The sequence below is a fragment of the Triturus cristatus genome, chromosome 1_2 (genome assembly GCF_964204655.1).
Source record: "Triturus cristatus chromosome 1_2, aTriCri1.1, whole genome shotgun sequence".
Lineage (NCBI taxonomy): Eukaryota > Metazoa > Chordata > Amphibia > Caudata > Salamandridae > Triturus > Triturus cristatus.
The window spans coordinates 1,193,980,893-1,195,076,622 of NC_140580.1; the positions used below are offsets into that span (position 1 = coordinate 1,193,980,893).

Below are 1,095,730 nucleotides of genomic sequence, written 5' to 3' on the forward strand. Positions count from 1 at the left end.
ATCGCAGCCTCTATTTCTACAGAGCTAATTGGACCATTCAGATTGATCCGATCTTCCTCCGAAAGCTGTGGGAGATCACACGCATCTAAGTATTCCTTAATTTTAGGTTCCTCTACCGCCTCATTTTTGGCGTAGAGGTCCTCATAAAAAACTCTAAACACCTCCGTTATTTTATCAGGATCCGAGTACGAGTGCCCAGAAGCATCCTTAATGACACTAATCGAGTTCTTCTGGACCTTGAACTTCAAGTATGAGGCGAGGGACTTACCTGCCTTATTAGACTCACAAAGCTTAAATCTCCTGCCCTTGTCGAGCCAGACTCCCGCCCTCTCACTAACTATTTTATTATACTCATATTTTTTATTCGCCAATGCAGCAAGAGACATCTCATCCCTATCTTTTAGATGTTTGATCTCTAAGTTCCTAATGTCCATCTCCAAAGCCTCCAACTTCTCATTGTAAGATTTATTCATTTCTGACCTAAGTTTGATACACACTCCCCTTATAGTACTTTTTAGAGCCTCCCACCTAATGAGATCGGACGTGTCCCCTTGCTTGTTAATTTGAAGATATGATGTTATAGCCTCCTGTACTGTGGCCCGGTGCTTGTCACTAGCTAGGATTTCATCATTCAGCCTCCAAGCTGTCTGACGAGAGGATGGTTTAACATTAGTGAGTGTTAAGGAAATGCAAGAATGATCCGATAAAACCCTGGGCTCAATGGTTGTGGAATCCAATCTAGGGACGCCATTTTGTGTGATAAAGAGGAAGTCAATCCGTGAGTATGAGTCGTGTGGTGGAGAATAGAAAGTATAATCTCTCTCCGTGGGGTTCTGGAGTCTCCATGTGTCTATCAAGTGGAAACGCTTACACATACTAAGAAAAGCTTTATGGGCTTTCGTAGATTTAAAGACACAGCGTGAATCCCTATCCAAAATTGCATCTATAGGGAGATTGAAATCCCCAGCTACTATGTGCAACGCAGTATCCGGAATAGTTTCAAGGTGTTTATTTAGTTTGTCCCAAAAGACCAGATCGCTAGTGTTGGGTGCGTACACGTTGGTGACATAGAACTCTGTATTATCCTTACTCATCTTGGCCGTGACCCATCTACCATCTGCACTAACTTCGGACGATAAGACCTCCACCTTCGATTTCTTTGCAACAAGTATCAGGACACCATTCTTTTTATTTACAGCCTCTGCACCCACCACCTCATTATAAAATTTATTTCTCATGTGGTAAAACTGCTTTGCCTCAAGCTTCGTCTCCTGGAGCAAGACGATATCACCCTTCAGTCTTTTAACATAATCTAATATCTTCTGTCTCTTCACAGGCTGGTTCAGGCCCTTAACGTTAAGCGACAGTACCTTTAGTCTGTCTAAATTACATGCTCCCACCGGCGAGCCAAATGAGCTATTTATCATCAGGAGGTTGCAACAACATCACAACAAACACATATTTCACGGTGTAATCGTATTTAAATCCGCAGTAAAGCCCAGTACCCCCCACACCCACAAGAAGCAAAAAGATGAGGACCATGCAAGCCGGAGTAAACAACAATAAAAGTAAAAAACAAAGAACACATACCCCTACCCAACAAACCCCCTGCCCCCCACCCTTCCCACCCCAACTGAACAAGATAGACATGGTGACTGGAAGGAGAATGCGTCGGAACTCCCCCGTGCATACCTTTATACTGAGAGAAAGCACCATGGACCTGAGGAACTATCCCCCTTAGATTAAGGCCTGATACAACCCATTAGGCAACAACACCCCCCCACCAGCATAACCCACTTGCACCTCATCACTCAATCCGGACCAATAGTTTAAAGTCCCCGACAATCCCTACCAACCCCCGTAATAAACCTGTAAAACACTATGCATGACCGTTAACTATGTTGGCCCAGTAAACTGAAACTCCTCTATACAGAAGGTTATAAATCTAAGACATCACACATGGCTAGATACCCTGTGCATCAACCACTGCGTACTGCCAAAAACACTGTTTTGGAGAAAGCCCGGAGACAGGAATATGCCCTAGGCAGCCTGCCCCCCAGACAGCATTAGAACGTACAAAGCAATGTTCACCCATAACCTGAGGCTGAGGCCTGTGCCGCCGTCCCCAATGAGGCACTTGTGTCCATGTCCTGATCGTCCGGGCCCTCCAGCATGCGTTTCAGTTTCAAAGGATCAGAGAAGAAATGAGGGGACCCTTGGATCAAAACACGGTACTTTGCAGGGCCAGCGAACCCATATTGAAAGCCCCTTTTCTTTAGCATTGGTCGCAGCGCCAAGAACGCTTTCCTAAGCTCCACCGTCTCTTTACTGTAGTCCTGCGAAATGTACACCTTGGCTGATTTCCATAAAATATGATTGTTTTTCCTCATGAAACCAAGAATCTGTTCCACGTGTTGATAACGTAATGGCTTGCACACAATTGCTCTGGGCCCTTTCTGGTTTTTATTTATCTGGCCTGGTACTCTATGAGCCCTATCGAACTCCAGTGGATGGTGGAAGGTCAGATTAGTAGCCTGGGAGAACCAAGACTCCAGGAAAGCCCCGCAACTAGCATGCTGATCCTCCGACCCCTCCGGAAGGCCAAAAATGCGTAGGTTCCCCCTTCTGTTCCTGTCCTCCAACTCCGCCAGTTTCCGCATAGTGTGATCCGATGAAATGCATAAGCGGGTGATGGCTGCACACGACTTTACTTCGAGATCCTCAAGCCTGCTGATCCTCGACTCTGCTTCCACCAATTTTGCATTGGTTTCACGATTATCCTGCCTGATAGCCGCCACCTCATCTTTAGTAGCCTTAGCCAGTTCCCTAACTTCCTCCAGCTTATTGAGAATCAGATCCGTCGAATCGGGATTACCTTTCGCCCCTTTGCTGGGTGAACTAGGATTTGATTGGTCAGATTTGAGCCTCTTCGTGCTCTTCATCGATTCTTTGCTATCCGCCATGGTAGACCATCGAAAAGACACCTCTGCCAGATAGAAAGTTTCAAATTACATCAGCCTGCTCCAGTGGAGTGACTCTTGATAGGCGTTCACTCTGCCGTCCGAAATGGCGTCTTCCCTTCTTCTAGCAATGTGATTGGAGGAACTCAGAACATGGCGCTGATCACGACATGGAGACCAGTGTAGATGGACAGGAAATGGCCGCACCACCACATATCGAAACCATGGTGCCAGGCAAAAGATCGCAGGCGAGATCACCCAGTGGCCAGGAAGTCATGCAGGCTCAGAGCAACCCAGTCGCGGACAAGAAGTAGAGCTCCGGATTCACCCAGTAGGCCTAGCTCCACCCTGGAGGGAGCCGTTTATTCCATGCGCTCCGCCACAATGACATACACGCCACAATCATTTGTACACAGGCCGTACTGAAGGTAATAGAATCGGTCTCACAACTCCACAGCCCACATCCTCAGGGTAGGCGCACATCCCTCGCAGAACGCAGATAACTCGAAATACTCAAGCGCCCCATAGACTCTACAACAGAAGCACGAGGGCTCTCCTTTCATGTCGCGGTATCCGCCATTTTGTCAATGCGACATACATCAACGACTGTTCATCGCGCTGCGCAGCTCCTCCATATCACCATAAGTGCGCTCCAGCACCTACAACGGCTGAGATCCGATGGCCTTCACACTTGACCTCGCTCCATTTCGGCGACCGCCCAGCCGCCGACACCTCTCCCGTCACGCGGTCCCGTAGTCAGCCGAAGTCCTCACAGGCATCGATCGGATCGCTTAAGGCCGTGGCCGAGCCGCTTCCCAGCAGCAAAACGGCTCCAAATTTCTCCTCTCAGGCCTCCTCACCTTCCGTTCACATCTTCCGCCCTCCGTTGCTGGAGAAGAGCGGTGAGGCCCGTTCCTCTGCCCTCATTCGTGTGTCGCACGGGCAGAGAGAATCACCGAGCCGCCATCTCCTTCGGCGTCCAAACCACGCCCCCCAGCAATGCAAATTCTTACCAGATGGAGTCAGAATATATCAGAAGGAAGACATGATAAGCAGAATTGTATAATAGCCATGTGCCGAAAGATCCGAAAAGAAATAGAACGCCTACACGAAGAAAGATTAGCGGTAGACCAGTTCGAACAAAGCGAGGAAGAAGGATCAGGACTGCCCACAGGACAGTCAGACACTATAGCCTATGTAGGTAGAGGAAGATCTTGTAATAGTAATAGATGTCTTATTGACCCGATACGTCCGATATGTCCAGACAATAACAGGAGTTTCCCAACACCCATAGTCCATATAAGGTCTAACGAGCATTCGTTCCAAGCAGCTGACAAATTACTCCGAGAACGAAGGGGTTATCATTTTCTCGATTCTATGGATGAACAAGAATTAGCCAGGTCAGCTGTCCATTGGGTTGACAGTCCCGGAAAATATAGTGATGATACAGTAGCACGCACATTTTTGAATCTCACCCCAGATGAACAGCGTTTAGCTGGGATTTATATGATTCAACAACTCCTTATACTATATCAGAGTCAGCATTCGGACCCTGGTCCCTTACCTGATATATTGACTGAATTACTCATGAATAAATGGAGAGGTTCAGGTACTAAATTAATTAAAGAAATACTAGAATCAAGAAAGCAATACATTCTTTTTGTATGTTCAGAACATGTTTCACTACCCATTAAGGAAAGAACCACGTATTACATGGACAGACAGAATCCTCTACGAGAAGTACACCCAATAAAGGGCGAGGACAATGAGTTTAAACGCGTATTTGTATACACGCCCATATCAAAAATAGAATTGTTAGAAATGAAGAAAGTGGTACCCAGTCATGACAAAGATCCAGCGGGTTTTCACCGAGAAATTAAAGACATGTTACTCATGGGAGAGTATACCTATCCCGACATTATGACAATATTAAAGGTATTAATGCCTGCTGGCATTTATGAGAAACTCAGGGAAAAAGAGTGGGAGGTAGGAGACCAAAAGATAGAATGGTCAGTATTAGAAGCAGAAGAAAAGGCCCGAACTGCAGGAGCAGGACTTGGGGATAAAACTAAAGCACTACCAGGTTTATTAGTACAGGTACTGCCACGTTTATTAACTACGAAAAAGGAAGATTGGGGTACAATTTCAGCCTGTAAACAGAAGCAAGATGAAGACACTAGTGATTACTATGCCCGATTTGAAAAATGTTTTGGTATAAATAGTGGCATAAAAGCGAGTAGCGAATCATACCCACATCTGTTTGTAACAAAATTAGTAGAAAATGCCCTGCCCCAAGTAAAGAATAGAGTATTAAAATTCGAGAGTACCTGGCAAGGTAACACTCCATCACAAATGTTACAAATGTTACAGTACCATCACAATAGAATTAGAGAGGAACAAGAACATGAACACAGACGCATGAAAGACACAAAAATGAAAATGCTAGTTTCTCAGACAGTTCCAGCTGAAGGACATAAAAAGGGTATGACACATTCCGGTGATTCAGCAGGACCTGTAAAAGGGACATGCAATTATTGTAAAAAGCCAGGTCATTACGTACACGATTGTCCAGTTTTGAAACATAATATCGCCATAGGTAATACAAAAGAAAGACCACGGCCACCTAGACAGGATCAGAATGAACAAGGAGCTCCGCAGCACGCACAGTCCATGCCAGCTCCACCACAGTCTGTACAGTTTGTGCCAGCTGCACCAGCGCTGCCCGTTGCTGCCACACAAACCACGACACGACAACTGTACCAGACCGCACAGTACGACTATCCTGATTATCAACGATACGCATGAACCAGCCTAGAGAGGGAAGTTGACTTACCCCTTATCGAGATCCCTGTAGATCAAGAAGGACCTTATGTACATAGTGAATTGTTAGGCCAAGACAGAAAATTTTTACTCGATACAGGGGCAAGTCGAACGACCATAAAACGTAGTGAAGTTCCAGGGGCACCCCTCTCAGGCTCTCAGAATATCTCCCTTGGTTTTTCAGGAAAACCTATTGTTAATGAAGTGTCACAACCTCTTCCACTTACGATAGGACCTTTGACCCGAACTACCGATTTATTGCTTACTAAATCATGTCCAGAAAATCTGTTAGGAATAAAAACACTGAAAGCTCTAGGAGCCATAATATGTTGTTCTCCGGAAGGAGTAAGATTGTTTTTACGTGATTTTAAAGGTCACTATGTATCTAGAGACATGGATCCCCGACTGCAGACTTTACCTACACATCTATGGGCACAAGGCCCTACTGATGTTGGTTGCATGAATATTACACCATATCGAGTCACATTAAAGGCAGGAGTGGTACTACCACGAATGCGACAATACAAGTTACCCCCAGATGCTGTAGTGGCTTTGCTGCAAATCATTGACGAGCTCATTGCCCAAGGAGTGGTTGTGGAAACAGACTCCAATGTATGTAATTCACCAATAATTCCGATTCTTAAACGAACAGATCCAAAGGCCCTGCCAGTATATCGATTGGTTATTGATCTGCGCGAATTAAACAAGTGCATTGTGCCACAATTCCCTGTGGTCCCTGATATCTCGTCATTATTGACAGCCATTGATTCCGAAGCAACATTCTTTACTGTAATTGATCTTAAAAACGCCTTTTTTAGCGTCCCAATAGATCCGGAAAGCCAATATTTGTTCGGATTTAGTTTAAATGGACGTAGCTTTAAATTCTCACGCGCACCTCAAGGATTTACAGAAAGCCCCAGCATCTATAGCCAAGCACTGAAACGAGAACTTGACAGTATCCACATGCCAGTTAACACTGCCTTGCTTCAATATGTCGATGATCTGTTGATCACCGCTAGAAGCGAACCCGAATGTGAGAAAGCATCACTGACAGTTTTACAATTTCTAGCTGAAAAGGGACACAAGGTGTCCCCTTCTAAGCTGCAATTCTGTGTCCAGCGAGTTGTTTATCTTGGACACTCGCTGTCCAAGGAGGGAAGGCAGCTTACACCCGACCGCATTCAGTTAATAGCTAACATGCCAATACCTAAGACACAAAAGGAAGTACGGGCTTTCATAGGCCTCACTTCATACTGTAGACAGTGGATCCCTCAATATGCATTTCTAGCAAAATCGCTCATTCAGTTGACAACACAGGAGGCAGCCACATCGACTGTTCTCCCTTGGACTCAGGAACATACACAAGCTTTTGAAAGCCTAAAGAAAGCTTTATGTCAAGCACCAGTCCTAGCAACACCATGTTACAGTAAACAGTTTACACTTTTTGTTACAGAACGCGAAGGTACTGCCTTGTCAGTACTCACACAGGAACAAGCAGGAGCACACAAACCATGTGCTTACTTTTCTAGTACATTAGATCCCGTAGCTCAGGCTTTGCCTGCGTGCCTGAAATCAGTGGCAGCGACAGCTTTAGCAATCAGACAAAGCGATGCCATAGTGTTAGGACATCCATTGACAGTTCAAGTACCACACGCAGTAGAGGTTCTTGTAAATAGAACGCAAACACAACACTTGACTATAGCGCGACTTACAGGGTACGAGCTTACATTGTTTCAGCCACATATAGAAATCAGACGCTGTAACACATTGAATCCTGCCACACTTTTGCCAGTAATCGGAACAGACCCACTAGCCCATGACTGTATTGAAGTTATTACTATAACGACGAAACCCAGACAAGACTTAACCGATGTCCCATTGTCAGATCCAGACCTGACATTGTATGTAGATGGTTCATGTATGAGAACAAATACAGGAGAGTTAGTGGCTGCTTACGCAGTCACAACAGATACTGAAGTCATTGAAACAAATCATATAAATACTTTGTCAGCTCAAGCCGCAGAGCTCATCGCTCTGACACAAGCCTGTATTCAAGCCACAAGTAAAAAAGTCAACATATACACTGATTCACGTTATGCATTCGGAGTTGTACATGACTTCGGCGTGCTGTGGCGAGAGAGAGGTTATTTAACTTCCCACGGTGCCCACATTCAGCACGGACCCCTCATTCATGCCTTATTAGATGCAATACATCTACCCACTGCAATATCAATTATGAAATGTAAGGCTCATACGAAGATTACTGATGTCATTTCTCAAGGCAATGATCTAGCCGATAGAACAGCTAAACAGACTGCTCAAGCTCAAACCTCCGACATGACAAAGACAATAGTCCCGATGCCGACACATTGTATGACAGTTAAAGATCCTACTTTTGACGTAATTGACATCCAGACACATGCTACACCAGATGAAATAAAGAAATGGACCGAATTAGGAGGGATCCAAACGGATCAAGGATGGATTATGAAGGAAAAGTCTGTGTGGTTCCTTCCTGATTCAATGGTCCAAGTTATAATTAACACTATACATAGTCCAGCACATCTAGGAGAAAAAGCTATGCTAGATAGCATTCAACACATTTGGTTCAATAAACATTTACGAGCAGCAGCCAAACAAAAGGTCCGTACCTGTATGATCTGTTGCCAGTTCAACCCAGGAAAAAGCGTTCCCGTAGAACAGGGTGGATTTCATCCTCCTGATCACCCTTTTGAAGTCCTCCAGATGGATTATATCCAGATGGAACGATGTCGAGGATTCAAATACGTTCTCGTAGTTGTTTGTGCTCTTTCCCGTTGGACGGAGGCATACCCGGTTTCAGATTACACTGCCCCGACTACTGCCAAACAGTTGGTTCGAGAATTCTTCCCACGATACGGTTTACCACGTGTTGTTCACTCAGATAACGGCCAGCCGTTCTCATCCGAATTAATGAAACATGTTTCACTTTTGTTAGGTTATCAGTGGAAATTCCACTGTGTCCGACACCCTGAGGCAGCAGGTCTCGTAGAAAGACATAATCAGACCCTGAAAATTAGATTGTCCAAAATATGCAGGGAGAAAGGTGTCGACTGGGTAGTAGCACTACCAGTTGCACTCTTTTTCACGAGAATGGTAGCACACTCTCGAACAGGGCTATCCCCGTATGAGGTGATCTTCGGCAGACCACCAAATATGTGGGGGACGCCTATACCACGCAAAATAACTGATATTGACTGTAATATGCTGACAGATTACTTGGCTTCCTTGATGTCTGCACTACAATCTTGTCGTTCACAGGTAGCTGCAGCCTTTCCCGACAACACTGAGGTGAAACCCCTTGACGTAATTCCGGGGGACCTCGTCCTTGTGAGGAATTTCGACCGAAAGACTCAGCTGGAGCCCAGGTGGAAGTCACCCAAGTTGGTCCTGCTGACCACAAGAACAGCCGTGAAGATTGAAGGCAGAAAAGGATGGATTCATTCGAGTCATATCAAGAAATTTCATGGACTTCCTGCAGATGTAAATAGCCCACCTCGTGCGTCTTCACCCATTGACTCAAAACTACCTTTGGCTGAGACCAACAGCAAGGAACTCTATAAACTAAAACTAAGGCCTAGACCGTCGGACGATTTGATTGTTTAAGTCCTCTCCTAGGTGAAGCGGTTGAATCTGTCTCCGACATGTATCCTCCAGACCTGAATCATGGAAAACCACGAAAAGTGATGAAACGACAGGCGTATTGTAAATCACTGCGTAGCCATTGCATAGTGACATTATTAATCTTGTTTTTCTTAAGTCTTTTAATAATTACTGCAAGTATATTGTTGCACATATATTACCCTATTGCCAGAAATGTTTACAATGTTACTGTTGAACATTCTTTTAGTGACTTACCCCCGCATGAATTGTCTTATAGACTTGCGCTGCGCAATAACACTTTCATTAGTATGTTACATCATTCCCACCAGACTAGTAATGCTACTAATTGTTGGGTGTGTGGCCGGCTCCCTCCCTATCAGAATTATGAAGGAGTCCTGCCTTTCTTTCCACATCCGTTTACACATAATGGCTCCTGTGGAGCATGGTTCAGCTTAATCAATTCCATAGACTCAGACACAGCAGTTTATCAAGACCATTGGGTATGGGGAAATCTGAACCTAGTTTTATTCAAGGTCTGTTACCCTGACAAGGAGGGTCGCCCCAAAGGAACAGGAACTGATCTAGAAAATGAAGTATATGGATTAGGTAATTTGACACCTAATCTCATGATTCTAAATGTCGAATCCGAAGTTGAACTAGTTTTACCAACAATGTCAGTATTCCCAGCGAGAGGTGAATTGTGTGTAAGAAAGGTTGGTTCCATACATATGGGCCATAGTAAATGCACTACTATAGTAGAATTCAGTGATCAAGGCAAATCCTCATTTAGAGCTTATCGCCACTCCTACTTTATATGTGGTCAGACTGCATATATGCGTCTACCCCTAGATTGGGATGGTACCTGCTACATTGCATTTCTTTTGCCACCTGTTTTTTTAGCTCCTCCTGATTATCACAGAAATATTCATTTAGTAAATAGTAGAGTAAGGAGAGATCTCCCAATAGTCGATTACACTGAAACAGCATGGGAAAAATACACAGATTTCAATAAAGGTCTCTTTCCCTATATAGGTACTGTTACTAATAGTAAGCTGATACGTAGATTAACTAGAACCCTTGAAGCAGTAGTGAATGAAACTATTTCCGCTTTAGGCAATTTAACAGAAGAGCAGTCTGCTATGCGGATTGTTGTGCTTCAAAATCGTCTTGTCCTTGACGTCATCCTGGCTGATAGGGGCGGAGCTTGTAGGGTCATCGGATCAAGCTGTTGCATTTTCATACCAGAAAATTCGCCATCTGTATATAAGGCCATAACTCGCCTTCATAAGATTGTAAGTCAGATACACCAGAACCCAGGCACCTGGACTTGGTCCGGTTGGTTTTGGAGTATAATATCTACCTTTGGATGGAAGGTCCTATCTTTCCTAGGTATTGGCCTTCTCATACTATTCAGTTGCTGTCTATGTCTACAAGGTGGACCAGCGATCTGTGGTCTGTGTGCCACATCATGTATTCCACCACCAAGAATTCATTCGTCACGAAAGAAGAAAGAAGAACAAATGATGTTATATGAACAGATCAATGGATTGATGAAGATTGATATCTCTTAACGGGCAAGTAGGGGACAAGGAGGGAATGTGGAAATATGGATTTTTCTGGTCAGTTATGTCCCCTATCTTGGACCCCAACGGTTCCATGTGCATGTTACAAGTACATGTATGTTCCCTCCAGTTCCAGTTATGAAGACGCAAACACATGTGCGTCCACCATCAACATGTCCTCTGTCAGATCCGCCATGAATAGGCCGGATATTCCATTCTTAAGTATGAAAGGCCACCGGCTTTATACGGTTCACTTATGACATTTTACAGTCCAGGCAAGTAGGCCCTGATTCTATCATCAAACTCTTCTTGCCTTCTGCCTCTGAAAGCTCCAGTCTGAGCCTGCATCCGTGACCATGAACTTTGTCTCATTCTCTGTGCGGCTCACGAAGCCTGACATCAGCCTATTCTCTGCCAAGAACTGTATTTCACCTTCGAGTTATCTGCTCCGTTCCCTGCCCGATGCATTCCTGTCTAGTAGTTTAAGTAAACATTCTTCCAGCTACCGAGCAAAGGCTCGGCTTCTCTGTCCTCATGCAAGTAATTCATAGCCCTGTTACCATGGAAGGTTTCTGCCCCTTGCATCTCATATAGACACTTAGACGCTTGTACACGCACGCACAGTCAGTATAGAATAGATTCTGTCCGAGAGTCCTTCTTTTGTGGATAACATAGTTCTTTAAACATAGGATGTTAGATATGATTTGGGATTAGGTTGACTTGACCCCCCCAGACTTTTCGTCTCCACATGTAGAGCTAAACGTCAAGTCCCCTTCACCCCCTAGTTGCACGTCAATCACACGTCATGCTGCTGCGCACGCATCTATGCCAAGTATAATCTTATAGATCCACCTATATATGACATCATAACCAATTATGTTCCTTTTTACTCCTCATTACGCCCATTTTCGGTTACGCAGGTGAATCGTCATCTTCCTTATCAATTGTTACGCCTACCGCATTCGCTTCATTGTATTGTATGTTCTATAAAAGTCATTTCTTGTCAATCATGTATGTACTTCACTTCCTGAACCTTCGTGGTGACGGAACTTGGAGCAACCGATTATAATCGATCATTGGAATAAAGCCCATTCCGAACCTCTAATACCACGGATTCTGCCTCTTATTTACTGAGCTGTTTTATTATGTTTCTGTACCAAATTAAGTCCCGGTAATTAAATTATTTACCACACACCTCATGTGATTACAATCTACTCAGACCACCGAAATTTACAATTCTTTAAATCAGCCAGAGCCCTTACACCAAGACAAATGAGATGGGTGTCTTTCTTTAGCGAATACAATTTTATCATCTCGTTCCGTCCTGGAAACAAACATGGCAAGGCTGATGCCTTATCACGAATGGGTATTGAGTCCAAACATTATGTTGACAAACCGGTACCCCTCATTCCTGACAGTAAAATAGCAGCCATAGGTGACAAGTAACCAGAAGTTCCTGATTCATTGTTAACAAAACTATCCCTTGCATATTCCACTCTATTGCCTGAAGAGTGGTTAAACGATCCTCTCAATACGATCAAAGACGGCATCTATTTTCATGACAATTGCATCTATGTACCTTCTGAAGAACTCCGTAAGACCCTCCTTCAATGGTGTCATGCTCTACCCTTAGTAGGACACCCAGGTAAAGAAAAGACCCTTCAACTATGCAAGAGATGGTTTTGGTGGAAGGGTATGAATCAAGATGTCTCATCCTTTGTAGGGGCGTGTCCCACATGTGCTCGACAAAAAGCAGTACACAGTGCTCCTGCTGGACTTCTCCAACCCTTACCTATCCCACCAGCCCCTTGGCACTCAATTAGTCTTGATTTTATCACGGACATGCCTGAATCCAGAGGGTATACCACAATTCTCGTTGTGGTAGACATGCTCTCTAAAATGTCCCATTTCATTCCTTTGCCTCAGATACCCAAGGCCCGAGAACTATCAAATATTTTTATAGAACAAATCGTCCGGTTACACGGATTACCTTCTATCATTGTGTCAGACAGAGGTCCCCAATTTGTGTCCAGATTCTGGCAAGGGTTATGTCAGGCATTACATATAGACCATCGTCTGTCCACAGCATGTCATCCTCAAACAGACGGGCAGACCGAAAGGACTAATCAAACACTAGAGCAATATCTTAGGTGTCTACTCAGTACCTTCTCTAGTGAATGGGTTTTTGCCTTAGCTCTCGCTGAATTTGCATACAACAATTCCATGCACTCAGCCACCAAAATGTCACCTTTCTTTTTTTCTCATGGTTACCACCCCAAGTCCTTACCGCTAGATCTCCCACCATCACTAGTAGATATCCCTGCTGTTCTAGAGCATCATGCAAATTTACAAACCATATGGAATCAGGCAAAAAATGAGTTACAAGAAACAAAACAACAGATGAAAAGACAAGCGGACAAACATAGACAAGAAGGTCCTAAATACGACATAGGGGATCAAGTATGGTTAGCAACCAAGAACCTCCGACTAGCGGGGCCCAGAAAATTGCAACCCCGATACATAGGACCCTACCAAATTGTTAAGGTTATCTCCCCTGTAGTGATGAAGCTTGAGTTACCCCCGGAAATGCAAATACATCCAGTATTTCACATCTCTTTATTAAAGCCGTATATTCAGCCTTCTTGTCCGGAACCCCCACCTCCACCCATAACAGTAGAAGGAGAACTAGAGTATGAGGTTGAGAAAATCATTGATTCCCGAAGACATCAAGGGAAACTACAATACCTGGTAGATTGGGTGGGTTACAATGCAGATGAGAGAACATGGGAATTAGCTGAACATGTGCATGCTCCTACGCTAATACGCAGATTTCATGCTCTCCACCCTGATAAACCGCGCCCGGTTAGACCACCTTTGAGGAGGAGAACTGTTACCCGCAAAACCTCCCAGACCTAATATCACCACCCATTCAGCACTACTAGTACCATAATGCATTGGGAGGGTTAGGGTAATTGTGTGTGGTCTCTGAGTACCTGGCAACGAATCAAAATGCTCCTGTCTCTTGGTCTTGTGATGTAGAGCAACCAATTGGATTACATGCGGCCTTTGAATAGAGAAACGCCCCCTTCACTCATTGCTCGGCTTCTCCAATCCGTTGGACATCCCTGCCTGTTCTGAATTCCACTGCGGCTTCGTTGGAACATTCGAGTCTTGGATTTTGCCCGCTGTTGCACTGTCTCCTGTATTTCAGCTTTGGCGTTGTGTCTGCACGCCGATCCCGGCGTCCTCCTGCCTACCTGACTCGGCGCTTGTCTGTGCGCCTTTCACGGCGTTGTGTCTACACGCCGATCCCGGCGTCCTCCTGCCTACCTGACTCGGCGCTTGTCTGTGCGCCTTTCACGGTGTTGTGTCTGCACGCCGATCCCGGCTTCCTCCTGCCTAGGCGCTTGTCTGTGCGCCTTTCGTGGCGTTTTGTCTGCACGCCATTCCCGGAGTTAAACCTCGGTTCGAGAGACTTTTCCAATTCCGATACAACAATTACAAGTAAGGCAACTTTGTTTCTGTCAAATCAAGGAGTGATACAATCCTTTGTTTCAACAAACTTACAAGCGAGGCAACTTTGTTGCAGTAGATTCAAGGAGCGATACAATCCTTGTTTTCAACACTGCCTTGCGGAAACGTTACTACAGATAACCTTTTCATTTATTTTTGGAACTTCCACGTCCGGACATTGCTCTAAAAACTTTGTTTCACGGATCTAGTGATTTGCTCCAACCTTGCAAAGATTGTTCTAGAGAATGATGTCGTTCTTTTAAGTTGAGCAACATAACTAGATCGCATTCAGACTTTGAGCGTCCATTGGTTCAAGTTGCGTATATTTTGGGTAAGTGAGACCTCACACAATTCATTGTTAGAATCACATCTAGAATCCCTTACCTCTTGTTCCCTTATGTTTAGATCTCTAACATTGACTGTCCTTTTTGTTCACAGTATCTTCTTGTTGTTTCATCGATCCCTCCTGCACTACACCTACTTCGTGGAAGTTTCCGAGTCTGCTCATCGCTCCCTGGGAATACTTGCAAGGTTCCTGTTATAACTATCTTGGAGACTTGCAGTGTTCTCGGGGAAGGTGAGACCTAGCATCGCTCCTGAGGATCAGAGGTGTACAACGCCTCCTGCCGTGATAGAAAGCCGAGCCCACGTTTACGTTGATCCCCCGAGCGAAGTATGGATAAAGAGACTCTGACAACTGGGGCAGCTGACTCTGAACTATCCATGGCGGATCTCGCCAATGCGTTAGTCACTTTACAAACAGAACTCCGAGAGGTTAAAGCAGAAAATCAAAGACTAGTCTTACTGTGTTTTTATTACGTTTTTACCTCATTCTCCCCTGGCATTAGCGCGCTGCAGCTGACAACGCTGCCGCGGCTCACCTGATTGTTTGTGTTGCCGCCAGCTCCGGGACACAGAGGCCACGCCCACCAACATCAGGCCACGCCCCCTCCGACGCTGGGCATTTAAAACGCGCTGATTGGCTAGCGCGTCCCAGAACTTTAGACCTCCTGAGGCGGAAGCCGGGAGAGTAGCTTTGTGCTTTTAATATTTGAGTGTACTTACTGTGTTTTTATTACGTTTTTACCTCATTCTCCCCTGGCATTAGCGCGCTGCAGCTGACAACGCTGCCGCGGCTCACCTGATTGTTTGTGTTGCCGCCAGCTCCGGGACACAGAGGCCACGCCCACCAACATCAGGCCACGCCCCCTCCGACGCTGGGCATTTAAAACGCGCTGATTGGCTAGCGCGTCCCAGAACTTTAGACCTCCTGAGGCGGAAGCCGGGAGAGTAGCTTTGTGCTTTTAATATTTGAGTGTATTTACTGTGTTTTTATTACGTTTTTACCTCATTCTCCCCTGGCATTAGCGCGCTGCAGCTGACAACGCTGCCGCGGCTCACCTGATTGTTTGTGTTGCCGCCAGCTCCGGGACACAGAGGCCACGCCCACCAACATCAGGCCACGCCCCCTCCGACGCTGGGCATTTAAAACGCGCTGATTGGCTAGCGCGTCCCAGAACTTTAGACCTCCTGAGGCGGAAGCCGGGAGAGTAGCTTTGTGCTTTTAATATTTGAGTGTATTTACTGTGTTTTTATTACGTTTTTACCTCATTCTCCCCTGGCATTAGCGCGCTGCAGCTGACAACGCTGCCGCGGCTCACCTGATTGTTTGTGTTGCCGCCAGCTCCGGGACACAGAGGCCACGCCCACCAACATCAGGCCACGCCCCTTCCTATCATCCATTTCCTATTTAATATGTGCCTTTTCCGGTCGCGCAGCGGACGAGCGCAGCGGGCGCGCCGTTTGCGCGCCGAAGGCGCGCCTAAGGCAAGCCCGTCTGCGCCCGTCCGCGACCAGACTGCGGCCGGGGCCAGGCATGCTGCCGAAATTGGAACATTTGGTGGACAGATATCTTGGTCAGGTGAGGATCTAAAGGCACTTAACCCACCATCCAACTGCTGCCCTCACTCTATAGACCCAGCAACCTTTGACCCCGCCCAAACTTGTAGCAGTTGCAGGATAACGCTTGATAACGCTGCCCCTGCAACACCCCCCAACCTTAAATCCCCTCCTCACACTAACCTCAGGGCGGGCCTATTAAACTGTAGATCCCTCGTCAAACATACAGTTGAGGTCTGGCTTCTACTACAAGAGAAGGATTGGGATATCCTGTTCCTTACTGAAACATGGATTAAAGAGGACAACCTGACCTCTATCGCTCTTGCCATCCCTTCGGGATTTAAAATATGCCTTGCCAACCGGCCTGGGACAAAAAGAGGCGGTGGCGTAGCTATCATTTTCAAAGAGCATCTAGTACTGACATCTTCGGCTGCCATGACTATTCAAGGAATTGAAGGTCTTCACTTTTGCTTCCAAGTGAGCCCTCAGCTCTCACTAGCAGGACTTGTGATATATCGCCCCCCGGCTAGTGCAGACCCTATCCTTACTACCCTACTGGACACTATAGTGCAGAGCTCGCTCTTCCACCCTCTTTTCTTAGTGGTAGGTGATTTTAATATCCACATGGATAAAGTAGACTGCGCTACTGCAGAGATGCTCCGCACAACGCTAGACGCTGCCGGCCTTAGACTGATCAATAAAGGCCCCACACACACGGGGGGCCATACTATTGATCTCATCTTTGCGAACATCAAAGATGTGCGGCCCGAAAAACCTCTCCCTTTGATATGGTCAGATCATTCACTTGTCCCATTCACTTTGAACATTCGTAGTGAAACCAAGGCACCTAGCAAATGCCACTTTATGAAAAGACATTGGAAAAAACTGACCCCTGAGTCTATGTCCCCGGTCTCGGCACAATCCACTCCCCTCTTGACAAATAATCCCAATTTGGATGCCGTACTACTCAACGAGTGGATAGGAGGGATGGTCTCTCTTATTGCCCCAGCCTCTCGGGCCCTATCAAAAAGAGAATCCCCCTCAGCCCCCTGGTTTACGCAGGAACTTAGAGAGGAGAAAGCGGCCTGTAAACAACTGGAAAGACTCTGGAGAGTAAACTATGGCTTAGAAGAAAAAACAAGATATAAGGAAGCATTAAAAAAATTCCGCAAAGCCATTAGGAAAAATAAAAAGCGCTTCTATGCGGACTCAATCAGACAGGCAGAACAGTCCAGCAAACAAGTGTTCAAAGTAGTGCAGTCCTTCTTCAAACCTCAATGCATTGAAAGAGAGGTTGTTCCCACACCATTACTCTGTGAGCAAATTTCAGAATACTTCGATCTTAAAATTAAAAAAGTATATGACTCCTTTGGCCCAGTAATAAGTACGGTGAAACAGGATACAGCGAATAATGGCGAGTCAGGAGGAACCCTCACCCAGTTCGCGCAGATCTCTCTGAACGAGATGAGGCAAGAACTCAGCCGCTGTAAATCCGGCTCCCCTGATGATCCCTGCCCTGCTAAACTGTGGAGCACCTTAGCGGACTCTGTAGCGCCCACACTTCAGAGTATCTGGAATTCTTCCATTACGTCAGGAATCTTCCCCGACGTTTGGAAGCATGCCACTCTTCTTCCCCTAAAGAAAAAACCTAACGGGGACCCAGATGACTTCACGAATCTCCGCCCAATATCCCTGCTAGCCGCCCCGGGTAAAATGCTGGAAAAAGTGATACAACGCCAATTGAGTAAATTCGTGGAGACTAATAACATTCTCCATGAAACTCAATCTGGCTTTCGACCCGGCTTCAGCACAGAAACAGCGCTCCTAGAGGTAGCCGAGTCAGTGAGGTGGTCGATGGATGCGGGACGTTCAGCTATGCTGGTACTCCTGGATCTGTCGGCCGCCTTCGATACGGTGGACCACGCTAGACTACTTAGTCGACTGGCAGAGATAGGCATTCAAGACAACGCGCTGAAGTGGATAAACTCTTACCTATCTCAGAGAACGCAGAAGGTGGCACTTGGGACGTTTTCTTCCACACCCAAAACCCTCAACTGTGGAGTCCCGCAGGGTTCGGCCCTGAGCCCTCTCTTGTTTAATGTTTATCTGGCCCCCCTTTTTACGCTAATTGCCAACTGGGGTGTTAAGGCAATTTCCTACGCCGACGACACCCAGTTGGTATTTCCTTACTCTGAGATGACACAGGGATCCTTCGCAAACTTTAAAGGCTGTCTCCAGGACATTGCTCACTGGATGAATATCAACAAGTTAAAACTAAATGCCAATAAAACCGAAGTTATCTTTTTCGGTAAAGGTCCCACCCCCGCCCCAGAGTTATGGTGGCCGACGGAGATGGGCCCCCCCCCCTCGCCCAGTCTCTCGGCAAAAAACCTTGGAGTGAGATGGGATAATAGAATGTCTTTTACTTCCCATATTCAACAAGTGATTGGCTGCTGTTTGAGTAAACTAAGAAACCTCCGAAAATTTCTTAAACTTCTACCAGAGAGTTGTAGGAAACTGGTAGTCCATGCAACAGTCACCTCACGGCTTGACTATGCTAATGGCCTCTACCTGGGCCTCCCAAAATTCCTAACACATAAACTGCAGGTAGTTCAAAATGCGGCTGCGAGGCTGTTACTGCGAATTCCTTTCAAGCAGTCAGTCTCTCCGCATCTTCGAACCCTGCATTGGCTCCCTGTGGTCAACCGGATAAAATTCAAAGCTCTGACGCTTGCGTTCAGATCCCTGCATGGCTCCTGCCCACTTTACCTAAAAAAACGCCTCCCAAGATATTCCCAAAGCCGGGCACTACGGTCAAATGACCGTGTCTTACTGGCTGTCCCACGAGCAAAAAAGGCCCGCCTTGGCGGACGCACCTTTTCAGCAAACGCCACTGTTCTGTGGAACTCTCTACCTCAAGCAATCCAGCAGGCTCCATCTGAACACTGCTTTAAGAAGATGCTAAAGACCTGGCTCTTCTCACAGCCACGCTAGGTCTTCCATCTCCGCCCCAGGTCTTCTATGGTTCTTCTAGCGCCGGGACACCTCCTCGCGAGGTAGCTGTTCGCGCTTTATAAAATCCAGTATTATTATTATTATTATTAGTCTTAGAGGTAGATCTGCTGAGAAGTCAAAAGTCCATGGGTTTGGATAGTGGTACCCCTTATAAAAAACCCTACATCCAGCCGGCACGCTTTCAGGTTCCATCCTTTCCAAGCACCTCATCCCTGGACAATACTACATCCAACCCGGTGAATGTCACTGTAGTCACAGCCCCACAAACACCATTAGCCATGCCAGAGAGATTCACGGGTGATAGCAACAAATTCGCCGTCTTTATGAACCAATGTCACTTACAATTTCTCAGTAAGGCAGCAGCCTTCCCTGACGATGCGGCAAAAGTTGCATTCATCATATCATACTTATCAGGGAATGCTGCTTTGTGGGCCGTTACCTTAGTGGAAAATGACGACCCTATCTTGTACAATTTACATCAGTTTAAGGAGAGCATGAGAAGTCTCTTTGCCAGACATTCTTATATGCAGGCCAGCGATAACGAGCTACTTGGTTTAAAGCAAGGATCCAAGGATCTATTAACATATATTACGACATTTAACCGCCTCATTACGGAGACTCAATGGCCTGAGGCTAAAAGAACCTCATTATTTTACAGGGGTTTAAGAAACGAATTAAAGGATATCCTGTCCCAAATTGTCGATCCCCCTGAAGATTGTGCCTCTTTCATAGACCTAGTAGTGAAACTAGATCACAGATTGCACGAAAGAAAAGGGGAAAAGGTCAAATTAGAATATCCACGATTCCTGAATTCAAAACATGACAAAAAGGAAGTGAAAGACTCTAGTGAGCCGATGCAAATAGGAGGGGTCAGAGGACCTTTAACGCAAGAAGAAAAAGATAAGAGGCGAAAGATGAATTTATGTCTCTATTGTGGGAAGGAAGGGCATTATGCCCAAGATTGCCCAGTTAAACCTCGGTCAAGTAAAAAGCCTCCCCTGAACAAATCAATCTCCGTGGTACACTCGGAAAACGCCTAGACTTGGAAGGTAACGAGACCGTTCTTCCAAGTCCAACAGGTCTACAGGTCTCACCCTTTTTGGCAAATACCTCCTCCCTGATACCCAAACATCTGACCATATCAGTGGTACTACTGTTATCCCCCCAACATAGAAAATCCTTACCTGTTATGGTGGATTCTGGAGCCACTGGCAATTTCCTTGATATCGCCTTAGCTAAAACGTGTGGAATCGAGTTTATCAGAAAGTCTCAGCCCGAGAAAGTAAGAGCGGTTGATGGATCAGATCTATCCTCAGGATTGGTAACTTATCACACACCCGAGTTGCTTATGACCTGTGACAACGGTCATACGGAGAAAATAGTTTTTGATTTAATCGATACTCCTCCTTTTGGAGCGATTGTGGGGATTCCCTGGTTACAGCAACATAACCCCAACATAAATTGGGAAAACCGAACAGTCACACTGAATTCAACTTATTGTGTCGAACATTGTTACAACAATATGATCCATATGCATGCACCTTTATATTGCGCAGGATCTACTTATCCCTCTACTCTTCCAGCGGAATACCAAGACTTTGTCACTGTATTTGACGAAATTAAGGCTGTTGAACTACCCCCTCACAGATCCTATGATTGTCGAATAGATCTGGTCCCTGGGGCCGAATTACCCCTTAGCAGAATCTATGCCCTAACTGAACCTGAAACAAGATACTTACAGGAATATCTCAACGATATGCTTAAAAAGGGATTCATCCGACACTCGACCTCTCCAGTGTCCTCGCCCATCGTTTTCATACCCAAACAAGAAGGTGGGTTGAGAGCTTGCCTGGACTATCGCGCCTTAAATAAGGTGACGATAAAAAACAGATACCCTCTTCCACTCATCTCCACACTCCTGGATCAAGTACGCAAGGCCAAAATCTTTACCAAGCTGGACCTCCGTGGCGCCTATCATTTGATACGCGTACGGGAAGGAGATGAGTGGAAGACGGCTTTCCGCACCAAATTTGGCTTATATGAATACTGTGTTATGCCATTCGGGTTATGTAATGCCCCAGCCGCCTTTCAATTCTTCATAAACGAAGTATTGAGAGAATATCTCGATGTATTCGTGATAGTATACATCGATGATATTCTTATTTACTCTCAGAATGAGCAAGAGCATATTATTCATGTTAAGAAAGTCCTTCAATGTCTCCAAGACAATCGTCTATTTGCTAAGTTAGACAAATGCCTTTTTCATGCAAAGAAAGTAGATTTTTTGGGTTTTGTGATATCGGAGGAAGGATTACAAATGGATCCCGCTAAAATATCTGCCATCCTCTAATGGACTAGTCCACAGAACGTGAAAGAAGTACAATCCTTCCTTGGTTTTGCAAACTTCTATAGGAGGTTTATAGACCACTTCTCTGATCTCGTACGTCCAATCACAAGACTCCTTAAGAAAGGAATACCCTTCTTATGGGATGAGACAGCAGAAAGATCTTTTCAGGAGCTAAAAAGCAGATTCACCTCTGCCCCCATAATACGTCATGCTGATGAGACTCAACCGTATTTCATCGAGGCTGACGCTTCACAATATGCAGTAGGGGGAATACTCTCTCAAAGAGACACCAAATCAGGAACGATGCACCCCATTGCCTATTTCTCCAAAACCTTACTACCAGCCGAACAAAATTACACCATTGGCGAACGCGAGCTCTTAGCCATTAAACTCGCCTTTCAGGAATGGCGCCATTATCTCCTTGGCTCACCTCATGTGATTACAATCTACTCAGACCACCGAAATTTACAATTCTTTAAATCAGCCAGAGCCCTTACACCAAGACAAATGAGATGGGTGTCTTTCTTTAGCGAATACAATTTTATCATCTCGTTCCGTCCTGGAAACAAACATGGCAAGGCTGATGCCTTATCACGAATGGGTATTGAGTCCAAACATTATGTTGACAAACCGGTACCCCTCATTCCTGACAGTAAAATAGCAGCCATAGGTGACAAGAAACCAGAAGTTCCTGATTCATTGTTAACAAAACTATCCCTTGCATATTCCACTCTATTGCCTGAAGAGTGGTTAAACGATCCTCTCAATACGATCAAAGACGGCATCTATTTTCATGACAATTGCATCTATGTACCTTCTGAAGAACTCCGTAAGACCCTCCTTCAATGGTGTCATGCTCTACCCTTAGTAGGACACCCAGGTAAAGAAAAGACCCTTCAACTATGCAAGAGATGGTTTTGGTGGAAGGGTATGAATCAAGACGTCTCTTCCTTTGTAGGGGCGTGTCCCACATGTGCTCGACAAAAAGCAGTACACAGTGCTCCTGCTGGACTTCTCCAACCCTTACCTATCCCACCAGCCCCTTGGCACTCAATTAGTCTTGATTTTATCACGGACATGCCTGAATCCAGAGGGTATACCACAATTCTCGTTGTGGTAGACATGCTCTCTAAAATGTCCCATTTCATTCCTTTGCCTCAGATACCCAAGGCCCGAGAACTAGCAAATATTTTTATAGAACAAATCGTCCGGTTACACGGATTACCTTCTATCATTGTGTCAGACAGAGGTCCCCAATTTGTGTTCAGATTCTGGCAAGGGTTATGTCAGGCATTACATATAGACCATCGTCTGTCCACAGCATGTCATCCTCAAACAGACGGGCAGACCGAAAGGACTAATCAAACACTAGAGCAATATCTTAGGTGTCTACTCAGTACCTTCTCTAGTGATTGGGTTTTTGCCTTAGCTCTCGCTGAATTTGCATACAACAATTCCATGCACTCAGCCACCAAAATGTCACCTTTCTTTTTTTCTCATGGTTACCACCCCAAGTCCTTACCGCTAGATCTCCCACCATCACTAGTAGATATCCCTGCTGTTCTAGAGCATCATGCAAATTTACAAACCATATGGAATCAGGCAAAAAATGAGTTACAAGAAACAAAACAACAGATGAAAAGACAAGCGGACAAACATAGACAAGAAGGTCCTAAATACGACATAGGGGATCAAGTATGGTTAGCAACCAAGAACCTCCGACTAGCGGGGCCCAGAAAATTGCAACCCCGATACATAGGACCCTACCAAATTGTTAAGGTTATCTCCCCTGTAGTGATGAAGCTTGAGTTACCCCCGGAAATGCAAATACATCCAGTATTTCACATCTCTTTATTAAAGCCGTATATTCAGCCTTCTTGTCCGGAACCCCCACCTCCACCCATAACAGTAGAAGGAGAACTAGAGTATGAGGTTGAGAAAATCATTGATTCCCGAAGACATCAAGGGAAACTACAATACCTGGTAGATTGGGTGGGTTACAATGCAGATGAGAGAACATGGGAATTAGCTGAACATGTGCATGCTCCTACGCTAATACGCAGATTTCATGCTCTCCACCCTGATAAACCGCGCCCGGTTAGACCACCTTTGAGGGGGAGAACTGTTACCCGCAAAACCTCCCAGACCTAATATCACCACCCATTCAGCACTACTAGTACCATAATGCATTGGGAGGGTTAGGGTAATTGTGTGTGGTCTCTGAGTACCTGGCAACGAATCAAAATGCTCCTGTCTCTTGGTCTTGTGATGTAGAGCAACCAATTGGATTACATGCGGCCTTTGAATAGAGAAACGCCCCCTTCACTCATTGCTCGGCTTCTCCAATCCGTTGGACATCCCTGCCTGTTCTGAATTCCACTGCGGCTTCGTTGGAACATTCGAGTCTTGGATTTTGCCCGCTGTTGCACTGTCTCCTGTATTTCAGCTTTGGCGTTGTGTCTGCACGCCGATCCCGGCGTCCTCCTGCCTACCTGACTCGGCGCTTGTCTGTGCGCCTTTCACGGCGTTGTGTCTACACGCCGATCCCGGCGTCCTCCTGCCTACCTGACTCGGCGCTTGTCTGTGCGCCTTTCACGGTGTTGTGTCTGCACGCCGATCCCGGCTTCCTCCTGCCTAGGCGCTTGTCTGTGCGCCTTTCGTGGCGTTTTGTCTGCACGCCATTCCCGGAGTTAAACCTCGGTTCGAGAGACTTTTCCAATTCCGATACAACAATTACAAGTAAGGCAACTTTGTTTCTGTCAAATCAAGGAGTGATACAATCCTTTGTTTCAACAAACTTACAAGCGAGGCAACTTTGTTGCAGTAGATTCAAGGAGCGATACAATCCTTGTTTTCAACACTGCCTTGCGGAAACGTTACTACAGATAACCTTTTCATTTATTTTTGGAACTTCCACGTCCGGACATTGCTCTAAAAACTTTGTTTCATGGATCTAGTGATTTGCTCCAACCTTGCAAAGATTGTTCTAGAGAATGATGTCGTTCTTTTAAGTTGAGCAACATAACTAGATCGCATTCAGACTTTGAGCGTCCATTGGTTCAAGTTGCGTATATTTTGGGTAAGTGAGACCTCACACAATTCATTGTTAGAATCACATCTAGAATCCCTTACCTCTTGTTCCCTTATGTTTAGATCTCTAACATTGACTGTCCTTTTTGTTCACAGTATCTTCTTGTTGTTTCATCGATCCCTCCTGCACTACACCTACTTCGTGGAAGTTTCCGAGTCTGCTCATCGCTCCCTGGGAATACTTGCAAGGTTCCTGTTATAACTATCTTGGAGACTTGCAGTGTTCTCGGGGAAGGTGAGACCTAGCATCGCTCCTGAGGATCAGAGGTGTACAACGCCTCCTGCCGTGATAGAAAGCCGAGCCCACGTTTACGTTGATCCCCCGAGCGAAGTATGGATAAAGAGACTCTGGCAACTGGGGCAGCTGCCTCTGAACTATCCATGGCGGATCTCGCCAATGCATTAGTCACTTTACAAACAGAACTCCGAGAGGTTAAAGCAGAAAATCAAAGACTAGTCTTAGAGGTAGATCTGCTGAGAAGTCAAAAGTCCATGGGTTTGGATAGTGGTACCCCTTATAAAAAACCCTACATCCAGCCGGCACGCTTTCAGGTTCCATCCTTTCCAAGCACCTCATCCCTGGACAATACTACATCCAACCCGGTGAATGTCACTGTAGTCACAGCCCCACAAACACGATTAGCCATGCCAGAGAGATTCACGGGTGATAGCAACAAATTCGCCGTCTTTATGAACCAATGTCACTTACAATTTCTCAGTAAGGCAGCAGCCTTCCCTGACGATGCAGCAAAAGTTGCATTCATCATATCATACTTATCAGGGAATGCTGCTTTGTGGGCCGTTACCTTAGTGGAAAATGACGACCCTATCTTGTACAATTTACATCAGTTTAAGGAGAGCATGAGAAGTCTCTTTGCCAGACATTCTTATGTGCAGGCCAGCGATAACGAGCTACTTGGTTTAAAGCAAGGATCCAAGGATCTATTAACATATATTACCACATTTAACCGCCTCATTACGGAGACTCAATGGCCTGAGGCTAAAAGAACCTCATTATTTTACAGGGGTTTAAGAAACGAATTAAAGGATATCCTGTCCCAAATTGTCGATCCCCCTGAAGATTGTGCCTCTTTCATAGACCTAGTAGTGAAACTAGATCACAGATTTCACGAAAGAAAAGGGGAAAAGGTCAAATTAGAATATCCACGATTCCTGAATTCAAAACATGACAAAAAGGAAGTGAAAGACTCTAGTGAGCCGATGCAAATAGGAGGGGTCAGAGGACCTTTAACGCAAGAAGAAAAAGATAAGAGGCGAAAGATGAATTTATGTCTCTATTGTGGGAAGGAAGGGCATTATGCCCAAGATTGCCCAGTTAAACCTCGGTCAAGTAAAAACCCTCCCCTGAACAAATCAATCTCCGTGGTACACTCGGAAAACGCCTAGACTTGGAAGGTAACGAGACCGTTCTTCCAAGTCCAACAGGTCTACAGGTCTCACCCTTTTTGGCAAATACCTCCTCCCTGATACCCAAACATCTGACCATATCAGTGGTACTACTGTTATCCCCCCAACATAGAAAATCCTTACCTGTTATGGTGGATTCTGGAGCCACTGGCAATTTCCTTGATATCGCCTTAGCTAAAACGTGTGGAATCGAGTTTATCAGAAAGTCTCAGCCCGAGAAAGTAAGAGTGGTTGATGGATCAGATCTATCCTCAGGATTGGTAACTTATCACACACCCGAGTTGCTTATGACCTGTGACAACGGTCATACGGAGAAAATAGTTTTTGATTTAATCGATACTCCTCCTTTTGGAGCGATTGTGGGGATTCCCTGGTTACAGCAACATAACCCCAACATAAATTGGGAAAACCGAACAGTCACACTGAATTCAACTTATTGTGTCGAACATTGTTACAACGATATGATCCATATGCATGCACCTTTATATTGCGCAGGATCTACTTATCCCTCTACTCTTCCAGCGGAATACCAAGACTTTGTCACTGTATTTGACGAAATTAAGGCTGTTGAACTACCCCCTCACAGATCCTATGATTGTCGAATAGATCTGGTCCCTGGGGCCGAATTACCCCTTAGCAGAATCTATGCCCTAACTGAACCTGAAACAAGATACTTAGAGGAATATCTCAACGATATGCTTAAAAAGGGATTCATCCGACACTCGACCTCTCCAGTGTCCTCGCCCATCTTTTTCATACCCAAACAAGAAGGTGGGTTGAGAGCTTGCCTGGACTATTGCGCCTTAAATAAGGTGACGATAAAAAACAGATACCCTCTTCCACTCATCTCCACACTCCTGGATCAAGTACGCAAGGCCAAAATCTTTACCAAGCTGGACCTCAGTGGCGCCTATCATTTGATACGCGTACGGGAAGGAGATGAGTGGAAGACGGGTTTCCGCACCAAATTTGGCTTATATGAATACTGTGTTATGCCATTCGGGTTATGTAATGCCCCAGCCGCCTTTCAATTCTTCATAAACGAAGTATTGAGAGAATATCTCGATGTATTCGTAATAGTATACATCGATGATATTCTTATTTACTCTCAGAATGAGCAAGAGCATATTATTCATGTTAAGAAAGTCCTTCAATGTCTCCAAGACAATCGTCTATTTGCTAAGTTAGACAAATGCCTTTTTCATGCAAAGAAAGTAGATTTTTTGGGTTTTGTGATATCGGAGGAAGGATTACAAATGGATCCCGCTAAAATATCTGCCATCCTCCAATGGACTAGTCCACAGAACGTGAAAGAAGTACAATCCTTCCTTGGTTTTGCAAACTTCTATAGGAGGTTTATAGACCACTTCTCTGATCTCGTACGTCCAATCACAAGACTCCTTAAGAAAGGAATACCCTTCTTATGGGATGAGACAGCAGAAAGATCTTTTCAGGAGCTAAAAAGCAGATTCACCTCTGCCCCCATAATACGTCATGCTGATGAGACTCAGCCGTATTTCATCGAGGCTGACGCTTCACAATATGCAGTAGGGGGAATACTCTCTCAAAGAGACACCAAATCAGGAACGATGCACCCCATTGCCTATTTCTCCAAAACCTTACTACCAGCCGAACAAAATTACACCATTGGCGAACGCGAGCTCTTAGCCATTAAACTCGCCTTTCAGGAATGGCGCCATTATCTCCTTGGCTCACCTCATGTGATTACAATCTACTCAGACCACCGAAATTTACAATTCTTTAAATCAGCCAGAGCCCTTACACCAAGACAAATGAGATGGGTGTCTTTCTTTAGCGAATACAATTTTATCATCTCGTTCCGTCCTGGAAACAAACATGGCAAGGCTGATGCCTTATCACGAATGGGTATTGAGTCCAAACATTATGTTGACAAACCGGTACCCCTCATTCCTGACAGTAAAATAGCAGCCATAGGTGACAAGAAACCAGAAGTTCCTGATTCATTGTTAACAAAACTATCCCTTGCATATTCCACTCTATTGCCTGAAGAGTGGTTAAACGATCCTCTCAATACGATCAAAGACGGCATCTATTTTCATGACAATTGCATCTATGTACCTTCTGAAGAACTCCGTAAGACCCTCCTTCAATGGTGTCATGCTCTACCCTTAGTAGGACACCCAGGTAAAGAAAAGACCCTTCAACTATGCAAGAGATGGTTTTGGTGGAAGGGTATGAATCAAGACGTCTCTTCCTTTGTAGGGGCGTGTCCCACATGTGCTCGACAAAAAGCAGTACACAGTGCTCCTGCTGGACTTCTCCAACCCTTACCTATCCCACCAGCCCCTTGGCACTCAATTAGTCTTGATTTTATCACGGACATGCCTGAATCCAGAGGGTATACCACAATTCTCGTTGTGGTAGACATGCTCTCTAAAATGTCCCATTCCATTCCTTTGCCTCAGATACCCAAGGCCCGAGAACTAGCAAATATTTTTATAGAACAAATCGTCCGGTTACACGGATTACCTTCTATCATTGTGTCAGACAGAGGTCCCCAATTTGTGTCCAGATTCTGGCAAGGGTTATGTCAGGCATTACATATAGACCATCGTCTGTCCACAGCATGTCATCCTCAAACAGACGGGCAGACCGAAAGGACTAATCAAACACTAGAGCAATATCTTAGGTGTCTACTCAGTACCTTCTCTAGTGATTGGGTTTTTGCCTTAGCTCTCGCTGAATTTGCATACAACAATTCCATGCACTCAGCCACCAAAATGTCACCTTTCTTTTTTTCTCATGGTTACCACCCCAAGTCCTTACCGCTAGATCTCCCACCATCACTAGTAGATATCCCTGCTGTTCTAGAGCATCATGCAAATTTACAAACCATATGGAATCAGGCAAAAAATGAGTTACAAGAAACAAAACAACAGATGAAAAGACAAGCGGACAAACATAGACAAGAAGGTCCTAAATACGACATAGGGGATCAAGTATGGTTAGCAACCAAGAACCTCCGACTAGCGGGGCCCAGAAAATTGCAACCCCGATACATAGGACCCTACCAAATTGTTAAGGTTATCTCCCCTGTAGTGATGAAGCTTGAGTTACCCCCGGAAATGCAAATACATCCAGTATTTCACATCTCTTTATTAAAGCCGTATATTCAGCCTTCTTGTCCGGAACCCCCACCTCCACCCATAACAGTAGAAGGAGAACTAGAGTATGAGGTTGAGAAAATCATTGATTCCCGAAGACATCAAGGGAAACTACAATACCTGGTAGATTGGGTGGGTTACAATGCAGATGAGAGAACATGGGAATTAGCTGAGCATGTGCATGCTCCTACGTTAATACGCAGATTTCATGCTCTCCACCCTGATAAACCGCGCCCGGTTCGACCACCTTTGAGGGGGAGAACTGTTACCCGCAAAACCTCCCAGACCTAATATCACCACCCATTCAGCACTACTAGTACCATAATGCATTGGGAGGGTTAGGGTAATTGTGTGTGGTCTCTGAGTACCTGGCAACGAATCAAAATGCTCCTGTCTCTTGGTCTTGTGATGTAGAGCAACCAATTGGATTACATGCGGCCTTTGAATAGAGAAACGCCCCCTTCACTCATTGCTCGGCTTCTTCAATCCGTTGGACATCCCGCCTGTTCTGAATTCCACTGCGGCTTCGTTGGAACATTCGAGTCTTGGATTTTGCCCGCTGTTGCACTGTCTCCTGTATTTCAGCTTTGGCGTTGTGTCTGCACGCCGATCCCGGCGTCCTCCTGCCTACCTGACTCGGCGCTTGTCTGTGCGCCTTTCACGGCGTTGTGTCTACACGCCGATCCCGGCGTCCTCCTGCCTACCTGACTCGGCGCTTGTCTGTGCGCCTTTCACGGTGTTGTGTCTGCACGCCGATCCCGGCTTCCTCCTGCCTAGGCGCTTGTCTGTGCGCCTTTCGTGGCGTTTTGTCTGCACGCCATTCCCGGAGTTAAACCTCGGTTCGAGAGACTTTTCCAATTCCGATACAACAATTACAAGTAAGGCAACTTTGTTTCTGTCAAATCAAGGAGTGATACAATCCTTTGTTTCAACAAACTTACAAGCGAGGCAACTTTGTTGCAGTAGATTCAAGGAGCGATACAATCCTTGTTTTCAACACTGCCTTGCGGAAACGTTACTACAGATAACCTTTTCATTTATTTTTGGAACTTCCACGTCCGGACATTGCTCTAAAAACTTTGTTTCACGGATCTAGTGATTTGCTCCAACCTTGCAAAGATTGTTCTAGAGAATGATGTCGTTCTTTTAAGTTGAGCAACATAACTAGATCGCATTCAGACTTTGAGCGTCCATTGGTTCAAGTTGCGTATATTTTGGGTAAGTGAGACCTCACACAATTCATTGTTAGAATCACATCTAGAATCCCTTACCTCTTGTTCCCTTATGTTTAGATCTCTAACATTGACTGTCCTTTTTGTTCACAGTATCTTCTTGTTGTTTCATCGATCCCTCCTGCACTACACCTACTTCGTGGAAGTTTCTGAGTCTGCTCATCGCTCCCTGGGAATACTTGCAAGGTTCCTGTTATAACTATCTTGGAGACTTGCAGTGTTCTCGGGGAAGGTGAGACCTAGCATCGCTCCTGAGGATCAGAGGTGTACAACGCCTCCTGCCGTGATAGAAAGCCGAGCCCACGTTTACGTTGATCCCCCGAGCGAAGTATGGATAAAGAGACTCTGGCAACTGGGGCAGCTGCCTCTGAACTATCCATGGCGGATCTCGCCAATGCGTTAGTCACTTTACAAACAGAACTCCGATAGGTTAAAGCAGAAAATCAAAGACTAGTCTTAGAGGTAGATCTGCTGAGAAGTCAAAAGTCCATGGGTTTGGATAGTGGTACCCCTTATAAAAAACCCTACATCCAGCCGGCACGCTTTCAGGTTCCATCCTTTCCAAGCACCTCATCCCTGGACAATACTACATCCAACCCGGTGAATGTCACTGTAGTCACAGCCCCACAAACACCATTAGCCATGCCAGAGAGATTCACGGGTGATAGCAACAAATTCGCCGTCTTTATGAACCAATGTCACTTACAATTTCTCAGTAAGGCAGCAGCCTTCCCTGACGATGCGGCAAAAGTTGCATTCATCATATCATACTTATCAGGGAATGCTGCTTTGTGGGCCGTTACCTTAGTGGAAAATGACGACCCTATCTTGTACAATTTACATCAGTTTAAGGAGAGCATGAGAAGTCTCTTTGCCAGACATTCTTATATGCAGGCCAGCGATAACGAGCTACTTGGTTTAAAGCAAGGATCCAAGGATCTATTAACATATATTACGACATTTAACCGCCTCATTACGGAGACTCAATGGCCTGAGGCTAAAAGAACCTCATTATTTTACAGGGGTTTAAGAAACGAATTAAAGGATATCCTGTCCCAAATTGTCGATCCCCCTGAAGATTGTGCCTCTTTCATAGACCTAGTAGTGAAACTAGATCACAGATTGCACGAAAGAAAAGGGGAAAAGGTCAAATTAGAATATCCACGATTCCTGAATTCAAAACATGACAAAAAGGAAGTGAAAGACTCTAGTGAGCCGATGCAAATAGGAGGGGTCAGAGGACCTTTAATGCAAGAAGAAAAAGATAAGAGGCGAAAGATGAATTTATGTCTCTATTGTGGGAAGGAAGGGCATTATGCCCAAGATTGCCCAGTTAAACCTCGGTCAAGTAAAAAGCCTCCCCTGAACAAATCGATCTCCATGGTACACTCGGAAAACGCCTAGACTTGGAAGGTAACAAGACCGTTCTTCCAAGTCCAACAGGTCTACAGGTCTCACCCTTTTTGGCAAATACCTCCTCCCTGATACCCAAACATCTGACCATATCAGTGGTACTACTGTTATCCCCCCAACATAGAAAATCCTTACCTGTTATGGTGGATTCTGGAGCCACTGGCAATTTCCTTGATATCGCCTTAGCTAAAACGTGTGGAATCGAGTTTATCAGAAAGTCTCAGCCCGAGAAAGTAAGAGTGGTTGATGGATCAGATCTATCCTCAGGATTGGTAACTTATCACACACCCGAGTTGCTTATGACCTGTGACAACGGTCATACGGAGAAAATAGTTTTTGATTTAATCGATACTCCTCCTTTTGGAGCGATTGTGGGGATTCCCTGGTTACAGCAACATAACCCCAACATAAATTGGGAAAACCGAACAGTCACACTGAATTCAACTTATTGTGTCGAACATTGTTACAACGATATGATCCATATGCATGCACCTTTATATTGCGCAGGATCTACTTATCCCTCTACTCTTCCAGCGGAATACCAAGACTTTGTCACTGTATTTGACGAAATTAAGGCTGTTGAACTACCCCCTCACAGATCCTATGATTGTCGAATAGATCTGGTCCCTGGGGCCGAATTACCCCTTAGCAGAATCTATGCCCTAACTGAACCTGAAACAAGATACTTACAGGAATATCTCAACGATATGCTTAAAAAGGGATTCATCCGACACTCGACCTCTCCAGTGTCCTCGCCCATCTTTTTCATACCCAAACAAGAAGGTGGGTTGAGAGCTTGCCTGGACTATTGCGCCTTAAATAAGGTGACGATAAAAAACAGATACCCTCTTCCACTCATCTCCACACTCCTGGATCAAGTACGCAAGGCCAAAATCTTTACCAAGCTGGACCTCCGTGGCGCCTATCATTTGATACGCGTACGGGAAGGAGATGAGTGGAAGACGGCTTTCCGCACCAAATTTGGCTTATATGAATACTGTGTTATGCCATTCGGGTTATGTAATGCCCCAGCCGCCTTTCAATTCTTCATAAACGAAGTATTGAGAGAATATCTCGATGTATTCGTAATAGTATACATCGATGATATTCTTATTTACTCTCAGAATGAGCAAGAGCATATTATTCATGTTAAGAAAGTCCTTCAATGTCTCCAAGACAATCGTCTATTTGCTAAGTTAGACAAATGCCTTTTTCATGCAAAGAAAGTAGATTTTTTGGGTTTTGTGATATCGGAGGAAGGATTACAAATGGATCCCGCTAAAATATCTGCCATCCTCCAATGGACTAGTCCACAGAACGTGAAAGAAGTACAATCCTTCCTTGGTTTTGCAAACTTCGATAGGAGGTTTATAGACCACTTCTCTGATCTCGTACGTCCAATCACAAGACTCCTTAAGAAAGGAATACCCTTCTTATGGGATGAGACAGCAGAAAGATCTTTTCAGGAGCTAAAAAGCAGATTCACCTCTGCCCCCATAATACGTCATGCTGATGAGACTCAACCGTATTTCATCGAGGCTGACGCTTCACAATATGCAGTAGGGGGAATACTCTCTCAAAGAGACACCAAATCAGGAACGATGCACCCCATTGCCTATTTCTCCAAAACCTTACTACCAGCCGAACAAAATTACACCATTGGCGAACGCGAGCTCTTAGCCATTAAACTCGCCTTTCAGGAATGGCGCCATTATCTCCTTGGCTCACCTCATGTGATTACAATCTACTCAGACCACCGAAATTTACAATTCTTTAAATCAGCCAGAGCCCTTACACCAAGACAAATGAGATGGGTGTCTTTCGTTAGCGAATACAATTTTATCATCTCGTTCCGTCCTGGAAACAAACATGGCAAGGCTGATGCCTTATCACGAATGGGTATTGAGTCCAAACATTATGTTGACAAACCGGTACCCCTCATTCCTGACAGTAAAATAGCAGCCATAGGTGACAAGAAACCAGAAGTTCCTGATTCATTGTTAACAAAACTATCCCTTGCATATTCCACTCTATTGCCTGAAGAGTGGTTAAACGATCCTCTCAATACGATCAAAGACGGCATCTATTTTCATGACAATTGCATCTATGTACCTTCTGAAGAACTCCGTAAGACCCTCCTTCAATGGTGTCATGCTCTACCCTTAGTAGGACACCCAGGTAAAGAAAAGACCCTTCAACTATGCAAGATATGGTTTTGGTGGAAGGGTATGAATCAAGACGTCTCTTCCTTTGTAGGGGCGTGTCCCACATGTGCTCGACAAAAAGCAGTACACAGTGCTCCTGCTGGACTTCTCCAACCCTTACCTATCCCACCAGCCCCTTGGCACTCAATTAGTCTTGATTTTATCACGGACATGCCTGAATCCAGAGGGTATACCACAATTCTCGTTGTGGTAGACATGCTCTCTAAAATGTCCCATTTCATTCCTTTGCCTCAGATACCCAAGGCCCGAGAACTAGCAAATATTTTTATAGAACAAATCGTCCGGTTACACGGATTACCTTCTATCATTGTGTCAGACAGAGGTCCCCAATTTGTGTTCAGATTCTGGCAAGGGTTATGTCAGGCATTACATATAGACCATCGTCTGTCCACAGCATGTCATCCTCAAACAGACGGGCAGACCGAAAGGACTAATCAAACACTAGAGCAATATCTTAGGTGTCTACTCAGTACCTTCTCTAGTGATTGGGTTTTTGCCTTAGCTCTCGCTGAATTTGCATACAACAATTCCATGCACTCAGCCACCAAAATGTCACCTTTCTTTTTTTCTCATGGTTACCACCCCAAGTCCTTACCGCTAGATCTCCCACCATCACTAGTAGATATCCCTGCTGTTCTAGAGCATCATGCAAATTTACAAACCATATGGAATCAGGCAAAAAATGAGTTACAAGAAACAAAACAACAGATGAAAAGACAAGCGGACAAACATAGACAAGAAGGTCCTAAATACGACATAGGGGATCAAGTATGGTTAGCAACCAAGAACCTCCGACTAGCGGGGCCCAGAAAATTGCAACCCCGATACATAGGACCCTACCAAATTGTTAAGGTTATCTCCCCTGTAGTGATGAAGCTTGAGTTACCCCCGGAAATGCAAATACATCCAGTATTTCACATCTCTTTATTAAAGCCGTATATTCAGCCTTCTTGTCCGGAACCCCCACCTCCACCCATAACAGTAGAAGGAGAACTAGAGTATGAGGTTGAGAAAATCATTGATTCCCGAAGACATCAAGGGAAACTACAATACCTGGTAGATTGGGTGGGTTACAATGCAGATGAGAGAACATGGGAATTAGCTGAACATGTGCATGCTCCTACGCTAATACGCAGATTTCATGCTCTCCACCCTGATAAACCGCGCCCGGTTAGACCACCTTTGAGGGGGAGAACTGTTACCCGCAAAACCTCCCAGACCTAATATCACCACCCATTCAGCACTACTAGTACCATAATGCATTGGGAGGGTTAGGGTAATTGTGTGTGGTCTCTGAGTACCTGGCAACGAATCAAAATGCTCCTGTCTCTTGGTCTTGTGATGTAGAGCAACCAATTGGATTACATGCGGCCTTTGAATAGAGAAACGCCCCCTTCACTCATTGCTCGGCTTCTCCAATCCGTTGGACATCCCTGCCTGTTCTGAATTCCACTGCGGCTTCGTTGGAACATTCGAGTCTTGGATTTTGCCCGCTGTTGCACTGTCTCCTGTATTTCAGCTTTGGCGTTGTGTCTGCACGCCGATCCCGGCGTCCTCCTGCCTACCTGACTCGGCGCTTGTCTGTGCGCCTTTCACGGCGTTGTGTCTACACGCCGATCCCGGCGTCCTCCTGCCTACCTGACTCGGCGCTTGTCTGTGCGCCTTTCACGGTGTTGTGTCTGCACGCCGATCCCGGCTTCCTCCTGCCTAGGCGCTTGTCTGTGCGCCTTTCGTGGCGTTTTGTCTGCACGCCATTCCCGGAGTTAAACCTCGGTTCGAGAGACTTTTCCAATTCCGATACAACAATTACAAGTAAGGCAACTTTGTTTCTGTCAAATCAAGGAGTGATACAATCCTTTGTTTCAACAAACTTACAAGCGAGGCAACTTTGTTGCAGTAGATTCAAGGAGCGATACAATCCTTGTTTTCAACACTGCCTTGCGGAAACGTTACTACAGATAACCTTTTCATTTATTTTTGGAACTTCCACGTCCGGACATTGCTCTAAAAACTTTGTTTCACGGATCTAGTGATTTGCTCCAACCTTGCAAAGATTGTTCTAGAGAATGATGTCGTTCTTTTAAGTTGAGCAACATAACTAGATCGCATTCAGACTTTGAGCGTCCATTGGTTCAAGTTGCGTATATTTTGGGTAAGTGAGACCTCACACAATTCATTGTTAGAATCACATCTAGAATCCCTTACCTCTTGTTCCCTTATGTTTAGATCTCTAACATTGACTGTCCTTTTTGTTCACAGTATCTTCTTGTTGTTTCATCGATCCCTCCTGCACTACACCTACTTCGTGGAAGTTTCCGAGTCTGCTCATCGCTCCCTGGGAATACTTGCAAGGTTCCTGTTATAACTATCTTGGAGACTTGCAGTGTTCTCGGGGAAGGTGAGACCTAGCATCGCTCCTGAGGATCAGAGGTGTACAACGCCTCCTGCCGTGATAGAAAGCCGAGCCCACGTTTACGTTGATCCCCCGAGCGAAGTATGGATAAAGAGACTCTGACAACTGGGGCAGCTGACTCTGAACTATCCATGGCGGATCTCGCCAATGCGTTAGTCACTTTACAAACAGAACTCCGAGAGGTTAAAGCAGAAAATCAAAGACTAGTCTTACTGTGTTTTTATTACGTTTTTACCTCATTCTCCCCTGGCATTAGCGCGCTGCAGCTGACAACGCTGCCGCGGCTCACCTGATTGTTTGTGTTGCCGCCAGCTCCGGGACACAGAGGCCACGCCCACCAACATCAGGCCACGCCCCCTCCGACGCTGGGCATTTAAAACGCGCTGATTGGCTAGCGCGTCCCAGAACTTTAGACCTCCTGAGGCGGAAGCCGGGAGAGTAGCTTTGTGCTTTTAATATTTGAGTGTACTTACTGTGTTTTTATTACGTTTTTACCTCATTCTCCCCTGGCATTAGCGCGCTGCAGCTGACAACGCTGCCGCGGCTCACCTGATTGTTTGTGTTGCCGCCAGCTCCGGGACACAGAGGCCACGCCCACCAACATCAGGCCACGCCCCCTCCGACGCTGGGCATTTAAAACGCGCTGATTGGCTAGCGCGTCCCAGAACTTTAGACCTCCTGAGGCGGAAGCCGGGAGAGTAGCTTTGTGCTTTTAATATTTGAGTGTATTTACTGTGTTTTTATTACGTTTTTACCTCATTCTCCCCTGGCATTAGCGCGCTGCAGCTGACAACGCTGCCGCGGCTCACCTGATTGTTTGTGTTGCCGCCAGCTCCGGGACACAGAGGCCACGCCCACCAACATCAGGCCACGCCCCCTCCGACGCTGGGCATTTAAAACGCGCTGATTGGCTAGCGCGTCCCAGAACTTTAGACCTCCTGAGGCGGAAGCCGGGAGAGTAGCTTTGTGCTTTTAATATTTGAGTGTATTTACTGTGTTTTTATTACGTTTTTACCTCATTCTCCCCTGGCATTAGCGCGCTGCAGCTGACAACGCTGCCGCGGCTCACCTGATTGTTTGTGTTGCCGCCAGCTCCGGGACACAGAGGCCACGCCCACCAACATCAGGCCACGCCCCTTCCTATCATCCATTTCCTATTTAATATGTGCCTTTTCCGGTCGCGCAGCGGACGAGCGCAGCGGGCGCGCCGTTTGCGCGCCGAAGGCGCGCCTAAGGCAAGCCCGTCTGCGCCCGTCCGCGACCAGACTGCGGCCGGGGCCAGGCATGCTGCCGAAATTGGAACATTTGGTGGACAGATATCTTGGTCAGGTGAGGATCTAAAGGCACTTAACCCACCATCCAACTGCTGCCCTCACTCTATAGACCCAGCAACCTTTGACCCCGCCCAAACTTGTAGCAGTTGCAGGATAACGCTTGATAACGCTGCCCCTGCAACACCCCCCAACCTTAAATCCCCTCCTCACACTAACCTCAGGGCGGGCCTATTAAACTGTAGATCCCTCGTCAAACATACAGTTGAGGTCTGGCTTCTACTACAAGAGAAGGATTGGGATATCCTGTTCCTTACTGAAACATGGATTAAAGAGGACAACCTGACCTCTATCGCTCTTGCCATCCCTTCGGGATTTAAAATATGCCTTGCCAACCGGCCTGGGACAAAAAGAGGCGGTGGCGTAGCTATCATTTTCAAAGAGCATCTAGTACTGACATCTTCGGCTGCCATGACTATTCAAGGAATTGAAGGTCTTCACTTTTGCTTCCAAGTGAGCCCTCAGCTCTCACTAGCAGGACTTGTGATATATCGCCCCCCGGCTAGTGCAGACCCTATCCTTACTACCCTACTGGACACTATAGTGCAGAGCTCGCTCTTCCACCCTCTTTTCTTAGTGGTAGGTGATTTTAATATCCACATGGATAAAGTAGACTGCGCTACTGCAGAGATGCTCCGCACAACGCTAGACGCTGCCGGCCTTAGACTGATCAATAAAGGCCCCACACACACGGGGGGCCATACTATTGATCTCATCTTTGCGAACATCAAAGATGTGCGGCCCGAAAAACCTCTCCCTTTGATATGGTCAGATCATTCACTTGTCCCATTCACTTTGAACATTCGTAGTGAAACCAAGGCACCTAGCAAATGCCACTTTATGAAAAGACATTGGAAAAAACTGACCCCTGAGTCTATGTCCCCGGTCTCGGCACAATCCACTCCCCTCTTGACAAATAATCCCAATTTGGATGCCGTACTACTCAACGAGTGGATAGGAGGGATGGTCTCTCTTATTGCCCCAGCCTCTCGGGCCCTATCAAAAAGAGAATCCCCCTCAGCCCCCTGGTTTACGCAGGAACTTAGAGAGGAGAAAGCGGCCTGTAAACAACTGGAAAGACTCTGGAGAGTAAACTATGGCTTAGAAGAAAAAACAAGATATAAGGAAGCATTAAAAAAATTCCGCAAAGCCATTAGGAAAAATAAAAAGCGCTTCTATGCGGACTCAATCAGACAGGCAGAACAGTCCAGCAAACAAGTGTTCAAAGTAGTGCAGTCCTTCTTCAAACCTCAATGCATTGAAAGAGAGGTTGTTCCCACACCATTACTCTGTGAGCAAATTTCAGAATACTTCGATCTTAAAATTAAAAAAGTATATGACTCCTTTGGCCCAGTAATAAGTACGGTGAAACAGGATACAGCGAATAATGGCGAGTCAGGAGGAACCCTCACCCAGTTCGCGCAGATCTCTCTGAACGAGATGAGGCAAGAACTCAGCCGCTGTAAATCCGGCTCCCCTGATGATCCCTGCCCTGCTAAACTGTGGAGCACCTTAGCGGACTCTGTAGCGCCCACACTTCAGAGTATCTGGAATTCTTCCATTACGTCAGGAATCTTCCCCGACGTTTGGAAGCATGCCACTCTTCTTCCCCTAAAGAAAAAACCTAACGGGGACCCAGATGACTTCACGAATCTCCGCCCAATATCCCTGCTAGCCGCCCCGGGTAAAATGCTGGAAAAAGTGATACAACGCCAATTGAGTAAATTCGTGGAGACTAATAACATTCTCCATGAAACTCAATCTGGCTTTCGACCCGGCTTCAGCACAGAAACAGCGCTCCTAGAGGTAGCCGAGTCAGTGAGGTGGTCGATGGATGCGGGACGTTCAGCTATGCTGGTACTCCTGGATCTGTCGGCCGCCTTCGATACGGTGGACCACGCTAGACTACTTAGTCGACTGGCAGAGATAGGCATTCAAGACAACGCGCTGAAGTGGATAAACTCTTACCTATCTCAGAGAACGCAGAAGGTGGCACTTGGGACGTTTTCTTCCACACCCAAAACCCTCAACTGTGGAGTCCCGCAGGGTTCGGCCCTGAGCCCTCTCTTGTTTAATGTTTATCTGGCCCCCCTTTTTACGCTAATTGCCAACTGGGGTGTTAAGGCAATTTCCTACGCCGACGACACCCAGTTGGTATTTCCTTACTCTGAGATGACACAGGGATCCTTCGCAAACTTTAAAGGCTGTCTCCAGGACATTGCTCACTGGATGAATATCAACAAGTTAAAACTAAATGCCAATAAAACCGAAGTTATCTTTTTCGGTAAAGGTCCCACCCCCGCCCCAGAGTTATGGTGGCCGACGGAGATGGGCCCCCCCCCCTCGCCCAGTCTCTCGGCAAAAAACCTTGGAGTGAGATGGGATAATAGAATGTCTTTTACTTCCCATATTCAACAAGTGATTGGCTGCTGTTTGAGTAAACTAAGAAACCTCCGAAAATTTCTTAAACTTCTACCAGAGAGTTGTAGGAAACTGGTAGTCCATGCAACAGTCACCTCACGGCTTGACTATGCTAATGGCCTCTACCTGGGCCTCCCAAAATTCCTAACACATAAACTGCAGGTAGTTCAAAATGCGGCTGCGAGGCTGTTACTGCGAATTCCTTTCAAGCAGTCAGTCTCTCCGCATCTTCGAACCCTGCATTGGCTCCCTGTGGTCAACCGGATAAAATTCAAAGCTCTGACGCTTGCGTTCAGATCCCTGCATGGCTCCTGCCCACTTTACCTAAAAAAACGCCTCCCAAGATATTCCCAAAGCCGGGCACTACGGTCAAATGACCGTGTCTTACTGGCTGTCCCACGAGCAAAAAAGGCCCGCCTTGGCGGACGCACCTTTTCAGCAAACGCCACTGTTCTGTGGAACTCTCTACCTCAAGCAATCCAGCAGGCTCCATCTGAACACTGCTTTAAGAAGATGCTAAAGACCTGGCTCTTCTCACAGCCACGCTAGGTCTTCCATCTCCGCCCCAGGTCTTCTATGGTTCTTCTAGCGCCGGGACACCTCCTCGCGAGGTAGCTGTTCGCGCTTTATAAAATCCAGTATTATTATTATTATTATTAGTCTTAGAGGTAGATCTGCTGAGAAGTCAAAAGTCCATGGGTTTGGATAGTGGTACCCCTTATAAAAACCCTACATCCAGCCGGCACGCTTTCAGGTTCCATCCTTTCCAAGCACCTCATCCCTGGACAATACTACATCCAACCCGGTGAATGTCACTGTAGTCACAGCCCCACAAACACCATTAGCCATGCCAGAGAGATTCACGGGTGATAGCAACAAATTCGCCGTCTTTATGAACCAATGTCACTTACAATTTCTCAGTAAGGCAGCAGCCTTCCCTGACGATGCGGCAAAAGTTGCATTCATCATATCATACTTATCAGGGAATGCTGCTTTGTGGGCCGTTACCTTAGTGGAAAATGACGACCCTATCTTGTACAATTTACATCAGTTTAAGGAGAGCATGAGAAGTCTCTTTGCCAGACATTCTTATATGCAGGCCAGCGATAACGAGCTACTTGGTTTAAAGCAAGGATCCAAGGATCTATTAACATATATTACGACATTTAACCGCCTCATTACGGAGACTCAATGGCCTGAGGCTAAAAGAACCTCATTATTTTACAGGGGTTTAAGAAACGAATTAAAGGATATCCTGTCCCAAATTGTCGATCCCCCTGAAGATTGTGCCTCTTTCATAGACCTAGTAGTGAAACTAGATCACAGATTGCACGAAAGAAAAGGGGAAAAGGTCAAATTAGAATATCCACGATTCCTGAATTCAAAACATGACAAAAAGGAAGTGAAAGACTCTAGTGAGCCGATGCAAATAGGAGGGGTCAGAGGACCTTTAACGCAAGAAGAAAAAGATAAGAGGCGAAAGATGAATTTATGTCTCTATTGTGGGAAGGAAGGGCATTATGCCCAAGATTGCCCAGTTAAACCTCGGTCAAGTAAAAAGCCTCCCCTGAACAAATCAATCTCCGTGGTACACTCGGAAAACGCCTAGACTTGGAAGGTAACGAGACCGTTCTTCCAAGTCCAACAGGTCTACAGGTCTCACCCTTTTTGGCAAATACCTCCTCCCTGATACCCAAACATCTGACCATATCAGTGGTACTACTGTTATCCCCCCAACATAGAAAATCCTTACCTGTTATGGTGGATTCTGGAGCCACTGGCAATTTCCTTGATATCGCCTTAGCTAAAACGTGTGGAATCGAGTTTATCAGAAAGTCTCAGCCCGAGAAAGTAAGAGCGGTTGATGGATCAGATCTATCCTCAGGATTGGTAACTTATCACACACCCGAGTTGCTTATGACCTGTGACAACGGTCATACGGAGAAAATAGTTTTTGATTTAATCGATACTCCTCCTTTTGGAGCGATTGTGGGGATTCCCTGGTTACAGCAACATAACCCCAACATAAATTGGGAAAACCGAACAGTCACACTGAATTCAACTTATTGTGTCGAACATTGTTACAACAATATGATCCATATGCATGCACCTTTATATTGCGCAGGATCTACTTATCCCTCTACTCTTCCAGCGGAATACCAAGACTTTGTCACTGTATTTGACGAAATTAAGGCTGTTGAACTACCCCCTCACAGATCCTATGATTGTCGAATAGATCTGGTCCCTGGGGCCGAATTACCCCTTAGCAGAATCTATGCCCTAACTGAACCTGAAACAAGATACTTACAGGAATATCTCAACGATATGCTTAAAAAGGGATTCATCCGACACTCGACCTCTCCAGTGTCCTCGCCCATCGTTTTCATACCCAAACAAGAAGGTGGGTTGAGAGCTTGCCTGGACTATCGCGCCTTAAATAAGGTGACGATAAAAAACAGATACCCTCTTCCACTCATCTCCACACTCCTGGATCAAGTACGCAAGGCCAAAATCTTTACCAAGCTGGACCTCCGTGGCGCCTATCATTTGATACGCGTACGGGAAGGAGATGAGTGGAAGACGGCTTTCCGCACCAAATTTGGCTTATATGAATACTGTGTTATGCCATTCGGGTTATGTAATGCCCCAGCCGCCTTTCAATTCTTCATAAACGAAGTATTGAGAGAATATCTCGATGTATTCGTGATAGTATACATCGATGATATTCTTATTTACTCTCAGAATGAGCAAGAGCATATTATTCATGTTAAGAAAGTCCTTCAATGTCTCCAAGACAATCGTCTATTTGCTAAGTTAGACAAATGCCTTTTTCATGCAAAGAAAGTAGATTTTTTGGGTTTTGTGATATCGGAGGAAGGATTACAAATGGATCCCGCTAAAATATCTGCCATCCTCTAATGGACTAGTCCACAGAACGTGAAAGAAGTACAATCCTTCCTTGGTTTTGCAAACTTCTATAGGAGGTTTATAGACCACTTCTCTGATCTCGTACGTCCAATCACAAGACTCCTTAAGAAAGGAATACCCTTCTTATGGGATGAGACAGCAGAAAGATCTTTTCAGGAGCTAAAAAGCAGATTCACCTCTGCCCCCATAATACGTCATGCTGATGAGACTCAACCGTATTTCATCGAGGCTGACGCTTCACAATATGCAGTAGGGGGAATACTCTCTCAAAGAGACACCAAATCAGGAACGATGCACCCCATTGCCTATTTCTCCAAAACCTTACTACCAGCCGAACAAAATTACACCATTGGCGAACGCGAGCTCTTAGCCATTAAACTCGCCTTTCAGGAATGGCGCCATTATCTCCTTGGCTCACCTCATGTGATTACAATCTACTCAGACCACCGAAATTTACAATTCTTTAAATCAGCCAGAGCCCTTACACCAAGACAAATGAGATGGGTGTCTTTCTTTAGCGAATACAATTTTATCATCTCGTTCCGTCCTGGAAACAAACATGGCAAGGCTGATGCCTTATCACGAATGGGTATTGAGTCCAAACATTATGTTGACAAACCGGTACCCCTCATTCCTGACAGTAAAATAGCAGCCATAGGTGACAAGAAACCAGAAGTTCCTGATTCATTGTTAACAAAACTATCCCTTGCATATTCCACTCTATTGCCTGAAGAGTGGTTAAACGATCCTCTCAATACGATCAAAGACGGCATCTATTTTCATGACAATTGCATCTATGTACCTTCTGAAGAACTCCGTAAGACCCTCCTTCAATGGTGTCATGCTCTACCCTTAGTAGGACACCCAGGTAAAGAAAAGACCCTTCAACTATGCAAGAGATGGTTTTGGTGGAAGGGTATGAATCAAGACGTCTCTTCCTTTGTAGGGGCGTGTCCCACATGTGCTCGACAAAAAGCAGTACACAGTGCTCCTGCTGGACTTCTCCAACCCTTACCTATCCCACCAGCCCCTTGGCACTCAATTAGTCTTGATTTTATCACGGACATGCCTGAATCCAGAGGGTATACCACAATTCTCGTTGTGGTAGACATGCTCTCTAAAATGTCCCATTTCATTCCTTTGCCTCAGATACCCAAGGCCCGAGAACTAGCAAATATTTTTATAGAACAAATCGTCCGGTTACACGGATTACCTTCTATCATTGTGTCAGACAGAGGTCCCCAATTTGTGTTCAGATTCTGGCAAGGGTTATGTCAGGCATTACATATAGACCATCGTCTGTCCACAGCATGTCATCCTCAAACAGACGGGCAGACCGAAAGGACTAATCAAACACTAGAGCAATATCTTAGGTGTCTACTCAGTACCTTCTCTAGTGATTGGGTTTTTGCCTTAGCTCTCGCTGAATTTGCATACAACAATTCCATGCACTCAGCCACCAAAATGTCACCTTTCTTTTTTTCTCATGGTTACCACCCCAAGTCCTTACCGCTAGATCTCCCACCATCACTAGTAGATATCCCTGCTGTTCTAGAGCATCATGCAAATTTACAAACCATATGGAATCAGGCAAAAAATGAGTTACAAGAAACAAAACAACAGATGAAAAGACAAGCGGACAAACATAGACAAGAAGGTCCTAAATACGACATAGGGGATCAAGTATGGTTAGCAACCAAGAACCTCCGACTAGCGGGGCCCAGAAAATTGCAACCCCGATACATAGGACCCTACCAAATTGTTAAGGTTATCTCCCCTGTAGTGATGAAGCTTGAGTTACCCCCGGAAATGCAAATACATCCAGTATTTCACATCTCTTTATTAAAGCCGTATATTCAGCCTTCTTGTCCGGAACCCCCACCTCCACCCATAACAGTAGAAGGAGAACTAGAGTATGAGGTTGAGAAAATCATTGATTCCCGAAGACATCAAGGGAAACTACAATACCTGGTAGATTGGGTGGGTTACAATGCAGATGAGAGAACATGGGAATTAGCTGAACATGTGCATGCTCCTACGCTAATACGCAGATTTCATGCTCTCCACCCTGATAAACCGCGCCCGGTTAGACCACCTTTGAGGGGGAGAACTGTTACCCGCAAAACCTCCCAGACCTAATATCACCACCCATTCAGCACTACTAGTACCATAATGCATTGGGAGGGTTAGGGTAATTGTGTGTGGTCTCTGAGTACCTGGCAACGAATCAAAATGCTCCTGTCTCTTGGTCTTGTGATGTAGAGCAACCAATTGGATTACATGCGGCCTTTGAATAGAGAAACGCCCCCTTCACTCATTGCTCGGCTTCTCCAATCCGTTGGACATCCCTGCCTGTTCTGAATTCCACTGCGGCTTCGTTGGAACATTCGAGTCTTGGATTTTGCCCGCTGTTGCACTGTCTCCTGTATTTCAGCTTTGGCGTTGTGTCTGCACGCCGATCCCGGCGTCCTCCTGCCTACCTGACTCGGCGCTTGTCTGTGCGCCTTTCACGGCGTTGTGTCTACACGCCGATCCCGGCGTCCTCCTGCCTACCTGACTCGGCGCTTGTCTGTGCGCCTTTCACGGTGTTGTGTCTGCACGCCGATCCCGGAGTTAAACCTCGGTTCGAGAGACTTTTCCAATTCCGATACAACAATTACAAGTAAGGCAACTTTGTTTCTGTCAAATCAAGGAGTGATACAATCCTTTGTTTCAACAAACTTACAAGCGAGGCAACTTTGTTGCAGTAGATTCAAGGAGCGATACAATCCTTGTTTTCAACACTGCCTTGCGGAAACGTTACTACAGATAACCTTTTCATTTATTTTTGGAACTTCCACGTCCGGACATTGCTCTAAAAACTTTGTTTCATGGATCTAGTGATTTGCTCCAACCTTGCAAAGATTGTTCTAGAGAATGATGTCGTTCTTTTAAGTTGAGCAACATAACTAGATCGCATTCAGACTTTGAGCGTCCATTGGTTCAAGTTGCGTATATTTTGGGTAAGTGAGACCTCACACAATTCATTGTTAGAATCACATCTAGAATCCCTTACCTCTTGTTCCCTTATGTTTAGATCTCTAACATTGACTGTCCTTTTTGTTCACAGTATCTTCTTGTTGTTTCATCGATCCCTCCTGCACTACACCTACTTCGTGGAAGTTTCCGAGTCTGCTCATCGCTCCCTGGGAATACTTGCAAGGTTCCTGTTATAACTATCTTGGAGACTTGCAGTGTTCTCGGGGAAGGTGAGACCTAGCATCGCTCCTGAGGATCAGAGGTGTACAACGCCTCCTGCCGTGATAGAAAGCCGAGCCCACGTTTACGTTGATCCCCCGAGCGAAGTATGGATAAAGAGACTCTGGCAACTGGGGCAGCTGCCTCTGAACTATCCATGGCGGATCTCGCCAATGCATTAGTCACTTTACAAACAGAACTCCGAGAGGTTAAAGCAGAAAATCAAAGACTAGTCTTAGAGGTAGATCTGCTGAGAAGTCAAAAGTCCATGGGTTTGGATAGTGGTACCCCTTATAAAAAACCCTACATCCAGCCGGCACGCTTTCAGGTTCCATCCTTTCCAAGCACCTCATCCCTGGACAATACTACATCCAACCCGGTGAATGTCACTGTAGTCACAGCCCCACAAACACGATTAGCCATGCCAGAGAGATTCACGGGTGATAGCAACAAATTCGCCGTCTTTATGAACCAATGTCACTTACAATTTCTCAGTAAGGCAGCAGCCTTCCCTGACGATGCAGCAAAAGTTGCATTCATCATATCATACTTATCAGGGAATGCTGCTTTGTGGGCCGTTACCTTAGTGGAAAATGACGACCCTATCTTGTACAATTTACATCAGTTTAAGGAGAGCATGAGAAGTCTCTTTGCCAGACATTCTTATATGCAGGCCAGCGATAACGAGCTACTTGGTTTAAAGCAAGGATCCAAGGATCTATTAACATATATTACCACATTTAACCGCCTCATTACGGAGACTCAATGGCCTGAGGCTAAAAGAACCTCATTATTTTACAGGGGTTTAAGAAACGAATTAAAGGATATCCTGTCCCAAATTGTCGATCCCCCTGAAGATTGTGCCTCTTTCATAGACCTAGTAGTGAAACTAGATCACAGATTTCACGAAAGAAAAGGGGAAAAGGTCAAATTAGAATATCCACGATTCCTGAATTCAAAACATGACAAAAAGGAAGTGAAAGACTCTAGTGAGCCGATGCAAATAGGAGGGGTCAGAGGACCTTTAACGCAAGAAGAAAAAGATAAGAGGCGAAAGATGAATTTATGTCTCTATTGTGGGAAGGAAGGGCATTATGCCCAAGATTGCCCAGTTAAACCTCGGTCAAGTAAAAAGCCTCCCCTGAACAAATCAATCTCCGTGGCACACTCGGAAAACGCCTAGACTTGGAAGGTAACGAGACCGTTCTTCCAAGTCCAACAGGTCTACAGGTCTCACCCTTTTTGGCAAATACCTCCTCCCTGATACCCAAACATCTGACCATATCAGTGGTACTACTGTTATCCCCCCAACATAGAAAATCCTTACCTGTTATGGTGGATTCTGGAGCCACTGGCAATTTCCTTGATATCGCCTTAGCTAAAACGTGTGGAATCGAGTTTATCAGAAAGTCTCAGCCCGAGAAAGTAAGAGTGGTTGATGGATCAGATCTATCCTCAGGATTGGTAACTTATCACACACCCGAGTTGCTTATGACCTGTGACAACGGTCATACGGAGAAAATAGTTTTTGATTTAATCGATACTCCTCCTTTTGGAGCGATTGTGGGGATTCCCTGGTTACAGCAACATAACCCCAACATAAATTGGGAAAACCGAACAGTCACACTGAATTCAACTTATTGTGTCGAACATTGTTACAACGATATGATCCATATGCATGCACCTTTATATTGCGCAGGATCTACTTATCCCTCTACTCTTCCAGCGGAATACCAAGACTTTGTCACTGTATTTGACGAAATTAAGGCTGTTGAACTACCCCCTCACAGATCCTATGATTGTCGAATAGATCTGGTCCCTGGGGCCGAATTACCCCTTAGCAGAATCTATGCCCTAACTGAACCTGAAACAAGATACTTAGAGGAATATCTCAACGATATGCTTAAAAAGGGATTCATCCGACACTCGACCTCTCCAGTGTCCTCGCCCATCTTTTTCATACCCAAACAAGAAGGTGGGTTGAGAGCTTGCCTGGACTATTGCGCCTTAAATAAGGTGACGATAAAAAACAGATACCCTCTTCCACTCATCTCCACACTCCTGGATCAAGTACGCAAGGCCAAAATCTTTACCAAGCTGGACCTCAGTGGCGCCTATCATTTGATACGCGTACGGGAAGGAGATGAGTGGAAGACGGGTTTCCGCACCAAATTTGGCTTATATGAATACTGTGTTATGCCATTCGGGTTATGTAATGCCCCAGCCGCCTTTCAATTCTTCATAAACGAAGTATTGAGAGAATATCTCGATGTATTCGTAATAGTATACATCGATGATATTCTTATTTACTCTCAGAATGAGCAAGAGCATATTATTCATGTTAAGAAAGTCCTTCAATGTCTCCAAGACAATCGTCTATTTGCTAAGTTAGACAAATGCCTTTTTCATGCAAAGAAAGTAGATTTTTTGGGTTTTGTGATATCGGAGGAAGGATTACAAATGGATCCCGCTAAAATATCTGCCATCCTCCAATGGACTAGTCCACAGAACGTGAAAGAAGTACAATCCTTCCTTGGTTTTGCAAACTTCTATAGGAGGTTTATAGACCACTTCTCTGATCTCGTACGTCCAATCACAAGACTCCTTAAGAAAGGAATACCCTTCTTATGGGATGAGACAGCAGAAAGATCTTTTCAGGAGCTAAAAAGCAGATTCACCTCTGCCCCCATAATACGTCATGCTGATGAGACTCAGCCGTATTTCATCGAGGCTGACGCTTCACAATATGCAGTAGGGGGAATACTCTCTCAAAGAGACACCAAATCAGGAACGATGCACCCCATTGCCTATTTCTCCAAAACCTTACTACCAGCCGAACAAAATTACACCATTGGCGAACGCGAGCTCTTAGCCATTAAACTCGCCTTTCAGGAATGGCGCCATTATCTCCTTGGCTCACCTCATGTGATTACAATCTACTCAGACCACCGAAATTTACAATTCTTTAAATCAGCCAGAGCCCTTACACCAAGACAAATGAGATGGGTGTCTTTCTTTAGCGAATACAATTTTATCATCTCGTTCCGTCCTGGAAACAAACATGGCAAGGCTGATGCCTTATCACGAATGGGTATTGAGTCCAAACATTATGTTGACAAACCGGTACCCCTCATTCCTGACAGTAAAATAGCAGCCATAGGTGACAAGAAACCAGAAGTTCCTGATTCATTGTTAACAAAACTATCCCTTGCATATTCCACTCTATTGCCTGAAGAGTGGTTAAACGATCCTCTCAATACGATCAAAGACGGCATCTATTTTCATGACAATTGCATCTATGTACCTTCTGAAGAACTCCGTAAGACCCTCCTTCAATGGTGTCATGCTCTACCCTTAGTAGGACACCCAGGTAAAGAAAAGACCCTTCAACTATGCAAGAGATGGTTTTGGTGGAAGGGTATGAATCAAGACGTCTCTTCCTTTGTAGGGGCGTGTCCCACATGTGCTCGACAAAAAGCAGTACACAGTGCTCCTGCTGGACTTCTCCAACCCTTACCTATCCCACCAGCCCCTTGGCACTCAATTAGTCTTGATTTTATCACGGACATGCCTGAATCCAGAGGGTATACCACAATTCTCGTTGTGGTAGACATGCTCTCTAAAATGTCCCATTCCATTCCTTTGCCTCAGATACCCAAGGCCCGAGAACTAGCAAATATTTTTATAGAACAAATCGTCCGGTTACACGGATTACCTTCTATCATTGTGTCAGACAGAGGTCCCCAATTTGTGTCCAGATTCTGGCAAGGGTTATGTCAGGCATTACATATAGACCATCGTCTGTCCACAGCATGTCATCCTCAAACAGACGGGCAGACCGAAAGGACTAATCAAACACTAGAGCAATATCTTAGGTGTCTACTCAGTACCTTCTCTAGTGATTGGGTTTTTGCCTTAGCTCTCGCTGAATTTGCATACAACAATTCCATGCACTCAGCCACCAAAATGTCACCTTTCTTTTTTTCTCATGGTTACCACCCCAAGTCCTTACCGCTAGATCTCCCACCATCACTAGTAGATATCCCTGCTGTTCTAGAGCATCATGCAAATTTACAAACCATATGGAATCAGGCAAAAAATGAGTTACAAGAAACAAAACAACAGATGAAAAGACAAGCGGACAAACATAGACAAGAAGGTCCTAAATACGACATAGGGGATCAAGTATGGTTAGCAACCAAGAACCTCCGACTAGCGGGGCCCAGAAAATTGCAACCCCGATACATAGGACCCTACCAAATTGTTAAGGTTATCTCCCCTGTAGTGATGAAGCTTGAGTTACCCCCGGAAATGCAAATACATCCAGTATTTCACATCTCTTTATTAAAGCCGTATATTCAGCCTTCTTGTCCGGAACCCCCACCTCCACCCATAACAGTAGAAGGAGAACTAGAGTATGAGGTTGAGAAAATCATTGATTCCCGAAGACATCAAGGGAAACTACAATACCTGGTAGATTGGGTGGGTTACAATGCAGATGAGAGAACATGGGAATTAGCTGAGCATGTGCATGCTCCTACGTTAATACGCAGATTTCATGCTCTCCACCCTGATAAACCGCGCCCGGTTCGACCACCTTTGAGGGGGAGAACTGTTACCCGCAAAACCTCCCAGACCTAATATCACCACCCATTCAGCACTACTAGTACCATAATGCATTGGGAGGGTTAGGGTAATTGTGTGTGGTCTCTGAGTACCTGGCAACGAATCAAAATGCTCCTGTCTCTTGGTCTTGTGATGTAGAGCAACCAATTGGATTACATGCGGCCTTTGAATAGAGAAACGCCCCCTTCACTCATTGCTCGGCTTCTTCAATCCGTTGGACATCCCGCCTGTTCTGAATTCCACTGCGGCTTCGTTGGAACATTCGAGTCTTGGATTTTGCCCGCTGTTGCACTGTCTCCTGTATTTCAGCTTTGGCGTTGTGTCTGCACGCCGATCCCGGCGTCCTCCTGCCTACCTGACTCGGCGCTTGTCTGTGCGCCTTTCACGGCGTTGTGTCTACACGCCGATCCCGGCGTCCTCCTGCCTACCTGACTCGGCGCTTGTCTGTGCGCCTTTCACGGTGTTGTGTCTGCACGCCGATCCCGGCTTCCTCCTGCCTAGGCGCTTGTCTGTGCGCCTTTCGTGGCGTTTTGTCTGCACGCCATTCCCGGAGTTAAACCTCGGTTCGAGAGACTTTTCCAATTCCGATACAACAATTACAAGTAAGGCAACTTTGTTTCTGTCAAATCAAGGAGTGATACAATCCTTTGTTTCAACAAACTTACAAGCGAGGCAACTTTGTTGCAGTAGATTCAAGGAGCGATACAATCCTTGTTTTCAACACTGCCTTGCGGAAACGTTACTACAGATAACCTTTTCATTTATTTTTGGAACTTCCACGTCCGGACATTGCTCTAAAAACTTTGTTTCACGGATCTAGTGATTTGCTCCAACCTTGCAAAGATTGTTCTAGAGAATGATGTCGTTCTTTTAAGTTGAGCAACATAACTAGATCGCATTCAGACTTTGAGCGTCCATTGGTTCAAGTTGCGTATATTTTGGGTAAGTGAGACCTCACACAATTCATTGTTAGAATCACATCTAGAATCCCTTACCTCTTGTTCCCTTATGTTTAGATCTCTAACATTGACTGTCCTTTTTGTTCACAGTATCTTCTTGTTGTTTCATCGATCCCTCCTGCACTACACCTACTTCGTGGAAGTTTCTGAGTCTGCTCATCGCTCCCTGGGAATACTTGCAAGGTTCCTGTTATAACTATCTTGGAGACTTGCAGTGTTCTCGGGGAAGGTGAGACCTAGCATCGCTCCTGAGGATCAGAGGTGTACAACGCCTCCTGCCGTGATAGAAAGCCGAGCCCACGTTTACGTTGATCCCCCGAGCGAAGTATGGATAAAGAGACTCTGGCAACTGGGGCAGCTGCCTCTGAACTATCCATGGCGGATCTCGCCAATGCGTTAGTCACTTTACAAACAGAACTCCGATAGGTTAAAGCAGAAAATCAAAGACTAGTCTTAGAGGTAGATCTGCTGAGAAGTCAAAAGTCCATGGGTTTGGATAGTGGTACCCCTTATAAAAAACCCTACATCCAGCCGGCACGCTTTCAGGTTCCATCCTTTCCAAGCACCTCATCCCTGGACAATACTACATCCAACCCGGTGAATGTCACTGTAGTCACAGCCCCACAAACACCATTAGCCATGCCAGAGAGATTCACGGGTGATAGCAACAAATTCGCCGTCTTTATGAACCAATGTCACTTACAATTTCTCAGTAAGGCAGCAGCCTTCCCTGACGATGCGGCAAAAGTTGCATTCATCATATCATACTTATCAGGGAATGCTGCTTTGTGGGCCGTTACCTTAGTGGAAAATGACGACCCTATCTTGTACAATTTACATCAGTTTAAGGAGAGCATGAGAAGTCTCTTTGCCAGACATTCTTATATGCAGGCCAGCGATAACGAGCTACTTGGTTTAAAGCAAGGATCCAAGGATCTATTAACATATATTACGACATTTAACCGCCTCATTACGGAGACTCAATGGCCTGAGGCTAAAAGAACCTCATTATTTTACAGGGGTTTAAGAAACGAATTAAAGGATATCCTGTCCCAAATTGTCGATCCCCCTGAAGATTGTGCCTCTTTCATAGACCTAGTAGTGAAACTAGATCACAGATTGCACGAAAGAAAAGGGGAAAAGGTCAAATTAGAATATCCACGATTCCTGAATTCAAAACATGACAAAAAGGAAGTGAAAGACTCTAGTGAGCCGATGCAAATAGGAGGGGTCAGAGGACCTTTAATGCAAGAAGAAAAAGATAAGAGGCGAAAGATGAATTTATGTCTCTATTGTGGGAAGGAAGGGCATTATGCCCAAGATTGCCCAGTTAAACCTCGGTCAAGTAAAAAGCCTCCCCTGAACAAATCGATCTCCATGGTACACTCGGAAAACGCCTAGACTTGGAAGGTAACAAGACCGTTCTTCCAAGTCCAACAGGTCTACAGGTCTCACCCTTTTTGGCAAATACCTCCTCCCTGATACCCAAACATCTGACCATATCAGTGGTACTACTGTTATCCCCCCAACATAGAAAATCCTTACCTGTTATGGTGGATTCTGGAGCCACTGGCAATTTCCTTGATATCGCCTTAGCTAAAACGTGTGGAATCGAGTTTATCAGAAAGTCTCAGCCCGAGAAAGTAAGAGTGGTTGATGGATCAGATCTATCCTCAGGATTGGTAACTTATCACACACCCGAGTTGCTTATGACCTGTGACAACGGTCATACGGAGAAAATAGTTTTTGATTTAATCGATACTCCTCCTTTTGGAGCGATTGTGGGGATTCCCTGGTTACAGCAACATAACCCCAACATAAATTGGGAAAACCGAACAGTCACACTGAATTCAACTTATTGTGTCGAACATTGTTACAACGATATGATCCATATGCATGCACCTTTATATTGCGCAGGATCTACTTATCCCTCTACTCTTCCAGCGGAATACCAAGACTTTGTCACTGTATTTGACGAAATTAAGGCTGTTGAACTACCCCCTCACAGATCCTATGATTGTCGAATAGATCTGGTCCCTGGGGCCGAATTACCCCTTAGCAGAATCTATGCCCTAACTGAACCTGAAACAAGATACTTACAGGAATATCTCAACGATATGCTTAAAAAGGGATTCATCCGACACTCGACCTCTCCAGTGTCCTCGCCCATCTTTTTCATACCCAAACAAGAAGGTGGGTTGAGAGCTTGCCTGGACTATTGCGCCTTAAATAAGGTGACGATAAAAAACAGATACCCTCTTCCACTCATCTCCACACTCCTGGATCAAGTACGCAAGGCCAAAATCTTTACCAAGCTGGACCTCCGTGGCGCCTATCATTTGATACGCGTACGGGAAGGAGATGAGTGGAAGACGGCTTTCCGCACCAAATTTGGCTTATATGAATACTGTGTTATGCCATTCGGGTTATGTAATGCCCCAGCCGCCTTTCAATTCTTCATAAACGAAGTATTGAGAGAATATCTCGATGTATTCGTAATAGTATACATCGATGATATTCTTATTTACTCTCAGAATGAGCAAGAGCATATTATTCATGTTAAGAAAGTCCTTCAATGTCTCCAAGACAATCGTCTATTTGCTAAGTTAGACAAATGCCTTTTTCATGCAAAGAAAGTAGATTTTTTGGGTTTTGTGATATCGGAGGAAGGATTACAAATGGATCCCGCTAAAATATCTGCCATCCTCCAATGGACTAGTCCACAGAACGTGAAAGAAGTACAATCCTTCCTTGGTTTTGCAAACTTCGATAGGAGGTTTATAGACCACTTCTCTGATCTCGTACGTCCAATCACAAGACTCCTTAAGAAAGGAATACCCTTCTTATGGGATGAGACAGCAGAAAGATCTTTTCAGGAGCTAAAAAGCAGATTCACCTCTGCCCCCATAATACGTCATGCTGATGAGACTCAACCGTATTTCATCGAGGCTGACGCTTCACAATATGCAGTAGGGGGAATACTCTCTCAAAGAGACACCAAATCAGGAACGATGCACCCCATTGCCTATTTCTCCAAAACCTTACTACCAGCCGAACAAAATTACACCATTGGCGAACGCGAGCTCTTAGCCATTAAACTCGCCTTTCAGGAATGGCGCCATTATCTCCTTGGCTCACCTCATGTGATTACAATCTACTCAGACCACCGAAATTTACAATTCTTTAAATCAGCCAGAGCCCTTACACCAAGACAAATGAGATGGGTGTCTTTCGTTAGCGAATACAATTTTATCATCTCGTTCCGTCCTGGAAACAAACATGGCAAGGCTGATGCCTTATCACGAATGGGTATTGAGTCCAAACATTATGTTGACAAACCGGTACCCCTCATTCCTGACAGTAAAATAGCAGCCATAGGTGACAAGAAACCAGAAGTTCCTGATTCATTGTTAACAAAACTATCCCTTGCATATTCCACTCTATTGCCTGAAGAGTGGTTAAACGATCCTCTCAATACGATCAAAGACGGCATCTATTTTCATGACAATTGCATCTATGTACCTTCTGAAGAACTCCGTAAGACCCTCCTTCAATGGTGTCATGCTCTACCCTTAGTAGGACACCCAGGTAAAGAAAAGACCCTTCAACTATGCAAGATATGGTTTTGGTGGAAGGGTATGAATCAAGACGTCTCTTCCTTTGTAGGGGCGTGTCCCACATGTGCTCGACAAAAAGCAGTACACAGTGCTCCTGCTGGACTTCTCCAACCCTTACCTATCCCACCAGCCCCTTGGCACTCAATTAGTCTTGATTTTATCACGGACATGCCTGAATCCAGAGGGTATACCACAATTCTCGTTGTGGTAGACATGCTCTCTAAAATGTCCCATTTCATTCCTTTGCCTCAGATACCCAAGGCCCGAGAACTAGCAAATATTTTTATAGAACAAATCGTCCGGTTACACGGATTACCTTCTATCATTGTGTCAGACAGAGGTCCCCAATTTGTGTTCAGATTCTGGCAAGGGTTATGTCAGGCATTACATATAGACCATCGTCTGTCCACAGCATGTCATCCTCAAACAGACGGGCAGACCGAAAGGACTAATCAAACACTAGAGCAATATCTTAGGTGTCTACTCAGTACCTTCTCTAGTGATTGGGTTTTTGCCTTAGCTCTCGCTGAATTTGCATACAACAATTCCATGCACTCAGCCACCAAAATGTCACCTTTCTTTTTTTCTCATGGTTACCACCCCAAGTCCTTACCGCTAGATCTCCCACCATCACTAGTAGATATCCCTGCTGTTCTAGAGCATCATGCAAATTTACAAACCATATGGAATCAGGCAAAAAATGAGTTACAAGAAACAAAACAACAGATGAAAAGACAAGCGGACAAACATAGACAAGAAGGTCCTAAATACGACATAGGGGATCAAGTATGGTTAGCAACCAAGAACCTCCGACTAGCGGGGCCCAGAAAATTGCAACCCCGATACATAGGACCCTACCAAATTGTTAAGGTTATCTCCCCTGTAGTGATGAAGCTTGAGTTACCCCCGGAAATGCAAATACATCCAGTATTTCACATCTCTTTATTAAAGCCGTATATTCAGCCTTCTTGTCCGGAACCCCCACCTCCACCCATAACAGTAGAAGGAGAACTAGAGTATGAGGTTGAGAAAATCATTGATTCCCGAAGACATCAAGGGAAACTACAATACCTGGTAGATTGGGTGGGTTACAATGCAGATGAGAGAACATGGGAATTAGCTGAACATGTGCATGCTCCTACGCTAATACGCAGATTTCATGCTCTCCACCCTGATAAACCGCGCCCGGTTAGACCACCTTTGAGGGGGAGAACTGTTACCCGCAAAACCTCCCAGACCTAATATCACCACCCATTCAGCACTACTAGTACCATAATGCATTGGGAGGGTTAGGGTAATTGTGTGTGGTCTCTGAGTACCTGGCAACGAATCAAAATGCTCCTGTCTCTTGGTCTTGTGATGTAGAGCAACCAATTGGATTACATGCGGCCTTTGAATAGAGAAACGCCCCCTTCACTCATTGCTCGGCTTCTCCAATCCGTTGGACATCCCTGCCTGTTCTGAATTCCACTGCGGCTTCGTTGGAACATTCGAGTCTTGGATTTTGCCCGCTGTTGCACTGTCTCCTGTATTTCAGCTTTGGCGTTGTGTCTGCACGCCGATCCCGGCGTCCTCCTGCCTACCTGACTCGGCGCTTGTCTGTGCGCCTTTCACGGCGTTGTGTCTACACGCCGATCCCGGCGTCCTCCTGCCTACCTGACTCGGCGCTTGTCTGTGCGCCTTTCACGGTGTTGTGTCTGCACGCCGATCCCGGCTTCCTCCTGCCTAGGCGCTTGTCTGTGCGCCTTTCGTGGCGTTTTGTCTGCACGCCATTCCCGGAGTTAAACCTCGGTTCGAGAGACTTTTCCAATTCCGATACAACAATTACAAGTAAGGCAACTTTGTTTCTGTCAAATCAAGGAGTGATACAATCCTTTGTTTCAACAAACTTACAAGCGAGGCAACTTTGTTGCAGTAGATTCAAGGAGCGATACAATCCTTGTTTTCAACACTGCCTTGCGGAAACGTTACTACAGATAACCTTTTCATTTATTTTTGGAACTTCCACGTCCGGACATTGCTCTAAAAACTTTGTTTCATGGATCTAGTGATTTGCTCCAACCTTGCAAAGATTGTTCTAGAGAATGATGTCGTTCTTTTAAGTTGAGCAACATAACTAGATCGCATTCAGACTTTGAGCGTCCATTGGTTCAAGTTGCGTATATTTTGGGTAAGTGAGACCTCACACAATTCATTGTTAGAATCACATCTAGAATCCCTTACCTCTTGTTCCCTTATGTTTAGATCTCTAACATTGACTGTCCTTTTTGTTCACAGTATCTTCTTGTTGTTTCATCGATCCCTCCTGCACTACACCTACTTCGTGGAAGTTTCCGAGTCTGCTCATCGCTCCCTGGGAATACTTGCAACGTTCCTGTTATAACTATCTTGGAGACTTGCAGTGTTCTCGGGGAAGGTGAGACCTAGCATCGCTCCTGAGGATCAGAGGTGTACAACGCCTCCTGCCGTGATAGAAAGCCGAGCCCACGTTTACGTTGATCCCCCGAGCGAAGTATGGATAAAGAGACTCTGGCAACTGGGGCAGCTGCCTCTGAACTATCCATGGCGGATCTCGCCAATGCATTAGTCACTTTACAAACAGAACTCCGAGAGGTTAAAGCAGAAAATCAAAGACTAGTCTTAGAGGTAGATCTGCTGAGAAGTCAAAAGTCCATGGGTTTGGATAGTGGTACCCCTTATAAAAAACCCTACATCCAGCCGGCACGCTTTCAGGTTCCATCCTTTCCAAGCACCTCATCCCTGGACAATACTACATCCAACCCGGTGAATGTCACTGTAGTCACAGCCCCACAAACACGATTAGCCATGCCAGAGAGATTCACGGGTGATAGCAACAAATTCGCCGTCTTTATGAACCAATGTCACTTACAATTTCTCAGTAAGGCAGCAGCCTTCCCTGACGATGCAGCAAAAGTTGCATTCATCATATCATACTTATCAGGGAATGCTGCTTTGTGGGCCGTTACCTTAGTGGAAAATGACGACCCTATCTTGTACAATTTACATCAGTTTAAGGAGAGCATGAGAAGTCTCTTTGCCAGACATTCTTATATGCAGGCCAGCGATAACGAGCTACTTGGTTTAAAGCAAGGATCCAAGGATCTATTAACATATATTACGACATTTAACCGCCTCATTACGGAGACTCAATGGCCTGAGGCTAAAAGAACCTCATTATTTTACAGGGGTTTAAGAAACGAATTAAAGGATATCCTGTCCCAAATTGTCGATCCCCCTGAAGATTGTGCCTCTTTCATAGACCTAGTAGTGAAACTAGATCACAGATTGCACGAAAGAAAAGGGGAAAAGGTCAAATTAGAATATCCACGATTCCTGAATTCAAAACATGACAAAAAGGAAGTGAAAGACTCTAGTGAGCCGATGCAAATAGGAGGGGTCAGAGGACCTTTAACGCAAGAAGAAAAAGATAAGAGGCGAAAGATGAATTTATGTCTCTATTGTGGGAAGGAAGGGCATTATGCCCAAGATTGCCCAGTTAAACCTCGGTCAAGTAAAAAGCCTCCCCTGAACAAATCAATCTCCGTGGTACACTCGGAAAACGCCTAGACTTGGAAGGTAACGAGACCGTTCTTCCAAGTTCAACAGGTCTACAGGTCTCACCCTTTTTGGCAAATACTTCCTCCCTGATACCCAAACATCTGACCATATCAGTGGTACTACTGTTATCCCCCCAACATAGAAAATCCTTACCTGTTATGGTGGATTCTGGAGCCACTGGCAATTTCCTTGATATCGCCTTAGCTAAAACGTGTGGAATCGAGTTTATCAGAAAGTCTCAGCCCGAGAAAGTAAGAGTGGTTGATGGATCAGATCTATCCTCAGGATTGGTAACTTATCACACACCCGAGTTGCTTATGACCTGTGACAACGGTCATACGGAGAAAATAGTTTTTGATTTAATCGATACTCCTCCTTTTGGAGCGATTGTGGGGATTCCCTGGTTACAGCAACATAACCCCAACATAAATTGGGAAAACCGAACAGTCACACTGAATTCAACTTATTGTGTCGAACATTGTTACAACGATATGATCCATATGCATGCACCTTTATATTGCGCAGGATCTACTTATCCCTCTACTCTTCCAGCGGAATACCAAGACTTTGTCACTGTATTTGACGAAATTAAGGCTGTTGAACTACCCCCTCACAGATCCTATGATTGTCGAATAGATCTGGTCCCTGGGGCCGAATTACCCCTTAGCAGAATCTATGCCCTAACTGAACCTGAAACAAGATACTTAGAGGAATATCTCAACGATATGCTTAAAAAGGGATTCATCCGACACTCGACCTCTCCAGTGTCCTCGCCCATCTTTTTCATACCCAAACAAGAAGGTGGGTTGAGAGCTTGCCTGGACTATTGCGCCTTAAATAAGGTGACGATAAAAAACAGATACCCTCTTCCACTCATCTCCACACTCCTGGATCAAGTACGCAAGGCCAAAATCTTTACCAAGCTGGACCTCAGTGGCGCCTATCATTTGATACGCGTACGGGAAGGAGATGAGTGGAAGACGGGTTTCCGCACCAAATTTGGCTTATATGAATACTGTGTTATGCCATTCGGGTTATGTAATGCCCCAGCCGCCTTTCAATTCTTCATAAACGAAGTATTGAGAGAATATCTCGATGTATTCGTAATAGTATACATCGATGATATTCTTATTTACTCTCAGAATGAGCAAGAGCATATTATTCATGTTAAGAAAGTCCTTCAATGTCTCCAAGACAATCGTCTATTTGCTAAGTTAGACAAATGCCTTTTTCATGCAAAGAAAGTAGATTTTTTGGGTTTTGTGATATCGGAGGAAGGATTACAAATGGATCCCGCTAAAATATCTGCCATCCTCCAATGGACTAGTCCACAGAACGTGAAAGAAGTACAATCCTTCCTTGGTTTTGCAAACTTCTATAGGAGGTTTATAGACCACTTCTCTGATCTCGTACGTCCAATCACAAGACTCCTTAAGAAAGGAATACCCTTCTTATGGGATGAGACAGCAGAAAGATCTTTTCAGGAGCTAAAAAGCAGATTCACCTCTGCCCCCATAATACGTCATGCTGATGAGACTCAACCGTATTTCATCGAGGCTGACGCTTCACAATATGCAGTAGGGGGAATACTCTCTCAAAGAGACACCAAATCAGGAACGATGCACCCCATTGCCTATTTCTCCAAAACCTTACTACCAGCCGAACAAAATTACACCATTGGCGAACGCGAGCTCTTAGCCATTAAACTCGCCTTTCAGGAATGGCGCCATTATCTCCTTGGCTCACCTCATGTGATTACAATCTACTCAGACCACCGAAATTTACAATTCTTTAAATCAGCCAGAGCCCTTACACCAAGACAAATGAGATGGGTGTCTTTCTTTAGCGAATACAATTTTATCATCTCGTTCCGTCCTGGAAACAAACATGGCAAGGCTGATGCCTTATCACGAATGGGTATTGAGTCCAAACATTATGTTGACAAACCGGTACCCCTCATTCCTGACAGTAAAATAGCAGCCATAGGTGACAAGAAACCAGAAGTTCCTGATTCATTGTTAACAAAACTATCCCTTGCATATTCCACTCTATTGCCTGAAGAGTGGTTAAACGATCCTCTCAATACGATCAAAGACGGCATCTATTTTCATGACAATTGCATCTATGTACCTTCTGAAGAACTCCGTAAGACCCTCCTTCAATGGTGTCATGCTCTACCCTTAGTAGGACACCCAGGTAAAGAAAAGACCCTTCAACTATGCAAGAGATGGTTTTGGTGGAAGGGTATGAATCAAGACGTCTCTTCCTTTGTAGGGGCGTGTCCCACATGTGCTCGACAAAAAGCAGTACACAGTGCTCCTGCTGGACTTCTCCAACCCTTACCTATCCCACCAGCCCCTTGGCACTCAATTAGTCTTGATTTTATCACGGACATGCCTGAATCCAGAGGGTATACCACAATTCTCGTTGTGGTAGACATGCTCTCTAAAATGTCCCATTCCATTCCTTTGCCTCAGATACCCAAGGCCCGAGAACTAGCAAATATTTTTATAGAACAAATCGTCCGGTTACACGGATTACCTTCTATCATTGTGTCAGACAGAGGTCCCCAATTTGTGTCCAGATTCTGGCAAGGGTTATGTCAGGCATTACATATAGACCATCGTCTGTCCACAGCATGTCATCCTCAAACAGACGGGCAGACCGAAAGGACTAATCAAACACTAGAGCAATATCTTAGGTGTCTACTCAGTACCTTCTCTAGTGATTGGGTTTTTGCCTTAGCTCTCGCTGAATTTGCATACAACAATTCCATGCACTCAGCCACCAAAATGTCACCTTTCTTTTTTTCTCATGGTTACCACCCCAAGTCCTTACCGCTAGATCTCCCACCATCACTAGTAGATATCCCTGCTGTTCTAGAGCATCATGCAAATTTACAAACCATATGGAATCAGGCAAAAAATGAGTTACAAGAAACAAAACAACAGATGAAAAGACAACCGGACAAACATAGACAAGAAGGTCCTAAATACGACATAGGGGATCAAGTATGGTTAGCAACCAAGAACCTCCGACTAGCGGGGCCCAGAAAATTGCAACCCCGATACATAGGACCCTACCAAATTGTTAAGGTTATCTCCCCTGTAGTGATGAAGCTTGAGTTACCCCCGGAAATGCAAATACATCCAGTATTTCACATCTCTTTATTAAAGCCGTATATTCAGCCTTCTTGTCCGGAACCCCCACCTCCACCCATAACAGTAGAAGGAGAACTAGAGTATGAGGTTGAGAAAATCATTGATTCCCGAAGACATCAAGGGAAACTACAATACCTGGTAGATTGGGTGGGTTACAATGCAGATGAGAGAACATGGGAATTAGCTGAGCATGTGCATGCTCCTACGTTAATACGCAGATTTCATGCTCTCCACCCTGATAAACCGCGCCCGGTTAGACCACCTTTGAGGGGGAGAACTGTTACCCGCAAAACCTCCCAGACCTAATATCACCACCCATTCAGCACTACTAGTACCATAATGCATTGGGAGGGTTAGGGTAATTGTGTGTGGTCTCTGAGTACCTGGCAACGAATCAAAATGCTCCTGTCTCTTGGTCTTGTGATGTAGAGCAACCAATTGGATTACATGCGGCCTTTGAATAGAGAAACGCCCCCTTCACTCATTGCTCGGCTTCTTCAATCCGTTGGACATCCCTGCCTGTTCTGAATTCCACTGCGGCTTCGTTGGAACATTCGAGTCTTGGATTTTGCCCGCTGTTGCACTGTCTCCTGTATTTCAGCTTTGGCGTTGTGTCTGCACGCCGATCCCGGCGTCCTCCTGCCTACCTGACTCGGCGCTTGTCTGTGCGCCTTTCACGGCGTTGTGTCTACACGCCGATCCCGGCGTCCTCCTGCCTACCTGACTCGGCGCTTGTCTGTGCGCCTTTCACGGTGTTGTGTCTGCACGCCGATCCCGGCTTCCTCCTGCCTAGGCGCTTGTCTGTGCGCCTTTCGTGGCGTTTTGTCTGCACGCCATTCCCGGAGTTAAACCTCGGTTCGAGAGACTTTTCCAATTCCGATACAACAATTACAAGTAAGGCAACTTTGTTTCTGTCAAATCAAGGAGTGATACAATCCTTTGTTTCAACAAACTTACAAGCGAGGCAACTTTGTTGCAGTAGATTCAAGGAGCGATACAATCCTTGTTTTCAACACTGCCTTGCGGAAACGTTACTACAGATAACCTTTTCATTTATTTTTGGAACTTCCACGTCCGGACATTGCTCTAAAAACTTTGTTTCACGGATCTAGTGATTTGCTCCAACCTTGCAAAGATTGTTCTAGAGAATGATGTCGTTCTTTTAAGTTGAGCAACATAACTAGATCGCATTCAGACTTTGAGCGTCCATTGGTTCAAGTTGCGTATATTTTGGGTAAGTGAGACCTCACACAATTCATTGTTAGAATCACATCTAGAATCCCTTACCTCTTGTTCCCTTATGTTTAGATCTCTAACATTGACTGTCCTTTTTGTTCACAGTATCTTCTTGTTGTTTCATCGATCCCTCCTGCACTACACCTACTTCGTGGAAGTTTCTGAGTCTGCTCATCGCTCCCTGGGAATACTTGCAAGGTTCCTGTTATAACTATCTTGGAGACTTGCAGTGTTCTCGGGGAAGGTGAGACCTAGCATCGCTCCTGAGGATCAGAGGTGTACAACGCCTCCTGCCGTGATAGAAAGCCGAGCCCACGTTTACGTTGATCCCCCGAGCGAAGTATGGATAAAGAGACTCTGGCAACTGGGGCAGCTGCCTCTGAACTATCCATGGCGGATCTCGCCAATGCGTTAGTCACTTTACAAACAGAACTCCGATAGGTTAAAGCAGAAAATCAAAGACTAGTCTTAGAGGTAGATCTGCTGAGAAGTCAAAAGTCCATGGGTTTGGATAGTGGTACCCCTTATAAAAAACCCTACATCCAGCCGGCACGCTTTCAGGTTCCATCCTTTCCAAGCACCTCATCCCTGGACAATACTACATCCAACCCGGTGAATGTCACTGTAGTCACAGCCCCACAAACACCATTAGCCATGCCAGAGAGATTCACGGGTGATAGCAACAAATTCGCCGTCTTTATGAACCAATGTCACTTACAATTTCTCAGTAAGGCAGCAGCCTTCCCTGACGATGCGGCAAAAGTTGCATTCATCATATCATACTTATCAGGGAATGCTGCTTTGTGGGCCGTTACCTTAGTGGAAAATGACGACCCTATCTTGTACAATTTACATCAGTTTAAGGAGAGCATGAGAAGTCTCTTTGCCAGACATTCTTATATGCAGGCCAGCGATAACGAGCTACTTGGTTTAAAGCAAGGATCCAAGGATCTATTAACATATATTACGACATTTAACCGCCTCATTACGGAGACTCAATGGCCTGAGGCTAAAAGAACCTCATTATTTTACCGGGGTTTAAGAAACGAATTAAAGGATATCCTGTCCCAAATTGTCGATCCCCCTGAAGATTGTGCCTCTTTCATAGACCTAGTAGTGAAACTAGATCACAGATTGCACGAAAGAAAAGGGGAAAAGGTCAAATTAGAATATCCACGATTCCTGAATTCAAAACATGACAAAAAGGAAGTGAAAGACTCTAGTGAGCCGATGCAAATAGGAGGGGTCAGAGGACCTTTAATGCAAGAAGAAAAAGATAAGAGGCGAAAGATGAATTTATGTCTCTATTGTGGGAAGGAAGGGCATTATGCCCAAGATTGCCCAGTTAAACCTCGGTCAAGTAAAAAGCCTCCCCTGAACAAATCAATCTCCATGGTACACTCGGAAAACGCCTAGACTTGGAAGGTAACGAGACCGTTCTTCCAAGTCCAACAGGTCTACAGGTCTCACCCTTTTTGGCAAATACCTCCTCCCTGATACCCAAACATCTGACCATATCAGTGGTACTACTGTTATCCCCCCAACATAGAAAATCCTTACCTGTTATGGTGGATTCTGGAGTCACTGGCAATTTCCTTGATATCGCCTTAGCTAAAACGTGTGGAATCGAGTTTATCAGAAAGTCTCAGCCCGAGAAAGTAAGAGTGGTTGATGGATCAGATCTATCCTCAGGATTGGTAACTTATCACACACCCGAGTTGCTTATGACCTGTGACAACGGTCATACGGAGAAAATAGTTTTTGATTTAATCGATACTCCTCCTTTTGGAGCGATTGTGGGGATTCCCTGGTTACAGCAACATAACCCCAACATAAATTGGGAAAACCGAACAGTCACACTGAATTCAACTTATTGTGTCGAACATTGTTACAACGATATGATCCATATGCATGCACCTTTATATTGCGCAGGATCTACTTATCCCTCTACTCTTCCAGCGGAATACCAAGACTTTGTCACTGTATTTGACGAAATTAAGGCTGTTGAACTACCCCCTCACAGATCCTATGATTGTCGAATAGATCTGGTCCCTGGGGCCGAATTACCCCTTAGCAGAATCTATGCCCTAACTGAACCTGAAACAAGATACTTACAGGAATATCTCAACGATATGCTTAAAAAGGGATTCATCCGACACTCGACCTCTCCAGTGTCCTCGCCCATCTTTTTCATACCCAAACAAGAAGGTGGGTTGAGAGCTTGCCTGGACTATTGCGCCTTAAATAAGGTGACGATAAAAAACAGATACCCTCTTCCACTCATCTCCACACTCCTGGATCAAGTACGCAAGGCCAAAATCTTTACCAAGCTGGACCTCCGTGGCGCCTATCATTTGATACGCGTACGGGAAGGAGATGAGTGGAAGACGGCTTTCCGCACCAAATTTGGCTTATATGAATACTGTGTTATGCCATTCGGGTTATGTAATGCCCCAGCCGCCTTTCAATTCTTCATAAACGAAGTATTGAGAGAATATCTCGATGTATTCGTAATAGTATACACCGATGATATTCTTATTTACTCTCAGAATGAGCAAGAGCATATTATTCATGTTAAGAAAGTCCTTCAATGTCTCCAAGACAATCGTCTATTTGCTAAGTTAGACAAATGCCTTTTTCATGCAAAGAAAGTAGATTTTTTGGGTTTTGTGATATCGGAGGAAGGATTACAAATGGATCCCGCTAAAATATCTGCCATCCTCCAATGGACTAGTCCACAGAACGTGAAAGAAGTACAATCCTTCCTTGGTTTTGCAAACTTCGATAGGAGGTTTATAGACCACTTCTCTGATCTCGTACGTCCAATCACAAGACTCCTTAAGAAAGGAATACCCTTCTTATGGGATGAGACAGCAGAAAGATCTTTTCAGGAGCTAAAAAGCAGATTCACCTCTGCCCCCATAATACGTCATGCTGATGAGACTCAACCGTATTTCATCGAGGCTGACGCTTCACAATATGCAGTAGGGGGAATACTCTCTCAAAGAGACACCAAATCAGGAACGATGCACCCCATTGCCTATTTCTCCAAAACCTTACTACCAGCCGAACAAAATTACACCATTGGCGAACGCGAGCTCTTAGCCATTAAACTCGCCTTTCAGGAATGGCGCCATTATCTCCTTGGCTCACCTCATGTGATTACAATCTACTCAGACCACCGAAATTTACAATTCTTTAAATCAGCCAGAGCCCTTACACCAAGACAAATGAGATGGGTGTCTTTCTTTAGCGAATACAATTTTATCATCTCGTTCCGTCCTGGAAACAAACATGGCAAGGCTGATGCCTTATCACGAATGGGTATTGAGTCCAAACATTATGTTGACAAACCGGTACCCCTCATTCCTGACAGTAAAATAGCAGCCATAGGTGACAAGAAACCAGAAGTTCCTGATTCATTGTTAACAAAACTATCCCTTGCATATTCCACTCTATTGCCTGAAGAGTGGTTAAACGATCCTCTCAATACGATCAAAGACGGCATCTATTTTCATGACAATTGCATCTATGTACCTTCTGAAGAACTCCGTAAGACCCTCCTTCAATGGTGTCATGCTCTACCCTTAGTAGGACACCCAGGTAAAGAAAAGGCCCTTCAACTATGCAAGAGATGGTTTTGGTGGAAGGGTATGAATCAAGACGTCTCTTCCTTTGTAGGGGCGTGTCCCACAAGTGCTCGACAAAAAGCAGTACACAGTGCTCCTGCTGGACTTCTCCAACCCTTACCTATCCCACCAGCCCCTTGGCACTCAATTAGTCTTGATTTTATCACGGACATGCCTGAATCCAGAGGGTATACCACAATTCTCGTTGTGGTAGACATGCGCTCTAAAATGTCCCATTTCATTCCTTTGCCTCAGATACCCAAGGCCCGAGAACTAGCAAATATTTTTATAGAACGAATCGTCCGGTTACACAGATTACCTTCTATCATTGTGTCAGACAGAGGTCCCCAATTTGTGTCCAGATTCTGGCAAGGGTTATGTCAGGCATTACATATAGACCATCGTCTGTCCACAGCATGTCATCCTCAAACAGACGGGCAGACCGAAAGGACTAATCAAACACTAGAGCAATATCTTAGGTGTCTACTCAGTACCTTCTCTAGTGATTGGGTTTTTGCCTTCGCTCTCGCTGAATTTGCATACAACAATTCCATGCACTCAGCCACCAAAATGTCACCTTTCTTTTTTTCTCATGGTTACCACCCCAAGTCCTTACCGCTAGATCTCCCCCCATCACTAGTAGATATCCCTGCTGTTCTAGAGCATCATGCAAATTTACAAACCATATGGAATCAGGCAAAAAATGAGTTACAAGAAACAAAACAACAGATGAAAAGACAAGCGGACAAACATAGACAAGAAGGTCCTAAATACAACATAGGGGATCAAGTATGGTTAGCAACCAAGAACCTCCGACTAGCGGGGCCCAGAAAATTGCAACCCCGATACATAGGACCCTACCAAATTGTTAAGGTTATCTCCCCTGTAGTGATGAAGCTTGAGTTACCCCCGGAAATGCAAATACATCCAGTATTTCACATCTCTTTATTAAAGCTGTATATTCAGCCTTCTTGTCCGGAACCCCCACCTCCACCCATAACAGTAGAAGGAGAACTAGAGTATGAGGTTGAGAAAATCATTGATTCCCGAAGACATCAAGGGAAACTACAATACCTGGTAGATTGGGTGGGTTACAATGCAGATGAGAGAACATGGGAATTAGCTGAACATGTGCATGCTCCTACGCTAATACGCAGATTTCATGCTCTCCACCCTGATAAACCGCGCCCGGTTAGACCACCTTTGAGGGGGAGAACTGTTACCCGCAAAACCTCCCAGACCTAATATCACCACCCATTCAGCACTACTAGTACCATAATGCATTGGGAGGGTTAGGGTAATTGTGTGTGGTCTCTGAGTACCTGGCAACGAATCAAAATGCTCCTGTCTCTTGGTCTTGTGATGTAGAGCAACCAATTGGATTACATGCGGCCTTTGAATAGAGAAACGCCCCCTTCACTCATTGCTCGGCTTCTTCAATCCGTTCGACATCCCTGCCTGTTCTGAATTCCACTGCGGCTTCGTTGGAACATTCGAGTCTTGGATTTTGCCCGCTGTTGCACTGTCTCCTGTATTTCAGCTTTGGCGTTGTGTCTGCACGCCGATCCCGGCGTCCTCCTGCCTACCTGACTCGGCGCTTGTCTGTGCGCCTTTCACGGCGTTGTGTCTACACGCCGATCCCGGCGTCCTCCCGCCTACCTGACTCGGCGCTTGTCTGTGCGCCTTTCATGGTGTTGTGTCTGCACGCCGATCCCGGCTTCCTCCTGCCTAGGCGCTTGTCTGTGCGCCTTTCGTGGCGTTTTGTCTGCACGCCATTCCCGGAGTTAAACCTCGGTTCGAGAGACTTTTCCAATTCCGATACAACAATTACAAGTAAGGCAACTTTGTTTCTGTCAAATCAAGGAGTGATACAATCCTTTGTTTCAACAAACTTACAAGCGAGGCAACTTTGTTGCAGTAGATTCAAGGAGCGATACAATCCTTGTTTTCAACACTGCCTTGCGGAAACGTTACTACAGATAACCTTTTCATTTATTTTTGGAACTTCCACGTCCGGACATTGCTCTAAAAACTTTGTTTCACGGATCTAGTGATTTGCTCCAACCTTGCAAAGATTGTTCTAGAGAATGATGTCGTTCTTTTAAGTTGAGCAACATAACTAGATCGCATTCAGACTTTGAGCGTCCATTGGTTCAAGTTGCGTATATTTTGGGTAAGTGAGACCTCACACAATTCATTGTTAGAATCACATCTAGAATCCCTTACCTCTTGTTCCCTTATGTTTAGATCTCTAACATTGACTGTCCTTTATGTTCACAGTATCTTCTTGTTGTTTCATCGATCCCTCCTGCACTACACCTACTTCGTGGAAGTTTCCGAGTCTGCTCATCGCTCCCTGGGAATACTTGCAAGGTTCCTGTTATAACTATCTTGGAGACTTGCAGTGTTCTCGGGGAAGGTGAGACCTAGCTTCACTCCTGAGGATCAGAGGTGTACAACGCCTCCTGCCGTGATACAGGGACACATGTGCCAGTGTCACTATGGTGACACCAGGCTTTGTGGACCCTGGACAGTACATACCAGGTGAGAACTACCTGGTGACCAATGCCAGCAATGCCACTACTTCACATAGTGTGGCAGTTGTTAACTTCTCATGGGGAGGGGTAACTGGCCTCAAAAGGGTTGTGGTTAGTGCAGACCTCCCAGTAGAATGTTTTTTGGGCAATGACCTAGAGAGTTCTCCATGGTCAGAAGTGGAGTACCGGACACATGCAGAGATGTTAGGTATATCACCACATGTCCTTGCTGTGACCAGGTCACAGGCCAAAAAGTGCCTTACTGAACCACAGGTCTTGGATCCTGGAACAATGGACCAAGCACCTACCAAGAAGAAGAACAGGAGGGTTAAGGCTGTGCCTTCCCCCCTGCCTACAAGTGATGATCAGCCTTCCCAGGAAGATGATCTAGAGGACCCTGAAAGAACTGTCCCTGAAGAGCTTGAACCTGATCAGGTTGAGTTTCTGGGGACAGGGGGACCTTCCAGGGCTGACTTGGGGCAGGCTCAGTTAACCTGTCCATCTCTTGAACCCCTCAGACAGCTGGCTGCTGCTGAGGCTGCTGGGAATGCTCAAGGTACCCATAAAGTGTATTGGGATGATGGGCTCCTTTATTCAGAGGCTAGAGACCCAAAACCTGGTGCAACCAGGAGGTTGGTTATACCTCTGCAATTTAGGGGCTTCCTTCTTACCTTGGCCCATGATATTCCTCTAGCAGGACACTTAGGCCAGAACAAGACCTGGGACAGGCTTGTCCCTCACTTTCACTGGCCTCATATGAATGAAGATACCAAGGAGTTTTGTCGCTCCTGTGTGACCTGCCAAGCCAGTGACAAATCAGGTGGCACAACAAAGGCCCCCCTAATACCACTACCTGTGGTGGGGGTCCCCTTTGAAAGAGTGGGAATAGATATAGTGGGTCCCATGGATCCTCCCACTGAATCTGGGCACAGATTTATACTGGTGGTAGTGGATCATGCCACCAGGTATCCAGAGGCAATTCCCCTTAGGACCACTACAGCTCCTGTTGTGGCCAGGGCCCTGCTAGGAGTATTCTCCAGAGTGGGGTTTCCTAAGGAGGTGGTTTCTGACAGAGGTACCAACTTCATGTCAGGATACTTGACAGCTATGTGGAAGGAATGTGGTGTGAACTACAAGTTCACCACTCCTTATCACCCACAATGCAATGGGCTTGTTGAGAGATTCAACAAGACCCTAAAGGGTATGATCAAAGGATTACCTGAAAAGCTCAGGCGAAGATGGGACATCCTTCTACCCTGCCTTCTGTTTGCTTACAGAGAGGTCCCACAAAAAGGAGTTGGCTACAGCCCCTTTGAATTGTTGTTTGGGCACCCTGTAAGAGGCCCACTGTGTTTAGTGAAGGAAGGATGGGAGTTACCTCTCAAAAAGCCTAAACAAGACATGGTGGACTATGTACTTGGTCTCCGCTCAAGGATGGCTGAGTATATGGAGAAGGCATCCAAAAACCTTGAGGCAAGCCAGGCCTTACAGAAAGCTTGGCATGACCAAAAGGCTGTCTTGGTTGAGTTTCAGCCAGGACAGAAGGTATGGGTGTTGGAGCCAGTGGCCCCAGCAGCACTCCAAGACAAGTGGTCTGGACCCCATACAATCCTGGAAAAGAAGGGAGAGGTCACCTACTTGGTGGACCTAGGAACTCCCAGGAGTCCCCACAGGGTACTCCAAGTTAACAGGTTAAAAGCATATGTTGACAGGGCAGACATGGGCTTGCTCATGGCTACAGATGAGGGACAGAAGGAAGAGAGTGACCCTCTCCCAGACCTGTTGTCTCAGAACCCTGAAGATGGCTCAGTTGAAGGAGTGACCCTTGGAGGCAACCTCACTGATCATCAGCAGATTGAATGTAGACAGGTTCTACAATCATTTCAACACATATTTTCATTGATACCTAGCCAAACTGACTGGTGTACCCATGTGGTGGACACTGGTGACAGTCTGCCTGTGAAGAACAAACTTTACAGACAACCTGAACACATCAGGGACTGTATAAAGGCTGAGGTACACAAAATGCTGGAATTGGGTGTCATTGAACCCTCAGAGAGCCCCTGGGCTAGCCCAGTGGTTCTGGTCCCCAAACCTCACACCAAAGATGGCAAGAGAGAGATGAGGTTCTGTGTGGATTACAGAGGACTCAATGCTGTCACTAGGACAGATGCACATCCTATTCCAAGGGCAGATGAGCTCATAGACAAACTAGCTTCTGCTAAGTTTTTGAGCACATTTGACTTGACAGCTGGCTATTGGCAAATCAGATTAGCTGAGGAGTCTAAGGCCAAAACAGCATTCTCAACCCCAGGGGGGCATTATCAATTTTTGGTGATGCCCTTTGGTCTGAAGAATGCACCTGCCACCTTCCAAAGGTTGGTGAATCAAGTCCTTACTGGGTTGGATGACTTTTGTGCAGCATATCTTGATGACATTGCTGTCTTTAGCTCCACCTGGGAGGATCACCTGATCCACCTGAAGAAGGTACTTGAGGCCCTGCAAAAGGCAGGCCTCACTATCAAGGCTACTAAGTGCCAGATAGGGCAGAGTAAGGTTGTGTATTTGGGCCACCTTGTAGGTGGAGGCCAAGTTCAACCACTGGAGAGTAAGATACAATCCATCAAGGACTGGTCCCCTCCAACCACCCAGACTCAAGTTCGAGCTTTCTTGGGCTTGACTGGGTACTACAGGAAGTTTGTTAAGAACTATGGGTCCATTGTGACTCCTCTTAATGATCTGACATCCAAGAAGATGCCCAAAAAGGTTCAGTGGACAGTAAGCTGTCAAAAGGCATTTGATGACCTGAAGAAGGCCATGTGCTCTGCATCTATCCTGAAAAGTCCTGACTACTCCAAAGAGTTTATTGTCCAAACAGTTGCTTCTGAGTTGGGTGTGGGAGCTGTGCTGTCACAACTTAATGTAGATGGTCAAGACCAACCCATTGCTTTTATTAGCAGAAGGTTGACCCCCAGAGAGAAGAATTGGTCAGCTATTGAGAGGGAGGCCTTTGCTGTGGTGTGGGCCCTGAAGAAGCTGAGGCCATACTTGTTTGGCACTCACTTCAAGATTCAGACCGACCATAAGCCCCTCTTGTGGCTAAATCAGATGAAGGGTGAAAACCCCAAACTGCTTAGGTGGTCCATTTCCCTAGAGGGGATGGACTTTACAGTGGAGCACCGGCCAGGTACAGACCATGGGAATGCAGATGGTCTCTCCAGGTACTTCCACTTAGGACATGAAGACGAGACTGGTCAAGGCTAGTTTAATGTCCCTGCGTTTGGGGGGGGGGGGTTGTGTAGGAGAGTAGGGTCTGCTATCCTATGGTCACCCCAAATTTTTGCTTTTTGCTTCACTGGTTTTTGACATATTGAGGCTGAGGGCCTGCTAATCAGACCCCCAGCCTGCTGTTCTCTCTAACTAAATTGACACTGTGCACCCTAGGTGCATAACCAATTGGAATTGGATCACCCTGTGAGCCCCTGTACCAGTGTACACTAGGTACCCAGGGCATTGGTGTATCTAAGGCCTACCAGGGGCTGAAGCATGTATTGTGCCACCCCTGGCCTGGCCTAGCAATTTGACACAACTGGCTGATCACTCAGCTGGGGTAAGTTGGTGTAACCACCTCTTACTTAGGTGTAGTATACCTATACCTAACCTTAAATGGGACACATGTTAACCTATAAGTCACTCCTATGGCAGGCCTTGACAATCCTGAAGGCAGAGTGCTTGGTTCCATGTGAGATGGTGCTCTGGCATGAGCTGAGCCTGTCTGCAGTGGTCGGAACAACTTCCTTCTACCGTTTCCAGATATCGTCATACCATATACTCTTAAGTGCATTATGAACCTCGCGGTTAAATGCTATCTTTGGTTTGGCTTTATCAAAACATGTCGAGTAAGGTGTCATACGAATTGGAATACTAACCCCTCGCCAATTCTGGCGACGGGGTTAGCATTCCACCCTTCTAGAGGGACACGACATGTACAGTACCTGAAACCCGGGTAAAATCAGACATAGCTTCAGCTCCACAAAATGGATGCTGCCACCACAGACACAAGTCTGCCCTCCTGCTGCTGGGAGTCCTTCCAGCTTGGGAGACGTGGACAAAGGGTTTCCTGCCAGGGGAGGTGCGAGCACCACCCCAGACAGGATTTTGTGTATTGGTCAGGTAGGGCTTGAAAGGAATCAGACATGCCTGAGGCTCACAAGGAGCCTCGGTGCATATGCCAGTTCAAACCGGTCCTGGGGCACACCAGCCCCGGACCTGGGGCAAGCTGGACAAAGGATTGGGGGTGTAACCACCCCCCTTCCTGGTCCCACCCTTAGGGAGGGACCTAGCAGGTAGTCCGGCCCCTAGAATCCGCTTAAAGGTAGGAGCTGTGTCCTAAGACTTCAGACATCCTGGAATCAACTTAACCACAAGAAGAAGACGGGAACTTCGACGCTCTGCTGCACAGAGGACTGAAGGAAATCTCCCCTATGGTCAGGGAGTGACCATCTTGCTAACGCAAGCACCAACCAGCTATTGAACGTCTGCTTTGCTGCCGCCTCCTGCCGGAGCCCGAGCCCAGAGCCCGACAAGACCTGGGCCTCCAGACCTCTCAACGCCCGATCCACAGTCCCTGAAAAGAAGGAACCCGTGGAGGCACCGAGACACGTGGAGCCAGCCATCTTGGAAGACCGACGACAAGCTGCAAGCGCAACGACAGAGGCTCCCTCCAAGTTGTGCTTTGGGTCTTGAGAAGCCCAATACCCGAACAGCATCTGCACCAAAGGTGAGCCCTCCAGCATCTCCACGATCTGCGTGGGCCCCTCTGCACTTTGCATCTCGACACGCCTGCCCGGTCCCTGGCCCGTTGGCTAGTGGCCATTTTGGCGACGAAACTTGAAATCAACGACACTGGTCTGGTTGCTCCAGACTGGCCCTAGCTGCTCTCCAAAAGAGCAGCCCCTCTGACCTTGCTGGTCAGAACAATCAGCTTTCCTCTCTTTCCACGACTCCTGCCTTTGCCAAGGCTTGTTTGCTTCTTTCGAGTCGCCGACACCGCCGACAGCGAGAGCCTGCGTGGGACAGCTCGTGACTCGACTACTGGACGTCGTCGACCTTCAGGGACCACGTGGCTGCGGAGACAAGCTACACCTAACCACCTGTTTGCACCCGACATCGCCTGGTACCTACCTGGTGCCACGCCGGTCACTGGCTAGTGACTGTGAACACTGTCCCCTCTGCTTTCAGGTCTTCTACAAACTCTGATCCACCCTTGGATCCAACGCAGCTCTTCTGGACCGACTGCCTGCAGCATCTTTGACATCAGGTTCCATTGAATCGATAGAAGAAACCCGACGCACTTCGAGACCTATGCACCCGCTTCCTGTGGGTGAGGTAAAGCTGGCACTCCAGTGCCCAAGTGTAGAGAAACATCTCTAGTGTCTGTGTTTTGAATCTTAAGATCGCAGTCCATCCAGAAGACCCTTTCTGCAGTAACTTTTAAACTTTTACGCATCCATTGAAAACCTATGGGACCCCGATTGTAACTTTCCTCACTGCACACGCGACCCGTGGACCTCCTGGTCACTAACTGAAGTTAGCTCCTTGTAGGCCCAGCGATTCTAGAGGCCCTAGGCCTTTTCCCTTTCCTGTTCGTGGTACTTATACCACTATTTTAGTATATGGTTTGAGTGGCCACCAGGGCCCATCCATATAAAGTGCAACTTCTGTATATTATAACATTGTCTTGTTTAACGATTTGTGCTCCTGTGCTCATAAAGAGTCTAGGGGATACTTTGAGAAATAAATACATATATATTTTGAATATATATCTGTGTGGTGTCCTTTCATTGGTATAAAGGGGGGTTGCAATTGGTAAAACAGCCTGCTTAACACGCTTTAACGAATTTAGCCTCAAAGACTGCTTAGCCTACGCTACCACTAGGGCAGCTAGTCCGAAAAGGTTGACTTACAACCACACCATAAGGGTTGCTTGGCATGGTACAAGGTGGTCACTTTAACTAGTGAACATCATATACCAGGCCAACTTCTCACAGTGGAGAACCACTTCACTCCTCTTGTTCGTGCCAGCATCTCCTCTATGCGTGGTAGCGGGAACTTCTCCACCACAATACTCTTGTTGAGTTCTCTGAGGTCCACACATAAGCGCACCTTGCCTGACGGTTTCATGGCCACCACTAATGGTGCCAACCATTCCGCGCTATCAATGGGTTCAATAATCCTTTCTTTTTCCAGTCGGTGTAGCTCCTGTTGCACTGCCTCTCTCACAGCGATCGGTATGTTCCTCACTTTGTGTGTGACCGCTTGGACGTTCTCCTTAAGCACGATTTTGTGAGTAAACTTTTCCAATTTTCCTATCTTGCCCCAAATATTTTCGGGTGCGTGCTTCGCAGTCCCGCTGCCTTTGACCATTTTCCTTCCAACGCCACTAACACTTGTGTGTCTCCTCCCGGATGCAGTTGTATGCCCAATTCCCCTTGGTCCATCCACCCCAGGACCGGGGGTCCCTTCTCTGCAACGTACAATTTGCACTGGGCGCTGCGTTCTTTGAACTGGAAGAGCAGTCTTCTAAATCCCACCATTGGGATAGGTTCCCCCGTGTAGGTGACCGGCCGTATGTCGGGTGGTTCCAGATGTGGGCCTACTGTCGGTTCAAATTTCGCCTCCCACACCGACCTTTGGACGATCGTGTAGGGGGACCCCGAATCCGCTACTATGGTGATTTCCACTCCTCCGATGTGGATGTCGCACTGGGGTTTTCGAGCTCTTCTGCCGTCGATACCTAATACTTGGTCTTCCACGCACAGGACTTCGTCGTCTTCTTCCTGGCCCTCTTCTTCTTCTCCTGGGTCTTGTGCCACATATTTCACCGCGCGCTGTTTCCACTTCCTGCGACACACCTTCTCGTAGTGGCCTGTGGTAAATATTTCGTTACCGGTACTATTTTTTATGCGGTAAAGTCCATTAAGAACAACTCAGTAAAATGAGAGGCAGAATCCGTGGTATTAGAGGTTTTAAAAAGGCTTTATTCCTATACAAAGGAATACAATTCGAATTGTAGGCATTCTATTCCATCACCACGAAAGTTCAGGAAGGAAGGGCATATATTATTGACAGGTAATCATTTTTATAGAAAAGGCATTACAGTGAAACAGATGTAGTAGGCGTAACAACTGATAAAACAAAATAAAATATGCATGCGTAACTAGAATAGGCGTAACTAGAAAACGTCATTATACATGATGTCACAAGTGGGTGGATCCATAAGAGAATCCTGCAATGTCAGCAGAAATATTTGGCAGAGATGCGTGCGCAGCCGCATGACGTGTGATTGACGTGCAACTAGAGGGAGAAGGGGACTTGACATTTAGCTCTACATGTGGAGACAGAAGTCTGGGGTTATGTCAACCTAATCCCAAATCATATCTAATATCCTATGTTTAAAGAACTGTGTTATCCAAAAAGAGAGGTCTCTTTAGGATAGAATCTTATTCTATACTGACTATACTGACTGTTAGTGCGTGTACAAGCGTCTGAGTGTCTACACTAGATGCGAGGGGGTAGGAGTATTCCATGGTAACAGGGCTATGAATTACTTGCATGAGGACAGCGAGGCCTGGCCCTTTGCACGGTAGCTGGAGGAATGTTTACCTAAACTGCCAGACAGGAATGCATCGGATGAGGGGCGGAGGAGATAATCTTGAAGGTGGAATACAGTTTTTGGCAGGCGACGGGCTGGATCAGGCACCGTTAGCCGCGCAGGGAGTAAGACAAAGTTCATGGTCACAGATGCAGGCTCAGACTGGAGCTTTCAGAGGCAGAAGGCAGGAAAAGGCTTGATGACAGAATTCGGGCCTACTCGCCTGAATCTGTAAAAATGTGGAAAGTGAACCACATAAAGTCGGTGGCCTTTCATACTTTGGAAAGAAATATCTGACCCATTCATGGTGGATCTGAAAGAGGACATGTTGACGGTGGACGCACATATATTTGCGTCTTCAAAACTGGAGCAGGAGGGAACATACATGTACTTATAGCATGTACATGGAGCCGTTGGGGTCTACGATAGGGGACATAACTGATCACAAAATTCATATTTCCTCATTCCCTCCTTGTCCCCTTCGGACCCTTAGGAGATATCGATCTTCATCAATCCATCGATCTGTTCATATAGCATCATTTGTTCTTCTTTCTTCTTCCGGGATCTCGAACGAAAACTTGGATGTGGGATACACGAGGTGGCACACAGACCACAAATCGCTGGCCCACATTGTAGACATAAGCAGCAACTGAATAGTATGAGAAAGCCAATACCTAGGAAGGAGAGCATTCTCCATCCCCAGGCTGACAACACGCCCCAGAACCAACCGGACCAAGTCCAGGTGCCTGGACTCTGGTGTATCTGGCTTACAATCTTATGAAGGCGAGTTATGGCTTTATATACTGACGGCGAATTTTCTGGTATGAAAATGCAGCAACTTGATCCGATGACCCTGCAAGCTCCGCCCCTATCGGCCAGGATGACGTCAAGGACAAGACGATTTTGAAGCACAACAATCCGCATAGCAGACTGCTCTTCTGTTAAATTGCCTAAGGCGGAAATAGTTTCGTTCACTACTGCTTCAAGGGTTCTGGTTAATCTACGTATCAGCTTACTATTAGTGACTGTACCTATATAGGGAAAGAAACCTTTATTGAAATCTGTGTATTTTTCCCATGCTGTTTCAGTGTAATCGACAATTGGGAGATCTCTCTGCTGTCTATTGTGTACTAAATGGGTATTTCTATGATAATCAGGAGGAGCTAGGAAAACAGGTGGTAGAAGGAATGCTATGTAACAGGTACCATCCCAATCTAAAGGTAGGCGTATATATGCGGTCTGGCCACATATAAAGTAGGAATGACGAGAAGCTCTAAATGTAGACTTGCCTTGATCACTGAATTTTATTACAGTGGTACATTTACTATGGCCCATGTGTATGGAGCCATTCTTTCTTATACATAGTTCCCCTTTTACTGGGAATACGGACATGGCGGGCAAGATTGGTGTAGCCTCTGATTCAACGTTCAGGATCATAAGGTTAAGTGTAAAATTACCTAATCCATATACTTCATTTTCTAGATCAGTTCCTGTTCTTTTGGGAAGTCCCTCCTTGTTAGGGTAGCAGACTTTAAGCAAAACCAAGTTCAGGTTTCCCCATACCCAGTTGTCTTGATAAACTGCGGAATTCGAATCTAGGGAATTAATCAAACTAAACCATGCTCCACAGGAGCCATTGTGTGTGAACGGATAGGGAAAGAGGGGCAAAACTCCCTTATAGTTCTGATAGGGAGGGAGTCGGCCACATATCCAACAATTTGTGGCATTGCTGGTTTGATGGGAATGATGTAGCATACTAATGAATATGTTGTTGCGCAGCGCAAATCTATAGGACAATTCATGCGGAGGTAATTCACTAAAAGAATGTTCTGTAGTTATATTGTAAGCACGCTTAGGAATAGGATAATACATGTGCAATAGGATGCTGACAATGATGATCAGAAGACTTAGAAAAAACAAAATTAATAATGTTACTGTGCAGTGACTACGAAATGATTTACAATACGCATGCTTCTTGAGCTGTATTTGATGATTTCTTTCTCTATTCCGGTCTAGAGGATACATGTCAGAGACAAATTCAACCGATTCACCTTGGAGAGGACTTAAACAATCAAATTGTCTGACTTACTAGACCTCAATTTTAGTTTATACAGTTCTGGTTTTGTTAATTCAGCCAAGGGGAGCTTTGAGTCTGTCTGTGAGGGAATACAGGGTGGATTGTCTACACTGGATGGTAGTCCATAAAATTTCTTGATATGACTCGAGTGCAACCACCCTTTCCTTCCCTCGATCTTCACAGCTGTCCTTGTGGTGAGTAGAACCAACTTCGGTGACTTCCACCTAGGATCCAGTTGGGTCTTCCGGTCAAAATTCCTGACCAACACCAGGTCCCCAGGAACCACGTCATGGGGTTTTACCTCAGTATTGTCGGGAAAAGCTGCGGATACCTGTGAACGACAAGATTGTAGTGCAGACATCAAGGAAGCCAGGTAATCTGTCAGCATATTACAGTCAACATCAGTGATTTTACGAGGTATAGGCGTCCCCCACATATTTGGTGGTCTACCGAAGATCACCTCATACGGGGATAGCCCTGTTCGAGAATGTGCTACCATTCTCATGTAAAAGAGCGCAACTGGTAAGGCTACTATCCAATCAACTCCTTTTTCTCTACATATTTTGGACAATCTAATTTTCAGAGTTTGATTATGACGTTCCACGAGACCTGCCGCCTCAGGATGTCGGACACAATGGAATTTCCATTGGTAGCCTAATAGAAGGGAAACGTGTTTCATTAGTTCGGACGAGAACGGCTGGCCGTTATCTGAGTAGACAACACGTGGTAAACCGTACCGTGGGAAGAATTCTCGAACTAACTGTTTGGCAGTAGTCGGGGCAGTGTAATCTGAAACCGGGTAGGCTTCGGTCCAACGGGAAAGAGCACAGACAACTACGAGAACATATTTGAATCCTCGACATCGTTCCATCTGGATATAATCCATCTGGAGGATTTCAAAAGGGTGATCAGGAGGCTGAAATCCACCCTGTTCTACGGGAATGCTTTTACCTGGGTTAAACTGACAACATATCATACAGGTACGAACTTTTTGTTTAGCTGCGGCTCGCAAGTGTTTGTTGAACCAGATGTGTTGAATGCTGTCTAGCATAGCTTTTTCTCCTAGGTGCGCTGGACTATGTATTGTGTTAATGATGACTTGGACCATTGAGTCGGGAAGAAACCATATAGATTTTTCCTTCGTCACCCATCCTTGATCTGTTTGGATCCCTCCTAATTCAGTCCATTTCTTTATTTCGTCTGGTGTAGCATGTGTCTGTATGTCAATTACATCAAGGGCGGGATCCTTGACTGTCATGCAATGTGTTGGTGTCGGGACTATTGTCTTTGTCATGTCAGTTGTGTGAGTCTGATTCTGAGCAGTCTGTTTAGCTGTTCTGTCAGCTAGGTCATTACCCTGAGAAATGATATCGGTAACTTTTGTGTGGGCTTTGCATTTCATAATCGATATTGCAGTAGGTAGATGAATCGCGTCTAATAAGGCTTGAATGAGAGGTCCGTGTTGGATGTGGGCACCGTGAGACGTTAAATAACCTCTCTCTCGCCACAGTACGCCGAAGTCATGGACGACTCCGAATGCATAACGTGAATCTGTGTATATGTTGACTTTTTTATTTGTGGCTTGAATACAGGCTTGTGTCAGAGCGATGAGCTCTGCTGCTTGAGCTGACAAAGTGTTAATACAATTTGTTTCAATGACTTCAGTGTCTGTTGTGACTGCGTAAGCGGCCACTAACTCTCCTGTACTTGTTCTCATACATGACCCATCTACATATAATGTCAAGTCTGGATCTGACAAAGGGATGTCTGTCAAGTCTTGTCTGGGTTTCGTCGTGATAGTAATGACTTCGACACAATCATGTGCCAATGGGTCTGTTCCGCCTACTGGTAACAGTGTGGCAGGATTTAACGTATTACAACGTCTGATTTCTATGTGTGGCTGAAACAATGTCAATTCGTAACCGGTGAGTCTTGCTATAGTCAAGTGTTGTGTTTGTGTGCGGTTCAAGAGAACCTCTACTGCGTGTGGTACTTGTACTGTCAATTGATGTCCTAACACTATGGCATCGCTTTGTCTGATTGCTAAAGCTGTTGCTGCCACTGATTTCAGGCACGCTGGAAGTGCCTGAGCTACTGGATCTAATGTACTAGAGAAATAAGCACATGGTTTGTGTGATCCTGCTTGTTCCTGAGTGAGTACTGACAAAGCAGTACCTTCGCGTTCTGTAACAAAGAGTGTAAACTGTTTACTGTAACATGGTGTTGCTAGGACAGGTGCTTGGCATAAAGCTTTCTTTAAGCTTTCAAAGGCATGTGTATGTTCTGGAGTCCAAGGGAGGACAGTCGATGTGGCTGCCTCCTGTGTTGTCAACTGGATGAGTGGTTTTGCTAGAAATGCATATTGAGGGATCCACTGCCTACAGTATGAAGTGAGGCCTATAAAAGCCCGCACCTCCTTTTGTGTCTTGGGTGGTGGCATGTTAGCAATTAACTGGATGCGATCGGGTGTAAGCTGCCTTCCCTCCTTGGACAGCGAGTGCCCAAGATAAACAACTCGCTGGACACAGAATTGCAGCTTGGAAGGGGACACCTTGTGCCCCTTGTCAGCCAGAAATTTCAAAACCGTCAGAGACGCTTTTTCACATTCATGTTCGCATCGGCCGGTGATCAGCAGATCATCGACATATTGAAGCAAGGCAGTGTTAACTGGCATGTGGATACTGTCAAGTTCTCGTTTCAGTGCTTGGCTATAGATGCTGGGGCTTTCTGTAAATCCTTGAGGTGCGCGTGTGAATTTAAAACTTCGTCCATTTAAACTAAAACCGAAAAGATATTGACTTTCCGGATCAATTGGGACACTAAAGAAAGCATTCTTGAGATCAATTACAGTGAAAAACGTTGCTTCTGAGTCAATAGCTGTGAGTAATGAGGAGATATCTGGGACCACAGGGTATTGTGGTACAATACATTTATTTAATTCGCGCAGATCAATAACTAATCGATATACTGGTGGTGCTTTTGGATCCGTTCTTTTAAGGATCGGAATTATCGGGGAATTACATATATTGGAGTCAGTTTCCACAACCACTCCTTGGGCGATAAGCTCGTCAATGATTTGCAGTAAAGCCACTACAGCATCTGGAGGTAACTTGTATTGTCGCATTCGTGGTAGTACCACTCCTGTCTTTAGTGTGACTCGATATGGTGTAATGTTCATGCAACCAACATCAGTGGGGCCTTGTGCCCATAAATGTGTAGGTAAATTCTGCAGTCGGTGATCCATGTCTCTGGATACGTAGTGACCTTTAAAGTCACGTAAAAATAGTCGTACTCCTTCCGGAGAACAACATATTATGGCTCCTAGAGCTTTCAATGTTTTTATACCTAACAAGTTTTCTGGACATGATTTAGTAAGCAATAAATCTGTAGTACGTGTTAATGGACCGACTGTAAGTGGAAGAGGTTGTGTTACGTCATTTATTATGGGTTTTCCTGAGAATCCAAGGGAAATATTTTGTGAGCCTGAGAGGGGTGCCCCTGGAACTTCACTGCGTCTTATAGTTGTTCTGCTTGCCCCTGTATCGAGTAAAAACTTTCTGTCTTCCCCTAATAGTTCACTATGTACATAAGGTCCCTCTTGGTCTACAGGAACCTCTATGAGGGGTAAGCCAACTTCCCTCTCTAGGCTATCTCATGAGTATCGCTGATAATCGGGATAATCTGCTTGTGCATACTGATACATCTGTTGTGTTGTTGCTTGTGTTGCAGCAATAGGCTGCGCTTGTGGTGGTGCTACGATCTGTTGTGGAGCTGCCTGTTGCGGAGCTAGTTGTTGCGGAACTAACCTAGATTGTGCCTGCTGAGGCATTTGTTGTTGATTCTGATCCTGTCTAGGTGGACGTGGTCTCTCATGTGTTCTACCTGTGGCAATATTATGTTTCAGGACTGGACAATCGTGTATATAATGACCTGGTTGTTTACAATAGTTGCATGTCCCTTTCGTAGGACCTGCGGAATCACCCTTTTGATGACTATCGGCTGGAACTGACTGTGCAACAAGCATTTTCATTTTTGTATCTTTCATACGTCTTTGTTCGTGTTCTTGTTCTTCTCTAATTCTATTGTGGTGATATTGTAACATCTGTAGCATCTGTGATGGGGTATTACCTTGCCAGGTACTTTCGAATTTCAATACTCTATTCTTGACTTGTAGCAGAGAATTTTCAACTAATTTTGTCACAAACAGATGTGGATATGACTCACTACTGGCTCTTATGCCACTATTTATACTAAAACATTTTTCAAATCGGGAATAGAAATCACTAGTGTCTTCATCTGGTTTTTGTTTACAGGCTGAGATTGCACCCCAGTCTTCCTTTTTCGTAGTTAATAAACGTGGCAGTACCTGTATTAGTAATCCTGCTAGTGCTGTAGTCTTTTCCCCAAGCCCTGCTCCTGCAGCTCGGGCCTTTTCTTCGTTTTCTAATGCTGTCCAATCTATCTTTTGGTCTCCCACCTCCCATTCTTTTTCTTTGAGTTTCTCATAAACACCGGCGGGTAATAGGACCTTTAATATTTTCATAATATCGGGGTAGGTATACTCTCCCATGAGTAACATGTCTTTTATCTCACGGTGGAAACCTGCTGGGTCCTTGTCATGGCTGGGTACTACTTTCTTCATTTCTAATAATTCCAGTTTAGTTATAGGCGTGTACACAAACACGCGTGTAAAATTATCACCGGCACCTCTAATTGGGTGTACTTCGCGTAACGGGTTCTGTCTATCTAAGTGATACATTTTTCTTCCTATGATGGGAACTGGAACGTGTTCTGGGCATATGAAATTTAAATATTGGTTTCGGGATTCTAGAATTTCCTTAATCAAATCAGTACCTGACCCTCTCCATATATTCGTTAGTAGTTCTGTCAATATGTCAGGTAAGGGTCCTGGATCGGAGTGTTGGCTTTTATATAATATAAGGAGGTGCTGAATCATGTATATACTAGCTAAACGCTGTTCGTATGGGTCTAGATTCAGAAACGTGTGTGCAAGTACATCATCATTGTATTCGCCGGGACTGTCAGCCCATTGTACTGCGGACCTGGCTAATTCTTGTTCGTCCATGGAATCAAGCACGTGGTATCCCCTTCGATCTCGGAGTAATTTATCAGCGGCTTGGAATAAGTGTTCAGGGGATTTTGTATTTAGCATAGGGTTTGGAAGATGTCTATTATATTCTGGACGTATTGGACGTATTGGGTCGTTAAAACCTCTGGTATTATTATGGGGTCTTCCTCTACCTACATAAGCTATTGTATCTAATTGCTCTGATTCTTGCTCCCCCTCCTCTCTGTTTAGGTCAGTGGCGTCTACCTCTAATCTTTCTTCGTGTATTCGTTCTACTTCTTTGCGGATCTTTCGGTACATAGCTACTATACATAACTGTTTATCATGTCTCCCTTCTGATATATTCTGGCCCCAAGTGACAAGTTTTTGCATTTCTTCCGGATTTACCCCAGGCCGGTCTTGATTTCTGATTACACAGTTTATGAGGAAACGTAACAGTTGTCCCTGTACCTCCGCTTTCTGGTACTCCATAGCTCTGCTAATACTTTCAGGACCTCGCCCTGACTGGACAAAGTGATATATATTTTCTAAATGTGTAGCCATTCCTGGTAGCTTCGTTAAATATATTGCAGCTCGTCGAATACGTAATGATGACAGCAGCATTTCGTCCCGTTTACCGGGCACAGGATCATATCTACAATCTACTAGAAGTTCCTTAAGCATGTCGGGAGTTGCTAGTTTGGGCGTACGTTGGTGTGCTAATTCTCTAAGGGAAAATTTATTTCCTCTGGGTGGCGTAGAAAAAATGTCTGTCGTACCTCCTGTAGCACCGTCTGGGGTGCTGGACGTGAAAGGATTTGTTGAAGGTGAGACAGCAACCGTCGTTGCGGGAAAAGCTGTAGAAACAGATGTGCTTGTCGGAATGTGTGTCGGAGCTTGTTGTTGTGGAGGTACAGACGGAGAATCTTGGCGATGAGCATCATCGGCAAGTGGTCTATGTGGTGCGGTATTTGCATACTCGGGAGCTGCGTCATCCAAATAAGAGGAAAGGAAAACATCTTCTGCGGTTCTGGGATGCCCCTTGGGATGTGCTTTTATCGGAAACAATGGAGGTGGCAAGTCTTTTGGTATTTCCGGAGTAGCCTTAGGTAACCCTTCAGCCAGAAGTGGATACATACCATTCATAAGGGCGTTTCTTTGTCGGTCTATTTGTTCTGATTTTACTCGGGTACCTTCCTCAAGTAATAGATTTTCTCTGGTTTTATTTGAATTCTCTCTACCTTTCTCTTCCTGTCTGAGTGCTTTTTCTGTACGTCTATATGATTCTTTACGCCATAATTCAATGGCATCTTTCTGTGACTGTCTGGCTTTCTTTTTCCATAATTCTTCTTCTACTCGCATGATGCAATCTGCATCCCAGGTCCCCGCTGCGGGCCATCTCTGACTCTCTGGTAATTCTTTGGTGTAGTCCACCCATAAATCAAGAAATAATACGGCATCTAGGCCATGCTTATGATACATAAAGTACCCTGGAGTGTCCCTTGGTGGGATGGGAACAGCTTCTTCGAGTACACCTTTTCTAGTTTTGATCTGTCTTAGTTTCGAAAAGAGCGGCATTTTTAGACCTTATTACTAGAACACACTTTATAAAAACACAATAATGAACAGTCATTCACACCACAGTATATAGAACGTATTTCAAAACATTTAACACTTAACAGTTTTACGAACAATGATAACTAATAGAAAACTAGTTACTGACATAATACTGACACTAGATAATACTTATTTATATTTGTTTATATGCAAAACATACTATATATACTGCTAAACAGTACAGATACACTGCTAAAACAGTGCAGACCGGATTTGTGTACCCAAACCCGTCTTGACCGGCACAGACTATGTGCACGTTAAATGCCTCCCCGGTAATGGTACTCACCGGGTAGCTCGGAACGGAAGGCCTCGGAACAGAACTGAAACTGGACTGGACCGGACTGGACTCGGAACTTCGGAACCTGGCGGGTCTCTGTATACCTCGGATCTTGCTCTCTCAGCTAGGCTCTGGTCGGGATACTTCGCACTTCTCACCGCCTCGTCTGGGTGTTGATCGCAGCCTCAGTCGTCCCCGCTTGGCCGGAGGGAGATACAGGAAATCCTGCAGGTACGCGTTTTTGTCCGTTCAGCTGTGGCAGGAGACCGGGCCTGCAACGCACCGCCGGCGCGTGAGATGAGAAAGTGTCCCTATTCGGGCGCCAATTTATGTGGTAAATATTTCGTTACCGGTACTATTTTTTATGCGGTAAAGTCCATTAAGAACAACTCAGTAAAATGAGAGGCAGAATCCGTGGTATTAGAGGTTTTAAAAAGGCTTTATTCCTATACAAAGGAATACAATTCGAATTGTAGGCATTCTATTCCATCACCACGAAAGTTCAGGAAGGAAGGGCATATATTATTGACAGGTAATCATTTTTATAGAAAAGGCTTTACAGTGAAACAGATGTAGTAGGCGTAACAACTGATAAAACAAAATAAAATATGCATGCGTAACTAGAATAGGCGTAACTAGAAAACGTCATTATACATGATGTCACAAGTGGGTGGATCCATAAGAGAATCCTGCAATGTCAGCAGAAATATTTGGCAGAGATGCGTGCGCAGCCGCATGACGTGTGATTGACGTGCAACTAGAGGGAGAAGGGGACTTGACATTTAGCTCTACATGTGGAGACAGAAGTCTGGGGTTATGTCAACCTAATCCCAAATCATATCTAATATCCTATGTTTAAAGAACTGTGTTATCCAAAAAGAGAGGTCTCTTTAGGATAGAATCTTATTCTATACTGACTATACTGACTGTTAGTGCGTGTACAAGCGTCTGAGTGTCTACACTAGATGCGAGGGGGTAGGAGTATTCCATGGTAACAGGGCTATGAATTACTTGCATGAGGACAGCGAGGCCTGGCCCTTTGCACGGTAGCTGGAGGAATGTTTACCTAAACTGCTAGACAGGAATGCATCGGATGAGGGGCGGAGGAGATAATCTTGAAGGTGGAATACAGTTTTTGGCAGGCGACGGGCTGGATCAGGCACCGTTAGCCGCGCAGGGAGTAAGACAAAGTTCATGGTCACAGATGCAGGCTCAGACTGGAGCTTTCAGAGGCAGAAGGCAGGAAAAGGCTTGATGACAGAATTCGGGCCTACTCGCCTGAATCTGTAAAAATGTGGAAAGTGAACCACATAAAGTCGGTGGCCTTTCATACTTTGGAAAGGAATATCTGACCCATTCATGGTGGATCTGAAAGAGGACATGTTGACGGTGGACGCACATATATTTGCGTCTTCAAAACTGGAGCAGGAGGGAACATACATGTACTTATAGCATGTACATGGAGCCGTTGGGGTCTACGATAGGGGACATAACTGATCACAAAATTCATATTTCCTCAGGCCGACCAGGCCGCAGAACGCGCTATTAGCTCTGAAGGCGGGACAACGTTTGTCGTGCGCCGCATGGCTCGGGCTCCCACACCTGTAGCACTTCGACGTTCCTTCTTTGTCCTGTTTCCACATTTGTCCCGGCTTTCCTTTCCCTTTGTACGTTCCCTTATTTTCTCCTGGCGCCGGTTTTCCTCTACTATATTGGTCGGCGTCTTTTACTTTGTTTATCGTTGGTCTCGGGCCTGGTCTCTCTTCGCTGCGTCTGCGCAGCGCTTGGTCAGTTCTGCTCTTTTCACGATGGCTATCACGTCTTTTAACGTAGCGTCTCCGCTTGCCCACAATTTATCCTGCACCGTTTTGCTTGTTGTGTGCATGACAATTTGGTCCTTTATAAAGTCGTCGTGTAGCGCTCCGAACTTACACGTTATCGCCAGCTTCCTTAATGCCGCCACGTAGTTGTCTATCGTTTCTCCCGCTTCTTGCTTCCTCTGCTGAAAATTGTAGCGGTCGATAGATGTGCAGACTGCAGGGCGATAGTGGTTGTCTAAGTCTTCAATGGCGTGTTTGAACACATCATCGTCCGCTGGTGGACGGGTGACTGGTGTTAAGTTTTGGAATACTCGTATGCCCTCTGGTCCCAGATTATGCAAGAGTATCCTTTTCCTCCGGCTGCTGGAGAACGCTTCTTCATTCTCGTCTTCCAGTGCTTCGAGGTAATTTTTGAAATATTCTCTCGAGTCCTCCCATTTCATTTGAGGCTCCCCTTGTCTTGGTAGGAACGGGACCGGCGTCGTTAGCGCTGATGCCTGTGCACACATCTTGGTTTCCGCCTGTTTCCTGGGAATACCTGGTGCTTCCGTCCCTTTTCCCTTTCTTTGGGTTGTCTGGGCCTCTTCGGTCCCCTCTGCGCCGTCCCTCCCTGATTCCGCTAGGGCCCCTTCTATCTCTCGCCCCTGGGTCGCTTACCACGCTTCCTTGCACTTGGTTGGCACTCCTGCTTATTCTCGTGCCTCCCTCTGGCTCGCGTCTGCCACTGCCGCGCTCTCTCGGTGTCCTGGAGTCTGTCCTGTGACCCCCTGGTGTTCCTGCCCCTGTAGGGCGTCGTCTCCTCCGGCTCTCCTGCTGTTGGGGGGCTTCCTCTCTCCTGGGTGTCCTTCAGGGTCCTCTGCGTCCCAGCCTCGTCGCCACTGTAAAGTATTGCCTTCCCACACAGTGATGGACAGCAGCCAATGCAGGTTTCAACCTTTCTTTATTGGTTTAACAGTTCTTACACCTAAGAGCGCCGGGCAGCCGCCTCCGATCGCTTCGTTTATCTCTTGTGCGTCTCGCGCTCCCTCGCGCATGCGCAGACGTGCCCAATATGGCCGCCACGCGCATTCGCGTGCTGACGTAGTGCCCGGTCAACTAGACCGCGACACTACAGGAAGGGCGGTCCCCCAGACAGTGGTCACGTGCGTCTGGCGTCTATGGGTATATGTTCCTGCCCCAGCTCCCCCGCACTCACCGCTCTGTCCTGGGTAGGGGGAGACAGCGCTCGCGGCAGCGCCGGCCCCAACTACGATCCTCGGAGCCTGGACTGGGGAAAGCGACCTCTCTATCCTCCCACAATACCTTAGGAGACCCGGTCCGGGTCAGTCAAGGTGCCGCTTCCCACAGCGCGGCCTTCTGCGAGGCCCGGGCGGACTCCGGGCTCCTTAATTGGCCCAAGGCGCAGCAACCAATAGAAGCGCAGCTTTCCGGGGGCGTGGCCTAAGACGCGGCCGGCGCCCCAGTTGCTCCGCAACGCTCTTCGCGCCACCGGCCTAGTACGGTCTTTGCTGCAGCGGCGGCAGCCCTACCCTTGCTACCGGGGCCACGGAGGCGTGCAGGACCACTTGATCTTCTTTTGGGGGCAGCCCTGGAGCTGCGGCGGTGATTCAGCATGACGGGATCTTCTTCTCAGGCAGCCCCCCCCGGGGCCGCAGCGGTGATTCCGGCCACAGCGTAACTCGGGGGCAAAACGTCTGGCAGGTACAGCGCTACTCTCAGGTACCCGGGCAGCGGCAGCAATCTTGGGCAGCCCGCACTCTGTATCTCAGCGCAGGGGGGAAGCACAGCATGAGCGCGCCAGCACAGCACTCGCAAGGGGGTCAAGTTCTTTCAGTATAGCGCTTGGATGGCACAGCGCTAGCAGAAGGTGACAGATTTTGGCAATCCAGCGCTTGGAGGCACACAGCACTTTACCTGGTGTTTCCCAGCAGCAGCAGCGCCCACAGGTTCCACAGCGCTAGTTGGGGAGATCCAGATGTTAGGTAGCCAGCGCGGCTTCTCTCAGCGCTGGCAGTAGGTGACAGACATTAGTGGCAGAAGTTTGCAGCTGTGGTTGGGAGGATGGAAGTCTTGAGCAGGCACACTGGAGTTGGCACCCCGGGTTCCCCCTCACACTGGGCAAGGTCAGCAGGCTGGCAGGAGCACACAGCTATCTTGGGGACAGCAGGGCCTCAGTAGTGTAGCTTCCCCCTGGCCCAGCAGCCTATACTCCAGCGGAGGGTCCCCGGGTCCAGTAGTGCTCCAACTGACTGTCAGGTTTCCCTCCTCTACCTTTATACCCCTAGGTCAGGTGACCCTCAAAAAGGCGGCAAGTTCTGGCGCCAGCCTGCGGGGTGGGAAGATTCTAGAAGGCTCTGGGGACTCTGTGGTGGCTTCTCTGGTGACAAGAGGCGGGACGCCCAGGGTTACAGTAGCATTATGTCCTAGCCTGATCCCAACTACTAGAGCACAGATAGGACAGTGGCCACTCCGCAGTAGCAGGAGCCTGTGGCAACCATGTTGTTAGGAGAGAGCACCTGCACCTCAGCGCTGTTCAGCAGCGTTAAGGCGCCCAGAGTCCTATGTCCAACAAAAGATGGTGGTAAAAATGGAGGCAGAAAGGGAAATAAATGCGGGGTAAGACCACCCTAGGGCTGACAGGTCTAACACTAGTAACTAATAAAGGGGCATATCAGCAACACCCGGCGATAATTATTGCCCGGATTACTTACCGGTAATCTTCATTTCTCCGAGTATAGTCTTCCTCGCCACATGACTTACAAAGTGAGTGTCAGCTCCACAACAGAACCCTCCAAAGCAAAGCAAAAAAACAAAGTCAGCATCCCATGCCTCCCATCCCTTCCCAATATGGCCGACCCAGTCACCCCTGACCCCTATAAGAGGTGGGCCGGCCCAACCCAACAGCCTGAAACTACCAAGCAAAACATGAAGCCAATAGCCAGACAGGGAGGGAGGGATGGGAAGTCATGTGGCGAGGAAGACTATACTCGGAGTAATGAAGATTACCGGTAAGTAATCGGGGCATTACCTCCTCGTTAGTCTTCCTCGCCACATGACTTACAAAGTGAGCACATACCAAAGCCAAACGGCTTCATGGAACTCACAAGACACCAACAGACCAGAGGGCAAAACCCAACAGGCCAGAACGAGTGGAAGGACCACCCAGGGGAAAGGCAACCACGAGCAGGAAAAACCAGCCCGGGACCTAATGACACCGGGAAACAAACCCGGACCCCAGAGACACGAGGCGCCGGCAGGAAGCAGCCGCAGCAAAGGCCAAAGGGGGACAGAGAAAAGCTCCGGACTAGACCGCACGGAGCCAGAAGCCACAGAAAACAGGGCCCAGAAAGTACGCCGGACCAACACACCAGGACCAGCCAACGGAGATCCCGAAAAGAGGGCAACAAACCCCCTCAAGAAAAAGAAGGAAAACCGAAGGAACAGAGGGCAACCCCGCCACAGCGACCCAACAGAAAAGGCACAGCCGAAAGGGAGACGCAGTGCGACAAACACAGCAACCCCGCAAGGGAGAACACCACCCGCGAGAGAGCCGAAACCACCAGAGGAATGGGGCAGCGGAACCAGTCGTAAGCAAACCGGCAAGAGCCGCAATAAAAGATGAGTGAGACAGGACGCCAACCAATGACACTTTGACAGCGTAAGTGAGACACGAACCCTCGTCCAGCGAGACCGAAGAGACCCGGCCACCCAGGGAACTCAACCAGGCCACCGCAGAAAGCGGAGAACCCGAAAGATCACCCACGCACAGAAGGCAGGGAAAAAGGCAGCGCCACGGACCGAGCCCGCCCCCACAGGGACCAAGCGAGCCGCCGAAGCGAGCACCCACCAAAGGTGAGAAGGACAGAAGGGCAGGGCGAAAACCGAACCCGAGCCACGTCAAAACCCCCAGAGAGCCACCAGAGCCAACAGGCCCCGGAACCCCAAGCCCAGGGATAAAAGACGAGGAAACAAGGCACACCGGAAGCGCACGGACCCGCCGAGGAGCAGAGAACCGGAGGCACCATCACCCCCGGACCCCCAACAGCACCTTCGGAAACAAAAACTCGCAAGTGAAAAAAGACATCAGGGGCAGGCCCAAGTGAGCACCACCAACAGGCAAAAAGTCCGGCCCACAAGGGCCAGAAACTCCGGCAGAAGAAGGAACGAGAAGGCCGAAGAGCCAACACCGGAGACCCAAAGGGAGCAAACAGCACCAAGGGACCCAGAAGATCCCCGCCACACAGGCAGCCACAAACAGGGCCAAACCCAGCAAACACCCGGGAGCACGAGGCAGAGCCAGCCAGGCAGGGGAAAAGGGAAAACCACAGACCCAGCACAGAACATGAAAGTGCACGTCAACCAAAACGGGTAAGGCAGAGCTGAACAGCATAAGGATGACGACAACCAACAAAATGGCCCTCAAGAGAACAACCACAAATGGATGAAAGGCAAAGTGGACTCAACAGGAAAGAACCAGCGACCAAAGGTCGAACATAGGCCCCTGCAGGAGACGCAGTAGTCCAGGGAGCCACCAGTACCCAAACCCCCCAGCCGTACCAGGACAGAAGCGGGAAGGGCCCAAGGAAGGACCAGAGACAACTGGAAGGAGAAAAACAGCCAGGCAACAAGACTGCATGGAACGCCACACGAAAGTGCGCGTAATCCCAGCGCAGGGACCATGCCAAACGCTACAGACCCGCACCAGGCGGAGAATACGTGTAGCCGCAGTGAGCATCCAAAACGAGGAAGGCCCAAACCAGTCAGACAACCCCAACAGGAAAAACCAGGGGAGAAACAACCCCCATGACAGGAGCCGACCAGAGAAGGACCGGCAAGACCGCAAAAAGCGACCCAGCCGAAAAAGGAGAGAATGCCCACCCCACCAGAGGAGGGCGCCGAACCCCAGGCCCGACAAACCAGGACCGTGCAGAAGGACCACAACAAAAATAAAAATCCCAACCCCCAGGGGGCAAGGAGAAGCATGGCGAAAAGGGGAGCAAGAGCCACCCACCGAGACACGGAGCAGGCCAAAGTCCACAGCACCTGGAAGGCCCAGGCGGCACCCCAACCGGGCACCAACCCGTCCCGACCCAGCACATCCGCAGAAAGCAGACTAGGCCAGGTGCAGCCAGGGAGGCAATGCCGAACGCCCCACAGCCCCAGGAAAACCCCGGAGGACAGCCAACCAGCAACAGACAGGGACAGATCCTGCACAACAACTGCGGGAACAGGAACCCACAGAACGAAAGCACCAGGGGTACAGAGCGGACACTGTCGGCAAGCCGAAAGGCAACTAAAGCCCGCAAGGGGGCAAGGAGCCACAACAGAGGGGGCCGAGAGACCCACACGCACACAGGTACAGAGAAGCCCACAGCCGCCCCCACAGAGAGGGGGAGCCCAACGCCAAAACCCAACCCCAGGGCCCGCTAAAGCAGGGCATCAAGCACAAGGCGGCGGGGGAGGGGGGAGCGCAGGGCAGGGCCGCGAGGGCCAGAAGGAGGGGGAACGAGAAAGTGAGCCCGACAAGGCGGGGCCACCACCCGGGACACCCACAACCAAACGGGGCAGAGTAGAAGGTAACAAACTGCCTGTGCGCAGGAAGGATGACAGCGGAGCAACACAGAACCGGAGGAGGAAGAGCAAGCATCCAGCCAGCACCCCCAACCACCAGGACAGAACATGCTCATCAGCAAAGAGAAGCAAGCCACGGAAACCGGGAAACCCCAGGAGCAGGACAAATCAAAGGCTACCACTCCCCAACCTGTAAAAGAAGAGCAAGAAAACAGCCAAATATGACACTTCGACAGCCTTCGCGGGACTCGAACCCCGGACCCGTGCGACCATTTACAACCACAGGCACAAGACTAACCAATGAGCTACAGCTCATGGTACACAGAAGGACGAAGGGCCGAGCGGACCTCCGGGAGCCGAACCGGCGAAAATGTGGATTAAACAGAATCAATGGGGAAAAGAACCCGTAACCCTGAGAGCAAGAGTCAAGGAGCTAAACCATAAGCCCGCACCATTGAGACCATAACATAAGTCTCCGGAAAGCGCACGTACATCCAGAGGACCATAGGCGCTGAAAAACAGACGTTTATTGTCACCGAACTCAATGGGCCTCATTATGTCGACCACAGATGGATGAAAAACTGAGTGGACCCGCCGGGAAGTGAACCAGAGACCAAGAGGAAGAACCCAGGCCCCCGCAATGGATGCAGCAGTCCACCCAGCCACCAGACCCAGCTGGAAAACAACCCAAAAACAAACGGCGCCACCCAGAGGAGCACCACCCGAGGGAACCGTGAGAGCCCGTCGGAGACAAAGGCGATGAACAACAGAAGCCACGGGAAAGGACACAAAACCACGAGGTCCATTGCAACCCAAGTCAAAGACATTCACGTAACGCCCCCAGAAGGATGAAAGGCCGAACGGACCAGCAGGGAGGTCCAACCCGCAATATAAAATAATTCCCAACAATACAGAAGGGAAAACCATTGCCCACGCCTCAGACCGAGCAGACAGCGACTACGAAAGACCAGCGGAAGAACAACCAAAACGCAGAGTAAGGGTACAACCAGCAGGCCAGCCCGACTCGCAAAAGCCCAACAAACATCAAGCACAAACATGCAAGCTGCCAGAACCGACCACAATAGGGCCAAATGGGGGAAACCACGAAAGCCGCCAGGCAAATACCCCAGCAACATGTGCCCGAAAGCAAAAAAACCGAAGAACACTCACCCAGAGGACGCAGGTCCCATGACACTCGGAAAGCGACAGGCAGCACACACGCACACAGCCGGAAAGCACGAACCAGTGGCTTGCAGTGCGAGAGAGAACGGAGCGCGCATGCGCGGGACCGAGAAACGGGCGAGCGTGCAGCAACATCAGAACCGGGAACGCCAAAGGCAAAGACAGCAGCGCCCGGTCCCGGGAAAGCGGCGGACCCACTGTCCAAAACAGGCATCAACGGAGCCCCGCAGCTGCTAGTGCCGGCCCCCAGGGAACGCAGCGCTGAACAGCGTAAAACATGCCGCGCGGTTTCCGGGGCAGGAAAGGGCAAACCTCGCCGGACGCAAGCAGTGCAGCATCGGACAGCAAGGCACAACAACAGAGGAGCCAGAGGCGCCAATAATCCCCCTGACTTGCAGCGTCCCAGTCACAGTGAGGACCCCAAACAACAAAGCAGAGGTGCGCCCGGGGACTGCACAACGGGCCGCCGGCACCCCACCACACACCCAAGCTGACCTACGACCAGCAGGGAAACGGGAACACATGGTTCGGGGGAAAGAGGGGGGCCCCGGCAAGAGTGAAACAAACACTCAGCCCACATGGACGAGTGGACAGGAGAACGCAGAGAGGAAAAGCCCCAGACCCCCTCGCCCCGCCTCCTGTACACCCACGGCTCGCTAAAGCAGAGCCTGACCGGCACAAGAAAATAACCCTCCAAATACACCGGGGGCAACAGGCTGGGGGAATAAACGAAGTCCAAGCCCCTAGGGTCCGCTACAGCAGGACCTCCAACCATGAACCCAGGCACCTGCTACAGCAGGCACCACTTACCTGAAGCGCTCCGGAGAGAGTGCAGAACTAAAAAAACAGGCTGTTGGGTTGGGCCGGCCCACCTCTTATAGGGGTCAGGGGTGACTGGGTCGGCCATATTGGGAAGGGATGGGAGGCATGGGATGCTGACTTTGTTTTTTTGCTTTGCTTTGGAGGGTTCTGTTGTGGAGCTGACGCTCACTTTGTAAGTCATGTGGCGAGGAAGACTAACGAGGAGGTAATGCCCAGCACTCTTAGCGTGAGGATAATTATCGCCGGGCAACGTGGATTTTTATCGCTGAGATAGCATGCTATTAGCAACGCTCATCTCCTCAGCGATAAAAATCCTCACGCTAACTGCCTAACGTGAGATTATCGCTGGAAACCTAGCGATAATCTCACACAATGTGGCGTTAGCTTGCTGAATGGGACTCACAAACTTAGCCATGATGTCCACCCTCCATAGGATATCATGGCTAAGTCAGTCCTGAAGCAGGCGTAAGGAAAGTAGCGATAACAGGTGTTATAGCGTGGGGCTTGATGATAGGAGAAATGTCGCTTAGCGACATTTCTCCTGTCATGTTAGGTCAGGAACGCCCACTTTGCATCTCATTAGAGATGCATAGCTGGGCGTAAAGAATCCCCACTCTAAAGCAAGGTTTCACGCGTTAGCGTGGCCTTGCTAATTAGGCGATAAAATTATCGCCGCTTTTCGGCCGAAAACGGCCGCAAAAGCGGCGATAATTTTTTATCGCCTGCTTGTAAATATGCCCCAAAGTTTCCTGAATTACATCTTACCTGCGTGGACCTCCTCACTACACCACATTTTTGTAGTAATTGAGTCAGGAACGAAGGAAAAACTTTATTCCTGTAAGGCTACAAGGTAGACAGCTCCAACTGCCCACAGTGCCTTTTGAAAGAAAGCCAACTCAACCACAGGTCAACTAAGCAACGATAGAATCTGTAAGGAGATGACATAAGAAAATAGAACACTAAGCTCCCAGCACCACCCAATACTAATACATAGGATACTACACATATATGTGCCGCTCTCAGGGGCGTGGGGTGGCCCTTGAGCGCATACATGAAAGTAGCTATGTAGTTAAAATATACAGTGCAGCTATGATGCTAACATATGAGGGTCCGTTCCATGAGCCAGTTATAATTATTATCTCAAACCACAGGTAGAGGATTGACAAGTGTTACTCAATACGAGAATGGAACTTTAATTGTGCTTTACTTAGGGTTCTGGGATTTATAGTGTGAGAGAGAAAAATATACAAATAAGAGTAAAATTACTATGATTTACTGCACAACCATTGAGTGCCTTCCATGGCCACCATTGCTAATGGGAAAACACACATTTACGCATATGAGATCTTTGTGCTGACGTATTACCTGGCACCCGATAAGGTCATCTGTCGCAGTCCTCTGCAGCAGGGGACGTCCCTCTCAAGTGGGGTGAGATGGAGACGGGCCCTGTTTGCCCACGGGAAGAGCTCTGGCCACCACTATCCTGGTGAACCTCTCCTTCACCCATCTCCGTTCATCCGGCCAAATGGTATTGATCCCAGTAACGGTCCGGACGTCCCCCCAATGCACTGACTGGATCTGCCACCTGCTGCCTTATGGCTGCCGTCAAGTTTGCACTTGAAATGTGAGGAGGGAGACCATGTAGTTTTGTGTAGTTTAGAACTACAAACTTGATTATCATGTCAGCCTCCTCCTCTGAGAAATGAGGCTTCTTTCTCAGGACAAAGCAAACACAAGGAGATGATGGACGGAGCGCTGAAACCTTTCGGACACTCACCCCCAGTCACAGATCTGGGTTGAATCCAGCCTCATTCTTTAATTCACTTCTCCACCTCAATTCAGACCCAGCCATATGCAAATCAGTCTTGACCCTGCACCTAATGGGAACAGTCCAGCCCGAACTGCCAAGCCAGGGCTTCCCTGGACCGGAAACAAGCGTCCTGGGACCGGTTTCAGGGGGTTGGAATGGAAAATAATAATAATAATAATCCACATTTGTAAAGCGCGAACAATTACCCGTAAGGGTCTCTAGGCGCTGGGGGCCGTCGGGAAGAATAAGCAAGCTATTGCCCAGAGCCACATGATGCTGTGCTGGGCTAATCTGCCGCCGGCGCCGGGGATCGAACAGTGATCCCCAGATTCCAGAGGCAGTCACCCTGGCCGCGGCGCCACACCTAATTGCGGACCTCTCTCTGCATTGTACGATTTAAGTTAGCATTTGCGGTACCATTTTGCATTCATCCGCCATTTGGTGCCATGTTCGAAACTAAGCCTCTGTCTTATTCTGTCTGCCTCAGCAGAAAGCAGCCTTGATATTACTTTTGTTCTTTCTCCAAGGTTGAACTACGCTACACTAATGAATAGACAGTTCTGTTAACACATACCTTTCCCAGTAGATAGGCCTGACCCTGCTCTCAGAAAGACGGACACGAGCAGAGTAACCTTGAAACTGAGATAACATGTACCCGGTCTCAGGATGGTAGCTCATCCCTCTATGTCTCCTTTGTTCATCAGCTACTAACTGGAAAATTCCAGTCTGGGCGTGCCTTTGGGGGTATTGGAAATGTATATCTGGTATTACCTTGTTGGCAGAGGTCAGTCCCTCTGCAGCAACCCAAGGAGGCTGGTCAGACTGGACTACGCTCAAATGTATGACTAATAAATAACTTGGTTTGTGTTCTCTACTGTCTGACCGACTCTTCATTTGTTTGGACGGCTGAGAGGTGGTTGCGAGTGACTCGGGTGGCCTGATTCAGGTCACTTCCTTCCATTGGCACCCAAACAGGGACACCATCAGGTGGTCCTTCTTTGCCCACGGACGGGTGAGGAGGTCGGGTCGGACAGGTGGACCGGGGATCCCTGCATGAGAGAGTCTGGTACTCGCAGCTGCCCCGTCTGTCTGACCAGGCGGTGCCCGGTCAGTGGTCATCCTGGCTGGGGTCCTGAATGAAAAACCCTTGGATCTGACCATTTGGTCTGAAGAGGCAGCAGTGGAGTGTAAATTGGTTCGACCTGTGTACACCAAGTGAGTTTGCTTTGGTTTGTGGTGGCTATGGCGCCATTTTGGTTTGTGTTTGGTGCCATCTGAGGACCGTCTTTGGACGAGCGCTTGAATTTGTTTGAGTTCTTTGAGAACATAGTACCACTTTGGTTTGTATTTAATGAGGTCTGACAACCAGTTTTGGTAAGATATTTGCAAATATCTGCTCGGCATAGTAAACTTGTTTTCTTTTGAAAAATGTCGTGCTGTAGAAAATTGTTTTTTTTGGTCTGTCGTTGTTGTTCTACTGATGCTCATTTGGAAGAAGGTCAGCCTGCGCCTCCAGAAGACACTCCCAACTTTGAGATGTATGTGAAACAAGGCCTTGGCCCTATTATGTTTCGTACATTATGGCTCAAATACGAGGGACAATGCCGAGTTGCAGTGGCCGTTGACGGGCACTTTCGATGAACAAAAACATAATTTTCTGCAGGATAAATTGTTTGCAAAAATAATTAGGCAGTCGATGTTTGATTCTCTAAGAACATGGCAAAAGGAAGCTAAGCAAAGATGAATGAAAGCAGAGAGGGAGGCCCGGAAGGGAAAAATGCAGACAGTGACTCAGAAAGCTGTAGCGTATGATCGAGCGTTTGATCGCGGAAAAACAGAGAAAGGGATAGAATGTGCCGATAGGAAGTTTCGATTGCAACGTGAAAAGTCTTATGTTGCTCGAGAAGAACATGATACATTTGTGGAGGAATTGTTAGATACTCGACCTCCACCCCATATGCCCCACAGAAAATATATCCTGCAATTCCCCAGCCTCAACAGTCCGTTTCCTCTGCTTCTGCTGTTTCTGCTGTTATTGACCCAGTTGCTTTGGCCACCGCGCCGTCTGTACTTTCTTTGGCTTCGCCTGCTGTGCCTGCAATGTCAGCGAGTCTTCCTGCTACGCCTATTGTTTCGGCATCTATCCCTCCAACTCTTACACCTATGACACAGTCATTAGCAACATTGGTGCCCGTTCCCTCTGTTACTACTCCCTCCCTTTTCCTTCATTCCCCAACAGTATTGAGTAGTGGAACGCCTGTACGGGGATCAGAGGATGGGGATTGGGGCTAGGGAGCGATTGGGGCAGATATTGATATGGTCTGATGTGGGCGATGAAGAGAAAAAAGGTGGTAGCCAATCAGGCCGCTCAGTGGGCTTGTAACCCCATCTAGAGTACGGAAGATATGTGGATTGTGATGAAGGATTATGATCTGTTTGTGCAGCAGCATGCTCTTAAGCACATGTCGGCTACTTTTATTGGACTGTGGGAACAGTGCTTCAACGAGGTAGCACCCCTGATTGTCTATGACATTAGGGAAAATGTATATGTTGCTGGTATGGCACCTGGTAAGGTTTTTGGCAATGTCGCTTATCGAAGTAGGTTGCTTGAGAGGAGCCCGAAGACAGTATCTCAGTTCCCGATGAGGGAAGTCCATCCAATATATCTCCCTGAGCTACCACAGCTGCAAGTTCAGCATAACATTGTTACTAGACCCCAGGTAGGGGCCGGTTCCAGGAACAGTGGGTTTATACTCTGTGGAAGAGGAGTGAGGTTTTTCCCCTTAAGACTCAGCTGCCTGACCCTAGGAAAAATCCTTACTGCGTGCTATAAGGAATTGATGGAGGCAGCTTCACCGACAGTAATGACGCTTGCGGATATTGAAATGTTCTTTGGTTTATTGGTACCCGTTGATATTTGGAGGCAGGTACACAATCACAGGACCACAATGCAGAAATCGATGGTACCTGGGATCAGATTAAAGCATGGGACCAGGAGAGGAAGCCTAGGGCCAAGATACTAGCCTTGCCTGGCCGAATTATCTCTTGTATGCATTCTCTTATTCCACCGAGAAAAGTAGATTGGAACAAGTTAACGGCATGTCGTCAGAAGAAAGATGAAAGTGTGTCTGATTTTTCGGTTCGAGGGTGTAGTGCTGGATTATATTGGGCAGGATTTGTCGGTGGAAGGGGGTGTCCGACTTCGTTAATAGATTTGTTACAAACCTGTTTCCTGAGATCGCGACTCGGTTATAGGCTTCAGAGAGCACTTTGACTACTTCCTCCCCTTCTGTAATATTGAGTATGGCACAGTATTATGAACATAGGGAAAATGAGGAGAAGGAGAACGTGGTGAAAAAGCACAAGGAATTGAAGACGAAGATGTTACTGCTGCAGGCTTCTCAGAGGATGTGGTGGTACCGACCGCCAGCTGCCTCGTACCAGTCGGGATACTATGCCTGTAGGGCTAAATCAGTGTGCATATTGTAAGGAGGAGGGACACTGGCGTAGCGAGTGTCCCGTGTTGTTACAGAAAGTCGCATGCCCTAGAGGACGAGGTTCTCGTGGATGGGGTCGTGGAGCTGGTGGACAGGACAGAGCCCAGCATGCTGCCACATCGCAGGATCGTTCAGATAGTAATTACTTTGATGACAATAGGGGTGGCCAGTATTATCATGATGACTATGATCTAGACGAGGTGACAGGGATGTCTCTCAGCTAGGATATCCAGGGACAGAGTGAGGGACCAGTCCAGATACCCGTAGATCAGCACGATCTGTATGTTACTTCAGATATGCATGGCTCAGCTAAGGAATTCTTGGTGGATACAGGTGAAATAAATAGCTCTGTTTCACGTACTCTGGTCCCTGGGGCAGCTCTGTCTGGCCATAATAATGTTTCGGTCGGATACTCTGGTGTACCGGTTGTAAGCCCCATTTCCAAACCTCTTGCATTGACTATAGGTCATTTTACTATGGATTCACCATTCCTGTTAAAATCAAACTGTGGGGAAAATGTAATGGGCATGGATTTATTAGACGTTGCATGCAACAATTTATTGTTCTCTGTAAGGTGTTTACATAACAATGGGTCCAAATGTGGCCAGCTCTAAGCAGTGTCTATCTAAGGATGCAGCCCTCCCTGCTGAATTTATAGATGTGCCGCCCACGTTGGGGGCAACAGGTGACACGGACGCAGGACTATTGCAAATTCCCCTGGTTTCCATCAAAGTCAAAGAGAATGCCATTTTGCCTCGTATTCCCCAATACAAAATACCACAAGCAGGGGAGCGAGTTTTGCTGCGTATTATACAGGACCTGATTGAGTCTGGAGTTGTTGAAGAGACACCTGCTAATGTATGTAATAGCCCTATTCTTCCCATTCTTAAGAGGGCACCTTCAGGCTCCCCTGCTGATCACCCAGATGTTTATCGTTTTGTGATTGATTTGCGCGCAGTTAATAAAATAGTGGTCCATCAGTTTCCGGTGGTCCCTAACATTACTGCTCTTTTGACGACAATTCCTTCCTCTGCTAAATTCTTTTCTGTCACTGATCTGAAAAATGTGTTCTTCAGCATCCCAATCCATCCCAACAGCAGCCACTTGTTTGGTTTTACCCTAGCTGGCAGAAGCTTTAGATTCTGTCGAGCTCCTCAGGGCTATACTGAGAGCCCTAGTAGCCAAGCCTTGAAAGCCCAATTGGATTCTCTCACGCTTCCCTCAGGTAATGTATTGCTTCAATATGTGGATGATATACTAATTGCTTCTGATACTGAAAAGGGATGCCAAGACAGTACGGTTAAGTTGTTGCTACATTTGTCTCATCATGGACATAAAGTGTCACTTTCTAAATTTCAATATTGTCGACTGGAGGTCACCTATTTAGGTCACCTACTGTCGAAGGAGGGTAGAAGATTAACCCCTGAGCGCATTAACGCTATTGTGAAAATACCTATCCCTAAGACTCAGAGGGATGTGCATGCTTTTATTGGCATCACTTCCTACTGCCACCATTGGATCCCTAATTATTCATTACTAACAAAACCCCTGCTCGCGCTAACCACTAAAGATGTGCATGAACCCCTGCCTTGGACGCCTGACTGTCAGCAATCTTTTAAGCAATTAAAAGTTGCGCTTTGCTCTGCGCCTGTGCTTGGTACGCCTGATTACGCGAAGGTGTTCGTGCTGTACATACACAAGTCGGCTGGCTGTGTGCTTTTTGTCTTAACACAGGCCTTTGGAGGTAAGCAACGGCCGTGTGCTAATTTTTCTGCTCTTCTTGACCCTGTCGCAAGAGCCCTCCCGAGCTGTCGCGGCAGTGGCCATCTCAATAAGGCAATCGGCTGGGCTCGTACTTGATACCGATCTCCCAGTCATGGTACCTCATGCCGTGGACACACTTTTGAATAAAATAAAGACACAGCACCTCACCAGTGCACGTCTGACTGTTTATGAATTGACCCTCTTTGCACCACATGTCACGATTAAAAGATGTGCCACTCTGAATCCAGCCACATTGCTACCCCTTCCTTCTGAGAGTGAGGAAATCGATATACATGATTGCATTTTTCGGACGGAGCAGGAGACAAAGGTACGGTTAGACCAGACTGATGTTCCCTTATCTGACCCCCAAGGGGAACTATATGTAGATGGCTATTGTTTTAAGCTACCTGATGGCACTAAAACAGTTGCATACGCTATCACAACCCTACATATGGTAGTTGAGATGTGACAAGTTCCCTACCAGTCGGCCCAAGCTGCAGAACATGTTGCCCTTATTCAAGCCTGTGAGTTGAGCGAGAGACTGGCTGTCAATATTTATATTGACAGCCAGTATGCCTTCGGAGTAGCCCATAATTTTGGGCGACTCTGGGCAGAGAGGGGGTTTCTCACCTCTCATGTGATGAACATACAGCATGGCCCACTTATACATAGGCTTTTGTCGGCTTTGACACTCCCCAAGAAATTTGCGATAGTGAAGTGCAGCACCCACAAGGCAATTACTGACAACGCGGGTAGGGGGAATGCATTTGCAGATTAGACAGCTAAGGAGACAGCTCGAATGAAGATGAAAAAGATGTTTGTAGCAGGTTCCGCTAGGTGGGTGCCCGAGGTTGAGGTTACTATATTTGAGGATACACTGGACAATGTGAAGGAGATTCAGAGTGAAGCAACGATTGAAGAGTTCGCAGTATGGCAGGAAAGCACAGCATGTTTAGATGAGGATGAGTGTTGGACAGATAAGTCGGGGGAAAAGAGATGGATTTTACCAGATGCATATGTCCTCCCTGTAGTCACTATGGCGCACCGTCCAGCCCATATCAGTGCAAAAGGCATTTGTAAATTGTTAGACCCTGTATGGCAGAATGACAATATCCCAAAGACGGCTGCCCACTTGGTCAAATATTGTATGGCGTGTATGATGCATAATCATGGGAAAGGTACCCCTACACCACCTGGTAATTTTGCACCTCCCACTTTTCCTTTTGAGGTCCTCCGGATGGACTTCATTGAAATGGAGCAAGTCAACAATTTGAAATATGTGTTAGTAGTTGTTTGTGCATTCAGTAAATGGGTTGAGGCTTACCCCACAAAAGAAAACACAGCCATGGCGACTGCGAAAGCACTCCTAAAGGAGTACTTCCCTCGTTTCGTTTTGCCCATTTTGATTTGGAGTGATAACGGCAGCCATTTTAATTTGAAGGTCATCCAGTTAGTGTGTGAAGGTCTATATATCAAACAGAAATGTTATGCTGTATACCACCCCCAGTCAGCAGGTTTGGTTGAGAGGTACAATGGTACTCTCAAACTGAAATTGGCACAGATTCAGGAGAGCACAGGGTTGCAGTGGCCAGATGCTTTACCATTCGCCCTTTTGTCTACGAGAGTAACGGCTCACTCTAGGACAGGACTGTCACTCTACAAGGTCGTGTTTGGGTGCCCAGCAAATGTTTGGGGCGTCTCACGACCTCCAAAATTCTCAGACATTGAATAGCCTTTGTTAGTGGACTATTTGTATGAGTTAACTAAAAGTCTGTCTTCTATTCACCAACAGATCCAAGACGCAATTCCACCTGTACCTGAGGGACCAGGGCATGATATTCAGCCTGGAGATTTTATCCTCGTGCCACACTTTCAGAGGAAAGGAAGTTTGAAGCCGCGGTGGAAGGGGCTTGTTCAAGTGCTCCTTGCCACCGACACCGCGGTCAAGGTCGCCGGCCAAAAGAATTAGATTCACTGCCAGCAGTTTCGTAAAGCACCTCTTCCTCTGCCTTATGACGAGTGGGTACTTGTAGGCATCGGGGACTCGGAGTGGGAACAGGTGCTCCGCTTTTGCCCCTTTTCAGATGCCCAGCTAACGTGGACCCAAACGGAGGATGAGAATGATGCAATGTTGAATGCAGCAGTTCCCCCTGAGGTCCGGGCCATTCAGGAGCCCTGTTCTACTGGCCCATCTGTGCTTGAGTCCCAGCCCATTGGCCCCTCTGTGTATGAGCTCCTTTTTACTGACCCTTCTATGCCTGGAGTAGCTAGGTACAATTTGCGCCCTCGACGGAGGAACAGTGCACCAAAGGAGATGTCAGTTTAGTAGGGATGGACTGTAAGAAATAGGGTGTGCCTTGTCTGTGGTACCAACGGTAGTTGAGGGAGAGGAATATTGGTGCATTGTTCAGACATTCGACAGGATAAATTGAACATGTTCCCCTGGAGGGGTGGTCCTTATCCTGAGCGGCGTGGGATTTTTCAAATAGCTGGGATCGCCTAGCTCCACCGCCGGTGCTTAGAGCGCCAACTTTGATGAACAATAGGACTCTACCAGTGAGGCTCAGACGGACACTGGGAACGTTTACCCCCTTCTTGTTTTCTTGTCATCAGCCCCATTGCATTTCCTTTCCTCTGATTACAATGTATCCATTTGGTCGCCCAATTATTGAGGGGTACAGCCATTTGCAGCACAGCGTTTAGGGCGGGATGAGTCTGGTTGGTCTAGTTGGTCAACAAAGAGTAACATTGTTTTCATGGTGATTGTTCTGATTTTCCTGATAGCGGTACTTGGAATAGTATGGTTGCTTGAGGAGAAATATCCGGTGCACTCTCTGATTGGTACAACGCTTGTTCCCCCTGAACACATGTTTGTCACTTTGGCCCCTCATAAAGGTGAACACAGAAAGACATATGTAGATAATGTATTTTTACAAACGCTCCACCAGGCTCATGATACGTCTAATGTTATAAATTGCTTGATCTGTGGATTCCTCCCCTCAGGGACACATAGGAGTGATAGGCTGTTATCATTGCCATTGACCTATATGGGAAGCTGCAAGGGGTGGATTGAATTGTTTACTATGGTATACATTCATTATTATTCTTCTACTATGAATATGACATCTGCCAGAATATCACACAGTTTTAGAATATATACGTGTCCACCAAGGGTTTATCCCAGGAGAACAAGGGACCCATGATACATTGTCCCCGACAGCTTGTATGAACATATATGAGAGAGAGAAAAATGTAACATGGCTTCAAAATGAAATGTTGGATTTCCAGGGGTTCAATGTCACTGAATATTTCCGATCCTTTCAAATATGCAATATTGCTCAGGATGAGGCGATGCTGGTGTCAATAGTCAACACAACAGCTGGCTTCTGTGTGCGAGGACTGGGAAGGTAAAAGTGGGAGAGAGTAATTGCAATTATACATATACTTTGAGAACGAGCAGTAGCCCGCCTTTGCTCCCACCGCATAATGTCTACTTTGTTGGTGGATCTCAAGCTTATGTTTGGCTCCCTAGGGGATGGTCTGGTATATGTTACCTCTCTTTCCTCCTTCTACCAGTGTACATAGCACTGCCCAAATACCATAAGGACCATTGATTGCAGCATAGGAGTGCCCATCTGTCCCGAATTTGAAGGGTTATTAACACAGAAGACATAGATCAGACAGACACCACTCAGCAGCAGTTAACAGATGTTATGAAGGGTATTATACCCTTTTGGGGCCCTATGTCCAATAGTCTTAACATTTGTGGGCTCACCAGAGTTGTAGATGGGGTCATTAATACCACAGCAGGGATTTTGACCAACATTACAGCTGAGCTCCAGGCTACGAGGCTTGTTGCTTTACAGAACAGGATAGTGTTAGACATACTTGCTGGCCGGGGAGGGGCCTGTCACGTCATTGGCAGCAGCTGCTGCGTGTACATACCAGATCACGCCCCTAATATATATGCTGCTATACAGAAGCTGCATAGGCTCGCATCTGACATCCACCACGAAAATGGTACCTAGACTCTCTCTGGTTGGTTCTGGGGTCTACTAGCATCCTGGGGTTTGAAGATCCTTATCTTCCTAGTAGCAATTGCTGGTATAATTTTCACCTGTTGCCTGTGCATACATTGCCTTCCTGCTTGCTGTGCTTATTGTGTAACAACATTGACACCCAAACCGAAGACCCCAGTACATGACACTAAGACAACGGCCATGGTGATGTTGGCTGTCCAAGACTTAATGTCAATAGATGAAGGTATTTTTGAATATTGATAAATGCGCGTATTAGCATGTAACAATAGTTTTTATGATATGCAAGGAGTGATTTTTTTTTTAGACAGTAGCAAAACTTGTTAGCAAATGCTAAAAGGAGGGAATATTGGAATGGAAAATGCTAATTGCCGACCTCCATTTGCATTGTACGATTTAAGTTGGCATTTGCGGCACCATTTTGCATTCAGCTGCCATTTTGTGCCATGATCAAAACTAAGCTTCTGTCTCATACTGCCTGCCTCGGCAGAAAGCAGCTTTCATTGTTTTTTTCTTCTTTCCAATGTTGAGCTTCAATGCACTAATGAATAGACTATTCTATTAACGCATACCTTTCCCAGTCGATAGGCCTGATCCTGCTCTCAGAAAGACGGGCACGGGCAGACTAACCTTGAAACTGAGATAACATGTACCCGGTCTCAGGATGGTAGCTCATCCCTCTATGTCTCCTTTGTTCATCAGCTACTAACTGGAAAATTCCAGTCTGGGCGTGCCTTTTGGGGTATTGGAAATGTATATCTGGTATTACCATTTTGGCAAGGGTCAGTCCCTATGCAGCAACCCAAGGAGGCTGATCAGATTGGACTCCGCCCGAGTGTATGACTAATTAACTTGGTTTGTATTCTCCACTGTCTGACCGACTCTTCATTTATTTGGAAGGCTGAGAGGTGGTCGCGAGTGACCCGGGTGGCCCGATTCGGGTCATATCATCAGCCAGGATAGCTTGAATCCAGTGGCAAAGAGAACAAGGGAACCACGTCTGGGCATACAGTGCCAACTTAGGGCAAAGAAAGCAAACACAAAATGATGGATGGAGCGCTGAAACTTTTCAGACACTCGCACCCAGTCACAGATCTCGGTTGAATCCATCATCGTTTTTTAGCTCCCTTCACAACCACAGTTCAGACCCAGCCATATGCAAATCAATCTTGACCCTGTGCCTCATGGGAACAGTCCAGACCGAACTGCCAAGCAAGGTCTTCCCTAGACCAAAAACAAGTATCCTGGGACCAGTTTTGGGGTAACACAACTCATCACCCCTTCCGCCTACGACAGACCCAGGACCTGCTGACCTTCAGGAGACTTCTCAAGACCTGGCTGTTCCAGTAGTAGCAGCACCCCTGCCCCCCCCCCTTCCCCAGCGCCTTGAGACCCTCACGGGTGAGTAGTGCGATCTACAAATGGATTGATTGATTGATCAGCCAGGCTAGCTTGAATCCAGTAGCAAAGCGAGCAAGGGACGCATGTCCTGGCATACCCTGCCAACTTAGGGCAAACAAAGCAAACACAAGGAGATGATGGACAGGGTGCTTTTGCTTTGTTCGTCCCAAGTTGGCAGTGTATGCCTAGACGTGGGCCTCATGCTTACTTTGCTCTGCTCTGACATTTTCTCGTAAATATGCTCCAATGTGTGTATGTGCGAGGCTTGGGCTCCGTCATGTCCCTGTGCACTGTTTCTTAAAAAGTAATAAAAGTTAAAGTTACATCTTTCTTTTTACAAAACACTAACTGTGCTTCCATATTCTATTTCTTGTGGGAGATATCATTCCAACTGAATGAGACCCTCTCTCTGACCCCGCCCCCTCGGGTAAGTCTTGGTGCTCGAGTCTGCTATCCCATGAGAGCCAGAGTACGAAAGGGGGCCCTGCATTCAGCGAGCTCACAGTAGTATCTGGGGTCTGTGTCCCAGGGACAGAGGCAGTGCTTGTTCCATGGGTCCTGTAACTGCCCTTGACATGTCAAGTCCCCAGAAAGGCTAACACTACAAGAGCAAACATAGTCACTGCCCCGAGAGACTGACACTGCACGCCTACTTTATGGCTCACGATAATGTTGAGAAACCCTGGTTCATAAATCCTTTCCGCCACAGACATTTACAAAGCAAAGGCAACCAGCCCAGGGCTGGCTGCACTGCCCTCCCCCTAACCACAGCCCTCTCCATCCCCCTCCCTCCCGGGGGCGATCCTGACAGCCTTGAGCACGCAGCCCCCCCACCCCCAGGGGGCGATCCCGAGAGCCTGGAGCATGCAGCCCCCACCCCCAGGGGGCGATGCCGACAGCCTGCAGCATGCAGCCCCCCACCCCCAGGGGGCGATCCTGAGAGCCTGGAGCATGCAGCCCCCACCCTCAGGGGCCATCCTGATAGCCTGGAGCATGCAGCCCCCACCCCAGGGGGCGATCCTGACAGTTGGAGCATGCAGCCCCCCCACCCCCAGGGGCGATCCTGACAGCTGGAGCATGCAGACCCCCACCCCCAGGGGGCGATCATGAGAGCCTGCAGCATGCAGCCCCCCACCCCCAGGGGCCATCCTGACAGCCTGGAGCATGCAGCCCCCACCCCAGGGGGCGATCCTGACAGTTGGAGCATGCAGCCCCCCATCCCCAGGGGCGATCCTGACAGCTGGAGCATGCAGCCCCGATCCCTAGGGGTGCGATCCTGACAGCCTGGAGCATGCAGCCCCTCACCCCCAGGGGGCGATCCGGAGAGACTGGAGCATGCAGACCCCACCCGAGGAGGCGAGCCTGGAGCATGCAGCCCCCCCCCCCCCCAGGGGGCGATCCTGAGAGCCTGGAGCATGCAGCCCCCACCCTCAGGGGCCATCCTGATAGCCTGGAGCATGCAGCCCCCACCCCAGGGGGCGATCCTGACAGTTGGAGCATGCAGCCCCCCCACCCCCAGGGGCGATCCTGACAGTTGGAGCATGCAGCCCCCCCATCCCCAGGGGCGATCCTGACAGCTGGAGCATGCAGCCCCGATCCCTAGGGGTGCGATCCCGAGAGCCTGGAGCATGCAGCCTCCCACCCCCAAGGAGCGATCATGAGAGCCTGAAGCATGCAGCCGCCCACTCCAAAGGGGCGATCCTGAGAGCCTGAAGCATGCAGCCCCTTACCCCCAAGGGGCGACCCTGTCAGCCTGGAGCATGCTGCCCTCCACCCCCATGGGGCGATCCTGAGTGTCTGGATCATGCAGCCCCCACCCCCAGGAGGCGATCCTGACAGCCTGGAGCATGCAGCCCCCCACCCCCAGGGGGCAATCCTGACAGCCTGGAGCATGCAGCCCCCCACCCCCAGGGGGTGATCCTGACAGCCTGAAGCATGCAGCCCCCACCCGCAGGGGCCATCCTGACATCCTGGAGCATGCAGCCCCCCACCCCCCAGGGGGCGATCCTGAGAGCCACGAGCATGCAGCCCCCCATCCCCAGGGGGTGATCCTGACAGCCAGGAGCATGCAGCCCCACACCCCCAGGGGGCAATCCTGAATGCCTGGAGCATGCAGGCCCCACCCCCAGGGGCCATCCTGACAGCCTGGAGCATGCAGCCCCCACCCCCAGGGGGCAATCTGGAGAGCCTGGAGCATGCAGACCCCCACCCCCAGGGGGCGATCATGAGAGACTGCAGCATGTAGCCCCCCACCCCCAGGGGCCATCCTGACAGCCTGGAGCATGCAGCCCCCCACCCTCCCGGGGGCGATCTTGACAGCCTGAAGCATGCAGCCCCCCTCCCCCAGGGGCCATCCTGACAGCCTGGAGCATACAGCCCCCACCCCCAGGGGGTTACCTGACAGCCTGGAGTATGCAGCCCCCCACCCCCGGGGGCGATCCTGACAGCCTGAAGCATGAAGCCCCCCACTGCAGGGGCCATCCTGACAGCCTGGAGCATGCAGGCCCCACCTCCAGGGGGCGGTCCTGAGAGCCACGAGCATGCAGCCCCCCCACCCCCAGGGGGCGATCCTGACAGCCTGGAGCATTCAGCCCCACACCCCCAGGGGGCGATCCTGATAGCCTGGAGCATGCAGTCCCCACCCCCAGGGGGCGATCCTAAGAGCCTGGAGCCTGCAGCCCCCCCACTCCCAGGGGCTATCCTTACAGCCTGGGGCATGCAGCCCCCACCCCCAGGGGGCGATCCTGACAGCCTGGAGTATGGAGCCCCCACCTCCAGCGGGCGATCCTGATAGCCTGGAGCATGCAGGCCCCCCCTGGGGCGATCCTGAGAGCCTGAAGCATGCAGCCCCCAACCCCCAAGTGGCGATCCTGACAGCCTGCAGCATGCAGCACCCCATGCGCAGGGGCCATCCTGAGAGCCCAAAGTATGCAGCCCCCCACCCCCAGGAGGTGATCCTGACAGCCTGAAGCATGCAGCCCCCCACCCGCAGGGGCCATCCTGACACCCTGGAGCATGCAGCCCCTCACCCCCAGGGGCGATCCTGAGAGCATGGAGCATGCAGACCCCCACCCCCAGGGGCCATTCTCACACCCTGGAGCATGCAGACCCTCACCCCCAGGGGCGATCCTGAGAGCCTGGAGCATGCAGCCCCCACCCCGAGGAGGCGATCCTGAGAGCCTGCAGCATGCAGCCCCCCACCACAAGGGGCCATCCTGACAGCCTGGAGCATGCAGTCCCCACCACCAGGGGGCGATCCTGACAGCCTGGAGCATGCAGTCCCCACCCCCAGGGGGCGATCCTGACAGCTGGAGCATGCAGCCCCCCATCCCTAGGGAGGCGACCCCGACAGCCTGGAGCATGGAGCCCCCCACCCCCAGCGGGTGATCCTGAGAGCCTGAAGCATGCAGCCCCCAACCCCCAAGTGGTGATCCTGACCGCCTGCAGCATGCAGTCCCCACCCCCAGGGGGCGATCATAAGAGCCTGGAGCATGCAGCCCCCCACTCCCAGGGGGCATCCTGACAGCCTGGGGCATGCAGCCCCCACCCCCAGGGGGCGATCATGACAGCTGGAGCATGCAGCCCCCCATCCCTAGGGAGGCGACCCTGACAGCCTCGAGTATGGAGCCCCCACCTCCAGCGGGCGATCCTGATAGCCTGGAGCATGCAGCCCCCAACCCCCAAGTGGCGATCCTGACAGCCTGCAGCATGCAGCACCCCATGCGCAGGGGCCATCCTGAGAGCCCAAAGTATGCAGCCCCCCACCCCCAGGAGGCGATCCTGACAGCCTGAAGCAGGCAGCCCCCCCACCCGCAGGGGCCATCCTGACACCCTGGAGCATGCAGCTCCTCACCCCCAGGGGCGATCCTGAGAGCCTGGAGCATGCAGCCCCCACCCCGAGGAGGCGATCCCGAGAGCCTGGAGCATGCAGCCCCCCACCACCAGGGGCCATCCTGACAGCCTGGAGCATGCAGCCCCCCACCACCAGGGGGCGATCCTGACAGCCTGGAGCATGCAGCCCCCCATCCCTAGGGAGGTGACCCCGACAGCCTGGAGCATGGAGCCCCCCACCCCCAGCGGGGGATCCTGATAGCCTGGAGCATGCTGCCCCCCCCCCCCGGGGGTGATCCTGAGAGCCTGAAGCATGCAGCCCCCAACCCCCAAGTGGTGATCCTGACCGCCTGCAGCATACAGTCCCCCACACGCAGGGGCCATCCTGAGAGCCTTAAGCATGCAGCCCCCCACCCCCAGGAGGCGATCCTGACAGCCTGAAGCAGGCAGCCCCCCCACCCGCAGGGGCCATCCTGACACCCTGGAGCATGCAGCCCCTCACCTCCAGGGGCCATCCTGACACCCTGGAGCATGCAGCCCCTCACCCCCAGGGGCGATCCTGAGAGCCTGGAGCATGCAGCCCCCCACCCCCAGGGGGCGATCCTGAGAGCCTGCAGCATGCAGCCCCCCACCACCAGGGGCCATCCTGACAGCCTGGAGCATGCAGTCCCCACCACCATGGGGCGATCCTGACAGTTGGAGCATGCAGCCCCCCATCCCTAGGGAGGTGACCCCGACAGCCTGGAGCATGGAGCCCCCCACCCCCAGCGGGGGATCCTGATAGCCTGGAGCATGCAGCCCCCCCCCCCCGGGGGTGATCCTGAGAGCCTGAAGCATGCAGCCCCCAACCCCCAAGTGGTGATCCTGACCGCCTGCAGCATGCAGTCCCCCACACGCAGGGGCCATCCGGAGAGCCTTAAGCATGCAGCCCCCCACCCCCAGGAGGCGATCCTGACAGCCTGAAGCATGCAGCCCCCCACCCGCAGGGGCCATCCTGACACCCTGGAGCATGCAGCCCCTCACCCCCAGGGGTCATCCGGAGAGCCTGGAGCACGCAGCCCCCCACCCCCAGGGGCCATCCTGACACCCTGGAGCATGCAGCCCCTCACCCCCAGGGGGCGATCCTGAGATCCTGGAGCATGCAGCCCCCCACCCCCAGGGGCCATCCTGACACCCTGGAGCATGCAGCCCCTCACCCCCAGGGGGCGATCCGGAGAGACTGGAGCATGCAGACCCCACCCGAGGAGGCGAGCCTGGAGCATGCAGCCCCCACCCTCAGGGGCCATCCTGATAGCCTGAAGCATGCAGCCCCCCACCCCCAGGGGGCGATCCTGAGAGCCTGAAGCATGCAGCCCCCCACTCCAAAGGGGCGATCCTGAGAGCCTGAAGCATGCAGCCCCGTACCCCCAAGGGGCGACCCTGTCAGCCTGGAGCATGCTGCCCTCCACCACCAGGGGGCGAACCTGAGTGTCTGGATCATGCAGCCCCCACCCCCAGGAGGCGATCCTGACAGCCTGGAGCATGCAGCCCCCCACCCCCAGGGGGCAATCCTGACAGCCTGGAGCATGCAGCCCCCCACCCCCAGGGGGGGTGATCCTGACAGCCTGAAGCATGCAGACCCCACCCGCAGGGGCCATCCTGACAGCCTGGAGCATGCAGCCCCCCACCCCCAGGGGGCGATCCTGAGAGCCACGAGCATGCAGCCCCCCACCCCCAGGGGGCAATCCTGAATGCCTGGAGCATGCAGTCCCCACCCGCAGGGGCCATCCGGACAGCCTGGAGCATGCAGCCCCCCACCCACAGAAGGCGATCCTGACAGCCTGAAGCATGCAGCCCCCCACCTCCCAGGGGGTGATCCTTCCTGACAGCTTGGAGCATGCAGCCCCCCACCCCCAGGGGGGTGATCCGGAGAGCCTGGAGCATGCAGACCCCCACCCCCAGGGGGCGATCATGAGAGCCTGCAGCATGCAGCCCCCCACCCCCAGGGGCCATCCTGACAGCCTGGAGCATGCAGCCCCGATCCCTAGGGGTGCGATCCTGACAGCCTGGAGCATGCAGCCTCCCACCCCCAGGGGGCGATCATGAGAGCCTGCAGCATGCAGCCCCCCACCCCCAGGGGCCATCCTGACAGCCTGGAGCATGCAGCCCCGATCCCTAGGGGTGCGATCCTGACAGCCTGGAGCATGCAGCCTCCCACCCCCAGGGGCGATCTTGAGAGCCTGAAGCATGCAGCCCCTTACCCCCAAGGGGCGACCCTGTCAGCCTGGAGCATGCTGCCCTCCACCACCAGGGGGCGAACCTGAGTGTCTGGATCATGCAGCCCCCACCCCCAGGAGGCGATCCTGACAGCCTGGAGCATGCAGCCCCCCACCCGCAGGGGCCATCCTGACATCCTGGAGCCTGCAGCCCCCCACCCCCAGGGGGCGATCCTGACAGCCTGGAGCATGCAGCCCCCCACCCCCAGGGGGCAATCTGGAGAGCCTGGAGCATGCAGACCCCCACCCCCAGGGGGCGATCATGAGAGCCTGAAGCATGCAGCCCCCCTCCCCCAGGGGCCATCCTGACAGCCTGGAGCATACAGCCCCCACCCCCGGGGGCGATCCTGACAGCCTGAAGCATGAAGCCCCCCACTGCAGGGGCCATCCTGACAGCCTGGAGCATGCAGCCCCCACCTCCAGGGGGCGGTCCTGAGAGCCACGAGCATGTAGCCCCCCACCCCCAGGGGGCGATCCTGATAGCCTGGAGCATGCAGTCCCCACCCCCAGGGGGCGATCCTAAGAGCCTGGAGCCTGCAGCCCCCCCACTCCCAGGGGCTATCCTTACAGCCTGGGGCATGCAGCCCCCACCCCCAGGGGGCGATCCTGACAGCCTGGAGTATGGAGCCCCCACCTCCAGCGGGCGATCCTGATAGCCTGGAGCATGCAGGCCCCCCCTGGGGCGATCCTGATAGCCTGGAGCATGCAGCCCCTCACCCCCAGGGGCGATCCTGAGAGCCTGCAGCATGCAGCACCCCATGCGCAGGGGCCATCCTGAGAGCCCAAAGTATGCAGCCCCCCACCCCCAGGAGGCGATCCTGACAGCCTGAAGCAGGCAGCCCCCCCCACCCGCAGGGGCCATCCTGACACCCTGGAGCATGCAGCCCCTCACCCCCAGGGGCGATCCTGAGAGCCTGGAGCATGAAGCCCCCCCCCAACCAAGGGGGCGATCCTGAGAGCCTGGAGCATGCAGCCCCCCACCCCCAGGGGGCGATCCTGAGAGCCTGGAGCATGCAGCCCCCACCCCGAGGAGGCGATCCTGAGAGCCTGGAGCATGCAGCCCCCCACCCCCAGGGGGCGATCCTGAGAGCCTGCAGCATGCAGCCCCCCACCACCAGGGGCCATCCTGACAGCCTGGAGCATGCAGCCCCCACCACCATGGGGCGATCCTGACAGTTGGAGCATGCAGCCCCCCATCCCTAGGGAGGCGACCCCGACAGCCTGGAGCATGGAGCCCCCCACCCCCAGCGGGTGATCCTGAGAGCCTGAAGCATGCAGCCCCCAACCCCCAAGTGGTGATCCTGACCGCCTGCAGCATGCAGCACCCCATGCGCAGGGGCAATCCTGAGAGCCCAAAGTATGCAGCCCCCCACCCGCAGGGGCCATCCTGACACCCTGGAGCATGCAGCCCCTCACCCCCAGGGGCGATCCTGAGAGCCTGGAGCATGAAGCCCCCCCCCAACCAAGGGGGCGATCCTGAGAGCCTGGAGCATGCAGCCCCCCACCCCCAGGGGGCGATCCTGACAGCCTGGAGCATGCAGCCCCCCTCCACTCCAGGGGCAATCCTGACAGCCTGAAGCATGCAGCCCCCCACCCCTAGGGGGCGATCCTGAGAACCTGGAGCATGCAGCCCCCCACCCCCAGGGGGCGATCCTGACAGCCACGAGCATGAAGCCCCCCCCCCACCCCAGGGGGCGATCCTGAGAGCCTGGAGCATGCAGCCCCCCAACCCCAGGGGGCGATCCTGAGAGCCTGGAGCATGCAGCCCCCCACCCCTAGGGGGCGATCCTGACTGCCACGAGCATGCAGCCACCACACTGCTCCTGGCAGAGGTGTAGTTCACGGTGCTGCGGCTCTAAAACACCAGGGAACATCGAGTCGCGACATTCTCAGAGCTGGAGGGGGGGGGGATCCCCCACTGGAGTGGGGACCCCCAGCCCTTATGCAGAGTCGAAGCCAAGGAAGTCCAGGGTTTCAGAGCGTTCCTAGAAGTTCCTGCTTTGTTTTCACAAAGTTAGTTGTCACACTCCACAGCAAGGGCAGCCCAAAAGACAGAAAGCAGTGTCTGTTCAAGGGCCTTTTCAATTCACTGGCGGGACAGTTCTTCCCCGAAGAGAAATAAAGGTAAAAGGTACAGCTATGTACAGGTGGCCAGTGCTACAAAGAGTAAAAAAGGACTGGCCTCTGCTAAAACTGCATTCAACGCTGGAGCAGCCAGTTGCCTTAAAGCAGAGGTCTTCAAACTTTTTGGCTTTGAGCCCCCTAAACAAGATGTTTTGAAGTTGGGCCCCCTCCAAAACCTAATGCGAAGGATTGGGGAGTGGTAGAGAGGGCTGAGCACAGGGGCAAGACTTATGAGGTCATTTCAGAGATACTTTTTCTGTAGCTCAGTCCACACTGAATGGGAGACAGAAAACAGCAACTAGATCGAGCAAAACCAGTAATTGACCCAAAAATACTGCTCCCCATAATTTTGGGCCCCAATGCAACTGCACCTGCTGCACCAATGATAACTGAGGCCCTGAGTAGCAGGCGGTCACCTCTGCCGCTTTCAACTCTTCCCCACCTTGCCCGACCATCACGCCAACCTTGCAACAGCCTCTCTGTCCCTTTCAAGAACAAAGAAGCTCCCACCAGAGCCCGCTTTTTCCTGCAAGGTGCCTCATGCTACGTATGAAAATAAGTCCCCATGGCCCCTTTTTAAAGTGATGCAGTGTGATCCTCAGAACCCTGGACTGCTCCACCTACTTCACTAATGACAGCCTCTGCCGTGCAAAACGGCGGTCTACTCGCCGTCTGGTAACACAGGGCTCCCGTCTTCCCACATCCCCCTCCCTGCCATCTCTGAGGCTAAACTAAGGTGCCTCCTTGGCTTCAATGTTCCCCTCCTTTGAGCCATTGCTCCGAGGCTGAAAGCAGCACTGGCATAGCAAGTGTGCAATGGGCCCTAATGAAAGCCACGTGTAGGAGAGTAGGATCTGCACTTATGTTGCCCCCACTTTTTTTCTGATGTACACACTGGTTTCTGGCTATAGTCAGGCTGGGTCCCTGCTAATCAGGGCCCCAGTCTCTCTGTTCTCTCTAAACAACTTGGAGTGCATATTAGATGCACTAGTGATTGGATACTGTGGTACCCTATGAGCCCCTAGTATATGGTACCTTGGGTACCTAGGGCATTGGTACTTCACAGGCCTACCAGGGGCTGAAGCATGTATTATGCCACCCTTGGGAAGCAGACTATATCTGACACCACAGGCCTGCTACTGCAGCCTGTGTGAGGTAGTGTTAGCACTCCTCACTGAGGTATAGGTTCCTATATCTCACCATACACACATATAAACCTATCAGCCACCCCTATGGCAGGCCCTATCAATCCTGAGGGCAGGGTGCGTGGTTTACAATGTGAGGGGGTGCCTCTGCATGAGCAGGACCCCTCTGCAGCTGGCAGAGTCTATTCTCTGTGGCTGTTTGTAGATACGGTTAAACCATATACTCTTAAGTGCATTATAATGCTAACTTTGGAATGACTGCATCAAAACATGTCGTATTTGGTGTCAAACAACTTGGAATCATACCCCCACATCAGTCCATGATGTGGGAGCATGATCCCACCCTTCTAGAGGGGACGACATGTGTCAACTGTGGTAACACGGTAGAAATCTGAAAGAGCCCTGGCATCACAAAATGGATGCCACCAGCACAGACACTGGGCTGCCCTCCTGCTGCTGACTGAAACTCGCAGTGGAGGAGGCCCAACAATAGGCATCCTGTCACAGGTAGGTGTCACCACCTTCCAGACAGGATTTAGTGTATTGGAACTGGGTGGGTGCACTTCTAGAGTGCTTTGAAGTCCTGCACTGGGGGAGCAGTAGGCTCCTCTGTGCATATGCCAGCTCAAACTGGTTCAGGGGCTACCTGTCCCTGCTCTGGCGCGAAACTGGACAAAGGGAAGTGGGTGTAACCACCCCCTACCCTGACCCTCCCAGAGGAGTGGTCCTAGAGCTAGTCCCTCCCCTATCTTCAGTGTAAGATAGCAAACCTTGCCATTGCAAAACAGATTACCCTGGATGACGCTCTACAAAGAAGAATCCTGGCCCTTCGACGTTCCACTACCTTTGGAAGACAGAAGAATCTCCCTTGGAGTCAAGGAGTGACTCCCCTGCTTGGCAGGCACCAGAAACTCTAATCAACGGTCGCAAACTTTTCCGCTCCCGCCGGAGTCCGAAGTCCCTGCAGCCCCGGAAGGGAATTTCCTGACTTCTCGACGGCCATTGTGAGTCCCCAGCAGAGCTGAGGCAAGTGGACCCCACGAGTGATGAGGAACAGCAATACCCGGGTACCGTGCACTATTGTCGAGTGCAACCCCTTCATGACGTGCTACGAACTTGTGCTTTGGACCACTTGTGGTCCAAGCCTCCAGCAGGTTTTGCAGCAAAAATCAGAGGTCTACCCTGTCCCGAGTGACCGTGGACTCCTGTGAAGCATTTCCTCAAGAGGCGTCTTTGCGATCCCTTGCCCGTTGGCTTGTGGGTCCGCCGAAGACTTCCTTATCAACTCAAAGGGTTCCCCTGGTTGCTCCAGGCCTACCCTCACTCACCCTCGCTGGGTCTGCACCATCGACTTTCTTCACTCTACACAAGACTTGCTGTTGCCAAGGCTTGTTGGCTCTAATCCGGTTGTCGACACCGCAGTCAGCTGCAGACGTCGTGGGACACTCCGAATCTAGCTGCTGGTCATCGACGATCCTTCCTGAACCTCGTGAACGAAGAATCAAAACACCCTTGATCACCTGAAATCACCCGACATCCGTGGGCATCCATCTTCCTGACCCTGGGTGACTGGCAAGTGACTGTGAACACTGTCCCTTCAATTTTCAGGTCATCTGCATCTTGAATCCATCCTTGGATTCCACCGGACACTTCTTCAGTCGCCGCAAGCAGCAAGTCTTCTTTGGTCTCCATAGAAAACAGCGACGCGACCCGACACCAAAAGACACTTATGCACCCGGCTTCCCTGGGTGAGGTAACTCGTGCACTCCGGTGCCCTAGTGTGTGTTGGCCCTCAAATTACTTACCTTGTAAGTGGCTTGCTTGTAGACTTCCTCGAAGTACCCTAAAACTTTAAAAATCAAACCGCGACTTGCTCCATTGTAATCAATAGGGAACCCGCGGCTCTGTTCACACGCTGCATGCGTCTCCCGTGGGTCTGTTACTTACCTGCTTTCACTGCAGTAGTGAAGCCCCAGCGATTCTACAGGCCCTAGGCCTTGTCATTTTGCAAGTCAACTTTCCTAACCCTCTTTTTTAGTATATGGTCTGGTACGCCCCTAGGGCCCCAGCCATATTTGTGCTTAACTTATTGTGAAACGTTGATATTTGAGTGTGTTCCTGGCTTCTAATCTCATAAAGGGATTAGTAGAGTGTGTCTAGAAATAAATACATATATATTTGATATATAAACCTGTGTGGTGTCCTTTCATTTGGTAATTCAAGAGAATATAAGGTAAAACAAGCTGCTTTACATTCCTCTGAGACTTAGCCTGAAGGCTGCTCTCCACAGCTACCACTAGGATAGCTTTCTTTAAAAGGTTGTCTTAAACCTATCTACCATAAGAGTCGAATTGGACTGGTGCAAGGTGGCCACTATAACTAGTGACCAGCATATGCCAGGCCAACTTCTCACATTGTTGGGCAGCGTGTGGGATTCCAGTTTGCCATTATTTTACCAGAAAATCTCTATTTGAATTACTAACAGAAAACCACTAAAGGTACTCAAGGTTCATATAAAAGTCAAGCTTAGTATCAATAAGTTCTACTGAACTTAGAGTTGTTTGTGAAGGGATAGCACACCCGTGCTACAGCTCAAGCTAGGATCAGTAGGCCACAAACTAGTGTAGGTAGTGCAACACTGCATTACACTAGAATGTCCTCAAGGGATGGAGCCAGTGGGTCCACCAAACCCCAGTATAAGGACATGACCTTCTTTGACTTGAAGGCCATGTGTGTTGCAAGACACCTGGGGTTAGGACAGAGTTCCCCCACACTACACCTGACAGATCTACTTATAGCAGATGATCTTAGACTAGCTATAGGAGCTAGTGGATCTGGATCAGGGGGTGGGTCAGCCATAGTCTCTGGGTCTGATGATGAAAATCAAGATGACCTGGATTCTGTGATTGAAGGGCCAGACCCAGAAAGGTCTGAACAGGACAGAGGAATTCTCCCTAACAGAGTTGACAGAGTGGGAGAGAGGCCTAGGTCCCCTTCAAGGGAATCTAACCACTCATATCACTCTGACAAGGATTCTGTCCATCAGAGGAACTCATACTTACATAGAGAGACCTCCTCTGAAAGAAGGTACAAGATGCTCCAGTATGAGGAAGCTAGGCTTACCCTCAGAACCAAGCAATTGGCCTTAGAGAAGCCTTTGAGCTTCAGAGAGCTTCTAGAAAAGAGGGGTTAGATACCCCTGGTGGCATATATACTTAATGGGTGTAAGGGGAAACGAAACTAGCGCTCCAACAGGAATCCACACTAATATTCACAAATCTGAACCAAATAAGTGCGGTGCTATCATAGTAGGGAATAACACCCAATTCCCTAAATAACTCAATCAAAGATTGATTAGACTAAAGACAAACTATTGATGCACACGCAAACTTTTAAATACAAGTATACACACTCAGTAGACAAATGGCATTGATTAGAACTCTTGTTCTTCTTTATTCTTGAAAAGAAATCTTCCACTCCCAACGCGTTTCGTCGCAATAGGGATTAACCCAAGCGACTTCCTCAGGGCTTGAGTATTCTTAATTCATAGAATTCCTCGTTATTCCTTAACGCGTTTCGTCGCAATAGGGATTAACCCAAGCGACTTCCTCAGGGCTGGAAGTAATGAAATTACAATAAATCCAAATATCCCTCTAGTGTACATAATTTGTCATTAAAATACATTTCCATAAATTTGTTGTAGATGACAGCAAAAACAAAATGCATTGCACGAGAAACATAATACCGTTTCAATTACGTACAAAAAGTTCTTACAAAATAATTAATGTTGCTTAAAGTTTCACATTAATGAAAATATGTGTCAACCAATATTCGTAAGAACCCAGTGCCCTGCTTGACCATATACTCAAACGAGCTCTAAGCTAAATATCATATAGTAGACGCACCCAAAACAGAAGTGCAGTTCACCCCCAAAATTGGTGAAATAGCATGCCATAACCACTTATTATTAATTCGTACCTTGAGTATTCTTAATTCATAGAATTCCTATTAAATTATATTAAAAATATTTGTAGTTAGTAACTGCAAGATACAGGAGGCAAGGAAACATCACTCGCAGGGCGATTCATTTCTAAAGATATTGCTCACCTCGTTTGAAATTAGTCACCTCTTTTATGTTTTCTGTTGAGCATGTAAAGCGTGACGCTTGTGTCTCGCGTCAGCTGATGTAGCCTGTATTCGGGTAGCAGTGTTATTTTGAAGGTAAGCGGGAGCGTTTGAATTCTCAAAGCGTTTTGGGATATTATTTGGAGCATGAAACATCTGTGACGAATCTCTCTGATTTATTATAGATCCCAGTACTCTAGGGCACCTCTAGACACTATGAAAGTTGGATTATAAGCGTCTTTTGAAAAACGAATTCTGCAAGGTGAGCGTTTTTCTAATCTTAACGCACATATCGTTGCACGTTGTCTATATTAGTGAACTCACTCCATTTCACTTGATGAGTTGGGTCTATCTTTAATCCTTAGGTCCTGAATTTGGAGGTACCTTCGGATTTAAATATTGCTCTTTCTGGCGTATTTTGGATATTTACTGGCATGAGATATGACGGCTTTGCTTTAGAGGTGAGCACACACAAAAAGCACTGAGAATCTTTATATTGAGTTATGAAAGGGCGCAATTGTATACGGCGACATTCAGTCACATATTAGTTTTGGTTATCCTCTTTTAGGGATTATGCTGCAGTATGTGAAAACGAATTAAAAAAGAATCTTGGATCATAAAGAAACTGATTGTTTAAGGAATAACGAGGTGAGCAATATCTTTAGAAAATATTTTATGTGGCGAATGAATCGCCCTGCGAGTGATGTTTCCTTGCCTCCTGTATCTTGCAGTTACTAACTACAAATATTTTTAATATAATTTAATAGGAATTCGATGAATTAAGAATACTCAAGGTACGAATTAATAATAAGTGGTTATGGCATGCTATTTCACCAATTTTGGGGGTGAACTGCACTTCTGTTTTGGGTGCGTCTACTATATGATATTTAGCTTAGAGCTCGTTTGAGTATATGGTCAAGCAGGGCACTGGGTTCTTACGAATATTGGTTGACACATATTTTCATTAATGTGAAACTTTAAGCAACATTAATTATTTTGTAAGAACTTTTTGTACGTAATTGAAACGGTATTATGTTTCTCGTGCAATGCATTTTGTTTTTGCTGTCATCTACAACAAATTTATGGAAATGTATTTTAATGACAAATTATGTACACTAGAGGGATATTTGGATTTATTGTAATTTCATTACTTCCAGCCCTGAGGAAGTCGCTAGGGTTAATCCCTATTGCGACGAAACGCGTTAAGGAATAACGAGGAATTCTATGAATTAAGAATAATCAAGCCCTGAGGAAGTCGCTTGGGTTAATCCCTATTGCGATGAAACGCGTTGGGAGTGGAAGATTTCTTTTCAAGAATAAAGAAGAACAAGAGTTCTAATCAATGCCCTTTGTCTACTGAGTGTGTATACTTGTATTTAAAAGTATGCGTGTGCATCAATAGTTTGTCTTTACCCCTGGTGGCAGCAACAGTGTCCCTGGAGGCAGAGATTACATTCCAGACCATAGGAACCTGTCCAAGGTTGTTCCTCCCTACCAGAGTGGGGATGATATCCACAAATGGATAACTGCTATGGAGAGGGCCAGTAAAGTTTAACAGGTCCCCCAGAAACAGTGGGCAGCAATCGTGTGGCTCTCCTTTTCTGATAAAGGTAGAAGAGGATGCTAATGACTATTTATTTATTTATTTTGAGAGTTTTATAGAGCGCGAACAAGATCCTTGCGGATATCAGAGCGCTTTACAATAGTACAAATGTAACTTAGCAAACAAGATAAAAGCAAGTAGCAGGTAAATAAACAACATTTCGTACAAACAGCAGCAGGGTAGATATAGGGAAAGCACCCCCAAAGCGAAAAATCAGGGGCGAAGGGGGTGATTGGCACATTAAAATAGCAGGGCGTAAACGTACAGGATCAGTATAAGTCGGTGCGTAAAGGGTTGTGTTCATGTGAATTTTGCCATGAGAATAGCATTGACTTCCTTTTTGAAAGATGCGGTAGAGGCATTCAGTCTTGTTTCGGGGGGTAGAGTGTTCCAAATTCTGGGGGCCATACCCGAGAAGGATCGTTTGTAACTTTTCTTCTTGTTGAACCTTTGAGGTTTCAGTAATAGGTTAACAGCCCTCCTTGAGGATCTGAGACCACCAGAGATCGTTCATTTCTGTGCGAGGTAACTGGGAGTATTATGATGTAAGGCATTATGCGTCATGCATGCTATTTTTAGGTGGATCCTGGCTTCAAGCGGTAGCCAATTCAAGGCTTTTAAGTCAGGGGAGATGTGTGAACTTCTTTTCGAGCCAGTGATGAGTCTTGCTGCACCGTTTATTGAGGCTCTTAGGGGCGCAGTTATCGCTTTTGGGAGGCCACAAAAGGAGACACTGCCGTAATCCACACGAGGGATGACTAGCGCTTGGTACTGCCAAATTGAAGTCATCGACTGGAAGGAAGGGTTTCAGCTTCCTCAGAGTATTTAACTGGAGGTTTTCTCCCTTTGTAGCGTTGCTAATGTGTTTTTGCATAGAGAGATTGCTATCAAGAGTAATACCCAGAGATTTTGCAGTCCAGAGTCCACGATGGTTGGTTGCACGTTGAGTGCGGTAAGCTGTTTGATCAAGTCTTCCATAAAGGGGCTCTGGCAGGTGGGGCTATAAGGAGGAATTCTGTTTTTAGAGCGTTCAATTTGAGATGGTTATCTGCAAGCCATGACTGGGTATTTCTGAGAGTGGAGTTCAGCAAATTGATGTCTTCTAGGGTGTTGATCTTGAGGTAGAGTTGTGTATCGTCAGCGTACATGTGAAAATGTATGTTAGAATCATGGAGCATTTTGGTGAGGGGTTCCATGAATAGGTTAATCAGTGTCGGAGAAAGTGAGGACCCTTGCGGCACTCCCAACGTTACTGTTGAGGAATTGGAGAGCGTGTTGTTGACCTTGAATTTTTGAGTACGGTTATGGAGGAAAGAGGTAAACCAGTTTAACACTGACCCTGATAAACCCATTCAGTGTTCCAGGAGATCTAAAAGGTTCTCGTGTTTGACCGTATCAAAGGCTGATGATAGGTCTAGTAGGATGAGTAAACAAGATCCGTTCTGGTCAAGGATTTGTAGCGCATCATCAATAATGTGAATCATGGCAGATTCGGTGCTGTGGCCTGCTCTGAAACCTGATTGGTGTTTATCAAGGAGATCAAAGTGATCAATGTGTTTAGTCAATTGGCGTTGTACACATTTTTCAAGAAGTTTAGCGAGGGTGGGAATATTGGAGATAGGACGATAGTTATTAAGGTCAGTTGGGTCGGCTGTAGGTTTCTTTAGAATGGGTGAGACCTGTCCAATTTTGAGGGAGTCCGGTATGCAGCCTTGTTGAAGAGAACTGTTAATGATTTTGGTCCAGAGTGGAAGAAGCCATGGTGCGAAGTCTTTGACAGCATACGCAGGGAGAGGATCGGTGAGGTGATTGGCCGGCTTCAAGGCTTTGAGAATCCTACCTAAAGTTTCTTAAGTGTAGGAGTCAAAGGAAGACCAGGTTGCATCGTTTTTTGGACCAGGCTTAGGGGGGAGTTGGCATGGCGGGGTAGGGGGGGGGAGGTTGTGATTTTCGTAAGAGGATCAGAGCGTGGTATTCGGTCATTTAGGAGATCCATCTTGATGTTGTCGATCTTCTGATTAAAGAAAGAAGAGAATTCTTCACAGTTGGGTAGCGGGAGAGCTACGTTTTGAAGCTGTGGAGGTGCGTCCTTGGATTGTGTTTCGATTAACACGAAAAGTTTTTTGGGACGATTTTTAGCTTGGTCTAATTGGTGGCTGAAGAAGTCTGCTTTAGTGCGCTTGATCTTTCTGTAGTAAGCATTTCTCTTTTTCCTTAGTACATTGAGGTGGTTAGCAGATGGAGCTGATCTCCAATTGCGTTCCAGGGATCTGAGGGCACGTCTGTCCTCATTAAGAAGACAGTTGTACCAGGGCTTAGAAACTTTAGTGGGAGCTCTCTTCAGTTGCAGGGGGGCTACCTCATTGATTAACGTGGACATGGCGTTGAGGTAGTGGTTGGTGAGGTCATGGACGTCGGAGGTACCTAGAGGGAGCTGAAGCAGGTTGTAGCTGGAGGAGGGTAATGAGTTAGGGTTGAGATTTTTCAGGTCTCTTTTCCAGATCTTAGGATTTGTAGAATGAGCCGAGGTGAGTTTTAAAGTTTCCTTGATGTAGAAGGTGATAATATGATGGTCCGACCAATCACAGGGTTGGATCGACTCCAGCTGAATGACGTCAGTTTTGGCGATTATAAGATCGAGGGTTGAGCCTTTGTTGTGTGTCGGGCTGTTGCAAGATTGGATGAGGGCTAGATCATCCAGGAAGATTTTGAGGCTGTTAACCGCGGCATCATTGCTGTCATTCCAATGGAGATCGAAGTCGCCAAGGAATATTTGGGTGTTTTGACGCCCGATGTTAGTAGAGATCATGTCCATGAAGTGTTCAGTGAAGAGGAGGTTGTCTCCTGGGTGATGATAGATGATGTGGGGTGAGCATACTAGTTTGACATTGCAGCTAATGTCCAGGTATAAGTATTCACATGAGGGGAAAATAGGTGATATGGCTCTATTTACAGTGAGGTTGCTACGATGAATACAAGCTATACCTCCCCCTATCTTGTCCTATCTGTCCAATCTAATGATGTCGTAGTCTGGTGGGACTAGGATGTCGATGAGTGGGGTGGAGGATTCTGTTAGCCAGGTTTCAGTTAGCACTATCATGTCCAACTCCTGTGACATGATGTCAGCTATATCGGTTGCGTGTCTAGAGGCCGATCTACAGTTTAGCAGAATACATTTAAGACGGGGTGAGATGAGGGAGGGGGAGGAGTCCTGAGTGAGAGGGATTCTTCTCAGGTTGTTATCGCTGACTCCTCTATTGTTGTAGGTAGCAGGTCTGAAGGGGTTGAGGGGGCTGGTCGGGATGGTCAACTGAGAAGACATACAGGGGTTGGGGAGAGCAGGATCGTAACAGTGTAGATGAGAGAGAAGGTCGCTCTCTGAGAGCTGATTGATGCTACGCATAGGGCGTGTACGTGTGTTGTGGTACGGGACTGTTTTCCAATTGGATGGAGGAGTTTTAGAGGTGGAAGGAGTGTGGTGTGTGCGATCGATTGAGTTATAGGTTTTAGAGGAGATAGAGCGCCATGATTGTCTCGAAAGCACCTCTTTAAAAGAGTGGAGCTCCGTTTTAATTTGGTGCTCATGATCATAATTTCATCTAGTCTAGGGTCTGGAGCAGATCTAGGCGAGGAAGGTGGCTGTGTAGTGCATGTGGATGGTTACGCTGAGGAAAGGATGGCTGTGTGAGCAGTAGCCAGTATGCAAGGAGGTGGAGGCATTGCCGTGCGTGAGAGTGGGTGGGTTGTGGGTGTGGGTGGGGGTGGGAGGATAGTAGGAGTGGTAGGCTGATGTGTGAGTGGGGGAGAAGAAGGGACGGGAGTAGGGATGGTGGTTTGCACTGCCAGACACGAGGTTTCTAAAAGATGGTGGGGTGTCAAGTTATGTGCCAGCAATCTAGGTGGAGGGGGGTGGGAGTGTGTTGTAATCTCGTGCACGTTGTTCTATGTTGGAACAGATACTCACTTTGAGTGTTCTGGTATCCATGGGGATGTGATCGGGGACAGTTGAAGTCGCGAACACGGAGGAGAAACAACTATTTGTTTGTTGGAGGAGGAGCCTAGCACGCATCCAAGATGGTCGCGTGAGCACAGGGCTCCCCGGACCCTCTCTGCTCCTCGGAATTTATCCTGAGAATATCCTGACGTGGCTTATGGAATCTGGGAGATAAAGACCAGCTGAGCGTATATCTCTTTTCAAAACTCAAATCGGACCTGGGAATCCTGAGTTGTCGTCGTCGGAACTTTTGGGACCCACCCGACGGAGGTGACCGGGGTGAAGGTGACCCGAGGGACCGGGCTGCAATTGAACAACAGCGGCTTCAGCGCGGTGCCAGCTGCCGATCCACCACTTTCGGTTTCGGTTTTGCACTTCAGGAGACCGGCAGGGAGGTGCGCTCGGGGTGGAGAGGTGCTTCCTGGGCCTCTGGATGAGGTTTTCTTTCATCTGCCGCTAGAGTGCCTATCGCCTCGGACCCCCTATACCGACATTTTGTGGTCTTCTTGCTGGTGCCCTTACATCTCTTGATTGGAGGTCCCCTCGGGTGACCGTGTTCACATGGGGGGCAAAGGGGGTCCCGAGGGCCGCAAGACCAAGGCTTCCCTCCGCGGGGGAGCAGTCCAGAGCAATAACATGGACCGCTACACCCAGGGCAGGGGGCCCTCTGGCGCTGCTGGCCTCCCCTCGGATACTGCGGAAGGAGGCGCGACCGCCACTACGGAACTATCCTTGCAGGACATTATGGGCGCCATTGATGGCATCAGGGAAACCATCGCGACGCAATATGAGGCCCTGGCCCGTAAGATTGACACTGTCGCGATCGATGTCACCCTGATCCGGGCCGACCTCTCCAAAACTAACGAGAAGGTCCAGGCTCTCGACGCACGGACCTCCACCCTCGGTGCGGAGGTGTCGGATCTGCGGGCCGCGCTTGGAGACATCAGGGTGGTTAACGACCATATGGCCCGGCGGCTTGAGGACTTCGAGGGACGGGCCCGACGCAACAACATCCGCGTCATAGGTGTACCGGAGTCCTCTGACGGCCGCCCGGTTGACCTCGTGGTCGAGGAACTTATCCTGAAACAGTTGTCCTCGGCTGGCCTAAGTAAGTTCTTTGCCGTGGAGCGGGCCCATCGAGTTCCGGGCGGTCGGCCACGGCCGGGGGCCCCCCCGAGGCCTATCGTGGCCAAACTGTTCTACTACAGGGACCGCGACGCTATTCTGCAGGCCTCACGGACCCACGGCCCGGTTCGTCATGAGAACTCGACCATCAATTTTTACCCGGACTTCACGCAACTGGTCCAGAAACAACGGATGGGATTCCAAGGGGTGAAGCGTCGTCTCCGTGAGCTGGGCCTAAAGTATTCGATGCTCTACCCTGCAAAACTCCGAGTGGAACATGGGGATCGGACAGCCTTTTTTGACTCTCCTGTGGCTGCAAGTGACTGGCTGGACTCTCTGCCGGACGGAGGTGGCCGTCCCGGACCCTCTGCGGGCACCGCAGGTGATGGGTCCCCTTTAGAATGACTTTTGGTCCTTGATTTTGCCTTTTTTGCCTTTTTTGCACTGTACAGTCGGGTCTTATTTCATTTGCATATTGTGTTTTACCAGGACCAGTGAGGGGGGCGGGCGGGGACGGGTCCCTTACCTCCTCTGGGTTCTTTTCGTAGAATGGGGTTAGTGGGGCGACAGGCACACTGCAAGTTGGGGGGGTTTTTTGGCCCGCAGGGGTGCAGGGTGGGGGGAGTTGGTCCTGGGGTGGGGTTGGGGGGGAGGAGGGTTTGTTTTGCTGTGTGTTTTTTGTTTACAGGGCGAGGTACTGATTTTTGTCCACATTTGGGAACTGTGCTGCAGGCTGGGGGACCCTTGATCTATTGGGGGGGATGGGGGGGGACGGGTTGAGGCTTATGTCATGGAACGTCAATGGGTTGGGGGACCGTATCAAGCGGGGTGTAGTACTGCAATATTTGCGTCGTTTGACTCCTGATGTGGTGTTTCTCCAGGAGACGCATCTGGTTGGCAATGTTTGTCATGCAATGAACAGGGGGGGATACCGCCTCGTGGCCCATTCTGGTTTCACAACTGGTTCCAGGGGGGTGGGCATTCTGCTGCGAACCTCACTTCCGGTGGAGATCACTAAGATAGTCTCGGATGACAGAGGGCGCTATGTGTGTTTGATTGGGAGGTGGGAGGGGCAGCCCCTTGCCCTGGTTTCAGTTTACGTCCCCCCGGGCCTCCAGAACTCCACCTTCACTGACTTGGGTCGAATGCTGCTTGACCTTCCGGACAGCCTCCTGCTCATGGGCGGGGACTTTAATTCTGTGGTTTCGGGTGAACTGGATCGTCACCCACCAAGGACCCTCCCCGCTGCCCAGGCATGGCTGGGTGGGATGCTGGAGACCTTCGGCCTGGTGGATAGTTGGAGATTAATGCATCCGACCCAATGTCAATTCACCTTTCACTCGGGGGCGCATGGGAGTCTCTCTAGGTTAGACTACTTCCTTATGCCCGCGGCGCAGACTGGTCGGATTCGAGAGGTCAGGCACCTGGCGCGGGGTATCTCCGACCATTCTCCGCTGTGGCTTCTTTTTGACACCGGGCCGCGGTCTGCAGGGCGGATCGCTCCCATTAACCCATGGTACCTGCGAGACCCTACGACTTGTGACAACCTGGTTAAGGCTATGGACCAATACTTCCTGGATAACGAGGGGTCGGTGTCTTCTGCAATGTCCCTGTGGGAAGCCTTTAAAACCGTGATCCGCGGACACGCCCTTTCCCAGATAGTGGTGGCTAAGAGGGTCAGGAGTGAGGCAGTGGTGAGGCTGGAGACTGACATCTTGGGGCTGGAGTCGGCCTTGGAGGCGAATGTTACTCCGGACGGGCTCCATGCCCTCAGCCTGAAACAGTTTGAATATAGGTCCCTGGTCACTGACGCGGCCAAAACTATGTATAGGGAGCAGCAGGGTCGACTGTACGATGCCGGGGACAAGGCGGGAAAGTTGATCGCGTGGCTGGACAGGAAGGAGAGAGTGAATCGTGTGGTCCCGGAGTTGAGTGCTGCGGATGGTGTGTGTGTGACGGAGCCTGACGAGATTGTGGAATGTTTTGCCGACCACCTCCGGGCTGTGTACTCCCCAGTGACTGACAGGGATGAGGACGACTCTCGCCTTCTATTGAGGGATATCGCCTTGCCCTGCCTGTCCGTTGAGGACCGTGAGCGGCTGGACGCCCCCTTGTCGGCGGATGAAATAGCGACCGCGATCCGCTCCCTTCGCTCGGGCAAGGCTATGGGTCCCAACGGTCTGCCCATTGAGCTATATAAATTGCGCCCTGACAAGCTTGCGCCCTTCCTCAGTCGCATGTTCCGTGAGTCTCTGGCGGCGGGTTCCCTCCCGGCCGATCAGCGTTTGGCCACGATAGTCGTTATCCCCAAGGAGGACAAGCCGCGAGATCGCTGTACTTCTTACCGGCCTATTTCACTGCTAAATGCGGAGCCTAAGATCCTGGCGAAAGTCCTTGCCAATCGTCTGTTGAACGTTGTGTGCGATCTGATTCATCCGGACCAATGCGGATTCATCCCGCATCGTAACACCGCTCTTAACTTGCGGCGTCTTCATGGCGCCCTTGCCAGGGCGGAACTCCTCTCCGAACCGGCCGTGCTGGTTTCTTTGGATGCCACGATGGCGTTTGACACCATCGAGTGGCCATTCCTCTGGGCTGTCTTGGCTAAATTTGGCTTTGGGGAGGGATTTATTGGCTGGGTGAAGCTTCTGTACACGGGACCCATGGCCCAGGTGGTGGTGAACGGGCGGGTCTCTCGGCCCTTTGCCCTCGGCAGGGGCACGAGGCAGGGATGCCCGTTGTCCCCTTTGCTCTTCGCTCTCGCCCTGGAGCCACTCGCGGCTTGGCTCCGCTGGGAGCCCTCGCTTCGAGGGATCCGGTGGGCCCCGGGCTTTGAAGATCGGGTTTCGCTGTATGCGGACGATATTCTCCTATATCTCACCTCACCGCGGCAGTCGCTCAACGTCCTCTTTGACGTTCTGACTTCCTTTGGGAATAATTCGGGTCTCACGATCAATTGGTCTAAATCCTGCGTCTATCCGATCTCCGGTGGTCCTCCACTCCTACCGCCTCGGCTTCCGATCCAGGTATCTCTGAGCGGCTTTAAGTACCTGGGGATATACGTTTCGCTGGACCCGGTGACTCGCTATGAGCTGAATCTCCTGCGTCCGCTTCGGCGATTGCGAGAGGATACGGCCCGGTGGTGCAGGCTGCCCCTGTCCCCGCTGGGTCGGGCCGCGCTGTTCAAAATGATGTCCCTTCCCAGGTTCCTCTATGCACTCCAGAATTCCTTCGACGTCATCCCAGTGGCCTACTTTCGGGAGGTAGAGAGCCTGCAGAGGAGACTGGTGTGGGACGGGCGGGCGCGTATTGCTCTTGCTAAGCTTACTCTCCCCTGGTATGACGGGGGCATCGCGCTTCCCGACATTCGCAGGTATTATTGGGCCGCGCAGCTTTCGGCCATCAACCATGCCACGTATGCGCCTGGCCTGAACCCGGCGTATGAGATGGACAAGTTCCTGCTTCCCGGCGGGGACTATAACAGGGCGCTGTACTCCCGCTCGGCTTGCCGGACCCTTACGGGTCCTACTAAGATTGCTGTGCGGACCTGGAGGGCCGCCACTGCGGCCACGGGCTGGGGTGAGCGACTGACATGTGCTACTCCTTTGTTTGCCTCCGATCGCCTGGGGAGCCTCTGGACTACGAAGGGGTTTGACCAGTGGGACACGATTGGTATCAGCAAAGTGGGAGACCTGTGGCATAAGGGCGCGGTTAAGACTTTCGCGGCTCTTCAGGCCGAATATGAGCTTACGGACAGGGAGTTCTTCCGCTATGCCCAGGTTCGACACGCCCTGCTCTCGGTCTTTGGAGAGGGGACCACGATCCCGGTTTCCTCGCCCCTCGAGGACCGCATACTTGACGGACATGTCCCTGACAGCACTATTTCTTTAATTTATAAGAAACTGATTAATCATCGGGCTGACCTCTTGGTGCGCCTTCGGGAGGCTTGGACGGGGGATGGGGTGGAATTGGACGACGAGGACTGGCAGTCTGCACTGTCGTCCCCCAAAGAGGTCGCCATTCCAGCCCGTCTCCGGTTGGTACAGCTTAAGATTCTTCACCGGGTGTATGTGACGGGTCCTCGCTTGGTCTCGATGGGATGTTCCGACGATGGGCTCTGTAGGCGGGGTTGTGGGCTCAGTGCCACCTTTCTCCATATCCTGTGGGAGTGCCGCGAGGTGGCGGACTACTGGCGCCGGGTACATACGGTTATGGGACAGGTCACTGGGGTTGTGCTGCTGCCGGAGGTGCGTCGTTGTGTCCTGAATGTGTGGGAGCCCAATGATTATAGCGCGGCTCAGACTCGGTGGGCGGCCCTGGGGTACATGATTGCCAAGAGAGATATAGCGCAGCTTTGGGGTGCCCAGCGGCCGCCCACCGTGTCAGTATGGAAGGAGAATATGGACTGGTGTATGTTCAGGGAGAAGACTGTGTATGTTGCCCGTGGTAAGCCGGGGGCATGGGGCAGAATCTGGGGGCAATGGAATGCATATCGCGGGGGTATCTGTACGCCCCCCCTGGTAGACACCGATATCGCCATGTCCCCCTGACCCTTGACGGTTCCGGGCACCTTTTGGAATGACTACATATGGACGTTCAGTTCCCTTGGCCCCCCCCCCCGTCCCCAGCCTCCCGGTACTCCTTCCTTTCGTGTGCTGCTTAATGGTCTGACCTGGAGTTCCCCGGAGGAAGCCTGACCTGCGCCGTTTGTCTTTATGCCTCGCCTTTTGTTTTTCTCTTAGTTTTCTGTGTTTGTTGGATCTAAGTCTCCTGTGCCTCTAGAACTATCCGGACTCACTACGGGGCCGACCCCCGGGAACCGACTGCAGCTTTGATAAATGTATATTTCATTCTGTACTTAGCGGCCGGCCCGGGTGGTTGTAGGCCCGTGCTTGTAATCGAATTATTGCTCAATAAAAACTTTTAAAAAAAAAAAAAAAAAAAAAAAAAAAAAAAAAGAAAAAGACACGTTAGAATGTGAAAATAAATGATTTCACTGTAAAAAAAAAAAAAAAAAAACTATTTGTTTGTTGGTGGTGCTGTACACATTAAACTACATTTTTGTGCACACGAAGCAGTTTCCAGCCTATTTAACACTGGCGACGATCAAGAACTGGAGCACCACCGACGCTTAAAGAACCCACGAAGGTCTGCGGGAAGAATTTGATGTGTTGACAGCTTTCGCATGTAAGCGGTTGGACTAGAGTATATATATATATTCTGCAAGAACTGAATTTTCCCCTCAAGGACTAGCGGAGTATGGAATACCGCTTTTGGGACTGTATTCGTTCGAGTTGCTGAGTTCGAGTTGCTCAAGTGAAGAGCAACGGAAAAGGAAGTGTGTCCTGAAACAGGCAAGTCGTTTTGGGATATGACAATTTGCCGGATGTTGACTTTGTACGTTTGACTTTATACGCAAAGGGGATTTCTCACTTACCAGCGTATAACGGTTGCTCGCATGGCTCGCGCTGATTCTCCTGACTTCATGCGCATCGTCACGAGCTGGGGGATTCCACATCTCTCCAAGCGGTGTCATCACGCATCAACGCGTTTCATCAGCGCGTTCGCGTCACGTTAGACGTGCCTCCATTTTGTATGCAGTAACCTTGGTTACACGCAGGGCTTTCTACGGGGTGATGAATTAATTGCAGAATTCGTTTTTTCACGCTCTTTCTGCTAGTTTGCTGCTAATGTGCTGAGCAACCTGGTTTTCTTCTTCTTTTCAAAATGTCTTCAACCTCAATGAGCCAGCCACCTGCATTCCTGTGTGAGAAAGGTGAGCCATTGCTTCCTTGGAAGCGATGGAGAAATCTTTTTGATTCTTACTTGGTGGCAATTGGAGGTGAAAGATTTTCAGCAATAAGGAAACAAGCCATTCTCCTGCACAATTTGGGTGTCGAGGGCAGGAATATTTATGACAGTATTGATGAACTTCCGATGGGTGATGGTTCGGGGGAACCGTCAGATGTTTTTGAAATGTCTATGAAGATGCTTGAAAATTACTTTGGTCCTCGCATAAATGTTGTATTAGAACGTCATAAGTTCTTCATGAGAATTCAGGAACCAAAGGAGAAAGTTGGGAACTACGTAGCATCTCTGAAGACCTTAGCCAGAACATGTGAATTTGGAGACTTAACTGAATCACTGATCCGTGATCAGCTAGTCAGATGTACAAACAGTCCTAGAGTCCAGGAAAAACTTTTATCCAAAAACCCGTCTTTAGGTGAAGCTATTGCCATTGTAGAAGGCATGGAAAATACTTCGGGTTGGGTGAAGGAAATGAAGGAACATAAGACCTCTGCAGACTGCACCTCTACCCCTAGTAGTATTCATGAAGTTACAACAGTGGTTCAGCAAGCTGTTGCAGAGGATAATATTAGCAAAGTTACTCAAATTCCTAAGACGAAGTTTCAAATTGATCGTAGCAAGATTAAGTGTTACCGTTGTGGGAGCTCGAATCATACTGCTAATTTTCCTAATTGTTTTGCAAAATCTGCCACATGTTTAAAATGTTACAACAAACAAATGATGGACGGAATGCTGACAATGCAGACATTCTCCCCCAGTCAAGAGATCTGGGTTAAATCCATCGTTCTTTTGCCCACTACGCCACCCCAGTTCAGACATGGCCATATGCAAATCAGTCTTGACCCTGTGCCTCATGGGAACAGTCCAGCCCGAACTGCCAAGCCATGTCTTCCCTGGACCGGAATCAAGCATCCTAGGACCGGTTTCTGGCTATCAGCCGTCATCAGCCAGGATAGCTTGACTCCAGTGGCGTAGTGAGCACGGGACCCACGTCTGGGCATACCCATCCCACTTAGGGCGAAAAGCGTTACAACAAACAAATGATGGACGGAATGCTGACAATGTATATCACAACACCACAGCAAACGGCGGCGGAGGGGCTGCAGAGCGTGGCGACGAGGTAAGTTGGGAAGGTCCGGGCGATCCAATGTTACAGGGCACACGATGCAATAGAAAGAGAAGGGCAGCTGGCGAGGTTAACCAGGGATATACACTGATGCGGTAATCCTCAACCTGGAGCTCTTGCAGGAAGCTCCTACTCAGCGGCCATGCATGTCATAAAAAAAAGCCCTGAAGAGTGCATTAATAGATGGGTTTGGCTTAACCACTGAACAGTACAGGTTGAAGTTCAGAGATACCCAGAAAGCACAGACTCAGGATTCGACTGACTTTGTTGATTGTGTAACCAAGGCTCTGGAAGGTTGGCTGGTTGGTAGTAGAGTTACTGATTTTAAGGGATTGTATAATCTTATCATGAGAGAACAGATCCTTAATAATTGCCAAAACCAATTGTTGCATCAGTACCTGGCGGACTCTGATCTGACCTCTCCCCAAGAATTGGGAAAGAAAGCAGACAAATGGGTTAGAACCAGGGTGAGGTAGAAAACCCAGAACCAAGGGGGTGACACCAAGAAGCAAGATCCCAAAGGCTCAGATAAAGGTGGGGATAAGGCAAAAGACCAGAAGTCATCACAAGGGCCCCAAAAATCTGCATCTGGTGGGGATTCACAGTCTACAAAGGGAAAAGGCCAAAAGAAGCCCTGGTGCAAATTCTGTAAACAGAAAGGGCACTGGACTTCTGATTGTACCAAATCCAAAGACCAAACTACCAACACTCCAGTCCCTAAGGCAGCTGTTCCCCCTAGTGCAGTCATTGGTGGAGGTGGTAATCAGAATAAGGGTGTAGTAGGGTTGACCCTGGGTTCTGATGTGGACTCTGGCCTAGTCAGAGTACCAACACAGGCATTGCTAGTTTGTGAGGGAAACCTTGATATGTCCTTCCTAGTGAGCCCCAGTAATCTGGGCAAGTACAAACAGCAGCCTATCATAAATGGCAAACAGGCTTTGGCATTCAGGGACACAGGTGCTAGTGTCACCATGGTGGCAGAGGATCTAGAGGACCCTGCACAGATCATCCTGGGTGAAATGTACCAGGTTACCAATGCAAGCAATGTCAGGACCAATCATAGCCTGGCAGTTGTGAATTTCTCCTGGGGAGGGGTAACTGGCTTCAAAAAGGTAGTAGTCAGTGCAGACCTCCCTGTCGAATGTTTGTTGGGCAATGATTTGGAGACTTCAGCCTGGTCTAAAGTGGAATTATGGACTCATGCAGAGATGTTGGGCATACCTGCAGAGGTATTTGCTGTGACCAGGTCACAGGCAAAAATGCATAAAGCTGAACCAGCTCTGGATCCTGAAACTATGGACCAGATGCTACCCAAGAGGAGGAGCAGTAGGGTTAAGGCTGTGCCTTCCCCTCTGTCTCAGATCTCAGATTCCCCTCCTGAGGGAGGAGAAGCAGAGCCTGAAGAAGGAACTGCCCCAGAGGAACTTGAGCCTGGTCAGGTTGAGTTCTTGGGGGCAGGGGGACCTTCCAGGGAAGATCTGAGTAAGGAGCAACAGTGCTGCCCCTCTCTTGAACCCCTCAGACAGCAAGCTGCTGCTGAGGCTGCTAGGAGTGCTAGTGGGTCCCATAAAGTTTATTGGGATGAGGGACTCCTATATTCTGAGGCTAGAGATCCTACCCCTGGAGCCACCAGGAGGTTGGTAATACCTCAGAAGTTTAGGGGGTTCCTCTTGACCCTAGCACATGACATCCATTGGCAGGACACTTGGGCCAAAACAAAACCTGGGACAGGCTTGTCCCTCATTTTCATTGGCCACACATGTCAGAGGACACCAAGGAGTTTTTTCGCTCCTGTGTCACTTGCCAAGCCAGTGGCAAGTCAGGTGGCACAACAAAGGCCCTCCTGATACCACTACCTGTGGTGGGGGTTCCCTTTGAAAGGGTAGGGATTGACATTGTTGGTCCCCTTGACCCTCCAACAGCATCTGGGCACAGGTTTATCCTGGTGGTAGTGGATCATGCCACCAGGTACCCAGAAGCAATTCCCCTCAGGACCACTACAGCCCCTGTAGTGGCAAGAGCTCTCATTGGCGTTTTCTCCAGAGTGGGTTTCCCTAAGGAGGTTATATCTGACAGAGATACAAACTTCATGTCAGGGTATCTAAAAGCAATGTGGAAGGAGTGTGGTGTCAACTACAAATTCACTACTCCCTATCACCCACAATGCAATGGGTTAGTTGAAAGGTTCAACAAAACCCTAAAGGGAATGATCAAAGGCCTCCCAGAAAATCTTAGGCGAAAATGGGATCTTTTACTTCCCTGCCTTCTGTTTGCATACAGGGAGGTCCCACAGAAGGGGGTTGGCTACAGCCCTTTTGAACTACTGTTTGGGCACTCTGTCAGAGGCCCATTATGTTTGGTGAAGGAGGGCTGGGAGTTAACTCTCAAACCTCCCAAACAGGATGTGATGGACTATGTACTTGGTCTCCGCTCCCGGATGGCAGAGTACATGAAAAAGGCAACTAAAAACCTTGAGGCTAGACAAGAATTACAAAAAGCTTGGCATGACCAAAAGGCTGTCCTGACTGTTTATCAGCCAGGCCAGAAAGTGTGGGTGTTGGAGCCTGTGGCCCCAGCAGCTCTCCAGGACAAATGGAGTGGCCCCCATACAATTGTTGAGAAAAATGGAGAAGTCACCTATCTGGTGAATCTTGGAACTCCCAGGAGCCCCCTTAGGGTGCTCCATGTCAACAGATTAAAGCCATATGTGGACAGGGATGACATGGGCTTGCTCATGGCAACTGATGAGGACCAGGATGAGGAGAGTGACCCTCTCCCTGACCTGCTCTCACAGAACCCTGATGATGGGTCAGTTGATGGTGTTGCTTTGGCAAGCAGCCTCACTGAGCATCAGCAAACTGAATGTAGACAAGTGCTACAACAGTTTGGAAATATGTTTAGCCTGACCCCCAGTCAGACTTCCTGGTGCACCCATGAGGTGGACACTGGAGACAGTCTGCCTGTCAAGAGTACAATCTACAGGCAACCTGACCATGTCAGGGACTGTATCAGGACTGAAGTCCAGAAAATGTTGGAACTAGGTGTTATTGAGCCTTCAGATAGCCCTTGGGCTAGCCCAGTAGTTCTTGTGCCTAAACCTCACACCCAGGGCGGTAAGAAAGAAATGAGGTTTTGTGTTGACTACAGAGGCCTCAATGTAGTCACCAGGACTGCTGCCTATCCAATTCCAAGGGAAGATGAACTAATAGATACTTTGGCCTCAGCCAAGTATCTCAGCACATTTGACCTTACAGCTGGCTACTGGCAAATCAAGTTATCTGATGATGCCAAGGCCAAAACAGCATTTTCAACCCCTGGTGCGCACTATCACTTTGTGGTAATGCCCTTTGGTTTGAAGAATGTTTTTTTTTTTAACAAGAAACATGGAATGTAGACATACAAACCTATGTGATAAGCTTGCTTTTGTGTCAGTTAGAATTTGTAACCTGAATATATTCAAGATGAAACTCAAACAATGATTATGAAAGTTAATATCTAGTGTATCCTTTCTTCAATTTCAGGATTTGTGGCTTTTCCTGACGAAGGAGTACTTTTCGCCGAAACGCGCGTCGAAGACTATCATATGGCCACATGATTGTCTTTTTTCAATTTTTTACAATAATTGTAACTGTAACTAAATCATTCTAAAAAGTGAATACATATTATGCTTGTATTTCACAAATGTGATTTTAATACCATATGATATTTTTAAATATTAAAAAAAAAAATTATTTTGTAATTTTTTAACCAATTTGTGGTTACACTAATTTGACACACAAAACATAGAAATGCTTTACATTTAATTATTGCCTAGGAAGTTATTGTTTCATTGTGTATTACCCTGTCCTAGGAATTTTATCTTCACAAATCCAGGGGTTCCTAGTTACTTACGTATTAGAGCCTTTTTAGGCCTGACTGGGTACTATAGGAGGTTTGTTTAGGGATATGGATCTATAGTGACCCCCTTAAATGATCTGACCTCTAAGAAAATGCCCAAAAAAGTTCAGTGGCAGCTAGCTGTCAAAAGGCATTTGATGACCTCAAGCAGGCAATGTGCACTTCCTCCATCTTGCAGAGTCCAGACTACAAAAAGATTTTCATTGTTCAAACAGATGCTTCAGAGCTGGGTGTGGGAGCTGTACTGACTCAACTTAATGATGAAGGTCAAGACCAGCCAGTAGCTTTCATAAGCAGAAGGTTGACCCCTAGAGAGAAACGTTGGTCAGCTATAGAGAGGGAGGCCTTTGCTGTGGTGTGGGCCCTGAAGAAGCTGAGGCCATACTTGTTTGGCACTCACTTCATAGTTCAGACTGACCACAAGCCCCTCCTATGGCTCAAACAGATGAAAGGTGAAAATCCTAAACTGCTCAGGTGGTCCATTTCCCTACAGGGGATGGACTATACAGTGGAACATAGACCTGGGACCCAACATGCCAATGCAGATGGACTCTCAAGGTATTTCCACTTAGAACATGAAGACTCAACTGGTCAAGGTTAGTTTAATGTCCTTGCGTTGGGGGGGGGGGTTGTGTAGGAGAGTAGGATCTGCACTTACGTTGCCCCCACTTTTTTTCTGATGAATACACAGGTTTCTGGCTATAGTCAGGCTGGGTCCCTGCTAATCAGGGCCCCAGTCTCTCTGTTCTCTCTAAACAACTTGGAGTGCATATTAGATGCACTAGTGATTGGATACTGTGGTACCTTATGAGCCCCTAGTATATGGTACCTTGGGTACCTAAGGCATAGGCACTTCACAGGCCTACCAGGGGCTGCAGCATGTATTATGCCACCCCTGGGAAGCAGACTCAATCTGACACCACAGGCCTGCTACTGCAGCCTGGGAGAGGTAGTGTTAGCACTCCTCACTGAGGTATAGGTTTCTATATCTCACTATATACACACACATATAAACTTATCAGTCACCCCTATGGCAGGCCCTATCAATCCTGAGGGCAGGGTGCTTGGTTTACTATGTGAGGGGGTGCCTCTGCATGAGCAGGGCCCCTCTGCAGCTGGCAGAGTCTATTCTCTGTGGCTGTTTGTGAATGCGGTTAAACCATATACACTTAAGTGCATTATAATGCTAACTTTGGAATGACTGCATCAAAACATGTCGTGTTTGGTGTCAAACAACTTGGAATCATACCCCCACATCAGTCCATGATGTGGGAGCATGATCTCACCCTTCTAGAGGGGACGACATGTGTCTACTGTGGTAACACGGTAGAAATCTGAAAGAGCCCTGGCATCACAAAATGGATGCCACCAGCACAGACACTGGGCTGCCCTCCTGCTGCTGACTGAAACTCGCAGTGGAGGAGGCCCAACAATAGGCATCCTGTCACAGGGAGGTGTCACCACCTTCCAGACAGGATTTAGTGTATTGGAGCTGGGTGGGTGCACTTCTAGAGTGCTTTGAAGTCCTGCACTGGGGGAGCAGTAGGCTCCTCTGTGCATAAGCCAGCTCAAACTGGTTCAGGGGCTACCTGTCCCTGCTCTGGCGCGAAACTGGACAAAGGGAAGTGGGTGTAACCATCCCCTACCCTGAGCCTCCCAGAGGAGTGGTCCTAGAGCTAGTCCCTCCCCTATCTTCAGTATAAGATAGGGAAACCTTGTTAGATAACCTTGGACGACGCTCTACAAAGAAGAATCCTGGCCCTTCGACGTTCCACTACCTTTGGAAGACAGAAGAATCTCCCTTGGAGTCAAGGAGTGACTCCCCTGCTTGGCAAGCATCAGAAACTCTAATCAACGGTGGCAAACTTTCCCGCTCCCGCCGGAGTCCGAAGTCCCTGCAGCCCCAGAAGTGGATTTCCTGACTTCTCGATGGCCATTGTGAGTCCCCAGCAGGGCTGAGGCGAGTGGACCCCACGAGTGATGAGGAACAGCAATACCCGGGTACCGTGCACTATTGTCGAGTGCAACCTCTTCACGACGTTCTACAAACTTGTGCTTTGGAACACTTGTGGCCCAAACCTCCAGCAGGTGTTGCAGCAAAACTCAGAGGCCTACCCCATCCCGAATGACCGTGGGCTCCTGTGAAGCATTTCCTCAAGAGGCGTTTTTTGCGATCCCTTGCCCGTTGGCTTGTGGGTCCCCCAAAGACTTTCTTATTGACTCAAAGGGCTCCCCTGGTTGCTCCAGGCCTTCCCTCACTCACCCTTGCTGGGTGAGTCCCTCAGACCTTGCTGGATTGCACCATCGACTTTCTTCACTCTACACAAGACTTGCTGTTGCCAAGGCCTGTTGGCTCCAATCTGGTTGCTGACACCGCAGTCAGCTGCAGACATCGTGGCTCATTCCGAATCCAGCTGCTGGTCATCGTCGATCCTTCCTGAACCTCGTGAGCGAAGAGTCAAAACACCCTTGATCACTTGAAATCACCCGACATCCGTGGGCATCCATCTTCCTGGCCCCGGGTCACTGGCAAGTGACTGTGAACACTGTCCCTTCATTTTTCAGGTCATCTGCATCTTGAACCCACCGTTGGATTCCACCGGACACTTCTTCAGTCGCCGCAAGAAGCAAGTCTTCTTTGGTCTCCATAGAAAACAGCGACGCGACCTGACACCAAAAGACACCTATGCACCCGGCTTCCCTGGGTGAGGTAACTCGTGCACTCTGGTGCCCTGGTGTGTGTTGCTCCTCAAATTACTTACCTTGTAAGTGGCTTGCTTGTAGACTTCCTCGAAGTACCCTAAAACTTTAAAAATCAAACAGCGACTTGCTCCATTGTAATCAATAGGGAACCCGCAGCTGTGTTCACACACTGCATGCGTCTCCCGTGGGTATGTTACTTACCTGCTTTAACTGCAGTAGTGAAGCCCCAGCGATTCTACAGGCCCTAGGCCTTGTCATTTTGCAAGTCGACTTTCCTAACCCTCTTTTTTAGTATATGGTCTGGTACGCCCCTAGTGCCCCAGCCATATTTGGGCTTGACTTATTGTGAAACGTTGATATTTGAGTGTGTTCCTGGCTTCTAATCTCATAAAGGGATTAGTAGAGTGTGTCTAGAAATAAATACATATATATTTGATATATATACCTGTGTGGTGTCCTTTCATTTGGTAATTCAAGAGATTATAAGGTAAAACAAGCTGCTTTACATTCCTCTGAGACTTAGCCTGAAGGCTGCTCTCCACAGCTACCACTAGGATAGCTTTCTTTAAAAGGTTGTCTTAAACCTATCTACCATAAGAGTCGAATTGGACTGGTGCAAGGTGGCCACTATAACTAGTGACCAGCATATGCCAGGCCAACCTCTCACACCACGGAAGAAGGCAAAGCTGCCATGATCCGGGTTTACTTGGCTTCTCATGCCATGGGGCCCACAGAAATCCTACCCAGGCTGTCCGTGTCTGTGATGGTGGCATAGACATTGCCACCTTACTAGTAAGTCCCACTAACTTGGGCAAGTACAGGCAACAACCTTTGATTAATGGACAAGAAACAATGGCCTTCAGGGACACAGGGGCCAGTGTCACAATGGTGACAGTAAAACTTGTGTCACCTGAACAGATCATACTTGGTCTAGCAGTGTCAGGACTGATCATCCCTTGGCAGTTGTGACTCTCATCTGAGGAGGGGTAACTGGCCCTAAAAGAGTTGAGGTATCTCCGTACCTACCTGTAGATTGTTTGTTGGGCAACAATCTAGAGACTGCAACCTGGGCTGAAGTGGAGTTTGGGAATCATGCAGAGATGATGGGCATCTCTGCCAGTGCATTTGCTGTCACCGGGGCTCAGGCCAAACAGCTTAGCACTAAGGGAGCACTGGATCCTGGAAAAATGGACCAATTGGCTCCCACAAAAAGGAGCAGGAAGGATAATGAGTTATCCTCTCCCCAAACTTCCAGTGAGAGTCAGTCTTCTGAGGGAGAGGCCCTCAGACCTTGTGAATGAACTGCCCCAGAGGAACTTGGAACTGACTGGTCAGAGTTCTTGGGGGGAAGGGGACCCTTCCAGGGCAGATCTGAATTTGGAACAGAAGTCCTGCCACTCTCTTGAGCAGCTGCTGCTGAGGAAACAGGGGTTGTCAGTGGATCCCACAGGGTCTACTGGGAAGAGGGGCTCCTATACTCTAAGATTAGAGACCCCAAGCCTGGTGCTACCAAGAGGTTGGTCATACCTCAGAAGTTCAGGGGTTTCCTTCTGTCCCTAGCACATGACATTCCCCTTGCAGGACACCTTGGGCAAAGCAAGACTTGGGACAGGATTATCCCTTACGTTCACTGGCCCCACATGTCTGAAGACACCAAGGAGTTTTGTCGCTCCTGTGTCACCTGCCAAGCCAGTGGTAAGTTAAGTGGCACTACAATGGCCCACTTAATTCTACTTCCAGTGGTTGGGGTTCCCTTTCAGAGAGTAGAGATAGACATTCTTAGTCCCTTAAACCCTCTAACAGCATCTGGCCGTAGTTACATACTAGTGGTGGTGGACCATGCCACTAGATATCCAGAAGCCATTCTCCTTACAACCACCACAGCCCCTGTGGAGGCTAGGGCCCTCCTGGGGATCTTTCCCAGGGTGGCCTTCCCTAAGGAGGTCTCAACTGACAGAGGTACCAGCTTCATGTCAAGTTACAATACTGACATGTGGAAAGTGTGGAGTAAACTATAAATTTACCACACCCTACCATCCACAATGCAATGGACTTGTTGAAAGGTTCAACAAGATCCTCAAGGGTATGATTATGGAGCTCCCAGAAAATCTCAAGCGAAAATGGGATGTCTTTGTACCCTGCCTTCTCTTTGCCTACAGAGAGGTTCCACAGAAGGGGGGTTGGTTACAGAGCATTTGAACTTTTGTTTGGGAATCCAGTTAGGGGTCCCTTGTGTCTAGTTAAGGAGGGATGAGAGCAACCTCTCAAACCTCCTGAACAAGCTCTTCTGGACTATGTCCTTGGCCTGCGTTCACGCATGGACGAGTACATGAAGAATGCAAGTAAAAACCTTGAGGCCAGACGGGGGCTTCAGGAGGCCTGGCATGACCAAAAGGCTGTGCTGACTGTTTATCAGCCAGAACAGAAAGTATGGGTGTTGGAGCCTGTGGCCCCAGCAGCTCTCCTAGACAAGTGGAGTGGCCCCCACACTATCCTTGAAAAGAAAGGTGAGGTCTCCTACCTGGTAGAACTCGGCACTCCCAGAAGTTCCCACAGGGTACTTTATGTGAACCGCCTGAAACCTTTTGTGGATAGGGCTGACATGAGCTTGCTCATGGCTACTGATGAGAGACAGAAAGAAGAGAGAAACCCACTCCCTGTCCTCCTCTCACAGAACCCTGATGATGGGTCAGTTGATGGTGTGGCCTTGGCAGGCAGCCTCACTACCCAGCAGTAAACTGATTGCAGAAAAGTCCTCAATCCGTTCAAAGAGATTTTTTCTCTGACACCCAGTCAAACCACATGGTGTAACCATGAAGTGGACACAGGTGACAGTCTGCCTGTAAAGAACAAAATCTACAGACAGCCTTACCAGGTCAGAGATTGTATCAGAACTGAGGTCCAGAAAATGTTGGAATTGGGGGTCATTGAGCCTTCGGATAGCCTATGGGCTAGTCCAGTCGTCCTGGTACCCAAACTTCACACAAAAGATGGCAAGAAACAGGTGAGGTTTTGCGTAGACTACAGAGGCCTCAATGCAGTCACTAGGACTGATGCCCATCCTATTCCTAGGGTAGATGAACTCATAGACACTTTGGCCTCAGCCAAGTTCTTGAGTACATTTGACCTGACTGTTAGCAAATCAGACTCTCTGAGGATGCCAAGCCAAAAACAGCATTCTCAACCCCCAAGGGACATTATCAGTTTACTGGGATGCCCCTTGGCTTGAAGAATGCGCCTGCCAAATTTCAGAGTTTGGTTAACAAAGTCCTTACGGGCCTGGAAGCCTATAGTGCAGCATATCTTGATGATATTGCTATCTTTAGCTCCACCTGGGAGGATCAACCGGTCCACCGCAGAATTGTTCTGGAGGACTTGCAAAATGCAGCCCTCACTCTCAAGGCCAAGTGCCAGATAGGGCAGAGTCAGGTTGTATACTTGGGAGACCTTGTAAGTGGAGGCCAGGTTCAACCATTGCAGAGCAAAATCCAGACCATCATGGACTGGGTTTCTCCAACTACCCACACTCAGGTGAGAGCCTTCTTAGGGCTGACTGGGTACTATAGGAGGTTTGTCGAAGGAAATGGATCCATAGTGACCCCTTTGAATGATTTAACGTCCAATAAAATGCTTAAGAAAGTTCAGTGGACAGTTAGCTGTCAAAAGGCATTTGATGACCTGAAGCAGGCCATGTGCACTGCTCCCATTCTGCAAAATTCTGATTATTCCAAACAATTCATTGTTCAAACTGATGCATCTGAGTTGGGGGTTGGGGCTGTGTTATCACAACTGAATGAAAAGGGTCAGGATCAGCCAGTAGCTTTTATTAGCAGAAGCCTGACCCCCAGAGAGAAACATTGGTCAGCTATTGAGAGGGTAGAATTTACTGTGGTTTGTACTTTGAAGAAGCTGAGGCCATACTTGTTTGGCACTCACTTCATTGTTCAGACAGACCACAAGCCCCTCCTGCGGCTAAAACAGATGAAGGGTGAAAACCCGAAACTTTTGAGGTGGTCCATTTCCCTGCAGGGGATGGACTATACAGTGGAACATAGACCTGGGAGTAACCATGCCAACGCAGATGGACTCTCCAGATATTTCCACGTAGAAAATGAAGACTCAACTGGGCATGGTTAGTTTCATCTACTTACGTTGGGGGGGGGGGTGTAGGAAAGTAGGATCTGCTTTTATGGTTACCCACACTTTTTGCTGGTGCATACTGTTTTTCTGACTAGTCTGACTGTGATCCTGCTAAGCAGGACCCCAGGAACTGTGCTTCTTCCCTAAAGTGGCTATGGTGAGTACTTTGGTACATTCCTAATTGGCTGCTAGTGTACCCTAGTAAGTCCCTAGTATATGGTACTAAGGTACCTAGGGTCTAGGTATACCTTGGGTCCCCTATGGGCTGCAGCGTTTACACCTCTCACAATATATCAGCTTATATCTAACATCACTACAATTAAAACCTCTATGTCAACCTTCTAGTAGGCCTTTCAGTCCTTAAGGCAGGGTGCTCATTCTAAATGTGAGGGTGCACCTGCACGAACAGGGCACCCCTGTAGCCTTTGGAGTCCATTCTCCAGGGTTGCCAGTAAACCAGCCATTACGATACATAGAGCGGCCATGCTTCATTACACGATGACCATCTCTAAACTGGCTGTAACGAACCCTGTCATGTTTGGTATCAAACATGTTGGAATCATACCTCCCACACCGTAAACAGTGTGAGAGGTATGATTCCACGCACTGTAAAGCTCCTTCCGCAGTGCTCCCGGTACCAGTCTTCCTGAACCGGTCAGCAAGCTAGGGTTGCTGCCGACCTGAGACATGATTCTGCAATAGGTATCCTGTCACATGGAGGTGTGCCAGCGCCACTCAGACTGCTTGAGGGGCATATTTGGTGCCCTCCTTGCATATTCCATCTCAAACCAGTTTGGGTAGCAGTTAGGTCCCGCTCTGGCGCGAAACTTGACAAAGGACATGGGAGTATCCTCCCCACTGTCCAGCCCCTCCTCTGGGAGGAAGCCCTGAATCATCCCAATCCTTTCCTTATGGTACTTCAGGGGTTACTTGAGGGTGGGTCCCTAGATTCATCTATACATGGCTCACTGGTAAGGCCACGAGTACTGCAGCGTCATCTATACAGAGCTCACTGGTGAGGCCACGATTACTGCAGCGTCTTCTACACAGGGTTCACTAGTCATGCCATGATTACTGCAGCGTCATCTATATATGTTCACTAGTCATGTCATGATTACTGCTGCATCATCTATACAAGGCTCACTGGTCATACCACGATTACTGCAGCGTCATCTACACAGGGCTCACTGGTCATGACACAATTACTGCAGTGTCATCTATACAGGGCTCACTGGTCAGGCCATGATTACTGCAGAGTCATCTATACAGGGCTCACTGGTCATGCCACGATAACTGCAGCGTTATCTATAGAGGGTTCACTGGTCAGGCTATGATTACTGCAGCATCATCTATACAGGGCTCACTAGTCATGCCAGAATTACTGCTGCGTCATCTATACAAGGCTCACTGGTCATACCACGAATACTACAGCGTCATCTATACAGGGCTCACTGGTGATGCTACGATTACTGCAGCGTCATCTATACAGGGCTCACTGGTCAGGCCATGATTACTACAGAGTCATCTATACAGGACTCACTAGTCATTCCACGATACTGCAGCATTATCTATAAAGGGCTCACTAGTCATGCCACGATTAAATGTAAATGTATGTAAATGTAAATGTACTTATAGAGCGCACTGTCACCAGACGGCCACCTTGCGGTGTCGCCTTTGCGGTTTCCTGGCGCTGATACTCATACCGCTGTGGAACCCCTCCTGGCTTTCCCTGTGAAGTGTCCACACCTGGGCACCCCCAGGGTGAAGCCAGGCATCCTAGCGCTGTTGGGGCCGGTGTGGAGGCTAAGCAAGCTATTGCCCAGAGTTGCAGTGTGGGGCCCGTGATTAGAATAGGCACCGAGGCGAGAATAGACAGGTCCGAGGAAATTGAGCCCGAGCCCCGCCGAGGCGGGAATCGAACCCTGGTCCCTGGCCAGAACTCTGCTTCAGGGTCTGCCGCTCTAACCATTGACTTTAAGAAGAGGTGCCGCTGTTAGCGGCCCCAGCTGCTGCACTGCTTTAAAGAGAACATATTTTCCATGTACGCCAAATTTTTCACTGTACACCGAGTAATCCATATTAAACCAGTAAACTTTTCTTCTTGATTATCAAAATCTCTGTGTTTTCGTAAAATCAATCCGGAGACAGATAGATAACATTGAATACTTTATTCTTGCATTTTCAAAAACGCTTTCTGTTGCTCATCCAAGCTTTAACATAAGCGTGTGCAATCAATCGTATTTCACTATGGAACTTTCAATATCACCCAATGCATTTCGAACCTATTCTGGTTCTTCGTCAGGGGTCACTGTAAAAAATTAGAAAGATGCACTTAGCCAACCACTCAGGAACGTAACCTACCCAACATATAAAGAAACAAGAGAAAAATAACACAGGAAAATTAACCCCTGACCCCACAGACTCACATCCCTCGACCACCCTCATTATCATCCCACCAGCTAAAAAGCGTGCAACACATTTACAAACAAAATTTGAAAAACAATACATACTCCCATTACTTGCATCTGATTCGTGCCTAACAGTTTGTGCTATCCCTTAAACTGTCCCTTATCTATTCACTGCTAAAATGTAATCCATCAAAGAAATAAGCTCAACCCCTCTTCACCTTGTGTAAGCCAAAACCGGCATTACATTCTCCTCGCATTTCCGCTCGCCGTTCCAAAAGATCTTCCCAGTATTCCCTCCTCCCAGCTTTTAAACTACTCACACAGGTGTGCTATGAAACCATGGACTGCCTAAAATTAAATTAAAAGTGATAGAGGGTTTAGCTAATGAAACCATGTGACTGCTATAATTAAATTAATGAGCATTGAATGTTCTTTGAGATATATTTTAGCAGTGAATAGATAAGGGACACTCAAATATAGTCCCAAAAGCTCCTGCCTTTTGTCCTGCCTATAAATACAACCTACATACACTTGTGGTCTCGATTTGTAGAGATGTCACCAGGATATAGATGTCACCTGTAGAGAAAAAACAGAGAGACAAACAAATACTGACATAAGTATATGATACGAGCACAGCAAAAAAGCCAAAAAGCGTGTATTATTAGTTGTGCTACATGTCTGGGTAATGACCCGACATGGGGTACCTTAATGTGTACCTCACACCTCTGAGGTGTGTAAAAAAACAATTGGAACAATTGAAACATGCTTACCTGTGGTTTACAGGTGCATACCTCACCTCACCTGGTGACAGCTCAGGACGTGAGGCACCGCACTGTATTGAAAAGGAAAGATTCTAATTGTAGATATCGCACATGAACTGTGAGAATCAACAACCTGATGTAATATTAGTTCATCAATTTGTACATTAAACGCAGAGGCCAAAAACATTAAATGGCACATTGCTGGTGGGAAAATGAGGAAAGTATGAGGAAGACCTCAACTCACATTTAACTGACTCAGCCAGGAGGGCATATAACGTTCTTGTTGATCCTCAATGTACATAAATTGTATATGTCCCAATAAAAAGACTCTAAATATAGGAGAGTAGGGTCTGCTTTCTATGTTCACCCCGACTTTTTGCTTTTGCTTCACTGGTTTTCGACTTAGATGTGGCTGTGGGCCTGCCAATCAGACCCACAGCCCTGCTGTTCTCTCTCTAAATGTATACTATGTACTTTAGGTGCATAACCCAATTGGTTAGGATCACCTTATTGGCCCCTGTACAGTGTACCTTAGGTACCCAGGGCATAGGTGTACCCTAGGCCTACCAGGGGCTGCAGCATGTATTATGCCACCCCTGGCCTGGCCTTCCATTATGACACAACTGGCTGATCACTCAGCTGGGGCAAGGTTGTGTAATCACCCCTTGCTTAGATATAGTATACCTATATCTACCCTTAAAATAGACACATGTGTACCTGTGAGCCACTCCTATGGCAGGCCTTAACAATCCTGGAGGCAGAGTGCTTGGTAACATGTGAGATGGTGCTCTAGCCTGAGCTGAGCCTGTCTGCAGCTTTCGGAACCATGTCCTTATAGCTGTTCTATGATATAGCCTACCATATACTCTTAAAGTACCTTATAATCTTAAACGGTTATGGTAACTATGGTTTGGCTTTATCAAAACATATCGTGTAAGGTGTCTAACACTTTGGAATAATACCCCCATCCCATTTCTGGCAATGAGGATATTATTCCTCCCTTCTAGAGGGAGAAGACATGTTGAAACCTACTTACCCGGTTAAAGTTAACCAGAGCCCCAGCATCACAAAATGGATGCTGCTGCCACAGACACAAGTCTGACCTCCTGCTGCTGGGAGTCCTTCCAGCGAGGGAGGCTTGGACAATAGGTTTCCTGCCTTGGGAGGTGCGAGCACCACCCTAGACAGGATTTAGTGTATTGGGGCAGGGAGGGATGAAAGAAACGAGACACTGCCTGGGGCACACAAGGTGTCCCATGCATAGTCCAGTTCAAACCGGCGCTGGGGCACTCCAGCCCCAGGTCTGGCGCGAAACTGGACAAAGGAAAGGGGGTGTAACCACTCCCCTTCCTGGTCCCACCCATAGGAGGGACCTTGCAGGTAGCCCAGCCCACTAGCCCAGTATATCAGTAGGTAGCTGAGCCCTGCTAAATTAGATTAACCTGTATCTGCAACTTGTACAGAAACTCTGGACCTTCGACATTCGACATTCGACCTCAGGAAGAAGACTGAAGAAATCTCCCTTGTGGCCAAGGAGTGACCACCCTGGGCAACCAGGCACCATCCAGCGACCGCTGCTTTGCTTTGCGACAGATCCTACGAGGGACGACTGCAGAGACTGACCATCGCCGAGACTTCCAGACACCTCTGACCCAGATCCACATCTCCAGCGAAGCTGAGACCCGTGGAGGCGACGAGGGACGTGGGACCGGCAACTTGGGAAAAGTGGCTAGTACCTGACTAGCGCAACTTCCGAGGCTCCCTCGAGGCTGTGCTTGGGGAATTGAGAAGCCCCCATCCCGAGCACCATCTGCAAAGAAGACCAGCTCCCCACACATCACGTGTTCTGCGTGGGGCCCTTCTGCACCTGAGTTGCTCGACGTGTAGTCCGATTGCTGGCCCGTTGGCTAGTGACTTCTGCGATGACGAACCTTTGTTTTCCACTTGCTGGTCCGGCTCCTCCAGACTGGCACCCGCTCCTCTGTGAAAGAGAAGCACCCCAGACCTTCTGCACCAGAACAGGTTCTCTATCCTGCGTGGGTTCCGCTTGCCAAGGCTTGTTGGGTCCTGACTCGACTTCGAAGCCGCCGACAGCAAGAGCCTTCGTGGGACAGCTCACCTCCTGGTCCTGGTCGTCCTCGACGCCTCCTGGTACCCGTGGCTGCTGCGACAAGCTTCACCTCTTCACCTCTTCACCTGCATCTTCACAACATCGCCTGGTTCCTTCCTGGTTCCTTCCCGGCTCCTGGCTGGTGACCTAGACTCTGTCCCTTCTGCTTGCAGGTACCTTCCTTCTTGATCCCATCCTTGGGATCCACCGGACACTCTTCACTGACTGCCTGTCAGCAACTTTCCTTCAGGCATCCATAGGAGTCAACGACGAAACCCGACGCAAGTTCACACCTATGCACCCGCAGCCCGTGGGTTAGGTAACTTGAGCATTTCGGTGCTCACAAGGGTATTGACTATCCTAGGGTCTAGTTTCCGAGTCTCGACTTCCTAGCTATACCTGAAGTGTCCTAAAACTGATAATTTCTAATAACTTGCATTTCTATCGACTTTTACGCATTACGCGTGAGTGTTTCCACTCTGCACCTGTATCCCGTGGGCCTCCCACTTCCTAACCTTTGGTAGTATAGTGTAGCCCCAGCGATTCCCTAGGCCTAGGCCTATCCTGTGTTCGTGACAGTGGTCCTTATACCACTTACTTAGTATATTGTTTGCGTGGCCCCTAGGGCCTAACTCTATTACTTACCTGAGTGACTTAATGTATGCTTAAATAAGACTGTGTTGTACTTACCTCAAATCTCATAAAGAGTGCTGAGGGTTTGACTAGAATAAATACATTCTATTTTTATATAGATCTGTTGTGGTGTCCTTTCATTTGGTATTCAAGGGATTATATATGGTATCACAGCTGGCTTCACATGCCATACAGAGTTTAGCCTAAGACTGCTCTTGTCCATGCTACCACTAGGATAGCTGGTCTATAAGGTTGACTTTACAACCAATCACCATAAGGGTTGTTTGGACTGATACAGGGTGTACACTAGAATTAGTGACATCATATATCAGGCCAACTTCTCACACTAAACGCACTAAAACATGTTCGAGACATGCAACAATGCCAAGAGGTCATAATGATATAGTTTTAAATGATATCGTTTTGAAGGAATCTAATGCATGTTTATCTTAACCAACAATCGAGCAGAACGGAATCCTAAAAATACTTTTGAACATCCCAGAACCACACAATATCTCAAAACTGTTTGGGCAGTCAGAAGGAGAAACGAGCAAGAAAAACAGCACGCGCTGCTTTCGAGCTTACTAAGCATGAAGAGAAGTAAAGGCGCATGCAAAGCGCCGCTGTGCTCGCTTACCACAACACCAATTCAGACATCTGTTATGAAAACAGTGGATTAAAACCACGATCCACCTTTAATCCTCCAACACGTTATACCAGACCAAGTACTCACCTTTCAGAAGGCAGTTACTGAAGATGTTTCTAAACTATGTACTACCAAGAATAGACAATGTTTCAATCTGTCCGCCAATTAAAGAAAGGCGTTACACACCTTGACAAATGATGCTTCAATAACGATTAAACCAGCTGATAAAGGTGGTGCTACAGTCATTATGGACACCTCTTCTTACCAAAGACCAAAGGCTTACCAAAGACTCTATCGTCCATTAATGACGGACCCCACACCGAGGATCATGAAGGAAATTTCGGACCTAGTGGACAAAGCCAAATCTGAAGGGTGGATCACTCCCCACGATGCAAGCTTCCGGACCACTATACATCCGGTCATGCCGTATTTTTATGTCTTGTCAAAGATACACAAAATCCAGAGACCACCACCAGGCTGCCCGATTATCTTGGGGATAGGGTCTCTGTTGTAACCGTTGTCCACCTTTGTTGACCATTTTCTCAGACCTCTAGTTCAAGAGATGCTGACGTAACTCCAAGACACAAAGGACATCCTGAGGATGCTACCCGAGACAGAGTTCGACGTGAGGACTGACTGCCTAGTATTCTTTGACGTCGAGTCTCTGTACACTTGTATGCCCCAGGATGAAACCCTGGATGCGAAACGATTACTTTTGGACCAGAGAGACTTGAACACCATTACTCCTGTACATTTCATTATGGAGTGTGCAAGGCTGGCCATGAAGGGGAACTACTTCAGATTTTTTTTTAAAAACATTTTTATTATCGTTTGCTCAAAAAATAAAAACAAACAGTGCTGGTTACACTTCGCAATGTCCATTATCTCGCCACATACATTATTGGCTGTATACACAGGTAATGCCTTGTAGCCAGCTGCCGTAATTCACATCCCGAATTGTTAGAGTTTCAGGGCCCCCAAACCTGGGCGTGTGTCCGGCCCTCAAATGGTCCTTGTGGGCTAGTCGCTTAAGTCTGGATCTGATTCTTCTGCCGGTGGGGTACAAATATTGCCATGGAACGAATTCCACTTGCCCCACACCCGCTCCCACTTTTTAGGGCACCCTCTGTGTATGAAGACTGCTTTTTCGGCCACCATTGCTCTATCCATGTCTTGACACCAGTGTTGTTGTTGCGCTTAGCTAACATGATCCCAAGGGTTGTCCAGTCCTGTGCTGCGTGATTAAGGTAGGTCGGCTCCCATATATTGAGGAGGCACCTTTCTGGCTCGGGGGAACTTCAGAGCTGCACACTCGGGTAATGGCTTCCATGGCCGCCTCCCAGTAGTGTGTTATGTGAGGACAGTCCCAAATCATGTGGTAAAAAGTGCCCCGTGTCCCACATCCCCGCAGGCAGAGCGGCGTCACAGCCCGGCTGATTTTGTGAAGCATGGTTCTAGTGTAATATGTCCTATGTAGGATCTTCAATTGCACCAACTGTAATCGGGACGGGATTGCCACCTCTCGCGGGGACGCCAATGCTTCCTGCCAGTCCTGGTCGTCCATGTCTCCCAGGTCAACTCGCCATTTGTCTCGTAAAGCTTGTGTGGGATCTTTCTGATTATTAATTAGCTTGCGGTGGGTGAGAGAAATGGCTTTTTTGGTTAGATGGTCGGTAAGGAGGCGGTCCTCGAGTGGTGATGATTCGGGGAGAGCGGCGCCTCAGGGTATGCTCCTTGTAAGTGCGTGCTTAATTTGTGTGTATCGAAACTGTTCTGAGTCAGCCATTTGATATGTTGTTTGTAGTTGGGCAAACGTCATCACTTCTCCCTTTTTCCAGAGGTCCCCAATTTTCGAAATGCCAATAAGGTCCCATCGTGCAAAACCTTTACTGTAGCGGAGCATACCTAGCTTAGGTGTATCCCACAGTGGTGTAAGTTGGGTGAGGACTCCCTCCCAGCCGAGCGCTCGTTGCGCAATGAACCATATGTGTTTTGTATGTGCAGTGGGACCGATCCATGTGCCCTTTTTGTTTTTGTGATAAAGCACCACTAGGTGTCCTTCAGCCCCGAGAGTGTGCCTGTCAAGCCAGAGAGCTTGACATTTACACATTACATTTACATCATTTTGAACAAGGCTACGCGGCCCAGGAGGGTCAGGAGTAGGGCATGACAGTGTTTTACATCATTTTTAAGTCTCAGGAGGGAGGCATAAGATTACGCTCATAGAATTGATTATAGTCTGGGGTAATATGGATGCCCAGGTATTTAAAACCGTCTTTTCCAAGCTGTATCGTCACTCCCCTGGGTAGGCGCGGGGGGAACCGTGGAGGACAAACAAAACCGATTTCACCCAGTTAATCATGTAACCCGAGTATCTGCCATATGATGCACAGATATCTAATAAACAATTAATTGAGCGGCTGGTGGAGGACATGTATAGTAATATATCATCTGCATACAGTGATATACGGTCTTCCCACCCTTCCGTCCATCTCAGTCCCCGTATCACTGGGTCACAGCGTATCCAGGTCGCGAGGGGCTCAAGCACCAGGGCAAACAGGAGCGGGGACAAGGGGCATCCCTGTCCGGTCCCGCGCCCTAAAGGAAAGTCCTCAGATATGCGTCCATTGACTACTACGTGTGCCATGGGTTGTGTATATAGCAATTGGACCCACGCACGAAATTTGAGCCCAAAGCCAAAGTGTTGTAACACTGCGAACATAAACTTCTTCAGATTTGAAGATACCATCTATCTCCAAACATCAGGTACATCAATGGGCAGCATTTTTGCGCCTAGTTTGGCTAATTTGTATGTTCATGTCTTCAAACAGGAGCACGTGCTCACTCAAGACAACTCTTTCCGTGAACAGATTGTTCTATGGAAAAGATACATCGACGATGTTTTCGTCGTTTGGCGTGGGGATGTCACCGCCATCTTGGATTTTCAAAGCTGGTTGAAATCAAGGAATAACTTTCTTAAATTTACGGTTGAACACAGCAAAGAGAGTCTACCATTCCTCGATCTTCGCATTTTTCCAACTACTCCCGGTTAACAAAGTGAACTTTACAAAAAACATCCGCAGTCGCTTCGCGACAACCTACCTTGTGGACAGTTCCTGCGCATTCGCAGGAACTGTTCCAACGACGACAAATATGAACATCATGCAAAAGCATCGGCACAACAACTGCTGGACAGGAACTACCCCAAGCGTTTGGTACGACGATCACACAAGCGGGCTTCCAATGACAACCTCCAGTACCGAAACCACCTATGATGAGACATACTTGTGTCAATACCGTCAGCACATTAACAAACGGGATACAAAAGAGTGTGCGTAAGCATTGGCGCATTCGGAATGTGGGAAATAATAACCTTCCCTTGCCACAATTTTCATTCAAGAGAAGCGCAAACCTCCGGGATAATTTGGTCGATACTAGACCCAAACTTATACTACAAACAGAGTGAACACTCTCTGGGACATGCCACCGGTTCAGGGCCATTACCCTTGCGGTTCATGCACGGCCTGTCCACAGACTGAACACTCAACATCAGTAGACCCTGGCACAGACAGACCGTGGGTGCAAATGAAACACAAACTGTATCAGCATCAAGGTTATTTATTTAATAACCTGCCCATGTCAAGTGCAGTATGTAGGAAGGACAACTCGTAAAGTGAAACTCAGGATAAACTAACATAAAAGCACCACCCGATGCCATAAACAAGCAACGAGGCTCACAAGCCGTTGTCTGTCTCAGAAACATAAAGCGGAAGAACTCAAACGGACGGCGCTGGAACAGCCTTGGATTCCTCCTCGTGTAACAGACATTACTGAATTGAAATAAGCTTTATTTCGATAAAAGCATATCTTAAAAAGCACATACAAATGTAACATACAGAATAAGCACAAACCGGAACATTACTAAAGATTTGTTCCGCAAAGAACAACAGTGGATTTTCAAACTTAAGAGCGACAGTGAAGGGTTGAATCATGACATTCCTTGGACCCTATTGTGAGTCGCCCCTCTTCTTGTGGCCCCACTCATGTTACATGTCTGTGCGACTATGCCGCTGACCGCGGCCCCCGCAGGGGGCCACTCGGCGGTCGGCGCCTTAGTGGCCCCGGGGCCCCGGTCACCCCTCCCCACTCCCTCCTTCGGGGGGGGCGGGGGCAGGGATCCTGATTGTTGCCCCCTTCTGTGTCGGGGGCCGGAAGTGACGCGCAAAGCGCGTCACTTCCGGGCCCAGGTGTGAGGGGAAGGCAAACCTGGTAGCTAGAGGGCGTAGTGTTCAAACACTAGTACCATCAAACATATAAGGCGCTGAAAGGGCTGTGCAAAGGGGGTGACCAAGGATTGCCTGCATAGAAGGCGACATCGCTGTAATCTTTCTTGTCAACTCGGAACCCAATACACTTTAAATCTGCATCTGCACATGCATAATATTTGACTTTTATGATGCGATGGTTGGACGCTAAGATGTACATTTTTGGGTCGTGGGTGAAATCAACAGTCTCTACTTTGTGATTTAATGCAGACTGTTGACGAGTCAGCCTGCAAAGGGACTAGTAGAAGTAGCACTCGATCACGTAATATTGTATTTTGAATTAAGCGCCCAGTGCCTGGATGTGTAACGTAAATAGGGCACTCATGTAAAGCGCTCCAATACATTCAGGTCGATCTCGCGCTATATAAATATGCAACATGTAATTGAGGGCTGCCTATATAGGCAGATCCATGATACCAGTGCATGCATTGCTCGCAAGATTTTGCTCCATATACTCGAGCACGTAGGAGACTAGCGGGGTTCACGGCCCTAAAACACCAGCACTGCACGGCCGGGAGCTGCCTGGGTCCCCGCTGATCGCGGGAGGTGCAACACATGTGGCGCTCCCTGGTTAAGGTTATCGCCCCCCTCCCGTCGGCTACGCTGCCGTTGAGGGTGGGGGGGCATGCAGTGGGCTGCGTGCGGCAGGCACAATGGACCTGGCACGGGGATTGTTTAGTATGATACGAATCTTGTATGCTCCCCGTGCTTGAATGTGTAATGTAAATAGGGTGCTCAGGTAAGGCGCTCCAACACCTTCAGCTTGCGCTATATAATTATGCAACATGTATTGCTGTCTTCCTATAAGGCAGATAAATAATACAAGTGCATGCAATTTTCACATACGCGATTACTGGCATTAATAAACCCCCCGCACCTCAATGGAGAATCTGGTGCGGGACTCGCGCGGTTCGGTCGGGGAGCGGGTAATATGGTATGAATGTCGTAAACACCCCCTGCCTGAAGAGGTAATATAAATACGGTGCTCATGTTAAAGTGCTCCAATGCCTTCCGGTCAAGTTCGCGCGATATAACTATTCATCATGTAATTGCAGGCTTCCTATAAGGCGGACACATGATACCAAGACATGCACTGTCCACATCACGCGATTACGGGTATTACTAATCCCCCCCGCCCCGCAAGGGTTAATCTGGTGCGGTGCTCGTGTGGCCGGGCACGGCGATCGTGTTATATGGTACGAATCCCCTATTCTCCCCGTGCCGGCTTGCGTAAGTACGGTGCTCATATACAGCGCTTCAATATCTTTGGCGTCGAGTTTGCGCGACACAAATATGCAACATGTATGTGCTGGCTTCCTATAAGGAAGATACTTGATACAAGTGCAGGCATTGTTCACAAAATTTGCACCAATACCTTCCGGTCGAGCGCGCGCTAGATAAATAGGCAACATGTGGTGGCTGGCTTCCTATGATGCAGACACATGATACAGGTACATGTATTACTCACAAGAAGTTGCTCGTGCCCACATTCGCGCGCATTAGGCGATCCCGGGCATTTCGACTCCTCCTGCACCTGAACGGGTTATTTGGTCGGTGCTTGTGTCCGGCGCTCTAATTATTTGGTGCGCAGTACGGTTTGAGCTAATCACTAATCGACCGTGCCCGAATAAGGTATGTAAATACGGGGCTCATGTTCTGCACTCCCAACACCTTCGGGCGGGTCACGCGGTGACTCTGGCCAGATAATTATTATCCACGTGCCTGATGATGTATGTATATACGGTGCTCATGACTGGCGCGCCATTACCTTCGGGTCGAGTTCGCGCGACATATAAGGGCTAGTTACAGTAAGGGTCGCGCAGTCCGATCCTGACCACACGTGACCACGTGTCGCTCGTCTCCAACCTTTTGCTGAAAGGGGGCTTGGGTCGCTTGTCATTGTTGTCTCGTTACCCACCCCCATTGCTTACGGCCTCGCCCTCCCAGGTGCATCAGTCCTTGGGCAGGGCGGACCAGTGTGGGGATAGTCCTAACGTAGAACTGTCATTGCCATGTTAGTAACAGTTAAACACGGGTCGCTGCCGACAGTCTAAAAGAGGTATGCTTAAGCCCGCAACGGGCCCCGCCAACATGCTTATGTGGGCCGCCTTCAACGGTCACTGACATGGGGAACTCACACATATCTAACTGTAACCTAGACACCCGGGTGGGTGCCTAGTCGGGCAGGGCAACGCAACCGAGATAGAATGGTAGTTATTATCTAAGGCTAAAGGAAGTCTGGATTGAGCCACTAGATGGGTTAGATATGGGTGCAGCTCAGCGCCCCAATCGCATTGAATTCGGGGACGCTCTGACATAGCGGCAAAAGAATAAGTGGTCACCACATAGCGCATCACTAGGGCCTAAATCACGGCACAAGGTTACCGGCGTGATTGTCCAAGTGGTGGCGGGTGCGCCGCTCGCGAGCGGATTGCAACCCGTGGTTTACCTCTGAGCCGATTTGCCTGCAGAACACTGAGCTGGGCACCATAACCAAGAGTTAGGCCTGCAGGAGGAGTGGTATGGTTGTTATATAGCAAGTGTGCGGTCGTTCAAAGTTTGGTAAAGACCACGTAGAGCCCCAGGGCATCAGGGCATTATTGACCGTGCAGCACTCGCTACGTTCAGAATAGGGCCGGTATTTGCACCAAAGTTTCCGGTTGGTTCCCACAGACTTGTCTGCTCCCAAGGTTATCCTCTAGGGGTAGAACTTGAGACTAAGGGGGCATTGCCTGCTTCGGCGGCACAAATAAGCGATAGCTACGCCGGGATGGAGTTACCATTCAGGTCCTGCCACCACTGGTTTCCCCCCAGGTGATGGGATCAAGTTAGGTGGGACCGCGAAGTCTACGGTTCTTGGGAAACTTCCTGCAGTAGGGCATTTAGCAACGGATAAGGTACCAGTGTGTGAGTATCAGATATCTGCTTTCCAGCAGCACCGTGCCCTGGGAGCACACGCGTTGCCCTAACTCTGTGGCCCTCCCACAAGGGAGCCGGGTAGCAAAACAAGTGCATAGGCTCCTTAGGCGGGCCTCTGGCCTTCAGCTGGGTGTAATCACCATCAATTGGAGAGAGGCCCAGGTAAAAATGGGCTTTCCGTAATGCTTGGGGGACCATTGCGGTTGGTGGCACCCCCCACCGGAATCACTGGTCGCGTACGGCAGCTGCAGGAGACTGGTGCTGCTGTCCCAATATCTGGGGTGTCAGCGGGGCAAATACAAGGGGACATTATGACAGCGCGCAACGCTTAAGCCAAACAGATTCCCGAAGCTGGTATGCCTAAGGGATCATCACTGAGGGATCCGTAGGGGCATAATTCCTATAAGGTATAAGGGATGGTGGGCAGGGGCAAGAGTCGCCCCTTGCCCATGAGCAAGCGCTGGCAGTGAGGTGCACTCCTGTGCCCCAGGTTAACTATCTGAGGGGACTGTACAAATGTTAAGCAACCCTTCTCGTCATAATAGTCAAAGCGGGCAGGCCCAGGATTGTGAATAGGTGTAACCTTCCCGCTGGGGGGCGAATAGTTATCGCACATCTTCACAGGCCCCCCTATTTCAACAGACCCTATCCGATTGGGATAGCGTCTAGGGATTGGGGACATAGATGGGGCCATCTACAATCCAGGAGCTATAGCTCACTGGTATGTCTTGGGCCTGTGGTTATAAGGGATCTCACAGGGTTTGAGTCCCGCCCAAAGGGGTTTGGGCTTTATTCGCCATGAGATGATTCGGGGGAATGTAAAGGGGTACTTCGACTTGGATGGAGTACACCTCTCCCAAATAGGCATGGACCTGTTGTATTGGATTTAAGCGAAGCAGGTAAAGAGCTAGGTTGGTGGGGGGCCCTGGCTGCGACGGTTAGCCGCCTCCAGGGCTGTGGCGGAGTTACAGGGCGATCTGGAAGCAGGCCGGTACAAAGGGTACCTCTGCGCGGCACCACGTGGTGCCTGAGCCAAAACGAGGAGCCTCCAGAGAGGTCCCGGAAGCCGGTCGGCGCCCCGCTAGGCCTGCGGGCGGTTGTGGGCCTGAACAACCGGGGGCTTGCTATGCGACGCTCCGCCCCGAGAGGGGGGGTGTGAGTAGAATTTCAACGGCACGTGATCGAAAAAAGAATCACTTGGGGGGCAGCACTTGCGGGTCGTTCCCGTGCTGCCCGGCTCATCAGGCGGGGCAGGTGAAGTAGATGGCCGCCTGCCCTTGGATCGCCCGTAAGATAACCCACCTATTACATATCCTGGAATTATGTAATAAATCCTGCAGCATTTGTTACCCATTTACAACTGTTTCTTGTGTCTTCTTTGGGTAACCTAATTTGGGGGAGGGGGAAAGCGGGGTGCCCCTGGGGGTACTATGAGCCCTGACAGTGTCTGAACAGTATTAGTCACCAGAGTAACTGATGTCGCTCTCATTTTCACATGATGGCTAACTCCTGTGACCTCATCATTAGCCAAGACTTGATACAAATAGTAAATATATTTTGCGTGATGGGCAATAAACATAAAGGAAAGACTTCCGTGGAAGCCTTTCACTGGGTAACAGCTGGGTTAAACTACATGCACAGCAGCGAGCCCATCTCCTTTGCAACTCTCGCGGCACACAGAGCTACATTCACGGCACTGCCGATAATGTCTACTCTCCGGAGTCTTGATCATTGCAGACAAGAGATAGAAGCTTTCCTTATACACTATTTATCACTGAGTAACGCCGAGACTGCACCCAGAGGACGCAGTGTTTTCCGTAGTTTATACATGACTAAGGGACTCCACAATCACTCGGGAACTACACAGTTCATTAAATATTATGTTTTAGAATACCGGGTGATCTGTCAAGCAATCAGCCACTTTCGTATTCTTTTAAGAACTACAAAGCCCAGGATAATTTGTAGGACCTTGTAGTTCTCATCACGCCATCGATCAGCGCCAAATACAACAAGCATTTGCAATGCAATAGGTCTCGCACTTACGCAAGTTTGAGCTATTGGCATTGTAAATGACAATTACTTATTTTTTTGTTTTTAAAACGTAAATAAAAGGCCTTTTCATTTACAATGCCAATAGCTCTAAATCTCGCAATCGTGAGACCTATTGCATTGCAAATGCTTGTTTCTTTCTGTTTAAGCACGCTACCAGGGGCTACCAGGGTAGTCCTTTTCATGTGGCTACCGCGTGTACTCTCTCTCCCCCCCTTGTTCCTTTCACCAGCCCTCGTCAGTGTTTCTTGCCCGCACCCTCCTTCCTTTGTCCGTGTTTCTTGCCTGCACCCTTCCTCGTCCGTGTTTCTTTCCCATATACACCTGCCTTCGTGGGAACGTGTGGGGTGGTGGAGAGCGCGCTGCCTGCCATGCCCCCAACCGCCCTCTGGTGTGCGCGCTTCCTCCACGCGCGTCCTGGCTGTCGCCTCCCATGACCTTAAGTTAAAGTATGTTCTCTTGTATCATCAGTGTAGTGCGCTCTTGCTGAAAGTTAGAGGCCTGGCGTCTCCTGTGCCCCTTTCTTTCTCCCAAGTTATCAGGCACTTGAAAGAATCGGGCTGAGACATCTGTGTACATTAAGTATGTGTAATACTGTATCCAGGCACAAGATGTCACTCTGGCAACAGAAATGTATTGCTCCTAGTAAAATGTGCTTTTGTGTCTTCATCTGTTTTTACAGAATGGCAAAGAAGTACAAGATGAAACTGGTGTACAAAAAGACATTTTGGGAATTCTATGAAGAAAGGATTGTAGATAAAGAGCACAGAAATGTGTGGGAGCGCACGCAGCCATTAGAGGTAATCGAGAAATAAGTGGCGCGTGTACCCCGAGAGGCTCTTATTCGCAATGGCCGACTGTTTCTGTACACTTGTGTATCCAATGTAGGTAGGGATTCAGTGGCTTTCTATCACAAAAACTCGGAGAGATGTTTTTGACGATGCGGAGTTCATCCGTAGCATGTTGTGCAGCAAACAGTATTAAGCTGTCCTCGCAACTGGCTGCCGCTCACACCTGATTGTCTGATTGCTGCCCTACAAAAGTGAAGCTAGCAGGAGGCTCCCAGAATGAGTCCAATCATTCCTTGTCGAATACAGTAGTCTCAATATTCAGATGTCCTCTATTTATCTGAACAATAGTGTTTTTTAACGCGCTGTAACAGCATACAGAACAATGTGTATAAATGCCCCTTTTTATTGTTTTGAAGTTTTTGAAGCTACATTTGTATCAATAGAAACAAGCCAGCAAGCAAAAGAGGCGCGGATGTCCGGCCGCTAGCTGGAAGCAGAGAGGAGACGCCATGCGCGTGAACATCGCCTGTCCAGGCGTGCACATGGTTTGTCTCCCTTCGCTAGCAAAACCGACAACAATAGCCTCGCCAAGGCGAAAGCAGCGCATGCTCTGCGTTCGCTAGGCGAGACCTAAAAAGTAGGAACCCTTATTCTCGTAGAGACCTGTCGCATAAATATCCTTAGAAAACTACAAATCCCAGAATAACTTTCGGGATTCTGTAGTTTTTATGACGCCATCGATCGGCGCCTTTAGGAACGATTACGAGACCACAGCTGTTGACTATTGGTCCTTCGAGCATAAAAATGGACGCTTCCTCTCTGGTCGGATACCTCCGGTTCCAGCTCTACCGACGCGAGAGGTAAGCGAGCACAGCGGCGCTTTGCATGCACCTTTACTTCTCTTCATGCTTAGTAAGCTCGAAAGCAGCGCGTGCTGTTTTTCTTGCTCGTTTCTCCTTCTGACGGCCCAAACAGTTTTGAGATATTGTGTGGATTCCGTTCTGCTTGATTGTTGGTTAAGATAAACAGGCATTAGATTCCTTCAAGCGGTTAATAAAGGTTTTCAAAACAGGCATTAGATTCCTTCAAAACTATATCACTTAAAACTATATCATTATGACCTCTTGGCATTGTTGCATGTCTCGAACTTGTTTTAGTGCGTTTAGAGTCTTTTTGTTGGGACATATACAATTTATGTACATTTAGGTTCAACAAGAACGTTATATGTCCTTCTGGCTGAGTCAGTTAAACATGAGTTGAGATCTTCCTCATACTTTTCTCATTTTCCCACCAGCAATGTGCCATTTAATGTTTTTGGCCTCTGTGTTAAACACTCTGCGTTTAATGTACAAATTGATGAACTAATATTACATCAGGTTGTTGATTCTCACAGTTCATGTGCGATATCTACAATTAGAATCTTTCCTTTTCAATACAGTGCGGTGCCTCACGTCCTGAGCTGTCGCCAGGTGAGGTGAGGTATGCACCTGTAAACCACAGGTAAGCATGTTTCAATTGTTCCAATTGTTTTTTTACACACCTTAGAGGTGTGAGGTACACATTAAGGTACCCCCATGTCGGGTCATTACCCAGACATGTAGCACAACTAATAATACACGCTTTTTGGCTTTTTTGCTGTCCTCGTATCATATACTTATGTCAGTATTTGTTTGTCTCTCTGTTTTTTCTCTACAGGTGACATCTATATCCTGGTGACATCTCTACAAATCGAGACCACAAGTGTATGTAGGTTGTATTTGTTCCAACCACGAATTTTACTTTTATTTTTCACTAACACTAGCACTTCTAGGTTAGGCTTGCAGTAGCGATTTACACCTAGGTCCTGAGGAAGGCCTTGATCATACCTTGATCGATATGGCTGAAACATGAGGACCTGTTTTATAGGACTAGTGCAGTTAGCATGTTTTCATACTGCACTTGCACTGTTTGTAGTTTTGGCACCAAGAGATACCTAATCAATCTTTTTTCTTTTGGTAGTCAATTTTAAATCACTTCACATTTCATCACATGCACTGCAACCATCACCCCAAAAGCAGAGCTTGCTCCATCTCTCGTGGATTTTAGAAACATCCCTGCGCTCCTCCCTCACAGTGAGGGAGCTGTAGCCCTTGGTTGCACTAGGAGTTGCAACTAAGAGGAGACCCCAGATGATGAAGCATGCCACCTCGGTGGGTGATGACATTCCGTCATCTTTAAACTTCGCTCTCTTTTTTTAGTGGGTCATAACAGCCTGTATTGTTCTGTGCTCAAAGAGCTCTTTTGAGTTCAGATACACCCACAAATTCTTTTGGTTGTGATATAAATAATTGCAATCCTCAATCCCTATCACGAACGGGGTTCAGCTGGTCCTCCGCACCTGTCGGCGAAGGGTAGACACACGCTGATCCGTTCAGTGTAGCGCATGTGCAGCCCCAGAAATCTAAGGGCATCACAGACCTGTTATTGCTCGATCTCGTGTGGCTGAACGCCTCTTGTCCCTCTAAGAAGTTGGACGCCGACTGCTGGGGGTCGCATAACTAGTTAGCATGGAGGAGTCTCGTTCATTATCAGAGTCAACCAGACAAATCGCTCCACCAACTAAGAACGGCCATTCACCACCACCCACAGAATCAAGAAAGAGCTATCAATCTGTCAATCCTTTCTGTGTCCGGGCCGGATGAGGTTTCCCGTGTTGAGTCAAATTAAGCCGCAGGTTCCACTCCTGGTGGCGCCCTTCTGTCAATTCCTTTAAGAGTTTCAGCTTGGCAACCATACTCCCCCGGAACCCAAAGACTTTAGTTTCCTGGAAGCTGCTTGGCGGTTCATGGGAATAACACTGCCGGACCACTAGTCGGCATCATTTATGGTCGGAACTACGACTGCATCTGATCGTCTTCGAACCTCTGACTTTCGATCTTAATTAATGAAAACATTCTTGGCAAATGCTTTCGCTTTGGTTAATCTTGCGCCGGTCCAAGAATTTTCACCTCTAGCGGCACAATACAACTGCCCCCGGCTGTCCCTCTTAATCATGACCCCAGTTCCAAAAACCAAAAAATAGAACCGGAGTCCTATTCCATTATTTCTAGCTGAAGTAGTAAGGCGACCGGCCTCCTTTGAACACTAATTTTTTCAAAGTAAACACTTCGGGCCACCAGGACACTCAGTCAAGAGCATCAAGGGGGCGCCGAGAGGCAAGGGCTTGGACAGGTGGTAGCTCGCCTCGCGGCGGACTGCCAGCTCGATCCCAAGATCCAACTACGAGCTTTTTAACTGCGCCAACTTTAATATATGCTATTGGAGCTGGAATTACCGCGGCTGCTGGCACCAGACTTGCCCTCCAATGGATCCTCGTTACAGGATTTAAAGTGTACTCATTCCAATTACAAGGCCTCAATATTGTTATTTTTTTGTCACTACCTCCCCGAGTCGGGAGTGGTTAATTTGCACGCCTGCTGCCTTCCTTGGATGTGGTAGCCATTTCTCAGGCTCCCTCTCCGGAATCGAACCCTGATTCCCCGTTACCCATGTTCACCATGGTAGGCACAGAAAGTACCATCGAAAGTTGATAGGGCAGACATCCAAATGTATCGTCGCCGTCACGGGGACGTGCGATCGGCCCGAGGTCATCTAGAGTCACCAAAGCGGCTGGGCGAGCCCAGATTGGTCTTAGTCTGATAAATGCACGCATCCCGTGAGGTCAGCGCTCGTCTCCATGTATTAGCTGTAGAATTACCACAGTTATCCAAGTAACAGAAGGAGCGATCAAAGGAACCATAACTGATTTAATGAGCCATTCGCAGTTTCACTGTACCGGCAGTGTGTATTTACACGTGCATGGCTTAATCTTTGAGACAATCATATGCTACTGGCAGGATCAACCAGGTAGCTGCACCTGCTGACAGGGTGGGGTTTGGGAGTCGCGTGCCCATCTCCCAGACTACAACCTTCGCTCACCCCTCCCTCTCGGGAGACTGCTAGGGGAAGGAGCCCATCCGCCTGGGCCGGAGGGCTCGCTGTAGGGGTGGAGAGGTGCGGTCGCACGGGCACCGGCGGGCCCAGCCGTCTCCCCAGAAGGAGAAAGGTGGGCAGAGGCGCAGCCTGAGTGAGATGAAGTGGTGCCGGAGTCTGGCGGCAGCGGCACCCCTCAGAGCAGTCAATCATAACTGCTGCAGAAATGCGCTGGGCGGAGAGGGGTGAAGGCATGGCGCGCTGGGCCTACTGACCAGCTGGGCACAGCGTCCGGGGCCTGGCGCCATCAGACCCCTTCCGCTCGGGTCAGACCCCTGGGGGGCGCGAGCTGCCGGGGACGCTCGCCCTTCGCTCTGCTGGGTAAGGGGAAGGGCCAGGCGGCAGGCCCTCGAGTCGGACGGTCCATGTGGGGTGGAAGCTCTTTGCTTGAAACAACAGCCGAGGTTGGCCAAGCAGTCCATCCCTAAACGGACCGAGCATGCCCAATCGATTGGAGTACAGCCGGGGCCTCCCCTTGGCAGCCCACAGTGCGCGGGGGATGCCGGCTTCGCGTCCCTGCCCGCTCCCAGGGCAGGCAGGCTCGGAGCAAAGGCCCATCGAGAAGGGCTGGGAGGCAGGCGCAGAACCAGGCCCCTGGGGGCCCCGACGGGCGGGACCAGGTCCTGCCTTCCCCTGTCTCAGAATCGCCAGACCTCACAGAGATCTGACTGAGCCTCTCCCTAGTAATCCGGAGGAAAAATAACCCCCTTTCTTGTAATCCATTCACCCAGATGACGGAGTGGACCCAAGGCGCGAACGTGCCCGACTTCCTGGAGCCCTCGCTGGGATCGGGGAGGCAAATAAGCCCTCATCAGGACTTCCAGGGAAGCCCATCTGGTTGCCCCATTGGAAAGCATGGCGCGTGACAAGATGGCCGAGGGGATAGGTGCGACCAGATGACTGGGCTCGAAGGGCGGCCATCTGGTCACTCTGTGCCCTAATGAAAGGGCGAGCGGGCGCCCGGGCATGGGGGGCCGGAGGCCCAGGGCTCCATCTGGGCTTCAGCCATGGGGCTGCGAGGGGGAGCCAACGGGCCCTCCAACCCGGGGCCTGCGGACACCTTCACAAGCAGGTGAAGCTGGATAGGTCTGCACGGGACCTTAGCGGAGAGGCAGGCCGGAGGACGGGGCCCAGGGTAGTAACACCCGACCCAGGGCCTCTGTACCCCATCGGGGGTCCAGGGCTCAGAGATGCAGGGGAAGCCTCCCCGGGCCCAAGGGACCCTGTCCCGGGCACCCTGCCACACGGCAGCCCGAGGACAGAGCCCGGGATGGGGAGGCCGCCCTCTCCGGGGCCCTTAGGGGCCCCAGACAGAGCTCATGAACCCAGCCAAGCAGGGGGGCTCCGCGGGCACGACAAAACCCCGACTCGGGCCTTTGGCATAGCGGCAGGCTGGAGGATGGGACCCAGGGCTGGAAAACCCCACTCCAGCCCGGCTGGGCCCTTGGACCCAGCCGGGGCTCCCAGGCCCAGAGGCGCAGGGGAAGCCCCCCCGGGCCCATGGAACCCTGTCCTGGGCACCCTGCCACACGGCAGGCCCATGGACGGAGCCCAGGGTGGGGAGGCCACCCTCCCCAGGGCCCAGGGTAGTAACACCCGACCCGGGGCCCATTACCCCATCGGGGGTCCAGGGCTCAGAGATGCAGGGGAAGCCTCCCCGGGCCCACGGAACCCTTTCCCGGGCACCCTGCCATACGGCAGGCCCGAGGACGGAGCCCGGGGTGGGGAGGCCCCCAGACAGAGCTCCTGAACCCAGCCAAGCAGGGAGAGCTCCGCAGGCACGACAGAACCCCGACTCGGGCCTTTGTCAGAGCGGCAGGCTGGGGGATGGGGCCCAGGGCTGGAGCACCCCACCCCGGCCCTGCTGGGCCCCTGGAACCAGCCTCCCCAGGCCCGCGGGACACTGTCCTGGGCACCCTGCCACATGGCAGGCCAGTAGACGGAGCCCAGGGTGGGGAGGCCAAGCAGGGAGAGGCTCTCCGGGCACGACGGAACCCTGTCTCAGGCCTTTGGCAGAGCAGAAGGCCGGGGGATGGGGCCAAGAGCAGGAGCACCCGACCCGGGGCTCGGCGGGGCCGCTGGACCCAGCCGGGTCTCCCAGAGGCGCAGGGGAAGCCTCCCTGGGCATGCAGGACCCCGTACCGGGCACCTTGCCACATGGCAGGCTTGAGGACAGAGCCTCGGGAGGGGGGGCTGCCCTCCCTGGGGCCCTCAGGGGCCTGGCCAGAGCTCCTGAACTGCAGCAAAGCAGGGGGAGGCTCCCTGGGCACAAAGAAACCCCGTCTCAGGCCTTTGGCAGAGCGGCAGGCCGGGGGACGGGGCCCAGGGCAGGAGCACCTGACCCGGGGCCTGGCAGGGCCTAGACCCAGCCGGAGCTTCTGGGCCCAGAGGTGCAGGGGAAACCTCCCCGGGACCGCAGGACACTGTTCCGGGCACCCTGCCATGCGGCAGGCCCGAGGACGGAGTCTAGGGTGGGGAGGCCACCCTCTCTGGAGCTCCTGAACAGGGGGAGGGCTCCCCGGGCACTACAGAACCCCATCTCAGGCTTTTGGCAGAGCGGCAGGTCCCGCCCCTCCCCAGGGCCCTCAGGGGCCCCGGACAGAGCTCCTGAACCCAGCGAAGAAGGGGGAGGCTCCCCGGGCATCATGGAACCCTGTCCCGGGCCCTTGGAGGAACGGCAGACCAGGAGACAGAGCCCAGGGCGGGAGCGCCCTCCACGGTGCCTGGCAGGGCCCCTGGACCCTGTCGGGACTCCCGTACTCAGAGGCGCAGGGTGGGGCCTCCCTTAGGCCCACAGGTCTCCGTCCCGGGTGCCCTGCCATGCGGCAGGCCCAAGGACGGAGCCCGGGGTGGGGAGAGCGCCCTCCCCAGGGCCCTCGGGGGGGCCCCTTCAGAGCTCTTGTACCCAGCCAAGCAGGGACAGGCTCCCCGGGCCCGGTGGAACCCCATCTTGGGATCCTGGTGTTGCTGCAGGCCAGGAGACAGAGCCTGGGGCCCATGGACCCCGTCGGGGCTCCCGGGCAGAGGAGAGGCCTCCCCGGGCCCGGGGGACCCCATCCCGGGCACTATGCCACACGTTGGACTGGGGGACAGAGCCCCGGGCTGGGGGGGCTTCCTGGCCTGTCCGGCTGCTGGCTGAGGACTGTTAGGCTGAGTGGGGGTCCGGAGTACCCTGTCCCTAGTAATCCGGAGAAAGGGTACCCCCCTTTCTGGTAACCCGTGCACACCGCGAGACCGAGGGGACCCAAGGTGAAGACCTGCCCAACCTCCTGGAGCCCTGGCTGGGATTGGGAAGTCAAACGAGCCCTCATTGGGACTTCCAGGGCAGCCCGGCCATCGTGTCGCCCTATTGGAAAGCATTGCACGTGACCAGGGGAAAGGCGCGAGCAGATGGCTTGGCCCAAAGGACACCAATCTTCCTGCCCGAGCCTTTGCGGGAGGGCTCCCTCGTGCCCTTTCGGGCCCAGGGCTGCAGACAGGGGTCCCTGACGGACCTCCGACCCGGGCTCCCCCAGGCTCCTTGACAGGCAGGTAAAGCAGGAGGGAGGACTGCCTAGGCCCGACAGACCCCTGTCCTGAGACCATGGTGGAGCAGGGGGACTGAGCCCGGTCTCCTGGCCCAGGCCGGAGGTCAAGACCAGCACGCGCAGGGGAGGCCTCCCCAAGGCCCACGCCCCGGGCACCCTGCCACGGGGCAGGCCCGAGGACTGAGCCCGGGGCGGGCACCCTCCACCCCAGGGCCACCAAGGGCCCCTGCCGGAGCTCCTTAACCCAAGCTGAGCTGGGGAACGCCCGATGGGCCCCGAGGCCAATGCCAAAGCGGAGGACGGAGCCCAGTGTAGGGAGCGCCCAGCCACAGCTTGCGGGCCCAGACACCCAAGGGAGGAATGCCTGGGCCTGATGGAGTCCGTCCTGTGCACTTTGCCACACGGCGGGTGGGAGGAAGAAGCCCCGGACAGGGGGTGAGGTTTTTGCCCGGCCCTAGCCCATCTGGTCACCGGCTAAGAGCCCCCAGCTCGGGAGGGGTTCCGGCGTAACCTGTCCCTAGTAATCCAGAGGAAGGGTACCCCCTTTTCTGGCAACCCATGCGCACTTAGTGACATAGGGGACCCAAGGCGCGGATGCACCTGACCTCCCGGAGCCTTGGCTGGGATCAGGGAGGCAAACGAGCCCTCATCGGGACTTTCAGGGCAGCCCAGCCATCTGGTCGCCCCATTGGAAAGCATTGCGCGCAAGCAGATGGCCGAGAGGAAAGGCGCGACCATATGGCCCGGCACAAAGGACGCCCTCCGCCTTAAAGGAAGGGCTCCCACCTGCCCTTGGAGGGCTCGGGGGCTCTGCTTCCCAGGGGTTCATCAGAGCCCTTAGCTGGGTCTCAGGCACGGGGCTGTGAGGGGCCTCCCGACGGAACTCTGACCCGGGGCCCGCAGGCACCTTGACATGCAGGTGAAGCGGGGGAGGCCTGCCCTGGCCCGATTGACCCCCGTGACGAACACCCGAACCCTCGGCTTTCCACAGGACGAGGACTTTCGCACCCCAGTTCCCACCGGAGCTCGGGCCCGGAACCGGTTCACGCTTCTGAACCCAGCCAGGCTGGGGAGGGGGAGCCTTCCTGGGCTTCAGGGACCCCCATCCCCGGCAGACAGACCCTCGGCAGGCTGCAGGATGGGGGCTCTTGCACCCCAGGGCCCGCCAGAGCCCGAGCCCCGGGCCCTGCTTCTGTGGAGGCAGGTGGCGGAGCGGAGTTCCACAGAGTTTTTTCATAACTCCGTGGAACTCTGCATAGTGGCACTATGCCAGCTCCGCCCAGGGTTACTCGGGATACCAGACTCTTGGTGCCCAATCCGGAGCCACAAGAATGACTTGCGCCCGGTCACACTTGATCTTCTTCAGCACTCTGGGCAGAAGTGGTATAGGTGGAAAGGCGTATAGAAGACCGCGACTCCACTTGTGACGAAAAGCGTTGCAGAGCGAGTGCCACCTTGGAAATTCCAACGTGCAGAATTGCTGACATTGCGCGTTCTCTTCGATGGTGAATAGATCTACCCAAGGCTCTCCCCACTGCTGAAAGAGACCTTGCACCACCTCCGAGTGAAGACGCCATTCGTGATCCATCATGCACCTGCGGCTGAGTTTGTCCGCCCTGGCATTCAGTGAACCTGCCAGGTGTTGAACCTCCAGGGATATGCCCTGATGTTCCAGCCATGTCCAGAGACTGAGGGCCTCTTGACGTAGGGTCCACGACCCCACCCCGTCTTGTTTGTTGCAGTACCACATGGCAGTGTTGTTGTCGTTCAACACCTGCACTACTCTTCCCCATGACAGAGGGAAGGAATGCTTTGAGTGCAAGACGAATCGCCCGAAGCTCCAGAAGGTTGATATGGACCCCCGTACTCCGCCGGAGACCAGAGGCCTCTGATCTCTGCCTCCCCCATGTGGCCGCCCCATCCCGGAAGTGATGCATCTGTCACCACTGTGAACTCTGGTTGGGGAAGGGAGAGGGATCTGCCAGCGACCCAATCCTGGTTCATTAGCCACCACTGCAATTGGTGTGCAGTGCCCTCCGAGATCTGGATGTAATCGGACAGGTTCCCCATATGTTGTGCCCACTGGAACTTCAGGTCCCACTGCAGAGCCTGCATATGCCATCTGGCATGGTCCACCAGCAGGATGCAGGAGGCAATCAGGCCTAGTAGCCTGAGGGTCATCCTGACCGAAACCCGGGAGGATAGACCCGAAAGTGTGTCCTATCCAGAACCGCTCCGATGAAGAGGAGCTTCTGAGAGGGAATCAGGTGCGACTTTGGCACGTTGATGTAGAACCCTAGCGAATGCAGGAGGTCGGCAGTAGTCTGGAGGTGGGAGCCCGCCTTCAACAGCCATTCGTCAAGATAGGGGAAGACTGGAACCTCTGATCTGTGCAGATGAGCTGCGACCACCACCATCACTTTCGTGATCACCGGAGGGGCGTTGGTAAGGCCAAAGGGGAGCACGGTAAACTGAAAGTGCTTGTGGCCTACCGTGAACCGCAAGCAGTGCCGGTGGGTCGGCAGGACAGGGATGTGACAATAAGCATCCTGCAAGTCCAATGCTACCATCTAGTCTCCAGGGTAAAGGGCAGACAGGACCTGAGCGAACGTCAACATTTTGAACTTCTCCTTCCAGAGGAAGCAGTTGACGTTCCTGAGATCCAAGATAGGAAGTACGCCTTTGCCCTTCTTGGGCATCAGAAAGTCGTGGGAATAGCAACCATGACCTACTTCTGGGACAAGAACGTGCTCAATGGCTCCCTTGGCCAAGAGTGCCAAAACTTCCTATTGGTGAAGGGCCAGATGATCCTCCGACATGCGATGGTACTATGTGGCATGGATGGAGGGGTGGTCTCGAAGGGGAGGGAGTAGCCCCTTCGGACTATTTGCAAAACCCACCTGTCCGACGTGATGGTGCCCCAGGGGGGGAGGTGATGGTAAATCCTGCCGCCCACTGGCGTTTGGTGGCCCTGAAAGGTCGGGCTAGGAGGGTTTGCAGGCTGCTGCAGAGGGGGCTGTGGTGGATGTGCCCGCCCACTGGCTCTCAGAACCACGGCGGTGGTTCCCATGTCCCCGGCCGCACAGGGGCTGAACAGCTTGCGCTGGCCTGTGGCTCTGGGCAGGACGTGCCAGGGCACCCCTCCCGTAGCTACTAAAGGGGCGAAAGGCAGACTGCGCAGGGCAGGTGGTGGAGAGGCCCAAGGACCTGGCCATAGCCCGAGAGTCCTTAAAGCGTTCCAGCGCGTTGTCTGCCTTGTCGCTGAATAGGCGACGGCCATCAAAGGGCATGTCCATAAGAGTGGATTGGACATCCCTTGAAAAACCAGTCAACCACAACCAGGCGTAGCGTCGAAGGGCTACCGACGTGGAAATCGTCCTGCCAAGTGATTCGGCGGTATCCAGCCCACAGCAGATGGGCACTGGGCAGCACTTGCGCTACCGTATACCACACGGAGTGGGTGTAACGGTCCAACAGACATGCGGTGTTTACCGACCGCAGTCTCAAGCTGGAGGAAGAAAACATCTTCTTCCCAAGATGGTCCAGCTTTTTAGATTCCCTATCAGGTGGTGAGTTAGGGAATGTGCCTTTGGAGGTGGAGGCTTGGACCACCAAGCTCTCAGGGGTGGGGTGTTGGGAGAGGAAACTGGGGTCACCCGGAGCCGGGCGGTGGAGTTGGGCAATCATCCTATCCACAGGAGCCCCTGTGTTGGGCCTGGACCAGGTGCCCAAAAGGATGTCGGTGAGGGCTTCATTAAACGGTAGCAGGGGGCTCCGAAGAGCCTGCTGCCGGTTGAAGCACGTCCTGTCTGCCACCGTAGGTAGCTTGAGGTTGAGAGCCTTGGCCACGCTACGCAACACCACGGCATAAGACGCTCTCTACTCCGTAGCAAAGGTAGGAGGAGACAACATGCCAAGGTCTGGTGAGGTAACCAAACCACTGGCTTCCCCCAGTTCCTCTCTCCAGTCCGGTTTATAGCCCAACTGGTCAGTTAAAGGGTCTCCAGACCCCTCTCAATCCTCCTCACCCTCCTCTGGCTGCCAATCTGGTCTAAAAGAGCAGGGTAGAACAAGAGCACAAAAGTACCCGTCGACGCCGGTCCGGCTCCATGTCTACTTCGGGAAGGAGCTCGGGTCGACGCCAGCTGGGGACACAACCGGAGTCGGCTGTGGACGTTGTGCCAGTGGATTCGGCACCGGGGGAGGTCTAATGAGGTTGAACGGCGCCGATCCGGATCCAGCCACCAGCGTTGAAGGCCCAGGGCCCCCACCCGAGTCTGCGGGGCCTAAAGGCACGCTGGCGGAGTTGAGCTGCCCAAAGATGGCATGCATCACTTCGTAAAATTGGCGAAGCTGGGCTGGGGTCGCTCCGAGTCCCAGGAAGGGAGGGAAACCCAGAGTCGACCCTTCGGGCTCCACACACAGAGCCGCGGGAGGGGCACCACCCGCATCCTTCGTCGCGTCGGCCGTTGGACAGGGAGAAGTTGAAGAGTGGTGATGCTTCTTCGACTTCTTCTTGTGCTTCGACTTACCTGACCCCAAGTGCGAAGACTTGGAAGAAGAGTAATGATGATGAGTCTGCGACCGGTCCCTCGACCTACTGTGCGACTGGGACCTCGAATGGCACGGAGCAGACTGCCGAACCTCGAGAAGCTTTTGTGACCGCTCCTGCAAAGACTTTGGATTCATGGTCCGGCAGTCGGAGCACGTCTTGGGGTCGTGGTCGCTCTCCAAGCAAAACAGGCACACGCAGTGCGGATCCGTCCCCGACATCAATCGGCTACAGGAACCGCAAGCCTTGAAGCCGGGCATCCCTGACGTGCACCAGGAGTCGAAGACTCGAAAACGGTGTCGACAAAAGTCGGCAAAAAGTCAGTCAAAAAGTGACTAGAGGTGCCGCTCTCTACGGATCTGTGCTGGCTGGTGCAGAAAAATATAGAAGTGACGTCAGCGTGCGAGGGCAGCGTTTATGTAGCTACCCCGATGTCATCCCGGCGACCACGACGACGAACGCGGAGCTGATGACGCCACCTTTCGACGTGCAGGGGTACTGCTGATGAAAAACTTTCCGGATACGGTCTGACGCCTGGGGGTAATTGTAAGGTAAGGAATCTATAACTAACTGTTTCTTTCAGATATGGAAACTAAAATCAATGAAGAAAAACAATGTGACAGCCTCATCTGAAGAAACAATGCAAATAGGAGAAACACAGAGGACTCTTACTCCAGAGGAAAAGAAGAGACAAAGAAGTTCAGACTTCTGCCTCCTATGTGGAAAACTGGGACAGCTCATCTGGAATAGGTCAACAACTGCTGGCAAACATTGGCTCATTGGTTAATGATGTGTCTGTTGAAAAGAGAGCACACCTCTACCTGCAAGCACTGCAATGTATCGCCACAGACAGAGGACCGCTTGCCTTAGTCGTTTCAGGCGCTTCTAGATGTTTCAAGGACAATACATTTCAAGCTAAGGTGGCGATTCCTGCTTGAGACAAATCTCTAAGAATAGAATGACATTCTAAGAATGGCATTGCTTTAACTTCCTGAGATGCCAATGCCAGAGATGGCACTGCAAACTATCATGTTGAAGACTCTGTTTAGACCCGCTTGATGCACCTTCTTTTCCAATCATACTTGGTAGCACGTGACTGAGACTCCATAACCTACCCAATCTTCACAATCCCCAAACTGAGTGGGATTGAAAACAGATTAACTTTACTTCCACCTTTTGTGTGAAACACTGTTTTCTGACCCAGATGCATCTAAGGACTCAATTGTTAAGCTGTTTCACTCTGCAACAAGCCCTATCTGCTGACCATGAAGGAACCAAGATGGTAGAGAATCCTATTATTGCACTATATAGAGTTCACTGATGCATCCAACAAGAAAGAAGCTGATTCCCTTCCTCCACACAGAGAATACGACTGTCAAATCAACATGATTTTTGGAGAGGCAATTCCACATGATCATATCTATTCCTTAACCATAAAAGATTACATTTTGCAACAATATCTGCAAAAGGATCTTGATAAAGGAAATATTTGGCACTCCATTTCACCGGTAGGGTTACTGATTTTGTTGTCAAAGTCTGTGGGGAATTCAGACCCTATATCGATTACTGTGAACTAAATGCCATCACAATTCATAATCGATATCCCCTCCCCTCGTTTCCATTCTTCTCGATCATATCATGTCAGCTAAGATCTTTAGAAAGTTGGATCTAAGGGGTGCTTACACCCTAGTATCTATACATGAGTGGGAGGAATAGAAAAGGGCTTTCAACACTTGTAATTGCTACTTGCAAAGCCTGTTCCCCTGTGCAATGTTTCTGCCACCTTACAATACTTTGTGAATGAAATAGTCAGATGGATTTATAGTCGTATAGCTGGATGATATCTTAAGTTAATCAGACTTTGGAAGAACATCAAAGGCAAGTCAAACCCAAAACCAAACTCAGGAAATATTTGCTTTTGCCAAAGCCAAAAACTGTTTTGTGAGTACTGAATATCACCTTTCTAGGTTTTGAGATTTCAGGAACAGTATCAGTATGGGCCATTTATAGGTAAAAGTAGTGTTAGAATGGCCTCTTCCATGAACACTGAAAAAACACAGAGCATTATTGGATGTGCCAATGTCTACAGTTTAGTCAGTCCTTTTCCATCATCATGCACCCACAGTTCAGTTGGCCCAAAAATGAGTCAAATGGTTTTTTTTGGGGGGGGGGGGGGAAGAGGGGGTAGACCAGGACCAAGGGTTTGCTCGACTCAGAAGCGTATTCACCTCTGCTCCTATTCCAAGACACCATGATGGGGGACTGCCTTTTAACACAAACAGATGCCTCTTCCTTCACCATTGGAGCAGCCTTCTCACAACATGCACCAGACAGGAAAGAATTTCAACCTGTTGCTTATTACTCTCGGGCGTTGACAGCTTCCGGAAAGAACTACCATGATCAACAACTGAAGTACTAGACATTAAAAAAGCCTCCTCACACAACAGACATCTATTATATGGGACACTTAATGCCACTCAAGAAAAGCTCGACTGCCGTGGACTTGGCGGGCACCTTCATCTTCACATTTGTCAACTTATTGGCTTTCCAGGAATCATCCGTACTGATGCATGCAGTTCACGGCCCTTTTCTGGAAGGAACACATCAAAAGACTAGGTACCATGACTTTTAATTCACTAGTCATCATTTTTTTTTTGAAAAACATTATTTATTTGTGTTCATCTTCATCGCATCATCATCATATTTCTACATACGTTACAGAGTTACTAGCTGCCCACTGTCCATTAATTTCAGTACTGCTATCTATTTCAAGCATAGTATTACTTAGTGTTATCTGAACAGTCATTTGCAGTTTCCCGTAGCATACCAACAATTAATACATAATGATACAAGTGTTGTTCGTCCCTCCCCAACGATTTTTTTTTTTGCAAAAACATTTTTTATTGCATTACTCAAACACAATTGACATCCACAATGTTCATCTGGCCAGTGGCCGCCATCCGCTTATAAAATCACATCCAAATACAATCTGGGCCACTTCCACCCACCAATGCGCCGTCCCCAAACCCTCCCCTGAAATAATACAGCCCCCCCCCCACCCACATGTCAGTGTGCCGGGATGACTACTACCAGGATAACCTCTCTCAGAAGGAGCCGTATTAAGAGCCATGAGCCGCCCCCCCCCCCACCACAGACAGGCCCCAGGCAAAGAGGAAAAGGAGAGCCCCCGGCCCCCATGAGCCAATCAGCTAGCCTCCCCCACCCCTAAGTACCTGCCTGTTGCTCCAGTGCCGCAGGGCCTCCCTCCCCCGCTGTTCCCCATTCCTGGAGATCAACCACTAGTGCTTCCCACGCCCGAGCCATGTCCAGAGCCTTGTCATCGTTTCTCCTAAGCGCAAGCTGCAGCCTGAACGTGCACTCGCTACCCGCCCACTTGGTAAATGTCGCTCTCCACCTCGCGACGCTGGGACCCGTCCTCGACTTCCAGTGGAGCGTAATTTCTCGCTTGGCCACCACCAGCCCCAGGTCGCAAAACTTGCTAGTGATTTTCGTGCGCGGCGTGTGTGGAAACCAAAGCAGCAAACAGACTCCCATTTCCACCCGCAACTCCCGCCCTGTCACTTGGGCCAGGCATCCGACGACCTCCTCCCAGTAGCCACTTAAAACATCGCAGGACCAAAACATGTGTTTAAAGTCAGCCCCCTCCTCTCCACAACGAGGGCACTGCGGCATGGGGCCCCCAAAATACTGAAACAATTTAGCCGGCGTCAGGTATGCCCTATGCAGGGTGAAATACTGCACCAGCTGAAACCGGGCGTTACGCGTGCTCTTCCAGGCCCGTCTCTGAAGTGCAGGCCATGTCAGTTCCGGGATAGGTTTTCCGATATCGGCTTCCCACTTATCCTTCAGCGCAGTCAAAGGAGCTAGATGTTCCGTGGCCATTCTCTGATAGAGGCAAGTAATGGCCTTGAATGTGCCCGCCGCCATGACCACATACTGACAGCCGGCCGCCGTCCGCGGTTCCGAGAGCCCCACTCCCCAGTGCTTCTGCAGCGCCGCCACCAAGGCCGCGTGGAGGAGATAGTCGCCCCTCGGAATCCCGAAGGAGTCCAGCAGCTCCTGGAATGGCCGAAGCTCTCCATTTAGGTATAGGTCTCCCACCATCTGTATCCCTAGATCTTCCCAGCGGGCCAGCCCCGACCAGTCCCCGCCGTGGGGAGGGCCGTGCACATACCCAAGGGGATCTCCGGAGCGTAAGGGCGAGCAGCGCCGGCCCTCCGCAGGCTCCGGTTCCAACACAGCCGGAGCGTTCGCTCTTCGAGCGTTAGTTGTGACAGCTCGAGTCGCTGTTGGAAAACGATAAAGGAAAGCACGTGTCGCGGGATCATTCTACCCTGCGGACCCTCGGGGCCTCTAAATTCCCGTGCCACTGCCTGCGTGAGCCATTGTAGCTGGGCAGCCAAATAGTACCACTCGAAATCAGGTACCGCAAGCCCCCCCTCGGCTCTGGGCCGGCGCAGCGTGGTCAGCGCCACCCGCCGTCTGCCCGCCCCCCAGATAAAGCCCGTAACCATGGCCGTAAGTTTGCGGAAGAGTGACACCGGCACCCAGACAGGGAGTGTGCGGAAAAAATACAACAGGCGTGGGAGCGCCACCATCTTCAGCAGCGCCACCCGCCCGGCCACCGAGAGCGGGAGAGTGCTCCAGAATCCCATACTGCCCGCCAGGCCCGCGATCGCCCTCCCCACATTCCCCTCCAACAGGTCGCGCTGGGTGCGATAAATGCGCACTCCCAAATACGGCAGACAACTATCCGCACAGCGGATCGCCCCCAGGGAGGGGGGAATTCGCTCCCACTGAGTAATGGGGTAGACGCAAGTCTTGTCCCAATTGACCCTTAGGCCCGAGCGGCGCCCAAAATCCTCCAGTAGCACCCTAGCGCCTTGAAGGGCCCCCTCCGCGTCAGCCAGGAAAAGCAATAAATCGTCCGCGTAGAGGGAAATATAATGGGTCTCCCCCCGCAGGAGCAGCCCAGCATACGCGCGTCCCATTCGGGCATGGGCCGCAAGCGGCTCGATTGCCAGGGCAAACAGCAGCGGCGATAGCGAGCAGATCCCTCCCCAACGATATAGCTACTTCCCCATCCCACCCCTATCCCACCCTCCAGTGTGCTCCAACTCAGTGTACAATTCCCAATATAATCTGTTCTATAGGTGTTATGCCTAAAATGTGCCATCGCTGTGGAATGACCTCCATCCCCATGTTGCCTGCTAATCTCCACTTCCATAGCGCCACCAATCACAGGGTCCCTCCCACGCTCCCCAGTGGTCAGTGGTCTAGGGGAGGGTTTGGTCTTCCTCCAGGTCTCTATTGGGCCTGCGCAACGCCTCGACCAGCGCCTCCCAGGCGCGCCGTTTCCAACATCGTTTTCTTCTGCAACCTATGCGCCAGCCGTAGCTTAATCACACTTTCCCTTGCTGCCCACTTAAGAAGTTCATGCTTCCATCTCTGCGCCCTAGGTACCTGGTTGTGTTTCCAATGACTTGTTATCTCCCTTTTTGCTAATAGCAGTCCCAGATCTATGAATTTGCTAGTCACTTTGTTGTGTTTTGTGTCCGGAAACCAATGCAATAAGCTCACCCCCATGTCCTTGTCAAGTTTTCGTTCCGTAACCAACTCCAATGTAGTAATGACTTCTCCCCAATATGCTGTCAGACTCGGGCAGGACCACAACATATGCTGAAAGTCCGCACTCTCTGTCCCACATCTAGGGCAGCTAGCTGTTTCTACATTAAAGATCTGCTTAATATGCTTCGGGGTCATATATGCCCTGTGTAACACATAAAAGTGTATTAGTTGAAACCTAGCGTTCCGTGTACTCTTCCATGCTCTTTCCACTAGTTTAGGCCAAGTAGCGTCTGGGATATCCCTCCCAAAGTCGTGCTCCCACTTCCCCTTTAGGCGATCGAGCGGTTGCCTCCCTTCCTGTTCCATTCTCCTATTAAGGCATGTAATGGCCTTAAACGTGCCGGCCGTCATAGCTACATATTGGCAGGTTAAAGACGTCTCTGGTTCCGTCAGTCCTGTCCTCCACCTGCGTTGGATAGCTGCTACTAGCGCCGCATGCAATAAATAGTGTCCCCTCGGCAGGTCATATCTGTCTTGTAAAATCGAGAACGGCAATAAGGCTCCATCTTCTTTGAGGTCGCCCACCATAAATACCCCCTGCTCCTCCCAATCTCCCAGTGCTGACCAGTCTCCCCGTGGGGTAACACTGTGCATGCCCCTAGCTCGGGCGCGTAGGGGCGCTCCACGCCATGCTTTATATGACTCCTGACCCAGCAACGCTGCAGCGTTCTCTCTTCATTCGTAATGGTGTCTCTGTGCAGCTTCTGCCCCAGCAAGATATAGGAGAGCACATGCCGCGGTATCCAGCAGTTGTTGCTTGGATATGGCCCTCGAAACGTCGACGCCACTGCCTGCCTGAGCCATTGGAGCTGTGCCGCCAGATAGTATCTCTCAAAGTCAGGCACTGCCCAACCTCCCGCCGCCCTAGGACGCATCATTGTATCCAGAGCAACGCGTCGTCTACCATTCCCCACAAGAATTCTCCCAGCATCGTTTTTAGCTGCCGGAACATCGCTCCAGGTATCCATATTGGGAGAGTCCTAAAATAGTAGAGCAATCTCGGCAACACTACCATTTTTAACAGTGCCACCCGACCTGCTACAGACATCTTCAGGGTAGTCCAAAACTCCATACTCCCCTTGATTCCTCGGATCACTCGACTAATGTTGCCTTCCAGGAGCCCGTCCTGGGAATGATAAATGAACGTTCCCAAATAGGGCAGGCACTGCGCCGCCCATCGGACCCCCTGCACCCGGTCTGGTGCTGGCAGGTTCGGTCTCACTGGGAATAAACAGGTCTTCGTCCAGTTGACACTCAGCCCCGATATATTCCCATATCCATTCAGCAATTGTTGCGCCGCTGTTAAAGCCTCCTCAATATCCTACAAAAACATTAATAAACCATCTGCATACAGCGAGATGTATTGCACCTCCGCCCGCAGTGCTAAGCCCCGGTAATGCTCTCCCGTGCGCGCTAGCATGGCTAATGGTTCTATTGCAATTGCAAACAGCAGCGGGGAAAGAGAGCTGCCCTGTCTTGTCCCTCGCTCTACCTTACATACACGAGAGATTGTCGCGCCTGTTCGCACTCTAGCCGTGGCCTCTGTATAGAGGATCCACGTCCATCTCGCATAGTCTTCACCTATTCTCATTTTCCCCATCACATAATATAAAAAAGACCATTCTAGGCTGTCGAAGGCCTTTTCGATATCCACAGCCAGCACCGCTGATCCCGTCTCAGTTTCCTGCTGTTCCTCTAAAACGCGCAAGAGGCGTCTGATGTTGCCGGACGTATTTCACTTGGGGATAAACCCCCCCTGATCCCCGTCGCTAATATCCTTGACAGCGGCCTGTACGCTGCTAACTCAACGGGGTCCTTGCCTGGTTTTAAAATGGGAATTATAATGGCCTCCCGGGTCGTGGTTGGCAGTGTCCCCGCGGTCCAGGCATGTTTATACAGCGCTTGTATCCGAGGCGCCAATATATCTACAAAAGTAGCGTAAAACTCTATTGGTAGCCCATCAACTCCCGGGGTCTTCTTTTGGGCCATGTGCTTAATTGCTGACCGGATTTCGCCTAACGATATCTCTTGTCCCAATGCTAGTGATTGTTCCTCCTCCAGCTGGGGCCAAACCAGCCCACCAAAGTAACGCTCCATATCTTCTTCATCCGCTGCCCCCATGCTATGATACAACGTTGCATAATAGCGCCCGAACATATCGTTTATTCCCTGTTGGGTATATTCCATCGTAGCTGCTGATGTTCGAAGCCCCAAGATTGGCGCTCCTCTATTGTCAGGAGCAATAAGCAGCGCTAAAGTCGTTCCCGTTTTGTCCCCCTCGTCGTGCATCCTCGCATTATATGCCTTATAATCAAACGCCCTAAGCCTCTCAACTTGCCGCGCTACCTACTCCTTCGCTCCCAGGACCTCTTTCTGATTCCTCTCCAATGTATGACTACGCCTTTCTGCTTCTCGCAAGCGCTCGTCAGCCCTATGTATATCGTCTAGTAAGGTTTTCCGTACCCCCACCGCCTTAGAGATACATATCCCCCGGACCACTGACTTGAACGCATCCCATTCTATCGCTACTGTTGCAGCTGTGTTTTCATTCTCATTAAAATAGTGGGCAATCCCCTGCTGGAGCTCCTCCCGGAACACCGGGTCTTCTAGTATTTCAGGGCGCAATCTCCAAGTTGGAATCAACGCCCGCACTTTGTGCCATCCCAAGTGGATCAACAGGGGGTTATGATCTGACAAAGTTTTGGCCAAGTATTCACTGTGTTGCACTTTAATACAGACTTCAGACGTTCCCAGAATCGCATCCAATCGAACATGCAAATCATGCAGACCAGAATAATACGAGTAATCTCGCTCTTGCTGGTGCTGCTCCCGCCATACATCAACTAACTTCCAATTTGACTGCCATCTCCACCTCTTATCTGCAAGTCTCACGCTCGCCGACTCAGGCAATGGTGGGTGAGATCTGTCTATAGCAGGGGTACTCACAAACTTTCTCTCGGGGTCCAAATTTACAGTGTGGTTTCTGGCTGAGGGCCGCACCGGTGGGGGGGGGGGGGCCAGTGGGGGAGGGGGCGGGGCTAGACCAACAAAAAAAACTATGACCATGAGGTTGAACACAGGCCCCTGCAGCGGACGCCTTCGTCCACTGAGCCACCAGACCAGGCATTCACACATATCTATCTATCTATCTATCTATCTATCTATCTATCTATCTATCTATCTATCTATCTATCGATCTATCGCTCTGTCTCACTCCCTCCCTCTCTCTGTCTCCCTCCCTCCCTCTGTCTCCCTCCCTCTCTCTCTCTCTCTCTCTCTCTCCTTCTCTCTATCACTCTCCCTCTCTCTCTCTCCGTCTCCCTCCCTCTATCTCTCTCTCTCCCTCTGTCTCCATCACTGTTTGTCTCCCTTTCTCCCCGTCTCCCTCTCTCTCTGTCTCCCTACCTCCCTCTCCCTCCCTCTCCCTCTCTGTCTCCCTCTCACTCCGTCTCCCTCCCTCTGTCTGTCTCGGTCTGTCTCCCTCCCTCTGTCTCCCTCTCTCTCTACCCCTCCCTCCCTCTCTCTCTCCCTCCCTCTTTCTCCGTCTCCCTCCCTCTATCTCTCTCTCTCAATCACTGTTTGTCTCCCTTTCTCTCTGTCTCCTCCGAAAAACACAATAATAAGAAACATGGTAGCTGCTGTTCTCTAAATTTCTCAGGTATGGTTTGGCCTTCCTCCAAATGTCCTGCTGCTTGCCCTGTTGTCGTTTCTTTGTTAAGTTGTCTTCTCTCTCTTTTTTATCTCTGGGTCATTTTATCAGTGTTTTCTTTTTCTGACTTATTTTCTTTTCACCATGTCAGTCTTATTTCTCTTTCATTCATTGTCATTCGTCTCGTTTTTGTCTCACTTTAGTTCTTCTTTTCACGCTCTACTACTCCTTTGCCCTCTCCTGTGTCCTTTCTCTCTTCTCCTTTTAGTCCTGTACCTGTGCTTTTGTTCTCTCTCCCTTTCTCCTATTTTTTCTTTCTTCCCCAGTTTTACCACGTCTTCCCCTGTTTTCTCTAGTCTTCTGTGTCTCATTGCATGGCTGCTCCTCTTACGTTTCTGACACATGGTATCAGGGTTATGGCCTTTTCAGAGCACAAAGGCACGCTGTTCCCGTTCTTTCGACCACGTACCTCGATTCAGTCCTAAAAGGCGTCCTTGCGATATTCCCTTACATCTGCCTCTCTCCAAACAATTTCTCTCCTGAACTGCACACGATGAGAGGGGAGGCGGGGCGGGGCCCAGAGTGGACAGAGCGCACACAGCCGCCGCACCCAAGTACTTCACGGGTCTTTTAAAGACCATTCACTTGGTAATGAGGCTTTGTTGTATTTCACCTCTTCTTAGTGCCCCTGCATCTCCACTCAATCAGAGTGGAGATTCAGGGGCGCTAAGAAGAGGTGAAGTACAACAAAGCCTCATTAACAAGTGAATTTTATTTAAAAGAATCGCCCGGCCCCCATAGCTCGCAACCGGTGCCGGCGATATTAAAAACACAAAGGCATATGATGTCGGCAAGGTCCGCGGGCCGCCAAGGAAGGCTTGCCGGGCCGCTGGCGGCCCGCGGGCCGTACTATGAGTACCCCTAGTCTATAGTTACATCCAGCACAGAGTTGAAATCGCCCCCCAAGAGCAGCGACCCCGGCGCGTATGCAGCCATGGCCCCAGAAAGGCGGTCAAAGAAGCTTCCCTGTTCGACATTTGGAGCGTATATACTGCCTATCATAACATCTACCCCGTTCAGGCGTCCCGCCAGCAGGACATAGCGCCCTTCAGGGTCAATCATCTTATGCGTCAATTGGAATGGCACCCTCGCCCTGATCCACACTAACATACCTCTAGCGTATGCTGAATAAGTAGTGTAATATACCTGCCCTCGCCATCTGCGCTGGAGCGCCTTACCCTCTGCTAGCGTGAGGTGCGTTTCTTGTAAGAAAGCAACGTGTGTTCCCCTGCGCACCAAGTAGGCATGCACCTGATGGCGCCTGGCCATAGTGTGGAGTCCACAGACATTCCAGGTTATGCACTTAAAGGCAGAGATAGAGGTCATTTTCTCATCACCCATCCCCATCCATCTGCAGCATCATCTGGAGCACACTGGTTCCCCATTGATATCCCTGAATAAAACTAAACACACCCCAACTCCCCCTCCCCAGGACAGATGCTCCAAACTGAACACCCATCCAAACTAATGAAATAACCAGAGTGCCCAGACTCCCAAGGAACCTCAAACACCCTATAACAATGAGGGTAGGCTCAAAGGTCCAAAGAGGCCGAGTCCGCCCCGCGCCCACCGACACCCAGCCTTTACTGAACTATGTTCTCCCCGTCAAGCCATATACAGACCAGTGAAGCAGGAGTCAGCTTCAAACGCCCAGGAGTGACCAATCACAAGTCCACCAGCTCATCTGCTGTGCCCGCCGTCACATGCGGCAGCCGCACACTGTCCACCTGTGAAGCTTCTGTGCCCAGCTCCGAGTCCCCTTTTTCGCTCTGCGAATCCATCCCTTTCCTGGAGAGCGTCGCTACTGCCTCTACCGCTGCCGATCTCTCCTTTTCCGCTTGCTGCAACGTCGGCCATGGAGATCCCGTTCGTCGTTTCCAGTATCGCCGTGTTCGTCTAGGTTTAGGTTGTGCCGGAGTCGTCCTTCCGTCTTGAGCTAAATTCTCGGCTCCGGCCTTATAACGCTCCACCCAGTCCCACGCATCCTCCGGGCTGCTGTAAAAGTAGGATTTGTCGTCTACCAGGATTTTTACATTCGCTGGATACATTAGGGCATACTGCAGCCCTTCCTCACGCAGCGCCTTTTTGACCGCCAGATATGACGCCCTTTTGCGTTGGACTTCCCATGTATAATCCGGGAATATTGTTACAGAGGCATTGTCCACTTTGTACGGTCCCTTCATGCGCGCCTGGGCCAATAGCCAGTCTCTATCTTTATAATGCAGCAATTTAGCAATCACTGGTCTGGGTGGGCGTCCCGGCGCTAGCGGTCTCGCCGGTACTCTATGTGCTCTTCCGTATAAAAGGGGCTCAGGCCTTCCAGGGCTACTACAGTTCTCAGCCAGGCTTCCAAGTAGTCCAGCATACTCTTTCCCTCCACTCCCTCCGGCAAACCTACCACGCAAATGTTACTTCGCCGATTTCTCCCTTCTGCATCCTCCGCTCTCTGTTCCAGTAGATGTAGCCGACTCTGTATTTCTTTCATTTGGGCCGTTAACTTCTTGGTAGCCGGTTCCATGCCTTCTAGGGCAATTTCAGCAGTTTTCACTCTTTTGGCCAGCTTACTGTGATCCGCTCTGAGTGGTTGTTATAGCTTGCAAGATCTGGTCGACTTGCTCTTGCGGGAGGCAGTCAGATGGTGGTTGCTTCATTACCTGCGCTGCCAGCGGGCTCGCCTCCTTGTCCCGGGCCGGCTGCGCGCCGCCCTGCTTGAGTCGGGTTTTCCCCATCATGCCCGTGGCAACCCTGTCTCGCCGCGACGCCCCAATAATTAACGTGATCCTGTAGTTATCGGGCCTTTTCGTAGTGATTTAACTCGCACACTCCTGGTATTAGTTGTAGTCTCCAACGAGTCTGCACGTTCCACTGAAGCGATCCGCTCCAGGGCCCCTCCACGCCACCGGTGCAATCCCTGTGCGTGCAACCCGCTTTTCCTCTTATTTCTGTCCAGACCCAGTCATCGCCGTCCGGTCATCAGGCGGTTCTCACTCAGGCCTAATCACTCTGCGTGGCTCAATGTCCTAGGTCTAGCCATCCCCATCAGGCAGCAGCATTGCACAGCTCCCTATCGAACGTTTCCAAGTCCTTCAGGGCTTCATCATGCTGCCAGCGCCATATTCTTTCACGCGTGGTCAGGCTCTGGTCAGGGTCTCCAATGCAACAAAGGTTCCACACTACTCCTCGGTGAGAGGTATTCCGAACCAAGAATCCTCCCTTACTGTCTGTATTTTCAACCTCTTCTCCGCCGCTGCCACCCTCCAGGCAGCCGCGACACAGGCTCCCTCTTGTCGGCTGCCGCGTCTATCCCCAGGGCCAGAGGGGAAGAGGAAGAGCTCCGTATAGGGCCTCCGCAATCTTCAGCTCCGTCACCAGAATATGCCGATCAGGCACCTCTCGAAGCCATCCCCCCCCCACACAACACTGACCACCACAATTAGCCCTTCCGACCAGCGCCAGAGCCCGAGCCGCCTCAGCTATCAGTTGTCCAGCTTCCGCCGTAGTCTTGCGCTCTACGCCCGATCTCTTCGCGGCTTCCGCTGCCGTCTGAATGCTCCCTCTCAGTGGCGCATCGAATACCCTCAGCTCTAGCGCAGCTCTCGTGCACCGCCGCCCTCAGCCCCTGTCGACCTTGGACGCGTGGTAGCAGCGGCCGCCAGATCAGGCCCAAGAAGCGCCGCAGCCGCCATCTTGCCTCCTCTCGGAGGCGCGTCGCAGTCCTCGGCAGATGTCCGCTCCATAGTGCCAATATCGGCAACAGTTATCACAACACACATAAGTACATAAATAAAACACACGACACTGAATGTAAGTGGAGAAATATTGCTGCAGGTTTATTAGCATAATAAATATGCAAACACGGTGGGTTATCTTACGGGCGATCCCAGGGCAGGCCAGCCCCAAGCCGCCTGCCCGTCTGATAAGCCTAGAGTCACCATGGCAACGCCAATTGGTGTATACCAAATGTTGGGAGGGTCCCCCCCTCCCATCCGTGGACCTCCAGTCCACATGCTTCACACGCCCCCCCGTGATGGGTGGGCGGAGCATACATGGCAGCCCCCGGTTGCTCAGACCCACAACCGCCTGTCGGTTAGCGGGGCGCCGTAGGTCTTCCAGTGGACACGCTAAAGATCCCTGGGTATCCTGGCTTAGCACCACACGGTGCTGCTGCATGCTATACCCCTTGGTATGTGCAGACCCTGGATCGCCCTGTAACTCCTCCTGCAACACAAAGTGAAAATTGTTAGAAAAACCTGCCCCCCCCTTTGTCCCTCCGGATGCCGGGTAAGCGGATGGGCGGGCAAGGCGAACGAGCGGACAAGAGGGCGAGGAGGGGGCGGGGACAGCATATGTACCCCCCTTTGCTCCTCCCCGCCGGAAGCAGCTACCTGTCTGGGGTCTCCCTTGGTCAAACCCAGGGACACGACCTCCCACCCCTGTGCCTTCCTGTGGCACTAAGGCGGCCGCCCTCAAAGGGGCGGGCCGCTGCGCAACCCCCCCCCCCCCGGGCAGCCTTACATAGTGCCAATATCGGCAACAGTTATCACAACACACATAAGTACATAAATAAAACACACGACACTGAATGTAAGTGGAGAAATATTGCTGCAGGTTTATTAGCATAATAAATATGCAAACACGGTGGGTTATCTTACGGGCGATCCCAGGGCAGGCCAGCCCCAAGCCGCCTGCCCGTCTGATAAGCCTAGAGTCACCATGGCAACGCCAATTGGTGTATACCAAATGTTGGGAGGGTCCCCCCCTCCCATCCGTGGACCTCCAGTCCACATGCTTCACACGCCCCCCCGTGATGGGTGGGCGGAGCATACATGGCAGCCCCCGGTTGCTCAGACCCACAACCGCCTGTCGGTTAGCGGGGCGCCGTAGGTCTTCCAGTGGACACGCTAAAGATCCCTGGGTATCCTGGCTTAGCACCACACGGTGCTGCTGCATGCTATACCCCTTGGTATGTGCAGACCCTGGATCGCCCTGTAACTCCTCCACAGCCTTGGGAGTGGCCACCGTCACTACCAGGGCCCCCCACCAAGGTAGACCTATTTCCTTACAACCTGCTGCAGCCAAAGCTTCCCCTAGGTCCAGTAGGAAAAGAACCGTGCCTAAACTAGAGAGGTGCACCCCATCTCCCTCCCGGCACCCTGTGGACTTGGCGTGTATAAGACCATGCCTGATGAAGCCCAAAACCTCTTTGCTCTGCGCAACTGCGCATGGCTCCAGGTAGACCTTTTTACCTACAGCAACTTATACCGGGCTTCTCCCAGGTCCAGCCAAGACAATCTACGCCCAGCTGGACCGGCGGGCGGCCTGCCCCTCAGGACAGGTGCCCTCATCCTTTCTAACTCCCCCGTGGATTTTGACTGAAATGACCGTAAACCTAAAACTAGGCGTTGGTCCAATGTAGCCTTTGAATGGCTGAAGAACAATCCCCTTGACAAGACACTCCTGCCTGACAGTGCCAATGCGGGAGGGGTAAGAGTTGACAAGCCCGCCTTACCTCCTCCTTCACTCAGTTGGAGTATGTCCATCGCATTCCATCAGTCACCACCAAATGAGAAGCCTTGCCCTCCCAAACTTTTGCTAGTATACCAGGGAGAGACAGGACTGAGTGACCACAGAGGAGGACCAACGTGTAAAATTCTTCACTATCTTGGATACTGGGTACGCCAATTGTTCTCCTGCTAATTGGTAGCCCAAAAGCATTACCCCGGGGTTTCCCTCAATCATGTGGACCATATCGCCCCCGAGGAAGGCCACTTCCACAACCTGCATAGCTGCCAGCCAGTGCTGGAGGGCAGGATACGTTACCCGGTACCGATACTCGCATCCATGGTACCTGTTTCGTCGAACTCAAGGACGGGCTACTAAGTGAGCAACCAGGCTCCGCCCACTCCTGCCTGGCAGAGCCCATGCGGGAGGAGGTAAGGGTTGACAAGCCTGCCTTCCTTCCTCTTTCACTCCGTTGGAGTACGCCCATCGTATTCCATCAGTCACCACCCAATGTGAAGCCTTGCCCTCCCAAAATTCTGCTATTATACCAGGGAGAGACAGGACAGAGTGACCACAGAGGAGAACAACGTGTAAAATGCTTCTCTATTTGAATACTGGGAAAGCCAAATTGTTCTCCTGCAGATTTGTAGCCCAAAGTGTTACCCCGGTGCTTCCCTTAATCATATGGACCATGGCCCTGTTGGAAGGCCACCTGCATAGCTGCCAGCCAGTGCTGGAGGTCGGGAGAAGTTACCCGGTACTGATGCTCGCATCAAGGTACCTGTTTCGTCTAACTCAAGGGCGTGCTACTAAGTGAGCAACCAGGCTCCGCCCTAGTACCCCGAGGCCAAACCCAAGCCCCTCCAAGTTCTGCTGCCTCACCTGCCTGTTAACACGAATCCCAGGGCAGACCACCGGCCTATAATCCATGCTTGGCCATGCCTGAGCTAAAATACCTCTGAACAGCCTGACAACAAGCTAACCACCAGCATTGAGTTCTGAATGTTTCTGACGCTGCCAAGAAACATGCGCATAACTAAAGCAACTGGCACCCTGCCATAAAAGTAACAATTCAACCTTCTATGAAACAAACGTGCCCTTGTGGCGATCCGAGTAGTGCTCCCTCCAAGCCAGCAGCCCTACTCAGGCAACCCGCACCCTCTTGGCACTGGCACACCCCCGCCACAGCTGCCCTAGAGTGCGTGGTCGTGTGTAGCCACAACCTATGTTCCATTACTGACGTCATACCGGGGTATGATGACCCATCTAACTCGACTGCTGAGTGCCTATTGCACCATCGCAAGTATGCCTTTGCCTGCTCAGAGTCTGGCTGTAAAGTTGGAAGGCATTGACCCCCCAGCCCAGGGTGAAGATGTCAGCATTACAGTACCTGGTGCTATAGACGGTCCCCGACCCTGATGGGACAGAAAGCAAATCCCTTGCTCCTGTTGAGCACGAACCCAAAACCAATTGCTCACCATGGTTTAATACCTTCCTGCTGCTAATCATTTCCTAGCTGAATGTTGACAAATCCATGTTCTGTAATGGCACTACTTCGCAGCCTGCACCATTCTGCCAGTGCCGAAAAGACCTTTGTCATGCTGCCTGGCCTCATCAATCTTGCCCTGTTCTAGCAGCGCCCGCTTCAGCCGTGGAGCAAACAACTCGCCGGTACCCCCAAACTGGCCCTGATGCGAGACAAACCGGGCCAAGGCACAACAGTGAGTGTACTAACTAATAGCAGGTCTAACAGCGTCAACAGGCATCCTCAGCTTACAATAGGCGTGATGGAGTGAGGGTATCCAGTGAGAATCAAGATGACAACTTCCCATCTGACCGACCGTGGTGGGAACCACTCCTGTATATTCTAGTACACATGGTCCCAGTTCACCTGTCACTGCCTGATGTACGTGACCTAGGTACATGGTCCCCTAGCATGGCGGCATGCCATTGAGACCACCATCCAGTCCCCGATAAGTACCACTATCTGCCTATGCTACAATCTTGCCTGTTCCTTCCTGCCCAGACATACCACGCGATGGTTGCTCTCCTCCGTCACTTGACCCGACCACACCTGGCAGAACAAACACAGCGAGAGGAAGCAGCCTGTGACCTACCCCAAGACTCTACGAAATCCTCCTACCAAATGACGTGGGAGCTCGCGGACCCCTATTGCTCCAGGAATTGGAGGGGGGAGGAGGGGCCGTCCTATCTGGAGATGTGTGTAGTGGAGGACCTGCGGCCTAGAGTACCTATTGTAGGGTGCAACGATCGCCTGATGTGTCTGATACTAATAACCGTAGTAACAACTCAATCAGCACAGGGCTAGTTGCCCCCCCCCCTCCCGTCTTACAACCGTGCGTGACAAGCGGGGGGATTAAAGGAAGGCTAACCCCGGTCAGACACAAAGCACCACCACGTGGCTGTGCCCAAAAAACCACCAACCCGCATCAAACCGACCCGATGAAAAGACAACCAGCGCCTAAAGCTCTACCCCCGCGGATGACCCCGGAAATAACCAATCGTTTAACAATCGAGTAAATAACAACGGACATCCTTTCAGCATCTGAAGGCCTAGCCCTTCAGAAGTAACCTGGGAGCCCCATGCCAGGCATAAAAAACAGGCCTCGGCACCTGTGGCGTGTGTGATCTTTGCTCACTACCGTGTGCGCCATCCTGCCCTCAGGAGCCCAAAAGAACGACCAGGTAACATTAAAACTCACACAACCTAGGCGTAACTCTTGCTTGGCCTAGGTGCTGAGTACAAAGTGACACCCCCCCTTGCTCCCGACCATAGTGGTGAAGTGTCCCAGGAGTGCTCGGCTAATCTAACGGACCTCGACAGAAACGAGGGAGCCCTGCACAGCTACAAGTGTTTTCCAGAGTGAAACTGGTCTGCAGGGCTACCCAGCATGCTCCGGCACTGGCTATGGCAACAGACCGGCCACCCGCACACCGCGCATAGGTGTTCCAAGTCCACTCGGCCTAATTAGCCCATGAAATGGCGTTCAGGCATGGTAAGGCCGGGTCCCAAAATACTAGCCAAACTTACTAAAGTTTTACACTCCCAAGCCCTTTCAGTGTAAATTTTATTTGAATCCAAAGGCACATGGGATACCTACGGGCCCCGAGCCCATCCCGATGAAGGATGTGAATTACCAACAATGAGAGCCGAAGTCATTACTGGTGACCCAGGCAAAGTCAGGCAGATCATTGCTTCCCCAGGTCTATTTACAACATTAACTGAGAACCAAATACGTTAAGGGCATCTGCAATGCATAACCACCAGAATACGGTGGCGATGAACAACTTACACAAAAGGCTGGTAAAGCAGTGGACACAGAGATGTTGCACTAAGCCACCAAGAACTCACACAATAGGTCAACCTGCCTGGCCCACCGCAGGCAATAACCAGGAAATTACACCTCCTTCCTGGACAAGGGACGTTGACGGACACCACAAAACAGGCCCCTAACCCTATGCCATTGACCGACTTAGGCCCACGAGGTAATCTACTGTGGCGGAGGACACCTACCCCCTGATGGATGCTGTTAACACATTACCCCTTCAGGACAAGGCCTCCAAGGTAGCCGACTCACCACGTGCACTCCGAACGTTTTTAGCCCAGTAGAACTCAAGCAACGTCACCCAATCTCCAGGACAAGCAACAATGCCAGGATGACCATGCATGGGAGGAAGGCAAATCAACCACCGCAAGCCCAAAACGCAACCAGGGACATATGGCCTGTCTTTGAATGCACAGCACATGTGATAAGAACAAGTTTTAAAGGCATAATTATTGTCCATTCACCACCAGCACAATAATATAGAGGAGAGGCATCGTAGACTTAAACAGTTCCTTAATTAAAGGAATGTGTTGAGACATAAAGTCGACGTTGAACCCCAAGAGCATCTGGCCATCTTCCACATGCAAGTAGAAGAAGCTGTGCAGCAAGTTTGCCACGCGGTCAGGTGATTCACTAAGGACCCCAAGGGAAGTGCGAGGCCCTGTTTTGTATTTACTTAAGTTCAACTTTTGCCTCTTAGCAGCTCTTGCTGCATATAGACAAGGTTCTTCCCCTACTTCTTTCTTCATTCTCCCAATATGAGGAATTTTTTGGGGGGTAAGGTTTCCTCTCCAGATATGTTGCATTCTCCAGGGATCTAACAATTAGCTAATTACAGGAGTGCCTTTCAACTCAAGGCCCCTGCATATAGCTGCCGTTCACCGTTTGTGCTGCATAGCGACTACTTCAGTACCAAATTGTGTGATGCAGCCCCTGTGTTTCATTAAACCATATATCACAATCCGCAAACAAGGCAATGATTATACATGACCCCTACCTTCCTCTTCAAGGTTATTTCTAATTCGTGCTAATCAGAATATGTCGTCCCCTAAAAGCCCTTCCCCTATATTTCCTTGCCAGATAAAAATAATCTCACCCACAAGGGGAGAGTTCTTAAAACAGTGCCTAGTCAACTAAGGGCTTGCGGTATTCTACTCAACTATGCTCGTCTCCATAACAAGACTAAAATGCTGTAGAATTCGCCCACCATCGCGGAGAAACGGCAGTGCTGTGGCCAAGGGGCAGGGCTTCACGCAGTACATACAACGCCAACAGATCAGAAGGTCACAACCTATAACCGCCAATACACACAACAGGCCTCCCATACAAGTACTACCCGTGCCCAACCCTGCTCAACTTACACACGCACGAGTCCACCTGGCACGATCAAAGAGAGTAAATGGAAAGGGTTGAACCTTTTTTTTTTTTTTTTTTTTTGCTTCTGTGACCTGCAGGCCTTACCCCCGGCACCCCTCGACGCGGAGGAAGAGAGGATTAAGTGGTTACCAACGTGTGACACATGACAGCCTAATCGCAACTCAGCCTTCTTAAGAGAGCCTGGACACACACCTGCGTGAGGCTGCCCTTGAGCGTGGCTCATATTAGCTCACATCAGGACGGGGGCACACCAAGGATAGTGAGGCTGCCCTCCTCCCCGGCCTCCCCCCACGCGCCTGCGGCCCGGTGCAGCACATAGCGCGACTCCAGGACTGGTGACCCTGCGACGGGCGGGATGGCTCGAGCGTGATGCCTGGGATGCGCCCTCCGGGCGCCGGAGACACCGGTGGAACACCACCAAGCTCCGTGAGCCCCCTTGGCGCCGAAAGGATTGACACTTATAACCTCCGTTCCCCCAAGCGAAAATGAACTTAGCAAATGAAGGATAAACCACCGATACAACATTGCCCTCTCAGGTCATTTGAACGGTGTAGGCAGGACTTGACCCTTGTCATGAGAAAACAGAGACCCCGAGGCACAAGACTCACCATTGAGCTGTGACTCCTTGAACTCTGGGACGCAAAACCGTGAGACCGAGTCTGGAGATGCAAGGTCCGTGCAGCGTACTCACAGACTCCCTAAATGAAAGTGGCCTGCCTCCAAGATGCAAGAGCGGGCCTCGCGCTGGTCCTGTATACCCCTATGTGGCCAAACGCGATCCTGGTAAAGCAGAGGCCTATATATTGATTGAACCCACAATCCTAGTATTCGCAGTACCACACTAACCACGTAAGCTTACCGGCTGACAAACCAGGCCCATAACATGCGGTGGCAGGGCACCGCGCAAATACATCTTTTCTCCAACCCAGGTAGGACCCGAACCCACAATCCCTGGCATAGAATTATTATTATCTATATATATATATATATATATTTTTTTTTTAAATTATTAGCGCTAACGCGACCCGAGGAGGCGGAGCGCATGCCTGGCACTGTAAGCATGACTCATATCGGCACGGGGGACAGTGATTTGTTGTAGTCCCAGGGGGTATTCACCCTCGTGTCTCGGCTTTAATCCGGAAGGGGCGTGACCGGGAAGCATAGCACACGGATACATGCAATGCCCACAGTCCCCGAATGTGGAGCGTCCCTGCCGAGCCTCGAAACCGGTGTGATTATGCTCGCGCCATAGCGTGGAGACGGGGAGGACGTAGGTTTGGCTGAAGGCACATGGTGAATGCGACCTCGTGGCTCGGCAATAGTCAGGAGGGAGTTGCGACCGGGAGGCACGGATACTTACACAATCGCATAATTAAATAGATGTTGAGCCGATGCCGAGGCTCGAACCCTTGCCCCCAGCTCTTATTTGGGCAGCTGGAACCGCTACCACCGCCCTCCAGTCGAGCTCGATTACTGGTTATACTCGCGCCCTGGCGGGGTGATGCCCCTGGATAGGCCGGTCTAACGTATACCAACGCCGGGCCGCGCCCCATGCCCGGCTGAAGCAACCCCTCCCAGCCTGGACTACCCGGGCCCAGATTCCCTTGGGTGCAGTGAAAACGCGCATGTAATGCTAGCGGTGCGGGGGGGGGGGAGATAACGGACCGGAGCCGCACGCCAGCTGGGCCAGCACTCGATCCCTGGCCAGGCTTAAATGCTGCATTATATTATGGCCACGGGACTTCCTGCTTTAAGGGCCGCTGAAAGGGAGGGAAAAGCGTACGCTCCACCCCTGAGCTGCTTCCCCCGGTGGGTGTCGAGATCGACAGTGGGTGAGCACCGCCACCGAAAAGGGATCCTTCGTGATGCGGCGCAGCGCAAGTGCAGCCTACTCTTGTCCCATACAAGGGGCGTGGGAGTAATCAATAGTTCAGGCGAGCCCCCGTGCTGCCGCTTAAGGCTCAGACGGGCGACACCCCCCCCTCCCACGCCCCGTGTCGAATCACGCACCCGCCACCAACAAACCCTCGAAGCACGGCCCCCCCCCCGCCCGTGGTACACCGACCACAGGGCCCTGTCTCCTGGTACTGCCCAGGGACAGGGCCGGGGCGAGAGGAGGTCACCGGCAGGACTTACCAAAGAATCAGGTGGGGGTGAGCGCACTCCCGACTGTCCCAAGACGGCGACATGACACGACGCGACCAAGGCGAACGAGCGGACAAGAGGGCGAGGAGGGGGCGGGGACAGCATATGTACCCCCCTTTGCTCCTCCCCGCCGGAAGCAGCTACCTGTCTGGGGTCTCCCTTGGTCAAACCCAGGGACACGACCTCCCACCCCTGTGCCTTCCTGTGGCACTAAGGCGGCCGCCCTCAAAGGGGCGGGCCGCTGCGCAACCCCCCCCCCCGGGCAGCCTTACACAGTCCCTGGCAACACTATCGAACATCAGTGTACTCCTTGATTCAAGGCCAGTCCAGCGCACTTATGCACGCTGTTCAGGGGTGCTATTTTCGGCTCTTTTTCAGGATTTACGGCTGGGCCCAAGCGGAGCAACAGGCTCACACGTCTGCGTGCATTCGAGCCCTGGCCACGCCCCTCTTCACTAGTCATCATCTAAAACTGAAGGACAGACAGTGTGGCACATAAATATTTGCAGATCATCCACTGGGTCACGTGATCTGCCTCCTACTCCCGCCCCTTCCGACAGGGGCGGAGCGTGTTGTGGCCACCCCCGGTTGGTCAGGCCCCCCAACCGCCCGAAGGACTAACGGGGCGCCGTCGCGGTCTTCCCAGAACCCCCTTCGGCTCCTGGACCTTGGCTCGGGCACCCTTACTGTGCCGGACAGGGGTACCCTTACTGTACCGCCTGTCGCAGAGGTACCCTTACTGTACCAGTCTGCATCCAGATCGCCCTGTAACTCCGCCTGCAACGCAAAAAGAAAACATTAAACATTCCAATAACGCGCTGTGCCTGACACGTGGGGTAAGAGGAAAGGGCGGGAGAACGCGTGTCCAGGCTGGTGCGGCGCGCAGGAGACATAGGAGGAACTGGGCGAGAGAGCCAACTAAGTAGGGGGGTAAGCCGCGCCCCCTGGCCCGCCTCCAGCTTCACACGATAGGGGGTCCTACCCAAGTGGGCGTCGGCCTCGCGCGCGAGGCAGCACAAGGGGGGAAGGCTCCGACGGGCGGCCACTAGAATGCTGCCCTGCTGATGTCCCACTGCTTGGGACGCGGGCAGCGGCATAGTGACCACACCGTCATCCGCTTCAGTCAACACGCATACACAGACATCACCCAAAGATTACACTGACACTTTATTTGTGGGTGAAGAACTGCTGCAGGTTTATTTCATACAACACAGTATGATAATAAAATTGGGTTATCTTACGGGCGATCCAGGGCAGGCAGCCCCTTGCTGCCCGCCCGCCTGGTGAGCCAGCACACACGGTGGGTCGATGCCCGGCAGTGTGGCACATAAATATTTGCAGATCATCCACTGGGTCACGTGATCTGCCTCCTACTCCCGCCCCTTCCGACAGGGGCGGAGCGTGTTGTGGCCACCCCCGGTTGGTCAGGCCCCCCAACCGCCCGAAGGACTAACGGGGCGCCGTCGCGGTCTTCCCAGAACCCCCTTCGGCTCCTGGACCTTGGCTCGGGCACCCTTACTGTGCCGGACAGGGGTACCCTTACTGTACCGCCTGTCGCAGAGGTACCCTTACTGTACCAGTCTGCATCCAGATCGCCCTGTAACTCCGCCACAGCTCTGGGGAGGCTACCGTCGCTGCCAGAGCCCCCCCTTCCTCCCTTTGCTGTTATATGTGCCCTGCCCCTGCGGGCCAGCTTAATGGGCTAAATTAGGGGTCCTGCTCCGTAACCCGTAAAAGACGGCATTAATTTGCAACATCACACAGAAGCCCAGGGCAGACGAACAAAGGATGTCTTTTGGCCCCACTGCCGTAAGCTTAGACGTGAATGGTGTTCCTAACCTTCTAAGCGAAGCCACAGCAGCTCGTCCTAACGTAATTATGGGAAGATCTAGCACCTGCATATGGAGCCAGAACTGAACCATAGCTGAATTCCTCAATCCATCGATTCCCTTCATATCCTAGCACGAAGGTTTTAATTTCCACTCTATCTCCAAAGGTGATGTATTGATAGCGTCATGGTTCCTGAGTTGCTGCTGCTACTGCGAGGATTGCATGATTTGTCGGCTGGGCAAGACATTTTTTACGCAACTGCTAATCGGACGCCGTTTATCATGACTCCGGATAAAGCCAATTTGACTGACTGAGCTGCCGAAGGATACCTCTCTCAGCTCGGGGGCCCAAATGTGTGAGTGTTTCCCAACTCCCTGGCTCCAAGACAGGCTGAGCGGGAAGAGCAACACCTAAATCAGTTTCTCAGGCTGGGAAATATGGCATTGGTAACAAGGCATAGGTGAATTTGGCACTTATGGACCTGCAATCCTATTGCGATTTTCCAATTGGCCAAAATAAGTGCCTTCCTGGCGTGTAATTGTGTTCCCAACAGCACAACAAGCAGGGTGAAGGTAGCGTGTGAGTCGGCCGCTTACCTACGTATATAAACACAAGCTGACATCACGGGTATGTAAATTTTGCTTCCTTTCACAGGTATTATCCTATTGCTTACCGCAAACTGACCCATATCTCAGCAACATCTCCTCGTTTTAGCCTTTCTACTTGCAAATTAAGTTACATTAAATTGGACGATAGAGTCTTATACTGGTCCCACTGTCCAACCCAATCATTTCTTGCTCTCCACTGGGACAGCGTATACAATTGCCTCGCTTGGTGAATAGCAGCTAGCTTTCTGATGGGAAGGGTCGAAAGGTGTGCCTACAGTCCTTGTTATACCGGTGTTGCTGTGCTGTGGTAATTCGTGGTGCCGCCATAGTGGCTTGAAAATGAAACGACATATTTTATCAAATGATTTGTTGTGAGCCCCAGATATGATATCGTTCATATCATCATAGTTGACTGTGTCTCTAACTTGCCAATACCTGGGGCACGTCCGCCTTAAATGACGACATTACATCTGGCTTTTCCGCTAGCCTTGCCCATTAACCCGTCAAATGTCTGTGGAGAGCAGCACGTCTCTGGTCATGCTCAAGGTCGCTCTCTGCTCTCTCAATTATTACCATGGGCTGAGCATGAACAATTAGCTTGGAGTGGATGGGTGATGCCTAGGCTGGCTGAAGGCAAAACCTTTGACCATCACTCCTGGCAAGATGTGCCAACGCAGGTAGAATAAAGAGTTACCCTGCCCTCCTTATTTCCTTTCCCAGATCGACACAGGTTGAAGAAGAATGCCCCTTCCCGAAAGGTCACGGCCTTATCCCTGAAGCCTATCCATACAGCATTCTACCGTAAATCTACAGCATTGCTTGTAAAGCGATATCTGGTTCCCCAATTATTCGTGGTCGATATGCTCTTCCTCAGTTTGACCAAAGTCTTAGCTAATCGTACGCCTGCCTAATTCCCAGGGCTGTCTGGTTTAATGCTTTCGCCTGGAATTGCCCCCCCCAAATGTGGCCTTGCACTGAACCCTCATCTGGCCCTGGCGCCTATCAAACCACAGTGACAGCCTCTGTCACCTTCATACAATACATAAACAAACCTCACAAGGTCGCAGAAGCGGCAGCCAGGCTAAGTTTCGGTCAACCATGTCACTCTCTGCTTTCCCTGGCCTCCCTGTGGCAGGGAGAAGAACCTCAAAGATGTTAAGTGTGATAGACAAGCCTAGGCCTTCCGCCTGTCTCAAACAGCTCAGGCTGCTGCCTTTCCTATATAGACTAAGCTGCCACTATGACTGGGTTGCCGAAAATATCCCACCAGCTGTTTCCTAATAGCAAGGCTAAAGATGAAAGGCAGCCGCATCTCTTGACTTCAGCGTGTAACTACACAATACCTTCAAGATGTTATGTATGATACACAAACCCAAGCCCACAACTTGCCTCAACACAGCACAGGCTGCTGACTTTCCCATATACGCTAAGCTGCCACTATGACTAATTTGAGAGAAACCTTACCCCAGCTGTTCTTTAATAGCAAGGCAAAGATGAGAGACAGCAGCATCTCCTGACTCAAGCGTTGAACTTACAATAATAACATTGGTCGCTCAATTACTGTGTTACCTTTCCACAAGCTGACCATTGCACCATGGTTGAGACTGGGAATTAGGATGAACATTGACATATTTGTACACCTGCTGCCAGGGGACATATATCTACCTATATACCTGCCCTTATCCTGTTGCACCACTTGGGACACAACTTCGTCCCTTCGTACCTACCGGCATGGAACTAATGCCAACGAGATACCCCCTATTACCGGTTACTCCTAATAAATGCTGCATTTCGGTACAAAAATACCAGGGTATACATGCAAAAAGGGGGGGGGGGGGCTCTCGAGTGCGTGGGAACCCATGTCATTGCGATTAGTAACAGTTGCTCTGTTCGAGCTAGAACATGCGACTTATTCATTTAATCAACTAATCTGTATGAACTAACTGCCACTTATGACCGAGTTGCAGAAAACATTACAACAGCTGTTTCAGAAGAGCGAGGCGAAAGATGAAAAACGGCAGCATCTCTTGACTTAAGCGTGGCACTCACGGAACAAATTGTGACACCTAACGAACTTCGCCGCACTTTACTAAGTAAACCATGGCCACCAGAAGCGGCTTCCGTGAGATGGCCTTCTCAGTAGGGGCGTGGAGCTAGCACCTCCACACCAAAGTGCACGCCCTCCGAGCAACAACAGGCCCGAGAATCGCGCAGAGCATATTACAGATAGGCTCATTAGTCTGCGTGAAAATGCAGGATTCAGCAGCATAGCTATTAGCTCCGTTGTTTCCCCCTGCCATATACTCCCCTGTAAGAAGAGTTTGAAATGTTGCCAACTTATGACACTTTGACAGCGTTTGCGGGACTCGAACCCTTGTCCTGTGAGAGCCTTGATAACCAGAGGCACAAGACTTACCATTGAGCTATAGCTCCTGGTAGCAAAAGTGACAGCACCATCAGAAACCAGCGACAGGAAAAGGGGGGCGCCTGGGTGGAAGCATCTGCATACTGAAAAGAAAGGCCAAAGGACTGAAAAAACAACAAGCACCTTTGCTAGGTTTAACACACACTCTGATCTAGGCGCATAGCCGCCAAACCGACAAGAGCATTATAATACCTTTAAAATCTGCTTCCAAAATAGCATCATCCCGTTGTTCCCCTTTGGGCTCCCCATCCAAGTACTAGCCGGCCTGGCCCTGCGTAACCTCAGGATGACCCGTGAACGTGCACAAGGAGTCAGTGTGTGAACATGGAGCTAAAGTTGCATCACACACTATGCAGTGTACACCGGGGCACAAGGTGTACCAACAGTGCACTGCAAAAACACCCTTTGGGCACAACAAGCACACAGAAGGCATTAACGGGCTAAAGGTAGCACAAGCCGTGTATTATTACTCTGATAATCTTCTTTAGCACAAGACGCGTAAACAACGTTGCACAAGAAGTGCTGACAGTGCATTAATGAGACAGCTTGCGGGCATGAAAAAACAGAGTGCTACTAGAAAATGTCCAGGCACAGGGAGCGCCCCGGGCCTTACTGCGACGGTCTGTGGGCACAAGGTGCACACACAGGGAATAATAACACGCATCGGAAAGTAGATTCCCTGTCTTTGCTGCCTACGCACTAGCCCGCCAAATTATTTAGGCTACCCGCGGCACCACCAAGATTCTTGCCAGACCCCCCTCCGCCCCCAGGATCCAGGCTGGAGCTCGGGCAAAGCGTACCCCGGCTCAGGCTTCCGTCCTGTGCGCCGAGCCTCCCATCCACAACTGTACAGTATTAAAATCATTGACGAGCAAACGTTTAAGTGTGTCACGTCAGCAAATCCTTTTAAAAATGCCGCCTTTACATTCCGTTGTGGCCTACCACGCCCACAAGTTGCCGCTCCGCTTGCTGCCCGCAGCGGGAATGAAAGGAGGGAGCACAGGCACAGGACCGGTAGAGAGCGTGGAAAACAAAGCACAACAGCCGAAACTGGGGGTCACTGAGGCAGCAAGTGAACTGTCCTGCGGGGAGACTAAACTCACGGAACACTCCAGCCCAACCAAGCGGTCGTGCATTCGGGGCATTCAACAGCGCCTTTTTTGAGGGGATGCGCCGGCATCCCAGCGATGGGACGCATTAAATTATTTAACGGTGAACATACAATGTGACAAGCAATACGGCCTTATGTTCGCGTTAACATCGGTAAGTGCGCGCGTTGGGTTATAACGGCGAATTGCGGCATGAAGGGGATGGAATGGGATCGTTACAACAGGAGGGGGGGGGGGGAACTGCTCGTGCTTAGTCCATGGTAAGAGCACACGGCGACGCAAATACCTCCAGCACCGACTGTGAGCCCCCCCTCAATGGCTTATGGCCACGAGGCTGCCGGCGACGCGGTGTGCAGGCGACTGGGCCCAACAACCAAGACAAACTGCCCACTTGTAGCGGCGCCACGCACAAACAAGAAACCACACCTGTAAAGCGTGAACAATCACCCGTCAGGGCCTCCGGGCGCCAATTAGCCGCCGGCTCCTGGGGGAAGCGAGACCGATTGCATTGCAAATGCCCGCCCCTGTTAGGCAGGGGTAGATAGGGTGATTTGCAGGGTCACCGGATGCTCAGCGTCTATCCCGAGACTCGAATCCGGTCCTGGTTCGAGGTTGGCCGCTCTCGCCGTTAGGCCAGCTCCGCAACCATGCATAACCCTCTCGCCCCAACTAAAAGGTGAGCGTATCATGCCGGGGTGGCCTCCCGCCCACCCGGCCCGCCTCCTGGAAGAGAAGCCTCGAGACGCCAGCCGGTTGGTCGCACTCCTGCAACGGAGACACTAAATGACCTACCCCGCGTCCCAGCCCCCAAGACTGGCAGAGCCAGGAGGCCTTGTGTGCGAAATGCAGAACGTATGCCCCCGCTGCCCTTCTAACATTGTGGGCTACATGCACGCGCCCGAGTTTCCGGCGTGGGTGCGGGCGGGGGGGGGATGTTCGGAGCTATGCAAGAGATACCGTTCCATTTACCCGATGGTACCACACATGGTCTGAGAAGGCACCAACAGCTGGGCGAGCAAAGAGCAGGGGGCGCTAACCACCGCGCGGAGGCCACGTGACTGTACGGCTACCTGCGCATGTCCGTACATGCTGCTGCCGAAAAGCTAGAGCGTCCCTGCATTCTACATGTTTGCGTATCAATATCTGGCGCGAACTCCACAAGCCGTAATGGAGCGCTTTACACGATCACATTACACATTCAGGTACGGGAGAGGGAGTTATTGCCCAGAATCAACCCCCCGGGGTCTATTAACGCGCCACGCCGGCCGATGGACTGTGTGGGTTGCGCGCGAACGGAGAGCCTTCCTATTTCGCAACTATTCAGCCACTTTCTCAAATACCGGAGGCAGCGGCCTCAAACACCCAGGCCGGAGACTCACCAAGCCGCGACGAACAGTTGAAGCTGGGGGGGAAAGTGCGTTGCGATTTTTAAAATTTAGCGCGAACCCCACCGCCGGCATTGGAGCGCTACATACGGTCACCGCATTCGCATTACAACTTCAGGTGGGGGGGGGGGGGTTAACAATCACGCAATGTGGACGCCACGTCCAAACAGACACCAAACCCCCTGCGGCCCGCCCTGTGGCGGAGGAGCCCCCACTCTTCCCTCAAGGCCTCCTGCGGCCCCGTAGTGGCCCGCTCGCGCCTTGCCACCATTACCTTCCAGACCCAGGTGCACATATCAAAGCGCTGCGAAATTGAGGACACGCCCGAATCCCCATTCCCTTCCGGACCCGGGTGGATCAGTCTAAAGCGATGTGCAATTAAGGACCCACCCGAACCCGATATTGCGCACCGGCGCAAAACCTGTCCCGCGAGAGCCTAGGTACCGTGGAACCCCAAGGCAAGATAGCCGCGCAGGGGGGGGGGGGGGGGTTTGGGTTTCAAACACCCATACACCGGCACGAACGCGCGTGGCCGCTACGCAGATTGTTTGTTGGGCATGGGGCTAGCAAAGCCACCAAATCGGCGGCGGGGGTCGATTCGGGGTGTGGAGAGTCTTCACGCGATTCGCACAAGGGCCCCCACGCGGCAGGCGCCGTCGGGGGGGTTGCTCTCAAGCATCCCCATCCCGCATTACAACGCACTGCACCCCATGACACCGGGACTCACCCCCGACCTTCTGAAAAGATCACAGGGCCGAGCGCGGTTTGAACCCGTGACCGCTGGTAACTAGACCAGTGCTCTACCCCTGAGCTATGCTCCGCGGCGACTCACCATGTTGGAGTCCAAACGTCTAACCCCCAAGCACACGGTCCCGTCTACCGGCGCTAGAAATCGCGCTGTCCTGCCAGCCCGCCCCGCCTTTGATTCTCCCGCCACGAAACCGACCAAAGCGTCCCCCCGACGCGCATCACGCCACTTGCGCCCCCCCACCCGTGGACATCGAGCCACAGGGCCCCGTCAACCTGGTCATGCCCAGGGACAGGGCCGGGGTGGGGGAGGTTAGCAAGACTCACCGGCGTAGAAGATCTCCCGGAAGGCACGACGACGCCGAGGGGGGGAGCCGATCCCAGTACCGACGAGAACGCGTGTCCAGGCTGGTGCGGCGCGCAGGAGACAGAGGAGGAACTGGGCGAGAGAGCCAACTAAGTAGGGGGGTAAGCCGCGCCCCCTGGCCCGCCTCCAGCTTCACACGATAGGGGGTCCTACCCAAGTGGGCGTCGGCCTCGCGCGCGAGGCAGCACAAGGGGGGAAGGCTCCGACGGGCGGCCACTAGAATGCTGCCCTGCTGATGTCCCACTGCTTGGGACGCGGGCAGCGGCATAGTCATCATCTAAAACTGAAGGACAGACAAAGAGATGGAATCATTGGCTAGAACAATACTTATGATGCTTCCTCTTGAGCCATCCAAATGCCTGGTACCAGTGGGCTGCTTTATCAGAATTCGTCCACAGCTCCTGGAATGCGTCTTTGGGATGATCACCCTTCTGCTCTTACAGATATCATCTAGAGATGAAGACAAGGCACGGTACTACTTACTCTGTCCACACATTGACTGAGAATATACAGGGAGTGTCGCACTAACATCTGGTGCAGGCAAACAAGAGAATAAACACTTACCCGATCACCAGACGATCAGAAGGCGGCGACGGTTTGGTTTCCACCTATGAGTTAACCATCCCTGGGTCACACACTAAATGAAATCCTAATTTTGTTGGGCCTGTCACAATGGAAAGTAAAGTTGGAAATTCAGTAGTACATCGAACACTTACTGCACATTAACACATTCATCCCATCGTTCACAGCTCCAGAGTCAACCTGCCCTTGTCTGGCAGAGTCGGTGGAGCTCCGCCAGTTGTGTTACCCAAATATGAAGAGGAAATTATCATGGACTTCTGTATCCGCCAGGACCCATTTCAATAACCTGTGGCCTGGATGGGATCCAATGTGCCTGGAAGGTGTTGGGAACCCACATACTTTCTCCGCGCTACTAGATTAGTCAGGAGGTTTCATAGAAGTCATCATTTCAAACCTGGACCTTCTCTTTCCAGAGGAGGGATTTTCAGAGGGCTTGTTACTCACAGGACTCAGGCAAACAAGCAGCAGATCGTGCTCGGGCATGGACAGCTGGAAGATGGCTCACTGGAAACGCATGAGATAGGGAACACTACACTGCTAATTGCATTAATTCACAAACTCACTTCCTGGTGTTAAGTTCAGTTCAGTTCAGTTTATTGTGCAGTTAATTAAAACCTTTACAATCATACATTACACATTTTTTTTTTCTTATACTTAAAATTAATTGTTGTTAAAACACAATAAAATGAGAAAATCACAGTAAAATAAGAAAATCACAGTAAAAGGAAAGCCCAAAAGTAACATCAGGTTTGCAGAAAGCGACATCGGACGGGCTAGGGATATAGAGAAGGAAAGTGCAGGGTGCGGAGCAGCAGTTTGTTATTTCTAGACTTCCACTTAGGGAAACCGAGAGCGCTGTGCTTGTCCTGCAGCAGAGTTGCTAACCGTCCCTTTCCTGAGTGTTTGCTATATGTTGAAGCCCTGTAAGCTTGCTTGGGAGGGGGCTGAACAGATATATCTATAGACCTTCTAAAAATAGATGCAGAGACCAGTGCTTACCGTGGCAGGCAGCTAAAGATGCCCTGTGGCATTGGTATGTAGTCTAGCAGCATATTTGGATGCAAGCGCGGGATAAGGAGTTTATTTTATGCGGATACGGGAACAAAAATGCAAGGCGACAAATATTGCGTGTGCAAGATATTAATAGAAAATGTCTATGTTTGACCTAGCATATAGAATGCTGGGCACTACTTTACAAAGGTCTTACTAAAATATAGGGGAGAGTGCACTAATCTGTGTTCAGCCTAATGCTTGGCCAACGAACGAGAAGTATTTAAAAGGGCTTTCCACCTAATAATAGCATTTTAGATACATAATGTACTTAATCTTTAACGTATACTAAAATAACAGTTCTGCAGCAGGTGTACAGTCCTTTAGAGCGCGGAGTCTGCTAGTCCTGATATTACTATGTTTCCTGGTTGAGCCGGCAGTGCAAGCGTTGACCTGTGTAGGATGACTCAAGGACCCGCAGGCAGTTCAGCTGTAATTCAATCTGTGACCTGGAAACCTGCCTTTTTCATAGTTGTTTCTGCAGTAGATAAATATTTTACCAGCCGACAGCTTAGTTGGACGTCCTCGCCAGAGAAAGATGCTTTTATTGCTTGTCTGCAGGTTCGGATGGCTTTCATGTTAAAGATGGGTCTTAACAGAGTTCGTCGAGCCGATTTTAGGGCCTTGCAGATAGTCAGTAGGTGCACTATATCCTCCTCCCCTTCTCCGCAGAGGCGGCAGATTGCAGGCAGCGGGGGGCGTAGCCAAGGTGGCATATGGTATGCAGATGGTAGTATGCCTAAGCGGAGTTTCAGGAATTTCTCTTTAGTCGCTCTTGAGAAGCTAGTGAGGAGGTATGCTTGAGGTGAGGCCGTGTTATAGGTCTGTAGGGTGAACCAGCCGTGGGAGCGCTCTGACAGGGCAGCTTTATCCTGTATAAGTGACTCTTTTTTTATCACTTTATTTACAATTTTTTTTAAACTAGCAGTCGATGTTGGTAGCTCCCAGAGTTCCTGCAGTCCCAGTTGGCTGAGTGATTTGTCCAGATAGTTTCGGGCTGGGCATGTCCCCTTATTCTTCAGTTCTTTCCACAGGTGCATGTTTAGTGAGTCAGACGGACCCCTTTTGATTTTAAACCAGCTTTTAATAAATGCCCCTCTATGGGCAAGCTCTTGCCTTTGAAACCCAAACTCCAGCCTCAATTGTGCGGGGGATGTGTACCTTGGTAGCCCAAAGATCATTCGAATTGCTTTTTCTATTGTGTGGTCCAGTATATCAGCATCTCTCCCTCTCATGGCTTCGCTTCCGTAAGTTATCGACGGTAGAAGTTTTGCCTGGATCACTCTAATTAAGGGAAGGAGGTTTGGGCCAGCGGTGTTATTCTTAAGGTTCCTTAGCGCCACAGCGATCATTAGTCCCCTTTTTTTTATGGCCTCAATTTGCGCTGTGTACTTCCCTTTATCGTCAATCATAATTCCCAGGTACTTGTAACTTTGAACTGCCTCCAGTTTCCGTGACGCCAGATACCATTGTGGTTGTTTCTTTTTTTTGCGCCAGTTCACACAGAGTGTTTTTGTTTTTTCTCGGTTGATTCTGAGTTTATTCCCTTCAGAGTACTGAGTTGTTGAGTCGAGCAGGTGCTGTAAACCCACCGGTGTCTGACTTATTAGTACCAGGTCATCTGCGTAAAGTAAATTAGATAGCTGGAGCCCGCCTATTTTTGGTGCATGCGAGTTATTTTCATTTAGGGTGGTTGAAAGCTCTGCCATAAAAAGATTAAAAAGTAATGGGGCGAGTACGCAGCCTTGCTTTAATCCGATGGTTGTTGGGATCCTTTTTGATAAGTGGTCTCCTCTGCCCAGTTTGACTTGCACCCAGGTGTTACTATGCAGGAGGACTAGCTGTTTTAGGAGTAGTGATGGAATGTTAATTTTTTCCAATTTTTGCCACAGTAAGCTCCTATTTATGAGATCAAATGCGGCGCTATAGTCAATAAAACATAGATATAGGGGCTGTTTTTTGGCGATTGCAGCATCTATCACTAATGAAGGGGTCATGAGGTTCGTGGTAGTGCCCATGTTCTTGCAAAAGCCTGTTTGATTTAGCGGGATTGCAGATGTTTCCGCCACCCATATTTGTTAGTTCTTGTAGGAGCTTCGTTATCAAGCAGAGCTACCAACCTATAATTTTTTGGGTTATCCTGGTTGCCGTTTTTATGGATGGGGGAAATGATCGAACCCCTCCATGAAGATGGTATCGTAGAAGTTCGCAAGATTGATTCAAAGGTTGGTTTTAATATGGATGCCCAATATTCTGGATCTTGTTTGTATAATATGGGCGGGATCCCGTTTGGGCCTGGGGCACCCTCGCGCCTGCCTTTTCAGATTCTTTTGCAAATGTGTTTACGCGTAATTTTGAAATATTGTTCTGAGATTGGATTAGTAGACAGTTGAGGTGTTAAGGGATCGCTTTTGAGTGAGGGAGCATTGATATAAAGTTGGGTTTCCAAATCTTTATTGAAGTGAGTATGTAGGTAGGTTGTCCAAGCCTCTTCAGTAACATATGAGTTCATGCCTAAGTTAGATGAGCTGGCAAGTGTGTTGCCCTTTAGCCAGAATTGAGCGCTATTGTTGTTTTTGATATCGTGCAGGAGTTTTGCCCAGAAGGCCTCTTCAGCATCTTTTTTTAGGCGCCATAATAGTTTCCTTCGTTTGACTTTCAGAGCCCTCAGTTCTTCTAGGGTCGTGTGGTCTAGTTGATCTTTCTTTAGTCTCCGGAGTGTACGGTTTATCAATGTTCTGAGATTTTTAAGTTGCGCGTTGTTTTCAATATGAAGGAATGGGCATTTCGGTTGAGCGAGGCCTGGGCTTTTCTTTGAATATGATTCCTTTTTTACACCATATTTGTTTCCTAATTTCCCTGTAAATATCTCCCAACTTCTTAGGCTGTCAGAGTCTGCGAGTTGTGCCTCTTCCATCAGTAGTTTTGCGAGGGTGAGAAACCCTTCAGGGCCGTCTATTTTGCATTTTATTCTCTTCTCCGTAGCTGTGAATTCTAAGTTGTGGGCGTTTGCTGACAAGGTATGTGGTGTAAAGGTTGAACATATTGTAATTTCCTGTGGTAGATGATCGCTGTAATCAGAGATTCCGATGTGATAGTCAATTATTTTTGAAAACATACAGCGAGTAACATATGTGTAATCTATTGTAGTACTTGCTATTGAGTTATGGAATGTTGCAGTCTGTGGGCGGTCTCCAGGAAATCTTCCATTTAGTGATCTAAAACCCAGCTGTTCAAGGATTGCTAGAAGCTTCTGAGATGTTTTCGGTGTTTTTATGTGACTCCCGCCTACATCATCATCTTTTTTCTTTTTTTTTTTTGAAAAACTTTACTGTGCAGAAAGCAACAGTACAAACGTGGGCCTACAACCACCAGGGCCGGCCGCTAGCACATGCATGCCAATTACGTGTCGTCACAAAGCAGCGACTGATCCCCAGAGGCGCAGCAGGATTACAAAGTTACGCTCGGCAACGCAGAAGGTAGGCAGAATACTGATATTTTAAATTTTGAAAAAAGAAAAACGAACAAAAAAGAAAAACAAAACTCAAGGCGAGAAACAGTCTAGACAGTGTCAAGCGCCGACGGGGGGACCCCACCCCAACAGGTAAAGAATCAGGAGGTCAGTAAAGATGACTGGGGGGGGGGGGGGAGGCAGCGGGGAGGTCAGAACAATCAGCGTAACAAGTACAGTACTCAGGGAACCCCAGGATCAGGGGGACAGGGAAATATCAGAAGTATCTTCAAAAGGGGGCGTACAAATATTACCTCGGTAGGCGTTCCACTGACCCCAAATTCTACCCCACGCCCCAGGCTTGCCCCGCACCAGATATACCGTCTTCTCCCTGAACATACACCAGTCCATGTTCTCCTTCCACACTGACACGGTGGGAGGCCGTCGGGAACCCCAAAGCTGCGCGATATCCCTCTTTGCAATCATGTTCCCAAGTGCCGCCCACCGGGCCTGGGCAACATTATAATCATTCGGCTCCCATACATTCAGCAAACATCGACGAGCTTCAGGCAACAGAGCAACCCCAGTGACACACTCCATTACCGCATGCACACGGCGCCAATAGGCCGCAACCTCGCGACACTCCCAAAGGATATGAAGGAAGGTGGCACTCATACCACAGCCGCGCTTACATAGCCCATCCAAAGAAAAACCCATCGCAACCAAACGAGGACCCGTCACATACACACGGTGAAGAATTTTAAGCTGGACAAGACGGAGACGGGCAGGAATGGCGACCTCTTTCGGGGAAGACAATGCAGACTGCCAGTCCTTGTCGTCCAACTCCAACCCGTCTCCGGTCCATGCCTCCCGAAGATGTACGAGGAGGTCCGCCCGACTGTTGATTAACTTCTTATAAATCAAAGAAATCGTACAATCGGGCAGATGACCATCAAGTATACGGTCCTCGAGTGGTGAAGCTACGGGGATCGTGGTACCGGCCTTGAAAACAGACAGCAAAGCGTGGCGAACCTGTGCGTACCTGAAGAACTCCCTCTCACTCAGCTCATACTCACTCTGAAGCGCCGCAAAGGATTTGACAGACCCTTTCACCCAGAGATCACCCACTCTGCTAATGCCAATCATATCCCAGTTCTCAAAACCTTTCGTCGTCCAGAGGCATCCCAATCCGTCCGACGCAAACAGGGGGGTCGCTCGTGTCAGGCGATCATTCCAATGCATGGCCACATTGGCATCCCTCCACGCACGCACTGCAATCCTAGTGCGTCCCGTTAGGTTCCTCCCCGCCGTCCGAGAATAGAGCGCTCTGTTGAAGTTGCCACCAGGCAACTGATATTTATCCATCTCGAAAGCCGTATTTGGTCCGGGTGCATACGTAGCATGGTTGATAGCGGACAGCTGGGAGGCCCAATAGTACCTCCTGATGTCCGGGAGCGCGATGCCCCCGTTATACCAGGGGAGAGTCAGTTTTGCAAGAGCGATACGAGCGCGACCGTCCCAAATAAGTCTCCTCTGTAGACCCTCCACCTCCCGGAAGTAGGCCGCCGGAATAATATCAAAGGAGTTCTGGAGTGCGTAAAGAAATCGGGGCAGGGACATCATTTTAAAAAGTGCCGCTCGACCGAGTGGCGACAACGGCAACCTAAGCCAGCGAGCCACGTCCAACTTTAATCGCCGGAGAGGAGGAAGGAGATTATGCTCATGGCGGACCGCCGAGTCCAACGATACGTAGATCCCCAGGTACTTGAAACCGGATTGCGAAATTTGAATGGGAAACCTAGTCGGCAAGGGGGGAAGGTCACCGGAAATAACATACACACAGGATTTGGACCAGTTGATGATCAGCCCGGAGTTTTTCCCGAAAGAAGTGAGAACGTCAAAGAGGACATTAAGGGATTCATGCGGGGAGGTGAGGTACAAAAGAATATTGTCGGCGTACAACGAGACTCGGTCCTCAAAGCCAGGGGCCCACTGAATGCCCTTTATCAACGGTTCCCATCGGAGCCAGGCTGCGAGCGGTTCTAAAGCAAGAGTAAAGAGCAGGGGGGACAGCGGACACCCCTGCCTAGTACCCCTCCCGAGAGCGAAGGGCTGGGACACCCTCCCATTGACAACAACCTGAGCAAGCGGATCCGTATATAGAAGTCTGACCCAACTAATAAATCCCGGCCCGAAACCGTACTTCGCCAGATTGGCCCAAAGGTATGACCATTCTATCGTATCAAAGGCCATCGTGGCGTCCAAGGAAGCCAAGATGGCCGGCTCGGAAAGAAACTCCGCCCTGGCGAGAACGCTATGCAAACGCCGCAGGTTGAGAGCGGTGTTCCGGTGCGGGATGAAACCAGATTGATCCGGATGAATCAGGTCACAGATAACAGCGAGTAGGTGATTAGCAAGGACCTTGGCGAGGATCTTTGGCTCAGCATTCAGTAGGGAAATGGGCCTGTATGAGGCACAACGATCACGAGGCTTGCCCTCTTTGGGAATCACAACTATGGTGGCCAGCCGCTGGTCACTAGGGAGGGAACCAAGCTCACGCGACTCCAAAAACATATCACGGAGAAAAGGCGCGACTTTATCCGGACACAATTTGTACAATTCAATAGGCAATCCGTTGGGGCCATAGCCTTACCAGTACGCAGGGAACGAATCGCGATAGCAATCTCGTCGGCTGACAACGATGCCTCCATGCACTCTCGATCCTCTTCAGACAGGCAAGGTAGCGCGATATCCCTCAACAAGGAACGAGAGTCAACCTCATCTCTGTCGGACACCGGGGAGTAAACCACACGAAAATAATCAGCAAAGCACTCCACAATCTCACCAGGGTCAGTCACACGCACACCACCGGAATCCTGAAGCACAGGGACCACGCGATTCACTCTCTCCTTCTTATCAAGCCAAGCGATCAGTTTACCCGCCTTATCCCCAACATCATACAGTCTACCTTGCTGTTCCCTGTACAGTGTCTTGGCAGCGTCAGTGACAAGGGATTTGTATTCGAACTGTTTCAAGCCAAGGGCGTGGAGCCTGTCCTGGGTGACACCCGAGTCTAGCTCAGACTCCAACTCCAGTATTTCAGCCTCCAGCCTCACAACCTCCCCATTCCTAGCTTTCTTGGTCTCAGCTATTAAAGAGAGGGCCTGTCCACGAATAACAGTTTTGAAAGCTTCCCACAGGGACACGGAGGACAGGACAGACCCCTCGTTCTCCAGGAAGTAGTGGTCGAGCGCCTTAATGAGGCTGTCGCGAGTCCTGGGGTTGCGCAGATGCCAAGGGTTAATAGGGGCGATCCGCCCCGCAGCTTGCGTCCCCGTGTCAAAAAGCAGCCACACAGGGGAGTGGTCTGAAATGCCCCGGGCCAAGTGTCGAACCTCCCCAACGTGGGTGGACTGGGCCGCGGGCATGAGGAAGTAATCAAGCCTAGAGAGACTCCCATGCGCCCCGGAGTGGAAGGTGTATTGACATTGCGTCGGGTGCATTAACCTCCAGCAATCCACCAGACCAAAGGTGTCCAAGAACCCACCAAGCCACGATTGGGAAACAGGAAGGGCCCTGGGGGGGAGACGATCCAGATCGCCGGATAGCACCGAGTTAAAGTCCCCACCCATGAGGAGAAGACTATCAGGGAGTTCCAACAACAGCCGGCCGACATCCGAAAAAGTAGAGGTCTGGAGGCCCGGGGGAATATATATCGTGACCAAGGAAAGGGTCCTGCCCTCCCACCTCCCAGTTAGGGCAGCATAACGCCCTCTGTCATCAAGGATGACCTTATCAATCTCTAGTGGGAGGGAAGACCGGACAAGAATACCAACCCCCCTGGAACCGGTGGTGAACCCAGAGTGTGCAACCAATCGGTATCCCCATCTGTTCATAGCATGGCACACATTGCCGACCAAATGCGTCTCCTGCAGGAGTACAACATCAGGCGCCAGACGACGCAAATATTGCAATACAACACCCCGTTTGATACGATCCCCCAATCCATTGACGTTCCAAGATATCAACCTCAACCCACTACCCCCCATCCCCACAAAAATAGCAGGAGTCTCCCCACAGAGAGCAGGACACCAGAAGCAAAGAAAGAACCAATATGCCGCCTTGAGAAAAGAAAACACAAACACAAACCCCCCAACCAAAACCCATTACAACTCCCCCCTCCGTGCACCCCTGCAAACAACAAAACCACCCCAAAATGCAGTGTGCCTGTCGCCCTAACAATCCCATTCTACAAAAAGACCCCGGAGGAGGAGAGAGGCCCGTCTCCACCCGCCACCCAGACACGAACTATTATAAGACAAAATATACAAAAAGGTAGAACCCAACTGAGCAATGTCCGATTATCAAGCATAGGGACCGAAAGATCACTTCTGTGGAGGCTCACCACCTTCGGCACCGCCAGGATGCCCCGCTCGATCGCCCCGGCCAGGCAAGGAATCCAACCAGTCACCCACATTATCTGGTCGTTCAAAAAAGAAGGTCCGTTCCTCATATTCCACTCAAAGCCTGGTAGGGAAAAGCATAGCATACTTCAAGCCCAGGTCCCGAAGACGTCACTTAACCCCCTGAAAGCCCATCCTCTGTCTCTGCACAAGTTGAGTGAAGTCCGGGAAAAAATTGACAGAGGAGTTGTCAAATTTCACCGGGCCGTGCACCCTCGAGGCCTGCAAAATCACATCACGGTCCCTGAAATGAAAGAGTTTAGCAATGATAGGCCTCGGGGGAGCGCCAGGCTTGGGCTTGCCGCCCGGAACACGATGTGCACGCTCCACAGCGAAGAACTTGCTGAGTCCAGAAGGGGCAAGATGAGTAAGGATTAGATCTTCAACCAGGAGGTCAACAGAGCGAGTCTTGGGATTCTCCGGAACACCTATGACGCGGATGTTGTTGCGTCTTGCCCTGTTCTGAAAATCGTCCAGCCGATGGGACATCAAGTCGTTGGCCGATTTCAGAGCGCCAAGGTCTGTTAAAAGTCCCGACACATCGGCCGTGAGGCTGGAGGTCTTCAAATCCAATGACTTCACCTTCTCATTAGTTTTGGACAGGTCAGCCCTAATTAGAGTGACATCAATGGCGACCGTGTCAATTTTACGAGCCAGGGCCTCATACTGCTGGCCGATGGTCTCCTTCATGCCGGTGATGGCGCCCATAATGTCCTGCAGGGACAAGTCAGCAGGGGCAGATAGGTCTGCTCTGGCGTCCTCCGGGGTACTGCTGGAAGGCCCGGGGGATCCTTTGGCTTGAGTATAGAGGTCCATAACATTTGTCTGGAACTGTCCCCCAGGAAGAGACGTCTTGGTCTTCCGCCTTTCAGGCTCACCCCTGCCCGCCATGGTGGAAGATGCACCCGGGAGGGGCCCACAAGACCGAGTGAAAATGGCCGCCGGCAAGTCGGGCACTGGCTGGCCAAGAAGCTGGCTCATGGGGTCCGGAGAGAGGCACAACTTGACCCAGTACGCTGTGATGAGAAGGCAGCGATGACTACAGAAGGAGGCTGGATTGGTCCCTGGCCGAGCGTGTTAGAAATGAGGGGGCTCTGGTTGACGCAGGTGTGAACCCACAACAAGCAGGGACCCTTTACTTCTTGTCAGGGCGAAGGATGACTCCCCAGAATAACCCCTGCTCACCCTCTAGGTGAGTGGCGCGAGCAGTCTAGGCTAATCCTGGCTGATGACGGCTGATAGCCAGAAACCGGTCCTAGGATGCTTGATTCCAGTCCAGGGAAGACATGGCTTGGCAGTTCGGGCTGGACTGTTCCCATGAGGCACAGGGTCAAGACTGATTTGCATATGGCCATGTCTGAACTGGGGTGGCGTAGTGGGCAAAAGAACGATGGATTTAACCCAGATCTCTTGACTGGGGGAGAATGTCTGCATTGTCAGCATTCCGTCCATCATTTGTTTGTTGTAATGCTTTTCGCCCTAAGTGGGATGGGTATTCCCAGACGTGGGACCCGTGCTCACTACGCCACTGGAGTCAAGCTATCCTGGCTGATGACGGCTGATAGCCAGAAACCGGTCCTAGGATGCTTGATTCCAGTCCAGGGAAGACATGGCTTGGCAGTTCGGGCTGGACTGTTCCCATGAGGCACAGGGTCAAGACTGATTTGCATATGGCCATGTCTGAACTGGGGTGGCGTAGTGGGCAAAAGAACGATGGATTTAACCCAGATCTCTTGACTGGGGGAGAATGTCTGCATTGTCAGCATTCCGTCCATCATTTGTTTGTTGTAATGCTTTTCGCCCTAAGTGGGATGGGTATTCCCAGACGTGGGACCCGTGCTCACTACGCCACTGGAGTCAAGCTATCCTGGCTGATGACGGCTGATAGCCAGAAACCGGTCCTAGGATGCTTGATTCCAGTCCAGGGAAGACATGGCTTGGCAGTTCGGGCTGGACTGTTCCCATGAGGCACAGGGTCAAGACTGATTTGCATATGGCCATGTCTGAACTGGGGTGGCGTAGTGGGCAAAAGAACGATGGATTTAACCCAGATCTCTTGACTGGGGGAGAATGTCTGCATTGTCAGCATTCCGTCCATCATTTGTTTGTTGTAATGCTTTTCGCCCTAAGTGGGATGGGTATTCCCAGACGTGGGACCCGTGCTCACTACGCCACTGGAGTCAAGCTATCCTGGCTGATGACGGCTGATAGCCAGAAACCGGTCCTAGGATGCTTGATTCCAGTCCAGGGAAGACATGGCTTGGCAGTTCGGGCTGGACTGTTCCCATGAGGCACAGGGTCAAGACTGATTTGCATATGGCCATGTCTGAACTGGGGTGGCGTAGTGGGCAAAAGAACGATGGATTTAACCCAGATCTCTTGACTGGGGGAGAATGTCTGCATTGTCAGCATTCCGTCCATCATTTGTTTGTTGTTAGGCTAAGTCTCAGGCGTACACGGTTAAGCAAGTGCAATAATACCTACAGTAAACCCCTTGCATGCACCACAAACGGACACCAATCAGGAAGTATATAAAAATAAGCTTTTATGTAGTTTCAGCAGATTCAATACAAGGCCCAGTAACGTTAAAACTGATGGGGCCACAATTCTTAGGAATACGGTAAAGTTCTCTTTGTTACGGAAAGTTCTTAGGCGGGCACAAGGTAACTGTGGGCCTCAGCGCACTTCGTGCTGAGGCAGCGTCCGGGAAGCACACGGCAGATGACAGGGAAATCTGAACGTTGCGGACCCTGGATCCGATGCGAGCTCGCGGTCGAGTTCGTAAGTACAGTACCTTGTTTCTTGACGCGAAGGCGGGTGCGGGATTTCAGCGGCTCTTCGACAGAAGGGCGAGGTGGCGTCCGAGGCTCCCACACTTCACGATGGGTGTCTGATCTTCAGGCTCACGACAAGAGCGGGGTGTTGCAGGTGGCGGGTGAACAAAGCGGGGCAGCCGGGCACGCAGATTACGTCCGGGCCGTCCGAGGCTTGGAGATGCTCACAACGCCGATTCCGGCGGGAGGGTGATGGTGCACAGCGAGCCTCCAACGAGCGAGGTGACAGGGGCAGCCCAGCACAGCGTAGGGGGAGCGGCTCCGATCGAGCGAGGCTCTTCCCAAGGCGGGGGCGGCTAAGCAGTCCTGGTCACGGCTCAGGGAGGGACTGGGGCACGGGGGTCACAGCTCCGGCGAGGGAAAGGACACCACCGTCCAGCGGCAGGCGAGTGAAGATCAGGTAGAGCCCAATGGTCCTGGGGCTCAGTTCAGGGGGCAAGCTCAGTTCCAAGCCCTTGGAGATCGTTTTGGAAAAGCACAAGTCTTGAAAGTAAAATAAAGTAAAGTCTTCAGCAACAGTTTCTCTTCTCCCCTTTGGCAGCAAGGTCACCACTGCAGGCCAATCCCCCAGGATAGGGACAGTCTTCCTCCTACAGCTTTCCCGGTGCCTCCTCCTCAGGCAGAGATTCTTCTTGGTCAAAAGCGGATCTAGTTTCTTAGGAGCAGGGCTCCTACATTTATACAGCAAATCTTTTGTTCTCCCAGGCCAGGGGGGCCCTTGCCTAGTTCAGTCCGGTTTCTGAGCACTTTGTTTACGCGATGCAGGCTTCTTCTTTCAGAGTGCAGGGCAGAGTCCTCAGACGCTCCACAGGGGGCGGAGCCGGCATTGAGGTGGCAGAGCACTGTCCTATTCAGAGCCTAGGAGTACTCCTCCCACCCATCTACCTGTCGATCGTCCTATTCACCACCAGGCTACCTAGCCCTGCCCATCTGGGTTCCCCCAGCCCTGTCACTCACACCAGCCAGACATCAGATACACATCACGCAGAGGCGGGCTGAAATGTTTAGGCAAGCAAAGGCCAGCTTTCTAAAAGCGGCATTTGCAAACCCGGAATATTAAAATAAACCTTGGGAAAAGATGTACCTTATTATTCCGAGTTCAAGCATACTAAACTCGATCTTCTACCATGTTCCCTGGGTCGGTTAGGATCATAGGGTGTAACAATCCAAGCCGCCCATACTGGCCTATGAGAACAGGGTAGCCTTGCAGTAGTGAACAACAAGATGGCGGTAATTCACTACTAGGACATGCCACGCATCTAGGCTTGTCCTACCTTATGCTCACAATGCACCCTGCCCGTGGGCCTACCAGAGGGGTGACTAACATGCAGCTAAGGGAAGGTTTTAGGGACCGGCAAGTGTGGGCGCTTACCAGTCAGCATGTCAGTACCAGACTGCACGCAGGTTCTGCAATGGCAGACCTTAGACATATTTTACCGGCCGCTTCTGTGGGTGGCACAACCAGTGCTGCAAGCCCACCAGCGGTGTTTGCATTTACATGCCCTGGCGCTCCTGGCGCACTTTACTGGGGTCTGACAGTAAACCAAACGATCCAATCATGGAATCCAATCAACATATACAATTTACATAGGGAGCACTCGCACCGCGACACTGGTTGGCAGTGGCACAGCGCGCTGAGCGGCCAGCACCATAAAATCACATGAGGCACAGCGACAAAAAGAGGAAGGGAGACTCACGCCAAGGTGCCAGGTCTAACACGTGTCCCCTCCAGCTGAAAAGTGGGGAGAACTACTCTACCCCAGGGAGTTCCTCATCACTAAGGCGGAAAAATCTGAACAGACCGCCAGCATTGGCGTGATCTGTACCAGGGCGATGGTCCACCGTGAAATCCATGCCCTGTAGGGAAATGGACCACCTCAACAGCTTTGGATTCTCACCCCTCATATGCATCAGCCATCTGAGGGGACTGTGGTCCATCTGAACCCGGAAGTGAGACCCAAACAGGTAGGGTCTTAGCTTCTTCAGCGCCCAGACCACAGCAAATGCCTCACGCTCAATAGCACTCCACCTCTGTTCCCGTGGAAGTAACCTCCTGCTAAGAAAGGCTACGGGTTGATCTAGGCCCTCCTCATTAATCTGTGAAAGAACAGCCCCCACACCATGCTCTGAAGCGTCTGTCTGAACGATAAACTCTTTGGAGAAGTTGGGAGCCAAGAGCACGGGCGCCGTGCACATAGCAGTTTTCAAGGCCTCAAAAGCTTTCTGACAGGTGTCAGTCCAAATCACTTTACTGGGCTGCTTCTTCGAAGTCAGCGCTGTCAAGGGGGCAACCATGTTGCCATACCCCTTGACAAACCTCCTGTAGTACCCAGTGAGACCTAGGAAGGCTCTCACCTCTGTCTGGGTTTTGGGCGCCTCCCAATTCAGGATGGTTTCTATCTTGGGCTGAAGGGGTGCCACCTGGCCACTCCCAACTTGGTGTCCCAAGTACACCACGGAACCCTGCCCGATCTGGCACTTACTCGCCTTGATCGTGAAGCCTGCCTTGCGCAGCGCCATCAACACTTCCCAGAGGTGTCGCAGGTGTTCCTCCCAAGTGGAGCTGAACACCGCGATGCCATCCAGGTAGGCTGCACTCAACGAATCCAGCCCAGCCAACACCTGGTTGACCAATCTCTGGAAGGTGGCAGGGGCATTCTTCATCCCAAATGGCATAACCCGGAACTGGTAGTGCCCATCTGGGGTGGAAAATGCTGACCTCTCTTTGGCCCCCTCGGTCAAGGCGATCTGCCAATACCCAGACGTTAAATCAAACGTGCTGAGGTAGTTGGCAGCCCCTAGCCGATCGATGAGCTCATCAGCTCTGGGGATGGGGTGTGCGTCGGTCCTAGTGACCGAATTGAGTCCTCTGTAGTCCACACAGAACCGGAGTTCGGGTGTGGCTCCCGGCGCTGCAGCCTTTGGGACCAAGACCACGGGGCTGGCCCAAGGACTGCTAGAAGACTCAATTACCCCGAGTGCAAACATCTTGGAGACCTCCTCCTTGATGCATGTCCTCACCCTGTCAGTCACCCTGTAGGCCTTGTGCCGTACAGGTGGACTATCCCCAGTGTCCACATCATGGACGCACCAATCAGTGACACCAGGGACCAGGGAAAACAGATCAGAAAATTGTCCCAGCAACTGGCGACAATCATTCTGTTGCTCAGGGGTCAGGGTGGAAGAGAGGATGACACCATCCACTGACCCATCTTGCTCCTTGGCTGACAGGAGGTCCGGAAGAGGTTCTGTCTCCTCTTCCATCCCAGCATCTGTTGCCAAGAGCATGCCCACTTGGGACCTCTCCAAGTGGGGCTTGAGGCGGTTGACATGTAGGACCCTTAAGGGGTTCCTCGGAGACTTCAGGTCCACCACGTAGGTAACAGGACTCTTGCGCTCCACCACCTCAAAGGGACCGGTCCACTTATCCTGGAGCGCACACGGCTCCACGGGGGCCAAGACCCATACCTTCTGTCCAGGCTGAAGCTCTACCAGAGTGGCATTCTGGTCGTACCACCGCTTCATCTCCTCCTGGCTGGCTTCCAGATTTGCCTCAGCAAGTTGCCTGAATCGCCTAGTCTGATTCCTGAAGGCCAGCATGTAACTATATCCATTCTGGGGAGGTTTCCTGGGAGATTGCTCCCAGCCTTCCTTGACCAGACTTAGAGGTCCTCTGACTGGGTGACCATACAGAAGCTCAAAGGGACTGAACCCCAGAGACTTCTGTGGCACCTCACGGTAAGCGAAGAGAAGGCATGGTAAGAGGACGTCCCACTTACGCCTCATGGGTCCTTCTAGGCCCATTATCATGCCTTTGAGGGTTCGGTTGAATCTCTCAACCAACCCGTTTCCTTGGGGGTGGTAAGGGGTGGTGAACTTTTAGGTTACACCACACTCTTGCCAAAGAGATTTCATGTACTTGGACATGAAATTGGTACCTCGGTCAGACACCACCTCTAGAGGGAATCCCACTCGGGAGAAAATTCCCATCAGTGCACGTCCCACCACGGGGGCCGTCACTGTCCTCAGAGGAATGGCTTCCGGGTACCGGGTGGCATGGTCCACCAGGACCAGGATGAACCTATTGCCCATCGCTGTCCTGGGGTCCAGTGGCCCTACAATGTCAATCCCCACTCGCTGGAATGGGGTACCGACCACAGGGAATGGCTGGAGTGGAGCCTTCTGCTTCCTCCCACTCTTTCCACTTGCCTGGCAAGTCTGGCATGTCCTGCAGTGAGTATCTGAACTCCTGCGCATTTGAGGCCAATAAAAGTGGGTGACAAGCCTTTCAAAGGTCTTGTCCTGCCCCAAATGCCCTGCCAATGGCACATCGTGAGCCAGCCCCAGTAGGAAGGCTCTGAAGTCCTGGGGTACCACCAGCGCACGGGCTGACCCAGGCTCAGCAACCTTAGGCTCTGTATATAGGAGGTCATTCTCCCAGTAAACGAAATGTGATCCTGACTGATCACCTGCGGCCTGGTCTGCAGCCTGCTGCCGCATACCCACGAGAGAAGGGCACTCCTTCTGTGCTTTGCAAAAGTCCTCCCTGGTGGGACCCCTTTCCTGCTGCCAATGGGTCAGCTCCAGCAGGTCTCCCAGTTCAGCTATCTGCTCCCCTGTAGGCTCCAGGGCATCCCCCTCAAGGTCTGCTTCCTCCTGGACCGTGGGAACTTCAGGGGCCGGCTTCCTGCGCCCCTTGCTCCTTCTCTCTGAGGCCGGTTCCTGGGCCTCCCTCTCAGGCTCCAGGACCTCTTGAGTACCTCTACTGGCTGCCATGGACCGTGTGGTGACACACGCCCAATCCGGCATACCCAACATCTCCAGGTGAGCACTCCGCTCCACCTTAGCCCAAGGTGAGCTCTCCAAATCGTTCCCTAACAAACAGTCTACAGGCATGGCGGGCCTCACAGCTACCTGAAGAGTACCAGAGACCCCCCCCCCCCACTCAAAGGGAACCTGAGCCACCTTGCAGTGCCTCTCTGTGTTGTCAGCGGCAACAACGGGATAGAATGCATTGGGGACCACCTGCTCCTGAGACACCAGGTGACACCTGACAGCTGTCACACTGGCTCCTGAATCTCTAAGAGCTTCCACCCTATGGCCATTTATGGTCACCCACTGCCTGTACTTCTTAGTGTTCTCAGGCAGCTGGGTTGGAGGGACCACTTCACGGTCTCCTAGCGAGACCAGGGACATTACTGCGGGACCCCACCCACCTTGGACATCCCTCTCCTCCCCCAAGGCTACAATAGTCACCTGCCGGGGTGGAGCACCAGTGGGTGCTGGTTTACCAAACAATGGACACTTTACATCAGAGGCAAAATGCCCCAAATTGTTACACCTGTAACATCTGACGGGCCCCTTCTGAACAGGAGGACCTGTCGGGGCCCCGGTCGGTTTCTGGGGTGGGGGAGGCTGAGAACCCTTCCCTTGGTTCCCTTGGGGACTACTTTGGGGCCCTTTTTGGAACTGCTTCTGTTTACCCCTGTCCCCCCCACTCTTCTGCTGGGGACCCTGCCCACCTTTGGCGGAATCTCCCACGGTACCCTTGTGGACCCTGGTACTGACCCAGCGGTCCGCCTCCTCAGCAAGCTTCCTAGGGTTAGTCAGCCTACTATCTATCAGGTGCTGGCGTAGCTCAGGAAAACAATTACTGGACAAGTGCTCCCATGCCATTAAATCAAGCAGCCCTTGATAATCATTTACCTTACTACCCTTTACCCAACCATCCAGCACTCTGCAAAATAAAGTCATATACTCCACATACGTACTATTGGGAATCTTAGTGCAACCCCTGAACCTCTGTCTATATAACTCAGGGGTCAACCCATACCTAGTCATCAAGGCTTCCTTCATATGGGCGTAAGAATTATGAACATCAGCACGTAAATCTAACAGTGTGTCCCGCCCTTCACTCAGGAACCGTCCCCACAACCCCGCTCCCCAATCTCTCTCAGGGACCCGGTTGGAAGACATGGCTACCTCGTAGGCTCTGAACCACTGCCCGATGTCGTCATTCTTGAAGAACTCCTTCACTACATCCTTGGGAATATAAACTCTTGGTTCCGCCGGCACCGGCGGTGTGCTGCCACCAGAGGGATTAAGCTCCAAACTTTTTGCTTTCAGCTCCAGCTCCCTCAGCTTCATGTCATGCTCTAATTGTAGTTTCTTTTCTTCCATGGCTAATCTTTGTTTTTCCATATCCATCTGCCCATGAAGTTTTGCCATCTCCACTTCATGTGCCCGGGTTGCTGCCCTGTCTGCCAACTCTTCTGGCGACAGGCCTCTGCCAAACTCATGGACACTTTCTGGTGGAACCACTTCCACCCGATTCTCTGGTGCCTTTGACTCATACCAGGCCCTCAGCGCCTTCACGAGTTGGTCCTTTTTTTTCAATCCAGTTTGGGCAATTCTGAACTTGGAGCAAAAACCTCTCAACTCTTCATTGGTATGATCCTGAAGTGCGCTTTCTTCCCAATCTATTTCCTCAAATCCAGAGATTATAGAAGCTGCCCTCCCGGCGGGAAGTGAACCAGGCATGGTTCTAACAACGGAGATTCTTGGCAAAACAAAAACAATTGCTAGTCTTGTGGCTGCGTTACTGGTCTGCTCTCACTACGTGGTGATCAGTGGTTCACTATACGCAAACCACAAATGCAAATCCGTAGATCCTCACCGCTGCCACCAATGTTAGAAATGAGGGGGCTCTGGTTGACGCAGGTGTGAACCCACAACAAGCAGGGACCCTTTACTTCTTGTCAGGGCGAAGGATGACTCCCCAGAATAACCCCTGCTCACCCTCTAGGTGCGTGGCGCGAGCAGTCTAGGCTAAGTCTCAGGCGTACACGGTTAAGCAAGTGCAATAATACCTACAGTAAACCCCTTGCATGCACCACAAACGGACACCAATCAGGAAGTATATAAAAATAAGCTTTTATGTAGTTTCAGCAGATTCAATACAAGGCCCAGTAACGTTAAAACTGATGGGGCCACAACTCTTAGGAATACGGTAAAGTTCTCTTTGTTACGGAAAGTTCTTTAGGCGGGCACAAGGTAACTGTGGGCCTCAGCGCACTTCGTGCTGAGGCGGCGTCCGGGAAGCACACGGCAGATGACAGGGAAATCTGAACGTTGCGGACCCTGGATCCGATGCGAGCTCGCGGTCGAGTTCGTAAGTACAGTACCTTGTTTCTTGACGCGAAGGCGGGTGCGGGATTTCAGCGGCTCATCGACAGAAGGGCGAGGCGGCGTCCGAGGCTCCCACACTTCACGATGGGTGTCTGATCTTCAGGCTCACGACAAGAGCGGGGTGTTGCAGGTGGCGGGTGAACAAAGCGGGGCAGCCGGGCACGCAGATTACGTCCGGGCCGTCCGAGGCTTGGAGATGCTCACAACGCCGATTCCGGCGGGAGGGTGATGGTGCACAGCGAGCCTCCAACGAGCGAGGTGACAGGGGCAGCCCAGCACAGCGTAGGGGGAGCGGCTCCGATCGAGCGAGGCTCTTCCCAAGGCGGGGGCGGCTAAGCAGTCCTGGTCACGGCTCAGGGAGGGACTGGGGCACGGGGGTCACAGCTCCGGCGAGGGAAAGGACACCACCGTCCAGCGGCAGGCGAGTGAAGATCAGGTAGAGCCCAATGGTCCTGGGGCTCAGTTCAGGGGGCAAGCTCAGTTCCAAGCCCTTGGAGATCGTTTTGGAAAAGCACAAGTCTTGAAAGTAAAATAAAGTAAAGTCTTCAGCAACAGTTTCTCTTCTCCCCTTTGGCAGCAAGGTCACCACTGCAGGCCAATCCCCCAGGATAGGGACAGTCTTCCTCCTACAGCTTTCCCGGTGCCTCCTCCTCAGGCAGAGATTCTTCTTGGTCAAAAGCGGATCTAGTTTCTTAGGAGCAGGGCTCCTACATTTATACAGCAAATCTTTTGTTCTCCCAGGCCAGGGGGGCCCTTGCCTAGTTCAGTCCGGTTTCTGAGCACTTTGTTTACGCGATGCAGGCTTCTTCTTTCAGAGTGCAGGGCAGAGTCCTCAGACGCTCCACAGGGGGCGGAGCCGGCATTGAGGTGGCAGAGCACTGTCCTATTCAGAGCCTAGGAGTACTCCTCCCACCCATCTACCTGTCGATCGTCCTATTCACCACCAGGCTACCTAGCCCTGCCCATCTGGGTTCCCCCAGCCCTGTCACTCACACCAGCCAGACATCAGATACACATCACGCAGAGGCGGGCTGAAATGTTTAGGCAAGCAAAGGCCAGCTTTCTAAAAGCGGCATTTGCAAACCCGGAATATTAAAATAAACCTTGGGAAAAGATGTACCTTATTATTCCGAGTTCAGGCATACTAAACTCGATCTTCTACCATGTTCCCTGGGTCGGTTAGGATCATAGGGTGTAACAATCCAAGCCGCCCATACTGGCCTATGAGAACAGGGTAGCCTTGCAGTAGTGAACAACAAGATGGCGGTAATTCACTACTAGGACATGCCACGCATCTAGGCTTGTCCTACCTTATGCTCACAACGCACCCTGCCCGTGGGCCTACCAGAGGGGTGACTAACATGCAGCTAAGGGAAGGTTTTAGGGACCGGCAAGTGTGGGCACTTACCAGTCAGCATGTCAGTACCAGACTGCATGCAGGTTCTGCAATGGCAGACCTTAGACATATTTTACCGGCCGCTTCTGTGGGTGGCACAACCAGTGCTGCAAGCCCACCAGCGGTGTTTGCATTTACATGCCCTGGCGCTCCTGGCGCACTTTACTGGGGTCTGACAGTAAACCAAACGATCCAATCATGGAATCCAACCAACATATACAATTTACATAGGGAGCACTCGCACCGCGACACTGGTTGGCAGTGACACAGCGCGCTGAGCGGCCAGCACCATAAAATCACATGAGGCACAGCGACAAAAAGAGGAAGGGAGACTCACGCCAAGGTGCCAGGTCTAACAGAGTGAAACAGGCCCTCGATCAGACCACGCCAGAAACCGAAAGTGAAACCGAAAGTGGGGACACGGCCACCGAGGACGTCCCAATGCCGTTGTTGTTCAACTACGCCCCGGCTCCACAGATCACCAAGTCCCCGGCACGGCCTCAAGGCGGGCCTCAAAAGTTCAAAGTGCCGTAATATCGGTCGCCCAAGTCAGATTCAAATTCTGGAAAGAGTTATGGACTCAGTCTAGGTTCGCCTTCAAAAGTCTGTCCAAGAAATCAGGATATCATCAGGATAAGTTGCGAGGAGCGGCGAGGGTCCGGGGAGCCCTGTGCTCACGCGACCATCTTGGATGCGCGCTAAGCTCCTCTTTCTACATTATCATCTTTTATTATTGCGGACCATGCAAAGGGATCATCCCCCATGTCGGTTTCTTCAGGTGTTCTCCTAAACCAGGAGGGTCCGAGGTACTCCTCTGTTGAAGGGGAGCAAGAGCCAGTCTGGAGCAACCAGACCAGTGATGAAAGACTGTCGTGGTGCGTCGTGAAGAGGGCCACAAGCCGGTCGGCGAGTGGTCGGACAACGCGGTGAGCAGCAAGGAGCAGAAGGGCCCCCACGCAGATCTCGTGGATGCTGGGGAGGCAGACTTCGGTGCTGGAGCCGCTCAGGGTTAGGGCTTCTCAAACCCTAGGTGCACTCACTCGAGGGTCCCTCGTGGGCGTGCTAGATAAGCGTCGTGCAGGTTCTGAAGATGGCCGGTCCCGCAGGTCTCGTCACACCTACGAATCTCAGCTGGGCTGACTATGTAGGTAGAGGTCAGAGATGGCAGGGAACCCGGGTCTCGTCGAGCTGGGCAGTCTTGATCCGTGGGAGAGACGTACAGCAAACCGCAAGCGCTTAGGTGGTGCCTGCTGGTGCAGGGTGGCTACTCCTTAGCCACAAGGGAGAGTCTTCAGAAATAGTCAAGAGTTCCTTTCGTGGAAAGTAGTTCAAGATTCAGAATTATCCAATTTGGGAAGGGGACTCGCTCCTACCTTTATTCTAGGAAAAGGGGCTGGCCCGTGACTAGGTCCTACCTATGGGTGGGGCCAGGAGGGGGGTGGTTACACCCCTATCCTTTGTCCGGCTTCGCCCCAGCTCAGGGGCAGGGTTGCCCCCGAAACTGGTTTGAGCCGGGCTATGCACAGTGAGCACCGGGGTGCCACTTGCAATCACCTTCCTTTCAGCCCTGCCTACCTGGGATACACAAACCCTGTCTGGGATGGTGCTAACACCGCCCTCGACAGGAAACCCTTTGTCCAAGCTCCCCTCGCTGGAAGGTCTCCCAGCAGCAGGAGGTCAGACTTGTGTCTGGTGGCAGCATCCATTTTGTGATGCTGAGGCTTGAGTCAACTTTAACCGGGGTTCAAGGTTACTTCCATGTCGTGCCCCTCTAAAAGGGGGGAATGCTAACCCCGTCGCCAGAATTGGCGAGGGGTTCGTATTCCAATTCGTATGACACCTTACTCGACATGTGTGGGTGATGCGATGCCAGAGTTAGCAAGTAACCGCGAGGATTATAATGCATTTTAAGGTAGTTGGCACGCGTCACCATGGAACGGCTATTAGGACTTGGTTCCGCAAGCCGTCGACGGGCTCAGCTCGCGCCAGAGCACCATCCCACATGATTCCCCGCACTCTGCCTTCAGGATTGATAAGGCCTGCCATAGGAGTGACTGATAGGAATCCATGTGTCCATTTTAGGGTTAGGTATAGGAATACTACACCTACAGCAACGGGTGATTACACCACCTTGCCCCAGCTGTCGTGCAGCCAGTTGTGTCAGATTTGGGCGGCCATCCAGGGGTGGCATAATACATGCTGCAGCCCCTGGTAGGCCCTGGGTACACCGATGCCCTGGATACCTGTGGTATGCTGATACAGGGACTGATAAGGCGGCCCAGTTCCAATTAGTGGATGCACCTAATGTACATGTGTGTTAATTTCGAGAGAGAACAGCTAGGCTGTGGGTCTGATTGGCAGGCCCACAGCCAGGGAAAGTCGTAAACCAATGAAGCAAAAAGCAAAAAATCTGGGTGATCATAGGATTGCAGACCCTACTCTCCTACATGACCCCCCCCCAAACTTTGGGACAATAAGCTAACCTTGACCAGGTGAGTCTTCTTGCTCTAAGTGGAAATACCTGGAGAGCCCATCTGCATTGCCATGATCAGTGCCAGGTCTATGCTCCACTGTGAAGTCCATCCCCTGTAGGGAAATGGACCACCCAAGTAGTTTGGGGTTTTCACCCTCCATTTGATTTAGCCACAAGAGGGGCTTATGGTCGGTCTGAATCTTGAAGTGAGTGCCAAACAAGTATGGCCTCAACTTCTTCAGGGCCCAAACCACAGCAAAGGCCTCCCTCTCAATAGCTGACCAATTCTTCTCTCTGGGGGTCAGCCTCCTGCTAATAAAAGCTATGGGCTGGTCATGACCATCAAAATTCAGCTGAGATAGAACAGCTCCCACACCCAACTCCGAAGCGTCTGTTTGGACAATGAATGTTTTGGAGTAGTCTGGACTCTTTAGGATAGGCGCTGTGCACATGGCCTGCTTTAGGTCATCGAATGCCTTTTGACAGCTTGCTGTCCACTGAACTTTTTTTGGCATCTTTTTACTTGTCAGATCGTTTAGCGGGGTCACAATGGATCCATAATTTCTGACAAATTTCCGGTAATAACCAGTCAGGCCCAAGAAAGCTCGAACCTGAGTCTGGGTGGTTGGAGGAGCCCAGTCCTGGATGGCCTGTATTTTGCTCTCCAATGGCTGAACCTGGCCTCCACCTACAAGGTGGCCCAGGTATACAACCTGTGTCTGCCCTATCTGGCACTTAGTGGCCTTGATAGTGAGGCCTGCCTTTTGCAGGGCCTCTAACACTTTCCTCAGGTGGACCAGGTGATCCTCCCAGGTGGAGCTAAAGACAGCGATATCGTCCAGATACGCCGCACAGAAGTCGTCCAACCCAGTGAGAACTTGATTCACCAGCCTTTGGAAGGTGGCAGGTGCATTTTTCAAACCAAAGGGCATTACCACGAACTGATAATGCCCACCCGGGGTAGAAAATGCGGTTTTGGGCTTGGCCTCCTCAGCTAACCTGATTTGCCAATACCCAGCTGTCAGGTCAAATGTACTTAAGTAGTTGGCCGAAGCCAACCGGTCTATAAGTTCATCTGCTCTTGGTATCGGGTGGGCGTCAGTCTTAGTGACTGCATTGAGGCCTCTGTAGTCCACGCAAAACCTCATCTCTTTCTTACCGCCCTGGGTGTGAGGTTTTGGCACGAGAACTACTGGACTAGCCCAGGGGCTGTCCGAGGGCTCAATGACTCCCAGCTCCAACATTTTCTGCACCTCTGTCTTGATGCAGTCTCTGACATGATCAGGCTGTCGATACATTTTACTCTTTACGGGCAGACTGTCCCCAGTATCGACCTCATGGGTACACCAATTGGTCTGACTGGGTGTCAGAGAGAACATATGTCGAAAGGATTGAAGAACCTGTTTACAATCCTGTTGTTGATGTCCAGAGAGGCTGCCACAAAAGACAACACCATCTACTGACCCATCGTCAGGGTTCTGAGAGAGCAGGTCCGGGAGAGGGTCACTCTCCTCCTCCTGTCCCTCATCTGTGGCCATGAGCAAGCCCATGCCCTCCCTGTCGACATATGCCTTGAGCCTGTTTACATGGAGCACCCGGTGGGGGCTCCGGGGAGTTCCCAGGTCTACCAAGTAGGTGACCTCTCCCTTTTGCTCAATGATTGTGTGGGGCCCAGACCATTTGTCTTTGAGTGCTGCTGGGGCCACTGGCTCCAGCACCCACACCTTCTGTCCAGGCTGATACATAGTCAGGACAGCCTTTTGGTCGTGCCAGGCTTTTTGTAATTCTTGGCTCGCCTCAAGGTTTTTAGATGCCTTTTCCATGTACTCAGCCATCCGCGAGCGGAGACCGAGCACATAGTCCACAATGTTTGATGCCGGCTTTTTGAGAGGTCTCTCCCATCCTTCCTTTACCAAACAAAGGGGTCCCCTTACAGGATGTCCGAACAGAAGTTCAAAAGGGCTGTAGCCAACCCCCTTCTGCGGGACCTCTCTGTAGGCGAACAAGAGGCAGGGTATCAGGACATCCCATCTCCGCCGAAGCTTTTCAGGTAGTCCATGAATCATCCCTTTTAGGGTCCTGTTGAATCTCTCAACAAGCCCATTGCATTGTGGGTGATAGGGTGTGGTGAATTTGTAGTTGACACCACACTCCTTCCATATAGCAGTCAGATATCCCGACATGAAGTTTGCACCTCTGTCAGAGACAACCTCCTTAGGGAAGCCCACTCTGGAGAACACTCCAACTAGGGCTCGTGCCACAACAGGTGCTGTAGTGGTCCTAAGGGGAATAGCTTTAGGATACCTGGTGGCGTGGTCCACCACCACCAGTATAAACTTGTGCCCTGATGCTGTCTGGGGTTCCATTGGTCCGACAATGTCGATCCCCACCCGTTCAAAGGGTACCCCCACCACCGGCAGTGGTATGAGCCTTTGTCGTGCCACCTGACTTACCACTGGCTTGGCAAATGACACAGGAGCGACAAAACTCCTTCGTATCTTCGGACATGTGGGGCCAGTGAAAGTGTGGAACAATTCTGTCCCAAGTCTTATTCTGGCCTAAGTGACCTGCAAGGGGAATCTCGTGGGCCAAGGTAAGAAGGAAACCTCTCAGAGACAAGGGGACGACCAGCCTCCTGGTCGCGCCAGGCTTGGGGTCTCTTGCCTCGGAGTACAGGAGTCCATCGTCCCAGTACACTTTGTGGGTACCTGTGGCGTTCCCTGCAGCCTCAGCAGCAGCCTGCTGTCTGAGGGGTTCAAGTGAGGGGCAGTCTAACTGTGCCTTTCCCAGGTCTTCCCTAGAGGGTCCCCCTGAGCCCAGAAACTCAACCTGACCAGGTTCAAGCTCTTTTGGCTCAGTTTCCCTTAGTTCTTTAAGGTCAGCCTCCTCAGAGACTTGATCCACAACCTGGGGCAAGGGGGAAGGCGAGGCCTTACCCTTACTGCTCCTTTTCTTGGATGGTGTCTGGTCCGTTCTTCCAGGATCCAGCACCTGTTCAGTGGGGCATCTTTTGGCCTGTGACCTGGTCACAGCAAGGACATGTGCTGGCAAGCCTAACATTTCCATGTGAGTCCTCTGCTCCACTTCTGACCATTGTGACGTTTCCAAATCATTGCCCAACAGACATTCTACGGGGAGGTCTGAACTAACCACAACTTTCTTTGGGCCACTTACCCCTCCCCAGGAGAAATCAACAACTGCCATACTGTGATTGGTAGTGACATTGCTGGCATTGGTCACTAGGTAATCGGTACCTAGCATGATCTGTCCAGGGTCCACAAAGTTAGGCATCACCATGGTGACACTGGCACAAGTGTCCCTGTAGGCCTGAGCCACTTTTCCATGGATCAAAGGCGTCTGCCTGTATTTGCCCAAAGTATTGGGACTGGCATCAGGGGACATATCCATATCCCCTGTACAGACAAGGACGGCCTGAGTGAGCATGCCAACTAAGCCGTCACTCCCCTCAGTTCCCAAGGTTAACCCAACTAATGCCTTGGGAGGCGCACTACCACTGCTGACTGTACTAGGGGGTGCAGGTGCCTTAGGGGCTGCAGTGGCAGGAGTTTGCCCTCCTTTCTTGGTGCACTCACTAAACCAGTGAGTCTTACTTTTACAGTATTGGCACCACCTTTTTGACTGGCCTTCTGGAGTCTTCTTTTTCTGCTGTGAAGCCTGACCCCCGCCCTCTTTGGTTTGTTGGGGGCCTGTCGAAGACTTCTGGTCATTTTGTTCGTTCTTGTTACTACCCTTTTGGTCTGCTTTCTTCTGACCACCCTGGTTCTGAGTCTGGTTCTGCTTGACCCTTGTTCTGACCCATCTGTCTGCCTTCTTTCCCAATTCTTGGGGAGAGGTCAGCTCCGAGTCGACAAGGTGCTGATGCAACAATTGGTTCTGACAGTTGTTTAAAATCTGTTCTCTCATGATAAGATTGTACAATCCTGTGTAATCAGTAACCTTGCTACCCAGCAACCAACCTTATAAAGCCTTAGTGGCACAATCGACAAAGTCAGTCCAATCCTGAGACTGAATTTTCTGGGTGTCCCTGAACAGCACCCGGTACTGCTCGGTGGTTAAGCCGAACCCATCAATCAGTGTATTCTTCAGGACTTGGTAGTTGTTAGCATCCTCAGCTCTCGTAGTGAGGAGCTTGTCTCGTCCTTTACCTTCAAAGGAGAGCCACATTATAGCTGCCCACTGACTTGGGGGGACGCACTGGACTGTGCAAGCCCTCTCCAAAGCAGTTATCCACTTGTGGATGTCGTCCCCTTGTTTAAAGGGGGGCACTATTTTACTCAGGTGTCTAGTATCTATACCCCTGTCTTTCTCTCTAATGAGAATGCTGCCACCAGTGGGATCTAACCCACTCAATTTCTGCTCTCGGGCCAAGGCAAGTCTTTCTTTGGCGAGGGCAAGTTCTTCCCGCTCGATCCTCAGATTGACTTCCCTCATCTTCGCTTCGTGCTCCCTTCTCTGAGGGGACGTCATTCCTCTCTGAGAAGATGCCTGAGAAACATGTGTTCGAACAGATCTGTTAGAGCCTCTCTCGAGAGACCTAGCTCGTCCGTTCCCAAGGTTACGCCTGCTTGAGCGTGGGCCCGGGGCTCCCCCAGTTCCATTCTCATGCCTGCTTAAGTTGGTCCTTGTGAGCCTACTGACTACTACGGGACCTCCGTCTGCCTCGTCTCCTGCTAACTCTTCTTCCTCTTCCTCCTCACCATGGAGGTCGAGGTCAGGGTCACCAAGGGTTCCCTCTAAGGGAGGCATGTTCCCATCAGCATTAGGGGGGCCTGTGTTAGAGGACCTCCTAGCATCGTAAGTCTCTAAGAGACCTATCAGAAATGTGATGGTAGGGTTAGAACCCTGGTTTAGCTTCCTGGAGGCACACAGCTGTCTCATCTCCGTGAAGCTAAGAGCTGCATATCGTGACATGACCTGTGGAGGGTCAATGACCACTAAGGGAGTCTCTGCAGACTCTCCGTGGACCGACATGCTTTCTAGTGAGGTGTAAGTGATGCACCTACCTACACTATGTGTTTACCTACTGATCCCTTGCTAAGAGTTGTAGTCAGGGTGTGCTAAGCCCTGTTACACTACAACAGCTGGTTCAGTAGAACTCAGAGTATTCTAAGTTAAGTTATATGTACCTGGGTACTTATGTGATCTTTCAACTTGATGTTCTTAGGATACGTGTGTGGTAAACCAACAGCAAGCTCAAATCCCAACCGCTGCTCACCAATGTGAGAAGTTGGCCTGATATGTAGTGCTCACTATTCTAGTGATCACTGTGTATCATTCCAAACGACCCTTATTGATGATTGGTTGTAAGTCAACCTTATAGACCAGCTATCCTAGTAGTGTGGACAAGAGCAGTCTTCAGGCTAAACTCTAGAGGGCGTGTTAAGCCAGCTGTTTACCATCACATATACCCCTTGAACGCCAAGTGAAAGGACACCACACAAGTTGTTATGAAAATAAAGGATATTTATTTATAACAAGACTACCCTGGCTCTTTATGCGTCAGGGAGCTAAGCACAATACAAAACTCTTAGGAAAATACTTCTGGTTGCACAATTTACACAAATGCCCGAAGGGCACGAAACCATTTACACTGCAAGTGGAATGGGAGAGGTTAGAAAGTTTAAAGTTACTGATTCCGGAGGAATCCGATCAGTGGGACTAAACGAAAAAGGAACTGGACACTTGTAGAGTGAACCTACGATGGAGCACCGAGATGCTCGAGTTACCTAGCCCAGAGGATGCGGCTGCGTGGGGTTCAGCAAGATGTCGGGAGTCCTCGTTGTAGTCTCAGGAGCCTGAAAGAAGAAGTTGCTGGCAGGCGACCAGTGTCGATGTTCAGCGAGATCCAAGCCTGGATCGGTGATGAAGGAAACCTGAAAGCAGAGGGGACTCAGTTCTTGTTGGACTTGGCCCTTTTTCCCTGATTTTTTTCGTTTTTGCAGTGTTAAGGTGCAGGTGCTCCCTTCTCCCAAGATGGCTGCCACAGACCCCTGCTACTGCAGGGTGGTCGTTTTTCATAGTAGCACCCTAGCTGCCAGGAGCTGGCTGGGACCCACAACAATGTTGCGACACCAGCCCGCCTTTTTGTCCCATAGGTAGAGTGGGGAAGCTCCTGGAATATGCTGGAACCTTCTAGAAGGGAGGTGGGGTTTTACTTTTGCCGCCTTGGCTAGAGGTCACCTGACCTAGGGCTACTTAAGAGTGGGAGGGAAACTTTTGTGGTGAGTTGGCCATTGGGGTGAAGCAGAGCTGGAAGAATCCACCAGGAGTGTAGGCGGTAGGGCCTAGCCAGGGACTTATGCCTCTGAGAGTGACAGGATTTAGGTACTGCCTCTTAAGTGAGTGAGGTGCCCTGTGAATCCCACTGATCTTGCCCAGTAGTAGGAGGACCCAGAGACTCTCTGCCAACCTGACTAGGAAGGACCTAGTCGCCCTCTCCATCCCTACCCCTGTAACAGAACCCCTTAAGGGCGCCAGATACATCTGCGCCAAAAGACTTCATCTGTCAACTGAGAACTGAAACCTAACTTTAAGAACTGAGACTGCATGACAAGAGCGAGCTGTAAGCCTTGAATGCCAGAGCTGAGACTGCGTGTCCAAGCTACCCTAGTGAACAAAGTACTAAGCCGATTGCCAAGCCACCGGGGATCGACCAGGTACTAGCGCTGTGACCCCCGCGCTCCCTGCCCTGGTCTGGGACCCCCGGCAGCGTGCTCCGCTGAGCACCATATCCCCATCCTTAATTTGAGCCCCCCCCCCTGCGACGACGAAGCCAGCGCGCTCACCGCCGCGGCCTGGAGGCCTGGGAGAGTGCCCTGCTGTGTCGCGAGGCCCAGGCGAAGTCCGGGGCCCCGTCGCTGCCGTCGCAGCCGTGTGAGGAGAAGCGCAAGGTCGGGGCCGAGTTCCCCCAACGTCGTGAGGACGGACGCCTGCTGACGCCGAGACGGAGGTAAGCCCGGAGGCCGAGATCCCCCCCTGGTGCGCCCCCTGCTGGTCTGGAAACCACACCGCACTTGGCCCGGGTTGTCCCCTCCGTGGGAATCCCCTCCCCTGCCTGCGGGACGGAGAGACCCCGCCGAGGGATCCTGTCCGTGTCCCCCCTCCTGTGTTACCGAGCGCGGTGCTCTGTGAACTGCACCGGAGCATAGGGACTCGCTCCTCAAGTCCAGTAATCTTCCCCGCTGGAAGCCGTTCAAAGTACTGACAGACATTACTCTCGTGTGGCGCTTCACGCCACCGACTCTGCTTCCTCAGCCGGAGGGACCGGGACGGCGAGTAACCCCATGTGGTATATGCACTGCTCGAAAGTAACTATATGCCAAGGAATGCGAGTAGCGCATTGTGTTATATGCTCTGCTCGAAAGTAATTACATACCAAGGAATGCGAGTAGCGCATTGTGTTATATGCTCTGCTCGAAAGTAATTACATGCTAAGGAATGCGAGTAGCGCAATGTGTTACATGTTCTGCTCGAAAGTAGTTACCTGCCCAGGAATGCGAGTAGCGCACTGTGTTATATGCTCTGCTCAAAGGTAATGACATGCGACTGATTACGAGTCACGCGATGTATTAAATGTTCTACGCAAACGTATCCACATGCAACTGATTGCGCGTAGCGCTATGTTTATATGCCTTGCTTCACAGTACTAGGGGCCCTTGATCACGAGGAGCGCTCAGTTCTACAGGCGCCATGTTAAGTGAACACAATGTGTCCCCTTTCAAGTATTACGCTTAGTTAGACGGCCGGTTCAGGGAAAGACTTTACGTAAGCGTGCACGGCGCTAGAACAAGGTTAGGCACTGCATAGATATCACCCAGAGTGTCGAATGTAATGTCACAATGGTATTATGATTCATGTATTACCTTGTTATTTCCTGAACTGCATCTGACCAGCTATACTTGGATAAACTTGAAGTATTTGCATAATTTAAACGGTGTGGCGTCCCTTATTGTGTGTGACTCTAGTCCATGAGAAGCGTGTGGTGTATGGTTGCTTAACACATAGCCCTCTGGTTGCCCGACCGGCTCGCGCCACGCTACCGCCTATAGGGCCTGGTGACCCCAGGTTCCTACATTGTTGGCCAGCGGTGGGATCCTTGGGACCTGTGACCATACAGCACCCTTCCGTGAGGCGAAGGGCGCAACAATTAAACGCCTGTTGTGTTCCAAAGCTCTAAAAACATTGATTGCTGCATTGTTAGTTCCACTGTCCAGGTTGAGAGTGCAAGAAGCCTGGTGAGCCGTTAACTGTTACCTATACCCTAGGAATTTTTCTCCTTAGTGTCTAGGTCCCCACCTGCTAGAATGGAATTCCGGTTAGCTGACCTCGAGGGGTACACTGTGAAGCAACTAAGGGAGTTCGGGCAGGGGATGGGGGTGCCTGGGATACGGAAGGCCAAAGGACCGGAACTCCGCACCGCCATTAGGGCATGGGTAGAAGCCCACCCAGAAGGGAGAGGAGATGAGGGGCAGGAGGCGCCAGATGCACCTCAAGAGGAGAGCGCCCAGGAGGTGGTTGACCTCTTGAACGTGGATATGTCTGAAAATGTGCCCCCAGGGAGACGTTCTGGGGCCAGTAGTAGGACAGGGTCTAGTAGGAGCGCGTCTCCCAAGGAGTATGAGGACAGGAGGGAGGAGAGGCAGTTAAAATGGGAGCTGGCCAAACTGGAACAGGAAAGAGAAAATAGGAAATGGGCAATGGAGGAGAGGAGGATGGCGCACGAGCTTCGGATGAAGGAGTTGGAGCTGCGTTCCCTCCAGATGAATGTGTCCAGTGAGGACACTGGTGGCAGCATACCGGAAGCTCCACAGGAGCTAGGATTTTATTTACCCCAGGATGACATCACTAGGGTGTCTGAGGAGGCATTGGGGTGTGAACCTGGAGGGGGTGGTGCAGGGATCTCCCAACCCAGCGAGGTGGGAGGAGTGGCAGATAGCCCAGCTAGGTCCCAGGGAGAGAGGGTTGTAGGGCCTCACGACCTATCTATAGGAAGGCGTGAGACGGGGAGGTGTCCCGAGGTGCCCCAACCGAAGTCTCAGGGCCTGGAGAGTTCCGCAAGGGAGCCCCAGGTTGGGAGCCTAGGCTGTCCCGATGTGCCATCCAGTGCAGGGGAGCCCCTAGTGTCAGGAGGACCCAGGGCGACTGTAACCAGCGCGCCTGAGGTTCTGGGGTTGGCCCAGTTTCAGGGTTTAGATCCTGGGCTGGGGTGCCAGGTTCAGGGGTTGCCTGACCTGGCGGGTGGGGCCTCTGCTAACAGGGTCCCCCCGAAATTGACTTCCAGGGGTACTTTTCCCGTTAGGAGGGTGCTGAAATCTGGAAGGGGGTGCAGAGGGAGGAAGATCTCGCCTCGGGCACCGGCTCAGCCTAAGGGTTTAGACCCTAGGTTGAGGAATCAGTTGAAGGGTCAAGGCCCTAGACTGAGGAGACAGTGGTGGTCTGAGGGTGCCTCGCAGGGTAGGGTGAGGAACCCCAGAAGGAGAGTTAGGGGGAGGAGAGCCTCGCCCCTGAAGGCTGGTCAGCCTAAGGGTGTGAACCCCAGGAGGAAGGACCAGAGGCAGTTTAGGACTGCAAGGAGGAGGACCGGAGTGGTCAACAGGCACTACAGGCCTGGGGCTACTGCCCCCCACTCCGTGAGATCACCCGGGCCAGAGACATCTGGACGGCCGAGGGGCCGGTCCTGGCCACAACTAGCTAGGGAGCCCCAGTGGGGTGGTTTCGTTGGTCCAGGGAGGTTTGTTAGGGAACCATTGGGTTCCAGAGCGGCGGAGAACCTGCGGGTGCTCCTGCCGTTGCGGGCCTGCGTCCACCTTTTCTCGCCCCAAGCAGGGAAGACCATCAAGGCATTGATCGGTCTACCCTGGCTTTCGGCTGGAAGGGGGTTATGTTGGACTTGGCCCTTTTTCCCTGATTTTTTTCGTTTTTGCAGTGTTAAGGTGCAGGTGCTCCCTTCTCCCAAGATGGCTGCCACAGACCCCTGCTACTGCAGGGTGGTCGTTTTTCATAGTAGCACCCTAGCTGCCAGGAGCTGGCTGGGACCCACAACAATGTTGCGACACCAGCCCGCCTTTTTGTCCCATAGGTAGAGTGGGGAAGCTCCTGGAATATGCTGGAACCTTCTAGAAGGGAGGTGGGGTTTTACTTTTGCCGCCTTGGCTAGAGGTCACCTGACCTAGGGCTACTTAAGAGTGGGAGGGAAACTTTTGTGGTGAGTTGGCCATTGGGGTGAAGCAGAGCTGGAAGAATCCACCAGGAGTGTAGGCGGTAGGGCCTAGCCAGGGACTTATGCCTCTGAGAGTGACAGGATTTAGGTACTGCCTCTTAAGTGAGTGAGGTGCCCTGTGAATCCCACTGATCTTGCCCAGTAGTAGGAGGACCCAGAGACTCTCTGCCAACCTGACTAGGAAGGACCTAGTCGCCCTCTCCATCCCTACCCCTGTAACAGAACCCCTTAAGGGCGCCAGATACATCTGCGCCAAAAGACTTCATCTGTCAACTGAGAACTGAAACCTAACTTTAAGAACTGAGACTGCATGACAAGAGCGAGCTGTAAGCCTTGAATGCCAGAGCTGAGACTGCGTGTCCAAGCTACCCTAGTGAACAAAATACTAAGCCGATTGCCAAGCCACCGGGGATCGACCAGGTACTAGCGCTGTGACCCCCGCGCTCCCTGCCCTGGTCTGGGACCCCCGGCAGCGTGCTCCGCTGAGCACCATATCCCCATCCTTAATTTGAGCACCCCCCCTGCGACGACGAAGCCAGCGCGCTCACCGCCGCGGCCTGGAGGCCTGGGAGAGTGCCCTGCTGTGTCGCGAGGCCCAGGCGAAGTCCGGGGCCCCGTCGCAGCCGTGTGAGGAGAAGCGCAAGGTCGGGGCCGAGTTCCCCCAACGTCGTGAGGACGGACGCCTGCTGACGCCGAGACGGAGGTAAGCCCGGAGGCCGAGATCCCCCCCTGGTGCGCCCCCTGCTGGTCTGGAAACCACACCGCACTTGGCCCGGGTTGTCCCCTCCGTGGGAATCCCCTCCCCTGCCTGCGTGACGGAGAGACCCCGCCGAGGGATCCTGTCCGTGTCCCCCCTCCTGTGTTACTGAGCGCGGTGCTCTGTGAACTGCACCGGAGCATAGGGACTCGCTCCTCAAGTCCAGTAATCTTCCCCGCTGGAAGCCGTTCAAAGTACTGACAGACATTACTCTCGTGTGGCGCTTCACGCCACCGACTCTGCTTCCTCAGCCGGAGGGACCGGGACGGCGAGTAACCCCATGTGGTATATGCACTGCTCGAAAGTAACTATATGCCAAGGAATGCGAGTAGCGCATTGTGTTATATGTTCTGCTCGAAAGTAATTACATACCAAGGAATGCGAGTAGCGCATTGTGTTATATGCTCTGCTCGAAAGTAATTACATGCCAAGGAATGCGAGTAGCGCATTGTGTTATATGCTCTGCTCGAAAGTAATTACATGCCAAGGAATGCGAGTAGCGCATTGTGTTATATGCTCTGCTCGAAAGTAATTACATGCAAAGGAATGCGAGTAGCGCACTGTGTTACATGTTCTGCTCGAAAGTAATTACATGCTAAGGAATGCGAGTAGCGCAATGTGTTACATGTTCTGCTCGAAAGTAGTTACCTGCCCAGGAATGCGAGTAGCGCACTGTGTTATATGCTCTGCTCAAAGGTAATGACATGCGACTGATTACGAGTCACGCGATGTATTAAATGTTCTACGCAAACGTATCCACATGCAACTGATTGCGCGTAGCGCTATGTTTATATGCCTTGCTTCACAGTACTAGGGGCCCTTGATCACGAGGAGCGCTCAGTTCTACAGGCGCCATGTTAAGTGAACCCAATGTGTCCCCTTTCAAGTATTACGCTTAGTTAGACGGCCGGTTCAGGGAAAGACTTTACGTAAGCGCGCACGGCGCTAGAACAAGGTTAGGCACTGCATAGATATCACCCAGAGTGTCGAATGTAATGTCACAATGGTATTATGATTCATGTATTACCTTGTTATTTCCTGAACTGCATCTGACCAGCTATACTTGGATAAACTTGAAGTATTTGCATAATTTAAACGGTGTGGCGTCCCTTATTGTGTGTGACTCTAGTCCATGAGAAGCGTGTGGTGTATGGTTGCTTAACACATAGCCCTCTGGTTGCCCGACCGGCTCGCGCCACGCTACCGCCTATAGGGCCTGGTGACCCCAGGTTCCTACAGTTCTCAACCGCTAGCCAGCGATCGTGTGGGTACCAGGAAGGTACCGGATGAAGTCACCTCGACCAGGTGAGTGGATGACGTCGGACTCGGCTGTTCCTCGGACCAGGAGGCGCGGCGGCGACCAGGATGGAGGGCGAGCTGTTCCGCGAAGGTGTCTGCTGTCGATGATGCTGGGCCCAGGAGTGGGGCAGCAGGTCTTGGCAGTGGCAAACCCACGCGGTGGAGTCAAGATGGCGTCTGGAGTGGACCAGGAGGGTCCGAGGTACTCCTCTGTTGAAGGGGAGCAAGAGCCAGTCTGGAGCAACCAGACCAGTGATGAAAGACTGTCGTGGTGCGTCGTGAAGAGGGCCACAAGCCGGTCGGCGAGTGGTCGGACAACGCGGTGAGCAGCAAGGAGCAGAAGGGCCCCCACGCAGATCTCGTGGATGCTGGGGAGGCAGACTTCGGTGCTGGAGCCGCTCAGGGTTAGGGCTTCTCAAACCCTAGGTGCAGTCACTCGAGGGTCCCTCGGTGGGCGTGCTAGATAAGCGTCGTGCAGGTTCTGAAGCTGGCCGGTCCCGCAGGTCTCGTCACACCTACGAATCTCAGCTGGGCTGACGATGTAGGTAGAGGTCAGAGATGGCAGGGAACCCGGGTCTCGTCGAGCTGGGCAGTCTTGATCCGTGGGAGAGACGTACAGCAAACCGCAAGCGCTTAGGTGGTGCCTGCTGGTGCAGGGTGGCTACTCCTTAGCCACAAGGGAGAGTCTTCAGAAATAGTCAAGAGTTCCTTTCGTGGAAAGTAGTTCAAGATTCAGAATTATCCAATTTGGGAAGGGGACTCGCTCCTACCTTTATTCTAGGAAAAGGGGCTGGCCCGTGACTAGGTCCTACCTATGGGTGGGGCCAGGAGGGGGGGTGGTTACACCCCTATCCTTTGTCCGGCTTCGCCCCAGCTCAGGGGCAGGGTTGCCCCCGAAACTGGTTTGAGCCGGGCTATGCACAGTGAGCACCGGGGTGCCACTTGCAATCACCTTCCTTTCAGCCCTGCCTACCTGGGATACACAAACCCTGTCTGGGATGGTGCTAACACCGCCCTCGACAGGAAACCCTTTGTCCAAGCTCCCCTCGCTGGAAGGTCTCCCAGCAGCAGGAGGTCAGACTTGTGTCTGGTGGCAGCATCCATTTTGTGATGCTGAGGCTTGAGTCAACTTTAACCGGGGTTCAAGGTTACTTCCATGTCATGCCCCTCTAAAAGGGGGGAATGCTAACCCCGTCGCCAGAATTGGCGAGGGGTTCGTATTCCAATTCGTATGACACCTTACTCGACATGTGTGGGTGATGCGATGCCAGAGTTAGCAAGTAACCGCGAGGATTATAATGCATTTTAAGGTAGTTGGCACGTGTCACCATGGAACGGCTATTTTGACTTGGTTCCGCAAGCCGTCGACGGGCTCAGCTCGCGCCAGAGCACCATCCCACATGATTCCCCGCACTCTGCCTTCAGGATTGATAAGGCCTGCCATAGGAGTGACTGATAGGAATCCATGTGTCCATTTTAGGGTTAGGTATAGGAATACTACACCTACAGCAACGGGTGATTACACCACCTTGCCCCAGCTGTCGTGCAGCCAGTTGTGTCAGATTTGGGCGGCCATCCAGGGGTGGCATAATACATGCTGCAGCCCCTGGTAGGCCCTGGGTACACCGATGCCCTGGATACCCATGGTATGCTGATACAGGGACTGATAAGGCGGCCCAGTTCCAATTAGTGGATGCACCTAATGTACATGTGTGTTAATTTCGAGAGAGAACAGCTAGGCTGTGGGTCTGATTGGCAGACCCACAGCCAGGGAAAGTCGTAAACCAATGAAGCAAAAAGCAAAAAATCTGGGTGATCATAGGATTGCAGACCCTACTCTCCTACAATCAGCCTATTGGTCTGCTGTTCCGTTAAAATAATTTCTAGCTTCTCCTTCAGCTGCAAGATTCCTTTAGATCTGCCGCGCGGATGTAGATAGAGGTTTATAAGAATTACCGGCTCATTTTTTTCCTCCCCTTGCAGGGTTAATCTGAGTACTTGCATAACGTTTGGAAGAGTTAAGTTGCGCGACATTGACTCCAGAGCGTAGATCCTCTTTATGGAACTGTATGTAGCCAGACCTCCCTTGCTGTGTCCAAATTTGGCACTTTTTGTTGCAGGTGTGGAAAACAGATTGAATCCATTCAGGGCTGGCGGAATTTCACACCAGGTTTCCTGGAGCGAAATTATATCGAAGCCTTCTAGGTAAAGTTGCAGTTCCCGGTCAAAGATCTTCTCTCCAACCCCGTTAATGTTCCACAAACAGATTTTAAGAGTTTTATTTATTATTTCGACATCGGGTACACAGAGCTTTGAGTGTCACGGGTTTTGGTTTTTTATATTTATGTTTCTCGATAACCAAGTCCACTCTTGAGGGGGTGTGGTTTGTATTACGTTGGGTATAGGGTAACGCTGGTCCCTTGTTTCATTGCGCTCTGGGCTTTCGCTACGGGCTCAGCGAAGCACTGAGTAAGATTTGTTGCTCAGTTGAGTACCCCCGGATCCTGTTTGATTTGACAAGATGTTAATTAGTGGTTACGGGTATCTTGGTTTGGAGTAAGGCCGAAGCTTGATACCCCAGGTGTTAAATTTAGCATGTTCTTTTAAAATTTTATCTGCTACCGTGGATGAGGCCCAGTCTGTTTTAGTTGCTTCCACCCCCGGATGCTCCGAGGACTCCACAAATTCTATTGACTCTAGGTCCTCGGATCTTAGGGTCTTCAGGCTGTTAATCGAGTGTATTAAACTTAGAATGTTTCCTCTGTTGTGTATATCTATCCGTCCCCTGGACTTATATTCGGGGTGGAACATGATTGTTGTGGGGTTCAATTGCGCAGTTTGGACTATAGATGGTTCTTGGATGATTTTAAGTGTATCCACTAGCTCAGGAGGTTCTCTTGGGGTGGATGGGACCATGCCGTTGGTTATGCCCTCTTTAGCACAACGTCTTTTTTCAGGGGGGTAGATCTTTTGGGTTTCTCCCCCGCTTATGGGTGTTCTAGGGGAATTGCTTCCCTGCGCTCCTGTCCCCTCTTCCAGGTGTTCTGGGAGTTCCTGATGACGCTCTGTCGCCTCGCCCAACTGGGCTGAAGTCTTTCCCCGAGTCTCGGGCTGTAGCCCTACCAGAGGGGTTTAATTCAATAGGTTCAGTAGGTTTCTGATTGCGCCTCTTTCTCATCAGCTTCCTTCGCTGCTTGCGGGTAAGCGAGCTGGATGATGGAGAGTTCGTTTTGTTGCACTTTGTTGGCCCCGGCGAAGGTGTCCGAGATCCAAACAATGTTTGGTTGTTTTCCTCTGAGCTTGTTGGGACTGAGGCCTCTTCGTGGGGGCTGGAGTCTGGTTTCTGGTCCGTGGTGGCCTGCCTCACGTCCCCAGTTGTCAGTCGTGGTAGTGGTTGCTCTGCTGTACTTGTTATTATGGCTAACCCTTTTGGGGTTGCCTTCTGTGTCACGGTATCTTTTATGTCAGATAAAAGATTGTCCATTGCCTTCGGAAGGGTGGCCAGCTTATCTATTAGTGTTGCACAGGTACAGCTGGCCTGTGTTATTTGTGTCTCTGCCTGAGCTCTTCTAATCAAATTATTAAGGTCTGCCTGTTGGAAACGGGTAGCGTGGTGCAGAGCGGGCGGGCCAAACTCCGGAGGAAATTTCGGGAAAAAGGGCCAAGTCCAACACTGCCAATTTGTCATCAATGTTTGCCACAAAAATCGAGAGGGAGTTCAGAACTGACAGTTGAACATCCGTCTTATCTGAGTGATATTGCATGGCGTTAACTGACATTTGCATTGTGTGTAGCAAAGTAGTCCAAATGTCTTGTTTTTCCTGTTCTTTTTCCTCTTCTTTTGAATGTTTTGAGTTATTCCTTGGCGAGCTATTTCTTCGTTGGAGTTCGACTTGGGGACCGAGAGAGTAAGAGGCAACTAATTCCTCCCATTCCTTCGGTGACAGATAAGAGCATTCAGGTTCAACTTCCTGTGTTATTAAGGAGGATTGCTGTTGTGTGTTAATTTGTGTTGTTGGTTCGTCTTGTACAGATCTTGTAGTCAGTTGGCCATGACTACCTTGCAGGCATTCCTGTGTGAGTTGGGAGAATACTTCCAATAACGCCTTTGGAGTGGTCTGAATTTCTACCACCGCCATTTGAGTTGGCATATGCAAGGGGTCCTTTTTCCCCATCATTGCAAACTTGGACTCGAGCCCTGGTAAAGGTGGGAGGGAGATTTCTTTTGCCGTGTGCAGATCTGTGTTTTCCTTTTCCGTTGCTTTTTCCTCCTGTAGCGGCTGTAATTCAGGAGTAGCCGAGTCCTCCTTTTTGATAGTAATTTTATTGTGATTGTCAGCAATGCTGTTGGCAAGATCACCTGGATCTTGTTCCTCGCACTCATAGTGCATTGGTCCCTTTTTTCTCTGGTTATGTGGTGTCCAGTCAATCAGGGTTTCTTCTTTGTTGTCGCTGACAAATGTGTGAATATTGTGGCATTTGTTCTCTCCATCTTTTATAGCCCTTGTAAGACTGTTGGTCCGAGCTTGGTCAGCTGTTTCACTTACTTTAGTATTATTAATATTTTCCTGGATGTTTACTTTTGGCATCAGCATCAGCTCTAGTTGGTTCAGTTTGATGTTTTTTTCTTCCTCGTATGCCTTGTCCCCCTGTTTCCTCCTCCCTTCATACATCTCGTACCTCTCATCTTCTGAGCTAATTTTGTGCAGTCTTGTAGCACCTGGCACTTCCCTGCTGGGCGAAGGCCTCTCGTAGCCCTTGTCGAGCTGCTGCTGCTCTTCGGTATAATGTTTTGATGGGTTGAAGGGGCGGTGGGAGATTCTTTTCTTTGTTAATGGCTAGGCATAGAACCGATCCTGCGTCTTTTAGAAATGAGAATTTGGTATATATTTTTGGCTGGTGGTTTTTGAGTTTGGTGATCCCAGTGGTTGAACTATTTATGTTGACTATCGGCAGTACCTGCGGGCTGCTAAAGAGTGGGGAGATCAGCAGAGTTTCCCTTTCCTCTGTTGAATGAGCTTCTATGCTTTCTAAATTCTCTATGGTGGGAGTCTTCTTTGTCCTGCGCGTTCCCCTGTTGGGGTTCGATGTCACCTGCGGTCTTGTCTTCCCTGATCTCATTGTTGCGTCCAATGTGACTTGCGTTGCGGGTCCCTCCGCTTGCCACCCCCACCTGCTCCCCCCCCCCAAGGCTCCGCACAACAAGAGCGGGGGGCAAGCGGGGTAAAGTGTACGGGAGGCAGCGAGTAGCTAGGAACAGCGCAGGAGGGAACCAAAGGGTCGGGAGGGCGGGCCGGGAGCGGCAAGGAAAAAAAGGAGCTGGGGTGGGCGAGAGAACAGCACCCCCCCCCCACACGCATGCAGCAGTCATCCCTCACCAGCCAGTCCTCACCAGCCAGTTGCCTCTGGTGTAAGCGATAAGCAGTGGTCCGATTCGCTTACCGCCTCTCAGTATGGCGTGCGGGCGTTTGATGGCGACTGCGGCGACTGCGGCAGCAGTGAAGGAAGCGACGACAGCAAAGGTGATTGCTGGTGAATGGTGGCAAGGTGAAGCGTCAGAAGGTCACCTGCTGCATGCCGCGGGTCCGCGTCCGCGTCAGCTGTTACAAGTCCATTCAGGACTCCCCCACGCTTTAGCCCTGCTCCAGGTCCGCACGGCAGCTTGTGGGTTCGGCGGCTCTGTGGTGGGTCGACGGCGGCAGCGGTAGCTTTTCAGCGGCGGTTACAGCAGCTTCTATGAACCGTTCCGCAACTTGCGCAGCTCCTCCTCCTCCTCGTGGCGTCTAGCTAGCTCCAATCAGGTAAGGCATCTGCTGACAGGGAATTACGCAAGAATGCAAAACAAATAAATTCTGGTAGAATTTAAAATTTCACACGCTGGTGTTAAGGTCAAATGCAAGTCAACGGTGGCTGATGCCTAATTAAGAACTTTCAGGGCTCAGCGTCTTCGCCTGGCAATGTTGCCAGTGCAATTGGCTCTCTCGGTTTACGCACCCGTTTGTACTCGTATCTGTCCCTCAGGTTTGTTGTGTTTTCTATTTTCACTTCCCTAGTCCTTCCCTTTGTGTCGCTCTAGATACTTTAGCCTGAATAGCTTTTACTTATGTGCTTGCCTCCTGTAGTTCTAAACTTACTTATTTGGTTACAGCAGACTCCTTGGGCTGACGGGTGGATTTCTGGTCGACCCGAGGCTCAACACTGCAACATCCGCTGCCAAAACGGATGTTTGTACCTTTATGTGGGTTCCCATCATCTCTCCGGCTCGTCAATATACTTACCTGTCCTCTGATTTACAGCTAGTGAAAGTAAACTACCTCAGTGACATCGAGATTAAACACTGCATCCTTTGGAAGCTGTGGTTTTCTGCAGGCCGCTATCCTTAGATCCTGAAAGTGTGCCATTCTTTGCCTTTCCTCAAGTGACAGCGGCACAGATATGAACTGGTGCGCTCTTATCTTGAGACAAAGTACCTGGTACAAAAATCAAGACAGGCTTACCGGTGAGATGCCTACATTGTGCGAACTCACCCTAAGGAAAGACCCAGTTTTTGCAGGGATTCTGTGCAAACACAGAACTATGCATAGGATTATAGGACCTTAGTATATAGGGACTGATTCATTCTACCACCTTAGTACCCATAAGCCAGGACTGACTAGCCATAGCCACTTGCCCTCCTCCTCACTTACAGAGGAACATGTGATTAGGCACCCCAGAACACAACACTCCCGACTCTCTCAGGAATCACAGTTACAAGACACACCCTTTCGCTTGCACTCTTGTACTTGTCCATAATAAGATCTGACAGAGGCACGAACAAGTTTTAAAAAGTTTTTTTAACTAACGTGTGTAGGAGAGTAGGGTCTGCTCTCTATGTTCACCCCCACTTTTTGCTTTTGCTTCACTGGTTTTCAACTTAGATGTGGCTGTGGGCCTGCTAATCAGACCCACATCCCAGCTGTTCTCTCTCTAAATTCACTATCCACTTTAGGTGCATAACCCAATAGGTAAGGATCACCTTTTTGGACCCTGTACAGTGTACCTTAGGTACCCAGGAAATAGGTGTACCCTAGGCCAACCAGGGGCTGCAGCATGTATTATGCCACCCCTGGCTGGCCTTCCATTATGACACAACTGGCTGATACCGCCTATCAGTCACTCCTATGGCAGGCCTTAACAATCCTGGAGGCAGAGTGCTTGGTAACATGTGAGATGGTGCTCTAGCCTGAGCTGAGCCTGTCTGCAGCTTTCGGAACCATGTCCTTATAGCTATTCTATGATATCGCCTACCATATACTCTTAAAGTACCTTATAATCCTCGCGGTTATGGTAACTATGGATTGGCTTTATCAAAACATGTCGTGTAAGGTGTCTAACACTTTGGAATAATACCCCCACACCATTTCTGGCGGTGAGGATAGTATTCCTCCCTTCTAGAGGGAGAAGACATGTTGAAGACCTACTACCCGGTTAAAGTTAACCAGAGCCCCAGCGTCACAAAATGGACGCTGCTGCCACAGACACGAGTCTGACCTCCTGCTGCTGGGAGACCTTCCAGCGAGGGAGGCTTGGACAATAGGTTTCCTGCCTTGGGAGGTGCTAGCACCACCCTAGACAGGCCTTAGTGTATTGGGGCAGGGAGGGATGAATGAAACGAGACACTGCCTGGGGCACACAAGGTGTCCCATGCATAGTCTAGTTCAAACCGGTGCTGGGGCACTCCAGCCCCAGTCCTGGTGCGAAACTGGACAAAGGGAAGGGGGTGTAACCACCCCCCTCCCTGGTCCCACCCATAGGAGGGACCTAGCAGGTAACCCAGCCCCCCAGATTAGTATAAGAGTGGGAGCTGAGTCCCTAGGACTTTAGATTATCCTGAACCTGCATCTTGAACAGAAACTCTGGACCTTCGACATTCTACTAAGGAAGAAGACTGAAGAATCTCCCTTGTGGCCAAGGAGTGACCACCCTGGGCAACCAGGCACCATCCAGCGACCGCTGCTTGCTTTGCGACTGATCCTACGAGGGACGACTGCAGAGACTGACCAGCGCCGTGACTTCCAGACACCTCTGAACCAGATCCACATCTACAGCAAAGCTGAGACCCGTGGAGGCAACGAGGGACGTGGGACGGCGACTTGGGAAAAGTGGCTAGTAACTGACTAGCACGACTTCTGAGGCTTCCTCGAGGCTGTGCTTGGGGAATTGAGAAGCCCCAATCCCGAACACCATCTGCAAAGAAGATCAGCTCCCCACACTTTACGTGTTCTGCGTGGGGCCCTTCTGCACCTGAGTTGCTCGACGTGTTGTCCGGTTGCTGGCCCGTTGGCTAGTGACCTCTGTGATGACGAACCTTCAATTTTGCCTTGCTGGTCCGGCTCCTCCAGACTGGCACCCGCTCCCCTGTGAAAGGGAAGCACCCCAGACCTTCCTGGTCTGCGACAGAAGCAAGTCCTCCATCCTGCGTGGGTTGCGCTTGCCAAGGCTTGTTGGGTCCTAACTCGATAACTCGACATCGACGCCGCCGACAGCAAGAGCCTTCGTGGGACAGCTCGCCTCCTGGTTCTGGTCGTCCTCTACGCCTCCTGGTACCCGTGGCTGCTGCGACAAGCTTCACCTCTTCACCTGCATCTTCACGACATCGCCTGGTTCCTTCCTGGTTCCTTCCCGGCTCCTGGCTGGTGACCTAGACTCTGTCCCCTCTGCTTGCAGGTACCCTCCTTCCTGATTCCATCCTTGGAATCCACCGGACACTCTTCACTGACTGCCTGTCAGCAACTTTCTTCAGGCATCCATAGGAGTCGACGACGAAACCCGACGCAAGTTCACACCTATGAACCCGCAGCCCGTGGGCTAGGTAACTTGAGTACTCCGGTGCTCACAAGGGTATTGACTATCCAAGTGTCTAGTTTCCAAGTCTCTAACTCCTAGTTTCTTCCGAAGTGTCCTAAAACTCTTAATTTCTAAATACTACTATTTCTATTGACTTTAACGCATTACGCGTGAGTGTTTCCACTCTGCACCTGAATCCCGTGGGCCTCCCACTTTCTAACCTTTGGTAGGATAGTGTAGCCCCAGCGATTCCCTAGGCCTAGGCCTATCCTGTGTTCGTGACAGTGGTCCTTATACCACTTACTTAGTATATGGTTTGCGTGGCCCCTAGGGCCTAACTGTATTACTTACCTGTGTGACTTATGTATGCTTAAATAAGATTGTGTTGTACGTACCTCGAATCTCATAAAGAGTGCTGAGGGTTTGACTAGAATAAATACATTCTATTTTTATACATATCTGTCGTGGTGTCCTTTCATTTGGTATTCAAGGGGTTACCTATGGTATAACAGCTGGCTTCACATGCCATACAGAGTTTAGCCTAAGACTGCTCTTGTCCATGCTACCACTAGGATAGCTGGTCTATAAGGTTGACTTTACAACCAATCACCATAAGGGTTGTTTGGACTGATACAAGGTGTACACTAGAATTAGTGACATCATATATCAGGCCAACTTCTCACAACGTGCTCTAATATGCATTACCCCCAGGTCCCTCTAGTCCTCGTCCCCTTCGTAACTAATGAGATAGTCCCATCTCGCACACAGAAAAAAGAACGAAAGAATGCTGGACCTACCCTTGCCCTCCCTCTGGGAGTACATAAGCGTACAGGTCCCAGCATTCCTCCTGTTCTTTTTTCTGTCCCTCCCTACGGTGAGAGAACATTGCAGGAGCGGGTCGCTCCTGTTTGCTGGTGTATTCACCTGGATGCTGCTGGGCGAGTGTCCTGGTGTTTTCCGGTTCCTAACCCTCCCTGCCGGGCTTGGGGGGGTGTGGTTCGGGCCCCGTTGCTGGCTGGATGTTGCTGGGGTCTTCTGGCCGCCCCTCCCGGTTTCCTTCCTGGATCTCATTTACCGGGGGCAGGGTAGCGGTGTTGTTCGACCGGCGGAAGGCGGGTTGCTGTGGTTCCGCCTTCCGGGTCGTGTTGCCTGTCTTCCGTGGTCGGAGGTGCCGGGGAAGTCAGGCGTTTCGGGGCGGGCTCCTTCACTTTGGAGGATTTAGGAGCCCGCGCGGGTGAGTACCTCATAGCGGCTGTGGCTGGGGCTCGTTCTCCTGCCTGTGTGTTGTTTTTTTGTTGTTTTTTTGGACATCGCTGGTGCTTTCCTCTGTGCTTTGGTGCTCCGGAGTTGCTGTGGCTCCGTCTTCATGGGGAAGCATACGCGGAGAGCCGCCATCGGGAGCGCTCCTCTTCCTCTGATTCCTCCTCCTCCCCTTCTCCTGCCAGGTCTCGACGTCGCAGGGAGTGCGGGGATGCCAGGCTTAAGCGTCTTAACAGGGAGGTGTTGCTAATTCAAAGGGCGCAGGTCCGGTGTCTTCTGGTTCTTCTGATGGCGAGGCTAACTCTGAACACAAGGGGAAGTACATTGATAGAGACATGTTGGCTGGGCTGCTGAAGCATGTGAAATCGAACATGGGCTTTCCGGATGATGAGGCTCCGAGTACGTCTGGTGGTCCCTTGTTGCGCCAGTTTCAGAGCTCTGCCACTGTGGATGTGCCTATTCATCCTTTCATTAATAATGTCCTGCAGCGTGAGTGGGTGGATCCCGATCGGATCTTGTTCCTCGTTTTATGGCGAAGCTTTACCCTTTGCAGGATATGGCTGCGGACTTGCCGGACTCCGTCCCTATTGACTCCTCTGTGGCCAGTCTGGTGGGTCGCACTTCCTTGGCGGAGAATGCGGTGTTGAGGGATCCTGTTGACAAGAAGGTTGATTCCTCCCTCGAAAAGGTGTATTCTGGTTCCCATTTAGCATTGAGGGATGGTATTTATGGGACTTATGTTTCACAGTCCTTGCTTTCGGATTTCAAATCCCTGTACCAGTCAATGGATGACTCTACTGACTGTTCCGGTCTGCTGGAGCATATTGAGAGACAAGTGGAGTTCCTCTCGGACGTGTTCTTCGATGTGGTGCGGGCCTCAGCCCTTTCCGGTGGGGCTTGTGTGGCTGCCCGTCGCAGTCTTGTCTTGCGGGACTGGAAGACTGACTCTGCCCAGAAAACTTGCGCTTTGTGTCTGCCTTTCAAGGGGACTATGTTGTTTGGGGATGAGTTGGAGGATAAATTACATAAGTTGTTTAAGGAGAAGAAGCATTCTTCTTCTTTTAAGCAGGCCTCTGCTGTTTCTGTTCCCTCTAGGCCTAAGTCCTTTTTTCGTCCTTCCTCTCGTAAACAGTTTTCGGGGGGTTGGGGGAGGTTTTCTTCCAGGCGGGGCTGGGATAGGAAGGCTAAGTCCCCCCCTCCCAAGCCGCGTTCCTGACTATATGGCAGGGGATCCCGGGTCATTGGTAGGCAGTCGGCTGCGCTTCTTCCTGCCGGCTTGGCTGCGGTCTTGTTCAGACGTTTGGGTGTTCGATATCATTCATGTGGGTCATGTCCTCGAGTTCTCCTCTCCTCCTCCGGACTCGAGGGTTCGTCCGATTCCTTGGCCGTCCTGTCCGTCCAAGCAGTCAGAGTTGTCTCTAGGGATCGCTGCTCTTCTCCGGAAGGGTGCGATTCAGGAGGTTCCTCGTTTGGTTCTGGATTTGAAAACCCTGAATTCCTGGGTGGTTCGTCTGCCATTTCGTATGGAGACTCTTCAGAGGGTGATCCCGTTGGTGCTCCCGGGCCATTTCATGTGCACCCTCGATCTTCAGGACGCGTACTTCCATGTCCCGATTCATCCCCTGTCCCGTCGCTTCCTGAGGTTTTGTGTTCAAGGGCCTCACTTTCAGTTTCTGGTCCTGCCGTTCGGCTTGAGGTCTGCTCTTTGAGTGTTTCCCAAGGTGGTGGCTCCGGTGGTGGCTGTTTTGCATCTTCGGGGTCTCCTGGTGTACCCTTACCTCGACGACTGGTTGATCCATGCTCCTTCTCGGTCCCTGTTGTTGGAGGCTCAGGGAGTGGTGTGTTCTGTGTTGAGGGAGCATGGGTTTCTTCTGAATCTCCCCAAGTGTCAGCTGTCTCCCTCCCAGGACTTGGTTTTCATCGGAGCCCGGTTTCGGACCGATCTCGGCTGGGTGTTCCTGCCCGTGCCTCGGGTCTTGACGTTGGTGTCCCTGGCTCGGCGGTTCTTGGTGGGGGGGTTCCTTTCCGGTTCGTCTCTGGTTGCATCTTCTGGGGCTCATGGCGGCGACGGTGTTTACTGTGGCTTGGGCTCCTTTTAACCTCCGTCGTCTCTGGTTGTACCTTCTGTCTCGTTGGGATCCTGTGTCTCGCAGGATGGATTGTGTCCCCTTTGGTCCACCCTGCCCTTTTGTCGCACGGTCTGCCTCTGCAGCCCTCTTCTCCGGCGGTTCTGCCTACGGATGCCAGTTCTTTCGGGTGGGGTGCAACCTTGGGTTCCCTGTCACTTCAGGGTCGTTGGTCCCTTCAGGAGAGTCGTTGTTCTTCCAATTGGAGGGAGCTGTCGGCGGTGTTCTGGGCGGTGATGGGTTTTTGGGTTCAGTTGCTCGGTCGCCATGTTGTGGTGCGGTCCGACAACACGGTGACGGTTGCCTACCTCAATCGTCAAGGGGGAATCCGCTCCTCCTCCCTGAACGCGGTGGTGATCCCCCTGTTCTGTTGGGCAGAGGTTCGTCTGTTGTCTCTGTCGGCAGTTCATATTCGGGGTGTGGACAACGGGGCAGCGGATGCCCTCAGCCGTTGTTTCCCTGCCTCTCTGGAGTTGTCTCTGACTCCGGTGGCTTTTCGGCATGTGTGCAGGAGGTTTGGTCTTCCTTTTCTGGACCTCTTTGCTTCCCGGCTCAATGCCCAGCTGCCCCGGTTCTGCTCCCGGGGTCCTCAGGAGGGTTGCTGGGGGGTGGATGCCCTGACCTTTCCCTGGCCGTCCCGGCTTCTCTATGCCTTCCCTCCTCTGGCTCCGATTCCCCGTTTTTTGTCCCGCCTGTGTCGGGAGGATCGGGTGGTGGTAGTTGTGGTTCCGTTTTGGCCTCTGAGGTCTTGGTTTCCGACTCTGCGGTTGTTGGCTGTCCAGGGTCCCTGGTTTCTTCCTCTGTCTCCTTCTCCCCTGCGGTTTGCTCCATCACTGTCTCTTCTGAGGTTGCGTCTGTTGGCGTGGAAATTGAGAAGTAGGGTTGGCATTAGCGGGGTTTCCCTGAGCATTTAGCGGTGGCTCTTCAGGGGTCACGTCGCCCGTCTACCCTCAAGTCTTATGACCGTCATTGGGGTCGTTTTGGTCGTTGGTGTTTGGCTCAAGGTTTATCCCCTTTGGTGTGCCCTTTGCAGGTGGTGCTGCAGTTCCTGTGGGAGGGTTTTGCTGTTTCCACTTTGCGTGCTCAGTGGGCTGCTATTCGGGCTTTCCGTTCCCCTTGGGGGAATTTGTCTGATGTCGAGCATCTGGTTTTGCGTCTTCTGAGTTTTTCTCTGTCTCGTCCGGTGGTGCGTCCTTCCTTTCCTTTGTGGGATCTGCCTTTGGTACTTCGGGCTCTGGTGTCTCCTCCGTTTGAGCCTCTGTCGGAGGTGGATGTTAAGTTTGTGACTCTCAAGGTGGTCTTTCTCGTGGCTATCACTTCTGCCCGGTGCCTGGGGGAATTGGGGGCCTTGATGGCCCGGGAACCTTTTTTGTCCTTTTCCGAGGATGGTGTGGTTCTCTGTTTGGATTCTGCATTTGTTCCGAAGGCTTCCTCCCAGTTTCACCGTTCTCAGGAGTTGGTGTTGCCTGCCTTGGGTTCTGATCTGGACTCTCCGGGGGATCCTCCTTGGTCTTTGCTGGACGTGTGCAGGGCGTTGCGTGTCTACTTGGACCGCACTGCTGGGTTTCGGAAGTCTGACTCCCTTTTCGTTTCTTTTGGTGTTTCTTCTCGTGGGGGGAAGACTTCTTCGGCCTCCATTGGTCGCGGGCTGAAGCAGGTCATTGCTTTGGCTTACTCTCTTTCTGGGTCTCCTCCTCCTGCGGGGGTTCAGGGGAGGTCTACCCGTGGGATGGCTGCTTCTTGTGTTGAGGTTGGTGGTGTTCCCCTTTCTGAGATCTGTCGGGCGGCCACTTGGGTGTCCTCTAATACCTTCATTAGGCATTATCGCCTTTAGAATTTGTTGGGGGGTGATAATAATTTTGGTTTGGGTGTGCTGCATGCTGGGTGCTCCTGAATTTCTTGTATCTCCGGTTCAATTAATCCCTGACCTTTTTGCATTTCGGTTGGTTCTGGTGGTTCGTTGTTGATGAATGCCGGTTGCTGCTTGGGTATTTCTCATTAGTTATGAAGGGGACGAGGACTAGAGGGACCTGGGGGTAATGTCCTATTACTTACCGGTAATCTTCATTACTCCGGGTCCCGTTGTCCTCGTCCCATTCATGGCTTCCCTCCCTCCCTGACTTGCCGGCCTTCATCTCGGGCTTGGTATTGTCAGGAGGAATGCTGGGACCTGTACGCTTATGTACTCCAAGAGGGAGGGGGAAGGGTAGGTCCAGCATTCCTTCGTTCTTTTTTCTGTGTGCGAGATGGGACTATCTCATTAGTTATGAATGGGACGAGGACAACGGTACCCGGAGTAATGAAGATTACCGGTAAGTAATAGGACATTATCAGTGCCACAACAGGCAGAAAAATGAGAAACACTAATACAGTCAGCATAGCAAGCAGTCCGTACATCCTAAAAGGAGCTGTCATTGTAAAAGAAGCGTAGCCTAACCTCCCTCCCCTTGTATAGAAGCAGGATGATTATATATCAGACGATCTCTGGGTGTTATCTGCAGACCCCGTACCTCAGTCTATAGAAGGTGGATCTACATCACAGGGGCCGTCATGCTCTTCTCCCCAGAAAGGTCCCTCTCCAAGTGTTTGCTACCTATCCGTGTATACCAAGAAGGCCAAAGTACGTTTTCCCCCCAACAACAGTTGCATCTGTATGTTTTGTCTAGGTGCTAGGGCCTGACCAGCACAGAATAACAAGGGACAGTTGTTCGACCTTGCTCACAATATTCAGACTAAATCCCACGAACCTGTAGAGCGTCAAAACAGCGGTGAGTTCCTGTGTGAAAATTTAAAGAGGCATCTGCAAAATAAACTCGTATAGGAACATGCGCAAAGCAGCAGACAGTCTGCAGCGTGCCAACGCTAACTTAGAGAAGATGACAATATCCTCATGGGCCATGTGACACAGGGCCCATAAAACAGTTGTCAGCCAGTATTTTGACATGGGCTAGAATAGCCTGAGAGTGGGCTGTCAATCAATTAAACAGGGTTTTGTACAGCACGGCTCTCACCCGTGAGGGTCTCACGACGCTGAGGGGGGGAGGAGGCGGTGCTGCTCCGTCTGGCATTGGAGGTTCAGTCGAAGAACCAGGTCTTGAGGGCTGTAAGCAAATCAAGCTCCGGCTCTCAGTCTGCAATCTTGTCAGGGATTGCTTCACTGGACAAAATGTTGATCATTTGCCAATAAAACCTCTCTCTCCTCCACAAATAATTATTACTAAAAAAGGAGGAACAATGCGGCACAGTGAACCCCAAAAAATTCACTGGGATGTGAATTTGTTTTTTCTGTGGTCTGGCTACCTGCGATTGGCTGGTGTAATGGGTTTCACCTGTGGATGGAGTCTTGAGTCATAACTCCCTCCCCCCTTGCCTTAGAAAGTGTTCTCCATGTATCGTAAGCCTTGTTGGAACTTGTTTTCAGACAAAAAAACATATTTACAGGTTTAATATTTCTTTTTAAAAAATCCAATAAAAAATTTGCAAATTATTTTTTTACAAAAAGCTTTTTATTTAATCCTTGTATTTGTTCTAGATTTATTTGTGGCCTCTATTGTTTTCTGTGGGAGTCTGTCGCAGTAGCGGTGGTTGGCTTAATCCAATGCTTGGCTGGAGTACATTTGAGCCTATTTTGCCCCATTAGAGCTCATTCGTCTTACACCTTTGTGTTTGTGGTTTTGTATTTGCACGCCTGTAGGAGGCTGGCTTGGTATACGGTGCACACTTATTCAAGTGTAGCACCCTGCACCACTCCAGAAAAACCTTATGAAGTTTTTCGTAGTTTAGACAACCTTAGAAAGCTCTCCGAGTGGTAGCTGGGGAGAGCAGCCTTCAGGCTTAGTCTTGGAGGAGTGTAAAGCAGCTTGTTTTACCAGTATCTAATCTTATTGTGCAGCTCAAGTGAAAAAGAACCACACAGTGTAGTCATAAAAATAGTTATTTATTAGAGACACTCACTAACCCAATGCAATATCTCCTACCTGGGGATATAATTACAATACACGGAAATACAGTGGGCTCCAGGTGGAGACCGTGTGCTAAGTGGATACATGACCGCGTGCTCATGGTAAGTCAATGAGGGAGTCACGGTTGCAATTCTTATGGAAAAGTACCCTTCCCAGAGGACTTGGAAGACTCCCCATGGAAGATAGGCGGTTCGAGAGTCACCCCATCCGTAGATACCCAGGAGACCAGGTTACCTGTCCTAGGGAAGCCGGGTGCATAGGTAAGAAGTGACGTCGGGAACCGCCGTACACCCCATTGGAGGACTTCAAGCAAGATGCTGCTGGAGAAGAAGCTGGAAGAGTCCGGTGGAATCCAAGGGTGGATTCAAGAAGAGTAGAACCTGAAAGCAGAGGCGACAGAGTCTATGTCACTGAGGAGTGACCAGGAGACACAGGAGTCGGGTGCCCACCAATGTCAGCTGTTGCTGGAGAGTCGATGGTGCCCTTGTCTCTGCAGCTATGTGGACCAGGTGACTCTGAGGGTGACCAGGAACGATGTACGAGCTGCCCACGTTGGATGTAGATATCCAGGGGGTCGGTGACCGGCAGGAGCACCAACAGGCCTTGGCAATGGCAACACGTGGAAGAAGATGAAAAGGTACAGTGTTGGGACCAGCGCATCCAAATAAGTCAGGGTAGGCCCCAAGCAAGCAGGGGAGCCTACTGGAATCAAAGAAGACCCTCGACAGGGCCTGAACATCTCTGGAGGCAAGAGTTGCCCAGCCATAGCAATGACCAGCCGACACGCTGCACAGGAACTCGGTTCTGGCATTGTCAGCGAGGGATCTTGGCCTCACGCTCGGTTTGAAGACAGTGCAGGCCTCGAGGAAGTTGTATAACCATCACCTGTGTTACCGACCCGGTTGGAGCCCAGGATCAGCAATCTTTCAGCTTGTATTGCGGTGCCTGTGGATGCCGGGGTGGGGGGACTCCTTCACTCAAAGGGAGATTACTTCGGGTGTCTTTGGATGTCCACAGGACCTGGAAGGGACCTGTATGGAGCATGGACATTGACGGAGCAGGGGGCTTGCAGAATGAAGAGATCAGGAGCAGACGGAGTCTTCCCGGTTGCAGTCTCAATTCCAAGGCAAAATCCGATGCGGTCACTCCGACCTGGTCTGCACGACTCGGTCAGAATGTCCAGACGCAGGACACTGCGATCCTGTTCTCTATCGTGGACAGACGCGGAGCTTGATCTGAATCGAATCCTATGACGAATTTGGGGACCCATCCTCAGGTGTGCCCTTAAGTACCCTAAGGAAAGGGTTGGGATGATTCAGTGGTCCCTCCTAGAGGAGGGGCTGGACAGTGGGGAGGATACTCCCATGCCCTTTGTCCAGTTTTGCACCAGAGCAGGGATCAACGGCTCTCTGAACTGGTTTGAGCCGGAGTATGCAAAGAGGGCACCAAATGTGTCCCTCAAGCAGTCTGAGTGGCGCTAGCTAATGCCCCCACCCTGCTACTTCTAACTGTAGATTTCTCACCGTAAGAGTATTCCCAGGCATACCTTAGTACCATATACTAGGGGCTTACAAGGGTAAACCAGCAGCCAATTCGGAATGTACCAAGGTACTCACCATACCTGTTAGAATCCGGGTTCTCTGGTTGGCACAGGTAGGTATTTGTGTCAAGCAGGGAACCTTTCCTCTAGTCAGGGTAAGGGGGTACACTCCAACAATAACCCCTGCTCACCCTCTAGGTAGCTTGGCGCGAGCAGACAAGGCCTATCTCAGAGCGTTCAGGTTAAGCATTTGTGAACACACACACAGTAACTCAGTGACAACCCCACAAATGGACTCCACACTGGGATATAGAAAAATAATAGTTTATATATGTAGTTTAGGCTTAGCACAAGACCAGATAACGTAAAAACAGCCCACAATACTTATTAGACAAGGAGTTCTTGGTTTTAGTGTAGTTTTAAAGTTCTGTGCGCTTCGTTCCTGTCCGTACACTTCGTACGCGGTAAAAACTGCTTGGGAACGGGTCTCACACACACTGTAGGCGCTTCGGGATGAAGTGTACACCCTACAGTGCGAACAGGCACAGTACCTTTACTTTTGGAGAGTTCGTCACGGATGCTGCGCTGACATCAAGCGCGATGTACGGTGCGTTGTCCTTCTGGTGCGATGCGTACTACGACTACGGTACGTTAGACCTTGGGCATGCAGGGCTTCAGGGGACGGTGCGCAGGTACGGTGCGTTCAAAGTTTGTCGCGGCATTCGTGCCGTACCATGCGAGCAGCAATCTTGACTCGAAGCGCTGGATACAAGCGAACAGTACGCTCCGCACAGGGGAGACGTATGCAACTACAGTACGCACTGCAGCCTTTCCAAAGCAGGGGAAAGGAGCGTACACCGGCAGTACGGTTCATAGGGGATAGCAGCAAGTGCGGTTCGCAGTCCTTCCGTTACAGTGCGAGCTACGGCTCGTAGGGGCCTGTTAGTCGCGTTGCTCAGGCCGGACGATACCTTCCTTTGCGGTGCGAGCTACGGCTCGTAGAGGGGCCTTAGTCACGTTGTTCGGGCCGGACAGCGGGATACCAGCTTTCAGGGGGTACGCTGCGATCAGCGAGACATACGCAGCAGTTCAAGGCGAAGATTTGTATTTGTATTTGTATGTGGATTTATTAAGCGCGATTGATGCCCGGGGGCGTCCAAGCGCTGAGGGACCGACAGGTGTATAGGCAGAGGCGGGGATAGTTACCAGAATTATTGTGGGGAGTTGAAAAGAAGAGTCTTGAGCTGTTTCCGGAATGAGGTAAGATTAGAATTGGCTCTCAGATGAAGAGGAAGGGCATTCCATAGCTTGGAAGCGTTATGGGTGAAGGTCCTACCGCCTGCTCTGGCTCTTTTTATTCTGGGTGCGGTGGCCAGAAAAGTCTGGTTTGACCGTAGGTTTCTGCTTGGATGGTAGTGAGAGATTAGGTCGCGGGTGATGATTGGGCCTCTGCACACGCACACACACACACACACATACGCACACACTCACACACCCCCACCTGTGAGACCGGCCTCACGGCGTTGCCCTCCCAATCATCCAGCCAACCTGCAACCACCCTCAAGACACGACATCTCCGACTCCGGCTGCCCCAGCCACCCAGATCCGAGGGCCGGCCAGAGCCCTGACAGACTCGACACCCTACCACGCATGTCCGACCGGGGGAGCGGGAACCCTCGAGCCAGACCCAAAGGCGCCAGCCCAGTCACACCTCGGGTCGCCTTCCCCGGGAAGACTCGATCGGCCACCAGGCCCCTGGGGAGCAGGCGCCTCCCCTGCCGAGCGTCTGGGGTCCCTCCCAGACCCACCTGAAAAGACCAAAGAAGTGAGCGGCAGGAAATCCCGCCGAACCCCCTCCGTCACCCCAGTCCCCCCTCTGCGAGGACCCCGGACTTCAAAGAGCAAGCGGAGTATAACAAGGGGTGCCGGAGAAACGAAGGGAGAGAAGACCTGGAACCATCCGAGCCTGCTGACGCTGTCGCGGCTCCTGAACGCTGAAGTCACCTGGGCCTGCTGAGTGACTCGCGGCCTCTTGCTATCGAACCATCTGAGCCCTGCTGACGAGGTCACGGCTCCCGAGCACGGAACCACCTGGGCCTGCTGAGTGACTCGCGGCCTCTTGCTATCGAACCATCTGAGCCCTGCTGACGAGGTCGCGGCTCCCGAGCACTGAACCACCTGGGCCTGCTGAGTGACTCGCGGCCCCCAGCTATTGAACCATCTGAGCCCTGCTGACGGAATCGCGGCTCCCGAACTCCGACCACCTGTGCCTGCTGAGAGACTCGCGGCGCTCCCCTTGAGGACGACTCGGTAAGAGATCGCCCAGAGAATCGACACCCTCCAGCTCGAGGATTGTGAGCTATCCGCAGGGTATTTCGCAGAGACACTATCCTGAAAGACTGTCCCGCTACCCCCATTCCCCACGACCGATTTGTGGTACTTCGTGCCACTGCTGTACTACTTGCATCTTGGATCATAAAGATCCCTTGAAAATCATCGATAAAAAAGACCTATCGTCCTACAAAGAATACGTGTGGTGTCACTCTGTCCGTAGTGTATATCAGGGTGTGCGCGCCTAGTTCGGTCTACGTGGGAGAGGTGGGTCAAAGGGGTGGGCAAGACGGGCATCGAACCCCCCTCCGGCGAACGCCTTTCCAACATTTGGTGGCAGACGACGGGATCCGAGCCGACACCGAAAGAGAGCGTGCAGTAAACGACTGACACACTACCAAACAGAGATGGAAGGAGAAACCTCCCTGGGTGCCGCAGGTACCGAAATAAGCTCACCGTTCCGAGAGGATCAATTGGACTATTACACACATAGAGAATTAAAACAGTTTTGCAAAGACCTTGGCATCGCTACCACCGGATTAAGCACAAAGGAAGACTTCCAGAAAGTATTGAAAACCTGGGTCGAGACGGGGCGCCCCCAACCCAAACGGAAGGAGACTCTGCCCATGAACCACAAAGCATCCCGGCGAGAAACAACGGGCCAGAGGGGAACCTGTCCCCCGAGGAGCTAGCGGACCGAGAGAGAAGCCGCAACCACGAACTGAAACTGGCAAAACTAAAAATCGAGGGAGAACTAAAACTAGCAGAGAAGAAGTTGGCCGTCGAGCAGTTACGGCTACAAGGGGAACTCGAAGAGAAGAGACGCCAAAGAGAGCACGACGAAAAGAAGCTCCAGCTAGAACATGAACGCAGCCTGAAGGAGATCGAGTGGCGGGCTAAAAACGAAAAGTCACAGCCACCCGGGAATCCACCGCCCGCTCCCACCGGGGAAACCAAAGTCCACATCCCCAAGGATGTGGTAAAAGTATTACAAGAACGACGATATCCAGCAGTGGTTTAAGGCCTACGAAGTCGCCATGACCTCTCACCGAGTCCCGCAGAAGGATTGGGGGGCTGGCCTATGGGGCCGGTTCTTAAGCGAAGGAAGAGACACCCTGCTAGATCTGCCCTCCACGGTCATGAACTCCTACAGCCACATGAAGGAAGCCCTCGTGGGCCGGTATGGACTCACCCCCGAAATGTACCGACAACGGTTCCGAGATTGTAAGAAGATACCGGGCACCACGTGGGTAGAATACGTGAACTTTTACAGCCGAGCCTTGGACGGGTGGATCAAGGGCAGCAAGGTCTCCACCTTCGAAGAACTGTTTGATCTGATTGCCTGGGAACATTTAGCGGCCAACTGCTTTGTAGAACTGCGCCAGCATCTCCTGGACAGCAAACTCACCGACCCTCGGAAGCTGGCCGCTGAGGCTGATCGTTGGGTGAATACCCGAGCCACCCGAGGCCCCGTGGGGGACTACGGCCGCCACAATCAAGGCCCCCCCGCCAGAGGGGCGGAGGGAACCACGGCCGACCAAGAGACTTCCCCGGGGGGTCCTCAACCAGCCCCCCCAGCAGCCCACCAGCGGCGGGTTCAGCCCCGTCTCCAGCAAGCACCGGAGTCGCAGGACGGCTAGGTCCACGAGCTAGGATCACCTGCTTCCGCTGCCAACGGCCCGGACACTACGCCAATGACCCCCAGTGTCCCCAGTATCAGCGAACCACAACGACCAACCCCCCGGCCCGGCAGATGGCCTCCGTAGCTCTGGGGGAAGAGATGGAGGACTCCGAAGAATGGGAACCGGCGGCCATGGCCCTGGTCTCCCTTGGTGATCGAGAAATGGTCCCCGGGACACCCTTGCCCGCCAACACAAAGAAATACCGACAGCAAGTGACCATCAACGGTCACCGAGTCGAGGGCCTCCGCGACACCGGGGCGAGTGTCACCGCGGTCCACCACAGCCTAATTTCCGAAGACCAGATCCTAACCGGTGCCCTCTGTCCGGTCATATCCTCCGACAATTCTGAGAGCCTCTGCCAGATGGCGCTGGTGCCCTTCGAGTGGGGAGGGGTCTCCGGAGAACTGAAGGTAGCGGTCCGGACATCACAGCCCGTAGACTGCCTCCTGGGCAACGACCTGGAGAGTTCCCCGTGGGGGCAAGTAGAACGAAGAGCCCATCTGGAGATGATGGGCCTACCAGAATGGGTCTGCGCCACCACGCGCTCCATGACCGCGCGATTGCCTCTCTCCGAGGGCAGTGAGGCCCTCCTACCGAACACTATCCTCGTGGGACTCAGACAACAAGCCGAAGCCCAGGCCGCCGGTGACCGAACCGGAACCCATTGGATCTATTGGGACAATGGCCTCCTATACAGCGAGCCAAAGTCCGCCGAGCTAGGCGCAGCCCGGGTACTGGTGGTACCCCTGCGTTTCCGGAGCTTCCTCCTGGGCCTGGCCCACGATGTACCCTTGGCAGGACACTTAGGCCAAGACAAGACATATCAGCGATTGGTTACCCACTTCTATTGGCCCAAGATGCGAGCGAATGTGGAAGTACACTGCAAATCCTGCCTCACGTGCCAGGGCAGTGGGAAGAGTGGCGGAAAACGCAAAGCTCCCTTACAACCGTTCCCCGTTGTGAGTACCCCGTTCGAGCGGGTCGGCATCGACATCGTGGGACCCCTGGATCCGAAGACCGCCCAGGGCCACAGGTTCATCCTTGTCCTGGTGGACCATGCCACCCGCTACCCCGAGGCCATCCCCCTCCGCACCGTGACGGCTCCCGTGGTGGGCCGAGCTCTCATGGGGATCTTCTCCTGTGTCGGATTTCCCCGCGAGGTCGTGAGTGACCGCGGCACTAACTTTATATCCCGCTACATGAAGTCCCTGTGGCAGCAGTGCGGAGTCACGTATAAGTTCACGACCCCCTACCACCCCCAGGGCAACGGCCTAGTGGAACGCTTCAACCGTACCCTAAAGGGAATGATCCTGGGCCTCGAAGAGCCCCTGCGCCGGAAAAGGGACGTTCTCCTCCCTTGCCTCCTGTTCGCATACCGAGAAGTTCCCCAAAAGTCTCTGGGGTTCAGCCCTTTCGAACTGCTATACGGACATCCCGTCCGAGGGCCCCTGAGCCTGGTCAAAGAGGGCTGGGAGACAAGCCCCCGGGGGACACCCCCTGATGTGTTCCGCTACATCCTGGCGCTCCGCAACCAGACGAGGAAGTTCAGAGAACTCGCAGAGGCTAACCTCGAGGCCAGCCAAGAAGAAATGAAGCGCTGGTATGAACAGAACGCAACCCTGGTCGAGTTCCAGCCGGGCCAGCAGGTTTGGGTCATGGCCCTGGTGAAGCCCTGCGCCCTACAAGACAAATGGACTGGTCCCTTCAAGGTGATCGAGCGGAAGAGCCAGGTCACGTACCTGGTCGATGTACAGTCCCCCCGGAACCCCCTCCGGGTCCTCCACGTGAACCGTCTCAAGCCCCACTTTGTGAGAACGGAATTAAGTTTGCTACTGGCCACCGATGATGGGGCGGAAGAAGACACCGAACCCCTGCCTGACCCCCTGTGCGCTAAAGACCTGGATGGCTCCGTGGAGGGAGTAAGACTTTCAACCACCCTCACTCCCCAACAGTCCGACGACTGCCGCCGGCTGCTCAGACAATTCGCAGACCTCTTCTCCCTCATTCCAAGGGTCACCGACTGGTGTGTCCACGACGTGGACACCGGCGACAGCCCGCCTGTGAGACACCGAGCCTACCGGGTGCCTGACCGGGTCCGCACCTGCATCAAGACCGAGGTACAGAAGATGCTCACCCTTGGAGTAATCGAACCCTCCGACAGCCCCTGGGCCAGCCCGGTGGTCCTGGTCCCGAAGGCGGCTCCCCCGGGGGTCGCCCCCGAACTAAGATTCTGTGTGGACTACCGGGGGCTCAATGCGGTCACCCGGGCAGACGCTCACCCTATCCCCCGCGCCGACGAGCTCATCGACCGCCTGGGGGCCGCCCGGTTCCTCAGCACTTTCGACCTGACCTGCGGATACTGGCAGATTGCTCTCACGGAGGGAGCGAAAGAACGCTCTGCCTTCTCCACGCCAGACGTCCACTACCGCTTCAGGGTCATGCCATTCGGGATGAAGAACGCCCCGGCCACATTCCAGCGGTTGGTGATCAAGGTCCTGGCCGGACTCGAGGAGTTCAGCGCAGCATACCTTGACGACATCGCCGTATTCAGCTCTCAATGGCACGAGCATCTCCAGCACCTCCGACAAGTACTCATGGCCCTGCGCCAAGCCGGCCTAACAGTGAAAGCCAGCAAATGCCAGCTCGGGCAAGGCTCCGTGGTCTACCTGGGGCATCAGGTGGGCAGCGGCCAGGTCGCCCCCCTCCAACCGAAGATCGACGCCATCAAGTCCTGGGAGCCCCCCACCACGCAGACGGAGGTCCGGGCCTTCCTGGGCCTCACAGGGTACTACCGGAGGTTCATTAAAAACTATGGTAGTATCGCGGGGCCCCTCACGGAGTTGACCTCCAAAAAGCTTCCGAAGAAGGTGCAGTGGACCACCCCGTGCCAGCAGGCGTTCGACGCCTTGAAAACCGCCATGTGCACCGCCCCCGTACTCAAGGCCCCCGACTACTCCCAAGAGTTTGTGGTCCAGACCGACGCCTCCGAGCACGGCATCGGGGCGTCCTCTCGCAGTTCGACGACAAGGGCATCGATCAGCCCATAGCCTTCATCAGCCGAAGGCTGCTGCCGCGAGAGCAGCGTTGGAGTACTATAGAACGAGAGACCTTTGCCGTAGTCTGGGCCCTCAAGAAACTACGGCCCTACTTGTTCGGAACCCATTTCCGAGTACAGACGGACCACCGGCCCTTGCGGTGGCTAATGCAGATGAGGGGGGAGAACCCCAAGCTACTACGATGGTCCATCTCTCTCCAAGGGATGGATTTCACTGTCGAACATCGCCCCGGGGCGGATCATGCCAATGCCGACGGCCTGTCCCGGTTCTTCCGCTTCGGCGAGGAGAATCCCCCAGTGGATGGGTAGTTCTCCACGCCTTTCAGCTGGGGGGGACGCGTGTGAGACCGGCCTCACGGCGTTGCCCTCCCAATCATCCAGCCAACCTGCAACCACCCTCAAGACACGACATCTCCGACTCCGGCCGCCCCAGCCACCCAGATCCGAGGGCCGGCCAGAGCCCTGACAGACTCAACACCCTACCACGCATGTCCGACCGGGGGAGCGGGAACCCTCGAGCCAGACCCAAAGGCGCCAGCCCAGTCACACCTCGGGTCGCCTTCCCCGGGAAGACTCGATTGGCCACCAGGCCCCTGGGGAGCAGGCGCCTCCCCTGCCGAGCGTCTGGGGTCCCTCCCAGACCCACCTGAAAAGACCAAAGAAGTGAGCGGCAGGAAATCCCGCCGAACCCCCTCCGTCACCCCAGTCCCCCCTCTGCGAGGACCCCGGACTTCAAAGAGCAAGCGAAGTATAACAAGGGGTGCCGGAGAAACGAAGGGAGAGAAGACCTGGAACCATCCGAGCCTGCTGACGCTGTCGCGGCTCCTGAACGCTGAAGTCACCTGGGCCTGCTGAGTGACTCGCGGCCTCTTGCTATCGAACCATCTGAGCCCTGCTGACGAGGTCACGGCTCCCGAGCACGGAACCACCTGGGCCTGCTGAGTGACTCGCGGCCTCTTGCTTTCGAACCATCTGAGCCCTGCTGACGAGGTCGCGGCTCCCGAGCACTGAACCACCTGGGCCTGCTGAGTGACTCGCGGCCTCTTGCTATCGAACCATCTGAGCCCTGCTGACGAGGTCACGGCTCCCGAGCACGGAACCACCTGGGCCTGCTGAGTGACTCGCGGCCTCTTGCTATCGAACCATCTGAGCCCTGCTGACGAGGTCGCGGCTCCCGAGCACTGAACCACCTGGGCCTGCTGAGTGACTCGCGGCCCCCAGCTATTGAACCATCTGAGCCCTGCTGACGGAATCGCGGCTCCCGAACTCCGACCACCTGTGCCTGCTGAGAGACTCGCGGCGCTCCCCTTGAGGACGACTCGGTAAGAGATCGCCCAGAGAATCGACACCCTCCAGCTCGAGGATTGTGAGCTATCCGCAGGGTATTTCGCAGAGACACTATCCTGAAAGACTGTCCCGCTACCCCCATTCCCCACGACCGATTTGTGGTACTTCGTGCCACTGCTGTACTACTTGCATCTTGGATCATAAAGATCCCTTGAAAATCATCGATAAAAAAGACCTATCGTCCTACAAAGAATACGTGTGGTGTCACTCTGTCCGTAGTGTATATCAGGGTGTGCGCGCCTAGTTCGGCCTACGTGGGAGAGGTGGGTCAAAGGGGTGGGCAAGACGGGCATCGAACCCCCCTCCGGCGAACGCCTTTCCAACACCACCCTTATAAAGTAGTCTAGAGGTATTCAACCTCTAATTGAAAGCGCTGATGGATCACATGCTTCAGAAGGAATGGCCAGTGCTTACAACGATCTCTAACGGTCACACAAGGAATCACACACCCACACACACGCGCACACACAGACACACACACACCCCCACCCTTATAAACGTATTCTAGAGGTATTCAACCTCTAATTGAAAGCGCTGACGGATCCCATGCATCAGGACTGGCCAGTGCTTACAACTATCACTGACGGTCACATCAGGGAGCACACACACACACACACTCACACACGCACACACTCACAACCCCACCCTTATAAAGTATTCTAGAGCAATGCAACCTCTAATTGAAAGTGCTGACGGATCCTATCCATCAGAAGGATTGGCCAGTGCTTACAACTATCACTGAAGGTCACATCAGGGAGCACACACACACACACGCACACACACACACGCGCACACACACACACACACACACACTCACACACCCCCACCCTTATAAAGTATTCTAGAGGTATTCAACCTCTAATTGAAAGTGCTGACGGATCCCATGCATCAGAAGGACTGGCCAGTGCTTACAACTATCACTGAAGGTCACATCAGGGAGCACACACACACACACGCACACACTCACAGCCCCACTCTTATAAAGTATTCTAGAGCAATGCAACCACTAATTGAAAGTGCTGACGGATCCTATCCATCAGAAGGACTGGCCAGTGCTTACAACTATCACTGACGGTCACATCAGGGAGCACACACACACACGCGCACACACACACACGCACACACTCACACACCCCCACCCTTATAAAGTATTCTAGAGGTATTCAACCTCTAATTGAAAGTGCTGACGGATCCCATGCATCAGAAGGACTGGCCAGTGCCTACAACTATCACTGAAGGTCACATCAGGGAGCACACACACGCGCGCAAACACAGACATACACACACACACACTCACACACCCCCACCCTTATAAAGTATTCTAGAGGTATTCAACCTCTAATTGAAAGTGCTGACGGATCCCATGCATCAGAAGGACTGGCCAGTGCTTACAACTATCACTGAAGGTCACATCAGGGAGCACACACACACACACGCACACACTCACAGCCCCACTCTTATAAAGTATTCTAGAGCAATGCAACCACTAATTGAAAGTGCTGACGGATCCTATCCATCAGAAGGACTGGCCAGTGCTTACAACTATCACTGACGGTCACATCAGGGAGCACACACACGCACACACTCACACACCCCCACCCTTATAAAGTATTCTAGAGGTATTCAACCTCTAATTGAAAGTGCTGACGGATCACATGCATCAGAAGGACTGGCCAGTGCCTACAACTATCACTGACGGTCACATCAGGGAGCACACACACACACACGCACGCACACACACACATACACACACACACACACACACACTCACAGCCCCACCCTTATAAAGTATTCTAGAGCAATGCAACCTCTAATTGAAAGTGCTGACGGATCCCATGCATCAGAAGGACTGGCCAGTGCTTACAACTATCACTGAAGGTCACATCAGGGAGCACACACACACACACGCACACACACACACGCGCACACACACAGACACACACACACACGCACACACTCACACACCCCCACCCTTATAAAGTATTCTAGAGCAATGCAACCACTAATTGAAAGTGCTGACGGATCCTATCCATCAGAAGGATTGGCCAGTGCCTACAACTATCACTGACGGTCACATCAGGGAGCACACACACACACACACACACACACACACACACACACACACGCGCACACACAGAGACACACACACACGGATGCACTCTCTCACACGCACTCCTATGCATCAGGGACTGGCCAGTGAAGGACACATCAGGGAGCACACACAGGCTGAGACTGAGGCCGGAGTGATTGAAACAGCAGCCTTGTGTCTGACCCAGAGAAAGGAACAATTTGTTTTTAGGAATATACTGGTGACGCATGCAGCATCTTATCTCACCCAAGAACCTATGAACATAAAGGAAGATACAGATTGCAAAGTACCAAAATCTTTTATTTTCCCAAAAGCCTGAGTGGCATGTCATTTACTCAATACAACATTTTTACTCAACATCTGGAATTCGGTACAAAAATACCAACAAATCACTGACAGTATACAGGAGGAACCAAAATATATACCGGGAATGCACTTATCAGCTCAAGTCCCACAAAGGCCCAATAACCAAACAATACCCAGAAATAGGCCACCAAATGAAGGGCAGCCTCCCAGAATCAGAGTTAAAAGGCAATATTTAATACATTTTAAACTGTCTCCATAGAGATTTGAATGTTGATTAGACCCCCCCTTTACAAAAATATGTGACATATATCTCTTCCTTCCCATATAGATCTGTATCTTTCTATATCATCAATATAAAGACTCTTGAGGCTTTCAGACCCAATTTCTGAGCTCCGACACACACATTTAAAAAGAAAAACATTTTATAATCCATTTTAATGGCATTTAAGAGCGATAAGGAGGATGGGAATGAATGGGGCAGCTCTGCTGTCACCCAGTGAGCCAAGGCCGAGAAACAGGTATTCCATGTTTGTGGTGCATACAGACTACTTGTGCCCATGTGCAGCACAACACCCCCCCCCCCCCGCCCCCTTCCAAGGGCAGCAATGAACCATCGATCCGTTTCAGAAGCATGTAACACTCCATAAACAGGAAGTTAAGGACACACTAGCCTTGGGGTTGCAGCATAAACAGGAAGTTAAGGACACACTAGCCTTGGGGTTGCAGCATAAACAGGAAGTTAAGGACACACTAGCCTTGGGGGTGCAGCATGTACACTCCAAACAAGTGCACCAAACATCTGCTACTCTCTTCTTTAGAAGGTCCCACATGACTATTTCAGAATATATAAAGAACAGATATAAAAAAGAAACTAAAATACTGGAAATAAGAAACCATTGGAAACATAAAAAGAAATCGAGTAGATAGGTAAGTGAAAGGTTAATAAATTACTGAAAAAATATATATTTAGAGAAAATAGGAAGAGATTATATAACAACCTATTGGCTTTCACAGTTGTTTTATCCATGCTGCATAACATATGCAAAGCTGTGCAACATGGCTAAAATAAAAAAATAAAAAAAAGGCTTCAAGGCAGCCGCCCACCAATCAGAGTTTGATCAGTAACTAAAAAGAAAACAAAACATGCAAAAGCTTTTTTTTTTCAAATGGACAGATTGGGGGAGGTGCGCAGGAAAGAATATGGGGGAGTGGCAAAGCAACAGAGAGGAGGGTGGTGGAAGAACGGCAAAGCAACAGAGAGGAGGGTGGTGGAAGAACGGCAAAGCAACAGAGAGGAGGGTGGTGGAAGAACGGGAAAGCAACAGAGAGGAGGGTGGTGGAAGAACGGCAAAGCAACAGAGAGGAGGGTGGTGGAAGAACGGCAAAGCAACAGAGAGGAGGGTGGTGGAAGAACGGCAAAGCAACAGAGAGGAGGGTGGTGGAAGAACGGGAAAGCAACAGAGAGGAGGGTGGTGGAAGAACGGGAAAGCAACAGAGAGGAGGGTGGTAGAAGAACGGCAAAGCAACAGAGAGGAGGGTGGTGGAAGAACGGGAAAGCAACAGAGAGGAGGGTGGTGGAAGAACGGGAAAGCAACAGAGAGGAGGGTGGTGGAAGAACGGCAAAGCAACAGAGAGGAGGGTGGTGGAAGAACGGGAAAGCAACACAAGAGAGGGTGGTGGAAGAACGGGAAAGCAACAGAGAGGAGGGTGGTGGAAGAACGGGAAAGCAACAGAGAGGAGGGTGGTGGAAGAACGGGAAAGCAACAGAGAGGAGGGTGGTGGAAGAACGGGAAAGCAACAGAGAGGAGGGTGGTGGAAGAACGGGAAAGCAACAGAGAGGAGGGTGGTGGAAGAATGGCAACGCAGCATGGGAGGAGATGTGAAAGCAACAGGAGGAGGAGGTCTGGAGGGGATGAGAAAGCAACAGGACAGAGGGCAGCAGCGAAAGAAGCACAGGGGTGAAGGGAAAGCAAAACAGAGGTCACTGATGGGGGAAAGCAATGTGGAGAAGCACACAGGCGAGCTAGAGGGAGGGGGCAGGGAGAAGCGCAACAAGGAGTGCAGTGAAAGAAATGTACATGAGGGAGTCGGCTCAAAAAACAAGCTACTTACCTTTGGCAATGCTCTTTGTGGTCGAGACAATCTAGCCACAGATTTCTCAGCTTTTGAATGTTCCCCAGGCGTCAGACTGGATCAGGAAACCTTTCCATAGTACCTCTGCACAACTAAAGGCTCTGCACTGACGCTGTTCCACTCCGGAAGTGATGTGCGGGGCCTATATTGGTGCCATCCCCAAGCGCTGCCATAATTTGCTATCAAGACTGTCCACGCCCCAGACGCAGAGCCCCAAAAGCGAACTGATACACCAGTGTGCAGATTCCTAAACTTGGGATCTAATTATTGGGTAGAATATAATCACAGAACGTGTAGAATGGGAGGGTCAGTGAGGAATCTGCAGTTAGAGACTACCAGAAAGAGCGCTACCAAAGGTAAGTAACATGTTCTTGTGAGAGAGACTTCTAGCCACACATTCCTCACCTTTTGAACAGATACCAAAGGCTGTAAATGGACTCAAACCAGAAGGTCTTCAGAACTGAGTGGAGGAAGTGCCCTTCTCGGCGGACTTGGCTGCCCTGACAGTAGTGCTTTGTGAACGTATAGAGCGATGCCCAAGTAGCTGCCTAGCAGATATCTAGGACACAGACTCGGCATGCTAATGGAATAATAGCAGTTTTGCCCCTGGTGGAATAGACTTAGAAGCCTTCTGGAGGCTGCTTCTTTGCCAAGGCTTAGCGACTTGTAATGAAGAGCACGACCCAGCTGGAGATAGCATTCTTCTGCACAGCCTTACCTTTTCACGCTCCTGCGAACCCCCGAGAGAGCTGATCATCCACCTGGTCTTCTTTGGTACAATCGATACAGAAATTGAGAGCTCCTTTGGGGCCCAAGTGATGTAGTCTCGCCTCTTCAGAGGGGTGAGGCAGAGCATAAAACGCTGGCAGGGTGATGGCTTGACCGACATGAAATGGTGCCACAACTTTTGGTGGAAAGTAAACTAGTTCGCAGAACCAGTTTACTGGAGAAGAAGGTCCTGTGTGGTGGGGTGGATGAACACAGAGCTTGAAGCTCACTCACATGCTGTGCAGAGGTGTTGCCAATCAGAAAGACAGTTTTAATGGTGAGATGTTGCAAAGGATAGCTGTGGAGCGGGTCGAATGAAGTACACCTTAAATAAGTAAAGACAAGATTGAGGTCCTAAGGGGGAAACGTGAAGCCCCTCTCAAAATTTGAATCACAACTTGTAATTTAATGAAAAAAAGCTGATCAAGCAACTATTAAAAGGCTGAGAGGGCAGAAAGATAACCCTCAACTGTGCTAGGAGCAAGGACCTAACGGGTGAGAAACAGACCAAATAATAAAACATCAGGCAGTTCAGCGTGGATGGGGGTCAACCTGTCAAGTGCAGCACCAAACCCCAAAATTTGTCCCAACAAAAGGTGTATACAGTTTTTGTTGATGGGCATTTGGTGGCCAAAATGATGTCAACCACCTTCAGAAGATAGTCAAAGGTACTCAGCTGTCGTCGCTCAATCTCCATGCATGAAGGTGGACGTTGTGAAGGCCCGTTTGGATAACCCTGACCTGTTGCTGCGACAGCAGCCCCTGCGACAGCCCTGAGCTCCACTCGAAGTGGAAAGCATGTCAGAGCGAGAGACTCCTTGGAAACGCCAATGTGCAGAAGTGGTAACATGGCCCATTCTGGGTGGTGCCGAATAGATTGAGCCAACGTACTACCCTTTAACAGAAGAGACCATGGGCTGCCTTCAAGTGTAGCTGCCACTCGTAATCTGCTGGACAGACACCAACGCCTGGTTTGTTGCGCACCCACATGGAACCTTGGCACCTGTACGAGCCTCCCCGTGATGGACTGCGGGAAGGCTTTCAGCACCAAACAGAGGTTCTCAGCTCCAGAAGACTGATATGGAGCCGAGACTTCGGTGGAGCTCTCCCAGGTGGCTGTCCTAGACGAGAAGCAAAGCATCGGTCACCACTGTGAGCTCTGGGTTAGGAAGGGAAAGGGGTCTGCTGCTGACCCAACCGCGGTCCAGTAGCCACTGCAGATATTTTGCAGTCTCCTCTAAAATATGAACATGGTTGAAGAGGTCCCCTTGATGTTGGGCCCACTGGGACTGCAGATCCCACTGCAGACACTGCAGAGCCCTCATAAGCCGCCTGGTGTGCTCTCGGCCAGCAGGATGCAGGAGGCCATCAGTCCCAGCAGCATCAGAGTCAACCTCACTAAAATCCAGGACCAAGGCTGAAAGATCGGGATCATAGTCTGAATATCCCGGGGGAAGGCATGAAACCGAACTGTGTCCAGAATGGCTCAGATGGAGGGGAGTGTTTGAAAAGTGTTTGAAAAGGAGTCAGGTGAGACTTTGGCATGTTTATACTGAACCCCAAAGAGGGCATGAGGTTCACCGTAGTATGGAGGTGGTTGACGACTGCCTGGTGTGAGCCCGCCTTCAACAGCCAGTCTTGAAGGTAAGGAAAAACTGGCACCCCTGACCTCCAAAGTTGGACCGCCACCACCGCAATCAGTTTCGTGAACACCCAAGGGGCGCTGGTGAGAACTAAAAATGCACCATTCCCACCATGAACTGCAGGTAGCACCAATGGGCAGGCAGAATGGAAGTAGAGAAATAGGCATCCTGCAAGTCCAACCCCACCATCCAGTCTCCAGGGTCAAGAGCAGCCAAGACCTGAGCATTTTAAACTACTCCTTCCAGACGAAGGTGTTGCTAGGTCGCAGGTCTAGAATGGGCCGAAGAACTCCATCCTTCTTGGGCACCAGAAAGTAGTGGGAATAGCAACCATGCAATACTTCTGGCACTGGCACCTTCTCAACAGTCCCTGTGGCCAAAAGGGCTTGCACTTCCTGCCGCAAAATGGGAAGATGGCCCTCTGTCAGTTGCTAGGTGGCTGGTAGAAGATGCATCACCTTTCAGCCACCCTACACATAATTATGGCATAAGATGCACATTCTTCCTTTGCCAGGCCAGGGGGAGAGAAAAGGGCTGATTCTGGGGAAGTGTCTAGCCCACTAACGTCTTGCAAGTCATCACACCAATTGTCATCACCATAGGGCTGAGCAAGCTCATCACCCTGGTCATAATCGTTATCAGAGTCCATTCCAAAAGAGGGTGCAAAGCCTTGTGGTAAGGCAAGTGCAGGAACCTCAGTCAGGTTCAGTTGTGACGTCAATTGATTTCGGACCAGCATCGAGTAGGCATCAGAAAGGACAACTGGGGGCAACTCTTCGAGCGGCGAAGTTGGCATCGGTGTTGACATACCTGGGCCAGGAGTGCATATTGGTGCCTGGGGCAACGTCATTACTGGAGGCCGAGGGTCCAGCTGGCAGTAATCAAGGTGGAAGGCCTCTTGGCTCCGTGAGGCCTGAAGGCTCACCAGAGAGAGTCGGTAGAGATTTGAACAACCGGAACATAACTGATCGAAACTCTTCGATCTGGCGCAGCGCGGCTGAAGGGCTTGGAAACTCGGGTTGTGGCGAAACCATCTGTACAATTGCCTCCGAAGTCGACAGACTTCGGGAGCAGGAACAGGACCACTGGTGCTGCCCACTCACTTTATCAGGGGAGGGTGAATGGTGTGAACGACCAGAAGTTTGCTTCGACTTATTATGTTTCTTGTGCTTACCTGAGGATTTGGAGGGTGACAAAGACCGGCCTGGAGAGCGACTACATACACTCCAGGAACTGGAGTGGGACCCAGAACGTACTTTGTACTTCAAGCAAGACTAGGAGCGGTCCTGGCCCTGCGTCTTCTTGTGCTTACCAACGTAAAGTTTCACCTCACGTTCACTAATGGCCTTCAGGTTCATCAACGCACAGTCTCTGCAGGCCTTGGGAGTCGTGGCTCGACCCCTGATACCACAGCCAAACCTGTCGGGGATCTGTCACAGACTTCTGTTTGCGACAGTCCTTACAGGGCTCAAAACCTGTCGTCTTAGGGGGTGACATCCTTTGAACACTGCTGGAAAAATTGGGAGAAAAAGCACAAAAAGCGGTCTCTGAGAGACAAGTGAAGTTCCAGATCCACATCTAGAGGCACAGAAAGAAAGGAACTGACATCAGCGCATGGGAAGCCTGTATCTAGATCCCACAAGTCACTTCCAGAGCGGAATGGCACTACCGTCTACCGCACATGGGTACTATGGAAAGGTTCCCAGATCCAGTCTGGCACCTGGTCAATATTCGAAAGGTGAGGTATCTGCGGCTAGAAGTCTCTATCAGAAAAACACGCACTATAATAAAGTGTTTCATACAAAAGAAAAAAAGTATTGCTTGAAAAGAAAGAAGGGAAGCAAACCAATCAAAGTGACTATAAAAAGACATTGCTCCATGGGAGGGACAAACACAACATTGACAAGCTAGGACACATATAAGAAGCAGGCATATGAGAGTGAGAAGGAGAGGCAACCAATGGTAAGCAATGGGCGGGCTCCAAACCCCTCTATGTTGTTGGTTAAGGACACTAAGCCTCCCAACAAACAGTGCACACTCTGTCTACTTGGCTTGACCTACAAAAAAGAGTAATGCAGAAGCTTAACAAAAATAGGAAAACACTACTAACTACTCTCAGATTAATCCTCCATGTTAATCCTGAAGTCATTAATTGTTTTAAAATAATCACATTGACCGTACAAAATAAACCCAGATGTGGCAACTATGGACTGACTCTTCTGTGCCCCAACGTGCTCTATAAATCATGGGGTATCCGCATATGCAGCCAGGGATCAGTACCCTTGTGCATGCTTCCGTCCTTCATAGGGACAGCACAAGCACAGCTCTGGCCTGACAACCCTTTGTGAGATGCGCCACTCCACACATCGAAAAGTTACAAACACAGTTGTCCCAGACAGGGAGAATACATAGGAAGGGAATGAATATAGACTCTGAATCAGTACTCTATTAAAGCTGTCCAGCGGACATGGTTATTTTAATGATGCTTTCAGTTCGAGACACAAAATAAAGTGGGACACAGTCCTCCGTCCAAAGCAAAACATACAACATGAAACATACAAAAACTCGTACAGGGAGACAAGCTTGTGAACTATAAAGAAGATACAACAAGCCAAAATGAACGACATTGTTACACTTAAATATCAAATTGGATAGTGTTTGCGATGTACTATTAGTCGAAACGTTTCGATCCTGTAAAAACAATACTGGGATCATCATCAGGACATTGTGTTACATGCCTGAGAAAGATTTGCCGTGTGCAATGCACATATGTAAGCGGTCTAATTGGGGAGAAGGTCCCTGATGCGGCGGGCTCACCAAGATGGCCGAACTGGACGTATTGATGTAAAGACAATCCGTGCGTGAATACGCGAGGGTTAATGATAATAAATTATTAAAGCAGGACTGCAGTGGCGGGTCCGAACTGGGAGCAAGCCGCACTGGATGGGAGCAAGCCGCACTGGATCGCAGTGGCGAGCCGGCCGCGCTAGAAGAGTGGTGGTACAATGACCGTCGACGTATCAGCCAGGGGACAAGAAGGAAATAATCTGCATGGCAATGGTGGGTCCAGAGTTGAGAAAGCTGGTTCAATGACCTGAGTGATCCAAGTTGTGCGCACAAACTGAAAGCATCATTAAATTAACCCTGTCCGGCTGGGCAGCTTTAATAGAGTACTGATTCAGTGTCTATATTCATTCCCTTCCTCTGTATTCTCCCTGTGAGGGACAACTTTGTTTGTAACTTAGCAATACCCAAGGTCCCTGACCATTACAATTGGGTTTCCTTGTCCTTATTAACACACTCCATAAATCGATGTCATGCACAGCTCTAAAATAACAACCTTTGTGAGCTGTGTCACTCCATAAATCTATGTCATGCACAGCTCTAAACTAACAACCTTTGTGAGCTGTGTCACTCCATAAATCCTTGATATGCGCTGCTCTGGCCTAACAACCATTCCGTGTGCTACACCCACTCCATAAATCTATGACATGCACAGCTCTAGACTAACTACTCTTCTGTGTGCTGCACTCCTCCATAAATCAATGACATACACAGCTCTAGACTAACTACTCTTCTGTGTGCTGCGCCAATTCATAAATCTTTCCCATGCGCAGCTCTAGAATAACTACTCTTCTGTGTGCTGCGCCCATCCATAAATCTATGCCATGCTCAGCTCTAGACTAACTACCCTTGTGCATGTTTCCTCCTCCGTGCATCCGGCACACATGCAGCAGAGGACCTCGAACCTTGCACATGAGCAGCTATGAACTATCTTTGTTCTACAGACAACAACTCTTGTATGTGCTGTGGACGACCTACCTTTCTGTGTGCTATGGATTAACATGCTTCTTCCTAGATGAACCCTGCACATGAGCAGCTATGGACTACCTGCTCTTGTATGCCCTGCAGACTAACCGCCCTTGTGTGGGCAGCGGACTAACTGCTCTTGTGTGCGCTGTGGACTAACTGCCCTTGTGTGCGCTGCGGACTAACTGCCCTTGTGTGGGCTGCGGACTAACTACCTTTGTGTGCACTGTGGACTAACTGCCCTTGTGTGGGCTGCAGACTAACTGCTATTGTGTGCGCTGCGGACTGCCTGCCCTTGTGTGCGCTGCAGACTAACTACCTTTGTGTGCGCTGCATATTAACTGCCCTTATGTGCCCTGCAGACTGCCTGCCCTTGTGTGCAATGCAGACTAACTGCCCTTGTGTGCGCTGCGGACTAACTACCTTTGTGTGCACTATGGATTAACATGTTTCTTCCAACATGAATCCTGCACACATGTAGGTATGGACTTACTACCTTGTGTGCACTACAGACTAACTGCCCCTAGCTACTGACCCACTCCCTTTGTGTGTACTATAGGCTGCCCAGGTGCACACTTTCTTCCTCCATACATCATATGCACAGGTAGCTCTGTACTGACTGCCCTTGTGGGGAGTGGCAGTATTCCCTGGTACACGGACGGGATGAAACAAGTAGCCCTGGCACAAGGCTCATGCTTCATCCAGCAGCTTGCAACAATAAACATGTGCTGAGGATACCCTGCCAAGTACCGGGGCGGAGGCCGGCAGCTCGCTGTAACAGATGGATGGGCGGGTGCACCAGCAGCCTCCAGGCATGGCCGGGTTTCTCTAAGTGCATCATGGGACATGCCTGGAAACCTGTAGCTTCCGCCGCAGTTATCTGACCTGGCTGATTCATGCCCTTTGACCTCTTTCTCTGGGCACCTTCTGGCTTAGACAAAATGTTCTTCTTATATGAGATGCCCATGAACACTCCAACATTTGGAATCCACAAGATGTGATTAAAATCTGCCCAATTCAACATTTCGGGCACCTGCCCGCACTTTCTGTGCTATAAGAAGAAGAGACTTCTACTGCAGACCCCATGTCAGTGCACATTCAGGGACATGGAAGAGGCTTATACTGCAGACCCCATGTCAGTGCACATTCAAGGACATGGAAGAGGCTTATACTGCAGACCCCATGTCCCTGCACATTCAATGACATAGAAGAGGCTTATACTGCAGACCCCATGTCAGTGCACATTCAAGGACATGGAAGAGGCTTATACTGCAGACCCCATGTCAGTGCACATTTAAGGACATGGAAGAGGTTTATACTGCAGACCCCATGTCCCTGCACATTCAATGACATGGAAGAGGCTTATACTGCAGACCCCATGCCAGTGCACATTCAAGGATATGGAAGAGTCTTCTCCTGCAGACCCCATGTCGCTGCACATTCAAGGACATGGAAGAGACTTATACTGCAGACCCCATGTCAGTGCACATTCAAGGACATGGAAGAGGCTTATACTGCAGACCCCATGTCAGTGCACATTTAAGGACATGGAAGAGGTTTATACTGCAGACCCCATGTCCCTGCACATTCAATGACATGGAAGAGGCTTATACTGCAGACCCCATGCCAGTGCACATTCAAGGATATGGAAGAGTCTTCTCCTGCAGACCCCATGTCACTGCACATTCAAGGACATGGAGGAGACTTATACTGCAGACCCCATGTCAGTGCACATTCAAGGACATGGAAGAGGCTTATACTGCAGACCCCATGTCCCTGCACATTCAAGGACATGGAAGAGGCTTATACTGCAGACCCCATGTCAGTGCACATTCAAGGACATGGAAGAGACTTCTACGGCAGACCCCATGTCAGTGCACATTCAAGGACATGGAAGAGACTTCTACTGCAGACCCCATGTCCCTGCACATTCAGGGACATGGAAGAGGCTTCTCCTGCAGACCCCATGTCCCTGCACATTCAAGGACATGGAAGAGACTTCTACTGCAGACCCCATGTTCGTGCACATTCAAGGACATGGAAGAGACTTCTACTGCAGACCCCATGTCCGTGCACATTCAAGGACATGGAAGAAACTTCTACTGCAGACCCCATGTCTGTGAACATTCAAGTACATGTAAGAGATTTCTACTGCAGACCCCATGTCTGTGAATATTCAAGGACATGGAAGAGACTTCTACTGAAGACCCCATGTCTGAACATTCAAGGACATGGAAGAGACTTCTACTGCAAACCCCATGTCCCTGCACATTCAAGGACATGGAAGAGACTTCTACTGCAGACCCCATGTCCGTGAACATTCAAGTACATGGAAGAGACTTCTACTGCAGACCCCATGTCCGTGAACATTCAAGGATATGGAAGAGAATTCTACTGCAGACCCCATGTCCGTGAACATTCAAGGACATGGAAGAGACTTCTACTGCAAACTCCACGTCCGTGCACATTCAAGGACATGGAAGAAGCTTCTACTGCAGACCCCATGTCCCTGCACATTCAAGGACATCGAAGAGGCTTCTACTGCAGACCCCATGTCCTTACAATAGCTCAAGATGCCCAGTGTGGACATGGGGCGCTACAAACAGCAGGCCATAAGACTTCTACAGGGCCCAGGGTGAGATCTGTGCACTCATTCACTGATAGCTAAACTACCTACAGAGGGATGCTTCCCTCGAATGGCCCGCCCCAGAGACCCTCACCAGAAGTATGATACCTGTTTCTGTAATACATTTGAAAGTGTCCCAAGCAGCTGATCGCTCAATGACTTCAGTCATCAGAGTCCATAGCCGCATGGACTGAGTGTGGCCCCTTGAGGATGATGGCTCATGGGGCAGTCCCCGACTTCACTTTTAGGGGTGTTTGAGGATACAGGAAGCTGGGGTGTCCCATAACCCTGCATTGCAGGAGGGGTTCCACCCCTCAACGGGTCACATTCAGACCAAGGCCTTCGTAAATTTGTGCGGTAGTGAGTCTAAGGGACACTTCAAGGGGTCACATACATTTTGCAGGGGGCTCATTATTTTGTTTCGTGCCACTGAAGACAGCCCCAGCCTGGGGTACTGAACATTAGGGAGTCATGTCCCACTGACAGGAAGGAAGGCCTTTTCAGTACAGTCTGGAACATTAACCCGTTCACACCATTTTCTAAAGTGCTTACAATGTACAAGTGGTTTGGGATTAAGACAGGGAGTTCCCAAAAACCTCCATGCCCTGCTTCTGGATACAGGTCTGCGGCACCCCTTGAACCTGTGGAGTTTGTGACTTTTTCACATATTAATAACAGCTTATTTGTTTAAATTTTTTTTACTGGTGGACTCTGCAGTGCACATAGATAAAGCAGCTTAAACAGTAATGGAAGGTAATATTGGATCTGGGAAATGCCGCTGCTACAGGTTCAAGCCTCTCAGTCTGTCATCTCAAGTTGCCGCAGAGTGGCCAGTTCGGTGGCTATCCTTGGCTCAGACAATGCCCAGTTCATCGAGGGGGTCAGAAGACACCAGGGGTACAATCATCATTTCAGCCAACCTCTGCATTTAACCCCCAGGCTGGGTGGACCCCCAGCTGTAGGAGATGTGTAAGTGAGAGGGCAGGGAGCGCCAGGGACAGCTCCTACCATGTGGCACTGTAGGGGTGCTTGTCTATCTGAGATGGCAGGGGCACCAGGGACAGCTCCTACCATGTGGCACTGTAGGGGGGGTTGTCTATTCGAGAGGGCAGGGGCACAAGGGACAGCTCCTACCATGTGGCACTGTAGGGGTGCTTGTCTATTCCAGAGGGCAGGGGCACCAGGGACAACTCCTACCTTGTGGCACTGTATGGAGGCTTATCTATTCGAGAGGACAGGGACACCAGGGACAGCTCCTACCATGTGGCACTGTAAGGGTGCTTGTCAGGGGTTGGAGAGCAAATACAAGGGGTCAGCATGGGTATGACTCTGCTTCTGTAGAAGTGCATATGAGGAGGTGGAAGTGATGCTGTAGATACACCGCCCCTGTAGGAGTGGGTTTGAGAGGACACGAGATATACTCCCCACACACTGCCCCTGTAAGAGTGGGTTTGAGAGGACACGAGATATACTCCCCACACACTGCCCCTGTAAGAGTGGGTTTGGGAGGACACAAGATAAAATCCTCACACACTGCCCCTGTAGGAGTGGGTTTGAGAGGACACGAAGGATACCCCGGACACACTGCCCCTGTAGGAGTGGGTTTGAGAGGACACGAAGGATACCCCGGACACACTGCCCCTGTAGGAGTGGGTTTGAGAGGACACAAAGGATACCCTGGACACTGCCCCTGTAGGAGTGGGTTTGAGAGGACACAAAGGATACCCCGGACACACTGCCCCTGTAGGAGTGGGTTTGAGAGGACACAAAGGATACCCCGGACACACTGCCCCTGTAGGAGTGGGTTTGAGAGGACACAAAGGATACCCTGGACACTGCCCCTGTAGGAGTGGGTTTGAGAGGACACGAAGGATACCCCGGACACACTGCCCCTGTAGGAGTGGGTTTGAGAGGACACAAGGATACCCCAGACACACTGCCCCTGTAGGAGTGGGTTTGAGAGGACACGAAGGATACCCCGGACACACTGCCCCTGTAGGAGTGGGTTTGAGAGGACACGAAGGATACCCCGGACACACTGCCTCTGTAGGAGTGGGTTTGAGAGGACACAAAGGATACCCCGGACACACTGCCCCTGTAGGAGTGGGTTTGAGAGGACACAAAGGATACCCTGGACACTGCCCCTGTAGGAGTGGGTTTGAGAGGACACGAAGGATACCCTGGACACTGCCCCTGTAGGAGTGGGTTTGAGAGGACACGAAGGATACCCCGGACACACTGCCTCTGTAGGAGTGGGTTTGAGAGGACACAAAGGATACCCCGGACACACTGCCCCTGTAGGAGTGGGTTTGAGAGGACACAAAGGATACCCTGGACACTGCCCCTGTAGGAGTGGGTTTGAGAGGACACGAAGGATACCCCGGACACACTGCCCCTGTAGGAGTGGGTTTGAGAGGACACAAAGGATACCCCGGACACACTGCCCCTGTAGGAGTGGGTTTGAGAGGACACGAAGGATACCCCGGACACACTGCCCCTGTAGGAGTAGGTTTGAGAGGACACGAAGGATACCCCGGACACACTGCCCCTGTAGGAGTGGGTTTGAGAGGACACAAGGGTTATTCCTGACACACTCCCCCTGTAGGAGTGGACGCGAAGGATGCCCCTGAGCAACTGCCCTTAGTGTGTCCTCTTCCCGCCTCATGAACCTACTCCAGCCAGCTGGAAGAACATCTTTATAATTAAAGTACATAAAGAATAAAGATATTATTTGAAGCAGGAAATGGACAAATCTGAACTGGCAGTCATATAGGAGATGTTTGCAAACAAAACAGAACCAACCTTAGCGACTCAGGCTGGAAGTGGCCAATAACCAGAAATGCCCCTTATCCATTCCCACCCCCAATCACCGTCCCAGAGAAGCCTCTTGCATCTACCCACCACCCAGTCCCTGCCCTTTGCTCTTCCAAAAGCTTGGGAAGGAGAACCACAAGGAGGAACGAATGAGGCAGAAACACCTTAAACTAAAGGCAAAAAGGACTCCAGCTCTTTCAGACCTGCGTTCTTCTATAAGGTACCTTCAGGGGCCACAGGCACCGGCAGTTTCAAGTGACCAATATGTAAGGTCTATGCAGCTCATTTTGCACTTCCCACGTGGGTCCGCATACACCCTTTGCTTCTCTGTACTGCCCCCATAGACGCCCTATTCTATTCAGAACTTTTACGTTAAGCACAGTCCTGCTGTGTCTGACTCCAGAGAAAACATATATAATGCACAGTCCCGCTGTGCCTCATCCTATATGGGTCCCATAGATTACATACAGTCCTGTTGATGCATCATATACAATTATGCACAGCCCTGCTGTGCCTTATTTATAGCGGAAATATACAACACAACACTCCTGCTGTTATTTTGTACAGGAGCCCTTTTAAGCACAGTCCAGCTGTGTATAGTACCACAGGTGCCTGTAGCTTATGCAATGTCTTACTGTGTCTCCTTTTGTAGCCTACGGTAGAGCCCTGCTTTCTGATTCCTTATGGGTCACATACATCATGACAGCCCTGCCGTCCAATGATAGAAGGCTCTATTCACATGAAGCACAGTCCAGCTGTGTCCGCTTGCATAAATGCCCATGGGTTACGCACAGTCCAGCTGTGTCGGCTTGCCTAAATGCCCATAGGTTACGCACAGTCCAGCTGTGTCCGCTTACATAAATGCCCATGGGTTACGCACAGTCCAGCTGTGTCCGCTTACATAAATGCCCATGGGTTACGCACAGTCCAGCTGTGCCCACTTACATAAATGCCCATGGGTTACGCACAGTCCAGCTGTGTCGGCTTGCATAGATGCCCATAGGTTACGAACAGTCCAGCTGTGTCAGCTTGCATAAATGCCCATAGGTTACACACAGTCCAGCTGTGTCTCATTCTAGAGGGCTTACAGATACAGTTCTTATTAAGGCCCTACAGATTAAGCAGTGCTACTGTCATTCTATAGAGACCCCAGAGATTGTGCAGTTCTCTTGTGTCATGTCTATAGGAGGATGCACAACACACAGTCGTACTGTGCACAATTCTATAGATACGCTACAGAATATGCTCAGGCTCTATAGGGACCGTACAGATTTCCAGTGTCCATGTAGTTTACCCACTGTTCTACTCTGCCTGACTCTAACGAAGCGCTACAAATCAGGTGTAGCTGTCCTCCTGTAGGAACCCCTGTGGCTGTTTGTACAGTTCTACTCTGCCTGACTCTACCGAAGCGCTACAAATCAGGCGTAGGTGTGCTGTCCTCCTGTCGGAACCCCTGCGGCTGTTTCTACAGTTCTACTCTGCGTGACTCTACCGAGGTCCTACATATTAGGCGTAGGTGTGCTGTCCTCCTGTAGGAACCGTTGTGGCTCTTTCTACAGGGGCGATAAAGACCCCACAGTGCATTTGTGTCTTCTTCTTTGGGGGCCCTAGAGATAATAAGTCTATTAGGGTCTGTAGCTGAAATGCTACATTTGTCCCCTGCATACTGCAGGTGGTCATTTAAGGGTCCCATATGGGGTTTGTAAGGCACCAGTGGAATCCTTACGGGATGTGAGCAGTGCTATGGTGTCCCTGACCTGTTCAATGGCATCCTCTAGCGGGCTGCTTTTATAGGATAGCAGTCATACTGCACAGTACAGGGGCCTACAACACATGATGTCACTTTAGGAATCATTTAAGCTATTCTTTAACAGGCGAGAGCAGGAGTCGGTCCACTACAGCACCATCTGTACTGGAGCTGAGCAATAAACTCCACAGTAACAGCGATTCCTACTCCAAAGTATTCTGACTGCAGAAAGAACATCTTTTCATGTAGTGTTTAATTCTGCAGTTTTGCCTTGTTTGACCACTGCAACAGGTTTAAGGGTACTGAAATCATCGACTTTGGAAGGATGAAAGCATGATTCGGCCCGGAGGGATCACGTTGAGAAAAAGGCAGACTGTGATTTTGGTACCAGCCAAGATCCTAGGACAATTAAATATAATGGGAAACCCAATCTACCCTTGAGGGCTTGGGCAAATCAAATGAACAGGTAAAAGGCGCCTTCAAGGGATTTATTTTAAACACTCTGTTCTATTGCTTTTGATATATATTTTTAACTGCAAGAATTATTGATAAACTCACCAGAGAGATATTATTCAAATGTATTTTAACTAAGAAATATTTTTGTTCCTTGTGAGGACATAAGAACCAATGAACCAATCACAAAACAATAAATATTCAAAACACTGGTATATATAGAAAAAGGTTTTATCTTTTGAAATTTATCAAGGGTACTACACAGTTATACAAACAATGTAGCAAGAGGAAAATAAATTCAATTGTATAATCCTTCAATGTCACTATTGTAAACACTTCTTCTCATTGTACATTATTTTTCAAGAAGAGAGTGTGAATGTCGACGTTTCAGTCTCTATGCATTTGTCCATGAGACCATCTTCAGGACTATCATAAATTTAACAGTTGACCCCTGAATGGTGTTTCCAAAGATTCAAGAATTATAGAATACAATTGATACGTATATGTCAAATTGATCGTCGTTCTGTAGCTTTTGTTTAAGGTGAATAATCGTCAAAAGATACAGGTAAGTGAACTCTAGTGCTTTTTGGATGGTGTAATTAAATTTCCAGTCCCAGCAACTTCTCAATTGAAGAAGTTTATTCTGTTAAGTTTTGTAGCGCAGCGAAAATTCGGCAGTCTGATACTAATCTGATACTAATCAGACTGCAGACTGCCGAATTTTCGCTGCACTACAAAACAGAATAAACTTCTTCAATTGAGAAGTTGCTGGGGACTGGAAATTTAATTACACCGTCCAAAAAGCACTAGAGTTCACTTACCTGTATCTTTTGACGATTATTCACCTTAAACAAAAGCTACAGAACGACGATCGATTTGACATATACGTATCAATTGTATTCTATAATTCTTGAATCTTTGGAAACACCATTCAGGGGTCAACTGTTAAATTTATGATAGTCCTGAAGATGGTCTCATGGACAAATGCATAGAGACTGAAACGTCGACATTCACACTCTCTTCTGGAAAAATAATGTACATTGAGAAGAAGTGTTTACAATAGTGACATTGAAGGATTATACAATTGTATTTATTTTCCTCTTGTTACATTGTTTGTATAACTGTGTAGTACCCTTGATAAATTTCAAAAGGTAAAACCTTTTTCTATATATACACCCGTGTTTTGAATTTTTATTGTTTTGTGATTGGTTCTTATGTCCTCACAAGGAACAAAAATATTTCTTAGTTAAAATACATTTGAATAATATCTCTCTGGCGAGTTTATCAATAATTCTTGCAGTTAAAAATATATATCAAAAGCAATAGAACAGAGTATTTCAAATAAGATCCTAGGACAGCAGTGCTGGCTTCCTCTCCAGAGTATCTGCCAATCCTGAATCAATATGCCCAGATTAGTCTGCTCATCCTGGACAAACTTTCTAAGATCGATTCCCTGATCCGGATCAACCGACCCTTCTGCTGATCCAGAACCAACATTTCCAGATGCTGCTGTTGATTTCATGTCGAGACCGGAGGCTGGCATTATGCATAAGTCCTTTATTGCTGCTCCACAGCAGCACTTCAAAGGAAACAACACTCCAGAGCTAGACTGTGACTGCAGTCTACAGAAGCCTCAACCTAGCAGCCATCTTCCTCTTTTGTTTGCTGCTTCTTGCCTGCTACGTATCTTCTGTGATTAGAGTTTTAAGTTTGGGCTTATAATATTTTAGGGTTATTTATTCTGTTTAGAGTTAATGTACCGTTTATTAGGGGGGGGGAACAGCGATAAATGGTCTCAGCGTGAGGCGTCTCGAGGCTTCTGGAGCGCGTGAGGTTGCTGGCTGAGAGAGCGAGACCCGTTTATCGAGAGTGATGTTGCACGCATTACGCGTGTGACTGCGTCACGTTACGGGTGTCCATTTTGGGTTTACAAAACCAATTTTATATGCACTGTAGGCCTCTGGTGGCCATTTTGGTAAAGTTTTGTGGCACACGACCGGCTCGCACAAAGGAATTCTGTTTATTTAAGGGATTTTTCACTATGCAAGTCTCACAGTTGAAGTACTGTGGAGAATTCATTTAAAAAGTAAGTGAGTTTATTACTAGAACATATTTGTTTAGTCATGAGAATGAGTGAGGAAGGAGAGTCATCTGGTGCAGGAAGTGGAGAGACTTCCTTGAAAAAGATGGTGCAGGAAGAGGTAAGGACCTCTGTGAAAGAAGCGTTTGAGTCCGTTTTGAGGAGAAAAAAGAATACTGTTGACATGTCTGGTGATGAGTATTGGTCCTTGGAGGAGGCTCATGAAAATATGAATACACATTTTAATAAGACATCTATGAAGAGAAAAAATATTGAATTGGATGACAGATTTCCGTCTTGGAGAGAGGTGGACTTAGAGCCACAGAGGAGGAGGGTGCCCCCGCGGGACAAGTCAGGGTGTCCTTAGAGGCACCAAAGAGATTCAGGCACGTTATGTTATGTCTGTTATATAATTTGTAGAGAGCATGGCTGTCCTGGCAACGGGGCGTCCCAGCGCTAAAATGCTGGAGAAAGGGAGAAAGTGAAGACCTGGATTTGAAAAGCCAGGTCTTCACTGCCCTTCTAAAGGGCAGGAGATTAGGAGTGTTTCTGATAGAGAGTGGCAGAGAATTCCAGAGAGTTGGTGCAAGCACCTTGAAGGAGAGTCCTCCTGCTCTGGATCTTCGAACCGCGGCTCGCTCGCCAGATGTAGGTCGGCAGAGCGAATAGCGCGGGCCCGGATGTAGGGTGACACAAATTGTTCAGAATCGCCGGGCCTATGTCTGCAAGGATTTTGTGTGTGATGCACAGTGCTTTGAACTGGATTCTTTGCTCTATGGGCAGCCAATGAAGGCCTCGCAACAGAGCAGAGGTTGAACTATACTTAGGCATGGCGAACAGTGTACGGGCTGCCGCTTTCATGGTGCTCTGTAACCTATTGATCACAGATTCATTGGAGCCGAGCAGCAGACTATTGCAGTAGTCCAGCCTGGAGACCACCATAGCTTGGATGACCAGCTGGCGGGTGTAGGGGTTAAACAGACCAAATATGGGTTTGAGGCCACGCAGTAAGCCGAAGCAGGTTCCTTCCACGGACTTGGCGTGGTCCTCAAAGGAAAGAGCATTATTGAACCAAAAGCAGAGATTTTTCACGACGGTTTTTGGCACCGGAGGGCTGGCCAGCTTCGGCGGCCACCACTTGTCTCCCCAGAGATGAAAGTCTTTACCTAGTAGGAAGATTTTAGATTTTGAAGAATTGCGCTAGAGGCAATTTGCCTCCATCCAGACTGCTGTGGCGGTCAGGTCCTCCTGGAATTTGGTGGCGTCCGAGCTAGCGTTCTTGAAAAAAGGATAAAACCAACTGCATGTCATCTTCATGTGACACCAGAGAGATATTACGAGCTTTGGCCAGCACAGCCAGTGGCCGAACATAGACATTAAACAGGGTCGGACTCAATGCCGACCCCTGAGGGACGTCACAGCGTAGTGGGCGAGTCTGAGAGTGGAAGGGAGGAGCAATGACCGGAAGGACCTATTGGACAGGAAGGATGTAAACCAGGCAAAGACCTGATGATGATAATGCCATGGGGATGATAATTATGAGTTAATTTGAGATGATAATGATGGCTGCGGTACGGACTTTGATAAAATAGAGAAGTTAAGGAAGGGAAAGAGACTGTGAAGGATCTCAGGGCGTAGACATGTTCAGTCCAGACAAGATCAGGCACCCCAGGAGTGCCGATTGGAGGCCTTCAACTCATGTGGCTGATTTTATCAAATTGTGGATTAAGAGGCCATTGGAAGAGGAGTCAAGGGCCGTGATGAGAGCGGAGGGTTCTCACCCGCAGTAGAGGATAAGGCTTTTGTAACCCCTGAGTTGGAGCTTGACCTTATCAGTCTTTGATTTGAGTTGCATCGCGATCCCAGGAAGGGCCTGCAGAGGGCGCTGAGACAGCCCCAAGATAGGCTCCTTGACGTAATAGGACCTTTAGCTAGGATTTTGGATATGGCTGCAGAAGCCAAATCAAAGTCGGTCCAGGTGGATACAGAATTACTGCGTGGATGGTAGCAGAGGGAGATATGTTTCCTAGGAAATGCTAATGCAGCTTTGATGGTAGAAAGGAGGAAGCAGTTCTAATGCGGACAAGTTCTAAGTTAGGGAACTTTGCGAAGAAAGAAACATTAGAGGATCCGAAGGAGTATCTGTTTGGAGGTGGTTTGGTGAAGGGTGCGGGAAAATATGTTTCAACGTTCACCAGCAGAGATAAGGCACAGTCCTCGCTGAGGAGAGTTTTTGGGAGCCGTGTTTTTGACTGGGCCGGAGCAAGGGGACGTTTCTCTGGACGGTCTTTTTCAAGGTCCCAATATCAGTACCAATCTCAAGGAGCCATCTCTTTTAGAGGGTTTCAGTCTGCAACCAAATTTTACCCTCGGAGATGAAGAGGTGGCAGGTGTTGTCAGGCCAGAGGAAGGACACAGTTCTCACAAGGGTCCGAAGGTAGGCATGAAGACATCTTTTGGTTCTTCCCTAGGAAAGGTAGGGGGGTCAGTTACGAACAATTGTGAACAATTGGAGAGTTTTAACATGAGATCGATGGGTCCTAGATGCTACACAAGGATACACAATAGAATTCAGGGAATTTCCTGTACAGACAGTGGAACCAACACAGATGGTATTTCAGGAAGACCAACAGAAGTTGGTTGTTGGCCAAGGTTCAAGAGTAGATGTTGAAGAAGGGAGCTAGAGAGAGGGTGTCAGAAGAGGAAGTGACTTTTGTAAGCACAGTTTTTTGGGACAAGAAAAAGGACAAGGGCTAGCGGCCCATGATAAATTTGAAATGGTATTTGGTCTACAGGCATTTCAAGATGGAGAGTATCCATATGTTGAGAGATATTTTCAATGAAACGACTGGATGGTAAAGCTGGATCTGAAGGATGCTTATTTGACCATTTCAATGATGAAAGAGTCGCAGGTTTCTTCAATTTAGATGGCATGGGGACCGTTATCAGTTCACTTGCCTACCTTTCGGTCTGGCATCAGCCCCTCAGTGTTTTACAAAGGTGTTGAGGCCAGTAACAGCATTTCTCAGAGAAAGGGGTATACGTATAAGGTATCTGAACAACTTTTTGATTATGTTGCATGATCAGGAGGTGTTGAAGGAGCAACTTCATTTAGTAGTCATCTCCAGGAATCGCTAGGGTTTTTAGTCAATATGGAGAAGTCAATTTCGGCGCCCTCTCAGGAACTGCATTGCCTTGGGCTTCAGGTGAACACACTGCTTGCAACCTTGAGTTTGCCGGAGAAGAAGGTAGTGAAGACAAAGACAGAGGTCAGGCAAGTTTTAAAGAAACAGTCCATTATACTGAGAACATTGGCATGGATAATATAATTATTTTCTCATCTATTCAGGCGGTTTTCCTGGGGTCGCTTCATTACAGAGCTTTGCAGAGATTGAAAGCGGAAGGTGTAAGGAAAGGTTTATGGTATGGAGACCAAATTCAGGTTTCAGTGGAAGCTCCAGAGGAGCTGATTGGGTGGTTAAACAATTTGGATCTTTGGAAAGGCCAAGCAATTTTGGGAATTTGTCCAGACAATGTGCTAAAGACAGATGCAAGCCTTTTTGGTTGGGGAGCTTGTTTCGATCAGCACGAGACAGGTGGCAGATGGTCATGGGAGGAGAACTTTGAGCACATAAATGGTTTGGAGATGAGAGCAGGACTGTTTGCGTTACAACGTTTTGGGAAGACGTTAAAGAATTGCAATGTTTTGTTAAAGATGGATAATGTTTCGGGGGTACAGTACCTAAACGGATTAAGCGGCGGCAATTTGAGGAACCTTTCTCAGAATGCAAAGGAGATTTGGAATTTTTGTCTGGAACAAAGAACAGGATTACAAGCGGAATATTTTCCAGGTCTGTTCAATTCAGTGGCAGATTGGAATTTAAGTTATCTCAGGGACTACAGTGATTGGAAGCTGAATGTACATTTTTTCGAGAGAATACAGAAAGTTTGGGGTCCCCTAGAGGTATATTTGTTTGCATCAAGGCTGACACTTCAGTTTCCCCGATAATACAGTTGACGGCCAGATCCCTGGGTAGAAGCAGTGGATGCATTTCAGCAGGATTGGAAGGGACTTCGGGGGTACGCAGCCCCTCCTTTTTCACTGATACAGAGAGTGCTGTTGATGGTGAGGAGGCGGAGAGGTCAGGCACTTCTGGTCACTCCTTTTTGGACAGCTCATCCTTGCTTTCCAGGGTTGTTGGTGTTAGTGGTGGAGGAGCCATGTTTGATTCCGAAGAAATGCTGTCAAGGACAGAAGGAGAGGTGCATCCTTTGGTTGTGGAAGGGGCTTTGAGACTGCTTATTTGGAAGATTTCAAAGGAGGAAAGCATTTTGCAGGACTTTCACAACAGGCTCAGGAGTTGCTCAAGGAGTCATTGGCACCAGGGACTAGAAAGCCCTATGTTGGAGCGTGAAAAACGGGTATGTTGGTGTTTGGAGCAGAACTTGGATCCCTTGGAGGCATCTGCCAAAGAAATTTCGAATTCCTTATCTTTTTTGTTTTTAAAAAGGAATGGGTTTTAGGACAATTAACTGTTAAAGGTCAGCGGTGGTCGCAGGCCATGCTCCTGTAGGGGGGTGGTCAACAGGGAAAGATTCTTTCATTTGTAGAGTAATGAAAGGCATTAAGATACAGAGACCACTTAGAGCTAGGTAGAATTGCTTATGTGATGTAAATCTGATACTTCCGTTATTGTAGAGTTGGCCTGCCAATAAGTATTTATCTTTGCAACAGCTGGCTTATAAATTGGCAACATTGCTATGTTTAATTTCTTTCAGGAGAGTTTCAGATGTGAGAGCTTTGGAGGTGGGTATTCGTTCTTATAATGCAGATGGAGTTTTGTTTCAAATTACGAGGCAGACTAAGACCAGAGTTATGTGTAGTATGCTGTTTGAGATAGTATGAGTTGGATGAAAGAGTTCGGAAAGGATGGGGTGACAGTTGCTGATTTCATATCGGAGACCTTTTAATCCGGTAAACTCAGCAACATTAGCTCGTTGGGTGAGACATTGTGTGCTTGAGGTAGGAATGGATATGCAAAAGTTTGGTGCACATTAGCGGTGGAATGGTGAGTAAAGTTTTTTCTTCAGGAGGACGTCTGGAGGAGATATTGAAAGTGACAGATTGGTCTAATGCTGATGTGTTGCAAGGTTTTATTTGAACCCAATGGAACAGGTTTCATCTGTTGTGATATCACAGTTTTGAACAAGCGTAATGCTAGCCTCTGGTCTTGACATGAAATGTAGATTCTCCAAGTTTGAGAAGAAAGAGTCTGTATTTCATTAAAAAGATATCTAGGCTAGCATTATCCCACCTCCCTTCCCAGGTAAGGGTGAATTTGAGGGGGAGAGTGGACAGTTTTGTGTATAATAAATTCCACGAGTTCAGTTTACATTTTTTCCAATGCTATTTTTTCAGACACTCAATAAGAATGGAGAATTTCCGTATAGGAGGAGTTGTGCAGATGCTACATGCTGGGTTATTATTTTCAAGTTCGACTCAGGATGTGTTTGCGAACGGAGGAAGACAGCTGTTGGGTTTAGACTTGTATAGACTGTAGTGACATTCTAGTTCTGGAATTTAAAGTGCGTTTATTCTTTTCTTTGAAGTGTTGGAGTGGAGTGGCAATAAAAGACTTTTGCACAGTGAAGAGGTGTGGTGCAGCGGCCAGGGCGGCTGACTCCGGAACACGGGGGCTCAGGGTTCGATCCCTGGCACCGACGGCAGGTTAGCCCAGCACCATGTGACTCTGAGCAATAGCTCGCTTAATCTTCCCGACAGCCCCCAGGGCCGGGACACCACGCCTGAGGTAGCTGAGCACTTTACAAATGCTGGTATTCATATTAATTATTCATTCATTCATTATTCATTCATATCCATAATGCTAGCCACTGTGTCTTTAATGTAATCCAGGTTCTCTCTTCCCAAACTTGGAGAATCTACATTCTCCATCAATTTATCAAGCTCCGTTTCAAGGCTCGGAAGTTACTTCCCCTCAGTGATAGTATCTCGGTGGGTAAATAATCTTCTGGCAGATTTCTCACCTAAAGAATTATCTTTCCAGACTTCAGACTGACACAGAGGACTCTTTTCCCTGCACTGGCTCTCCAGCATTCCTAGATGGAGCCGTGTAAGTCCTGCCAGGACTCCACCTCTGCACAGGACACCCGAGTATATTTGGACCACCCTGCACGCTGGTGTCAGTTTCTGTGCTCCATTGAGGCATGTGGAAAGGAAACACGAAAAGCCATGACAGCCACAGACACACCACATGTTCGCCTACCTTGGGAACTTATTATTCACAGTACCAGCTTGTTAGGAAGGAGCGGGCTGGTGAGGAATCTGTAGGAAAATTACATATCCACCACAATTATTGTTAACGAAAGTAAATAACTTAATTCTGACAAATACATATTTCTGCAGATTTCTCACCCTAATAAGTCACAAAGCAAATCATGCAACACAGACTTGGCAGTCCATGCATGCTTGAAATGTGAGGCTGTGGCGTTGGCAAAAGTATGCTTTTCTGCACTGAGAGGACGCACGCCTTTCTGCATAGAGAGGACGCATGCCTTTCTGCACTGAGAGGACGCACGCCTTCCTGCACTGAGAGGACACATGCCTTTCTGCACTGAGAGGACGCATGCCTTTCTGCATAGAGAGGACGCATGCCTTTCTGCATAGAGAGGACGCATGCCTTTCTGCACTGAGAGGACGCACGCCTTTCTGCACTGAGAGGACACATGCCTTTCTGCACTGAGAGGACGCATGCCTTTCTGCATAGAGAGGACGTATGCTTTTCTGCACTGAGAGGACGCATGCCTTTCTGCACTGAGAGGACACATACCTTTCTGCACTGAGAGGACGCATGCCTTTCTGCATAGAGAGGACGTATGCTTTTCTGCACTGAGAGGACGCATGCCTTTCTGCACTGAGAGGACGCACGCCTTTCTGCACTGAGAGGACGCACGCCTTTCTGCACTGAGAGGACGCACGCCTTTCTGCACTGAGAGGACGCACGCCTTTCTGCACTGAGAGGACGCACGCCTTTCTGCACTGAGAGGACGCACGCCTTTCTGCACTGAGAGGACGCACGCCTTTCTGCACTGAGAGGACGCGCGCCTTTCTGCACTGAGAGGACGCGCGCCTTTCTGCACTGAGAGGACGCACGCCTTTCTGCACTGAGAGGACACACGCCTTTCTGCACTGAGGGGACGCATGCCTTTCTGCACTGAGACGTCGCATGCCTTTCTGCACTGAGAGGATGCACGCCTTACAGCACTTTGCGGACGCATGCCTTTCTGAACTGAGAGGACGCACGCCTTTCTGCAATGAGAGGAGACGTCGTTCTTTACTGAGCAGCCACAGGGCTGTATGCCTTGCAGACCAACTCTTTACACTGTGAACCATGTGTCACTGCCCCCCATTGCCCAGAAGTTTTGCATGCACTTTGTTTTCTACACACACTTTCTCTCCAGCCCTGAGAGAGTTCAAACAGTCTTCATCTGCCAAGGAGGACACTATTTGCACCCTTGTCCTGCAAGAGGTCAAACACGTTCCCCCACGAAGACTGACAGATGTATCCAATCATTTGACCACTCCCAGGCAGTGGAAGTGCGCACCTCGACACGGTGAGACACAACCCTTATGCGGAGAATGTCCACGCTCAAGTGGGGAGAGCACAGTGTTCAATCCCAATACAAAAAAGCTGAAGTCACATTGGTGCCACCAACCTCACAGTAGGTCCTTTCCCAAGCTTTGCTGAAAGAGCAAACTCTTAATTCTTCATGGGGCCAATCAGTTGGAAGAGACGAAAAAAGGATCAGGGAAAGCGTTCCTTGGAATGTGACAAGGGCTCAGAAGGTACAAACCTCTCAAGACAGATGACCTGAGACAATGAATGTTGGAAAGAGGTTAAAACCGAAGTGAACGCGTGGGCGAAACAGGAATAATCTGGAGTCATCATTTGGTCTCTTAGAAAGATGTCTGGACCCCCGCCCGGTCATATCCTAGGGGATCCAGAGCCCAGCCCTACCAACGTTCAGCAACTCCCAGGGGCAGGGGATCAGGAGCCAGTCCTGGTCCTGGTCCTGGTCCTGGTCCAAGGGGCTCGAACTCACAATCTTTCAATGTTCCTTATGCTCCCAAAGACATGTTTTCTGCAGCCAGTTCTCTCAGGATTCAATGGCTCCTAGGGCAGGGGATCCGGAGCCCAGGACTTGAAATGTTCACCGGCTTCCAATCACCACGGGTTCAAAGATTCCAGCAGAAACCCTGCGTGAGGAAAGATGAATATGTGTTAGTGGCACGTAAATGAGACGAGCATCTCCCCTGGGGGAACAGATCGAAGAAGAAGGGAAGCAGCTCAGCCGATGCCTTGTACAGAAGGTCCCCTAGAGTACAATTCAGATAATCCTGGCTCAGTTCACAATAGCAACAGATGGCAGAAAATGAGAACCAAGAAACGCCACCAGAGGGAAGAGTACAGCAGCTCAAGCATGTACCTGATCCACTGCACAACGGGTGGATTCCCAGCAGTAAGAATCGACTTTATGCTTTTCTGCAGATTCCCTTCATTGCTAGAATGCTATGCCAAGTGAAGAGGGAAGTTTGCATGATGACTCCAAGAGCGTCAGCGTGGCCTTCGCAGCGCTGGTTCTCGAGGAGACGCAGATTCACTTTAGGCCACCTCCTCATCTGCTGTCTCAAGACAAGCGTCAAGTGCTGCACCACGACGCGCCATCCTTACTTCTTACCCACTCGATCCTCTGGACCTCCAAACCAGTGATTGGAGAGTGAGCAAGAATCAAGGGTCACCTTTTACCCATAAGAATGAAATGACGACATGGGCACACTTACACCAGGGGCAAGGTCTAGCCAGCTTAATCCACTCTTGATGGCTGCACACCAGTTCTTCGCTTGCCTTCTCCACTTGGCTAACACAGGACTCAAATATTCTTCTATCGGTCTACATTTATCAGACATTTCTAGTCACAGTGTGCCTCGGCTTAGGAAAAGTTTAGGAGAAGCTTAAGACTGTGTCAGTACCACACTCTACCTTCAGAGTACTTTCCGCTTATAGCCTTTCAAATCAAGTACTTCTTCAGCACTGGTAGTTTTCATAGATTCACACACAACCTTCCCTCCAGATTTGAGATGCTGCAGGGATCATCAGCTAAAGATGACCTCTGGACAATGCAGGTTGGAGCCTTGAGTGGAGTTGAGCTCAGTGTCTCTCCATCTGACGAGAGTCTGGGCCATAAAAGAAGGGGGACCCCCTACACACCTCTGGTTTCAACGTAATGAAGGGTTTACACATTGACTTCTCTGTTAACCTTGGATTTCCATTCAGATACCAGGGAATAATTCAAGCTTGGGAATCTACTAAAGATGCCACACTGAAAAGGTGTATTTTGGGGAACACCACATAGAAACTTGTTTCCATTTAAAGAATCCTAGGTTCACGCTAATATTATTAAATAAATCCATCTGAACAACTGTAGAATCTCTACACAATCTTGTGAAAACTGAAATGCCAAAATACTTGAATTTAGGAGCCGTGTTTCAGGAAATCCAGTCAGTGCCCCCCAAAAGTATTGCTCAGAAAGTGGCTTCATGCCATAAGGTAGAAGCGAGGGGAAAGCAGTTTGAGAAGTTTGGGTGAAAGGTTAGCTGGACCATACTGGTACGGTGCCCCGCGTCCTTCTATGTAAGCACTAGGGCCGCTATGTAGAGTTGTATGTTGATTGGGGCACTGACTTCCTCAACGGGTGCTGGGCAATGGCAGGGATTCTCTCCTCTTCGGTTCCCTACACAGCAGATCTGCTGCGCAAACCCTGGTGCACAGCCGTGGAGAGCTGGTGCTCACTGTCTGCTATGAAATATACCCGGCAGCCGCCTTGTCTGCACGGACCCGAGCTTCAAAGTTTGGGAGCACAGTAGGGTTCTTTTACTTTTCGGGGGTGTACTGTCATGTTGCGGGGGCTCAAGAGGAGCTACAACCACAAAATAGAAGTGCAGCCCTTGTTTCAAGTGGATGCATAATATTTCTGGACATTCCTCAACTTAGGAATGTCCAATCGGGCATCAAGGTGGTCGGAAACACTTTTTCCCCCTACAGGAGCTGTTAAGCGCCATTAGGTGTCGCCTCACAGCTTCAGCTCTGACTCTGCCCACTGAACATGGCGAGAAGTCGTATAAGAGGCACCAACCTCTGCTTGGATATCAGTTTCTGCCCTATCTAGGCGTCCAGAGAAGAACCAGGAGGGCATGAAGATAGTGACTATACCAGCACATGACACGTTTCGGCACCTCAGGATCTTATACACAGCATCAACTAATCAGCAGAGGGGGGGGGGGCGAGGAATCTGTAGGCGCATGAGATATCCACCTCAAGTATCATTACCAAAGGTACGTAGCTTTTGCGTCTGATGGACTCATCTTCCTGCAGATTCCTGCTCTTAAGAACGAATCCCAAAGCAATGCCCTCGTGAGATAGGAGTGAGATAGCAGCGCCGCCCTGGAGAAGTACCTGCCACTGCGTGGCTGGGCAACTGTATGCTGGGGTGCCCACGTGGCTGCCCAGCAGATGTCAGCCTCCGGGAAGTCTCTGACTCTGGTGGAGCGGGACCAAAGCCCTTCAGAAAGTATCTCTTGGACAAGACGTAGGTGATCTCGACACATAGGATGATGCGCCGTGCCATGCGTTCTTGGATGACCAGCCCACAAAGAGACAGTCAAATGCTCTGTCCTGTTGTAGGAAAGTAGGATCTACTTTCATGGTCCCCCCCACACTTTTTGATGCTGTCATTATGGTTTTATTTATATACAAAGGAAGAGGGTGGAGGCTGATTAGGACCGCACCAAACAAATATTAGTGGTTGACGTAAACAATTCAAATAGTGCACGAAACCAGAGAGTACTACCCTCTTTACTCTCAATAATGTAGGACAAAGTCCTACAACAACATATAAATGCACAGGAGGTTCAGCACTATGTACTATGGTTAGATCTCCAAGTACCTAAATACTTTTGTATCGTTAACAGTTAACGAGTAAAATTCTGATGAAGCACACGACACATTAAACATATGAGTTTTTTTTCTTTTTCTTCTTTATTGATTTTGTATGAAGATTTCTTCCATGTCATATTTCATATTTTCATAGCCAACGCGTTTCGTCTCCCATGAGACTTCTTCAGGGCTCAATGATATGGTGAATCTAATTCCTTTCTACCGTGTCGTTCTTTGGGGTATGGTTTCCAAAATTCAAGTATTATCCGAGATCTGGTGCTGCACACTTCACGACACGCTCCTGCTTCAAATAATAGTGCCGGACTGCCGTTGCCGGTGCATGTGTGCTTCCTGATTATGGTTTTATTTGACTAATCTGACTGGGATCCTGTTAATCAGGACCCCAGTCACTGTGCTTTCTCCCTGAATTGACCATGGTAAGTACTTCTGTACATCCACAATTGGCTACTGGTGTACTCTTGTATATGGTACTAAGGTACCCAGGGCATAGGTACACCAGGGGTCCCCCATGGACTGGCGCATGTACTGTGCCACCCATGAGAGACCACTCAAATTGTGACTACAGACCTCCCATTGCAGCCGGTGTGAGCTGGTGCTTACACCTCTTACAACACATATACATTTTCTTATATCTGATGTCACTACACTTAAAATCTATGTCACCCCTCTGGCAGGCTTTTAATCCTGAGGGCAGGGTGCTCATATATAAGTGTGAGGGTGTCCCTGCATGAGCAGAACACCCCTATAAACCCCGGAGTTGATTCTCCAGACTTTGTAAGTGCGGTCAGCCATTTTAATACATATAGTGGACATCAGTCATTCTGAGATCTCTAACTATATAGTGGCTGCACCGAACTCGGTCATGTTTAGTATCAAACATGTTGGAATCATACCTCAACAAGGATACCAGTGTTGGAATTATGATCCTATTTACTGGGGGGCTCCCCCCTGTACGCCCGGTTAAAGATTTTCAGGGACTGACAGCAAGCTAGGGCCGCTGCCGACCACAGACCAGGCTCTGCCCTCCTGCTGCTGGTCCAAGCCTGAGCAGGGGAAGGTAGAACAAACGGCTTCCTGTCTCAGGAAGGTGTGACCACCTCCCCAGACAGGACTTACTTTATTGGGCTGGGGTAGGGGCACTTGCCAGCGCCACCAGACTGCTTTGAAGGGAACATTTGGTGCCCTCCTTGCATACTACAGTTTGAACCAGTTCAAGAAGCCCTTGGCTCCCGCTCTGGCACAAAATTGGACAAATGACATGGGAATATCCTCCCCTCTATCCAGCCCCTCCTCTCAGAGCGTCCCCCGAGTTGTCCTAACCCCCTTCCTAGGGTATTAAAGGGCTTACATGTGGGTGGGTCCTCAGATTTGTAGTGAGACAAGACTCAAGCCTGAAACCACGCCACTCTTCGACCGCCTGGACACTTGGACTTTGCTGGACTTCGCCTGGAGCCGAGACTGCATCAAGGAAGACTCCTGCTGCTCCTGGTCGCGCTGTTCTCCAAGTCCTCTTTGTCATCTGTGTCTGTGCTTCTTCTAGGATCTTCAACAGACCTGTGGGCATCAAGAACACACAAAGTAATGACCAGTCTGCCGCTCCTGACACCCCACGAACTTAAAAAGGCTCAGCAACACAGGTGGTGGTTCTGCAACTCCCTCGAGGCCTGACGTGTCCTCTCTGCAATTTTGAGGTCAGTATACCTCATCGGAACTGCTGGGACCAAACCCCTGTGCACCTCGATGACTTGCTCAAGGCTTGTTGGCTCTGCTCTCCTGAGATCTTCGGGCCACAAGAAGCTCCAGCCTCCAGCATCTCTTCCTGCCAAGTACAGCAACCTCACCGCTTCCTCTGCACTGTGGGCCTTCCTCCTTGGTGAGCTTCTCAAGGTCCTCTAGTGACTCCTGTGCTTTCGGTCTCTGGGCCCTCTTGAGGGTCTTCTTTGGCTCCAGTGGGCTCTCCTGCTTGCTCGGGCCTGCACTGACTTACCTGCTTGTGGTGGGTCCTTGGGACCTTGCAGGTCCCAACGTTGCTCCTTCTTTGCTTTCCACGCCTTTTGCAGCTGCCAAGGCTTGTTGGTGCTCCCACCAGACACCAACCTCCTGGTTCTCAACTTCCGACATGAGACAGCTCGTGTATAGCTCCTGGTCTTCCTCAGCGTTGCCTGGTCCCCAGAGCTGCAGCGACAAGGTCATCGTCAACTCACTTGAACCGTCCATCATCGGTGGGCATTGCTCTTCCGTGCCTCTTGGTCACCACCAAGTGGCAAAAACTCTGTCTCCTCTGATTACATGTTCTTCACTTCCAGAATCCACCCTTAGATTCCAACGGACTCTTGCACAGTCTTCTGCAGCGGCATCCTTGCTGAAGTATTCCATTTATCTATCTATATCTAATATATCTATCTATATCTATCTATCTATCGATCGATCTATCTATATCTATCTATCTATCTCTATATTCACTGAAAAAACCATAGGTTTCAGGGGCGTTATAGTTAGCTGGACATTTCCCTCGTACAAAACCATTGAAATTCCCACGTTATAGTTAGTTCAGCTAACTATAACTCGCGCACCGGCAATGCACTACTGATGACGTCACATATTACATCACTCATGACATGGTCAGTGACATCACTGATGACATCTCAAATGACATCAGTGATGACATCATCCAGTAAATGTGTGTCTTTCTGAAAATTAAATATGTTTTATATATGTATATCTCAAGGTCGATGGAAGAATAAATGGGTAAATAAGTGCCTAAATGGATGGGTTTTTTTTGGTAAAATTGTATAACTGACTGATTAAGTGTATCTTAGTAAATACATGGTTTAGCGAGTAATTTTAAATATGTAAATATCTGTATCAGTCTCTCACGTTGTGTATAAGTGGCTGCATGGGTTGGTGAGTAGCTACATGAGTGTCTATATGGGTTAATAGTTGGTTTTTTGAGTATCAGGATGAGTGTCTGAGTGTCTGTATGGTTCGGTGGGGGGTATTACTTAGCGCACAGATGTATGAATGAGTGACTCACTGTTTGTATGTGTTGAAGACAGCATGTGTGTAGGACTGTATGGGTGGATGAGTGTGTGTATGGGTGTGTTAGTGAGTGAATGACTGTCTCAATAGTGTCTTTGGGCCCGATTCACAGAACCAACTTAAGACAAAATCCTAAACTTACTACCATTTTGGTATTCACAGAAGGCACTTACTCATTTTGGTATTTTGGTATTCACAGAAGACACTTACTCATTTCGGTATTCACAGAAGTTAGGAGTCCTAACTTTAGGACTCCTAAATGCCTTCTGTGAATACCGAAAGTCTTAAAGTTAGGACTTTTCTCAGTTTAGGAGAAGTAAAGTTAGGAGTCCTAACTTTACTACTCCTAAACTGAGAAAAAACCTAACTTTAAGACTTTCGGTATTCACAGAAGGCATTTAGGAGTCCTAAAGTTAGGAGTCCTAACTTTACTACTAAAATGAGAAAAATACTAACTTTAAGACTTTCGGTATTCACAGAAGGCATTTAGGAGTCCTAAAGTTAGGACTCCTAACTTCTGTGAATACCGAAATGAGTAAGTGCATTCTGTGAATACCAAAATGAGTAAGTGCCTTCTGTGAATACCAAAATGGTTGTAAGTTTAGGATTTTGTCTTAAGTTAGTTCTGTGAATCGGGCCCTCAATGAGTAACTACATATGTTTTAAAAGTAATATATTTTTACATCTAATCCTATATTTCTTTTTAATTCAATTCCGCGGATGCGCGCTGGGTGCGTGCTGCGTACGCGCACGGTGCGCGGATCCCATGTGACCTGCAAAAAAAGAGATTTGATTGGTTCATTACACTTCCTGTTCTAATTATTGAAAGACCCCACCCAATTCAATCATTCTTCTTTGACCTTCTTTGGAGGAGCATCTCTTTGCAGAGAAGAAGATTTTTTAGACTAAGTTTACACTTAGCTCTAACTTTTCTACTAAAAATGGCTTCAGGGCAGCAGGCATCACCTGCATCTCCTCATACATCTGAGGATGAATTTTAGGAGGAGACACCACGCACACCACGTTTTTCTTCAGTGGTGTGGAAATTTTTTACTTTTCCCGAGGGGCAAACGAAGACCAATGCCACCTTGGTCACGTGCAAGATTTTCAAAAGAGTGCTGTCTCGAGGGGACGGCTAGTATGATGAAGCACCTAAGGACCCTTCATCCTAACAATCTTGCACGAGAAGAATGCCGACGGATGAGAGACACTCCTGCTACTGCGCCTTCCACCTCATTGCAGCCGAGCACTTCAAGAGTGCATCCGTCAGCCCAAAACTTGGACATCCGTCCTCAATTTCAATTTTTAAAAGTGCTCTGCACTAAGTGCAATGCGACTTTGTGCTACGGTGAGCAGTCGATCGATCTGACCTGCTGCGGCAAGAAAGTCACAATTGCTAGGTTTTTTTTTTGTTCCCTGAAATTTTTTTTTTGGTTCCTCCTGTTTTTTTTTTCTCCCAGAAAATCCAAAAAAATCACAAAATTGTTGGAAAAAACAAAAAAAAAATATAAAAGAAGAAAGAAGAAGAAAAAAAAGTTCTTCTAAGAACTAACTTTCCTGGTTTAAAAAAAGAGCTACATTTCTTTGTTAGTGTGTGAAAGTTTAGATGAATGTATGTGTAGTACGTAATTGACTGAATGAATGCATTAGTAGCGTATGGTGAATGTATAAGTGCAGAACTATGAGGAAGTGCTGCAGCATCACACAGTAACCTCTTTAACTGCAGTGTGCTGTAGTACTTCCGAAGCACAGGGATGCAACATATGTACATGAATATGTTGCAAATCTATGCTTCTCTCTGCACGGCTGCTTAAACTGCAGCCATGTGGTGACACAGACACCCTAGCACCATAGTGCAAGGATATCTGTGTCATGTGCGGTTTGTTTTTCTACAGGAAGACACACCTTCCTGCACAAAAACAATGAGAAAATGCATTTTTCTCCTTCAATGTATGCTGAACATTTTAGCATGCATTGAAGATGTAAAAATGTGGAGAAATGAAAATAATTCTCCTTGTTGTGCTTTCCTACACCAATTTTAGAATGGTGCAGCATTCACACACATATCGAGATTTATGATTTCTGATAAATTTCTCACCAGCCAGTCTGCCTTTAAGCTGCTATGAGTATCTATGTGCTACTCCTTGATGCTCTCATCAAAGACACTCCCTCTTTTAGTGGCTTATGTTGGAGCCCAACGTTGTGAAGATTGTAGAGCGCCATGATCCCACACATCATTGGTGGTCTCCCGCCACCAGCAGCACTTCTCACTCTAAGAAAGTGACCTATAAGCACCCAGGCTTTTCTATCCGTCCCTCTGTAGGGCAATAGTAGGAGGCCGGCTCTCTGTACAGTGCATTAAAATGAAGTACACTATGTAGAGAGTCTGAGATTCACCATGAAGTGGTTTAGTGGTGAAATAGATAGTACTAACGCTCTATTTTTGTGGTAGCGCGGACGAGCAGTTAGGCTTATCCCGTGGTTGTGCTAAGCACTTGTCACACACAGAGGCAATAAGCAAGAGAAACACTCAAGAATAAATCCGAGGCTAATGATGTATAAACATAACACCATCTTTATATATATTGGAGAAGCAAGACTTCAAATCTAAATATACTTTTTACACTGGCGTACACTTTAACACTATGTAGACTGTAGGAATCGGAATAAAGACAATGCAGTTCAAAGTATGCGGTACTTTCAGTATTTACGTCTCAGAGGTCCATACCGTTAAATATTTACCATACTGGTGGATGCAGAAAGCTATGGAGAAGTTTAGTCTTTAGTCAGGTTCAGTAGACCGCCCACACAATTAGTGTCGTGGTAGCCGGCAGCAGGTCACTGGAGTTCTATAGGAGCACCGCCAACCCAGAAATCGTGGTTGCGCTTACTGGAATGAGGACTGCGATGGGGAGTTTCAGATGACCATGCTCCCTGGGGAGGCTTGAGGTCTTCTTTACCGGCTGGATAAAGATGGCCAGAGGTCCAGGACTCGGGCACCACAGGAGTAGAGATGGGCCTGTAGTAGGAGCACAGGATTCGCGGAGACTAATTATCGAGGTTTCAGCGACAGCAGTCAGGCCACAGGTGAGTTTGTAGGGCAGACTGTCATGGAGGAGTGGCGGTCGTGCTGGTGCTGCAGTCGTAGGGCCACCAGCAGGAGGTTTCAGGCTCACAGGGATGGATAAGTTACTTACCTGTAATCGTAGTTCTCTTCCAGGGGTATCCTCATCAAAGTTATAAGTACTTGAATATTCCCGCCCATGCGTGGGGACCACGGAAAATATATAAACATTATATATGAAAGCATATATATATATATTTTTTTTTTTGCTGGTTCCGCTTGCCGTGTTGGCGTTTATTATTTCATTTGTGATGGCGTTTATTATTTCATTTCAAAGTGCAGCTCGGACATAACGCGTTTCGGCCAACGCAGTGGCCTTGCTCACATGAGCGCGTATCATGAACAAACGGAAACTCGAAACTCATGATGTTAAAATTTCTTAAAATTTCCTAAAATCGCATTCAGTTAAAACGTGAGTAAAAATGATCGCCTGTACAAATAGTGTGACTTGAAATGCAGATCCAATATGCATCCCAAACTCATCTTAAGTGCATGTTGGTTGTTTACATCTCCCTGTAAAGTGCTGCGTGTAAACCTCAAAGAACTGCACACATGTGCAAAGAAAGCTTAAAGTGCAATGAGTGCAATACGTGAAGCTTAAAAACTGTGAAAGAAGGCTGCTTACGAATGATATAATTGGTCATTTCAACAAACTGCAATAGTGCAATGCGGATGGAGCTATTAATCCCAAAGAGCCACTCGTATGTGATGATTCACAGGATTCTATAGCGATCTAATAGAAACAATAATTTAAATTGTATGCAATACTGGCTTCGATATTCCCGTTTACGTACTGTAATACATAACCTAAAAGCCTTTCTTTATATTACATTTATTTTGAAAAAAGAAGGCGAACACACATTTAATTTATTTATTCATTATTATTATTATTTTTTTTTAAAATAATCAATGCAGCCTTCCAGACATAACAGGCTAAGCAATGCTATGGAATCTTGTCTTGGCACATACATCTGAGGATGAATTTTAGGAGGAGACACCACGCACACCACGTTTTTCTTCAGTGGTGTGGAAATTTTTTACTTTTCCCGAGGGGCAAACGAAGACCAATGCCACCTTGGTCACGTGCAAGATTTTCAAAAGAGTGCTGTCTCGAGGGGACGGCTAGTATGATGAAGCACCTAAGGACCCTTCATCCTAACAATCTTGCACGAGAAGAATGCCGACGGATGAGAGACACTCCTGCTACTGCGCCTTCCACCTCATTGCAGCCGAGCACTTCAAGAGTGCATCCGTCAGCCCAAAACTTGGACATCCGTCCTCAATTTCAATTTTTAAAAGTGCTCTGCACTAAGTGCAATGCGACTTTGTGCTACGGTGAGCAGTCGATCGATCTGACCTGCTGCGGCAAGAAAGTCACAATTGCTAGGTTTTTTTTTTGTTCCCTGAAATTTTTTTTTTGGTTCCTCCTGTTTTTTTTTTCTCCCAGAAAATCCAAAAAAATCACAAAATTGTTGGAAAAAACAAAAAAAAAATATAAAAGAAGAAAGAAGAAGAAAAAAAAGTTCTTCTAAGAACTAACTTTCCTGGTTTAAAAAAAGAGCTACATTTCTTTGTTAGTGTGTGAAAGTTTAGATGAATGTATGTGTAGTACGTAATTGACTGAATGAATGCATTAGTAGCGTATGGTGAATGTATAAGTGCAGAACTATGAGGAAGTGCTGCAGCATCACACAGTAACCTCTTTAACTGCAGTGTGCTGTAGTACTTCCGAAGCACAGGGATGCAACATATGTACATGAATATGTTGCAAATCTATGCTTCTCTCTGCACGGCTGCTTAAACTGCAGCCATGTGGTGACACAGACACCCTAGCACCATAGTGCAAGGATATCTGTGTCATGTGCGGTTTGTTTTTCTGCAGGAAGACACACCTTCCTGCACAAAAACAATGAGAAAATGCATTTTTCTCCTTCAATGTATGCTGAACATTTTAGCATGCATTGAAGATGTAAAAATGTGGAGAAATGAAAATAATTCTCCTTGTTGTGCTTTCCTACACCAATTTTAGAATGGTGCAGCATTCACACACATATCGAGATTTATGATTTCTGATAAATTTCTCACCAGCCAGTCTGCCTTTAAGCTGCTATGAGTATCTATGTGCTACTCCTTGATGCTCTCATCAAAGACACTCCCTCTTTTAGTGGCTTATGTTGGAGCCCAACGTTGTGAAGATTGTAGAGCGCCATGATCCCACACATCATTGGTGGTCTCCCGCCACCAGCAGCACTTCTCACTCTAAGAAAGTGACCTATAAGCACCCAGGCTTTTCTATCCGTCCCTCTGTAGGGCAATAGTAGGAGGCCGGCTCTCTGTACAGTGCATTAAAATGAAGTACACTATGTAGAGAGTCTGAGATTCACCATGAAGTGGTTTAGTGGTGAAATAGATAGTACTAACGCTCTATTTTTGTGGTAGCGCGGACGAGCAGTTAGGCTTATCCCGTGGTTGTGCTAAGCACTTGTCACACACAGAGGCAATAAGCAAGAGAAACACTCAAGAATAAATCCGAGGCTAATGATGTATAAACATAACACCATCTTTATATATATTGGAGAAGCAAGACTTCAAATCTAAATATACTTTTTACACTGGCGTACACTTTAACACTATGTAGACTGTAGGAATCGGAATAAAGACAATGCAGTTCAAAGTATGCGGTACTTTCAGTATTTACGTCTCAGAGGTCCATACCGTTAAATATTTACCATACTGGTGGATGCAGAAAGCTATGGAGAAGTTTAGTCTTTAGTCAGGTTCAGTAGACCGCCCACACAATTAGTGTCGTGGTAGCCGGCAGCAGGTCACTGGAGTTCTATAGGAGCACCGCCAACCCAGAAATCGTGGTTGCGCTTACTGGAATGAGGACTGCGATGGGGAGTTTCAGATGACCATGCTCCCTGGGGAGGCTTGAGGTCTTCTTTACCGGCTGGATAAAGATGGCCAGAGGTCCAGGACTCGGGCACCACAGGAGTAGAGATGGGCCTGTAGTAGGAGCACAGGATTCGCGGAGACTAATTATCGAGGTTTCAGCGACAGCAGTCAGGCCACAGGTGAGTTTGTAGGGCAGACTGTCATGGAGGAGTGGCGGTCGTGCTGGTGCTGCAGTCGTAGGGCCACCAGCAGGAGGTTTCAGGCTCACAGGGATGGATAAGTTACTTACCTGTAATCGTAGTTCTCTTCCAGGGGTATCCTCATCAAAGTTATAAGTACTTGAATATTCCCGCCCATGCGTGGGGACCCCGGAAAATATATAAACATTATATATGAAAGCATATATATATATATTTTTTTTTTTGCTGGTTCCGCTTGCCGTGTTGGCGTTTATTATTTCATTTGTGATGGCGTTTATTATTTCATTTCAAAGTGCAGCTCGGACATAACGCGTTTCGGCCAACGCAGTGGCCTTGCTCACATGAGCGCGTATCATGAACAAACGGAAACTCGAAACTCATGATGTTAAAATTTCTTAAAATTTCCTAAAATCGCATTCAGTTAAAACGTGAGTAAAAATGATCGCCTGTACAAATAGTGTGACTTGAAATGCAGATCCAATATGCATCCCAAACTCATCTTAAGTGCATGTTGGTTGTTTACATCTCCCTGTAAAGTGCTGCGTGTAAACCTCAAAGAACTGCACACATGTGCAAAGAAAGCTTAAAGTGCAATGAGTGCAATACGTGAAGCTTAAAAACTGTGAAAGAAGGCTGCTTACGAATGATATAATTGGTCATTTCAACAAACTGCAATAGTGCAATGCGGATGGAGCTATTAATCCCAAAGAGCCACTCGTATGTGATGATTCACAGGATTCTATAGCGATCTAATAGAAACAATAATTTAAATTGTATGCAATACTGGCTTCGATATTCCCGTTTACGTACTGTAATACATAACCTAAAAGCCTTTCTTTATATTACATTTATTTTGAAAAAAGAAGGCGAACACACATTTAATTTATTTATTCATTATTATTATTATTTTTTTTTTAAATAATCAATGCAGCCTTCCAGACATAACAGGCTAAGCAATGCTATGGAATCTTGTCTTGGCACATGCACAAACAAATCAGGAAGACCAAAAGACATTTGAACTACTTTTAATGAGTAGCAGAAAAGTAGTCCTGCAAAGAGAAAGGCAGGCATTGTTAGCCAATAGACTGCATTGTAACTCCAATAGCATAGAAACTGAAAGCAAATGTAGAAACTCAAAAAACTGGCACTGTGCCTTTAAGGCAGCCATGACCCCTAGTTTCCCATCATGCCTCAGGGGTGACAGTTAGGTCAGTTGTTCTTTGCAGCGACCCAGAGGTCAGGGCACAAAGAGATGACAATTTTGGATCTGTTGATCGGGGAGGTGGGTGGGTCGCTTATGACTTTGATGAGGATGCCCCTGGAAGAGAACTATGATTACAGGTAAGTAACTTATCCTTCTCTTCCAGGGGATCCTCATCAATAGTCATAAGCACTTGAATCGAGTAGCAAGCCCAGCCCCTCCTCCTGCGGAAAAATTTGTACCATACATGACAGTAACATCCAAGAATCAATTCAAATGACTAGCATTGAAATAAAATCTTCAAGGAGGCTTGGCCTACTTGAGTGTCAGCTCATGAATCAGAGTCGAGACAATAGTGTCTCGTGAAGATATGTACCGATTTCCAAGGGGCTGCCTTGCAGATCTCAGCCATTGGTACATTGTGTAGAAAAGCCACTGTAGCCGCTTTCCCCCTAATGGAATGGGCTTTGGGAAACGGGGTTTATTTGCCAATTGATGCAAGACACTATCCATCTGGAGATGGAACGCTTGGAGGCTGGGAAACTTGTTCTGATGTCACCATAGTTTAGAAATAACTGGTCAGACTTTCTAATGGTCTTGGACTTATCCAAGTAGAATTTCAGAACCCTTTTAAGGTCTAAGGAATGGAGAGATCTTTCCGCTGGCGTACAAGGATTGGGAAAGAAAGAAGGTAGTGAGATAGTTTGATTGACATGAAAATCCAACACCACCTTCGGAAGGAAGGCGGTAGGGATGGGTCATTAAAACCACTCTGTTGTGGTGAAAAACAGTGTACAGTTCTTTGTCACAGAACGCCAGAATCTCGCTTACTCTACGAGCTGAAGTGATCGCCACCAAATTTTCCATGTAAGGTGCTGAAGGGTCGCTTTGTGAATAGGTTCAAAAGGGGGACACAAGTTTGGAAAGAACCAGGTTCAACTCGTAAGGAGGTGAAGGAGGCCGAACAGGGGAAAAAAGTTTCTTTAAACTCTGAAGAAAATCCTTAACCATCTGGAGCTGGAAGAAAGAAGGTTGATTTGGAGCCTTTCTGTAGGCCTAAATGGCAGACAGGTGTACCTTAATGGAAGTAAACTTTAGACCTGACCTGGCCAAATGGAGGAGATGAGGTAAAATTACCTCATCTTGCCCCCTGGTAGCTTGGAAACCATTACGTGTACACTACAAATAAAACCTTTTCCATTTAAAAGAGTAGGAATGTCTTGTGGAAGCTCTTTTGGACTACCTCAAAATGTTCATACAGTCCTGAGGTAGATTCAGGTGGCCGTACTGGAGGACCTCAGAAGCCATGCTACTAAGTTCAGCGAGGGAAGGTTGGGATGATGGATCCTCCCGTTCATTTTGGACAGGAGTTCCGGTCTGCACGGAAGCCTCCTGTATGGACACTCCAAGAGGTGTATCAGGTCCGGGTACCACCACTGCCGTGACCAGAATCATCCTCATCCTGGAGCATGTGAGTTTGGTTATGACCTTCGGGATGAGAGGAAGATGCAGAAAAGCGCAGACAAAGGTTCCTGACCAGTTGATCAAAGGGGCATTCCCTATCGATCCTGGTCGGCAAAACCTTGACGTGAAGGCATGGCATTTTTTGTTTGACTCGTCCGTAAAGAGATCAATGGTTGGATGACCCCATTGCTGAAAAATACACAGTCTTGTTGATCTTCGAAGTGACAACTTAGAGAGTCTTCCTGTGAATTCTACCCCCCTTGCGGATGGACCGCTGTGATAGAGAGCTGTCTGGCCAGGAGTCAATGCCAGATCGCCTGAGCCTCCAGGGACAGAGGGCGAGAGTCAGTCCTCCCCTTGCTTGTTTAGATAGTACATGAAGGTCGTGTAGTCCGTTTGTACTAATATCGACTTGGATTGTATCGATGGGTAGAACGCCTTGAGGGCTAGATGTACTGCCTGTAGCACCAGCATGTTTATATGATACGATTGTTCTTTGTTCGGCCACCTGCCCGGAGTCTGTGCAATACACATGTATGCTCTCCAACCCTGAAGTGAGGTGTCGGTGATCAAGGATTGTGTTGAAGGAGGTTGTTGGAGAGGCATTCCCACCAGGAGATTTTTCCGATGAATCCACCATGGGAGGGAAGCTCTTGCGGACTGGTAAAGAAGAATCCGGTCTTCCCATCGTTCCGATGTCTGATCCCATTTGTCTTCCAAGTCCTGTTGCAAAGGCCTCATCCTCAGTCTGGCATTGGGAATTAGAAAAATGCAAGATGCCATCGACCCCAGGAGTGATGCAACCTGCCGAATTGAGGGCTGATGAACTTGAAGAGGTGATTGCACTTCAACTTGATTGATAACAGTCTTTCCTTCCTGCGCTGGAGTCCAGAGTAGCCCCAAGGTAGTGAATTCTTTGAGTGGGCTGATGGATTTATTTCTCATTTTTACATGAAAGCCCAAGTGTTGCAACAAGTTCAGGCAGATTCGATAGTGGTCTTTCACCGTTTGAGGAGATGAGCCCTTTAGAAGCCAGTCGTCGAGATATGGAAATACGAATAGACCGTGGCGATGTAGAGAAGCGGCTACCACTCCCATGTATTTTGTGAATACTCGCGGTGCAGATTTCAGGCCGAACAGTAGGACTCTGTACTGATAATGCTTGGAGCCCACCATGAAGCGCAGGAACTTCCGGTGCCATGGAGCAATTGGAACATGGAAGTACGCATCCTGGAGGTCTATCAAGCACATCCAGTTCCCTTTCTAAAGATGTGGGTATATTTGATGGAGCGCCAGCATACAAAACTCTTCTTTTTGGATGATTTTGTTGAGGGAACGAAGATCCAGAAGCGGCCTGAAACTCTCTTTTTGACCCTTCTTTTGAACTAGGAAGTATCTGGACTATACTCCTTTACCTCGTTGTAATGGAGGAACCTCGTCTATGGCCAAATTCTATAAGCGAGTGGATACCTCCTGACGCAATGACGGCAGTTGGTGAACTCGTCTTTACTGGAGAAATGCACTTTGGAGGAGCACGAAAACAGAGTGCATATCCATTTTGTAGTATATTCAGCACCCCCTGATCGTTTGTTATGTTGCGACTCGCCTCTACATGCCCGGCGATACTTCCTCCCACTGGAGTGGGCAGCGGCGTCAGAGGAAGTGAATGCTCAGTTTGCCGGTGTTCTTGGCGGTGGAAGAGGACTGTCGGAGCGTTCCTCTACCTCGGGAATGTCAACGTCCCTGATAGTGAGACTTGGACTGGTGGTGCTGCCTCTGGGACCATTGAGGGGCTTGAACCCTCTGACGGAAAGCCCTATGATCATAAGGCCTGTACCTACGTCTGAACTCCTTCCTATTTTCTAAACCCACAGCTTTAAGTGTGTCCAGTTCCGATTGCACCCTGGCCATCTCTTCATCAGTGTGAGAACATGAAAAGGGAGTTTCCAGAAAACGGGAGGTCCAGGATGAACTGTTGAGCTTCCGGTTTTATGGCTGTAAGTGGTAACCAGGAGGATCTCCTTGCGCATATGCCATGTGAGTATGAGTGAGCAGCTAGAGATGCTCCATCAGCTGCCGCACTGATCATTTGATTAGCAACGAGGACTCCCTCCTGGAGAATTTCCACAAATCTTGGCGGTCTTCTTTGGGCAGCTTTTCCTTGAAACGCTCCAGCGCATCCCACAACACCCTATCATAACGACCCAACAGGGCTGAAGCACTAGACACTTTCAAAGATGCAGCAGCAGAGCCACAAGCCTTCCTACCCCAAGAATCTTGAGCTCTGCTCTCCTTGTCCAGAGGGACAGTCAAGGAAGAGGCCACGGCATGGGTCTTCTTTGCAGTCGCAATAATCCCCGAATCTGGTGCAGGGTGTGACCTGAAGAACAGGGGATCTTGCTCTACTGGTCTTTACGATCCTTGCCGGAGGCGTTTTGATCGCTGCTGGGGAAGATGACGAACGAGAGTGAGAGTGAGAGAGAGTAGAGAGAGAGAGCGAGCAGAGAGAGAGTAGAGAGAGAGCAGAGAGAGAGCAGAGAGAGAGTAGAGAGAGAGTAGAGAGAGAGTAGAGAGAGTAGAGAGAGCAGAGAGAGTAGAGAGAGCAGAGAGAGGAGAGAGAGAGAGAGAGAGAGAGAGAGAGAGAGAGAGAGAGAGAGAGAGAGAGAGAGAGAGAGAGAGAGAGAGAGAGAGAGAGAGAGAGAGAGAGAGAGAGAGAGAGAATATCATTTTTATAGAGCTTATGACTATTGATGAGGATCCCCTGGAAGAGAAAGGGCTGCTACAAGTGTTGGTTGTCGTGCTGCCAGGTTCCCTCAGGTTGGTGGAGTTCCTAATTTACCTAACTTTCCTGCCAGTTCTCATGCCAAACGTGAAGCAGGACTTGGGGGTGTCGCCATCTGCTTCGAACAGCAGAGGGCAGGGGGCAGGATTCAAGGGCTGCAACGCCTTTAAAGCTCTCGCCTCTGCCGAGGCAGATCCTGCAGGGAGAAGGTGGAACCACCTCCGCCCAGAGCAAGCATTATTTCTGAATCCGGCTCTGCCTCTCAACCCTGGGGTCCAAAAATATGTCTGGTGATGGCAGGCTGGCTACAACTAGACAGGAACCACACCAGTGGCCGGCTGGTTTCAGAGGATCCTCTACAAGGACCTCCTGTTGTGAAATTAATAATAAATCCAACACTGGGGTTAGCTAGGATTTATTATGACGAGATGTTTGATACCAAACATCTTGGAATTCGGTGAAGCCATCATGGAGCTGTGGAACTCGTAATGACAAGCTCCTAGCTCATGTACTCAGTATGGCTTCACTGTGCACTTATAATGTCTAAGAATGTGTAATGAGTTAGTGGTCCAGATTGTTGCCAGCGTGTGCCGGATATGTCGCACCCACACGCTGGGGCCAGGCGTGGCCCGAGGCGAAGTAATAAAAGGGGAGTGGTCGCACGAGGTCACTCACCCAATTGAGACACTATGTTGCACTGTGTATGTAGTGTATTGTGCCCATACTGTATCGCTACACTGGTGATGAGTGCGGAGCCGTACTCACGTCCCCACAAACAGCGAGGTCCCCACATCCACCGAGGTGCCGCCGAAGCACCTCAAACGTCGTGCGCACCGTGCATGTGGAGTGCTGTCTGCGCTTCTGGGCCCTCACAACCGAAGTATCCCATAGAGGAGGTGCCTGTATATGCGGCAACGCGCACCAGAACAGAGAAAAGGACACCGGTAACAGCGCGGCCCCCCCTGCGTTGCACAGCTGTCTGGCCTGGCCCGCGGACGACGCTCGCATCTCTTCCACAGGCGGCAGTCACATGGCCCCAGCCAACGCCCACGCATGTGGCAAAGGCAGAAGAGGGAGATAGCACGTCTCCCGCCCCGACCAAGGGGTTTAGAAAGGCCCAAGTCCGTTGAGGACAACAGAGACCAGCGAAAGAGAAGGCCCAAGATCACACCCCCAGTCAGGGTACAAGCCTCCAGGAGGATCTTTTTGGCGCCCCTGCCCCACATAGCTAGTAAAGGGCACAGAAGACAAGGGCAAGGAGAAGAGTGTAGAAAGAAGACAAACAAGCAAACACAAAAGGGTGCACACCAAGGGAAAAAAAGGCGACCCCAAACCACTCACCTCCAGTCAAAAGGCACACCCAGGAGGACAAGATGGGTGATGACCCTGTAGGGAATCAACCACCCCCGCGCGTAGTCACGCAACATGCCCCCACAGGAGTTATTGCCTCCGTTCAGCGAAGCAGCCAACCCTACTACTGTGTCCCCACGATGGAAGACATGGTTGGGTCGTTTGGAAAATTACTTTGTGGCAACAATGGAAATGGATGGAGCGGTTAAACGATCGCTATTACTCCCCCACCCAGGAGAAGAGGTATAATTTTTGTTCAAACACGGGAGCACCCACCGACTATGAGGCTGCGGTGACAGCACTTAGCGCACACTTTGATCCGCAGCTGAACCCAGATTTCAAGAGGTTCAAGCTACGCGAAGCCCGACAAAGGGAAGGAGAATCAATTGACGCTTTCTATGCGAGGCTGAGAGCTGGCAAGCACCTACCTAACCGACGACCGGGCCACAGAAGAGATCTGCACCCAAGTAATCTAAGGCATCCACAGCAAGATAATATGTGGATTGATCCTGAGAAAGCCGGATGTTAGACCTGGCACCTTGGCGTGAGTCTCCCTTCCACTTTCTTGTCGCTGTGCCTCATGTGTTTTTATGGTGTTGGCCGCTCAGAGCACTGTGCCACTGCCAACCAGTGCCACAGTGCAAGTGCTCCCTTTGTAAAATGTATATGTTGGTTGGATTCCATGATTGGCTTATTTGGTTTACTATCAGACCCCAGTAACGTGCACCAGGAGTGCCAGGGCGTGTAAATACAAATGCCGCTGGTGGGCTCGCAGTACTGGTTGTGCCACCCACAGAAGCGGCCTGGTAAAATGTGTCTAGGTCTGCCATTGCAGAACCTGTTGCAGTCTGGTACTGACATGCTGACTGGCAAGTGCACCCACTTGCCGGTCCCTAAACCTTCCCTTAACTTCATGTTAGTCACCCCTATGGTAGGCCCAAGGGCAGGGTGCATTGTAGCATAAGGTAGGACAAGCCCTGAGGTGTGTGGCATGTCCTAATAGTGAATTACAGCCATTTTCGTTTTTCACTATTGTAAGGCTATCCTGTTCTCATAGGCCAGAATGGGCTGTTAAGATTGTTACATCCTATGATCCTAACAGACCCAGGGAACATGGTAGAAAATCGAGTTTAGTATGCCTGAACTCGGAATAATAAGGTACATCTTTTCGTAAGGTTTATTTTAATATTCTGCGTTTGCAAATGTCACTTTTAGAAAGTTGTCATTTGCTTGCCTAACCATTTCAGCTCGCCTCTGCGTGATGTGTATCTGCTGTCTGGCTTGTGTGAGTGACAGGGCTGGGGAAACCCAGATGGGCAGGGCTAGGTAGCCTGGTGGTGAATAGGAAGATTGACAGATAGATGGGTGGGAGGAGTACACCTGGACTCTGAATAGGGCTGTGCTCTGCCACCACAATGCTGGCTCCGCCCCCTGTGGAGCGTCTGATGGATCTGCCCTGCACCTTGAAAGAAGCAGCCTGCATCAAGTCAACAAAGTGCTCCAGAACTGGACTGAACTAGGCAAGGGCATCCCTGGCCTCAGAGAACAAAGGATTTGTGGTATAAATGTAGGCGCCCTGCTACTAAGAAACTAGATCCTGTCCTGCCAAGAAGAAACCTCTGTCCGACCTGAAGGAACTGGAAAAGCTGCATGGAGGAGTACTGTCCCTGACCTGGGGGATTGGCCTGCAGTGGTTGCCTTGCTGCTGAAGAAGAGGAAGAAAAGACTCAAGAAACTTTTATTTGACTTGTGCTGAGAGATCTCCAAGGGCTTGTGAGTGAGCTTGCCCCCTGAACGAAGTCCCAGGACAAGTGGACTTCACCGCCGTGAGATCACCTTGGAAAACTGACCGTTTTCCCCGCATCTTCGACTCGAACTGCTGCGCACGTCTCGCTGATCGCAGCGTACCCCCTGCAAGCTGGTATCCCGCTCTCCGGCCCTAACAAAGCATCTGAGCCGTAGCTCGCACCGCAAAGGAAGGTATCGTCCGGCCTGAGCAACTCGACTAACAGGCCCCTACGAGCCGTAGCTCGCACCGTAACGGAAGGACTGCGAACCGTACTTGCTTCTATCCCCTACAAACCGTACTGCCCAGCGTACGCTCCTTTCCCCTGCATTGGGAAGGCTTCGGTGCGTACGGTAGTCACGTACGTCTCCCCTGAGCGGAGCGTACTGTTCGCTTGTGTCCAGCATTTCAACTCAAGATTGCCGATCTCCCAGTACGGCGCGAACGCCGCGACGAACATTGAAAGCACCGTACCTACGCGCCGTCCCCTTAAGTCCTGCACGCCCAAGGTCTAACGTACCGCAGTACAAATCGCACCAGGAGGACAATGCACCGTACATCGCGCTTGATGTCAGCGCAGCATCCGTGACGAACTCACCAAAAGATAAAGGTACTGTGCCTGTTCGCACCGTAGGGTGTACGCTTCATCCCAAAGCACCTACAGTGCGTGTGAGACCCGTTCCCAAGCAGTTTTTACCGCGTACGAAGCGTACGGAAAGGAACGAAGCGCACAGAACTTTAAAACTACGCTAAACCCAAGGACTCTTTGTCTAATAAGTATTGTGGCCGTTTAAACGTTATCTTGTCTTGTGCTAAGCCTAAACTATATATATATAAAGTGTTATTTTTTATATATACCAGTGTGGAGTCCATTTGTGGGGTTGTCACTGAGTTACTGTGTGTGTGTTAAAAAATGCTTAACCTAAACGCTCTGAGATAGGCCTTGTCTGCTCGCGCCAAGCTACCTAGAGGCTGAGCAGGGGTTATTGTCAGAGTATACCCCCGTACCCTGACTGGAGGAAAGGTTCCCTGCTTGACGCAAGTACCTACCTGTGGCAACCAGAGAACCCGGATTCTAACATTGGTGGTCAGCGGTGAGGATTACGAATTTGCATTTGTGATACATATACAGTGATTGGTGAACGCCACATAGTGAAGGCAGACCAATATCGCAACCACATACTTTTAATTCGCATTTTTTGGGAAATCGCCAGTTGTTAAAGGAATCATGCCTGGTTCAAGTGTTGTGGAAAGGGCAGCATCCCTCATCTCTGAAACTGAAGACGTGGAATGGGAAGAAGAGAGATTAGAGAGCTACACCAAGGCCCAGCTGAAGGGCTTCTGCAGAAAATTCAAAGTCCCCACTGTTGGATGTAAGCTCAAAGTAGATCTTTGCAAGGCGCTGAGGGCCTGGATGGAGTCAAGAAAAGACTCTGATGAGATGGAGGAAATTGAGCAGGCAGAGAGCATCGCTAGCTTGGGCAGAGGCCTGTCGCCAGAGGAATTGGCCGACAGGAAGGAAACCAGAGCTCATGAGATAGAGATGGCGAAACTAAATGGACAACTGGCAATGGAAAGAAAACGGCTAGAGATGGAAGAGCGGCAAGCCAAATGGAGCATGAGATGAAATTGAGGGAGCTGGAGTTGAAAGCCCAGGGCTTGGGAAGCACTCCCTCTGGTGGCAGCACACCCCCAGTGCAGGTAGAGTCCAGAGTGTACATAACCAAAGATGTAGTGATGGAATTTTGTTTAAATGATGACATAGGGCAGTGTTTCAAAGCTTACGAAGTAGCCATGTCCTCCCACCGGGTCCCTGAGAAGGATTGGGGAGCGGGGTTGTGGGGGCGGTTCTTGAGTGAAGGGCGGGACACACTGCTGGATTTGCCCTCCGATGTGAATAACTCTTATCCCCATATGAAGGATGCTTTAATGGCTAGGTATGGGTTACCTCCTGAAATGTATAGGCAGAGGTTCAGGGGTTGCACTAAGATTCCCAATAGTACGTATGTGGAGTATGTGACTTTTTTTTGCAGAGCACTGGATGGTTGGGTAAAGGGTAGCAAGGTTGATATTTTTCAAGGGCTTCTTGATTTAATGGCATGGGAGCACTTGTCCAGTAATTGTTTTCCTGAGCTATGCCAGCACCTGATTGATAGTAGGCTGACTAACCCTAGGAAGCTTGCTGAGGAGGCGGACCGCTGGGTTAGTACCAGGGTCCACAAGGGTCACGTGGGAGACTCCGCCAAAGGTGGGCCGGGTCCCCAGCAGAAGAGCGGGGGGGACAAGGGTAAACAGAGGGAGTTCCAGAAGAGGCCCCAAAGTAATCCCCAAGGGAACCAAGGGAAGGGTTCTTAGCCTCCCCCACCCCAGAAACCGACCAGGGCCCAGACAGGTACCCCTGTTCAAAGAGGGCCACCAAACTGTTACAGATGTGGTGAGCTGGGTCATTTTTCCAATAATCCCACGTGTCGCCAGTTTGGTAAACCAACACCCACTGGTGCAACCCCCCGGCAGATGGCTAGTGTAGCCCTGGGTGGAGAAATGGGTGTCCAAGGTGGGTGGGGTTCAGTAGAAATGTCCCTGGTCTCATTAGGAGACCGTGAAGTGGTCCCCAAAACCCAGCTGCCTGAGAACACTAAGAAATACAGGCAGTGGGTGACCGTAAATGGCCATAGGGTTGAAGCTCTCAGAGACACAGGAGCCAGTGTGACGGCTGTCAAGCGCCACCTGGTGTCTCAGGAGCAGGTTGTCCCAGGAGCATTCCATCCGGTTGTTGCCGATGACAACACAGAGTCACTGCCCGGTGGCTCAGGTTCCCTTTGAGTGGGGGGGGGGGGTCACTGGTACTCTTCAGGTAGCTGTGAGGCCCGCCATGCCTGTAGACTGTTTGTTAGGGAACGATCTGGAGAGCTCACCTTGGGCTAAGGTGGAGCGGAGTGCTCACCTGGAGATGTTGGGTATGCCTGATTGGGCGTGTCACCACACGGTCCATGGCAGCAAGTAGAGCTGCTCAAGAGGACCTGGAGCCTGAGAGGGAGGCCCAGGAACCGGCCCTAGGGAGAAGAGGCAGGGGCGCGGGAAACCGGCCCCCGAAGTTCCCACGGTCCAGGAGGAAGCAGACCTTGAGGGGGATGCCCTGGAACCTACAGGGGAACAGATAGCTGAACTTGGACACCTGCCTGAGCTGACCCATTGGCAGCAAGAAGGAGGACCCTCCAGGGAAGAATTCTGCAGGGAGCAGAAAGAATGCCTTTCTCTCGTGGGTATGCGGCAGCAGGCTGCAGACCAGGCCAACGGTGATCAGTCTGAAACACATTTCATTTACTGGGAGAACGACCTCCTGTATTCTGAGCCTAAGGTTGCTGAGCCTGGGTCAGCCCGTGTGCTGGTGGTACCCCAGCGCTTCAGAGCCTTCCTACTGGGGCTGGCTCATGATGTGCCATTGGCAGGATATTTGGGGCAGGACAAGACCTTTGAAAGGCTTGTCACGCACTTCTTTTGGCCCCAAATGCGCAGGAGTTCAGACACTCACTACAGGACCTGCCAGACTTGCCAGGCAAGTGGAAAGAGTGGGAGGAAGCAGAAGGCCCCTCTCCAACCATTCCCTGTGGTCAGTACCCCCTTTGAGCGAGTGGGGATTGACATTATGGGGCCACTGGACCCCAGGACAGCCATGGGCAACAGGTTTATCCTGGTCCTGGTGGACCATGCCACCCGGTACCCGGAAGCCATCCCTCTGAGGACAGTGACGGCCCCCGTGGTGGGACGTGCACTGATGGGAATTTTCTCCCGAGTGGAATTCCCTCTAGAGGTGGTGTCTGACCGGGGTACCAATTTCATATCCAAATATATGAAATCCCTTTGGCAAGAGTGTGGTGTAACGTACAAATTCACCACACCTTACCACCGCCAAGGAAACAGGTTGGTTGAGAGATTCAACCGAACCCTGAAGGGCATGATAATGGGTCTGGAAGAACCCACGAGGCGTAAGTGGGACGTCCTCTTGCCATGCCTTCTCTTTACTTACATAGAGGTGCCCCAGAAGTCTCTAGGGTTCAGCCCCTTTGAGCTTCTGTAGGCCACCCAGTGAGAGGACCTCTAAGTCTGGTAAAGGAAGGCTGGGAGCAATCTCCCAGGAAACCTCCCCAGAATGTATATAGCTACATGCTGGCCTTCAGGAACCAGACTAGATGTTTCAGGGAACTTGCTGAGGCAAACCTGGAAGCCAGCCAGGAGGAGATGAAGCGGTGGTACGACCAGAATGCCACTCTGGTAGAGCTTCAGCCTGGACAGAAGGTATGGGTCTTGGCCCCCGTGGAGCCTTGTGCGCTCCAGGATAAGTGGACCGGTCCCTTTGAGGTGGTGGAGCGCAAGAGTCCCGATACCTATTTGGTGGACTTGCGGTCTCCAAGGAACCCCTTAAGGGTCCTTCATGTCAACCGCCTCAAGCCCCACTTGGAGAGGTCCCAAGTGGGCATGCTCTTGGAAACAGATGCTGGGATGGAAGAGGAGACCAAGCTTCTACCTGACCTCCTGTCAGCCAAGGAGCAAGATGGGTCAGTGGATGGTGTCATCCTCTCTTCCACCCTGACCCCTGAGCAACAGAATGATTGTCGGCAATTGTTGGGGCAATTTTCTGATCTGTTTTCCCTGGTTACCGGTGTCACTAATTGGTGCGTCCATGATGTGGACACTGGGGATAGTACACCTGTGCGGCACAAGGCCTACAGGGTGACTGACAGGGTGAGGGCATGCATCAAGGAGGAGATCTCCAAGATGTTTGCACTCGGGGTAATTGAGTCCTCCAGCAGTCCTTGGGCCAGCCCAGTGGTCTTGGTCCCAAAGGCTGCTGCGCCGGGAGCCACACCCGAACTCCGGTTCTGTGTGGACTACAGAGGGCTCAATTCAGTCACCAGGACGGACGCACACCCCATCCCCAGAGCTGATGAGCTCATAGATCGGCTAGGGGCTGCCAACTACCTCAGCACGTTTGATTTAACGTCTGGGTACTGGCAGATCGCCTTGACCGATGGGGCCAAAGAGAGGTCAGCATTTTCCACCCCTGATGGGCACTACCAGTTCTGGGTTATGCCCTTTGGGATGAAGAATGCCCCTGACACCTTCCAGAGGTTGGTCAACCAGGTGTTGGTTGGACTGGATTCGTTCAGTGCAGCCTACCTGGATGACATCGCAGTGTTCAGCTCCACTTGGGAAGAACACCTGCGCCACCTCTGGGAAGTGTTGATGGCGCTGCGGAGGGCAGGGTTCCGTGGTGTACTTGGGGCACCAGGTTGGGAGCGGCCGGGTGGCACCCCTTCAACCCAAGATAAAAACCATCCTGAATTGGGAGTCGCCCAAAACCCAGACAGAGGTGAGAGCCTTCCTAGGTCTCACCGGGTACTACAGGAGGTTTGACAAGGGGTATGGCAACAGTGTTGCCCCCTTGCCAGCGCTGACTTCTAAGAAGCAGCCCAGGAAAGTGATTTAGACTGACACCTGTCATAAAGCTTTTGAGGCCCTGAAAGCTGCTATGTGCACGGCGCCCGTGCTCTTGGCTCCCAACTTCTCCAAAGAGTTTATCGTTCAGACAGACGCTTCAGAGCATGGTGTGGGGGCTGTTCTTTCACAGATTAATGAAGAGGGCCTAGATCAACCTGTAGCCTTCCTTAGCAGGAGGTTACTGCCACAGGAACAGAGATGGAGTGCTATTGAGCGTGAGGCATTTGCTGTGGTCTGGGCACTGAAGAAGCTAAGACCCTACCTGTTTGGGTCTCACTTCCGGGTTCAGACAGACCACAGGCACCTCAGATGGTTGATGCATATGAGGGGTGAGAATCCAAAGCTGTTGAGGTGGTCCATTTCCCTACAGGGTATGGATTACACAGTGGAACAACGCCCTGGTACAGATCACGCCAATGCTGACGGTCTGTCCAGATTTTTCCGCCTTAGTGATGAGGAACTCCCTGGGGTAGGGTAGTTCTCCTCACTTTTCAGATGGAGGGGACACGTGTTAGACCTGGCACCTTGTCGTGAGTCTCCCTTCCACTTTCTTGTCGCTGTGCCTCATGTGTTTTTATGGTGTTGGCCGCTCAGAGCACTGTGCCACTGCCAACCAGTGCCACAGTGCAAGTGCTCCCTTTGTAAAATGTATATGTTGGTTTGATTCCATGATTCGCTTATTTGGTTTACTATCAGACCCCAGTAACGTGCACCAGGAGTGCCAGGGCGTGTAAATACAAATGCCGCTGGTGGGCTCGCAGTACTGGTTGTGCCACCCACAGAAGCGGCCTGGTAAAATGTGTCTAGGTCTGCCATTGCAGAACCTGCGTGCAGTCTGGTACTGACATGCTGACTGGCAAGTGCACCCACTTGCCGGTCCCTAAACCTTCCCTTAACTTCATGTTAGTCACCCCTATGGTAGGCCCAAGGGCAGGGTGCATTGTAGCATAAGGTAGGACAAGCCCTGAGGTGTGTGGCATGTCCTAATAGTGAATTACAGCCATTTTCGTTTTTCACTATTGTAAGGCTATCCTGTTCTCATAGGCCAGAATGGGCTGTTAAGATTGTTACATCCTATGATCCTAACAGACCCAGGGAACATGGTAGAAAATCGAGTTTAGTATGCCTGAACTCGGAATAATAAGGTACATCTTTTCGTAAGGTTTATTTTAATATTCTGCGTTTGCAAATGTCACTTTTAGAAAGTTGTCATTTGCTTGCCTAACCATTTCAGCCCGCCTCTGCGTGATGTGTATCTGCTGTCTGGCTTGTGTGAGTGACAGGGCTGGGGAAACCCAGAGGGGCAGGGCTAGGTAGCCTGGTGTGAATAGGAAGATTGACAGATTGATAGGTGGGAGGAGTACACCTGGACTCTGAATATGGCTGTGCTCTGCCACCACAATGCTGGCTCCGCCCCCTGTGGAGCGTCTGATGGCTCTGCCCTGCACCTTAAAAGAAGCAGCCTGCATCAAGTCAACAAAGTGCTCCAGAACTGGACTGAACTAGGCAAGGACATCCCTGGCCTGAGAGAACAAAGGATTTGTGGTATAAATGTAGGCGCCCTGCTCCTAAGAAACTAGATCCTGTCCTGCCAAGAAGAAACCTCTGTCCGACCTGAAGGAACTGGAAAAGCTGCATGGAGGAGTACTGTCCCTGACCTGGGGGATTGGCCTGCAGTGGTTGCCTTGCTGCTGAAGAAGAGGAAGGAAAGACTCAAGACACTTTTATTTGACTTGTGCTGAGAGATCTCCAAGGGATTGTGAGTGAGCTTGCCCCCTGAACGAAGTCCCAGGACAAGTGGACTTCACCGCAGTGAGATCGGCTTGGAAAACTGACCGTTTTCCCCGCATCTTCACTCGAACTGCTGCGCACGTCTCGCTGATCGCAGCGTACCCCCTGCAAGCTGGTATCCCTCTGTCTGGCCCTAACAAAGCGTCTGAGGCCCCTCTACGAGCCGTAGCTCGCACCGCAAAGGAAGGTATCGTCCGGCCTGAGCAACGCGACTAACAGGCCCCTACGAGCCGTAGCTCGCACTGTAACGGAAGGACTGCGAACCGTACTTGCTTCTATCCCCTACAAACCGTACTGCCCAGCGTACGCTCCTTTCCCCTGCTTTGGGAAGGCTGCGGTGCGTACGGTAGTCATGTACGTCTCCCCTGAGCGGAGCGTACTGTTCGCTTGTGTTCAGCATTTCAACTCAAGATTGCCGATCTCCCGGTACAGCGCGAACGCCGCGACGAACATTGAAAGCATCGTACCTACGCACTGTCCCCTGAAGTCCTGCACGCCCAAGGTTTAACGTACCGCAGTACAAATCACACCAGGAGGACAATGCACCGTACATCGCGCTTGATGTCAGCGCAGCATCCGTGACGAACTCACCAAAAGATAAAGGTACTGTGCCTGTTCGCACCGTAGGGTGTAAGCTTCATCCCAAAGCACCTACAGTGCGTGTGAAACCCGTTCCCAAGCAGTTTTTACCGCGTACGAAGCGTACGGAAAGGAACGAAGCGCACAGAACTTTAAAACTACGCTAAACCCAAGAACTCTTTGTCTAATAAGTATTGTGGCCGTTTAAACGTTATCTGGTCTTGTGCTAAGCCTAAACTATATATATAAAGTGTTATTTTTTATATATCCCAGTGTGGAGTCCTTTTGTGGGGTTGTCACTGAGTTACTGTGTGTGTGTTCACAAATTCTTAACCTAAACGCTCTGAGATAGGCCTTGTCTGCTCGCGCCAAGCTACCTAGAGGGTGAGCAGGGGTTATTGTTGGAGTGTACCCCCCTACCCTGACTGCAGGAAAGGTTCCCTGCTTGACACAAGTACCTACCTGTGCCAACCAGAGAACCCGGATTCTAACACCGGACATACCCCTTAATGACATATTGGTCCTGGCCAGGACACATGACCTATCGGCAGCCAGAGCAGATGAGATGGATATAGCCCTGACGCAAACCACAGAAAAGACTGTAGCTGTAAAGACTGAGCAAGCCGACGTAGTGAGAACACGAGACAGAGGGAGCGGGCATCGAGGACAATCGCCACAAGTTCCCAAAGGTCAATGCGGGTACTGTGGGAGCGAAGAACACCCCGTCCAAGAGTGCCCTGCCCAAGGTCAGACATGCTCCCATTGCGGGATTCTGAAACATCTTGCGTCGGTGTACAGAAAATGAAACCACGCAAAGACAGCAGAAGGGGAAAACCAATGCAGAGGATGGTGCGCCAACTGTCCAGGGCCTCCATTGCAGCGTCAAGCAGTGGAAAAGGGAACGAGCAAGCCACATACTGGGTGGAGGACATGTCCACAGAAGACGACAAGGTGGAGATGTATCTAGTCTCCTTCACACAAGAACTAAATAAACGAAGAAGGCCACAACCCACGTGCACCATGAGAATAGCCGGGATGGAGGTGAAGGCGGTCATTGACACTGGAGCTTCAGTGAATGTCATAGGGATCCAGCAATATAATCGATTAAGACACAGGAAGAGCTCACACCATCCAAAATGAAGATCTTCGCGAATGGGAGTAAGACACTCCTGCCCCTACGAGGGAAGATGACCGTACCGATCCGGTCAGAAGACAACTAAATCATGTCAACCGTCCACGTCATCAACCAAGAGGCTGACACGTTACTCAGCAGCCATGCCGCCGAGGATCAGGGCCTGGTGACTTTTTCAAGAAGCGTGCGAATGAACCAGACAGAAGAGCTGCTGAACCAATTTGCAGACCTCTTAAAAGGATTGGGATGCATCAAGAGGGCCCCGTGAAACTCCACATCGACCCAACAGTGGCCCGACAGCCCTGCACCAACAACGAATCCCTTTTCATCTCAGGCCACTAGTAGAACAGGAATTACAATGTTGGAAGGGTGATCCCAGGGGGGTTACAGAACACGTTCCTGACCACCCCGTGACCCGTCTCTCCCAAAACCAGGCCGAGCACCGGCGGTGCAGCCCCTTCAGCAAGGGGGGTCTCGTACTTAGGCTCGCACGCGCTGAGCTTGCACTACTTGACAAAGAGACACCACACAGTAGGTTTCAGTAGACGGAGATCTTTATCTAAGATTTGTTGGACCTTTATGATCCGCAAGGTAGTCTTTGGTCGGTACAATAAGCTTGGTAATTCTTGCACAGGGGGGTTGGGGTAGCGGGACAGTTCTTGGTTCGGAGTCAATGCCGAGTATCCTTCGCACAGCTCTCAATCCGGGGGACACAGTGCAGTCTCGCGTCCAGCCGGACCAGTGTGCTCTCGAGCCTCGACCACGTCCGCAGGGCTCTGGCGGGAAGGAACGGTCGATCGGGTGATCTTCGGGGAGCCGCGATTCACTCGGCAGGCTCAGCCGGGCTTGAGTTGGTGGGAGCCGCGAGTCTCTCAGCAGGCTTCGATGGTCTTAGCGTCGGGGGAAGCCATGAGTCTCTCAGCAGGGCTCCAGTGTTCTTAGTGTTCTCGGGAGCCGCGACGGCATCAGCAGGGCTCAGGTGATTTCCAGGGATCGGGTAGCGTCTTTCCTTCAGGTTTCGTCAAGCCGCGACCCAGTCCGCAGGGCTCTCGTAGTTCCAGGTCTTCTCTGCCCCAGTCCCCTCATCACCCTCTGTTACACGCCTTCTTCCCTTTGAAGTCCAGCGTCCTCACAGAGAGGGGTCTTGGCGTCGGGGGGCGGTGTGTTGGGATTTCCTGTCGCTCGGCTCTTTGATCCTTTGAAGTAGGGCCGGGAGGGACTCCAGACAACCAGCATGTGGGGAGCCAACTCCCTGGGGGCCCGGAGGGCGATCGAAACCCTCCATTGAGAGGAGGTCAGAGGTGCAACAGAGACTACTCCTCCCTTTCCTGCTTCTCCTGCCTAAAAGCATCCCCAGCAGCGGACCTAGCGCTGAGAGGGAGAGCTCGCGGGAGTCTTGGCAGGCGCCATCGGCCACGCTGAAGCGAGGGACACACCCCCCTCGAGGCCACGCCCCCTTTGTACGTGTATAAACAGAGCGCTGACCTATGAGCGCGCCAGAATACTTCACCCCTCCTGAGGCACAGCCGGGAGATAGCTTTGCGTATTTGCACATTTCATTTTTAAAATACCTGTAACTGTTTGCTTTTAAACCTTGACCAGTATCTGCTTTTCCTGCTTCTCCTGCCTAAAAGCATTCCCAGCAGCGGACCTAGCGCTGAGAGGGAGAGCTCGCGGGAGTCTTGGCAGGCGCCATCGGCCACGCTGAAGCGAGGGACACGCCCCCCTCGAGGCCACACCCCCTCCCTGCCTCATAATAATGTGCATGCACTGGAAGCGCAGCGGACGAGCGCAGCGGGCGCGACGAATGCGTGCCGAAGGCGCGCATAAGGCAAGCTCATCTGCGCTCGTCCGCGCCGAGTCAGGGCCTAGGGCCAGTCCCCCTGCATCCCAGTCCTCAGACCCTATACACTACAGTGCTGAAACCCTCCATAGTCTCAGGACACCCACCAGCAACTGTAGTCGACACAGCTATCAAGCTGACACTCTGCCGCCTACCTGTCCCAAATGCCATAACTCCCTCAAACCCAAAATCATTATTGAACCGCTACACGACTTCCGCATGTTCTTACTGAACTGCCGCTCTCTCCCCAAACATACGGTTGAAATAGCGCTTTTAATAGAGGAACACACACCAGACATACTGTTCCTAACAGAAACCTGGTAATCCCTTGACGCCGATCCAGCGGTCATAGAAGCCCTCCCACCAGGCTTCCAAATCTCCCGCCAAGACCGGCCCAAAGGGAGAGGAGGAGGCTTGGCGATAATTCATAAAGAACAACTTCACTGCCGAGTGGTTTCCGAAACCATCACGGACTGTGAAAGCCTTACTTTTAACATTGAATTATCACCTAAAAGTTGCCTTTCTGGCACTCTTATCTATCGCCCTCCCGGCCCCCCGAAGCAGTTCCACGTTAGTCTACCTTCAAGCGTGGCTGAACGTCTCAATACCACATTCAACTTCATCCTGCTAGGTGACTTTAATTTTCATTTCGAGTCATCTTCAGACCACATAGCCGTGACCTTAGCAGAGGATCTAGCAGCTCTGCAACTTTCCCAACGGGTCACTTCTCCCACCCACGTGAAGAGCCATTTGCTGGACCCGGTTTTCAGCAACTGCCCTGGTCTTCTAACCAGTCCACCTATTCCCCTGCTCTGGACGGATCATTTCTTGATCCCCATCAACTAGACTGCGTTTAAAACCCCTGAACCAACACCTACCACGAGACTCACGAGAGCCTGGTTCCACCTAGCAGTTGATAATTGGACTAGCAAACTTGCTGAGAATCCACCTATGATTAATGACAACCCCGGCCTAGCTAACCAGGCATATGTCAACTGGATCACTCAATCTCTTGACGTTGTTCTTCCCAAAAAGAAAATCAGGCTCAAACGTTCCCACAAAACTGCCCCGTGGTATACGGAGACTCTTAGAGACAAGAAACGACTCTGCAGGAAATCGGAAAGACGTTGGCGATCTGATTACTCTATAGACAATAAAACCCTTTATCGAGAAGCCATCAGTGAATATAAAACGCTGATAAAAGCGGCTCAGGCCTCATACTTCTCCGAGAAAATTTTGCTTGCTAAATCCAAACCCAAGGAAATTTTCCAAATTATTAAAAAACGAACTAAACAGCCCCCTAGCCTGCAGGCGGACAAGTCCACCACCCATTGCAATAATGTCGCCGAATTTTTTCATCAGAAAATAAGCTCTATCTACTCTGCCTTTCCCCCGAAAAACCCTACTCCCTCGGCCCCCCCTCTCCATCCCGCGGCCCCCCCCTCCAGTCAACATCTACCCACGCTGACTCACTTCCTCCCTTTGGATCTCGCTACTCTTGAACCCTTAGCACGGAAAGTAAAATCCGGATCCCCTGATGACCCTGCCCCACCAGACATAATAATGGCAGCCTCGCAGACCACCCTGCTCATTATTAGGGAGGTTTTAAATGCCTCCATCTCTTCTGGCACGGTCCCAACCGTATGGAAGCAGGCTATGGTCAGAGCCTTATTGAAAAAGCCTAATTTGGACTCTACCAACCTGAGCAACTACCGCCCCATATGCCTGCTCCCATGGGCAAGCAAGATCCTGGAGAAATATATAAATCAACAACTAATAAACTTCCTGGAAGATCACCACCTACTGGACCCCACCCAAACGGGCTTTAGACCAAAACATGGGACCGAGACCGCCCTCCTCATGGTTACCGAGGAAGACAGAAAAATCCTGGATCAGGGAGGATCAGTGGCAGTGATCCTCCTTGATCTCAGCGCGGCCTTTGACACGGTCAGCCATGACACTCTGCTGTACCGCATGTCCCAGGCCGGGATTAAGGATAAAGCCTGGTCTTGGTTCCAGTCCTTCTTAGAGGACAGATCCTTCCGTGTGTTCGTAGGCGAGTCTGTGTCCACCAGCAGACCTTTGAATTGCGGAGTCCCCCAGGGCTCTTCTCTGAGCCCTGCACTTTTTAACCTGTTCATGAGGCCACTGGCTGATGTCGTCCGCCCATTTGGGATTAAGATCATCTCCTATGCGGACGACACGCAGCTGGTGGTCTCCCTGACGCAGGAAGCCAATCCACCTGCTCGGGGCGGGCTTAGAGCGTGCCTGGAGGAAGTGAAGACCTGGATGTCCCTATCGTCCTTAAAATTGAATGGGGACAAAACTGAGCTTATGCTCCTAGGCCCCCCGGATCTCAGCCTCCCCGCTTCCCTGTGGCCGCATAGTTTGGGTTCCCCCCCAACTCCCAAAAACAGTATTAAGAGTCTCGGAGTCTGGCTGGACAGATCTCTGTCCTTTAATGTACAAGCCACAAAACTCTCAGCCACATGCTTTGGCATCATGAGGATGCTAAAGAAAATTCTCCCTCTCCTCCCCCTGGAAGCCAAACAAGCAGCCGTACAAGGTCTAATTCAGTCACGCCTTGATTTTAATAACGCACTCTATCTTGGTGCTCCTGAATCCACTCTGAGAAGGCTTCAGACAGTCCAGAACTGCGCAGCACGCATTTTACTTGACCTCCCCCGCAGACAGTCAGTGAGGGCTGGACTGGTAACCCTCCACTGGCTACCGGTGCGCCAGAGAGTTATGTTTAAAGCCATGTGCATAGCACACCAGGCCTTCTGGAACGTTGGTCCCAGGATTACACGGGACCTAATTACCCACTACATGCCCAACAGAAGCCTACGCTCTAGTCAGTCTTTCCTTGCAATGGCTCCCAGAATTAAAAGATCCAGATCCGGAGGTAGGACATTTTCTTATAATGCTGCCAAGGCCTGGAACGCCCTCCCGTTGCATCTCAGAGCCAACCCCAATCTCACGGCCTTCCGCAAACAGCTGAAAACCATTTTATTTCATCCAGTCTAATTAACCTCCATTCTCTCCCCTCCTGGGCCACTGTGCGGATCCATGATATTCCCAGCGCTTGGACGCCACCGGGCAGCAATTCGCGCTCTACAAATGCAAATCCAATCCAATCCTGTCTTGCTCGGGGGGGGTTCCCTCTCCCTTGGCCGGGCATGGCACGTCTAAGGTCTAGGTTTCGCTGGGGCCCTGGGTCGGCCATCGGAACATCGGGACATGGTGGCCGGGGTCTCTAACCAGGGATCGGGGGGGGTTGCATGAGTCGGGTTGGGGGGACTAATGGTCAGGGGGGTCCACGCCACGAGGCCGGTACCACATACAAAAACTAGAAGACCAGGAAGTCATCGAGAAGGAGTCCTGACCAACCCCTTGGGTGTCAACCATGGTCATAGCTGCTAAGCCATGACAACCAAGAAAGACCAGGTTGTGAATTGATATGCGCCTCCCCAACAAAGCGATCTGGCAGGTGTGCCACATTACACGAATGATGGATGATATAGTAGCTGACGTCAATGGGTCCCAGTGGTTTTCAAAACTGCATCTAAACGCGGAATGCAAAAACAACAGGTGATGGACAGAATGCAGAACAATGTCATACATTCACCCCAGTACAGAGATCTGGGCCTAAATCCATCATATTTTTTTGCTCACCATGCCATTCCAGTTTGAACCCAGCCATATGCAAATCAGCCTTGACCCTGTGCCTCATGGGAACAGTCCAGCCCGAACTGCCAAGCCAGGTCCTCCCTGAACTGGAAACAAGCATCCTAGGACCGGTTTTGGGGTTTCACCCCTCTTCAGCCAGGATAGCTTGATTCCAGTGGCATGGAGAGCACGGGACTCCACGTCTGGGAATACCCTTCCCACTCGGGGTGACAAATGCAAAAACAACAGTTGATGGGTAGAGTGCAGAACAATGTCATACATTCACCCCAGTACAGAGATCTGGGCCTAAATCCATTATTTGTTTTACTCACCATGCCATTCCAGTTTGAACCCAGCCATATGCAAATCAGCCTCGACCCTGTGCCTCATGGGTACAGTCAAGCCCAAACTGCCAAGCCAGGTCCTCCCTGAACTGGAAACAAGCATCCTAGGACCGGTGTGAGAAGTTGGCCTGGTATATGCTGGTCACTAGTTAAAGTGGCCACCTTGCACCAGTACAATTCGACTCTTATGGTAGATAGGTTTAAGACAACCTTTTAAAGAAAGCTATCCTTGTGGTAGCTGTGGAGTGCAGCCTTCAGGCTAAGTCTTTAGAGGAATGTAAAACAGCTTGTTTTACCTTAGAATCTCTTGAATTACTAAATGAAAGGACACCACACAGGTATATATATCAAATATATATGTATTTATTACTAGACACACTCTACTAATCTCTGTATGAGATTAGAAGTCAGGAACATATGCACAAATAAACATTTCACAATAAGTTAAGCACAAATATGGCTGGGGACTAGGGGCGTACCAGACCATATACTAAAAAAGAGACTTAAGAACAACGACTTGAGAGGAGACAAGGCCTAGGGCCTTCAGAAGCGCTGAGGCCTCACTAATCCACCCAAGGCAGGTAAGGAAAGGACCCACGGGTGACGCATGCAGTGTGAGAACACAGCCGCGGATCCCAATTGACTTCTATGGAGCAAGTCGCGGTTGGAATTTTAAAGTTTTAGGATATTACGGGAGAGTCTACAAGCAAGACACTTACAGGGTAAGTAGTTCTAGAGCCAACACACACAGGAGCACCGTAGTGCTGGAGTTACCTCACCCAGGGAAGCCGGGTGTGTAGGTGTCTTTTGGTGTCGGGTCGCGGCATCGTTTTCAATGGGAGCCAAAGAAGACTTTCTGCTTGTGAAGACAGAAGTGTTCGGTGGATTCAGAAGAAAGAAGACCTGAAAGCAGAGGACACAGTGTTCAAAGTCACTTGGCAGTGACCCGGGGCAAGGAAGCTGGATGCCCACAGTCGTCGGTAATTTCAGGTGATCACAGGTGTCTTGACTCTTCAGCCACGAGGTCCAGGAGGCGTCGACGATGACCAGGAGCTGGATTCGGCATGTCCCATGAAGTCTGCAGCTTACTGCGGTGTCGGTGACCAGATTAGAGCCAACAAGCCTTGGTAACAGCAAGTCTTGTGAAAAGGACAAAAAGTCAGCGCTGGTAAGTCAGGGCAGGCCTGGAGCACCCAGGGAAGCCCTTTGGAACTGTAGAAAAGTCTTCTGGGGACCCACAAACCAACTGGCAAGGGATCGCGAAGACGCCTCAGAAGGATTCACTCAACAGGGGCCCACGGTCACTCGGGACGAGGTAGGCCTCTGATCTTCGGGTGGAAATCCTGCTGGAGGCTTAGACCACACGTGGTCCAATGCACCAGTTCGTAGAACGTCGTGAAGGGGTTGCACTCAAAAACAGTGCACGGTACCCAGGGATTGCGGTTTCTCGTCACTCGTGGGGTCCACTAGCCTCAGCATCGCTGGGGACTCACAATGGCCTTAGAGAAGTCAGGAAATCCTCTTCCTGGGCTGCAGGGACTTCGGACTCCGGCGGGAGCAGGAAAGTTTGCGACCTTTGATTGCAAAGTTTGGTGCCTGCCAAGCAGGGGAGTCACTCCTTGACTCCAAGGGAGATTCTTCCGTCTTCCAGAGGTAGTGGAACGTCGAAGGTCCAGGATTCTTCTTCAGAGCATCGTCCAGAGATATCTAGTATGCAATGGCAGGGGTTCCCTAACTTATACTAGAAGAAAGAGAGGGACTAGCTCTATGACCCCACCTATGGGAGGGTCATAGGAGTGGGTGGTTACACCCACTTCCCTTTGTCCAATTTTGCGCCAGAGCAGGGGCAGGTAGCCCCTGAACAGGTTTGAGCTGGCATATGCACAGAGGAACCTAATGCTCCCCCAGTGCAGGACTTCAAAGCACTCTAGGAGTGCACCCACTCAGCCCCAATACACTAAACCCTGTCTGCGAGGTGGTCACTCCTACCTGTGACAGGATGCCTATTGTTGGGCCTCCTCCACTGCGAGTTTCGGTCATCAGCAGGAGGGCAGCCCAGTGTCTGTGACTGGTGGCATCCATTTTGTGATGCCAGGGTTCTTCAGGATTCTACTGTGTTCCCACAGTAGATACATGTCTATCCCTCTAGAAGGGTGGGATCATACTCCCACACCAGTTACTGGTGTGGGGGTATGATTCCAAAGCGTTTGACACCAAACACAACATGTTTTGATGCAGCCATTCCAAAGTTAGCATTAACCGTGAGGTTATAATGCACTTAAGAGTATATGGTTTGACCGCATTCATAAACAGCCCCAGAGAATAGACTCAGAGCTGCAGAGGGGCCCTGCCCAGGCAGAGGCACCCCTCACATGGAAACCAAGCACCCTGCCCTCAGGATTGATAGGGGCCTGCCTTAGGTGTGACTGATAGGTTTGAATGTGTGTGCAGGGTGAGATATAGTGAACCTACAGTAGCAGGCCTGTGGTGTCTGCTTCCCAGGGGTGGCATAATACATGCTTCAGCCCCTGGTAGGCCTGTGAAGTACCTATGCCCTTGGTACCTAAGGTACCATATACTAGGGGGTCATAAGGTACCACAGTATCCAATCACTAGTGCACCTAATATGCACTCCAAGTTGTTTAGAGAGAACAGAGAGACTGGGGCCCTGATGAGCAGGGACCCAGCCAGACTATAGCCAGAAACCAGTGTAAACATCAGAAAAAAAGTGGGGGCAACATAAGGTGCAGATCCTACTCTCCTACAACCGGTTTCGGGGTTTCACACCTATTCAGCCAGGATAGCTCGATTCCAGTGGCATGGAGAGCATGGGACCCACGCTTGGGCATACCCGTCCCACTCGGGGTGACAAATGCAAAAACAACAGTTGATGGACAGAATGCAGAACAATGTCAACGTGGGATACCACCAGCTGATCCTGGCCAAGAAGAGTAGATATATCACTACATCCAGTACCCACCTAGGATTGCGATGTTACAAGCGCCTCAATTTCAGAATATCTTCCGCGGTGGAGGTGTTCCAAGATACGATACGGGAAATCCTGACAGGCTTACCAGGTGTGCTGAACGCGAGTGATGATATCCTCATCCACTCCACCACCGCGGATGAGCACTATCGGCTTGCAGGGCCACGTTGAAGCGACTCCAGGTGTATGGTGTCACCCTACTAAAAACAAAAAATGCCTTTTCTTTAAGAGGGAAGGAATATGCTACTTACCAGTATGCATCTGTTCTTGGCATGTAGAGCTGCAGATCTATACACTGTGCATAGATCGCCATCTGGTGTTGGGCCCGGATGTTTGCAGTTTGTTTTTCTTTTTGGACAGTCTTTGGAAGTCACGAGTTCGGTCCGTACTGCGCATGGGCTTCGGCTCCATCCTCAGATTGTTTTTCGCCAGCAGGGAAAAGATGGAGCGTAGTGATAATAGGAAAGAAACTCATGTGTGTTGTATCTAAATAAGATAGACTTGAACGGATACAGGTAGCAGGGGAGGCGGGTGGGCGTGTATAGATCTGCAGCTCTACATGCCAAGAACAGATGCTTACTGGTAAGTAGCGTATTCCGTTCGAGGCATATGAGCTGCAGATTATACACTGTGCATAGATTATATAGCAGTACCCAACCCTAGCGGCGACCACCAGTATCCGTTGCAGTGGTTTGAAACAGTGTCTTTAGTACAGCCTGGCCCACACTAGCTTGTTGTTTGGAGTGCACGTCTACACAGTAATGTTTAGTCTTCCTGAAGGGTTGCGTTCTTTGTATGTAGTACAGCAAAGCCCTTTTAACATCGAGTGTGTGTAAGGCCCTCTCTGCAATAGATTGAGGTTGCGAGAAGAAGACAGGTGTTGGACAGGCCACACGAAGGGCTTACTCCCTCCCCGCACGACGGGGCCCGAGCTCCGGCCCACCAGGCATAATCCACGAAAAGCACCTGTACCCCGTCTCCCGACGGATCTTCTGCCCTCGGACCTCTACTCATCACGGGGCCCAGCCCCACCGGCTCCCCCGGCCGGTTCAAGCCGCCATCTTGGGCCCTGCACCACGAGGCCGCGTGGCCTCGCCCCGACCCTAACCCCGGGCCTGGCCGGCCCCGACATCCCGGCACCACCATCCACCCGGGAGGTGAGCGGACCACTTGGCAGGTCAATGGGAGGACGAAGTGTCAAAAGCTCTTCCCCCGCCAGGTGCCGATCGCCTCCAGCTCCCCCAGGCGCTGGCCCCACCCCCTGCTGGGTGTCTGGACACCTTCATCCCGGGCCCTCCGACCTCCAAGTGCGAGGGTCCGGACATCAAAGGGCGCCTGCCCTATAACTGGGGCAACTCCGGAGCAGGAAGGCAGTTGTATCCTGGAGTCGAGAGACACCGAGAGAACTCAGCCTTGACGGACTACTGGCGCTGTCGTAGCCCGCTCTTGTGAACCATCGTCCTGCCTGCTGGCGCTGCCGCGGCCTTCTACAACATCCATCCTCGTCGGGACCTGCTGGCGCTGCCGCGGCCCGTTGTAACGACCATCCTCACCGGGACCTGCTGGCGCTGCCGCGGACCGTACATCGACCATCTTTCCGGGACCTGCTGGCGCTGCCGCGGCCCGTTGTAACGACCATCCTCACCGGGACCTGCTGGCGCTGCCGCGGACCGTACATCGACCATCTTTGCGGGACCTGCTGGCGCTGCCGCGGCCCGTACCACCTAAGCTCGAGGAGTGTGAGCTACGCATCATCTCATCCAAACTACCCGACTGGTAGACAGACTGTCCCGCTACCCCTTACCCTGCTTTGAGAGACTTGAATCGAGGGGACCCCGGAGTCCAGACCTCCTTGTACCATTCAACCGTACCTTAAGAAGTGCTTATAAAGAACACTGAACCTTATCCGTGTGTAGTATCTGTCTGTGGGGGGGGAAGTTACTTGTCTGTACGATCGCTGGAGACGGCTCTCCCCGGAGACCTCTCCTCCTGACCCCGGCCGACCCTCCCGGTCCGTCTATCCTTTCTAACATTGGTGGCCAGCGGCGCGATCCGAATCAACGCGTAATCGTACAGAGAGTAGCTCACCCCACGACAACAACACGATGTCAGCCAAAGATAGCAACTCCACCGAGAAATTCCAAATGGATAAATTAGAAGAATACAACCACCGCGAACTGAGACAATTCTGCATAGAACTTGGCATTGCTACCACCGGCCTGAGTACCAAAGATGACCTAAAGCACGCCCTAGAGTCGTGGACAGAAACTGGGGTCGCCGGACCCTCCGACCAAAGCAGCATCACACCAGAGGGGAACGCCACGGCTCCCGAGGAGCGGGGAACGGGCCTCTCGCAGGAGGAGATCCGAGAAAGAGAAAGAACCAGATTGCACGAGTTGGAAATGGCACGACTCAAGATGGATGGGGAACTCAAGTTAGCTGAACAGAAACTCAACCTCGAGCACATGCGGCTCCGAGATGAACGAGAAGAGAAGCAGAGACAGAGAGAGCTGGAGGAGAAAAAAATAACGCTCGAGCACGAGCGCAAACTGGCGGAAATAGAACTTCGGAAACAGAATAAAGAACTGGGGGTGCCTGAGCGACCACACACCCCGGGGCCAATCGAGAAAAAAGTCCACATCCCCAAGGATGTTGTCCGCGAGTATGTCCGAGAAGACGACATACAACAGTGGTTTAAAGCCTACGAGATCGCCATGACCTCCCACCGGATCGACCGGAGTGATTGGGGAGCCGGACTCTGGGGGAGGTTTATCAACGAGGGGCGCGATGCCCTACTGCAGCTCCCAGATCACCAAATGTCGTCCTACGACCACATGAAGGCTGCCCTCCTCACCCGCTACGGACTCACACCCGAGATGTACCGCCAGAGGTTCAGGGATTGCACCCGGATCCCAGGTACAACTTGGGTAGAATACGTGAACTATTTCAGCCGTGCCTTCGAGGGTTGGATAAAGGGGAGCCAGGTCACCACCTACGAACAACTCTTTAACCTGATGGTATGGGAGCACCTGTCAAACAACTGCTTCGTCGAGCTCAGGCAGCACCTCCTCGACAGTAAGCTGACTGACCCCCGGCAGCTCGCCGCCGAAGCTGACCGATGGGAAAGCACCCGAGTGGGCCGGAGGGGGCCACACGAACAGAACAGAAACAACCAAGGCCAGCACCGTCCTCGGGGAGGGGGAGGGGGCCAGGGGCGAGGGAGAGACGCCTTTCCCGCAACACCCCTGGCCAGCACCCCGGCTCCGGCCGGTCGGGGCAACCCCCCGTGGCGTCCTGGGGTACGAGCCAACGTCACGTGCCACCGATGCCAGCGAGTCGGCCACTACGCCAATGACCCGAGCTGCCCGCAGAACCAAACACCCAAGCCCCGCCAGGTAGCTGCCGCCGCCCTGGGGGAAGAGCGATCATTGGAGGAACCAGAGGAGTATGAGCCGGCCCAGCAAGAGTGGGAACCGGCCGCCATGGTCCTGGCGTGCTTAGGGGGAAGAGACATGGTCCCGCGGGCTCCCCTACCCGCTAACACCAGGAAATACGGTCAGTGGGTGACCATTAATGGACAGCGAGCCGAGGCCTTGCGTGACACAGGCGCCAGTGTGACGGCCGTCCGCTGTCACCTGGTGAAGCCCGAGCAGATCCTGCCGAACATTCTCTGCCCCGTCCGCTCAGCAGACAACTCTGAAAGTATGTGTCAAATGGCCTGCGTTCCATTCGAATGGGGAGGGGTCTCCGGCCTGTTGAAGGTGACGGTCCGGGACGATGCCCCCGTGGACTGCCTCCTGGGGAATGAGCTCGAGAGTTCCCCGTGGGCCACCGTTGAGAGAAGAGAGCACCTGGGGATGCTGGGCCTCCCGGACTGGGCCTGCATAACCACCCGGTCCATGGCCGCCCGTGCCGTCCCTCGATCAGAAGAACCAGAATGGCCAGCACCTCCGCCCCCAGTCGCCCCAGTAGAAGACAACGACGAGGCCAGCCTCCCAGAGCCGACGGCCGAAGGGGACGCGCAACCCCAGGACCTTCCTGACCTGGCTCAGTGGCGTCAAGAGGGGGGGCCCACCCAAGCACAGTTCCGCCAGGAACAAAAGACCTGTCCCTCCCTCGAGGGACTCCGCCAACAAGCCAGCGCCCAGAACGCAGGGGACTCCACCGGAACTCACTGGGTCTACTGGGATAACGACCTGCTATACAGCGAGCAAAGAATCGCCGAGCTGGGGGCCGGTCGAGTACTGGTGGTACCTCTCCGCTTCAGAGACTTTCTGCTCAACCTGGCCCACGATGTCCCCCTGGCTGGACACCTGGGCCAAGATAAAACGTACAGCCGCCTAGTGACCCACTTTTTCTGGCCGAAGATGAGGAACGACTTCCTGAACCACTGCCGATCTTGCCCCACATGCCAAGCCAGCGGGAAGAGTGGTCGGAAGCTGAAAGCCCCTCTGCAACCCTTCCCTGTGGTCACCACCCCGTTCGAGAGGGTGGGGATAGACATCGTGGGGCCTCTGGACCCCCGCACGGCACAAGGACACAGGTTTATCTTAGTACTGGTGGACCATGCCACCCGCTACCCCGAAGCGGTGCCCCTACGGACCGTGACAGCTCCGGTGGTTGGCCGGGCCCTAATGGGGATCTTCTCCCGGGTAGGCTTCCCCCGAGAAGTCGTCAGCGACCGAGGCACGAACTTTATATCCAAATACATGAAGTCCCTCTGGCAACAATGCGGGGTCACCTACAGATTCACGACCCCCTATCACCCTCAAGGGAACGGACTAGTGGAGCGTTTTAACCGCACCCTCAAGGGGATGATTGGGGGATTGGAAGAGCCCCTCCGTCGCCAGTGGGATGTACTACTCCCGTGCCTCCTCTTCGCCTACCGCGAAGTTCCCCAGAAGTCCCTCGGTTTTAGCCCTTTCGAACTCCTGTACGGGCACCCTGTGCGAGGGCCCCTCAGCCTAGTAAAAGAAGGTTGGGAGATGGCCCCCCTAAAGACCCCTCCAGACGTCTTCAAATACCTCCTGGCCCTACGCAATCAGACCCGGCGCTTCAGAGAGATGGCCAAGGCGAACCTCGAGGCCAGCCAGGAGGACATGAAGAAGTGGTATGATCACAATGCCTCCTCCGATGAGTTCGAGCCTGGACAACAAGTATGGGTGATGTCCCCCACCGAACCATGTGCCTTGCAAGATAAGTGGACGGGGCCCTTCAAAGTGGTCGAGCGCAAAAGCCCCGTCACTTACCTCATCGACCTGGGGACCTCCCGGAACCCCCTTCGGGTCCTCCACACCAACCGACTCAAACCACACTTTGTGCGCTCAGAACTCAGCCTCCTGATGGCTACGGACAGTGGGGCAGAGGAAGACTCCGAACCCCTCCCGGATCTTCTGAAGACTCAGGAGAATGACGGCTCCGTGGACGGGGTCCGGCTCTCTGGCGCCCTCACTTCGGAGCAACGCCAGGACTGCCGGAACCTCCTGCTGCAGTTCGCTACCCTGTTCTCCCTCACCCCCAGGGTCACCCCTTGGTGTTTGCACGACGTGGACACCGGGGACAGTCCCCCTGTCCGACACCGGGCCTACCGCGTACCAGATCGGGTACGGGCCTGCATACAGGAGGAGGTGGCCAAGATGCTCACAATCGGGGTCATCGAGCCCTCGGACAGTCCCTGGGCCAGTCCGGTTGTATTGGTCCCCAAAGCCGCTGCCCCCGGCACCGCACCTGAACTGAGATTCTGCGTCGACTACCGGGGCTTGAACGCTGTCACCCGGACCGACGCTCATCCGATCCCCCGAGCCGACGAGCTGATCGACCGGCTGGGGGCCGCCCGCTACCTCAGTGTCTTCGACCTAACAGCGGGCTACGGGCAGATCGGCCTCACACCCAGGGCTCAGGAACGGTCAGCATTCTCTACCCCCGATGGCCACTACCAATTCAAGGTCATGCCCTTCGGCATGAAGAATGCCCCCGCCACGTTTCAACGCCTCGTGAACCAGGTCTTGGCGGGGCTCGAAGAGTTCAGCGCTGCCTACCTGGACGATATCGCTGTCTACAGCCGCCACTGGCCCGACCACCTCCGTCACCTCCAAGAGGTCCTACAGGCCCTCCAGCGGGCCGGCCTCACAATTAAGGCCGGCAAGTGCCAAATTGGCCAGGGGTCTGTGACCTACCTTGGGCACCAAGTGGGAAGCGGGCTGGTGGCCCCGCTACAACTTAAGATTGCTGCCATCCAGTCCTGGCAGCCCCCCGTCACCCAGACCGAGGTCCGAGCCTTCTTGGGGCTCACCGGCTACTACCGGCGGTTCGTGAAGGACTACGGCAGCATCGTGGGGCCCCTCACGGGTCTCACGTCCAAGAACCAACCGAAGCGGATTAACTGGACCCCCGATTGTCAAGCGGCCTTCGAGAAGCTGAAGGCCGCCCTGTGCACCGCCCCTGTGCTCCAGGCCCCCGATTACGGTCGGGAATTCGTGGTACAGACCGACGCCTCCGACCACGGCATCGGAGCCGTCCTTTCTCAGTTAAACCCCGAAGGTCATGACCAGCCGGTGGCCTTTATCAGTCGACGTCTCCTGGCCCGAGAACAGCGCTGGAGCACCGTCGAGAGGGAGGCCTTCGCAGTGGTGTGGGCCCTCAAGAAGCTCCGGCCCTATCTCTTCGGTACCCACTTCCGGGTACTAACCGACCATCGACCCCTGCAGTGGCTGATGCAGATGCGGGGGGAGAACCCGAACCTCTTGCGCTGGTCCATTTCCCTGCAGGGAATGGACTTCACTGTGGAGCACCGACCAGGCCAAGACCACGCCAACGCGGATGGCCTGTCCCGCTTTTTCCGCCTCGACGAAGAGAGTCCCCAAGGAGATGGGTGACTCTCCCCGCCTTCAGCTGGGGGGGACGCATGTTGGACAGGCCACACGAAGGGCTTACTCCCTCCCCGCACGACGGGGCCCGAGCTCCGGCCCACCAGGCATAATCCACGAAAAGCACCTGTACCCCGTCTCCCGACGGATCTTCTGCCCTCGGACCTCTACTCATCACGGGGCCCAGCCCCACCGGCTCCCCCGGCCGGTTCAAGCCGCCATCTTGGGCCCTGCACCACGAGGCCGCGTGGCCTCGCCCCGACCCTAACCCCGGGCCTGGCCGGCCCCGACATCCCGGCACCACCATCCACCCGGGAGGTGAGCGGACCACTTGGCAGGTCAATGGGAGGACGAAGTGTCAAAAGCTCTTCCCCCGCCAGGTGCCGATCGCCTCCAGCTCCCCCAGGCGCTGGCCCCACCCCCTGCTGGGTGTCTGGACACCTTCATCCCGGGCCCTCCGACCTCCAAGTGCGAGGGTCCGGACATCAAAGGGCGCCTGCCCTATAACTGGGGCAACTCCGGAGCAGGAAGGCAGTTGTATCCTGGAGTCGAGAGACACCGAGAGAACTCAGCCTTGACGGACTACTGGCGCTGTCGTAGCCCGCTCTTGTGAACCATCGTCCTGCCTGCTGGCGCTGCCGCGGCCTTCTACAACATCCATCCTCGTCGGGACCTGCTGGCGCTGCCGCGGCCCGTTGTAACGACCATCCTCACCGGGACCTGCTGGCGCTGCCGCGGACCGTACATCGACCATCTTTCCGGGACCTGCTGGCGCTGCCGCGGCCCGTTGTAACGACCATCCTCACCGGGACCTGCTGGCGCTGCCGCGGACCGTACATCGACCATCTTTGCGGGACCTGCTGGCGCTGCCGCGGCCCGTACCACCTAAGCTCGAGGATTGTGAGCTACGCATCATCTCATCCAAACTACCCGACTGGTAGACAGACTGTCCCGCTACCCCTTACCCTGCTTTGAGAGACTTGAATCGAGGGGACCCCGGAGTCCAGACCTCCTTGTACCATTCAACCGTACCTTAAGAAGTGCTTATAAAGAACACTGAACCTTATCCGTGTGTAGTATCTGTCTGTGGGGGGGGAAGTTACTTGTCTGTACGATCGCTGGAGACGGCTCTCCCCGGAGACCTCTCCTCCTGACCCCGGCCGACCCTCCCGGTCCGTCTATCCTTTCTAACAACAGGTAATTCCACCGATTGATTGAGATGGAAGGGGGAAATGACCTTGGGCAGAAACTTCGGATTTGTGCGAAGTATGACCTTGCTGTGATGTATTTGTAGGAAGGGTTCCTGTATAGTGAACGCTTGTATTTCATCAACCCTTCTAAGGGAAGTGATAGCTACGAGAAAAGCTGTTTTCCAGGTGAGAAACTGTAGCTCACATTTATGCATTGGTTCGAAGGGCGGACCCATTAGCCGTGTAAGAACTAAATTTAGATTCCATACAGGGGAAGGTGGTGCCCTGGGAGGAATTACTCGTTTAAGGCCTTCCATGAAGGCTTTAATAGCGGGCACTCTGAACAGTGATAAATGCTGTCTGTTTTGTAGATAAGCAGCGATCGCTGCTAGGTGTAGGCGTATGGATGAATATGCCAGGTTACACCTGTGAAGATGGAGCAGATAGCATATGATGTGCTGTATGGATGCATTTTAAGGGTTGATTGTATTGTTACGGCAGTAAACAACAAATCTCTTCCACTTTGCGGCATAGCATGCTCGAGTGGTAGGACGTCTGGCTTCCTTGATAATGTTCATGCAATCAGGGGGAAGGTTAAGGTATCCAAATTCTAAGATTTCAGGAGCCAGATCGCAAGGTTGAGCTGAGCTGGGTCCGGGTGCCTGATTTCTCCATGGTTCTGGGTTAGGAGGCATGGGGACAGGTGCAGTTTTTGATGTGGTACCACCGAGAGCTGTAGTAGTGTGGTGTACCACGGCTGCCTGGCCCACGTTGGAGCTACTAGAATGAGTGTGAGGGAGTGTTGTTGTAGCTTCCTTACCACTAATGGAATTAGTGGGAGAGGTGGAAAGGCGTATGCAAATCTGCCTGACCAGTTCATCCATATCGCATTGCCTTTGGACAATGGGTGTGGGTATCTGGCGGCGAAGCTTGGGCATTTTTTGTTTTCGTGGGTGGCGAAGAGGTCTATCTGAGGATGCCCCCACTTGTGAAAGAATGGGTGAAGAACTTGTGGATGCAGTTCTCATTCGTGTAGTTGTTGCGTTTGTCTGCTGAGCAGATCTGCCATGGTGTTTTGTACGCCTGGAACGTGCTGTGCCAGGAGAAAGATGTTTTGGGGAATTGCCCATCTCCATATGCTCTGGGCTAAGCGGGAGAGCTGGGGAGAGTGTGTCCCCCCTTGTTTTTGGATATAATACATCGCAGTCATGTTGTCTGTGCGAATGAGGACTGCTTTGCCCGAAATCTGTTTTTGGAAGGATTTTAGGGCTAGAAAGATCGCCAAGAGCTCCAGATGGTTGATGTGGAGCGATTTTTGCTGTGGCGTCCATAGACCTTGCATTGTGAGGTGTAGGAGGTGCGCTCCCCAGCCGGAGAGCGATGCGTCCGCTGTTAGAATCACCTGAGGAACCGGGTCCAGGAACGGCCGCCCTTTGGAAAGGTTTGTGGTGTTCCACCACTGCAGAGAGTGATGTGTGCGGCCGTCCACCAACACCAGATCCGTCAGCTGACCCTGGGCCTGGTTCCACTGTTGTGCTAGGCACTCTTGAAGTGGACGCATGTGGAGTCTTGCATGGGGCACTATGAAAATGCAAGACGCCATCATTCCTATGAGCTTCATAAACACTCTTGCTGGAAGAGAGTGTTGAGGAAGGAATGTTTTGCGTAAGGCTTGAATGCTTGTGATTCTGGCCGAGTTTGGATAGGCAATACCCTTGGAGGTGTCTATAGTGGCCCCAAGATATTGCTTTGTGTGCGATGGTATGAGGTGGGACTTTTGGTAGTTCACCGTGAAGCCTAGCTGGTGGAGCAGTTGGATGGTGCTGTTTGTATGTTGCACACATTGGTGGTAGGACGCGGCTTTTATCAGCCAGTCGTCTAAGTAAGGGAAGACGTGAATGTGTTGACGTCTGAGGTGTGCTGCCACTACCGCTAGGCATTTGGTAAACACCCGTGGTGCGGTGGCAACCCCGAAGGGGAGAACCGTGAATTGGTGCCCGTCCACCACGAACCTGAGGTACTTCCTGTGAGAGGGGTGTATTGGAATGTGAAAGTATGCGTCTTTCAGATCCAAGGTAGTGAGAAAGTCTCCCTGACAGAGGAGCGGGAGGACTTGTTGTAGGGTGACCATGTGGAAATGGTCAGAATGTATGTAGGCGTTTAGGGGCCTGAGGTCCAGAATGGGCCTGAGGGTCCAGTCTTTCTTTGGTATTAAGAAATATAGGGAGTAGACCCCTAGATTTTGCTGATTGACGGGGACCTGCTCTATAGCGTGTTTTTGGAGGAGGGAGAGTACCTCCTGTTTGAGCAGTGTGGAATGTTCTTGAGACATTGGACGGTGCCTTGGTGGGATATTGGGTGGGGTAGATGTTAGCTCGAGACAGTACCCTGACCGAATGATTTGGGTCACCCATTTGTCCGATGTTATGGACTCCCATGCGTGGATAAAGTTTTGTAGCCTGCCCCCGACCGGAGTGGGATGGTCTGGGGGGAGCGGAGGGAAGTCATTGTGCGGGTGGGGTAGCAGAACGGGTGGTGTTAGTTTTGCCCCTGCCCTTATTGTTGTTGCCTCTGTAACCACCCCTTTGGTTGCCCTTTGAAAAGGTATTTTGAGGAGGGGACTTGTAGGAGGTAGAGGCGCTGTCGGTGGAGAAGCCTCTGCCTGTGCCACGAAAGGATGAGCGTCGAAAGGAACGTTTAGAGGCTTGTGTTTGGAGTGCCCCCATAGACTTTGCTGTGTCTGTGTCCTTTTTCATCTTTTCCAACGCTTCGTCTACCTTTGGCCCAAAGAGAGTTTGTTGGTCAAAAGGGTGATTGAGTATAGACACCTGGACTTCAGGCTTGAACCCTGAGATCCTGAGCCAGGCATGGCGACGAAGCAGGACACTGGTATTTATGGCTCTAGAAGCAGTGTCGGCTGCATCGAGGGCACACTTAATGGAGGTGTTTGTAATTAGTTTACCCTCCTGTATCAGGTCATGAGCCTTGCGCTTCTGTTTTTCGGGAAGGTGCTGCATAAGAGCCTCAAGTTCGTCATAGTGTGCTCTGTCATAGCGCGCAAGTAGCGCTTGTGTATTTGCAATGCGCCACATGTTTGCAGCTTGGGAGGCGGTGCGTTTGCCAGACGCGTCTAGAAGTTTCGATTCCTTGTCTGGCGGTGGGGCTTCTCCTGAGGACTGGGAGTTAGCCCGCTTTCTAGCTGTGGAGACAACTAGGGAATCTAAGGGAGCAGGGCCCTTAATGTATGCAGGGTCTGTGGGTGCCGCCTTGTACTTTTTCTCTATTCTAGGGTTTAGTACCCTGGCCCTGACAGGGTCTTTGAACACCTCTGCAGCATGCTTGGTGACACCCTTAAGCATGGGCAAAATAGACGTGGATTTGTCCTGAATGTCAAATGTGTCCAGTAGGAAGTCGTCTTCCACTGGTTCGCTGTGCATGTCCACCCCATGGTAGTGTGCTGCTCTCTGCACTAAGTGATGAAACCCTAAGGAGTCCTCCGGAGGAGACGGCCTGGATGGGTATAGGTCGTCCTGAGGCATATCAGGTATGTCAGGGTTGTGGTAGTCTTCCCATGGGTCTGGGGTCCCCGGTGGAGTGGGGTCCATTGGGGCGTCCGCTGGGTCATAATGTGGGTCCCCGAAGTCCGGATCTGGGGACGGGGTCGGGTAGTGATAAGGTAAGGGTGGCGGAGACCTGGGAGGGGGAGGGGGTGGAGGAGGTGGAGGAGGCAGAGGAGGAGGTAGTGGGGAGGGCACTCTGAGGGGAGAAGTGGCAGAGTCCTTCCGTTTGGGTGGTGGAGGAGGAGCCGGAGTGTCAAGGCGTCTTTTCTTGATAATTAAAGTCAATAGCCCAGTCTTTGGATCTTTAGATAGAGTCTTTTGCAAAGGGTCTGGTGTGAACAGAGCCAGTGGCGCCGAATCGTCCGCTGGTGCCGATGGTTTCGGAGCCGAGGGCTTCGATGGTTTCTGTGCGCCATGCTTTTTTGGAGCCTCCGTTTTTTTCGACGTCGAAGGATTTTTGGGCGCCGGAGCGTCGGTGCCGACAGATTTGTGTTTATGTTTGGTCGGCACCGAGAGTCCAGGCTTCGGCACCGGTGGCTTCGGAGTCGAGCTGGGTATCCCTTTCTTCGGTGCCGAATGGTGTTTTTCGGCACCAGGCGTCGGCTGGCTCGAGCCCGAGCTGCCGTGAGACTTCTGAGGCTTCGACACCGGGCCCGAAGGTGGGGTGATAGAAGCTGTGTGCTTGGTTTTGCCCAGGCCTGCAGGCGAGGGTGTAACCTGAGTCTCTTTGGTTTTGGGCGCGGGGGTGGGAGGGGGTACAGTACTCACGACCCGCTGCGCCGGTGTGATGTCGTCGGCCTCGGAAGCGCTGACGACGTCGTCCTCCTGCTCGGTGTGTAGTTGCCCCGAAGCTCCGGTGTCGTCTCCGAAGATGTCCGGTGGAGCTGCGGACGATGAGTGCGCCATGGTGCGTCGAGCTCTTCGATCCCGGATGGTCTTCTTTGATCGGAAAGACTTACAGGCGGGGCAGTCTCTGGCCTCGTGTTCTGGAGAGAGGCAAAGGTTACACACCTGATGGAGGTCGGTGTGGGGAAATTTAGACCCACATTTTGGGCACTTTTTGAACGGAGTCCTTTCCATCGGCCGGGACTGGAGTCGAGGAGGGCCCGAAGGCCGGTGCCGATGTACGGGATGGAGAAAAGTGCTGCTTCGAGAGATGAAGATGATGATGAAGAAACTCGAAGAAACGAGGATTTTCCGTCGAGGCTGGAACCGTAGAAGTTCGAAGCCGGAGCACGAAGTATCACATCCGAGCCCGATGGCGGAAAAAAACAATCTGAGGATGGAGCCGAAGCCCATGCGCAGTACGGACCGAAGGAGGAGTCACCGAACTCGTGACTTCCAAAGACTGTCCAAAGAACAAAAACAAACTGCAAACATCCGGGCCCAACACCAGATGGCGATCTATACTAAGTGTACAATCTGCAGCTCATATGCCTCGAACAGCTGTTTTCCAAGTAAGGAACTGTAGCTCACATTTATGCATTGGTTCGAAAGGCGGACCCATTAGCCTTGTAAGAACTACGTTTAGATTCCACACAGGTGAGGGTGGTGCCCTGGGCGGAATTACTCTTTTAAGGCCTTCCATGAAGGCTTTAATAGCAGGTACTCTGAAAAGTGATAAATGCTGTCTGTTTTGCAGGTATGCAACAATTGCTGCTAGGTGTAGACGGATGGATGAGTACGCCAGGTTACACCTTTGAAGATGGAGCAGATAGCATATGATGTGCTGTATGGATACATCTAAAGGGTTGATTGTATTGTTACGGCAGTAAACAACAAATCTCTTCCACTTTGCGGCATAGCATGCTCGAGTGGTAGGACGTCTGGCTTCCTTGATAATGTTCATGCAATCAGGGGGAAGGTTAAGGTATCCAAATTCTAAGATTTCAGGAGCCAGATCGCAAGGTTGAGCTGAGCTGGGTCCGGGAGCCTGATTTCTCCATGGTTCTGGGTTAGGAGGCATGGGGACAGGTGCAGTTTTTGATGTGGTACCACCGAGAGCTGTAGTAGTGTGGTGTACCACGGCTGCCTGGCCCATGTTGGAGCTACCAGAATGAGTGTGAGGGAGTGCTGTTGTAGCTTCCTTACCACTAATGGAATTAGCGGGAGAGGTGGAAAGGCGTATGCAAATTTGCCTGAGCAGTTCATCCATATCGCATTGCCTTTGGACAATGGGTGTGGGTATCTGGCGGCGAAGCTTGGGCATTTTTTGTTTTCGTGGGTGGCGAAGAGGTCTATCTGAGGATGCCCCCACTTGTGAAAGAATGGGTGAAGAACTTGTGGATGCAGTTCCCATTCGTGCATTTGCTGCGTTTGTCTGCTGAGCAGATCTGCCATGGTGTTTTGTATACCTGGGACGTGTTGTGCCAGGAGAAAGATTTTTTGTGGGACTGCCCATCTCCATATGCTCTGTGCTAAGCGAGAGAGCTGGGGGAGAATGTGTCCCCCCCTGTTTTTGAATAGAATACATTGCAGTCATATTGTCTGTGCGAATGAGGACTGCCTTGGCTGAGATTTGTTTCTGAAACGATTTCAGGGCTAGAAAGATCGCCAATAACTCCAGATGGTTGATGTGGAGTAACCTCTGCTGTGGCGTCCATAGACCTTGCACTGTGAGGTGTAGAAGGTGCGCTCCCCAGCCGGAGAGCGATGCGTCTGTTGATAGAATCACCTGAGGAACCGGGTCCAGGAACGGTCGCCCTTTGGAAAGGTTTGTGGTGTTCCACCACTGCAGAGAGCGATGGGTGCGACCGTCCACCAACACCAGATCCGTCAGCTGTCCCTGGGCCTGGTTCCACTGGCGTGCTAGGCACTCTTGGAGTGGACGCATGTGAAGTCTTGCATGAGGCACTATGAAGATGCAAGATGCCATCATCCCTATTAGTTTCATGAACACTCTTGCTGGGAGAGAGTGCTGAAGGAGGAATCTTTGGCGCAAGGCTTGTATGCTTGCGATTCTGGCTGAGTTGGGATAGGCTATGGCTTTTGAGGTGTCTATAGTGGCACCGAGGTATTGCTTTGTGTGAGACGGTATCAAGTGGGACTTTTGGTGGTTCACCGTGAAGCCTAGCTGGTGGAGTAGTTGGATGGTAGTGTTTGTATGCTGCACACACTGGTGGTAGGACGCGGCTTTTATGAGCCAGTCGTCCAGGTAGGGGAAGACGTGAATGTTCTGTCTTCTGAGGTGTGCCGCCACTACTGCCAGGCATTTGGTAAACACCCGTGGTGCGGTTGTGACCCCGAAGGGGAGAACCTTGAACTGATAATGTTGGCCGTCCACCACAAATCTGAGGTACTTTCTGTGAGCAGGGTGTATTGGAATATGAAAGTATGCGTCTTTCAAGTCCAGTGTAGTGAGAAAGTCGCCCTGACAGAGGAGTGGGAGAACTTGTTGGAGAGTTACCATGTGAAAATGGTCTGAATGGATATAGGCATTTAGAGGCCGGAGGTCTAGAATGGGCCGTAGGGTCTCGTCTTTCTTTGGTATCAGAAAGTACAGAGAGTAGACCCCTAAATTTTGCTGATTGACGGGGACCTGCTCTATAGCTTGTTTTTGCAGGAGGGAGATCACCTCTTGTTTCAGCAGTGTGTTATGTTCTTGTGACATCGCACGGTGTCTGGGTGGAATATTTTGGGGGGTAGAAGTTAGTTCGAGACAGTACCCTGACCGAATAATTTGGGTCACCCATTTGTCTGATGTTATGGTCTCCCAGGTTTGAAGGAAGTCTTGTAGTCTGCCCCGACCGGAGTGGAATGGTCTGGGGGGAGCGGGGAAAAGTCATTGTGTGGGCGGTGTGGCAGAACGGGCGGTGTTGGTTTTGTCCCTGCCTTTATTATTGTTTCCTCGATATCCACCTCTTTGATAGCCCTTTGTGAAGGTATTCTGAGGATGGGACTTATAGGACGTTGAGGCGTTATCGGAAGAGTAACCTCTGCCAGAGCCTCGAAAGGAGGAACGGCGAAAGGAGCGTCTAGGGGTATGTGATTGTAGTGCTCCCATAGACTTCGCCGTATCTGTATCCTTCATTTTTTCTAGGGCTTTGTCTACTTTTGGGCCAAATAAGTGTTGTTGGTCAAATGGGTGGTTTAGTATACATGCTTGTACCTCTGGTTTAAAGCCGGAGATCCTGAGCCAGGCGTGGCGGCGAAGCAGAACACTGGTATTTATAGCCCTGGCAGCTGTGTCTGCTGCGTCAAGTGCACATTTAATCGAGGTGTTGGTAATGATCTTTCCCTCTTGTATCAGTTCATGAGCCTTATTTTTATATTTGTCTGGGAGATGTTGCATGAGAGCCTCCAGCTCGTCATAGTGCGCTCTGTCGTACCGTGCCAGCAGCGCTTGCGTGTTGGCGATGCGCCACATATTGGCAGCTTGCGATGCAGTGCGTTTGCCTGACGCGCCTAAGAGCTTGGACTCCTTATCGGGTGGTGGAGCTTCACCAGATGACTGAGAATTGGAGCGCTTCCTAGCTGTGGATACCACTAATGAATCTAGGGGCGCAGGTCCTTTAATATAGGCAGGGTCTGTGGGGGCTGCCTTATATTTTTTCTCTATTCTGGGGTTTAAGACCCTAGCCCTGACGGGGTCTTTGAAAACCTCTGCCGCATGTTTGGTCACCCCTTTAAGCATGGGTAATATAGCGGTGGATTTATCTGCGATGTCAAAAGTGTCAAGTAGGAAGTCTTCCTCAACTAGATCACTGTGTAATTCCACCCCGTGGTAATGTGCCGCCCGTTGTAAGAGGTGGTGGAACCCCAGGGAGTCCTCTGGTGGAGATGGCCTGGATGGATAAAGATCATCCTGAGGCACATCTGGGACATCTGGATTGTGATAATCCTCCCATGGTCTGGTGTTCCCGGAGGAGTGGGGTCCTGCGGGGTATCTGTTGGATCATAGAACGGATCCCCTTGGTCATCAGGGTCTGGAGACGGGGTTGGAGAGCGATGAGGCAAGGGTGGAGAAGGTGGGGGCGGAGATGGAGGGAGTGGAGGAGGTGGAGGCGGTGGGGAGGGTACTCTGAAGGGGGATGTGGCAGAGTCCTTCCGTTTTGGTGGTGGGGGAGGAGTTGGCTTGTCTAAATGTCTTTTCTTGGAAGACAAAGTTAAATGTCCAGTCTTTGGATCCTTTGTTAAAGTCTTTTGAAGAGGATCTGGCGTGAAAAGCTCCTCCGGCACCGATTCCTCTATCGGTGCCGATGTTTTCGGAACCGAGGGCTTCGTTGGTTTATCCGCGCCATGCTTTCTCGGGGCCTCCTATTTTTTTGTTCGGCGCCGAGGCAGGCTTCGAGACGGAAGCGTCGGTGCCGAGGGATTTATGTTATGTCGACACCGATGGCTTCGGAACGGAGCTTGTTTTCTTCGGTGCCGAAGGGTGTTTTTCGGGCCCGCTAGGAGGCTGGCTCGAGCCCGAGCCGCCAGGACACTTGTGATGCTTTTTCACCGGGCCCGATGGTGGGGTGATGGAAGCGGTATGCTTGGTTTTCCCTAGGCCCGGAGGCGAAGGGGTAACCGGAGTCTCTTTCGGTATGGGCGCGGGAGTGGGACGGGGTAGAGTACTCACGACCCTCTGTGCCGGTGTGATCTCCTCCACGTCGGAGTCGTCGGCCTCGGAAGCGCTGACGACGTCATCGTCCTGTTCGGTGTGCTGCTGTCCCGAAGCTCCGGTGTCTTCTCCGAAGATGTCAGGTGGAGCAGAGGTCGATGAGTGCGCCATGGTGCGTCGAGCTCGTCGATCCCGAATTGTCTTTTTCGATCGAAAAGACTTGCAGGCGGGGCAGTCTCGGGCCTCGTGTTCGGGAGAGAGGCAGAGGTTGCACACCTGATGGAGATCGGTGTGGGGAAATTTAGACCCACATTTTGGGCACTTCTTGAAGGGAGTCCTTTCCATCGGCCGAGACCGGAGTCGAGATAGGCCCGAAGGCCGCTGCCGATGCCTGGAATCGAGGAAGTGCCGAAGAGAGAGATGAAGAAGCCGATTTCGTCTGAAGAATCTCGATGGACGAGGATTTTTCGTCGAAGGTCGAACTGGCGAAGTTCGAAGCCGGAGCACGAAGTATTACATCCGAGCCCGATGGCGGAAAAAAACAATCTGAGGATGGAGCCGAAGCCCATGCGCAGTACGGACCGAAGGAGGAGTCACCGAACTCGTGACTTCCAAAGACTGTCCAAAAAGAAAAACAAACTGCAAACATCCGGGCCCAACACCAGATGGCGATCTATGCACAGTGTATAATCTGCAGCTCATATGCCTCGAACATATAATTTTTTCGGTACCATTTCAACCAGGAGGGAATCAAGGAGGACCCGCAGAAGTTTCAGGCTGTCACAGACGCACCACCCCCTCGACGGTCTCAGAAGTGCGAAGATTCCTGGGGATAGCCACTTACTGTGTTCGTTTCATCTCGGACCTGGCTACTATTGCATAACCCCGCCGAAACCTCATGCGCTCTGATGCCGCGTGGAGATGGGAACAGCAAGAGGAGGTGGCATTCCAGAAAGTCAAGAGTGCCCTCCTTGACCATACCACCCTGGTATACTTTGACCCGGCAAAGCGCATGGAACTCCTCGTCGACGCCAGTCCAGTGGGTCTGGGGGTAGTGCTCACCCAGGAGCAGGAACCCAGAAGGTGGGTGGCGTTAGCATACATCAGCAAGTCTTTCTCTCCCACCGAAGCGCACTACGCGCAGATCGAGCATTAGGTCCTGGCCATTCGGTGGGCCTGCCGGCACTTCCACCTGTACATCTGCGGCCAGCCATTCAGGGTCGTGACGGATCACAAGCCATTAGTACCCTTAATCAAAGGACTGGCGCCTCACCCACCTCGGAGGATCAAACGATTGGCCATCGGGCTCCAGCAGTATGAAATGGAAGTGGTGTACAGACCAGGAGCAAAGAACCCTGCCGATTTCATCTCTTGACACCCCCCATCAAGAGAGCAGCAAGAGGAAGCGCAGGAAGTCGAAGCACTCGAAGCCCATTTGAACATAATCTCAACAACCATGTGTCAAAAAGCACTGACACTGGAGGATATCGCAGCGGCGGCGGAAGAAGACCCAGTCATCGTCAAAGTACGCAGTGCCTTCCAAGGAGGCAACTGGCATCAGTTTCTAGATACCGCCAACGACTGGTCAGGGCCAGAAAGAGAACACCTTACAAAGATCCGAGTGTAACCCAGGAGGGAATCTTGCTGCGAAATCCCGCATAGTGGTCCCAGCTGCACTGCATCACCAAGTGAGCCAACTGGTCCATGGGGGACACCAAAGGATGGAAAAGATGAAGGCCAGAATGCGGGAGAAAATCTGGTTCCCAGGGTTGGAAAGCTGGGTAGAAGAGGTGGTGATAAGATGCCTGACCTGTCAGCTGATGAGCGCACTGGAACGACCAGCGCCTGTCCAGACAGAAGATCACGGCAAAGCCCGATGGAGAAGGTGAGCGTCGACTCCAGGGTTGTTCGGCCATCGGGAATACTCCGGGTCATGATAGACAGCTACTCAAATTTCCAGTAGTGGAAGTCGTCAGCTCCACTGCATTCTCCCGGATTGCTCCAGTACTCGAGAAGACATTTGCGATGTTTGGGTGTCCGGAAGAAATCAAGAGCGACAACGGGCCCCCGTTCCAAGGAGGCAAATTCCATGACTTCATGCAAAACCACATGGGTTCGTCGCTGCTGCATCAGCCCTCAATGGCTACAGGCCAATGGAGAAATTGAAAGGTTCATGAGGACCCTCAACTAGGTCCTACGCATTGCTGTGGCCGAAAATGTTGATCACGAGTGTCACCTCCAACTTTTCCTTCCGAAGCACGCCACACTGCACCACTCACCACCACTCACCAGGCACCGTGGGCATTGATGTATAATGGCCTGCACTGAGGTACCATCCCCGTCTGCCCCACGTGGATCCCGCTGCACTACAATGAGGAAGAAGGAGAATCTAGCTGCCAGCCATAAGAGAAAAGCCAAACACCGTGATTTACATCAGGAGACCGAGTAATAATGAAGGACAGGAGACCAGGTGGGAAATTCCGAACACCCTATGAACCGGGCCACTGGACCGTCACCGGCGTCAAAGGCACTATGGTCACCGTGGAGAGAGAGAGAGGGGGAAAAGGTAACCAGGAACATCTCATGGTTCAAGGGGGTCGAGGACTCTCGGCCAGCCTCAATCGGAGAAGGCGAAGGTAAATACGCTGGAGCGGAGCATGGGGACACCCCGCAGAACATCCGCAGAACATCCGCACAAATGTATAAAGTGGAACCACCCTGGAAACCAGCACAACATTGGTGAGTCCATCAAGCCAACCCGCGACAACCTCAAGACCAGAGGGCCCACCACCTGATCGGGGTCACCATCCCAGGTACGGGCTAAGGGGAAACCCTGCTCGAAGCTCGCGCCTCAAGAAATTTGCATGCCGGCTGACAAGTCCAAAGCCAGTTCGTGAAGAAAAGAAAAGTGACTGAGTTGAGATGGGATGTAATGAGTTAGCGGACCAGATTGTGGCCGGCGGGTGATGGATATGGCGCACCCATGCGCTCGGGCCAGGCGTGGGCGGAGGCAAAGGATTAAAAGGGGGTGTGGTCACAAGAGGCCAGTCACCCAACTAAGACACTGTGGATGTAGTGTATTGCGACCATACTCTATCGCTACAGAATGGACTTAGACACTATAGGGGCATATCTGCTCATGCAGTTATGCCCTCACAAGAGGTATAGTGAACCCTGCATTATGGTCGTTAGGCCTGTGGTAGGGGTGACTTACCGGAAGCATCTTACAGTGCTGGCAGGCCTGGCACACAGGTATGTGTGCCATTTCGACTCTCCTTTCTCACTAACACAGCTCTCCTTCCCTTACCCACCTTTACAAAGAAACAGATTCCTTTAAAGTTTTACCTGTTTGCCAGCTGAGTCCCGCTTAGTGTGGTGGTTCCGTCCCTGCTTACAAAGAGGCGCAAGTTACTGTCTGCAAAGGAAGAGAGAGAGGGGAGTGAGGCCAGAAACAAGCTGCATGTGACAAGGTGCTGTAGACGGGACTGTCTGTGGTTTCAGAAGCACCACACTCTGAGAGTGCTACTTGTGGCCCTCTCAGACTGCACTGTGGCTGACAGTGTGTCGCTGCTGTGCCTGGTGCGCTCACACTATACTGCATCTGGTCCTATCAGACCACACAGCACCTGTATGACTTAGACAGCGCTGCACCTAGCGCCCTCATGAAGCACTGAACCTAGCGCTCACATAACGCACTGTACCTAGCGCTCACATAACGCACTGTACCTACTGCCCTCATAAAGCACTGAACCTACCGCCCTCATAAAGCACTGTACCTAGCGCCCTCACAAAGCACTGCACCTGGAGCTCTCAAAGCACTGCACCTTTTGCCGTCATAAAGCACTGCACGTAGCACCCTCAAAGCACTGCACCTAGCACTCTCATAAAGCACTGCACTAATAGCTTCATAAAGCACTGCACTTAGCGCTCTCATTAAGCACTACACCTAGTGCTCTCACAAAGATCTGCACCTAGTGCTCTCACAAAGCACTGCACCTTGCACCCTCATAAAGCACTGCACCTAGCGCCCTCAAAGCACTGCACCTAGCGCCCTCAAAGCACTGCACCTAGCGCCCTCATGAAGCACTGCACCTAGCACGATCACAAAGCACTGCACTCAACGCTCTCAAGCACTGCAACTAGCGCTCTTATAAGACACTGCAACTAGCGCCCTCACAGAGCACTGAACCTAGCGCCCTCACAAAGCACTGCACCTCGCGCCCTCATAAAGCACTGCACCTAGCGCCCTCATAAAGCACTGCACCTAGCGCTCCCATCAAGCACTGTAAATAGAGCTCTCATAAGGCACTGCAACTAGGGCCCTCACAAAGCACTGCACCTAACTCTCTCACAAAGCACGATACCTAGCGCCCTCATAAAGCACTGCACCTAGCGCCCTCATGAAGCACTGCACCTAGCACGATCACAAAGCACTGCACCTAACGCTCTCATCAAGCACTGCAACTAGCGCTCTCATCAAGCACTGCAACTAGCGCTCTTATAAGGCACTGCAACTAGCGCCCTCACAGAGCACTGAACCTAGCGCTCTCACAAAGCACTGCACCTAGCGCCCTCATAAAGCACTGCACCTAGCGCACTCAAAGCACTGTACCTAGCGCCCTCATAAAGCACTGCACCTAGCGTATCACAAAGCACTGCACCTGGAGCTCTCAAAGCACTGCACCTTTTGCCCTCATAAAGCACTGCACCTAGCACCCTCAAAGCACTGCACTTGGCACTCTCATAAACCACTGCACTAAGAGCCCTCATAAAGCACTGCACCTAGTGCTCTCATTAAGCACTGCACTTAGCGCTCTCACAAAGCACTGCACCTTTTGCCCTCAAAGCACTGCACCTAGCGCCCTCAAAGCACTGCACTTGGCACTCTCATAAACCACTGCACTAAGAGCCCTCATAAAGCACTGCACCTAGTGCTCTCCTTAAGCACTGCACTTAGCGCTCTCACAAAGCACTGCACCTAGCCCCCTCATAAAGCACTGCACCTAGTGCTGTCATAAAGCACTGCACCAAGCGCCCTCATAAAGCACTGCAGCTACAGCTCTCATTAAGCCCTGCACCTAGTGCTCTCACAAAGCACTGCACCTAGCGCCCTCATAAAGCACTGCACCTAGTGCTCTCACTAAGCACTGCACCTAGCGCTCTCACTAAGCACTGCACCTAGCGCTCTCACTAAGCACTGCACCTAGCGCTCTCACTAAGCACTGCACCTAGCGCTCTCACTAAGCACTGCACCTAGCGCTCTCACTAAGCACTGCACCTAGCACTCTCACAAAGCACTGCACCTAGCGCCCTCATAAAGCACTGCACCTAGCGCTCTCACAAAGCACTGCACCTAGCGCCCTCATAAAGCACTGCACCTAGCGCTGTCATAAAGCACGGCACATAGTGCTCTCATAAAGAACTGCACCTAGAGCGCTTCTAAACACTGAACAGAGCGCCCTCATAAAGCACTGCACCTAGCGCGCTCATAAAGCACTGCACATAGAGCTCTTATAAAGCACTGCACCTGAGGCCCTTATAAAGCACTGCACCTAGTGCCCTCATAAAGCACTGCACGAAGCGCCCTCATAAAGCACTGCACCAAGCACCCTCATAAAGCACTGCACATAGCGCTCTCATAAAGCACTGCACATAGCGCTCTCATTAAGCACTGCACCTAGCGCTCTCACAAAGCACTGCACCTAGCGCTCTCACAAAGCACTGCACCTAGTGCTCTCAAACCACTGTACCTAGTGCCCTCATAAAGCTCGGCACCTAGCGCCCTCATGAAGCACTGCACCTAGTGCTCTCAAAGCACCGCAGCTAGTGCTCTCAAAGCACTGCATCTAGAGTGCTTCTAAAGCACTGCACCTAGCGCCCTCATAAAACACTGCACCTAGCGCCCTCACAAAGCATTGCACCTAGTGCTCTCACCAAGCACTGCACATCGTGCCCTCATAAAGCACTGCACATGGTGCCCTCATAAAGCACTGCACATGGCGCCCTCATAAAGCACTGCACATGGCGCCCTCATAAAGCACTGCACATGGCGCCCTCATAAAGCACTGCACCTGGCACCCTCAAAGCAGAGCCCCTAGCGCCCCCATAAAGCACTGCACCTAGAGCTCTTATAAAGCACTGCACCTGGCACCCTCATAAAACACTGCACCTAGAGCGCTTCTAAAGCACTGCAGCCAGATCTCTTATAAAGCACTGCACCTGGGGCCCTCATAAAGCACTGCACCTAGCGCCCTCATAATGCACTGCACCTAGCGCTCTCAGAAAGCACTGCACCAAGCGCCCTCATAAAGCAATGCACCTAGCGCTCTCATAAAGCAATGCACCTAGCACCCTCAAAGCACTGTACCTAGAGCTGTCATAAAGCACTGCACCAAGCGCCCTCATAAAGCACTGCACCTAGTTCCCTCATAAAGCACTGCACCTAGCGCTGTCATAAAGCACTGCACCTAGTGCCCTTATGAAGAACTGCACCTAGCACTCTCACAAAGCACTGCACCTAGTGCCCTCATAAAGCTCTGCACCTAGTGTCCTAATGAAGCACTGCACCTAGTGCCCTCAAGAAGCACTGCACCTAGTGCCCTCATGAAGCACTGCACCTAGAGCGCTTCTACAGCACTGCACCTAACGCCCTCATAAAACATTGCACCTAGCGCCCTCATAAAGCATTGCACCTAGCGCCTTCATAAAGCACTGCACATGGCACCCTCATAAAGCACTGCAAATGGCGCCCTCATAAAGCACTGCACCTAGCACCCTCATAAAGCAAAGCACCTAGCGCCCACATAAAGCACTGCACCTAGAGATCTTATAAAGGACTGCACCTGGCACCCTCATAAAGCACTGCACCTAGAGCGCTTCTAAAGCACTGCACCTAGCACCCTCAAAGCACTGCACCAAGCGCCCTCACAAAGCATTGCACCTAGTGCTCTCAGTAAGCACTGCACCTAGCGCTCTCACAAAGCACTGCACCTAGTGCCCTCATAAAGCACAACACGTAGCGCCCGCATAAAGCACTGCACCTAGAGCTCTTATAAAGCACTGCACCTGGCACCCTCATAAAGCACTGCAACTAGAGCACTTCTAAAGCAATGCACCTAGCGCCTTCATAAAGCACTTCACCCAGAGCTCTTATAAAGCACTGCACCTGGCGCTCTCATAAAGCACTGCACCTAGCACCCTCAAAAAGCACTACACCTAGCGCTCTCATTAAGCACTGCACCAAACGCCCTCAATAAAGCACTGCACCTAGAGTGCTTCAAAAGCACTGTACCTAGCGCACCCGCAAAGCGCCTAGACCTCTTATAAAGCACTGCACCTAGAGCGCTTCTAAAGCACTGCACCTAGAGCCCTCATAAAACACTGCACCTAGCGCCCTCCTAAAGCATTGCAACAAGCGCTCTCAAACACTGCACATGGTGCCCTCATAAAGCACTGCTCATGGCGCCCTCAAAGCACCGCACCTAGCGCCCTCATAAAGCACCGCACCTAGAGCTCTTATAAAGCACTGCACCTGGTGCCCTCATAAAGCACTGCACCTAGCGCCCTCAAAAAGCACTACACCTAGCGCTCTCATAAATCACTGCACCTAGAGCACTTCTAAAGCACTGTACCTAGCACTCCCGCAAAGCACCTAGACCTCTTATAAAGCACTGCACCTAGTGCCCGTGTGGGACCGGCCTCGTGGCGTGGACCCCCCTGACCATTAGTCCCCCCAACCAGACTCATGCAACCCCCCCTGATCCCTGGTCAGAGACCCCCGGCCACCATGTCCCGATGTTCCGATGGCTGACCCAGGGCCCCAGCGAAATCTAGACCTTAGACGCGCCATGCCCGGCCAAGGGAGAGGGAACCCCCCCCAAGCAAGACAGGGAGGAGTAGTCTCTGTCGCACCTCTGACCTCCTCTCAATGGAGGGTTTTGATCGCCCTCCGGGCCCCCAGGGAGCTGGCTCCCCACATGCTGGGTGTCTGGAGTCCCTCCCGGCCCTACTTCAAAGGATCAAAGAGCCGAGCGACAGGAAATCCCAACACACCGCCCCCCGACGCCAAGACCCCTCTCTGTGAGGACGTTGGACATCAAAGGGAAGAAGGCGTATAACAGAGGGTGCTGAGGGGACTCGGCCAGAGAAGACCTGGAACTACGAGAGCCCTGCGGACCTGGTCGCGGCGCGACGAAACCTGAAGGAAATACGCTACCCGATCCCTGGAAATCCCATGAGCCCTGCTGACACCGTCGCGGCTCCCGAGAACACTAAGAACACCGGAGCCCTGTTGAGAGACTCGCGGCTTCCCCCAACCCTAAGACCATCGAAGCCTGCTGAGAGACTCGCGGCTCCCACCAACTCAAGCCCGGCTGAGCCTGCCGAGTGAATCGCGGCTCCCCGACGATCACCCGATCGACAGTTCCTTCCCGCCAGAGCCCTGCGGACGTGGTCGCGGCTCGAGAGCACACTGGTCCGGCTGAACCCGAGACTGCACCGTGTCCCCCGGCTCGAGGATTGAGAGCTGTGCGAAGGATACTCGGCATTGACTCTGAACCAAGAACTGTCCCGCTACACCAACCCCCCTGTGCAAGAATTACCAAGCTTATTGTACCGACCAAAGACTACCTTGCGGATCATAAAGGTCCAACGAATCTTAGATAAAGATCTCCGTCTACTGAAACCTACTGTGTGGTGTCTCTTTGTCAAGTAGTGCAAGCTCAGCGCGTGCGAACCTAAGTACGAGACCCCCTTCCTGAAGGGGCCTCACCGCCGGTGCTCGGCTTGGTTCTGGGAGAGGCGGGTCACGGGGTGGTCAGGAACGTGTTCTGTAACCCCCCTGGGATCGCCCTTCCAACAGCCCTCATAAAGCACTGCACCTAGCTCCCTCATAAAGCACTGCACCTAGCGCCCTCATAAAGCACTGCACCTAGATCTCTTATAAAGCACTGCACCTGGTGCCCTCAAAGCACTGCACCTAGCGCTGTCAAAGCACTGCACCTAGAGCTCTTATATAGCACTGCACCTAGCGCCCTCATGAAGCACTGCACCTAGTGCTCTCATAAAGCACTGCACCTAGTGCTCTCATAAAGCACTGCACCTAGTGCTCTCATAGAGCACTGCACCTAGAGCGCTTCTTAAGCGCTGTACCTAGCGCTCTCAAAAAGCACTACACCTAGAGCGCTTCTAAAGCACTGCACCTAGCACCCTCAAAGCACTGCACCAAGCACCCTCACAAAGCATTGCACCTAGTGCTCTCAGTAAGCACTGCACCTAGCGCTCTCACAAAGCACTGCACCTAGTGCCCTCATAAAGCACAGCACGTAGCGCCCCCATAAAGCACTGCACCTAGAGCTCTTATAAAGCACTGCACCTGGCACCCTCATAAAGCACTGCAACTAGAGCACTTCTAAAGCAATGCACCTAGCGCCTTCATAAAGCACTGCACCCAGAGCTCTTATAAAGCACTGCACCTGGCGCTCTCATAAAGCACTGCACCTAGCACCCTCAAAAAGCACTGCACCTAGAGTGCTTCAAAAGCACTGTACCTAGCGCTCCCGCAAAGCGCCTAGACCTCTTATAAAGCACTGCACCTAGAGCGCTTCTAAAGCACTGCACCTAGAGCCCTCATTAAACACTGCACCTAGCGCCCTCCTAAAGCATTGCAACAAGCGCTCTCAAACACTGCACATGGTGCCCTCATAAAGCACTGCTCATGGCGCCCTCAAAGCACCGCACCTAGCGCCCTCATAAAGCACCGCACCTAGAGCTCTTATAAAGCACTGCACCTGGTGCCCTCATAAAGCACTGCACCTAGCGCCCTCAAAAAGCACTGCACCTAGCGCTCTCATAAATCACTGCACCTAGAGCACTTCTAAAGCACTGTACCTAGCACTCCCGCAAAGCACCTAGACCTCTTATAAAGCACTGCACCTAGCGCCCGTGTGGGACCGGCCTCGTGGCGTGGACCCCCCTGACCATTAGTCCCCCCAACCAGACTCATGCAACCCCCCCCTGATCCCTGGTCAGAGACCCCCGGCCACCATGTCCCGATGTTCCGATGGCCGACCCAGGGCCCCAGCAAAACCTAGACCTTAGACGCGCCATGCCCGGCCAAGGGAGAGGGAACCCCCCCAAGCAAGACAGGGAGGAGTAGTCTCTGTCGCACCTCTGACCTCCTCTCAATGGAGGGTTTCGATCGCCCTCCGGGCCCCCAGGGAGCTGGCTCCCCACATGCTGGGTGTCTGGAGTCCCTCCCGTCCCTACTTCAAAGGATCAAAGAGCCGAGCGACAGGAAATCCCAACACACCGCCCCCCGACGCCAAGACCCCTCTCTGTGAGGACGTTGGACTTCAAAGGGAAGAAGGCGTATAACAGAGGGTGCTGAGGGGACTCGGCCAGAGAAGACCTGGAACTACGAGAGCCCTGCGGACCTGGTCGCTGCTCGACGAAACCTGAAGGAAAGACGCTACCCGATCCCTGGAAATCCCCTGAGCCCTGCTGACGCCGTCGCGGCTCCCGAGAACACTAAGAACACCGGAGCCCTGTTGAGAGACTCGCGGCTTCCCCCGACCCTAAGACCATCGAAGCCTGCTGAGAGACTCGCGGCTCCCACCAACTCAAGCCCGGCTGAGCCTGCCGAGTGAATCGCGGCTCCCCGAAGATCACCCGATCGACAGTTCCTTCCCGCCAGAGCCCTGCGGACGTGGTCGCGGCTCGAGAGCACACTGGTCCAGCTGGACCCGAGACTGCACCGTGTCCCCCGGCTCGAGGATTGAGAGCTGTGCGAAGGATACTCGGCATTGACTCTGAACCAAGAACTGTCCCGCTACCCCAACCCCCCTGTGCAAGAATTACCAAGCTTATTGTACCGACCAAAGACTACCTTGCGGATCATAAAGGTCCAACGAATCTTAGATAAAGATCTCCGTCTACTGAAACCTACTGTGTGGTGTCTCTTTGTCAAGTAGTGCAAGCTCAGCGCGTGCGAGCCTAAGTACGAGACCCCCTTCCTGAAGGGGCCTCACAGCCGGTGCTCGGCCTGGTTCTGGGAGAGGCGGGTCACGGGGTGGTCAGGAACGTGTTTTGTAACCCCCCTGGGATCGCCCTTCCAACAGCCCTCATAAAGCACTGCACCTAGCTCCCTCATAAAGCACTGCACCTAGCGCCCTCATAAAGCACTGCACCTAGATCTCTTATAAAGCACTGCACCTGGTGCCCTCATAAAGCACTGCACCTAGCGCTGTCAAAGCACTGCACCTAGAGCTCTTATAAAGCACTGCACCTAGCGCCCTCATGAAGCACTGCACCTAGTGCTCTCATAAAGCACTGCACCTAGTGCTCTCATAAAGCACTGCACCTAGTGCTCTCATAAAGCACTGCACCTAGAGCGCTTCTAAAGCGCTGTACCTAGCGCTCTCAAAAAGCACTACACCTAGAGCGCTTCTAAAGCACTGCACCTAGCACCCTCAAAGCACTGCACCAAGCACCCTCACAAAGCATTGCACCTAGTGCTCTCAGTAAGCACTGCACCTAGCGCTCTCACAAAGCACTGCACCTAGTGCCCTCATAAAGCACAGCACGTAGCGCCCCCATAAAGCACTGCACCTAGAGCTCTTATAAAGCACTGCACCTGGCACCCTCATAAAGCACTGCAACTAGAGCACTTCTAAAGCAATGCACCTAGCGCCTTCATAAAGCACTGCACCCAGAGCTCTTATAAAGCACTGCACCTGGCGCTCTCATAAAGCACTGCACCTAGTGCTCTCATAAAGCACTGCACCTAGAGCACTTCAAAAGCACTGTACCTAGCGCTCCCGCAAAGCGCCTAGACCTCTTATAAAGCACTGCACCTAGAGCGCTTCTAAAGCACTGCACCTAGCACCATTATAAAACACTGCACCTAGCGCCCTCATAAAGGATTGCACCTAGCGCTCTCATCAAGCACTGCACATGGTGCCCTCATAAAGCACTGCACATGACGCCCTCATAAAGCACTGCACCCAGCCCTCATAAAGTACTGCACCTAGCGCCCCCACAAAGCACTGCACCTGGCGCCCTAAAAGCACTGCACCTAGCTCCCTCTTAAAGCACTGTACCGAACGCCGTCCTAAAGCACTGCACCTAGCGCCCTCATGAAGCACTGCACCTAGTGCTCTCATAAAACACTGCACCAAGCGCCCTCATAAAGCATTACACCTAGCGCTCTCATCAAGCACTACACATGGTGCGCTCATAAAGCACTGCACATGGCGCCCTCATAAAGCACTGCACATGGCGCCCTCATAAAGCACTGCAACTAGTGCCCCCATAAAGCACTGCACCTAGAGCTCTTGTAAAGCATTACAGCTAGCGCTCTCATCAAGCATTGCACATGGTGCCCTCATAAAGCACTGCGCCTAGCGCCCCCACACAGCACTGCACCTGACACCCTCATAAAGCACTGCACCTAGCAACGTCATAAAGCACTGCACCTAGCGCGGTCATAAAGCACTGCACCTAGCACTGTCATAAAGCACTGCACCTAGTGCTCTCATAAAGCACTGCATCTAGTGCTCTCAAAAAGCACTGCACCTAGAGTGCTTCAAAAGCACTGTACCTAGCGCTCCCGCAAAGTGCCTAGACCTCTTATAAAGCACTGCACCTAGAGCGCTTCTAAAGCACTGCACCGAGCGCCATTATAAAACACTGCACCTAGCGCCCTCATAAAGGATTGCACCTAGCGCTCTCATCAAGCACTGCACATGGTGCCCTCATAAAGCACTGCACATGACGCCCTCATAAAGCACTGCACCCAGCCCTCATAAAGTACTGCACCTAGCGCCCCCACAAAGCACTGCACCTGGCGCCCTAAAAGCACTGCACCTAGCTCCCTCTTAAAGCACTGCACCGAACGCCGTCATAAAGCATTACACCTAGCTGCTCTCATCAAGCACTACACATGGTGCGCTCATAAAGCACTGCACATGGCGCCCTCATAAAGCACTGCACCTTGCGCCCTCTAAGAACTGCAACTAGTGCCCCCATAAAGCACTGCACCTAGAGCTCTTGTAAAGCATTACACCTAGCGCTCTCATCAAGCACTGCACATGGTGCCTGTTGGACAGGCCACACGAAGGGCTTGCTCCCTCCCCGCACGACAGGGCCCGAGCTCCGGCCCACCAGGCATAACCCACGAAAAGCACCTGTACCCCGTCTCCCGACGGATCTTCTGCCCTCGGACCTCTACTCATCACGGGGCCCAGCCCCACCGGCTCCCCCGGCCGGTTCAAGCCGCCATCTTGGGCCCTGCACCACGAGGCCGCGTGGCCTCGCCCCGACCCTAACCCCGGGCCTGACCGGCCCCGACATCCCGGCACCACCATCCACCCAGGAGGTGAGCGGACCACTTGGCAGGTCAATGGGAGGACGCAGTGTCAAGAGCTCTTCCCCCGCCAGGTGCCGATCGCCTCCAGCTCCCCCAGGCGCTGGCTCCACCCCCTGCTGGGTGTCTGGACACCTTCATCCCGGGCCCTCCAACCTCCAAGTGCGAGGGTCCGGACATCAAAGAGCGCCTGCCCTATAACTGGGGCAACTCCGGAGCAGGAAGGCAGTTGTATCCTGGAGTCGAGAGACACCGAGAGAACTCAGCCTTGACGGACTACTGGCGCTGCCGTAGCCCGCTCTTGTGAACCATCGTCCTGCCTGCTGGCGCTGCCGCGGCCTTCTACAACATCCATCCTCGTCGGGACCTGCTGGCGCTGCCGCGGCCCGTTGTAACGACCATCCTCACCGGGACCTGCTGGCGCTGCCGCGGACCGTACATCGACCATCTTTCCGGGACCTGCTGGTGCTACCGCGGACCGTGTACCGACCATCTCCACCGGGACCTGCTGGCGCTGCCGCGGCCCGTACCAACTAAGCTCGAGGATTGTGAGCTAATCATCATCTCATCCAAACTACCTGACCGGTAGACAGACTGTCCCGCTACCCCTTACCCTGCTTTGAGAGACTTGAATCGAGGGGACCCCTGAGTCCAGACCTCCTTGTACCATTCAACCGTACCCTAAGAAGTGCTTATAAAGAACCCTGAACCTTATCCGTGTGTGGTATCCGTCTGTGGGGGGGAAAGTTACTTGTCTGTACGATCGCTGGAGACGGCTCTCCCCGGAGACCTCTCCTCCTGACCCCGGCCGACCCTCCCGGTCCGTCTATCCTTTCTAACATTGGTGGCCAGCGGCGCGATCCGAATCAACGCGTAATCGTACAGAGAGTAGCTCACCCCACGACAAAAACACGATGTCAGCCAAAGATAGCAACTCCACCGAGAAATTCCAAATGGATAAATTAGAAGAATACAACCACCGCGAACTGAGACAATTCTGCATAGAACTTGGCATTGCTACCACCGGCCTGAGTACCAAAGATGATCTAAAGCACGCCCTAGAGTCGTGGACAGAAACTGGGGTCGCCGGACCCTCCGACCAAAGCAGCATCACACCAGAGGGGAACGCCACGGCTCCCGAGGAGCGGGGAACGGGCCTCTCGCAGGAGGAGATCCGAGAAAGAGAAAGAACCAGATTGCACGAGTTGGAAATGGCACGACTCAAGATGGATGGGGAACTCAAGTTAGCTGAACAGAAACTCAACCTCGAGCACATGCGGCTCCGAGATGAACGAGAAGAGAAGCAGAGACAGAGAGAGCTGGAGGAGAAAAAAATAACGCTCGAGCACGAGCGCAAACTGGCGGAAATAGAACTTCGGAAACAGAATAAGGAACTGGGGGTGGCTGAGCGACCACACACCCCGGGGCCAATCGAGAAAAAAGTCCACATCCCCAAGGATGTTGTCCGCGAGTATGTCCGAGAAGACGACATACAACAGTGGTTTAAAGCCTACGAGATCGCCATGACCTCCCACCGGATCGACCGGAGTGATTGGGGAGCCGGACTTTGGGGGAGGTTTATCAACGAGGGTCGCGATGCCCTACTGCAGCTCCCAGATCACCAAATGTCGTCCTACGACCACATGAAGGCTGCCCTCCTCACCCGCTACGGCCTCACACCCGAGATGTACCGCCAGAGGTTCAGAGATTGCACCCGGATCCCAGGTACAACTTGGGTAGAATACGTGAACTATTTCAGCCGTGCCTTCGAGGGTTGGATAAAGGGGAGCCAGGTCACCACCTACGAACAACTCTTTAACCTGATGGTATGGGAGCACCTGTCGAACAACTGTTTCGTCGAGCTCAGGCAGCACCTCCTCGACAGTAAGCTGACTGACCCCCGGCAGCTCGCCGCCAAAGCTGACCGATGGGAAAGCACCCGAGTGGGCCGGAGGGGGCCACACGAACAGAACAGAAACAACCAAGGCCAGCACCGTCCTCGGGGAGGAGGAGGGGGCCAGGGGCGAGGGAGAGACGCCTTGCCCGCAACACCCGTGGCCAGCACCCCGGCTCCGGCCGGTCGGGGCAACCCCCCGTGGCGTCCTGGGGTCCGAGCCAACGTCACGTGCCACCGATGCCAGCGAGTCGGCCACTACGCCAATGACCCGAGCTGCCCGCAGAACCAAACACCCAAGCCCCGCCAGGTAGCTGCCGCCGCCCTGGGGGAAGAGCGACTATCAGAGGAACAGGAAGAGTATGAGCCGGCCCAGCAAGAGTGGGAACCGGCCGCCATGGTCCTGGCGTGCTTAGGGGGAAGAGACATGGTCCCGCGGGCTCCCCTACCCGCTAACACCAGGAAATACGGTCAGTGGGTGACCATTAATGGACAGCGAGCCGAGGCCTTGCGTGACACAGGCGCCAGTGTGACGGCCGTCCGCTGTCACCTGGTGAAGCCCGAGCAGATCCTGCCGAACATTCTCTGCCCCGTCCGCTCGGCAGACAACTCGGAAAGTATGTGTCAAATGGCCTGCGTCCCATTCGAATGGGGAGGGGTCTCCGGCCTGTTGAAGGTGACGGTCCGGGACGATGCCCCCGTGGACTGCCTCCTGGGGAATGACCTCGAGAGTTCCCCGTGGGCCACCGTTGAGAGAAGAGAGCACCTGGGGATGCTGGGCCTCCCGGACTGGGCCTGCGTAACCACCCGGTCCATGGCCGCCCGTGCCGTCCCCCGATCAGAAGAACCGGAATGGCCAGCACCTCCGCCCCCGGTCGCCCCAGTAGAAGACAACGACGAGGCCAGCCTCCCAGACCCGACGACCGAAGGGGACGCGCAACCCCAGAACCTTCCTGACCTGGCTCAGTGGCGTCAAGAAGGGGGGCCCATCCAAGAACAGTTCCGCCAGGAACAAAAGACCTGTCCCTCCCTCGAGGGACTCCGCCAACAAGCCAGCGCCCAGAACGCAGGGGACTCCACCGGAACTCACTGGGTCTACTGGGATAACGACCTGCTATACAGCGAGCAAAGAATCGCCGAGCTGGGGGCCGGTCGAGTACTGGTGGTACCTCTCCGCTTCAGAGACTTTCTGCTCAACCTGGCCCACGATGTCCCCCTGGCTGGACACCTGGGCCAGGACAAAACGTACAGCCGCCTAGTGACCCACTTTTTCTGGCCGAAAATGAGGAACGACGTCCTGAACCACTGCCGATCTTGCCCCACATGCCAAGCCAGCGGGAAGAGTGGTCGGAAGCTGAAAGCCCCTCTGCAACCCTTCCCTGTGGTCACCACCCCGTTCGAGAGGGTGGGGATAGACATTGTGGGGCCTCTGGACCCCCGCACGGCACAAGGACACAGGTTCATCTTAGTACTGGTGGACCATGCCACCCGCTACCCCGAGGCGGTGCCCCTACGGACCGTGACAGCTCCGGTGGTTGGCCGGGCCCTAATGGGGATCTTCTCCCGGGTAGGCTTCCCCCGAGAAGTCGTCAGCGACCGAGGCACGAACTTTATATCCAAATACATGAAGTCCCTCTGGCAACAATGCGGGGTCACCTACAGATTCACGACCCCCTATCACCCCCAAGGGAACGGACTAGTGGAGCGTTTTAACCGCACTCTCAAGGGGATGATTGGGGGATTGGAAGAGCCCCTCCGTCGCCAGTGGGATGTACTACTCCCGTGCCTCCTCTTCGCCTACCGAGAAGTTCCCCAGAAGTCCCTCGGTTTTAGCCCTTTCGAACTCCTGTACGGGCACCCTGTGCGAGGGCCCCTCTGCCTAGTAAAAGAAGGTTGGGAGATGGCCCCCCTAAAGACCCCTCCAGACGTCTTCAAATACCTCCTGGCCCTACGCAATCAGACCCGGCGCTTCAGAGAGATGGCCAAGGCGAACCTCGAGGCCAGCCAGGAGGACATGAAGAGGTGGTATGATCACAATGCCTCCTCCGTTGAGTTCGAGCCTGGACAACAAGTATGGGTGATGTCCCCCACCGAACCATGTGCCTTGCAAGATAAGTGGACGGGGCCCTTCAAAGTGGTCGAGCGCAAAAGCCCCGTCACTTACCTCATCGACCTGGGGACCTCCCGGAACCCCCTTCGGGTCCTTCACACCAACCGACTCAAACCACACTTTGTGCGCTCAGAACTCAGCCTCCTGATGGCTACGGACAGTGGGGCAGAGGAAGACTCCGAACCCCTCCCGGATCTTCTGAAGACTCAGGAGAATGACGGCTCCGTGGACGGGGTCCGGCTCTGACGCCCTCACTTCGGAGCAACGCCAGGGCTGCCGGAACCTCCTGCTGCAGTTCGCTACCCTGTTCTCCCTCACCCCCGGGGTCACCCCTTGGTGTTTGCACGACGTGGACACCGGGGACAGTCCCCCTGTCCGACACCGGGCCTACCGCGTACCAGATCGGGTACGGGCCTGCATACAGGAGGAAGTGGCCAAGATGCTCACAATCGGGGTCATCGAGCCCTCGGACAGTCCCTGGGCCAGTCCGGTTGTATTGGTCCCCAAAGCCGCTGCCCCCGGCACCGCACCTGAACTGAGATTCTGCGTCGACTACCGGGGCTTGAACGCTGTCACCCGGACCGACGCTCATCCGATCCCCCGAGCAGACGAGCTGATCGACCGGCTGGGGGCCGCCCGCTACCTCAGTATCTTCGACCTAACAGCGGGCTACTGGCAGATCGGCCTCACACCCAGGGCTCAGGAACGGTCAGCCTTCTCTACCCCCGATGGCCACTACCAATTCAAGGTCATGCCCTTCGGCATGAAGAATGCCCCCGCCACGTTTCAACGCCTCGTGAACCAGGTCTTGGCGGGGCTCGAAGAGTTCAGCGCTGCCTACCTGGACGATATCGCTGTATAAAGCCGCCACTGGCCCGACCACCTCCGTCACCTCCAAGAGGTCCTACAGGCCCTCCAGCGGGCCGGCCTCACAATTAAGGCCGGCAAGTGCCAAATTGGCCAAGGGTCTGTGACCTACCTTGGGCACCAAGTGGGAAGCGGGCTGGTGGCCCCGCTACAACTTAAGATTGCTGCCATCCAGTCCTGGCAGCCCCCCGTCACCCAGACCGAGGTCCGAGCCTTCTTGGGGCTCACCGGCTACTACCGGCGGTTCGTGAAGGACTACGGCAGCATCGTGGGGCCCCTCACGGGTCTCACGTCCAAGAACCAACCGAAGCGGATTAACTGGACCCCCGATTGTCAAGCGGCCTTCGAGAAGCTGAAGGCCGCCCTGTGCACCGCCCCTGTGCTCCAGGCCCCCGATTACAGTCGGGAATTCGTGGTACAGACCGACGCCTCCGACCACGGCATCGGAGCCGTCCTTTCTCAGTTAAACCCCGAAGGTCATGACCAGCCGGTGGCCTTCATCAGTCGACGTCTCCTGGCCCGAGAACAGCGCTGGAGCACCATCGAGAGGGAGGCCTTCGCAGTGGTGTGGGCCCTCAAAAAGCTCCGGCCCTATCTCTTCGGTACCCACTTCCGGGTACAAACCGACCATCGACCCCTGCAGTGGCTGATGCAGATGCGGGGGGAGAACCCAAAACTCTTGCGCTGGTCCATTTCCCTGCAGGGAATGGACTTCACTGTGGAGCACCGACCAGGCCAAGACCACGCCAACGCGGATGGCCTGTCCCGCTTTTTCCGCCTCGACGAAGAGAGTCCCCAAGGAGATGGGTGACTCTCCCCGCCTTCAGCTGGGGGGGACGCATGTTGGACAGGCCACACGAAGGGCTTGCTCCCTCCCCGCACGACAGGGCCCGAGCTCCGGCCCACCAGGCATAACCCACGAAAAGCACCTGTACCCCGTCTCCCGACGGATCTTCTGCCCTCGGACCTCTACTCATCACGGGGCCCAGCCCCACCGGCTCCCCCGGCCGGTTCAAGCCGCCATCTTGGGCCCTGCACCACGAGGCCGCGTGGCCTCGCCCCGACCCTAACCCCGGGCCTGACCGGCCCCGACATCCCGGCACCACCATCCACCCAGGAGGTGAGCGGACCACTTGGCAGGTCAATGGGAGGACGCAGTGTCAAGAGCTCTTCCCCCGTCAGGTGCCGATCGCCTCCAGCTCCCCCAGGCGCTGGCTCCACCCCCTGCTGGGTGTCTGGACACCTTCATCCCGGGCCCTCCAACCTCCAAGTGCGAGGGTCCGGACATCAAAGAGCGCCTGCCCTATAACTGGGGCAACTCCGGAGCAGGAAGGCAGTTGTATCCTGGAGTCGAGAGACACCGAGAGAACTCAGCCTTGACGGACTACTGGCGCTGCCGTAGCCCGCTCTTGTGAACCATCGTCCTGCCTGCTGGCGCTGCCGCGGCCTTCTACAACATCCATCCTCGTCGGGACCTGCTGGCGCTGCCGCGGCCCGTTGTAACGACCATCCTCACCGGGACCTGCTGGCGCTGCCGCGGACCGTACATCGACCATCTTTCCGGGACCTGCTGGTGCTACCGCGGACCGTGTACCGACCATCTCCACCGGGACCTGCTGGCGCTGCCGCGGCCCGTACCAACTAAGCTCGAGGATTGTGAGCTAATCATCATCTCATCCAAACTACCTGACCGGTAGACAGACTGTCCCGCTACCCCTTACCCTGCTTTGAGAGACTTGAATCGAGGGGACCCCTGAGTCCAGACCTCCTTGTACCATTCAACCGTACCCTAAGAAGTGCTTATAAAGAACCCTGAACCTTATCCGTGTGTGGTATCCGTCTGTGGGGGGGAAAGTTACTTGTCTGTACGATCGCTGGAGACGGCTCTCCCCGGAGACCTCTCCTCCTGACCCCGGCCGACCCTCCCGGTCCGTCTATCCTTTCTAACAGTGCCCTCATAAAGCACTGCGCCTAGCGCCCCCACACAGCACTGCACCTGGCACCCTCATAAAGCACTGCACCTAGCAACGTCATAAAGCACTGCACCGAGCGCTGTCATAAAGCACTGCACCTAGCACTGTCATTAAGCACTGCACCTAGCGCCCTCATAAAGCACTGCACCTATTGCTCTCATAAAAAACTGCACCAAGCGAGCTCATAAAGCATTGCACCTAGCGCTCTCATGAAGCACTGCACATGGCGCTCTCACAAAACACTGCACCTGGCGCCCTCGCAAAGCACTGCACCTGTCGCCCTCATAAAGCACTGCACATAGCGCTCTAACAAAGCACTGCACATAGCTCTCTCACAAAGCACTGCACCGAGTGCTGTCATAAAGCTCTGCGACCAAGAGCTCTTATAAAGCACTGAACCTGGCGCCCTCGCAAAGCACTGCACCTAGCGCCCTCATAAAGCATTGCACCTAGCGCTCTTATCAAGCACTGCACATGGTGCCCTCATAAAGCACTGCACATGGTGCCCTCATAAAGCGCTGCACCTAGCGCCCTCAAAGCACTGCAACTAACGCCCTCAAAGCACTGCAACTAACGCCTCCATAAAGCACTGCACCTAGAGCTCTTATAAAGCACTGCACCTGGCGACTTCATAAAGCACTGCAGCTATCGCCCTCAAAGCACTGCCCCTAGCGCTGTCATGAAGCACTGCACCTAGCACCCTCATAAAACATTGCACCTAGCGCTCTCATGAAGCACTGCACATGGTGCCCTCATAAAGCACTGAACATGGCGCTCTCACAAAGCACTGCACCTGGCACCCTCGCAAGGCACTGCACCTGTCGCCCTCATAAAGCACTGCACCTAGCACTCTCACAAAGCACTGCACCTAGTGTCCTCATAAAGCACTGCACCTAGCGCTGTCATAAAGCACTGCACCTAGAGCTCTTATAAAGCACTTAACCTGGCGCCCTCGCAAAGCACTGTACCTGTCGCCCTCATAAAGCACTGCACCTAGCGCTGTCATAAAGCACTGTACCTAGCGCCCTCATGAAGCACTGCACCTAGTGCTCACATAAAACACTGCACCCAGTGCCCTCATAAAGCACTGCACCTAGCGCCCTCATAAAGCACTGTACCTAGTGCTCTCATAAAGCACTGCACCTAGTGCTCACATAAAGCATTACACCTAGCGCTCTCATCAAGCACTGCACATGGTGCCCTCATAAAGCACTGCACATGGCGCCCTCATAAAGCACTGCACCTTGCGCCCTCTAAGAACTGCAACTAGTGCCCCCATAAAGCACTGCACCTAGAGCTCTTGTAAAGCATTACACCTAGCGCTCTCATCAAACACTGCACATGGTGCCCTCATAAAGCACTGCGCCTAGCGCCCCCACACAGCACTGCAAGTGGCACCCTCATAAATCACTGCACCTAGCACTGTCATTGTTGGACAGGCCACACGAAAGGCTTGCTCCCTCCCCGCACGACAGGGCCCGAGCTCCGGCCCGCCAGGCATAACCCACGAAAAGCACCTGTACCCCGTCTCCCGACGGATCTTCTGCCCTCGGACCTCTACTCATCACAGGGCCCAGCCCCACCGGCTCCCCCGGCCGGTTCAAGCCGCCATCTTGGGCCCTGCACCACGAGGCCGCGTGGCCTCGGCCCGACCCTAACCCCGGGCCTGGCCGGCCCCGACATCCCGGCACCACCTTCCACCCAGGAGGTGAACGGACAACTTGGCAGGTCAATGGGAGAACGAAGTGTCAAGAGCTCTTCCCCCGCCAGGTGCCGATCGCCTCCAGCTCCCCCAGGCGCTGGCTCCACCCCCTGCTGGGTGTCTGGACACCTTCATCCCGGGCCCTCCGACCTCCAAGTGCGAGGGTCCGGACATCAAAGCACGCCTGCCCTATAACTGGGGCAACTCCAGAGCAGGACGTCAGTTGTATCCTGGAGTCGAGAGACACCGAGAGAACTCAGCCTTGACGGACTACTGGCGCTGCCGTAGCCCGCTCTTGTGAACCATCGTCCTGCCTGCTGGCGCTGCCGCGGCCTTCTGCAACATCCATCCTCGTCGGGACCTGCTGGCGCTGCCGCGGCCCGTTGTAACGACCATCCTCACCGGGACCTGCTGGCGCTGCCGCGGACCGTACATCGACCATCTTTCCGGGACCTGCTGGCGCTGCCGCGGACCGTGTACCGACCATCTCGACCGGGACCTGCTGGCGCTGCCGCGGCCCGTACCAACTAAACCACCAAGCTCGAGGATTGTGAGCTAGTCATCATCTCATCCGAACTACCTGACTGGTAAACAGACTGTCCCGTCCCCCCTTACCCTGCATTGAGAGACTTGAATCGAGGGGACCCCTGAGTCCAGACCTCCTTGTACCATTCAACCGTACCTTAAGAAGTGCTTATAAAGAACACTGAACCTTATCCGTGTGTGGTATCTGTCTGTGGGGGGGAAGTTACTTGTCTGTACGATCGCTGGAGACGGCTCTCCCCGGAGACCTCTCCTCTTGACCCCGGCCGACCCTCCCGGTCCGTCTACCCTTTCTAACATTGGTGGCCAGCGGCGCGATCCGAATCAACGCGTAATCGTACAGAGAGTAGCTCACCCCACGACAAAAACACGATGTCAGCCAAAGATAGCAACTCCACCGAGAAATTCCAAATGGATAAATTAGAAGAATACAACCACCGCGAACTGAGACAATTCTGCATAGAACTTGGCATTGCTACCACCGGCCTGAGTACCAAAGATGATCTAAAGCACGCCCTAGAGTCGTGGACAGAAACTGGGGTCGCCGGACCCTCCGACCAAAGCAGCATCACACCAGAGGGGAACGCCACGGCTCCCGAGGAGCGGGGAACGGGCCTCTCGCAGGAGGAGATCCGAGAAAGAGAAAGAACCAGATTGCACGAGTTGGAAATGGCACGACTCAAGATGGATGGGGAACTCAAGTTAGCTGAACAGAAACTCAACCTCGAGCACATGCGGCTCCGAGATGAACGAGAAGAGAAGCAGAGACAGAGAGAGCTGGAGGAGAAAAAAATAACGCTCGAGCACGAGCGCAAACTGGCGGAAATAGAACTTCGGAAACAGAATAAGGAACTGGGGGTGCCTGAGCGACCACACACCCCGGGGCCAATCGAGAAAAAAGTCCACATCCCCAAGGATGTTGTCCGCGAGTATGTCCGAGAAGACGACATACAACAGTGGTTTAAAGCCTACGAGATCGCCATGACCTCCCACCGGATCGACCGGAGTGATTGGGGAGCCGGACTTTGGGGGAGGTTTATCAACGAGGGTCGCGATGCCCTACTGCAGCTCCCAGATCACCAAATGTCGTCCTACGACCACATGAAGGCTGCCCTCCTCACCCGCTACGGCCTCACACCCGAGATGTACCGCCAGAGGTTCAGAGATTGCACCCGGATCCCAGGTACAACTTGGGTAGAATACGTGAACTATTTCAGCCGTGCCTTCGAGGGTTGGATAAAGGGGAGCCAGGTCACCACCTACGAACAACTCTTTAACCTGATGGTATGGGAGCACCTGTCGAACAACTGCTTCGTCGAGCTCAGGCAGCACCTCCTCGACAGTAAGCTGACTGACCCCCGGCAGCTCGCCGCCGAAGCTGACCGATGGGAAAGCACCCGAGTGGGCCGGAGGGGGCCACACGAACAGAACAGAAACAACCAAGGCCAGCACCGTCCTCGGGGAGGAGGAGGGGGCCAGGGGAGAGGGAGAGACGCCTTGCCCGCAACACCCGTGGCCAGCACCCCGGCTCCGGCCGGTCGGGGCAACCTCCCGTGGCGTCCTGGGGTCCGAGCCAACGTCACGTGCCACCGATGCCAGCGAGTCGGCCACTACGCCAATGACCCGAGCTGCCCGCAGAACCAAACACCCAAGCCCCGCCAGGTAGCTGCCGCCGCCCTGGGGGAAGAGCGATCATTGGAGGAACCAGAGGAGTATGAGCCGGCCCAGCAAGAGTGGGAACCGGCCGCCATGGTCCGGGCGTGCTTAGGGGGAAGAGACATGGTCCCGCGGGCTCCCCTACCCGCTAACACCAGGAAATACGGTCAGTGGGTGACCATTAATGGACAGCGAGCCGAGGCCTTGCGTGACACAGGCGCCAGTGTGACGGCCGTCCGCTGTCACCTGGTGAAGCCCGAGCAGATCCTACCGAACATTCTCTGCCCCGTCCGCTCGGCAGACAACTCTGAAAGTATGTGTCAAATGGCCTGCGTCCCATTCGAATGGGGAGGGGTCTCCGGCCTGTTGAAGGTGACGGTCCGGGACGATGCCCCCGTGGACTGCCTCCTGGGGAATGACCTCGAGAGTTCCCCGTGGGCCACCGTTGAGAGAAGAGAGCACCTGGGGATGCTGGGCCTCCCGGACTGGGCCTGCATAACCACCCGGTCCTTGGCCGCCCGTGCCGTCCCTCGTTCAGAAGAACCAGACTGGCCAGCACCTCCGCCCCCGGTCGCCCCAGTAGAAGACAACGACGAGGCCAGCCTCCCAGACCCGACGACCGAAGGGGACGCGCAACCCCAGGACCTTCCTGACCTGGCTCAGTGGCGTCAAGAAGGGGGGCCCACCCAAGAACAGTTCCGCCAGGAACAAAAGACCTGTCCCTCCCTCGAGGGACTCCGCCAACAAGCCAGCGCCCAGAAGCAGGGGACTCCACCGGAACTCACTGGGTCTACTGGGATAACGACCTGCTATACAGCGAGCAAAGAATCGCCGAGCTGGGGGCCGGTCGAGTACTGGTGGTACCTCTCCGCTTCAGAGACTTTCTGCTCAACCTGGCCCACGATGTCCCCCTGGCTGGACACCTGGGCCAGGATAAAACGTACAGCCGCCTAGTGACCCACTTTTTCTGGCCGAAAATGAGGAACGACGTCCTGAACCACTGCCGATCTTGCCCCACATGCCAAGCCAGCGGGAAGAGTGGTCGGAAGCTGAAAGCCCCTCTGCAACCCTTCCCTGTGGTCACCACCCCGTTCGAGAGGGTGGGGATAGACATCGTGGGGCCTCTGGACCCCCGCACGGCACAAGGACACAGGTTCATCTTAGTACTGGTGGACCATGCCACCCGCTACCCCGAGGCGGTGCCCCTACGGACCGTGACAGCTCCGGTGGTTGGCCGGGCCCTAATGGGGATCTTCTCCCGGGTAGGCTTCCCCCGAGAAGTCGTCAGCGACCGAGGCACGAACTTTATATCCAAATACATGAAGTCCCTCTGGCAACAATGCAGGGTCACCTACAGATTCACGACCCCCTATCACCCCCAAGGGAACGGACTAGTGGAGCGTTTTAACCGCACCCTCAAGGGGATGATTGGGGGATTGGAAGAGCCCCTCCGTCGCCAGTGGGATGTACTACTCCCGTGCCTCCTCTTCGCCTACCGAGAAGTTCCCCAGAAGTCCCTCGGTTTTAGCCCTTTCGAACTCCTGTACGGGCACCCTGTGCGAGGGCCCCTCAGCCTAGTAAAAGAAGGTTGGGAGATGGCCCCCCTGAAGACCCCTCCAGACGTCTTCAACTACATCCTGGCCCTACGCAATCAGACCCGGCGCTTCAGAGGGATGGCCAAGGCGAACCTCGAGGCCAGCCAGGAGGACATGAAGAGGTGGTATGATCACAATGCCTCCTCCGTTGAGTTCGAGCCTGGGCAACAAGTATGGGTGATGTCCCCCACCGAACCATGTGCCTTGCAGGATAAGTGGACGGGGCCCTTCAAAGTGGTCGAGCGCAAAAGCCCCGTCACTTACCTCATCGACCTGGGGACCTCCCGGAACCCCCTCCGGGTCCTCCACACCAACCGACTCAAACCACACTTTGTGCGCTCAGAACTCAGCCTCCTGATGGCTACGGACAGTGGGGCAGAGGAAGACTCCGAACCCCTTCCGGATCTTCTGAAGACTCAGGAGAATGACGGCTCCGTGGACGGGGTCCGGCTATCTGACGCCCTCACTTCGGAGCAACGCCAGGGCTGCCGAAACCTCCTGCTGCGGTTCGCTACACTGTTCTCCCTCACCCCCGGGGTCACCCCTTGGTGTTTGCACGACGTGGACACCGGGGACAGCCCCCCTGTCCGACACCGGGCCTACCGCGTACCAGATCGGGTACGGGCCTGCATACAGGAGGAAGTGGCCAAGATGCTCACAATCGGGGTCATCGAGCCCTCGGACAGTCCCTGGGCCAGTCCGGTGGTATTGGTTCCCAAAGCCGCTGCCCCCGGCACCGCACCTGAACTGAGATTCTGCGTCGACTACCGGGGCTTGAACGCTGTCACCCGGACCGACGCTCATCCGATTCCCCGAGCAGACGAGCTGATCGACCGGCTGGGGGCCGCCCGCTACCTTAGTATCTTCGACCTAACAGCGGGCTACTGGCAGATCGGCCTCACACCCAGGGCTCAGGAACGATCAGCCTTCTCTACCCCCGATGGCCACTACCAATTCAAGGTCATGCCCTTCGGCATGAAAAATGCCCCCGCCACGTTTCAACGCCTCGTGAACCAGGTCTTGGCGGGGCTCGAAGAGTTCAGCGCTGCCTATCTGGACGATATCGCTGTATACAGCCGCCACTGGCCCGACCACCTCCGTCACCTCCACGAGGTCCTACAGGCCCTCCAGCGGGCCGGCCTCACAATTAAGGCCGGCAAGTGCCAAATTGGCCAAGGGTCTGTGACCTACCTTGGGCACCAAGTGGGAAGCGGGCTGGTGGCCCCGCTACAACTTAAGATTGCTGCCATCCAGTCCTGGCAGCCCCCCGTCACCCAGACCGAGGTCCGAGCCTTCTTGGGGCTCACCGGCTACTACCGGCGGTTTGTAAAAGACTATGGCAGCATCGTGGGGCCCCTCACGGGTCTCACGTCCAAGAACCAGCCGAAGCGGATTAACTGGACCCCCGATTGTCAAGCGGCCTTCGAGAAACTGAAGGCCGCCCTGTGCACCGCCCCTGTGCTCCAGGCCCCCGATTACAGTCGGGAATTCGTAGTACAGACCGACGCCTCCGACCACGGCATCGGAGCCGTCCTTTCTCAGTTAAACCCCGAGGGTCATGACCAGCCGGTGGCCTTCATCAGTCGACGTCTCCTGGCCCGAGAACAGCGCTGGAGCACCATTGAGAGGGAGGCCTTCGCAGTGGTGTGGGCCCTCAAAAAGCTCCGGCCTTATCTCTTCGGTACCCACTTCCGGGTACAAACCGACCATCGACCCCTGCAGTGGCTGATGCAGATGCGGGGAGAGAACCCAAAACTCTTGCGCTGGTCCATTTCCCTGCAGGGAATGGACTTCACTGTGGAGCACCGGCCAGGCCAAGACCACGCCAACGCGGATGGCCTGTCCCGCTTTTTCCGCCTCGACGAAGAGAGTCCCCAAGTAGATGGGTGACTCTCCCCGCCTTCAGCTGGGGGGGGACGCATGTTGGACAGGCCACACGAAAGGCTTGCTCCCTCCCCGCACGACAGGGCCCGAGCTCCGGCCCGCCAGGCATAACCCACGAAAAGCACCTGTACCCCGTCTCCCGACGGATCTTCTGCCCTCGGACCTCTACTCATCACAGGGCCCAGCCCCACCGGCTCCCCCGGCCGGTTCAAGCCGCCATCTTGGGCCCTGCACCACGAGGCCGCGTGGCCTCGGCCCGACCCTAACCCCGGGCCTGGCCGGCCCCGACATCCCGGCACCACCTTCCACCCAGGAGGTGAACGGACCACTTGGCAGGTCAATGGGAGAACGAAGTGTCAAGAGCTCTTCCCCCGCCAGGTGCCGATCGCCTCCAGCTCCCCCAGGCGCTGGCTCCACCCCCTGCTGGGTGTCTGGACACCTTCATCCCGGGCCCTCCGACCTCCAAGTGCGAGGGTCCGGACATCAAAGCGCGCCTGCCCTATAACTGGGGCAACTCCAGAGCAGGACGTCAGTTGTATCCTGGAGTCGAGAGACACCGAGAGAACTCAGCCTTGACGGACTACTGGCGCTGCCGTAGCCCGCTCTTGTGAACCATCGTCCTGCCTGCTGGCGCTGCCGCGGCCTTCTGCAACATCCATCCTCGTCGGGACCTGCTGGCGCTGCCGCGGCCCGTTGTAACGACCATCCTCACCGGGACCTGCTGGCGCTGCCGCGGACCGTACATCGACCATCTTTCCGGGACCTGCTGGCGCTGCCGCGGACCGTGTACCGACCATCTCGACCGGGACCTGCTGGCGCTGCCGCGGCCCGTACCAACTAAACCACCAAGCTCGAGGATTGTGAGCTAGTCATCATCTCATCCGAACTACCTGACTGGTAAACAGACTGTCCCGTCCCCCCTTGCCCTGCATTGAGAGACTTGAATCGAGGGGACCCCTGAGCCGGGTCTGGTGGCTCAGTGGACTAATGCGTCTGCTGCAGGGGCCTGTGTTCGACCTCATGGTCACAGGTTCAAATCCCGGCGGGTCCACTCAGCCTTTCATCCATCTGAGGTCGATAAAATGAGTACCATTGAGTTGAGTACCATTGAGTTGGGAGTACCATTGAGTTGGGTAACAATAAACATCTGTTATTCAGCGCCAAGATACCCGTAGTGGTGAACGTGCGCTTTACAAATACACGTGTTATGTGTTATGTTATGAGTCCAGACCTCCTTGTACCATTCAACCGTACCTTAAGAAGTGCTTATAAAGAACACTGAACCTTATCCGTGTGTGGTATCTGTCTGTGGGGGGGAAGTTACTTGTCTGTACGATCGCTGGAGACGGCTCTCCCCGGAGACCTCTCCTCTTGACCCCGGCCGACCCTCCCGGTCCGTCTACCCTTTCTAACAGTCATAAAGCACTGCACCTAGCGCCCTCATAAAGCACTGCACCTATTGCTCTCATAAAACACTGCACCAAGCGACCTCATAAAGCATTGCACCTAGCGCTCTCATGAAGCACTGCACGTGGCGCTCTCACAAAACACTGCACCTGGCGCCCTCGCAAAGCACTGCACCTGTCGCCCTCATAAAGCACTGCACATAGCGCTCTCACAAAGCACTGCACATAGCTCTCTCACAAAGCACTGCACCGAGTGCTGTCATAAAGCTCTGCGACCAAGAGCTCTTATAAAGCACTGAACCTGGCGCCCTCGCAAAGCACTGCACCTAGCGCCCTCATAAAGCACTGCACCTAGCGCCCTCATAAAGCATTGCACCTAGCGCTCTTATCAAGCACTGCACATGGTGCCCTCATAAAGCACTGCACATGGTGCCCTCATAAAGCGCTGCACCTAGCGCCCTCAAAGCACTGCAACTAACGCCCTGTGAGACCGGCCTCGTGGCGTGGGCCCTCCCGACCAGCAAGCTACCCTGCAAGCACGCCGAACCTCGATGATACAGCCTCCCGGCCCCCGTGGGCCAACATCCCGAGGGCCGGCCAGATCCCCAACACGCATGCCCGGCCGAGGGAGAGCGAAACCCCCCCAAACCAGACCGAGAGGCGCCGATCCTGTCACACCTCTGGTCTCTTCCCCGAGGGAGGTTTCGATCGACCACCAGGCTCCCGGGGAGCAGGCGCCTCGCCCGCTGGGTGTCTGGAGTCCCTCCCGGACCCACCTGAACAGATCAAAGGGCCGAGCGACAGGAAACCCCGACACACCGCCCCCCAGGCACCAGACCCCTCTCCGCGAGGACTCCGGACTTCAAAGAGGAGGGGGAGTATAACAAGGGGTGCTGAAGGGACGGGAGCAGAGAAGACCTGGACTGACGAGAGCCTGCTGACTTGGTCGCGGCTCGATCGCTCCCCAAACCGAAGAACTCTGAACCATCTGAGCCCTGCTGACGCTGTCGCGGCTCCCCGAACTCTGAACCATCTGAGCCCTGCTGACGCTGTCGCGGCTCCCCGAACTCTGACCCATCTGAGCCCTGCTGACGCGGCTCCCCGAACTCTGAACCATCTGAGCCCTGCTGACGCTGTCGCGGCTCCCCGAACTACGAACCTCCGGTGCCCTGCTGAGTGACTCGCGGCCCACTCCTCCAAGAGAAACGGCAGAGATTGCCGAGAGAAGTAACATCCCCTCAGCTCGAGGATTGAGAGCTGTGCGCCGGATACCTCGCAGAGACACTGATTCAAAGACTGTCCCGCTACCCCTTTCCCCTCATCACGAGATCGCTGCCGCTTGTGGCATCAATTCTGCACCTGCCTTCCGGATCATAAAGATCCCTGACAACTAACGATAAAAGTCTATTGTCTTGCAACGAATTACTGTGTGGTGTCCCTCTATCCGGAGAGAGTAAGCGTAGCGTGTGCAATCCTAGGTACGAGACCCTTCCAGGAAGGGCCTCCCCGCTCTTGCTCAGCCTAACTCTGGGAAAGGTGGGCCTCCGGGTGGTCAGGAACGCATTCCGTAGCCTCCCCGGGGAACGCCTTCCAACATTTGGTGGCAGGCGACGGGATCCGAGCCAACACCTAGAGATCGTGCAGTAGACGGCTGACGCACTACCAAGAAGAAATGGAAGGAGAAGCTTCCCTAGGTGCCGCAGGCACCATCCCGAGCACGACATTCCAAGAGGACCAGTTAGAATCTTATACGCACCGAGAACTGAAACAATTTTGCAAAGACCTTGGAATCGCTACCAGCGGACTAAGCACGAAAGAGGACTTCCAGGGAGCATTAAAAACCTGGGTCGAGGCGGGAACTCCCCGGACACAAACAGAAGGAGAGCCTCCTAGCGAACCACAAAGCACCCCGGGGAGGAACGGCGCCCCCGAGGGGGGCCTATGCCCAGAGGAACTAGCGGACCGAGAAAGAGGTCGCAACCACGAACTAGAACTAGCAAAATTAAAAATCGAAGGAGAGCTAAAGCTGGCCGAAAAAAAGCTGGCGGTGGAACAGTTACGCCTACAAGGAGAACTCGAGGAAAAGAAACGACAAAGAGAACACGAAGAAAGAAAACTCCAACTGGAGCACGAACGTAGCCTGAAAGAGATCGAGCTCAAGGCTAAGAATGCGGAGGCCAGACCCTCGGAAACCCAACCCCTCTCCTCCACCGTGGAACCAAAGGTCCACATCCCCTAAGATCCAGACATCCAGCAATGGTTCAAAGCATACGAAGTCGCCATGACCTCCCACCGAGTCCCGCAGAAAGACTGGGGGGCTGGGCTGTGGGGCCGGTTCCTGAGCGAGGGGAGAGATACCCTGCTGGACCTGCCCTCCACGGTGATGAACTCCTACAGTCACATGAAAGAGGCCCTGGTAGCCAGATATGGTCTGTTGGACAGGCCACACGAAGGGCTTGCTCCCTCCCCGCACGACAGGGCCCGAGCTCCGGCCCGCCAGGCATAACCCCCGAAAAGCACCTGTACCCCGTCTCCCGACGGATCTTCTGCCCTCGGACCTCTACTCATCACGGGGCCCAGCCCCACCGGCTCCCCCGGCCGGTTCAAGCCGCCATCTTGGGCCCTGCATCACGAGGCCGCGTGGCCTCGGCCCGACCCTAACCCCGGGCCTGGCCGGCCCCGACATCCCGGCACCACCTTCCACCCAGGAGGTGAGCGGACCACTTGGCAGGTCAATGGGAGAACGAAGTGTCAAGAGCTCTTCCCCCGCCAGGTGCCGATCGCCTCCAGCTCCCCCAGGAGCTGGCTCCGACCCCTGCTGGGTGTCTGGACACCTTCATCCCGGGCCCTCCGACCTCCGAGTGCGAGGGTCCGGACATCAAAGGGCGCCTGCCCTATAACTGGGGCAGCTCCGGAGCAGGAAGGCAGTTGTATCCTGGAGTCGAGAGACACCGAGAGAACTCAGCCTTGACGGACTACTGGCGCTGCCGTAGCCCGCTCTTGTGAACCATCGTCCTGCCTGCTGGCGCTGCCGCGGCCTTCTACAACATCCATCCTCGTCGGGACCTGCTGGCGCTGCCGCGGCCCGTTGTAACGACCATCCTCACCGGGACCTGCTGGCGCTGCCGCGGACCACACATCGACCATCTTTCCGGGACCTGCTGGTGCTACCGCGGACCGTGTACCGACCATCTCAACCGGGACCTGCTGGCGCTGCCGCGGCCCGTACCAACTAAGCTCGAGGATTGTGAGCTAGTCATCATCTCATCCGAACTACCTGACTGGTAGACAGACTGTCCCGCTACCCCTTACCCTGCTTTGAGAGACTTGAATCGAGGGGACCCCTGAGTCCAGACCTCCTTGTACCATCCAACCGTACCCTAAGAAGTGCTTATAAAGAACCCTGAACCTTATCCGTGTGTGGTATCCGTCTGTGGTGGGGGGGAAGTTACTTGTCTGTACGATCGCTGGAGACGGCTCTCCCCGGAGACCTCTCCTCCTGACCCCGGCCGACCCTCCCGGTCCGTCTACCCTTTCTAACATTGGTGGCCAGCGGCGCGATCCGAATCAACGCGTAATCGTACAGAGAGTAGCTCACCCCACGACAAAAACACGATGTCAGCCAAAGATAGCAACTCCACCGAGAAATTCCAAATGGATAAATTAGAAGAATACAACCACCGCGAACTGAGACAATTCTGCATAGAACTTGGCATTGCTACCACCGGCCTGAGTACCAAAGATGATCTAAAGCACGCCCTAGAGTCGTGGACAGAAACTGGGGTCGCCGGACCCTCCGACCAAAGCAGCATCACACCAGAGGGGAACGCCACGGCTCCCGAGGAGCGGGGAACGGGCCTCTCGCAGGAGGAGATCCGAGAAAGAGAAAGAACCAGATTGCACGAGTTGGAAATGGCACGACTCAAGATGGATGGGGAACTCAAGTTAGCTGAACAGAAACTCAACCTCGAGCACATGCGGCTCCGAGATGAACGAGAAGAGAAGCAGAGACAGAGAGAGCTGGAGGAGAAAAAAATAACGCTCGAGCACGAGCGCAAACTGGCGGAAATAGAACTTCGGAAACAGAATAAAGAACTGGGGGTGCCTGAGCGACCACACACCCCGGGGCCAATCGAGAAAAAAGTCCACATCCCCAAGGATGTTGTCCGCGAGTATGTCCGAGAAGACGACATACAACAGTGGTTTAAAGCCTACGAGATCGCCATGACCTCCCACCGGATCGACCGGAGTGATTGGGGAGCCGGACTTTGGGGGAGGTTTATCAACGAGGGTCGCGATGCCCTACTGCAGCTCCCAGATCACCAAATGTCGTCCTACGACCACATGAAGGCTGCCCTCCTCACCCGCTACGGCCTCACACCCGAGATGTACCGCCAGAGGTTCAGAGATTGCACCCGGATCCCAGGTACAACTTGGGTAGAATACGTGAACTATTTCAGCCGTGCCTTCGAGGGTTGGATAAAGGGGAGCCATGTCACCACCTACGAACAACTCTTTAACCTGATGGTATGGGAGCACCTGTCGAACAACTGCTTCGTCGAGCTCAGGCAGCACCTCCTCGACAGTAAGCTGACTGACCCCCGGCAGCTCGCCGCCGAAGCTGACCGATGGGAAAGCACCCGAGTGGGCCGGAGGGGGCCACACGAACAGAACAGAAACAACCAAGGCCAGCACCGTCCTCGGGGAGGAGGAGGGGGCCAGGGGCGAGGGAGAGACGCCTTGCCCGCAACACCCGTGGCCAGCACCCCGCCTCCGGCCGGCCGGGGCAACCCCCCGTGGCGTCCTGGGGTCCGAGCCAACGTCACATGCCACCGATGCCAGCGAGTCGGCCACTACGCCAATGACCCGAGCTGCCCGCAGAACCAAACACCCAAGCCCCGCCAGGTAGCTGCCGTCGCCCTGGGGGAAGAGCGATCATCGGAGGAACCAGAGGTGTATGAGCCGGCCCAGCAAGAGTGGGAACCGGCCGCCATGGTCCTGGCGTGCTTAGGGGGAAGAGACATGGTCCCGCGGGCTCCCCTACCCGCTAACACCAGAAAATACGGTCAGTGGGTGACCATTAATGGACAGCGAGCCGAGGCCTTGCGCGACACAGGCGCCAGTGTGACGGCCGTCCGCTGTCACCTGGTGAAGCCCGAGCAGATCCTGCCGAACATTCTCTGCCCCGTCCGCTCGGCAGACAACTCTGAAAGTATGTGTCAAATGGCCTGCGTCCCATTCGAATGGGGAGGGGTCTCCGGCCTGTTGAAGGTGACGGTCCGGGACGATGCCCCCGTGGACTGCCTCCTGGGGAATGACCTCGAGAGTTCCCCGTGGGCCACCGTTGAGAGAAGAGAGCACCTGGGGATGCTGGGCCTTCCGGACTGGGCCTGCATAACCACCCGGTCCATGGCCGCCCGTGCCGTCCCTCGATCAGAAGAACCAAAATGGCCAGCACCTCCGCCCCCGGTCGCCCCAGTAGAAGACAACGACGAGGCCAGCCTCCCAGACCCGACGACCAAAGGGGACGCGCAACCCCAGGACCTTCCTGACCTGGCTCAGTGGCGTCAAGAAGGGGGGCCCACCCAAGAACAGTTCCGCCAGGAACAAAAGACCTGTCCCTCCCTCGAGGGACTCCGCCAACAAGCCAGCGCCCAGAACGCAGGGGACTCCACCGGAACTCACTGGGTCTACTGGGATAACGACCTGCTATACAGCGAGCAAAGAATCGCCGAGCTGGGGGCCGGTCGAGTACTGGTGGTACCTCTCCGCTTCAGAGACTTTCTGCTCAACCTGGCCCACGATGTCCCCCTGGCTGGACACCTGGGCCAGGATAAAACGTACAGCCGCCTAGTGACCCACTTTTTCTGGCCGAAAATGAGGAACGACGTCCTGAACCACTGCCGATCTTGCCCCACATGCCAAGCCGGCGGGAAGAGTGGTCGGAAGCTGAAAGCCCCTCTGCAACCCTTCCCTGTGGTCACCACCCCGTTCGAGAGGGTGGGGATAGACATTGTGGGACCTCTGGACCCCCGCACGGCACAAGGACACAGGTTCATCTTAGTACTGGTGGACCATGCCACCCGCTACCCCGAGGCGGTGCCCCTACGGACCGTGACAGCTCCGGTGGTTGGCCGGGCCCTAATGGGGATCTTCTCCCGGGTAGGCTTCCCCCGAGAAGTCGTCAGCGACCGAGGCACGAACTTTATATCCAAATACATGAAGTCCCTCTGGCAACAATGCGGGGTCACCTACAGATTCACGACCCCCTATCACCCCCAAGGGAACGGACTAGTGGAGCGTTTTAACCGCACCCTCAAGGGGATTGTTGGACAGGCCACACGAAGGGCTTGCTCCCTCCCCGCACGACAGGGCCCGAGCTCCGGCCCACCAGGCATAACCCACGAAAAGCACCTGTACCCCGTCCCCCGACGGATCTTCTGCCCTCGGACCTCTACTCATCACGGGGCCCAGCCCCACCGGCTCCCCCGGCCGGTTCAAGCCGCCATCTTGGGCCCTGCACCACGAGGCCGCGTGGCCTCGCCCCGACCCTAACCCCGGGCCTGACCGGCCCCGACATCCCGGCACCACCATCCACCCGGGAGGTGAGCGGACCACTTGGCAGGTCAATGGGAGGACGAAGTGTCAAGAGCTCTTCCCCCGCCAGGTGCCGATCGCCTCCAGCTCCCCCAGGCGCTGGCTCCACCCCCCGCTGGGTGTCTGGACACCTTCATCCCGGGCCCTCCGACCTCCAAGTGCGAGGGTCCGGACATCAAAGCGCGCCTGCCCTATAACTGGGGCAACTCCGGAGCAGGAAGGCAGTTGTATCCTGGAGTCGAGAGACACCGAGAGAACTCAGCCTTGACGGACTACTGGCGCTGCCGTAGCCCGCTCTTGTGAACCATCGTCCTGCCTGCTGGCGCTGCCGCGGCCTTCTGCAACATCCATCCTCGTCGGGACCTGCTGGCGCTGCCGCGGCCCGTTGTAACGACCATCCTCACCGGGACCTGCTGGCGCTGCCGCGGACCGTACATCGACCATCTTTCCGGGACCTGCTGGCGCTGCCGCGGACCGTGTACCGACCATCTCGACCGGGACCTGCTGGCGCTGCCGCGGCCCGTACCAACTAAACCACCAAGCTCGAGGATTGTGAGCTAGTCATCATCTCATCCGAACTACCTGACTGGTAAACAGACTGTCCCGTCCCCCCTTACCCTGCATTGAGAGACTTGAATCGAGGGGACCCCTGAGTCCAGACCTCCTTGTACCATTCAACCGTACCTTAAGAAGTGCTTATAAAGAACACTGAACCTTATCCGTGTGTGGTATCTGTCTGTGGGGGGGGAAGTTACTTGTCTGTACGATCGCTGGAGACGGCTCTCCCCGGAGACCTCTCCTCTTGACCCCGGCCGACCCTCCCGGTCCGTCTACCCTTTCTAACATTGGTGGCCAGCGGCGCGATCCGAATCAACGCGTAATCGTACAGAGGGTAGCTCACCCCACGACAAAAACACGATGTCAGCCAAAGATAGCAGCTCCACCGAGAAATTCCAAATGGATAAGTTAGAAGAATACAACCACCGCGAACTGAGACAATTCTGCATAGAACTTGGCATTGCTACCACCGGCCTGAGTACCAAGGATGATCTAAAGCACGCCCTAGAGTCGTGGACAGAAACTGGGGTCGCCGGACCCTCCGACCAAAGCAGCATCACACCAGAGGGGAACGCCACGGCTCCCGAGGAGCGGGGAACGGGCCTCTCGCAGGAGGAGATCCGAGAAAGAGAAAGAACCAGATTGCACGAGTTAGAAATGGCACGACTCAAGATGGATGGGGAACTCAAGTTAGCTGAACAGAAACTCAACCTCGAGCATATGCGGCTCCGAGAAGAACGAGAAGAGAAGCAGAGACAGAGAGAGCTGGAGGAGAAAAAAATAACGCTCGAGCACGAGCGCCAACTAGCGGAGATAGAACTTCGGAAACAGAATAAAGAACTGGGGGTGCCTGAGCGACCACACACCCCGGGGCCAATCGAGAAAAAAGTCCACATCCCCAAGGATGTTGTCCGCGAGTATGTCCGAGAAGACGACATACAACAGTGGTTTAAAGCCTACGAGCTCGCCATGACCTCCCACCGGATCGACCGGAGTGATTGGGGAGCCGGACTTTGGGGGAGGTTTGTCAACGAGGGTCGCGATGCCCTACTGCAGCTCCCAGATCACCAAATGTCGTCCTACGACTACATGAAGGCTGCCCTCCTCACCCGCTACGGCCTCACACCCGAGATGTACCGCCAGAGGTTCAGAGATTGCACCCGGATCCCAGGTACAACTTGGGTAGAATACGTGAACTATTTTAGCCGTGCCTTCGAGGGTTGGATCAAGGGGAGCCATGTCACCACCTACGAACAACTCTTTAACCTTATGGTATGGGAGCACCTGTCGAACAACTGTTTCGTCGAGCTCAGGCAGCACCTCCTCGACAGTAAGCTAACTGACCCCCGGCAGCTCGCCGCCGAAGCTGACCGATGGGAAAGCACCCGGGTGGGCCGGAGGGGGCCACACGAACAGAACAGAAGCAACCCAGGCCAGCACCGTCCTCGGGGAGGAGGAGGGGGCCAGGGGCGAGGGAGAGACGCCTTGCCAGCAACACCCGTGGCCAGCACCCCGCCTCCGGCCGGCCGGGGCAACCCCCCGTGGCGTCCTGGGTTCCGAGCCAACGTCACGTGCCACCGATGCCAGCGAGTCGGCCACTACGCCAATGACCCGAGCTGCCCGCAGAACCAAACACCCAAGCCCCGCCAGGTAGCTGCCGCCGCCCTGGGGGAAGAGCAATTATCGGGGGAACCAGAAGAGTATGAGCCGGCCCAGCAAGAGTGGGAACCGGCCGCCATGGTCCTGGCGTGCTTAGGGGAAAGAGACATGGTCCCACGGGCTCCCCTACCCGCTAACACCAAGAAATACGGTCAGTGGGTGACCATTAATGGACAGCGAGCCGAGGCCTTGCGTGACACAGGCGCCACTGTGACGGCCGTCCGCTGTCACCTGGTGAAGCCCGAGCAGATCCTGCCGAACATTCTCTGCCCCGTCCGCTCGGCAGACAACTCTGAAAGTATGTGTCAAATGGCCTGCGTCCCGTTCGAATGGGGAGGGGTCTCCGGCCTGTTGAAAGTGACGGTCCGGGACGATGCCCCCGTGGACTGCCTCCTGGGGAATGACCTCGAGAGTTCCCCGTGGGCCACCGTTGAGAGAAGAGAGCACCTGGGGATGCTGGGCCTCCCGGACTGGGCCTGCGTAACCACCCGGTCCATGGCCGCCCGTGCCGTCCCCCGATCAGAAGAACCGGAATGGCCAGCACCTCCGCCCCCGGTCGCCCCAGTAGAAGACAACGACGAGGCCAGCCTCCCAGACCCGACGACCGAAGGGGACGCGCAACCCCAGAACCTTCCTGACCTGGCTCAGTGGCGTCAAGAAGGGGGGCCCACCCAAGAACAGTTCCGCCAGGAACAAAAGACCTGTCCCTCCCTCGAGGGACTCCGCCAACAAGCCAGCGCCCAGAACGCAGGGGACTCCACCGGAACTCACTGGGTCTACTGGGATAACGACCTGCTATACAGCGAGCAAAGAATCGCCGAGCTGGGGGCCGGTCGAGTACTGGTGGTACCTCTCCGCTTCAGAGACTTTCTGCTCCACCTGGCCCACGATGTCCCCCTGGCTGGACACCTGGGCCAGGACAAAACGTACAGCCGCCTAGTGACCCACTTTTTCTGGCCGAAAATGAGGAACGACGTCCTGAACCACTGCCGATCTTGCCCCACATGCCAAGCCAGCGGGAAGAGTGGTCGGAAGCTGAAAGCCCCTCTGCAACCCTTCCCTGTGGTCACCACCCCGTTCGAGAGGGTGGGGATAGACATTGTGGGGCCTCTGGACCCCCGCACGGCACAAGGACACAGGTTCATCTTAGTACTGGTGGACCATGCCACCCGCTACCCCGAGGCGGTGCCCCTACGGACCTTGACAGCTCCGGTGGTTGGCCGGGCCCTAATGGGGATCTTCTCCCGGGTAGGCTTCCCCCGAGAAGTCGTCAGCGACCGAGGCACGAACTTTATATCCAAATACATGAAGTCCCTCTGGCAACAATGCGGGGTCACCTACAGATTCACGACCCCCTATCACCCCCAAGGGAACGGACTAGTGGAGCGTTTTAACCGCACTCTCAAGGGGATGATTGGGGGATTGGAAGAGCCCCTCCGTCGCCAGTGGGATGTACTACTCCCGTGCCTCCTCTTCGCCTACCGAGAAGTTCCCCAGAAGTCCCTCGGTTTTAGCCCTTTCGAACTCCTGTACGGGCACCCTGTGCGAGGGCCCCTCAGCCTAGTAAAAGAAGGTTGGGAGATGGCCCCCCTGAAGACCCCTCCAGACGTCTTCAAATACATCCTGGCCCTACGCAATCAGACCCGGCGCTTCAGAGGGATGGCCAAGGCGAACCTCGAGGCCAGCCAGGAGGACATGAAGAGGTGGTATGATCACAATGCCTCCTCCGTTGAGTTCGAGCCTGGGCAACAAGTATGGGTGATGTCCCCCACCGAACCATGTGCCTTGCAGGATAAGTGGACGGGGCCCTTCAAAGTGGTCGAGCGCAAAAGCCCCGTCACTTACTTCATCGACCTGGGGACCTCCCGGAACCCCCTCCGGGTCCTCCACACCAACCGACTCAAACCACACTTTGTGCGCTCAGAACTCAGCCTCCTGATGGCTACGGACAGTGGGGCAGAGGAAGACTCCGAACCCCTTCCAGATCTTCTGAAGACTCAGGAGAATGACGGCTCCGTGGACGGGGTCCGGCTATCTGACGCCCTCACTTCGGAGCAACGCCAGGGCTGCCGAAACCTCCTGCTGCGGTTCGCTACACTGTTCTCCCTCACCCCCGGGGTCACCCCTTGGTGTTTGCACGACGTGGACACCGGGGACAGCCCCCCTGTCCGACACCGGGCCTACCGCGTACCAGATCGGGTACGGGCCTGCATACAGGAGGAAGTGGCCAAGATGCTCACAATCGGGGTCATCGAGCCCTCGGACAGTCCCTGGGCCAGTCCGGTGGTATTGGTTCCCAAAGCCGCTGCCCCCGGCACCGCACCTGAACTGAGATTCTGCGTCGACTACCGGGGCTTGAACGCTGTCACCCGGACCGACGCTCATCCGATTCCCCGAGCAGACGAGCTGATCGACCGGCTGGGGGCCGCCCGCTACCTTAGTATCTTCGACCTAACAGCGGGCTACTGGCAGATCGGCCTCACACCCAGGGCTCAGGAACGGTCAGCCTTCTCTACCCCCGATGGCCACTACCAATTCAAGGTCATGCCCTTCGGCATGAAAAATGCCCCCGCCACGTTTCAACGCCTCGTGAACCAGGTCTTGGCGGGGCTCGAAGAGTTCAGCGCTGCCTATCTGGACGATATCGCTGTATACAGCCGCCACTGGGCCGACCACCTCCGTCACCTCCACGAGGTCCTACAGGCCCTCCAGCGGGCCGGCCTCACAATTAAGGCCGGCAAGTGCCAAATTGGCCAAGGGTCTGTGACCTACCTTGGGCACCAAGTGGGAAGCGGGCTGGTGGCCCCGCTACAACTTAAGATTGCTGCCATCCAGTCCTGGCAGCCCCCCGTCACCCAGACCGAGGTCCGAGCCTTCTTGGGGCTCACCGGCTACTACCGGCGGTTCGTGAAAGACTATGGCAGCATCGTAGGGCCCCTCACGGGTCTCACGTCCAAGAACCAGCCGAAGCGGATTAACTGGACCCCCGATTGTCAAGCGGCCTTCGAGAAACTGAGGGCCGCCCTGTGCACCGCCCCTGTGCTCCAGGCCCCCGAATACAGTCGGGAATTCGTAGTACAGACCGACGCCTCCGACCACGGCATCGGAGCCGTCCTTTCTCAGTTAAACCCCGAGGGTCATGACCAGCCGGTGGCCTTCATCAGTCGACGTCTCCTGGCCCGAGAACAGCGCTGGAGCACCATTGAGAGGGAGGCCTTCGCAGTGGTGTGGGCCCTCAAAAAGCTCCGGCCTTATCTCTTCGGTACCCACTTCCGGGTACAAACCGACCATCGACCCCTGCAGTGGCTGATGCAGATGCGGGGAGAGAACCCAAAACTCTTGCGCTGGTCCATTTCCCTGCAGGGAATGGACTTCACTGTGGAGCACCGGCCAGGCCAAGACCACGCCAACGCGGATGGCCTGTCCCGCTTTTTCCGCCTCGACGAAGAGAGTCCCCAAGGAGATGGGTGACTCTCCCCGCCTTCAGCTGGGGGGGTCGCATGTTGGACAGGCCACACGAAGGGCTTGCTCCCTCCCCGCACGACAGGGCCCGAGCTCCGGCCCGCCAGGCATAACCCCCGAAAAGCACCTGTACCCCGTCTCCCGACGGATCTTCTGCCCTCGGACCTCTACTCATCACGGGGCCCAGCCCCACCGGCTCCCCCGGCCGGTTCAAGCCGCCATCTTGGGCCCTGCATCACGAGGCCGCGTGGCCTCGGCCCGACCCTAACCCCGGGCCTGGCCGGCCCCGACATCCCGGCACCACCTTCCACCCAGGAGGTGAGCGGACCACTTGGCAGGTCAATGGGAGAACGAAGTGTCAATAGCTCTTCCCCCGCCAGGTGCCGATCGCCTCCAGCTCCCCCAGGAGCTGGCTCCGACCCCTGCTGGGTGTCTGGACACCTTCATCCCGGGCCCTCCGACCTCCGAGTGCGAGGGTCCGGACATCAAAGGGCGCCTGCCCTATAACTGGGGCAGCTCCGGAGCAGGAAGGCAGTTGTATCCTGGAGTCGAGAGACACCGAGAGAACTCAGCCTTGACGGACTACTGGCGCTGCCGTAGCCCGCTCTTGTGAACCATCGTCCTGCCTGCTGGCGCTGCCGCGGCCTTCTACAACATCCATCCTCGTCGGGACCTGCTGGCGCTGCCGCGGCCCGTTGTAACGACCATCCTCACCGGGACCTGCTGGCGCTGCCGCGGACCACACATCGACCATCTTTCCGAGACCTGCTGGTGCTACCGCGGACCGTGTACCGACCATCTCAACCGGGACCTGCTGGCGCTGCCGTGGCCCGTACCAACTAAGCTCGAGGATTGTGAGCTAGTCATCATCTCATCCGAACTACCTGACTGGTAGACAGACTGTCCCGCTACCCCTTACCCTGCTTTGAGAGACTTGAATCGAGGGGACCCCTGAGTCCAGACCTCCTTGTACCATCCAACCGTACCCTAAGAAGTGCTTATAAAGAACCCTGAACCTTATCCGTGTGTGGTATCCGTCTGTGGTGGGGGGGAAGTTACTTGTCTGTACGATCGCTGGAGACGGCTCTCCCCGGAGACCTCTCCTCCTGACCCCGGCCGACCCTCCCGGTCCGTCTACCCTTTCTAACATGGGCTCACTCCTGAAATGTACCGGCAACGGTTTAGAGACTGCAAGAAGATACCCGGTACCACCTGGGTGGAGTACGTGAACTTTTACAGCCGGGCCTTGGACGGGTGGATCAAGGGCAGCAAGGTCTCCACCTTTGAGGAGCTGTTCGACCTAATCGCATGGGAACACTTGTCCGCTAATTGCTTTGTAGAGCTGCGCCAGCACCTCCTGAACAGCAAACTCACAGACCCTCGAAAACTGGCCGTCGAGGCTGACCGGTGGGTAAACACCCGGGCCTCCCGGGGCCCCGTGGGAGACTACGGTCGCCACAGTCAGGGACCCCCCCGCCAGAGGGGCGGAGGGAATCAAGGCCGGCCAAGGGAAGTCCCGGGGGGATCCCCGCTCAGCCCCCCCAGAGGACAACCTCCGCCCTTTCCAGCTCCACCTCCGGCCAGCACCGGGCCACCGGGGAGGCCGGGGCCCCGAGTGAGGATCACCTGTTTCCGCTGCCAATAGACCGGACATTATGCCAGCGACCCTCAATGTCCCATGTACCAGCGAACCGCCACCACAACCCCCGCCGGCTCGACAAATGGCCTCCGTAGCCCTGGGGGAAGAGATGGAAGACTCCGAAGAATGGGAACCAGCCGCCATGGCCTTGGTCTCCCTAGGGGACCGGGAGATGGTCCCCGGAACGTCCCTGCCCGCCAACACGAAGAAGTACCGACAGCAGGTAACGGTCAACGGTCACCGCGTCGAGGGCCTCCGGGACACGGGGGCGAGTGTCACGGCGGTTCATTGTCACCTGGTCTCCGAAGATCAGATCCTGCCCGGCGCCTTTTGTCCCGTCATATCATCAGACAATTCCGAGAGCCTCTGCCGGATGGCCCTAGTCCCCTTCGAATGGGGGGGGAGTCACCGGCAAGTTAAAGGTGGCGGTCCGAACCTCCCAGCCCGTGGACTGCCTCCTGGGCAATGACCTTGAGAATTCCCCGTGGGGACAAGTGGAACGAAGAGCCCATCTCGAGATGATGGGCCTACCCGAATGGGTATGCGCCACCACGCGCTCGATGACTCTCAGAGCGCCTTCCTCCGAGGGGGGAAAGGCCATGCCGCTAAGCACCGCCACCATCCCCGAGGTCCAGAATGCGCCACCAGGGGCCAACGACCCCCTTCCGGACGAAACGACCATTCCCGACGAGGGGTTCGTGCCTTCCAACCCCGAACCCCTGACCAAACTCGGGGACCTGCCAGAAATGACCCAGTGGCACTGCGAAGGAGGCCCCTCCCGTGAAGAATTCTGCCAAGAACAATCCACCTACCCGTCCCTCATTGGACCCCGACAACAGGCCGAGGCCCAAGCAGCAGGCGACCGGACCGGCACCCACTGGGTATACTGGGAAAACGGCCTCCTGTACAGCGAACAGAAGTCGGCCGAGTTGGGATCGACCCGAGTACTAGTGGTACCCCTGCGCTTCCGAAGTCTCCTCCTGGGCCTGGCCCATGATGTACCCCTGGCCGGACACTTAGGCCAAGATAAGACCTACCAACGACTTGTCACCCACTTCTATTGGCCCAAGATGCGAGCAAATGTGGAGGCCCACTGCAAGTCCTGCCCCACGTGCCAGGCCAGCGGAAAGAGTGGGGGGAAGCGCAAGGCTCCGCTACAACCCTTCCGAGTCGTCAGTACCCCTTTTGAGCGGGTAGGAATCGACATCGTGGGACCACTGGACCCCAAGACCGCCCAGGGCCACCGGTTCATCCTCGTCCTGGTGGATCATGCCACCCGTTACCCCGAAGCCATCCCTCTCCGCACCGTGACGGCCCCCGTGGTAGGCCGGGTGTAGGAGAGTAGGGTCTGCTATCCTATGGTCACCCCAAATTTTTGCTTTTTGCTTCACTGGTTTTTGACATATTGAGGCTGTGGGCCTGCCAATCAGACCCCCAGCCTGCTGTTCTCTCTACTAAATTTACACTATGCACCCTAGGTGCATAACCAATTGGAAGTGGATCACCCTGTGAGCCCCTGTACCAGTGTACACTAGGTACCCAGGGCATTGGTGTCTCCAAGGCCTGCCAGGGGCTGAAGCATGTATTATGCCACCCCAGGCTTGGCCTAACAAATTTGACACAACTGGCTGATCACTCAGCTGGGGTAAGTTGGTGTAACCACCTCTTACTTAGGTGTAGTATACCTATACCTAACCCTAAATGGGACACATGTTAACCTATAAGTCACTCCTATGGCAGGCCTTAACAATCCTGAAGGCAGAGTGCTTGGTTCCATGTGAGATGGTGCTCTGGCATGAGCTGAGCCTGTCTGCAGTGGTCGGAACAACTTCCTTCTACTGTTTCCAGATATGGTCATACCATATACTCTTAAGTGCATTATGAACCTCGCGGTTAAATGCTATCTTTGGTTTGGCTTTATCAAAACATGTCGAGTAAGGTGTCATACGAATTGGAATACTAACCCCTCGCCAATTCTGGCGACGGGGTTAGCATTCCACCCTTCTAGAGGGACACGACATGTACAGTACCTGAAACCCGGGTATAATCAGACATAGCCTCAGCTCCACAAAATGGATGCTGCCACCACAGACACAAGTCTGCCCTCCTGCTGCTGGGAGTCCTTCCAGCTTGGGAGGTGTGGACAAAGGGTTTCCTGCCAGGGGAGGTGCGTGCACCACCCCAGACAGGATTTTGTGTATTGGTCAGGTAGGGCTTGAAAGAAACCAGACATGCCTGAGGCTCACAAGGAGCCTTGGTGCATATGCCAGTTCAATCCGGTCCTGGGGCACACCAGTCCCGGGCCTGGGGCGAGCTGGACAAAGGATTGGGGGTGTAACCACCCCCCTTCCTGGTCCCACCCTTAGGGAGGGACCTAGCAGGTAGTCCGGCCCCTAGAATCCGCTTAAAGGTAGGAGCTGTGTACTAAGACTTCAGACATCCTGGAATCAACTTGAAACTAAGAAGAAGACGGGAACTTCGACGCTCTGCCGCACAGAGGACTGAAGCCAATCTCCCCTGTGGTCAGGGAGTGACCACCTTGCTAACGCAAGCACCATCCAGAGAATCAACGTCTGCTTTGCCGCCGCCTCCCGCCGGAGCCCGAGCCCAGAGACTGACAAGACCTGGACCTCCAGACCTCTCACCGCCCGATCCACAGTCCCTGAAAAGAGGAGACCCGTGGAGGCAACGAGACACGTGGAGCCAGCCATCTTGAAACGACCACGACAAGCTGCAAGTGCAACAACCGAGGCTCCCTCCAAGTTGTGCTTTGGGATCTAAGAAGCCCAACCCTCGAGCAGCATCTGCACCAAAGGTGAGCCCTCCAGCATCTCCACGATCTGTGTGGGGCCCTTCTGCATTTTGCCACTCGACGCGCCTAACCGGTTGCTGGCCCGCTGGCTAGTGGCCATCCTGGCGACGAACTTCAAGAAATACACCGCTGGTCTGGTTGCTCCAGACTGGCCCTTGCTCCCCTCCAAAGGAGCAGTCCCTCTGACCTTGCTGGTCAGAACCATCAGCTTATTTCGTTTTCCACAACAATTGCTTTTGCCAAGGCTTGTTTGCTTCGATCAAGTCGCCGACACCGCCGACAGCGAGAGCCTGCGTGGGACAGCTCGTCGACCTTCAGGGACCACGTGGCTGCAGAGACAATCTACACCTTTCTTCCTGTTTGCACCAGACATCGCCTGGTACCCACCTGGTGCCACGCTGGTCACTGGCTAGTGACTGTGAACACTGTCCCCTCTGCTTACAGGTCTTCTACAACTCCGATCCACCCTTGGATCCACCGCATCCCTCCCGGACCGACCGCCTGCAGCATCTTTGTCCACAGGCTCCATTGAACAGATAGAAGAAACCCGACGCACTTCGACACCTATGCACCCGCTTCCTGTGGGTGAGGTAAAGCTGGCACTCCGGTGCCCAAGTGTAGAGTAACATCTCTAGTGTCTGTGTTTCCAATCTTGAGTTCATAGTCCATCCGGAAGATCCTCTTTGCAGTAACTTTGTAACTTTTACGCACCCATTGAAAACCTATGGGAGCACGCGTGTGACTATTTGCTCTGCACACGCACCCCGTGGATCTCCTGGTCACTAACTGAAGTTAGCTCCTTGTAGGCCCAGCGATTCTAGAGGCCCTAGGCCTTTTCCCTTTTCTGTTCGTGGTACTTATACCACTATTTTAGTATATGGTTTGAGCGGCCACCAGGGCCTATCCATATAAAGTGCAACTTCTGTATATTCTACTGTAATCTTGTTTGACGATTTGTGCCCCTGTGCTCATAAAGAGACTAGGGGTTACTTTGAGAAATAAATACATATATATTTTGGATATACATCTGTGTGGTGTCCTTTCATTGGTATAAAAGGGGGTTGCATTTGGTAAAACAGCTGGCTTAACACGCTTCACGAGTTTAGCCTCAAAGACTGCTTAGCCTACGCTACCACTAGGGCAGCTAGTCCGAAAAGGTTGACTTACAACCACACCATAAGGGTTGCTTGGCATGGTACAAGGTGGTCACTTTAACTAGTGAACATCATATACCAGGCCAACTTCTCACACCGGGCCTTGATGGGGATCTTCTCCCGCGTGGGGTACCCCCGCGAAGTCGTGAGTGACCGGGGTACGAACCTTATCTACAGATACATGAGGTCCCTCTGGCAGCAGTGCGGAGTATCGTACAAGTTCACCACCCCGTACCACCCCCAGGGGAACGGCCTAGTCGAGCGCTATAACAAAACACTGAAGGGAATGATCATGGGCCTCGAGGAACCCCTACGCCGGAGGTGGGACGTCCTCCTCCCATGCCTCCTGTTCGCCTACCGGGAGGTTCCACAAAAATCCCTGGGGTTCAGCCCATTCGAACTGCTATATGGACACCCCGTCCGGGGACCCCTGAGCCTGGTCAAGGAGGGTTGGGAAACGACTCCCCGGGGGACCCCTCCGGATGTGTTCCGATACATCTTGGCGCTCCGCAACCAGACCCAGAAATTCCGAGAACTCGCAGAGGCGAACCTCGAGGCTAGCCAAGAAGAGATGAAGCGCTGGTATGACCAGAATGCTACGCTGGTCGAGTTTCAGCCGGGCCAACAAGTCTGGGTCATGGCCCCGGTGAAACCCTGCGCCCTCCAAGATAAATGGACTGGACCTTTCAAGGTGGTCGAGCGGAAGAGCCAAGTCACCTATCTCGTCGATGTGCAGTCCCCGCGGAACCCCCTCCGGGTTCTCCACGTGAACCGCCTCAAACCCCACTTTGTAAGGACGGAATTGAGTTTACTCCTGGCCACCGACGATGGGGCCGAAGAAGACACCGAGCCCCTTCCAGACCCCCTGGGGGCGAAAGAGACCGATGGTTCCGTGGAGGGGGTGAGACTATCCACCACCCTCACAGCCCAACAGTCCGACGACTGCCGCCAGCTACTACGGCAGTTCGCGGACCTCTTCTCCCTAACCCCTGGGGTCACCAACTGGTGTGTCCACGACGTGAACACCAGCGACAGCCCGCCAGTGAGACACCGGGCCTACCGGGTCCCTGATCGGGTACGAACCTGCATCCAGACCGAGGTAGCGAAGATGCTGGACCTCGGGGTGATTGAACCCTCCGACAGCCCCTGGGCCAGCCCGGTAGTCCTGGTTCCGAAAGTGGCTACCCCGGGCGTCGCCCCCGAGCTGAGGTTTTGCGTGGACTACCGAGGACTCAATGCGGTCACCCGAGCGGACGCTCACCCTATCCCCCGTGCCGACGAGCTCATTGACCGCCTCGGGGCCGCTCGCTACCTCAGCACCTTCGACCTAACGAGTGGATACTGGCAGATTGCCCTCACCGAGGGAGCCAAGGAGCGCTCCGCCTTCTCCACCCCGGATGGGCACTACCGCTTTAGGGTGATGCCGTTTGGAATGAAGAATGCCCCGGCCACCTTCCAGCGGCTGGTGAACAGGGTCCTGTCCGGACTAGAGGGGTTCAGCGCAGCATACCTCGACGATATAGCAGTATTCAGCTCCCAATGGACCGAGCACCTCCAGCACCTCCGACAAGTCCTGCTGGCTCTGCGCCGGGCCGGCCTCACCATCAAAGCCAGCAAATGTCAAATTGGGCACGGCTCCGTAACCTATCTGGGGCACCAGGTGGGAAGCGGGCAGGTCGCCCCCCTCCAGCCGAAGATCGACGCCATCTTGTCCTGGGAACCCCCCACGACCCAAACGGAAGTCCGGGCCTTCCTGGGCCTCACCGGTTACTACCGGAGGTTTATTAAGAACTATGGCAGCATCGCAGGCCCCCTCACAGAACTAACCTCCAAAAAACACACCAGGAAAGTACACTGGACTCCCTCCTGCCAGAAGGCGTTCGACACCCTAAAAGCCGCCATGTGTGCGGCTCCGGTGCTCAAAGCACCCGACTACGCCCAGGAGTTTGTGGTCCAGACGGACGCCTCGGAACACGGCATCGGGGCAGTCCTCTCCCAGTTCGACGATAAAGGCATAGATCGGCCCATAGCCTTCATCAGCCGAAGGTTGCTGCCCCGAGAACAGCGGTGGAGCACAATTGAAAGAGAGACCTTCGCAGTAGTCTGGGCCCTCAAAAAGCTACGGCCCTACCTGTTCGGAACACACTTCCGAGTACAAACGGATCACCGACCCTTGCGGTGGTTGATGCAGATGCGAGGGGAAAACCCCAAGCTGCTACGCTGGTCCATCTCCCTCCAGGGGATGGATTTCACGGTGGAACATCGCCCCGGGACGGACCACGCCAACGCGGACGGCCTGTCCCGATTCTTCCGCTTCAGCGAGGAGAACCCCCAAGTGGATGGGTAGTTCTCCCCGCCTTTCAGCTGGGGGGGGCACGTGTGAGACCGGCCTCGTGGCGTGGGCCCTCCCGACCAGCAAGCTACCCTGCAACCACGCCGAACCTCGATGATACAGCCCCCCGGGCCAACATCCCGAGGGCCGGCCAGATCCCCAACACGCATGCCCGGCCTAGGGAGAGCGAAACCCCCCCCAAACCAGACCGAGAGGCGCCGATCCTGTCACACCTCTGGTCTCTTCCCCGAGGGAGGTTTCGATCGACCACCAGGCTCCCGGGGAGCAGGCGCCTCGCCCGCTGGGTGTCTGGAGTCCCTCCCGGACCCACCTGAACAGATCAAAGGGCCGAGCGACAGGAAACCCCGACACACCGCCCCCCAGGCACCAGACCGCTCTCCGCGAGGACTCCGGATTTCAAAGAGGAGGGGGAGTATAACAAGGGGTGCTGAAGGGACGGGAGCAGAGAAGACCTGGACTGACGAGAGCCTGCTGACTTGGTCGCGGCTCGATCGCTCCCCGAACCGAAGAACTCTGAACCATCTGAGCCCTGCTGACGCTGTTGCGGCTCCCCGAACTCTGAACCATCTGAGCCCTGCTGACGCTGTCGCGGCTCCCCGAACTCTGACCCATCTGAGCCCTGCTGTCGCGGCTCCCCGAACTCTGAACCATCTGAGCCCTGCTGACGCTGTCGCGGCTCCCCGAACTACGAACCTCCGGTGCCCTGCTGAGTGACTCGCGGCCCACTCCTCCAAGAGAAACGGCAGAGATTGCCGAGAGAAGTAACATCCCCTCAGCTCGAGGATTGAGAGCTGTGCGCCGGATACCTCGCAGAGACACTGATTCAAAGACTGTCCCGCTACCCCTTTCCCCTCATCACGAGATCGCTGCCGCTTGTGGCATCAATTCTGCACCTGCCTTCCGGATCATAAAGATCCCTGACAACTAACGATAAAAGTCTATTGTCTTGCAACGAATTACTGTGTGGTGTCCCTCTATCCGGAGAGAGTAAGCGTAGCGTGTGCGATCCTAGGTACGAGACCCTTCCAGGAAGGGCCTCCCCGCTCTTGCTCGGCCTAACTCTGGGAAAGGTGGGCCTCCGGGTGGTCAGGAACGCATTCCGTAGCCTCCCCGGGGAACGCCTTCCAACACGCCCCCATAAAGCACTGCACCTAGAGCTCTTATAAAGCACTGCATCTGGCGACTTCATAAAGCACTGCAGCTATCGCCCTCAAAGCCCCTAGCGCTGTCATGAAGCACTGCACCTAGCGCTGTCATGAAGCACTGCACCTAGCGCTGTCATGAAGCACTGCACCTAGCACCCTCATAAAGCACTGCACCTAGTGCTCTCATAAAACACTGCACCTAGCGCCCTCATAAAACATTGCACCTAGCGCTCTCATGAAGCACTGCACATGGTGCCCTCATAAAGCACTGAACATGGCGCTCTCACAAAGCACTGCACCTGGCGCCCTCGCACGGCACTGCACCTGTCGCCCTCATAAAGCACTGCACCTAGTGCCCTCATAAAGCACTGCACCTAGCGCTGTCATAAAGCACTGCACCTAGAGCTCTTATAAAGCACTTAACCTGGCGCCCTCGCAAAGCACAGTACCTGTCGCCCTCATAAAGCACTGCACCTAGCGCTCTCACAAAGCACTGTACCTAGTGCCCTCATAAAGCACTGCACCTAGCGCTGTCATAAAGCACTGCACCTAGAGCTCTTATAAAGCACTTAACCTGGCGCCCTCGCAAAGCACTGTACCTGTCGCCCTCATAAAGCACTGCACCTAGCGCTCTCACAAAGCACTGTACCTAGTGCCCTCATAAAGCACTGCACCTAGCGCTGTCATAAAGCACTGTACCTAGTGCCCTCATAAAGCACTGCACCTAGCGCTGTCATAAAGCACTGCTCCTAGAGGTCTTATAAAGCACTACACCTAGCGCCCTCATGAAGCACTGCACCTAGTGCTCACATAAAACACAGAACCCAGTGCCCTCAAAGCCCTGCACCTAGCGCCCTCATAAAGCACTGCACCTAGTGCTCTCAAAGCACTGCACCTAGTGCTCACATAAAACACTGCCCCTGGTGCCCTCAGAAAGCACTGCACCTAGTGCTCTCATTAAGCACTGCACCTAGTGCTCTCATAAAGCACTGCACCAAGCGCACTCTTAAAGCACTGCACCAAGCGCCCCCATAAAGCACTGCAACTAGAGCGCTTCTAAAGCACTGTACCTAGCGCTCTCACAAAGCAAAGCACCTAGACCTCTTCTAAAGCACTGCACCTGGCACCCCCATAAAGCACTGCACATGGTGCCCGCATAAAGCACTGCACCTAGAGCTCTTATAAAGCACTGCACCTGGCGCCCTCATAAAGCACTGCACCTAGCGCCCTCAAAAAGCACTGCATCTAGCGCTCTCATAAAGCACTGCACCAAGCGCCCTCATAAAGCACTGCACCTAGAGCACTTCTAAAGCACTGTACCTAGCGCTCTCACAAAACACTGCACTGAGCGCTGTCATAAAGCACTACACCTAGCGCCCTCACAAAGTACTGCATCGTGTGCCCTCATAAAGCACTGCACCTAGTGCCTCAAAAAGCACTGTATCTAGTGCTCTCACAAAGCAAAGCACCTAGACCTCTTATAAAGCACTGCACCTGGCGCCCTCATAAAGCACTGCACCTAGATCTCTTATAAAACACTGCACCTGGGGCCCTCATAAAGCACTGCACCTAGCGCCCTCATAAAGCACTGCACCAAGCGCCCTCATAAAGCACTGCACCAAGCGCCCTCATAAAGCACTGCACCTAACGCTTTTGTTGGACTTGGCCCTTCCTGCAGGGTCATCCCTGAATTTTTTTGTTTGCCTTCCTCCTATATTTTTCGGACCTGTTGGCTGTTTTATGACTCTGGGCACTTTACCACTGCTGATCAGTGCTAAAGTGCATACGCTCTCCCTATTGTAAAATATATGTTAGTTGGATTCCATGATTGGCGTTTACTGTCAGACCCCAGTAAAGTGCACCAGGAGTGCCCAGGGCTTGTAAATACAAATACCGCTGGTGGGCTCGCAGTACTGGTTGTGCCACCCACAGAAGCAGCCTGGTAAAATGTGTCTAGGTCTGCCATTGCAGAACCTGCGTGCAGTCTGGTACTGACATGCTGACTGGCAAGTGCACACACTTGCCAGTCCCAAAACCTTCCCTTTACTCATGTGAGTCACCCCTATGGTAGGCCCAAGGGCAGGGTGCATTGCAGGCGTAAGGTAGGACATGCCCTGATGTGTGTGGCATGTCCTAATAGTGAATTACAGCCATTTTCGTTTTTCACTATTGTAAGGTGTTAGAATCCGGGGTCTCTGGTTGGCGCAGGTATGCACTTGCGACAAGCAGGGACCCTTTTCATCTAAGTCAGGGCGAAGGATTACTCTGCGAAAATAACCCCTGCTCACCCTCTAGGTAACGTGGCGCGAGCAGTCAGGCTAGATTCCAGAGGGCATAAGGTTAAGCATTCAAGATATCTCACACAATAATCACCACCCCACCACACAAAGACACAAGGCTGTATTTATGTAAAAATAAAGTTCTTTATATAAAAGATTTCATTAAGCAGGCTTTCAAAAATACAGGTCTTGACTTAAATAAGGTTCCAGTTACTTGTATTACTTCAAGGCAGTCCACAGTTCTCAAAATGGCAATTTTCTGGTCAAAATATACTTCCTTGGGGGTCTGTGCGCTTCGTAGCGCCTCCGGTACGCTTCGTACCGCTGTTTGGACGCGTCGTGCCGTTTCCCACGCTTCTCGCGTGAGCACGCGTACGCTGGACTGAAGCCGTACGGACCGTACCCTCGTAGGTACGCGTCGTACAAGTCCGGTACGCCTCTTGCCGAATCTCATGCTTCCCGCGTGAGCACCGTCTATGTATTTAATGCTGTACGGGCCGTACCTTCGTCGGGACACCTCGTACAGCTGGTTCGCACGGTTCCAAAACTCACGCTTCACGCGTGTGAAGCGTAGCGGGACGATGGCGCCGTACACAGCGAAGGAAGCTGCATACAAGGGCGCTGCAGCTGACAGTACCTTATTCTTCAGGGGCAATGTTCGTGGCGGCCTCAGGAGTCCACAGAGGAGTGTCCCACGCCGCGTTGTCGTCCCTCGTGGTCAGTGGGCGGCGATGCTTCGTGGGGCACTTCAGGACGTTCCCAGGCACACAACGAGGTTGGAAGCAGGCGGGGCAGCTCGGGGGCGATTTCTAGCGCGTTGCAGCGCGGTCGGCTTTACTCAGATGGCGAACAGTGCGTCGCAGGTCCTTACAGGGATCTCCACAGCCAGGGGTCGCAGAGGCTCGGCACTTGTCAGTCTCTTCCTTACTTTGCGAGCTACGGCTCGGGGGGCAGTTGCTTGCTGTGCTCGGGCCAGGCAGGCTGGCCTTTACTGTGCTTACAGCAGCCACGGTGGCAGAAGTCGCGGTGCTCAGTGAGATGAGGGGCACACAGGTTCTCTGGGGTCAGCATTTGCAGAATCACCTCCAGCAGCTTCTCTTCTTCCAGGGGAAAGGTAGCGCCCACTGTTCCTGGGGCGCAGTTCAGGGGGCAAGTTCCCAAGCAAGCCCTTGGAGATTGCTTGTTAAGCACAAGTGGAATCAAAGTTTCTTCTTCAGTCTTTTCCTCTCCTTCCAGCAGCAAGGCACCCACCACAGGCCAGTCTCTCAGGCTTAGAGACAGTACTCCTCCATGCAGCTTTCCCAGGTCCTTCTCTTCGGGCAGAGTTTCTTCTTGGCGCAAACAGGATCTGATTTCTTAGGAGCAGGGCTCCTTCTTTTATACAGTTTCTTTTGTTCTTTGTCGCCAGGGGGCCTGGGCCTGGCTCAGTCCGGTTCTGGAGCACTTTGTTGTGGTGACTCTGCTCTTTCCTTTCAGCAGCAGGGCAGAGACATCAGCCGCTCCACAGGGGGCGGAGCCGGCATTGTGGTGGCAGAGCACAGGTCTATTCACAGTCAAGGTGTACTCCTCCCACCCATCATGGTGTAATCTCTCTACCCACCACCTGGCAGCCAGCCTGTCATCTGGAATTCCCCAGCCCTGCCCCTCACTGAAACTAGGCAGCACACACACACACAGCAGAGGCGGACTGAAATGGCCAGGTCAGTAAATACTAACTTTCTAAAAGTAGTATTTACAAACACAGGATATTAAAATAAACGTTAGTAAAAGAAGTATTTTATTATTCTGAGTTCAGGCATACTAAACTTGACTTTCTACCATGCTCTCTTGAGTCCGCTGGGATTATAGCGTGTAATAATTCCAGCAGCCCATTCTGGCCTATGGAGAGCAGGTAGCCTTCCATAGTGAAAAACGAAAATGGCTGTAATTCACTATTAGGACATGCCACACACATAAGGGCATGTCCTACCTTATGCCTACAATGCACCCTGCCCTGGGGCCTACCATAGGGGCGACTAATATGCAGTTAAGGGAAGGTTTAGGGACTGGCAAGTAGGTGCACTTGCGCAGTCAGCATGACAGTACCAGACTGCACGCAGGTTCTGCAATGGCAGACCTTAGACACATTTTACTAGGCCGCTTCTGTGGGTGGCACAACCAGTGCTGCAAGCCCACCAGCAGCATTTATATTTACAAGCCCTGGCACTCCTGGTGCACTTTACTAGGGGCTGATAGTAAACCATATAAGCCAAACATGGACACCAATCAATGTATACACTTTTCATAGGAAGCACTTGCACTGTGGCACTGATTGGCAGTGGCACAGTGCCCTGAGCAGCTAACACCAACAAAACACATGAGGGACATCAGCAAAAAGTGGAAGGGAGACTCACGCCAAGGTGCCAGGTCTAACAAGAATACACCCAAGAGAGCTCTTGCCACCACAGGTGCTGTGACGGTCCTTAGGGGAATTGCCTCTGGGTACCTGGTGGCATGATCCACCACCACCAGTATAAATCTGTGCCCAGATGCTGTTTGAGGATCCATGGGACCAACAATGTCAATCTCAAGCCTCTCAAAGGGAATCCCCACCACAGGTAGTGGTATCAGGGGGGCCTTTGTGGTTCCACCTGCCTTGCCACTGGCTTGGCAGGTCACACAGGAGCGACAAAAATCCTTAGTATCTTCAGACATGTGGGGCCAGTGAAAGTGAGGGACAATCCTGTCCCAAGTCTTGTTCTGGCCCAGGTGTCCTGCTAGGGGAATATCATGGGCTAGTGTCAATAGGAAGCCCATAAACTGCAGAGGTATAACCAACCTCCTGGATGCACCAGGCTTGGGGTCTCTACTCTCTGAGTAAAGGAGTCCATCATCCCAATAAACTTTAAGGGTGCCACTAGCACTCCAAGCAGCCTCATCAGCAGCTTGCTTTCGGAGGGGTTCAAGAAAGGGGCAGGTTTTCTACACCTGGCTCAGATCAGACCTGGAAGGGCCCCCTGTCCCCAAGAACTCAACCTGGTCAGGTTCAAGCTCCTCTGGGACAGTTCCTTCTTCACGCTCAAGATCATCTCCCTGAGGAGACTGATCAGCATCCTGAGTCAGGGGGGAAGGCTCTGCCTAAACCCTACTGCTCCTTCTCTTGGGAGGCACATGGTTCATTATTCCAGAATCCAGGGCCTGTCCAGCTTTAGACATTTTGGCCTGTGACCTAGTCACAGCAAAGATATGAGCAGGGATCCCTAACATTTCTGCACGTGTCCTGAGCTCCACTTCAGCCCAAGCTGACGATTCTAGATCATTGCCAAGCAAGCACTGTACTGGCAGGTCTGCACTTACCACAACCTTCTTAAGGCCAGTTACCCCTCCCCAGGAGAAGTTAACAACTGCCAGAGAATGGTCTGTTGTGACATTGCTAGCATTGGTCACTTAGTACATTTCACCAAGTAGAATCTGCCCAGGATCCACAAGATCTTTTGTCACCATTGTGACACTTGCTCCTGTGTCCCTGAATGCCCAAGCCTCTACTCCATTTATTAAAGGCCGTTGTCTGTATTTGCCCAGATTACTGGGACTCACCAAGGATGACATATCCATGCCCCCATCACAGACAAGCACAGCCCGAGTTGGAACTCTGACTAGGCCAGAGTCCATCTCAGAACCCTGGGTCAACCCTACTACACCCTTATTCTGGACACTGCCACCACCTATAGTAGCTGTAATAGGGGTACAGTTGCCTTGGGGGCAATAGTGGCTGGAGTAGATTCTTTGGACTTGGTGCAGTCACTGGTCCAGTGAGTTTTCTGTTTACAGATTTTGCACCAAGGTTTCTTCTGGCCTTTTCCCTTGTTAGACTGTGACTCCCCATTTGAAGAAGATTTTTGGGGCCCTTGAGAAGACTTCTGGTCTTTACCCTTGTCCCCACCCTTGTCAGAGTTCTTAGCATCTTGCTTCTTTGGGTCACCACCTTGGTTCCGTACTTTCTGCCTCACCCTGGTTCTGACCCATTTGTCTGCCTTCTTTCCTAATTATTGGGGAGAGGTCAGATCAGAGTCTACCAGGTACTGGTGCAACAGCTGATTTTGACAGTTATTAAGAATCTGCTCCCTCACTATCAGATTGTACAACCCTATGAAGTCACACACTTTACTGCCCGATAACCAACCTTCCAGAGCCTTAGCAGCACAGTCAACAAAGTCAACCCAGTCTTGATTTTGTGCTTTTTGGGTGTCTTTGAACTTTAACCTGTATTGTTCAGTGGTTAGGCCAAACCCATCTATTAGTGCACTTTTCAAGACCTGGTAATCATCAGCATCCTCTTCTCTTACAGTGAGGAGCTTATCTCTACCTTTGTCTCCAAAGGAGAGCCATACGATTGCTGCCCACTGCCCTTGAGGGACCTTCTGTACTTTACAGGCCCTCTCCAAGGCAGTTATCCATTTGTGGATGTCATCCCCACTCTGGTAGGGAGGGACAATCTTACTTAGGTTTCAATGGTCATAAGACCTCTCCCTATCTCTAGGGAAATTGCTGCCACCAAGGGACTCTAGTCCCTCCTTTTTACTAGCTCTGTAGAGCTCTAGGGCTTCCCTATCTAAGGTCATCTGCTGCTTTCTGAGGTTGAACTTGTCTTGCTCATACTTCAGCAGTCTATCTCTCCTCTCCTGGGAAGTTTCCCTCCCTCTATGAGAAGAGACAGGGGTACCTATAGAGGAGTTAGACTGGATAGATCCCCTTGAGAGAGATCTATCCCTTCTAGCCCTGTTTTCAGTTCTACCTGGAGGAATAAAGGAGGGAGCATTTTTGTCATCCTCCTCATCCTCATCCAGGGGAGCTGGGTTCATCAGATCCTGATCATTGTCATCAGTCTGGTCAGCATTAGAGGTGGGGTCAGGGGAGTTTCCACCCCTAGGCCCACCCTCAGCTGCTGCCCCACCCACTCTGCCTACCCCACCAGATCCACTAGGTCCTGGGAGACCATCCAACTTGAGTATCTTTAAGAGATGCTGGGTGGTTGGGCTTTTGCCTGTCTTCAGCTTCCTAATGGAACATAAGGCCCTAAGCCGTGCAAAGGAGAGATCCTCATATCTACAGGGGAGAAGCTCACTGGCTTCTGGCAGGGACCAACTGGTTCCTGGCTGATTAGACATTACTAATGTGGTGTGGTGTATGGCACTACCTACACTAGTGTGGCCTACTAAACTCCCTTGAGTTGTAGAAAGGGTGTGCTATCCCTTAACACACAACTCTAAGTTCAGTAGAACTTCCTGTATACTAAACTTGATATTATATGTACCTTAGGTACCTTTAGTGGTCTTCAGTTGATCAATTCAATTGAGATTATCTGGTAAAACAATAGCAAGCTGGAATCCCACACGCTGCACATCAATGTGAAAAGATGGCCTGATATATGCTGTCCACTAGTTCTAGTGGGCACCTTGTATCAGTCCAAACAACCCCTTATGGTGAATAGGTTAAAGACAATCTTCTTGAAAGCTATCCCAGTGGTAGCTATGGAGAGCAGCCTTCAGGCTAATCTTGAAGGAATTTAAAGCAGCTTGTTTTACCAGCCTATAATCTCCTGAATGACCAAATGAAAGGACAACCACACCAGGTATATATTTAAAATATATGTATTGAAGATAAAACACACCCCTCTAGTCTCTTTATGAGACTGGAGTTCGAAGTACTTAAGTTACAAGTTTACAATCAACAGTAATAGCACAAATACACGTTTGGGCCCTAGGGGCGTACCAAACCATATACCAATAAAGTGTTATAAGAACCACAACTGGACTAAACACAAGACTAGGAGCCTATAGAATCGCTGGGACCCCAAGGAACCACCCAAGGTAGTGACACAGGGGACCCACGGGGGCCGTGTGCAGTGTGTGAACACAGCCGCGGGTTCCCATTAGCTTCTATGGGCAATGTCGCGGTTGGAAATTTAAAGATTAGGGACACTTAGAAATGAGTCAGGACCAAACCCTTTTGGACTTAGGAAGTTCTAGGGCTAGCACCCACAGGAGCACCGGAGTACTCATGTTACCTCACCCAGGGAAGCCGGGTTCATAGGTGTCTTTTGGTGTAGGGTCGCGACGTCGATTTCAATGGAAGCTGGCGCAGAAGTGCTGCTACCGTGAAGAGAAGTGTCCGAAGCGATCCAAGCCTGGATCTAGGATGGAAGGAACCTGAAAGTAGAGGGGACAGAGTCTGGGTCACTCACCAGTGACCAAGGGCACGATAGACCAATGCCCAAAGATGTTGGGTGCTTCAGGTGAGTTGACGGGTGTCTTGACTCTTCAGCCACGAGGTCCAGGAGGCGCCGATGACAACCAGGAGCTGGATTCGAGCTGTCCCACGAAGTCTGTCGAGTGCTGGGGTGTCGGCGACCAGACTGGACCCAACAAGCCTTGGGAACGGCAAGTCACTTGGAATCAGAGAAAGAATGGCGGTGCAGACCAGCAAGGTCTGGGGGACTCACCCAGCGAGGGTAAGTCAGGGCACGTCTGGAGCAACCAGGAAAGCCCAAGCAGAAGAGGAGTTGCATTCGTGGGGACCCACTAGCCAACGGGCTAGAGATCGCAAAGGAGCCTCGAGCGGTCGCACTGGAAACTGGCCCACGGGTCACTCGGGGAGTGGAGGCCAGAAATCTTCAGTGGAGGAGATGGTCAAGGCTGGGGCTACTCGGAGCCCAAAGCACAACTTCGAGGAAGACCTGGAAGATAATGTTGCTGCAAAAGATCACGGTGTCCAGGGATCACGGTTTCACGTCACCCACTATAGCCACGGACCTCAGCTTTGCTGTGGACTCAGGGTAGCCTCGGGGAAGTCTGGAAATCCACCTCTGGTGATGCAAAGATTTCGGCGTCCGGCGGGAGCATCAGCGATGCAGACCAGTCAGTTGCTTCTTTGGTGCCTGCCAAGTAGGGGAGTCACTCCTTGACCCCAAGGGAGATTTCTTAAGTCTTCTAAGCAAAGTAGAACGTCGAAGGTCCAAGAAATATAATGCAGAGTTTCGTCCAGGGTAATCTAAAGTCGCAAGGACTGGGTTCCCATACTTATACAAAGTTTGGGGGTTGGACATACTCTAGGGACCCTCCTATGGGAGGGTTTGGAAAGAGGGGTGGTTACACCCATTTCCTTTGTCCAGTTTCGTGCCAGAGCAAGGGCAGGTAGCCCCTGCAACCGGTTTGAACTGGGCTATGCACAGGGACATCAAGTGCACCAAGTGTGCCCCCAGTGCAGGACTTCAAAGCACCAGAGAGTGCTCCCGCCCAGCCCCAATACACATCTGCCTGTCTGGGGAGGTGGTTACACCTGTCCTCGTACTGGAAACCTATTGTCCAGGCCTCCCCTGCCGGAGTTTCGGTCAGCAGCAGGAGGCCAGAGGCGTGTCTGTGGCAGAGGCATCCATTTTGTGATGCCAGGGCTCAAGAAAGTCCTACCGGGTTAGACCAGTGTGAACATGTCTCTCCCTCTAGAAGGGTGGAATGCTACCCCCGCCGCCAGAACTGGCAGGGGGGGGGAGGGGGGGGGGGGGTAGTATTCCAAATCGTTTGACACCAAACAGGCTGCACCACAAACAGCATCAGAGGAGGTACTCCGAACACTGCAGAGGGGCTCTGCTCATGCAGGGGCACCCTGTCACATAAACACCAAGCACTCTGCCTTCAGGATTGTTAAGGCCTGCCATAGGAGTGACTTATAGGTTTTATATGTGTGTGCAATGGTAGTGATATAGGCAGCCTATACCACAGTAAGGGGTGCAAGCACCACCTTACCCAGGCTGCAGTAGCAGACCTGTGGTGTCATTTTGGAGTGCTTCCCAGGGGTGGCATAATACATGCTGCAGCCCCTGGTAGGCCTCTGAGGCACCTATGCCCTAGGTACATAGTATACCATATACTAGGGGCTTATAAGGCACTCCAGAATCCAATTAGATATGTACCTAATGTACATGCAAACCATTTTAGAGAGGAAGCAGCTAGGCTGTGGTCCTGATTAGCAGGGTCACAGCCAGACTAAGGTCGAAAAACAGTGAAACACCTGCAAAAAGTGGGGGTACCCATGTGAAGCAGATCCTACTCTCCTACACTGAGTACACACTGTGCCTAGAGCTCTGAGCATACACTGTGCCTAGCACTCTTAGAAGACACTGTGCCTAGCGCTCTGAGAACGCACTGTGGCTAGAGCTGTGAGAACACACTGGGCCTAGCACTCTGAGAATACACTACGCCTAGCACTCTGAGAATGACCTATGCCTTGCTCTGTGTGTCACTCACCCAGCAGGAGTTGCCTCTGTGCTCTGTGTGTCACTCACCCTGCAGGAGTTGCCTCTGTGCTCTGTGTCACTCACCCTGCAGGAGTTGCCTCTGTGCTCTGTCACTCGCCCTGCAGCAGTGCCTCTGTGCTCTGTGTGTCACTCACCCTGCAGGAGTTGCCTCTGTGCTCTGTGTGTCACTCGCCCTGCAGCAGTTCCTCTGTGCTCTATGTGTCACTCGCGCTGCAGCAGTGCCTCTGTGCTCTGTGTCACTCGCCCTGCAGCAGTTCCTCTGTGCTCTGTGTCACTCGCCCTGCAGCAGTTCCTCTGTGCTCTGTGTCACTAGCGCTGCAGCAGTGCCTCTGTGTCACTCGCCTTGCAGCAGTGCCTCTGTGCTCTGTGTCACTAGCGCTGCAGCAGTGCCTCTGTGCTCTGTCACTCGCGCTGCAGCAGTGCCTCTGTGCTCTGTATGTCACTAGCGCTGCAGCAGTGCCTCTGTGCTCTGTGTCACTCACCCTGCAGCAGTGCCTCTGTGCTCTGTGTCACTAGCGCTGCAGCAGTGCCTCTGTGCTCTGTCACTCACCCTACAGCAGTGCCTCTGTGCTCTGTGTCACTCGCCCTGCAGCAGTGCCTCTGTGCTCTGTGTCACTAGCGCTGCAGCAGTGCCTCTGTGCTCTGTGTCACTCGCCCTGCAGCAATTCCTCTGTGCTCTGTGTCACTCGCCCTGCAGCAGTGCCTCTGTGCTCTGTGTCACTCGCCCTGCAGCAGTGCCTCTGTGCTCTGTGTCACTAACGCTGCAGCAGTGCCTCTGTGCTCTGTCACTCGCGCTGCAGCAGTGCCTCTGTGCTCTATATGTCACTAGCACTGCAGCAGTGCCTCTGTGCTCTGTGTCACTAGCGCTGCAGCAGTGCCTGTGCTCTGTGTCACTCGCCCTGCAGCAGTGCCTCTGTGCTCTGTGTCACTAGCGCTGCAGCAGTGCCTCTGTGCTCTGTCACTCGCCCTACAGCAGTGCCTCTGTGCTCTGTGTCACTCGCCCTGCAGCAGTGCCTCTGTGCTCTGTGTCACTAGCGCTGCAGCAGTGCCTCTGTGCTCTGTGTCACTCGCCCTGCAGCAGTTCCTCTGTGCTCTGTGTCACTCGCCCTGCAGCAGTTCCTCTGTGCTCTGTGTCACTCGCCCTGCAGCAGTGCCTCTGTGCTCTGTGTCAGTCGCCCTGCAGCAGTGCCTCTGTGCTCTGTCTCACTAGCGCTGCAGCAGTGCCTCTGTGCTCTGTCACTCGCGCTGCAGCAGTGCCTCTGTGCTCTGTATGTCACTAGCACTGCAGCAGTGCCTCTGTGCTCTGTCACTCGCCCTACAGCAGTGCCTCTGTGCTCTGTGTCACTCGCCCTGCAGCAGTTCCTCTGTGCTCTGTGTCACTCGCCCTGCAGCAGTTCCTCTGTGCTCTGTGTCACTAGCGCTGCAGCAGTGCCTCTGTGCTCTGTGTCACTCGCCCTGCAGCAGTTCCTCTGTGCTCTGTGTCACTCGCCCTGCAGCAGTGCCTCTGTGCTCTGTGTCGCTTGCCCTGCAGCAGTGCCTCTGTGCTCTGTCACTCGCGCTGCAGCAGTGCCTCTGTGCTCTGTGTCACTCACCCTGCAGCAGTGCCTCTGTGCTCTGTGTCACTAGCGCTGCAGCAGTGCCTCTGTGCTCTGTCACTCGCGCTGCAGCAGTGCCTCTGTGCTCTGTATGTCACTAGCACTGCAGCAGTTCCTCTGTGCTCTGTGTCACTAGCGCTGCAGCAGTGCCTCTGTGCTCTGTGTCACTCGCCCTGCAGCAGTGCCTCTGTGCTCTGTCACTCGCACTGCAGCAGTGCCTCTGTGCTCTGTCACTCGCGCTGCAGCAGTGCCTCTGTGCTCTGTATGTCACTAGCACTGCAGCAGTGCCTCTGTGCTCTGTGTGTCACTCGCCCTGCAGCAGTGCCTCTGTGCTCTGTATGTCACTAGCACTGCAGCAGTGCCTCTGTGCTCTGTGTGTCACTCGCGCTGCAGCAGTGCCTGTGTGCTCTGTATGTCACTAGCCCTGCAGCAGTGACTCTGTGCTCTGTATGTCACTCGCACTGCAGCAGTGCCTCTGTGCTCTGTATGTCACTAGCGCTGCAGCAGTGCCTCTGTGCTCTGTATGTCACTAGCGCTGCAGCAGTGCCTCTGTGCTCTGTCACTCGCCCTGCAGCAGTGCCTCTGTGCTCTGTATGTCACTAGCACTGCAGCAGTGCCTCTGTGCTCTGTATGTCACTAGCGCTGCAGCAGTGCCTCTGTGCTCTGTCACTCGCGCTGCAGCAGTGCCTCTGTGCTCTGTATGTCACTAGCCCTGCAGCAGTGACTCTGTGCTCTGTATGTCACTCGCACTGCAGCAGTGCCTCTGTGCTCTGTGTGTCACTCGCGCTGCAGCAGTGCCTGTGTGCTCTGTATGTCACTAGCCCTGCAGCAGTGACTCTGTGCTCTGTATGTCACTCGCACTGCAGCAGTGCCTCTGTGCTCTGTATGTCACTAGCGCTGCAGCAGTGCCTCTGTGCTCTGTATGTCACTAGCGCTGCAGCAGTGCCTCTGTGCTCTGTCACTCGCCCTGCAGCAGTGCCTCTGTGCTCTGTATGTCACTAGCACTGCAGCAGTGCCTCTGTGCTCTGTATGTCACTAGCGCTGCAGCAGTGCCTCTGTGCTCTGTCACTCGCGCTGCAGCAGTGCCTCTGTGCTCTGTATGTCACTAGCCCTGCAGCAGTGACTCTGTGCTCTGAATTTCACTCGCACTGCAGCAGTGCCTCTGTGCTCTGTATGTCACTAGCGCTGCAGCAGTGCCTCTGTGCTCTGTATGTCACTAGCGCTGCAGCAGTGCCTCTGTGCTCTGTCACTCGCCCTGCAGCAGTGCCTCTGTGCTCTGTATGTCACTAGCACTGCAGCAGTGCCTCTGTGCTCTGTATGTCACTAGCACTGCAGCAGTGCCTCTGTGCTCTGTGTGTCACTCGCCCTGCAGCAGTGCCTCTGTGCTCTGTATGTCACTAGCCCTGCAGCAGTGCCTCTGTGCTCTGTATGTCACTAGCACTGCAGCAGTGCCTCTGTGCTCTGTATGTCACTAGCACTGCAGCAGTGCCTCTGTGCTCTGTGTGTCACTCGCCCTGCAGCAGTGCCTCTGTGCTCTGTATGTCACTAGCCCTGCAGCAGTGACTGTGCTCTGTATGTCACTCACCCTGCAGCAGTGACTCTGTGCTCTGTATGTCACTAGCACTGCAGCAGTGCCTCTGTGCTCTGTATGTCACTAGCACTGCAGCAGTGCCTCTGTGCTCTGTGTGTCACTCGCCCTGCAGCAGTGCCTCTGTGCTCTGTATGTCACTCACCCTGCAGCAGTGACTCTGTGCTCTGTATGTCACTAGCACTGCAGCAGTGCCTCTGTGCTCTGTATGTCACTAGCACTGCAGCAGTGCCTCTGTGCTCTGTGTGTCACTCGCCCTGCAGCAGTGCCTCTGTGCTCTGTATGTCACTAGCCCTGCAGCAGTGACTCTGTGCTCTGTATGTCACTAGCACTGCAGCAGTGCCTCTGTGCTCTGTATGTCACTAGCACTGCAGCAGTGCCTCTGTGCTCTGTGTGTCACTCGCCCTGCAGCAGTGCCTCTGTGCTCTGTATGTCACTAGCCCTGCAGCAGAGACTCTGTGCTCTGTATGTCACTCACCCTGCAGCAGTGACTCTGTGCTCTGTATGTCACTAGCACTGCAGCAGTGCCTCTGTGCTCTGTATGTCACTAGCACTGCAGCAGTGCCTCTGTGCTCTGTGTGTCACTCGCCCTGCAGCAGTGCCTCTGTGCTCTGTATGTCACTAGCCCTGCAGCAGTGACTCTGTGCTCTGTATGTCACTAGCACTGCAGCAGTGCCTCTGTGCTCTGTATGTCACTAGCACTGCAGCAGTGCCTCTGTGCTCTGTGTGTCACTCGCCCTGCAGCAGTGCCTCTGTGCTCTGTATGTCACTAGCCCTGCAGCAGTGACTCTGTGCTCTGTATGTCACTCACCCTGCAGCAGTGACTCTGTGCTCTGTATGTCACTAGCACTGCAGCAGTGCCTCTGTGCTCTGTATGTCACTAGCACTGCAGCAGTGCCTCTGTGCTCTGTGTGTCACTCGCCCTGCAGCAGTGCCTCTGTGCTCTGTATGTCACTCACCCTGCAGCAGTGACTCTGTGCTCTGTATGTCACTAGCACTGCAGCAGTGCCTCTGTGCTCTGTATGTCACTAGCACTGCAGCAGTGCCTCTGTGCTCTGTGTGTCACTCGCCCTGCAGCAGTGCCTCTGTGCTCTGTATGTCACTAGCCCTGCAGCAGTGCCTCTGTGCTCTGTATGTCACTAGCACTGCAGCAGTGCCTCTGTGCTCTGTATGTCACTAGCACTGCAGCAGTGCCTCTGTGCTCTGTGTGTCACTCGCCCTGCAGCAGTGCCTCTGTGCTCTGTATGTCACTAGCCCTGCAGCAGTGACTCTGTGCTCTGTATGTCACTCACCCTGCAGCAGGGACTCTGTGCTCTGTATGTCACTAGCACTGCAGCAGTGCCTCTGTGCTCTGTATGTCACTAGCACTGCAGCAGTGCCTCTGTGCTCTGTGTGTCACTCGCCCTGCAGCAGTGCCTCTGTGCTCTGTATGTCACTCACCCTGCAGCAGTGACTCTGTGCTCTGTATGTCACTAGCACTGCAGCAGTGCCTCTGTGCTCTGTATGTCACTAGCACTGCAGCAGTGCCTCTGTGCTCTGTGTGTCACTCGCCCTGCAGCAGTGCCTCTGTGCTCTGTATGTCACTAGCCCTGCAGCAGTGACTCTGTGCTCTGTATGTCACTAGCACTGCAGCAGTGCCTCTGTGCTCTGTATGTCACTAGCACTGCAGCAGTGCCTCTGTGCTCTGTGTGTCACTCGCCCTGCAGCAGTGCCTCTGTGCTCTGTATGTCACTAGCCCTGCAGCAGTGACTCTGTGCTCTGTATGTCACTCACCCTGCAGCAGTGACTCTGTGCTCTGTATGTCACTAGCACTGCAGCAGTGCCTCTGTGCTCTGTATGTCACTAGCACTGCAGCAGTGCCTCTGTGCTCTGTGTGTCACTCGCCCTGCAGCAGTGCCTCTGTGCTCTGTATGTCACTAGCCCTGCAGCAGTGACTCTGTGCTCTGTATGTCACTAGCACTGCAGCAGTGCCTCTGTGCTCTGTATGTCACTAGCACTGCAGCAGTGCCTCTGTGCTCTGTGTGTCACTCGCCCTGCAGCAGTGCCTCTGTGCTCTGTATGTCACTAGCCCTGCAGCAGTGACTCTGTGCTCTGTATGTCACTCACCCTGCAGCAGTGACTCTGTGCTCTGTATGTCACTAGCACTGCAGCAGTGCCTCTGTGCTCTGTATGTCACTAGCACTGCAGCAGTGCCTCTGTGCTCTGTGTGTCACTCGCCCTGCAGCAGTGCCTCTGTGCTCTGTATGTCACTCACCCTGCAGCAGTGACTCTGTGCTCTGTATGTCACTAGCACTGCAGCAGTGCCTCTGTGCTCTGTATGTCACTAGCACTGCAGCAGTGCCTCTGTGCTCTGTGTGTCACTCGCCCTGCAGCAGTGCCTCTGTGCTCTGTATGTCACTCACCCTGCAGCAGTGCCTCTGTGCTCTGTATGTCACTCACCCTGCAGCAGTGCCTCTGTGCTCTGTGTGTCACTCGCCCTGCAGCAGTGCCTCTGTGCTCTGTATGTCACTAGCCCTGCAGCAGTGCCTCTGTGCTCTGTATGTCACTCACCCTGCAGCAGTGCCTCTGTGCTCTGTGCATCACTCGCCCTGCAGCAGTGCCTCTGTGCTCTATTTGTCACTCGCTCTTCAGCAGTGCCTCTGTGCTCTATTTGTCACTCACTCTTCAGCAGTGCCTCAGTTCCCTATTCACTCAAAAGAAAGCCCCCGCTGCCCTCACTCACTATAGCCATGTCATCTAATCTACCTTAGAGAAAAGAAGGCTTTTGCTTTGCACCCATCAGCCTGTAGGAGAGACTCAGAGCAGCAGCTCAGGAAACCTACAGGAAAATGTACACTGGGCTGTCTCTCACTCTGCAGTGAAGAGCTTCTCTGCTGTCTCTCTCTGCAGTGAAGAGCTTCTCTGCTGTCTCTCTCTGCAGTAAAGAGATCTCTGCTCTCTCCCTCTGTGCAGTAACGAGGTTCTCTGCTGTCTCTCTCTCTGAAGTAAACAGCTTCTCTGCTGTCTCTCTGTGTGCAGGGAGGAGCTTCTCTGCTATCTCTCCCACTGCAGTAAAGAGCTTCTCTGCTGTCTCTCACTCTGCAGTGAAGAGCTTCTCTGCTGTCTCTCACTCTGCAGTGAAGAGCTTCTGTGCTGTCTCTCACTCTGCAGTGAAGAGCTTCTCTGCTGTCTCTCTCTGCAGTGAAGAGCTTCTCTTCTGTCTCTCACTCTGCAGTAAAGAGTTTCTCTTCTGTCTCTCACTCTGCAGTGAAGAGCTTCTTTGCTGTCTCTCACTCTGCAGTGAAGAGCTTCTCTTCTGTCTCTCACTCTGCAGTGAAGAGCTTCTCTGCTGTCTCTCACTCTGCAGTGAAGAGCTTCTCTGCTGTCTCTCACTCTGCAGTGAAGAGCTTCTCTGCTGTCTCTCACTCTGCAGTAAAGAGCTTCTCTGCTGTCTCTCACTCTGCAGTGAAGAGCTTCTCTGCTGTCTCTCTCTGCAGTAAAGAGCTTCTCTGCTGTCTCTCTCTGCAGTAAAGAGATCTCTGCTGTCTCTCTCTTTGCAGTAAAGAGATCTCTGCTGTCTCCCTCTATGCAGTAACGAGGTTCTCTGCTGTCTCTTTCTCTGAAGTAAACAGCTTCTCTGCGGTCTCTCTGTGTGCAGGGAAGAGCTTCTCTGCTGTCTCTCTCTCTGCAGTAAAGAGCTTCCCTGCTGTCTCTCTCTGCAGTAGAGAGCTTCTCTGCTATCTCTCTCTGCAGTAGAGAGCTTCTCTGCTGTCTCTCTCTGCAGTAGAGAGATTCTCTGCTGTCTCTCCCACTGCAGTAAAGAGCTTCTCTTCTGCCTCTCACTCTGCAGTGAAGAGATCTCTGCTGTCTCTCATTGCAGTAAAGAGCTTCTCTGTGGTCTCTCACTCTGCAGTGAAGAGCTTCTCTGCTGTCTCTCACTCTGCAGTGAAGAGCTTCTCTGCTGTCTCTCTCTCTGCAGTAAAGAGCTTCTCTGCTATCTCTCTCTGCAGTAGAGAGCTTCTCTGCTATCTCTCTCTCTCTCTGCAGTGAAGAGCTTCTCTGCTGTATCTCTGCAGTAAAGAGATCTTTTCTGTCTCTCACTCTGAAGTACAGTTTTTCTGCTGTCTCTCACTCTGCAGTGAAGAGCGCCATTGCTGTCTCTCAATCTGCAGTAAAGAGCTTCTCTGCGGTCTCTCACTCTGCAGTAAAGATTCTCTGCTGTCCCTCTATTTCTAGTATAGAGATCTCTGCTCTCTCTCTCTGAAGTAAAGAACTTCTCTGCTGTCTCTCTCTCTCTGCAGTGAAGAGCTTCTCTGCTGTCTCTCACTCTGCAGTGAAGAGCTTCTCTGCTGTCTCTCTCTCTGCAGTAAAGAGATCTCTGCTGTCTCTCTTTGCAGTAAAGAGCTTCTCTGCGGTCTCTCACTCTGCAGTGAAGAGCTTCTCTGCTGTCACTCTCTCTCTACAGTAAAGAAATCTATGCTGTCTCTTTCTGCAGTAAAGAGCTTCTCTGCTGTCTCTCACTCTGCAGTGAAGAGCTTCTCTGCGCTCTCTCTCTCTCTCTGCAGTAAAGAGATCTCTGCTCTCTCTCTCTGAAGTAAAGAGCTTCTCTGCTGTCTCTTTCTCTCTGAAGTAAAGAACTTCTCTGCTGTCTCTCTCTCTCTGCAGTAGAGAGCTTCTCTGCTGTCTCTCCCACTGCAGTGAAGAGCTTCTCTTCTGCCTCTCACTCTGCAGTGAAGAGCTTCTCTGCTGTCTCTCACTCTACAGTGAAGAGCTTCTCTGCTGTCTCTCACTCTGCAGTGAAGAGCTTCTCTGCTGTCTCTCACTCTGCAGTGAAGAGCTTCTCTGCTGTCTCTCACTCTGCAGTGAAGAGCTTCTCTGCTGTCTCTCACTCTGCAGTGAAGAGCTTCTCTGCTGTCTCTTACTCTGCAGTGAAGAGCTTCTCTGCTGTCTCTCACTCTGCAGTGAAGAGCTTCTCTGCTGTCTCTCACTCTGCAGTGAAGAGCTTCTCTGCTGTCTCTCACTCTGCAGTGAAGAGCTTCTCTGCTGTCTCTCACTCTGCAGTGAAGAGCTTCTCTGCTGTCTCTCCCACTGCAGTAAAGAGCTTCTCTGCTGTCTCTCCCACTGCAGCAAAGAGCTTATCTGCTGTCTCTCACTCTGCAGTGAAGAGCTTCTCTGCTGTCTCTCACTCTGCAGTAAAGAGCTTCTCTGCTGTCTCTCCCACTGCAGTAAAGAGCTTCTCTGCTGTCTCTCACTCTGCAGTGAAGAGCTTCTCTTCTGCCTCTCACTCTGCAGTAGAGAGCTTCTCTGCTGTCTCTCACTCTGCAGTAGAGAGCTTCTCTGCTGTCTCTCACTCTGCAGTGAAGAGCTTCTCTGCTGTCTCTCTCTCTGCAGTAAAGAGCTTCTCTGCTGTCTCTCACTCTGCAGTGAAGAGCTTCTCTGCTGTCTCTCACTCTGCAGTGAAGAGGTTCTCTGCTGTCTCTCACTCTGCAGTGAAGAGGTTCTCTGCTGTCTCTCACTCTGCAGTGAAGAGCTTCTCTGCTGTCTCACTCTACAGTGAAGAGATCTCTGCTGTCTCTCATTGCAGTAAAGAGCTTCTCTGCTGACTCTCACTCTGCAGTGAAGAGCTTCTCTGCTGTCTCTCTCTCTGCAGTAAAGAGCTTCTCTGCTGTCTCTCACTCTGCAGTAAAGAGCTTCTCTGCTGTCTCTCACTCTGCAGTGAAGAGCTTCTCTGCGGTCTCTCACTCTGCAGTAGAGAGCTTCTCTGCTGTCTCTCACTCTGCAGTGAAGAGCTTCTCTGCTGTCTCTCACTCTGCAGTGAAGAGCTTCTCTGCTGTCTCTCTCTCTGCAGTAAAGAGATCTCTGCTGTCTCTCTCTGCAGTAAAGAGCTTCTCTGCTGTCTCACTCTGCAGTGAAGAGCTTCTCTGCTGTCTCACTCTCTGCAGTGAAGAGCTTCTCTGCTGTCTCTCTCTCTGCAGTAAAGAGCTTCTCTGCTGTCTCTCACTCTGCAGTGAAGAGCTTCTCTGCGGTCTCTCACTCTGCAGTAGAGAGCTTCTCTGCGGTCTCTCACTCTGCAGTGAAGAGCTTCTCTGCTGTCTCTCACTCTGCAGTGAAGAGCTTCTCTGCTGTCTCTCTCTCTGCAGTAAAGAGATCTCTGCTGTCTCTCTCTGCAGTAAAGAGCTTCTCTGCTGTCTCACTCTGCAGTGAAGAGCTTCTCTGCTGTCTCACTCTCTGCAGTGAAGAGCTTCTCTGCTGTCTCTCTCTCTGCAGTAAAGAGCTTCTCTTCTGCCTCTCACTCTGCAGTAGAGAGCTTCTCTGCTGTCTCTCCCACTGCAATAAAGAGCTTCTCTTCTGCCTCTCACTCTGCAGTAGAGAGCTTCTCTGCTGTCTCTCACTCTGCAGTAGAGAGCTTCTCTGCTGTCTCTCACTCTGCAGTGAAGAGCTTCTCTGCTGTCTCTCTCTCTGCAGTAAAGAGCTTCTCTGCTGTCTCTCACTCTGCAGTGAAGAGCTTCTCTGCTGTCTCTCACTCTGCAGTGAAGAGGTTCTCTGCTGTCTCTCACTCTGCAGTGAAGAGCTTCTCTGCTGTCTCACTCTACAGTGAAGAGATCTCTGCTGTCTCTCATTGCAGTAAAGAGCTTCTCTGCTGACTCTCACTCTGCAGTGAAGAGCTTCTCTGCTGTCTCACACTCTGCAGTGAAGAGCTTCTCTGCTGTCTCTCTCTTTGCAGTAAAGAGCTTCTCTGCTGTCTCTCACTCTGCAGTGAAGAGCTTCTCTGCTGTCTCACACTCTGCAGTGAAGAGCTTCTCTGCTGTCTCTCTCTCTGCAGTAAAGAGATCTCTGCTGTCTCTCACTCTGCAGTGAAGACCTTCTCTGCTGTCTCTCACTCTGCAGTGAAGACCTTCTCTGCTGTCTCTCACTCTGCAGTGAAGAGGTTCTCTGCTGTCTCTCACTCTGCAGTGAAGAGCTTCTCTGCTGTCTCACTCTACAGTGAAGAGATCTCTGCTGTCTCTCATTGCAGTAAAGAGCTTCTCTGCTGACTCTCACTCTGCAGTGAAGAGCTTCTCTGCTGTCTCACACTCTGCAGTGAAGAGCTTCTCTGCTGTCTCTCTCTGCAGTGAAGAGCTTCTCTGCGGTCTCTCACTCTGCAGTGAAGAGCTTCTCTGCTGTCTCTCACTCTGCAGTGAAGAGCTTCTCTGCGGTCTCTCACTCTGCAGTGAAGAGCTTCTCTGCGGTCTCTCACTCTGCAGTGAAGAGCTTCTCTGCTGTCTCTCACTCTGCAGTGAAGAGCTTCTCTGCTGTCTCTCACTCTGCAGTGAGGAGCTTCTCTGCTGTCTCTCTCTCGCTCTCTCTGCAGTAAAGAGATCTCGGCTGTCTCTCTCTGCAGTAAAGAGCTTCTCTGCTGTCTCTCACTCTGCAGTGAAGAGCTTCTCTGCTGTCTCTCACTCTGCAGTGAAGAGCTTCTCTGCTGTCTCTCTCTGCAGTGAAGAGCTTCTCTGCTGTCTTTCTCTCTCTCTACAGTAAAGAGATCTCTGCTGTCTCTCTCTGCAGTAAAGAGCTTCTCTGCTGTCTCACTCTGCAGTGAAGAGCTTCTCTGCTGTCTCACTCTCTGCAGTGAAGAGCTTCTCTGCTGTCTCTCTCTCTGCAGTAAAGAGATCTCTGCTGACTCTCACTCTGCAGTAAAGAGCTTCTCTGCTGTCACTCTCTCTCTCTACAGTAAAGAGATCTATGCTGTCTCACTCTGCAGTGAAGCGCTTCTCTGCTGTCTCACTCTGCAGTGAAGAGCTTCTCTGCTGTCTCACTCTCTGCAGTGAAGAGCTTCTCTGCTGTCTCTCTCTCTGCAGTAAAGAGATCTCTGCTGTCTCTCTCTGCAGTAAAGAGCTTCTCTGCTGTCTCACTCTGCAGTGAAGAGCTTCTCTGCTGTCTCACTCTCTGCAGTGAAGAGCTTCTCTGTCTCTCACTCTGCAGTGAAGAGGTTCTCTGCTGTCTCTCACTCTGCAGTGAAGAGCTTCTCTGCTGTCTCACTCTACAGTGAAGAGCTTCTCTGCTGTCTCTCACTCTGCAGTGAGGAGCTTCTCTGCTGTCTCTCTCTGCAGTGAAGAGCTTCTCTGCTGTCTTTCTCTCTCTCTCTCTCTACAGTAAAGAGATCTCTGCTGTCTCACTCTGCAGTGCAGAGCTTCTCTGCTGTCTCACTCTCTACAGTAAAGAGATCTCTGCTGTCTCACTCTGCAGTGATGAGCTTCTCTGCTGTCTCTCTTTGCAGTAAAGAGCTTCTCTGCTGACTCTCACTCTGCAGTGAAGAGCTTCTCTGCTGTCTCTCTCTGCATTAAAGAGCTTCTCTGCTGTCTCACTCTGCAGTGAAGAGCTTCTCTGCTGTCTCACTCTCTGCAGTAAAGAGCTTCTCTGCTGCCTCTCACTCTGCAGTAAAGAGCTTCTCTGCTGTCTCTCACTCTGCAGTGAAGAGCTTCTCTGCTGTCTCTCTCTGCGCAGTAAAGAGCTTCTCTTCTGTCTCTCACTCTGCAGTGAAGAGCTTCTCTGCTGTCTCTCACTCTGCAGTGAAGAGCTTCTCTGCTGTCTCTCACTCTGCAGTGAAGAGCTTCTCTGCTGTCTCTCCCACTGCAGTAAAGAGCTTCTCTGCTGTCTCTCCCACTGCAGTAAAGAGCTTCTCTGCTGTCTCTCTCTTTGCAGTAAAGAGCTTCTCTGCTGACTCTCACTCTGCAGTGAGGAGCTTCTCTGCTGTCTCTCACTCTGCAGTGAGGAGCTTCTCTGCTGTCTCTCACTCTGCAGTGAGGAGCTTCTCTGCTGTCTCTCACTCTGCAGTGAGGAGCTTCTCTGCTGTCTCTCACTCTGCAGTGAGGAGCTTCTCTGCTGTCTCTCTCTCGCTCTCTCTGCAGTAAAGAGATCTCTGCTGTCTCTCTCTGCAGTAAAGAGCTTCTCTGCTGTCTCTCTCTGCAGTAAAGAGCTTCTCTGCTGTCTCACTCTGCAGTGAAGAGCTTCTCTGCTGTCTCTCTCTGCAGTAATGAGCTTCTCTGCTGTCTCTTACTCTCCTTATGTGGCGTGTCTCACTTCCGCTTCAGAAGAGAAGGAGTACCACTGCCCTCACCCCCACTTCCAGGCCTGGAGGCCTCACAACTTGCTGAAACCCCCCCACCCCCCCAGGGTCCGTCACCTCCACACACCCACACACCTTCCTTGTCACCGACATCAGTAAAATCTTGACTTTGGACGATCTTTTCCACAATATCATCAGCGTCCATCCGCGTGTCATCGACCCAGGAGGGGCGACTTTCTACCGAGTCTGTCTTCCTCCTACAAAGACAAAAGCATGAGGGATGAAATGAGCAGCATCAGTGCCAGCAGTAACGAGCAGCATCAGTGCCAGCAGTAACGAGCAGCACCAGCAGTAATGAGCAGCACCAGCAGCCGTGTAATGAGCAGCATCAGTGCAAGCAGCCGTGTAATAAGCAGTATCCGCAGTAATCAGCACCAGCAGTAATGAGCAGAATCAGCACCAGCAGTAATGAGCAGCATCAGCACCAGTAGTAATGAGCAGCATCAGTGCAAGCAGCCCTGTAACGAGCAGCATTAGCACCAGCAGTAATAAGCAGCATCAGTGCAAGCAGCCGTATAACGAGCAGAATCAGCACCAGCAGTAATGAGCAGCATCAGTGCAAGCAGCCGTGTAACGAGCAGCACCAGCAGTAATGAGCAGCATCAGCAGTAATGAGCAGCATCAGTGCAACGAGCAGTGTAACTAGTAGCACCAGCAGTAATGAGCAGCATAAGTGCAAGCAGTAATGAGCAGCATCAGCACCAGCAGTAATGAGCGACATCAGTGCAAGCAGCCGTGTAATGAGCATCAGCACCAGCAGTAATGAGCAGCATCAGCACCAGTAGTAATGAGCAGCACCAGCAGTAACGAGCAGCATCAACACCAGTAGTAACGAGCAGCACCAGCAGTAATGAGCAGCATCAGCACCAGCAGTAATGAGTATCATCAGCACCAGCAGTAATGAGCAGCACCAGCAGTAATGAGTAGCATCAGCACCAGCAGTAATGTAACAAGCAGCATCAGCAGTAATGAGCAGCATCAGCACCAGCAGTAATTAGCAGCATCTGCGCCAGAAGCCGTGTAACGAGCAGCATCAGCACCAGCAGTAATGAGCAGCATCAGTGCAAGCAGCTGTGTAACGAGCAGCACCAGCAGTAATGAGCAGTATAAGTGCAAGCAGTAATGAGCAGCATCAGCACCAGCATTAATGAGCGACATCAGTGCAAGCAGCCGTGTAATGAGCATCAGCATCAGTAGTAATGAGCAGCATCAGCACCAGTAGTAATGAGCAGCATCAGCACCAGTAGTAACGAGCAGCACCAGCAGTAACAAGCAGCATCAGCAGTAATGAGCAGCATCAGCACCAGCAGTAATGAGCAGCATCAGCGCCAGCAGCCGTGAAACTACGAACAGCATCAGCAGTAATGAGCAGCATCAGCACCAGCAGTAATGAGCAGCATCAGCACCAGCAGTAATGAGCAGCATCAGTGCAAGCAGTAATGAGCAGCATCAGCACCAGCAGTAATGAGCAGCACCAGTAGTAACAAGCAGCACCAGCAGTAATGAGCAGCATGAGCGCAAGCAGTACTGAGTGACATCAGTGCAAGCAGCCATGTAATGAGCATCAGCACCAGTAGTAATGAGCAGCATCAGCACCAGTAGTAACGAGCAGCACCAGCAGTAATGAGCAGCATCAGCACCAGTAGTAACGAGCAGCACCAGCAGTAACGAGCAGCATCAGCACCACCAGTAATGAGCGACATCAGCACCAGTAGTAATGAGCAGCACCAGTAGTAACGAGCAGCACCAGCAGTAAGGAGCAGCATCAGCACCAGTAGTAATGAGCAGCACCAGCAGTAACTAGCAGCATCAGCACCAGCAATAATGAGCAGCATCAGCACCAGCAGTAATGAGCAGCATCAGCACCAGCAGCCGTGTAAAGAGCAGCATCAGCAGTAACGAGCAGCATCAGCACCAGCAGTAATGAGCAGCATCAGCACCAGCAGCCGTGTAAAGAGCAGCACCAGCAGTAATGAGCAGCATCAGCGCCAGCAGCCGTGTAACGAGCAGCATCAGCGCCAGCAGGTATGGCCAGCATCGGCCCCAGCTGCTTGATCACTTTAGGACGGGGCCTGGAAGCAGGGGTGCAGGAGGTGCTCAGGGGAGAATGAGCCATAAAGCCCTCACATTTTTGTTTTTAGTTTGTGGCATTGGGTGTTTGCACAAAGAGAGAGGCAATATTTTCTGACAAAGAGCTGCTTATTCTTTCAAAATGGAGAATCCTTTCACTGACTGCAAATGGAAGGAATTTGGAAAAATGAGGCAAGCAGTGATTTTGTGGGGTACAGGAAGTGTGAACACAAAGGCTGTAGGAAGCCATGTTTACATAATTCTGAAGTGTGATGGAAATAAAGGTTTTAACAGGATCAAAACAAACCAAGACACTTGTGTGATGCTCAAATGATAAATATGTGCGAAACCCGGATTTCCACACATTATTGCTGGATGTCCATATTGTTTAGCAGCAAAACTGCAGGTCGGATGCAAACTCGTGGCCATTTCAAGAGGACATTGTGCCGCCTGCAAAGAGTAGTACCCCCCCAACACCATGCTGCAGCCATATATTTGGGCAATGTGCCCCAGAATGCATCACCCCATGCACATTAGTCCTCTGGCAGGGTTGTAGGACGTTACAACGCATGCAATTACAACGCATACCTTTAACTCAACTTGCTGTCGGGGGTGCACTGGAAGTTGGAACAGTATAATTTGCTATTCCAACTCCAGGGAGTGCAACAGTAGGGAAGGTGTTGGAGTTAAATCCAACACTGTCTACCCCCTGCAGCAAGCCTTTCTCATTGTAATGACATGCAGGGTGATGGCATGCGTTGTAACTCATGCGTTGTAACAGTTGTTTTACCCTCTGGCAGACTCCTATGGAGTAAGCGTGGCTCATTGGTCACACTTGTTCTTTGTGTTGCGCATGGAGCTTTCACAATCCCTATGGCTTCAGTGATGTAACATGGATTAGAGCACCCCCACTCTTAACACTGCTGCAGCACTGTTGCTGCTGGGGGTGCACGGAGTGGGGGAGGGAGGTCTGTGGTAGATCCAGGAGAGCATCTTAGCACAGCAGCTCTACACTGGATCAATCCCCTGGGCTTCCTGTACTCCGTATCTTTTACGCTTGAGGCATTTGTGCTGGAGCCGTCACACTGAACTCCTGGCATCGGATCCTTCACACTGAGCTCCTGGCATCAGATCCTTCACACTGAGCTCCTGGCATCAGATCCTTCACACTGAGCTCCTGGCATTGGATCCTTCACACTGAGCTCCTAGCATCGGATCCTTCACACTGAGCTCCTGGCATCGGATCCTTCACACTGAGCTCCCAGGATTGGATAAATCACACTGAGCTCCTGGCATTGGATCCTTCACACTGAGCTCCCCGCATCAGATCCTTCACACTGAGCTCCCGGCATTGGATCCTTCACACTGAGCTCCTGGCATTGGATCCTTCACACTGAGCTCCTGCCATTGGATCCTTCACACTGAGCTCCCAGCATCAGATCCTTCACACTGAGCTCCCGGCATTGGATCCTTCACACTGAGCTCCTGGCATTGGATCCTTCACACTGAGCTCCTGGCATCAGATCCTTCACACTGAGCTCCTGCCATTGGATCCTTCACACTGAGCTCCTGGCATCGGATCCTTCACACTGAGCTACTGGTATCAGATCCTTCACACTGAGCTCCCAGGATTGGATAAATCACACTGAGCTCCTGGCATTGGATCCTTCACACTGAGCTCCCAGCATCAGATCCTTCACACTGAGCTCCCGGCATTGGATCCTTCACACTGAGCTCCTGGCATTGGATCCTTCACACTGAGCTCCTGGCATCGGATCCTTCACACTGAGCTCCTGGCATCAGATCCTTCACACTGAGCTCCTGGCATTGGATCCTTCACACTGAGCTCCTGGCATCGGATCCTTCACACTGAGCTCCTGGCATCGGATCCTTCACACTGAGCTACTGGTATCAGATCCTTCACACTGAGCTCCCAGGATTGGATAAATCACACTGAGCTCCTGGCATTGGATCCTTCACACTGAGCTCCCGGCATCAGATCCTTCACACTGAGCTCCCGGCATTGGATCCTTCACACTGTGCTCCCGGCATTGGATCCTTCACACTGAGCTCCTGGCATCGGATCCTTCACACTGAGCTCCTGGTATCACATCCTTCACACTGAGCTCCTGGTATCACATCCTTCACACTGAGCTCCCGGAATTGGATCCTTCACACTGAGCTCCCGGCATTGGATCCTTCACACTGAGCTCACGAAATTGGATCCTTCACACTGAGCTCCTGGCACTGAATCCTTCAGACTGAGCTCCCGGTATTGGATCCTTCACACTGAGCTCCTGGCGTTGGATCCTTCACACTGAGCTCCTGGTATCAGATCCTTCACACTGAGCTCCTGGCATTGGATACTTCACACTGAGCTCCTGGCATTGGATCCTTCACACTGAGCTACTGGCATCGGATCCTTCACACTGATCTCCTGGAGTCAGATCCTTCACACTGAGCTCCTGGCATCGGATACTTCACACTGAGCTCTCTGCACTGGATCCCTAATCTGGACTAGCTGCATCAGATCCTTCACACTGAGCTCCTGGCATCAGATCCTTCACACTGAGCTCCCGGCATTGGATCCTTTACACGGAGCTCCTGGCATCGGATCCTTCACACTGGGCTCCTGGTATCAGATCCTTCACACTGAGCTCCCTGCACTGGATCCCTAATCTGGACTAGCTGCATCAGATTCTTCACACTGAGTTCCCGGCATTGGATCCTTCACACTGAGCTCCTGGTATCAGATCCTTCACACTGAGCTCTAGGTATCAGATCCTTCACACTGAGCTCCCGCCATCTGATCCTTCACACTGAGCTCCCGCCATCTGATCCTTCACACTGAGCTCTCTGCACTGGATCCTTAATTTGGGCTAGATGCATCACATCCTTCACACTGAGCTCCAGGCATTGTATTCTTCACACTGAGGTCTCTGCACTGGATCCTTAATTTTGGATAGCTGCATCAGATTCTTCAAACTCAGCTACTGGCATCGGATCCTTCACACTGAGCTCCCGGCATTGGATCCTTCACACTAAGCTCCTGGTATCAGATCCTTCACACTGAACTCCTGGCATCGGATCCTTCACACTGAGCTCCCGGCATTGGATCCTTCACACTAAGCTCCTGGTATCAGATCCTTCACACTGAACTCCTGGCATCGGATCCTTCACACTGAGCTCCTGGAATCAGATCCTTCACACTGAGCTCCTGGAATCATATCCTTCACACTAAGCTCCTGGAATCAGATCCGTCATACTGAGCTCCTGACATCAGATCATTCACCCCGAGTTCTCTGCACTGGATTCTTAATCTGGGCTAACTGCACTAGACCCTTCACACTGAGCTCCTGTGTAGGAGGATGGAAACTGACTACATGGTTGCCCCCACTTTTTTCCTGGTGTTTTGATGGTTTTTGACTAGTCTGGCTGGGATCCTGCTATCCAGGACCCCAGCCTACCTGCTTTCTCCCTTAAACGACTTGGCGTGCATATTAGATGCACTAGTGACTGGATACTGTGGTACCTTATGAGCCCCTAGTATATGTTACCTTAGGTACTAAGGGCATAGGTACTTCACAGGCCTACCAGGGGCTGAAGCTTGTATTATGCCACCCCTGGGAAGCAGACAAAATCTGACACCACAGGCCTGCTACTGCAGCCTGGGTGAGGTAGTGTTAGCACTCCTCACTGGGGTATAGGTTCCTATATCTCACCATACACACACATATAAACCTATCAGTCACCCCTAAGGCAGGCCCTATCAATCCTGAGGGCAGGGTGCTTGGTTTACAATGTGAGGGGGTGCCTCTGCATGAGCAGGACCCCTCTGCAGTTGGCAGAGTCTATTCTCTGTGACTGTTTGTGGATGCGGTTAAACCATATACTCTTAAGTGCATTATAACCTCCCTGTAAATGCTAACTTTGGAATGACTGCATCAAAACATGTCGTGTTTGGTGTCAAACAACTTGGATTCATACCCCCACACCAGTAACTCGTGTGGGAGTATGATCCCACCCTTCTAGAGGGGACGACATGTACCTTCTGTGGTAACACAGTAGAAATCTGAAAGAGCCCTGGCATCACAAAATGGATGCCACCAGACTAGACACTGGGCTGCCCTACTGCTGCTGACCGAAACTCGCAGTGGAGGAGGCCCAACAATAGGCATCCTGTCACAGGGAGGTGTCACTACCTTCCAGACAGGATTTAGTGTATTGGGGCTGGGTGGGTGCACTTCTAGAGTGTTTTGAAGTCCTGCACTGGGGGAGCAGTAGCCTCCTCTGTGCAAATGCCAGCTCAAACCGGTTCAGGGGCTACCTGTCCCTGCTCTGGCGTGAAACTGGACAAAGGGAAGTGGGTGTAACCACCCCCTACCCTGACCCTCCCAGAGGAGTGGTCATAGAGCTAGTCCCTCCTCTACCTTTAGTATAAGATAGGGAAACCTTGCTAGATAACCCTGGACGACGCTTTACAAGAAGAATCCTGGCCCTTCGACGTTCCACTACCTTTGGGAGACAGAAGAATCTCCTTTGGAGTCAAGGAGTGACTCCCCTGCTTGGCAGGCATCAAAAACTCTAATCAACGGGCGCAAACTTTCCTGCTCCCACTGGAGTCCGAAGTCCCTGCAGCCCGGAAGTGGATTTCCTGACTTCTCGACGGCCATTGTAAGTCCCCAGCAAAACTGTGGTGAGTGGACCCCACGAGTCATGAGGAACAGCAATACCGGGGTACCGTGCACTATTGTCGAGTGCAACCCCTTCACAACGTTCTACGAACTTGTGCTTTGGACCATTTGTGGCCCAAACCTCCAGCAGGTTTTGCAGCGAAAATCAGAGGCCTACCCCGTCCCGAGTGACCATGGGCTCCTGTGAAGCATTCCCTCACGAGGTGTCTTCGCGATCCCTTGCCCGTTGGCTTGTGGGTCCCCCGAAGACTTTTTCTTTGAACCAAAGGGCTCCCCTGGTTGCTCCAGGCCTACCCTCACTGGGTGAGTCCCTCAGACCTTGCTGGTCTGCACCGCTGACTTTATTCACTTTCCACGAGACTTGCTGTTGCCAAGGCATTTTGGCTCCAATCCGGTTGCCCACACCTCAGTAAGCTGCAGACGTCGTGGGACACTCCGAATCCAGCTGCTGGTCATCGTCGATGCCTCCTGGTCCTCGTGAGCAAAGAGTCAAAACACTCTTGATCACCTCAAATCTCCCGAATTCCGTGGGCATCCATCTTCCTGGCCCCGGGTCACTGGCAAGTGACTGTGAACAATGTCCCTTCTGCTTTCAGGTCATCTTCATCCTGAATCCAGCCTTGGATTCCACCGGACACTTCTTCAGTCTTCGCAAGCAGCAAATCTTCTTTGGCCTCCATAGAAAACAGCGACGCGACCCAACACCAAAAGACACCTATGCACCCGGCTTCACTGGGTGAGGTAACTTGTGCACTCCGGTGCCCTAGTGTGTGTTGACCCTCGAAATACTGACCTTGTAAGTGGCTTGCTTGGAGACTTCCTTGAAGTACCCTAAAACTTTAAAAATCCAACTGCGACTTGCTCCATTGTAATCAATAGGGAACCCGCGGCTGTTTTCTCACACTGCATGCGTCTCCCATGGGTCTTTTACTTACCTGCTTCTGCTGCATTAGTGAAGCCCCAGTGATCCTACAGGCCCTAGGCCTTGTCCCCTTGCAAGTCGACTTTCCTAAACCTCTTTTTAGTATATGGTCTGGTACGTCCCTGGGCCCCCGCCATATTTGTGCTTAACTTATTGTGAAACGTTGATATTTGAATGTGTTCCTGGCTTCTAATCTCATAAAGAGATTAGTAGAGTGTGTCTAGAAATAAATACATATATATTTGATATATATACCTGTGTGGTGTCCTTTCATTTGGTAATTCAAGAGATTATAAGGTAAAACAAGCTGCTTTACATTCCTCAGAGACTTAGCCTGAAGGCTGCTCTCCACAGCTACCACTAGGATAGCTTTCTTTAAAAGGTTGTCTTAAACCTATCTACCACAAGAGTCGAATTGGACTGGTGCAAGGTGGCCACTATAACTAGTGACCAGCATATGCCAGGCCAACTTCTCACATCCTAGCATTGTATTCTTCACACTGAGTTCTCTGCACTGGATCCTTAATCTGGGATAGCTACATCAGATCATTCACACTGAGCCTCCGGCATCTGATCCTTCACCCTGAGTTCTCTGCACTGGATTCTTAATCTGGGCTAGCTGCATCAGATCCTTCACACTAAGCTCCTGGCATCGGATCCTTCACCCTGCGCTCCCTGCACTGAAACTTTCACTGCAAGCTCCATTCACTGGATCCTTAATCTATGCTCCCTACACTGGATTCTTCACCCAAGATCTCTGCAGTGGAGTCTTCACCCAAGATCTCTGCAGTGGATTCTCTCCCTGTACTGGATCCTTCACTGCAAGCTATGTGTACTGGATCCTTAATCTAGGTGCCCTGTATTGGATCCTTTACACTGAGCTCCTGGTATAGGACCCTTCATACTGAGCTCTGCACTGGATCTTTCACTGCAAGCTACACTCACTGGATCCTTAATCTAGGCCCCCTGCACTGGATCCTTCACCCTGAGCTCCCTGACTGGATCTTTCACTACAAACTACATTCACGGGATCCATAATCTAGGCTCCCTGTACTGGATCTTTCACTGCAAGCTACCTGCTGGATCCATAATCTAGGCACCCAGCATCAGATCCTTTACCTGAGCTCCCTACACTGGATTCTTCACCTCAATCTCCCTGCACAGGAAGTTTCACAACCAAGCTTCCGGTACACAGGATCTTTTACCACTGAGCTCCCTCCACTAATCCATCATCCCAATCCTTACTGGATCTTTCACCCTGAGCTCACTGCAACAGATCATTCAGCGGGAATCTCAGTTTGTAGGATCTTTAGCCCTCAACACTCCTGCTGGACCCTTCACCCTGAGCTTCTGTGCTAGATTGTTAACTCCAAGACTTCAGCACAGGATCCTTCACCTTAAGCTCCCTTCACTGGATCCTTCACTCTGGGCTCCCTGCACTGGATCCTTCAGCCTGTGCTCCCTGCACTGAATCCTTTACCTTGAGCTCCCTTCACTGGATTCTTCAACCCGAGCTTCCTGCACTGGATCCTTCCCTTGAGTTTCCATACTGGTTCCTTCCCCAAGCTCTCTGCACTGGATCCTTTACCCCGTACTCCCTGCACTTGAACCTTTACCCTGAGCTCCTGGCAGTGGATCCTTCACCCGGAGCTCTCTGTACTGGATCCTTCACCCGTGCTCCCACACCATCCTTCCCACTGAGCTCCCTGCACTGGATCCTTCACCCAAGCTCCCACACCATCCTTCCCACTGAGCTCCCTGCACTGGATCCTTCACCCTGAGCTCCCGGCACTGGACCCTTCCCGTGCTACCTGCACTGGATCCTTCACCCAAGCTCCCACACCATCCTTCCCACTAAGCTCCCTGCACAGGATCCTTCCGCCTGAGCTCCCTGCCCTGGATTCTTCCCCCGAGCTCTCACACTGGGTCATTCACCCGAGCTGCCTGCAATGGATCCTTCCCCAAGCTCCCTGCACTGGATCCTTTACCCTAAACTCCTTGCACTAGATCCTTCACTCAAGCTCCCGAACTGGATCCTTCAACCTGCGCTCCTCGCACTGGATCCTTCCCCCCTGAGCTCCCTGCACTGGCTACTTCCCAAGCTACCTGCACTGGATCCTTCCCACTGAGCTACCTGCACTGGATTCTTCCCCTTGAGCTCCCACACTGGGTCATTCACCCGAGCTCCCTGCAATGGATCCTTTACCATAAGCTCCCTGCACTGGATCCTTCACACAATCTCCCACACTGGATACTTCCTCCTGAGCTCCCTTCACTGGATCCTTCCTCCTCCTGAGCTCCCTACACTGGATCCGTCCCCCTGAGCTCCTTGCAGTGGATCTATCCCCCAGCTCCCACACTGGATTCTTCTTCTTGAGCTCCATTCACTGGATTCTTCACTCCATACTCCCTGCACTGCATCCTACACCGAGCAACCTGCACTGGATCATTCATCCTAAGCTCCCTGCACTGGATCCTTCCTCCTTAGCTCCTTGCAAAGGATCCTTCACCTGAGCTCCCACACTGCATCCTTTGCCCCATGTTCCCTGCACTGAACCCTTCACCCTGAGCTTCCAGCACTGGATGCTTCACCCTGAGCTCTCAGCACTTGATCCTTCCCCCAAGCTCCCGAACCGGTTCCTTCTCCCCAAGCTCCCTGCACTGGATCTTCCACCCTGAGCTCTCTGCACTCGATTCTCCCCCCAAGCTCACAGCACAGGTTCCTTCACCCTGAGCTCCCTGCTCTGGATCCTTCACCCTGAGCTCCGTGCACTGGATCCTTTTCCTGAGCTCCCTGCACTTGCTCCTTCACCCAAGTTCCCTGCACTGGATCCTTCACCCTGAGCTCTCTACATTGGATCCTACACCCTAAGCTCCCTGTACTGGATGCTTTACCCTGATCTCCCTGCACTGGATTCTTCACAATAAGCTCCCTGCACTGGACCCTTAACCCTGAGCGCTCTGCACTGGATCCTTCCTCAGAGCTCCCACACTGGATTGTTACCCTTGAGCTCCCCACTGTATCCTTCACCTTGAGCTCCCTCCACTGGATCCTTCACTCTGATCTCTCTGTACTGGATCCTTCCTCTGAGCTGCTAATTGCACTGGATCCTTCACTGAGCTCCTGCACTGGATCTTTCACATTGAGCTCCCTGCACTGAATCCTTCACCCTGAGCTCCCTTCACTGAATCATTCACCCGGGCTCCTTGCAAAGGATTCTTCTACCGAGCTACCACACTGAAACCTTCATCTGGAGCTTCCTGCTTTGGATCGTTCACACTAAGCTCCCTACACTGGATCCTTAACCCGAGCTCCTACACTGTATTCTTTACCCTGAACTCCATGCACTGGACTCTTCACCCTGAGCCCTCTGCACTGGATCATTTCCCCAGAGCTCCCACAATGGATTTTTCACTCTGAGCTCCCTGTGCTGGATCCTTCACCCTGATCTCCCTGTACTGGATCCTTTCCCCAAGCTTCCCCACTGTATCCTTCCCCTGAGATCCCTGCACTTGATCCTTCACCCTGAGCTGCCTGCACAGGATGCCTCCCTCAAGCTCCTTGCACAGGATCCTTCACCTGAGCTCCCACACTGGTTTATTCACCCAAGCTTCCTGCACTGGATCCTTCCCTCGAGCTCCTTGCACTGGATCCTTCACCTGAGCTTCCGCACTGGATCCTTAACCCTGAGCTCCCTGCACTGGATCCTTCCCTCAAGCTCCTTGCACAGGATCCGTCACCTGAGCTCCCACACTGGTTTATTCACCCAAGCATCCTGCACTGGATCCTTCCTTCGAGCTCCTTGCACTGGATCCTTCACCTGAGCTCCCGCACTGGATCCTTCACCCTGAGCTCCCTGCACAGGATCCTTTACCTTGAGATCCCTTCACTGGATCTTCACCCTGAGCTCCCTGCTCTGGATCCTTCCCCCTGAGCTCCCACACTGGTTCCTTCTCTCAAGCTCTCTGCACCGATCCTTCCCCTGTACTCCCTGCACTGGCCCTTCATTCTAAGCTCCCTACACTGGATCCTTTACCTGAAGCTCCCGCAATGGATTCTTCACCCTGAGTTTCCTGCACTGGATCCTTCCTTCAAGCTCCTTGCACAGGATCTTTCACCTGGCCTCCCGCACTGGATCCCTCACCCTGAGCTCCCTGTGCAGGATCCTTTACCTTGAGCCCCGTTCACTGGATCATCAACCTGAGCTCCCTGCTCTGGATCCTTCCCCCGAGCTCCCACATTGGCTTCTTCACCCCAAGCTCCCTGCATAGGATCCTTCCCTCGAGCTCCTTGCACTGGAGCCTTCACCCAAGCTCCCGCACTGGATCCTTCACCCTGAGCTCCCTCCACTGGATCCTTTACCTTGAGCTCCCTTCACTGGATCTTCACCCTGAGCTCCCTGCACTGGATCCTTTCTCTGAGCTCCCACACTGGTTCCTTCCCTCAAGCTCTCTGCACCAGATCCTTCTGCCATATTCCCTGCACTGGCCCTTCATCCTAAGCTCTATACACTGGATCCTTCACCTGAAGCTCCCGCAATGGATTCTTCACCCTGAGCGCCCTGCACTGGATCCTTCACCTGAGCTCCCTTCACTGGACTCTTCCCCCTCATCTCCCTACACTAGCTCCTGCACTGGATGCTTCACCCTGAGGTCTCTACACAGGATCCTTTACCTTGAGCTCCCTTCACTGGATCTTCACCCCAAGCTCCCTGCACTGGATCCTTCCCTCAAACTCCCTGCACTGGATCCTTCCCCTGAGGTCCCGCACTGGTTCCTTCACCCCAAACTCCCTGCACTGGATCCTTCCCTCAAGCTCTCTGCACTGGATCCTTTACTTCATGCTCATTGCACTGGATCTTTCACCCAGATCTCCCTGCACTGGATCCTTCCCCTGAGCTCCCTCACTGGATCCTTCCCCCAAGCTCCCTGCACTGGATCCTTTACTTCATGCTCATTGCACTGGATCTTTCACCCAGATCTCCCTGCACTGGATCCTTCCCCTGAGATCCCCCACTGGATCCTTTCCCTGAGCTCCCTGCACTCAATCCTTCCCCAGAGCTCCTGCACTGGGTCCTTCCCCGAGCTCTAAGCACTGGATCTTTCAACCAAGCTCCCCCACTGGATCATTCACCCAGAGCTCCATGCACAGGATCCTTTACCTTGAGCTCCCTTCACTGGATCTTCACCCTGAGCCCTCTGCACTGGATCCTTCCCCTGAGCTCCCGCACTGGATCCTCCACCGTGAGCTCCCTGCACAGGATCTTTTACAGTGAGCTCCTTTCACTGGATCTTCACCCTGAGCTCCCACACTGGTTCCTTCCCCCAAGCCTCTCTGCACAGGATCCTTTCCCCATACTCCCTGCACTTGATCCTTCATCCTGAGCTTCCTGCACTGGATCCTTAACCAAGAGCTCCCTGCATTGGACCATTCAACATAATCTGCCTGCACTGGATCCTTCAGCTGAGCTCCCGCACTGGATACTTTCCCAAACTCCCTCACTGGATCCTTCCCCCAAGCTCCCTGCTCTGGATCCTTCCCCCGAGCTCCCTGCTCTGGATCCTTTCCCTGAGGTCCCGCACTGGATCCTTCCCCCGATCTCCGGCACTGGTTCCTTCACCCGAGCTCCCTGCACTGGATCCTTCACTCGAGCTCCCTGCACTGGATCCTTCACTCGAGCTCCCTGCACTGGATCCTTCACTCGAGCTCCCTGCTCTGGATCCTTCCCCCTGAACTCCCTGCTCTGGATCCTTCCCCCGAGCTCCCTGCTCTGGATCCTTCCCCCTGAACTCCCTGCTCTGTATCCTTCCCCCGAGCTCCCTGCTCTGGATCCTTCCCCCGAGCTCCCTGCTCTGGATCCTTCCCCTGAGCTCCCTGCACTGGATCCTTCCCCTGAGGTCCCGCACTGGATCCTTCCCCCGATCTCCAGCACTGGTTCCTTCACCCGAGCTCCCTGCACTGGATCCTTCACTCGAGCTCCTTCCACTGGATCCTTCCCCCAAGCTCCCTGCACTGGATCCTTCCCCCTGAACTCCCTGCACTGGATCCTTTCCCTGAGATCCCGCACTGGATCCTTCCCCCGATCTCCGGCACTGGTTCCTTCACCCGAGCTCCCTGCACTGGATCCTTCACTCGAGCTCCCTCCACTGGATCCTTCACTCGAGCTCCCTCCACTGGATCCTTCACTCAAGCTCCCTGCTCTGGATCCTTCCCCCGATCTCCGGCACTGGTTCCTTCACCTGAGCTCCCTGCACTGGATCCTTCACTCAATCTCCCTGACCTGGATCCTTCCCCCGAGCTTCACCACTGGATCCTTCCCCCAAGCTCCCTGCACTGGATCCTTCCCCCTGAACTCCCTGCACTGGATCCTTCACTCCAGCACTGGTTAGTTCGGGTAAGAAGCTCAGACTTTCCATGATAAGTCCTGCATACGGTTCTGTAGGTAGCAGTGACAACGCTCTGCAAGTCATACATTCATTCATCCTTACCGAAGTGCTCGGTCACTTAGAAGTGGGGGTCTCGGTGGACGAGGTGGCCTGTCTGGCTTGTGCTCCTTCTCGCCCTCGGTGGCCTCCGGGTTCAGGCCCAGGCCCCCCGAGGCCGAGGCACTGCTGCTCGTGGAGGTATTCCGTCGGTGGGTGAGGTCTGACAGGCTGGAGGAGCGCGAGTGCTCAGTGCTGTAACCTACAAGGAGGAGAAGCAGTCTCTTGAGCATGGCGGACAAAGGGACGGAGGAGGGGTGAGCCTGGCACATGAACAGAGGGCACACAGGGTGGTGGGGGTCAAGCATGGCACATGGACAACGGGCACACAGGGGGATGGGGGTCAGGCATGGCATGGACAAATGATACAGAGGGTGAAGGGGTAAAACATGGCACATGAACAGAGGGCACAAAGGGTGATAGGGTTAGACATGGCACATGAACAGAGGGCACAAAGGGGGATGGGGTCAGACATGGCACATAAACAGAGGGCACAGAGGGTGTTAGGGTCTGGCATGGCACATGAACCATGGGCACATAGGGTGATGGGGTCAGGCATGGTACATGAACAGAGGATGCATAGGGTGATGGGGTCAGGCATGGCACATGAACAGAGGATACATTGGGAGATAGTGTCAGTCATGGCGCATGAACAGAGGATACATAGGGTGAGGGGGTCAGGCATGGCACATGAACAGAGGATACAGAGGGTGATGGGGTCTGTCAGGGCACATGAACAGAGGATGCACAGAGGGTGATGGAGTCCGGCATGGCATATGAACAGAAGATACACAGGGTGATGGGTAAGGCATGGCACATGAAGAGAGGGCACAAAGGGTGATGGGGTCAGACATGGCAAAAGAACCGTGGGCACAAAGGGTGATGGGGTCAGGCATGGCACATGAACAGTGGGCACATGGGGTGATGGGGTCAGGCATGGCATATGAAAAGAGGGCACACAGGGTGATGGGAGTCAGGCGTGGCACATGAACAGAGGGCACACAGGGTGATGGGGGTCAAGCATGGCACATGGACAAAAGGTACACAGGGTGATGGGATCAGGCATGGCACATGAACAGAGGGCACACAGGTTGATGGGTGTCAAGCATGGCACATGAACAGAGGGCACACAGGGTGATAGGTGGGCAGACATGGCACATGAACAGAGGACACACAGGGTGATGGGAGTCAGGCGTGGTACATGAACAGAGGGCACACAGGGTGATGGGGGTCAAGCATGGCACATGGACAAAGGGCACACCGGGGGATGGGGGTCAGGCATGGCACAGGGACAAAGGGGATACAGCCTAATAAGGTCAGGCATGGCTGTGTGCAGGTGAGAGGGCACACAGACTGATAGGAGGGTCAGGCATGGCTGGGTGCAGGGATGAGGGCACACAGAGTGATAGTGGTGTCAGGTATAGCGCATGAACAGAGGGCATACACAGTGGTAGGAGGTTTAGGCACTGCTGTGTGCAGGGAAGAGGGCACACAGGGTGATAGGAGGGTCAGGTACGGCTGGGTGCAGGGATGAGGGCACACAGGGTGATGGGGGTCAGGCACGGCTGTGTGCATGAAGAGGGCACACACAGTAATAGGAGGGTCAGGTATGTCTGGGTGCAGGGATGAGGGCACACAGGGTGATATGAGGGACAGGGATGAGGGCACATGGGACAAGAGTACTCAGTGCTGTAATTCTCATGTACATAGCACCAAGGAGGGCCAAGCTTCACTTGTACAGATGGGTTGGTGGGGATTCATCCATTTAAGTTATAAAAATCGAACTCCCTGTGGGAACAAGGGTGACCGGTGTAAATCCCACCAAACCAACACGTTTGGAATTGCTGAAAGTGGTCAAATGTTAGACCACTGGAGGGCAAGTGATGATTTTTTTTAAACATATTTTATTCGTTTTCATTAATGTACAATACAGGATATTATTGCATTTTCATTATAATTCCACACATTTCGCCAGCAGATAAGAGAACACTTTTCTACAGTGCACAGTATAGATTGTACAATCGACATATCTCACAACCAGTACATATTTCCATGGAGTCACCCAGTTTGTCCTGCTGCATGTAGTATGGTTGATTCCTTAACTAACAAAACTACCCAACACCCCAAACTCCCTCCCCCCCCAGTGTTCTATTGTTCTGTTTGATGCCGTCCTATGCAAGAGTTAGCAAGAGTGGAAGCAGCAAATGATGGTCCTGCGTGTTCAGGCATGCCAGGGCGCCAGAATGACCTACTGTGTGCTTGGAGTCCTAGATGTATGGTCTGGGGTTTCCAACATTACATCCCATTCCATAGATATTTGCTTCTTACGTAAACCCTGTGCTTCGTCTTGGCGTATGGCTGCACTTTCAGCCCCTCCCCGCCATAGCATTTCGCTGTGCCATGTGTATATTGTAGGCGGCCTTACCGACTTCCATCTGATAGCGATGGATCCTTTCGGCAGTAGAACCGCAAGGTCAAGGAAGCAGAGTTGGACTTTGTGGGAGGCCCAGTAAGCATTCCAAAATCAAGTCTCCAATACTCAGCCCTGCTGCAGTTTCCACAGAACTCCCTCAATCGCGGACATGCCCACAATATGTGAGCCAGTTCTGCTTCCACCAGTTGGCACCTAGGGCAAGGGTGCTGCGTGGTTGCATACATTCGCTGAAGGCGGCGTGGCGTAAGATAAGCCCTGTGCAAGATCATGCATTGTATAAATGTAAACTTTGCATTTCTGGTCATTATCTTAGGGTATTCCAATACGGTCGCCCACTCCCTGTCTGTTATCTCTCGTCCTGCATCTTCCACCCATTTACTCCGCAGAGCATCTAGCGACACCGTAGCATGTGCACGTATTCCCACATATAGCCATTTGATGAGGTGACTGCCCTGTCTTATGTAGTAAAGTGATTTGACTAATCTGTGTGTTTGGGGCTCTTCTCTTTGGGGGGGGGGGGAGGGGGGGCACTGTTTTTTCACATAGTGCAAGACCGATGCATGGAGCATGTATAGATGGTTTAGTACCCCATTCACCCGTACAAAAGTTTTGTGCTGCATTAATATCTCAGTGTTAAAAAACGCCCCTATTGTGTCCTCACCCTCATCCGACCATGCCCTAATGCTGTGCTTCATAAGCCTTTCAGTGGGATGTGGTATCACCAGCAGCGGTATGCTTGCATAATGAGGACAGCGGGATGTGTAGTGTAATGCTTTCCTCCAGCAGAAAGCACCGTCCGTAATAGGGGTAGTGCATCTGAGGGAATTCTAGACTTTGGCAGAAGTAGTGTGTAATGCCCCTTGGTAAATGTTAAGTGCTGTATATCCGATCTCCTGAAAATTGCGGCTTCAGTCCAGTATAACAGCGATTGTAACTGGCCGGCATAATAATATGCTGAAAGATATGGTAACCCCCCCACGTGTTTCCAACTGTAATTTTTTTGGGCTGACCCACCTTCTGCCTGCTCCCCAGATTAATTCCGAAAAGCAACATCGAGCGCATGGAAAAGGGTATTATTATCGGCAGGTTAGTGAAATAGTACAGGAGTCGAAGAAGGACCGCCATCTTCGATACTGCCGCGCGACCCATCGTCGAGAGTGGGAGCGAGGTCCAGAAGGCAATGTTTGAGCGCAGCCCCCGTATCGCTCTGTTTAAATTACCTTCCAACACATCCGTATGTGTTCTGTATATATGGACGCCTAGATATTTAAAAGTGGTTTGCGCCACTGGCAGCTGATGTGAACCAAAATCAACCATTTCAGGGCGTGCATGATTTTGAAAAAAGAAGGCATTGGATTTCGAATCCTTTATAGCAAGGCCAGATATGTGTTCAAATGATGCAAATATGTATCCTAGGTATAGGGTCTCATTCGCCCGGGAGGGCTTTCACATGGACTACTATATCATCGGCATATGCGGATATTAAATGGATTGAATTGCCCAATCGTATCCCAATGTGGTTAGCTTCCTGTCGCATTCGGAGTGCCAGCGGGGTTCCAACTCTAACACGAACATTAATGGGGATAGGGGACATCCCTGGCGCGTGCCTTTGCACATGGAGTATTCAGTTGATATGTGCCCTCCTGCCCTCACTCTGGCTGTGGGGGTTTCATGTAATAGACACAGCCAGCGAAGGTATCCCGGGGGTAACCCGAACCTCTCAATAGCCCGAAACATATATTCCCAGGAGAGAGTATCAAATGCTTGTCGGAAGTAGAGTGCTATGCAACCAGCATTTGCTAAATGATCCAGATTGGTTGCCGTTATGTGGTGGAGTCTCCTGATGTTCAGGGACGTATTGCGTGCGGGTATGAAACCGCATTGATCTATGCGCACTAATTCATGTAAGGGGGGAGGATCCTGTTGGCTAATATTTAACATCACGTTTTATATTCCGTCGCCAACAGTGAGAGCGGGCGATATCTTGTGAAATCTGGGGCGTCTCTCCCTGGTTTAGTGTCTACTAGAGCTTTCTTAGTAGTGTTGGGGAGGCTGCCTAGTTCCAGTGAAGTTTTATATAGGGCTTCTAGTTGTGGGATTAATGTTTCAGAATACGTATGGTAGAATTCAATTGGTAGCCGGTCTAGTCCCGGCGTCTTATTACGCGGGAGTCCGTGAATGGCGGTTTTTATTTCGACTCTCGTTATGGAGCCTTCTGGACTGTCCCGTTCCCCTTCAGGGATAAGGTAGGTCCTCCAAAAATGCATCTATTAGTGCATTGTCTGCTGGAGCCGGCTTGTTATATAGTGTGGTATAATATTTATCTCCTGCTGTGTGTGCACTCTATTTACCCCAGGCATGGCAACTTGGCTGATCACAGTGGGCGGGGGGTCCTCTCTCAATATCCACTCCAAAAGCCCCTTGATTTATCTGCGTCCGTGTGCTTTAATTGCGTGTATGCTCTATAAACAATGACTCTGAGGGTCTCCAACAGTTCAGCATGTTTTATGCACGCTTCTTGCAATGAACCTTGTTTCTCAGGATATCTCGCGGCTTCTTCCTCCAGCCCACCCGTGTCGTCCTCTACTGATTTCAAATTTTTATGTACTTCCTGTCTCGTCCCCACTGTGGTACCAATCGCGGTTCCCCTAATTACTGCCCTGAGCGCATCCCATTCTACTAATATTGAGGACGTGGTTATGCCGTTTTCAGTAAAATTGTTCTCGATTGCAGTAGACAGTGTAGAATGAAAAACAGCGCCCTCTAGTTGTGGCCACAGCCTCCATGTGGGTGCTGGGGTGAGAATCCTCCCCCAGGTGATGCCTATGTCCAGTGGGTTATGGCCTGGGATACCTGTGTGGCAATGGAGAGGGAGCATAGAATTCTATCAATTCTGGTATGTTAGTGGTGGACTGGGGAATAGAAGGAGTATTCCTTGTGCTTTACAATTTTCAAGCGCCACACATCGCATAACTCCCAGCCGTTCACCCAGTTACAAAGAGCCTCAGCTTGTAATAGTACCTGTGCCATGGAGGAGGGGTGTGAGCAATCTAATTCTATATCCATCACTGCGTTACAGTCACAGCCCATGACCCACGGGAATGCCTCCCATCCCGCTAAAATCGTATTTAGACCCATAAAGTATTTATTCTGGTCAAAGTTTGGAGCGTAGATAGTCCCCATACAATATGCCTACCATCAAGTGTCCCATGTAGGGAAATATACCTGCCCTGTGCATCAATCCGCTGTTCTGTTACTACAAACGGGGACCCGATATCTGATCCAAATTGTAACACCCCTGAGAAAGGCAGAGTAATCGGTAGAGTATGTTTGCCCCCTCCATTTCTTCCGCATTTTAGCCGTCTCCGAGACTGTTAGATGAGACTCCTGTAAGAAGACTCTTTGCGCCTAAGCAATTGTGCATGTACCCTGTGCCTTTTTTGTACTGAGCCTAGACCCCGAACATTCCACGGTATTAAGGTGTGTTTGTTCAGCTTTGCATTTTATCATGTGAACCGTGTGAAAGCCTATGGCCCGGGCATGGAATCACAAAATAGGACGTTACATCAATAGTGCGTAAGAACACCTTAATCCCGTATAACTTCTGATTCAAGGCCCAGCCGTTGAACTATGCCGGGCCAAACCATGAGTACAGCCAGAAACATTTTGAGGCATTTCACCAGTGCATGTGCAGTTTCGCCAAACAGGTATAATATCTATCTATAGCAACTCATGGGAGCCCGGAACTAATTTAAGAAGCATTATAGTGCCAACTCAATTACTTGAAAAGGACATGTATGTCCATTATGGTGCGTGCCATCATCTCTACTGGTTCATATTCACGTGTGGAGGCAAGGCAGTACTTCCAGTGTTCACTGTTCATCCGCAGTCTGTGGCTGCTCTCCGAATCAGAGCCTGCAATCCTTCCCTCCGATGAATCGGAGTCCAGACGTACAGAAGTGTCACAGAACGTGGCCGCAGTATCAAGGCGTCGTCTCCGCTTTCCTGCACCTGCTCCTGGGTGGGATTGCGGGCAACTTTGGAATTGGCGGTTTCACAATGCAGCGCGAATGCCGTCCCTGCGTTTGAGGGGGATTACTTGGCTGTGTCCTACAGGACGTTTCAGACGGTGATGCCGGATCCATCACCTCTATCCACTCCTCCACATCCTCCGGGCTTTCCAACAAGTAGGTTTTGAATCTGGCAGGGAACGGCAGTGCATACTTGAGGTTCATGTCTCGGAGTTTCTTTTTGACTGGCTGGAATGAGGCTCGCCTCCGCTGGACCATTAGGGTGTAGTCCGGGTATAGTGACACCTGACAATTCTCATATCTGATTTGAGGCCGCTCCCTCGCCTTTTGAAGCAGTTCATCCCCGTCTCTGAAATTCAGGATTCGGACTATGAGCGGCCTCAGTGGGGCGCCCACTTTCGGCCTCCCGGTGGGTATTCTATGGGCCCGTTCCACACAAAAGAAGTTCGATAGCCCTTCAGGAGCTACATATTCTCGAAACCGTTGTTCCATGAATGTGGCGGCGTCAAGCCCTTCAATGCGTTCCGGAAGGCGTATGACGCGTATGTTGTTTCGTCTGGCTCTGCCTTCGGTGTCCTCCACTCTATCTAGAAGCCCTGTTACCTGCTGCCGTAGAGTCTGTAATTGTGCTGCACGCTCATTATGCTGCGGTTCGATTTCTGCAAGAGTTTCACTATGAGTCTTCACCTTAGATGCTAATTTAGCATGATCCGCCTGAAGCTACGTGAAACCTACTGTAAGTGAGCCGATCTGTTCTTCTATCGCCCTTCGAGACTCTCTAACCTCCCGCAATATTAAATCCAGTTTATTCGGTTGCAGTTTCTTCGGTAGGCGGTACACAGGAGAGAAGGGGGGGGGGGGGGGCATAGATTGTTCATGCTCATTGATGGATTGTGAGCTAGGTCCAGAAGCTTTCTGCATCTTCCCTTTTTGACGCCCCATATCTCTCTATGACGAATTCACCAAATCCGGTACCAACAAAGGAGCAATACTGTCTCTTGGATTTCAGGTTAGAGTCGTATCCAACGTGTCTGAGTCTTTTTCTCATCACTTGAACGCAAACCTGCCAGGGACCACTAACCGTTGCTAGGTTGCCCAAAACGGATACCACCACTGCCACCACTGCTGCTATCTGAGACGCGGTGCCGGCTCCCGCGAGGAGGCTGTGTGTGTGGCACTGGACTACATCTCCCGGCATCCCCTGGGGCACGCGCACCAGACCCGGACGCCTGCAAGCGCCAAGGAGGCGCATAAAATCACGCTAGCGCTCCTGCATTACTTGAACGCAAACCTGCCAGGGACCACTTACCGTTACTAGGTTGCCCAAAACGGATACCGCCACTGCTGCTATCTGAGACGCGGTGCCGGCTCCCGCGAGGAGGCTCTGTGTGTGGCACTGGACTACATCTCCCGGCATCCGCCGGGGCACGTGCACCGGACCCTGGTGCCTGCAAGCGCCAAGGAGGCGCATAATATCGCGCTGTGCCCGTCAGAGACCGTAAGAGGCCGGGCAGGGCCACCTTATTAACACTCAGTGCCCTGAAGTCACATGCTTACTGTTTCTGTTGGGGGGCTAGTGTATGCGGGCCAAGGGTTCTCATTGGACTGGTTGAACAAATTCGTCTGACCATTGGCTAATTATCTGGCATAGGATGTTATATAACGTTTTACTTAGGTATATTGACAAAATGAACAAAAGAAAATCCCTCACAGGACAGGGAGTGGTGGGGACCCGTGATGTCTTTCTGTTACGTGCTGAGTCAGCTCCCATCCACGAAATCGCCCTAACAGAGCGAAGACTGTCCCTGGAACCCAAACCGCCCCAAGGGCAGCTTGACCCGATAGAGGCCTCTAGCAGCATCAATCGCCAAGAGTGTATTTCCACTGCCAGGATAGCGAGTAGTCACATCACTGAAGATAATGATAGTCACGCCGAGGGTTGCAAATGCTAAATCTAAAATAAGTACCAGGGGCCAGAAAAAGAAAGGGGCAGGGCCCTAATAAGCATATTCGTCCAGCACCAAAGAGAGGACGCAAAAGCAAAACTACGAGGGAGGAGATGGAGGAGGAGGTTGAGGGGCACTCCTCCGTAACAAGTCCTGTTAATATAGCGCCCCCTACAAGTCCAACAACTTCTATACAGTGCACTGAAAATAGAGAGTTCTGGGCAAAAATCGGGGGGCAGGTTACAACTCTATTAGAACCCTTACTTCAAAAACTAAACCGAATTGAAATGAGTATTGAAAAACACGAACGGATGCAGCAGCCTCTGTCAAGCCAGCCTGGGCCGCACACTAGCCAGGCCCAGTTGACAAATCCATGTCGTTATTGCACTACCAAGAACACACAAATAATTGGGGATGATAGGCCCTTGTTTACACAAATGGGACCCGCAAATCCTGGCTCTGCAATAGCACCGCAAATAGGCCAATTGGCTCCCTCATTCATGAGTCAGATTCAGGCAGGCATGCCCATTGCGCACCACAAGCCACAGGCCCTAAGCTCTATCCAGGAACGTCTAATATTCAAAATGAACCCTTAGTTGGTAGACTTAGACATGAAAACACAAGGGAATCACCAATGAAAATTGCACAACATAAAGCATCTCGCACACTAAGAGGTACATCCGATACAAATACCCTACACCTTCCACCGGAAGCAACTCCTCATACGATAGTGCTAGCCAGCGTTCCCACGTTGCCCGACGGCACATGGGAACACTGGTCTTCTCCTAAAAACAAAGCACTGCCTTTGTTCAGTTCGAGGTCTGGAATATCCTCCCCACTCTTCACAGAATTCAAAAGGGTTAGACGGGTTGGTTGGATAGGCAGATCCAAGAAGTTGCTAGGGGGTGATTGTGTGGTGCTATATTTTGGGTCGTCCAACCTCGTTCATACATCACTCGATAGGGTGGGGAATTGGACAGTTGAGCAAACAGGGATTCAGATTCTACCATTGGGGTTCTTCTACAAGCCACCCAGCTACAAGCAGTTGTTATTTAGGATGGATGGTGGTGAGGGATGGAACCAACCTAGATAGGTTATCCCAGTGAACATGTCACGAGCCAAGACCTGGACCACAGGGGCCGAAGATGAGTCCCAATGCCCCACCACCAGTTCGCCACCCGAAAACTGCAACCTTCCGGGTAGCGCACCAATAGGGGGGAAAGGGGAAGTGGAAAACAAAGCGAGACAGCCTGGCGATGATGATAATGTTGTTCACGCTGTTGGGTCAGCTGAGTCTGGGCAGTTCTACACGCTGTGCCGGCAGTGGATAAATAAGTCTCATAAACAACAATACTTCACAGTATAGCAATCTATGTTTTCAATTAATGCACTATTACTATTACCCATTGGCCCAAGGCTATTGCATCTCTCTATCTACGTAGTTGCTGGTGAGTGTGTATTCTGCACCTGCAATGAAAGTTAGACTATGAACACATTTCCTGTTTTTAGCATGAATTCTGCTTATTATTTCATTTATTTAAGATATTCACCCCAAGGTACAATTAGCTGCTTATAAATTAGTTCTTGGCAATTAGGTTTTCTCCTTTATTACTTGGAGATAAGCAATTAATTGTTCTCATCTATTTTCAACACCACAGGGTGGACAACGCAGAATATTAAGCAGTCACTGTAGAGTGTTTTTCTTTTAATTGAATAATGGCAATGTCGGGTAGCCTTTACTGGTGTCTCAAGACACCTCTTACCACCGCAACAACCGGAAATAATCTCTGCTACTTAGCGCTTCAAATATTTACGTTCTTGACACGTAGAGAATTTTCGGAGTCTTCTATTTGCCGCTTCTGAGGAGATTAGTTACTTCGTCCCACGTATCGCATGCGTGAAGAATTTTCACCTACACGGAGGTTCTCTTGACAAAACTTGAGACGCCAGACGCGACTCGAAAACTAATGCTATAAGTAACTAAATTTCTGTGATAACAACTGAAACGCGCGAATACGAAGCAACCTGCTTCGTCACGCAGACGGTTGAAGTGCACAATTCTTTTCCAGAACCCGCGCATTAAGCACCTGGGTTGCTGCGAGCCTGGAAGGTCTAGACCGCTGACCCAACTCACTGATGGAGTCAGCTTCCGCCTTATTGGATTTCTGCAATGTAAAAATACACTGTTTCAGGAACAGTCTTGTAATTAACAATTTTTTCTTTTTATGATAACATCTCTTGCCAATTCTCCAACGAGTGTTTATCTTCTTTTTCAATCTTACAGGATGGTGAGTGGTCAGACAGACCTTGACAGAACAACCATTATGCGGCCCATAGTACTATGGAGGACAATGATTGACTGGAAGCATCTAATGATGAGTCATCTGAAAGAGGGGTAGTAATAAAAGGTCCATGGCAACCTGAACCACTCAGGTTGTGCATGGCTGTAAAAGAGCATGGATCTTTAGTGACCCCAATTTTGCCAACTCTGAGGTTGTCCCCTCTGAGTTCTATCGAGCTCAACCATAAGGTCAAGCGATCTGGCTTAACTAAGTCGTTGTTCGTGGACCAGGCGCCTCACCCCGTTGGCACTCCTATGTCCCACACGCAAGGACCAGCAGAGGTTAGGGGAGACAGAGCGGTGAAAGGAATGAGACAATGAGAGAACTTTGTCTCAACAAAAATGTGGAGCTACCATCGGAGATCTATAACGCCTAACAGCTGATGGACTCACCTCCAACAATTGTAGAAGTAAACCAGCCCATAGCTAGGAGCGGCTACTGGCCATCAGACAAGGAGTCTGAAAACCATAGCAATCCTGCAAATCTTTCAAAATATTATCCTGGAACGTTGCAGGTCGCCGTTCTAAAATAGACAACCTGGAGTGGGGTGTTCTTATCCAAGACACTGACATATGCATGTTGCAGGAAACCTGGGCCAGGGAGATATACCCATAGAACTGGCTATGCAACTTATAACATACTTACTACATCGGGGGGAAGGGCAGACCATCGGGGGGACTTACTATTTGGGTTGCTACACATCTGGGCTGCACGGAAAAGAAGGTGGAGACATCATCTAGAGACATTCTCTGTGTTATTCTAAGCTCTCCCACCAGGACCAGGTTAGTGCTTATTAATGTATACTCACGGCCAGTAGGGTACGGGCAACAGTTTTCCACCCTTAACGAACTATCATCACTTATATCCACAGTCATTGATAATGACAAAGTGATCCTGGCTGGTGATTTTAATTGTCAGTACGAACCACTGAAGGACCTGGAGGCTGGTGACCCAAACGAGGAGGACCTGCACTGGGCAATTCCACTGGCCAATGTCCCGCCAGTTCGGGCATGGACACCACTAGTCGTTCAGTTGAACACCCTCGCCTTGAATCACTCGCTCAGGGCGTGTAATGGGAGTTTTAATTCTGATAGTCTGGCAAACTTCACCTGTAACAGGTTGGGTTCCCCTTCGATCTTAGACTATATTATGGTGAATACCAAATCTTGGCATCGGATGGTTAATTTGAAGATTGTCCCCAGATATGACAGTGATCATAATGCCTTGATCCTAGAATTGGACTCTGCGTATATTGGAGATGTCCCTAAGGATCAATCGTCGAATAAATCAGGGCCAATCCTAAGTAGTTGCAGGAGGAGAGTAAGATGGGGCACCCTTTACGAATCCCAGGAGAGATTATCCTCACGCCATATCTGGAGGTTGCAATCCAATTGAGTGAGTCTGCCCCGCGATAAGGCCTTAATAGCCACCCTTAGGAGAGACTATAAATCTATAATCCAGCGCCGGAAAAACGTTTTAAAACAAGAGGCCTGGGACGCCTTGTCCTCGATTGAAGTCCTTAAAGATAGCGCAAAATTCTGGAACATAGTGAACAGCCCTTTTCTAACAGGGAATGAAAACGCCCCACTCGACATTAACATCCCAGAGGGGGAGTGGCTGTTTCACTTCGAAGGAATTTATGCGAGTAACCTGACCCCTGAGCCTTTTAAGGTCCTCGATTCCTTCTTTCCCCTCAACCAGTTGATTTTTAATAAAAAAGATGTGGGGAAGGCCATAAAAGACTCTGCCTCTAATAAGGCCCCGGGACCAGATGGTGTCCCATTGGATCTTTATAAAGGGAACATTGAGATCTGGAGTACCGTTTTAACAAATGTTTTTAATGATAGTGTTGAGAACGGGTTCCCGGTATCCTGGTCCCAATCAATTATTGTATCGGTTTTTAAAAAGGGGGACAGGGGCGACCCGAGATGTTATCGGCCCATCTCACTAATTGACTCAGCGGTCAAAATATTGGGTAAAGTGGTTTTAAACAAAATCTCGGATTGGGTGAGGGAGAAGGGGATTCTATCAGAGATACAATATGGCTTTAGGTCAGGCAGAGGTACCATGGACCAGTGCCTCAACCTGTACCTGCTAATTAATAAATATACTAAAGCCTCTAAAGGGTCCCTATATTTAGCATTCATGGATTTATCCACAGCCTTTGATCTGGTGAACAGATCGAGGCTGTGGACGATCCTGTTGGATCTAGGGTTAGACCCCTGCCTGGTGCATTTCTTAGCGGAACTGCACCAAGATCTATATGCTGCAGTGAGGGTCTCCCACGAGGGAAAATGCACGCGTCACTTTAAATCGGGCAGAGGGGTACGCCAAGGATGTATCCTGGCCCCCCTGCTCTTTACCCTATATATCAATAGACTAGATGTAATTCTAGGTAAAGCCAGTTTGGACACTCCGCGTATAGGGAGCAATACTCTACCCGCTCTTCTATACGCGGATGATGCGGTCCTTCTGGCCCTGTACCCCGCTGGGTCTACAGAGATTATTGAACTCATTCGGGGACTTTATGAGCTCATTGGACCTCGTGGTGAATAGTTCCAAATCACATGTGATGTCCCTGGGCAGCCAGAAAAATAAAGTTAAAACTTTTTACTGCAAAGGAGTGGAGGTCACTAGAGTTAAGGTATTCACCTATTTGGGGGTCATATTTGACGATAGAGGTTCGTGGGCCCCTCAGCTTACTGCTAAAAAGAATAGTGTGGGCAGAGCATCTTCAGCCATATTAAGTTTTGCTCGACGTTTGGGTGGAAAACCATGTGACGCAGTTCTTGCTATTTATAGGGCGAAATGTTTAGCCATAGCAGCTTATGGTGCTGCCATCTGGGGGTATAAAAAGGCGGAGGGAATTCAGATTGCAGAAAATAAATTTTTCCGTTCACTTCTCTCCGTCCCCCAATCATTTCCAACTTTCTCAATTCATCAACAATTAGGGATGGGTTTTGTTTCTGATCATTTAAGTTTGGCCCCCCTCACATTTTGGCTGAAAACATGGTTGAATCCTGAACTTTCCCTTAATAGATTGATTCTAAAAGATTGCATGGGTTTAGATAGAATGGCCGACATCCCCTGGCTCTTGTACATCAAGAAAATGTTTTATAAACTAGGACGCCCGGAGATCTATGAGAACCCAGAAATTATTATTAAGGGGGACATTGGCTGGGTTAAAGTTCAGTTTTTAAATTTAAGAACTCAAGAGTGGGAAGATGAGGAGCTAACAAAAACATCGGTAAGCGCTCATTCTTTATTGATATCCTCTCCCCAGATCGAGCCCTACCTTAATCTGGTCAGGAATCACTATCATCGTTGGTTGTTGACCAGATTTCGTTTCAACCAAATTCATTTTGTTTTGGGGAGCATTGAGGGATGGAGCAAACCTACAGATGCAGCTTTTTGTAATTGCGACGGCCACTCATTTCAAGATACTGCGCACTTTACTACAGGGTAGAGGGCACTCATGAGCAAGCTGAAACTCACATCTCCCTCACACATTCAGCCAGCCCGGAAACCCCGGCAATTTCTCTAATAGAGCTAACGGCCGCAATTGCCCGAGTAATACCTGCAAAGGCCCAGGGCTAGATAAGATTCCTGGAGATCTCTATCACACAGAACCTAGAGTTTGGGCTCCTTATCTTTGGAGTATTTTTAAGAAGGGTTCACTCCTCCATCCTGCGAACTATCAGCCCATTAGCTTTATCGATGTTGCACAAAAAATCTTTGCTCGAGTGCTTCTGGACTGATTGCAGAACTGGGTGGAGGAGTTTTCCATTCTTAGGCCTTATCAGGCCGGCTTTCGAACAAAAATGTCCACAATTGATCAAGTTTTCAGGTTGCAATTATTGCACTGGAAAACAGTGAAATGGGACGGTGGCAGTCTCTACATGATCTTTGTGGACTTAAAATCGGCCTTTGATCTAGTCCCTAGGGAAAAATTACAGGCTATCTTATCTGATCTAGGGGCGCCTTCTTATTTATGTGAGATCTTGAAAATATTGCATGTGAACAATACGCTCAAATTAGATTTGGGAAGAATGGAGATCTCACCGACCATATACCCATAGAGAGAGGTGTGAGACGGGGGTGGGTTTTGGCCCCAACCCTCATACGCTCCAAAATTAGCGGGCCGCAAGGTACCTGCCTTGATGTTCGCAGATGATACCCTCCTGCTGTCAAGATCGCCGATGGGTATTCAAAGGGTCTTGGACATTTTTCATCTATTTTGTAAGAACAGGGGTCTGGAAATTAACACCCAGAAAACAAAATCTATGGTGTTCAATGCAGGTCACTCAAAACGACCCAACCCACAGCTAGCCGGGGAATTCTTAGAGAGTCCCTGCATGGGATTATTTGGGATTATCCCTCAATGAGAACATGGAGTGGGGTGATCAGATTAGGAAGGCTTGCCTTAAGCTGACGCAAACATCGGGGGGCCTTGCGAAACAGCAGAGGAAGTGTGTAAACAAGATGCTGCGGCCGGTGTTGGAAATGTATAAGGTGCAAGACAGAGGGGCTACCCTGTAGGGAGCTGAATTATGGGGTCATAGGCCAACCGAACAACTTGTAAGGATCGAAAATTCATTCCTTATGCAGCTGGTGGGACTTCCCAATAGTGCCCCGTTAACTCCGCTCCAAATGGATCTGGGTGTCAGTCCAATGGCACTGGAGGTTGCGCTCAGACCTTTACTTTACTGGCGCCGCCTATGGAGCACTCCAGAGTTATCTATGTACAAGGAGGAATTGAGGGAGGTGGTAAACCTCAGGGGAGCAAGCAAAATATCCTGGCTCACCTATATCGAGAATTCCTTCTTAGCCATTGGAATGAGAGAACTATGGGATAGCCCGGAAGAAAGCTCTTTTGCATCATCCTTTTTAGATGTTGAACTGCAATACCTCCTAGAATCTAGCATTGATGACGTACAGCCTTCCCTTGCTACAAAAACTCTACATGCAGGTAAGGCATGGTGTACTCCCTTTATGTGCTGTTACCTATAAGGGGGGGGCAGTTCTACGAAAGATTGTCCGTCTTGCTAAAACTGTACGGAGACTGACTTGCATGTGTTGTTTTTCTGCCCCACCTACAAGGCAATAAGGGCTCGTTGGTTACGACAGCTTTGTAGGAACCTTGGAACCTCCCATTGCTTATAGGCTTACAGGATCCTAAAATATGATACTGGCATGCCAATTGTATATTCAGTCTCCCGTTACCTGTTTTCAATGTGGTGTGCTCGTCGTGCAGTTCTAAAGCAAGATCCAATCTAAACCGTCCACTCTCTGCACTTACTATGATTCGGGACTCTATATTTTAATCTGTTATTCTTTTTAATACATTAGATTTTGCACTTTATGATCGAGATACTTAGTGCCTCTCAGGCTATTTAATATTTTTTTAACATTTTAATGTTCTCATATTTTTTACGTGTATATAAAAACCTTTATACTGATAAATTGTATTGAATTCTCAACTGTTTTATCTGTACTTTTAAGGTCTTGTGAGGCCGAGATAAAGTATCTTTTGACTTGACTTGACAATGTAGGTACCCGGAATATCTTGGGTCTGGGTTGGAGGCTCTCAAGTCACACCCCAGATCCCAACCTCCATCCAGTGTTCTTCCATCTGTGGCAATCAGGACCCGCCTTCCACCCCAGGTCTCCCCACACCGATGTGCGCGCAATCCTACTTTTCTGTCGTGTATAACAGGCGCTACGCACTCATCAGACTTGAGCAAGGACCATCTCCTCCTCCGCCTCATCGATGTCTATGTCATCGCCTGGGGTCTGTGTTAACGACATGCAGCGTTCAAGCAAAGCTCACCCCACACGAGGGAACTACAAGCTTGAACTGGAAATATTAAGCACCATATTTTGGGCTTGATTCTGAAAGATAAATGTGTGCAGGAAACCGTACGACAGGGTCCCAGTAAAGGGATCCCTGTTCAAATCCTTCTCCATGACCTGCTCCCTCTGTGTGTTCCTCCCCTGGGATCCCCTGTGTGCTCCTGGAATCCCCTGTGTGATCCTGGAAACCCCTGTGTGCTCCTCCCCCTGGGACCCCCTGTGTGCTCCTGCGATCCCCTGTGTTCTCCTCCCCTGAGATCCCCTGTGTGCTCCTCCCCTGGGATTCCCTGTGTGCTCCTCCCCCTGGATCCCCTGTGTGCTCCTCCCCCTGGAATACCATGTGTGCTCTTCCTCCTGGGATCTCCTGTGTGCCCATGTGTGCCCCTCCCCTTGGGGTCCTCTATGTGCTCCTCCCCTGTGAGCCCCCCTTGGATCCTCATTCAGATCCTCCTCCATGATCTGCTCTCCCTCCATGTGCTCTTGCTCCTGGGATCCCCTGTGTGCTCTTCCTCCTGTGATCCCTTGGGTGCTCCTGGGATACCATGTGTGCTTCTCTCGCTGGGGTCCACTGTGTGCTCCTCCCCCTGGGATCCCCTGTGTTCTCCTCCCCTTGGGGTCCACTGTGTGCTCCTCCCCTGGGATCCCCTGTGTGTTCTTCCTCCTGGGATACCCTGTGTGCTCCTCCCCCTGGGATCCCCTGTGTGCTCTTCCTCCTGGGATACCCTGTGTGCTCCTCCCCCTGGGATCCCCTGTGTGTTCTTCCTCCTGGGATACCCTGTGTGCTCCTCCCCCTGGGATCCCCTGTGTGCTCCTCCCCCTGGGATCCTCTGTGTTCTCCTCCCCTTGGGGTCCTCTGTGTGCTCCTCCCCTGTGTGCTCCTCCCCTGGGATCCCCTGTGTGCTCTTCCTCCTGGGATCCCCTGTGTGCTCCTCCCCCTGGGATCCTCTGTGTTCTCCTCCCCTTGGGGTCCTCTGTGTGCTCCTCCCCTGTGTGCTCTTCCTCCTGGGATCCCCTGTGTGCTCCTCCCCCTGGTATCCTCTGTGTTCTTCTCCCCTTGGGGTCCTCTGTGTGCTCCTCCCCTTGGTATCCCCTGTGTGCTCCTCCCCCTGGTATCCTCTGTGTTCTCCTTCCCTTGGGGTCCTCTGTGTGCTCCTCCTCTGTGTGCTCCTCCCCTGGGATCCCCTGTGTGCTCATCCCCTGGGATCCCCTGTGTGCTTCCCCTTGGATCCTCATTCAGATCCTCCTCCATGATCTCCTCTCCCTCCGTGTGCTCCTCTGCCTGGGATCCCCTGTGTGCTCTTCCTCCTGGGATCCCTTGGATGCTCCTGGGATCCCCTGTGTGCTCCTCCCCCTGGGATCCCCTGTGTGCTCCTCCCCCTGGATCCTCTGTGTTCTCCTTCCCTTGGGGTCCTCTGTGTGCTCCTCCCCTGGGATCCCCTGTGTGCTCCCCCTTGGATCCTCATTCAGATCCTCCTCCATGATCTGCTCTCCCTCCATACGCCCCTCTGCTGGGATTCCTGGTGTGCTCCCCACAGGGGTCCTCCGTGTGATCCTACTGCTGGAGTCCTCTGCGTGCTCCCAGCTGGGGTCTTCTGTGTGCCCACCCCCCTTAGGGATCCCCTGTGTTCTCCTCCCCTTGGGGTCCTCTGTGTGCTCCTCCCACTGGGATCCCCTGTGTTTTCCTGGAATCCCGTGTGCTCCTGCTCCCTGGATCCCCTGTGTGCTCCTGGGATCCCCTGTGTGCTTCCCTTTGGATCCTATTCAGATCCTCCTTCATGATCTGCTCTCCCTCTGTGTGCTCCTCTGCCTGGGAAACCCTGTGTGCCCTTCCTCCTGGGATCCCTTGGCTGCTCCTGGGATACCCTGTGTGCTCCTCCCCTTGGTATCCCCTGTGTGCTTCTCCCCCTGGGATCTTCTGTGTGCTGTTCCCCCTGGGATCCCCTGTGTGCTGTTCCCCCTGGGATCCCCTGTGTGCTCCCCTTGGATCCTCATTCAGATCCTCCTCCATGATCTGCTCTCCCTCCCTGTGCTCCTACTCCTGGGATCCCCTGTGTGCTCCTGGAATCCCCTGTGTGCTCCTTCCCCTGCGATCCTGTGCGCTCCTCCCCTGGGATTCCCTGTGTGCTCCTGGGATCCCCTGTGAGCTGCTCCCCCAGGGATCCCCTGTGTGCTCCTCCCAGGGTTCCTCCTCCATGATCTGCTCTCCCTCCATGTGTTCCTCCTCCTGGGATCCCCTGGGTGCTCCTGGAATCTCCTGTGTGCTTCTGGTCCTGGGATCTCCTGTGTGCTCCTCCCCCTGGGATACCGTGAGCTCCTCCCCTGGGATCCCCTGTGTGCTCCTCCCGGGGATCCTCCTTCAGATCCTCCTCCATGATCTGCTCTTCCTCTGTGTGCTCCTCCCCCTGGGATCCCGTGTGTGCTCCTGGGATCCCCTGTGTGCTCCTCCCCCTGGGATCCCCTGTGTGCTCCTCCCGGGGATCCTCCTTCAGATCCTCCTCCATGATCTGCTCTCCCTCTGTGTGCTCCTACCTCCTGGGATTCCCTGTGAGCTCCTGGGACCCCCTGTGTGCTCCTCCCGGGGATCCTCCTTCAGATCCTCCTCCATGATCTGCTCTTCCTCTGTGTACTCCTCCCCCTGGGATCCCGTGTGTGCTCCTGGGATCCCCTGTGTGCTCCTCCCCCTGGGATCCCCTGTGTGCTCCTCCCGGGGATCCTCCTTCAGATCCTCCTCCATGATCTGCTCTCCCTCTGTGTGCTCCTACCTCCTGGGATTCCCTGTGAGCTCCTGGGACCCCCTGTGTGCTCCTCCCCCTGGGATCCCCTGTGTGCTCCTGGGACCCCCTGTGTGCTCCTCCCCATGGGATCCCGTGTGCTCTTCCCCCTGGGATTCCCTGCGTGCTCCTCCCCCTCTGTGCTCCTCTTCCATGATCTCCTCTCCCTCTGTGTGCTCCTCTCGCTGGGACCCCCTGTGTGCTCCTCCCCCTGGGATCCCGTGTGCTCTTCCCCCTGGGTTCCCATGTGTGCTCCTCTCGCTGGGGTCCTCTGTGTGCTCCTCCCCCTGGGATTCCCTGCGTGCTCCTCCCCCTCTGTGCTCCTCTTCCATGATCTCCTCTCCCTCTGTGTGCTCCTCCTCCTTGGATTCCCTGTGTGCTCCTCTCCCTCCTGGTCGTTCAATGTCCAAAGGTTGGGGGTTTTACGAGAAGCCAAAGCTTCCACAATGCTCTCTTTCTTTGTAGGTGGAGCCTGGGCAGCACATGCGCTGCTCGCTCTGCGAGGCATGCTGTAAAGGGGTATGCACAGGAAGCCCCGCCCACTCTCTTCCCATAGTGGTCATTGGCTTGTGTCATCGACCTTTGTAAAAGCTGGCTTCTGATTCGTAAATAGGCTTGTAAGTCCCTCCTTAGTACCGCCATGTCTTCATTTGTACCCTCCCATGGCGACTGGACTTCTTACTTGGATTGTTACAAGATTTCCGTTTTAAGTCGGTGAGCACTATTTTGTTATTAACTAACTATTGGGGACTATGGCGGCAGCTTCTTGCATTTGCAGCGCGTCCTCACAGGATAATGACGGCCGCTTTTCACATCGAGCGCTATGCGGCTCTAACTTCAAAAGTTACACAATGGCACAATGGTGATGCTTTTTTGTATTTTTTTACTTTTGAGATGAACGCTTCATTGTGAGCGCAGCGCCCACTTGCTATGCAATACAATAGATCTTGCTTTTCCAAAAATTACCTATTGGATGGCTGCACGGAAACATGTTGTGTTTGGTGTCAAACGTTTTGGAATACTACCCCCCCCCCCCTCCCTGCCAGGTCTGGCGGCGGGGGTAGCATTCCACCCTTCTAGAGGGAGAGACATGTTCACACTGGTCTAACCCGGTAGGACTTTCTACAGCCCTGGCATCACAAAATGGATGCCTCTGCCACAGACACGGGTCTGGCCTCCTGCTGCTGACCGAAACTCCGGCAGGGGAGGCCTGGACAATAGGTTTCCTGTCCCAGGGAGGTGTGACCACCTCCCCAGACAGGCAGATATGTATTGGGGCTGGGCGGGAGCACTCTCTGGTGCTTTGAAGTCCTGCACTGGGGGCACACTTGGTGTCCCTGTGCATAGTCCAGTTGAAACCGGTTACAGAGGCTACCTGCTCTGGCGTGAAACTGGACAAAGGAAATGGGTGTAACCACCCCTCTTTCCACACCCTCTCATAGGTGGGTCCCTAGAGCATGTCCAACCCCCAAACTTTGTATAAGTATGGGAACCCAGTCCTTGCGACTTTAGATTACCTTGGACGAAACTCTGCAATATATATCCTGGACCTTCGATGTTCTACTTTGCTTAGAAGACTGAAGAAATCTCCCTTGGGGTCAAGGAGTGACTCGCCTGCTTGGCAGACACCAAAGAAGCAACTGACCGGTCTGCGTCGCTGAAGCTCCCGCTGGACCACAGGTGGATTTCCAGACTTCCCAGAGGCTACCCTGAGTCCCCAGCAAAGCTGAGGCCCGTGGCTATCGTGGGTGATGTGGAACCGTAACCCCTGGACACCGTGAACTTTTGCAGCAACAGAATCTTCCTGGTCTTCCTCGAAGTTGTGCTTTGGGCTCCGAGTAGCCCCAGCCTTGAGCATCTCCTGCACCGAAGATTAATGGCCTCCACTCCACGAGTGACCCGTAGGCCAGTTTCAAGTGTGACCGCTCGAGGCTCCTTCGCGATCGTTAGCCCGTTGGCTAGTAGGTCCCCACGAAGGCAACTCCTCTTCTGATTGGGCTTTCCTGGTTGCTCCAGACGTGCCCCGACTTACCCTCGCTGGGTGAGTCCCCCAGACCTTGCTGGTCTGCACCGCCGTCCTTTCTCTGATTCCAAGTGAAATGCCGCAGCACTCAACAGACTTCGTGGGACAGCTCGAATCCGGCTCGTGGACTTGGTCGACGCCTCCTGGACTTCGTGGCTGAAGAGTCAAGACACCCATCAACTCACCTGAAGCACCCGACATCTGTGGACATTGGTCCATCCTGCCCTAGGTCACTGGCAAGTGACCCAGGCTCTGTCCCCTCTGCTTTCAGGTTCCTCACATCCTAGATCCAGGCTTGGATCTCTCCGGACACCTCTCTTCACGGAAGCAGCATTTCTTTGCAGGCTTCCATTGGAATCAACGACGCGACCCGACACCAAAAGACACCTATGCACCCGGCTTCCCTGGGTGAGGTAACTCGAGTAATCCGGTGCTCCCGTGGGTGCTAGCCCTAGAACTACCCAAGTCCAAAAGGGTTTGGTCCTGACTCGATTAGAAGTGTCCCTAATCTTTAAATTTCCAACGCGACATTGCCCATAGAAGATAACGGGAACCCGCTGTTGTGTTTACACACTGCATACAGTCCCCGTGGGTCCTCTGTGTCACTACCTTGGGTGGTTCCTTGGGGTCCCAGTGATTCTACAGGCTCTAGGCCTAGTGTCTATCCCAGTCGTCATTCTTATACCACTTTTTTGGTATATGGTTTGGTACGCCCCTAGGGCCCAAACGTGTATTTGTGCTATTACTGATGATTGTTATCTTGTAAACTAAGTACTTCGAACTCCAGCCTCATAAAGAGACTAGAGGGGTGTGTGTTAACCTAAATACATATATTTTAAATATATACCTGGTGTGGTTGTCTTTTCATTTGATCATTCAAGAGATTATAGACTGGTAAAACAAGCTGCTTTACATTCCTTCAAGACTTAGCCTGAATGCTGCTCTCCATAGCTACCACTAGGATAGCTTTCAATAAAGGTTGTCTTTAACCATTCACCAGAAGGGGTTGTTTGGACTGCTACAAGGTGCCCACTATAACTAGTGGACAGCATATATCAGGCCAACTTCTCACATTGGCGTGCAGCGTGTGGGATTTCAGCTTGCTATTGTTTTACCAGATAATCTCAATTGAATTGATCAACTGAAAACCACTAAAGGTACCTGAGGTACATATAATATCAAGTTTAGATACAGTAAGTTCTACTGAACTTAGAGATGTGTGTTAAGGGATAGCAGAACTCAAGAGAGTTTAGTAGGCCACACTAGTGTAGGTAGTGCAATACACCACACCACATTAGTAATGTCTAACCAGTCAGGAACCAGTGGGTCTCTACCAGGAACCAGTGAGCTCCTTCCCCCTATAAATATATGAGGATCTCTCCTTTGCTCAGCTTAGGGCCTTATGTTCCATTAGGAAGCTGAAGACAGGCAAACGCCCAACCACCCAGCATCTCATAAAGATACTGAAACTGGATGATATCACAGGGCCTAGTGGGCCTGATGATTTAGACAGTATGGGTGGGGCAGCACCTGAGGGGTCCAGGGGTGGAAATTCCCCTAACCCTAACTCTAATGCTGACCAGACTGGTGACAATGACCAGACTCCAGTGAACACAGACCACCAGGATGAGGATGAGGAGGATGACAATAATGCGACTTACTTTATTCCTCCTGGTAGGCCTTAACTCCTCTATAGGAACCTCTGTTCCTTCTCATAAAGGGAGGGAAACCTCCCAGGAGAGGAGAGAGAGACTGCTGAAGTATGAGCAAGACAAGTTCAACCTCAGAGAGCAGCAGATGGCCTTCGATAGGGAAGCCCTGGAGCTCTACAGAGCTAGTAAAAAGGAGGGACTAGAGTCCCTTGGTGGCAGCAATTTCCCTAGAGATAGGGAGAGGTCCTATGACCATAGAAACCTAAGTAAGATTGTCCCTCCCTACTAGAGTGGGGATGACATCCACAAATGGATAACTGCCTTGGAGAGGGCCTGTAAGGTACAGAAGGTCCCTCAAGGTCAGTGGGCAGCAATCTTATGGCTCTCCTTTGCAGACAAAGGTAGAGACAAGCTCCTCACTGTAAGAGAAGAGGATGCTGATGACTACAAAGTCTTCAAAAGTGCTCTGATAGATGGGTTTGGCCTAACCACTGAACAATACAGGTTAAAGTTCAGAGACACCCAAAATGCACAAAATCAGGACTGGGTTGACTTTGTTGACTGTGCTGCTAATGCTCTGGAAGGTTGGTTGTTGGGCAGTAAAGTGTGTGACTTCAAAGGATTGTACAATCTGATAATGAGGGAGCAGATTCTTAATAACTGTCAAAATCAGCTGTTGCACCAGTACCTGGTAGACTCTGATCTGACCTCTCCCCAAGAGATGGGAAAGAAGGCAGACAAATGGGTCAGAACCAGGATGAGGCAGAAAGCACAGAACCAAGGTGGTGACCCAAAGAAGCAAGATTCCAAAAAGTCTGATAAGGGTGGGGACAGGGGTAAAGACCAGAAGTCTTCTCAAGGGCCCCAAATCTTCTTCAGGTGGGGATTCACAGTCAGGAAAGGGTAAAGGTCAAAAGAAGCCCTGGTGCAAAATCTGTAAACAGAAAATTTACTGGACTAGTGACTGCACCAAGACCAAAGAAAATACTCCAGCCCCCACCAATGCCCCTAAGGCACCTGCTCCCCCTAGTGCAGTTACAGTTGGTGGTGGGAATACACAGAATAAGGGTGTAGTAGGGTTGACCCTGGGTTCTGGGATGGACTCTGGCCTAGTCAGAGTACCAACTCAGGCTGTGCTGGTCAGTGATGGAGGCATAGATATGTCCCCCTCTTTGAGTCCCAGTAACTTGGGCAAATACAGACAGCAGCCTTTAATAAATGGAGTAGAAGCTTGGGCATTCAGGGACACAGGAGCAAGTGTCACAATGGTGACAAAAGATCTTGTGGACCCTGGGCAGATTATACTTGGTGAAATGTACCAAGTGACTAATGCTAGCAATGTCAGAACAGACCATTCTCTGGCAGTTGTTAACTTCTCCTGGGGAGGAGTAACTGGCCTTAAGAAGGTTGTGGTAAGTGCAGAACTACCAGTACAGTGCATGCTTGGCAATGATCTTGAAACTTCAGCTTGGGCTGAAGTGGAGCTCAGGACACATGCAGAAATGTTAGGGATCCCTGCACATGTCTTTGCTGTGACCAGGTCACAGGCTAAAATGTCAAAAGCTGGACAGGCCCTGGATTCTGGAATAATGGACCAGGTGCCTCACAATAGGAGGAGCAGTAGGGTTAAAGGCATAGCCTTTCCACCTGACTTTGTTAACCTAAATACATATATTTTAAATATATACCTGGTGTGGTTGTCTTTTCATTTGATCATTCAAGAGATTATAGACTGGTAAAACAAGCTGCTTTACATTCCTTCAACACTTAGCCTGACGGCTGCTCTCCATAGCTACCACTAGGATAGCTTTCAATAAAGGTTGTCTTTAACCTATCTACCATAAGGGGTTGTTTGGACTGATACAAGGTGCCCACTAGAACTAGTGGACAGCACATATCAGGCCACCTTCTCACAGGAGGTGGAGCCCGAAGCCTCACCTTCAGGACCTCCTCTGCTTCCAGGACAGTCAGAGAGTCAAAGTCATGGGAAGGGAGGGAGTGGAGAGTAAAGCGATGGGAGGGGAGAATCAAAAGATAGGCAGGAGCAGACAGTCATTGGATGGGAGGGAGTGGAGAATCAAAGGATACATGGAAGCAGAGACTCATGGGATGGGAGGGAGTGGAGAGTCAAAGAATACGTGGGAATGCAGAGTCAATGGATGGGGGATTGTAGGATAGTAGGATCTGCTTCTTATAGTTACCCTCACTTTTTGCTGATTTTTCACTGTTTTCGACTTAGTCTGCCTGGGATCCTGCTATCCAGGACCCCAGCCTAGCTGCTTTCTCCCTAAATTGATTGCAAGTACTTTAGGTACGCTTTAGATTGGATTCTGGGGTACCCTTATAAGTCCCTAATATATGGTATACTTTGTACCCAGGGCATAGGTACCCCAGAGGCCTCTCAGGGGCTGCAGCATGTATTGTGCCACCCCTGGGAGACCATTCAAAATGACACAAAAGGTCTGCTACAGCAGCCTGTGTAAGGTGGTGCGGGCACCCCTCACTTAGATATAGTTTCACTATATCTATCCATATCACTGCACATATAAACCTATCAGTCACTCCTATGGCAGGCCTTATCAATCCTGAAGGCAGGGTGCTGGGTTTTATGTGAGAAGGTGCAACAGAGCCCCTCTGCAGCCTTTGGAACCTCTATTCCGGGGTTGTTTGTGATGCAGCCTACCATATACTCTTAAGTGCATTATAACCTTGTGGTAAATGCTAACTTTAAAACGGCTGCATGGAAACAAGTCTTGTTTGGTGTAAAACACCTTGGAATCATACCTCCATACCAGTAACTGGTGTGGGAGTTATGATTCCACCCTGCTAGAGGGAGAAATATGACAGCACCGGTACACCTGAAACCAGCTTTGCAAACCCTGGCTTCACAAACTGGATGCTGCCAGCCACAGACACGAGTCTTCCCTCCTGCTGCTGGATGAAACTCCGTCAGGGGACGGCTGGACAATAGGTTTCCTGTCACAGGGAGGTGTGACCACCTCCCAGACAGGCTTTAGTGTATTGGGGCTGGGTGGATGCACTCTGAGAGTGCTTTGATGTCTGCACAGGGGGCACATTTGGTGTCCCAGTGCATAGTCCAACTCAAACCGGTTGCAGGGGCTATCAGCCCCTGCTCTGGCTTGAAACTGGACAAAGGACATGGGTGTAGCCACCCCTCTGTCCTGACCCTCCCATAGGTGGGTCCGCAGAGTTTGTCCCACCCCTTCCTTGGGTATAAAGTAGGAACCCCTGGCTACAGGACTTTAGATTTACCTGGACGAAACTCTGCTACAGAAACCAAGTACTTCAACTATCTACACTACGTTGGATGACCGAAGAATCTCCCTTGGAGTAAAGGAGTTACTCCCCTGTGTTAGACCTGGCACCTTGGCGTGAGTCTCCCTTCCACTTTTTGTCGCTGTGCCTCATGTGTTTTTATGGTGTTGGCCGCTCAGCGCGCTGCGCCACTGCCAACCAGTGCCACAGTGCAAGTGCTCCCTGTGTAAAATGTATATGTTGGTTGGATTCCATGATTGGCTTATTTGGTTTACTCTCAGACCCCAGTAAAGTGCACCAGGAGTGCCAGGGCGTGTAAATACAAATGCCGCTGGTGGGCTTGCAGCACTGGTTGTGCCACCCACAGAAGCGGCCTGGTAAAATGTGTCTAGGGTCTGTCATTGCAGAACCCGCGTGCAGTCTGGTACTGACATGCTGACTGGCAAGTGCACACACTTGCCAGTCCCTAAACCTTCCCTTAACTTCATGTTAGTCACCCCTATGGTAGGCCAAAGGGCAGGGTGCGTTGTAAGCATAAGGTAGGACAAGCCCTGATGTGTGGCATGTCCTAATAGTGAATTACCGCCATTTTCGTTGTTCACTATTGCAAGGCTACCCTGTTCTCATAGGCCAGAATGGGCGGTTAAGATTGTTACATCCTATGACCCTAGCCGACCCAGGGAACATGGTAGAAGATCGAGTTTAGAATGCCTGAACTCGGAATAATAAGGTACATCTTTTCGTAAGGTTTATTTTAATATTGTGCGTTTGCAAATGCCACTTTTAGAAAGTTGGCCTTTGCTTGCCTAACCATTTCAGCCCGCCTCTGCGTGATGTGTATCTGCTGTCTGGATTGCGTGAGTGACAGGGCTGGGGGAACCCAGATGGGCAGGACTAGGTAGCCTGGTGGTGAATCGAAAGATTGACAGGTAGATGGGTGGGAGGAGTACACCTGGACTCTGAATAGGACTGTGCACTGCCACCAAAATACCGGCTCCGCCCCCTGTGGAGCGTCTGATCACTCTGAAAGAAGAAGCCTGTATCGCGTCAACAAAGTGCTCCAGAACTGGACTGAACTAGGCAAGGGCCCCCCTGGCCTGGGAGAACAAAAGAAATGCAGTATAAATGTAGGAGCCCTGCTCCTAAGAAATCAGATCCGCTTTTGACCCAAGAAGAATCTCTGCCTGAGGAGGAGGCACCGGGAAAGCTGTAAGGAGGAAGACTGTCCCTATCCTGGGGGACTGGCCTGCAGTGGTGTCCTTGCTGCCAAAGGAGAGAGGAGTAACCTTTTGCTGAAGACTTTGCTTTATTTGTACTTTCAAGAAACTTGTGCTTTTCAAAACGATCTCCAAGGGCTTGGAAGCGAGCTTGCCCCCTGAACTGAGCCCCAGGACCATTGGGCTCAACCTGACCTTCACTCGCCCGCCGCTGGACTGTGGTGTTCCTTCCCTCGCCGGAGCCATGACTCTCGTGCCCCCCAGCCCCTCCTTGAGCCATGACCTGACTGCTTAGCCGCCCCTGCCTTGGGAAGAGCCTCGCTCGATCTGAGCCGCTCCCCCGACGCCGTGCTGGGCTTCCCCCGTCACCTCGCTCGCCGGAGGCTCGCTGTGCACCTTCACCCCTCCCGCCGGAATCGGCGTTGGGAGCATCCTTAAGCCTCGGACGGCCCGGACGTAGACTGCGTGCCCGGCTTCCCCGCTTTGTTCACTTGCCACCTGTAACACCCCGCTCTTGCCGTGAGCCTGAAGGACCAGACCCCCCCCCATGAAGTGTGGAAGCCCCAGACGCCGCCTCGCCCTTCTAACGAAGAGCCACTGAAATCCCGCACCCGCCTTCACGAAAAGAAACAAGGTACTGTACTTACGAACTCGACCGCGAGCTCACATCGGATCCAGGGTCCGCAACGTTCTGTTTTTCCTGTCGTCTGCCGCGTGCTTCCCGGTTGCCGCCTCAGCGCGAAGTACGCTGAGGCCTACAGTTCACCTTGTTGTCCGCATAAGAACTTTCCGTATAAAGAGAACTTTTCCGTATTTATAGAAATTGTGGCCCCACCGTTTCACCGTTACTGGGCCTTGTACTAAATCTGCTGAAACTACATAAAAGCCTTATTTTTGTATACAACATGATTGGTGTCCGTTTGTGGTGCATGCAAAGTATTTACTGTGTGTATAATTGCAAGTGCTTAACCATGTACGCCCTGAAGTTTAGCCTTGACTGCTCGCGCCACGCACCTAGAGGGTGAGCAGGGGTTGTGGTACTGTAAATTTCGGAACCACGTATCTGGCATGATTCTAACATGACGATTTCTTTATCAACAGACCAAGAATGTTTAGGAAACTATGCACAAGCATTTGCGTCACGTTCGAGTGACGAGATGGCCTGAAATCAGAGTTTCTGTCCTAATACCTCGAGCTCCATTTTAGGACGACAGCCATTTTGTGATTGCCCTCTCATAGGCAACAGGACTACGGCCGAGCATGGGTCTGAAGGACACACACACCATCGCTGACTCCTCGGTGACCTGGGTGAACTGACTCCGCTGCCTAAGGCCAAACCTGATCGGTCAGTTCCCTTCCCGCGGCCGAATGAGATTAGTATCAGGGCCCAGCATATCACGAAACCTTTCACCACACACAAACCATGCCTAATCTTCTACACACCTGCCCCTGTTTCCCTCTTTATGACCCGTTTTACGAGGAGGAGGTGCCCGTTTTTATTGGGTGTCCGTCGATTTCTGATGAAGGCGCTAAGCTTTGCCGGGTAATTGATTAAGGGCTGAACAAACTGAAATATGTACTTGCCATTATGACTCTGTCTTTTCCTTTGTAATTAATGCATGTGAATGATCATACCGTAAAACAAGGAATGTTTGCCTAAAGCATAATATTTGGTATATAAGGAGGAGGCTGGTTTTCGTAAGTGAGCAGTCTCCTGAGAATATACACGTGTTGTACTTCTAGGATACCTGTTACTGGCTGCAGCCAATAAATACGATCTTTGACTTCACCAAGAAGACTCTGTGTTTCTGTAGTCTGAAACAGGAAGAACTCGAAGTCTTCGGGTGTGTTCCCTGGCACGCTGGGTTCCGAAAAACCCAGTACTTCAGTGTTATTCTAAGGAGTCATCCTTCGCCCTGACTAGAAGTAAAGGGTCCCTGCTTGTCGCTGGTACTTGCCTGCGCCAACCAGAATCCCCTCATTTTTAACACCCTCAAAGGCAGGCACCAAGACGCATCTGACCGGTTTGCATCTACGCAGCTCCTGACGGACCCCGAAGATTTTGCAATACAGGAGGTGGGTTCCTAAGCTTCCCCAAGGCCGACCAATGCTCTCAGCAAACCTGAGACCCGCAGTCCTCGTGGGGACCATGCAACTCGAACCCCTGAACAATGTGCACATTTGCAGCAGCATATGCTTTTTGGCAATCCTTGAGGCTGTGCTTTGGGCTACTTGTAGTCCAGACCCCGAGCAGTGATTCCACTGACGATTACTGGCCTACACTCCACGAGTGTTCCGTGGGCTGGTATTTAGTGATTCCTCTCGAGGTCCCTTCACGATCCCTGGTCCGTCGACCTGTGGGTCCCTGAAAAGGGTACTTTAACTTTTAGTGGGCTTTTCTGGTTGTTCCAGACGTGCCCTGACTCTCCATCGCTTGGGGAGTCCAAAGGACCTTGCTGGTCCACACCGAAGCATATTTTCTCTGACTGCGTGGGTTGCAGTTGCCAAGGCTTGTTGGTCTCCAATCCAGACACTGACCCCCCACAGCACTCGACATCCTTCGTGGGACAGCTCGCCTGCGGACTTTGGTCATCGTCGACGTCTCTTGGTCCCCGTGGCTGCAGAGTCAAGCTTCATCTCTTCACACCTGAAACACCCGACATCGGTGGGCATTTGTCTACCGTGCCCCTGGTCACTGGCAAGTGACCCAGACTCTGTCCCCTGCTTTCAGGCTCTTCTCAGCTCTGATCCAGGCTTGGACAACACCGTACACTTTTCCTCTTCACGGCAGCAGCACTTTGCAGCATCACGCCATTGAAAACTACAAAGATTCCCGACACCATTTGACACCTATGCACCTGGCTTCCCTGGGATAGGTAACACGAGTACTCCGGTGCTCACATGGGTGCTGGCCTTAGAACCTTCTAAGTCTGAAAGGGTTTGTTCCAAGTCCTCTCCTAAGTGTCCTTAAGCTGTAAAACTCCAAAGGTGACTTTCCCATAGGATTGTACGGAGCTCGCGGCTGCGTTCTCACACTGTACGCGTCCCCCGTGGGTCCCCTGTGTCACTACCTTGGATGGTTCCTTGGGGTCCCAGCGATTCTACGTGCTCTAGGTACTGTGTCCAGTCAAGTCGGGGTTGTTATACCACTTTCTTAGTATATGGTTCGGTCTCCCCCTGGAGTCCACTGTGTATTGTGCTATTTACTGTCGTTCTAGTGCTTTAATATTGTGTATCTTGTTCTCTAATCTCATAAAGAGGTTAGTAGAGAGTGTTTAGTAATAAATACATATATTTTATATATATACCTTGTGTGGTTCTCGTTTAATTTGGTCATTCAAGAGGCTATAATATGGTAAACCAAGCTGCTTTACATTCCTTCGCGACTTAGCCTGAAGGCTGCTCTCCATAGCTACCACTAGGATAGCTTTCAATAAAGGTTGTCTTTAACCTAATCATCAATAAGGGTTGTTTGGACTGGTACAAGTTGCCCACTTTAACTAGTGGACAGCATATACCAACTTCTCACAGGGAGTGGAGGGGGAGTTGAGAGTCAAAGGATACGGGAGAGCAGAAGGTCATGGGAAGGAAAGGAGTGGAGAGTCAAAAGATACGTGGGAGCGGAGAGTCATGGGATGGGAGGAAGTGGAGAGTTGATCGATGGGAGGGAGTGGAAAGTTATGAGATGGGACGGAGTGGAGAGCCATGGGATGGGAGGGAGTGGAGAGTCAAAGGATACGCAGGAGCGAACAGTCAAAGGATACGTGGGAGCGAACAGTCATGAGATGGGAGGGAGTGGAGAGTCAAAGAATACGTGGGAGAGGAGAGTCATGGGAAGGGAGAGAGTGAAGAGTTAAAGGATACGTGGAAGGGGAGAAACATGGGATGGGAGGGAGTGGAGAGTCAAGCGATGGGAGGGAGTGGAGAGTCAAAGGATACGTGGGAGCAGGGAGTCATGGGATGGGTGGGAGGGAGTGGAGAGATGAGAGGGAGTGGAGAGTCAAAGGTTACGCTGGAGCGGAGAGTCATGGGATGGGAGGGATTGGAGAGTCAAAGGATACGTGGGAGCTGAGAGGGATGGGAGGGAGTGGAGAGTCAAAGTATAACGTGGGAGAGAAGAGTCATTGGATGGGGGGAGTAGAGAGTCAAGCGATGGAAGGGAGTGAAGAGTCAAAGAATACGAGGGAGTTGAGAGTCATGGGATGGGAGGGAGTGGAGAGTCAAAGGATACGTGGGAGCAGAGAGGGATGGGAGGGAGCGGAAAGTCAAAGGATACGTGGGAGCGGAGAGTCATGGGAGGGAGCGGAGAGTCAAAGGACACGTCAGAGCAGAGAGGGATGGGAGGGAGTGGAGACTCAAAGGATACGTGGGAGTTGAGTCATGGGATGGGAGTGAGTGGAGAGTCAAGCGATCGGAGGAAGTGGAGAGTCATGGGACGGGAGGGGGTGGAGAGTCAAAGAATAGGTGGGAGTAGAGAGGCATGGGATGGGAGGGAGTGGAGAATCAAGGGATGGGAGGTAGTGGAGAGTCAAGTGATGGGAAGGAGTGGAGAGTCAAGCGATGGGAGTGAGTGGAGAGTGAAAAGATATGTGGGAGTGGAGAGTCATAGAATGAGAGGGAATGGAGAGTCAACTTATGGAACGGAGTGGAGTGTCAAAGAGGGAGAGGGTTGGGAAGGGAACAGAGTATTACAGAATGGGGAGAGTTGCAGAGAAACAAAGGATAGTCAGGAGCAGAGTCGTGGGATGGGAGGGTAAAGGATAGTAGGAGGCAGAAAAGGCAGGGGAGGGAGCCAAGGATCACATCCTTACTCACCAGATACTTTGGAGTGCTGACTGGCATAGCTGGAGTTGCGGGAATGCCCGGAATGAAACACTTCTTCTGGGCTGGACAGGTGGTGATCTGGCTCTTCGTGAACACCTGTTAGAAAACACAAGACAGGGATAGCTGCAATGAGGATATTCACAGGAAGCGGAACAAATGCACCAAGTTCTAGTCTGGGCGAGAAAACCTTCGTGGAAAATGAGGGGGAGACAGTGGGATGGACACCTGGTATCAACAGGAAACAGGGACTACAGATGAAAGAGCAGACATGACCATAAACAGGCTCTCCTACAGCACACCCCTGGCTCACCAGGGCTTGTCCTACCACATGACTCTCGCTCAGGAGAAGACTACCCTAGAAACATCATAGGCTCATGAAGGGCACCTTTTCCACATATCTCTGGACTCGCGAGGGACTGTCCTAACATACATCACTGACTTATGAGGTGGTCGCTCTTCCACACACCTCTGGCTCATTAGAGGCATCTCTATCACACAATGCTGGCACATAAGGGTACCCCCTTCCACACACCACCAGTTCATAAGGGACTGTCCTAATGCATAGCCCTCGCATATGAGGCTACCTTACCACACACTACAGGCCCAAGAGGGGCGGTCCTATCACTCACTACTGTATCAAGAGAAGACCACCCTAAAATCATTCCCGGCACACAAAGGGCTCCCTTTACACATACCTCTGGCTCATGAGTGATTGCCTTCCACATACCTCTGGCACATGAGAGAATGGCCTCTTACAGAACAATGGCTAATCAGAAGATGCACTATCACAAACCACTTGCTCATATGGGGCTGTCCTACCACACACACCTCTGGCTCATGTGCTACCACACACACCTTTGGCTCATGTCCTACCACACACACCTCCGGCTCATGTCCTACCACACACACCTCCGGCTCATGTCCTACCACATACACCTCCGGCTCATGTCCTACCACACACAACTCTGGCTCATGTCCTACCACACACACCTCCGGCTCATGTCCTACCACATACCTCTGACTCGTGACACTTCTTTATGACACACTGCTGGCTCATGTCCTACCACACACATCTCTGGCTCATGTCCTACACCACACACCTCTGGCTCATGTCCTACCACACACACCTCTGGCTCATGTCATACCACAGCTCTGGCTCATGTCCTACCACACACACCTCTGGCACATGTCCTACCACACACACCTCTGGCTCATGAACCAACCACAAACACTTCTGGCTCATGTCCTACCACACACAGCTATGGCTCATGTCCTACCAAAAACACCTCTGGCTCATGTCCTACCACACACATCTGGCTCATGTCCTACCACACACCTCTGGCTCATGTTCCACCACACACACCTCTGGATCATGTTCCACCACACACACCTCCGGCTCATGTACTACCACACACACCTCCGGCTCATGTCCAACCACGCACACCACTGGCTCATGTCCTACCACACCTCTGGCTCGTGTCCTACCACACATACCTCTGGCTCATGTCCTACCACACACACCTCTGGCTCATGTCCTACCACACACAGCTCTGGCTCATGTCCTACCACACACAGCTCTGGCTCATGTCCTACCGCATACCTCTGAATCATAGGACACTTCTTTATGACACACTGCTGGCTCATGTCCTACCACACACACCTCCGGCTCATGTCCTACCACACACAGCTCTGGCTCATGTCCTTCCACAAACACGTCTGGCTCATGTCCTACCACACACACCTCTGGCTCATGTCCTACCACACACAGCTCTGGCTCATGTCCTACCACACACAGCTCTGGCTCAAGTCCTACCACACACACCTCCGGCTCATGTCCTACCACATACACCTCCGGCTCATGTCCTACCACACACAACTCTGGCTCATGTCCTACCACACACACCTCCGGCTCATGTCCTACCACATACCTCTGACTCGTGACACTTCTTTATGACACACTGCTGGCTCATGTCCTACCACACACATCTCTGGCTCATGTCCTACACCACACACCTCTGGCTCATGTCCTACCACACACACCTCTGGCTCATGTCATACCACAGCTCTGGCTCATGTCCTACCACACACACCTCTGGCACATGTCCTACCACACACACCTCTGGCTCATGAACCAACCACAAACACTTCTGGCTCATGTCCTACCACACACAGCTATGGCTCATGTCCTACCAAAAACACCTCTGGCTCATGTCCTACCACACACATCTGGCTCATGTCCTACCACACACCTCTGGCTCATGTTCCACCACACACACCTCTGGATCATGTTCCACCACACACACCTCCGGCTCATGTACTACCACACACACCTCCGGCTCATGTCCAACCACGCACACCACTGGCTCATGTCCTACCACACCTCTGGCTCGTGTCCTACCACACATACCTCTGGCTCATGTCCTACCACACACACCTCTGGCTCATGTCCTACCACACACAGCTCTGGCTCATGTCCTACCGCATACCTCTGAATCATAGGACACTTCTTTATGACACACTGCTGGCTCATGTCCTACCACACACACCTCCGGCTCATGTCCTACCACACACAGCTCTGGCTCATGTCCTTCCACAAACACGTCTGGCTCATGTCCTACCACACACACCTCTGGCTCATGTCCTACCACACACAGCTCTGGCTCATGTCCTACCACACACAGCTCTGGCTCAAGTCCTACCACACACACCTCTGGCTCAAGTCCTACCACACACACCTCTGGCTCATGTCCTACCACACACACCTCTGGCTCATGTCCTACCACACACACCTCTGGCTCATGTCCTACCACACACAGCTCTGGCTCATGTCCTACAACACAAACCTCTGGCTCATGTCCTACCACACACAGCTCTGGCTCATGTCCTACCACACACACCTCTGGCTCATGTCCTACCACATACCTCTGAATCATAAGACACGTCTTTATGACACTGCTTGCTGATGAGAATACGTTCCAACGACACATGATGCTAACACATGTGAGGGTTAAGTTACTACATAAAATTGACTCATAATAGGGTCACCTTATCACATGCTGCTGCCCCCTCCTTTCACCGTGACTGTCAATTCTATGGCGTGGGCTACAGCTCCCTTCTATGAGCAAAAAGCAGGAGATGGGAGGACCCCTTAGGAGAGTATTTCTAGCAGAGGCGATGTCCCTTTGAGAGCGTGGGATGGGTAGGGTGAGAAGAGTGCAAAGTGAACGTGAAGAGCAGGATAAAACTACCTCATGGTGGACTAATAAGAAACTTGATTAAATGTCTCCAGTAGGCAGATCAAAACTCAGAGGGGAGTGAATTCCCTCAACCCAATCAGCACAAAAGGATCACACTGCTAGCTCATGAGAGAGCTGCGCTGCTACACACCTCTGGTTTGTGCACAGCCTGCCCTTCACACGCCGAGTTAACTCATGAGTGGCTTTCCTAACATCACTATTGGCTTTCAGAGTGCTGTCCAACCAAATACTGCTGTTTATGAAGAGGCCCTTCCACCCTACACAGGTGGCTCATGAGGGGCTGCCCAATCAGATCCCGCTTGGCTCAAGAGCAGGTGGCACTAACATACATCACTGGCTCATGAGTGAATTCTCTACCAGACACTGTTGGGTTTGAGAAAGCAAACCTACCACATACTGCAAGGTCATAAGAAAGTTCTCCTACCACGCGACGTGGGCTCATAAATGATTTACTTCCACATACCCCTGGCTCATGTGAAGGCTTACCCAACACACGCTGTTGCATCATAAGCGGTTGCCTGACCACAACCATGCACTGCTGGCTAAGGAGAGACTGTCCCAGCATGCACTGCTGGCTAGAGAGAGACTGTCCCACCATGCACTGCTGGCTAAAGAGACGCTGTCCCACCATGCACTGCTGGCTAAGGAGAGACTGACATACCATGCACTGCTGGCTAAGGAGAGACTGTCCTACCATGCACTGCTGGCTCAAGAGAGACTGTTCCACCATGCACTGCTGGCTAGAGAGACTGTCCCACCATGCACTGCTGGCTAAGGAGAGACTGTCCCACCATGCACTGCTGGCTAAGGAGAGACTGTCCCACCATGCACTGCTGGCTAGAGAGACTGTCCCACCATGCACTGCTGGCTAGAGAGACTGTCCTACCATGCACTGCTGGCTAAGGAGAGACTGTCCTACCATGCACTGCTGGCTAGAGAGACTGTCCTACCATGCACTGCTGGCTAGAGAGACTGTCCCATCATGCACTGCTGGCTAAGGAGAGACTGCCCCACCATGCACTGCTGGCTAGAGAGACTGTCCCACCATGCACTGCTGGCTAGAGAGACTGTCCCACCATGCACTGCTGGCTAGAGAGACTGTCCTACCATGCACTGCTGGCTAAGGAGAGACTGTCCTACCATGCACTGCTGGCTAGAGAGACTGTCCTACCATGCACTGCTGGCTAGAGAGACTGTCCCATCATGCACTGCTGGCTAAGGAGAGACTGTCACACCATGCACTGCTGGCTAGAGAGACTGTCCTACCATGCACTGCTGGCTAGAGAGACTGTCCTACCATGCACTGCTGGCTAGAGAGACTGTCCTACCATGCACTGCTGGCTAGAGAGACTGTCCCATCATGCACTGCTGGCTAAGGAGAGACTGTCCCACCATGCACTGCTGGCTAAGGAGAGACTGTCCCACCATGCACTGCTGGCTAAGGAGAGACTGTCCCACCATGCACTGCTGGCTAGAGAGACTGTCCCACCATGCACTGCTGGCTAGAGAGACTGTCCCACCATGCACTGCTGGCTAGAGAGACTGTCCCACCATGCACTGCTGGCTAAGGAGAGACTGTCCCACCATGCACTGCTGGCTAAGGAGAGACTGTCCAACCATGCACTGCTGGCTAAGGAGAGACTGTCCCACCATGCACTGCTGGCTAAGGAGAGACTGTCGCACAATGCAATGCTGGCTAAGGAGAGACTGTCCCACCATGCACTGCTGGCTAAGGAGAGACTGTCCCACCATGCACTGCTGGCTAAGGAGAGACTGTCCCACCATGCACTGCTGGCTAGAGAGACTGTCCCACCATGCACTGTTAGCTAAGGAGAGACTGTCCTACCATGCACTGCTGGCTAGAGAGACTGTCCTACCATGCACTGCTGGCTAGAGAGACTGTCCCATCATGCACTGCTGGCTAAGGAGAGACTGTCCCATCATGCACTGCTGGCTAAGGAGAGACTGTCCCACCATGCACTGCTGGCTAAGGAGAGACTGTCCCACCATGCATTGCTGGCTAGAGAGACTGTCCCACCATGCACTGCTGGCTAAGGAGAGACTGTCCCACCATGCACTGATGGCTAAGGAGAGACTGTCCCACCATGCACTGATGGCTAAGGCGAGACTGCCCCACCATGCACTGCTGGCTAGAGAGACTGTCCCATCATGCACTGCTGGCTAAGGAGAGACTGTCCCACCATGCACTGCTGGCTAAGGAGAGACTGTCCCACCATGCACTGCTGGCTAAGGAGAGACTGTCCCACCATGCACTGCTGGCTAAGGAGAGACTGTCCTACCATGCACTGCTGGCTGGAGAGACTGTCCTACCATGCACTGCTGGCTAGAGAGACTGTCCCATCATGCACTGCTGGCTAAGGAGAGACTGTCCCACCATGCACTGCTGGCTAAGGAGAGACTGTCCTACCATGCACTGCTGGCTAGAGAGACTGTCCTACCATGCACTGCTGGCTAGAGAGACTGTCCCATCATGCACTGCTGGCTAGAGAGACTGTCCCACCATGCACTGCTGGCTAAGGAGAGACTGTCCTACCATGCACTGCTGGCTAGAGAGACTGTCCCACCATGCACTGCTGGCTAGAGAGACTGTCCCATCATGCACTGCTGGCTAAGGAGAGACTGTCCCACCATGCACTGCTGGCTAAGGAGAGACTGTCCTACCATGCACTGCTGGCTAGAGAGACTGTCCTACCATGCACTGCTGGCTAGAGAGACTGTCCCATCATGCACTGCTGGCTAGAGAGACTGTCCCACCATGCACTGCTGGCTAAGGAGAGACTGTCCTACCATGCACTGCTGGCTAGAGAGACTGTCCCACCATGCACTGCTGGCTAGAGAGACTGTCCCACCATGCACTGCTGGCAAGAGAGACTGTCCCACCATGCACTGCTGGCTAAGGAGACTGTCCCACCATGCACTGCTGGCTAGAGAGACTGTCCCACCATGCACTGCTGGCTAGAGAGACTGTCCCACCATGCACTGCTGGCTAAGGAGAGACTGTCGCACAATGCAATGCTGGCTAAGGAGAGACTGTCCCACCATGCACTGCTGGCTAAGGAGAGACTGTCCCACCATGCACTGCTGGCTAGAGAGACACTGTCCCATCATGCACTGCTGGCTAAGGAGAGACTGTCCCACCATGCACTGCTGGCTAGAGAGACTGTCCCACCATGCACTGCTGGCTAAGGAGAGACTGTCCCACCATGCACTGCTGGCTAAGGAGAGACTGTCCCACCATGCACTGCTGGCTAGAGAGACTGTCCCACCATGCACTGCTGGCTAAGGAGAGACTGTCCTACCATGCACTGCTGGCTAGAGAGACTGTCCCACCATGCACTGCTGGCTAGAGAGACTGTCCCACCATGCACTGCTGGCTAAGGAGAGACTGTCCCACCATGCACTGCTGGCTCAAGAGAGACTGTCCCACCATGCACTGCTGGCTAAGGAGAGACTGTCCCACCATGCACTGCTGGCTAAGGAGAGACTGTCCCACCATGCACTGCTGGCTAAGGAGAGACTGTCCCACCATGCACTGCTGGCTAGAGAGACTGTCCCACCATGCACTGCTGGCAAGAGAGACTGTCCCACCATGCACTGCTGGCTAAGGAGAGACTGTCCCACCATGCACTGCTGGCTAGAGAGACTGTCCCACCATGCACTGCTGGCTAGAGAGACTGTCCCACCATGCACTGCTGGCTAAGGAGAGACTGTCGCACAATGCAATGCTGGCTAAGGAGAGACTGTCCCACCATGCACTGCTGGCTAAGGAGAGACTGTCCCACCATGCACTGCTGGCTAGAGAGACACTGTCCCATCATGCACTGCTGGCTAAGGAGAGACTGTCCCACCATGCACTGCTGGCTAGAGAGACTGTCCCACCATGCACTGCTGGCTAAGGAGAGACTGTCCCACCATGCACTGCTGGCTAAGGAGAGACTGTCCCACCATGCACTGCTGGCTAAGGAGAGACTGTCCCACCATGCACTGCTGGCTAGAGAGACTGTCCCACCATGCACTGCTGGCTAGAGAGACTGTCCCACCATGCACTGCTGGCTAAGGAGAGACTGTCCCACCATGCACTTCTGGCTAAGGAGAGACTGTCCCACCATGCACTGCTGGCTAAGGAAAAACTGTCCCACCATGCACTGCTGGCTAGAGAGACTGTCCCACCATGCACTGTTAGCTAAGGAGAGACTGTCCTACCATGCACTGCTGGCTAGAGAGACTGTCCTACCATGTACTGCTGGCTAGAGAGACTGTCCCATCATGCACTGCTGGCTAAGGAGAGACTGTCCCACCATGCACTTCTGGCTAAGGAGAGACTGTCCCACCATGCACTGCTGGCTAAGGAAAAACTGTCCCACCATGCACTGCTGGCTAGATAGACTGTCCCACCATGCATTGCTGGCTAGAGAGACTGTCCCACCATGCACTGCTGGCTAGAGAGACACTGTCCCATCATGCACTGCTGGCTAAGGAGAGACTGTCCCACCATGCACTGCTGGCTAGAGAGACACTGTCCCATCATGCACTGCTGGCTAAGGAGAGACTGTCCCACCATGCACTGCTGGCTAGAGAGACTGTCCCACCATGCACTGCTGGCTAAGGAGAGACTGTCCCACCATGCACTGCTGGCTAAGGAGAGACTGTCCCACCATGCACTGCTGGCTAAGGAGAGACTGTCCCACCATGCACTGCTGGCTAGAGAGACTGTCCCACCATGCACTGCTGGCTAGAGAGACTGTCCCACCATGCACTGCTGGCTAAGGAGAGACTGTCCCACCATGCACTTCTGGCTAAGGAGAGACTGTCCCACCATGCACTGCTGGCTAAGGAAAAACTGTCCCACCATGCACTGCTGGCTAGAGAGACTGTCCCACCATGCACTGTTAGCTAAGGAGAGACTGTCCTACCATGCACTGCTGGCTAGAGAGACTGTCCTACCATGTACTGCTGGCTAGAGAGACTGTCCCATCATGCACTGCTGGCTAAGGAGAGACTGTCCCACCATGCACTTCTGGCTAAGGAAAAACTGTCCCACCATGCACTGCTGGCTAGATAGACTGTCCCACCATGCATTGCTGGCTAGAGAGACTGTCCCACCATGCACTGCTGGCTAAGGAGAGACTGTCCCACCATGCATTGCTGGCTAGAGAGACTGTCCCACCATGCACTGCTGGCTAAGGAGAGACTGTCCCACCATGCACTGATGGCTAAGGAGAGACTGTCCCACCATGCACTGCTGGCTAAGGAGAGACTGTCCCACCATGCACTGCTGGCTAAGGAGAGACTGTCCCACCATGCACTGCTGGCTAAGGAGAGACTGTCGCCCAATGCACTGCTGGCTAAGGAGAGACTGTCCCACCATGCACTGCTGGCTAAGGAGAGACTGTCCCACCATGCACTGCTGGCTAAGGAGAGACTGTCCCACCATGCACTGCTGGCTAGAGAGACTGTCCCACCATGCACTGCTGGCAAGAGAGACTGTCCCACCATGCACTGCTGGCTAAGGAGAGACTGTCCCACCATGCACTGCTGGCTAGAGAGACTGTCCCACCATGCACTGCTGGCTAGAGAGACTGTCCCACCATGCACTGCTGGCTAAGGAGAGACTGTCGCCCAATGCACTGCTGGCTAAGGAGAGACCGTCCCACCATGCACTGCTGGCTAAGGAGAGACTGTCCCACCATGCACTGCTGGCTAAGGAGAGACTGTCCCACCATGCACTGCTGGCTAGAGAGACTGTCCCACCATGCACTGCTGGCTAGAGAGACTGTCCCACCATGCACTGCTGGCTAGAGAGACTGTCCCACCATGCACTGCTGGCTAAGGAGAGACTGACGCCCAATGCACTGCTGGCTAAGGAGAGACTGTCCCACCATGCACTGCTGGCTAAGGAGAGACTGTCCCACCATGCACTGCTGGCTAAGGAGAGACTGTCCCACCATGCACTGCTGGCTAGAGAGACTGTCCCACCATGCACTGCTGGCTAGAGAGACTGTCCCACCATGCACTGCTGGCTAAGGAGAGACTGTCGCCCAATGCACTGCTGGCTAAGGAGAGACCGTCCCACCATGCACTGCTGGCTAAGGAGAGACTGTCCCACCATGCACTGCTGGCTAAGGAGAGACTGTCCCACCATGCACTGCTGGCTAGAGAGACTGTCCCACCATGCACTGCTGGCTAGAGAGACTGTCCCACCATGCACTGCTGGCTAGAGAGACTGTCCCACCATGCACTGCTGGCTAAGGAGAGACTGTCGCCCAATGCACTGCTGGCTAAGGAGAGACTGTCCCACCATGCACTGCTGGCTAAGGAGAGACTGTCCCACCATGCACTGCTGGCTAAGGAGAGACTGTCCCACCATGCACTGCTGGCTAGAGAGACTGTCCCACCATGCACTGCTGGCTAGAGAGACTGTCCCACCATGCACTGCTGGCTAAGGAGAGACTGTCGCACAATGCAATGCTGGCTAAGGAGAGACTGTCCCACCATGCACTGCTGGCTAAGGAGAGACTGTCCCACCATGCACTGCTGGCTAGAGAGACTGTCCCACCATGCACTGCTGGCTAGAGAGACTGTCCCACCATGCACTGCTGGCTAAGGAGAGACTGTCGCACAATGCAATGCTGGCTAAGGAGAGACTGTCCCACCATGCACTGCTGGCTAAGGAGAGACTGTCCCACCATGCACTGCTGGCTAAGGAGAGACTGTCCCACCATGCACTGCTGGCTAAGGATCGACTGTTCCACCATGCACTGCTGGCTAAGGAGAGACTGTCGCACAATGCAATGCTGGCTAAGGAGAGACTGTCCCACCATGCACTGCGGGCTAAGGAGAGACTGTCCCACCATGCACTGCTGGCTAGAGAGACTGTCCCACCATGCACTGCTGGCTCAAGAGAGACTGTCCTACCATGCACTGCTGGCTAAGGATAGACTGTCCCACCATGCACTGCTGGCTAGAGAGACTGTCCTACCATGCACTGCTGGCTAGAGAGACTGTCCCACCATGCACTGCTGGCTCAAGAGAGACTGTCCTACCATGCACTGCTGGCTAAGGAGAGACTGTCGCACCATGCGCTGCTGGCTAAGGATAGACTGTCGCACCATGCGCTGCTGGCTAAAGAGAGACTGTCCCACCATGCACTGTTGGCTAAAGAGAGACTGTCCCACCATGCACTGCTGGCTAGAGAGACTGTCTCACCATGCACTGCTGGCTAAGGAGAGACTGTCCCACCATGCACTGCTGGCTAAAGAGAGACTGTCCCACCATGCACTGTTGGCTAGAGAGAGACTGTCTCACCATGCACTGCTGGCTAAGGCGAGACTGCCACACCATGCACTGCTGGCTAAAGAGAGAATGTCCCACAATGCACTGATGGCTAGAGAGACACTGTCCCATCATGCACTGCTGCCTAGACAGAGGTTTGTCTACTACACCCAGCAGGCTCAATAGCTAGTACTGTTAGACTTGCCAGCTTTAGCGTGGTCTTCCTCCAAACCTTTTGTCTTGTCCCTCCATTTTTGCTGATCTGGTTTTTGTTGGCCTTAGGATTCTCTGAACTTTACCCCTGCTAACAAGTCCTAAAGTGCCTGTTCTCTCTCCTTTAGAATTAAATCTCTTTTTTATTAGCATTCATATCAAACATCGGTTACACAGCATGTCGCCTACAACCCAGACTGGGCCGGCCGCGTGGCTCGTAGAGGTGTGTCGTAAGCAAAGCGGTATAGATCATCAAATACGACCCCTTCAGGCCGGGATCTTACATGCTACTCTCCATGAGGGTCGGCAGCTTGACGCAGGGGGTCGCACTGCAACCAGATTTCAAATATGAAAAACATTGAGATATCATTTACACAGCATGTCGCCTACAACACAGACAGGGCCGGCAGCGTGGTTCGGAGAGGTGAGTCAAATCAGAGCAAATGTCATGGTACATTGCAAATAACCTCCATGGGCCGGTCTCCTTCGTGTCAGCCTTCTCAGTTATCCGCTCACTGCTGCAGCAAGTCGCTACGAAAGCCAGTTTGAAGTATGAAGAAGATAGGAAAGAACAGGAATCAACATAGCTCATGAAGCCCCCGCCCCTTGTCCTTCCGCGCAGTAGCCTGCTATGGAAGTGTGTGTGTTCTAGATGTACTTTCCTCTGAGCCTTTCCTGTCCGGCTGGCAGCTTTTCCATTACCCTTTCATCACCTTGGGTGTCTGGAAGCAATCTCAGGATACTAGGTAAGTTGGGCTAGTCAGTTCCCTGAATTCCGTAGGAAGAATGTAGCTAAATGGGCCCATATTTTGGTATTCGCTAAGGTATCAGTATTTGTTGCCATCGAAAGATGATACATACCCAGAAGGAACCACAACTGGTGGAGCCATTGCCCATTGTCCGGGGGTTCTATCTTTGCCCCAGGCGGCCAGGTGTACCTGGAGTGCGGCTTTAATGCAAGGGCTATCTGTTTCCCCCTAGTGGAGCGGAGTCGAAATGACAGTGCATTGGGGAGCCCTAGGATAGTGTAAGCAGGGAATCGGGGGATCGAGTCAATGTCATCCAATGTCATCCAGCATCAGTTTCCGGCAATGCCAAAGAAGATGCTATCGGCGTCTATCACCTCGGTCCTAGGACCTGTCTGGATAGACTTAACCGAGTTTGCATATTGTTTACTACGGAGCCGATGTGCCAGCATACGTCCCCCTTTATTGCTTCCTAAGTAAAATGTATGTTTGAGGCGCAGCATAGCATGTTCGGCTCGGTCTAGGTCGAGGCGTTGCAGTTGCAAGCGCTCCTTCTCCAGTTGTCTCAAGATCCGGTGCGTTTATGAATGGACTCTAGTTCTAGTACCTTTTTCTCAAGCGCCTCCCTCTTGCCTTTTCGTACTTTATTTTCGTACGCCGCTCTCGCTGTTCCTCACACTGCTTCACGTCACTAGTGCCTTTCACTTTTTGCACGAGCACCGATGTGCACACAAATAATTGGGTTACACCCACATACACATGTAAATAGTGCGGATATATTATTTGGTCTCTATATATTTTTTACAATATAGACCGCTGTATACAACTCGTACAAACCTTTCTAGTCTCCCTTTCTTCCCTTTCAGCTGTAATTGATGTTTTACACTTTCCATACTTGCCTACAAAATATTACCTGTTGAGACATTGTTGACTGTTACACCTTAACTACTCAGGTCTCGACTGGGTTTATGGGTTATCTCCTGTGGTTTTTCCTGTAACTTTTAGGAAGTTGACATTTTCTTGTCCCAACCATTTGGTGGCTGCGGCCTGACACATGGCTGGGTGTAGCTGGCAGCTGGTCTTTGTATATCGCTCGCAGACAGTGAGACAAAGGAACATAGGTGTTGGCAGGATGGGCCATCTCTGGCTTGATGAGGAGGAGACGCTATCACTTGCCACACTTGCACATCAGATAGGCTCTGAACCAGCACACTCACAAAGGGTTTGGCACTAGTATATTGTAGCCCCAGACAACCCGGAGACTGGAAATTCCAAACACTTCTGGGGGTGGAACCATCCAGAACTACTTCAAAATGGGCACCAGGTATCAATGTTGGAACCTCAGACTCACTTCTTCAGCAGACCTCTGGGCCTGTGGAAGACTTAAAAGAACTGCTATGCTGCTCTGAAAGAAGGACTGGTACTGTGTTGCCCTGCTGCCTGAGTGAGAGGACTGGGCCTGCGTTTTGATCCCAGGACCACCAGAGTGCCTCCAATGGCTAGTTGGCTGGCCTCCTGACAGGAGCCTCTGGGACAAAAAAGGTTCCAACCACCTTGAACCCAGCACCTGGGCCCAGTCCACTGTGAGTCTTGCCCCCTAAATGGTGCCACCCCAGCCCGGATCCTAAAAAGTGGGCTTGAAGGTGCTTGCCAGCCCAGCCGTGGTCCTGTGAGCAGGACCAGTGCAGCATAACGCATCTCTTCGGAGCCGCTTCAGAAACGCAGCTGCGCAATGAATCTTGAATCAGGACTTCACATCGTAGCCCAAAGCCTCCTCTGAACCACTGCTGTGCGACGCATCCTCAATGGCGCAGGACTCCATATCACAGCCCCACAATTCTACGGAACCACTGCTGTGGGACGTATCCTCAAAGCAAGCCTTCGCATCCAAGCCCCTCATCAGCGGCATCCTCAACAATGGCTCAGGACTCCGTATTACAGCCCCACAGCGCTTTGGAACCACTGCTGTGCGATGCATCCTCAAAGCAAGCCTTCACATCGTAAGCCCCTCATCAGCGGCATCCTCGACAATGGCGCAGGACTCCGTATCACAGCCCCACAATTCTCCGGAACCACTGCTGTGCGACGCATCCTGAACGCAAACCTTCACATCGCAAGCCCCTCATCGGCGGCATCCTCAACAATGGCGCAGGACTCCGTATCACAGCCCCACAGCGCTTCGGAACCACTGCTGTGCGATGCATCCTCAAAGCAAGCCTTCACATCGCAAGCCCCTCATCAGCGGCATCCTCGACAATGGCGCAGGAATCTGTATCACAGCCCCACAACTCTCCGGAACCACTGCTGTACGACACATCCTCAAAGCAAGCCTTCACATCGCAAGCCCCTCATCAGCGGCATCCTCGACAATGGTGCAGGTCTCTGTATCACAGCCCCACAATTCTCCGGAACCACTGCTGTGCGACGCATCCTCAACGCAAGCCTTCACATCACAAGCCCCTCATCAGCGGCATCTTCGGCAATGGCGCAGGACTCCGTATCACAGCCCCACAGCTCTTCGGAACCACTGCTGTGCGACGCATCCTCTTGCAGGATCTCACAACATTCTGAAAACCAGGCTTTATGGTACTTTTGTTCAGTGAGCCTAACTTGGTCCCTGTATCCGGCCCTCGCTCCATCGTTGTCATCCTGAACTTGCGACTTTTTACTGGTTCCCTGCGACCAGATAATCTCAGTTGGCACTTTATTCCTTGAGGCAATATTTTCACTAAGATCTTTAAAACTGCATCTCTCTGGATGTACGAGTTGGAGTTTTTGTGTTTTGGAATCAAATAATGTATTAAATTGTACTCCTTCTTTCTGAATTGGTGTGAGCTTTGTCTTGTGTTTCACTTTATTACTGCTTGATGTGCTGCATAAATACTTCATACAAGGCCTCGAAGTTAAGCTGGACTGCTCTGTGCCAAGCGACCAGACAGCTAAGCAGAGGTTAATTTGGGGGTTGCTTGTGACTTCACCCTGACAGAAATTGAGGCAGCTGCTTGAGTACGTTTTCACCCTCCTCAACCAGTAACCCAATTTCCAACATGTACCATTCCACACCGCGCTGGCGAATGACGGGAAAAACTAGTTACCTACCTTAGGTAACGTTTTTTCTGGTAGAGACTCTAACTGCCGATTTCTCACCTTAGAATATTGCCAAGGTGTCATACTGGATCTGGTAAAACCTTTGAAGCGGTTCAACTGCGCGCCGTGTGGTGTCGCCTGCAGCGCTGCATCCACGTCGTCCGCACCCAATGTGACGAGTGGAGGCCCATGTGGGTGCCACCGATGCACGCTAACCTCAGTTGCTTTCGTGACAGTTCTACGTCTGCAGACGAGGAGCCAAAATTGAATTGGTCTTCACCAGTGAGCCAATACCAAAAGTGGAATCTTTTTAGGTGACAGAATCCAGTTCACAGAACTGGGAGGATGGGCAGGTCCGTAAGGAATCTGCAGTTAGAGAGGGAGTCTCTACCAGAAAAGGCGCTACCAAAGGTAAGTAATTTGCTCTTTTGATAGAGACAGCTAACAGCAGATTCCTCGCCTTAGAATAGGTACCAGGGTAGCACCTCCCAGGTGGTGGGTGTGTAAACTGGCTCAGCCCACAAAGACCTTCAGGACCAAAAGGGCAAAATGCCGGTGCTGGCTGTCCAGACAGTAGCGTGGAGGGATGCCCACATCGCAGCCTGGCAAATGTCCAGGGCAGGCAACCCGAGTGTCAATGCAGTAGTAACAACTTTAGCTCTCGTCAGACGAGCCCACAAGCACTCAGGAGGCTGTTTCGTCGCTAAAGCATAGAAGATCGTAATGCAGGGCATGAACCAGCAGGAGATGGTATGTTTCTGCACCGCTCTGCCTTTCTTTGCTCACTCAAACCAGATAAAGAGCGGACTGTCTATTCTGTGGTGGTTAGTCTGATCAAAATAGACGTTCAGAACTCTCTTTGGGTCCAGGCAATGGAGACGGTCCTCCTGATTGGTGGGGTGGAGCGAAGAACGAGGGAGAGTGATGGTCTGACCAACGTGCAAAGGAATCACTATGTTCAGTAAGAAGGATGCACAGGTCAGGAGAACCAACTTTTGAGGATAGAAGGTAGTATAAAAACAGTTAACGAAGAGAGCCTGTAGCTCACCACCCTCGGGCTGATGTTATAGCCACTAAGAAAACCGTCTTTAGGGTAAGCAATCTGTGAGGACAGCAATACATGTGTTCAAACAGGGAACACATGAGGAAGTAAACCAAATTCTAGTGCCATTGGGGCATAACAAAAAGTGAGGGGGGAAACAAATGTTGAAGTCCTTTAAAAAAACGCATGACTACTGGAGACCTAAATGAGGAAGCCAGGTACGGAATCGCAAATAAGCTGAACTAGCCAACAGATAACCCTTAACTGTGCCCAAAGCAAGCTCTTGCCAGGCCAAAGACAACGCAAACAACAAAACCACACACTATTTGGCATGAAATTGGCTGACCTGTTTGGTCATGCAACAGGCCACAAAACTGTCCCAACCACAGGCATATACAGATTTGGTAGAGGGACGTCTGGCTGCCAAATTAATATCAACGACATAAGGAGGGAGGTCAAAAGCAATCAACTGCTGCTGCTCAATGTGAGAAGTTGGCCTGGTATATGCTGTCCACTAGTTATAGTGGGCACCTTGCACCACTCCAAACAACCCTTACTGATGATTAGGTTAAAGACAACCTTTATTGAAAGCTATCCTAGTGGTAGCGATGGAGAGCAGACTTCAGGCGAAGTCTCGAAGGAATGTAAAGCAGCTTGGATTACCAGATTATAACCTCCTGAATGACAAAATGAAAGGAGAACCACGCAAGATATATATAAAATATATGTATTTATTACTAAACACTCTCTACTAACCTCTTTATGAGATTAGAGCACACGATACACAATATTAAAGCACTAGAACGACAGTAAATATCACAATACACAGTGGGCCCCAGGGGGAGACCAAACCATGTATTAGGAAAGTGGTATAACAACCATGACGTGACTAGACAGTGCCTAGAGCATGTAGAATTGCTGGGACCCCAAGGAACCACCCAAGGTAGTGACGCGTGCAGTGTGAGAACGCAGCCGCGAGCTCCATACAAATTTTATGGGAAAGTTGCGGTTGGAATTTTAAAGATTAAGGACACTTAGGAGAGGACTTTGAGCAAACCCTTTCAAACTTAGAAGGTTTTAAGGCCAGCACCCATGTGAGCACCGGAGCACTCGTGTTACCTAACCCAGGATAACCGGGTGCATAGGTGTCAAATGGTGTTTGGAATCTTCGATGTTTTCAATGGCGTGAGATGCTGCAAAGTGCTGCTGCCGGGAAGATGAGAAGTGTCTGGTGTGATCCAAGCCTGGATCGCAGGTGGGAAGGACCTGAAAGCAGAGGGGACAGAGTCTGGGTCACTTCAGGGTGACCAGGGGCTCGGTAGACGAATGCCCACCAATGGCGGGTGTTTCAGGTGCAAAGAGGTGAAGCTTGACTCTGCAGCCACGGAGACCAGGAGACGTCGACGATTACCGAAGTCCGCAGGCGAGCTGTCCCACGAAGGATGTCGAGTGCTGTGGGGGTCTGTGTCCAGATTGGAGACCAACAAGCCTTGGCAACTGCAACCCACGTGGTTAGAGAAAAGATGCTTCGGTGTGGATCAGCAAGGTCCTGGGGACTCCCCAAGCAATGGAGTCAGGTCACGTCTGGAGCAACTAGGAAAGCCCACTTAAAGTTACAGTTCCCTTCTCAGGGACCCACAAGTCGACGGACCAGGGATCGCGAAGAGACTTCGAGAGGAATCACAAAATACCAGCCCACGGAACACTCATGGAGTGTAGGCCGGTAATCTTCGGTGGAATCACTGCTCGGGCCAGGAGTACAAGTAGCCCAAAGCACAGCCTCAGGGATCGCCAAAAAGCATATGCTGCTTCAAATGTGCACGGTGTCCAGGGGTATGAGTTGCACGGTCTCCACGAGGGTTGAGGGTCTCAGGTTTGCTGAGAGCACTTGTCGGCCTCGGGGAAGCTTGGGAACCCACCTCCTGTGTTGCAAAATCTTCGGAGTCCTTCAGGAGCTGCGTAGATGCAAACTGGTCAAATGCGTTTCAGGTGCCTGCCTTGCAGGGGAGTAACTCCTTTACTCCAAGGGAGATTCTTCAGTCATCCAATATAGTGTAGATAGTTGAAGTACTTGGTTTCTATAGCAGAGTTTCATCCAGGTAAATCTAACGTCCTGTAGCCAGGGGTTCCTACTTTATACCCAAGGAAGGGGTGGGACAAACTCTGGGGACCCACCTATGGGAGGGTCAGGACAGAGGGGTGGTTACACCCATGTCCTTTGTCCAGTTTTGCACCAGAGCAAGGGCTGATAGCCCCTGCAACCGGTTTGAGCTGGACTATGCACAGGGACACAAAAGGTGCCCCCAGTGCAGACTTCAAAGCACTCTCAAAGTGTACCCACCCAGCCCCATTACACTAAAGCCTGTCTGGGAGGTGGTCATACCTCCCTGTGACAGGAAATTTATTGTCCAGCCGTCCCCTGCCGGAGTTTCGTCCAGCAGCAGGAGGGCAGACTCATGTCTGTGGCTGGCAGCATCCATTTTGTAATGCCAGGGTCAGTAAAGCTAGCACCGGGTGTACCAGTCTTGTCATATTTCTCCTTCTAGTAGGGTGGAATCATACCTCTCACACCAGTTACTGGTGTGGAGGTATGATTCCAAGGTGTTTGACACCAAACACAACATGTTTCCATGCAGCCGTTTTAAAGTTAGCATTTACTGCAAGGTTATAATGCACTTAAGAGTGTATGGTTGGCTGCATCACAAACAGCCCCGGAATAAAGGTTCCGAAGGCTGCAGATGGGCTCTGCTCATGCAGGTGCACCCTCTCACATAAAACCCGGCACCCTGCCTTCGGGATTGATAAGGCCTGCCATAGAGGTGACTGATAGGTTTATATGTGCAGTGATTAGGATAGATATAGTGAACCTATATCTCAGTAAGGGGTGCATACATCACCTTACACAGGCTGCAGTAGCAGACCTGTGGTGTCAGTTTGAATGGTCTCCCAGGGGTAGCATAATACATGCTGCAGCCCCCGAGAGGCCTCTGGGGTACCTATGCCCTGGGTACAAAGTATACCATATATTAGGGACTTATAAGGGTACCCCAGAATCCAATCTAAAGCGTACCTAAAGTACTTGCAATCAATTTAGAGAGAAAGCAGCTAGGCTGGGGTCCTGGATAGCAGGTTCTCAGCCAGACTAAAGTCGAAAACAATGAAACATCAGCAAAAAGTGGGGGTAACTATAAGAAGCAGATCCTACTCTCCTGCACTCAATCTCCAAGCGTAGAGGTGGAGGGAGCGCAGTGTCAGCTGTTGCGACGTGAGGTCCTCCTGAAGGGGCAGCCTGGTCCGAGCACTCATGCTCAGGGGTGAAGGACACCCAGTCCTTATCCATTAAGAGGGGCCCCGTTATCACAGATCTTCTTCAGAACTCAGAGTAGGAGCGGTATCAGCAGAAAGATGTACAGGAGTCCTGAGTTCCACTCTATGCGGAACGCATTTCCGAGCGAGAGCCTCTTTGGAAACGCAAATGTGCAGAAGCGCTGACATTGCACATTTTCGGTGGTGGTGAACAGATCGAGCCAAAGTTCTCAACTTTCTCAGAAGAGCCCTTGCACCACCTTCAGATGTAACCGCCATTCATGACCCGCTAGATGTCGATGACTGAGTTTGTCCGACCCTGGCATTCAAGGATCCCACCAAGGAGCCCGGACCAGGACAATCCCCCCTTGTGTACCAGCCACGTCTAGAGGCACAGGGCTGGACGTGGCTGGAAGTGATGCACCGGTCACCTCTGTCAGCTCTGGTTGGGGTAAATCCAGTATTTGTAAAGCGCACAGCTACCCGTAGGCATCCCGGCGCTGGGGTCCCTCGGGCAGATTAGGCGAGCTATTGCCCAGAGTCACATGGTGCTCGGCTGACCTGCCGCTGGTGCCGGGGATCAAACCATGATCCCCAGCGTCCAACGTCAGTCGCCCTGGCCGCTGCGCCACACCTCTTCCCGTAGGGAGAGTGGTCTGCTGCTGACTAATCCACAGCCCCGTAGCCACCGCTGCAAGTCCTGTGCAGTCTACTCCGAAATCCAGACTCATGCAGTGAGGTCCCCTTGACGGGCACTTCAGATCCCAGTGCAGGGCCTGCGTATGCCATATGTTGCGCATGACCAGCAGGATGCAGGAGGCCATCAGGCCCAGGAACCTCAGAGTCAACCTCACTGAGACCCAGGGCCGAAGCTAAAACATCAGGACCATATTCGTATGTTCTGGACTTTCTGCTCTGAGGGATAGGCGCAAAACCGCATGGTGTCCAGAACGGCTCCGATGAAAGGGATCATCTGTAAAGGACTCAGGTGTGACTTCCGCACCTTTTTGTTAAACCCCAGCAGTGAGAGGAGATTCTCCATAGTCTGGAGTTGGGTGACAATCACTTGGGTGATCCTGCTTTCAGCAGTCAGTCGTTGAGGTAGGGGAGACTGGGACCTGAGCCCCGCAGAGAAGCTTGCATGAATACCAGAGGGGCGCTGCCACGGTCAGACTGCAGCAAAGCGAACTGGAAATACTCCTGGCCCACCATGGATCACAGGTAACACCTGAGGGCCTGCACGACGGGATATGAAAATGAGTGTCCTGCAGGTCCAGCGCCACCGTCCAGTCTCTGGGATTCCGGGCAGACAAGACATGAGTCAGGCTAAGTACCCTGAAGTTGTCCTCCCTCAGGAAGGTGTTGAGAGGGCAAAGATCTAGAACAGGATAGAGCTCTCTGTCCTTTTTTGGCACCAGGAAGTAGCGGGAATAACAACCAAAACCTACTTCTGGTGTCAACACAACCTCTCTGGCTCCTTTGGCCAAAAGGGCCTGCATTTCCTGGCGTAAAGTGGATCAGTGGTCCGCTGTCAGCTGTTCTGAAGACAGTGGCGAGGGCCGCGGAGTTTCCAGAAATGGAAGGGCATAACCCTATCGAACGATCTACAACACCCACGTATCCGAGGTGATGGCCAACCACTCTGGCAAGAAGTGACGGGTTCTGATGCCAAAGTGGTGGCTGTGTGTCGCGAAGGACACATTAAAGAGGCTTTGGGGTGCGGGAGCAGGTTGACTGGGCCGTGCGCTGCCTCTGCTGTCCGTGTGAGGAATCAGATGACTGTTGAACCACTGGCATCTGCTGGCAATATTGGGACCCAATGTCAACACTGCGCAAGGGGCAGAGCGGAGCAGGTGGAGGACAAGGAGCAGTGGACAATCCAAGAGAGTGAGCCATAGCTCTACTGTCTTGAAGTGCTCCAGCGACAAATCCGCCTTTTGCCTGAAGTGGCGGGACCCGAAGGGCATATCCATAAGGGTGGATTGGAAATTCCTCGAATAGCCAGTTGAGGGCATCCAAGCATGTTGTTGAATGGCGACACTGATTACAATAGCTCGGCCCAAGGAGTCTGCAGTAAAAGGGCTGCAGCAGATAGAAATCTTCATCACATCACAACCATTTGCCATTGCTTGGGAGAGAATAGCACAAGCTTCCTCAGACACTATAGGAAGCACTTGTCCCACTGAGTCCCACAGCGCTCGTCAGAATCTGCTCAGCATCCAGGCCGTATTCAATCAGTGCAGGACAAGACTAGTGGATGAGAAAACCCTGCACCCAAAAGTGTCAAGACGCTTGTATTCCCTATGCGGCGGGGCAGAAGGGAATGCATTGGGGTTAACTTTTCTTGCAGAAGCCTGCATCACCAGACTCTCCGAGGAAGGTTGTGGGTAAAAAAGTCCAGATCCCCTGGTGCAGGACGCTGACTGCGGGCAATTTGGCAGTTGACCAGGGCACCTGTGCAAGGTTTAGCCCAGGTACCCAGAAGAGTATCCGTCAAAAACTCAATTTAAGGAATAACAGGTTCTTCGAACGTTTGCCCTGGTTGTAAGACCTCAGTCAACAAATTTGCTTTGACCTATTTTGTAGAAAGTTAGAGGTCAAGAATGTTAGTGGCCCTAGGGACCACTATTGCAAACAACACAGTTTCTGTGGTGGCCGGGAGAAAACAAGACCGAGTCAGAGGAGGTGTTTGAGCCGCTCAGCTCCTGAAGCTCATCGAAGCAGCTGTCATGATATGCCAGAGCGAAGTTCTCTGTCTCGCTATCTCTGGCATCAAGAGTGCCATTATCTGAATCCATCCCAAAAGATCAAGTTAATTACCTTCAGCATCGATATATCTGTAAGAGACATATATTAGTTATGGATTCTTCACCTTAGAATTACCCCAAGGCATCAGACTGGACCCAGTGAATTTTTTCTTCAGCAGTACCCCTGCGCATCGGTAGGTGGCGTTGGTAGACTCCACGTTCGTCATTGGCGTTGTGGTCCCCGGAATGACGTTGTGTTATCTATTTAAATGCCGCACCTGTGCGCTAACGTCAGTTCTTTACACGACATTCAACACTAGAAGCGAAGAGCAATGCAAGGCAATGTCCACTGGTGCACAAAACTAGGGCCCTGAAAGGGAGTCCCTTGCTCTAGAAGTCAGTGCGCAGAACGGGGAGGATGGGTGGGGCGGTGAGGAATCCATAACTAATATATGTCTCTTACAGATATATCGTTACCGAAGGTAAGTAACTTGTTCATCTGAAAGAGACCATTAATTATGGATTCCTCACCTTAGAATAGATACCCCAGCAATACCAATCCCGGAGGTGGATCTGCAAACTAAGTTCACACCAGAAAATCCTGGAGAACTGAACTGCCAAAGAAGCCGTCTTGGCTGTCCAGGCAGTAGTATTTAGTAAACGTGTGCAATAAAGCCCACGTAGCCGCCTGGCAGATGTCATGAAGAGGGACTCCACGTCCCAAAGCAGTAGTGCCTGCCGTCGTCCTGGTGGTATGAACACGCAACCCCACTGGAGGTTCCTTTTTCGTTAAGAAATAGCAGATTTTGATGGCTGAACATCCACCCGGAATTGTTTTGTGCAATCCAGATAGAATGAACGTGCACGTTTTGGATCCAGACGGTGGAGTCTCTCTTCCTCTTTAGAAGGATGCGGGGCGGAAAGAAAGTGGGCAAAGTGATGATCTGCTCTATGTGGAAAGACGTAACCATTAAGGGAAGGAAAGAAGGTCTAGTGCAAAGGACAACTTTGTCCGGATGAACAGCCAGGAAAGGAGGTTTGGAAGAAAGAGCCTGAAGCTCACTCACCCTGCGAGCAGATGTGATGGCAACCGAAAAGGCAGTTTTAAGTGTCAGATGTCTGAGAGGACAATTATGTAGCGGCTAGAAAGGAGCACACATAAGACAGGTCAGAACCAGGTTAAAGTCCCACAGGGGCATTACAAAAGGAATTGGAGGAAACAAGTGAGTAATGCCCTTAAGGAAACATTTTACAGTAGTGGACTTGAAAAGAGAAGGCTGGTCAGGAAGCCGAAGAAAGGCCGAAGTGGCCGAAAGACAGCCTTTAAGGGTGCCCAGAGCAGAGCCCTGCTGGAACAAGAAAGAATGAAGAGGAGAACCTCTGAAAGGGGGGCAGAAAGGCGATCCACCGCCTTTGCTGCACACCATGCCACCAATTTAGTTCCATCTACAGGTGTATACAGTTTTGGTGGAGGGACGCCTGGCTGCCAAGATAACGTTACAGACTTCGGGAGGAAGGTCGAAAGCTGTCAACTGTCGCTGCTCAATCTCCACACAAGGAGGTGGAGGCTGGACAGGTTTGGGTGGAGAACCATCCATTGCTACGAAAGAAGATCCTCCCGAAGAGGCACTCTGATCGGAGGATCGATGACCATGTTGAGCAGCTCGGGGTACCAGACTCATCTTGCTCAATGCGGAGCCACGAGAATGACTAGGACCCGGTCGCGCTTGATCTTCTTCAGAACTCTGGGCAGAAGTGGTATAGGCGGAAAGGCGTATAGAAGACCGCAACTCCACTTGCGACGAAAAGCGTCGCCTAGCGAGTGCCGCCTTGGAAATTCTAACGCACAGAATTGCTGACATTGTGCGTTCTCTTCGGTGGCGAATAGATCTAACCAAGGCTCTCCCCACTGCTGAAAGAGAACTTGCACCACCTCTGAGTGAAGACATATTCGTGATCCATCATGCACTGGCGGCTGAGTTTGTCCACCCTGGCGTTCAGAGAACCTGCCAGGTGTTGAACCACCAGGGACATGCCCTGATGTTCCAGGCACTTCCAGAGACAAAGTGCCTCCTGACATAGGGTCCACGACCCCACCCCACCCTGTTTTTTGCAGTACCACATGGCGGTGGTGTTGCCCGTGAACACCTGCACTACTCTCCCTTTGATAGAAGAAAGGAATGCCTTCAGCACAAGACGAATCGCCTGAAGCTCCAGAAGTTAGATGTGGAGCCCGGACTCCGCCGGAGACCAGAGGCCGCTGATCTCCGCCTCTCCCATGTGGCCGCCCCATCCCAGAAGGAATGTGTCTGTCACCACCATGTGCTCTGGTTGGGGAAGGGAGAGGGATCTGCCGTTGACCCAATCCTGGTTCGTGAGCTACCACTGCAATTGGTGTGCAGTGCCCTCCGAGATCTGGACGCAATCAGAAATATTCCCCTGAAGCTGTGCCCATTCGAACTTCAGGTCCCACTGCAGAGCCCGCATATGCCACCGGGCATAGTCCACCAACAGGATGCAGGAGGCCATGAGGTCCAGTAGCCTCAGGGTCATTCTGACTGAAACCCGGGATAGAGGCTGAAACATCGGAAACATAGCCTGAATATCCCTTTCCTGCTCAGGAGGATAAGCCCGAAACTGCGTTGTGTCCAGAACCACTCCGATGAAAAAGAGCTTCTGAGAGGGAATCAGGTGCGACTTCGGCACGTTGATGGTGAACCCCAACGAATGCAGGCGGTCGGCCGTAGTTTGGAGATGGGAGACGACAGCCTGGGACGAGCCTCCCTTCAACAGCCAGTCGTCGAGATAGGGAAAGACTGGAATCCCTGATCTGCGCAGATGAGCTGCGACTGCCGCCATCACTTTCGTGAACACCCGAGTGGCGCTGGTAAGGCCAAATAGGAGCACGATAAACTGAAAGTGCTTGTGGCCTACCGTGAACCGTAGGTAACGCCTGTGGGCCAGCAGGACGGGGATGTGAAAATAACCGTCCTACAAGTCCAACGCTCCCATCCAGTCTCCAGGGTCGAGGGCAGACAGGAACTGAGCCAGTGTCAACATTTTGAACTTCTCCTTCCGAGGGAAGCGGTTGACGTTCCAGAGATCCAAGATAGGACGCAGGCCTTTGTCCGTCTCAGGCACCAGAAAGTAGTGGGAATAACAACCACAACCTACTTCTGGGGCAGGAACTCGCTCAATGGCTCCCTTGGCCAAGAGAGCCGTAACTTCCTGTTGGAGAAGGGCCAAGTGATCCTTCGGACTATCTGCAAAACCCACCTATCCCACGTGATGTTGAGCCAGTGAAGGAGGTGATGGCGAAGCGCATGGTGGCCCTGAAACGTCGGAGTCGGAGCACTGGCATTACACCCAGATTTGCCATTGGGTGATGCACCCATCTGTCCACACTGAAGCTGGGCGGCAGCTTAACCCTTTCGAGTGCTGGCTGCCCTCCAAGACTTCCAATACGCGCCTCATTTCAGAGCTATACTGCATGACAAGCCCTACTGCGGAGTCTTCCAAAGCTACTAGCCAGAAACGCTGGGCGTCAAAAATAGGGAGCAAGCTGAAGCTGAAAATGGGGAAGCATTTACAGCCATGCATGACATGCTGTTCACAATGTGGCCAGCATCGAAGCGGCTACAAAAGCCATCGCCTAATGGTATCTCACGTCCCACCGACTGCACAAATGTAACCCATCTAGATAACCTGAGTGTTGGCGCCAGTATGGGTCCCCGGGCACACTACTACATATCCTAAGGGACAACCTGAAACTCACGGTTTATTGATCACATGTACTAATGACATTCCTACATACTTAGGATGGTTGCACCAATGTGGGACATACTAGGGATAGAACGCATAATCTCACTTTGTCCAACCAGGGTGCGTCCTTTCCCAAGCTGTGGGGACCATTCTTGAAGTTGCTGACATCCGAATTCCATGAGCTTACCTGCACAAAATACTTACGCCTTCTTCGCCTGCCTGAGCCTCTCCCACTACCACCTAAGAGAGTTCTGCCTTTAAATAGGTTATCTTTCTGACAGTGCTGAGTTTGTTTTCATGTGCAATCATGTCCGGGGGAGGGCGGAGGGAGTTACTTCGATGCTCTGTGGCCTGAAGGGAGTCAGGCCCTGAAATGCTGATGTATTATGGTTCATGGCAATAATATTAATAAAGAAATTCAAACCAGAAAAATGTCATGACTAGACTGATCTCTACTCTGTGCCAGGAGGGTTGGTGAGAGGGGAAGCAGCGGGGAGCTTGGCCTCAGAGGAGGTAGATACAGCGCCACCTTGGCATCAGACGGAACTGAGGGGGCATTCGGTGAAGGTGACATAGGCCTTGGTGGGTCGCGGCCCGGTGTGGGGCCCAGCACTGGGAATGGACTCCGAGAGCCCAACTGGTGTCAAGGGAAGTCCTGCCGGCGTGGTCCCTTTGGGAGGCTTCTCACCCCAGGGGCCAAAGGCGCTCAGTTGCAGAATCAGGAGCCTCATTGCCTCCTGGTATTACTGAATTTGAGCCAGAGTTGCCCTAGCCCCAGGAAAAGCGGGGTGGCGCAGGGCAAAATCAGGGGCCTTTGGGAGCGGGTTCTGGAGATGCGGTGACCTCGCACCCTGTTGGGGGACTTGGATGGGCACAACGAGGAAGAACCCCGTGAAGACTTCATTCGCTTTTTTTGCAACTTACCTGAAGAATGGGACCTGAACGACGAGTCTTCCAGGGGCCGATATCAAGAAGTGCTCATCCCAGTGACTGACGGACGAGGGGCCTTGTGGTGTGAGACGGAACGCTCCACCTCCCGCTCCTGGATGGCTTTATGATGCACGCGGGGGCACTCACTGCGGGTCGGGGGGCACTCACCGCAGGTTGGGGGGCACTCACCGCAGGTCGCGGGGGCACTCACCGCAGGTCGCGGGGGCACTCACCGCAGGTCGCGGGGGCACTCACCGCAGGTCGCGGGGGCACTCACCGCAGGTCGCGGGGGCACTCACCGCAGGTCGCGGGGGCACTCACCGCAGGTCGCGGGGGCACTCACCGCAGGTCGCGAGGGCAACTAACCGCAGGTCGCGAGGGCAACTAACCGCAGGTCGGGGGGGGGGCAAATCACCGCGGGTCGGGGGCAACTCACCGCGGGTTGGGGGGGCAACTCACCGCGGGTTGGGGGGGCAACTCACCACGGGTCGGAGGGGCAACTCACCACGGGTCAGGGGGCAACTCACCGCGGGTCAGGGGGCATTCACCGCGGGTCGGGGGGGCACTCACAGCGGGTCGGGGGGCACTCACAGCGGGTCGGGGGGCACTCACAGCGGGTCGGGGGGCACTCACAGTGGGTCGGGGGGAACTCACAGAGGGTCAGGGACACTCACAGAGGGTCAGGGGCACTCACAGAGGGTCAGGGGCACTCACAGAGGGTCAGGGGCACTCACAGAGGGTCAGGGGCACTCACAGAGGGTCAGGGGCACTCACAGAGGGTCAGGGGCACTCACAGAGGGTCAGGGGCACTCACAGAGGGTCACTCACCGCGGTTCGGGGGCACTCACCACGGGTCGGAAGGCACTCACCACGGGTCGGGGGCACTCACAGCGGGTCGGGGGGGCACTCAGCGCGGGTCAGGAGGGCACTCAGCGCGGGTCAGGAGGGCACTCAGCGCGGGTCAGGAGGGCACTCAGCGCGGGTCAGGAGGGCACTCAGCGCGGGTCAGGAGGGCACTCAGCGCGGGTCAGGAGGGCACTCAGCGCGGGTCAGGAGGGCACTCAGCGCGGGTCAGGAGGGCACTCAGCGCGGGTCAGGAGGGCACTCAGCGCGGGTCAGGAGGGCACTCAGCGCGGGTCGGGGGGGCACTCATTGCAGGTCGGGGGGGCAACTCACTGCAGGTCGCGAGGGCAACTCACCGCAGGTCGCGAGGGCAACTCACCGCAGGTCGCGAGGGCAACTCACCGCAGGTCGCGAGGGCAACTCACCGCAGGTCGCGAGGTCAACTCACCGCAGGTCGCGAGAGCAACTCACCGCAGGTCGCGAGAGCAACTCACCGCAGGTCGCGAGAGCAACTCACCGCAGGTCGCGAGAGCAACTCACCGCAGGTCGCGAGAGCAACTCACCGCAGGTCGCGAGAGCAACTCACCGCGGGTCGGGGGGGGGGGGGCAACTCACCGCGGGTCGGGGGGGCAACTCACTGTGGGTCGGGGGCACTCACCATGGGTCGGAAGGCACTCACAGCGGGTCGGGGGCACTCACAGCGGGTTGGGGGGCACTCACAGCGGGTCAGGAGGGCACTCACAGCGGGTCAGGAGGGCACTCACCGCGGGTCAGGAGGGCACTCAGCGCGGGTCGCGGAGGCACTCATTGCAGGTCGGGGGGGCACTCACTGCAGGTCGGGGGGCACTCACTGCAGGTCGGGGGGCACTCACCGCAGGTCGCGGGGGCACTCACCGCAGGTCGCGAGGGCACTCACCGCAGATCGCGAGGGCAACTCACCGCGGGTCAGGGGGGCAACTCACCGCGGGTCGGGGGGGCAACTCACTGCGGGTCGGGGGGGCAACTCACCATGGGTCGGGGGGGGGGGCAACTCACCGCGGGTCGGGGGGCAACTCACCGCGAGTCGGGGGCAACTCACCGCTAGTCGGGGGCAACTCACCGCGGGTCGGGGGGCAACTCACCGCGGGTCGGGGGCAACTCATCGCGGGTCGGAGGGCACTCACCGCCACTCGGAGGGCATTCACCGCTGGTCGGGGGCACTCACAGTGGGTTGGGGGGAACTCACAGAGGGTCAGGGGCACTCACAGAGGGTCAGGGGCACTCACCGCGGTTCGGGGGCACTCACCGCAGGTCGCGGGGGCACTCACCGCAGGTCGCGGGGGCACTCACCGCAGGTCGCGGGGGCACTCACCGCAGGTCGGTGGGCACTCACAGCAGGTCGGGGGGGGCACTCACCGCAGGTCGGGGGGGGCACTCACCGCAGGTCGGGGGGGCAACTCACCGCGGGTCGGGGGGCAACTCACCGCGGGTCGGGGGGCAACTCACCGCGGGTCGGGGGGCAACTCACCGCGGGTCGGGGGGCATTTCACCGCGGGTCAGGGGCACTCACTGCGGGTCGGGGGGCAACTCACCGCGGGTCAGGGGGCAACTCACCGCGGGTCAGGGGGCAACTCACCGCGGGTCAGGGGGCAACTCACCGCGGGTCAGGGGGTGTTAGAAGACCCGTGAGGGGCCCCACGATGCTGCCGTAGTCTTTCACGAACCGCCGGTAGTAACCGGTGATCCCCAAGAAGGCTCGGACCTCGTCTGGGTGACGGGGGGCTGCCAGGACTGGATGGCAGCAATCTTAAGTTGTAGCGGGGCCACCAGCCCGCTTCCCACTTGGTGCCCAAGGTAGGTCACAGACCCTTGGCCAATTTGGCACTTGCCGGCCTTAATTGTGAGGCCGGCCCGCTGGAGGGCCTGTAGGACCTCTTGGAGGTGACGGAGGTGGTCGGGCCAGTGGTGGCTGTACACAGCGATATCGTCCAGGTAGGCAGCGCTGAACTCTTCGAGCCCCGCCAAGACCTGGTTCACGAGGCGTTGAAACGTGGCGGGGGCATTCTTCATGCCGAAGGGCATGACCTTGAATTGGTAGTGGCCATCGGGGGTAGAGAAGGCTGACCGTTCCTGAGCCCTGGGTGTGAGGCCGATCTGCCAGTAGCCCGCTGTTAGGTCGAAGATACTGAGGTAGCGGGCGGCCCCCAGCCGGTCGATCAGCTCGTCTGCTCGGGGGATCGGATGAGCGTCGGTCCGGGTGACAGCGTTCAAGCCCCGGTAGTCGACGCAGAATCTCAGTTCAGGTGCGGTGCCGGGGGCAGCGGCTTTGGGGACCAATACAACCGGACTGGCCCAGGGGCTGTCCGAGGGCTCGATGACTCCGATTGTGAGCATCTTGGCCACCTCCTCCTGTATGCAGGCCCGTACCCGATCTGGTACGCGGTAGGCCCGGTGTCGGACAGGGGGACTGTCCCCGGTGTCCACGTCGTGCACACACCAAGGGGTGACCCCGGGGGTGAGGGAGAACAGGGTAGCGAACTGCAGCAGGAGGTTCCGGCAGCCCTGGCGTTGCTCCGAAGTGAGGGTGTCAGAGAGCCGGACCCCGTCCACGGAGCCGTCCTTCTCCTGAGTCTTCAGAAGATCCGGGAGGGGCTCGGAGTCTTCCTCGGCCCCACTGTCCGTAGCCATCAGGAGGCTGAGTTCTGAGCGCACAAAGTGGGGTTTGAGTCGGTTGGTGTGGAGGACCCGAAGGGGGTTCCGGGAGGTCCCCAGGTCGATGAGGTAAGTGACGGGGCTTTTGCGCTCGACCACTTTGAAGGGCCCCGTCCACTTATCTTGCAAGGCACATGGTTCGGTGGGGGACATCACCCATACTTGTTGTCCAGGCTCGAACTCAACGGAGGAGGCATTGTGATCATACCACCTCTTCATGTCCTCCTGGCTGGCCTCGAGGTTCGCCTTGGCCATCTCTCTGAAGCGCCGGGTCTGATTGCGTAGGGCCAGGAGGTATTTGAAGACGTCTGGAGGGGTCTTTAGGGGGGCCATCTCCCAACCTTCTTTTACTAGGCTGAGGGGCCCTCGCACAGGGTGTCCGTACAGGAGTTCGAAAGGGCTAAAACCGAGGGACTTCTGGGGAACTTCGCGGTAGGCGAAGAGGAGGCACGGGAGTAGTACATCCCACTGGCGACGGAGGGGCTCTTCCAATCCCCCAATCATCCCCTTGAGGGTGCGGTTAAAACGCTCCACTAGTCCGTTCCCTTGGGGGTGATAGGGGGTCGTGAATCTGTAGGTGACCCCGCATTGTTGCCAGAGGGACTTCATGTATTTGGATATAAAGTTCGTGCCTCGGTCGCTGACGACTTCTCGGGGGAAGCCTACCCGGGAGAAGATCCCCATCAGGGCCCGGCCAACCACCGGAGCTGTCACGGTCCGTAGGGGCACCGCCTCGGGGTAGCGGGTGGCATGGTCCACCAGTACTAAGATGAACCTGTGTCCTTGTGCCGTGCGGGGGTCCAGAGGCCCCACGATGTCTATCCCCACCCTCTCGAACGGGGTGGTGACCACAGGGAAGGGTTGCAGAGGGGCTTTCAGCTTCCGACCACTCTTCCCGCTGGCTTGGCATGTGTGGCAAGATCGGCAGTGGTTCAGGACGTCATTCCTCATCTTCGGCCAGAAAAAGTGGGTCACTAGGCGGCTGTACGTTTTATCTTGGCCCAGGTGTCCAGCCAGGGGGGCATCGTGGGCCAGGTTGAGCAGAAAGTCTCTGAAGCGGAGAGGTACCACCAGTACTCGACCGGCCCCCAGCTCGGCGATTCTTTGCTCGCTGTATAGCAGGTCGTTATCCCAGTAGACCCAGTGAGTTCCGGTGGAGTCCCCTGCGTTCTGGGCGCTGGCTTGTTGGCGGAGTCCCTCGAGGGAGGGACAGGTCTTTTGTTCCTGGCGGAACTGTGCTTGGGTGGGCCCCCCCGTGGGCCCCCCCTCTTGACGCCACTGAGCCAGGTCAGGAAGGTCCTGGGGTTGCGCGTCCCCTTCGGCCGTCGGGTCTGGGAGGCTGGCCTCGTCGGTGTCTTCTACTGGGGCGACTGGGGGCGGAGGTGCTGGCCATTCTGGTTCTTCTGATCGAGGGACGGCACGGGCGGCCATGGACCGGGTGGTTATGCAGGCCCAGTCCGGGAGGCCCAGCATCCCCAGGTGTTCTCTTCTCTCAACAGTGGCCCACGGGGAACTCTCGAGGTCATTTCCCAGGAGGCAGTCCACGGGGGCATCGTCCCGGACCGTCACCTTCAACAGGCCGGAGACCCCTCCCCATTCGAATGGAACGCAGGCCATTTGACACATACTTTCAGAGTTGTCTGCCGAGCGGACGGGGCAGAGAATGTTCGGCAGGATCTGCTCGGGCTTCACCAGGTGACAGCGGACGGCCGTCACACTGGCGCCTGTGTCACGCAAGGCCTCGGCTCGCTGTCCATTAATGGTCACCCACTGACCGTATTTCCTGGTGTTAGCGGGTAGGGGAGCCCGCGGGACCATGTCTCTTCCCCCTAAGCACGCCAGGACCATGGCGGCCGGTTCCCATTCTTGCTGGGCCGGCTCATACTCCTCTGGTTCCTCCAATGATCGCTCTTCCCCCAGGGCGGCGGCAGCTACCTGGCGGGGCTTGGGTGTTTGGTTCTGCGGGCAGCTCGGGTCATTGGCGTAGTGGCCGACTCGCTGGCATCGGTGGCACGTGACGTTGGCTCGGACCCCAGGACGCCACGGGGGGTTGCCCCGACCGGCCGGAGCCGGGGTGCTGGCCACGGGTGTTGCGGGCAAGGCGTCTCCCCCTCGCCCCTGGCCCCCTCCTCCTCCCCGAGGACGGTGCTGGCCTTGGTTGTTTCTGTTCTGTTCGTGTGGCCCCCTCCGGCCCACTCGGGTGCTTTCCCATCGGTCAGCTTCGGCGGCGAGCTGCCGGGGGTCAGTCAGCTTACTGTCGAGGAGGTGCTGCCTGAGCTCAACGAAGCAGTTGTTCGACAGGTGCTCCCATACCATCAGGTTAAAGAGTTGTTCGTAGGTGGTGACCTGGCTCCCCTTTATCCAACCCTCGAAGGCACGGCTAAAATAGTTCACGTATTCTACCCAAGTTGTACCTGGGATCCGGGTGCAATCTCTGAACCTCTGGCGGTACATCTCGGGTGTGAGGCCGTAGCGGGTGAGGAGGGCAGCCTTCATGTGGTCGTAGGACGACATTTGGTGATCTGGGAGCTGCAGTAGGGCATCGCGCCCCTCGTTGATAAACCTCCCCCAGAGTCCGGCTCCCCAATCACTCCGGTCGATCCGGTGGGAGGTCATGGCGATCTCGTAGGCTTTAAACCACTGTTGTATGTCGTCTTCTCGGACATACTCGCGGACAACATCCTTGGGGATGTGGACTTTTTTCTCGATTGGCCCCGGGGTGTGTGGTCGCTCAGGCACCCCCAGTTCTTTATTCTGTTTCCGAAGTTCTATTTCCGCCAGTTTGCGCTCGTGCTCGAGCGTTATTTTTTTCTCCTCCAGCTCTCTCTGTCTCTGCTTCTCTTCTCGTTCATCTCGGAGCCGCATGTGCTCGAGGTTGAGTTTCTGTTCAGCTAACTTGAGTTCCCCATCCATCTTGAGCCGTGCCATTTCCAACTCGTGCAATCTGGTTCTTTCTCTTTCCCGGATCTCCTCCTGCGAGAGGCCCGTTCCCCGCTCCTCGGGAGCCGTGGCGTTCCCCTCTGGTGTGATGCTGCTTTGGTCGGAGGGTCCGGCGACCCCAGTTTCTGCCCACGACTCTAGGGCGTGCTTTAGATCCTCTTTGGTACTCAGGCCGGTGGTAGCAATGCCAAGTTCTATGCAGAATTGTCTCAGTTCGCGGTGGTTGTATTCTTCTAATTTCTCCATTTGGAATTTCTCGGTGGAGTTGCTATCTTTGGCTGACATCGTGTTGTTGTCGTGGGGTGAGCTACTCTCTGTACGATTACGCGTTGATTCGGATCGCGCCGCTGGCCACCAATGTTAGAAAGGATAGACGGACCGGGAGGGTCGGCCGGGGTCAGGAGGAGAGGTCTCCGGGGAGAGCCGTCTCCAGCGATCGTACAGATAAGTAACTTCCCCCCCACAGACAGATACCACACACGGATAAGGTTCAGTGTTCTTTATAAGCACTTCTTAAGGTACGGTTGAATGGTACAAGGAGGTCTGGACTCAGGGGTCCCCTCGATTTCAGTCTCTCAAAGCAGGGTAAGGGGTAGCGGGACAGTCTGTCTACCAGTCAGGTAGTTTGGATGAGATGATGATTAGCTCACAATCCTCGAGCTTAGTTGGTGCGGGCCGCGGCAGCGCCAGCAGGTCCCGGTGAGGATGGTCGTTACAACGGGCCGCGGCAGCGCCAGCAGGTCCCGACGAGGATGGATGTTGTAGAAGGCCGCGGCAGCGCCAGCAGGTCCGACGAGGATGGATGTTGTAGAGGGCCGCGGCAGCGCCAGCAGGTCCCGACGAGGATGGATGTTGTAGAGGGCCGCGGCAGCGCCAGCAGGCAGGACGATGGTTCACAAGAGCGGGCTACGGCAGCGCCAGTAGTCCGTCAAGGCTGAGTTCTCTCGGTGTCTCTCGACTCCAGGATACAACTGCCTTCCGGCTCCGGAGTTGCCCCAGTTATAGGGCAGGCGCTCTTTGATGTCCGGACCCTCGCACTTGGAGGTCGGAGGGCCCGGGATGAAGGTGTCCAGACACCCAGCAGGGGGTGGAGCCAGCGCCTGGGGGAGCTGGGGGCGATCGGCACCTGGCGGGGGAAGAGCTCTTGACACTTCGTCCTCCCATTGACCTGCCAAGTGGTCCGCTCACCTCCTGGGTGGATGGTGGTGCCGGGATGTCGGGGCCGGTCAGGCCCGGGGTTAGGGTCGGGGCGAGGCCACGCGGCCTCGTGGTGCAGGGCCCAAGATGGCGGCTTGAACCGGCCGGGGAAGCCGGTGGGCTGGGCCCCGTGAGGAGTAGAGGTCCGAGGGCAGAAGATCCGTCGGGAGACGGGGTACAGGTGCTTTTCGTGGGTTATGCCTGGTGGGCCGGAGCTCGGGCCCTGTCGTGCGGGGAGGGAGCAAGCCCTTCGTGTGGCCTGTCCAACAGGGGGCAACTCACCACGGGTCAGGGGGCAACTCACCGCGGGTCAGGGGGCAACTCACCGCGGGTCAGGGGGCAACTCACCGCGGGTCAGGGGGCAACTCACCGCGGGTCAGGGGGCAACTCACCGCGGGTCAGGGGGCAACTCACCACGGGTCAGGGGGCAACTCACCGCGGGTCGGGGGGCAACTCACCGCGGGTCGGGGGGCAACTCACCGCGGGTCGGGGGGCAACTCACCGCGGGTCGGGGGGCAACTCACCGCGGGTCGGGGGGCAACTCACCGCGGGTCGGGGGGCAACTCACCGCGGGTCGGGGGGCAACTCACCGCGGGTCGGGGGGCAACTCACCGCGGGTCGGGGGGCAACTCACCGCGGGTCGGGGGGCAACTCACCGCGGGTCAGGGGCAACTCACCGCGGGTCGGGGGCACTCACCGCGGGTCGGGGGGAACTCACCGCGGGTCGGGGGGAACTCACCGCGGGTCGGGGGAACTCACCGCGGGTCGGGGGGAACTCACCGCGGGTCACTCACCGCGGGTCGGGGGACACTCACCGCGGGTAAGAGGACACTCAAATCGGTGGGTGGCAACTCACCGCGGGTCGGGGGCAACTCACCATGGGTCGGGGGGCACTCACCGCGGGTCGGGGGGCACTCACCGCGGGTCGGGGGGAACTCACCGCGGGTCAGGGGGAACTCACCGCGGGTCAGGGGCACTCACCGCGGGTCACTCACCGCGGTTCGGGGGGCTCCCACCGCGGTTCGGGGGGGACACTCACTGCGGGTTGGAGGGCACTCACAGCGGGTCGGGGGGTACTCACCGCGGGTCGGGGGGACACTCACCGCGGGTCGGGGGGCAACTCACCGCGGGTCGGGGGGAACTCACCGCAGGTGGGGGGAACTCACCGCAGGTCAGGGGCACTCACCGCGGGTCAGGGGCACTCACCACTCACCGCGGGTCGGAGGGCACTCACAGCGGGTCGGGGGGCACTCACAGCGGGGTGGGGGGCACTCACAGCGGGGTCGGGGGAACTCAATGCGGGTCGGGGGGAACTCAATGCGGGTCGGGGGAACTCACAGCGGGTCGGGGGAACTCACAGCGGGTCGGGGGAACTCACAGCGGGTCGGGGGAACTCACAGCGGGTCGGGGGGCATTCACCGCGGGTCGGGGGGGCACTCACAGCGGGTCGGGGGGGCACTCACAGCGGGTCGGGGGGGCACTCACAGCGGGTCGGGGGGGCACTCACAGCGGGTCGGGGGCACTCACAGCGGGTCGGGGGGCACTCACAGTGGGTCGGGGGGAACTCACAGAGGGTCGGGGACACTCACAGAGGGTCAGGGGCACTCACAGAGGGTCAGGGGCACTCACAGAGGGTCAGGGGCACTCACAGAGGGTCACTCACCACGGTTCGGGGGCACTCACCACGGGTCGGAAGGCACTCACCACGGGTCGGAAGGCACTCACCGCGGGTCAGGAGGGCACTCACCGCGGGTCAGGAGGGCACTCACCGCGGGTCAGGAGGGCACTCACCGCGGGTCAGGAGGGCACTCACCGCGGGTCAGGAGAGCACTCACCACTCACCGCGGGTCGGGGGGACACTCACCGCGGGTCGGAGGGCACTCACAGCGGGTCGGGGGGCACTCACAGCGGGGTGGGGGGCACTCACAGTGGGTCGGGGGAACTCAATGCGGGTCGGGGGGAACTCAATGCGGGTCGGGGGGAACTCAATGCGGGTCGGGGGAACTCACAGCGGGTCGGGGGAACTCACAGCGGGTCGGGGGAACTCACCGCGGGTTGGGGGAACTCACCGCGGGTTGGGGGGGCAACTCACCGCGGGTCGGGGGGCAACTCACCGCGGGTCGGGGGGCAACTCACCGCGGGTCGGGGGGCAACTCACCGCGGGTCGGAGGGCACTCACCGCGGGTCGGGGGGCATTCACCGCGGGTCGGGGGGGCACTCACAGCGGGTTGGGGGGCACTCACAGCGGGTCGGGGGGCACTCACAGCGGGTCGGGGGGAACTCACAGAGGGTCAGGGGCACTCACAGAGGGTCAGGGGCACTCACAGAGGGTCAGGGGCACTCACAGAGGGTCAGGGGCACTCACAGAGGGTCAGGGGCACTCACAGAGGGTCACTCACCACGGTTCGGGGGCACTCACCACGGGTCGGAAGGCACTCACCACGGGTCGGAAGGCACTCACAGCGGGTCAGGAGGGCACTCACCGCGGGTCAGGAGGGCACTCACCGCGGGTCAGGAGGGCACTCACCGCGGGTCAGGAGGGCACTCACCGCGGGTCAGGAGGGCACTCACAGTGGGTGGGGGGCACTCACAGTGGGTCGGGGGAACTCAATGCGGGTCGGGGGAACTCACAGCGGGTCGGGGAACTCACCGCGGGTCGGGGGCAACTCACCGCGGGTTGGGGGGGGCAACTCACCGCGGGTCGGGGGGCAACTCACCGCGGGTCGGGGGGCAACTCACCGCGGGTCGGGGGGCATTCACCGCGGGTCGGGGGGGCACTCACAGCGGGTCGGGGGGCACTCACAGCGGGTCGGGGGGCACTCACAGTGGGTCGGGGGGCACTCACAGTGGGTCAGGGGCACTCACAGAGGGTCAGGGGCACTCACAGAGGGTCAGGGGCACTCACAGAGGGTCAGGGGCACTCACAGAGGGTCAGGGGCACTCACAGAGGGTCAGGGGCACTCACAGAGGGTCACTCACCACGGTTCGGGGGCACTCACCACGGGTCGGAAGGCACTCACCGCGGGTCGGAAGGCACTCACAGCGGGTCGGGGGGGCACTCACCGCGGGTCGGGAGGGCACTCAGCGCGGGTCGGGAGGGCACTCAGCGCGGGTCGGGGGGGCACTCATTGCGGGTCGGGGGGGCACTCACTGCAGGTCGGGGGGCACTCACTGCAGGTCGGGGGGCACTCACCGCAGGTCGCGAGGGCAACTCACCACAGGTCGCGGGGGCAGCTCACCGCGGGTCGGGTCAGGGGGCAACTCACCGCGGGTCGGGTCAGGGGGCAACTCACCGCGGGTCGGGTCAGGGGGCAACTCACCGCGGGTCAGGGGGCAACTCACCACGGGTCAGGGGGCAACTCACCACGGGTCAGGGGGCAACTCACCACGGGTCAGGGGGCAACTCACCACGGGTCGGGGGGCAACTCACCACGGGTCGGGGGGCAACTCACCACGGGTCGGGGGGCAACTCACCGCGGGTCGGGGGGCAACTCACCGCGGGTCGGGGGGCAACTCACCGCGGGTCGGGGGGCAACTCACCGCGGGTCGGGGGGCAACTCACCGCGGGTCGGGGGGCAACTCACCGCGGGTCGGGGGGCAACTCACCGCGGGTCGGGGGGCAACTCACCGCGGGTCGGGGGGCAACTCACCGCGGGTCGGGGGGCAACTCACCGCGGGTCGGGGGGCAACTCACCGCGGGTCGGGGGGCAACTCACCGCGGGTCGGGGGGCAACTCACCGCGGGTCGGGGGGCAACTCACCGCGGGTCGGGGGGCAACTCACCGCGGGTCGGGGGGCAACTCACCGCGGGTCGGGGGGCAACTCACCGCGGGTCGGGGGCAACTCACCGCGGGTCGGGGGCACTCACCGCGGGTCGGGGGGAACTCACCGCGGGTCGGGGGAACTCACCGCGGGTCACTCACCGCGGGTCGGGGGACACTCACCGCGGGTAAGAGGACACTCAAATCGGTGGGTGGCAACTCACCGCGGGTCGGGGGGCAACTCACCATGGGTCGGGGGGCACTCACCGCGGGTCGGGGGGAACTCACCGCGGGTCGGGGGGAACTCACCGCGGGTCGGGGGGAACTCACCGCGGGTCGGGGGGAACTCACCGCGGGTCAGGGGGAACTCACCGCGGGTCAGGGGCACTCACCGCGGGTCACTCACCGCGGTTCGGGGGGCTCCCACCGCGGTTCGGGGGGGGACACTCACTGCGGGTTGGAGGGCACTCACAGCGGGTCGGGGGGTACTCACCGCGGGTCGGGGGGACACTCACCGCGGGTCGGGGGGCAACTCACCGCGGGTCGGGGGGAACTCACCGCGGGTCGGGGGGAACTCACCGCGGGTCGGGGGGAACTCACCGCAGGTGGGGGGAACTCACCGCGGGTCAGGGGCACTCACCGCGGGTCAGGGGCACTCACCACTCACCGCGGGTCGGGGGGACACTCACCGCGGGTCGGAGGGCACTCACAGCGGGTTGGGGGGCACTCACAGTGGGTGGGGGGCACTCACAGTGGGTCGGGGGAACTCAATGCGGGTCGGGGGGAACTCAATGCGGGTCGGGGGAACTCAATGCGGGTCGGGGGAACTCACCGCGGGTCGGGGGCAACTCACCGCGGGTCGGGGGCAACTCACTGCGGGTGGGGGGGCAACTCACCGCGGGTCGGGGGGCAACTCACCGCGGGTCGGGGGGCAACTCACCACGGGTCAGGGGGCAACTCACCACGGGTCAGGGGGCAACTCACCACGGGTCAGGGGGCAACTCACCATGGGTCGGGGGGAAACTCACCGCGGGTCGGGGGGCAACTCACCGCGGGTCGGGGGGCAACTCACCGCGGGTCGGGGGGCAACTCACCGCGGGTCGGGGGGCAACTCACCGCGGGTCGGGGGGCAACTCACCGCGGGTCGGGGGGAACTCACCGCAGGTCGGGGGGAACTCACCGCAGGTCGGGGGGAACTCACCGCAGGTCGGGGGGAACTCACCGCAGGTCGGGGGGAACTCACCGCAGGTCGGGGGGAACTCACCGCAGGTCGGGGGGAACTCACCGCAGGTCGGGGGAACTCAATGCGGGTCGGGGGAACTCACAGCGGGTCGGGGGCACTCACAGCGGGTTGGGGGCACTCACAGCGGGTTGGGGGCAACTCACCGCAGGTCGGGGGGCAACTCACCGCGGGTCGGGGGGCAACTCACCGCAGGTCGGGGGGAACTCACCATGGGTCGGGGGGAAACTCACCGCGGGTTGGGGGCAACTCACCGCAGGTCGGGGGGCAACTCACCGCGGGTCGGGGGGCAACTCACCACGGGTCGGGGGGAACTCACCGCAGGTCGGGGGGAACTCACCGCAGGTCGGGGGGAACTCACCGCAGGTCGGGGGAACTCACCGCAGGTCGGGGGAACTCAATGCGGGTCAGGGGAACTCAATGCGGGTCAGGGGAACTCACAGCGGGTCGGGGGCAACTCACCGCAGGTTGGGGGCAACTCACCGCGGGTCGGGGGGCAACTCACGGCGGGTCGGGGGGCAACTCACGGCGGGTCGGGGGGCAACTCACGGCGGGTCGGGGGGCAACTCACGGCGGGTCGGGGGGCAACTCACGGCGGGTCGGGGGGCAACTCACCGCGGGTCAGGGGCAACTCACTGCGGGTCAGGGGCAACTCACCGTGGGTCGGGGGCACTCACCGCGGGTCGGGGGGAACTCACCGCGGGTCGGGGGGAACTCACCGCGGGTCGGGGGGAACTCACCGCGGGTCGGGGGAACTCACCGCGGGTCGGGGGAACTCACCGCGGGTCGGGGGCACTCACCGCGGGTCACTCACCGCGGGTCGGGGGACACTCACCGCGGGTAAGAGGACACTCAAATCGGTGGGTGGCAACTCACCGCGGGTCGGGGGGCAACTCACCATGGGTCGGGGGGCACTCACCGCGGGTCGGGGGGAACTCACTGCGGGTCGGGGGGAACTCACCGCGGGTCAGGGGGAACTCACTGCGGGTCGGGGGGAACTCACCGCGGGTCGGGGGGAACTCACCGCGGGTCAGGGGGAACTCACCGCGGGTCAGGGGGAACTCACCGCGGGTCAGGGGGAACTCACCGCGGGTCACTCACCGCGGTTCGGGGGGCTCCCACCGCGGTTCGGGGGGGACACTCACTGCGGGTTGGAGGGCACTCACAGCGGGTCGGGGGGTACTCACCGCGGGTCGGGGGGACACTCACCGCGGGTCGGGGGGCAACTCACCGCGGGTCGGGGGGAACTCACCGCGGGTCGGGGGGAACTCACCGCAGGTGGGGGGAACTCACCGCAGGTGGGGGGAACTCACCGCGGGTCAGGGGCACTCACCACTCACCGCGGGTCGGGGGGACACTCACTGCGGGTCGGAGGGCACTCACAGCGGGTCGGGGGCACTCACAGTGGGTCGGGGGAACTCAATGCGGGTCGGGGGGAACTCAATGCGGGTCGGGGGAACTCACAGCGGGTCGGGGGCAACTCACAGCGGGTCGGGGGCAACTCACCGCGGGTTGGGGGCAACTCACCGCGGGTTGGGGGCAACTCACCGCGGGTCAGGGGGCAACTCACCGCGGGTCGGAGGGCAACTCACCGCGGGTCGGGTGGCAACTCACCGCGGGTCGGGGGGCAACTCACCGCGGGTCGGGGGGCAACTCACCGCGGGTCGGGGGGCAACTCACCGCGGGTCGGGGGGCAACCCACCGCGGGTCGGGGGGCAACCCACCGCGGGTCGGGGGGGCAACTCACCGCGGGTCGGGGGGAACTCACCGCGGGTCGGGGGGAACTCACCGCGGGTCGGGGGAACTGACCGCGGGTCGGGGGAACTGACCGCGGGTCACTCACCGCGGGTCGGGGGCACTCACCGCGGGTCACTCACCGCGGTTCGGGGGGCACTCACCGCGGGTCGGGGGGACACTCAACGCGTGTCGGAGGGCACTCACAGCGGGTCGGGGGGCACTCACAGCGGGTCGGGGGGCACTCACAGCGGGTCGGGGGGACACTCACCGCGGGTAAGAGGACACTCAAATCGGTGGGTGGCAACTCACCGCGGGTCGGGGGGCAACTCACCATGGGTCGGGGGGCAACTCACCATGGGTCGGGGGGCACTCACCACGGGTCGGGGGGAACTCACTGCGGGTCGGGGGGAACTCACCGCGGGTCGGGGGGAACTCACCGCGGGTCAGGGGCACTCACCGCGGGTCACTCACCGCGGTTCGGGGGGCACTCACCGCGGGTCGGGGGGCACTCACCGCGGGTCGGGGGGCACTCACCGCGGGTCGGGGGGCACTCACTGCGGGTCGGGGGGCACTCACCGCGGGTCGGGGGGACACTCACCGCGGGTCGGGGGGACACTCACCGCGGGTCGGGGGGACACTCACCGCGGGTCGGGGGGACACTCACAGTGGGTCGGGGGGAACTCACCGCGGGTCAGGGGCACTCACCGCGGGTCACTCACCGCGGTTCGGGGGGCACTCACCGCGGTTCGGGGGGGCACTCACCGCGGGTCGGGGGGGCACTCACCGCGGGTCGGGGGGAACTCAATGCGGGTCGGGGGGAACTCAATGCGGGTCAGGGGAACTCCAGCTCCCCCAGGCGCTGGCTCCACCCCCTGCTGGGTGTCTGGACTCCCTCATCCCGGACCCCCCGACCTCCAAGTGCGAGGGTCCGGACATCAAAGGGCGCCAGACCTATAACTAGGGCAGCTCCGGAGCAGGACGACAGTTGTATCCTGGAGTCGAGAGACACCGAGAGAACTCAGCCTTGACGGACTACTGGCGCTGCCGTAGCCCTACCTTGTGAACTATCGTCCTGCCTGCTGGCGCTGCCGCGGCCTTCTGCAACATCCATCCTCGTCGGGACCTGCTGGCGCTGCCGCGGCCCGTTGTAACGACCATCTTCACCGGGACCTGCTGGCGCTGCCGCGGACCGTGTACCGACCATCTTCACCGGGACCTGCTGGCGCTGCCGCGGCCCGTCCCAGCTAGAACACCGAGCTCGAGGATTGTGAGCTAACCACCATACCACCTCAACTACCAGACTGGTAACCAGACTGTCCCGCTACCCCCTTTCCCCACCTTGAGAGACTTGAATCGAGGGGACCCCTGAGTCCAGACCTCCTTGTACCATTTCATCGTACCGTAAGAAATTGCCTATAAAGAACGCTGAATCTTCTCCTTGTGTGGTGTCTGTCTGTGGGGGGGGAAGTTATTTATCTGTACGATCGCTGGAGACGGCTCTCCCCGGAGACCTCTCCCATTGTCCTCGGCCGACCCTCCCGGTCCGTGTAACATTGGTGGCCAGCGGCGCGATCCGAATCAACGCGTAATCGTACAGAGAGTAGCTCACCCCACGACAAAACCATGATGTCAGCCAAAGATAGCGGTTCCACTGACAAGTTCCAAATGGATAAGTTGGAAGAATATAGCCACCGCGAACTTAAACAATTCTGCATGGAACTAGGCATTGCTACCACCGGCCTGAGTACCAAAGACGATTTGAAGCGCGCCCTTGAGTCGTGGGCAGAAACTGGGGTCACCGGATCACCCGACCAAAACAGTGTCGCACCAGAGGGGAACGCCACGGCTCCCGAGGAGCGGGGATTGGGCCTCTCGCAGGGGGAGATCCAAGAAAGAGAAAGAACCAGATTACATGAGTTGGAAATGGCACGACTCAAGATGGACGGTGAACTAAAGTTAGCCGAGCAGAAACTAAATCTAGAACATCTGCGGCTCCGAGAAGAACGAGAAGAAAAACAGAGACAGAGAGAGCTCGAGGAAAAAAGAATAACACTCGAACACGAGCGCAAACTGGCGGAAATAGAACTTCGGAAACAGAATAAAGAACCGGGGGTGCCTGAGCGACCGCACACCCCGGGAGCAACTGAGAAAAAAGTCCACATCCCCAAGGATGTTGTCCGAGAATATGTCCGAGAAGACGACATACAACAGTGGTTCAAAGCCTACGAGATCGCCATGACCTCCCACCGGATCGACCGGAGTGATTGGGGAGCCGGACTATGGGGGAGGTTCGTCAACGAAGGCCGCGATGCCCTATTGCAGCTCCCAGATCACCAGATGTCGTCCTACGACCACATGAAGGCTGCCCTCCTCACCCGCTACGGCCTCACACCCGAGATGTACCGCCAGAGGTTCAGAGACTGCACCCGGATCCCGGGTACAACTTGGGTGGAGTACGTCAACTATTTCAGCCGAGCCTTCGAGGGTTGGATCAAGGGGAGCCATGTAACGACCTACGAGCAACTCTTTAACCTTATGGTATGGGAGCACCTGTCGAACAACTGTTTCGTCGAGCTCAGGCAGCACCTCCTCGACAGTAAGTTGACTGACCCCCGGCAACTCGCCGCCGAAGCTGACCGATGGGAAAGCACCCGAGTGGGCCGGAGAGGACCACACGAGCAAAACCGAAACAACCCAGGCCAGCACCGTCCCCGGGGAGGAGGAGGAGGCCAGGGGCGAGGGAGAGACACCATCCCGGCAACACCCGTGGCCAGCACCACGCCCCCGGCCGGCCGGGGCAACCCCCCGATGCGCCCGGGGTTCCGAGCCAACGTCACGTGCCACCGATGCCAGCGAGTCGGCCACTACGCCAATGACCCGAGCTGCCCGCAGAACCAAACACCAAAGCCCCGCCAGGTAGCTGCCGCCGCCCTGGGGGGAGAACGACTATCAGAGGAACAGGAAGAATATGAGCCGGCCCAGCAGGAGTGGGAACCGGCCGCCATGGTCCTAGCGTGCCTAGGGGGAAAAGACATGGTCCCGCGGGCTCCCCTACCCGCCAACACCCGGAAATATGGCCAGTGGGTGACCATTAATGGACGTCGGGCCGAGGCCTTACGTGACACAGGCGCCAGTGTGACGGCCGTCCGCTGTCACCTGGTGAAGCCCGAGCAGATCATTCCGAACATTCTCTGCCCCGTCCGCTCCGCCGACAATTCCGAAAGTCTGTGTCAGATGGCCTGCGTCCCCTTCGAATGGGGAGGGGTCTCCGGCCTGTTGAAGGTGACGGTCCGGGATGATGCCCCCGTGGACTGCCTCCTGGGGAATAACCTTGAGAGTTCCCCGTGGGCCATCGTCGAAAGAAGAGAGCACCTGGGGATGCTGGGCCTCCCGGACTGGGCCTGCGTAACCACCCGGTCCATGGCCGCCCGTGCCGTCCCCCGTTCAGAAGAACCAGAATGGCCAGCACCTCCGCCCCCGGTCGCCCCAGTAGAGGACAACGACGAGGCCAACCCCCCAGAACCAACGTCCGAAGGGGTCCCGCAACCCCCGGACCTTCCCGGCCTGGCTCAGTGGCGTCAAGAAGGGGGGCCCACCCAAGAACAGTTCCGCCAGGAGCAAAAGACCTGCCCCTCCCTCGAGGGACTCCGCCGGCAAGCCAGCGCCCAGAGCGCAGGGGACTCCACCGGAACTCATTGGGTCTATTGGGATAACGACCTGCTATACAGCGAACAAAGAATCGCAGAGCTAGGGGCCAGTCGAGTGCTGGTGGTACCTCTTCGCTTCAGAGACTTCCTACTAACTCTGGCCCACGATGTCCCCCTGGCTGGACACCTGGGCCAGGACAAAACCTACAGTCGCCTAGTGACTCACTTTTTCTGGCCGAAGATGCGGAACGACGTCCTTAACCACTGCCGGTCCTGCCCCACGTGCCAGGCCAGTGGGAAGAGCGGCCGTAAGCTGAAAGCCCCTCTGCAACCCTTCCCAGTGGTCACCACCCCGTTCGAGAGGGTAGGAATAGACATTGTGGGGCCCCTGGACCCCCGCACGGCACAAGGACATAGGTTCATCCTGGTACTGGTGGACCACGCCACCCGCTACCCCGAGGCGGTGCCCCTACGAACTGTAACAGCTCCGGTGGTTGGCCGGGCCCTAATGGGGATCTTCTCCCGGGTGGGCTTCCCCCGAGAAGTCGTCAGCGACCAAGGCACGAACTTTATCTCAAAATATATGAAGTCCCTCTGGCAACAGTGCGGGGTCACCTACCGATTCACGACCCCCTATCACCCCCAAGGGAACGGACTAGTGGAGCGATTCAACCGCACCCTCAAGGGGATGATTGGGGGATTGGAAGAGCCCCTCCGTCGCCAGTGGGATGTACTACTCCCGTGCCTCCTCTTCGCCTATCGAGAAGTTCCCCAGAAGTCCCTCGGCTTTAGCCCTTTCGAACTCCTGTACGGGCACCCTGTGCGAGGGCCCCTCAGCCTGGTCAAAGAAGGGTGGGAGATGGCCCCCCTAAAGACCCCTCCAGACGTCTTCAAGTACCTCCTGGCCCTACGCAATCAGACCCGGCGCTTCAGGGAGATGGCCAAGGCGAACCTCGAGGCCAGTCAGGAGGACATGAAAAAATGGTACGATCACAATGCCTCCTCCGTCGAGTTCGAACCTGGTCAACAAGTGTGGGTGATGTCCCCCACCGAACCATGTGCCTTACAAGATAAGTGGACGGGGCCCTTCAAAGTGGTCGAGCGCAAAAGCCCCGTCACTTACCTCATCGACATGGGGACCCCCCGGAACCCCCTCCGGGTCCTCCACACCAACAGACTCAAACCACACTTTGTGCGCTCAGAACTCAGCCTCCTGATGGCTACGGACAGTGGGGCGGAAGAAGACTCCGAACCCCTCCCGGATCTCCTGAAGACTCAGGAGAACGACGGCTCCGTGAACGGGGTCCGGCTCTCCGATGCCCTCACCCCAGAGCAACGCCAGGGCTGCCGGGACCTCCTGCTGCGGTTCACTACACTGTTCTCCCTCACCCCCGGGATCACCCCTTGGTGCTTGCACGACGTGGACACCGGGGACAGTCCCCCTATCCGACACCGGGCCTACCGCGTGCCAGATCGGGTACGGGCCTGCATCCAAGAGGAAGTGGCCAAAATGCTCACGATCGGGGTCATCGAGCCCTCGGACAGCCCCTGGGCCAGCCCGGTGGTACTGGTCCCCAAAGCCGCTGCCCCCGGCACCACACCTGAACTGAGATTCTGCGTCGACTACCGGGGCTTGAACGCTGTCACCCGGACCGACGCTCATCCTATCCCCCGAGCGGATGAATTGATCGACCGGCTGGGGGCCGCCCGCTACCTCAGCATCTTCGACCTAACGGCGGGCTACTGGCAGATCGGTCTCACACCCCGGGCTCAGGAACGGTCCGCCTTCTCTACCCCCGATGGCCACTACCACTTCAAGGTCATGCCCTTCGGCATGAAGAATGCCCCCGCTACTTTTCAACGTCTAGTGAACCAGGTCTTGGCGGGGCTCGAAGAGTTCAGCGCCGCCTACCTGGACGATATCGCTGTGTACAGCCGCCACTGGTCCGACCACCTCCTCCACCTCCAAGAGGTCCTGCAGGCCCTCCAGCGGGCCGGCCTCACGATTAAGGCCGGCAAATGCCAAATTGGTCAAGGGTCCGTGACCTACCTCGGGCACCAGGTGGGAAGCGGGCTGGTGGCCCGCTACAACTTAAAATTACTGCCATCCAGTCCTGGCAGCCCCCCGTCACCCAGACCGAGGTCCGAGCCTTCTTGGGGCTCACCGGCTACTACCGGCGGTTCGTGAGGGACTACGGCAGCATTGTGGGGCCCCTCACGGGTCTCACGTCCAAAAACCAGCCGAAGCGGATTAACTGGACCCCCGACTGTCAAGCGGCCTTCGAAAAGCTGAAGGCCGCCCTGTGCACTGCCCCTGTGCTCCAGGCCCCCGATTACAGTCAGGAATTCATTGTACAGACAGACGCCTCCGACCACGGCATCGGAGCGGTTCTTTCCCAGCTGAACCCCGAGGGTCATGACCAGCCGGTGGCCTTCATCAGCAGACGTCTCCTGGCCCGAGAACAGCGCTGGAGCACAATCGAGAGGGAGGCCTTCGCAGTGGTGTGGGCCCTCAAAAAGCTCCGGCCCTATCTCTTCGGTACCCACTTCCGGGTACAAACTGACCATCGACCCCTGCAGTGGCTGATGCAGATGCGGGGGGAGAACCCAAAACTATTGCGCTGGTCCATCTCCCTGCAGGGAATGGACTTCACCGTGGAACATCGACCGGGCCAAGACCACGCCAACGCAGATGGCCTGTCACGCTTTTTCCGCCTCGACGAGGAGAGTCCCCAGGAAGATGGGTGACTCTCCCCGCCTTCAGCTGGGGGGGACGCATGTTGGACAGGCCACACGAAGGGCTTGCTCCCTCCCCGCACGACAGGGCCCAAGCCCCGGCCCGCCAGGCGTGACCCACAAGAATCACCCGCACCCCGTCCCCCGACGGAACTCCTGCCCCCGGACCTCCATGTATCACGGGACCGAGCCACCACCGGCTCCCCCGGCCGGCTCAAGCCGCCATCTTGGGCCCTGCACCACGAGGCCGCGTGGCCTCCACCCGACCCTAACCCTGGGCCTGGCCGGCCCCGACATCCCGGCACCACCATCCACCCAGGAGGTGAGCGGACCACTTGGCAGGTCAATGGGAGAACGAAGCATCAAGGGCTCTCCCCCGCCAGGTGCCGATCGCCTCCAGCTCCCCCAGGCACTGGCTCCACCCCCTGCTGGGTGTCTGGACACCTTCATCCCGGGCCCTCCGACCTCCAAGTGCGAGGGTCCGGACATCAAAGGGCGCCAGACCTATAACTAGGGCAGCTCCGGAGCAGGACGACAGTTGTATCCTGGAGTCGAGAGACACCGAGAGAACTCAGCCTTGACGGACTACTGGCGCTGCCGTAGCCCTACCTTGTGAACTATCGTCCTGCCTGCTGGCGCTGCCGCGGCCTTCTGCAACATCCATCCTCGTCGGGACCTGCTGGCGCTGCCGCGGCCCGTTGTAACGACCATCTTCACCGGGACCTGCTGGCGCTGCCGCGGACCGTGTACCGACCATCTTCACCGGGACCTGCTGGCGCTGCCGCGGCCCGTCCCAGCTAGAACACCGAGCTCGAGGATTGTGAGCTAACCACCATACCACCTCAACTACCAGACTGGTAACCAGACTGTCCCGCTACCCCCTTTCCCCACCTTGAGAGACTTGAATCGAGGGGACCCCTGAGTCCAGACCTCCTTGTACCATTTCATCGTACCGTAAGAAATTGCCTATAAAGAACGCTGAATCTTCTCCTTGTGTGGTGTCTGTCTGTGGGGGGGGAAGTTATTTATCTGTACGATCGCTGGAGACGGCTCTCCCCGGAGACCTCTCCCATTGTCCTCGGCCGACCCTCCCGGTCCGTCTAACACATAGTCCCTCACGAACCGCCGGTAGTAGCCGGTGAGTCCCAAGAAGGCTCGGACCTCGGTCTGCGTGACTGGGGGTTGCCAGGACTGGATGGCAGCAATTTTGAGTTGCAGAGGGGCCACCAGACCGCTTCCCACCTGGTGTCCGAGGTAGGTCACGGACCCCTGACCAATTTGGCACTTGCCGGCCTTGATTGTGAGGCCAGCCCGCTGGAGGGCTTGCAGGACCTCTCGGAGGTGGTGGAGGTGGTCGGACCAGTGGCGGCTGTATACAGCGATGTCGTCCAGGTAGGCGGCGCTGAACTCTTCGAGCCCCGCCAAGACCTGGTTCACTAGTCGCTGAAAAGTAGCTGGGGCATTCTTCATGCCGAAGGGCATGACCTTGAAGTGGTAGTGGCCATCGGGGGTAGAAAAGGCGGACCGTTCTTGGGCTCGGGGTGCGAGACCGATCTGCGAGTAGCCCGCTGTCAGGTCGAAGATGCTGAGGTAGCGGGCAGCCCCCATGCGGTCGATCAATTCATCCGCTCGGGGGATGGGATGAGCGTCGGTCCTGGTGACAGCGTTCAAGCCCCGATAGTCGACGCAGAATCGGAGTTCAGGAGTGGTGCCGGGGGCAGCGGCTTTGGGGACCAGCACGACCGGGCTGGCCCAGGGGCTGTCCGAGGGCTCGATGACCCCGAGCGTGAGCATCTTGGACACTTCCGCTTGGATGCAGGCCCGCACCCGATCTGGTACGCGGTAGGCCCGGTGTCGGATAGGGGGACTGTCCCCAGTGTCCACGTCGTGCAAGCACCAGGGGGTGACCCCTGGGGTGAGGGAAAACAGAGGAGCAAACTGCAGCAGAAGGTCCCGGCAGCCCTGGCGTTGCTCTGGGGTGAGGGCATCGGAGAGCCGGACCCCGTCCACGGAACCGTCTTTCTCCTGAGTCTTCAGGAGATCAGGGAGAGGCTCGGAGTCTTCTTCCGCCCCACTGTCTGTAGCCATCAGGAGGCTGAGTTCCGAGCGCACAAAGTGGGGTTTGAGTCTGTTGGTGTGGAGGACCCGGAGGGGGTTCCGGGGAGACTCCATATCGATGAGATAGGTGACGGGGCTCTTGCGTTCGACCACTTTGAAGGGCCCCGTCCACTTGTCTTGCAAGGCACATGGTTCGGTGGGGGACATCACCCACACTTGTTGACCAGGTTCAAATTCGACGGAGGAGGCATTCTGATCGTACCATTTTTTCATGTCCTCCTGACTGGCCTCAAGATTCGCTTTTGCCATTTCCCTGAATCGCCGGGTCTGATTGCGTAGTGCCAGGAGGTACTTGAAGACGTCTGGAGGGGTCTTTAGGGGGGGCATCTCCCACCCTTCTTTGACTAGGCTGAGGGGCCCTCGCACAGGGTGCCCGTACAGGAGTTCGAAAGGGCTAAATCCGAGGGACTTCTGGGGAACTTCCCGATAGGCGAAGAGGAGGCACAGAAGTAGTACATCCCACTGGCGACGGAGGGGCTCTTCCAATCCCCCAATCATTCCCTTGAGGGTGCGGTTGAATCGCTCCACTAGTCCGTTCCCTTGAGGATGATAGGGGGTCGTGAATCGGTAGGTGACCCCGCACAGTTGCCAGAGGGACTTCATATATTTCGAGATAAAGTTTGTGCCTCGGTCGCTGACGACTTCTCGGGGGAAGCCCACCCGGGAGAAGATCCCCATTAAGGCCCGGCCGACCACCGGAGCTGTTACAGTTCGCAGGGGCACAGCCTCGGGGTAGCGGGTGGCGTGGTCCACCAGTACCAGGATGAACCGATGTCCTTGTGCTGTGCGGGGGTCCAGGGGCCCCACAATGTCTATTCCTACCCTCTCGAACGGGGTGGTGACCACTGGGAAGGGTTGCAGAGGTGCTTTGAGCTTGCGGCCGCTCTTCCCGCTGGCCTGGCACGTGGGGCAGGACCGGCAGTGGTTGAGGACGTCGTTTCGCATCCTCGGCCAGAAAAAGTGGGTCACCAGGCGACTGTAGGTTTTGTCCTGGCCCAGGTGTCCAGCCAGGGGGACATCATGGGCCAGATTTAGCAGGAAGTCTCTGAAACGGAGGGGCACCACCAGCACTCGACTGGCCCCTAACTCCGCGATTCTTTGTTCACTGTATAACAGGTCGTTATCCCAATAGACCCAATGGGCTCCGGTGGAGTCCCCTGCGCTCTGGGTGATGGCTTGCTGGCGGAGTCCCTCGAGGGAGGGACAGGTCTTCTGCTCCTGGCGGAACTGTTCCTGGGTGGGCCCCCCTTCTTGACGCCACTGAGCCAGGCCGGGAAGGTCCTGGGGCTGGGCGACCCCTTCGGGGGTTGGCTCTGGGGGGTCGGTATCATCGGTGTCCTCTACTGGAGCGATCGGTGGAGGAGGTGCAGGCCATTCTGGTTCTTCTGGTCGGGGGATGGCACGGGCGGCCATGGACCGGGTGGTTACGCACGCCCAGTCCGGGAGGCCCAGCATCCCCAGGTGCTCTCTTCTTTCGACGGCGGCCCACGGGGAACTCTCAAGATCATTCCCCAGGAGACAGTCCACGGGGGCATCATCCCGGACCGTCACCTTCAACATGCCGGAGACCCCTCCCCATTCGAAGGGGACGCAGGCCATCCGACATAGACTCTCGGAATTGTCGGCTGAGCGGACGGGGCAGAGAATGTTCGGCAGGATCTGCTCTGGTTTTACCAGGTGACAGCGGACGGCCGTCACACTGGCCCCTGTGTCACGTAGGGCTTCGGCCCGGCGCCCATTAATGTTCACCCGCTGGCTATATTTTCTGGTGTTGGCGGGTAGGGGAGCCCGCGGGACCATGTCTTTTCCCCCTAGGCACGCTAGAACCATGGCGGCCGGTTCCCACTCCTGTTGTGCCTGCTCATATTCTTCTTGTTCCTCGGAGATTTGTTCTCCCCCCAGGGCGGCGGCAGCTAACTGGCGGGGTTTTAGCGTTTGGTTCTGCGGGCAGTTCGGGTCATTGGCGTAGTGGCCGACTCGCTGGCATCGGTGACACGTGACGTTGGCTCGGAACCCCGGGCGCATCGGGGGGTTGCCCCGGCCGGCCGGGGGCGGGGTGCTGGCCGCGGGAGTGGCCGGGACGGTGTCTCTCCCTCGCCCCTGGCCTCCTCCTCCTCCTCGGGGACGGTGCGGACCTTGGTTGTTCCGGTTTTGCTCATGTGGCCCTCTCCGGCCCACTCGGGTGCTTTCCCACCGGTCAGCTTCGGCGGCGAGTTGCCGTGGGTCAGTCAATTTACTGTCGAGGAGGTGCTGCCGGAGCTCGACGAAGCAGTTGTTAGACAGGTGCTCCCACACCATGAGGTTAAAAAGTTGCTCGTAGGTCGTTACGTGGCTTCCCTTGATCCAACCCTCGAAGGCTCGGCTGAAATAGTTGACATATTCCACCCACGTTGTACCCGGGATCCGGGTGCAGTCCCGAAACCTCTGGCGGTACATTTCGGGTGTGAGCCCATATCGGGTGAGGAGGGCAGCCTTCATGTGGTCATAGGATGACATCTGATGGTCTGGGAGCTGCAGTAGGGCATCGCGGCCTTCGTTGACGAACCTCCCCCATAGGCCGGCTCCCCAGTCACTCCGATCGATCCGGTGGGAGGTCATGGCGATCTCGTAGGCTTTGAACCACTGTTGTATGTCGTCCTCTCGGACATACTCTCGGACAACATCCTTGGGGATGTGGACTTTCTTTTTGGTTGCTCCCGGGGTGCGCGGTCGCTCGGGCACCTCCGGTTCTTTGTTCTGCTTCCGTAGTTCTATTTCTGCCAGTTTGCGCTCGTGTTCGAATGTTAGTCTTTTTTCTTCGAGCTCTCTCTGCCTCTGTTTTTCTTCCCGTTCTTCTCGGAGCCACAGATGTTCTAGGTTCAGTTTTTGCTCGGCTAATTTTAGTTCACCGTCCATTTTGAGTCGTGCCATTTCCAACTCATGTAATCTGTTTTTTTCTCTTTCTTGGATCTCTTCCTGCGAGAGGCCCGTTCCTCGCTCCTCGGGAGCCGTGGCGTTCCTCTCCGATGCTGCACCGTTTTGGTCTGGGGATCCGGCGACCCCGGTTTCCGCCCACAACTCAATGGCGTGCTTAAGATCGTCTTTGGTACTCAGGCCGGTGGTAGCAATGCCTAGTTCCATGCAGAATTGTTTCAGTTCACGATGGCTATACTCTTCCAATTTATCCATCTGGAATTTCTCGGTGGATCCGCTCTCTTTGGTTGACATCGTGGTTTTGTCGTGGGGTGAGCTACTCTCTGTACGATTACGCGTTGATTCGGATCGCGCCGCTGGACACCAATGTTAGACGGACCGGGAGGGTCGGCCGAGGACAAGGGGAGAGGTCTCCGGGGAGAGCCGTCTCCAGCGATCGTACAGATGAGTAACTTCCCCCCCACAGATATACACCACACAAGGATAGGATTTAACGTTCTTTATAAGCGATTGCTTAAGGTACGATGGAATGGTACAAGGAGATCTGGACTCAAGGGTCCCCTCGATTCTAGTCTCTTGGTTTGGGGAAAGGGGGTAGCGGGACAGTCTGGTTACCAATCTGGTAGCTGAGATGGTATGGTGGATAGCTCACAATCCTCGGGCTCGGTGTTCTGGCTTGGACGGGCCGCGGCAGCGCCAGCAGGTCCCGGTGAAGGTGGTCGTTACACGGTCCGCGGCAGCGCCAGCAGGTCCCGGTGAAGGTGGTCGTTACACGGTCCGCGGCAGCGCCAGCAGGTCCCGGTGAAGGTGGTCGTTACACAGTCCGCGGCAGCGCCAGCAGGTCCCGATGAAGGTGTTGTTACAACGGTCCGCGGCAGCGCCAGCAGGTCCCGACGAGGATGGAGGATGCAGAAGGCCGCGGCAGCGCCAGCAGGCAGGACGATAGTTCACAAGGCAGGGCTACGGCAGCGCCAGTAGTCCGTCAAGGCTGAGTTCTTCTCGGTGTCTCTCGACTCCAGGATACAACTGCCTTCCTGCTCTGGAGCCGCCCTAGTTATAGGTCTGGCGCCCTTTGATGTCCGGACCCTCGCACTTGGAGGTCGGGGGGTCCGGGATGAGGGAGTCCAGACACCCAGCAGGGGGTGGAGCCAGCGCCTGGGGGAGCTGGAGGGCGATCGGCACCTGGCGGGGGAGAGCCATCGACACTTCTTTCTCCCATTGACCTGCCAAGTGGTCCGTTCACCTCCTGGGTGGATGGTGGTGCCGGGATGTCGGGGCCGGGCCAGGCCCAGGGTTAGGGTCGGGCTGAGGCCACGCGGCCTCGTGGCGCAGTGTCCAAGATGGCGGCTGATCCGGCCGGGGGAGCCGGTAGTGGTTCGGCCCCATGATACATGGATGTCCGGGGGCAGGAGTTCCGTTGGGAGACGGGGTGCGGGTTGCCCTTGTGGGTAACACCTGGGAGTCCGGGGCTCGGGCCTTGTCATGCGGGGGGGGGAGCAAGCCCTTCATGTGGCCTGTCCAACACCGCGGGTCGGGGGGGACACACCGCGGGTCGGGGGGCACTCACAGTGGGTCGGGGGGCACTCACAGTGGGTCGGGGGGAACTCAATGCGGGTCGGGGCCACTCACAGCGGGTCGGGGGCACTCACAGCGGGTCGTGTGGGCACTCACAGCGGGTCGGGGGCCAAGACCCCCAAAGTACAGCACTGGAGAGGCTCAAAGGGAGCGCACGTTAGAAAGGCTAGAACTAAATGAAGCTCCCACTGGTCCCAACGAAGGGAGCAGGAGGAAACATATGCCAAATGCGCAGAAAATGCATCACAGCCAGTGATTGGAATAAAAAGGTTTATGTCCCATATGGCTTTTACATATGCGGCAACATAGATGGTAGCTGGGTGAGGGCAAGTTGTTGATTTGAATTGTCCGGTCCGACCACCCTGTGATGCACTTAAACGCTGTTAATCCAATAATTTGCATAGCTGTTTATGGGGACTGTTTTATAGTACATGGTTTTATGTGTATGAATATTCTGTGTATGTACTTACATGGCCCAAGATGACCAAAATAAAGGTTGTTGGATTGGAATAAAGAGGTGTCATTAAGCAAATGTAGAAAGACCGAAAGGACCGATAAGCAACCCTTAATTGATGTCTTTTTTGTTACAAAATTTCTTTTTTTTGCATAATTGTGGGTCAGTTAGAAAGGTATGGGGTCCTTGAATCAATATATTTTTTTCATGAAAAGAATTTTGTCATTGTGGGTATTAAATAGGATACTGAACTAAATCCTTTTGTTATAGATAAGATGGAAGCGCAACATGCCATCTAGTGGTACAAACTTGTATCTATGAGGATTTATGAGAGGACAACAGGAGCCAACACTAGGTGGATGACAACAGTGAGAACATTTTGGGCTGAGGATTTTTACCTGGGAAGGAGACAATATAGATTATGTTTATCCTTAAAATGAATTTGTTTAAATGGTGTGTTCTGGAATTGAGAGAGGGTTTTGCAAGGATTTCATGATAGTACCTGATCTCCATATACAAGCCAAATGTCTCCTAAAAATGGGAACTTTACGGGATGTAAGGCCACCGTCACCTGCTCTCCATACACAGGCTAAATGTCTCGCAATGATAGGAACTTTGTGGAATATTAGGCCACTGATGGAATCATCCAATGAATTTGTGAATTTAATTATTTCGAGATTGTTGCCTGATCTTTATACAGAGAGCAAATGTCTGTGAATAATGGATCACGGGGGTTTGGTAGGCCATGCGTATAACTTTGGAGACGAATTCAAGAATTTAAAGTCTCTATGAATGTATTAACTATGATTGTATATGGACTGTGACTTACCCTGGGATGGTGGGAACACCCAGAGAATGGATTATATTAGTATGTATATAGGTAGGGAGTCTTGCTGGGGTGTGTTTTAATGTTTTTTTGTGGTAAAATGGTTAACGGTTGAATGGGTAGTGTAGTACAGTTTGTACGTATAAAACATCATTGGTGATATGCATTTTTTAAATGTTGAGCCCTGATGAAGTCCCTCTGGGACAAAGACCATTGGCTGGGCTGCATGGATTGCTTCTGTCAAACTGGCATTTGTTGAATAAAATTGGATTCAAAGCAACTGGTAAGACTCCTGAATAACTTGTATTCATCACATCAAGACTAGCGGATCAATTGCTGGAGAACAGTTCAACCATCGGTTGATTTTCGAACAGATAATCCTGTATAGAATCGAACGCTCCTTTTCATTTGTTATTTCTTAACCCTTAACTGTGCCCACAGCAAAGCCTTGCCAGGCCAGAGACAGACCTCACAACAGACCAAGAATATCGGGCAGTTTCACCTGCAGAGGCTTGATTTGTTTCGCCTCGCATCAGCTGATAAATGTAACTCAACATATACTTGATGAAAGACTAACAAGCCGCCAGAATGACCCGCCCCACTTCCAAAAAGGATCGAAACCTCTTTCGCTGGTTTAGCTCAAACTTAAAGCGCGAGTGCGCAGATTATGAAGATTTGGGTGTAAAACTCCAGGTTGCTGCTCACATAGCAGATTTTGCCCAAGAGGAAACCGAAGGGGAAGGCATATACTCGGAGTCAGAATTTTGGAGTGCCAAATTCTCAAGTCAGAAAGAGCTGTGCTCGATCCCGTCCAACTTTTTTCTGCACTCCCAGTATCGGTGGAATGGTAGGAAAGAAGTACAGGAGGCTGAAGTCTTACCAAAGGCAGAACGCAAGCACATATTCCACTGAAGGGCCCACGTGAGGGTGAGGTACCAGCAGCATGCAAGACAGTAACAAGCCCAGAAGACTCTGAACAGTCAGAGCTGGAAAAGAGGCATTAGGATCATATCTAGAAGGTCATATACTCGCTGCGGAGGAGGCAAGGCCTTCAAAGTAACTGTGTCCAAGGGGCCCATTCAGCGCATCGTCCTTGAAGGCTGAAGGTGAGACTTGGAGTCAATGGATAATCCCAGGGTGGATGGACAACCAAGACATTATTTTATGCAGATGGCTCAATTTTAGCTTAGGAGAAGCTGCCTTCAAAAGCCAGATAATTTATCATACATGACCTGCAAAGATAGGCTGCTTCACTGACATGACCTTTCTAGAAACTGTAGGACCACTGTAAGGCTGAAGGCAGGACAGTGTACTGGAAATAGTCTGACACCCAACCTCAAAGCAGACATACTACTTGTAGGACTGATATATGAAAGGATGTGACCTGCAGATCCAGGGACGCCACCAAATGTTCATGGTCCAAGGCCGCTCAAGCCTGTGCAAGGGCCGCCATCATGAACTTCTTTCTCTTGGGGAAGAAATTCAGATATCTGAGGTCTTGGATTAGCCTCAGCCTGCTCGCATTCTTGAGGACGAGGATGTAACAAGAGTAGCAACCCGTTCTTGCTCCACCTCGAATAAAAGCTCGAAAGGTCCCTTGGCGAGCAACATTAACACTTCTTTAGAAAAGACGTTGATGTGGTCTGCCAACACCTGGGTGAGAACAGGAGGAATGTGAGGATGGGTGTCCAGAAAGGAAAGGTATAAGCAACTTGGATAATCTTTTGAGCCTATAGGTCTGAAGTGATCGAGTGCCAGTGGGGGTGGGCAATGTCTCCTTTGGCCCCTCCATTGTACCAAGATTCCTATTCAAGGTCAAACTAAAGGGGCGGGGAAGTATTGCCAGGAGACGAAGAAGACAGATGTCCTAGACCTCTGGCACGGGCTCTGCCTCTAGCGCCAAAAAAGTCTCTGTAGTTGTTGCTTGAGTTAGAAATCCCTTAAAAAACAGAAGAAAAGAGTTGTTTGGCAAAATAGGAGCAGTTATTTTAATTAAACATTAGGGCCGGGAGAACAGTTCCAGGCCCAGGGTCTGAGGACTGTCAATTTATAAAATTGTAAGCATTCTCCTGATATTCAAAATCTGGTTATAAAAGTTTATATATTTGGTGAGGAATGTTGGTTGCTGCCATTGGAGTCATAAATTAATTGTCTAATGGTTACTACAGGTCGGTCTCAATCTCGCGTGGACACAATGTGGCCAGTGGGTAACATGTCCAGATGTCTGGCAAGGAGAGCACGTGATCACGGTGTGTGCTATGTCCTCATTTGCTACGTGTTCCTAACGCATGTGGTATTGGGCTTTATGGTGTTTTTAGGAGCGTGTGTACCCCCTCCGGCCATGTGTACTTTATTGGGGCAATCTCTCTTGACTCTAGTAATGTTGCTGCACCTATCTGCGGGATTGATCAAGAGATTCCTGCCAGAGTGCTTACCTGCCAGCTATGCACCCTCTCACCTGTGACCCATCAATCAGTAAGTAAGACATGTATAGAGCACAACTAATGCCGAGGCGTCATAGCGCTGAACTGTAATGCGTTGTGGTAACTGTTGCAGAGTGAGCATGATTAGGTTAGCTTAGTTAGAAACAACCAGTTTTTAAGCATTCTCCTGAACAGGTGTCTGTTTGCTAGTAGCCTAATTGCGACTGGCAACGAGTTCCAGAGTTTAGCCACCCCATAAGAGAGGGTTCTTCCCCCCCATCTTGCTCTACGGATTTTTGGGACCTGAACTAGTCCTTTATTGGCTGACCTAAGATCTCGGCGCGGGATGTGCCAGCGAAAAAGTTGCTGTAGGTCCAATGAACCCCATCCGTACAGTGCCTTATGCACCATAAACAGAGCTTTAAATTCGATGCGTTTCTGGACCGGGAGCCAATGAAGCTCCCTAATCCTGTTGGAGATGGCATGGTATTTCGGGATGTTGAGTAACACCCAAGCTGCGGCATTTTGCAGAGATTGAAGTTTTAGTACTGGACGTTTGTCAATACCTACAATAAGCACATGGCAGTAACTGATTCTCGAAAGAATCAGCGCTAGTGCCACAGCCTTGGAATGAATGGTAGAAGTTTATGCAGGACCTTAAGAGGAAGAAACACGGGAAGGTATGGAGAGTGCGCTGGCCTGCAAAGCAGAACTGATCATCAAACAGAACTCCTAGGTTTCTTGCTTCATGGTAGATTCAGGGCACTGCCCAGCCTCTGCTGGCCACCATGACTGATTCCAAATTGATGGACCTTTTCCAAACTCCACAACCTCTGTTTTATCGGTATTTGTTTAAGAAAGTTCACATGCATCCACTCAATAATGTGTTTCAGACAGTTGTGAAACCTTCCTGCCACTGTTTCCGCACTTGAAGATATAGACATGACTATGTGAGTGTCGTCAACATACGAGATCAACGAGAAGCCGTGCGCTTGGATCAGTCTAGCCAGCGGAGTGACGTATATGTTAAACAGGGTCGGTGATGGAGCTGATCCTTGCAGGACTCCACAGGGGAGGGAGAATGCCTCAGATGACAGGCTACCCCAGCACAACCTCTGTTGCCTGGAAGTCAGAAATGAGGGGAGTAGGGTTAGAGCCCTCCCTCTTACTCCCATTCCCCTCAGTCTCTGTGTTAATACTGAGGGGTTCACAGTATCAAATGCTGCTGAAAGCTCCAATAGGATGAGGATGGCCCTCTCCCCACTGTCCAACTGTTTGCGACTCTCCCCGGTGGCCAAGGCTAGAGCTGATTCTGTGGAGTGACGTCGTCTGAAACCGTGTTGGGCGGAATCTAGGAGGCCGTTGGATTCTAGGTAACCAGTTAACTCCTGATTGATGGATTTTTCTAAAATCTTTGCAGCCAGCGGTAGATAGGATATGGGTTGGTTTATCTTACTTCAGTGGGTCTAATGAGGGTTTCTTCAAAATGGGTCGGAAAGATGCTTTCTTCCATGAAGAGGGGAAGGAGCCTGACAAACAGACATGATTTAGGGGAGGTGTCAGATAGGTGCTCACCATGTCCGAGGCCATATGAAGAATGGAGGGGGGGGAAGGGATCCACCGGGGAGCCAGATTTCGGAACTTGCAACAGTTACAGAAGACTTCATCTGGGGAGAATGGATTTGCCCGCTGCCGTTTGGAGAGAGTGGTAATGGTTTTAAATAGGTCTCTTGATGAGCTTTTAGCCGCCACTATTTTCATGGCAAAATAGTTATTTTTGGCACAAATGATTGCTTCTTTGTATTCTGCTAAGGCTAACTTGTGGTCCAGTTTACCCTCCTCGTTGTAGTCCGATCTCCAGATGCGTTCAGGGCGCCTACACTTCCATTTGATGGTTTTGAGTTCTATACTGTCCCATGGTGGGGAAGGTTGAACTCTTCGCTGTTTACTCGTTGTTTCTGGGGCCAGCGGCTGATCTGATCCAATTATCGAGATTGTCAGCGGCCTTATTGTTATCTGGAGCTAAGCTCGGGGGCGTGTCACAAGTGCTTCCTCCAGGTTATCTTTATTGATTTTATGCCACGGTCGAGTCTTGATCGCTGTCATTTTGCTTTGGGACATCCCTTCCCTTTCCGGACAGAGGAGTGTAAAGAGCACCGCCTTATGATCTGTCCATGTTAGTGGTAACATTTTATCCAAGCTAATATGGGGTTGTTCGTAAAGATGCCATCTAGTGTGTGACCTGCATCGTGAGTGGGCCCAGTGACCCTCCATGTTATCTCACAGGGTGGACGTGTCTCCACTGTTCCCATACTCACGGTGAAAATTGAAGTCACCGAGTGCCGTAAAGTTCTGGGACTCCAAACAGGATTCCACGAGAGTTGACAGTGATAGTATATAAGGGTCTCGAGGCCCCGGTGCCAGTAGAGGAGCAGACCTGGGAAGGCCAGGGTGTTATCAATTTTAATGTTAAACATCATAGCTTCTGCACCAATCAGCTGAATAGGGTCACACGTGGCCTTGAAGCTTAAGCAATAGAAGATGGCTATGCCACCTCCCATATTACTTTCCCTATCCACACTAGTCAGTTCATATCCTACTGGCAGCGCCTTATTCCAGTCCGGCTCAGACGTTTCCTTGGCCCAGGTTGCAGTCAGGAAAACCAAGTCAGGGTTGGAAGTCTGCATCAGATGCTCAAACTCATATCTGTGCTTCAGCAAAGATCTGGTATTCAACAACAAACAGGCTAGTGGCCTGCCCCCACTCTCATAGGTGCTGTTTACCCTCAGACAGGGATCGGAGGGTGTTCTAGTGTACGGGTGGCTACAGCAGCACTATCTAAGAGGTTGGTGGCTCTTATAGTGGGTCCAGGATCATGGCCCCAGAGAGATTTGCTGCTGTGTCCCTGCACGACACTGAGGATCCACATCCTTCACAGTGATATTGGGTCATTATCCTTCCTCCCATCCCATAATAGGGAGCAGCAGCTCTTACCTCTCGCAAGGGCAAGTAGCTGACCCCTTGTGTAAACGACCAGGGGTCCTGGCGCATGGGGCATTCCAGGCGCTGGCGGGCTTGCCTTTAGCGCGCCAACGGCAAGCCCGCGGAACGCACCCGCTGCGCGGCCGCGTCAGCATGCTCTTTTATGCCCCATGTAACCCAAGAACTAGAGCGCTGAACTTGTAGAAGCAGGCCCACTCTTACAAACGGGCACCATAGGGCAGTAATCCCAGGCCTTGGTCACAGGGCCTGCTTGACTACATATCTGCAAGTCGGGGTTGATGTAGAGTTCACAACGGGTGATTCTATTAAGGATGAGATATCATTTTCATCGATTATGCATTGATTTCCATATTAACATAGGCTTCTGGATGGGCTTGGACAGAAAGGTTACAAAATCGTTGCCTTAGCGTCCTCAGTGTGAGGCGCAGTACTAGCGTTTCTGCTGCCCTCCTAACCACAGCGAAGGAGGCACTTTCTGCGATTGGGGAACCCAAAGAGAAATCAAGGAAGAATTCTGAAAAGGTAGCCAAACCACTGGCATTCTGCAAATCAAGATAAAAGCAAACATCAGTATGAGGCGGTAGTAAGTTATCCGCCTCTTCAATGTCATCGTCATCATGCTGCGCAGGGTGAAGATCTTGTATTGCATCGGAGTCAGACCCACAAACAGTCTCCACCTCATGAAATATTGCTGCCGGAGTAGAGGACCTTGTGGGGAGCTTCCTCCACAATGGGTAAACCTTTGCAGTTGTATAGCGTGACACAGGTGGAACCCTTGTACAGCAAGAATCAAAATCTTGGCTCCTAGCAGAATCCGGATCCGTTACGGGCTCCCTTGGAGCTGAAGGCACCACTAACTCATGAGGCCTGTGGCACAGGGTGGATGAGCGACCAAGCCCCAAAGGGGGAACAGGTTGTCTTTGTTCAAGGTCAGTCAGTGCTGGGGGAGTGCCCACTGGCAGCAATTTGATTGGAGCCTCCGTCAGGTCCTTGGTGGCCAGGAGGAGCATCAGAGGGAGAAGGAATCCGTTTGAACATCTGCAGTATGGCCTCTTTGAAGGCCTCAACTTGCAGCAATCATTGATCGCAGGCACACTAGCTCCAGGTTTGGCATTGGGTCTGAAGAGGAAGTTGAAGCGGGCGTTACGCTTCTGGAATGTTAAGTTTGGCTTTCTGCTCCCCAATGACTTTGGCGTGCATGAGGGAGCGTTTGTCATTCTACTTGGAGTTATGTCTGTTGTGAGCCACTACTGACAAGATCAAGTGTAACAGGAGCTATGAGATCAACATGAACGGGAGACAGGCATGGCACGGAAATCAGGAAAAAGCAGGACTGGAGAGTTTGGAGGGCTGGTCAGTGGCAGCTGGGGCACAAAGGTATCAGGCAGGCGTTCCAGGTCAGGATCACTTGGAGTGAAGGACCAGGGACCATGGCAGCTTCCAGGGGGATTTAAGAATGATGAGTCACAGTGGACAGCTGCCTTGCTACTGTTAGCTCTCCATTTTGTAGTCTCACCCACATTAGCTCTTTTTCTACAACTTTCTTGTTTCCCCTCCCATCTGCAGTTGTCTATTTATTTGGCTTATTCACGCCTGATTCTGCAGTCAAACAGACCAAGTAAAGCTCTGAACCTAGCTGGCTTGCGTGTTGGTGTGGTACCGCCTCCCGTAACCTCGACTCATCCGCTTCCCAATCCTCAGGTTCTCTGGGTTATGGTATGTGTATTTGTAAGCAACAATGTGTCAACCGGATTCAATGAGGAAGGCAAATTCATATGTATGTACACGACATAGGGAGACTCCTGTTGATTTATTTAAAGGTGCTCATGGCATCAAGTATTTGAAATCGCAGTTTATACAGAACAGTTGTATCAGCACTGTGGGCATAAATTGCAAAGGCAACCCAAAAGAACTTGGTGCACGTTGTGCTCGTGACATAAAAGGTGACGGCGGAAGTGACACATAAAAAACAGCGAAAGACGCAAGGTGACAAGGTGAGAAAGAATACATACAAGGATCAATGGTTTAACAAAAATGGTTATTGACAGTGATTGAGCACGATTTAATGATTTTTGAACCAAAGTACGCCGTGAGTTGCGCTGAAAAAAAAAAATCGGTCGACGGCGTTTCGATCCTGTTAAATTAGGATCATCTTCAGGACCGGGTTGCCACTTTTGAAGGTGCTTGCTGTACAGGGGAGGAAAAAGGAGAGTTCAGGGAGGGGACTCGGGAAAGGGGCGTAAGATCTGCAATGAGCCTGGGGGCAGCCTGCCTCCCTGTAGGCCGAGAGCCCCGTGGTGAATGCCGGCGCGCGTGATAGATATCACTGGGGTGGCACAGCGTGTGGGCGCGTCTGCGTAGAAATTCAGAATATGATGGGAATTGCCTATGAATGGGAGAGATGTGGTTAGCTGACAGAACTGAAATATGATGCAGGCGGAAGTACAGGTGAGTACGCAAACTCACCTAGGGGCACAAGGTTCCGGCGTGAGTCAAGGAACCACTAATGAGGCGCAGCGGGAGGAGGCCGTCTGTGTGACGAAGGATGAGTGGGGATCGTCCTAGTGGTGAAAGGGATGGGATTAACTTAAGTAACTAGCGCTGGTAAGGAAGGTATGCGCTGGTCAAGCAGGTAAACTCACCAATAGGCCGCCAGTAATTTACTGGGTTGAATGAGTAGCAGGGTCAGAGCCCCGAATCCCTGTGTAGCTCCAGGAATGGATACCTGGGTATGGAAAAGAGGGGAGGGGGGGGATTGGGGGGAGCAGAGAGCGAGGGGTGATTAGGTACTGCGGAAACCAAGGCGGGATAATGCAGCCATGCCAGGTCCGGTGGGGACAGTAATACAGGCTTAATCCGTTGGCATGAGAGGCTCTGAGATCCGCGTCGGGCCGCCACGTTCCTGTGCGGTATCCACCAATGCCTCAGGTAACTAAGGCCCTCAATAGGTATTTTAAGCGTCGCGCTTCCGGGTTCCGGGCGTCAGCATGTCAGGTGACCGTAGCGTAGTCAGGGGTGGGCGGAGTGTAGTCAGGGGTGGGCGGGGCGTAGTCAGGGGTGGGCGGAGTGTAGTCAGGGGTGGGCGGAGTGTAGTCATGGGTGGGCGGAGTGTAGTCAGGGGTGGGCGGAGTGTAGTCAGGGGTGGGCGGAGTGTAGTCAGGGGTGGGCGGAGTGTAGTCAGGGGTGGGCGGAGTGTAGTCAGGGGTGGGCGGAGTGTAGTCAGGGGTGGGCGGAGTGTAGTCAGGGGTGGTAGTCAGGGGTGGGCGGAGTGTAGTCAGGGACGCTGGTGGGGGTTGATATGCCCGCAGGAGGAACATGCAGGAAGGAAGGGTAGCGGAAAGGGACAACAGACTATTCAACATTAAAGCATCAACCTACTTGGAGGTGTAAATGAATCTGAAGCAATAAAACATAACAAACTAGTATGGCAAGGCTGATGAGTTTTAAACATGTATAGTTAGCGAGAGTTGAGAAATAATTATAGAAAGAATTGTATATGTTATGTTATAAAAGGTTTTATAGCGCGCTCAATTACTCGAGAGTATCCTGGCGCGAGCAGTTATCAGAGAACCTGAGAGACGGGGAGTTTGAGTAAGTTAATTAAAAGAAAGGTTTTAAGTTGTTTCTTAAAAGGGCCCAGCTCCTGAATGCTCCGAATAGTCAGCGGGAGCGAATTCCAAAGCGACGCTGTTTTGACTGAAATGGACTGACCTCTCAGCCGAGATCTGCGTAAACGAGGAATGATCATCAAGCGTTGGGAGGCTGAGCGTAAGGCTCGATTGGGAACATAAAAGCTGAACCTCTTCCTAATATACGCAGGACCCAGACCACGCAGTGCTCTATGGGCCACCGTAAGAGCTTTAAATTGCACTCTTTGCGCCACAGGAAGCCAATGCAGATCACGCAGATGCTTCCCCACATTGGACCTTCTAGAGATGTTCAAAAGAAGTCCAACGGTGGCGTTACATTTCAATTCCGTGCAGTGACAACATTGTATGACAAAAAAATATTTAAATTAATTGGCGAATGTTAGAAATGGGGGTCTCTAGTTGGCAATGGCTGGCCACTGTCCAAGTAGGGACCCTTCTTCCTAAGTCAGAGCAAGCAGACTACACCCTTTAATAACCCCTGCTCAACCCTGTGGTAACATAGCACGAGCAGCTAGGCTTATCTCAGAGGCAGTGTGTGAAGCATTATGACCATACACAGTAACACAGTGAAGAACACTACAAATGGACACCACTCAAGTAGTTATATAAAGTAAGTATATTTATATAGACTTTTGTTAGAAAGGGTAGATGGACCGGGAGGGTCGGCCGGGGACAGGAGGAGAGGTCTCCGGGGAGAGCCGTCTCCAGCGATCGTACAGACAAGTAACTTCCCCCCCACAGACAGATACCACACACGGATAAGGTTCAGTGTTCTTTATACGCACTTCTTAAGGTACGGTTGAATGGTACAAGGAGGTCTGGACTCAGGGGTCCCCTCGATTCAAGTCTCTCAAAGCAGGGTAAGGGGTAGCGGGACAGTCTGTCTACCAGTCAGGTAGTTCGGATGAGATGATGACTAGCTCACAATCCTCGAGCTTGGTGGCTTAGTTGGTACGGGCCGCGGCAGCGCCAGCAGGTCCCGGTTGAGATGGTCGGTACACGGTCCGCGGCAGCGCCAGCAGGTCCCGGAAAGATGGTCGATGTACGGTCCGCGGCAGCGCCAGCAGGTCCCGGTGAGGATGGTCGTTACAACGGGCCGCGGCAGCGCCAGCAGGTCCCGACGAGGATGGTCGTTACAACGGGCCGCGGCAGCGCCAGCAGGTCCCGACGAGGATGGAGGTTGCAGAAGGCCGCGGCAGCGCCAGCAGGCAGGACGATGGTTCACAAGAGCGGGCTACGGTAGCGCCAGTAGTCCGTCAAGGCTGAGTTCTCTCGGTGTCTCTCGACTCCAGGATACAACTGCCTTCCTGCTCCGGAGTTGCCCCAGTTATAGGGCAGGCGCCCTTTGATGTCCGGACCCTCGCACTTGGAGGTCGGAGGGCCCGGGATGAAGGTGTCTAGACACCCAGCAGGGGGTGGAGCCAGCGCCTGGGGGAGCTGGAGGCGATCGGCACCTGGCGGGGGGAAGAGCTCTTGACACTTCGTTCTCCCATTGACCTGCCAAGTGGTCCGCTCACCTCCTGGGTGGAGGGTGGTGCCGGGATGTCGGGGCCGGCCAGGCCCGGGGTTAGGGTCGGGCCGAGGCCACGCGGCCTCGTGGTGCAGGGCCCAAGATGGCGGCTTGAACCGGCCGGGGGAGCCGGTGGGGCTGGGCCCCGTGATGAGTAGAGGTCCGAGGGCAGAAGATCCGTCGGGAGACGGGGTACAGGTGCTTTTCGTGGGTTATGCCTGGTGGGCCGGAGCTCGGGCCCTGTCGTGCGGGGAGGGACCAAGCCCTTCGTGTGGCCTGTCCAACAACTTTACACAAGACCAATAACACTAAAAATCCACAATACTAAGAAAATAGGGTTACTCTAAAAATGCTGCAAAAATAGTTCAAGGTGCACAAAGGGATGTTCAGTTCAATGCAGTGGTCTCTGCGACCCTTTTACTCACAAGGCATCTGGATTCTGTAGCAAAGCAACAAAAATGTCGCTAAGTAGTTGTAGCGATAAATTTCCTCACGCTAACCAGCGATGCGTTGAATCCTTACCGCAAGGGAGGATGATGTGCTGGGTTGCGGGCAGGATAAAGCGACTTCTGCACGCTAAGCCGGTGGTGGGATAAAATCCTTGCCGCTAAGGGAGGATGATGCGTCGAGCCTGTTGCGTGTGCGATCTTGCTGCGATGAAAGAAAATGGCGCTCCGCATGGAAGCGACGATCCTGATGCGATGCGGGGGAAAATGGCGAACGCTCGGCGTCCGCGCTGCGATGAACTTGGTGCGATGATTTTTGGCTAGCGAGCGTTTTGGGGTACGCTAACAGATAATGCGACAATCTTCGGGTTAGCGAGCGTTTTCAAGCCCGCAGTCAGGCGATACAATTACTTGGGTTAGCGAGCGTTCTGGGACCCGCTGACATGCAATGCGGTAATCTTCAGGATAGCGAGCACTTTTAGGCCCGCAGATAGATGAGGCGATGCACTTGGGTTAGCGGGCGTTTTGGGGCCCGCCGACAGGTGATGCGATGATCTCCGGTAGCGAGCGCTCGATGGCAGCAGAGCGACGATTTTCCTCACGCTCTCCAGCTGCAGCGGCTCGCTAACGGGGGTTAGCGACGATTTTCAGCGCTCTTTTCTCAACAGTAGAACTAGAGGCCCTGGGACTTACAGGAGCCTCACCTGCAGATAGAAATCCTCGCTGGGAGGAAACAGGAGGCTGGTGGTGGAGTCTGGTGTGCCCGAGACTCCTGCAGGAGGCTAGCTCTATTCTAGCCCTTGGGTGATTGCTGCAGCCAAAAATAAAAGTTCCTTCAAAGTCCTTTTCCTCTTCTTCCAAGTCCAGTAGTAACCACTGCAGGCCAATCCAAGAAACAGCACACAAGCACACGGACAGTCCTTCTCCTGCAGATTCTTGTAGCCACACGGACAGAGGTTCTTCTTGTTATCCAGGAGCAATACAAATTGTAGGGGTTTGGGCACAGATATTTATACCCCAAAAGACTTTGTTCTTAGGAGCCACAAGTCTCTGAACCCAGCCAGAACCAGTTCTGCCCAGCCCTGGAGCACTTTGTTTACCAGGCTGCATCCTTCCTTTCAGAAAGAGGGGGTCTGCCTTCAGACGCACAGTGGGAGGTGATGCCAGCATTCACCTTGCCAGGCACAGCCCTATTCAAGTTCAGGAGCTACCCCTCCCCTCACTCCAAGGCAGATCTATCTATTTAACCCAGGTCGGACTCAGCCTGCCCTGCCCCTCCAAAACCAGACAGCCAATACACATAATAGCAGAGCACACTGGAAGGCTTAGGCAAGAAAGTACCTATACTCTAAAAGTGGTAGTTTCAAACACAGAATATAAAAATAACCTTCACTAAAAGATGTATTTTAATATTCTGAGCTCAGGCATACTAAATTTGTTTTTCTACCATGTTCTATGGGTCAGTTAGGACTATAGAATGTAATAGCCAAAACCTCCCATTCTAGCCTATGGAGAACAGGTAGCCTTTCAGTAGTGAAAAACGAAATTGGGTGTAATTCACTACTAGGACATGCTACACACATCAGAGCATGTCCTACCTTATACATACAATGCACCCTATCCTAAGGTTGGCTTACAGGATGCCAAGGGAAGGTTCAGGGGCTGGGAAGTGGGTGCACTTCACAGCCAAGATGGCAGTTCTGGACTGCACGCAGACACTGCAGTGGCAGGTCTGAGACACACTTTACAAGCTGTTTCTGGGGGTGGCACAAACCAGTGCTGCAGGCCCACCAGCAGCATTTGGTTTACCAGCCTTGGGCACACACAGGCCACGCTACCAGGGACTAACAGGTAAACCAAATAAGCCAATCATGGATGTACCAATTCACATGTCATCTTTACAATGGGAGCATTCGCACTGTGGCACTCAATGGCAGTGGCACAGCACCCAGAGCATCTATAACCAGCAAAAACAGAGGAGACAGAGCGACAAATGGAAGGGAGACTCACGCCAATTGTGCCAGGTCTAACATGCGTCCCCTCCAGCTGAAATGTGGGGAGAACTACCCATCCCCTTGGAAGTTCTCGTCACTAAGGCGGAAAAATCTGGACAGATCATCAGCATTGGCGTGTTCTGTACCCGGGCGATGTTCCACTGTGAAATCCATACCCTGTAGGGAAATGGACCACCTTAACAACTTGGGATTCTCACCCCTCATCTGCATCAACCATCTGAGGGACCTGTGGTCTGTCTGAACCCGGAAGTGAGCCCCAAACATGCATGGTCTCAGCTTCAGTGCCCAGACCACAGCAAATGCCTCACGCTCAATTGCACTCCACCTCTGTTCCCGTGGAAGTAACCTCCTACTGATGAAGGCTACAGGTTGGTCTAGTCCCTCCTCATTCATCTGTGACAGAACAGCCCCCACCCCATGCTCTGAAGCGTCTGTCTGGACAATAAATTCCTTAGCAACGTTGGGCGCCTGGAGTACGGGTGCAGTACACATGGCAGTCTTGAGGGCATCAAAAGCTTTCTGACAGGTGTCAGTCCAGTTCACAATCTTTGGCCGCTTATTGGAAGTCAGCTCAGTCAAGGGGGCAACAATGTTGCCATACCCCTTGACAAACCTCCTGTAATAACCCGCGAGTCCTAAGAAGGCACTCACCTGGGCCTGGGTCCTTGGAGGCTCCCAAGCCAGGATGGTTTCAATCTTGGGCTGTAGGGGTGCCACCTGGCCACTCCCTACCTGGTGTCCTAAGTACACCACAGAACACTGCCCAATCTGGCACTTACTGGCCTTGATTGTGAGGCCTGCTCTGCGCAGCGCCATCAACACTTCTCAGAGGTGGTGCAAGTGGTCCTTCCATGAGGAACTAAACACTGCAATGTCATTCAGGTAGGCGGCACTGAAATCCTCCAGCCCAGCCAACACCTGGTTGACCAACTTCTGAAAGGTGGCAGGGGCATTCTTCATCCCAAAGGGCATCACACGGAACTGGTAGTGCCCATCTGGTGTGGAGAATGCTGACCTCTCCTTTGCCCCATCAGTTAAGGCGATCTGCCAGTACCCAGACGTTAGATCAAACGTGCTGAGGTACCGGGCAGCCACTAACCGATCTATCAGCTCATCAGCTTTGAGGATGGGGTGCGCGTCGGTCCTCGTGACCGCATTGAGACCTCTGTAGTCCACACAGAACCTACGTTCAGGAGTGTCACCAGGCGCTGCAGCTTTTGGTACCAAGACCACGGGGCTGGACCAAGGGCTGCTAGAGGACTCAATCACCCAGGGGAAAAACATTTTGGAGACCTCCTCCTTAAAGCAGGCCCTTACCCTGTCGGTCACCCTGTAAGCCTTGTGCTTGACAGGAGGACTGTCCCCAGTGTCTACCTCATGGACGCACCAATCAGTGGCACCAGGGAAAATAAATCAGAGAATTGCCCCAACAGCTGGTGGCAATCTCTCTGCTGCTCAGGGGTCAGTATGGTGGAGAGGACCACACCCTCCACTGACCCATCCTTCTCTCCTGCACACAGGAGGTCAGGAAGAGGCTCACTCTCCTCCTCCATCCCTGCATCTGTGGAAAGAAGCATGCCCACTTCAGACCTCTCAAAGTGGGGCTTTAGGCGATTCACATGCAGGAACCGCAGGGGGTTCCTGGGAGATTTAAAGTCCACCAGATAGGTAACTGGACTTTTGCGCTCCACCACCTCAAATGGACCGGTACCCAAACCTTCTGACCAGGTTGAAACTCGACCAGAGTGGCATTCTGGTCGTGCCAACGTTTCATCTCCTCCTGGCTGGCTTCCAGATTTGCCTCAGCAATTTTTCTGAAACGCCGAGTCTGGTTCCTGAAGGCCAAGATGTAGCTAAATACATCTTGGGGAGGTTTCCTGGGAGATTGCTCCCAGCCTTCCCAGACCGGACTCAGACGCCCTCTTACCGGATGGCCACAGAGCAGTTCAAAGGGACTGAACCCTAAGGACTTCTGTGGCACCTCACGGTATGCAAACAACAGGCATGGGAAGAGGACATCCCACTTACGCCTCAGGGGCTCTTCAAGGCCCATGATCATGCCCTTCAAGGTCCGGTTGAACCTTTCAACCAGACCGTTACCTTGGGGGTGGTAAGGAGTGGTGAACTTGTAAGTTACCCCACACTCCTTCCACAGAGACTTCATATACTGGGAGATGAAGTTGTCCCCCTGTCGCTAACCACCTCTCTGGGGAACCACGGGGGCCGTCACTGTCCAGAGCGGGATGGCTTCAGGGTACCGGGTGGCATGGTACACCAAGACCAGGATGTACCTGTTGCTCATGGCTGTCTTGGGGTCCAGAGGCCCCACAATGTCAATGCCCACTCGCTCGAATGGGATACTCACAACTGGAAAGGGCTGGAGTGGGGCTTTGATCATCCCCCCACTCTTCCCACTTGCCTGGCAAGTCTCACAGGTCCTACAGTATGTATCTGAGCTCTTGCGCATCTGGGGCCAATAAAAGTGGGTGACTAGCCTCTCAAAGGCCTTGGTCTGCCCCAGATGTCCTGCCAATGGAATGTCATGAGCCAACCCCAGTAGGAAGGTTCTGAAGCACTCGGGTACCACCAGCACCTGGACTTACCCCGGCTCAGCAGCCTTAGGCTCGCTATACAGGAGACTGTTCTCCCAATAAATCAGATGTGAACCAAACATGTCACCTGCTGCCTGGGCTGCAGCCTGTTGCCGCATACCCTCAAGAGAAGGGCAAACTCTTTGCTGCTCACAAAACTCCTCCCTGGTGGGCCCTCCTTCCTGCTGCCAATGGGTCAGCTTAGGCAGGTCCCCCAGGTCTGCACTCTGCTCCCCGGTAGGCTCCAGGGCATCTCCCTCAAGGTCTGCTCCCTCCTGGGCCGTGGGAACCAAGGGGGCTGGCTTCCCACACCCCCTGCCCCTTCTCTCTAAGGCAGGGACCTGGCCCATACTCTCAGGCTCCAGGTCTTTCTCAACACCCTCTTTGGCTGCCATGGACCGAGTGGTAGCACACGCCCACTCAGGCAGACCCAACATCTCCATGTGAGATTTCCTATCCACCGTAGCCCACGGTGAGTTCTCTAAATCATTGCCCAACAGACAGTCTACAGGCATGGCGGGCCTCACAGCCACCTGAAGAGTTCCTGAGACCCCCCCCCCCCCACTCAAAGGGAACCTGAGCCACCTCACATTGGATCTCTGAGTTGTCTGCGGACACTACTGGGTAGAATGCATGGGGAACAACCTGCTCTTTGGACACCAACCGGGAGCTGACAGCAGTTACACAGGCTCCTGTGTCTCTTAGAGCCTCCACTCTATGGCCATTGATGGTTACCCACTGCCTGTATTTCTTAGTGTTATCAGGCAGTGCAGGTTTAGGGACCATCTCAAAGTCTCCTAGGGAGAGAAGGGTCAATTCTACGGGATCCCACCCACCTTGGGCACCCATCTCCTCCCCTCCCAGGGCTATACTAGCAAGCTGACGGGGTGGTGCAGGAGCATCCCTCTGAGGACACTGTGGATCAAAGTACCTGTGGCCCACTTGACCACACTTAAAACAAGTAAGGGGCCCCCTCTGAACAGGCCTACCTGTTGGGGGCACAGGCTTCTTATCTTGGGGAGGCTGGGACACCACTGCTTGGCTCCCTTGGGAATTACTTTGGGGCCCTCTGTGGAACTCCCTTGGTTTACCCCTGTCCCCCCCACTTCTCTGCTGGGGACCCTGCCCACCTTTGGCGAAGTCTCCCACTGGACCCTTGAGAACCCGGGTGCTCACCCAGCGGTCCGCCTCCTCAGCAAGCTTCCTAGGGTTAGTCAGCTTGCAATCTATCAGATGCTGACGTAGCTCAGGAAAACAATTACTAGATAAATGCTCCCATGCAATCAAATCATACAGTTGCTCAAAAGTTTCTACTTTGCTACCTCTTACCCAGCGCTCCATTGCTCTGCAAAAAAAAGACACATTCAACCCACGTGGTACCCTCTAACTTCTTGCAGGTTCTAAATCTCTGCCTGTACATTTCAGGGGTCAAACCATAGCGGGTAATCAAAGCTTCCTTCATGTGGGCATAAACCATCCTACTTTCCAGGGGCAGGTCCAATAAGGTATCCCTACCCTCACTCACATGCGTCCCCACAACCCAGCTCCCCAATCCTTCTCAGGGACCCGGTGGGACACCATAGCTAATTCATAAGCGGCAAACCATTGCCCAATATCTTCACTTTTATGGAAATCCTTAATAACCTCTTTAGGTATATACACTCTACTCTCAGTATGCACTACTGGTATGCTGCCACCAGAGGGGGAGATCTCTATACTCCTTGCTTTAATCTCCAACTCCCTCAAACTTCTCTCATGTTCAAGTTTCACTTTCATCATCTCAAATTCTAACTTCTTATTCTCTAGGTCCCTCTGACCATCCAATTTAAGCTTAGCCATCTCCATATTATGCCGCCTATCGCTCTCCCTGTCCTCCATCTCTTCTGGAGTCAGGCCCCTTGAGGACACACTAGTGCCCGGGCTGGAAACTGCCAAGGGAAGGTTCAGGGGCTGGGAAGTGGGTGCACTTCACAGCCAAGATGGCAGTTCTGTACTGCACGCAGACACTGCAGTGGCAGGTCTGAGACACACTTTACAAGCTGCTTCTGGGGGTGGCACAAACCAGTTCTGCAGGCCCACCAGCAGCATTTGGTTTACCAGCCCTGGGCACACACAGGCCAAATTACTAGGGACTAACCGGTAGACCAAATAAGCAAATCAGGGATACACCAATTCACATGTCATATTTACAAAGGGAGCATTCGCTTTGTGGCACTGAATGGCAGTGGCACAGCGCCCAGAGCGTCTATAACCAGCAAAAACAGAGGAGACACAGCGAAAAATGGAAGGGAGACTCACGCCAATGGTGCCAGGTCGAACAGCGAAGTTAATTCAAAAGTAGAGCGGCCACCTAGGATTGAAATATATTCCGGTGGGACGTGACAATTTCTGATTTATGGAAAGCACGGCGCAGTGATGGCATTGACTTGTGGGTTCATCTCAGCTTTGCTCTAAGTGATCATTCCGAGGGTCCTGGCATGGGTGTAGGTGTGGGTCTGAGTTTGTCCGGCCACCAGTTGGAGTCGCATGCAGAGGTGGTCTTGCTGAAAATCACTACTTCTGTCTGCTTAGTAATGGGTTTCAGACAGCTGTAATTCAACTGTGAAGGCTGTGAACTTGTTTCTTGTGTTGGGGGCCTTGTCTGACAGGGAGAGAATTATTTGATTGTTGTCGACATAGGACAGGATGTTGATGTCCAGTGCACGGATGACGTTGGCTAGAAGGATCATGTATGTGTTGAAGAGGGCGAGGCTCTAGGATGAACCTTGAGTTGAGGGTTTGTCTCATTTATCGACTCTAATACTGCCCTCTGATAAGCCTAAACTGCTCGTCCACACTACCACGAACACAGCACTAGGAATTATTCATTTAAGCTATGAAAACCAATAAGGGTCGCCTGTACGGTTTGCATGGTGTGCCCAACTACATAAAAAGGCAGCTTCCTACAAGTGATGGTCTCTTTTTTTTTGTTAACATTAATTGTTTACGGGCATTGCTGTTAACTAAATTTACATTGGGATGAATAATGATGCCAATGGGAACGGCCATGTTTTGGATATATAAGGTGGTTGGTTGGGTAGGGGCTCCCGAGTGAATGGACTTCATGTTAAAGGCGGTTTCGCCGGTGGTGCTGCCAGGCCACGAGTTCAGGTTTCGCTCTCCGTCTGTGATGATGAGTCGAGTTATGAGAGTGATGTGCCGAGGTTTAGGGTCGAAGTTGCTGTATATGGAGGTGAATTTGTTACAAAAAACTCAGAGCTGGTTGAAGAGGTCTTTGAGTGGGTGATATTGCTAGAGGCACTGTGAAATCTTTTTTGGTGGCGAAGATTTCTCTGCTGCTGTTTGTTATGGCATCGATGTGGTCTGTCAGGGGGTCTTCGGGAGGATTTGAAGATCCCTTTGTCAGTGTCTGACTCATTCTCCACTTGCACTACAGTTGCTTGCAGTGGTGTTTTTTAAGCCTGAACTCTTCTGTGTACCAACTGGCATGTGGTCGGGCTCTGGTCGTTGGGGTGTGCTCGAAGAGAGCCATGGTGCCGGCACATGCAGTGATCTAACTGTTGAAGTACTTGATGGCTTTCGGTATGCTACTGGAGTGCACAGGCCAGTGTGCAGAGAGGACGGAAGGCCAGTCCTCTTCTGTAATGTTGTTAGAGTTGCGGCGGGGAGGTCTGGTGGTGGTGATGCGGGATGGCGATGTTGAAGCTGATGAGGTCATAGGTGCCGGCTTGAAAACTGTGATGCTGGAGGGAAGAGGAAATTGGGTCTATAAGGAGTCCAACGGAATGGGTGAATCCAATAATGTGCTGAGTGAGGCAGAGATTTCTGATGGTCTCTAGAAGGGCAGTCTTCCAGAAGAAAGTTCAGGTCTCCAAGGAGGATGACAGTCATGGAGTCGATGATGAGGGGTGCGACAAAGTCCTTGATGTTGCTGAGGAAGTTGGTTCCGCACAGGGAAATGTTGGCTGTGATGCATAGCTTGAATGTGAGGTGTCTCATGGAACTGATGAGGTGGCGCAACTAATGTTGTCTTTGAATATGATGGCAACACTGCCTCCGGACTTGTGCTGACGGTCTTGCGTGGCGGTCTTGTAGCCAGCTGGGTTGGCTGTAGCTATGTCCAGTGCATAGGTGAGGTTAAGCCATACTTCTTTGCGGAACAGCAGGTCAAGGAAGTGTGGTCGAGCAGGAGATGCCATATCTGTGGTAAGAGAGCGAGTGCTGAGGAGCATTCGGGTGAGTGTGGCGTGCTGCGTGGGTGAGGGTTGGGTTGTGTAATTGTGAGCAGCTACTGTGATGTGGGTGCAGGAGAGGTGGATGTAGGGTGTTGGCGAGTGCATGAGAACTTGCAGGAGGCGCCGTTGGAGTCTCCCTCCGTGATGTTTGGTGCGCAGCATTGCAGAGGTTTGTTGTTACTAATTGCTCATTCCCGGCGAGTCCTGACTGAGAGCCTGAGAAGTCTTGTGCTGGAGCAGAAGTTGAGGCTAGAGGTGATTCTACCTTGCACTATCTCCTATGTCCTTTATTTAGGCAGTACTGGACGGATGTGTGCAAGTAGATACGTGTAGGAAAGTAAGATCTGCTTTCAAGGTTACCCCCACTTCTTGCTGTTGTTCTACTGTTTTTCTGACGCGTCTGACTGGGATCCTGCTAATCGGGACCCCGGTCACTGTGCTTCCTCCCTAAATTGACTATGGCGAGTACCTTGGTACATTCCTGATTGGCTGCTGGTGTACCCTTGTAAGTCCATAGTTTATGGTACTAAGGTACCTAGGGCCAAGGTACACCAGGGGTCCCTCATGGGCTGCAGCATGTATTATGCCACCCATAGGGGACCCTCCAAACTCTAACTACAGGCCTGCCATTGCAGCCTGTGTGAGTTGGTGCTTGCACCTCGCACAAAAGATATGTTTCCTTATATCTAACATCACAGCACTTACAACATCTAAGTCACCCCTCGGACCGGTGCTCGGTTCTAAGTGTAAGGGTGCTCCTGCACGAGCAGGGCACCCCGGCAACCTTTGGAGTCCATTCTCCTTGGCTAGCAGTGAATCAGCCATTTCGATATATGGTGTGGCTGGGCATCATTATACGATGACCATCTCTAAACTGGCTGTAACAAACCCTGTCACGTTTGGTATCAAACATGTTAGTATCATCCCCTCACACGGTTTACGAAGTAGGACTCAGTAAACAGTGTGGGAGGTATGATTCCATGCACTGTAAATCTCCCTCTGGAGGCCCTCAGTGCTCCCGGTACCAGACTTCCAAAACCGGACAGCAAGCTAGGGCTGTTGCCGACCTGAGACATGAATACGACCTCCTGTTGCTGAGCCAAACTCGAGCATGAGAAGGCAGGATAATAAGTATCCGGTCACAGAAAGGTGTGACCACCTCCCAGACAGGATTGTGGAAAATGTTGGCTCTGTCGGGTCCAGAATTGATTCTAAGCCTACTGAATAATAACAAATAGAAAACAGTGCTCAAACTTTTCAGTAATAATCAAGGAAAAGATAAGAGAAGGAAACACAAAAAACACACCAAAAATGAGTAAATCTAAAGTTGTATTGAGGGATAAATCAATATATTCTTTTAAATTTTATGGTGTCAAAATACCATTAGAAGGCTGTCACAGTTCATGAACATATGAATTGTTCAAACGGTGCAAGCGATATGGTGAAAAAAAGTGCGAAGAAAGTGCTGAGTGGGAACGAGATATATACAGTGCTGCACAGATGGTTAAAAGTGGTCATTCATAGAACATCCATCCCTAGGTACATAAATCTCCACGCCGCTTGGGATTTAAATTTCCATTTCAGGTGAACCGGAGAGAGTAGGGTCAGGATTATGACAAGCACGTCGACGTTTCAACCCAGAAAAGTGCATGATTGACTAGTAGGCACAGCGGGTCTTCCTCAGGACAAGACGAACCAAGCGACAGCCTGCAGTCTTCTCAAACAGGACAGCAAGCTAGGGCTGCTGCCGACCTGAGACATGATTCTGCCCTCCTGCTGCTGAGCCAAGCTCGAGCAGGGTAAGGCAGAAAAATAGGTTCCAGCTAAAACCATTGCGGGAAGCCGCTGGCTCCCGCTCTGGTGCGAAACTGGACCAAGGACATGGGCGAATCCTCCCCACTGTCCACCCCCTCCTCTGGGAGGGACCCCTGAATCATCCGAACCCTTCCCTTAAGGTACTTAAAGGCTTACCTGAGGGTGGGTCCCTAGGTTTGCCATGGTATTCGATTCAGATCAAACTCTGTGTCCTCTTCAACCGTCTGGACATTCTGACAGAGTTGTGCAGATCGCGTCGGATTGACCGCATTGGACCCTTTGGAACCGAGACTGCAAATGGGAAGACTCCATCTGCTCCTGATCTCTCCATTCATTCTGCAAGCCCGCTGCACCGTTAGTCTCAGTGCTCCATAAGGCCCCTTCCAGGTCCTGTGGACATCTAAACACACCCGAAGGAATCTCCCTTGGAGTGAAGGAGTCACTCCCCTGCATCCGAAGGCACCGCCACACAGCTGACCAATTGCTGATCCTGGTCTCCAACCAGGTCAGTAACACAGGTGACGTTCTACAACTTCCTCGAGGCCTGCACTGTCTTCAGATCGAGTCTGAGGCCAGGATCCCTCCTCGACACCGCCGGAACCGAGTCCCTGTGCACCGTGTCGGCTGGGCAACTCTCGTCTCCAGAGATCTTAAGGCTCTGTCGAGGGTTTTCTTTGATTCCCGTGGGCTCCCCTGCTTGCTTGGGGCCTACTCAGATTTGCTTCCTGAAAGTGGTGATTCACTTGGACCTTGCTGGTCCCAACACTGTCGTCTTCTTCTACATGTTGCCGTTGCCAAGGCCTGTTGGTGCTCCCGCCGGACACCGACTCCTTGGATATTGACATCTGACATGGTACAGCTCGTACACTGTTCCTGGTCATCCTTAGTGTCACCTGGTCCAGGAATCTGCAAAGCCAAGGGCACTGTCAACTCTCCTGCAACAGCCGACATTGGTGGGCACCTGACTCCCGTGCCTCCTGGTCTCTCCTGAGTGACCTAAACTCTGGTACCTTTGCTTGCAAGTACTACTTTTTTTGAATCCATCCTTGGATTCCACTGGAGTTTTCCAGTTTCTTCACCAGCAGCATCTTGCTTGAAGTCCTCCATTGGTATCTACGGTGGTTCCCGATGTTGTTTCGTACCTATGCACCCGGCTTCCCTGGGGCAGGTAACCTGGTCTTCTGGATATCCACAGGTGGGGTGACTCTTGAACCGTCCATCTTCCACGGGATGTCTTCCAAATCCTCTGGAAAGGGTCCTTTTTCCTAAGAATTACAACCGCTAATTTCCCATTGACTTACCTTGAGCACATGGTCGTGTATTCACTTAGCACGCAGCCTCGGTGGGGTTCCTGGGTCCTAACCTCGGGTGGTTCCTTGGTCCCCAGCATCTCAAAGTCTTCTGTGTCCGCTCTCGACTTCTCGCTTTCCACTATTTTTGTATATGGTTTGGTCTCCCCCGGGAGCCCACTGTATTTCCGTGCTACTTACCTGTCGTATTATCAAAGTATTGGGTGTATTGTAATTATATCTCCGTGCAGGAGATATTGTATTAGGTTAGCGGGTGTCTGTAACAAATAACTATGTTTATAACTACACTGTGTATTTTTTTTCACTTAATCTCCACTATAAGATTGGATACTGGTGAAACAAGCTGCTTTCCACTCCTCCAAGACTAAGCCTGGAGGCTGCTCTCCACAGCTACCACTTAGAGAGCTTTCTAAGGTTGTCTAAACCACTAACAACACCATAAGGGTTATCTAGATTGGTGCAGGGTGCTACACTTGAATAAGTGTGCATCATAAACCAAGTCAGCCTCCTACAATGCGCGTCTGAAGAATTTCCATTACATGCAAAGCTGGTATCGCACCACCTGAGATGACGCCAATGTTTCTCTAACCAGTATCCCCACTTTCCCCAGCTGCGAGAGTGGTCTCTGAGCTTCTGTCCCTTAGAACCGGAATACTTTCCAAAGGTGGAATCCAGTTTATTAGCATTCGAATCAACCAAACAAACCTGACAACTACAGGCAAACGATTGAAAATGGCGTCCCCCAGGGGTGGCGTCCCTTTCATGCACTGCCGGTTCCAAATGGAGGATGGTATTCGCGTTATTCTTGATATCTAATTATGGCATTATCAATCATTTAGACACTTCTGATCAGAGAGCGCTACCTGCCTGCACGTGATAACAGCATCAGATTTCATTCATGGACAACACAAACAAGGAGTGCGTGAGTCAATCTCTATTATTCAACTACAGGTAGACGTCATGCTGATCCATAACCAACATCTGCTTGTGACGAAAGCAACAGTTTGAAAGAAACCTGTCCACTCTGGGGGGGAAGGCTCCACACACCTGCCAACGCTTGTTAGAGAAGTTCAAAAAGGTTTTGCTAATGCACTGAGATCGGTATGAGTGGATGTAGGATAGTAGGATCTGCACTTACGTTGCCCCCACTTTTTTTCTGATGTTAACACTGGTTTCTGGCTATAGTCTGGCTGGGTCCCTGCTAATCAGGGCCCCAGTCTCTCTGTTCTCACTAAACAACTTGGAGTGCATATTAGATGCACTAGTGATTGAATACTGTGGTACCTTATGAGGCCCTAGTATATGGTACCCTAGGTACCAAGGGCATAGGTACCTTCACAGGCCTACCAGGGGCTGCAGCATGTATTATGCCACCCCTGGGAAGCAGACTAAATCTGACACCACAGGCCTGCTACTGCAGCCTGGGTGAGGTAGTGTTAGCACTCCTCACAGAGGTATAGGTTCCTATATCTCACCATACACACACATATAAACCAATCAGTCACCCCTAAGGCGGGCCCTATCAATCCTGAGGGCAGGGTGCTTGGTTTAAAATGTGAGGGGGGGCCTCTGCATGAGCAGGACTCCTCTGCAGCTGGCAGAATATATTCTCTGTGGCTGTTTGTGGATGCGGTTAAACCATATACTCTTAAGTGCATTATAACCTCCCGGTAAATGCTAACTTTGGAATGACTGCATCAAAACATGTCATGTTTGGTGTCAAACAACTTGGAATCATACCCCCACACCAGTAACTGGTGTGGGAGTATGATCCCATCCTTCTAGAGGGGACGACATGTACCCACTGTGGAAACACAGTAGAAATCTGAAAGAGCCCTGGCATCACAAAATGGATGCCACCAGTCACAGACACTGGGCTGCTCTCCTGCTGCTGACTGAAACTCGCGGTGGAGGGGGCCCAACAATAGGCATCCTGTCACAGGGAGGTGTCACCACCTCCCAGACAGGATTTAGTGTATTGGAGCTGGGTGGGTGCACTCCTGGAGTGCTTTGAAGTCCTGCACTGGGGGAGCAGTAGGCTCCTCTGTGCATATGCCAGCTCAAACCGGTTCAGGGGCTACCAGCCCCTGCTCTGGCGCGAAACTGGACAAAGGGAAGTGGGTGTAACCACCCCCTACCCTGACCCTCCCAGAGGAGTGGTCATAAAGCTAGTCCCTCCCTTTCTTTTAGTATAAGATAGGGAACCCTTGCCATTGTAAACTAGATATCCCTGGACGACGCTTTACGAGAAGAATCCTGGCCCTTCGACGTTCCACTACCTTTGGAAGACAGAAGAATCTCCCTTGGAGTCAAGGAGTGACTCCCCTGCTTGGCAGGCACAAAATGAATATGCTACTTACCAGTATGCATCTGTTCTTGGCATGTAGGGCTGCTGACATTCATATCTGTGCATAGATCGCCGCCTAGTGTTGGGTCCGGATGTTTGCACGTTGTTGTCCTGGAAGAGTCTTCGAAGTATCCTTGGATAGGTGACTCCTCCCATGGACTACAGTGCGCATGGGCATCCTCTCCATCCTCAGATTGTTTTTCGCCATTGTGGCAGTGATGGAGTAGATACAGAAAGTGATGACCATGCTTGCAATAATTCTGAGAGCTGCAGCTGCGACAGGCGCCGGGGAGGAGGGAGGGCGATATGAATGTCAGCAGCCCTACATGCCAAGAACAGATGCATACTGGTAAGTAGCATATTCAGTTCGAGGCATGTGGGCTGCTGAATTCATATCTGTGCATAGAATACATAGCAGTGCCCTCTATTGGCGGCGGCTACCCGTGCCAGCTGCAGCGGTCTGAAAAAGTGTTTTGAGAACAGCCTGTCCTACAGCTGCCTGCTGTTTTGACTGCACATCTACGCAATAGTGTTTTGTAAATGTGTGTGTAGTGGACCATGTGGCTGCTCTGCATATATCATGCAGGGGAATATTTCCTAGGAAGGCCATGGAAGCCCCCAACTTGCGTGTTGAGTGGGCTCGTGGTGGAATAGTTAATGTGCGTTTTGCCTTTTGATAACAGATTTGAATACACTTAACTATCCATCTGGCTATCCCTGCTTTGGAGATGGCGTTACCTTTGTGGTGTGGGGCAAAGGCAACGAATAGTTGTTTTGTCTTCCTGAAGGGTTTAGTCCTGTCGATGTAGTACATGAGGGCCCTCCGTACATCTAGTGTATGTAATGCCCGCTCTGCAACAGTTTGTGGGTTTTGGAAGAAAACGGGCAGTTCAATAGTCTGGTTCATGTGGAACTGCGATATTACTTTGGGCATGAATTTGGGGTTGGTACGTAGTACGACCCTGTTGGCGTGAACCTGAATAAATGGCTCTTGAACGGTTAGTGCCTGGAGTTCACTAACTCTTCTTAGGGAAGTGATCGCTACCAGGAAGGCTACTTTCCAGGTAAGGAATTGAATCTCGCATGAGTGTAGAGGTTCAAAGGGTGGACCCATCAGGCGTGTGAGGACCAAGTTGAGGTTCCACATTGGAGCCGGTGGGTGACTAGGTGGAATGACTCGTTTGAGTCCTTCCAAGAATGCTTTGATGGCAGGCACTCTGAATAGAGAGAGGTGCTGCCTGGTTTGCAGATAGGCTGATATTGCGGTCAAATGGACACGTATAGAGGTGTACGCCAGATTGCATCGGTATAGGTGTAAGAGGTAACATATGATGTCGTGGATGGATGCGTCCAGCGGGTTAATGTCATTATTACCGCAATAAATGACGAACCTTTTCCATTTGGCTGCATAGCAAGCTCTTGTAGTGGGTCTCCTGGCCTCCTTGATGATGTCCATGCAGTCAGGTGGCAGATTGAGATAGCCAAACTCTAGGACTTCAGGAGCCAGATCGCCAGGTTCAGCTGTTGCGGATCTGGGTGCTGAACCTCTCCATGGTTCTGCGTCAAATGCGCGGGTTTGATCCGCAGCCTTTGATGCGGTACCACGGAAAGTTCGAGGAAGGTGGTGTACCACGGCTGGCGTGCCCACGTGGGAGCAACTAGGACGAGTGTCAGGGAGTGTTGTCGGAGTTTGCGAGCCACCAGCGGTATCAACGGTGCTGGGGGAAAAGCGTACGCAAATCTGCCGGACCAGTTCATCCATATCGCATTGCCCTGCGACTGCGGATGTGGGAATCTGGCGGCGAAGCTTTGGCATTTTGCGTTTTCGCTTGTCGCGAATAGGTCTATCTCTGGGTGACCCCACTGCTGGAAGTACGGTTGGAGTACTGATGGGTGTAACTCCCACTCGTGCATCTGGTGGCTGTGTCTGCTGAGCAGATCCGCCATCTGGTTGTCCTTGCCGGGGAGGTGTTCTGCCATGAGGAACATGTTCCTCTGAATGGCCCACTTCCACATGCTCTGAGCCAGATGAGACAACTGTGGAGAGTGTGTCCCTCCCTGTTTCTGTATGTAGTACATTGCGGTCATGTTGTCCGTCCGGATCAACACGACCTTGTTGCACAGATGTACTTTGAAAGCCTTCATGGCCAGGAAGATTGCCATCAGTTCCAGAAGGTTGATGTGCATCTTCTTCTGTTGTGTCGTCCATAGTCCCTGCACTGTGTAGTGTAGTACATGAGCTCCCCATCCCTGGAGAGACGCGTCCGCTGTCAGTACTATTTGTGGAACAGGCTCTTGGAACGGTCGCCCCTTGCAAAGGTTTTGTGGATTCCACCAATGCAGAGAGTTGTATGCCCGACCGCTCACCAACACTAGGTCTTTCAACTGTCCTTGAGCCTGATTCCACTGACGTGCTAGGCACTCCTGAAGTGGGCGCATATGTAATCTCGCGTGCGGGACTATGAAGATGCAGGAGGCCATCATGCCTATCAACTGCATAAACACTCGCGCTGGAAGCGAGTGATTGTGTTTGAACTTGGAGATCAGCAGTTGTATGCTGTTGATCCTCACTAAACTTGGCTGAGCTGAGGCCGCCAGAGTGTCTATAGTCGCGCCCAGGTACTGTTGTACGTGTGCGGGCTGGAGATGGGACTTTGGGTAATTTAGTGAGAATCCCAGACTGTGAAGAAGGTGAATGGTGCGGGACATATGGCTTGCACATTGCTGGGCCGACTTCGCTTGAACGAGCCAGTCGTCTAGGTAGGGGTAGACGTGTATATGCTGCCTCCGTAAGTGTGCTGCCACCGTAGCTAGGCACTTCGTGAAAACCCTGGGCGCTGTTGTCACGCCGAAGGGAAGGACTTTGAACTGATAGTGCTGCCCCTGAACAGTAAACCTGAGGTATTTTTTGTGTGAGGGGTGGATGGGTATGTGGAAGTACGCATCCTTGAGGTCCAGTGATGCTAGGAAGTCTCCCTGCTTGAGAAGCGGAAGGACTTGCTGTAGAGTGAGCATGTGAAAGTGCTCTGAAAGAATGTACTGGTTCAGGGGTCTCAGGTCTAATATAGGCCTGAGCGACCCGTCCTTTTTTGGAATTAAGAAGTAGAGGGAGTAAACCCCCGTGTCCTGCTCGTGGATGGGTACGAGCTCGATAGCGCCTTTTAGAAGCATACTTTCTACCTCTTGCTGTAAGAGCGTTAAGTGCTCTGAGGACATAGGACGGTTTCTTGGTGGTATTGTGGGTGGAGTGGAAGTTAACTCCAGACAGTAACCGTGTTTTATAATATCTTTGACCCACCTGTCCGTGGTGATGGAGTTCCACGTGGACAGGAACCGTTGTAGCCTTCCCCCGACAGGTGTTATGTGGTCGGGAGGAAGGGAGAGGGCGTCACTGCTTGTTCTTGGGGGAGGACCTGGTGTTGCCGTAGCCACGTCCTCTGCCCTTGGTACTGGAGCCACGATAGCCACCTCGGGTGTTCTTATCGTAGGTGGTCTGCGTATTACCCTTGTTATATGTTTGTTGTGACCCCTGTCCTCTACCTGCCCCCTTGTTTCCGGGGCGACGAAAGGAGCCGCTCCGAAAGGACTGAGTTTGTAGGGCGCCCATGGACTTTGCAGTGTCCGTGTCCTTTTTTATCTTCTCGAGGGTGGTGTCAACCTCAGGTCCGAACAAAAAGTCGGGGTTGACGGGCTGATTAAGTATATTGTTTTGTACCTCAGGCTTGAATCCTGAGATACGTAGCCAGGCGTGACGTCGTAGGATGACGCTAGTGTTGATGGCCCTGGCAGCCGTGTCTGCAGCGTCTAGTGCACATTTAATGGCAGCATTTGTGAGTAGCTGTCCCTCTCTGATAAGGATTTCTGCACCTTCTTTGTAGGGGTCAGGGAGGTGCTGAAGAAGTTGCTCCAGTGTGTCATAGTGCGCTCTATCGTAGCGAGCGAGGAGCGCTTGAGTGTTAGCTATGCGCCATATGTTTGCAGCTTGTGCGGCAACTCGCTTGCCGGAGGTCTCTAGCACCTTGGACTCTTTGTCCGGGGGAGGAGCGTCACCCGTTGTCTGCGAGTGTGCCCTCTTGCGGGCATTCGCCACAACGATGGAGTCGAGTGGTAATTGGCCTCTGATGTAAGTAGGATCCCCAGGTGCTGATCTGTATTTTTTATCGATCCTGGGGTTTATCACTCGTGCCCTGGTGGGTTCCTTGAAAATGTCAGTGGCTGGCTTGAGGACCCCCTTCAACATTGGCAGAGTCTTTACATGTCTTTCTGAGGATGCAAAGGTGTCCATTAGAAAGTCATCTTCGATGATATCAGAGTGAAGCTGTACATCATGGTTGTTTGCCGCACGTTCAATCAGAGCGTTGAACGCCGCAGTATCCTCTGTGGGTGATGTTTTTGGCCCATATAGTTGTGTGTCCTGTGCATCAAGAGGTGCACTGGGGTCTGCAGGGTCGCCCCAAGTTTGGTCAGGGTCCTGCTGGTCATCAGGGTCCGTGTCCACATGGTAGGGGACTTGTTCATCCAAGTAGTCCCCCAATGCATCCGTGTCGGAGCGTGTGGGGGAGGCCCGGTGTGGATCCTGGTAGGGTGAATAGAAGGGTTCATACAGGAGAGGTTCTGAGTCCACAGGCAGCTTCCTCTTTAGCGGGATCCTGAAAGGCTCCAATGGCGGTTCCGAAGTTATCCTTCGGCCGTGGAGAATCATCCTGCCAGTGTCGGCGTCGATGACGTGTGACGGAGACGGCTCGACAGGTGTAACCGCAGTTTTGGTGACCTGTGTCCTGAGTTGAAACGCCTTCGGGATTGTGGGTGGAGGCAAGCCGAAGGTAATGCTGGTCGGCACCGACGAAACCGCCGGAGCCGAACCGGAACCCGACGGGTCCTGGAGGGCGTCCTTGGATCTGCAGCCTGGCATCGCGCCAGGCCGTACTCGGGGCGCCTTAGAGGTCGTGGCCCCCGCCAGGGTCGTCGAGGCGGCTGCAGATATCTTCTGCGCCCGTGGCGCATCGAGTCGAGGTGCGGAGATCACCGTCGACGTCTTCGACACGTGAGGTTTTGGTGTCGTCGAGGGAGTGCTGCGAGGCGTAGCAGGCGGGACGGCCCTCGGTGTCGGTGGCGTCGACGCCGGTAACCGGGCAGGTTTGTCGGCGCCGATGACCTTCTTCCGTTTGTCGACTCCCATGTCGCCCGTCTCGAGTTCGGCACCGAAGTCTCTCTTGGTGCGGTCGGTGCCGACCCGGTGCGCTGGCGTCGAAGGTGTTGAAGGCCTCGATCCGACTAGCGCCACTTTCAGTTTCGGTTTCGTAGGAACCTGAGCAGCTTTCGGTTTCGGTTTCGTGGAAGGGAAACCAGCTGGCTTAAGCGGTAATGGCTGCCGCTGAACGTCCGAGGCCGGGCCCGAGGGCGGGGCCGAAGGACTGCGTGATAGGTCTCGGGTAAGGCCCGAAGGCGATCCCTCGACCGGAGCCATAGTCTGTGGCGCTGGTGAAATTTCGGTCTGAACAGGTAGGCCTTGTTCATCATCGGAGCTACTCTCTTCGGCTCCTAAGGCCTCCTCGTCGTCTCCTACCTCGGTGTCGTCTTCACCTCTGTGGAAGAGTGACTCGTCGGCCTCGTCCGATCCGGGTTCGTGTTCGTGTTCGGAAACGGGACTGGAGGGTAAGACTTCTACTTCTTCGACGTCGTCAGCCTCGTCGAAGATGTCAGCTGGGGCCGGTGCCGCGTGCTGCGCTTCGAGCCTCGCCGCTCGACGATTCCGCAGAGTCTTCTTTGAACGGAACCGGGCACAGGCCATACATGTCGATTCGTCGTGGTCCGGCGAAAGGCATTTGTTGCACACCGGATGGACGTCGATGTGTGGGTACTTCGCATTGCATACCGGACACCTTTTGAATGGCGTCCTGGATTCCATCGTCGAAGTAGAGTCGATGGACAGGCAAATGCGAACAAAGTCGGTGCTGAAAGTTAGTAAACTAACAAAAAGTATCGAAACCCGATCGATAAACAGTACCGACGCGAACTAAAGGCCTTGTGGCCTCGACAAAAGTTTTTCCTAACTTGAGCTAAGATAGCACATCCGAACCCAATGGCGGAAAAAAACAATCTGAGGATGGAGAGGATGCCCATGCGCACTGTAGTCCATGGGAGGAGTCACCTATCCAAGGATACTTCGAAGACTCTTCCAGGACAACAACGTGCAAACATCCGGACCCAACACTAGGCGGCGATCTATGCACAGATATGAATTCAGCAGCCCACATGCCTCGAACACTTTGAATCAATGGTCGCAAGCTTTCCCGCTCGAGTCCGAAGTCCCAGGAGCCCCTGAAGTGGATTTCCTGACTTCTCGACGGCCATTGTGAGTCCCCAGCAGAGCTGAGGCGAGTGGACCCCACGAGTGACGAGGAACAGCAATAACCGGGTACCGTGCACTATTGTCGAGTGCAACCCCTTCAAGACGTTCTACGAACTTGTGCATTGGACCACGTGTGGTCCAAGCCTCCAGCAGGATTTGCCTTGAATATCAAAGGCCTACCTCGTCCCGAGTGACCGTAGGCTCCTGTGAAGAGAATCCTCACGAGGCATCTTCGCGATCCCTTGCCCGTTGGCTTGTGGGTCCCCTGAAGACTTTCTCATCAAACCAAAGGGCTCCCCTGGTTGCTCCAGGCCTGCCCTCACTTACCCTCGTGGGGTGAGTCCCTCAGACCTTGCTGGTCTGCACTGCTAACTTTCTTCAATTTCCACGAGACTTGCTGTTGCCAAGGCTTGTTGGCTCCAATCTGGTTGCCGACAACTCAGTAAGCTGCAGACTTTGTGGGACACTCCGAATCCAGTTCCTGGTCGTCCTCGACGCCTCCTGGACCTCGTGGCTGAAGAGTCAAAACACCCTTGATCACCTGAAATCACCCGACTTCCGTGGGAAAACGACGCCGCGACCCGACACCAAAAGACACCTATGCACCCGGCTTCCCTGGGTGAGGTAACTCGTGCACTCCGGTGCTCTAGTGGGTGTTGGCCCTCGAACTACTTACCTTGTAGGTGACTTGCTTGTAGACTTCCTAGAAGTACCCTTAAACTTTAAAAATCCAACCGCGACTTGCTCCATTGAAATCAATAGGGAACCCGTGGCTGTGTTCACACACTGCACGTGTCTCCCGTGGGTCTTTTACTTACCTGGCTTGGGTGGATTAGAGAAGCCCCAGCGATTCTACAGGCCCTAGGCCTTGTCCCTCTGCAAGTCGACATTCCTAAACCTTTTTTTTTAGTATATGGTCTGGTACGCCCCTAGGGCCCCAGCCATATTTGTCCTTAACTTATTGTGAAACGTTGATATTTGAATGTGTTCCTGACTTCTAATCTCATAAAGAGATTAGTAGAGTGTAGAGTGTGTCTAGTAATACATACATATATATTTGATATATATACCTGTGTGGTGTCCTTTCATTTGGTAATTCAAGAGATTATAAGGTAAAACAAGCTGCTTTACATTCCTCAGAGACTTAGCCTGAAGGCTGCTCTCCACAGCTACCACTAGGATAGCTTTCTTTAAAAGGTTGTCTTAAACCTATCTACCATAAGAGTCGAATTGGACTGGTGCAAGGTGGCCACTATAACTAGTGACCAGCATATGCCAGGCCAACTGCTCACAGGGGAGCACTCCAGATGCTTGCCCAAGGGTGCAGAAAAAGAAGAACCCAGGGGTGGCGCTTGTATGCAGCTGTGTCTCCATGATCTGGGGTGGAGTTGCGACGGAGGCTGATGGTGCCGCCTACTGGAGCACAGGAGCTGCTTCAAACCTTTTTTAGATCCAGTCTGGTGCCTGGGGAGATTTGCAAATGCTTAGAAGTATCCATCTAAACTCACTGGTATTTGAGGAGGCAGCCCTACTATGCAATACTGGTAGATGTAGGGCTGACGTACCACACACCTTGGGCTCAAAGGGTATGTCCTTCCTTACACTACTGTTCCACTGGGACGTCGTATCCTACCACAGCCTCATGATGGGCTGCCACACCCTATGCTGCAGTCTCATAAGGGAAGTCCTGCCACACACCACTAGCTCATGAGGGCCTGCGGGTTCATGAACTGAAGCACTAGCACACACCTGTGGCTCATTAAGGGTCATGTCCTATGACATTATGTGGGCTCATGACGGGGCGGCCCTTAATATACTGCAGACTCATGAGGGGTGCCCGATGACACACAGCTGCCTTGAGTGGGAACTGCATTACCGTGCACATCAGGCACAAAGGGGTATTCCCTACCACAGTTCACACTCGGACTCCAAGAAGCCTTCCACACAACACATGACTGGCTCATGAGGGACTCCTATGCAGCACATTGCTGGCTCATGAGGATAGCGCCATACCACACACCGCTGGATCAGAACACCATGCCACCACATATTGCTGGCTCATGAGGAAGGTGCCATACCACATACCGCTTGATTATCACACACTATATACATTGCTGGCTCACTGGGATGGGCCATACCACACACCACTGGATAATGACACACTATATACATTGCTGGCTCCCTGGGATGGGCCATACCACACTCCGCTGGATCAGAACACACTATATACATTGCTGGCTCACGGGGACGGGCCATTTCACACACCACTGAATAATGACACTATATACATTGCTGGCTCACTGGAACGGGCCATACCACACACCACTGGATAATGACACTATATACATTGCTGGCTCACTGTGACGGGCCGTACCACACACCACTGGATAATGACACTATATACATTGCTGGCTCACTGTGACGGGCCGTACAACACACCGCTGGATAATGACACACTATATACATTGCTGGCTCACTGCGACGGGCCATACCTCACACCACTGGATAATGACACACTATATACATTGCTGGCTCACGGGGACGGGCCATATCACAAACCGCTGGATAATGACACACTATATACATTGCTGGCTCACTGGTACGGGCCGTACCACACACCGCTGGATAATGACACACTATGATGCCACACATTGCTGGCTCACGGGGACGGGCCATACCACACACCGCTGGATAATGACTCACTATATACATTGCTGGCTCACGGGGACGGGCCATACCACACACCGCTGGATAATGACAATATGCTGCCACACATTGCTGGCTCACTGGGACGGGCCATACCACACACCGCTGGATAATGACACACTATATACATTGCTGGCTCACGGGGACGGGCCATACCACACACCGCTGGATCAGAACACACTATATACATTGCTGGGTCACTGGTATGAGCCATACCACACACCACTGGATAATGACACACTATATACATTGCTGGCTCACGGGGACGGGCCATATCACAAACCGCTGGATAATGACACACTATATACATTGCTGGCTCACTGGGACAGGCCATACCACACACCACTGGATAATGACACACTATGCTGCCACACATTGCTGGCTCACTGGGACGGGCCATACCACACACCGCTGGATCAGAACACACTATATACATTGCTGGCTCCCTGGGATGGGCCATACCACACACCACTGGATAATGACACACTATATACATTGCTGGCTCACGGGGACGGGCCATACCTCACACCGCTGGATAACGACACACTATATACATTGCTGGCTCACTGGGACGGGCCATACCACACACCACTGGATAATGACACACTATATACATTGCTGGCTCACTGGGATGTGCCATACCACACACCACTGGATCAGAACACACTATATACATTGCTGGCTCACTGGGACGGGCCATACCACACACCACTGGATAATGACACACTATATACATTGCTGGCTCACTGGGACGGGCCATGCCACACACCACTGGATAATGGCACACTATATACATTGCTGGCTCACGGGGATGGGCCATACCACACACCGCTGGATAATGACACACTATATACTTTGCTGACTCACAGGGATGGGCCATACCACACACCGCTGGATAATGACACACTATACACATTGCTGGCTCACAGGGATGGGCCATAGCACACACCGCTGGATAATGACACACTATGATGCCACACATTGCTGGCTCACTGGGACGGGCCATACCACACACCGCTGGATAACGACACACTATATACATTGCTGGCTCACAGGGACGGGCCATACCTCACACCGCTGGATCAGAACAAACTATATACATTGGTGGCTCACGGGGACGGGCCATAACACACACCACTGGATAATGACACACTATATACATTGCTGGCTCACGGGGATGGGCCATATCACACGCCGCTGGATAATGACACACTATATACATTGCTGGCTCACGGGGACGGGCCATAGCACACACCGCTGGATAATGACACACTATATACATTGCTGGCTCACTGGGACGGGCTATCCCACACACCTCTGGATAATGACACACTATGATGCCACACATTGCTGGCTCACAGGGACGGGCCATACCACACACCACTGGATAATGACACACTATATACATTGCTGGCTCACTGGGATGGGCCATACCACACACCACTGGATAATGACACACTATATACATTGCTGGCTCACTGGGATGGGCCATACCACACACCGCTGGATAATGACACACTATATACATTGCTGGCTCACGGGGACGGGCCATATCACAAACCGCTGGATAATGACACTATATACATTGCTGGCTCACTGGTACGGGCCGTACCACACACCGCTGGATAATGACACACTATGATGCCACACATTGCTGGCTCACGGGGACGGGCCATACCACACACCGCTGGATAATGACACACTATATACATTGCTGGCTCACGGGGACGGGCCATACCACACACCGCTGGATAATGACAATATGCTGCCACACATTGCTGGCTCACTGGGACGGGCCATACCACACACCGCTGGATAATGACACACTATATACATTGCTGGCTCACGGGGACGGGCCATACCACACACCGCTGGATCAGAACACACTATATACATTGCTGGGTCACTGGTATGGGCCATACCACACACCACTGGATAATGACACACTATATACATTGCTGGCTCACGAGGACGGGCCATACCACACACCGCTGGATAATGACACAGTATATACATTGCTGGCTCACTGGGATGGACCATACCACACACCACTGGATAATCACACTATGATGCCACACATTGCTGGCTCACGGGGACGGGCCATACCACACACCACTTGATAATGACACACGATATACATTGCTGGCTCACTGGGACGGGCCATACCACACACCACTGGATAATGACACTATATACATTGCTGGCTCATTGGGACGGGCCATACCACACACCGCTGGATAATGAAACACTATATACATTGCTGGCTCACTGGGACGGGCTATACCACACACCACTGGATAATGACACACTATATACATTGCTGGCTCACTGGGACGGGCCATACCACACACCGCTGGATCAGAACACACTATATACATTGCTGGCTCACTGGGACGGGCCATACCACACACCACTGGATAATGACACTATATACATTGCTGGCTCACTGGGACGGGCCATACCACACACCGCTGGATAATGACACAGTATATACATTGCTGGCTCACTGGGATGGACCATACCACACACCACTGGATAATCACACTATGATGCCACACATTGCTGGCTCACTGGGACGGGCCATACCACACACCACTGGATAATGACACTATATACATTGCTGGCTCATTGGGACGGGCCATACCACACACCGCTGGATAATGACACACTATATACATTGCTTGCTCACTGGGACGGGCCATACCACACACCGCTGGATAATGACACACTATGCTGGCACACATTGCTGGCTCACGGGGACGGGCCATACCACACACCGCTGGATAATGACACACTATATACATTGCTGGATCACGGGGACGGGCCATACCACACACCGCTGGATAATGACACACTATATAAATTGCTGGCTCACTGGGACGGGCCATACCACACACCGCTGGATAATGACACACTATGCTGGCACACATTGCTGGCTCACGGGGACGGGCCATACCACATACCGCTGGATAATGACACACTATATACATTGCTGGCTCACGGGGACAGGCCATATCACACACCGCTGGATAATGACACACTATATACATTGCTGGCTCACGGGGATGGGCCATACCACACACCGCTGGATAATGACACACTATATACATTGCCGGCTCACTGGGATGGGCCATACCACACACCACTGGATAATGACACACTATATACATTGCTGGCTCACGGGGACGGGCCATATCACAAACCGCTGGATAATGACACACTATATACATTGCTGGCTCACTGGGACGGGCCATACCACACACCACTGGATAATGACACTATATACATTGCTGGCTCAGTGGGACGGGCCATACCACACACCGCTGGATAATGAAACACTATATACATTGCTGGCTCACTGGGACGGGCCATACCACACACCGCTGGATCAGAACACACTATATACATTGCTGGCTCACTGGGACGGGCCATACCACACACCACTGGATAATGACACACTATATACATTGCTGGCTCACTGGGACGGGCCATACCACACACCGCTGGATAATGACACAGTATATACATTGCTGGCTCACTGGGATGGACCATACCACACACCACTGGATAATCACACTATGATGCCACACATTGCTGGCTCACTGGGACGGGCCATACCACACACCACTGGATAATGACACTATAAACATTGCTGGCTCATTGGGACGGGCCATACCACACACCGCTGGATAATGACACACTATATACATTGCTTGCTCACTGGGACGGGCCATACCACACACCGCTGGATAATGACACACTATATACATTGCTGGATCACGGGGACGGGCCATACCACACACCGCTGGATAATGACACACTATATACATTGCTGGCTCACTGGGACGGGCCATACCACACACCGCTGGATAATGACACACTATGCTGGCACAGCTATACAAGGTAGGAACTACGACTGACTACTAGTTTAGCACTTATAATCCCAAAGTCTCATAGTTAGTATCCCGATTGGTTGCTTATTTCTGCCTTTCGTACCATGGGACTTCCTAGATTATTGGAACCCACTTAATTTCGGTTCTTTGTGTGGAGCGCAAGTTAAACTTATACGTATAGCGCTGGCAACCCATGATTACCTTAATACAAGTCATATGACATCTACTTTGGAGGATTACTTATTCTGAACGTTATCGATGTATCTGGGATTATGACACATTGCATTGCTTTATCCGCTGGTCACTAAGATTTGAATTTGCCTTGAAGAAGTTCCAGTGTGGAACGAAACGCGTTGGCTGAGTATCTGTAAGAAAATAAAGGATATAACTAAAGATACCGATTTGTTTTGGACTTCTCCTGACTGGTGCACCTTCCACTTTTGTTTGTTTCACTATGCTGGCACACATTGCTGGCTCACGGGGACGGGCCATACCACACACCGCTGGATAATGACACACTATATACATTGCTGGATCACGGGGACGGGCCATACCACACACCGCTGGATAATGACACACTATATACATTGCTGGCTCACTGGGACGGGCCATACCACACACCGCTGGATAATGACACACTATGCTGGCACACATTGCTGGCTCACGGGGACGGGCCATACCACACACCGCTGGATAATGACACACTATATACATTGCTGGCTCACGGGGACAGGCCATATCACACACCGCTGGATAATGACACACTATATACATTGCTGGCTCACGGGGATGGGCCATACCACACACCGCTGGATAATGATACACTATATACATTGCCGGCTCACTGGGATGGGCCATACCACACACCACTGGATAATGACACACTATATACATTGCTGGCTCACGGGGACGGGCCATATCACAAACCGCTGGATAATGACACACTATATACATTGCTGGCTCACTGGGACGGGCCATACCACACACCGCTGGATAATGACACACTATATACATTGCTGGCTCACTATGACGGGCCGTACCACACACCGCTGGATAATGACACACTATATACATTGCTGGCTCACTGCGACGGGCTGTACCACACACCGCTGGATAATGACACACCGCTGGATAATGACACACTATATACATTGCTGGCTCACTGGGATGGGCCATACCACACACCGCTGGATAATGACACACTATATACATTGCTGGCTCACTGCGATAGGCCGTACCACACACCGCTGGATAATGACACACTATATACATTGCTGGCTCAATGCGACGGGCCGTACCACACACCGCTGGATAATGACACTATGCTGGCACACATTCAAGAGCCAAGTTTCCGCCCCATCCTTGTACCGTGGTCAGATCCTTACTTCATCCCTTTTACACGGCCTAAACCAAGCAGACATGCCTAGTCAAAGGTTCCGTCCACACCAACGAGGAGCTTGTCAAAACTTGTCCCTGAAGCATAGATCAAATCAATCAATCAATCAATCAATAACACTTTACAGCAATAACCATAAAAGCACATAAAAAACATTTTAAAATGATTTAAAACATTTGTAATATTTACAAAACAGTGGACCGAGTACATAATCATTAATGTCGTTTCTCATTTGTTCACATCATGATTGATTTCCTACATTTAAAAATATTTTTTTAAAAGACAGTTACAGAAGCTATTACAAATTCAGTTTCTAACACTGGGCGACATTGCTTCATGCCGTATGCTTTTAAAACAGGGACAATCCACAATTTTCTCTGTTCAGAGTAAAATTTACAAAACAATACCATATGTATAGTCGACTGTACCGATATGTCATCACACGGGCATTTACCTAGCTCTCGTGACCCGCCGTTTATCTCTGGGAAGCTTAATGATCTATGCAGAATACCCAGGCGAAGACGCATTAATAAAAGTCTATCATAATCGCCTGTTACCAAACATAAATAAGGCTGCATTCTAAATGTTGTCAGTGTGAGATTATGTGCTTGCACCGGTATTTTATTCATTTCCAGACATAATCTCTGCTCACTCATTACATTTAGACAATAGTTTTTAAGGTCTTTCCTGGATATTGCACTCATTGTACTAGGATCGTCGTAAAATTCCTGGTGGCCTCAATTATATAGAAAGGATTTAACATATGACAGCCAACTAACTTGCTTCACCCCATCCAGCCCCATGCAGTCTGTTAATATCCAGCGATTCAACTGCGTCTCCTGTGTGGTCCAAGTCCGATGCCACAGAAGAGCTGGTTGCATTTTTATAACATCTTCCAGGTATGGCAGCCCTAACTCTGCGCGGCACATGGGAGAGGAGATACTGTTTGGGACCATCAACAGGAATCATAAAAACATATTTTCGGCTGTCTGAATAGAGCCCACATCAGCGTACCCCCAAATGCCAGCTCCATAGGAAGCAACAGTCGCACATTCAGCTTTATAAATATTTAATAATTCAACCGTGGAGCGTCTGCCTAATTTTCTGAAAAAATTTGATAAAGCAGATAAAGTCCTTATAATGAGTAGTCTCCTGGTTTTAACTGCCTGTACCCAGGACCCCGTACGGTCAAATAAAATTCCAAGGTAGGAAAGGGTCCTTGTGCTTTCGATCCACTTGTTATCAATAAATATAATTCTGGACGTATTGCACCCTGTACCACAATTCATTATAAACGTTTTTGACGAATTAATAGAGAGGCTCCGAACTAACATAAAATTTGTAAAACTGGTAACGACCTTTTGAAGTTCCAATGGCGTGCAAGCCATAAGGACCGCGTCATCCACGTATAGAAGTGCAGAAATAGGTCGTTTACCAGCTATCGGCAGGTCCTTGCATTCCTGAACTAAAACATCGTCAAGATTATTTAAATACAATGTAAAGAGGAAAGCTGCAAGGACGCGGCCTTGTCTCACACCTCTCCTCACTGTAAAGTGTCTTGAGCATTACGCCCCAACCCCGAATCGGACTCTCGCCTTTGCCCCTGAATAAAGCTGCCTTAGGAAAGAAATTAAAACAGCGTCTACACCCATCTCCTATAAATCATCCATAATTTGTTGTGTATCACACAATCAAACGCCTCTGTTAAATCAACAAATGCCAGGTATAGAGTTCCCTTTTTTGCCTTTGTATATTTATTCAATAATCTGTTTAGATTAAGGCCCAGCTCGATCGTGCCTAAACTCTTGCGGAAGCCATATTGTAAGTCGCTTATTATTGACCGGTACTCTGCCCAGTCCTGTAATCTATTTAATAATACTTGACCCACAATTTTCACAGTTTAATCCAGCGAGGATATTGTCCGGTAACAGGCCGGGTTGGCCCTATCTCCTTTTTTAAAAATTGGTACCAAAATAGATTCGTACCATGTAGATAAAAAGCCAGCAGAGCTACATGCATTAAGAACTTGCACTAGTAGTGGGCCCCATAACGCCATATTTGATTTAAAGAGGTCGACCGGAACGCCGTCCGGCCCAGCGGCCTTACCGCCCAAACTTCTGGTAATGGCCAAATTTACCTCACTAAGTTAAAAAAAATAGATGTTTTTGTTGATCTTTTAACAATGACTCGTGCTCATTCTCATGATCCAGGTTGTCTTGCAACCCTAAAAGTGGATCATTGTACAAGGAGGAGAAGTGCTCGATCCGCTCTTCCTCAGCGATGGCACTCTCTAGAGTGGCCGAGTCTCCGTCTATCAGGAAGGGGGCATTAACTGCCTTCCAAAATGCGCCGGAGTCTCTGATAACAGAGGCTTCGCGCAGAGCAAGCCAGGCTTCCGTTTTAATCGCATTTCTTCTTCCTTTTAAGGCAAGCTTATACTGTTTCCGGGCCTCTCTAATCTCATCCTTATTTTTCTCTGCCGAGTGCAGGGCGTGTTTGAGCTTCCTATATGCCTCTGTGCATTTGGAGTCAAGCCATCCTTCTTTCCCTGTTTTTTTTTTTTATTAACTTTAAGAATAAGAGCCCTCTTAATGTAGTCTGTAATAACATTAAAACCATCAATATCTTCCTTATATGTGCTCTTCTCATCCAGACAGGCCATGATCTTATCGTTACAGTTTGATACATCATTTGGGTCTAGTTTGGCCCAGCGTAGCGCATATCCATCCTGTCTAGACAGGGTTATGTTTCCTACAAGGGTTGTGGGACTCTTAACCCTGTTTGTCTCTTGGCTAAATAACAGAGTGCCCATACTCTGCGGAAAATGATCACTTAAGGGCATCTTGTGAATACAAAAATCCATAATTCTTGAACAGTGCCTATTAGATGCCAGAATGAAATCTATAGTAGTGATGATTCCCCGGCCATTAAAGGTAGGTTACTCTGGTTAGTGCCCAGAGTATTAACAGAACCTAGATCAAATTGAAACACAATTTCATTTAAAAGGTCACCATGCCTAGAATGTGGGAAATGGGGAAAAATCATATCATTGTCATGAATAATGCCACAATTCCCAGTTTCGGCTTGTTGACATAATACAGAATTAAAATCCCCCCCGAAACTATAAATAAATCATGATTTGCAGACTCCTGTAAATTTTGTAAATGACGGCGTATGGATTTCACAATCCCCTCAATTGAGTCATGAGGAACATTATTATAATAACTCACTATGATCAGTGCGTAAAATCTATCCACAGGTAGGCAGATGATCTGATAAAAGCAGTCCTCGGCAATGATATGTTTCAAACCTAGTAAAATTTGGCAGAATCAATAAGTGCAAAGACCCCCCTTTGCTCTCCCATGCGATGATGTCACAGCTGGTGTATGTAAGGTTTTATAGCCATGTATGCGGAGAGGCTCCACCGCCCATGTTTCCTGGCGGCTGATGAGATCAAACTTCTGAACGAAGTCATTCCATACAATATGTGTCACCTTAGATTTTAACCCGGCGACGTTGCAGAACATAAAGTTACATCTACCATTCCCATTGTTACCCAGATTTATGTCTCTACTAGAGGTTAAGTAATAAGCTTCTAATGTAGGGGATACTCTTGGGATCGCCGTTATGGTAGTTGAAGGGATAATGCTTATCTTGTTATGTGGAGTCAGATTATCCATGTTGCAAATAGTAGGCAGTGAATGTGTGACAAGCGTGTCATATCACTACATTTCCATATCTAACAATGGTCCTGCGCCCGCTGTAACATCATCGTCCCTATGAGTTGTACCCAAAGTGCTAACCTGAGCGCATATATCAGTAGCTAATTTGTCAGTGGCGTTCTCGGCAGGGTGCTCATATCCTTAGGCTCAGCTATACTAATAGCGGATATGTTCAGCCAGTCCACATCTTCCAAGTTAGGGAGTACATCAACACGACTATAAGTAGGAACACCATACATTGAGTTGTAAGTTACAAGTGGGACTTCCCTACTTGGTTTGATATTGTTAAAAAACTGGGTTTGTAAAAGTATCCTAATGGTACAATATTAATATATTGAGCTGAGATTAAGTGGTTTCCCGCCCTGCTCAAAATCGACTGAATAAGCTGCGGGGTTTTGAAATTTAGTATAACACAGTCTCCAGCCGTGTCCTTGCGCCCCCTCCCTATCCAACTCACCCTTCTAGCCATTTCGAACTCTAAGAAGAGTCTTTCTGTTAAACCAGTCCTGGCACCGAGCCAGCATAACAACTTATTTCTCAGATTCTCCCAGGTCTCAACCATCCCACGGTGCAGTCTGGGGACATTCACTAATACCACAGCATAGGGGGTTGCAGCCGGTGGTACGTCTATATAAGTTGCCGAGTTATCGCGCTCGGGGTCATCCACAGTTCCAAGCTCTTTACTCTCCTTAGGATCAACCATTTGGTTAGATATGGCCGCACTCAGGGTAGTTGGCTTATGTCGTGCCCCTATAGCAGTGCTGAGTATTGGGGGGTTTCCCCCTCTATCTGGAGTTTCTCTCGTCACAGTCGGGCGCTTGTTATTGACTTCGCTGGTAGTGTAGGTGTTGAACCGAGTACTAGGATTTATATTGACTGTGTAGGTGCTCTGACTATTACGAAGATCTGGTAGGATGGGCTGGCGTCTATCCAGACATTCTGATAGGGCGTCTTCCATTGCCCCCAGTCTACCGTCTCGGCTGTTTAGGGTCTCCCTGAGATCATTATCGAGGGCATCCAATTTGTTTTTCAATTTCAGTACTTCGTTCTGTGTGCGAAAATTAGAGCTGGCGAAGGCGTTCTCCCGCGCACACGTCTTATTAGCTGCCCACGTCCTATCTTTCTTTGGGCTCTTTTTTGTATTACACGGGGGGTTGCCATGTCCTTTATGCTAATTTCCCTGTCCAACTTGAGTGAGGTGTCTGGGTTTCTAGGACGCTTAGAGGGCGGTTGAGAATCACTTTCAAGATCACTATATATTATATGTTCCAAAATATTCATGACGCAACCATTTGGTTTATCAGATCTACTGTGCCTTTCAGTCGGTGGATCAGTTAACCCTTTGCTGTTATCAACTGAGACGGGGTCACCACCAGTGTTCGCCTTATCTGGGTTCAGAGCCTCTTCTACCGTTAAGATTTGCGGTTCTACAGCACCCATGGCTACTGTCAAATAATTTAATAATGTTAAACAAGGTTCTTCCCCCGTTTTTTTATGTTGACTAATAGATATGTTTCTCTTCCCCAGTTTTACTCAGCTTCAAAAATAAAAATAAAAAGATGTCTTTGAATATGAGAATATAAGAGAATATATAACCACCTTAATTCCAGATACTATATCTAGTCTTATTATTCCGGAAAAAGCTCTCGAGAATACTTCGGAGGGGCCCCACGGAATTGTCAATAGTCAAATAGATATAAATTGTCAATTTCAGAGTGCCAAATACAGACGAATGTCCATGTGCTTTGTATAAATAGAATCGGGAACACAGTGCCTTCATTAGCGCGTATTTTAGCCAAGAAACACGAGCCGTGGCCCAGCCCGGCCTCTTCCGATCGATGACGGCCCGGTCTTGGCCCGGGCCGAGCCCGGGCCGAGCCCAGGCATGCCCCGCGCGCGTCCCACGCTGCGGGAAATGCCGGCCTCGCGACCCCGGGGCCCCGCAGCCCGTCCCGCACAGGTAAAGCGGGTGCGCTGGGTCCGGGTGCAAAGATGCAAAGTTTCCAAGGCGCGCGGATCAAATCACGGGGGGCCTGGACTCCAACTCTAAAGGGCAATGGGAGAGCGAGGCTGCACAGTCACTGAGGAGTGTAGGCCAAAAATGGGAAGAAACCTAAAACAAATACTAGAAGAGCCCTTCGGTTCAATACCCATCGAGCCCCCCAAAAAACCTGTAAGAAACGTGAGCGGAAATGGAGGCAGCATTCCGAACTATCTTTACAAACGGAATATAAACCAAGCTCTAAATGAATCCAGAAGGCGCAGGCCCCATTCTATGAAGATAAAATCCAGCAGGCCTCAAACTCCCCCAAGGCTGTTGAAGCATCGACCACTCACAGTGCGCCCGGCGGGGGCCGCACTCTTGCTCCGAGATCTGACCAGGGCTTCGCCCCTGTAGATGAAGACATCCTGACAGATGGGCCCAGGGAGGTGGCGTCCAGGACAGAGCCTGGGCCTGGAATACAGATCTCGCCAGGTCATGGAAACGACAGGTTTCTCTGAAAGTATGCCATCTACTTGCGGGGCGCTGCAGGGGTCGCTACTCAGCCCTACTGCTGTTAATGTTTATATGCGCAGTTGGCACAGATTGTTCAGGAGCGCGGCCTGCCCATAGTTTCCCATGCAGATGACGCGCACACCAGCAGTTAGTGTCCTGCTTGGAAAGAGTGGCTACATGTAGGACTAACTGCTGTGTGACATTAAAGAGCGACAATGCAGAACTGATGATTTTACAAAATCATCCCATTCCCAGGCCGCTGACTAGCTGGCCGAGCTGTATGGGGAACTCTCCTGTCCCCAACTCCCCCATTAAGAATCTGGGATGTGGATGGACAGGGGCCCAACGATGGACGGCCAAGCACAAAAACTGCTGGCACCTGCTGTGGATTGCTCAGAATGGTTAGGAAGATTCTGTAACGTAACCCGAAGCCCCGGTGATCCGGCCTCGATAGTCTCCCGCCTTGATTATGGCAACTCCCTTTATTTGGGATCACCAGAATAAGTTATAAAAAGACACAATGTTGTACAATGCGCGGCGGCTAGGCTTCTCATCAAGATACCAAATGATGAATCGTGAGGGAGTCTTCGAAACATTGGCTGCCTGTGGATGCCAGGAAATCAATGAAATATCTTTGCATCTCACACAAGGCAATCGATAACAAAGGACCTGAGGCCTGCCACACTTCTAAGATCGTCCCAAAAACACCTCCTCGGAACTTCTAGAATGAAAAGAGCGTGATGGAGTGACAGATCATGCACACATCTGATTCCAAAGGAAGGAACGGCAGCTCACACTTAGGAAAAAACTCAAGACATGGTTATTCCCCAAGTAATCTCAAATTTGCATAGCTACCCGGTACAGTACCTTCTATCAGCACAGGGAAGCTCTTGGACAGCCACGCGATTCACAGACCCCAAACAAACATTGCTGGCTCATGAGGATGGTGGCATTCCACACACCGCTGGATCAGGACACACTATGCTACCACACATTGCTGGCTCACGAGGATGGTGGCACACCATACACCGCTGGATCAGGACACACTATGCTACCACACATTGCTGGCTCACGGGGATGGTGGCACACCATACACCGCTGGATCAGGACACACTATGCTACCACACATTGCTGGCTCACGAGGATGGTGGCACACCATACACCGCCTGATCAGGACACACTATGCTACCACACATTGCTGGCTCATGAGGATGGTGGCACACCATACACCGCTGGATCAGGACACACTATGCTACCACACATTGCTGGCTCACGGGGATGGTGGCATACCATACATCGCTGGCTCAGGACACACTATGCTACCACACATTGCTGGCTCATGAGGATGGTGGCACACCATACATCGCTGGATCAGGACACACTATGCTACCACACATTGCTGGCTCACGAGGATGGTGGCATTCCACACATCGCTGGATCAAGACACACTATGCTACCACACATTGCTGGCTCACGAGGATGGTGGCACACCACACACCGCTGGATCAGGACACACTATGCTACCACACATTGCTGGCTCACGAGGATGGTGGCACACCATACATCGCTGGATCAGGACACACTATGCTACCACACATTGCTGGCTCATGAGGATGGTGGCATTCCACACATCGCTGGATCAAGACACACTATGCTACCACACATTGCTGGCTCACGAGGATGGTGGCACACCATACATCGCTGGATCAGGACACACTATGCTACCACACATTGCTGGCTCACGAGGATGGTGGCACACCATACATCGCTGGATCAGGACACACTATGCTACCACACATTGCTGGCTCATGAGGATGGTGGCATTCCACACATCGCTGGATCAAGACACACTATGCTACCACACATTGCTGGCTCATGAGGATGGTGGCATTCCACACATCGCTGGATCAAGACACACTATGCTACCACACATTGCTGGCTCACGAGGATGGTGGCACACCATACATCGCTGGATCAGGACACACTATGCTACCACACATTGCTGGCTCACGAGGATGGTGGCACACCATACATCGCTGGATCAGGACACACTATGCTACCACACATTGCTGGCTCATGAGGATGGTGGCATTCCACACATCGCTGGATCAGGACATACTATGCTACCACACATTGCTGGCTCACGAGGATAGTGGCACACCACACACCGCTGGATCAGGACACACTATGCTACCACACATTGCTGGCTCACGAGGATAGTGGCACACCACACACCGCTGGATCAGGACACACTATGCTACCACACATTGCTGGCTCACGAGGATGGTGGCACACCATACATCGCTGGATCAGGACACACTATGCTACCACACATTGCTGGCTCATGAGGATGGTGGCATTCCACACATCGCTGGATCAGGACACACTATGCTACCAAACATTGCTGGCTCACGAGGATGGTGGCACACCACACACCGCTGGATCAGGACACACTATGCTACCACACATTGCTGGCTCACGAGGATGGTGGCACACCATACATCGCTGGATCAGGACACACTATGCTACCACACATTGCTGGCTCACGAGGATAGTGGCACACCACACACCGCTGGATCAGGACATACTATGCTACCACACATTGCTGGCTCATGAGGATGGTGGCATTCCACACATCGCTGGATCAAGACACACTATGCTACCACACATTGCTGGCTCACGAGGATAGCGGCACACCATACATCGCTGGATCAGGACACACTATGCTACCACACATTGCTGGCTCACGAGGATGGTGGCACACCACACACCGCTGGATCAGGACACACTATGCTACCACACATTGCTGGCTCACGAGGATAGTGGCACACCATACATCGCTGGATCAGGACACACTATGCTACCACACATTGCTGGCTCACGAGGATGGTGGCACACCATACATCGCTGGATCAGGACACACTATGCTACCACACATTGCTGGCTCATGAGGATGGTGGCACACCACACACCGCTGGATCAGGACACACTATGCTACCACACTGTCAGACTTGGCATCTTTTGGCGTGTTTCCCCTGAGTTTTTGCTTTCTGACCTCCTGGTTTTTACTCTGTTTTTGCTGGCGTAGTGTTTCTGCGCACTTTTCTCACTGCTGATCAGTGGTAAAGTGCAGGTGCTGTGTGTAAATTGTGTTATGGATTGGTGTTTCCATGGTTGGATATTTGACTTATTTGTTAGTTCCTAGTACATTGCACGGAGTGTGCCAGGGCCTGTGACTCAAATGCTACTCGTGGGCCTGCAGCACTGATTGTGCCACCCACGTGAGTAGCCCTGAAAAGGTAACTCAGACCTGCCATTGCAGACTCTGCGCGCAGTTTGTAACTGCCATTTCGACTTGGCCAGTGTGCACAATTGCCGGTCCCTCACCTTCCCTTTTCTTACATGTTAGTCACCCCTAAGGTAGGCCCAAGGTACCCCTGTGGGTAGGGTGCAGTGTATGTGAAAGGTAGGACATGCCCTGGTGTGTGTGGCATGTTCTGATAGTGAATTACGGCCAATTTCGTTTTTCGCTATTGCAAGGGTACCTGTTCCTTATAGGACAGAATGGGGAGTTTGTTTATAATATCTTATAAACATAACTGGCCCGGGGAATTAGGTAGCAAAGTAAAGTTTAGTATACCTGAACTCAGAATCTAAAGATGCATCTTTTAGTGAAGGTGATTTTTACATTCGGTGTTTGAAAATACAACTTTTAGAAAGTAGGTATTTTCTTTCTCAGTCACCCCGTGTGCCTCTTTGGAATGTGGATTGCCTGTCTGGGTTTTAGATGACAGAAGGCTGGGGAGCAGGAGTGACTCCAGATAGTCTAGGTGGGTCACAAAAGGGCTGAATAGACCTGGGCTGCAATGCAATTGGGGAAGGCGGAAGACATTTCCTTGCACCTCAAAGGGCCTGGTCTGCCTCTGACCATGCCGTCTCCACCTCCTGCCAGGAAGTCACACCAGAGAAGGCAGAACTGGTTCTGGCTGGGCACAGACACTCTCTGACAAAGAGATAAAAGGATGTTGGGATATAAATACTGGGGCCCAGACCCCTGAACTATAGAACTCTTTTCGATCAAGAAGACAGCGACCTGTGGGCACCGCACTCTGCCCCGCCTTGCTTTACGACGATGCCTTGGTATCCCCGACACCGCCGCTCCATGCCAAAATCTACGCCACTGCTTGCACCGTGGTTCGAGGGCACCGCTCGTAAAGTTACACGACGCACGGCCCTCATCCCGCACCGCAGCCTTGGCTTCCGGACGCCGGCACCATCGACTCCAGTTCGTCGGCTGACGACAGCGCTTCAGCCAAGACGACACCACTGCTTGCACCGTGACCTGCCAGCACCGCGACAAGCACCGCCTTCACCTCGCACCGCAACTCTGGTCTCACCGACGACACCATCTGATGCCGCCACCGAGCCGCTGCTTGTACCGTGACCTGAGGGCACCCCACGACGCACCACTGCACTTCGCACCGCAGCACCACACGCCTGCTGACGCCAGCGCTCCTGACTTCAAGAGAGGGGAGTTCGGCCTGCAACACGTGTGACTTCAAGGGCCCCAACGACTCTTGCACTGACCTCCAGAACCGATGCCTGCGGACGCTGTGCTTTCGGAAGCTCAACGAGAGGTCGCCGATGCCCTGCATTTCTAAAAGGTACTGTTTGCGGGTCTTCCCGACACCGTACCTGGCCTGCGACGCCGCGGTCAGCCAGAACTCTTTGGATTTGTTTGCTTATGATGCCGGAATAGCCCCAGACACAGCTATTGAGGAACTATTTTTCAAGCAAATTTTGATAAGTGAAGATTTTTAAGTACTGTATTGTGGATTTTTATCGTTTTTGGTCTTGTCTTAAATATATGAAAATATCGGATATTTTTCTAAACTGGTGTGGTGTCCTTTTGTAGTGCTTACATTGTATTACTGTTGGTTATGTGCAAATGCTTTATACGCTGCCTTTAAGATAAGCCTGACTGCTCGTGTTAAGCTGCCAAGGGGGTGAGCAGGGGTTATTTTAGGAGTGTAACTCCTAAAACCTGACTAGAGTGGTGGTTTCTGCCCGACTTTGGCACATAAACTAGCCGACCAAAAATCCCATTTCTAACACACAGATTGCTGGCTCATGAGGATGGTGGCATACCACACACCGCTAGATCAGGACACGCTATGCTACCACACATTGTTGGCTTATGAGGATGGTAGCATACCACACACCGCTGGATCATGACACATTTTGCTATCACACATTGCTGGCTCATGAGGATAGTGCCATTTCACACACCGCTGGATCATTACACACTATGCTACCACACACTGCTGGCTCATGAGGATGGTGGGATACCAGACACCGCTAGATCAGGACACACTATGCTACCACACATTGCTGGCTCATGAGGATGGTGCCATACCACACACCGCTGGATCATGACACACTATGTAACCACACATTGCTGGCTCATGAGGATGGTGCCATACCACACACCGCTCGATCAGGACACACTATGCTACAACATATTGCAGGTTCATGAGGATGGTGGCATACCACACACCAATGGATCATGACACACTATGCTACCAAACATTGCTGGCTCATGAGGATGGTGGCCTACCACACACCGCAAGATCAGGACACACTATGCTACCACATGTTGCAGGCTCATGAGGAAGGTGGCATATCACACGCCGCTGGATCATGAAACTCTATGCTACCATACATCGCTGACCCATGAGGATGATGCCACACGACTCATCCCGGATCATGACACACTATGCTACCACACATGGATGGCTCATGAGGATGGTGGCATACCACACACCCCTGGATCATGACACATTTTGCTACCACACATTGCTGGCTCATTAAGATGGTGCCATATCACACACCGCTTGATCAGGAGACACTGTGCTAACACACATTGGTAGCTCACACTGTGACAAAGCTTCTTGCCTCAGAAACATCAGGTCATGTTGGTGGACATGGGCAAGGATTAGACCCACAGGCTCCGAAACATTACAGGTCATCTCCTGCCCTTAAGAGATATATGAATGTTCCTCACCTTTGCCCTGGATGAAACAGTTTGTGGTGGCACTGAGTGCGGTTGGTGCCAGGTGTGGGAGCTCTTCATCTGTACCTTGTGACACGCTGGGTGTGGGAGCTTCTCACTGCTTCCTCTGGGTGGTGATGAGTAATGGAGTTCTTTGCTATTTCTCTGGGAGGTGATGGGTTTGGGAGCTCCTCACCTCTTTCTTGGGGTGGTGCCGTCTGTGAGAACCTCACACTTCTGTCCCTAAATGGAAGTGAGTGTGAGTGGTGCTAGAAGTGGGAGCTCCTCACTGTTTCCGCTGGTAGATGCTGAGGATTTCCTACCCTCTAGCAGTGTAGGGACCATCTCTGTCTTTAGAGCCAATGACTGCGGCTTCGCCTTCCTTCTCATGTGCTCTGGTGGTCAGAGTGTAGGGGATGTGGGGAGTGCGACTATGGAACATCTTCAGTGAGAGGGAAGCAGTAATTACAGAGGGTACAAATAAAAGGAACATTGCAAGCATAGTTCAACCGCTGCTGGTAGGGCTGTGCCTCCACAGACCAGCCATCAGGAGACGATTCTGAAGTACCTACCCACGCCGAGCATTGCAGGGCGGCTCCTGGCCAGGCGGACAGTGCCCGAGGCAGCTGGAAAGGTCCCCTCTCCCTTACAGGTCAATTGCAGGGAGGAGTCCTGTCCGGGGTTCGAGACAGACTTGGCTGTTGAGGGAGGCCTGGAAAACACAAAAACCACACATTTGGTAACTTTCCTATTGCACTTAAAGTCAGACACCAAAGTCATCCCTCCACACTACTCCCCCTTTCATTATGACATACGCAGGACTAAACAAAAGAGCTACCTTTGGTAACACTCTGCTGGAAACTCTATTTATGATTGCAGGTCCTCGCCTTGTGAGTGTCTCCAGCTTTCAGACTGGATTTGGAAACTCTTACAAAGTTCTTGCATGATGGCTTGTGGCTTCACCAACCCCCATCATGACTTCAACTTGTCACTGGACATGACAACACGGATCTGCATGAAGGCACCACTCCTGCATGCGCTCAGTTTAATTATTATTCCTTTCTGTGCCTTCAGATGCAGAGGAAAGACGACAGATTGAATCTCAGCAGGACGTGTGTGACCCTCAGTTGGGGCTTTATCAATTCATTTATAAAGTCTACTACACGGAACGGGAAGTGGGCAGGCTGTGACGAATCTGCAGTTAGACAGAGTGTCCACTAGAAAGAGCGTTACCAAAAGTAAGTCATTGAATCTTCTGATGGATACTTCAACCACAGGTTCCTTACCATGTGACTCAATACCAAAGCAATGCCCTTCTGAGGAAGGGCTGCAGGACCGAGCAGGTAAAATGGGGCTCTCTGCGGACTTGCGAATCAATGCATTCGGGCCTGGTGACAGTATGGACCGACGCCCTTATGTCGACCTGACAAATATCCGCAGCAAAAATATTGCGAGCAGGAGCTCTGGTTGGGGCCTTGCCCCGGTAGAGCGATCTCTCAGGCCTCCAGAGGAGCCCTTTGGGAACCAAGGCACAGCACAGCTTGATGCAAAGGACAGTCCTTCGAAATAAGATCGCTCTCTGGACTGTCTTCTCTTTCTTTGCACCAGCAAACCCAGCAGACACAGGATCATCATCCGCAGGGCACTCCTTAGTGCTATTCCTGTACAAGCTAAGGGAGCATAGTGGGTCACACCAATGCAGCCTCTGCTCCTCCTATGACTGATATGGCGGAGAAAGGAGTGTGGGAAGAAAGGTGAACTGCTGCACATGAGGAGCTGACACCAGTCCTGGAAAGAAGGTAAACTGCTGCACATGAGAAGCTGACACCAGACCTGGAAAGAAGGTGAACTGCTGCGCATGAGAAGCCGACACCAGTTCTGGAAGGAAGGTGAACTGCTGCGCATGAGAAGCTGACACCAGTTCTGGAAGGAAGGTGAACTTCTCCGCATGAGGAGCTGACACCAGTTCTGGAAGGAAGACGAACTGCTCTGCATGAGAAGCTGACACCAGTTCTGGAAGGATGGTGAACTGCTCCGCATGAGGAGCTGACACCAGTTCTGGAAGGAAGACGAACTGCTCCGCATGAGGAGCTGACACCAGTTCTAGAAGGATGGTGAACTGCTCCGCATGAGAACCTGACGAACAGTTCTGGATGGAAGGCAAACTGCTGCGCATGAAAAGCTGACACCAGTTCTGGAAAGAAAGTGAACTGCTTTGCATGAGAAGCTGACACCAGTTCTGGAAGGAAGGTGAACAGCTGCGCATGAAAAGCTGACACCAGGTCTGGAAGGAAGGTGAACAGCTGCGCATGAAAAGCTGACACCAGTTCTGGAAGGAAGGTGAACTGTTGCGCATGAAAAGCTGAGACCAGTTCTGGAAAGAAGGTGAACTGCTCCGCAAGAGGAGCGGACACCAGTTCTGGAAGGAAGACGAACTGCTGCGCATGAGAAGCTGACACCAGTTGACACAGATTGGTTAACAATTGTTACAACCTATGGCCTGATATGTTTCCAGGAAGCATGGGTAATGAAATCTATTAACCTAGATGGCGATCGTTCCTTCCATTGCCCCGCCCTTCCTTCAAACTCAGGCCGTGCCAGGGGGGGGGATTTTGACCCTCTTGAAAAATACACTAAAACTAAACGTCTTGTCATTTCACAACGACTCCCCTTACTATCACCTTCAACATTTAAAGGGCTCCTATGGTTATACACTTCTTTTAATTAACTTTTATAATAATAATTTCACTGGCAATATGACACGTTGGAAGGTGAAATTAATATACTTTTTAACAACCTTAAACAGTCCCCAAACATCCTGTGGGTGGGCGATTTTAATGCGCACAGTTGCTCCTTTGTAAATAAAACAGTGTGTGGCATAACTAATGAGTCAGGGGAGCCCATTCCACATTTCAAGCACAACTCTTACGGAGATGCTCTGAATAGATTGTTTGTAATTAACAATTTAGAAATTTGGAACCCTATAGATCCCAGCTCGGGCAGGTTACAAAACACATTTGGCCTGGCCACTCAAGGCTCAACCTTAGACTATCTAATGGTTTCTGCACCTCTTAAAAATTCTATCTGTGACGTTTTGATTAAGCCTTTTGGTTTTAGTGATCATGCAGCCATTATTTGTAACCTGGAATGGGAAGGAATACATCCGAAGCAGACAAGGCATGTCAAACCCTTGATAGCCAGAAATAATGGGACTAAAGGAATAACTGTTCCCGTTGTGCTCGGAAATAGATTAAAGGCCAGATGTGAAACTGAGGTCCTGTGAACACGTATGTTCTGGATGTTCCCAATGTATATCAAGCGGTTATCAGAGATCGCATGTTTCTGAAATTATGAAAGTAGGCATCAGGTGTGATTTAAGCAAGATTTCTTTATATGCGTCAAGTTCAGACCAATACAATAATGAAAGCAAATCAGCCGACACGTGTTTCGTCACAACGTGTAGCGTAATGACTCTTCAGGGGTGGCAATGGACGGTCCACAATTCCTATGAGGCTTGGGGGCCGGAATTCCAGTATTCAAATAGGGAATCCTAGTAGTCAATCAGCGGGGGCAATTGCAGGAGAATGGGGAGCGGATCCGAGCTGGGTGTCCGTGGATTCAATTAGGGATTTCCAGATTGCCCGAGGTGGACGTGTCGTTCGTTGAGATGGAGCGGATCCCGGTGGAAGCGAGCAGCAACCAGCTACTGGTGCTCGAGGCAGCAAGCGCAGGTCAGTCAGTGACCTGTCTGCACCATACCTACCCATTTCCATATACACACACGGTGCACACGCTTGAGCGCCATTCTTCCGCAAAACGAAACCCCCAATTACTGTTACCACTAAAGGCCAGATGTATCAACATTGTATTTTGTGAGTCCTTAATAGCGAATTTTACCAATTCGCTAATATGAACTCGCAAAATGCAATGTATGTAGGTTTCTCAAATAAAATTGTGGTTCCTACGCATTCCTTATTTGCGACTCGCAAATTGCGAGTCACAAACAAGGAATGGCTTCCCATTCATTCCTACGGGCCTGGAGGCCCATAGGAATGAATGGGAATTGCATGCGCAATTTACGAGTACCCAATAGGTACTCACAAATTGTGCATACAATTTCAAGGGTGCCAAATGGACACCCTGTTGCACCCCTGAAAGATGCATGTGTGCACATGTGGTGCACATACATGCCTAACTAGAGGTTGGTGGTAATTTGCGATTCCTTAAAGCCAGATCGCAATTTTGTGTTGCTTCCTGCATTGCAGTTAAGGTATCGCAAATTGCGATGCCTTAAATGCATTCGCAAAATAGGTCATCGCAAAAATTGTGATTCCTTATTTTGCAAATGCCTTTTGAGATGATACATCCCCAAAAGCTTTTTACTGTTCGCAAACGATAAAACGCTTGATACATCTGACCCTAAATGACATCTTGACCTGCCTAGCATTGGATCCTGACCCTACCACATCCTTTGAACAGATATTATGTGAGATTAAAAGCGTTCTAACTAGGAAAAGACCTATCACCAGTACGTTAGGTCCAAGATGGTTTAATCAAGTATGTACCAAGTCCCTATCGAACCTACATCAGGCCCACCGATCCACCGCTAGAGATGCAGAACTGGTTAAGCTTCTGCGTCTCCGATATAAAGAGGCAAGGAAGGCCAGAACCACAACTCGTAGGGACGAAGCTTGGGAACGACTGTATCAAGAAGCCATTTCAAATGATGCCAGTGATTGGTGGAGAGTTTTCAAAGCTCCCTTTCTCAAATCATCCATGAATTCGAGCTTAGACAGTCATGTGGACGAGGAATCTTGAGTCGCACACTTATCCTCAATATTCGACTCAAATGCTGAGGGAGTGGCTACAGAGCGGGCTGCCACTGTCACTCCTTCCAAATCTCCTCTCATTTTTAATCTTTATGAGATTAGAGAGGCTCTTATGCCCGGATATTACTCCGATAGAATTCTTCGTGGAGCACACAGACCTATAGGGTCCGGTGCTGACAAATATCTTTAACTCAGTTGCCATTGTGGGCCCACTGGACACATGGCTGAAATCCATCTCAATTCCTATGCAGCTTATATCCAAAGACACTGTTTCCAGACGCAGCTTATATCTAAAGACACTGCAGTCAGGCGCAGCTTATATTCAAAGACGCTGCTGCCAGACGTAGATTATATCCAAAGACGCTGCTGCCAGACGTAGATTATATCCAAAGACACTACTGCCAGACGCAGCTTATATCCAAAGACACTGGAGCCAGACGCAGCGTGTATCCGAAGACACTGTTTCCAGACACAGCTCATATCTAAAGAAACTGCTGCCAGGCGAAGCTAATATCTAAAGACACTACTGCCAGACGCAGCTTATATCCAAAGACACTGTTTCCAGGCGCAGCTCATATCTAAAGACACTACTGCCAGACGCAGCTTATATCTAAAGACACTACTGCCAGACGCAGCTTATATCCAAAGACACTACTGCCAGACGCAGCTTATATCCAAAGACACTGTTTCCAGACGCAGCTCATATCTAAAGACACTACTGCTAGACGCAGCTTATATCCAAAGACACTGTTTCCAGACGCAGCTCATATCTAAAGACACTACTGCCAGACGCAGCTTATATCTAAAGACACTACTGCCAGACGCAGCTTATATCTAAAGACACTACTGCCAGACGCAGCTTATATCCAAAGACACTACTGCCAGACGCAGCTTATATCCAAAGACACTGTTTCCAGACGCAGCTCATATCTAAAGACACTACTGCCAGACGCAGCTTATATCTAAAGACACTACTGCCAGACTCAGCTCATATCTAAATACACTACTGCCAGACGCAGCTCATATCTAAATACACTACTGCCAGACGCAGCTTATATCCAAAGACACTCTTTCCAGACGCAGCTCATATTTAAAGACACTCCTGCCAGACACAGCTTATATCTAAAGACACTACTGCCAGACGCAGCTTATATCTAAAGACACTACTGCCAGACACAGCTCATATCTAAAGACACTACTGCCAGACGCAGCTTATATCCAAAGACACTCTTTCCAGACGCAGCTCATATTTAAAGACATTCCTGCCAGACACAGCTTATATCTAAAGACACTGCTGCCAGACGCAGCTTATATCCAAAGACACTACTGCCAGACGCAGCTTATATCTAAAGACACTACTGCCAGACACAGCTCATATCTAAAGACACTCCTGCCAGACACAGCTTATATCTAAAGACACTACTGCCAGACGCAGCTTATATCCAAAGACACTACTGCCAGACGCAGCTCATATCTAAAGACACTACTGCCAGACGCAGCTTATATCTAAAGACACTACTGCCAGACGCAGCTTATATCCAAAGACACTGTTTCCAGGCGCAGCTTATATCCAAAGACACTACTGCCAGACGCAGCTTATATCTAAAGACACTACTGCCAGACGCAGCTTATATCTAAAGACACTACTGCCAGACACAGCTCATATCTAAAGACACTCCTGCCAGACACAGCTTATATCTAAAGACACTACTGCCAGACGCAGCTTATATCCAAAGACACTACTGCCAGACGCAGCTCATATCTAAAGACACTACTGCCAGACGCAGCTTATATCTAAAGACACTACTGCCAGACGCAGCTTATATCCAAAGACACTCCTGCCAGGCACAGCTTATATCCAAAGACACTGGAGCCAGACGCAGCTTATATCCGAAGACACTGGAGCCAGACGCAGCTTATATCCAAAGACACTACTGCCAGACGCAGCTTATATCCAAAGATACTGCTGCCAGGCGCAGCTCAGATCCAAAGACACTGGAGCCAGACGCAGCTCATATCTAAAGACACTACTGCCAGACACAGCTCATATCTAAAGACACTACTGCCAGACGCAGCTCATATCTAAAGACACTACTGCCAGACGCAGCTTATATCCAAAGACACTGGAGCCAGACGCAGCGTGTATCCGAAGACACTGTTTCCAGACACAGCTCATATCTAAAGAAACTGCTGCCAGGCGAAGCTAATATCTAAAGACACTACTGCCAGACGCAGCTTATATCCAAAGACACTCTTTCCAGACGCAGCTCATATTTAAAGACACTACTGCCAGACACAGCTTATATCTAAAGACACTGCAATCAGGCGCAGCTTGTATCCAAAGACACTCTTTCCAGACGCAGCTCATATTTAAAGACACTACTGCCAGACGCAGCTTATATCTAAAGACACTACTGCCAGATGCAGCTCATATCTAAAGACACTACTGCCAGACACAGCTTATATCTAAAGACACTACTGCCAGACACAGCTTATATCTAAAGACACTACTGCCAGACACAGCTTATATCCAAAGACACTACTGCCAGACGCAGCTTATATCCAAAGACACTCTTTCCAGACGCAGCTCATATTTAAAGACACTCCTGCCAGACACAGCTTATATCTAAAGACACTGCTGCCAGACGCAGCTTATATCCAAAGACACTCTTTCCAGACGCAGCTCATATTTAAAGACACTACTGCCAGACACAGCTCATATCTAAAGACACTACTGCCAGACACAGCTTATATCCAAAGACACTCTTTCCAGACGCAGCTCATATTTAAAGACACTACTGCCAGACACAGCTTATATCTAAAGACACTGCAATCAGGCGCAGCTTGTATCCAAAGACACTCCTGCCAGACACAGCTTATATCCAAAGACACTACTGCCAGACGCAGCTTATATCTAAAGACACTACTGCCAGACTCAGCTCATATCTAAATACACTCTTTCCAGACGCAGCTCATATTTAAAGACACTCCTGCCAGACACAGCTTATATCTAAAGACACTGCTGCCAGACGCAGCTTATATCCAAAGACACTACTGCCAGACGCAGCTTATATCTAAAGACACTACTGCCAGACACAGCTCATATCTAAAGACACTACTGCCAGATGCAGCTCATATCTAAAGACACTACTGCCAGACACAGCTTATATCCAAAGACACTACTGCCAGACGCAGCTCATATCTAAAGACACTACTGCCAGATGCAGCTCATATCTAAAGACACTACTGCCAGATGCAGCTCATATTTAAAGACACTCCTGCCAGACACAGCTCATATCTAAAGACACTACTGCCAGACGTAGCTTATATCCAAAGACACTACTGCCAGACGCAGCTTATATCTAAAGACACTACTGCCAGACACAGCTCATATCTAAAGACACTACTGCCAGACGCAGCTTATATCCAAAGACACTGCAGTCAGGCGCAGCTTATATACACAGACACTGCAGTCAGGCGCAGCTTATATCTAAAGACACTACTGCCAGACTCAGCTCATATTTAAAGACACTACTGCCAGACACAGCTTATATCTAAAGACACTGCAATCAGGCGCAGCTTGTATCCAAAGACACTCCTGCCAGACACAGCTTATATCCAAAGACACTACTGCCAGACGCAGCTTATATCTAAAGACACTACTGCCAGACTCAGCTCATATCTAAATACACTACTGCCAGACGCAGCTTATATCCAAAGACACTCTTTCCAGACGCAGCTCATATTTAAAGACACTCCTGCCAGACACAGCTTATATCTAAAGACACTACTGCCAGACTCAGCTCATATCTAAAGACACTGCTGCCAGACACAGCTTATATCTAAAGACACTACTGCCAGATGCAGCTTATATCTAAAGACACTACTGCCAGACGCAGCTCATATCTAAATACACTACTGCCAGACGCAGCTTATATCCAAAGACACTCTTTCCAGACGCAGCTCATATTTAAAGACACTCCTGCCAGACACAGCTTATATCTAAAGACACTACTGCCAGATGCAGCTCATATCTAAAGACACTATTGCCAGACACAGCTTATATCTAAAGACACTATTGCCAGACACAGCTTATATCCAAAGACACTGCTACCTGACGCAGCTTATATCTAAAGACACTGGAGCCAGACGCAGCTTATATCCAAAGACACTGCAGTCAGGCGCAGCTCATATCTAAAGACACTGCAGTCAGGCGCAGCTTATATACACAGACACTGCAGTCAGGCGCAGCTTATATACAAAGACACTGCAGTCAGGCGCAGCTTATAAACAAAGACACTGCAGTCAGGCGCAGCTTATAAACAAAGACACTGCAGTCAGGCGCAGCTTATATACAAAGACACTGCAGTCAGGCGCAGCTTATATACAAAGACACTGCAGTCAGGCGCAGCTTATAAACAAAGACACTGCAGTCAGGCGCAGCTTATATACAAAGACACTGCAGTTAGGCGCAGCTTATATACACAGACACTGCAGTCAGGCGCAGCTTATAAACAAAGACACTGCAGTCAGGCGCAGCTTATATACAAAGACACTGCAGTCAGGCGCAGCTTATATACAAAGACACTGCAGTCAGGCGCAGCTTATATACACAGACACTGCAGTCAGGCGCAGCTTATAAACAAAGACACTGCAGTCAGGCGCAGCTTATATACAAAGACACTGCAGTCAGGCGCAGCTTATATACACAGACACTGCAGTCAGGCGCAGCTTATATACACAGACACTGCAGTCAGGCGCAGCTTATATACAAAGACACTGCAGTCAGGCGCAGCTTATATACACAGACACTGCAGTCAGGCGCAGCTTATATACACAGACACTGCAGTCAGGCGCAGCTTATATACAAAGACACTGCAGTCAGGCGCAGCTTATAAACAAAGACACTGCAGTCAGGCGCAGCTTATATACACAGACACTGCAGTCAGGCGCAGCTTATATACAAAGACACTGCAGTCAGGCGCAGCTTATAAACAAAGACACTGCAGTCAGGCGCAGCTTATATACACAGACACTGCAGTTAGGCGCAGCTTATATACAAAGACACTGCAGTTAGGCGCAGCTTATATACACAGACACTGCAGTCAGGCGCAGCTTATAAACAAAGACACTGCAGTCAGGCGCAGCTTATAAACAGACACTGCAGTCAGGCGCAGCTTATAAACAAAGACACTGCAGTCAGGCGCAGCTTATAAACAAAGACACTGCAGTCAGGCGCAGCTTATATACAAAGACACTGCAGTCAGGCGCAGCTTATATACACAGACACTGCAGTCAGGCGCAGCTTATATACAAAGACACTGCAGTCAGGCGCAGCTTATATACAAAGACACTGCAGTCAGGCGCAGCTTATAAACAAAGACACTGCAGTCAGGCGCAGCTTATATACAAAGACACTGCAGTCAGGCGCAGCTTATATACACAGACACTGCAGTCAGGCGCAGCTTATATACAAAGACACTGCAGTCAGGCGCAGCTTATATACACAGACACTGCAGTCAGGCGCAGCTTATATACACAGACACTGCAGTCAGGCGCAGCTTATATACAAAGACACTGCAGTCAGGCGCAGCTTATATACAAAGACACTGCAGTCAGGCGCAGCTTATATACAAAGACACTGCAGTCAGGCGCAGCTTATATACACAGACACTGCAGTCAGGCGCAGCTTATAAACAAAGACACTGCAGTCAGGCGCAGCTTATAAACAAAGACACTGCAGTCAATGTTCAGCCATCAATGTTATTGCAGGTAGTGCATACATCTAAAGTCACTTTTGTGAGAAACACAGAGAAAGGCATATGGGGAAAGGATGAAAAAGCAGCAAGCAGTCCTCTGAATCTCCCGCCATGGAATGCCACAATAGAAATTTGATTACTCACCTTTTGAAGCAAGGATCTCCTGAGAGAAGGGACATTCCAATTGTGACCTGTTGGAGAAGAGATATAGTCAGAGATACACAAAGAGACCACAGGATGAAGAAAAGCTGATGAAGGGATCACAGGGATAAAACAAAGCTGATGAAGGGATGCAGGGATAAAACAAAGCTGATGAAGGGATGCAGGGATAAAACAAAGCTGATGAAGGCACCGCAGGGATAAAACAAAGCTGATGAAGGGATGCAGGGATAAAACAAAGCTGATGAAGGGATGCAGGGATAAAGGAGGGCCTACAGGCTGTTAGAGAGGTGAAGGAGACAGTATTTGTAGGATGTCAGAGAATGGATGGATGCTGTGAGAAGAGACAGGTGCTTTAGGAGAGGAGAGGTGGTGCTGGAAATAGAGGCAGACCTTGTAGGATGTGAGAGGTGAGGGCAGAGCAGGCATTAAGTGCAGGATGGCAGAGGGGAGTGAAGTGCTGGGAGGATTTCAGATAATGGACGGATGCTGGGAGAAGACTTCTAGGAGATCAGAGTGCAGAGAGGGAAGGGCGTTCCGGCAGGATCTGCAGGATGTCAGATAGAGGATGCGCTTGGACAGCAGGGAGACAAGTGAAAGAGACTGCAGGTATCCGCACACCTTGAGGATGGAGTTGTCCTGGCGCGTGTTCTTGGTGTCGTAGCCCTCCAAGAGGCAGCACCGTGCAGTAAATCCGGCGCCCGCAAACTCTGCCAGATTAAGGTCCGCGAACCCAAGCTGTGAGGGGCAAAAAAGAAATGAGGGCGTCAATGCTGCGAGTCAAGACAGATCCCCAGGTTAGGCTTCCACGTGACCGGGGGGGGGGGGGGGGGGGTCTAGTCTGGTGGGATCTTGTGTGGGTGGGGTAAGGGGTGTGGGGTGCGGGCCCTCGGTCCACAGGCTTTAATGACAGGAGGGCATCTACAAACAGGGCGACGGGCCCTGGGATGTAGCGCGTTCTTGAGGGCTTTGAAGCGCCTGCGGCGGGAGCAGGGGCGCCCCTTGCCTCCTGAAGGCTGCCGAGGAGGCGGCAGCGGGCAAAAAGCGCTCTTCCAAGATAAAAGGGGCGACTGATGGATCAGGACTATGTGGGAGTGTTTAGAGAAAAGAGCCCTGGATATAAATTCATGGAACCCCCTCCCTCCCCCGCCCGAAAAATTATATGAAAATCCAATCAGAAAAATCCACAAGAGACTGAGTTCACATTTAAACGGTGACGGTTTGTTAACATCTGAGGATCAATGACAGGAATTACAGAAGGCGCGCGGGTAACAGCAAATCTGTCCATAACGTTCAAAATGCAGAAACAGCGAGAAGCGCCATGGGTCGCGCCGTGAACCCGCCCCATGAACCCGCGCCCCATGAACCCGCGCCCCATGAACCCCCAGCGCCCCATGAACCCCCAGCGCCCCATGAACCCGCGCATGAACCCGCGCCCCATGAACCCGCCCCATGAACCCGCGCCCCATGAACCCGCCCCCCATGAACCCGCCCCATATGAACCCGCGCCCCATGAACCCGCCGCTTGAACCCGCGCCCCATGAACCCGCCCCCCATGAACCCGCCCCCCATGAACCCGCCCCCCATGAACCTGCGCCCCATGAACCCGCGCCGCATGAACCCCCAGCGCCCCATGAACCCCCAGCGCCCCATGAACCCGCCCCCCATGAACCCGCCCCCCATGAACCCGCCCCATGAACCCCCAGCGCCCCATGAACCCCCAGCGCCCCATGAACCCCCAGCGCCCCATGAACCCGCGCCCCATGAACCCGCCCCCCATGAACCTGCGCCCCATGAACCCGCGCCGCATGAACCCCCAGCGCCCCATGAACCCGCCCCATGAACCCGCCCCCCATGAACCCGCCCCCCATGAACCTGCGCCCCATGAACCCGCGCCGCATGAACCCCCAGCGCCCCATGAACCCCCGCCCCATGAACCCGCGCCCCATGAACCCCCGCCCCATGAACCCGCGCCCCATGAACCCGCCCCCCATGAACCCCCGCCCCATGAACCCGCGCCCCATGAACCCGCCCCCCATGAACCCGCGCCCCATGAACCCGCCCCATGAACCCGCGCCCCATGAACCCCCAGCGCCCCATGAACCCGCCCCATGAACCCGCGCCCCATGAACCCCCAGCGCCCCATGAACCCCCAGCGCCCCATGAACCCCCAGCGCCCCATGAACCCGCCCCCCATGAACCCCCAGCGCCCCATGAACCCCCAGCGCCCCATGAACCCGCCCCCCATGAACCCGCCCCCCATGAACCCGCGCCGCTTGCGGTCTGTGCCGGTGAGGACGCGCGGGGAGCCCGGGGGGACCCAGGAAGACCCCAAGAGCAGCTGGAGAAGCAGAGCCGCGCGAGTCTGCTCTTGAGGGGCAGTGAAGGCCCCGCTCCTTCTCCACATGACAAGATGAACAGTCATCGCTGTGTGAACACAAAGATGCACCGAATGAAACAAGACTGACACAGGAACACACCGCGTGCTCGTGTTGGCTTCTGCTCCACCTCGAGGGCCTGATCCCCAAAGGAAAACTTACAGCTTTGAGCAACTTGACGACTGTTTGATATTCACAGAGGGATTTTACTAGCAGTATCTCGACAACATGGGAGGACGGATCCCGCACGCAAGATGTGGAACCCACGGGCAGAGGAGCTGCTCTGTGGGATTGGAAGCCATGAGATGCGGAGGAGAGGAGATCAGAGGAGGGGAGATCGGAGGAGAGGAGAGGAGATCGGAGGAGAGGAGGAGATCGGAGGAGAGGAGGAGATCGGAGGAGAGGAGGAGATCGGAGGAGAGGAGGAGATCGGAGGAGAGGAGATCGGAGGAGAGGAGGAGGGGAGATCGGAGGAGAGGAGATCGGAGGAGGGGAGATCGGAGGAGAGGAGATCGGAGGAGAGGAGGAGATCGGAGGAGAGGAGATCGGAGGAGAGGAGGAGGGGAGATCGGAGGAGAGGAGATCGGAGGAGGGGAGATCGGAGGAGGGGAGATCGGAGGAGGGGAGATCGGAGGAGAGGAGAGGGGAGGAGAGGAGATCGGAGGAGGGGAGGAGAGGAGGGGAGGAGATCGGAGGAGAGGAGAGGGGAGGAGGGGAGATCGGAGGAGAGGAGGAGAGGAGATCGGAGGAGGGGAGATCGGAGGGGAGGAGAGGAGATCGGAGGAGAGGAGATCGGAGGAGAGGAGATCGGAGGAGGGGAGATCGGAGGAGGGGAGATCGGAGGAGGGGAGATCGGAGGAGAGGAGAGGGGAGGAGGGGAGATCGGAGGAGAGGAGGAGAGGAGATCGGAGGAGGGGAGATCGGAGGAGAGGAGAGGGGAGGAGGGGAGATCGGAGGAGGGGAGATCGGAGGAGAGGAGATCGGAGGAGAGGAGATCGGAGGAGGGGAGATGGGGAGATCGGAGGAGAGGAGAGGGGAGGAGAGGAGATCGGGGGAGGAGAGGAGGGGAGGAGATCGGAGGAGAGGAGAGGAGATGGGAGGAGAGGAGATCGGAGGAGAGGAGGAGAGGAGATCGGAGGAGGGGAGATCGGAGGAGAGGGGAGGAGGGGAGATCGGAGGAGGGGAGATCGGAGGAGGGGAGGAGGGGAGATCGGAGGAGGGGAGGAGGGGAGGTCGGAGGAGAGGAGATCGGAGGAGGGGAGGAGGGGAGATCGGAGGAGAGGAGGAGGGGAGATCGGAGGAGGGGAGATCGGAGGAGAGGAGATCGGAGGAGAGGAGATGGGAGGAGAGGAGATGGGAGGAGAGGAGATGGGAGGAGGGGAGATCGGAGGAGAGGAGGAGAGGAGAGGGGGGGAGAGGAGAGGAGGAGGGGAGATCGGAGAAGGGGAGGAGAGGAGATCGGAGGAGGGGAGGAGAGGGGAGGGGAGGAGATCGGAGGAGAGGAGATCGGAGGAGGGGAGGAGAGGAGATCGGAGGAGAGGAGATCGGAGAAGGGGAGATCGGAGAAGGGGAGGAGGGAAGATCGGAGGAGAGGAGATCGGAGGAGGGGAGATCGGAGGAGGGGAGATCGGAGAAGGGGAGATCGGAGAAGGGGAGGAGGGGAGATCGGAGAAGGGGAGATCGGAGAAGGGGAGGAGGGGAGATCGGAGGAGGGGATATCGGAGGAGAGGAGATCGGAGGAGAGGAGATCGGAGAAGGGGAGATCGGAGAAGGGGAGGAGGGAAGATCGGAGGAGGGGAGATCGGAGGAGGGGAGATCGGAGGAGGGGAGATCGGAGGAGGGGAGATCGGAGAAGGGGAGATCGGAGAAGGGGAGATCGGAGAAGGGGAGATCGGAGAAGGGGAGGAGGGGAGATCGGAGGAGGGGATATCGGAGGAGAGGAGATCGGAGGAGGGGAGATCGGAGGAGGGGAGATCGGAGGAGGGGAGATCGGAGGAGAGGAGATCGGAGGAGAGGAGGAGGGGAGATCGGAGGAGAGGAGATCGGAGGAGGGGAGATCGGAGGAGAGGAGATCGGAGGAGGGGAGATCGGAGGAGAGGAGATGCGGAGAAGGGGAGATCGGAGGAGGGGAGATCGGAGGGGAGATCGGAGGAGAGGAGATCGGAGGAGAGGAGATGCGGAGAAGGGGAGATCGGAGGAGGGGAGATCGGAGGAGAGGAGATCGGAGGAGGGGAGATCGGAGGAGAGGAGATCGGAGGAGAGGAGATGCGGAGAAGGGGAGATCGGAGGAGAGGAGATCGGAGGAGAGGAGATCGGAGGAGAGGAGATCGGAGAGATCGGAGGAGGGGAGATCGGAGGAGGGGAGATGGGGAGATCGGAGGAGGGGAGATCGCTGGCACCACAGGAGACATGGGAGGAGACGACTCTGGGGTCGGACCTGTCCTCTTTGTGGCACGGATCCTTACACTGTCTACACTCTGCACTTACACGGGCTGCGTACACAGAAATCATGGCTTCACCCTGAATAGACTGCATTGGACACCTCAGGAGGTCGCCAGATTCGTAAAGGACCCGACCCCTAAATGTAGAAGATGTGAACCTTTTGAAGCAAACCACGAACATGTTTTTGTGACTTGTCCAATGCTTGAAAGATTTTGGGAAATTGTGAGTAGTGTCAGATCAATGATCGGAGCAAACATCGAGACGACTCCTGTGATGGTCTTGTTAGGGGTCGATACTATAACAAGGTGTCTTTTTAGTAAAAGTCAGTGATGTTCGGACACCCCCTCCCTGAACCCAACACAGCCTGATGGACACCCCCTCCCTGAACCCAACACAGCCTGATGGACACCCCCTCCCTGATCCCAACACAGCCTGATGGACACCCCCTCCCTGAACCCAACACAGCCTGATGAACACCCCCTCCCTGAACCCAACACAGCCTGATGGACACCCCCTCCCTGATGGACACCCCCTCCCTGAACCCAACACAGCCTGATGGACACCCCCTCCCTGAATGAACCCAACACAGCCTGATGGATACCCCCTCCCTGAACCCAACACAGCCTGATGGACACCCCCTCCCTGATGGACACCCCCTCCCTGAACCCAACACAGCCTGATTGACACCCCCTCCCTGAACCCAACGCAGCCTGATGGACACCCCCTCCCTGAACCCAACACAGCCTGATGAACACCCCCTCCCTGAACCCAACACAGCCTGATGGACACCCCCTCCCTGATGGACACCCCCTCCCTGAACCCAACACAGCCTGATGAACACCCTCTCCCTGAACCCAACACAGCCTGATGGACACCCCCTCCCTGAACCCAACACAGCCTGATGGAAACCCCCTCCCTGATGGACACCCCCTCCCTGAACCCAACACAGCCTGATGTGCACCCCCTCCCTGAACCCAACACAGCCTGATGGACACCCCCTCCCTGAACCCAACGCAGCCTGATGGACACCACCTCCCTGAACCCAACACACCTGGGTCTGCAGTAGCTATGGTGTTATGAGGACAAAAAAGAAAGTATCTTTACAACTGCAGAGTCTCCGCACATAAAAAGATAGGACTTTCCTATCTTTTTATGTGCTGAGCCTCCGTAGTCATAAATTTACTCACATTAAAATACCTTTGTGAATATCAAACAGTCGTAAACTTACACAAAAGTGTCCGTTTACCTTTGTAACTCAAGCCCCTGATGAATAAACCTCCAATATGCGACGAGGAAAAACAAAGGCGCATTGAAATACAAGCGCCTCCATTCGGCCAAAGTTAGAGGGTGGAGATGAGTCAAGCAGCCCAGGTAGAGTTTATAGATGATTCATTTCGTCTTAGTTGCAGGTTTGTAAATCCATTGAGTGCAGCCCCAGCAGGCGCAGCCCATACTCGACTCACAGGCTCCCAAGCATTCCACTCATCACCACCACTCCAACATTCCACACATTCCATTCACCACCACCCCAACATTCCAGACATTCCATTCAACATTCAGCATTCCACACATTCCATTCAGCATTCCACACATTCCAGTCATCACCACCACGCCAACATTCCACACATTCCATTCAGCATTCCACACATTCCAGTCATCACCACCACCCCAACATTCCACACATTCCATCCATCAACATTCCTCTCACCACCACCCCAACATTCCACATATTCCATTCATCACCACCACCCCAACATTCCACATATTCCATTCATCACCACCACCCCAACATTCCACTCAACATTCCACACATTCCATTCACCACCAACCCCCACATTCCACACATTCCATTCAACATTCCACACATTCCATCCATCAACATTCCTCTCACCACCACCCCAACATTCCACATATTCCATTCATCACCACCACCCCAACATTCCACACATTCCATTCACCACCAACCCCCACATTCCACACATTCCATTCAACATTCCACACATTCCATTCATCAACATTCCACACATTCCATTCATCATCACCACTCATCAACATTCCATTCATCACCAACACTCCACACATTCCATTCATCACCACCACTCCAACATTCCAAACAGCACTTTCACACTTGCTGAGCAGCAAGGGAAGATACATACATAATACATATACAACGTGTAACAAAGGGGCCTTCAATTGTATACAGATGCTAAATCTGTCCTGCTTCGGAACATGAAATGAAAACATTTTATATATGTTACAGTGAGATACAGACCACAGATACTGACTGAATTTCAGAAGGCTGGACGTCAAATTTGAAGCTCCTAGGTTCACAGGCAAAAATGAAGACAACCTTTACAGTTCGCGCGCATCTAAACTGTGCAAATTCGAAAACCCAGCTAGGCCATGTTTGACTAAGTTAACACTACTGTCATATTAAGCACAGTTTAATCATTACATTTGTGACTCTTTACCATCAAAGCTCAAAATGATTAATTGGGGCCTCTGTATCCAGAGGGCCACTCTGCGCAATCGAGAGTGCCGAGTGCGCCACAAAGTCCCTCAGGAGACCGTACGGTTAGTAAACATGGTGAGGGACAGGGGAGAGAAGCAGAGAGGCAGTGGCGGTCGCCACTAACAAAGGGTGGTGGGTGGGTGGTTTAGAGCGGGGGGGGGGGACGTGTTGATAATAATACCTTAAAAACGTACCTGAAGCCGCCGGCCGCCTACCACGTCACTCCTGTCCTCTTCCTGGTCCCAGCAGCCCCTGGGACAGACTCCCATCAGAGCCCCGTGCTGCAGAGCGCTGCAGGATTGGCCCGAGTGGGCTGGAAAGACGCTCAGCTCCAGTCATGGAGTCTGTGGGGTTTCTCCAGCCCGGCTGCTGAATGCAGTCAGGATGGGGAAACCTAAGTGCACAGACGCCTGCGCATTTAGGGAGTGCTCAAGCACGCCTCCTCCCGTCTCCCATGCCCCGCCCTCCATGCACAAGCACTCCTCCTCCCCTCTCCCATGCCCCGCCCCTTCATACACAAGCACTTCTCCTCCCAGGTCCCATGCCCTGCCCTCCATGCACAAGCACTCTTCCACCCTGCCATGCCCCGCCCTCCATGCACAAGCACACCTCCTCCCCTCTCCCATGCCACACCCTCCATGCACAAGCACTCCTTCTCCCCTTTCCCATGCCCCATCCCTCCATGCACAAGCTGGCTCAGACGTCTGTCGAGTGCTGCGGTGTCGGCGACCAGAATGGACCCAACAAGCCTTGGCAATGGCAAGTCACTGGAATTCAGAGAAAGGACTGCGGTGCAGACCAGCAAGGTCTGAGGGACTCACCCAGCGAGGGTAAGTGGGGGCACGTCTGGAGCAACCAGGAACGCCCAATTAGAAAAGGAGTTGCCTTCGTGGGGACCTGCTAGCCAACAGGCTAGTGATCGCGAAGGAGCCTCGAGTGGTCGCACTTGAAGCTGGCCCACGGGTCACTCGTGGTGTGGAGGCCAACAATCTTCGGTGCAGGAGGTGCTCAAGGCTGGGGCTACTCGGAGCCCAAAGCACAACTTCGAGGAGGTCCAGGAAGATAGTGTGGCTGCAAAAGTTCACGGTGTCCAGGAGTCACGGTTCCACGTCACCCACTATAGCCACGGCCTCAGCTTTGCTGTGGACTCGGGGAAGTCTGGAAATCCACCTCTGGTGATGCAAAGACTTCGGCGTTTGGCGGAAGCTTCAGCGATGTAGACCGGTCAGTTACTTCTTTGGTGCCTGCCAAGCAGGGGAGTCACTCCTTGACCCCAAGGGAGATTTCTTTCGTCTTCTAGTCGAGATAGAAAGTCAAAGGTCCAGGATATATGTTGCAGAGTTTCGTCCAGGGTAATCTAAAGTCCTAGGGACTGGATTCCTATACTTATATTAAGTTTAGGGGATGGACTAACTCTAAGGCCCCACCTATGGGTGGGCTTGGAAAGAGGGGTGGTTAGACCCATTTCCTTTGTCCAGTTTCACACCAGAGCAGGGGCAGGTAGCCCATGCAACCGGCTTGAACTGGACTATGCACAGGGACACCAAATGTGCCCCCAGTGCAGGACTTCAAAGCACCAGAGAGTGCTCCCGCCCAGCCCCAATACACATCTGCCTCTCTGGGTAGGTGGTTACACCTCCCTTCGACAGGAAACCTATTGTCCAGGCCTTCCCTGCCGGAGTTTCGGTCAGCAGCAGGAGGCCAGACCCGTGTCTGTGGCAGGGGCATCCATTTTGTGATGCCAGGGCTCAGGAAAGTCCTACCGTGCTTGACCAGTGTGAACATGTCTCTCCCTCTACAAGGGTGGAATGCTACCCCCACCGCCAGAACTGGCGGGGGGTAGTATTCCAAAGCATTTCACACCAAACACGACATGTTTTGATGCAGCCATTTCAAAGTTAGCATTTACCGCAAGGTTATAATGCACTTAAGAGTATATGGTATGGCTGTATCACAGAACAGCCATAAGGAAGGATTTCTGATAGCTGCAGAGGGGCTCAGCTCATGCTTGGACACCTTCTCACACAAAACCAAGCACTCTGCCTTCAGGATTGCCAAGGCGTGCCATAGGAGTGGCTTATAGGTTTAGGTGTGTCTGTATATATATGTGGATATAGGTAGCCTATACCACGGTAAGGGGTGCAAACACACCCTTACCCAGGCTGCAGTAGCAGACCTGTGGTGCCATTTTGGAGTGCTTCCCAGGGGTGGCATAATATATGCTTCAACCCCTAGTAGGCCTTGGAGGTACCTATGCCCTAGGTACATAGTATACCATATACTAAGGGCTTATAAAGCACACCAGAATCCAATTAGATATGTACCCAATGTACATGCAAACCATTTTAGAGAGGAAGCAGCTAGGCTGTGGTCCTGATTAGCAGGGCCACAGCCAGACTAAGGTCGAAAAACAGTGAAACACCAGCAAAAAGTGGGGGTACCCATGTGAAATACATCCTACTCTCCTACACAACACCCCCCCGAAACGCAGGGACATTAAACTAACCTTGACCAGTTGAGTCTTCATGTTCTAAGTGGAAATACCTAGAGAGTCCATCTGCATTGGCATGGTTACTCCCAGGTCTATGTTCCACTGTAAAGTCCATCCCCTGTAGGGAAATGGACCACCTAAGCAGTTTGGGGTTTTCACCCTTCATTTGTTTTAGCCATAAGAGGGGCTTATGGTCTGTCTGAACAAGGAAGTGAGTACCAAACAAGTATGGCCTCAACTTCTGCAGAGCCCAAACCACAGCAAAGGCCTCCCTCTCAATAGCTGACCAACGTTTCTCTCTAGGGGGTCAGCCTTCTGCTTATGAAAGCTACTGGCAGATCCTGACCTTCATCTTTCAACTGTGACAGTACAGCCCCTACCCCCAATTCAGATGCATCTGTTTGGACAATGACCTTCTTGGAGTAGTTAGGACTCTGCAGAATAGGAGCAGTGCACATGGCCTGCTTCAGGTCATCAAATGCCTTTTGACAGCTAGCTGTCCACTGAACCTTTTTGGGCATCTTTTTAGAAGTTAAGTCATTCAGGGGTGTCACTATTGATCCATACCCCTTGACAAATCTCATAGTATCCAGTCAGGCCTAAGAAGGCTCTCACCTGAGTCTCGGTAGTTGGAGCAATCCATTCCATTATGGTCTGGATTTTGCTCTGCAATGGTTGAACCTGACCTCCACCTACAAAGTGACCCAGGTACACAACCTGACTCTGCCCTTTCTGGCACTTAGTAGCCTTGATGAACAAGTTACTAACCTTCGGTAACGATGTATCTGTAAGAAACATTAGTTAGTTAGATTCCTCACCTTAGAATATCCCCAGGCGTCAGACTGGATCCGGAAGATTTTTCGTCAGCAATACCCCTTGCGCGTCGCTAGGCGTCGTCTGCGGCTCCGCGTCCGTCGTCGGCGTCGTGCGCCGGGATGACGTCGGAGTACTTAGACGCCGCCCTCGCGCGCTGACGTCAGTTCTTGTACATAGCCTTCCGCGCCAGGAACGCAGAGCCATGCAAAGACCGACACTGGTGCCAAAAATAAAATCTAGGGGCCTGAAAGGACAACCTTAACCCTAGATGTCAGTTCGCAGAACGGGGAGGATGGGTGGGTCGGTGAGGAATCTAACTAACTAATGTTTCTTACAGATACATCGTTACCGAAGGTTAGTAACTTGTTCATCTGAAAGAAACACGTTAGTTAGATTCCTCACCTTAGAATAGATACCCAAGCAATACCATCCCCGGTGGTGGGTCTGCGAACCAAGATCACACCAGAAAGTCCTGGAGGACAGAACGGCCAAAGAAGCCATCCCTCCGGACTTGGCTGTCAAGGCAATAATGCCTGGCAAACGTGTGTAGCGAAGCCCACGTCGCCGCCTGACAGATGTCCTGCAAAGGGACTCCCCGTCCCAAGGCAGTAGTAGCCGCCGTGGCCCGAGTAGAATGGGCGCGCAGCCCAACAGGAGGGTCCTTTTTAGCCAAGGAATAGCAGATTTTTATACACAAAACGACCCACCGAGAGATGGTTCGTTTGTGCACAGCTTTCCCCTTCTTAGCGCCCACGTACCCAACAAAAAGCTGGTCGTCCACCCGGAACTGTTTTGTGCGGTCCAGATAAAAGGAGAGCGCACGTTTCGGGTCCAGACGGTGGAGCCTCTCTTCCTCTTTGGAAGGATGCGGAGGCGGAAAGAAGGTGGGCAAGGTGACAGACTGCCCAAGGTGAAATGGAGTCACCACTTTAGGAAGAAAGGAGGGACGAGGCCGAAGGACAACCTTGTCCGGATGAACAGATAGAAAAGGAGGCTTTGAAGATAAAGCCTGGAGCTCACTCACCCGTCTAGCCGAGGTGATGGCTACCAGAAAAGCAGTCTTGAGAGTTAGAAGACGAAGAGGGCAATTGTGAAGAGGCTCGAAGGGAGCGCACATCAGGAATGTCAAAACCAGATTCAAGTCCCACTGAGGCATTACAAAAGGGACAGGAGGGAACGTGTGTGTAATGCCTTTGAGAAAGCGTGTAACCACAGGGGACTTGAAAAGAGAAGGCTGATCAGGAAGCCGCAAGAAGGCGGAGATGGCAGCAAGATAACCTTTCAGGGTGCCCAGGGCAGAGCCCTGCCGGGCCAGAGAAAGAAGGAAGAGGAGAACCTCAGAAAGAGGGGCGGAAAGGGGATCCACAGCCTTTGCTGTGCACCATGCCACAAATTTGTTCCACCGGCAGGCGTATACCGACTTTGTGGAGGGACGCCTGGCTGCCAGAATGATATCACAGACTTCAGGAGGCAAGTCAAATGGCATCAACTGCCGCCGCTCAATCTCCACGCATGGAGGTGGAGGCTGGACAGGTTCGGGTGGAGGACCGTCCCCTGCTGCTGCGACAGAAGATCCTCCCGAAGGGGCAGACGTATCGGGGGATCGGTCAACAGACTGAGTAGCTCGGGATACCAGTATCTTCGTGCCCAATCCGGAGCCACCAAGATGACTTGGGCCCGGTCGCGCCTGATCTTCTTCAGCACTCTGGGCAGAAGTGGTATAGGCGGAAAGGCGTACAACAGACCGCAACTCCACTCGTGACGAAAAGCGTCGCCGAGCGAGTGCCGCCTTGGAAATTCCAACGCGCAGAACTGCTGACATTGCGCGTTCTCTTCGGTGGCGAATAGATCTAACCAAGGCTCTCCCCACTGCTGAAAGAGGCCTTGCACCACTTCGGAGTTCAGACGCCATTCGTGATCCATCATGCACCGGCGGCTGAGTTCGTCTGCTCTGGCGTTCAGAGAGCCCGCCAGATGTTGAACCACCAGGGTGACGCCCTGGTGTTCCAGCCATGTCCAGAGGCGCAGAGCCTCCTGACAAAGGGTCCACGACCCCACCCCGCCCTGTTTGTTGCAGTACCACATGGCGGTGGTGTTGTCCGTGAACACCTGCACGACACTTCCCCTGACAGAGGGAAGGAAGGCTTTCAGTGCAAGCCGGATCGCTCTCAACTCCAACAGGTTGATGTGGAGACGAGACTCCGCCGGAGACCAGAGGCCTCTGATCTCCGCCTCTCCCATATGGCCACCCCATCCCAGGAGGGACGCATCAGTCACTACGACATGCTCCGGTTGGGGAAGGGAGAGGCTCTTGCCCTTGACCCACTCGCGGTCCGTGAGCCACCACTGCAACTGCTGTGCAGTACCCTCCGAGATCAAGACATGGTCGGACAGGTTGCCGTGATGCTGGGCCCACTGAAACTTCAGGTCCCACTGCAGAGCCCGCATGCGCCGCCTGGCGTGATGCACTAGTAGGATGCAGGAGGCCATCAGCCCCAGAAGCCGCAACACTAGCCTGACCGAAACCCGGGATAGAGGCCGAAAGATGGGAATCAGGGCCTGTATATCCCGGACCCGCTGTTCCGGAGGATGGACCCGGAACTGCGCCGAATCGAGAACCGCTCCGATGAAGAGGAGCTTCTGAGAGGGACTCAAGTGTGACTTCGGCACGTTGATGGAAAACCCCAGCAAATGCAGGAGATCCGCCGTAGTCTGGAGGTGGGAGACGACTGCCTGGGGCGAGCCCGCCTTCAACAACCAGTCGTCGAGATAGGGGAAGACTGGGACCCCTGATCTGCGCAGATGAGCTGCGACCACCGCCATCACTTTCGTGAACACCCGAGGGGCACTGGTGAGGCCGAAGGGGAGCACGGTAAACTGAAAGTGCTCTTGGCCCACCGTGAACCGCAGGTAACGCCGGTGGGCCGGCAGGACGGGGATATGGAAATATGCGTCCTGCAAGTCCAACGCTACCATCCAGTCTCCAGGATCTAGGGCAGCTAAAACCTGAGCCAACGTCAGCATCTTGAACCTTTCCTTTCGGAGGAAGGCATTGACGTTCCGGAGGTCCAAGATAGGGCGCAGGCCCCCCTTGCCCTTCTTGGGAACCAGAAAGTAGTGGGAATAACAACCACGACCTACTTCGGGACTCGGAACGCGCTCGACGGCCCCCTTGGCCAAGAGAGCCGAAACTTCCTCGCGGAGAAGATCCAAATGATCCCCCGAGATACGGTGGTGCTGTGGTGGCATGGCTGGAGGGGTCGTCTCGAAGGGGAGGGAGTAGCCCCTTCGGACGATTTGCAGCACCCACCTGTCCGATGTTATGGACCGCCAGTGGAGCAGGTGATGGCGAACTCTGCCGCCCACTGGCGTGGTATGGGCCTGAAAGCTCGGACTAGGAAGGCTTTGAGGCGGATGCTGCCGGGGTGGATGTGGGCTGACCACGTCGTCCTCCATTTCCGCCACGGCGGAAGCCACGTCCGCGACCGCGCGCAGGTTGGTTCTGCGGCTGGTGGCTTTGCGGACGTGAGGAGGCGCCCCTTCCTTGGCCACGAAAGGGGCGAAAAGCGGAGGTGTGCGCCCGCGGAGCCGAGAGGCCCAAGGACTTGGCCGTAGCCCGGGAGTCCTTAAAACGGTTCAGCGCACTGTCCGCCTTCTCACCAAACAGGCGAGTGCCATCAAAGGGCATGTCCATGAGGGTGTTCTGGACATCCCCGGAAAATGACGTGGACCGCATCCAGGCGTGGCGGCGGAGCGCCACCGTGGTGGAAATCGCCCGACCTAGCGAGTCCGTGGTGTCAAGCCCACATCTTATGGCGTGCCGTGCTGCATCCCTCCCATCGGCCAGAGCCTGGGAAAGACGCGTCCGGACCTCCTCCGGACACAGGGGCAGCACGTCCTCCACCGTATCCCACAGAGAATGGGAATAACGGTCCAAGAGACAGGCGGTATTTAAAGACCGCAGGCCCAAACTAAGGGACGAGAACAGTTTCTTGCCAAACTGCTCGAGTCTCTTGGAATCCCGGTCCGGCGGAGCGGTCGGGAAGGAGGATTGGGAAGTAGAGGCCTGGATAACCAGACTCTCGGGGGTAGGGTGTTGGGACAGGAAGCTGGGGTCGCCCGGAGCAGGGCGGTGGCGCCTGGCAACGTTCCTATCCACAGGAGGAACTGTGGAGGGCTTGGACCAGGTGCCCTGCAGAACGTCAGTGAGGGCCTCGTTAAACGGCAGCAGAGGCTCAGTGGAGCTTGCTGAGGGTTGAAGCACCTCAGTGAGGATGTTGGTCCTCACAGCCACGGCAGGCAACTCGAGCCCAAGGGCCTCAGCCGCCTTGCGCAGCACCACAGAAAATGCTGCACCCTCCTCCGAAGCCACGGTCGGAGGAGAAGTGAATCCAGCGTCTGGCGAGGTGTCCAGCCCGCTGGCCTCCCCCAGCTCATCTGCCCAGTCCTGAGAAAGCTGTGACTGAACAGCTAGAGGGTCCTCGAACCCCTCCCAGTCGCCCCCTTCTTCCGATTCCTGATAAACAGGAGGAATGATCGGAACCGGACTGTAGAGATGGTAGGTCTCTAGCGGCGTCGGATGCGGCGTCGGCGGACGCCGTGCCGGCGTCGGGTCCGAATGAGGGCTAAACTGGGGCGTCGGCGTCACAGGCGTCGGCGTCGGCGGCGCCGGTGACGGCGTCGGCGGCGCCGGTGACGGCGTCGGTGGTTCAGGCGTCGGCGCCGGTGGAGGAGTGACAAGGTCAACCGGCGTCGACTGGGGCCCAGGCATGGGCCCCGCGGGGACCTGCGGCGTCGAGACCGGAGTCGTCGACGGCGCCGGGGCCGGAGCCGCCGGCACGCGAGGTCGCCCAGTCGAGCCCGCGGGGCCCGAAGGCGCGCCAGCGGGCGTCGACGGCGGGGCCAGGCTCCTCATGGCCGAGAGGAAGGCACTGATCTCCGCCGGCGTCGCGTCAGCCCCAGGGACCGGAAGGTATGGGGGCGGACGCGGCACCTGCGGCTCCGCCGGAGCCGCGGGGGTGGAACCACTTGGACCCTCGGCCGAGTCGCGCGACCGGCGAGGGGAGTCCGAAGAGCGATGTCGCCTCTTGGACTTCTTTGAGTGTTTGGACTTACCCGACGACTTGGAGCCAGACGATCGATGGTGGCGTCGGCTAGGGCTCCGCGAGCGATCCTTGGACCTCCTCCTGGACCGGGATCGCGCACGACGCGGAGCCGAGTGGCGAAGCTCGAGAAGCTTGCGGGACCGCTCCCGCCTAGCCTTCGAAGTCAGGGCCTGACAGTCGTTGCACGACTCCGCGTCGTGGTCGAGGCCTAAGCAATAGAGGCACCGGCGGTGGTGATCGGTCACCGACATCAGTCGATGACAGTCTTCACAAGCCTTGAACCCAGGCATCCTACCGGCACCAGATGTCGACAGACAGGGATCAAAAATGATCAAAAAGATTTAGTCAAAAAAGACTAAAAGGGGTAGCTCTCCCGGATCTGCGCTTACTGGCGCGGAAAAAAGAAGAACTGACGTCAGCGCGCGAGGGCGGCGTCTAAGTACTCCGACGACGTCATCCCGGCGCACGACGCCGACGACGGACGCGGAGCCGCAGACGACGCCTAGCGACGCGCAAGGGGTATTGCTGACGAAAAATCTTCCGGATCCAGTCTGACGCCTGGGGATATTCTAAGGTGAGGAATCTAACTAACGTGTTTCTTTAAGATAGTGATGCCTGCCCTTTGCAGGGCCTCCAAAACATTCCTCAGGTGGACCAGGTGATCCTGCCAGGTGGAGCTAAAGACAGCAATATCATCTAGATATGCTGCACTAAAGTCTTCCAGGCCTGTAAGGACTTGATTCACCACCACAAAGTGGCAGGTGCATTCTTCAAACCAAAGGGCATTACCACAAATTGATAGTGCCCACTAGGGGGAGAAAATGCTGTCTTTGGCTTTGCATCATCAGCTAGTCTGATCTGCCAGTAGCCAGCTGTCAGGTCAAATGTGCTTAGAAACTTGGCTGAGGCCAAAGTATCTATCAGCTCATCTGGCCTAGGAATGGGATGGGCATCAGTCCTAGTGACTGCATTGAGACACCTGTAGTCTACACAAAACCTCATCTCTCTTTTCCCACCGCTGGTGTGAGGTTTTGGTACCAGGACTACTGGGCTAGCCCAAGGGCTGAGGGTTCAATCATACCCAGATCCAACATATTTTGGACGTCTGTCCTTATACAGTCCCTGACATGGTCAGGTTGCCCGTAGATCTTATTCTTCACAGGTAGACTGTCCACAGTGTCCACTTCATGAGTGCACCAGGTGGTCTGACTTGGAGTCAGAGAAAACATATGTCTAAACTGGCTGAGAAGGTTCCTGCAGTCAGTTTGCTGCTGGACAGTGAGGCTGCCTGCCAAGTCTACACCATCAACTGACCCATCATCAGGGTTCTGAGAAAGCAGGTCAGGGAGTGGGCCACTCTCTTCCTCCTGTCCTTCATCAGTAGCCATGACCAAGCCCATGTCTGCCCTGTCAACATATGGTTTAAGTCTGTTGACATGAAGTACCCTGTGGGGACTCCTAGGGGTTCCAAGGTCTACCAAGTGGTAACCTCCCTTTTTTGTTCAACAATTGTATGGGGGCCACTCCATTTGTCCTGGAGGGCTGCTGGGGCCACAGGCTCCAACACCCACACTTTCTGTTCTGGCTGGTAAACAGTCAGTACAGCCTTTTGGTCATGCCAGGATTTTTGCAGTTCCTGGCTAGCCTCAAGGTTTTTGTTTGCCTTTTTCATGTACTCAGCCATCCTGGAGCGGAGACCAAGTACATAGTCCACTTGGGGAATTGAGAGGTAACTCCCATCCTTCCTTCACCAAACACAATGGCCCCTAACAGGATGTCCAAACAAAAGTTCAAATGGGCTGTAGCCAACCCCCTTTTGAGGCACCTCACCGTATGCAAATGAAAGGCAGGGCAAGAGCAGGTCCCATTTCCGCCTAAGCTTCTCTGGGAGTCCTTTGATCATGCCCTTTAAGGTTTTGTTGAATCCCTCAACTAAACCATTGCATTGTGGGTGATAGGGTGTGGTGAACTTGTAGTTCACTCCACACTCCTTCCACATAGCAGTCAAGTAACTAGACATGAAGTTTGCACCCCTGTCAGATATGACCTCCTTAGGAAAACCTTCTCTTGAGAACACACTCAAGAGAGCTCTGGCCACTACAGGTGCTGTAGTGTTCCTTAGGGGAATAGCTTCTGGATACTTGGTGGCATGATCCACTACCACCAGTATAAATCTGTGCCCAGATGCTGTTTGGGGATCCATGGGACCAACAATGTCAATCCCTACCCTTTCAAAGGGCACCCCCACCACAGGTAGTGCTATCAGGGGGCCTTTGTAGTGCCACCTGTTTGCCACTGGCTTGGCAGGTTACACAGGAGCGACAAAACTCCTTTGTGTCTTCAGACATGTGAGGCCAGTGAAAGTGAGGAATAATTCTGTCCCATGTCTTGCTCTGGCCTAGGTGTCCTGCTAGGGGAATATCATGGGCTAGTGTCAATAGGAAACTCCTAAACTTCAGAGGTATAACCAACCTCCTGGATGCACCAGGCTTGGGGTCTCTACTCTCTGAGTATAGGAGTCCATCATCCCAATAAACTTTATGGGTGCCACTAGCATTCCCAGCAGCCTCATCAGCAGCTTGCTGTCTGAGGGTTTCAAGAGAGGGGCAGGTTTTCTGCTCCTGGCTCAGATCAGACCTGGAAGGGACCCCTGTCCCCAAGAACTCGACCTGGTCAGGTTCAAGCTCCTCTGGGACAGTTCCTTCTTCAGGCTCAAGATCATCTCCCTGAGGAGACTGATCAGCATTCTGAGTCAGGTGGGAAGGCTCTGCCTTAACCCTACTGCTCCTCCTCTTGTGAGGCACCTGGTCAATTATTCCAGAATCCAGGGCCTGTCCAGTTTTAGACATTTTAGCCTGTGACCTGGTCACGGCAAATACATGTGCAGGGATCCCTAACATTTCTGCATGTGTCCTGAGGTCCACTTCAGCCCAAACTGAAGTCTCTAGATCATTGCCAAGCAAGCACTGGACTGGTAGGTCTGCACTTATCACAAGCTTCTTAAAGCCAGTTACCCCTCCCCAGGAGAAGTTAACAACTGCCAGAGAATGGTCTGTTCTGACACTGCTAGCATTGGTCACATGGTACATTTCACCAAGTACAATCGGCCAGGGATCCAAAAGATCTTTTGTCACCATTGTGACACTTGCGCCTGTGTCCGTGAATGCCCAAGCTTCTACTCCATTAATTAAAGGCTGCTGTCTGTATTTGCCCAAGTTACTGGGACTCACAAAGGGGGACATATCCATGCCCCCATCACTAACCAGCACAGCTAGGCCAGAGTTCATCTCAGAACCCAGGGTCAACCCTACTACACCCTTATTCTGTGTATTCCCACCACCAATTGTAACTGCACTAGGGGGAGCAGGTGCCTTAGGGGCATTGGTGGGGGCTGGAGTATTTTCTTTGTCCTTGGTGCAGTCACTAGTCCAGTGAGTTTTCTGTTTACAGATTTTGCACCAAAGTTTCTTTTGGCCTTTACCCTTTCCTGACTGTGAATACCCACCTGAAGAAGATTTTTGGGGCCCTTGAGAAGACTTCTGGTCTTTACCCTTGTCCCCACCCTTGTCATAGTTTTTGGAATCTTGCTTCTTTGGGTTACCACCTTGGTTCTGTACCTTCTGCCTCGCCCTGGTTCTGACCCATTTGTCTGCCTTCTTTCCCAATTCTTGGGGAGAGGTCAGATCAGAGTCTACCAGGTACTGGTGCAACAGCTGATTTTGACAGTTATTAAGAATCTGCCCCCTCATTATCAGATTATACAATCCTTTGAAGTCACACAATTTACTGCCCAATAACCAACCTTCCAGAGCCTTAGCAGCACAGTCAACAAAGTCAACCCAGTCTTGATTTTGTGTTTTTTGGGTGTCTCTGAACTTTAACCTGTATTGTTCAGTGGTTAGGCCAAACCCATCTATCAGTGCACTTTTCAAGACTTTGTAATCATCAGCATCCTCTTCTCTTACAGTGAGGAGCTTGTCTCTACCTTTGTCTGCAAAGGAGAGCCATAACGTTGCTGCCCACTGACCTTGAGGGACCTTCTGTACTTTACAGGCCCTCTCCAAGGCAGTTTTCCATTTGTGGATGTCATCCCCACTCTGGTAGGGAGGGACAATCTTACTTAGGTTTCTATGGTCATAAGACCTCTCCCTATCTCTAGGGAAATTGCTGCTACCAAGGGACTCTAGTCCCTCCTTTTTACTAGCTCTGTAGAGCTCTAGGGCTTCCCTATCTAAGGCCATCTGCAGCTTTCTGAGGTTGAACTTGTCTTGCTCATACTTCAGCAGTCTCTCTCTCCTCTCCTGGGAGGTTTCCCTCCCTCTGTGAGAAGAAAGAGAGGTCCCTATAGAGGAGTTACACTGGATAGATCCCCTTCACAGAGATCTATCCCTTCTAGCCCTGTTGTCAGGTCTACTTGGAGGAATAAAGGAAGGAGCATTATTGTCATCCTCCTCATCCTCATCCAGGAGATCTGGGTTCAGCAGAGTCTGGTCATTGTCACCAGTCTGGTCAGCATTAGTGGTAGGGTCAGGGGATTTGTTACCCCCAGGCCCACCCTCACCTGCTGCCCCACCCACACTGTCTACCTCATCAGGCCCACTAGGCCCTGTGATATCATCCAGTTTCAGTATCTTTATGAGATGCTGGGTGGATGGACGTTTGCCAGTCTTCAGCTTCCTAATGGAACATAAGGCCCTTAGCTGAGCAAAGGAGAGATCCTCATACTTATAGGGAAGGAGCTCACTGGTTCCTGGTAGGGACCCACTGGTTCCTAGCTGGTTAGACATTACTAATGTGGTGTGGTGTATTGCACTACCTACACTAGTGTGTCCTACTAAACTCTCTTGAGTTGTAGAAAGGGTGTGCTATCCCTTAACATACAACTCTAAGTTCAGTAGAACTTACTGTAGCTAAACTTGATATTATATGTACCTTAGGTACCTTTAGTGGTTTTCAGTTGATCAATTCAATTGAGATTATCTGGTAAAACAATAGCAAACTGGAATCCCATACGTTGCACACCAATGTGAGAAGGTGCCTGATATATGCTGTCCACTAGTTCTAGTAGGCACCTTATATCAGTCCAAACAACCCCTTATGGTGATAGGTTAAATACAACCTTTATTGAAAGCTATCCTAGCGGTAGCTATGGAGAGCAGCCTTTAGGCTAAGTCTTGAAGGAATGTAAAGCAGCTTGTTTTACCAGTTTATAATCTCTTGAATGGTCATCTGAAAGGACAACCACACCAGGTAAATATTCAAAATATATGCATTTAGGATAAAACACACCCCTCTAGTCTATTTATGAGACTGGAGTCCGAAGTACTTTGTTTACAAGTTAGCAATTATCAGTAATAGCACAAATACACGTTTGGGCCCTAGGGGCGTACCAAACCATATACCAAAAAAGTGGTACAAGAACCACGACTGGAATAGACACAAGGCCTAGAGCCTGTAGAATCGCTGGGACCCCAAGGAACCACCCAAGGTAATGACACAGGGGACCCACGGGGAATGTATGCAGTGTATAAACACAACCGCGGGTTCCCGTTAGCTTCTAAGGGCAATGTCGCGGTTGGAAATTTAAAGATTAGGGACACTTAGAATCGAGTCAGGACCAAACCCTTTTGGACTTAAGAAGTTCTAGGGCTAGCACCCACGGGAGCACCGGAGTACTCAAGTTACCCCACCCAGGGAAGCCGGGTGCATAGGTGTATTTTGGTGTCAGGTCGCGTCGTCGATTTCAATGGAAGCCTGCAAAGAACTGCTGCTGCCGTGAAGAGGAGAATTGTCCGAAGAGATCCAAGCCTGGATCTAGGATGGAAGGAACCTGAAAGCAGAGGGGACAGAGTCTGGGTCACTAGCCAGTGACCAAGGGCAGGATGGACCAATGCCCACAGATGTTGGGTGCTTCAGGGGAGTTGACGGGTGTCTTGACTCTTCAGCCACGAGGTCCAGGAGGCGTCAACAAAGTCCACGAGCTCGATTCGAGCTGTCCCACGAAGTCTGTCGAGTGCTGCGGTGTCGGCGACCAGAATGGACCCAACAAGCCTTGGCAACGGCAAGTCACTGGAATTCAGAGAAAGGACTGCGGTGCAGACCAGCAAGGTCTGAGGGACTCACCCATCGAGGGTAAGTCAGGGCATGTCTGGAGCAACCAGGAAAGCTCTATTAGAAAAGGAGTTGCCTTCGTGGGGACCTGCTAGACAACGGGCTAGTGATCGCGAAGGAGCCTCGAGCGGTCGCACTTGAAGCTGGCCCATGGGTCACTCGTGGAGTGGAGGCCAACAATCTTCGGTGCAGGAGGTGCTCAAGGCTGGGGCTACTCGGAGCCCAAAGCACAACTTCAAGGAGGTCCAGGAAGATAGTGTTTCTGCAAAAGTTCACGGTGTCCAAGGGTCACGGTTCCACGTCACCCACAGGCCTCAGCTTTGCTGTGGACTCAGGGTAGCCTCGGGGAAGTCTGGAAATCCACCTCTGGTGATGCAAATACTTCGGCGGCCGGCGGGAGCTTCAGTGATGCAGACCGGTCAGTTGCTTCTTTGGTGCCTGCCAAGCAGGGGAGTCACTCCTTGACCGCAAGGGAGATTTCTTCCGTCTTCTAGTCGAGATAGAAAGTCGAAGGTCCAAGATATATGTTGCAGAGTTTCGTCCAGGGTAATCTAAGGTCCTAGGGACTGGATTCCTATACTTAAACTAAGTTTAGGGGATAGACTAACTTAAGGCCCCATCTATGGGTGGGCTTGGAAAGAGGGGTGGTTACACCCATTTCCTTTGTCCAGTTTCACACCAGAGCAGGGGCAGGTAGCCCCTGCAAACGGCTTGAACTGGACTATGCACAGGGACACCACATGTGCCCCCAGTGCAGAACTTCAAAGCACCAGAGAGTGCTCCCGCCCAGTCACAATACACACCTGCCTCTCTGGGGAGGTGGTTACACCTCCCTTCGACAGGAAACCTATTGTCCAGGCCTCCCCTGCCAGAGTCAGCAGCAGGAGGCCAGACCCGTGTCTGTGGCAGAGGCATCCATTTTGTGATGCCAGGGCTCAGGAAAGTCCTACCGGGTTTGACCAGTGTGAACATGTCTCTCCCTCTAGAAGGGTGGAATGCTACCCCTGCCTCCAGAACTGGCGGGGGGGTAGTATTCCAAAGCATTTGACACCAAACACAACATGTTTTGATGCAGCCATTCCAAAGTTAGCATTTACCGCAAGGTTATAATGCACTTAAGAGTATATGGTATGGCTGTATCACAGAACAGCCATAAGGAAGGATTTCCGAAAGCTGCAGAGTGGCTCAGCTCATGTTTGGGCACCCTATCACACAAAACCAAGCACTCTGCCTTCAGGATTGTCAAGGCCTGCCATAGGAGTGGCGTATAGGTTTATATGTGTCTGTATATATATGTGGATATAGGTAGCCTATACCACGGTAAGGGGTGCAAGCACACCCTTTCCCAGGCTGCAGTAGCAGACCTGTGGTGCCATTTTGGAGTGCTTCCCAGGGCTGGCATAATATATGCTTCAGCCCCTGGTAGGCCTCTGAGGTGCCTATGCCCTAGGTACATAGTATACCATATACTAGGGGCTTTTAAGGCACTCCAGAATCCAATTAGATATGTACCCAATGTACATGCAAACCATTTTAGAGAGGAAGCAGCTAGGCTGTGGTCCTGATTAGCAGGGCCACAGCCAGACTAAGGTCGAAAAACAGTGAAACTCCAGCAAAAAGTGGGGGTACCCATGTGAAGCAGATCCTACTCTCCTACAAGTTCCATATGGTCTGCAGTCTTTTCAGGAGCCGATTCCTATGTAGAGTGCATTGCCGTCGTCCAGCCGGCTGGTGACCAGGGCTTTAGTGGCAGTTCATCAGGTGTGGACAGGGAGCCATTTGAAGATCTTATGAAGTACGGGAGAGTAAGGAAGCAGACAAAGGAGACTGCGTTGATGTGATTTTTCATGGGGAGCTTGTGGTCCAGGATAATGCTAAGGTGGCAGGCATGGTCTGGCGGAGTGGGTAAGGGTCCTAGTTCAGAAGGCAACCAGGCATCACTCCACGGAGAGGTATTCCTGAAGATGAGCACTTCCGTTTTCTCTGTTTTGAGTTTTAGGCAGTAGTCTTTCATCCAGTCGGTGACGCTCGTCATGCACCTAGAAGATAGCCATCGTGGTGGATGTGTCATCTGATAGCGAGAGGATCAGCTGGGTGTCGTAGGCATAGCATATTATGTTTAGTCAATGGGTTCTGACTATGTTGGCCAAGGGGGTCATGTAGGTGTTGAACAGTGTAGGGCTGAGGGACGCTGTAGATGATGTGCTTAGGTTCCAAGGTGAAATGTGATAGCCAGATTTTCTGGGTTCTTGCGGTGAGGAAGGAGGCGATCCATTTGAGGGCATCTCCTTGAATCCAAATGTGATGAAGCCTCTTGACAGGTGTGTGGTGGGATACGGTTTTAAAAGCTGCTGAGAGATCGGGGAGGATGAGGGCTGCCATTTTACCCAGTCAAGGAGGGTTCTCATGTCGTTGGGGGCAGCGAACAGGGCGGTTTCGATGCAGTGGTTGGCGCAGATTCCAGACTGGGAGGAGTCCAGAAGAATGTTGCTCTCCAGGTATTCCATGAGTTGGTGACTGATGGCCTTTGAGAGCTTTGGCGGGTAAGTGGGGCAGAGAGATGGGATGGTAGTTCTTGAGTTGCTGGGATTGATGGACAGTTTCCCAAGAAAGGGTTTGACCTCTACGTGTTTCCATTACTCTGCGAAGGTGACTGTGGTGATGAACGCATTGAAGATGACAGTGAGCACGTTGATGATCCTCTTGCTCCCGAGGTTGAAGGTGTGGCAGGGACAGGGGTCCAGGGGGATTCATCATGGCTGTGGTGGTTTGAGTGGTGAACTGGTCCCATGTGCTGAGCAAGTGGTCGGGGTTTGCATCTGTGGGAGTGAGGAGGGCGAGGATGTCGGAAGCAGTGGGTTGGGGTTCGAAGTTTTTGTAAACAGTGGAGAACTTGTCGTGGAAGCAGTCTGCCAGGGTGTGGCAGAGTTCCTGGGAAAGGGTGATGAGTTCACCCTATCCTGTGAAGGGGTAGCGGACTATGAAGTGCAAAGTGTGCAGTGGAGGGCTCGGCAGCTAAGGTGAAGGTTGGAACTGAAGGCGGGCAGTGGAGAGCTCAGTAACAAAGGCCTCACAGTCTCACCCTAAAAGCACCACAGCGCGCACTCAGATTTGCGGTCTGATTCTAAGGCTCCCAAAGCTTAGAGACAGCCTCAGAGTCTCACCCAAAGAGCACTGCAGTGAGCGCAAGGCCTTGTGGTCTGGTTCTTAGAGTCCTAGACCTGAGACACAGCCTCAGTGTCTCACCCTAAGAGTACCACAGTGCCCACACCAGCTAGCAGTCTGATTCTGAGAGTCCCAGAGTTGAGACGCAGCCTCAGTGTCTCACCCTAAGAGCACCACAGTGCGCACACAGGCTTGCAGTCTGGTTATAAGAGTCCTAGACCTGACACACAGCCTCAGTGTCTCACCCTAAGAGCGCCATGGTGCACACACGGGATTTCGGTCTGGTTGTAAGAGTTGCGCAGCTGAGCCAGACTCAGAGTGCACTTTAGCTAAAAGAAGGCGTTTGCTGTTCTGATAAAATCTTTTTTATTCTCTTTTAAAAATAATTATTGGCCTTGCAGTCCTTTAAGTTTGTTACTGCTTTCAATTTTGATTCATTAGGCACCCTGTTGATGCCCCTGGAATTGGAACTCTTGCACTGCCAGTTTGTTCAATGTAACACAACACAATGAGTTTTTCGTGTAAAAATGTGGTTGTCTGTATTCTACATGACATGACGCACTTGGAACTACATTTCTTGGTCTGTTATCCTAATATCTGTACTCATACAAGGAACTGTTTAATTTTTAAATATGTGGTCGCTATTTTTAGGTCTCAACTGGCGTTGCAGCGCGCATGCGCTGCTCGCTCTGCAAGGGCTTCTTGGAATCAATATACTTTCAGAAGTTGTGTTTCGGCTCCGTCCGTAAATTTCAAAGGTGTGCATCATTTGGCATCATTGATTATGCTGAATGGAGTGTGATGATTGTACCGGAGGCTTTTTAGTCCCTCCTGGTTGTCACCCTGTCCTCTTTTGGCTCCACCCACCAGGAATGGATCTTTTACTGGCGGTGTGACACAGTGTGTTTTATAATTACTGTTGCCACTTTTTTTTTTTTTTAACATTACTTGCGTGTGGGCTGTGCGTTTACTATTGGCTTACGTTTAACTAATAATGATTTTTTTTTTAAAGCACATTTTTGCGTTGTCACAGACCGTGTGTTGTTTGGGTAACAATGCTGGTTTCATTGCTGGAGAGTTTGCTGAGGAAGTTGGAAGGGGTTCGCGCGCTGTGCCTCTTTCCACCAGGGCTGTATATCATGGTTGTTCGCGGGACTTGGAGGCAACTTGAGTGGCACTGTGCGGCTGAAGGGAGCCGGAGCTCAGTTGCGAGCACGGGCAGAGGCCTGCTCCCTGCACAAGTTGAGAAGACTGACTTTGCAAGCCCAGGATTCTCGCTGGGGTACGTGTGCGGTGTGCCCGGGAGGGGAAGGCAGGCCGGGGCGGCCTGGATGTGGTCAGGACAAGGGAGGCAACCGTCGGCGGCTAAAGGATGCCGAGGGAGAGAGCTTCGTAAGGAGTACCGGGTCTCGCCTCTTACGCTAAAAGGTAGGGGCTGCTCTTTACTACTGGGGTATCTTTTTCTTGGTTTTCAAAAAGACAACCCTCGCGTACTAAACACACCACCTCACTACAAAGAGGTGTAGTCCAGCAGTGCTTTCGAGTTATGGAAGTCTGAGTAAAGTTCACCTTTGAACTCTACACAAAATGTGGCTCTGATCGGGGTCGTAACACAATCAAAAATATAACAATAAAAATAACCCTTGGACCTCGCCCCTAAACATAACTACCTTTCCCTCTAGTGCTGCTTAAGTAGTGCATTGTAGTTAACAAATATAATGCGGTCGCCCTCTTCCCGGCACAATCTGACTTTGAGGTTTGTTCCTACACGCCTCCCTTTCTAGGCAGACATTGCTCCATGAAAAAGCATGTGAGCACTTTTTTCCTCATTTGTGCAGTGCCTGTGTCTTCCTGCACTCGTGTCTGTGTCTTCCTGCCCCAGGGTATGTTTCTTTCTGCTCCACTGTCCGTGTCTTCCTGCCACTGTGTCTATCTTCCTGCCAGTGTCCGTGTCTTCCCGTTCCAGTGTCCAGGACTCCATGTCCCAGCATCCATGTCCCAGTGTATTTGGGCTTAGCACACCTAGTTTTAGCTGTTGTAGTCTTGCGTTTGCTTAGTTTATTTCCAATTAAGCTTAAATATATTTTGCATACAACATGTATGCAAGAGCCACAACGCCTTCCGCCTCAGAGCGAAAACCTTGTTTCCAGAAGGACCAGCAGATGAAAAGGGGGGAAATGAAGAGGAAAAAATGCGTAATTATTTGCAGTTTTATGAACCCCAGCGTCCCTTAATATTCATTATTCAAAACAGCAGCAATTACAAGTTGAAGAGGTTTTTAGAGCCACCAGCCCACATCAACGCTGCCAAATTAAGCGGGGATCATTCGCCACAGAAGAGTGCCCCCGAACTGTGAATCAAGTGTGTGGGTGTGAGACCGGCCTCGTGGCGTGGGCCCTCCCGACCAGCAAGCCACCCTGCAACCGCACCGATCCCCGATGTCACAGACTTCCGGCCACCCTGGCCCAACATGCCGATGGCCGGCCAGACCCCAACACGCATGCCCGGCCGAGGGAGAGAGAAACCCCCCCCAAGCCAGACAGGGAGGCGCCGTCCCTGTCACACCTCTGGTCTCTTCCCCAAGGAAGGTTTCGATCGGCCACCGGGCCCCCGGTGAGCGGGCGCCTCGCCTGCTGGGTGTCTGGAGTCCCTCCCAGACCCACCTGAACAGATCAAAGGGCCGAGCGACAGGAAGTCCCGACACACCGCCCCCAGGCACCAAGACCCCTCTCGGCGAGGACTCCGGACTTCAAAGAGGAGGGGGAGTATAACAAGGGGTGCTGAAGGGACGGGAGGCAGAGAAGACCTGGACTGACGAGAGCCTGCTGACCTGGTCGCGGCTCGATCGCTCCCCGAACCGAAGAACGCTACCCGAACCGAAGAATGCTACCCGAACTCTGAACCATCTGAGCCCTGCCGACGCTGTCGCGGCTCCCAGAACTCTGAACCATCTGAGCCCTGCTGACGCTGTCGCGGCTCCCCGAACTCTGAACCATCTGAGCCCTGCTGACGCTGTCGCGGCTCCCCGAACTCTGAACCATCTGAGCCCTGCTGACGCTGTCGCGGCTCCCCGAACTCTGAACCATCTGAGCCCTGCTGACGCTGTCGCGGCTCCCCGAACTCTGAACCATCTGAGCCCTGCTGACGCTGTCGCGGCTCCCCGAACTCCGAACCATCTGAGCCCTGCTGACACTGTCGTGGCTCCCCGAACTCCGAACCACCTGTGCCTGCTGAGTGACTCGCGGCACTCTCCTCCAAGGGAATCGGCAGAGATTGCCGAGAGAAGCAACATCCCCCCAGCTCGAGGATACTCCGCAGAGACACTGACTCAAAGACTGTCCCGCTACCCCCATACCCCCTTCACGAGATCGCCGCTGATTGTGGCACTGTTTCCATACCTGCATTTCGGATCATAAAGATCCCTTACGTCTACGATAAAGTATACTGTCTTACGAAGAACTACTGTGTGGTGTCCCTCTGTCAGAGAGTGCAAGCGCAGTGTGTGCGATCCTAGGTACGAGACCCTTCCAGGAAGGGCCTCCCCGCCCTTGCTCGGCCTAACTCTGGGAGAGGTGGGTCAACGGGTGGTCAGGAACGTATTCCGAAGCCCCCCGGAGAACGCCTTCCAACAGTGGGGACGGGTCCGCATTAATGTCAGAAGTAAATCTGCATGCCCCCTCCTTTGCCGCGCCCCCGGCCACCGTCCCCCAGGGCCCGGTCTGGCTCCATCACACACCGGCCTGGCGACACGTCAATTTCTCTTAGGTGTTGTACATTAAGGCCTGTTCTCGTTTCTCATTGGAGCCAGTGAAGCAGAAAATAGGCGGCTCCTCCGTGAAAATTTGCATATGCATTACCATCTGCCTGTGCCGCCTTCTTGGCAAAGAGCTACACAAACAAATAGGTTTGGTGTACATTTAAAATATGGCGAATTCCATTCTCTTCAACCACGGATCTTTCAAAGGTTCAAAGCGCGGTGGGGGCTGGCCAATGTTTGGTGCAGAGGCACCTTCTATGCAGGGGATTTCAGACGGATTCTGTAAGATTCTCACGTGGGCTGGTGTTGGGAGATGTCAGGTGGGCTGGGGAAGAGTCAGATACACTTTATGAAGTCTGTTGTTAGGCTACTGTACTTGTGATAAATGTTTGTCACTATTCTATCCGGTTGTGATCAAGATGTTGGAGTTTTGCAGTTTCTTAGCTTTTCACCTCAGTATTCTGACTGTTCTCTTCTGTATGTGTGTCCATGTGTATCAATGTAAGTATATCTGCATATATGTGTGAGTATAACTCTGAATGCCTGTATGTGCTTGTCTATGACTGCCTGTGTGTGTGGTGTGCACGCATGTGAGCCTGTCACAGTGCCGGCCTGTTTCTGTGAGTTTCACTATACCAATGTCTGTATGTGCATGTGTGTCCTATGTTTCTGTTTGCCTGTGTTTTCTGTGCATATGTTTGTGTGTGTGTTTGTATGTGTGCGCGCGCATGTGATTCTGTCACTGCGCTAGTCGGTTTCTGTAAGTTTCTCTATGTGAATGTCTGTGTGTCCTGTGTTACACTGCTCTTCTACTTCTCACACTCCTTTCATATCACTCCTGCTACTATTCTACTCCTGTCTCCTTCCTTATGCCTCATACTGCTCTCCACACGTTCCTTCCTTCAAAAGCATGCTACTCTCCTCCTCACTTTCTTCCTTCTCCCTCATACTGCTCTCCTCACTCCCCTTTCTTGTGCCTCATGCTACTCTCCTCCTCACTTTCTTCCTTCTCCCTCATACTGCTCTCCTCACTCCCCTTTCTTGTGCCTCATGCTACTCTCCTCCTCACTATGCTTCCTTCTCCCTCATACTGCTCTCCTCACTCCCCTTTCTTGTGCCTCATGCTACTCTCCTCCTCACTTTCTTCCTTCTCCCTCATACTGCTCTCCTCACTCCCCTTTCTTGTGCCTCATGCTCCTCTCCTCCTCACTTTCTTCCTTCTCCCTCATACTGCTCTCCTCACTCCCCTTTCTTGTGCCTCGTGCTACTCTCCTCCTCACTATGCTTCCTTCTCCCTCATACTGCTCTCCTCACTCCCCTTTCTTGTGCCTCATGCTACTCTCCTCCTCACTTTCTTCCTTCTCCCTCATACTGCTCTCCTCACTCCCCTTTCTTGTGCCTCATGCTCCTCTCCTCCTCACTTTCTTCCTTCTCCCTCATACTGCTCTCCTCACTCCCCTTTCTTGTGCCTCATGCTACTCTCCTCCTCACTTTCTTCCTTCTCCCTCACACTGCTCTCCTCACTCCCCTTTCTTGTGCCTCGTGCTACTCTCCTCCTCACTATGCTTCCTTCTCCCTCATACTGCTCTCCTCACTCCCCTTTCTTGTGCCTCATGCTCCTCTCCTCCTCACTTTCTTCCTTCTCCCTCATACTGCTCTCCTCACTCCCCTTTCTTGTGCCTCATGCTACTCTCCTCCTCACTTTCTTCCTTCTCCCTCATACTGCTCTCCTCACTCCCCTTTCTTGTGCCTCATGCTACTCTCCTCCTCACTTTCTTCCTTCTCCCTCATACTGCTCTCCTCACTCCCCTTTCTTGTGCCTCATGCTACTCTCCTCCTCACTTTCTTCCTTCTCCCTCATACTGCTCTCCTCACTCCCCTTTCTTGTGCCTCGTGCTACTCTCCTCCTCACTTTCTTCCTTCTCCCTCATACTGCTCTCCTCACTCCCCTTTCTTGTGCCTCATGCTCCTCTCCTCCTCACTATGCTTCATTAACCCTCATGTTATCCTTCTCCTCACTCTCCTTCCCGAATCTTAAACGCTTCTCTTCTCCTACTAACGCTATGCTTTAATGCATTGGGCGCGGCAGGAAATCCCCTGCGGTGCGGGTGAAATCCACGCGTGAGCAAATCGGAGGGCCCCCGGCCATCCGATGCACACACCCACCGTCACGACGGACGGCCGGGGGCCCTCCGACGCATGCAAGGGGTTAAACAAGTACACAGCTAACAATTGCAATTCTAACAACATAAAGCCACAACATATCACATACATACACTCAATAAGACATAGCTAAAATACAAAACCATTAGCAAAGCAAATCGCTTTAACTTAAACAAGGCGAGACCTATTGCATTTCCAATGCCTGTTTAACATGTGTTTACTATGTAGTTTCTTTTTATCATGTGTATCTTTTATCATCTGCCTTTGGAAAATCGAAAAAAGACAATTTGATTGTTTGACTCAGAGTCTCACCCTAACAGCGCCACAGTGCGTACAAGGGCTTACGGTCTGGAGTCTCACCCTAACAGCGCCACAGTGAGCACAAGGGCTTACGGTCTTGAGTCTCACCCCAAGAGCGCCACAGTGCGCACAAGGGCTTATGGTCTGGAGTCTCAACCTAAGAGCGCCACAGTGAGCACAAGGGCTTACGGTCTTGAGCCTCACCCCAAGAGCGCCACAGTGCGCACAAGGGCTTATGGTCTGGAGTCTCACCCTAGGAACACCACAGTGCACACAAGGGATTACAGTCTGGAGTCTCACCCTAGGAGCACCAATCAGCGCACACGGGCTTGCAGTCTGGTTCTGTGTGTCCCGGAGCTGAGACACAGCCTCAGAGTCTCACCCTAGGAGCACCACGGGGCTCACACAGGCTTGCTGTCTGGTTCTTAGAGTCCTAGACCTGTAACACAGCCTCAGTGTCTCACCCTAAGAGCACCACAGTGCACACAAGGGCTTACGGTCTGGAGTCTCACCCTAAGAGCACCACAGTGCACACAAAGGCTTACGTCTGGAGTCTCACCCTAAGAGTGCCACAGTGCGCACAAGGACTTACGGTCTGGAGTCTCACCCTAAGAGCACCACAGTGTGCACAAGGGCTTATGGTCTGGTTCCGTGAGTCCCAGAGCTGAGACCCAGCCTCAATGCCTCACCATTGGAGCACTACAGTGCACACACGGGCTTGCAGTCTGGTTCTTAGAGTCCTAGACCTGAGATACAGCCTCAGTGTCTCACCCTAAGAGCACCACAGTGCGCACAGGGGCTTACGGTCTGGGGTCTCACTGTAAGAGCGCCACAGTGCGCACAAGGGCTTACGGTCTGGAGTCTCACCCTACTAGCGCCACAGTGCGCACAAGGGCTTACGGTCTGGGGTCTCACTGTAAGAGCGCCACAGTGCGCACAAGGGCTTACGGTCTGGAGTCTCACCCTACTAGCGCCACAGTGTGCACAAGGGCTTACGGTCTGGAGTCTCACCCTAGGAGCACCACAGTGCACACAAGGGCTTACGGTCTGGAGTCTCACCCTACTAGCGCCACAGTGTGCACAAGGGCTTACGGTCTGGAGTCTCACCCTAGGAACACCACAGTGCACACAAGGGATTACAGTCTGGAGTCTCACCCTAGGAGCACCAATCAGCGCACACGGGCTTGCAGTCTGGTTCTGTGTATCCCGGAGCTGAGACACAGCCTCAGAGTCTCACCCTAGGAGCACCACGGGGCTCACACAGGCTTGCTGTCTGGTTCTAAGAGTCCTAGACCTGTAACACAGCCTCAGTGTCTCACCCTAAGAGCACCACAGTGCACACAAGGGCTTACGGTCTGGAGTCTCACCCTAAGAGCACCACAGTGCGCACAAGGGCTTACGGTCTGGAGTCTCACCCTAAGAGCGCCACAGTGCGCATGTGAGACCGGCCTCACGGCGTTGCCCTCCCAATCATCCAGCCAACCTGCAACCACCCTCAAGACACGACATCTCCGACTCCGGCCGCCCCAGCAACCCAGATCCAAGGGCCGGCCAGAGCCCTGACAGACTCGACACCCTACCACGCATGTCCGACCGTGGGATCGGGAACCCTCGAGCCAGACCCAAAGGCGCCAGCCCAGTCACACCTCGGGTCGCCTTCCCCGGGAAGACTCGATCGGCCACCAGGCCCCTGGGGAGCAGGCGCCTCCCCTGCCGAGCGTCTGGGGTCCCTCCCAGACCCACCTGAAAAGACCAAAGAAGTGAGCGGCAGGAAATCCCGCCGGACCCCCTCCGTCACCCCAGTCCCCCCTCTGCGAGGACCCCGGACTTCAAAGAGCAAGCGGAGTATAACAAGGGGTGCCGGAGAAACGAAGGCAGAGAAGACCTGGAACCATCCGAGCCTGCTGACGCTGTCGCGGCTCCTGAACGCTGAAGTCACCTGGGCCTGCTGAGTGACTCACGGCCTCTTCCTATCGAACCATCTGAGCCCTGCTGACGAGGTCACGGCTCCCGAGCACGGAACCACCTGGGCCTGCTGAGTGACTCGCGGCCTCTTGCTATCGAACCATCTGAGCCCTGCTGACGAGGTCGCGGCTCCCGAGCACTGAACCACCTGGGCCTGCTGAGTGACTCGCGGCCCCCAGCTATTGAACCATCTGAGCCCTGCTGACGGAATCGCGGCTCCCGAACTCCGACCACCTGTGCCTGCTGAGAGACTCGCGGCGCTCCCCTTGAGGACGACTCGGTAAGAGATCGCCCAGAGAATCGACACCCTCCAGCTCGAGGATTGTGAGCTATCCGCAGGGTATTTCGCAGAGACACTATCCTGAAAGACTGTCCCGCTACCCCCATTCCCCACGACCGATTTGTGGTACTTCGTGCCACTGCTGTACTACTTGCATCTTGGATCATAAAGATCCCTTGAAAATCATCGATAAAAAAGACCTATCGTCCTACAAAGAATACGTGTGGTGTCACTCTGTCCGTAGTGTATATCAGGGTGTGCGCGCCTAGTTCGGCCTACGTGGGAGAGGTGGGTCAAAGGGGTGGGCAAGACGGGCATCGAACCCCCCTCCGGCGAACGCCTTTCCAACATTTGGTGGCAGACGACGGGATCCGAGCCGACACCAAAAGAGAGCGTGCAGTAAACGGCTGACACACTACCAAACAGAGATGGAAGGAGAAACCTCCCTGGGTGCCGCAGGTACCGAAATAAGCTCACCGTTCCGAGAGGATCAATTGGACTATTACACACATAGAGAATTAAAACAGTTTTGCAAAGACCTTGGCATCGCTACCACCGGATTAAGCACAAAGGAAGACTTCCAGAAAGTATTGAAAACCTGGGTCGAGACGGGGGCGCCCCCGACCCAAACGGAAGGAGACTCTGCCCATGAACCACAAAGCATCCCAGCGAGAAACAACGGGCCAGAGGGGATCCTGTCCCCCGAGGAGCTAGCGGACCGAGAGAGAAGCCGCAACCACGAACTTGAACTAGCAAAACTAAAAATCGAGGGAGAACTAAAACTAGCAGAGAAGAAGTTGGCCGTCGAGCAGTTACGGCTACAAGGGGAACTCGAAGAGAAGAGACGCCAAAGAGAGCACGACGAAAAGAAGCTCCAGCTAGAACATGAACGCAGCCTGAAGGAGATCGAGTGGCGGGCTAAAAACGAAAAGTCACAGCCACCCGGGAATCCACCGCCCGCTCCCACCGGGGAAACCAAAGTCCACATCCCCAAGGATGTGGTAAAAGAGTATTACAAGAACGACGATATCCAGCAGTGGTTTAAGGCCTACGAAGTCGCCATGACCTCTCACCGAGTCCCGCAGAAGGATTGGGGGGCTGGCCTATGGGGCCGGTTCTTAAGCGAAGGAAGAGACACCCTGCTAGATCTGCCCTCCACGGTCATGAACTCCTACAGCCGCATGAAGGAAGCCCTCGTGGGCCGGTATGGACTCACCCCCGAAATGTACCGACAGCGGTTCCGAGATTGTAAAAAGATACCGGGCACCACGTGGGTAGAATACGTGAACTTTTACAGCCGAGCCTTGGACGGGTGGATCAAGGGCAGCAAGGTCTCCACCTTCGAAGAACTGTTTGATCTGATTGCCTGGGAACATTTAGCGGCCAACTGCTTTGTAGAACTGCGCCAGCATCTCCTGGACAGCAAACTCACCGACCCTCGGAAGCTGGCCGCTGAGGCTGATCGTTGGGTGAATACCCGGGCCACCCGAGGCCCCGTGGGGGACTACGGCCACCACAATCAAGGCCCCCCCCCGCCAGAGGGGCGGAGGGAACCACGGCCGACCAAGAGACTTCCCCGGGGGGTCCTCAACCAGCCCCCCCAGCAGCCCACCAGCGGCGGGTTCAGCCCCGTCTTCAGCAAGCACCGGAGTCGCAGGACGGCTAGGTCCACGAGCTAGGATCACCTGCTTCCGCTGCCAACGGCCCGGACACTACGCCAATGACCCCCAGTGTCCCCAGTATCAGCGAACCACAACGACCAACCCCCCGGCCCGGCAGAAGGCCTCCGTAGCTCTGGGGGAAGAGATGGAGGACTCCGAAGAGTGGGAACCGGCGGCCATGGCCCTGGTCTCCCTTGGTGATCGAGAAATGGTCCCCGGGACACCCTTGCCCGCCAACACAAAGAAATACCGACAGCAAGTGACCATCAACGGCCACCGAGTCGAGGGCCTCTGCGACACCGGGGCGAGTGTCACCGCGGTCCACCGCAGCCTAATTTCCGAAGACCAGATCCTAACCGGTGCCCTCTGTCCGGTCGTATCCTCCGACAATTCTGAGAGCCTCTGCCAGATGGCGCTGGTGCCCTTCGAGTGGGGAGGGGTCTCCGGAGAACTGAAGGTAGCGGTCCGGACATCACAGCCCGTAGACTGCCTCCTGGGCAACGACCTGGAGAGTTCCCCGTGGGGGCAAGTAGAACGAAGAGCCCATCTGGAGATGATGGGCCTACCAGAATGGGTCTGCGCCACCACGCGCTCCATGACCGCGCAATTGCCTCTCTCCGAGGGCAGTGAGGCCCTCCTACCGAACACTGTCCCCGAGAGCCGGGACACTCTACCAGAAGCGGACAACCCTCATTCGGAGGGAGAAGAGGACACTAACCCGGGAGAAGGGCCAGAACCCTCCGCCCCGGAGGCCCTGACTGAGCTCGGAGAACTGCCCGAGATGGGCCAGTGGCGCTGTGAGGGGGGGCCCTCCCGGGAAGAATTCTGCCAGGAACAGGCCATTTGCCCCTCCCTCGTGGGACCCAGACAACAAGCCGAAGCCCAGGCCGCCGGTGACCGAACCGGAACCCATTGGATCTATTGGGACAATGGCCTCCTATACAGCGAGCAAAAGTCCGCCGAGCTAGGCGCAGCCCGGGTACTGGTGGTACCCCTGCGTTTCCGGAGCTTCCTCCTGGGCCTGGCTCACGATGTACCCTTGGCAGGACACTTAGGCCAAGACAAGACATTTCAGCGATTGGTTACCCACTTCTATTGGCCCAAGATGCGAGCGAATGTAGAAGTACACTGCAAATCCTGCCTCACGTGGCAGGGCAGTGGGAAGAGTGGCGGAAAACGCAAAGCTCCCTTACAACCGTTCCCCGTTGTGAGTACCCTGTTCGAGCGGGTCGGCATCGACATCGTGGGACCCCTGGATCCGAAGACCGCCCAGGGCCACAGGTTCATCCTTGTCCTGGTGGACCATGCCACCCGCTACCCCGAGGCCATCCCCCTCCGCACCGTGACGGCTCCCGTGGTGGGCCGAGCTCTCATGGGGATCTTCTCCCGTGTCGGATTTCCCCGCGAGGTTGTGAGTGATCGCGGCACTAACTTTATATCCCGCTACATGAAGTCCCTGTGGCAGCAGTGCGGAGTCACGTATAAGTTCACGACCCCCTACCACCCCCAGGGCAACGGCCTAGTGGAACGCTTCAACCGTACCCTAAAGGGAATGATCCTGGGCCTCGAAGAGCCCCTGCGCCGAAAATGGGACGTCCTCCTCCCTTGCCTCCTGTTCGCATACCGAGAAGTTCCCCAAAAGTCTCTGGGGTTCAGCCCTTTCGAACTGCTCTACGGACATCCCGTCCGAGGGCCCCTGAGCCTGGTCAAAGAGGGCTGGGAGACAAGCCCCCGGGGGACACCCCCTGATGTGTTCCGCTACATCCTGGCGCTCCGCAACCAGACGAGGAAGTTCAGAGAACTCGCAGAGGCTAACCTCGAGGCCAGCCAAGAAGAAATGAAGCGCTGGTATGACCAGAACGCAACCCTGGTCGAGTTCCAGCCGGGCCAGCAGGTTTGGGTCATGGCCCCGGTGAAGCCCTGCGCCCTACAAGACAAATGGACTGGTCCCTTCAAGGTGATCGAGCGGAAGAGCCAGGTCACGTACCTGGTCGATGTACAGTCCCCCCGGAACCCCCTCCGGGTCCTCCACGTGAACCGTCTCAAGCCCCACTTTGTGAGAACGGAATTAAGTTTGCTACTGGCCACCGATGATGGGGCGGAAGAAGACACCGAACCCCTGCCTGACCCCCTGTGCGCTAAAGACCTGGATGTCTCCGTGGAGGGAGTAAGACTCTCATCCACCCTCACTCCCCAACAGTCCAACGACTGCCGCCAGCTGCTCAGACAATTCGCAGACCTCTTCTCCCTCATTCCAAGGGTCACCGACTGGTGTGTCCACGACGTGGACACCGGCGACAGCCCGCCTGTGAGACACCGAGCCTACCGGGTGCCTGACCGGGTCCGCACCTGCATCAAGACCGAGGTACAGAAGATGCTCACCCTTGGAGTAATCGAACCCTCCGACAGCCCCTGGGCCAGCCCGGTGGTCCTGGTCCCGAAGACGGCTTCCCCGGGGGTCGCCCCCGAACTAAGATTCTGTGTGGACTACCGGGGGCTCAATGCGGTCACCCGGGCAGACGCTCACCCTATCCCCCGCGCCGACGAGCTCATCGACCGCCTGGGGGCCGCCCGGTTCCTCAGCACTTTTGACCTGACCTGCGGGTACTGGCAGATTGCTCTCACGGAGGGAGCGAAAGAACGCTCTGCCTTCTCCACACCAGATGGCCACTACCGCTTCAGGGTCATGCCGTTCGGGATGAAGAACGCCCCGGCCACATTCCAACGGTTGGTGAACAAGGTCCTGGCCGGACTCGAGGAGTTCAGCGCAGCATACCTTGACGACATGGCCGTATTCAGCTCTCAATGGCACGAACATCTCCAGCACCTCCGACAAGTACTCATGGCCCTGCGCCAAGCCGGCCTAACAGTGAAAGCCAGCAAATGCCAGATCGGGCAAGGCTCCGTGGTCTACCTGGGGCATCAGGTGGGCAGCGGCCAGGTCGCCCCCCTCCAACCGAAGATCGACGCCATCAAGTCCTGGGAGCCCCCCACCACGCAGACGGAGGTCCGGGCCTTCCTGGGCCTTACAGGGTACTACCGGAGGTTCATTAAAAACGATGGTAGTATCGCGGGGCCCCTCACGGAGTTGACCTCCAAAAAGCTTCCGAAGAAGGTGCAGTGGACCACCCCGTGCCAGCAGGCGTTCGACGCCTTGAAAACCGTCATGTGCACCGCCCCCGTACTCAAGGCCCCCGACTACTCCCAAGAGTTTGTGGTCCAGACCGACGCCTCCGAACACGGCATCGGGGCCGTCCTCTCGCAGTTCGACGACAAGGGCATCGATCAGCCATAGCCTTCATCAGCCGAAGGCTGCTGCCGCGAGAGCAGCGTTGGAGTACTATAGAACGAGAGACCTTTGCCGTAGTCTGGGCCCTCAAGAAACTACGGCCCTACTTGTTCGGAACCCATTTCCGAGTACAGACGGACCACCGGCCCTTGCGGTGGCTAATGCAGATGAGGGGGGAGAACCCCAAGCTACTACGATGGTCCATCTCTCTCCAAGGGATGGATTTCACTGTCGAACATCGCCCCGGGGCGGATCATGCCAACGCCGACGGCCTGTCCCGGTTCTTCCGCTTCGGCGAGGAGAATCCCCCAGTGGATGGGTAGTTCTCCACGCCTTTCAGCTGGGGGGGGGGACGCGTGTGAGACCGGCCTCACGGTGTTGCCCTCCCAATCATCCAGCCAACCTGCAACCACCCTCAAGACACGACATCTCCGACTCCAGCCGCCCCAGCCACCCAGATCCGAGGGCCGGCCAGAGCCCTGACAGACTCGACACCCTACCACGCATGTCCGACCGAGGGAGTGGGAACCCTCGAGCCAGACCCAAAGGCGCCAGCCCAGTCACACCTCGGGTCGCCTTCCCCGGGAAGACTCGATCGGCCACCAGGCCCCTGGGGAGCAGGCGCCTCCCCTGCCGAGCGTCTGGGGTCCCTCCCAGACCCACCTGAAAAGACCAAAGAAGTGAGCGGCAGGAAATCCCGCCGGACCCCCTCCGTCACCCCAGTCCCCCCTCTGCGAGGACCCCGGACTTCAAAGAGCAAGCGGAGTATAACAAGGGGTGCCGGAGAAACGAAGGCAGAGAAGACCTGGAACCATCCGAGCCTGCTGACGCTGTCGCGGCTCCTGAACGCTGAAGTCACCTGGGCCTGCTGAGTGACTCGCGGCCTCTTGCTATCGAACCATCTGAGCCCTGCTGACGAGGTCACGGCTCCCGAGCACGGAACCACCTGGGCCGGCTGAGTGACTCGCGGCCTCTTGCTATCGAACCATCTGAGCCCTGCTGACGAGGTCACGGCTCCCGAGCACGGAACCACCTGGGCCTGCTGAGTGACTCGCGGCCTCTTGCTATCGAACCATCTGAGCCCTGCTGACGAGGTCGCGGCTCCCGAGCACTGAACCACCTGGGCCTGCTGAGTGACTCGCGGCCCCCAGCTATTGAACCATCTGAGCCCTGCTGACGGAATCGCGGCTCCCGAACTCCGACCACCTGTGCCTGCTGAGAGACTCGCGGCGCTCCCCTTGAGGACGACTCGGTAAGAGATCGCCCAGAGAATCGACACCCTCCAGCTCGAGGATTGTGAGCTATCCGCAGGGTATTTCGCAGAGACACTATCCTGAAAGACTGTCCCGCTAGCCCCATTCCCCACGACCGATTTGTGGTACTTCGTGCCACTGCTGTACTACTTGCATCTTGGATCATAAAGATCCCTTCAAAATCATCGATAAAAAAGACCTATCGTCCTACAAAGAATACGTGTGGTGTCACTCTGTCCGTAGTGTATATCAGGGTGTGCGCGCCTAGTTCGGCCTACGTGGGAGAGGTGGGTCAAAGGGGTGGGCAAGACGGGCATCGAACCCCCCTCCGGCGAACGCCTTTCCAACAGCGCACAAGGGCTTACGGTCTGGAGTCTCACCCTAAGAGCGCCAGAGTGCGCACAAGGGCTTACGGTCTGGAGTCTCACCCTAAGAGCGCCACAGTGCGCACAAGGACTTACGGTCTGGAGTCTCACCCTAGGAGCACCACAGTGCACACAAGGGATTACAGTCTGGAGTCTCACCCTAGGAGCACCAATCAGCGCACACGGGCTTGCAGTCTGGTTCTGTGTGTCCCGGAGCTGAGACACAGCCTCAGAGTCTCACCCTAGGAGCACCACGGGGCTCACACAGGCTTGCTGTCTGGTTCTAAGAGTCCTAGACCTGTAACACAGCCTCAGTGTCTCATCCTAAGAGCACCACAGTGCACACAAGGGCTTACGGTCTGGAGTCTCACCCTAAGAGCACCACAGTGCGCACAAGGGCTTACGGTCTGGAGTCTCACCCTAAGAGTGCCACAGTGCGCACAAGGGCTTACGGTCTGGAGTCTCACCCTAAGAACGCCACAGTGCGCACAAGGACTTACTGTTTGGAGTATCACACTACGAGCGCCACAGTGCGCACAAGGACTTACGGTCTGGAGTCTCACCCTAAGAGCGCCACAGTGCGCACAAGGGCTTACGGTCTGGGGTCTCACTGTAAGAGCACCACAGTGCGCACAAGGGCTTACGGTCTGGAGTCTCACCCTAAGAGCGCCACAGTGCGCACAAGGGGTTACGGTCTGGAGTCTCACCCTACTAGCGCCACAGTGTGCACAAGGGCTTACGGTCTGGAGTCTCACCCTAGGAGCACCACAGTGCACACAAGGGATTACAGTCTGGAGTCTCACCCTAGGAGCACCAATCAGCGCACACGGGCTTGCAGTCTGGTTCTGTGTGTCCCGGAGCTGAGACACAGCCTCAGAGTCTCACCCTAGGAGCACCACGGGGCTCACACAGGCTTGCTGTCTGGTTCTAAGAGTCCTAGACCTGTAACACAGCCTCAGTGTCTCACCCTAAGAGCACCACAGTGCACACAAGGGCTTACGGTCTGGAGTCTCACCCTAAGAGCACCACAGTGCGCACAAGGGCTTACGGTCTGGAGTCTCACCCTAAGAGCGCCACAGTGCGCACAAGGGCTTACGGTCTGGAGTCTCACCCTAAGAGCGCCAGAGTGCGCACAAGGACTTACGGTTTGGAGTCTCACACTAAGAGCGCCACAGTGCGCACAAGGACTTACGGTCTTGAGTCTCACCCTAAGAGCGTCACAGTGCGCACAAGGGCTTACGGTCTGGGGTCTCACTGTAAGAGCGCCACAGTGCGCACAAGGGCTTACGGTCTGGGGTCTCACTGTCAGAGCGCCACAGTGCGCACAAGGGCTTACGGTCTGGAGTCTCACCCTACTAGCGCCACAGTGTGCACAAGGGCTTACGGTCTGGAGTCTCACCCTAGGAGCACCACAGTGCACACAAGGGATTACAGTCTGGAGTCTCACCCTAGGAGCACCAATCATCGCACACGGGCTTGCAGTCTGGTTCTGTGTGTCCCGGAGCTTAGACACAGCCTCAGAGTCTCACCCTAGGAGCACCACGGGGCTCACACAGGCTTGCTGTCTGGTTCTAAGAGTCCTAGACCTGTAACACAGCCTCAGTGTCTCATCCTAAGAGCACCACGGTGCACACAAGGGCTTACAGTCTGGAGTCTCACCCTAAGAGCACCACAGTGCGCACAAGGGCTTACGGTCTGGAGTCTCACCCTAAGAGCGCCACAGTGCGCACAAGGGCTTACGGTCTGGAGTCTCACCCTAAGAACGCCACAGTGCGCACAAGGACTTACGGTATGGAGTATCACACTACGAGCGCCACAGTGCGCACAAGGACTTACGGTCTGGAGTCTCACCCTAAGAGCGCCACAGTGCGCACAAGGGCTTACGGTCAGAGGTCTCACTGTAAGAGCGCCACAGTGCGCACAAGGGCTTACGGTCTGGAGTCTCACCCTAAGAGCGCCACAGTGCGCACAAGGGCTTACGGTCTGGAGTCTCACCCTACTAGCGCCACAGTGTGCACAAGGGCTTACGGTCTGGAGTCTCACCCTAGGAGCACCACAGTGCACACAAGGGATTACAGTCTGGAGTCTCACCCTAGGAGCACCAATCAGCGCACACGGGCTTGCAGTCTGGTTCTGTGTGTCCCGGAGCTGAGACACAGCCTCAGAGTCTCACCCTAGGAGCACCACGGGGCTCACACAGGCTTGCTGTCTGGTTCTAAGAGTCCTAGACCTTAGACACAGCCTCAGTGTCTCACCTAACAGCACCACAGTGCACACACGGGCTTGCAGTCTAATTCCGAGAGTCCTAGACCTGAGACACAGCCTCAGTGACTCACCCTAAGAGCGCCACGGTGCGTACAAGGGCTTACGGTCTGGAGTCTCACCCTAAGAGCGCCACAGTGCGCACGAGGGCTTATGGTCTGGAGTCTCACCCTAAGAGCGCCACAGTGCGCACAAGGGCATACGGTCTGGAGTCTCACCGTAAGAACGCCACAATGCGCACAAGGGCTTACGGTCTGGAGTCTCACCCTAAGAGCGCCACAGTGCGCACAAGGGCTTACGGTATGGAGTCTCACCCTAGAAGCGCCACAGTGCGCACAAGGGCTTACGGTCTGGAGTCTCACCCAAAGAGCGCCACAGTGCGCACAAGGGCTTACGGTCTGGAGTCTCACCTTAAGAGCACCACAGTGCGCACAAGGGCTTACGTCTGGAGTCTCACCCTAAGAGCACCACAGTGCGCACAAGGGCTTATGGTCTGGTTCCGTGAGTCCCAGAGCTGAGACCCAGCCTCAATGCCTCACCATTATAGCACCACAGTGCACACACTGGCTTGCAGTCTGGTTCTTAGAGTCCTAGACCTGAGATACAGCCTCAGTGTCTCACCCTAAGAGCACCACAGTGCGCACAGGGGCTTGCAGTCTAATTCCGAGAGTCCTAGACCTGAGATACAGCCTCAGTGTCTCACCCTAAGAGCACCACAGTGCGCACAGGGGCTTACGGTCTGGGGTCTCACTGTAAGAGCGCCACAGTGCGCACAAGGGCTTACGGTCTGGAGTCTCACCCTACTAGCGCCACAGTGCGCACAAGGGCTTACGGTCTGGAGTCTCACTCTACTAGCGCCACAGTGTGCACAAGGGCTTACGGTCTGGAGTCTCACCCTAGGAGCACCACAGTGCACACAAGGGATTACAGTCTGGAGTCTCACCCTAGGAGCACCAATCAGCGCACACGGGCTTGCAGTCTGGTTCTGTGTGTCCCGGAGCTGAGACACAGCCTCAGAGTCTCACCCTAGGAGCACCACGGGGCTCACACAGGCTTGCTGTCTGGTTCTAAGAGTCCTAGACCTGTAACACAGCCTCAGTGTCTCACCCTAAGAGCACCACAGTGCACACAAGGGCTTACGGTCTGGAGTCTCACCCTAAGAGCACCACAGTGCGCACAAGGGCTTACGGTCTGGAGTCTCACCCTAAGAGCGCCACAGTGCGCACAAGGGCTTACGGTCTGGAGTCTCACCCAAAGAGCGCCACAGTGCGCACAAGGGCTTACGGTCTGGAGTCTCACCTTAAGAGCACCACAGTGCGCACAAGGGCTTTTTTGCATTTGTCACCCCGAGTGGGAAGGGTATGCTCAGACGTGAGTCCCTTGCTCTCCATGCCACTGGAATCAAGCTATCCTGGCTGATGAGGGCTGAAAGCCCGAAACCGGTCCTAGGATGCTTGTTTCCAGTCCAGGGAGGACCTGGCTTGGCAGTTCGGGCTGGACTGTTCCCATGGGGCACAGGGTCAAGACTGATTTGCATATGGCTGGGTTCAAACTGGAATGGCATGGTGAGCAAAAAAACGATGGATTTAGGCCCAGATCTCTGTACTGGGGTGAATGTATGACATTGTTCTGCATTCTGTCCATCAATTGTTGTTTTTGCATTTTTTTTTTTTGTTTTTGTTTTTACAGTGCGCACAAGGGCTTACGGTCTGGAGTCTCACCCTAAGAGCGCCACAGTGCGCACAGGGGTTTACAGTCTGGAGTCTCACCCTAAGCGCGCCACAGTGCGTACAAGGGCTTGCAATCTGGTTCTGCGAGTCTCATAGCTGAGACACAGCCTCAGTGTCTCACCCTAAGAGCACCACACTGCACACACGGGCTTGCAGTCTGGTTCTGTGACTCCCGGAGCTGAGACACAGCCTCAGTGTCTCACCCTAGGAGCACCACAGTGCACACATGGGCTTGCAGTCTGGTTCTGTGACTCCCGGAGCTGAGACACAGCCTGTCTCACCCTAGGAGCACCACAGTGCACACATGGGCTTGCAGTCTGGCTCTGTAAGTCCTAGACCTGAGACACAGCCTCAGTGTCTCATCCTAAGAGCACCACAGTGCACACACGGGCTTGCAGTCTGGTTCTGTGAGTAACATAGCTGAGACACAGCCTCAGTGTCTCACCCTAGGAGCACCACGGGGCTCACACAGGCTTGCTGTCTGGTTCTAAGAGTCCTAGACCTGAGACACAGCCTCAGTGTCTCACCCTAGGAGCACCACGGGGCTCACACAGGCTTGCCGTCTGGTTCTAAGAGTCCTAGACCTGAGACACAGCCTCAGTGTCTCACCCTAGGAGCACCACAGGGCACACACGGGCTTGCCATCTGGTTCTGTGAGTAACATAGCTGAGACACAGCCTCAGTGTCTCACCCTAGGAGCACCACAGGGCTCACACAGGCTTGCTGTCTGGTTCTAAGAGTCCTAGACCTAAGACACAGCCTCAATGTCTCACCCTATGAGCATCACAGTCAGGCGCGCAACACCCATTGGACTCAAAGGGCTTCAGCCCCGCCCCCATCATGTGTGGCTGCCCGGGATGAGACAGCTTCCCGGGTCACACACACAGCCGCACCCGAGCACTTCACAGGTCTTTAAAAGACCATTTGCATGTTAATGAGGCCTTGCTGTTGTTTCACCCCTTCTAAGAGCCCCTGCAGCTCCACTCTGCCTACTGCTTAAAGATTCAGCACCCCCCCGAAATTTTTTCTTAGCCCCCCCCCCCCCCCCCCAAAATTTGGCTCTAGTTGCGCCTCTGATCACAGTGCACACACGGGCTTGCTGTTTGGATCTAAGAGAGCCGAGGCAGAGAGACAGCCTCAGAGTCTCATCCTAGGAGCACGGGCTTGCAGTCTGGTTCTTAGAGTCCTAGACCTGAGACACAGCCTCAGTGTCTCACCCTAGGAGCACCACAGTGCACACACGGGCTTGCAGTCTGGTTCTAAGAGTCCTAGACCTGACACAGCCTCAGTGTCTCACCCTAGGAGCACCACAGTGCACACACAGGCTTGCTGTCTGGTTCTAAGAGTCCTAGACCTGACACACAGCCTCAGTGTCTCACCCTAAGAGCACCACCGTGCACACACGGGCTTGCAGTCTGGTTCTAAGAGTCCTAGACCTGAGACACAGCCTCAGTGTCTCACCCTAAGAGCACCACAGTGCGCACACGGGCTTGCAGTCTGGTTCTTAGAGTCCTAGACCTGAGACACAGCCTCAGTGTCTCACCCTAGGAGCACCACAGTGCACACAAGGGCTTGCAGTCTGGTTCTAAGAGTCCTAGACCTGAGACACAGCCTCAGTGTCTCACCCTAAGAGCACCACACTGCACACACGGGCTTGCAGTCTGGTTCTTAGAGTCCTAGACCTGAGACACAGCCTCAGTGTCTCACCCTAGGAGCACCACAGTGCACACACGGGCTTGCAGTCTGGTTCTAAGAGTCCTAGACCTGACACAGCCTCAGTGTCTCACCCTAGGAGCACCACAGTGCACACACAGGCTTGCTGTCTGGTTCTAAGAGTCCTAGACCTGACACACAGCCTCAGTGTCTCACCCTAAGAGCACCACCGTGCACACACGGGCTTGCAGTCTGGTTCTAAGAGTCCTAGACCTGAGACACAGCCTCAGTGTCTCACCCTAAGAGCACCACACTGCACACACGGGCTTGCAGTCTGGTTCTAAGAGTCCTAGACCTGACACACAGCCTCAGTGTCTCACCCTAGGAGCACCACAGTGCACATTTGGGCTTGCAGTCTGGTTCTGTGTGTCCCGCAGCTGAGACACAGCCTCAGAGTCTCACCCTAAGAGCACCACAGTGCACACACAGGCTTGCAGTCTGGTTCTAAGAGTCCTAGACCTGACACACAGCCTCAGTGTCTCACCCTAAGAGCACCACAGTGCACACACAGGCTTGCAGTCTGGTTCTAAGAGTCCTAGACCTGACACACAGCCTCAGTGTCTCACCCTAGGAGCACCACAGTGCACACACGGGCTTGCAGTCTGGTTCTAAGAGTCCTAGACCTGACACACAGCCTCAGTGTCTCACCCTAGGAGCACCACAGTGCACACACGGGCTTGCAGTCTGGTTCTAAGAGTCCTAGACCTGACACACAGCCTCAGAGTCTCACCCTAAGAGCACCACAGTGCACACACGGGCTTGCAGTCTGGTTCTAAGAGTCCTAGACCTGACACACAGCCTCAGTGTCTCACCCTAAGAGCACCACAGTGCACACACAGGCTTGCAGTCTGGTTCTAAGAGTCCTAGACCTGAGACACAGCCTCAGTGTCTCATCGCACGAGTACTACTGTCCTAAAAGACCTACATCTCATGGAGAGAGCAGCCCCTCTTTCCCAGTGTCGCAGAGAACAGAGAGCCTTACCTTCTCTTCCTAAAGTGCCTAGACTTGCATCCAGCTCGTGCAGGGACACAGCTCCCCCTTTCAAAGCAACGGGTGGAATTACAAATTTGCAGCACATTTTAAGAACTCTCTTCCAAGAGTGTAAATTATGCATGCAAGCTTGGCTAGTGGCGGGTCTCTGCCCTCTGGCCTTCCTCTTCCTTGTTTTCCTTTCCTAAGCTGCTGACACTTCCTTGCAGGCTCAGCATTTAGGGCCAACATGCCCCATGTTTCCACTCAGGATGTCCTGTTGGGCAGGCATCGCACTGGAGACAGGGGCCAGAGGGAGCGCGTGCACGGGTCAGCATCAGAGCGAGGCTGTGATAAGAGGGACTCACTTATCAGGTTTGAGCACAAGGGCACCGTGCATGTCACAGGCACACCATCTATGTCTGAACACAAGGGCACCGTGAGCGTCACAGGAACACCATCTATGTCTGAACACAAGGGCACCGTGAGCGTCACAGGAACACCATCTATGTCTGAACACAAGGGCACAGTGAGTGTCACAGGAACACCATCTATGTCTGAACACACAGGCACACCATCTATGTCTGAACACAAGGGCACCATGCATGTCACAGGCCCACCATCTATGTCTGAACACACAGGCACACCATCTATGTCTGAACACAAGGGCACCGTGAGCGTCACAGGAACACCATCTATGTCTGAACACAAGGGCACCGTGAGCGTCACAGGAACACCATCTATGTCTGAACACAAGGGCACCATGCATGTCACAGGCACACCATCTATGTCTGAACACAAGGGCACCGTGAGCGTCACAGGAACACCATCTATGTCTGAACACAAGGGCACCATGCATGTCACAGGCACACCATCTATGTCTGAACACAAGGGCACCGTGAGCGTCACAGGAACACCATCTATGTCTGAACACAGGGGCACCGTGAGTGTCACAGGAACACCATCTATGTCTGAACACAAGGGAACCGTGAGTGTCACAGGCACACCATCTATGTCTGAACACAAGGGCACCGTGCAAGTCACAGGAACACCATCTATGTCTGAACACAAGGGCACCGTGCAAGTCACAGGAACACCATCTATGTCTGAACATAAGGGCACCATGCATGTCACAGGCACACCATCTATGTCTGAACACACAGGCACACCATCTATGTCTGAACACAGGGGCACCGTGAGCGTCAAAGGAACACCATCTATGTCTGAACACAGGGGCACCGTGAGTGTCACAGGAACACCATCTATGTCTGAACACAAGGGAACCGTGAGTGTCACAGGCACACCATCTATGTCTGAACACAAGGGCACCGTGCAAGTCACAGGAACACCATCTATGTCTGAACATAAGGGCACCGTGCATGTCACAGGCACACCACCTATGTCTGAACACAAGGGCACCGTGAGTGTCACAGGAACACCATCTATGTCTGAACACACAGGAACACCATCTATGTCTGAACATAAGGGCACCGTGCATGTCACAGACACACCATCTATGTCTGACCACAAGGGCACGTGAGTATCACAGGCACACCATCTATGTCTGAACACAAGGGCACCGTGAGCGTCACAGGCACACCATCTATGTCTGAACACAAGTGCACCGTGCAAGTCACAGGCACACCATCTATGTCTGAACACAAGGGCACCGTGCATGTCACAGGCACACCATCAATGTTTGAACACAAGGGCACCATGCATGTCACAGGCCCACCATCTATGTCTGAACACACAGGCACACCATCTATGTCTGAACACAAGGGCACTGTGAGTGTCACAGGAACACCATCTATGTCTGAACACAAGGGCACCGTGAGCGTCACAGGAACACCATCTATGTCTGAACACAAGGGCACCGTGAGCGTCACAGGAACACCATCTATGTCTGAACACAAGGCCACCGTGCATGTCACAGGCACACCATCTATGTCTGAACACAAGGGCACCGTGAGTGTCACAGGCACACCATCTATGTCTGAACACAAGGGCACAGTGAGTGTCACAGGCACACCATCTATGTCTGAACATAAGGGCACCGTGCATGTCACAGGCACACCATCTAAGTCTGAACAAAAGGGCACCGTGCATGTCACAGGAACACCATCTATGTCTGAACACAAGGGCACCGTACATGTCACAGGCACACCATCTATGTCTGAACACAAGGGCACCGTGCATGTCACAGGCACACCATCTATGTCTGAACAAAAGGGCACCGTGCATGTCACAGGCACACCATCTATGTCTGAACAAAAGGGCACCGTGCATGTCACAGGCACACCATCTATGTCTGAACATAAGGGCACCGTGCATGTCACAGGCACACCATCTATGTCTGAACACACAGGAACACCATCTATGTCTGAACACAAGGGCACCGTGAGCGTCACAGGCACACCATCTATGTCTGAACACAAGGGCACCGTGAGTGTCACAGGAACACCATCTATGTCTGAACAAAAGGGCACCGTGCATGTCACAGGCACACCATCTATGTCTGAACACAAGGGCACCGTGAGTGTCACAGGAACATCATCTATGTCTGAACACAAGGGCACCGTGCATGTCACAGGCACACCATCTATGTCTGAACAAAAGGGCACCGTGCGTGTCACAAGCACACCATCTATGTCTGAACACAAGGGCACCGTGCGTGTCACAGGCACACCATCTATGTCTGAACACAAGGGCACCGTGCATGTCACAGGCACACCATCTATGTCTGAACACAAGGGCACCGTGAGTGTCACAGGAACACCATCTATGTCTGAACACAAGGGCACCGTGCATGTCACAGGCACACCATCTATGTCTGAACAAAAGGGCACCGTGCGTGTCACAAGCACACCATCTATGTCTGAACACAAGGGCACCGTGAGTGTCACAGGAACACCATCTATGTCTGAACAAAAGGGCACCGTGCATGTCACAGGCACACCATCTATGTCTGAACACAAGGGCACCGTGAGTGTCACAGGAACATCATCTATGTCTGAACACAAGGGCACCGTGCATGTCACAGGCACACCATCTATGTCTGAACAAAAGGGCACCGTGCGTGTCACAAGCACACCATCTATGTCTGAACACAAGGGCACCGTGCGTGTCACAGGCACACCATCTATGTCTGAACACAAGGGCACCGTGCATGTCACAGGCACACCATCTATGTCTGAACACACAGGAACACCATCTATGTCTGAACATAAGGGCACCGTGCATGTCACAGGCACACCATCTATGTCTGAACACAAGGGCACCGTGAGTGTCACAGGAACACCATCTATGTCTGAACACACAGGAACACCATCAATGTCTGAACACAAGGGCACCGTGAGTGTCACAGGCACACCATCTATGTCTGAACACAAGGGCACCGTGAGTGTCACAGGCACACCATCTATGTCTGAACACAAGGACACCGTGAGTGTCACAGGCACACCATCTATGTCTGAACACAAGGGCACCGTGAGTGTCACAGGAACACAATCTATGTCAGAACACAAGGGCACCGTGAGCGTCACAGGAACACCATCTATGTCTGAACACAAGGGCACCGTGAGCGCCACAGGCACACCATCTATGTCTGAACACAAGGGCACCGTGAGCGTCACAGGCACACCATCTATGTCTGAACACAAGGGCACCGTGAGCGTCACAGGAACACCATCTATGTCTGAACACAAGGGCACCGTGAGCGTCACAGGCACACCATCTATGTCTGAACACAAGGGCACCGTGAGCGTCACAGGAACACCATCTATGTCTGAACACAAGGGCACCGTGAGCGTCACAGGTACACCATCTATGTCTGAACACAAGGGCACCGTGAGAGTCACAGGAACACCATCTATGTCTGAACACAAGGGCACCGTGAGCGTCACAGGAACACCATCTATGTCTGAACACAAGGGCACCGTGAGCGTCACAGGAACACCATCTATGTCTGAACACAAGGGCACCGTGAGCGTCACAAGAACACCATCTATGTCTGAACACAAGGGAACCGTGAGTGTCACAGGCACACCATCTATGTCTGAACACAAGGGCACAGTGAGTGTCACAGGAACACCATCTATGTCTGAACACAAGGGCACCGTGAGTGTCACAGGAACACCATCTATGTCTGAACACCAGGAACACCATCTATGTCTGAACACACAGGAACACCATCTATGTCTCAACAGAAGGGCACCGTGAGTGTCACAGGAACACTATCTATGTCTGAACACACAGGAACACCATCTATGTCTCAACACAAGGGCACCGTGAGCGTCACAGGAACACCATCTATGTCTGAACACAAGGGCACCGTGAGTGTCACAGGAACACTATCTATGTCTGAACACAAGGGCACTATGTCTGAACACAAGGGCACCGTGAGTGTCACAGGAACACCATCTATGTCTGAACACAAGGGAACCGTGAGTGTCACAGGAACACCATCTATGTCTGAACACAAGGGCACCATGAGTGTCACAGGAATACCATCTATGTCTGAACACCAGGAACACCATCTATGTCTGAACACAAGGGCACCGTGAGCGTCACAGGAACACCATCTATGTCTGAACACAAGGGCACCGTGCATGTCACAGGCACACCATCTATGTCTGAACACAAGGGCACCATGCAAGTCACAGGCACACCTTCTATGTCTGAACACACAGGAACACCATCTATGTCTGAACATAAGTGTTGGACTTGGCCCTTTTTGCAGGGTCATCCCTAAACGTTTTGCTTTTCTCCTGCATTTTTTCTGACCTGTTGTTGGCTGTTTTATGACTCTGGGCACTTTACCACTGCTGTTCAGTGCTAAAGTACATATGCTCTCCCCATTGTAAATGTATATGTTGGTTGGATTCCATGATTGGCTTATTTGGTTTACTATCAGACCCCAGTAAAGTGCACCAGGAGTGCCCAGGGCTTGTAAATACAAATGCCGATGGTGGGCTTGCAGCACTGGTTGTGCCACCCACAGACACGGCCTGGTAAAAATATGCCTAAGGTCTGCCATTGCAGAACCTGCGTGCAGTCTGGTACTGTCATGCTGACTGGCAAGTGCACCCACTTGCCAGTCCCTAAACCTTCCCTTAACTTCATGTTAGTCACCCCTATGGTAGGCCCAAGGGCAGGGTGCATTGTAGCATAAGGTAGGACAAGCCCGGATGTGTGTGGCATGTCCTAATAGTGAATTACAGCCATTTTTGTTTTTCACTATTGTTAGGCTACCCTGTTCTCATAGGCCAGAATGGGCTGTTAAGATTGTTACATCAATTATTACATCCTATGATCCTAACGGACCCAGGGAACATGGTAGAAAATCTAGTTTAGTATGCTTGAACTCAGAATAATAAGGTACATCTTTTCGTAAGGTTTATTTTAATATTCTGCATTTGCAAATGCCACTTTTAGAAAGTTGTCATTTGCTTGCCCAACCATTTCAGCCCGCCTCTGCGTGATGTGTATCTGCTGTCTGGCTTGTGTGAGTGACACGGCTGTGGAAACCCAGATGGGCAGGGCTAGGTAGCCTGGTGGTGAATAGGAAGATTGACAGATAGATGGGTGCGAGGAGTACACCTGGACTCTGAATAGGGCTGTGCTCTGCCACCACAATGCTGGCTCCGCCCCCTGTGGAGCGTCTGATGGCTCTGCCCTGCACCCTGAAAGAAGAAGCCTGCATCGCATCAACAAAGTGCTCCAGAACTGGACTGAACTAGGCAAGGGCCCCCCTGGCCTGGGAGACCAAAGGATTTGTGGAATAAATGTAGTAGCCCTGCTCCTAAGAAACTAGATCCTTTTCTGCCAAGAAGAAACCTCTGTCCGAACTGAAGGAACTGGAAAAGCTGCATGGAGGAGTACTGTCCCTGACCTGGGGGATTGGCCTGCAGTGGTTGCCTTGCTGCTGAAGAAGAGGAAGAAAAGACTCAAGGAACCTTTATTTGACTTGCGCTGAGAGATCTCCAAGGGCTTGTGAGTGAGCTTGCCCCCTGAACAAAGTCCCAGGACCAGTGGACTTCACCGCCGTGAGATCGCCTTGGAAAACGAACCGTTTTCCCCGCATCTTCGACTCGAACTGCTGCGTACGTCTGGCTGATTGCAGCGTACCCCCTGAAAGCTGGTATCCCGCTGTCTGGACCGAACAACGTGACTAAGGCCCCTCTACGGGCCGTAGCTCGCATCGTAACGGAAGGACTGCGAACCGTACTTGCTACTATCCCCTACGAACCGTACTGCCGGCGTACGCTCCTTTCCCCTGCTTTGGAAAGGCTGCGGCGCGTACGGTAGTTGCGTACATCTCCCCTGTGCGGAGCGTACTGTTCGCTTGTAGCCAGTGCTTCGAATCAAGATTGCCGATCTCATGGTACGGCGCGAACGCCGCGACGAACTTTGAACACACCGTACCTACGCACCGTCCCCTGAAGCCCTGCACGCCCAAGGTCTAACGTACCGTAGTACGCATCGCACCAGGAGGACAACGCACTGTACATCGCGCTTAATGTCAGCGCAGCATCCGTGACAAACTCACCAAGTAAAGGTACTGTGCCTGTTCGCACCGTAGGGTGTACGCTTCATCCCGAAGCACCTACAGTGCGTGTGAGAACCGTTCCCAAGCAGTTTTTATCGCGTACGAAGCGTACGGATAGGAACGAAGCGCACAGAACTTTAAAACTACGTTAAAACCAGGAACTCTTTGTTTAATATGTATTGTGGACCGTTTTTACGTTATCTGGTCTTGTGCTAAGCCTAAACTACATATATAAAGTATTATTTTTCTATATCCCAGTGTGGAGTCCATTTGTGGGGTTATCACTTGTTAGAATCCAGATTCCCTGGTTGGCACAGGTAGGTACTTATACCAAGCTGGGGACCTTTCCTCCAGTCAGGGTAAGGGGTTACACTCTAACAATAACCCCTGCTCACCCTCTAGGTAGCTTGGCGCGAGCAGACAAGGCGTTACCTCAGGCGTAATGGTTAAGCATTTGTGATCACATACAACAACTTAATGACTCTCCCACAAATGGACTCCAAACTGAGGTATTAAAAATAGACTTCTTTATGTAAGCAGACTTAACACAAGACCCAATAATGTGTAAAACGGGCCACAATACTATTTGTTCAAAGCGTTCTTGGTTACAGTTCAGTTCAGGATGTCTGTGCGCTTCGTGCGCGTTGGCCGGTTTGTGTGGCGAATACCCAGATTCATTCGGGTAAGTGGAAAATCTGCAGCACCTCTATTGTTTTGAAAGGGTGTTCTTACTAATATGTATTTGGCTAAATTGAGTAACAAACTTTATGCATTGTGTGATCTATCATGTACAAGGTTTTCACCTCTAATACACTAAGTCTTATTATGTTTATTTCTACCTGTATAGGTAATTTCTTCCACACCTATCCCAGGTGCAGGTCGTATGATTTACCTTTTTTTCACAATCATTATGCAGTAGCTTATAACGGTCCTGACGAAAGCTAGGGTACATCCACCCAGGGCTGAAACATGTCGACCACTTCCATCGTAGTTATTTGTTAAAACTGCCAAAAGCACTGTTTTAATTTGGTACCAAGGTAGCACTTTAATAAATGTTTTTTGTGCCTTGTTCCCAATTTTATTATATCACATTCACCCCACTTGCACTGCATACATCACCCCACACAAATCTCTAGAGTGGTCTTCTCATTGGAATAACCTCGCCATAGGTGCATCCGGGACGAACTCGGAACCCTGACCCATGACAACTTGGTGGCATCCGGTCCTCAGATAAGTCCCTGGTCTCCCAAATGATGAAGCAAGCCACTGTATGTGGAGGATGGGAACCTTTGATGCATTCTCAGATCTTTAATGCATGCACATATCCAGAGAGATATTTTGGTAGAAATACATTCTTCGTTTAGTAATGATGGTGTAGCTGTATATAGGTCACCTAGCCCAACAGACTCACAGTTCTTTTTGTACTTCCATACTAGCTACATGGACACCGCACACATCATCGCGCAGCATTTCATCACACGAGTCCGCACATACCAAACTCGCACCTGCACTCCCCACGCATCAGGAACTACTAGGGACACATACATTCCCCATGCATTCCTATGGGAGGGCAGGCCTATCTCACCACATGCACTCAGAGTGCGCACGCACTTTACTCTGGGACACAGGGAAAGTGCGCAGAAACCAAAAATCACTACCACCAGGTCACCAGTAAAAGCAAAAAGTTTAGGGGTGAACCTGCCAGAAGGGCCAAGTCCAACAAGCTTCAACACCACGACCGCCCCAACCACACCAGACTCCACCTCCCCTGCGAACACCACCAGCACCAACCGCCTGACCTCCTGGTCCAGCGTCAATGACGACGAGACACGCAAGGTCATGAACTCCATCCACTCAGGATCTCCGTCAGACCCGTGCCCACACCACATCTTCAACAAAGCAGTCGCAGCCATCGCACCCCAACTACGGAAGGTCATCAACATCTCCTTCGAAACAGCGACATTCCCGGAAAGCTGTAAACACGCCGAAATCAACGCCCTCCTCAAGAAGCCCAAGGCGGACCCCAAAGACCTCAAGAACTTCCAGCCCATCTCCCTGCTCCCGTTCCCGGCGAAGGTCATCGAGAAAATCATCAACATGCAATTGGCCTGCCACCTGGAAGACAACAACGTCCTGGAGCCGTCCCAATCCGGATTCAGATGAAACCACAGCACCGAGACAGCCCTCATCGCCGCCACAGACGACATCAGGCGCCAACTAGACAACGGCAAAACATCAGCCCTCATCCTCCTAGACCAGTCAGCCGCCTTCGACGCGGTCTGCCATCACACTCTAAAGACATGCCTCCTAGAAGCCGGAATCCAAGAGAAGGCCCTTGACTGGACCACATCCTTCCTCTCCGGCAGAACCCAGAGCGTCCGCCTCCCACCCTTCCGATCCGAAGCCACCGACATCATCTGTGGAGTCCCCCAAGGCTCATCCCTCAGCCCGACGCTGTTCAACGTCTACATGGCCCCCGTCGCACAAGTGGCCCGCCATCACGACCTCAACATCATCTCCTACGCCGACGACACCCAGTTCATCCTCTCCCTCACCAAGGACCCACACACCGCCAAAACCAACCTCCACGAGGGAATGAAGGCCGTCGCCGACTGGATGAGGAACAGCCGCCTTAAGCTGAACTCGGACAAGACGGAGGTCCTCATCCTCGGACCCACCCCCTCAGCCTGGGACGACTCTTGGTGGCCGACCACGATGGGAACAGCACCAACACCCACCGACCATGCACGCAACCTAGGATTCATCCTCGACTCCTCCCTCTCCATGTCCAAGCAGATCAACGCCGTTTCCTCCTCCTGCTACAACACCCTCCGCATGCTCCGCAGGATCTAGAAGTGGATCCCGACCGAAACAAGAAGAACGGTGACATAGGCCCTCGTCAGCAGCAGACTGGACTACGGCAACGCACTCTATGCAGGAATCGCAGCCAAACACCTACGACGACTACAACGCATCCAAAACGCCTCAGCCCGACTAATCGTCAATGTCCCCCGCCGCAGCCACATCTCACCCCACCTGAAAGACCTACACTGGCTCCCCGTCAATAAGGGGATCACCTTTAAGCTCCTCACCCACGCACACACAGCACTCTACAATACAGGACCAGCCTACCTGAACACCAGACTCCGCTTCTACACCCCCACCCGCCAGCTCTGCTTCGCCAGCCTCACCCTCGCCGCTGTACCCCGCATCCAACGAACAACCTCCGGCGGCAGATCCTTCTCCTACCTCGCCACCAAAACCTGGAACACCCTCCCTACCCACCTACGGCAGACCCAAGACCTACTCGCCTTCCGAAGACTCCTCAAGACCTGGCTCTTCGAGCAGTAGCGGCACCCCCCCCCCTTAGCACCTTGAGACCCTCACTGGTAAGTAGCACGCTTTACAAGTACTCTGATTGATTGATTGATTGATTGCCCATCAATGTTGGCTGTTCCAGTAGAGTTGACGGTGCCCTTGTCTCTGCAGCTTCATGGACCATGTGATGCTGAGGATGACCAGGAACGGTGTACTAGCTGCCCCACTTCGGATGTCGATATCAAGGGGGTCGGTGTCCGGGGGAAGCACCAACAGGCCTTGGCAACAGCAAAACGTGGAAGAAAACAAAAAGGTACAGTGTCAGGACCAGCAAGGTCTAAGTACCTCACTAAGTTCAAGCAAGTCAGAGTAGGCCCCAAGCAAGCAGGGGGAGCCTACTGGAATCAAAGAAGACACGCAACATGGACCAAAGACCTCTGGAAACGAGAATCGCCCAGCCTTAGCAACAGCCTGCCAACATAGTGCACAGGGACTCGGTTCCAGCAGTGTCAATGAGGGATCCTGGCCTAAGACTCGGTCTGCAGACAGTGCAGGCCTCGAGGAAGTTGTAGAACTGTCACCTGTGTTACCCACTCAGTTGGAGACCAGGATCAGCAATCGGTCAGCTGTGTTGCGGTGCCTGCAGCTGCAAGGGAGTGACTCCACTACAAGGGAGATTCCTTCGGGTGCCTTTGGATGTCCAACGGACCTGGAAGGGGCCTGTATGGCGCACGGACACTGACGGCGCAGCGGGCTTGCAAAACAAAGAGATCAGGAGCAGATGGAGTCTTCCCGGTTGCAGTCTCGGTTTCAAAGGCGAAGTCTGATGCAGTCAGTCCGATGCAGTCTGCACGGCTCAGTCAGAATGTCCAGATGGTTAAAGAGGACGCTGAGTTTGATCTGAATCGAATCCTAAGATGAATCTAGGGATCCACTCTCCGATAAGCCCTTAAGTACCCTAAGGAAAGGGTTGGGTTGATTCAGGGGTCCCTCCTAGAGGAGGGGCTGGACAGTGGGAAAGATAGTTCCATGTCCTTTGTCCAGTTTCACGCCAGCGCGGGAGCCAACGGCTACACGCACTGGTTTAAGCTGGAGTATGCAAGGTGGGCCCCAAATGTGCCCCTCAAGCAGTCTGAGTGACGCTGGCAATCACCACCACCCTGTCCCAATACACTAAACCCTGTCTGGAAGGTGGTCATACCTCCCTGTGACTGGATATCTATTGTTCTGCCTTTCCCTGCTCGAGCTTGGCTCAGCAGCAGGAGGGCAGAATCATGTCTCAGGTCGGCCGCAGCCCTAGCTTGTTGTCTGGTTTGAGAAGACTGGTACAGGGAGCACTGAGGGCCTCCCGAGGGAGATTTAAAGTGCATGGAATCATACCTCCCACACCGTTAATGGTGTGGGGGTATGATTCCAAATTGTTCGATACCAAACATGACAGGGTTCGCTACAACCAGTTTAGAGATGGTCATCGTGTAATGACACATGCCACTCTATATATCGTAATGGCTGGTTCACTGGCAGCCAAGGAGAATGGACTCCGAAGGTTGCAGGGGTGTCCTGCTCATGCAGGTGCACCCTCATACTGAGAACCGAGCACCCTGCCTTTGGGACTAAAAGGCCTACTAGAGGGGTGAATTAGAGGTTTTAAATGCAGTGAAGTTTGATATAAGGAAACATATCTTTCATGAGAGGAGCAAGCACCAACTCACACAGGCTGCAAAGGCAGGGTTGGAGGGTCTCCTATGGGTAGCAGAATACATGCTGAAGTCCTTAGGGTCCAGGTTTACCTAGGCTCTAGGTACCTTAGCACCATATACTAGTGACTTACAAGGGTACACCAGCAGCCAATCAGGAATGTACCAAGGTACTCACAATAGTCAATTTAGGAAGGAAGCACAGCACACCATCCATGTCTGAACACAAGGGTACAGCATCAATGTCTGAACACAAGGGCACAGCGTCCATGTCTGAACACACGCACACACGATCCATGTCTGAACACACGGGAACACCATGCATGTCTGAACACACAGACGCGTGGCAGTTAGCGGTCTAGTCCTCATTCGGCCACTTTCTCCCGGCTACAAAACACCGGAAGCAGCAACCGCGCAGCGGTAGTTTGATCCGGGCTCAGCGCTGATTACGAGCGTTGGAGCCTTGCTGCGGTTTTAATTGGAACCTTTTTTTAAAATTCTAAAAGTAATGAAATTGCATGCATTATAAGTGAAAACTGACTTTTGTTGCCTACCTTGCCGAGAATTATTGCCCCGCTGACTGCGGTGTCCGCCTGTTAGAGCGGACCCGCGTGGCGGTTAGCGGTCTAGTCCTCATTCGGCCACTTTCTCCCGGCTACAAAAGAACAATTGTTACTTACCTGTAAACAGGTGGTTCTCCAGTATTGGTGTCTTTCATAGATTCACATGCTTGAATATTCCCCGTCGTCGGAGTGGGAGTCCCACGGTAAATAAAATAGCAATATATACATATATATATGTAGTAAAATATATACATAAGTAATCATATAATTAGTGCATATAGGTGTAAAACACACATAGTGTACCTATAAGAGAAAAACTCCATAGGAATACAATGGAGAGAGACAAAAGACCTTTGTAGTCTATCTCTGTCATTATGTAAGTCCGAACTCCAGCCAATCAGGCGTCAGCCCCTCTCTAGAACCTTCTCCTCAGAGCTTCTCACCTCAGATTTTCGTAGCACAAGAGTGACTGTAAAGTGCATGAGGAGAAGAGAGCCTCTGAAGGGAGGAGGGAGGGTCGCATGTGAATCTATGAAAGACACCAATACTGGAGAACCACCTGTTTACAGGTAAGTAACAATTGTTCTTCTCCAGTATTAGGGTGTCTTTCATAGATTCACATGCTTGAATATAGAATAGCTAGCAGTAACAATCACCATTGTTTCCATGCCAAATAGATTCAACATATATAGATAATCAATCTTCTATGCATAAAAACAGTATTGAACAACTGTAACATTGTAAATGCATAATATATATGGAAACAATATGGAGGCGGGAGGAAGAGGCTCACCTTACTTAAAAAGATTGCGCAGCACTGCCTGTCCCACTGCAGCATCCTCCTCGCTTAAAGTTGCCAAGCAGTAGTGCTTAGTAAACGTGTGTCTGGTCGACCACGTAGCTGCTCTGCAGATGTGTTGCAAAGAGACTCCAGCAAATAAGGCAGTAGATGATGACACTGCCCTAGTGGAGTGTGCCCTCACTGGAGACTGCAGAGGTTTATTTGCCCTTTGGTGGCAGAAGACAATAGCTGCCGAGATCCAGCGTGCAATCGTTGGTTTAGTAACCTGACGTCCTTTATGACAGCGTCCATAAGCTATAAAAAGTTGATCGGATTTCCTGAAAGAAGCTGTCTTACTGATGTAGAACTTAAGACACCGCTTGACGTCCAAAGAATGTAATCTTTGTTCTGCAGGTGTCTGAGGATTGGCAAAAAAGGTCTTTAATATTACTGGCTCATTAATGTGAAAGTCAGTAGGCACCTTGGGTAGAAATGATGGATTGGTGCGTAACACTGCAGCATCCGGTTTGAACTGCAGGAACGGAGGTTTGATGGTAAAAGCATGGATGTCACTGACACGACGAGAAGACGTTAGTGCCAGAAGTAGAGCTACTTTCCAAGTGAGATATTTTAGGTCGGCCTTGTGAATGGGCTCAAACGGAGGTCTCATCAATTGTGCCAACACAACGTTGAGGTGCCACAACGGAGGAGGACGCCGAACTGGCGGAAATTTCCGGAATAGGCCCTTAAAGAATTGGCGGATTATTCTTGAGGAACACAGGGAACTTGATCCATCTTGCCGGAAACGGGAAATGGCTGCTAGAAAAACCCTTAGGGTTGCATGCGACAGTCCAGAACTGGCTAGGTGCAAGAAGAATGGTAGCAATTGCTCTGCCGTGGAATGTATCGGATGAACTCCGTTAGCAGCACACCAATGGCAGAATCGTTTCCATTTAAACTTGTACGTCCTGATTGTAGAAGGTGCTCTTGCCTGGGCCAAAATATCCCTACAATCCTGGGGGATGTCTAGGTGGGCGAACTCATGGTGTTCAGGTTCCATGCTGATAAGCTCAGTGAGGAGGGATTTGGATGACAAATTCTCCCTTCGCTCATGGTAAGCAGATCCGTCCGATGTTGCAGGAGGATTGGCTGGCATTGGGACAGGAGGAGCAGTTCTGAGAACCACGCTTGCCGTGGCCAGCGCGGGGCTATTAGGATCAGGTGGCAAGGCTGTCTCCTCATCTTCCAAAGAACCCGAGGTATGAGGGGTATTGGAGGAAAGGCGTACGCAAATAGATTGCACCAGTTTATCAAAAGGGCATTCCCTTGTGATTGCTTGTGGGGATGCCAGCTTGCGTAATTTCGGCATTTCCGGTTCTCCGGCGTGGCAAAGAGATCGAGTTGCGGACGGCCCCATAGTTGGAATATCCTCTCTAGAGTGGGTTGGTGTAACTCCCACTCGTGGGTCGACGAGGAGGACCTGCTCAGGGAATCCGCTAGGACATTGGATACTCCTGGCAGGTGGACTGCCGTAAGCAAGATCTGATGACTGAGAGACCAGTCCCAAATTCTTTGAGCTAGCCTGGAGAGACTTGGGGATCTTGTTCCGCCCTGTTTGTTGACATAGTGCATACAGGTTGTGTTGTCTGTCTGTATTAGCACTGACTCTCCTTGGAGCAAAGGCAGAAACGATTTTAGAGCCAGAAAAATCGCCATGAGCTCCAACCTGTTGATGTGCCAAGATCTTTGATGTGTGGACCATCTTCCCTTCACAGAGAGATCCTCCAAATGAGCGCCCCATCCTTCCAATGAGGCGTCTGTTGTGAGTGTTCTGTCCGGTGGCAGCGACAGAAAGGACCTGCCTTCCGTCAAGTTGGCTGGAATTGCCCACCATGCGAGTGCTGACTTTATCTGATCTGTGACACATATCATGTCGTGGAAAGATCCCGTTACCTGACGCCACTGAGCATCCAGAGCTTCCTGGATAGGACGTGTCCTCAGCCGGCAATGAGGGATCAAGGCAATGGATGATGACGCCATCCCCAGAAATGATTTTAATAGTCTCACAGAAACTGACTCTCTTGATCTGATCAGAGCCACCAGTCGCAGCATCTTTTTGAGACGCTCCTGGGAGAGGAATGCCTTCGCCGACACAGTCTCCAGAGTTGCGCCCAGGAAATCTCTTTGTTGGTACGGATGAAGTTGGGATTTTTCCACATTTACGGATAGGCCTAAAGAGCGAAACACGTTCTGGCACAGAAGAGTGTGTTGTCGCAGGTGAGTGCTTGACTGAGATTTCAGGAGAAAATCGTCCAGGTATGGAAATATTTGCACTCCCTGGAGGCGCAAATACGCTATTACTGGAGCCAGTACCTTCGTGAACACTCGAGGGGCTGAGCGCAGGCCAAATGGTAACACCTTGAATTGGTAATCGTGTTGACCCACTCGAAAACGCAGGAACTTTCGATGCCGCTGTAAAATAGGGATATGAAAATAGGCATCCTGGAGATCTATAGTCGCCAGAAAATCTTCCTGCAAGAGTAAGCGCAAGATGTCTACCAGCGTCATCATACGGAAGGATTGGCTCTTTATATATTTGTTTAGTGCTCTTAGATCGAGGATGGGCCTCCACTCTCCGTTTTTCTTTGTGATCAAAAAGAACCGGGAATAAAAACCTTTTCCCTTCTGAGACACTGGTACCAGTTCTATAGCTCCTTTTTGCCTTAAAAGTCGGACTTGATGCAACAGTTCTTTCATGTGAGCTGGTGGCGGTCCGGAGGGTGGAGTGGGAGGAGGGAATTTGGTGAATTCTAAGGCGTGTCCCTTCTTCACAATGTCCAAAACCCAACGGTCCTTTGAGATGGAGGACCATTGGGAAAAGAACAGAGAGATTCGACCTCCAACCTTGTCTGTCCGGGAAGAGTCACTGTCTCTTTGATGCGGATCCTCTGTATGAGGATTTTCCTCTATATGACTTGGAGGTTTGCTGCCGTGATGTTTGCTGTTGCTGTCCATAAGAGTAACGGTTGGACCCTTGATTGTAAGGTTTGTATTGTTTATTGTCTTTTCGAAAACTTGAGGAGGTGCCGCGTCCGCGTGCACCACGAAAATTACTCCGCTGAAATTGAAGGTTTCCTAGTGATCTAGCTGTTTCAGTGTCTTTCTTTATGGACTGTAGAGCTTCATCGACGTGGCTCCCAAATAAAGACTCGCCGTCATATGCCATGTTTAAGATCATAGACTGAACCTCCTGACGAAAGGATGTAGATTTTAACCATCCTTGCCTACGCAGAACAGCCGCTCCGGCAAGCTGACGGAAACCCATGCAGGCGATGTCCACTGCACAATCGATTATTTCCGCCGATGCCGCTTCTCCCTCTTGGAGCAACTTCATTGCCTCCAGTTTAGATGGCTCTGGTAACTCCTGAACCACATCCGAGATATCAGCCCAAACTTGTCTGTCATATCGTCCCAGGATGGCCAAGGCATTAGCTGCTCTAACCACCGTAGAGGCCATAGAAGAGAATTTACGCCCTATGGCATCCATCCGACGTCCGTCACGATCCGGAGGCGAGGTGATAGAAGATGCCGGATTTTTCGCCTTACGTTGCGCTGCCTGCGTAACGACCGACTCAGGTTTAGCCTGACCCGTGAGGCATGCTGGGGTTCCTATCGGTGCCTTATATTTCTTTTCCAATCGAGGCACCTGAGCTGGCAAGGTATTCGGTGTTTGCATTAATTTCTTGCCTTCTTCCCAAATAAACTCAACTATGGGAATAGCATGAGTCTGTTTGTAGGGTTGATTCTTGAAATCATAAAGGAAGCAATCTTCCTCCCTGCGCTCCGTTGTTAACTTAAAACGGTGTGATGCCCTTTCCATCAGTTGGTGAAAATTGGCTATGTCCACTGGAGGTGAATCCCCTGTTACTATTTGTGAGGGGGATGGTGTTTGCGCCTGGTAATTATCCCACTCCGCCATATCATCATCATTGTCATCTACATCCCCATCATCATCTGGGATTTCACCCTCTTCTGGGTCCTGAGGGCCTTCCTCTACAGGCTCATAATGAGGCAACACCCTTTCCGGAACCTGTCGTGGAGGTACAGGCGGCATCTGTGGAGCAGGATTTACAATAGGTACCGGTGGAATAATTGCTGGAATCACCGGGGTTGACGGAACCTCTGAACGTTGAGGGGATAGAGGGAACCGTTGGTTGTAGTCGTCCAACATGCGTTGGAGATTAGTAATGAGCGACAGAGGAAGAGTCGCAGTTTTATGCTTCGGAGGGGCCTGGTGTATAAATACCGGATCCTCATCCTCACTACTGACATCCTGGCACTTAATAACCAAGTCGGATGGACTTTGTGCCGTTCCGAAAGACTCCGGTAACCCCTCGGATTCCTGATCCGAATCTGTAGCAAATAATGGTGAGGGAGGCTGTGCAACTCCCAAAGGAATATTATGTTCCTGGCTCTCCAAGCCCACAGTAGGAGGTAATGGTGTCCAAGAAACTCCTTCCCTTCTTGTTTTCTGGGTAGTCGCCACACCGCGTATTCGTACCCTTACGAATGTCTGTGGGGATGTACTCGTCGACGGAGCCGTCGTCGAAGGAATGATGGTCGACGGAATTATCGTCGACGACGTCTGTGGCAACAAGATTGCCGTCGTCGGATTCGCCGTCGACGGGGTCGCCGTCGACGAGGTCGCCGTCGACGGAGCCGCCGTCGACGGAGCCACCGTCGACGGAGCTGCTGCCGACGGAGCCGTCGTCGAGGTCTTCGTAGACAAGGCTTTCGTCGACGGAACCACCGTCGACAGTGTCGTCGTCGGGATCTTCTTTTTCTTCGCCGACGGAATGGGCGTCGACGAGCTCGACGACGTCTTCGTCGACGACACAGTCTTCGTCGACGGAACCTTTACCTTCTTCGTCGACGTCGAAGTAATGGGCACAACAGAAGTCACTGCCCTTGAAGAAGTGATGGTAATCGTCGACGAGGATAACGTCGACATAACGCTCGTCGACGACGAAGCAGCTGACGTCGTCGTCGGGGTCACCGTCGACGAGGTAGAAACAGCAGATCTCGTCGTCGGGAGCATCGTCGACGAGGCTGACAAAGTTTTCCCCGAGGAATAGGAAGTAGACGCCTCAGCAGCCTGAGAACAGTGTCCCATAGGCGACAAAGCAGTAGGTGAAACCACAAAGGTGGCAGTTGTCAGAGGCAAAGCCAGCTTCTTTTTCTTCAGGAAAGGAGATGGTAACTCCTGCACACTACTGCGCTTAGAGGCTGGTTGAGAACGACCAGAAAAGAGACTTTCCACATCAGAGGGAGAGTTATCCTTGTCCTTCAGTCTCTGTAGCCATAAAAGCAGGCGGCCTTCTCTGTCCTTTAGAGTTTTTGTAGAAAAAGTTCTACAAAACTTACATTTTGCCACCTCATGGTCAGGATATAAACAGTAAATACACTTACTGTGTGGGTCCTCAGAGAACAAACGCAGTTTTCCACATGAAGAGCATGGTCTAAACAAAGATTTCTTACTAGAAGACATCCTCACTGACAAAACTGAGCAGAGCTCAGGGAGACTCCCTGTCACACGACGTGCGGTAGAAAATCTGAGGTGAGAAGCTCTGAGGAGAAGGTTCTAGAGAGGGGCTGACGCCTGATTGGCTGGAGTTCGGACTTACATAATGACAGAGATAGACTACAAAGGTCTTTTGTCTCTCTCCATTGTATTCCTATGGAGTTTTTCTCTTATAGGTACACTATGTGTGTTTTACACCTATATGCACTAATTATATGATTACTTATGTATATATTTTACTACATATATATATGTATATATTGCTATTTTATTTACCGTGGGACTCCCACTCCGACGACGGGGAATATTCAAGCATGTGAATCTATGAAAGACACCCTAATACTGGAGAACATCAGATGCAGCGACCACGCAGTGAGCCCGCGCAGCGGGCGCGCCAAAGGCAAGCGCGACCAGCGCCAGAACCCCTGCTCAATTTTCCATGCTGGCCTATACTAGAAATGATAATATGAGCCTCAATCCCGGTGAGTATTCTGCCTTGAAACTAAAGCTGGATTGCAAGAATACCTCTCCTGGTCACTGTAATTGGTGCAGAGTTATGCTAGGCATATCCAACATGAACAGGACCAGGGAAGGAAGACAGCTCAATAACACTCGGCTGTATAATACTATGCAGGACGGGCTGGCTCCTCAACCTAATGCTCAAGCCAAAAACATGACCACAAACAATTCTAAACCCATCAGTTGTGTCCTGGTCAATGCTAGGTCAGTAATTAGGCACAGAAACGATTGAGAGAGCCTTATACAAATGGAAAAACCAGACCTGATTTTTCTAACAGAAACATGGGCAAATGACAGTAGTAATCCTGACTGAAATGATGTAGTTCCAGCAGACTACTTTGTTACTAATATGGATAGGATGGGGACTAAGGGGGGTGGGATCGCCTTAATTTACCGAGCATGTTACAAGGTGAGAATGACACCAGAACCCCTATTGGACGCTGAGGCAATGTTTTTGAGTATACAACTAAATAACATTGAATTTGTCCAAGGGATTCTGATATACAGACCTCCTGGCCCTAGATCATCTTTTCTTACCGCTCTCCAGACTCGTATGGAATCTTGCTTCAATACGGATTCTTTTACGCTGCTGAGAATTTTAATTTTCACCTAGAGGCAGTGGATAACTCAGACACTAAGCCTATCCGACACTCTAGCCAGTTTCGGGATGACGCAGATTGTACGGGAATCCACACATCAGGCAGGTCATACCTTAGACGGCATCTTTACTAATAATGCCCATATTGAAGTGATCAGCTTGCTTCCCTTACTCTGGTCAGATCACTATGCTGTCCACTTCACTATTAACATCTCTAATACTAACTTGTGCCGTAGAGAGAGACCCCCTGTGGGCAAAGTACGTTCTTAGAACAAAATATCTCAACAAGAACTGACGACGGCCTTGAAGGAGAAACCAATCTGTAGTGTAGATCCCAGTGAGGCAGCAACTGATTTCAATAACTGGATCTCCCATGCAGTAAATCGGCTGGCACCGGAAGTGACCAAGACGGCTAAGAAAAGATTGGCATCATCTCCTTGGTACTCAGCAGAGCTTAAAACAATAAAAATCAAATGCAGACTTAAGGAACGCATTTGGCGATCCACGTACAGTTTGGCCCATAAGATCGAATACCGCTCAGTACTAAAAGAATACAAGGGAGCAATAGTATCGGCTAGTACTGCCTGCTTTACTTCCAAAATTCAGGAAGCCACAAACTCCTCTAAAGAACTGTTTAAAACAATACCAGCCCTATCGCGCCGCCCGAGAGACACTGTCTTTGCCCCTGATCAAGATTTTGTGGATAAACTCGCGGTTTTCTTCCAGACCAAGGTCCAAATGGTTTATGAGGAACTTCTGAACTCATCGGAGGTTAATAGAACAAACCATTTAGAGACGCAGGAAGAACTCTCTCCACTGTAGTCGAACTCAATTCACCGCTGTGAAAGAAGAGCAAGTGGTAGACATTCTCTCACTAACCAAGTCTGGGTCCCCACTTGACCCCTGTCCCCCGTATATCGTACATCTTGCTCTGGACAAGGTTGGCACCTCGCTGACCCCTCTATTAGATCAAGTTATAAGGAGCAGGGACTTTCCCTTTGGGTTGGAAAATGGCCTGTATTAGACCTATTCTAAAAAAAACACATCGCTGGAGCCCTTGGAGGCTAAAAACTACCGCCCGATCTCCTGTCTACCTCTACCCTCTAAAATCTTGGAGAAAGCCATAAACCTGGAGCGGACGGCTTACCTTGAGGATAACAACATTCTTGACTCCACCCAGCATGGTTTCAGAGCTCAGTATTCTACAGAATCAGCTCTGATCATGGCTACAGAGGAGATTCGCAGGGTGATGGATCAGGGCGTTAGGGCGGCCTTAATACTGTTAGATCTCACGGCAGCTTTTGATACTGTAAATCATACAGTGTTAATAAATAGGCTGCAGTCCATAGGAGTCAGCGGCAAGGCCCTGACCCTTGTTACATCTTTCCTTGACTCCAGGTAACAAATAATATACTGGGAGGGTTTGAGGTCGGAGCGGTTAACCCTCCCGGGTGGAGTCCCTCAGGGCTCGGCCTAGTCCCTCACCCTGTTCAACATTTATGTAGCCCCGCTGGCAAGACTTATTAAAAGTTATGGTCTGGCGCTCGTGTCCTATGCTGACGACATGCAGCTAGTGGTGTCGGTCACCCAAAATGACAACAGTTCAGCTGAGCGGCTCTGTAACTGTCTCTCCTCGCTGATGTCATGGATGAATGTGAATTTTCTGAAACTCAATACCGAAAAAAACGAGATTCTGGAATTCAGCAAGAAATCTTCAATCTGGAGCCAACTTTGGTGGCCCCTTGAAGCCGGAACTTGTGCCCCCCAAATAAATCAAGTGGCCTCAGCCTGCTTTTTCACATTAAAGGTATTGCGTAAGATTCTTCCAATTATCCTGTTCTCCCTGAGGAAAACGGTGGTTGGTGCCCTAATTCTATCAAGGATAGACTATTGTAATGCCCTTTAGCTAGGCGCTGGAGTGAAACAACTCAACAAGCTTCAGCCACTTCAGAATGCAGCAGCGCGAGTCTTGTATGGTTTACCCAAGCACCACTCCACCTCGGCCAGTATAAAACAACTCCACTGGCTCTTTAGCAGAGTTCTTTTGATCTGAGATCGCCGTATGTGGAGGGTGTGTGTGAGTAAAGATTAAGTGAATCTTAATGTGTGTTCTGAGTCAAAAAAGTGATTAAAATGGGCTCCAGCCCTATGAATATTTTAATTTGGGTGTTGGGGCTGGTACTAAGTAAAAACAGTGGGGCTACTGCAACGATTCAAGGTATCTAGGTAGCCATTAGTTGAGTGTGGTCTTAGTCCCAGCCCAAACACCCAAATTAAAATATTCATAGGGCTGGAGCCTATTTTAATCATATGTATGCGGATGACACAACTTTATCTGAAAGTCACCTCCCCGGAAGACTTCATCTCACTCAACTTCATCCTGATGAACACTCAAAACTGGCTCGCGGACAACTACCTCATGCTCAACACTTTCGAAAACAGAATTCCTTCTCATCGCTCCCCCTAACCACACTCCCAAGATTGACTCCTGGATGAAACAACTTACAGCCTTCAACTGCTCCCCCCACATTATTGAGTCCACTAAATCTCTCAGAGTCACACTAGACGGGCACCTGAACATGCAGAATCCTATCAGCAATGCAACCAAGGGAGCTAAACACCACACGAGTATACTAAGGAATCTCAAACCATTCCATCCACAGGAAGACTTCAAATTGGCGGTTCAAGCACTAGTATTGCCAAGGCTAGACTATGGTAGTTCCACGCTCTGTGGTCTTCCCAAACAAAATTTGGCCTCACTTAGGGTTTCCATTAGTGCCGCAGCCAGATTGATTACTGGTACAGAAAGAAATGATCACATATCCCCAGACGTAAAATCCATAAACTGGCTACCACACGAAGCAAGAATACAGCTAAAGATTGCTTGCATGACTCACAAAGCCCTGCACTTCAAGACCCCGATTTATGTGGCTCACAAACTAGAATTCTCAGGGGGTTGCAGACATAGTGCCCTCTAAACTGCGCGCCTGTGCGGGCGCGCACTCCTAGGCTTCCCTCCGCGCAGAGATGTACAATCAGCGCACCCTACAAAGGATTCCGCTGCATTCATTGTATGCTTCACTGGAGCCTTTGAAGTGCGCGGATAGTGAAGAAGCTGCGCTGCTAAATGCTTTTCTTAAAAAGATGTTTTTGTCTTTACAAATGCTAATAGCGGGCATTTAAATACCTGCCGGCCAGTCCTGAAGCAGCAGGAGAACATTCCAAAGCTCCCCCGCAGCCCGCGTCCAGTCTGCCACGTCCCTCTGCTCACCCTACGAAAACAACAAGGTAAAAGGAGGGGGTTCCAGCCTCTGCTCAGATTCTTTTATGTAATACCTCTCTGGGAACCGGCTGGATGTTTTCTTCTGGAAGTGTAGGGTGTTTAAGGTCCAAGTTTGGGACAATACAGCTGAGCGGTACACGCTACTTGTAAATGAGTTTCCACATTCTCGTGTGTGTCACAATAAAGTGAGGAACAGGAGTTTCCTGAGTTTCTACCTTGACGAGGATGAGCACAGCTGTTGTGTCTGTGCTGCTCGGATATCCAGGTAATTTCATGTTGCCGATTACCCTCTCCCGCCGCAGGTGCTCCTGGTGATGATGACGGAGCGCACTTTAAGCGACAACTGAAAATACATGCCCAGGATCTTAGTCTTTGAAAGGTCATTAGCCATTTAGGGGCATTCAGAGAGTGATTGCACAATTGCACTTATTTCATTATAAAACAATCATTGGCATAGCCAATAGGTCTCGCTTTTGGGACCTTATAAGTATTTAGTTGTACAGCACAAAATCCTTGGTGCAACAACATTAACTGTTGCATGGCTAAACACTTATAAGGTCCCAACGACGAGACCTATTGGCTATGCCAATGCTTGTTTTTAACTTTTAGCCACGCTTCTGTACACCAAGCACTTTTATGGAGTGCTGCAATTTAAGAGCTCTGAAAAGTAGGACTTTTAAAAGTGATAAAACTGACACTTACCTCTCAAAACAAGAACGCCACTGTGTGGCCAAATGCAGGGCCTTGCATGATACAAACTGGCATTTTCCTACTACATCAGTACAACGTATAAATATAACCCTGGCACATAATCGCATCTTCAGTCTTGTGGTGCTCCTGAGGTGAAACCTTTGATTAGATGGTGTAAGACCACTGAAGGTGCATGGTTTCTGGAAAAGCGATAAATGGCCAAATACGCCACAGGGGGAGCCAGGGCTGGCTGGAGACGTCGATGTGTTGGCCGCACCCGGCAGGGTCCATCCAATTTTCCTGAAGCAAAATTAGTAGCTGTAGCTCAATCATGTTTGAAGAAAGCTACCCTCTTGTTCAGTCACCCTGAAACGGATTCCTCTCTATGGAGCCGCTCGCAGGCGCGGACCTTGCCGATTTGCTCTCTTCAACTCTTCCTGCATCGAGGAACCTTGGGACATACTATTGAGGGTGCTTACACCTGGAGGCTGCCTGTTTGCTGGGACTGCGAGGTCCAGGGTGCGTAGCTGCCAGAATCAATCAGCGCACCTGGTCACTCTTCCCGGCCCCTCCTTCAGCTCCTCCGCCTACATAACGCCTCACGGCCACCGATTCGCGGGAGCCGCTCGCAGGCGCGGACCTTGCCGATTTGCTCTCTTCAACTCTTCCTGCATCGAGGAACCTTGGGACATACTATTGAGGGTGCTTACACCTGGAGGCTGCCTGTTTGCTGGGACTGCGAGGTCCAGGGTGCGTAGCTGCCAGAATCAATCAGCGCACCTGGTCACTCTTCCCGGCCCCTCCTTCAGCTCCTCCGCCTACATAACGCCTCGCGGCCCCCGCTTCGCGGGAGCCGCTCGCAGGCGCGGACCTTGCCGATTTGCTCTCTTCAACTCTTCCTGCATCGAGGAACCTTGGGACATACTATTGAGGGTGCTTACACCTGGAGGCTGCCTGTTTGCTGGGACTGCGAGGTCCAGGGTGCGTAGCTGCCAGAATCAATCAGCGCACCTGGTCACTCTTCCCGGCCCCTCCTTCAACTCCTCCCCCTCTTACTATATAATCCCCTGATCACTTGCGCGTTAGCGGGACGCGTGCGGGGAGCAGCCCGGGCAAAGGGCGGGCCGTTTGAGGCCGTTAGAGGACGGGAGAGGCTGGGCCTGGGCCACCCCCCTTGGTCCATCCCGGGAATTCATTTGGATTTCGAGGGTTACTGTTGGTGTTTGCCAGTAGAGATGACGACAAGGGAAACAAGGAGTAAAAGTGCAACGGCTGTTGCAGCTGTATCAAAGGGAACATTGGATAATTACTTCGTGAAAGCTGGGTCCCTACTAATAGAGGACATTACGCTCCTTGAGAGGCGAATTTCTCAGGAATTGGACTGGGTGAGGAGATCGTCTATGGGTCCCTTGGCTCAGGCAAAGTCTCCTGAGGTAAGCCCAGAACTTATTGTGTTGGACACGGGGGTGGCCGGCACAAGTGATCCCTCCGGGACTTTGGATATATCAAATTGTACCTCCCAGTTAAGCATGAAGGACCCTAGTGATTCTGCAGACCTTAGCATGCTAACTCTTCCGCCTGCTCAACCCCACCCCATACCTACTATAAACCCCACCCCAGACCCCGATAATGCTAACCCCGCAGGCCCAAAAGCGAACAAGCGAAAGGGGATTAGAGAAGGAGCAATCCCGAAAAAGAGAGGAGGGCCCAAGAACAAGGGCGCGCAAAAGCTAAATACCTCAAAACTCTCCTCGTACCCGCTATTAAACAGTTGTCTAAACATTAGGGAAAAAACGCAAATAGATAGAGCTGAGGCCATGCGCTTCAATTCACCGGGGGAGACAAGCACCCACGCTGAATTGAATTTACTAGAGCCCACTGAGGAAGATGTTACCCTTGCGGATATAGGTGCCCTCATAAGAAACCTCTTAAGCCCACTGGAAGAAAGGCTAATAAAAATGGCAGCTAGGTTAGTGGCCATAGAAAAGTCGACAGTCCAACTAGCTGACAGTTTCAAAGTAATTAACAATGGTGGGACCAAGGTTCCCGACAGAGTAACAAAAAAGGGACCCTCTCAGGCTACAAATCAGGTTAAAAGTGCCACACATATAGCGCAGAAGGCAAAACCTACCCCGTCTATAAGTAACAACATACACTTTAAGGCAAATGCTCCAAAAAATCATCTAGAACAGTATAATCATCCATCTCCCCCTCCAACTAGTGCAAAACAAGTTGGGGAAAGTGATCCTGCTCCTTTCAACACACCGAATACTGGAGAACTAACGACCGAGGGTGTGAGCAAGAGGATAAAGCCAGGACCAATACACCTTCCCCCAGAGGCAGCCCCATATACTGTTCTCCTAGTAGGGGTACCAGAATTGAACGCTACCTCTAAAGAATCCACCGCCTCCCTTAAGAATAAGGTGATAAATTGGCTATGCACATACAGACCCCTCCCGGAAGGTATATTGAGCGCAGTCCTTATGGTACGAAGGGTCCCTTGGTTGGGTAGTTCAATTAAATCCATTAATGGTGACTGTGTTATAGTCAATTTTAAAGACCAGAGGACCGTCCTGCATATATGCGGATGGATCCCAGAGGATGAGGGGACTACCATTCAATCCCTACCCCTCTCCTTTCTTTACCCTCCTCTAGCATATGATCGAGAGGATGAGACCTGGGGGGCTCGGATACAAAGACCGGCCGGGTGGGGAGATATCAAAAGAAGGGGAGTCTTTCATCGCCCCAGAAGCCAATACCAAGGGTACCCTGAAATTAATCTACAAGGCACACATTCGGAGAGATTGGGTGGGGGGTTGGCAAGAGGATGGAGAGAATTCCCCAACTCCAGAAGACAGGAGCCAGCCCACTACACCACCAATATGGTCGACGAGGGTTGGGAAATTTGCCATAGGAGAGGCGGTAACCAGGGCGTTAGCGAGCAAGACTACCATCCCCGGAGATCCCTTCAGCAATTTTACCTTCCAACGCAGAATAGGTACAGTCAGCTAGACATGGTAGAATGACTGCCCATATACACAAGCAGGAAGTGTAACTCTGTAGTATGGGAGGCTGTGGACGGAATCAGTCTAGAGATAGAGTTGCCCAGCGCCCTAGAACACTATGGGGTTCTGAGTAATTCCATTGGCAAGCCACGTCACAATGTGGGGGAAGAAATAAGCCTCCCCCCAATATATCCAGAGATCATGGCCAGCGATAAAGGGAATGTTTCCACTCACACTATTATTTCGAACGATAGGCCCCTGCCATTAAAAATATTGTCATGGAATGTGGCAGGTTTGGGAAATAAGTCAGACTGTCAGGAATGGATAGAATATACTGATTCCAAAGATTTATGCATGTTCCAGGAAACTTGGGAGAGAGAGGAACATGCGAGGCAGGGTTTCGCAGTATTCTCCATTCCTGCGAAATGGGGGGGAAGGGGGCGTCCATCGGGAGGCCTTGAAACCTGGGTCGCAGTCCACCTGGGATGCCAGGCCACGCGTTTTCCAGTGGCATCAGAAGACATACTTGTGGTTCTACTGGAATGGTCCCATTGCTGCAGATTAGCGGTGGTAAATGTATACTCAAGGCCGGTTACCATCTCGCAGGAGTCCCCCACCATTGACAAACTGTCGGATCTTCTCGCTGAACTCCCTAAGGGGTTCCCTTTTGTAGTGGGTGGGGATTTGAACTCACATTTTGAGCCCTTAGCAGGTCTCTTAGATGGGGCCTTCTTAGAGGAAGATGCAAGATGGCGAGTACCATTGACAGTTTCTATATCGCCCAAAGCTTGGAGCCCACTAGCACTCCAGATTACTGCCCTAACTTTGAGACATGGGGTGAGGGCCTGTAACGGGCGTGTTAAATCTGATATCCCGAGTAAACCCACATTCAATCGGAAAGGTAGGGAATCAAGATTAGACTATATCTTAGTGCAACTATCCTCGTGGTCGCATGTCATTGATTTTAGGGTTATTGATAGAGAAGACAGCGACCACAATGCCCTGGAATTGGACTTTCTCCTCCCTGGACGGGACCATGGGGAAGTAGAATCGCCTAAGACAAACCCTGATCTAGTCCTCGAAAGTAATAGGAGGAGAATTAAGTGGGAAAAAATAGTAGCAAGTGCAGTCAAGCTCCCCCGGTTTTATAATAATCTCATTCCCATATTGGAGAACATGGCCACTTTAAGTGATGAACCCAGTTCAGGGGAAAAAAACAAACAAATTTGGCTGAACCATGAAGAAGTCGTAAAGACTCTGACTGCAGATCTATTCAATAATGGACCAAGGAGGGGGGGTGGAAGGAACCAGTGCACATGGTATAATGCGGTGTGCCGCAGAGCAAGGAGGGACCTTTTGTCGAGCATTAAGAATCGCAAAAGTAGGCCTGAGATTCAAGCCAGGAGACGCGAATACAAGAAGTTGATTGCTAATGCTAAGATTGAGTGGGACCAGAATAAATGGGAAGAACTTGCTAGCTCCCTAGCCTCCATGGACTCACGGAAGTTTTGGTGAATGGTCAACACAGGCTCCGGGGAACTTGTTTCGGCAATAGAGCCAAATATTTCCTCCAAGATTTGGCAGGAGCATTACCAGTCTCTGTACACAGTGGAACCAGGGCATGGAGGCTGTATTATTCCATCTGTACATTATTGTCTGGAAGGGGACCCATTCACCGAAAAGGAGGTCCGGGTTACCATATCAGGCTTGTCAACTGGGAAGGCACCTGGCCTGGATGGTCTCCCGGGTGATCTTTTTAAACAGGAGCCAGACATATGGGCCCCTTATTTCCTGGTACTATTCAATGCGATTCTGAAGGGTATGGAGGTGCCCTGTACTTGGCTGGGCGCAGAGGTGGTTCCGATTTTTAAGAAAGGCTCGCCCCTGCTCCCATCCAACTACAGGCCTATCAGCCTGATAGATGTGTCGCAAAAACTTTTTGGAAGGCTTATTTTAGATCTTTTACAGAACTGGATAGAGGAGACCGCCACCATGAGCCCTTACCAGGCCGGGTTCAGAAAGGGGGTATCCACCATGGACCAAATTTTTCGCCTTAACCTTATTTACTGGAGGACGGCACTTGTCGAGGGGGGCAGCTTGTACACGGTGTTCGTGGACTTGCGTGCCGCCTTCGACTTGGTGCCAAGATCCAAACTCTGGAGCGTCCTTGATGACCTGGGAGTCCCGCCAGATATCCTGGCCATTCTGATTAAATTACATCAAGACAACTTTGCGCGGGTCAGGTGTGGCAGGATGGGGGGCTTAACAGAAAGATTCCCCGTTGACAGGGGGGTGAGGCAGGGATGTGTGCTTGCACCCACCCTGTTTTGCCTCTTTGTCAACGGGGTAATCGCCCACCTGTCCAGGATAGAAGACATCGACGCTCCTAAACTGAATGGCAGCAGGGTGCCCGCCATAATGTTTGCAGATGACACCCTGCTGCTGTCCAAATCCCCCAAGGGAATTCAACGGATAGTGGACGGGTTCCTGAAATTTTGTACTGAGAGGGGCCTCGAAATTAACGCCTCCAAGACAAAATTTATGATTTTGAACTCTACCCCCTCAACACGTCCTAACCCTTTGCTAGGTATAGTGCGATTGGAGAGGGTTTCCACATTCGAATATTTGGGGGTAACCCTGAATGAGAAAATGACATGGGGGACACATACGATTAAGGCAAATCTGAAACTATCACAGAAAGTGGGGGGTATTACTAGAATGGCGGGTAAATCTATATATCGCCCACTGGGCCCCATGATACAGATCTATAAATCCCAAGCTCGGGGCTCAGTTACATACGGGGCGGAACTTTGGGGCCATGTTCCTGCTAAAAACCTAACAATCACAGAGAACAAATTTCTCAGGCAGCTAGTGGCCCTCCCCTCGAGTACCCCATTGTTTCCCCTGAGATTGGACCTAGGTCTCAGGCCAATCGCTGAGGAACTTGGTCTAAAACCCCTAGCCTTTTGGCAACGAATATGGAGCAGCCAGGATCTTAGTGATTATAGAAGCGAGCTCCAGGAGTTCCTGGCTTTACCGAATACCAGTAACATCCCCTGGTTAAGATACATAAAGAGTCTATGTGAAAGTTTAGGCCTACTGGAACTATGGACCGACCCTGTTAACTCAAGTAGGAGGACCTCTCGAAAGGCACTCTCACAACTTTACTATCAGTCAAAGCTGACTACCGCTTTAGGCAGTACACGGGTGGGCTCATTGACTCATACATTTATACAATTGAAAGACTCTTACCTAATGGAAAGTGTATTAGATGGTATGGGTCCTGTGATGGCAAGAAAGCTATACCTACAGTGGAGATACGGTTCTCTACCCCTGAGGGCCTTCACCAGCTCTTGGTCCCAGCCTTCAACAATAGAGCAGTGCCCAGCCTGTGCATATCCCCAGGAAAGTGATTTACATGTGGTCCTTTTTTGTAAAGCCTACCAAAGAGTGAGGAAGTACTGGCTTCTACCCATTCTTAAAAATTTGGGATTTAGGAAATATCTGCCTGCGTTCAGAATCCTAAAAACTGATTTGTCACCTCCGATTGTTTTTGCTGTGGCAAAGTATTTAATGGCCATGTGGTATGTTCGATCTCGTCTTTTAAAAGAGGGGGGGGGTTGTATAATGTTATAAGATATTGGATTATCTCTTTTTATGTTTTTTAACGTTCGTACTATGAAATTTTCGAAAGTCATTCCTTACATGGAACTGTTTAAAATAACGAAAACTTCAAAATTTTAAAAACTGCTATGTATTTATATCTTTGATGATCTAAATGATCGAGAATAAAGATTATTTGATTTGAAATGCCATTTTTCCTGTGGTTCTGAAATCATTGCATAATATGAAAAGCCGTGAAAACGTAGTGCGCTTCTTTTGGAAGAAATACGGCTACCTAAGCATTGGTGTAGCAGGACAGTTTTACGTAGCTTTTATTTACAGTCTGGCTGCAAAATTACGAATCACTTGTAGTGCAGACAATAAGGAACATAACTGGAAAGCGGATACCCTCTAGTGTCAGGAGAGGAATACCATGAAATTAAGGGTGTGTGGGGGAGAAGGCCTATGTCGAGGGAAGCAAAAATGAAGAAATTGAAACCAAGAGTCAAAGTAGCAACTGCCTGAGCCCAGCTCCCACTACGGCTCCCCGGCCTGGCCAATTCTTGGCTGCATGCCCAACCCCCACAGCAGCCTGTCTTGACAAACATGCCTCACGAAAGAAACCCTTTTGCCGTCCATGCTAGGCATATAAAAAATAAAAATCGTGCTGACAGAGTAACACTACAAATTACACTGGGACAGCAAATGTTGAGTGAGAGAGGCCATCGCTGTTCACTTCGACTGCAGGCTGAAAACTGAGGCGATACTACAACAAGCGCGTGCTAAAACTGACAAGGAGGGAGTGGGAGGGGGAAGTGGGGGCGGGCACAGTTGTGTGGCCGCACGTGTAGAAAGCCAGATGGCAGGGCAGTTGTGCACGCGCTGAAGCTGACGAGGAGGGAGTGGGAGGGGGAGTGGGGGCGGGCACAGTGGTGCGGCCGCAGTTGTAGAAAGCCAGATGGCAGGGCAGCTGTGCACGCGCTGAAGCTGATGAGGAGGGAGTGGGAGGGGGGAGTGGGGGCGGGGCTAGTGGTGCGGCCGCAGTTGTAGAAAGCCAGATGGCAGGGCAGCTGTGCACGCGCTGAAGCTGACGAGGAGGGAGTGGGAGGGGGGAGTGGGGGCGGGCACAGTAGTGCAGCCGCATTTGTAGGAAGCCAGGTGGCAGGGCAGCTGTGCACACTGCGCGCACTTGTGCGTGTAACAGCAAGCTGATGACCGGCAAAGGTAGCATTTTCAAAAGCCCCTTACTAAAAGTCGAGCCGAGCAAGCAGCGCATGCGCTGCACTAGGCTCGACCTAAACAAGAATGCACAGAAGGGTTCGCTGAGGACGTCCCAGTCACAGGCCCTTACACACAAGCCAGATCTCTGAGGGCTCCCACCCACCTCTGGACAGCTCCAGAGAGCCGCAATGGAAACCTGAAAGCCATGCTAGACGAGCCAGCCCTGTGTGCCCTCTGCCAGCTCACTCTAGACAAGTGACAGTAACATCTCCTGGGGCATTTCAGATAAACCACCGTGGAATCAAACAGTCCTTCTAGAAAGGAGATGCACCACAGCGCGTTCCGCCCAGAGGCTGCAGGCTTCCCACTCCTTTGCAACCTTCTCAGGCAGGTCTAAAATGGAAATTAAGAGCAAAACGATAGATACATACTCTATTTCTCGTTTGCAAATCAAAATAATTCAAATAATCATAACTTTATGCAGTAACATGATTTGAATGAATAGATTAGTGATTATGCAAGGAAACAGCAAGTGAGTGAAAGAAAGAAATGGAATGAATGAATGGGCAAGTGAATTTGTGTTTGTTTAAAATAATTATGTGACTGTCCAAGCAAGTAGGGGAATGAACAAGTGAGTAGGTAAGTGAAACAGTGGTTGAGTGAGTCAATGAGTGATGGAGTGAATGTCCAAGTTATTGAACGCGTGAGTGAGTGAGCAGTTTAATGTGGGAATGAGTGCATATGTGCGTGAAGCAGTAGGTATTAGGATGACAAGTGGGCAAATTAGTCAATGAATACGCAAGTGAAAAGTCACTGAAAGGGTGAGCAGCAAGTGAGTGAGAAAGCAAGTTAGAGTGTGCATGTCAGTAAGTGACTGAATGATATATGCAAGTGATTGTGGTGAGTGGAGTGTGCAAATGAGTAAGTGACTAAGCACATTATAGTGGCTTAGTGAGTGTGATTTTACAAGTAGGTGAATGAGCGAGTGAGTGAGTGTAGCATGAAGTGACTGAGTGAACAAATGAAGACCAAGAGTTCGAAGCTTTTCTTAACTTTAGACTGAAAAAATGAGCATGACAGCGAGCAAGTGAGAGAACAAGAAGCTAAGTGAGTTAGTGCACAAGTGTTTGAGTGATTAGAATCTCTATGAACGGCCCAACAGGTTTATTTGTATACCAGGAACTTATTAAAAAAAAAAAAAACTTTAAAAAACATACATATACATACATATACATCCGTATAGATGCAGAGGCGGGCTTTTGGTCAGCTCTCTGCTGCCACTGGTCTGTATGGGGGTCATTTACACTTCCCTTCTGTCATTGCCTGCATAGAGCATGGGAAATCAGTCAGTCCACTTGCGTTCTTGGCTCTCTTACCCTGTAAGGGATGGGATTTGTCTGATCACATGTGGACATCCGTCTGAAAATGAGTAGCCCCGGTGTCAAAGCTAGTAGGCCTATCTTTTAGTTTTCCCTTTTCTACTTACAAGTGCTTTATGTTTTGCCTTCATTTATTTTTATTTTTAGGTCTCGTCTGGTGTTAGCAGCGTGCATGCGCTGCTCTCGCCATGCAAGGGCTTCTTGTAATCGATACGATTACAGAAGTTGAATGTAGACTACGCCCCTTATTTTGATTTGCTAGCGTAATTCTATATGCTAAACCCTGGCTTCCTATTCTTTGTGAGGCTTTTAAGTCCCTCCCAGTTACCACCCTGTCCAGTTTTAGCCCTGCCCGCCTGGACTGGATGCTTTACTGGCGGCGTGACACTCCCCCCCTTTATTGCTTGGTGTAGGAACTTTTTTTCTGGAGAAAGCGCAGCTCCCGAGTCCGACTGCCGCCTCCTTCTGTCAAGCTCCCTTGTACATGTAAACACATCAAAAAACAGCTCCAGTTACAGCTGCTCCCTTTCCGTGTTCTCTGATGCATTTCTTTTGCTACCTGTTGCTTAAAGTTGAACAGAAGGCTTACTTTGCTTCCGAGCACCTGAATTAATGGGCACTGCCCGCATTAAAGGAATGGTTTGTGCCTCCGTTGTGCTAATGATTACTGCCTGCATTAAAGGTATGTTTTGAACCCCCTTTGCGCCAGACTGAACTTTGTTTATTGCGGTCAGGAAGGGCTTACTTGTTTTTATTAGCTAGCACTCTGTGTTTGAAACCAGGACATGAAGTACAGTGGACTGTACCACAATATCCAGAAAAGCAAGGGATGTTTCTTTTTTCAAGTGAAGATAGCTTTAACTCTGTAACAGAGGCTGCTACTTCCGTTCTCCCCAAAAATCATAACGGACAATTGTCGTTTAGTACAAATCCTGTGGCTCAACATGTTTTTCCAGAGTTACAAAGCAACTCTCCTGTTTGCTGAAGTGCATTGTACTCCATTCATTTCATCGCAAACCACCCCTTTTCCCATGAGTTGGACCCGTCCTATAGCTTCTCTCCAGGACAGGACAACCGAGCCCCCACCCTGGGTCGGGCCAGGAGAGGGTCTTCCTCGTGGCAGCGCAAAGGCATTGTGAATCTCCTTTCTGGCACCCATCGCTGCTTGCAATATTGTGGCCTCTCTGTACCCCCATTGACCTTCGATTCCCCGTAAATCGTTCGTATCAATGTTTAGAATTGGCTGGTCTCCGGGATCCGTTCAGAATCTGTGTGCGGACACGTTCAGAGTTGGAGCAGTTTATTAAAGCATTCGTCCCTCCCACCTCCTCCCATGTCGGTGTGTGTCCGTTCTTTGTTTCCTGCTCATGTTTGCCTTCTGTTTCAGTGTGTGCCCTACCCCAGCTATTTTTACACTATTCCATAGCAGCGCATATTTTAAAAAAGCGCTATGCTTAAATTATGTCTAAAACACACTTGCCAATAATTGGAATTTGTGTTGCAGGTTGCTGTATCTTGATTACAGAATCTCGCTTTGTTGACAGTTGTTTTTGCAGTTTTATTAAGCGCAAACTCAACCAAAGTAATTGGAGTGCTTTACTTGAACAGAAGTTGCATTACAAAAGGTCCCATTCTTTCTTTTTTGTTTTTAAAGCCCGGGGAGTTTAAGTGCTTTGCCCAGAATTACAGGCTATTGAGCCGATGCCGAGACTGGGGTACTGCTGACAAAAACTTTCTGGATCCAGACTGACGCCTGGGGATATTCTAAGGTAAGGAATCTATCACGAACGTGTCTCTTTCAGATTCAAACAGACAACACCACCACAATGTTTTACCTCAACAAAAAGGGAGGTACGAAATCATTCCCGCTTAACAAACCAGCACCTTGAGACCCTCATGGGTGAGTAGAACAAGTTACTTACCTTCGGTAACGATGTATCTGTAAGAAACATTAGTTAGTTTGATTCCTCACCTTAGAATATCCCCAGGCGTCAGACTGGATCCGGAAGATTTTTGTAGCAATACCCCTTGCGCGTCGCTAGGCGTCGTCTGCGGCTCCGCGTCCGTCGTTGGCGTCGTGCGCCGGAATGACGTCGTCGGAGTACTTAGACGCCGCCCTTGCGCGCTGACGTCAGTTCTTGTATATAGCTTTCCACGCCAGGAACGCAGAGCCATGCAAGAGACCGACACTGGTGCCAAAAAATCTAGGGCCCTGAAAAGGATAGCCTTAACCCTAGATGTCAGTTCGCAGAACGGGGAGGATGGGTGGGTCGGTGAGGAATCTAACTAACTAATGTTTCTTACAGATACATCGTTACCGAAGGTAAGTAACTTGTTAATCTGAAAGAAACACGTTAGTTAGATTCCTCACCTTAGAATAGATACCCAAGCAATACCAACCCCGGTGGTGGGTCTGCGAACCAAGATCACACCAGAAAGTCCTGGAGGACAGAACGGCCAAAGAAGCCATCCCTCCGGACTTGGCTGTCTAGGCAATAATGCCTGGCAAACGTTGCCGCCTGACAGATGTCCTGCAAAGGGACTACCCGTCCCAAAGCAGTAGTAGCCGCTGTGGCCCGAGTAGAATGGGCGCGCAGCCCAACAGGCGGTTCCTTTTTTGCCAAGGAACAACAGATTTTTATACACAAAACGACCCACCGGGAGATGGTCCGTTTGTGTACAGCTTTTCCCTTCTTTGCACCCACGTAGCCAACGAAAAGCTGGTCGTCCACTCGGAACTGTTTTGTGCGGTCCAAATAAAAGGAGAGCGCACGTTTTGGGTCCAGGCGGTGGAGCCGCTCTTCCTCTTTGGAAGGATGCGGAGGCGGAAAGAAGGTGGGCAAGGTGACAGATTGCCCAAGATGAAAGGGGGTCACCACTTTCGGTAGAAAGGAAGGACGAGGGCGAAGGACAACCTTGTCCGGATGAACAGAGAGAAAAGGAGGCTTGGACGATAGAGCCTGGAGCTCACTCACCCGTCTAGCCGAGGTGATGGCTACCAGGAAAGCAGTCTTAAGAGTGAGAAGACGAAGAGGACAATTGTGAAGAGGCTCAAAGGGAGCGCACATCAGGAATGTTAAGACAAGATTCAAGTCCCACTGAGGCATTACGAAAGGGACAGGAGGTAACGTGTGAGTAATGCCTTTAAGAAAGCGTGACACTACAGGGGACTTGAAAAGAGAGGGCTGATCAGGAAGCCGTAAGAAGGCAGAGAGAGCAGCAAGATAACCTTTCAAGGTGCCCAGAGCAGAGCCCTGCCGGGCCAAAGAAAGAGGAGAACCTCAGAAAGAGGGGCAGAAAGGGGATCCACAGCCTTTGCTGTGCACCATGCCACAAATTTGTTCCACCGGCAGGCGTATACCGTCTTTGTGGAGGGACGCCTGGCTGCCAGAATGATATCACAGACTTCAGGAGGCAAGTCAAATGGCATCAACTGCCGCCGCTCAATCTTCATGCATGGAGGTGGAGGCTGGACAGGTTCGGGTGGAGGACCGTCCCCTGCTGCTGCGACAGAAGATCCTCCCGAAGGGGCAGACGTATCGGAGGATCGGTCAACATACTGAGTAGCTCGGGATACCAGTACCTTCGTGCCCAATCCGGAGCCACCAAGATGACTTGGGCTCGGTCGCGCTTGATCTTCTTCAGCACTCTGGGCATAAGTGGTATAGGCGGAAAGGCGTACAACAGACCGCAACTCCACTCGCGACCAAAAGCGTCGCCGAGCGAGTGCCGCCTTGGAAATTCCAACGCGCAGAACTGCTGACATTGCGCGTTCTCGTCGGTGGCGAATAGATCTAACCAAGGCTCTCCCCACTGCTGAAAGAGACCTTGCGCCCCCTCGGATTTCAGACGCCATTCGTGATCCATCATGCACCGGCGGCTGAGTTCGTCTGCTCTGGCGTTCAGAGAGCCCGCCAGATGTTGAACCACCAGGGTGACGCCCTGGTGTTCCAGCCATGTCCAGAGGCGCAGAGCCTCCTGACAAAGGGTCCACGACCCCACCCCGCCCTGTTTGTTGCAATACCACATGGCGGTGGTGTTGTCCGTGAACACCTGCACGACACTTCCCCAGACAGAGGGAAGGAAGGCTTTCAGTGCAAGTCGGATCGCTCGCAGCTCCAACAAGTTGATGTGGAGGCGAGACTCCGCCGGAGACCAGAGGCCTCTGATCTCCGCCTCTCCTATATGGCCACCCCATCCCAGGAGGGACGCATCCGTCACTACAACATGCTCCGGTAGGGGTAGGGAGAGGCTCTTGCCCGTGACCCAATCGCGGTCCGTGAGCCACCACTGCAACTGCTGTGCAGTGCCCTCCGAATTCAAGACATGGTCGGACAGGTTGCCGTGATGCTGGGCCCACTGAAACTTCAGGTCCCACTGCAGAGCCCGCATGCGCCGCCTGGCGTGATGCACTAGTAGGATGCAGGAGGCCATCAGCCCCAGAAGCCGCAACACTAGCCTGACCGAAACCCAGGATAGAGGCCGAAAGATGGGAATCAGGGCCTGTATATCCCGGACCCGCTGCTCCGGTGGATGGACCCGGAACTGCGCCGAATCGAGAACCGCTCCGATGAAGAGGAGCTTCTGAGAGGGGCTCAGGTGTGACTTCAGCACGTTGATGGAAAACCCCAGCAAATGCAGGAGATCCGCCGTAGTCTGGAGGTGGGAGACGACTGCCTGGGGCGAGCCCGCCTTCAACAACCAGTCGTCGAGATAGGGGAAGACTGGAACCCCTGATCTGCGCAGAAGAGCTGTGACCACCGCCATCACTTTCGTGAACACCCGAGGGGCACTGGTAAGGCCGAAGGGGAGCACGGTGAACTGAAAGTGCTCCTGACCCACCGTGAACCGCAGGTAACGCCGGTGGGCTGGCAGGACGGGGATGTGGAAATATGCGTCCTGCAAGTCCAACACTACCATCCAGTCTCCAGGGTCTAGGGCAGCTAGAACCTGAGCCAAAGTCAACATTTTGAACCGTTCCTTCCGGAGGAATGCATTGACGTTCCGGAGGTCCAAGATAGGGCGTAGGCCCCCTTTGCCCTTCTTGGGAACCAGAAAGTAGTGGGAATAACAACCACGACCTACTTCTGGGCTCGGAACGCGCTCGACGGCCCCCTTGGCCAAGAGGGCCGAAACTTCCTCGTGGAGAAGATTCAAATGATCCCCCGAGATACGGTGGTGCTGCGGTGGCATGGCTGGAGGGGTCGTCTCGAAGGGGAGGGAGTAGCCCCTTCGGACGATTTGCAGCACCCACCTGTCCGACGTGATGGAACGCCAGTGGAGCAGGTGATGGCGAACTCTGCCGCCCACTGGCGTGGAATGGGCCTGAAAGCTCGGACTAGGAAGGCTTTGTGGCGGATGCTGCCGGGGTGGATGTGGATTGACCGCGTCGTCCTCCGGTACCGCCTGGGCAGAAACCACATCCGCGACCGCGTGCAGGCTGGTTCTGCGGCCGGTGGCTAGGCGGACGTGAGGAGGTGCCCCTTCCTTGGCCACAAAAGGAGCGAAAAGCAGAAGTTTGTGGCCGCGGGGCCGAGAGGCTCAAGGACGTGGCCGTAGCCCGGGAGTCCTTGAAGCGAGCCAGCGCACTGTCCGCTTTGTCACCAAAAAGGCGAGCGCCATCAAAAGGCATGTCCATGAGGGCGCTCTGGACATCCCCTGAAAAAGACGTGGACCGCAGCCAGGCGTGACGTCGAAGCGCCACCGTGGTAGAAATCGCCCTACCCAGCGAGTCCGTAGTGTCGAGTCCACATCGGATTGCATGGCGCGCTGCATTTCTCCCATCGGCCAGGGCCGAGGAAAGCCGCGCCCGGGCCTCCTCCAGGCACAGTGGCAGCACGTCCTCCACCGCATCCCACAGAGAGTGGGAATAACGGTCCAAGAGGAAGGCGGTGTTCAAAGACCGCAGGCCCAAACTAAGGGAGGAGAACAGCTTTTTACCAAACTGTTCCAGCCTCTTGGAATCCCGGTCCGGAGGAGCGGACGGGAAGGAGGATTGGGAGGTAGAGGCCTGGATAACCAGACTCTCGGGGGTGGGGTGTTGGGACAGAAAACTGGGGTCGCCCGGAGCAGGGCGGTGGCGCCTGGCAACGTTCCTATCCACAGGAGGGACTGTGGAGGGCTTGGACCAGGTGCTCTGCAGAACGTCAGTGAGGGCCTCATTGAATGGCAGCAGAGGCTCAGTGGAGCATGCGGCAGACTGAAGCACCTCAGTGAGGATGTTAGTCCTCACAGCCACGGCAGGCAGCTCAAGCCCAAGGGCTTCGGCCGCCTTGCGCAGCACCACAGAAAAAGCTGCACCCTCCTCCGAAGCCACAGTCGAAGGAGAGATGAATCCAGTGTCCGGAGAGGTATCCAACCCACTGGCCTCCCCCAGTTCAACTGCCCAGTCCTGTGCAAGTTGGCTCTGAAGGGCCATAGGGTCATCAGACCCCTCCCAGTCGCCCCCGTCATCCGATTCCTGGTAAACAGGAGGAATGATCGGAGCCGGTTGATAGACAATATGTGTCTCTAGCGGCGTCAGATGCGACGTCGGGCGGCGCCGCATCGGCGTCGGGATCGGACAGGGGCTGAACCGGGGATCGACGTCGACCGGAGCCGGCGTCGGGGGTGGTATCGGTGTCGGCGCCGGCGGAGGAGGCGTAACGAGGTCGACCGGCGTCGACGGGGGCCCAGGCTCGGGCCCCTCGGGGACCTGCGGCGTCGGGGCGGGAGCCTCCAACGGCGCCGGGGCCAGAGCCGCCGGCATGCGAGGTCGCCCAGTCGAGACCGCGGGGCCCGAAGGCGCACCAGCGGGCGTCGACGGCGGGGCCAGGCTCCTCATGGCCGAGAGGAAGGCACTGACCTCCGCCGGCGTCGCGTCAGTCCCAGGGACCGTCGGGTATGGGGACTTGCGCGGCGCCTGCGGAGCCGTGGGGGTGGAACCACCCGGACCCTCGGCCAAGTCGCGCGACCGGCGAGGGGAGTCCGAAGAGCGGTGTTGCTTCTTGGACTTCTTGGAGTGCCTCGACTTACCCGAAGACTTCGAGCCAGACGAGTGACGATGTCAAGTGCGGCTCCGCGACCGATGCTTGGACCTCCTCCTGGACCGGGATCGAGAGCGACGCGGAGCCGAGTGGCGAAGCTCGAGAAGCTTGCGGGACCGCTCCCGCCTAGCTTTCGAGGTCAGGGCCATACAATCGGAGCACGACGCCGCGTCGTGGTCGAGGCCCAAGCAGTACAGGCACCGGTAGTGATGATCGGTCACCGACATCAGTCGGTGACAGTCGCCGCAGGCCTTGAAACCAGGCATCCTACCGGCACCAGAGTCGAGAATTGACCAAAAAGAGTCAAGAAAGTTAGTCAAAAATTGACTAAATGGGTAGCGCTCCCGGATCTGCGCTTACTGGCGCGGAAAAAAGAAGAACTGACGTCAGTGCGCGAGGGCGGCGTCTAAGTACTCCGACGACGTCATTCCGGCGCACGACGCCGACGATGGACGTGGAGCCGCAGACGACGCCTAGCGACGCGCAAGGGGTATTGCTGACGAAAAATCTTCCGGATCCAGTCTGACGCCTGGGGATATTCTAAGGTGAGGAATCTAACTAACGTGTTTCTTTCAGATTCTGGGGCTATCAACATGAGCTCTGCCCAGTCCTCCCTGACCGTCTTCACGACCCTAGACTCAGCGATCGAGGCAGGAACACAAAGGAGGCCGGAGTTCCACAGAAAGCAGAACACATCTCCTAAGGAGCCTTGCGGAGGGACTTCCCGGCCGCAGCAGGCTGCACTTTGAGCATTCTCGGAGGTAGCACACAGATCTACTGAGGGCACGCTCCACTGCGCAGGACACTCTGAGCAACCCCAAAAAGGAAAGGCCACTTGTGACTGGCAAGGTGAAACCTGCTGAGTTTGTCCTCTTTGATATCCAGGGAAGCCACCAGGTGACTAAACGTCATGGAAGAGCCCTGTGTGTGTACCCACAGCCCCAGCCTACGAGGCTCTAGATGTAGTGCGTTAGACCCCTGTGTGTCTGCCCACTGCCCATCCTCCGAGGCTCTAGACATAGTGCGTTAGACCCCTGTGTGTCTACCCACTGCCCAGCCTCCGAGGCTCGAGACATACTGCGTTAGACCCCTGTGTGTCTACCCACTTCCCCAGCCTCCGAGGCTCTAGACATACTGCGTTAGACCCCTGTGTGTCTACCCACTGCCCCGGCCTCCGAGGCTCTAGACGTAGTGCGTTAGACCCTTGTGTATTTGCCCACTGCCCCAGCTTCCGAGGCTCTAGATGTAGTGCGTTAGACCCCTGTGTGTCTGCCCACTGCCCAGCCTCCGAGGCTCTAGACATACTGCGTTAGACCACCGTGTGTCTGCCCACTGCCCCAGCCTCCGAATCTCTAGACATACTGCGTTAGACCCCTGTGTGTCTACCCACTGCCGCAGCCTCCGAGGCTCTAGACATACTGTGTTAGACCCCTGTGTTTTCTACTCACTGCCCAGCCTCCGAGGCTCTAGACGTACTGCGTTAGACCCGCTCCGCCATGCTTGTCGGGAGTATGACATGGCAGTTGTATTGTTCATTAGGATCCTTGATGGCAAGCAGAAGCCCTTGAGGGGCCAATACGATGTAGTGCAGTCCAGAAGATTGATACTGTGAATATGGAAAAGGTGATGCTAAAATGGAAAATGATACATTCATTTATGAGAACAAAATCACGTCTTTATTAATTAAATTGCCCGTTGTGAACTCCAAATCAACCCAGACTTGCAAATACGTAGTCAGGCAAGCTCTGAGACCTAGGCCCGGGGTGACTGATTCATAGGTCACAGGTGGGGTGGCACGTAGCCAGAAGACAAACGCACAAACAGGAAATCTTAGATCAATCCCACAGACAGGCGCAGCGACACTACAATGGTCAAGGGAGATTGGCCCCAATAAAGCAGACATGGCCCGGAGGGGGTACGTGCGTTCCTAAACCACCATAAATTCAGATGTAACATCAGTTAGGAACATATATCCAATCAGGACACAGCACATGCTGTGGTCACACACTCCCTATTCTGGACACGTTACCCACTGGCCACATCCTATCCACCCAAGGTCCATGCCCACTTGTATTTACCATTAAATAATTTATGACTCCAAAGGCAGCAACCTACATTTCTCACCATATACGGATCACCGGAAACCTTCATCGCCTTCGATGAACTGTATAAAAGAGGCCATAGACCGATTGTAAGTTGACAGTCCTCAGACCCTGCGCCTGTAACTGATCTCCCGCCCGCTATGTTTAATTAAACAAACTGTTCCTGCTTAGCCAAACACCTCTTGTTTTTTCAAGGTATTTTGTGTTCAAATAACATTTTGGTGAGCCAGCCAGGAGCTAATTGGTACCTTGAACCCGACTGCAGCCAAAGGAAGGAGACCACGCCCAGACGGATTCAAATTGCACATCAAGGAAGGTGAGCAGACACCACAATTGATTGGAAGTTCTGTTAAATCCGTTGGGCGGGGTCCGCCCTGAAGCAGCTGTCACAGAGAGTAAGAGACTGCATATGAACCTAATTTAAAGCATGTGGCGTATGGTGAACTAGGGAGAAGAGTACAAAGATAACCTAAGCGCTCTGCCACTGACAGGATCTGACATATTACCTATTTTATATGTCCTAGCTGAGTAGTCGTAAGGCAGCCTAGGAGGCGATCCATGCGGAAGTCACCATTTTTCGATAATCAGCAAGCTAGGAAAGGTGAATATTTATTGTATAGTCCCTGATAATTCCCAAGACGCTGTTTTTGTGATAAAGCTATCCTGACTGGGTAGAGTTGGCACATCAATCTCATAGTTTTTTAGTCAAAAAGGTTTTTTCAGTGCTACTAGTTTCTTAACACCGTTGGTATCTGAAAGGAGTGAGAGGTGTTGGTCGCTTAGACCACTGGGTTTAAAGCCGAGGGTATGCTTGGACTGTTGGGCGTGGCGCAGATGGTACGCTTTGACCGCTGGGGGCAATACAGGGTGTAATTCGAACTTTAGGGAAAAATATTTGGACCTGGGAAATTAGAAGAAACTTGTGTGTGGCCAAGAGGGGCCTGTGGTTCCCAAGATATTCCTTGTCCCTCATCCATTACTACTACCTTTGTCCTAGAGCCAATATTTGCAGACTATCGGGCTCACTTAGTACTGTGTACCGCACAGAGCTTCCCCCGTTCACAGGATAGCGTGCGCTAGGGGCGGGCTAAGAGATGTTGGACAAAGCAACCTTTGGTGAGTTGGTGTAGTATGTATGTGATGTTAGGGTGCATTTATTTATTGCAAACTGTATTTTGTGCAAAAGTTGATCTAGTGCAGATACTGTTCTAATATTGCATTTTTTGGCTATGTTGTAATACTTCATATGGATTGTTATCTTGTGTTTATTGAAATATTCAAATTGAATTGCTTGATGCATCTGGGAATAGTGCTGAGCTTGTAAGAGTGCAACACGTACGTTTGTCCACACGATTAGAACAAACAAAACCCCCAAATGATTGGAGTTGTATTTTGTCCACAAACCACTAAAATTGTCACGGATTCCTCATTAAAACACATGGAAACCATGTTCCTCACACAGGTAAAGAAACTTAACAAGTTTCGCTAAGAACGGCACGTACACACAAAGGCACACACCTTTCCCTGGCTTAGGGAGAGTACATTTGACATTAATATAATTGAGCATACTAAAACACATATAAAAACAAAATATACAGGTCAAAAGAGAGACGCGAGAGGCATTACTAGAATTATGGGCCATTTTGGAAGAAGCCCAGAGCGATAGCCCTACAATACCAGTAGCTAGCAAGGCGTCAGTGTCTCCCCCACCATATGCAGGAATGGAGGTGCTCATGCCAGCTCCCCCCATATTCCAATCCGCCAATAGTAGGAGCCGGCAGGCCCTCCACCCAAAAATGGACAGTTAGCACAGGGCGTAGCTCAGAGTGAAGGAGAAAATCCAGACGGGGGGGGGGACGAAAGGCATGAGCTGAGGTTAGAGAAAGAAAGAACACGCAACCAGGAAGTACAGCAAGAACCCAGGGCAGAGCGCTCTTCATACAAGGGAAGCACCGATCTGGGAAGAATCGGAGGCGGAAATAAATGAGAGGCTTTTAGCAGGGATCTGGGCCTCACCGCTCGGTCAACAAAGGCGAAGGGGTGACCAGGAAATAAAAGACCAAGGCAGCCTAGTAGTAACCCATCCGAGATGCAGGAAAAATAAGTTGGCGCCTTCACATGCACACAAGGGGAGCAGCCACGATGATATGCGCTGCTCCACCTGAGCGCACAACGAAGATAAACTAATCCCGAGGTAGATGGAAAGCGGGGCTAGGTTCTAGAGCAGGGGCATGATGGGACATGTTTTCATGTGCCCGGGAATGTGGCTGAGTCAAAGGAGGTGTTGAGGACAAGTGTTTCGCTGATCAGTAGGAGTCCTTTGGTGAAGGCTTTGTGGGGGAAAGGGTCAGATGTGGCACCTGAGTGGATGGTCTTCATGGTAACAACAGTTTTGACTGTGGTGATGGTGGGCCATGAGCTCAGGGTTTGTTCTTTGGCTGTGATAGGAAGCTGAGTTGCAACGGTGATGGAGTTTGGTTGAGGGATGAGGTGACAAAGGTCTTGTAAGGGGGTGATGCTGCTGAAAGCAGCGAGAAGCACAGTGAAATATTTGATGATGGCTAAGCGTTCCTTGCCGTTAGTGCCACCGTTGCAATCTGCAAGAGCTTGCACTTGAGGTTCTGTATCTGCTGTTGGTAGCGTCTTAGGGCGGATTTAAAGATGCCTTTGTCAGTGGTGTCTTGATTTGTGCTCAAGTTGCTTGCCGTGGCGTTTCAGCAGCCTGAGTTCCTCTGTGCACCAGCAGGCCTGTGGTCAGGCTCCCGCTGTTGGGTTGTGCTTGAGGGGACCCAGGTTATCGGCGCATGTGGAGATCCAGCTGCTGAGGTTCTTAACAGTTTTCAGCAAGTTGCTGGTGCGCTCCGGCCGGTGTGTGGAAACCACTCCTCTTCTGTGATGCTTTTCCAGCTGTGGCAGGCGGGTCCAGTGTTGGTAGGTCTGTGGTGGTGTGGGATGGGTATGCAAAATGTTTATGAAAGGAGGAGCAAGGAAGTTTGTGATGTCACTGGTGAAATTGGTGTGGGGTCCTGGTGGTCTTTATTACAGGTTTCCACCCAGGGAGAAGATGGCTGTGATGCATGTGAGGAGTTGGCCTGGCATATGCTGTCCACTAGTTATAGTGGGCACCTTGCACCAGTCCAAACAGCCCTTATTGATGATAGGTTTAAGACAACCTTTATTGAAAGCTATCCTAGTGGTAGCTATGGAGAGCAGCCTTCAGGCTAAGTCTTGGAGTGTAAAGCAGCTTTGTTTACCAGATTATAACCGCCTGAATCACTAAATGAAAGGAGAACCACACAAGGTACATATATAAAATATATGTATTTATTTCTAAACACTCTCTATTAATCTCTTTGAGATTAGAGAGCCAGGCACAATATAATACAGTTCTAAAACAACAGTAAATAGCACAATAGACAATGGGCCCTAGGGGCGGACCTAACCATATATTAGGAAAGTGGTATAAGAACCACAACTTGACTAGACACAGTGCCTAGAGCACGTAGAATCGCTGGGACCCCAAGGAACCGCCCAAGGTAGTGACACAGGAGACCCACGGGGACGTGTGCAGTGTGAGAACACAGCCGCGAGCCCCGTATTATTCTATGGGAAAGTCGCGGTTGGAATTTTAGAAGTTAAGGACACTTAGGAGAGGACTTTGAGCAAACCCCTTTAGACTTAGGGGGTTCTAGGGCCAACACCCACAAGAGCACTGTTGTGCTCGAGTTACCTCACCCAGGGAAGCCGGGTGCATAGGTGTCGGAAATCGTTGTTGATTTCAATGGCGATATGCTGCAAAGTGCTGCTACCGGGATGGAGAGAAGTGTCCGGGTGATCCAAGCCTAGATCGAAGATCCGAAAAACCTGAAAGCAGAGGAGACAGAGTCTGGGTCACTTGCCAGTGACCAGGGGCACAATAGACGAATGCCCACCGATGTTGGGTGTTTCAGGTGCGAAGAGGTACATAGTATACCATATACTAGGGACTTATAAGGGTACCTCAGCATCTAATCTGGAGTGTACCTAAAGTACTGGGAATCAAGCAATGCCCCTTGTGTCTCCAGACAGCGACAGCAATGCCCCTTGTGCCCTCAGACAGGGACAGCAATGCCCCGCCCCTTGTGCCTGCAGTGACAGCAATGCCCCTTGTGCCTGCAGACAGTGACAGTAATGCCCCTTGTGTCTCCAGACAGCGACAGCAATGCCCCTTGTGCCTGCAGACAGTGACAGCAATGCCCCTTGTGCCTGCAGACAGTGACAGCAATGCCCCTTGTGCCTGCACACAGTGACAGCAACGCCCCTTGTGACCGCAGACAGTGACAGCAATGCCCCTTGTGCCTGCAGACAGTGACAGCAACGCCCCTTGTGACCGCAGACAGTGACAGTAATGCCCCTTGTGCCTGCAGACAGTGACAGCAATGCACCTTGTGACCGCAGACAGTGACAGCAATGCCTCTTGTGACCGCAGACAGTGACAGCAACGCCCCTTGTGCCTGCAGACAGTGACAGCAACGCCCCTTGTGCCTGCAGACAGTGACAGCAATGCCCCTTGTGCCCGCAGACAGGGACAGCAATGCCCCGCCCCTTGTGCCTGCAGACAGTGACAGCAATGCCCCTTGTGCCTGCAGACAGTGACAGCAATGCCCCTTGTGCCTGCAGACAGTGACAGCAACGCCCCTTGTGACCGCAGACAGTGACAGCAATGCCCCTTGTGCCTGCAGACAGTGACAGCAACGCCCCTTGTGACCGCAGACAGTGACAGTAATGCCCCTTGTGCCTGCAGACAGTGACAGCAATGCCCCTTGTGCCTGCAGACAGTGACAGCAATGCCTCTTGTGACCGCAGACAGTGACAGCAACGCCCCTTGTGCCTGCAGACAGTGACAGCAACGCCCCTTGTGCCTGCAGACAGTGACAGCAACGCCCCTTGTGACCGCAGACAGTGACAGTAATGCCCCTTGTGCCTGCAGACAGTGACAGCAATGCCCCTTGTGCCTGCAGACAGTGACAGCAATGCCCCTTGTGCCTGCAGACAGTGACAGTAATGCCCCTTGTGCCTGCAGACAGTGACAGCAACGCCCCTTGTGACCGCAGACAGTGACAGCAATGCCCCTTGTGCCTGCAGACAGTGACAGCAACGCCCCTTGTGCCTGCAGACAGTGACAGCAACGCCCCTTGTGACCGCAGACAGTGACAGCAATGCCCCTTGTGCCTGCAGACAGTGACAGCAATGCCCCTTGTGCCTGCAGACAGTGACAGCAATGCCCCCTGCCTGCAGATAGTGACAGCAATGCCCCTTGTGCCTGCAGACAGTGACAGCAATGCCCCTTGTGCCTGCAGACAGTGACAGCAATGCCCCCTGCCTGCAGATAGTGACAACAATGCCCCTTGTGCCTGCAGACAGGGACAGCAATGCCCCTTGTGCCTGCAGACAGGGACAGCAATGCCCCTTGTGCCTGCAGATAGTGACAGCAATGCCCCTTGTGCCTGCATACAGTGACAGCAATGCCCCTTGTGCCTGCAGACAGTGACAGCAACGCCCCTTGTGACCACAGACAGTGACAGCAATGCCCATTGTGCCTGCAGACAGGGACAGCAATGCCCCTTGTGACCGCAGACAGTGACAGCAATGCCCCTTGTGCCTGCAGACAGTGACAGCAATGCCCCTTGTGACCGCAGACAGTGACAGCAATGCCCCTTGTGCCTGCAGACAGTGACAGTAACGCCCCTTGTGCCTGCAGACAGTGACAGCAATGCCCCTTGTGACCGCAGACAGTGACAGCAATGCCCCTTGTGACCGCAGACAGTGACAGTAACGCCCCTTGTGACCGCAGACAGTGACAGCAACGCCCCTTGTGCCTGCAGACAGTGACAGCAATGCCCCTTGTGCCTGCAGACAGTGACAGCAATGCCCCCTGCCTGCAGATAGTGACAGCAATGCCCCTTGTGTCTGCAGATGACACCGTGGTCGTCCTTTCCTAGCTGACAGTCATCCCTAGAAGGTGGCGAGGGGTCTACTGTTGAGAGGAGGATCAATTTCACTTACCTTGGAATAGGTTTTTCCGCCCTTGAGTTCCTGCAACAAAAACAGGAAAAGTGAGTCATTTCCACTGAGACCAGAGAGCCCTTCTCCCCCAAACTTACGCACATCCCAAACTCTGCCAACAAACTAACAGTGCATCCCAAACTCAAACCTCTGGACACCAAACCCACCCTCTGGACAGACCCGTTGACCACCAAACCCAGGCACAAATTCGAATTGAACCCAATTCTTGAGTCAGCGCGCCTCCAAACTTATCTAACCCACAGTTATCTAACCCACTTGAGTCAGCACGCCTCCAAATCTAACCCACAGTTATCTAACCCACTTGAGTCAGCGCGCCTCCAAACTTATCTAACCCACAGTCCTAACTGTACACCACAAGCCCTGACCTCAGACCCTCACAGTGCCAAGTTCTGCCCCCAAACCTCACAGAGCCAAGTCCTGCCCTCAAACCTCACTATACATAACAAACCCTGCCCTCAGACCCTCACAGTGCCAAGCCCTTTCCTCAGACCTCACAGTGCACCACAAACCCTGCCCTCAAACCGTCATAGTGCACCACAAGCCCTGCCCACAGACCTCACAATACATAACGCCCAAGTTACTACTTGTGTAACGATATATCTGTAAGAGACATCAGTTAGTGATAGATTCCTTACCTTAGAATATCTCCAGGCATCAGACTGGATCCGGAAAGTATTTTGTAGCAGTACCCCTGCGCGTCAGTAGGTGGCGTTGTGCGACTCTGCGTCCGTCTTTGGCGTCGTGAGAGCCGAGATGATGTCACGGAGACTACTTAGGCACCACCCATGTGCGCTGACATCAGTTCTGTACACGACTTTCCGCGCCAGGAACGCAGAGCCATGCAAGAAACTGACCACAGACGACCTCGCCCCACTGAGGACCCCGCCCAGCAGACCCGGCAGTAAGAAAGCACCCTGGTTCACCGACGAACTCAAGAGCTCCAAGAAGAACTGCCGTGCCCTCGAGCGAGCCTGGCGCAGAGACCCTACACCAGACAACATGACCACCCTCAAGCTCGCAACCCGAAAACACCACCAACTGATCCAGACCACCAAGAGAACCGCATTCAAGGAACGACTAGACAACAACGCACACAACAGCAAGGAACTCTTCATCATCGTCAAAGAGCTCTCCAACCCCAACGCCGGAAACAACGACATCACCCCATCACAAGACCTCTGCATCTCCCTCGCCTCCTACTTCCACAGCAAGATCGCAGACATACACAACAGCTTCAGCACACAACCGACGCACCCTATGACCGCACCAACGACCCCCACCGCCGCCCTCTGCGCCTGGACCCCGATCACCACCATAGACACCATCCGCACAATGAACTCCATCCACTCCGGATCTCCAACCGACCCCTGCCCTCACCACGTCTTCAACAAGGCCGACGCTGTCATCGCACCCCACCTGCGGGACATCATCAACACCTCCTTCGACACCGCTACCTTCCCAGAGAGCTGGAAGCACGCCAAACTCAGCGCCCTACTGAAGAAACCTTCAGCAGACCCCACCGAACTCAAAAACCACCGCCCCATCTCGCTCCTCCCGTTTCCGGCCAAAGTCATCGAGAAGACCGTCAACAAACAGCTGGCCGCCTTCCTCGAGACGAACGGATCCCTCGACCTCTCGCAGTCCGGCTTCCGGGCCAAGCACAGCACCGAGACCGCCCTCATCGCAGCCACCGATGACATCCGAGCCCTGCTTGACATCGGGGAAACTGCGGCCCTCATCCTCCTGGACCTCTCCGCGGCATTCGACACTATCTGCCACCGCACCCTAGTACAGCGCCTCAGCAACGTCGGAATCCAAGAGAAGGCACTAGAATGGATCATCTCCTTCCTCGCCGGAAGGACACAGAGTCCGCCTCCCCCCGTTCAGATCAGAAGCCACCGAAGTCATCTGCGGCGTCCCTCAAGGCTCCTCGCTCAGCCCCACCCTCTTCAACGTCTACATGAGCCCCCTCGCAGCCATCGCACGCCAACATAACCTCAACATCATCTCCTACGCCGACGACACCCAGCTCATCCTCTCCCTCACCAACGACCCCGCCACCGCCAGAGCCAACCTACACGAAGGGATGACAGACGTAGCCGAGTGGATGAAGAACAGCCGCCTGAAACTGAACTCAGACGGAAGTCCTCATCCTGGGCTCTTCACCCTCCGCCTGGGACGACTCCTGGTGGCCCACCGCCCTGGGCAGCGCACCCAATCCACAGATCACGCACGCAACCTGGGCTTCATCCTGGACTCCTCCCTCTCCATGACCAGACAAGTCAACGCCGTCTCCTCGTCGTGCTTCAACATCCTGCGCATGCTACGTAAGATCTTCCGGTGGATCCCCACCGAGACCAGGCAGACGGTCACCTAGGCCCTCGTCACCAGCCGCCTGGACTACGGCAACTCCCTCTACGCTGGAACCACCGCCAAACTCCAGAGGAGACTCCAGCGGATCCAGAACGCCTCAGCAAGACTCATCCTCGACATCCCCCGACACAGCCACATCTCCGGACACCTGAGAGACCTGCACTGGCTCCCGGTCAACAAGAGAATCACCTTCCGTCTCCTCACCCACGCACACAAAGCCCTACACAACCAAGGCCCAAGATACCTCAACAGCCGCCTCAACTTCTACACCCCCACACGCCAGCTTCGATCGACCAACCACGCCCTCGCCGCCGTCCCCCGCATCCGAAGAGCCACCGCTGGAGGAAGGTCCTTCTCCTACCTGGCCGCCAAGACCTGGAACTCCCTCCCTTCCCACCTCCGCCTGACCCAAGACCACCTCGCCTTCAGGAAGCAGCTCAAGACCTGGCTGTTCGAACAGTAGCGGACCCCCCCCGCCCCCGCCCCAAGCGCCTTGAGACCCTCCGGGTGAGTAGTGCGCTATATAAATGCCTTGATTGATTGATTGATTGACCACTGGTGCCATGAAACTAGGGCCCTGAAAGGGGGATGACCTTAACCCTAGAATCAGTTCGCAGAATGGGGAGGATGGGTGGGACGGTAAGGAATCTATCGCTAACTAATGTCTCTTACAGATATATCGTTACACAAGTAGTAACTTGTGCATATGAAAGAGACACGTTAGTGATAGATTCCTTACCTTAGAATAGATACTCCATCAGTACCAACCCCGGTGGTGGGTCTGCAAATAGATTACCCCAGAAAGTCACGGAGAACAGAACGGCCAAAGAAGCCGTCTCTCCGGACCGGTCTGTCAAGGCAGTAATGCTTGGTAAACGTGTGCAGCGAGGCCCACGTAGCTGCCTGACAAATGTCCTGCAAGGGGACGCCACATCCAAAGGCAGTAGTGGCTGCAGTTGCCCTGGTAGAATGGGCACGCAGCCCCACAGAAGGCTCCTTCTTAGCCAAGGAGTAACATGCTTTGATGCATAGAACTACCCACCGAGAGATGGTCTGTTTGTGCACAGCCCAACTTTTTTTAGCGCCCACGTAGGCAACAGAGAGATGGTCATCCACCCGGAACTGCTGTGTACGCTTGAGATAGAAAGCGAGAACATGTTGTGGGTCTAGACAGTGGAACCTCTCTTCCTCCCTCGAAGGATGCGGAAAGTAGGTAGGCAAAGTGATGGTCTGCCCGATGTGGAAGGGCGTGACCACCTTTGGCAAAAAAGAAGGATGGGTCCTTAACACCACCTTGTCCGGATGAACAGAAAGGAAAGGAGGTTTAGAAGAAAGAGCCTGGAGCTCACTCACTCTTCTGGCAGAGGTGATAGCTACCAGGAAAGCCGTCTTAAGAGTAAGAAGACACAAAGGACAGGCATGAAGGGGCTCAAAAGGAGCACACATCAGATAGGTCAAAACGAGAGTCAAGTTCCATTGAGGCATGATGAACGGAACAGGAGGAAACGTGTGAGTAATGCCTTTTAGGAAACGGTTAACAACCAGAGACTTAAAAAGAGAAGGTTGGTCTGGAAGCCGCAAAAAGGCGGAGATGGCCGAAAGATAACCTTTGATAGTGCCCAGAGCAGAGCCCCGCTGGGCCAAAGAAAGAAGGAACAGAAGAACTTCAGAAAGAGGGGCAGAAAGGGGATCCACAGCCTACGCTGTGCACCATGCCACAAACTTGTTCCACCTGCAGGCGTATACCGTTTTAGTAGAGGGGCGCCTGGCTGCCAGGATGACATCACAGACTTCGTGAGGAAGATCGAAAGCTGTCAACTGTCGCCGCTCAATCTCCACGCATGGAGGTGGAGGCTGGACAGATTCGGGTGGAGGACTGTCCCCTGCTGCTGCGACAGAAGATCCTCCCGGAGAGGCAGACGGATCGAGGGATCAATCGGCATGCTGAGTAGCTTGGAATACCAGTACCTTCGTGCCCAATCCGGAGCCACAAGGATGACTTGGGCCCGGTCACGCCTGATCTTCTTCAGCACTCTGGGCAGAAATGGTATAGGCGGAAAGGCGTACAACAGACCGCAACTCCAATCGCGATGAAAAGCGTCGCCAAGCGAGTGCCGTCTTGGAAATTCCAATGAGCAGAACTGATGACATTGCGCGTTCTCTTCGGTGGCGAATAGATCTAACCAAGGCTCTCCCCACTGCAGAAAGAGACCTTGCGCCATGTGCGAGTGCAGACGCCATTCGTGATCCATCAAGCACCGGCGGCTGAGTTTGTCCGCCCTGGTGTTCAGAGAACCTGCCATGTGTTGAACCACCAAGGTAATGCCTTGATGTTCCAGCCATGTCCAGAGGCGCAGAGCTTCCTGACATAGGGTCCAGGATCCCACCCCGCCCTGTTTGTTGCAATACCACATGGCGGTGGTGTTGTCCGTGAACACCTGCACCACACTTCCCCGGACAGAGGGAAGGAATGCTTTCAGTGCAAGCCGGATCGCCCGAAGCTCCAAAAGGTTGATATGGAGCCGGGACTCCGCCGGAGCGCAGAGTGCTCTGATCTCCGCCTCTCCCAAGTGGCCTCCCCATCCCAGGAGGGACGCATCCGTCACCACTGTGTGCTCCGGTTGGGGAAGGGAGAGGGATCTGCCACTGACCCAATCGCGATTCGTGATCCACTACTGCAATTGACGTGCAGTGCCATCCGAGATCTGGACATGATCAGACAGGTTGCCCCTATGCTGCGCCCACTGGAAGTTCAGGTCCCACTGCAGAGCCCGCATATGCCATCTGGCATGATCCACCAGCAGGATGCAGGAGTCCATCAGGCCCAGGAGCCGGCGGGTCATCCTGACTGAAACCCGGGACAGAGGCCGAAAGATCGGAATAATAGCCTGAATATCCCGGACTCGCTGCTCGGGAGGATAAACCCGAAACAGCGTCGAATCCAGAACTGCTCCGATGAAGGGGAGCTTCTGAGAGGGACTCAGGTGCGACTTCGGCACGTTGATGGAGAACCCCAGCAAATGCAGGAGGTTGGCCGTAGTCTGAAGGTGGGTGACGACTGTCGGGGACGAACCTGCCTTCAACAACCAGTCGTCGAGGTAGGGAGAAGACTGACACCCCGGACCTGCGCAGATGAGATGCGACCACCGCCATCACTCTTGTGAACACCTGAGGGGCGCTGGTAAGGCTGAAGGGGAGCACGGCAAATTGAAAATGCTCGTGGCCTACCGTGAACCACAGGTAACGCCGGTGGGCCAGCAGGACGGGGATGTTAAAATATGCGTCCTGCAAGTCCAACGCTACCATCCAGTCTCCAGGGTCGAAGGCAGCCAAGACCTGAGCCAGAGTCAACATCTTGAACTTCTCCTTCCGGAGGAAGCGATTGACGTTCCTGAGGTCCAAGATGGGGTGCAGGCCCCCTTTGTCCTTCTTGAGGACCAGAAAGTAGTGGGAATAACAACCACGTCCTACTTCTGGCCCAGGAACGATCTCGATGGGCCCCTTGGCCAAGAGGGCCATAACTTCCTGCTGGAGAAGCATCAAGTGATCCCCCGACATGGGGTGGCACTGAGGTGGCATGACGGGAGGGGAGGACTGAAAGGGAAGAGAATAACCCTTGCGGATGATCTGCAATACCCACTTGCCCGATGTAATATCGTGTCAGTGGTGGAGGTGGTGGCGGATCCTGCCACCCACCGGCGTGGGATGCTCCACAAAGCTCGGATTAGGAAGGTTTAGAGGTAGAAGCAGCTGGGGCGGAGGTGGACTGCCCCCCACGCTGGTACCCAGGGCCGCCCCTGCGGAAGTCGCAGCCGTTTTGAGGCTGGTTCTGTACAGGCTTGTTGAAGGAACGTGCCTGGGTGCCCCTGCCTTGGCCACGAAAGGAACGAAACCCAGGTGCGGCTGGGCTCTTCGTGGAAAGACCCAAGGACTTGGCCGTGGCCCGCGAGTCCTTAAAGCGCTCCAGCGCACTGTCAGGCTTATCGCCAAACAGGTGAGTGCCATCAAAGGGCATGTCCATGAGCGAGCTCTGGACGTCAGGTGAGAACCCAGTGGATCGCAACCAGGCGTGGCGACGCAGCACCACAGTCGTAGAAATAGTCCTGCCCAACGAGTCAGCGGTGTCCAAACCACACCGAATGGCGAACTTAGCCGCATCCTCACCATCAGCAACCACCTGGGAAAGCACAGTATGGACCTCCTCAGGACACTGAGGTAACACCTGAGCAACCGTGTCCCACACCGCGTGGGAATAGAGGCCCAACAAGCAGGCGGTGTTCACCAACCGCAGCCCCAAGCTGGCTGAAGAGAACAACCGCTTACCAAACTGCTGCAGCTTGTGAGAATGCTTATCCGGTGGAGCCGTGGGAAAGGTAATCTGCGACGTCGAGGCCTGGATGACCAGACTCTCAGGCGTGGGATGAGTGGTCAGAAACGCGGGGGCGCCGAGCGATGACGCCTGGCAGCATTCTTATCCAAAGGGGCCCCTGTGGCCGGCTGCAACCAAGTACTCAACAGGACATCCGTGAGGGCGTCGTTGAAGGGAAGCAGTGGCTCCAACAAACACGACGCCGTCTGGAGCACTTCAGTAAGGAGGTTAGTTTTGAGGGCCACCGTGGGAAGATCAAGGTTGAGGACCTCAGCAGCCCGACGGAACACCATCGTGTAGGAAGCGCCCTCCTCCTTCGTAGGTGTGGGAGAGGCAAACCCCAGGTCAGAAGAGACATCGAAGTTGCCGGCGTCCTCCAGATCATCCACCCAGTCCTGCTCGGAGTCACACTGACGGGAAAGAGGGTCCTCGGACCCCTCCCAGTCATCCTCCACCTCCGGCGCAGAAGGAACCGGTCACGGCGGTAGAGCCGGAGAAGGGACATATGGCGCCGTCTCCCAATGGGGATCCCAGGTAGGAACGAAATGGTCCTGGAACCGGGGAAAGGGTGGAACGAACTGCACCCACTGCGGCGCCGGAGGCGGAACTGGGGCCGGAGCCAGCAGCGCAGGACTTCATGGCGCTGGGGCCAACGGCGTAAGAACGTGTGGGGCCGAAGCTGGATCCACCGGCGGCGCCGACGGGCCAACAGGATCTGGACACGGGACCACTGGCCCAAAGAAGGCGTGCCTGCGGGAGCCCGAGGCCTAAAAAGGAGGTCCATGGTGGCAAGAAACTCTTGCACCTGTTCGGGAGTCGCCGACGGACCCGGGTAAGGCGGGTAGGCCACGGGACTCCCCGGCTCCAAGGGAGCCGCAGGGGCAGAACCCCCGTCCCCCTCGTCCGCATCAGAGGACCGACGGGGGGACGTCGGAGAACGAACACGCTTATTCGACTTCTTTATGTCGTCGCTTACCAGAATCCGAGGGCGAAGACTTAGAACCAGAGGAACGACGACTGCGGCCTCGCGAGCGATCCCGGGAACGTTAGGACGAGTGCCGGACCTCCAGCAGCTTCCGGCGCCTCTACCTCAAGGCCTTCGGGCAATGGCTCGACAGTCCCTGCAGGACCAGGAGTCATGGTCAGTCTCCAGGCGTAGAGGCAAACATCATGGGGGTCCGCCACCGACATGTTGTGACAGCAGGCCCCACAAGCCAGGCATCCCTACGTGCACCAGGAGAAAAAAGGGGGACAAAAAGTCCCAAAAGAGTAGTCAAAAAGTGACTAAGGTACGTGCTCTATCCGGATCTGCGCTTGCTGGCACGGAAAAAGAAAGAACTGACATCAGCGCGCATGGGTGGCGCCTAAGTAGTCTCCGTGACGTCATCTCGGCACTTACGAAGCCAGTGACGCACGAAGAGCCGCATGATGCCACCTACTGACGCCCAGGGGTACTGCTACAAAAAACTTTCCGGATCCAGTCTGACGCCAGGGGATATTCTAAAGTAAGGAATCTATCATTAACGTGTCTCTTTCAGATAAGACCTGCCCTCAAACCCTCACACTACACCACAAACCGTGCCCTCAGACCGCACAGTACACCACATGCCCTGCCCTCACACCTCACAGTACATAACAAACCCTGCCCACAGACCTCACAGTACATAACAAGCCCTGCCCTCAAACCCTCACATTACACCACAACCCTGCCCTCAGACCTCACAGTACACCACATGCCCTGCCCTCACACCTCACAGTACATAACAAACCCTGCCCACAGACCTCACAGTGCCAAACCCTGCCCTCAGACCCTCAGATTGCCAAGCCCTGCCCTCATGCCGCACAATATACCACAAGCCCTGACCTCAAACCTCACAGTACACCACAAACCCTGGCCTCAAACTCTCACAGTACACCGCAAACCCTGCCCTCAGACCTCACAGTACATCACAAGCTTTGCCCTCATGCCTCACAGTGCCAAGCCCTGCCCTCAAACCTCAGTGCCAAACCCTGCCCTTACACCCTCAGATTGCCAAGCCCTGCCCTCATGTCGCACAGTACACCACAAGCCCTGACCTCAAACCCTCACAGTACACCACAAGCCCTGCCCACAGACCTCAAAGTACATCACAAGCCTTGCCCTCAGGCCTCACAGTGCCAAGCCCTGCCCTCACACCCCACAGTGGCAAGCCCTGCACCCAGACCCTCTCATTGCCAAGACCTGCCATCATACCTCACAGTACACCAGAAGCCCTGACCTCAGACCTCACAGTACAAAACAAACCCTGGCCTCAAACCCTCACAGTACACCACAAACCCTGCCCTCAGACCTCACATTACACCACATACCCTGCCCTCAGACCTCATAGTACACCTCAAACCCTGGCCTCAAACCCTCACAGTACACAACAAGCCCTGCCTTCAGACCTCACAGTGCCAAACCCTGCCCTCAGACCCTCAGATTGCCAAGCCCTGCCCTCATGCCGCACAATATACCACAAGCCCTGACCTCAAACCTCACAGTACACCACAAACCCTGGCCTCAAACTCTCACAGTACACCGCAAACCCTGCCCTCAGACCTCACAGTACATCACAAGGCTTGCCCTCATGCCTCACAGTGCCAAGCCCTGCCCTCAGACCGCAGTGGCAAACCCTGCCCCCAGACCCTCACAGTGCCAAGCCCTGCCCTCATACCTCACAGTACACCACAAACCCTGCCCTCAGACCTCAAAGCAAATAACAAACCCTGCCCTCAAACCCACACTGTACACCACACACCCTACACTGACATCACAGTACACCACACACCCTGTCCTCAGAACTGACAGTACATAACAAGCCCTGCCCTCAGACCTCACAGAACATAACAAGCCCTGCCCTCAAACCCTCACAGTACACCACAAACCCTGCCCTCAGACCTCACAGTACATCACAAGCCTTGCCCTCATGCCTCACAGTGCCAAGCCCTGCCCTCAGACCGCAGTGGCAAACCCTGCCCCCAGACCCTCACAGTGCCAAGCCCTGTCCTCATACCTCACCACAAACCCTGCCCTCAGACCTCAAAGTAAATAACAAACCCTGCCATCAAACCCGCACTGTACACCACACACCCTACCCTGACCTCACAGTACACCACACACCCTGCCCTCAGAACTGACAGTACATAACAAGCCCTGCCCTCAGCCTCACAGAACATAAGCCCTGCCCTCAAACCCTCACAGTACACCACAAACCCTGCCCTCCGACCTCACAGTACACCACACCCCCTGCCCTCAGACCTCACAGTACACCACAAGCTCTACCCTCAGACCTTACGATACATAACAAGCCCTGCCCTCAGACCTCACAGTACATAAGAAGCCCCGCCCTCAGACCTCACAGTACATAACAAGCCCTGCCCTCAAACCCTCACACTACACCACAAACCCTTCCCTCAGACCTCACAGTACATAACAAGCCCTGCCCTCAAACCCTCACAGTACACCACAAACCCTGCCCTCAGACATCACAATACACCACATACCCTGCCCTCAGACCTCACAGTACACCACAAGCTCTACCCTCAGACCTTACGATACATAACAAGCCCTGCCCTCAGACCTCACAGTACATAAGAAGCCCTGCCCTCAGACCTAACAGTACATAACAAGCCCTGCCCTTAAACCCTCACACTACACCACAAACTCTGTCCTCAGACCTAACAGTACACGACATGCCCTGCCCTCACACCTCACAGTACACAACAAACCCTGCCCACAAACCTCACAGTACATAACAAGCCCTGCCCTCAAACCCTCACACTACACCACAAACCCTGCCCTCAGGCCTGACAGTACACCACATGCTCTACCCTCAGACCTCACGGTACACCACATGCTCTATCCTCAGACCTCACGGTACATAACAAGCCCTGCCCTCAGACCTCACAGTACATAAGAAGCCCTGCCCTCAGACCTCACAGTACATAACAAGCCCTGCCCTCAGACTCACACTACACAACAAACCCTGCCCTCAGACCTCACAGTACACCACATGCCCTTCCCTCACACCTCACAGTACATAACAAGCCCTGCCCGCAAACCCTCACATTACATCACAAACCCTTCCCTCAGACCTCAAAGTACATAACAAGCCCTGCCCTCAAACCCTCACAGTACACCACAAACCCTGCCCTCAGACCTCACAATACACCACATACCCTGCCCTAAGACCTCACAGTACACCACAAGCCCTGCCCTCAGACCTCAGTACATAACAAGCCCTGCCCTCAGACATCACAGTACACCACACGCCCTGCCATCAAACCTCATAGTACACCTCAAACTCTGCCCTCAAACTCTCACAGTACACCGCAAACACTGCCCTCAGACCTCACAGTACATCACAAGCCTTGCACTCAGGCCTCACAGTGCCAAGCCATGCCCTCAAACCTCAGTGCCAAACCCTGCCCTTACACCCTCAGATTGCCAAGCCCTGCCCTCATGTCGCACAGTACACCACAAGCCCTGACCTCAAACCCTCACAGTACACCACAAGCCCTGCCCACAGACCTCAAAGTACATCACAAGCCTTGCCCTCAGGCCTCACAGAGCCAAGCCCTGCCCTCACACCCCACAGTGGCAAGCCCTGCACCCAGACCCTCTCATTGCCAAGATCTGCCATCATACTTCACAGTACACCAGAAGCCCTGACCTCAGACCTCACAGTACAAAACAAACCCTGGCCTTAAACCCTCACAGTACACCACAAACCCTGCCCTCAGACCCCACAGTACACCACATGCCCTGCCCTCAAATCTCACAGTACATAATAAGCCCTGCCGTCAAACCCTCACAGTACAACACAAGCCCTACCCTCAGACCTCACAGTACACCACACACCCTGCACTCAGACCTCAAGTACACCACAAGCCCTACCCTCAGACCTCACAGTATATAACAAGCCCTGCCCTCAGATCTCCCAGTACATAACACACCCTGCCCTCAGACCCTCACACACCACAAACCCTGCCCTCAGACCCTCACACTACACCACAAACCCTGCCCTCAGACCTCACAGAACACCACACACCCTGCCATCAAACCCCACAATACATAAGAAGCCCTGCTCTCAGACCTCACAGTACATAACACGCCCTGCCCTCACACCTCACAGTACCCCACATGCCCTGCCCTCAGACCTCACAGTACACCACAAGCCAGGGCCTCACACCCCACAGTACATAACAAGCCCTGCCCTCAGACCTCACAGTACATAACAAGCCTTGCCCTCAGACTCACACAAAACCACAAACCCTGCCCTCAGACCTCACAGTACACCACATACCCTGCACTCAGACCTCACAGTACACCACAAGCCCTGCCCTCAGACCCTCACACTACACCACAAACCCTGCCCTCAAACCTCACAGTACACCACATGCCCTGTCCGCAGACCTCACAGTACATAAGAAGCCCTGCCCTCAGACCTCACAGTACATATCAAGCCCTGCCCTCAGACCTCACAGTACACCTCAAACCCTGCACTCAGACCTCATAGTACATAACAAGCCCAGCACTCAAACCCTCACACTACACCACAAACCCTGCCCTCAGACCTCACAGTACATAACAAGCCCTGCCCTCAGACCTCACAGTACAAAACAAACCCTGGCCTCAGACCCTCACACTACACCACACACCCTGACCTCAGACCTCACAGTACATAACAAACCCTGCCCTCAAACCCTCACATTACACCACAAACCCTGCCCTCAGAACTTACAGTCCACCACATGCCCTGGCCTCAAATCTCACAGTACATAACAAGCCCTGCCCTCAGACCCCACAGTACACCACAAGCTCTACCCTCAGACCTCATAGTACATCACAAGCCCTGCCCTCAGACCTCACAGTGCATAACAAGCCCTGCCCTAAAACCTCACAGTGCCAAACCCTGCCCTCAGACCCTCGCAGTTCCACACCCTCTCCTCATACCTCACAGTACACCACAAGCCCTGACCTCAGACCTCACAGTATATCACAAGCCTTGCCCTCATAGTGCCAAGCCCTACCCTCATACCTCACAGCACACCAGAAGCCCTGACCTCAGAGCCAAGCCCTGTCCTCAGACCTCACAGTACATAACAAACCCTGCCCTCAAACCCTCACACTACACCACAAGTCCTGCCCTCAGACCTCGAAGTACATAGCAAACCCTGCCCTCAAACCCTCACTGTACACCACAAACCCTGCCCTCAGACCTCACCGTACACCACATGCCCTGCCCTCAGACCTCACAGTACACCACAAACCCTGCCCTCGGACTCTCACAGTGCCAAGCCCTGCCCTCATACCTCACAGTACACCACAAGCCCTGACCTCAGGCCTCACAGTGCAAAGCCCTGCCCTCAGACCGTCACAGTACCAAACTGTGCCCTCAGACCTCACACTACACCACAAACCCAGCCCTCACACCTCACAGTACACCACATGCCCTGCCCTCACACCTCACAGTACTTAACAAGCTCTGCCCTCAGACCTCAGTACATAAGCCCTGCCCTCAGACCTCACAGTGCACCACACGCCCTGCCCTCAAACCTCATAGTACACCTCAAACTCTGCCCTCAAACCCTCACAGTACACCACAAGCCTTGCCCTCAGGCCTCATAGTGCCAAGCCCTGCCCTCAGACCTCACAGTGGCAAACCCTGCATCCAGACCCTCACATTGCCAAGCCCTGCCTTCATACCTCACAGTACACCAGAAGCCCTGACCTCACAGTACAAAACAAACCCTGACCTCCAACCCTCACAGTACACCACAAACCCTGCCCTCAGACCTCGCAGTACACCACATACCCTGCCCTCAGATCTCACAATACACCACAAGCTCTGCCCTCAGACCTCACAGTACGTAACAAGCCCTGCCCACAGACCTCACAGTACATAACAAGCCCTGCCCTCAAACCCTTACAGTACATAAGCCCTGCACTCATATCTCAAAGTACATAACAAGCCCTGCCGTCAAACCCTCACAGTGCACCACAAACCCTGCCCTCAGACCTCACAGTTCACCACACACCCTGCCCTCAGACCTCACAGTACACCACAAGCCCTACCCTCAGACCTCACAGTACAAAACAAGCCCTACCCTCAGACCTCACAGAACATAACAAGCCCTGCCCTCAAACCCTCACTGTACACCACAAATCCTGCCCTCAGACCTCGCAGTACACCACACACCCTGCCCTCAGACCTCATAGTACACCACAAGCCCTGCCCTGCCCTCAGACCTCACAGTACATAACAAGGACCTCACAGTACATAACAAACCCTGCCCAGAGACCCTCACACTACACCACAAGCCCTGCCCTGCCCTCAGACCTCACAGTACATAATAAGCCCTGCCCTCAGACCTCACAGTACATAATACGCCCTGCCCTCAGACCTCACAGTACATAACATGCCCTGCCCTCAGACCTCACAGTATAACACGCCCTGCCCTCAGACCTCACCGTACACCACAAGCTCTACAATCAGACCTCACAGTACATAACAAGCCCTGCCCTCAGACCTCACAGTACATAACAAGCCCTGCCCTAAAACCTCAAAGTACACCACAAACCCTGCCCTCAGGCCTCACAGTGCCAAACCCTGCCCTCAGACCCTCACAGTGCCACGCCTTGCCCTCATACCTCACAGTACACCACAAACCCTGGCCTCATACCTCACAGTACACCACACACCCTGCCCTCAGACCTCACCGTACGTACACATGCCCTGCCCTCAGACCTCACAGTACATAACAAGCCCTGCCCTCAGACCCTCGTACTACACCACAAACCCTGCCCTCAGACCTCACAGTACATAACAAGCCCTGCCCTCAGACCCTCATACACCACAAACCCTGCCTTCAGACCTCAAAGTACATAACAAGCCCTGCCCTCAAACCCTCACAGTAGAGCACAAACCCTGCCCTCAGACCTCACAGCACACCACACACCACGCCCTAAGACCTCACAGTACACCCCACACCCCGCCCTCAGACCTCATAGTACCTAAAAAGCCCTGACCTCAAACCCTCACAGCACATCACAAACCCTGCCCTCAGACCTCAAAGTACATAACAAGCCCTACCCTCAGACCTCACAGAACACCACACCCCGCCCTCAGACTTCACGGTACACCACAAGCCCTACCCTCAGACCTCACAATACACCACAAGCCCTGCCCTCAAACCTCACAGTACACCACAAACACTGCCTTCAGACCTCACAGTACATTACAAGCCTTGCCATCAGGCCTCACAGTGCCAAGCCCTTCCCTCAGACCTCACAGAACACCACAAACCCTGCCCTCAGACCCTCACCGTGTCAAGCCCTACCCTCATACCTCACAGTACAACACAAGCCCTGACCTCAGACATCACAGTACATAACAAGGACCTCACAGTACATAACAAGCCCTGCCCAGAGACCCTCACACTACACCACAAGCCCTGCCCTGCCCTCAGACCTCACAGTACATAATAAGCCCTGCCCTCAGACCTCACAGTACATAATACGCCCTGCCCTCAGACCTCACAGTACATAACATGCCCTGCCCTCAGACCTCACAGTATAACACGCCCTGCCCTCAGACCTCACCGTACACCACAAGCTCTACAATCAGACCTCACAGTACATAACAAGCCCTGCCCTCAGACCTCACAGTACATAACAAGCCCTGCCCTAAAACCTCAAAGTACACCACAAACCCTGCCCTCAGGCCTCACAGTGCCAAACCCTGCCCTCAGACCCTCACAGTGCCACGCCTTGCCCTCATACCTCACAGTACACCACAAACCCTGGCCTCATACCTCACAGTACACCACACACCCTGCCCTCAGACCTCACCGTACGTACACATGCCCTGCCCTCAGACCTCACAGTACATAACAAGCCCTGCCCTCAGACCCTCGTACTACACCACAAACCCTGCCCTCAGACCTCACAGTACATAACAAGCCCTGCCCTCAGACCCTCATACACCACAAACCCTGCCTTCAGACCTCAAAGTACATAACAAGCCCTGCCCTCAAACCCTCACAGTAGAGCACAAACCCTGCCCTCAGACCTCACAGCACACCACACACCACGCCCTAAGACCTCACAGTACACCCCACACCCCGCCCTCAGACCTCATAGTACCTAAAAAGCCCTGACCTCAAACCCTCACAGCACATCACAAACCCTGCCCTCAGACCTCAAAGTACATAACAAGCCCTACCCTCAGACCTCACAGACCACCACACCCCGCCCTCAGACTTCACGGTACACCACAAGCCCTACCCTCAGACCTCATAGTACACAACAAGGCCTGCCCTCAGACCTCACTGTACATAACAAGCCCTGCCCTCAGACCCTCACACACCACCAACCCTGCCCTCAGACCTCACAGTACACCACAAGCCCTGCCCTCAGACCTCACAGTACATAACAAGCCCTGCCTTCAGACCTCACATTACAAGCCTTGCCCTCAGGCCTCACAGTGCCAAGCCCTGCCCTTAGACCTCACAATACACCACAAGCCCTGCCCTCAAACCTCACAGTACACCACAAACACTGCCTTCAGACCTCACAGTACATTACAAGCCTTGCCATCAGGCCTCACAGTGCCAAGCCCTTCCCTCAGACCTCACAGAACACCACAAACCCTGCCCTCAGACCCTCACCGTGTCAAGCCCTACCCTCATACCTCACAGTACAACACAAGCCCTGACCTCAGACATCACAGTACACCACACACCTTGCCCTCAGACCTAACCGTACACCACAAGCCCTGCCCTCAGACCTCACAGTACATAGCAAGCCCTGCCCTCAGACCTCACAGTACATAACAAGCTCTGCCCTCAGACCCTCGTACTACACCACAAACCCTACCCTCAGACCTCACAGTACATAACAGTGTCTGTGCTGGTGGCATCCATTTTGTGATGCCAGGGCTCTAGAAGATTTCTACTGTTTAGTACAGTGGGTACATGTCATCCCCTCTAGAAGGGTGGGATCATACTCCCACACCAGTTAATGGTGTGGGGGTATGATTCCAAGTTGTTTGACACCAAACACGACATGTTTTGATGCAGTCATTCCAAAGTTAGCATTAACAGCGAGGTTATAATGCACTTAAGAGTATATGGTTTAACCGCATCCACAAACAGCAGCAGAGAATAGACTCTGCCAGCTGCAGAGGGGTCCTGCTCAGGCAGAAGCACCCCCTCACATAGTAAACCAAGCACCCTGCCCTCAGGATTGATAGGGCCTGCAATAGGGGTGGCTGATAGGTTTATATGTGTGTGTATGGTGAGATATAGGAACCTATACCTCAGTGAGGATTGCTAACCCTACCTCACAGTGCCAAGCCCTGCCCTCATACCTCACAGTACACCACAAGCCCTGCCCTCAGACCTCACAGTACACCACACACCCTGCCCTCAGACCTCACAGTACATAACAAGCCCTGCCCTCAGACCTCACAGTACACCACAAGCCCTGCCCTCAGACCTCACAGTTCATTACAAGTCTTGCCCTCAGGCCTCACAGTGCCAAACCCTGCCCTCAGGCCCTCACAGTGCCACGCCCTGCCCTCATACCTCACAGTACACCACAAGCCCTGATCTTAGACATCACAGTACACCACACACCCTGCCCTCAGACCTCACAGTACACCACAAGCCCTAACCTCAGACCTCCCAGTACATAACAAGCCCTGCCCTCAGGCCTCACAGTGCCAAGCCCTGCCCTCAGACCTCACAATACACCACAAGCCCTGCCCTCAAACCTCACAGTACACCACAAACACTGCCTTCAGACCTCACAGTACATTACAAGCCTTGCCATCAGGCCTCACAGTGCCAAGCCCTTCCCTCAGACCTCACAGAACACCACAAACCCTGCCCTCAGACCCTCACCGTGTCAAGCCCTACCCTCATACCTCACAGTACAACACAAGCCCTGACCTCAGACATCACAGTACACCACACACCTTGCCCTCAGACCTAACCGTACACCACAAGCCCTGCCCTCAGACCTCACAGTACATAGCAAGCCCTACCCTCAGACCTCACAGTACATAACAAGCTCTGCCCTCAGACCCTCGTACTACACCACAAACCCTACCCTCAGACCTCACAGTACATAACAGTGTCTGTGCTGGTGGCATCCATTTTGTGATGCCAGGGCTCTAGAAGATTTCTACTGTTTAGTACAGTGGGTACATGTCATCCCCTCTAGAAGGGTGGGATCATACTCCCACACCAGTTACTGGTGTGGGGGTATGATTCCAAGTTGTTTGACACCAAACACGACATGTTTTGATGCAGTCATTCCAAAGTTAGCATTAACAGCGAGGTTATAATGCACTTAAGAGTATATGGTTTAACCGCATCCACAAACAGCAGCAGAGAATAGACTCTGCCAGCTGCAGAGGGGTCCTGCTCAGGCAGAAGCACCCCCTCACATAGTAAACCAAGCACCCTGCCCTCAGGATTGATAGGGCCTGCAATAGGGGTGGCTGATAGGTTTATATGTGTGTGTATGGTGAGATATAGGAACCTATACCTCAGTGAGGATTGCTAACCCTACCTCACAGTGCCAAACCCTGCCCTCGGACTCTCACAGTGCCAAGCCCTGCCCTCATACCTCACAGTACACCACAAGCCCTGCCCTCAGACCTCACAGTACACCACAAACCCTGCCTTCAGACCTCACAGTTCATTACAAGTCTTGCCCTCAGGCCTCACAGTGCCAAACCCTGCCCTCAGGCCCTCACAGTGCCACGCCCTGCCCTCATACCTCACAGTACACCACAAGCCCTGATCTTAGACATCACAGTACACCACACACCCTGCCCTCAGACCTCACAGTACACCACAAGCCCTAACCTCAGACCTCCCAGTACATAACAAGCCCTGCCCTCAGACCCTCGTACTACAACACAAACCCTGCCCTCAGACCTCAAAGTACATAAGCCCTGCCCTCAAACCCTCACAGTACACCACAAACCCTGCCCTCAGACCTCACAGTACACCACACACGCCGCCCGAAGACCTCACAGTACACCACAAGCCCTGCCCTCATACCCTCACAGTACACCACAAGCCCTGCCCTCAGACCTCAAAGTACATAACAAGCCCTGCCCTCATACCCTCACAGTACACCACAAGCCATGCCCTAAGACCTCACAGTACACCAGACAACCCGCCCTCAGACCTCACAGTACACCACAAGCCCTACCCTCAGACCTCACAGTGCCAAGCCCTGTCCTCAGACCTCACAGCACACAACAAGCCCTGTCCTCAAACCCTCACACTACAACACAAATCCTGCCCTCAGACCTCACAGTATACCACACACCCTGCCCTCAAACCTTACAGTACACCACATGCCCTACCCTCAGACCTCACAGTACATAAGACCTGCCCTCAGACCTCACAGTACATAACAAGCCCTGCCCTCAGACCCTCATACACCACAAACCCTGCCCTCAGACCTCAAAGTACATAACAAGCCCTGCCCTCAAACCCTCACACAGCACAAACCCTGCCCTCAGACTTCACAGTACATTACACGCCTTGCCCTCAGGCCTCACAGTGCCAAGCCCTGCCCTCAGACCTCACAGTACCCCACATGCCCTGCCCTCAGACCTCACAGTACATAACAAGCCCTGCCCTCAGACATCACAGTACATGACAAGCCCCGCCCTCAGACCCTCGTACTACACCACAAACCCTGCCCTCAGACCTCGCAGTACACCACAAGCCCTACCCTCAGACCTCACAGTACATAACAAGTCCTGCCCTCACACCCTCACAATACACCACACACCCTGCCCTCAGACCTCACAGTACATAACAAGCCCTGCCCTCAGACCTCACAGTACATAACAAGCCCTGCCCTCAAACCTCACAGTGCCAAACTCTGCCCTCAGACCCTCAGTGCCACGCCCTGCCCTCATACCTCACAGTACACCAGAAGCCCTGGCCTCAGGCCTCACAGTACATCTCAAGCCTTGCCTTCAGGCCTCACAGTGCCAAACCCTGCCCTCGGACTATCACAGTGCCAAGCCCTGCCCTCATACCTCACAGTACACCACAAGCCCTACCCTCAGACCTCACAGTGCCAAGCCCTGCCCTCAGACCCTCACAGTGCCAAACCGTGCCCTCAGACCTCACACTACACCACAAACCCTGCCCTGACACCTCACAGTACATCACATGCCCTGCCCTCACACCTCACAGTACTTAACAAGCCCTGCCCACAGACCTCACAGTACATAACAAGCCGTGCCCTCAAACCCTCACACTACACCACTAACCCTTCCCTCAGACCTCAAAGTACATAACAAGCCCTGCCCTCAAACCCTCACAGTACACCACAAACCCTTCCCTCAGACTTCACAATACACCACATACCCTGCCCTCAGACCTCACAGTACACCACAAATCCTGCCCTCAGACCTCAGTACATAATAAGCCCTGCCCTCAGACCTCACAGTACACCACACGCCCTGCCCTCAAACCTCATAGTACACCTCAAACTCTGCCCTCAAACCCTCACAGTACATCACAAGCCTTGCCCCCAGGCCTCACAGTGCCAAGCCCTACCCTAGGACCTCAGTGCCAAACCCTGCCCTCACACCCTCAGACTGCCAAGCCCTGCCCTCATGTCGCACAGTACACCAAAAGCCCTGACCTCAAACCCTCACAGTACACCACAGACCCTGCCCTCAGACCTCAAAGTACATCACAAGCTTTGCCCTCAGGCCTCACAGTGCCAAGCCCTGACCTCAGACCTCACAGTACACCACAAACCCTGACCTTAAACCCTCCCAGTACACCACAAACCCTTCCCTCAGACCTCACAGTACACCACATGCCCTGCCCTCAAATCTCACAGTACATAATAAGCCCTGCTGTCAAACCCTCACAGTACACCACAAGCCCTGCCCTCAGACCTCAAGTACACCACAAGCCCTACCCTCAGACATCACACTATATAACCAGCCCTGCCCTCAGACCTCCCAGTACATAACACACCCTGCCCTCAGACCCTCACACACCACAAACCCTGCCCTCAGACCCTCACACTACACCACAAACCCTGCCTTCATACCTCAAAGTACATAACAAGCCCTGCCCTTAAACCCTCACAGTACACCACAAATCCTGCCCTCAGACCTCACAGTACACCACACACCCTGCCCTCAGACCTCACATTACACCACACACCCTGCCCTCAGACCTCATAGTACATAAGAAGCCCTGCCCTCAGACCTCACAGTACACCACACGCCCTGCCCTGAGACCTCACAGTACATAACAAGCCCCGCCCTCAGACCTCAAAGCACACCACAAGCCCTGCACTCACACCTCACAGTACATAACAAGCCCTGCCCTCAGACCTCACAGTACATAACAAGCCCTGCCCTCAAACTCTCACACTACACCACAAACCCTGCCCTCAGACCTCACAGTGCACCACACACCCTGCCCTGACCTCACAGTACACCACAAGCCCTGCCCTCAGACCTCACAGTACACCACACACCCTGTGCTCAGACCTGACAGTACACCACATGCCCTGCCCTCAGACCTGACAGTACACCACATGCCCTGCCCTCAGACCTCACAGTACATAACAAGCCCTGCCCTCAGACCTCACAGAACATAGCTAACCCTGCCTCAGACCTCACAGTACAAAACAAGCCCTGCCCTTAGACCCTCACACTACACCACAAGCTCTGCCCTCAGACCTCACAGTACACCACAAGCTCTGCCCTCAGACCTCACAGTACATAACAAGCCCTGCCCTCAAACCCTCACACTACACCACAAACCCTGCCCTCAGACCTCACAGTACACCACAAACCCTGCCCTGCCCTCAGACCTCACAGTACATAACAAGGACCTCACAGTACATAACAAGCCCTGCCCTCAGACCCTCACACTACACCACAAGCCCTGCCCTCAGACCTCACAGTACATAACAAGCCCTGCCCTCAAACCCTGCCCTCAGACCTCACAGTCCACCACACACCCTGCCCTCAGACCTCAAAGTACATAACAAGCCCTGCCCTAAAACCTCAAAGTACACCACAAACCCTGCCCTCAGGCCTCACGGTGCCAAGCCCTGCCCTCAGACCTCACAGTGCCAAACCCTGCCCTCAGACCCTCACAGTGCCACACCCTGCCCTCATACCTCACTGTACACCACAAGCCCTGACAGACATCACAGTACAACACAAACCGTGGCCTCAGACCTCACAGTATATCACAAGCCTTGCCCTCAGGCCTCATAATGCCAAGCCCTACCCTCAGACCTCAAAGTACATAACAAACCCTGCCCTCAAACCCTCACTCTACACCACAAACTCTGCCCTCAGACCTCACAGTACAACACACACCCCGCCCTCAGACCTCACAGTACACCACAAGTCCTACCCTCAGACCTCATAGTACATAACAAGCCCTGCCCTCAAACCCTCACACTACACCACAAACCCTGCCCTCAGACCTCACAGTACACCACAAGCCCTGCCCTCAGACCTCACAGTACATAACAAGCCCTGCCCTCAGACCTCACAGTACATAATACGCCCTGCCCTCAGACCTCACAGTACATAACACGCCCTGCCCTCAGATCTCACAATACACCACAAGCCCTGCCCTCAAACCTCACAGTACACCACAAACCCTGCCTTCAGACCTCACAGTACATTACAAGCCTTGCCCTCAGGCCTCACAGTGCCAAGCCCTGCCCACAGTCCTCAGAGTGTCAAACCCTGCCCTCAGACCCTCACAGTGCCACGCCCTACCCTCATACCTCACAGTACACCACAAGCCCTGATCTCAGACATCAAAGTACACCACACACCCTGCCCTCAGACCTCACAGTACACCACAAGCCCTGCCCTCAGACCTCACAGTACATACCAAGCCCTGCCCTCAGACCCTCGTACTACACCACAAACCCTGCCCTCAGACCTCACAGTACATAACAAGCCCTGCCCTCAGACCCTCTTACACCACAAACCCTGCCCTCAGACCTCAAAGTACATAACAAGCCCTGCCCTCAAACCCTCACAGTACAAACCCTGCCCTCAGACCTCACAGTACACCACACACCCCGCCGTAAGACCTCAGAGTACACCACAAGCCCTACCCTCAGACCTCACGGTACCGAAAAAGCCCCGACCTCAAACCCTCACAGTACACCACACACCCTGCCCTCAGACCTCACAGTACACCACAAGCCCTGCCCTCAGACCTCACAGTACATACCAAGCCCTGCCCTCAGACCCTCGTACTACACCACAAACCCTGCCCTCAGACCTCACAGTACATAACAAGCCCTGCCCTCAGACCCTCTTACACCACAAACCCTGCCCTCAGACCTCAAAGTACATAACAAGCCCTGCCCTCCCTCACAGTACAAACCCTGCCCTCAGACCTCACAGTACACCACACACCCCGCCGTAAGACCTCACAGTACACCACAAGCCCTACCCTCAGACCTCACAGTACCGAAAAAGCCCCGACCTCAAACCCTCACAGTACACCACAAACCCTGCCCTCAGACCTCAAAGTACATAACAAGCCCTGCCCTCATACCCTCACAGTACACCACAAGCCATGCCCTAAGACCTCACAGCACACCACACACCCCGCCCTCAGACCTCACAGTACACCACAAGCCCTACCCTCAGACCTCACAGTGCCAAGCCCTGTCTTCAGACCTCACAGTGCCAAGCCCTGTCCACAAACCTCACAGTACACAACAAGCCCTGCCTTCAAACCCTCACACTACACCACATGCCCTGCCCTCAGACCTCACAGTACATAAGCCCTGCCCTCTGACCTCACAGCACATAACATGCCCTGCCCTCAAACCCTCACAGTACACCACAAACCCTGCCCTCAGACCTCACAGAACACCACAAGCCCTACCCTCAGACCTCATAGTACATAACAAGCCCTGCCCTCAGACCTCACAGTACATAACAAGCCCTGCCCTCAGACCCTCACACAACACCAACTCTGCTCTCAGACCTCACAGTACACCACACACCCTGCCCTCAGACCTCACAGTACACCGCAAACATTGCCTTCAGACCTCACATTACATTACAAGCCCTGCCCTCAGGCCTCACAGTGCCAAGCCCTGCCCTCAGACCTCACAATACACCACAAGCCCTGCCCTCAGACCTCACAGTACACCACAAACACTGCCTTCAGACCTCACAGTACATTACAAGCCTTGCCATCAGGCCTCACAGTGCCAAGCCCTTCCCTCAGACCTCACAGAACACCACAAACCCTGCCCTCAGACCCTCACCGTGTCAAGCCCTACCCTCATACCTCACAGTACAACACAAGCCCTGACCTCAGACATCACAGTACATAACAAGGACCTCACAGTACATAACAAGCCCTGCCCAGAGACCCTCACACTACACCACAAGCCCTGCCCTGCCCTCAGACCTCACAGTACATAATAAGCCCTGCCCTCAGACCTCACAGTACATAATACGCCCTGCCCTCAGACCTCACAGTACATAACATGCCCTGCCCTCAGACCTCACAGTATAACACGCCCTGCCCTCAGACCTCACCGTACACCACAAGCTCTACAATCAGACCTCACAGTACATAACAAGCCCTGCCCTCAGACCTCACAGTACATAACAAGCCCTGCCCTAAAACCTCAAAGTACACCACAAACCCTGCCCTCAGGCCTCACAGTGCCAACCCCTGCCCTCAGACCCTCACAGTGCCACGCCTTGCCCTCATACCTCACAGTACACCACAAACCCTGGCCTCATACCTCACAGTACACCACACACCCTGCCCTCAGACCTCACCGTACGTACACATGCCCTGCCCTCAGACCTCACAGTACATAATAAGCCCTGCCCTCAGACCTCACAGTACATAATACGCCCTGCCCTCAGACCTCACAGCACACCACAAGCCCTGCCCTCAGACCTCACCGTACACCACAAGCCCTGCTCTCTGACCCCAAGCATGGTGGGTCTCTCACAGCCCCGCAACACCTCTGCCCCCTGAAAGTAAGGAGCGCTCGGGTTTGGGGTAACTGCTATAATGAAAAGAAAGGTCCATACTCCAAGGTATAGATTATGTAAGAAGGTTTATTTATCTTGGTTCCAGGTAAAGAGTTCCAAAAGAAAGCTTCTAGGATGAGCCAGATGTTCCGCCACACCAGGAGCAGCCTCCCTGCTGCTGAGCCCATCCTCCAACGGACCCTCCCAGCACTCACACTGGCTGAGCAGCAGGTAGAACAGTAACCTCATGGGAGCATGGAGGGACCCTCGACGCCCTGGAAGGAGGGCTCAGGGACTTACCTTTCGCACAGAGACCCGGCAGGCGCAGGGGTCCAGGACGCCCGTCGCGGGGTGCGCGCTCATCTTACAGATGAAGGAGAACTTGTTGCTCTTCCAACGAACACAGTTTTCTTGCACCTCATCCCTGCAGAGAGGAAAGAACAAGGTGAGCAAGGGGGACCGACCCCTCCTACCGACCCCTCCTGCCGACCCCTCCTACCGACCCCTCCTGCCGACCCCTCCTCCCGGCATCACCTCCATTCATGCAGCAAGGGCGCCACAATCACTGCAGCAACCCGGATGGGCGCTGTCAAAACTGCTTCCAAGCTTCCAACCTGCGCATGACCCCCCTGTTCTACTGCACCCCTATAGGCTCGCAGGCACCAGATACATTGAGTCAGCTTTGGAAAGCTAATTACCTTAAAATCCACAGCGAAATCTAAAGTGATGACTTTCAAAAGAAATAAAGTAAAGAGAGGACACAATGGTACATACTCCCAGAGAGGACACCCTGGCTCAGGCTCCTGGAGAGGACACCCTGGCTCACGCTCCTAGAGACGACACCCTGGCTCAGGCTCCCGGAGAGGACACCCTGGCTCACGCTCCTCGAGAGGACACCCTGGCTCACGCTCCTCGAGAGGACACCCTGGCTCACGCTCCTGGAGACGACACCCTGGCTCACGCTCCTGGAGAGGACACCCTGGCTCACGCTCCTGGAGAGGACACCCTGGCTCACGCTCCTGGAGAGGACACCCTGGCTCACGCTCCTGGAGAGGACACCCTGGCTCAGGCTCCTAGAGACGACACACTGCCTCACGCTCCTAGAGACGACACCCTGGCTCAGGCTCCTAGAGGGGACACCCTGGCTCAGGCTCCTAGAGGGGAGTCCCTGGCTCACGCTCCTAGAGACGACACCCTGGCTCAGGCTCCTGGAGAGGAGTCCCTGGCTCACGCTCCTAGAGACGACACCCTGGCTCAGGCTCCTGGAGAGGACACCCTGGCTCACGCTCCTCGAGAGGACACCCTGGCTCAGGCTCCTGGAGAGGACACCCTGCCTCACGCTCCTAGAGACGACACCCTGGCTCACGCTCCTAGAGACGACACCCTGGCTCACGCTCCTAGAGACGACACCCTGGCTCACGCTCCTAGAGACGACACCCTGGCTCAGGCTCCTGGAGACGACACCCTGGCTCAGGCTCCTGGAGAGGACACCCTGGCTCAGGCTCCTGGAGAGGACACCCTGCCTCAGGCTCCTGGAGAGGACACCCTGCCTCACGCTCCTAGAGACGACACCCTGGCTCACGCTCCTAGAGACGACACCCTGGCTCACGCTCCTAGAGACGACATCCTGGCTCAGGCTCCTGGAGAGGACACCCTGGCTCAGGCTCCTGGAGAGGACACCCTGGCTCAGGCTCCTGGAGAGGACACCCTGGCTCAGGCTCCTGGAGAGGACACCCTGGCTCAGGCTCCTCGAGAGGACACCCTGGCTCACGCTCCTAGAGACGACACCCTGGCTCAGGCTCCTAGAGACGACACACTGCCTCACGCTCCTAGAGACGACACCCTGGCTCAGGCTCCTAGAGGGGACACCCTGGCTCAGGCTCCTAGAGGGGAGTCCCTGGCTCACGCTCCTAGAGACGACACCCTGGCTCAGGCTCCTGGAGAGGAGTCCCTGGCTCACGCTCCTAGAGACGACACCCTGGCTCAGGCTCCTGGAGAGGACACCCTGGCTCACGCTCCTCGAGAGGACACCCTGGCTCAGGCTCCTGGAGAGGACACCCTGCCTCACGCTCCTAGAGACGACACCCTGGCTCACGCTCCTAGAGACGACACCCTGGCTCACGCTCCTAGAGACGACACCCTGGCTCAGGCTCCTGGAGACGACACCCTGGCTCAGGCTCCTGGAGAGGACACCCTGGCTCAGGCTCCTGGAGAGGACACCCTGCCTCAGGCTCCTGGAGAGGACACCCTGCCTCACGCTCCTAGAGACGACACCCTGGCTCACGCTCCTAGAGACGACACCCTGGCTCACGCTCCTAGAGACGACATCCTGGCTCAGGCTCCTGGAGAGGACACCCTGGCTCAGGCTCCTGGAGAGGACACCCTGGCTCAGGCTCCTGGAGAGGACACCCTGGCTCAGGCTCCTGGAGAGGACACCCTGGCTCAGGCTCCTGGAGAGGACACCCTGGCTCAGGCTCCTGGAGAGGACACCCTGGCTCACGCTCCCAGAGAGGACACCCTGGCTCAGGCTCCTCGAGAGGACACCCTGGCTCAGGCTCCTCGAGAGGACACCCTGGCTCAGGCTCCTCGAGAGGACACCCTGGCTCAGGCTCCTGGAGAGGACACCCTGCCTCACGCTCCTAGAGACGACACCCTGGCTCACGCTCCTAGAGACGACACCCTGGCTCACGCTCCTAGAGACGACACCCTGGCTCAGGCTCCTGGAGAGGACACCCTGGCTCAGGCTCCTGGAGAGGACACCCTGGCTCAGGCTCCTGGAGAGGACACCCTGGCTCAGGCTCCTCAAGAGGACACCCTGGCTCACGCTCCCAGAGAGGACACCCTGGCTCAGGCTCCTCGAGAGGACACCCTGGCTGAGGACACCCTGGCTCAGGCTCCTAGAGACGACACCCTGGCTCACGCTCCTAGAGAGGACACCCTGGCTCAGGCTCCTGGAGACGACACCCTGGCTCACGCTCCTAGAGACGACACCCTGGCTCACGCTCCTAGAGACGACACCCTGCCTCACGCTCCTAGAGACGACACCCTGGCTCAGGCTCCTAGAGGGGACACCCTGGCTCAGGCTCCTAGAGGGGACACCCTGGCTCAGGCTCCTAGAGGGGAGTCCCTGGCTCACGCTCCTAGAGACGACACCCTGCTTCACGCTCCTAGAGAGGACACCCTGGCTCATGCTCCTAGAGAGGACACACTGGCTCACGCTCCTAGAGAGGACACCCTGGCTCACGCTCCTAGAGAGGACACCCTGGCTCACGCTCCTAGAGAGGACACCCTGGCTCACGCTCCTAGAGAGGACACCCTGGCCAAGGCTCCTGGAGAGGACACCCTGGCTCACGCTCCTGGAGGGGACACCCTGGCTCACGCTCCTAGAGGGGACACCCTGGCTCACGCTCCTAGAGGGGACACCCTGGCTCACGCTCCTGGAGAGGACACCCTGGCCCAGGCTCCTCGAGAGGACACCCTGGCTCAGGCTCCTGGAGAGGACACCCTGGCTCAGGCTCCTGGAGAGGACACCCTGGCTCAGGCTCCTGGAGAGGACACCCTGGCTCAGGCTCCTCGAGAGGACACCCTGGCTCAGGCTCCTCGAGAGGACACCCTGGCTCAGGCTCCTCGAGAGGACACCCTGGCTCACGCTCCTCGAGAGGACACCCTGGCTCACGCTCCCAGAGAGGACACCCTGGCTCACGCTCCCAGAGAGGACACCCTGGCTCACGCTCCTAAAGAGGACACCCTGGCTCACGCTCCCAGAGAGGACACCCTGGCTCACGCTCCCAGAGAGGACACCCTGGCTCACGCTCCCAGAGAGGACACCCTGGCTCACGCTCCTAGAGGGGACACCCTGGCTCACGCTCCTAGAGGGGACACCCTGGCTCACGCTCCTAGAGGGGACACCCTGGCTCACGCTCCTGGAGAGGACACCCTGGCCCAGGCTCCTCGAGAGGACACCCTGGCTCAGGCTCCTGGAGAGGACACCCTGGCTCAGGCTCCTCGAGAGGACACCCTGGCTCAGGCTCCTCGAGAGGACACCCTGGCTCAGGCTCCTCGAGAGGACACCCTGGCTCAGGCTCCTCGAGAGGACACCCTGGCTCACGCTCCCAGAGAGGACACCCTGGCTCACGCTCCCAGAGAGGACACCCTGGCTCACGCTCCTAAAGAGGACACCCTGGCTCACGCTCCTAAAGAGGACACCCTGGCTCACGCTCCCAGAGAGGACACCCTGGCTCAGGCTCCCAGAGAGGACACCCTGGCTCAGGCTCCCAGAGAGGAAACCCTGGCTCAGGCTCCCGGAGAGGACACCGTGGCTCAGACTCCCGGAGAGGACACCGTGGCTCAGGCTCCCGGAGAGGACACCCTGGCTCACGCTCCTGGAGAGGACACCCTGGCTCACGCTCCTGGAGAGGACACCGTGCCTCACGCTCCTGGAGAAGACACCGTGCCTCACGCTCCTGGAGAGGACACCGTGGCTCACGCTCCTGGAGAGGACACCGTGGCTCACGCTCCTGGAGAGGACACCGTGGCTCACGCTCCTGGAGAGGACACCGTGCCTCGCGCTCCTGGAGAGGACACCGTGCCTCGCGCTCCTGGAGAGGACACCGTGCCTCGCGCTCCTGGAGAGGACACCGTGCCTCGCGCTCCTGGAGAGGACACCGTGGCTCGCGCTCCTGGAGAGGACACCGTGGCTCGCGCTCCTGGAGAGGACACCGTGGCTCGCGCTCCTGGAGAGGACACCGTGGCTCGCGCTCCTGGAGAGGACACCGTGGCTCGCGCTCCTGGTGAGGACACCGTGCCTCACGCTCCTGGAGAGGACACCCTGGCTCACGCTCCCAGAGAGGACACCCTGGCTCACGCTCCCAGAGAGGACACCCTGGCTCACGCTCCTAAAGAGGACACCCTGGCTCACGCTCCCAGAGAGGACACCCTGGCTCAGGCTCCCAGAGAGGACACCCTGGCTCAGGCTCCCAGAGAGGACATCCTGGCTCAGGCTCCCAGAGAGGACACCCTGGCTCTGGCTCCCGGAGAGGACACCCTGGCTCAGGCTCCCGGAGAGGACACCGTGGCTCAGGCTCCTGGAGAGGACACCCTGGCTCACGCTCCTGGAGAGGACACCCTGGCTCACGCTCCTGGAGAGGACACCGTGCCTCACGCTCCTGGAGAGGACACCGTGCCTCACGCTCCTGGAGAGGACACCGTGCCTCACGCTCCTGGAGAGGACACCGTGCCTCACGCTCCTGGAGAGGACACCGTGCCTCACGCTCCTGGAGAGGACACCGTGCCTCGCGCTCCTGGAGAGGACACCGTGCCTCGCGCTCCTGGAGAGGACACCGTGCCTCGCGCTCCTGGAGAGGACACCGTGGCTCGCGCTCCTGGAGAGGACACCGTGGCTCGCGCTCCTGGAGAGGACACCGTGGCTCGCGCTCCTGGAGAGGACACCGTAGCGCACGCTCCTGGAGAGGACACCGTAGCGCACGCTCCTGGAGAGGACACCGTAGCGCACGCTCCTGGAGAGGACACCGTGGCGCACGCTCCTGGAGAGGACACCGTGGCGCACGCTCCTGGAGAGGACACCGTGGCTCGCGCTCCTGGAGAGGACACCGTGGCTCGCGCTCCTGGAGAGGACACCGTGGCTCGCGCTCCTGGAGAGGACACCGTGGCTCGCACTCCTGGAGAGGGGACCCTGGCTCGTGCTCCTGGAGAGGGGACCCTGGCTCACGCTCCTGGAGAGGGGACCCTGGCTCACGCTCCTGGAGAGGACACCGTGCCTCACGCTCCTGGAGAGGACACCGTGGCGCACGCTCCTGGAGAGGACACCGTGGCTTACGCTCCTGGAGAGGAGACCCTGGCTTACGCTCCTGGAGAGGAGACCCTGGCTCACTCTCCTAGAGAGGATTCTACGGCTTGTACCTTCCCTGCTCATACCAGTAGAGTGGAGTGGACACCACAGGTTATAGGACTGGAGAAAAGAACCATCCCTGATGACCTCCAACACTCCCTCTTCCTGATCACACTAGTAATGGCAAACCCTGGCCACATGTAGGAACACCACACTCTCACAGTAATGCACTCCAAGAACAGCACACTTTCACAGTCATGTACCACATAAACACTGAATTCCCACAGACGCACACAAACACCACCATGTTCCCACAAGCATACTTTGCAGTAACACCACATTCCGACACTTGTACACCACAGGAACATCCCACCCCACTCTTAGAGTCATACATCTTTGAAAGTACGGCTCTTCTGGCTCATCCGCATCAAACGGGATACTTCCAACACACACACAGACATCCGCATCACACAGACCACTTCCAACACACACACAGACATCCGCATCACACCGGCCACTTCCAACACACACACGGACATCAGCATCACACAGGCCACTTCCAACACACACACGGACATCAGCATAACACCGGCCACTTCCAACACACATACGGACATCAGCATCACACAGGCCACTTCCAACACACACACGGACATCAGCATCACGCCGGCCACTTCCAACCCACATACGGACATCAGCATCACACAGGCCACTTCCAACACACACACGGACATCAGCATCACGCCGGCCACTTCCAACCCACATACGGACATCAGCATCACACCGACCACTTCCAACACACACACGGACATTTCCAATACACACACATGGACATCTGGTACAAGCAGGCGACTTCCAACACACACACAGGGACATCCGCATCACATATGCCTCTTAAAACACACACAAGGACATCCGCATCACACATCCCACTTCCAACACACACACACACACAGACAGAAATCAGTATCAAACAGGCCACTTCCAACACACACACATGGACATTAACATCACACAGGCCACTTCCGATACACATACACAGATATCTGCAAACAGGCTACTTCCAACACACACACACAGACATTAACATCACACAGGCCACTTCCAACACACACACACACACACAGACACCTGCATCACGATGGCCACTTGCAACACACACATGGACATGTACATCATGTAGGCTACTTCAACACACACATACATCAGCATCACACAGGCCACTTCCAGCACACACACACAGACATCAGCATCACGCAGGCCTTTCCAACACACACACAGGCCACTTCCAAAAACACACCTACATCCGCATTACAGAGGCCACGTCCAACACACACACGGACATCCGCATCACACAGGCCACTTCCAACCCACCCACGGACATCAGCATCACACCGGCCACTTCCAACCCACATACGGACATCAGCATCACACAGGCCACTTCCAACACACACACGGACATCAGCATCACGCCGGCCACTTCCAACCCACATACGAACATCAGCATCACACAGGCCACTTCCAACACACACACGGACATCAGCATCACGCCGGCCACTTCCAACCCACATACGGACATCAGCATCACACCGACCACTTCCAACACACACACGGACATTTCCAATACACACACATGGACATCTGGTACAAGCAGGCGACTTCCAACACACACACAGGGACATCCGCATCACATATGCCTCTTAAAACACACACAAGGACATCCGCATCACACATCCCACTTCCAACACACACACACACACAGACAGAAATCAGTATCAAACAGGCCACTTCCAACACACACACATGGACATTAACATCACACAGGCCACTTCCGATACACATACACAGATATCTGCATCAAACAGGCTACTTCCAACACACACACACAGACATTAACATCACACAGGCCACTTCCAACACACACACACACACACAGACACCTGCATCACGATGGCCACTTGCAACACACACATGGACATGTACATCATGTAGGCTACTTCAACACACACACATACATCAGCATCACACAGGCCACTTCCAGCACACACACACACAGACATCAGCATCACGCAGGCCTTTCCAACACACACACAGGCCACTTCCAAAAACACACCTACATCCGCATTACAGAGGCCACGTCCAACACACACACGGACATCCGCATCACACAGGCCACTTCCAACCCACCCACGGACATCAGCATCACACCGGCCACTTCCAACCCACATACGGACATCAGCATCACACAGGCCACTTCCAACACACACACGGACATCAGCATCACGCCGGCCACTTCCAACCCACATACGAACATCAGCATCACACAGACCACTTCCAACACAAACACATCAGCATCACACCGGCCACTTCCAATACACACACATGGACATCTGGTACAAGCAGGCGACTTCCAACACACACACAGGGACATCCGCATCACATATGCCTCTTAAAACACACACAAGGACATCCGCATCACACATCCCACTTCCAACACACACACACACACAGACATCAGCATCACACCGGCCACTTCCAACACACACAGACAGACATCAGTATCAAACAGGCCACCTCCAACACACACACATGGACATTAACATCACACAGGCCACTTCCGATACACATACACAGATATCTGCATCAAACAGGCTACTTCCAACACACACACACAGACATTAACATCACACAGGCCACTTCCAACACACACACACACACACACAGACACCTGCATCACGATGGCCACTTGCAACACACATGGACATGTACATCATGTAGGCTACTTCAACACACACACATACATCAGCATCACACAGGCCACTTCCAGCACACACACACAGACATCAGCATCACGCAGGCCTTTCCAACACACACACAGGCCACTTCCAAAAACACACCTACATCCGCATTACAGAAGCCACGTCCAACACACACACGGACATCCGCATCACACAGGCCACTTCCAACCCACCCACGGACATCAGCATCACACCGGCTACTTCCAACACACACACAGGGACATCCGCATCACACTTGCCTCATTCAACACACACAAGGACATCCGCATCACACAGGCCACTTCCAACACTAGCACACACGACCATCCGCATCACACAGGCCACTTCCAACCCACCCACGGACATCAGCATCACACCGGCTACTTCCAACACACACACAGGGACATCCGCATCACACTTGCCTCATTCAACACACACAAGGACATCCGCATCACACAGGCCACTTCCAACACTAGCACACACGACCATCCGCATCACACAGGTCACTTCTAATACACACATGGACATCAGCATCACACACGCCACTTTCAACACAGACACGGACATAGTCATAGTCTAGCCATAGGATTTTGTTAAGCGCACATATCACCCGTGGGTCTCAAAATGCTGGCCTAGAGAGGGAAGGAAGGAGAGTGGAGGGAACCAGCAGGGAGAAGAAAGATCAGAACAGCTAGGTTTTTAGATTTTTACGAAACTGTCTGTGGTTGGTTTCCATATGTAGCTGTAATGGGAGCGAATTCCACAGAGTAGGGGCAAGGTATAAGAAGGATCTGCCGCCGTTCTAGGCAGTACGGATTTTAAAGGGGGTGAGAAGATATTTGGTTGAGGACCTGAGTGTTCTGGTAGGTTGATACCAGATTAGTTTTTTGGCAAGATAGCCAGGTCCGTTCCCATAGATAGTTTTGTGGACCAGGCAATTGATCTTAAAACAGATGCGTTTCCTGATGGGCAGGCAGTAGAGAGCTCTCAGACTTGGTGCAGACGGGGACCGTGAAGGTAGATTTAATACCAGTCTGGCGGCAGTGTTCTGTAGCACTTGGAGCTTGATAAGCAGGTCTGCACTGATGGAAGCAATCAGGGCGTTTCCGTAATCAAGCAGACTGATGATTAGTCCTTGGACCAGCAGCATCCTGGATACAACTGGGATCCATTGGAAGATCTTACGAAGACTACGCATCAGTCCATAGCAGATGCCAATCACATGATTAACATGGTCTGTCATAGACAGGTTGATATCGATCACCCCAAGGTTACGGACCACTGGTTTGGGAGATGGAAAGGGGCAGAGATTGGGGGGGGCCACCAATCGTTGGACCACAGAGCTTGGGCTTTCCCAAAAAGAAAAATCTCTGTCTTGCTGGCATCGAGTTGCATATGATTAGTTTGCATCCAGATGTTGACGAGAGTGATCAGTAGTTGCGTGTCATCTGCATACAATACGGTGTCGAAACCATGCAATCTGATCACTCTAGCTAGGGGTGCCACGTATAGGTTGAAAAGCGTGGCGCTTAGAATGGAAGCCTGGGGTGCTCCTTTGTCTATCACTTGGCTGCGAGAGACAAGGGTACCAATGTGTACCTTCGAAGATCAATCAGTTAGGTAGCTCCTGAGCCAGTTCAAGGCAGTACCCCTGACTCCCATCTCCCACAGACGGTTCACTAGAGTCCCGTGGGAGATGGTGTCAGAGGCTGCCGATAGGTCGAGTAGGAACAGCATGGCTGACTGACCGGAGTCCAGGGAGAGTCTAAGGTTGTCAACTACCTCTATCAGTGAGGTTTCCGTGCTGTGAGCCAAAACCCAGATTGGGAAGGGTCCAACAGTTTATTACTCTCTAGGAAAGTTGAGAGTTGCCTGTTGATTAGGGACTCCAGGACATTCCTGAAAATTGGGAGAAGGGAGATGGGCCGATAGTTGTTTGGTTCCTTGGGGTCCAAGGTGGGCTTTTTTAGAATAGGCTTGACCGTAGCCGCTTTCCATTTTGTGGGAACCATTGAATGACATAAGGATAAACCGAGGAGGTCAGTAAGGCCTGTGAGAAGAGCTGTTCCAATAATGGACAGAATGGGAGGTTAGACTGGGTAGGCGGGGGAGCTTGATTTGATCTTAGAGAGGGCAGTACTAACATCCTCTTGTGTGAATTTGGTGAATTAATTTAGAAAAGTTGAAGTGGATGTGTGATCGCAGTCGGACAGGTGGTGCAGATGTTCACGTCTGGTTACAACATCTGCATCACAGAGGCCACTTCCAACACACACACAGACATCAGCATCACACAGGCAACTTCCAATACACACACACGGACATCTACATCACACAGGCCATGTCCAACACACACACAGACTTCTGCATCACACAGGCCACTTCCAACATACATACGGACATCAACATCACAGAGGCCAATTCCAACACACACATACGGACATCAGCATCACACAGGCCACTTCCAATACACACACACGGATATCCGCATCACACAAGACACCTCCAATGCACACACAGACATCAGCATCACACAGGCCACTTCAAACACACACACATTCATCCGCTCATTCATTCATCCAATTAAGAATGGAGATACAATGTGAACTAAAAGAAAATGTGAGAAAGAAAGTGAAAATAGGGCAACCTTATGTAGTAATGAGCATCCTTCAAGAAAAAAGCACAAAATATAGAGCTTCTCCACCAGATACAGAAAGCAAGAGAAATATAAGATAAGTGAAACAAAAATCAAACAAAGTGCTTAGTGTAAAAGGAAAAGTAATAATAAAACATAAAAAATAGCTAAAAGGCACACCGATCTTGTGTGAAAGAAGCAAAACAAAGACCATTCACTTGTCCCAAGAATGATCATAAAATGATAAGTGATAAATACACAAGTGTGCCCATGCGCCTCACTATAGGTGTATCCTAGAGGGCCAACACTTACCAATATGTCAAAATCATAATCGAGGTAGAATTCAAAGGAAAATATTGGTCTGAAATCCTACAAAATTAAAGTTACACCAGGCTTAGTCTCAAAACAAGGAGATATCACTAGTTCTACAAACACTAAAAAAATTAAATGATGGAATAATCTTTAATAAAAAGCTAGGTCGATATGCTAAAAGGATCAATCAATGATATCAATGAATATTTGATCTGAGACATTCCAATGACCTCTTACTGGTACGACCATCCCAAGGTCATAGTCAAAGATAGTATGAGTTTACAGTGCCTAGCCTTAAGTTTAGATTGGTATAGATATCTAACTAGTGTACTAGCACCATCATTAAGAAATACAAAGCAGGACTTAAACCAGATACATATTCAAGGGAAAATTTCATCACAAATTTTGAGATTATTTTTTACCAAAAACACGGTTACTGGTGTAACTCAAAAGCTATAATGCATATCTGGAATAACAATTCAAAGTCCTCATAATATCGCTACGATCAAATATCCATAATGCAATGTTGCCAGTTACTATTCATCAGTGTCAGCCACTTTTCCTAAACTCGAAAGGAGAAAAACGAAAGCTATATATATGTATATATAGGTACTGAAGGTCACAGAGATCCTATTATCATCTGGTCTCTCTCTATAAAGGGTAACAAACATAAGGTCTCTAGGGTTAGAGTAGACGGGAGAGGAGGAATAAGCAAAGAAACAGCGTAACGACCGCGTTAACCTGAATGACTAAAGTAACCACTGTTCTTACTATTTTGCAGTTATCATAGCTAGTGACTCATTTGGAATAAATAAATCAATCAGTACTCAAGTGAAGATATACTGGCACAGTTCGCGCTAAAGGAAATAGGAATAATTGTCTACGGTTCGGGTCAAAGATTAAAGTTATAAGACCAATTCAAACATCCTAATGAGAAAACGCACAAAATCAACTATCTTGCTATCAAGTAATATCCATGATTGAAGTAATCTTATATACTGAGAAAGTTAGAACCTAATTCAAACATCATCGATCTCACGCTTACCTAAAGCTGACGACTAAGGTCCGCCATCTGAACCTGGTGTGTATGCGTCGGCGTGTACAACGTGCGCCATCTTGGAGTGGGGTCAAATAGCTACAGTGGCTATTATTGACGACGGACTATATATAAAGGAAGTCTAAAACGTATTCTATAGTACAAACTGTACTGTGCCTTGATACTTGAGCGCCATATTGGGTCAGTCATCGCAATCGTTTTGTGATACTAGCAGTAACTATAATAAAGACGCAAAGAACAAAAGATATAAAATACCCAACAAATATCACACGGTAAAGTCTAAACTAAACCGACCCTCTCGTGTAATATTGGCATAAAGAGTATAAGACCAAGCGACCAAAGTCTTTCAAAACGGTCGCTATATTGAACATGTCCAAAGATTCACCTCTCATGCGGACTTCACATTCGGTAAGTCGCCACTGTTTCTGAAACTGAATATAATACGACTGAAGAGAAGGCCCAGCAATCAACGGGGATGATACAAAACTGGTATTTTTAGGTCTCGCCTGAGACAGCCCTAGCGCTGCTCTGGCGAGACTTATAGTAAGCGAGTTTTGGAAGTGCAAACAGTGGCTTTTCAGGCCTCCAAATACAGTGCATGTGCCCCGGGCGCGCGCACCATTTGGCAGCCTGAAAAGCACTGCCTGATCACTTGCTTTGATGTCCTCAGTGAGCCCCGCGGCCACTGAGGACATCAAAGTGCACACCATTTGCCACCCCCTTGTTTTTTCCTTTGATCCCTATCTTTCCCTTCCTCAATCTCACCCTCTCCCTGCCTTTTACAACTGCGGCCTGCACCACTGCGCCCGCCCCCACTCCCCCCTCCCACTCCCTCCTCGTCAGCTTCAGTGCGCTCTTGTTCTCTGTCTCCCAAACATCATCCAGCAACGATGCCATGGCTGGTTTCACTTTGTTTGTTTAATCACTGTGGCCTTTTATTTACCCCTCCCACCTGCCAAACAGCATCCAGCAGCATTCACCATGGCTTTTTAGGTCTCGTCTGAGACAGCGCTTTAGCGCTGCTCTGGCGAGACTTATAGTAAGCGAGTTTTGGAAGTGCAAACAGTGGCTTTTCAGGCCTCCAAATACAGTGCATGTGCGTCGGCCGGGCGCGCGCACCATTTGGCAGCCTGAAAAGCACTGCCTGATCACTTTCGCTTTGATGTCTGCCTGATCACTTTCGCTTTGATGTCCTCAGTGAGCCGCGCGGCCACTGAGGACATCAAAGTGCACACCATTTGCCACCCCCTTCTTGCTTGTTTCTGTAAGTGAATGCGATTGGCTCACAACATTGGTGTAAATAACACCCGAATTTCCACTAGTAAATCAATATTACAAAACAACGCATTGTGTAAGTCAAACCTTCCGTTGTCAAGTGTGCATTCAATTTACACGGTTTGTAATCCAGTCTGGCCTGCCTACCACTGCACTGTGTGATCCTGGAATCATCGCTTCTTGTCCCTGTGCCCTGTTCCCCGTCTGGTAACTCTAGGGACGCTGAGACCAGGCAGTGCTCCAGTGTTAAAGGTGGGATGAACATGTATGAGGTGGTATGCTCGGAGGCGTTGCACTACCCTTACATCCTCGCTTGCTCTGAGGCAGACGGCATCTGCCGCCTCTTTTGAATGCCGAGAGGCGCGAGCACCAGTTGACGATGCCACAGGAAGGAAACTGTTCGCTGAGACCAGCAAAGAAAAGCAGTTCCCGATAAGCTGTCTCGCATCACTGCAAAGCCTCTTTAGAAGGAAAAAAGCGTTCTTGAATGAGGGGTCTGCATCACATCATTCAATCCTTACAGGGAATATTTGTATTTTCTAGCTTCTGCTATCCTTTTTGCAGTTTCTTCCTTTACTGTGGTTAAAGGCCCTTCGACACGTCGCGTGTTGTTACTACACACTGTCAGACCCTTGAAAGAAATTAGCGCCTCGGTTCGCCAAAGAAGCCATGTTAGCGCTATATAAAGCCAATGAAAAGTCTAAAATGCTCCCAGGAGGCGCAGAGCGCATGACTCAGCAGTCAGACGCTGCTACAGCCACGGCAGACAATGAGTTATAGCAGCACTGGAGGTGTGATAGGCAGAGCTGCCCTCGGGAAACGTCTGGACGAGGCCTTCCCGGCAACGACACGGGGCACCTGGGACTTCGAGGCGGTTCAATGACTTTCTCACAGTCCCGCCGCACCTCCTTTGCCGAAAATCAGATGTTCAGGAACACCCAGTATAGCATTCAAAGAAATGGCAGACACCACAACCACAGACAATTTCCTAAAATTCCATTACAATTCTAAGAAGAATAGAACCGTTTGAAGCTCGGAAAATGAGACGATTTACTCTGCCTGCCAATTGTTAACATTCACCAGAGAGCCTTAGATTCCAAACCTCGCCTCCCGGTTTAAATAAATGATGTGATCTTGAAAAAAATGACTTCAACCCTCTGTACCACGGTCCCGCTGTCTGCAACACGTTGGAAGTGAGTAAAATGCTAGCAATAAGTGCTATGCATATACAGTTTGGATATTCGAGTTTTCTAAATTCTGCATGTTCTTTATTTGTATGTCTAGGGTCATATTTATGAGGGGATTTGCGTCACTTTTGCACCACGCAATGTGGTACATGTTTGACGCTTACCGCAAATGCAATTTATGTATCCACGCAAGACCACTTTGTGTGGCCCTGAGCGGCTTCATAAATCTGGAGTAACACAACACAGTGTAAATTGCTGCGTTCGTTATTCTGCCTTGAGCAGTTTTCCATGGGCGTTGCACGTGTGTTTCCACACCACTTCCATGGATTTACCAGAACTGGTAAACCTGGGAATGCGTCAAGATGCTACACCTTCCCTGGGGAGGCAAAATGAGGAGAAATATGTTTATTTCTCCTCGTTGTTTCCCCTTTCTATGTGAGATCACTGACTGAATATCGGAACCAAAAATATTGTGTGGGCAGAATATCAGGTCAAAAATATCGAGGGCCAAAATATCGAGAAGGTAAGTGCGATTAGGTAAGCATAGATCAATTTTTCTTAACTCCATGGCTACATACCGTGAATATATATATATATCATCAAGGTACATTATATAGTAAAACTTTGCTTACCTATAGAAACATACCTTCCCAATATTTTTGTCCTTGATATATTCTTGGCGTGATATTTTGTCCACACAATATTCTTTTCTCTGATATTTTTCTAAACACCTTCTATGTGTGCTGCAAGAGGACAATGCCTCAGGGGTACCTTCCTGCACAAAAACAATCCTGCATGCAAAGGAGGCACCCTTGCACTATGGTGCATTGGCACTTGGCTGCCAAAAGGACGCCAGCTAGGTGATAACAAGCATTTGCAATGCAATAGGTCTCGCAGTTACTTGAGTTTAAGCTATTGGTATTGTAAAGACAATGCCCTTTATTTAAGTTTTTAAAACAAAAATAAAAGGCATTGTTATTTGCAATGGTAATAGCTCAAGCTTGCGTAAATGCGAGACCTATTGCATTGCAAATGCTTGTTATTTATGTAATAGAGCGCCCGTAATGCTAGCCTCAAAAGAACACCCAGCCAACCTCCCTAACAGCATCAAGCAGGGGTCGCCGTGGCTCCCCTCCCACCTCCCTAACAGCATCAAGCAGGGGTCGCCGTGGCTCCCCTCCCACCTCCCTAACAGCATCAAGCAGGGGTCGCCGTGGCTCCCCTCCCACCTCCCCAACAGCATCAAGCAGGGGTCGCCGTGGCTCCCCTCCCACCTCCCCAACAGCATCAAGCAGGGGTCGCCGTGGCTCCCCTCCCACCTCCCTAACAGCATCAAGCAGGGGTCGCCGTGGCTCCCCTCCCACCTCCCTAACAGCATCAAGCAGGGGTCGCCGTGGCTCCCCTCCCACCTCCCCAACAGCATCAAGCAGGGGTCGCCGTGGCTCCCCTCCCACCTCCCTAACAGCATCAAGCAGGGGTCGCCGTGGCTCCCCTCCCACCTCCCTAACAGCATCAAGCAGGGGTCGCCGTGGCTCCCCTCCCACCTCCCTAACAGCATCAAGCAGGGGTCGCCGTGGCTCCCCTCCCACCTCCCCAACAGCATCAAGCAGGGGTCGCCGTGGCTCCCCTCCCACCTCCCTAACAGCATCAAGCAGGGGTCGCCGTGGCTCCCCTCCCACCTCCCCAACAGCATCAAGCAGGGGTCGCCGTGGCTCCCCTCCCACCTCCCTAACAGCATCAAGCAGGGGTCGCCGTGGCTCCCCTCCCACCTCCCTAACAGCATCAAGCAGGGGTCGCCGTGGCTCCCCTCCCACCTCCCTAACAGCATCAAGCAGGGGTCGCCGTGGCTCCCCTCCCACCTCCCTAACAGCATCAAGCAGGGGTCGCCGTGGCTCCCCTCCCACCTCCCTAACAGCATCAAGCAGGGGTCGCCGTGGCTCCCCTCCCACCTCCCTAACAGCATCAAGCAGGGGTCGCCGTGGCTCCCCTCCCACCTCCCTAACAGCATCAAGCAGGGGTCGCCGTGGCTCCCCTCCCACCTCCCTAACAGCATCAAGCAGGGGTCGCCGTGGCTCCCCTCCCACCTCCCTAACAGCATCAAGCAGGGGTCGCCGTGGCTCCCCTCCCACCTCCCTAACAGCATCAAGCAGGGGTCGCCGTGGCTCCCCTCCCACCTCCCTAAACAGCAATCAGCAGCAATCGCCGTGGCACTCTATTTATTTAAGCGAGGTTCCCCATTTTCCCAACCACCTCTGATTTCCTCATTCCGAACTCACTCTTCCCTCCATGAAAGAGCAGTTCTTAGGATACGGCGGAGAGCCGACGCCAGGACCTCGCACTGTGATCCCCTCCCGTTGCATGTGTAGGTGCGTGACCCCATTCCCCCTCTGGCTGCTTACAACAGTATGCAGTCGGAAGCGGCGTGCTGCCGCTTTAAATTTGCCCTGCACCTGCCTTACTGACTTGCTGCTGCACTTTCAGTCACTCCCTCAAAGGATCATTCTCCCGTCTGTGTTTTCTCCAAGTGGCAGTAATGGATGCAGACTTTTGAGAAGTAGGCAGGCCGGCGGCACCTTGGGATGGCTGCTGAGGTCATCAGCACTGTTTGTGGGGAAAAGTTGACCGAGGAGACCGCAGCATCATTGACAGTCACCCGTTTTAAAGTGAACAGGCTGTGTCTACTTGGACGCTAGCATGTTCCCAGTGTTAGTGGGGAGCTGAATTACTGTTCGATTTGTTGTGGTTTTTTAAAGCTGTGAATGTACAGAAAACTGCATGAATTGATTTACATTCTCAGTGGACTTAAGTTAAACTGAAGTGAACTCCGCACCAACGAGCGATTTGTGAAAGGAGTGATTTGTGAAAGGAGTGATTTGTGAAAGAAGTGATTTGTGAAAGGCTGTCCTATTTATGTGTAAGGTATTTTTCTAAACGTTAAGATTTTAGAGATTTGCAATTAACACGGTCTACAAGAGAGTGGGTATAAAATACTATCTATAGACTTCCACAGAAGAAGGTTGGTAATTTACAGAGGGGGGTCATCAAGTAAACAGTGCATAGTTTGTTACAAAAAAAAACACAAGTGCAGAGGACCAAAATGTTTCTTAGAAGTCTGCTACTGGCGCTCTTGAATGCAGTTTACCCATGGCTTTGTGTGGCACGATGTGGTGTGCATGTTGATGTACTTTCTGGTTTTATATGATGTGGTGTAATGTTAGGTAGTGCAGTATAGTATGATGTGGAGTTCGGTATAATGAAGTGTGATTTGGGGTAGTTTTATATGGTGCGTTTTTGTGTTATGTTGTATGGTATTAGGTGGTATATGCCGTAGATTACGGTTTTGGATATTGTAGTATGGCCTGCTGTAGAATTGTATGTTGTATGGGTGGCGTTATATGATGAGCTTTTGTAAAGTGACATAGTGTGTTGCTGTTGGACTTGGCCCTTCTGACAGGTTCACCCCTGGACTTTTTGGCTTTTTATTGGTGACTTGGTGTGGTGATTGTTTGGTCTCTGCGCACTTTCCCTGTGTCCCAGGGTAAAGTGCGTGCGTGCTCTGAGTGCATGTGGTGAGATAGGCCTGCCCTCCCATAGGAATGCATGGGGAATGTATGTGTCCCTAGTAGTTCCTGATGCGTGGGGTGTGCAGGCCCGAGTTTGGTATGTGCGGACTCGTGGGAGGGAATGCTGCGCGATGATGTGTGCGGCGTGCATGTACCTAGTGTGGAAGTGCCACTTCTAGAAGTGGGCACTTCTGTGTGCAGTGTGTCTGTCGCGTGATTGGCTGGTCATGTCATGTGACGGGCTAGGGATTCCCCAGTGTCAGGATGGGTCACCCAGTGGTGAATGGGGAGATCAGCAGCTAGATGGGTGGGAGGAGTCCACCTGGGTCCTGAATAGGACAGGGTTTTCCAAACACAATGCTGGCCCCGCCCCCTGTGGTGCGACTGACGACCCTAGCCCTGCCAGTGAATAGAGTGAGGGGCTGAGCACATCAAGGGTGCTCCCCAACCAGCTGCGACTGGTTTTCCCCCTCACCCTGAACCCAGACAAAGGGATTTGGTGTATAAAAAGGGGCTGTGTCCCCTTACAAAATGTTCTTGCTCTGTCTTGAATCTACCAGGGGCGTGCTGCTGGTGGGGCCCAGGAGGGACCGCCATGGGGGCTACCTCTCTGCTGGAGGGCCCTGTGTGCTGGCCCCTGGGCCCTACCTTGCCCCTTGGATGCCTTCAGGACCTTCTGGACCCTTGTGACTTTCCTTTTACCTTGCCAAGGCTTGATGCTGGCCTAGCGCCCTGGGAGCGCTTTATTTTTCTTGCAGCAAGGTGCTTTTCTGGTCCTGAACATAGCGCCTGGAGAGCGCTTTATTCCCCCAGAGAGAGGAGCTGGAGCTGTGCAGCGTTGCGCTGTTACGAGCGAGAGAGGGAATCCCCAGCGTAGGGATTCCCCCGTGATGCGTGCCTTGCGGGTGCCCACCCCGCTTATCTGGTTGCCTGGGGTGCGCAGGTGCCCACCCTGCGTCTTCGTTTTATATTCAGGAGTGATGCGGGTGCCTACCCCGCTTATTTAGTTATTTAAAATTGCGGGTGCCCACCCCGCATTTTGCCCGCGAAAGAAATCACCGCCGCGGCCCGAGCCGCCTTCAAAATTGCCGCTGAGCCCGCGGCCCGCCTGGTTGTGGGCGGGGCCACGGGACGGAAGCGGAAGTGCCGCCATTCTCCCTGGATGTGAAAGTCAGAGCCTCGCAGGCTCCTTCAGAGAAATCCCGGTCCCGAGATGGGGGACCGGGTAAAGACCGTGGCGCGTCTAGAGGACGGGCTCTCCCGAGGTGAGAGAGCCCCGCCATGATCACCGCTGAAGAGTTCGCCCCGCAAAGAGAAGCGAAGGACCCTGCCTGCAATAGCCCGGTGAGTAGGGCTGTGTGGAGTGTCCGGGGAGGGGTGAGAGCGCGCCTTTCCCCCCCCCCCCCAGGCCGCCGAAGTCCCGAGAGTGCCAATGAAGGCACAGTGCTCCGGTTTCCTGGGCGGCCCCGTCTGGCAGCGGGCCGCCCCAATGAGGGGGCATGTTTATTTTAGAGCCCCAGCTGGCTCCAGCCACGAGAGCAGTTTTTTGGTGATCAGAGCGGCCCCGGAAGGCAGCGGGCCGCTCCAACGTTTTGGGGGCAAAGTATTTCCACGCCCTGTAGGGGCCAGAGGGCACCGAGGTGCCAGTCCCCTATTCTTTGTTGCCTGTGGCCCAGATGGCCAGGACGCTCCAGCGTTTGGGGACATGTTACTTTCTGAGCCAGATGGCTCCCACGTTTGGCACAGTTTGTTCTAGAGCCTAGAGGGCTCCAAGGGTTGGCGCAGTTTGTTGTGAAGGGCTAATGAGAGCCCCCTGCCGCTATTTGCCTACCACAGCTGCGCAGCACTTAGTGCCAGCTGCAGCGTTTAGGCCCTGTGCTTGTCCCCAGCTGCCCAGCAAGTAGTGGGCAGCTGCTACGTTTAGGTTCTGGCGCAACCTGGACTCTAATGTGCTTTTGGGTGCTAGGAAATGTATTGTGTATAGCCTGTTTTGCGCACCCTGTGTCTGATACCTCTAAATGTGGTTATTTCTGCCTAGAAGGTTGTTTTACCTGCTTAGGTTGATGGTAGGGAGAATGTACTTCCCTGTGCGATGTGCGCCCCTAGTATAGTTATAGCTAGGTGGTTAGGTCTAATGAGTTAGACCAAGGAGAATTGCATAATGTGATTTATGCCCCTGTGATAGATGCAGGATAGGTTTTACACCTGATGCTAGTGGGATGACGCTGAGGTCATTATTGCGCCAGTAGAGACTGGTTGTGCTCCACAGTTACTGTGTGTTCTGTCCTATGTTTACTATTGGTGATTTGTGCTATGTTCTAAGTGCTAATTCCTGACAGTGGTCCATGTGGCCCTGTCCCCTGTATATATAATCCCTTGTAAATTCTGCCCGTGCCTGTTGGCACATTGTAGAGTGTGTGTTTTTATCTAATGTGTTGTGTATAATACAAAGGTTATTTTTATAGAATACCTTGTGTGGAGTTTCCTTTGTGGTGGGCCTTGGGTGTTGTTGCTGGGTGCGCGCGCAAACGCTTTACACATCGCCTCAGGGATAAGCCTGACTGCTCGTGCCAAGCTACCAAGGGGGTGAGCAGGGGTTATCTTCGGCGTGTAACTCCCCAGCCCTGACTAGAGTGGTGGTTTCTGCCTGGCTTTGGCGCAAGCCTCAGCCAACCAGAAATCCCATTTCTAACATTGGTGATCAGCGGTGGGATTTGGACTTGCGTTTGCGCTGTACCGCAGCAGCAACTGGCCGCACTACAAAACTCTGCATTTAGACAAATCACATGGTATAGGGATTATTGTTTTAAAGTTTGCTTTTAAATGTCATTTCTTTGGAAATGTGTTCTTGTGCACTGTGAGTTAGGTGTCCCTAGCTCGGGAGGGTAGATCATCCCCCTTAGTGCGTTGTGTTTTCTGGATTCACCAGAGGGTGGGATCCAGTGGTGGCAGCAGATGTGTGTCCAGTGCATGTATTCCCATTCCCAGTTCCAGGGGTAGTGGTACCTGTGTCACGTGGTGGTCAGGTTGAGAAATCAGGGGCGGTAGAAACTGTCTTACCAGTCTTGGGAGGGGTTTGGGGATGAATGTGTAATGCGCTGGATGAATGTGAATGTCCCATTCCCAGTTCCCAGAGTAATAGTACCTGTGTCACGTGGTGGTCAGGTTGAGAAATCAGGGGCGGTAGAAACTGTCTTACTAGTCTGGGGGGTGTGTGTGGGGATGAATGGTGTGAGTTCTCTGAAATAAGGAGCTTGCTGAATTCTTTGGTGTGAGTTCTCTGAAATAAGGAGCTTGCTGGTTGATTGGGTGTGAGTTCTCTGGGATAGGGAGCTTGCATTGGGGAGTGATTCCAAAAGTAGTGGCTGAGGTGTCTTCCAGCCCAGCGTGGTGGAAGAGGTTCAGAGTAGCCCAGCTAGGTCTCGGTGTAGGGGCTCACGGCCTGTCTCTGCGGAGAAGGAGTGGGTGGGACTGCGTGTCTCCAGGTGCCCGAAACCCAGTGTCAGGGCCTGGATGGTTTCTTTAGGGAACATCAGGTCGGGGGCCTAGGCTGTACCAATAGGTCACTTGAGGAGGATCTCCCAGTGTCTAGAGGACGTGGAGCGTCTGTAATCAGAGCTCCAGTAGTCCTGGTGTCTGGCGGTACCGCTCCAGTTGGGAGGGTGCAGAAGTCCAGAGGGAGGGGTGAGAGGGGGAGGGATTCCCCAGTGGGAACCAGTAGGTCAGGGACCAGCCGGGAGGGCTGTGTCGCCACTGAGTGACCGTGGTGTCGCCACTTCTGTCCTGGGGGGTCTGCACGCACTGTCAGATGGACAGGAGGTAGTGAGATCAGCGCCAGGCAGACTGTCACACGACCCATTAGTTATGTGTCACCCTCGTTAAGTCCTGGTTCGCCAGGCATCTGACCAAAGGGTACGTCCCTCGGTTGGGGAGCCAGTAGTCGGTGTTTCCGGATCTGGACGTAAGGGCGGCTGTAGTCCTGAGGGCAGGTGGGGCTCATCTTAAGTGAAGAGACCCTGCTCTACAGTGGAAGGGGGTGCAGAGGGAGGGAGTCCTCGCCCCTGACCCCTTGGATCCCAGGTGGTAGACCAGTTGGTGGAGAGAGGTCCTAAACTGGTGGGAGAGTTGTGTTCTGGTGGGTGCTTCCCTGGGAGGGTGCGGAACCCCAGAAGTAGAGGTAGGGTGGGGCATTCTTGCCCGTGACCTCTGGTCAGCCTGAGGGTGCGGACCCTAGGTTGAAGGATCAGTGGTAGTTGGGAACTACACTGAGAGGGAGAGTGGAGAATGGCTTGTATGCCAGGGGTTACTACCCCCCACTCTGGGTTTGGCAAGGACCAGTGGTATCTGGGTGGCCTAGGGCCTGGTCCTGGCCGTGGACAACTAGGTAGTACCAGTGGGGTAGCCTAGTTGGGCCTGAGTTCTTTGCGGTTGTTTTTTTTTCAGATGGAACCATGTTGATTGAGAATGGCGTAGAACCGGAGAGTGTCCCTGCAGTGCGGGCCTGCGTCCGTGTTCTATCGCCCCAAGCAGGGAAGACCATCACGGTGGTGATTGGTCTGCCCTGCGTTTTGGCTGGAAGGGGGTTGTGTTGGACTTGGCCCTTCTGACAGGTTCACCCCTGGACTTTTTGGCTTTTTATTGGTGACTTGGTGTGGTGATTGTTTGGTCTCTGCGCACTTTCCCTGTGTCCCAGGGTAAAGTGCGTGCGTGCTCTGAGTGCATGTGGTGAGATAGGCCTGCCCTCCCATAGGAATGCATGGGGAATGTATGTGTCCCTAGTAGTTCCTGATGCGTGGGGTGTGCAGGCCCGAGTTTGGTATGTGCGGACTCGTGGGAGGGAATGCTGCGCGATGATGTGTGCGGCGTGCATGTACCTAGTGTGGAAGTGCCACTTCTAGAAGTGGGCACTTCTGTGTGCAGTGTGTCTGTCGCGTGATTGGCTGGTCATGTCATGTGACGGGCTAGGGATTCCCCAGTGTCAGGATGGGTCACCCAGTGGTGAATGGGGAGATCAGCAGCTAGATGGGTGGGAGGAGTCCACCTGGGTCCTGAATAGGACAGGGTTTTCCAAACACAATGCTGGCCCCGCCCCCTGTGGTGCGACTGACGACCCTAGCCCTGCCAGTGAATAGAGTGAGGGGCTGAGCACATCAAGGGTGCTCCCCAACCAGCTGCGACTGGTTTTCCCCCTCACCCTGAACCCAGACAAAGGGATTTGGTGTATAAAAAGGGGCTGTGTCCCCTTACAAAATGTTCTTGCTCTGTCTTGAATCTACCAGGGGCGTGCTGCTGGTGGGGCCCAGGAGGGACCGCCATGGGGGCTACCTCTCTGCTGGAGGGCCCTGTGTGCTGGCCCCTGGGCCCTACCTTGCCCCTTGGATGCCTTCAGGACCTTCTGGACCCTTGTGACTTTCCTTTTACCTTGCCAAGGCTTGATGCTGGCCTAGCGCCCTGGGAGCGCTTTATTTTTCTTGCAGCAAGGTGCTTTTCTGGTCCTGAACATAGCGCCTGGAGAGCGCTTTATTCCCCCAGAGAGAGGAGCTGGAGCTGTGCAGCGTTGCGCTGCTACGAGCGAGAGAGGGAATCCCCAGCGTAGGGATTCCCCCGTGATGCGTGCCTTGCGGGTGCCCACCCCGCTTATCTGGTTGCCTGGGGTGCGCAGGTGCCCACCCTGCGTCTTCGTTTTATATTCAGGAGTGATGCGGGTGCCTACCCCGCTTATTTAGTTATTTAAAATTGCGGGTGCCCACCCCGCATTTTGCCCGCGAAAGAAATCACCGCCGCGGCCCGAGCCGCCTTCAAAATTGCCGCTGAGCCCGCGGCCCGCCTGGTTGTGGGCGGGGCCACGGGACGGAAGCGGAAGTGCCGCCATTCTCCCTGGATGTGAAAGTCAGAGCCTCGCAGGCTCCTTCAGAGAAATCCCGGTCCCGAGATGGGGGACCGGGTAAAGACCGTGGCGCGTCTAGAGGACGGGCTCTCCCGAGGTGAGAGAGCCCCGCCATGATCACCGCTGAAGAGTTCGCCCCGCAAAGAGAAGCGAAGGACCCTGCCTGCAATAGCCCGGTGAGTAGGGCTGTGTGGAGTGTCCGGGGAGGGGTGAGAGCGCGCCTTTCCCCCCCCCCCCAGGCCGCCGAAGTCCCGAGAGTGCCAATGAAGGCACAGTGCTCCGGTTTCCTGGGCGGCCCCGTCTGGCAGCGGGCCGCCCCAATGAGGGGGCATGTTTATTTTAGAGCCCCAGCTGGCTCCAGCTACGAGAGCAGTTTTTTGGTGATCAGAGCGGCCCCGGAAGGCAGCGGGCCGCTCCAACGTTTTGGGGGCAAAGTATTTCCACGCCCTGTAGGGGCCAGAGGGCACCGAGGTGCCAGTCCCCTATTCTTTGTTGCCTGTGGCCCAGATGGCCAGGACGCTCCAGCGTTTGGGGACATGTTACTTTCTGAGCCAGATGGCTCCCACGTTTGGCACAGTTTGTTCTAGAGCCTAGAGGGCTCCAAGGGTTGGCGCAGTTTGTTGTGAAGGGCTAATGAGAGCCCCCTGCCGCTATTTGCCTACCACAGCTGCGCAGCACTTAGTGCCAGCTGCAGCGTTTAGGCCCTGTGCTTGTCCCCAGCTGCCCAGCAAGTAGTGGGCAGCTGCTACGTTTAGGTTCTGGCGCAACCTGGACTCTAATGTGCTTTTGGGTGCTAGGAAATGTATTGTGTATAGCCTGTTTTGCGCACCCTGTGTCTGATACCTCTAAATGTGGTTATTTCTGCCTAGAAGGTTGTTTTACCTGCTTAGGTTGATGGTAGGGAGAATGTACTTCCCTGTGCGATGTGCGCCCCTAGTATAGTTATAGCTAGGTGGTTAGGTCTAATGAGTTAGACCAAGGAGAATTGCATAATGTGATTTATGCCCCTGTGATAGATGCAGGATAGGTTTTACACCTGATGCTAGTGGGATGACGCTGAGGTCATTATTGCGCCAGTAGAGACTGGTTGTGCTCCACAGTTACTGTGTGTTCTGTCCTATGTTTACTATTGGTGATTTGTGCTATGTTCTAAGTGCTAATTCCTGACAGTGGTCCATGTGGCCCTGTCCCCTGTATATATAATCCCTTGTAAATTCTGCCCGTGCCTGTTGGCACATTGTAGAGTGTGTGTTTTTATCTAATGTGTTGTGTATAATACAAAGGTTATTTTTATAGAATACCTTGTGTGGAGTTTCCTTTGTGGTGGGCCTTGGGTGTTGTTGCTGGGTGCGCGCGCAAACGCTTTACACATCGCCTCAGGGATAAGCCTGTCTGCTCGTGCCAAGCTACCAAGGGGGTGAGCAGGGGTTATCTTTGGCGTGTAACTCCCCAGCCCTGACTAGAGTGGTGGTTTCTGCCTGGCTTTGGCGCAAGCCTCAGCCAACCAGAAATCCCATTTCTAACATTGGTGATCAGCGGTGGGATTTGGACTTGCGTTTGCGCTGTACCGCAGCAGCAACTGGCCGCACTACAAAACTCTGCATTTAGACAAATCACATGGTATAGGGATTATTGTTTTAAAGTTTGCTTTTAAATGTCATTTCTTTGGAAATGTGTTCTTGTGCACTGTGAGTTAGGTGTCCCTAGCTCGGGAGGGTAGATCATCCCCCTTAGTGCGTTGTGTTTTCTGGATTCACCAGAGGGTGGGATCCAGTGGTGGCAGCAGATGTGTGTCCAGTGCATGTATTCCCATTCCCAGTTCCAGGGGTAGTGGTACCTGTGTCACGTGGTGGTCAGGTTGAGAAATCAGGGGCGGTAGAAACTGTCTTACCAGTCTTGGGAGGGGTTTGGGGATGAATGTGTAATGCGCTGGATGAATGTGAATGTCCCATTCCCAGTTCCCAGAGTAATAGTACCTGTGTCACGTGGTGGTCAGGTTGAGAAATCAGGGGCGGTAGAAACTGTCTTACTAGTCTGGGGGGTGTGTGTGGGGATGAATGGTGTGAGTTCTCTGAAATAAGGAGCTTGCTGAATTCTTTGGAGTGAGTTCTCTGAAATAAGGAGCTTGCTGGTTGATTGGGTGTGAGTTCTCTGGGATAGGGAGCTTGCATTGGGGAGTGATTCCAAAAGTAGTGGCTGAGGTGTCTTCCAGCCCAGCGTGGTGGAAGAGGTTCAGAGTAGCCCAGCTAGGTCTCGGTGTAGGGGCTCACGGCCTGTCTCTGCGGAGAAGGAGTGGGTGGGACTGCGTGTCTCCAGGTGCCCGAAACCCAGTGTCAGGGCCTGGATGGTTTCTTTAGGGAACATCAGGTCGGGGGCCTAGGCTGTACCAATAGGTCACTTGAGGAGGATCTCCCAGTGTCTAGAGGACGTGGAGCGTCTGTAATCAGAGCTCCAGTAGTCCTGGTGTCTGGCGGTACCGCTCCAGTTGGGAGGGTGCAGAAGTCCAGAGGGAGGGGTGAGAGGGGGAGGGATTCCCCAGTGGGAACCAGTAGGTCAGGGACCAGCCGGGAGGGCTGTGTCGCCACTGAGTGACCGTGGTGTCGCCACTTCTGTCCTGGGGGGTCTGCACGCACTGTCAGATGGACAGGAGGTAGTGAGATCAGCGCCAGGCAGACTGTCACACGACCCATTAGTTATGTGTCACCCTCGTTAAGTCCTGGTTCGCCAGGCATCTGACCAAAGGGTACGTCCCTCGGTTGGGGAGCCAGTAGTCGGTGTTTCCGGATCTGGACGTAAGGGCGGCTGTAGTCCTGAGGGCAGGTGGGGCTCATCTTAAGTGAAGAGACCCTGCTCTACAGTGGAAGGGGGTGCAGAGGGAGGGAGTCCTCGCCCCTGACCCCTTGGATCCCAGGTGGTAGACCAGTTGGTGGAGAGAGGTCCTAAACTGGTGGGAGAGTTGTGTTCTGGTGGGTGCTTCCCTGGGAGGGTGCGGAACCCCAGAAGTAGAGGTAGGGTGGGGCATTCTTGCCCGTGACCTCTGGTCAGCCTGAGGGTGCGGACCCTAGGTTGAAGGATCAGTGGTAGTTGGGAACTACACTGAGAGGGAGAGTGGAGAATGGCTTGTATGCCAGGGGTTACTACCCCCCACTCTGGGTTTGGCAAGGACCAGTGGTATCTGGGTGGCCTAGGGCCTGGTCCTGGCCGTGGACAACTAGGTAGTACCAGTGGGGTAGCCTAGTTGGGCCTGAGTTCTTTGCGGTTGTTTTTTTTTCAGATGGAACCATGTTGATTGAGAATGGCGTAGAACCGGAGAGTGTCCCTGCAGTGCGGGCCTGCGTCCGTGTTCTATCGCCCCAAGCAGGGAAGACCATCACGGTGGTGATTGGTCTGCCCTGCGTTTTGGCTGGAAGGGGGTTGTGTTGGACTTGGCCCTTCTGACAGGTTCACCCCTGGACTTTTTGGCTTTTTATTGGTGACTTGGTGTGGTGATTGTTTGGTCTCTGCGCACTTTCCCTGTGTCCCAGGGTAAAGTGCGTGCGTGCTCTGAGTGCATGTGGTGAGATAGGCCTGCCCTCCCATAGGAATGCATGGGGAATGTATGTGTCCCTAGTAGTTCCTGATGCGTGGGGTGTGCAGGCCCGAGTTTGGTATGTGCGGACTCGTGGGAGGGAATGCTGCGCGATGATGTGTGCGGCGTGCATGTACCTAGTGTGGAAGTGCCACTTCTAGAAGTGGGCACTTCTGTGTGCAGTGTGTCTGTCGCGTGATTGGCTGGTCATGTCATGTGACGGGCTAGGGATTCCCCAGTGTCAGGATGGGTCACCCAGTGGTGAATGGGGAGATCAGCAGCTAGATGGGTGGGAGGAGTCCACCTGGGTCCTGAATAGGACAGGGTTTTCCAAACACAATGCTGGCCCCGCCCCCTGTGGTGCGACTGACGACCCTAGCCCTGCCAGTGAATAGAGTGAGGGGCTGAGCACATCAAGGGTGCTCCCCAACCAGCTGCGACTGGTTTTCCCCCTCACCCTGAACCCAGACAAAGGGATTTGGTGTATAAAAAGGGGCTGTGTCCCCTTACAAAATGTTCTTGCTCTGTCTTGAATCTACCAGGGGCGTGCTGCTGGTGGGGCCCAGGAGGGACCGCCATGGGGGCTACCTCTCTGCTGGAGGGCCCTGTGTGCTGGCCCCTGGGCCCTACCTTGCCCCTTGGATGCCTTCAGGACCTTCTGGACCCTTGTGACTTTCCTTTTACCTTGCCAAGGCTTGATGCTGGCCTAGCGCCCTGGGAGCGCTTTATTTTTCTTGCAGCAAGGTGCTTTTCTGGTCCTGAACATAGCGCCTGGAGAGCGCTTTATTCCCCCAGAGAGAGGAGCTGGAGCTGTGCAGCGTTGCGCTGCTACGAGCGAGAGAGGGAATCCCCAGCGTAGGGATTCCCCCGTGATGCGTGCCTTGCGGGTGCCCACCCCGCTTATCTGGTTGCCTGGGGTGCGCAGGTGCCCACCCTGCGTCTTCGTTTTATATTCAGGAGTGATGCGGGTGCCTACCCCGCTTATTTAGTTATTTAAAATTGCGGGTGCCCACCCCGCATTTTGCCCGCAAAAGAAATCACCGCCGCGGCCCGAGCCGCCTTCAAAATTGCCGCTGAGCCCGCGGCCCGCCTGGTTGTGGGCGGGGCCACGGGACGGAAGCGGAAGTGCCGCCATTCTCCCTGGATGTGAAAGTCAGAGCCTCGCAGGCTCCTTCAGAGAAATCCCGGTCCCGAGATGGGGGACCGGGTAAAGACCGTGGCGCGTCTAGAGGACGGGCTCTCCCGAGGTGAGAGAGCCCCGCCATGATCACCGCTGAAGAGTTCGCCCCGCAAAGAGAAGCGAAGGACCCTGCCTGCAATAGCCCGGTGAGTAGGGCTGTGTGGAGTGTCCGGGGAGGGGTGAGAGCGCGCCTTTCCCCCCCCCCCCAGGCCGCCGAAGTCCCGAGAGTGCCAATGAAGGCACAGTGCTCCGGTTTCCTGGGCGGCCCCGTCTGGCAGCGGGCCGCCCCAATGAGGGGGCATGTTTATTTTAGAGCCCCAGCTGGCTCCAGCTACGAGAGCAGTTTTTTGGTGATCAGAGCGGCCCCGGAAGGCAGCGGGCCGCTCCAACGTTTTGGGGGCAAAGTATTTCCACGCCCTGTAGGGGCCAGAGGGCACCGAGGTGCCAGTCCCCTATTCTTTGTTGCCTGTGGCCCAGATGGCCAGGACGCTCCAGCGTTTGGGGACATGTTACTTTCTGAGCCAGATGGCTCCCACGTTTGGCACAGTTTGTTCTAGAGCCTAGAGGGCTCCAAGGGTTGGCGCAGTTTGTTGTGAAGGGCTAATGAGAGCCCCCTGCCGCTATTTGCCTACCACAGCTGCGCAGCACTTAGTGCCAGCTGCAGCGTTTAGGCCCTGTGCTTGTCCCCAGCTGCCCAGCAAGTAGTGGGCAGCTGCTACGTTTAGGTTCTGGCGCAACCTGGACTCTAATGTGCTTTTGGGTGCTAGGAAATGTATTGTGTATAGCCTGTTTTGCGCACCCTGTGTCTGATACCTCTAAATGTGGTTATTTCTGCCTAGAAGGTTGTTTTACCTGCTTAGGTTGATGGTAGGGAGAATGTACTTCCCTGTGCGATGTGCGCCCCTAGTATAGTTATAGCTAGGTGGTTAGGTCTAATGAGTTAGACCAAGGAGAATTGCATAATGTGATTTATGCCCCTGTGATAGATGCAGGATAGGTTTTACACCTGATGCTAGTGGGATGACGCTGAGGTCATTATTGCGCCAGTAGAGACTGGTTGTGCTCCACAGTTACTGTGTGTTCTGTCCTATGTTTACTATTGGTGATTTGTGCTATGTTCTAAGTGCTAATTCCTGACAGTGGTCCATGTGGCCCTGTCCCCTGTATATATAATCCCTTGTAAATTCTGCCCGTGCCTGTTGGCACATTGTAGAGTGTGTGTTTTTATCTAATGTGTTGTGTATAATACAAAGGTTATTTTTATAGAATACCTTGTGTGGAGTTTCCTTTGTGGTGGGCCTTGGGTGTTGTTGCTGGGTGCGCGCGCAAACGCTTTACACATCGCCTCAGGGATAAGCCTGACTGCTCGTGCCAAGCTACCAAGGGGGTGAGCAGGGGTTATCTTTGGCGTGTAACTCCCCAGCCCTGACTAGAGTGGTGGTTTCTGCCTGGCTTTGGCGCAAGCCTCAGCCAACCAGAAATCCCATTTCTAACAGTTGCATAGTCTGGTATGGTGTGATGAAGTATTGTATGGTGTTGTATGGTATAAATATGGTACTGTACCTGTAATTTGGCTTACCACTACTTTGTTCAGTCGCAGTGCCACTCAATTCCACACAAATGCACACAGCATAATTCCACTACACAACACATTTCAACACCTCATAATTCCTCACCACAGAATTCAACTCCACATCACTCCACTACATGCCACATAATCACAACACAACAAATTCAACTTCACAAATTTCCACTCTACTCCATGCCACATAATTCCACTTCACTTAATGCCACTACATGCAACATAATTTCATTACACTCCACACAACACAATTCATCTCCAGATAATTCCACTACACATAATTACATTACAACCTATATAATTACACTTCAAAACACATAATTACACTTAACAAAATGTAACTCCGCAACATGCCCCATATTTACACTCCATATAATTCCGCACCATGCCACACCACACAATTCAGTGCCTCACAATTCAATACCACACAACATAATTACACTCCACTCAATAGCACATTATCACACTTCACTTGAATCTACTCCATGCCGCGTAGAAGCACTCCACATAAATACACTCCACACCATGCCACATAATTCTACTCAACATAATTCCACTCAGCGCCACACAAGTCCATGCAACACAATTCAACTCCACACAATTCCATTCCACAGTACATAATTCCACTACAAAACACATATGCACTTCACACCACAAAAATCCACATCATGCCATATAATTCAACACCACGCCACATACTTCCATGCAAAACATGCCACTCCACGACACATAACACCACTACACATAAGTCCCCTACACTTAATACCACATAATTACTATCCACATAATTCCATTGCACAAGCACGCACTGAACCAACATTTCTCATATTGGTTCACTTCAGGTCTTTCAGCACAGTTTCTTTACCATAACTTTTCAAAAAATCCAAACCGCAAACACACTCTCGCCTCTATTTCTTTCGCTGTCTTGTGCGTACACAAATGCAGCCTCTTTATGCGTCTATAATCTTCTCTCCCCTTCATTCCCTTTCTCACACACTCCTACTATTCTATCTAGACTTCATTCACCACTTCATACACAAACTACCTATTCCTCTCAATCTTACTTTCCGTCTGTTTTATACAACCAGCACCCTTTTCTTTTCACCATACCACATAATTCCACTACACAAATACACTACACAATTCCTCCCCACACAATTTCACAACTAACAATTCCAATTCAAACCACATAATTCCACTGAAACCAACATTCATCCTCTCCACTCCAAACAAAAAACATAAGTAAAAACCAATATATTTTACAAAACCAATAGCTCAAACTCTCGCAAATGCGAGACCTATTGCATTGCAAATGCTTGTTTCTTGAATTAAATTGGGACCAATAGAGCCCATCGTCCCTCTATTAGCCAGAGAATAGATATCCAACCTAGTGAAATGTATTAAACAAGACATAAAATGGAAAACAAAAATTGAGATAAGTGTCAAAGAAGGAATAGGTGTAGAGCCCATATATAGAAAATGTGCAAATGCACTACGATTAAGAGAAAGTAGGCAAAAGTTTTACAACTCGCAAGACAAAAATTGAGATAAGTGTCAAAAGAAGGAATAGATGTAGAGTCCATATATAAAAAATGTATACATGCACTACGGTTAAGATGAAGTGGGAAGAAGTGTTACAGTTTGCAAGAGAATTCATGACTGTCTGTACATAGAGTTCGATTAAGATAGTAAATTACAGCAAAGAGAAACATTAAATATGAGCATCCTACCCTGTATATGATTTGTAACCGTAACAATAAACTGTATCTCAAGCAACAAAGTGTAAACAGGAAACAAAATCAAGATCCTCAGATACCCAAGAAATATTGTAGTTCACTATCAATGTTAATTCCCTTATCCACCGCATGAAGTTTGAGAATCCCGCGTGCTTCTGCCGGTCGCAATCTTAATTCTCGGTTTCCACCCCTGGCATTAGTGGGAACAGTCTCAAGGGCATGAAATTCAAAGGACAAATGCTCATCTTGTTCAGAGCCTTCCAGTGCCTGGTGTCCAGTCGGATCTCTCTCATCCAAGTTTTTTAAAGCTCTAAAGTGTTCAGAAATGCGTGCATTCAGATTTCTGATCGTGCTTCCTACATAAATCATTTTGCATTTACATATAATGACAAATCACAAATTTGGTGTTACAATTTATATATTGGTTGATGTAAAACTTCTTGGACCCATTTGATTGGAAATCTCTTGTTCCTGACAGAGCATATTTGCACATGCTGCAATCGCCACACTTCTAGAAGCCAAGTAAGGTTGCCTCTATCTCTCTTGGGGTAGCTGGGGCTAACCATATTACGGGTAGTTACTCCTTTCCGGTATGTCAAACACACACACGGACATCAGCAACACACAGACCACTTCTAATACACACATGGACATCAGCATCACACAGACCACTTTCAACATACACACAGACATTTGCATAACACAGGCCACTTCTGATTCACACACCGACATACCTAACACAGGCCACTTTCAACACACACACAGACATCTGTATCACACAGGCCACTTTCAACACTCGGAAACCAGCAAAGGGAAAACTAGGGAAGACGAGCACGGGCGTTGTCTTCTATAAAATGCTTCAGGAATTCCTAAGCGGAGGAAACATTTCTCCACTGCAGGCAGGTTTCCATGGAAACGTGGAGAATGCCCAACACGTACATTCTGCACACTCCACTGGGTGGGAAGAGGGAACCCCAGCTCAGGAATGTGAAAAGAACTAAACAAAGAGAGACTCCCAGGTCCACGGGGTAGAGACCCACAGCAAGGCTGGGGGGAGAGGGGGCGAAGGCTCACAGGGGCCGGGCGAGACAGAACACACAAGAGAGACGTGAGGAACACTGGTGAGAGAGAGGCCCACTGGCTGGAGAAACAAAACCTGCAGGAGAGAAAGAAGAGACACTGGTGAGAGAGGGGCCCACTGGCTGGAGAAACAAAACCCTGCAAGAGAAAGAAGAGACACTGGTGAGAGAGGGGCCCACTGGGTGGAGAAACAAAACCTGCAGGAGAGAAAGAAGAGACACTGGTGAGAGAGAGGCCCACTGGCTGGAGAAACAAACCCTGCAAGAGAAAGAAGAGACACTGGTGAGAGAGGGGCCCACTGGGTGGAGAAACAAAACCTGCAGGAGAGAAAGAAGAGACACTGATGAGAGAGAGAGTCACTGGGTGGAGAAACAAAACCTGCAGGAGAGAAAGAAGAGACACTGATGAGAGAGAGAGTCACTGGGTGGAGAAACAAACCCTGCAAGAGAAAGAAGAGACACTGGTGAGAGAGGGGCCCACTGGCTGGAGAAACAAACCCTGCAAGAGAAAGAAGAGACACTGGTGAGAGAGGGGCCCACTGGGTGGAGAAACAAACCCTGCAGGAGAGAAAGAAGAGACACTGGTGAGAGAGGGGCCCACTGGGTGGAGAAACAAACCCTGCAGGAGAGAAAGAAGAGACACTGGTGAGAGAGGGACCCACTGGGTGGAGAAACAAACCCTGCAAGAGAAAGAAGAAACACTGGTGAGAGAGGGGCCCACTGGCTGGAGAAACAAAACCTGCAGCAGAGAAAGAAGAGACACTGGTGAGAGAGGGGCCCACTGGGTGGAGAAACAAACCCTGCAGGAGAGAACAAAGAGACACTGATGAGAGAGAGAGTCACTGGGTGGAGAAACAAACCCTGCAAGAGAAAGAAGAGACACTGGTGAGAGAGAGGCCCACTGGGTGAAGAAACAAAACCTGCAGGAGAGAAAGAAGAGACACTGGTGAGAGAGGGGCCCACTGGGTGGAGAAACAAAACCTGCAGGAGAGAAATAAGAGACACTGGTGAGAGAGGGGCCCACTGGGTGGAGAAACAAAACCTGCAGGAGAGAAAGAAGAGACACTGGTGGGGGGCGGAGTGTGAGAGAACGAGAAAGAGGGGTGAATGCTTACAGTGGAGGAGGGAGAGACAGTACCTACGTGAGAGTAAGAAGCGTCGCTGGCGAGAGAGAGGCCCCCTGGGTGGAGGGACAGAAAGGAGAGAGAGCCTGGTTTATAGATGGAGACCGAGTGTCATAAGTTATCACCACACCGACCTTCTTTAAGATGCTTTTATTATAAGATGCAGGTAACAGACGCCTCATCCACTCTTCAGCTAGAGAGGGCTGTCTCAACTGACAAACCTACAATGTATAGAGCATACCGCCCTTCTGATTCCAACCGTGCCAGATACACCCGCACCACCATACCACACCGAGGAACTGAAGCTTGACAGTGGAGGGGCCAGAGACAGAGCCTACATGAGAGACCGGAGAAGAACTGGTGAGAAAGAGGCCCACTGGCTGGAGGGACAGAACCGGTCTTATGTTTAATATAGGTAGCCCAATACAGGCTCAGGTAGTCACCTAACCTTTGATTAACAATACTGGAGGGTTTCGTTAGAGTGAAGGAAGCAATGGCGCTCATGCGTGTGCGTCTGGGTTATTCCTAAGAAAGGTGTAAACGGTGCTGACAGGTCAGGGGAACCAAACCCAAAAGAAAACAGCCCCTGCAAGTATGAGGGTCGAAACCCACACCATCAAATAGAAATAGTTCCTGTGCACACGTATTGGAGTAAAAGTTAAAGGTGTACCCAACGGGTAACTACACAGAAATCAAGGAATTTTCTTGTTCTCGAAATCATGAGGATCCACATCAGACGTGTCGTATGCAAGGATCTTTATATGTATTTTCATTGTGAGAGACACACGAGTGCTTTATTTTGAGAACTTACCTACACTTAAAGACGCACCCGTCTTTATGTTTCCCCGTATCCCGGGGATCTTATGAGGTGACTCCCTCGTTCATCCCGCCTTCTTCCCGTAACTTTACCCTACCAGGACCCGGTCAAACCTTTTCACCGGTGTTTCGAACACAGTACTGCCATGTTTCACTTACAGCCCTGAAGAGTCACAAAGTGTAACACGTTGTGACGAAACACGTGTCGGCTGGTCTGTTTCACACTGTATTGATCTTGATGAAAATACATATAAAAAATCCTTGCATATGACACATCTGATGTGGATCGTCATGATTTCGAGAACAAGAAAATTCCTTGATTTCTGTGTAGTTACCCGTTGGGTACACCTTTAACTTTTACTCCAATACGTGTGCACAGGACCTATTTCTAGTCACCTAACCTTTCACCTATATTCTCCCCCACCATTACACTAAATAACGGTTTTAGTACTGACCTTTTACCTAGTTATGGTAATACCTACATGACATGAGGTTTTCTCTGAACAGCTTAAGCCTCATTCATTATGCATGAGGATTCTTGGAATCACAGCTGGACAGCAGGCCTACCATCTCCTGCTTAATAACTATGTACAGGGGTCATTCCTTCCGTCATCCTAGTCCAACATGACACAGCAAGGTAGATCCCCTGAGGATACCACTTTGGGTATATATACACCATATCTTGTTGAGGCGAGAGAGGAGAAAAGGACGTCCATGCCTACACACTGATGTGAGATGCTGAGGTTCCTGCACGTGGACAATCCAGCTCGCAGTGGCCTGACATCCCTTGTGGGTATCCATCTCGAGACCAAGACGGGGTTCCACAGTCTCACGTCAGGTAATGGGGTTGACTTTATCCTAGAGGGATTCTTGGCTTTACACCCACATACATGCTGTGTACACTTAGGTACATCTAGTTAGGGACGCATTGTTGGAGTACGCATTATTACTGTCATGTATTTTATATACTTGCCTGTATTCGTTGTTTTAGTACAATGGTAGAAATCTACCATCCTTTTACTCTATTATTGCTTATAATCATTTATATCTGTTACTGTCTAAAGGTTGTTTCAGCACACCTATTTTACACTAGAATGACGCTGGTTCAATAAATGCTTATTGAAAAACGTCCCCACCGTTTATTCTGTGTATCTCTCAGAGACGAAGTGAGCGCTAGTGACTGGGTAAAAAGTAGTACACTGTTTCCGCGATCCCTGATGGGACAGGGTTGTCATGTACGATAGTTACCAATAACTATTCTCTAATTGGTAAGAGGGGTTTCTAGTGGCACTGTGAGCTAGCTGGTACACAGGCTAAAATACTCAGTAGGGGCGACGCGGATCAGTCCGGACGCCAACCCTACAGTGTATGTAGTCTAAATGCGCAGATTCTATATAGGTTTATAGGAACTACACGACACCTGCAGGAGAGAAAGAAGAGAGACTGGTGGGGGAGGGAGAAAGAGAGGAGGGAGAGCGCGAGGGAGAGGAGAACAAGCTTGAGTAGAGAAAGGGGGGCTGAAGGTCCACAGGAGAGAGGGAGATCCTTGGTTTGACTGCCAAGAGCCTCTGCCCACCTAGTGTGGATGTTTAGGTCTCGCCTAGGCAGCACTTGTGCGGTCTCTTCAAGATATGCTGTATTTAGGTATGGACTTGAAGCTCTGCCCATTTTCCGCCCTTCTTTCCAATTGGCTCCGGTTACTGTCCTTTCTAAATGGATGCTTTTGATTCGTGAATAGGGTTAGTAGCCCCTCTTTAGTACCTAATTTTCTCATGTTGTAACCTCCCATGAGGACTGGCCCTTTCATGTATGTTGTTACTCGTTATGTTTTAATTACAGTCTGTGAGCTCTCTTTTCTTAAAGGACTTTCTCCCATTGCATGCACAACATTTTTTCCTGCAACTGTGCCCGCTTTTCAACTCTCTACTGACTATCTGTTCCTCAACGCCAGGCACCGCGCTTTAGGTTTCAGCACGACGCCCGCTTCCATATTAACAACACGGGAGCCATGCTTAATATTCTAGGAGGTGCCCGCTTTTATAAAGCACCGAGGCACGCATCTCCTAATTAGCAACAATGGCGGCCACACCTTTATTTTTTAGGTCTCGCCTACACAGCACGCATGCACTGCATAGGACACCTTTAGCTGTTGTGCAGCTCTTTTTTCCAAGCACATACTCATGCTTGTGGCTGCATACAGCTTGCGGGAGTGCGCAGCGGCGCACCACAAGCACGAGTGTGTGCTTTGAAAAAGAGCAAACAGCTGCTGCTTAGCGCGCACACACTCCCCTCACCCCTCCCACTTGTTTACTGCCTCAAGGCTCAAGCCCGCCCAGCTGCAAGAGTGGTCTCCTGTGTGAGCGCATGTGCACTCCCCCCACCCCTCCCACTTGTGTTCTTTGCTTCCAAGGAGACTAGCAGTTATTCTTCTGAAGGCTCCCTCCTCACCGGACATCCGAAAGTATTTCAAGATAAGGGAATGCGCCGTGAGTTCCTCGGGGGATGCCTTTTATGAAACGGATTCATCGTTACCAAAAAAGGAAGGCTTTACAACTGGGCCGTCAGTCTCAACAGAACGAGTATTAATCTCCGGACATTATCTAGGGGTTGGCAAATTTCCTCTCAGTGGAAGTGAGAGTTCTCAAGCCGAGTTGACTTCGCTCCGTTAAATGCCATTTCTAAGTGCTTATGAGCCCGCCCCGGTTGTATGACTTTGTGCTCGGCCCTTGTTACTTCATGTGCTCTGTTTGTACTCACGAGCACTCTTCCTCCTTGTCTGTCTGGGAGTTTCTTTTACAGCTCTTAAACGTGTATGGCTTGGCGCTCCCCCTTCTCGTTTCATTTAAGTGTCCATATCCAGTCCCCGGGGACCGCAGTCACAGCCGGTTTTAGGATAACCACGACATTGAAAGGATTACCATTGAGATTCCTTGTATGCACATTTATCTGTGGGGAGTATCCAGAAGCGTGGCATTATTTCTAGTCTAGTGCAGAAAACAAACACCATAAAGCACCATTCGTGACGATTTTATGTCTGGTGTTAGATAGATACGATCTTTTGTTTTAATAAAATGATATGTCTCTATAAACTTTCCTGCAAGGGCTTTCAGTTAGCCCTCTTTATCCATTGGTCTGTTGCGGTGTAATTCCTCCCACCCCTCTCACTTGCGTTCTTTGCTTCCAAGGAGACGAGCAGTTATTCTTTTGAAGGCTCCCTCCTCAACCGACATCCGAAAGTGAATCCTTTTCATAAAAGGCATCCCCCGAGGAACTTACGGCACATTCCCTCATCTCGAAATACTTTCGGATGTCAGGTGAGGAGGGAGCCTTCAGAAGAATAACTGCTTGTCTCCTTGGAAGCAAAGAACACAAGCATTGGCATGTTCATTCGGACTTTAAATGCTGGCCAATCTTAAACTTTCCCTTTAAATACAATGGGCATTAATGCCTACTAACGCAGAAGTAGAAGTGGTTTTACCAACTGTTACACATGCCCATTGTTAGACTTGGTGGTTTCTAGTTGGCACAGGTATGCACTTGTGAGAAATAGGGACCCTCGCCTCTAGTCAGGGTAAGGGGTACACGCCTAAAATAACCCCTGCTCACCCCCTTGGTAGCTTGGCACGAGCAGCCAGGCTTATCTCAGAGGCAGTGTGTAAAGCATTTGTGAACACATACAGTAACCAAGTGACAACACTACAGATGGACACCACACAGGTTTTATATCAAAAATAAGTATTCTTTATATAGATTTACCGCAAGACCATTAAACGACATAAATACACAATACTGTTACTTTAGATGGTAGAATTTTACTTAGTTCTCTTTAGTTCTTAAATGCGACACTTTAAGTCAATGTACCTTTTAGATGCGACACGCAGGGCAATGAAAGTGTTGTAACGATGTTGATGCAATGAAGATTTTGGTGCAAAGAAATAAAGACGTGAAGATCTTCCAGATGCGGTACGCTTCTTCGATGTTACGAGAAGACTCGAGTCGATGCTTCGGTTGCGACACCCTTTACGTGCTGCGACGACAGCGGCCTTGGCAGCGGCACTCTTCTCCGACGTTGCGAGACGCTTCCGCTCGATGCAATGCTGCAGCGGCGACACCCCTTTACGTGATGCGACAACAACAGCTCCGACGGCGGCACGCTTCTCCGTGGATGCGAGATGCTTTTCTTGATGCGGTGCAATGCGTCAGCTACGATGGCGACACGCTTCTTCGGCGTTGAGAGACACTTCCTGGATGATGCGAGACGCTTCCGCTCGATGCGATGCTGCAGCGGCGACACACTTTACGAGATGCGACGACAACAGCTCCGACGGCGGCACGCTTCTTCTTGAGTCACGCTTCCAGCTCCTTGCGACACGCAGTCCCTCAGAAGGGCCAACAACAGCAGCAGGCACTTCCAAAGAACTCTAGGGAGCTGGGGGGTGAAGTCTGTTGTTCCTGAGACTTCAGCAGGAGGCAAGCTCTTTTCCAAGCCCTTGGAGATCCTTCACAAGTTGAGCAAAAGTACACACAAAGTTCCTTTCTCCTCTCTTTGGCAGTAGGCAACCACTGCAGGCCAATCCCCCAGTTTCAGGGATAGTCTCTCAGTTTCTTCTTGGTTCCTCTCCTAAGCAGAGTGTTCTCCTTGTTTCCCAAAGTGATCTAAATTCTTGGGATCAGGGTCCCAATACTTATACCCCAAAATCCTTTGTCCTCTGAAGGCAGAGGGGCCTTTGCCTTGTTCAAACCGGTTCTGGTCAGTCCTGGAGCACTTTGTTTACCTGACTAGTTCTTTCCTTTCAGAGTGCAGGGCGGAGACATCAGACGCACCACAGGAGGTGGAGCCAGCATTGTGGAGGGAATGCACAGCCCTATTCAGGTCCCAGGTGCAACTCCTCCCACCCATCTAGATGCAGATCTCTCTATTCACCACTGGGACACCTCACCCGGTCTCCTGGAATTCCCCAGCCCTGTCACTCAAACTCCAGACAGGGAATACACAGCCTAGCAGAGGCAGGTTTGAATGGTTAGACAAGAAAATACCTACTTTCTAAAAGTGGCATTTTCAAACACAAAGTTAAAACCAACTTCACTAAAAGATGCATTTTATCATCCTGAGTTCAGGCATACTAAATTCGAATTTCTACCAAGGTCCCTGAGTCAGTTAAGATTATAGGATGTAATAACCGAACTGCCTATTCTGGCCTATGGAGAAGAGGTAGCCTTGCAATACTGAAAAAACGAAAATGCTGTAATTCACTATTAGAACATGCCACACACACCAGGGCATGTCCTACCTTATCCTTACAATGCACCCTGCCCTTGGGCCTACCATAGGGGTGTCTGATATGAAGAAAAGGGAAGGTTTAGGGACTGGCAAGTGGGTGCACTTGCCCAGTCAGCATGACAGTACTAGACTGCACGCAGGCTCTGCAATGGCAGACCTAACACACTTTTACAGGCTGCTTCTGAAGGTGGCACAACCAGTGCTGCAAGCCCACCAGCAGCATTTGGATTTACACGCCCTGGGCACTCCTGGTGCACTGTCCCAGGGTCTGACAAGTAAACCAAACCAACCAATCATGGAATCACAAATCATACATTAATTTACAATAGGGAGCACTTGCACTGTGGCACTGGACAGCAGTGGCACAGTGCCCTGAGTAACTAACACCAGCAAAAACATATGAGGCAACAGCAAGAAATGGAAGGGAGACCAACGCCAATGTGCCAGGTCTAACACCCATTACGAAAAGGTAGGCATGTGTTACATGCGAACATATTTTATAAACATTAAGTAGCAGTCCTGAAATAGGTGCTCCAGACACCCTTTAACAATACGAGTGATTATTGTAACTAATCAAACAACATGAATCATCATAAAGGAAGATCAAATGAATGGTCAACTGAAACATAATTCTTTCCATATGTCAAAGTGTTTCATATCCTATTTACACAGGGAAACCTGATTGAGCATATAGTGATGCATATGCAGTTTTCACACTCATGCACATATAAATGTGTGTAGATATATATAACAGTCCTAAACAAGTTCCTGCTGGGATCCCCGGCCCGTAGTCAGGTGGAGCGCTAAGCCGGTGGAACAAAACTGGACATAATACCACACAATGAAGTCCAATGAAGCGCACACTCAGGACATGTTGCTTAGTGTAGATTTAATAGCCAGTCGATATGCGTTTCAACAATAAAACTGAGATCAAGACAGATTTACTGATGAAACGAGTAACGACTGGTTATTAAATCTGCACGAAGCAACATCTCCTGAGTGTGCGCTTCATTGGACTTCATTGTGTGATATGATATATATATATTCATGGGAAAAAAACACAGGTTACAGGAATGTTGTAATTAGGCTGACATTTCACTCGTATAAAACCTGTGAAATTCAGCCGTTATAGTTAGCTAAGCCGACTAATTTGCGCCCCCGTAATGCACTGCTGATGACCACATATTACATCACTCATGACATGGGCAGTGACATCACTGATGACATCTCAAATTACATCACTGATGACATCATCCAGTGACTGAGTGTTTCTAAAAAGTTTAAGAATGTTATATAGAGATATATATACGCCAAGGTGTATTGAAGAATGAGTGGGTGTACGAGTGTCTGTTTGGATGATTCAGGGGGTGCGTGTCGGACTGTATAAGTGATTGTCTCAGTGGATGTATGGGTGAGTGTGTGAATGTCTGTATCAGTCTGTTAGTTGGTGTTTAAATGGCTGCATTCGTTCATGAGTAGGTACAATAGGGTCTATATGAGTTATTAATTGGTTGTCTAAGTACCTGTATGGGTGCCTGAGTGTGTGTGGGTGGGGTGTGACTCCCTGCATGGATGTTTGAGTGGATGATTCACTGGGTGCATGGGTTCATGAATCCACCTGTGAGGGGCTGCATGGGTGAGTGAGTGTGCATATGGCTGTGTCAGTGAGTGAATGGATGTCTCAGTGGTATATGGGTGAGTAACTGCATAAGTGAAGGTAGGTGAGTGTTGGAGTATATAAGTGACTCTTTGTGAGAGTGAATGATTGTGAGAGTGGCTGTATGGATGAGGGTGTGTGTTAGTGATTATATAAGAGCGTAAGTATGTGTTACATCCCCAACCGCTAGCTCTGCTCCGCCGACCTCGCACTCGCCACCATCCTGCGCATCTGAAGAACAACCACCAGCGGGAGAGTCTTCTCTCACCTCGCCGCCAAGACCTGGAACACCCTCCCACTGAGCCTACGACAGACCCAAGACCTGCTGACCTTCAGGAGGCTACTCAAGACCTGGCTGCTCGATCAGTAGCACCCCCCCAGCGCCTTGAGACCCTCACAGGTATGTAGTGCGCTCTACAAATGATTGATTGTTTGATTGATTGTTAGTATCTGTATAACTGTATAAGTGAGTAAATGGCAGTGTGATTGACTATTTGGGTGACTAAGTGTGTCCGTAACTCTATGGGTGAGCTACAGTGCAGGGGCTGCGGGGACTTGGTGGAGTCCCTGGAGCATGTTCTATGCCTCTGCCCTGCATTGCTGACCCAGCGCAGACTAAAACTGAGGCCAGAGTGGAACAGATTGGAAGCCTGGTCCTGCAGGCAGGCAATTATCGCAGCATTGAACCCAGAGAACACAGCCTTAAACATAAGCTTTACAATCTTTATTCACCGTGCATATCGCAAACTCAACGAGCAAACTGCAGGCCCGGCAACAATCTTGAGGAAATGCACAGGCGACTAAAGCAATAGTAAACCTATGAAGCTCTATTTCAGTACAACCTGTGTTCTCTACCCCTGCAGTTCTATGGAACGCGATCCCGACGACTCAATACCGACTATCGAAAACTGACAGCTGCTTCACTGAACAGTTCTGATCTCTTGGGTCTCTCTGCAATTCAGTGTCTTATCTGTAGTTTTTAGCCGCAACATTCATTCCCTTTTTACATTATTAATTGTTTTTTATGACATTATGCTGCTATCTGGTTTTAAAACCTGTAGTCCTATTACACTTTGGTTATTTTAATCTCTCTGTTTTGTATACATATGATATGTATGTCTTGCTTTTATGATTATATTTTTAATCAAATAAAGTATCACTAAAAACTATGGGTGAGTGGAGGTGTGTGTGTGTTTGTATGGGTGTATGAGTGGATATACCAGTGGCTGTATTGGTGAGTGACTGGGTGTATGAGTGGCTGTATGGGTAAGTGAGTGGATGTGTGTAGACCTAAGAATCAGTGAGTGGGTATATACGTACTGGTAGGTCTATGGTTTCGAGAATGATAGTCTGAAATTTGGAGTGGGTGTATGAAAGATTATATTGGGGAGTGAGTAGGTGCATCAGAGTTTATGTGGATGATGTCATCAGTGATGTCCCTGACCATGTCTTGAGTGATGGTGGTCGCAGGGCACACCCCCTTTCTCCACCACACTGCAAACACGCCTCCTAGCTCGCTCTTGGTTGGGGGATGAAGTCCCCTTGCCTCCTGAGGGTCCCTTGGGGCCAACTAGCCCTACTGTTACTTCTAGTGAGCCCCACACAGTTGGATTGCTGAGAGGTGGTCAGAGGCCACTCCCCCTTTCTCCACCATTCTACAATCCCGCCTTCTGGTGCACTGCTGCTCGGGGGATGAAGCCCACTATGGTCCTGAGGCCCTCAGGATGTAAAGGGACCTCATAGTCCCACCAGCAGTGCGCTGACTGGTGCATTTGCAAAGTGGTGGAAAGAAGGGCATGGCTTCCGACCACCTCTCAGCAATCCCACTATGTGGGGCTTACTGGAGGTAACATGTGGGCTAGTATGCCCCTAAGGACCATCAAGAGCAAAGGGGACTTCATCCCCCAACCAAGAGCGCGCCAGGAAATGAGATTGCAGAGTGATGGAGAAAGGGGGCACGGCGTCCGGCGAGTTGCCGGCTTCAGATTTTTGGGGAGGATTTTAGGAAGGTAAGCTGCGTAGCTCCCCTTCCCATCCCCTGGGGCCTGACCGATTAAAAAACAAGCATTTGCAATGCAATAGGTCTCGCATTTACACGAGTTTGAGCTTTTGGGATTGTAAATGACAATGCCTGTGATTTATGTTTTGGTCTTTAAAACATAAATAAAAGGCAATGTCATTTACAATGCCAACAGCTTGAACTCACGTAAATGCGAGACCTATTGCATTGCAAAGGCTTGTTCTAGCTTTGGAGGCATGGAATTGCCACACGTTCAACGGAGTGATGATCAGTCGTGTATTGATGCCGTCATTGTCAGCTCTGGCAGAGGCAACCAGTGGTGCATGCTGCAGGGGTCTCCTGATGATGGGCGTGTCACTTCTATTTTTATTTTTTTTACAAATTAAGCGCTGGTTGGGACTGCAATTAAATCCATCAAACCTCAAATGAATGGTTCCTGCCTCAGTCCTCTCTAGAATGGGCTACTACATATCCAAAATTCAAGTTGTCCCTTTAAACACAGCCCTCAACACTTACTCTCGTCTGATATCTCATGCTAGGAGATCAGACAATATCACTCCAATTTTGGTCTTTTGGCTTTCTGTCGAGTTGATTAAAAAAGGCTGCATTGCTCATAAGTCTGTATGCGAGAACCCTCCCATCGATCTGGCTGATAAAATGGACACCTTAGGTGGATCACACACACTCTGGTACAAGGAATGGATTGTAAATTGTAATACGATTACAGCACCAAGAAGCACTGCTGCAACACAAAGCTGTGTCCTCATGGCTGGAATTCATGCAACATGTAGAAGAAAGATCACAACACAAAGACAAAAGATCGTGATGCCCACTGGGGGAATCAGGACACCTTCCTAGAAGAACGCTCCTGTCAGTGGCTTCCCTTCCGTCTCTCGTGTGGAAACACTTACTTTGAAAGAACAGAACATGAGAGCAGGCCATCATTTGCAGTTATAAAGCATCGTTTGGGTTCTACAGGTGTGGTGTTAAATGCCGCTGGAATCACTGTACAGCAAGCCTGCCGTGGATTTCTCTTGTGCAAGTGCCTAAGAGTCAGCGACTCGTCTCTGCTGCTGAAAAACAGTCTCGAGTCAACCCCTGTTCTGCTTTCCTCTTCTTTCTCTTGATTTGTTTTTACTAGCAATTTAATGCTTGATCATTCGAGGCAATGAGGTTGAGGGTAATTTACGTTATCTGGAAAGTATGAGGGGTGCTCGGAGCCCAAGCGCGAGGCCCATTCCACTGCTAAAGCGCCATAGTAATGTAATGAGACTCCAGTCAAGTGCGACTACTAATGGAGAGGAACATTTTACATTCATCTACCTACCTGAGCCTGCATGGACTCCAACAATAACTTTTAGAAGGGGTGGCGGAAGGGGGAGGAGCAGAGCGGAAACTAGAAGGATCCACAGCTTGGAACATGCTATGTCCCCACCCCCGACCTGCTGACACCACATTCTTCCGGCTGTGAGAGGCGAAAAAAATTAAACACAAGAATGCAAGGAAAACAAGTTATTCAAAGCACGTACCCCTTTGTAATGCCATGACAGCAGCGCGTCCTCCCTCGCTCTCTTTAACCACAGACAAACATGCACGCACGCGACCGGGATTTAATGAATTGAAGTCGAGGAAGCCCCCTTTCATCTGTCTCTGGCACCACTAGGAATGTCAACAAGCAAAAGAGAAAGCAGCTCCACATCCGGCCCGGGGAGAAGACCTGCGAGGGCTGCCCGCGCATGCGCGGTACATGTAACTTTTGCGTGTTCTGCAGCTTGTGCCCAGTAGCGGCGTGTGAGGACTTCAACACCGCCGGACTTTTAATGAGTGCTGCGCGGCTCGTGCGGCCCAGGGAGGGGGCCGCCAAACAATACAGGAAGTCCGGCGGGAGCCCACCCCGCCTTCGTGAATGGTGCATGGTGAGGACAAAGCAGGATTTCAGGCGGGGCTCCTGTGAGCAAAACGGAGCCCCGCGTGTTGCTGCAGTGACCGGCAGGAAAAGCAGAGGAGCAGCGCAGAGTCCCAACAAGAGCCGGTAAGTGCTTGGAGCGCGCGTGCGCATTTAAAAAAAAATATTAAATAGCATGAGGCTGCCTAGGACGTGCGTGTTGACGAAAGTGAAACTGCATGCTGGCTTGCGAGGGAAGCGGGACAGGAGATGTGCACGCCGCGTGGCTGTAGGCGCGTACACCAACTCAAATCCGCCAAAAGCCTTCGCGTGCACATCTCCTGTCCCACTTCCGAGGCAAGTCAGCAACAATAGATCTCGCTTGCGAGCAGCGCTTCGCGCTGCATTCGCAGGCGAGACCTAAAAAGTGCAATTAATAAAATAGGAGAGGGCAGAGCAGCTCCCCTCCAAGGCCTTTTTCGGCCTCGGGTGACTCCATCCCCTGGGGCCAGGCAGTTTCATTAAGTCTTTTAGAGTCACACAGAGAAGGGTTGGTGTGTATGCGGAATGCGATGGCGCCAACTCTTGTATGTGTGAGTATGGTGTGTGTAATCAGGTACTGACGGTGCCACAGGCAGGGGGATAACCCTCAACCCACACTCAAAGACACAAGGTCAATAAATTTACAAATGGCTTGTGCACACGTCAACGTTGTATGCAGAAAAGTGTCTGCATATTTAGTACTTTAGAACATATAGAAAAACTGATAGACAATGTTGTATATATCAAGAAGAACACTCAAGTGTATCAGTATGTTCTCTCTGTTTATATTCAGATCGATTGCCCAGCCAACACCTGTTTCGTCTGGGTAGTAACCCAAGACTTTTTCAGGGCTTGCAAGCAAAATTGCGAGAAGGTGATCGATCTCTCCGTCGGTTGTAATTCCGTCCCGGCTGGTCTGGGAAAAGGTGCTTCTTGAAGATAATAAAATGGTCCGGAGGTATGTGGACACGTTGAAAGGATGACCGGAAGTCGAGCAAGACCTGCAGCGTACTTGCTCTGTGACAAACATATACTCAGGACTCCTGACATTACTCCTGCCCATTGGCTTCGTTCACACTACCAAGAGCGCCGTGAGTTTCGGGGCTCCAACCAGGAGGGAGACCCCTTCGCTCCTTTTAACGTGTCTGTTAGACCTGGCACCTTGGCGTGAGTCTCCCTTCCACTTTTTGTCACTGTGCCTCATGTGTTTTTATGGTGTTGGCCGCTCAGAGCACTGTGCCACTGCCAACCAGTGCCACAGTGCAAGTGCTCCCTATGTAAAATGTATATGTTGGTTGGATTCCATGTTTGGCTTATTTGGTTTACTGTCAGACCCCAGTAAAGTGCACCAGGCGTGCCAGGGCATGTAAATACGAATGCCGCTGGTGGGCTTGCAGCACTGGTTGTGCCACCCACAGAAGCGGCCTGGTAAAATGTGTCTAGGGTCTGCCATCGCAGAACCTGCGTGCAGTCTGGTACTGACATGCTGACTGGCAAGTGCACCCACTTGCCAGTCCCTAAACCTTCCCTTAACTTCATATTAGTCAGCCCTATGGTAGGCCCAAGGGCAGGGTGCATTGTAGCATAAGGTAGGACAAGCCCTGATGTGCGTGGCATGTCCTAGTAGTGAATTACAGCCATTTTCGTTTTTCACTATTGTAAGGCTACCCTGTTCTCATAGGCCAGAATGGGCGGTTAAGATTGTTACATCCTATGATCCTAACCGACCCAGGGAACATGGTAGAAAATCGAGTTTAGTATGCCTGAACTCAGAATAATAAGGTACATCTTTTCGTAAGGTTTATTTTAATATTCTGCGTTTGCAAATGCCACTTTTAGAAAGTTGGCCTTTGCTTGCCTAAACCATTTCAGCCCGCCTCTGCGTGATGTAGATCTGCTGTCTGGCTTGTGTAAGTGACAGGGCTGGGGAAACCCAGATGGGCAGGGCGAGGTACCCTGATGGTGAATAGAAAGATTGACCTGTAGATGGGTGGGAGGAGTACACCTGGACTCTGAATATGGCTGTGCTCTGCCACCACAATGCTGGCTCCGCCCCCTGTGGAGCGTCTGATGGCTCTGCCCTGCACCCTGAAAGAAGAAGCCTGCATCGCATCAACAAAGGGCTCTAGAACTGGACTGAACTAGGCAAGGTCCCCCTGGCCTGGAAGAACAAAAGAAATGGGTGTATAAAAGAAGGAGCCCTGCTCCTAAGAAATCAGATCCGCTTTGAACCACGAAGAATCTCTGCCTGATGAGGAGGAGGCGCCAGGAAAGCTGTACGGAGGAAGACAGTCCCTATCCTGGGGGACTGGCCTGCAGTGGTGACCTTGCTGCCAAAGGAGAGAAGAGAAACCCTTTACTAAAGATTTGCTTCATTTGTATTTCAAGAACCTTGTGCTTTCAAAAACGATCTCCAAGGGCCTGGAAGTGAGCTTGCCCCCTGAACTGAGCCCCAGGACCATTGGGCTCATCCTGACCTTCACTCATCTACCGCTGGACTGTGGTGTCCCTTCCCTCACCGGAGCCGTGACTCCAGTTCCCATCAGCCCCTCCTTGAGCCGTGACCGGACTGCTTAGCCGCCCCTGCCTTGGGAAGAGCCTCGCTCGATCCGAGCCGCTCTCTCTACGCCGTGCTGGGCTGCCCCCGTCACCTCGCTCGCTGGAGGCCCGCTGCGCACCCTCACCCCTCCCGCCGGAATCGGCGCTGTGAGCATCTCAAAAGCCTCGGACGGCCCGGACGTGGAATACGTACCCGGCTGCCCCGCTCCACTCACTTGCCCCACCTGAACACACCACTCCTCCTGTGAGCCTGAAGGACCAGATCCCCCTCTTAAAGCGTGGGAGCCCCGGACGCCGCATCGCCCTTCTGAAGAGCCGCTGGACGCCCCGCAACCGCCTTTACTAAAAGAAACAACGTACTGTAATATACGAACTCGACCGCGACCTCTCATCGGATCCAGGGTCCGCAACGTTTATTTTCCCTGCCGTCCTACGCGTTCCACCAGGTCACCGTCTCAGCGCGAAGTGCGCTAAGACCCACAGTTCACCTTGTTGCCCCACATAAAAGAACTTTCCGTATAAAAGAACTTTCCGTGATAATAGAGATCGTGGCCCCACCTTTTCATCGTTACTGGGTCTTGTACTAAGTCTGCTTAAAATATATAAAAGCCTTATTTTTGTATACAACCTGCCTGGTGTCCGTTTGTGGCGCATGCAAGGTATTTGCTGTGTGTATAATTGCAAGTGCTTAACTGTGTACGCCCTGAAGTTTAGCCTTGACTGCTCGCGCCACGCACCTAGAGGGTGAGCAGGGGTTATTCTAAAGAGCCATCCTTCGCCCTGACTAGAAGTAAAGGGTCCCTGCTTGTCGCTGGTACTTGCCTGTGCCAACCAGAGCCCCCTCATTTCTAACAGTGTCCACATACCTCCGGCCTTGCGGCCCCCCTCTCCAAGCCAATTTTGGCCCTGGAGCCTGGCCATTTTTTTTTTCTAAATAAAAGAAGGGAGGGGGAAGAGTGGCCCCCTTCCCAGGCCATTTTTGGTTCCGGGGACCCCATCCCCCGGGGAACGGCCAACTGGTTGGGGACCGGGGGGGGGAAGCCTGAATGCCCCGGTTGCCCTGGCCGTCTCCCGTCTCCTGCAAAGTGCTCTCGCTTGTTCACAGAGAGCACACTGTATGCTATGGGATGGCGGGAGCAAGGGCTCCCACCATCCCATATCGAACTGCAATGTCCCGGGGATGGGCAGGGCTTCCTTCCAGAATCCCTGTATTGTTGGGCTTTCTATTCAGATATGTAGGAGTGTGCCCTTCTGCTCACAATCACTCCAACAGGGATAGGGTGTGGTTATTGGGACAAGCATGATCTCACAGACACTGTATGAGGGTGGGAATATTCAAGTCCTCACAAAGATACTGTGTGAAGATAAAGTTCATGTCTGCACACAGATAGTGTGTGGAGATGATGATGCTCCAGTTACCACAGAGATAGTGTGCGACTATAAGCATGTTCAAGAACCCTCATAGTGTGTGATTATAGTAGTGTTCCACTCCCTACTGATATAGTGTGTGGAGATTATCATGATCAAGTCCATACAATGGTAGGGTGTAATGGTAAGATAATAATATTCACATCCCCACAGATATAGTGTGTAATGATACACATGTTTAAGCCTTCACATAGTGTAAGATTATGGAGGTGTTCAAGTCTCTAACGATATATTGTGTGGAGAAAACCATTATTGATTCCATACAGTAACACCAGGATACTCTCCCGGGCGATAGTGCACTTTACATATCTGCATTATATAACATAACATAAAAGAAATAGCGATATTCAAGTCCACACACAGATAGTGTGTGATTATAGTCTCGTTCATGTCCTCACAGAACTAGTGTGCTGTTACTGGGATGTTCAAGTTCCCACAGAAATGTGTGGCTACTGGGGTGTTCAGGTCTTCACAGCAATAGTGTACGGTTATTGAGATGTGTAACAACTCACATCGAGGGTCTATGAAGATAAACATGTTCAAGTCGCTGCAGCGATAGTGTGTGAACATAATGATGCCCAGGTCCCCATACAGATAGTGTGTGAAGATAAAGATGCTCAGGTCCCCGTACAGATAGTGTGTGAAGAGAATGATGCTCAGGTCCCCGTAGAGATAGTGTGTGAAGAGAATGATGCTCCGGTCCCCGTACAGATAGTGTGTGAAGATAAAGATGCCCAGGTCCCCGTAAAGATAGTGTGTGAAGATAAAGATGCTCAGGTCCCCGTACAGATAGCGTGTGAAGATAAAGATGCCCAGGTCCCCGTAAAGATAGTGTGTGAAGATAATGATGCTCAGGTCCCCGTAGAGATAGTGTGTGAAGATAAAGATGCCCAGGTCCCCGTAAAGATAGTGTGTGAAGAGAATGATGCTCCGGTCCCCGTAGAGATAGTGTGTGAAGATAAAGATGCTCAGGTCCCCGTACAGATAGTGTGTGAAGATAAAGATGCTCAGGTCCCCGTACAGATAGTGTGTGAAGATAAAGATGCTCAGGTCCCCGTACAGATAGTGTGTGAAGATAATGATGCTCAGGTCCCCGTACAGATAGTGTGTGACTATAGGCATGTTCAAGAATCTGCGTAGCATGTGATAATAGTGGTTTTCCAGTACCTACCGACAAAGTGCATCACAATTATTAAGGACCTGGTCCATACAGATAATGTTTGAGTTGCCACACAGAGAGTTTATGAAGAGAATTAGTTTAAGTCCACAGAGCGATAGTGTTTAGAGACGAAGTTCAAGTCTCCACACAGAACGTCGATGAAGATACTCATGTTCAAGTCCCCAGGCCGATATTCTGTAGAGATGATGTTTGAGTCCTCACTCAGATCGTCGATGAAGATAATCATTCTCATGTCTAAACAAAGATCATCAGTGACTGACTGGTGTTCAAATGGCCACAGAGATAATGTGTTGTTATAGGGATGTTCAAGTCAAACAAAGACTGCGTGTAAAAGTTATAATGTTCAAGCCTAACAATAGTATGTGATTATAATGATGCCTAGACTGCCCCTGAGTTAGTGTGTAGTTTTAATGATAATACTGCTATTTGTGTAGCGCAACAGCTACCTCAAACAGAGGTGTCCCGGCGCTTAGCAGCAGTCAGGTAAGTAGATTGGGGCAGCGTCTAACCTTAACAGAAGAGCCACGTCTGCAAGTTCTTATGGGAACTCTGATTCAGAGTCCGACATGCGTAGCTTCAGTGGCAGTGCATTCCAAAGCATGGCTGTCCTGACAGAGAAGGACCTTCCTCCCTTTCTGGCTTTAGCAAAACCGGGGACGCAGAGTAAGAACTGGGAATTGGATGTCAGTGTGGGGCAGACTGGTATGGGAGAAGCCTCTTTCTAAGGTATCTAGGTCCTATGTTGCGCATTGCCCGAAAAGCTAAGATCAGGGCCTTAAAATCAATATGTTTTGCTACTGGAAGCCAATGAAGGAGCCTGATGTGAGGGGAAATGTGGTGGCGGAAAGGCACTCTGCGAATAAGTCTTGTGGCCGCATTCTGAATCGTCTGCGAGTCAAATACCTGGGAAGTCCCAGGTACAGACTGTTGGCTTAGTCCAGCTGAGATGTAACAGTCGCATGGACTACAGTCCTACGGCTGTCCTCTGGCAAGAGGTACAGGAATTTCTTCAGGGTTTTCAGTTTTCCGAATCAGACCGACGAGACATGGCGTATGTGAGTTTCAAAGGATAAATCCGAGTCCCACTTGACGCCCAGGTTTCTAGCCGTCTTAACAGGACTAGGCGGAGTGCCCAGCTCAGCAGGCCACCAGAGTACTAGGGTTGGGGGGGAGGTGGGGGGGGGGGGGTGGGGGGGGGGGTGTTGGGATGGGTGACCAAAAAACATGACCTCTGTCCTGTCTGGTTTTCATTTGTTTGTTGTTATTCATCCAGCTGTTGTCTTTCAGGCACCCCATTAGTCTAGCAAACGGGTCCTTTGACTGTTCCTTAAAGGAGAATATCAGTTGGGTGTCATCTGCATACGAGTCAGCCTTCATATCCCATGTGTCAATGAGAATGAAGAGTGGTACAGAGTAGGTGTTAAAAAGCAGGGGGCTTAGTGCCGAGCCCTGTGGTACACCGCAACTCAGAGGCTTGAGTGATGATTGATGTGGTAGGAGACAAACTTTGTGTGCGATCAGGTAGATAGAACTGGATCCGAGCAAGGGCTGTGCCCCGAAATCCAAGTCGTTCGAGTCTACTTAGCAGAATGGGATGTGAAACCGTGTCGAAGGCCGCTGACAGATCCAACAGGATCAGCATAGCGGATACTCCAGTGTCCTCTGACATTCTTACAGGTCCGCCAAGGCAGTTTCAGTACTAGATCCTGCCCGGAAGCCTGATAGAGTGTCATGTAGGATGTCATGTGAGTGGACATATTTGGCGAGTGGACGTTGCACCATTTTTTCTACCATTTTTGCTGGAGCCGGTAACAATCAAATTGGTCATTAGTTACCCAGCTCCTTGGAATCGGTGAAGATTATTTCAGGAGAGGCAGTAAGAAAGCCTGTTTCCAGACATTGGGGAAGATGCCAGTGGACAGTGACACATTCCAGATATGATTCAGTACTGGAATAATCCAGCGAGCAAGTAATCTAAAAATCTTGGGTGGGCAAGGATCCGCGGAAGAGCCCGAATTGCATTTTAAGATTTCAGCCAGTGATTCCAGCAAGGTTATCTGGGCGAACTCCGTGAAAGAACCCTCGGACTTGCAGGTTGTCGTGTCCGAGGTACCAATAATGGCTTTTCCGTTGTAAAGAGCAGTAGACTTTCTGAATCTTCTCCTCAAAGAAGTTAGCTAGATTAGTGCATTAGGCTAAGGAGGGCATAATGTTCCCTTCAGCAGCAGAAGGGTTTGCGAAGGATCTGACAATCCTAAAAATCTCCTTGCCAGAATACTCCGAACCCTCCATCTGCTTAACAAAGTACTCTTTTCTAGCTACTCCCATCATTTTGCGAAGCTTTTTTAAGGCTTCCTTATACGCTCGCTTCGCCTCTGGAGCATAATCTTTCCTCCATTGCCTTTCCAATCTCTTACATCCACTTTTTTCACTCCTAAGCTCATCCGAGAACCATGGGGCTGAAGGGGATTCTCTCTGAGATTTAAGAGTTTTTAGTGGCGCCACAGCATCAAGGGAAGCCGTGATCCTAACATTAAGCATAGCTGCGTCCACGTTAGGGTCACCTGGGCACAAGTGGGCCACCTTAAAGGATCAGTGGGCCCACATAGTCTGCCCTCACTCTTTTCCAGTTCCTACCTACCACTGACTGCTTTTTGCCAGTGAGCTGTGTTGTGTGACCACCACAAAGGGTTCCTTCCAGGGTCTTCTAATGAGCCATCAGGCAGGTGTGAACACCACAAAGGGTTCCTTCCAGGGTCCTCTAATGAGCCATTAGGCAGGTGTGAACACCGCAAAGAGTTCCTTCCAGGGTACTCTAAAGAGCCATCAGGCAGGTGTGAACAGCACTAAGGGTTCCTTCCAGGGTCCTCTAATGAGCCATCAGGCAGGTGTGAACAGCACTAAGGGTTCCTTCCAGGGTCCTCTAATGAGCCATCAGGCAGGTGTGAACAGCACTAAGGGTTCCTTCCAGGGTCTTCTAATGAGCCATCAGGCAGGTGTGAACAGCACTAAGGGTTCCTTCCAGGGTCTTCTAATGAGCCATCAGGCAGGTGTGAACAGCGCAAAGGGTTCCTTCCAGGGTCCTTTAATGAGCCATCAGGCAGGTGTGAACAGCACAAAGGGTTCCTTCCAGGGTAATGCGCCATCAGGTAGGTGTGAACACCGCAAAGGGATCCTTCCAGGGTCCTCTAATGAGCCATCAGGCAGGTGTGAACACCACAAAGGGCTCCTTCCAGGGTCCTCGAATGCGCCATCAGGCAGGTGTGAACACCGCAAAGGGCTCCTTCCAGGGTCCTCGAATGCGCCATCAGGCAGGTGTGAACACCGCAAAGGGATCCTTCCAGGGTCCTCTAATGAGCCATCAGGCAGGTGTGAACAGCACAAAGGGTTCCTTCCAGGGTCCTTTAATGAGCCATCAGGCATGTGTGAACAGCAGTAACGGTTCCTTCCAGGGTCCTCTAATGAGCCATCAGGCTCCTTCCAGGGTCCTCTAATGAGCCATCAGGCAGGTGTGAACACCTAAAAGGGTTCTGTTGGACTTGGCCCTTTTTGCAGGGTCATCCCTAAACTTTTTGCCTTCCTCCTGTATTTTTTCTGACCTGGTGTTGGCTGTTTTATGACTCTGGGCACCTTACCACTGCTGACCAGTGCTAAGGTGCATATGCTCTCCCTATGGTAAAATGTTAATGTTGATTGGTGTCCATGTTTGTCTTATTTGGTTTACTATCAGCCTCTAGTAAAGTGCACCAGGAGTGCCAGGGCTTGTAAATACAAATGCCGCTGGTGGGCTCGCAGCACTGGTTGTGCCACCCACAGAAGCGGCCTAGCAAAATGTGTCTAAGGTCTGCCACTGCAGAACCTGCGTGCAGTCTGGTACTGTCATGCTGACTGCGCAAGTGCACCCACTTGCCAGTCCCTAAACCTTCCCTTACCTTCATATTAGTCACCCCTATGGTAGGCCCAAGGGCAGGGTGCATTGTAGGCATAAGGTAGGACATGCCCTGATGTGTGTGGCATGTCTTAATAGTGAATTACAGCCATTTTCGTTTTTCACTATTGAAGGCTACCTGCTCTCCATAGGCCAGAATGGGCTGCTGGAATTATTACACGCTGTAATCCCAGTGGACTCAGAGAGCATGGTAGAAAGTCAAGTTTAGTATGCCTGAACTCAGAATAATAAAATACTTCTTTTAGTAAAGTTTATTTTAATATCCTGTGTTTGTAAATACTACTTTTAGAAAGTTAGTATTTACTGACCTGGCCATTTCAGTCCGCCTCTGCTTTGTGTGTGTGTGCTGCCTAGTTTCAGTGGGGAGCAGGGCTGGGGAATTCCAGGAGACAGGCTGGCTGCCAGGTGGTGGGTAGAGAGATGACACCAGGATGGGTTGGAGGAGTACACCTTGACTCTGAATAGACCTGTGCTCTGCCACCACAAAGCCGGCTCCGCCCCCTGTGGAGCGGCTGATGTCTCTGCCCTGCTGCTGAAAGGAAAGAGCAGAGTCACCACAACAAAGTGCTCCAGAACCGGACTGAGCCAGGCCCAGGCCCCCTGGCGACAAAGAACAAAAGAATTGTGCTATAAAAGAAGGAGCCCTGCTCCTAAGAAATCAGATCCTGTTTGCGCCAAGAAGAACCTCTGCCTGAAGGAGAAAGACCTGGGAAAGCTGCATGGAGGACTACTGTCTCCCTGCCTGAGAACCTGGCCTGCAGTGGGTGCCTGTCTGCTGGAAGGAGAGGAAAAGAGTAAAAGGAAAAGACTTTGATCAACTTGTGCCTTAAACAATCTCGAAGGGCTTGCTGGTGAACTTGCCCCCTGATCTGCGCCCCAGGAACAGTGGGCGCTACCCACCCCCGGAAGGAGAAGAAGCTGCCGTGGGTGATTCTACAAAAAGCAAACAGAGATCTCAACCGGTCTCATTCAAAGGCAATTATACATGCATGTCTATAACATTGCAAGAACAGAAAGGAAGACTCTCGAGCAATACATTTTTGACAAAAACAATTATGTATTAAATACAATTCATATAAAAGGACAAAGGTTGGGGTATTGGATCAATCATCAAAAGAAGAAGGTTACAGTTATATCAGCACTGCACGCAGAATCAATTGGCTAAACACAATCCGAAATTGTACTTGGTGCTGGGAAGTGTACGTGACACATAAAGACAGCGACACAAGTGACAAAGTGAGGTCAGCACGGGGACGGCGCAAAGTGAAGTGAAGGTGAATATATACAATATAATACAGTCGGTGGTTCTAGTCTCAATTTACACAATAAAGTTAAATACAATCCATTTTTCATAGAACCATATGACAGGGTGTTGCCATAAATTACGCTGACAAGTCGACGACGTTTCGATCCACACGAATTGGGATCATCATCAGGACCAGATTGTCAAAATTTCAGACAGTGCTGAATTTAGAGCGTATTCACGGTGCAATATGAATGCAAAACTTCGGAACTCTTAGCTGGGACGGAACGTGGTCCGGGTGCGAAACAAATCCGCAAAGCTTCAGGATTTCTAATGAATAGAGGAACCGGTGTATGAATCAGCCCGAGTCCAACAGAATGAGGGTGATTCTACAACGCTGACCCCGGAGAACCTGCGCACCCCCCCATCTCGCTGAGCAACGCGACTTCTGCCGCCGGAGCTGCTGTGAACAACGTAAAGGTCTGCCCGCCTGAGCAAAGCAAGCAACTGCCCCCTCGAGCTGTAGCTCGCAACGTAAGGAGGAGATCCCCGTGTCTGAGCACTGAGCCTCTGCGACCCCCTCCAGGCCGAAGAGACTCCTGTGAAGACCTGGAGTGCTCTGGTTCGCCACATCCGGACGAAGTTAACAGCGCGCTGCGCTGCGATATCACCCCCAGGCTGCCCCTCCTGCTTCCCCCTTCGCTGGTGGTCTGAAGTCTGAGAAGCGCCCCCACGAAGCATCATCGTCCACAGAGGAGCCGTGACCAGGACGCGACGTGGGACACTCGTGGAAGACGTCTGCAAGCCTCCGCGAACATTGCCCCCAAGAACTGAAGGTATTTGTGCCTTGTGTGCCGTGGTACGACCCGTACCTGCTTTTGTACGAGCCGTGCCGGCTCTGCCGTCCTTGTGCGGAGCGTCCCCGCCTCTGTACGGTCCGTACAGTGTAGAATCCATTGCCGGCGCTCACGCGGGAAGCGTGAGGTTTGGCAAGGGGCGTACTGGACGTGTACGACGCGTACCAACGAAGGTACGGTCCGTACGGTTCACGTCCGTAGTACGCGTGCTCACGCGAGAAGCGTGGGAAACGGCAAGCAAACTCGTGCTCACGCGAGAAGCGTGAGAAACAGCAAGACACCTCTAAAAACTGGTACAAAGCATAACAAAGGCGCTACGAAGCGCACAGAACCTCTAAAGAACCTATTTTGAATAGAATCTTGCCATTTTAAGAACTGTGGACTGCCTACAAGCATTAAGAGTAATTGGAACCTTATTTGAAGTGATAGACTGTATTTTTGATATCCTGCCTGAAGAAATCTTTTATATAAAGAACTCTATTTTGATATAAATACAGCCTTGTGTCTTTGTGTGGTGGGGCGGTGATTATTGTGTGGGACAACTTGAACGCTTAACCAATGCCCTCTGGAAATCTAGCCTGACTGCTCGCGCCACGTTACCTAGAGGGTGAGCAGGGGTTATTTTTAAAGAGGTAATCCTACGCCCTGACTTAGAGGAAAGGGTCCCTGCTTGTCGCAAGTGCATACCTGCGCCAACCAGAGACCCCGGATTTTAACAGGTTCCTTCCCGGGTCCTCTAATGAGCCATCAGGCAGGTGTGAACAGCGCAAAAGGTTCCTTCCAGGGTCCTCTAATGAGCCATCAGGCAGGTGTAAACAGCTCTAATGGTTCCTTACAGGGTCCTCTAATGAGCCATCAGGCAGGTGTGAACACGGCAAAGTGTTCATTCCGGGGTAATGAGCCATCAGGCAGGTGTGAACAGCGCAAAGGGTGCCTTCCGGGGTAATGAGCCATCAGGCAGGTGTGAACAGCGCAAAGGGTTCCTTCCAGGGTCCTCTAATGAGCCATCAGGCAGGTGTGAACAGCACTAAGGGTTCCTTCCAGGGTCCTCTAATGAGCCATCAGGTAGGTGTGAACACCGCAAAGGGTTCCTTCCAGGGTCCTCTAATGAGCCATCAGGCAGGTGTGAACAGCGCAAACGGTTCCTTCCAGGGTCCACGAATGAGCCATCAGGCAGGTGTGAACACCGCAAAGGGTTCCTTCCAGGGTCCTCTAATGAGCCATCAGGCTCCTTCCAGGGTCCTCTACTGAGCTATCAGTCAGGTGTGAACAGCACTAAGGGTTCCTTCCAGGGTCCTCTAATGAGCCATCAGGCAGGTGTGAACACCGCAAAGGGTTCCTTCCAGGGACCTCTAATGAGCCATCAGGCAGGTGTGAACAGCGCAAAGGGTTCCTTGCAGGGTAATGAGCTATCAGGCAGGTGTGAACCCTTCAAACCACTGTACCTTCCCAGCCCGCAGGTCAAGGGTCAAACTCCGAGGCCTGCCTTGCGTGGTTAAAGGGACATCTCTCCCACCCGCAGCGCCTCGAAGCACGTTCTGCTGGAGTTGAACCACCTCTTAAAATTCATCTGGGAAAGTTGCGCGCAAGAGTCGGTGATTCTTTCCAAAGGCGTCAAAACGCAGCCTTATCTGTTCATACCCCAAGAGCTGCCAAGTGAGCACAGCCTCTCTATGCACCGCAGCATCGGATGCGCTCCCGGTGCTCGGTTCTGATCTGCAACTGATGCATCCAGGGGTAGGCGCTGACCCCGCCTCTCTCTGCACCGCAGCATCGGATGCGCTCCCGGTGCTGGGTTCATGATCTGCGACCGTTGCATCCAGGGGCAGGCGCTGACCCCGCCACTCTCTGCGCCGCAGCATCGGATGCGCTCCCGGTGCTGGGTTCATGATCTGCGACCGATGCATCCAGGGGCAGGCGCTGACCCCGCCTCTCTCTGCACAGCAGCATCGGATGTGCTCCCGGTGCTGGGTTCATGATCTGTGACTGATGCATCCAGGGGCAGGCGCTGACCCTGCCTCTCTCTGCACGGCAGCATCAGATGCGCTCCCGGTGCTGGGTTCATGATCTGCGACTGATGCATCCAGGGGTAGGCGCTGACCCCGCCTCTCTCTGCACCGCAGCATCGGATGCGCTCCCGGTGCTGGGTTCATGATCTGCGACCGATGCATCCAGGGGCAGGCGCTGACCCGCCTCTCTCTGCACCGCAGAATCGGATGCGCTCCCGGTGCTGGGTTCATGATCTGTGACCGATGCATCCAGGGGCAGGCGCTGACCCCGCCTCTCTCTGCACCGCAGCATCGGATGCGCTCCCAGTGCTGGGTTCATGATCTGCGACCGATGCATCCAGGGGCAGGCGCTGACCCCGCCTCTCTTTGCACCGCAGCATCGGATGCGCTCTCGGTGTTGGGTTCATGATCTGCGACCGTTGCATCCAGGGGCAGGCGCTGACCCCGCCTCTCTCTGCACCGCAGCATCGGATGCGCTCCCGGTGCTGGGTTCATGATCTGCGACCGATGCATCCAGGGGCAGGCGCTGACCCGCCTCTCTCTGCACCGCAGAATCGGATGCGCTCCCGGTGCTGGGTTCATGATCTGTGACAGATGCATCCAGGGGCAGGCGCTGACCCCGCCTCTCTCTGCACCGCAGCATCGGATGCGCTCCCAGTGCTGGGTTCATGATCTGCGATCGATGCATCCAGAGGCAGGCGCTGACCCCGCCTCTCTCTGCACCGCAGCATCGGATGCGCTCCCAGTGCTGGGTTCATGATCTGCGACCGATGCATCCAGGGGCAGGCGCTGACCCCGCCTCTCTCTGCACCGCAGTGTTAGAATCCGGGGTCTCTGGTTGGCGCAGGTATGCACTTGCGACAAGCAGGGACCCTTTAGTCTAAGGCAGGGCAAAGGAAAAATAACCCCTGCTCACCCTCTAGGTAACGTGGCGCGAGCAGTCAGGCTAAATCCCAGAGTACATAAGGTTAAGCATTTATGGTATCCCACACCAATCACCAACCCACCACACAGAGACACAAGACTTGTATTTTGAAAAAATAAAAGCTCTTTATATAAACGATTCTTCAAGCAGGCTTCAAAAATACAGTTCTTCTCTTCAAAAGGGGGTTCCAGTTACTTATCTCAATGTTCTATGAAGCCACAGTTCTTAAAAGGCAATTTTAGCAATAATGCAGAGTTCTTGGGGTCTGTGCGCACCGTAGCGCTGAAGGTACGCTTCGTACCGGCATCAGTACGCGTCGTACTTGCTTCGGTACGCCTTGTACACCTCCAGTACGGCTCTTCTCGTCGTCGTACGCGTCGTACACCAACAGTATGGGTCTTTGTTCGCCTCACGCTTCCCGCGTGAGCAAACGGCTAGATCTTCACCCTGTACAGACCGTACAGGCACAGGGACGCGCCGTATGAGCTTGGTACGAACCGCGCAAAGACTCACGCTTCCCGCGTGAGTAGCGTAGCGGGACAATAGCGCCGTACGGGCCGCACAAAGGAAAGTACGCATCGTACGGGGACGCTTGGGCTCACAGTACCTTATTCTTGGGGGCAAAGTTCGTGGCGGCCTCAGCAGTCTTGAGAAGGGCGTCCCACGTCGCGTTGCAGTCCCGCTTGGTCAGTGGACGGCGATGCTTCGTGGGGCGCTTTCAGACGTCACACCTCGAGGTGGGAAGCAGGAGGGGCGGCTCGGGGTGATTTTCAGCGCGCAGCGTTGTCGGCATCGGCCAGGATCGGTGAACCAGTGCGCCGTCGATCCTCACAGTGGTCTCTACGGCCTGGGGTCGCAGAGGCTCGGCGCTTGGACACAGGCAGTCTCTCCTTACGTTGCGAGCTCCGGCTCGAGGGGGCAGTTGCTCACTTTGATCAGGCCAGGCAGGGCAGGCCGTCACTGTGCTCACAGCAGCACAGGCGGGCAGGAGTTGCGTTGCTCAGCGAGGTGGGGGCACACAGGTTCTCTGGGGTTAGCGTTAACAATCCACCCACAGCAGCTTCCTTTCTTCCAGGGAGGGGTAGCGCCCACTGTTCCTGGGGCGCAGTTCAGGGGGCAAGTTCACCAGCAAGCCCTTGGAGATTGTTCAAACAGCACAAGTTGATTTAAAAGTCTCTCTCAGTCTTTGTCTCTCCTTCTTGCAGCAAGGCACCCACCACAGGCCAGTCTCTCAGGCTTAGAGACAGTACTCCTCCATGCAGCTTTCCCAGGTCCTTCTCTTCGGGCAGAGGTTCTTCTTGGCATAAACAGGATCTGATTTCTTAGGAGCAGGGCTCCTTCTTTTATACCCAGTTTCTTTTGTTCTTTGTGGCCAGGGGGCCTGTGCCTGGCTCAGTCCGGTTCTGGAGCACTTTGTTGTGGTGACTCTGCTCTTTCCTTTCAGCAGCAGGGCAGAGACATCAGCTGCTCCACAGGGGGCGGAGCCAGCATTGTGGTGGCAGAGCACAGGTCTATTCAAGAGTCAAGGTGTACTCCTCCCACCCATCCTGGTGTAATCTCTCTACCCACCACCTGGCAGCCAGCCTGTCTGCTGGAATTCCCCAGCCCTGCCCCTCACTGAAACTAGGCAGCACACACACACACAGCAGATGCGGACTGAAATGGCTAAGCAAGTAAATACTAACTTTCTAAAAGTAGTATTTACAAACACAGGATATTAAAATAAACTTTACTAAAAGAAGTATTTTATTATTCTGAGTTCAGGCATACTAAACTTGACTTTCTACCATGCTCTCTGAGTCCGCTGGGATTATAGAGTGTAATAATTCCAGCAGCCCATTCTGGCCTATGGAGAGCAGGTAGCCTTCAATAGTGAAAAACGAAAATGCCTGTAATTCACTATTAGGACATGCCACACACATCAGGGCATGTCCTACCTCATGCCTACAATGCACCCTGCCCTTGGGCCTATCAGAGGGGTGACTAATATGTAGTTAAGGGAAGGTTTAGGGACTGGCAAGTAGGTGCACTTGCGCAGTCAGCATGACAGTACCAGACTGCACGCAGGCTCTGCATTGGCAGACCCTAGACACATTTTACTAGGCCGCTTCTGTGAGTGGCACAACCAGCGCTGCAAGCCCACCAGCAGCATTTGCATTTACAAGCCCTGGCACTCCTGGTGCACTTTACTAGGGGCTGATAGTAAACCAAATAAGACAAACATGGAAACCAATCAATGTCAACATTTTACCATAGGGAGAGCATATGCACCTTAGCACTGATCAGCAGTGGTAAGGTGCCCAGAGTCATAAAACAGCCAACAACAGGTCAGAAAAAATACAGGAGCAAGGCAAAAAGTTTAGGGATGACCCTGCAAAAAGGGCCAAGTCCAACACGCAGCATCGGATGCTCTCCCGGTACTGGGTTCGGATCTGCTACCGATGCATCCAGAGGCAGGCGCTGACCCCGCCTCTCTCTGCACCGCAGCATCGGATGCGCTCCCGGTGCTGGGTTCAGATCTGCGACCGAGCATCCAGGGGCAGGCGCTGACCCCGCCTCCCTCTGCACCGCAGCATCGGATGCGCTCCCGGTGCTGGGTTCATGATCTGCAACCGATGCATCCAGGGGCAGGCGCTGACCCCGCCTCTCTATGCACCTCAGCATCGGATGCGCTCTCGGTGCTGGGTCCGTAATCTGCGACCGATGCATTCAGGGGGAGGCGCTGACCCCGCCTCTCTCTGCACGGCAGCATCGGATGCGCTCCCGGTGCTGGGTCCATGATCTGCGACCAATGCATCCAGGGGTAGGAGCTGACCCAGCCTCTCTCTGCACCGCAGCATCGGATGCGCTCCCGGTGCTGGGTTCATGATCTGCGACCGATGCATCCAGGGGCAGGTGCTGACCCCGCCTCTCTGCACCGCGGCATCGGATGCGCTCCCGGTGCTGGGTTCATGATCTGCGACCGATGCATCCAGGGGCAGGCGCTGACCCCGCCTCTCTCTGCACCGCAGCATCGGATGCGCTCCCGGTGCTGGGTTCGGATCTGCGACCGATGCATCCAGGGGCAGGCACTGACCCCGCCTCTCTCTGCACCGCAGCATCGGATGCGCTCCCGGTGCTGGGTTTCTGATCTGCGACCGATGCATCCAGGGGCAGGCGCTGACCCAGCCTCTCTCTGCACCGCAGCATCGGATGCGCTCCCGGTGCTGGGTTCATGATCTGCGACCGATGCATCCAGGGGGAGGGGCTGACCCAGCCTCTCTCTGCACCGCAGCATCGGATGCGCTCCCGGTGCTGGGTCCATGATCTGTGACCGATGCATCCAGGGGTAGGAGCTGACCCAGTCTCTCTCTGCACCGCAGCATCGGATGCGCTCCCGGTGCTGGGTTCATGATCTGCGACCGATGCATCCAGGGGGAGGCGCTGACCCCGCCTCTCTCTGCACCGCAGCATCGGATGCGCTCCCGGTGCTGGGTCCATGATCTGTGACCGATGCATCCAGGGGTAGGAGCTGACCCAGCCTCTCTTTGCACCGCAGCATCGGATGCGCTCCCGGTGCTGGGTTCATGATCTGCGACCGATGCATCCAGGGGCAGGCGCTGACCCCGCCTCTCTCTGCACCGCAGCATCGGATGCGCTCCCGGTGCTGGGATCATGATCTGCGACCGATGCATCCAGGGGCAGGCGCTGACCCCGCCTCTCTGCACCGCAGCATCGGATGCGCTCCCGGTGCTGGGTTCATGATCTGCGACCAATGCATCCAGGGGCAGGCGCTGACCCCGCCTCTCTCTGCACCGCAGCATCGGATGCGCTCCCGGTGCTGGGTTCGGATCTGCGACCGATGAATCCAGGGGCAGGCGCTGACCCCGCCTCTCTCTGCACCGCAGCATCTGAAGCATTCCCAGTGCTGGGTTCATGATCTGCGACCGATGCATCCAGGGGTAGGAGCTGACCCAGCCTCTCTCTGCACCGCAGCATCGGATGCGCTCCCGGTGCTGGGTTCATGATCTGCGACCGATGCATCCAGGGGTAGGAGCTGACCCTGCCTCTCTCTGCACCGCAGCATCGGAAGCATTTCCGGTGCTGGGTTCATGATCTGCAACCGATGCATCCAGAGGCAGGCGCTGACCCCGCCTCTCTCTGCACCGCAGCATCGGATGCGCTCCCGGTGCTGGGTTCATGATCTGCGACCGATGCATCCAGGGGTAGGAGCTGACCCAGCCTCTCTCTGCACCGCAGCATCGGAAGCATTCCCGGTGCTGGGTTCATGATCTGCGACCGATGCATCCAGGGGTAGGAGCTGACCCAGCCTCTCTCTGCACCGCAGCATCGGATGCGCTCCCGGTGCTGGGTTCATGATCTGCGACCGATGCATCCAGGGGTAGGAGCTGACCCTGCCTCTCTCTGCACCGCAGCATCGGAAGCATTTCCGGAGCTGGGTTCATGATCTGCAACCGATGCATCCAGAGGCAGGCGCTGACCCCGCCTCTCTCTGCACCGCAGCATCGGATGCGCTCCCGGTGCTGGGTTCATGATCTGCGACCGATGCATCCAGGGGTAGGAGCTGACCCAGCCTCTCTCTGCACCGCAGCATCGGATGCGCTCCCGGTGCTGGGTTCATGATCTGTGACAGATGCATCCAGGGGCAGGCGCTGACCCGCCTCTCTCTGCACCGCAGCATCGGATGCGCTCCCGGTGCTGGGTTCATGATCTGCGACTGATGCATCCAGGGGCAGGCGCTGACCCGCCTCTCTCTGCACCGCAGCATCGGATGCGCTCCCGGTGCTGGGTTCATGATCTGCGACCGATGCATCCAGGGGTAGGAGCTGACCCTGCCTCTCTCTGCACCGCAGCATCGGAAGCATTTCCGGTGCTGGGTTCATGATCTGCAACCGATGCATCCAGAGGCAGGCGCTGACCCCGCCTCTCTCTGCACCGCAGCATCGGATGCGCTCCCGGTGCTGGGTTCATGATCTGCGACCGATGCATCCAGGGGTAGGAGCTGACCCAGCCTCTCTCTGCACCGCAGCATCGGAAGCATTCCCGGTGCTGGGTTCATGATCTGCGACCGATGCATCCAGGGGTAGGAGCTGACCCAGCCTCTCTCTGCACCGCAGCATCGGATGCGCTCCCGGTGCTGGGTTCATGATCTGCGACCGATGCATCCAGGGGTAGGAGCTGACCCTGCCTCTCTCTGCACCGCAGCATCGGAAGCATTTCCGGTGCTGGGTTCATGATCTGCAACCGATGCATCCAGAGGCAGGCGCTGACCCCGCCTCTCTCTGCACCGCAGCATCGGATGCGCTCCCGGTGCTGGGTTCATGATCTGCGACCGATGCATCCAGGGGTAGGAGCTGACCCAGCCTCTCTCTGCACCGCAGCATCGGATGCGCTCCCGGTGCTGGGTTCATGATCTGTGACAGATGCATCCAGGGGCAGGCGCTGACCCGCCTCTCTCTGCACCGCAGCATCGGATGCGCTCCCGGTGCTGGGTTCATGATCTGCGACTGATGCATCCAGGGGCAGGTGCTGACCCGCCTCTCTCTGCACCGCAGCATCGGATGCGCTCCCGGTGCTGGGTTCATGATCTGCGACCGATGCATCCAGGGGTAGGCGCTGACCCCGCCTCTCTCTGCACCGCAGCATCGGAAGCACTCCCGGTGCTGGGTTCATGATCTGTGACAGATGCATCCAGGGGCAGGCGCTGACCCCGCCTCTCTCTGCACCGCAGCATCGGAAGCACTCCCGGTGCTGGGTTCATGATCTGTGACAGATGCATCCAGGGGCAGGCGCTGACCCCGCCTCTCTCTGCACCGCAGCATCAGATGCGCTCCCGGTGCTGGGTTCATGATCTGCGACCGATGCATCCAGGGGCAGGCGCTGACCCCACCTCTCTCTGCACCGCAGCATCGGAAGCACTCCCGGTGCTGGGTTCATGATCTGCGACCGATGCATCCAGAGGCAGGCGCTGACCCCGCCTCCATTGCTCTCGGAGGCTTGCTTGCGGCCTGTATTTGCGATCGTAAAAGCTACACTAGAACTCCCAGAACATAAACAATAAATCTAGGACTTTATAGGCTACCTTTTTTAAAAATCGAGCATTTATGCACTGAACTCGTTTTTTGAGAGATTTAAGAATGAGCGGCTTGCTACAACTCCGTTTCTAGAGATCACACAGCAGCCAGAATGGAAAGTATCTGAAGCGAAAAGGTTCACAGAGAAAATGCAATTCACCGAAAAAGCGCACGCAGATCTAACACAGTTCAAATTAGAGACTGATTTAAAATAATATATACGTATATATTTACAGATTTGAGAGGAGACTGAATTTTCCACGGATGCACTGAATTATCCCCGCCCGCCCCCACAAAAAAGGGCTTGCAGTCGATTTTTAAAAATTATTTCTAAAAGTCGAAGGTGGGTGTGCTGAAACGCGCTTCTCAAAGGCAGAGAATAGAAGCAAAAGGGAGAACATTTCAAGGACCAAGGGACGATCTTCTCACGAAACCTCCTCTTCTCCCATCCTGCTGATGTGCGAGGTGAGGGCTCCTATGGGCGGCCAGTGGCTGAGGAAGAGGTGAGGGCTCCTATGGGCGGCCAGTGGCTGAGGAAGAGGTGAGGGCTCCTATGGCCAGGCCAGTGGCTGAGAAAGAGGTGAGGGCTCCTATGGGCAGGCCAGTGGCTGATGTGCGAGGTGAGGGCTCCTATGGGCAGGCCAGAGGCTGATGAGTGAGGTGAGGGCTCCTATGGGCGGCCAGTGGCTGAGGAAGAGGTGAGGGCTCCTATGGGCAGGCCAATGGCTGATGTGCGAGGTGAGGGCTCCTATGGCCAGGCCAGTGGCTGATGTGCGAGGTGAGAGCTCCTATGGGCAGCCAGTGGCTGAGGAAGAGGTGAGGGCTCCTATGGCCAGGCCAGTGGCTGAGGAAGAGGCGAGGGCTCCTAATGCCAGGCAGTGGCTGATGTGCGAGGTGAGGGCTCCTATGGCCAGGCCAGTGGCTGAGGAAGAGGTGAGGGCTCCTATGGGCGGCCAGTGGCTGAGGAAGAAGTGAGGACTCCTATGGCCAGGCCAGTGGCTGAGGAAGAGGTGAGGGCTCCTATGGCCAGGCCAGTGGCTAAGGAAGAGGTGAGGGCTCCTATGGCCAGGCCCGTGGCTGAGGAAGAGGTGAGGGCTCCTATGGCCAGGCCAGTGGCTGATGTGCGAGGTGAGGGCTCCTACGGCCAGGCCAGTGGCTGATGTGCGAGGTGAGGGCTCCTATGGCCAGGCCAGTGGCTGATGTGTGAGGTGAGGGCTCCTATGGGCGGTCAGTGGCTGAGGAGGATGTGAGGGCTCCTATGGCCAGGCCAGTGGCTGATGTGCGAGGTGAGGGCTCCTATGGCCAGGCCAGTGGCTGAGGAAGAGGTGAGGGCTCCTATGGCCAGGCCAGTGGCTGAGGAAGAGGTGAGGGCTCCTATGGCCAGGCCAGTGGCTGAGGAAGAGGCGAGGGCTCCTATGGCCAGGCCAGTGGCTGATGTGCGAGGTGAGGGCTCCTATGGGCGGCCAGTGGCTGAGGAAGAGGTGAGGGCTCCTATGGCCAGGCCAGTGGCTGATGTGCGAGGTGAGGGCTCCAATGACCAGGCCAGTGGCTGATGTGCGAGGTGAGGGCTCCTATGGCCAGGCCAGTGGCTGATGTGCGAGGTGAGGGCTCCTATGGCCAGGCCAGTGGCTGATGTGCGAGGTGAGGGCTCCTATGGCCAGGCCAGTGGCTGAGGAAGAGGTGAGGGCTCCTATGGGCAGGCCAGTGGCTGGTTTGCGAGGTGAGGGCTCCTATGGGCGGCCAGTGGCTGAGGAAGAGGTGAGGGCTCCTATGGGCAGGCCAGTGGCGGATGTGCGACGTGAGGGCTCCTATGGGCAGGCCAGTGGCTGAGGAAGAGGTGAGGGCTCCTATGGGCAGGCCAGTGGCTGGTGTGCGAGGTGAGGGCTCCTATGGGAGGCCAGTGGCTGAGGAAGAGGTGAGGGCTCCTATGGCCAGGCCAGTGGCTGAGGAAGAGGTGAGGGCTCCTATGGGCAGGCCAGTGGCTGGTGTGCGAGGTGAGGGCTCCTATGGGCGGCCAGTGGCTGAGGAACAGTTGAGGGCTTCTATGGCCAGGCCAGTGGCTGAGGAAGAGGTGAGGGCTCCTATGGGCAGGCCAGTGGCTGGTGTGCGAGGTGAGGGCTCCTATGGACGGCCAGTGGCTGAGGAAGAGGTGAGGGCTCCTATGGGCAGGCCAGTGGCTGATGTGCGAGGTGAGGGCTCCTATGGGCAGGCCAGAGGCTGATGTGTGAGGTGAGGGCTGCTATGGGCAGGCCAGTGGCTGAGGAAGAGGTGAGAGCTCCTATGGGCAGCCAGTGGCTGAGGAAGAGGTGAGGGCTCCTATGGCCATGCCAGTGGCTGAGGAAGAGGTGAGGGCTCCTATGGCCAGGCCAGTGGCTGATGTGCGAGGTGAGGGCTCCTACGGCCAGGCCAGTGGCTGATGTGCGAGGTGAGGGCTCCTATGGCCAGGCCAGTGGCTGATGTGTGAGGTGAGGGCTCCTATGGGCGGTCAGTGGCTGAGGAGGATGTGAGGGCTCCTATGGCCAGGCCAGTGGCTGATGTGCGAGGTGAGGGCTCCTATGGCCAGGCCAGTGGCTGAGGAAGAGGTGAGGGCTCCTATGGCCAGGCCAGTGGCTGAGGAAGAGGTGAGGGCTTCTATGGCCAGGCCAGTGGCTGAGGAAGAGGCGAGGGCTCCTATGGCCAGGCCAGTGGCTGATGTGCGAGGTGAGGGCTCCTATGGGCGGCCAGTGGCTGAGGAAGAGGTGAGGGCTCCTATGGCCAGGCCAGTGGCTGATGTGCGAGGTGAGGGCTCCAATGACCAGGCCAGTGGCTGATGTGCGAGGTGAGGGCTCCTATGGCCAGGCCAGTGGCTGATGTGTGAGGTGAGGGCTCCTATGGGCGGCCAGTGGCTGCTGTGCGAGGTGAGGGCTCCTATGGCCAGGCCAGTGGCTGAGGAAGAGGTGAGGGCTCCTATGGGCAGGCCAGTGGCAGGTTTGCGAGGTGAGGGCTCCTATGGGCGGCCAGTGGCTGAGGAAGAGGTGAGGGCTCCTATGGGCAGGCCAGTGGCGGATGTGCGACGTGAGGGCTCCTATGGGCAGGCCAGTGGCTGAGGAAGAGGTGAGGGCTCCTATGGGCAGGCCAGTGGCTGGTGTGCGAGGTGAGGGCTCCTATGGGAGGCCAGTGGCTGAGGAAGAGGTGAGGGCTCCTATGGCCAGGCCAGTGGCTGAGGAAGAGGTGAGGGCTCCTATGGGCAGGCCAGTGGCTGGTGTGCGAGGTGAGGGCTCCTATGGGCGGCCAGTGGCTGAGGAAGAGTTGAGGGCTTCTATGGCCAGGCCAGTGGCTGAGGAAGAGGCGAGGGCTCCTATGGCCAGGCCAGTGGCTGATGTGCGAGGTGAGGGCTCCTATGGCCAGGCCAGTGGCTGGTGTGCGAGGTAAGGGCTCCTATGGCCAGGCCAGTGGCTGAGGAAGAGGTGAGGGTCCCTATGGGCGGCCAGTGGCTGAGGAAGAGGTGAGGGTTCCTATGGCCAGGCCGGTGGATGAGGAAGAGGTGAGGGCTCCCATGGCCAGGCCAGTGGCTGAGGAAGAGGTGAGGGCTCCTATGGCCAGGCCAGTGGCTGAGGAAGAGGTGAGGGCTCCTATGGCCAGGCCAGTGGCTGATGTGCGAGGTGAGGGCTCCTATGGCCAGGCCAGTGGCTGAGGAAGAGGTGGGGGCTCCTATGGCCAGGCCAGTGGCTGATGTGCGAGGTGAGGGTTCCTATGGCCAGGCCAGTGGCTGAGGAAGAGGTGAGGGCTTCTATGGCCAGGCCAGTGGCTGATGTGCGAGGTGAGGGCTCCTATGGGTGGCCAGTGGCTGATGTGCGAGGTGAGGGCTCCTATGGCCAGGCCAGTGGCTGATGTGCGAGGTGAGGGCTCCTACGGCTAGGCAAGTGGCTGATGTGCGAGGTGAGGGCTCCTATGGCCAGGCCAGTGGCTGATGTGCGAGGTGAGGGCTTCTATGGGCGGTCAGTGGCTGAGGAAGAGGTGAGGGCTCCTATGGCCAGGCCAGTGGCTGATGTGCGAGGTGAGGGCTCCTATGGGCGGCCAGTGGCTGATATGCGAGGTGAGGGCTCCTATGGCCAGGCCAGTGGCTGATGTGCGAGGTGAGTGCACCTATGGTCAGGCCAGTGGCTGATGTGCGAGGTGAGTGCTCCTATGGCCAGGCCAGTGGCTGATGTGCGAGGTGAGGGCTCCTATGGGCGGCCAGTGGCTGATGTGCGAGGTGAGGGCTCCTATGGCCAGGCCAGTGGCTGATGTGCGAGGTGAGGGCTCCTATGGGCGACCAGTGGCTGATGTGCTAGGTGAGGGCTTCTATAACCAGGCCAGTGGCTGATGTGCGAGGTGAGGGCTCCTTTGGCCAGGCCAGTGGCTGATGTGCGAGGTGAGGGCTCCTATGGGCGGCCAGTGGCTGATGTGCGAGGTGAGGGCTCCTTTGGCCAGGCCAGTGGCTGAGGAAGAGGTTAGGGTTCCTATGGCCAGGCCAGTGGCTGAGGAAGAGGTGGGATGGGCGCTGTCCCAGGCAGCTCTGGGCCACAAACCTTGGCTCCCCAGCTCCTGCCCGCCGCTTTCACTCCCTTGTACTAGTTAGTCTCCCTTGTACTAGTTAGTATCTGTAAATTCCCATGGACTACAGTTACGGCTCAATAAACTGGCGTCACTGACACTTGCGCAGCACACGTGTTTAGAAGCCAGGGATGCTGTGGCGAAGAATCCGTATATTCAAAGCTGTAAAAAGGCCGTCCCGCCTGCTACAGAGGCAAATGCCGCACGTAAAGATGCTTTGATTTTCAGCTGATGTTATGATTTTTTATCCAGATTCACTTATTTTGAAGCAAGTCCTTTGTAGTCTAATGTTCTTCATAAAACACAGTAGGAGCAGAATTTGTTTTGTCAAAAATCATTCAGTGGACCAGTCTTTCCACATCTCATATTGAATGTTCTGCCCCAAAATAAATGACAAATAATTGTACAACTCTCTGCCTTTAAACAAGCATCAGCCACTGGTGTAAAGAAACTCGAGGGGACCTCCCTGCAAGGCACGTGGAGGGCCCCCCTCCGGGCTCAATCTGTGCTGAGGGGGCCCCCCTGCAGCTTGAGGGCCCCCCGCAACGCGGAGGCTTCAGGGGCTGTGTTATACCCCTGGCATCACCAAAGATATAAACCTGGCCTGGCTTGGCCAATGCTCGTTTTCAAGCATTAGCTAAAAGCAAAAATATTTTTGGTCTCAAAACCTTGCTTTGTCATAATAATTGCTGGCGCGAAAGGGAACAGCCGTGTGTGGACGTGCGACTTTTGAAATAGCAGAATGCCTTCACTCACAGTGGAGTTAGTCATAGCTGAGGCGGAATGACCCTTACATGAATGATTTAAAACAAGCATTTGCAATGCAATAGGTCTCGCCTTTACAAGAGTTTGAGCTATTGGCATTGTAAATGACAATACCTTTTATTTACGTGTTGTTTTTAAAACCGATAAATAAAAGGCATTGTCATTTACAATGCCAATAGCTTAAACTCTCAAAAATGCAAGACCTATTGCATTGCAAATGCGTTCTAATAACATTTTAAACAAGCACTGGCATAGCCAATAGGTCTCGCCTTTGGGACCTTATAAGTGTTTTGCCATGCAACTGTTGTGGTTGCACCAAGGATATTGTGCTACATAACTAAATACTTATAAGCAGTGCTTTAAATGGGGACAAATAAGTGCAGGTACTCATTAAAATAGAGGTGTGGCAAGTGGGCGGGGCAGAGGCGGGGCTAAGGGCAAAATAACATCATACATTGAGACTTCTGTACCAGTTGCAGCACATATTAAAGCACATGACAAATGAGTTTATGTAAAAAAACACAGATTAATTCAACACAAAATGAAAGTAATGATGGCACTTTCTCCTGAATGGTCGCTGCGCACCTGATTGACAGTGCAGGGTCTGTCTAGAGACCCTGCCCTGTTAATCACAGCGTGACACAAACCCTCTCACCCCCCTGCAATTTGGGGACAATGAAATGGGCGCTGCTGGAATCTTCACCAGCAACTCTGTAAAAGGATACTTCGGCCAAGTTAATTACAAGCTCCTCGGAGGCAGAGCGGCCTCTGCCCTGCACTGGAGCAGAGAAACCGAGACTGCCGTGCCCTGGATCAGGGTACCGGTACTCTCCCTGGCTACAGAGAAGTGCCGGTACTGACGGCAAAAAAATTCGGAAGTGCCGGTACTCAGTACCGGTGAGTACCGGCCCATTTAAAGCACTGCTTATAAAGGTCCCAAAAGCGAGACCTATTGGCTATGCCAATGCTTGTTTGTTGTGGATAATTAGCCAAGCTCACCAGCAGTTGTACTCTCTTGGGGAATCGCTGTGAGAGGGAAACGGTACAGCCCAGAGCATCTGCATTAGGAGCAAAGCCTATGATACGTACATGAAACGAGCAGCAGGAATAGGGGGAGGCCAAAGAGATACAAAACTGTACGTCCCAGTGGAAATTCAGGATTGTAGGCAGCTTTTTGGCGAACTTCTATAATATAACTCTGGAAATGTTAGAGCGCGAAGGTGAGAGTCCACAAATAACGGAAGAACCCAGGCTGCAGTGATATTAAATCGAGTGAGAGGCGCACCGACGCTGCACTCACGCAATCTGTACAGAGCCCCCTGCTGGTGAAGTGGAGTGAGTGCAGCATCTCAAGCTGCTCCGGCAGATGCCATCAGCTGGGAAGAAAGTCTCGTTTGGAATAATGTCCGTGACAACTCCTGCAGGAAAGGACACACAAAGCACGCTCCATTCTTTTTAAATGCATCCATACTTGTCCTTGACAGCACAGGAAGACGGTCACCCAGGCCCTCCTCACCAGCCGACTGGACTACGGCAACTCCCTCTACGCCGGAACCACAGCCAAACTCCAGAAACGACTCCAGCGCATCCAGAACGCCTCAGCACGCCTCATCCTGGACATTCCCCGACACAGCCACATCTCCGTACACCTGAGAAACCTGCACTGGCTCCCCGTTAGCAAGAGAATCACGTTCCGACTCCTCACCCACGCACACAAAGCTCTCCACAACCAAGGCCCAAGATACCTCAACGACCGCTTGACCTTCTACACTCCCACCCGCCAGCTTCGATCGACCAGCCACGCCCTCGCCGCCGTCCCCCGCATCCGAAGAGCCACAACGGGAGGAAAATCCTTCTCCTACCTGGCTGCCAAGACGTGGAACTCCCTCCCCATCCACCTCCGCCTGACCCAAGACCACCTCTCCTTCAGGAAGCAACTCAAGACCTGGCTGTTCGAGCAGTAGCGGACCCCCCTCCCCCAAGCGCCTTGAGACCCTCCGGGTGAGTAGCGCGCTATACAAATGCTTTGATTGATTGATTGAAGGAAGTCTGTTGGCTTGGGCTGCATTATTTATTATGCATCGCATATGCAGCATGCAAGCACATACCAGTGCAAGAATCAAAGGGTTCTGCAATCCATACATTAATTCAATTTATGATGCATGCTTTCTGCGTGGGCACTCACTTCCGTCCACTTAGTCTGTGTAGAATATAGCCATGTATGACAAGCAGTGAGGGGAAGCCTTTGATAAATCCACAGCACTGTATTTCTTTTGAGACGCTACTATCTTATGTAAACAGTAATGCAAATATCTTAAACAAATTGACTCAAGGAGGCTATTTACTGCTGCCTTACCGCCGCCATCACTGAAAGGGTCTGCTGTGTTGCTGGCTTTGATGCGATTTGATCAAATCTTCACAGTAAGAAAATCGAGAAACGAATTCTGGGGAGCCAAAGAGACAGGTCACTGACTTTTGTTTCTAAAAAGAAAAAACACGTATGGACCATTGGCTCATTATTGACATCTATAAAAACATTTTGACCAAGTGTAATTTGACGTTCTGTGAGCCATTTTTTTTTTTTTTTTTTAAGTAATTTTCAAAGCTACAGGCCGTTTTGTTGGCAGAAAACACGAAGTTGACCTGTACTCCTACATAAATGATGCTACTAGTGCACCCGAGTGTGATAAGTGCACACAATAAAATGAAACAAGGGACATTGACGGCGGAGCCATCTGTGGCCTGTGTCTGTGGCCTACGCCCACTACGGAGTGCTTGTTTCAGCCGCGGGGTTCTCCGTGAGCTGTGGGGCCGTGCACGAAAGACAGATGGTGCTGAAGACTGGCGGTTCGCGCGTGCACGCTCGTGTGAACGCAAGCTTGTCGCCAGCCAGCAGCACTTTGAAAACTCACCTACCAAAGTCTCTCCGAGCAGCGCTTGCGCGCTGACTCAGCGAGACCTAAAAACTTTAGGAGGGAGACTGTCCTGTTTCAGGCAGGACAAAGCTATTTGAGAAAATACTGCTTGAAGGCCGTAATTAAACCCTACCGAGTAACAACACACATAACAGGGGGTGTCGCCATTGGAGGTTACAAAATGAGACGAGGCGGTACTAACAAGGGACTACTAAGCCTTTTGACTAAGGCACAGCCATAGTTTACAGAGGACATTGACACAAGCTAATGAAAAATATGGGCGAAGAGAGGGCGGAGCGTCAATTCTCTTCCTGAATACAGCATGCCTCGCAGAGCACCGCATGCGCTGCCCAGACTCGACCTAAACAATGGTTGTTCAGTCTGAATTGCGCTGCATTCCCTTTTTGAGCTTACATCTTAGCATCCAGACACTCGCAAGAGTAAGTTATATCTAAAATTAAAAAAAAGAGTATGGGCGTAGAAAGATGTATCCCATGTGTGATTCGAAAAACACCCGTCCGTTTCAGCGGAGCGCATTTTTCTTTCTTAATTTTAGCCACTTGCCCAGCTCCATTAAAAGCTAGATAAACAACAACACCTGCAGAAGAGGCAAAGCTAGGATGCAACAGTCTATACAAATAAAAAGAATTGCGGCATTTCTGTTGTCATGGACATCGAAATTAGAGACATAAATGACTATGAATGTTATGCTGCCTAGAATGAGGAGCATATGTAGTTTGGCTCATTTGGACCATTGCCGAGTTGCAAAATTGGTAGTCACTTTCACGTTGAAGCCCAAGACAGCGCAGCTGTCTTGTTTGCTAAATGCGTCTTGGGGACATCCAGGAAGCTTCCTTCCCTGGGAATACATCATACAAATTGCTTACTATTGGCTTTGTGGTTTGTAAGTCTCATTTGCATGCTTTTGATTTGCTGGCATTGTTTTGGGTTGTCCCGGGTGAATTCATCCCACCCATGAAGCATTGCCTATTTACTGTATTCTTCCATGTGCTAGGTTTGTGTAAACAGGTCATTAAGTCTTGTACTTAGGTTCTCGCATTTGCTGAGCATTTAAAGACAGATGTCAAAAGTCAGGCTGTCTCTTCCGAGGGAGCTTGGTGTTTAATTTTCTTCCTCTGACTTCGAAGTGAGAGGATGTATGTGACAACCTTGCTGTAAAAGAAAGCCTTCTTTTCCAAAGCACAACAAAATGTAAATGTCTGTGAATGAACTGTGCAGATATTTCATAATATATCAGAATCAAGACAGCACAAATGAAGCACATTTGTTGTAATTATGAAGTGTGGCTGAAACATTTAATAAGATCAGAAATCAAAACTCTTGGTGATTACATTACCAAACATTATCGTTAACGTGCTGTATATTTTTATCAAACTGTATGACTGTGCAAAACAAATTGGCTATTTCAATTGAAAGATGTGTTGCCTAAAATGGCAGTGCGCTACCACACCATGCAAACTCCACTTTAGGGACCTCCACTCTACTTCACCACTCCACTCTACGCCTCTGTCTCCTACTCTACAGTGCACCACTCTACTTTATGCCAGTGTACTCTTTTCGCCACTGCACTATTTGCCAATCGACTGCACTCTACCCTGCACCACTCCACTCTACTCCAATCCAATCTAATCTACTCTGCACCACTGCACTGTATGCCACTGAACTCTACTCTATACCACTCTACTCCGCACCACTCTATGCCACTGCACTCTATGCCACTGTACTCTACACAACTAGACTCTTGTCTGCTCTGCACCACTCTAATCTACACAACTACATTCTACGGCGATGCAACACTACACCCTACAAAACCCCACACACTCTACAGCACTCTCCTCTATGCCATAAACTTTTAGCCATGCTTGTGTACAACATGGCTAAAAACAGTAGCAAAGCCAAAAGCTCTTCCATAGTTAAGACTTATTAGCTTTGCCAATGCTTGTTCTTAGTCAAGTTTAGCATTCACGATTAGCACTGGAGGGAAACAAAGGGCCAGATGCATCAAAGGGTTTTGCCCATTCTGTGTCTAGGGGAAAATGTGTTCATGCATATGGACCAAAGTTGTGACATAAGCAAGGTTTTCTGGTCATAGTACCAATGGTGGTAAAGCTGAGGAGTATACGGAGGTTTAATCTGAATAAGCAAATTGAAAGCTTGGATGGCCTAGGTAGGCACGCCAGGTGCTGGACCATAATGAAAACGTCCAACATTCACTATGTGAGTTACTGTCTTCCATACATGCCAAAAGATCCGATTTATAGAGGGAGACTTCCGCCTGAAATCAACCTCATTTTACAAGTCAATGGTGAATACAACCCCCCCCCCCGCCCCATTATTGTTTTAAAGACACCATCTTTCTGCTTTTGAAATACTAGAAATGCAGAAGCAAAAAGATGGATTTCCATGAAGAAACTCCAGTCGAATAAAACATGGACACAACCTTCTTCTAAGCCATCCTCTGTCCCCAGGTATTTCATCCCAGTCATCGCATTCCACGAACATCGGAATGTGATGACGTACAATAGAATAAGCATGTATGGTCTCCTTCACTTCGTTCACCATCAATTGACGTGGATGTGTTTTACTTTATCAGTATTGGCGACGCAAGGAAATAACCTCAAAAAGTTGTTTTAAGACTCCTCGCTGATAAAGAAAGATCAATTAGATGAGTGCGTGGCCGCAGTCATCTATGATCGCATGCATTTTGTCAATGTCAAATGTAAGGGACACTAAAACATAAACATCCTTTGACTTCTAGCTTGGCAGCTGCCTGTTGTAGCCCATCAAGCTCTACGTAAGTCAAATAGCCCCAACCAATCCCTTACATTTCGTGGCCCCGCTATTTGCATAATCTACCCATCTCTTCCTCCACATGACTGCCACCTCCATGCTGCATTCTACCCGGAGGTGGTGGGCCCCAAGACTACCCTGGGTCGCCCTCCTGAACACCTGTCTTCTACTCCCAAATACCCATCTACGCTTCAGTCGAGGTGTCCTCGAAGTCTCACCTGCATGGAGTCAGCACTAAGAACTTAGCCACCCAAGGCCCTCCCCAGCTGCAGGGCCAATTTGGACTTGCCAGTCCCTGTGGCCCCAAGAATCACGACAAGACAGCGAGCAGCCATGTCGTCACACCAGCAAACGGCAAAATGTCTAGTTGCTATAACCCGTATGAGCGTGGTAGAGGATGCATCCTACTCACAAGAGACGCTTCCGTACAGGGCGTTTGTGGAGGCCATCTTAGAATGGAGATGGCCCTTCAGGAATTACACCAGACCAGGGGAAAACACTTTTTTTTTTAATACAATGATATACAAAAAAGAGTACGACGACAGAGGGCTGGCAAAATTCAGTATTTATTGAGCCCGGGGCATAATTGTGAGAGGCAATTCAACATTTACTGTAGACATAAATCTAAAATAACCCTCGGTTTATATATTTATGCATTTATTTTTACAGCGCGAACATTAATTACCCAGAGGTGTCAGAGCAAAATGTATAGCACAGAGAGCAACAGTGCAAGCTATATGCACATATACAAAGACACACAAGACCAGAGTCCGGGTGGGCGGGGCCTAAAGGAGACAGGGAGCGTACAAACAAGCCTCACTCCCAATCAAAAGCGTGCGTGTGTGACGCGCGCCAATGAAAAGCATGGGTGGAGCTTCGACTCCACTTCCAAAAGCAACCCGACAACAATAGATCTCGCAGAGCGAGCAGCGCAGGCGCTGCGACGCTAGGGCATTGCTTTTGTTTTTCAGCATGACACCCCCTGACGAAGGACCGCTTGAAGTCCGAAATGCATTAGGGAAGGGGTATTGAATGCACTTAAGGGCACTTCAATACTAATGTAACAATAGACAAACAATACATTTTTTCTAAAACAAATTTAGAGTAAATAGATTTATTTGATTAGGTTGTGTTTGAAATTCATGACCAAGCGATTTTGAGTTAATGTATTAAATTGGGAAACCCAGTGGGATGGTGCAAGTGGGGAAACAGCCCGGAGTCAGGACCAATGCTTTATGGGCATTTCAATCCACACTTAGGATCAGAAGGTAAGCATACTATTAAACAATGACAAATCTGTCATGTATAGAAGTAACAAGAGAAGTGTGCGGATAGCAATATTCAACAGGGAGCATGGGACTCACATCTGGCATCATTAATATACAACAGGGAGCACGGGACTCATATCTGGCATCAATAATCTTCAACAGGGATCATGGGACTCGTATCTGGCATCATTCATCTTCAACTGGGAGCACGGGACTCGTATCTGGCATCCTTAATATTCAAAAGGGAGCACGGGACTCATATCTGGCATCCTTAATATACAACAGGGAGCACGGGACTCATATCTGGCATCCTTAATATACAACAGGGAGCACGGGACTCATATCTGGCATCCTTAATATACAACAGGGAGCACGGGACTCATATCTGGCATCCTTAATATTCAACAGGGAGCACGGGACTCATATCTGGCATCATTCATCTTCAACAGGGAGCACGGGAATCGTATCTGGCATCATTAATCTTCAACAGGGAGCACGGGACTCATATCTGGCATCCTTAATATTCAACAGGGAGCACGGGACTCATATCTGGCATCATTCATCTTCAAAAGGGAGCACGGGAATCGTATCTGGCATCATTAATCTTCAACAGGGAGCACGGGACTCATATCTGGCATCATTAATATTCAACAGGGAGCACAGGACTCATATCTGGCATCCTTAATATACAACAGGGAGCACGGGACTCATATCTGGCATCATTCATCTTCAACAGGGAGCACGGGACTCATATCTGGCATCATTAATCTTCAACAGGGAGCACGGAACTCATATCTGGCATCATTAATCTTTAACAGGGAGCACGGGACTCATATCTGGCATCATTAATATACAACAGGGAGCACGGGACTCACATCTGGCATCATTAATATACAACAGGGAGCACGGGACTCATATCTGGCATCATTAATATACAACAGGGAGCACGGGACTCATATCTGGCATCCTTAATATTCAACAGGGAGCATGGGACTCGTATCTGGCATCATTAATATACAACAGGGAGCCCGGGACTCACATCTGGCATCATTAATATACAACAGGGAGCACGGGACTCGTATCTGGCATCCTTAATATTCAACAGGGAGCATGGGACTCGTATCTGGCATCATTCATCTTCAACTGGGAGCACGGGAATCGTATCTGGCATCATTCATCTTCAACAGGGAGCACGGGACTCATATCTGGCATCATTCATCTTCGACAGGGAGCACGGGACTCATATCTGGCATCATTCATCTTCGACAGGGAGCACGGGACTCATATCTGGCATCTTCAACAGGGAGCACGGGACTCATATCTGGCATCTTCAACAGGGAGCACGGGACTCCTATCTGGCATCATTCATCTTCAACAGGGAGCACGGGACTCATATCTGGCATCATTAATCTTCAACAGGGAGCACAGGACTCATATCTGGCATCATTAATATTCAACAGGGAGCACAGGACTCATATCTGGCATCCTTAATATACAACAGGGAGCACGGGACTCATATCTGGCATCATTCATCTTCAACAGGGAGCACGGGACTCATATCTGGCATCATTAATCTTCAACAGGGAGCACGGAACTCATATCTGGCATCATTAATCTTTAACAGGGAGCACGGGACTCATATCTGGCATCATTAATATACAACAGGGAGCACGGGACTCACATCTGGCATCATTAATATACAACAGGGAGCACGGGACTCATATCTGGCATCATTAATATACAACAGGGAGCACGGGACTCATATCTGGCATCCTTAATATTCAACAGGGAGCATGGGACTCGTATCTGGCATCATTAATATACAACAGGGAGCATGGGACTCGTATCTGGCATCATTCATCTTCAACTGGGAGCACGGGACTCATATCTGGCATCATTAATCTTCAACAGGGAGCCCGGGACTCACATCTGGCATCATTAATATACAACAGGGAGCATGGGACTCGTATCTGGCATCATATACAACAGGGAGCACGGGACTCATATCTGGCATCATTAATATACAACAGAGAGCACGGGACTCATATCTGGCATCCTTAATATTCAACAGGGAGCATGGGACTCGTATCTGGCATCATTAATATACAACAGGGAGCATGGGACTCGTATCTGGCATCATTCATCTTCAACTGGGAGCACGGGACTCATATCTGGCATCATTAATCTTCAACAGGGAGCCCGGGACTCTCATCTGGCATCATTAAAATACAACAGGGAGCATGGGACTCGTATCTGGCATCCTTAATATTCAACTGGGAGCACGGGACTCATATCTGGCATCATTATTCTTCAACAGGGAGCCCGGGACTCACATCTGGCATCATTAATATACAACAGGGAGCACGGGACTCGTATCTGGCATCCTTAATATTCAACAGGGAGCATGGGACTCGTATCTGGCATCATTCATCTTCAACTGGGAGCACGGGACTCGTATCTGGCATCATTCATCTTCAACAGGGAGCACGGGAATCGTATCTGGCATCATTCATCTTCAACAGGGAGCACAGGACTCGTATCTGGCATCATTCATCTTCGACAGGGAGCACGGGACTCATATCTGGCATCTTCAACAGGGAGCACGGGACTCATATCTGGCATCTTCAACAGGGAGCACGGGACTCATATCTGGCATCATTAATCTTTAACAGGGAGCACGGGACTCCTATCTGGCATCATTCATCTTCAACAGGGAGCACGGGACTCATATCTGGCATCATTAATATTCAACAGGGAGCACGGGACTCGTATCTGGCATCATTCATCTTCAACTGGGAGCACGGGACTCGTATCTGGCATCATTCATCTTCAACAGGGAGCCCGGGACTCACATCTGGCATCCTTAATATACAACAGGGAGCATGGGACTCGTATCTGGCATCCTTAATATTCAACTGGGAGCACGGGACTCATATCTGGCATCATTAATCTTCAACAGGGAGCACGGGACTCATATCTGGCATCATTCATTTTTAACAGGGAGCACGGGAATCGTATCTGGCATCTTCAACAGGGAGCACGGGACTCGTATCTGGCATCATTCATCTTTAACAGGGAGCACAGGACTGGTATCTGGCATCATTCATCTTCAACAGGGAGCACGGGACTCATATCTGGCATCATTCATCTTCAACAGGGAGCAAAGGACTCGTATCTGGCATCTTCAACAGGGAGCACGGGACTCGTATCTGGCATCATTCATCTTCAACAGGGAGCACGGGAATCGTATCTGGCATCATTCATCTTCAACAGGGAGCACAGGACTCGTATCTGGCATCATTCATCTTCGACAGGGAGCACGGGACTCATATCTGGCATCTTCAACAGGGAGCACGGGACTCATATCTGGCATCTTCAACAGGGAGCACGGGACTCATATCTGGCATCATTAATCTTTAACAGGGAGCACGGGACTCCTATCTGGCATCATTCATCTTCAACAGGGAGCACGGGACTCATATCTGGCATCATTAATATTCAACAGGGAGCACGGGACTCGTATCTGGCATCATTCATCTTCAACTGGGAGCACGGGACTCGTATCTGGCATCATTCATCTTCAACAGGGAGCCCGGGACTCACATCTGGCATCCTTAATATACAACAGGGAGCATGGGACTCGTATTTGGCATCCTTAATATTCAACTGGGAGTACGGGACTCATATCTGGCATCATTAATCTTCAACAGGGAGCACGGGACTCATATCTGGCATCATTCATTTTTAACAGGGAGCACGGGAATCGTATCTGGCATCTTCAACAGGGAGCACGGGACTCGTATCTGGCATCATTCATCTTTAACAGGGAGCACAGGACTGGTATCTGGCATCATTCATCTTCAACAGGGAGCACGGGACTCATATCTGGCATCATTCATCTTCAACAGGGAGCAAAGGACTCGTATCTGGCATCTTCAACAGGGAGCACGGGACTCGTATCTGGCATCATTCATCTTCAACAGGGAGCACGGGACTCGTATCTAGCATCATTCATCTTTAACAGAGAGCACGGAACTCGTATCTGGTATCATTCATCTTTAACAGGGAGCACGGGACTCATATCTGGCATCATCTTCAACAGGGAGCACAGGACTCATATCTGGCATCATTAATCTTCAACAGGGAGCACGGGACTCGTATCTGGCATCATTAATATTCAACAGGGAGCACAGGACTCGTCTCTGGCATCATTCATCTTCAACAGGGAGCACGGGACTTGTATCTGGCATCATTTTTCTTCAACAGGGAGCACAGGACTCGTATCTGGCATCATTCATCTTCAACAGGGAGCACGGGACTCGTATCTAGCATCATTCATCTTTAACAGAGAGCACGGAACTCGTATCTGGTATCATTCATCTTTAACAGGGAGCACGGGACTCATATCTGGCATCATCTTCAACAGGGAGCACAGGACTCATATCTGGCATCATTAATCTTCAACAGGGAGCACGGGACTCGTATCTGGCATCATTCATCTTCAACAGGGAGCACGGGACTCGTATCTGGCATCATTCATCTTCAACAGGGAGCACGGGACTCATATCTGGCATCTTCAACAGGGAGCACGGGACTCATATCTGGCATCACTCATCTTCAACAGGGAGCACGGGACTCATATCTGGCATCATTAATCTTCAACAGGGAGCACGGGACTCATATCTGGCATCATTCATCTTCAACAGGGAGCACGGGACTAGTATCTGGCATCATTCATCTTCAACAGGGAGCACGGGACTCGTATCTGGCATCATTCATCTTCAACAGGGAGCACGGGACTCATATCTGGCAACATTCATCTTCAAAAGGGAGCACGGGACTCGTATCTGACATCATTCATCTTCAACAGGGAGCACGGGACTCATATCTGGCATCTTCAACAGGGAGCACGGGACTCATATCTGGCATCATTCATCTTCAACAGGGAGCACGGGACTTGTATCTGGCATCATTCATCTTCAACAGGGAGCACGGGACTCATATCTGGCATCTTCAACAGGGAGCACGGGACTCATATCTGGCATCTTCAACAGGGAGCACGGGACTCATATCTGGCATCATTAATCTTTAACAGGGAGCACGGGACTCCTATCTGGCATCATTCCTCTTCAACAGGGAGCACGGGACTCATATCTGGCATCATTCATCTTTAACAGGGAGCCCGGGACTCATATCTGGCATCATTCATCTTCAAAAGGAAGCACGGGACTCATATCTGGCATCTTCAACAGGGAGCACGGGACTCATATCTGGCATCATTAATCTTTAACAGGGAGCACGGGACTCCTATCTGGCATCATTCATCTTCAACAGGGAGCACGGGACTCATATCTGGCATCATTCATCTTTAACAGGGAGCACGGGACTCATATCTGGCATCATTCATCTTCAACAGGGAGCACGGGACTCGTATCTGGCATCATTCATCTTCAACAGGGAGCACAGGACTCGTATCTGGCATCATTAATATTCAACAGGGAGCACGGGACTCGTATCTGGCATCATTCATCTTCAACAGGGAGCACGGGACTCATATCTGGCATCATTCATCTTCAACAGGGAGCACAGGACTCATATCTGGCATCATTCATCTTCAACAGGGAGCACGGGACTCATATCTGGCATCATTAATCTTCAACAGGGAGCACGGGACTCGTATCTGGCATCTTCAACAGGGAGCACGGGACTCGTATCTGGCATCTTCAACAGGGAGCACGGGACTCATATCTGGCATCATTAATCTTCAACAGGGAGCACGGGACTCGTATCTGGCATCTTCAACAGGGAGCACAGGACTCGTATCTGGCATCTTCAACAGGGAGCACGGGACTCGTATCTGGCATCTTCAACAGGGAGCACGGGACTCACATCTGGCATCATTAATATACAACAGAGAGCACGGGACTCACATCTGGCATCATTAATATACAACAGGGAGCACGGGACTCACATCTGGCATCATTAATCTTCAACAGGGAGCACGGGACTCGTATCTGGCATCATTATTATTCAACAGGGAGCACGGGACTCGTATCTGGCATTATTCATCTTCAACAGGGAGGGTCCGTCAGCGAGGGATTTGTCACAAGGCGCCTCTATTTCTGGGACTCGCTGACACTCCTCTTCAGGATAAAGTGGATAAGCTGGCGGAGAGCATCCCGGGGTTATTCAGTGACCCCGATCTCGCAGAGGCTGGTCCCAGTGGATCCCAAGTGGGGAACAGAAGGGCCATTAAGCGTAAAACGGGGCACTTGAAAGAGTTTGATAGACTGAGAGAAACCTTCCTTAAGAGTGCGTGAATGCTAAAACATGCACCCTGCCGGGAGGAGGAGGTGCCCGGAGAAAATTGCGACGCGGTCGCCCCTAATTCGGACCCCGATGGCGGTCTTCTCTTTAAGGGGGAGGGTGTATCGGAGGAAGATCTCTCCTCCGACGAGGATAAGAACTCGGGCGCCCCTGGCGTCCAGGCTCCCATTCCTCTGAGTCCCTGGAAGTGGACGGGGGCCACTAGGACATGCTTGAGCCTACCCAGATTTACCATCCTACGTCGGCAGAGTGGATCCCTAACTCCAAAGTGGCAGAGTATGTGGCAGGGGAAATCCGTCAACCTCTAGAGAGGAAGGTCAGGACTAGAATGAGGGGAGAATGCCCCAGGCCCTCACTCAAGGGAAAAGTGGCACACACTCCAGAAATCGACGAGAAGCTATGTACCTTTTTCTCAAAATATATGAGAGATCCTAAAAAAGGAATTGACAGATCATGGAGAAATTGTCAGGATAAACTCCTGGATGTAGTAGGTCCCTTGACCCAAATTATTCAATTGGCGGAACGTTCGAAGGAGTCAGGATCCCCTTTGTCTACGGCTATTGTGGCTGGTTGGGCGCAACGGGTGATATGCCTTCTCGGCAACGCGAATTGTGCCATGGCAGCGGAACGAAGACTGTCTCTTCCTATAAAGATCGACCCCAAGTTAGGGCACTTAGCTACTTCCGAAGCGGGCCCCATAGCGCAGGGTAAACTTTTTGGAGAACCTTTTGTTAAGGAACTGAACAGATTTGTTACCACCTTTTCAGCCCTGGATAAGGATCAAGCCTCCAGCAAAAAGTTTTTCGAAGCAGGTTTTTGCCGGGGCCAGAAGAGGCAGGGTTCGCTCCTCAGGCCTCGTCCTTCAGCAAAGCCCCTCCAACAGGGGTCAACAGCGGAGAAATAATGGCTGGAACGACGGCTGCCAAGGACCCTTTTATCCCAGCAGAGGTTCCGGAAGAGGGAAAAGATGCAACAACAAAGGAGGCGCCAACGCTCCTGGAGGACCCCTCTGGTAAGAATTATCCTTTCTTCCCCTCAAGATCTGGGAGGAGGGGAGGCTCCTACTCTTCTCACACAATTGGGGAAAGATAACGTCAGACCCGTGGGTGTTGCAGACCGTAAGGGGATTTCACATAGAGTTCTACGGTGCCCCTACTCAAGTGGTGCACCCACATCCTCTGGTGTTTTCAACAGAAGAGGAGAGTCTGATAGAGTCCGAAATTTCGGAACTCTTAAGGAAAGGAGCTATTTGCAGGTTGGGACTTCACCCGAATGTTTTTCTCAGCAATCTCTTCCAAAGACGAGGGTTTCAGACCGGTCTTCAATTTAAGGAAATTCAACAAGTGGCTGATCAATCGCCACTTCAAGATGGAGGGGATACATTTACTGCAAGACATCCTTCTACCGGGGGATTGGATGGTCAGACTAGATCTGAAGGATGCGTATCTGACTGTTCCTATTTTCCCTCCTCACAGGAGATTTCTCCAATTCGCTTGGAAGGACCAGGTTTTCGAGTTTCAAGCCCTGCCCTTCGGACTCTCTTCAGCACCGTGGTGCTTCACGAAGCTGTTGCGACCGGTGGAGGAGACGCTCCGAGAGCAGGGGGGGGTGAGAATGATCATCTACCTGATGATATCCTGATCATGGATCAGTCTTTGGCGCATCTCTCCCACAACGTGAACATTACTATTGCATTACTCCAGGACCTGGGCTTTGTTTTCAACGCACGGAAGTCGGAGCTCCGCCCAGCGCAACAGATGATCTTTCTGGGTTTTCTCATTGATTCCGCCTCAGCCTCACTGAGCTTGCCAGCGCCAAGGTGAACAAGATAAGAAAGGAACTCCCGCAGGTTCTCCGGAGGGAAAGAATCTCGCTGTGCAAACTAGCCAGGATCGTGGGCCATATTCCCGGGCCCATTACATTACAGGGCCCTTCAGAGATTGAAAGCTCAACATCTACGGAGGGGTCTTACCTACTCAGAGGTCATTTCTCTGATGGAGGCGGCCAGGACGGAACTCCAGTGGTGGATCGATCACATGTCAGCCTGGAATGGAAGGTCGATATTCGGATCGACACCGGATTTTGTGAGAGTCGGACGACAGCAGATTGGGCAGGGGAGCCCGTTGTGGATGGATCTCGATGGGAGGCAGATGGTCGGAAGAGGAGTTACAGTTACACATCAACTGCCTAGAGTTGCTGGCGGGATCCTTTGCGGTGAAATCCCTTACCAAGGACAGGGTCTCTTGTTGCATCCTGCTGAGGATGGACAACATCTCGGCAGTACAATGCATCAATCGCCTGGGTGGCACTCGATCACAGGTCTTATCCAACCTGGCGAAGGATTTTTGGCACTATTGGTTCCAGAAACAAATCTCTGTGACGGCAGAATACCTTCCCAGACTGCAGAACACAGTAGCGGATTGGAATTCCAGGAACTTCTCTGACTACAGCGATGGGCAACTAGATCGGGTAGTCTTCCTGGCTTTGACGGACTGATGGGGACCCTGCAGTCTCGACCTCTTTGCCTCGCGACTGAATCATCAACTTCTGCGATTCGTGAGCTGGTGACCGGATCCGGAAGCCACGGCAGTAGACGCCTTTCTCCAAGACTGGGTGGGGGAACACCCTTATGTGTTTCTCCCTTTCATGAGGATACCCAGAGTAGCAGCCCAAGTTCGACGGCAGGCAGCATGCATAGTGTTGATCACGCCGATTTGGAGGGCTCAAGCCTGGTTCCCAACGTTGATGGAATTGTCGTGGGATTGTCCGATACAGTTGCCCTCATTCCCTTCCATTTTCAAAGATCCCCAAGGGAGCCTTCATCCTCTAGTGCTTCAGGGGCACTTGCAACTCATGGCATGGAAGATTTCAGGGGACGTTGCAAAGCTCATCCAACAGGCAAGGGCCTCAGGTACAGTCAAGAGGTATCGCTCGGCGTGGAGACAATGGCATCGTTGGTGTCTGGAGAGACACGTGGATCCCTTGGTGGGGGAACGGTTACTCACATTCTGTATTGTTTAGCAGAGTGGTCTGGCCTATCGAACGATTAACTCCTTTCGTTCAGCCATTTCTGCGGGATATTGTGAGATTGACAGCAAACCGGCAGAGGAGCATCCCTGGGTTTGTAAGTTGATGCGAGGCATCCGACTGTCTAGATCTCCAGAGCCTAGATATTCTGGACTGTGGGACGTTAATCAAGTGCTGAGATTCCTTCTGGGTTGGCAGGACAACAAATATCTGTCCCGTAAGGTACTGTCGGCTAAGCTGGCCATTCTCGTAAGCCTCATTTCATGTAAACGAGTTTCAGATGTCAGAGCTCTGGACATCACGGCACTAATTTTTACCACGGAAGGGGTCACCTTTACCATATCACGAAGAACGAAGACTAATACCAGGTCAGTATCTTATCCCTCTTTTCCGGAGCACCCTAAGTTGTGTGTGGTGAGGTGCATTAAGGCATACGAGGAGATGACCTCTGCGCTCTGCCCTCCCGGGGAGAGGCAATTACTTGTCATGCAGAAACCTTTTAAGGCAGTTTCCTCCCCCATCCATTGCCAGGTGGGTATGCTGGATCATGTCCGAGGCAAGTGTGGATGTTAGTAGATTTGGTGCACATTCCACAAGAGGTGCTATGGTGTCAAAAGCCATTCAGGTAGGTGGCAGATTGGAAGATATTATGAATGCGGCTGATTGGTCATCTGATTCTACCTTTAAGAGGTTTTACTTCAAACCTATTTCAGAGGCTGCGTCTCTGGTCGCAAGTAAGCTTTGAACATACATAATCCCTGCCTCTGTCCTGACATAGAATGAAAAATGTCCTAGCTGACGAGAAGGAAAGTTTCAATTTTATTAAGGACTAGGAGGCGGGGAGTTAGTTATCAGTAAGTAATGGCTTCCAGGTTCATGGTGTTCATGCAAGGTTGATGTCATTGACATTTGGTTCTATTGCCATCTATAAGTTATTGTATCCAGATTATTATTATTGTTGAGGAAATGTCAATGTCATTGAATTTTGGTGCTGTTGAGAGTTTGCTTTTCTGCGGAATTCCTGTTTTTTCATGAACATTGTGACGATATTAGTATACTGAGGAATGGGATAACGGAATTGTCTCTGTGTTGCAGGATATGATCAAAAGTTCGAATGAGGCCGTATCCCCAGCTTAACATCCTCCAGTGAAGAAGAGGAAGCGGAAGGGACGTCGTGCGATTATATTCAATGGACTGTTAGTTGATTGGACTATGGTTACCATGGAGACTACTCCCCTATGATTCATGGGATGTGTAGTCTAATGTTTACTGGCGTTTTGTTTTATGTTCTTTTAACCTGCTATGCGAAGAAAGATATCCATAATCCCCGCCTCCTAGTCCTTAATAGAATTGAAACTTTCCTGCTCGTTAGCTAGGAAATCTTTCATTGTTAAGCAACCCATTTCAGTCACCAGGTTCTCCTTTATTGAGGAATTGCAATATGAACGTGGCTAGAAATTACATTTATGAACATCTTCATAGTAGATGGAATTTCTCACTGTAAATGTGTCTTAATTTTGATCTGTACTCTTATGCAAACTGCACAGACCGATCTAACACAATAGGCATTGATCCCTTATCTGTTATTTACAAAAAACAAGCAAATCAGTTTGTTGTCGTATCACAGTGTAGCGCATCATCATTCTTTAATTGCAGATAAGGATCAAACAGCAATAGCAAAATATTCTAGAGCTCGAAACTGAAAAAGGCTGAATCCAAAAGCGTCATGTAAATAAAGTTTTATGTTAATAAATAGAGAAAACGTTAATTTGCATTAAGAAGATTTGGATGAACCCAAGGTATGCATCTTCTCCTTTGAAATTGATGTCCTTAGCTGCGGGGGTGTCGCTCTTTCACTCTCTCCTCTCCTCACCCCCCTCCTGTAGGTAGTTATAGTTAGGACCTCGTTTCTATAGGAAAAGCATTTTTGGACTTGGCTATAACTTTGCCGTCGTTGAACCAATCTGAATGAAATTTTCCCAAAAAACGTGTCAAGGTGGACTCTATTGCTACGGAAAGTTTGGGAGTGATCCGTGCAGTGGGTACCGAGACTTTGGGGCACGTCATAAGGTTGCATTTGTAATGTTAATTCCCATAGGAACATTTAGCCACAGCTACAGCCCGAACTGCTGACTGGACTTATACCAAATTTGGCCTTTTGCTTTGCTCTGGCCGCAGATATTTCGCAATGATTTTGCGGCCAATCGCAAATGTACGCGCCAACAGAAATGCTTTGATTAGCTGGACGCAACCTGAATAGAAAGTTGCAACCGCCGTTTTATCTATCGGGAACGGTTCCCAGGACTGAAATTTTCTATCTATCAGGAACGGTTCCCGGGACTGAACATTTGTGTGAAAGCCCACATTAGGGGTCAGGGTGGAGATACTCTGCAAACGCGTCCTGGCACATTACTGGTTGGGGGAAGAAGTCTACTTTAGTCCTGCGGTCCTCTGAAGGCAAGGGGGACCTCTTCCCCCCCACCAGAAGTGCACCGAGAGATGCGTTTGCAGAGGGGTGTAGAAAGGGGGCCTGGCCTCCAACCACCTCCCAGCAATCCTGCTGTGTCGGGCTTACTGGCGGTAACAGAAGGTCTTGTTGGCCCCTAAGGAACCTCATCAGCCAAGGGGACTGAAGCATCCAACCAGCAGCCCGCCAGGAGGCGCTTTTACAGAGTTATGGAGAAAGGGGGCAGGGCCTTCGATAGTTGCCGGCTTTTTTTTGTTGCTTTTGTTATTTATATTTTGGGAAGGGTGGCCACATGGCCCCCCTTCTATCCACTATTTTGGGCCCCAGGGACTCCATCCCCTGGGGCCTGACCCTTTATTTTTTAAAATAAATTATTAGGAGGGGGCTGCACCCCCCCCCCCCCTCTACCGGGTCGATTTCAGCCACAGGGACCCCCATACCCTGTGTCCCAGCCTTTACTTTTTTTTATTTTTTTTTTTAACTCAAAGGGAGAGGGGCCGAACTGCCCCCCTCCCGGGCCATTTTTGGCTCCAGGGACCCCATCTCCCAGGGTCTGCCCTTTTTTTTTTTTTTATAAAAACAGAGGGGGGTTACCAGCCACGTTCCCAAGGTCGATTTCGGCCCGGGGACGTGTGTCCCCGAGGTCAGGCCTTTAAAAAAAAAAAAAAGATTAAAAAAAAGGGGAGGGGCATGGGGCGCCCCTCCCCTGGCTGATTTCGGCCCCGTAGATCCCATCCCCTGGGGCCAGGCCGCTTTGTTGGGGACCATGGGGGGGGAGCCTCCCTTCTTCAAATTTGCTCCGGGGAGGTGTGGTCCTGGGTGGGGGGGCCGCAACTGACCACCTTCATTTTTGTATTTGAGCCCCAGGAAGGTACGGTCCTCGAGGCTGCATCATTTTTTATTTTAGCCCCATGGAGGTGGTGGTCCCTGGGGCTGCAGGGGGGGGCTATGTGGCCCCCCCACATTACTGTTATATGTAGCCCTGGGGAGGTGGTGGTCCTCAGGGCTGCAGGGGGCCCTGTGGCCCTCCGAATCATTATAAAATAATTTATTAGCCCTGGGGAGGTGGCAATTCCCAGGGAGCGGGGGTTACCAGTAGGGCCACCTCTACATACATATTAAACAAGCATTGTCATAGCCAATAGGTCTCACCTTTGGGACCTTATAAGTATTTAGTTATGCAGCACAATATCCCTGGTGCAACAACATCAACCGTTGCATGGTTAAACACTTATACGGTCCCAAAGGCGAGACCTATTGGCTATGCCAATGCTTGTTTTAACCTTGTCGTGCAGTTAATTTTTGACTAAATAGTGTGCTTCTTTGGAAGTCAATGGAAGGGCTGCTAAACATTAGTTTCTGTATTTTTACTTGAGATCAGTATGGGACCTGCGGTGCTCCTACTCATATGCAGGTTGCACAATGTGTGTTTTTGGGCAGCTGTATGAAGTATAGTATGAGGAATAACCGTGGGAAATCAGTTTTGACGTTTTGTATAGCGCAAACTCGACCCGAAGGTATCGGAGCGCTTTAGATGAGCAGCAGTTGCATTACAGACGAACACATTCATTTTTAGGCGCGGGGAGATTAAGTCATTTGCCCAGGATCACAGGATGTTTGAGAGTCCCTGCCGAGACTCGAACCTGGTTCCCCAGCTTCAAAACCGGCCCCTCCCCCATCCTATGTCTAGTCAGGGTGTTCAGCCCATTGACCAGAAATTAACTGTGGGCGGTCTCTTGTGGCCTGTGTATGTGGTCAGTCACTTAAACAAGGCTGGCCATGTCCACAAAATTGTTCACATGATTGCGCCGAGAGAGCGCGCAATCTGCCTTGCATCGCACAGTACCGAATAAGGGTGTGGCGTAAGGCCAGAGCTGCCGACTTTGGAACTGGTGAACTAGGTTCGAGTCTCGGTGTCGACTCAACACCCTGTGATTCTGGACAAATGACTTCATCTCCCTGTGCCTACCAACAATGAATATGTGTTTGTGTAATGTACCCAGCAGATAGTAACGGGCAGAAATGAAGGCGTCGAGAGCACGTTAGCTGGTGTCTTCAGGAAGAAGCGCACAGCGCTATCTGCCACTAGAGGCATTAGCTTCAGAGGCGTTTATTGTGGGTGGGTGAGACACTATACGCTGTCCTGCTCAGGAGTGACATCCAGACAGGGCCCGGTGACCAGAACACTCTCGGGAAGACGAGGGGTGGTGTAGGAAGGGGGGGAGCAGGTGCTTGGGAGAGAGCGTTCACTGGGTGACTGTCCCTCAGACTGTGTGGCTGTGGGGGCCATCTTAGCTGGTGTGCCCTCACAGTGCACGAGTGCCCAGAATACTCAGTGATGCTGGCTGCGTGAGGTGCCAGTCTTACTTCCTCCATCGTGTCCTATTTCATTTGTTCTCTCTGCCTGGCACCGAATTCGCTGAATAGCACCACAATCTGTAGCGCACTCCTATGTGTCAGAAATGGACAGTAAAGTGAGACCTCTTGTGTAAAGGTCTTCTTTCTATCCATTCTTAACGGGGCTTCAGATAGCGGGCACTGAAAGGCGCACTGGTTACTCTAAAGGGAAGGTTTCCCAGTTTCTATCTGGTCTCTGTCTCAGATACGTTGACTCTAAAGGGAAGGTTTCCGAAGTTGAGAGCCTTTAATATTGCAGTTTGCATGCATTAGACACACATTCTGGAGAAGAACCTTTCCAGGCGCAGAGCAAAGCTGATCCTGTGATGTGATTCACCTAAGCTGGTCTAATAATACTAGCTCACTAGCGAAGGGAAGGTGGCTGTATTCCACTGTCATTTGTAATATGATTTCTCCCTTTATTTTCTATGGTATTGTATCAATGCTGATGGTTTTAATTATAATCGTTTGTCTGCTTATGATAGCCAAAGTACTGCATCTTAGGACACGTAGTTTATAAAATAAACCTTTTAAACTTTAGCGTGTCTTTGATTACTCTTGTTGTGGACTGATATGAGAATAATAACGAACAGGTATTTCTGATTCCCACCATTCCTGAGAGTACTCTAAGTCGCTTGTTCTGGGTTGTCTATACATTGGGAAATCCGTGAGAATACGGAGGACGAATGGGACACTGATGCTAGTCGGATTGGGGTTCTGGGTTCTGAGGTGAGTTTTTGGTACACCGCAATTCACCGAGGTCCTGGTTTCCTGCGCATAGTTCTGTGCATGAGCAAAATCCCTGCAACATGGCGCACCTAACGTTGGCTTCCGGATAGCGGGAGTGACGGTTTTTAACCTACCTATTTGTACAATAGGTTCCGTCAAGCTTGTTAATTAAAAAGGTTTTTATTTTCTGAACCCTTGTGCTACGTAAAATCCATTGTTCTCCTTTGTGTCCTTATGGCGGTCGATATTGCAGCACATAGCCGAACGCCTCTGCGGCATCATTTGACGCAGTTTGTATATTTGTGGTGAGTGCCGATGCAGCGTATCCCTACGAGTTGTTCTACTCTTGGGTGACTATGCCGGCAGTAAATGCGGATGATGATACGTTTTGCTCCTATACTCACACGCGGCTCCCAGCAAATTATACGCCATATAGGACGCAAGAAATTCCTATTTCAGCTTGGCAGCATCGCATTTGGTTTAATGGCGCCCTTCCCCATGCGGTCACACCGGTTAGAATGGGCCCTTTGTCAATTCCAGGGACCACTTGGCCGGTGCTGGCCGGCTTTACGCCTCATCCACGGTATTTGAATGTTGCGGTGGATGAGTAGCTTGTCCTCCATACAGCCCTGATTACTGTGTATCGGGCTTTAGTGCAATAAGTTTCACGCAACGTGCAGGTGGGGGCACCTGCTGTTGCGGGACAACCATCTGGCCAGTCCGGTGTTGTTATTAGTCCCGTCATGGTTAATTCGGTAATGGGCAAGCGCTCCCAGAATAAGGACGATTTGCCTTATTGGCTTGCTGAGAAATTTGACCAGCTGTAAGCAGAATTTCCGCACTCTACTCCTGTGGAGAAACACAGGATCCTCACCATTAGTTTGCAAAAAGACTTAGTCCCAGAGGTGTCAGATTGTGACAACTGGGGTAAGGTTTTTGCAGTGGTATACTCGAAGTGCTTTGGCACCCCATCTATGGCAGTGCTTCCCTCCGTCATCAAACGTGTTCAAGATCAACATGGACCGGAGGCGGCAGTCGAGTTGGGAATGCGGCTTGTCGGTGTGTTCGACGTAGTTGCCACTCTCGTCCTTGGTAATCTCAAGGGAGATTCGGTACAATTTCAGGTGGCTAATGGCTTGGCCCGCGTCGATGAACTCGATAAACCCCAAGAGTTGCCTAAAATTATTGGCCGCAGTAGTTTAGGGATTAAGCCAACTATTGTCATTCCAGACTTAATCCAGCAAACTAAGGTGAGTTCGTCTGTCAAAGACGATTGTCCAACTTTTCCTTTGGCGAACAAAGAAACAGGGAAAGCAGCAACAGAAACAGGGGTCTCGTCCTGCGTCTCCAGTACACGCGACTGGTGAACGCAATTACGATTTGCCTGATCGCACTAATATTAGGTCGCCTGATTGATTTCAGGTTACTGAACAACGTTCTCCTCGTTCTTCACAGGAAACATCGGTCTCACAGTCCGGTGGCGGAGAACATGGCAAAGGTCGGGGTGCCCAACAAGGACGTGAGCAACTCAGTCAGGCTGACGGTAAAGGCAAGCAGGACGAGTTTGCACATCAACGTCCCCCGTTGCAGAAGAAGAAAGTTGCTGCGCTAACAGCGAGGTATGCCACAGATAGTGAGAACGCAGCTTCGGAACCTGACATGGGCACTAACGCTGCTCGACAGCGCAGCGGAGGTTACAGTAGTGCGGCAAGCACTGCGTCCATATCTGGAGGCGACATCAACTGACACGTTCATTACTGTTGAAACTGCGGACACTAGAGTGGCTCCCCCTGACAGACTATATGATATAGTCCTCTTAATTGAAGGTGACATACAACGTACAATACAAGGGATTTTTTGAGATAATCTGACCTCTTCCTATGACATTCTCTCAGCAGAGGCGGACTGGCCCCCGGCTTTCATTTTGGATGCTCCTAGAGGGGAGGAGATAATCCTCCCGTCCTTTGCGCACACAGTGCCAAAGGAGCACGCTGAAAGGTTTGCCGAAGAGTGGGCTCAGGTGCTTGCTCCGGCATTGTACCGTACTCAGGTTGGGTGGGATAAATTGTCTCTGAGCCATGAGATTCCCTTACGGTCTATGCCCCAGCCACAGCCCCAATATCCCATGCGCTGCGAAGCTAGTTCTCACGTCGCGGAAATCCTTCAGCAATTGGAATATCAGGGTGTTATTGAAACATGTGTGTCACCAATGAATAATCCTTTATTCACTGTAACCAATCCTGATAGGTTGTACCGCCTAGTTTTGGATTACCGGCATTTGAACTCTCATTGTCGGACGTGTGCTGTACAGAATACCCACAGTTCTGCCCTCGTTGATAGTCTCGTGAGAAAACGGTTTAAAACCACACTTGACATATCTATTGGCTTTTACAACAATAACCTGTCCTCTATTAGTAGTCAGTGGTCAGCGTTTACTTCTGGCGGCAAACAAAACAGTTTAAGAGATTAGCCATGGGCTATAAAAACAGCCCTGGCGTCTTTGCCGCACGTGTTGTCTCTCTGTTAGAGAGCATAGACCCGGATGTGTACTCATATGTCTATCTCACAGACGACGAGTTATGGCCGCATCTGTGTCGCGTTGATCACATCATTGTTATGTTTGCAGACTTCGGTTACAAATTCAACTTTGCGAAGTCTCACATTGCAGAATATACAGTGTTGTTTTTGGGCTACGAGCTCAACAATGAGGGTCGAGGATTAGCTCCTCACTTTCTGGAGAAGTGCGCATGCTTGCATGCTCCTACAACATTGAAAAAATTACAGTCTTTGCTGGGTTTTCTGAATTTCGGTTGTACGTACATTCCCGATTATGCCCAGCGTATCAAGCTACTATTTGCCTTGGTACAACCTACTTTTCCCAAATCGAGCTGGCTGCCGGAGCATTCAGCTATTTTGCAATCATTGCAGGCTGATCTTTTTGCTTCAAAATACTTACTGACACGTGATAACCACACTAACCTGGTAATAAGAATTGTGCCGGGCGCAGTGGGTTTCACGTACTTAACGTTCAAAGAGGGCAACATCGTCCCTATTGCCTACAAATCACACCTGTACACTTCGGCTGAACTGCGTTTTTCCACAGTCGAAAAAGTGTCGACTGCAGTGCAGATGGCGATTCTTAAAGAACGAGCGCTGTCGCAAGGGAAACGCATGTTTGTGGTTACACCATATCCTGCTCTAGAGGCAGTGACGAAAGCCAGTGTACCCAATTCTAAAGCTTTGCATCCACGTTGGATACAATGGGCCACTTCTTTGACATCGCCAGATGTAACCTATATCTTTGATGCCTCATTGCAGACTCAGGAGTTTTTGCAGTATGAATTCGTTCATCCGGCTGATCCTCGGGTTACTACTCTTATAGTGAGTGACTCGTTTTACTGTGTTCAGTCTTTTAACGACAATCTGTTCTTTTGGTCTCAGAATGAATACCGCGATACCAAAGGTAGCACAATCAAGCATAAAATGCTTTGGGTTCGAGTGGCGGAACTTAAACAGCAACTGCCACTCGTGAATGTAATTCACACTCTTGGTCACCAGCGAGTTGGTGTCCACGCTGTCGGCAACAGCTTAGCTGACGAGGCAGTGAAAACAGCAGTGACGACATATCTAGTAGCAGCAGTTACAAGATCCAAAAGTAAGATCGATGATGACATCTTGGCAGCTATTGCTGCTACAGAAAAGGGAAGTAATTACCCGAGAGGTTTCCCTTCTCGTTACCATTATCACTTAAATCCTGATAACGTCCCGTATGTGAGAATTAACGACGTTGGTGGCAGATTGATTCCCAACGCGGACTGCAGACCGTCCTTGATAACAGCGGCTAACGAGTGTATGGCCTCTGCCCATGCCGGCGTGTCAGCTACTGTTACTCAATTACAACAGCGTTACTGGTGGCGCGGATTGTATAAACAAACTCGCACTTATGTTCTTGATTGTGACATTTGCCAGCAGATTAAACCTTCGACTGCTGCGCGCCCACCACAAACTCAGTTGTACATATCTAATAAACCACTTGGGTGTGTTTATTTAGATCACTGCGGTCCTTTCTCCTCTGATACTGCGTATAAGTGCATCTTAGTTGCAGTGGATTCATGCACACGTTTTCTTTGGGTATGGCCACAAAGGAGTGGTGATGCTCGTACTTTCATAAGGGATTTGCGTGTCTTTGTGGGAATTTTTGCGTATGGTACCATTCATTCTGATCAGTGCCCTGCGTTCGCCTCTAAGGCGTACAAAGAAGCCATGAAATCTTTGGGGGTCCAAGTCAAATTTTCGTCTCCATACCGGCCTGAGGGTAATAGTGTAGTGGAGCGAATGAACCGTGACTTAAAGCAATCCCTGACAGCTAGGGTTTTAGGCACTGGCCGGAACTGGTTAGCCCATCTGTATAACGTCCAACGTGCACTTAATAATCTCCCTAGAAGGTCTCTGGGTGGGCGGACCCCTTACATGATGCTCTTTGGCATACAAATGTTTGTCCCGGACCTTGATGGTCTAGACATGGCGGCGTCTGCCGCACCCTTTGACGTAGATGATCACTGTGCTGTATTACAGAGTCTACAAGAGACCAGAGACAGTCTCGCAAAAGAACACTTGCCCTCCACATCTGATGCTGCGCTTCAGATTCCGGTAGTCGGCTGGCTACCTCGAGTTGGAGACCTGGTCCGTGAGAAGGTGGAGAACAAGGAGTTCGGCCCCTCTTATCGAGCCCCGGTTCCAGTGCTTGGCGTGCAGGGTACAAGAACAGTCATTTTACCTCCACTTCCTGGTCGCAAGGATAACAGGTACATCTCCATTGACAATGTCAAACTACAGCTAGTGGCAGATTCTTCTTAGTATGACTCCAGCGATTTCGTGCCCTGCGATGCTGAGAAATTCTGTTTTGGCTCCGGCTTCTACCACCATGCCTGATATTGCCATCGAGATGCATACAGTTACTGATCCTTTGTTGCTACCACCGGCTGGTGGTCCACCTGAAGATACTGAGTATGCTTACCCTGCAGATGTATCATTGCCTGTTTTCCAATCAACCACAGTTAACCAGTCACGTTTCTCCTTGGCCACTAACTCTATGACTTCCAGTGCTCCATCAAAAGTTTCTATTTGTGCTGTTTGGTTTAAAAGACATTTTTAAATTCCCCCTTGGACTTACATTTGGCTGGTGCTCATATGTATTTTTTTGTTTATGTCCATTGGATTTGTAGTGGTATTTTTTCGTCTTGCGAATGGACACTACCTAAAAGAAAGATCTACAATTAGACCAATTGATGGAACTTTGGCCCCCCACTCCTCATCACACATCATGAAGAGGGACCAGACTTTTGTGAATATTACTGCCTGGCCTGTGTTAGATGTGATTGTGAGGGATGCTGTTAAATTTCAAATTCATGGTCCCACTGAGGTTATTAATGTTCCGAATGTTCTTCGTGTTTCTATGGGTGATGTTGTTAAACAAAACATCCGCTCTGCTGATTTGGACGTTCAGGCCATAGATGTTAAAATCTGATTTGCGATGTCAACATAATCGGCGCCACCTTGTCCCCTCTCAGGCCCGTACACTCACTTAAGCAGTAGCCATTTTGAAAGCACCATGGCCCCTCTGCCCCTCGCCGATCACCAGCACGTTCCCTTGGCGCTGCAAACACCCTCCCGCGTGCCGGCCACCCCCGCTCTCTCATACATGGGCCATAAACCCTCTCCTTCTGCGCGACCCTGCCATGGAACCACATCCCGCGCCTGACCAACACCTCCTTTCATCCCATACATGGTCATACGTCCTTTTGATAACCCCCTTCCTCTGCGCACGATTGTCCGAACCGATCCCAGGCCATCACCTAGCCCTGCGGATGCAGTTTATTGCCCCCACTGCAAGGGAAACACCTCACATCAAAGGGATTACAGTAGATCAAGGCCCCCACCCCCTGAGACCTGACCAGTCGCACACACCCCCGGGAATTGGCGGAATGTCCACCTGTGTGATAGCCATCTCTTACTCTGGGTGGGGTGGGGACTTCCACTGTAGATATGTGTAGGAACAAGCTTGAAGTGGGGATTCCAAGGATGCCTTTCCGTACATCAAAGTCTTAACAAGAATGTGTCACGTGTAATAAAGCAATAAACCTGTGTATAAGAGGCCAGGCCTCAGAGATGTGGGTAGAGCACCTCGAGACGATACCTTGCTGTCCGATCTGACGTGTTCTGCTCCGACGGAATAAAACTTTGTTTCCTGCCTTCCAGTCTCCGGCGCCTGCCTCTTTTGTTGGTTAATTATCGAATGGTATAAGAGGCGATTACCGCCGGGCAATACTTGAAGGTTATTGTAGGAGAGTAGGGTCTGCTATCCTATGGTCACCCCAAATTTTTGCTTTTTGCTTCACTGGTTTTTGACATATTGAGGCTGTGGGCCTGCCAATCAGACCCCCAGCCTGCTGTTCTCTCTACTAAATTAAAACTATGCACCCTAGGTGCATAACCAATTGGAAGTGGATCACCCTGTCAGCCCCTGTACCAGTGTACACCAGGTACCCAGGGCATTGGTGTTCCCCGTGGCCTGCCAAGGGCTGCAGCATGTATTATGCCACCCCAGGCTTGGCCTAACAATCTGACACAACTGGCTGATCACTCAGCTGGGGTAAGTTGGTGTAATCACCTCTTACTTAGGTGTAGTATACCTATACCTAACCTTAAATGGGACACCTGGTAACCTATAAGTCACTCCTATAGCAGGCCTTAACAATCCTGAAGGCAGAGTGCTTGGTTCCAGGTGAGATGGTGCTCTGGCATGAGCTGAGCCTGTCTGCAGTGGTCGGAACAACTTCCTTCTACTGTTTCCAGATATCGTCATACCATATACTCTTAAGTGCATTATGAACCTCGCGGTTAAATGCTATCTTTGGTTTGGCTTTATCAAAACATGTCGAGTAAGGTGTCATACGAATTGGAATACTAACCCCTCGCCAATTCTGGCGACGGGGTTAGCATTCCACCCTTCTAGAGGGACACGACATGAACAGTACCTGAAACCCGGGTAAAATCAGACATAGCCTCAGCTCCACAAAATGGATGCTGCCACCACAGACACAAGTCTGCCCTCCTGCTGCTGGGAGTCCTTCCAGCTTGGGAGGTGTGGACAAAGGGTTTCCTGCCAGGGGAGGTGCGTGCACCACCCCAGACAGGATTTTGTGTATTGGTCAGGTAGGGCTTGAAAGAAACCAGACATGCCTGTGGCTCACAAGGAGCCTCGGTGCATATGCCAGTTCAAACCGGTCCTGGGGCACACCAGTCCCGGGCCTGGGGCGAGCTGGACAAAGGATTGGGGGTGTAACCACCCCCCTTCCTGGTCCCACCCATAGGGAGGGACCTAGCAGGTAGTCCGGCCCCTAGAATCCGAATAAAGGTAGGAGCTGTGTCCTAAGACTTCAGACATCCTGAAATCAACTTAACACTAAGAAGAAGACGGGAACTTCGACGCTCTGCTGCACAGAGGACTGAAGCCAATCTCCCCTGTGGTCAGGGAGTGACCACCTTGCTAACGCAAGCACCATCCAGCGAATCAACGTCTGCTTTGCCGCCGCCTCCCGCCGGAGCCCGAGCCCAGAGACTGACAAGACCTGGACCTCCAGACCTCTCACCGCCCGATCCACAGTCCCTGCAAAGAGGAGACCCGTGGAGGCACCGAGACACGTGGAGCCAGCCATCTTGAAACGACCACGACAAGCTGACCAGTGCAACAACCGAGGCTCCCTCCAAGTTGTGCTTTGGGTCCTGAGAAGCCCAACCCTCGAGCAGCATCTGCACCAAAGGTGAGCCCTCCAGCATCTCCACGATCTGCGTGGGGCCCTTCTGCATTTTGCCACTCGACGCGCCTAACCGGTTGCTGGCCCGCTGGCTAGTGGCCATCTTGGCGACGAAATCTACGACAAACACCGCTGGTCTGGTTGCTCCAGACTGGCCCTTGCTCCCCTCCAAAGGAGCAATCCCTCTGACCTTGCTGGTCAGAACCAACAGCTGATTTCCGAATCCTCCTGCAATTGCTTTTGCCAAGGCTTGTTTGCTTCGATCAAGTCGCCGACACCGCCGACAGCGAGAGCCTGCGTGGGACAGCTCGTGAGCCGACTCCTGGACGTCGTCGACCTTCAGGGACCACGTGGCTGCGGAGACAAGCTACCCCTCATCACCTGTTTGCACCCGACATCGCCTGGCACCCACCTGGTGCCACGCTGGTCACTGGCTAGTGACTGTGAACACTGTCCCCTCTGCTTACAGGTCTTCAACATCTCCGATCCACTCTTGGATCCACTGCATTTCTCCCGGACCGACCGCCTGCAGCATCTTTGCCTTCAAGCTCCACGGAACAGATAGAAGAAACCCGACGCACTTTGAGGCCTATGCACCCGCTTCCTGTGGGTGAGGTAAAGCTGGTACTCCGGTGCCCATGTGTAGTAATACATCTCTAGTGCCTGTGTTCCAAATCTTAAGTTCCTAGTCAACCCGGAAGATTCCTTTTGCAGTAACTTTGTACTTTTTACGCACCCATTGAAACCTATGGGAGCACGCGTGTGACTATTTGCGCTGCACACGCCACCCGTGGACCTCCTGGTCACTAACTGACGTTAGCTCCTTGTAGGCCCAGCGATTCTAGAGGCCCTAGGCCTTTTCCCTTTTCTGTTCGTGGTACTTATACCACTATTTTAGTATATGGTTCGAGTGGCCACCAGGGCCTATCCATATAAAGTGCAACTTCTGTGTATTCTGTGATAATCTTGTTTGACGATTTGTGCTCCTGTGCTCATAAAGAGACTAGGGGTTACTTTGATAAATAAATACATATATATTTTGAATATATATCTGTGTGGTGTCCTTTCATTGGTATAAAAGGGGGTTACTATTGGTAAAACAGCTGGCTTAACACGCATCACGAGTTTAGCCTCAAAGACTGCTTAGCCTACGCTACCACTAGGGCAGCTAGTCCAAAAAGGTTGACTTACAACCACACCATAAGGGTTGCTTGGCATGGTACAAGGTGATCACTTTAACTAGTGAGCATCATATACCAGGCCAACTTCTCACATTGGTGAGCAGCGGTTGGATTTGAGCTTGCTGTGTTTTACCATTGTAATCTCTTGGTTACCAATTGAAAGATCACATAGGTACCTGTAGGTACATATAAAACAAGATTAGATATACTTAAGTTCTACTGAACTTAGTTGTTGTAGAGCAAAGGGAGTAGCACACCCTGACTACAACTACTAGATAGGTTTAGTAGGTAAACCCAAGTGTAGGTAGATTGCAACACATCCACCCACACTTAAGAGCAATGGCCGGGGCAGAGGGGTCCACTGTACCCATCTCTGTTGAGAGTGACCCCCAGAGGGCACCATCCAGCTTTGCTACCCTTAATCAGAATGAGCTCAGGCATTTGGCAACTCTTAGAGGCCTTAAACAGCCCAAGAACCCAAACTCTGCTGAGCTCAGAGAGCTCTTACAGAACGATGAGAATCAGAGAGCACTCAAGAAAGCTTCCCAGTTAGCCCCCTTAAGGACAGGAACAGGAGGCCCCCCTTCTGAAGATGCCACTGAAGTACCCCTTCCCAATAGTCACCCCTTAGATGGGATGCCTACCACAGAGGATGAGAGTGAAAAGGATACTGACAGTAGTGAGGATGAAGGGAGAACTAGCCCAGTGCCAAGTATTATACTTGGCCCAGCTAAACCAAGGCTATTGGGGACTGACAGTGGGTTCAACCCACTGGATCTCCCCAGTGGACTTAACACAGGGCTTGGAAGGCAAAGGAATCGCTCAGGTGACTCCAATGCTTCCCATGGCTCTAGAGGCTCTCAAGGTCACTCCAGGAGAAGGATGACCACCCCTCAGAGGAGGGAACATGAGGCCAAGATGCAAGAGGCTCAGCTGAGGATCAGGAAGCAGGAGCTAGAAGTAGCCCTGATGGAAGAGAAACTTAGCAAGGCTAGACAGCATAAAGAGAGTGGGTCTATACCCACTGGTGGCAGCATTGTCCCTAAGGACAAAGATAGGGTTTTCGACAATAGAAACCTGTCTAAGGTTGTGCCCCCCTACAAAAGTGGGGATGACATCCACAAGTGGATAACTGCTCTTGAGAGAGCCTGCAAAGTACAGCAGGTTCCTGAAGATCAGTGGGCAGCAATCCTCTGGCTCTCCTTTGAAGGAAGAGGCAGAGACAGACTCCTCACTGTTAGAGAAGAGGATGTCAGAAACTACAGAGTCCTGAAGAGTGTTCTGGTAGATGGGTTAGGCTTAACCACTGAACAGTACAGGTTAATGTTCAGAGACACCCAAAAGACACAGACTCAGGACTGGTCTGAATACATTGAATGTGCCACTAAGGCTTTGGAGGGTTGGTTGCTGGGAAGTAAGGTATCTGATTTTACAGGATTGTATAATTTGATGATGAGAGAGCAGATTTTAAATAACTGTCAAAACCAGCAACTGCATCAACACTTGGTTGACTCTGATCTGACCTCTCCCCAAGAATTGGGAAAGAAGGCAGACAAATGGGTCAGAACCAGGGTTAAGCAAAAGAACCAGAACCAGGGCCAAGGGGGTGATCAGAAGAAAACAGACCAAAAGGGTGGAGATCAGAAATCTAAAGACCAGAAGTCTTCAACAGGGCCCCAAACTACTGCTAAGGAGGGTGGGTCCCAACAACAGTCCAAAAAGAAGAAAGAAGGTCAAAAGAAACCCTGGTGCAATCATTGTAAAAATACAACTCACTGGACTAGTGATTGCAAAAAGGGTGGAGCCCCCAACACTGTTGCCCCTAAGGCACCTGCTCCCAGTACTACTGTTAGCAGTGTTGGTCCCCAGACAAAGGGTGTAGTGGGAATCACTATGGGAACTGAAGGAGATTCTGACTTAGACAGAACCCTTACACAGGCAGTCTTGATCTGTGATGGGGACATTGATTTGTCCCTGACTGTGAGCCCCAGTAACCTGGGCAAGTACAGACAGACTCCTTTAATTAATGACAAAGTGGCTCAAGCCTACAGGGACACATGTGCCAGTGTCACTATGGTGACACCAGGCTTTGTGGACCCTGGACAGTACATACCAGGTGAGAACTACCTGGTGACCAATGCCAGCAATGCCACTACTTCACATAGTGTGGCAGTTGTTAACTTCTCATGGGGAGGGGTAACTGGCCTCAAAAGGGTTGTGGTTAGTGCAGACCTCCCAGTAGAATGTTTGTTGGGCAATGACCTAGAGAGTTCTCTATGGTCAGAAGTGGAGTACAGGACTCATGCAGAGATGTTAGGTATATCATCACATGTCCTTGCTGTGACCAGGTCACAGGCCAAAAAGTGCCTCACTGAACCTCAGGTCTTGGATCCTGGAACAAGGGACCAAGTACCTACCAAGAAGAAGAACAGGAGGGTCAAGGCTGTGCCTTCCCCCCTGCCTCAGAGTGATGATCAGCCTTCCCAGGAAGCTGATCTAGAGGACCCTGAAGGAACTGTCCCTGAAGAACTTGAACCTGATCAGGTTGAGTTTCTGGGGACAGGGGGACCTTCAAGGGCTGACTTGAGGCAGGCTCAGTTATCCTGTCCCTCTCTTGAACCCCTCAGACAGCTGGCTGCTGCTGAGGCTGCTGGGAATGCTCAAGGTACCCATAAAGTGTATTGGGATGAAGGGCTCCTTTATTCAGAGGCTAGAGACCCCAAGCCTGGTGCTACCAGGAGGTTGGTCATACCTCTGCAATTTAGGGGCTTCCTTCTTACCTTGGCCCATGACATTCCTTTAGCAGGACACCTAGGCCAGAACAAGACCTGGGACAGACTTGTCCCTCACTTTCACTGGCCTCATATGAATGAAGATACAAAGGAGTTTTGTCGCTCCTGTGTTACCTGCCAAGCCAGTGGCAAATCAGGTGGCACAACAAAGGCCCCCCTAATACCACTACCTGTGGTGGGGGTCCCCTTTGAAAGAGTGGGAATAGACATAGTGGGTCCCATGGATCCTCCCACTGCATCTGGGCACAGATTTATACTGGTGGTAGTGGATCATGCCACCAGGTATCCAGAGGCAATTCCCCTTAGGACCACTACAGCACCTGTTGTGGCCAGGGCCCTGCTGGGAGTATTCTCCAGAGTGGGGTTTCCTAAGGAGGTAGTATCTGACAGAGGTACCAACTTTATGTCAGGGTACTTGACAGCTATGTGGAAGGAATGTGGTGTCAACTACAAGTTCACCACCCCTTATCACCCACAATGCAATGGGCTTGTTGAGAGATTCAACAAGACCCTAAAGGGTATGATCAAAGGATTACCTGAAAAGCTCAGGCGAAGATGGGACATCCTTCTACCCTGCCTTCTGTTTGCTTACAGAGAGGTCCCACAAAAAGGAGTTGGCTACAGCCCCTTTGAATTGTTGTTTGGGCACCCTGTGAGAGGCCCACTGTGTTTGGTGAAGGAAGGCTGGGAGTTACCTCTCAAAAAGCCTAAGCTAGACATAGTGGACTATGTACTTGGTCTCCGCTCCAGGATGGCTGAGTATATGGAGAAGGCATCCAAAAACCTTGAGGCAAGCCAGGCCTTACAGAAAGCTTGGCATGACCAAAAGGCTGTCTTGGTTGAGTTTCAGCCAGGACAGAAGGTATGGGTGTTGGAGCCAGTGGCCCCAGCAGCACTCCAAGACAAATGGTCTGGGCCCCATACAATCCTGGAAAAGAAGGGAGAGGTCACCTACTTGGTGGACCTAGGAACTCCCAGGAGTCCCCACAGGGTACTCCATGTTAACAGGCTTAAAGCATATGTTGACAGGGCAGACATGGGCTTGCTCATGGCTACAGATGAGGGGCAGGAGGAAGAGAGTGACCCTCTCCCAGACCTGTTGTCTCAGAACCCTGAAGATGGCTCAGTTGAAGGAGTGACCCTTGGAGGCAACCTCACTGCCCATCAGCAGACTGAATGTAGACAGGTTCTACAATCATTTTCACATATGTTTTCCTTGATACCTAGTCAAACTGACTGGTGTACCCATGTTGTGGACACTGGTGACAGTCTGCCTGTAAAGAACAAACTTTACAGACAACCTGACCACGTCAGGGACTGTATAAAGGCTGAGGTACATAAAATGCTGGAATTAGGTGTCATTCAACCCTCAGAGAGCCCCTGGGCTAGCCCAGTGGTTCTGGTCCCCAAACCTCACACCAAAGATGGCAAGAGAGAGATGAGGTTCTGTGTGGATTACAGAGGACTCAATGCTGTCACCAGGACAGATGCACACCCTATTCCAAGGGCAGATGAGCTCATAGACAAACTAGCTTCTGCAAAGTTTTTGAGCACATTTGACTTAACAGCTGGCTATTGGCAAATCAGATTAGCTGAGGAGTCTAAGGCCAAAACAGCATTCTCAACCCCAGGTGGGCATTATCAGTTTGTGGTGATGCCCTTTGGTCTGAAGAATGCACCTGCCACCTTCCAAAGGCTGGTGAACCAAGTCCTTACTGGGTTGGATGACTTTTGTGCAGCATATCTTGATGACATTGCTGTCTTTAGCTCCACCTGGGAGGATCACCTGATCCACCTGAAGAAGGCTCTTGAGGCCCTGCAGAGGGCAGGCCTCACTATCAAGGCTACTAAGTGCCAGATAGGGCAGAGTAAGGTTGTATATTTGGGCCACCTTGTACGTGGAGGCCAAGTTCAACCACTGGAGAGTAAGATACAATCCATCAAGGACTGGTCCCCTCCAACCACCCAGACTCAAGTTCGAGCTTTCTTGGGCTTGACTGGGTACTACAGGAAGTTTGTTAAGAACTATGGGTCCATTGTGACTCCTCTTAATGATCTGACATCCAAGAAGATGCCCAAAAAGGTTCAGTGGACAGTAAGCTGTCAAAAGGCATTTGATGACCTGAAGGAGGCCATGTGCTCTGCACCTATCCTGAAAAGTCCTGACTACTCCAAAGAGTTTATTGTCCAAACAGATGCTTCTGAGTTGGGTGTGGGAGCTGTGCTGTCACAACTTAATGTAGATGGTCAAGACCAACCCATTGCTTTTATTAGCAGAAGGTTGACCCCCAGAGAGAAGAATTGGTCAGCTATTGAGAGGGAGGCCTTTGCTGTGGTGTGGGCCCTGAAGAAGCTGAGGCCATACTTGTTTGGCACTCACTTCAAGATTCAGACCGACCATAAGCCCCTCTTGTGGCTAAATCAGATGAAGGGTGAAAACCCCAAACTGCTTAGGTGGTCCATTTCCCTACAGGGGATGGACTTTACAGTGGAGCACCGGCCAGGTACTGACCATGGGAATGCAGATGGTCTCTCCAGGTACTTCCACTTAGGACATGAAGACGAGACTGGTCAAGGCTAGTTTAATGTCCCAGCGTTTGGGGGGGGGGTTGTGTAGGAGAGTAGGGTCTGCTATCCTATGGTCACCCCAAATTTTTGCTTTTTGCTTCACTGGTTTTTGACATATTGAGGCTGTGGGCCTGCCAATCAGACCCCCAGCCTGCTGTTCTCTCTACTAAATTAAAACTATGCACCCTAGGTGCATAACCAATTGGAAGTGGATCACCCTGTCAGCCCCTGTACCAGTGTACACCAGGTACCCAGGGCATTGGTGTACCCAAGGCCTGCCAAGGGCTGCAGCATGTATTATGCCACCCCAGGCTTGGCCTAACAATCTGACACAACTGGCTGATCACTCAGCTGGGGTAAGTTGGTGTAATCACCTCTTACTTAGGTGTAGTATACCTATACCTAACCTTAAATGGGACACCTGGTAACCTATAAGTCACTCCTATAGCAGGCCTTAACAATCCTGAAGGCAGAGTGCTTGGTTCCAGGTGAGATGGTGCTCTGGCATGAGCTGAGCCTGTCTGCAGTGGTCGGAACAACTTCCTTCTACTGTTTCCAGATATCGTCATACCATATACTCTTAAGTGCATTATGAACCTCGCGGTTAAATGCTATCTTTGGTTTGGCTTTATCAAAACATGTCGAGTAAGGTGTCATACGAATTGGAATACTAACCCCTCGCCAATTCTGGCGACGGGGTTAGCATTCCACCCTTCTAGAGGGACACGACATGAACAGTACCTGAAACCCGGGTAAAATCAGACATAGCCTCAGCTCCACAAAATGGATGCTGCCACCACAGACACAAGTCTGCCCTCCTGCTGCTGGGAGTCCTTCCAGCTTGGGAGGTGTGGACAAAGGGTTTCCTGCCAGGGGAGGTGCGTGCACCACCCCAGACAGGATTTTGTGTATTGGTCAGGTAGGGCTTGAAAGAAACCAGACATGCCTGTGGCTCACAAGGAGCCTCGGTGCATATGCCAGTTCAAACCGGTCCTGGGGCACACCAGTCCCGGGCCTGGGGCGAGCTGGACAAAGGATTGGGGGTGTAACCACCCCCCTTCCTGGTCCCACCCATAGGGAGGGACCTAGCAGGTAGTCCGGCCCCTAGAATCCGAATAAAGGTAGGAGCTGTGTCCTAAGACTTCAGACATCCTGAAATCAACTTAACACTAAGAAGAAGACGGGAACTTCGACGCTCTGCTGCACAGAGGACTGAAGCCAATCTCCCCTGTGGTCAGGGAGTGACCACCTTGCTAACGCAAGCACCATCCAGCGAATCAACGTCTGCTTTGCCGCCGCCTCCCGCCGGAGCCCGAGCCCAGAGACTGACAAGACCTGGACCTCCAGACCTCTCACCGCCCGATCCACAGTCCCTGCAAAGAGGAGACCCGTGGAGGCACCGAGACACGTGGAGCCAGCCATCTTGAAACGACCACGACAAGCTGACCAGTGCAACAACCGAGGCTCCCTCCAAGTTGTGCTTTGGGTCCTGAGAAGCCCAACCCTCGAGCAGCATCTGCACCAAAGGTGAGCCCTCCAGCATCTCCACGATCTGCGTGGGGCCCTTCTGCATTTTGCCACTCGACGCGCCTAACCGGTTGCTGGCCCGCTGGCTAGTGGCCATCTTGGCGACGAAATCTACGACAAACACCGCTGGTCTGGTTGCTCCAGACTGGCCCTTGCTCCCCTCCAAAGGAGCAATCCCTCTGACCTTGCTGGTCAGAACCAACAGCTGATTTCCGAATCCTCCTGCAATTGCTTTTGCCAAGGCTTGTTTGCTTCGATCAAGTCGCCGACACCGCCGACAGCGAGAGCCTGCGTGGGACAGCTCGTGAGCCGACTCCTGGACGTCGTCGACCTTCAGGGACCACGTGGCTGCGGAGACAAGCTACCCCTCATCACCTGTTTGCACCCGACATCGCCTGGCACCCACCTGGTGCCACGCTGGTCACTGGCTAGTGACTGTGAACACTGTCCCCTCTGCTTACAGGTCTTCAACATCTCCGATCCACTCTTGGATCCACTGCATTTCTCCCGGACCGACCGCCTGCAGCATCTTTGCCTTCAAGCTCCACGGAACAGATAGAAGAAACCCGACGCACTTTGAGGCCTATGCACCCGCTTCCTGTGGGTGAGGTAAAGCTGGTACTCCGGTGCCCATGTGTAGTAATACATCTCTAGTGCCTGTGTTCCAAATCTTAAGTTCCTAGTCAACCCGGAAGATTCCTTTTGCAGTAACTTTGTACTTTTTACGCACCCATTGAAACCTATGGGAGCACGCGTGTGACTATTTGCGCTGCACACGCCACCCGTGGACCTCCTGGTCACTAACTGACGTTAGCTCCTTGTAGGCCCAGCGATTCTAGAGGCCCTAGGCCTTTTCCCTTTTCTGTTCGTGGTACTTATACCACTATTTTAGTATATGGTTCGAGTGGCCACCAGGGCCTATCCATATAAAGTGCAACTTCTGTGTATTCTGTGATAATCTTGTTTGACGATTTGTGCTCCTGTGCTCATAAAGAGACTAGGGGTTACTTTGATAAATAAATACATATATATTTTGAATATATATCTGTGTGGTGTCCTTTCATTGGTATAAAAGGGGGTTACTATTGGTAAAACAGCTGGCTTAACACGCATCACGAGTTTAGCCTCAAAGACTGCTTAGCCTACGCTACCACTAGGGCAGCTAGTCCAAAAAGGTTGACTTACAACCACACCATAAGGGTTGCTTGGCATGGTACAAGGTGATCACTTTAACTAGTGAGCATCATATACCAGGCCAACTTCTCACAGTTATCAACTGAAGGTGCCGCTACCATTTAACATAGAGGCACTGTTTTCTGATTTGAAATTTTATGCTGAAGATTTATATTTAGACACTGCTAATTATGGGGAGCTGTTTTACTATCAGCATTATGGCAATCATTTCCTACATAAGGCAAATACATATCGAAATGTTGTAAATTATACGCAATGGGAACATTGTCCAACGCCAATGATAGGCAGCTCCAGCACATTAGTGAACAAATTTGCCTATTTTACTGATTTCAGTGTTTCAAAACCTGCCGCCTTTTATTTTAAAGTAGCAGCGGAGTCTGCCTCGAAGGTTAGGCTGACGCACACTAAATTATTATATTCCAAATCCTTTATGGATGTTTTGGCGGTCAGGGGTTATGATCTGTGGAAAGCTACTATTGATCTTTAATCTGTTTGGGGTTCTAAGCCATGGCAGGTACAAGGAACAACAGCTTTGCATCGTGCCTGCCTCATCCCAAACCACATATTTTTTAATTCAACTATTTTTCAGACCACCAGTTTTGGATTGGCTACTTCTAAAAATCTGAATTCCCCCTCTATTACAGATCTGGGTGCTTATCCAAATTGGGATAATCATACAGATCTGTCCCTTGATGCGTTACAGTCATACAATACTAACACATCCTTCAATATTTCCAAATTACATTCGGAAGGATGGTTAACTTGGCAGACAAGCTCAGATTCCTGTCAGCATCGTTTTTTGGGTCTGCAGCCTGGGTATACACAGGTTCGTGTAGACCCCCGCTTTGAATCTTCTCCTTCTGTTACTACCTACTCTGTAGGGAAGTTATGCCAATCTTGGCTGCAACATTCCACCTTGGCATCTGTTAAACTTCATTTATCTAAATTACATGACAAAATAGATTTAAATGATTTTGTTAAGGGTCCTGTAGGTGGCAGGTCCAAAAGATGGATGTATGCTGTGTATAACGAAGTTTGGAAATTATCTCAAATTGAAGCGGCTTCCAGATTGAGAGCCACTGATCAAGCCAATTTGGAAAAAGTGCTGGCTGTTATCGATAATAGCATTAACACCCTTTCTTCCAGGATTTACACATTAGATAATATGGTTTCATCTGTTGTTGATATTGTGCAGGATGATATGTCTGTTTTGTATCATGGTCAAAATCAATTACGTTCTATAATGCAGTTTGCATGGACTTTGCAAACGTTAAAGGCTGGGAAAGTCCCCTGGGACTACATGAATACATCTTCTTTGTTCCTTCCCTTTAATCTAACTGCGAAACAACAATTCATGTCCATGAAAGATGCAACTTACTCATTGCTGCATATTGAAAAGTTGGGACCTTTGCCTTTCTCTGTGGCCGAATTGAACTCCGCTGTGTGGCTTATGCACGGATTAATCAAATTACCATTTCCTTTGTTTACGTTCAGTTCATGCATGAAACATTATGCCCTAGGCAGATATGAATCATTGAGTACTGCTTTCCTGCATGAAGTTTGGTCACTCCCATTTACATACAGGTGCATGAGAGACGGTAAAGAAATTTATTTGAAAGGTGAGGAATGCACTTCCACACCTGATCACTCTGTAGTCTGTAGGCACATCCAGTTACATGGCGCGTGCAATGTTCAGGCGCCTAATTTAGCATGTGTCCTGAAAGGGATTCCAGTGCCAGCTATTACACCCTCTTTCACGTTGCTAGCTAACGGTAGTTATTTGCTTTTAAATAACGAGGCTTGCTGCGGGATGCTAGTGGGAATTCCCTACATTGTGACTGTATCACAGAGAGTAGTCTGCTGTAAAAATGTCCTTTTCCCACCCCGGCATGGGCGGCTGGATGTATCCATCTGGCCTTCCATTCCAACCTTGAAAGCAGAGTTCAACAAGATGAGCAGAATAAGGGCTCTATTGTCTCAAAAAGAAGTCGCTCTGACTTCGTCCCGTGAAACATTTGTCCTTCACGTAGCTAACACCCGCAAAGAGGTGCATGCGCTTTTAAATACTGATCTCCCACTGCATTTCGGTGCCCCGATTCAAACTATATTTAATGCCTCGTCCACAACTGGCTTGGCGCATTTTTTCAAAATTGTGGGCTCCAGCCTCGTGACCTCCTTCCAAACTTTTTGGTGATATACCGGCATTTTTTCATTCTATTTTTTCCAGCGTCTTTGGTGGGCTCCCGTTGATTCTCGCCCTCACGGCCGGTGTGCTGTTGTTGGTCTGCTTACTGCGCAATGGTTGCACAATTTGTGTCACACGACAGCCTGAACCGGCTGCTCCATCTTCGTAACCGGATGCTTGAATATTATGGAACACTACCACTGGCAACCCTGAGCATAGCCTATGGATTGTCCTTCCGGTTTTCCTACTTTACATTCGTACAACCCGTTTTTCATTGCCTAGATTGTCCTTTCGAATGGGCTCTGAATTTGTGCTTGTCAAACTCGGAGTCACCTGCCCCGGATTATGATCGACTAATGAGTCCCTTAGTGGCTCATGAGTTGGACTGTATCAGGATTATGGCCTGTGGAGCGGCACATGGAGTCCTAGGGAATTGGGACATCTGTACGGCAGCGTATGACTTCTTGGCAAGAAGTTACCTGGAAGAGAACGCCAGTTGTCCTCTGATTGTGCTAGAGGCTCCAGTTGTCGAGGAACATGTATGTTCATTTACCTTGTTAGACTGGATGGCGGAAACTTTTACAGACCATTCTAATGACTTCCTCTTGGAAGCGGTCACTACTTACTGTGCTTACACGTTGATGGATTAACTTGGATGTCGTCCAACTTTCATTATACGACCCACACATTTCTTTTTTTTTTTTGATTCTACATTTGGGCTCGCTGAGCCTTTGTAAGATGTTACGATTTTCCATTTCCTTTTTTTTCCCCTTTCATTTTATTTTACAGGGTTTTTCTCTTCGAACTTTCCCTTATTTGGATTTCCAATACATGCACTTGGTTCCGCTCTGTCGAACTTGAACTCTGCGTTCCTTTCTTGTATCCCTAATAATTAGTGGTCCGACCAAGGGGGGGTGTAGTGGAGGCAGCGTTTTAGATACATACATTGCTGTTAGCATAAGCACGTTAGATGTTAGATACGCCATCTTGCCACTTTTACTGCTTTTGCACACAACACTGCAGATACACGTTATTATTTGGAAACTGCTTGCTTGCCTTTTCTTCACATGAGAACTGTCTGTTGTTCACATCCCTAGACGTGCACCGCGACCTTGGTCTGAACATTGTGTGCAGCAACAGTCTGAGCCGCCAAACAATGTATGTTTTGGGTTCAGGTTGATCGGCCCACTCTAGCCATAACACGCACACAGCTGCAAATACCTGAAAGTCGAGAGCCTTTAATATTGCAGTTTGCATGCATTAGACACACATTCTGGAGAAGAACCTTTCCAGGCGCAGAGCAAAGCTGATCCTGTGATGTGATTCACCTAAGCTGATCTTTACGGAATGGGGTTCCCCATTCAAACCTAGCGACCTTCTATTAGTATAATAATACTAGCTCACTAATGAAGGAAGGGTAGTCTTATTCCACTGTCATTTGTAATATGATTTCTCCCTTCATTTTCTATGGTATTGTAACAATGCTGATGGTTTTAATTATAATCATTTGTCTGCTTATGTTAGCCAAAGTATTGCATCTTAGGACACGTAGTTTATAAAATAAACCTTTTAAACTTTAGCGTGTCTTTGATTACTCTTGTTGTGGACTGATATGAGAATAATAACGAACAGGTATTTCTGATTCCCACCATTTCTGAGAGTACTCTAAGTCGCTTGTTCTGGGTTGTCTATACATTGGGAAATCCATGAGGAATCGAGGGCTGCAGACTTGGCCGTGCCCCTGATCCTGGGCCCACGGGCTGTCGCGACCCCTGGGTGTGAAGACAGCGCTGAACGGCATGAGTAGAGGCAGCATCGCTTGTGCCAGAGATACTCCCTAGGCCGGTGAGTGCCTGGCAAGACAGGGTATAACTGGAGGTGTTGGGAGAGCATGGCGGACTCTCCGGCAGTGGCGCTGTGATGCCCGCGAGGGGAGCCAACAGACGACACTGAACAGGCCCGGGCTGACAGCCTGCATTCTCCTGTGGCCCTGAAGGGGATCACTTGTGCGGCTTCTGATACGGCGGGGTAATGGGATGGGCCCCAGTCCCCAGAGAAGCGGTCCCATGAGCAACAAGCATTGGCATAGCCAATAGGTCTCGACTTTGGGACCTTATAAGTGTTTAGTTATCCAGCACAATATCCTTGGTGCAACATCATCAAGTGTTGCATGGCTAAACACTTATAAGGTCCCAAAGGCGAGACCTATTGGCTATGCCAATGCTTGTTTTGAGTGAGTGGCTCGTGCAGGTATGCCACTGAGGTAGAGATGCTGCGAGTGCTTTCACAAGAGCCCCTGTGACATTGAGCCTCTTCAAAATGTGTCTTGGGTCTGGTGTAATACTTCTAGCCCCTATTTCCGTCTTCTCACACCCAATGCATCCTTAAATGTCCCATGTACTGCCGGGGTTGACACTACTATTACCCCTGCCCTCCAGTGACACTTTACCTGTCACTGGTGGTGGTGGCGATGGAGGTGGTGGACGTGGATGTGGAGGTGGACGTGGTGGTGGACGTGGTGGTCGTGGAGGACGTGGTGGGGGTGGTGGACGTGGTGGTGGAGGATGTGGTGGGGGTGGTGGTGGTTGTTGACGTGGTGGTGGTTGTGCACGTGAGGGTGGTGGTTGCGGACGTGAGGGTGGTGGTTGCGGACGTGAGGGTGGTGGTGGACGTGGTGGTGGTGGATCTAGTGGTGGTGGATGTGGTGGACGTGGATGTGGTTGTGGACGTGTGGTGGTTGTGGACGTGTGGTGGTTGTGGATGTGGTGGACGTGGTGGTTGTGGACGTGGTGGTGGTGGATGTGGTGGATGTGGTGGTTGTGGATGTGGTGGACGTGGTGGTTGTGGATGTGGTGGACGTGGACGTGGTGATGGTGGATATAATGGTGGTGGTGGTGGACATGGTGGTGGTGGAGGACGTGGTGGTGGAGGACGTGGTGGTGGAGGACGTGGTGGTGGAGGCCGTGGTGGTGGAGGACGTGGTGGTGGAGGACGTGGTGGTGGAGGCCGTGGTGGTGGAGGCCGTGGTGGTGGAGGCCGTGGTGGATGTGGTGGATGTGGTGGATGTGGTGGACATGGTGGAGGTGGTGGACGTGGTGGTGGAGGCCGTGGTGGTGGAGGCCGTGGTGGTGGAGGTGGACGTGGTGGTGGAGGTGGACGTGGTGGTGGAGGTGGATGTGGTGGAGGTGGACGTGGTGGAGGTGGACGTGGTGGAGGTGGACGTGGTGGACGTGGTGGTGGACCTGGTGGTGGAGGTGGACGTGGTGGTGGAGGTGGACGTGGTGGTGGAGGTGGGCGTGGTGGTGGACGTGGTGGTGGTGGTGGACGTGGTGGTGGTGGTGGACGTGGTGGTGGTGGGGGATATAATGGTGGTGGTGGACATGGTGGTGGACGTGGTGGACATAGTGGACATGGTGGTGGACAGTGTGGTGGTGGTGGTGGACCTGGTGGTGGTGTGGTGGACGTGGTGGTGGTGGTGGACGTGGTGGTGGAAATGGTGGACGTGAATGTGGTGGTGGTGGACTTGGTGGTGATGGGCATGGTGGTGGACGTGCTGGTGGTGGTGGACGTGCTGGTGGTGGTGGACGTGCTGGATCTAGTGGACGTGGTGGTGGACGTGGTGGTGGTGGAGGATGTGGTGGAGGACGTGGTGGTGGACATGGTGAACGTGGTGTGGTGGTGGACGTGGTGGTGGTGGTGGACGTGGTGGCGGCGCCTGCTCGTTCCCACAAGGTGGATGCCGCCACAAGCAGGAGTATGTGCTTCCAAAAAGAGCAGAGCGACAGCTAAAGGTCCTCCTAAGCAGCGCATGCCCACTGCGTAGGCGAGACCTAAAAACATTCGGAGTGTGGCCGAGAGAGAACACAGCCCAAAAACGAACCGGTGCATACTTACCTGATGTGGTTCTGCATCAGACCAGTGCCGAGGACCTGCATGCCTCCCGCAGGGCCCCCTCGAGAGAACCCTTTGGATAAGGGCTGGGCCAGGGTCCGAAGCTACCATGTAGTAAGGGTGCAGTCTGGGAGGGATCGCCTCATTCTGCCCATGGGTCGGGTGCATTGGAGAGAGCTGGTTGCCACGTGGTGAACGGTCTCATGAGGTAGCGCACAAAACCAGGGCGGCTGTGGGACACCTTGGCCCGCTGCCTTGGGGATCATGAAGCTCCCCCAGGATGCCTGGCTGCTGATGAGGCCATAGCGAGATTGCATGAGATGCATGTCTGCAGGAATGAACACTGCTCGTGGAACTCCCTCTGTGAGCTGAGGATTTCTTGGAAGGCACCAGGCTGTGCAAGTTCCTATTGACCCCCCCCAGCAACCCAGTGGCGGAGTACAGGGGACAGAAGTGCCTGGCTCATCAACAGATCAAGGAGAGAGACAGTGTGAGCCTTGCTGAAAAGACTAATATGCCTTCTAGCCAGGGGACACAGGCTTGAGAAGACGTATGTTGAGTGCCAGTTGGTGTTGATTCAGGCGGGGGTGATATAGCTGGCCCCAGCAGACAGTCCCTGGGTTCTGCGCTGTGCTATTTTTGGCGTGTTTGAATGGCTCCTGAGTGCCCCTGCCGGTCATCGTGGGAGTGAGTGTGGGCATCCCCTGGTGTTCAGTGGCTGATGTGGCTTACAGAGGGTAAAAGAATTATCAGCCTGACATACGGTGTCTCGGTTTTATCTAGCAGAATGTGGATGGTGTTCTGTATGGTCTGCACAGGGACTGAACCGAGGGGTATCGATATCAGGGCTTTCATTAAATCGAGGAGGAGGTCCGGTATTATAAATGAAAAGGACAACCTCTGCTGGTTGAACAAAGTAACCGGGCAGAAGGCATCTCCAAGCCGCTGCAGTGTCGGGAGAGCAGAAGGTGAGCTCGCTTGTGGTGTGCGCGCACTTGGGAGAGCACGCTTCACTTTTCAAGCACTGCACTCGTGCTAGTGGCGCGCCGCTGCTCGCTCCCGCAAAGTGGATGCCGCCACAAGCACAAGTGCAGTGCTTGAAAAGTGAAGACCGATGGCTAAAGGTCCTCTTAGAGCAGCGCATGCGCGTTGCCTAGGCAAGACCTAAAAATGCCCCTGGGAGGTGGCGGTCCCCGGGGTTGGAACAGTCGGAGGACGGGGGCCCTGTGCGCCCCCATCCTATAATTTTAACAATGCCCCCAGGACCTGGTCCACCAAGGGAGAAATTAAAGCGTGAGAGCCCGAAATTAAAGCGTGGGAGCCCGTGTTTCGTTTTGCCCCCCATTTTCAGCAGGAGTCGCCAATCCAAAGTGATTCCCAACAGAAAAAAGTTTTTTTAATGCTTTTTTGGATAGAGAATTTATTATATATATACATACATATACTGAAAAAACCATAGGTTTCACACATGTTATAGTTAGCTGGACATTTTACTCATAAAAAAACCAATGAAATTCCCCCGTTATAGTTAGTGCAGGCAACTATAACTCACGCGACCGCAATCCTCTGCTGATGCTAATACTGTATTTAGACACTTATTTGCCCATGTCTTCTTCCATTAAATTTTAGCTATACATATATTACAAATATTTTTTTTTCATAAAGACACATATGTCATCAGCAGAGGATTGCGGTCGCGTGAGTTATAGTTGCCTGCACTAACTATAACGGGGGAATTTCATTGGTTTTTTATGAGTAAAATGTCCAGCTAACTATAACATGTGTGAAACCTATGGTTTTTTCAGTGAATTTGCAAGGTTTTTTAAATGCTAATTCCTAACTATAACGTGTGTGAAACCTATGGTTTTTTCAGTGAATTTGTACGTTTTTTTAAATGCTAAGTTACTTTACGCCGTTCGTTCCGTGCGCGCACAGTGAGTACGCGGTGCGCTTCACGCACCGCGCGCCAACTTTACGCAGTTAGTGCCGTGCACGCACGGTGGGCACGCGGTGCGCGCGCACCGCGTGCCCACATTACGCTGGATGGGCCATGTACGCACGATGCGCTTCGCGCTCCGTCCGCTCACGGAGGACATATTATGCGCTTCGTTGTGAAAGGTAATCTATTAAATGTTCGACAGGCTTTATATGCCATGCCCAAAAGGTGCACTGCGGGCACCTTTTGCACACGCGGGGGGGGGAGGGGAAAGTGTGGATACTATTTTTTTTTTTTTAATTAATTTTTACCGTACGCGTACGGTAAGCGTAATCGGCGTTTTTTCGAAAAAAAATAAAATTGAATTTTTGCCCTTGGGGGTTCTTTTGGAACACCATGAACAATGCTAGGTGGTTGGGAGCTGTCTAACCTGCCCCTTTACATGTTTTCACCCTTTGTTTTTCCTCCCCCCCCTCAGAGTGCAAGAGAGAAAATGGCGGCCGCCGCTTCCTGGTTTCGACCGATTCGAATGTTTACTAAGATCTAACAGCCAATCAGAATCGCGCTCGCGCTCGCGCACGGCACCGTACGCGTACGGTAAGCTTACCGTAAGCGCACGGTAAGCGCACCGTAAGCTGCCACAGATATATATATTGATTTAAATGCTATTTTCTCAGGAACTACTGAACAGATTTACACCAGACCTACAAAAGGCACTTCCTTGACCTGTAGACTACCTCTCTGCCAAATTTCAAGTAACTCTGTTCAGCCGTTCGGGCTGTAGCTGTGTCTAAAGGTCCTATGGAAAAATGCATGGGAAAAACGCGTTTTGGGACCCCCCTTTTTTCTCAGCCCCCGCTTGACGAATCCCCCCGAGAATTTCAGGGTAGGAGCGGAGCATAGCGCCCCATTAGTTTTGAAAAATTCGCGAGGATTCGTCGACCGGCGCCAAAGTTATTCCAAATAGAATGTTGCGGTTTTCCTATGGAAACACGGTCCTAACTATAACTACCTACTAGCGACCGCCAGTAGGTAATATATATATATTACCTACTGGCGGTCGCCAGTAGGTAGTTATAGTTAGGACCACGTTTCCATAGGAAAACCTCAACATTCTATTTTGAATAACTTTGGCGCCGGTCGACGAATCCTCGCGAATTTTTCAAAATAGGTGGGGCGCTACGCTCCGCTCCTACCCTGAAAGTCTCGGGGGGATTCGTCAAGCGGGGGCTGAGATAAAAGGGGGGTCCCAAAACGCGTTTTTCCCATGCATTTTTCCATAGGACCTTTAGAACGAGCTACAGCCCGAACGGCTGAACAGAATTACTCAAAATTTGGCAGAGAGGTAGTCCCTAGGTCAAGGAAGTGCCTTTTGTAGGTTTGGTGTAAATCTGTTCAGTAGATTCTGAGAAAATAGCCTTTGAATCAATATATATATCTGTATGCGCGCAGAGTGCGCGCTGGGTGCGCGCACCTTGCCGTGCGCGAGCGCAATTCTGATTGGTTGTTAGATCTTAGTAAACATTCGAATCGGTGGAAGTCAGGAAGCGGCGGCCGCCATTTTGTCTATCGCATAAAGAGGGGGTGATAAACAAAGGGGGAGCACTTGAAAAGGGGGCAGAGTGGGTAGAAATAGACCCAGTAGGCATTGTAAGGGGGTCAAAGTAGGACCTTGTAGGGCAAAAAAAAAGAATAATATTTTGAAAAAAAATATCGCCGAGTGCGCGCACCCTGCGCGCACCCGGAAAAAAAAATAATAAAAGAAATTTAAAAAAAATTGCATTTAAGTGTTTAGATATAAGGTGGCTCTAAAAAGAGCCCTTGTGTTTATTGTTTGTTTTTCGGTACCTACAAGTAAGTACCAACGCAGAGTCTGAGGTTCAAGAGGAAGACTCTGTTCCCTTCATCATTGAAGTGCACACCATCTCCTCTATAAATGTCTTGCATGTCGTAACGCAAGTTGTTGTGGTAAATGGAACCCATACCATAGTCACGGAGGAAAGCAGAAACAGATTTGTTGACGTGCTTCCTTGCTTTGTCAATCTGCGGACAAAATTGGTTGGACCAGTTCCACTTTTGCCTTTGGCATATGTTAGAATATACAAAGGCAGATTGAGGAAAAAGCGACATTAATTGCACAAAGGTGTCCTTAATAAGCATTTCCAAACCTACCCCAGTTAAAGTGCCTAGATCATTACCACCACAGTGCACAATAATAAGGTTAGGCTGTGGGAGATGTAGAAAGGTTTTCACCAAAGGCATTAATTGGTGCCACTTTAACCCTCTCTGACCAATCCACTTGATGTCTACATTTGGCAAAGCAAGGTCTCTCACCATACCTCTTTTCTCTGCAAATTTTTCACTCCAGAAGACATAGCTGTGTCCTACAATCCACACTGTGAACATCTTCAAAGGAGATCTGGATGCACTCAGGAGGTGTAATTCAGTAGAATGGTAAAAAGAAATGAAAGACAGTTTGGAAATGGAGGCATACATATTTTTTATTAAAAAAAAGAACTGATTGGCTGTTTCATACCATTCTACACTAAAAACTAGGCTGTATGTGTAAATTAATAGAAGCATGTTTTGTATTGGTTCAGAAAAATGTGTTACCAAAGAACAGTACTATGGATTTGCTGTAAGGTTTGAAAAGTCAAGCACTCTTGCTCTGTGGAATTGAAACATTGTGTGGCGAACTTCTGACCTAACTCCACACAGCAGTGTTCCATGAGCTGTTGCTATGGTAGCAGGCAGAAGTCAAGTTGGGGGAAGGGTACTAGGCAGAAGTCAAGTTGGGGGAAGGGTACATTTGGAAAAGGGTTGGTTTTCAAGCAATAGAAATGTGTGATTACATTTGAAAAAAAGGGGGAAGCAGTGTGATTTGAAATTAACATCTATATGTGTGGAAAAATAGAGGGAAAGATTGCCATTATCTGGTTCTGCTGAGTGGAGAGAGGTGTAGAGAACAAAGGTCCTGGCTCTGATAATGTGCTGTGGGGTTTTGAGGTTTCAGTCTGTAATGCAAATACATTCAGCATCACTAAGGCTGGTTGCCCTTGCTGGAGTGTAGGCAGTCACCCAGCATACACATGGTTTGTGGTCTGAAAATGCAGTCTGGACATGTGCATTTAAAAAAATCTGAAAAGTGGATTCATAATGTGTCAGTCTGTAAAAGTAATTTTCACTTGCCAACAAAAAAGAGCAGTAAGTGTGCATTCAAATTGGCAAAGATTTTTTGTTTTGTGACTAATGTGAAAACATGACTCTGTGTGCAAATAGGAATTACAGGAAGAGATTTGTTGCGTTTTCCTCTGGTGATTTCACAGTTGCATTAGTAGGAAAAAGGGGGAGTCTCTCAAAAAAAAAAAAAAAAAAAAAAAAAAAAAAAAATTAAAAAAACCTTGGGTGCGCGCAGGGTGCGCGCACCTCAAAAAAATTTCCCCAAAAAATTTCAAAAAAAAAATTTTTTTGGTTAAGTTTATAAGTGGCTCTTAAAAGAGCCCTTGAGTTAATGGAGGGAAACAGGAAGAGAAAAACGCAAAAAATGAAAAAAAATCTATGGCCTAGTGCATGAATGCGCATCAAATTTTCTCTGAAGGAGATCAAGACTGGTCTCCCCCACAGAAATAAGTGAACCGCAATCAGTGCACCGTGTAGACAACCTCGCCAAACAAGGTGGACCAACAAGAGATAAAGAAACAGGTGAAGGCACCATCGCAGCTGAAGTGCTCCCCTGAGCTGCCGAAGATGTGCTCGGCTGAGCTGCTGCTGATGTCGTCGGCTGAGCAGGTGGAGAGTTTTCTTCAGAAGCTCGACGAAAAGATACTGGGTGCATTTTGTCAACATGTCTTAACATAGTGTGAATGCTAAAAGAATATTTCTTGTTAGGATTCCCACGAGATAAGACTTTGTTACAAAGTACACATGTAACTTTTGGTGCATTTACCTTTTTCTCATTCTCTGGAAAAGTGAAAAACTGCCATATAAAGCTGTCTTTCTGCTTCCTGTTCCTCTGCCTCTCAAGAGTGTCCTGGTCACTGTCTGAAGTAGGTTGCTGTTCAGCCATTGTCTCTCAACAACAGAATAGCTCCTTCTCCAAAGGAATCAGAACTAATAATGAGGGGAGTAGGTGTGGTTTGGGAAGAATCTGGAACAGAAAGTACTTCAAACCAATCAAAAGTGATGATTCTTGATCACATGACTTGCCATGAGGGGATTGGGTGTGGTATTGAAACAATTAGAAACTGAAAGTAATGATAACCAATAAGAAATGTTGTTTTCTTATGTATAAACCCGAGGTGCGCGCACTGAGCAAGCTCCGAGCGCGCACCCCGTGATGACGTATGCACGAACGCGTAAACGCGCAGGTGCATACGTCATATACGCGCACCTAGCGCGCATACGTTTAACACGCGTATACGCGACCGTTATTGCGCGTAATTTTAGCGTATGCGGAAGTAAACCGCGTCGAGGGCGTAGGACGCATGCGTGCGTACGTACGTACGCATACGTACTGGGTGCGCGCTCCCAGCGCGCACCAACAAGTATATTTGCGTACGTAAATAACGTACGCCGGAATTCATAAAAAACATACGAAATAGTACTAGGTGCGCGCTCAGAGCGCGCACCCCAAGAAATTATAAATAAAAAAAAAAAAGAGGACATTAAATAATTTAAAAAATTATAAAAAAAAAATATCCAAATTGAATTATTTAAAAAAATAATTTATAAAAAAATACAGATAATATATAAATGAATATAAAGTAATTTTATTTAAATAAAAAAAAATATCTTTAATTAAAAATACATAACTTAGCATATAAAAAACCATACAAATTCTCAGAAAAAAACATAGGTTTCAAAAACGAAATATTTAGGGATTAGCATTTAAAAAACCTTGCAAATTCACTGAAAAAACCATAGGTTTCACACACGTTATAGTTAGGAATTAGCATTTAAAAAACCTTGCAAATTCACTGAAAAAACCATGGGTTTCACACACGTTATAGTTAGGAATTAGCATTTAAAAAACCTTAGAAATTCAGTGAAAAAACCATAGGTTTCACACATGTTATAGTTAGCTGGACATTTTACTCGTAAAAAACCAATGAAATTGCCCCGTTATAGTTAGTTCAGCTAACTATAACTCGCACGCGCCCGCAATGCACTGCTGATGACGTCACATATTACATCACTCATGACATGGTCAGTGACATCACTCATGACATCACTGATGACATCTCAAATGACATCACTGATGACATCATCCTTGTGATAGAGTGGCAGACCTCCTCTCACCCTAATATAACCTTTGATACACACATTGAATAATAGAGACTAAAATTTTTAAAACAATGGACATACCAATACCAGTTACAACAACCTCTTCAGTAATTCTAAGATCCACATACACATCCACTCATTCACCAACAGTCCTATACAGTCACTCATACATGTACTCACTCATCATATGTACTCATACACCTATACATCCTGTTACACAATGCCACTCATCCATAGAGTTACTCACACACATAGTCACTCATGCTAATAAAGAATCAAACATACATTTACTTGCATACACAGTTATACACACACCACCACACTTACTTCTACAGAAACTTAAACATACTTAGTCATTTAATCAATCACTTATAGAAACACATACTTATTCATACAGGAACTCTTTCAATCTCTCACTCTCACATATACTCACTTATATACACCAATAGTCACATATACTAGTTTAAAACATATGTAGTTACTCATAAAGTCACTATTGAGACAGTCATTCACTCACTAACACAGCCATACACACACTCATCCACCCATATAGTCCTGCACACATGCTGTCTTCAACACATACAAACAGTGAGTGACTCATTCATGTTCCTATGCACTACATAATACCCCCCACCGAACCATGCAGATACTCAGACTGACACTCAAAAAACCAACTAATAACCTATATAGACACCCATGTAGCTACTCACCAACCCATGCAGCCACTTATACAAGTGAGAGACTGATACAGATATTTACATATTTAAACATTACTCACTAAGCCATGTATTCACTATGATACACTTAATCAGTCAGTTACACAATCAATTTTTAAAAAACAAATCATCCATTTAGAGACTTATATACCCATTTATTCTTCCATCAACCTTGAGATATACATATATAAAACATATTTAATTTTCAGAAAAACACACATTCACTGGATGATGTCATCAGTGATGTCATTTGAGATGTCATCAGTGATGTCATGAGTGATGTCACTGACCATGTCATGAGTGATGTAATATGTGACGTCATCAGCAGTGCATTGCGGGCGCGTGCGAGTTATAGTTAGCTGAACTAACTATAACGGGGCAATTTCATTGGTTTTTTACGAGTAAAATGTCCAGCTAACTATAACATGTGTGAAACCTATGGTTTTTTCACTGAATTTCTAAGGTTTTTTAAATGCTAATTCCTAACTATAACGTGTGTGAAACCCATGGTTTTTTCAGTGAATATATATAAAAATGAAACTCCTCGAACCTCCGCCGTCAAACCACAGCAGCAGCAGCAGCGGCGAACAAAGGAGAACGGACCCCGATTGCTGGCAGGAAGATTGTATTGTTTTCCTTCGCTTAGTGACGGGTTTCGAGCACAGCCGTGCCCTTGATCACACACTAGTAACCGGCTGCCAATACAATTTTAAATGCGCCAAGTGAGTTTCACTTCCTGTGTCACGTGATCATGGACATAGGCAACAGACTAGTAAGGAAGACAAATGACGTGTGGTCAAAGAAAACAATCATCATAACTTTCCTGCACGCATCAATAAATTGCTGCAATGTTAGTGCAATATTACTGTATAAATACAGATAAAACAAACTACATCAATTAGTAGAATTGTAAAATTAGACATTATGCTAAAGCAAATACATATATAAATACATTTACAATTCGACACTGGTGCTGGATAAAAAAGTGAACCATACTAAAAACACTGTTGATAAATAGGATAAAATATCGCTAATAAGACAGTATCAAAATGGTGCCACATAATCCAGCTATGAGCCAGCGGAAATCTTGCATAACAGCCTGAATGCTAGTAATGATGTAGTTTTGGCCTGATTGTTATTGTTATGTGTCTACATGCTAGTCTGAATTAGATATAAAAGTGCCCATAAGCTATGTGCAAAATATAGCTATTTATCCCCTTTCCTCAAATTCATCTCTTTTGGAAAACGGACTGTCCATTGTGAGTGAAACACCTAAGAAATTCCCTACAACTATTGAACATTTTTTTATAGATATATATATATATAGTGATGACCTATGGAGCAGCTCTGATACTAATAAGCTGCTGCTGTTCCACCGCCTCAACCTGCCTGTATCCTTTCGTTGACGGGCAGGAGAAAGGCGGGAGGGCCTCCGGCGACTGCCTGCGCAGCTAGAGGTGGGGTCATTCTTGGTGCCTGAAGGAACAGACAGGGGACAGGGCTGGTGGGCTCAGGAAGAGGGGCCAGGAGGCTCAGGAGGCGGCAGAAGGAAGAGGAGGAGGAGGAAAGGGCCGACAAGGCTTCATGACGCCTGAGCACACTGCTCTGCTCCTGGACGTTCATTTAACAAACGTGCATTCTGGGAGTTGTGGTCCTGGCTTAAAGAAGCGGATTCTAATGAACACGCACACCTTAAAACAGAAGGGCAGAAAACAGGAAAGGTGGAGAGAGGCAGAATGAAGGGAAAGGAGGGAGAGAGGGAATGGAAAGGAGGGAGTGGAAGAATAAAGGGAAAGGAGTTACAGAGAGGGAATGGAAAGGCGGGAGAGGCAGAAGGAAGGGAAAGGAGTTACAGAGAGGGAATGGAAAGGAGGGAGAGAGGGAATGGAAAGGAGGGCGAGAGGCAGAAGGAACGGAAAAGAGGGAGAGGCAGAAGGAATGGAATGGAGGGAGAGAGGGAATGGAAAGGAGGGAGAGAGAGGGAATGGAAAGGAGGGAGAGAGAGGGAATGGAAAGGAGGGAGAGAGGAAAGGGAAAGGGAAAGGAGGGAGAGGCAGAAGGAAGGGAAAGGGAGGGAGAGAGGGAATGGAAAGGAGGGAGAGAGGAAAGGGAAAGGGAAAGGAGGGAGAGAGGGAATGAGAAGGAGGGAGAAGGAAGGGAAAGGGAGGGAGAGAGGGAATGGGAAGAGATAGTGAGGGAAGGGGAAGGAAGGAGAGAGACAGAAGCAAATGGCCCCCAAGGAGGGAAACCAGGAGTAGGGCCAGGCGGATGAGGGGGGGTGGGAAGACGGAAGGATAGCGGGCAAGGGTGAAGGCAAGGGGAAGGAAGAGGGAGGGCAGGAGGAGGGAGAGGAAAGAACATTGCAACAAAAAGAAGACACTGACATTCCAGCGATAAGCTGTTGGGGGGGGGGGGGGCACTGCTGAGCACATTAACCCTTTGCTTTGCAGAAATCTGCCAATGGCTGTGTGGGAGGCACCAAAAAACAACCGGACACAGCGGGGGATCCATCTACGGGGGGGGCAACAAGGCAGAGGAGGGCACCAGCACAACCAGGCAGAAGAAGCCCATGCAGAGGGGGGCACCAGACACGGCGGGGGGGGGGGTGCACCCCAGCACAACCAGGCAGAAGAGGGCACCAGACACGGGGAGCACCAGACACGGGGGGCCCCCCAGCACAACCAGGCAGAGGACACCCAGGCAGAGAGACGCACCAGACACAGGGGGGAGGGGCACCCCAGCACAACCAGGCAGAAGAGGACACTCAGGCAGAGGGGGGCAGCAGACACGGGGGGCACCAAACACGGGGGGCACAACCAGGCAGAAGAGGGCACCAGACACGGGGAGCACCAAACACGGGGGGCACAACCAGGCAGAAGAGGGCACCAGACACGGGGGACACCAGACACGGGAGGGCACCCAGGCACAACCAGGCAGAAGAGGACACCAGACACGGGGGGGGGGGGGCACACCAGCACAACCAGGCAGAGGGGGGCACCAGACACTGGGGGGCACCCCAGACAGCCTGGGACACCCCAAGGACAGCGTGGGACACCATAAGAAACAGCCTGGGACACTAAGACACGGTTGGGAAGGAGGGGCACCCCAGCATAACCAGGCAGAAGGGGGCACCAGACATGGGTGGCACTCCAGCACAACCAGACATGGGGGGGCACCCCAGCACAACCAGGCAGAGGGGGGCACCAGACACAGCGTGGGACACCCCAAACACAGCAGGACACCCAGACACAGCCTGGGACACCCCAGCACACCCAGGCAGAGGGGGGGCACCAGACAGGGGGGAGGGGCACCCCAGCACAAACAGGCAGAACAGCACACCCAGGCAGAGGGAGGCCCCAGAAACAGGGGGGGGGGAGGGGCACACCAGCCCAACCAGGCAGAAGGGGGCACCAGACATGGGGGCACCCCAGCACAACCAGACAGAAGAGGACACCCAGGCAGGGGGGGGGGCACCAGACACAGGGGGCACCCCAGCACAACCAGGAACAGCAGAATACTCGGATACAGTGTGGACTGCCAGACACAGATGGAGGGACGCCCGGACACAGCAGGACACCCAAACACAGTGTGGGACACCTAGACAGAGCAGAACACCCAGACAGTGACCCTGAGTAAACCCAGACACAGCAGAGGATACAAAGCACAACGGGACACCTAGTCACAGCAGGGCACCCAGCAACACCAGGCAGAAGAGGACACCAGACACGGGGGCACCAGACACGGGGGGCACCCCAGCATAACCACGCAGAGGGGGGCACCAGACACGGGGGGCACCCCAGCACAACCAGGCAGAGGAGGGCACTCGACACGGGGGGCACCCCAGCACAACCAGGCAGAGGGGGGCACTCGACACGGGGGGCACCCCAGCACAACCAGGCAGAAGAGGGCACCAGGCGGGGGCACCCCAGACCAACCAGGGACAGTATGGGACGCCCAGACACAGCATGGGACACCCCAGACGGACACCCCAGACACAGTGGGACCCCCCAGACACAGCGGGACACCCCAGAGAAAGTGTGGGATACCCCAAAGTGTGGGATACCCCAGACAAAGTATGGGATACCCCAAAGTGTGGGATACCCAGACATAGCAGGACATTCAGACAATGTGTGGGATACACAGACACAGTGTGGGCCACCTAGATACAGCGTGGGCCACCCAGACATAGCAGGACATTCAGACAAAGTGGGGGACACCTAGGCAGAGCAGGTTACACCATGACACATTCAAACATTCGGAGATGGTGATCTAGGGAAAACCAGGCACAGCAAGACACCCCAGACAATGCAAGACACCCCAGACACAGCGAGACACCCCAGACACAGCGAGACACCCCAGACACAGAAAGACACCCCCAGACACAGAAAGACACCCCCAGACACAGAAAGACATCCCAGACTGACACAGACAGACACCCCAGACTGACACAGACAGACACCCCAGATGGACACAGATGGACACACCAGACGGACAAACCAGACGGACACAGAAAGACTCCCCAGATGGACACAAAGACAACCCAGAAGGATACCCCAGAAAGACACCCCAGACACAGCAACACACCCCAGACACATCGCAACACCCCAGACAGACCCCTCAGACACAGCGGGACACCTCAGACGGACACCTCCGACACAGCCAGGAAACCTCAGATGACACCTCAAAGATAGCGAGACACCTCAGACGGACACCTCAAAGACAGCGGGACACCTCAGACGGACACCTCAGATAAAGCGGGACACCGCAGATACAGCGGGACACCCCAAGAAAGACACCCCAGACGGACGGACACAGAAAGACACCCCAGACGGAGGGACACAGAGACACCCCAGACGGAGGGACACAGACGGACAGCGGGACACCCCAGACAGACAGCGGGACACCCCAGACGGACACCTCCGACACAGCCAGGGACACCCCAGACGGACACCTCAGACACAGCCGAACACCCCAGACACAGCGGGACACCCCAGACACAGCGGGACACCTCAGATGGACACCTCAGACACAGCGGGCCACCTCAGACGGACACCTAAGACACAACGGGACATCATGACACAGCAGGACACCTCAGATACAGCGGGATACCTCAGACGGACACCTCAGACACAAGTGGGACAGTGACCCTGTGAGAGGCAGGTTCCAGATCCAGAGAGGCCCTTGATACGCTTTAAACCCAGCCCTAGAGCAGCAACAGTGGGTGACCATGCCACGCCAAGCTTCAGGCACGACTGACTTTTTTTTTTTTTTTACCGAGTTTCATATAGCGCAAACTTGACCCGAAGGTATTGGGTAACAGAGTGCTTTACACAAGCACCAGTTGTGTTACAGATGAACACATTCATTAGTTCTCGCCTAGCGAACGCAGCTAATACGTTGCTTCGCCTTGGCGAGACTATTGTTGTCGGTTTGATGCGCGAAGGGAGACAAACCATGTGCGCGCACGGACAGGCGATGTGCACGCGCATGGCGTCTCCTCTCTGCCTCACACGCTCCCACCGTGCGCTCACACGCTCCCACCGCGCGCTGCAACTATACAAGGCAGACACACGTTTGTTTGCTAATACAACGATAATAGCGAAACCACAACTCCCAGAATGCAACTGGCGGTTGGCTAAGCACCAGGAGTCGCTGAATGTCACTGAGGACACGGAGATACTTGGCAGCTATGCCTCCAGCGCTTAAAGGGGCGCAAGCCGATAAGGGCAAGTTGTGTGGAAAGACGATCCACATCTTAAAGGGCTACACCACGTATACAAAGTAAGGAGAGGAGCCCGTTTCTCATCTCTACAGACTCGCACGGGTGCTATCCCTTTGCCCAGAGCTCGCTCTCCTGACACCTTACTCCCTTGGGTATATCGCGCTTTAAGACAATTCGTCTCCGAGGGAGTGACAGGACCGCACTGGGACTGGCGGTAACGTTCCAGGAAGTCACGTGGCTGCCGATAGCTTCTGCCCGGTTCCCAGGGGAGCAGATCAGTCAATGCGTCGCCGGCTCAGGAAGGCAGGAGCGTGTGTATGGCCCGGTGAGGCAGGATCTGGAAGTGTGGTGGAGTGCTGAGCCCGAGCGGCATCTGTGCACCTGGAGACCTAAGGAGACGCACCTGTGCCAGGTACTGACCACTTCCATCAGACACCTTCCCCTACTAGGGCCAGCGCCACCTGAAACTAAAACCCACTTCACGTGAGGCTCACAGGGTCCACACCTCACCTGAGACAGACACCCGACCACAATCGCCTTACACCCAACCCCTCACACCCAACCCCCTGAGACAATCACCTCACAGCCAGCCCCTGCAACAATCACCTCAAATCCAACCTACTGAGACATTCACCCCTACAGAGCATGCACCTCACCAGAGACTGACACTCAACCGCCTGAGACAATCACCTCACAACCAACCACCAGGGACAATCACCTCTCCTCCAGTCACCTGGGAAAATCACCTCATATTGTCCAGACGCTCATCTTGGAGTAGCATCCACCACTTCACGTGGTACCAGCACACCTCACAGCATAGGACTGGACCAGCGGACAGGCTACCTTTACCCAGACCTAACTGGTTCCATATTCGCTTCATTCCATCTACCTCACGTGAGGCCAGCTGGAAGCTTATCCTTGCACAGCACTCACCTGGGTCTGTCACCCCACTCCTTGGTGCTATCACCCACCTAAGAACAACATCCACTCCATTTAGGAACATATTAGTCATCAGCACCCACCCCACGTGAGGCCAGCAGCAATCTACATTTGAATTAGCACCACCCAACCGGAGGACAGCACCCACCTGTGACCAGTGAAGACCATCCAACCAGGGACCAGTACCCAGCGAGAGGTAACAGCCAGCCTATCTGCAACCATCACCCTCGTCAAGCAGTCCCAGCCGGAGAACAGCGCCCACCTGTGACCAGTGAAGACCATCCAACCAGGGACCAGTACCCAGCGAGAGGTAACAGCCAGCCTATCTGCAACCATCACCCTCGTCAAGCAGTCCCAGCCGGAGAACAGCGCCCACCTGTGACCAGTGAAGACCATCCAACCAGGGACCAGTACCCAGCGAGAGGTAACAGCCAGCCTATCTGCAACCATCACCCTCGTCAAGCAGTCCCAGCCGGAGGACAGCGCACACCTGTGACCAGTGAAGACCATCTCACCAGGGACCAGTACCCAGCAAGAGGTAACTGTGAGAAGGTAGCCTGATATATGCTGTCCACTAGTTCTAGTGGGCACCTTGTATCAGTCCAAACAACCCCTTATGGTGATAGGTTAAAGACAACCTTATGTGAAAGCTATCCTAGTGGTAGCTATGGAGAGCAGCCTTCAGGCTAAGTCTTGAAGGAATGTAATACAGCTTGTTTTACCAGTCTATAATCTCTTGAATGATCAAATGAAAGGACAACCACACCAGGTATATATTAAAAATATATGTATTTAAGATATAACACACCCCTCTAGTCTCTTTATGAGACTGGAGTTCGAAGTACTTAATTTACAAGTTAGCAATCAACAGTAATAGCACAAATACAGGGGACCCAAGGGGACTGTGTGCAGTGTGTAAACACAACCGCGGGTTTCCGTTTGCTTCTTTGGGCAATGTCGCGGTTGGAAATTTACAGATTAGGGACACTTAGAATGGAGTCAGGAGCAAACCCTTTTGGACTTAAGAAGTTCTAGGGCTAGCACCGACGGGAGCACCGGAGTACTCGAGTTACCTCACCCGGGTGCATTGTCTTTTGGAGTCGGGTCGTATCGTCGATTACAATGGAAGCTGGCGAAGAACTGCTGCTGCCGTGAAGAGGAGAAGGGTCCGAAGAGATCCAAGCCTGGATCTAGGATGGAAGGAACCAGAAAGCAGAGGGGACAGAGGCTGGGTCATTTGCCAGTGACCGAGGGCAGGATGGACCAATGCCCACAGATGTTGGGTGCTTCAGGTGAGTTGACGGGTGTCTTTACTCTTCAGCCACGAGGTCCAGGAGGCGTCGACGAAGTCCACGAGCCGGATTCGAACTGTCCCACGAAGTCTGTCGAATGCTGCTGTGTCGGCGACCAGATTGGACCCAACAAGTCTTGGCAACGACAAGTCTCATGGAAAGAGAAGAAGGACGTCGGTGCAGACCAGCAAGGTCTGAGGGACTCACCCAGCGAGGGTAAGTCAGGGCACACCTGGAGCAACCAGGGAAGCCCAAGCAGAAGAGGAGTTGCCTTCGTGGGGACGCACTAGCCAACGGGCTAGCGATCGCAAGGAGTCTCGAGCGGTCGCACTGGAACCCAGCCCACAGGTCACTTGTGGAGTGGAGGCCAGAGATCTTCGGTGCAGTCAGTGGTCAAGGCTGGGGCTACTCGGAGCCCAAAGCAGAACTTCAAGGATGAACAGGAAGTCGATGTACCAGCAATAGAACGCGGTGCCCAAGGGTCATGGTTCTTCGTCACCCACGATAGCCACGGGCCTCAGCTTTGCTGTGAACTCAGGGTAGCCTCGGGAAGTCAGGAAATCCACCTCTGGTGATGCAGAGACTTCAGCATCCAGCAGGAGCTTTCAGAATTGCAGACCGGACAGTTGCTTCTTTGGTGCCTGCCAAGCAGGGGAGTCACTCCTTGACCCCAAGGGAGATTTCTTCAGTCTTCTAGTCAGGATAGAACGTTGAAGGTCCAGGATATATGTTGCAGAGTTTCGTCCAGGGTAATCTAAAGTCGCAAGGACTGGGTTCCCATACTTATACCAAGTTTGGGGGTTGGACATACTCTGGGGACCCACCTATGGGAGGGTTTGGAAAGGGGGTTGGTTACACCCATTTCCTTTGTCCAGTTTCGCGCCAGAGCAGGGGCACGTAGCCCCTGCAACCGGTTTGAACTGGACTATGCACAGGGACACCAAGTGTGCCCCCAGTGCAGGACTTCAAAGCACCAGAGAGTGCTCCCGCCCAGCCCCAATACACATCTGCTTGTCTGGGGAGGTGGTTACACCTCCCTGGGAGTGGAAACCTATTGCCCAGGCCCTGCCTGCCGGAGTTTCGGTCAGCAGCAGGAGGCCAGACCCCTGTCTGTGGCAGAGGCATCCATTTTGTGATGCCAGGGCTGTAGAAAGTCCTACTGGGTTAGACCAGTGTGAACATGTCTCTCCCTCTAGAAGGGTGGAATGCTACCCTCGCCGCCAGAAGTGGCGGGGGTAGTATTCCAAAGCGTTTGACACCAAACACGACATGTTTCCGTGCAGCCATCCCAAAGTTAGCATTTACCGCGAGGTTATAATGCACTCAAGAGTATATGGTCAGGCTGCACCACAAACAGCATCAGAGGAGGATCTGCTCATACAGGGTGTGAGAAGTTGGCTTGGTATATGCTGGTCACTAGTTATAGTGGCCACCTTGCACCAGTACAATTCGACTCTTATGGTAGATAGGTTTAAGACAACCTTTTAAAGAAAGCTATTCTAGTGGTAGCTGTGGAGAGCAGCCTTCAGGCTAAGTCTCTAGAGGAATGTAAAGCAGCTTGTTTTACCTTATAATCTCTTGAATCACTAAATGAAAGGACACCACACATGTATATATATATAAAATATGTATGTATTTATTTATTTCTAACACACTCTACTAATCTCTTTATGAGATTAGAAGTCAAGAACATATGCAAAAATCAACATTTCACAACAAGTTAAGCACTTCTATGGCTGGGGCCCTAGGGGCGTACCAGACCATATACTAAAAAAGAGGTATAAGAAGAACGATTTGAGAAGGGAGAAGCCCTAAGGTCTTCAGAAGCGCTGGGGCCTCACTAATCCACCCAAGGCAGGTAAGTAAAGGACCCACGGGAGACGCATGCAGTGTGAAAACACAGCTGCGGATCCCAATAGACTTCAATGGAGCAAGTCGCGGTTGGAATTTTAAAGTTTTAGGATACTTCGGGAGAGTCTAGAAGCAAGTCACTTTAGGGTAAGTAGTTCTAGAGCCAACACACACAGGAGCACCGGAGTACTCGAGTTACCTCACCCAGGGAAGCCGGGTGCATAGGTGTCTTTTGGTGTCGGGTCACGGCGTCGTTTTCAATGGGAGCCAAAGAAGACTTGCTACTTGTGAAGACAGAAGAAGTGTCCGGTGGAATCCAAGGCTGGATTCAGAAGAAAGAAGACCTGTAAGCAGAGGAGACAGTGTTCAAAGTCACTTGCCAGTGACCCGGGCCCAGGAAGATGAATGACCACAGCAGTCGGGTGATTTCAGGTGATCACGGGTGTCTTGACTTTCAGCCACGAGGTCCAGGAGGTGTCGACGACGACCAGGAGCTGGATTTGGAGTGTCCCACGAAGTCTGCAGCTTACTGAGGTGTCGGCAACCGGATTGGAGCCAACAAGCCTTGGCAACAGCAAGGCTCGTGGAAAGTAAAGAAAGTCAGCAGTGCAGACCAGCAAGGTCTGAGGGACTCACCCAGCGAGGGTAAGTCAGGGCAGGCCTGGAGCAACCAGGGGAGCCCTTTGGTTCTGTAGAAAAAAGTCTTCAGGGGACCCACAAGCCAGCCGGCAAGGGATCGGCGAAGACACCTCGGGAGGATTCACTCACCAGGAGCCCCCATTCACTCGGGATGAGGTAGGCCTCTGATCTTAGGAGCAAATCCTGCTGGAGACTTGGACCACACGTGGTCCAATGCACAAGTTCGTAGAACGTCGTGAAGGGGTTGCACTCGACAATAGTGCACGGTACCCAGGTATTGCTGTTCCTCGTCACTCGTGGGGTCCACTCACCTCAGCTTCGCTGGGGACTCACGATGGCTGTTGAGAAGTCAGGAAATCCACTTCCGGGGCTGCAGGGACTTCGGACTACGGCGGGAGCGGGAAAGTTTGCGACCGTTGATGCAAAGTTTTGGTGCCTGCCAAACAGGGGAGTCACTCCTTGACTCCAAGGGAGATTATTCAGTCTTCCAGAGGTAGTGGAACGTCGAAGGTCCAGGATTCTTCTTCAGAGCGTCGTGCAGGGATATCTAGTTTGCAATGGCAAGGGTTCCCCATCTTATACTAAAAGAAAGGGCGGGACTAGCTCCATGACCACTCCTATGGGAGGGTCAGGGGAGTGGGTGGCTACACCCACTTACCTTTGTCCGGTTTCGCACCAGAGCAGGGGCTGGTAGCCCCTGAACCGGTTTGAGCTGGCATATGCACAGATGAGCCTACTGCTCCCCCAGTGCAGGACTTCAAAGCACTTAGAAGTGCACCCACCCAGCCCCAATACACTAAATCCTGTCTGGAATGTGGTTACACCTCCCTGTGACAGGATGCCTATTGTTGGGCCTCCTCCACTGCGAATTTCGGTCAGCAGCAGGAGGGCAGCCCAGTGTCTGTGCTGGTGGCATCCATTTTGTGATGCCAGGGCTCTTCAGGATTCTACCACGTTTCCACAGTAGGTACAGGTCTTCCCCTCTAGAAGGGTGGGATCATACTCCCACACCAGTTACTGGTGTGGGGGCATGATTCCAAAGCGTTTGACACCAAAGACGACATGTTTTGATGCAGCCATCCCAAAGTTAGCATTTACCGCTAGGCTATAATGCACTTAAGAGTATATGGTTTAACCGCATCCACAAACAGCCACAGGGAATAGACTGAGGGCTGCAGAGGGGCCCTGCTCAGGCAGAGGCCCCCCCCTCACATGTAAACCAAGAACCCTGCCCTCAGGATTGTTAGGGCCTGCCTTAGGGGTGACTGATAGGTTTATATGTGTGTGTAAGGAGAGATATAGGGAACCTAAACCTCAGTGAGGAGTGCTAACACCACCTCACCCAGGCTGCAGTAGCAGGCCTGTGGTGTCAGATTTAGTCTGCTTCCCAGGGGTGGCATAATACATGCTGCAGCCCCTGGTAGGCCCTGATTAGCAGGGGCCCAGTCAGACTATAGCCAGAAACCAGTGTATACATCTGAAAAAAAGTGGGGGCAACATAAGTGCAGATCCTACTCTCCTACACAGGGGCACCCTCTCACATAAAAACAAAGCCCTCTGCCTTCAGGATTGTCAAGGCCTGCCATAGGAGTGACTTATAGGTGTTATATGTATGTGCAATGGTAGTGATATAGGTAGCCTACACCACTGTAAGGGGTGCAAGCACACCCTTACCCAGGCTGCAGTAGCAGACCTGTGGTGCCATTTTGGAGTGCTTCCCAGGGGTGGCATAATGCATGCTGCAGCCCCTGGTAGGCCTCTGAGGTACCTATGCCCAAGATACATAGTATACCATATACTAGGGGCTTTTATTGGCACTCCAGAATCCAATTAGATATGTACCTAATGTACATGGAAAACATTTTAGAGAGGAAGCAGCTAGGCTGGGGTCCTGATTAGCAGGGCCACAGCCAGACTAAGGTCGAAAAACAGTGAAACACCAGCAAAAGTGGGGGTACCCATGTGAAGCAGCTCCTACTCTCCTACAGTAACAGCCAGCCTATCTGCAACCATCACCCTGGTCAAGCAGTCCCAGCCGGCACCCAAACGGAGGCTAGCACCCATTTGCGATCAGCACCTTCCGCCTTGTGTGGCGACTCCCACACATCACAGTTTGGCACTGGCACCCTAAGGCATTACTATTTGTAAAGCTTGTGTGGGTTTACCAGCCTCTCTGCTTGGACGTGGCATCCACCTCTGACTAGTACTTAGCACCTTATCTGGAGACTCCCACACATCACCGGTGGCAACTTAACACGTTATCCTTTGTAATCCCCATGCGGCCTCAGTAGGGTCCCTACTTGGAGGAAGCATCTACCTCCGACCACTACCCTCACCACAGTGGCTGCTGCCTTCAACATCAGGAGGGAATGCTCAACTGGATTGAGGGCTACACAACACGTTAGCCATCACCACCCTCGGGCTTGGGGCTCTCTCACACATGGCGGGCATCCGCCTTAATTGAGGCAAGGTGTGTTTTTTGTTCTCGCAAAAAGACCGGTTTCAGAATTTTCTGACAAACAGTTTGTGGAGGGGTTGCGGTCAGCTTGGGACAGCTATACTTCTGACATCAGAGCTTTAAGTGGGATGATAAAACTGCGGGATCTTTCAAAGGGACGTGTCTGATGTAATTAAGGGCGTGGCTTAAAAACCCCTATGCTAAAAACCTGTACTGAGCATAGTGTGCCGCCCGATTGGTATTTTGATGCTTCTGTCATTGCATCCAGATCGAAGATACAACAAGTAACATTACACCTACAACAAGCCAGGACTATTGGTTTTGTCAGTAGTGGTCAGTTGCATAAGATAAATAAGCAAGAACTATAGCTTCCTTGTATATATCCTTGTATATATTATTGAAAATACTTCAGTTCTGAAATGGAGAGACTGTGAAAGAACTAGAACGAGTCGTTTTGAAGTTACATCAAAGGAAGGGAAGAGTGGTACTGTTGCAGAATTTAGATTTGTTTTTCACCCTGAGAGAGAGGGCAAAAACGGAAATTCCGATGGAGACCCATCTCAGCACCTACTTTTTAGAACTGGCGGTGCTGAGCACCAGCAGGACCCGTCCCACTTAAAGCCCTGCCTGACATGCACAACCATCCTGTCCACTTGGGTCCAGTGTGCACCTCACTCCACGGTCTAACACTCATTCACCCCACCCTTATCTGGTTCTTGCTCATAATGCTCCCTCTGGAAAGGCTTTTAGGTGGCAGACGTCCTCAAATTGGAACTGTTCATGTATACCCTCCTACCCTGGACCAACGTCCAGCCCATTTACGTTGAATTTACTCACGCATGGCATTTGGGGGTGGAGCTCTCCCCACTTTTTTGTCTGGCCCTGTCACCAATAACCCACCTGGCATTTAACACAAAACTGAACACAGGCTGGTAATGACTCATACTTACCTGATCTGTGGCTGGTCATAGACACCTTTATCTTAACAAGGAACGTGAAAGCACCTGGTCTGTAAGCACTATTTTCTTTAATGAGTTTTACGACTGCAGGCACTCCATGCTTTCCTGCAACATTAAGCGCGCCATGCCCGCTTTCACTTTCCAAGCAACAGGTCTCGCATTTACAAGGGTTTGAGCTATTTGCATTGTAAATGACAAAGCCTATTTATGTGTTAATTATCAAAACAGGTAAATAAAAGGCAATGTCATTTACATTACCAATAGCTTAACTCACGCAAATGCGAGACCTATTGCATTGCAAATGCTTATTTTTGTTAGGCACAGGAAGATTAAGTGATTTGCCCAGAATCACAGGATGCTCAGCGTCATTGCCTTAACTCGGACCCGGTTCCCCAGATTCGAGGTCGACCGCCCTAGCCGTTACACCAATTCCTCACCCCTCTCTGACCTTCTGGGCCAGAGTCCACCTGCTGGCACGGCTTGTGAGACACCGTGACAGGCGTGCTGGGGCGGACATGTACAGGTGAGCACAATCCCCCACCCCACACCAGCAGGCGTGCTGGGGCGGACAGGTACAGGTGAGCACGCCCCCCCACCCCACACCAGCAGGCGTGCTGGGGCGGACAGGTACAGGTGAGCACGCCACCCCACCCCGGCAGGTGTGCTGGGGCAGACAGGTACAGGTGAGCATGCCCCCCCCACCCCACCCTGGCAGGTGTGCTGGGGCGGACAGGTACAGGTGAGCACGCCCCCCCACCCCACACCAGCAGGCGTGCTGGGGCGGACAGGTACAGGTGAGCACGCCCCCCCACCCCACACCAGCAGGCGTGCTGGGGCGGACAGGTACAGGTGAGCACGCCCCCCCACCCCACACCAGCAGGCGTGCTGGGGCGGACAGGTACAGGTGAGCACGCCCCCCCACCCCACACCAGCAGGCGTGCTGGGGCGGACAGGTACAGGTGAGCACGCCCCCCACCCCACACCAGCAGGCGTGCTGGGGCGGACAGGTACAGGTGAGCACGCACCCCCCCACCCCACCCTGGCAGGTGTGCTGGGGCAGACAGGTACAGGTGAGCACGCCCCCCCACCCCACCCTGGCAGGCGTGCTGGGGCGGACAGGTACAGGTGAGCACGCCCCCCCACCCCACCCTGGCAGGCGTGCTGGGGCGGACAGGTACAGGTGAGCACGTCCCCCGCTCCCCACACCAGCAGGTGTGCTGGGGCGGACAGGTACAGGTGAGCACGCCCCCCCACCCCACACCAGCAGGCGTGCTGGGGCGGACAGATACAGGTGAGCACGTCCCCCCCACCCCACACCAGCAGGCGTGCTGGGGCGGACAGGTACAGGTGAGCACGCCCCCCCACCCCACACCAGCAGGCGTGCTGGGGAGGACAGGTACAGGTGAGAATGCCCCCCCCCCACCCGGTATGCTGGGGTGGACTGGTACAGGGGAGCACACCACCCCCCACACCCTCACCACCGCAGGTATACTGGGCAGACAGGTGCAGGTGAGTACGCCACCCTCCCCGGCAGGTGTGCTGGGGCGGACAAGTATAGGTGAGCATGCCCCCCCACACCCACACCCCCGCAGGCATGTTGGGAGGACAGGAGGACAGGTACAGGTGAGTACCCCCCCACACACACCCACAGGCATGCTGGGCGGACAGATACACGTGAGCGCGCTCCCCCACCCCACACCGGAAGGCGTGCTGGGGCGGACTGGTATAGGTGAGCACCCCCCACCAACACCCCCGCAGGCATGCTAGACGGACTGGTACAGGTGAGCACGCCCCCACCCTACACAGGCAGGTGTGCTGGGGCGGACAGGTACAGGTAAGCATGTCTCCCCCATACCCACACACCCCCAGGAATGCTGGGCAGACTGGTACAGGTGAGCACGCCCCCAACCTACACCAGCAGGCGTGCTGGGGCGGACAGGTACAGGTAAGCACGCCCCCCCTATACCCACACACCCCACGAATGCTGGGCAGACTGGTACAGGTGAGCACGCCCCGCCCGCAGGCAGACATACCTGGAAGACAAGTCTGCGAAGTCTCCTCCCTCCAGCAGGCGGATCTTGCAGAAGAGCACACCGTTCACGAAGGGCACAGCCGCCAGCTCGTCCAGGGTGAAGGTGGTGTGAAACTTGAACTTCTTTTTTTTAATCAGGAAAGCCATGGGGGGCTGGGAGGGCTCCTCGGGGGGCTTGGAGGGTTCCTCGGGGGCTGTCTTCAGCACGCAGGCGAGAGGGCAGGCGTGTGGGCCTTTAACTCTTGTTCATCTCCAAGCCCCAGAGCAGCAGGGGCCACACCTCAGGAGCTGCTCCTAGGGGGACAAGGGGGGTCCATGCTCTGGGTCCAGGAATACTGGAAGGGCTCTGGCCTGGACTCAGCAGTGGGCGAGCTAGGGAATATGGGGGTGGGGGCAACTCAGAGCTCGGCCCAGCAGAGCCCAGGCTGCCCCTCAGTGAGCCAGGCAAGAGGCTCACTGCTCCAGTGACCGTTCAGAGCTAAGCCCAGGAGAGCTCACACTCCTCCTTGGGGAACCAGGCAGACAGCTGCCTCCTCCAGTGACAGCTCAGACCAGCAGAGCACAGACTCCTCCAGTGACAGCTCAGACCAGCAGAGCCCAGGCTGCCCCCCAGTGAGCCAGGCAAGAGGCTCACTGCTCCAGTGACCGTTCAGAGCTAAGCCCAGGAGAGCTCACACTCCTCCTCGGGGAACCAGGCAGACAGCTGCCTCCTCCAGTGACAGCTCAGACCAGCAGAGCACAGACTCCTCCAGTGACAGCCCAGACCAGAAGAGCCCAAACTTCCATCAGTGAGCGAGGCAGCCAGACCCCTTTTCTAGTGACAGCTCAGACCAGCAGAGCAGACTCCTCAGTGTGTAGGACAGGCAGCTCCCTGTTCCAGTGACAGTTCAGACCAGCAGAGCCCAAACTCCACCAGTGACAGCTCAGACCAGCAGAGCCCAAACTTCTCCAGTGACAGCTCAGACCAGCAGAGCACAGACTCCTCCAGTGACAGCTCAGACCAGCAGAGCACAGACTCCTCCAGTGACAGCTCAGACCAGCAGAGCCCAGGCGCTCCCCCTCAGTGACCGAGGCAGGCACCCCCCTTCTACAGTGACAGCTCAGACCAGCAGAGCCCAGACTTCCCTCAGTGCCCGAGGCAGGCTGCTTTCTTCTCCTGTGAGTCCAGAGTTCAGCCCAGCAGAGCCCAGATTCTCCTCCAAGTGAGAGCTCCGAGGTCCGCAAGACTCCGCCCTCAGTGAGAGAGACAGACAGCTCCCTGCTCCAGTGACAGCCCCTTCAGTGAGCTAGGCAGGCAGGGCCAGGCCTCCGTTCTCATGTGACAGCCCCTCCCTTCCTAGGGCTGGGCGGGGGCAGTGCCCTCGGCCCGGGGCCTGAAGCTGGCACACCCCTTCACAGGTACGGTATCCATGGCTGCGCCCCCTTCACCTAGCGCCGGGACGTGTCCTTGGGCTCATCTGTGCAGGCGCTATAGAAACAAAACACAACACAAGCGTTAGCAGCAGTGACACCTGCAGTCAACTCCACAGAGGCCACTGGGGCGAAGCTAACTCAGAGTTTCACAAGCAAGGGGGCAGGGCTCCCCCACCCCCCGTTTATTTATTTATGCGTTTTTATATAGCGCGGACTTTACCCGAAGGTGTCAGAGCGCTTCACAATAGGAACAGTTAAGCGCCTTCTACAAAAGGACATTGCCACCCGTGCAAGGACACGCTGCCCCCAGAGGCCTGTCCCTCACCCCGCAGAGAGCCATGGCCCACCAGAGTGTGCCCCGACACCAGGACAGCCAGACCTCGCACACACACAACCAACACAGCACACACACACAACCAGGGACAGCCAGACCTCGCACATATACAACCAACACAGCGCGAGCGCACACACACAGCCAGACCTCGCCCCAGAAAAGAAATACAGCCACCTTCGAGCCACCCACCCACCCAGCCCCCGCACATACACAACCAACACTGACACCAAAACAGCACACACCAGGCACAGCCAGACCTCGCACATACACAACCAACACTGACACCAACACAGCACACACACACACACACACACACACACACACCAGGGAGAGCCAGACCTCGCACATACACAACCAACACTGACACCAACACAGCACACACACACCAGGGACAGCCAGACCTCGCACATACACAACCAACACAGTACACACACACACACCAGGGACAGCCAGACCTCGCACATACACAACCAACACAGTACACACACACACACCAGGGACAGCCAGACCTCGCACATACACAACCAACACAGCGCGCGCGCACACACACACCAGGGACAGCCAGACCTCGCACATACACAACCAACACAGCACACACACACCAGGTACAGCCAGACCTCGCACATATAGAACCAACACTGACACCAACACAGCACACACACACACCAGGGACAGCCAGACCTCGCACATACACAACCAACACAGCGCACACACACACCAGGGACAGCCAGACCTCGCACATACACAACCAACACAGCACACACACACCAGGGACAGCCAGACCTCGCACATACACAACCAACACAGTACACACACACACACACACACACCAGGGACAGTCAGACCTCGCACATACACAACCAACACAGCGCGCACACACACACACCAGGGACAGCCAGACCTCGCACATACACAACCAACACACACCACACACACCAGGTACAGCCAGACCTCGCATATATAGAACCAACACTGACACCAACACAGCACACACACACACCAGGGACAGCCAGACCTCGCACATACACAACCAACACAGCACACACACACACCAGGGACAGCCAGACCTCGCACATACACAACCAACACTGCACACACACACACACACCAGGGACAGCCAGACCTCGCACATACACAACCAACACTGACACCAGCACACACACACATACACACCAGGGATAGCCAGACCTCGCCCCAGAAAAGAAATAAAGCCACCTTCGAGCCACCCAACCAGCACCCGCACATACACAACCAACACTGACATCAAAACAGTACACACACACACAAGGGACAGCCAGACCTCGCACACACAACCAACACAGCACACACACACACACACCTAGGACAGCCAGACTTAGCCCAAGAAAAGAAATACTACAGCCACCTCCGAGCCGGCCAGAAACCATGAGATACAAAGCACACACACCAACTACCCAACACAGCGACCCAACCAGCACCCGCACAAACACAACCAACACGGACACCAACAGAGCACATACACTCCAGCTAATCAACACTGCGAACCACCCAGCACCAGTGCGCATACACAAACTAACCAACACCGACGCCCACACAGCACATACATAACTAACCAAAAACGAGAGCCACACAGCTCGTACACGCACCACCTAACCAACACTGAGAGCCAACCAGCGTCAGTGCGCATACACAGCCAACAAATCAACACCAACGCAGCACATTCACCAGCTAATCAACACTGCGAGGCAGGAAGCGCCCGAGTGCATACACACCAAACTAAGTGACAGCACACACAACAAAAATCGAGAGTTACACAGCACACACACACACCAACCCTGAGAGCCAACTAACACTCGAGACGTACACATCAAACTAACCAATACCGACAACCACACAGCACATACACACATAACTAACCAAAACTGGGAGCCAGGGCACAAGTTCTATATAAAGAAGTGGGGGACTGACCAAGTAAGACAATATGCAAATTACCTCATGACGTCACAACGTAGCGCTATAAAAGAAATAAAACAGTGCTGTTTAAATTATTTGTGTAAATACTGGGCCAGACTAACCAATCTGACAGTCTTACAGTGTCTCTTTCGCCAGCGCGCTCCTGATGTGATTCATTCACCCTGCTAAATTCGTCTTTCAAACTTCGCCCGGGCTAGCCATACGCCCTGATTTTTCAATACGCCGCATTAAACGATTTATTAGTGGCCCTTCTCCGTGGAAATCGACTTCCGTGGACTCTGCCCACTCATCGCAAATTTTACTACTGCTTCATCTTCAACACGGACGCTAGCTCGTAATCACTGGGCTCCTTGGCCAACCTTGCAGGCCCTCACTTCGAATTCACGTAATCCTACGTGCTCACATTTACTTTGTCCTGATGATGATCTTGACTGACTAAGATCGAAACGCCGTCGACCACAATGTCAAAGTGCCCTTAAACATTGTCTAAACTAATTGGGTGTTTTTTGACCTGTTTCTCAATGCGATGAAATGTTTTTATTGTCACTGAGCACTTCACTTAACGCACTTTCTCCGTTGTATATGTGAGCACTGTATATACAATTCACAAAACTAAAAATGATAGGAATGGAAGCAACTCCATTTTATGATGTTAATAAAATGTGATGTCTTCCTCCAATTTCCTGTGTCCTGGTATACGCTCAGTAATTGGATCCAATTGATTTTTTGTTACTATCAAATACCACTGAATAATTTCTTTCAAACTAATTACTGTAGCTCTGCTACTCAAGGATTTTTCAACCTCATAAGACCATTGTTTTTTTGAACTATCTATTACCCCAGGTCACATTTGTGAGGGGTTCCCTTGTTTTTTATACACAGTCTTACAGTGTCTGCATTTATATACAGGGACAGAACAAATGCTGAAGCACGCATTTCTTAAGTACCTGTGAAGAGATAACAAGCTGTGAGCCTTTGTTTCCCTCTGTGGCATTTACATTTAAAGGAAGGTTCAAGGTGGGCCCCAGTCAGCATATACAAACAAATGAAGGCCGAAGGGGCCCTTAACTTTGGCCCAGCTGGAGGTGAAAAAAAGCCTGCCTGCACGTTGCTGCTGGGAACGGAAAGCAGACAGCGTACAAGCGCTGCTGAACGTGTCCCGGTGTCTTACACTGGGACAAGTTCAACATATTTCTGTGGGGCATAACTTCTTGGCAGAGGGTATAGCGTCCACCCTGTAAAAATTGTGGGTGGACGCCGTGTACCCCCGACTCGAGCTCTGCCAGAAGCCATACATAATAAAACACAAACTAACCAACACTGCGAGCTAACCAGCGCCGCCGTGCACACTCAAGTAACCAACATACTCACACAGCTAACAGAAACCCTGAGATACACAGCACACACACACCAGCTAATGAACACTGCGAGCCAACCTGCACGCATACACACCAAACTAACCAAAGCTGACACCCACACAGCACATACATAACTAACCAAAACCTACAGCCACACAGCTTAAACGCACACCAACTAACCAACACTGAGAGCCAACCAGCAGAGACACACCTCAACTAAACAACAGGGAGCCAACCAGCACTCACACACATCACCAACACCCACACACCACATAAACATGCAACTAACATCGGTATCCACAAAGCACATACACACACCAACAAACACAGCGACCCAACTCGCACATACACAACAAACTAACCAACACATACATACACACCAAATTAACAAACACAGCACACACATAATTAACCAAAATCGAGAGCCTACACAGCATACACACCCAACTAACCAACGCCCACACAGCACATACATAACTAAACAAAACCGAGAGCCACAGAGCTCGTACGCACACCAACTAACCAACAATGAAAGCCAACCAGCACTCACGCATACACAGCAAACTAACCAACACTGACACAGCACATACACACACACACACACACCAGCTATTCAACACTGCGAGCCAACCAGCACACCAAACTAACCGAACCGGTACACACATAACTAAAATCAAGAGCCACACAGCACTCACACTAACTAACCAACACTGAGAGCCAACCAGCACACAAACCTCAAATAACCAACACAGAGCTACCCAGCACTCGCACACATCCCCCAACTAACCTACACCCACAAACCACATAAACATGCAGTGAGAGAGCTGGGACCCAGGGGGGAGAGAGTGCTGGGACCCATGGGGGTGCAGAGAGTGCTGGGACCCATGGGGGGGGGGGGGCATAGAGTGCTGGGACCCATGGGGGGGGGCAGTGAGAGCTGGGACCCGAGAGGGGGGGGAGAGAGCTGGGACCCATGGGGGTGCAGAGAGTGCTGGGACCCATGGGGGGGGCAGTGAGAGCTGGGATCCGAGAGGGGGGGGAGAGAGCTGGGACCCATGGGGGGGCAGAGAGTGCTAGGACCCCTGGGGGGGCAGAGAGTGGTGGGACCCATGGGGGGGGCAGAGAGTGCTAGGACCCATGGGGGGCAGAGAGTGGTGGGACCGGGGGGGGGGGGGGAAAGAGTGCTGGGATCCATGGGGGGGTAGTGTGAGCTGAGACCCATGGTGGGGGGCAGAGAGTGCTGGGATAGGGGGGGGCAGAGACTGCTGGGACGGGTGTGGGGGGGGGAAGCACTCAGTAGAGGAGGGGAATGAGTAATGAGGACAGGGGTGGGGCTCAGTGTTCTGGCACACACACAACTAGCCTGTACTCTCAGAGCCAACCCCCCTCCCCGGACCGGACCGGACCGGACCGGACCCACCTGCCAATACCGAGCCCGAACCGGGCCGCTCCGCTCCACAACCTGCGTAACCTAAGGACGCTGTAGATTACGCCATCTGCGCTAGTCCAGTAGGACGCGGTAGACTTCACCGGGTCTACGCAATGTGCGTAAATCGAGGCAGAGATAGCAGGGTCTAACTGGATTACGCAATGTACGCAAGTGCTAGTGTTGGCCCACTGCGTAACGGGGGAGGGGGAGGGGGGGGGGGGTTCGTGGGCGCGCGGCCGACATGGAGACACGGAGCGAAGAAGCCGCGCAGCCATGGAAACAGAAGAGGGACAAGTCAAAGGGGCCCGGGAGGGCGCCATCTTGGAAAGGTCAAGTTCTAGAGGGGTCAAAGGGCACTTCCGAGGCATGATAGCAGTGTGGGCTCTCACTGGGAGCTCTTTTGTGGAGGGGCAGCTGTGAGTGGGCTCTGTGAGCTCCCTTGTCATGAGACAGCTGTGAGTGAGCCCTTAGAGCTCCCTTGTGTAATGTTGCTTAGTGTTTGTCTGCTGCTTACATGTTACATGGAACTACTAGTTGGAACTGTACACTGTATTCTCTTTAGAATGTGAGTATTAGAATATTGTAGTGAATTCTAGTTGAGACAGTTGGAGCGAGCAGTTGGTGGATGAGGTGCATTAAACCTACCTTCCTAACTTCAATGGTGTTTCCGCCTCTTCTTCATCTGGAGAACACCACATTTCTTTGGCGAGGAGCGGGCGTAGTGTCACCTCAACACCGATCAAGTTGAAACACCCAGAGAAGCTTTCCCTCCTCCGGCGGATAATCCTTCGTGGAAAAGGAGTTGAAGATCCTTCGGCAGTTGAATCCTGTAGCTCCGCACCTGACAGAGAGTCGGAGTAGGTGTATTCATCTTCCATGCGGTGAGGAGGAAAGTGGGTAGTCCGAAACGGTCTCTACACTCCCAGTATCGTGTAACGTACTTCGGTGTTGTGAAACGCATTTGCGTTCCAACACTCGCATTCAGGCCGCAATTGATGTGTTTTCCTGATGCAGCAGGCTTAGTCTCGGCTACCGCAGTAATTTTACGTCATCGCGCAGCATGTCCAAAACGAGGCTTGATTCTAGCCAATGAAATAGCGACACGTCATCCCTAACGCCCATTTTGTTTGTTTGGAATGAAACCAATACATTAACATTGGAACACGCTTCACTTTAATTATCTCTTCGCACAGGGAAGCTCCGGTTTGAATAAGTGCACGATGAGGTTATCGGCAACTTCGTTTACGCGCTAAAGGGTTCAGATTTCGTCACTACAAGTAAGAAATGGGATGTCTCGTGAAGGAGATTTATCTAACGGAAGTAAGAAATAAAATGCCAGAATTTGATATTTTAAAACATGAAGTTTGATTTTACTGAGGAACACTGTGGTGTCTGCTTCCAGCTTGCTGCTCAGCCAGTGTATGGTGTAGAATGTTAGCATGAGTGTATGATGTCATAGAGTGTTGTGTGCGTGCATGAATGTCAGTTGAGAGTAGGGCTGAGCAGCAAGCAGGCTGCTCCTGTTGGGGTTTGTTTATTGTACCTTACTTCATTATTTGGTTACTTAATAAACCACATGAACATACCATCCTGAATACGGACCATTCTTCCATTACGACACTGGCGACGATCTGAAGAACCTACTCGTGTTTCCTTAAGGACTTTTGAATTTTGAAAAACGAAGCAATTACAAGGTATGATCTTGTATCTACTTATGAACCTTTAAGGTATTTTGGAAACCTACGTACTTTTAAGCTTGCTGGCACCCTATGAACCCCAACAGTGACCTTACACCGGTCGCCCATAACACCTACGTGCCAGTCTGTGTCTTAATTCTCTTGATATCTGCTTAATGTAACTGCTCATGGAACCTGTCACTAATGCCTTTACTGCTGCCTCGGAACACTATTCTGCCACCTTATGAGCGCACGATTGGAACAAGTTTATGTCTTCCTGCTCCTTCTGCTGACAACCTGAACGTAACGGGACTGAGAGAAAAAGAACCGGGGTATGTGGACCAGATCCGGTTGCAGAGTAGCGGACAGAATCCATATCAGGGGAGCAAATTTGTGCGTGTGACCCTTAACCGGAGGACAAGAGTTTGTTTTCTACTGTCTCATTGACGGATCTACTCTGCTGCCCTCAGTAACCTGCTCGGCTCTGAATCGCGACAGTAGGGAGTTTTACGGTTGCAGTGTTTTGATGAGACAAACTCAGGTGAGACATTTTTATTTGGATTTTTGTCTACTCGAATACCTGATCCACGCATCTGTTACCAACCGTCATTTAAATTAAAAATTAGTCATGGCACGAGCCTCCCTGCTCGCACTTACCTGTATCCTGAGGACGTGCTGTTGGCTCGTGAATTCCTCAGTGACGTTGCAGAGAGATAAGGAACTGACAAATGGACGTTTTGCTGCTCTGGCATGCAGTGAACCACCCGGCGCGACGTCTAATTGCGTGCCGCCATTTTGTGTTTGTCTTTTTCTTCATTATGTGGTTTACTATATTCATCTTGCCAACCACGTATTTATAGAGACAACGTTCGCAGCGTTCCTCACCTTTGTATTCAGCAATACTTCAGGGTTGATTGTATTCCTGCTATTCCAGCAACGCCAGGATTCTCTCCGCTTATTTGCCTCGTATTATGTGATATTCTGCAGTGGCGCGCATTCCTTTCTTGGATTATATTTCTGAGCGAGTGGAGTCATCCTGTAAGTACTTTCGGCGCGGTGACGCGCACACCTTCTTCAAAATGTGACGATTCTCCTCAGTATCACTGTACTGTCTCTGTAGCTACTCGACAATCCTTGGCCGTTAAGCATTCTTCTGCCAACCATGCCATCTACGTTTACTATTGCCACTTTAATGTATTCTTCAATAGGTTGGTGTTTTACAATTATTTGTTTTTCGTCAAGGTTGAAGACCCTGAGTATAGCTTGCGCAGTTTTATTGAGATGAAATAGTGCCACCTAGTGGTCATTCTCCACCTCTGCACCTAGTCAAGGAAGATAACTTCCACTCGTTTTAGACATGTAAAACACAATTCCTCCAATGTTGGCTTGCATCAACTGTTCTTCAAAGGTCTATCGTTTCTTCACAAGGTTCTGTTTCCGTATAATGCATCAGCTGCACACTAACAATGACAACGGTGACCACTTTATTTGTTTTATCTTATTAGGTCTCGCGAGCCAAAGGCTCGAAGAGACATTTTGTATGTGGGCTCCAAAAAGTGCTACCAGGCCAGCCTAGAGCTACAGTGCATGTGCGCGGGCGCGCGCGCCGCGCTTACTTTCACTTTCGCGGCCGCACGGCTGCTTTGATAGCGATCGCGATTTCGCTTAATTTAAGGAAAGTGACGCACTAGTTTCATAAGCAAACATTTCTTAAATCTGCTCTCACACTAAAGCTCATAACCTTTTAACGTCAAATTACTTACAGAGCCAAAAGACAGCACTAAACTCTCTCAAAAAAATCCAACGCGATTGCTTGCCAAAATAATCATATGTGGTCGAGAGACCTGTGTATGCAAAACAACTTTCCTGTCTGTCCTGTGAAAACGCAAGTTAACTTTGTGTTTTCTTTTACTAGCAAACGTCATGCAGTTAACAACACTCTGATGACTTTTACCAACAAAGCAGGCCAAGTAATGACGAGAATTGAGTCAGACTGAAAAGAATCCCCAGGTAGGATACCGCTCTGCCCGATTCCACTGACATAGTATTTCTGGACCCGAATTTACCAGCCAAAAAATCTGCCTTTAAAAATCGTATGAGAAACGCGCTGCAAGCCCAGCTCGTCCCTGCCCCTGTCTTGTTTTTCATTGTTGCAAATAATGTTCTGTACATCCCTGCGCCACGGAAAGGCTTCTTTTCAGGCTACGCCAGCATTAATAAAGTCAGCGAGACGGGGCTCGGCTATTATCTGGCGAAACGTCACGGGGCCCTAACTGTATTTTTAATAAAACGGACGGCCAGCTATTCCTAGAAACGGAAATACTTTGTGTATTATAGATAATGTGTGATTTTTCGATTACACTAAATATGTAATCGTGTAGACAGCTTGAGAGAGGGAGCTAATCTCCTCTACACGGCAAATGAATGCTGAACCCTCACTGAACTATCATTTATAAATGCAATGTCATGTTCACAGCTCTCTGAACCGCAGCATTCTTCTACAGTCTACTCTGCTTGGCTCCTTGAGGTAAGCCTGGGGTGGATAGACAATGGCGTTTGCCCCCCTTATGGCCAAATCAACAGTTTCATGCGGCCTGTCAAACACTTTTCAGGAACTGATCTGCAACAACATGTATGGAGGCTGGAAAATAAAGAACAGCAATACTACCACTTTTTATACATACTGGAATAGCGAAAATATATGCCGAATGTAACTAGAACAAGCATTTCAATGCAATAGGTGTTCCATTTACGCGAGTTTGAGCTATTGACATTGCAAATAACAATGCCTTTTATTTTTGTTTTCGGTTCAAAAACGTACATAAAAGGCATTGTCATTTACAATGCCAATAGCTTAAACTTGTGTAACTGCGAGACCTATTGCATTGCAAATGCTTGTTTTTTTATTGGAACCCTTCTTAAAGTTTAAAATGTTATCATTTCTCATATGAACCAGTTTGCAACTTGCATTTCTTTTGTTTTCCCATTACGCTGACATTTGTCACATTTTGTTAGTGTTATTTTACGTTACGGTACAGTAATTTAGAGTGTTAGAATTTACAATTTCAGAATTTACATTGCTTAGTGCATTAGTTTTAATATCCTACGGGCTGTGTACCTTACTTTACAGTGATTCCTTCTAAATTCTTATTGGAGAATCTAGAGTGTTATCATAGTTTTTATTGCAACCTTTATAGGGTTAAAAAAAAATAAAAATCCATTGGGAATTTCTTGTTGAGATCTAAGAGTGATTTTGCTCTTATGTTACGTGACTTGTCAGGTCACCAGTTTTAGGTATCATAGTATGTTACATTTCTATGTTACGTGACTTGCCAGGTCACCAACACTGCTATCTTTTAGGGTATGTTACCTTGGCATGTTTCGTGACTCGTCAGGTCACTTACTATGTTATCCAAGGGTTACCTTATTTTACAGGTGCCTTATCTTTCGTGATGCCTGTTTCGTGATTCGTCAGGTCACTTACTAGATAATCCAAAGATTTTACTTTATTTTACATGTTCCTTATCCTTCGTGTTCCGTCATTCACATGTTTCTTATATACATTTGTGGTTACATTACTTTACGTGGCATTTACTTATTGTGCCTTTCTTTAGGGCATATGTTGTGTATGTAATTGTGTTGTAATAGCTTATGTTTGTTAATTCGGGTATCTTATCTACATATTCTTGTTGTCACTTTGTATTTCATCTTACATGGTACCTGTACATTGATTTTACATTGTAACACTTTATTATTTTACTAGTCTGTTTTCCTTACACATCTCTTATTCATTTGAGAGTGTTTTTCTTGTCTTTGACTTGCTCTGTTTGTTTTCTTTTGCTGTTTCTTCTTGCCATCTTCATTCTGGTATGGCCAACTAGTATGTTGGGTGGTGATTTGGAGCGTCATTCCTTTTGTTATGTGTGTTTCATTTCTATTGCTACGGTTGTGTTGTCCTTCCGTATTTGTCAGTTCTTTTTAGCTTGTTGACATTTCCTACTTTTCCTCTTCTTTTGCGCTTCCTATTCATGTTTTCTTTGTCGTTCTATTAAAGGGGGAAGATGGGTGTGTGTTATTTGGATTATTCCTGTTATTCCTTGTCGAGGTTTGCATTCCCTTTTTGCTTCCTTATTTTAGTGTTATCTTATCATCGTTAGTCTGCTTATTAATTCCATTGTTTTATGGCAGAATCCTCTATCATAATAATTGCAATATGTTATCTTTTAGAGACTTTCCTTTATTGACATTCAGACTGTTTGCTTCTTCCCTGTAATGTCGCTACTATGCTTATTCTTTGCATTTGCATTTTTGGTGTTTTATTAAAGGGGGGGAGAAGTCTGGTGTCTGCTTCCAGCTTGCTGCTCAGCCAGTGATGGTGTGGAATGTTAGCATGAGTGTATGATGTCATAGAGTGTTGTGTGCGTGCATGAATGTCAGTTGAGAGTAGGGCTGAGCAGCAAGCAGGCTGCTCCTGTTGGGGTTCGTTTATTGTACCTTACTTCATTATTTGGTTACTTAATAAACCACATGAACATACCATCCTGAATACGGACCATTCTTCCATTACGACAAACACCCCTTGACTTGTTTGTTCACCTAAAGCTCAAATAACATAAAGTTATTTTTTTAGTCAATCTACTCTTATCTCATTAAAAGTCTTCAGTATCTGCCAGTGTTTATTTTCGGTGACTGGCACACCACCAACAAAGGAAGAACATTTTTTTTTCTGCTATAAAAAAAAAAGTTTATGTTGTCCCTGCTCCCCAAAAATGTTTTTTTGTAAAACTGTATATTGTTGTACCATCTTAATGTCAATCTACTTATAGGAGAAAATAAGTTTTATTTCGTAAGTATAGTTGATGATATTTACTTAGTATATGTTGTACACTATTCAAACAATATGCAGAATGTAACTCAACCCCCATTTTTCTTAACCAGTCCAGGTGAACCTAATGTGAAATGGCAGAAATGGAAAAATATATTTGTAAACTATGCAAGCGTGTGTGGTACAAACTTAAGTGCTGAACGCAAACATTCTCTTTTGTTACATTGTCTCAGGGGTGAGGGGCAAGCGGCATTAGAACATTTACCTGAACTTAGTGCAGCAGAACAAAGGAATCTCAATAAATATGAGATATGTATCTTACAATTGGACCGTCATTACCTTCCAAGGTTAAGTACTATAATGGAAAGGTACCACTTTGGACTTCGCGAGCAGACCCGATGATGAAGCAAGACACCTACTTGTCAGGTGTGTGAGGGTCTTTTTCCAATAAGGAGATCACTCTCCTGTATTGAACTGGTGCTCACACCACAGTTATTACCGGTCATCTCTCTTTCTGTTAGGAACTGCATACTCATTGTTTATACATCACAAAATGGATGCCACCAGCACAGACACTGGGCTGCCCTCCTGCTGCTGACCGAAACTCGCAGTGGAGGAAGCCCAACAAAAGGCATCCTGTCACAGCGAGGTGTCACCACCTCCCAGACAGGATTTAGTGTATTGGTGCTGGGTGGGTGCACTCTTAGAGTGCTTTGAAGTCCTGCACTGGGGGAGCAGTAGGCTACTCTGTGCATATGCCAGCTCAAACCGGTTCAGGGGCTACCTGCCGCTGCTCTGGCGCGAAACTGGACAAAGGGAAGTGGGTGTAACCACCCACTACCCTGACCCTCCTAGAGGAGTGGTCATAGAGCTAGTCCCTCCCCTATCTTCACTATAAGATAGCAAGCATTGCCAATGCAATTCAGATTACCCTGGATGACGCTCTACGAAGAAGAATCCTGCCCCTTCGATGTTCCACTATCTTTGGAAGACTGAAGAATCTCCCTTGGAGTCAAGGAGTGACTCCCCTGCTTGGCAGGCACCAATAACCTCAATCAACGGTTGCAAACTTCACCGCTCCCGCCGGAGTCCGAAGTCCCTGCGGCCCCAGAAGCAGATTTCCTGACCTCTCGATGGCCATTTTGAGTCCCTAGCGAAGCTGTGGCAACTGGACCCCACGAGTGACGAGGAACGGCAATACCTGGGAACCGTGCACTGATTTCAAGTGCAAACCCTAAACAACGTTCTACGAACTTGTGCTTTGGACCATTTGTGGCCCAAGTCCCTAGCAGGTCTTGTTCCAACAATCAGCGGCCTACCCCGTCCCGAGTGACCGTGGGCTCCTGTGAAACCTTTCCTGTGAAGGCGTCTTTGCGGTTACTTGCCCGTTGGCTAGTGACTCCCCCGAAGGCTTTCTAACCAACTTCAAGGGTTCTCCTGGTTGCTCCGGGCCTGCCCTCACTTACCCTCGCTGGGTAAGTCCATCAGACCTTGCTGGTCTGCACCATCGACTATCTTTAGTCACACAAGACTTGCGGTTGCCAAGGCTTGTTGGCTCCAATCCAGCTGCTGGTATTCATCGATCTCTCCTGGACCTCGTGAGCGAAGAGACAAAACACCATCGACGACCTGAAGCGACGCGACATCTGTGGTCATCCATCTTGCAGGCCACCGGTCACTGGCAAGTGACCTTGAACACTGTCCCATCAATTTTCAGGTCTTCTCCATCTTCAATCCACTTTCGGATTCCAGCGGACACCTCTTCAGTCGTCTCAAGCAGCAAGTCTTCATTGGTCTCAATTGAAAACAGCATCACGACCCGACACCAAAAGACACCTATGCACCCGGCTTCCCTGAGTGAGGTAACTCGTGCACTCCGGTGCCCAAGTGTGTGTTGGCCCTCGAAATAATGGCTTGCTTGTTGACTTCTTCGAAGTGCCCTAGAACTTTAAAATACAAACCGCGACTTGCTCCGTTGTAACCTATAGGAAACCCGCAGCTGTGTTTAGACACTGCACGCGTCTCCCGTGGGCTTGTTACTTACCTTCTAACACAGCAGTAGTGAAGCCCCAGCGATTCCCAAGGCCCTAGGCTTTGTCATTTTGCAAGTCGACTTTGTTAAACCATTTTCTTAGTATATGGTCTGGTACGCCCCTAGGGCTCTAGCCATATTTGTGCTTAATTTATTGAGAACTGTGGACATTTGAATGAGTATCTGGGTTCTAATCTCATAAAGAGATTAGTAGAGTGTATCTAGAAATAAATACATATATATTTGATATATATAGCTGTGTGGTGTCCTTTTCATTTGGTAATTCAAGAGATTATAAGGTAAAACAAGCTGCTTTACATTCCTCAGAGACTTAGCCTGAAGGCTGCTCTCCACAGCAACCACTAGGATAGCTTTCTTTAAAAGGTTGTCTTAAACCTATCTACCATAAGAGTCGAATTGGACTGGTGCAAGGTGGCCACTATAACTAGTGACCAGCATATGCCAGGCCAATTTCTCACATTGGTGGGCAGCGTGTGGGATTCCAGCTTGCCATTGTTTTACCAGAAAATCTCTATTTGAATTACTAACTGAAAACCACTAAAGGTACTCAAGGTACATATAAAGTCAAGCTATTATCAATAAGTTCTACTGAACTTAGAGCTGTTTGTGAAGGGATAAGCACACCCTTGCTACAGCTCAAGCTAGGTTCAGTAGGCCTCAACTAGTGCAGGTAGTACAACACTGCACAACACTAGTATGTCTCACCAAGGTGGAGCCAGTGGGTCCACCCCATCTCAGTACAAAGATATAGCCTACACTGAACTGGAGGCCTTATGCTTTGAAAGACAACTGAGGGTGGGCAGGAGTCCCTCCTCACAACACCTGATAGATCTGTTAGTAGCAGATGATCTGAAACTAGCTCTAGGAGCTAGTGGATCTGGATCAGGGGGTGGGTCAACCATAGTCTCTGGGTCTGATGATGAAAATCAAGATGACCTGGAGTCTGTGGTTGAAGGGCCAGACCCAGAAAGGTCTGAACAAAACAGAGGAATTCTCCTTAAGAGAACTGACTGAGTGGAAGAAAGGCCTAGGTCCCCCTCAAGGGACTCTGACCATTCATATCACTCTGGAAGAGAATCTGTTCAGCAGAGGAACTCAAACTATCCCAGAGGGACCTCCTCTGACAGAAGGTTCAAGATGCTCCAGTATGAGGAAGCTAGGCTTGCCCTCAGAACCAAGCAATTGGCCTTAGATAGGGAAGCCTTTGAGCTCCAGAGAGCTTCTAAGAAGGAGGGGTTAGATACCCCTGGTGGCAGCAACAGTGTCCCTAGAGGCAGAGATTACATTCCAGACCATAGGAACCTGTCCAAGGTTGTTCCTCCCTACCAGAGTGGGGATGATATCCACAAATGGATAACTGCTATGGAGAGGACCTGTAAAGTTCAACAGGTCCCCCAGACCCAGTGGGCAGCAATCTTGTGGCTCTCCTTTTCAGATAAAGGTAGAGACAAGCTCCTCACTGTTAGAGAAGAGGATGCTAATGACTATGAATCCCTGAAGAGTGCATTAATAGATGGGTTTGGCTTAACCACTGAACAGTACAGGTTGAAGTTCAGAGACACCCAGAAAGCACAGACTCAGGATTCGGTGGACTTTGTAGATTGTGCTACCAAGGCTCTGGAGGGTTGGATAGTTGGCAGTAGAGTCACTGACTTTAAAGGATTGTATAATTTAATTATGAGAGAGCAGATCCTTAATAATTGTCAAAACAAACTCTTATACCAGTACCGGGTGGACTCTGATCTGACCTCTCCCCAAGAATTGGGAAAGAAGGCAGACAAATGGGTCAGAACCAGGATTAGGCCCAAGAACCAAGGTGGTGACCAGAAGAAAGATTCCACTAAGCCCAAAGAGAAAGGTGGGGATAATAAAACAGAAAAGTCCTCTGAAGGGCCCCAAAAACCCAGTTCTGGGGGTGGGTCCCAAAATCCTTCCTCTTCCAATAAGAAACCATATTGCCATGTGTGCAAGCAACCTGGCCACTGGAAAACTGACTCCAGATGTCCAAAGAATGGCAATAAAGAAAATGTTCCTCCCACGGCAGCTCCAACACCTCCTGTTACTACCAGTAGTAATCCCCCAGGTGGTGGGAGTGCACCCAAAAACTTAGTTGGGCTTTCTTGGGGACCTCAGGTGGACTCTGGCCTAACCAGGTCCCCTACACAAGCAACTCTAGTCTGTGATGGTGGCATGAGGTTTTCCAACTGTACCATGAGTCCCAGTATCTTGGGCAGGTACAGACAAGAGCCCATGATCAATGGTCAGAAGGCTGTGGCCTACAGGGACACAGGGGCTAGTGTCATCATGGTGGCAAAGAAACTAGTGCCCCTAGAACAGCTTTTACCTGAGTTTAGATATCAGGTGACCAACATTGATGGAATTAGGACATACCACCCCATGGCAGTAGTAAATCTCAGCTGGGGTGGGGTCACTGTCCCAAAGAGAGTGGCAGTGTCCCCAACCCTGCCTGTAGATTGTCTACTGGGGAATGATCTGAAAATCTCAGCCTGGGCTGAGGTAGACCACAAAGCCCATTTAAGAATGTTAGGCATCCCTGAGAGAGTGGGTGAGACCCTGAGGGCCTCACCTCCACCCCAGGAGAAATTAAGGGGAGTGAAGCCTGAAACTATGGATCACTCCACACAAACAGATAGCATAGGGGGTGAGGAACAGTGCCCCCCCCCACACCAGACTAAAGGTAAGGGTCAGCTTTCTAAGGAAACTAACCCTGCTCCTTGTGAAGTAACTGCCCCAGAAGTGGTTAGGCCTGTCCTGGCCACAACTCTGATGGCAGGGATCCTTCCAAGGTGGCACCCAGTCTGGAGCAGGTATCCTGCCCCTCTCTACCCTGCCTCAGTCAGCCCATGGCTGCAGAGGTCAGGGAGGTCAGTAGACCCCTACTGGGCCCCTGTCCAGAGGAACCCCCTCATCAGCAGATTAGGGACACCCAGCAGAATAATTCTAGCCAGGTGAATATTCCTCTACACACTGAGGGATCCCCCTTGCCCCTAGGTACAGGTACCCCCCAGATGGACTTTGTTGGGCACAGGGAAACCTGGGGCATAGTTGCCCCAAACATGCCAATGCCCTCCACTATTCCAACCAGAGGGACCCAACCCCCAGCTGTAGGCAGCCAGAGGTTGACCCTTAGGGCCAGATATGACACAGTCATGGACAGAAAGGCTTCCATGGTGACCAGTGTCCTGAGGAGGTTGAGACCACCCCAAATAGGGCCTCACTTCCAGACTCAGACACCCCACCAGCCTACTTATGTACCAGAAAACAATACAGGTAATTTCCCTAGACTTTGGAGAAACTCTAAAACCCCTTGGGGTAGCATTTCCCAAGTGGACCATGAGACAGGGAGCAACCATACTAGTGCAGGTCCTTCCTTATATGGCCACTCAGGAAATAAAGGCTTAACTGGGCAAGGTTAGCCTTATCTCCTTTCGTTTGGGGGGTGGGGGGGGGTTATGTAGGAAGGTGGAATCTGACTATATGGTTGCCCCCACTTTTTTCCTGGTGTTTGAATGGTTTTTGATTAGTCTGGCTGGGATCCTGCTATCCAGGACCCCAGCCTATCTGCTTACTCCCTTAAATGATTGGTGTGCATATTAGATGCACTAGTGATTGGATACTGTGGTACCTTATGAGCCCCTAGTATATGGTACCTTAGGTACCTAGGGCATTGGTACTTCACAGGCCTACCAGGGGCTGCAGCATGTATTATGCCACCCCTGGGAAGCATTCTCAATCTGACACCACAGGCCTGCTACTGCAGCCTGTGTGAGGTAGTGTTAGCACTCCTCACTGAGGTATAGGTTCCTATATCTTACCATACACACACATATAAACCTATCAGCCACCCCTATTGCAGGCCCTATCAATCCTGAAGGCAGGGTGCTTGGTTTACTATGTGAGGGGGTGCTTCTGCATGAGCAGGACCCCTCTGCAGCTGGCAGAGTCTATTCTCTGCTGCTGTTTGTGGATGCGGTTAAACCATATACTCTTAAGTGCATTATAACCTCGCGGTAAATGCTAACTTTGGAATGGCTGCATCAAAACATGTCGTGTTTGGTGTCAAACAACTTGGAATCATACCCCCACACCAGTAACTGGTGTGGGAGTATGATCCCACCCTTCTAGATGACATGTACCCACTGTACTAAACGGTAGAAATCTCCTAGAGCCCTGGCATCACAAAATGGATGCCACCAGCACAGACACTGGGCTGCCCTCCTGCTGCTGACCGAAACTCGCAGTGGAGGAAGCCCAACAAAAGGCATCCTGTCACAGGGAGGTGTCACCACCTCCCAGACAGGATTTAGTGTATTGGAGCTGGGTGGGTGCACTCTTAGGGTGCTTTGAAGTCCTGCACTGGGGGAGCAGTAGGCTCCTCTGTGCATATGCCAGCTCAAACCGGTTCAGGGGCTACCTGCCCCTGCTCTGGCGCGAAACTGGACAAAGGGAAGTGGGTGTAACCACCCACTACCCTGACCCTCCTAGAGGAGTGGTCATAGAGCTAGTCCCTCCCCTATCTTCACTATAAGATAGCAAGCATTGCCAATGCAATTCAGATTACCCTGGACGACGCTCTACAAAGAAGAATCCTGGCCCTTCGACGTCCCACTATCTTTGGAAGACTGAAGAATCTCCCTTGGAGTCAAGGAGTGACTCCCCTGCTTGGCAGGCACCAATAACCTCAATCAACGGTTGCAAACTTCACTGCTCCCGCCGGAGTCTGAAGTCCCTGCAGCCCCAGAAGTGGATTTCCTGACCTCTCGACGGCCATTTTGAGTCCCCAGCGAAGCTGTGGCATCTGGACCCCATGAGTGAGGAGGAACGGCAATACCTGGGAACCGTGCTCAGATTTCGAGTGCAAACCCTAAACAACGTTCTATGAACTTGTGCTTTCGACCATTTCTGGCCCAAGTCCCTAGCAGGTCTTGTTCCAAAAATCAGCGGCCTACCCCGTCCCGAGTGACCGTGGGCTCCTGTGAAACTTTTCCTGTGAAGGTGTCTTTTTCAGCCCTTCGCGCCCTCCTGCCTGCCTGCCCGCCCACCGCGCCGTCCTCCCTCCCCGCTTCCCGCCACCACCGCTGACCACGCCCCTTTTTTCTTTCTGTTCCCTCCCCGCTCCCGCCTCCCAGCTGCCCCGCCCACCCGCGCACTTGGCCTTATATGGCGACCGTGCGACGCAGGTGAGTGTGACCCACTTGTGGGACACCCCCGCGCCGCACGGCCACCAACTGCTGTGTGTGCCCCCTTGCCTGCCCTCTGCCTCGCTGCCGGCTGACGCCGCTGGCGTCTGTTTTCGCCTGCTTTGTCGAAAAGTTGTGCTTGCTTAACCGCTCTTCTCCCCGTGTTAACTATTTTTTTTCGTAGCGTCTGTTCTCGCTTGTTTTGTCAAAAATCTGTGCTTGCTTAAACTGCTTTTCTCCCCGTGTCAACTGTTTTTCTTTTCTCCTGACATTTGTGCCTGCATTTTGTTCGTGTCTTTTTCAGCCCTTCGCGCCCTCCTGCCTGCCTGCCCGCCCACCGTGCCGTCCTCCCTCCCCGCTCCCCGCTTCCCGCCACCACCGCTGACCACGCCCCTTTTTTCTTTCTGTTCCCTCCCCGCTCCCGCCTCCCAGCTGCCCCGCCCACCCGCGCACTTCGCCTTATATGGCGACCGTGCGAACGCGCAGCGGTCACGCGCAGCGGTCACGCGCAGCGGGCGCGCCGATTGTGCGCCGAAGGCGCGCCAAAGGCAAGCCCGTCTACGCCCGTCCGCGCCTGGACCGCGCCCAGTGCCAGGACCCCTGGACCTCGAAGACCCCGACCTACACGCCTGACGTACTCAGCCGCCACCCTCAGCGCTCTCAACACCGGCCGACACCCAGAATGCCATCAAGCCACTCCTGGACGTACCAACGGACCTTTCAGCTGCCACGCCTGCAAGTTCTCATGCATCCGATCCTGCCCCGCACCCACCAAGCCGAACACCAGCAGTACCCACCTCAAGTGCATCCTGCTCAACACCCGCTCCGTCCACAGACACGCCATCGAACTCTGGAACCTCCTCGACGCCATAGCCCCTGACGTTGCCTTCCTCACGGAGACCTGGATGAACGCCTCTTCAGCTCCCGACATCGCCATCGCCATCCCAGAGGGCTACAAGATCGTCCGGAGGGACCGAAACGCCAACCAGATGGGAGGAGGCATCGCCATCATCCACAAGAACACCATCCGTCTCACGACCAGCACCGACAACACCCTGACCAGCGCCGAACACCTGCACTTCCAGATCCACACCAACCCGACCACCACCCTCAGAGGCACCCTGATCTACCGACCCCCTGGACCACGCACCCAATTCAGCGAGGACATCGCCGACTTCGTCAGCCCGCTTGCCCTCCCCTCCGCTGACTACATCCTCCTGGGAGACCTCAACTTCCACCTGGAGAACAACAACGACCGCAACACCAGCACCCTGCTCGACAACCTCGCCAACCTGGGACTCAAGCAACTGGTGTCCACCCCCACCCACCTTGCCGGACACACTCTCGACGCCGTCTTCTCATCCAGCACAGACATCGACTTCAGCCACGCCACAGAGCTTCACTGGACGGACCACAGCTGCGTCCACTTCACCTTCAAGAGAACGCCGACCCACCATCACCAACAACAGGCCGCCCGCAGAAGCTGGAACAAGATCACAGCAGACCAGCTCGCCACCTCCCTGAGCCAGCACCCTCCTGCCAGCTCAGCGAACCCCAGCCAGGCCGCCGACAACCTCACGAAGTGGATCAGCAACTGCGCGGACGAACTCGCCCCACTGAGGACCGCGCCCAGCAGACCCGGCAGCAAGAAGGCCCCATGGTTCACCGACGAACTCAAGAGCTCCAAGAAGAACTGCCGAGCCCTCGAGAAAGTCTGGAAAAGGGAACCGACACCGGACAACAGGACCTCCTTCAAGCTTGCTACCCGGAAGCACCACCAGCTGATCCGCGCCGCCAAGAAAACAGCATTCAAGGACCGGTTGGACAACAACGCACACAACTGCAAGGAACTCTTCAACATCGTGAAAGAGCTTTCCAACCCCAGCGCAGGAAACAACGACATCACCCCATCGCAAGACCTCTGCAACTCCCTCGCCTCATACTTCCACAACAAGATCACAGACATACACAGCAGCTTCGACAACCAACCAACGCACAGCATGACCGAACAACCACCCCCCACCACCACCCTCCACGCCTGGACCCCGATCAGTACCGAAGACACCATCCGCACGATGAACTCCATCCACTCCGGATCACCGACTGACCCCTGCCCTCACCACGTCTTCAACAAGGCCGACGCTGTCATCGCACCCCACCTGCGAGACATCATCAACACATCCTTCAACACCGCCACCTTCCCGGAGAGCTGGAAGCACGCCGAACTCAGCGCCCTACTCAAGAAACCAACAGCGGACCCCACCGACCTCAAGAATTACCGCCCCATCTCGCTTCTCCCGTTTCCAGCCAAAGTCATCGAGAAGACCGTCAACAAGCAGATGGCCGCCTTCCTCGAGACAAACGGATCCCTCGACCCCTCTCAGTCCGGCTTCCGAGCCAATCACAGCACCGAGACCGCCCTCATCGCCGCCACCGATGACATCCGAGCCCTGATGGACAATGGAGAAACAGCGGCCCTCATCCTCCTAGACCTCTCCGCGGCTTTCGACACGGTCTGCCACCGCACCCTAGTACGGCGCCTCAGCAACGTCGGAATCCAGGACAAGGCGCTAGAATGGATCATCTCCTTCCTCGGCGGTAGAACACAGAGAGTCCGCCTACCACCATACAAGTCAGAGGCCTCCGAAGTCATCTGCGGCGTCCCCCAAGGATCTTCTCTGAGCCCCACCCTCTTCAACGTCTACATGAGCCCCCTCGCGGCCATCGTACGCAAACACAACCTCAGCATAATCTCCTACGCCGACGACACCCAGCTGATCCTCTCCCTGACCAACGACCCCGCCGCCGCCAAAGCCAACCTACAAGAAGGGATGAAAGAGGTAGCCGAGTGGATGACGACCAGCCGCCTGAAGCTGAACTCAGACAAGACGGAGGTCCTCATCCTGGGCTCCTCACCCTCCGCCTGGGACGACTCCTGGTGGCCTCCCGCCCTGGGCACCGCACCCAAACCGACAGACCATGCACGCAACCTGGGCTTCATCCTGGACTCCTCCCTCTCCATGACCAGGCAAGTCAACGCCGTCTCCTCGTCATGCTTCAACATCCTACGCATGCTACGGAAGATCTTCTGGTGGATCCCCACAGAGACCAGGAAGACCGTCACCCAGGCCCTCGTCACCAGCCGACTGGACTACGGCAACGCCCTCTACGCCGGCACCACCGCCAAGCTCCAGAAGAGACTCCAGCGGATCCAAAACGCCTCAGCCAGACTCATCCTCGACATCCCACGAACCAGCCACATCTCCGGACATCTGAGAGACCTCCACTGGCTCCCCGTCAGCAAGAGAGTCACCTTCCGCCTCCTCACCCACGCACACAAAGCCCTACACGACCAAGGCCCGAGCTACCTCAATATCCGAGTCAACTTCTACGCTCCCAAACGCCACCTCCGATCTGCCAGCCACGCCCTCGCCGCCGTCCCCCGCATCCGAAGAGCGACTACAGGAGGAAGGTCCTTCTCCTACCTGGCCGCCAAGACCTGGAACTCCCTCCCGACCGACCTGCGCCTGACCCAAGACCACCTCTCCTTCAGGAAGAAGCTGAAGACCTGGCTGTTCGAGCAGTAGCGGCACCCCCCCCCCCAGCGCCTTGAGACCCTACGGGTATGTAGCGCGCTCTAGAAATGTCTTTGATTGATTGATTGAAGGCGTCATTGCGGTTACTTGCCCGTTGGCTACTGACTCCCCCGAAGACTTTCTAACCAACTTCAAGGGCTCTCCTGGTTGCTCCGGGCCTGCCCTCACTTACCCTTGCTGGGTAAGTCCATCAGACCTTGCTGGTCTGCACCATCGACTATCTTCAGTCCACACGAGACTTGCGGTCGCCAAGGCTTGTTGGCTGCAATCCGGTTGCCGACACCGTCATCAGCTGCAGACGTTGTGGGACACTCCGAATCCAGCTGCTGGTCATCGTCGATCCCTCCTGGACCTTGTGAGCGAGGAGACAAAACACCATCGACGACCTGAAGCGACGCGACATCTGTGGTCATCCATCTTGCAGGCCACCGGTCACTGGCAAGTGACCTTGAACACTGTCCCCTCAATTTTCAGGTCTTCTCCATCTTCAATCCACCTTCGGATTCCAGCGGACACCTCTTCAGTCGTCTCAAGCAGCAAGTCTTCATTGGTCTCCATTGAAAACAGCATCGCGACCCGACACCAAAAGACACCTATGCACCCGGCTTCCCTGGGTGAGGTAACTCGTGCAATCCGGTGCCCAAGTGTGTGTTGGCCCTCGAAATACTTACCTTGTAAGTGGCTTGCTTGTTGACTTCTTCGAAGTGCCCTAAAACTTTAAAATACAAACCGCGACTTGCTCCATTGTAACCTATAGGAAACCCGCGGCTGTGTTTAGACACTGCACGCGTCTCCCGTGGGCTTGTTACTTACCTGCTAACACTGCAGTAGTGAAGCCCCAGTGATTCCCAAGGCCCTAGGCTTTGTCATTTTGCAAGTCGACTTTGTTAATCCATTTTCTTAGTATATGGTCTGGTAAGCCCCTAGGGCTCCAGCCCTATTTGTGCTTAATTTATTGAGAACTGTTGACATTTGAATGTGTATCTGCATTCTAATCTCATAAAGAGATTAGTAGAGTGTATCTAGAAATAAATACATATATATTTAATATATATACCTGCGTGGTGTCCTTTTCATTTGGTAATTCAAGAGATTATAAGGTAAAACAAGCTGCTTTACATTCCTCAGAGACTTAGCCTGAAGGCTGCTCTCCACAGCTACCACTAGGATAGCTTTCTTTAAAAGGTTGTCTTAAACCTATCTACCATAAGAGTCGAATTGGACTGGTGCAAGGTGGCCACTATAACTAGTGACCAGCATATGCCAGGCCAACTTCTCACAGAAGTGAAAGTAGTTACGTTTCAAATTGATGAGAAAAGAGCAGAACATCCTTCTCATATTGTAAACATTGAAGGTGTATCACTCAACTTTAAGTTTGACTCTTGTTCTCATTTGACAATGATAGGTGAGGACGTTTTTCGTAAGCATTTTATTAACAAAGTCAAACTTAACAAGAATGATCTTCCTCCTTTGGGTTATGGAGGCATACCTATAAAGATGTTGGGACTTTTTTTTGCTACGATTGAACTTTGTGGAAGAATGATTGCAGGGAAAATATACGTGGCTAAACGTGGCGATTCTCTTATGGGTTGGCCTTATCAACGTTTACTTGGTGTTCAGTTGAATCCAAATGCCTCCCCACAAGTTCAGGTCCAAGCTGTTGATGACCCCTCTTCTGTCTTTGTCGAACAATTCTCAGACATATTTAGAGACAGTCTTGGGTGTCTCAAAGGGTATAAACACTATATTAAGATAAGAGAAGGGGCTATACCTGTTGTTGCCAAGGTAAGGAGAATTCCTTTAAACGAACAAACTGGTGTTCAGAGAAAAATAGAGAAATTGATAGACGCAGGACTCATTAAACCAGTAGAGGCCACAGAGTGGTTGGCTCCTATAGTCGTAGCCAAGAAGGACAGTGGGGAGCTACGCTTATGCATTGACTTACGCGCGTTGAATAAAGAAGTTATTGTCTACAAGTTTCCTTTACCCAACATTGATCAGATGATTAGCACTCTGGTTGGCGCAAAATACTTCACGACCCTAGACTTGGCATCGGCCTACCATCAGGTTGAATTAGATGAATCCTCCCAAGATTTAACTGCTTTTGTGACTCCTATGGGGACGTTTAAGTTCCGTAGAATGCCCTTTGGGTTGATTTCGGCTGCTTCAGTGTTCCAGTGAGTTATGTCCAGTATCCTTAAAGGTCTTGTTTGTGTTAGGTGTTACCAGGATGATCTATTGATCTTTGGGAACTCTTTGCAGGAACATAATGTTCGTGTTTTTGCTGTATTGGAATGTTAGAAATGGGATTTCTGGTTGGCTTGCGCCAAAGCCAGGCAGAAACCACCACTCTAAGTCAAGGCTGGGGAATTTCACGCCAAAGGTAACCCCTGCTCACCCCCTTGGTAGCTTGGCACGAGCAGTCAGGCTTATCCAGGAGGCAATGTGTAAAGCGTTTGCGCGCGCACCCAGCAACAACACCCAAAGCCCACCACAAAAGAAACTCCACACAAGGTTATATATAAAAATAGCCTTTGTATTATACCAAAACACATTAGATAATATTCACACAATTTACACTGTGACAACTGGCACTGGCAGAATTTACAGGGGACTATTTACACAAGACAGGGCCACATGGACCACTGTCAGAATTAGCACACATCACTAATTGTAGATGTAAAACATATATCAACTGTAACACAAATTATCACTGTAGAGCACAGCCAGTAACTACTGGTAAAAGGTAAGTACACCCTACGCAATCCTAAACACCTTAGGCAGATATCACGCAGGGAACCATGAACTCACTGGCACAACCTATACTAGGAAAAACCATCTCCTACGCATAGACACAGTAGAAATACAAATAAGCATAACGGCAATGCACATTAAACAAAAGTACACATGTAGGAATAATCATGTACCCTAGGTGAGGGCACAACACAGGAAAACTGTCCCCAGGCCAACTTGGCCTCTCAGGGGCTCAAACGCCCTTTGTCCAAAATGTCAGGGCTGGGCTGCGCAGGCAGTGTAAGCAAAAGTGCACAACCTAAACATTGCAGCTGCCCACTAAGTGCTGGGCAGCTGTGAATCAGATAAGGCCTGGCACCACTGTGCCTTTAGAACCAATATGCAGCGCGTTGGAGCCACACGTGGCTCTGTAAATAATCATGCCCCCATGGAGCGCACTGGCTCCTGAAATACTCAACTAAGCATGGGCCCCTCTGGGCCGGCCTTGGACAATTATGGCCCTCGATGGAGCCACACACAGGCTCTGGCAATAAACGTGTCCCCCAAACGTTGGAGCCTCTCTGGGATCTAGACTAAAAAATGCCCCCTTCAGTGGAGCCCCTCTGGGCTCTAAAAGAATAATGCCCCCGCTGGAGCGGGCTGGAGCTTTTAATAAAACATGCCCCCGGGGTTGGAGCGGCCCGCTGCCATCCGGGGCCGCTCTAACGGCAGAACTGCACTGTGCCTTTATCTGGCACCAACAATAGTCTCAACAAAAAAGTCCAGAGGTAAAGAAAACACAAACACAACACACAAACAAGGGGCTCGAAATGTCTGAGTGTAACTGAACTAAAGCCAAGCTAGACTAGCAAAGTCCTTAAAAAGAGGACATAATCCCATCACCCACCGTGGTGGCATGCTTCATCATATGGGATCTCCTGTCAACCAAACCTAGTTTGGCTGAGGAGCTACTACTCCCAGTGTGAGACTAAGGGAGGAGCTCGCGGATGTTTTAATCTACGCTGATGGAAGATGATCTCCTAAAGATCGATGAAGCTGTCCTAAGTGAGGTGAATATAAGCAGTGCAGTGTAAAGCAAGTGAGTTAAAATTGACTACAGGAACCCAAATGACTTTAATAATGATTATCCCTGTGTCAACGTTAAAAGCAAGGTAATAGCGCGGACTGGCACAATGACCAAACGCACTAACAAAACCAAAAGACGGTCTACATGTTTCAGCCTGTACAGATCAGAGCATTTGAGATCTAGGCTTTCATCAGGACCATTATAACACAAACTACTGCACCTACACCGGAGTGCACGAAGCTACAATTGGTGCTAGTACTTGGAAAAAGACAGGCCGATACACCAACATTATACCGCAGGATCAGATTTCCTAGTCTAAAGTATCCTGTCAGTCACAGTGGTAAGTGCCTGTGTAAATAAAACAAAACAATCAAAACATGGCTCGGCAGTGTAAAACAAACAAACAAACCACAAGCCCCAGTGGACTCAGACTATCGGACAGTAATGTCTCAGTCTTACCCATAATGAAATCGGGACTACGCCTGCCGCTCCTGGTAACAACTCAGGGCGTGAGACACCGCTCTGTGAAAACAATAAATAAAAACAGCGTATAGTGTAGCGAACATAAACCAACTTAACAAATAACACACCACAAGAACGGTGGTTATTGGTGTTGAATATGGATCTAAAGGATCAAATATCCATCTCCTTACAACCTTCAAATGTAAATTCATGATATTGTAAAGTGGAATTCAAGAGGCCAAAACTTCCAGCCCTTCACAACCAAAGGTCTGGAAATCGATAGGTCATAACCTGTCGGTGCTGAGAAAACTCTCTCAAACATAGTGTGGGACTTCTACGTCAAACAGACCCGCATCCCGTTACCCTCATAAAGAGTAACGCGACCGTGGGTAGGCTGAAGAGTGATGTCAATGAAATACAGGAACAGCCAACCGGCTAACAAACTGTGTCACAGATGAAAACTAGCAACCGGAATAGATTAAGTCATCCGGGCAATGCACAGAAAATACAGGGAATGCACCATGTGTGGTCTGTTATTATTAATGAAGCAGGAGACCTCAGATCGTAATGCTCGTGTACCAAATGCACCCGAGACACACATTTAGACTGACAACCCCCGCAACTCAAGTTAAGTGACTCTCAAGGCGAGGGAGTACCCAACAGACTGAGAGTACCTAAGGGGTGTCAGTTCGCTGTAACGTTACCAAAATGAACGAAGCCAGCATCGGCGAAACAGTGCAGGAGCCAACGTAAATTGAGAGTATCCTACCTTTCCGGCGTTGCCCCGGGCCTCCTTCCTGAATGTTAGCGGCGGCCCCGAACGACCGCCGCTGCTGGATTAAAAACGGCAGCTAGGGCTCAAAGCGTCAACGCGCGCCGTCGGTGACGACCAACTGCGCATGAATGATGACGCATCTGACTCCCAAGGTAGTCTGGGTAATGTAGTTCTCTGAGGACGCTCTCTGGAGAGGCTTAGTGATGACTAATGCAAACCGCGGCGTGAACTACATAACCTAGCATAGAGTGTAATCTACGAGATCTCAACAGAACAACCAGAAACATGATCCGCCAGCAGAGTGCTTAGGATGCATTGCCAGACAATATCCTGGGGCTACAAGAACAGAATGACCCATCACTCCTGACCAGTCTTGAATACTAGTGCAGTGTACTTCTAACTAAAGGTGGTGTATAGGAGACCCCTGCTGAAGGCTACACCCAGCTAGGATACAGAAAGCAAAGTGGGGAATTCAGCAATATCTTCAATGCTGTACCTGGAATATAAATAAATTCTGCCCCTAAATAAAGTGTACCAACCCCACTTACTCATGTCCCAATGTAGCGACATTCCCAATATTAGCAGAGTCAGACAAGTATAAGGAGACACAACAACTCACGGCAAAAGGATCACTAGCTCCAAACCACATACAAGATGAATACGTGCAAAGGAGACCGCGGCTTACGACTACAGCAGAGGGGCAGTGTGAAACAAAAATGAACCCTCTGGGCGAAACAGGACCAGCTAGTCACCATCATACTACAGGGTTGACCAAGGTATAGAGACATTAAGGCCGTGAAGGTCAGTCTGGAGCTTAAACACCCAACGTTGCTCTATTCTGAAAAGAAATTTCGCCACATCTACAACATGCGTGGGAATGAAGGGTTGTTCTAAGACAGTCCAGACGAGCTGATCAGGGCCATGGTTGTTGTCAAGAAAATGGTTGGTCAATCTCGTAGAGACTTTCTTGCAGCGAATGGTGCTTTTGTGTTCCATAATACGCTGTTTGACTTTGCGTGTGGTCATCCCTACATATTGCTTATTACAGGGGCAGGTAATCAAATAGACCACCTTTTCACTGTTACAATTAGTGTGGCGGAGCTGTCTCCAGGGTTTCGGAAGCCCAATCTCAATCTCATGGGTGTGTTTGGTCTGGGCACACACCGCACATCCCCCACAAGGATAGTGTCCCTTAACCGGTGGGAGGCCCCAAAGGGATCCTGACAAAGTAGGTGGTGTACTACGTGGTCTGGTATGAACCACAGCGTCACGTAAGTTGGTGCCTCTTTTAAATGAAAACAGAGGAAAAGGCAGTTTCTCATTGCCACTGTTCAGAATCCGCCAGTGCTTCCGCACAATTTTCTGAATGTGGTTGGAAGATGTACTAAAGGTGTTCACAAATGTCAATCTGTCCTGAGATGTTTTGGGAACAGAGACCTCCAACAGAGAAGCACGGTTAGCCGGTCGTTTGTAGGATTGCTTGATAAGCCTACTGGGATAGTTCCTAGAATTCAAATTCTGCGAGAGGACTTTGGCGTGTTTGTTAAAGGTTTCATTTGTGGAACAATTGCGTCTCAGTCGCAGAAACTGGCCAAAAGGCAGGCCAGTCCTAAGTCCCTTAGGATGGAAGCTGTCGAATTTCAGTAAAGAATTCCTTGCCATGGGCTTGGTATATAATTCACTCGCCAAGCCACCTCCTGTCGGAAAAATCCACAGATCCAAGAAAGCCAGCCCCAATTTACTGAATTCAACAGTGAAATTCAGAAAGATGTTTTGGTCATTGAGCCAATTGTGAAAAGCTGTGAGGGAGACTTCGTCTCCTCTCCATATGACCAAAACGTCGTCAATATAACATTTCCATACTTTGATGGAGTCCAGAAAAGGATTGGAAGGAGACAGGACATGGTTCTGTTCAAACAAATGGACATACAAGTTTGCCAGGCTGGGGGCAAAAACACTGCCCATCGAAGTACCGGATGTTTGTAGGTAGAACCGGTCTTCGAACTTAAAGAAGTTCTCTGTCATGGCCAGCCTCATGTCCTCAGGACAGTCAGACGCTCCTTAGTCCAAAAACACAGCGCTTCTTGGCCATGGGAGACACAGCGCTCCTCCAAATCAGGCAAGGTTCAGGAACAAAGTCTTTCAGGAGGCAGGGGGGCAAGGGCTGGGCCCAGGGGCCAGCTCACAGGGCCCTCCAGGCAGGGAGGCAGTCCCCAGTGGCGGTCTCTCCTGGCGCCCAGCAGCAGGCCCCCCCTGCAATTAGGATCAGAAGAAGAACATTTTACTTGGGGTCACAGCCCCTTTTTATATACACATTTCCTTTGTCTCAGGCTGCAGGGTTAAGGAAAAACCAGATAAAACTGGTTTTGGAGCACTCTGTAGTGCTCAGCCCCTCTCCCCATTCACTGGACAGGCCGGGGACATCAGTAGCACCACAGGGGGTGGAGCCAGCATTGTGTAGGGAAAGCCCAGCCCTATTGAGGTCCCAGGTGTACTCCTCCCTGCCATCAGCATGCAGATCTCTCCATTCACCACCGGGGCAGACCCATCCTGACTCCTGGAGCCAGGCACACCAGTCAATCACAAGCCAGACAGTCACTTCACATTTATTACACAGACATGCCAGCTTCTAGAAGTGGCACTTATACACTAGACACACTAACGCCACACACATCATCACGCAGCATTCCATCGCACGAGTTCGCACATACCAAACTCGACCCTGTACTCCCCACGCATCAGGAATTACCATGGACATATACATTCCCCATGCATTCCTATGGGAGGGCAGGTCAGTCTCACTAAATGTAACACAGAGCGCACGCACTTTCCACTGGGACACAGTGTAAAAGCACCTAGAGGTCTAAAACAATTAACATCAGGTCACATGAAAAGGCAAAAAGTTTTAGGGGTGAACCTGCCAGAAGGGCCAAGTCCAACATGGAACAACTTAGAAAAGCTGGTCTATCCCTTAGAAAAGATAAATGTAAGTTTGGTGTCGAGGAAGTAAATTATCTTGGTCACCGTATTACTGGGCATGGAGTTTTCCCTAAGAGAGAATTGGTGGATTCCATTGTAAAAATTGCTGAACCGGTCAACAAGGAAGAGCTTCGATCTCTTCGTGGCATGGTTGAAGTTTACAGTAAATTCATTCCTGACTATGCTGGTAAAACTCATAATTTAAGGAGACTCGTAGCGTTTCACTGGACAAGTGAGTGTATGGAGGAGTTTGTTTCAATCAAGGAAGAACAGAGAAAAGCTCCTGCTCTTCTTGCCTTTGTTCCTGGTGACTCTACGCACATCGTGACCGATGCCAGTGAAAAAGGATTAGGTGCAGTTTTACTCCAAAGGAAAGGTGGTCTAGACTGTTTAATTGCTTGTGCCTCAAGATGTCTCAGGGGGTCAGAGCTTAATTACTCTGTCATAGACAAAGAGTCTTTAGCTATATTTTGGGCATTAAGGAAATTTAGGAACTTGATCTGGGGCACAAAAGTTGGTGTTTTGTCTGATCATAAACCCTTAAAAGAAGTGTTCTCGAAGAAAGGTCTTTATTCAATCTCATCTAGAATCAAGAAATTGATTATTTCTCTTCAAGGTTTTAATTTTGAAGTTGAATATATTCCTGGTGTCATAAACAAATCTGCCGATTGCCTTTCAAGACTGGTTGATATAAATGATTGTGTTGAGGATGAAGTGTTTCAGGAGGTTGATGTAATTATTGTGTGTGAAATCACATATGGTGCAGTAAGTGAAGTTGATTGGAAGTTTGAAGTTGGGAAAGATGACGAGATAAAGAAGGTGATGGATATGTTGACGAATAATAAGTGTTTAGTGAAGCCTTAGTCTCTTGTTTCTGATGAACTTTCGGTTATTGATGGTATGCTCGAAATTAGTTCCACCTCAAGGTATAAGGAAGACATTACTCAATTCTGCTCATAATGGTCATCTAGGGATTGTAAAAACCAAAGAATTGTTAAGGTTACAGTCTTGGTGGCCTGGCATGGACCTTGAAATTGAGAGAATGGTCCGTGAGTGTGCAGAATGTTGTGCTAGCGATAACATTTTGAAAACAAAGCAAACCCCCATGGTTTGCAGGAAATTACCGAATCACCCTCGGGATGAAATTTCCATTGATATTGTAGGGCCTCTACACGGTGTGAGTGACACGCCCTATTTAATTGTTGTATTAGATCTCTATTCCAGGTGGATAGAGGTGGGTGCAGTTAGGGAAATTTCCACTGAATGTGTTATTAATTTTCAAGAGAGAAAGTTTTCCCAACAGTATTCTCTCAGACAATGGGCCCCAATTCTGTTCAAATGAGTTCAAATGCTTTCTAAATAAATATGGCATTCTTCATAAAAGGTGTGCCATCTATCAACCAGAAACTAATGGAGCTATAAAAAGAGTCAACAAAACTCTTAAGGAAAGCATAAAACTTGCCAGAGCTAATGGTCTGAATTGGAAAGATTCACTTCAGGACAGGATCACAGCTTACCGTTTATCTCCCCATTCTACAACTGGGAGGTCCCCTTTTGAACTCTTTAAAGGAAGAATTTCCAATTCGTTACTGTGTCCGGGTTGGATGAAGTTAAATAAAGGGTTTGTTAACAATCAGGTAGGAGATTGGAGGAAAAGAGAACTAGATAAGCAGTTTTCTAGGAAGTCTTATGTTGACGAAAATAAATGTGCTCAATTTCAAGTGGTAAAAGGTGGTGATCATGTTAAAATCAAAGCTCCTGTTGGTTGTCGACCTTGGTCTAAATATACTAATGTTAGACCAGTAGTTCAAATTTTAAGAATGCTGTCAAGACCAGTGATGGGAGGATTTGGAATAAGAGTCGTGTAGTTGTAGTTAATTCTGATGTCCCATCAAATGGGACTCTTGATAATAATGTTGGCTCTTATTCCAAATTGTCTGGTGTTCCGCCTTCTTTCTCTGGTCATTCTGGCGTTTCTAGTTGTCTTAGAGAAAGAAGTCAAAGGTTGCGCAGACTTCCTGCGTACATGAAGGACTATCTATAATTCATCAAAGGCCTATGTATAATTCATCGAAGGACTATGTATGATTCATCTTCTTTGTTTTATCAAATATTTTAGGTTTATTTAAAAATGTTTTCATCTTGTCTCTACTTTATACGTTTAAGTTATAGATATTGTTTTTACTGTTGAGGGGGAAGTTGTGTAATGTTGCTTAGTGTTTGTCTGCTGCTTACATGTTACATGGAACTACTAGCTGGAACTGTACACTGTATTCTCCTTAGAATGTGAGTATTAGAATATTGTAGTGATTATGGGATTATGAAGTCAGCACGAAAGATTCTGCCCCTTCTCCCGTTTCAAGCAAGAAGACTACTCCTCCAGGCACTGATTCTGTCACGTTTGGATTACGCCAACGCGTTATATTTAGGAGCCCCCCAGTTCACAATAGGTATACTACAAAAGGTTCAGAACTGTGCGGCCAGAATCCTCCTAAAAATTCCTCGGAGAGAATCAGCAAGAAGTGCAATTAGACAGCTACATTGGCTTCCTGTCTCGGAAAGGATTAAATTTAAGGCCCTCTGTGTGACGCAGAAGATCATGGCCGCGAATGGCCCTTTAATCCTTCGAAGGATAGTCCTTCCATATCATCCCAGAAGGCATCTGCGCTCTGCAAATAAGCGCCTCGCTATGGTACCAAGAATTGCCAGGAAGAGATGTGGAGGTCGTTGTTTCTCTTATGTCGCCTCTAAGACATGGAACACCCTCCCTGACTCCATCCGTATGGAGGAAGAATACCTGCCTTTTCGACGGCTTCTGAAAACGCACCTTTTTCCTATGGTATAATCTGATCTGCCTAGTCGTCTGGTTTCCTAGCGCTGGGAGGCCTCAGGGTAGCCATGCGCTCTATAAATGCCTCTTCTATTCTCTTCTATTCTAGTGGATTCTAGTTGAGACAGTTGGAGCGAGCAGTTGGTGGATGAGGTGCATTAAACCTACCTTCCTAACTTCAATGGTGTTTCCGCCTCTTCTTCATCTGGAGAACACCACACCTTGTCACGAGACAGCTGTGAGTGGGCTCTGTGAGCTCCCTTGTCACGAGACAGCTGTGAGTGGGCTCTGTGAGCTCCCTTGTCATGAGACAGCTGTGAGTGGGCTCTTAGAGCTCCCTTGTCGTGAGACAGCTGTGAGAGGGCTCTTAGAGGTCTGTTGTCATGAGACAGCAGTGAGTGGGCTCTGTGAGCTCCCTTGTCATGAGACAGCTGTGAGTGGGCTCTTAGAGCCGCCTTGTCATGAGACAGCTGTGAGTGGGCTCTGTGAGCTCCCATGTCATGAGACACCTGTGAGTGGGCTCTGTGAGCTCCCTTGTCATGAGACAGCTGTGAGTGGGCTCTTAGAGCTCCCTAATCATGAGACAGCAGTGAGTGGGCTCTTAGAGCTCCCTTGTCGTGAGACAGCTGTGAGTAGGCTCTTAGAGCTCCCTTGTTGTGAGACAGCTGTGAGTGGGCTCTTAGAGCTTCCTTGTCGTCAGACAGCAGTGAGTGGGCCCTGGGAGCTCCCTTGTCATGAGACACCTGTGAGTGGGCTCTGTGAGCTCCCTTGTCATGAGACAGCTGTGAGTGGGCTCTTAGAGCTCCCTTATCATGAGACAGCAGTGAGTGGGCTCTTAGAGCTCCCTTGTCGTAAAACAGCTGTGAGTGGGCTCTTAGAGCTCCCTTGTCGTGAGACAGATGTGAGTGGGCTCTTAGAGCTCCCTTTGTCAGTTTACGCTCCACGGAATCCAGAGGCGGTAGAAAAAGACTCCACCTCCTGATATCACCAACACCCTGGTGAAACAAAACAGGGTGTTCGAGGGATCAGCCGAGGGAAAGGGTAGGGAAGGGAACAGCAGGGGAGTGAGAACCTGTAACGAAAAGGAACAAGTGCATCAGACATATGCATACAATGCTAATCTCATATATTCTCGCTAGGAGTTACTTGCTATACCTGGGAATGAGGAATGTGGTAAACCTCCCCACAGAAAGTCTTCGATAGCCTTTAAAGATCTTTGGTTCTGTAACACAATATTACAAACATTAATGGCTGTGTTTTTCCCCTACTTTCAGGCACTCTGCACCAGCAATTAGTTCACCACACGTACCCCAGACAACATCTCCTCTGCCTCAAATGGGGGAAAAGTGTATTCAAATACGAACTCCGGAATCCAGAGGAATTGTTTAGCAGTCACAATGCCTGTCCATGAACTGTATCAGATTCCTCCCCCTCTTGGTGTCCTACTAGCAGAAAACGGTTTCGTCACCGCTGTACTCGTTAAGGGGTCCCTGAGGGGTTCATCCAACGCTCCTTGAGCCACACGGGAGGCTGACGGTTGGTTTGTACCGCCTTCAATGTTTATACACAAACCCTGAAGGGGTTTCAAATGTCACGCCAATGCACTCACAGTAGCGAGCAGTTAGAATCACCGCGCCGCTCCGCTGTATTTCAAATCCAAAGGGAACAAATAAATCCAAAGGGAACAAGTAGAGTGCAGCGTCTCTGTGCCTCTTCGTGTCCCCTATTCATAGCCGGCAGCCGCCCTTCGGCTTCCGCTATGGGGGTCTTAAAACAACCAAGTCCCGAAACCGCGAGAGCGATAAATGCTCTTTGAAGCGGTACTCACTATTCCGCCGCGCCGCGACTCCGGCCCCTTGAAGTCCTCGCCGGTTCTCCGAGCGGCCCAAACAGAAAACCTTCGTAGACAGCACTTGCGTCCTCACAATCCAAGGCGGAAGTGACAGAAGAATTATGCGCGCCGGCTCCCGTCGTCCAAGTGCCTTTATCCATACTTCCGCATTTGCCTCATGGGAAATGTAGTTTTCGCCAGGTAGGCGCCGCTGTGCCCGATTCCTGACAGTAGATCCCTCTTCCTAGAGCCTTCCAGGTCCGGGTTTCCCTGGAAAGCGTCGATGGAACGGCCGTACTGCAGCAGGAGCATGGACGTTGTGTTGGGGTTCCCATGAGTCGTCCTCAGCTGTGTACCCCTTCCATGCTATTAAATACCATAGCGCCCCTCGTCTCCACTTTGAATCCTTGATACTTTTGACTTCGTATTCCCATCCCCAATCACGCAACACCGGCGGTGGGGCCCTTCTGCGTGCACCAATAGCCGGTTTCAGAAGCTGACAATGGAACACCGGGTGGATACGTAAAGAACCGGGCAGCTTTAGTTTGTAGGTCACCGGATTTATTTGTTTCACTACAGGGTATGGGCCGATGAATCTCGGATGGAAGATACTCCTTAATTTAAACCGGATGTTCTTGGTGGATAGCCATACTCGATCCCCCACCTGATATTGTGGCCCTTCGCTCCGATGTCTGTCTTCCCATTTCTTATATGTCAGCTTGGCCCGCAGTAAATGGGGTTTTATCTTACGTTGCAACGCATATAGTTTTTTCACCTGAGTCGCCACCGATGGCTGGCTTGCCACCTCTTCGGGGATCGTGATCGGTAGGATGCGGGCATCGTAGCCGAAGGTGGCATGGAACGGGGAATCGCCTATAGAGCTGTGTTTGGCGTTGTTATATGCCAGTTCCGCCATCCATAAGAGATCAACCCAGGAGTCCTGTGCCTCTTTCGCATAACACCGGAGGTATTTCTTTAGCGTTTGGTTCAGGCGTTCTGTCTGGCCATCGGTCTGTGGGTGGAAGCTTGTGGATAACGTGGATTCGATGTGCAACGCCTTGCACCACATTCTCCAGAACCTGGCAATGAACTGGGGTCCTCTGTTGGATACGATCACTTCTGGTATTCCGTGTGCTCTGATGATGTTGCTAAGTAGCAACTGTGCGGTCTGACCCGCTGTGGGTAGATTCCCACACGGAACGAAATGCCCCATCTTTGTGAGTCCATCCACTACTACCATAATGGCGGAATACCCCTTCTCGGGAGGCAGTCCTGTGATGAAGTCAAGACTGATGTTTCGCCACGGTAGTCTGGGGGTTGGTAAGGGCATGAGCTTCCCCCTCCTCCTGGTGTTTTTCGTTTTGGCTCTGGCACAGTCCTCGCATTTGGTCACCCAAGAGGTTACATCTCTGTTCCAGAACTTCCACCAGAAACGGCGTTGGATCAACTGTAAGGTTTTCTGGATTCCGGGATGTCCTGCCAACAGAGAGTCATGGCACCATGTAAAGGCCTTCTGACGGAGTTCCTTGGTGGGAAGATAGAGCTGGTGTCCCCGAAAAGGCAAACCATCCCGCACCGTACGCCCTTCCTCCTCCTGGGCCCATTCCTGCCAAGCCTCATTGGTGGCATGCTTTCTCACACAGTCCAGAAAGTCGTTTATAGTAACAGCACATAACACCTTGGATGGATCTATGATGGAGTCCGGAATCGTGTGTTGTGCAGAGTTACCGGCCGAGTCCTGCCGAGACAAGGAATCTGCCTTGCGGTTCTCCACTCCGGGACGGAACGTGATAGTAAAATCATAGCCTGCGAAAAACAGCATCCATCTCATTTGGCGCTGGGAGAGATGTCGAGCTGTTTTCATATATTGGAGGTTCCTGTGGTCCGAGTAAACAGTGGTGGGGTGACTAGCCCCCACAGATAGTGTCTCCACTCCTGAAAGGCCTTTTTGATAGCTAGTAACTCCTTCTCGGCTATAGTATAATTCTTTTCTGCCGGGTTCAGTTTCTTTGACAGATAGGCCACAGGGTGCAGTTGTCCGGTGTGTTGATTTCTTTGTGACAGAACCGCCCCTATGGCTTCCTTCGAAGCATCTGCTTCCACAATAAACGGATGTTCTGGTCGGGGATGTGCTAGCACAGGGGCTGATGTAAACGCCTTTTTCAGCGAGCGGAAAGCCTCTTCGGCTTCATGGGACCAGTGGAAAGAAGTGTCCTTTCGTAGGAGACGAGTGATGGGGGCAGCGAGCTTGGAGAATTGAAGGATGAATCTCCTATAGTAATTAGTAAAGCCCAGGAAGCATTGCACCTCCCTGATGTTCTTCGGAGCTGGCCACTCTTGTACTGCCTGGACTTTCCTCTCTGCCATGTGTATACCTTCTGGACATAGCATCACCCCCAAGAATTCCCCGCTTTCCACCCCAAACTCGCATTTGCTCAACTTACAGAATAGCCCATGCGCCCGCAATCGCGACAACACCAGACATACATGTCTAGCATGATCCTCAACCTTTCTTGAATAGATGAGGATGTCATCTATATATACGACAACAAACAGGTCCACATAGTCCTTTAACACGTCGTTTAGGAAATACTGGAATGCCGCCGGGGCGTTGCAAAGGCCGAACGGCATAACAGTATACTCAAACAACCCGTATCTGGTCTTAAACGCCGTCTTCCATTCATCCCCCTCCCTGACGCGTACCAAATGGTACGCTCCTCTTAGGTCTAACCTCGTATAGATTGAAGCCTCCCTTACTTGATCAAGTAAATCTGGGATAAGGGGCAACGGGTACCTATACCTCACAGTGTTTTTGTTTAGTTGTCGATAGTCCACACATGCCCTGAGATCGCCATTGGCCTTGGCTATAAAAAATAGCGGAGAAGCCGCCGGGGATCTAGAAGGTCGAATAAAGCCTACCTTTACATAGTGATCCAGATATTCCCTCAGATACTTGGTCTCTGGCACAGACAACGCGTACACCCTGCATGCTGGAATTTTGGCTCCCTCCACAAGGTCAATGCGGCAATCGTATTCTCTGTGTGGAGGCAATTGTTCTGCTTTACTCTCGCTGAACACATCACTAAAATGGGCATATTCCGGAGGCAACTGCGTTTCTTTCTCCGCCGCCGTGGCTACTACATGAGGATGTGTCAACTCAGCTGCGGAGAGATCGAAAGGCACCAGATGACTTTTACATTCCTCAGACTGAAACCGAACGGTCCTATTTCTCCAATCAATGGTGGGATTGTGATATCGCAACCATGGCATACCCAAAATGATTTCGTATTGAGGTGCCTCAATAATATTCAAAGACAACTCATCTAAGTGTTTCTCCCGTTGGACTTGGAGAGCTAAACAGACCGGTTCGGTTTGTTCTATGATTAAACCCAAATTTAACGGTTTACCATCTACCGCCAGAACTTCCTCGGGCGTTTCTTTCACTAATCTTTGAAGATTAAGGATCTTTACCAGACCATCATGGATAAAGTTTCCGGTAGCCCCAGAGTCTATCATCACCTTCACCGGGTGGCTCTGTTGTCGGCTTTCTAGGGTCATGTGAAGCACTATATGAGACTCAATCTCCCTTAGACCAGTGGTAGCCAAGGAGGGAATCTTCCAACCTTTTCCTGCCACCCCTCCTCCCTGTGGTTCCTCCGTCGGTCCGGTGGGAAGCGTCGTGGACACCGCCGCACTCTTGTTCCGGGGCCAGGACCCTGCATTTTTTGGTTTGGAAGGGCATTCCCTCACGTAATGGCCCCCTTTACCGCAATACATGCATAACCCATTCACCCGTCGATTTTCTCTTTCTTCCCTTGTCAAAGGTGTTCTAACAGCCCCTATCTCCATAGGTTCCGACGCCAGCACCTGAGTGTCAACCAGTCGTCGAGGGGTTCTCTCCAAGCGGCCGGGCCCTTTGTCCCACCGCCGTCTGTCCCCCCTCTCTCGGCCATGTGGCCATCCAACCGCAATGTTAGATTGATCATTTCCATGCACGTAGTAGGTTGGGGATCTATCTGGGCCAACACGTCCTTTAGCTCGTCCCTTAAACCCTGATAGAACAAGGACATTCTTTTCTCCTCTGGCCACGCCGTCTCAGCTACGAGCCGGTTAAAGGTAGTGAGATACGAGTCCAACTCATTCTTCCCTTGTTTAAGTTCTAGGAGCTCTTTATCAGCACTAAAAGTGGTGGCCCTTCGGTCGAAAACTTTTTCAAATTCTGCTCTAAAGGCCGCCCAATCGGAAAGGACTGCGTCGTTGTTCCGAACCAGGGGGACGGCCCAGTTGGCCGCATCCCCTACGAGATAGGATATGGCAAAAGCTACTCGTGAGTGGTGTGTAGGGAACGAGGCCGGTTTACAAGAGAAGTGTTACATTATCTGTGTCAGAAAGACCTGTACCTTCAACGGGTCTCCTGCGTATCTCTCCGGACTAGCCAAAGGGATAGGAGGAGGTACCGTGACCTGTATCTGTGACGCTGCCGTAGAGGCGTCAAACGGGTTCCGAGACAACCTGTCTACTTTATCCCTTAATGCCGCTGTCTCTGTCTTGGAGGCTGCCAATTCCTGTTGTACCGCCAACAACGCCTGAAGGACATCGTCCATGGACGCCATTTTCCACCACCCCTGGATCGGGCAGAGCTAAATTCGTGGGCGCATAATTCTGTCAGTTTACGCTCCACGGAATCCAGCGGCGGTAGAAAAAGACTCCACCTCCTGATATCACCAACACCCTGGTGAAACAAAACAGGGTGTTCGAGGGATCAGGCGAGGGAAAGGGTAGGGAAGGGAACAGCAGGGGAGTGAGAACCTGTAACGAAAAGGAACAAGTGCATCAGACATATGCATACACTGCTACTCTCATATATTCTCGCTAGGAGTTACTTGCTATACCTGGGAATGAGGAATGTGGTAAACCTCCCCGCAGAAAGTCTTCGATAGCCTTTAAAGATCTTTGGTTCTGCAACACAATATTACAAACATTAATGGCTTTGTTTTTTCCCCTACTTTCAGGCACTCTGCACCAGCAATTAGTTCACCACACGTACCCCAGACAACATCTCCTCTGCCTCAAATGGGGGAAAAGTGTATTCAAATACGAATTCCGAAATCCAGAGGAATTGTTTAGCAGTCACAATGCCTGTCCATGAACTGTATCAGATTCCTCCCCCTCTTGGTGTCCTACTAGCAGAAAACGGTTTCGTCACCGCTGTACTCGTTAAGGGGTCCCTGAGGGGTTCGTCCAACGCTCCTTGAGCCACACGGGAGGCTGACGGTTGGTTTGTACCGCCTTCAATGTTTATACACAAACCCTGAAGGGGTTTCAAATGTCACGCTAATGCACTCACGGTAGCGAGCAGTTAGAATCACCGCGCCGCTCCGCTGTGCTTCAAATCCAAAGGGAACAAATAAATCCAAAGGAAACAAGTAGAGTGCAGCGTCTCTGTGCCTCTTCGTGTCCCCTATTCATAGCCGGCAGCCGCCCTTCGGCTTCCGCTATGGGGTTCTTAAAACAATCAAGTCCCGAAACCGCGAGAGCGATAAATGCTCTTTGAAGCGGTACTCACTATTCCGCCGCGCCGTGACTCCGGCCCCTTGAAGTCCTCGCCGGTTCTCCGAGCGGCCCAAACAGAAAACCTTCGTAGACAGCACTTGCGTCCTCACAATCCAAGGCGGAAGTGACAGAAGAATTATGCGCGCCGGCTCCCGTCGTCCAAGTGCCTTTATCCATACTTCCGCATTTGCCTCATGGGAAATGTAGTTTTCGCCAGGTAGGCGCCGCTGTGCCCGATTCCTGACACCCTTGTCATGAGACACCTGTGAGTGGGCTCTGTGAGCTCCCTTGTCATGAGACACCTGTGAGCGGGTTCTGTGAGCTCCCTTGTCATGAGACACCTGTGAGTGGGCTCTGTGAGCTCCCTTGTCATGAGACACCTGTGAGTGGGCTCTGTGACATCCCTTGTCATGAGACAGCAGTGAGTGGGCTCTGTAAGCTACCTTGTCATGAGACAGCTGTGAGTGCGCTTTTAGAGGTCCCTTGTCATGAGACAGCAGTAAGTGAGCTCTGTGAGCTTCCTTCTCGTGAGACAGCTGTGAGTGGGCTTTTAGAGGTCCCTTGTCATGAGACAGCAGAGAGTGGGCTCTGTGAGGTCCTTTGTCATGAGACACCTGTGAGTGGGCTCTGTGACATCCCTTGTCATGAGACAGCTGTGAGTGGGTTCTGTGAGCTTCCTTGTCATGAGACATCTATGAGTGGGCTCTTAGAGCTCCCTTGTCCTGAGACAGCTGTGAGTGGGCTCTGCGAGCTCCCTTGTCATGAGACACCTGTGAGTGGGCTCTGTGAGCTCCCTTGTCATGAGACAGCTGTGAGTGGGCTCTTAGAGCTCCCTTATCATGAGACAGCAGTGAGTGAGCTCTTAGAGCTCCCTTGTCGTGAGACAGCTGTGAGTGGGCTCTTAGAGCTCCCTTGTCGTGAGACAGCTGTGAGTGCGCTCTTAGAGCTCCCTTGTCGTGAGACAGCTGTGAGTGGGCTCTTAGAGCTCCCTTGTCATGAGACACCTGGGAGTGGGCTCTGTGAGCTCCCTTGTCATGAGACACCTGTGAGTGTGCTCTGTGACATCCCTTGTCATGAGACAGCAGTGAGTGGGCTCTGTGAGCTCCCTAGTCATGAGACAGCAGTGAGTGGGCCCTGTGAGCTCCCTTGTCATGAGACAGCAGTGAGTGGCTCTGTGAGCTCCCTTGTCATCAGACAGCTGTGAGTGGGCTCTTAGAGATCCATTGTCATGAGACAGCAGTGAGTGGGCTCTGTGAGCTTCCTTGTCGTGAGACAGCTGTGAGTGGGCTCTGTGAGCTCCCTTGTCATGAGACAGCTGTGAGTGGGCTCTTAGAGCTCCCTTATCATGAGACAGCAGTGAGTGGGCTCTTAGAGCTCCCTTGTCGTGAGACAGCTGTGAGTGGGCTCTTAGAGCTCCCTTGTCGTGAGACAGCTGTGAGTGGGCTCTTAGAGCTCCCTTGTCGTGAGACAACTGTGAGTGGGCTCTTAGAGCTTCCTTGTTGTCAGACAGCTGTGAGTGGGCTCTTAGAGGTCCGTTGTCATGAGACAGCAGTGAGTGGGCTCTGGGAGCTCCCTTGTCATGAGACACCTGTGAGTGGGCTCTGTGAGCTCCCTTGTCATGAGACAGCTGTGAGTGGGCTCTTAGAGCTCCCTTATCATGAGACAGCAGTGAGTGGGCTCATAGAGCTCCCTTGTCGTAAAACAGCTGTGAGTGGGCTCTTAGAGCTCCCTTGTCGTAAGACAGCTGTGAGTGGGCTCTTAGAGCTCCCTTGTCGTGAGACAGATGTGAGTGGGCTCTTAGAGCTCCCTTGTCATGAGACACCTGTGAATGGGCTCTGTGAGCTCCCTTGTCATCAGACACCTGTGAGTGGGCTCTGTGACGTCCCTTGTCATGAGACAGTTGTAAGTGGGCTCTGTGAGCTCCCTTGTCATGAGACACCTGTGAGTGGGCTCTGTGACATCCCTTGTCATGAGACAGCAGTGAGTGGGCTCTGTGAGCTCCCTTGTCATGAGACAGCAGTGAGTGGACCCTGTGAGCTCCCTTGTCATCAGACAGCTGTGAGTGGGCTCTTAGAGATCCGTTGTCATGAGACAGCAGTGAGTGGGCTCTGTGAGCTTCCTTGTCGTGAGACAGCTGTGAGTGGGCTCTCTGAGCTCCCTTTTCATGAGACAGCAGTGAGTGGGCTCTTAGAGCTCCCTTGTCGTGAGACAGCTGTGAGTGGGCTCTTAGAGCTCCCTTGTCGTGAGACAGCTGTGAGTGGGCTCTTAGAGCTTTCTTGTCATCAGACAGCTGTGAGTGGGCTCTTAGAGGTCCGTTGTCATGAGACAGCAGTGAGTGGGCTCTGGGAGCTCCCTTGTCATGAGACACCTGTGAGTGGGCTCTGTGAGCTCCCTTGTCATGAGACAGCTGTGAGTGTGCTCTTAGAGCTCCCTTATCATGAGACAGCAGTGAGTCGGCTCTTAGAGCTCCCTTGTCGTAAAACAGCTGTGAGTGGGCTCTTAGAGCTCCCTTGTCGTGAGACAGCTGTGAGTGGGCTCTTAGAGCTCCCTTGTCGTGAGACAGATGTGAGTGGGCTCTTAGAGCTCCCTTGTCATGAGACACCTGTGAGTGGGCTCTGTGAGCTTCCTTGTCATGAGACACCTGTGAGTGGGTTCTGTGAGCTCCCTTGTCATGAGACACCTGTGAGTGGGCTCTGTAAGCTCCCTTGTCATGAGACAGCTGTGAGTGCGCTTCTAGAGGTCCCTTGTCATGAGACAGCAGTAAGTGGGCTCTGTGAGCTTCCTTGTCGTGAGACAGCTGTGAGTGGGCTTTTAGAGGTCCCTTGTCATGAGACAGTAGAGAGTGGGCTCTGTGAGGTCCCTTGTCATGAGACACCTGTGAGTGGGCTCTGTGACATCCCTTGTCATGAGACAGCTGTGAGTGGGCTCTGTGAGCTTCCTTGTCATGAGACATTTATGAGTGGGCTCTTAGAGCTCCCTTGTCATGAGACAGCTGTGAGTGGGCTCTGCGAGCTCCCTTGTCATGAGACACCTGTGAGTGGGCTCTGTGAGCTCCCTTGTCATGAGACAGCTGTGAGTGGGCACTTAGAGCTCCCTTATCACGAGACAGCAGTGAGTGAGCTCCCTTGTCGTGAGACAGCTGTGAGTGGGCTCTTAGAGCTCCCTTGTCGTGAGACAGCTGTGAGTGCGCTCTTAGAGCTCCCTTGTCGTGTGACAGCTGTGAGTGGGCTCTTAGAGCTCCCTTGTCATGAGACACCTGTGAGTGGGCTCTGTGAGCTCCCTTGTCATGAGACACCTGTGAGTGTGCTCTGTGACATCCCTTGTCATCAGACAGCAGTGAGTGGGCTCTGTGAGCTCCCTTGTCATGAGACAGCAGTGAGTGGGCCCTGTGAGCTCCCTTGTCATGAGACAGCAGTGAGTGGGCTCTGTGAGCTCCGTTGTCATCAGACAGCTGTGAGTGGGCTCTTAGAGATCCGTTGTCATGAGACAGCAGTGAGTGAGCTCTGTGAGCTTTCTTGTCGTGAGACAGCTGTGAGTGGGCTCTTAGTGGTCCCTTTTCATGAGACAGCAGAGAGTGGGCTCTGTGAGGTCTCTTGTCATGAGACACCTGTGAGTGGGCTCTGTGACATCCCTTGTCATGAGACAGTTGTAAGTGGGCTCTGTGAGCTCCCTTGTCATGAGACACCTGTGAGTGGGCTCTGTGACATCCCTTGTCATGAGACAGCAGTGAGTGGGCTCTGTAAGCTCCCTTGTCATGAGACAGCTGTGAGTGCGCTTTTAGAGGCCCCTTGTCATGAGACAGCAGTAAGTCGGCTCTGTGTGCTCCCTCGTCGTGAGACAGCTGTGAGTGGGCACTTAAAGGTCCGTTGTCATGAGACAGCAGTGAGTGGGCTCTGTGAGCTTCCTTGTCGTGAGACAGCTGTGAGTGGGCTTTTAGAGGTCCCTTGTCATGAGACAGCTGTGAGTGGGCTCTGTGAGCTCCCTTGTCATGAGATAGCAGTGAGTGGGCTCCTGGAGCTTCCTTGTCATGAGACCGCTGTGAGTGGGCTCTGTGAGCTCCCTTGTCATGTGACACCAATGGGTGGGCTCTGTGACATCCCTTGTCATGAGACATCAGTGAGTGGGCTCTGTGAGCTCCCTTGTCATGAGACAGCATTGAGTGGGCTCTTAGAGCTCCCTTGTCATGAGACAGCAGTGAGGGGGCTCTTAGAGCTCCCTTGTCATGAGACAGCTGTGAGTGGGCTCTGTGAGCTCCCTTGTCATGAGACACCTGTGAGTGGGCTCTGTAACATCCCTTGTCATGAGACCGCAGTGAGTGGGCTCTTAGGGCTCCCTTGCCATGAGACATCAGAGAGTGGGCTCTGTGAGCTCCCTTGTCATGAGACACCTGTGAGTGGGCTCTTAGAGCTCCCTTGTCATGAGACAGCAGAGAGTGGGCTCCGTGAGCTCCCTGGTCATGAGACAGCTGTGAGTGGGCTCTGTGAGCTCCCTTGTCATGAGTAGACCTGGGCTAAAATTTCGTTCCGTTCGCGGAAATTGCGATAATTTGACATGTTTGCATTCCGCGGAAAGCGTGAAAATGTCAAAATTTCCAAATTCCGCAGCTTGGCGATAATTTGTTTCTTGCTCGCGTTGTAAAATGATACATTCTCGCGCGCGCGCGTGATCGCCTTACCTGAATCCCTGCGTTCGCCGACAAGTTTTCTTGATCCGGTTGCGTTCTCCATGAGATATTGTATTGTTTTTAGCCATTTGCGCTGTCTCGCGACAGTTCGCGCCCGCAGTGACGCCATGCGTCGCGCGATCACGTCTTTCTTCTCGCGATCATGCACCGCGAGACAACCGAAAACAAGATGGCCGCGCCCTCGAGCAACCACATGGGTAAGTTGGCGAGCCGCAACCACGCAGAAAATCTCGCGAACATGCGGGAAAAAAACTTCTGCATCTTCGCGATATTTCCGCGTGTTTGCGATAATTATTTACATTTTCGCGATAATTTGCGAAAGTGGATTTCACAAATTCCGCCCACCCCTAGTCATGAGACAGCTGTGAGTGGGCTCTCAGAGCTCCCTTGTCGTGAGACAGCTGTGAGTGGGCTCTGTGAGCTCCCTTGTCATGAGACACCTGTGAGTGGGCTCTGTGACATCTCTTGTCATGAGACAGCAGTGAGTGGCCTCTTAGAGCTCCCTTGTTGTGAGACAGCTGTGAGTGGGCTCTTAGAGGTCCTTTGTCATGAGACAGCAGAGAGTGGGCTCTGTGAGGTCCCTTGTCATGAGACACCTGTGAGTGGGCTCTGTGACATCCCTTGCCATGAGACAGCTGTGAGTGGGCTCCTGGAGCTCCCTTGTCATGAGACCGCTGTGAGTGGGCTCTTTGAGCTCCCTTGTCATGAGACACCTGTGAGTGGGCTCTGTGACATCCCTTGTCATGAGACAGCAGTGAGTGGGCTCTGTGACATCCCTTGTCATGAGACAGCAATGAGTGGGCTCTTAGAGCTCCCTTGTCATGAGACAGCAGTGAGTGGGCTCTTAGAGCTCCCTTGTCGTGAGACAGCTGTGAGTGCGCTCTTAGAGCTCCCTTGTCATGAGACACCTGTGAGTGGGCTCTGTAACATCCCTTGTCATGAGACAGCAGAGAGTGGGTTCTGTGAGCTCCTTTGTCATGAGATACCTGTGAGTGGGCTCTGTGAGCTCCCTTGTCATGAGACACCTGTGAGTGGGCTCTGTGAGCTCCCTTGTCATGAGACACCTGTGAGTGGGCTCTGTGACATCCCTTCTCATGAGACAGCTGTGAGTGGGCTCTTAGAGCTCCCTTATCATGAGGCAGCTATGAGTGCGCTCTGTGAGCTCCCTTGTCATGAGACAGCTGTGAGTGGGCTCTGTGAGCTCCCTTGTCATGAGACAGCAGTGAGTGGGCTCTTAGAGCTCCCTTGTCATGAGACAGCAGAGAGTGGTCTCTGTGAGCTCCCTTGTCATGAGAACGCAGTGAGTGGGCTCTGTGAGTTCCCTTGTCATGAGACAGCTATGAGTGGTGTAGTATCTTCATGTTGTGTTATTATGTACTATGTTATCTTGTTCCTATCTGATCAGTCAGTGTGAGTGCTCGGTGTGGAATGTTGGTGTGTGGGCCATGAGTGGAATGCTTGAGTGACTGGTGTGAGTGGTGACAGGTGGTGGAAGAGCTGAGCAGCTAGCATGCTGCTCCTGGTGGGGCTTCTCTACAGACTTTAACTGGATCTAAGCTACATGTTTATCTACTTGAATAAACCAACATAAACTACATCCTACCAGCGTGACTACGTTACTACAAGTGGGCTCTTAGAGCTCCCTTGTCATGAGACACCTGCGAGTGGGCTCTGTGAGCTCCCTTGTCATGAGACAGCTGTTAGTGGGTTCTTAGAGCTCCCTTGTCATGAGACACCTGCGAGTGGGCTCTGTGAGCTCCCTTGTCATGAGACAGCTATGAGTGGGCTCTTAGAGCTCCCTTGTCATGAGACAGCAGTGAGTGGGCTCTGTGAGTTCCCTTGTCATGAGAAAGCTGCGAGTGGGCTCTTAGAGCTCCCTTGTCGTGAGACAGCTGTGAGTGGGCTCTTAGAGCTCCCTTGTCGTGAGACAGCTATGAGTGGGCTCTTAGAGCTCCCTTGTCGTGAGACAACTGTGAGTGGGCTCTTAGAGCTCCCTTGTCGTGAGACATCTGTGAGTGGGCTCTTAGAGCTCCCTTGTTGTGAGACAGCTATGAGTGGGCTCTTAGAGCTCCCTTGTCGTGAGACTGCAGTGAGGGGGCTCTTAGAGCTCCCTTGTCATGAGACAGCTGTGAGTGGGCTCTGTGAGCTCCCTTGTCGTGAGACAGCTATGAGTGGGCTCTTAGAGCTCCCTTGTCATGAGACAGCAGTGAGGGGGCTCTTAGAGCTCCCTTGTCATGAGACAGCTGTGAGTGGGCTCTGTGAGCTCCCTTGTCATGAGACACCTGTGAGTGGGCTCTGTAACATCCCTTGTCATGAGACCGCAGTGAGTGGGCTCTTAGAGCTCCCTTGCCATGAGACATCAGAGAGTGGGCTCTGTGAGCTCCCTTGTCATGAGACACCTGTGAGTGGGCTCTTAGAGCTCCCTTGTCATGAGACAGCAGAGAGTGGGCTCCGTGAGCTCCCTGGTCATGAGACAGCTGTGAGTGGGCTCTGTGAGCTCCCTTGTCATGAGTAGACCTGGGCTAAAATTTCGTTCCGTTCGCGGAAATTGCGATAATTTGACATGTTTGCGTTCCGCGGAAAGCGTGAAAATGTCAAAATTTCCAAATTCCGCAGCTTGGCGATAATTTGTTTCTTGCTCGCGTTGTAAAATGATACATTCTCGCGCGCGCGCGTGATCGCCTTACCTGAATCCCTGCGTTCGCCGACAAGTTTTCTTGATCCGGTTGCGTTCTCCATGAGATGTTGTATTGTTTTTAGCCATTTGCGCTGTCTCGCGACAGTTCGCGCCCGCAGTGACGCCATGCGTCGCGCGATCACGTCTTTCTTCTCGCGACCATGCACCGCGAGACAACCGAAAACAAGATGGCCGCGCCCTCGAGCAACCACATGGGTAAGTTGGCGAGCCGCAACCACGCAGAAAATCTCGCGAACATGCGGGAAAAAAACTTCTGCATCTTCGCGATATTTCCGCGTGTTTGCGATAATTATTTACATTTTCGCGATAATTTGCGAAAGTGGATTTCACAAATTCCGCCCACCCCTAGTCATGAGACAGCTGTGAGTGGGCTCTCAGAGCTCCCTTGTCGTGAGACAGCTGTGAGTGGGCTCTGTGAGCTCCCTTGTCATGAGACACCTGTGAGTGGGCTCTGTGACATCTCTTGTCATGAGACAGCAGTGAGTGGCCTCTTAGAGCTCCCTTGTTGTGAGACAGCTGTGAGTGGGCTCTTAGAGGTCCTTTGTCATGAGACAGCAGAGAGTGGGCTCTGTGAGGTCCCTTGTCATGAGACACCTGTGAGTGGGCTCTGGGACATCCCTTGCCATGAGACAGCTGTGAGTGGACTCCTGGAGCTCCCTTGTCATGAGACCGCTGTGAGTGGGCTCTGTGAGCTCCCTTGTCATGAGACACCTGTGAGTGGGCTCTGTGACATCCCTTGTCATGAGACAGCAGTGAGTGGGCTCCGTGACATCCCTTGTCATGAGACAGCAATGAGTGGGCTCTTAGAGCTCCCTTGTCATGAGACAGCAGTGAGTGGGCTCTTAGAGCTCCCTTGTCGTGAGACAGCTGTGAGTGCGCTCTTAGAGCTCCCTTGTCATGAGACACCTGTGAGTGGGCTCTGTAACATCCCTTGTCATGAGACAGCAGAGAGTGGGTTCTGTGAGCTCCTTTGTCATGAGATACCTGTGAGTGGGCTCTGTGAGCTCCCTTGTCATGAGACACCTGTGAGTGGGCTCTGTGACATCCCTTCTCATGAGACAGCTGTGAGTGGGCTCTTAGAGCTCCCTTATCATGAGGCAGCTATGAGTGGGCTCTGTGAGCTCCCTTGTCATGAGACAGCTGTGAGTGGGCTCTGTGAGCTCCCTTGTCATGAGACAGCAGTGAGTGGGCTCTTAGAGCTCCAGTGTCATTAAACAGCAGTGAGTGGGCTCTTTGACCTCCCTTGTCATGAGACAGCAGAGAGTGGTCTCTGTGAGCTCCCTTGTCATGAGACAGCTGTGAGTGGGCTCTGTGAGCTCCCTTGTCATGAGACAGCTGTGAGTAGGCTCTGTACGCTCCCTTGTCATGAGAACGCAGTGAGTGGGCTCTGTGAGTTCCCTTGTCATGAGACAGCTATGAGTGGTGTAGTATCTTCATGTTGCGTTATTATGTACTATGTTATCTTGTTCCTATCTGATCAGTCAGTGTGAGTGCTCGGTGTGGAATGTTGGTGTGTGGGCCATGAGTGGAATGCTTGAGTGACTGGTGTGAGTGGTGACAGGTGGTGGAAGAGCTGAGCAGCTAGCAGGCTGCTCCTGGTGGGGCTTCTCTACAGACTTTAACTGGATCTAAGCTACATGTTTATCTACTTGAATAAACCAACATAAACTACATCCTACCAGCGTGACTACGTTACTACAAGTGGGCTCTTAGAGCTCCCTTGTCATGAGACACCTGCGAGTGGGCTCTGTGAGCTCCCTTGTCATGAGACAGCTGTTAGTGGGTTCTTAGAGCTCCCTTGTCATGAGACACCTGCGAGTGGGCTCTGTGAGCTCCCTTGTCATGAGACAGCTATGAGTGGGCTCTTAGAGCTCCCTTGTCATGAGACAGCAGTGAGTGGGCTCTGTGAGTTCCCTTGTCATGAGAAAGCTGCGAGTGGGCTCTTAGAGCTCCCTTGTCGTGAGACAGCTGTGAGTGGGCTCTTAGAGCTCCCTTGTCGTGAGACAGCTATGAGTGGGCTCTTAGAGCTCCCTTGTCGTGAGACAACTGTGAGTGGGCTCTTAGAGCTCCCTTGTTGTGAGACAGCTGTGAGTGGGCTCTTAGAGCTCCCTTGTCGTGAGACATCTGTGAGTGGGCTCTTAGAGCTCCCTTGTCGTGAGACAGCTATGAGTGGGCTCTTAGAGCTCCCTTGTCGTGAGACAGCTGTGAGTGGGCTCTTAGAGCTCCCTTGTTGTGAGACAGCTGTGAGTGGGCTCATAGAGATCCCTTGTCATGAGACACCTGTGAGTGAGCTCTGTGAGCTCCCTTGTCATTAGACACCTGTGAGTGGGCTCTTAGAGCTCCCTTGTCATGAGACACCTGTGAGTGGGCTCTGTGACATCCCTTGTCATGAGACAGTTGAGAGTGGGCTCTTAGAGCTCCCTTATCATGAGGCAGCTATGAGTGAGCTCTGTGATCTCCCTTGTCATGAGACAGCAGAGAATGGGCTGTGTGAGCTCCCTTGTCATGAGACAGCAGAGATTGGGCTCTGTGAGCTCCCTTGTCATGAGACACCTGTAAGTGGGCTCTGTGAGCTCCCTTGTCATGAGACAGCTGTGAGTGGGCTCTGTGAGGTCCCTTGTCTTGAGACACTTGTGAGTGGGCTCTGTGACATCCCTTGTCATGAGACAGCAGTGAGTGGGCTCTGTGAGCTCTCTTGTCATGAGACAGTGGTGCAGTTCGGGTTCCTCAATTTCCCCCTCCTACCACGGACAGAGTGATTTCGCAGTCACACACACACACACATCACACGCTGGTGGGGCCCATAACACCAACATTCATTCTAATCAATCGATCTGCACCTGTCCAGAAAGAGGGGAGAAAACCATCAGTTTCCGAACTACACTGCTTTCCTTGATGGGAATTTTATCACTCTCCCTTATTCTATCGAACCTTCGCTTCACTTCCCTTCAAGAAATATATCTTGGTCAATAGGTCAATGAATCATTTAGTTGGGATTAGCTTAATGACTTCTTAATTCTCTGAAAATTCACCAATAATACATTTCAATGAAAGAACAACCCGACACATGAATTCAATTAATATTTCTTTATCTAAATCAAATGCAGGTTAAATCCTAGTTAATACATTTCATCTTTTGTCATATTTACCTATTCTGGCTATTTGTCGTTTTCTAAATCAGAATCTGGTCCTCAGTCAAATCGTCAAAGTTCTGTTCTATCATGTAGAGTCACCGTCCTCTCTGTCAGCATAACATCAGGATACTGGCAATGACGTTCAAGAAGTCGCGCTCATTACCTCTCTAGTCTACTATTATTTATACTAAAATTTACATTCCAAATGTTGCCATAGTCATTTTCGGAGGTTCTCATTGGACAATCGAAATACATTCTAATGCATTAGGAAACATTCGATGTCGTTCCCACATATTAAAAGTTCCAAACGAATGTATGGGAACATTAGTAATCCATAGTTCAGTTTGCAACAATTTCTGTTGAAGGGTTGGCCTTTCGCCCGGAGCAGCCTTGATGGGCACAGCGATGACAGTTCACCGGCAGGTCGCAGCTGCTGAAGTTTGCGCAGGCGCATTTCTCCTTTCCCTTCATTGATTTACTTCGTAAATGTCTGATTCAGTCGGCAGGCATTTTATAGCAGGCCCAAATGGTCAACTTAAGCAAAGAAACACAAAAACGTCATTAATACATTGAAATGGTTAAACAGTGTTGTTTCCCTTGCTAATACCCATATGTGTGTGCATTTATCTAGCCATATGCAACGTTCAAAGCCATTAGTACTCGTTTATTTAAGCATAATTCACGATAACATCACATAAGCAACGTTTATCCTATTAATATGCATACGAACTTAGTTTACATGTATTAAATCACTTAATTTCCTTGATGAATTCTTTTTGTCTATTTACATTGCTGTGTCTCGGATCACTCTTGTGACACTTTCTTTGGAAAGATTGTTTTTCATTTATTTCGACTTCCTCTGTGCACACTGTTAAGTAGCTTTACATTTCTTTATGTCTAGTAGTTTTGATGTGGTAGAAACCTTTTCTGACCTTAGCCTTTCTTTGACACGACACCTAAGTAGTGCCTCCACCATTGATGGATGAATAGTCCAAAGGGAAAACTTTTACTTTACAGTATATTTTGGTGCTCTGTTCCTTTGGACGTTATTGAGCCCCTCTCCTTGTGTTTACGAGGTTTACAGTACAGCCATTCGGCTGGAGAGTTTCTAGTGTTGATCGTTGATTAACGACTTCATTCTATCAGGAACCATTTACTTGTGTGGACAATATGGACCCATTTAGAACATTTGGGTTTTCGGAAGACCAATATAATAAAATAATCGGCTCCGTACCTAAAACCGGCAATAAATTAACGGTAATTACCGGTAATAATGATCAATGGGGTAAAGTGTTCAATCTAAAAAAGAAACTAATACGTACGGAACTACACGCGGAGTTCCTCACTGAATATCTCAAAGCCGGTGTAATTCCAATAGGATTACAGATTAGAAACGAACCAGGGTTATTCATAGAGAACAAAAAGTTCCTAGACATTTGGACACAAATCGCAAACAGATGTAGTAGGGACTGGATAATTCTCATTATTGAGACAGCACAAGAAATGATCATCATAGAAAAAAAGGAGATTGAGGAATTAGAAAAAATCCTCTTTGACAACACAGCATTGGAAGATGCTAAAAAGAGACTTGAGGATATCAATCAAGAGGTTAACGGATACAGGGAATATCTAATCAATAAGAAAACAATTAAGCTCAAGAAAGATGTCAATAAATTTAGTCTAGAATTAGTGTATCCCTATACGGCCAAGGATTATTTTTCCCAATCCAGGGAAACAAGAGGACCCAGATCATCTGAACCTAGACCAATTTACTCAAGAGGAGGGAGAAAGATGGTTACCTTTTCAGAGACATCTGGCTCGAGCAGTGAGGAAGATGGACCCTCTAATCCAGATGAGGGTGGTCAAACCCCTTATAACAATCATGGGGATTTTTTAGAACGCCGCCCAAGGAGGGGCAACAGAGGAAACATGAGTCAGGGAAGGAACCAATACCAACGAAATCCTCCCCAGGAATATCTCAAGACACGCAACCAACGATATTGGCGCTAGATCAGGTTAATACCAACAAAATTCCCATTATCAATCTATCAAATAGGGTTCTGAGTAAGGAAGAAATAGAGGTCCTAGGTAGAGGGTTCACTTTTGCCCCCACATCCAATGTTAAGAAATTTACGCTAGAAAAGGATCTGAGAGCTTTTTTTAGGAAGATCAGACTAACAAGATTCTTTGAGAATAGGGATTTTGTGACCCCAGTCAATATTTCTGGTCTTAAAGGGAAGTCTACCTTTACACCCCCGGTTAATTCTGTCAGTAAAAATGTAGAGATCTTTGAGCACATAGTGGACATGAGGATCAAAGACATTGTTCACAATGCCTTCCCTGACAATAACAACATGTCCAAAGACTTAAGACAGGCTCTCAAAAACCTCAGAGAAGACCCAAACCTTATTATCAAACCTGCTGATAAGGGGGGAGGAGTTGTTGTCTTTGATTCTGATGACTATGACCGAAAAATGCAGTCCTTATTGGGGGTTGAGGACCACTATCAGAAAGTCCCTCATTCGAGATTGATAACCTTAACTAAATTGGTGAATGATACACTATCAGAGGCAGACCGCAATGGTTGGGTATGCGAAGCTGAATTGAAATTCCTTAGGAATGATAATGCCCTTACACCGGCAATTTATGGTTTGCCGAAGATTCATAAAAATGAAAGGGACCCTCCGATGCGACCTATTGTGAGTGGCATTGGCTCACTTTTAGAACCCTTCAGCCAATATGCAGACTCTTTTTTGAAACCTTTGGTAGCCCAACAAAAATCCTACGTTAGAGACACCACCCATATAATCTCTATGATCGAGGGTGCCAGCTTCAATGAGAATACACAGTGGCTGGTTACCCTCGACATAGAAGCATTATACACTAATATCCCGCAGGATGACACCATTAGGGTCATGAGTGAATGCCTAACCCCTGAGGCAACCAGAGGAGCAAATAAGGAATTTATCCTCAAATGTATCACCCTAGTTCTTAAAAACAATATGTTTTTATTTAAGGATGATCTTTTCCTCCAGCGCAAAGGCACGAGCATGGGTGCTACCTGTGCGCCGAGCCTAGCTTGCCTTTATGTAGGCAATTTTGAAAACACACATATCTATAATGAGGCGGCGCCTTTCTTTGAAAACATCACTCTATGGCGCCGCTTTATAGATGATATTTTTTTCATTTGGGAAGGTGAGGAGAGAATACTGCTGGAATTCCTTGAGTGGCTAAATCTTGGCGACCCTAATCTTAAGTTCACAGCCCAATATGATAATGTGTCGGTTAACTTCTTAGATATTACCATCAAAAACATAGAAGGTACCCTCATGGTCGAACTTTTTTCAAAACCCACGGACAAGAACACACTTTTACATTATAAAAGCTATCATCCCCGTGCCCAGAGGGATAACATACCCTTTGGGCAGTTCTTGCGTTTACGCAGGAACTGCACAACCTTGGCAGACTTTTATAAACACTCTGAGATACTTAAGGGTAAACTCCTTGATCGTGGGTACCCGAGGAAACTTATAAAACAAGCTTTTAAACGAGCGAGGTTTTATAATCGTGAAAGTATGTTCGAACGAAGCGAAAACAATAAAAATAGTAAGGAACCCATATCAGAGAAACGTCTTGTGTGTGTAACACAATTTTCAAATATTAGCAATAAACTGAAAAATGTTATCAACTCGAATTGGGAGATTCTCAATGAAGGCATGGAGATAAAACTCCAAAAACCGTTGTTTGCCTTCAAACGGAATGACAACATCCGCAAAAATTTAGTTACTACTTATAAACCAAACAAACCCCAGGTTCAGGCCTCGATACACATGCAGAAAGTTGTAGGTAACTTTCCATGTGGATCATGTAGCATTTGTGAACATTGCTTAAACACCAAATCGGTGTCACACAATGGCTCTACTCTTACCTCCAAAAGCTTGAATAACTGCAGGAGCAGTAACGTGATATACCTCTTAGTCTGCCCATGTGGTTTAGCCTATGTAGGTGAAACGGGGAGAGAGCTGAGACTCCGTTTATTGGAGCATAAATCGGCATTGAAAACTAAGAAACATAATGCCCCCCTTGTGGAACACTATGAATTGCTGAAACATAAATATACAGACTTTAAATGGTTTGTAATTGAGAAAGTCAGTGGAAACCTAAGAGGGGGTAATATTGAAAAGAAACGGAAAAACAGGGAACAATGGTACATATCCATTTTGGACAGTGTAAGCAGGGGTCTTAACACAAAGGAGGATTGGATGAGATTGGTAACATAGAACTCCATCCAATCTCAATTATCCGTTTCCCCTGGTGTTTGTGTTGGCTCCAAAAACCACATTTTGCAGATGTACTAATAGTGGTTTGCACAGTGAGATTAAGAACCATATTAATTAGTTACTAAATTTAGGACCCTGTAACCTATATAAATGTATATTTTAATCTTCAATTCTCGATTGTTTAAACGAACCGAGGGGCTGGATAGGTTTGACTATACTGACCAACTCTGTGTCCTTCATAATTTTTATAGTAGCAGGGAAGTACAAAGATAAAGACGATATAGAGATCGCCACCACATACACCTATGAAACGATTGGCCCCTTTGGCTTAGGTGTCCACTGACGTCTTTTTGACACCCTACAAACTGATCAAGTGATATATGGGCTTTTAGTCATAAAGTTTAAGTTTGATTAATCCGTTGGACCTCCGCTTCAACTAGTTATTTAAAGGGTACGGTGTACCGATTATAATATGGCGCTATTTAAAGACAGATATCCTATACGTATCCCTTTTATGGTTAAGTTTTTCTCCTGGTACCAATACAATAATGGGTAATACTATGGAAGCCATTATTTAATTAGTTCTTTATTTGGCTCCTACACGTCATAGATACCTTTACTAGGACTAGATCTGACATTAAACAAAGCGTGAGAACACGCTGAATCTAACTATAATACGGTGAGCAAAAGAATCTTTACAACATTCCAACATGGCGGCCAAACAGACCTAACAGAGTCCATCTACCCTTACGGGAAGAGTCCCATATGGATGACGTAGCCGGGGCCGGAACTGTGTATTTAAGACATACACACTACGGCTATCGCGTTTACCCGTGAAAGACGAGGGAGCAAAACGAGGACCGATGCGAGTAGAGCTATACAGGCAAGTCTCGGGCAGTGTAATACAAATTAACATTTCTTTGACCCTTGAACACAGTTGACAAGGATATTGACTGTTGGGTGTGCACCGTTTGGTGCAACATGGGGGTTATTCGCACGTTATGTGGCACTACCCTTTGTTTTTATTCTTGTTTCTTTGGAAGACTAAAAAACTTTTTGGATAATATAGATTAATCTTTAAAACTTTGACAATCTCACGCACAGGGGTACTATCTCCATTTAGAACTTATTGGTCTAAAAGGCTCGTTATCGTCAATAATATGATACCCAATACAGTATGGGAATAACGAACATTCATGTGATGTTTTTATTTGGTGTGGCGCCTATAACGAGGGCCATCTTCTTTCTTTGTAGCCTACCAGCATCAAACAGATGAAAGGGCGACACTGGCGAATTGTTTTAATAAGCGGAATTTAAGCATTAATTACCATCGCCGACATTTTGGCACCACCGGGTAGCTAAATACGGGGTGTCGAGATGTAAGCCAAGGCTATCTTTCCAATATATGTGAGACTAACTCAACAGCATCTCAGCCGAATCCATCCTAATTTAGATGCTCTTCCATCCTAGGGTGTCACGCCTACAGTGTCTTTGCCTCAGTTTTATTATAAGGGAGTAGAACATCACAATCGGTCTACGGTGTGCAGAAAATATAAATTAATCTGAGTGAGTATTTATTTCATGCATTGGCCCATTGGACACTTTAACATTATTCAATTAATTGGATGATGGTCAATGTGGCTCATTTTTCTATCCTCTACAGACACATCTACACCATTCCCTTTCACCTTTGTGAACAAGTAGAATTATAAATTGGAGACGACGTGTGGTGTATGAACCCTCACGGCTTACAGATCTCTCCCGAAAACTTCTAAATATGAGGTACATTTATTAAATGTTGGTTTGTTCAGGTTGTGTGACTAGATTATTATTCAGGGCAGATTTATTCAGTTGTCTAAACCGCAGTTTTATTCATCTGTTTAAACCTCGATCATGCTGGCTGCCCGTTTATAATACTTAACTAGACTTGACATTCAGAGGCTACATTAGGCTCATTGATAGCCACCTCCATACATAATAATCTCTATGTCTCGTCTTTTTCTAACTTTTTCTAATCTTTTCTATTCTTTCTGTTTCCGATTAACTAGAAATATGTCTTTCTTTGTCTGATCCAGCTACAGCAATGAGCAATATTATGAATGAATTTGTAATCAAGTTTTAAATAAAAAAAAGGATTTTTTTGGATTTAATGAAAAATGTTTTAACTTGTCAACTTGGAGTCTTCATTATGTTCATTTATAATCTTTATGAATCGATGTTGTCTATTACTGACTATGACATTAATTTGATCATGGATTGTATGCACTTTTGTCTGTTAGGCATTTTTAGAAGCTTGATTCACGGAAGGAAGGACCCCAATTTCTTGTCCTGAAGAAGGTGGCTTTATTATTTGTCCCACCGAAACGCGTCGACGCCTGTTACCTAAGTTGTATTTGTCCTGGGACCAATTACCGAAAATTAGGATTTAGTAAGCTTAGCGGTACTGGTCCCAAGGGAACACAAACCAACAAGATTGAAGCACAAGTGAGGTGCCTTTACCATACTTTGTGTCCTTCCGATTAATTTGTGTGTTTTGTAATTGTGAGACATATAGCTGATTTCTAATGAAAATTGTGTTCATATACACATTAAGACATTTGGTTTTTTTTAATTAGGATTTTTTATTGTATAGATTTATTCTGTATGTGTCTATAATGTGCATTTTAATTTTAATTTTAAATTTGTTTTAATCAAACATGGATTAAATCACTTAATTTCCTTGATGAATTCTTTTTGTCTATTTACATTGCTGTGTCTCGGATCACTCTTGTGACACTTTCTTTGGAAAGATTGTTTTTCATTTATTTCGACTTCCTCTGTGCACACTGTTAAGTAGCTTTACATTTCTTTATGTCTAGTAGTTTTGATGTGGTAGAAACCTTTTCTGACCTTAGCCTTTCTTTGACACGACACCTAAGTAGTGCCTCCACCATTGATGGATGAATAGTCCAAAGGGAAAACTTTTACTTTACAGTACATGTAATTTTAGCCATGCCAAGCAATCCCACGTGTTTTCTCTCGGTTAATAAGGTTTTTCATACAACACTCTGTTAATTATTATGATTAATCATTAGTCGTTTTAATACCAACATACATAAATGGATTGGGTATATAAAAAGAAAACATTTTACCCGCTCCATCAATCCCCCCTTTGGTGATTTTATCACCATAAAACAAAACCCACAAAATCAATTTATTTTCCCTTTTTACGGAAATTCGAAATGTTTTCTTGCTCAATTATAATTCTGTTTCCCCTTCATCTTCTCTTTTTGTTTTGTCATACATACTCTCCTTCCATTCTTCCAATTCTATTTCTTCAAAATCTCTTTCTTGTTTCTTTTCCTTCTTTTTGATAATTTCTCGTCTAATTTTCTTTTTATTTCTTTTATGTCTGCAACACATACATCCTAATCTAAGTATTAATAATATGAAAATTACACACGTTAATCGAAATAATATTTTCCCTAATATAGTACTACCTAATTTTCCTAAGAAAGTCTTAATAGCAGCCATCTTATTACTAATTTTAGTCCAGATACTTTCAACCTCCAGTGGTACTATTTCATCATGCAATTCAGTAATATTTTTTATATAAACCTTTAGATCTTTGCTTTCATCAGGAATGTAAGTACAACAATGTTGAACTTTCAGCATTCCACAGACTCCACCCTCTTTTGCCAAGAAGATATCAAGGGCACGTCGATATTGCATTATCATAGCACGCATAGCAACCATTTCGGTGTTTACCAAAAAAAATCCTCCAGCGGTGCTTGTTGACAAGCGATCCACTATTGTTGACAATTTTTGAATATTGTTTGCATTCAAAGATATTCCCACTGCTGGTATCAAGGCTCCAAAAATGTCACCTACAATTTCTAACCAAGTTTCTCTTCTACTACGCATTAATAAGTTATTTAGTCCATTATTTTCTACTCTATCCATATGAAAGATCTTTGGAAAGACCAGGCCAACATAACATGTGCCATACCAATGGTCGGGCAACCTGTAATAAGCCTTGTTCCCACAAATGTAGTACAATCCAGGAAAAACTGGATCCTCTCCGCCTCTAAATCCCCATCCGGATGCAATAAAATATGTATCATGGCACTCACTTGTCCCTATATAATAATAATCATATTGGGATCTTTCCCTCATAATACATAATTTGCCTTTCTGTGGTGTATCTATAGCTATTGTTGGTCTAGCTTCACCTTTCAGCTCCCTTCTACCGTCTATGTCCCAAACATTTTCTCCTACTTCATGTCCTTCTGCCTTTTTATGCATTTTCAATCTCCTTTCTTCAACCATGTCTAGAAATGTTTTCTCTTCTCTCTTCAAACTACAAGTTAAATTGTTTCTAAAAATATATTCTAAGGTTAGTTCTTTAGTTTCTATAAAAATCTCACCTAATACATTAGCAGTTTTAGCAGGATTCAATTCATTATTCATGGGCAATTGTCCAAGAATGTTATCTATATTAGACAGATTATATTCTAATTTTCCTACTTGATAAAATATACTTGTTAAAACACTACATGTTATTCCATAAGTTGCTGGGAGGTGATGATAAGTCACTCCTTCTGAAACAGAGGCAGGCAACTGCATACATATGTAGCAATCCCTTACGTCCATTGTTTTTACATACTCATACAATAATTTTGAAAACACATTGCTAGAAAAATCAGTTATAGACCTATCCTTCTGTATATGTTCAGTGCTTGTTTTAAATGGAACTACTTTTTGTGAATTCTTCACTATGTTAGTCATATTTTCTGTATGCCCTTCTAGTGTATCTAAAGTTACTTTAAAAGAGATGAGTAGAGCGAGTACGCTCCAAAGAAGCATTAATAATCCTGTACAACAACAACACATTTTACACCATCTTCTCATAAAGGTACATCTACTCTTGTTATCATCTATGTTAGCCATCTTGTTAAATTGACCGTGTCTTTTGACTTAGCCTCTTCTACTCCACTCCTTCTACTTTTACCTGAAAGAGCTAAGCACTTATCAGGTTATCCCAGTCCTTCAATTTCTTATTCAATCCTTTATATTTTCTACAAGGACTTTCTTGAAATTACTCAGTTTGGCATCTCATCGTTTTACACTTCCTTCTCATCATCCACATACAGAAATTCCTGGATCACTGACTAAATATCGAAGGTCAAAATATCGACCTACAAAAATATCGGAACAAAAATATCGATGTCAAGAATATCGACATCCTATCTACAACATGGTAAGTACAAAAATATCGATAATTAAATATCGATGTCAAAAATATCGTTAGTAAAAAATATCGGTTTTTTTTAGTTTAAAAATATATGTAAAATAAACCAAATAATACTTATAAATAAAATAAACATAATTAAATATATTTTATAATATTTAAAATGAATAATTGATATATATAATTTAATAAAACATTAATTAAACAGATACATATAGGTGGCGATTCGGATCCTGGAAAAATTTCCCCCGTCCGAATTGAATGTGGACTTTTTACCGTCCGAATCGTACAAGAAGCGTACAAACTGCCAAGTACGATTCGCATGGGAAAAACTCCATACGAATCACATCCGGAAAAGTCCCCCACACGTCCTCGGGTCGGAAATTGTGTCCGACACATCCCCGGACGATTTACCGTACGAATCGGAAAAATGAAGTCCGACCGCGCAAGTACGATCACTCCCGTCCTTTCGATTTCACAACTGTATGGAAAAAACACCGTACGGACCGAACTCCCATAGCAACCATGGAGACACGTGCCCGCATACACGCCGAACACCCCACCACAGACCCCGCATGTACGCGCAAAATGCCCCCCCGGCCGCGGATGTACGCGCCGAACCCCCACCAGTGTATGCCTGGAGCGTACCAACACCCCACCCGTGTATGTACGGACCGTACCCCCACCCGTGTATGCATGGACTGTACCCACACCCGTGTATGTACGGACCGTACCCCCACCCGTGTATGTACGGACCGTACCCCCACCCCACCCGTGTATGTACGGACCGCACCCCCACCCCACCCGTGTATGTACGGACCGCACCCCCACCCCACCCGTGTATGCATGGAGCGTACCAACACCCCACCCGTGTATGTACGGACCGTACCCCCACCCCACCAGTGTATGTACGGACCGTACCCCCACCCCACCCGTGTATGTACGGACCGTACCCCCACCCGTGTATGCATGGAGCGTACCAACACCCCACCCGTGTATGTACGGACCGTACCCCCACCCCACCAGTGTGTGTACGGACCGTACCACCATCCCACCCGTGTATGTACGGACCGCACCCCCACCCCACCCGTGTATGTACGGACTGTACCCCCACCCGTGTATGCTTGGAGCGTACCAACAGCCCACCCGTGAATGTACGGACCGTACCCCCACCCCACCAGTGTATGTACGGACCGTACCCCCACCCCACCCGTGTATGTACGGACCGCACCCCCACCCCACCCGTGTATGTACGGACCGTACCCCCACCCGTGTATGCATGGAGCGTACCAACACCCCACCCGTGTATGTACGGACCGTACCCCCACCCCACCAGTGTATGTACGGACCGTACCCCCACCCCACCCGTGTATGTACGGACCGCACCCCCACCCCACCCGTGTATGTACGGACCGTACCTCCACCCGTGTATGCATGGAGCGTACCAACACCCCACCCGTGTATGTACGGACCGTACCCCCACCCGTGTATGTACGGACCCTACACCCAGCCCCCCTTGTATGTACCGTGCGAAACACCACCACCGATGGACGGTGCGGACCAACACCCTGCCCGTGTTCGTACGCACCCTACCCCAGGCCCACACACCAGCACCCTCACCCAACATCGGGCATGTACGAGTCGTACTAAGCCATAGCAAAGGACAGCACTGTACAACAACATGGCCCATGTACGCACCGTACAGACGCTAAAAACACTCCTACTGAACCAGAACTAACCAAAAAAATACCAGGACAGTCAATCCGAGGCACACAACACCACAGAACATATCCAACAAGGCCAAATACATCCTATACACTGACCTGCAACTGACAAACAGAGAAACAGAGGCCCACACCACTACCACTCCTTATAACACACCCACCCAAAGTTCAATCACAGCCACACCCACAAATGGACCAATAAAAAGGCCCAACACACACAAACCATGATCCTTTGCAACAGATCCACTGCTGCCAGACACCCACACCCATCCACACCCCCACCCCCACAACCATCCACACCCACACCCATCCACACCCCCACCCCCACAACCATCCACACCCACACCCCACACCATGCCCACCAACAAGAATCCAAAGTTCACAAAGGACGAGCTGGAGTCCCTTGTTGACGAAATCATCAGAGTCGAGCCACAGCTCTTCGGAACATTGGTCAGACGGACCAGCATATCAGAAAAAACTGCCATGTGGGAGAGGATAGTCAATTCCGTGAATGCTGTTGGGGCCACCAGAAGGACCAGGCATGAGTGTCAAGCCAGGTGGTACGATCTGCGGAGGACGGTCAAGAGAAAAATGACAGACGACCACAACCAGGCCAACATCACTGGAGGAGGTCCGGCCCGCAGACCGGTACACTACCATCCCTGGGAGGAGAAGGTGATGGCCACGCTGCCGCCGGTTGGAGTAGACGGAGTAGAAGGAGTCCGAGAGCCTGGTGAGTACACACACAACTCAACTCACATGGGGGAAACGCCATATACAACCCAAATACCAATCATGCACGCAACCCCCCCAAAGCCAGCACCAGACACAACCACACTCCAAAAACACACACATGCCACTAGCGCCTCCATGCCCCATGCCCCAAGCAAGGCCATGCCAAGTCACAGGCCACACAAAACACCAACACAAGACAGGATGTCCCTGATGCCAGGAGGGTGGGCCTCAAAACCAACATAGAGCAACTCTGAAGCACACAACAATGCCCTCAGCCCATATGGCTAAGGGCACAGCCATACAAACAGTGTGTCCCCACACAGTACTGTTTTGCCTACTAATGGTGGTCGCGTTGCAGGACGACATGGGTATGAAGGCACAATTTGCACATAACAGCAGCTAATGAAGACGCAGCACACTGAAAGAGTGCCAGCACACACCGCCACAGCAGCAGCGCAGACTCAGACACTCCGCCCAATGGGTGCCCGCAGAGAAGAAACAAACCCACATGAACAAGCCAATGGCCTTTGCAAGACCTGCAAACTGTGTGTGCCCAGGAAGCTGGGCTGAGGTGACAGAGGGTGACACACAGAGGGAGGGAGAGGGGCAGAGAGAGGGACAGAGACAGAGGCGGACACAGGGAGACAGACAGAGGGAGGGAGGAGGCTGATAGAGGGAGGGAGAAAGGGAGATAGAGGGAGACGGACAGAGGGAGGAGGCTGATAGAGGGAGGGAGAAAGGGAGATAGAGGGAGACGGACAGAGGGAGGAGGCTGATAGAGGGAGGGAGAAAGGGAGATAGAGGGAGACGGACAGAGGGGGGAGGCTGATAGAGGGAGGGAGAAAGGGAGACGGACAGAGGGAGGAGGCTGATAGAGGGAGGGAGAAAGGGAGATAGAGGGAGACGGACAGAGGGGGGAGGCTGATAGAGGGAGGGAGAAAGGGAGACGGACAGAGGGAGGAGGCTGATAGAGGGAGGGAGAAAGGGAGATAGAGGGAGACGGACAGAGGGAGGAGGCTGATAGAGGGAGGGAGAAAGGGAGATAGAGGGAGACGGACAGAGGGAGGAGGCTGACAGAGGGAGGGAGAAAGGGAGACAGAGGGAGACGGACAGTGGGAGGAGGCTGACAGAGGGAGGGAGAAAGGGAGACAGAGGGAGACCAAATCACCCTTGGGTGGTGTGGCCATGTCCGCTCGTCAGCAGGTGGACTGTGTGCATATAGACAAGGTTTGGCAGTGCCTTAACCCCCCCTTCAACCTTTGATAAACACTAGGCCATGTGTCAATCTGTGCACGAGTACATCCGTGCTGCAGGCACAAACAGAACCGTACACCCAGTATACCTACCCACTGTGTTCGTCAGAACCCTGTCACAAATTGTTAAGTTACCTACCTGCATTCTCAAATAGCATGGAATAAACACCATTTTGCCACGTACAGTGCAACACGTAAGGCGGCTTTGCATGGCTTGCTACGCCCGCTCACTACACTGCTGACTGCGTTCCCAAAATATGCATCAACTAAGATTGTGTCACACATAGGTAAAGTGTCGAAAGCTGTGGCCAAGGGACATACCCATGCACAAGTGCACTGTGTGAGGAATGCTAGCCAAATCCAACCACCCAGAGGAACTGTGCCAAATCAAAAAAGAATGAAACATGGATGTCGCATGTAACACAATTAACACTGTCTCTCTCACACACAGGTCAACGTCATCGATCTCCCCCCAACACTGGGGGGGAGACTCACAGGACCAGGCTCTGCGTGAAGAGGACCCCACCGGCAGCGACGACTCTCACCACTCCGTGGATGACCCAGACCAACCTGGCCCCTCTGGTGTCCAACCACCTGCAGCACCTGCGTCAGGTACAACTGTGCCAACCACCACCCCCATTCCTGCCACATCCCAGGAGACACCCAGGAGCCCTGCCCGCACACAACAACGCAGCCAGTCTGTCCAGGAGGGACAAGGTTCTCCAGCCACCCAGGAGGAGGCAGGCGACACCGCAAATGCCATCCCTCAGGGGTCCCGGAGACCCGATGTGCCCACAACGGCAGGCCAGGCGCAAGTGGGCAGGGGTGGTGGGAGTGGAGGACGGCGGAGGCGCGAACCTGACCAGTTGGCTCAGGACCCGGCTATGGCACACGTCAGAACCATCCTGGACGCATACCGGCGTGACTCCAGAGGCATCGCCCAGGTAGTGGGGACCCTCAATGAGATGAAGGCCCTGCAGGTTGAGCATCATGCCAGGATGGAGGCAAGACTTGCAGAGCTCTTGGCGGTGCACAGGGACGTGAGCCAATCCCTCCATCAGATCGCCCAAAGCCTGGCAAACCCTCCCTGTGCCACCAGGCGTAGAGCAGCACCACACACAGTGAGGGAGGAGGAGGAGGATACATCTGATGGAGCGTCCCTTGCATCGCCAAGGCAGGCGTCTGAGGGTCCCCGCAGGAAGGTGGGTCGTCCACGAAAAAGACCGTGAGAGTCAGCGGAGCATCACCATCTCCCAGGTCACCTGGCCTGGCACCTGACCCTATGGCCAAACAGCAGCACAGCAGCAAAGGACATTCTCTGCCACATGGCCTTGCTGGTCACTGTCTGACCAATGATGACAAAGACTGTGGCACAGACTCTGATGACTGTCAATGGCAAGGACACCAACTCCCCCTGTGAACTTTGGATTCTACACTCCCACCAAGCACCTCTTGTCACCCCCCAAACACGTACCCCAGCAGTAATAAAAATCATCACAATCACAAGATGATGCCGTCATTTAGCATTATTCCACTACATGTCTGTGTTGTAAAGTCAAACCATGCCTGATTACTGAATTAACTCCAAACATCCATACCCTGGTATCTGAGTCTGGCACAGGACACACATGGGTCACAACGCACCATCCAAGACAGACATGGAGCACCATACTCACCCGTGATGGGCCCAACCAGCTGAGGGGGTGCCCACACAACTGTGCCCACAGACCTATTTAGAAGAGCAACAGTCATGCGCAGAGGTCAGGGATCATGTGGAGTGTCCTGGGGTGGGAGTCCCAGGTATGTGTAGACACGTGGCAGAACCATGTCCTGCATGCTTGAGTCAGGTGGATGTGGAGAATGGTGGGCCAGCCAAGGTTGGATGCATGGAGATGGCACAATTGGGTGTTGGATCACAGTGCCACAAGGTTGTGTTGTGGGTGTGGGCTGCATCCTGAGTGTGTGCGTGGATTGAGAAGGTCATCCTGCAGCTGGCAGTGATCCCCATCTCTGTTGGACGTTGATGTGGCCTGGTCGCTGGATGTAGTAGCAGAGCTGTGCAGATGCACCCTGGATGTGGACAAGTCTCATGGGATTTCTAACGCACATGTGCGTAGAGTGCAGGGTAGGAGTAGACACGGATGCCATAGTTGACCTGAGGGATGGTCTCCCTCTTGCCTTGAGGTGGATGGAACTGGGGATCTTGTGCATGATGCAGAGTGTGCTGCAGCATGAGGCACAGATGCTGCTGATCAGCATAGCACATGTCAGCAAGCAATCCATAATGAACACCAGCTCATTTGCGTGGACACTGGGTACCCTTGCTGCAGGGCCTGCAGCAGCATGCGCCTAGTCAAGAAAACAATGCCACAAGTAGCACACAAAGACAAGGATCCCAGGAAGGAACCATGCAAAAGGTGTATGTCAAGGAAGGAATGTCTGGTTCAACATGGCACACACACACACAATGGATTCACATGCAGCACAGTGGCCGTCGTGGAGACTGACATGCCACAAAACCTACACAGCCATGGACATCATGCACAATACAGAATCTAATCCCTGACAAACAGCTTGCATCTTGCTACTCTACACATAGACTCATATGCACCATCTCTGAGAACAATGCCAGATATGCCGCATGCACAGTGGCAACAGACCACCATTGACAGAGATGAGGCACCTTGGAGGCAGAGGGACACCTTTATTACTCATGTGTGTCGGAATGCTAATGCAACTCTGTCAACACATACACAGGTCATGTGGATGAACACGTGGGACCAACACTGGCACCCCCCTTACCACCACAGATGCTGGAAATCCATGGCACTGGCACACAAGTGACGGATTACAGCTAAACACCCCCTGCTGCTCACGGAGAGCCTGCTATACACCATTGAGCCCCTAATGGGGAATTCACACACCATGTCAACCCGGTGCAACCCGTATGTTTCCGAGGCCAGTGTTACACACATTGATGGCTCCATCACAATCCCATTACAGATGACTGTCACCAAGTCTGACCATCAATTCAGGTGAATTCTGCTCCAGGTCATGTGCCCCATGGTGAATCTACATGTATGTGAAGTATCCAAACTTGAACAGGAGCAGTGCACACACATTCAAAACAAATACCACTCCCAAAAAGCCGTGCTGCATCCCTTACACAAAGGAGATTTTTGAACTTGTCCGTGCATGTCACGCTTGTGAGAAGTTGGCCTGGTATATGATGTTCACTAGTTAAAGTGACCACCTTGTACCATGCCAAGCAACCCTTATGGTGTGGTTGTAAGTCAACCTTTTCGGACTAGCTGCCCTAGTGGTAGCGTAGGCTAAGCAGTCTTTGAGGCTAAACTCGTGAAACGTGTTAAGCAGGCTGTTTTACCAAATGTAACCCCCCTTTATACCAATGAAAGGACACCACACAGATATATATTGAAAATATATATGTATTTATTTCTCAAAGTATCCCCTAGACTCTTTATGAGCACAGGAGCACAAATCGTTAAACAAGAATACGTTAGAATACACAGAAGTTGCACTTTATATGGATAGGCCCTGGTGGCCGCTCGAACCATATACTAAAATAGTGGTATAAGTACCACGAACAGAAAAGGGAAAAGGCCTAGGGCCTCTAGAATCGCTGGGCCTACAAGGAGCTAACTTTAGTTAGTGACCAGGAGGTCCACGGGTTGCGTGTGCAGAGCAAATAGCCACACGCGGGCTCCCATAGGTTTTCAATGGGTGCGTAAAAGTTACAAAGTTACTGCAAAAAGGATCTTCCGGATGGACTATGAACTCAAGATTGGAAACACAGACACTAGAGATGTTACTCTACACTTGGGCACCGGAGTGCCAGCTTTACCTCACCCACAGGAAGCGGGTGCATAGGTCTCGAAGTGCGTCGGGTTTCTTCTATCTGTTCAATGGAGCCTGAAGACAAAGATGCTGCAGGCGGTCGGTCCAGAAGAGATGCGGTGGATCCAAGAGTGGATCGGAGTTGTAGAAGACCTGTAAGCAGAGGGGACAGTGTTCACAGTCACTAGCCAGTGACCAGCGTGGCACCAGGTGGGTACCAGGCGATGTCGGGTGCAAACAGGAAGAAAGGTGCAGCCTGTCTCTGCAGCCACGTGGTCCCTGAAGGTCGACGACGTCCAGGAGTCGGTTCACGAGCTGTCCCACGCAGGCTCTCGCTGTCGGCGCTGTCAGCGACTTGATCGAAGCAAACAAGCCTTGGCAAAAGCAATTGTTGTGGAAAACGAAATAAGCTGATGGTTCTGACCAGCAAGGTCAGAGGGACTGCTCCTTTGGAGGGGAGCAAGGGCCAGTCTGGAGCAACCAGACCAGCGGTGTAGTTTTTGAAGTTCATCGCCAAGATGGCCACTAGCCAACTGGCCAGCAACCGGTTAGGCGCGTCGAGTGGCAAAATGCAGAAGGGCCCCACGCAGATCGTGGAGATGCTGGAGGGCTCACCTTTGGTGCAGATGCTGCTCGGGTGTTGGGCTTCTCAGATCCCAAAGCACAACTTGGAGGGAGCCTCGGTTGTTGCACTTGCAGCTTGTCGTGGTCGTTTCAAGATGGCTGGCTCCACGTGTCTCGTTGCCTCCACGGGTCTCTCTTTTTCAGGGACTGTGGATCGGGCGGTGAGAGGTCTGGAGGTCCAGGTCTTGTCAGTCTCTTGGCTCGGGCTCCGGCGGGAGGCGACGGCAAAGCAGATGTTGATTCGCTGGATGGTGCTTGCGTTAGCAAGGTGGTCACTCCCTGACCACATGGGAGATTGGCTTCAGTCCTCTGTGCGGCAGAGCGTCGAAGTTCCCGTCTTCTTTTTGTAGTTAAGTTGATTCCAGGATGTCTAAAGTCTTAGGACACAGCTCCTACCTTTATTCGGATTCTAGGGGCCGGACTACCTGCTAGGTCCCTCCCTAAGGGTGGGACTAGGAAGGGGGGTGGTTACACCCCCAATCCTTTGTCCAGCTCGCCCCAGGTCCAGGGCTGGTGTGCCCCAGGACCGGTTTGAACTGGCATATGCACCGAGGCTCCTGTGAGCCTCAGGCATGTCTGGTTCTATTGAAGCCCTACCTGACCAATACACAAAATCCTGTCTGGGGTGGTGCACGCACCTCCCCTGGCAGGAAACCCTTTGTCCCCACCTCCCAAGCTGGAAGGACTCCCAGCAGCAGGAGGGCAGACTTGTGTCTGTGGTGGCAGCATCCATTTTGTGGAGCTGAGGCTATGTCTGATTTTACCCGGGTTTCAGGTACTGTACATGTCGTGTCCCTCTAGAAGGGTGGAATGCTAACCCCGTCGCCAGAATTGGCGAGGGGTTAGTATTCCAATTCGTATGACACCTTACTCGACATGTTTTGATAAAGCCAAACCAAAGATAGCATTTAACCGCGAGGTTCATAATGCACTTAAGAGTATATGGTATGACGATATCTGGAAACAGTAGAAGGAAGTGGTTCCGACCACTGCAGACAGGCTCAGCTCATGCCAGAGCACCATCTCACATGGAACCAAGCACTCTGCCTTCAGGATTGTTAAGGCCTGCCATAGGAGTGACTTATAGGTTAACATGTGTCCCATTTAAGGTTAGGTATAGGCATACTACACCTAAGTAAGAGGTGGTTACACCAACTTACCCCAGCTGAGTGATCAGCCAGTTGTGTCAAATTTGTTAGGCCAAGCCTGGGGTGGCATAATACCTCACCCACAGGAAGCGGGTGCATAGGTCTCGAAGTGCGTCGGGTTTCTTCTATCTGTTCAATGGAGCCTGAAGACAAAGATGCTGCAGGCGGTCGGTCCAGAAGAGATGCGGTGGATCCAAGAGTGGATCGGAGTTGTAGAAGACCTGTAAGCAGAGGGGACAGTGTTCACAGTCACTAGCCAGTGACCAGCGTGGCACCAGGTGGGTACCAGGCGATGTCGGGTGCAAACAGGAAGAAAGGTGCAGCCTGTCTCTGCAGCCACGTGGTCCCTGAAGGTCGACGACGTCTAGGAGTCGGTTCACGAGCTGTCCCACGCAGGCTCTCGCTGTCGGCGCTGTCGGCGACTTGATCGAAGCAAACAAGCCTTGGCAAACGCAATTGTTGTGGAAAACGAAATAAGCTGATGGTTCTGACCAGCAAGGTCAGAGGGACTGCTCCTTTGGAGGGGAGCAAGGGCCAGTCTGGAGCAACCAGACCAGCGGTGTAGTTCTTGAAGTTCGTCGCCAAGATGGCCACTAGCCAACGGGCCAGCAACCGGTTAGGCGCGTCGAGTGGCAAAATGCAGAAGGGCCCCACGCAGATCGTGGAGATGCTGGAGGGCTCACCTTTGGTGCAGATGCTGCTCGGGTGTTGGGCTTCTCAGATCCCAAAGCACAACTTGGAGGGAGCCTCGGTTGTTGCACTTGCAGCTTGTTGTGGTCGTTTCAAGATGGCTGGCTCCACGTGTCTCGTTGCCTCCACGGGTCTCTCTTTTTCAGGGACTGTGGATCGGGCGGTGAGAGGTCTGGAGGTCCAGGTCTTGTCAGTCTCTGGGCTCGGGCTCCGGCGGGAGGCGGTGGCAAAGCAGACGTTGATTCGCTGGATGGTGCTTGCGTTAGCAAGGTGGTCACTCCCTGACCACAGGGGAGATTGGCTTCAGTCCTCTGTGCGGCAGAGCGTCGAAGTTCCCATCTTCTTCTTGTAGTTAAGTTGATTCCAGGATGTCTAAAGTCTTAGGACACAGCTCCTACCTTTATTCAGATTCTAGGGGCCGGACTACCTGCTAGGTCCCTCCCTAAGGGTGGGACTAGGAAGGGGGGTGGTTACACCCCCAATCCTTTGTCCAGCTCGCCCCAGGTCCAGGGCTGGTGTGCCCCAGGACCGGTTTGAACTGGCATATGCACCGAGGCTCCTTGTGAGCCTCAGGCATGTCTGGTTCTATTGAAGCCCTACCTGACCAATACACAAAATCCTGTCTGGGGTGATGCACGCACCTCCCCTGGCAGGAAACCCTTTGTCCCCACCTCCCAAGCTGGAAGGACTCCCAGCAGCAGGAGGGCAGACTTGTGTCTGTGGTGGCAGCATCCATTTTGTGGAGCTGAGGCTATGTCTGATTTTACCCGGGTTTCAGGTACTGTACATGTCGTGTCCCTCTAGAAGGGTGGAATGCTAACCCCGTCGCCAGAATTGGCGAGGGGTTAGTATTCCAATTCGTATGACACCTTACTCGACATGTTTTGATAAAGCCAAACCAAAGATAGCATTTAACCGCGAGGTTCATAATGCACTTAAGAGTATATGGTATGACGATATCTGGAAACAGTAGAAGGAAGTGGTTCCGACCACTGCAGACAGGCTCAGCTCATGCCAGAGCACCATCTCACATGGAACCAAGCACTCTGCCTTCAGGATTGTTAAGGCCTGCCATAGGAGTGACTTATAGGTTAACATGTGTCCCATTTAAGGTTAGGTATAGGCATACTACACCTAAGTAAGAGGTGGTTACACCAACTTACCCCAGCTGAGTGATCAGCCAGTTGTGTCAAATTTGTTAGGCCAAGCCTGGGGTGGCATAATACATGTTTCAGCCCCTGGCAGGCCTTAGATACACCAATGCCCTGGGTACCTAGTGTACACTGGTACAGGGGCTCACAGGGTGATCCACTTCCAATTGGTTATGCACCTAGGGTGCATAGTGTAAATTTAGTAGAGAGAACAGCAGGCTGGGGGTCTGATTGGCAGGCCCACAGCCTCAATATGTCAAAAACCAGTGAAGCAAAAAGCAAAAATTTGGGGTGACCATAGGATAGCAGACCCTACTCTCCTACAACGCTGATTCAGCACATGTTGCTGTGTTCATGAGGAATAGCAGGAGCACAACAATGCCACCAGCAGACAGCATGCGCAAGTACCTGTGGATGGGAGACACACCAGAAGTCAGCCAAAAGAAGCACATCCGCATGCATGTGCATGTACTCGACACGTATTAGGTTGTCAACATGCGAGGTGACAATAATGACTCTGGAACAACATTATTCTATTGCACCATCACTCGAGTGACACATCCAAACACCTCAGACTCACTTGGAAGACATGCAGATGGACACACACATTGCAACACATGCCACACACAGCCAAATGCGTGCACACTCAGACACTGGAACTTACCACTAAGCAAAGAAGTCGCGTATGAGCCGACTCCGCATGTCCTCTACCGCCTCCTCCTCCTCCACATCACTTGCCTCGTGCCCAAGCTCTTCATCCTCCACGGGTGGATGGTCCTGCTCATCTGGATCCAGGATGAGTGGCACAGCTTTCTCCACTGCCATGTTGTGCAGCATGCAGCACACGAGGAATATCTTGCAGACCTTCACCGGTGCATATGGGAGTGCGCCACCGGTCTTGTGGAGGCAACGGAATCGGCTCTTCAGGAGGCCAAACGCCCTCTCTATCACTCGCCTGGTCCGCCCATGGGCGTTGTTGTAGTGGTGATCGGCAGCCTTGCTGGGGTTGCGGAGAGGCGTGATCAGCCATGGCATGTTGGGATAGCCAGCGTCCCCTACATGGAAACATCATGGACAAGAGTGGGTCAGGAGAAGCAGTAAGACAGGAAGATGATGTTAAATACAGGACTGCCAGAGTATACCCACCAACAATACATGCTCGTTCGTTGCGCAGCTGCAGCATCATTTCAGGCACCCTGCTACGCCTCATGATGTACGCATCGTGTGCTGATCCTGGAAAACGAGCACAGACATGTGAAATCACCATGTTGGCAAGACACACCGCAAGGGCATTAATGGAGTGGTAATGCTTGCGGTTACGGAAGGCTACCTCCTGTGCCTGTGGTGGTACTAAAGCCACATGTGTTCCATCTATGGACCCAATGACATGGGGCATCCCTCCCAGGGCATAGAACTCACGCTTGACAGCTGTCAACTGCTCAGGAGTTGGGAATTTTATGAACTCATCAAGGTGCTCCAACATGGCCTCTAAAAAATCATGCAGAACACGGCTTAACATGGTTTGGGACATCCCACCGACATGGGCAATGGTATGTTGAAAGGTACCCGTGGCCAAGAAATGAAGGGCTGCCATCACCTTCATCTTGGGTCTCAGTGCACCAGGATACCTGTGTAGCGGTTGGAGGTGTGCTGCCAGCCCTGTCGTCAAGTCCTCAATCAAACGTTGGGGGAAGCGGTAGCGGCGTTTACAGTCATTTCCCCGCATGTCAGCCAAGTCCGGAATTGCTCGAGGGAGAGGCGGAGCCCTGCAGTGAATTAGAAGGGACAACGAAGAGTGAGTACAGTACACCACCAATGTCAATGTACTGAGCACATGGTCAACAGGCAATACACATATGCTACATACAGAGTCAGGTCTGTGCAATATGCCCTGGACACGTATGCCAGCCATGTGACACTCCTACCAAGAGACAGCTCCAAACGTTTATTCTCAACCTCATAATGCCATGCCATGAAACTAGCTGTGGGCCAGTGTAAGTGAGCAGGCAGACGCATTACAGGAGTTACAAACAACCAAATATGTGCAGAGGAAGGATGTTTATTGTACAGACAGGTTGCGGAACACTAGAGGCACAGGTCACATGTAATAGAACAAGGACAGACCACACACCTTGCCATGAAGGATTACATTTCAAGAATGATCCCACATACATTGAGAGTATGCAGATATGTCCTTGTTTTGAAACTCCGTGTCGATGCATACACACACACCTTACGTCGGATTCCACATGTGGCCTGGCATGCGTTACACTGTGCCATGGCCATCTACACACAGACACATGTTGGTTGCAGCAACTGCAGATGCATTTGACCAAAAACCTACAGCAAGCTAATGGGAACACACGACACATACATGACATAGTCACATCGTGCAACGCGGGTAGTCACATGTCAGGTGTGAAAACCCCTGTAGCTGGCATCAGGGGACAGTTGCGTGTGTTGTTGACTGTGCCATGGCAGTGACGCTTTTCACAAGTGTTCTGTACTACATGCACACATGTCAAAGGAGTGAGGGGGATGTCTGGCACATAGTCCACCATCACACATGACATCTGTACACATCTCATCATACATCTATTGCCTTCACAACTCAGGAGTAATGTGCCACATAACAGCCTGACACACCTGTGTCCCACACATGTAGTACTGCACAGACAATGCCTTGATGTCCAGCCTTAGACAAGTATGTCAGCTCTATTCCTTTCTGTGTGCTGCCTATCACCACTGTCAGGTGTGAAATGCACCGTACATGCGCTCTGAGGGCGTGTGTACGTTCCCCATCACTATGGGAGTGCTGCGGTAGGCCTACCCATAGTGAAACGGCCCCTACACGCGTGTGTACGGGGCGTATCACTATGGGTACGCATACGCGAGTGAAGCCATAGTGAAACGGACCGTACACGCGTGTGTACGGGGCGTATCACTATGGGTACGCATACGCGAGTAAAGCCATAGTGAAACGGACCGTACACGCGCGTGTACGGGCCGTTTCACTATGGCTTTGCTCGCGTATGCGTACCCATAGTAATACGCCCCTTACACACGCGTGTACAGGCCGTTTCACTATGGCTTTGCTCGCGTATGCGTACCCATAGTGATACGCCCCGTACACACGCGTGTACGGGCCGTTTCACTATGGCTTTGCTCGCGTATGCGTACCCATAGTGATACGCCCCATACACGCGCGTGTACGGGCCGTTTCTATGCATATGGGGTGCCCTAGGGCCCTGGAACTCACCGTACCTGTGTATGAATGTCCAAATTACATAGGGGACACATGAGGGACAAGTATAAAGCCCTACATGCATGCTGGTTGTCATGGAGACCGAGTTTAAAGTTTGAATTTTTTTCATCAGGTGCCCAGCTAAAGTCGGTTTGAAAGAATCTACTTTGTTGCAAAGTGGTTGTTGAGTTGACATCATGCTCAAAAAAAAAAAAAGCAAAGCCACTGACTGTGGTAGGTTTAAAGGGATTGGAGGAAACATAGGATGCAAATGTGAGTGACCAATCACTCTGTACTCCTGTGAATGAAACAGGGAAGCAAGGTAGATATAAGGCAGCCAGGTCCCATGAGTGTCAGGCCTCCAGAGGACGAAGAGGCGGTAATGGGGGCAACGTTGGGGTCTTTCTGCTGCCCAGGACTGAACAGAAGGGCAAAGAACAATTCATGGACTGAACTACAAAGAAAGAGGAATTCCAAGATGGCGGCCGCGCTGGAAGCATGGCAGCAGTCTAGTCTTTCCCCCACAGGTGTCCAGAGGTTAGGTGAGGCGCGCGCTCCAAGTGGAATGCGCACTTCACTGAGGAGATTCAGAGAGTAGCAGCTTGACTTTTGAGTTCCCGAGTAAGAGTTAGAGAGAGTAGAAATAGAGTTAGTTAGTTAGCGCCTTGCAACAGCATAGTTTTCCAAGTCAGAAAACTACACCACTCCGAGAAAAATAACTGAAGAGAATTCTGAAAGATTTACAGAGACAGAAAAGACGACGAATTCACTCCTACCTTCGTGAAGACTTCCAATACATCTCCGTGTTTCCCGAGCAGACATTCGGAGGTCTTTTGGCGCCATCCTGTGACAGAAAAAAGAAGACCGAAGCTAAGTATATTAGAGAGATATGAGAGATTGTATGGAAAAGAATATGACAGAAAAGATTGCATAGAAGACGTACCTAATAACTCTAGTAATCTGAAATTCACCCTGAGGGAAAAAGATAAAGTGCAGATTAATAGAGTTGAGGAAAACAATAAGCTAAATATACTTACCACAGTTTCTCAGTACTAGATAACTAGAAATAAGGAAAAGTAAGGTAAACACAAGTTTAGAGATAGAATAGTAAAGCGTAGAGAATTACACTGCAAGAAGGATACACAGAAGAAGAGGACAAGCAAGAAATATTCCACTCTAGAAGTAAGCCCAAAAATAATAAATTTTAAGTTAAAAGAAAAGGAAAATAAGGTTATAAGAAGGAATTAATAGAAAGATGTTTTGTAGGAAAGAGAGTTGGAAAGGAGTGTCCAGACCCACAGAAAAGAATTGAAAAAGAAGCACCACACAACAAGACAGACATACAGAAGAGGGGCACAGTGCTTGAAACCCAGGGTAGGTGTTAACACATAGAGAGAGTTAGTGGTAGAAGGGAATAGAAAGTTATAGCGTTGTGTTTTATTTCAAGGTTCTCACTTACAAGAGCTGGCAACAGCATTAAGAAGAAGCAGAGGAGAATAGTGAAGAACCGGTGTTTCAGGACCAGTCTCTTCTTTGTTTATTATTTTATCCACTCCCCCCTTCCCCCTGCGGGGTAGTTACGGAGTCCAGGTGAATATTACTGGAACTCTGGCTGCCGCGTAGTGGGAGTCGGGAACCAGCATCTCTGTTCCTGTGTAAGCACTTCAGGATACGTCTCTTGACTCTGACAGAGTGAAGTGCCCAAGTGGTATACTTGCACCCGGACAGAGATGGCAGAAGGAATAAACTTACAGACTTTGGGAGTAGTGTTAGAGACCATTCAAAAGGAGTTAGTGGCAGTGAGAGAGGAAAACCAAAACCTGAGGCAGGAGGTGATGAACTCGAGAAAACAGCAGAGTTAGTTCAACGAGTAAAGCAACCATTCGGCTCAGGAAGGAACGCTTTAGACCCATCCACTGAAGACCCAAATAGAATAACTACACAAGTAATCCATTCACTGTCCCCAGTTATTCCGTTGGCTCCTCCGGAGCGTTTTAGTGGGGACTCACAAAAGGCACAGCTATTCATCACACAGTGTTCTTTGCACTTCATGTGTCGCCCTTCCATTTTCCCAGATGCGCAGTCTAGGGTGGCCTTTGTTTTATCGTACTTAAGTGGTGATGCAGCGTCCTGGTCAATGCCTCTGGTTTCCCGGGATGATCCTCTGTTACAAAACTATGAAGACTTCAAGCGAGAATTTCTTTGAATTTTCGACAGGCGGAGAATATCTCAAGCAGTAGATAATGAATTATTGGATCTAAGACAGGGAAATCGAGATCTAGTAGCATATCTGGCCCAATTCTATAAATTAATCGTAGAAACGGACTGGCCAGAAAGCAAGAGAGCTGCAGTTTTTTATAGAGGTTTAAGAGACGAACTTAAGGATGTGTTGGCACAGATACCAAATAGACCCACAGAAATCTCAGAATTAGTGGACCTGGTCTTAGAAATAGACTTTCGTCAAGGAGAGAGGAGAGGAGAAAAAATGAAAGATTTCAGGCCAATAGCCCCAAGATTTGATCGGGTTCAGCCAGAAGGGAATAAGGCTGTGGAAGGACAACAAAGTTCGGAACCCATGCAAATTGGAACGATAAGAGGTCCCCTAACTAAAAAAGAGAAAGAAAAAAGAAGGGCAGGAAATCTATGTATGTATTGTGGCTCCAGTGGGCATTTTGTTCGGGGTTGTCCAAGAAAACCGAAGACCCCCTTTAAACAGAAGGAAAACTCGCAGCACCACCAGTAGCGGGAGTTGGACCGGTGGATGCTAATCAGAAATCGACTCCAAAAGAACATCTAGTGGCTAACACTCTACAGTCGTCGGCCCCACATCTAATTTTATCCATGGTGCTCAAGTTCAGGCAAGAAACGTTGACGGAAGTTTCAGTAATGATAGATTCCGGAGCCACCGGAAACTTTTGTGATCTAAAATTTGCTGCTAAGGTGGGGTTACGAGCTATCTTGAAACCCAAAAGTGAACCGGTCCGGGCAGTAGACGGAACGAACCTCTCATCTGGACCGATAGTAAGTCATACAGAACAGGTACAATTGATCTACTGTGACGGGCATGAGGAATTCATTCAATTCAATCTAATTGACGCACCTCAGTTTCAACTCATCCTGGGCCTTCCATGGCTCACGGAACATAATCCAACGATAAATTGGAGCACAAGAACCATAGTGATGGATTAAGAATATTGTCGGAAAAATTGTTTCGGAACGAAAGGGGGAACCAGAGAGTGCAATCCAGCTCAAGCCTTATGCACAGCGGAGACGTCTGTTTGTGTGATAGATTCTCAGGAGATTCCGTCGGAATATGAAGATTTTGCCGATGTGTTTAACGAAACAGAGGCAGAACAATTGCCACCCCATCGGGCTTACGATTGTAAGATAGATTTGGAGCCAGGTTCTAATCTCCCCTGCAGCCGGGTATACGCCTTGACAGAAAAAGAACATCACCACTTGAAGGAATACTTGGATAAGTATCTGGCGAATGGATTCATTCGTCCATCCCAGTCACCAGTATCTTCGCCTCTTTTCTTCGTGCCCAAGAAGAAAGAGGGAGATCTCAGAACCTGTATTGACTATCGTGCGATCAATAAGATCACCAAAAAGAACCGATATCCACTTCCTCTCATTTCAGTTTTATTGGATCAGTTGAAGGGAGCGCAGATCTATACAAAATTAGATCTCAGAGGAGCCTACCATCTTGTGAGAATACGCGAGGGAGATGAATGGAAGACAGCCTTCAGGACTCGATTTGGGCTGTTTGAATATCAAGTTATGCCTTACGGTCTGTGCAACGCCCCGGCTGCCTTCCAGCATTTCATCAACGATGTTCTCAGTGAGTATATTGATCAATGTGCAATAGTGTACATAGACGATATTCTAATCTATTCGTCAGACACGAGCCAACACCAGGAACAAGTAAGAGGAGTACTACAGAAGCTCAGAGAAAACAAACTATATGTTAAATTGGAGAAATGTGCATTCGGGGTCTTCCAAGTGGAATTTTTGGGTTTCGTTCTATCACCGGCTGGAATGAAGATGGACGAGCAGAAGGTGAAGGCCGTGGTTGGTTGGAAATCCCCGGAGTGTGTCAAGGAAGTCCAGAGTTTCATCGGGTTCGCGAACTTCTATCGAAGATTTATAAGCGAATTTTCACGAAAGATATTACCTCTGACGCGCCTACTGAGAAAAGGAGTGCGTTTTGAATGGACGGAAGAATCAGAAGGGGCCTTTCAACTCCTAAAGAAGGACTTCACTACTGCACCGATACTCCTACACGCCGACCCTACTGAACCTTTTTATGTAGAAACGGACGCCTCAGACCTGGCAGTTGGAGGGGTATTATCCCAACGGCATAAGGTAACAGGTCAATTACATCCAGTCGCCTACAGATCACGAAAGCTAACGTCAGCAGAGGTAAATTACACCAGAACAGAAAAGGAGTTACTGGCAATCAAGGATGCGTTTAAAGAGTGGCGACACTATCTCATGGGGGCTCAGCATCAAGTGACAGTCTTCACTGACCACAGGAATTTGAAATTTTTGAAGTCAGCTCGGACACTAACACCAAGACAACTCCGTTGGTCATTGTACTTCGCGGACTACGATTTCGTGATTACCTATAGGCCAGGAGCCCAGAATGGGAAGGCTGACGCTCTATCCAGATTGGGAACAAATGACCAGAAGAATCAAATCAAAGATCAAACTATAATTCCGAGTGAAAAAATTGTTGGAGCTACAATATCTTCTGATTTAAAGGAGCAGATTCTCGAACAAATGAGCCCAGAGGAAATACAGAATTGGGTTGCGGAAGACAAGGAAAGAAAAATTCAGCATCAGTTGCCTTATTATAAGGAAGCCCTGTACTTGCCAACCACGGAGTTACGGAATCAGGTGATGGCTGAATGTCACGACAATCTTCTGGCAGGGCACAAAGGAGAAACAAAGACAGAAGAGTTGATCAAGAGACATTATTGGTGGCCACATATGACCAGAGACATTGAAGAGTACGTTAGAACTTGTGAGATCTGCGCACAGGGAAAATCGGAACGGCAGGCCCCTAAGGGTTTGTTACAACCTCTACCCACTCCACCATATCCATGGCATACCGTTACACTAGATTTAATAGTGGATTTACCTTCGAGTTTGGGTTATAATACTATTCTAGTGTTCGTAGATGCATTTTCTAAGATGGCGCACTTTATGGCCTTGAAGGGGATTCCTACAGCCAAACAGTTAGCCCACCACTTTAGTACACAAATTGTAAAGATACATGGGGTCCCCAAGGTCATTATTTCAGACAGGGGAACACAATTTGTATTTCATTTTTGGAAGGCCTTTGTGGGTGGATTGGGAATTGAAGCCAAGTACTCAACTAGTTATCACCCAGAGACAGACGGGCAAACAGAAAGAGCGAATCAGGAGTTAGAGCAGTATTTGAGGTTGTTTCTTCTGAAGCAAGAAGGAGAGTGGTCAGAGTTATTATGGGCGGCAGAATTTGCACATAACAACGCCAAAAATGTCTCGACAGGATATTCCCCATTTTATTTAAATTATGGAAGACACCCAAATGCAACTATTAGACAAACTGATATTTCAGTTCCAGCAGTAAAAGATTTGGTGTCCCATCTAGATCAGGTCCATCAAACTGCTAAACAAAATTTAGAACAGGCAAAACAGAAATACAAGCAATATGCAGATAAAAAGAGACGAGAGGGTCCTTCCCTTGAAAAGGGAGATAGAGTCTGGTTAAGCACAAAGAACCTGAGACTAAAAGGAAACAGGAAATTCCAGCCCAGATTCATAGGACCATATCTGATAGAAGAGAAAACCTCACCAGTTAACTATCAGTTAAAATTACCTCCTAAGTTGAAAATTCATCCAGTTTTTCATGTTTCTTTGTTAAAAAAGGCATCAGCAGGCTTACGCAGCGAATTGACACCAAAACCCATTCAGTTAGAATCAGGAGTAGAGTATGAAGTGAAAGAAATTCTGGATTCCAAAGTAGTAAAAGGAAGACTATATTACTTGATAGACTGGAAAGGCTATGGGCCCGAGGAACGGTCTTGGGAACTAGAATCAGATGTTCATGCTCCTAGATTGGTGAAATCATTTCATCAAAGATTCCCTACCAAACCAGGAATGAGAGGACCTCCTTTGTTGGGGGGTACTGTCAGGCCTCCAGAGGACGAAGAGGCGGTAATGGGGGAAACGTTGGGGTCTTTCTGCTGCCCAGGACTGAACAGAAGGGCAAAGAACAATTCATGGACTGAACTACAAAGAAAGAGGAATTCAAAGATGGCGGCCGCGCTGGAAGCATAGCGGCAGTCTAGTCTTTCCCCCACAGGTGTCCAGAGGTTAGGTGAGGCGCGCGCTCCAAGTGGAATGCGCACTTCACTGAGGAGATTCAGAGAGTAGCAGCTTGACATTTGAGTTCCCGAGTAAGAGTTAGAGAGAGTAGAAATAGAGTTAGTTAGTTAGCGCCTTGCAACAGAATAGTTTTCCAAGTCAGAAAACGACACCACTCCGAGAAAAATAACTGAAGAGAATTCTGAAAGATTTACAGAGACAGAAAAGACGACGAATTCACTCCTACCTTCGTGAAGACTTCCAATACATCTCCGTGTTTCCCGAGCAGACATTCGGAGGTCTTTTGGCGCCATCCTGTGACAGAAAAAAGAAGACCGAAGCTAAGTATATTAGAGAGATATGAGAGATTGTATGGAAAAGAATATGACAGAAAAGATTGCATAGAAGACGTACCTTATAACTCTAGTAATCTGAAATTCACCCTGAGGGAAAAAGATAAAGTGCAGATTAACCCTTTCGCTGCGGCGGGAATTCCGCCGCAGCGCTGGGGGGGGTTTGGGGGCAGCGCGGTGGCGCGGTGCTCATGACGGAACCGCTCCGTCATGAGCCGCGGTTGAGCTGTGCTCATGACGGAGTGGTTCCGTCATGACTCCGCCCACTGCGCTAATCGCCCGCACAGGCGGGGAATTAGTGCCACGTGGGCGGCGCGGCCGCCAACGGCCGCAGCATGACGGAACCACTCCGTCATGAGCACACGGCGACCATGGCTCATGACGGAGCGGTTCCGTCATGAGTGGAGAAGGGGTTAATAGAGTTGAGGAAAACAATACGCTAAATATACTTACCACAGTTTCTCAGTACTAGATAACTAGATATAAGGAAAAGTAAGGTAAACACAAGTTTAGAGATAGAATAGTAAAGCGTAGAGAATTACACTGCAAGAAGAATACACAGAAGAAGAGGACAAGCAAGAAATATTCCACTCTAGAAGTAAGCCCAAAAATAATCAATTTTAAGTTAAAAGAAAAGGAAAAAAAGGTTATAAGAAGGAATTAATAGAAAGATGTTTTGTAGGAAAGAGAGTTGGAAAGGAGTGTCCAGACCCACAGAAAAGAATTGAAAAAGAAGCACCACACAACAAGACAGACATACAGAAGAGGGGCACAGTGCTTGAAACCCAGGGTAGGTGTTAACACATAGAGAGAGTTAGTGGTAGAAGGGAATAGAAAGTTATTGCGTTGTGTTTTGTTTCAAGGTTCTCATTTACAAGAGCTGGCTACTGCATTAAGAAGAAGCTGAGGAGAATAGTGAAGAACCGGTGTTTCAGGACCAGTCTCTTCTTTGTTTATTATTTTATCCACTCCCCCCTTCCCCCTGCGGGATAGTTACGGAGTCCAGGTGAATATTACTGGAACTCTGGCTGCCGCGTAGTGGGAGTCGGGAACCAGCATCTCTGTTCCTGTGCAAGCACTTCAGGATACGTCTCTTGACTCTGACAATGAGAGAGCACTTGCCTGCACATTCTTTGATTCAACTACACTGCTGCTGCTCGTGAATCCTCTGGCACCATGTCCAGGTCTGTGGAAAGGGCCCAGCCTTTCACCCAGGAGGAGAACCAAGCCCTGCTGGATGTGATCCTCCCACAGTACCCCATGCTGTATGGTCGACCAGGGGTTCAGGTGAGTGCTGAGTCCACTAGCAAAGACTGTGCCCCTTTTTTGTGACTGTGACTTCTGCCATTGTGTCCAGGTGTAACACACATGCAATGTACTGTAGGGTGGGTCCCGGGTGGGGGAATGCCTAATGTCTCCCAGCCAGAGCATGCTGTGGTGCATGTCTGCTCTCCTCACTTGCATTGTGTGTACTGTGACAATCACTGCATGTGGCATTACACATTCTGCCTGTCTAATCCTCCTGGGAATGTTGTTACTACAGTCCTTATGTGAATCTGTGGTCCCCCCAGTGTGACAGGTGGCAGTACCCACAGATGTGTGTTTGTTTAGTGTACATGTGCTGAGAGTGTACAAATGATGTGTTTGTCCCCTGGACATTGGTGTGTGTGTGTAAGTCCCCTGTCATGTGGGTGGGTGCATATGTGGAGTGTAGCACCCCAGCTGCATGAGGGATGGATATACCCTGCCCATGTGATGTGAGCAGGGAGCAGTGCTGTGTGTCTGACGTGCAGAGCCAGCCCCACACCTGTGAGCCCCCCCCCGTCTAGTGGCACATGTGCAGAGTGAGGTTTGTCGCTGCATTTGGCTATGGCAGGTGAATGTCCTGTGCCTGTGTGTGTCTGTGTACTCTGCTGCGGTAGCGTCAGTGGCCTGTGGCATGTGACTGCTTAGAGGTGCTGCACATAATCCTGGTGTAGCTTGTGATGCACAGTGTGAGCCTGGATGATTGATTGTGTCGTGCCCCTCATGCCACCTGTGTACTCTACAATGCCACCTAGTGCTTTTTGCCTTCCACAAAGAAAAGTGTCCCTATGACACAGGTGTAATGAGCTTGATGCATTCTATGCCCTGTTAAAACCAGCCAAATTGCTCTAATGTGTGTCTCTGTGACATGTCGCAGGTGTATTGATGTTGTCTCACTTTTTCATCCTCACAGGTAGGCGCCTGTGCCAAGGAGCAGATCTGGAAAGACGCCGTCAGTGCCGTGAGGCAGACGGATGGTCGGAAGCGGCGCCTAGCCCAGGTGAGGAAACGCTGGCAGGATATCCGGTGCTGGACGCGGAGGATCGCACGGGTCCTGCTGGGGGACTCACCTGTGAGCCAAAAGAACCATGGGCGCCGCCGTCTGACCCACATCCACAAGCGTGTGCTGGCGGTCGTCTTCCCTGCCATGGACAGGCGCTTACGGGAAAAGCAGCAGCAGGAAGGGGGTAGGTATATGTGTGTTTGTTGTGTGTCACCAGCATTTGTAAGTGCACAGTTGCATGGATACACTGCCAGGGTTTACATGTGCAGTGCAGTTCCTGGTCGCGGTGCTGTCCTTCCTCCCTTCCCCTCCTTGGCATGTGTACCCTGGTCTGTGTGTAGTCACACTTGCAAAAGGTTATCTAGGCTGCCAGTTTATCGATGTGCCCAATGCTTGCAGCTTCATGTGTGGGGGTGGTGTGTAACAGGTTTTGGGACCTTGCCTGTACCATGTCCAGTTCAGTACTTGTGGAGTCCATGTCAGTTGTCACTGATGCTGAGTCCAGACATAGGAGTGTGTCTCTAAAGTGTATTGCTTTACAGCATGCATGTCCTATTTTGTGGCCTGTGACATGATGTGCATGAGTGTGAGATATGCAGAGTGCAGGGATGGTGGCTTTTGTTGCAGTCATTACCATTCAGGACCATGGAGTAGTGTGGCCACTACTGTCCCCTGGGGCATCTTTTCCTAGGTATCATGTGTGTAATCCAAAAATGTCGACAATCTCTGTGTCTACAGCATAGGTTGTGCTCTGTGCCATTGTACCCTGGCACCATTTGTGTTTACGTAAACTCTGCTACATGTGTCCACTGTACAGGCTGACCAAATGTCCCTTGTTCATACTCACGGGGGCCAGTGCCTATGTGTCTTGGTACAATGATCTGATGATGGCCATTTGTAGATGATGTCTTTGTACCGGCGCACCAGGGGTATTTTGTGTCCAATCTGGATTTCTTGCAAGCCATGTGTTTTTATTCCAGACTAAGAGATGTAAGTGCTTCCTGTGTCTCAAAAAATTGTCTCATGTAGGGGGTGGTTGGTGCGGGCAAGGCCTACATGTCTAGACCTGAAGTCTCCTTGCTAGGTCTGGCCAGTGTGTGATGTTTGTCTGGACATACACTCAAGGTGCAGTGACCCATTAATGTTAGGCATGTTTTTAAGTATTACCTTTGCAGCATGTGCCTACAGTTAATAGACATGGTTCCTGCTCATCCCTTTTTACGCCAACGCTGTGTGCTGCAGATGCTGTGCTGGATTGTCCCCAGTGCCTGGCTCCTCTGTCCAAATCCATACATGTTATTTGCTTTTGTGTCATGCTCTCCATAGTTGGTCAGTGGCATGGTGGGTCAACCAACTGTGTGTTGCAGGGCCTACATATGTACCTTGTATTGTAGATGTTACTCATGTTGCTTTTCAGGCTATGCACTGTGACCTATGTGGATTTGACTCATGTGACATATGTATACAGGTGTCTGATTATTTCCTGTCTCTTCACCTTGCCCACAGCATCGTCGGGGGACTCCGAGGGAGACACTGGCACGGACCGTGAGGAGGGAGAGGGCACCAGTACCAGCAGTGCAGAGTTGTCTGGCACATCGAGTGGCACGGAGGCCGACGGGAGTGCAGCGGAGGACCTGTCCAGTCAATCCACCACCGACTATGACGCAGACGGGTCCGAGGCTGAGCACTCCGAGGGGGCGGTGGCTGGTCCCACAGTTGACACCAGCACTCCATCACTACCCGCCCCCTCCATTCCGATCACCGGCCTCCCACTTGCTCGTGTCCCTTCCCGTCGTGCTCGGTCAGCACTTGTCTCCTTCTTGCCAGGCACCGCACCCCCTGCCCCTGTCTCCACTGCTGCCACCAATGCCGAGTCTGTGGACATCCTGCGGCAGTTGCGGGTTGGTCAGACTGCGACGCTTAATGTCCTCCATGGCCACAGCCAAGTGCTCAACCAGATGGAGGCATACTTGGAGGGCATTTCAGCCGCGCAGTCTGACCAACGCAACTTGCTGAGGTCCATAGACTCGACACTGACTGCAGCAGTGGGTCTCCTGCAGCGCTACGTCCCACCCCCTACCCCTGCCCCATCCACACTTCCCACTCCCATGCCTGTCCCACGTACACCCAGACGTCAGCATGCACGCACCCCACCAGACACAGGCACCACACCAGCAGGGCAGGGCAAGCGCACACCTCCTGGCACGCACACACAAGGTGAGGTAGGCACACCCACTGGGTCGGGGGGCAAACGTAAGTCACGCAGCCAGAGTGGGAGTCCGCTTTCCGCAAAATCCACTCCCTCCAAATCCACTCCCCTCAGCTCTCCTGGCCACGAATCCAGCAAAGATTCCTTCATGGCCGCTCTGTCCCTGAGCCCAACAGTGACACCACCCCGCAAGCGGGCAAAGGAGTCCCCGGTCAGGGTAGTTGAGTGCCCCCCCCCTGTCCACACCCTTCCCCAGTGGCGCTGCGACCCATTCCTCCGCCCCCCCCTCCTTGGGGCCTGTGGTTCCTTCGGGTGCAGGGGATACGCTGGGGGACCTTGCTGACGTGTGCAGCGCCATCTTCACCACCTCCTTTGGCGCTGCCCCACCCCCTGTGGTGGAGTCCTCCGTCCCTGCACCCACAACGCCTGCCCTTGCCCCTCCTGTCCCTGCGGTGCCTGGTCCTTCCCCCCCACATGATGCCCTCCCCCTGTGGAAGACAGGGTGGTCTGAACTGTGCAGGCAAGCTAGGGGACACGCGTCCCACTGTGTCCCCCATCCAGCTGTGACTTATGGACTGCCCTATGGGCTTTGTAAATATTGAACTTTATCCACACAAACATTTTTTGATAATGCTGAATAAAGCCATTTTTTTTCCTTAGAACACTACTGCTTTTGTGGTATTGCTGTTGGTGGGGCTGCTACATGATTTTGGGTGGTGATCATGTGTTGGGTGTGTGGGAAATGTAGTAGTGTGCTGGTCATTGGGGGGACCCTGGTATCTGTGTGCCATCACAAGGTGTTAGCTAAGTTTCTTTGTTCATGTAAGCAGTTACTGCATGGTGAAATTGTCCCAAGGTGTGTTCCTTCCTCTGTGTACCCTGACATCTTCCCTGCAGGGTGTTTCCAATATGTTGTGCTGAGCTGTGTCTACATTAGCTGGGTGTGTGACGGACCCCTTCAACTTTGGCCATGCATGCAGAGCGATGTCTCCACCTGCATCATTCGTGGCATCCTTGGTGATCACTGTACTTGTGTATGTAGTCTGTTGACATGACTTCATGTGGACATGTTCCCTTTTAGGCAGTATGCATGTGTGTACTCCCAGCCTCGCACACATGTGTTACATGTACAGCAGGGTCTTTGTGCACCTGACTGACAATTGTGGCCATTGGATCTGTGGGTACTCCACCCTTTTTCTTTCCATGGGCACTGCTGGGGGCCTCTGCACCCACCCCTCCTGCGTCTGGGCACTGCTGGGGGGACTCTACACCCACCCCTCCTGCGTCTGGGCAATGCTGGGAGGACTCTACACCCACCCCTCCTGCGTCTGGGCACTGCTGGGAGGACTCTGCACACACCCCTCCTGTGTCTGGGCACTGCTGGGAGTGATAGGCACCCACCCCTCCTGTGTCTGGGCACTGCTGGGAGGACTCTGCACACACCCCTCCTGTGTCTGGGCACTGCTGGGAGTGATAGGCACCCACCCCTCCTGTGTCTGGGCACTGCTGGGGGGACTCAACACCCACCCCTCCTGCGTCTGGGCACTGTTGGGAGGACTCTGCACCCACCCCTCCTGCGTCTGGGCACTGCTGGGAGTGATAGGCACCCACCCCTCCTGTGTCTGGGCACTGCTGGGGGACTCTACACCCACCCCTCCTGCGTCTGGGCACTGCTGGGAGGACTCTGCACACACCCCTCCTGTGTCTGGGCACTGCTGGGAGTGATAGGCACCCACCCCTCCTGTGTCTGGGCACTGTTGGGAGGACTCTGCACACACCCCTCCTGTGTCTGGGCACTGCTGGGAGTGATGGGCACCCACCCCTCCTGTGTCTGGGCACTGCTGGGGGGACTCTACACCCACCCCGCCTGCATCTGGGCACTGCTGGGAGGACTCTGCACCCACCCCTCCTGCGTCTGGGCACTGCTGGGAGGACTCTGCACACACCCCTCCTGTGTCTGGCCACTGCTGGGAGTGATAGGCACCCACCCCTCCTGTGTCTGGGCACTGCTGGGAGTGATAGGCACCCACCCCTCCTGTGTCTGAGCACTGCTGGGGGGACTCTGCACCCACCCCTCCTGCGTCTGGGCACTGCTGGGAGGACTCTGCACCCACCCCTCCTGCATCTGGGCACTGCTGGGAGGACTCTGCACCCACCCCTCCTGTATCTGGGCACTGCTGGGGGGACTCTACACCCACCCCTCCTGCGTCTGGGCACTGCTGGGAGGACTCTGCACACACCCCTCCTGTGTCTGGGCACTGCTCGGAGGACTCTGCACACACCCCTCCTGTGTTTGTGCACTGCTGGGAGTGATAGGCACCCACCCCTCCTGTGTCTGGGCACTGCTGGGGGGACTCAACACCCACCCCTCCTGCGTCTGGGCACTGCTGGGAGGACTCTGCACCCACCCCTCCTGCGTCTGGGCACTGCTGGGAGTGATAGGCACCCACCCCTCCTGTGTCTGGGCACTGCTGGGGGGACTCTACACCCCCCCTCCTGCGTCTGGGCACTGCTGGGAGGACTCTGCACACACCCCTCCTGTGTCTGGGCACTGCTGGGAGGACTCTGCACCCACCCCTCCTGTGTCTGGGCACTGCTGGGGGGACTCTACACCCACCCCTCCTGCGTCTGGGCACTGCTGGGAGGACTCTGCACACACCCCTCCTGTGTCTGGGCACTGCTGGAAGGACTCTGCACACACCCCTCCTGTGGCTGTGCACTGCTGGGAGTGATAGGCACCCACCCCTCCTGTGTCTGGGCACTGCTGGGGGGACTCTACACCCACCCCTCCTGCGTCTGGGCACTGCTGGGAGGACTCTGCACACACCCCTCCTGTGTCTGGACACTGCTGGGAGTGATAGGCACCCACCCCTCCTGTGTCTGGGCACTGCTGGGAGGACTCTGCACACACCCCTCCTGTGTCTGGGCACTGCTGGGGGACTCTGCACCCAGCCCTCCTATGTCTGGCCATGTACGCTCCATACATACACGGGTGGGGGTACGGTCCGTACATACACTGTTGGGGTGGGGGTACGCTCCATACATACACTGTTGGGGTGGGGGTACACTCCATACATACACTGTTGGGGTGGGGGTACGCTCCATACGTACGCGGGTGTGGGTACGGTCCGTACATACACGGGTGGGGGTACGCTCCAAACATACGTGGGTCTGGGTACGCTCCATGCATACACGGGTGGGGGTACGGTCCGTACATACACTGTTGGGGTGGGGGTACGCTCCATACGTATGCGGGTGTGGGTATGGTCCGTACATACACGGGTGGGGGTACGCTCCGAACATACGCGGGTCTGGGTACGCTCCATGCATACACGGGTGGGGGTACGGTCCGTACATACACTGTTGGGGTGGGGGTACGCTCCATACGTACGCGGGTGTGGGTTTGGTCCGTACATACACGGTGGGGGTACGCTCCGAACATACGCGGGTCTGGGTACGCTCCATGCATACACGGGTGGGGGTACGGTCCGTACATACACTGTTGGGGTGGGGGTACGCTCCATACATACACTGTTGGGGTGGGGGTACGCTCCATACGTACGTGGGTGTGGGTACGGTCCGTACATCCACGGGTGGGGTGTTGGGGTACGGCCCATACCCAGGCCTTTGGAACGTGGGTACGGGCCGTACCGCCATTATTGGGGTGACGTGATACGACTCGTAGCCACGCTCTTAAGGCGTGGGTACGGTATGTACCGGACTTGTTGTGTTGCCGGTTCGCGTGTACATCCACTTCCGTTGCTGGACACGCCCCCACCCCCTCGAGGTGACCAGGCCCTGAAGGTCAGGTATGTCCAGGGCATGTATGATTTGTGACTTGGGTGGGGTTTTTGTGTCCTGCCCCTGCCCCCCCCTTTGCCCCTGGGTGTTGTTCTGACCTTCTGCGGCGTCTGCGTCGGTTCCTGTAGAGCAGGTGGACTGCTATGAGTGCTGGGATGACACGTAGGTTCGGGTCCATGGCTGTCCGTCGCGTACAGGTGCTCCTTGGGCGCGTCGTCCTGATTTCCCGGCAGTTTTTGGCAGGCGGAGAATTTTATCCGTGCGGGGTGACGTCGGTGCGGATCGTACTTCCTGGTTCGTGAAACGCAGCCTGCATGCGTCCCGACGTCACGTCGGCGCTTTCCCGGATCACATTTGTGTGTATATTTTCGTCGGACGGTGTTTTGTACGATTCGTACGGAAATGGTGTTTCCGTGCGAATCGTACTTCCATGTTTGTAATGTTTTTTTCCGGGTACGAGTCGGACGGAGAATACGCTCCGACCGACGGTTCGTACCCGGTTTTTCCATGATCGGAATCGGCACCTATATGTATATGTTTAATTATTTTGTTATTAAATTATATTGATTAATTATTAATTTTTAACATTAGGAAATATATTTAATTATGTTTATTTTATTTATAAGTATTATTATGTTTATTTTACATATTTTTTGTAACAAAAAAAAAACGATATTTTTAAAAACTATATTTTTGACATCGATATTTTATTTTCGATATTTTTGTACTTACCATGTTGTAGATAGGATGTCGATATTCTTGACAACGATATTTTTGTTGCGACATTTTTGTGGGTCGAATTTCTGACCTTCGAAATTTTGTCAGAGATCCGTAGTGCAGGGGTCCCGGAAAGATGGCCTGAATCGAGGAAGATAACAAGCCAACTATCCTGGCCAGCTGCTGCAAGGAGATCCTGTCCCTCCGGAGGACCTTCCTAAATTCCTTCTTGATTTTGAGAATCTTTTGCTCCGGGAGATTCAGGGTCGCCGCTCTGGAATCTATCCTTAAGCCCAAAAAGGTCATGCTCTGCTGTGCGACTAAGTCCGACTTCTGTCGATTGATGGTAAACCCCAAGTTCTGAAGGAGGGAGATTGTGACCTCTAAGTGGGTGATCAGCTGCATTCTGGACTGATCCATCAACAGAATGTCGTCCAGGTAAATAATCAACTGAATGCCCATAGTCCGGAGGTGCTCCACCACCGGCTTGAGGAGCTTCGTAAAGCACCATGGGGCCTAGGACAGGCCGAAAGGTAGGGTTCGAAACTCGAAAACGTGTGTTTTCCCCTGAAACTGGAGGAACCTGCAGTGCGGGGGAAAAATGGGAACCGAGAGGTAGGCATCCTTGAGATCCAGACGCGCCGCCCGATCGTCCTGCAAAAGAAGATCCCTGAGGAGATGAATCCCCTCCATTTTGAAGTGGCGATAAACTAGCCACTCGTTGAAGGCCCTGAGGTTGATAACAGGCCGATAGCTTTTTTCCTTCTTTTCCACCAAGAAGATGTTGCTTAAGAAACCCGTGGGATGAAGCTCTGTAAGGCAAATTGCCCCTTTGGACAAAAGATCATGTACTCCTTGGTCTATAAGAGACTCGTCTTGAGAAGAAAACACCAGCGGCCGGGGTCTGAAACTTTGTACTGGCGTCCCGTAGAACTCTATGTGAAACCCTCTGACAGTTTCTAGCACCCAAGGGTCCGAGGTGATCTCTGCCCACTTGTGAGAGAACAGGGAGATTCTCCCCCCCAACCGAATTGGGGATAAAAAAGCAATACTTACCGTTGTATCCACCGGAGTTGTTGTGGATTCCTCCCCGGCCTCGGCTGTTCTTCCCTCTGCCACCCCGGGAGGGGTAGAAGGCCCCTTGGCAACTATCCTGCCATCCATTGTTTCGTCTGGCTTGGGCTCTGTTAGGGCCTTGACTCGACTGGCGGCCGGAGGTGCGACCCCTGCCTCTTCCGGCCCCACCGAAAACCTTCCCGGGGAAAATCTTCTTCATAGAAGCCTGCGCCTTGTCTAGGGCAGAAAAGGTAGCAACAAACTTCTCAAACTCCTTGACGAAAGGATCGCCGAAGAGGGAGCCTTGAGCTATCGGACCAGCCTCCAAGGAAGAGAGTTCCCCCAGCTTAGGGTCGATCTTAAACAACAGGGAACGGCGGCGTTCGGCCGAGAGGGCGCAGTTTGCGTTGCCAAGAAGGCACATCGCTCGCTTCGCCCATCCCGCCACCTGTCCATGGCGCCATCGTCGCCAGTATCTCCGGAGAAGTCCTCCTCCCGGTAGGGTGCATCACGAAGCGTGTGCACACTCTTCTGGAAGGCTTCCGCCAGACGACTGAAGCCCTCGAGGTGCCCCGCGTCGCACTTAGGTGCCTTACGTGAACGGGAATCACACCGCTAGGCCCGGCTACCCTGTCCCCCAGTATTCCAGTGCCCTTGAAACCATGGGCGAACAGACGTCAACGCTTTCCTGCAAAGGGGCAAGCGCCTGGGCAATGGCCGAAGAGAGGAGCCTGTCCATCTCTGCAGGTCTGCGCGCCTGGGGAAGCCGATCCTCCTCAGAGGATAAAGAGGGGGTGTAGTCATGCTCACGCTGTGACGGCATAATGATAAGGAGGCGAGGACACCCAGAAAAACGACCAAATTTAGTCAAGGTGGGGCCACCCCCTCGCTGGTGTCCAATGAAGTGGTCACCCACAGGTGATGACACGCGGGAGCCGGGAATCGGCAAATATGTAAATAATCAAAGGGCTAAGCCCGTCAAACTTACCGCCCGCGGCAGTGTCAGGCGAGGGGGAGAGGGAATCTAGGTACGAGCAGGAGGCTGCTCCGATCCCTCAGCGCAGCTCGTCCACCAGCGGCGCAACCGGTGCTGTGTAGCGAGGAGATGCGGTGAAGGCGTGAAACAGCGCCACCTAGCGCACCCGCGCTGAATCAAAAATAACGCACTCGGGCAGAAGCCTGCCGCGCTGCAGAACTGGGAAAGACACCCACTGCTAGAGACCGCAGGAAAAGTGGAGGCAATACAGGCACAAACCACGACTATAGACAAAGCAGCCCACCAAGCCAAATCCCCAAACCACCAGGAAAGGAGTGAAGGGACTTAACTGACGGGCCAGCAGTGAAGAAAGAGGAGGGACTACGTGTGGTGATGTGGTGAAGAGATCTGCTAGAATACTGTTATGTCATTTGGAATGTTAATGAGCTTGTCCCTCTGAGCGTTCTCTGTGTGGCAGTTGCAGCCTGTGCCTTCATCCTGCTAGCTGGGATGGCTCTCTGTACCCTACAATAAACTCATTCTGTGGAAAACTGCTCCACCGTCACCCCTACTTCATTACAGTGGCGACAGAAGACGGGATTCTCTGCCTGCGGCCATTTTCTCCTGTTGAGGACCTTGGTGAACCTCATCACTTATTTCTTGCCTGTGTTACGCGAGTGCACCTGTGAGTAGACATTTTATTTTCCTTACAAGGCACTTCTACGCTACCGCGCTACCCTGTACGCACTTCTACAAGGCACTTCTACGCAACCGCGCTACCCTGTACAGAGAGCCGTACCCATTTTGTTTATTTTCTGCCTGTTCTACTCGGCGATGCTCTCCGCTCCTGTTTCTACGTCGCTTTTCATGACTTTCACAAAATGTCAATCCTACCGGCAGGACATCTCATCTACCGCCGGTGCACTCGCGTTCCTCCTCGAGCCGTGCGCGCGCACCAGAGGGCGTCTCTATATGCATGCTCACCTGCTTGCGCACGCATCAATGCTGTTCCGGTTGCTAGGCAACAGTGTAACTTCGCAAGAGTGAAGCGAAGACTCGTTCCCCTTTTCTTGCGCTGATGCGCACAGCGATCCATACAACTGTATCAGCATAAAAAAAAAACTGTGGAAAATTTTTTAAAAAAAGAAGAGGCCAAAGGAAATAATTTACAACTTTTGAAATATTTTATTCCATGCGTTCATACGCACAACAACGTCTTCATAGTCACATTCTTCCATTGATCCTGGCTTTGATTTGTCACGCTGACACGCACAGCTGTCTTCATTGTTTGTCAGTTTCATCCAGTGTCCTGTGTACATCGGATTTACTACGACTTACTTGCTGATATTTTACAATTCATCGTTTAAAAATCTAATTTCCAGACGCTTTGTTTTTTCTAAAGGAATTCAAGACTGCCATCTAGTGTCCACTTGTGAAGTCAACTTTCAGAACTCATAATTTTTTTTTTCTTCTCTCTGTGTGTCTCGTCTGTGACACACACACACACACTTGATTTTACTCTCACAAGTGAATTTCTCCATGCAAAACAAAACATTTAGAAAATTTACCAATGTTGTGTTTTCCATTCTACCGTTTTTTTTTCTCCTCCAGTTTTTCTTTTTATATATAACTACTTTTCATATTCCACAAGTTTTTTTTGTTTTGTAAATAAAAAAAATACAAAAATGCAAAGTGTTACACCGCCTGCACCTTTTCTGCAGGTAACGGGGGATCCTCCATTAGAATGGAAGCTATGGATTAGGTCTTTTATGGCGTACTTAGGTGCAATTGATGGTCAAAGGTATAGACCTGAGAGAAAAAAGAATCTCATGCATTATCATCTGGGGGTCGAGGGTCAAAATGTATTTGACCATTTACCGCCATATGATCCCCCAGATGGTGAAGATCCTGATGATTTTGAAATAGCTATTGCACAACTAGATAAGTACTTCACCAAAACAAAGAATATTGTGGTACACAGATAAAAAATTTTAACAAGGACGCAGAAACCTGATGAAAGCATTGATACTTTTGTCACACCCTTAAAAATACTAGCTTCTAAATGTGAGTTCGATAATTTTACATCCCAACTCGTAAGAGATCAACTTGTTGCACGATGTTACTGTAAAAAAATTCAACAGAGATTACTCACCTGTAAAGATTCTACTTCAGATAAAGCAATCGACATCGCAAAGAGTATTGAAACTTCAATGGAAGATGCAAAGCAGCTTGAGACTGTTTTATCCAATACAACGATTTCTGGTGCTGTCTCTACCAAACCTCCGTTTGTCAAACCCCCTTTTGTCACACCTGGTAATTTTAGAAGACCAAGCATGCCTAGAGGTGGTAGAATTTTCACGCAAAGCAGGCATGCCTATTCCAGAGTCTATTGTCACAGATGTGGGTCATCCTTACATGTTTCTTCTTTCAAAAATTGTCCAGCCATCGGTCAACAGTGTGGGCAGTGTGGGAAAATGGGTCACTTTGCCAAAGTCTGCATGAGTGGCAGAAGAGGAAATGTAAGATGTGTTATCAATGAAAGTGATAATTTTCATAATGAAGATGTAACTAATCAGGAATATGTCGTTGTAGTGAAAAACTGCAATGAAAAACAAAATTCACTACACATTCCTGATCCTGAGGTAGATGTCACAATTGAAAAGAATCCGATTCAACTGTTAGTAGACACAGGAGCACGCATTACTATCGTATCACAAGATAAGTATACTACATTTTGGTCTGAAAAGAGCTTATTACCTCCGGATATTCTCACTGTAGCCTTTGAAGGTAGTAGAATTGACTCGTTGGGCTATATTTGGGCTACCATTAGTGTTTTAGGGGAATCCATCCAAGGCAAAGTGTATGTTGCAAGACGAGGAATCAATGTTCTTGGGCTTCTTCATCAACTCGAATTTGGATTGACTATCAAACCTGGTCTAGCCAATCCTGTTTTCATTGACAAAGAATTTAATCAAAACTCATCTCCATCTTGTATCATTGATTCCCTGTCTACTATTCAAATGAGCAGTAATTGGGAACGCAAGTTTAGCAAAGTATTTGAAGACCGCCTTGGAAAGATCACCAATTTTCAACATTGCATTAGAGTTAAGGATAATGTCATCCCAGTCAAACATAGATTATGCAATGTTCCTTTAAGTATCAGAGGTGATCTTTCCAAACATTTGCAAACATTACGCAATCAAGGTATAATTGAGAAAGTCGAGTCTACTCTTTGACTTTCTCCCATAGTTTTGGCAAAAAAAAGGTCTGGGGATTTGAGGATGTGTGTTGACTTGCGCAGCCTCAATGAAGCCATCTGGGTCGATGGGTTTCCCCTCCCACGCATTGAGGATCTCATTGCAAAAGTAGGGTCATCTTCATGGTATACCAAGCTGGACCTTAAAGCTGCTTACCACCAAGTGGAATTACATCCTCAATCACGACATCTTACTGATTTTGTTACTGCCGATGGTGTCTTTCAGTTTTGCCGTCTTCCCTTCAGTTTGGCTTCTGCAGCCGCTGTTTTCCAGAGACTCATGACTGAAATGTTCAATCATAACCCCCATGTAGTAGTCTTTCAAGATGATATTCTCATTTTCACAAAAACTGAAGATGAGCATGATTCTGTGATTGATCAGGTTTTCAGTGTGTTACAAAGCAGAGGTTTGACGTTGCAGAAAAGCAAATGTATCTTTAAAGCAAAAGAGATTGAATATTTAGGTCACATTATCTCAGAACACGGTATAAAACCTAGACCAGGCCTAGTCAAGAGTATTGTTGAAGCACCTGCTCCTCAAAACAAAGAGCAACTCATGTCCTTTCTCGGTCTTTGCGAGTTCTATGCAAAGTTTATGAAGGACTTTGCCAAAACCACTGAGTGCTTCAGATCACTGCTAAAGAAAGGAGCTACTTTCAAATGGTCAGAAGAGTGTGAAAAAGCTTTTTCAATTGGGGGGCGCTAGGTGGCGCACTGACGGAATGGCTGCGCTTTAGCGAGGCTCCCGTTTCCCGGAGCCAAAATCCTCAAAATATCCTGCCTGACGCCGTGGCCGACACCTGCCCCGGTGCCTGTAGCCTTGTAAGGGTTTGAGGAACACTCGCTGAAAGTTTGGGGCCGATCGGGCCAGGAACACCCGAGTTATCCGGTGGAGCAGTTTGCCCGGGCGGAGACAGCAGAGCTTGGTGATAGCTGGTGGCAGCTGCGAGACTACGCGAGCGCGCGGCTCGCCACGAGACGGAAGGCCGCAAGCCGTGGCAGAATTCTGCGGACAAGGCGGTTCAGGACGGGCACGGAGGAGCTGGCGGCGAGACCTGGCAAGTACCCCTACCCTGCAGGAGGTGCCGACTGGCGGGGTGAGGTGAAGTGCCCGAGGGCGAAGGGGCGGACTTAGTGGTCACTGGTGGAGGAACCATCCTGAGGGGGCCCATCTGAGAGCACCAAGCTGTGGCCGCTGAGGTTGTTGGATGGGGCAGCTGAGTAGCGCTGGTGCGGGGCGGCCCCCCCCCTGGGAAGCTCAGGATCGGGGGCTCGAGGTGTTGGAGCTGGTGTGGGGCGCCCCCCCCCCTGGGAAGCTCAGGATCGGGGGGCTCGAGGTGTTGGGTCGTGCCCGCAGTGCCTGCTGCAGTGGAGTGCCTGGACAGAGAGATCGGCCGGCGTAGGGTGTGCACCGCCCTAGGATATATCGGCTAGCGTCCACGTGAGGAGGCAGGGGCTCTTGCATTGAATAGGGCGCTGGCACAGCTGGCAAGGGGTGATTGTAGTGCTGGCTCCCTTCCCCCCCTGGACCTGCGGGGACATCAACATGGAGGACATTGTGGCGGCGGCACTGCGCCACGCAACGCTGAGCTGCCCAGAGCACGGAAAGAGTTGGTCATGACCTGCTGCTAATCGAGTGATCGGGGCTGCCCCGGAGGGAAGGGGGGCGCGGTGGGCACAGCCAACAGGGGTGATCGCAATAGCCAGCTGGCGCATAAGCTTGCCTACAACTTTGAGTGCAGCGCCACGTGGAGGCGGCGAGTGTGCGGACCTGGAGTGCGGACTGGCAGTGAGGGAGGCAGACGCTATACCCCACAGACGGGACCTACACGGCGGAAATATGGGCAAAACCGATACCAAGCAGTCGAAATTAAGTTTCGAAGCACCGAAACGTGGTGGCCCATCGAGCCAAACCAGCCAGCCACCTGGGGGACGAGTGGAGGAGCAGGAGAGTGGCGGACTGCCGGTGGCGGACACTCAGAATATCCTTCAGGAGATCAGGCAGGGGTTTGCCACGGTGGTAGAAAACGTGGAACATATGTCTACCAGGATAGACAATATAGTCCACAAACTTGAGGGACATGAGAGCAGGCTCCAGGAAGCTGAGAAGCGCATATCTGAGACGGAAGATACCGTCGCGAAGCACAACACGCAACTTGCTCGAATGGACAATCTCTCACGAATAATCGCGGCAAAGAATGAGGATTTGGAAGCGCGTAGTCGCCGCAACAATATCCGCATTTTAGGGATTCCAGAATCCACCAACATCGGGAAGATGGAAGTTTACGTGGAGAAGATGCTGCGGGCCGCTGTGGGAGAGGGAGAGCTGTTGAGCCAATTCATAGTCGAAAGGGCTCATCGTTCGCTGGGGCCCAGACCGCAACCAGGAGCGAGCCCCCGTCGCATTATAGCGCGACTACTAAATTACAGAGACAGAGACACGGCCCTGAGAGCGGCCAGGGGGAAGCAAACCCTGTCGTATGAAGGAAACTCCTTTACGATCTACCCCGACTTCACGCCAATGGTGCAGGAGGAGAGACGCAAGTTCATGGACGTTAAGGCCAAGCTCCGCAAAGCGCAAATTGACTACGCCCTGCTATATCCAGCGAGGCTTAGAGTGACCCAGCAGGGCAAACAACACTTCTTCACCTCGCCAGCCCAGGTGGAGGACTTCCTCAAGCGCATTAAACACGCAGGGCGCACTGGAGGGGGACGTCCGCCGGCATCACAAGGAAACACTGACGGGCACAGCGATGAAGCACCATGATCTGTGCTCGATGTGCCCGGTGACGAGTGGGTCCTGGACTCGGTGCTTCTGCTGAACAGTTAAGGTGGCAGGGTTGGGGCGGATTGGCGGCGGGGGGGACGGTCATGCGGTCGGGTGCACTATAGGACCCCTCCGGGAACCTCTGGCTCCTTTCGATCCCGGCTGCTAGGCCGGGGGGCTGGGGGGGTGAGAGGAGTTTGTGCTGCCACCTACTAAGGCCCCCAGCGGGTATCACCCCAGATCCAACATCCCTGGGAGGAGGAGGGGTGCGGTAGTAGCCCTGGTTCAGTGGTGGAAGATGGGGGGGATGGGGAGGGGACAATGCGCTGACAAGTTGGGGTTGCTTCAGTGGGAGGGGGGGAGAGTTCAAAGGGTTGTGTTTTTGTTTACGTCCTACTCCCTTCAAGTTCTGGAAGGGCACAAAGAGGTAGCACTCGGAGATCGCTCAGGAATGACACATCTTGAGTTAGCTAGGCTGTGCGGAGATCGGAGAGTCCCCGGATCGGCTGGCGGGGGGTGGCGTACACACCTGGGACATGGCACCGCTGAGGGGAATGGCTGAGGGAGGTCCTAATGATCTGAACATACTCACATGGAACGTCAGGGGCCTGGGGGATGCGCGTAAGCGGCGACAAGTATTGGCTTACCTTGACAGGCACCATACGCATATTTCTATGCTGCAGGAAACACACTTCTCCCCCCTGGGAAGTGACAGATTCACGAGCACGTGGGCAGCTTACAGGGCCTTCTCCTCATATTCATCGTATGCGCGAGGCACAGCCATATTGATAAAGAAACATGTGCCTTTTCACGTGGTGGGACAATTGGTGGACCCACAGGGCCGTTACTGTCTGGTGTGGGGACGACTGGGTTCCATTTCAGTGACCCTAGCATGCTGCTACGGGCCTAATATAGACGACCCCGGCTTCTTTTCCTCACTTTGGGCCGCAATTTCGGAGGTGGACTCCCAGCACATTATTTGAGGGGGAGACTTTAACGTTACCTATCACCCGAGCAGGGATAGATCTCACCCTGCCCCGCACCATTACACCAGAGCGGCCGGTATACTCAGAGACACTATAGAGTCATACCAACTCTTAGACGCTTGGAGACATGTGCACCATACATCGCAGGAGGGTACGCACTATACGGCAAGCGCTAATTCCTGGACACGTATCGATTACTGGTTGGTGTCCAGGGGTTTGGGTCCGGCGATTGTCGGAGTACAACATCTAGCGAGAACATACTCGGACCATGCCCCGGTGAGGCTGACATTGTCGTCCCCGGATCTCCAGGTGCCTCGGAGCGGCTGGCGTATGCAGGCCAAAATGTTGCTTGACGCGGTGTTTCAGGAAGAGCTGGGAGAGGAGGTGCGGGACTTCTTTAGGAGGAATAAAGGATCAGTGGACAGTGTGGAGATTATATGGGAGGCCTTTAAGGTAACAATCCGTGGGTTCTGCATATCCAAGGGGTTTGGTGTGCTTAGGGACATCCTTCGGACGCTAGAAAAACTGGAGGGGGAGTTGAAAAGTTTAGAAGCTGACATGGCAATCGCTGGGACTGGTGAGGCACAGGTGCGGTTCAGGGACAAGTTAACGGAGTACATCACTACAGCGGAGAGGGAAACGAACTTTCGCGGGAAATACTGGAAAGCCCGCAGCTATGGGGAGGGGGAGAGGCCTGGGAAGGTACTGGCGAGCCTGATTAGACCATCCCATCCAGAAGTTCCAACTATATTCTAGAAGTGGAAGATGATGAGGGACATCCCTCCCGAGACTCGACTTCTATCCTCAAAGTGTTTAAAAAGCACTATCGCCAGCTATACACTACCCAACGACGCGACGAGCTAGATTTGGAGGTTTTTTTGGGAGAGGTTACCTTGGGTTGGCTCAGCGATAGGCAGAGAGAATTTTTGTGTGCGTCCTTTGAGTTGGACGAGGTGCGCGAAGCAATCATGGGTATGCAGTCGGGGAAAGCCGCGGGTACGGATGGCATCCCCATAGAGTTCTATAAAACATATATTGACATAATGGCCCCAGTACTGCGTGAAGTGTATGAGGAGTCGCTGGAAGTTGGCTCTCTCCCTGCGTCGATGCGAGAGGCGCTGATGATCTCCCTGCTGAAGCCGGGAAAGCCGTCGCGCTCGTGCGACTCATACAGACCGCTCTCCCTCCTGAACTGCGATGCCAAAATACTGGCTAAGCTGATCGCCAATCGCTTAAGCCTGCTACTCGATAAATTGATACTGCCAGACCAGTCGGGCTTTGTGCCTGGTAGGGCTACATCCCATAACCTGCGAACGCTGTTTGCAGTCCTCAACAATGTCTCGCTGGATCTGCCGCTTGCGGCGGTTTTCCTTGACGCCACTAAGGCGTTTGACTCGGTAGAATGGGACTACGTATTTGGGGTGCTGGGGCGAATGGGGTTCCCGCCCCTGTTCCTGTCATGGATCCGGTTATTGTACACTCTGCCGGTAGCAAAAATAATGATCAATGGACACACATCGCCTCCCATAGCGATCACGAGAGGGACCAGGCAGGGGTGCCCGCTCTCTCCATTGCTCTTTGCCCTGGTTACGGAACCGCTTGCGGCTGCGGCAGCACCACCGAGAGCGAGCGCTGAGATGTAACTTGCGGCAAATCCTGATCTCGTTGTATGCAGACGACATCACGTTGTACATTCGGAATCCGCAGGAAAACCTGAACCCAATTCTGAGAGAATTTATTGTTTTCGGGAGGATATCTGGCATCGGCATCAATTGGGGCAAATCGTGCGTGTTCCCGCTGACATCGTCAACTCACAGATTCATGCTTGACTACCCCCTGGAGTGGTGTGAGGAGGAACTGCGCTATCTTGGGGTACGAGTGACTAGAGATAAAGACGAGTTGATGCGGCTGAATTACGGCACGGCGATGGGGCGAATAACGGACAGTGTGACCCAGTGGATCACCCTGATGCTGTCAATGGCGGGTAGGGCGTCACTGATGAAAATGGTGATTCTACCCCAGATACTCTATCTGTTCCTCAACATTCCCTTCTACCCGGGGAAACATTTTTTAAGTCACTCAGGTCCGAACTGATGCGCTTGGTTTGGGGAGGTCGACAGCCTCGCTTACAGTGGAGCATTCTGACGAGACCTTATTTGCAGGGAGGGTTCGGAATACCAGATTTTGAGCTGTACTACCTCAGCGCACAGGCTCATTACGCTTGGTACTGGGTGAAGCAGCCCAAATACATGCCGCAGGTGGCGGCGGAGCACTGGTTGGCTCACCCGATACCTTTGGATGGCGCGCTTTTTGCGCCCGTGACACCCAGGGATGGGAGCCCCACAACTGTTACCTGTACGATTCATGCTTGGTGTAGAATCGGGATCCTCATGGGCACCCCCATGCAGTACGGGTCGACTTTACCACTTACGTATCATCCAAATATGCCCCTGTTGCAGGAGACGTTGTTCCACCGGTTTAGAGACCGCGCTCACATAGGGAAGTGGGGGGATCTCTATACGGAGGGGAAGTTCCGCTCAGCGGAACAGATGCTACCGGGTATACAGCAGACCCCCATGGATAGATTTCTGTATGTTAGGCTGCGAGAAGGAGTTCGTGCGCTCACACCGGATTTCCCGGAGGAGCCGCGGCCACTGGCCCCACTGCAGGTGATGCTCAGGTGCACGTCGGCCTCGCGTCTCGTTTCCCTAATCTATAGAACGATCCATACACAGAGGGAATACGTGGACCCTAAGTCCAGAACGTGATGGGAACAGGAACTGGGGATGCCACTCTCGGATGATCAGTGGGAATTTTGCTGCCAGCAAACTGAGAGGGTAATGGCCAGCAGTAGGCTCCGAATGATACACTATAAATACTTACACAGACTATACTACACACCGGCTAGATTGCACAGATTCCATTTAAGAGATACGGACTGTTGCGATAGATGCAGGGAGCCAGCCGCTGACTTTTTGCATTTGGCTTGGGAATGCCCCGAGATACATCGCTACTGGGGGAAGGTGTTTGAGGCATTGTCCCATATGACGCACACACCAGTAGAGCCCACGCCCTTGCTGGCACTGCTAGGATTTGTTAAACCTATTCCGCCAGCACACCGGAAATATGTCGCAGTTGCGCTCTTGATGGCGAAGAGGAGGGTGGCTTGCCGGTGGGGACGGGGGCGGGCTACGAAGTTTAAGGATTGGATTACTGATCTGGTGATGTGCCAGGAACAAGCTATGCTATATTCGGAGCTCTTGCCTAGAGCCTCTAGGCCTCAAGATTTATGGGCGCCATTAACATGTTATTTACTGGAGCGCCCGCTAGCAGGTATGACGCACTAATGTGAGAGGGTTTTACATTGTTGGGGAGGGGTGGGGGAGGGGTCAGGGAATAAGCTGCATGGGCTATGTAATCTGTCACTAGCTGAGGGCTGTCTGAGAGGGAGCTCACCCGGGGCTGAACATGGGGAGAGGCTGCATAACAGGTTTGTCGAACGATGGAAGGTGTACAGGCCACGGGGAGGACCACGTGAGATCGCGAACTCTCTGACTATGACATACATTGGCTTTGCAGAACGGCAGACGCCAAGCGCAATGTGATTTGTTGATGTATAGATGTGCATTCTGTATCCATGATCCTGTTGAAACTGCTACCTGTGGTGATACGCCGAGATTATTGCTACCGTTGTGGTTTGAAATAAAATAATAAAAAGAATTAAAAAAAAAAAAACCTTTTCAATTAATTAAAGATCATATTATCAAAGCTCCAGCTCTACAAGTCTTCGTAGAAGGCAGACAAACCGTTGTCACGGTTGATGCTTGTGAGTATGGATTAGGAGCAGTACTGTCCCAACATTTTGAGGGAAAGGAGTATACAGTGGGATTTGCTTCCAGGACTCTTCGTCCAGTTGAACGGAAGTACTCGGTCATTGAAAAAGAGCTCCTAGCTTGTGTCTGGAGTGTTGAAAAATTCAAACCGTATTTATGGGGTAGGTCTTTTATTCTGAAGACCGACCATCGTCCTTTGGTTGACATTCTGTCTGGGAAAAATATTAAACGCACTACTGCTCGCTTGGCCAGGTTGTCTACCAAACTACTTGAGTATAGCTTCAGTATAGAATATATTCCTGGGATATATTCCTGGGGGAAGGAATAGTAGAGCAGATTGCCTTTCCAGACTTACTATTTCCGATACTTATGAGCAAGACTGGGAAACTGAAGTAGAAGAATGTTTTGTGGCCAATGTTAGTCAGGAATCCCTGTCTTTTGTAGAAAACGACTGGATAACAGAAGTTGATAAGGATGTTGTGCTTAGAGAAGTCGCTTCTCTCATAAAAAAAGGTTGGCCAAAAGAGAAATGTCTTTTCTCTGATCTTCAGATGTTCTGGAAGGTTAGTAATGAACTTTCAGTTGAGGGTGGAAAAGTAGTCAGAGGTGACAAACTTGTACCTCCGGCATGCTACAGAGAGAAAATTATTTTAGCCGCACATTCAGGTCATCTTGGTGCCACCATTACCAAGAGAAAAGTCAGGTCTGTCTTTTGGTGGCCTAGGATGGACACCCAGGTAGATGATTTAGTTAAACAATGTCCACGATGCAACGCCAGTGACAAAGTTCTTGTATTAGAGGGTGTTGTTGAATCTCCTGTACCCCCTCCAGGTAGAGCTTGGCAGAAGTTAGGCATGGATTTTCTAGGACCTTTTCATGTCCTCCCTGACAATTCAAAATATTTTTTGGTTCTTATAGATCATCTGTCCAGATGGGTTGAGGTTGAACCCATCAGCGTACCCAATTCAAAGAGTGTAATTGACTGTTTGAACAAAATTTTTCTTAGGGAAGGCTATCCTGATTTGTGGTATCAAACACACCAGAACTCCTCTTTATCATCCGCAGAGTAACGGCAAAACTGAAAGATTTAACAGAGTTGTTGTAGAATGTGTTCAAGCAGCTTTCAGATCCAAGTGTTCTGTCCTTCAAGCTGTAAAGGATCTAGTTTGGTCTTATCGTACATCGCCTCATGTTGCCACCAATTTCACTCCATTCGAACTCATGAGAGGGAGAAAAGCCTCTTCCCAGGTTTATCCCTTTTGGATGATAAAATCGTTTCATCATGGTGGTGACATGAGAAGCATGTGGGATTCTGCCAATAAAAAATCATCTGAGACATGTGCCAAAAATATTGTTCCCACTGCTCAAAAAGAAATTCACAAGATTTGTGTGGGAGATTGGGTTAGAGTAAAAAACCCAGTTTCAGTAAGAAAAGGTTTTTCTAAATTTTTAGATTCTCAGCAGGTAGTAGACATTCGCAAGAATGCTGTGAAATTAGCTAATGGAAATTGGTGGAGCACTTCACGTGTTGCCAAGGATCCGTGTTCATCTCCCAGAAATGTGAAACCTAACTATAATGTTTTAGGAGGGGGTGGTGTCAGGAAGAGTACCAGGGGTCTAACCAGGCCGAGTAAATTACGAGACTACGTTTAAGTTCTTTTTGTACTGCATTATTATTTAAGTTCTTCTTGTACGGCATTATTATTTCCCTTGTTTTTCCCTTCTGTACCATCCTTCTCTCTTTTGCTTCTTCTTCGGTAGTTTTAGTTTTCTTTATATTAAAAGGAGGGAGGTGTGGTGATGTGGTGAAGAGATCTGCTAGAATACTCTTATGTCATTTGGAATGTTAATGAGCTGGCCCCTCTGAGTGTTCTCTGTGTGGCAGTTGCAGCCTGTGCCTTCATCCTGCAAGCTGGGACGGCTCTCTGTACTCTACAATAAACTCATTCTGTGGAAAACTGCTCCAGCGTCACCCCTACTTCATTACACTACGGTTACGGCAACTGTATATGGACTTCACTACCTCTTATGATTGGACTGTTGGTGGCCATGGTTACTCCCGAGGTTCATGGGAGTTGTAGTTCTACGACATGTTTTTTCTGTTTCTTTGAACTTGCTGTTGAATAAATTAGAGGAAAGAAATGCATAATCCTCGCCTCCGCTCCTGCCGTAGAATTGGAACGTGGGGGAAGGAAACCATTAACCATCCGTTGCTGTGTCGCAACAATGACAGGAAGATTCCTTCAGAACTCGTCGCCATTGTGAAGAATTCTATCGAGTCCAGTAAATGTAGAAAAGGAGGTTTATTTTGCGACACGGCACATGCAGCCCAACCACAGAGGCTGCAGCTTCAACTCTTCCAACTCAGTGTTCCACCAACGGGTTACAAAGGAACACTGGGACCAGAAGAAAAGCAATCATAGTGCGTGCATTACAGGAAACAGGATGTGACAATAATGTCCACAGATGTGCTGCTTTTATTTATACTTTTCAGCACGTTGTATAGAAACTCAGATTCTCAAGTCTCTAATTTGTTTTACCTCTGGTTTCTCCTCTCAAGCCGGGATACTGCTTCTAGATACGAACAAAAGTCTACTCACTGGATTCTGCTCACAAAAGACCTCAAGACACTAGAGTTTAAAAACGGCTTCAGATGAAACGCTAGTTTCTTCTTCTTTTTCCCTCAAAATTCAGGCGCGATGAAGAGACACTACCAGTCTCTTCGGAGAGTTTAGTTAGAGCGCAATGTGCGCTGTTGGCTTCATTGGCTTGGCTAGCGGTGACGGCGGCCGTCTTGGATCCGCGCAATGCTTTCAACCGCGCTTGAAATAACAATCTTCGGGGCGTGGTTTGGAAGCGGAGAACGATGGCGGCTTGGTGATTCTCTCCGCCCGTGCAGAAACTATCTGAGGGAGGAAGACCGTGTACTGTCGACCCCGATGCCGTTTCACATTGTGGATTCGGCGATCGGAATGTGAGGGGAGCATTTTAAGTCCAACCTGGAGGATTTTTGATGCCGGGATGCTGTGTTTCTGGGGCTCCGAATGCCCGCCCGGTGGCTGCGGCGATTGAGACAAGCGACGAGACCGCGTGAGTGCCCTGAATGTCGGCGGCCGGTTGTAGTGTCACCCGATGGTCTCGGTGAACGTCTGCTGGGGGCTGTGACGGAAGAATAGGCTCCTGAAGGATCGCGAGTGAGCAGGTCTGTTTGGACAGATTCGGACAGATTCGGACCAGAGGGGCTCATCAGCGCTTTTCGCGCACACAAAATGGCGGCACAGGCTCCCTAGCAGGGGATTCCACGGTGGTGCAACGGCGCCCGAAGAGCGAGCTGTGCTCGCTGGGGACTATATCTGACGGTAGCTGCTGCTGTGGCCTGAGGCGTGCTATGATGGTATGATCGACAGAGCTGATTCAGCGTTTTCATCTGTTCAGTGCGGTTGGCGCCTACGCATTCTTCATAATGGTGGCAATGTCGGAACGACGGAGTGAATGTGGAATAGTCTGTCCAGTAAACACAGGATAAACTCGTCTGGGTCTGTTGCGGCACATGTAGCAGGGTCTGCATTCCTAGGTTGATGTTTCTGGAGTCCTGATTTGAGGTTTGATGGCTCGTGGATTCGGACTAAGGCCTGCGCTACACTTTGAGGTCTTGGATTTGCCAAACTGCTGCTCTGAGATATATTGCTTTGGTCCGGTGCGGCTTACACTCATCACTAATACGCAGTTATTTCAAGTGACCGTGCAGTCCAGTCCAGCCCAGCTTTGTACACACATGTTGGCTGCCAAAATGGCGATGCATGACGCACGCGTCTGACCTCGGATGAAGTGTGTGCCTCCACTCGGCGAACCAGCAATCACGTGGGGAGCGGTCCAGAAGCGGTCAAGCTGAGGACAGGTACTGCGATAATCTTAACAAGCGTGGTGGTCAGTGCGCAGGCGTGGTGGTCAGTGTCAATAATAGTGCATTTGGGTACTTTGGCCAACGGAAGAGTAAGGAAGAAGTGAAGTGGTCGGTGATCGTGGGTACTCCATAAGGCTGGTTGGTGCCGCAAGGAAGCCGTAGACAACGACCTCGGTATCTGCGTGACTGGCAACCATGACAGATAATAAAGAAGTAGTGAAAAGCATGAAGAGACTCAAATCTGATCAGTCGAATCCGAACTCACCCAGCAAGGGGGGGAAAAGCAACCCCGACCCGATAGAAATGATACTTAACAGACTAGATGAAGTGAGGGATCTGGCTAAAGCGACCAAAGAGGAAGTGGCGGCGATTAGACAGGATATTCGCGAGACTAATGCAAAGCTGATAGAAGCGGAATCAAGGATTAGCAGACTTGAAGACATGGAAGCCAAATCCTGTAATGTCATTAAGCGCCTATGCATAACCACGGATCAAACAACACGGAAACTCGCGGAGTTGGAGGACAGGAATAGACGGGGGAATCTACGTATTTTTGGTCTTCCTGAAGGTTCAGAGGATCAACATGGGAACTGTGTGGCCTTCTTGGAATCTTGGTTCACTCAGGCTACTAACATGACCTTCCTTCACCCGCTGGAATTCGATAGGGCCCATAGAGTGCCGGGCAAGATAAGTAAGAATCAAAAAGGTCCTAGAGCCATTGTATGCAAGCCGCTACGCTACCAGCATGTAGAGCAAATCCTTGGCTTTATGCGGAAAAACAACCATATTCTGTGGAAATCTGTCAAAATCTACATCTCACAGGATTACAGTAAAGAGACGGTGGAGGTCAGAAAGGCGTTCTTGGCATTGCGACCGCTATTAAAGAAAAGGGGCTTCCAATATGGGTTCGTGGGCCCAGCACGGTATCGTGTGATGATCCATGGCTCTCCGCACCTATTTTCGGATCCCACGAAATTGAAATGGATGCTTGATGGTCCGGATGACTTAGACATGGACATAAGTAATACTGAAGGCGCAGCGGACCGGGCCTCGGCCTCGGCCTCAGGTTATAAATGATAGATCCCTGCATACGCACTCCAATCAATTACATATGTGATTCGTTTTCTCTCTGTAGAAGGTTGCCGAGACAAGACTCTCTGCTTGAGGGTACTCACGAATGAGAGACCTGTTGGTTGAATGCAGTTGTTATTGAACCCTTTTGGAATAAAGTATGCTTCCATTTTTCCCTGTCAGTATGCTGAACGTCAGTTACCTAGATCCTGATTACTACGGGGCTGGCTCCATATGTGGGTTAAGAAGAGCAAGTTGATGGCTTATTGAGTATTTGTTATTCACCCTGGTCTGGCAGGTGAGGTCTCTGTAGGTTGTCCACTTGAGGTAGACTGGTGGGGAGTACACTGGTTAGCAGCGAACCTCAGATCGAATATGTTAGTTCCTCTGTTCTATGTTGTATTTGGACTGGTTAGGCACGGGGAGGATGCAGCGCAATCTCTTTCCAGTCACCATGCCTACTACGTACAGTTGGGTTGGGGAGGGTGGGGGATTGAGGGTTTTTTGGGGTAGGGTAAGTGTTCTATGTTTTTTGCTTTTGTTTTCTCTTGCTTGCATGGTCTTCATTGTCTCAGTGCTCGGGGGTGGGGGTGGTGAGGGGCTCTACTATCGCACTATTTGCGTTTACCATGTGAAATATATACTTACCGACACGAAGGTGCAACTTACTGATGTCACATAGCTCAGTTAGTTCTCCATTGGGAGTATGTAATGTGGACAGATTGAAGATATTATCTCTTAATGTTAAAGGCCTGAACCAGCCGGTCAAGAGACAAAAGATTTTAGATTATGTAAAAAGAATGAGAGGTGACATTGTTTTGCTTCAGGAGACGAAGCTTGAGGCTAGGCAGTTTTATCACATGAGAAATAAGTTTTATAATGAGGTCATGGGTGCAGAGGCTGTGAACAAAAAGAATGGTGTTCTGATATTGGTTGCGAGGAAATCTAAGGTGGAGATTCTGTCCTCCGAAACAAGTGTTGACGGAAGGTGGGTCCAGGTCAAGCTGAGTAGGGATAACACTGAGTTTTATGTTACAAACATATATGCTCCTAACACTAATGATCTGACTTTTTGGGAGGATCTGAACAAGCACTTGACAACTATCCCAGATAATGCGGTCCACATATTAGCTGGGGATTTCAATCTTCCAATGGATGCAACTCTAGACAGAGATTCCCACTGTCCCTTCAAAACAAATAAATCACATAAAGCTTTCCTAAATCTGTGCCAACGCTTCCACTTGGTGGACACATGGCGGCTCCAGAATCCCACTGGGAGAGACTATACTTTTTACTCCTCACCGCATGACTCGTATTCCCGGATTGATTACATCTTCATCACACAGAACGGGGTCCCTAGAATAGAGTCTACTAACATAGAACCCCGTGTAGTGTCTGATCACTCTTGCATCTCTTTGTCCATTGCTAATGTCAAACCTTCCTCTCGTCAGACGTCTTGGCGTCTGAATGACGAAATCCTAAATAGTGATAAGCACCGGGCCACAATACAAGATGCGATCTCTTCTTACCTACAGATTAACAAGGAGGGGGACACGTCTGATCTCATTAGGTGGGATGCCTTGAAAAGTACCATAAGGGGAGTGTGTATCAAAATCAGATCAGCAATGAACAGGAACTATAATGCAAAGTTGGAGTCCTTGGAAAACTAAATCACGATCCTAGAGAATAGGCACTTAAAGGATAGGGATGACATGTCTCTTTATGCATTGGCGAATAAAAAATATGAATATAATAAAATAGTTAGCGAGAGAGCGGGAGTCTGGCTTGATAAGGGGAGGAGGTTTAAGCTCTGTGAGTCTAATAAGGCCGGCAGGAGCCTAGCCTCGTACTTGAAGTTTAAAGTCCAGAAGAATACTATTAGCGTCATTAAAGATGCCTCAGGATCCTCGCATTCGGACCCAGACAAAATAACAGAGGTGTTCAGGGTATTCTACGAAGATCTTTATGCGAAGAATGAGGCGGTGGAGGAAACCAGGATTACGCAGTATTTAGACGAATGCGATCTTCCACAGCTATCTGCTGAAGACCAGGTCAGCCTCAGTGCCCCGATTAGTACTCTAGAGATAGAGACTGCAATCAAAAATCTGAAAACAGGGAAAGCGCCAGGGCCTGATGGCTTTACAGCTAAATTTTACAAAACCTTCCCCTCCCTCTTAGTTGAACCCCTCTTACATCTATTCCAGGGCATAAACAAATCTGGTGAGGTTAGAGGTACTCTAGCTGAAGCAATAATTGCAGTACTTCCCAAGGATGGGAAGGACCCATCACTACCGAAAAATTATAGGCCGATTTCTCTGATTAATATAGATTGTAAGCTATTAGCTATGATACTTTCCGCTCGCCTCCAGAAGGTCCTTCCCCAGTTAATCCACCCATCCCAAGCAGGCTTTCTTAAAAACAGGTTGTCCAGTGATAATACAAGGATTTTGGCACATGTTTTGGAAAAAGCGAAACTCCTGGACACACCTACGGCAGCAATAACACTAGACGCTGAAAAAGCCTTCGATAAGGTTGACTGGTCCTTCCTTGAAGCAGTCCTACGTAGATTCAATTTGGGGGAGTCATTCACAAGACTGGTAATGTCCCTTTATTGCTGCCCTTCAGCAAGAGTTAGGGCGGGTGGATCTTTCTCCTCCTCCTTCAGTTTAAAGCAAGGCACGAGACAGGGATGCCCCCTGTCTCCCTCATTGTTCTTGTTGGCCATTGAACCGTTCTTATATCATATAAGAAATGATCCTAAAATAGCTGGTATTCCGTTTGGTGACTGCACTGTTAAACTAACGGCATATGCAGACGATGTACTTGTTCTGTCTGAGAGAGCGGGTGAGGCCATACCCGCACTCATGGCTGATATTGAGGAGTTTTCCAGAGTTTCGGGGTATAAACTTAATAAAGACAAAACGGAGGTCAAACTCCTGAACAATGTTGGGGATAAAGGAATCATTGGGAATTCAGGTCTTACGTGGCAACCTCGGTGTTTTAAATATCTGGGGTTAGACTTTGACAAGGATCTGATTTCTACACTGAGAGTGAATGAAGAATTGACCCTCAAAAAGATATCCACATTGCTGGAAGGGTGGTCTCCGAAATTCCTCTCTTGGTGGGGTAGAGCGGAGACGCTCAAAATGATGTCAACTCCGTTGGTTAACTATTTGGCCAGCATGCTCCCTATGACGTTCTCAAATAATTTTATTACTAAGGTAGATCAGCTGTTTGGTAGTTTCCTGTGGCAGGGCAAGAGGGCCAGAATCTCACTGAAAAAGCTGCAATTGGCAAAGGATAAAGGAGGTCTGGGTCTCCCATCGTTCAGGAACTATCAAACGGCGTTTCTTTGCAAACAAGGAGCCCAGTGGCTGATAAAATCCCCGGCATATACACCAGTATGGGTTAGTATTGAGGAGTCGCTGGTGGATCACGCGCCTCTGGAGGCCCTCCTCACTATGGACCTATCCCACCTACCACACTCCAAATATATCATGCTAAATACTAGACGGGCTTTGCTCAGACTTGACCAAACACATAATACAAAGTTGACATCCCCTAGGTCATCCTTTATATCCCTGTGGAGGAATTCCCATCTCAAACATAATGGCAGTAGGATATTTTGGGAATCATGGTCCAAGAGGGGCATTAACTTGGTGGGGGATCTGTACGATGGTAAAGACCCGCTTCCGTTCTCGATTTTGCAACGGAGGTATGATCTTGCCCCGATGGATTTTTATGAATTCTTGAAAATCAAAGCGATATTAACCGCTCGTAATTTCTCTCCATATACACCATGGCTAATAACCCATCTCCCACGCCTTCTGTATGCAGGCCACTTCGTCTCGAGGGTGTACAAACTACTATTGCCCTTGCCCAAGACAAAACAAAAAATGGTGGAAGTAAAATGGGAGGGTGAACCGAATCTAACAGGCATATCCTTCGACTGGGATGTGATCCACAAGATGGCCCTTGCACATAAAGTTTCACCTATCCTATTCCAAACAAAGTTCATGTTAATCAACAGAGCATTTTGGACGCCGGATAAACTCTTCAAATGCAAATTGAGGGACTCTCCTACATGTTGGAATTGCCAGTCGGGTTCTGGGGATCTTGCACACATGCCATTTAACAGTCCTTCTCTGGGAGATTACTGGGGGGAAATATTTGACTGCATTTATCATGTTTTCAAATAAGGCCTGTACGGGACTTTGTGTATGTAATTCTAGGGGCGCTAGACCCACTGCTTTCAACTGTTAATGATCGTCAGCTTCTGGACTTGATGCTGACATTGGCATGTAAGGTGGTTTTATGCAAATGGAAAAATGCAAGTGAGGTAAGTTTCAAAATATGGCAGGAGTGGTTATCATTTCTGAGAGGTGCTAGTAATCCGGCATTGCAAGCATCTACTTGGAGCCCGTCCAATAGAAAGCTCTGGAAATCATTGGACGCATCCTCCTTTTGCTATGAACCACCTTGAGGTATTATAATGTGGGTGGTTTGGATCTACTGACCTGTGATATTTGAGAGTGCGTTTATGATCCCCTCTTCAGCCCGCAAGCGCCGCATCCACATGTTGAGCATTGTATACATATCTGTATATCGAAGATGCAAGCAAGAGTTGATTTATTTTATATTATTTGTTATCTGTTATTTGCTACTTACTTTTTGGTATCTGTAATTGTTCGACAATAACTGACTCGAATCTCTCAGGTAACGGAAGAGTTACTGTATTGTCTTTGTCTTTTCTGTTTTATTTCAATAAAACGACTTGAAATAAAAAAAAGAAATAACAAACTTCTGTGAGGGTGCAACTTCCTCCACATCGGATACTGCCTGCTCCAGAGGCGCTTGCCACTTCTCTTCCTCTTCTCTGAGATTATTGTATGACCGGATGTAAGAATGAGGCTCCGCGCAGATTAGGGTTTCCAACACTGAGAGTTTATTCCACAGGAACGATCACGGGACAAAGGAGGCTCAGCTTCAACTGACAGTCTCTCACACACTCTCCCACATACATTCTAAAGCTCCTGGCAACAGGAACAGAAACCTAGGATGCCACACATCTCCCTCCTTTACAAAACAGAGTAAAGTCATAAACAAATACTTGCAAGGATAATTAAAAATAGGAACATAAGAGAAAATCTCAGAACATAAGCAATGAATTCCTGCACATAATCCTTCAAGTATGTGGGAGTGGAAGAAACTCTTGTGGACCTAGGTACAGTGCCTGAAGCCCAGACTAGACCCTTGGAGCTTCCAGAGGCGTGATCCAGCCTACCAGAGAGATCGGTGCTCTTCGAACCCCCAGGGGAACTTTTTGGCCCATTAAAACTGTTGCACGAGCTGGAACCAAGGCCTTCATATAGAGGATGAAAAGGTACAAGATCATCTCTAACAACAACCACCCGGTTCAAATTCCATATACGGTGTACAGCAGCTTTGATAACTTGCAAGGGTTTAAGAAATGTAGTAGAAGTGGCTCTTCTAAACGGATTCTTAATCAGAACCCAATCTCCCACTTTCAAAATAGTCTCTTTTACACTCTTTCTCTGGTCAAAAAGCTCCTTGCGAGCTACAATTATTTTTGATTCTGCAAGTTTTTCCAATCACGCCCATCACAACTCCCACCCTGAGCGTTTTGTAAGTCATTTACCCATGTAGGTGCCACCAACGTGTTAGGACATTGGTTTCCCCTCTCTCACTCTGATGGAACACCCCGAGCTTAGGATCCCACTAAGGATACGACACTTGGTCCTTGGGAATCTTGCAATGTTATGCTTTTATTTAGACTAACAGTCCAACAGTTTAAGTGCACCATAAAAATTATCAACACATGGAAGGGATATCGAAGTCCTGGATCATAGTCCTGTAAGTGAAGACCTTCGTAGTCCAGGGCCGGTAGTCCCCAAAAGGAAACAGAAAAATAACACTACCGTCACTGTTTGGACTAAAGTCTTAATACTCTATATTGTGCTCCCCATCACCATCACCATCATTCATTGGTCACCAACAGTGTGAGGTAGTTAAGGAAACAAAAGTGAAGGGTTTCTGTGCAGGGGTTATCACTCCGTAACTGTAGTGCCATATTTGTGCCAGAGCCCCATGAAGCCCTTCCCCGCCAACCTCCTCCTCCACCCTTCCGCCCAAGACACTTGCCTCAAGCTACGGTCCTCCAGGACCGTAGCGTCGGGTATCGCGGCGTCCTGTTTCCTCGGGGGACATCCGGATACTGGCACAGAGTATGTTGAGGAACTCTCCCTCTTCGGTGCTGCGCCGACGTCTTCCGCTCTCCCTCTGGCTTTCTCGAGACTCCCGTCTCTCTCGGTATATGTATGACCCATCTGGAAGAAAATAGGTTAACCCTGAAAATTATTAAACCTACGGTGGTCGAGCATCAAATAATTACTATAACATATGACATTCAACCCTATCTGACATGCATCTTGGGCGGATATGATAGATCTCTAACAAGATTGAGATTTGGGACCTTCCACCGCCTCATTAGCCACCCAGATATTAACAATTGGTCAAGGGCACTCTGCGGATGTCCTTGTGACAATATTTCCCTACAAACAACAATACATGTCATTTTATTCTGTAAATTGTATAACAATGAAAGGCGAAGATGGGCAATACCCCTACTAAAACAGGGAGGATGGAGACAGTGTCGCCCTGCTTTTTTGTATTTACAGATGTTGAGAAACTGTTACTGCATTGGTTCCATGGGGGCTTCTTAAAAAGTGTACTCAGTACTAGGACATTTTTAAGTATTTAATTGTCAAATGTAAAACATATCAGAAGGACTCGGTTGTGAGATGGGATACACTATGTATGGTAATACAAAGTTCGCTCTTTGGACGTAATAGAAACTATCTATTGTTTAAATGAATTTTTGAGAATCTTTAGGAACTTGTATTTACTCTATGTGTTTTAACGAATTTTAGATATAAAATGAAACTTTTTTTACATGCCTTCTTTTATGATTTTAATGTTTAAAATCGAATAAAGCTCGTTTTGATTGATTGATTGATTGAGATAGAAGTACACCTAGTGAGAGGGAAAACCTTCTTCAACCCTTCTAGCAAATCCTTGATCACGAGTATTTAAAAAAAAGAATTTAGTAAAGTACATTTTCTGTAGGCAGTAAGAGCTGCCAAGTGAACCTTTATAGAAGAGAATTGCAAGCCAGATTTTGGGAAAATGTAGGACGTATGGAAGAATTCCACTTCCTGGCAAGTTGGAGGGTCCACATTATTAGAGGAACACCACATACAAAATCTCTTCCATTTCAAGGCATGTGTGCAACATGTTGTTCTGCTTTGGTTTTCCCTCCAGATAGAACCCGCTCCACAGAGCCCTTCTGACCCAAACCAGAACGTTACCCCCTCCCTAGGGCCTTTTTACACCTAAATGACCACATATATATGTACCACCTAAGGACAGGGAATTCCTATTATATATATATATCAAGACCTCACAGCCTCGCGATCTCAGCAACCACAGTCTCGCGGCCTTCAGTCAGACCCAGAATCTCCTACCCAGACGGCAGCAACACACACACAGTCTCGCGGCCTCAGTCAGACCCAGAATCTCCTACCCAGCCAGCAGCAACACACACAGTCTCGCGGCCTCAGTCAGACCCAGAATCTCCTACCCAGACGGCAGCAACACACACAGTCTCGCGGCCTCAGTCAGACCCAGAATCTCCTACCCAGCCGGCAGCAACACACACAGTCTCGCGGCCTCAGGCAGACCCAGAATCTCCTACCCAGCCGGCAGCAACACACACAGTCTCGCGGCCTCAGGCAGACCCAGAATCTCCTACCCAGCCGGCAGCAACACACACAGTCTCGCGGCCTCAGGCAGACCCAGAATCTCCTACCCAGACGGCAGCAACACACACAGTCTCGCGGCCTCAGTCAGACCCAGAATCTCCTACCCAGCCGGCAGCAACACACACAGTCTCGCGGCCTCAGGCAGACCCAGAATCTCCTACCCAGACGGCAGCAACACACATAGTCTCGCGGCCTCAGTCAGACCCAGAATCTCCTACCCAGACGGCAGCAACACACACAGTCTCGCGGCCTCAGTCAGACCCAGAATCTCCTACCCAGCCGGCAGCAACACACATAGTCTCGCGGCCTCAGTCAGACCCAGAATCTCCTACCTAGACGGCAGCAACACACATAGTCTCGCGGCCTCAGTCAGACCCAGAATCTCCTACCAGACGGCAGCCTTAGCACGAGCTCATCCTATTATTACCGTAGTACATGACAGGGGAATCGGGATTACTATATATCAGATCACACAAAGACTATTAGTTGAGCACAACCTGTTCTCTAGTTCGAGGGGCTCGTTTCCCCCTCATCCAGTTACCACTTACCTGACCAGGATTAACCTCTGTTCATGTTGAGTTAACTCTGACTAAAAGAATAGGCTATCCTCCTATACAAAAATACACAACACATGCTAACTCACGACAAGCTAAATACTTTATTTAAATGCCACATGCACATTCGCAGAATACATCATATATATATAACCTGCAAGGAAAGTGAAAGGTTAAGTTATACACTTCAAAGAAAAAGGGGTCGACATCACCTGAATTGTATGTAGCCTGTGCTCAATGGTCATCTAGGTTCCCTTCTCCCTCTGTGCCTCGGCTTCGCCTGGAAGTCACACCTCCGCAGTCGCGGATCTACTCCCTTCTCCCTCTCCGAGTCACTGGAACCTCTTCCTCATCGGCTACTCTCTCCTCTTTAGATTCTTAGGTTTTCTTCTCCTTCAAATTCATCATCTGTCTCCCCTGAAACAAGTAGTAGCTTTTCTGCTAACGGCCAGGTGCCGCCTACGGACTAGAAGCAAGTGCCAGTGTCTGCCTCAGACTTTCACTAATATAGATGTGCATTCTCTCATGGAAATTTCCAGCTCGAAACCTGCCGCCCACCAAATTCCTGTACCTCCCCGTGCCAAGGACACGTTCCCAGCCGGCCGGCCTGATGTAGTGTCTTCGGCATGAAGGAGAATACAATCCTTCGATAAGGGCCGGCCTGAACCGGTTCTCTCCAAGCGAATAACACCTCCTAACTAAAACACTGCCTATGACCTAGAAACTTCCCAAGCTGCCAGAGCAGGAGGAAAGATGGAGTCTCTCCCGTTTAAGGCCTACCAGGCCTGAATGCAGCACAGCTCCATTAGATACCCTCACTACAGAACAGATTACCCCTAATGCTAACGAATCTATCCCCTAGGATATGTATGCAAACCCTGATCTATGGGGAAGAACACAGGATCATGTTGAAGTGCCTAATAAATAGGCTCTATACACTACTCTAACCCTTAGACTTGAATGGAAAGAGACTGAAGTCACATTAGGCCCCCCTTAACACGAAAAGGCCGGGGAAATCGAGCAGTACACATGTTCAAGGCCGCTTATCCTCTCTGAGGATGTCCATGCAGTTTTATGGCAGATTCAAGTGTCCGTACTGCACTAGCTCAGGAGCCTTGCAGGCAAATTCAAGGAGGAGAGGTTGGGGTGGACCATCTGGCCTCCGAACTTCGCTAGCAGGGCTGGTCTAGAAGGCAGCTTAAGATGTAGATGCCCTGACTGGTGAAGAAGGTCCATGAACCACAGTTGAAGTGGCCACTCTGGAGCTATTAGGATCTTTTTGGCTCTCGAGTAGGACAGCTTGATGAGGACTGATGGGTTCAGGGGAATCGGTGGTAAGGTGTAGAGAAATTTGTCGGACCAGTCAATCCATAGGGCGTTCCCCAGTGTTTCTGGACGTAAGTACCTCGAGGTGAAGCTTCAGCATTTTTAGGTCGAGGACTACTGGTCTGCCGAAAGGCAGAACCGGAAGTCGGAGATTTAATGACTTGGAGAAGAGGGGCTTGATCCAGCCCCTCTTCTCCCCTGTTCTCCATTGGCTGGCCTCGTAAATGCTGGCCAGCCACTGGAGAAGAGGTCAGTCACTCCGATCAGGCCCCGTCCTTTTCGGATCGGGGGGCGTGGTTTTTGCGAAAAGTCTCAGGGAGGAGACAACAGCAAAACACGCCCCCGAATCCGAAAACGACGCTGCCTTTTCGGTGGTGTGTGCTTGCTCTTGTTTCTGCTCTCCTCGCTGCTCCCCCTTACATACCCCCACTTCCCATTGTCCCTTTCCTTCTCCCACGAGGGCTCCACTTCGTTTTCAGCCAGTTGTCCCTGTGCGACTGCCCCCCCCCCCCCACCTACCTCGTGACACAATGCAGTGAAATCGAAGCCGGGATTGAGGCAGTGTTTTCTTTCTGGTTTCACGTTGAGCAGTTTCGCAACAACATAGTTCTATCCTTCTCTGTTCCATTTTAGATCAAAGCCTAATGCTTTGCATTAAAATTTTTGCGGTGCTAAATCAGTGCGCTGTGTTACATACATCAGCGCGCTGTGTTACATACATCAGGGCGCTGTGTTACATACATCAGGGCACCGGATGTTTCACAAGGATTGGCAGTGGTAGTGTTGGGCAACATTCGAGAATGACATTTTAGTGCCGAACCTAAGATGAAAACCAGCGCACCTCCCTTTGGTCAGTGCATTGAGACCATTTGCTCCTCATAGCCAAAATTATTTATTCATTGTGATCGATTCTTGAAATATTTCATCCACCCACTCCTCACCATTCAACTATCCAATCATTCATTCAGCCATGCAGCCCTGTCTCTCGTCTCCATCCAGTAATTCAATGATTGGGCGACGTTTTATAATCGAGAATTGTTGTAAAACGAAGCACGATTGCAACTTTTTCATGTTTTTCTTGGGGGAGAAGAAGTCGCCCTTGCAGTGGTCAGGCTCGCTCGCTGTATGCAGTGTGTGTGGGGGAGGGGGGAGTGGGGGCTGGTCTGACAACGTTTGCTTCTTTTGGCTCCCAGTGTGGCCATGCCATAGAGAATATGAATACTAGAGAACTCGTGAGAGGGAAGGCGTTGGAATACGCATCATTGTTTACCTCATACGCAGAATAAACTCAAACTGGATTTCCGACGGTAAACACGCACATTTAACGGTCAAATCGTTCCACTTGACATGCCCAGCAAAAAAAATCCTTTATTATATTAACACAAACAGTGGTTTACAAGTGCATATCTCCCAAAATCATTAGGCAGGTAATGAAGCATTTGCACAAATGTAATTGCATACAGCAATCCTGACAGGTCATACCGCTGCATTAATAATCACCACAATTAGTCCCGATGATGGAAGCAATTTAGAACGCTCACGTTTATGCAATGCAATGGTCTCGGCATTGGTAAAGTTAGAGCTATTGGCATTGCTCATGACATTATTTTTGTTTATGTTTTTGTTTTTAAAACATTTAAAGAAACGGCATTGTCATGAGCAATGCCAATAGCTCTAACTTTAATAATGCCGAGACCGTTGCATTGTAAATGCTTGTTTGTTTTCTGCGGTGGTGAACAAGCCAATGGCTGGAGTGCCCCACAGTTTGAAGATGTTTTGTATGACGCCATTGTGTAAGACCCACTCATGGTTTTCTTGCAGAACCCTGCTGAAATATCTGCCCGAGCATTTCGGACACCTGGAAGTTGAGTTGCTGTGATCGTCAGGTCCCTGACTATGAGCCATTTCCAGATTGTTCAGGCCTTGTGTGACAAGGGTCTGCGCCTCGTTCCTCCCCGCTTGGTGAGGTAGTACATGGTGGTTGTATTGTCCATCTGAACAAGCAGGGAATGGGATCTCAATGATGGATGAAATGCCTTCGTCGCCATGGCATCCCCACTGGTCCTCAAGACTTTCCTAGAGAGGTCACATCTGGAGATGGGCATTCAGCGTGAGGAAGATGCAGGAGGCTGTCGAGCCAAGAAGAGACAATACTGTTCTCACCATTAGAGAATGAGAATTCTGAAGGACAGATAAGCGTCTCTCCTCCAAAGGACACACTCTTGCCGGTATTGTGTCGATGGAGGCTCACAGAAAATGGAATGTTTGAACCAGGATAGGCATTGACTTGCTGAGGTTGACATGAAGCCCTCACCTTTGGAGGAGATTGCAAGTCCAGTTGTAATGAAGCTGGGCTGCATGAGGCATTGACGTCTTGATTAGCCAATCGTCTAGACAAATATTCTGTGCTTCCTGAGATGGACAGCAACTACTGCCATGCACTTGGAGAATGTTCTTGGTACTGTCTTCAGGCCAACTGGAAGTACTTTGTACTGATAATAGTCCTGCCCCACTACAAACCTCAAGAACTTTCAAAATTTTCTGGCAATTAGAATATGAAAGTACGGGTCTTGAAGGTCTTTGGAACAGAGTCAAACCCCCTGGTCTAATTGGGGAAAGTCTTGATGTAATGCCAGCATCCAGAACTTTTCTCACCAAATCCATCTGTTGGCTGTTTTAAATTTTAGTATGGGTTTCAATTTGTTCTTGTCTTTCTTCTTCTCCAGAAAGTATCTGGGATTAAACGCCTGTCCCTCGTTCTCTGTGAGGAAAGGGTTCCACCATCTGCTTTTGTAAGAGGATGTTGACTCCAGTCGTTGCAACAGGAGCTGGAAATTGTACGGTTTCGGAGGTATGGGAAGTGGAGGACTGGTGAATCTGAGACAATATCCATTTTGCACAATATTCAGAACCCAGGCGACTTGTGTTATGTTTTTCCACTCTTCCCCCAACCGGACTGGGTAACAGAAGAGGGAGAAGTAGTAATTCAGGGGTTTGATCCTGATGATTGTTTGTCTCCTTTGCCAGGCTGCTTGGCGGATCTTCCCCTAGTCTGCTTTCGTTGGGATGGCTTCTAAGGTCGTTGGTGCTCTTGCTGTTACTGTAGTTGGCGCCCATGATAGCACTGAGGAGTTTGAACCCTCTAAGAACAGAAACAGCGTTGATAGGACCGGAAAGATTTGCTCTGCTCTCTGGGTCTTTCTAACCTGACTGCCTTCAGAGTCCGTGCTTGACAAATCCACTCGACCGCTCGCATTTGCGAGGTAAATTTAATGAGGTCGAGCTATTTTTAGGTTCTACTCGCCCTTTCTGGCGAGTAGGAAAACATACTAACTTTTGTCCTCTGTCTTTGAAAACTGAGAAAATGTGACAAGATAACAAGATTTAAAGGCCTTTTTATTGCTCACAAAGCAAATGAGCAATAAAGATGCCTTTAAATATTGTTATCTTGTCACATTTGCTCCGCTTTCAGAGACGGAGGTCAAGTAGGTTACTATTAGGTCGAGGAGATTTTTCAAGGTACTAGACCTGCAGGACTAGTATCATTTTTCAGATTTTTCGAGCCCTGAGAGTGATAGAGCTAGATTTCACCAAGATTAGGCATCGCTCTGTTTTGTGCTTCAGACAGACTGCATTTAAAATGGCACGCAGACTGCATTTAAAATGGCACGCAGACTGCATTTAAAATGGCACGCAGACTGCATTTAAAATGGCACACAGATTTTGGGTCAAGTGAAAACACATGGCACATGAAACATGAAATGAGGCCTAGTCAAATGCTTTTTAAAAGGGGCACTTTTGGTGCATGCAAAGTGAAAGACATGAAATGAGGCCGGGTCAATGCTTTCAGTCTGAAATGCTTGTGCTGAATTAACATGTGTTTTTGCAGTGTAGAGAAACTTGTGATTGCAGTTTCCTTTTTAGCTTTCAAGATAAGCATGGAATGTGTTCTCCTCCCAGCTCCTTTCCCTTATAATCTACACTCCCGGTTCCCGTCTCAAGAGACTCTGGCTTTGTTTCATATTTAGACAATACATATTCAGTTCACATCTTTTTATAATGTGTATTTATTAATCAGCCATGCACCAACACTACACGTGGGGCAAAAGCATTTTGCATGAAAAGCTATCTTAAACATTAGAGCATGTTGCTATGAATATGTATTAATTGTTTGCGCTTTGAAACTTTGCACTGGTGCATGTTTTATGCCATGTTGTACATTGCACATTTTTGCATGATGTGCACAAATAATAGAAAAGCTGCTTTAAACTAATAGCTTTTGCTGGGTAATACCTAATACAGGGTACTAGTATGGGGGGAGGTAAACATAATGGGTTTTATTTCATAAATTTCATAAATTAATATTCTTTTGTGTCTGTTTTGTTTTTGGACCTACCATAAAATGGCTGCCTGGGAATCCAGCATGGCTGAGAATTGTGCTGAATGAGAGACGCATGTGCAGAACCAGCTACATGAACTGCCAAGTGCCTCAAGTGAAGACACATGGGTCAAGGTCACAGTGAACTGTACATTCTTGTCATCTTGCCAATGTACCAGTGTTTGTGGGAAAGTATAATTCCTGCGTGCAATGTGAAAGCAAGGAGGAAATGGCCTGATACATTTTTTCCTAATAAATGTTGCCATATTTGTATATTTATTGATGGTGAAACTTATGACTGTATTAAGCATTAACGCTTCCTTTGTTGAAACCGGTATGGGTTGGATTTGCAATGAGAACAGGATGGTGAGACCCTCATGTCACTTATGCTAACCAATCAAAGTGCGAGTTTCTACTGAAACTGCAACATTATTAGTGTAGTCAGCCAAGAATTAGAGTATAAATAATGGAGCAGGGAGGAGAGGAGAGGAGAAGAAGCAGATCTGACGCAGACATCATATGGGTTAGGTATGTGAACGTCACGGGTGCAGCCTGGGAGGAGATTGCGTCCGAGGAGAGACAGAGGGAGGTGGGGGTCTTGTTCATATTTTTTCAGAGTCCTTGCACGTCATATTTTTGGCAAGGCAGATCACATTCCTCTGAGGTCTTGTGAAGGGAGGGCAGCCTCTCTGTGTGAGAGACAGATGAACAGACCAGGGCAGAGAGTGCAGGTTTAGATTTAGATGCTAAAACTCTAAGTTTATGCTTTGACTAACTAACTAGTTTTGAAAAGATTTATTTGTCTTATGCATTTATTTCTCTTTATGGGAGATATTTGCCAATTAATAATTATTGATTAGCCTTGCAAAACTCACTCTTGAATTATATTTTCCTGAACTCTTTAAAGAATTCTGACTGACATTTGATGCCTCATTCCCTTCCTTTATGGAATGCCTTGTATTTCCTATTTTCAATTCTGTAACCTGATTGATATTTGACAAATGAATAAAGGGTCAGAGAACTTTAACTTTTAACTAGAAAATAAAGCCCTTAAAAAATACTCACAATTCTCTTCATTGGCTTAAATATTAATTACATTTGGATTTTTCATGTTTATGTAAAGTCTCCTGGAAGTGATACACGTTGGCAAAGGTCCATCACCTTTACAGCGGTAAACTAGAGGTAAATGAGGTTTTGCATTGAGAAATTACCGTGAAATTACCGCTGGATCATTTTCTGGTAGCAGAGGATGGTTAACACCATCACTAAAAGGAGCATAGTTTAGTTTAAAGCCTAAATAGCGCTAGAAAATAATTGCCCAATTTCCGCTTTTTTTTGTGCCATCTCATCATCAGTGAGGCTTTTGAAGCGGGTAATACCGGAGAATGGGTGATTCAATATCCTCTGTTGTGACTCTGGCTTGAAGGGTGTGAGGCGGAGCCAAGAATGTCTTCTCAGAGTGATGCCGTGGCAGTACTCATGTGCCATTAATAGGGAAGATTCTGCTGCGGCACTAATTTGGTTGGAAACCATTAATCCTTCATGTAGGATTTCCATTAAGTCTTCCCATTTATCTCTGGGGAGGGGAAACAGTCTTAATAACACGGGCTGAGCCACGTGTGCCGTTTGCCGCATATGCGTGGTTAAGGCAGTGCGCGGTCTAGATATCAGGATGGGGTAGGAGACGGACAGGAAGCATCGGGACAGAAAGCTCGGCGCAGACAGGTAATAATATCCACATTTGTAAAGCGCAATCAATCACCCGTAAGGGTCTCTAGGCACTGGGGGCCATCGGGGAGATTAAGCAAGCTATTGCCCAGAGTCACATGGTGCTGGGCTAATCTGCCGCCGGGGATCGAACCGTGATCTCCAGATTCCGGAGTCAGTCGCCCTGGCCGCGGCACCACACCTCTTCCCTACAGGTAAGGGGCTGGGGTCGGGTTTGGGGGAGGAGTAGTTTTTTTTTATTGATATGGAAACACAGAAAGAAAACACAGGCGACAATCCCGGACAACTTCCCTCGCAGGGGGACGAATAATGGGAGGGGAGGCCAGAAAGCAACACCAGCAGCCGGGGCTTTGACCATACCAAGTAACCAGTCATATAACGACAGAAAGTCCAATATTGGGCCTGAGGCGTCCAAATTGATGGGGGGGCCCCGCTGCCGCTTGGCGGTATGCCCCCGCAGAGTTCAAGGTATCGGGTCCGGGCCCGTCAATCGAGGAAGATCCGGCCCTCCCCTCCGCCTCTAGGTGCGTCACCGTAAACCAAACTCAAAGGAAAAGAAAAATCCCCACAACCTCCCCAACCCTCCCATCCTCCCCCCAGTGGTGGTAGCACCCAATCATACGCAGGCCACTCTCCTATCGACAGTTATACCTGAAACAAATGGAGGGCTCGAATCGAGGGAGGACACAACACCGCCGGCAACCCCCGAGAGAGAAAGCGCACCAGCGGTCCCCAGCAGAAAATGAAATTCTTAAAGGACCCCAGGAAGACATCCGCCATACGTTCCATGCTCAACAATTTCCACAATCTCGCATGCCACAGTGATATCGCCGGGGCCTCTCTCTTCTTCCAGGCTGCCGCCAGAGTGATCTTAGCCACCCCCACACACAGCCAAAAGATCTTCTTGTCCGCACGTGTCTGGTGCTCGAGAAGGGGATCTCGAAGGCCCAGTAACACGTGAGCTACGGAATCTGCGATCGGGTATCCCAGGATCCCCTTAATATGGGACAGAATCTCCTGCCAGTACGGACGGATGATCGGGCAGTCCCACCAAATATGGCGAAAGTCCCCCAAGAGACTACAGCCCCTCCAACACCTGTCCGAAGATGCAGGGAAGATGTGGTGTATTTTGGCGGGAGTGAGGTACCAGTCCATCATGGTCTTAAGGTGCGCCTCGCGGCGTTCCACCGAGTGATTGTGGCTGGTCAAATCGCGGCACAAGTGAGACCACTCTTCAGCCGTGATGGCCCGCTCTAGGATGTCCTCCCAGAGGCCCATGTAGCGCGGCCTCGGGGAGAGAGCGGTGGCCAAGAGGTGGCCATAGATAAAGGAAATGGCACCCCGCATCGTCGAGGTGCGCGAGAGAAAGGCCTCAAAGGGGGTGGGTGGCCTAACCGCCGCCTCTCGAACCGACGGGGACATAGCCCAGTGGAGCAGTTGGGTGTGGCGGAACAGCTCCGTCTGGGGAACCCCATAATCCCGTCCACAGTTGGCAAACGTGAGCGGGGTAGATCCATGGAACAAATACGTGAGAGCGAGACAGCCCCCATCCCTCCACGCGTCGAAAGGACCCTCTTGCATCGCAGGCGGAAAGGCCGGATTAAAATGTATGGGAGTAAAAGGTGACGGGAACGTAGTCCATCGCTCGTCCCCAGAGATAGAATCCCAAACCTTAAGGGTGGTGCCGGTAGGTGTGCTAACATACGCATTCTTGGGTCTGTCCCCCTTAGGCTTCCAGACCAGATCCCATATCGTGTGCCCCGCCACACTTCTGTCCATGAGGAGCCAGTGTTTCTCCGAGAGCGGTTGGGTCCATTCCACCAAGATCCGCAACTGCGCAGCCCTATAATAGAGGAGCGGATCCGGGAGGCCCACACCTCCTTCTCCCCGAGGGCGCCGGAGAGCGGCAAAGGAAAACCTTGCCCGCCCCCCTTGCCATACGAAGCAGAGCATAAGAGTCTTTACTCGGCGAAAGAAGTCATTGTCCAGGACAATAGGGAGCGCCTGGAACAAATATAAAAGCTTTGGGAGGAGCGTCATTTTAATCGCATGTATCCTACCTAACCAGTAAATAAACAACGGTTTCCAACGGTTCAAATCAGCCTGGATCGCAGCCAGGAGAGGGGGGAAATTGGCCGAATATAGTTTCCCCACTGTGGGAGTCAAATGCACCCCCAAGTACAGTAATGAGGAATGAGTCCAAGGCAAGGGCGAGAGCGTTCGGAGGCGCTCCACTTCCGCCGGCGAGAGCGTAAGATTAAGGATATAGGATTTGTCATAGTTCACCTTAAAACCCGCCACTGCCTCAAAGCGCTCCAGGGCCGACTGTACATGGGGGAGGGAGTGCGCAGGGTCCGCAAGCGAGAGCAAGTCGTCATCCGCGAACAAGGAGATCTTGTGTTGTTCGCCCGTAAAGGGTAGCCCTCGAATGTCCGGATGCTCCCTTATCGCCAATGCCAGGGGTTCAATGCTCAGAGCAAATAACAAGGGGGAGAGTGGACACCCCTGCCGCGTGCCCCGCGAGTGCGGGAAGAAGGATGAGAGATAGCCGTTGACCGCGACTCGCAAACGGGGCCCACTATAATTGGCCCGGAGCATGGTCAGGAATCTATCCGAGAACCCAAAGGCCTCCAAGGTATGGAAGAGGAACTGCCAGTCCACCCGGTCAAACGCCTTCTCGGCATCTAGACCAAGCAACACCGCCGGAATGCGGAAACGGTTGGCCTTTTCGATGAGGTGGATCACCCTCCTAGTGTTATCATGGGTTTGACGTCCCTTGATGAACCCTGATTGATCCGGGTGGATTAGCACCAGCATCAGGTCCTGCAAGCGGGACGCGAGGATGGAAGAGTAAAGTTTGGCGTCGATATTGAGCAGGACGATCGGCCTATACGATGAACAGACAGTGGGGTCTTTACCGGGCTTGGGGATGACCGAGATGACTGCCTCCGCCATAGAAGCCGAGGAAATCCCCGACTCAGCCATAGCATTGAACAGTTGGACTAAGAAATCACTAATATCAGCGGCAAAGGTCTGATAGAAGAGGGCCGTGAATCCGTCCGCGCCTGGCGCCTTGTGAGGCTTCAGGGACTTGATGGCACCCATCACTTCCTCCCCAGAGATGGGAGCAGAGTGCAGTTCGTTCCAGGCTGCAGATACCCGAGGGAGCGCGCGCATGTAGTCCCGCTGGGCAACGGGGTCAAGGGATTCCCCCGAGTATAACGTCTCATAAAACTCGCCGAAGCGTGCACCGGTGGTGTCCCAAACCCCTCCTATGTAATCCCGCTGACGCTTACGGTGCAGTTGGCGGGCCAAATGCCTCCCCACCTTATTCCCCTGAGTGTAGGAGAGATGACGGAGCTTCAGGAGGGTGAACTCCGACCTATTATTGTAATGAGCCCGGAGTTTGCCCCGGAGAGCAGTAAGTGGTCGCAACGTTTGTTTGGAAGGTTGGGCCTTATGCATACGTTCCAGCACTGCGAGCTCCGCCTCTAACGCCTCCCGTTCCGTCCTCCTCAATTTATTAAGAACCGCATTGATGGCCAAGCAACTACCCCTTACTGAAGCCTTAAAGGCATCCCAGGTAGTAAAAACCGAGGTGTCCTGCACCGGGTTAAGCTCGAAAAAGTCCCGGATCGCTTTACGGAGCTCCTTGCAAGAGGAATCATCTCTCACCAGGGAAGCCGGAAAGTATAACCTGCGCGGGACACCCCCCACCGGCGCCCACTGAAGCCCCAGCGCAAACAGGCTATGGTCAGAGATAGAAAGAGGAAAGATCTTGGCCTCACTCAAGGACCCCCGGAGGGCCTGACTGTAAAAGATATGGTCCAAGCGGGAGTACGATTGGTGCACATGAGAGAAGAAAGTGTAGTCATGGGAGAGGGGGTGCAGGGAGCACCACCCATCCAACAACCCCAGCTCCTCAATCCGTCGGCGCGTCTCATCAGAGAATACACCGGTCTCAGCCCTCCGGCGGTGAGAGCAGTCCAAATCCGGATCCCAAACCAAATTGAAATCCCCCAGGACGAAGAGCACCCCCTCCACAAAGTCCTCTACAGTTCGCAGCAAGTCCAAGAGGAAGCTATTTTGCCCCACATTGGGAGCATACAACACAAGGAATGAGCACGTCCTACCGAGCAGCACCCCCTTGACAAGGAGCCACCTACCCTCCCTGTCGTTACGAACACCCAAGGGCTGAAAGTGGAGAGTCGAGCGGAACAGCAAGGCCACTCCCCTATGTTTAGAAACCGCCGAGGACCTATAGATAAGGGAGAACTGCTTATGTTTCAACCGGGCCTCATCCCGCTGAGCCAGGTGGGTCTCCTGGAGGCCAACCACATCCAGGTGGTGATCCAGGACATATTTCCAGACCTTTTGGCGCTTCTGGGGAGAATTCAACCCCTTCACATTCCAAGTTCCTAGGGTAACCGGCATTCGTCACAACTTCCGACTCGCAGCTCTCTCAGGTCAGCCACAGACAAAGCGCCACCCCTGTCCCAGGTACCCATCTCGTCCAGAAAGGCCCCGTCAACAGCAGGCCAGCAGTGCACCTCAGGACCACAGCCCTCAGACCATCCCATGTTATCGCTCCCAAGGCGGCCCTCGACCAATACACGGCCAGAGCAGCAGTTCAAACACCAGCAACTCCCTCCCCTCCCACATCGCCCCGGCCCAAGGCCCCCTCCAAAGCCAGCACGATTCCCACTTCGCCATCCAAGACTGCTCCCCTCCACCCTCCCCGGCCCCCCTCCCAGGACCCCCACGGAGCTCGAACCACACAGCCGCCATTGAGGCAGGTACCAGCTACCACCACTGGCCCACCCCCATCCCACCCCCACCCAACCCCCCCGTTTGTCCCCCCCCCCCAGGAACCCCGTTCAAGAAACTAAAAAAAAACCAAATGCAACAGGCAAATGACCTAACGGACCCCACCAAAAGAAAGTCAAGAAAAGGAACATTGCAACCAAGAGGGCTGGTGTTGAGACCCTCAGAGAACGGGGTCTCAAATAACAGGTAATGTCCCATACGTTCTCCGATCCGGGGTATCTTCCCCAAAAGTACATAGTTACCAGCGGTACCTGAACAGGAGGAAGGCGTCCCCCCGCCACCAAACAGTCTTCCCTCTACCTTCAAGCCGCTGACGAGCTGTCCCGCGGCGGCGACACCGTCACATTCACCACGGAGGCCACCGCTCCATCACGTTCCTGCTGACTCGTCGCGGTATCCGGCCCACTCTGTGCCGCCAGACGCCCCACTTTGTGCCAGGAAGAAGAACGCCGTCTGCGCCGCGATGGTGAGTGCCCAGTCCCCGGGGATTCCGCAGTGTCGTCCAACCCAAGGAGGTCTCTGGCAGCCTGCAGAGATCTAATCTGGACCAGTCTGTTTTGCCACCTAAAGATGAGGCGAAAGGGATGACCCCAGGAGTACACGACACTCTGGTTCCGCAAAAGCGCCGTCACAGGCCGAAATTCACGTCGCTTCTGCAGCGTAGAAGCTGCCAGATCTTGGAAGAGTTGGGGATGGCGATCCCTAAATAGCAAGTTAGTGACACCCCGTGCCTTCCGAAGAATACGTTCCTTGAGCTGGAAATCATTGACGCAGACCAAAATGTCCGGAGGGGGAGCCCCTGAGCCCCTCGGTAGGCCCACTCTGTGGACCCTGTCCATCCTGACTTCGTGAAGATCAGCTTCGTCAAGGATTTGCAAGAAGAGAGCCTCCACATACCCACGGAGTTCTCCAGCCTCGCCCCCCAGGGCACCGCTCGGATGCGGATGTTGTTCCGACGGGACCGGTTTTCCAGGTCTTCCGCATGAGCCAGGAGATCCAGGTTCTGCTCTGTTAAGCGGAGCACATCCTGTTGGAGCTGATGGACGTCGCCCGCGAGACCCAGATCATGCTCTTCCAGCGTTGCCACTCGCTCGCCAATGCCATCCACATCGCGTCGCATTTCTCGGAGATCCGAGGCAAGCTGGGAGCGGAGATTCGAGATGTCTTCCTTGATAGCGGAGAAGAGCTCCTGCATAAAAGCCTTGGTGGCCGGCGCGTCGTCGTCTCTCTTCTGGGGGGAAGCGCTGGTCCCCGGGGGCGTCGGCGGCAGCGCACCTCTCGGGGGCCCCTCCCTGCCCGATTTTCCCTTGCGGAGCATAGACGCCATCACGACCAGTACAGCGGATGCCCGGAATACAAGACCTCAGGTAGGCCGCACCGCACTCGTCCCGGCCTCCTCACGGCTGGTAGATCCACCGTCACTTTCCACCAGGAGTCAGCACTAGATCAGAGCTTCAAGCCATGGGCTCCCTGCCGCGTCGCACATCTAGGCCGTCGCGTCACACTGCTCAGGGCTCCGACACACCGTCCTCTTGCCACAGAAGACCCCCACAGCGCGTAGGAGGTCCGGGCCCGGGCCAGGCCGCTCACTCCATGGCCACCCCGGCAGGCGGCAGCAACCAGGACGGGAGGAAAAGACACTGGGGCCAGCCACTAGCTCCACACTCCGCCGACCAGGTCAGTGCCCGCGTCTTCACGTGGTGACCCCGGCCTCGTATTTCCCAGGCGGGAAGGCGGCCGGCCAGGCGAGGGCCGCAACTGCAGTCCCGGTGGGGAACGCGCGTCCCACCAATCGTACCCCCAGGTGCCCAGCCGGCAGGCCTCTCCTCTCCACTAGGCAATAGCAGCGTTGTCCCGCATGCAGCCCCCAAGGGTCCACTGGCCCAGCGACAGTCCCACCGAGGGGGGGGGGAGGGGGGAAGGATGTCAGGAAAAAGGCAAATGCCGTTGCTTCTGTAAATCGGAATGAGAAAAGATTTCGAGTAACGGTTAAGCCCTCCTGCTGCAATGTCTGGATGACTGCCTATTAGGTCTAGCCACACCATTTCAAGATGGCCGCTTGTTTCCCCAAAGATCTATCCACATGACTGATGGACGCTCGAGATCTCGTGAGAAACGAGGTTTCGTGCGTCGGCAACGAACGTTCTAATGCGCACTTCAATTTGACTCCAGTGAGGGAAGCTGCATTTTGGCGCGCTCCGCAGAAAAAATGAGTAAATTCTAGTGCGCGTCACGTTTCTTCAGCTGAGATACTGTCCGCTTGCGAAGGAGTAGTCGTCCTTGCAAGAAGGAGTCCAGAGTCAAGGTATTGTGGGGAATAAATCCCTATATTCCCCTAGTGGAACTATTCTCCAGAGGAATTTCGAGTGAGGCAAAGATTCACTCCAGAAGAGAGCAACAGTCTTCTGGGAGTACAGGAAGCCGAAGTAGATTCCAGAAGGTATACAGAGGCTCTCACTCTGCTCCGGTAGGATATCGTCGAGCTAAGGGAGGCCAAGATCTTGAGACTGAACAAGAATGGAAACAAGTAAGAACGATTCTAATTAATATTTGAATTCATGTATTAGACTTTGCTGACAGAAGAAAAGACTCACGCACGCTGGCTTCTTCCCTGTCCTCCCCTGGCGTACTTACCTGTTCTTTCCTTCCTTGTTTTCCTATACTTCCCTTTTTTGCGCGTTTTCCTCTTGAAGCCAAATATTTCCAGTTGTTCACACCGCCTTAACCAGAACTATGGTTCACTAAAGACTTTGAGATCAACTATTCAACTGCTACGCCGTCCTCTCAGGCATGAGTAACTAAATAGCCATTCAGACAGACTAACACAAGGTAAGAGAAGAGATAAAGGGTGGTAGATCAGTTAGAATACAGAGTGAGTAGAATAGGTGACTACATAACCCCACTTATATCTCCTTTGTGCATTATGTTGAGAATCCCACCTACCAGAGGTTAGTCAGCTGAATCAGAAGAGGAGCCCAAACATCAGTGAATCTGGGTAGGGGAGGTAATAAAGATGTTTAGAGCAGAGACGGCCAGGTAATTAGAGTAAATAAGATTGAAGTGATATCTCCCTCTGTGCATTAGGTACTCCAAGACAGTTTCATCAAGAATAGAAGAAGGAGCCCAGAAACGCTCGAGTGTCTCTTCTCTGTCCCATTCCCCTTTCCCCCTGCCTGGAGCCATTGTATTCACAGTGCGTTCCGGGAGGTGGGCATTGGGAGCTAGCAGCATTCTGCCTCCGTGGGATTCTGGCGCAACTTCTTTGACAAAGGATCTCACCGGCGGGCTCCAGCAGCAGCTCGAGAGAGCGGTAGGCCTCACTCCAACAGGGATGGCCCAGGCATTTCACAAGGGGGGCGACCCCCACTTCCGCAGGACCCCAGCTGGTACACCTCTGCTAGCGGAGCCCCCACGGGGCCCGTAATCTCCCAGGGCCGGGGCACTGCTCACACCAGCTCTCCACAGGCCCGGATAGTTCCCGGCTCCAGCGGCCCGGCGCCGTCTGTCGGGTCACAGCCGCTGTCGCACTCGCACCTCCTCACCGCCTCTCGTAGGTGGGCCCCCCACTCCGCGCAGCCGCCGCAGGCTCGCACTCCTCACTACGGCGGCCCCTCTGCAGGGTCAACAGGGCACTCCACACCAGCCAGGCCACCAGTACCCACTCCGCAAGGACCGTTGAGCAGGTGCGGGGATCAGCGCCGCAGCGGGTGCGCGGCTAAGGGCACCGCCCCCAGCCGCGTCGGTACACCAGTCTCCCGGTCGCGGCCGTCGACAGCACCACAGGCCCCAATGCCGCCAGGGGACCCCGTCTCTGCCCCCAGGGCCACACAGACCGCCAGGCTTCCTCCAGGGCCACTAGGGGACGAGCGCCAGCTCTGGGCGTCAGTCGGGGAGGGCCGAGGGAAGACGCTACACAAAGCTAAGCTGGCACGGCGGCGGAGGGACTGAAAGCACGTCTTACTCCGTCGCCATCTTGGACACGCCGAGGAGTAGTTTTTAGGGGGGATTGGTTAACTGCAAAAAACCTGCATTGGGGCCTATGGGATGAAGCGGTTTTGCAAGCTTTTGGGCTGAGATTAGAGGATGTTCCAGGTGGTTACGAGTAGAGCAGGTTGAATGGGCTAGTAGCTGGGATAATCTAGTTTGGAATTTACCCCGCATATTCCTTTAGCAATCATGCCTTTACAAAGAAAATCGTTGTAAAGGCATGCCTGGTAAAGGCGTGCGTGGTAAAGGAATGCGTTTGTGTTTGGAACTGCGTTGTAGAGGCATGCGCGGTTCAGTCATGCTTGCCTCTCTCATAGAACACTGGAGAGGTGTTTCGCAAACAGCTGTATGGATTCCCATAGGGTCCTGCCATACCTGCCAAGAAGCTGCTTTAATTGTGGTTGCTGCAGTGCTGCAAACTTTACAACCCTCCAAGTCTAATTTCCGACTCGCCTTATCGTGAGGTACTGTAGAATTGGGAGTAGTGGCATGGTGCTTTTTTACCGCTACCAGAATAACTGAGTCTGGAGAAAGGCGGGATCGTGTTCCGGAGGGCGATAGTTCTTTGGGAGCCTCAATGTGGCTGGTTCAACCAAGCTGGAGTTAGTAAAAGATCCACAGCTGGTTCTAGGAGCCCTGGCACGAGTGGCAGCCATGGTCTTGAGGGCTGGCCTGTGTTGAAGTGTTTGAAATATTACGGATGTTGTAGGAGTTGAAGTCGACATAACAATATAATGTTGTGCAGCTCCCCTCACCAAGACCTCTTGGAGTGTGGTGATTTCATCCGCCCGTGATGTGCATTGAGGTGGGGACTCTGCAGGTGTTGGAGAGTATCGTCCAGTAGAAGTGGAAGATGAATCTGTGATATGATGTCCAGACCGAGACCATCGTAAATAGTGACGATGCCTGCAGCACCGGGAAGATGGAGATGAGCGCCTTGGGCTACGACTGTGATGGCTTGAAAGATGGAGTGATCTGGGCCGAGATCTGGGCCTCGGTGAGGAAGGGACTGGTGTGGTGTAGGAGGCTCTGGAGGTGTGGGAGGGGGAGGAGTGTCACGCCCTGTGCGTCCTGCATTGTGTCACTACTGCGGGCGATATAAGCGTTGGGTTTTTTCATTTTTATATTTCCTTTTTTTGTGCATTCCACACTATCTGGAAATAGTACCTGGTATCGCTGTGTCGGAGTTCTTGTTGTGTGCTGCCCTCCCAGGAATTCCTCAGATGCTTGGAAACATATGTGTTGCTGTGGAAAGGCCGGTGGAGCAGTATATAAGCTGCACCTCTTCCTAGAAATCGTGCTTGTCTTTGAATTTCTAGTTTGGAGGTTGACCATGCCCCTTTGTTCCTTCCTCCCTCCAGTTGCCGCTTCTGTTTTGGGACACAGTGGTCTAGTCTTTGTTCCATTGCTGCAAACAGTGTAGTTTGTACCACGTGTCGGCTGACGAGGAGGCTCATTTGAATCTGGTGCTCTGGACTGTACCTTTTTTATTGAATGCTCCTTTGTACTCCTTTGCTCTTTAATCCTTTCCTGGTCGCAGGAGTTGCCAAGAGTTGGTTTACACTGTCCTAGGACTTCATTGCAGCGGATCCAGAGTGTCGGGGAGACGAGTGGGATTACAGCATCTCCTAAGACTTGACATATGTGCAGTTTCTTTGTCCTCCAGACATTGAAAACGGAAAAGGTCAGTGCACTGATGAAGACATAATTCATTTACGGGTTCAATGTTTTTTTTTTGGTAGGAATATTAGTCTTTTTGTTTTTCTTTCCTATTGTCGTTGTCTGGATCTCTCTGTCCGGGACTGTCTAGGACACGGTCAGGGACTTGGGCAAGGACTGGTGACTCAGTAGAAAATGTAAGCAGAAAGGGGAGCACTGCACTGCCCAGAATCACACAGGAAGTCAGAGGAGAAAAGGTATCCAAAGGGGAAGCCTGCACAAAGGAACAAGGTAGCTAGAACTCAGGAAAGAACGGCACCCAAGAGGTGATTTAGCATTAAGAATAACCACATCCTGGATGGATGTGAAAGACATATATATAAAACAACATTACCAATAAAATGAATGTGGGGTAAAGCACTCAGGAGCTCCACACGGTATGACTGAACCTCAGTAAGTTCCTCGCGATCAATTGCTGTTACAAATACTGACTGCAAATACCCACTTGTAGGATATGCATGCAAAGGCAGGGTCTGTGGAGCTTATACCTATGGTGATGTTATAACTGTAACTGAAAGACAATAGTCACAGGTTGCTAGCTGTGCCCATGGATCCTGGCGATCAAACAGTAACAAGCAAGGCAGTAACAGCAAGCGGGGAGAACTAAACACAAGCACAATAGACAAGGAGCTAGCAAGGAGGAGTGCTTAACAGGAAAGGAAGGAAATCACAGGGCAGAAAGCAGGTAACAAACATACAAGGCAACAGAAGCAAGGCAGCAGAATAGAAAGGCATCAAACTAGAACTGGAGCCAAGGGACTGGGAAGAAAGGCACGGACTGGAAAGGGATATACAGAAGGAGTGAGGCTCAAGGAAGAACTAGAGTAGCACTGGGTCAGGAATCAAGGAAAATAGGTAGCACTGCAGGCAGTGCTAGTTCAGGAAATAGCTGCAACTCAGGAAACAAGGGGTCAAGAGAGCGGCTGCAAGCCGTGCAAATCAGGAACAAGAAAAAGCTGCAGCTCAGGAACTCAGGAAACAAGGTAGCACTGCCGGCAGTGCTAGTACAGGAAACAAGGGGTCAAGAGAGCGGCTGCAAGCCGTGCAAATCAGGAACAAGAAAAAGCTGCAGCTCAGGAACTCAGGAAACAAGGACTCTCTGCTGTTCTTCAAAGTATTGGACGCTATGCTGTTTGTTGGGGGCTGGATGCTGATCGACTCACCCACGGGACTGCGAGGACCACGGAGCATTGCGCTCCACTAACTGTGCTCACCTGGTTCCTCTTCCCGTTCACGCCCCCTACTCCTCCCCCGGGCTTATCTCTGCCTACGTCCTAGCGCGCTAGCGGTACGCACGCGGTACGAGGCCCGGGGCGAAGCCCGGGCAAAGGGCGGGCCCTCTGTGGCCCTCAGAGGCCAGAGGAGGCTGGACTGGGCCATAAACCTTAGTCGGTTGTACTTCGCTCCCCTGTGCTTTTACTGGTAGGATTATAGGCCATGAACTGTCGTGAAACCAGAAGCATGGCCGCTGTAGGAGCTAAAAAACTTACAGGAACCTTGGATGATTTTATCACCCGCACTCATGCGCTAATTGATGAGGGTATAACATTAATGGATAGGAGAGTGTCCCAAGACCTGGCCATGGCCAAACGATCCTCCTTGGGCCTTATAGCACAGGCACAGACACCCAACACTGATTCTCGGTCAGATATACAGGTCCTAGTACATAGTACTGGAGAGACTGGGGATCTTGACGCTTTAAACACCTCACAGGATCTGGATGCTTCTCCTAACCTTCATTTCCTATCAGAATGTGGAGTGCAACAAAGTGAGTCAAATACCTCTAACAATATATCCGTTACAAAAGAAAGGGGTCGGACAGAAGGGGCTATCCCTAAGCAAATTCGAAAAACCAACAAACCATCTATTCATAAAGGAAAGAAGGTTCGAATTCCCCCTAACCCCCCTAACATGGATAAATTGCCAGTAGCTTTACCCAGTTCCACAGAGGGACCGCATGTTATTAAGAGTGGCTTACCCCTGAGCCTTCCTGACGATACTATCATCGATCATAGCCTGGAGGAAATCCTGGAGTTGACCGGGGAAGCGGGCAACTCAGTAAAATCTCCATTACAGGAGGGCTATGGTTCAAGCATGAGTAATACCACTATTTTTAATATGTTAAAAGTACTGCTGGAACCCCTAGAGGCTAGATTACGCTGTCTGGAAACTGTCCTAAAAAACATACACAAGGACATAAGTGCCCCTAGTTTCACCTTGAATAATAGAACTGCCCAGGTTACCATTCCAGCTAAAAAGGTCAATAAGCCTTCGGTGGCTGTTAACAAATCGCTGGAGACTACAAAAATGACCCCCAAGAATTCCAGTAACGCTATAAACCAGGATGGCATCACTATAAAAGCCCCCAGAACTGACCAAACTCAGAAAACAGATCAATCTCTGCCAACAACCAAGAGCAATTCAACCGCTCAGGCTACATTAAGTGATCGCTTATCACAGCCTCTAAATTTTGATGCACCCGACAGAGCCAAGAGCATGGCCCGTAGAAATATCCATCTTCCCCCTGATGCCTGCCCTTACGTAATTATTCTCACTGGCGTCACCGAAATCTCTTCGCCAGAAGTTGAATCGTATCAGGCCCTGAAAAATAAAGTATGTTATTGGCTATCTAAAAATTATCCTCTCCCGCCAAACATACCGTGCAATATTTTAATGATTGAGAGAGCTCCGTGGGTAGGCAATAGAAAAAACCTACAAGGGGACTGTGTAGTGGTCACTTTTGAGAATACTGAGGTTGTAGAGTTCATTTGTAGTAGTGGATCCCCTAGATTCCAGACGAGCACGGTGGTTGCTAGACCTTTGTCTTATTTTTATCTCCCACAAAATCAAGCTGACAACCGATGGAGTTGGTTAAAAGGACCCCATGACAGTAAATTTAGACAAAGATCTAATCCCCCCTGGGAGATACAACCCCATGGGTGGGAGGAGGGGTGGGATGCGGGATGGAATCAGGTAAGGAGTAGAAGAGGTAGACCACGTCAAGGTGGCCCTCTTGTTGGTTCACATTACAGCCAACCCTATCATTACCAACAGTTTACAAATGGTCTAGATAATCCCTTGCACTTTCCAATAGCTAATCGTTTTGAATGTCTGTCAACCACAGATTGGGTTGACTGACAAACACAGAGCTTGGAATTTGATCGGAGTTCCCAGATTATTCCTACTCAACCAAGTAAGGCTGTTGCTATGGAGGACTCGATTAAACTAAACCTTTCTTATACCCCTGATAAAGACCCAGCGGAGGTTGATCGCCGGGGTGCGCTTACCCCTTCTAATGCAGATTCATCATATTGCAAATTTCTCACCTGGAACGTGGCAGGTTTAAATGTAAAGGCTCTAGACCCCATATGGCAAGGGTTTGTAAAACAATATGACGTCTTGGCAATCCAAGAAACATGGGATACCACTAGAAGTTTCTCATTGGATGGTTTCTGTAGTTTTTCAACCCCAGCAGTCCCAGGAGCGAGAGGGAGAGCAAAGGGTGGCTTACTTACACTATGTTCTCTGAACTTAGCGGGGGTTTTAAAAAAATTAGATTCCACACCCATGAACACGTTAGTTGTGGAGTGGATTTTATCTGACACTAAAGTTTTTTTGCTCATTAATTTTTATAATTCCAAGGAGGTTTCTCATGCGAATGAGCATTTGACCTCCTTGTTAGATTTCCTGTCAGTCTATAGACAAGATTGCAATTCCGTCCCAGAGATGGTAATCCTGGGTGATTTTAACATTCATCCCTGTGAGAGAGACTGTTTTAATGATAGATATGGGGGCTTACCGACCGAGGGCATTCCCCATTTTGAACACACAAACGAGGGTGAGTGCCTCGAAACTTTTCTTGCGAACTTAAATCTATTTGAAATTGAGCAGGGCAAAAATGAACCCAGACCTCCAACATTTATAGGGAGAGACGCCAATACTGTCATAGACTATATTTTTGTATCATCCGGGATCCTGTCAAAGGCACGTGAGTATAGGGTTGTTACTGCTAGTTTCAGTGATCATCACCCTGTCCTCCTAGTGCTGGACCTAGACTGTTTCCGGATTAGTAGATCGACAAGTGTGGCAGCTCCAAATGTTTTGACAACTAAGGACCAGGGAAGGCGCCTTAAGTGGGGGATGATTGTCCCTGAGCAATTCTTCCAATCATTAGCCCAAGAGGCGGAGGCTAATTTGGCAGTGTGCCTAGATCCAACTGCCCTTGGCTCTGATGTTATGGCAGCGTATGAGGAAATATGTACAAGGATCTCTAAGAACTTGGAATCAAGGCCAGGCGCTCTAAGGAACAAGAAGATTTTTAAATGGTTTAACAAGGATTGCTCGCTAAAACACAGTGCCCTGTTGAAAGCATTAAAACATAAACCCAGAGATAGGCCCTTAGTGACTAAACTAAGGAAGGAATACAAAATTGCAGTCACTAATCGCAAAAACCAAATTAAGGAGGAAGCTTGGGATAGTTTACTATCCATTGATGTACTGAGAGATAGCAAAAAGTTTTGGGCCTTGGTGAACCAGCCTTTTTTTTCCGAGGATGGGAAAACTGATATGGACTGTGTGATCGAAGATGGAAGATGGCTAGGCCACTTTAAACAGATTTATGAATCCACAGCATTAACGCCACCAGTCAGTACCCATGCCACACCTCACCTGAAGTTTAACATCACTGAGGTTGAGAGGGCGATTAAAGATACAAGTAAACACAAGGCCCCGGGTCCGGATGGGGTCCCCGCAGATCTCTACATCCAGTATCCGCAATTTTGGTCAAAAATACTAACCAATGTGTTTAATGCGATACCTGCAGCTGGTTTTCCTTCCTCCTGGTCTACCTCCATTATCGTGCCTATTTTCAAGAAAGGGAATAGGGGGGACCCTGCCTGCTATAGACCCTGTTGGACTCTGCCGTTAAGATTCTGGGCAGAGTTATTTTGCAAAGAATGGGGGATTGGCTAGTGGAGAGCGGGACTCTATCGGATTTACAGTACGGTTTCAGAGCACATAGAGGGACCATGGACCAATGTTTAAACCTTCACCTTATTATTAGTAAATACACTGTGGCGAAGGGTGGGCTTCTTTATTTGGGATTTATGGACTTATCTTCTGCTTTCGATTTGGTAAATCGCTCAAAACTTTGGATTATTTTGCGAGACATGGGTTTGGATAGCACCTTGGTTAATTTTTTGCACGACCTTCACCAAAATCTGTCCACCTCGGTTAGGGTCACAAGGGAAGGGAGATGCACGGCGAAGTTTAGGTCAGGAAGAGGGGTCAGACAAGGCTGCATTCTGGCCCCTCTCCTCTTCACACTATATATTAATTCCTTGGGGAAATCCCTGAATTCAGCTACCTTGGACATACCGCATATGGGGGGGCTACTTATTCCGGTACTGCTATATGCGGACGATGCCGTCCTTGTAGCTCGGACTGGTACGGGCCTGCAAAGATTATTAGATCATTTTGGTGGTTTCATGGAAGCCTTGGACCTAAAGATCAACACCACTAAATCCCATGTTATGGTCACAGGCTCACGGAGGAAAAACATGAAGATTAGGGCCTTTAGCTGTAACAACTCTCCAATCTCGAGGGTACCCTTTTTTGTTATTTAGGAGTCACTTTTGATGAGAAAGGAACTTGGGGTGCCCAACTAAAGTTAAAGGAGAATGGTGTAAGTAGATCTACCACAGCTCTTATGCATTTTGCTAAAAGATTGGGTTCGAGACCCATGGAAGCCATGACTCGTATTTATAGAGCCAAATGTGTGGCAATTGCATCATATGGGGCAGATATTTGGGGCTACGTTTCAGCCCCAGGCATTCAAATCGTAGAAAACAATTTTATACGAGCCTTGTTATCACTCCCGAAATCATCCCCCACATATTCAATACATAACGAAATAGGCTTGGGTTATGTCACTGATCTCCTAAAAATGTCCCCACTGTTATGTTGGATTAAAACCTGGACAAACGAGGAGATTACATTGAACCACTGCATTCTCAAAGATTGCATGTCTTTGGACAAAGCAGATAGCATACCGTGGCTAGCGTATGTTAGAGCGGCATGCGCTAGGCTAGGACGCCCGGATATGTACTCTTTTCCACAGAACCTTAAAAAAGAAGATGTAAGGTGGGTCAAGCAGCACTTTCGAAATATGTTGGAAGCTGAGAGGGAAACGGTTGAGCTTTGTAAACCAATGGTAAGATCACTTTACCAACTTTCGTCGTCTTTGGCCATGGAACCTTATTTATAAATATGTTACTAAACCATATCATCGTTTTCTACTCATAAGGTTCAGGTTCAATCTGATACACCTTGTGCTTGGCTCGTATACAAAGTGGGGCATCCCAGAAGATTCCCCACCCTGCACCTGCGATTTTTTCTCCACACAGGATACTCTGCACCTAGTGATGCTTTGTGAACATTATTTGGTGGCCCGCAAAAAATTATTTTTTCCTATCCTGAAAGACTTAAATTTTGCGCAGGTACGGCCGGCTCTATTATATTTACAGATGTTGAACTCGGTACAGGTCACATATGGTGTAGCGTGTTTTTTGGTAGCAGCCGCTAGACAAAAGAAAATCAGTCTGGCCACAAAGATCAATCACCAAACCTGACATTTGTAAATATGGTACTCCTCATATCTTTGATACGTTTCTTTTATTTAGGATTTGCAATCACTTTTTAAATCTGTTTTATTGAATTTTTAACCTTGTTTTATGTATTTTGTATTGCTTTTATGGTTTTTAGTAACCGAATAAAGTTCTTTGACTGACTGACTGAGGTAGCACTGCAGGCAGTGCTAGTTCGGGAAACAAGGGGTCAAGAGAGCAGTGGCAAGCACTGCAAATCAGGAACAAGAAAAAGCTGCAGCTCAGGAACTCAGGAAACAAGGTAGCACTGCCGGCAGTGCTAGTTCAGGAAACAAGGGGTCAAGAGAGCGGCTGCAAGCAGTGCAAATCAGGAACAAGAAAAAGCTGCAGCTCAGGAACTCAGGAAACAAGGTAGCACTGCCGGCAGTGCTAGTTCAGGAAACAAGGGGTCAAGAGAGCGGCTGCAAGCCGTGCAAATCAGGAACAAGAAAAAGCTGCAGCTCGGTAACTCAGGAAACAAGGTACCACTGCCGGCAGAACTAGTTCAGGAAACAAGGGGTCAAGAGAGCGGCTGCAAGCCGTGCAAATCAGGAACAAGAAAAAGCTGCAGCTCAGGAACTCAGTAAACAAGGTAGCACTGCCGGCAGTGCTAGTTCAGGAAACAAGGGGTCAAGAGAGCGGCTGCAAGCAGTGCAAATCAGGAACAAGAAAAAGCTGCAGCTCAGGAACTCAGCAAACAAGGTAGCACTGCCGGCAGTGCTAGTTCAGGAAACAAGGGGTCAAGAGAGCGGCTGCAAGCCGTGCAAATCAGGAACAAGAAAAAGCTGCAGCTCAGGAACTCAGGAAACAAGGTAGCACTGCCGGCAGTGCTAATTCAGCTGCAAGGAATAGCTATAGCTCAGGAATCAAGGAATATCAAAAGCTCAGGAAACAAGGATCAGTCTCACCGGAAAACAGCTACAATGACCAACGCTGGACTGAAGGCAGCTAGGGCTTAAAAGAGCTCACAGTAATCACATGCATCAGGTGTAAGCAGGCTAGCAGCAGCCAGCCACAGGTGAGCTGAAGTCCTCCACCCATCTTTGGCCTGCAAGGGTGGAGACGAAGCAGTGAGCAGGAAATGTTATGGAATGGAGTTTCAGGCATGAGCAGGCTGGCTTCCACAAAACCCGACATGAAATGGGAATGGATGGCAATTTCCAAGTGAGCAGGAAATGTTATGGAATGGAGTTTCAGGCATGAGCAGGCTGGCTTCCACAAAACCCGACGTGAAATGGGAATGGATGGCAATTTCAAAGTAGCGTCCAAATGGCTGAAAGTCAGTATGTACATGAAGGGGAGGGTCTGGAAGCTTATTAGAACACTGGAAAGTCCCACACTTCAGCCCCCTGGTGGTGGGCATGAGAGCACAGGGAGCAAATCGTGGCGCTCTCACTTGTGTATTTTCTTTTTGAGAGGAAAGGATGCCTAATCAGAATAAACAAGTGTATTCAACTTGTCATTTCTCTTTGCTTTACCAAGCAGATAATTTTGGTGAGTGTTTGTGGGGCTCTGATACAGAGATATCTACAGAGGGGAAGGGGTGTTAGTATTATTCTTTATGGGATACTGATAGGTTTCCCTTTCTTTCCTTTTAGGACTCTAATTCCAAAAGAGGTTTGCTTTTGAGTGAGACGTGGACTGCCTTGAATGATGCCTGCCTACACATCTTACATACTTGGTGTGGTCTTCCCTTCCTACATCCTTCTTTCTCCTGGAGGGAAATAGCTTGCATTAGTGTTTTTGTTCACGTGCGGGTTTCCCCCTTGGGAGTTTGAAGGGCATCTTAACTCCTGCGGATTCTGAGGTTTCAGGTTAGTGATTAATTGATAGAGCTTGACAAGGAAGAGGAGATGGCGATGGCAGAGAACATGGTTCGACCCTTAAAAAAGGGAAGTATGTTCTGGAATATTCCGAATTTGGAGATGAATAAATATGTCGCCTCTTTTTCCTTGCCTCATGTAGCCTTCACAACAAAAAACAAGAACAAGGCTCTAGAAGGATGGATCACTAGAAATCAAATTTGAGATAGCCTTGATAACTGTGGCTGACCGGTTTTAGGGGCTTAAGGGACTGCAGGACACCTTGGTGGTTCAGAAGGAATTTATTGTTTGCTTCACAGAAAAACAAGTATGGAGTCCTTATCCTTGATATGGTTAAAGAAGACAAACAACGGATGATATAGGAGTGTGTTTTCTCCCAGACAAATCCAGGTACTAGTGCTTCGGATCAGGGGTTTCTTGCGTTTTTTTCTTGCTTGCAGTAGCCAAAACAATAAAGGGGGGTTGGGAAGAAAAATAGAGAACAGGTCGGGTAAATAAATGTTCTTTTGCCTCAGTTTTCTTTAGTGCTACCGTCACCGTTCTATCTGTGGAGCAGGGGTTTTAGTGTGGGGATGCAGGTGTCTAGGCTTCTCACCCAAGGGCTTCATTTCCCAGTATCCTCCCACCTCCCCCACCAGAAAGATCCCTTGAGGTACACTCGCCTTGTGCCACGGCCTGTCCCCAGAACCGTGGCGTTGGGACCCGGGGCGTCTTCTCCTTCTCTCAGCTCGCCGGGTATATTGGCAGTGTATAATGCACGCTGCTGGTTTGGTGCCTGCTGCTCTCTTGTGGTCCCTGTATTCTCCACAGCCTCACTTTGGTCGTCCTCCGCTGCTCCGCTTCGGTTGTCCTCCACTGCTCCGCTCCTATCGTCCTCCGCTGCTCCGCTTCGGTCTCTGCAGTCTTCCGCCTTCTCTCCTACGCCGACGCGATGCGCTGCCTCCTCATCCTCCGGGCCTTTTTCTTCCACTTTCGTCATAGACTCCTCCCTCCCCTCTGGAGGCAACACTAGACTGCTGCCTGTTTCCGGCGAACTCGTGCATGGGCCGTTGGGTTCCCACTTCCGGGTTATCGCCGCTTCGTCTAGCTCACAATGACATTGAAAGAGTTCTTGACAATGACCCTCTCTAGACGCCTCAACACGGATCTGTTTGTCAACAGTGATTGGTGTTGGCACCTCGTCATTGGTATGGACCTCAATGGAGACTTTAGACGGTTGTGAGACCGGCCTCGTGGCGTGGGCCCTCCCGACCAGCAAGTCACACTACCAACACGCCGAACCTCGTGGGCACGGCTTTTCGGCTTCCGTGGACCAACATCCCGAGGGCCGAACAGATCCCCAACACGCATGCCCGGCCGAGGGAGAACGACACCCCCCCAAACCAGACCGAGAGGCGCCGACTCTGTCACACCTCTGGTCTCTTCCCCGAGGGAGGTTTCGATCGACCACCAGGCCCCCGGTGAGCGGGCGCCTCTCCTGCTGGGCGTCTGGAGTCCCTCCCGGACACATCTGAACAGATCAAGGGGCTGAGCGACAGGAAACCCCGACACACCGCCCCCCAGGCACCAGACCCCTCTCCGCGAGGACCCCGGACTTCAAAGAGGAGGGGAAGTATAACAAGGGGGGCTGAAGGGACGAGAGGCAGAGAAGACCTGGACTGACGAGAGCCTGCTGACCTGGTCGCGGCTCGATCGCTCACCGAACAGAAGATCGCTATCCGAACTCTGAAACCACCTGAGCCCTGCGGACGCTATCGCGGCTCCCCGAACTCTGAAACCATCCGAGCCCTGCTGACGCCGTCGCGGCTCCCCGAACCCTGAAACCATCTGAGCCCTGCTGACGCCGTCGCGGCTCCCCGAACTCTGATCCATCTGAGCCCTGCTGACGCCGTCGCGGCTCCCTGAACTAAGACCCTCCGGTGCCTGCTGAGTGACTCGCGGCCCGCTCCTCCAAGAGAACCGGCAGAGATTGCCGAGAGAAGCAACATCCCCTCAGCTCGAGGATTGAGAGCTGTGCGCCGGATACCTTGCAGAGACACTGATTCAAAGACTGTCCCGCTACCCCCTTTTTCCCTCATCACAAGATCGCTGCCGCTTGTGGCATTTACTTTGGTACCTGCTTACCGGATCATAAAGGTCCCTGACAGCTATCGATAAAGACTTATTACCTTATAAACGACCTACTGTGTGGTGTCCCTCTATCCGAAGAGAGAGTAAGCGCAGCGCGTGCGATCCTAGGTGCGAGACCCTGCCAGGCAGGGCCTCTCTGCTCTTGCTCGGCCTAATTCTGGGAAAGGTGGGCCCCAGGGTGGTCGGGAGCACACTCCGCAGCCTCCCCGGGAACCGCTTTCCAACAACGGTGCTTCAACGTCGACCTGGATCTATAAGGCCACCTTTATGCGGGATCTCTTAGTCGATGGACTGTTCGACGTTAAATATGGTCTGTGCGTCAATGGTTTAATCAACGTCAATACACCTTGTCTCGATGCTGATCTATGGCACTTCTTCGACCTCGAACTTTGTAATAACGGTGAAGAGGTAGGGGCCGTAGCACATCTCAATGTCGATCCTATCGACGGCGTGAAGGACCGATGGCGTTTTCCTGAAGTCTTCTTACTGGCACACCATCCAGAGACAGATGACCGAGCCCTGGTAGAGGCCTGGACATCTCCTTGTTCTGAGGTCCCACCTTCAGACTGCGTTTGTTGTTTTCTTTGCTCCTCTGTACCATGAAGGCAAATTTTATCCCTGTCCTTAAGAGTGCGTCCTGAGAAGTTACTGCATTGGTGACAAGACTCAGGAACAGGACTCCCTGGGAGGCAAATAATACAAATCTCATGAGGGTCTGTTTTAGTCTTTTTTCTTCCACAGAGAAGGCATGTTTTTCTGTCAGGAAAAAATAGAAAAAGCCAGGGAGAGACCAGAAACATTGAGTGAAATAGTTGTCAACAAGATTTACTTGAAAATTTTGATGAAAAAAAGCCAAAATTGGCCAAGCTCAATGCTCCAGGGTCCTGTAAGCAGAAGCCGGAAGAAAGAACTGAAGCAACCGTCACCTGCTGAGCATGATGGGATACTGGTGGTCCCTGGGTTCTTAAAGGCAACGCCTCTTTTTCTAACTCATATAATGACAGTCTATGGGGCTACACTGTCCTGCTTTCCTTCATCTATGCTCTATCAAAAATGGGTTTGTGAAAGAGAAACATACACATATACAGTTCTCCTGGCCCCTTTTATAAGTACAAGATGAAGAATTGGGCCATTGTAGCCTCGTCCTACAGGCTGCATAATCTTTTTCTTCCTTAAGCGACTCTGCAGGCTTTCCTGAAGAAAGGTGAACATCTACACCTAAGACGATGTACTGTGAAAAAGTGCCCTGTACGTGGGCGGGACTATTCAGTGCTTATGACTATAAATGGAAATCCCCTCCGAGCGAATGAGGTTTTCTGTAATGGTGTCAGGTTAGGAGATGAAGTGCGGCACAAGGGACAGTACTGCATTGTGCAGAATGGATGGTAGTCAAAGAGTTGGCTGTAATGACGGAATGTGTGGTTATTGGTTTAGTGATGAGTTGTTAAATCATGATGGTACATCATGCAGAGTAAGTTTTAAATAAAGGTTGTTGATGTCATAAGTTATAAAGGAATGGTTAATGCCACCATGTACATGATCTTGGTGGTGTAGATAATGATGTGGAGAGCAGTGTGTGTCTTGAAAGAGAAGATAAAGCGGTGTTATTTTCTTACATTTTGGGATGGGAGGCCACCTGTGAGAAAAGAAAAGCTAGAGACAACTTCCCAACATAAAACCTTTCTTGGATAAAGAACAGTTAACTATTGATGGAATGGACTCTGTAACAAGCCGGACTGTGATGAGCCCTGTAGCGAGACACAGGACGGCGACATTTCCAACATGGTCGCTGTTCTCGACCAACCCGGAAGTAAGGGTTTCTGTTCAGAGGATGCAGGGTGTCATTGGAGCGTGTCCAGTGAAGTAGAAGACAGGAAAGAGACGTACGGTGCAGAATGGTGGAGAGCAGGATTGGAAGAGGAGGATTGCCAGCAGGGGCGTGGACTGAGGACGATGCGAGGACCAGGAGCAGGGAGAAGACAAGCGTCGAGGATGAGGACAGTATAAATACCGGAGTTCAGGAGGAGACAAGGGACGCTGCTGTTGACAGAGCTGGAAGGAGACCTTGAATGCAGGAGACACTCAAGGAGCACAGCGCCAGAGACCGGGGCTTCCCTAGGAAACGAGGAGGCTGGGTCTCCCCTCACCACAGCCCAGGAGGGTTGTGGTGTCAGGCAAGTACCCGCTGCATGTTCCTTTTCTGTGAAGGGTTTGTAGGCCCGGTTGAGGGCCACAAAACACTGAGCACACTTATATCTTTCACTAGTCACTCTCATGATAAGGCACTGGGGATGGAGCACCAATTCCCTCTGGGCTACGTCTCAAAAGCAACTTTACACCTTTGCCACATCAGGTCCCCTCCCAGGTTTCGACCTTTGAGAAGGCAGTAACTTATGACGTGATGGCATTATGTGACACACGGTCAACGAATTATTGCAATTTCTCTAAAAAGGACAGATTGGCCCTCCAGAACCTGACAAAAGATACGTCCGTTATTATCAAGCCGGCGGACAAAGGGGGTGCAACGGTCCTGCAAGACGCCGCAATCTATCGGACTGAATGCCTCAGACAGCTTCTGGACACCAAATCCTATCAGGTTTTGGGAATAGACCCTACACCCAGATTAACTCTAGAGATAAAACAGCTAGTCGAGGAAGGGGAGGCAGAAGGGTGGATCACGCCACATGAGGCTAAATTCTTGGTAACTAACAACCCTGTGATGCCTTATTTTTACTGCCTCCCTAAAATCCACAAAAACCAACGACCACCCCCAGGACGACCCATTATTTCTGGGATTGGCTCATTACTTGAGCCTTTGTCTAAATTTGTGGATGTTTTTTTACGGCCTATGGTCACTGAGATGCCGACTTACCTCAAAGACACGTCTGATGTATTACGGATTTTGCCTGATATCGAGTTTAACATCGATACCGATATTTTGGCCAGTTTTGACGTGGAGTCACTCTATACGTGCATTCCACAACAAGAAACTTTGGACTCCATCAGGGGACTGCTGGAAGCACGCGATTTGAACAGCATGACCCCCGTCACTTTCATTATGTAGTGCGCCAGACTAGCTATGACAAAGAACTTCTTTAGATTTGAAGACCAGATCTTTCTCCAGACGTCTGGCACCTCTACGGGCAGTGTTTTTGCGCCTAGCCTCGCCAACCTGTATGTTCATCTGTTTGAACAAAATCATGTACTGAACCACAGCAACCCTTACCGTCATCATCTGGTGCTGTGGAAGAGGTACATAGACGACATACTGGTGGTATGGCGGGGCACTAGCCAAGAGATTCTGGCCTTCCACACTTGGCTTAACCAACAAGATGCCTTCTTGAACTTTACCATCGAGTTCAATCAACGACGGTTAGCCTTTCTTGATATCTCCATTTTTGTCCATGAAAATTCATTGCAATGTGAATTATACAAGAAACCTATGTCGAGGAATTCTCTTCTCCCCTTCGATAGCTATCACCCGAAGGCCCTTAGGGAGAATCTTCCCGTGGGTCAGTTCCTACGTGTGCGGAGGAACTGTTCCACTAGGGATCTTTTTGACAAACATGCCAAAGAATTAGCGATTCAACTCCGATCGCGTCAGTACCCTGGGCGCCTGGTGCGGCAAGCATGGAAGAGAGCGTCGAATAATAATCGAGATGCTTTGCTGGATAATAGCACTCCCAGGATTCCCAGTGACAGGCTTACCTTTGTAACTACCTTCTGTACCTTGTCCAACCGATTACAGAAAACGGTACGTAGACATTGGCATATACTCAATGTGGCATCCGAAAACATCCCGCCCCCCTTTTTTCGTTTAAGAAGGGTCCGAGTTTACGGAATAGCCTGGTCCACACACGACCACTGTCACAGCCTACACGCGATGTTAATACTCTGTGGTCACTACCTCCGGTACGAGGCCATTATCCATGCGGCTCGTGCAGTGTCTGTCCTCAGACCACCAAGACAACATCGGTGGACATAGGGACTAGCCGTCCCTGGATACTACACAACCATACAAATTGTAATTCGGAGTGTGTGATCTATATGATCACATGCCCTTGTACTCTGCATTACATCGGGTACACCACACGCAAAGTGAAGCTCCGCATAAGTGAGCACAAGAGTACTATCCGATGCATGAAACAGTCCACTTGCTTGACAGATCATTTTCTGGCCAAACAACATAAGGCCGACGATCTGAGGTGGCTTGTGCTGGAACGTCCTTTCATTCCCCAGCACGTAACAGATATTTCAAGGTTCCTATTTTCCAAAGAGCAGAGGTGGATTTTCAGATTGAAAACAGACACACACGGCCTTAATGATAGTATACCATGGGCCTCTATCTGAAATCTGGTTTGAAAATCATCAGTCTGAATATCTACTGTTACATAGATACTCTACCAGAGACTCTATTACACACGATATCCCTAACCATTGATAGGATAGCTGATCCCACAGGATATCTGCCCTGTTGTGCATAGGAGTACTAAGACTCCATCCCACAGAGACACATCTACATCTAGGCATTTGCCATCCTTCACGCACGGTCTGTCTCTATTATTTGTCATGACATCCTTGGAAAATGTATGCAAACATGGCTTTGGCCACAGTTGCTGGTTTTCGCTGTTTGGCTACATGTGTAATATTCCATCTTGTATTTAGAGCAATTGTTTTGGTGCTTAAGTCCTCTGGTGGTTAAGTCCCTTGGTCTCACTCTTTCTGTACTTATACCATACTAGATAAACAGCCCAGGATCGGTAGCTGCTATATATCCTGAAAAGTATAGACAGTTACCGTCATATGAGGTCCACCGTTATAAGAGCTGACCTTTTAGGTTGTAGAAAAACAAGCAATGGAGTGGTTCGGTTTGGTTTATGCTTTGGGTCCGCTATGGCTTGTGCTGACTCTGCCAATGTAAACAACCAGTTAGCTTCTACACTAGCACGCATGCGCAGGTATGAAACCACAAGGTTCTTAGGGCTTCGTCTACCGCGCATGAATATAAAAGAAGTGGGGCACTCGAGGTAAGGCCCCCACTGAGGTTGTTCCTGTCGATCTATTTATGCTGTTACAAACACGCATGCACCGTAGTGATTGTTTTAGTGCCTGCTTTAGGTCTCCTAACGCGCGTGCGTTCTGCTGTTAGGGACACCCCAGTGGCATAATTTAATTTAACTTTGAAACACGCATGCACCAGATTGAGTGTTTTGGTGCGTGCGCCTCCTTAAAGGTCTCTGACGCGTATGCGCCTTTGCCATTGAGGACTCTCTAGCCGCAACACTCGATCTTCAAACACGCATGCACCATAGTGATTGTTGTGGTGCCCGTGTCTCCGCAGGTTCTCTAACACGCATGCGCCTTTTGTGGAGACACCAGCCGCACACATTCGATTTGGCAAATCCGTACAACACGCTTGCTCGGAGGCGTGTGTCTCGAATCCGGCGCATGCTCCATGTGTCGCCTAGTCGCGCGGGCACTAAGAACGCACCCGCACCTGATTATAATTGAGTCTTTCAACGTAATCAAGGCGGATATTTAAGGACCCCTTTCCTTCCTGCCGCCACCTCCCAGACAGCTCGAAGGCTGGTCTGAAGTACCGACGGACAGGTAAGGAAAGGGGGCTTCCGCACGTTGGTTAATGTTCCACTTTTGTTGAACAAAGAGTGTTCTGTTTGAAGTTGAGAGTAAGCTAGCTACACCCCTCGCGCTGAACTCTGCTTAAGACTTCAGGTCCATCGGTGTCTAAACGAATGATTTTGTGTTTGGTGTCACCAGATACATTGTTATAACTATTCACTCTAAACCGTGCATGAGATATATGTCTTTCTGAACCCTGTTACACTTGAAAATTATGTAGTTTTAAGGAACATCGTTTGACTTACCTGCACTCTTATGTCGATGGGGGTTTCTTTAGGTCTTTGACATTTTGGTTTTTTAGGTTTATTAGAATGTTTAAAGGTATATGTGAAGAGTTTGGACAGATGAGTATCAGTATGCAACTTGTCTGTTTGTCCTCACATTTAAACAGAGCGGTGCCTCCATCTCCGAGCAGTCAGCCGGGCGAGGTGAGGCGTTTCTCCCACAAAAGGCTGGGTGAGTTCAAAACAGTTTTTCTGCAATTTTGTTTGTATGCAACCACCATTTTGGTTTTTTGTAAAGAAGGCAGTGCATAATGGGCACTGCCGAATAGCGGCCATGAATGCTGTGATTTATGTGTAAGATGTCTTTTCTGACGGTTGATTCTCCGGATTCTTTCTAGGAAAGAAGACATAGTTCTTACGTCCAAGCACGAGATTGCTTGTCCGGTAGGGTGGCTATCGCCACAGATTTATCTGACGATTGCACCTGCACTGACTAAATATTGCTTTTCACGATTCACATTTAATGTGTTTAGCCTGCAGTAGCCTTTATTTTTCCACCGTATTTAGGTCCTGAAGAAAGCCGGGTCAGTTGATCATACCGGCTGAAACATGTCGACCTTATAAGACTGAGCCAGGAAATAGTCTATTTTTTCAAGACTATTGGTTTTTTTTTAAATATGACACCTGGACTATTCTCAATAAACATATTTTTTGCCCAGGTATTCATTTTTAATTCACATTCACACTAGAGCACTGCATATCACTGGAGTCCTCAGAGTTTGAACACACACCTTGGCTGGAGTTTTCCCTGTTCGGGAAGCATCAGGCTGTGCACCCAGCAGGGCCTGTTGGCTCGATATTGTGGGCCCAGACCGTGATTCCCGAGAGTCTCAGATGACGAAGTTCCGCCAGTAAGGGTGGGCTGATGGACTCTTAACTCCCGCCAGGTGCTGTACTAACTATCTGAGGAGTTTCTTGCACTCTCTCACAGCGTGTAGTGGCTTGCTGTTCTGTATGAACGGACTTAGCACCTTCTGTTAGTTGTCATAGCACCAATTCCCTCCCCTTCTTCAACAAAGCCAGCACCACCATCGCACCCCATCTCCGCAAGGCCATCAACATCTCCTTCGAGACAGCGACCTTCCCGGTGAGCTGGAAGCACGCCGATCAACGCCTTACTCAAAAAACCCAAAGCTGACCCTAAGGACCTCAAGAACTTCCGACTCATCCCCCTACTCCCATTCCCGGTGAAGGTCATTGAGAAGACCGTCAACAGACAACTGGCCCGTTACCTCGAGGAGAACAGCATCCTGGAACCGTCCCAGTCCGGGTTCCGCAGCAACCACAGCACCGAAACTGCTCTCATCGATGACAGCAGGGCCCTGCTAGACAACGGCGAAGCCGCGGCCCTAATCCTCCTGGACCTGTCAGCCGCCTTCGACACTGTCTGCCACCACACCCTATGCACATGCCTCCACGAAGCTGGGATCCGAGACAAGGCTCTGGAATGGACTTCCTCCTTCCTCTCTGTCAGAACCCAGAGCGTCGGCCTCCCCTTTCCGCTCCGAAGCCACCGAGATCATCTGCGGCGTACCCCAGGGTACATCCCTCAGCCCGACATTGTTCAACATCTGCACGTCCTCAACATCATCTCCTATGCTGACACCCAGCTGATCGTCTCCCTCACCAAGGATCCCTTCACTGCCAAATCCAACCTCCAGGAAGGAATGAAAGCCGTCGCCGAGTGGATGAAGAACTGCTGTCTGAAGCTGAACTCGGACAATACAGAAGTCCTTATGCTCGGCACCACCCCCTCAGCCTGGGACGACTCCTGGTGGCCAAGCGCACTGGGAACAGCACCAACACCCACCGACCACGCATGCAGCCTGGAGATCATCCTCGACTCTACTCTCTCCATGACAAAGCAGGTCAACGCCGTCTCGTCCTCCTGCTTCAACACCCTTAGCCTGTTCCGCAAGATCTACAGGTGGATCCCCACCGAAACTAGAAGAACGGTCACCCAGGCCCTCGTCAGCAGCAGATTGGACTACAGAAACGCCCTCTACGCAGGAGCTTTGGCCAAACTCCTGATACGGCTACAATGCATACAGAACACCTCTGCAAGCCTGATCCTTGACATTCCTTGCCGCAGCCACGTCACATCCCACCTGAGAGACCTGCACTGGCTTCCCGTCAACAAGAGGATCACCTTTAAGCTCCTCACCTATGCACACAATGCACTCCACAATACCGGACCGGCTTACCTCAACAGACAACTCACCTTCTACACCCCCAACCGCCAGCTCCGCTCCGCCGACCTCGCCCATGTCCCCCGCATCCGTAGAGCGAACTCCGGTGGCAGATCGTTCTCCCACCTCGCCGCCAGGACTTGGAATAACCTCCCCACCCTCCTACGGCAGACCCAGGACCTACTAACCTTCAGGAGACTATTCAACACCTGGCTATTCGAGCAGTAGCAGCATCCCCCCCCAGCGCCTTGAGACCCTCACGGGTCAGTAGTGCGCATTACAAATGGATTGATTGATTGATTGATTGAGTGATTGAAATGCTACGGCTGTAGCCTGAACCCTCTCTGTTTGTTTTCCTTTTGGTTTTCCCCATCTCGTTGAGGAGCCACGACGTGGGAAGAAGACCTGAGAATACTGGGACTGGGAAGAAGAGGATATAGTCCGAGATATTGTTAGTTTGTCCCTCCGCTTGTACACAGAAAAGATCCTGTACTTTGTGAATAATGAAATGAGTATGTGACGTAAACATACCCCAAATGAAACAGGAAATTACTAAACGCTTGACTCTATCTTGTATTAAAGGAGGGGTGGGGAGACCTAACCCAAGTATCCTGACCACAGGGACCCAGAACAGAGTTCTAGAATGTGCCAGGTGTCTAACACTACTGCCCTTGCTCGGAACATACCAGGTGACCAGAACTGATTCAACACACATTGAGCAAGGACCTGCTCTGATTAAAGCAAGAGTGACTACAGTCGTAAAAATAGAACACTAGTCACGGTTGGATGTAGTGTAAGGGGCGGGTCTAAATGCAACCTGCGGAGCTGCCCCAAAAATGTGTGATTGGAATTCAGAACACAAATGCGATCCACTGCGGTTGCAATGGAGGTATGGACTGTGTGCCATTCAGCAGGAACCGGTTGCCCCTGCCTCTGAGGCATGCATGACGTCAGACCCTGTTCAGTGGGCCAAAAGGCAGACAAAAACTACTGAGCCATAACCGTGACGGTTGAGGTAAATTACCACTGGTCTCCTGGGACCCGAAAACAGCTCTGCAAGGCATGCCAAGTACACCCTTTCTGCACTTGACTCTCAGGGTACAATGGACGAGCAGGCAAATGAGGGGGTGGGACCGAGACTTACAATTCAACCGTTGGTGAACAGATGCAATAAAGTATTGTCCAGCCCTGTGCACATCTTTGGTTAAAAAAGAGTACAATACTCTCCCATTAAAATGAAATATGACACAATCCAAAGGTGGTTCCGGTACAGCATTGTGACCTCGCCTAAAACTCTAATGAGGAGTGGTTGTCCCCTACTTTGGCCCTTCTCTCTCTCCACCTGGGAAGTTTCCAACATCTACAGTAACTTAGGTGGAGACGCAGGTTTTGATTAAGCACAGGTCACTGAGATCAGTTCTGTAGTCTTTATGCCCAACAGTATTCACCCTTGTGCATATCAGGCCAAGCCTCTCAATCATGTGAGCTTAGCCCTGCCAAACTGTTTGTAAGAAATGGGGCTCTATAGTTGGCAGTGGCTTGCACCCTGTTCAAGTAGGGACCCTTATTCTAGGCAGGGTAATGGGATTACACAGCTAAGATAACCCCTGCTCACCCCCTTGGTAGCTTGGCACGAGCAGTCAGGCTTATCCCAGAGGCAATGTGGAAAACATTTGTACATACACACACAGTAACACAGTGAAAACACTACACATGGACACCACACTAGTTTAGAAAAATAACCAATCTTTATCTGAGTAAAACAAGACCAAAACGCCCAAAATCCATCATACATAAGCAAAGATATCACTTTTAGAAGGTTCAAACAGTTCAGTTCATGGAAAACTAAGGATGCATCACTTTTTAGTGGTAAGTACCTGGGATGAGTCAAAGTCAAAAGACCAAAACAGGCGCTGGGGAGATGAGACACTGAAAACACAGCAATGCGTCAATTCCTTACTCCCAGAGGAGGTGATGCTTCGAAAATTGCAGTATTTCACTAGCAGGACATGTACAACACACCATTATATGGCCTACCTTTCAAATACACTGCACCCTGTCCAGGGGGCTACCTTAGGGGTGCCTTACATGTAGTAAAAGGGAAAGTTCGGGCCTGGCAAGAGGGTTTACTTGCCAGGTCGACATGGCAGTTTAAAACTGCATTCACAGAAACAGCTGTGGGAGGTCTGAGACATGGTTGCAGGGCTTCTCATGTGGGAGGCGCGATCAGTAGCCCACTAGTAGCATTTTATTTACTGGCACACACCGTGCACTGTACTAGGGACTTACCGGTAAATCAGATATGCCAATCATGAATAAACCCATCGCCATTACAATTTACACAGAGAGTATTTGCACTTTATCACTGATCAGCAGTGGTAAGGGGCCCAAGTCCTAAAGCCAACAAAAACAGGTCAGAAAAGAACAGGAGGAAGAACGCAAAAGGTTTGGGGATAACCCTGCAGAAGGGGCCAGCTCCATCGCCGTTCGGCAGTGCTGAGGATCAGTCGCACTAGTACGGAGTCTATTGGTTTCAGCATCTATGAAGAAGGACCATGGATGGCGGACTATTTTGTCTCTTCACCACTGGTGGTGAAGAGCACATAAGGCCGCTCGTTGAATGCCCGGTTTTGCCATCTACAGCCTCTGAGATGATGCAAATGGGATGTTGTCTTCAGCAGTTACTGCTTCTGGGCTCGTCTTTAGCAGCTGCAGCCTCTGGGCCCATGCCGGATCCCTCATCTTAAACAGTGGCTCTTCCGAGGTGAACCCCTCTGGTGGCAGAGGCAGCACCAGACCTTCAGGGGCTTGCGGTGGAAGTGCCAAGCATCACAAGGACCTTCTACTGGATAACGTCTTCACGCAGCTCACACTTCAACAGCACCGGGTGACCAGGGATTGGAACAAAAATGGTCTTGCTCCCCAAAGGCAGTCAACTTCTCCTGTGTGCTCCCCGTGCCAGGAACATGTTGAACTTCTCCTGTGGGGTCACGATCTCTCCTGCCCTCTCTGAGAATGCAGGCACGATTCAAGGCTTTAGGCCCTCAGCTTCTCCAGCAAGTTGCGGACTTTAGGTGATGTCTCCTCACCTCAGGTAGACTGTCATGCACACACAAACTCTGGTCGCATAGTCTTCGAGAACTCTGTGTCACACTCCCTTCCTTAGTGTAGGAGGCTGGCTTAGTATATGGTGCACACTTATTTAAGTGAAGTACCCTGCAATAATTCAGACAAGCCTTATGGTGATTGTAGTGGTCTTAGACAACCTTAGAAAGCTCTCAAAGTGGAAGCTGTGGAGAGCAGCCTTAGTCCTAAAGGAGTGTAAAGCAGCTTGTTTTACCAGTCGTTAATCTTATGGTATAGGTCAAGTGAAAAAAGAACCACACAGTGTAGTTATAAAAATATGTATTTATTATAAACACACATTCACACATTAGAATATCTCCTCCCCGGAGATATAATCACAATACACACAATACTTCAATAATAGAACAGGAATTTATAGAGCGCACATATACCCGGGGGTGTCCAGGGGTAGACCAAACCATGTACTAAGAAAGTGGAATGCAACCCACGACTGAAGTCGAGACTAGACCCAGAAGACGTAGAAGGGCTGGGGAACGAGGAACCCCATGGAGGCCTTGTACAGAGTGGGAACACGACCGCGTGATCATCACAAGTCAATGGGGAAGTCGCCGTTGCAGTTGTTAAGAAGGAGAACCCTTCCCAGAGGACCCTGAAAAAACCCTGTGCAAGATGGAAGGGTGGAGAGTCAACCCACCCGTGGATACCCCAGGAACCAGGATACCTACACCAGGGAAGCCGGTTGCATAGGTGCGAAGTGACGTCAGAAACTGTCGTAGACCACAATAGAGGACTTCAGTAAAGATGGCGCTGGTCAAGAAGACAAAGGAGCCTGGTGGAATCCAAGGGTGGATTCAGGATGAGAGGTACCTGCAAACAGAGGGGACAGAGTCTATGCCACACAGGAGTGACCAGGAGGCATGGAGGATGAATGTTCACCGAAGATGCAGGAGAGTTGACAGTGCCCTTGACGCTGTAGCTGTGAGGGCCAGGCAAGCTGTGGAAGACCAGGAGCCGTTCACAAGCTGTCCCACATCTGATGCCAAGAGCCAGGGGGTCGGTGTCCATCTGGAGCACCAACAAGCCTTGGCAATGGCAACAAACATAGCAGACGAAAAAGGTGCAGTGTTTGGACCAGCAAGGTCCAAGTGATTCACGACAGGCAGGTAAGTCAGAGAAGGCCCCGAGCAAATAGGGGAGACCACTAGAGCTAAAGAAGACCCTCATGAAGACCCACTGGCCGGAGGCACAGGAGTCACAAGATGACCTCAGCAGATCACCAATGATGAAGGCCCACGGTGCAGAGGATGTGGTGAGGACAAAGCTCTTGGTAGCAGGAGATGCTTGAGGCTGGAGCTTCTTGGCAAAGCTATTTCACTCAAAATACAATGGAGACTGCAATAGCATTAACGTTATTTACACCATTAATATGTCCATGTGGATTACTGTATGTAGGCAAAACATCACGCAAAATTAAGATTCGTATTTCAGAACACAAAAGTTCCAGTCGTACTAAAAGTCTCAAGTCACATTTAGTAACACACTGATTACAACATCAGTACACTAACGCTCAGTTGAAATTCATGATTTTAGAAATCATCACAGTACAATCTGGTACAGATATGACCAAGTTGTTAGCTCAAAGAGAGGTATGGTGGACCAAATATCTTCATACGTAGTACCCGCAGGGCTGAATGACAAAGTTGAAATGCAATGTTTTCTATAAACTGTTTAGATTGTAAGTACGGTCTTTTCCACATAATTATCAACTTTGTTTTCATCTATTTTGGTTTTCTGTGTTTCACTTTTTTCAGTCTTTCACATTACTTGTCTGTACTCAGATCAGATTAATTTATTCACATCTTCTCACTCTTTATTTCATCACTCCATGTCTGATCTTATCACCACCAGTCACAATATTTCGTTGTGTCACTATCTTGTGCATCATTGGTTTAGCCACGGTCTATTGTGTTAATTATTATTGTCTTTTTCTTTGACTTTGGTCTAACATCATGATTTTTTGTTACACTCATTTCCGATTGTTGGTTACTATGTTTTTTCAGCGTTCATATTTTTCTTTTTAGAGGCCGGCGTTACGGTTAATAATTTGTTCACTCTTTCGCTCATACAGATATACACGTTTCCTTGTGCTCGGGCTGCTTTATAACATTTTTTCCAAGCCACATCGTTTTATTGAGTACGTTTTCATCGCTGGTACATTACAGAAGGATATTAATCGGATTAGTTATCAGACCTTTAAGTTATATCTGTGTCCATTAGTTTTTCCCACACTTGACTCCGTTAGCAGATGGCGTGTAGCTTAAAGCAGTTTCAGTCCTCTTTTGTTGTCGATTCCCGTTTTGTTTTTTGGCACGTCAGACGTTTCTAAGCGTCGTCTATAAGTTCGTCCGTGGTATCCCGGTGTTTTTTAACACAACCATCACCGAGACCCCTGTTTCGATCTGTTATGTTTTGGACTTCAGGCAATTCCATTGGTAAGCGGGTAGTTATTTGGCAGTTTTCGCTCGTTTTCCACTATTTTCATAATGTGTTTGCAGCAGCGGTTTATTCACAAGATTGCTGTTATTTCATTTTTAGGTTTCCGAATTTGATAGTCACAATTGTTCGGATATTCTTTAACTCCAGTCTTGACAGTCGAGTTACCAGAACAAAGTCAGCTATTCTTACGGCTCAATATTCACCATTGGCTATTGAGCTGACACACGGGGTAACCTAGTTTCTCTTTTTCTTTTTTTAATTTCTCTAGTCACCATTTGTCAAGCAAATGTCTCAGTTTTATGTTTTGTCTTTCGCATTAGCATACTAGTAGAAGTTGCCGAACATTTAACAGTGTTACGAGGAGTTTTCGTGTGCGTCCATAATAGTGAGTATATATACGCACATTTGGGTGGTATGTTTTGGGACAATTAAAAATTTGCAAACATTCGTGACAAGAATTTTCAATTCTCTTAAGGACAAGGAGGCGAGGATTATGCTTCTCATTTTCTTTACTGAAAATCTCAGCAGCCAATCAGAAAGTAGAAAAAACACAACAAGTACTACAATACCCATAAACCCAGTGGGTATCACAACATAACCATAGAGTAGCCCACTATAAATGCAGTCCAAGAGAATACCACTTCCTCTTTCTTTGTGTGAAAAGTTAAGGCAAAATATAGTCACAGTCTGGAACGCGAGGAAACTGGAAAAGTCCATTCAACGAAAAGAATCCAAAGGCCAAAGGCAGCAACGAACGTGAAGACAACTGCAAAGGAACAGCATGTTCTGGAAGACGACGAAGAGCCTTCGTTAAGATGAAAACAGGGCAGCAGAGCTCACTTGAGATCAGAACCTGAAAATAGAAATATAAAGCCGTAATACCAAACTCCCAAGAAGGGATATAGTCAAAAAAGGGGGGGAAAAAACATGAGCATAAATATACAATGCATCATAAAACAGTGTAAATCAAACAGTACAATACTGAAAATGGGTGGGATAATCCTCGCCTCCTTGTCCTTAATAGAATTGAAAATTCTTGTCACGAATGTTTGCAAATTTTTAATTCTATGTCAGGACCGGAGGCTCCGATTATGCTTGTTCAAAGCTGAGCCACCACAACAGATGCAATATTTACAATAGGTTTATAATAAAAAGTTTTAAATGTAGATTCAGAGGACCAATCAGCAGTCTTCATGATGTCCACTAAAGTGACTCCCCTAGAAAAAGCCTTAGATGCCATAGCACCACGAGCAGAATGTGCACCAAATTTGGAAACATCAATACCAGCTTCGCTCATAAGTCAACGCACCCAACGTGCCAGTGTAGCTGGGGTCACTGGACGAAAAGGTTTCTGGAGAGCAATCAACAATTGACCAGTCAAATCTTGACGAAAACCTGCAGTACTTACCTCATAATCTCGGATACATTGAACCACACATAGTTTAGGATTTGCAGGAAACGCGGGATAAGTGACAGAAGTGGTGTTAGATTTTGTGCGTTGTGATCGTGGGCGGTCGGCGGGCTGGAAAAGCAGGCAAGGAGGCCGGATATAGTGGGCAATGGTGAGCTTTATTGCACACAAGGCAGTTGAAAGGGTGAATGCAGAGTTCACAACAACAAGAAAAATTCTCCAGCAGGAACGAAAAGGGCAAGGTGTTGATTCACGGTCTTCCTCCTTGGTTGTCGATGTTGATGTTTCAGGTACGTCACGTCAGAGGGGACGACGAAACTCGGGTAGTCCCAGGCGCTTCCTCGGAGGGCAGTAAGAGAAAAGAAAAGGGAGCCGTTAGTCCTGCTGGGACTCGCTATTCTATGCCGTAACCATAACCAGGGGTGAGATGGGAGAGAAAAAGATCGTGAGGGAAAAAGGAAGAGAGGGTCGGAGGTGGGATAGGAAGCACAGAGGTGTTCGGAATGGGGGGGGTCGTGAGGGTGGTATTTACAGGATACTGTGCTATATAATATCTACACAGGTGGTTCGGTGACTCAGGTTGTCTTGAGTAGACGGGATATTTACACGGGGGGGGATTGACGTCTTATACACAGAACGCCTAGTGCTGAAAGAAGGGAAACAGGTACTCACGCGCTCCGCCGTAACTCTCCTCCGAGTTACGGCCGCTCTTCAGCTACCTCCGTAGGACTCCACCAGTCTTCGGACCACTCTTCGGGTTCTCCGCCTTCTTCTTCTTCCTTCTCCACGTCCCGAGTCGATACCTCCTGCCACGATGTTCCGACGCCTGCTGGTTCTCCTCTTCCGTCTTTTATGGAGCGGGTTTCCGGCAGGGAGGAGGGGCTGCCGGGGTCAAGGGGTAGTCCTTCCGGTCTGCTGTCTCTCGGGGCATGTTCCTGTAACAGAGAGAGGGGCGGGGTCGCCGTTGTCATGGGCGTTGTAGACACTGTTCCGTAGGGCAGAGTCCGGAAGGGAGTACGTTGGAGGGAGTTCAGGCCCGGAGGGGGTCGTAATGGTCTGGTGCAGACGGGTACTTCCTCACATTCCCTTTCCCTAGCTGTCTTTCCTGTACGGGGGGGAGACATCGGGTAGCGGGAGAGGTAGTCTGCGTTACCCTGGTTTGCCCCTTTCCGGTGTACTGTGGTGAAGTGATAGGGTTGGAGCGACAGGAACCAACGGAGGACCCTGTCGTTGTGGCCTTTATTCCGAGCCATCCACTCCAGCGGGGCATGGTCAGTGAAAATGGTAAAAGGCCGCCCTTCTAAGTAGTAGCGTAGACTTTCTACGGCCCATTTAATGGCTAGAGCCTCTTTTTCGATCACCGCATAATTCTTTTCTCGGGGAAACAATTTTCGGCTGAGATAGAGGACGGGTTTCTCATTCCCAAAGGGGTCTTTTTGCGACAACACCGCCCCTAGTCCCTGGTCTGATGCGTCGGTCTGGAGAAGAAAGGGTTGTGAATAGTCAGGACTGATTAATACTGGACTGGAGGTCAGGGCGTTTTTCAGATCAATATAGGCCTGCCACAAAGCGGGGGTTGGATTCTGTAGGAGGGTTTCGGTTCTTACGGACTTCTTCAACAGGTCCGTGAGCGGGGCTGCTCTTTGGGAAAAGTTAGGTACAAACCTACGATAGTATCCCAGAAGACCTAGGAATGCCCGCAGGTCCTTTCTGGTTTGAGGGAAGGGAAGGGAACGGATAGCGTCAGTTTTACTTTCTTGTGGTCGTATCAGGCCCTCACCTAGGAGGTATCCCAAATACTTCACCGTTTGTGCTGCTAGGGTGGTTTTGGCAGGGTTGATAGTGAACCCGTAGGAGCCTAGGGAAGTGATGACCTTGTGTAGGTGTTCTAGGTGTTGTGTCCAGCTATCACTAAAGATAACAATATCATCGAGATAGGCGCCCGCATACATAGTGTGGGGTCGCAATACATGGTTCATGGCTCTTTGGAAGGTGGCCGGGGCCCCATGAAGGCCAAATGGAAGAACGAGAAATTGGTACAGCCCTTCAGGGGTAGAAAACGCCGTTTTCTTTCTCTCTTCTTCTCTGAGGGGTATCTGCCAGTAACCCTTACAGAGGTCCAACGTGGAAATGTACTGAGCCTTCCCTATGCGTTCGACCATCTCATCGACGCGAGGCAATGGATATGTATCAAAGGAGGATATTTTGTTCACTTCACGGAAGTCGATGCAGAACCGGACAGACCCATCCGGTTTGGGTACCAGGACTATTGGGGAGTTCCAGTCACTCACCGAGGGTTCTATGATCCCCATTTCCAACATTTGTTCTACCTCTTTCTGTATAACCGCCCTGCGGGCTTCAGGGACTCGGTATGGACGTTGCCTTACTACTTTTCCCGGTGTCGTTTGTATACTGTGTTCTGTAACAGTAGTGTGTCCGGGTGAGGAGGAGAACACCATGTGTAAGGGGTATAGCTTAGCTGTAAGCTCGTGACTCTGCTGTGGTGTTAGTCCTGGGTCTATGCAGGGGAAAAAAGAGATGGGAGTTTGAGCCGCTGTGGTGGAGAGGACGGGGCGAGGGCCTTCCCATTTTTTCAAAAGGTTTACATGATATATCTGACTGGTACCGCGTGTGGGGTCGAGGTCCAACTCATAGGTGACGGGAGTTACCTGTCGAAGAACAGTATATGGGCCCTGCCACTGTCCTAGGAGTTTTTGATCAGAGGACGGCATCATTAACAGAACTTGATCTCCCACCGAGAAGACCCTGGGTTTTGCGGTTTTATCGTACTGTTCTTTCTGTTTTCTTTGCGCGTTCTCCAGATTGTTGTGTACGATGTCCCTCATCATAGACAAGTGGGTTTTAAGGTTTTCCATGTATTCAGGGAGGGGTCTAGTACGGTCGGGTTCTGCCTCCCAAGCTTCTTGGGCCATCTCCAGCAGAGTACGAGGGGGTCGACCATACAGTAATTCATAGGGGGAATAACCAGTACTGCTCTGGGTTTTACAGCGAATAGCGAACAAGGCAAGGGGTAACATGTCCTCCCAACGTTTCGCCTCTAGTCCCAGCAGCTTCTTTAAGGTTTGTTTTAGCATGGCGTTGTATCTCTCCACGAGCCCGTCTGTTTGGGGATGGTATGCTGAGGTCCTGAGCTGTTTAATCCCTAGCTGGGAGCAGTCTTGTTTCAGAAGACGCGAAACAAAAGGGGTACCTTGATCTGTTAAGATTTCCCGAGGAAATCCCACCCTCGAGAACACCGTAATGAGTGCTTTGGCAACGTTTTGGGTTGTCGGCTGACGTAGAGGTAGGGCTTCAGGAAACCGCGTGGCGTAGTCCACGATCACTAGTGCATACCTACAGCCACTGCGGGAGGGCAATAGGGGTCCTATAATGTCCATCCCTACTCTACTGAAGGGGACATCGATAATGGGAAGAGGGCGTAGGGGTACCCTAGGCGGTCTATACCGGCTATTCTTTTGGCATATCGGGCACTCCCTACAGTATCTTTTTATGTGTTGGTGCACCCCCGGCCAATAAAATCTTTCTAGGATAGCATGGCTGGTTTTCTCCTCACCAAAATGACCACCAAGAAGGTGACTATGTGCCAGAAACAGGACTTTTCCCTGGAAAGGGCCAGGGATTAGGAGTTGGGACTTTTGTTGGGTTCCCCCCTTACGGTACAACAACCCCTGCTTCTTATAGAAGTAAGGACCTACGATCAGAGGATCCTCATGGTCCAACGCTTTTGTCCAGGCTTCCTGGAGGTTAGGGTCTTCTAGTTGTGCGGCCCTGAATTCCCTGTCGGTTTGCCATGGGTGTTCCTCCGAGACTACAGGAAAAACCCCGGCGTGCTCTCTTTTCTCCTTTTTCTTTTGGGTTTTGGTTTTCGAGATTTTGGGTTTCATCATAGGGGAGGACGGTCCCTGGGGAAAAGGGGCTTCTTCCCACCATTGGGATAAGGAATCAGTAGTGTCTCGTAGAAGTCCTGGTAGGCCCGAATAGTCGCTCCCCAATATGGCCTGTTCCGGGAGGGCTGGTATCAGACCCACTGTGAGAGGGGTACCGGAATCGTTTGAGTGTTGAACAGTCACTTGGGTGGTAGGATACGTTTTCGTGTCGCCGTGCACACATTGAATGGCAACTGTACCAGAGGGGGAAGGAACAGGCTGTGGCAAAACCTGAGGTTTAATAACGCTTTGTCGACACCCTGTATCTGCTAGAGCCATGAGCTGTCGTCCTTCAATGGTCACTGGGCAATGGAACGGAGGTGGCTTACTACCCGGAACGGAACACACATAGTTACGGGCAAGGCCAACCTCCATCGGCTCTTCTTTGTGTGGGCAGACTCGGGCGATATGTCCAAAACCCCCACAATTGTAACATTGGGGCCCTGGGTTGAGGGGTCGCGGCATCAGGGGGACAGGAAACGGAAGTACAGGCTCTGGTTTTCGGGGAAGAGGCGGACGATGAGCTCTGGGTCCGGTTGAAGGGTGCTGTTTAGGGGAGTGTTCCTCCTTGCCTCTTTGTAGCTCCTGGGCACGGCTGTAGGCGCTCGCTATTTCCACCGCTGTGTCCAAGGTAAGACGGACGTGTTGTCTCACCCACTTTTGCGTACCGGGGTGCAGCGAGATTAGGAACTGTTCCAGACATATCTTCTCAAGGATTTCTTCTTTGGTGGCGGTGTCGGGTTTCAGCCACCGGTGGGTTAGGTCTTTGATTCGAAACGACAGGGCTCTGGGGGATTCCTGGGGTCCTTCCTTTATCTGTCGTAATTTTATTCGATACGTTTCATCGTCGATGCCCAGTCTTTCGAGAATGCATTTCTTGATGTCAGGATATGGCGCGGTACCCTGGATATTGGCCTGCTGGTACGCGGCCTGTAATTCACCAGTCAACAAGGGACCCAGGTAGTGGCCCCAGCGATCATTCGGCCAGGCCGCTGTCTGGGCTAGGCGTTCGAAATTTGTAAAGAAAAAATCGGGGTCATCTCCCGGCACATATTTTTGGAGAACCACAGAGGGGAGGGAGGTGGTTGGTCTTTGGTTTTCCAGAGCGGTTGTAAGTTTCCCAATAGCTTGGTCGTGGGTATCCCCCTGTCCTTTCAAAACGTCGTGGAGTTGACCTCGGTCGGTTTCGGCGGTTTTCAAGAACCGCTCCATTAGCTGTCCGAGCTGCTCTTGGGAGTCAGCCATCCTCTTCATTACGGCCTCCATACCTCCAGGAGATCCCACTTCTGACACCAAATGTGATCGTGGGCGGTCGGCGGGCTGGAAAAGCAGGCAAGGAGGCCGGATATAGTGGGCAATGGTGAGCTTTATTGCACACAAGGCAGTTGAAAGGGTGAATGCAGAGTTCACAACAACAAGAAAAATTCTCCAGCAGGAACGAAAAGGGCAAGGTGTTGATTCACGGTCTTCCTCCTTGGTTGTCGATGTTGATGTTTCAGGTACGTCACGTCAGAGGGGACGACGAAACTCGGGTAGTCCCAGGCGCTTCCTCGGAGGGCAGTAAGAGAAAAGAAAAGGGAGCCGTTAGTCCTGCTGGGACTCGCTATTCTATGCCGTAACCATAACCAGGGGTGAGATGGGAGAGAAAAAGATCGTGAGGGAAAAAGGAAGAGAGGGTCGGAGGTGGGATAGGAAGCACAGAGGTGTTCGGAATGGGGGGGGTCGTGAGGGTGGTATTTACAGGATACTGTGCTATATAATATCTACACAGGTGGTTCGGTGACTCAGGTTGTCTTGAGTAGACGGGATATTTACACGGGGGGGGGATTGACGTCTTATACACAGAACGCCTAGTGCTGAAAGAAGGGAAACAGGAACTCACGCGCTCCGCCGTAACTCTCCTCCGAGTTACGGCCGCTCTTCAGCTACCTCCGTAGGACTCCACCAGTCTTCGGACCACTCTTCGGGTTCTCCGCCTTCTTCTTCTTCCTTCTCCACGTCCCGAGTCGATACCTCCTGCCACGATGTTCCGACGCCTGCTGGTTCTCCTCTTCCGTCTTTTATGGAGCGGGTTTCCGGCAGGGAGGAGGGGCTGCCGGGGTCAAGGGGTAGTCCTTCCGGTCTGCTGTCTCTCGGGGCATGTTCCTGTAACAGAGAGAGGGGCGGGGTCGCCGTTGTCATGGGCGTTGTAGACACTGTTCCGTAGGGCAGAGTCCGGAAGGGAGTACGTTGGAGGGAGTTCAGGCCCGGAGGGGGTCGTAATGGTCTGGTGCAGACGGGTACTTCCTCACATGCGTCTAGTGACCAGAAAAGTAACACCCTCCGGGGAAAAACTACGACCCGCTAGATCAAGAGCGCGAATATCAGACACACGTTTACATGATACCAAACAAAGTAGCATCGCTAGTTTGGCAGAAAGCTGTTTGCGAGACAAACTCTGATTGACAGGCCAGGAATCCAAGAATCGAAGAATAATGGAGACATCCCAGAGCTCTGAATATTTAGGACACGATGGTTTGACCAACCGGATACCCCTAAGTAATTTACACACCAAAGGATGCTCACCAAGAGGTTTGCCCTCAAGGGCCACGTGACCTGCCGAGATGGCTGATCGAAAATTATTAACAGTACGATAAGCAAGACCTGAAGCGGCTAAGGACGCTAAGAAGTTCACTACCAAGGAGGCATCTGCTGCAGAGGGATCCACATCCCGTGAAGAGCACCAATCACACCATCGTTTCCATGCTGTAGCATAACGTTTGTGTGTGTTGGGCGACCAAGCCTCATTGATAAATCTGGTAGCGTCTCCCGAAAGGCCAGGGACTTTCCAACGATCCCCGAAATCCGCCAAGCGACCAGCCGTAGTTGACCTGATGTTATCAACGGATGCGGAGATTGGAGAGGGTCTAACAACAGATTCCAACGAAGGGGAAGAAGAACCGGAACTGCACATGACATTTCTAGAAGAACCGGGAACCATGCTTGTGCCCTCCAAAGAGGAGTGATCAGAATCAATTCTGAGCGATAACATTTGGTTCTGGCCAATACCTTGGGAATCATTAGAAACGGTGGGAACGCATAACACATCACAGGAGGCCATACTTGCAGAAAAGCATCCGTGGCTAGAGCCTCCGGATCCGGACGCCAGCTGAAAAAGTCCAGAATCTGTTTGTTGAGACGGGAGGCAAACAGATCGATCTGACACGGGCCCCATAACCTGTCCAATAAGCGAAACATTCGAGGGTGAAGCCGCCAATCGCTGAAATCTCGGAGATGTCTGGAATTCCAATCCGCAACTTGGTTGCTGCACCCTGGAAGATATTCCACCACCACACAAAGACTGTTCTGAAGGCAAAAGTGCCAAAAGTCCTTGGCAATCTCTGCCAGAAGACGGGACCGAGTCCCTCCCAGCTTGTTGACATAGCGAACCGCCGACACATTGTCCATGCGAAGCAGGATGCAACAATTTGTCTGGCGGGGAGAGAGACAACGAATCGCAAAGGAGCCCGCCAACAGCTCCAGACAGTTGATGTGAAGGTTCAATTTGTCCGGAGACCAACGGCCGCCCGTTGACACCTGACCGCATCGGGCTCCCCAACCCCACCGACTGGCGTCGGATTCGATCACTACCTCCGGAGTGGTGCCGAAAAGGGCTCGACCGTTCCAGGATTCCATATGTTCCAGCCACCATAACATCTCCCACCTCGCCTCCTCTGAAAGAGGAATCTGATCGGAATACTTGAGGCCTTTCTGGAGATGGCGGATTTTGAGACGTTGAAGCACTCGGTAATGAAGAGGACCCGGAAAAATCGCTTGTATAGACGAAGCCAACAACCCTACGACCCGGGCTACAGACCTCAAGGACACAGTCTGCTTGTTCAAAATCAACCTCAACTCTCTCTTGATCGATCTGATCTTCTGTTGGGGTAAGAGGAGTTGACAAGATAGGGAGTTGACAAGAAAGCCCAGAAACTCCACCGACTGAGAAGGAGTCAACATTGACTTTTGAGGGTTGATCAGGAAACCTAGATTCTGCAAGAGATCCGTGGTCCAGGCAAGATGTTGCAAAACAAGACGAGGACATTGACCCATGATGAGGATGTCGTCCAGATAAATAATGAGGCGAACGCCCCTGACCTGAAGAAACTCGACCACAGGCCTCAGAAGTTTCGTGAAGCACCAAGGTGCCGACAAGAGGCCGAAAGGAAGGACTTTGTACTCGTACCATAGACCCAGCCACTGGAATTGAAGAAAACGACGATGAGGTCCGAAGATGGGTACTGACAGATAAGCATCCTTCAGATCCAGACGGACCATCCAGTCCCCTTCCTGAAGAAGGTCGCGAAGAAGATGGATCCCCTCCATCTTGAAATGACGATATACGACCCAACCATTGAAGTCCTTGAGATTTAAAACAAGCCTGGATCCACCCCCTTTTTTCTGAACTAGGAATACGTTGCTGACAAAGCCCTGAGGATGACGAACCGTCTGCTCTATGGCCCCTTTTTGAAGAAGCGAATCTATCTCGCTGGAAATGAAATCCCGATCTAAATGGGAAAAAACCATCGGACGGGGGGCAAGACTCTGAGAGGGGGAATGAAGAAATTCTATTCTGTAACCCTGCACCGTATCCAGGATCCACGCATCCTGCGAGATCTCTTGCCATTTGTGGAGAAAAAACTGGAGACGGCCCCCCAAGAGAACCTCTGAAAAGGGGATTAAGCTCACCTGAAGGAGTGGCATCGCGGTGACCTCCTTGGTTGCCTCCAAAACGTCCTTTTTTGCTGGAGTTCCGGGATCCCCGAGTGGGGTAGAAATTGGCGGATGAAGTGGACTCCTGGAACTTCCCACGGTGAGTATCGTAGCCTCGCTGGGTGCCTCTTTGGAAACCTCGGCCGAACGACCGCCCCCTATATCGTCCGGCCCTTCCAAAAACCGGGCGGAAAGCTCGCTTCAAGGAGCCTTGAGCTTTATCCAGACCACTGAATGTTGCGACAAACTTAGTCAATTCTTTCAAAAAGGGCTGACCAAAAAGGAGACCCTGAGCCAAAGGGCCGGACTCCGAGGAGGACAACTCAGCGAGCTTGGGATCAAGCTTTAAAAGGATAGAGCGGCGACGCTCAGAAGACATGGCACAATTTGCATTGCCTAAGAAACATATTGCCCGTTGGGCCCAACCAATTAAATCATCAGGGTTGATAATCTGCCCCGAGGCTTTGGCAATATAACCTAAATCCAAAATCTTTGTGAGGGGGCCGGACAAATCCAGTAACTTATCTTGGCAGGATCTCCATGCCCGATCAAGACCTCTCTTGGGATCCTTCGTATATTTCTTAAGATAAGTAAGCATGGAAGGATCCACATCTGGAGTATCCGCTATCTTGTCTGCTAGGTCTGGGCGGGGACATTCAGAACGCAAACGCGCTCTAACATCTTTGTCAAAGGGTTGACGTAAATGGGAATGGACGTAAGTCGCAACTTCGTCCGAGGGGAGCCATGAAGAAGAGTTCGGATGAACAATTGAAGAAGGCTCGAAGGTCAATAAAGAGGGATGCGAGGGGGCGTCCACAAATCTCTCTTTGCGTGATTTCTTTGCTGGAGGAGGAGAAGACTCGGACTCCGACGAAGTACCAGAGGAGGTATTACCATCATCTCCGGGGGGGGAGCTAGAAGGAGAAATTTTGGACGTGGAGCCATAGGAATGGTCTGAAGCCATGGTTTTAGCAAGTTTTGCAAAATCTGATGAATGTGGGTTCTTGCGTTTTACCCCAGCAGAAGTGCGGGACGAAGAGGCTGGAAGCCATCTCTGCTGTAAGGCATAGTTGCATAAATGGAGCTTCAGGGGTGCAATTGCCTTGACCATTGCTTTATTAACGGAGTGCTGGACTCCCACATCAAGAGCTTCGACGAGCTCATACTCCAAAGACCCAGAGGGTTCCTCCTCAAAATAGTCCGCCTCATCATAATAATATTCGGACATTATATTCACTAAAAGTGACCAAATCTACCCACAGGAGGAATTAACAGGAGTAATATGCACTGTCAGAGGTATCAAACTGGTAAATCAATGACGACAGTGATAAATAAGGGGAGTGGCCAAACCCTAGGCAAGCCAACCACAGAGGAATGAGGAAATTCCAATGTGAAAATATATGCAAATAGGTAAAATGTGGAGGGAGGGCTTGCCAAATAATGCCACTCTAGGCAAAGCCTTATGCAAATTATCCAGCCCAAGCCCTCTGGTGGACTTGGACGTCAATGGGGAGAAAAACTGGCAAGTTCGTGGGTATAGGGCACTAAACGCTGCCCCTGCGTTCAACACCGGTGCTGTGTGAGGAGAAAAAAGTCGCCGGTAATAGTTATTATGCAAATGTCAATTTGATACTTGTATAGCGCACTACTCACCCGCAGGGGTCTCAAGGCGCTTGTACGAATACCGCTGTGGAACCCATCCTGGCTTTCCCTGTGAGGCGTCCACTCCTGGGCACCCCCAAGGTGGAGGCCAGGCATCCTTAGCGTTGTGGGGGCCGTTGTGGAGATTAAGCAAGCTATTGCCCAGAGTTGCAGAGTGGGACTCCATGATTGGAATAGGCACCGAGGCGAGAATAATCAGGTCCGTGGAATTTTTGAGCCCAAGACCCGCCAGGGTGGGGAATTGAACCCTGGTCCCGGGCTAGATCTCTGCATCAGGGTCTGCCGCTCTAATCATTGAGCCACACTTCTCCACCGCCGCGCATGCGCGGACGACCAAACAAGCCAGAAGAAGGACTGCGCTGCAACGCGCGCGTGTCCACACTCCCCCGTCTCCCACTCCACTGCGAAACTCAACGGGCGAAGAACGCCCGTAAGCGGGAGGCGAGAGACGCGCTCCCAAGGCAACCGGCAAAGCCAATGAAAGAGAGACCGACGTCGCAAGAAATGCGAAGGATGCACGGGGAAGGAGGCGGGGACCGCCGAAGAGCACAAAGGCAGCAATAAACAATGCGAGCAACGCGCACCACAATCACAAAGCCAAGTAAGCAAGCAACAGTAAAAAACACTCGTAAGAGAAAAAGGAGAATGTACTTAACTGGCTGCGGAGCAGCAAAGAAAGAGGAAGTGGTATTCTCTTGGACTGCATTTATAGTGGGCTACTCTATGGTTATGTCGTGATACCCACTGGGTTTATGGGTATTGTAGTACTTGTTGTGTTTTTTCTACTTTCTGATTGGCTGCTGAGATTTTCAGTAAAGAAAATGAGAAGCATAATCGGAGCCTCCGGTCCTGACATAGAATAAGTAGCTAGTATTTGAACGTTTTTGTCGTGTTTTTAGAAGTAGAGTGGGCAGATACTTTTTGGTCAGCATCAGCACAGCAGACTCTCTTGACTACAAGTAAGTGCTGATTATCCAGCACCACATTTTGTTTATTAGCATGATGTATGTTTTTCACAGTGGTTTGGGGTACAACCGGTCTATTTACCTTTCATCTTCCTCTTCACATGACACATGACTTTAGTCACAGCTTTTGGGCACTGCTGTTTTCATTTTCCCAACACGGGCAGATAATTATTTGGAGTTGAATACGTACAGGTGTGTTCTCACCACTTTAGCTATGTACGATGCATCTGTTTTTGAACATTTTCCTTCAGATATCAAATGTTGTACAACCATGTGTTTTTGTCTTTTTATTTTTTAAACAGAGGCCCCTGAAGAAGGGATTTCTAGTAATCCCGAAATGCATTGGGCATCGATCAAAACAGCGTCAACAATTTCTGTGTTTCATGTTTCTTGCTGATTTTCTTTCTTTTTTTTTTTTTTTGAAACCGTTTATTACAAGACTCAAAAATTATACAAATATGGGCCTACAACCTTCCGGCCGGCCGCTAGCAATAAAAGGAGCATACGATATACATTTATAAAACACATGGTGCTGCGGCCGAGCATGCACAGGAGGTAACATCGTTGCGAGCCACACTATCCAGACCCCATTATACGGTTCCATTTTAAACTAAAAGAACAACAAATACAAACAAACCCACAAGGCAATCCTCAATCGGACTAGCAACACGTGCTCCCCTAGAGGGGGGATCCTAGCCATCCAAAGGAAACTCAAGAGGGGGGGAGAGATCAAAACTAGGGCTGGGGACACCTAATGCCCAGGTACCGGGGGGATGAGTTGGCTAAGGGGACGGGGCCGGCGACGGATCGGGCAATAACGGTGGAGCACAGATTCCCCCGCGGTAGGCGTTCCAGGGGCTCCACACTTTCACCCATGTCGCAGGCTTACCTCTCGCCACATACACCACCTTTTCCCGAAACATGCACCAATCCATATGTTCCTTCCAGGCCGAGACAGTCGGGGGCCTCTGGGATCCCCACAGCTGGGCAATATCACGCTTGGCAACCATATACCCCAGAGTCACCCACCACGTCTGCGGCACCGAGTAATCGGTAGGCTCCCACACATTCAACAGGCATCTCCTCGCTTCGGGCAACAGCGCCACATGCGTGACCACTCGCAGCACCTCATGCACACCTCGCCAGAACCCCTCCACCTCCGGGCACTCCCACAATATATGTAGAAAAGTCCCCAGCGCACCACACCCACGCTTACACAAACCGTCCTCAGCATAGCCCATACGCAGGAGCTTTGGCCCCGTCATGTAGACCCTGTGGAGTATCTTGAGCTGGACGAAACGAAGGCGAGCCGGTATGGCCACCTCTTTCGGGGAGGCCACCGCAGAGATCCAGTCCTCGTCGTCCAGCTCCAGCCCATCGGCTACCCAAGCCTCACGAAGAGCAGTCAACAAGTCTGAGCGGTCGTTGATCAGTTTTTTGTAGATCAGTGAGATCGTGCTGTCAGGGACGTGTCCATCCAGCACTCTATCCTCCAAGGGGGAACACTCCGGGATGGAGGCAACGTCCGGAAAGACGGAGCCCAGCGCATGCCGGACCTGCAAGTACCGAAAGTACTCGCTGCCCTGCAACTGAAATTCCGTCTGCAGCATCTCAAACGTTTTAAATCCTCCCCTCGCCCAGAGATCCCCCACCTTGCTGATGCCTATTAAATCCCACTTCTCAAAGCCCTTCGAGGTCCACAAGGAGCCCAACCGCTTAGATGCGTATAGTGGTGACGCCCGGGTCAAACGGTCCTTCCACCCCATTGCAGCATTGGCCGCGTGCCACACTCGCACCATGACACGCGTGGGGCCCGTTAGGCGAGCGTCGGGCGCGCTAGAGTAGAGCGCTCGATTATAGTCGCCACCTGGAAGTAGCATCCTATCCATTTCCAACGCCGGGTTTAAGGCTGGCCCATATAGGCCCTGATTAATCGCAGCTAGCTGGGAGGCCCAATAATACCGTTTAATATCCGGGAGGGCAATCCCCCCATCATACCAGGGGAGCGTCAGCTTAGCCAGGGCAATACGTGGCCTCCCGTCCCAGAACAGGCGGCGCTGCAAACTCTCCACTTCGCGGAAGTAGCGCGCTGGGACGAGGTCCATAGTGTTCTGCAACGCGTATAGGAAACGCGGCAACGACATCATTTTAAACAATGCCGCCCGGCCGAGCGGCGAAAGCGGCAAACGCCGCCAGCGCGTGACATCCTCTTTCAGACGCTGGAGGGGGGGAAGCAAGTTCCGATCATACCGAGCCTCCGGGTCCAGAGTAATGAAGACACCCAGGTACCTAAATCCCTGCGGGGCGACCTGGATCGGACAGCCCCGCGGGAGGACAGGAGCCTCCCCAGAGAGAACATACACACACGATTTAGCCCAGTTGATGACCAGACCGGAGTTACGACCGAATGAATGCAGAACATCAACCAGGACTATGAGTGATTTACGTGGGGAAGCTAGGTACAAGAGGATGTCATCAGCGTAGAGGGCTACGCGGTCCTCATACTCAGGGGTCCAGCGGAGACCACGGATGGAAGGCTCCCACCGCAGCCACTCCGCCAGGGGCTCCAAGGCAAGTGCAAAGAGGAGCGGCGATAAGGGGCAGCCCTGTCGTGTGCCCCGGCCCAGCTCGAACGGAGCCGATACTCTTCCGTTCACCACCACTTGCGCCAATGGGCCCGAATACAGCAATTTGACCCAACTGATGAACCCTGGGCCAAAGCCAAACTTCGCAAGCATCGCCCAGATATATGGCCATTCAAGCGTGTCAAACGCCATGGTGGCGTCTAAGGACGCCAAAATGGCCGGCTCCCGTATGAACGGGGCACGTGCGAGCACACCGTGCAAACGCCGCAGATTAAGGGCTGTGTTGCGATGGGGAATAAAGCCAGACTGGTCCTGATGAACCAAATCGCCCACCACGCCGACCAGCCGATTGGCCAGTACCTTAGCGAGAATCTTGGGCTCCGCATTCAGCAGCGAAATGGGCCGATAGGATGTAACCCGGTCCCGAGGTCTCCCTTCCTTGTGGATGACCACGATTGTAGCCAGACGCTGGTCCGGCGGGAGGGAGCCCACCGAGTGTGCCGCCAGGAACATAGCCCGGAGGTGGGGTGCCAGCGTATCCGGTCGCAACTTGTACAACTCGATGGGGAGACCATTCGGACCCATGGCCTTGCCGGAAGCGACCGAGCGTATGGCGAGGGCGATCTCGTCGGAGGTGGGAGCGGCGTCCAACGACACCCTGTCCTCCCCGGAAAGGGACGGCAGCGCGATATCACTGAGCAGGGCACGGGAATCCTCTTCCGAGCAGGGAGACACCGGGGAATACACCCCATGGAAATAATTCGCGAAGCAGGAGACAATTTCTTCTGGCTCAGTTACACACACACCATCCGTTTTCTCAATCAGCGGGACCACACGATTCGCTCTCTCTTTTTTGTCCAACCACGCTATAAGTTTACCAGCCTTATCACCCACATCATACAGTCGCCCCTGTTGCTCTCTACTGAGGCCCCTGGCCGCCTCCGTGACGAGGGCCCTGTAGGCCGCCTGCTTGAGTTGGAGGACATGTAATGCAGCATCCGTCACCCCACCTTCTAAATTCCCCTCCAACTCGGCTATTTCAGCCTCCATCCGGGTCACCTCCTCCCGCTCGCGCCTCCGAGCGTGGGAAATAAGGGATAGGGCCTCCCCTCGGAGTACTGTCTTGAAGGCCTCCCATAGCGGTATGGCCGAAGGCACAGACCCCACATTCTCATCAAAATATCGCTAAAGGGATTTAATCAATGCAGCGCGAATGGAGGGGTCTCGCAGGTACCAAGGATTGATTGGGACCACCCTACCCTCACCCCTCGGAAAGACATCAAAGTGCAGTAGGAGCGGGGAGTGGTCCGAAATACCCCGTGGCAAATGGCGTACCTCTCCCACCCTCCCAACGCCGGGACAAGGACATAGTCTAGTCGTGAGAGACTACCATGGGCTCCCGAGTGGAAAGTATACTGCAGCTGCGTGGGGTGTTTTAAACGCCAGCAGTCCACTAATCCAAATGTATCCAAGAGGCCGGGTAGCCACGCCTGTGCCCGGGGGAGGTCCCTAGGGGGGTGATGATCCAAAGATCCAGCTACCACCGCATTAAAATCCCCCCCCACAACTAAAAGCCCCCCCGGAAGGCCAAGGAGAAGGCGCCCAAGGTCCGCAAAGGTGGTCGACTGCAGCCCCGGTGGGATGTATACTGACACAAAGACAACCACTTTGCCCTCCAGTCTTCCCACCAAGACCGTGTAACGTCCCCTACCATCGTGGAGCACCTCATCAATCTCCAACGGGAGCGAGTTCTTTACCATGATGCCCACACCCGTGAGCCGGATGTGAAGCCCGAGTGAGCCACTAGGCGATAGCCACGCCGATTCATGGCGCAGAAGGAGTTGCCAATGAGGTGTGTCTCCTGCAGAAAGACTACATCGGGCGAGATTCGCTTCAAAAACTGCAGGACCACACCCCGTTTGATCCTGTCCCCCAGTCCATTCACATTCCAGGACAACAAAGTTAGTTCCCTACCCCCCATCATATACAAAAGCCATCATTCGTACCCCGGAGAGCACTTTAGAACCAACACAATAATACGTTTGCCTTGTGATAAAAACGAACAACACCCCATCCCTACCCACCCATCCCAACAGAACTCCCCCCTCCCTGCACCCCTGCATGAGCCCAAACAGCCCCCCCAACGTGCAGTGTGCCTGTCGCCCCATATATAGTTAGACTAACTAAACCCCCTAGAGGAGGAGGGAGAACCCCCAATAGACCCCACACAACCTCCATAGGAGGGGAACTTACAAAAACTGACGCAGAATCAAAAGTGGCATCATTGTCGTCCAGAGTGAGGCCCAATATTAGACCCTCAGTCCTGATCCGGCGTGCCGTCTCCCCCCGCCGCCCCCCCCCCCCCCACCCCCCCGATCACGATCCCCGGGCAGAGTATCCAGCCAGTCCCCGGCCGCCTCGGGACGATCAAAGAAGTGCGTGCGACCATCCAACTCCACACGCAGTTTGGCCGGGAAAAGCATGGCGTATTTGAGGTTTAGGTCCCGAAGACGGCGTTTGACGCCTAAGAAGCTCAGTCTCTGCTTCTGGACCGCTGGGGTGAAATCAGGATAAAAAATAACCTCCATATTGTCAAGCTTGACCGGTCCATGCAGTCTGGAGGTTTGCAGGATAGCGTCTCTATCCCGAAAATTTAAAATCCGGGCGATGAGAGGTCTCGGAGGGGCTCCGACCTTCGGCCTTCCCCCGGGAACCCTGTGGGCCCTCTCCACAGCGAAGAATTTGCTCAGCCCCCGTGGCTGGAGATGGGTAGCAACCAGGTCCTCCACAAAGAGATCCGCCGCCGCCTCCTCGCGTCCCTCGGGCACCCCGATAATGCGAATGTTGTTCCTCCGTGCCCGACTCTCGGAGTCCTCCAAGCGTCGATCCATTAGCGCAGTCGCCCGACTAAGCCGGCGCACCTCTGTTTGCAGGGCCGCCACATCTGTCGTTAGGCCCGATGCGGTGTGGGCCAAAGACTCTACTCGGTCATTGGTTTTGGAAAGATCGTCCCTCACCAGGCCAACATCCACGAGGACCGAGTCAATCTTTTGCGCCAGTATATCAAACCGCTGGCCCACCGAGGCCTTCATCTCGGCAATGGCGCCCATAACATCTCGCAGAGTCAAATCTGCGGGCAGGTCTGGGGCATCAGGAGGGCTCTCAGGGGACTTGCGCGGTCCATCGGGCGATCCCTTCTGGAGGGTATAGCGGTCCATACTGTTGGCCTGATGGACGGCGCCACGCCGGGTCGATTTGGTCTTTGCCCGGTCTCCATCTTGTTTCGTGGCCATGGCCACCAGTCTCCCAGTCGCACCAGCCACGTCGTGTAGGGCAGGAAAGCAGACACGAGCTCCGGGGGGCCCCCTCAGGGCAGCGGGGTGGATCACAGACTGCAGGCAGGCAGGGTCTCCCAGCAAGGCCACACCACACCAACACCAAGGGCTCCGCGACCCAACCTCGCAGAGACGACAAGGTGGTGCGAAAGCGAAAGCAAAAGTGCGGGGCACGCGAGTCGCCAGGCCCTGCCTGCCGCTGTTGTTCACTTTGTCACTGGATCACCCCACAGCGCAAATCCGGGGTCCGGCGAGGGGAAGGCCGCACACTTCAATCGGTGCTCACTCCGGTGTCCGAGGTCCGATTCGGAAGCGGAAAACGGGTGCCACCTCAGCTCAGGTTCACCAACATATTCCCCTCATCCAGGGCAGGATAATTTCAGGATAATCGTAGGAGGTTGCGGAGGTCCTCGGGAGCCTCGCACCTACGCGGCCATCTTGGTTGCGCGCTAGGCTCCTCCCTGATTTTCTTTCTTAAATGAATATTGATTAATGTTCAGCACGTTCTTTGAAGTGTACAAGCATAATTTCGATGTGCATTTTTTTGTAACTACTTTGACTCCTTGTCAGTTCAACAATTGAAGGAGCATAAATATTGTTTATTTGTATTATGGTTGATATGATTGTTTTCTTCATTGAGGACATTGCTTATTATTCATCAATTCCTCTTACTGCTGTGCATCCGGTATACAGGTGATAGTTCACCTGCTTCTTAGTTTGTTGTTTCAGGTTGGCTACATTTTCTGGTTTGCACGCAATTTTTTTTTTATATTTGTAGTGAGTTTTGATTTTAATTTTTACACCATTGATTCTACGTGCATTAACATGTAGTGCGCTGACTATTTCAATTTCTTGTTGTTCTGTGGTACAGCAATACCATATACTCTTAAGTGCATTATTCTCGCGGTAAATGCTAACTTTGGAATGGCTGCATCAAAATATGTCGTGTTTGGTGTCAAACGCTTTGGAATACTACCCCCCCCCCCCCCCGCCAATTCTGGTGGCGGGAGTAGCATTTCACCCTTCTAGAGGGAGAGACATGTTCACACTGGCTAAACCCGGTAGGACTTTCCTGAGCCCTGGCATCACAAAATGGTTGCCTCTGCCACAGACACGGGTCTGGCCTCCTGCTGCTGACCGAAACTCTGGCAGGGGAGGCCTGGACAATAGGTTTCCTGTCGAGGGGAGGTGTCACCACCTCCCCAGACAGGCAGATGTGTATTGAGGCTGGGCGGGAGCACTCCCTGGTGCTTTGAAGTCCTGCACTGGGGGCACGTTTGCTGTCCCTGTGTACAGCCCAGTTCAAACCGGTTGCAGGGGCTACCTGCCCCTGCTCTGGCGTGAAACTGGACAAAGGAAATGGGTGTAACCACCCCTCTTTCCAAGCCCACCCATAGGTGGGGCCTTAGAGATAGTCCATCCCCTAAACTTACTATAAGTATAGGAATCCAGTCCCTAGGACTTTAGATTACCCTGGACAAAACTCTGCAACATTTATCCTGGACCTTCCACGTTCTACTTTAACTAGAAGACTGAAGAAATCTCCCTTGGGGTCAAGGAGTGACTCCCCTGCTTGGCAGGCACCAAAGAAGCAACTGACCGGTCTGCATCGCTGAAGCTCCCGCCGGACGCCGAAGTCTTTGCATCACCAGAGGTGGATTTGCAGACTTCCCCGAGGCTACCCTGAGTCCACAGCAAAGCTGAGGCCCGTGGCTATCGTGGGTGACGTGGAACCGTGACCCCTGGGCACCGTGATCTTTTGCAGCAACACTATCTTCCTGGACCTCCTCGAAGTTGTGCTTTGGGCTCCGAGTAGCCCCAGCCTTGAGCACCTCCTGCACCGAAGATAGTGTGCCTCCACTCCACGAGTGACCCGTGGGCCAGCTTCAAGTGCGACCACTCCAGGCTGCTTCGCGATCACTAGCCCATTGGCTAGCAGGTCCCCACGAAGGCAATTCCTTTTCTGCTTGGGCTTCCCTGGTTGCTCCAGAAGTAAATGTAAATGTAAATCCAGTACTTGTATAGCGCACAAATCACCCCCGAAGGGGTATCTCGGCGCTGGGGGCCATTGGGAAGATTAAGCGAGCTAGTGCCCAGAGTCGCATGGTGCTGGGCAGACCCCTGCCGCCGGAGCTGGGGATCGAACCATGATCCTCAGCGGCCAGCGTCAGTCGCCCTGGCCGCGGCGCCACATGTGCCCTGACTTACCATCACTGGGTGAGTCCCTCAGATCTTGCTTGTCTGCACCGCAGTCCTTTCTCTGAATTCCAGTGAATTGCCGTTGCCAGGGCTTGTTGGGTCCATTCTGGTCGCCGACACCACAGCACTCGACTGACTTCGTGGGACAGCTCGAATCCGGCTCCTGGACTTCATCGACGCCTCCTGGACCTTGTGGCTGAAGAGTCAAGACACCCATCAACTCACCTAAAGCACCCGACATCTGTGGGCATTGGTCCATCCTGCCCTCGGTCACTGGCAAGTGACCCAGACTCTGTCCCCTCTGCTTTCAGGTTCCTTCCATCCTAAATCCAGGCTTGGATCTCTCCGGACACTTCTCATCTTCACGGCAGCAGCAGTTCTTTGCAGGCTTCCATTGCAATCGACGACGCGACCCGACACCAAAAGACACCTATGCACCCGGCTTCCCTGGGTGAGGTAATTTGAGTGGGTGCTGGCCCTAAAACTTCTTAAGTCCGAAAGGGTTTGGTCCTGACTCGATTAGAAGTGTCCCTAATCTTTAAATTTCCAACCGCGACATTGCCCATAGAAGATAACAGGAACCCGCGGTTGTGTTTACACACTGCATACAGTCCCCGTGGGTCCTCTGTGTCACTACCTTGGGTGGTTCCTTGGGGTCCCAGCGATTCTACAGGCTCTAGGCCTTGTGTCTAGTTCAGTCGTGGTTCTTATACCACTTTTTTAGTATATGGTTTGGTACTCCCCTAGGGCCCAAACGTGTATTTCTGCTATTACTGATGATTGCTATCTTGTAACTTAAGTACTTCGAACTCCAGCCTCATAAAGAGACTAGAGGGGTGTGTTTAACCTAAATACATATATTTTGAATATATACCTGGTGTGGTTGTCCTTTCATTTGATCATTCAAGAGATTATAGACTGGTAAAACATGCTGCTTTACATTCCTTCAAGACTTAGCCTGAAGGCTGCTCTCCATAGCTACCACTAGGATAGCTTTCAATAAAGGTTGTCTTTAACCTATCACCATAAGGGGTTGTTTGGACTGATACAAGGTGCCCACTGGAACTAGTGGACGGCATATATCAGGCCACCTTCTCACAGCCTGCATTAGGGGTGACATAGTGCAGTGACCTCAGATATAAGGAAACGTATATCTGTCGTAAGCAGTGCTAGCACCAGCTTACCCAGGCTTCAATGGCAGGCCTGTAGTCACAGTTTGAGTGGTCTCCCATGGGTGGCATAATACATGCTTCAGCACATGGGGGAACCCCTGGTGTACCTATGCCCTGGGTACCTTACTACCATATACTAGGGTCTTACAAGAGTACATCTGGGGGGTACCTAAGTACTCACCATGCCCAATTCAGGGAATTCGCACAGAGACTTGGGTCCTGATTAGTAGGATCCCAGTCAAACTCGTCAGAAAAACAGAATGACACCAGCAAGAAGTGGGGGTGACCATGAAAGCAGGTGCCCTACTTTCCTACACTTAGTCAAAAAGAACTTAAAACTGGAATAAAGTGGGTACATTTGGATTCCACTTCTTTACTAATTTTCCAGACCAGGGATGTGGAGCCACTTACTAAACTCTCAGAACTGGTTTGGGGTTTTTCTGTTTTCATGGACTGTTTTGGCCGCTCCTCAGACTCAGGTAATGACTGTCACAGCCGGTAGTAATGATGCTGGCTTCAAGTATCCAAAACAAGAACACAATGAAGTGTTAAGATCCAGCCACTTGGCTGTTATCAGCCAGCCTGAAGCATTAATCAGGGACAGACGAAAGCGCCAGCCCTGCCTAGAAACCCCATCACCTCGTGTTGCACTCGCGCTTGTTGTGTGGGTGCGTCCGTAACACGGACGCAGTCTTTCCTTAGTGTCTGCCGGGTCACGTGTAGGACCCGGCCAACCAGGAGTGGGGTCAACGTCAGAGGGAGGAGTGGCCCGGGGTTAATGTTATGCCCGCGCTTCTGCCGTAGCGGATCGTGGGCCTCTGTAGCGAATAAACGCACGTTATAAAATACGGTGGCTCCATACATCATTTCTCCGTACAACAAATGGCGACGAGGGTTAAGTCTGTGCAGAGGCCCACGAGCGATCCTTGACGAGCGGACCGCATTCCTGTTTCGCCGGCGGCGGTGGGCATTTCTGTGCCTCCTCCCCCTCCGAGCGGACGCGCTCGCTTCTCCGCTAGCTGCCTGCTTCCCGGAACTCCACCGATCCTGCTGGAAGCGGAGTCTTCATTCCTGAGCGCCCTGTTACTGCCGGTGGGCGCGCTCCTTTGCTACAGATCGCACATTCTGCCACGTGCGTTGCTGTTGCATGCTGCACGCGCTCCGTTGTGAGTGCCTTCTACCGAGCCTGTGAGCCTGCGGCGGCCGTCTGACCGCCTTCGCATCCATACTGCACGCCTCTGTGTCTGCCGTGCTGCACCTGCTGCCTGCCTGTCCGGCCTCCCTGCACGCCACGTGAGTCCCGGTGTGCCCTGCTCCTGATACCTGCCTGCGCTTCTTCCTTGGCGCCCAGCGACAGCGTCCTCTACGCAACCCTGCTCCTGCTACCTACCTGCACTTCTTGCTGGGGCCCTGCGCCAGTGTCTCTGCGCCAGCACCGGGCCCGGACTGCCCGCAACGACTGAGCGTCCTGCCTGGTGTCGACTGGTTGGTGTTGTGCGTCTTCCAGCGTGCTGTGGGTGCCAGCTGCCGCCATGGCGCAGAGCAACAACATCTGCGTTCCACCCCTCTTCCTCGATGAGCCGGGTAAGCCATGCATGAAATGGAAGAGCTGGTTGAGGGCCTTTGAGAACTACATTGTATCGATCGATGGGAAGGCGTTTGAGGCGGATCGGAGGCAAGCGCTTCTGTTCGGACTGCTGGGGAAGGCTGGCCAGGAAGTTTTCGACAGTTTGCCTGCGTACCAGAACCCGCCAGGGGTGCTCGATGTGCACGATATCTATCAGGAGGCGGTTAAACGTCTCGAGCGGCAGTACGCGGTGGAAAGCAATATAATGGTGGGCCGCTGTGAGAAATTGGCCTGATATGTAGTGCTCACTATTCTAGTGATCACTGTGTATCATTCCAAACGACCCTTATTGATGATTGGTTGTAAGTCAACCTTTTAGACCAGCTATCCTAGTAGCGTGGATACGAGCAGTCTTTAGGCTAAACTCTAGAGGGCGTGTTAAGCCAGCTGTTTACCATCACATATACCCCTTGAACACCAAGTGAAAGGACACCACACAAGTTGTTATGAAAATAAAAGGATATTTATTTATAACAAGACTACCCTGGCTCTTTATGAGACAGGGAGCTAAGCACACTACAAAACTCTTAGGAAAATACTTCAGTTGCACAATTTACACAAATGCCCGAGGGGCACGAGAAACCATCTACACTAACAGTGAAATGCGAATGGTGAGAGTCTGGAGATACTGATTCCGGAGTGATCCGATCAGTGGGACTAAACGAAAAAGGAACTGGACACTTGTAGAGCGAACCTGCGATGGAGCACCGAGATGCTCGAGTTACCTAGCCCGGAGGCTGCGGCTGCGTGAAGTTCGTCAAGATGTCGGGAGTCCTCGTGTAGTCTCAGGAGCCTGAAAGAAGAAGTTGCTGGCAGGCGACCAGTGACGATGTTCAGAGCGATCCAAGCCTGGATCGGTGGTGAAGGGAAACCTGAAAGCAGAGGGGACTCAGTTCTCAACCGCTAGCCAGCGATCGTGTGGGTACCAGGAGGGTACCGGCTGAAGTCACCTCGACCAGGTGAGTGGGTGACGTTGGACTCGGCTGTTCCTCGGACCAGGAGGCGCGGCGGCGACCAGGATGGAGGGCGAGCTGTCCCACGAAGGTGTCTGCTGTCGACGATGCTGGGCCCAGGAAGGGGCAGCGGATCTTGGCAGTGGCCACCCAAGCGGGGGAGTCAAGATGGCGTCGGGAGTGGACCAGGAGGGTCCGTGGTACTCCTCTGTTGAAGGGGAGCAAGAGCCAGTCTGGAGCAACCAGACTAGTGATGAAACAATCGTGGTGCGTCGTGAAGAGGGCCACAAGCCGGGCGGCAAGTGGTCGAACAACGCGGTGAGCAACAAGGAGCGGAAGGGCCCCCACGCAGATCTCGGGGATGCTGGGGAGGCAGACTTCGATGCTGGAGCTGCTCAGGGTTAGGGCTTCTCAAACCCTAGGTGCACTCACTCGAGGGTCCCTCGGTGGGCGGGCTAGATAAGCGTCGTGCAGGTTCTGAAGATAGCCGGTCCCGCAGGTCTCGTCACACCTACGACTCTCAGCTGAGCTGATGAGGGAGGTAAAAGGTCAGAGATGGCAGGGAACTCGGGTCTCGTCGAGCTGGGCAGTCTTGATCCGTAGGAGAGACTTACAGCAAACCGCAAGCGCTTAGAGGGTGCCTGCTGGTGCAGGGTGGCTACTCCTTAGCCACAAGGGAGAGTCTTCAGAAATAGTCAAGAGTTCCTTTCGTGGAAAGTAGTTCGTGATTCGGAGTTATCCGATTATCTGATTATCCAATTTGGGAAGGGGACTCGCTCCCACCTTTATTCTAAGAAAAAGGGGTTGGCCCGTGACTAGGTTCTACCTATGGGTGGAGCCAGGAGGGGGTGGTTACACCCCTATCCTTTGTCCGGCTTCGCGCCAGCTCAGGGGCTGGTGTGCCCCCGAAACTGGTTTGAGCCGGGCTATGCACAGTGAGCACCGGGGTGCCACTGGCAATCACCTTCCTTTCAGCCCTGCCTACCTGGGATACACAAACCCTGTCTGGGACGGTGCTAACACCGCCCTCGACAGGAAACCCTTTGTCCAAACTCCCTTCGCTGGAAGGTCCCCCAGCAGCAGGAGGTCAGACTTGTGTCTGGTGGCAGCATCCATTTTGTGATGCTGAGGCTTGAGTCAACTTTAACCGGGGTTCAGGGTTACTTCCATGTCGTGCCCCTCTAGAAGGGGGGAATGCTAACCCCGTCGCCAGAACTAGCGAGGGGTTTGTATTCCAATTCGTATGACACCTTACTCGACATGTGTAGGTGATGCGATGCCAAAGTTAGCAAAGAGTTGGCCCGCGTCACCATGGAACGGCTATTAGGACTTGGTTCCGCAAGCCGTCGACGGGCTCGGCTCGCGCCAGAGCACCATCCCACACGACTCCCCGCACTCTGCCTTCAGGATTGATAAGGCCTGCCATAGGAGTGACTGATAGGAATCCATGTGTCCATTTTAGGGTTAGGTGTAGGAATACTACACCTACAGCAACGGGTGATTACACCACGTGGCCCCAGCTGTCGTGCAGCCAGTTGTGTCAGATTTGGGCGGCCATTCCAGGGGTGGCATAATACATGCTGCAGCCCCTGGTAGGCCCTGGGTACACCGATGCCCTGGATACCTGTGGTATGCTGAGACAGGGACTGACAAGGCGGCCCAGTTCCAATTAGTGGATGCACCTAGCGTACATGTGTGTTAATTTCGAGAGAGAACAGCTAGGCTGTGGGTCTGATTGGCAGGCCCACAGCCGGAGAAAGTCGTAAACCAATGAAGCAAAAGCAAAAAAATCGGGGTGATCATAGGATTGCAGACCCTACTCTCCTACATGACCCCCCCCCAAACTTTGGGACAATAAGCTAACCTTGACCAGGTGAGTCTTCTTGCTCTAAGTGGAAATACCTGGAGAGCCCATCTGCATTACCATGATCAGTGCCAGGTCTATGCTCCACTGTGAAGTCCATCCCCTGTAGGGAAATGGACCACCTAAGTAGTTTGGGGTTTTCACCCTTCATTTGATTTAGCCACAAGAGGGGCTTATGGTCGGTCTGAATCTTGAAGTGAGTGCCAAACAAGTATGGCCTCAACTTCTTCAGGGCCCAAACCACAGCAAAGGCCTCCCTCTCAATAGCTGACCAATTCTTCTCTCTGGGGGTCAGCCTCCTGCTAATAAAAGCTATGGGCTGGTCATGACCATCAAAATTCAGTTGCGATAGAACAGCTCCCACACCCAGCTCCGAAGCGTCTGTTTGGACAATGAATGGTTTGGAGTAGTCTGGACTCTTTAGGATAGGTGCTGTGCACATGGCCTGCTTTAGGTCATCGAATGCCTTCTGACAGCTTGCTGTCCACTGAACTTTTTTTGGCATCTTTTTACTTGTCAGGTCGTTTAGCGGGGTCACAATGGATCCATAATTTCTGACAAATTTCCGGTAATAGCCAGTCAGGCCCAAGAAAGCTCGAACCTGAGTCTGGGTGGTTGGAGGAGCCCAGTCCTGGATGGCCTGTATTTTGCTCTCCAATGGTTGAACCTGGCCTCCACCTACAAGGTGGCCCAGGTATACAACCTGTGTCTGCCCTATCTGGCACTTGGTGGCCTTGATAGTGAGGCCTGCCTTCTGCAGGGCCTCTAACACTTTCCTCAGGTGGACCAGGTGATCCTCCCAGGTGGAGCTAAAGACAGCGATATCGTCCAGATACGCCGCACAGAAGTCGTCCAACCCAGTGAGAACTTGATTCACCAGCCTTTGGAAGGTGGCAGGTGCATTTTTCAAACCAAAGGGCATTACCACGAACTGATAATGCCCACCCGGGGTAGAAAATGCTGTTTTGGGCTTGGCCTCCTCAGCTAACCTGATTTGCCAATACCCCGCTGTCAGGTCAAACGTACTTAAGTAGTTGGCCGAGGCCAACCGGTCGATAAGTTCGTCTGCTCTTGGTATCGGGTGGGCGTCAGTCTTAGTGACTGCATTGAGACCTCTGTAGTCCACGCAGAACCTCATCTCTTTCTTACCGCCCTGGGTGTGAGGTTTCGGCACGAGCACTACGGGACTAGCCCAGGGGCTGTCCGAGGGTTCAATGACTCCCAGCTCCAACATTTTCTGCACCTCTGTCTTGATGCAGTCTCTGACGTGATCAGGTTGCCGATAGATTTTACTCTTTACGGGTAGACTGTCCCCAGTGTCGACCTCGTGGGTACACCAATTGGTCTGACTGGGTGTCAGAGAGAACATATGTCGAAAGGATTGAAGAACCTGTTTACAATCCTTTTGTTGATGCCCAGAGAGGCTGCCACAAAAGACAACACCATCTACTGATCCATCGTCAGGGTTCTGAGAGAGCAGGTCCGGGAGAGGGTCACTCTCCTCCTCCTGCCCCTCATCTGTGGCCATGAGCAAGCCCATGCCCTCCCTGTCGACATATGCCTTGAGCCTGTTTACATGGAGCACCCTGTGGGGGCTCCGGGGAGTTCCCAGGTCTACCAGGTAGGTGACCTCTCCCTTTTGCTCAATGATCGTGTGGGGCCCAGACCATTTGTCTTTGAGTGCTGCTGGGGCCACTGGCTCCAGCACCCACACCTTCTGTCCAGGCTGGTACACAGTCAGGACAGCCTTTTGGTCGTGCCAAGCTTTCTGTAATTCTTGGCTCGCCTCAAGGTTTTTAGACGCCTTTTCCATGTACTCCGCCATCCGCGAGCGGAGACCGAGTACATAGTCCACAATGTTCGATGCCGGCTTTCTGAGAGGTCTCTCCCATCCTTCCTTTACCAAACAAAGGGGTCCCCTTACAGGATGTCCGAACAGAAGCTCAAAAGGGCTGTAGCCAACCCCCTTCTGCGGGACCTCTCTGTAGGCGAACAAGAGGCAGGGTATCAGGACATCCCATCTCCGCCGAAGCTTTTCAGGTAGTCCGTGAATCATCCCTTTTAGGGTCCGGTTGAATCTCTCAACCAGCCCATTGCATTGTGGGTGATAGGGTGTGGTGAACTTGTAGTTGACACCACATTCCTTCCACATAGCAGTCAGATATCCCGACATGAAGTTTGCACCTCTGTCTGAGACGACCTCCTTAGGGAAGCCCACTCTGGAGAACACTCCAAGCAGGGCCCGTGCCACCACAGGTGCTGTAGTGGTCCTAAGGGGAATAGCTTCAGGATACCTGGTGGCGTGGTCCACCACCACCAGTATGAACTCGTGCCCTGATGCTGTCTGGGGTTCCATTGGTCCGACAATGTCGATCCCCACTCGCTCAAAGGGTACCCCCACCACTGGTAGTGGTATGAGGGGGGCCTTTGTCGTGCCACCTGACTTACCACTGGCTTGGCAAGTGACACAGGAGCGGCAAAACTCCTTCGTATCCTCGGACATGTGGGGCCAGTGAAAGTGTGGAACAATTCTGTCCCAAGTCTTATTCTGGCCTAAGTGACCTGCAAGGGGAATCTCGTGGGCCAAGGTGAGAAGGAAACCTCTCAGAGACAAGGGGATGACCAGCCTCCTGGTCGCACCAGGTTTGGGGTCTCTTGCCTCAGAGTACAGGAGTCCATCGTCCCAGTACACTTTGTGGGTACCCGTGGCGTTCCCTGCAGCCTCAGCAGCGGCCTGCTGTCTGAGGGGTTCAAGTGAGGGGCAGTCTAACTGTGCCTTCCCCAGGTCTTCCCTGGAGGGTCCCCCCGAGCCCAGAAACTCAACCTGACCAGGTTCAAGCTCTTGCGGCTCAGTTTCCCTCAGTTCTTTAAGGTCAGCCTCCTCGGAGACTTGATCCACGACCTGGGGCAAGGGGGAAGGCGAAGCCTTACCCTTACTGCTCCTCTTCTTGGAAGGTGTCTGGTCCGTTCTTCCAGGATCCAGCACCTGTTCAGTGGGGCATCTTTTGGCCTGTGACCTGGTCACAGCAAGGACATGTGCTGGCAAACCTAACATTTCCATGTGAGTCCTCTGCTCCACTTCTGACCATTGTGACGTTTCCAAATCATTGCCCAACAGACATTCTACGGGGAGGTCTGAACTAACCACAACCTTTTTCGGGCCACTTACCCCTCCCCAGGAGAAATCAACAACTGCCATACTGTGATTGGTAGTGACGTTGCTGGCATTGGTCACTAGGTAACTGGTACCTAGCATGATCTGTCCAGGGTCCACGAAGTTAGGCGTCACCATGGTGACACTGGCACACGTGTCCCTGTAGGCCTGAGCCACTTTTCCATTTATCAAAGGTGTCTGCCTGTATTTGCCCAAAGTATTGGGACTGGCATCAGGGGACATATCCATATCCCCTGTACAGACAAGGACGGCCTGAGTGAGCGTGCCGACTAAGTCGTCACTCCCCTCGGTTCCCAAGGTTAACCCAACTAATGCCTTGGGAGGCGCACTACCACTGCTGACTGTACTAGGGGGCGCAGGTGCCTTAGGGGCTGCAGTGGTAGGAGTTTGCCCTCCTTTCTTGGTGCACTCACTAAACCAGTGAGTCTTACTTTTACAGTATTGGCACCACCTTTTTGACTGGCCTTCTTGAGTCTTCTTCTTCTGTGAAGCCTGACCCCCACCCTCTTTGGTTTGTTGGGGACCTGTCGAAGACTTCTGGTCATTTTGTTCGTTCTTGTTACCCTTTTGGTCTGCTTTCTTCTGACCACCCTGGTTCTGATTCTGGTTCTGCTTGACCCTTGTTCTGACCCATCTGTCTGCCTTCTTTCCCAATTCTTGGGGAGAGGTCAGATCCGAGTCGACAAGGTGCTGATGCAACAATTGGTTCTGACAGTTGTTTAAAATCTGTTCTCGCATGATAAGATTGTACAATCCTGTGTAATCAGTAACCTTGCTACCCAGCAACCAGCCTTCCAAAGCCTTAGTGGCACAATCGACAAAGTCAGCCCAATCCTGAGACTGAATTTTCTGGGTGTCCCGGAACAGCACCCGGTACTGTTCCGTGGTTAAGCCGAACCCATCAATCAGTGTGTTCTTCAGGACTTGGTAGTTGTTAGCATCCTCAGCTCTAGTAGTGAGGAGCTTGTCCCTTCCTTTACCTTCAAAGGAAAGCCACAGTATAGCTGCCCACTGACTTGGGGGGACGCACTGGACAGTGCAGGCCCTCTCCAAAGCAGTTATCCACTTGTGGATATCGTCCCCTTGTTTAAAGGGGGGCACTATTTTACTCAGGTGTCTAGTGTCTATACCCCTGTCTTTCTCTCTATTGAGACTGCTGCCACCAGTGGGATCTAACCCACTTAATTTCTGCTCTCGGGCCAGGGCAAGTCTTTCTTTGGCGAGGGCAAGTTCTTCCCGCTCGATCCTCAGATTGACTTCCCGCATCTTCGCTTCATGCTCCCTCCTCTGAGGGGAAGTCATTCCTCTCTGAGAGGATGCCTGAGAGACATGTGTATGAACCGATCTGCCGGAGCCTCTGGAGAGAGACCTAGCTCGTCCGTTCCCAAGGTTAAGCCTGCTTGAGCGTGGGCCCGGGGCTCCCCCAGTTCCATTCTCATGCCTGCTTAAGTTGGTCCTTGTAAGCCTGCCGACTACCGCTGGACCTTTGTCTGCCTCGTCTCCCGATAACTCGTCCTCGTCCTCCTCCTCTGTGTGGAGGTCGAGGTCGGGGTCACCGAGGGTTCCCTCTAAGGGAGGCATGTTCCCATCTGCACTGGGGGGACCTGTGTTAGAGGACCTCCTAGCATCGTACGCCTCTAAGAGACCTATCAGAATTGCGATGGTAGGGTTAGAACCCTGGTTTAGCTTTCTGGAGGCACATAGTTGTCGCATCTCCTTGAAGCTAAGGGTTGCATATCGTGACACGACCTGTGGAGGGTCACTGACCACTAAGGGAGTCTGCGAGGACTCTCCGTGGACCGACATGCTTGTCTAGTGCGGTGTAAGTGTTGCACCTACCTACACTATGTGTTTACCTACTGATCCCTTGCTAGGAGTTGTAGTCAGGGTGTGCTAAGCCCTGTTACACTACAACAGCCGGTTCAGTAGAACTCGGAGTATTCTAAGTTAAGTTATATGTACCTGGGTACTTATGTGATCTTTCACTGCGATATTCTTAGGATACGTGTGTGGTAAAACAACAGCAAGCTCAAATCCCAACCGCTGCTCACCAATGTGAGAAGTTGGCCTGATATGTAGTGCTCACTATTCTAGTGATCACTGTGTATCATTCCAAACGACCCTTATTGATGATTGGTTGTAAGTCAACCTTTTAGACCAGCTATCCTAGTAGCGTGGATACGAGCAGTCTTTAGGCTAAACTCTAGAGGGCGTGTTAAGCCAGCTGTTTACCATCACATATACCCCTTGAACACCAAGTGAAAGGACACCACACAAGTTGTTATGAAAATAAAAGGATATTTATTTATAACAAGACTACCCTGGCTCTTTATGAGACAGGGAGCTAAGCACACTACAAAACTCTTAGGAAAATACTTCAGTTGCACAATTTACACAAATGCCCGAGGGGCACGAGAAACCATCTACACTAACAGTGAAATGCGAATGGTGAGAGTCTGGAGATACTGATTCCGGAGTGATCCGATCAGTGGGACTAAACGAAAAAGGAACTGGACACTTGTAGAGCGAACCTGCGATGGAGCACCGAGATGCTCGAGTTACCTAGCCCGGAGGCTGCGGCTGCGTGAAGTTCGTCAAGATGTCGGGAGTCCTCGTGTAGTCTCAGGAGCCTGAAAGAAGAAGTTGCTGGCAGGCGACCAGTGACGATGTTCAGAGCGATCCAAGCCTGGATCGGTGGTGAAGGGAAACCTGAAAGCAGAGGGGACTCAGTTCTCAACCGCTAGCCAGCGATCGTGTGGGTACCAGGAGGGTACCGGCTGAAGTCACCTCGACCAGGTGAGTGGGTGACGTTGGACTCGGCTGTTCCTCGGACCAGGAGGCGCGGCGGCGACCAGGATGGAGGGCGAGCTGTCCCACGAAGGTGTCTGCTGTCGACGATGCTGGGCCCAGGAAGGGGCAGCGGATCTTGGCAGTGGCCACCCAAGCGGGGGAGTCAAGATGGCGTCGGGAGTGGACCAGGAGGGTCCGTGGTACTCCTCTGTTGAAGGGGAGCAAGAGCCAGTCTGGAGCAACCAGACTAGTGATGAAACAATCGTGGTGCGTCGTGAAGAGGGCCACAAGCCGGGCGGCAAGTGGTCGAACAACGCGGTGAGCAACAAGGAGCGGAAGGGCCCCCACGCAGATCTCGGGGATGCTGGGGAGGCAGACTTCGATGCTGGAGCTGCTCAGGGTTAGGGCTTCTCAAACCCTAGGTGCACTCACTCGAGGGTCCCTCGGTGGGCGGGCTAGATAAGCGTCGTGCAGGTTCTGAAGATAGCCGGTCCCGCAGGTCTCGTCACACCTACGACTCTCAGCTGAGCTGATGAGGGAGGTAAAAGGTCAGAGATGGCAGGGAACTCGGGTCTCGTCGAGCTGGGCAGTCTTGATCCGTAGGAGAGACTTACAGCAAACCGCAAGCGCTTAGAGGGTGCCTGCTGGTGCAGGGTGGCTACTCCTTAGCCACAAGGGAGAGTCTTCAGAAATAGTCAAGAGTTCCTTTCGTGGAAAGTAGTTCGTGATTCGGAGTTATCCGATTATCTGATTATCCAATTTGGGAAGGGGACTCGCTCCCACCTTTATTCTAAGAAAAAGGGGTTGGCCCGTGACTAGGTTCTACCTATGGGTGGAGCCAGGAGGGGGTGGTTACACCCCTATCCTTTGTCCGGCTTCGCGCCAGCTCAGGGGCTGGTGTGCCCCCGAAACTGGTTTGAGCCGGGCTATGCACAGTGAGCACCGGGGTGCCACTGGCAATCACCTTCCTTTCAGCCCTGCCTACCTGGGATACACAAACCCTGTCTGGGACGGTGCTAACACCGCCCTCGACAGGAAACCCTTTGTCCAAACTCCCTTCGCTGGAAGGTCCCCCAGCAGCAGGAGGTCAGACTTGTGTCTGGTGGCAGCATCCATTTTGTGATGCTGAGGCTTGAGTCAACTTTAACCGGGGTTCAGGGTTACTTCCATGTCGTGCCCCTCTAGAAGGGGGGAATGCTAACCCCGTCGCCAGAACTAGCGAGGGGTTCGTATTCCAATTCGTATGACACCTTACTCGACATGTGTAGGTGATGCGATGCCAAAGTTAGCAAAGAGTTGGCCCGCGTCACCATGGAACGGCTATTAGGACTTGGTTCCGCAAGCCGTCGACGGGCTCGGCTCGCGCCAGAGCACCATCCCACACGACTCCCCGCACTCTGCCTTCAGGATTGATAAGGCCTGCCATAGGAGTGACTGATAGGAATCCATGTGTCCATTTTAGGGTTAGGTGTAGGAATACTACACCTACAGCAACGGGTGATTACACCACGTGGCCCCAGCTGTCGTGCAGCCAGTTGTGTCAGATTTGGGCGGCCATTCCAGGGGTGGCATAATACATGCTGCAGCCCCTGGTAGGCCCTGGGTACACCGATGCCCTGGATACCTGTGGTATGCTGAGACAGGGACTGACAAGGCGGCCCAGTTCCAATTAGTGGATGCACCTAGCGTACATGTGTGTTAATTTCGAGAGAGAACAGCTAGGCTGTGGGTCTGATTGGCAGGCCCACAGCCGGAGAAAGTCGTAAACCAATGAAGCAAAAGCAAAAAAATCGGGGTGATCATAGGATTGCAGACCCTACTCTCCTACAGCCGCCACAAGTTCGCACTGCGGAAGCAAGCGGAGGGTGAGACCGTCGAGGAATACATCGCATGTTTGCGCGTTCTGGCGCAGGACTGTGGCTTTGAGGACAGAGTCGATACGTACATCCGTGATCAGGTGGTGTTCTATTGTTACTCCAAAAAGGTCCAGGAGCGTCTACTGTCCTGCAGGAACCCTACCCTCGGTGAGGTGACGGACATTGCGAAAGGTATCGAGAGGTCGCTCCTATCTACTAAAGAATTGGCAAGTAGTAGCCCTAGCTCCAACGTGTTCTATGTGCAGGATAGAAAGAGATCAGACCATAAGTCTGTGGACAAGGCCGGACATGACAAGACAGGCGACCGCAAGCCGCTATGCTGCTTTAGATGCGGCTCGCACGAACATTTAGCTGATAGCAAATCATGCCCTGCCCAGGGCAAACCGTGCTCGAAGTGCAAGAAAGTAGGGCACTTCGCCGCAGTTTGTAAGGCGCGCTGTTATGTGCGCAGTGTGAAAGTGAGTTCTGTGAGTGAAGACGATATGGAGACGTGTGCGAACATTGTCTTGTCCATTGAGATGGAGGATGGCCATGTGAAAGGTCCAATAGGGACGGTGCTGATTGGGGCGGTGGAGTTGCCGTTCACGGCCGATTCGGGTTCACCCATTACCTTAATTTCTGACACTGTGTTTTTTGAACGATGGGGTGATGGTGTACGGTTGCATGAGACGGATGTCAACCCGAAGGCGTTTGGGGAGCAGGACATTGAGATGCTGGGGTACTTCCGTGATACCCTCACCTTTAGAGGTAGGGCGATTCCCACGAAGATATACGTGGCCGAGAAGGTCAGAAATTTGGTGGGGTGGAAGGACCTAGCGAAATTGGGGGTGATGTTGGTCCCAGGAGCGGATGATCCCATAGTCCTACGCGACGATTGGGTTGGATACGTGCACGTGGATGGGGACCAGGGTGAGGACCAGGAAGGACTGCCAGAAGTGTTGGCCAAGTTCGGCGGAGTGTTTAGAAATGAAGTGGGGCGTGTGAAAGGCTTCGTGCATGACATACAGTTGAAGGAGGGTGCCACGCCAGTAAAGCACAAAGTCAGGACCGTGCCCCTGTCGGTGAGATGTGAGCTGAAGGCCGTCCTGGACAAACTCCGACAGGAGGGTGTGATTGAGGAGGCCGGCGCGTCTGAGTGGGTTTCCGCCATAGTGGTTTCCAAGAAGAAGAAGACGGGAGACATCCGCCTTTGCGTTGACCTCCGATCCCTGAATAAGAACATTCTGATAAATTGTCATCCCCTCCCCAACATACAGGAGATTTTGTCGTCTACATCTGGGTCCCGGTACTTCACTATAATCGACTTAAAATCAGCCTATCACCAAGTCTGTTTGACCAAGGAGTCCCGGAGCCTTACCACCTTCATTACTCCATTCAGCGCCTATCGCTACGTCCGGCTACCTTTCGGTCTGGCCTCGGCATCGGGGGTCTTCCAGAAGTTGATGGACGTGCTGTTTAGTGAGATGCGGGGAGTGGAGGCGTTTCAAGACGACATCCTATTACACACAAGGAGCAAACAGGAGCACTTGGTGCTGCTGAGCACAGTGCTGGGAGTCCTAGGTGCCAAAGGAATGACGGTCTCCAAGGACAAGTGCAAATTCATGCAAGACAAGATCGAGTACTTGGGGCATGTGCTATCCCAGGACGGCATAGCCCCGAAAGACGACCTGGTCCAGGCGATCCGCAATGCTCCGCGTCCGGAGGACAAAGACGCGCTGCGATCCTTCCTCGGTCTCAGTGAATACTATTCCAAGTTCGTTCAGGGCTACGCTGACAAGATCGAGCTGCTGCGGCAGCTCCTACGGAAGAATGTGAAGTACGTATGGACAGGTGTGCAAGATGCCGCATTCGAGTCTGTCAAAACAGCCATTGCCACGGCTCCGGTTCTGCGACCCTACGACCAGGATTTGCGAAACGTGGTCACCGTTGACGCCAGCGCCAAGGGCATCGGGGCTGTCTTCTGCCAGTTCCAGGGGCGCAAGGAGAACACCATCGCCTTCATATCTCGCACGCTCAGCGACGCGGAGAAGAGCTACAGCACCATCGAAAGGGAAACTCTTGCGTGTGCATGGGCGGTGGAAAAGCTGAAGAACTACCTGTGGGGCAAGGTTTTCGAGATCGTCACGGACCACAAGCCCCTGGTCTACATGATGGACGGGGAAGGCCGAGGGAACGGGAGAGCGAGCTCGAGGCTTCTGCGGCTGCTCTCCAAATTGCAGGAATACCACTTTACCATCCGACATATCAAGGGTGGTCTCAACTATAGGGCGGACTGCCTGTCCAGACTGCCAGTGAGCGGTGCGGAGGAGACGTCTCTCGATGACACCGAGTGCGTGGTGGCGCTGGTGGATGCGACAGTGATGTGCAGTGGCTCCATCACGGAGGACGAGTGGCTGCGTTGTCAGGAGGAAGACTCCGTCCTCTTGAAAGTAGTGGACTACGTGACAACCAAGTGGCCTCCTATCCGGAATCTGCAGAGTGATCTGAGAAGTTTCCAGCAGGTGAGCGAGGAACTTACCATCGAGAACGGATTCCTGAAGCGCCACGACTTGTTTGTTCCGCCGGCAGGCCTGCGGGGGACATTGATCAAGATCGCGCACAAGGGACATCCGGGGAGCAGCGCTACCACGCATATCCTCAAAATGTACTATTGGTGGCCGGGTATGTCCAGCGCGGTATGCGAGTACATCGACAGGTGTGAGCAATGCTTGAAGGCGGATAAGCACTGGAAGGCTCCATACATCATTTATCCGTACAACACCTCGACAGCAGCAACTGCAGCCCCAACCCTTACCATGCACGAAATAGCAGTGCCTGGGAAGAACGCATACGCATCCTTTTGCTAACAAGGTCCTCGTTGAATTTCTCAGCACAGATCTTTCTCTATCCTTCCTCTTTTCAGTGTCTAGGTCTCTGCAGCAGTCACGGCACTTCCATGCCTGGGACGCTGTTTCCGCCCTCCATTCTGCGCCATCCTAAACCAGAAGCCAACTAAAATGGATTCCACTGCTCCCAGTACTCAGACTCTTACAACACACGGAGTCCTAATAGCATGCATGGGTTACACACTCAATGCACATATGTGCTGTGTAAGGTCTGAATTCACATTAAAGTGAAACTTTGCATGCGAGAGATCAGTAGACGTGTTCTCGGCTGACAGAGAAAAGTTCTGGCCTTTCTAGTCACACAACCTTGGCATGCTGCCATCACTACTTTATACCACTTACTGAGGGCAGGATACTAGTTGTATACCCACTATGAAGGCGTGCACTGTGTGACCTTCTAGGTCATAGAACAGCCTCTGGGCCTCACATTACCAGGAACAGGCCTAGTGCTTGGTGCAGATCCTAGTTCAGCTTGATGCCAGCGCCAAACAAAGGGTCAGGATACCAGTTTCACAGGAGGTAGCCCTATATGGCAGGAAGACATGCCAGTTTCACAGGATGTAGGCCTGCAGAGCAGGAAGACATGCCAGTTTCACAGGAGGTGCCTTCAGGGCAGGAAGACATGCCAGTTTCACAGGAGGTGCCTGCAGGGCAGGAAGACATGCCAGTTTCACAGGAGGTGCCTTCAGGGCAGGAAGGCATGCCAGTTTCACAGGAGGTGCCTTCAGGGCAGGAAGGCATGCCAGTTTCACAGGAGGTGCCTTCAGGGCAGGAAGGCATGCCAGTTTCACAGGAGGTGCCTTCAGGGCAGGAAGGCATGCCAGTTTCACAGGATGTAGGCCTGCAGGGCAGAAAGGCATGCCAGTTTCACAGGAGGTGCCTTCAGGGCAGGAAGGCATGCCAGTTTCACAGGAGGTGCCTTCAGGGCAGGAAGGCATGCCAGTTTCACAGGAGGTGCCTTCAGGGCAGGAAGACATGCCAGTTTCACAGGAGGTGCCTTCAGGGCAGGAAGACATGCCAGTTTCACAGGATGTAGGCCTGCAGGGCAGAAAGGCATGCCAGTTTCACAGGAGGTGCCTTCAGGGCAGGAAGGCATGCCAGTTTCACAGGAGGTGCCTTCAGGGCAGGAAGACATGCCAGTTTCACAGGAGGTGCCTTCAGGGCAGGAAGACATGCCAGTTTCACAGGAGGTGCCTTCAGGGCAGGAAGGCATGCCAGTTTCACAGGAGGTGCCTTCAGGGCAGGAAGACATGCCAGTTTCACAGGAGGTGCCTTCAGGGCAGGAAGACATGCCAGTTTCACACGAGGTGCCTTCAGGGCAGGAAGGCATTCCAGTTTCACAGGATGTAGGCCTGCAGGGCAGGAATACATGCCAGTTTCACAGGAGGTGCCTTCAGGGCAGGAAGGCATGCCAGTTTCACAGGAGGTGCCTTCAGGGCAGGAAGAAAGGGCAGTTTCCATTGCAGTGGACAGTCCCGTCCCAATACATGGCTTGGAGTTAGAAGATGATTTTCAAGCCTCCCTCCTAATTTCTGCTCTGGAAAGACAGAACAAGGCCCAGATCTTTGCTCAGAGGAGATGCAAGTATCTCTGAAGGGAAACGTCTTTCCAGAGCAGTCTCTTCCCCAGGTGACTCCTCTGATCAGCTGTGCTGGACACTAGAGATGGCAGCAGCGGCCTGGAACAGGTACCCAATGAGGCAGTGTGGGTGGGCCTGCTAGTGCCAGTGATACCTCGCGAGGGGAGGGAAGGAGCACTTCTGGGTACCACCGTGACATTGACAAGGTAAGCCCTAGTTTTAGACATAGGCTTCCCTGGAATCTATGAGCTCCCACTCAGGCTTTTGCTTCAGATCTAATCCAATCACGTGCGGAGTCCCTCAAGGATCCTCGATGTCTCCAATCGTAATCACAACACACATGTGAGACCACGGATTGACACCGTTAGAGTCTTCGGCTTGTCCTGCGTGTCCAATGCTGCTGGCTCCCTGATTTTTTATAACCAATTTTATTGAATTGTTACAAAGTGAAAATGCACTCAGAAGACACAAGAAGGTACGTGTTAGTTATGACATAAGACAGAAGTGCAAAGCACCATAGGACGAATCTCCAGAGAGAAGACACAATCCTGCTCCAAACTGCCCAATCAATGACCCCAGAGGTGCTCATGCTTCGATGGACAACCCCCAGCCTTGGACACAGCTCTCCGCCGCTGCCTTCTCGTAGGGGAGCAAGAGCTTTCCATCAAGCTGCCATGTCCCACTTCGCCACAATTGTGGCCGCGCCCATCAGCGCCTGGTCCGCCCTCGATCCCCCAGAACCCTCCAGGACCCAAGCAGCAAAAGCAAAGGTGAAAGTTGAACCTCCCAACCCATCAGTCAGGACCTGTGTTATAGCAGTTCAGTAACTCTGAATCATAGGACACAACCACACCATGTGGTAGAAGTTGTAAGGGGCATGTGAACAGTGGGACAGGTGGGATCCATTAGAAGGACAGCCCAGTGTAATCTGGCAGAAGTGAGATAGGCACAGTAAAGAGAATGGATCTCAACCAGGCGGGTCCCGGATAACATTGTTATAACTCTAGTAGCCATTATAGCATTTTGTCAGTCGACATCTTTGAGGGGACCCAGCCAACCCTCCCAACAGGCCTATTAGGAGTTTAGTCTAGAGAGGACGAAATTCAGGGGGAGAAGCGTCACGTGTCATGTAAGTGTAAATGTGTGCCGTAGCTGCAAATATTTGTAGAATTGCTATGAGGTGAGTGCATACGTGTCCTGGAGTTCCCCGAAAGGAGCGTACGTGAACTCCGGACCACATATCGCCCAGTTGCAATATGCCAATGAGGTCCCATTCTCCAGAGCCCTCCAGTGCAGCCACATCGCAAAACCATGTGCATGCCACAGGGGGGTTTGAAGCATAAACTTGGTGTCCCATTTGGCGTATCGGAGCATGGCCTCCAAGTGAGGAGAACTGCCCGGGTCACCATGGGGAGAGCGATAGGGATTGGGGATCCAAACAACATGGACATAATCCACGAAAACCCTAAAGATGCCAATTCCAGTAGGTAAGCAGGATCAGGCCATACCCCATTAAACCAATCTTTGAGCACCAAGAGCTGGGAGGCTAGGTAGTAGAAGTAAAGGTTGGCCCTCCATTTTAAGGGGCACGCTGACAATTACTCAGTGTGAGGAGAGGCCTGGAATTATGCCTGAGGAACAATGAAGCCGCCGTATCCAGCTCACAGAACCATCGAGTCAAGGCTATAGCGAGGTTCTGAAGGACGTAGAGGAACCTCGGCAACACCATCATCTTGTAGAGGGCAATTCGGCCCATCACATTCAGTGGGAGGGATTGCCATATGTGGAGGTCCTCCTAATATTTTTGCATCAAGGGTCTGGGATTAAGAGTCCAGGCAAGCTGAAGGTAGAGAGCCACCCATATTCCCAGATATTTGAAGCTGAGGCGATGCACAGGCATGTTAGTCTGCCAGGCCACAGTCGCGAGTCGGACCTAGGGGCACCAAGACCAATTTTGCTTGATTAACGTGAAGGACCGAAGCTTCCCCGAAAAGCTGGAAGATTTGAAGACAATGGTCAGTGCTGGATCTGCCAGAAAGAGAACATAATCATCGTACCGCGCGATGCGGTCTTCATGACCCTCGTCCCATCACCACCCCCGTATCTGGGCAACACAACAGGTGGAGACGCGTGAGCGGTACAATTGCCAATGCAAAAAGGAGGGGGGATAGGGGCAAACCTACCTAATCCCACGCTTGATAGAGAATAGTTCGGAGATCGCAATGTTGATCTGGAAACGTGCGGTGCGTGCCTAATATAGTGTGTGGACGTAGCTGAGAAAGCGGGGTACGAACCTGGCCCTCAACAACACGTGCTCAAGGTAAGTCCAGTCCACAATGTCAAATGCTTTGTGGAAGTCAATGAGAAGCAGTGCTAATTGGGGTGGAAGTAGGTGACGGCGGACCGCGGCGACATGGATTCGTCGGAGGCAGTGCCGCGTACTCCTGGCCGACATGAAACCACATTGGTCAGGACGTATAAGTGTGCAGAGAACCAGCTTGAGGCGAGTGGCGAGGATTGTAGTAAAGATTTTCACCTCAACATTGATAAGAGAGATCGGACAGTAGTCGGAGCAGGAGGTCGATAGGGGTTGTGTCTTCAAGATGACTACGATAGTAGCAGTATCGATTTCAGGCAGAAAGGTGCCAGCCTTTGCTGCTTCTTCATATAGTGATAGAAGGCAGAGTGTCAGGATTTCTCAAAAGGTGGAGTAGTATTCTGTGGGAACACCGCCTGGGCTGGGGGTTTTTCCGGAGGCCATGATAGAAATAGCCACTCCTACCTCTTCAGCCGATATTGGCTCGTCCAGCAACTGAGCATCCAAGTGCGATAAGCAAGGAAGAGGTACCTGGTGTAGGAATTGAGGGTGGGGTTCAGCTTCAAATCTGGGGGTTGCTGTGTACAGGTGGCTATAATGCTCTGCAAATGTTTGCGCAATGTCACAAAGGGTACAGGGAGTGCGGCCTTGCTCGTCTATGATTTCAGGGATTATCCTGTTCGCCAGTGGGTGGGAGGCTAGCCAGTATAGCAGTTTGCCGTTCTTGTCCCCCACCTGCAGACCCTGGCTGTCAAAGCACGCCATCATTGTTTTGCAGCTCCCAGTGACAGAAGGCGAATTTCTTCATACACTAAATCTAGTTGCCGGTGTATATCTCCCTGGGGTCGGCTGTAAGGCGTGCCTCTAGCCGAAGGGCACAGGCCTTCAATTAAGTTAGATGCTTGGAGCGTGCTCGTTCTAACTCCCTAAGTCGGTCCTTGGCGAACCCTCTGATAGTCGCCTTACTGGCTGCCCAAAAGATTCCAACTGAATGGACCGAGTCCTCGTTGGCTTGGAAGTAGGCTCTCAGCTCACCCTCCAGTACTTGCATATAGGACTCGTCTTGGAGGTACCAAGCATTGAGTCACGACATAGGGCGAGTCACCCGTGGGGGAACAGAGGCGGATGAGTGGAGGAGTGGTCAGATATTCCGCATGGAGAGACCTGGATCTAGGCCACCTCGCGGCAGTCGGGAGCTGGCATGAATATAAGATCAATGTAGGAGTGCATATGGTGGCGGCTGAGGTGTGGGTATAATGACGGTGATGAGTATTCCACACCCTCCACACATCGCAGGCAGAGGTCCAGTCCAAAAGACGATGGGCACGGATCCAACGAGAGGCAGAGGGAATGCCCGTGGCATCCCTATCCGGAGTGAGGACCGCATTGAAGTTGTCCTCAATCACCATCAGTCAGTCAGGGAGGGCCAACAATACCCTGGAGAGTTCCCAAAGGAGTGCATCCAGGAATACAGGGGGTCCGTAGGCACACACAACGTTAACAGTTGCCCCTCAACCACACAAGTTACAGCAAGAAAGCGACTCTGAGGGTCACTTGTTTCTAGCCAGAGTGGTAGACCCTGTCATAACCCTGGCATGCAAGGAAGGAACAGTGGTTCCCCAACAGGTGGGTTTCCTGAAGCAAAAAGACGTCTGGAACAAAGCGATGTGTGTAGATCTCTGGACCGTAGTATGTTTCACACAGTCTAGTAACCCGTTAACCTTCCAGGACAATACCCGTAAAGACCCCATGTCTGTGTAGGGACATCTTGCGCTGAACGTAGGGGCAGGGAATACTCGATCCTGCAGGGAGAATCGTTCAGATCATTCGCCCCGTGGGTGCATTGAACGACAGTGTACCTAGGTCATGGCATAGAAATTGCAGCATATACGTGTGTCTGAGTGCGATGCAAAACAAAGGAGCATAAGAAAGCAAGGGAAAAACCTCCCCAGAACAGTACACAACCCTTACCCCCCCCCCCCCCCCCAAAACCCACCACCCCATACTTTCACCCTAGAAGCATCTGTCACCCACAAACTAGAAATAAAAACACAACCCAACTTGATGATGGGACTGGAGTGGTGGACCCCTCCTTAATGTAGGATCAAAGACAACCATCAGGAGGTAACAAGGGACAGTGCCCAGCTCTAGCCAGGAGTCAGAAAGTCTGGAGAATCATAGTGCGGGACTCTGTGACAGATCGGTGTCCGCTAGTTGCTCAGGAGGGGAAAGTACTGCTTGCTGCCCTTACGGAGTTAGCAGGGAGAACACTGCTGTTGAAGGCAAGAATAATAATGCTGTGGATGGCAGCAGGTCTGGCATATGAGGGGACGGTGAGGAAGAGTCAGGTCTTTGGGCACCGTGCCCTCTGCGGGTGTAGTTCCTATTTAATTTTGGAACTGCAGTCATCCTCGAGTCCAAGGGCCCAGACTTTGGAGGGGGAGCAGCTTGGCCTGTGGGACGGCCGCTCTTCGGTGAGCCAGGTCCAAGTTCACTCCGGATTGTCGAAGAAGTAAATATTGTTAGCATACACGACTCTGAGTCGGGCCAGGAACAGCAGTCCGTAGTAGAGGTTGAGGACTCGGAGTTTCTATTTAACCGCAGCATTTGAACGGCGTTGCAATTGCACCTCTCTGGTGTAGTCTTGAGAGATGAGCACTTTGCGTTGTGGCATCTAAGATCTTCGGTGTGGGCAAGCCACTCTTAAGATAGCATCTCTATCTTTGAAATTAAGGATGCGGGCGATCATGGGTCGATGTGGCGCCACTGGAGGGGTGGCTGGGCGTTAGGGCTCTGTGTGCCCTCTTGTTCACAAACCAAGTAGGTATTTGCTCCAGAGGCATCCAAGATTTGATCCAGGTTTTGAGAAATTCCACGTGTGAGACAGTTCCATGCCTTCAGGGATACCTACGAAGCGTAGGTTATTGCGCTGAGAGCAGTATTTAGCGTCTTCGGCTAATCAGTGGAGTTCTGCTGTGTGCGAAAGAAGTCGGAAGACCTGTGATTTTAAGTTGGTGACATCATTTTCTACCTTGGACAGGAGGGTCTCAGTATCAATGATTCCGTTTATAGCGTTGTGCAGGTCTTGGTGTAGAAGAGCCACATCCACACGCACTTCTCCGATCTTGGTCTCCATTGCAGATTGGGAGGAGTGAATGGCTTGTAGGATTGTGGCCAAGTCACCCTTTAGTGATGGCGACCTATATACAACACCATTCTCGGTTTGGCCCCAAGTCATGGTGTTTGGTCCATCCATATCCTGGGAGGCCACTGGTCTGTTGGGTTTGTCGTTGCCCATGGTGGCGATGGACTGATGCGTCACAACGGAACTCCAAAGGGAACCCAGCATGCTTGCCACATAAATGCAGCAGCACAAGCAGCCGGGCCCGGGGAGCTAGAGCCCCTGGCAGCTCAATCTGATCCACTGGTGGGCATGGCAGGCGCCGAAGGATATGGATCAGGCACTTGGCGACCCAAGGCACTAAGACCGCCAGCCGCACCCAAATTTAAGCAAACCCTTTGGAACATATAAGGTTCTAAGGCCAGCACCCTTGAGAGTACAGAGGTACCCGTGTTACCTAGTCCCAGGAGAGCCGGGTGCATAGGGGTCAAGTGGTGTTGGAAACGCTCGTTGATTTCAATGGCGTGATGCGAAGAAGTGCTGCTGCTGGGAAGATGAGAAGTGTCCGTGTGATCCAAGCCTGGATCGGAGCTGAGAAGAACCTGAAAGCAGAGGGGACAGAGTCTGGGTCACTTCACAGTGACCAGGGGCACGACAGACGTTATGCCCACCGATGTTGGGTGTTTCAGGTGAGAAGAGGTGAAGCTTGACTCTGCAGCCACGGGGACCTGGAGATGTCAACGACTAAGAAAGTCTGGAGGTGAGCTGTCCCACAAAGAATGTCGAGTGCTGGGAGGTCAGTGTCCGGATTGAACACCAACAAGCCTTGGCAACTCCAACCCAAGCGGGCAGAGGAAAGATGCTACGGTGAGGACCAGCAAGGTCTTGGGGACTCTCCAAGCTAGGGAGAGTCAGGGCACGCCTGGAGCAACCAGGAAAGCCCACGGAAATTTATTTATTTATTTATTAGAACTTATAAGGCGCAACAGCTACCCAAAAAGGGTTTCCCGGCGCCGCGATACAGCAAGAAAACAATATTTAGGACCAAAACAGGCTGATCGAGTTATAGGTCGAAAAGCCAGGTCTTAACGTGTTTACGGAACCTGTCATAGTTTTCCTCCTTTCGGATGAAAAGGGGGAGGGCGTTCCAGTGGGAAGGGCCAAGGAAGGCAAAAGATCTGCCACCCGTTCTTGCCAATTTAAATCTAGGGATACAAAAATTTGAAAGTGAATGAGAACGAAGACTGCGCTTTGGATAGTAGAGCTGGGCTAGAGATAAAAGATAGTTAGGAGCCGTGCCCGCCTTGATTTTAAACATCAAGGTCAGAGCTTTGAAGCGAATTCTGTTTTCCACCTTAAGCCAGTGGAGTTTCTTACGATGAATTGAGACCCCAGAATTTGTCGGGATTTTACAGAGTAGACGGACTGCAGCGTTCTGAACGAGTTGCAGTCGATTTACTACCACTTTGTTAGAGCCAAGATAAAATATGTTACCGTAGTCAAGCCGAGAAGTAATCAAAGCATTGACAACGGTCTTCTGAGTAGAAAGGGGTAACATCCATATGATTTTCCGTAACCATTTGATAATGGTAAGACAAAGATCCACTACTTTGTTGGCTTGTTTACTCATAGAAAGAGTACTGTCCAGAATAAATCCCAGGTTATGAACATGGGTCACTGGGGAAGGAATTATGGCCAACTGGTCAGGCCAGTGGGAGCAATTCCACAGATCATGCTGTTTACCCAAAAGAAGAACCTCCGTCTTGTCTCCGTTTAACTTTAGTTGGTTGCTGGTCATCCAATTCAGGATGTTTTGCAGCCCCAACTTAAGGGGAGAAGAGGAAGAAGGACAAGGCTCTGAGAGGGAGAAAATAATCTGGGAGTTGTCGGCGTAAGTCATCAGGGCGAGTCCAGATTTTTCAGCAATGTCAGCTAAAGGTCTAAGATAGATATTGAAAAACAGCGGACTCAAAATGGAGCCCTGAGGTACGCCGTGGGAGATTTCAAAAGAGTCAGAGCAGGCTGTGGAGGAATTTATTTGAAAAGACCTGCCGCTCAAAAAGGACCGAATCCAGTCCAGTGCATTGCCACGTGCTCCATTCCTACACAGTGCCTTAATAAGGATTTCATGTGATATAGTGTCAAAGGCCGCGCTTAGGTCAAGGAGTACAAGCGCGACCGTCTGACTTTTATCAAGTAGGTTTCTGATGTGTTCAGTAACTCCAAGGAGAGTGGTTTCCGTAGAGAAACCAACACGAAAACCCGATTGTGAGGGGTGCAAAAGAGAATTTTTTTCCACACCATGCTAATCTTCTCTGTATCGTTCCAAAAATCAAATTTGAAAATCAAGGATACCTTCACAGGGACCCACAGGTCGACGGACCAGGGATCGCGAAGGAACCTCGAGCTGAATCACGAAAAACCAGCCCACGGAGCACCTGTGGAGTGTAGGCCGGAAATCTTCAGTGGAATTACCGGGGTCAGGACTACATGTAGCCCAAAGCTTGGCAAACAATGGGGTAACCCAGTATCCCTCTGAACCTGGGCAATATTATGTCAAAGAAACAGTGGTTCTGTTGGGTGAAAAAAAATCTCTTTGTACAAATAGCACGAATCATGCGTAATTCAAACATATGCAATTTAGTCATAGGCAACACACGAAACAAGTTGTAGGGTAGTCTGAGTTTTTTATATAAATTGCGTCATTTATATATATACCCACAAGTATTTGAAAAGGCCGTTGAGATACAAAGTGATAACAATTAGTGACAAGGTGACAATTGGTGCTCAGTGATAAAGTGTGTGATATGTACAAGGTGGTTTAAAAAGTTCAAAATTTCATGATGGCCAGAAAGCAAGTATTTATAGTAGGTCTGCAAAATAAATTACTTCATTTGGCGCAGACTCTATATGCTGGTCCAGGGGATAGTGTCGACGTTTCAACCCAGGTACTGCACTACTGTAAGGTCAGTGCGGGTCTTCATCAGGACTTAGGCAGGGGGTGACGGCCTGTAAGTAGTAAGATGACTTAATCAGGTGTGTTGTCACAGAAGAGTAACCCACAAACTATTAGGTGGGGGGCGCTAGGTGGCGCAAGTGCGGAATGGCTGCCTCTGGGTGAAGCTCCCGCAGCCCGGTGCCGTAGATCCGTGAAACTATCCTCTCTAACTGCCTATGCGGGGTTGAAACGGAGTGAGCAGGAACGCTTACGTGCCCCTGCATACTCGGTGAAAGGCTGAGCGGTGGAGAAGTAACTGGCAAGCAGATAGAGGTGATCGTGTTCGGAGCGGAGAGGAGGCGGGACCTGCCGAAGGCTATAGCTGGGGATAGCGGATTCAAGTGAGGCCGCGGCGCACACGTGGAGAGAAGGCCCTGCTGGAGCCGGGACCACGCCGGGGGGCAGACGCTGCGACCCCTGGCCTCGCATTACCTACTGCGAGGGTACGGAATTTGATAAGGGCACTGCGGGCAATCGTGGCCTGAAGAGGCGGAGACTGAAGACGGTCTGGTGCCGGAGACAGCGGGAGAGTCGAGCTGCGCCCTGGGCGCGAGCCCTGCAGAGTACGGCGGAGCGTGTGAGGAACACCTGGCAGCGCGACAGGCCCGCATGAGATTCGGAGGAGAGAGCGGACTGGAGGACGCCTATCGGAAGGAGCGATCTCCGCTGAGCTCCTGAGGATATCGGGAGGCCCCTGACAGCGTCCAGGGAGGGAGTGAGGCCGACGGCTCGCCCGCGGAGATAGCGGTAAGAAGAACCTGGCGAAAGCCGCTGCGAACTGTGGCCGTGGCTTCTGGGGCATACTGGCTGAGGGGCTGGTGAGACACTAAGGACTGGAAGGAAAGGGAGAGACTGGCGTGAAGTGGTAGCCTGGCCCTGCACCCGAGAGCGCTCAGCGAGGCGGGACTTGTGGGGGCTGGGTGCCCGGAGCCGGGAGAGAGGAGGGTGACCTTGCTCCTTACCTGCCCCCACCGAGGGCCCGCACTGCAACGAGGGTGACTGACAGCAGAGAGCCACTGCGACAGGTGGAGGCTTGTTGATGAGCACTGCGAGGGGAGACACGGCATAAGTGACTGTACACCTGACCGGGATCTGCAGGGGATTTGAGGCCAAGGAGCGGGGACCGCAGGGAACATCGCGCGAACTAACAGCGGAGGACGATTCAGGCTGGAGTTGAGCAGAGACAGGGGGAGACACGTGGAGGGAGCTCACTACAGATAGCGCAAGATGGGGAAAACAGACACGCGACAATCACGGCTCCCATTTGAGACCAAGAAGAGCTCCAAGGTGGTCTCGGACGGCGCAGAGGGAGCTGAGACGGCAGGGACGCGGGAGCCGCAACCGGACTCTGACTCGGATATGAAACTTATCCTCTTGGAAGTGCGACAGGGTATAGCGTCAATTGCAGCCAAGATGGATGACATGAATACGAGAATGGACAACATAGTGCGTAAAATCGACGGTCATGAAGATAGGCTCAAGGAGGCAGAAAAGCGTATCTCTGACTCGGAAGATGCCGTCACGCAGGTGCAAACAAAAGTAACCGAGATGGACAAGCTGCTGAAAGTAATAGCAGCCAAGAGCGAGGATATGGAGGCGAGGAGCAGACGCAACAACCTCCGCCTCAGAGGTATTCCGGAAAGTACCAATATGGGTAAGATGGAACTGTATGTAGAAAAGCTGCTGTTGGCGGTGATAGGGGCAGAGTCGCTGTCCCCTCAATTTGTGGTGGAAAGAGCGCACCGCTCTCTGGGACCCAGACCCCCAGTTGGGGGGGTGCCCCGTCCTATCATAGCCCGCCTCCTCAACTATAGAGACCGAGACGTAGCCCTTAAGGTGGCGAGGGAGAAGAAACAACTGAACTATGAGGGGGTCAATTTTACTATCTATCCGGACTTCACCGCAGCGGTACAGGAGGACAGGCGGAGATTCCTTCCCGTAAAGCAGAAACTGCGACAGGCACAAATAGATTATGCTCTACTCTATCCGGCACGTTTGAGAATCACTCATCAAGGAAGACAGATGTTTTTTACTAGGCCGCAACAAGCGGAGGAGTACCTGAATCAGGTAAAACGCCGTAGTAAAATGCCCAGCTCTACTGGAGGTTCGAGGACGCCCACCACATCGGACGTTGAATGACTGAGAAAAAGAGAAGCGATAATGCTGGGAATAGGGGCGGCCCTCGAAAAGACTGTGACAAATACCCCACCGAGATATGTAGCAACAGATGACAGTACATGATTGGCATAATGGAGAAGATACTAAGCACACCGGGCACCCTTGCTTCCTCTGAGGGGCGTGGAAAGTTACATCACGCCTCTGGGGGAGGTAGGTGTTCCTTGTAGCCGCCTGGTAGGAAGCCCCCAAACGGGAGAACCCCTGTTTTGTTTTCGTTGGATCAGCCTCCACATGAAGGGCCTACAGGCCGAGTTGGGGAGGTGCGGAGGGGATGGGGAGGGGGGAGGGCATTACAGTACTGGCATGATTGGGATGTTTCAGTGGGTGGCGGGTGGGGGGAGAGTTGAGGGGACTTTGGTTTACTGTTTAGCACAATTAAGAAATGCGAGACCAGTCTACACGTCCACAGACAACGCTGACAAGTTGAGCACTGCACGGTTGGCATTATGCACCACTTATACCCGGATGGGGAGACATGACGCAGGATAAAGGCATGGGAGTTTTGTCCTGGAATGTGCGAGGGCTGGGGGACCCTAGAAAAAGAAGACAGATACTATCGTATCTGGACCGCCACCATATTAGCGTGGCTTTCTTGCAGGAGACCCACTTCGCCCCACAGCGCCCTACCCTATTTGCTAGCAAGTGGGCGGCATACCATCTGTTCGCTTCCTATTCCTCGTATGCCAGGGGAGTGGCTATCCTTATTAAACGCCATGTGCCCTTCCAGCCCCGGGGAGAGGTGATCGACTCACAGGGACGGTACGCCATAGTATGGGGGAGATTGGGAAATGACACGATTACATTGGTCAGTTGCTATGGACCGAATGTTGATGCGCCTGACTTTTTCTCAGTCCTCTGGGGGAAGGTGATGGCGCTGGACACCACACACGTCATTTGGGGGGGAGATTTTAATGTGGTTCTGGACCCCCAGATGGACAGATCCAGGGCGCAGGCACGACACTACACTCGTTCGCAGGCAGTTCTGAGGGACATTTTGGCGGAGGGAGAGCTCATAGATACGTGGAGATACAGACACCCACAGCACAGAGAAGGTACTCATTTTACGGCGGGAGCGGCGACCTGGGCTCGCATAGACTACTGCCTCCTGTCGAGGGGACTGGGCCCGTGCATTAGGGAGGTGAGCCACTTAGCTCGCACATACTCAGATCACTCACCGGTACATCTACTGATTGACATACTAGGGGGTGGGAGGCCGCGCCCCCTCTGGCGGCTACAGCCGGCGGCATTGCTGGATGCGGTATTCCGAGCGGAATTGGAAGAGGAGATCCAGGGCTTCTTTCAGAGAAACAGGGGATCGGTAGAGTCGATAGCGACAATATGGGAGGCCTTTAAGGTCACGATTAGAGGGGTGTGTATATCCAAAAGTTTTGGAGTACTTCGGGTCATTAGAAGACGCCTCCATAAACTGGAAGAGGAGCTGAGGGCATTGGAGTTGCGCATGGTGGAGGGAGACGATGGACACGCTCCGACTGAATTTAGGGGGCAACTATCGGAATATATAGCTGAGGCGAACCGGGAAGCGCTGTTTATGGGAAAATACTGGCAGGCACGGAGATACGGAGAGGGGGAACGACCGGGTAGAATGCTTGCCGACATGGTAAGAAAACCCAAGAACACTACCGCTATTTTAGAGATCAGGGGCGAGACAGGCGATGTGCACAGGAATACAGCGGACATACAGGCTGATTTCAGGGAACACTATACAAAATTATACACTACACAGCGCGGGGATGAGTTAGACCTTGAGCCGTTCTTGGGGGACATTGCGCTGGGATGGTTGGAGGATCATCATCGGGATTTCCTGTGTGCCCCGTTCGAGATAGATGAAATTCGGGAAGCCATCATGCAGCAGAAATCTGGTAAAACACCGGGCCTTGACGGACTCCCTCCTGAGTTCTATAAAGAATACATAGATATCATGGCCCCGGTGCTGCGAGAGGTATACGGGGAATCCCTGGAGGCAGAGATGCTCCCCCCCTCGATGAGAGAAGCCTTGATCATATCCATCCTGAAGCCGGGCAAAGAGCCTACGCTTTGCGAATCTTATCGACCCTTGTCACTCCTGAACTGCGACACTAAAATACTGGCGAAACTAATTGCAAATCGAGTACTTCTTTTGATAGACAAACTGGTGCTGCCAGACCAGGCGGGATTCATCCCTGGGAGGGCGACGTCCCATAACCTCCGTACACTGCTCTCAATAGTGCAGAATGTGTCCCCTGAGCTGCCGATAGCCGCGGTCTTTTTGGACGCCACGAAGGCCTTCGACTCGGTAGAATGGGACTACCTATTTAGCATCTTGGGTCGTATGGGTTTCCCCTTGGGGTTCATCTCCTGGATAAGGCTGCTCTATCAAACACCTATGGCTAGAGTGCTCATTAATGGCGGGGTCTCATCTGCAGTCTCCATTACTAGAGGGACCAGACAGGGATGCCCCTTGTCCCCCCTTCTTTTCGCGTTAGCGATAGAGCCCCTGGCGTGTCGGCTGCGACAACGACACAATGATAAGGCTCTTCGCTGCCCCCTGCGACAAATCCTAATCTCGCTTTATGCGGATGACCTGACGCTGTATGTACGTGACCCTCAGGATAACCTAAACCCGCTGCTGCGAGAATTCATAGTATTTGGGAAATTATCTGGAATCTCCATAAACTGGGAGAAGTCGCAGCTGTGGCCCCTGACGCCGGCGGTGCACAGATTCCCCCTTGATTACCCACTCGCATGGTGTGACACAGATTTGCGATATTTGGGGATCCGGATTTCTGGTGATAGAGAGGAAATGATCCGTTTAAACTACGGAACAGCAGTGTGCAGGCTCACGTCTAATATTACACGGTGGATCGCCCTGCCGTTGTCAATGGCGGGCAGGGCTTCATTGATTAAGATGGTGGTCCTGCCGCAATTTTTATATTTGTTTCTAAACATCCCCTACTATCCAGGCCGGGCCTTTTTTCGGACGTTGCAATCTGAGCTCACACGCTTGTTCTGGGGCGGCAAGCAGCCGAGGATACAGTGGAAGACACTAATGAGGCCTGTGGCGCAGGGCGGTTTTGATATCCCGGACTTTGAATTGTACCACGCATGTGCTCAGGCCCATTATATATACTACTGGGTGAACCAGCCGGCTTGCATGCCGCAGGTTGCGGCGGAACACTGGCTGGCCGACCCGATACCCCTGAATGGGGTAATCTATGAGCAGCCCCGCCCACGCAGTGTAGAGCTCTCTACAATAGCAAGTACGATAAGGGCGTGGCACTACATTAGAAAGAGCGTAGGAGTACCGTGCATATACTCAGCGGCCTTGCCCCTGACATACCATCCTGACCTATCGCTGTTGCAGGAGCCGGGATTTCAGCAGCTCTGTGCACGTGTTCACAAACAGACCTGGGGGGCACTGTTCTATAGGGGGACCTTTTGCACACCCGACCAGTTCTTTGGGGTCATAAAGCCCACACCGCTAGAGATGTTCTTGTATACGAGACTGAGGCAGGGCCTACGGCATATTTTTCCGAGCTTCCCGCGGGAGCCGGATTCCCTCAAGCCACTGCAGCAACTGCTGCAAAGTACAAGCCCTGGACACTTGGTGTCCAACCTGTATCGGGCGATTCGAACAGGCGGGGAGCAGCCCTATAGCGCCGCAAGAGTTCAATGGGAAATTGACATAGGTAGAGAAATACCGGATGAGTAATGGCATTATTGCTGTCTACAAACTGCGGAAATATCAGGCAGCGCCCGGCTCCGTATTATTCACTATAAATACCTACAGCGCATGTATTATACACCGGCTAGGTTGTGTCGCCTTGGGTTACGGGATTCAGACAGATGCGATAGATGCGGCGAGTTGGGGGCTGGATTTCTACACTTGGCCTGGGAGTGCCCGGCAGTGACGGAGTACTGGGCGAAGGTCTTTGAGGCGCTAGCTGAGATGGTGGAGCAGCCAGTGGGGAGGGACCCTCTAATTGCACTGTTAGGCTACACTAAGCAAATTCCCAGAGGGCGACGCAGATATGTCACGATATCCTTGCTGTTGGCTAAGCGCAGAGTGGCGTGTAGATGGGGGGGAGGGCGAGCTCCCAAGTTTAAGGAATGACTGAAAGACATGACATATTGTCAGGACCAAATTACAAGATATGCAGAGACGTTGCCCAGGGCCTCGAGGCCTCTAGATATCTGGGACCCCCTCAGGTGCTACCTGCTGGCCCATGCTGAGGAGCCTCGCATTGACGATGGGGATGCTGGCCCCCCGCTCTTCTCCCCTGGGCTGCCGCCGCCTTGACCCGTGGATGGGAGGCGGGGAGGACTAGATGCCATTTGAGTCGTCCCAGGTAGTGAGTCGCAGAGCCGAAACTTACACGAGACGCACTGAAGACATGCCTTCGTGCACAGAGGGGGGGGGCACAACATACCCCGGGACGCGGCGAATGCTGTCTGGCCTGTTCCCTACTCCTGACAAGGACACAGAAGTTGATGGCTGTAACTGTGCTGTGCATATACTCAAAGAATTTAAGTACGTGTTGGAATGTACCTCATTTGACTGAAATGCAATGTTTTGCTGTTATGTGAAAAAAGCATAAATAAAGTTTAAAAAAAAAAAAAACTATTAGGTGGCAGAACACTCACCTAAATGTGGTGCAAGGTTAAGTGTGGTCAGTTCACATCTAAACCCTTCGATTTAACAGTAAAATGTGGACATCCGATGTGGATCTCAGGATGGAGGAATTCCAGTTATAGATCTCTTCTGGTAATGTGTCTGTGGATTAAAATTAAAATTAAAAGGAGCCATCTAATTGTTAACTTGGTTTGATTGTATGGAGTGATGCGGCAAAAAATGCTCACCTATGTTGAATATGTAGGCGGCTGGCTCGCACCTAAACCTTTCTAATCACGGTGCACTCGGGATGTGCAGATAGAGGCATTCCAAATATATCTGTAGATAATTAATATGAAGTTACGTTAGAGGAGATCCGTCTAATTGTTTGGAATGAGCCGAACGATTGGGGTGAAAACTAATTCAAGTGGTAAACGCTGCTCACCTTCGTTCAATGTAATTAATGTGAAGGCTGTCCGTCTCTATTTCGGGCGCTTCGTGTAATATATCTGTTGAGAATTAAGGGACGATTTAGATGGCTGATAACACTGTTATCAGCCATCTAACTTCATTTAACTTAGGTTAAATGAAGCTAGAGCGGCACTCGCTGTTTACCTTAGTCAGAAGTTAAATTACGGGCGGCAGGCAAACGTCCCGGCTCGTCTGAAAGGGTTGACAGCCGAGCGTTGCTAGTTGCTAAGCAACGGATGACGCTGGCGCCAGGGAGCGTCCAGTGTCAGAGGGCGTTGCCGAGGTGAAAATGTCAATCAAACCTCTGAAAGGGCGGTGTGAGAAGGGGAGGGAGGGGGGAGAGGCCTAACCCTTGTAAGAGAAGGACCCCGAGTCAGTAGTCGCAACAGAGAAGAGGTTTATTGTTATTGACCAAGTTTCAAAGTTTCAGTTCATAAACGAGGAATACACGAGCACCGAAGGAGGGGTCTGTCTCCGGGATCTTGCAGATCTTTGGTGTGGTCTGGTCCGGTGCTTCGCCTTGTCAAGCAGGGATGCCTCCGGAAGTAAGGGGTTCCCTAGATGACTCTCAAAGGAAGAGAAAGAAATACAGCGGAGGTTAGTCCCAACCCGGGACTTTAATAGGGGAAAAGAGGAGGAGGGGAAGTGACGGGATCACCAGGGAACCTTTCACCGGTAATTGTAACACTCTCGTGGAGGAGTGCACTGGGTGTGATAGATACGTCAGCCGCTCGTGTTGGGATCCCTCCCGTCACCCACCCCTATCGGGTCCCTCCCCGTGTGAACAGGAGCCCTCCTAACTTGGCTCGTACCTTGTGGTGCCACACTTCTCCTGAAGTGTGGCGGGGCGGAGAGTGGTCCGGTTGGCCTCCTGGCTTGCTCTCGTTCTGGAACGACGTGACAGCTGGGCTTCCTCCCTGTTCCTCCGGCGAAGACACGTCCTCCTTCAGATCCTCCGGCTGGGCAGCGAAGACTTCGGTGTACCTTCGGGACGGCTTCTCCTCTCCTCTCGGCGTCGCGCTGAGTTCTTCCGGGCAGGGCTCTAAGAACTTCCCCAAGACATCTGATTGGCTGACGGGTAGTGACGTCAGAGGCGGGGACACCTCCTCCCGGAATGTCTGTTCCCCCTTAAAGGGGTCGTGTCCGTCCTGTATGCGGGGCGGAAATGAACACAAATTAATTCACTCGGCTCGTGGCCAGCCGGCTCGTGGCAGGCAGGGACTTCCTGACAGGCGGGTAACCCGTGATGTATGTGTGTCCTCGTGAGATAGTGCGATTTCTCAGCAACTGTGTCACGTCTTAATTAAGTGATATCATGTAATACCAATCCAAACAGCTTTATTCAACAGAAGTCATAAAAGCGATACAAAACAGCACAGGTACAAAATACACAAATATACAATCTAAAAATGTTGCTATTTAAAATATTTACATTTTTTTAAAAACATTTGAGATACACAAAAATCATTAAGGGTAGCATCCAAAATCACTAAACCTACTCTCTAAGTCTCTTAGATCTAATTACCCATGCCCAACCGAAAAATTTGGCCACAGCCACCACAATTACCGGGTCTGTGCAAGTACGAAGGAGTCTTAAAGCTTCTACACTCTGTCTTGTGCCCAAAAGTTTGCAAACAGGTCTCAACCATACACGCCTCGGGCCGCGTAGGCAGGGCACACAAAAAACATGTGGGCTAGGGTTTCTACCTGAGATTTGCAGTAAAAACATAAGTTGCTGCTCGTAGATTTCCATCTAGCAGAAAAGGATTTTAAAGGCAATGCTCCCACCCGCATCTGGAAAAATAATTTCCTATCGAGCACTTTGGTGACAAGATCCCAGAAGTGTTCTAACCTTGGGGCTGGTTTAATATTCAAAAACTCATCAGTTAGTGAGAGAGATTTGGTTTCCTGAAATACCTTGGCATTTACCCACTCCCAATATTTTACTTTCATATGCGCTTTAGATGGAAAGGTAGCAGCCATGGGGTTCTCCCAGAGATCACTCATCCCAAGCGCCACAAGGGATTTTCTGGTCTCGTTGAGCCAAACAATCTTCCGGGAGCCTGTCAAAGACATTATATCCAGAAAGCCCTCCGCATACTGGGCTAAATCCGACGCCAGTATAGAATTGGAGGAAGCCTGGCTACATCGGCTATTGAATTCTTGCCTAGATCATATCTTAAAGGGACAATGGGCGTGCTCTGGGGGAGAGAAGTAATGCTACGCAAGAACCTGTTTTCCGAAATAATTAAAGGAGACAGGTTCTCGTAGCCCCACAGTTCAGCACCATATAGAGCCGAGCTCACCGCTTTTGCACTATACACCTGAAGCACAGGTCTAATAGGCTTCGAGGGAGACTTTTTAAATTCACCAGCAAGAGCTCCAGCAAGTTGCCTATGTTTTAAGGTGGACATATCACGCTGTAGTTTCCACAAAAAATTGTTTTGGATGTTAACACCTAGATAATTAAAAGCCTGTACTTGTTCGAGCGGATTTTTAAATAAAACAAAAGTATTTTTAAAAGATTTGTGTGGCCTAAATACCATAAGCTTTTTTTTTTTAATGTTCACCTCAAGGCCACGGTCAACACAAAAGGTCTCGAAAATGTCCAATGAACGCTGAAGACCGCAAGGTGTTTTGGCAATTAAAAGCGTATCGTCAGCGAACATTAAAATAGGGACCTTTGTGTTGCCAAGAATGGGTGCGTCTACTTGGGCATACAAAAGACGATCCGCTATGTTGTTAATATATAAAGAAAATAACGTTGGGGCCATTGCACAGCCTTGCCTGACACCTCTTTGGACAGGAAAGTCTTCTGTCGTTAAGCCCTGCCCTCCCCATCTTATTCTAGCGGAATTATCTGCGTGCAGCCTCTGGATCAGGGACAACAAGCCACCATGCAGCCCTAGTTCTTTCAATGTCAGCCAAAGTTTGGGACGGGGTACCAGATCGAATGCGGCCCTAAGATCCACAAACACCGCGTACAAACTCCCCTTGCCCAAGACAACCGTCTTCCAATAGAGGAGTATGAAGCGGAATACTTGATCAATGGTACTGGTGTATTGGCGAAAACCTGCCTGAAAAGTTGATAAAATATTGTTTGACGCTATCCAGAAATGAACACGGTTGAGGATCAGCCTACCAGTGATCTTCTGGATAGTGTCGATCAAGCTAATAGGCCGGTAATTCTCTGGGAGTGAGCGGTCCCCCTTTTTATAAACCGGGATGATTTCCGCGGCTTTCCATGAACTAGGGACAGGGGCACCATGAGCCAGCGCGTTAGCAATCAGCTGGATATATCTCCCCCATCTAAGCTTGTCATGCAGGAAGATGTCTGCAGGAACACCGTCCGGGCCGGGTGCTTTACCAGATGCCACCCCCAACAATGCTAAATTCACCTCGGAACTGGTAAAATCGTCATCTGGTTTAAACAACTGGCAGAACTCCAGACTTTCAGAAGGATCAATGGGTGCAGCATATTGGGGTTTGAAATACTCAACCCATTTCACTTGGGAAACATTATTTTGGGGGCCCTCTGGCTGCCCACCGGAACCCCACTTTACAATACTCCAAAACAATTTACTGTTATTTTGAAGGCTTGCTTCAAGGAGGCCCTCCCACTTTTTCCCATCCCAGAGGCGTTTGGCTCTAGCCACACAGTTCTTATAGATGGTTCTTCTATGGCGCACCAGGGAGACATCCCCACCCTTCAGTGCATTCCCAAGAAGAAGTCTAGCTTCCCTGCATTCCTTATTGTACCAGGAGGCTTGATGGGTAGCACCTCTTGATCCTGGTCTACCTTTAATAAGAAAGTGGGACTTCAAACTGGTAAATAGACTGTCATGTACAGATGTTACGTCCCATATATTACCATTAGAGGCAAGAACTGACTCCATAGTAATAATGGAACCATCCACCTCTTCATGAATTTGGGCTAAAATAGCAGGGTTACCCAAAAGACCAGACCATTTCAACCGGCGCATATCGTTAGAAGGGACCACCTCAGGGGGGCTCAACTCCCCAACCTTATCGGGGCCACTATCGTCCTTCCACCATCTATGCCATAAGCAGAGAGGGTTATGATCACTCTCCGGAAGAGAAACAATTTTCATATCAACAAGGGTGTGCCATAATTTCATATCTGATAGAATATAATCAATTCTACTCCTGGATACACCATTGTTAAAAGTGCAAGCACCCTCACGGTCGCTAGGCATCCTGCCATTCAGAGCCCTCAAACCCCTATCCATACAGATGGAATTAAGCTGAATGGCCACTTCCGGCCACCTTGATAAAGGGGATAACTCCAGAGGAGGGATGCCCCAACCCAATTCTTCAATATCCTGCTTATCCCATTTGTTTACCAGAAGAGGTTCAAACGTTATATTAAAATCACCAGCTATGATAACAAAGGTGTTGACTGAATAAAGGTCCAGGAGGCTTAAAAGATCATCAATGACCAACGATTTAGCACCCCTGCAGCTTCTTACATACACATTATAATGTCAATTTTACCCATGGGTCCTAACTCAAGTCTTAACAATTGGATATCACGATTACCTGTGGGAAGGAGCTTAGTGGTCAGGCACAGATGACTTCTTAACCAAATAGTTAGGCCCCCCGAGGGCCGCCCATGGGAGCCCTTGATTGCCGGGATATGAAAATTAAGGTAGCCTACACAAAAGCGTGGCTCTAAAAGCCATGTCTCCTGAAATAAGCATATATCCATTGTATTAATAAATGAGACCCAATCAGCGATACCTAGCTTAGAGTTTAAACCAGCAATATTCCACGAGCATAGGGAGCCACAAAACGAGGCAAGACCAACTAAATATCATGTAATACATAAAGTATAACACCAGTAAAGAAAAAAAAATGGCACTAAGCTCCCTGGGCAATGATAAAACCATTGTGATCAAAGCAGCAGACAAAGGGGGTGCGGTTGTATTACAAAACACCAGCGACTACACAGAGGAACTCGAACAACAACTTGGAATGTTGGATAGCTATCAACCCACCCCACGTGACCCCACCCCTCTCCTTAAATCCCTGATAGAGAGGGTCACCAAGGGAGGCCTTTTGGAAGGATTCCTAAGTCACTCTGAACACGAGTTTCTAAACAATAAAGAACCCAGGAGCCCCACCATATACACGTTACCGAAGATACATAAACGTGCAGAGAAACCACCAGGAAGACCAATTGTGTCAGGATGTGGTTCCATCTTGGAACCACTCAACCAATTCATCGATCACTTTTTACAACCATTTGTACCTAAGACCAAATCATTTGTGAGGGATACCATGCATATTATACAGCTACTTGAAGGCCAGGCGTTTGATATTCACACTCAACTCCTTGTCACACTAGATGTGTCCTCCTTGTACACTTCGATTCCCCAAGATACAGCATTGGAAGTCATCAGAACTACATTGGATACAAGACCAAGACCTCATTGGATCCCAACTGAATTCTTGATCTCTCTATTGGAGATTGCTATGAAGAAGAACTATTTCATATTTAAAAAGCAATTCTACTACCAGTGTAAAGGAGTAGCTATGGGCGCTACCTATGCCCCTAGTCTGGCTAATATATACATGGACTACTATGAAGAGGAACATCTGTACAATCATGACAACCCATACCTCAACTTGATTGCTGTATGGAAACGGTATATTGATGACGTGATAATGATCTGGTCCGGAAGCAATGAGGAACTGAAAGAATTCTTCACTTGGCTGAATACTAGATCTAATGACATTCAGTTCACCATGACATGCAATAATGAAGCCATAGACTTCTTAGATTTGACATTTTGTGTAGAAGATGGACTTCTATACTGCGATTTGTATCGCAAACCGATGGAGAGAAATTCCTTGCTGAAATACGAGTCACACCATCCACGTAGTCTGAGAGATAACCTACCCTACGGACAGTACCTCAGACTCAGAAGGAATTGCACGAGGAGGATGGATTATTTCAAGGAATCTGAAATACTCTCTATCCGTTTCAAGGAGAGAGGGTATCCAACTGGACTGTTAAAACGGGCCAAAAAGCGGGCTTGGTATTGCCCCCGCGAGCAACTTCTGGAGGTCAATCAAAAACACATGGGGACAGACAAGATCGTCTGCGTCACCACATTCAACACCAAAACCAATGAAATAAATAAAGTAGTGAAAAAATATTGGAATTTGGTTGCCAGTGAGCTGCAAACTACGCAGGATCCCATCTTTGCCTTCAAGAGGGGCAAAAATATTAAGGACACAGTGGTAAATGCATACTTTGAAGCACCCAAACCACCAGATCTCAGAAGCCACCTTGGTCTCCCACCAATAACTGGACATCATAAGTGGGGACAATGCAAGGCGTGCGATCTATGCCAGGTAGGAACTACATTTGTATACACCAACAGAACATACAAACTTTCCCACTTTACCAATTGCAACAGCTCAAATGTTATATATGCCATTCAGTGCCCCTGTGGCCTTATATACGTTGGGCAAACTACCCAGAAAGCGAAAGTCAGGATTTTGCAACACATGAGTAGAATAAAATGCAAGGTGCAAGGGGCTCCCATGGTTGAAGATTACACGACACACCAACATTCTCCTAACAACCTAACATGGTGGGTACTAGAGAAGATCATCCCCAATGTTAGAGGGGGGTCGATCGCGAGGAGCATGAACTACAAGGAGTGCAGATGGATCCATCTACTTAACTCAGTACAAAATGGGTTAAACGAGATGGAGGAAACATCGAAACAGATGGGTCAACTTTAAACTGTCCCACGCATGTACTCAGTAATAGTGACCTTATTCTACATATACTTATACATAACATCTAGTACGGTATACATACTCCCCGACTTACAGTTTATAGTATATATACATACAGATGGATTATATATATTTGCACTGGTTAAGCCTATGGGTAAAGCACATAAATGGCTCACAATTTGTACTATAACCCAGGTGAATAGCATTGTTCAGAGTCACGCACAATCCATAACTGAAACATCGTAATTGTGCCCAGTGTTCACACATGAAAGATTTATGCATTGAATAGGAAGAATTTTTCGCTGTTGTATAAACCATCTAATAACAAATTTCAAACTGTACAGTATTGTTGAATTTTGCGAATTCACCTTAAATGAGTACCTCTGTTACATGTTGAACGGAACACATTATTGTTTTAAGATTAACCAAACGTGCATATATGAACATTTGTTTGACATCACACTGTAAATGTTCCTATTAATGAAATCCGAAATAATTATGTGACTCGGGTTATTTGCATTGTTCATAGTCATGTGCAACGTGTAAATCTTGTATCGTAATTTGTGCTTAGATTTATACACTGATTAAGAAGAATCTCCCGCTTTTACAATTTGATTTGTTTATGAACTTACTTTACATTGTACAATATCGATAAATCAGTATTATTTTGACTAACCCGTTCCAGTACAGCGTGGCACAGTATGTGGACGCATAATCTTGTATCGCAACTGTGCTCACATGTACTACACTGATTAGGAAGAACCTCCTGCGTTTACAATTAATTTGTTTATGAACCTATTTTACATTGTACGATATCGACATATTGTTTATTTAGGTTTGATTAATCCGATCGAGCATACTGAACAAGTAGCGTTGCTCAGTGTGTTTTTGCATCTTCATGAAATGCTTTAGACTTATCGCCAAATGCATGTATTACATGATATCACTTAATTAAGACGTGACACAGTTGCTGAGAAATCCCACCATCTCACGAGGACACACATACATCACGGGTTACCCGCCTTTTCAGAGGTTTGATTGACATTTTCACCTCGGCAACGCCCTCTGACACTGGACGCTCCCTGGCGCCAGCGTCATCCGTTGCTTAGCAACTAGCAACGCTCGGCGTACACGCGCACGTCCTTACCGGCTACGTCAACCCGTTCAGACGCGCCGGGACGTTCGCCCGCCGCCCGCAATTTAACTTCTGACCAAGGTAAAGAGCGAGTGCCGCTCTAGCTTCATTTAACCAACAGTGTTATCAGCCATCTAAATCGTCTGTAGTGTCGCGATATCTCCCCTGACGTGACACGCGTTGGCGTGCACGTCAGGGCACGTCATTTGAGCCCCAATAAATGTGACGTCACGCAGGCACGTAGGCAGAAGCGCCACGGCTGCGGAGACGGAGAGTACGCAACACCGGTGTCCCGTGTCTTATTTATAGCGCACGCTCTGCACACATCCAGTGGGGCCCGACTGCAGATGCCCCCAGCGACACCACAAACTGGCGACGAGGATGGGATTGCCCCCGCTCCAGCTCTGCGCGTCCGGTAGGTGAGGCGGCCGTCGGCGCTCCTCGCTAGCGGTGCTCGTGCCCCGCCGGAGCGCGTTACTGTCCCTGCCTCCCGGGGCTGCCTGACACGTGTGCGGAAGCACCGGAGTGCTCCGTAGTGACTGCTGCTTTGCGCTGGGGCCGTCTCTGGCATCGGCGCCCCAGCGCGCTTCGGTGACCTCAAGTGCCCCGCCCCCCCGGGCCTGGAGAGCGTGCAGCGCCTGTCGTGCCCTGCCCCCGGTGACGAAGTGTGCCGCCTGGGCCTGCAGCTGCCTGGAAGGCAGCACCACGTGCCTGTTGGGGCCTGCGATCACGGTCCCTGCTGTCCTGGAGCCCCCCCCCCCTCCTGAGGAATCTGACACTGTGCAAGGGGGAAAGGTCCCGCAGCCCACGTGGAGGCCCTCATTGTCCTGGGGTTGGAGAAGGTCTCGCCCAGCGCTAGAGCGCACGTGCCCGAAGGTCTCGCCCAGCGGTGGAAGGTCTCGCCCAGCGCTAGAGCGCACGGGCCCAAAGGTCTCGCCCAGCACTAGCACACACGTGAGAAGGAGGCTCTGTTCAACGCCGCAAGCCGCGCGTGTGCAACATGGCGACGATTCCACCAATAGAGCCGTTCTCTGTCGAGGGGCCCCCATCGACGGTTGCGGCCCGATGGAGAGACTGGGAGGACAGAGTGCGCATCTTTTTCGAAGCCACGAAGGTCCACAGGGATCAAAAGCGCGCAATGATAATTCACCTAGGTGGGAAGGAGATCCACAATATAGTGAAGACGCTTGCGGAAGCCACCCCCAAGACGCACACGACGCTAATAGCGGCGCTCAATGAACACTTCGAGCCAATGGCAAACCGCGACTATGAACGCTTCATATTTCGCCAGGCGCGCCAGTTGCCGGAGGAGTCCCTCGATAAATTCTATGCTCGTCTAAAGAACTTGGCGGCCACCTGCGGGTTTCGAGACGAGACGGAGGAGATAAGAGGCCAGATAATACAGGGCTGTGCGTCCGTCAAGCTGAGGGAGAGGATCTTGGAGGAGTCCGGTAAGCCCCTAGCTGATATCCTGACGATGGGCCGAACGAAGGAACTGTCCAAGGCGCGCGCTGCGCACATGGAGGCGGCCCTGCAAGTGCCGATAAAGACCGAGCCGGTCAACGCGGTGGCAGTCAAGCCTAAACAGAGGTGGCCCCGACGAAAGCCGGGCCCGGCGACTCAAGAACAACCAAAGTCCTGTGGGTACTGCGGTGGCTCGCCCCACACCCCGTCGGAGTGCCCAGCGCGAGGGACCAAGTGCAGAGGGTGTGGACGTTTTAACCACTTTGAGAAAGTGTGCCGTTCGAAGGGTCTCCGAAGGCCCCGCCAAGCCGTGAACACGGTCGAGGAAGGAGGTCCGGGGGCCAGCGACATGGACGACGATGACGAGGAGGAAAAAGTCATACACCGGGTACACATGATAGGCACGGCGGCCCGCCGGACCAGAAGACTGCCGCAATGCAGCATCCGAGTAGGGTCACAAGAAGTCACGACCGTGGTAGACACAGGGGCCAGCATCAATATCATGGCTGCCGCGATGCACAAATCCATGCGCCCACAGCCCGCGCTCCAGCCCTCGACCATCACAGTGTTCGCCTACGGACAGGAAGAACCGTTAAAGGTACGAGGAAAGTTCAGAACGGTGATATCCCATGGGACGAGGTCCATCACGTCGAATGTCTACGTCACCGAGGACGGACAAGGCATGCTCCTGGGCTGTCGGGCGGCAGAAGATCTGGGAGTGGTGACGTTCGCGTTCGGAGTACACCAAGAGTCAGTACACCACACCCTAGAGGAGTTCGAGGACATCTTTCAAGGGATAGGCAAGTTCCGGGGAAAAGAAGTCCACCTGCATATCGATCCCACTGTCCAGCCAGTAGCCCTCCGGCACCGCCGCATAGCGTTCCACCTCAGGCCACTGGTGGAAGCGGAATTGAAGAAGCTAGAGGCAGCGGGGATCATCGAGAAGGTATCCGGACCGACCCCGTGGGTGTCGCCAATTGTCGTGGCGAAGAAACCCAAGCAGCCAGGCGCAGTCAGAATATGCGTGGACATGAGGCTCCCCAACGCTGCCATCAAAAGGGAGCGACACATCACCCCGACCATCGATGACATCGTGGGGGAAATGGCTGGCGCCAAGTGGTTCTCAAAGCTGGACTTACGATCGGGGTATCACCAGTTAGTCCTAGACGAAGCATCCCGGAACATAACCACGTTCTCCACCCATGTAGGTCTGAGGCGTTACACGAGGCTGAGCTTCGGGGTGTCGAGCGCTGCGGAGGTGTTCCAGAACGTGATACAGGAACTGATCGCAGGGATCCCCGGAGCGATCAACGTCAGTGATGACATCATGGTCCATGCCACGACCGTAGCGGAACACAACGAGCGGCTAGTGCAGGTGCTACGACGGATACGAGACGCCGGCCTCACGCTACATCGAGAGAAGTGCGAATTCCTGTGCCGGAAGATCCAGTTCTTCGGCTATACCTTCTCGGCCGATGGCGTCAACCCGGATCCGGACAAGGTCAAGGACATCAAGGAGGCAGCTGCCCCTGCCAATGTCACGGAGGTGAGGAGCTTTCTAGGCATGGTGAACTATTGTGGAAGGTTCATCAAGGATCTGGCGAACCTCACGGCGCCACTGAGAGAACTTACGAAGGAGTCAACTCCCTGGACATGGAACAGTGACCAGAGCCGAGCCTTCGAGGAAGTCAAACAGGCACTCTCGGAAGCCACGACGCTGGCCTTCTTCGATCCGGCCAAGCTGACACAGATCGCTGTCGATGCCGGACCCGTTGGGCTGGGCGCAGTCCTGCTGCAGAGGAAGACAAGTGCCGAGGAATGGGCCCCAGTGGCGTTCGCCAGCCGGTCCCTCACTGAGACGGAGCAGAGATACTCCCAAATAGAAAAAGAGGCAATCGCCATTCATTGGGGGTGTCGTCATTTCCACCTGTACGTCTATGGCAAGCCCTTTGTCGTGACCACGGATCACAAGCCTTTGATATCCCTGTTTGCCGGCACCTCCACTAAGCCACCACCGCGAATCGAAAAGTGGATGCTGCAATTACAAGACTATAACTGCAAGGTCGAGTATCAGCCGGGTGCGCGGAATCCGGCGGACTACCTATCTCGCCACCCCCGCACAGCCACTCCAAAAGAAATGAAGGAGGCGGCAGAAACAGAAGAGTATGTCCGGTGCATCACGGCGCGGTCATGCCCCCGGCCTGTGTCCATGGTTAGCCTGTCTCAGGCCACCAGTGAAGACGAGTGCCTCCAAAGAGCAAAAGCGGCAGTCCGTGACAACAGCTGGGCCCGTGCCAGAGAGGAATGGAAGAGCCTAACGCCTCAGGCGAAACAGATAATGGAGAGCCTGCACCATGTGAGGACGGAACTGACGGAGGACGATACAGGGTGTTTGCTGAGAGGCCACCGGCTGGTCATACCGACGGCCCTCACCCAGAGAGTGGTGGATCTGGCTCACGTCGGTCACCAAGGTATGGTCAAGACGAAGTCAAGGCTCCGAACCAAGGTGTGGTTCCCTCTCATGGACGAAATTGTGGAGGCCACCGTTCGAGAATGCCAAGCGTGCCAGTTAACCGGAGAGGTGCCCCGACCAGCCCCCGTAGTGATGGAGCCTCGCCCGAGGAGGCCCTGGTCCAAGATCAGCGTCGATTTTGGCAGCCTGCCCGACGGGCGGCACACCTTGGTGGCCATAGATGATCACTCCAAGTACCCGGAAGTGGAAATATTGACGGTCCTGAGCGCTCAGGAAGTAATCCCGAAGCTCGGAAAAATCATGGCAACACACGGAATCGTCAAGGAGATCAGAACTGATAATGGGTCACCCTTTCAGAGTCAAGACTTCGCGGCGTACCTACAGACTCTTGGGATCCATCACCGGCGAATCACCCCCCGATGGCCTCAAGCGAACGGAGAAGCTGAGCGCTTCATGAGGACACTCAATAAAGTTATACGGATTGCCCATGAAAAGAGCCAGTCAGTAGAACTTGCCATTTTCACATTTCTCCGCAGCTACCGCCAAACGCCCCACTCAATTACAGGAGTAGCCCCGGCGCACCTGCTGATGGGGCGGGTTGTCACAGACTCAATACCGCATCACCCCGAATGGAAACCCGAAACTCCCAACGACAGTGCCATTGATGCGCGGCACCGGGAAGCGTTTGCTCACGCCGACGCCCGCCGGCGGGCGGTGTCCTCACCACTAGCCCCAGGTGACAATGTACTGATCCGCAATCGGGTGCCAGGGGGCAAGTTTCGCCTGAACTTTGAGCCTCAGCCCTGGACTGTGGAGAAAGTCAGAGGCACGTGCGTGACAGCCCGAAAAGGGGCCGAAAAGATAACCAGGAATGTTTCATACTTCAAGAAAGTCCCAGTGCCCTCCGGGGTGGAGGAACGATGCCAGGACAGGGTTAGGATGGACATGCCGCGAGATGAGGCACTGGTGGAGCCCGAGAGTCAAGCGAGTGGAGGAGCGGAGTCCACAGATCACGGACTTGACACCAGGCAGTACCAGCCAGAGAACTTGCCACCTGCAGCAGCCGGCGTGCCTGAGACCGGAGAGAGCGGTGCAGATGGCGACTCCGGGAGTGGAAGTCCGGATGCTGTGGTCGACCGTGGTGGAGCGCGATATGATCTGCGGCCGCACCCCGCGCCCTCCAGGCGGCTACGAGACTACGTCAAGTAAGACTGTTTAAATTTGTGTTTGTTACAATGTCAGACTATAGATGCCGAAGGCAGCGGTGCGGGACACTATGAGACCTACTGTCCATACCTTAGAATGCTGTCACGAATCTGGGGTTACGTTATTTTGTTGTTTTGTTTGTTGGGGAGGAATGTAGTGTCGCGATATCTCCCCTGACGTGACACGCGTTGGCGTGCACGTCAGGGCACGTCATTTGAGCCCCAATAAATGTGACGTCACGCAGGCACGTAGGCAGAAGCGCCACGGCTGCGGAGACGGAGAGTACGCAACACCGGTGTCCCGTGTCTTATTTATAGCGCACGCTCTGCACACATCCAGTGGGGCCCGACTGCAGATGCCCCCAGCGACACCACAATCGTCCCTTAATTCTCAACAGATATATTACATGAAGCGCCCAAAATAGAGACGGACAGCCTCCACATTAATTCCATTGAACGAAGGTGAGCAGCGTTTACCGCTTGAATTAGTTTTCACCCCAATCGTTCGGCTCATTCCAAACAATTAGACGGATCTCCTCTAACGTAACTTCATATTAATTGTGAGAAGTTGGCCTGATATATGATGTCACTAATTCTAGTGTACACCTTGTATCAGTCCAAACAACCCTTATGGTGATTGGTTGTAAAGTCAACCTTATAGACCAGCTATCCTAGTGGTAGCCTGGACAAGAGCAGTCTTAGGCTAAACTCTGAATGGCATGTGAAGCCAGCTGTTATACCATATATAATCCCTTGAATACCAAATGAAAGGACACCACAACAGATATATATATAAAATAAAGTGTATTTATTCTAGTCAAACCCTCAGCACTCTTTATGAGATTCGAGGTAAGTACAACACAGTCTTATTTAAGCATACATTAAGTCACACAGGTAAGTAATACAGTTAGGCCCTAGGGGCCACGCAAACCATATACTAAGTAAGTGGTATAAGGACCACTGTCACGAACACAGGATAGGCCTAGGGAATCGCTGGGGCTACACTATACTACCAACAGTTAGGAAGTGAGAGGCCCACGGGATTCAGGTGCAGAGTGGAAACACTCACGCGTAATGCGTAAAAGTCGATAGAATCACTAGCAGTTAGAAATAAGCAGTTTTAGGACACTTCTGGTATAGCTAGGAAGTCAAGACTCGGAAACTAGACCCTAGGATAGTCAATACATACCCTTGTGAGCACCGAAGTACCCAAGTTACCTAGCCCACGGGCTGCGGGTGCATAGGTGTGAACTTGCGTTGGGTTTCGTCGTGGATTTCTATGGATGCCTGAAGGAAAGTTGCTGACAGGCAGTCAGTGAAGAGTGTCCGGTGGATCCCAAGGTGGGGACCAAGAAGGAAGGAACCTGCAAGCAGAAGGGACAGAGTCTAGGTCACCAGCCAGGAGCCGGGAAGGAACCAGGAAGGAACCAGGCGATGTCGTGAAGATGCAGGTGAAAAGGTGAAGCTTGTCGCAGCAGTCACGGGTACCAGGAGACGTCGAGGACGACCAGGACCAGGAGGTGAGCTGTCCCACGAAGGCTCTTGCTGTCGGCAGCGTCGAAGTCGAGTCAGGACCCAACAAGCCTTGGCAAGCGGAACCCATGCAGGATGGAGGACTTGCTTCTGGTGCAGACCAGGAAGGTCTGGGGTGCTTCTCTTTCACAGAGGAGCGGGTGCCAGTCTGGAGGAGCCGGACCAGCAAGTTGAAAGTAAAGGTTCGTCGTCGCAGAGGCTACTAGCCAACGGGCCAGCAACCGGACAACACGTCGGGCAACACAGGTGCAGAAGGGCCCCACGCAGAACACGTGAAGTGTGGGGAGCTGGTCTTCTTTGCAGATGGTGCTCGGGAGTGGGGCGTCTCAATTCCCCAAGCACAGCCTCGAGGAAGCCTCAGAAGTTGCGCTAGTCAGTTACTAGCCACTTTTCCCAAGTCGCTGGTCCCACGTCCCTCGTCGCCTCCACGGGTCTCAGCTTCGCTGGAGATGTGGATCTGGTTCAGAGGTGTCTGGAAGTCTCGGCGCTGGTCAGTCTCTGCAGTCATCCTTCAGTCTTCTTCCTGAGGTCGAATGTCGAAGATCCAGAGTTTCTGTTCAAGTTGCAGATTCAGGTGAATCTAATTTAGCAGGGCCCAACTAGCTACTAATATACTGGGCTAGTGGGCTGGGCTGCCTGCAAGGTCCCTCCTGTGGGTTGGACCAGGAAGGGGAGTGGCTACACCCCCTTTCCTTTGTCCAGTTTCGCGCCAGAGCTGGGGCTGGAGTGCCCCAGCACCGGTTTGAACTGGACAATGCATGGGACACCTTGTGTGCCCCAGGCATGTCTCATTCCTTTCAGCCCTCCCTGCCCCAATACACTAAAGTCTGTCTGGGGAGGTGCTAGCACCTCCCCAAGCAGGAAACCTATTGTCCAGGCCTCCCTGGCTGGGAGGGCTCCCAGCTGCAGGAGGTCAGACTCGTGTCTGTGGCAGCAGCATCCATTTTGTGATGCGGAGGCTTTGGTCAGAGTTAAACAGTAAAGTAGGATTTTAACATGTCTCTCCCTCTAGAAGGGAGGAATAATATCCTCATCACCAGAAATGGTATGGGGGTATTATTCCAAAGTGTTAGACACCTTACACGACATGTTTTGATAAAGCCAAACCATAGTTACCATAACCGTTTAAGATTATAAGGCACTTTAAGAGTATATGGTAGGCTATATCATAGAACAGCTATAAGGACATGGTTCCGAAAGCTGCAGACAGGCTCAGCTCATGCTAGAGCACCATCTCACATGTTACCAAGCACTCTGCCTCCAGGATTGTTAAGGCCTGCCATAGGAGTGGCTGATAGGTACACATGTGTCTATTTTAAGGGTAGATATAGGTATACTATATCTAAGCAAGGGGTGATTACACGACCTTGCCCCAGCTGAGTGATCAGCCAGTTGTGTCTGATTGGAAGGCCAGGCCAGGGGTGGCATAATACATGCTGCAGCCCCTGGGAGGCCTAGGGTACACCTATGCCCTGGGTACCTAGGGTACACTGTACAGGGTCCAATAAGGTGATCCTTACCAATTGGGTATGAACCTAGGGTACATGGAGTCCATTTTAAAGAGAAAGCAGACAGCCTGAGACCCTGAATGGCAGGATCTCAGGCCAACTAAGTCGAAAAACGAGCTAGACACTAGGCAAAAAGTTGGGGGTAACCATAGTCAGATATCCACCTTCCTACACAACACCCCCCCCCCCAAAACGAAAGGAGATAAGGCTGTCCTTGACCAGGTAAGCCTATATTGCCTAAGTGGCCATATAAGGAAGAACCAACACTGGCATGGTTACCCCCTGTCTCATGGTCCACTAAGCAATCCCTCATCCTAAAGGTATCATAGGGTCTCCACCATAGGGAATCTCTACCTTGGGTGTGTCTTTGCAAAGTAAAAGGCGGGTGTTGAGATGAGGTACTGAAGTGAGTGCCCTCAAAGTGAGGCCTCAGCTTCCTCCAATCATCTTCCACCATGGATGCCTTTCTTTCTTTAACTGAGTTGCACTGTGCTCTCAGGGTCAGCCTCTGGCTACCTAAAGCTGGAGGCTGGGTCCCTTTTGTGGGCTTACTGGAGGGACAGGTCAGGTTTGGGGCCCTAAGGTCCCATGTTTGCCTGTGCCAACAGAATCCCTCTGGGGGAGGTCCCTAACTACCTGTAAAGGAGATCCCTCAGGACTGTTTTAACCATCACCTGTCTAGGGATACTAGCCAGGCAATCCTAATTCTTTTGATGGGGTGGTTCTTGTGGACAGGGGCCCTCTTGGGGTCCACTGGCCTCCCTGAACTCTGCAGCCCTGGGCTGACTGAGGCAGGGTAGAGAGAGGCAGGCTACCTGCACCAGACTGGGTCCCACCTTGGAAGGGGCCACTGACATCAGAGGCTCTGCCAGGCCAGGCCTGGCTACCTCTGGGGCAGTTCCTTCACAAGGGGTGAGGTCAGATCCCTGAGGAGGCTGACCTTTTCCTAATGTCTGGGGAGAGGGAGACTTTTCTTCCTCCCCACTACTCTCTGTTTGTGTGGAGTGATCCATAGTTTCAGGCTTCACTACACCTATGTCAGTCTGAGTATAGGCTGAGACCATTACAGCCCTGCCAACCTTTCCAGGGAGGCACTCAGTTTGGGTTTGAGCTGTGACTGTCACAGCTCTGCCAATCTCTACAGGGAAGTCTGTCTTTGCCTGGGCTGTGGCTACCACTGCCCATCCAACCTTTTCAGGGAGGAAATCTACTTGGACAGGGGTTGTGGCTGGCACAACCCCACTACCCTTTTGTGAAAGGCCTACCATTTTAGAATGGGCGTCTTGTTGAACTCCAGCCCAGGCTGAGAGTTCTAAGTCATTCCCCAGTAAGCAGTCTACAGGCAAGGTTGGGGACACTGCCACCCTCTTAGGGCCAGTGACACCTCCCCAGCTGAGACATACCTCTGCCATGGGATGACTGTTCTGTCTGCTATCAATATTAGTTACCTGGTATGAGAAACCAAGCAAAAGCTGCTCAGAGGGAACTAGCCTATGGGCCACCATAGTGATGCTAGCTCCAGTGTCTCTGTAGGCCTCAGCTTTTCTACCATTGATGTAGGGCTCCTGTCTGTACCTACCCAAAGTGTTGGGACAGGCAGTGAAGTTGGCAAACCCCATGCCACCATCACAGACAAGAGTAGCTGCTGTAGGGGACTTGGCTAAGCCAGAGTCCCCGTGTTCCCCAAGAAAACCCAACCAAATTTTTGGGGGCACTCCCACCACCTGGGGGATTACTGCTGCCAGTAATAGGTGGTGTTACAGGAGTAATTGGAGGAACAGTTTTGTTTTTAGCCTTTGGGCAACTGCTGTCAGTTTTCCAATGCCCAGGAGTTTTACACTCATGGCAGTAAGGTTTTTTAATTGTGGTAGAGGAGGGGGCTTGGGACCCACCACCCTGTGAGGAGTTTTGGGGCCCTGAAGAATATTTCTCTTTTGTTTTATCCCCACCCTTCTCTTGAGGCTTGGTGGTATCTTTCTTTTGGTTACCACCCTGATTTTTAGGCCTAATCCTGGTCCTGACCCATTTATCTGCCCTCTTTCCCAATTCTTGGGGAGAGGTCAAATCTGAGTCTACCAGGTGTTGATGGAGAAGCTGGTTTTGACAATTATTAAGGATCTGCTCCCTCATAATCAAGTTGTACAATCCTGTATAGTCCTGCACCTTGCTGCCAGTTAACCAACCTTCCAAAGGCTTAGTGGCACAATCCACAAAATCAGACCAGTCCTGTGTCTGTGTCTTCTGGGTGTCTCTGAACAACAACCTATATTGCTCAGTGGTTGAGCCAAACCCATCTATCAGAGCACTCTTCAGGACTTTGTAATTGTCAGCATCCTCATCACTAACTGTGAGGAGCTTGTCTCTACCTTTGTCAGAAAAGGAGAGCCACAAGATAGCTGCCCACTGACTCTGGGGTACCTGCTGTACTTTGCAGGCCCTCTCCAAAGCAGTCATCCACTTGTGGATGTTATCCCCATTCTTGTATGGGGGACTATCTTGCTTAGGTTTCTATCGTCATAAGACCTATCTCTATCTCTAGGAATGTTGCTGCCACCAGTGGGTTCTGACCCACACAATTTTTGCTCTCTGGCCAGAGCAAGCTTCTCTTTGGCAAGGGCAAGTTCTTCCCTTTCAATCCTCAGTTTGGCGTCCTTCATTCTGGCCTGATGCTCTCTCCTCTGGGGGAAGTCATCCCCCTGTGGGATGAAGCATTGGAGCTTCTTGAGTGATAGGAGTGGAGAGAGTCCCCTGAGGGAGATCTACCCCTTCTATCTCTCTTTTTAAGATTACTTGGGGGCCTGTAAGGGAAGCTCCCATGCAAGCTTAAGTTAGCCTGACTAAGTCTTCTGACTGGGGTCTTGCTACCTCCCTCTTCCTCTGAGGTCTCTTCTGACTCATCTGTATCAGTTAAGTCAGGGGAGTTCTGTGGAGGGGAGGCCCTTATCTACAGCTATGGCACCATACTTGGCAGCTCTTTCAGCACCATAGGCCTCCAGAAGCTCCACTAGCTGTCTAAGGGTAGGGTTGGAACCCTGTTTTAATCTCCTGGAGGTACACAGTTGTCTCATCTCCTGGAAAGTGAATGCATCATATCTAGAGGGAATCTGTCCAGGATTCTCCTCTCCTGAGGGAGTATCAGTGTGATCTCCATTCAGGGACATGATTCTAGTGAGGGTGTGGTGTGTGCACCTACCTACACTAGTTGTATCTACTAAACCTCTCTAGTAGTTGTAGTCAGGGTGTGCTAGGCCCTTCAACCTACAACAACTAAGTCCAGTAGGACTTAAGTATTTATAATCTATGTTATATGTACCTAAACAATATCTGTGTGATCTTTCAATTTAGTATCTCAAGATTACAATGGTATTACAACAGCAAGCTCAGATCCCAACCGCTGCTCACCAATGTGAGAAGTTGGCCTGATGTATGATGTCACTAATTCTAGTGTACACCTTATATCAGTCCAAACAACCCTTATGGTGATTGGTTGTAAAGTCAACCTTATAGACCAGCTATCCTAGTGGTAGCATGGACAAGAGCAGTCTTAGGCTAAACTCTGAATGGCATGTGAAGCCAGCTGTGATACCATATATAATCCCTTGAAAACCAAATGAAAGGACACCACAACAGATATATATATAAAATAAAGTGTATTTATTCTAGTCAAACCCTCAGCACTCTTTATGAGATTCGAGGTAAGTACAACACAGTCTTATTTAAGCATACATTAAGTCACACAGGTAAGTAATACAGTTAAGCCCTAGGGGCCACGCAAACCATATACTAAAGAAGTGGTATAAGGACCACTGTCACGGAAATAGGATAGGCCTAGGCCTAGGGAATCGCTGGGGCTACACTACACTACCAACAGTTAGGAAGTGGGAGGCCCACGGGATTCAGGTGCAGAGTGGAAACACTCACGCGTAATGCGTATAGTCGATAGAAATAGTACAGTTTTGAATTAAGCAGTTTAAGGACACTTCTGAAGCAGCTAGAGAGTCGAGACTCGGAAACTAGACCCTAGGATGGTCAATACCCTTGTGAGCACCGAAGTACGCAAGTTACCTAGCCCACGGGCTGCGGGTGCATAGGTGTGAACTTGCGTCGGGTTTCGTCGTGGACTTCTATGGATGCCTGAAGGAAAGTTGCTGACAGGCAGTCAGTGAAGAGTGTCCGGTGGATCCCAAGGTGGGGACCAAGAAGGAAGGAACCTGCAAGCAGAAGGGACAGAGTCTAGGTCACCAGCCAGGAGCCGGGAAGGAACCAGGAAGGAACCAGGCGATGTCGTGAAGATGCAGGTAAAGAGGTGAAGCTTGTCGCAGCAGTCACGGGTACCAGGAGACGTTGAGGACGAACAGGACCAGGAGGTGAGCTGTCCCACGAAGTCTCGTGCTGTCGGCGGCGTCGAAGTCGAGTCAGGACCCAACAAACCTTGGCAAGCGGAACCCACGCAGAATGGAGGACTTGCTTCTGGTGCAGACCAGGAAGGTCTGGGGTGCTTCTCTTTCACAGACGAGCGGGTGCCAGTCTGGAGGAGCCGGACCAGCAAGTTGAAAGTAAAGGTTCGTCGTCGCAGAGGCTACTAGCCAACGGGCCAGCAACCGGACAACACGTCGAGCAACACAGGTGCAGAAGGGCCCCACGCAGAACACGTGAAGTGTGGGGAGCTGGTCTTCTTTGCAGATGGTGCTCGGGAGTGGGGCGTCTCAATTCCCCAAGCACAGCCTCGAGGAAGCCTCAGAAGTCGCGCTAGTCAGTTACTAGCCACTTTTCCCAAGTCGCCGGTCCCACGTCCCTCGTCGCCTCCACGGGTCTCAGCTTCGCTGGAGATGTTGATCTGGTTCAGAGGTGTCTGGAAGTCTCGGCGCTGGTCAGTCTCTGCAGTCGTCCCTCGTAGGATTCAGTCGCAAAGCAAGCAGCGGTCGCTGGATGGTGCCTGGTTGCCCAGGGTGGTCACTCCTTGGCCACAAGAGAGATTTCTTCAGTCTTCTTCCTGAGGTCGAAGGTCGAATGTCGAAGGTCCAGAGTTTCTGTTCAAGTTGCAGATTCAGGTTAATCTAATTTAGCAGGGCCCAACTAGCTACTAATATACTGGGCTAGTGGGTTGGGCTACCTGCAAGGTCCCTCCTATGGGTGGGACCAGGAAGGGGAGAGACTACACCCCCTTTCCTTTGTCCAGTTGCGCGCCAGAGCTGGGGCTGGAGTGCCACAGCACCGGTTTGAACTGGACTATGCATGGGACACCTTGTGTGCCCCAGGCATGTCTCATTCCTTTCAGCCCTCCCTGCCCCAATACACTAAAGTGTGTCTGGGGAGGTGCTAGCACCTCCCCAAGCAGGAAACCTATTGTCCAGGCCTCCCTGGCTGGGAGGGCTCCCAGCTGCAGGAGGTCAGACTCTTGTCTGTGGCAGCAGCATCCATTTTGTGATGCTGAGGCTTTGGTCAGAGTTAAACAGTAAAGTAGGATTTTAAAATGTCTCTCCCTCTAGAAGGGAGGAATAATATCCTCACCACCAGAAATGGTATGGGGGTATTATTCCAAAGTGTTAGACACCTTACACGACATGTTTTGATAAAGCCAAACCATAGTTACCATAACCGTTTAAGATTATAAGGTACTTTAAGAGTATATGGTAGGCTATATCATAGAACAGCTATAAGGACATGGTTCCGAAAGCTGCAGACAGGCTCAGCTCATGCTAGAGCACCATCTCACATGTTACCATGCGCTCTGCCTCCAGGATTGTTAAGGCCTGCCATAGGAGTGGCTGATAGGTACACATGTGTCTATTTTAAGGGTAGATATAGGTATACTATATCTAAGCAAGGGGTGATTACATGAGCTTGCCCCAGCTGAGTGATCAGCCAGTTGTGTCTGATTGGAAGGCCAGGCCAGGGGTGGCATAATACATGCTGCAGCCCCTGGGAGGCCTAGGGTACACCCATGCCCTGGGTACCTAGGGTACACTGTACAGGGTCCAATAAGGTGATCCTTACCAATTGGGTATGTACCTAGGGTACATGGAGTCCATTTTACAGAGAGAGCAGACAGCCTGAGACCCTGAATGGCAGGATCTCAGGCCAACTAAGTCGAAAAACCAGCTAGACACTAGGCAAAAAGTTGGGGGTAACCATAGTCAGATATCCACCTTCCTACATTAATTATCTACAGGTATATTTGGAATGCATCGTGATTAGAAGGGTTTAGGTGCGAGCCAGCCGCCTACATATTCAACATAGGTGAGCATTTTTTGCCGCATCACTCCATACAATCAAACCAAGTTAACAATTAGATGGCTCCTTTTAATTTTAATCCACAGACACATTACCAGAAGTGATCTATAACTGGAATTCCTCCATCCTGAGATCCACATCAGATGTCCACATTTTACTGTCAAATCGAAGGGTTTAGATGTGAACTGACCACACTTAACCTTGCACCACATTTAGGTGAGTGTTCTGCCACCTAATAGTTTGTGGGTTACTCTTCTGTGACAACACACCTGGTTAAGTCATCTTACTACTTACAGGCCGTCACCCCCTGCCCAAGTCCTGAAGAAGACCCGCACTGACCTTACAGTAGTGCAGTACCTGGGTTGAAACGTCGACACTATCCCCTGGACCAGCATATAGAGTCTGCGGCAAATGAAGTAATTTATTTCGCAGACCTACTATAAATACTTGCTTTCTGGCCATCATGAAATTTTCAACTTTTTAAACCACCTTGTACATATCACGCACTTTATCACTGAGCACCAATTGTCACCTTGTCACTAATTGTTATCAATTTGTTTCTCGACGGCTTTTTCAAATACTTGTGGGTATATATATAAATGACGCAATTTATATAAAAAAACTCAGACTACCCTACAACTTTGTTTCGTGTGTTGCCTATGACTAAATTGCATATGTTTGAATAACGCATGATTCGTGCTATTTGTACAAAGAGATCTTTTTTCACCCAACAGAACCACTGTTTCTTTGACATACATGTAGCCCAAAGCACAGCCTCAGGGATCGCCGAAAAGCATATGCTGCTGCAAATGGACAAGGTGCACAGGGGTACAGTCCCCAAGAGGGCTGCGGGTCTCAGGATTGCTGAGAGCACTAGTCGACCTCTGGGACACTTGGGAACCCACCTCCTGTGTTGCAGAAATCTTCGGAGTCCTCAGGAGCTCGAGCTTGGCTTCTGTAGCAGAGTTTCATCCAGGTAAATCTAAAGTCCTGTAGTCAGGGGTTCCTACTTTATACCCAAGGAAGGGGTGGGACCTAAAGGAGGGCAGGACAGAGGGGTGGCTACACCCATGTCCTTTGTCCAGTTACGCGCCAGAGCAGGAGCAAATGGCTTCTGCAAATGGTTTGAGCTGGTCTATGCACAGGAACACCAAATGCACACTCAGAGTGCACCCACCCAGCCCCAATACACTAAAGCCTGTCTGGGAGGTGGTCACACCTCCCTGTGACAGGAAACCTATTGTCAAGCCTTCCCCTGCAGGAGTTTCGTCCAGCACCAGGAGGGCAGACTCGTGTCTGTGGCTGGCAACATCCATCTTGTGATGCCAGGGTCGAGAAAGCTGGTGTACCGGTGTTGTCATATTTCTCCCTCTAGGAGGGTGGAATCATACCTCCCACACCAGTTACTGGTGTGGAGGTATGACACCAAACATGACATGTTTCCATGCAGCTGTTTTAAAGTTAGCATTTACCGTGAGTTTATAATGCACTTGAGTATATGACTGATTACATCACAAACAACCCCGGAATATAGGTTCCGAAGGCTGCAGAGGGGCTCTGCTCATGCAGGTGCACCCTCTCACATAAAACACAGCACCCTGCCTTCAGGATTGATAAGGCCTGCTATAGGGGTGATTGATAGGTTTATATGTACAGTGATATGGAGTAGATATAGTGAACCTATATCTAAGTAAGGGGGGCATTCACCACCTTACACAGGCTGTAGCAGACCTGTTGTGTAATTTTGAATGGTCTCCCAGGGGCGGCATAATACATGCTGCAGCCCCTGAGAGGCCTCTGGGGTAGCTATGCCCTAGGTACATAGTATACCATATACTAGGGACTTATAAGGGTACCCCAGAATCCAATCTGGAGCGTCCCTAAAGTACATGCAATCAATTTAGAGGAGAAAGCAGCTAGGCTGGGGTCCTGGATAGCAGGATCCCAGCCAAACTATGTCGAAATCAGTGAAACGTCAGCAAAAAGGGGGGGTAACTATAAGAAGCAGATCCTACTCTCCTACACGTTTAAAAAAAAAAATATGTTGTCAATTTCGTTACCATAGAACACATTCCAGCAACAAAACAAGCCAGTTGGACAGTACATCTTCCCCACAATCATCTGTGCAATCTTGAGACAAAACATAGAGAAAAGAAATGCATTATCTAATCACACATTTGTCTAAGTACCCCGTGTATGACACTTTTATGAAACCTGCATCAGTTTTGTTCCTACGAGGGTCAACAATGTTGAGTAGTCAATCTTCTGCCGTTCTACAACAAGACAGTCCAGAAGGATTACAGCAGTTATACAATCTGGTCATTTATACCTATGCATTCATGCGTACCATTTATTAAGGCATGTGAGGAACCAAGGGATCCCACCTGACCCCCAACACCCCCATCTCCCAGCGCCACCGCGGAACAAGGGCTCCCGCATATTTACTCAGCCGCGTCCTTCTGATTTCGTGCCCATTGCAGGAAGGGCTCCCAGATGTCACGAGGCCTAGAGGCGGGCGGCATGAGTTCCCAAAAAGTAGATAGCTGAGTATGCCCAAATGTTACCGCAGCAAGCCAACCCTCAATCGATGGCAGTCTTCTCCCACCCCAACACGACGCCACCTGTCTTTTAGCAAATAATAATAGCAGAGCATGTAATTTACGTGTTTTCGGCGGGGAGTCTTTAACAAATCCCAATAGCCCTATTATGGGAGATGGCAAATCGGACCTTCCAACTATTTGATTCACTGAGGTAAATATCTTTGTCCAATAGCCTGTTAATTTCGGGCATTCCCATGCCATGTGTAAAAACGTGGCAGAGGAGAAACCGCATCTCCAGCATCTATTGTCTGCACGTAGCCCCATCCTATGAAGACCAATAGGTGTTCTTTAAAATCCGTGCAGGAACTTGAAATTAATTAATCTTAACCTATAGTTTGGTGACAACTAAGTGAGCTGCCCGCAGCAGAACCTCCACTGGTCCTCGGTCAGCGGGGTAGCCAGCTCATCATTCCAGTATTGCAAGGATTTGGGGCATACCACAGGGGCCGAGTCCTGCATGTTCTTATAGATCCGTGTTACCAGCTTGCGGGGGGATGGAGAGCCGACTACATTTTCTAGAGCAATCAGAACCGGCGGGGCTCTCGGAAAGTCTCTGCTAAGAGCTCTACATGTCGCACGGAGTTTATGATACAGCAATCCGAGCGCTGGGGGAAGTGTAGAGTAGCCGTACACTGTTGATAAAAAGCGGGCTGAACCCCATACGACCTAGGATTGTGAACAGATAAGGCCACTCCAGGGTGTCAAAAGCTTTTGTAGCGTCTAGAAACACTACTGCAGCGTGGACGTCGGGATGTAAATAATGTAATACTGAAAAAATGGTTCGTAGGTTATGCGACGTCGATCGCCCCGGAATGAACCCCGACTGGTCAGGAAGTGCAATCATGGGCAGCAGTGGCTGAAATCGATTAGCAATCAATTTCGTGTAGATTTTGACATCCACATTTATCAGGGATAGTGGCCTGTACGAATCCAACTCAGAGTCTGGTTTTCCTGGTTTTAGTAGAGTAATTATTATAGCTTCCCTCATGGTAGTGGGTAATATACCCGTTTCCAGGGCTTCCCCATAAACCTCCAGCAGCCTTGGCGCCAATTCATCTAAATATGTTTTATAAAAAGATGTGGTCAGACCGTCAGGGCCGGGGGCTTTGTCAAGGGGCAAGCTTTTTATAACCTGTGCGACATCTGCAGCAGTGTACGGGAGATCCATGTATTTTCTGTGGTTGTCATTGAACCAGGCTAGTGCGATTGAGTCTAAAAATGATTGCGTACCCACAGGGCAGCCTTCTTGTGTGGCCTTGTAAAGGTTAGTATAGAAGTCAGAAAAGGCGGTCAAAATCTCCCCCCTTCCTCTAATCACTTCACCTGTCGCAGTGTGTATCTCGTGAATGAATGTTGCGGCTCTGGGTGCCTTTGTCATACCTGCCAGCATACGACCCGGTCTGTCACCCTCCCCATATGTCCTGGCCTCTGCGTATTTCCCCAGGAACTTGACCTCCCGATGCGCCTCCTTAGAGTAGTCTAACAATTTAGCTTTAAGTAAGCCAGTAATTGTCGGGTCCCCTGTTGCATAGAATTTTTCTTCAAGCGCCTTGATATTGGTCTCCATAGAGGCAAGTGTCCCTCTAATTGCCTTTAAAACACCTGCCTGTCTGGCTATACATTTACCTCTAATTACTACTTTAAAAGCCTCCCAAAGTGAGGCTTCGGTATCCACCGAGCCCGTATTCAGATCAAAGTATTCGATGATGTCGGATCTAATTTCTTCTTTAAAGGCATCGTCTAAGAGAGCATGAGGCGGGAGACGCCAGGCAAAAACCCTCTTAGGTGAGTCGGGGAGTGCCAGCCGCAACATGCACGGAGAGTGGTCCGAAAGTGATCTGGGCATATGCGCAACATCTACAGACCAAGTGGCGAAATCCCGGGATACCCACCAGTAATCCAGACGTGACCATGAATTGTGGTGATCAGAAACGCATGTGCCCCCCCTCAGTTGGAGATGTCTTTCGCGCCATATGTCAATAAGATCCCCATCGGCCACTATCGTCCCCAGGGCGGCGCTAGCCGCTGGGTGTAAGGTGCGGGCAGTTCCCCTCCTATCAAGTGTATCATCTAGGACAGCATTAAAGTCTCCACCCCACAACACAGTCGAACAACAAGCTGCTCTAATTTTGGACCAAATGGTATGAAAAAAATCCAGAGAATCGACATTGGGGCCATATATAGCCACAATAGTCACAAGAATACCACATATGAGTCCCTGCACCATTCATACCGGCCCTCAGGATCACCCTGTGTATACCTCTCCCTCCAGTCCAGCCCCTTCTTAACCAGCACAGCCACCCCCCGTGCATAATTAGAATATACCGAATATACATGCCCCCATCGGTTGTGGCGGAGTCTCTGTGAAGGTGTCGCATTCAGGTGCGTCTCCTGCAATATGCATATGTCTACATTGTGGCGTGATAAATAGGCATGAACCAGTCTTGATTTCCTACCATCATTGAGCCCACGAACATTCCAAGTGAGGCAATTTAGAGTGTTAACAGACATTAACTAGGTTTACTATTCCAGTTGTCTTGCATATAACCACGGCGTGATACTTCGACCAGCTGCAATATAGTTTTGTCCATAGCATACCTCCAACACTGGCATTAAACAATAACATAGACCCTACCCCCTTCCCTCCACCCACTCCAACCCCCCAAACAGGTTGTAGCAAACCCCCCTACAATAACCAAAGCATGCAACCCACAGTATAACAATCGGGATCATTCCCATGAGGGCGCAGCAACACTGGCGTACTTCCATGCTGTACGCAAGGTGGCCGGGAGTACTGCGGGTGAGGCTATCCGCACAAAACCACCTATGCACTGCATAATCTAAAATGGTGTGGAGCAGAGCTGTAGAACAATTGGCAGTATCTCTCTCGGCAGTGCGCAAGTCTCCCATTTGCACAATCCTATTGGCCAGAGAGCAGATCGTGTTATAACCATATTAGTCATTGTCACTTAAGTTAGCTTCCGCCCTCCCATCATCTTCTCGATGCCCCTTCTTCTGTTTCCCACCGACATGTTTAGCAAACTTGAGTGCAGACTTCGCATCCGTGAAAAAGTGGGACGTTCCATCAACCGACACCTTTATCTTTGCCGGGTACAGCAGTGAGTACAGGATTTGTGCCTGCAAAATAATCCACTTTACTTGAATAAACTCGCGTCGCGCCGCTTGCACCGCCGGGGTGAAATCTAGATAAAAGGAGATGGCGTTCCCTTTGTGTGTAATCTTGCCTTTCTCCCTTGCCTTCCGGAGGATGAGATCCCTATCCTGATAATTTAGGAGCTTTGCTATGATGGGTCTGGGCGGGGCACCCACGGGAGGCCTCTGGCCCAGCGACCTGTGGGCTCTTTCCACCACAAAGACTTGGGAGAGGTGGGGATCGAACAGTTCGTGCAGCAGCTCCGTTACGTAGGTCTCCATTTTAGAGATGGCCGTTGTCTCCGGAATCCCCGTGATGCGGAGATTACTGCATCGCGATCTTGCCTCTAAATCCTCGTTTTTAGCTCTGATGACCCCCAGCAGTTTATCCATGTTGAGTAGCTGTTCCTTTGTCTCAACTTGGAATTCGTGATACTCCGTGTGTCGGCTTTCCAGGACATCCAGGCGAGTCTCGTGCGTCGATACCTGCGACCTGACTGAGTCCAATTGCGCAGCTAGATTGTCTAGCTTGGTATCTATGGTACGAAGGCTGGATCTCATCTCCAACATGAGGGATCTCAGATCTCCCCCCTGGTCTTCCGTTTGCGAGTCATGAGGACCCACCGCCTGTGATTCATGTTACAAGTCGGTATGGCGGGAGGCGCGCTTATTGTCAAAGTTCAATTTCGGTTGTTTGGCGTCGTGTTTGCCCATGGTTGTATCGGTGCTGCAGGCTGAGCCAGAAGGTCTAAACAAGAATCAACCTGTCGACGCAACAGGCAAATGCCCGTCCCCTGTGTCAAAGTAGCGCGCTGGTACACCCAAGACGCTCCAGCAATGTCTGGAATCACTGCAGCTCGCTCTATGCACCGCTAAGTTTTCACAGCCGCCTACAGGATCAAGCAGCCCAGGATAGCACAGGTAGGCAGCCAGGCCTCCACAGCAATGTCTCACAGCCCCCGCAGGACAGCGACTCCTAGGACCTCGCAACGGCCACCAGGTCTACAAGCACTTCACACATGGCATTGGTAAATCCAGCAACGGCAGTGAGCACCTCAATGCAGCGAGCATCAGCCACATCCTTTTTTTTTTTCTTTTTTGTTTTGTTTAGATCATTGTGCCCCTATTAATCCCACGTCAGGAAACCTGCAGAGTGTCACCACGTACCAGGCCAGTGAGCACCCCCAATCACTTCCTCTGGGGCGGGATGGTACAGGCACCAGTAACATCAGGGGTCTGCCTCATCCTCATAAAGTTCCTCAGGACCAGTGAAGCAGCTAGCAAAAGTGGCTTAAGGGTACTCACGTTGGTCTGATGTGTACCCTACAGCAGCGCGGGGGCACAGCCGCATCTCCCGAGCGTCCTCGGCCCCACCGCTGCCTCCACGGCACAGGAGCGACCCGCTACGGCGAAGCCTACAACAAGGCTGGAATGGCCCTGATCAGCGCAGAGGCCGCCAACGATATCACATCCGGGGTCCGCACGTCCCAGAGCTCCGGAGGGACGCCACCGGTCGATCCTCCCGGCCGCAGTACAGTCAGGCGAACCGCCTTAGAAGCTTCTCCTCCCGCACTGTCATCAAGCCCTGCCGGATCTCTGCATCATCTTCTGGGGGCAGCGGGAGCCCAGCATTCCGGCACCAGGCCCTCGCCGTGTCAGCGACCGCAGACTCGATTTCAACTCCACCCGCCTAGTGATGCCGGGATGCGGCCTGGCCACAACCCGGTGTTTTTCCTCGGCATTAGCACGTCAGCGGAGCACCGGGGATGCAACAATGGGGGCCCAGCACCACCAGCTCAAATCACAGCAGGTTCCGGCGGTCCAAGACCCACCCGAAGTGCAGGATTACATTAAGGATTATCTACCAGCTGGCGGAGCACGCTCAGAAAGCGGGCATTCCGCTGCGCAGCCGGCCACTCCCCCCACTCTCCTACACGCTTGGTCGGGGAATCGTGGACCTGAGAATGGACACCCACCACCCGAGCCTCATGACACAGCAGACTTCATTTGGACCCTAGGTCGGGGAATTATGGGACTGAGAATGGACACCCAACACCCGAGCCTCATGACACAGCAGACTTCATTTGGACCCTAGGTTGGGAAATTGTGGGACTGAGAATGGACACCATACACCCGAGCCTCATGACACAGCACACTTCAGTTGGATGCTTGATCGGGGAATTGTGGACCTGAGAATGGACACCCAACACGCGAACGCCACAACACAGCAGACGTCCATTGGACCCTTGGTCGGGGAATCGTGGACCTGAGAATGGACACCCAACACCCGAGCGTAATGACACAGCAGACTTCAGTTGGGACACTTGGTCATGGAATCGTGGAAATGAGAATAGACACCCGAGCCTCATGACACGGCAAACTTCAGTTGGAGGCTTGGTCAGGGAATCGTGGTCCTGAGAATTGACACCCAACACTCGAGCGTCATGACACAGCAGACTTCCGTTAGACACAAGGTCGGGGAATTGTAGGACTGAGAATGGACACCATACACCCGAGCCTCATGACACAGCACACTTCAGTTGGACGCTTGATCGGGGAATTGTGGACCTGAGAATGGACACCAAACACCTGAGCGTCACGACACAGCAGACTTCCATTGGACCCTTGGTCGGGGAATCGTGGACCTGAGAATGGACACCCAACACCCGAGCGTAATGACACAGCAGACTTCAGTTGGGACACTTGGTCATGGAATCGTGGAAATGAGAATAGACACCCGAGCCTCATGACACGGCAAACTTCAG

The 1,095,730-nt window shown here is 51.5% G+C and overlaps 1 protein-coding gene, 1 long non-coding RNA gene and 1 pseudogene across 10 annotated transcripts; 1 reads left to right on the top strand and 2 right to left on the bottom strand.

Moving 5' to 3' along the window:
• Positions 1 to 148,593: 148,593 nt before the first annotated feature.
• On the bottom strand, positions 148,594 to 891,832 carry EEIG1 (estrogen-induced osteoclastogenesis regulator 1). 9 transcript variants are annotated; one of them, XR_014965472.1, is made up of 14 exons: positions 856,108 to 856,217; positions 849,631 to 851,097; positions 708,932 to 709,055; positions 683,789 to 683,818; positions 589,722 to 589,838; positions 589,086 to 589,132; positions 578,926 to 579,065; positions 471,322 to 471,426; positions 438,968 to 439,163; positions 424,868 to 424,989; positions 354,926 to 354,995; positions 149,618 to 149,679; positions 149,377 to 149,423; positions 148,595 to 148,747 (listed from the first exon to the last, which is right to left on the bottom strand). XR_014965472.1 is itself a non-coding variant. In XM_085614167.1 (12 exons), the coding sequence occupies exons 2-12, from the start codon at positions 849,774 to 849,776 to the stop codon at positions 148,738 to 148,740; spliced, it is 1,107 nt and encodes a 368-aa protein (XP_085470293.1). In that variant the 5' UTR covers positions 849,777 to 851,097; positions 891,731 to 891,832; the 3' UTR covers positions 148,594 to 148,737. The 9 variants fall into 9 exon arrangements, 8 of the variants coding, with proteins under 8 accessions (XP_085470293.1, XP_085470292.1, XP_085470288.1 ...); XM_085614167.1 differs by lacking the exons at positions 149,377 to 149,423; positions 149,618 to 149,679; positions 856,108 to 856,217 and adding an exon at positions 891,731 to 891,832 and having other exon boundaries at positions 148,594 to 148,747; XM_085614166.1 differs by lacking the exons at positions 149,377 to 149,423; positions 149,618 to 149,679 and having other exon boundaries at positions 148,594 to 148,747.
• LOC146869020 (18S ribosomal RNA) lies at positions 165,336 to 166,969 on the bottom strand (annotated as a pseudogene).
• On the top strand, positions 857,316 to 974,901 carry LOC146869021 (uncharacterized). The gene is made up of 3 exons (XR_014965473.1): positions 857,316 to 857,436; positions 971,304 to 972,333; positions 973,905 to 974,901. It is a non-coding gene; the product is annotated as an uncharacterized LOC146869021 (long non-coding RNA).
• The last annotated feature ends 120,829 nt before the right edge of the window (positions 974,902 to 1,095,730 follow it).

Bases quoted from the DNA above. Each gene is read 5' to 3' on its own strand.
- EEIG1 (XM_085614161.1), bottom strand. From the start codon at position 856,994: ATGGAAGATGAATACACCTACTCCGACTCTCTGTCAGGTGCGGAGCTA. The intron at 579,066-589,085 runs GTGAGTAATCAA...TGTGTTTTCCAG, and splicing joins GGAGATCCTTGCTTCAAAAG to GCCTCCCTCAACAGCCAAGT. The intron at 439,164-471,321 runs GTGAGTAAGGAT...TCCTCCTTGTAG, and splicing joins TCAGCACTCCAAAGTATCTG to GTTACAGCACTGAGCACTCG.